The following is a 1153433-nucleotide window of genomic DNA, read 5'->3' as shown; positions in this document are numbered from 1 at the left end:
CATTTGGTGCAGTTCAGTTTGTTAGAAGCAAGATCCTCATCAGTAATCCTGCCTGTCATCTAGAACTCTGAAAAGAGTCGTATAGCACAACTGGCATATCGGCCATTGGGATGGTAAAAACAAGAAATTTAAGAAAACAAATCAGAAAATCAAAAATATTATTTTTAAAAAATAAGAAAACTAATAACCTCATCTGTAGCCTCTTCTCTTCTGCTCTCTTTAAGAACGGTGGACACAACAGAAACGATTACTGAGGGCTAATTTAATATAGTGAGGGAAAGTGGAAAAAGGAGCTGACCACTGGTTTGTTTACATCAGTAGGTACAAGTGCACTGCTCCTGCCTGGAGGCTAAGAGCATCTTTATACATTATGGGCTTCTCTCAAGTGTAGTCAGCAGTGGTGACTCTTCTCATTGGGGTCATTATTCTTTTAGAATTGAAACAAAACACATCTGTTGTTCCCATCACATGCAGAGTTATACAAACATCTCCAACTTGCTGTCCCCTTCCATTCTTGCTGGCTTCTTCTGTTTAAACATGCTTCTCCTAGCCCTCTTGTCAGACCAGCATAGCTTCAACTCCACAGAACAGTGCCTGAAATAAAAGGAGAAGCTTGTCTAACGTGCAAGAATTTAGCCATCTTTAGAATGTGAAAAACAGGACAAAGTAGTTTCTCGAAAAAGTCTGCTCACCATTACTATAAAAGAGTCAAAAAAAGGCTGAAAGGGGGGGAAAAAAAAGAGAAAAAAAGAAAAGCTGCAGGAAATATCTACCAGAAATTTTTTTACTAAGCAAAAAAATTTTGATGAAACAGTATTTGCTTTGACTCTTCCCCAAGTCTGGCAATAAGAAGTTCTAAAATGACAAAAACAAAAAAATACCAGGAAACATCCACAGCTGAAATGCTCCTTGAATCTGTTGCATTATTTCTAGTCTAAGACAAACAGATTTCCCTTTCAGAATCATTATATATTGTATTAAATCCATCTATAATTTTATTCACAGGTGTAATAGGGAAAAATAACCCCATCACCTTAATCAACGGCAGGTTATTTCCGCAGTCTAAAGCTAATCCAAAAGCAGACAGATGGCTCTAAGAAATGCTGCTTTTATCACACGACAGACAGATGCTTCTGAATTGTTTTTTTTTTTGTAATTGTCAGATAACCTTGTGGTTCTTATAAAACAGTATGCGAGTTCTCTCTTAACTTTCAACTTTAAATGCTGACATTTGTGCCAAGAAAAAACAAAGCAGACAGCTTGAAGATGGCAATGTCTTTGCACCGTGGAAAGTTTCGCTGCAACCGCGGGAAGGAAAAGCAACTACAACGAAGGACCCGTGTAGCTGTCTGAAGTCAAGCAGGCAACGCTCAAGCTGAAGGAACAGGCTGATTTCAGATAATACAAAGCAGCTTGGATGTTGCCCTCGTTCTTAAATCTACACACGTTCTCGGGAAATACATCCCTAAATAAGCTCTGAACTTTTTTTTTCCTGTTTCTAGCAGAGCCAGAAATATTATTGCTGTAGTACTAGTCCAACTTGAGATTTTCAGTACAAACAGAAGATTAAAATTATGAAGTTAAAAATAACATTAGATGCAGCAGACCTCTAGGGAAACAAACAGACGTGTTTTTGTGTCTCTTACAGAAATGTGTGAAAACTGGCAATGGAAACCTATTCAGATGCAGTAAATCTTTAAGTAGGGCAAAAAATAATGGTAGGAGGAAAAGTGTGGTGCTTTGGTTCAAAGATTGGAATGTAACAATTTACTTCTAAAGATCACACAAGCTGTGAAAATTAAACTGATGAGAATTAATTAGAAAGAAAAACTGGGATGATGGGTTATTTATAAAAATGCTAGAAGAGTCCATGAACAATTAAATCACAGAAAAGAATACAGATTTACTGTTCAACTAAGATGAAGACTCTGAAAGAGTTCATTTAACTCTAGTCATATGTGAGTTTTGGAAACATCCAGTATCACTATGCATTATTTATTACCCATCATAATGTACATTTAAATATTTGCTTAGCACACTTTCTATTATAGTCCTTATTTTCTCTATTTATTCACTGTAATATTTTAAAATTATTTAATTTGCTGTAAATAATATATATTTAGCAGTTTGTTACTATTCAGAAAGCCATGAATTTGGAAATTATATTTGCTGTTAAAAAGCCATCATTTGACCACTCCTGTATCTGAGAGATTTCAGTTATTTTTCTGTGAAAGGAAATCATACTGTCATCGAAACTGTTGGCAAATATTAAACTTTTAATATGTGTATCTTAGATTGACCCAGCCAGATGCATTCATGATAAAACTTTGTCTTAAATAATAATCAATATACTTGTACAAGAGTATAAAACCGACACTACTTTCCCCCTGACAAAAAAGCAGGTACTCTCAGGGCTTTTTCAGGATTTGAGGCTAGTTTCTGACAATGTAAACTGGCAAAGATTCACTGCAGCAATCTAGAGACATATTCTGAATTATACCAAATGAGAATCCAGCTTGTTAATTATCATAGGACTCATTTCTAGTGATGCTTCTACTTTTTCGTGACAACAGCTCCAAATGAAAGAGGACTTTCAATATTGATTGGAAAAATTGAACATGGCCATTATTTTTCTTAATTTAAAAAGACCAAGTCATAGATGCTTAATGAAAATAGCAAGTATGTTTGAGATTTGCCTTACATTACTGAAGAAAACATAAGTACATGTTTATAAACATAAGGTTTATAAAGAAAAGTGCTCAACCACTGATATGATGATTTTGCCCAGGCACATTAATAGCACAAAAAACATCCTACGGTCTTTTTCAGACACAGTTCTGCTTTGCAACATGATGTACATGGAAGGATGTACAAAAAAAGGTGTCACAGGGTCCTTCCTGGGTCTAGTGCTACTCAGCATTTTCAGTAACAGCCCAGATGATGGAATAGAGAATAAATTTATAAACTTACAAATGACACCAAGCTGGGAAGGACATGAGATATGTTTGTAGGACAGGACCAGAATTCAAGATGATTTTGAGGAACTGGGAGATTTGTTCTGGGAAAAAAAAAACAGAACTGGAGCAACTGTCTCATGTCAAAGTAGGAATAAGCACGTGCACAAATACTGAAGATGAGGAACTGGTGAGATGACAATTACACAAAAATAAGCAATATAAAAAAGAACTTGGGGGCCATAATGCACCACAAGCTGAATATGGGTCTTCTGATACTACACTAATTAAAAATAAGTGCAAGTATAGCCTACAAGACACATGAAATAGTCCTGTGTATTCAGCATTGTTAAGGCCTCAGCCTAAATAGTCCTGTTCTGACAGCACATCAAGAAAGATGCGGATCAATGGCAAACAGCAAAGCAGCAGTGAGGCACGTAAGTTATAAGATGAAACAAGCTGGAGCTGTTTAGCCTTGAGAAGAAAGCACTGAACATGAGAACACCTCCAAAGGCACAACAGCTCCCACAAAGAGAAAGGAACGATCTATTCTCCAACCCAAGGTAGTAAGACAAGAGTTACTTGAGCTTAATTACAGCAACAAAGATTCAAGTCAGATGTTACAAAATACTTTCTATAATAGTGAAACTCCAGAGTATGGTGCCTAGGGAAAGTGCTGAGGTATCTGGAAAGTTGGTTGGAAAAACACTGATTAACTACATAGGTTTAGGTGATTCTGCCTTATGTCGAGGGACTGAATCAGTGTTTCTCAAAATCAGTGTCAGCAATACGATGCCATGGCAATACTTAAGTGCCAGTATATTTTAGTTTGATAACTGCCATGTGTTACTGGTGAACCCACAGTGCCTCAAGCTCAACTATTACCACATGCCATGAAGGATTCTGATTTTTTGTTTCTGACTAGCCATCAACAGCCAGTTTGGTTTTTTTTTAGTGAATTATCTTGAATAGTTCTTCCCTTAACATGTATATGAACATTTCAAAAATCACCTGTCTTACTGAAAACGAACAGCTCATTACTCAATGCAAAGCACATCACGTCAGAACGTCACATATGGCAACTCATATATCTAGAATGACTCTTTAAATGTTTTCAGTTTGACCATCTCTTCTTTTTTAATACAGGGTCATGTATTGCTTTGAACCTCTTGGATCCTCTTTAAATGAATGCTAGCTGTACAAGATGAAAAAGGAATTCTGGTTGCAGAAAACAGGTCTTGCAGCCCATAGCATAATTAAGAACTCTTGGTACTAACTTTCTGCCCCCTGAATTTTATTCTTTTTATCCACTTAGTCCAATGGGAATATCTATACTGAAGTCAGTGGACATTTGATCAGGCGTATAATCTATTTGGTGCAGTGCCCAGATAATTGTCTATGCTTACAAGAAAGGGAATTATATATAGTTTGTTTGTATACATCTCTGGCCAATAGTTACATATCTTTCCCAATATTTCTTAGGATCGAGAACGATTAGAAATATCAGACTAGCTGTCATCACCAAGGTAATAGTAATTTGGGGGAAAAAAAGACACAGTAATTATTTCCTGTGAAGAGCAGTTAACCAAATAGACGGGAGTGCAGTAATTGAGATGAAATCAGGCATTTGAAATCATACTGAGCAGCAAGAAAAGTTCATGACACTCTGCTGTGGGAACTCTTCCTCGACTTGCCTGCAGGAACGATTCCATGGGGATGTGCTGTGTGTGACCACCATTTCCAGCAGGATGTTTCTTTCCTCTCTTCAAGAGTCAAAGTTCTCAGTCTTGTTTAAGGTTCGCAAATTACAATTAAAATTCTCAATTAGCCATGGCTGGCTCACTCAGTTTGCAAATCATCCACCACCTTTCAAAGGCAGAGACAAGTCTGGCCTGCCAGGGTTTCCAGTGGATATGCAATCCCACGAGGTGCTCTGCTGCTCCCTGGCTCAGGAAGCAGCACCATCCCTTCACATCACAGCCTTGAAGCTAAAACTCGGACAGGCCGAGCTGGCCCAACACAGGGCCAGCCTGAGTGGCTCTGCACCACAGCCTGAAAAGCAGGAACGGGGGCCAAACACCGCCAGCATGGCCACGGAGCCGGCTCAGGTTGCAGCGTCCCCGCTACCTGTGGGCTGCCTCCAGGCAGGTGAGGAGTCACGCACACAGCATGCCCCAGAGACACCTCTCCCCTGCACGTGGTGCCTCCTCCCAAAGCAAGGGACAGCATGGGGCACACGGGCTCCACTTGCACTGCCTGCACCTCAGCTGGGGCAGCAGAATGACAGCAAGATTTCTCCTGGCAGGTAATATTTATAATAATATTTATTCTCTGCTACCCAGGGAGTCCTATCTCCATCTCTTCCCACTAAATGAGATAATGGAAAGTGGACACGTGTGAAAGATATACTCTTCATAGATTTCTAACTAAAATCTTAATTCTGAATTCACGAAATTTAGATGCTTAGGGTGATTAGACATTCAATTTCTTTTGACAGTCAGTGGAAACTGAGCCCTAATTATCTGCTACATGTTGGAAATTCTCCCTCCAATAATCACATCTTCAGCTGCACAAATGAGTGTCATGTAGGGTCTGTGTCCACAATCATTTAAAGAGAATAACTTTATATCTTTAAGACCATTGCATGGATCTGAAATTACGTAAATTTAGGTTAAGGCAGAGTGACAGGACAGGATGTAGAACAATGTTTAAATAACTATTAACAGATAAAAGTTTTAAAAGAAAAGTCTGTTTTCCTCATAGAAATATTCCACCTTTCATTTTTTTCCTAAATGATACCAGTCCCTACATCATTGTCCTTCTTAATCAAATATAGAAATTAGATCAGTGGCACTGATCAAGAAAATATCAGCAGAAACACATTTAAGCTTATAATGTAATACTTTTTGATTAAAGGCCCAGTAACACTTCACAGGTTGAGATACATGATTATATTTTCAATTTGGTATGACTGAAAATGGTCTTTCTTTCATTTCAATAAATGAATTTCTTATCTAAAAAATCACAATGTAAGCCAGAGCTGAACTACACTCCTAGGACTGCAGTTTTCCAGAAAGCTGTATGGGGATGGTGTTAAATCTTCATATTTGCATGTTTTCTATTCAAACATCTAAGTTGCTTTATTCTTGAAAAGACTGAATAGATTTTGACAAATCGTGCAAAGAGAAAAAGAATGCAGAGTATACAAACAGTGGGAGACAGTTTGGGGGAACAAAGAACATCTTTGGAAATTACAGTATCGGTTGTTTTGCTCCACTCATAAGAAACACAAATCTCATTTTTAAACACACAAAATTATATGGTACAGTGATTTAGCAGAGATTGCTTTTGATATCCCTCTGTAGCTCTATTTGCATCTTATTTTTGAAGACCCAAAGAGATCTTACTTATGAATGTAGGAAATAAATGGCTCCTATATTTGAAACATTTATTTTAACTTTTCTAGAAAATTTCAATCTTGTAACAGGCTTCTTTGTTTGAGTAAAATAGTTTTCTACCTTTATAGGGAAAAACAGGGGAAACCTGAGTTGGCTGCCTGCAATGTATGTGGAAATAAATATGCTCCAGGTTAGTATGAAGTATGGCTTATAAATCCATAGTAATATGACTGCTTAATTAATCAGTTATTCTAAGAAATAGTACTCTTCAATATACCATTTAACAGCCTCATTATAATATGGCTACAGCAGAAAAAATTCTTTATGAAAATTATCATTGATTACTTAGTTAACAGGTTAACTAAACTTGTTAACTAATTAAATTTTGTATTAGCTCTTTTTATATAACACGAATAATCTAATATATAAACATATAACTTATAAATATGCCTTAAAAGTTTATACTATACTGTCTTGATCATTTGTCCTCTAGTGAAAACGAAAATACTTTAGCCAAGAATTATGTAAAACTCCAGTTCCTGAACAGCAAAACGTTTTGCCTTTTAATTTTGCAGCTGAAATAAAAATATTCTAGACAAAAAAACCCTTTAATTCCACTTTTCCTAGAAATTGAACAGATCTTCTAAACTGAGGCAATCTACATTGATGCATGAAGAAAATCTAGGCTATTGCTTTTATGCTGTACAAAACTTTTAGAGACATGAAACTTAAACTTGCACAACCACCTTCTTAACTTCACTGAGGAAAAGATGGTAAGATATTTTGAGAGGGTGGAACCATTCCCTGTTAAATTCCCTCCGTCCTTTTCTCATAACTCTATGTACAAAGAGGTAGTGTATAAAGTGCATGTGCATGTTTCTTGAGTGCACGGCACACATCTATCTGGCTCAGCAGGTACAGGGTAAATAGTTCCAGATGTCAAGTAATGTGCTGCGGGTAACAGCCCTTGTGTCGTTGCTGCATTCTGCACTCACTTGTTCCTTTTCTGTTTTTTAATCCAGACCTTGTCTGATGAAAAGTTTTCTGATCCTCCCTTCCTTACAAAGACTTGATATATGACCCAGAGAAGGGAACTGTAAAAACAAATGCAGCCTGACTGTGGTTTAATTCATGATTTGGGGATATGGCTGCCTGATGGAGGTACTTCATGGGCCCCGCACGGGGCAAATAGCATGAAAAGAGTCCACAAGTGCAAAACTAAAATTGTCTCTTTGTAAGAGGATTTACCAACTGGGCTGCTGCAACCCCAACTACCATTCCAGTCAGGTACTCACAGATCAACTTCAGGGCTCCCAAGCAACACTTCCTTCCCATAACTGTGGCACCTCTCCACAACTTGCATGCACAGTGCTGTAACTGGCCCTTCCTCACCTCTTTCATTGCCCAAGACTTTTCTTTCAACACCAAATCAGTGGGTGTTCATGTAAGTAACAGCTGGTCCACATCTGTTGTCACAGTGGGCCAAAACTGCCTTTTCCGCAAATCTTTCCAAGTAAACAAATGAGAGCAACAGTAAATCCACTGGCATTGCTATCCACTTGGATACAGTGAAATTACGGTGAGAAAGAGATGATACGTTTCTCAAACACAAGGAACATGAGCTTTACTTGCGCATCTTATACCTTCATGGGGTGAAACACTCAGCACAATATCAGGATTCCTTTCTTTCTCCCAGGTGAGGATTCCTGTATAAAACAGGACATAACACTGAGTATGAAACTTACGTAAAACCCATCCACTAGAAAAATATATCCCAGTGTGGCTGTTTTTCTAACTTCTTCAAATACAGCTCCCCTAGAGGAGATGATTTAAAATGGCTTCTGCATAAATTCCCAGGTACATTCTCATAAAGAGACAATAATGGAACTAGAAGAAATTACCTGCAATCAGGCTGTGATGAAATCAGGCCTAGGCTGTGACCTTTCAACGAATGACACCTATGTGTCACTAAACATTGTAACTCCATTCCACATTATGGCACCATTCAAAAAATCTAGCCTTTGCAGGTCAAAGATTTAAACTACATAGATAAAAACAGAAGAGATCTATTTGCCGCCACCGTAAAAATAGTAAAAAAACAAAACAAAGTCACGTGAAAAATATTGTATGAGAAGGTGAAACTGTCCAACACATTAAGTATGAGATTGGTCTTGAAGTGTTTTGAATGGTGAATCAAATACTACATGCAGCTCTGATTGCTACATTCTTTTTCATCAAAGTGACTGACCTCTGAAGGTGACCCTTAACATGACAAGGAAATCTATCGGCACCAAAGGGAGAAGCACTGAAGGACTTACACAAGGAGTCAAAGAACTCTGCAAGATGATCACTACCTCTGCAGTGTGGCTGCTTATCTAAATGTCTACACATGGAAACAGAAGCCAAAACCTTGTTTTGCACCTGCTTAATGGAAACAGGGGAGCAGCTTGGCTAGAGGACAAAGTTCCTATCAAAAAATCTGCCATGAAATTCCAGGATGTCAGATGTTAAGCATAAAATGCATGAACACACATACCAATAATGATATATGGAAACTGTTTGGGGGAGAAGCTTGGGTAGATTCCAAGGAAAGGGAGAAGCACTCACACGCACACTCCCATGTTCTCATCTGGCATGCGCTGAGGCAGGTGGTGCTCCAAAGGGACCTCCTGAGCCCAGACAGGGCTGCTCGCAGGGGGCCTTCCCACTCTGTTGCTGGAGCTTCTGTTCCATGAGCATGCAGAGGGCTTGGAGAGTGTTATCCCATGGCTGCCCTCAGAGGTCACAGGTTTAGGCAGAAAGCAGCCCTACTAAGGGAGGATTCACTAACCCCTCTCAGTTTCTTCCCCAGTTCTCGCTCTAAGAAGAAAGTAGGAGTGACCCAAGAGAATAGGGACCTTTAAGGCAGAGGTTAGCCAATGCCCTCACCTATGGACTCGACAACACAAGCATTTGGAATGATTTCTGGGCTTTGATAGATCATTAAATTCCTCAGATGATAGGGTACGAAGAGTCAGACCTGGAGAACCCTGGTGAACTGGAGCTCGAGGAAACCTGAGCTGCACCTGAGCAGAAACAGGTAACTGAAGATAAAAGGGGCACCTCAAAGAGCCAGGAAATGCAGCGGTTACCAGGTGCATAATATTCCCAGGCTATGTAAAGCAAAAGGGTCATGGGATTTTGCTACAATTGCTTCTGCTTATCTCTGGGTCTGTGAAAAGCTGGAAAAAGGTAATACATTCTTTCAAGGGGGGACACAAGGTGTCTTCTAAATCCTCAGTCAAATGGGGATACGTGCAGCACTAAACAGGGAAGTAAAGGGTACAGTACTTTCACTGTTCGCAGACCTATGCGTTTAGACATACCTAATAACAACAATTTGAACTGAGGAGATAACGAAGATAAGATCCACTTTTGCTCATTTTCTTGAAGGCTTTTGCTTTTGTAAAATATACTCTTCCCTCTCATTATGCTAGAGATATTATTTTATTTCAGCTGCATTGTATATTCTTATCACCAGATTGCCATAGTTTAGAAGTCTAGCTCACACCTCTAATGCTGTTTGTGTCAGAAACAAAAGTTTTATGAGAGTGTCTCTAAAGAGCAGCATTGTATTATTGGTTTGAATTACGAAAAAATGGATTAGATTGTCTTTCCCATTGAAGCTGTCTGTCACATGCAATACAGACACTGCCAATACACTGGTTAACTTCAATGACTAAAAGACAGCTAAGGATGTTTTCAGATGCTTGGAGGGTATTTATTGCCTTCCTAATGTGTGCTGAAAAAAACCTCATAAATGACAGACTCCTCCAATTACTATCAAAGGAAAAAAAATCCCTACATTAGTATGGGTATAATTTGGAAACCATTCTTCGCTTTTCTATGGTTCAGTGATAATACTGTTTCATACATCCTGCATTTTAACTCCTTTCCAAATGTGCTTACCTATTTTATGCCCAGGGCATTAGAATACATGGTTCAATAAAAACAAACAAACAAAAGAGCACCCAGGGTGATAATCTTTAAAAAGCAGGCATTTTAAGGGGAAACGTACTGTTACTAGAACAGGACCCACATTTCCCAATACAGTTTATTACACTGAGGTTTGGATCAGGGATTAAAATTAGATACAAAGTAAAATCCAGCCTCTACGCTTGCCTACAAAATATTCTCTGATGCAGGGGAAGACAAGATTTTGATTGTATTTGATTTCATCTGATTTATTTCAGAAAAAAAAACCCTCACTCAAAAACATTCCTAGATATATGACAGATCAATAGCATGAAGAGATTATAGTTACTGTAGAAGTGTTAGAGACAAGTTTAAGCCCACTCTTAAAAAGATGCTTGAAAAATGCTGTAAAGAACAGTAGGGTAGCCACTACTAAGTAGACCAGGATAAAGCTGTGATTCAGTTTTTGATGTCCTGTAATAAAAGATAGCACATAAAAGAAAATAAAGTCTACTTTGCGGAGACCAGCAGGAACTCAGAGGCAGCGAGCTGGCTATAATATTCTGTCCTGGAGTGACTGAAATGAGATCAAAAGAAGAAATCCTATGGAAAGGAAAGGGAAAGGGGAAGGGGAAGGGGAAGGGGAAGAAAGGTTTCTTTATGCCAAAAGAAACTGGTGAAATTAAAGGAAACTGTGCACAATCCCATGAAATAAGACAGGCCTGGAAACACAACTTAGAAAAGTCCTGGTCAACTTCTCTGTGTTCTCTCTGAACACATCTCTGGGGTTATATCATGTTCCATTTACACTAAGAAGTTCAAAACAGACCATGCATTGACTGTCTACTGTAAAATTTCAGTGCTGTTCAGTTTTTCTTCTCCCTGCAGGTAGTCTCTCGTTTTCTCTAATCTATTCAGTTCTTATTAAAGTTTCGTCTTCCTTATTTTCAGGACTGAAGCGGGGGCAGGATTATCTGGGTAACTGTAAGGAAAAGTGGGAGCCTGGCAAGGAGCAGCTGCATGGTGGGAAGCACATTCATTCTGAATTCTGCAGGTTCCACTGAAAACTGAAGGGTGGTAGGAAAGGCCATCAGGACCAGGGCTATCGCACAACCAGCAAATGGAAACATTTTTGCTGAAATTTTGGTAGTCTTTATTCTAAGAGGCCACATGAGAAATGTATCTATACTTTTCATTAACTGAAAACTCACTTTTCTTCAAGGAAATTCTATTAATGACTCTACTGCCAGCTAAAGTGGAGACCGACTTGGCGACCTACCCCATCAAATATGCCAATGCAACATGCCTGATTCTGCCATTTCTCAACTTGGTTCTTGACTTAAATGCCCTTTTAATGTACTCATTAGTGAAATTTTCTAATCAAAAACTTCAACAGCTGAAAAGAAGCCCTCTCCCACACAAGTTACATGGAAGCAACCTGAACACCTGCATGGTTCATTAGCTGAACTGGCAATTTCAGATCCCAGAGCAGTTCTCTACCACTTCTGCTAATTGAATAACTTGTAAGAGTAGTAGGCTGTATTATACACCTGTTACAAAAGGCAAAACATCATTTATTCAATGAAAATAAAGTTTTTGCTGCCTAGAAAACCCTAGGAATCCTGAGCCTTCAAAAAATTTGGTCACTTTTAAAAACTGTGGAGGCAAGTGTTATACGATTATCCTACCTGCCTCTTCCAGACACTTGCTGCCTCCTCCTACTTTCACCCTTTAACTTCCTCATCTGCCCTGGTCCCCTGCAGTTAGTGTGTCACTTGGCTTCATACCCTTGCCTCTCTCACTTTTCTTGGGACACATCTTCTCTTTCCTTCCTTCTCTTTCTATTCAACAAGGCCAGGATTTTACAGACACCACTATCATTCCCACATTTAAGTTACTACTAGTGTATACAGGAGTGATCTGTGTTTCACTGCACTTCCTCCCCTATGCTTCACATATTATTTCTACAATTTGCCCAGTGCTGTTATGTATTCTTCTGTATTTTTGGATTTGTGACAGTTTTTAAATGACCATCACATCTCTTTTAAATGATCTAGTTCCGAATTGAACTACAATAGCTGTAGGACAAACTAGATACTGTAACAGTCCTTTTTACCTTTTCACTGTATTTCTCTACACTAGATACTCCAAATTTCTTCTCCACACTTTTCCTAGTTGCAAAGAATTAAATATTTACGTGACTCTGAATCACACACGTAGACTGACATCTACTGAAAGAAATATCTTCAGATTGCTGCCAGTTTCACAATATAGTCACACATGGCAAGGCAGCCAAACCACTCACTCTTTTGAGTTAATAATAATAATAAAAAAGTTGTAGTGAAGGAAGTAAATGAATAAATTTTAGTCACAATTTGCATTCATCATCTACTTGAGGTTGTTCCATCACAATCATTCAGCATGGGTGGTCAGACATCAAGCTTTCCCTTTTAATAGCTTTAGAAAACTAAAGTTATTTCTTGTATATACTTCTTAAAAACCTTTTCAGGTCACATCACATTTAGTAATTTCCTTCCTAGTGACTCAGCAATACCTTTAAAGTTCAAGATGCAAATTGTGTTTCATTCTAATATTACACCACAAAAATATAAACTGTGAAGTAAACAACTATGTTGCTCATTACACATAGTTGAATCTGTTCTACTTGCCTTGCTGCTGTAAACATGAAAATAAGATCAAGAGTGCATCATGATTTTCATAAAAGGAGTTACTTTTACTGTTTTTTAAAAGGGTATCTATCCACTTACTCTAGCTGCTCTCAGTGAGATTTAAAACATACACACCTCCAGACAACCCACCTGAACTCAGAAATACAGACTAGAGTGAAGATTTAAACTCCAGCAAGCACTGGCTGTATCTTTCTATCTGTTTGTACACCACCACACATTTTTGTTATCCAGAAGGTCAACTCTAAATACTACAAATAGATTACACTGACTATAGAGAGACTGTAGGAGTAATATTCAAATCAGTTACCATTCAAACAATAATGAGGATATTATGGGCTTCGGCTATGCATCAGTTTATTATTTCGTGTCACTATAAACATGATGTCAAAATTTCTTTTGTGAAATTATCAGTCTTGGAGAATTTAAAACATTACTGATGCATTTGTTTTTTAAGATGAAGTTTCTAGCTACTGGAGTTATGAAGAAAAATTTTCCCCCTATGATATGATTTGGTGCTGTTTCACTGGTTTCACTGTTCAAGATCTCTTTCTGCAGGAACAGAAACTGCATGTTTAGATAGATGTGGACTTCCCCTATTCATACTGCTATGCTTTCACTGCATGGTCTAATGACAGTGTTGAGAATGCAAACATTGATCATTTACCACTAGTAACTGCGGAAGAACTATCTTCTTACTCAAGTTGTGTGAGGTACTTGAATGCCAGCACTTTTTTGCCCTCTGCTAAAAGTAAAAGCACTTACCAGATATAAGTGTAAGATAAGCTCTCAGAAAGCATTTTAAAGAGCTAATTATCACATTATTTCTATTCCCATTGTTAACGACGCAGCTATAATTTGTCCCAATAAAAAACTTTCAGTACCTACAACGTTGGTGGCCTAACATCTAGCTTGTAGGTACGGAGCAGTCTAAAACTTGTTAGTAGTGATTATTCTCTATGCAGGGTATGAAGGGGTTAAGCAATTCAAAAAGGCACTCCTCTCCAACTCCTTGACAGCAGAAGACACTAAGTAAGCACAGGGGTATTCCTGAAATCCTGCCCTTCTCTCCAGCTTCCACACAGAAATAGGGCTTCAGGAGAGACGCAACTGTCCCCTCAGGAGCCAGAACCCAAAATAAACCTTTTTTTAATTGCAACCTGAAGAAAGCATTCACCACTTAAATAAAAGCTAACAATTAGAGCATTTGCCCAGGCACTAGACGAGCAAGAGCTGATACCTTTCTCAGCCTGAAGGAGCTTATACCCACATCTCTAAGCCAAGAGAATTCTCCTAAGGAACATTTACCATCAGACAATGGACAAACCTGAAAGAGCTATCTACACACCTCTCAACAAAGCTACAACACACTGCAGAAAAGAACAGAAGATCAGTGACAAAGAGAGGTCACCAATGACCTGGATGAAGGGATAGAGTGCACCCTCAGCAAGTTTGCTGACGATACAAAACTGGGAGGAGTGGCTGATACACCAGCGGGCTGTGCTGCCATTCAGAGAGACCTGGACAGGCTGGAGAGCTGGGTGGAGAGGAACCTCCTGAAGTTCAACAAAGGCAAGTGCAGGGTCCTGCACCTGGGGAGGAATAACCCCATGCACCAATACAGGCTGGGGGTTGACCTGCTGGAAAGCAGCTCTGCGGAGAAGGACCTGGGAGTGCTGGTGGACACCAAGTTAAGCATGAGGCAGCAATGTGCCCTTGTGGCCAAGAAGGCCAATGGTATCCTGGGGTGCATCAGGAAGAGTGCTGCCAGCAGGTGGAGGGAGGTGATTCTCCCCCTCTACTCAGCCCTGCTGAGGCCACATCTGGAGTAGTGTGTCCAGTTCTGGGCTCCCCAGTACAAGAGGGATGTGGCACTACTGGAGCAAGTCCAGCGAAGGGCTACAAAGATGATTAGGGGACTGGAGCATCTCTCTTATGAGGAAAGGCTGAGAGAGCTTGGCCTGTTTAGCCTGGAGGAGAAGAGAAGGCTGAGAGGGGATCTTATCAACGTGTACAAGTATCTGAAGGGAGGGTGTCAAGAGGATGGGGCCAGACTCTTTTCAGTGGTGCCGAGCGACAGGACGCGAGGCAACGAGCACAAATGAAACACAGACAATTCCATCTGAACATGAGGAAATACTTTTTCACTGTGAGGGTGAGAGAGCACTGGAACAAGTTGCCCAGAGAGGTGGTGGAGTCTCCTTCTCTGGAGATATTCAAAACATGCCTGGATGCGATCCTGTGCAATGTGCTCTAGGTGACCCTGCTTGAGCAGGGGGGTTGGACTAGATGATCTCCAGAGGTCCCTTCCAACCTCAGCGATTCTGTGATTCTGTGAGAAGTCTGGGAATAAGGTCCCTGCTCCCAAGACTCTTTCTCTAGTTTGTATGTGACAGTAGAACATAGCAAACCTCCTCTCTTCTCCTCCTGCTTCAATTTAAAACAAAGCAACCATAACTGCATGGTAGTGTCTGTGCACATTCAGCTCGCTCTGAAGCTGTCTCCCCCCTTAGGCCTGTCAAGGATCCCTGCAGAGTAGCACATAGCTTCAGGTTCCTGACTGGGCTTACGCAGGATTTCGGTGCTGAGCTGATAAGATAGAAGCAATTACAGCCATAAAAATGTGTAAATGGAGGCATCTTGAGAACTCTCACGTCACACAGAACTGCCTAACAAACTGAGACTGATTCAGAGTTCAGCAACAACTGATAAGAGACTTTCAGGATCCAAAGTTGCCATTCAGATGCTTCCATCAAATTGCACAACAGCATCTCAAGCTAAATTCACAAATGTGTCACGTGCAGAATCCTAGCAACAGAGTCACTTACTCCCTCTGATGGACACATGACTCCTCCAATTACTAAAGTCATCAACAGCTACTGGTACTTGGCTATCTATGTATACTTACAACATTTCTACTTCTATTTCTTTTAATGAGCCTTATCAATAAAGTTACTGCAATAATTGCAGTATTCCTCTTTGTCCTGCTGGAAAGAAATACGTGGCTTCCATGACAGTGACAGTGTATCTTATGAGTTTGACTTGTCCTGTATGCTGGAGACATTCTCCAGTGAAAAAAGACAACATAATCTAAACAGAACAAGGCTTAGATTAGACAGTATTAATTCCTTACAGTGGGGCTTCTGTCTATCCATTGCGTTAATGCTTAAGTTTTATTTGAAGTGCAGTAGGCGATTCTTCTAAGTCCACTGGAAAAAATGGAAGAATTTCTAAGGACTGCAAGTACTTTGGCCTTGGTTGCAGTTTGGTTCCATTCTCTGTGCATACTGTGATTTAGAGAAAAGATGAATGGCTAGCAAAAAAAAAAAGGAAAGCCAGAATGAGTCATACAGGACCTTCTACTATCACTGTATCTCAGATTTGTTGAAAATACTTACTATTTATCTCATCAGAAATGTGACATTGTTTTTGGACATGATCAAGAAAGACGAGCATCTGTGGTCCAACTTTATAGCTAACATAACTATCAGCTAGATGGAAAAGTATTTTCTCCATAGTAGTTAACAAAAGTTTTGCTTAGATTAAAATACTAACAACAACAATGTTTACTGTTGTGGCAATGCCCTAGAGGCTTCATGAATGAAGATGACATTGAATGTAACAGTCAGTGAAAGATTTACAAACAAACATAACCTTCACCGCAGTCACCACTATATTTGCAGCACCTAGAAAAGGAAAATTTTTTAAATCTATTTTCCTACACTTCATTCAGCTGTACTCTGAAAATAAACTCTATTCTCTGATGTGAATTTCCCTTGCCCGTCCAGCATTTCAAATTTACATAACTTAATCTATACGCTAATGGACTCCTAATTTTCCAGGGTAGTCAACCACACAAAACACTAACACAGGTCATTAATAGGAGTGGAAAACCTAAACAAAGACATTACAATTAATTCTGCACAAGCAATAACTTTACCACAAACCTATGAATAATATTTATAGCACTGTTTTTCCAAGCAGGGTCTAATTTAAATAGCTAATTCTTCCATCAATTTATTTTATGACTGTTACATTTCTAATGCTTTAAAGAGACAGTCAAAGTTTCAACTCCCACTTTTTTGTTCCCTTTCTCTTACTCAAAATTTAAGCAGACCATTCCATCAGTCTTTAGCCTCGCTTCATTCCTGCTTAGTGCCTCTGAAGTTAATTCCCAGAGGTGCTTTATTTACCCTCTGAGATAGAACGTCATTACAATATTCCATGCTGCTAAGTGGTTAGGACAGAGAGACTTCCATCTAGCCATAGTGCCAGACACAACATGAAAAACAATGCACTGTATTACAGCATTTCAGTCCACTCTTTGCTCAAGTTCCATGCTAAAGAGCAAGTTTAGAAATGATTTAGCACACGCCTAGCTTCACAGCGCAACCTATCTGCTCACCTATGATATATACATTAAAAGCTATTTTTAATGGCAGTAGTTATTAATGGTATCATGAAAAGAACTGTATTCCACAGATACACTCATTTCAAGCTCAGCTTTATACTTTAAATTTCATAATTTATTAATTCCTGCGAAGAATTAGTTCCATGGTGCAATGAAACAGAATTACTTCTTATCACTTATTTTCCTGCATAGCATTGGAAACTCCAAAGAGACTGCTTCAGTTTCTCAACTGCTTCTTTATTCAAATTTCCTGTGGATACCTCTCTGGTAATCTGGGCACAGGGTATTGCTGCCTGCTGATGGAGCAATCACCATCGAGACTAGATGGGTCAAGTGATCTATTGTGCCGATCTAAAATCTATTTATCAAACAGCTGTGGATGAACAAAATTCTGCTGGAATTTCTCTTTCCTCCAGGATTCATGGATTGCTCTCCAGCAAAGACTTCTGTGTTCAGTGTCATAAATTAACTTCACTGTCAACATAATATATACATTGGAGTACTGGGGCCAGAGTCATTCTAAACTGCACTGTAGAATTATGCTTACAATTCAGCTGTTAGCTACTCTTCTCCCTAATGTACACAGGGAAGATGGGTGTGTTTTATATGAAACAGCAGCCGAAACAAACTTCTGTCCTAATTATCATTATATTCTGCAACATGCATGTTTCTGGAAAGAGAGGAATTTTCAATATGATAACAATTCATTCAAATCCAGAAGAGGACTTCAGAGATTATGCTAAATTTTAAGCCGATCTATGAATCTCAGCACTACCAAGATTGTATCTGTATGTAAGCATTAACCAGTGTTTAATCATTCTGGTTCCTTTACGTCTATAATATCTATGTGCTATGCACATGCTCAGTATTTAAACTTATTGGTTAACAGGTCTGGAAATAATTATTTACTTCTTCAGGAAAACGGAGTCCTTGTATTTTGTTTTCCTATTCACCACGGCAGTTGGCAAGCCATGGAGCTCTCAGTGAACCACCAGCGATATACTGCCTATTAGCTTAAAAAATAAGGATGTACTTTGTGAGCCTGTGACTAAATTAGTTACAAGCTGTTTGTGTAAAATCATTCTAAATGCTGATGATTAGGATGCCTTGAGTGAACCCCCCGCCCCTACCTCTATGGTCACTTTTACAAAGCGAGAGATCTGGATTGTCCACAATTCTCCAGAAGCTTGGGTGGTGCATATGCTTCTGCCCAGCACATGTACCTGAGAAGCAGCATCAGCCACATGTTTATAAATGGAGAGCTCACAGTGAAGCTGGGAAATCTTGAACTTGAGACTGCTTCAAACCTTCTTCAAAGGCTAATAATTTAATTATAATACCAGAAATTTTATCTCTAACCAGCAGGCTTTATCTATTATTTTCCACAAAATCACTGATGTGATATATATGAAGTATGCCATATGCAATAGAACAAACAGAATTTTTGGCAGTAGCGATGAAAAAATTAGGGCAATGGCATCCAGCTCTTACCATTACCAATCTCTGTTTTGTTTTTTTTTACCTGAAGGAGAACAGAAATGCTGTCATGTGAGTGACACTAAGGGAGGTTTCTCTGATGTACTAAGCTACTGTGCTTCCTGGAACTACTGCCAGGGACATGTTCGTAACAAGCATGTCTTTAATCTAAGAAGTGTCAACAAAATGGCTTCTAAATTTGTTTCATGACTTCTGCAAACGGTTATTATTGGCTCCTCTGCTAATAGGAAGCCATAATTTGTCAGTAGCCAGTTAGCCCAGGAATAAATAGCTCTCTCTTCTCAGCCACACTCACACAAACAGAAATAGCACAATAGGAGACTTATTTATGAAATCACCTATGTAACTTGGAAGGTGTCAGTAAGACTTTTTTTTTTTTTTAATTGGAGGGCATAAAGGAACACAGTTAAAATCTTAGGTGAATTGAACTGCTGTCATATCTAAGGCTCAGTGGAAAGAGTGTGGCTTAAAGCCACTTCTAAATCATAGAACAAAGAATAATCCAGAATGGCAACAAAACATATAAAATATAATTGTACTTGGGACAGAAAACGCGTTTTTGATTCATTTTAACGCTGTAGAGTATGCATTACAAAAATGTCAAGAATATTCCTTTTGCCAGCTAAAAGTCCAGGACCTGCAGCACTTGCACTTTGTTTTAATAGTTTTTTTTTTTTTTTACACAGACGTGTTGATTCATCATCCCTGCCCCCCGTAAGATTCACCTAGGCTGAAAAACACTGCACTATCTGCACCTGGTAATCAAGGTTCTTTCTTTTTGATAAGTAATTCTAGATAACTCATGAAACGTGATCTCTGGCAAAAGAATGAAATATTTTCCTTTTTATTGCATTGTTTTGAAGCTGTCATGGTCCAGAAAGCACCATTAAGGCAGGCATATGACTTAGAGCTGATGAATCTAAATTGCTTTGCTTTCATTCCCTCAAGCTCAATGTACGTCCTAGGTATTTACAGAAGTAGAAAACATTTTTCGTCAAACACAGCATCAATTTAATCAATACAGGACTTCCAATACAATTCCCATTGAATTTTAAATTTGTAAGATAAAGTATGTTTCTTTGAAAAATTTTCCACAGATTCTTTCTTTTTTCCTGATGAGATATTTTCTTTAATCATTCAAATGAATATGTAGGTGGTACCTTCCAACTATTATGTACAGCATTCTTATTTCTTGTGCATATTGTAACTGATTTCTCAAAGAACTACCAATACTGTCAAAACACATGAATTTAAAAGCATAACACACAAAAATGGGGACCAATAAATCCCAAATATAAACAAAATATTGGATGTTTATTTTTACAAATCATATCATTTGGTACAAAACTAATTCTAGTGAAGTTAATGTGAACTAATACCTTTTTCAGCTTGCCCAGACAGTCCAAGAAACTCCAACAAATATGCCAATTTCTTATGGCCAGCATAATTTAATTCTGTTAATTCTTGCAAATGGCAAAGTGTTTGAAATTAATAAACTATTCAAAATAATCATTACTTACAAATGACCCTTCCTGGAGAAGCCAGTATATACAATAAAGTGTGGCAGGGAAATAAGATGCTGATCTTGAAGATATTTGTCTACACGTTGAAGCGTAAATAATGTATGTTTCCAATTATTTCATTATCTGAGGTCAGGGAAATTTATTTTGAATGCAAAATGCTTTCCAAGTCAAGCTCTAGACACTTTAGTGGAAATTAAGTCTTTATATTTAATAGAAGTTCCAAACTCACTAGTGATGTCAGAAATGCAGCATACTTTGAAATACGACCCAGAAAAGAGTAAGAATTAAACTGGGAAAAGTGTTTTTGAGAAAATCATAGTTTTTGAAGCTCTGGTAAGACCATCTATGGTAACAATGACTGTCAGCTCTTGAAATGGGCAAAATGTGTGACCGTTCCCAAGGAATGGCCCATCTGAGCTTTGGTTTAGGAAGCAAGCTTGTACAGTTGGTATAACTTAACTGGAGCACGATTACAGTAAAACTGACATTCATGATCCAGTGTTGAACTTGTCATGGCTCAAGTACAATGAAAAATGAGTTCTCATGCCTGCCCTCTCTTTGGTGACAAGCCTCAGCTATATGGCTTGTGGACACATCTGAATTGCCTCAGGCTTAGTGATTGTTTTGCTCTGTATTTATCTGTGTGGGAAACAACTTTCCTGTCCAATGAAAATCTTTTAGATTTCAAAGGGAATTCAGGTTGGAAAGTATATCTGAAGATATCTCTAAGCCAAGAAAGCATTTAGGATTCAGTAGTATTCTTTTTTTGTTCTTAACAAATAGTGTAAATTAGTGTAATTAAAAAAAAAAAAACTAATTTAACCTATGTCAGAGAAACAGAAATTAAGAAAATACAATTTTCATTTAGAAAGCATCACCACAAAACTCCTCCAATTTTTGTATGAGGAAATCTGTCAAGAGGCATTCTCACAATAGACTTAATCTTTTTGTTAGAAACTGCAGAGTTGTTGGACAACTTTGTCCAAAAATTCCCTCTTTTCCTATTGGGAGGTCTGTAGCTTGGCCAACAAGAAGTATTAAGGAAAAACTGTTTTCTTTCGCTGGCCCATCTCTGCTCTTCGTGTAGTGCATTTCTGGGTCTTGGCTGAGTTCATGGCACAGTGACGATCAGAAATACTATCACCACTGCCAGAATTAGTAGGCAAGTTAGTTGGTAGTCTTTCAGGAGAAACACCAGAAAGTGAATGAGCCTTGTAGTTAAGCAATAGTTTTATTCAGGGGAAGATTTTGTTGCAATGTGGGTGTAGTTTGGCAAAGCGTAACAGCAAGGCTGACACCACTGCTGATTGTCTTTAAATGCGGGGGGGAGGAGGGGTAGAAAAGGCAGGGTTCAGCAGACATCTGCCAGACTCAACAAATGCAAGGACATATCTACTTCCACAAAGAATAAAACTGACTTTAAAAAAAGTATAGAATTGAGTTGCACAGTTACACACTAATGCCCAGGTTCTAAGTCTGCACTAAGTCACGGAATTTGGTCTTAATAATGTATTCTGGCAGGATTTCACCAAAAGTATCTCTTCCAAACAGTTTGGGGGAAAAAGAAAAAAAGAACATGCTAAAATGTAAAATAAAAATGCCTCTTGTTCCCTTCAGAGTCTTTTCACTCAGCTCCTTTGTTAAAGTTCTTTCAGTGCCTGTTAATTAATTGCTGTGATTGAGGTCAAGTTGGAAGATGATATGAGGTTAATTTTAGACTCTCTTGAGTGTAGACTAAGAAACTCATTACTGTTACTGACGCTCAAGTCTCGGCTTAGGTGGGCCTATAATATCTTAGCTTCTCAATGATATTGACCTTTCCGAAGAGAAGTGCTGCCTTGGCCTGTGTCATAAAGGTCTGTTCTTAGTACCTTTTTAATTTCTTTGACTCTTTTGCCAGATTATAAATTACAAGTGAGAGTTCAGGGTTTCTAATTAGTCTGATGTTCTCCAAGGAGGCTAGTGAATATAATGTAGTAACACATGTAACTAACCACCACCCAAAGTGCTTTTAGCAGAAAACCGATTAAAAAGAAAATGAAAAGAGAAAAAATGCTCTGTGCTTACTTCACATTTACTGCCAGCTGCTTACTGGAAATTGCAGTATTAGCTTGATTGTTGGCTATCAAGAATCTCAATGATTATAAGGTAAGTTTATACCTAGCATATAATCATTGTTTGTATCATAAACATTTCATGGCAAATCTGGAATGCCTACACACTACCCTGCATCCACTGCCCACAAGATAACAATAACAGCAAGCACTTCTCACATTTTTTGCACAAGATTTAGAAAGCAAAGCAAAGCTACTCAGGGCACTGGACAGTGACTGAGGTTTCTTGATTCCTGTGGAAATCACAGCCCCCTGCCACTCTGGATTTACTAAAATAAACATTTGTCTAGTTCCTCTAGCTGAACGGGTTGAAACATAGCCTAGGAGTCAAGACTGAAGTGCCTGAGAAATGAAAACCCCACACCATCTGAGAATTTAGACCAACAGCCCCTCTAGTCAAACATGTGCATGTAGTTTGCATTGGCATGGCTGAAATGCCTTTAGCTAGTTTGGTGAGTGATAATAACCTGCAAGGACCCAACTTAGCAAAAGCACCCCAAGTGTGCCAAACTATTCAGCTAACTTGAACTAAGCTCTATGGTACTACAATTACACCACTGTGCAACTCAGTGCACTGTGGCAGAGTCTTTTTGCATATACCTATATAACACACAGTAACACCTCTGTCTGTAGAACACGCATACCCTAAATTAATTAAGAAAATGGGATTTAGCCAGTTAAATCCATTAGGTTTTTCAATCCAGACCAAAACTGCCTGAAGTGCTTCAGAAACATGAGCCTTAGTCTCTCTTGTCTGAAGCATAGTGATAAACTGGGCATATATACAGATACAAAGCACTATCAAAAGCCAATTCTTAATGAAACTAAGTTGCCACAATGCAAATTGCAGTTTATGTTCTGTCATGATATTTTCATAGAGTGCATTTGTGGATTAAGTCCTCTGTGGCTTGCATAATGACAGTGTCCCTATTGAGATATATTCAGTGATCATTCAAGCCACCAGTCTCTCAAACCTTCAGTGACATTCTCTCTTTAACCTTGATTTTGTTTCCCTCTGATTTGGACAGAATTCAAAGTTATAGATGCAGGCCCTCTGTATTTTCCCAGGAAGCCATCTGAAATGGTAGAAGCTTAATCCCACAAAATTCCTATAGGTGGGCTCAACAAAACACCTAAAAACATGTGCTCAACTTGGAGCAAGTTGAAATGAATGACACTGGTAATGTAACCGAAGTTAAGAGTATCCTTGAATTCTTTGTTAAATAGGAGTTCAATTTCCTCAATAAATGTAGGCTCCAACCATGGATAGTAATTTCCATTTCCATTTCCATTCAGATTTTCCATTCTGAGATGATAAGATCCTTTAACACTAGGCTATATGTGAAGAATATTCCTGTAAGAATATAAGCATACAAGAAAAAAAATGAGCTTGATTCCAGAAAGACTGACTGGAAGATTTTAAATACAAAATAACCCATATTCTTGTTCATTTTTTTGTTTGTTCAAAAGTAATTTAGTTCACAAGCTCAGCATTGCTGCAATTTTTCCTGAGGCTATTTTGGAAATTAAGAAAATTAATGATTTTGGCAATGCTTAGAGACTTGCCACTTTCTCCTTCCTCCCATATGACAGTTTAGTTAGACAAGCTTGTCTTAAAATCACGAGTGCCAGGATCAACTCTGTCTTGAGGTTCCTGGCTTTTAAAGTCCTCCCTTCCCTGATATGCCAGGACATTTGGTTAGCAGCCATTGCAATGGCCATTTTCTTGACCATTACTAGGTTGACCTCATTAGTTGATGAAAAAGAGAATGCTATGAAAAGCTGTTCACAGAAATCCTTCTGAAATACTTGACTGAAAGCTGTTGTAAGAAAATACAAGCTTCTATGTGCATACTGTATACATACAAGTACATAAGATAACCAACTAGAGCATCAAGGCACACAAGTTAGCACAAGTTGGAATATCTTGTCCCTACTGAACTTTTATATCTTGATGGCTAGGTTTCTTTTCAACATTTATTTTGACTACAAAATAGGAACTCAAATGTTTACAAAATGTTAAATAAATGGTATAATATTTACAATCCTAATCATTATTCACTTTCTCTTGCCTTAACCTTTAATCTATTTAGACATACAACTATGTATTAGAGGATCTCTTAAATTTTCCTTTCAAATGTCCATGTGTTTAAAGAGAAAATATGAACAGTTCACAGAAAGGCAGGGAAGAAGGAAGGAAGACAGGCCACCGTTAAGTAGAACAACTTGCTCAATCGTTTACTAAGATGTGTATTTCACTACATTAAGGATAATGTCAGATACTGCATGAACGCATGGGATTCTGGATGCCTATGATAGTTCCTGGAGTTCCTGAAACAGCCTTCCTGCTCCTCACTACTTATAATTTATTTCTAATGGGATGAATTTGTTTGCTGTGCAGAACAAAGTAAGTTTTTTCTTTTTAACAAGATTGCCTGAAACTGGCTTCAAATGTATTTGTATTTGAATCAATATATTCTTAATATTTACCTGCCTTAATGAGGACTCGCATTAGAGGGAACCCGAACTGAAGCACCTTGGCCAGAGGAAAATGGACTGGTATCACAGGGTATTGCTTTAGCTGTATCTAGAATACACAAGTGGAAAAAAGATAATCTAATACTACTAATACTGAAAGAAGTAAAAGGAAATTAAATTTGATTATAGCATTCTGACTCACACCAACAAGCCATCCACAGGAAAATAAGGCTCCTTTTTTTAAGAACTGACTCTTAGGTATCCAGATACAGAGAAATTATTTATGGTTAATACAGTATTGGTTATCCAATATCGTACTGTATTACAGTTTACAATTCCATTATTTCACCTGTTTCATTTGTCAATACAGTAATGTTTAAGCTACATATACTGTGGTGAAGACAGCAAGAAGTATTTGCCACAAGGAAATCAAACTATCAAAAGAAGACACAATGTTTATAAAATGAATTCATTCAAATCCTCCCCCCACAGCACAAGCTATTTACCCCATCCAACAAGTGCTTCTGAAGGAAGCTGTCCAACCTGGATGCAACCGAGCAAGGCAATGGCATTCTCTAACTTAATCTCAACTATATTTACAGACAAACAGCCACATCAGTTTAGCATCTGTCCTTAACCTGGCCACTTATTAACGCTACATATGGGAGAAGGGGCCTTCACTGTTGCAGGCATGACAAAAGTTTAAGGGCTTTACTTCTACTGTGTGGCAAACAGAGTCAAACTATACTTCTTTCAGAATTAATCGGCTAGGACACTGATGTCCTAGTTTCATTGTTTTTATTCTTCTCTGCTCACCCAATATCTACTGGCTGTATTTGCCCTTGTAACTTTGTTTGCAGCAGTTGTGTAGTTTTAAAGTCAATTCCTTGCTTGTCCCCACTAACCACGAGCTAGTTCACTCGGGCATTTTTGGAGTGTGCTAACTGGTAGGCATCAAATGTACTCCAGTCCCAAAAGGGGATGCTAGGGTCTGAGCTACTGTGGTGGGGAAGTCTGATCTAGGGAAAAAAACAAAATTTACTCTTAAGTAAAACCCCTGAATTGCATGCAGAGGAGATTTAGGGGTCTCAGCACAAGCCAATTCTATCTGCCTCTATTGCACTTAATCAATTGCTAAAGTGGGCATAGGCTCTATGGCATTGAATTCCCACAAGACACCTTTCAAAGGAACCATAAACGTTCACTTTCTCTAGATAGTCTCACCAGAACTACAGGGATACATTTTCTGTTATACAGAAGTAATAGAGTTATCATGTGGTTTTACTGCCATGCAACATTATTGTGCACATGCAGACAAGGTGTTGTTAATGTATGTTTAGGGCCCCATTACGTAACCCGTATTCACATAAGCAATCCTTATCCATATAAGTAGCAGGGAGGTCAGACAGACAATTCATTTGAACAAGGATTACTTACATGAGTTAAATGACTTGAGTTTACCATAACTAGCATTCATGAAGATTAACTTTTCATTTAATTACTTTTAAAAATGTTAATTAGCTCCACTTCGCAAAATCACCAGAGAATGAAAAATTCTCCTGCAAGCAGTTTTAGAGTCAGAAGAACCAATTTGGAGCCCACTGGTTTCCATTTCAGAAGTGATTATTCTGCAGCTTTATTGCAAATTGCTACTTTGCAACAACAAAGCTGAACATTTGCACTCCTTTTGAAGTGCAATTCTGAAAACAAAACTGGAGAGACAGTGTTCATGGCTGCCTTGGATCTTTTTTTTGCTCACCGTTCTGAGAGGTAGGTAGACATGCACTAGACTGACTGAATTTTGTAGCACCGAGGGATGGCAACGGTGGAACAGGAAGCTCAGTTTTGCAGACCTGAACTTGTCAAAACCTTGAGCCACATGCTTGGCCTCATGGCAGCTAGTGTACAGCTAGCTCTATATAAATAGGCAAACCTCTTTGATCAAGAAGAAATATAATATGCAGGCACCCCAACCACCTCAAACAAGCCTTAGACTGTCCTACTTAACAAATCAGTACCTCTTGGAGCAGCATTTTAGGATACACTTTTGCACTTACACTTTCCCAATATTCTTTAGCTCCAGCCAAGATCCCTATGCTAACAGAAGGGCACTCTACCGCCTTTCTTTTCCAGTGCCTTCTTTCCTGCCTCCCATCTCTAATAACCCTTCCAGGTGGAGCAAGGCAAGGCTCACCTATTCCCCAACTCCCTCCCGACTGGAGAAAGATTTATACACCTTTTCCTGACAACAACACGTTGCATTTAGTGGACACACCTGTATGTTGAAATTAAACAGATAGATACACCCAACTACCTCTTCAGGATTCAGTTCCAAGATCCCACCTGAAAAAACCCTGGTTTTACAGAAGATGAAGTTGGATCCTGTTCACTGATCTATTCATGATTATGAATCATTTCCAAGAGAAATCATATGCATCCAGGCTCTAATTCTGCAACTGATTCATGGCACCTACACAGCACCATTCTGGTTTCAGCAATGTCTTCCCTTCTCTAGACATTCCCACATGGAATAAGCTGTACGATGACAGTCCTGAATACGTTTTTTGCCTCTACTTTATTTTTAGCTTCAATATCATGGTCTCCAGTAGTGAGACAGGCCACCTTGCTGATTTTTCACTGGAAAAATGTCAGAAAGCTGACTGTGGGCCAGACAAGTTTTTCTGGTCACAGAAGCTCATTCCCAGGCACTATCTTTACCAATACCTTTCCTGTCATGCACCTGGCTGTTGATAGCTGTTGAGATTGAACTCATGCCACTATCAAAATGATTCGGCTCAACCTATACCTGCTCCCTACCACAGGGGCTGATGAAGAAGGCTGCAAACCAAAAGCATTGTCCTGCCATGGCCCAGCATGGCTTGAGAGCAAACACTATGCTAATGAAATCTGAAATGTGGAACTGGGAGGATCTGGATCTTACATGACAAGAAAAGAGGCTCTTTAGTAACACATTAAAATGATCCTTCAACCTGCCTCTGTTTAAGGACGCTTCAGCACTTAATATTAAAATTGCTTAATATTTTTGGTGAACTATTTTACAAATTGCCTTAAATATATTATGATTAGTACTGCATCCATGTAAAAATGATTTTTTTTTTTAGAGAAGACAATATTTAACCAAAGACATCACTTCAATTATAAAAGTCTATCTCAACTGTAAGAGCCTATAAAAATATTTTAACATATCCATAATTCAGTAGAAACTCCAATGGACTGTGCTCCAACATAATTAAGGTCTAACTGGAGATGAGACGCAATGAAAATTGCAATAAAAATAGCAGTGGTTTAAGGACAAGAATAGCAAGAATATGCACTGGCCCCAATACAATTATGCAAAAGTACAGCATAAGGAGACTCCAACAGTATGAGGCTTTCTTCCAAAAGTCAGTGATCAGGGTCTAAGAAAAATATATCTGCTTGGAATATGCAGAAGGTGGAGGCCTTAGTTTTGACATTTACATATATGTTCTATTTTGGGGTGACAGATTACATCCACTGACTTCATATTTCTCAGTCTTCCTGGTAAATTACACTTTCATAGTTTGTTGAGCTTTTTAAAGGGAAATTCCATAAAGGAAAACACCTTAGCAAAAGGAACTAGTAGTGCATTCTGTGTACAGATTTAAAAAAATATGCAGAGGGTTGTGGTGAAACTGGATATAGAGGAAAAACAGAATTTTAGCACATTCTATGACAACAGGTTTCCAACCTCTCCAGTATAGAAGCAAAGGCTAAGGAAAGCAGATGTTTTCACTGCATAAAGAACTTAAAATTAAGTAAAATTAATTTCAACTGTACAGGAGATATTGCGGGTTCAGTTCCAGACCACCACAATAAAGCAAATATCACAATAGAGAGAGTCACACGAATTTTTTGGTTTCTCAGTGCATATAAAAGTTATGTTTACACTCTACTGTAGTCTATTAAGTGTGCAATAGCATTATGTCTAAAAAAACAATGTACATACCTTAATTAAAAAATACTTCATTGCTAAAAAATGCTAACCATCATCTGAGCCTTCAGTGAGTCGCACTCTTTTTGCTGATGAGGGTTCTTGCCTCGATGCTGATGGCTGCTGACTGATCAGGGTGGTGGTTGCTGAAGGCTGGGGTCGCTGAGGCAATTTCTTAAAATAAGACAGCAATGAAGTTTGACTCATCGACTGACTCTTCCTTTCACGAAGGATTTCTCTGTAGCATGCAATGCTGTTTGATAGCATTTTACCCACGACAGAACTTTCAAAATTGGATTCAGTCCTCTCAAGCCCTGCCGCTGCTTTATCAGCTAAGTTTATGTCATTCTAAATCCTTTGTTGTCATTTCAACAATGTTCACAGCATCTTCACCAGCAGTAGATCCCATCTCAAGAAACCACTTTCTTTGCTCATCCATAAGAAGCAACTCCTCATGCGTTACAGTTTTATCATGAGATTGCAGCAATTCAGTCACATCTTCAAGTTCCCCTTCTATTTCTAGTTCTCTTGCTGTTTCCACCACATCTGCAGTTACTTCCTCCACTGAAGTCTTGAACCCCTCAAAGTCATCCACAAGGGTTGGAATCAACTTCTTCCAGACTCCTGTTAATGTTGATATTTTGACATAGAGGCAAGAAGTGAGCACATGCTGTTGGGAAAATGGCGCTGACAGACTTGCGCAATGCAGGGTTGCCACAAACCTTCAATTTGTAAAAAACGCAATATCTGCGAAGCACAATAAAGCGAAGCGCAGTAAAATGAGGTATGCCTGTACTAGAAAATAAAGGTACTTTCAAATGTTATTTTCTGTTACTAGGGCATAATTTCCCATTCTGATTTTCAGATCCTGCAACAAAACTAACCGTAACAATTGCAAAGTGCTGCAGAATGGCTACTGTGCTAGGTTTTTCTTTGTAGCTACTGACAAAGCTTTCTGAAAAAAAAGGGCTCATAAACCAAACAATGAGAAAAGCATTTTCTTAAAACCATGGTATCTGGGGAAATGTAGGTAATGCAGTCATTGATCAGCAATGTGTCTAATGAATGTGTGTATTCTTTTTAATCTTTCTACTATATTGCATTTATAAATAAGTTCAAAAATATCATCTTTGATGTTAGTGCAAATCAGAGGATAGAAAGGAATGTTTTTAATGCTGCTATATTGAATGCTGTTATACCATACAGTGTCTCCTTGGAATCATACTCTCTAAAATTTTGGTCACCTTCTTTCTGCTACATTCTAAGATACAAAGAGTTCACTGATGAATGACAAAAACGATTAGAGGCATGAGAAGACTTCCCCCGTATGAAATGAGCATGCTAAGATTGAGATGTTTATAGATGAGACAAATAGGAGAGGACATACTAGAACTTTACAGAATAATGAATGTTATAAAAAGACAAATGGAGTGGTGATGCTCCTATTTGTCATGTCTCATAATGAAGGGAGAATGGTTACCTCAATGGCACTGAAAGGCAACAAGCTAAAGAGCTTAAGGATGACTTTTTTTCCCTATACAATAGGTAAGGGTATGGAGAAGATTAAATTTTATTTCATGGAGGAATTCTAAATGTCAGATTTGGATCATGAAAAACGTGAACCTGCTGAAAAAAATGACTGAGAAAAAACAAAATACTGTTCAGATGAACTGAAAATTTGGCTTTCATTTCCACTTTCATTTAGCAAAAAAAACCCCAGAAATTAAAAAAAGTTGTTTTGAAACAAAAAATTGAATGTTTCACTCAGAAGAAATTGAAACAGAACAACTTCATAAAATAACCTTTTATTCAGATTCTTCTAAAGAAAATTTAACTTAAACTGCTACAACATCATAAAACACTAACTTTGATGGAACTGAGCTCTCAGGGAAAACAGTTCTGGCAGCTTTTCTTTCCTCTAACTAGAAGAAACTATTTCAACTACGTATTATTAAGAACAAAAGAAGAAATGTAAGTAAGAATTAGGTATTTTTGTGTTTCGTTATAAAAACAGATGCTTCAGGTAAAAAAACAACCAGGCTTCTTAAATCTTTCTTAACTGGGTCTGGTTATCAGATTAGAAGAGTGAACTAATATTGTTATCTGTCATCTTAGTTTATACATATCTGAATTCACAGATCCTACATGCTGTGCTATTGTTATTTTTCCTAGCGAATTTGTTATATAGTAAGGAAAAGGTCACAGAACACAGCACAAACTATTACCTGGTGAGAAGAAAGGTAAGATATCTAAGGGTCATTAAAATTCAACCTATAGAATTCATTCACTAAACCACTCTTCCATGCTTATGTCTAGTTAACTATTAAAATAATCAAGTAACCTTAAAGGGGGAAAATACAAAATGAACTACATTACACAGCATCATAGTTTCACTGCCTAAACAATTTTTTTTGTGAAAAATGCAGACTTACAAAACAAAAAAAATCCATACATTCACAGCTGTCTTCTTCAGTAGAAAAACTAAACTTATTTAAAATTTTCTAAGTGAAATGCCTTGGTTTTTCAGTCTGAAGAATTTACCAAGCTTTCATTAAAGACCATTTAAAAATGATCAAAATAAAATAAAATTGATTTAGCATAAAAGGAAACATTCAGTTGACCAGTAAATATTTTTTCAACTGTTTAAACTAACAACAAAATGCAAACACCAAGCACTATGCGCCCATCCTACTCTAAATCCAACACTTGGCCCAAGACTACAATCTTCCTCCACAATAAATTTCTAATGCTCTCTAACCCGTTTTTAATGTTGTCATTAACAGCATATTATGTCTTTAACTAAGTGTGGTTTGACTTTGTTTTGACTATCCTGTCATTATTAATTCATTTGGAATCTGCTGTAGTAATACTGATCATAATGAATTCATTTTATATTAATGTGCATGTCATATTCATTATCATGGGGATTTCCATTATAATTTTGCCTGAATGAAAACAAAACTAATTGCAAAAACAATTTGTTTGGTGTGGTAATATATTAGAAGGGCAGAACCTGCCTCTGTTTTTTACAGCACAAAGTGACAGTGATAGTGTGTCCCTCCACATATGCCTTCAAAGGCTTTTTTCTTAACCACATTTGATGTGCCCTGGTACTCTACACATTGAAGCTTGCTTTTTCAAACAGACCAAGTACAGTCAAACAGCCAGTCTCATACATAGTCCTCTTGACTTCAGTGGGGCTATTCTCAGAAGCAGAGGCTGCTAATGACTGCTGGTATAAAAAGACCATGGTTTTGGCTACAGCTTTTCCTTGTGCTTCCTAATCTCACATTGGTGACATCAAATAAAGTAGAAACAAAAATTACCAATGTAATGGCACGCATTATGGAGAAGTTAACTTTGCACCTCCCAGACTCACACTACTACAGCTAAGCACGGCACGCAGACCTACCCGATCAACTGGCTTTTCCTTTGATCCTCCCTCTCCTTCATGTAGAAACATATAAATATTTTGGTTAGAAGGGACTTCAGGAGGTCTCTTGTCCCACCACCTGCTCAAAGCAGGGCTAACTTCAAAGCTAGATCACATTGTTTATGTGACAGTCTTCTGCAGACAGTCACGTACTGAATATCTCCAAGTACGGAAATCCCACGTCCTCTCTGGGGATCTGCTCCAGGGCTTAATCACTCTCTTCTTTTGGCAAGGAATTCCTATTCTTACAGATAAGACAGTCATTAGACTTTCAGCTGCTTTTATTCAATATCGAAACTCAGCATGAAAACGCAGAAAAGTCTATCTTGTTTTGTGCTCCAACTCTCCTTTTCACTTTTATTTTGCAAAAAGATAAGCTCAGCAAAAATTTTTCCTACAGTTCAACTGTCAGGTCACTGCCTAAATCTGGCAGTCTGGCGTTCCACATCTATGTTAAAAATCTCTTTTAACTAGTAATAGGCAAACTTGATATGGTCTAGATAGTCCATTCAGATAAAAGTACTAAAGTGCAAGTGCTTACTCTGACCTTGTTTGATCTGTGAAAGTGAGCTCAAAAACTTGCAAGAACAGCATTTTTTAATAAAGCTTTTTGCACAGAAGAAGGAGAGGTCTCCCACTGATCCTACCCTGCAAACATAAAATGAAGAAGTGAGAGAAAATTAATCCTACAAAAACAACATTTTTTTTCTACTGGTTTATCATTTTAATTTCAAAACCAGTTCGATTTTTAGCAAAGGAAAAGATGCTTATCTACACTGCTCAGCATTCCCCACCTATACCGAATTGAATACACAATTGCAATGCTGTTAAATTAAAACTCTCACCTAACAAGTACTCACAGTAATACAGAACCCTTAGTAAAAATGAAAACCAAACCAAACATGGTTAAGTAAAATACTATCTAGAATTTATTTGTAAAAATTAAAATGCATTTTTGTAGCTATTTAACAATGTATGGATAACAGCATACTATGTGTCCTTTTGAGACTGCAAAGATTTCTATGATCTTGTCCTATTAAGAGCATGTTAGGCCAATTCTTTCCTACCAGCTCTTCCCTTATATTGACATGATCAGAGCTGTCTGTATCTGCCTGGATCATCTATCTACATTTTACACCAATACGGGATGAGTGGTTTGAAACTCCCCCCGACCCCGCCAAGAGGAATCCTCATTTTCATCACTGTTGTACATTTTTCTGTGCATACGGCTTGCTTGGTTCAAACTGCCACAGCTCCAGCTGTTACTACATCTCCTTTGTAGGCCCATCATAGGGTAACAGAAGATGCATGCTTCTGTCACGTTAAAAGGACTTTTCCAAAAAATGGTGGTCCTTCAGATTGTCAGTGTCTCTTTCAGCTACTTGCTTTAAAGGATTTCTCTGAACTACATTATGAACATGTTTTAGGCTCCAGTACTACAAAAAGTTATATTCTTTTTAACTGAAGTAATCCCACTGAAATCATGGGTGGCTTCACTAGGAAGCTCACTCGATTGTGATGATAACATGAACTGCACTTAGGAGTACACAGGATTACCCTTGACTCGGACACATTTTCCAATGAGAAGATAGCCATTTGAGTGCCTAAGAAAATTTTGGATCTTAGCTAGGTTCAGAGTAATGGACAATTTTAAACGATGAAGACAAAGCAGTGCTTACACTTCTAGACAATGTGAAAGAGGAGAAAGATATATTCCTGCACCACACTCTCATTACTAAAATGACTGCATTTAAGCACAGCTGTCCTTCATAACGAAGATTTTTGTGCCAAAAATTTTTGCCAGCATTTAAAAATGATTTGGGTTGCTGCACTTATTGATACCCCACAGAGCTACCAGTAGGATGTGGCCTTTTTTATATAGAGTTGTTACAAACTTAAGCACTGGGAGAATGAAATTACAGATAAATAGACACCATTAACATTTCCCTGCAAAATAAAAGACTCACAAGTTGTAATCTGAATTTTAACCATTAACGACAGAGGATTAAAGCACGTTTTAGAATCAAACCATTGTCTCAAATTACTGGCTAACTATTCTAAAAGTTTCTCATCCCAAGCAGTGTAAAAATGACAGCAGTAGTGGCCTACCTCCTGTGAAAAGCTAGGTCCTGTTGTCTTAAACGCTTACAAGTGGAACAGTATACACTTTCTGAGTCCAAGAGTTTTGAATATCAGTACACCTTAATTTACACCAAAAATAGATCACTGGGAATTCTGATGCTGACTTTAACAGAGACAAGACAGTTCAACTAATGACTGAAATGCAAAAGAGAAAATCAAAGACTTCATGATACGAATCCTGATCTGCATTTAATTTACACTCTGATGTTAGTTTGGGCACATTACATTTCAGTAATTGCACCCAGAATGAAGAACACCTCTGCCTTTTACTTCAGGCTGACCCTTTTATGTAAGACTAGTTTTTATTTAACCTCTGGCAAGCAAGCCTATTTACTGTCAATGTAATCTCAAAAAAATAAAATGAAAATAATCAAGGAGATGAACAAGTCAGTATCCACACTCAGCCATCTCCAGTCATGCATTTCACACACAGCCTAATACATCATTGGCATGCTCTCAGCCTCCTTGGTTCTACAGCAAAGTCATTTTTAATCCCAATATAAAACAGTCCACACTGCATACAAGCAATTACTCACATTCAAGGGCCTGACCTCTACTGTGTCAGAGTATGCATCTTTGCAATCTTCTTAGCTGCTTTAGAGGAACCTTAGTATTCAGAAAGCACAGACTAGGATTGTGTGAAGAGAGACAATTCCACCTTGCGCAAGATCTCAGTGGGTTGTCTACACAGAAAGTTAGACCTAAGCCTGGGCACAGGTTTTTTCCCAGCAAGCCTCCTTGTTCACAACACACAGCATGGATACTCACATGGCTCAAGGTATAGCCAAAGGTTACAAATATTACAAACATTTCCATTCTAAAATCTAAATACTACCACAGGACAGAACCCAAGAAATTGCAGCCACCCAACAAAGGACTGGGTTTGGTCCAGTCCTTACAGCAAATTATATATACACATTATTTTATATATTTTATATATATGTATATATATAAATTATTATTATTATATATTCCTTATATCAAAATCAAGAGCAGTCACACAAGTTACAGGCATGAGTCTGTTTCTTAGACAAGTTCCTTGATGTTCTCTGCTAGTTTATTTACTCCCTCCTTTTTGCACAGCTGGATGGTATGCTATATACCGGCCACACCAGAAAGGGCTGCTCACGCTCACCCTAGAGGGCTGGTGTCCCCCAGCCTTGGGCTACCAGAAGGTTTCAGAGTAAGAAACCAACTGCTCAGGCACCCAGCCTAACGTTTATTATTTCAAAATACTAAGACAAGACATTGACAATATTGAATACTCCAAAATAAGGTTTCATTCAATTTCAGAACTAAATCTGAGTATTTCGGAATACCACAGCAAAGGCAACATTTTCTTCAGCTGCAGGTAGCCCAGCCAGCATGCTCCTCCAGAGCTACAGATTCTGCAGGGCTGAGACATCTGTCTGGTGCTGCTGCGGGGTCACAAAGCGGGCCAGAAGGAAATTAGTCAAGTCTGTGACAGAAGCTGACACTGCTGGCATGCTTCCACCACAGCCTTCTGTGTGCTGTCAGGACCGTGACAAACTCAAAACCTTTCTGAGAACAATGTTTCACTGTACGGACAAATTCAGGTTAAACAACTGTCTCTTCATGCTGGTCCTAACAAGTACTAAAGAGAGCACTTGTGTCTCAGAGCCAGGCAGGACCTCTCCTGTCAGCCACCTAGAAATGCACAGCGAAAGGCAGAAAGTTTCACTTTAGGGTTTTGATGCAACTTCTCGAATATTAAGCATAATTCGCCCTCCACCCCCACAAAATTAAGCATAATTAAGCCAGTAGACTAGTTTATCAAGAAAAGTGGTATACTAATTAGCATCTGGACATTTTTTGTTTTGTTTTTCAAAACAATGAATCACTGTTTTTAAAGGATAAACTGTAGTTTTAGCACAGGTAACTGGGTCCAACAGAAAGGATGAGTGCTTGAATCACACAGTGAAATTATGTGGCCTACATTATGCATAAGGTCAGACCAAATCTTCAGAGAGGTATTTTTTCTCTCTACAGAATCAATAATTCTATTGGCCTCTGTGGTAAACAATAAAACTGTGTGAGAAAGACAAACATCCCTTTAAATTTTGAGTAATTTATTTAAAATTTATTCTATCTTCATGTGAATGCTTTTGTGAAGCTTTAAATGTGCCACTTCTGACGATGCATATTATAGAAGGGGGAAAAGAACCAAAAGAAAAATGGGAAAAACTGTAATTTTGAGATGTTTGACAAGAAATTCCCTAAAAACAAGTAAGAAAGTGCTTGTATAATTCTTTCCAATGAGCTAAAAGACTCAGTTATCGTCTAACCATCAAATTTTTAATTTAATCCTCAGAGCTGATATCATACAATGCTATAATATCATTGCAAAAGTCTGTGTCATGTTAATACCTAAAAGCATAGGTCAAAGTAAGATATGTTGGATAAAGTATCAAAATCATCAGATTTTCTACTGCATGTTGAAGGCATTTTTGCTTATATGCGATACTCAACACCTTCCTTTTTTGTAATAGAAAGGATTACAGAATTTCCTTCAGTGCTATAGAACTTGCAATTCAATTTAGATCTAGCTTGCTGTGAAATGCATATAGGCTTGCTTTTTGTGTTGTAATTGATGTTTTCTGGATAAATTCATGTCATACAACCTGCAGCAATCCCAATTAAGATTTAAAAGATAGGGTAAGAATGTTGAGTCATCAAATGCATTAAAAAACAGTCCAGTGCACTAGCTGTGTATTTTAATGTTAAAATTTCTTTGTTCTCCTTTCTTATCACTGCATGTACCAAGCCTATACAGGAAATGTGGCAAAGTCTGATAAATTTCCAAACCTAAAATATTAGAAGCTACTTTTGTCAGCTATATAATATTTCTCAAGTCTTACGAGGCAAAGAGTGAAGACAGCCCCACAGGAATCCTTTCTGGTGACTAAGGCTGTAGAGATGAACACACAGCATGTCTGGTATTCAAATCATTCTTTCAGCAGTGGTGATATAACTGCGATTCGTTTTTGTGATGATTTGAAACCAGGGTCCTAAAGAAGCTTTTCATGGACAGTCTTCATGAACTCCAACAGAACTTCAAGATGACCTCAGTCATCTCACGCTCATATCAATACCTCAAATTATAAACTTCTAGCCCTTTACAAATGCCTTAGGGTTTTCATCAAGAGATTACCTGCTTTTCAAATAATTTAGTGGGATTGATTTACAATGTTGGGATTTCATTTATCTATTAATGAGTTCAAGACTCATTAAGAGTGCCAATTCAAGCTCAGTTAAAATTCCATTTAAATTTACTGAATAACTTTTTTTTTTGTAAAACAAAGATGGATGACAACCCAATACCTGCTAAATTGAACCTTATTCTTGTTGGACACTTGCTTTCTGACTTTTATTTTCTTCAACAAATTCATTTTTCTACCTGTGGACAGCCTTCCCTTCATTCCATGAACTTTGGAGGGCTTCAATCCAGACAGTGTCTCAGCATCAAAAGGCTTTGCTGTCTCTGGGATACTACTCTAGTGGTCTTTAATTTTTGTTGTTATGACTGCCAATTCTGATTCACACTCTCTGGGCCCAGCTGTACATCAGGTTCTTTCTTTTCTAATAACTGACGAAAGAAAAAAAAAAAGGAAAAAATAAAAGCAGGGCTCCCCCCCACTATAAACGACATTGGTGGACACCTCTAATGAACATAAGCAATGTACTCTTATTACTGGTTTAGTGAATTTCCGCATTCAGCAGTACCAAACTGCAGAAGAAGCTTAGCAATAGGTGTTGATAATGTTAGGTATTGCACAAACCAGTTTGTAAAAGCTGTCCGGCAACTGGAAGCTGGTTAACTTTTGTGGGGCTGTGTGGCCAGAAAACAATCCAATTCCCTCCCTCCGAACTATTTCGGTTTGTTACAATTACAGTAGCCACAAGTATCAAAAATGTTACAGACAGCAGCCAGACATGAATACACAAGGCACAGTTCTGTGCATTTGGTAACCAGGTGTCACTTGTCTTAATATTTTTGTAAAACTAGAATTTCACTTACGAGGGTATGTACAAATTTAACTGAAATTGAAGAAAAGAAAAAAAAAGACAATTCAAAACAGCAATATTACAGGTGATTTCTACAATGCAGCCAGAATAAAACCTTTCTTATTTGGTCCCAAATCCAGGACCAATTGGTATAATCATTACCTACTAATGCTGGCCCAATCAGTGGCCTCTGCTCCAGTGAATTTCATCTTGAATCATCTTGATCATTTGAATGGCTGGGTAGAGCCTAACACAGCAATGCAAATCTGTTTCCACAGATCAAGAATGGGCTTCAGAATGAAGCTGGTAACAAACATATAATGGGGATAAAATAGTCAAAGAGAAATGGGTGGAAGAGGAAGGTCAAAAATCACAAAATGGAAGTTGTCAGAACTGTCTCAGCTTTCATGGGATAACCAAAACATTCAGTGGAAGAAGTGCTTTTGACCTGAATAATGAATACTTTTAAATGTGTAATGGTCTTGGTATTAAGCTTCCCACAGTCAACAAGGTGTTGCTCATGGAATCCTCTATTTTGGGAAGTAAACAATACGAAACAAAATTTTCCTCCCACAGGGTGATTTTTTTTAATCAATAGATTGTAATAGAGACCACCTTATTTTGTACATTTCATATCTAGCAAATTTTTAAAGGATGATATGTAAATATCATATATTATATGTTAACATAAGCCCAGGAAATTCATATAAAACAAACCCTCAAATTCTGGTGGCTCAACTTATTGGAGAGGTTGGAATAGGTATTATAAAGGCATTATTATAGAAGTGTTCTAAATCCAGGTTCAATTATTTATTATATTGCATGCATTTTCATATTCTTTTCAAGGGTGTTGTGAAAATATATTCATCAACAATTTTAACCTATCAAATATTATGATAAAGGAAGCAACAGAAGCATGAAAAACAGCTGGGCCCTTGGGACTTGAATTCCAAAGATCCTGAGCATGTTCAGATCTCTTAAATGAACTAGTGTTTTGAGCATTCAAGACCTGAACAGCAGTTGTCTCAAACTACTGATCCAAAATCTGAAACATGCAGAATAAAAGGCATTTTAGAGAAGAGATGTTCCCAGTCTAAAATGAGTCATGACAAATCAACACTTTACTTGCCTTTGATGATGACACTTTATGCTTCAAAACTTCAGCCTGCATTTTTAAATAAAAAAGTTTGTAGTTATTAGAGCTGTGGAAAAGAAATATCTGAACCATGTGAGGTAATTATAAGCAATGTCTACATGGGGCTGCAGACAACCTCTGTGGCCAACTAAGGAAAGTTGGGAAGAAGCCCAGTACTTCCTGGACTACGCTATTTCAGACCACTTCTTGTCTGTCATATATCACAGCCAGACTTCAACAAAAACGTGGATTCCTTTCCTTCTAACACTGACTTTTCTTTTTGGTTAAATGAACTGTTGCTCTATTTAACAACAAAATCCAAAGAACCTCATCATCAGTGCTACCCTGGAACTGCCCTGTTCCTAGCATGCCAATTCAGATACCCAAAGATGGTAACTTAACATGTCACTTCTGGTCAAAGGAAGATAATGGACTTACTTAATCTACTGAGAATGCAGCCTTCTTCAATGCTTTTAACAGTTGCTGTTTGGAAAAGATCTGCTGTTTTTTCCACCTTCAGACTGCAGTTGCCACTGAAACTTGAGCTAGGCCAAAAAGATTATCAGCACATAACCAATTCAAATCATACCAAGTCTTGACCTCCACGAAGAGCAAAGTTCACTGCAGCAGTGAGGCCTTGCGGTAGCTTGCAGAGATGGTACTGCAGGAACTAGAGTCAGAATACAACTTCAAGTTGTTTCCAATGAAGCAAATTGTGGGTTTGTTTGTGGTTTTTTTCAAAACTAGGAAAGAGGATTTTGATGTTCACATGTTTTGTCTTCTGAATGGAGTTTGAACAAGAACCATAATGTGTTTTTTTCTAATTCTATCTCTTATTATTTTCCCATAATGGAAAGTTTGTCCCCAAACTATTATTTGGTGACTAAAGGGACCGAAGTCACATACAAACAAAGTGAAACATTTTGCAATTTATTCCCTCAACAAGTTATTTTTTACTATCTTCTATTGCAGTCCACAAATGATTAGTTCATTCTTTTACTTTGTATTACAGTTTGATTTTCTGGGCTTAAGAAAATAGTTAACATCAAAGTAAATTGAAGAGGAACATTTTTTATTCATTGCTGACTTAGATATTCTAACATGACAATGTCAGTCTGGCTAAAATAATAATATTAGGCTCAAGCAACTGACTAGGTCAAAAGACATTTTGTTTTCCATTTCTGCCGTAACAACGGAGTAGGCTGCGCAAACCTTAAAGGAGAAAGGGGGGAAGAAGAAAAAAAAAAAGCACCATGTTAATCACCAAAGCCTTACAGTAATCCCCAGGGCTGATTAGCTTTCAGTCACTTTCCGAATCATTTGACTTCTTCTAATAAGATTAAGCCAGACTGTGTTTTCTTCCCATCATCACTCAAAAGGTCATATTGACTATTCACCTCTCTAACATTATAATTCACAGCGACTTTAAACGAGTCGTGGAACCAGCTTTAGATACATCTCATCAACAACATCTGAACCATGTACGATCAATGAATTATCACAGACTACCTGAGTGGCCATATTTATGTCACTTGTTAGGACCTGATTCTAATCTCATACCCAGGTATGAAATTCTAACTTACATGAGTGAACAGAGATATAGCAGAGTAAATTCGTAACTAATGAGAACTGGTTCCCTGGTATTTTAAATATGCAAAAAATAGGTTACTGTTCCCTCTCCCCTAAACCATACCATATAAAAATTAGCATTGTTTATTTCCTATCCATTCAAACCTTGGATATCAGTGAGTTAAACCGAGATAGTTTGTCTAGATGAAAATCTTCCAAGCTCTGCGATTCTTCAGCTCTAAGACAAAGGTAATTCTGCTGAACACATGAGTTTTCCTAACTTGGTGACTAGCATTTCTGTAAATGTGCCTCTAAACAATCTCTGTAAAATCACCTCATTTAATTAATATCTGTGTCCTTTTCATTAGATGTCCTTTGGGGAACAGCATGTACTTTTTTTTTTTTTTTTAAAGCAGGTAGGTATCTCAGAGGAAAACTATTTTGTTTTCATATTTTTCCTGTTTCTTAATAAACAGACTATTACCTGATGCTACCCAACTATGGTCTTGGAAAGTGAGATATGACTCCCAAAATTAAAATGATAAGATTCACTGAATAATGCTTCCAAATCCAGCTGCACCATGAGGTCATGATCTCAGTGAAGGTAAAGCCATAGGGAGTAATAGCATGTAGTCAGGGTCTCTAACACGGCAGACATTTCCAACTTCATCTTCGAACAGTACTACTAAGGGAAACTCTGGGGGAAAAGAGGGTAATACATTGTATATATTATAGAATAATAGGTATATATAATGTGTTATATTATTTATAATATTGTAATATATAATATGATAAAATATAATATACATATCCACACAGGACATGAGCCATTGCCTGCTTAAATCAATGGAAAAGTGTGTATTTTTTTTAAGTAGTCACTGGCTCTAGGCCACTGTGGAAAGACCTCCATCCAGTCCCCAAGCCATTACGTTAATGTCAGTGAAACTACTCATGTGCACTAGATACTCATGCACTCAGCTTTACAGGATCAAGCCCTACTGAGCTGTCAGTTACTAACCTGAGATTCTTTAAGTCTTTTTTAGCACTTGCTGAAACATTTGACAGATATGAGAATCCCAAACATGCAATTTTCAAACCAATTTCAGTGGCAGTCAGGTATACAAAAAGTGGCTAGAACTACACTAATATTGCAGAGTTGTCTTTTACTAAGAAGTATGCACTATTGTTTTTAATCATTATATTGACAACAGTTAAATGACATTTTCCAGGTTTTTTTTGTTTTTTTTTAAGAAAATGAAGATTCTTTTAGGACTTAGATCACAACCAAAACCTTTTGCAACATCCTCAGCAAAAAAAGTCTCCACAGGATATCAGACTCATTAATCCTTGAAACACAAATAAAGCTTTCTGGGCAGATGATGAACAGCTGTATCAAACAAACAGATGGACCCCTGTATATCAGCTAAGAAGAACTTCATGTCTTCTCTTAATCTTGCCAAGCTATTGCTAGCTAGATAAGCAGAGGGTGTTAGATCCACCTGTTACTATTTCTGTAATTCAGGATGTTATCAAAATTGTTTTCTCCTAGGAAAGCACCTGGACTAGACAATTTTATATCCATTTCTGAAGAGTCTGGGGGGTTTTGTTTGTTTGTTTGTTTGTTTGTTTGTATTTTATCCTGAGTATCTACTTAGGATTTTCATGCACTCTTACAAAACAGGTAACTTCCTTATTACTGCTTCATGTTTGAACATTATTTTTAAGAACAGAAAAGCCAATTTGCAGTCTCATTATACCTGATGCTCTTACTATATGTCATACTGGGTGTAAAACAGAAATAAGCACATATGGTTTACCACAAAGCCATTCTTGGGAAAATAGCTTTGCCCTGAAGACAGCTGTTTCCAGTCGGTAAACTGAAAAACAAGTAACTCTGAATACCTGCACAAGCAGCATTTCTACCACTACCTGTTTTGTAGCAGTGAGCACCTACTTTGAAGGCATCAATGACAAAGCCCCCCCCCCCCCAAAAAAAAAGCCTGTTACAATGTGCAATATGTTGCACAGACCACAAAGAAGTTTGATTATAGCAGGATTATAATGGGTCAGGAAACATTAGCTTAATTCCAAGGTTTGTTAGTGGCTGTGTGCATAACATGCATAATGGGGACCAGATGACACCAGGGCTACTGGGGAAACTGATTCATGGTTTATTCTGATGTTTATCTAACTAGGAGTTTTCTTCTGAAAGATGCTACATAACTCTAAGGAAAGGAATTTCGTCCTCTTAGTTGCAGAACTTAAGGTAAAGGAGAGAAGAGTAAAAAGCTAGTAACGAGAAAGATTATCCTCTTCTTGCTTTAATCAGCCTGTCTTTCCTTGGCCAAGACTGAAAGCTCTCCTGTCTGCCTTAGTCTGTCCAGTGCACTGGGCTGGTCCATTTTTGCCCTGGCTTAATCATACCTCAGGCAGTGGAGTTAAGATGCCAATGGTAATCAGATTCCTTGGGTCAAAACTTCAGCAATAACGTGTACATTTATGAACAACTGTGATAAACACAACCTAATTAATTTAGCTGTGGTTCTGAACTACTGCCTGTTTGAAAGAGTGTTATGGTCCTGCTGGGTACCAGTGCTCTTGCAATGTTAATTTTTTAAATTATATCAAACATTTTTAAATATGTGTGAAGTTGATGTACATATTTTGGTTCCGGGTTAAGAAGGGCTGTGTTTAATAAGCCATTTTGAAGAACATTTAAGAACATTAAGAAATACAAAGCAAATTTAGCCTATACTGATGCCCTTTCTTAATACAGGTGATCTAGAGCTGCATGGCATGGGTGGCAGCATGCCATCCAGACAGCAACTCTCACCATGCCTCTGGCACAAGCCATCAAACAAGTAAGAACCGCTCAGCTTCTAGCCATACGTTCTGCTTATTCATAAGCACACGACCAACAGCCAGACCTGTGTAAGCATTCGGCCGTATGCATCCCCCACACTCGTCCCCTGCCTACAGATCTCATGAAGCCTGGCCGGCTTCAGAGATTTGAGCAGCAGTGACCCCGGAGCAGGAAGGGCAGAAGAGCTCCCAGCTCTGGTGACAACATGTTACCAGAATAAACCTGAACACGTGACTGTAACTCCAGGATGCCTATCTGTGTGCAATCAGCAGGCAGGCAGTCCTGATGCGGCTAAGGCAGCACTCCATATAGCATGGCACAGTGAGCAACAGTTTCACCTGATGCTTTTAATAGAAGAATAATAAATGCTTTTAATAGAAGGCCACAGAGGCAGTGGCATCCACAGCAGAAAAGTTATTAAAAAAAAAAAAATCACTCCAGCTCCCTCTCATCCTTCTTTGGATGAGAACCTGGCCATGTATTTTTTATTTTTAGTCAGCAGAAAATCTGTAGTCAATCTGTAGGCAGCATTCTTTTGCTTCACTTTGCAAGATATAAAAATGGTCTTATTTCCTGTTCTAATACTGTTCTGCAGTAGTTATATGCTCAGTTCCAGTGGGTACATGTTTAGCAATTATACCACGAATTTGAAACTATTTGTGTGCACATGAGTATCGTTGCGCTACTGTTAACCACAGCCAGGTAAAAACCTTGAGCCTCTTTTGTTAGTCAAAAGGATTTACTTTTATGTCATGCTGAAAATTATACTGGGCTGTTTTTTCATTGTTCTTTTTTCACTAGTTCTATAATTCCATAGACTTTATATCCTGTATGGAAACTACAGTATGAGAGAGCATGGCAAACCATCAATTAGTTAAAAAGCACAAAATAGGACTGAACAAAAGCACAACAGCTTCTTCCTTTACCTGTTCCCCCTCCTTTCTCTCCCCTCCCTCCCTCCTGAGTAGCAGTTTGGCTACTAACTTATATCAGTCCTTAATAACCGCAATGGGATGAAACAGGGAAGAGATTTATGCAGAACCTCATAGACGGATTATGATAGAAATGGTGATTACTCCTACTCGTGTCAGTACTACCCAAGGATCATTTAGCTCTGGGGTGACCACTCCTGATGCGGATACAGTGATTCTACAGCCAGAAGCTATTGGTAGTTTGGCATACATTAGTTGCAGTGGGAGTGCCTGACACACAAGGATGTAAATTAATGACTTAACATTATTATTGGCTGGGGATTGTATGTAGGTCGAATTTAGCAATTGGAAATGCAGCGTGGTTACTGCAGTGTTTACTTTCCTCGATAGTGCACAATGTTCTCTGAGCTTTACAGGAGAATATAATATGCAACTGCAATAAAATGCTTCTGCAATATTACAGCTTTCCAAATAAGGTCAAGCACAAGTGCACTGGTTTGATCTCGCTGACACAGTTATTTTTAATTATTAATCCATAGTCTTGGTTAAGTACCGTAAAAACTGTAGAGCCTGTGAATAGTATTATCTTAATGGTCCATTGAGAGAACCAAAGGTGTTGAAGTTTGCAAAGTGCTTCCTTCTTGTTCCAACGACAGTTTACTTTCTTGAGCATTCGATTGAGTATTGCATTGCCCAGGGACAACTTGTCACGCAAGGACTTATAACACGTATGCACTTCTCTTCAGACAAAAACATCCATTCCCTTGAATTAGGAACACAAAAATCAAGGTCTGATCAGTCCTGCCAAATAGCCGCAGATGTGTTCAACTACACCTCAAGTGCTTATTAGACAAGGATAATGACCATTTACCTGAATTAAGGCCTTTTGTAAGGCACAGTTTGTTGGCACTGGACTCCGCTGAAAGCTGACCACATATAACCACGGGTGTTTGGAAAGCAGCACATGCGCAGTGCTCCCCTTGGGAGTTTAAACAACATGGACTGTCTGTAAGCTATGCCACATACTGCATTTCTAGAAAGTTTGCCAGTGCCTTAAAGGTGGATCAATATGGCAATCTCAGCAGAGTAAAATCCATAGGCCAACACAGTGACAAGGTGAAGCATTTAAAAACAGAATAGCTTTGTATAACTCATGCAGGATACCTACTAAGGGTAACAGTTTTGGAACGCACTCTTAGATGCAAAACTTTCCTTCTCCAGGAGGTGTTACAGCTAAGAAAAACACTTTAATGCACCTGTATGTCCCAAGACATCTCAGTCTCTTTCCATTTATAAAACAGAAACGTTAGTAATGGCCTACTTTACCTACTTCGACTGGTATGACAGAGCTACAGAGACCCCAAAATCTCTCTCCTCTCTCCCTATCTCCTCTAGCTCCAAGGTGGAGAGTGCTTTTTTCCTGCATGGGTGAGGATTGCTCCCATACCTGCTGTGCCTTCTTCTCATGAATACACAGTAAAAATGATGGTCACAGCCTCGTTCTACGCATGTGATACACTGTTATGGCAACTTGAATGCTGAAAGATTAACTTGTAATTGACAGGATATAAAATTCTGCAGAATTAATCAGTGAAGATGCAGATCATGGAGAAGTCAGTAAGAATCCCCACTCCCCACAACAACTTTCTGAAATGACTCCTGCATTGTACGTTTGTCCTAACTTGTTGGGGACGTCTACTCTCCTACACATTAAGCGTAACAACTCTCAGTGTCACACACAAAAATACACAGCTGAAGAGTACCAAAAAGTGGAAACCATTAAAATTGTTTTACTACCTGCAGTAGTAATTTATTATGGTAAATATTTAGATCCAAAAGCTGTGGCCACTGTCTCTTGAAGGTTTGTAAGCACAGAAACTGCATCAGGTAAATCAGGGAACAGAACAAAGGTCACAGTAGTAGGAAATGAAAAAATAAACATTTGCTTCTAGTGAGACTGCCTTTAAAACAGAACATTCACTACTAATAAAAAAAAAAGAAACAGACATTGGTTATGTTTTGCCAACTTTGATGAAAATATGGCTTAATCATTTGTTTGGTAAATAAACTGTAATTTACCAGCCACCATTATATCCCAGAGTGAAACACTCAGACTGGCCAGAAGATAGCAGTTGCTAAAAACCACAACTCTAGACAGCAGTGTTATCACAAAGCTTAAATCTTCTGAGCAGCTAAGGAGACTCTGTAATTACTGCAAAATAAACAAAGACAACTTTTAAGCCATAAAAGTTAACATGGCTGTAAAAGTTAATATATTTACAAAGGGGAGAAGCGAGCAGAGACATAAAGAAAAGCCAAAGAGAGTATCTAACAAATTACATTTCAAATTTTGTCCTGATTGTAATCAGTCACAATAATACTGCAGTTACTCAAAACACCTAAATACTGCTGTCATTTCAAATTGCCCTGGAACATTCCAGTGACATGCAATAAAATATTTTCAGTGTCTGAATATTTCACTTTAAGCATGTTGCAATTGTTAGAACATGTAGTACTTCATCTCTCCAGGCTTTATTTCACTATCAATTTCTACTATAATTCTGTGCAACACTTTCACAAAACACTGCCACTGCATATTCCAAAAAGGTATGGAATTAATGTGAAAACTCCTTCTTTTTAACTGTGTGGAAGGAGGATGGGGAAGAAAAAAAGGAACTGATTTGAAAGACTCACTTATCAAACCCAGCATGAACAAAAGAATTCAACATAATTAAGTCACTAGAAATGTGAGTCAGCTACATCTATTTTAGGAGCACATTTGAAATTATCCAGATGTCTGAAAAAGTTGTGGATATGGTTTGGTTTAATTCCAGTTTTAATTTTGTGCGAGCAGTAAAGTATCAGAAGCTATTCATTTTGAATAGGATAAAATACAGTTACATCAACTTTGTTTCATTTCTTAAGCAGTTTTGAACTGTGGAACTTAGTGGCTTGGTTGACACGATGGCTTGAAAGAAAAAAGGATACAGTTTGAGATATAGGAAGATGTATCTTGAGAAGCAAAGCAGCATGATTTTCAAAATTATCAAATACCAAAATTCTACAAAAGTAAGAACTCTTAGGCAGGTCTTTCTGTGGTTTTCTCCGCAGCGCTTTAATGCTATGTGATTTTAATGTTACATTAAAGATAACAAAACATTTCCCAGACAGTGAAGTCTTTTTCTCTCTCTCTTACTCTCCAAAACAGTGTTATTTGCTAGACATTTCCAGTACTATTAGAAAGTGTATCTCAAAGTTTTTAATGAGCTAGTGAATTTCAGTGACATTAAGATGGCTCAGTGACATTGGTAGACACAATTTTCTTTTCCTATTTGTCAATGCATTTTCCTGCTTTAGCTTTATCAGTAATACTTGTGTACCTACTTTATTCTTTGATAATATATTAATGCAAAAAGTAATTACTTGTGGGTTTTTTTTTCACTATTAATTCTAAGAGTAAAACAGAAGGTCCTCATTCTGGTGGCACAGAAAACTAAGTGTATTGTCTGGGCATATCAAAAAACAAAAGATTCTTTATACTCTGTATTTGCTTATCTTTGTTTTTCTACTCTCACCTGATTTACAGGTAGGTAGGTAAGTGTTCTCCTTCTCTTTTCTTTTTTTCTTTTGGGAAGAGGGGGTGGCTCTAACAATGCCTGCTCTCTTCTGCGTATTTTGATCTAGCTATATACAAAATTAAAGGCAGTAACTGCCTTTGTTTTGTTTTGTAAATGTCTTTGTTTAGTAGGTGTCTGAAACACCTCTTCCACTAATAAACTACTTTTACCACATGTATGCTAAAGCAGCTGATCATAAACATTGGTCTCCAGCTGAAAAGAAAATAACTCTGCAATGCCCCAACACCAGAAGAAGCTGAAGCAGGTCTCTGCTCATCAGACATCACAGTATCCTCCTAAGAGCGAGACACAGTAAACCCCACTCGCAGAAAATTCCTTAGGTAGCACTGGTACATTCTGAAACACCAAAGTCTACCAACTTTGAGGCATGAATCTGTACAAAGGCAGGTTTCCCTCCCTCCAGTATTTGCAGTAATTACTAGTTTATCTTTTCCATCAGCTATATTTTTATATACGTATAGACACTAAATAATGTTACTTGCATTTATTTTACATATATTACATACTATTCCTTTTCAGAAACTTCAGCATGCATATGAAAATCAACTGGCAGAGTGACACACTCCTTTCTAATTAGCTGCTTGCTCAGAAGATGCTTATAGAAAATAAGATGCCGTAAGATTCTTTAGATTTGTGATCGTAAGACAGAGGTGATTTAGGGTGTAATTTTGATTATTTTATTCAAAAGAATAACTGATGAGCTCCAGATTTATGTACTTGCTTTAGGGAAGGCTCAGAATGCTTTTTTGCTAGCTTTTCTAACAAAGCCATAAACACAAACGGGCCCAGACTATGTACCACTTCATACTAAGTGAGAGTTTAGACACCACAGGCATCATCAAAAGCATGATATCACTCAGTGTCTGCTACACAGTTTTTAGTTAGACAAGTTGACTTTTCTGGGATTGTTTTGTTTAGAAATAGAGAAAATTATCTCGATTTTCTCCTACTTTCTAAGAGAGGACTTTGTGCAATGCTACTATGGCAGCCAGTGTCTAGAACCTTTTGGTAGTAAAGTGTGCACATGACTTGCATAGTTTAGATAGCTATTGCTTTAATGATTAGTGTTTTGAAATCTTTGCATTGCACAGCAGTGTTCTAATCCATCGTAAGCTTTTTTTAAAACAGCAGATTCCGAGGCAGCCAGAGCCCCCAAAATTAAGGTAATTACTTTGGAGTACAGTCCAAAAGGTCAGTTACTTGAGAACTGAAGCACATACACAAATAGAGGTGCTTCCACCATAGCAGATTATCTTACCAATACATTCAAGGAGGAGGACTAAATGGGTCTGTCGTAGCCAACACTGTACCTGTTAACATGTGTTATTTTAGCTACTCTAATGAAGCAAACATCGGCATATATCAATCTATACATTTCCGAATTAGCTTGCTACTTATTTTACAGCTGTAGAATTAAAATAACATTCCAGCTTATTGTAAGTGACAGCATCTGCATTTAAAACAAAGATTTCATGCCACATAAGGAGTTATGCAAATTACTTACCAAACTCATTTTTAGTTGATTTTTTTGTTTTTTATCTAGCCTGTCCCTTAACCGTGCTAATATTCTCTCTGCAGATTTTAATTTATGGTTCTGTTTTCTAAATATCTTACTTCAACAGCATCTACTTGAAACCCGTAATATTATTTTAGTATTTGTTCTTAACCAGGACAATTACTGGAAACTGACCTTCACTTAACAGCTTTTAAATTAAATATAGTTGTTCCAGTTCTCAGGGTTATTAAGCCAGAAGCTGTGGGCCTTTTGCTGTTTCCCTTTTATTCAGCCCTCACAACCAAACACAGAATTTTCCTCCTCAGTAAGGCAGTTGATCAATTCTCCCCACACAGCCACAGCTGTAAGCTCTGAAGAAAAGGGTTTTAACACTTGTTAGGGAGATCCTTTTCCAGTTAAACTGCTCCTTGCAGCCAATCAATTTGTTAGATCAGAGGCCCATCTTTTGTGAGAGTCCCTCTGAACCCAAGCTGACAGGGTTAGGCCAGGGTCAGCTGTCTGAGAAATCAAAGGCAAAGACAACTTAAAGCACCATAAAGGAGAGGGCTAAGGACGAGCACAGATGGCATTATCTGCTAGTTGACACCGAATAGAAACATATTTGAAACAATCTTATTCCAGGTTTTTCTATGCCACTTACACTCCCCTCCACAATACTTCTCTTCCTATGACATTTAGATTAATTAGAAAAGTTTAAAAAAAGGGGGGGGGAGAAAAAGAGAAAATGGACTTACAAACCATTTTTCTAGGTGGCTATAAGACTGTGTTAAATCACGATGGTCTTCAATGATTAAGAGCTATCAATCGTTGCTGTAAGATATCAACGCTGGTAGACCTAAAATCGTATTAAGGACAGAGAGAGAATCTGAACTCTACTGAGGCATGGTTTGAATGCCTCATTTTCAATGAGGTAAAAAAAACACACACGGAAATTAAGGTACAACTTAAAAGATACTAAACTACTCTACACTTGTAAAGACAGGCTTTATTGCATTTAAGCCATTTGCCTGGGACACCTGAAATTTCTATCTCATTTCTACTAAAAACTTGAAAAAAATCAGTGTATTCTTTCATATTGCTAGACCTTTTTGAAAGTAGTTCCTAATGTGAACCTATGAATTCAGCAGACGTGCAGGAAAAAAAACACTTTATTGATTGGCTAAAAGCACAGGACCACAGACATAAATCACAGAATCACAGAATCACTGAGGTTGGAAGGGACCTCTGGAGATCATCTAGTCCAACCCCCCTGCTCAAGCAGGGTCACCTACAGCACATTGCACAGGATTGCATCCAGGCGCATTTTGAATATCTCCAGAGAAGGAGACTCCACCACCTCTCGGGGCAACCTGTTCCAGTGCTCATAAATTAAGGCTTGACCTGAGGCTCATTCATATTGATAAAGCCATTCTATTAAATTTGCTGGATTTTGTTTAGAAGTCAAATAAGAGAACAGAAGTCAGAACATTCTGTTTGTTTTACAGCTAGTTTACATTGTGTCTGGTAAGTTTTAACACAATTACAAGACTGGTGGCTGTAAATTACACACTGGCTCCAAGACTCTTTCTCTGGAAGACAAGAAATTGCTACCAGTATTTTCCCCCGACTTCCCTTTAAAGGAAGTTTTCCACAGCACTGTAAGTTCTGGAAATGTTTGACCCACTATATTACATTGCTCAGAGCACTACCACCCCCTTCTCACATTTTCATACCTATAATGATACCTTTCATGGAACAAAAGGCTTTGCCTACCTCATATCATACTAGATTTTCTTAGAAAAAGAAAATTAAAAGAAAAAGCTATTGTACATTAGAGGAGAGCAAATGTTAGGTCACAGGGGAAAAAAAGGGATTCCAGATGATGTTGGCCAACGAGCTTGCATGATTTGGGAAACATGAAAGGGCAGTATTTTAAAGAACTGTTCAACGCTAGGGTTTACACAGAGGACACTGAAATAATTTTACATTTGGTTCACTGTCCAGCGTGACTGAATATAATTTGTTCTGCTGAACTAAGTCTCTTCTCAAGGTTAGCTGGCATTTTCCTGTAGTTAATTGGGCAACCTAACCCACTGGCCTGGAATTAAAATCAGTTAAAGGCAGCACCGCCAGCTGCATGCGTCTTTTCACAATCCATACATTAACTGAAAGCAAAGGGAACAGTAATTCAAGGACAGTAAGTAAAGAGACATCTTAATATCTCAGAGTACACATGTAATATAGCTGAGAGATCAAATTATGTTGCTTATTTATACCATAGGAAGCCCGATACACCTCAGACTCCACTGTGATATAAACTGCACACAAGAAGAAGAACAAGAAATCTTCCCATATCTGCAGATTTTAAAATCAGAACAAAAAAAGAAAAAAATGCATGGGAAAAGTCCCAGGCAAGAAAATTCTGTTATTCTGCTACATATACTATAAACATAACATACATACCAACACAAACACACAAATAAATATATGCATATTTCTAGCTAGCTATCTACCTACATGTAAATAAGTAGAATTTTTAGTAATTCTGGTAGAGAAAAAACATGTATTTGATCAATTCTGATGCCGCTTATCACCACTGCCATAAGAATACAGCGTAACCAATGGATAGCAACTTGTGAAATTATTTTCACCAGGGCATAAGAAAGGCCACTTACTGCAATTTGTTTACAATGGAAAACTGGTAATCACAGCAGAACGAGTAATACAGCACACAGCTGAAAACTGAAAAAACCCACGTTTTATTTCACCAATGGCAATGTTGGCTTTTAAAGCACACTCATTTCCTTCAAACTGACAATCAAGCTGGACAAAACTATATACATGTTAGATGCATGATATAAAATATTCACAAAATCAACAAGTTAACTGAACCCTTTCTAGCATAACCAACTTCAATACAAAAATCCTTCTTTTTTAAGTTCTAAATTCTTATATAACTAGCAACAATGGGGGAGGTATATAAGCATGTAAGTACAGCCCAAATATACAGATTTGTAATACCTAACCAAATCACAGTTTTCTAACTAAATGACTCCAAATATTCTTCTCTATTAGTACCAGGTGAAACAAAAATGAAACGTAGAAATTTAGTATCTCCAGTGGCCAGAGCAGAATGTAACACACTTTGTACTAAATCTATTAGAGCTTTTCTAAAGTAGGACTGGAGACTGTTGTATACATTCAGTGTTTTGAGAACTAGTGGTTTGGTATGCCATCACATACGATCTCATTTTGATCACTGAATATTTCTCTGTGAACAGAAGTACCTGGAACGCTGTCACACTCAGTTTAATAATCAGTGTTCAGAACATTTCAAATAACGTGCATGCTTCCAGAACAATGTGCATTTCCAGTGAGATCACAAAGAGAAAAGAAGATAAATTCTTCAACTTCATTATCTACCATGAGTTTCTTGCAAAGACTTTCCAAAAAATATCTGGCCACCCATTCTACACTGAAGCATTGCTTTGATTTAGCTCTGACACAAGAAGAAAAAGAAGATGGCATCTGATTCTTAAAATTTTGAAACGGGCCTTTTTGGGCTAGTTTCAATGGTTAATGACTGAACAGAACCTTAACGGTCTTCATGCAGACAAATATGTGGAAAGAGCTCAACCTCTAGTGTTCCTTCATGCCTCCCAATTGAAAAGATTTTACTATCCACTGACAGTGTACTACATCATCCTATGCATTAGCATGTAGGTGTACTTCAATTTACTGCAGATGCTACTGTATCTTGTAAAGTACTACTTTGACTACACAAATGCCCTACTTCAAAGAAATGAAAGGGAAAGTAACTGCCATTATTTAGAGCTGACTGAAAAAGTTATTACTGGGGTGTTTCATCAACAGATATTTTTGCAGCTACAGACATTCTGTTTACACAATGCTTTTTCCTCTTAAACTTAAAAGGAAAAACCATCTATTTGATCAACATATAGAAAAACTGAAAAAGAAGAAAAATATTCAGAAAATGGAAAACAAAGGGGTTTTGGTTTTGTTTTTTTAAAAGCAAGGTTTTGTTGGTTTGTTTTTGTTTAAAAAGGGGTTTCCCAACCAGCTCTGATACTGACTTTTTAGTTTTATGGTGTTCTAATTTACAAAGAAAAAGAAATATTGGCCAGGAACAATAAATTACATGTTTTGTTTAAAAATAATAGGGCCCTAAGGAAACAACTAACATACCACACTACTTTTAACAGCTGGCAAATTTGTGCTATTACACACAATAACAGTCTCTTTGGCAAAGTACTGAATATTCCTATTCAAACAGAATACTTAACAAATGTACTTACATTCAAGCATATGAATAGTCTGTTTCTTTTTAACTAAAAATGTTGTGAAAATGGAACAATTAAACACTTAAAATCTAGCACATACAAAATCAAGACACTTATGAAAAGAAAATGGATTCATGAAAATATTAAAATACCCTTTATTACTTGAGCCGCTCATTTGTAAAACCAAGGGTTTTACAACACAGGATTTCTGACTCTGCTAGGTTGATAACAAGCCCAAATCCAAAGGTAAACCAAAAGAGCAAATAAAATTAATATCACACATGCAAAGAAACTGAAAATCCTGCTGAGAGTTTCAGATGTAGCCTTGACTTTTAATATAAATGGGAAATGTAAAGAATCTATCTCAAAACATCTCTAGAATTACACTATGGCACATTAGTCAATTCTATGTAGTGGAACCACAACACAAAATCACAGTAGTCTTTTCTCCTTACAAGGAAATATACAGCATTTTTGTAGCTCCTGGAAGGAAAATATAAAAGTCGTCCTAAATAACCTCCTCCCCTTTTTCTTCCCTTAAAAACAAACAAACAAAGAACCTTCCAAAAACCTCACTTATCATCAAGAAGCAAGTTCCTTTCAAAGCTCACCCAAATCCCAGAAATACTCTTATACATTTAGAGTTACACAGTAACTCTTTCACTGGAAAGAATGAATAAAACCCACAGATTTAAATAGTTGGTAGCCTGCAGCTGTTCAGCACAAAGGACAGATCCCCCCACAACACATACACACAAAACATTTCATTTTCTGCACAATAGCAATCACCATTTGACAATGCATTCATTTTCCTATACAAAATGCTTAGATACTGATAGTACAGCAGGTAGGTGATGCCAAGAGGAATTTGCTAAGTGTGAAAATTATTATTTCAAAACTTGATTCAAGAATTAACAAAAGTACATACTTGAATAAATAAGAATTTGAGAAAGTACTAGGGCAAACTTACTGAGTAAGGTTCCAGATTTGTTTTTAAAGCACTTATAATTGCATTATCTTGTTCTAGATTATTTTCATAACACCAAACTTAAAAGTTTGGGAATAGGTTATGGGTTGCCTATAGGGGAAAAGATGGCAGTCACCTCAAGCCTGTAGTCACCTCAAATGTGCTGTCTGGGTCAAGACTCAGCAATAAGCTACATACAACTGTAGTATTTAGATGCTTATATCATGTATGTTTTTAATGTACAGACTGATATAAGATGTAAGGTTTGTAGGAAAAAAATTCTTCAGTGAGGGAAGGAGGGCTTCTCATTGAAGCAAAGAGTTATCTGCTAACCAGTTAAGTGGAAGAAACAACACTTACTATAACAAATAAACATTCACTTATTTATGGAGAGGAAACAACCTGTACTCTAGAAAAGAGGAAGTCATACCATCTCTCTGTAAGGAGAGAATTTGAAGGACTCTGGGATGAAAAACTAAGCTGACTAGTACCCAAAGTTGCCTGTAATTTTTGTCAAATACTTTGTTTTGTCTCAATAAAGTTCTGACCACTGTTTATTTGAAAAGCTTTGGAAGCTGGACCTACCATTTGACAGGGGTGTATTTTTGTATCAAAGACGAATCCTTTGCTGTCACAGTGAAAGAATGCTCAAGTTACATTTACAAAAAATGGTGGTATGTACAAATACTTTGTAGAAACTTGCTAGAATTACATACTAACACTTCTTCAAAACTACCACATGCATACACTGTCCCAAAACTACTTTGCCGTTTTTCCAGTAAACCTTCTGCTGGTGCCAAGGCAATAGAGTTTAGGAAGTCATCTAATGTAAATATAGAGATAATAAAGTGTCTGAGGAACTCAAAAGGAGTAGAGAAAATTTATGACAAATACTGGAAAAGGGAAAACATGGTAAGTATTGAGAACTGATGGGAACTGAAGAAGGAAAAACAACAAACAAGGGCTGAGAATCTTTGCCTACCAGAGTAAACTCTTTTCTACAACTCAGAGTTTAGCCCATGTGATTGAAACTCATCACTCCTGTCAACTGATACCTCAAAAATCCACTCTGTGTTTATAGGTCTAATGCATCTCTTAAGCAATCCCCAATTACAGTACCATCCCAGTGCCAATGGCATCTATTTGCTCTCCTGTTGCATGAGATACGCAATAAACTTTTGAGACTATCCTAAAAGTGAACATAAGAAATCTACTCACAAAACCTGTAGAAGAAGCCTTGAGCTGTTTCAGTTCCTCTTTTGTTTTTGTTCCCCTTTATTTTCTGTGACCTTTTCTGAAGTCTTCTTAAGTTCATTCTTGCTCCACACTTCTGACACCAAGTGATGTTCTTCAGGTTCCTTAATAACCAAACAGAAATGAGAAGAATAGCAATGTGTTTAACGCTGAGCAGGAATTTATAACTACACCATCAAGTCAGTCATGACCTTACAAATTTCTATCAGTAGTTCTCCGGGGCTAGATCTGAAGTATAACAGTAAAAGAATTCATATTCAAAGAGACTGCCTATAGAGTCATCTCCTTCAAATATTATCACTACACCTATTTTGCTATTACAGTTTACTCTTATTTAAGCAGTAAGTAAAAGACTGTAAAGTTCAACAGTGACTCAAAAACCAGAATTCAAAATAGTAAAATTGCCATTTTGTGTGGATACAATTCAGTAACGTCAAAGCCTTGAAATATTACATCATGTTTGTATTATTTGTATACGACATTTCTATATAGGAGAGATTCCCAGTTATTTCATTTCTGTCAAAACAGAATAGAAGTGAAGTGGACAAGTCTCTTTCCTCCTTTGAGTCCTACCAGAAGATCCTGGGATAAGGTAGAACAGCCTTCAGCCCAGGAGAATCAGAAAACAACTAAAGAACAGCTCATTTCAGCCACAGTCACAACATGGTGGTCTTTTTTTACCCCTCTTCCCATGTCACCCTGACATTTGCTCTAAATCAAGGACTCAGAAGTTACTTCACAGTTCTATGAAAAAACAGCAGCAAGGTATTCAGGGGTGGCATTTCCTTTCCTTTTACAGACCCCATAAATATTCTACTATAAACATCTGCCACTGTATGAATGATATCTGACAGTTTCCTTAATTTGTGAATTAAATCTACTACAAAATAGGAAAGTTGTGAGTTAACGATAAATGTATCCTTAAAAGCTTCTTGCTGTAATGTAAACGGAATGAGTCATTCTACTTAAAGGAAAAAGCAGGTACAGCTACAGCAGGTCTCAGTTTAGCCTCTTCCTCCTTTTAAACCTCTAACTCATTTCACCTGGCCATAAGTATAACAGGCTGATCAGCAATCCACCATTATTATATTGCCTAACTGGTTTGTTTCAAATATCACTCCGTCAGAGGAAGACAGTAGCTTAGTTTAATCAATTTAACCATTATGTTATGCGCTCAAGGGACTGAACCCATTCAGTCCTTTGCCTACCTACGACCCTATGTCTGCAGCTCAGTTTGAAACCATTTCCCCTCTAAAGCTTTCAGGATATATTCTTCATTCAACAAATAATGTTAGGCCTTTGTCTGCCAAGAGAGCAGCTGGCTTTGCTTTGCTTGCCCTAATTCACAAAGTCACCATTAACAAAACCTCTGCTTTCTCTTTCAATAACCATGGATTCTTGCCTTCTGTGAGAAGTTAATTAACCCCCCCTCCCTTCCCGTATCACAGATCAGTCAAGTGGGACATTTTGGTGCTGTGGAAACCAGTGACATAACTGAAAGGGATGTTACTTTATGTCCCAGTGCTACAGGGCAGCTGCACAGTTCTAAGCCATTTCTACTCCTAGACTTTGTTCCTGTATTTTCAAAGTGTTTTACTGTGAGTGCTCCTAAGGAAATCCTGCAGTGAGTGATCTGCAATTAGGCATGGATAGTTAAACAAAGCTCATTTAATATCAGAGCAACACCCCTGAGTCTGTCCTGGCAGACCAGAGATTATGAAATAAAAGACAAGCTCCGACAACTGTAGGCATATAACCTCATTTAAGGGCAGTGCACGATACACAGTCACTGTGATGAAAATACGTCACCTGGGGAACTGTATGCTTACTACAGGAATATCATTTCCCTGCCAGAGAAGTTCACTGTCTGTAGGTATGGGTAACAGTCTCTGTCAGATCCCACCTGGCCTTTCCAGTGACAAGTATTTGTTCCAGTTCTCCAGAACTTCCTGACTTACAGTAGATTAAGGGGTCTCCATGAGTTTGCCAAAATACCATTTGAGCCATCACAACTTGAAGAATGGGATTCCTTGTGATTGTCACTAGAACTCAGCTTTCTTATTAAGAGTTATTAATAACTTCCCTTTATTCTATCCAGAAGAAAAGCATGTCCTTTCATGGACTAAAACTGTTACAAAATAATTAAATGTATTCCTAACATTGCATTTAATAATCCTCTTGAGTGGCTTTAATGTTCCTTCTATTTCTTTGTTCTATTTCTAGCAGGATAAGGCTGTCCTGGTAGCCTCTACTATCTCACATGCTCAGAGAAACGCTGAGATGTACCTCTTCCTTCTCTTCCTCTTGGCAAGAGTGTCCTTTGGGAAGCTGGAAGACAACTGTCTGAGCACCTCTCTGCTCTCAGCGAAGCTGCTGCAGACCACCCCAACTCACTCTCTCACAGAGTACGCAGGATAATATCTAATTTATTTTTTCCTCAGGTCATATGTTGTGTTTCAGTAAAAAGAGAGATGGGGCGGGGAGGAGGCAGCCTGCTCCCTCTAACCAGAGCAACAAAGGATACGTGGGGAAGAGAAGCCTTCTGATGCAGCAGGCAAAGGAAGAAACAGAAGCTGCTGCAATCAAGAAAGCAGCAAACTATTTTGCACTGAACTAAGTTGGGATGCAAGGGTGTGGTTGCAAGTACACTCTACTTGGGGAGGAAGTTATTTATAGATATGTTACGTTTTACCTAGAAACTTTGTTTTCTCTTTATCCCCTGCCCCACCGCTCCAAAAAAAATAATTCCTCTTCTTATTTTAAACTCAGCTTCTTGAATTTAAAAGCTTTCTGATCTTTTGGGGGAACACATTATAGAACATCTAGGACTTCTCATCTCATGTTTATCCAGCCAGGTCAGAGCTCGTTTCTCCTTAGGGAGTTTTTGAGACAGTTTTTCCTGATACTATTGTTCTATTAGGGCTTAAACTGGAAAAACTTTTCCTGGTATTTTGCAATAATATTAGGTACATACTCCTTGATGACACCAAATAGTTTGTAGCAGGATTTCTTTAAGAATATACATAAGAAAAAGATGATTCCCTGTTATTGGACACAAGTATACCCTTCTCTTACTCTTCATATTATTTAGATGCATTGAATTTGTCATTCGGCTGCATTCCTGGTTTGTGCTTTGTTTCCTTCATGTTCCAAGTCATCCTGACACAATAATATAAAGTTTACAAATCCCTTCTATTGTAATAATCCTTAATTACACATTCATTTTAGTTATATGACAGAAAAAATAACACCACCTCTTAGCAATCTGTAGAGTCTAAAATGTTGCAATTAAATATAAAAAAATTGACAAATTTCACATAGGGATGGATGTCTTCTATGGGTTACATTCCCCTCACTTAGTGTTGGAGAACCTGTCTGGGGCATCCCATTACCTTTCTGTTGATATACCATTATCATTCCACCATAATAAAACACCTTCATTAATATACCCCTATCTCATGGGAGAAAATGCACTATACTGTGCATAATGCTGTCAACACATACGATACAAAAAATTATCATGAACACACACATTCCTTCTGAAAACAAGACTCTTCTGAATGCTGACCATGAATTCAGCATGGAAATAAACAGACAGTTCTAATGAATGTCCTTTTTCATAGGAGACATAATTCAGAAAAGTTCTGAACATTAACGGACTTGACATTTCATTGATGATCTTTAATTAGGCAACCTTTATATTCAAAAACTTTTTGAAATGCAGTATCATTACATAAGAGAGGTTCATGGAAGATACTTAGGTGATAAATGTCATCTCTTCCATGCTTTTCATCTGGTCAGAAAAGTAGCTTGATGATTTTAGCAAATGCGTTTTGCTGAGAAAAGCCTTGTGCTCCTGAAGTACTTGTTAAAGAAAAGCTAAACAGAAGAACTGACTTCTATGTTTCACAGAACAGGGAAACTTTGTAGAGCAAATGTCCTATTCTAGGTTATCCTCTTGTAAAAGGTCTGTTTTTAACACTGTGTCAACAATTTTAAGATACATACCTTCTGCAAGAGGATAACCTAGAATAGGACATTTGCTACTCACTATATGATGCATTCCACTGAAGATTCACAGTAAGAAAGATCACGAAACAGCATCATTCAGTGTCTAGGAGACAGATAGCAATATTCTGATCAGTAAGGTAGTGCATGCATTTTTTCCCTACTGTTACAGCTATCTACTCCTAATACAGCACTTAAGAGATTAAAAAGGTTGAGCTATTTCAGAAGTTTCTTAGCAATGCAGATGCAATGCAATTTTGCAGTAATGGCAGAGCAGGTATAATTGTGTGATGGGTTAGTGGTTTGTAGGGGAAAGCCTGAAAGGCGAAGGATGGGAGGGAGGCTGAGACCAGGGCATTCTCTCCCTCATTCCCCAAAGTCCTTGCTACTCCCATGGAATACAGGAGCCATCTCCAGTCCACCCCCATCCCCAGATCCTATGCAGCTACCTCTACCTCCTCCTCACCTTCCAGATTCCCCTTGCAATGGTCCTAGAAAAGATGGTGATACTCCTGGCAAAAATCGTCATCTAATCAAGCTTTGACACTTTGAATGATGCTGACTTACTCTATCAGAGATGTCCTAACCATAAAATCTTGGACCAACACCTTGAGAAAACAGAGCTTTTAGCGAGATTTCAACATCAAAATAGAGCTTGGTATTTGACTTAAATCCAAAAACTGTAAGGAGGTATTTGGAACCACACCTTTAAATTTTTCGAGAATTAAAAACATTTTGAAGTATCACATTTGGCCTATTTCTAATATAGGAGACCAGATTTGCATTAAGTCACTACTTCTTACCTTCAATGTCCAGAAGAGGCAATCTCTGATCTTGTTTCACTGCAATTAGTTTGTAGACTCATTCATTAGAAAAACCTAGATAATTTTGGTCCTTTTTTAGGTCCTGCTAAAATATCAGTGAATATTCACCAATTCAAGCTTGGAAAGGCATACTTTTTAATCACTCTGAACTTTTTAAGTTTCACTATCCCACCTTATAATCTAGCTTTCTCACCATATTCTGTTGTATTTCTCATACACCTTGCACATTTTCATTTAGCTTCAACACATCTTTGAGGAAAGTAAGCTGTATTATTCTCAAAACGCAAATAACAAAACTGAAGCACAGCACGCTATTTGGCCAAGCTTCCTACTCAGTAATTGATTCCTTGGGCTGTGCCAACTACAATGACATGTGAACTGTAAAGAGCATAGATGGCTGGCTGGCTGCTGGCATGGGGAACTTCATGTGATTTTCCAAGAGAGCATAACAACTGTGGTTCCACTCCTGTCATTCTTCTACAACTTTTTACAACAGTTCCAAACCAGATGACAGAACTGCATTTAGGTAGAACACTCCTTAAGGTGAGGGGGAAAAAACACCCAGGAAATAGCATATTTGTTTTTGTGGTTACTTCAAATAAATTTGAATTTAGGCATGTGTGGCTGAAGCAGCCATGCACACGTCATAATTTCACGTAACTTCTCCCACAGTCTTTCACAGTTATTTTTTATACCACGGAGCTGCACAGTTTTACACTGTACTTGACTTCATGGCACTGCAAGCAAATTGAGTTTCAGCACCTTGAAACTGAAGTGATGTTGATCCAATGATGTATTGCTCAAAATGTGTAGTCTGCTGAGGGAATCAACAGGGAACCTGTACTTTTTAAATTAGTTTTTCAGCTTATACAGATTGACAGTAGCAAAGTTCATTGGCCTTATCACTGGTGGTAGGCCTGGTGCACTTTACTGACAAATTGAATGTTATTTTCAGAATCAGTGCTACCGTAGCAGGCTGAGCCTAAAGACATTGAGTCACCTTCTTCTGTGTCCTACATTCCATCCTTCAGTTAACTACAGAGATTTGGTAGCAGTAGAGCTTTAGTAATTGTTTTATGCATATCCATGTATGACACACATTACACAAAATGACCCTTTGGGAAATAAACAGAACATAACTGATCAACAAATACAATACAGAACAAAATACATTACAAAAGTTGGAACTTTTTATAATTCAGGAAGCATCCAACTATTTCCTTTCAGTCACCTCATAACTCATACTTGCTGAACCTCACTTAAGTTTTTAATCGACAATGTCAAAAGCATTCCAAGCACTTGGATGATGTTTAATTCACACAAATCATTTAATATCCAAATCCATCAGAAAGATTTGGAAATCACTGACTGTGCTCAAAAAATGCACTCATGAAAAGAACAAGCTTACCCCTCCTATCTGGAAAGTAGAGGACTTATCTGCCTTCAAAAAACGTATGTCAAGATGAATGAGTAAGAAATGGGAGTAAGATACATTCCACCTTTTACAGTTAATAAAATACTGTATTTGCAGTCAATACACCAAAAGGAAGCATATTTCTATTGAGCACACTTTTAAAAACTGCTCTGCTCTTTGCCACAGGATGCCGTGGAGACCAAAAACATAAAGGGGCTCAGAAAGAATTAAGCTGGATAATAGGTCCATGACTGCCTATTAAGCATGATGATCCAGATGTACTTTCAGCTCAAGATGATTGCTGATTTACAAGACAAGCTTATTTGTGTCAAGTCCTTATTCTCCTACCCCATGCACCAACACCGGACATCAAATCTAACCAAGGATGAAACCCAACATGCTCCTATGGCAGCAGTTATGTCAGTACTCGAGAGTACTGGATTTACTTTAAAAACACATGCTTTAACTAAGATGTTGGAAGAATCTCTTTACCTTATGTATAAGGGTAGAGGGAAAGGTGGACTGGATAGTCACAGCAGTCCATTTTTGTTTTGGAAACTATTTGTCTTCCCTTGTTCAGCCCCATCCCTCTGAGAACACCGGAGATTGTGGCTATCTTCATCTCCTTAACAATCCAATGTCTACAGCTGTGTATTAAAAGAGTTTTTAGGATAAAAAAATGCTTCAGAGCATATACTAGCTGTTTCAAAGGTTGAGAGTTTTCCACAACAAACAGAACAAAATATAGTGAATTTAGTTTTGGTTCTTCCCTGAACCTTTTGTCCTTTCCATCATCAGTGGTAGACCATGGGTTAGAACAGGGCACGGGTGAGGTAAACCAGTGTTGCACGAAAAAGGTTACCCTTTTTGTACACAGACGGCATGTCTTGCTCACAAATGGGTCACGAAATTAGGGGCTCATGCCAGGATTTATTCTCAAATTGACATGGATATAGGCTTGGGTTTTCCTGCTTTCCTTAGTAATAAAGGCACAGCTAGCCTACAAGGTTTATCTAGGTTTCTCTTACTCATTAGACCACTGGTGGTAGCTTGGTAGCTCTGGCTTTTTATCTGGGACACCCAGAAGATTAATTTTCCAAAATGTTCCAAGATTAATTTTCCAAAATACTTTATTTGGGTTGATACAGTCTATTTGCTACAAAGTTAATTGCCTACAGTTTGGAGAAAATAAGGCTAAAAGATCTAATGTTTGTTTGGACCTCAAATACAGTGAAAATATACTAAAATACCTCTCCACATCCCTTCACTGGATGTGAACCAAATAGTTTTGTCTAGCCATTTTTTAAGACATTCCTTGATGAAATAAAGCCTATCTTTTTTAAAAAATTGTGATGTCCCTTTGGAAAAAAAATGCAAAGATGGATCTTAATTTAAATGTAAACAATGAAAGTACATACATTATATGCATGTACATAGAGTAAGAATGAAATTCTATTTGCAGAACCCAAATCTAGCCAGTCAGATCAAGACGGAACAGCCCTTTCATCTATTCTATCTCCTAGACAGAATCATGCGGTGGCAGAAGGAAATGCTTCCCTCAGTGTGACTATAGAACTAATGAATTATCTGTTTCAAGTCCTTGTTTTTTATATTATTTATACCCAATACACTGTAATTGTAAGCATGATTAGTGCACCATCTGCCTGGGCCACAAACAGGCATAAAGGAGACAATTTCTTGATTAAAATCTCATTTCTTATAAGTATAGAGTAGGAAACTGCTATTCTTTCTGAACGTGCAGACCTCCAGTCTCCTAATTAATCTACATCAGTCACTAGATATAGATAGCCTGGCCAGACAAAATTATTTAAATGCATCACTAACATGAAATATGATACAGCAAAGCCACAAACACTCAGTTCTGTAACCTTTGCAACACTGTACTGGAAGCACAGTTTCTAGTTAGGGCAGACTGTCAGAATTAATCAGGAGCCCTGAAATAAGTTTCTGATTTTTACTGCCACAAGACTATGACTCATACAAATACATCTGAATAAATGTGGATGTCTGCATCTGAGTGAGTCACCACAGCTTCTTCTGTAGTCAGTGGAGCTGTACTCAATAGACTAAACAGAATCTCCGGTGCAATTCATCAACCCTTAACATCTAAAAGAATACAAATGAATTGCATCCTAAATATGACTACTTGTTTCCAGGGAGTACAAAGGGAACTAAGAGTGATCAGTCCAGATGTAAACATATTTGCTTTTCATACCTAAGTTAGATGAGATCAATTTCTGCCTTCTTGCTTACATTAGGGTTACAAAGGGCTGAGGTTACAAGGAAGCCACAATTTCTCTTAAATCTATAATGAACAACATTGCTAAGAAACATTAGAAGTCCAGTGAATTTAATTTAGTTCTCAGCTTTCTATCATAATTACTAATCACATATCCTTGCACTTACCCAATTCATTACTTTTATCTTCAATTTTGCACTGCTCCAATATTTACAAGTAATTGTATTTTCCCCTTCCCTTATGTACGCACTGTGGCCCCCTTGGTCACATTTATGAATACTTTATGCAGCTAGTGCCACTTAGTTTGGTTTGGCCCACTGTTGTCATTTAGCCAGACAGTATAACTGTTACCTAGTCCTTTTAATCTGCTTTCATAAATCAGTCCCTCCAGGTCAGTTTTCAGAGTTCTTTCCGATTTGTCAATATTCTCACTTTGATAGTAGCGAGATGTCTGCTGCATCCAAACTCTTCTTGCACCAGGTGGTCTTTATAGCTCTCTCAAGTTATCATCTGCTATACACAATTTTCTTTTTTTCATGTGAAACATGGCCGATGTGTGTAGGACTGTTCTATTTGCTGCTTTTACAATAATGGAGTGTGCCATAGCAATTACACCTACACTTATGTGCCATCTGGACAAGTGTTGTCAGTGAAAAATAAATTGCAGATGAGATGCCATTACTTTTTAAGCAACTATTTTCAGTTCACATTAAGGCCAAGTGCCTTACTAAACTCCAAATGCACACTTAGCCTGCCAGTTTATTAAACAAAGTGGTGTTTAAATGAAAAAATATTAAGACTTAAACTTGAAGAACATCAGTAAAATGGTCTCCTGGTAGAACCTGGCTAAAGTAAATAAAATGATCTCACTCCAGAGTTTGCTCAGTCTGAACTCATGGTTCTTCCTTCTTTTTTTTGTATAACTGAATTAAAATTACAATGCCAAAAAATTTTAATTACCCCAGTACCAGAATATATGATGCAACAGCCCCTAAAATACACACCCATGCTCTTTCCCATCTTCTGCAGTGCAAACTAAGGGCAATTTTTGTTAATAAATCACATGTCTGAACCAGGTAAGAGATTTTCTGTCCTCAAAGGAGATCAATCTGTCATTGTTGTATTAATAAACTAATAAAAACAGGAAAACACTGTACATATCCATACAACATACAGAAATAGACTTTAGGGAAAACGTGGAACTGACATAACTTATTTCCTTAGAGGATTCCAAGGTACTGACAAATGTTAACTAAATCTCAGAGTCCTCCTCCGAGCAAGCATTATTTGCAGAATATTCTACAGACTGGTAATATAAGGCACAAACTAGGCTGACAAAAGCAGCACCAAATCACTCAGTGGCAAATCCAGAGAACTTAGAAATCCTGGTGCTGAGCCTTATCCACTATTGTAAACCTCCTTCAGATGTCAACTGCTGTAGAAGAAGTCTATTAAATTTGTAGAATCGTAGACTAATTTAGGCTGGAAGAGACCCCTAGAAGTTATCTGGTCCAACATCCTGCTCAAAGCAAGGTGAACTTGCGTCAAGCTGCTCAGGTCTCATCCAGGCAAATTCTGAATGTCACCAAAGATGGAGACTTCACAGCCTCTCTGGGCAGCCTGTTTCAGTGTTTGACCAGTTTCAGGGCAAAAATGTTTTTCTTTTTACCTTACTGGAATTGCTCTTGCTTCATACTCTTTTCACTGCCTCTTTTCTTCCACTATGCACCTCCAAAGAGAGTCTGTCTTTTCTATACCCTCCACTGAATTATGGTACAGATTTCACAGTAAGACAGAGACAGCAATAAGATCTCCCGTGAGTATTCTCTTCCTAAGACTGAACAAACCCAGCTCCCTGTGTCATCTGCTCCAAACTCCTGATCATATTCGTCACCCACCAATGCACTCATTGCAGTATGTCAGTGTCTGTCTTGAGGGAGGGAGGGGCAAAACAGGACAGGATCACATCTGCTTGCTGGTTACACATTGCAAATAAAATTGCAATGAATTGCAATTGCACGTAATTATTATTGCAGACAGAACTGCAAATACAGCCCTGGATGCAGTTGGTCGTCTTCATCACAAGAGCACACTGAATCATCCTGTGCAACTTCCTACGCACAAGATTCCTGTCAGCTCATTTTTCCAGCCTGCTGAGGTCCTTCTGAACTGTAGCATTGCCTTTCAGCCTATTGACTGCTCTTCCCAATTTGGTACCATGTGCAAACTTGCTGTAAGTGGCAAGGCACTCTGTCCCACCTTTCAGTAGGTTAATAAGGATGTTGAACAGCATTAGCCCAACATTGACTATGCATTGGTAATCATGAGCCTTTGAACCCAGCAGTCGATTTTCCATCCACCTCATACATAGTCTATGTATCCAGAACTATATTCCACCAATTTGGCTATAAAGATACGATAGGAGATCATGTCAAAGGCCTTGCTAAAGTCAAGGTAAACAGCATCCACTGGTCTCCGTTTGTCCACAGAGCCAGTCATCTTATTATAAAAACCAATCAGGTTGGCCAGGCATTTGTTCTTGGTAAATCTGCACTGACTCTTCTCAACCACCTTCTTATGCTTCATGTGCCTAGAAATGGCTTCAAGAAGGGTTTGCTCCAAATCTTCCCAAGGATAGAGGTGAGGCTGGCCAGCTTGTAGTTCCCAGGTACCTCCTTTTTGCCCTTCTTGAAGATGGCTGTGATGATTGCCCAGTCATCAAAAACTCAACCTTTTCACCATGATCTTTTCAAGATGACAAACAGCAGCCTTCCAATAGCATCCGCTAACTCCCTAAACATCCATGGGTGCACCCTAGCTGATCCCATGGATTTGTTTGTGTCCAATTTGCTTAAACAGTCTTAATCTTCCTCTATTGAGGAATCTCAATAAAAACTTAATCTTCCTCTGTTGTGGAAAATGCTTCTCTCCCTCAACTCTGCCACTAGGCTCAGGAACCTGGCAGACCTGAGACCGGACCACACCAGTAAAAACCAAGGCAAAGAAGCCTTTTTTGTGTCCTTTGCCCTATTAAACAGCAGGCCCACATTTTTCCCTGCTCTTTTTGCTTCTGATCAACTTACAGAAGCCCTTCCTATCTCTTGCAGTTCCTTCTGGATATTACTAAATTTCAAGCACCCCAAACCTGCAAGACTGAAAATCTGTGGCTTGATTTTTTGAATTGGTAGGCACCAACCATTCCACAAAAGTCAATGGAAGGTAGCTATGTGCAACACACTTGAAAGATATGCTTACCTACTTGAGCTGCTACATACAGATTAAACTGAGATGACTTATTTTAATTACTATTGGTATTTTCCCCATCTCTTATTCTTCCTATCAGCTGTAGTTATCTACTATTTGCTAAGCCTCATTTCAGTAGAGGTAAAGATGGTCCTCACCTACCAAGAAAAAATGTATGTATTTCTTCCTACAGTGAACCTTATTCTACTTTCAACAGAGGTTATTTTGCTACAACAAAAACACTGTCTAACACAGTGTTTTCATTACACACTTTTTTGCTGCTCACTCATTAAGTTCTCATTAGAAGAATTTTAAACATTAATATTTTCTAGAAAAATACACCATTGACATGATTGCAAATTATAATGGCTTTTAATGCTGGCACTCAGGAGAATGTCTGAAACCATCAGATTAAATTACACAACAGCATAACATTCATAAAACAACAGCATAACATTAAAAACCTTCATTTTTTTCCCCCTCTCATTTATTAGGACACAAAGCTCTGGTTACCCTACATATTGGCACTTAGAAAAAACAAGCTAATGTAGGAGGAAGTGGGAGCATGAATAAAGAAAGAAAAAAATGCCTTTCTGGAAGGGGAAGAATGAAATTCTATACTTGGCTTTATTTTTAACTCAACACAATAACCACTCTGATGAAAGAGCCATACTTTGCATTTACAGTAGAACAAAAAAAATAAAATGGCTTTAAGTGCTGTGCTGATTTTGCTTTTTCTCCTGGAAATTCAGTATTTTATTATTTCCAGTGCTGTACAACAGAGTGACAATGTGTAGCACGGGTTATCACAACAGTTGCTTAGTGTACTATTAACTCCAGAAGAATCACCCATGTGATTGTGCATCATCCAATTCCTCATTTGAAATAATGATTTAAAAAGAAATCATGATTAATCCAGCTGAAAGGTTTTGTGCATTAAGCAACTTTCCAATAGGCTTGCAGGCACATCTGGCAGAGATGTGTGGTCCTGTGTAGACAGAAATCTGTACCATGATTCAGAATATCTGGTTTATTCAATGGCTGACCTGCTATAAAACCTTAGACAAATCCAGTAATCAAATCCAGTGTCTGTTCCCTTTCCGTCCTTTGCTAGCTGCAAATGTAAAGGAAGAAATGCCTACTACATAAGGAGGACCTAAAGCAATGAGATGGACTCCTATCTTAATTGAAATCTGTATGTTCTACTATAATGAAATCAGCAATATAGTTATCATCATTATCATTGGATAGTTATCATTAGAGCTAATCAGAGAAACTTTAATAGAACTAGTCTAAAAGAAAAACAAGGTCTGTTTTCACCCCTAGTTTGTTTCATAAGAAAATTGGAAAGCACACCACAGTGTCAAGTTCCCAAATCTGATGTTTCAGAACAAATACTGTTTTTTCCCCCTCATTTAAAAATTACCTTTTTCTTAGAATAAAATGAAAAGGGAAATACTGAAGAAATATTCTGACTGATCCTGAAAAAATTTTATTGTAGATTTTGCCTTTTTGAAGAATATTTTTTCAGCTTCGTTTCCTATTTGGAAAGAAGTCAAGTTCTCAAAACCTAGAAATCCCTCCTAAAAGAGAGCTTCCATCCTTTGTGCATCTCTAGCTATGCTGTTGACCATTCAGATCAACGTATTCCATGATCGGTTACATCTCTGCATCTGCAAAAACAGTCAGTTCCCAATTCTCCTTTTAAGAAATACTGTAGCATCTTGTAACACAGTAAGAGAGCTCCTGGAGCTCAATGTCAGCCACATTATACAAACATATGATATTATGCAGGGATTTTGTGGCAGAAAAAACTGCAGACTTTGCTTTTCTTATTTGTTTGTGTTCCGAGTTCTGTGTCTTGCTGAAGTCTCATCCCTACAGCCCTCTGTCAAAAGCATCTTGTCTATTTGAAAGCTCAATGGAGTCTCGGCAGTAAAGGAAAAAGGAGGGAAAAATCACAGAAACGAATGTTAAAGTGCACAGTCACTCAGGGGTCTCACTCTCACTGGAAGCTCAGATTCTCGACTATCAATCAAAGCCCCATTAGAAAGCTCTTACATGGCTGATATTTCCACCGCTGTTGCTACGAACAGTGTTGCTAGGGAACTGTCCGGCCAAAATCCACCTCCTAAAGGCACAGCGTGAGAACCTGCGCAAGGCAGCAGCATTATTAACGCCACTGAGGCCCCAACGTTTCTCCTTCCTTCGCAAACGAACAAACATCACAGAGACAGGAGAAAGAGAAAACAACTCCTGCAATCAAAGTAATGATAATTGAGGAATCTCAGCGCCCTTTTCGGAGGCTTGGGTGATACAATAAGGGACCATCTGTTTGCCTGTACAACACAGTCAATGATCTCCTTAAGTATGGCAAAAGGACAGGCAGATTATTTGACAACTCTCCTATCAGTGGCCTCCGGACAGGACTGCAATCCAAATACATACAAACAGCATCCTTTCTCCAACGAAGTAGAGAAAGTGGTGGTAGGAAAAGGAAGACGGGAATGTGATCTGCATTATTCTCTCCCATCATGACATAGTTTTGCATTTAGATAGGACTTCTTTTAATCTTTCAAGGGCTTTAAAAACATTGACTCCTTAAAATATAATAACCTTTACATTTGGTTGCCTATAGCTAGACACCACGGTGAACACACTGAAATAGCTCTGTGCTGACAGTCCCAGCTGCGCCACATGTAGGAGCTGTTACCACCAAAATAATTCTGAGTCAACAGCACTCAGAACTTCGGGGGCTGATCCACATTTGCTTGAAGTGAGTAAAAATAGTAACCGATTTCAATGAGTAAAACAGTAAAACACAACGGTGGAGGATCACCAAAGGAATGTAATTGCATGACTGCTTCTTCTTTCCTTGTTGTACATCTTGCAATGCTACAGTGACCACTGCTTTTAAGCTTGCCATTTGCCTGCATAAAAGTTTTCTCATTATTTGTGCTATTTTACTTTCCCAAAGGGAAAATGTAATTCACCAAACACTAAGGTATCCATACTGACCCCACTAATGCAAGAGAGCAGACTACAACATACTCAGCGCTCAAGAGCAGACAGGAAGCATAAAAAACCTTGTACAGATTTCTCTCATATCCAGCAGATGTTACAACATTTGCTGATCTCCGTATATTCTCACAGCAATGAATTATTCTTCTTTACAAGTTGGTCTCCAAAGTTGAGACATACACAAATATATCTATTTTATAAACACACACACGCATATACACACTCTTCCCTCTCAGCAAAGGAAGAAGCCAAGTATTTTAGCACATCAATAAGCCATGGTATAAATGCCATGCTTCCAGTCACACTGAATATGTACATGTAGATGAAGAAACTTGACACTCAAGAATATTTCTATTAGGCTTTCAAGATTTTTGCAATATACACAAAAAATACCAAATTCATTACAGATTATTTTCCTGTTCAGGTAAAGCCATTTGTGTTAGCTTCCTTTCGAGAAGCTAGAATACTTAAAATCATTATTCCTCCTGTCCCTGAATTATCCGGATGTGTCAGGGATATATTTATTTATTTATTTATTGTTAAGCACAGCTTCCAAAAGTCACCAGTATATTTATGATGATTATATGTTTTGCACCAGAAAAAGAGAAAATAGTATCTTCATGATAAGATCTAGAGTCTGAGATTTGAGCCTTAAGTGCTCATTATTGTAAATAAAGAAAAAAAAAGCAGACAATTTAAGTACACAAAACAGACAAAAGAAAGATAATTTGCATAATTGTGGAATGGCATCAAAGAAGAATTTTTGTTTAAAAGAAAATTAAGCAGTCGCTCAATACGGCACTTTCAATCCCTGGTAGAACTGGAAATAAATTCAAGATTCATGAGTTCATAACTACTGTTTTAATTGTAAGACCAAACCCTCTTACAAGGTGGGGAGGCAACAGAAAAGGGGAAAAAGGAAAAAAGTTACCTACTCCTTGTTGAAGACTGATCAGTGTCTAATCTGAGGCAGTGCATCTTATATACAGAAAAAATTCTTATCTGAATATCAGTTTCTACATTAATCTGGATGGAGTTGGACTTGTGATGCTTAAACAAATGGGGTACTGTTTAAGTGTTCTCTTACCAAAATTATCCTTTCACAACCATTAGATTTTCTCACACAGCATAATGAAAGACTTATGATAAAGTTATGATGAAGAGTAATGAAAAACTTATTATTGCTCTCATTTATACTTTGTCTTCTGCTACATTTTTATTTGTACTATATGAGCTTTTATTTGTACTATATGAGCTATTAAACACTGACTATTTGACATATTTCAATGATTTTGATAAAGCAGTGAGAACTTGTTTTCATAGTTAAACTTGGGGGCTGCAAAGCTTAATAAATATTTATAAAGCACTTTGAGAAGTTTTATGGAAGTACTACTGAAAAGTCAAATAAGGTATCATCTTCTTAATAAATTGCCTCTCCTGGAGATGGATGTGTCAGCTTCCAGGAAGAAAGAAAAACAGCAGTCACAAAGTAATAATAATGGAGGAAAATGCAAACTCAAGTAGATGTTTGCAATTTGGACAGTGCCATTTTTATTTTATCGATTAATTTTGTTTATCAGTGTTTCCATTCCCACTTCCATCTTGAACCTCCTATCACACTGAGATGGTGTAACATAATATTTGAGAGGCTGGACAGCTTTTTCCCATTGCCCTTAGATTATAGCAGACGAGATTTATTTGCCAAAGGAAAGGATAAACCATTCCTCCCCTTTAATTTTCAAAAAATACCACTGGTCTGATCCACCAACACATTTCTTACGTTCTTGCATGAATTTAATTTTCTTTGGAAAAGAACCTTTAGGCACATTTGGGGCAGAACCATTTTTCATTTCATATACACAATGCCTGTCATCAACTTTCATTGGAAAATCCCACCATCGTGACAGTACAAATTCAAGTTTCAAGTACAATGAATGTCCCAGATTGCAACACAGAACTTTTTTTTTTTTTAAATAATATGATTTTCTAACAGAGCATTAGAAGTATTGATGATGGAGATTACAAAGTAGAAGAACAGTATGCAGAAGATAATTTATTATGCTACTGTTAGCTAAATAATCCATCATCCTTTGTGAATATAAGCTAGTGCTAGATGCAGTATACAGCTGATGCTTTAATTAGGCTACATACACATACACCTGAAAAAAAAAAGTTTTAGTTACTCAAAGAAACTGAAGGGAGGGGGGAGGATGAACACTGAGGTGAAACAATTTCCCCCACCTCCCTTAACAAGAGAAATTTGTTCTTCAACTGGTTTAATCAAAATGTCCTATCATTTCCCTGAAGAATTCTCTCTTGCTGCTTCAGCAGAATTTCTATTCTCCCTTTGCCCTTCAACACGATGCTGCCTCGCAAGAGACTGTGGCCACTTCTATACTTTATCATCACTGCAATCCTTGGAAGGTTTGTTTCTCGGACATTTGAAGGTTTTCCTGTCTGCTAAATTAGGAAATGATTCAGCACTATAATTCTCAAATGCATTTTAAGCTCACTGAAAGCACAGACCCCAAAAAAGCAGCTCCTGTTCAAGAGAAGGTAGTCCTACTGAAGTAAATAAAACTTTCCAGCTAAGTATTTGTAGGATTCAGCCCTTAACTTTTTCAAGAACCTTTGGAGTTCAAACATGCAGTCAAGTATTAGCAAAACAGACATTAAAGTCAACACACTGCATTTTAAAAAACAGTATAACCATCATGAAAAGTCTCAACAATGTATGAATGCAGCAAGTAGTTTCCATCTGAGTGAAACTACTATAGTACAGTCTACAATGTGCTGAAAAAAGCTGTGACAGATGCTCCAAAATATTTATTCAACATTACTACATATTGATGAATATCTGTCATAAATATCGAATTTGCCACTCATTTTCCCAATTACCCATGTGAAATCTTGTATGAACTTAAAACCACCAATACAAACACCTATTTCAGCTTAGCAGCATCTACAGAATCCAGATTTAATTCATGTACTACAAGGTATATTAAAAACTAAAGTTGAAAAAGAATAAAGTATTTTGGTTTTTATCTGCCAAAGGACAAAACCAAAAACAATCCAAAAGCAGTATGGTTCTAACAGGAGATAGTTTTGAATGCTGTGGGAGCAAAAATGACTGAAGGGTATTAGAAGTGGGTCACCAGATGTTTAGCTCGAGATGACTGTTTAAAATCAAACTCAGACAGAGGTGACTGAAATGTTTCCCTACCTGCCTGTTCATCATTTCATTGCCGTCTGTGAAATGGAATAATACTGTCCACATAGTAAGCAAGTATCCACACTCACCACCGCCTCTTCCCTGCTGCCCCCAACTGATATACCTGACAGGCATTTCAAAGGAGCCAGAGTGAAAGGACGATCCTTCAGTGATCTCTGTCCATGCTATCATTCATGAAGTGTCTTGTGGCAAACCAGGTGAGCCAGCCACATTTCACAGGCCAATTTAGAGAATTTTGCTATGTAAATGTTCCCGTCCTTTTCCCTTCCCCCCACCCCCTTTTTCCCATCAAACAGAGAATGCTACTGAATTCTCAGCTGTGCACATTTGGAAGCAAATCTGGTTTGGGTTTCTGTTTCTTTGGTTTAAAAAAGAAAAAAAGACAAAACTCACAATTGCACTGAAATTAGGGAAGGCGAATAGAACTGCACCTCAAAGCCCACCTTCACTTGATTTCCATCCAAATACTGGCCTTAAGTGAACAAAAGGGGCACCATCACACAAATTGCTTAGAAGACAAATGCAAATCTTACTCTGTGCAAAGCAAGACTGGCTTCCTCCAATTAAGTTCTGACTGCAGGTTAAAGGCTGACTTCATTTCTTTCTAATGTTCAACCACACATACATCTGGAATGGTTTGTATTCTTACCGATATCATTCTTTAAGACTGTATTTTATGCAGTTATCTGAGTTCTTATTTTTACAAATCTCTTAAAGCTGCAGAACAGACTCTGAAAGCAGGAAGCATGAAAATTCAAAAACACAGAAGGCCAATTAAAGATAATAGGACTTTTAAAACTAATTACCTGGGGCCCAGTGTTTTTAGCAATAGTAAAACATAAATATTTTTCAAAAGGATTTCCAAAATTTAGTTTTACACTGCATGGCAACTCCCTACTTCAGAACCTTATTTCAGGATTTTCTCTAATTTTGTTAAGTATATGGCTAGTTTCTTTAGCAAAACCACGAACTAGGTGAGGCATTACTTCCTCTACCCAACAACTGAAATCATATGCGGTAGTCAAGAATGCATTTTCAAGGAAGACTCATGTCCTCAGTGAATCTGTATTCCGGGTTGCATTGCAGAGTCAGACATACTGTTGCCAGACATAAGATTGATCAGAAAATTTCTAACAAACAGGTCTCAGGCTGAACATGTCATTTCAAATTCAAGAAAAATAGTGACTTTGAAATAATGATGAATTTGTATAAGTTTCATTGTAAAAACTGTAAGTAAATATTTCAAAAGAGAAAAAGCACATTTTAACATTTTTTAGAGAGACCTGAATCTCATTTTCACTGGTCTTCCTGAACTCTGTTTAATTCCCTGTGAAAACCAATAAGTAAAAAATACCAGTATCAGCTATGGATCACAGACCTGCTTTTTGATGAAGAAGCACTGGAAAGGCCAAAGCTCTTTGGGTGAGTTCAATTAAAACAAATTACAAGAGTTTACCTATTCCCATCAAGAAAAGCCCTTCAAAAGGAAGGCCATTAAATTCTGCTAGCTCCTGAAGAATTGTGTCAGAACCATACGAGTGCAAACAGAACCAGTTTTATTTAAAGAACAACAAATCCTACCGAATGAAACTCCAATCTCATTTCCTTATTCTGAATCTTTTAAAAGTATTCTTCCTCATATAATTCAAACATTTTCCCTCTTTATGTCCTTCCCTAATGAATCAGAACAGCAGGCTTAAAGAAGAAATATCTACCATGTATTACAGAGATATGCTTCATGAAAAGAGGTAACCGTTTTTTCCCTGCTACTAAATTTTGACCGAAAATTGGAGGGATGTTCCAATGATTGCAACAGTTTCCATTAGCACCTCTGAGATTACATATTTTTCATATTGCTAATGTTTTAAAATATAGTAGGTACCCTACGCTGCAGATGTTCCTCTCTTAAAATGTAAAAGGTCCATAAAATCTGTTTATGAATAACAAGAAAGAAATGGACCATTTAAGAAAGAGATCTTTGTGAAAGGAATGCAGCTCTTTGCAGATACCCCACTACCTCTGTCTTGTACCATCACTGTGTCAGAGCTCCCCCTTTCTTTTCTGTCTCCCCAGCACCCTCAAGGTTCCCAGTGCCATTTGGGCTTGCTTGTTCAACTGCACCAGCAAAGCAGACTGGGAACCTTTGTGAGCAGACTTGTGCCAGCAACCTCCCCTGCCGTAAAGGCAAACCCGCTCACATAGGTTGGGAGTAAAGATCACAAGATGCTGATGCCCTTGCTCCTTACACACCACTGGTTATTGCTCCTTGCAGGCTGCTCACAATGGTTTTCTATTACTGTCAAGGGAAATTAATACTGATTCTTAATAAACATCTTTAACTATACACTGGTCCATAATTACTGTACCTTTCAGACATGGCTCTTACCTAAATCAGGGTGTACACCAGGATGTTACCTGTACTTCGTATTACTTAGAATAAAACGTTGAGCACTGGATTTATGTAAGACTAAAGTTAGAACGCATTCTTAAAGAGAAAGTATGTTGGCAAAACTTACTCCAGTGTAATGTATCATATCAGTATCATATCAGTTCACATCAATATCTAAAAGCTCTTCATTAAAGAACACTGCAACATTTGGATGCTCAGTCTTTGCAACTATTCAGTAAGAAGTAATGGTAGGGTTGCCAATTGTAGCATTTTTAATTGCAGTATGAGCATTTACTAACCTGTCTCTAGAATCTTATATGAACACACTGTGTAAGAGTAAAAATTAAATTAAATTGCAAAGGGTATTAAGAGGGGATCACAGAGTCTTTTTTCCCTATGCAATCTATAATCACTGTGGCACTATACTAGTAAAAGAATGCTGTTACTGATTTGTTTCTTCCTTTAACTATCAGATAAATTCCACAGGATTAATACTCAACTCACTCCACAATGGATTAGATACCTCAGTTTGAATTCTCCACAGTAATTGTAAATTTATATATATTAAGAATATATTAGAACTTTTAACTCCTTATTCTTTTAGTTCTTCATTTAGAATATGCCAACGTATAATAAAACTCTAATTAAGGGTATCATTATATCCTCTCTGCAGCTTCATCAAGATCTGGAAAACACAAAAGAAAGACTCAAGACGATGACAATTACACTGTATCACAGTGATGCAGACTTAACTAAATTACAGAAAATTCTATTTTCCAATGTCTAACTGAAAATTAAATATTAAAAGGACACCATGGAACATTAAAAGTTGTGCACCTGGAAACTACAACCAAAAAATAGTGATGTGCAATCTTATAAAACTGATAAATGTTATATTATACTGTTATATATTACATATTATCTATAAGCCTCATGAATCTTATATTCTCTTCAGACAAAAAATAAGGCCTCTGCTGCTGGGCCTTTGAATTTGTTAGTAAACCACACTGAATAGTAAACACTCTACCTTAGTAAAATGGAAGTATGTTTCTCTGTTGTTATTCACAGTAGGGCAAGTAAACATGTTCACCTATATTTCAAGTTTTCTTTCGATGGTTATCATCTGCCTTTGACCATTCGACTTGCTGCAATCTTACCAATCCACAGTAACACTCAAGCTTCATTAGTTTGTTGCCCACAGAACTAAGTTATCTCAGAAACAGAGACCAAAACTTGCTGTCTTTTACTCAAGCACACAGATGTTTTTTACAGCATCACAGGGTAATAAGACCATCTCTCAACATTCGCCACAGATTAAAAAGCAAGAGCTATGGTACCCACTATATGTGCTGCCCTCCCGGCCACACACAGTTGTACAGAGAGACCGATGCTGCCCAGCGGCGCACCCTCTCCGAAGCCACAGATGTCTGCCTTGCATGAAACAACACTACTGGTACATAGTCCCTAATTCTCTCTGCCACTTTGGTAAAGGTGCATTTTTTTTAAGTGATACATGATCATTACATGAAATATTCTGGAGTATTCTTATTTCAACACTTGGTGTCACTGCTCAGTGCTACTGTCTCCTTCAACTGACTAGAAATACTGGCAAGAGTCACACTCCTGTGGCAATTAGCATGTAATTTCTTTTCATCATATCCTACACATTAAAAATTTAAGGAGAGTTATACTACTTAGTACTGCCTGTACTGCTGAATGAGACCTCCATATTTAGGCTAGCTAATCTTCCCCCACTCCGCCATTCTGCTTGTAAATACATGTGGCATAAAACTACAAAGTAAACCTACTGGGAGACGTCTTTTCTACGAAAAAGGACTGTCAGCTTTATGTGGTGGCATTTGTTACATCCCAATCACAACAGAACATACACACAGCATAACAGGAAAAAAAAACGGAGAAAGATACGGTAGACTGTCCTCCCAGCCTCTAAACAGAGACTTATTTCAGAGGTTGTGGGGAAAAAAGTCATGTCAAATATATTAGAGTATTAAAGGAATAATTTACTGTACCCCTGAAATGTACACTTGAGACACTTCTATTGTATGTAGGCAGCAATTTTACTTGCTGCCAAAGTATATTTTTCTGTCAATGATTCTTTTAAATGTGCAGAGCTCTTTCAAGTTGATGGTACTCATCTGAATTGTCTTCATACAAGTCATAAGAAGGACAGGAAAGAGTGGCCTTGAAAAGAGCAGCAATCAGGAAACTGATCTGATGTTACAACCTTTAACAGAAAATTTTCTAAAGACAGCTGCTGATTGGAGGAAAAATGAAATAAGAAATCTAGCTGAGGCAGACACTCTATTGTCTGTCTTTTTTTATTTAATAATACCTGGAGGAATTTTCATTATTTCACCAGAAGAGATTGCTTGGCTAGTAGATAAGAAGCCAAGGAGTACAATAGTTCTCCCGTTTCTCTTGCCTATAGTTCTTCACTTCCTACAATGGAATCTGTACCAGGCTGAAATCTGTAGGGATAATATTACTTTTAAGGGTTGCTGTTTGCTGGAGAGTCTGCATTTTTGAAGCTGTAATTTAGTTCATCTACTGCTAGTAATAACAATACCTGATCACGCTCAAACACCTGGCATGAAAATGATGGCATTTAGTCCTGTAATTAATGGGAGACAGATATCAGTAGATATGAACATTTGCAGAAGCAAAATCATGTTCAAATAAATGGTCCAGGTTATAGTCTATCCAAAAAAACAGCTGAGATGATCCTAAAGATATACAATTATGCAATCATTATTTGTATCAAGTTAGCACTTCTAAGTCACAGTCATGCCCATGGAGTCATGTCCATGTCCTGGAGTGCCAGCTTCCTTCATCGCATGGAACAAGCAAACAAGACTCATCTCTTTTACCATCTACGCTTTCGTACTCCCGTACCTTGGCTGCATTACACAACTATTTCTCCCTTTGTTTTGTACCTTTTTTGATGTCTCATCACCAGTTTTTCTTTCACAAGGCCAAAAATGAATCAATGTTTCCTTGTAAACCAGACTACCTTGTTGCAGCAGCCACTAGAATCACCATTTTTAAAATCACTTGGGTTCGTAACACTGCTGCCACCTTTGACTCTTCTCTCTTCTTTTTTCCTCTCATCCAGTCTTCCCCAAATCCTGATAATGTTTTTCTACACCATTTCATAGGGTACATCTGGATTGTAAATATATATGTCATATGTAGTTGCAATAGAATTTATCTAACTTTAAACTAGCCAGGATTGGTGACTGACCTCCCCCCCCCCCCAATATCCTTGCTCTTCCTTCTTTGTGTAAGTAGAAACACTTATACAGAACTTGTCCCCATACTACAACTATTCCACTTTCTAGGCATTCACTCCAGGACATTACACATTCAATGCACAGTTCCTCATGGGTCATACTGTCATATCTCTGGAAAGAATCATCTAAAATCAAGTAAAAGTGCAATTGTGTTAAATTTCTGTACTTTTTTTTTTTTCTAACTATTAGCAAGGAAGAGGCAGGTGACAATGTAAAACATACTATAAGACTTTTTTTGATGTGAATAGGCAGTAAGGGAACCACATTTTTACTCTATTCATCCTTGCCAAAAGTGAGCAAATGTCATCTAATGCAGATGGAAAACTGTTTTTCTCCATGTAAAGTACAGGCATATTACTCACTTTAGACAAAATCAGATGGCATGGAACAGGGGCGGCATAATCCTGGAATTTAAGTGGTCCTCAATGTTTTAGTTCTAGTCTCAGGAAGTGTAATTACTGAGTAAGCTTATTTCAGGGCTTATAATAACTCCATGTCTGCAACACTAATGACAAAGATCTCACATACTCAACAAACCATGCACCAAACAGATATGGAAATAATTCCCTCTCCTCGTATTTTATTCAATGCATCTTTCTTATGTTTAATATCCCTGGGCTTATTTAAAAAACAAAGACAAAAGACTTGTTTTTCAGCAAATGGGATTGTGTACATAAACATGCGTTGTACAAGAACTACTGACTGTAATACTTTGCATTTTTTCCTTTTGTTGTATAAATAGCTGCAAAAAGAGGGAAATAAATTCTTTCTTTCTTTCTTTCTTCTAAGAGCTTTTCTCGCCTGTGTACAACAGATGTTGTTTCCACAAATTAGTTCATAATTTCTTTCATAACTCAGTCAGAACAACCCTTCAATTTATAGTCAGGGAATAGATTTACTGCTGCATATCATTCTTGTAATTATGTAACAAAACTGCACTTTGCTAGATGAAAACCTTGGCTATCAATCATTCAGTTTAGTATATGGGCAACTTAATCTTCTGTTACACCAGCTGTGCACGTATCAGCCGCATACACTAAGGATTCGTTAGATTTCCATAGTATGAAGTGTAAATGATTAGCATGATAGGTAATACATAGGCAGACAGCAAGTGGGCCAGCCAGAGAGCATTGAAATGTAATACATGAAGTAATTAGGAATGCTATACATAGCAACACCTCCCCCCAAAACCAATTTGCAAAATGTGCAGGATTTAAATGTTTTCCAATCATCAGAAGACGGTAAGAAAAATATAGCATTATAGTTCCTCCTCTTAAAAACAAAACAAACAAAAACTTTGCTTCTCAAAAATCGAAGATTATACATTAAAACTGCTTGTGTGGCTCAGGTGAGCAGCTTGGAGAATACTGAATCCCGAGCTTTGAAGCTCAGCATGAAATCTGCAAATGTCACACCATAAAATAAAAATTAACAGACAGCGTGCAAGCAATATGGCCAGCTACAATGTTCAAAAATACTGTTCATGCAGTTGTAGCACTAGGAATAGAATTATTTTAAATATTTTTTGAAAAGAATATGCTTTATTTATTAAACAAAAATCAATTTTCACATTTTAAATAAAGGGGGTGCCTTGTCAACCATGAGAACTGAGGTTGCTGCCATATTAACAGGTACAGAATACACAGTACATTGAAATTTCTCCATGAGGTCACATACATGTGCCTGAAGGCAAGTGAAACACCAGGGGTGACTGAATGGTTTTTAAAAGAAACCGATTAGTGAGCCATGCTCCCCCATGAAATAGCCCTACTGCATGCCTTTAATGATCCATCTGCAATCATTATGCAGTCTCAGGATACATTTAATGCATCTTTCATACAAAAATGCTGCGGGGATAAATGGATTAGAAATTCTGAGAGAACAGACATTGCAGAGATAGCAGTATAATAAAGTCAACCATAAAATGTTAGGGTCATCCCTTCCCCTATGTCTTTTTTTTTTTTTTTTAATGGAAAATGGGGTGCAAAACTGATTTGTCCAAATTCTGAAACAGCCAGATTCACTTGTACTTCAGAGTCATTCTTCAGAATTGCAATTTTTGTGCTGAGGGATAATTCTCTTTCTCAGCTTCTTCATAGTCTTTCTCTCCTGTCTCCTTTACTTTGAGAAACAAAACAAAACAAAACAGAACAAAAAAAAGGAAGACTATTCACTCTGGTGAGTTTTACCCTACATTGTTCAAAATCAAACATTTGGCTCACATCCACTTTTACATATACTCCTGAAGTAGAGCTATTCTTTTCAAATTTCAACTCAATGCAAAAAGAGGCAAGAAAATCAGGGAGAAGTTATGTAATTTTGATCATCTCAATCCTCAAACCAGGCCCAATCCTGACTTGCATCTCGACTATCTAGATACAACTTCCTCAAAGTAATTCAAACAGCTGGAGAGCACTGAAAGGAAATCTCCAAGCAGAAACCAAAGAATTAAATTGCATTAATGGTTACTAGAAAAAAAATGACATGAGTTAAGCTTAGCAATTTAAATGACAGAAATCCCAAATGCTTGGTGAATGTCATCACATTTTTGCAGTTTCAGCTGCAGTGTTAGCTTGGACTGATGGTGAACTGTAGAAGTAGGCTCTGATCATACCCTTGACGTTCCTGAAGGTAGAAAATTCAAACCCGAATATAATGCTGGTGCTTATGTAAGCTTGAAATTTATGTCATTTTTACCAAGCAAACATACTGAAACAACAACAGTTACAATCCCACAACATACACATAATTCTATACAGCCTTGCACTCCTAAGTTACAATGTCAGATCTAGATATTATTAAACAGGACAGGCTGACTACTTCACCATAGTAAACCCAATAGCCTACAGACTATGTAATGTTTAGAAACATTGCCTTCTGCTAAGTAAAAGCCATCAAACTGGTTAAAAGACTATTATCCTGTGCTTTCAGTTAGGTTTTCTTTTCCATTGAGCTACCTTCTCTTTTACAACTGTGTCCAGTGTACATCCCAAAAAAAGCAAGGAAAAGCAAGGAAAAGCAAGGAAAAGCAAGGAAAAGCAAGGAAAAGCAAGGAAAAGCAAGGAAAAGGGGGAGGAAGGGAGGGAGGAAGAGAGGGAGGGAGGGAGGGAGGAAAGAGACATGAGATCTGCACTTCAAGTTTTCAAGTTACTGCTCTGAAGTCAAAGTGTGAATTGACAGTGTCTTTATTGACTGCTATGTCAGTATTTTTCATATCATCTGAAAATAACAATTCATCAAATATTATGTTAAAACAATGAGAATAAAAGGGAAAAAGCGATCCTGCCCACTGTCACACTGCAGTTTTTTAATGCACGCAGCATGACTCATTCTTTACATAACAGTTTACCTCATGGCAAGAAAGTTGCTTTCTCTTCAGTGTGAGGTAAAGGGTACTTCAGTGAACACCACTTCCCATAAATGTTAAAGGCAGATAATGTTTCTCTGGCCTGCTAAAGCAAAGGAGGAGGTTGCTGTTTCTAACTAGGCAGGGAAGCTTGCTGAAGAATCCACTTGACAGGTGAGCACTGTTAAGTATGGAAGGCAAGCGAAATGGCAAGCCATCCTCACACCTCACTAACCCTTAGTCACAACCTGTAGTTTTGATTCTCGTTATGTTGACCTGAAAAGGCAAAAGCGTATGTCACAAACATCAGAAAGAAGGAAGCTGAAAAAAGCTAAATGGAAAAATTTTACGCTGTGTAGAGAAAGTAAAAAGTCTGTTCCTGTGAGTGTCACTGAAAAGGAGGCATAATTTGAAAGTAGTACGTGGCTTAGCAATGCCAGATTCAAACAGCAATTTCAGAAGTAGCAAGATAAATAAGAGTCAAGGGCAAGATCAGAGGTGATAACCCACACTTACGAAGTTTAGCATACTAGTCCAGATATCAGTACTTAAAACGTAAGAGACTATTTCACTTTTAGCTGTAAGTTCTGTTAGTTTTTCTACCATAAAACCAAAGCATAAAACATGAATCCACCAGGGACGTTCCCTGCTGCTGCTCATGCATGTCTGAATTTTTCCAGTCCTCCAAACCTGGAAGGCAATGGCCCTTCTCACTCTCCTCATATATGTACTACAGAGCCTTCCACAATTCCTTTTTACTGAAGGTCGATCATAAAGAGGAGGGTCAGGCTTTAATGAAAAAGAAAAAATTGTACATGAGAAAAACTGTGCTGACATATGCATTTTGATCATGTATGTTTGCCTTCTGCATTTTGAAAGCTGAGGGAGCAAGAGGATTTAAGTTGAAATCCAGGAGCAAGAGATGCGTTTGCATGGGAAAAGGCTTTTCATTCCATCCATAGAACAGGGTGCTTTGTGGCAGCCATTCATATCTTCTCAGTCCCTTGATCTCCATGACTCATTGCCATTACAGAGACATGGTGGGATAGCTCGCATGACTGGAGTGCTGTCATGGATGGCTACGTGCTTTTTAGGAAAGACAGGCCAGGAAAGCGAGGTGGTGGAGTTGCTCTTTATATGAGAGAGCAACTGGAATGTATTGAGCTGTGCCTAGGGGTGGATGAAGAGCAAGTCGAGAGCTTATGGGTAAGGATCAAAGGGCAGGCTAACAGAGGTGACATTGTTGTGGGTGTTTACTACAGGCCACCTGATCAGGATGAGGAAGTCGATGAGGCCTTCTACAGACAGCTGGAAGTAGCCTCACAATCACAGGCCCTGGTTCTCATGGGGGACTTCAACCACCCCGATATCTGCTGGAAAGACAACACAGCTAGGCACAAACAGTCCTGGAGGTTCCTGCAGAGCATTGGTGACAACTTCTTGACACAGGTGGTGGAGGAGCCAACAAGGAGAGGTGTGCTGCTGGACCTCGTACTAACAAACAAAGAAGGACTGGTGGAAGATGTGAAGGCTGGGGGCTGCCTTGGCTGCAGTGACCATGAGATGGTGGAGTTCAGGATCCTGCGAGGAGGAAGCAGGGCACCAAGTAGGATCGCAACCCTGGACTTCAGGAGAGCAAACTTTGGCCTCTTCAGGGACCTACTTGGAGGAATCCCATGGGTGAGGGCCCTAGAAGGAAGGAGTGTTCAAGAGAGCTGGTTAATATTCAAACATCACTTCCTCCAGGCTCAAGAGCGGTGCATCCCTATGAGTAGGAAGTCAAGCAAAGGAGGCAGGAGACCTGCATGGATGAGCAAGGAGCTCCTGGCAAAACTCAACCAGAAGAAGGAAGTATACAGAAAGTGGAAAGGGGGACAGGCCACTTGGGAGGAATATAGGAACGTTGTCAGAGTATGCAGGGATGCGACGAGGAAGGCTAAGGCCTGTTTGGAATTAAATCTGGTGAGAGATGTCAAGGACAACAAGAAGGGCTTCTTCAAATACATCAGTAGCAAGAGGAAGACTAGGGAAAATGTGGGCCCTTTGCTGAATGGGGTGGGTACCCTGGTGACGAAGGATGCAGAGAAGGCAGAGTTACTGAATGCCGCCTTTGCTTCAGTCTTTACTGCTCAGGCCAGCCCTCAGGAATCCCAGACCCTGGAGGCAAGAGAGAAAGTCTGGAGAAAGGAAGACTTTCCCTTGGTCGAGGAGGATCAGGTCAGAGATCATTTAAGAAAACTTGACATCCACAAATCCATGGGCCCTGATGGGATGCACCCACGAGTGCTGAGGGAGCTGGTGGAAGTTATTGCTAGGCCGCTCTCCATCATCTTTGAGAGGTCAGGGAGAACAGGAGAGGTGCCTGAGGACTGGAAAAAAAGCCAGTGTCACTCCAGTCTTCAAAAAGGGCAAGGAGGCGGCCCCAGGGAACTACAGGCCAGTCAGCCTCACCTGCATCCCTGGAAAGGTGATGGAGCAGCTCATCCTGGAGGCCATCTGCAAGCATGTGGAGGACAAGAAAGTGATCAGGAGTAGTCAGCATGGCTTCACCAAGGGGAAATCATGCCTAACCAACCTGATAGCCTTCTATGCTGGAATGACTGGCTGCGTAGATGAGGGGAGAGCAGTGGATGTTGTCTACCTTGACTTCAGCAAGGTTTTTGACACTGTCTCCCATAACGTCCTCACAGACAAGCTCAGGAAGTGTGGGTTAGATGAGTGGACAGTGAGGTGGACTGAGAACTGGCTGAATGGCAGAGCTCAGAGAGTTGTGATCAGTGGCACAGAGTCTAGTTGGAGGCCTGTAGCTAGCGATGTCCCCCAGGGGTCAGTACTGGGTCCAGTCTTGTTCAACTTCTTCATCAATGACCTGGATGAAGGGACAGAGTGCACCCTCAGCAAGTTTGCTGATGATACAAAACTGGGAGGAGTGGCTGATACCCCAGAGGGCTGTGCTGCCATTCAGAGAGACCTGGACAGGCTGGAGAGCTGGGCAGAGAGGAACCTCATGAAGTTCAACAAAGGCAAGTGCAGGGTCCTGCACCTGGGGAGGAATAACCTCATGCACCAGGACAGGCTGGGGGCTGACCTGCTGGAAAGCAGCTCTGCGGAGAAGGACCTGGGAGTGCTGGTGGACACCAAGTTAAGCATGAGGCAGCAATGTGCCCTTGTGGCCAAGAAGGCCAATGGTATCCTGGGGTGCATCAGGAAGAGTGTTGCCGGCAGGTCGAGGGAGGTGATTCTCCCCCTCTACTCAGCCCTGGTGAGGCCACATCTGGAGTAGTGTGTCCAGTTCTGGGCTCCCCAGTACAAGAGGGATGTGGCACTACTGGAGCAAGTCCAGTGAAGGGCTACAAAGATGATTAGGGGACTGGAGCATCTCTCTTATGAGGAAAGGCTGAGAGAGCTTGGCCTGTTTAGCTTGGAGAAGAGAAGGCTGAGAGGAGATCTTATCAACGTGTACAAGTATCTGAAGGGAGGGTGTCGAGAGGATGGGACCAGACTCTTTTCAGTGGTGCCGAGCGACAGGACGCGAGGCAACGAGCACAAATGAAACACAGACAATTCCATCTGAACATGAGGAAAAACTTTTTCACTGTGAGGGTGACAGAGCACTGGAACAGGTTGCCCAGAGAGGTGGTGGAGTCTCCTTCTCTGGAGATATTCAAAACGCGCCTGGATGCAATCCTGTGCAATGTGCTCTAGGTGACCCTGCTTGAGCAGGGGGGTTGGACTAGATGATCTCCAGAGGTCCCTTCCAACCTCAGTGATTCTGTGATTCTGTGACTTACTATTTAGCAAAAAAATCCCTGATATAATGTGTTATACTGAACTCAGCAAGATATTATTTCAGTGGTTTCATTCAGAATGAAATTCAGCTATTTGTTTCCGCATTAATGTTTTATAAACAGTACACAGATACTTCATTATAAACTATATCTATGGATTTCCAGAAGTCTGATTACAGATGACTACTTACAAAAAGCAACTTAAGAAGTAGGGCATAATCTGGAGGGGGGGGAGGATCATTCTTTTGTTCTCAAAATAGCTTTTATAACACCCCAAACATTCAATATCCGATAGCAATGTAATGAATAAAATTAATCTTTTTAATTACTGTTGGCATATTATAAAGTGTTCAAGAAAAGGTATCTTGAAAAGTAGCGTTTTGAACTGATAATTTTACTGCCCTCATTCTTAATGCCCTCATTAATTACCAAAAGTCAAAAATTAAAAAGCCACGTACAAAATAACAACAGCTTCAATAATTACAAGCTGATTCAGTTTAAATTCAACAAAAGCATTAAAAAAAGGTTTGTAATCAAGAACCACTGTTTCAAAAGGGCAAACTTGAATAAATTGAGGAAAACAGTATACTAAGTGGACTGAGAACTTCAGAACACAGAAGGAAACCTGAATTTAACTAGGACCAAAAGTGTAAGTACCGCCTAGAAAGGGTGTCCCAAACAAAGGAATGGAATGGAATACTAATGAAATAGTTGGATATGCAGAGGCCTTATAAAATAACAGAGAGAAGGACATGTCAAAGAAAATTTTGCCTGAGAGATCAAGAAAAGTATGAATAGAGCAAGAATCACCAAGTCAGACTGAGTCAGACTGTGCAGTTAAAAACACAGCCAAAAAACTATTCGGTCATAAAAAATGGTAAGGGAACAATATACAATGATGGAACAGCATAAATTAAGGATTATCTATGCAAGCTGCACAATAAAATACTCTGTAACATAGTCAATAAAGCAGATGTTGAACATGGAGGAAAAAGCAGAATAGAAAGAGGGGGAAAAACTATAGCAGTAAGTAATTCTAAAAGTAATGTGCAAGCAAAGTTAATACAACTCATTGATCAAAGAATTCTAACATCACAATTTTGGGCACACCAGCGAGTAAAACTGTAAGCCAAACAGTAAGAAGTTTTTAATAAATCTAGTTAAACATGGTATCATACAAAAATAACACCATCAATGCAAGAAAAGCAGGAGGGAGCAGGAAAAGAAGTGATTCAGCCTGGCAATCTGATTTAGGTAGTCCAAAAAGCTTTAAAACAGGTTTTGAATAGAATAACACAGACATGAATAATAAAAAAAAAAGTAAGATTTAGAAATGAAGGTGAAAATGGGACAATATGTGAACAGATTTTCAAACAAAACAAAAAAATTCCACAGGCCAGAGTATAATCTTACATTTTTCTTTGAAAAACATTTTCTAAAGAAAGGTTCCACTTCATTAATTTTCCCTATTTATCATTCAAGAAAACATCACATCCATAGTGTTATGCAGGAAATGTAGAAGATAAATATTAGTACAAGATCCTTAAAGTGGAGAGCAAATTAGTTAAAGGAGAAATGATAACATGCTGCTTTGAGGGTTCATAATGCTGGAAGAATGCATCTAGTGAAGTTCCTGAAGGACTGGATACTACTTAGTATATTCATAAATCACCTTCGCATGCAGGACAACAGCTGCAATAAAAAGTCTTGGAAAAGATAATTGGGAGGCACAGTCAAAAAAAAAAAAAGGACTTGAATTTTAAACATGAAGGAAATGAGGACTGCAGAAACAGAAAACTAAGATTTTAAAGATTCATGCAAAGATTTTTACAAGGTTACTTGGAGACTGTTACAAAATCAGGCCTGGAGAAAGGGCCGGGTTCTATTCAAAAGCAAGGTTATTTCAAGTCATCAACATACCATGTCTGTGAAAAGGAAAATTGCATCATATGATGCATACTTTAAATCACTTGAAGAAAAAATAAGGACTTATGATTTCCACTGTGTTATGTATTGATGTGAACAATTTTCACACAAGCTCTCAATTCTAATCACCTGTGTACAAGGAAGATGTATTCAAATGGGAACAGATGCAAAGAAAAGATACTAGAATTGCAAGCAGACAAGCACACTTTTTAAGACAGTACAAGAAGACCACAATTTGTTCTCAAAATGAATGCTGAGAAGGGATATTATTGATATCTAAAAACAACTAGTAAAAGGGATTAAATACCAGCAGGGACAACAAAAGGGTTTTCTGGATGTAGGTTAGTCCTGACACAAGAAGAAATGGGTACAAATTTACCTTGGATATGTACACTAAGCTAGAAATTATATAATGGTCTCTAACCATTAGCGTACTGAATTCCTTAACAACGGGAAGAGCGGGACAAATTAATTTTAAGAATTTGGTAAAGATTACGTGATACAGTTGCAAAGCAGAGGCCTGAATTTTATGGCTCGATAGGTACTTACATCTTCCACTCCTGTAAGCAATAACAGCTATTAAGTTCAGTTTAAGAAGCAATTGCTCTGCTCAGAACTCAGTAATGAAATATTAAATTTCAAAAAATGTGGGAAGAAAAATAACACAATTTCTTAAAAAAAAAAAAAAAGAATGGAAAGAGTATTTGGGTTTGTGTTTTGTTTCCTCAAGATATGGAATCAGATGTTTAGAGGAAGCACATCATTTCTCACCAGGTAAGAGCATGGGCCTTTCACAATGCTGCTCCTGGCTGTGGTCAGAACCAAGGGCTTCTGAAGGAATAGAAAGCATCCATATTAAAGGAAAACAAACTTCCATACAAATAAAGCTTTTCCTAATGCTTGGCAGTTACAGTTTTACTCTGAAGCCTCTCAGTTTATAAAATGTTTTTAAAAATTGTTCCTTTTTCATATAACTGTGCATGGTCTAATTATTCGCATCTCAGAACTACTTCTGAATCACATTGTGCTTTTACCCTTAGAAATAACTAGTTGCTACTTAGCTGATGTAGTCAGCTATCAAAATTGGCATTGAGCCAATTTATAATTAAAGTGCAAATATGGTTTCATGCTTTTTGTTTATGAATTCTGGAATGAAATCCACTAAAATACAGCCGAAATACATCACATACATCAGTGTGTATCACATATGTCATATTTCTTTATACTTTTCCCTCTAATTTTCTCATTTTTTCTCATTTCACACTGCGTATGTTCCAACTTAACACATATCATTAATCTTGGTCAGAATTAATGATGAAAGTAATAGTCATCAAAGTATGGCTTGAACTAGGAGACCCCAGAACAGCATAGCAGATAAGGTGTAAAACTGTTCTGATGATGTTTCAGTTGCCCATCTCTGAAGTAAATTCCTTAGCGGAAGTCTCCAAATATGTTACTTTAGCTTCCCTCATCAGAGTGATTTTTCTCAAATGTATTACAATCACACCTCATCTGAGCCTCAATTTAGTTTTCAGGACAGTGCACTGGAGCAGTAGGATTTGATATCACAACTTGCCACTCAGTACAGAAAGCTGACTGAAGCTGATGAAAGGTAGCCCCAGCCTCATGACCAGCGAGTAGGAATGAGCAGTCTTTGTTTGAAGATCAGCCCTGTAATTATTCCGTAGATAACATGAATTTACTGACAAACATTACCAACCACATTGATCTGGTCTGTAGTCTTAATCATTAGATTCTGATTCATGCTACTAAAGAAACAAAACATGCTGACAGCCTTGAGTGATATCCCAACAGAAGCTATATATAGGGTTGCTTTCAGCATTATCTAGTCTTCACTGAAAGAAAACTTCTGTTGTCTTCAGCCTGACATAAAGGCCCAAGTGCTTTGAATCCTATGAGAACAGTCAGCTGACTGAACCTGTGAGCTTGAGTATTTGAAAGTCTGCAAGGTACTCATCACTGCGAAGCGTGACTGAGTGATAAAAAGTGAATAAGCTATGGTACAACATGTAAAGTGCAAGCTGCTATCAAATATGTCTGAAGAACTGGACAGCTAGTGTCCTCAGCATATTGTTTACTCACCAGTACCCATGTTATGTTGGTTACTTGTCACCCTGTGTGAGAGTGCTGTCTATGACTTCAGGTGATAGAGGCAGGCAGGTACCCTGGTTGCTGGAGAAGCAGGCTCTGGGAAAGTCCATGATAATATTAGCTCATGCACAAACATTCAAAACTTACAATGAATCACAATTCCTGTGTCAGGAGACAGATTTTTGGAGAGACGAAGGAACTGATAAGTCCCTTTCTATTTTCATCTGTAGCAGCAAAAGCTACTAATGAATATTCAAAACAGTAATAATCTTTAATGCTATGTGATAGATACCCAAGGGAACTTCAGTACCTGAGTGAGCTAACATGGATAAAAGAAACAGAACAGCAGTTAATACCACCAAGCTAAGCTTGGATTATTACCCTTGGTTCTCAGTAATGAGTTGCATAATGGCATTTTATAATTTTTTTTCTAAAGTCTCCCTCATCATCTCTGTACCAGTATATGTTTGATACTATTTTTGGGACAGGGTCACTAAAGCATAGCAGATGAAAGCATAACCATTTGTATTAACAGTAATTTACAAATTATGCTCAATCATAGTTCTTGCGCATCTCCAATTGGCCTACTGTTCCAACAGCAACAACAAAAAAAAATTTCCCCTCTATCTCATCAGAAAAACTGGGGGAAAAAAGTTTAATTTTCAAACAAAACATTTTGATTCTTACTGTACTGTATCTCATTGCAAGGTTTATTTTTGATTTTGCCTATCCAATTTTTCAAATCTACTTTCTTCCACCACAGAAGAAAGTTATCCTGCTAGATTTACAATCTGACCAGGTACACTTAATGCATGTGGAAAGGGGAGGGGGAGGGAAAGCACAGAGAGAGGGCGAGCATATGTACAAATCAGAATATAGGCCTGAGGCAGTAGCTACAATTCCCATTAGGTACCAACCTAGTATTTGTGTCTAAATATTTCAATTATCAGCAAAAAGTCAGTTTTTTTGCCATGGCAAAGCAACAATGAAAAATGCCTTTGTAAGAGATTTTGCAGAACATATTTACAGCGGGGAAAAATATTCAGACATGTTTTATTTATCTATTTATGTATTTTCAATACAAATGAGTTTCTTGAAAAAATATTTTCACTGAAATGTCATCAGTGACGTGCAGGTCATTTTCCCGCATGGTTGGAGTCATTTTAGAACCAGAAACAAGCATGAATAATCTATTTGTGTATTTTAGAAGCCGTTAGTCTTGGATTTCAATATGATGTTTCATATTCTGTTATGCTGCTCATCTCCTAGCTTTTGTACATTTCTCTGAGATTCCAGTCTCCTCTTGTCTCAATAAACCAAGAATAAAGATTAAACTGTCTTACTGTTCCCTTTTCTCAATGATAATCATATTATGGAAATACCCAAACTTTCAGTGTTCAAAAGATTAAATTTTCAAGAGGGCAATACATCTTTTCTTCCTTTCTGAAATGCAGAAAGTAAGTCGATGAGCTTTCTAGGTTAGATGAGTATCTGAATTTAGGCACTGTGAATATTCCCTGAGAGGGAAAACATTTCAGCACACTACTTATCTGCTCATGGATTCTCTAAAGTTTTATGAATAGCTTTTGGCCTAGAACTGTGACAGTAAGTCCAGTTCTTCAGACATTTACAAAAAAAAGTATGTGACCTTGATGGTGAAAATCTTGCTTTGTAGTTTGCAATCTGGAGAATTATTTCATTTCAGAAAACAATTATGCCAGATTCTGAACTCCTACAGTAAATAGTAAAAACCACCCCAGACAATAAATATTTTCCTGCAAGTTGTATTCAGCTTGCCACAAATATGATGAGGTATACAGGTAACTAAGCACTTCACTGGGTACAAGCAAATGGACTTGTAGATAAGAGTTAATTTTTCCCAAATCAAAAATGAAACTATTAATTCAATATAGCTTTACCAAAACTATAGGAAACATTACATCCAACCTATTTTTATTTAAAGCTCTGAACAATTTTAAAAGATTACCATAGAGACAAGGACTTATCTGCCTGTTCGGGTTACACTGTACTTACATCGAACTGTACAGCATACATGATTAGTCTTAAAAGGTCTCTTTGGTGATTTTCTCTTTTAATGAACTGGTTGGAATTCATTATACAATAATCGTATGGAGGTTTCACAGATAAGCCTCTGTCTTTAGGGTGCATGGTACTGACAGACTGCCATTTTTTGTTAAGGAAGAAAATCCACACATCTTCCCTGCTAAATGAACCATAGATATTAATCTGAAACTTTCCATGAACAAGGAAAGAAACAAACAGCAGAAAAGAAACTACTGGGCAAATGGGATAACGGACTTCATTCTACTACCAATTTACATCAGTTTTGCCCAGGTGAAATTCCATTGATTTTCAGCACTGAAAAAAATTGCATTTGTCAAGACAAAACTTCTGCACTTTGATTTTCACACCGCAACCCTTGCAGAAGTTAAAACACAAGCATTTTCATGCAGGACAATACTCAGTTCTGCAGGCTGCCCTGCTGCCTGGAGGAGGTACAAGACTTGCAATCAATCAAGTATTTGAAGTTTAGCTTTGAGAAGGAGTAATACTGTTATCCAATAGAACAATTGTGTGTTCTTACCAGTAGGGTCTAATCTGCGGTTGTTGTGAAGGCCTTTCAACAGGCTGACTTGCTAATAAGGCCAGGAGAGTTCAACTGAGAGTTTCCTGGGAGAATGGTGTGCCACTGATATATTTAATCTCATACTTGGGCATTTATCGTAACCATCTACTTCCTGTAGGCAGATCTTCATCTATGGACTCTCTATACTATCCTCCACCACAACTTGCCTTCACTAGGGTGAAACCGAAGCCCAGAGATGTGCCAACACAGCTGGTAGCTGACAGCAAATGCTTAAGAAAATAGCATACTATCAGGACAAATATAAAGTGATAATGCTCCAAGTCTCCCTTCACATAATCTATAATTTAAGGACTTCCTGAATCCGATGTTACAGCTACATTTTTGCATTAAATAACTCTGGATGCATTCTTCATTCATGACTTTATCTTACCACTTTTCAAACTCAGTTATATTTAATATATTAAAAACTATTTAAATTATTAATGGTATGGGAACCTATTAGAGCACCTGACAGTCTTTTGGGCTGGCAAGACATCACACAAAATGTTCTTGGACAGAAGAGTGTCATCTGACAACCACCAGACAAAGTCTCTGGGGCTCTCCCAGGTGCAGATCTGAAATGCTGCATCTTGGAGAAACCCATCTACTCACAAGCCACCCACCATTTATTATCTGGATATGCTTGAAACCCATTTCTGCTGCAGGGCCCATCTTCTGTACCAGCCCAGTTTCCTAGGCTGCCTGCATTTGTGAGGGAGGTCCAGCTGCTCCCTTCCACTGAAAAGGACTGCTCTTGGCTGTGAGCAAAATGAGCAAGGTAGTAAGATAAATAAACACCAAGCATTGCAGGTGCTCTGCGACTTTGGACAGTGGGAGGATAGCAGCAAGGGAACTGGAGACCATGATGTTCCTGTGGTATCTTGCCAAGAGGATTTGGGATGTCCAAGACTATGCTAGAACTGGATTGCTCACAGTCATCCCAGTAAAATACAACCAGACCCTGTGGACAGTCACAGTGCCTCCAGGGAGTGTCAGCCATGCCGGGCAACTAAGCATGCTCTGTTGCTACTGATTGCACTTCATGAGTCTGGCAATTTGAAAGCTAGCAACCCCTCAACTCCGTCCTCTGTCCCCTCTCCACCCACTAGCCGTGTAGAAGGAGCCAAATCATGGCCTGGGGCCAGACACCCCAGACAGGAGCCAGGTCCAAGAGCCATGCCTGGACCTCCCAATTTCACCAACAGAGTAAGGCAGACAAAATATGAACATGTGATGGCCTGCTAGAAAACTGAGAAAAAAAAAATCTGCCGCACAAGCAAACAACTACAGCTTTCGGTCCTCATGACGACCAAAGCCTTCCTCCTCCCTTCCCTGACTGGCTTTTGCATCACAGAACATGTAGTGCAAACATGCACTGCTCTGCTCGGCCAGCATTCAGATTAAATCTTTGTGCCCAGCTTTCCAGTCCTACTTCAGAAACAGCTGCTTTTTCACAGGCAGAGAACCTGGGGAGCATGGACACATGTCAAAGGTGAGTGGGAGCTTGACCTGCTCAAAAGAAATCCTCAGGGCACGAGAGGGAGAATGGTGAATTCTTGTCCAAAAGTAGCAAAAACTTTAGTAAGTAGTAAAAGACTAAGCAAGCCTCTCTCACTCACACAACAGGGTGATTATTAAGTCAGTGAGCAAAAGTCCAGGCGTTCATGTGATGAGCCAAGAATGTAAGGTCCTAGACTCTGACTCCAAAAGATGGGCTCTCATGTAGGCCAAACCCTCACTTTTGGTAGGAACTTTATTTCCCTTGTTCAGCCCCATCCCCTTGAAGCTCCTCCCTTTAATAGTGCAGAATTTCACTCTTGGAGCTTCCTCCCTCAGTGCCTAGAAATGGATCCCCAACAGCAGTGCGGGAAAATCTGTCCCTGACTTTTCCTGGGGACAGGGTGTTTGTGTATGTGGGAATAGCCCACCTGCAGTCCAAACAGTTTTCCCTCCCCCTTCTTAACATGTCTGGAACCCAACATTTACCAAGACACAGCCCTCAGGACCTTGGTCTCTCCTTCCAGGGAAATGGTGATCAATTGCTGAGGAGAAGGTGGCAGTGAGAAAAACACTCTCTGCAGCTGGACAGCTGGCATGTCAGAGAAGAGGCCTAACGTCAAGATGTGAAAGAACAGTTTGAGGCTGAACCTAACTTCCAGTGGAGATACAGGGTGGAAGTCTTTTTCTGGCACACACCACCTTGCACAGATCTCTTCCATAGAAGAGATGGATTACATTACAGGATTCCCTGACTTGAAATGGTCCCACCTGAGGTGTCACCTTCCAGAGAACCAAAGTCCTCATCCATCCACTGCTGTTGAGGTTTCTGGGCACCTACCAAGCTCAGGAGTTACAGCTCCTTTTAAATGATAGTCTGGAATTCCCTCTTCCTTGCTTGCAGTCCCGTGATTAAGGCAAGTCTTATGTGCTGCCTCTGACAACTGCTCTTCCTTTCACTTCTGGTGAAACCAAATCGATTCTGCCCCCTCCCTGTGGTGAGTGACATCCAATCTATGGAGATATTTCTGTGGGTGTCCAAAATAGAAAGCTGGACGTGCACAATGCTGTTTCTCCTGGGGTCCAAGCCCAGGCCCTTCTAACTCTATGCATATATGATGACTTCCAAGATATGAAGTCTGCCATAAAGCATGCACCTCAGAGGTCTTGGCACCAAGTGCCTGAGTACACAGCAGAGGAGTAGCTGCAATAGCACCACATGTGGTCACCAGACTGGGTGAACAACTGAGACACCTGGATTGAGGCCATGTTGAGTTTCAACCCACATGGCCTTAAATCCTAACCTCTTCCAGAATTTCTCTCCAAATTGTGGTAAAAAACAAACAAACACCTTTTCCTTTTGGAAAAGCTGAACCCCACATAGGGCTTGTTCCCACAGTAAGCATAAACTCCTGTAGAAGCAGTTGCAAACACTGGGAGGGGTCAGCTCCACTTGGTTTTCCTTCAGCTACACTCACTTGTTCATGGACATTTTCATCCAGAAGCCCCGAAGTCTGAACTGTCCATGTGCTGAAGCAAAGCCATGCCTTTCATGAGTAACTTCTGGTCAGCCAAACTTCTCTAGCACTTTACTTAAAGTGTCACTGCGCGTGTTTCCATGTGGAGATAAACCCCCCCATCAGCAACAGATGTCTTTTTCACCAGAGGCTCAGCAGATTCTCCTATGCTCTGAACTAGTCCTCTCAGGGGGCTGTGTATCAGGGAGAAAAACCTGCTGCCTCCAGGCTTCCCATCTCGTCATGTCCATGGGGGATACAGCAGCTGGGACTCCTCTGGCATGATACTAGTGCTCCATCCAGTTCCCCTTCCTACTTCCCTTCCCTGACCAATAATGGAAATACATACTTGGGAGAAAAAAGCAGCTCATAGGTAGCATGTTCTATGCATTCTACTCCAACAGTTTCTGAAATAAATATTCTAATGAACAAAACCAACCACCACCATGAAAAAACAAATATATGTGTGTATATATATGCGTACACACATACACACACAGTACATACAAATACAAATTTGCTAGCTTCTAGATGGTACTCTGGCTTGTGGCATATTTAAATTAATCTATTCAATCTCTTCTGGGCAAAAGAAAAGTTGATACACTTGATGCGAAACATACAGCAAGCCATGTGACAGATTTCATTTGCAAAATCAGTTTCATTTAATTTTTCTCTACCAAAGGTGAAATTTCATTAACTGGTAGAAGGCTTGAACAAAAAAATAATTTACAATTGTTGGACTAACTAAACACTTAACAAAAATGATCTATTATATGACACATATGACTAATGCTTTTTTTCTCTTTTATTGAGAAAGACAGACTGTCCTCCCTTTGTACTTCTACACCATTTATTGTTGTTTCTTTCCTCAATCTTGAAACAATGCCATCTGAACTGCTTAGTTCTATCTTCACTATTAAGTATTAGTACTCTTTAGATTTTTGTTTAATGTTTGAGATCAGTTGCTGTATATACTGTTCAACTGATACTTTTGATCTTAAAGAAAGCATTAAATCAAGTAAGGTTAATAATGTCAAATACAGCATAACAGAATCACTATGGATTGCAGTATCATGCCCAAATATGAGGGAAATAATGCTATTTCTTCAATACTACTATTCACCTAGAAATCTAGGAGGAAGAGAAAAAGAAAAAAAGGGAGACAACAGTGGAAGATTTCAATCACCTTTATATAGGCAGAGGAAAAGGCACACTGGAGATTCAAGCAGAGACCACATTTGGGGACATCCTAAACAACTGCTTTTAAAAGTAATTCAGCAGAGAATTTACAACAACAAAGCAACTCTTGATTTAGCCCCAAGTGTTGCGCAGAAATTCTTGTAGCCTCTAATATTGGCAGTAATACTGTCAAATTACCTCTGCAGTAGGAGAAAAGCCAAAACAGTATAGCAAATTACTACAGTAATCTTTTTGACTTTAGAAGGGAACTATGTAAAAATCTTACAGTCAAAACAGATCACCTAAGGAATAAACTTTTGCAAGCAAAATGGACACAGTTTAAAGACTCTCTGTTAAAAGTTTAGAGTAAGTATCACTCCGAAAAAGACCAAAGGAAAAAAGTGGCACAATTAAACAGCAACATAAAAGGATGCAGTTAATACTGAACACTACAAACGTCCGTATGAGGAAAATAGGAAAAGATTTTAACATGTTAAAAATCATAATAAACCATATCAGAAAAGCTTTTTAGGTGCATTAGAAGGAAGGAGCTTATCAGACTCACTGGAGCAAACAGATCATCAAAAAGAAGTTAAAGTTGTTGCAGAAAGCCTAACCAAATTCTCTGCATTTGTGTTCACTACAGAGGAAGAAAGGAGGTCCATGCTCCAAAGCCAAACGTTACAGGAGGTAAATCTGACAAACTCAAAGTGAAGCTCGGTAGAAGTGGTTTTAAACAAAATGGAATTTTAACAGACTTTCAGAAACAGATGTACCTCAGGCAAGAATTACAACAGAACTAAAACATCAAGCTGCTAAACTAATAACAGTGATGTCTCCTACCACTTGCATCAGATTCTGCAAATAGGGAGCAAAATATAATGTAACAGTAATCTTTACAAAGATTAATACACAAGGCAATTCACAGAACTACGGACAAGTCTAGCTCTGTACCAGGAAAACGGAGAGCAAGTATGGTAAGAAAATTACTAAGTATATTTGGAAGAAGTTAATGCATGTCTTCTGTTTAAACAAACTACTACACATATCTATTCCAATTCTTTCAAAAAGTAAGCAAGTTTAGATCAACAGGTGATCAGTTAATCTAGTAGCATATTTGCATTTTGCAAAAAATCAAACAAAAAACCTTTTTCAACAAGGTTCCTCAATAGGAAGCAAGTCCTCCTGGGAAGTCCCTCTCTTGCAGAAGAGTAAGCAAGACAGTAAGCAAAAGAGTAAGTCCCTCTGCAGCAAAAAATAAGATACAAAAGGCTGAACTAATTATTGCCTTTCCACAACGGAGTGTGGTCATTAGTGGGATGTGTCAATATTTCAAACAGAGGTCTATGACAAGGGAGGGACAATAAGGTGACAATCTGTAAATTATACTAAATATTTTGCAATAATCAAATCTACAGCTAACTACAAGCCATAGAAATATCTCATAGTATTAAGTGATAAAATGTCAAATGGAATTTAATGCTAGTAAATGAAAATGTGAAAAAAAACCTAACAATACATACAAAGATGGATTATAAATTTGCTTTAACCCTGGGAAGATTTTTCTTTAGGGGTTTTTTGTGGGTAGTGTCCATACAAATCTTAGAGAAGAAATTTGAAAGTTTTTTCTGGAATGATCAAGTCTAAATGGCATAGAATTTTTCATTGTAATTTTCAAATTAAACCTTTTTTATTCTCAAAATGAAATTCTTATCTGAGTGACTCATAAATTTTTGAGTTTGGAGGGGATGTTTCTTAGCAAGAAAGAACATATAACTTATTGTAAAACCACTGCAAAAGTTGGCACTACCATCAGCACTGCTGCTCAGAATGCCATCTGCAGTTCCTTTACTCCTCACTAAACAATGCTAGATGTATAAAACATCTTTGGCCTCTCTTCATCATTCTATGCAATAGATGAAAATTTAGTCCTTTGCATTAATTTTTAAATTGTATGAGCCAGGCAGGCAAGTAACACAACTGTATTAGGTCTGTTGTTCAGTTGCTCAGTACATCAGCCACCTGCATGAGTCCAAACACTCCCCAGAACAGCAAAGCTAGACAGAGTCAAACCAGAGAGGGAGGTGATGTATGATCTGCTACAACCTGCACAGACATTTGCTTGCTCTAGAAGTGTAGTAGCCCTTTAAAATAAAAGGCCTTCCCAGTCATGAAGTTCATGGGAGAAAACTACACTGGAACTAATGTAAAGGGTGAACCTGATGATTGGAAAACAACAACAAAACCAAACCAAACCAAGTTAGGATTTAGAGCAAGATCTAATGGGAAGCATTCTGACTGCTTCAACATTACCAGATCAGAGCCCCACTATCTTTTCTACTGTGTACAACTACATATGAACCATACTTATTAAATCAGGGATTCAAACCCACCCAAACATTTACTCATTTCAAGGATTTAATATTAAAGAATTTTCTGTGGGGACCTGATCCTGCTTGCCAAGTGAGCCACAGGGAGCAAAGTTTTCAATATACTTTCAAGTACATGAAGATACGTGTTTTGGAAGCCAAAAGGCACACTTTTCTGGTGAGTGTAACTAGCATTCAAGTTAATTTTTAGACTGAAGTTGTAATATCTTCCTTAAGAAGTTCTAGTAAAATAAGGTTTACGCATCTATTAGAAAAGGTCCTCAAACCCCCTGCAGATACTCCACATGCTAGTAATGTGGAAAATTTTTCACTTGTCACATACCTTTAAAATTTTAATCAAAGCATGTCAATGCTCATGATTTTTCCCCCACAGTGAAACTGTCATAATGGAAGTTGCAAAAATAACACATATTTTGAAATGAACTGAAAACTGCCTCTGTCTTAGCTGTTACATTTTACAGTATTTTTATCCTTAAGCTCGGATACTTGGCTAACTGCTTTCTAAAATATGCCTATCAGTAACTTTCATTTTTGATAAACATTCTATAGCCTGTGATGAAAGTATCTATATGTATTGTTTTTAAATTTCCAGTCTCTTCTTTGATCCAAACTCTGATTTCCCAAACCAGATACACAATGTGAGCAAGCGGTCCCAGAATCCAAACCCACACCAGGAGAGACCTAGAAGGTTGGGCCTCCAGCTCAGCTCTGGCCTCTTACAAGTCTTGGTGTACTCTGAAGTGTGAATTTCAGCCTGGGGATCTAGGACATGCCAAAGATACTCTTAGCTCCATGAATCTCTGGTTTATCACAAATTAGCTCATTAAGTTAAATATACACAGAGGCTATATGAAATACGTTTCACCCTTCTAAAAAGTGATCTGTCCTGGCAAAAAGTCTTTGCACATTTAGTCTCTGAATTACTCTCTAGAACCATGACACGATAGGGATTTGGAGAAGGTAACTAAGGCAGGAGAACATGAAAAGGGACATTGTATTTACGATGAAACATCTTGTATGATCAGCATCCAGACAGAAAGCAGTATTTACATGGCATTCAGATAACACGGATTAGCCCTATTGGTGAATAATTACCAAAAGAACAGTCCTGAAGGAAAAGAAAGCTATCCTTGCTTTGCACAATCATGAGTCAAACTGCCAAATTATCTGAGCTGTGTGGTGTAATGGTCATCCATTTTGCATCCATTTTTTATTGGACTTTCACCTAAAAAAATTGCTGCTCAGTAAAAGTCAAACTTACATGTCTCTTTTTAGTTCATATACAGAAGCATTTTTAAATTCTTCAAAATCCATACCATGTTTAGGACTAATAACTATCCCAAATTGTGAAAAATAAATCTGGGACTTTCATATCAGAGTTTTCATGATTAGTGATCAAATCACAATATAACATGAAAGAATGAAGACTTCAAACAAACAATCAATTGAAACTACTATATATTCTCAAATATTCGTGAGCAGAAAGAGCAGTTAAATTGCTGGCAATGTGTTTGCTTATACTGAAAAAAAAAATTTTGATCTAGTATTCATGTACGTGAAACAACATCTACTTTCTAATCATGACGCCAGTATGACTTTATATACCTGAATTTGCTACAGGAACAGGAAAGGAAGTTAGTCTGTGGAGGGGAGTAGAAAGACATACACATACACACACAAGACCACAGAAATAAAGCAAGACAAGAAAAAGCATACAAACAGTTTCTGAGTGGACTAAGAACAAAGGGTCATTTACTGCAAAACTGAAGAACGATATAAAACTTGTGCACCTAAACTGTACACCCTGTCCTCCCCCCCCCCCCCTTTTCCCCCCCTCAATAAAGGAATGTTTCTTCAGAAGTCTTTATGAAAAACATGAATGCAACATACAAAAATGAAAGCATGGTTTCAAAATTAGCACACACTCTGCAATCATGACAAACCTATTTAGGCATATTACAGCATGCCCTATTTTATCATGATGCTTTTAAGCAATTAGTAAGTTAAAAAAAGGTTTGTGGGAAACCACGTTTCAAGGAGAGATGGTTTACAGTTTAAGTGCTTGAGTAAAACTGGGTTTTACCATTCTTTGTGTAAACTTGAAAGCCACTTAGCTGAAAATATATATATGTAAAATGAAAGCAAGTGACCAGTAAAAAGATTAATCATTCTGTTTTATATGTACTGTGTGAAAGGGATGTGAAAGAAAATCTGCTTTTAAAGTTTAAGTTCTAGTAAGTGGTTAGTAAGAGTTCTGGGCAGAGGGGGTGATAACTAGGCATAATTCCAAGACATTGTGTTTAAATGATACCTAAGGCTTTATTTCCTTTCACATACTTCGTTTTTTGTCAACTGAGTGTTCTGACTGAAAATTTCAATGTATTTTTGTACATCATGAAAAACTCTTGCTGTTACATAGCTCTAGATAAGAAAGACGTGTTTCTTTGCAGGGATGATACCTGTATTATACCTACTAATAGTTCTTAACCTTAACTTAGAACCTACAGCAACACCGACAAGTAGGGAAACAAACCAAACTAAACCCCTGCAAACCTGCCACCTCTCAAACCAGCTCTATAAAAGCTACCAAGAAGCTCTGCAGATAGCCCAAGGCAGCCCTGTCTGAGAGATGCTTCTCACAACCTTGTACTACATCAGACAATTTGGTATCAAAATAGTAAAAAATGAGTCTGAATTGTTCCCATACACATTTCAGAACTCTAGGTATTTGGGGTAATTCCAAGTAATTTGCTTCAAGCTTTAATTATCACTAGAATAACACATACGCTCCCCCAGCCTTTGGGTCACTTGATTTCACCCTGAAAGTATGATATTAATGTAACGAACGGCACAGTGTGAATTTACTGCGTACTACTATATCCACTACTCTTCACCTGCTACTAAGAGTACCTTTGTGTGGAGTAAGGAGGTATCTGTTATTAGGTTAATTAATATAAGTGAAAATCAGGATTCAGAAGCTTCTTAGGTTTGAATCAGAAGCAGTATTTTTCAGCTGAGAACAGCTGTCCTGCGTTTAGTTTAATTATACTAATCAAACTATCTGAGAGAAAAAGCAGTTGGTATAGTGAAGAACAAAACAATGTTATTAACAAGGGGAGAGGAGATGAGAAGTTCACTGCATTTTCAGTGAAGGTGGACTCTCACTCTAGGCCCAAAAGCTGGTGTTAAAGACAGAAATGTCTGTTTTAGCATCTGAATCTTTGATGTTGAAAATTTTGAAGAAATATCATACATATGCAATATGCAAAAGTAATAAAGGTGTTGATTTTGCCTCTTAAATTCATTTTTGAACACTTGTTTTTACGTTCTATCGGTTTTTGCTTCAATTTTGTGATAAGGTTGCTATAGATAAGGTTCAGTCCACACACATAACACGCTTACAAATAAGATTAATAGATTAGCAAGTAGACAGCTGAACAAGATCAGTACATGTGCCCATGGACTATAAGGATTAAAAGAAAAGAAGTATAAATGAGCATCTTTGGACCTGCCTGAACTCCACCAAGAATGAGCCTGCAAGAAAGGGCTGATGTCATCACCCAAAAACAGGCTGTGTGATGCTCCAGGGTCGCCTATGGCACTGGCAGCCCAGACCTCACACATTTTCTCTGAACTAAGCCTCTGACTTTACAGACCAGCAGTGCTCGAGCTCTTCTGAGGCTGACAAGATTATATCTGCAATGGTACCTGTTACCTTGGGGTAACATTATCCATCTTGTGCTCTAGAAAGAGTCCATATGGGACAAAGTCATGTATGTGCTATGAAATCACAGTCCAGCTGAATTTGCAGAAGTGGTTCTGTATTGGTAAAGCCAAACTTTCTAGTAATGCAGTCTATTTTGTTTTGCAGTATTTTGAAAACGAAGACTAGAACCTGTCAGGTAAGAGTAAGATACTGGTAAGTACTATAACTTAAAATATTAGGCTCTACAACTACTAAAATAACTAATGACAGCCTCTAGCAGAGTCTACTCTACAATGACAATGTGCACCAAATAACACAAAGGTATAGGAAGGGGTTAAAAAAAAGGAGGGGGGGGCTTAAAGTGTGGACATTTTTTTTTTCCAGATGGCATGGAAGTCTTTGAGGGAGAACTTCCTTCGACTGTAGGGTACTTGAATTTAAGACTAGTAGCAACCAATCCCTTTTATATATCTATCCATAAACAGAACATTCTTATAGCTACCATAAATCATGTCTCTGATACCTCCTATGCAATTTACTATGTGCATTTATTACAACAAAACCTCATTATAACAGAATGAAACTATACAGCATGTCCCCAGAAATATTCCGTATAGAATGTTATATAGTCCTCATTCTATGTGACATTTCTCTTCTGACTTCCTTTCAGAATAAATGTGGACTACACGTACAAAGTTTCATATTCACAAATACAATTTATAAGAAATGTCATCTGTCAGTTTGCCTTCAGTAACTAACATCTCATATACTTTAAGTTAAACTATGTTCAGTCACGTTAGACAAGGGAACATATCTAACTCAAATACTTACACTTAACCGATAACTGAGAACTGATCCACTAAATGAGCACTTCTAATTACACAGTTGCTAGGTGGGGGAGGGAGAGTTTGTTATCTCAGCAGCTCTAATTTCCTGTATGTCACATATTGTCCTTCATGAATTGAACTGATGAATATACATAATTATAGAATTCTTCTTGCAAATTAGTATAGTTAGGGCTGAAAATCCAGTAATCAGACCATAATAGTTTGTGGCAATCTGGCATTATGAGAGCATTTATAATAGCTAAAAAAAATAAAAGAAGATACTAATGTGAGTTTGCAACTGTTTTTTTTTTATAATCAGAACTCTATTCCCATTCCAAGGAGTGCAGAATGCCATCTAAAAATTTACCAACATTTGTAATAGTATTTTATTCTGTTGCATTATTAGGCTGGAAAAAATAATCCAAAATTGAACCTTCTCACATCACATCTGAGATCAGACTAGCAAGGGCCAGAGAGGAAAACAAAGGCAGCCAACATTTAATCAAAGAGAAGACTGAGCTAACTCTAAAGCCAGCTTCATCAACAACCCACACGTGTGCATTCAGGTACAGGATCAGCCTGAGTCTCAGATAGCTCCAGGGGCAAAGATCCAGGCACTCTCTCCATAGTCCCACTGGATCAGACATGGACACAGCAGTGCTACAGCTCAGTCCTACTACATATAACCTGAAAGCTGCTTTTTTCCTCATCACAGAAATGACATTTTGAAGCCAAACTACAGTCAGGGTAATATGCAGCATTGTGGAGGAGAAAACAGTGGACTTCGGAGCTTGATACAGCGAAACTAAATGCTCAACTGCTTGAACCTTACAACACGCATATAAGTCAGAGACATCTGTGCAGGCAAATGCTCTGAGAAGCGCGAGTGCAACTACTGCCACGAAGGAAGAGAGACAACCCCTAATCGCCAGGGAGCAGCGAGGGCCGGCTGTTCCACGGGGGACCGTGACCTGCGAGCCCCATGTGCCAGCAGAGCAGTGGCCTCACTGACAAGGGCCCAGTCCCACAGTACCCAAACAAGGAGAGCAGAGCAGGTCCAGTGATAGTAATCAGGGCTACCAATGGTCCAGGGATGACCAGGCAAGCCCATGGGACAGGGCAGGCCTGCGGTCAAGCCAGGAAATCAAGTCAGCAGGTCCAGCTCAGCAAGGTACTTGGCCTGAGTTCAAATGCAGCTCCTGAGCCCATAGGAGGGGGACCCCAGCAAGGCTTTTCCCCGCACTCTCCATCCCTGCTCTTTCCACCTAAGTCAGACCCACAGTCACACAGCTGCACGGCATCACAGCTGGCCCCCAGCACAGGCAGCAACACCACTCCTTTCCAATGAATTTTGGTACAGGCAGAAAGAGAATGAATACAGCTTAGTTCTGTTTCTCATTTCAGAGCATACAGAAATAAGAAATTAAAATCCAAACATTGTGACTTGCACACTGAGGTCAGCATAAAAACTCAAAAGCAGTAATGTTATCCATCCTTACTCAGTTAGGAAAGTCCTAGGTATTTTATTAAAATGAATCTAAGTTTGAATTTTATTCTAGTCCTTTGGAAAAGAAAGAAAATATCATATCACAGGTCAGGATCCAGTTTTCACATGAAGAAGTGAGAGAAGTGATTCAAGTGTCAGTGGAATCAATGCATTTCACCAGGAATTACCCTTTCTTTTTTTGGGGGTAAGGTATACAAGAAACGAAGCCAAGAGAACCAGGAGAGGCAGTACATCTGCCTTAGTTTTTGCTATTTTTTTCCAGAAATTAATGCAAATACACCTCCCCCACATTTAAGAGACATCATCTTGGAAATATAAAAGCTGTATTTTTCATCAATGTAGCATCAAATGTTTTTCAACTACTTACTACCCTCAATTTTTTTCAGGTATTTTTAAATGTCGCATCATATTGCTTGGCAGAATACACAGATGACGTACATCATGCATGTAGTGTATACTAATTATGGGACAAAGCATAAATGAGACCAATAACCTTGTTTTTTTTCTATTTTAAAAAGGAAAAAGCTTTTTTTCAGTGTAGGTGTCTGATGTTCATCCAAAATTCTGTTCTTAAATCAAAAGGAGGCAAGCCACTGTATCTCTTTTCCTCTGGCATTATCTGACGTCTAGAATTAATCCTCCTATTTGGCACACAATCACATTTTGAATCTAAAAAAACCCACCTTATCTAGATGCCCAAGATTTTATTTTGCATTTGTTTTTCAGGGGAAGCTGCTTTATTTCATTGAGATAATACATCACTGAATTATAAGCTCTATGCAGCTGTCACTCTTTGCCAAACATTCAGAAACATAAATGAACTCTGACAAGTCATTTATCTAGTAATTCAGTGTCAAAGTGTAATAATATCACAGGGCTTTGTGCATTATCAGTTTTGAGGCAGAACTGGAGCTAAAATGCAAATTGAAAGCACCTTTTGTACATCAGAATAAAAATTACTATGGTTGGTGCCCATCCTGTTAATCCTTTAGGTTCCCAATTAGGCAAGACTAAAACTGCATGGACGAAACTGACTGTTAAATTCATTAAATGAAAATAAGATGTTTAGGGAAATTAGTGACACCTGTGCTTACTGCACTGGCTTTAGGTTTCTAAAAACTGTCCAAACTTTGTCACAGACACTCAAATGCCCACTGAGCACATATATTCACAAGAACAGACAGTGTGACAGAAGAAAGTACAGTATGCAGTGGAATGGAAACTGCAGGCACAACTAGGAAGCTTTCTAATTTTACTAAGTTACGGCAATAACCTTCTAAGATGCACCCATCCTGCAAGAGCTTTTACAATCCTTTCTCTACTCAATTCTCTCTTGGACAGTTGTTCCCAAGACACTGTGGAAAAAATAACAGCTTCTCTTCTGAACGTCCATTCTGCCAAAGAGTTTGCTTCTTAACTTTGGTCTTGCCATTATAACCAGCCTTAAAAATATGGTGTTTTTTCCTGGATTTAAAGGGATCTGCAAGGATTTCCCTCTCCTCTTCTCCCAAACAAGTTAAAAATTTAAAGAAAACAGCTCACTCTTCCACATGTTCCAACGCTCCTCTCCCTGGCAGGTCTGTTACTAGTTGATCCATTTTGATTTAGTCTGTGAACAGCAACACTGGAAGCTTGCTTTGATCCCTGTGAGATTGTTTACTACTATGGGTACTATTAGTACCATTACAATAGGTCATGTAATCACATTCCCTTCTAGCCTAAGTAAATTTTCTCCTTGCAGAGTATTTCTACTGTTTTGTCCAGTCTAACCCTTGAACAATTCAGCCTCCCAGTTTTTACAACACAGCATCAGGGTTTTCTAAATTTTTGTTTGTTTGCTTATATGTTTAGGTCAGGAAGAAGACATGCACCAACCAAACTTATATATCCAGAAAAGGACTAGCATTGATTTTTTGGGGACTAAACCAGAAACGCTGCCTCAAACAAAAGAAAAAAATGGAATAGTGATATGATACATTCTTCTTTTATGCAATTTTTCTGTAAGTACATAGTTGAATGAGAGGCCATGTAACAGAGCAAGAGTCTAATTCAGGGGAAGCATGAGATTAGAAGGATTAGAAAAAGGAGCTACCAATCTCTCCTTGACCCATCCTAACTTTTCTCTTCTGTACTAGACCTTGATATTAAAATAAACAAGATTTATATGCATTTTTTAAAACCCAGAGTCCAGCACAGATATTTTGTTTTGTAATTGTATAAAGAACTTCTGGATGTTAAATCTGGCAATTGCTGCTACAGTCAACAGCTGATCGATGAATTATCTTGAGAAGGTGGAGGGAATCACATAGAAAGGGGGCATGAAAACAAGTTAGAATGTTTTAGAAGGGAGAGTTACCAGAAGGGGATATTATATGAAATGATATGCACAGAGGATGTAAATCAAAGGACTCTATTTCTCCTCTCCTCCTGAAATCAAGAACTTTCAGCCACTCTCCTGACGATAAAAAACAATGATACAGCAACAAGTCGAACAAAGTTAAAAATGAAAGGCAGTGTCAGGCAGCAACAAGGGCAAGCTGGACTGCAGAGCAGGTTCAGGGATGGCAACCAGGGTCAACCAACAGTCCAGTGACGAGGCAGGTCCAAGGTCAACTGGAAAGTCAAATGATCAGGTTATTGTTTGGATCAACGGGGTACACAGTGAGGCACAGATATGGCTGCAACAGAGCTCCAGCAGAGCCCAAGGGTTAGACACCCACCTCCAGGGAGTTTGGCTGCCTGGGCTCAGGGCCAACCTTGATATGGCACATCTGGCAGCCTTGAAAAAGCTGTTGTGAAGAAAGCTGGAAGAAGTCTCAGCAAGGGCTACTCCCCTTTCCCTTAGCTGCTTTTAAGCTGAGGCTCTCACCCTGAGTCTCACCCCCACCTACGCTACACTGCAGGTGCATTGCAGCCATGCCAATGCCTGGCCACAGGCTCTGCTGAACCGGACTCTAACCTTGAACCACGGACTGACTTTCCAGCCTGACCTCAGACCTGGCTCATCACCATGGACTTGTCCAAGCAATCAGGACTCTCTGCTGAACTTGGCTGCCACCCTCAGGCCTGCCCTGCTCAGGGCTGTAGGACTGGGCCCTGGTTGGTGGGGGCACTCTGCCAGCTAGTTTATCGTGCTGGGCTTCCGACTCCTCCACCCTTAGGGAGCAGCTGGCCCTCACTACACCCTGACACAGACATCTGTGTGGAGAGAAAGAGAGGAAGAAGGGTCATATCAGGAATAGCATCCAACTTCAGTAACAACTACTTAAAGCATTTTACCAACCAGTAATACTTAATTATATTTTTAAAATGTCAATGAAAAAATTCTTCAATTTCCCTGATTTCCTAGCAGCCCTGCTTTCACTTATTCCAGTTTAAGTTCACCCTTATGGGGTGACCCAGAACTGTATAAAGTACTCCAAGGAAGCATCTAGCCAGTGCTTTGCACCTTGGCAATGACATTCACTTTCCTTCCTTCCAGAAAGAACCTTTTCAACATTTCCTAGTATCATACCTAGTTTTGTCATAATCATGCCAAGTCGGCAGCTCAGTTACTTGAAGCCGTTCCCTTCTGGTGCTTCCAGCTCAGGAATTTCCAGATTCCTACTGTATAACCACTGCCTTCATGCTATTCGATTACAACCCATTTATACTACCCTAGGCTTATCAAGTTCTTCCTGTATTTTATTTTGACCCCTTCCCACATTAGAAATGCCTTCTGTCTGTCATCAGACACCCATTTTTTGTACCAAAGTCTTAAATGGAAACATTAAACAGAATCTCCCTCCAGTCCTGCTTGCCCTTTTAACACAATCCATTATTGACTTCCCTTTAGCCAGGTCTTTACCATCCCAATCAATAACCAATCCCCAATTTCTTCAGTTCAGTTCATTACCATCTACGTAGTACTTCGCTCCAGACAGTTTAAGATCCCTGGGATTTCCCATGTCTCAGAAGGAATCCTTATCAAAGAAAGTTTTCAGGTTCATCTAGGAAGATATATGCTTAATAAACCCATGCTGCATTTTATCTCATTTTCAGCCTTCTTCCAAAAAAAACACTCCTATGCCTTTCTTGCTATAGTTGACTAATGGCTGTAATCACCAGAAGCAATTTCCCAGAGCCTTTCTAGAAAAAAACTAGCCTCCATATTTTCTATTCTTCACTAGAAAATTTCCTAACAACAACAAAATTCAAAGTATACTGACTGCATAATACACTATTACTTGTTTTACGACCCGAAACTGTCCACAGACAAAATAAGGACCTTTTCCCCACACAGATTTGTAACACGTTATACCATTCCACCTGCCCTACAGTAAGTCAAACTCATGGAGGTGTTGTGCATACAGGAGTCGCTGAGGATTACATGTTATACAGACATAGCATTCAAGCTGCATCATGCTTTATCATCTAAGTTAGCTCAAAAAGAAGAGTGAATCACAAGTATGAAGCAAAGCAATGAAAGAACTGGCCCAGGCCATTACTTAGAAAACATCTCCTCCCTGCCCCTTTCTCCTACTCCAATCTATCACACAGTGGCCAGTAACAATTTGAACCTGAAAAAAACCTAGCAGGAAGCAAAGCTGAGCCTCAGACATGGTCTCAATAAAGATATATACATAGGCTACATTTAAAGTCATCTGGAAACAGGATCAGCAATGGAAATTCACACTAAAATTAGGGTGGTGGTAACTTTCATTCAGAGAGAGTTTTTCAAACATTTTTTAAAATTAAGTGCTGGCACTTACCCTTTGAGGAACCCATTGTGTCTTGATCTTGTATTACTCTAGGCCAAATATTTTACCTTCTAAACCCCTGATAAGTTATCAGGCAACTCCTGATAATTTAATCATGCCATATGGTGCTGGGGGCACTTGCTAAGTATCTTCATCTTTTGTACTGAAAGAAACCCAAACTTAAACCTATCAGCTTGACTTCTCTATCTGTAGAAAATATTAAAGTATCACTTAAAATAGTCCACTGAAAATTAAGAGTTGGAAGCCAACAAACCACATTGGGAAAATCTGAGAGGATAAAAAAAGAATAGATTTTGAGAACACAGATAAGGCTCAGAAAAATAGCAATGAGAGAAAAAGATAATGTTAGCAAGAACAGAATCAAGTGCAGACATAGGATCCAGAAAAGAACATGAAAAAGAAATACAATAATTATCTAGAAAGAAGCAAGGGGATCTTCAGCAATTGTATCAGTCAACGATGATAAAACAAGAAATAAATCTTTCTGTTTCAGAAATTAAAGGGATGTTCATCATTAAACCACTAAACAATTGCAAGAGCACTTAATAAGGAAGGAAGCTGCTATGTGAGGTTGTAGATTAAGTATCACCAGAGAAGTTTAACATTTAACTTGACATGTATCTATCAAATGCATCCATGATAATTAAATGAGTTCTGGAATGCAGATGGCTAAATAACGCAAAAAAGACCACCTTTATATTCAAATAATTGTCTGAGTAACTCACGAAGTATCATTGAAACACAATACTGTATCACCTAAGAAGAGAGTCTGTGAACCTAAGTACACGTTTATGCATTTATGCACTGCACTGAAGAATATACTAACACAATCTTTGTTTAACTGGTGGCAAAGAGAATATGAAAGTCAGAGCTTTTAGCAGAAAACCTATTTTTCCTCTTTTTAACCACTTCGTTAGTGCCAAAATACATTTCTCTTGGAAACATTAGGCATACGCTCTACAAAAACATCTATAATAAAGTGACAGGTCCAAATACTTCCTTAAAATATTCATCTACAATTCCTTTTCCCCCTCTGTTTTGCCCTCATATCTACTTACGTTAGTTGGTTAGTTATAAACAGACCCAATTTTTTTAACCTAATACTGTAAAACAAAATAGAAAGTACATCCAAAATTTTTGCACATTGATTTTTTACTATGAAAGAATACTGTAACACACATGCACACACTTTAAAAATTGTCATCCAGTATATTTTCATCAAACATATATGCCCATACGTGCCCACACATATTAAATATTCCCAAATCACATTAACATATTTCATGTTGGACCTTGGAACTCATTTCTATTTATAGTCATAATCATCTCTCTCCTTTTAGATCTTAGTGGAGTATTTCCAGAGCAAAAAGAATCATGTTCATCAATCCTCTTATTTTCAATTATGTCATTAATATACAGTGGAGATATAGATGCCATATAAAGAACAAACCTCAGAAAGCTCAAGATAATTCATGACTTCACAGCTGATCTATAATTAAATAAAAATTGTTTTCAAAATAATATATACATTAGCAGAATAAAGTAAGTAACTGATTGTAATTCATCTAAAGTGTTGTAGTATGTCAGCTTTTTCTGACCCCAAAAAGTAGGAAAAAATCCACAAAATGGAAGCAGACATGGACTGCTTGATGACAAAAAAAATGCAAGGGTTAGAAAAATAATTATCACTATACCCCTTTAAAACTCTAGTGTACCCTTTCTTCAAAATTTTGACCTTGTACTTTTATCTACCTCCGAATGCAACTTGCCAATCAGCTTACTGCTAGACCAGTTGGGTTTGGATTACTAGTAAGAAAACAGATACATACAAACAGTTATTTGGGTGTATCTGACTTCTTCAGGCATAACAAAGAGTTGCCCGGGTTATGTTTACAACAATTCACCTATTCAGACTTTCCTTTTTATAATTCCTAAGTGGCACTGTTTTTCTGTGGTCAGAGCCCACTTTTTCTCTGCTTAAAGTCAGTTTCATAGACTGTCTAGAAAAATGAGGCAGACTCCTCGAACATTAAAGTGTACAGTGTTAGGTGTCAAAAACTTTGAAGGGTTTACCAAGAGATGACTTATATAAACAATTCTTTTCCTGCTGGCTCTTTAGACCTTTCTAATTTCAGCCACCAAATCATTAAAACAAACCATTATATTCTCAAAATAATGATATGAAAAGGCTTACTGGACTTAGAAACTATTTCAGGTAGTGCTAATTCCATCACACGAACACTTTTTTTCTTCTTCTTTTTTTGGATTCAGTCAAACACTTTCCAATTTATCCTTGGAGAGGGGCGGAGGGGGCTGTAAAAAAATTTTTTATTCAGAAAAGTTATGGAACGTTTACTGCAGTATTCTGGAGGATCTGTGATATTCAGAAGAAAATGTACAGTAAATAGGGAACTCCCAGTAAATAACTTCATTTTTATAGCCCATGATACAAGGACCTTACCTAGCTAACAGCACTGGAAACCACACAGATCGCATTTTCTACTGAAATGATTTTTTGCACCTGTGCAATGCTGAACCTCAATGGCACATACACAGCAATTTACTGCAATATTTTCATTTATTCTATTAAAATACTGTTGTTGTAAACTCACCTACTGCCCCTGTTCCTTCTGTTATTGAGGGGAATAATGTCTGGCTGTACTATCAAGGAGCAAGGGGCCATTACGCTAGACAGGACACAAAGTCTCTGCCCCAAAGAACATACAAACTGCTTTGAAGCTGAATAGCTGAACCAGTGAGGCAACGCCTCTATCGCTATTCACACTGCAGTGTTCAAATCAACGTTAAAGCCTCCAACAAGAACGCCACGCATGCTGGGGACTCCTCCCAACGTACGTAATTAAAAAATGCTTCTTTCAGGCTCTCAGCATTGAGATTTGTTTATTTCCTGCGCAGTAGAAGGGAGAAAAATCAGCTCAAAAGAAAAGACAGTTTTTAATTTTGAACCATACAGATTCCTGACAGAAACAAAAGCACAAGGTATGTTGCTTCAAGGAAGAGTACTTGAAGAGCGCTCCATCATTTACGCTAACATTCCACTACCAAGAAGAAAGAGCGAAAATCACCCCAATTAAGGAAAGTTATTGCATCTTTGTTTCCAGTGGATGAAACAGCACTATGTATTTTGTCCCAGCGTAGCATTATCTTTAGAGAAATTTTGAGCATTGTGTAAAACTGTCACTCTGGGTTTACATTAAAACTGATGGTGCAGAAGAGGAACCTTCTATTGTACCCTTCCATATACTATTTCATGACGAAAAGAGCCTCAAGTGTTTTTAATCCATTATCCAAATAAAAAATAAAACCCCCAAATCAATCTGAATAAAGAGCTAACTCCGTAGAAACAAAAGGGTCAGAGCCCTAGCAACAGGAAATAGCTTAAATTTACAACAGTTAGATAATAAACCCTGTGATCCATAGCTTTTCCTAGATAGGCTATTAAATACTGTATTGAAATATTTATACTTGAACACTGCTCTGTATAAAGGCTCTCACTGACACTAAAAAGGATCTAAAGTTGTTTTTCAATATATTTATTTCTTACAAGACAAAGTGTTTAATACAGCTCGTTCGTTATTTCTATAAGCAGAGAACACATTTAGGAATAGGAGCAAGAAACTTCACATTTCCAAAAAAATGTTTCATTTTGTCTATCTTCACTTCAAACACAGCCATAGCTTCTCTTACCATGAAAGCTATTCCCACCCAACCATTCCCTTCAGCAATATCCCAAACCAGCAAGCTGAGTGCAAAGAACACACCAGCAAGTCCCTCCACCAGCACCTCACCTGTACATTAGATCGGTGAACTTAGGGGGAACTGGTGAGGAAAGGCAAGGCTGCAGGGCTCTCCAAAAAGGGGACGCCAAGGAGAAAGTCAGATGCCAAGGCACATTTTCTACATTCCTCTGCATTTCTGATTCTCTATTGCTTTTTCAGCTTCCTCTCTGAATTAATTAAGGAAATGAATGGAATGGGTTTTGTGGTTAAAATCATTTATTTTCCATCCAAAAAGTAGAGCTGAAAAACAGTTTCCATGTCAAACAAAATTTCATAGACCATACACCCCTTCTCTTCTAAGTGTTTATCTGCATCCAAGAGGACAGGGAAGTGTAGTCTGCCCTTACCAAAAGCCACAATATTGTAATATTCCAGTATATGGAACAAAACATATGGATGATCCTTCCACAGAAGACAACCAAGACAGATAAGCTAAGGAAAGCTTCCTTGACACATCTACAGCACAGCTTTGGTTTTTGTTTGGTGATTGTTTTTAAACCAGGACAAAAAGGAGGTCTATAGGTCACCCATCCTAGAGTTTGAGCCTCTAGCTTTAAGACCGCATGCAGCAGAATGAAGGTATTTACAAAGTCCAGGCTGAGTTCCCACAATCATTTTCTCTACCTCATGGATTCCATAGCCCTATCCTCAAATTAACAACCGATCTGCTCTTGAAATAAAAGATTTCAAGGTCATTTTTAGAGATACTTGCATTTTGCTATTTTAATTATTTCAAATAATAATAATTTCTTTCCTTCTTCCCAAGAAAGAGCATTTCTCTGAACATTCTTGAAAGATTTTTTCCTCATAGTTTGAAAATACTGCACTAGGAAGGAGTGAAAATTATCTTTTCAGCAGTAGTTTTTCTACTGTTTTTCTAAACTTGCCCTTCTGAAACTCTGCACGCTGCCAGCAACTGAAACGCATATTGAGTGTTCTCAGTCTAAGATGGTAGCTGGCACGTGACAAACCTGACTATTGCCCCAAAATCGGAATGTGTGTGGGTGAAAAATGACAAGGTGTATTTATTTTAAACATAGTATTTTAGAAGGCTTTATATTGTTGAAAAACAAACTTGAAATCTATGGTCATTTTGGGTGCAACTGAGTGACAGAACTCCATTTCTTCTTTTGGTTCTTTTTCTGCTGGAGATACTCCTACATATAACTCACTGCATGTGAGAGCAAGTTAACTAGGAAGTTACTAGTTAATTATAACTTCTAAAGGTATATAACTACAGAGTAGAAACCAGTACCATTCATCAATAGGCTGCTACCCTGTATGTCATGTTCATCTGATTTTATTCCAAAATTAAAAATAGGAAGAATACTGAAAAAAGTCTAATTGTGCATTGTACAACATGGTGAGGTACCAGTTTGTATTTATATATGTATAAAAACAACAGACATATGTTCTTCAAGATCTACACTGGCCAAAAACACAGCAAAACAAGTTTTGTTGCAACTCTGCTGGTTGAATCAGGCTGCGCTGCAGAATGTCACTAAATATTGGTAACTGATCAGAACAGAATTCATTGCAAATTGAACATGCATATTTCCTGCCAGAATGTTAAATTAGGTTTTTGATGAAAAATATGTATTTCCTTTTAAATACAAGGCAGGTAATTGTGTATTCACTTTAGATTACCAAGCTTATGTTCATGAGGAATGAACAAGTGCCTTCAAATCACTTCATGGCAGCACCCGAAGAAGGAACATGTTTCAAGGCAAAGGAGCCTGCCTAAAGCACTGTTGGGGTGCGGGGCTTTATACAAGAGATCCAGCTCAAATGTCTCCTCAAGTCTGTGACAGTAAGGGGTTGGTAAAGCAAGAGACACAAGCATCTGAGTTGAAATGAAGTGACTGCAAGAATTCCAAAATCTCCAAGTCCAACTGGCCAGTACGAAAAAACTTTAAGTACGCAGGACCCAAGCCCTCCTCACGTTACCCATCAAAAATCCTGAGAAGAGACTTGCCAGGGACAGCTAACCCAGGCTGAAGCCACATCATATAGCACTCTGGAGACGCAATAGCATCTAAAAACTAGGTGGAGACAATCTTCATAAATTATCCCAGAGAGTTTTAATTCAGTTAGTTTATATAATTAATGTATCTTTAACATGAGGAGAGAGGGGAGGGAGAGGGGGAGGGAAGGAAGGGAGAGGGAGGGAATGAAGAGAGGGAGTGGAGGGAGAGAGGGAGTGGAGGGAGGGAGGGAGGGAGGGAGGGAGAGGGGAGGGCAGACAGCTGCAGCACAAGACTCAATATGCTGTGCCAAATCTTGGAGAAACTATCTGATATAAGGTTCACAGTGCTGTGGCTACACTGCTACTAGTCTCTGAGATGAATTGTTTAAAGGAAATATTGAGAAAAGCGCTCTCACAATTTGCATCTTCTGTTTTGGTTCACAGTGAAAACACCTCTCAAAGCTTCAGTTGCAATCCCACATGTAATTTTTGCCAGTTTTCTCTCTTTACTGATGAGAAGGACACTACTATAATTAATTGCTGGTTTTAAAACTATCACTTTTTAAAAGCTTATGCAAAAATATGGGAAAAAAGGATTAAAGTGTCATTTTAAGCAAAGCAAGCATTTACTAATTTAATTTCTGCAAGGGGTCTAGAATACATACAAACCTCGTGGTTTTAATTAATAAAAACAAAGTAACAAAGACAAGGTACCAAAGCTTCTGTCAGTCTCTGTCAGGAGATTTATATCCATGAAATACCAATTTTCTGATTATATATATGCAATAATATGCAATACACTCACAAGACAACTCAACAAAGGTTCGGGTGACTGTGTTTTGAAAATGAACTCACATATTCCAGGAAAAAAAAAGACTGACTCTTACTGTAAATCTTAACTATAATTGCAAGGTAATGTATCACCATAACTTGTCACAAAACATCCTGCATTTCACACATGGCTAGAGAAATACTTGCAAGAAATATGGAACTAACTGTAGCTCAAATGAGACAAACCCAACTGAATTTTGACGAAAGAAGACTTATAGACACATTATTTACAGGTATTCTCACTGGTTATACAGGTACTATTTAGCAAATCAAAAGTTTAATAGAGTTTGCCTATAGAAAAAATATTTGCTCATGATTAGCATCTTCTAAGGACAGAGAAAGTTATGGCTGTAAGATTGTCCTGCTACAGTTCAGGCAGACCACACTGGAATCCTTATTCTCCTTTTCACTTTCAATAAATGCAAGAAAGACATTAACGTACTATTCAAAACCAGACTACCGAAAAACTCCTCCCTCTATGCAGTCAACACTGATGCAATGGGTCCAAACAGAAAGAAAACTGCCAGCAAAAAGCTTCTCATGGTGCTATTTGGTAGAACTGTCTATGTATCTTCATCAAAGAGAAGCAAAGAGATTAAAAGCAAAATCCAAGGAGGCAGCCAGAACAAGCACTGAGAAAAGTCTTTTTACCTTTCTTCCTCCTCCCATGACTTCCCTGAGGGAGAGCTTTGAACAAAACACTGGTGAAGAGAGTCTGGAGCTCCTGTTTGATCGTGGTTATGCTCAGGGATACCGCATGAATTCTCTGCACATTCTCCACAGGTAAGGTTTTCCACTACCAAAGTCTTTGCACTGTAGATTTACTACAGAAAATGCGACAACTGTGATATTACCTTCTCCCCTAACTGAAACAACCGAGTAAACAGTTATTTCTGGCTGGTTCTTCAGTCAAAATAGTGCATGTGTAATGCTGCAGAAGTTCTTCACCGCTGGTCAAAATATGAAAGCCACTTCCACAAAGCAAGACATTTAAAAGCTGTGGTCTCCAAAATGGCACACTAGAGACTATTTTCTTCTTTCACCATACTTAATTCCCATTAATAGTAATAGGACCTAAGCACACATCGAATAACAATATGTCTTCGAGATTTAATATATATTTGCCATTACAGATAAAGATACCCCTAAATATTATATGAAATAGCTGTCAGTTCCCAGATTTGTTCCCAAGTATAAATCTCTTCTATTGGTAAGGATACAGCATAGCTAAACCTGGCTGGTTAAACAGAAAAGATTGTGCCAAATCAGAGACAATGATCACATTCTTGTAAAATGCAGGGGACACCCTTTGTTTGGATTTTTCTAAAACAGAAAAGAGGCAGCTCTACTGTAGAGGTCACATGCAATTATTATCTTTGTTTCTTTGCATTGACTTAAAATTTAAGTAATAAGCTTTGTTATAATCATCACAGTACTTCTAATAGTAACAGGTGTCTAAGTATTTTTCGTTAGACAGAAAAAGAACATGAGGATCTCCTCTCATGCATGAAAAAGGGCCAGGGAACAAGAATGTATTTTCAAAAATATTTTGAAAACAGCAGAGGTATTCCAAAACCCTCAGACACTCAACAGCAGTTTGTTTCCCCTATCTTCTGTTCTTTGGAGAATGACACCTTGTACAAGCAAAGGAACGAGGGAAGAGTTTTGCCCCTCAAAGGTCACTGGCATGTTTCTGTGCCCTCACTATTCCTGTGCTTATCTCTCTGCATGAATATATGCTATGGCTCTCATGAGCTGAGATGTTTTGGGATGCTTTCTCAATAATTTGGGTTACTCTAGAGAAAACTTGCCTTTCAAGGGAATTCTCAGCATCCAAGTGATTTGCCTACCAGGCTGACAGCACTAGACTACCTGACTGAAAGCAGAGTTTAGATTCAGCTAATTTTGTCTTGCAGTTTCACCCTCTCAATGTTAGCCATTTTATGATAGCTAGAATAAAGAAAAATAAGCTCAGATCAGGTTTAATTGCACAGTAAGTGTGCAGGCAACACTGCTGTCACATTCCCCAGGATGAAAAGTCAGTTTTTCTTACATGGAACCCATTCTTTACCTCTGATGACCCCGTTACCTTGTCCACACACTTTCTAGTTCTTCTACATTACTTCTGATGTGGATTTGTATCTTCAGCCTGTAAAAACATTTGTTTTTCATTTTATTCCATTTCTGTAACTTCTTCCTCAATTTTATTTATGGCCCTGTGATCCTTCAGGTCTGCTTAGGAAATTTTTCACTTAATCTCAAGTGCTCAGATCTAAATTTCACACCACTTCTTTGAGATCAAGTTACTGTTTCTTTGTCCTTAGCCTCTTCAGTAGTTGAGGACTGTTAGATGCAGTGATTTTAATCATCTAAGGACTTAAAGCGTTCTTAAACTGCACCATATGAACTGGGGAGATGGGCTCAAAATCTCCATAAGCAAGTTGGTGCCTAAATGAAGAAGCAACTGGATTTTACTTTGAAGGAAAAACTCCCGTCTGGGAAAGGCTTTTGAAAATATGCAGTTGTATTATAATGGAGATATAGAGATAGTGAACCGGGAACCATTGCACATCACTTCTCCCAGGACAACAATAAGGAGCACCATATGAACATCAAGAAAATAAAGCAGAGAATTTCACCTTCTCCTTCACCTTAACTTAATGTTACATGCAAGCCTGGCAGTCATTTGCTGATTATGATTAGTCCACTAGCTTACAATTAATCCATTAAAAACTATCTGTAAAACAGATAAAATAGACAAAACATGCTTAAAAATGTAGGGGGAAAAAAAGGAAGTTATACAATTGAGCTAATTAACCTAAATTACACCCAGAAAACTCCAGAAAGTGAAAGTTAAAGTTATTTACATGCTGCTTCTTACTCTTGTCATGTTATCTCAGGGAATAAGTTCCATACTATGCTTCAGGCCAACATGATCTGAAATGGCTGTGAAATATAACTAGGATGTATAATGAAAATGGCAATTAACCTTGTGCTTGAACTGTTTGGGAAGTACATTTTGACCAAGAGGCAAGGAGTAGATCTCTGTTTCAGTATCTCATTTTCACATCAAAGAGACCATGGAACAGTTCTTGAAATTCCTGATAACCTGTCTTTGGCTGTTGAGAAGTGTCTGCCTACTTGCTACAATCCTGCAATTTCAACATGAGAATAAAACAGAGTAGAGCTGGGCATTGAACATAGCAGACATACTGGTATTGAATGTTTTAAAGGCAATCAAACATTCAAAAAATCCCAGTCACACAGATCTTTTTTGTTAATCTCTTCAATTCATAGAAACCTGCGTATTTGCTACTGTTAGACAAGCACCATTTGTGAGAATATTCAGCAGATAATGAACAACACCACATAGAGGGTCTGTATTCATTATTTATAACTCCTGATTAAAGAGCATCAGTCATTCACTGACAGAATAGAGCCACATCATGAAATTTAACTGAATGCTCATAAGAACCCAACCACATGCTTTGAATGAATATAAAAAGAGAAGAAAAAAAAAATCTAGTGTGTGGGTAATTCCCAAACTAATCCATGGATCTTTATGTTGAATAAATAAATAAATAAGAAAGAAAACTCAGGTCTCAAAACATTCTCCAAACAAATGAGGCGATAAGACTACAATGACTTTACTCGGTTGGAAGCAATTTCAGATTCCTATCCGTATGTTGAATCTTTAAAGACTTGAAACATTATACAGTAACATTAGGAGTTTATAATGGAGTCTTGATTTTATTCCAAACTGAAATCAAACCCCCAACATGCATGCTAGGTATCCATATTGGCAGACAGGACTTACCTGTGAAATCAATAATAAGAGAAACTAAGCTACGTGAAAGCTGGTATGCTATATTATGATAACTTTTCCTATTTCAACTAAACCATGACATAGCCCTATTTTCTATGCCATTTGGTGACAGCAGTAGTTGCCCAAAAACTGCATCCACATCAGAACTGGTAGTCAGTAAAGAGGTTCAATAAAAGGAATGCCAAGGGATTAGGCATATCTGTAGTTACAGTCTGAACAACTCCGGTTATCCCCTCTGAATCTGTTTTCAGAGCCAGACCCATAACGGAGCTTTTATAGGTAGTATGAAAGACCACTGAGATAGTGACCAAACTGTATTTACTACATGTTACTTTTTTCATCAACCTTCTGTTTCACTGGCATAAGATACTGTACACAGATGGAATTTGTGAGGCAGTCTTTTCCTTCCCTTTTCTCTCCTGCCCCTCCTTCGTCTCAGACCACCCACAAGAATATTTTCCACTTAATCTGAAAAGAAGGCTATTTCTTGGCCACCTTAAAACATGTTCTAATAAAAATATTAAACCCAAGAACAGCCCCAATCACTTGCAGGCTAAAAGTCTGTTCTACAAAATATCCAATGCACCTGTGGCACTGTGGCAGAGTTCAGCTGGTCTGAGACTTATTAGATGCATAGCACGCCAGCAACTAAAGTTAAGAGCTGATGCAGAAGAGAGTTTGTTCCAGAGAACTCCTAGGAGTCTGAAAAGCCAAAGTGCAGCTTACGGTTATCACAAAGGAATTCAGGACAAGCAGCTATAAATAACACACAAAGAAAACTGCCTTACATTTGTTTCTGAACACATATACTAGAGATGGACTAGAGTTTTTCTTGAGCAACGTATCGGACTAATTCAACACCCTCTTCACCAAAGAGGGCACTCATGGGTTTACACGGTTCCTCTTCTTCCAGAGGCCCAATTTTATTTCTTCTAAATATGATTATTTTACAAAAGTTCAGCTTTTGAAAACATACCCTTTTCTTTAGACCCTTTTGTAGGGCTCTAGGTGCTCCCTACAGATTCATTTTCTGTCTGTCTCAAAATCAAGCTAAGCCTTTCTTTACTCCTTCCTTGTCCCAACCCTGCAGGACTTCACCACACAAGCCACCAGCCCTGAAGTCCTATACACAAAAGAGTCTATTCCTTTTACCCAAGAGCCTTCCCATTTTCAGCAGCTCTCCCCCCATGCTGTCTTGTATAAAGACCCTGCAATCTTCAGCTACTGCCTGAACTTCAGCTTCACAGCATCAGCCATGAAACAGCAAGCGTATCAGTTTCAAGAGCAGAAGAAACACAGCTCCCATATGAAAGTAAGCTATTTAAATGCTACTACGCAGCCCTGGCTGGTGAGCAAAGAAATGGGGACAAAATCAGTACCACTTTTCAGAAAGAGCAGGAAGCAGCCTGACCACTGACTGTCCTGGATCTACACCCAGCCACCACCTCTGCTAAGTGTCTTACACATAAGAACTTCTCAACAGAGCTTCATCCATATGTAAGCCAGGTATGTACTGCATCCGTCTGTCTATTCAAGCGCTGTTTGAAAGAACTGTTATGCAAACAACTTTCCTCCCCCTTCCTGTATGATTATGCATAACATTAGGACTTTAACAGTTTAATAGCCTCTGGCCTATACGATCAAAAACTAATTGTACTCCTCTTCACCGGTGAACCAGTATCAAGCTTATGACACAGAGCACCAGCCCAGATACCTGCTACAACTGGTAAGAGCACACTCCTAATAAAAACTTCTTACACAAAAGGAAGATAGGACAGTAAAATCTAATGGTAGTGGTGGAAAATGCTAACAGCAGAAACCGTATGTCAACAACTTCACAGGAAGTGATGTGCTTCTAGCTTTCTAGTATCCATACATGAAGGGAACTACAATTTCAGGGATATCATAACAACTGTGATGGCAAAGCAACTTTCTATTTTTACTTTCTTTTCTCTCCAATATCTTGGAGTCTGAAAGACAGGACTAAAAAAAATAGCATTCCCACACCCCCTTTTTTTAATACTTCTATATTCATTACCAAGAGACTTTAGGCTGGTAGACTGCATTTGAACCTGCAACAATTCTTTATCTGGTTTATAGATCATTTCCCTACAACTGTTATTACAGTTATTCATTGTATTTTGATATATCATCAGTGAAATACAGTGAATAGGAAAAAATAAATGAACTCATAAAGCCCTCTAATCTTGCTTATTTCACCTGTTTTGAGAATGAGCCATTTACTCTCTTCTGTGTTACTAAGATAGCATGAAAAGATATAAATGTGAATGTTAACCCATTTATCTTTGAACTCTGGGGGTGGGATAATGTTTATGACTATCTAAGAATTTCATATCAAAACCAGATGATAAGGTTTTCTTCTTTAAAAAACAAGTTTTACTCCACATCCTATAAGAAACTTCAAGAATCAGAGTAATTTTGGAAAAGTGGTAATTAAAACTGCAAACAAATCAGCTCTACACTGTATTAGTACAGTAATAGCAAAGGTATTTTACCTACACCACTACCAAAAGGGGGGAAAAAAAAAAACCACACACACAGAAAAACCAGCAAAGCCCATTCAAGTGTAACTAAGGTGTTTACCATGGTGCAGCAAATGACAAAGATAATTACTAGAGCATGATGAAAATTATCACCATAACATCATCACAAAATTAGATAAAAATCTGTATTACATAAGAACATGCAGCCTGCTGAATGCAGTAGCTACATTCAAAACTTGCCCGTAGGGCAAACTATTAGGGTTGTTAGAAACTTGTTTTAAAGAACTATCAGGCTAAGATCAAAACTATTTTAAAAATACCCAACATTTGTCCATGCTTTCAGATATCAGTTATGTTATAAACATTAAACTATAGTAATCTCCATTTCACGAACAAGCAGCCTTTTGACTGTCTTTTTTGTGAAAGGAGAAAATAAGCTATTTCCATATACATGCATGTTATCTGCCTACTAACTTCCTGTTAATCTCAAGTGCTGATAGGAGAAGTGGGCATCCTGACTGACTCGTAACCAGCACATGTGGATTTTACACACTTCTGATCAGAAAACTGCTGAGGCGCCAGTGTTCTCAATAGCCAACGGCTTGCATGATCTGACCATATGCTCTCTCTTAACACAACAGATTTATATTAAAGCAAAGCAGCTCAAATGTTTTCAGTGTTCATTCATCATGGCCTGCAATCTGCAAACTATTTGAAATCACTTTACTCAGTCATACTCGAGAAAGAGAACAGATTTTGATTTGAAGCATACGCTTTCCATTCAGAGATGAGCTTGAAGTGCCTCTACAGATCTGAAAATTTTTCGTGCTTTGAAGAAATATGGATTTGAATTGGGATTTGAATTTTTCCGCAACATGTCAGGATTAAGGCTATAAAGCACTAACAACATGGCTATCTGAAGAACAAGCAAATCTGACAATTAGCCTTTATTCAGGGAAGACACTCAATAAATATTAGTGTCTGGAATCATGTCAAGAAAGGATTAAGCACACTGTTCTGAAGGGGGAAAAAAAGGTACTGAAAATGGGGGGGGGGTGTTTGTTTTGGGTTTTTTTGTTGTTTGTTTTTTAGAAGTACCACGGTTAGTCCTGACCTCTTGAAAGTCCAGCTGTTAGTGTAAAGGCTATAATCAAACCTCATTCACTGGTATAAAACACTGTAGTAGAAACATAGACAAAACTCCACTGCAATAAAATAAAAAGTCCATGGTTGGAGAAGAAAAACATCTCAACAACAAAAACTTCAAACTTCATAACCTGACCCCGCACCTAATTTTTCTTTGTCAGAAAGTTACTAAAATGCTTCTCAAGCTAAGGAAAACTTCCTTAACTCAACCTACAGTTTTCCTAGGTTCAGAGGGCTTCATCACAGTTTTCAGTACAGAGAAAATATCCCAGTTTGTGCTTTGCTTTGAACAGGCTTATCTCAAACTTGCTAGTTTGTCGAACTTGGATCTCCTTCCAAACAGCAGGTAGGAAAGCCAACTCAGCAAGAGTGCTTTAAGAACTGGGACATACACTTACCGGCTATCACTTATTTGTGCCATGTGTCCCTGTGCATAATACTACAAAATAATTACATAAATGGTATACATGCACACCTGAAATAAGATGAGTTTATTGGAGCTATAAAACTATACAAGGACCTTTAAAATAGCCAAAATATCCTCAACAGGAAAAACACTCCTTCCAGAAATAAGGAAGTTGTTAGACAGAATGGACAACTTAACAGAAGTCCATTATAATGGCTTTAAAAGCCCTTACATCCATACTGTCTTGGCAACTTTTTGCTTAGCATGGAAGAAACTATTGATATTAATCTTCTTTTTCCATAGCTTGTCTGCTATGGAATGCTTGTCATAGCATGTATATATACATCAGTAAGCACCAACCTTAAATTTCTATTCCAACTACAAAGCACGGAATCCCTCTTAGAGACAGATCTCTCTCTCTAGCAGGTAGTGTGGCACTGTTCCTAACTACCAGACCTACACCCATGTGAGATTCAAATGTAATCTGATTTGGAGATACATAAAGGAAATGGCCTTACTCTTCTCTTACCTGCATAGAGTAATGTATTTCTTTGTTGAGGAAGTACTGAAATGCCTGTCAGGCTAAGCAAGACATCCCCAGCACAAGGTACAGTCTCTTTAGCAATAGCATTTCTTTCTTTCTCCCCAAGCACTTTAATTACTCCTTGACCAATTCTTCCTTTGACAACAACAAACAAAACCCAAAATCTACCATTTATCAGCTCTCTTTGGGACAAAAAAATAAGGTGTTTTCAGCTTAAATGTGTATTTTCTGCAATAACATTTTACTATAGCTGTATTTTTATCACTTTATGTAATGAAGTTCTTTGCTTAAAGGAAACAAAACAGTTAATTCTGATAATCTAACAAATGCTTCAAACTTCAGTGGTGCTACACTGTGCCACTTAGTGGCCCATAGTAGATGGTTTCTTCCTTTTAGAAAGGATTTACTTTTATTAAAGTCAAGCCAAGAAAAAATCCACAAGAGACAAATTTTTCTGCCTACTTTGGAGTGGCCATTTCTGCAAGCAGCACTTAACGAATCTTTTAGAACCCGACTGAGAGGAAGCCAAGATGACTTTGCTTGGCCACAATAGGCTTTACGAGGCTACAATAAAAACAAAACCAAAATTACTGAGAATTAACAAAACAGTAATAGCTTTAATTAACAAAACAGTAATAGTTTTATTTGTTCCCAAAATGCAGTATTGGATTCTATCTTACAGAACATTTTCAATAGCTGCTCTGGCAACAACACTCAAACCAAAACCAGTAAATATAATTGACTGCAGAGATATGTCTATTACATTCTGCGCAAAATTTTTGTACAAGTCTTCCCCAAAACTTTTTGCTCCTAGAAACATCATGTTGTTATTAAGAATCATCAATGAAATCCAGAACAATATAAAGAATTATAGCAGCAATTAATCACACTGCTTTCAATCAGAAAAAAAAGCAATTTGCTAATGAAAAATCACAACTGCAAACAGGAGCTGTTTACAAAAAAAAAAAAGTTGCAATAAACCACTCTTCATAAGTAGTTGGGGGGGGATTAAACTAGATTTATTTATTTTTTTTAACCTCCTAATCCATGTTGGTGTTATATTTTATCAGGAAAATGAACATTTAGTAGGTTAGCCAAGATGTCCAATTATCCAGTCTCTACAATTATCCACAGGTAAAAAAAAACCCTCATGTGAAATAATCACAAGATGCCCACTATGAATCTGGGAGACTTGTGAGTTAGAAATGCTCCGAGACAAAACCGTAGCTGAGAGAGGATGGCAGCTGCTCCCAGTACTCCACTGCAAGAGAGGGCAGGGCTGGGCAGGCTGGTGGTCTCAGAGTGTCTTGCCCTACTGATTCATTTTATCTTGCAGTGGGATATTAGACACAGCATTACCACAGCACCACGCTACGTGGCATGACTGACCCATTCAGAAGCTCCATGGGAAGTGCTCAGAAACAACAGGCAGGTCAGAGGGCGCTGCCTGGGCAATCCCGACGAGCTCAGTGGCTCAGGCTATCGCACAGAAGGTATTCTTCCAACATGCTGTAAACCACCTCTCTGCACAAGGGCATAGCTCACGCCCAAAGCCGTGGCAGCTCTCCCAGGACAGACAGCTGCAGGAACTGTCAAACCTTTGAGAGCTGAGGGAAGGAGCAGTGGGGCAACCAGCTTCCAGTGTCCACCGCATCCTAGTGTTGGTCTTGCCACAGCCCAAATACTGAATTCAAAAACTGCACAAAGGCAAAGAGGGGCTGAAAAGGGCTAGAAATGACTTTGTGAGGTAGAGAGGATCAGCTGCAAGAGTAACCACAGCAAGGAACAGAGCATCGGGAGATCTAACAAACTACAGAAATTCCATGATGTAAAATCCCAGGCACCACTTCTGCAGGTGAATATTGTGGAGAAGTTATTCACTCTCTAGTTACTATCCTATAATCAATAAAAAGACTAACACAGTGGATCTAGAAGAAACTTTTTACAGAAGATTTGCTCTTTTTCAGCAAAGGAGTTACACAACAAGAGAGATGGAGCTCCGGCACTAACAAAAACAGGACGGTTCTCCACCCTACATTACACCACCACTGCGGTGGGCGGGGGAAACAAAGTTGAAGAATTAACAAAAAATTCAACCACCACCTAAAACATTTCACAGTTGACAGGTTATGTGATGGAGGAATTAACAGCTTATTTTCATTCTATACTTTGTTTTTTATGCTACCCATATGATTAGTCACTATATTAGTGAAGCTTTCAGTGGCAAGCTATTTTAAATCACACCATTCAGAATTATTTGGGGCTCTCCCCATCGCCTGAGTACAGACCCATGGTGCAACCCCGTTAGACTTGGAAAGGGAAGATAGGGAAGAAGGACAGGCATAACCAGTGACAGACATAACCACAGCCATGACAGACAATACTGAGTAGCTTTCCAAAACACAGAGGAAACGGGTTTTTAGAATTATATTCCGCCTATAGCTCTAGAAAGGCATGAACCATTGGTATCTAGAGATAAATGGCTAACCATTCAAAGTAAGGAATCCTTGACACTGCAAAAAACAACCTCCACAAAATTTCATGCATTAAATCTGAGACACAAAAAAAAGGGGTTTTATTCCTTAAGTACGCTGCACAATGCTGATAACAGTGATAGAACACAGGGATAGCCAGTTTGGAAAAAAGTCAAATTATCCACTGGAAGAAAACTTCAGCACCAGCATTTATATGTGATAAGGCTTATATCTTCTGGACGTTTGCTGTAAGAAAGAACACACATAAACTGGTCTAATATCCCATGGAACAACTTTAACGCACACACAGACAATAAATAACACATTAAAAATAACACATAAAGAGCTGCAAGGGGAGAAGCTGATTGACTGTATGATCGCCTTTACTGGACAGCAATCTAGTTAAACGTTGCAAAACCTTCATAAGGAGAAAAGCATTAACGCATCTAGTTGACAAAAACAAAAAACAAACAATGAAAAGCCATGCAGTTTCAGGAAGAATGAGGTATACCCCTTCCGCAACTGAAAGCCACCTTGAAACATTCCCAAAGCACAACTTTCTTTTTCTCACACACAGTTTTTCTTCCTGCTTCTGGTTTTGGTGGGGGTTGAGGAATGTGTGTTTTATTGAGAGCAAGAGATTTGGGTAGTAACATTTAGCACAAAATACAATTAAAAAAATTACTCACACAATGAAGGCATACAGGCAATTAGATTACTTAATAGGTTTTCACTGCGTCACATTTCTGCAGTGCAGTCTTGATTTTGACGTCTTATATTCAAGCACGAGCATGCATTGCTGTAACCACCTGCATTCACCATTAGTGTATTTATTTTAATTTTGGCACTAGCTTTTGTCTTATATTTCAAAAGCAAACACATAAAAATTTTATGAGGTCTAACTCCTCATGTCAACATGGTACTCTTCTGTTTATCTTCATGTACCATTATTACGTTCAAAGATTCAGAAAATGCCTGAAATTCCTGTTTCTCTAGCCTTGTGAGGCTTTATCTAATTACAAAGTGAAAATGATTATTGAGGACTGTCACTTTTTCATCAGCCATATATTTCAATCTAGATTTAAAAATGAATCCAGTTGCCTTAAATGGTTGTCAACTGTCATATTTACTCCCTCAAAAACACATGCTGTATATCTCAGAGACAAGATTCATCATATTGATTAGAGCACATCGTTGACAGTTCGTAAACACATTCCACTGAAGATTTCATCATGAGGTAATTCCATTCTATGAGTAAAATTAACATATTTACCAGGGCTCATTAATCTTTATTTATTCATTCAGGTACCATGAAACATATTCATTTTTAAAAAAAATATCAAGACGTGATTTTCAAGCCACAATTTTACCAATTGCATTTAACTTTAGAAAATCCTAATACATGAACCTAAGATCAGTTTTCGCCTTCTTTATACTGAACATATTAAAAGGCTTTTAAATATAAACCATGCTCTAAAAGCATTGGTCTCTTCACCTTACTTTGATGGCAATCAATACCAGTGGATTTCTCTGAGTCGAAGTACGCTTCCTCTATACCCCGCAAGCTTATTTCTCCTCGAAAATGACCATTGTGCACCAGAAAACATATTTTTAATATATTCTCAAAGTGTCCACATCATAAACAGGGTTCCAGCTCACGAGTTTTTATACTATTATGGGACAGATTACAATAATACTTTCAAAAGAAGCAACAATATTTAAGAGAACAGGCAGGTGCAGATTGATACATAGGAAGCACCAGAACATGACACACCAGTGCAGTTCACCAGGACAGCACAAAACTGACTTAGCCACTGCCAAGTTTTTTAGGCAGCAAAAGGAAGGACTCTTAACAAGAATTGAGACTGGGGGAAAGGAAGAGTGAGAAGAAAGCAACTTGAGATGCTGATGAGGTGAACTGAAGCACAGCACCTGATGAGCTGAACTCCCAGAAGCTCTCTTCACCAATGAATTTGTACATTACTTGCTCTTGCCTTTTCTTAAGGCACTGAGACAAATTCGCAACTATTTTGAAGTCAGGTGCCCCCAAAACCTGATCAAATATAATGCCTTCTCTAATTTAAAGAGAAAATAGAAAAGTTTTAGAGCATACTAAATTGCCTGAGGCTCATATGCCACCTCCTATGCACCTTGCCCAATCATTTCTTACCACAATTTCACTTTAAACCTCTTCCAGTACTTAAAGCTGAAATCATAGAACAAGAAATAAAGCAGTAAATAGGAAGCACAAGCAATACCATGAAACTTGTACCGAGTAATACAAAAGAAACAGCAAATATTCAGGGATAGAGGACCAAATGTTTCCAGCATTTCCAAAGGTACATAAACCATTCCTGTTGAGATCTGAAGGAGAAGACTAGAAGAGGAAGCAAAATGCATGGACAACCTAAGATTTTACTTCACTTGTAAAGCCTTTCTTACCGATGGAGAAACATGATAGAAGTGGAAGTGATGCAGCAATGTTTCCGTGAGTTCTCAGATTGCCTGAGCAAAGAGCAGTCACCTGTCTTGCTCATTTCAAAGAGCAACAACTTAAAAGCTAGTGATGATACTTCAGATGTCACAAAATGCGTACAAAGAAAGTGTATTAAATGTCTGGTCTAAAAAAGGCTATTTCAACAATTCTTCAACATCTCAAACACAGACACACAAAAGATGCATGGGTATGTGACGGGTTTCATGCTAAATCAAAAAGAAATCATTAGCATCCAGAAGTTAAGGGTTGTGGCTCTCAGTTAAAAAGTTGCATGTGTGAAGTATTTCAGCAGCTGCTAATTACTAAATATACCAACAAAGAAAAAACACAAACTGCTTGTCAACAGCAAAAAGGAAAGAGTAAATTAATTAGTTTTATACACACACACAAAAGTAAATGCTCTAATATTAAATGTTTGTTATTACAAGGCCAGAACAACATGTGCAATGAGTGAATTTTCATGCATTCTCTTCCAACCAGAGCTAAAAATGAATTACCATCAAATAATAATAAATTAAATGAGGTCTAAAATGAGATCTATAATTAATGGATTTTCTTCTGACCATTGCAGTGACAGCATTATTTTAAATGCTACTTTCACAGAATGTCAGCCTCTAAAATAAGATACGTCAAGTATGAAGTTAATTGCATAAATATATAAATTAACTGGCATTTCCAACCAATGGAAAGTAAGCACTGCCAAGAAAAATTACTGAAGTACCATCAATAAAGTGTCAAAGTTGCTCCTTCTCATAAGGGGGAGTAATGACTTGCAACCATTGTTTTCACAGGTCCAAAAGACTTTGTCTTCAGAGGTAGACTTACGTAAAGGTAGATCTCTTTCTGACAGGTATTTTTAAGCAAGGTCCTGTCTGCTATCTGTGGACATTAGAGATCTCACGGTATTAAAGCTGCCCTCAGCTAAAATGTATTTCTCCACCCAGAGAAATGTTCCCCCCCCCCCCAAAAAAAAAAATTAATAAAAAAGAGCCACTGAGCTTTTAGGAGTGTAGAAGGCTGGTTAATTTGCTGCAGTATGAACGATTCCAGACTTTCACTGAAACAGTAATTGGTGAGCTCTCTGGGGAAGAGATCATCTTTTGCTTCAGTGTTTATGTAACGTCCAACACACTGAGCTTCTGATCCCTGGCACTCTTATTTAAACAATACTAGCTGTCTGTTTAAAACCAGGTAAAAATCCTGTACTCGGCTCATTTATGATACCAGAAAACAGAAAAAACATTAAGAAAAATATTCACTTGAGGTTCATCTGAAAGTCTTTACTGATCTTTGGGCTTGACAAAAACTGTAGTATTTTGTCCTATCTGAATATCTTCCATCACTTAAAATCAGAAGAAACAGCAAAAATAATGTTAAGATAAATTTTATCTTCTTTTTACAACAATGGTTTGTTGAACAAATTTGTATAATATTTGTTGGCCTGAATTTGCCTTTTTTTTTTTTTAAACAAAGATAGCTTTGATCAAAGAATTTTGATCCACAAGGTTATTAATCCATTTTCTAGATGTGCTGAAAACACTATCAACATATGCTTTGGGGTTTTTTTTCCCTACATAGTTCTCAAATTCAGTCAATTCTCACTTAAGTACTCTTTTCAAAATGTGAGTTTTATGATCAGTACACCACAGGTATCACCCCAATAGATCAAGCTTTAAATACACAAGATAGAAATGTCTTATCATCAAAATAAAGAGGTCTTCACAAATTTACATCAGGACCCCAAAGAAGTAGCTTTCCATACAACTCTGAAAACTGGCTATGAAGGGGCGGAGGGGATTTTGGATGGTTTCAGGCCTACACAATGCTAGATTCCTGCTTTGCATTTAACTTGTTTTCTATGAGGTTCCTTCATTGAGTTAGCACAGGTGAGTTGCCTCAGACAATTCTTTTTATTCTCTTTTAACACACATCTGTGTGTGACCTAAAGGGTCAGACAGATCCAAGGGCGGGGAGGAGCAGCTTCCCACATTTCTTTCAAAGTGACAGAATTTCAAACCTGATGAAGTTAATGTGAGTAGAAGGCATTCAGCTCCTCTCAGGAGTTTCAGCAGTTCACTGCACTGCACTGCATGAAGCAAAATGATTTGAGGTGCCTCAAGGGAAAAAATAAACAAACCTTTGGAAAAGCATCTTAAAAAAGGTAACATTTGTCAGCTAAATAGGCATTAAAACAATCAAAACATATGAAAACGTGTAAAAATTATTAGAATTGCATCTTTGCCCTGGAACATGGTATATAGACAGATAAAGGAAAAGGCATTGCTCTGATCTTAAGGAGCAACTGCAAAACATGACCTATAGGACCGTTCAGACTGCTAGTGTGCCCTATTGCTTAAGCATCTGATGTGTAACTTTTCAACCTCATCTATTTGTAACAGCTGGCTTTCGAAAAGATATTCAAGTTATCCGAACAGACTCAGCTGTACTTCACCTGGTGTCTCTTCAGCAACACAAACATGCCATTCATTTCTCACCAACTTTTCAGTGTTCAGAACTCCACTTTGTGTTTCTTTCCTGTTAAACAGAGCTAGGAGTTCATATACTGCCAAGTTTTGTGAAGGGTTCCAGCAGAAACCAACCTGGATTCCTGGTGGATACCATAAAGGCTGAGACTGATATCTTCTGGTCCCTGACTTCACGATAAATACAGTTCAGACCAAAATTCATTTTGAACGAGCAGAATCTTCTGCAGATCAGAAGTTTTGCTTTTTTGGCCAGTCCTACTCTAAGCTGACCATGTCTTAAAAACTATCCTGTAGGTGTATAAAATCAAAAAAGAAGTTCCGATGCATTAAGAAGAGAGGAAAAGTCTAATCTTCATATTTTGCTATGTTGGTCAAGATCTTTGCAGTATGAATAATCCTTGCATAATCCTGTCATCTCAAGAACATCTGTAGAACAGTTCCTCCAATACATTACCTTATTCCATTTATTTTTGTTGTTTAACAAGCAAATTCTCTACCCATCCAAAAAGAAAAAAAACCTTCCAAAGCAATTCATCATTACTGAGTTGCTACAACTTTGCTGTCTTCAATTCAGCTAACACCAAACCAGAATTGAGGTTTGTTCTTACTGATTGCCTAAATCCTATAATCTTTGGACTATGAATTAGTCAAGAGGTTCCAACCTTTAAATCCTTTCTAAACATACATTCTCCATTAGAATATCAAAGCCCAAGTCAAGTACACAAGAACCAGAAAACCTGTACATACACTATACAAACACTAGCCAAAACACAAGCTCTGTATCCTTATTCTCACATCTTCTGTTATTTCATTATTTCACTTGGATTATGATAGTTTAACACCAACAACATTCCTTTTGCAAAGTCTGTAAATATAATTGGTGGTAACGGGTTTTAAGCAAACAGAAAACGCTAATAAATCCATATTCCCACAGTGTGATTGGACCCATTAGGATCTACAACACCTTTTTCTTTATTTTAGGTTAATAACCTAAATGATAGTGTTGGCATGGCTCTTCCACATGCAAGGGAATGAGATGCAAACTTTGCCCACGTGTTTCAGACATTTGCAATACTGCCATTCTGCCATTCCCAGCATCTTGGGTTTGGCACCTGGCGGTGGACCAGAGAACATGATGGAGCTTCTTCTTACCATTTCTTGTTTCCACCTTTTTCCTACCTCCAGCTCCTTGTCCAGCCTGTCCCAGATCACCACCTTTTAACTTCTTGTCTAATCCTTTTCTTCTTTCCCAACACTCGCTAACTGTCACTGCCTCCCCAGTCAGACACTTTACCTGGTCTCAGTCATCTCTCATTCTTTTTTGTCAAAGTGTCTCTGCACAGCCTATCCCACTCCTTTGCTGAGGGGACAGGGCTCATTAAATGACCTCTACTTTTCAAGTCAGAGCTTGTAAAGGAATTGGCACTTTATCCTTTAGCCTGGTTACATCCATGTATTTTTTTTCCTCATTGTATCCTCTAGAATGGCTGAAAATGGGAAAATACACAGAGCCACAAACAAATCCAAATTAGACATTCAGAGCCAAAATTTCAGTTCAATTGATTAAAGCATGGCAAAGCTATAAATAATAGCAGACTGCACCTCTTATGTGGAAAAATACCAAGAAATTTAACAGATAGGTATCACTATGTAGGTGTGCATCCATACTCATAGATTCAGGTTAAGAAAAAGAAGCCAATGAGCAACCAGTAAAATTTATAAACTTTAGCTGAATTTCAAGTAATATAAAGCTAACTGCATATTCATTTTTTCAATCCTTTCCTCAAGCTTTTTCCTCATGCTATTTCTCAAATCGTAGTAAGTGATGATGTACATGTTCCCAGTCCCAGCTTAGATTCCATCATTCCTACATAACATGATCCCAGATACACAAACATATCCTTCCTCCTAAAATACTGTGCTATTAACATCGTTATGTCTGCCTCACACTAGTATGCATAAAAACAAAAGAATACACTTCTTCATAAATTCCTGCCAGTATCACTATATTCTTTTTTTGCTCTGCCCTTATAACTTCTATTAGTGACAGATAAAACTGCAAATTCTCCATGAATCCACTGCTTTAACAATTGCTGTCATATTCTCTTTAAATATTAGGAAATACTTATTTAATTTAAAAAGCAGAATATTATGGCTTGTAATAATAAGAAGAGCTATTATTTAACTAAAAGTGAGGCTACTCAGTTCCTTGCTATTTTAAATGAGCAAATGACTTCATTTTCCAAAGAACTTTGCCTATTTATATCAGTTTTGCCTGGAAATTCAGAACTGGAGAGACGCTAAAAAGAGGAAAAGAAAAACAAATGCACAGGCAAAATCCTAACAATCAAAGACACCGTCAAAATAGATACAATTACTTACAAATAAATGTGGTTCATTGTTTTCTATCAAAATTCATCATTCTGAAATCATTTTGTTTTTACTCTGAAAATACGCAAACAAAGCCATTATGATTTCTTTTTACTGCAGTGTGAAAAAAAATACAATACCTCTATAATTGCAGCAATTTTTTTTGTTCTGTTTCAGATTGCATATTGTAAACCAACTTTCATAGCAAGTGAGAGATTGATGCCACTTGTAGTTCAAACTTATTAGAACACCATTTTGAAAACTACGAAACTGCAAATGACTTCTAAAAACAGAATCTACCATCAGAGTCCCAAGGCATTACGCTGGGCATTTTACAAAAGAAAGCAAGTCCTTACCTCAGAAGATTTAGGCTATAACTAACAGTATACTGTCATTGTTCTTCTTTTGCTTACTCTTCACATTAGTTACCATTTTTGTGCTAAAAATGAGATTTAGACATCTTTCACCACCTTGATGACAATTTTCCTCTATGCACTTCTCCATCTGTCCTAACCAATTAAATTCACAGCTTCTTCTCACCTTCTTTCACCTGAATGTCTCAAACACAACGATATGCTGCAGAAAAGACACAACACAGAGCAAATGTCTGTTATCCTCTCCCTCCATTGGCAGCCAATCGGCCAAAACTTCACACCAGAGGAGACAACTGGAGTCCCCTAAACATCTTTCCCCTTACCTATATATATTTGAATGCACCATTAAACCTCCACTCTACTATGCATCTCCCTTTGCTCTCCAAGCATTACATTTTCAATGTATTGCATGCTATCTCAATCAGCACCAAGAACAAGGCTACTCCACTGGCTCCCTCCTTTTGGCATAACGTTTTCTGGACAAACACTTTCTTTGTATTTGCAGTTTCCTAGCTCGCCTTCCTTCTGTTTTCTCCAGCTTCTGAAAAAGCAGAGCATTAATCTCAGCTAAGAAGCCATTCTTAATTCTTATGGTAAAAGTTGCCCAGGGGTTGTTCCTAGTCATCATATAACCAGATGCCCAAAACAGACTCCTACCTGGCCAGTAGTGAGGTAATGCTTTGCTTTTTATGTTGAGCTGGTAGTTTGTACCAAATACTTGAGAAATAAAAACATCTGCTACGATCACTTCTACTAAGCGCACATTACATTGTGCCACTAAACTACAAACACCTTACTGTGCAGACCATGGCAATTCAATATGTTTGCTCAAACTTAATTTTGCTGTATAACACAAAATTAATATGTCATATAGACATGAGTACAGCATGTAGTAACAAATACTTCTGCATTAGTAACAAGGATATTATTTAACCTGGGGTGGAAGGAAGAAGACATCAAAAGACATTGGTAAAGGTTACTTATACTGATCAGAGAACTTGCAAAATTCACCTGACTGGTATTTTGACAGAAATTTCTGTAACACAACTTGATACATTTAAATTTATCCAGTTGCAGGCAGAACATCTCACTTCAGCTCTCTCTCTGCAGCCCGTAACTAAAAGCTTTCAAATTTCATCTGCCTCCTCAGTTCATTGATCATACAGCATCTCATCCTAATTTAGAAAAGCAAATAAGTATGAACATAAGACCCGTGAGCCCCAAGCATGACACACTGATGCTTTACTAGACCAAAGTAAACTAAGTGGGCATTAAAAACTAAGTTTGCGAATCTGAGCCTTAGGCAGAAAGCTTATACGCGACTCTCAGTTAACACTGATGTCCACCTTAACATGACCCATCGTGAATACCAAGTTTAAGGAAATTCAGCAACTTATAAAAAAGTTCTCCTGTGATGACTCAGTACTTAAGTCATTGTTAAACCTTCTCAAAGCAGGGACCACCTAACTCCAATGACATGCTGCTCAAGAATACAAATGTCTGTTCCACCTCTTTTTTAACATCCAGTAAGGTCCCCAGAGTGGAAAAGGGAAGAAGACAGAGCCATAAAACAGTTAATAAATTAGTCAAAAGGCACTAAGTAGAGAATTCCCTTCAAGTTTGTCAGCAAGATACTACACAGGTGGACTGAGAATAGTGAAAAATGAAATGAACTCAAGAAGCACAGGAAGAAGTCCTCAGAGAAGATGAGTGAGTCTGGAGAGAGAAGTTGACCATATAAAGCTCAGTTTCTCAGTGTAGAGTACAGATGAAGGAAGCAACGTAACATGGGAGGATTTTGGATATGGGATAGCAGTGGAGTTGAACTTCTGCCTATAAATAAAAGAGTCAAAATTTATCCACATATTTGAAACAGCTGTGCGACTTTCAAGGCTCTCCGAACTCTCCCCACTCTTCTGCTACACATCAAGGAGCTCTCCTGGTTAACAGTGGCCGCAGGAAGATGCTTCACACCCACAGGACCTCCACTACCAAGTCCTGCCCTGGCTGTTTTGGTGCCTACGCCCTCCTTTTCCTCATGGGTACTGTAAAGCAAGGTACTGACTGAGCACTGAATACTCTGTTAAGAACCCCCACACCTAGAAGCATGGAATGCCTTGCTGTTTTATCAGAACTGGCTTTGTTGCTAGACAAAACCTAAGGACAAAGGAATATGTTTTATCTATATTTTTAAGCAACAAGGGAGGAAAATGATCAAGTAGTGAAAACAACAAAATAATTTAGCAGTAACATATTCAACCATATGAATCCTTCTTAAATTAGCAACAGTTTAAGACTGCATAAGATTTACAATTTTCTTATAAATGAAAGTTGGAGACTCAGTTGTCTGATTTTCTCACACAGCCACGCACACTCACTTTTATGATTTAATTTTTTCCCCTGGAGATTTAGTCATGCACGTACCATTTAAATTTCTTTCTTCAGGTCTTTGATTGCATATGCAAGCTTAAGAAGTGAGAGCTGGCAGAAAAACTTCGTATCAAATTATCACCAACATTCTTAAAGAACACTGTTTTATGCTTTGCACTGCATAGGCTTTGATATAAATTTCAATTTTTTAAATTTACCTTCACTCTCACTTCTATTTATTAATTTGTGCATGTACCACTGGTGTGCAAAAGCAAAGCATCTTTCTAGAAAAGTTCACACAGACACTAAAGAAAACGTGCACAGTTATTTCACATATGTGAGGTTGCCTGTATGTCCACTCAAATATCTTGCACATGTAAAGCACAGGAACAGGCACTGATGCAACCCACAGTAAAGAGGAAAAAGGGGGATGGAGAGAAGCTGCAGCACTGCAAAGTGTCACGCAACACAAGTGAGCCTGTGCACTAGCTGGTGCTGAAGTCCTCTTATTGCTCAGCATCATGGTCACAGCACAGGTTTATATGAAATAGACATTTTAAAACATAAGGTGAGTAAGCATCTTTTATGCTTCACAAATATTTTTCCCTGTACCGTTACTTTAGCACACCCCAAACCAACTAGAGAGGAACATAGATGGGAAAGATGTGAAACAGTTACTTGCATATATTTCTGGAAGTGTCTCTCCACAGCAATTTCTGCAGGAGTGAGGAGGATTATTTTTAAATTTAAGTCAGATTTCAATCTCTCATTCTGTTTGCAGTATGACTGTGTGATGCACTTTCATTAGTTATTTAATTTGGCGTGTATTAGTAACAAAGGGATTTTTCTACTGATCTGAAAAATATTTTGTACGTTACTATAGTATGTAATAGTTTTTCTTGTAATCCGATTTCATTCATTCTAATTTGCAAATTTAAAAAGAAAAGTTGTCAGAGCAGATCATAGTTGGCATGTCACTTTCCAAGTATCATTTACATTTTTCTCTTTACATATATCTTTAATAGTCAATTTCCTTTTCTATACATATTTTAGTGTGAAAGTGTTTGCCATCAATATTAAAATATGAATTATCCACAGTCATGTACATAGCTTACAGAATTACATCAAATCTCATCCATTATCCTGATATTTAACAGCCAATATCCCTTTTGCTTCCATATTTCAATATTAAGTTGCTTGCTCAGCTGTGCACGGAAATCTTTCTCTGTGCCTTTTTATACATATCCTCCCAAAACATAAATGAAAAAGAATTTTAATATCTTTTGAGATGTTTTAGTATTTATTAAATAAAACTCAAAAGTACAGCCTACAACACAAATGTAACACAGTTTAAATTACTTATTTTCCAGATTTAAATGCCTTATAAAATATTTTAGCAATACACCTCAACTCTAACTGAATTGCACTAAGCCACACTTTTAAGCGGCATCCAAATATTTTACATTCGCTATATATACATCTACAGCTTCTTATCCTGACCCTGCACCAGAAAATCGTTATGAAAGAAGATGTGCTCATCAGGATTATAGTTATTTATTGTGATCCTCTATTCTTAAGACTGAAAGTGAAACTACATACAACTAATACAGGAGAAAATTCTAAATTTGCACTGATGACAGGGCTGTCCATTGAACATTGCAGCCATTATAGAAATTAGAACAATGATAATATTGCTTGGCAAAAATCAGCCACCACATCATTTGTGGGGTTTTTAGCCTATATTTGGCAGATATGACAATTTTGTTCAGCAATAGGATATGAACTGTTCAGCCAATCTCACAACAAAGAAATCATGTAATAATACTGTTGCCTGTGCTGTTGTGGTGATTAACTTATCACATTCAAAAAGACAACTCCTACTTCTGTGTTAAAAAAAATGTAATTTTACTTCTACATAGGGCTAAAGAGCACCTGAAGGGGGAAAAAAATCAATAATTTGTGACATGAGCTAAGTCACTAGTAATGAAAATAAAATACACGTTTATATAGAAAGAAAGAAAAAATAATCTCTGTGGCCAAAGAATAATATAATGCATTTATCAGCAAGCTAGAAGTACCTTTGAATATATCAGAAAAATAAATACATGAACATTTGTAGACACATATACACACTCCTTTTCTGTTGTTTTTCTAGGAAGGAGGATTTGACATACTTAATGTTATTGTTACCAAGTAACTGCATTTGTCTTATGGTTGATAAAATAATTTGGATTAATTTGGTTGGGGGGGGTGTTGATTTTGACTTTTTTTAATCTTAAAGCTGTAACAATGTAATCATTCAACTCTACTACTTGCTATCAATGCAAAACAGGAAAACATGGTGAATGTAGCAGTCCTGCTAAAATTTCACAGTCAGAAAAGTAGAGCAGGCAGATGGCACCTTTCTAGAAGCTACGCTGTTCAGCCTCCCCAGGCAGCCCCAGCACTGTGGCGACTGGCCACGTTCCAGTACTAACACAGTGCATACCTGCGCCTGTGGCTACAAATGCCACCGAATTCTTCTGGTTTTACAACAGCCCAAAAGCACCAAAATGCCTCCTCTACCACTTCCCCCCATCTGATATTCACACCCCTTAAGCCACAGCTTTTCCATGGAAATTGACACTCTTTTTGTTAGCCCTTTTCCGATTACAAAATTGATGTAGGCCTCAGTGGAATCAGTCTTATTGGAGTAGTATTACATCAAAATCTCCTCCAAAAGAAAGGGGATGCAGGTTCAGGCCCAGACTTCCTCCTCCTTTCACCATCTAGTCATTGTGTACACACCATACTGAGGCAACTCTTCTCAATTTTCCCAGAGATGTAAAGAGACTTTATTCTTCCTTACTATTCTACAGATCCATACACCAAAAAGTGTTCTTGCCCTCTGAATTTTGTCTAATAACAGAATCATACTACATTTCACATGCCAGTGACTACCAATATCTCATCCACATCTTCCCACACACACAGCCCAAGGTGAGGGCTGAAACCAGTGCCCAGGCACATGCATTCTTAGCTCCTAAGCATACATCAATCCCAACAACACAACTGTTCACACAGAGACCCAGACCCCACAAAGCAACTTAAATGACAGAACACTGATTTAAATGCCTGACTTTGAAGCAGAAAGCACTATGCAGTAATGCTCTAATTCACAGAAAAAGCTGGACAACTAAAATGGGATTCATAGAAAGACACTATGCTTGGCAGAGGTGTCTGAGCTAACTTGCAGAGAAATGCTTTAAAAAAAAAAAAAAAAAAAAAGGATGTCTCCAGCTATTACGCCTTAAATTACTCAGCCTTAGAGAACTCCCTGAGATAAACAGGCTGGAACTTGCCCCGAAGACTGATAACATATTCTTTCAAAAATAATTCTGTGAAATGCTAATGGCAATGATAGTTGCCTTCTAAAACACACCCAGTGACTGATACTGCTGCTTGTATCCTTTTTTTATTAAACAGCTCAATGATTAGAGTCAGGAAGTTCTATCCATTTCATAACCAAGTAATGCAAATCCAGGCCACTCACTGCAGCTACTATTGCATCCTATCTCTCAGGTGAAGGCTCTTTAAGCTTTGTAGGATTCACAGTCGTTCCCGCCCCAGCTTTCTGTAAGGCCTGGTGGATTTTTCTTTTTTTTTTTGGACACAGACTTTCTCCAAGAAGAAGGACAGTGAGTGCCTCAGGAGGTAATTCAAGGTAATTAGCTGCTCTTACAGAAGGTGAAAGGTGGATTTAGACCAGAAGAAGCAATAGTGTTTGAGCTTTCCTTCCTGTGGAAAAGAAATCTCACCACCAGACTGTAAAATAAAAGAAAAATAACAGTGTTGTTGCCTGCTCCTTCAGCCATGCTTTAACAAGACTACTGCATGAAGCACTCTCACTGCTACACACATTTCAAAACATACTTAATTAAGCCCATCACAGGGGAGCACTTAGACGTAAGCTAGATGCAATGCTGCTCAGTCCTCGTCAGGGCTGAGGCACTTTGGGCTTACAAAAAGCCCCCAGACTTTTGGTAGTCAGGGAACCTACATATCAAAAGCTGAAGATCTACATTTAGTTCTGCTGCCTGCAAGGTTTTGAAACAGTTTATTAGGGCTTTTCAGAATTTGAGTTTTGGACTCAGTGGCCTAAATTCTACCCGACTTTAAACATCTCTTTATGGAGTGGACTAAAAACCTGGTAGCTAAGAAGATGAAGAGAAGCACAGAGACCCAGTCTCCCCTGAGCTCAATTAAATATTTTACTATTTACATTGGGAACTAGCAAGGGTAAGAAAATGCTGAAAATCAGTTGCTGAATTTTATTTATTATTTTAACCATAACTAGCATTATATATATTAAAAATGCCATTCATACCATAAGCCTGAGTAATAGAGACACAGCTCTTTTAATAAGTGGTTCACTATCTAGTCATGCATCCTTTAATTCAACGCTACTTAAAAAAAAAAAAAAGAAAGAAAAAGAAAAAACAGACTGAAGGAGAAACAGAAATCACAGAAGGTTGGAAGGGACCTCTGGAGATCATCTAGTCCAACCCCCCTGCTCAAGCAGGGTCACCCAGGCTGCCCAAGACTGTGAAGATCTGAAAAGATTTTTCTTATGTTCAGACAGTTTCCTATGTTTCAGTTTGTGCCTGTTGCCTCTCGTCCTGTCACTGGGCACCACTGAAAAGAGTCTGGCCCCATCCTCTGGACACCCTCCCTTCAGATACTTGTACACGTTGATAAGATCTCCTCTCAGCCTTCTCTTCTCCAGGCTAAACAGGCCAAGCTCTCTCAGCCTTTCCTCATAAGAGAGATGTTCCAGTCCCCTAATCATCTTTGTAGCCCTTCGCTGGACTTGCTCCAGTAGTGCCACATCCCTCTTGTACTGGGGAGCCCAGAACTGGACACACTACTCCAGATGTGGCCTCACCAGGGCTGAGTAGAGGGGGAGAATCACCTCCCTCCACCTGCCGGCAACACTCTTCCTGATGCACCCCAGCATACCATTGGCCTTCTTGGCCACAAGGGCACATTGCTGCCTCATGCTTAACTTGGTGTCCACCAGCACTCCCAGGTCCTTCTCCGCAGAGCTGCTTTCCAGCAGGTCAACCCCCAGCCTGTCCTGGTGCATGAGGTTATTCCTCCCCAGGTGCAGGACCCTGCACTTGCCTTTGCTGGACTTCATGAGGTTCCTCTCCACCCACCTCTCCAGCCTGTCCAGGTCTCTCTGAATGGCAGCACAGCCCTCTGGGGTATCAGCCACTTCTCCCAGTTTGGTATCATCAGCAAACTTGCTGAGGAGGCACTCTGTCCCTTCATCCAGGTCATTGATGAACAAGTCTGGACCCAGTACTGACCCCTGGGGGACACCGCTAGCTACAGGCCTCCAACTAGACTCTATGCCACTGAGCACAACCCTCTGAGCTCTGCCTTTCAGCCAGTTCTCAATCCACCTCACTGTCCACTCATCTAACCCACACTTCCTGAGCTTGTCTATGAGGACGTTATGGGAGACAGTGTCAAAAACCTTGCTGAAGTCAAGGTAGACAACATCCACTGCTCTCCCCTCATCTACGCAGCCAGTCATTCCAGCATAGAAGGCTATCAGATTGGTTAAGCATGATTTCCCCTTGGTGAAGCCATGCTGACTACTGATCGCAAACAAGACATATAAGAAGCAAAGCAGAAGAAAATGGAATACCTAGAAAAATAAAAGACAGGATAAGCTTAATATGTAGTTTAGTCTACACAGTCTGGAAAATGTGCATAAATTTTCATTCCTAGAGGCATTATTAGAACATGACAAGACAGGACAGGCTGCACCTGCTTAAGGTCACTGAGTCCTACCCACACAATCCCAGATTACCTGTAACAGATGCAAAATTCAATAAATGCAGCAGCAATAACCACCTCAGTCTGCAGGACTAGCCATTTTTCCTACCTTCATGAGGCAAAAAAAAGATTTCCTCCAGCTTTCTTCAGGAAACTTAAGATTACCAGTGAAAAAAAAGAAACAACCAAAATCCTCAAAAAAAGCCACATAGAAGTAAATATATGCCTAGGAGAGAGCAGGATGAAATCAAAATTGTGATGAAGTAAATATAATAGTGAGTCATTTTTATATTATTAAGTTGTTTCCACTACATTTCTAGCTTTATACTTTTGACAAACTTCAGTGGTAGAACTTTAAAGTGTCCCCAGGTCAGGTGCTTGCTTCAGGTAAATGTAGCTCAATCTTTCAGCCACTCCAAGAGGCAGCAGCCAACTGGTCAAATAGTCTTTATGCACTGGTTGATCAAATGCATACTAAGCCATAGCCATAGCACGCACCACTGCTTGCTCAAGCAAACACAGGAGGAAAAGTCAGGGACGTAGGGAACCAATGCTTATGAAGTCATATTTCATCAGGTTTGCTGCATGCAAAAACCATTTGTCGAACATCAGCCTTGATAAAGATTTTTAAGTGAAATTTCCAAAGCCAACTGAAACAGCCGGGATCTTAAAAATGAGACATGCAATTCTAACTTGTTTGAGTGCTTTTGAAAGACCTAATCATCCACAAATCAATATGAATGGTCAATCAATCTTAAAGATACAAAGTAAGCAAGACACTACAGAAAATAGATTACTTGTGCATTAGAAAGATTGAGGTAGCGGCAAGAAGAGTCAGAAGAGAAAATGTACAAGACCTGCAGCAGTATGGAGAAAGACACTGACATAGTAAAAATGATAGGAAAGATGTATATTCTTCATCCTTCATGCCTTTTCAGTGTTTATATGTATATAAATGAAAATGACTTACTAGACTGGAAAAGCTCTGACTTCTTTGGTGGCTCTCATAACACCGGGTGGTTTATGGTCTACTGGACAGAATGAGGAACACTGTCCTCCTCAATTTCACTATATTCAGAGATTCTGCTTGCTGATTAAGTGTATGCTCAGTCTTCGAGCAGGAAGAATTCCATATGGTTCATAAATCTTGAATTAGCTGCTGTACTGCAGGGGCTTTTTTATTATTAGAATGCTCACAACAAAGCTGTCAGCAATAGTGGAGGCCACCAAAGTATTTCTTGTTACAAAACAGGCAGAAAAAATCTAGAGGCATGACTGTCTGGTAATAATTCTGAGCTATGATTGTAAATTGTTCGTTTCATTACACAGAGCTGAGAACTGTACTGACTAGATCAGCTCTTGCAACCCTCCCACAGAACTTGCAGAGAAAAATGGACCACAGAACTCATTAGTGACTATTCAGTTACTATAAATTTGTGTGTGTGTGCTTGTGAAAACTTACATATGTATGTTTTATAATCTTAGACTATTAGACTTCCACAAGAATCATGTTAATACATGCATGTTCTGCTGACAACAGCTAGATGTCAGATTCACCCATACTAGCCCAGTAGGTATAAATTAACTGAAGACAATTCATGCCCTGCCATGTCTTAAAATTATCACACTACAGTAAAGTAAGACAATATGTTGAAATGTGGAAGAATAGTATTTTTTTCTAGGAAACATCTGAATAGTCTTTTCATATCAAATTTGCTTGCAAATATTTTCAACTAACTGTAACAATATATATACTCTTGCACACATAGACCCTTCTTGATACACAAATGAGAGAACTAGCAAATTGAGGGTAAAAGGCTTTGCAGCATTAATCAAAAGAAACTTGGAGCCTGAGAAGTAGTAGAAAACAAAACACAAACCCACAAAGAGAGCGATAAAAGGAGAGCCAAAGAAAGTGCAGTGCTTACGTAGAAACAGAAAATGTGTTTCAACTGGGAAACAGTCCAAATAAAGGCAGCTGACCTTGTGTGATACATTGAAGCAGAGACACAGATAATTTGATTCACTATTGTTTTTTCGTGTGATTTACCAGTAACACCTGCAAAACCTTTACACTGTGCTATTAAAAATAAAAGCTTCATGGTTCATCTGCGTTGTGTAATGATTCTTCTGTAAAATAGTCTACTATCCAAAAGGTAATGTCACAAGGTGGGAAAACAGGAAAGTAAAAAAGAGGTGGTACTTTATCACCCAGTCTCACTGGTTGTGAACAGGCACTTATGAGGAATAGGCAAGTAGTGAGAAACCTAACATTGCCCGATTCAGCAAGAAAGAAGAGGTGAGGGGTCAGAGCACAGCTATTGTTAATTACTATTAATTAAAAACCACAAACCCCAAAGGAAATTAAGTGCAAAAAGTCACTATGACCAGCAAAAGGCTAGGTAAGACAGAGAATCAACGGGAAATATTCACAGTGCAGAATAAGTGATCAGAGGTGATAATACACAGTAACACTGTCACAAATTAAAAGCAACAAAACTATTAATTTGACTTGGGAGATCTCTGCAATCATACATACTACATATGTCCATATATACCACGTATTGTCAAGAGAGCATATGGCACCTTCAAAGTAGTTATCAGCATTAACAGCAAGCAATCCAGGAAGCAGGTACACAGCAAAGAGAAAGGAAGTGTAGCAACTTACGATTTTGAACCTGGAACAACATGCTGGAGGATGAGGGGCTGCAAAACACTGTATTTGTGCTTGTTTTTCAAACATTTGTGACAAGCAGATTTTGAGCAGATTCCACAAAAAACTTCTCTTCATAAAACACTTAAAGCAATGCACCGAGTGAAATAATCTGTAAATTTTAAGTTATAAAATGTTAAAATAGGACAATGCAGAAACAAGTCTGCTCTCCTTTTTGTACTCTTTCCCTTGAGTTCAATCTTTTCCCAGCTCACAACTAGGTAGAATACCAAGAACTTCCTTCCCTTCACTTGCTTTTGCCCATATCTTGACTACAGCAAAAGATTTAAAACTCAAACGTAAACAAGACAATTTACCAGTAAATTTGCATTACCAGTCATGAAGTATTAAATGCTAATCAGCCTGGGAACCATCCTAAGGATGCTTTAGAAAGAGCAACAGAAACATTTTTACGACTTTTCTTTGGATGCCATAAACGTGAAGACGTGATGAATAAGAGTCAGGCACAGGAGATGACAGTCTATTGCCTCATATGTTTGAGAGATCAGGTAAAAAGTAGTTCTTCATCAAGAACATTCTCCCTTCTCCTATGTTCAAGCAGCTCTAGAAAGTAAAGATTTGCATTCCAGTAGCAACCAGTCACAAGGATCAGTGACCATCTCTGCTGTGTGGTGCCAGCTTAAAAGGCTTTGAACCTAGAAGGGCAAGGCAAACTGTGGCTGGTAAAGAGAGATGATTTTAACTTCACCGATCATCATCAGCTGAGAGCGAGCTATAACATTTTAGACAAAACCAGACCATTAGGCTTACTTCCATCCAGTCTGCTGTGTAAGTCACAGAAATCAGTAAGTTATTCATATACTATTCTGCAGACAAATATCATTGTCCCATGAAACATCCAAAGCTACTATCAGTCACCTCAACGCATTGCAACTTGTGTACAGCCTGTTATTGCTAAGAGACCAGAATCCTCTCCTAAGAAGGGGAAGACTTAGCTCTATCTGCCCTACATACATGATTTAAAATTAAGATTGAAGTATTTGCCTCATTTTACAAAGAGCTGAATTCCCACAAAAAAATCCTTAAACCACTGCAGTGTCTTGCAGAGGAAAGCAGTTGGATGTAGGACACAGGAATTGCACATGCCATCAAGAAGTTCCCTTCCCAAGCATGTTTTGTGCCACCACAGAAAGCCAACCAACTGGCCCTTGGGGGATATGGGAGTGAAGTTTCCTCACTAATCCCCAAGATCATGCCATTGGCTTCCAACTGCTGAAAAATAAAGGGTGTTGCATAAAAATGGAGATGAACATTATGCAACCTTGCAAAGGTTTTAAAGGCAACAGAGATACATTTAATGGACATGGTCTACCCATTTCAAATATTCAGTATAATACTATTTACCAGAAGCATAATTTCTAAAATGGGCAATGCCTACATGACAGCTCAATATTTTCCTAAACACAAACGTTTACTTACACCAGCTAGGGTGCACAGATTAAGAGAACCCTCTAGCTCGCTTGAATCCTGACTGCAGTGTCTGAGCTTGCACCCTCTAAATAAAGGTCAGCACTCAAGATGGAAATCTTGGCCTTCCACATTTGTCCAAAGCAACCGAAAAAAACACTTGGGAATTGACTGCAGTGGCCCAACCATTCTCTGGTCATGCTCTGTTTACAAGCACAGTTGGGCAACTGTTTGCATTCTGCTTCCTGAAGTACAGTAAATTACATTGTTTGTTTGTTTGTTTGTTTTTAAGGCCTTGCTATCTTAAGACATTGTTTATACATGCACACAGCTGAAGAGTAGTATCAGAAAAAGAAGAGCAGGAAAAAATGCCAACAGTTTACCATGAAGATAGAAGGAGAACTGCAGAGTGGATTACTAGCAACAGAAAAATCATTTGTCACCTATGAGAGGTTAATGTACAATACAGGCTTCAGACCCAAATTTGTGATGCTTACTCCCAGAGCTCAAACACAGGTATAACTACAGGAGTAGCAGGGTGGTAAAGGTCTGTAACAAGTCATTAAAGCCACTGTTCTCTAATCTGGGATAATGTGGAACTGCAAACATGATTAAAAACATATAAGCAAAGTCAGTTAATTTATGTAGTATCTGGAGACTTAGAATTTTCTTAGAACAGAAAAGAAACTGTAATATCTGCAAAGTTACACAATTTCATTCCTTTTTTTTTTTTTTTTGAAGGGAGGGAGAGTGAAACATTCCTATTCTATATGCAGCAATTTTGCAAGACTGAGAAATTATAAAAGCAGAAATTAATTTTTATTCTCTGTTCTGTTTTTCATAAAAAGAACTAAAATGAAAGACCCCTTACAAATGGAATTTTCTTTCTCTGGAAAGAACTGCTCCAAATTGAATCATTAAAAAGACTTTAAACAGAAACCATTATCAGTCTCACGCTGGCAGAAATGTGCTTACCATTAGTTTTAGTTATGCAGATAAATGATGGGCCCTTGCTCTGGAATTGAAAAGCTGATGACAAAATGGCCTTGGTTATAACAATATAAATGATAGTTACGAAATTATTAGAATAACCATTGTTTGATCTAAATAATTTTGATGGATCATTGCATTCACTATAAATGTGTGGAAAACATACAACAAGTGCAAAATAACTGAAGCATCCTCAAGTTCTTTCTGGTACCAAAAAAATATTTCTCTGGGCCTTCAATCTTGTTTCCACACATACCATTTTCATGTACGAAAATACTCTTACCAAAAGTTTTAAATTTAAATATTCCCATTTCTCCTTTACCAGACAATGAAGGTTTATCCAAATGAAAACACTACATATTTATTTCAATGACATTTTACTGCAAAACTAAACCGTGAATGATTTATCTGCATTTGCTCATCAACATGCAACAGAGATGGTCTTACAACCAGTAATACCAGCTCAAAGGTCAGTAGTCCTAGTAAAGAAGTGGCAGAAGCCCTTTCCTTTGCAGAGCCACTTCTGTGAATGCCATCCCTATCTTACCTTAGGAAAAGAGCAGTATTTTCCAGTATCACTTGCTTTTCATGGAAAACAATTATTAAGTGGCACATACAGGAGTTCCTATTGCATAGGTCTGATGCTTCTGACATCCTTAACTGGGAACATCATTTCTGCTGCCAGGGAAACCTCCTCACTCACCAAAGAGGAATTTCCATACAGAAGTAACTGTTCTCTTTTTACTGAGCTATTTGTTCTTCGATATATGAATTTAGATTAGTAACAAGTCTCAGATGCTAATAATGAACTGACCCAAGATAAGAATATCTGACACTGAAAAAAAAAGTACCTCCTAGAGTTTGCAGGTTTAAACTAATATTGGTATTCATCTGTGTGGGGCAGACAGCACCAACCACATTTTATTCATTACCTCAAAGCCTACTTATCCTCCATTACAATTACATATTAACCTAATGTGAAATGTTGGTAGCTTAGTTGTATTTGAGCAGCAGGCATTCTGGAAATGTTAAGAAGTAAAAAAAGTAACATATGCTTGCACAGATTTCCTCCAGCTTTCTCAGTTTTTCATTGTATCAGAAGTAGCATGGATAATTTTCCTTCTGTAAACAGTAAACCTCACAGAAAACTTGTTAATATCTCTGTGAAGATATACTGCTATTTCTTGTAATACGTTGATATTCTACTGCTAAATAACAGTGTAGATTTATTCCAGAACTAGTGAACACTTTTCCTTTTTTTTTGATTTGACATCAGCCTTACCCTCCCTTTCCCTCTGTTGTAGAAAATAAGAATGGAAATGTGAAACAGAGAATGGTAAAGATACATACACGTACACACACACTGCACACAGGAGGATGTACATGTATGCACATACACACACTTATAAACTGGTTTGGTTTTTCCTAACACTGAATGCAAGACAAAAATCTTTCATGGTATCTTGCTGCAACTTTGCAATTTATGGGAGAGACCCAGGTGGTTCACTAGCCAAACCCTACTGCTAGGGCATCAACAATCTGGTAGTAATTTTATACCCACTCTTAGGGTCATAAACCAATTATATCCCTTAATCCTAATTATATCATATCATCTTCTCCGTACTCCACTCCCCCCAAAAAATTATTTTGAGAAAGGATGACAGGAAGAAAACCTTGGCTTCAAAACCCAGAATATTTAGTTCTCCAACAAAGTATGTACTTTTCAAGCCTAAAAAATCTAATCAAGGAAGCTGCAAAGTTATTTTTAAAACATCTTTTAAAAGATCTCCTAGTAATTTAGCTACCCAAAATAGCTTCCAAGCTTTTCTCTTTCTTCAATGTTCAATTTCAAATTAAATCTAAAAAAAAAAACCATTAACAGGGAAAATACGTAAAATATTTACCGTATCTCTGGGTATATGCAAAACATTCAAACAGTTTAAATGGGACAAAGAAACAATGAAAAAACTGAGTAACAAAGTCTCCTTCTAAACACATGAGTACATTTGCCTCAGAGTTCCTATCCTAAGCACAAACACTCTTGGGGACAACTCAGCAAAACAGCACTGATCGTGTTAGAGGCACTTCATGGCAATCTCCAGAACAGGTGCAGAAAAGCCAGGATTATTGTTAGTCCACGTAGCCAGCTATGCTTCTACACAACAGTCTATAGGCAAAGTGACTGGAGCCAGAATATACATGCAGAGGTTCAGAGGGGACTTACAAACTAAGCACGGAGACCTGCTAAAGATTCGACGACACAGGACGAGACAGAAATGCTTTCCTATAAAAGTACTGGTGCCTAACCCATGCTCATGACAGAAATCTGAACACAGCCTAAAATAGATCTCCTGTTACCTCTGGATGCATTTGTCTCTTACAAAAGAAGACAAAACAAGGAAACAAAACCCACAACCATGGTGCATCTAATATCTAGAAAGGATATTGACAAGCCTTATTTTCAGTGGTAAAGCTTAATAAGTCTGGCTGCTTGAACCTTAAATCTGTATCCAGACATAAATTCTGTAAGTATCTTGCACATGGAAGTAATTTTTCCAGTTTGAAAAAGACAGTAGCATGCTGTGAGCAGTAATATCCACACTGATGATAGCCTTGTGTCTTCTCTGGAGAGGTTACTTTCATACTACAGTTAAACTGCCTCGTCCTTGATGTGAACCTCTTTAATTTAACACATACAAATGCAAGAACGTCATTTTACTTCAGGACGGAAGAGAACTGCTAGAAAAGGGGCACATGAAACAAGAAAAAAGGGTAAGTATTCATGCAGAACAGACCAGAAAAAGATTTTAAGAGAGTAATATTTATGGTGAAATAACAGTAACAACAATAAAACCATTGTTCTGTATTAAATGAAAGGGAAACGTCACCAAGCAACACCACAGAAGTGATAACAGGACATACAGCAAACCCAGGCAGTAAATTAGTTTTCTCAGATTTATGGGTTCCTAGAATAATCTATTAGAATACATTGGAAGAGGGCAGACAATATTGCCTAGTGGAAATAGAATAAAATTAATAAAGTGCAAACGTTCCTTACTCAGCATTATATTTATATATACATATATACACACACACGCCACTAAAAAAGCTCAAGTTATTTTAGTTAAAAAAAAAAAAAAAAAGAATTCTTAAAACAGAAAAAATAACAAGGACAACCTCTTCTTTTCTTAAACAATTGTAACATAATGTTGACAGTTAAAAAGTGTAATTTAGAAGGGAAGAACACAGCAGATTTATAACCCATTTCAGTGTAGTTAGCTGGCTGTTCAGACAAACACTGAAGTCAAATTAGTGTTTATTAAAAAAAAAAAAAAAAGGACTATAAATATATTAACAAATTCTATCCTTAGGAAGAAATACCTGTGATTAATGTGAGGGAACATAGGGTGTTTACTAATTTACAGCTGGGAAAGATATTTGATATCCACAACATATGGCAGCAATTTCTTTACAACATTTGAACAGCAGTTTTTCATCGGGATCCCTCCTTGGGAGGATCTGAGCATTATCACTTACATTCTGCACAGTTGAAGGGAGTCACTACCGTTTCCACAGCTGAAAAGCTTTAGCATGGTGAAAGAAATAGGCAGTTAACTCACAAATATTTTGTCGTTGTCAGCTCCATTTTGTCAAGATGAACAACAGTTTGGAAAGGTGTGGAGGGCAGATAGGAGTAGTGTTCAAAAAAAATTTGCTCTGCAATTACCAAAATTGTAAAACATTCTTGTAAATTTTTTATAGCACAGAAGACTGCTTTAGATATAAATTTTTCTTCTTTTTTGGTTTGGGGAGAGATTTTCTTTTGTTTTGGAGAAAAAGAGCACTATATTCTGTGTAAACAAACCTTTCAGTTTTCTACCTCACTTACACAAATGACTTAAAAAGCTCATGCTCTAGATGCAAGAAGAGAACAAAAATCAAAACCAGCTGTCCATCTCAGGGGAACAGAAACCATTCCCTCCCTCCCTCCATCCCTCCAAAAAGCTGAGAAAAAAAGTATTAGTATCACTGCATAATACATTTGGTCTAGACTACCCTTCTTTATTGACTGTTTAAAGCAACTCACCACATTAGTTCAACCAGTTTTTGTGTTAAAGCCTGCTATGTGGTTACCTTTTAGCGTAATGGGATGAAACATGCAAAAAAAAAAAAAAGAAAACATCAAGAGGCCAGAGCTTCTGAAGCACAATTAGAAAGTGCCTCGCGTCTCTCCAATTCGTGCTTTTCGTGCAGCTTCCATTGACAAGGTATCACAGCTTCCTCTCCCGCCGAGCTGCTCTGGCAGGACCAGAGCGGGAAGGTGGCAGCACAGTTCTATCATCCCAGGATTCAATTACACAAATGATTCAACGTAACTGATGCTGTATTTAAGATTATGATATTCTTCCAATTCCCTAACTTTAATTAGTGAACTCTGATTATTTGCCACAGACAGTAAACATTCAGCTGTCTAGAAAAGTCCCCTGACTTTTGAGCTCTGCTTCTGAAGAAGTCTTTATTCAGAAATTTCAGAAGAGACATTGTGAAATCCCACTACATTTACCAATAGCAAAACGAAGTGATGCATTTTAATAAACAACTGCAGAATAGTTCACTACAAATAAGAATTAAAAGGAACCGCTTTGCTGTGAAATAATGGAAACTTTCCCATAGGTAATGTTCTAATCACCTTCCACAGCAAACTCTACACTAGCAACCTCGTAAGTGCGGTTTGTAAAGTTTGCTTTAAAGCACACAATCAAAATCAGTACAGGTAAAAAAGGACAGTATTTCCAAAGTGCCTGAAATAAAGATTTGCAAAATCCTTCATTTTCAAGTGATTCAAAAGTTTCCCCAAGAAAAGATAGCTTCACATACACTTGCGTATATCTATTTTTAGTCTGGCAGTCTAAGGAAATGAACACAAACAAATTAACTATATTGTCCCTTCCCCTCTCAAAGTTTTTAACTTATTGGTTAAGTAGATCTCAAAGATATTAAAAGTTCTACAACTTTAATGCAAAACACATAGAAAACAGTGGCCCCAAAAGAACCCCCTCCTCAAGTGAGCAAGGTAGGGGTCACCCCACCAGGCACTGTGCCCTGTTTGGCCTGCCAGCTGGCACCCAGCACCTCGCTGGCCAGCCACCCCAGCACGCACCGCCTCGAACAGCGCTGGGCCCTTCCAACGTGCTTGCTCACTCCCGCCCAGCCAGCTGTTATGGGACATGGGGAGGAGGAGCGGATATGGAAAAAGAAGGAAGAAATTCAGGACAGAAGGGGAATAGCCAGAGCTACTGCAACGGGGACAAGACAGCCAAATTTGTGGAAAGTAGGCTTCAGTATTTCAGCTGCTTGTAGAACGGCTTACTGTCAACGGACAATAAAAAAGCTTTATTACTGTTATACATTATATACTGTTAAAGTATACAGTTACTATACATCAAAAAAGAGTAACCTTTTAAAAATTTCTTTTGCTTCAGGAAGGTTTAAAGGCACCAATATGTATCTGGTAGAAAAGAAAAAGATGGCACTGACCAATTTGATAAGTGTCTATGTTAGAAGGACAGGAGGGTTTTTTTAATGCTCATTTTGACAGTCATATTTCTAAGAAATATGATATGAAGGAAAAAGATCCTATGAAAGGAGAACACGGCTACAGTAGAAGAAGCAGTCATGTAGTTAATGAAGCTCCAACAGTTTCAAAGAAAATTAATTCTAGGAAGAAATCTGACTTATGGAATTGCACATTATTATATTTAATTTATAATGAGAGATTTCAAATTTGTGGTACTGCAAAACCCTGTAACAGGAAATGCCAGAACTAAGTTTATTTATATCTTAAAACTGCTTCCTTCACACATACAATGATATAATCCATGCACAACTTAACTTGATAAATATCTATTCAATAATTTTAATGTTCCCATTTCCTGTGGAAATAGGCCTTACCTACCAAACACACTCAAAACTCAATATTCATGTAAAAATTCATCTTCAAAAAGGCAGTATAGCTTGAACACTGTCACCCCCTTTTGTGCAGGTAGGAAAGGGAGGTAGAGAGCTATGAAGAACAAAAATACGAAAACACACAAACATTAGACATAAAACAAACTCAGGCCACAAGAAATTAGCATTCTGCATGCCAAAGCGCAGCTGCCAAAGACAATTTCAAACAGAGAAGTTAGCAATCACGTTAAGCAAATCTAGCCACAGCTGTCTAATACTGTACAGAACATTTGGTGACCAAATGCAAAAATTTTGTTTTAATATATAATCTAGTGACAAATGCAATACAGAATTCAATTCTTTAAAGTTGCATTCAACTTTCTTAATCCAGAAGTCATCCCATCTCATTTTATAATTCAAAACTTCTACATACTTATCAATATCTGCAAAATATGAGTAGCAGCAGGAATGCCATAGGCAATTGCCTTTCTAATACAGAACTCTGCTCCAGGCTCAGAGAAGACTCAGTCTCATTCATAGACAGAGATGAAATATTTTTGTCACCAGGAAATTAAAACATTCACCTGATTCCTTCTTCTGGAATTTCCTAACTTTAAACCTAAAACCTTAATACTACTTTTTCTTTTTTTTAATAATGTCTCTAACATGTACAAAGCTATCTCCACACAGAGCCAAACTTACCCCAGCTTCAGCCAACCTGTAGATTTCAAACATTCAGCTTTCCATTCCAGACCTTTGCAGAGTCACTGTCTACCAGTCACCAGGGGAAGAATGCAAGTCTTGTCACTTTATCGGTGAGTTTTACAGCTACCTCCTGAAATAACAGAAATGTGAAGGCTCAGGTTTCATTCTTAGTTTACTAGGAAAGCAAGTTCAACATATACAGACCCTTCTGTCACACTCCTTTCCTGTTATCTTTATCCTACTCTGTCTTCAACCAGCTCCTCACCCTCACACAGCTGGGGGAAGAGTATGCTCAGTTCAGACAGAATCTTCTTATTTGGCTGTCATAACTTAACCGTACTGTGAAGAGGCAATCAACTGCTTGGAAAACACCAGGGTCAAAATCTTACTTTCCACTTCCTCCATTGTTTCCACAAAGAACAAAACTAGAGGAACAATATTATAACAGAAGTATTACAACAGAAAGTATTAAAAGAAAACTTGAAGGTGTTCATTGTAACATGTTACACACTGTGTATATCTCATACCATAACTCATAACCACCTGAATGTGCTTTGAAGTTTCCTTTTAAGATAATTAAAGCCTCAGGCCTACAAGCTCATACATGCTTTAAGTTTATAAAGCAATCAGACTACTGACAGCAGTGAAAAGCAAAGTGACAAACTTACAAGTGCGGATTGCAACAGATGTGAGGTTATACATGCAGTACCCATCTCATTCTTTCAAGCATGTGTCTTAAATTATGTGATTGCATACTTTGTTCTTAGAAAATGCATTCCGTTTGCCACTTGAATGCTTGGCAGTGTATATAGGTGTTTATCATTTCAATCAACACTCTTGAGTTATTTCATTTTATTTACTACAAGTACTCATGAAAACCTCCCTCAGACTCCCATTTCATTCACTACATAGGGTCAGCTATGCCTAGTTAGGATTCGAATAATCTCAGTGATACTGACGTCCTTTTGATTAACTCTACATTTTTTAACACTGCACCTAATTTCAGCCAAAACTAAGGAATCTCCCTGCAAAAACCTTCAGGTGATATTTCTGAATCCCTGCTTCACTCACATAGCAAAAATTACTGCTCTAAAGTAGTTTACTGATGATGAAATACAACATAGACAAGAGATCAATTTAGAGAATGGAATCATTTTTACTATAACAAAGTGCCTTCGTATAATAGTGGTCTGAATATTCTTTGGGATTCTCTATACTGATAGGAATTCCTTTTGGCCATAATTTTGCTTATACTATTTCTCAAGCGCCAGAGTGGAGAAATAAGCATGAAGTAGAATGGCTCCTGGGGAGTTACGATGCTTTCTCCTGACTTAGATTTTATGTTCTACCACTGGCTGTTCTATGTATGTCTCCAGAGTCAAAAAAAGTAATCCATAAGAACCGCTGCTCCTGAATTTTCTTTACTGCAGCATAGCTACCATTTTTCATTTTCAGAAAAGGATCGTAAATGTAGCCATCCAAAGAAGCAAGCAACTTGCACTCGCTTTCCTCTTTTTATTGAACAGGATTAATCGCATTCACGATTTATTATGGAAACTATTTAACTAAAAAGAAAAAAAAAGTGTTCCATCCAAAATAAACTAAGTCAAATTAATACCTCAATAACTGAAACATTATAACCAATAAAACCTCAAATTACAATAGGGCTACTCTAAGTTCAAAGCAATTCATTATATTATTAACTTGATAATTTCTTTTGCAGGGTTGGAAGAATACATTAGTGAGTTCTGCTGGCCCCTAAACAGCATTTCACAATGAAATCAAACTATACATTACCATGGTTTGACAGATTATTTCGACTGAAGTCAACCCTGGAATGCTGACACTCAATCTAGCATATATGAAAATGTTCCACAGTCAGAAGATATTAATTCATAAAATTTGATTAAACATGTTTTGAAAGAAGTAGCATGAGGAAATGCATGTGTAATCAGCACCTTCTCTACAAAATCATTAAAGTAACTGGAAGAGTCTTCATCCTTCCAGCCAGCTCTCTACTTTTCTTTGGCCAGTTTATTTCTAAAGTCCCAGGCAAGCAGACTTCTGTATCTTCTCTTTAGAGACTATTCCACAGCACATCCCTCTGAGAGCAGATTCTGGTTCTGTTTGCACCGATGTAAAGCTGCGCTGCCAGCTCTAAGCCAGTGATGGATCACCCTGCAGAGGAAAGCCTCCTCAAGGGGACAGATTTGATTGATATCTTTGGGATTACACTCATACTAGCAGCACAGTTCAAAGACACTAGCTACAACACGCGATATCACACTAATTACAGCTATAATACATATTTTAATCACAGGGAAAAATGTGTTTACTTTTGAACACACCTCTACTTCCATTCTGTACTAGTTTTATAAATATAATAAAAAGAAGTTTATTGTGAGATTTTTAGTCATTACAGAACCACACGCTACAGTCAAACAAAAAAAGAAAAAACATAAAACATCAATCTCTGCCTTCTGATTTTTTCCCCCATGAATGAGGTAGAAATGGTATATTAAGTTTTCCTCTGTATGTACAAATTCTAAACGTTTAAAAAAAAAGACACAATATCCCAAACTACTGGAAAATTCAGCTCTGTTACTTCCAACAGGATAATAACAGTCACCAAACTATCCACAACAGAGGTGTGAATCAGCATTTTAGGCCTAATCTCAGGACATAAGATCTGCTCACCTAAGTCTATACTACCCACGACCCACTGAACTGCAGACAAGTATGTGCATTCTTGTACATGGCTTAATCTTGCTAAAATAAAAGAAAAAAAAAATTTTTAAGCCCCACAATAATACAGGGACAAAGATTTCAGCAACGGACTATACCTTTCATTCTCAGTCTTCACTTTCATAGAAGCTACTATTTTTTTCTGTGGAAAGTAAAAATATCCTAACGGATGTTGATATTATAACGGGCATAAATGGTACACCTCTTCGAAGTTCTCATCTCCTAGGGCTTCGCTTATGCCTCTTACAATGAGTGATATGCCTCTTACAATTTTATATATGCATTCCAGCAAACATTGCTGTGCATATTTTAATTACCCATATAAATATTGAATCTCTCTTTAATCTTACCAAGCTCTTGGCCTGCATGATACCTTACTGCACTGAATTCTATAGACTGTGCATTGCAGAAAGGCATGTGTGTGTCAGATTTGTGTGTTTCCCTTGAAATTCCTTTTAAGTTAAAAGCTGCTGTAATTAGAGGTGCATGCAGTGTTATCAGGTACCTGCTTTCTCTTTTAATCTGATAAAACCTCTGTTTCTTGAGGATTTCTCTATTATTTTCATATTCTCTATTATTTTCATATTCATTTAGCCTAAACATTATCTGCAGAGAATAAGAAAATTTTAGATGTGTTGGCTAACTTTTTAATTACAGAACTGCTGTTTGATTTTGCTTAACAATGAAAAGTAAAAGTCAATATGGGAAATAAAAAATAGGGCGTAAAAGGGGGGAAAATCTATTCTTTAGAAGAAAATAAACTGATCTTCACTTACTATCATCAAATAATTGGCATGAGCAGATAAAGATTTTGAACTGTGGCATTCAAAAGTTCTTAGGTTCTCCCTGATGACTGCTAAAAATATGAGTAAGCCTCTTGAAGTTGTATTTTAGAAAACTGTTCTTAACACAGCATTTTTAATTCAAGACACTTTACCAATCAGAAGTTACAACAAAGCCTTTCAAGTATTTCTGTACATACTAAATTATTCTATCACTGTAAAAGCAAAGCATCATTTGCTACCCATGTTTACTAGAAGAATCATCTTTCCTCTCTGGACCTTCATAGAGGGATCTCAAGACTGCACTGCCAGAAGAAGGTGCTGAGCTCACTGTTGGGCTCAGGGCAGGAGTTCGGACTTTCTCCCATCTGTACAGCAATGGTCACGATGAAGTGCATACATGAGGCCACTAGGACAGACCATCTGCACCTTAGCTGATAAGGGCAGCCATGGATAAACCAAAATTTAAAGTAGACAAGGCAGTGAGTATCAGAGATAAACTGCATCCAGACAGGGAGTGGGGAGAACAAACATATGGGGATTATCATCACCAGCTATCAGCTATCCTCCCTGCAGGTAACCATTCTATCTCTAACCACCTCCCTACCACAAACACCTCAAACCCAAAAAACTAATTTAAGGTTAGGGTCATTTTTCTTCTTCATGATTAATTCTCTAGTATGACATTGTGCAACTCTTAGCTGATCCCACCACTGATGGAATCATTCAGCTGAAATTCATTTTTAAAACTTTAAAGCAGTTTAGGTAATTTTACAGCTCTTTGAAAATTGTTTGAGTCTCCACCAGAGCCTCAAACTGAAAGGGTAAATGATATTCAGCGATACTGTAAATAACTACAATGTTTAAAAGAGGTGTCTGCACTGCTGTACACTATTATTGTTAAAGTATCTGACATAGTACATAGTACTGATTAAATGCTATAGAAGTGAAAATCAATAGGAGGTTAGTGTGACTGTTAGCACTGTCTCAGAATCACAAATAGTTGATGCTATGATTTCCTTGTTCTCCACACTAATTGCTCTTAAAATACCAAATCAAATTCAGAGTCTCTTTCTTGGCTGACAAGTCACATACTGGACCTTTTAAAAAAACTGGAATCAGAACTTGTTCTAACACCTCTATGCCACAGTCTCAGTGAAACTTTCTGTAATAAAGAAAAAGCTGTTTTGTGAAGCCATTTTTTTTTTCCCCCCAAGAGAAGTCTGCACCAAAACACAAAAGGTCACCTAGAGCATCAGCATTTTCTTTCCTATAGCATGACTCACCCTCATCTTACCTCTAAATAAAATATTCCCAAAACCTCAATACATTAATTTAATATAGAATCAAACATTTTTCTTAATTTTTATTTTTCCATATGGGCAGAAGAGGATGAGAGATTCAAAATCAACAGTAGTGATTCAAGCCACATCACCATGTACTCCATGAAGACTGTCTGCTCCTATGCCATATACTCATACCCAACAGAGCAGCAGCAAGTCCATTAGGAAAACATCCCTTCCAGAGTGAAGTCAGCTCATCCAAAGCCTCTGGACACAAAGAGAAGGACTCACAACAAATCATTTGACTTTTGATTGTATCCTCTGCTTCACGATTGCATATTCTATTCAGGACTAGCCCCACAGACTTCATTTTGCTTTCAGATAAACTCAAGGGGAGGTTGTGTTCATTTGGGGAGGGGAAGGTTATGGCCAAGTAAATGAAACTGGATCAACTTTTACAGATTCAAACAGAAAGCATCACATGATTTGATTCTGTTTCATATCTAATCTGGTGGTTACTTCAAGGGTTTCAATAAGGTTATCTGTGGTAACAACATACTTGATACCAGAGTCAGAGACCTGCTGGGCGCACTCAAATACATTCACCCCTGTAGTCACCCTGGGTTTACATCAAAAATTAACTTTGGCTCACTTACCAACATGGAGACTCCACTGAGTCTGTTATATGAAAGTGTCTGATGCTGCTTTATTCTAAGTCAATACCTACAGAGTGATATATCTATCTTCATTTTAATTGCCATCAGACATCTCCTCTCACTGATTACCTGTAAGTCCCAAGGTTTTTCAGTTACATTTTAAATTAGGTGATTCAGATAAGGAATTAACTGTCATAGAATTTAATTGACTCTAAGTATCTAACTATGACTGAAGGCCTTACTTGAAACAAAGTGTTACTGATTTTTCTAATTAAAAAAGCAAACAAAAACAAAGTAAAATATCAAGCATTTTGTAGCAGCTACTTTGTACATTTTTCTGAGATTTTCTTGCTAAAAATAAGATTTTATGGTATTTTTCTAATGGCAGATGACTACTCAAAGAGCACTGTGAATTTAAAATAATGGGTCTCCTTCAAAGGTACACAAATTACCTCTAAGAACAGCACCTGCCGTGAAATACGTATGGAAATTAAACAGTATTATGACTATATAATTTTCAAGACAAAAATTTAATTTGAAATGCCAAGGATTCTCATTCTTGTAGTGTTCATGGAAAAGTAATGTGGGTGAAGAAGATAACAATTGATCCTGAAATTAATGAGCATAAAACTACGCTAGTCTCATTATCTTTTGGGGAGTGTTTATGCAAAGACGGTACTTAACATGAAGAGTGCCATACATATACAATTATTAAATATCTTTTAGTCTGCTTCTCTTTAAATACTTTATGGTACTTCAAATAACAAAGCAAGAGGAGAGGATTCGGGTATTTTTTCTAAGTTGAAAAGAAAAAAAGAACAGGAAAGATCTTAAAATAAACAACTATATAGTAAGTAATTTTCTCAGTGGAGCCTATTTTCTTCCACTGTTCAAAGTCCTAAAGCTTAACCAAAAAGATGTAAATAGGCAAAATGTAGTATTTAATGATGCTGCACATGCAACTGATACAAGGACTGAAAATGAATCACGTCTTCTGAGTCTCATTTCACTTACCTCAGTTTTGCATTTGTACACTTTTTTTTTTTTTTTTTGGTTAAGATTTAGACCTAAGTACAGCGGTATATGAGAAAGCAGAATCTGAGTCAAGTGTGTTTACTGACATAAAAACGTATCATGATGCCTTTCCCTGAAGGTTTGCAATTATTTGTAGTGCCACAGAACATCTCAAGATTGAGAGGCACGAATTTGTCTTCTGACAATTATTCCTTTAATTATCACACATTATAAAGTATCCTTGAATTTCTCAATAGCACCGTAACTGAACATCAAGTTTCTGGTTAGACACATCTTTAAACAGTGAGCAAGAGGAAAAGGGGCAGTATTGCTGCTTATAATACCTATGTATTCCTTTCACAGAAAAAAAGAAAGAGACGGATTTGAAATAAAAACAAAATACACTACTATCTTACAAGCTCATTTTTAAGATTATTTCTTTTGGAATAATCTGTGAAGTTATTCAAGTGAATGATATTATGTACCAACTGTACCTATGACGGTATTTGTCTTTTTCATCAATCGCAAATAATACACACTGACTGCATATGTCATTCTTTTTGGCACTGTATGTCAAAATAATCAGAATAATTTTAAATATTTAAGAAATAAAAGAGTGCAACTTTTAACAGCACTTTTCCTGAGTAGATCTCAAAGTACTTTAGAAGATATTACTATCTTCTTCACGTGCACAAAAAATGGGACAAGGAGAAATGAAACAACTTAAATGTTACTCAAATAAACCAAGCATATAATTGATACAGATCCCAAGTATTCTGAGACTTAGTCTAGCACACTATTTTCTAATTTAATGACATTCGAGTAAAAGTACACTCTGGATTTATTTCCATATAGCAGCCCAAAATCCAACAATATTTTTGCACTTATAAATCCTTTCTGTTTCTTTTGTTTTATGTATGTTTTAAATTGAAAGCTCTTATTCAGGTTAAACTTATGGAATACAGATCTGTATTCCAGCAGAATATCATCTGGTTCAAAGGAATAACGTACACTGCACCTCTATCAAGCTAACTGCATGCTACATCTGGTATCTCTGGTCTAATACAAAGGCAAAATCAGTTTCAAGACTAATGCCTAATAACGAGTTTTCTGTTTTCAACAGCCCCTTTAAGTTAGCTTTGTTTTTATTTACATTATTAAAGAAAAGACTTATTCCAGCAGAAGGTGCCTAGATTTGCTTTTCAGACTTCATAAATGGGGAAGTTTTCTTTAAAACTTCTGACCTGACACAAATCCATGAACTTTTCAAAAGAGTGGAGTGCACAAGTACATAAAATGGAATACGAATTCGGACTAACACGCGTCAGCTGATTGCTGGAAGCACCCAATTCAGTGCCTGATCATACCTGCAATGTACAGTGGGATGTCAGATTTCCCAAAGTTACAGTTTAATCATTAAACAGAAAAAAAGACAAAAAGTCTACTCTATGCCTAGATCAAGGGCTTCTCAGCTATAAAGGCAACACTGAATTTTTCCATGCCAAAGATGAGGACAACCAAACTTACTGAAGCAAACAGAGACAGTTTTGCAGAAAACAGTGGTAGGATGAGTGCTGGGCAATACGCAGTAGGGGTCCTGAAGAAAGGAAGAGGAAATTCCAAGTATGCTGGAGTATTCAGTGGGGGTTAGGAGCTACATACAAGCAAGATAGAGAAGTTCAGAGGCTGTATCTGTACCTCTAGCATTTTTTGAACTTCAGAGGCTGTAAGGATTGTCCAAGTATTGTTTCTACATCCCCTCCCCAGATTTCTTCCGATGTCAGGCTACAATGCAGTTCTGAAGCCTCTCATAAAACATGTAGACATACCATTTGTCTCAAAAAATGTAATTCATGCTCCATGTCAGCAACCTTCCAAATATTAAAACAAAAAGTAAAAAGAAAAAAGAAACTGACTTTAATAAAGTGAATTTTCTTCCACTTCTTCCAATATCAAATGACTAAAACTTCTCTTGGCATATTTCTAGCCTCTTTCCCGCCACTGAAAGGTAAAAGAAGAAAAGTGCAATGGTGCAAACATAATGCAAACTTCTTCACAGGACACTGCTTTCCAAGAAGTATTATCTAAATGCTTTTAAAACCTAAAAGAATAATGAAATTGTCTTTCACTCCCTTTCCTCCCCCTACACACTCCAGAAATAGCCCAAAATAGTGACACATGAAACTGTATAAAGTTAAATGAAGAGAAAAACAGATTAAAAGTCTTCCTATCCTTGTATTTTTTTAGAACCTGTGTCCTTTTCATGCATTTTAAGTGCCATCTAAAAATCTGTGTCAAGTAAGGCAGTCAAACACCACTGACTTGACTCCTCCTTGCTCCTGAAAAATGAACATTGCACTGCCCACAAGATACTTTTGTTCCGGATCACTACAGCTAGACACATACAGAGAGAAGCAGAAGTTCACTGAGAAACATCAGCAGTAAATCCTGGGGTCAGTCTCTGTTTTTGCTCTGTGCTTGTTCAATCAAGCCTTTGACAGGCTGTAAGAAGTAGTGCAGGTCCTTAGGATCTGGTTCTGCTTGGTAGAGAGAAAGACACATAACTTTAAACAGTGAAGTTCACCAGGACCACAGTCATCTCAGTAAACCGAGCAGAAAGAATAATTCTACTTTCTTCCTATCTCATCTCTACAACTTGGACTAGGTAACTTGTAGAGGACTTCACAGGAGAACATCTTACTCTCTTTGAAGGCCCTCAACAGGCAGCACAAATAAGAAAAATAAACTTGCCTTCCTTTTAAGTCTCTCTCTTCCCTTTTTAAAAAGGAAAATTGGGGGAAAAAATAGTTAATGCATTACGTCAAAATGTTTTGTCTTTTGTTCTACCAAGTCCATTTGAGAAATTATTCTAATGTTTATTTTCAAAATGGTGGAGGACTAGAATCAAATCAGAGAAGAGTATCACACACAATTTAAAACTGTGCCAAGTGCAGGCAGCAATGTGCAAAATTGTTTTTAAAAACACAGTTAATTAAGCCTTAGAATAATAGACCTTTTGTGTTCATGTAGCTCAGTAACATTTTCATTTAAAATATTTATTAAGCATCCTTTGTGCTCATTTGCATTCAAAGATTTCAAAGAAAATGACAATGGTAATGTTTTTTCTAAATGATCCTTGCCTGCTATTACTTATTGGAATCTCTCTTTTACGCATATGCTTACAATAAGGCCCATTTCTGCGACAGTAATAAAAGCAATGGTAAGGGACTTACTCTCATTCTCTTGTGATATTTCTTTTCCCCAGACTGTAACACGAAGACTTCAGAAAAATGCAAGTCTGCTCTTTTTTATGTGGTGACTACTATCATAGTCATTTTAATGCAATCACGTGATTTACCATCTGTTCTTTGTTTAGCCAAAATAGATTTTCTACATAGTTCATTCGGACACTTGAGACAAATAAGCTATTTATTCCCGTCAGTTTAATGTTTCAGCTACTAGAATTTTAAAAAGAAAGTCTTTTCCACAAGAAAATGTGTTGTCAGATATTCTCTAATGTAATATATTTCTGTATAATGGTATCTTGCTTTATTGCCACCTTTTAAAAAATAAATTAGTTATGTTCCTTGCTCTTTTTCAAGGTCATAGATCACAATGCAAGAGCTTTAAGGGATTCTCGGTACTGCATTTCAAAATTAACTCTGACAAACAACTTTCCCAAGCTGACAGGTATCTTGAATACGATAACTATAGAAGAGGAAGTGTCCTTACAGCTAAGTATTAATCACATTAAAAGAAAATCAGGCCCTACAAAACACTACCCAAGAAGCTGTGATAAAATGTTTTCATACAGCATATTTGAGATGTAGATGAGAAAAGAGAAGCATTATAAGTAAGGGGTATCTAACCTGATGTTTTCCAAGAGTTTTTAAAAACAGTCAAAGATCGCGCAATTGGAACAGCAGCACGCTACACAGCAGGAAATGACAGAGGGAGGAACTCAGCCTTGACTCATGAAAGTAGCATGGCCAGAAGTGTGTGTGAATGATAGGATAGCCAATGATAAGGTATGATATCTTGGCAAAAGTTAAGGATACTTTCTTTTAAAGCCGCAGCTGGAAGGGGGACTATCCTATTTCAAATAGAAAATACAAAGGAAAACATCAGAAATAACAAGGATTGACCGGTACTGCAAATATTTTGATAGCGTTTACTTTGAGAGATTTCTATCTTAGCAGACTGTATAATGCCACTTTTGCTAAAAAAGCAATATTATTTTCCATCACTGCTTTATTATTTAACAGAAATAATTTATACTTATCAAAATGTATGTCATACTATAGATGTACCATTTTACAGCATGCATTTTGATTAACATCATATATGGATTCCAAGTCTTCAATGGACTGTACAATCATCTTGGAAGAGCAATTTCCCCTTTGCATATTTAGGTTTTGTCACAGTTTAACAGGCGTGCTACAATTTCAGTAGTTTTCAGTCTCTGATCTGTGCAATTTCTATCTCTAACATCTGATCATCTGACTTATCCAAAGCAACAGATTATACAAAGCAATTCATATATGCAAAAAAGTTCCGTATCATTCATATAAACTATTACATATTAAAATAAGAACTAAAATGCAAGCTATCATCACTTTAAAACCTACACAATATGGTGTGACAATAAGTTTATCATCTTACTAAAATTAACCCTTTTTTGTTTCTAGAAAACAGCTGTATATATCAAAATTGTCTTATTTGAGGAGTACAAGGAAAAGTGCAGCCCCTAAAGGGGGAGGGTAGATGACACCTCCTGCAAGCACATTTCTAGTACTGTCACAGAAGTTGAAGCTTACTTTCCCTCAGGTCAGAGAGCATGGCCCAGAGCTTTGTGGGCAGTCCAGCAGCTGCAGAACAGACGGTGCACAGTCTACTCCCCTCCTCTCCCAAGTCATACAACCAGCTGCAGAAGAGAAAAGGCATACCCCCTCTTAGCAATCCACTAGGAGACACGAACTGGAGATGTGGAAACACTGTGGATTCCAGAGGCAAAGTTTAATTTCATGTGATTCTAACTGCAGCATTGTTACTACCATGAACATTTAGCCCCTATGGTAGAAGTAAACACATTCCTTTTACAACTGTTCTTCGTAGGCTTAGAGTTCCTGAATTCTAACTTTTTTTTTTTTTTTTTTAAGTTCCAATACTATAATGGGTTTGTTTAGGCCAAATTTAGAGTTCAGTAAACAAGAGGTCAATGGACAAGCCTACATACACTTCTTTTTATAAAGAGGATTTGAGTACTTGCTCAAAATTTGAGGGTCCAACTGTGACCAACTCCCAGTTCAAATTCTAATTCCCTTATTCAAATTATATTAATCAGATTCCTAACAGAGTAACACAGGCAAGTAATCCTTCTCACATTATCATCATTTACCCAAGATGAGCTTTTTCACACCCTCCTCCTCCTCCCGGGAAGGCATGTTTGGGGATTCCTTCTTCATGGTAATGATCTCTAGGGCTACATCAAGGTATCTCTGACCCATGGATTTAGCTCAGGCAGTCTACCAAATTCACTGTTGTATACACTGAGATGCACTTTCTGGCATGGAGACAGCAAACCTCATCAGCTACCCATTTTTGGACAAGCCAAGTTCACTATGTTCCACCTAGGAGTTCAGTTAACCTTCTTGGGTGTGCAGCAGAACAGAGCAGAAAGGACACAAAGTCAGATACCAGCCTCTGCTAGGAAACACCTTTCAGTGAGTAGTTGCCTAACATTTCTTGGTTCTTCACTGACCACAAGAAAAAGGATTAAGAGACTTGAGAAAAAGTGATGGAACGGGAAGGAGCACTAACAGGGCTAACACCTGGCAAGTTTGGATACCATCCCAAGCCTAGCATGGCCAATTTTTAAACAGATTTTCACATATGAAGCCAGAGGCCTACAGTTGCAGAAATTCAGTTTTTTGTACTTCACAGAAAGTGGTACAGCAAATATTTCTACTTGTCAATGACTCTGTAATCAGCATATGTAGCTGGATGTACATAATTGCAGATATTGGACCTAATCTTGATCCCACTTGCTCTAGTTTCACACCAATTTAATCCAACTTGCCTCTGCATGTTTTCAACAAAATCTCTTCATTTTTTCTGCCCTACAGCAGATGCAAGAGTTGCAGTTTCTCTAAAGCAACTTAAGTGTTCACATACCCTTTATTCTACCATCGTCATTTGCTGTGTGAAGAAAGCCTTTAAAGTGAACTGCAGAAACAATAGGCAAAAAAAGCTTGCACTGATGGATTTATCATTCCTAACAGAAAGCAAAAACACTCAGGACAGTGCCTTATTTATTCATAAATAAACCTGCTTACCTCAGGTTTTAAGGTACATGATAACATACTATCTGTACTACAGTACCAACAGTTTGCACCATACCTCTCACTGTCCAATACTTCAGGACATTAGTTATATTTTCAGAGCTTTTTTGTTTCCTAACTCAGAGGCTTAGGGATGAAATAATGCCACTGAATGGCACAAAGATGAGATTCTGGGAGTGAGTCTTTGAAGAAAAAAAAAATCTGCACAGAGATTTCATCCTTGGCTTGAGTATTTCCAGTTCACTGTATTCTTTTATTAATATTGAACACATGCACAGATAATACAGAACTCCTTGATTTGTCAATCTCTTACCAATTATGAGGTGCAATATCACTCAAGTCTCATTTCTAAGCTTCGGGTCCAAGAGGTTTTTTCTTCCTTGGAGCCTTGACCTGGTGATTGCAACTATATTGCTTAGACATTCACTTTTCTTCAAACCTATATAAGTTTTATTGTTAGAACCACTGGCTATTTAGCAATACTAGTATAAAACTGGTTTATACCAGTATAGCTTTTTTATCTTCCAAACAAGTAGGAGTAACAGAATATATGAGTACCATAGTCTCTCATTCTGCTGTACAGTTGGGGGCTTGTCCCCAGGAAAAGCACCAGAGATCTAGCCTACCCTTTCCCTCATCCAGCGGAAGATTCTCCTTTTGCAATACCTCAGCCTATGCATGAACAAGTCAAACTCCTGACCCACAGTAGACATAAAATGTCTGTTGCTGCAACGTAACGTTCTGTAATTAAAGTGTGATATTTTAAAGATGAATTCACAGGATGTGGTCTCGTGTTTTGCATTAGATCAGTCCTTTTACATATCATCTGAATTTTCCCAGTTCACCAGCACTGAAACTAGATACTATTCTTGTATTAAATCTTCTTTGCTTTCATTCAATCTGGCAGAGAATGGATAAAACCAAGATTATTCAAAGAGACAGTATAAGATCTAATTCATCAATCCAAGATTTTGTTTCTTTATTTTCAAGTAAATTAGTAAATATCTTGGGGGAAAAAAAATATGTATGGTTACAAGATGACTATGAAAGAATTAGAGGCTGTAAATCACTCATGTAATCCAAGCTGCAAAACAAAGATTTCATTGATTTTCATTATACTTCTTAAATATGACATACAGCACTCCCTGGTATGTTATACTGACAGAAATCTACTACAGCTTTTAATTCCTCTTTTACTTCCATAAAAGCTACATCTTTGCAAAAGCATCTGGTTCGCTGCAAGGCAAAGAATAAAAAACCCAGTAACATCATTACAGCAACCAGATGGTGAAGAGGCAGACTGAATTCCAGTTTCCATTATACCTTTCTTACTCAGTTTCTTAAGCAAATTCCACTGAGTGTTAAATTTTTCAGTAACTAGATTTAGCCCAGATTTTAAAATTATATAACTAGCTAAGCTAAATTCAGATGTTTTTATGAGCAAGGTGTGTTTGTAAGCAAGAGATAGACAAGATATTCTCGGACACCATACAGCTCCAGGAGTCCCAACCACACACAGCAGTGGAGTTGCCAGAGGGCTCTGTGCTGTGTGAAACAGTACATCATAACACTGTAGAAGAAGGCTGGAAACTGGTCACTTCTTGTAGGAGGAGAAAGGCTCTTACTCCCCCTGAAGACTTGCAGTTGAGGAACAGGTTTAGTGCCCTCCAGGCTGAGGAGGCGCTGAGCATGGCTTCAGGGGAAGCAACTGGGCTGACAGACTCTGTGCCTTGCAGGAACACCCAGAAGAAGCAGCAAGTGATTGTTGTGGGTGATTCCCTGCTGCAGGGGACGGAGGCACCTATCTGCCAATCTGACCTCTTGTCTAGAGAGGTTTGCTGCCTGCCAGGGGTTTGAATAAGAGATGTCATACAAAGACTGCCAAGGCTTGTCCATGCTTCAGACTATCATCCTCTGCTGCTCTTCCATGTGGGCACTAATGATACCAAGGGCAAATTGGAAACCATCAAACAGGATTTCAGAGCTCGGGGAATGGTGGTCAAGGGTCTGGGAGCCCAGGTCATCTTCTCCTCAATCCTGCCAGGGAGGGGGATGGATGAGAGGAGGAGGAGACGGACTTTCCAAGTTAACAACTGGCGGAGACAAGGGGAGAGTTAAAGAGACAGGGTAGTCGGCAAAACAAGGCTCAAGTCGGGATGCCTCCAGCGGGTGCCTGCAGCTGGGGAAGCATGCAAAGGACATGGCTGTGGAGGATCCTCTTGTATCCCTCCTGGGAAACCTGCATGCTCAATCACCTCTCTGAAATGCCTGTACACCAATGCATGCAGCATGGGGAATAAACAGGAAGAACTAGAGATCTGTGCACAGTCGCAGGGCCATGATCTCATTGCAGTTACAGAGACATGGTGGGATAGCTCACATGACTGGAGTGCTGTCATGGATGGCTACGTGCTTTTTCGGAAAGACAGGCCAGGAAGGCAAGGTGGTGGATTTGCTTTTAATATGAGAGAGCAACTGGAATGTATCGAGCTGTGCCTAGGGGTAGATGAAGAGCAAGTTGAGAGCTTAAGGGTAAGGATTAAAGGGCAGGCTAACATGGGTGACACTACTGTGGGTGTTTACTACAGGCCACCTGATCAGGTATTTGATGAGGCCTTCTACAAACAGGTGGAAGCAGCCTCACAATCACAGGCCCTGGTTCTCATAGGGGACTCCAGCCACCCTGATGTCTGCTGGAAAGACAACACAGCTAGGCACAAACAGTCCTGGAGGTTCCTGCAGAGCATTGATGATAACTTTTTGACACAGCTGGTGGAGGAGCCAACAAGGAGAGGTGTGCTGCTGAACCTCGTACTAACAAACAAAGAAGGACTGGTGGAAGATGTGAAGGTCGGGGCAGCCTAGGCTGCAGTGACTATGAGATGGTGGAGTTCAGGATCCTGCGAGGAGGAAGCAGGGCACTAAGTAGGATCGCAACCCTGGATGTCAGGAGAGCAAACTTTGGCCTCTTCAGGGACCTACTTGGAGGAATCCCATGGGTGAGGGCCCTAGAAGGAAGGAGTGTTCAAGAGAGCTGGTTAATATTCAAACATCACTTCCTCCAGGCTCAAGAGCGGTGCATCCCTATGAGTAGGAAGTCAAGCAAAGGAGGCAGGAGACCTGCATGGATGAGCAAGGAGCTCTTGGCAAAACTCAACCAGAAGAAGGAAGTATACAGAAAGTGGAAAGGGGGACAGGCCACTTGGGAGGAATATAGGAACGTTGTCAGAGTATGCAGGGATGCAACGAGGAAGGCTGAGGCCCGTTTGGAATTAAATCTGGTGAGAGATGTCAAGGACAACAAGAAGGGCTTCTTCAAATACATCAGTAGCAAGAGGAAGACTAGGGAAAATGTGGGCCCTTTGCTGAATGGGGTGGGTACCCTGGTGACGAAGGATGCAGAGAAGGCAGAGTTACTGAATGCCTTCTTTGCTTCAGTCTTTACTGCTCAGGCCAGCCCTCAGGAATCCCAGACCCTGGAGACAAGAGAGAAAGTCTGGAGAAAGGAAGACTTTCCCTTGGTCGAGGAGGATCAGGTCAGAGATCATTTAAGAAAACTTGACATCCACAAATCCATGGGCCCTGATGGGATGCACCCACGAGTGCTGAGGGAGCTGGTAGAAGTTATTGCTAGGCCGCTCTCCATCATCTTTGAGAGGTCATGGAGAACAGGAGAGGTGCCTGAGGACTGGAAAAAAAGCCAGTGTCACTCCAGTCTTCAAAAAGGGCAAGGAGGCGGCCCCAGGGAACTACAGGCCAGTCAGCCTCACCTGCATCCCTGGAAAGGTGATGGAGCAGCTCATCCTGGAGGCCATCTGCAAGCATGTGGAGGACAAGAAAGTGATCAGGAGTAGTCAGCATGGCTTCACCAAGGGGAAATCATGCTTAACCAATCTGATAGCCTTCTATGCTGGAATGACTGGCTGCGTAGATGAGGGGAGAGCAGTGGATGTTGTCTACCTTGACTTCAGCAAGGTTTTTGACACTGTCTCCCATAACGTCCTCACAGACAAGCTCAGGAAGTGTGGGTTAGATGAGTGGACAGTGAGGTGGACTGAGAACTGGCTGAATGGCAGAGCTCAGAGAGTTGTGATCAGTGGCACAGAGTCTAGTTGGAGGCCTGTAGCTAGCGATGTCCCCCAGGGGTCAGTCCTGGGTCCAGTCTTGTTCAACTTCTTCATCAATGACCTGGATGAAGGGACAGAGTGCACCCTCAGCAAGTTTGCTGACGATACAAAACTGGGAGGAGTGGCTGATACGCCAGAGGGCTGTGCTGCCATTCAGAGAGACTTGGACAGGCTGGAGAGGTGGGCAGAGAGGAACCTCATGAAGTTCAACAAAGGCAAGTGCAGGGTCCTGCACCTGGGGAGGAATAACCTCATGCACCAGGACAGGCTGGGGGTTGACCTGCTGGAAAGCAGCTCTGCGGAGAAGGACCTGGGAGTGTTGGTGGACACCAAGTTAAGCATGAGGCAGCAATGTGCCCTTGTGGCCAAGAAGGCCAATGGTATGCTGGGGTGCATCAGGAAGAGTGTTGCCGGCAGGTGGAGGGAGGTGATTCTCCCCCTCTACTCAGCCCTGCTGAGGCCACATCTGGAGTCCTGTGTCCAGTTCTGGGCTCCCCAGTACAAGAGGGATGTGGCACTACTGGAGCAAGTCCAGCGAAGGGCTACAAAGATGATTAGGGGACTGGAGCACCTCTCTTATGAGGAAAGGCTGAGAGAGCTGGGCCTGTTTAGCCTGGAGAAGAGAAGGCTGAGAGGAGATCTTATCAATGTGTACAAGTATCTAAAGGGAGGGTGTCAAGAGGATGGGGCCAGACTCTTTTCAGTGGTGCCCAGCAACAGGATGTGAGGCAACGGGCACAAACTGAAACACAGACACTTCCATCTGAACATGAGGAAAAACTTTTTCACTGTGAGGGTGACAGAGCACTGGAACAGGTTGCCCAGAGAGGTGGTGAAGTCTCCTTCTCTGGAGATATTCAAAACGTGCCTGGATGCAATCCTGTGCAATGTGCTCTAGGTGACCCTGCTTGAGCAGTGGTGTTGGACTTAGATAGTCTCCATAGGTCCCTTCCTACCTCAACCATTCTGTGATTCTGTGATGTTTCTGAGCTACAAAACATAGAGGAAAAAGGGAAAGCAATTTGCATAGATTATCAGTGCATCTCTGTCCTTTACACCCATCTACATATACAAAGTTTAGTGCTAGGAAATGAAGTATTTTGCTATTAAAAAAAAAGTCAGCTTCTCTAGCCTAAAAGTTGGCAAAGTTAAGAACTTCAGATTTGGGATTCTGGCAGCCTGCTCAGGTACATAGGTCTAGAATTCACCATCTGGATCACTGAGTTCAGGTCCTTGTAGATATTTAGTCCAGAGCATCAACACCAAACACATTGCTGATGCCCCATAAGCCTCAAGACACTTCACAGTATGCTTAAAAATTAAGGTATGCACTTCAAAAAACAAAATCAAACACCACAAAATAACATGGGAAAGATTAAGAGCATAAGCAGCATCCTGTACCCTTGCCTTTGTATCACAAAATATAAACAGTAAGCTGCACAGATGGCCATAAACTGCAAAAGCAAAGTTAAAAAAACAGTCCCAAGGTCAAGGAGGCAGACAAGATGTGCTACCAGCACAAAATGCATCACAGCACTTCACTTTGCAGGTCACCCTGAGATGCAGGCACTCTCCAAAGTTTCAAAAGAGCTAAAGTAAACTTCATGACACAAAAGTGGTCTTCAAAGGCAAATTTTCTGGCCTTTGTAAGCTGCTAGAAGTCTGCAGTATACAGTTAATTCAGTACAGGTTATGATAAAACAAACAGATAAAATGGAAAAACAGAAGTAATGAAAACTGATTTATTATCTGATATCTTTAAATGGCATTTTTGAATTGCAGTGGCTGAACTGTCAGAGCGGTCTTCCCTCCCCTGACTCGTGCTTAGTCTGTTCATTACGGCAAAAGACTCTGACTTAACAGCACTTTGAAGAACTCTTTGCACAACAATTTAAAATTTCAGTTTTGCTGCAGGTAAACTAAGTAAGGAGTATCAAGAGTCAGTGTTTCTGAAAATCTTTTTTCTCTAATCTCTATTTTGAAGGAAATAAAAAAAACCAAACTTGTGCTGAGTTAAACTAAGAACAGGCCAAAGTTATCTATGAATGTGAAATTCAGCTAGCTCATATCTGAACCTCTAGTGACTCATCTACACTGAGATCTAGAGATGCAAGCAGTAGAGGAGGACAGGAAGGTGCAGGTGCAGTTGCTTCTTTTCCCTTCAGTTTTGACCTAATGGGGGCAGGGGGAATCAACAGAATTAGGAATAAAGGACCTGGTCTTCCTCAAGTTGCTCTTACTTCTCTGCCCTTTGCATACATTTCTAAGCAAGTCCTTATGCTCTTAACCTAGGCAAACAATGTGAGCTGAGTTCACACAACATTTTCAAGCATAGTCAAGAGAACATAATTTACATCCACACTACAAGGAGCTACACTCATTTAGCTGTATTGCCTTTAGTGTGAATGTGCCAAAACTACATTTCACTGTTCTCTCCATCATAAGCGGCACTACTCCTTTTCAGAATCAGGAACAGAACTTGAAATTGTATTTCCTCACTATTGTCTCCTACTTAGAAGACCGTGGTACCTCTACAACTAATCCCTATAGAGCATCCCAACTTTTTACTACTACTGGTTATTTTTTTCTTTCATGCAATAAAAGAGAAATATTCTTTAGATGTAAATGACACAGTCTCCTGCTCATGATGACTAAGTTTGGGTTGCTAGGTAAGCAGTGGAAAACTTTAAACCAAAAAGCAAAACACACATGATAGAGAGAGACTTGAGAGCACCAAGCCTGGAAGCCCCAAAGTTAGTATTATCTCTATGACTGTAACTCAGTCCAGTTCCATTATGTCTTGCCATGGTGTCCAAAAGTATACAACTCCAGCAGTCATACTATAATTCTACAGCACTTCTTTGTAGTGTGTCACACCAGAAGACAAGCAGATAAAATAGAGATTACACAAACAAATCTTTTGTACATAGGAGGCTAATGAACTAGTTCCCAAGAACTGCTAAATCACCAGAGCATATTTGCTGGTGAAAATTCTGCTTCAGCTTGTTTCATTTTCTCTTCCATGCATACTGTAGCATAACTTTTCTTGTTCCTTTCTCCCAGAAAGGCAGAATTTCCAAAATGTAACTGCACTGGGGGGGGGGGGGGGAAAGGGGGGACTCCAGAAAATATGAAACTTTAAATAGCTGCTTGCTTCTCTAAAAGCAAATTGTATTTACTCTAAGAAATAAGAAATACACCATTTATAACATTTACCACATAGCAAATATTTCTTGGTATATTACTGAAATAAGTATTGGAAATTCAAGATCATATAATGACACGTAATTTCATTATAGCTATAGCACCTGTGTTTTATATTAGGAATATATGGTGAGTCTATTTTAGTTATCTGAGGTATCTGGAACTTCCTTCCCCCCTGTCCTCCCCCACACACAACTCTTCACCAAGGGCACCTACTTCTTTCTATTAAATACACAAGCAATGTCAGCTCCTACCTTTAATCCTTTGAATCACAACTAATAAGAGAAGCTAAAGCTCCTTAGGTACTGGAAGGAAAAACATATCTACCTGGCAGAGGCAAAGGGAAAATTACATGTCTAAAGCATTCTAAAGTGGGAAGCTTGGATACCAGTGTACAAACATACGCGTGTTTTATGCTTATTGGTAACTCTCTACTAAAAGAAGTTGAAAATTTCAGTATTTATTGTTTTAATCACACTTGAAAGATGAAGGCACTATACAAATTCAAACGAGGAACTAACCCACATTTATTTATTTTCAGCTTTTTGAGCCCTCCTCCTCTTCATTTCCTTTCTAACAATCTTCCCTCACCCCCAAGTCCTGATTCAACTTCTCTGAATATGTGAGTTCAGCAATTCTGCTAATATAAGAGACTGATTACATCTGTTATGTATCTTCCCATACAGAGCCATACAGAGCATGTACACATTCTACCATACTCTGAGAAGTAGTTGCTCCAGATTCTGCTTTAAGAATTGTGTTTCATATAATAAACACTTATAAGCCATATATTGCAGAGAGAAGCCCTAAGTACTAAACAACATTAACAGAAATTCTGGCCCACAGATGACAGGATGTTTCAGTGAACCACTGCAGGGCAAGACTAACAGGATTCATTACATATCACATTTCTGTCATCTTGCTGTATAGCATCTATTATGTTACTTCATAATTGAATTTATTCAAGTCATAACGTTAATTCCATCATCTACAGACCTAAAAAACACTCTGATAACTGCTGCCCTATCAATATTTAGCTCGTGTTCCCAAGTTATATTATAGCAATTGACAGCAAGAAGTCTTAAGTAGACAGCAGAGTTGATTGCTTAAACAGCAACTTGATTGATGCAAACTTCGGAAGCAATGAAATTATTTTTCTGACTATACCAACCATTAAAGTAGCACATAATAACAAAACAAAACAAAAAAAGAGGAAGTGTTACAGTTCCCCCCCCCCTTTATAATTACATATTATTGTTGGGGTTAGAGAAGAAATATCTACTGTTTAAAAATGATACAGATTTTTTTGGTGCAAAAGATACACACAAATATTAAGCCATTACATCCATTAAATTACTGAACAGCAAAGACTGATATATAAACTATTGCTCAACATATTTTTCATTTTTATGGGTTTAATGGAGAAAATCAAATTATTAATATGCAGACCTGCGAAGAATCATGATCTGTTCGTACAGAATGTTGTATGGAGAATATCTAAACACACATTTTTACTGGTATTAACAACCAAGTCCCACATTACAGTTAATTCAGAGTAGCAGTTATATGCATGTTTATGCAATTGCTCAGGTGTGAAAAAGGAAATGCAAGTTTGGAAAATTACAGTGATGCGTAAACATGTGTCTGCATTGCCACCTGTTTGAGCTGGCATGGAGAGTAAAGACAGCTGACTAATTACACTGTCTCTAAGTCAGTGTTACCCCCTTTTCAGGCACTAAAGACTTTTATATATATAAAAAAACATTTATGCAACTCTCTGTATGGGAGCTTGAATATATTATAAGATTAGAGATGGGAGAACACTTAAAAATTTGCACAAAGCATGAGATTTCCAATCCGAAAAGCTAAAACACTGTGTTCTAAGGGAGAAAGAAAATACATAATACATTCATATTAAAAGCTAGGGAACTGTAGAAGAACCAATCATTTTCTCAAGGTATTTGAAGATTAATGTACTATAAAAAGTAGTATTGTACTTCATCAGTAATGCATACATGGGGAAATCCTACTTACAACAGTTGCACAGCTTTCCAGAAAAGAAAAAAGACGAGAAGGAGCCCTGTGTAGAACAGACAGTGAACAATAATGGTACTTCCCCAAAATGGAGTCAACAGCACATGCTGCTACACAACCAAAATGAAGTGTGGGAAGAGGATGTGGGTATCAACAAATCAGATCAATACTCTATTGCTGCAACTCAGCTTAAATTGTTTAACTATTGTCCGTATTTTACAAACATCCAAGCAATAGCTACCTCTCTTCATGAATCTCTGAAGGTACGGACAAAGAACCGCAAGTAATTTTAAGCTACAGCCAACATAAGTCTCTTACTCTAATAACCATACTATAAGAAAAGGACAAACTCATTCTTGTATTCATGTGATTCCATGAAGTCAGACATTGCGTGGTAACTCAAAATACTATCATGGTTGGTACTCCACCAGTGATGAAGTCGGTGGATTAATAAACCATGCATTTTCTAATAGAATCTTTAAGGGAAAATATTAAGCCATTATATCCATTAATTAATTGACGACTAAAGAGATTTTAACTGACCTTTGTTTAATCAACAAAGCAATATTCTCACCTGTTGCTCAAAAGGAAACAGGAACTTTGGGGGCGGGGGAGTGGTAATAAAAATGTTGTTGGGCTTTTGTTTAGTATCTTGGTAATTTCATATGATTTAAAATTTCCTGTACTTACCTGAGACCAGAAGTTCAGCAAGGCACACACAGAATAAATGGTCATTTCAAAATTTTGAAACAGGGCAAAACTCATAGTGAGATATCAATTTGGTCAGTATTTTCTCCTTAGCTGAAAGCAAAACATAGTACCAGCCCTTTGAGAGTTGGTCTTACAGAACACTTACACCAATCTCTACAAGAAGAAATTAAAATTCACTAAAATAAGCAACTTTGGGGTGATTAAAAAATGTAATAACTTTTGAGTTCTGCCTGCTGACTTTTTCATTTTAGAAACTAGCAAACATCATTTTCTTGTTCTCTCCAAAAAGACTGGTTAAATATTTCACAAACTTTTGCTATTTTCTATAGCTGACATTTTCTTAAACATCAACAACCTTACTGGTGACACAATTTTACAGTCGCCAGTTCACAGTTTCACATGGATGTAATAGGAAAATATAGCTGTTGCCATTTACAGATATAAGTGAACATCTACTGTTATGGTAAGAGAGCACCTGCTTGAACTGGAGACCTCCTAAGCCTACAAAAAGAAAAGTTAAAAAGCAATTCCTTTTCAGAGGAACTTTCAATTTCAACCATCTGTCACACTTCTACTTTAAATACACAATGCAGTCTTAAGGCACAGTGAGAAAGTAGCATCTACTGCTTGTATGGCTTACTCAGAAATGCAAAGAGACTCAGCAAGGGTTTTAGCAAAGCAAGATGGAATGTGACTTAAATATATTTATTAGTTCACAAAAGCACATCAAAGACTCGAAGTCAAACTGTTTAGAAGTTTAAAGGTTGAGCTCAACTACTTTGAAATTTTTTGTTTTTTTTTTTAATAAAAGCTTTTTTGCGGTCCCACTGGTTTCCAGGCAGTTCTGAAACAGTCTATAGGAGATCATAAAGCATGCGATACACTTTTATCTCTATCAGTAATTGCAGGCCATTGCAGGGAGAAACACCACTATGCTAGGCACCATATGCACACACAGCACAAGACAGCTTTCACCTTAAAGAGTCTACACATTTAACACACAGAAAGGGAAAACAGGTGAAGTATTCACCTAAAGATAAGGGCTGTGACACAAAGCTCAAGATACCAGAGTAAGCCTCTGAAATGGAACTTGGTACCATGTGATTTCTCCCAATGCCTATTTTTCTAATGGCCAGACTGGGGATTATTGAAAAGCTTTCACCCTGCTCTACCAAAAACTGTTCAGCAATTTTCAGATTTTAAGAAAGTGCTCTGTAGTCCTTCTATTCAGCTACGGCAAAACCCAAGTTGAGCTGGGCAGCAAACACAGCAAAGATGAAAGCAAGCACAAAAAAAAAACAACAAAAAAACCCACAGTCAACTTGATATACTGTAGTCATCATCCAACACAGAGAGTAGTACAGTAGCTGCCACAGAAATAGACAGGTCTATAATTAATTCTTGGCAGATTCATTTTGATTCAACAGAACTGCCGGATGTTTTGCAATTAATCATAGGTATGCTCATCTCTATTTCCTTTTTAAATATTTCTCACTATACTAATCATTTTATAGCTGAATATAGTAAATGATCTTCTAAAATACACACTTAAAATTAAAAAAAAAAAGCTGTTTTCCACTGATTTACAATACCACTTCTGCTTTCTTACACTTTCAGACCTAGATTATGGTCCCATAACATCTCTGCAGATTTGGATTAACCAAAACCTTGGATTAAGCAAGAAGTACACCTTGTGAGAACAGATTTGTAAATTGTGTAGTAATTTTCATTCACATAGAATTACATCTGCTCTTTTTTGTGTTTATCTTTTGTGTTTTTCATGTTCTTTCCCAGTAGGAGAAATGTAACTAACAGGCTAAAGTCTGGAGAAGACCTATTCTCCTCACAGAAGCCATCATTAACAGGGGTGACTTTTTTTTAGCAGTTTTAAAACATACAGACAGCAATGGTTCCTCCTCTTCCAAAGTCTGCAGACAGGCTGCCCTCCAAGCTGGAAAGTGTAGATCCTAGGGCCAGTTCTTCATCTCCAGCAGGGAACACAGGCCCACACCCACCCAGTCCCTCTAGAACCCAACCAACAGCTACAGTCACAGAAGACTGCTCTCTCTTGTCCCTTACTATTTCTCTGTATTTTATCCCTTGATTTCCCTCTTTATTAGTCTCCTTGCTCATGCCAGAATGCCTACAGTTTCTCTAAGTTTCTCATTACTTCAAAGCAACTTCTCTACCCACTCGTCCACTCTGCTGGAAGACTACGGAGATATGGTAGTAACAGGGAAGGGAGCTGAAAAACAAACAAAAAAAACTAACAGCTACTTCTAACCACCTTGTTAGCCACAGATGGGGGCACTAGACAAGCCCTTACCTAACTCTTCCCAGACTGCAGTCATCTGGGACTTAACAACCTACCTTACACAGACAGTAAGTTTCCAACTATGAGACAGCAAGACTTCTGTTCTTCAGAAGTGAACAGATGACCATGGTAAACAAAGTGCTGTTTCTGAGCTTTAGAGGCTCGAGTGTGACAAAAAAGCTGCCAAATGTCTATTTAGTATTTCTGAGGCAAGAGACAATGCAATGGCAATATAAGCAGAACTCCAATGTATTTCAGAAGTCAAGTGCTAGCATTAAAATCTGCTGGCGATAGGACATACAGTACTGCATAATAAAAGAAAAGACATGTCAACATTGCAAAGCCAAATGTTCAAGAGTTAAGAAACACCAACATTAAGGTTGTTTCCTCTAATGTGGTCCTCTGGTATACATGTACGCACACATGCACACTCTAATCATATAATCACATTTTTTCCTTAGATGCCCTTTACCATTCAGTGACTAGGATGCACCTGCTCTGCAGATCATCTGGCACTGTGCAAGACACATGGTTCTCCTACGTAACTCTTCAGTCACTTGCTGCCAATCAGAAGTTGGCAAATTAATGATGGAATCCAGGAAATAAAAGATGGTTGCACAGTTGTTCCTGAGCTTTTCACATTTATTCCTACCACTACCACAAAATAAAAAGCCATCCAATAATACTGCCTTCAGCACTGGTTTGATTCCTCAACACACAGGACATTTACTAAACCTTTTTGCCAATACATGTCAATTTCACACACGTTATTCAGGAAATTAAATAACTCAGAGCTCAGGATTTAGCTCTAAACAGGTGAATAGGTGCATGTAATGGACAGGCTCTAGCTAACCCTTCTGAAGTTCATCTGACCTTTAATTCCAGCCAGCTTTGATGTCAGATAATACGCTGTCAAAGGCAGCTGAACAAATCCAGCAGGCTCCTCTTCCTATTCTTCCTCTCATCGTAACTGTCAAGAAATACGCCTGTCACCTCTGTCATGTTCAGAAGTGACATCTGCTCTGTAGTAGCAGATGTAGATCTTAGAGGATAGAATGGAATCGAGATAAAACACCTCAGCATTCCCCTCCGAGTGCCGGCTGCTCTACATTCGCAGTAATCAGACTGGTTTGCACTCAGCAAGAACTGTTAGCTCCTCTGACCACTTGTGTCAAATAAATAACTGAAGCGATCACTGGTTAGGTATCTGACCGCAGATACAACAAAGCCAGGCTAAATGCTGTAGTTTTGACTTTACAAAAGAGGGGGATACTCCTTTGTGTGCAGAATATCTGCTAGGCCTCTAAGATCGGCACCTCAAAAGCATGCAATGACAAGTTACTTACAGCTTACATGTATTACCCTTACTTCTTAATGAAGGAAGAAAATAACTACTTTTCAGGTACAAAAAATGACTGGCCAAGTAGAAAGCTGGTGAAACATGAGCAACTTCTAGCCCAATGAACCTTAAAGAACCTTCATAACAGGCACTTATGCATTATAAAATTTTCTTTAAGAAATAAGTAATTCATTTGGAAACTTCATATATAAAAAAGAGCGATCTTTTTGTGGTGTTATGGTGTGTCTTTCTCTTTGATAGAGAACAGTTTGATGATGCTAGTACTGGAGATGACAGACAAAAAACACAAAAAGAACAGAAATCTGGAATGGTTTATCACTCCTGCCATCCAGAATAATGCTGCTCATCGTAATCTGAAGAGGCAGAAATCAACAGTAGCTCTGCTTTCTTGCACTAGAGAAGACAAACCTCACATATTTATAGCACTTAAAGATGAAAAGAATATCTTAATGCAGGGCTACCAAATATAACTACTCAGTTTTTTAAAGCTATATTACTCTATGCAATTCTTTCAGTATTTAGAATAGCAGTGTTTTAGCAATATTCAGTCTACTACCTATGCAGACCAGACTTTACATATACATACACATATATACACACACACACACTTACTGCTTTCTCACATCACACTTACAGTTTCTACAGAGTTTTTATTCCCTGAAAAGAGCAGGAAAAGATGAAGGATATTTATCTTTTTTAAATGAAAGCAAACTGTCTCAAAGAACTTTAATTTTTCTGTGTGCATCTACTCTGATGCAATGCCTACATCAGCTTATATGGCGACCTTGTATACAATCGGTCAAATAGAAGACAGGGGATCTGACCAGAACTCTTACTAGCAGGCTGGAAGCCCACAGCTCTCTGTTCATTCTACCAGCTGAGGCGTAATTGGAATTTGTCAGCTACAAATTCCATAACCACAATGCCTGCACGACAACCCTCTCCCAAAGGCTATTCTGCTTGCAGAATAGGAAGAAGGTGAGAAAAGAATATGTATAAAATTAACACATTCTGAGAGACTGGGAAGCAAAATCCAGAAGAAAACAACCATATCTGCTAAGTTGTTCTAAAATTACGGTGGGGCAACAGCAATGCTTTAGATCCATGCTTCTCAACCTTTTTATCCAGCACTTCATTTCTGTCATCTCTTCATAACAAGTGCCTGTTGGGGTTCAAACTAATCCTTCACACTTCACTTGCTGTTTACAGAAACTAAGAGCATAGCTTATATAACAGTGAGCTGGCACTTCCATTATAAACTTATTCTTTCTTTGGTTCAACTAATTGTACAGGGGGGAAATCGTTCCAGACTGAAATGAGAAACATATGCACCTAGTTATCTTTCCCGGTATTCAAAACATTTACACATGATTAACTTTTGTTCAGCAGTACTGTTTGTCTGTCACAGACTGTTGTTTAACAACAAATTCAAAGCAGCTTTGGAGCTCCAAGTACTGAACAAAAAACGTCATACAACAAATCATGGCTCTGCTATCAGCTCCACTGTTGTTTCATACTCGCTCAAAAAATATCAGCAGATTATGTAGGTACTAGCAGGCTCTGTGCTATCATCTGTTCTCCCACAGTTGGCCAAAATTGGGCAAAATGCAAAGAGCACAAAACTCCTGTGAGGGAAGTTTCTGTAATTTGACAGAAAGGTGATTGCACGCTCATGTTTTACAGGGATCAAAGCTGTACTAGCAGGCGGTAGGGTAATACAGGCATATAAACTCCGTTCTAACAACAGGGGTGTGGTGGTAATCCTCTGAGCAGGGGTGGATCACAGGGGGGGGGGGGGGGGGGGGGGGGGGGGGGGGGGGGGGGGGGGGGGGGGGTTTTGCACGTGATGCTGATCTACTGAACGCTGGCTCATTTTTTTCTTTCATGAATATAATACTTCTGGCACAATTTTGTTATTATTTGTGCAAATAAGAAAGACCTCCTTTATTATTCTGCTCTTGTATCCTACAAACTCCAGCAACTGCATTCCCTGTATCTTGAAGGATACAGTCCTTCAAGATATAGGGGGGGGGTGGGTGGGGTGGGTGGGGGGGGGGGGGTGGGGGGGGGGGGTAGCAACTGCTCATAGCCACTTTTCTAATAACAAATCTAATAGCAATATCAAGATTATAAAAAGCTATAAAGAAAAGTATCTTGATACTCTAGGCTAGAGATTCTATCAGCTAGTATACTGAAACGGCTAGGCTTCCAGCCAGCTACTTTGGAGTGATCTGTAATCAGTAAGAAATTCTTCTGCCTGAGTTCAGATCACAGAAATGAGAAAAGGGCATGCTGAAAACCAAGAATATAAAGGTGATGAGGATGGAGAACTGCAGGACCAAACTGCTGTCTTACTGCCATGTCCACCTTAGCCAGTGTATCTCTGATACAGAAAAAAATCTGCAAAAAATTACACAAATGTGAAATGAAGTGGTAAAGATGCTTTTGTCTCTTAGAAGATGAAATTATGTATTAAATGTATTGTTTTCTTGTGCTGTATTTTGTGAGTAGCCTACTGTAGTTCATGAGTAGTCACATATTTAACCAACTACAGAAGAATATTAACAGACCTTCAAAAACAAGGAGAATCAGCACATTCATAGTAAGGATTATAAGGAATCCTGCAATCTCCAATCACTAATATCAGATGGATTGATCATCTGACATGACAATCACCTCTAGATCCTCAACAGGGCAATCGCCTGAGTAATTATGATAATCCTTCCCCAGATCTCACATTTATGACTTGAAAGATGACCTGTAATCCGGCATCTCTTCAAGCTAGAAGGATCATATCAGATGTCAGCAAGAGAACAGAAATTTCATGCAACAGCTTCCCAGCTTTCTTGTGCACCAAAGCAGTCAACCTACAACATTTCAAATGATTCCACAGTGAGGAAGCACTGTACAGTAAAAGGAATTTGCAAAGCTCTTCACATTCCAAAACTGTCAGTCAGACATGACTTTGCTATGTCTGATCCTGCAAGGAAGGCCTAACTTTGGCAGGAACATGGAAAGCCTCAAAATGTGTGAAGTCTCTTAAATAGTTCAATCTGTATACTGAGGAAGTCACAGCAGTTTGACTCTACATACCAAGACCCAAGTGCTGAATTCCCTGGCTTAGGGTTGAAACATTTACCAACTATAACTTTAAGTCATCTGCAAGAAAAATAATGGGGGAAAGAAAAGAAAAATGATTAATGAACAGGTAGTTGTCAGGCAGAAACTGTGGTATCGGAACTAAGGAGGAGATAATTTTATTTAATCAGGAGAGCTCTTCGATGTGACACAGGATAGGGAGTACTTGTACACTGACAGTAATTGTTTTTCCTTCATTTAATCCAAAAGTGAAAAAACTGAAGTCATAAAGGGTCCAACAGATCAGATAATTTATAGACTTGATAAGGATACTGGCAGCTTCAAGGCTTTCCATATTTCATAATATTCTTGATGTAACACTTGCATTAACTGGTTGCTAAAAAGCTCAATGTACAGAATAAACAGTGAAACATTACCAACAAGAAGAACAGAAGAAAAGCATCTTAAATAACTACTTTATCAATTGCATCAAAAATACTGAAGAATTTAAGCCTTCAAAAGAACTAAATATCCAAATAACAGCAATTCAAGACTGGCATATCAACCCAAAAAAGTAGAAATAACCTTTTTTAAAAAAAATCAAATTTAAGCAGAACAGATTTTCAACCTCCTTTTAATCCACCTTTCTCATACCAAGCTGACCCTTGGATTATCCAGGTCCTGCCAAGTCTGGCGAGGGTACTGAAATTTGTCAACTCTTTTGGAAGCCTGAAGCAATTGAAAATATCTGTCTTTTAGGATCTGATCCTTATTTTGTTGCATGCAATCAATCTCCAGCAGGAAAGCAAACATCAATCACTTCTTTGCATCAGTTTGCCTAGTGATGTTCTGCAGAACAGCAAGTTAAGTTTACTTAGTTGCATAATTGTTAAAATGTCTGTAAATAGGAGCAGTAATTGGGGTGTCAGTTTCACTTAAAACACAGCTGTGCACTCTGCAACACAGCACTCAACAGTAGCTTCCTCATTCCCAGAGGTACCTTTAGAGAATAGCAGAACTTACAATTCTTTAAGGTACAAGGCCACCACCTGGGCCGAATCATCCAGGTGACTTCACAGCAGTCAATACACCATCTCCCCAAACAGAATTAATTTAGCTACTAACCATGCAATGTTACATCAGACAGCAGGGCAATTCTGGAGTATCTTTGTGAAATAACAAATACTAGCAAATCATTAACTATATATACTCATCTGGAACTATGCAAATGAAAGCTTCTTGGCCTATCAGGAGAAAAGACAACTGAGGGGGGGATCTTATCAATGTGTTTAAATATCTCAGGGGAGGGTGTAAAGAAGATGGGGCCAGACTCTTCTCAGTGGTGCCCAGAGAGAGGGCGAGAGGCAACAGGCACAAACAAACACAGGAAGCTCTCTGAACATAAGAAAAACCTTCTCTATTGTGAGAGTAACAGAGCACTGGGAACAGGTTGCCCAGAGAGGTTGCGGAGTCTCCATCCTTGGAGATATTCAAAAGCTGTCTGGACTTGGTCCTGGGGCAGCCTGCTCTGTGTAACTCTGCTTGAGCAGGGGGTCTGGAGTAGGTGATCTCCAGAGGTCCCTTCCAACCTCAACCATTCTGGGATTCTGTGATCTAATGAGCTGCCTATTGCCCCCTCCCCCCCCCCCCCCGAAGATATTATTTGGTGGTACAGTGGTACAGATCACTAGCAGATGATGCTTTAAAAAGCTCACAGGTTTTAGCCCCCCTTTTGTCTGTCTCCTTTCTCTCTCCTTCTCTCACACACCAAGGAAGATGAGGTAAGTGCAGCAGCAGCTCTTCCCTATTTACTTGCTCTACTCTGATACAACCCTTACTTCCTATGCAATGTCTACAGTTATAATCAAGGATTTCTTAATGAAGTTATCTGGAAAACAGTTATGGACTTTTCCTGTACACCAAACAAGGTCACACCGGAGCAGCCCGGTAAAAGATTTCTTTACAGACAATTCTAATTGTCTTTTGTCAAATTAAAGAAAAGAATTGCCAAATATTACATACAGGGCAGGGGGGAGGGGGAGTTACCAGCATTTTGCATGAAATTAAAAAAAAGGAAAAAAATATACACATACACACACACAATTATTATTATATATAAAGGAAAATAAACTTATTCCAGAACCAAAACCATTCTGTAGAATGTACCACCGATATATTTTTAACCTTGACACTTTCATTAGTCTGCGACATATATTAACTAACGATGAACAGCAGAACATGACATGATTAAAAACTAGCAGTGCAGTATTAAACTCATTAGATTATACTGCTAATACCACCCTCTGCAAGAACAAACTTGACTGAAATTTACATATTCTTCAGACCTGAGTCTTAACCCATGTCTTCAACATCAATGGAGCAATGTCACTTAACATTAGTTGAAGATATGGATGTAAGACAATATAGATCTGCATTCCAACATCAAGATACATTCATAAAAAAAAGCCACATGGAGATCTTTATCTGAATTCTCTAGTACAAAGATCAGACCTTCCCATAAGGAAGGCATAACAGGAATGCTAATGGACTAGGGAAAGATTTAGCAGATGTGCGTTACTACCAGGGAACACCACCACCACATGCTATTCCCCCAATACACTTTTACAGATTCTTCCAGTGCTTTCTGTTACGCTAGGAAGTACTATTTACTAAAAGCCACAAAGGGTAAAACATACCAGTCTCTGCCACAGCATCTAAGCAACTATAACACATCTCAATCTCTCCCTCTCTCACAGACACCCCAAAAATGAGGTAGGTGAAGCACACAGCAGCTCTTCCCCATTTACTTGCCCAGTTCTGATACTAACAGTCCTACCTGTGAAGAATCGAGAGCTATAATCAAGGGTTTCTTAGTGAAGTTACCTGGAGAACTGAAGTTCTTTCTGTTCTGTGAAACAGGGTCATGCTAGAACACCCCAGTAACAGTAGGAGATCTCCTCTAGAGCCAAGAGGACACTAGAGGATTAAAGACCACAAGACATACAGACTTAAGAACATATTTAGGAACACCCATTGTCTCTCTGCTAGTCAACCACTCTTCTACTTCTTTTCATTTTTATGCCTACTAGGCTTCTTCTGGATCTTGTGGGAATGTCATCCACAAAAGAGATGCCTTTAAAGAAGTCTGAAGAAAAACTGACTGGAAGGGTTTTTTGTTTTTAAACTTTGCTACTTAAGTGCTGCATTGATGGAATTCCCCAGGGAGATCACATATTCCTTAAAAGGGATATGTGATCACATATCACATACCCCTTTTGTTTCTATTTTTGAGAGGTGGAATGTATGAGAAGAAGAGATAAAAAAAGGGTTCGGAGATATTTTATTGAAAATGAAAGATTTTTTTGGAAGCTATAAATTCTTTATTTCAGAAATGCAGCTACAGAAGAGAACAATTTTACAATAACTTCATGCCTTGATTCCAGCTTACTTCTTTCTGCACATGGACAAATTGGTATCTTTCTACACAATATGATGTAAAATTTCATTCTTTCTTTTCCTTGCTTTATGTATGCCAGCTTCCTAATGAGCTGGCACATTAGTCAAATGCAATCAAGGTAATAACCTAATTCAGGTTTTAAATATTATCAAGATGTTTTACAAATTGGCTCAGTATTTAACAATTCAACATACATTTATAAGATACCTTTCATGATGAGAATCCCAAGGCATTGTACAAAAGAGAAAAAAAAAACAAAAAAACCCCCAACAACAGAGACTTCACAGAACTCAGTCAAGCTGCCTGAAATGCTTGAGATATCAGTTGTGTACTCACCTAGGTTTTCAACGCAGCTACAGAACTGCTGATCTAATATCACTGGGCAGAGAATTTCAAGCCCTAGGGAACAGATGACAAGGGTTCCAGCACCTGGCATCTTCAATTTGCATTTGGAAATGATTAATAAATCACAATCTATTAAATACATGGCACAGGATGGTGTGTGGAGGAAATGAAAGTTTAGCTCAGCAGGGCTGAGGTCATGAAAGATCCTGAAGATTAAATGTAAAATCTGAAGTCAACTGGAAACTTCAGTGGAAGGCAATATATTTATGGAGGGACTGAAATATACTCCTCAGTTTTGTGCTGGGAATTAACCAGGAGCACTACATGTGTTGGTCTCAGAACTACTGAACAAGTCACTGCCTGCTAACAAATACCATTTATCCTTTTGTGTATATTGATTAAATCCCTTACCTAGGTAACAACAGTTACCTGTCTGTAAAATCAATTGCCATTCCCCCTCAGACTCACAGGGCAAAGTGCATGAACAAGTTCTCCTGCTATGATCACCAACTGTCACTCGTTAATGACTGAAGAACGTGTATGAAGAAAAAACAGTTCTTTCGCCATCTGAGATGGCCCATCAGATATAGTTTGAGGAACATTCCAAGAATAAAGTTCAAAATCTGGGTTTTAGTTTGGAAATTACCATTCATTGTAAACCCAGATCAGTTATATGAATCCAGTCATTCTAATACAACTGCTTCGGACTTTTGAAAAACACAGAAAGGAGTGCAAATGGATAGCATCTGTACAGGACACTCTGGCTGATGCTGAAAGGCACTGAAGTTTTCCCCGTGACACTGGGGTTCAGTAGACATATTATTCTCTGCAGCATTTTCACCAATATGTGCCCTTTATGTTAGTGGTGTAATATTCCCCTTTACCTCTATTCCAGTAGGTGACAGGTGCCAGATTCAAAATCGATTAAGTTTCTACATTAATTTACTTACCACACACCAAAAGAACGATGATATTTGGACGAGGATACTAATGTTGTACCATCCCTTGTTTGAATCCTGGAAATGATCCACAGCCCAGTTTAGGAATAAGATATTTAAGGGAAACAATTTTAAAATTCTTGAATATTGAATTTTATGTTTGTTAGATAGCTTACTGACCAGACAACCAAATGTTTCAGCATGCCAAGCCAAATAAAGTATGTATACATCCCACTGGCATAAAGAGGAAATAATTATCCATTGCCAGATGGAAATCTGCCTCAGATCTCTCAAATACACTTTTTTCCAATGTTTTTGGTGAGATTTTTATAATCTTTTATGTAGAAGATGGGTTTAGCTTCTATTTTTTCTTTTCCTGATCATCTACTTTTTAGTCTGTTTCTTGTTTTACAGAGAATTATTTAATTCACTGACAGACATTCACAAGTAAGATGAATATGATCATTTTCAACTTAATATACAAGTTTGTACGTTTGTAAAGATGCTGCTGTTTCATGAGAGCCACATAAGTCATTCAGGGATTAGGACAAAACCCAGTGAATCCAACAGAAGACTGCTATTGATTCTGACCAGCTTTGGACAAGATCTTAACAGAGATCTTAAAAGTTTTAAAATTCCTGTCTCCATTCTAATGCTGCAGTATTAACATTGCCTCTGGGGGAACTGTCCTTTGCAGTGCCTTCCAAATTATGAAGCACTTTGAAATGTCAATAAAAATTATGGTATTAAAACAAAATAATTAGTCACTACAACATGCAGAACTGAAAGTGAAATAAGTTAGTTTGAAAACCTTATCTGCAGGGTTAAAACTAAAACTGAGCTAGGTACAGCTCAATACAGTGAGTACTACTACCCAGGCAGGGAAAAAGGCTAATGTGGATTCTACAGGACTTTCAGTAATAACACTTCAACTCACTTTTTGGTTTTGTTTTATTACCAGGAAATATTAGACATCTGAAGAGCCAGAAACTGAGTAAATAACAGCTGAACAGACATGAAGTTGTTCCCCAACCTAGGTACAACATGTTATCTTGTACTTTCACAGAGACAGCAGTTTAGGCCATTTAATCTAAACTACATTTTAACTTTTCTTCCAAAAAATAAACATTCTTCCCCTCGTGGAAAGAGGCATCACCTGGTTTGAGAAATTCCATGATACCCTAATTGTACCATAAATGGCAGTTAATATCTGAAGTGTTTTGACACATGCTAGGGTAGTCAAAATGCAGAGCAAATCTGGTTAGCAAAAAACGTAACAGCACATCGATCAGTTTCCTTTCATTTCAGTGTTACTAACCATAGTGCTAAAAGAACTCAGCTTCATATTGTTAGCGCTCCAAAAATTCTGAAGATTTGGGCCCTAGATTTTTAGAGGTGTGTTCATTTACTGCTCTGGTTGCCTTTCCCCAATTTGTTTTTTCATTTATAACTCTGGTACAAAGGAAAATAAATCATGCCTGAGATTTAAAAAATAAAATAAAATTTTTCAAGAGGTAGTTGCAAAGATTTTAAACTCTTTCTTAAAGTTTATAAAGACACTGACATGAAGATTATCTATGCAAGGTATATTTATTTTCAAAACTCTTTTAGTAAATCTAGGCTGGGGGAGGTCAATGCTGAGTTTAAACCTTGGGAAAAACACTATGTGTTTCTTTAAGACCATAGAAATTTATTTGATAAAATTCAAAATCATCACAGCTGATAAAGCTGTGAAAGGCTAAATCCATCACAGAAAGAACAATGAACATGTAAATAAATTCAACAGCCTGAGACTCCTATAGTTGCCTAAATATTAGAAATGAGCCTCAAAATACTTTTAAAAAAGAATAATTTGGAAGAATACTTTCCTAAAAAAAAAAAAACTTGCATGCTTTCAATCCTTCTTTTAATCATGTACTGTAGCTGAATACCCCTCAGAGACATTAGCTGAGTGTTGCTGAAGCCCTCAAAATAAACTTTAAGAGGTGCATGGCCTTTGCAACAACCTTCTGCTGGAGAGCCGATGTAATCCATAATATTCAGGTACCAGTTTAACAATCTGATGTTAAATGCAATATTCCAGTGAAGTATTTTTGTAGTTAAAAAGAAAACACCCTGTTAATTTTATATGCAGAATGATTGAATTGTGGATACAACTGAGAAGGCTCTATAAAATGACTTGTTTTATACATTTAGTCACTTTCCAAGAAGATGAGCACTAACTGACACTTAATTTGGGTAAAGAAAGAATTGTTCATTTTTATGTCCCAGAATCACGTCACATAGCTAAAGACATCATAAGTACCACCTAATGTGACAGTTGCTAGGTGCACCGTAAAAAACCCTTATTTAGTAAATAACAGTACTAGGTGCATACTAAATAACTATAAAACTAGTCTAAATTATCAGCTTGCAAGATGCTGCTGTTCTGTTTGCAGTTAATCATCCATGTTCCTTTTTCAAACCTTGTTCTTTTATGAATAATGCATAACTCGAACACATAAATCCATGCGACCGCCTCTGTCATTCCCATATCTGTTTCTTTTTTGGAGCCAGGCATCCAGCAATATGTAAACCATAAGCAAGCACTTACAGAGAAATTCAGAGATGCACATTCAGGAATGTAATTGCACATTGTTTTTCATTCCTTTTCATGTTTCACTGGTGTTCACCTAATCCATGAAATACTTGTCAGAGCTGTAAAACATTCTTATTTCCACACTGTAAACATAGTTTTACAAACAGGGCTTACTCAAACTATGCTGTCCCCACATTCTCTGCAATATCTGCAACCAAGGAAATCCTTTTCTGTCACCTGGCATCCTCCCCTCTATCTACACGTCCCAACAGAATTACCATCCCAATGACTCTGGCTGCGTAAATTCCTTGCGGAAGTGGAGCAATAACCAGGTTTTGTTCTGGTTTTTAATGCTGGTTAATCTTGGGATCCATTACTAGCCACCTACCTACTACCTCTGTTCCTAATAGCTTCATTGCCAACAACTTAAAATAAGACCAGACTTGTGCACAAGGAAGGAAAAACCTTTTTTACGCCTTTCCTCTTGATCGAAGGTATTTTGTTCTAGTGCTAAGAATCTGCTTGGATACACACATATATCATTCTTTGCACCCTTCTACCCAGCCTGTGTCATAGCTCAAGCAGTGTAACACCTCAGCCTGCTTTTGAGAATTAGCCATCCTTGGCAGGACTACGGACAATATCATAGCTTCCAAGGAGTCAGGAGATGAAATCCATAATTGTCTGAATCTCACTGATCCTGTATCTAAGTTATGGTGTTTTCTGCACATCCAGAATGCAACAGGGCTAAGCCCAAGACACACGTGTGTCTAAGTGTAACTCGCTGACAGAGCAACTCAGGGAAATAGTATTAAAAAGCCTCTGAGATCCACGAATTTTGACAGCCACTGCTGCCTCAACTGAGAGGAGACATTTTATGAATTCCAGAACCATTAATCTCCTTCCTAAGGAAGTATCTCTTAACAGACCTCCTCTTCTTGCCATCAAACAAAATATCCTCACCTGAAAGCAATGTGGTCAGGACCATACTATGTGCAGTAAAACACATGGAGAATTTTCTTCTAAAAATGTCAGAGAACTTTAAGCAGAAACAGAGGATGAACAAGTGAAACCCACCACAGAAGTTTGGGGTTTTTTTGTTTTAACTTGCCTGTTATTTCTTATGGCAAATCAAATACTTTATATTGAAAACTCTATTATGTCCCAGTTGTGTTCAAAGGAAAAAAATAAAAATAAACACTTAGTTTAAATTTCAGTGCAGATTTTCCTATCTTAATGAATGCTAAAATAAAATTGCTACTTGTCTGTATTACTTCAAACACATTCATGGCTGCATTCGAGTAATAAAATTATCAGATACTTTTCTCAAGGTCAAGGAAAGCTTGTAAGAACTCAAGCATGTCTAAAATTCAGGGGTTACAAGTGAACAGGGGCAACACAAATGCTAAATTAGTTACACCTCTACATACTTGCTTTTTCCATTGCTATTAAAAAGAGAGCTGCAGAATTTAAGTCCAAAGCAGCAACAAGAACTTCAAGATCAGTAAACCGGAGCGACTTCAGTGGACGGCCACCAGGAGAGTCAGGGAGCTGGAGCACTTGCCCTATGATGAGAAGTTGAGGGAACTGGACTTGTTCAGTTTGCAGAAGAGGTGGCTTCAGAGGGACCTAACAGCAGTCTTCCCGTACCTACGGGAGGTCAAGAGACAGACAGGTTCCTCACAGCCATTTGTGGTGGGAGGATAAGAGGCAATGGCATAAATTGAAGCAAGAGAGGTTCCAGCTGGAGAGAAGGAGAAACCTTTTCCTCATGAGGACAGTCAAGCAGTGGAGCAGTTACCCAGAGAGCTTGTGCAGTCTCCAGCCTTGGGGAGTTTCAAGACTGAAATGAAAGAAGCCCTGAGCAACCTGGTCTGATCCCACAGCTGCCCTGGCTCTGAGCAGGAGGCTGACCAACAAACTTCACAAAGTAACCTTCTTCCAACCTGACCATGATCCTATGGCCAAATAGGTTCTAGGAAACTGAAAGACATTAGGTTATTTACTTACTTTTATCTCATTTCAAGGCTTTGTCATAGTTATAGTGTATGGAATAGGAGACATGGCTTCTCACAATTTTAAATCTTAAAACCAAAGCTTTCAAACTCCAGGGCCAACATCAAGGCTAACATCATGTTTCAAAGTTGCTATATACCTGCAAATTCAGCAATATCTCATATATTTGTGCAGTTTGGATTCCACATCCAAATTACTGCAACATCCAAACTATGGTGAATTTTGAGACTGAATGATAATGTCATCATATTGTAAGTCATCTCCTAACAAAAAAAGGGAAAAAGAAATACTGAGGGAGTACACCAAGACTGGGCTGCAATGACAGCTTTATAAACACTTGTCATGAAGCAGATTCAGAGTTAGAATTAATCGCCACAGCTGAAGTTGCTTGCTATAAAATATCCTTATCTCTTCTTTCTCCTATAAAAACATAAGGGCCAGAATTGGCAGCAGGGTGTTACAAATAACATTATCTTAGAAAACTTTTTTTTTTTTTTTGGGGGGGGGGGGAAGAGGGGTCAGGGGGCAGAAGTGTTTGCTGGTATTATACCAGAAAGGAAAGAAGAGCCAAAACGAACTTCTGGGTTTATACTGGAAGTCTTCATTGAGTTCTTTTTGTGTTAGCATTAGTAGATTAAAAATTCAGCATTAGAAAGGCTAAGCCACTGTCAGATCCTTTTCAGTTCAAAGGACTTCTTTATATTAATTTTGTTTCAACAAAATTCATCAAAAGGAGCTAGATAATACACAGCTATTTGATAATGCAAAGCAAATTCAAGAAATGAGAAAAATGTGCTAAGAATCTCTTAAGTACGTATATTTTTATTTGTAGTCTTTTTAGTATTAATTTGAAAATTATAATGCACATATGAAAACGTATTTTTTATCTTTCATCAACAAGTCTTTCCAATTGCAACTCTGCCTAGCTAAAGATTTATATTGGAGAAAAACAGACTCTAAAAGTACACTGGAAGCACCCCCCAACCAGCTCTGCAGTGTGTATCTACTGCCAGTCGTGTCATAAACCAACCCCCAAGGAACACAAGACCAAAGGACACAGGGCATCATTTGTCTATCCCACAGTAATTTGAAGAAGCGTATTTCTTCAAAAACTTGGAAGTTTCTGGTTTCATACACTGATCCTTTCTTTTCTAATGCAGACAGGATCCTGCTTTAGAAATCACAGACTCGCTTTGATTCAATTATTTAAAATAACAAAGTAACCCAAGTCCTTCTTCTTGTGGACACATTCCCACTCCCACCCAAGAAGATTTGCCTATGTTAACTTTCTGATTAATAGCCTGTTACTCTCATTTAACACATTCCCTCCTCCTTAATAATTCAATTTCTCCTGTGTTATCATCACAATTGCAACTTCCCCAAATATCATCCCCCACTGCCTGGTTCCCATTTGCTCCACAACCTTCTGACAACAATATCCTTTGTCTGATGGGGCTGTAATGATGCATTACAAATAAGCAGCATGATGAACAAAATGCCACACCCAAAACAGGAGGAATAAAAATACAGTCCACTAGTGGGCTTCAAATCTACCCTTTAACTCAGATCAAAAATAAGGACACTTAATCTTCAGCAAGATACCCAAGAAAAATGGTTGCTGTAAAATACTACCTTAGAAACTTTTTTAGAATCTTACTACATCAGTCTTTGCTGCTGCCAAACAGCAAGTGCAGTATCTTGTCACTATTCTTTAGAAAGATAAATAAATAAAATTAAATTAAAGTAGTAATTTTTTTCCTTGAGTTTAGGCAGGTTAAAAATCCCTATTGCTCAAATAGTAACACACAGTCACAAGATAACCATACACACCCCCTACAATCAACCCTCTTTTCCTTAGTGTTTTCATTAGCCTTATCTTGCAGCAACTCTTCTTCGCCTCCTGTGATAAATCAGCAGTTTAATTCAACCCCCCCCCCTTCTGTATACAAAAAGAATACAGGAAGAAATACATAAAGCAGTACAATCCACTACCTTGCGTCCAGGCATCAACACAAGAATATTCATACATGACACAAGTCATTCAACATAAATGGCAGTGCAGCCTATGAACTGACAAGTAACACTGACAGCCTAGTAAGGCTATAGCTAAATCTGTGGTGATCCTTTTCCCAGAAAGGACATTTCAGAGTACTTTTGTGACGCTTCAAAGATATTTAACCAATACATTTGCTAGTCAGAGTATGCTGTGCCACTCAGTTTTTCAAGTGGAGAAGAGAAACAATACCACATGGTTTGTGCCTGTAGTAAGAGTTAATTTCAAATTAAAGCACATGAATATTCACAGTTTACAAAATGCAGAAACACAATTGCTAACTAAAAATACTGCATTAACATTTCCGCATTTGGTTTGTGGCCAAGTCCTACAAAGATGAAACAAAATTTAGTATTATTATATCTTGAGAATCTCTGTCCATGTTAATAGTTGCTTTTTTTAATATGTAAATGGAAGTGTGTATTAATTTGCAAAGAAAATACATCAGCAAATCTCAAATGCTATTTACAACTGAGTAATCTTCTCATTCATCAGAATCATCTCATCTTTAGCATTTATTGCTTTTGAGGAATTTAATGTAAATTGGCAAATAACAGTATTTTCTTATTTTAAAATAAACATGTCAATAAAATGATTAATGTAACTACAATTTTAATGGTTTTGATCAGCCCAAAACAAGTGAGACAACAACATATAAGCTGCTACTTGTCTACCAAGAAAATGTGTAGAATAGTTTGTTTCAAAATGAAGTATCAAGTAAATTTGTAAAGCAAAACATAAGACCTGCCACAAATGGTCCTAATGCAAGTGCAAGCAAAAACAAAATGCAGTACACAAAATAAATCAAACACTGGAGAAAATGTTTTACCTATGTGTAAATATGGACCAATCTTTACACTTTTAATAGCACTGTACAGAAATGAATCATAATATATTTGTTCCCTTCCATGTTCTCAAAGAGAAATACATTTTGGCTGATAACCAAACCACAGAGAACTAAGAAATGAATTAAAGTTTGCCTGCTTGACCTTTTAGAAGAATGAAAAGACTCTTTCACATGAACTACAGCACATCTAAACTCAGTCCAAGTCATTACTTACCAACAGTTATTACCATGTAGTAACAGTTTGGTACCCAAGTAACTAATTCAGGGATCTCAGTTAAAATCCCTTTTTGATATATGCCACACAAAAAAGCATAATCTCAGCTATACCTCTGCTTGCAGCCTTAAATTGTCCTGAGTTAGGCTGGCTTTTGTGATAAATTTCTCACCCCAGTAGCAGTCACCAGGAAGAGGATCAAGGCACACTGCCAAACGGTGCAGGAAAGCCTCGAGTGCCCACTGTTATGCCTGTTCTGTTTGTGACCTGAGATCAGTACCCGAGGCCAAACCAATGCTCAGGAGCACAAGTCTTAGAGATTTTTTTTTTCCTATAATGCAGAATAATTGAAAGCACTACTGGAATTTGGGAACCAACTCATTTGGGGAACTGACATTTTCCATCAGCCACCAGTTTGTTTCTGAAGATACATATTTGGTTACTAACTGGAAGTCAAACAAGAAAGAAGAAAATCCAAACCGGGTATCTTGGAAAAAAAAACAAAAAACACACACAAGCAAAACAAAACCATAAAAAACCCCCACAATACTGAAACCCCTGACTTACCAGCATCCACTGTTAAAAATCTACCAAGCAGTTATTCCCCTTACAGATTCATCATAAATTGAGTCAAGAACATTATATTCTGGTCATCTTCTGCAGGGCCTAAACCCCACTCACTACAGTTACCAAATAGAGACTGACAACCCCATATGCTTAATTGTCCTTCCCAAACCACCTGTCTCCTGGGATTTTCTTCAAATGCTAAAAAATATCCTGTTCTGCAGCCTGCATTTCTTGGGTTACTACCTTTCCTACTAAAACCACCTCTTTCTATCCATATGGTCAAATTGGTTAAACTAATCTAATTAAATTCAGAGTGATCTCAAAATTGCTTCTTCCATTTCAGGTATGAAGAAGGACTTCTTTCATGCCTGTTTTTTGGACTGTGTCAGTTGGTCTAGTAATAGGTATTAGCTCCCGAATTAATCTTGCCTTGGTTACATATTTAAGCCATCACAAAAGTACAAAAGTACAACTACCACAAATCAGGCATTTCAAACGCACCTACCATAATGTCATCCAAGTGCCACATGAAAGCAGAGAACAGCTTTTACAACTACTATTGCTATGAAGACCACCAGAAACTGGCATCCATTTAGCAGAATCCTGAAATTACAGACCATCCTGACAACTGACAGATGTTTAGAAATTAAAGAGTAACTCTCTAATAGGACCCTGTCGAATCTCTTTTGATACAAGCCCTTAGGATCAGCCCCAAGGCAATGGGTCTGCTAGCTCCTCTCCATGATCTCTTAGATATCTCAGTTCTTTCTCCTGAGTATTACTGGAAGTTACTGAAGGGTCTGACAAAACCAACAAGACCTCTACCTCTTCCCAGTGCTGGTGGTTTGAAAGTGGGTAATTTTGCATGAAGAGACAGAAAATGCATCTTGTTTGTCCCTTTGGCCATCAACACGATCCAAAAGTAAGAGATGAGTAACCATGTGAAAAACAGAAAAACATTCCCATGAACAGATGTTTATAAGCAAAAGCTTAACTGTGCATACCTGATGATAGATGGCTACTCCTTCAGGAGAGTTTCTCTGAATAACTGATCAAAGGGGCAATTCTTTTCTGGCACTTCCTTATCACTGAGGGGATAGGACCCAACAGATCTCTTCAGAAGAAGTGGCAGTTGGGGACTGGCAAAAAGGTACTCAGATCAAAAGCCTAACCAGGCGATCTGAGTTGTCCTATAAAAGAACATGTTTCTGCTCCATTCACTTATAGAAGCATGTGAAGATTAGGCTCCCAAGCTGGGTGTCTGAAACCAGACAGCACAGATAGCACACGCAGTGATCAGATGATCAACTTCATTAGTTCTCAAATGTTTAAGGAAATAATTTCTATGCATCTTCTTGTACTAAGTGTCTATACACCCACAATCTTATCCATATTAAGTCATTAATTTGATTATACTTCAGCAACCTACTTTCTCTTCTGATCCAAAAACAAAACAGAAGTACTTATACTTTACACTTTCTAAACAGTGGACTTAATTATATCAACTGTATTTGTTATTTTACTGATAATGCACAGAGCAAAGTGAAGAGATAACGGTAAAATTATGATCTTTACAATTTGAGTTTGGTATCTCATTATGACTTGAGAGCACAGCTTGATTTTCTGACCTACGCTTAGGAAACAAATTATTTTCTCCCTTCTCTTTTCTCCCTTTTCAATCTGCCCAACCTGACCGTCAATTCTAAAAGCTACTGGAAAAAAACTGCAGAAGAAATGGATTTCTGTACCTACTTTTTGCAGTAATAATGTTGCTCAGATTCAAGCATGCCAATTCAGCAAAAAATGCAACAAAGCCAGATGATGCTCAAATTAATCAGGAATGTGAAAACATTTTTAAAACAATTTGTAATGGTCTCTAATCTATTAGCTTGCTTTCTAGAATTACTATCATAAGTTCTTGGGCTCTGATTCTTTGGTTCACATCTTGCATGTCTCTCTTTTTTCTCCTATAACCTTATCTGCTCGCTAATCAAAGGCAGCTTTTTCATCTCCAACTTGGGAAACTCAATCCAGTAACTTTTAAATAACAGCATTCAGGTTCCTAAGGCTTCACTCTATAACTTATAATTATCCGCCTATTCAGACAGCATTAACTAACATCACATTCAAAGTCACATGCATCATACCTGATCGTAAATCTATCAGACTACTCCTTTGTATATAAGCTTAATTTTTGTTGACAGGGCTAAATTGGGACTTAACTTCTAGCAGGAGTACATTTAAATGTAAATTTACTTTTTCCAGCGACAGATTTTCAGAACTTAGCACGAGAAATCTGAATTTAATCAAGGTATTTGCACACACAATTTCCTGTGCAAAACAATCATGCAAGTAATTTAGCAAGCAAGTTATTTCCATTTGGTTGCAAGTGTCTGTGTGCATACAATCTGAGCAGGAAAAACTTTGGCAATGTGAGTATGGAAAACTTTGTGCACTGGGAAGAAACTCTGACCAAACTGTGAGATGTTACAGTGCTAAAGAAAGTAACGCCCAGGTATCACTGTGTGCCTCTTCATTACTTTATCCCATAGTTCCCTGAGCTTCCAAATTAAAAAGTGACAGCAACTGAGCAAGGAGAAGAACGAAGAGAAAGACAACTTGTTTTTTGTTTCTCTTTGTTAAGGATAGCATTGTAGCATCATTTTAGCTGATGTTAAAAAAATTTAAGAAATGACAGAGAAAGCATCATATTTATGATTCAAGGAGTTTAGAGAGACATTCTCCTTTCACCTACTGAGAAGAAATGTCGTGGTGATTACAGGTTATAAATTTGGGATGCTGGTAAAGATTTAAGAGAGTTCTAAATTAAAACAATTTCTTAGTATTTTATAAGGTATTTTGGCAGATGAGATGAATACCTGTGCTAGCTGATACTTGCAATATTGAAGACATCTGAAGCACTATAAAAGTGCTAACAATATGTTTAATGTTATGTTAATATGTTAATGTTTAAGCTAATAAACTACTTTTTGTTAATCTAAATTATGACATTAGTATTTTTGTTTCTTCAACACAAAACTATTCTTGTGTTTAAAAATCATGAGATTTAATCAGTGTTAATGATGGCAAGTAGAGAAAAAGTTATCTGGACAGTGAAACAAAGTATTATAGATTCATTTTTTAATGGGAAATTCATTCAATCTTCGTGGTAGAACTTAAACAGGTATTGGATTCCCCCTCCCTCCCTATACTCCCTCCCCACCCCCCCCACCCCCCACCAATACCTGAATAACTACTGTGTTTTTAATACCCATCTGCATCTTAACTGGTTGTTTCTTTATGTGTGACTGTCAAAGATGTCATAACTAAACCTCTCTTTCTAGAGGAGCATGGTAGAGCATGCCTGGCCAAACTCACTGTAGCATCGAAGCATCAAATTCCCAGAAACTGCCAGGTAGACCTGAAGAAAGAAAAAGATGATGAATGCTGCAGAGGAGCAGCAATACTGTAGTGGATCTTCAGATCTTTTAGACATCTCAACTATTTCTCTCATTACTTCATACCAATCTGGTTATATACAATGAAAGTTCATTACAAACTAAGCTCTTATTCAATACTCAGATGTTACAGTCTACATCTCTTCCATTTATTCTGCATAACAGTCTCCTAGATCCAATTCCCAAGAAAATGATGTTCCTATGGAACAATTTTTGTTGCCAAGTTACTTATGTCCTTGGGTGGGGGCGGTGGAGAACAACTTTGTTTCTATACAAAGTACATAAAGGAAGGTTCCTCAACAGATTTTAATGGAGCTCGAAGACTCAGTGCCACTACTTTTTAACAAAACAGGTGACTTACAAGAGGGTTGAAGATTTAATCAACAAAAAAGGAAACCAAGATAGCAGTTGTTCTTAGATTCTATCTACTACAGAGAGGTGGTTAACAAAGGCAAAGGCAGTAAAAACATGAAGACAGCCTCTGTAACACACCTGAGTTACTACAAAAAGGTTAAAGTGATCTGCTTGCTGGTAAATTATGAGAATTTTCATGCATTTACCAAGCAGCAAGGCTTGAATCAGAAGACATGGGTGCTGAGCATATGGTAGGAAGAAAAAAAGGTCTCTGTAATTTTCATACCTGTGTAAAGGATTGTAATGCTTAGTATAGAAAATAATATTACCATTTAAAAACACCAATTAATACAAACATGAGTGACCATGATTAGTATAAAACACATGACACTGATGAGATCTAGCTGCACACTGCTTGGCTCTAGAACAGCTGCTTCATCCAAACATCCAAAGCAGGGCTAATAACGGCCGAAAAGAATTCAGCATTGATGAATACACGATATTCAGTCACATATAATTTTGCCAGCAGTGGCCTGAAATAGAATACCTAGCAAATAATTTAAGAATGAGAAAAAATAAAATAGTAAGTGTATGTAAACAAGGGATAAAAATTAAATTCTTTAAAATACGTTATGTTACAACATGATAATGTTATGACCACAGAAATGCACATGGTACAGTTAAAACAATAATAACCTTCCCACCTGTACAATACTATTAGAGCTTTATGCTCACATTGTACGTATGGTCAGTATGCAGAATAGTTGAAGCCCTTAAGCAAGGCCATTAAGCCCAACTGCATACATACTTGTAAGAGTATTCAGAAGGAACCTAATGTTTAGGAACCAGAATATATATAAAAGTGAATGAAGAGAAATGTAATATGATCCAATTAAATCTGCAAGTTAGCAGCTGTAGATCAATTCTTCCTTGGATGTGAATGTGTAACTATTGGGGCAGTACACACTTACTTAGCAAAAACTGATCTCAAAGCTTGTAGCTACGATAATACAACAGAAATAAGAACAGATGAGTGCTTTTTGTCCAATTTTGAATTCAGGGTCCAAAACAAGAAAGCAAGCTCAATGCTTCTGAGATTCAAGAGACAGAGAGGCAATAAAATTCCAGTCTTAAGTGATGCTGACAAAGACAACAGCTATTATGAACAACAGCCCTCAACAAGAGCAGTTATTCAATTACTCTTCCTCAAGGAAACATAACAAACATTAAAAAAAAAACAACTTGCCTGAGAACCACTTGAAGTTTTAAAAATCCGACTTGTGAATATACACTGTCACAGAGGTTGTGCATCCCTAATCAGGATTAGAATAACTTGGAACAATAGTTGTGTAAGTTGCCACAAAATACATCTGGTATCTGTACCTTACTGCACCTAAGTCTCCAAAGTAACACTAAATAAAAAGCACATAAATGGGACTGAAAGTAACATCTTGGAGGAACGCTGTACTTCAGAAAAATAATGTCTTTTTAGACAACAGAACACCAAGAACTAAAGAGACATAATATCCAAGCATAGAGTAGGAAATTAATTAGATAGTCATCTCTAATAAGAGTTCCTAAAAAACTGAATGTACAGTAGGGCTTTCCTTTGTCAAACCCATTCATTTAAAATAATAAAACAATAATCTATTCCTTGTAAGACAGAGAGGAACAGAGTAAATAAAGCATCTTATAAAAATACAGTATAAAATTCTATTTTAACAACTTTTTTTTCAACTTTTTTTCCCCCAGACAGGCTGCAGTTCTCACTACTTCAGCATTACATTTGATACATGCAGAAGTTTCAAATCTTTAGATTCTAGGCACAGGCACCCAGTTATTCTACTAGTCTGAGACATACCATCACAAATAGGCTGTTCTCCTTTCTAGGTCAGCATTAGTTAAGGAATAATACACATTCCACACCAGTATTTCCTTCACAGATGTCTGGTGACAATGCAGGAACAGCAGAATTCAGAAATGGTGGGTTCCAGTAGGAGGTGATTTAGTGGTGGTAACCAATTAAGCCTCTTCACCTCAAGAAAGTCCCTTGGGTTGTTTCTTCCTTCCTTTCCACACAAATTGCTCTAGCCTTCAACTATGCTGCCAGTTTCTCATGGTAGTGCCTTTCTCCTTTCTAGGTTCCCTGATCCTCACTGCCCAGAACTGCTCCTCCTTACCTTACTCCCTTCCATGTTCTTAGCAGCTAAGCCATTAGTTTGTGCTCTTCTGCTTGTCGTCTTGCTACTGTTCCCATGAAATTCTCTCTCCACTGTCAAAATACAGGTTAAGAGAGTAAGCAGCTTCTTTTTATGATCTGTAACAGTAGTTACTGATAGTAACAAACTAGCTAGCCAAAAATCAGCAGTGAAATCCGCTTCAGCTGTGATGATAGCTTATGTTCATATTCAACATCTGTTGAGAACTTCAATACTTGTGTAGTCCTATCTTGATTGTTAGCAACTGCTTTAACTTTACTTGATCTTTTGGTATTGATCACACTTTCCAGATTAGAATATACTTTCTCTAATTGGAAATATCTAGAAGTCTCATTTATTTCTCTCCTTATCTTCTTGTCCTTCAAGGATTTCTTGGTGATGGACAGCTCTAAGACTTTTAAAGTCTACACATGTATTTTCACTCACTGACAAACCTCAATGAAGACTTGAAAAGTTTATAGGCTACTACAAGGAAAACAATGAAAACTAACATAAATAGCTAACAGTTCCTAGACTATATAACGTTACCTAACTTAAAGCCTTTTTCAGTTTCTTCCACACACGCTGCAATTCTCAGTCTATTTCAGCATTATATTTGATACATATAGAAGTTTCAAATCCTTAGATGCTTACCTAACCTTACTCTTAGCAATATGTTAGAATGCATAAATCCTTTGACTAGAACACCACCACTGGTTGTCTAAAATATCGGTGACTTGCTATAGCAAATTAGGTCTTGCACTCAAGGCCTTCCAGTAGAGCTCTGCTGATTTGTTTCTAACCTCTCCCTGCAGGAGAGACCAGGGAAATGTTAAGAGCAGAGATACGCAACTCCCATAGGTAATGTACGTTGATAATGATAACATTGTTAGAGACCCTCACTGCCAAGCTCCAAGAAGAGCTACTAATTATGCAGATTTGCATAATCATATATATTTGAGCATTTGCAGCAGGTTTCCACCAAACAGCAACAAAAAGATAGATAGACAGATAGTTTCATTTAGCACAACATTCCTTTTCTAAATCCAACAAAGAAGCAGCAGAAGAGCTCATTACAGTTTTCCTGCCTGAACTGGATTTTTTTTTTCTGTCTTTTTTTTCTGTCATAAAAACTTCCTGAGACTTATGCCTGGCAGGGAAGATTGAACTGCAAATAGCTAGGCCCTGGCAAAGATCCAAGTAACTCAAAGCAAACTCTTATCAAGGGAATTGCTGAATAGCTTTGACTATAGAGTCAATGATTGTAATGCCGCCTACAATAATCCTGAAGACGTATTAAGGTTTTACAAACAAACAGGTAAACATTCGGGTTTACTCCTATAAAACAGCAGTAAAAATGGTGGGATATAAGAGCTCTGTTCAAGTATCAGCCATCATCCAAGTGACTGAACGGCAGAACATTATATTTGCTATTAACACCCTTTACATGTAAAACTCATTTTTTAAGGACAATTGTTTGTAATAAAGACTTACACTACAGAATACTGATTTTATCATAATGGGTTATTTATAACATATACTTTAACATTACAGCCTAAGATGTTTAGTATCAAATTTCAAATTATTTATTGGCATAATTTCATTATATATCTAAGTAACTCAGTGTACTAGGAAAAGGCACCTTAACCTGTTAGATGCAGCAATTTGTAATAAAAAAAACCTGACTTGGAAATCAAATCTAAATAAAAATCTATAAATAAAAATCATAATCAGATAGTCACAGAAATAACACATATGTTAATTTTTAAATTCCTTATTCTATGGGCATTTTTAATGTATTTTTGCTTATCACGGGAACAAATAAAGAGTTGTATTCTTCATGGTATTTTGCCTGTGCATAAGGCATCACATTTTTGCATTTCCCTTAGCCACTTTTCTTCCATGTGCAAGAAGAGAAGCCTTTTTACCTCAATACATGAGGGGGAAAAAAAAAAAAAAAGCATTGTAAGAAATACACACCTAATGTAGCCTTACTATTCCTGAACATTACCCTTACCTCATACCATCCATAAAGGGTCGCTGCAATGCTTTTATCTCATCCTGCAAAACAAAGGTTACTACAGTAGGCTGGACTAAGTACAATGCACAAAATGTCACCTACTATTACAACAAATTACTAACAAAAACTGGAAGAAGGTCTTACTGATCTCTGATGTACTGTGACTTAACATTTTCAGCTGAAATGAACACGCATTAACTTAATGGCTTGCCTTCTTACAGAAACAGGCTACTTAATTACACTCAAGTTGATTGAAGCCAGTATTACAACAATTAGTAATTTACCAGGTCAAGAACATTGCTGAGATAGCTTTATGGTTTTCAGTGGTCATCTGTGGAAGACTGTCTATTGCAAAATAAACAAAGAGAAGAAACCAAAATGGGGTGAACAGGTTATGTGATTTATGTGCGAATGAGGTATTCCAGTAGAGCAGAATAAAATTAGGTATGAACTCTTAGTAGTAAAAGTTGTATTTAATGAATGTCGTAGTGTTTAAAAGGCAAACCTCACAATCTTTCAAACCACAGAGCGTTAATACAACCTTTAGGGCCTGCTTTCCTTGATCAGTATCTGTATGTCAATCAATGTATCAACAATACATCCGCAGACAAACTAAAACTTTTTTTCCCCCTATTTCATTTTCTTCTGTGGTATTTGTTTGCGCAATGCACTGCCAGGCAGGATCCCAAGCAAGCTCTTCAGAAGTAGCTTTGGCATAGAAACCTATCTGGCTGCATTAGCAAGCAGACTCACCCCCACACTTTCCCAAAAGGCGCTGGCATCTCTGTCTCTCAGAAGCCCAGTTGTACCGCAACTCAAGGTAATGGAGAAGATGCATTATTCCCTTGCACCAAGTGTCTCCCTGGCTAGGTAGAAAATTTGTAAGCGCACCAGTGTCCAGAAAGCAGTAAGGTACTACATCATTCCAAAATACAGTATTAGATGCAATACTCAGATACATGTAAGTGATCATGGGAGACTCCACAGGGAAATAGCAGGAGGAATGGGGAAAGAACTCAGAAAGAGCTCTTTCAACCCAGAGCAAACCTGCTAAGGAAATACGGTGAGGACAATGAAACTGATCATTAAGGAAGTTGATCCAGAGGGGCTGTACCTTCTTCCTCAGCATGCTAGCTATGTAAAACACAGTCTCAATTTGCAGATTTTCTTTTTCACTCTTTTGGAGTAGATGTGTGAGGAACTTACAGAAATGTCAGGGCACATCCTTACCCATCATGTTTTCTGAAAATACGTGCCACCTGGCATGATCTGTTTTTCAGACATCATTTTATGAAATCCAGACACCTCTGTGGATGATTTAATAGCACTCCTGGAAGGAAGGAATTCCAATAGAGATAAGAGGCTCTCAAAAGTCCTCTCTAGCATATCTGTGCTTTACATATCATATTCAAATAAACTAAAATGGAAGAACATTTTACCTTTTTCAAGCAACACATCTATTACTGCATGATAGGAGAAGCACATCTGGAGATGGCATCACAGGTACAGCTGAAGTGCAGAGACTTTCTTATATAGTATTTCATGTCTATCTTTTACTATGTCCTGTAATTTATCGGTGGAAAATACATCTGTGTTCAAAAGATCTGTACCACTATAGCAGACAAAGTCTTCACTAAACCACTTTCCTCTCCCCTCTCTAACCCCTTCCCCCCATTACAGTTAAAGTTTTCAACAAATGGAAGCTGTGGTCATTATCCAAATTTTATCTTAACCTTCTCTGCAGCTTTGTGCATGATAAAATACAACAGAATCTACTCAGGTAAGTATCTGGTAAAAGAATGGGCTTGCCAAAAGTTACAGCCCAAGTATTCTATCCTTCTGAGAAGTCTCAAAAAAGTAAGCTATTAAACAAACCGATGCTTACTCTGAATTCATTATTAGGGTCAGTATTAACTCTATAGGCTAGCTGAGTGCCAAAGGCACTTAAATTTTTAGAAGCAGCACCCAGCAGGTAATACAACTGTTCAGTGAAGAAGGTGCTCTAAGTTAAAGGATGACCCCATCCACTTTATCCCCCCAATTTTCCCCTCCATGTAATTTCTACCACAGTAATGCCATACCACTACAACCTAGATATTCCTCTCATCTTAGCAAGGATCTCAAGGGCAAATGGCAGAAAGGATTGACCCCTTAAAGATATGCCTTCTGAGCTATACGTTAAATACATGTAGCAAGCTGTACTGCTCCATGCCACACTGTAATTAGATTACAGCTTTTACACTCACAGTCTTTTAAGGCTTTTCCATTTCTTGTACTATGTGAGCCAGATGAAACAGCCTTACAGTTGACAAAAAAGTTAGTTATGTGGGCAAAGCTACTGCATATTTCTCAACTGTCTTATTTGAGTCCCATTTGTACAGAACATTCTCAAAACATAAGAAAAATATAAAAACCTGCTATTTGAAATGTAACATGCAATTAAGTAACTTTTTCGCACCTTTCACTGGCAATCCTGGTTTGGAGATATCCCTGCTCAGCCTCCCACAGAGAAGGAACTATGAGCACATGAAGATGACTGCTGTTCAGTTTGCTTCCCTATTCAACTCTTGCCAGTCCCTATTTTCAATTCAGGAATCTTTCTACACATTAAATAAAGCATTAATTCCTCATACCCTACTCCCCTTAATAATTTCCTCTTTCAAGCTTTCAGTGCACCTTGCTCAAGCAAGAAAGATCTCTCAAGTTTCTTCTACAACACATATAAAAGAGGCAGCAGATTGAGCCCTGTGACAGGGGCTGCACCTGAAATATCTAATTCAGTGATGAGGGAGGAGCTGTGCTAGGCAACACCTGCAGAACTTTATTTGGTGGAATCACTCTTAATATACTCTCAGGTGTGACAATACCAGGACCACTTTTGTACTCCCCAGTGCCACTTGCCATTTAAAGTGAGCAAATGGAAGAATGGGCACTTTTATTACGTCTTGCATATGCCAACACAGGAGGGATACAGTCTGTGGTGAATCTCATGTTCAACATCTCCCTATAAAGCTGGGCTTCTGTTGGTTTTGTGTAGTGAAGCAGCTGGTTTGCCATTCTCCCCTCTGAACCTCCACAGTCTTCCTGATGAGAAGGGAGTTGAAAGGGAAAGGGAAGAACTGCTAGTACCTAACAGGGAAATTTCCAGGATTAGAAAGAAAAGTATTGAGGATTCGTATGGGCAGAAGGAAGACAAAGATCTCACAGCCAAAGCTACTTTGCATCTCCCATCTGTAAATTATGTTTTAGTTCCACTGTTCGCTCTCTTCCCCAGAAAATACCAGGAAATACTGAGCAGCACCTTACCCTCAAGCTCTCCTTTCACAGGTTTCTCTTCAGAGCTAGATGCATGACTAGAAGGAGGGGAGGGAAAAAAAAAAAGTATTGTACACTGAATGGAGAATTTAAATTTATTCTGCACATAAACTCATCCTGCTCTTCCTGGGACAGATGGGAAGAAGAGGAGCAGTGATTTCAGAAAGAGCTAAAACTCTAATGCACACATAATGCTTCAAATCTCTCTGTCCACAAAAGAAACTCAGGTAAGCTATCAAAAGGGTGACAGAAATGGTGAGAAGTAGTTCCAAGACAGCATGGTTTGCATAAGTAAAGAGTGAAACTTCAGGCATCCAGAAATAGGGTATGGAATTACAAGATGTTCCCACTGTTTCTTTGTCCATTTAAGAAAGCTTAACTTGCAGGAATTACAACCAGCAGGTAAGTCATTTCCTAAAATATGTGCCAAACAAAATGGAAGGAGGAGACAGAAAAAGGCTGTAAATCTTTGAATTGAAGCTATCTGCATGAATACACACACAGACACTTTTTTTTTTATACAATTGTAAATACACACTGCTCAGCAGAGCAAGTTAGCTTAAGTGAACCTGGAATTATTCTGGTTATGTAGCTTCCCTTTCTCCGAGCCAGGTCATTCAGAATAGAGTCAGGCTCTTTATGTGATTATGTTAAGATTATGTATTTAAGCCCAGGCTTCAGTCCCAGGCTTTATCACAAAAGAACAGCGAATTACCATTCTAGTGACGACAGACACCAACTATCCAGCTAGGACCCTACGCCCAGCCACAGAGTTGTCCTCCCCACCTTTCTTCCTTCACACCAGATTCCCTTGAGTAGGGCCTGACATCAGCATTTAAAAACAGGAAGTAAAATGTTGAGAATTCCTCCTCCTCCCCAGCTTGATACCACAGACAAGGAAGAGAGAGGAGACAAGAACTCTTTTACCTCTTCTCTTTTTCTCAGTTTCAAGTACAGCAGAGCCCAGGGGTGGCATTTTAGCCAGGTAATAGAAGAGAAGCAGATGACAACAGCAGTTTAATTCCAGTACTGCCGCCACTAGAAACACTTTGCTATGGGCTTGAGAATCAGCTGAGTTAGCTCAAGCACTGCTCAACACTCAAAAGTGACTAAAAGCAGCACCCTAGAACAGTTTCACATGGTACAAGAGAGGCCTATCCTGTCAAACTCACTACTCAAAAGCTAGAGGATGCTATATTTTAGGATTAAGAGTTTTATAACCTGCACAGAACATTAATTAAGAATCAAATCCAGAGTTCAGTTTGGATTGTTATATAATGTAAACATTACCTCTGAGCTGCACGTGAGAGGAAAAAGAAGAGAGGCAGAACTCCACGAATAATGGGTTTGTACATCTCAAACTCTGAAATGTCTAAATGACATCACACACACAGCCCTCACAGGAAGCCTGAAATGCCAACTTTGAACAACCAGAGTGGGAATAAAGCTATTTAAAAAATCATGTATGGAAACTGCAATATGATGTTGAATCTTCATACAGAAATATATACACTAGTGACCAACTCTGTAGGCAGTATTTACTGTCATTTTTCTAAATAATATTCCAAATTTTTTTACTACATATTGCATATTTTATGTGTATTAAATGTTTATTCTACTATGACACAAAATGGTGTTTTGCTTTAAAAACATTCATGGACAGCCATTAACAGTCGCCAGTAGTCTAATGTGCAAATGTCTCAAAGTTTAATCATCAAAAGCAAAACTGCGGTCTTTGAGTAAACACTATAAGGAACTGAGACAAATTAATAACTTACCACTACCAAAGGAAAAATGTTCTTGCTCTCACCCTCCTTCCCACCACCTCTCTGCCCCCAGATGCTCTCTCTCCTTTCACTTTCCCCCAACTCCAAGGCATGTGATTATTTTTTTGTCCTCTTCTCTTACTCTTCTCTTCTTTAACCCGCTTCAGTTCACCTCCACTCACAAGGTAAATGGACCAAGCATGCTATACTGGCAGGAGAACACTCACATTTTAGTGAGCTTTTTAGTGTGCTGAATCAGTTTATTATAACAATCAAAATAACATTAGCGATAGATGGCTCAAGTTAAAGAAAAAACATACAGCTGTGAGCAGGAATAGAGGAGTATGGAAGAGGATGTTCATTTGGTTCAGGCCATCCCATGAAATCATATTTACAGATTTTAGCTGAAATGCAAGACAAAGAGAAGCATCATTGCTTTAAGAGTCCCACTTTCCCATTGAGAATGACCTTTTCCCCCTTAACCTCCAACTTTTTGCCTTACTGACTGTACCCTAATATTTGACTCTTATCTTCCAGATCATTAGTTTATTACTATAAAAAACAAAAATGGGGGGGGGGGGGGAGAGGGGAGAGATTCCCAGTAATTTGAGGCTGTTAATTTAGGGGAAAAAAAATAGTAGGCACTCAAGTGTTCTGTTTGATCAGCTCTTCAAGCTCCAACCCTGCCAGCACATAATTTATATCAACATTTTGAAGAATATTAACTACATATAACTTTTCACTGCGTTTTTTCCCTTCAAAGTTCCCTAAGTGTGGAATGAAGGCCCAATGCTTTATCTTGAAGTAATCTTGAAAATGCTGAATGTTTTTACTATGTCAGGTTCCCCTCTAGGATGAATGTGACCTGCATTTTCACTCTTTCAAAAGAACCTCCTTTTTACTGAAGAAGACCCAAGCACTGCAGAAGCACCAGATAATACTGTAGGGCTCAGCAGTAGCCCAGAGCTTATAAAACTGTCGCTGACCTACTTTTCACTTTACATGTAGCTTTCTAAGTCAGGAACACTAAAAAGATTACCTGAGTGGAAATGAAAAGCTCGGTTATGATAGGTGAATGCAACCGGTACAAAGCCTATGTATCAGTTAAGGTGTCTGTTCAAGAATAAATTTCACCAATATAAGTCTTCTCAAGGACTTAAATCCTGGGCTTCACCAGCTAATAAGTGAACCTGTCCCTAAGACTCCACAGCTTCATTATCGGAATACCGACCTGCTGTATTTTTCAGGATATTCCAGTATGACATAGTCACATAAGGCAACTCCTTCAACTCCTGAAAAGAAACTGAAATATTCAAAATGAATAAGCATGCTGAAACAAACATCACACAAAAAACATTTTTCTGTTGGTGACAACAGCACTGTGTTTAGAATGTTTTTAGAATTCAGTTTGGAAACCACACACAGATATCCAGAAGATTATTGCATAAAGAAAGCCTTATTGTGGGGGGAAAAGCCATTTGAAAGAAAACAGCAACACATATAGAGTTTGTTTGGACTTTAAAGTTTTAATTGTTATAGTGTGAAGAGATATCTTTACATATGTCCTGGGCAAACAACTGAACTCCCAGCAGCATTAAGTGCAGAAAGTCATTGCCAAAAAGGCTTATTAAGCACTTCATTAAAATTGCACACAATTTTTGATGCAAGTCTTACTGTAATGCCACACTGACTCACAATAGTGCACATTAAGGGTGGCCATATTGTCACCTGAAAGGGGGGCAATAAATGTGTCATCATAATATTATTATTTAAGAGCTCCCACCTGATACTTAGCAAAGATACATTAACAGATAATTTAAAAATGTAAGCTCTTTAGAGAACCATTAGGAAAAGAAAGACTGATCAACGATACACAAAAGCAGACCCATTCACACACAGCACAGAGAAAGCCTTAATTTGTCATCAAGCAGAACACCCAGGTTGGTTGTATCATAGAAAAACATGTCAACAATTTGGAAAGTATGGAATAAATTTACAGGCAAGACCTTTAGCAAGCATAAAGCACTTAATTTGGGGGGTAGGGAAGGAAATGGCATTGTTTACTAATTTCCTAGATGCTATTTAAAAACTCTTATCTGCTTCAATTGATTACCATCAACCCCATACAGCAAAACAGGTCTAATAGATGAAATCACTATTTTTTTCAAAACTGTATTCTTCAGCAGCAGATATTTAAAAAAAGTCAGGAAAAATACTGTAGAAGTGTCCTCGTTTTCCCAGAAGATAGTTCTTGCTTTCTCTAACAAGAGGCTCAAGAATGCAAATTGAAGCTCAGCACCTGAGGGGAGGAGAATAGATGACTCAGTCTCTTGCATTTACAACTGCCAGTGTAGGAGGAACAGAGTAAGAGTGCTGCTACAGTGGACATCATCCAAGGAATATTAAAAAAAATCACTGGATACCAGAGATTTTTTATTCTGTTGTCATGCAATGATGTCAGTTCTGACAAAGAGTTTTGTTGGCTAGCCTGTGTTCAATTCAGACTCTGAATTCACCCAACCTCAACCCCTCCTTCAAGGTTGGGAGGGCGGGGGGGAGGCAGTATACAGATCACATGAGTAAGGCTCAAAATAAGGCTGTAAGGCTCAAAGAGGCACTTCAATTAGGAATTCAGTCATCATCTACTGTTAAAACCAGATGACAATGAACCCTATAACCAGCCCTGCACAGGGCTATGAGAGGAAGCAGACTAAAAAGTGGGTAAGTGTTACTACAGGCACATAGTTTTGCCAGTATTACTCAATAAACCATAGGTCCAACAACCTGTTACACATCCACATCACCAGCCTTAGGATGCCTTTCTCTCATATGGTACCTCCATTCACTTCCCACATTTCTTGTGCCATTCCACCTATACACCCCGCAGTACCTAATATCTAACACTGGCTCTTGAATAACAAGCCAGGTTTTGACTTTTCTGTTCTTCACAGTCTAAATCCATAAGGCATTCTTGGATATGTAGTTGCAGGCTCAGGCAAAGGCAGCACTGACTGTCTTTACTGAAGGTTGGAATATGCTTTGGCCAGTACTCAAGAGTAGTACAGACTTAAAATTTTCCCCCAACAATGCTCGGATATTTGGTTAAAACTGGTGTCCGAGTACATATGCATGTCCAAATACTTGGGACGCCAGGCAAGTTCAGACACAAGTGATGGCTTGGGCCTGTCCGCAAAATACAACATGCCTCTCTCAATACAACTTCCAAAGCATGAATTATCATGGTGTATTTCCTTCCAGAGGCAAGTATGCGGAAGGAGATACAAAAATTAGATGCAACTGAGGCACGAAGGTGAATATAATTCAGTAAATGATTCAGAAAATGATTACTTTTCACCCCAAAGAAATATAAGACTTCTCCAGTGCTGCTTTTAGAGTGACAATGCAAAAGTGTTCCCTTCTTCCTATAAAAGAAAATGGCTGGAGTCACAACTTCCCTATGCTCTTCAGTTTGCTGAACACTTACTACTTTGAAAAATGGCACATTTTCACAGTGCACTAACAAATTAATACTTCTGAGAAATTATGATACACAAAATGAAAACAAAATGTGTGCCGGCTCAAAAATAGCATTAAAATTTATAGGTGGACATTAAAAAGACAACACATGACTTTTCCTAATTAAAAAATAATTTTCCACAGAGTTTACAATACCAATAAAGCTTTCTTACATTCAAATTTATTTTTTCTTCCCTCCTCTTATATCTCCCTGTTTTTACCAGGTACATCCTCGTATTAGCTAATGACCAAGACTGGCCTAACTAGTTTCATTTAATGAGTCTTAGCACAAGCACTGCTCACTATTTTCTTTCCTAGAAGAACTACAAAGGATATTTAAAAATCCAATTCACACATACAAGTACTCAAAAGGAAGATGTATACATCTTCAGTGAGCCTCAGGTATCTAAATCTCCTTAAGGTCAAGCTCTGATCTACTCATCTATGATGTAAGCCACTATGCACCAAAATTTCAGCTATGACCACTTTTTTATTACTATTATTATTGTTCTTTTTACTGTCAACTTTCTCAGACATCAGAGTTGTGCTTTTTGGTTAACTACTGCTTTGAATGAAGTACAGAAACAATTCTGAGGGCAAACCCCAGAATTCAGGTCTGTCCTTTTCTACATGAACATAAACATATTTTCACTTTAAGAAGACAGAATAGAAGTGGGGACATACATATAGAGCAGCACTTGCACAGTCAGTACAGCTCATACTGGAATTACTGGAGCTTACGAACATGCAATGGCTATCTAAGATGACCCTTACGCTATTAAATAAAACAGGACAATGACTGTTCTCTAGAATTGCAGCAAAATGACACAACATGGCTCACATTTGCATAGCTAATCTCTTCCCCCCCCCCCACCCCCAAAACAAGAGAGCAAGGTTTAAACTCCTTATGGCAATAATCCCTGGAATACATTATTTTTGGCAACATGCCTGAGCACTGTTCCAAAGAGTGGTAGTTGGCCTGGACTAAAAGTAGGAAAAAAAAACAAAAACAAAAAAAACCCATACCAACAATTAACCAACACAGACAACTATTTATCTGGGGCCTAGGAGCTGTTTACAGATGCAGCTTCAAGGCCTTACAGTGTTCTGGTTCCCACCTAAAAATATCAAGATTCAAAAATGATTTTAACAAAATTGACTTTAGTTTTATATTGAGAACAGAATAATACTATAATTTACATCAAGATATTCATTCCCATTAATGTCTACTACTCCAGCTTCACTTTCTCATTGTTTCTCTATCTTGTTTCAAACTTCTTTCCTTGATTAACATGTTTGTGGAACGTCTTGCTTCAGAAAGTAGCAGACACATTATAGCTGAAGCATACTTCATGACAACTCATTAGACTTCATTATTTAATTGCAACACAGAATAAAAATGTGCTTATTAGAAAGAAGCATTTCAAAGTAAGTGATACAAACTTTCCACCAAAGAAAGCAACTTCTGCGAATTATATGTCCAAAGTGCTGTAATTTTTGACATAATCTAAAGGTATATTTTCCCTAATTCATTAAATCCCACTGGATCAATGAAAATTTCCTGTTTTGACTTTAAAAAATGCAATTAAAATAGAAGACTTGTATTAAGAGTAAGGCATTGCCTAGCTTTTGATGCTAATTAAATGCTCAGGCTCTGGGACTATTGACCAACTGTGGTAAGGGTATGCTTTTCATTTGTAATTTAAGGTACATCCGTTTAAATTCCATGGAATTTTAATCAGAAACTATCACCAAAGAATTGTTGCCTTCAATAATTTAGATTCCTGTATTTGCTGGCTGGGTTGAATAGATGGATAGTATGTGGAAAAATGTACAAATTTGTCTAGACATATATGAAAAATAGTTTATTGGATCTTTATTTATCTAATTAAACCAGCATCCATTGAGTATGATTCATTTCAAGCCATTTGCTAATCCTGATTGTTTCGTTATGAAGGAATCATGATATGGTCTAGGGATTTGGCAATTACTTCCCTTGCTTGGTGTTTTAATCACATGCCAGAAACAGACTAAACGAGAACAAAGATTTTCTCTGTTTCTCTCTTCAATTTCTGCAAAATACTCTGAGGGTTCTTAACCCATTTCCTAAAGATGACAGATTTCATTCTAATGTTTTTCCCCCAATCACATATTCCTCACACTCATTGTTTTACAAAGAACAGAAAATAATGCCTACAATAGCCAAACCAAAGTCTGCCCATATTTTTAAATGAAAATAGCAATTGACCACTCAGTACTTTCCATCTACAGCAAGGAGCATTTCATACACAGCACAACTGAACAAGAAATACAGTGAAAGATGGTGATAATTAAGACTGTGTAGGCAAAACTCTTTTATAAAGTGTCCTAAGAAGCAATCTGAAGCAGCAAAGGAAAAGAAAAGAAAAAGAAAGAAAAAAACAACAACAGGCATGGCCAACCCGAAGAAGTCTCCACTGTCACAGAACCAAGCTGCTAAATACAATGAGCAGTTACCCTTGCAAGAATTATCTAAATCTTTAACTTACTCTGGCATCAAGGAATATCACAATTCTTAATATTTACATGTAATTCTGATCTTTGGAGACAGTTTTGGAACAGAACACAAGAACCTGTGTATCACCTCCTTTAGTTGCATCTGCCCTGCAAATCAGTAAGAAATCAAGTCCAAGTGTATTCACATGGGTGTTTGGGGGACACTGAAGACCCACTGTATTTCACCACTGTTGGGAACTGAAGATGAAAACACATATGACTCTTCAAATGGCTCATTTTATTAAATGGGGCTTTGTATTTTAACCAGAGAAGACCAAAACATTGTTTTATATCTGAAAGTAGAATGTATTTGTGGACTAAGACTTATTTTGCTTCTTCAAGTACTGAGAGAGGCAAGAAATGCAGGAATTGGGCCTAAGAGGGTATCAAGCAAAGCTATCAAGACAAATGTAACAGCCATATTAAGTCAGACCAAAGCTACACCTTGCTAAGTATCTATAGCATCTACCACATTGGCAAGCTCCAGCAGAAGAGAAGAGGTAGTAACTTCCTGAACTGCCTCAGTAACACTAATCAAAAAGCATTTATCAAAGTCCATTCACAGACAGAATCATGGAAGGAAAACAGGAAGACACCTAAACCACCTTCAGCAGGCCTGCTCATTTGCTTAATAGAACTGTATGTGCTTTGCTGAAAAGGGCACTTTGCATTCTAATCCAAAATCTCCTGAAGTTAATGTAAAGTCTCCACCTCCAACAGGCTTTGGATCAGGTCCTTAGAGCCAAACTCACCACAGAGCTAACAATGGGAGCTGCAGCTTCTGAGCACTTTCAGAAATCTAAGCGCCATAGGTGCTGGCATGCACTGCTGTCATCCTGATCATGATCCAATCAATCCATTGATTCCTCCAGTTGGTGAAATTCTACTAAAATCAGGTGAGTTATGCAGGTATTAAGCTGACAGTATGCCGAGTAAATGAGATCTTCAGAGCTGATCTAGATAGTTGGTCATACGATATAGCAATCGGAACATTCAAGCAGTCCCTAATTTTTTTTGAGGGTTTCTGAAGATACATGGCAATCTTTGTGTTCAAACAGTCTAATCAGTCACCAAGAAAGTCTTATAAAACCTGAATAAGAGGGGGGAAAAAAAGATTTTATAAAATGTTGTTCAAGCATTTAGACTTTCAGAGATACATATATTTTTGTTTGTAATCCTACAGAGTGGTCTTGAAATTATATAGAATGATTGCCTTTTGCTACAAAACTTTAAATGGAATCAAGGAACTGATAAAAACTATTTCTAACTATTTTTGTAGATGGAAGAACTTTAGCACTTGCCCGATAGCATGTAACACTGAAAACTGTCTGAAGGCATGAGGTGTGAGAGTGATTCCTCACAGATAAGGAATTCAGGTTTTTATTATAGCACTGTTTATTTTGGCTCATCTAATTTGTATGTCTTTGCTAGTCATCCCATTAGCATGGTTTCAACAGCCTGCCACTGGTTTAGAACTATTTGGAGGCAGTAACTTCTCTTTTTCTCTGACAGAGAAAGAGTTTAGCAGACATTTTTATTCCATCAGTACTAAGTTGCAATCTACCAGTCCTCTGCTGGTTCATTGAATTATACACCATTTATATGCCAAGGTCAAATTCAATTCAGTAACACAGGGGAAAATGGTGACAACTGGAAGTGGTTAGATGAAACTGACAGGTGTCAGTAGAAGTGTATGAAGACCCAATTTTCCACAGTGGCTAAAGATCATAAACTTAGCCAATATGGAACAGGACTGGTTACTTGCCCTCTAGACCCTCTCCCAGTAACAGTATCCTTTTTCTTGGGTTTTCAGCCATATTAGTGTTCAGAACTGATCTTATGCCTCTTTCCTCTAGTAGAAGAATGATCCCACTAATGGTGCTATTAGGAAAAAAAAAATCTTTTATGAGTATTTCTTTAGCATTTTTTACTTAGTGCCCCCAAAGGTGTACTGTATGAAGTACTTGTCATTCCATTTGAAATCTGGGGCCTAGCATTATTTCATTTTGTGACTATATTTTTACTATTCACCACTTAATTATATCAGGAAGGATAAGGATACAGACAACATTTATCTCAACTTGCCTTTCAGCAGAAAAGAAGCAGAAGAGCTGTACAGCTCTTCTCCAGATACCGTGGGTCACATATTTGGTACAGGCACACAACACCTCTCTTTTAGCAATTTACCCACCCACACTACTTAATTTATTGCATCTTTTTTCCCTCTAATGAAGCCAAGAACTAACTTTGGTATAAAATGCTTGGAAAGCACACCAACAGATTCTGTCAAACATCTCTGCATTAGACAAAAGGAATCCTGCTGGGTATTTCCCTGAAGCAAGCCACAAAGTGCTTACGTGACTGGGTATCAACAAATGCTGACAACTGGCAACAGGGTCAGAAATACCTGGGTACTCCTAAAAATTGAACTGTTGCTATTGCCAATATTTTGCATCATTCTCTTACCCAGCAGAATTTTTTGTACATCTTTTTGCCTCACAGATGCATCAGGTGGTGCGTACTGCAACACTGGAAACAAGAACTCACTGCTGAAAAATTACTGCAATGAACTGTTAGCTGAAAATTTATTAAAACACTGCTTCGAGTAAATCATTTCATTCTTAGGAACCAGGTCTTAATGAGATGAAGGTGGATGACCACTGGATCACTTAATCTGCATTTTCCACATAATTATACTGCATTTTCCAAGCTCACAGGAAGTGACATCTTTGGCTCGCAAGGAGAATAATTTTATTCTTTAAAATACTGCGGTCTGCACTTATGAAAAGGTAAGTGACCTATCTGAGGAGAGACGCAGCTATTATGACAGTATGGCAGGTGATGAAATATTACAGCCATTTTCACATTCAGGAACACTTGCAGTACCACCTCTTCCAGGTTTGCCTTGAGTGCTACTTAATGGTACATTTAGAATGATTGAAAGAGGACCCTGCACAGACTATAGAGATTGCACAGAAGCTAAAAACACATTCTGTTTTCCTCACAGAGATATTTGCATTTACTCCTTTCACTGCAGAGTGTTTGCAATGGTTCATTACCAGGTACTTAATGATAAACTGTGCTGTCAAAAACAAATTGCGAACAGTAAAAACATTAATGGCATACCCCATATGTTTTCAACAGCATCAACACAATCCAGTAACATACTGTCACTTGAAACATCACTGATGAAAGGAGACTCCAACTACAAGATACAGTGAAATTATTTTAAAACATTCAACTTTAACCAATTTTGATTTTAGATATTTAGTGAATCTAGGAATCCAAGGACTCTTTTCTAAGTGCTTGTTTTCAATGCATCAGATAAAAGACATTAGTATTATGCCTAATTAAGGCAAAGGAAAAGCGTATTATTTCTTCTTGAATAAAACCACACAGAAATAATTGACTGCCAGTAGCAGCACTTAACTTTTTCAGAACCTGCAAAAGGGCAAAAAGAGTCAACTCAGATTTCAGGTTCAGTTTTTCTGAGAATTCACGGTAACACTTAGATAGCATAAAAATAATTAGTGAATCTATATTGCCATTGAGGTTTCTAATCTGCAAGTCTACAAGACCTGCAGAGGTGATGCTAATCTCATTCTAACAGAAGAAGATTAAGAAAGGTAAATATTACTGGCCTGTGGTCACACACTTAGTTCAGTATCACACACTTAATTCAGTAGCAACATTGACTCTCACTAATCTCTCTTGCAGCCACCACTTTCAAACCTTTTTACAGGAGGAAAGATGAGGTTATCAGAGATCATGATCTACACACCATACTCACCATTATGCCCAACACACTTCTGGTGACAAAATTCTAATAGACTTCACTGACAATAAAAAGAAGCTTGAAGAATAACATCTGCAAGCCTCTATGTAAAGAATATTGGAGAAGTGTTACTATTTTGAAAATTTTACCACACAGGAACAGGGAAAAACAGCAAAGCAAGTTGGTTAGTTTAAAATGCTCTGCTGCTGGTTTTCACAGATGATAAGAATAGTAGTAATAAAACTGGGGAAGTGGAGAATTATTTTTAGACTGATGAAATTATTAGAATCAAGTGTTATCCACTGTATAAAATAACTTGTACATATTTAGTGAAAGTGTTCTCATTTATATCTTTTCTTTGATTTGCAAGTGTTTCGGCAATTCTAATTTCAACACTTCAGTTTTTACAAGTCTACTGTTTGGCCTGATAAACCCAGATCAACTTCAACTGTAAAACTTCAAGTTAACAAGCAGAGCCCCAAAATAATCTGAGACCTTCAACTGACGACACTGAGCCAAATCTTCTATGCTGCTGTCAGAGCCTAAGATTAAATTCTTCAAACAACAACTCATCAACTAAGGAAAATCAACCTGATTTGTTTAACAGTACAACTGAACCCCAAGAGCCTCCACTGAATCTTAAACCAAAAACACGTGTACATTCCAGACCTCAGGCATCCATTTTGGAAACTCCAGTCCCATCACTAGTACTGTTTTTGTGGAACAACATGTCAAAATCCAAGTCATCTCTGAGAGGAATATGCCTGCAGTTGTATTCACATATGCTCACAGCCCAGTGTAAGCTTCCAGTAGGAACATCTACTGGTGGGGAAACAAGTGATATATTCTCCTTATATCTGGCCACTGATCTACATACCAAATATTTTCCAGCCTAGGAATGCAGGAATATCAGATAATTATTAGTTTTTTCCATAAACATTCATTTAGATTACCATTCTCCTAGCTACACTATTTTCTGAAGTATTGCATGATGGTCATAATTACTGTAGGCAGGCAGACATCATCAGGCATGCTCTGAAAATGATCATCTTTATAATATTATAATTAGCTGTGAAACTTTCTAAAAGGAGGGAATTAAAAACTGCCTACAGAGGAATAGCTGGGCTATCTGTCATATATGGTTCAGCACTAACTTGGTTCTATAGCTTTCTCCACTTGAAGTAGAAATAAGATTTGACTAGAAGAGTCTATTTGCGCAAACAGTTATTGCTTATTAAAAAAGGTCAGTATCATTATTTTTAAAAAAAAGTCACAAATGCTTATGACACATATACAATATATCCCCTTAGAGATGATATACAATGAAGAGTATTTCACATTCTTCATTTTAGATTTCCCCAAGGAGCTATCTTAGGTTAAGAGCCTAACTGTTGACATAGTCAATAGCAAAATACCTGCAGGTGGCAGTTCAGAGCACTTCAGTTAGATATCCGGTATTCACAGAACAATAATAGTAGAGACAGGAATTACCATTCCTGGAACTAACAAGGCCATGAGTACTGCATCCAGTTCTGTGTATGGCAATTCATTAAGCATGAAACCAAGCCAGACAGAGAGAGGAGAGAATAACAGCAAATTTGAGAATGTGGTATGTACAAAAACAGGTTTGTTTTCTCTAATAGAAGATTAGTAACAATAGTTTTCCCAAGATCAAGTATAATTCTAAAAAAAAAAAAAAAAAAAAAAAAGGGGGGGGGAGTCAATTTCTCTTTGTGTGCTAGCACTGGGAGTGGAAAAGAAAAACTGCTATAATCTGAAGCAAAGAGCATTTTCATAGATGAGGAGGGATCTAACTGTAAAGATACTTCACATATTGAAATAGGAGAATTTTGGAGGATATGGAATCTCCTTCATAGGTTTCCATGAATCCCAGTGGATTCAATCCCAAATTCCCAATTTACCAGTAATGGATTAATTAAATTTAGGCTTGCCTCAGACTCAAGAGATTAATGCAATCCCAGTTATTTAACCTGTGGTTCATTACCACTGTTAATCCTCAAAGAACTGAAAAGACAGTGAAAAACACCACCACAGGCTCAACTGCCCATTTAATGATGTGGGGGAAATACGCCTCATGAATGGGAAAGAGACCTCAAAGATGACAGTAACTGAAATTCATGAATTCAGATCAGACTGGCTCACTAGCATGCAGCTTCCCATGATGTTAAACTGATGTCCCACTATGGCTGTCCCAGACAGATTCAGTTGCAGAAAATAAACTCTTCTCTAAACAGCCTAGGTGACAAAGAAACTGTGCTGCCAGAGGACTCTTAAGTTACACTGCATTTAGGTATGAATGATGGCATTTACTTACTTTCCAGACAACACTGTAAAGACATAAGAGCTAGTATCATTTTTACAATTGAAACAGATGCATCTACTAACCTAGCTTATTCTATGTTTCTTTACTAGTATTTCTTTACTAGTTACTTTCCGTATGCCTTCGTATTTTGCAAAAGGATGAATACAAAGCACCCAGACAATTTTAAGTGATCTGTGCAAAAGAAATACATTCATCTTCACTTCTAGGATATTAACAGTCCATAGAATTCGAGGTCAGTAAGGTCTTGAACTGCTGAACTATGACCTTGTATAATTTCTTCCCCTAATTTACATAGTTTTCACAAGTTTCTTAACAACAATTTTTAGCTTTTTTCTACCTCCAGGTCCTGTTCAACTGGAATCATAATACCTGAGAAAACTGCATTTCTATATTATTACACAAAAAAAGTCTAAACTGTAAAAAAATTCATAAAACTAAGTATTTTTAGAAAAGATACATAAAGAAATGAGTTTGAAATAACCATTGTAAATGAACAGGATTACTGACTGGTGAGGTTTCCAGCTGTTTGGTTATTTTAGCGTAACTATACAGATCAGTATTCATTACTAAACTGTTATGGAAATAAATTATAAAAACAATAATCAGTTCCGGCAATACAGCTATAATCATTCTTGTGTATTTGAAAGCATCTTAGCCCTGACTCAGAAAAGCATTTGAACATGTGCTTAAAATTCAGCACATGCCCAGATGAAAGGTCTTTCTGAATATGGATTCTTTACTGATCATGGCTTTCACCTTAAAGACAGAAGCAATATAAACACTTTGCGTATTACTGAATGTACATATAGACAGACATATTTGACTATGATTGTAATTCTATTTTATAAGTATCATTAAAGAGCTAAAAACTAAAATTAAAAAAAAAAACCCACAACCACCACACACACAACAGGGAGAGATTCTCAACTAAGATTCAAGTGAATAGCACTAACACTTTTTAGATAAGCTCATAATCTGCCATGCTAATTTATGTTTATACTAGTACTTTGATAGATCAGGTCAGGTAGCTCTGTTCTCTGTAAGACTTAAGTTAACTTCAAGTTACTGAAGTAAATCTTACCGTATTTAAATAAAATAAACTTAGTAGATGTTCGTGATCTCCAAAGAAGTTATCTGTTAGAGATTATGCATTACAAATTAGGAGAAATGGCTTCTCAAACAATTTTTAACATAAGAGATTTGCATTACAACAGCCTTTTGACTCCATGCAAACTTGACACCAATTGAAAGGAAAAATCATAAGCAACTGTTTTCAATTCCACTGTGACTTCTGTTTCAAATCAAGACAAGACAGTGTCCTTGTATATATTTACCAATCACTCTCATGGGTCTACAACTATATCTCAAAGTCTGGATTCCTTCTTTGAGATTATCTCAAATAATTTACTCTGAATTTGATGCTATTATAGGAAATCTCAGAGCCCCCAAGAGAACAAAGATTAGAGCATTTTTTACAGGGAGATTATCTAGAGATTGTTCAGATAAGTTGATGGAAAAGCCATTTAGCCATCAGAGAGGCAGATGCCCTTCGACAGCTTTGACAAGCAAAATGCATCATCTCAGCAATACTCTGTAGGCATGAAAGATGAATCGGGTTTATAAATGCTTTGCTAGATGAAATCATCTTTGTTACCTGCTTGAAACAGACTAAGTCTGCAAGGCAGTCTTGGCTGTGTTCAGGAAAGAATAAAGCAAGCAGTTCTAAGTAAATTACTTATGCTTCTAAAAAATAAAATAACACAAATTTGAGAAATGGACAAAAAAAACCCAGTATTTTAGGAAGCTGAAACTTGTGATAGAGTTCCTCATATTGCAGAATGGATTACTTTGTAGCCAAAAGTGGTACTTCAAAGTGTTACAAAATTATTAATTGGAAGTTACTGAATGATGAAGCAAGACATACACCTAAATTTTAGCTACCATATTTTATACAGGTTTTTTTAAGTTCTGAATGCCATACCATTGCTACTGAAGCCCAATACATGGATTTGGGGCTCTTTTTTCCTAAATTCTTCAGTTAGCATGCACGTGCTCTTGGAATAGGGACCTCTCTTAGCTAGCAACTGGATAAACATCAAACTAGATAAACTACAGCAAGACCTTACATGCATTGGCTAATGTACTGCAACTGCATGCAAGAATTTTTTTATGCAGCAGTAAACACAGTAAAACCAAAACATTTTATAAAATTCTGGGTTAAGCTAGGGCTGTTCTACACTGGTCCAGCTTCTTTTACCTTATCTGTTTACAAACTCCCAGTAGTTTTGAGAATGCATATCGTTAGCTTCAGGCTGTTGAAGAGGGTGCTTTTACAGGATTTTGCAGCTTGTAAAATATAGCTCATTTTTAATACCTTGGGAAATTTTCCAGGAAACAGTTCTAGTGTAGTCTGGAGTACTTTGGGTGAAATACGTTCACAGATCAGTCTTCATATTTCAGACTGGTTGTATATATTCTGTACAGAATACTAGACTAAGTATTTTATTTCTAGACAGCCACATTTTAAACAATTATCAATTTCACTAGATTCAACACATTGCATACACTTACATACTGTCAAATTTGTACCAGAATTCTAGTTTGTTACCTAACTCAAAGTTAAACACAATTTAATCAAATACACTCTCCATTTGTTACAGGTATGAACCCAGTTAGTTGTGAAAATCAAATCTGAACATTGTAGTAGTATTTTAAAGTCCAGTTGCATCCATGCTTTTAACCCTTCATGAAAATTGGTAAGAGTTGAGTTTCACTTCCTTGAAAATTCATGTAAAGTGAAGCCAGGGCAAACCAGTACCATCTGTTTAAATAGGAAATGCATGACCAAACTAAAGTTAGCTGGAAATACTACCTACATCTTAGATTATCTATTCCAAGAATCAGAAGCAAGCCTGTGAGACATAGCAGACAACAGTAAATATTTCAAATAATGTTCACAGTGACCAATTTGCCAACATGCAGTTAACCAAAATAGTTGCTACAGAACCTTTGCTGAATGCCAGCTGTGGGGCTTTTTGGTTAGCTAGCATAATAAATATGTACAACATAGAAACTTCTGGACATTTTTTTGGTATTGATACATCATACAGTAAGAAAAAAAGAAAAACAAGAGGAAAAATTTAGGTACAAATTAGGTACCACTACCTACAAAAAAAAAAAAAAAAAAAAAAAAAAAAGACTCTGGAGGAGACAGGGGTCATAGGATTCAACAATTCAATACATATTGGCCTGACATGCTAAAGCAGACATCTTTTCCAAAAGTGTTTACATTTTAAAGCCACAGAAGATAAGCAGATACAAAAAACAAGTATAGCAGAAAACTGGAACAAAGCCACAGTTCAGAAAGAAGCAAAATATGTGAAATCCTGTTTGTATTTACAAATACACTGTATTTCACAAACAGGATTTCAAGTATTTTGCTGCTTTCTGAATTGCAATGAACTAACATTTTTGGTTTACAGATCACCTCAGAAGGAAACAGAGAGAGTGGAGATGTCCAGGCTGGTGAACAAAAAAGATGATTTTAACAGCAACGTTCCTAAAAGTTCAAGACTGCTTCCTTACATAAGGTAAGGAGGGAACAAAGTCATGATAGTTTAGACAAGTATTTTCGATGTGTGGAGAAAGAAGGAAAAAAAAAAACCCATGCTGATCTGGAGACTTTTGCGTATACAGAATTTCTAATGATACTGTAATGGCCTGACAGTTTGTGTTCAGGGCATTCAGTCTGTGTAAAGAGTGTATGCTAAAACTACAAATATAAGTGGCAGAAGAAGAGAGGACTGTCCACAATGATAAGGAAGCTGAGAAAAAACAGAGCGCGCTCTGTTTTGGCTACACTGAGTCATAGCCAAACTGCCTAAGCTTAAGTTGTCTGAAAAGCAGGCTGAAATACTAGATGCTGGATAGCTGCTAAGTGCTGTCTTTTCCACCAAGTAGGCTACACTATGAAGAATGACTGAGCCACCACATTGTTGACAACAGCAGTTGGAGCAGAGGCCAAACTGCACAATGACAGAGTGCACAAGGCATATCAGGCAGTGATACGGGGAGGTATGAAAGGCTGAAGCCCTATTAGTTTCCCTGGGGTAAATCCCTGCTTGTATACCAAATGAATTGCATGCAGCAATTTGATTTGCTCTAGCATCAAATAAAAAAAGGTTGTTAATGAAGAAGTACTACCCAGGGGGCTGTTCAAACAGCAAGCCTCTTATAAAATTCTTGATTCACATTCAATAGGCCATTACAGAAATTCAAAACAGTGGATACCTGATACTTTGATCAGAATATAGTAATTCTGTCAGTTCTAGCTGAACACTGCCTTTCGCTTCTTCAGGTGCGGTCAAAAATAGCTCTGTAGTCCTCATACCTGAGATGAGCAGCCCTGCTCAATGCATTCAGCTTTGGTTTTCATAATGACAACTAAAATACTGGTGGCAATTGAGTCTTTGTCATCAGGTAGAATTTATTTCAGAGGTGACAGCTGTAACATGACATTACATGCCTAAATCTTTACTTTTTTTTAGTGTATGTTGTATCAGAACCAAGCTTTATTTATAATTCATGAGCACCAAGGCAGCAAATAAAAGTATGATACTACGCCACTATTCGTTCCAAAAAAAACCCTATTTATTAAAGATTATGGTTATTAAGAGAATATATTTTTCAATTTGCTGGCAATTTCAAAACTCCTGCTATGAAAATACTTTGTTATATTGTCCAAATTAGTTTTTCTGAGATTTTTCACTGAATGGAAAACACTATTTCTTCTTGAGTCCTTGTAAGGGTTACTTTTTAAATAAAATTAAAAAAAAAATCTAAAGAAAAATTGTTTTGACTCAGAAAAACATTTTATTTCAAAGCTTTCAAATGTTCTATATATTTCTGCAATAAATGGTTTTGCAAAATTCACATAATACTTGCACAGTTGAATTTTTAAACAGTGAAATTCTTCAGTCAAAACCTGATTTAAGTTATAGCATTTGAAAGTTTAGACAAGTCAAAGCTAAAGATCACACCTATAAAAACAGATACCCAGAAAACAAAGGAATCTTTGGTTTTGAATGAGTATCACAGCTCTTTGTGTACTTACAATACTGTTTTTATTCCTCAGAGACTTGAATAGCAGAGGTACCATCATCACTAGGTTCATCCATCACCAGGAAGGAATACAGAAATGTCTTTGCAATAACCCCAAGCTGCTATGCAATGTCATCGAATGGCTCTGTTATTCTCTGTTAGGGACCCATTCTGCTCAAACCCCAAATCACAGATTTTCCAGTTGCTTCCAGATACAACTTTATTTTGCTTCAGTTACATACTAATTCACAGTTTCACCAGTCAATAAAGGCCATCAGATTTCTACTAACACTGCAATACCTAAGTATGGCCATAGCATATTCAGTTTCTTTAATAAACAGGATCTGTTGGCGTAAAGCTCTCTATATCCTAAGGACTTTACTAAACCCAGATCAGAAACATTTGAGAATCTGGCCAACAGACTGAACTCATTCACATATTGTTAAGCAACTCATGTTCAACAACTTTTCACCACCACACACAGTCATCAAGAAGCAGCTCCAAGTATCAACATACAGGATCCAAAGGGAACTGCACACCTACCACTAAGTAACTACTGAAAGGGTTTCTTCACCCCTTTTCACTAAGTGCAAGAATCACAATATGCCATAAATTTTAAGAATACAATAAGGACCAATTGATTTCATTAGGTCCTATTGATTTCATTAAGAGTACAGGCAACACAGTCAGGGCCTGAACTGGTAAAGTGCTCTCTCCTCCAAAGAGTCTTTCAGTCACAAACATTCCATTCAAAATGTGACAGGAGCCTTATAACTGACTCTGCCTCAAATGTATTCTTGACCTAGTGCCAGATTATAAATAGTCTTTTCATAGCCATGCAAGGAAAGAACACATTTTATAAGATTCCCTATCTTGGATAGCTATTTAGTAGTGCTTACAAAGCTTACAGCAGCTGGTGAGATGGCCTACCCCATTTCTCTCCCTTGGGACCCTCAGGAACTGACTGCCACAAGGTGCAGTTTTCCTCCCACCCTCCTTCGTGCCTGGGAAGGAAGACAAGTTTGCTTCAATCAGTACACTGTGTTGACTGCATATGTATTCCAATAAGGCAACTTCAGCAGAGAACTGAAGTCTCTGAAACACAGTCCTCTGGTTTCCCCACTGGGTCAAGCACTTCCAAACCGCCTCCAACCAACCACAATGATGTTATCATTGGGTATGACCAGAGCATACTCATGCTGAAGGACGAGGTGCCAGATGTGATTTTGCTAGCACCCACAGAAAGAACACTGTGAGAAGGTTCAACTGGTAATCTCAGTGAAGATGCATAAAGAACCAGAGAAGGAAAAACATCAGGCTCCCAGAAGCTACTCACAGAGCTACGCAGAGTAAAGATCATTCCACTTTAAAGATTTTCACCATTTCAAAACTTTTCATTCTCATTTAAAAGAATAAAAAAATGTTAACTATCTCTGAGAAAAATCTAAGTCCCAGCTTGTACATAATCTGCTTTAACCCAGAGCCAAGAAAACTGGACACTGTGGGAGCCAGTAACATGGATCTAGGAAAATCAACCGTCAGGAGAACACACAGGTAAGGTTTAAAATCCAATCTAGCACGTGAAGTCCAAGCAAAATCCTGTCCAGTTTCTAGAAGGACATTTCTATTTTGACAGACCACAAAGTTCCAGCAATTTTATTATTTTTTTTAAATCACAGTGTTCTAAACCAGCTCTGTTTTGACAAGCCATTTTTTTCCATCAGTCACCTCCATGGTGGTACAGAGAAAAATATATGCAAAAGCACTGGTAGACAGTGATGATGGCAAGGTGTGTATATAATCCTCGGGGCCAAGTGTCTGTTCTCACAGTGAGCAAGACACTGTTCTGCAAGGGGTCTGTCAGAAGCAACAGGGGTATTTAAGCTATAATATGCCGACTACCTTGAGTAAGGGTGACACACGAGCATCCCCTGTTTAGGGGAAATTTTTTCTGAATATGTTCCCTGTTATTTTTCAATTAACTGAGTAACTAGCAAAATCCTCTAGTACACAGCCTTGATGATACACAGCAAAGAAAAGGTGGGGGAAAACCATGAGCCCTCTGCTAGTGTATGAAAAGGACTGACAAGTAAGAACTGCTTTTCAATTCTCACAGGAAAAAAAACAGCAAAAGAAGAAAGGAAATTCTTGTTTTGTTTCCTTCATGCTTGGTGGCTTCCATTTATTACACAGGCTGTTCTGAAGAACTGCTACCCAGTGGCAGCAACCGTTTTGTCTAGAGGTAAATGGTACTAAAACTTCTGTCATTACAGATTTGTAACTAATTGCAGGAGTTCTGAATTATGATTTAGTCATCATTCTAGGAAAATGTTAATTTTGTTTAGTAACTCCCTCAAACTCTAGACAGCGATCATTAGAGACCTGCTCTACTACTTATCCGTCCATAAAGTTCCCATTATGTTTATCAATGGGAGAGCCCCTAGCATCTCTTGATAAGACAGTGTCTTCAGTCACTCCTATCTTTGTCAAACTAATTACTCGGGCTAATGTCTTTCTAGGTCAAAACAGGACTGGATTTTTTTCCCCCCCAAAAAAACTTCAGCAAAATGGTTTATCACTCTTCAGAATGAGGATAAAAGAAGGAGATAGTAGTTTTAAATACTAAAATAAATAAACAAATAAACTCAGGTAAATTTTCTTTTTTGATGCTCTAACAGCCCTCACGTTTTGAAGCAAACACCTGTCACAGAAGCAGTGCTTATTCCATCACAAGTCTCTCCTTTTCTTGCTGCTCCTCTGGCAATCTGCCCAGTATCTGCTGAATTACCAGCATCCCAAACAACTGTGGCTTTTATGAGCTTGATTAAGAAACTTCAGATTATACCTGTCCAGCATGCAAAAGAAAGTTCCCTCATCCAAGACTGGATCCACCACCAAAGATAGATAAAAGTAAAAAGGAGTGCAGTGGAACAGGAATACAATAATAGAGAAAGTAGTTAAACATCTTGTTAACTAACTTTGTGTAATACACAGAAAGCAGTGGAAAGTCAACAGTACATCAGAGTTGCCAGAAAACTGTATTTGGTTGCCACCGTTATAAGCATTTTCTAATTATGAAGATAGAGGTCCAATTCAGAGCACATTAAGCATTCTTGATTCTCTCAAGGAAGAGTGTCATTTTTTTTTCCTTACCATTGGCATAGTATCAATTAATACAAATTAAATGTTAAGTATTTCATATTTATCTCAGACTGTAAATGGCACATCATGTTTCCATTCTTGTCAAAGCCTTGGGCTAGATCCTCAAAGGAACAAAATACCTATTCATTAAAGACCAAGTAGTACAATAAGAAGAATAATTCTGACCTTTTCCTGTATTCAAGAAAAAATAATCTAGCACTGTAATGCTAATTCATTTTTCTGTATGTATTATGAATATTTCAAAGATTATGTTTGCATTTTATACTAAAAGCATAAGGGCAAAGCATTGGCACTATTCATTTGCCATTCTCAAAACACTTTGGGATTTTTTCATACAAGCCTAAGAATTCTCCTTTCATTTGAAATCCCCCAGGTCTACAGAATTCAACAAACATACCTAGAGTGTGAGAACTGTGCCCCTTAAGTGTCATCATGTTTAAAATTAATAAACTAAGTGGAAGAAGTGTAGGCTGCTGAAGTGTGAAGTAAGAAGAAACTCCTCTTCTCATCCAAAGTATCATTTATCTTTGTTAAATACTGCAGCCATGTTTCAGACTCAAAACCTCAGTTTTGTGCTTTGCTAGATCAAAGGCATGATGACTCCATAAAGGATATTGTTTCTGGCAATAACTTTTTAATAGCAGAATTAGTCTTTTTTTTCCTCCTTGCAGGCTTTCCTGTAGTAAAATATCTCCATTCTGATTTAGCACACCTCAAATCACAAGTTGTTTCATCCCTTACTGTAAGCTTTCTGCCAAGACAATGAATTGTAACAGCTTTTCATATCAAAAGAATGACTGAAATGCAAAACAAAACCCAGGACATTATATTTCTATTTATACCTAGCATTATTTTAAATTCCCAGAGCTGTATATATCTGAAAGTTCCATTTAATGTGAACTCAGCAACCCCCAAATTATACAACTATGAAATCAATAACATCTCAAAAAATACATTATTTTTCTGTTTGAAAATTATTAAATGAATGTGCAGCACTGGCCAAAACAGCAACTACCTAAAAGCAGAATAATCTAAGACATTTTATTTTCAAACTCCAAAGTTGTTGGTTGGGGGGGCTATTTGGGGAGAAAGGAGAGGAGGGGAGAGGAACAGTAAGGGAAACCAGCAACATACGTTGTTGTTGTTGACTTTTTCTAGCCACGGGATGCATATACTAAATAAAGATTTTTTTTTTCCCTTCATCTGTAAAATGAAGTAGATTTTTACCTGCAGGGTCATAAAACCATGAAAACAACCATAAAAATCAAAGTGAGTCCTGAGTGCAAGAACCTTTCCAATGGTGAATGTGATTAGAAATCAGAATTCAAAATTCATACCCAAAATTGGATTTGCTTTTCATTCTGCACTGCAATTTTTTTTTTTAAATTGCATCAAGCCACTTTAACACAAAAGATAGTACGAAAAGCAAATACACAGGAAGATAAATGAGGACATTTTGTAATTCTGCAAGATGCCTTTCAGAATGTAACTCAATTTTAAGGCAAAGCTACATCACTGTGCTCCATAAGTATCACACAGCATACTACAAAACTGAACATAGACACTAAGGCAGAATGACCTAAGAAGTATTATATATTTTGACTTCACCTTCCTATCTCCTCATTCCCACGCTCTAGTATTCATAATTACAAGGACCCAGACACGGGCATGCTGATCAACTAACATCTACTTGGACATTCACATGGATAAGGTACAGAACAAAATATAAAACATTTCTGCAGATGTGAAATACTAAAATAAATAAAATTTAAAAATGCTCTAGCCACAGCCTCTGTTGGCACATGGCTCTAACAGTCATCTTTTCTGTCTTACAGTTTTTCCAAACTGAGGCAATTCAGAAAAGGTACAAATATCAAAAGGAAAAAGTGTTTCATTTATTGCATCAGTAAAATCAGATAAATTTGAACAGGAAATAAGAAATTGGAAAAGAAGAATGTTCTACTAAAATTTCTACTGAATGTTTGGCTTTGGCAGGGAGTATAAGGAAAAATAATTATTCAGCCTCATCACTTTCAATCCGAACAACCAGAAGGGCTACAGGTATCTCAGAATGGTATTCATTTCCACTTTTAAAATCCTACCTAGTAAGGAAGGCAGTCATCATTCTCTTTAAGCTTGTTCAGAACTTGGGTTTCATTACAAATCCAAGAGCAACTACAGTCTACACATCTTTCCTGAAGCCAAGTTTCATAAAAATTTCTCTCTCTTCCCTCAGTTCCAGAAAAAGACCCCATTTTCATGAAATCAGCAGGATGGAAGGGGGAAAGTAACACTCCTTTTTCATAGCTTTGCCATAAAGCCAAATTACTTTCACTAAGTTTTTTGTATTAGACTTAAGGGTTCACCGACAGAAAAAAGAGAGGTAGCTGCATTTGAACAGAAGTCATATACCTTATGAGAGCTAATGAATTCCAGACAATTCATCTGTATTTTCCCTTGCTTCCAGGACTATTCATCATTTTCTGATTCAAAGTTTTTTGTTTCCTTTCTACTCTTTCACTCTTTGTGTCCACCTGTCTTCCTGCTACCAGACAACTCCAAGCTCTGTTCTTACTAAACTCTTCTGATTTTCATCTGCCTACCTCTCACTGTATGCTAGCCTATGCCCCTATGAGGACATCTCAGTACAATGCCCTATCTGGCACATTTGGCGACAGGAGTAATCCTCCTCTCTAAATTAGCTCTTGGATCAGTGCTGTTGTATGATCTTGCATCTGAACCCATCCAACCTAGCAAAGCTACTAATTAACCAAAGCTGCTGAGCCCTCCCTTTGTTCTTGCCCATTTGTGGGTTTGGGTTTTTTTTTTCCAAGAATGTTGCAGTAAGAGTCAGACACATCCCCATTCCTTCTCTAGCATTTTGTCTGTTCCAGTGCCACATCTTCTCTCATTACCGTTTTCAGAACATTTCTGATTGTTGGGTTTACATTATAAGCAAAATGACTCAATAATATAATAACAATAGCAATATAATATTATAATTATATAAATATATAAAATTATAATATTATTAATAAGTAAAGTATCTCACTATCTTCACTCATCTGTGGATCTCTGAAACCCACAACTTTGAAATGTGCTGATCACTCCATCCACTGTGACTTCACTTTGTAGTCAAGCAGACTACTTAATTTCTCTGCCTCCCAGCTTTTCATAGAGAAGTATCATTATAACCAAATGCATTTAGCAGCACTGAATCTTACAATAAAACTTACAGCCTATCAATGTCTAACAGGAACACAATTTTAGTACTGTACATTCTACCTTTGCTTTACATTGTATCCATCATTTCAAGAGAATTACAATGTAAGATGATTACAGAGCTATTAAAATAACTGTATGTACTTTTTTTTTTTATTGACCAAATAATGCTGAGAATTTTAATAGCACAGGGTCACAAAAACATAAATTAAAGGTGTTACAAAGTTATCATTATGAAAGTTAATTTTCCCTTTAATTCCATTTTATAAAAATAGTGCAAATGCCATTAATCTTGATTTTTGTGTATGCAATTTAAAAGTGAAGACAGACTTTACTTTTATATGAACTTATATGATTTTTGATCATTTTATCACATTGCAGTGCTTTTATATTATTCACGAAGTTACACCACAAGATCATGCATTTTCATCGTCATTTTTAAGAAAAATGTTTTCTGTGTATAGAGGTCTATTAGGGATTTACCCCACCCATAGGAAGGGACAGGAACATACCTGTATTGCCTTAGCGGGAGGCTGGAGAGTGAAGCTTCTGTAATCTATGCCGGTCTTTCACCCAGCCTCCTCTGCCTTCTTTCATTAGTACCTGAACTGCCCTTTGAATCATACTGTGTGAAATAAAGAGCACTGAAAACAAAAAAAGGCAAGTTGGTAAGTGGCTAGGAAAACTGAAAAGGCCAAAAGCATTGAAAAGAGCAGCTGACAACTGAAGTGTTTCAAGAAGTATTGTGTCAGAAGGGAAAGCAGTCCAGTGACTTGAAAACTGGTTGAAGTCTACACTAAACCTGTGTGATCAAGCCAGAGATCCACTGATTGCCACTTTACTTTACAGGTTTTACTTGCCTTAAAGATTTTAAATTAAAAAGCAGGGTGGAACTCTGAACAAAGACCCTGACGCAAGCAGAACAATCAACTCTTGCAAATACTGAGCTTGACTGCAGATCTCTCTATATCCATGAGGAGCTTATTAGCCTCTGTAAACAATAAACCTGCAAACTGGGGGAGAGGTGGGGAAGAGGGCAGGTACAGAATAACCAGAAATTGCTTTACTATGTTGGCCTTTCAGGTAAAGCAAAGAACAGACAGACAGACAGGTAAGTATATTATTAGTCTGCCAACTTCAGTTCTTCATATCCAACCAAACGGCCACCTCCAAGCTTAATGACAGTATCACTCCTTGGTTACATCTTTGTGAAGGGAATGGAATTGCGTAACTTCAGGGAACTTTCATTAAGATGGCCAATCTAAAGTAGGTACGTTGGCTGCCTCTTTGTCGCTGGATATCCCCTCTGCATCGCCAAAGGGCATTTTATCCCAGCCCCTCCAAAACACCTGAGGGACATGTTTCTCATTACTCACAGGACTCTAGACAACTAGCCTGGACACGGCAGTTGTATTTTAAACAGTTAATGTTCAGGAGATTAAGCCCATACTTCCATCCATGGAGGAAAAAAAATACCTGCAGGTCAGAAGCTGGGGTGGGGAGGGGGGCAGAGGGGACAACAACAACCACCACCACCACCAAAAATAAAAGTAAACATTTCTCTGTCCTCAGCAGCTTCTTGCTCTGCTCTCTGGTTTAACTGACCACACCCAATGACTGACTTAAGTGTGTTCAACACAGCCAGCACCATTCATACAGAGACTGGCTAACAAGTCATCTCTACATATTTCAGTAAGCAGTTTTGGAGCCTCCATATAATCATTTTATGATCACTCCATGTAATCATGATTTATGATCATTCAAGGATATGCTTTGCTTTACAATGTCTCGACAGGACATACAAGCATACTGATGCTTTATGGCTATTTTAAACACAGGTATAGTTCTTACACAACCCACTAATACTTCAGTTGTACTGACATTGGGGGTGGGAGCCTTTCAACTAGTATCTGTCAATTCAGACAAAAGATGAGCTACAAACAAAAAAAGCTTTTTGTCAAGAAGCTAATCTTTATGACAGAAGTCTTTTATTTTTCTTTCAACTTAACAGAGACATCCTAATGCCCTGATAAAAGAATAGTGAATCTTTACAAATATATTCATTTCAGGAGACTTAATTAGGCTCAGTAAATGAATAAAGTAGCAAATGAATTATATTATTGGATAAATGAATTATACTGAGTAAATGGCTTATGATGAATAAATTTTTAAGTGGTTAAATGAATTACAATGAGTAACTACACAGAGTGGTTAAACTGTTTTCATTTCCAGCAGTTTCAGTATTTTGCTTTCCGTCATGTACTGAACTTGTGTGGTTTTTTTAGTCACCTCCTGCAGTTAATTGATGTTACATATTCCATATACACAGTTATACAATTTTCCTACTGTTCTTTTAGATTGCTTACATGCATTCCCAAGGGAACATATAAACCATGAGACTTGGAATGAGCAGCTGACTCAAATAATAGCAAGACAATGCTTTGGAGTAGATTCTTAAATTAAAACATGAAATATTTTCATAGTTCCATACCAAAACAACTCAAAGTTCATTCCAAATTCTGACTGTATCTAGACATGTCTGAACTCTCAAACATGTTTTGGTGTTTACCACATCACTCAGATGCCACATAACTAAGCATTTAAATTAATTTGCAATACATAATTCAATTAAATGTTTAATAGGTTTCAAATGTTCTCATTTCATTGATCAAACTGAATGCTGAGTAGCTTATCTAAAAAATAATGGCACAAAAAATGCATTATCACAGATGCCCCAAATGCCATATTCATCTGTTCTGTTAGCCTATCATTGAAGTTAATGTCTGCAGAAAATAGCAGTCATCCCATTAACTATTTCCAGTGTACCATCCATAAAGAAAATATGAATGCATTAAAACTATTTAAACAATGCCTGGAGAGAAAAGACTTTGTATCTGCATTTCAACTCTTTAGTATTGTCCTTGTCATGGCATGAGTTACATTTTGAAATGTGTTCTGTAAATGTGTAAGGCAAATTCATAGCAGAGTTTATATTAATGCAGAATTTAATATTACAGTTAAAAGTAACACCTAATCCTCCTCAAACACCAACCAGCTTGAACCGCTAGCTATACATCCTTTTACTTAAGGAAATTAAGTAAGTAATTCCATTTTTAATGCTTACTAGAACCTCCTCTACTGTAACTTAAACAATGGGGCCAAACGAACCACACATGAAAGCAAGAATCAACACACAACTTGGAGAAGAATGTTCTTTGCTCCAGCTCCCATATTCCAACTTTTCTGCCTCTAAAAAGGTATAAAACGCATCAGTCCAGGTTTGATTTTGCCTGTGCATTAGACAAGTTAAGACAGAGCTAACAGTGGTGGACTGCCAAAGTTTTTGAAACTAAATGAGGGAAGACTATCTGGAATTACACAGGCAGAGGAAGGCACTGAGCAAACAAAAAACCCTGACATGACAAAAACTAAGTGGAACACGTGTGCTGAAAATGTTAAGTGATAGACAGCGCATCTTTTTCGATATGAATGCTATTTCTAGACCATATTAAGTTTCCAGTTTGGATTAATGTTCTTTTGCAAAGTCATTTTAATGTAAGAGGCTGGTCAAGAAGGTGGTCCACAAGAAAGATAATTTTATTTTGGGCTCTGCCTTTCTTGAATGTCTCATTCAGGCTGACTACTTTACCAGATTTAAAATAAAAAAGGCACTAAAAAAGGAATTTAAAATTAAGAATCTGTACAACACCCTTAGCAAAATGTGGGTTTAATCACTAAACCTCTGAAACTCAGTAACAACTTTTCTTGCAAAAAAAAAAAGGGATTAAAAACATACAAATAAATAAAAGCACAAATCTAGTTGGTTATGAAGTAATTATTTTAATGCAGTTCAGATACTGCCTGTGTCAACATATACACGCCTGCTATTATCGTATCTTTTTCTGGAACTAAGGGAGAGGGTGTTTTACGGCACTTAAAAAATCCTGCCAGTCCACTTATCATCCTACAGCCAGCAGTAGTACAACAGTGCCAGTACATCTCATCTTAGGTAGATAGAGCAGATATAAAGGCGGTTTAAAAACAGTCTATACAAGAATGCTTGAAAGGTACAGCACAGGTGACCTGTGAAATCATATTGACAAGATCATCTTTATTTATTTTCAAGAAGAAACCAATGCACATCAGCACAGTAAATGCATACAAAAATAGTGGGCAAAGTGGTTGACAGAAAAGGCGATTTATGTTCACTTTTTTATAATAAAAGGGCAAGAAGATATTCAGTTAAATAAGAATGAAGGAAAGGAAATTTTTAATCATGCATGCACATTACTGGCATTTAGATACTATTGCGTGTATGTTCATAAATCATGATCTCAACAGTAATACTGCTGCTAGATTCCATTTCTTTGGGTTCAAGAGTTTACTACTTCGCACAGACTGGTTTTGATCCCTGGAGTAATTTCTCCCAAGAAGTGAATTAATTGCATCTCTGGCAGTCTCTCTTAGGTGTGAGTAGTTTCTGGATGAACTTTATTGATCTAACATCCATACACTTTTACAATCGCCATCAGAAAAGCCCAAGAAGTTGACGGACGCACTGCACCCCAGCACAGATATAAGCACATTTATTGCACTAATGAAGTAAATCAGAGCGGAGAGAGTGGGTATGAGCTAGCTGATTACCTAGCACAAACTGACTAGGCAAAACTACCAGAACCATGGAACTACACTGATTCACAAAGGACAAGCATGCAGACCACTGTTTGTCAAACCCGAATACAAAGGATATACTATTTTTTTCACTCCCTGCAGAACAAATATATTATCTATATATAGGCAGAGAGATACTTGTTTAGCTATAAAGCTTCTTGGCTTCATGCCAGAGGTCAGAGTTTTGATGAAGTATATTCAGCTTAGGAAGAATGTAATGAGAAAGCAATAGAGGTGCACAGTTCTGTTGCAGATTCTAAAGCTTCTGGTGGGGAAGCTTGAACAGATTTTCATCAATTTTATTTCAAAGAAACTGGATGATAAAACTGAAGACCTGGATCAGGAAAATATCTTACTCAAGTCCCTGCTAACGCAGCCCTATATAAGGCAATTTCAGCCTAGGAAAAGCAAAAGCAATGACTCTCACTACTGTGACTCTCGTGCCTGTACTGTATTCACCTTCAACCCAAATGTGTGCAATTCACACCTAAAGTGAAAACTTTTGAATGTTACCTGGTACTATGTGCATGCCTGAGTTGAGAAACTCACATCTGGAGGCAGAGGTAAATGGAATCTTTGATGACCAAAAGTAGCCAGAAGCTTCATTTTACATAGCTTCATTTTACACGCTTTTCCTGGACGCAATGTTACATTACTAAAGCACTGCAGAGCGCTCCCTCTGAAGGGAGCAAAGAAGTCTCTAGAGGAAGCCATCTCTTCCAACTACCAACATCACTTTTTGGAGTAATATCTAGTCTAAGATTTCAATGAGGTATTATAACGCAACCATAATACAGTCAAATTATTGCAACTTCCACTGAAAGCAAGACTGACATGCTTGCTTTGTAAATGCAGTGAAATCCCCCAACTTTTGTGGTGGAGATTGTCAGTGACTGCACTTTATTCAATTGAATGTGAAAGTCAGTTTGTGAAGTCAGTTATGAAAGAAACAGATGAGTTACTTCCCAAAATAGACAACACGGAAGAATTTTCTTTCTGCTTCTTTATACCTGTTCCCCCAACCTGTATCTCTCCAAGCATTACATATATTAAAACACTGTCTCACTTTGAAATCTATGATCACTATTCGGGGCTGCTGACATTTACATGGTTACTACCACTCAAAATAAAGCACAAATTCTTTTCATTTCGGACAATCAGGAGGTATTCCTCTACTGCATGCCAATCCTCATTTACAAAGCAGCTGGCAGTGAAAAAAATGGCTAAAAGTGATTAATAGCTACCTGTCAGCAATTTGCTCTGCCTACACTGGCTGTAATTCTGAGTTCCTAAATATACCATACATACCCACATTTGAACCACTTAGCTATTAGACTATCACTGCATCAACCACACAGATGGCAAAAAGGATTTCTAAGTTGACTGCCAACAGACTGCTGAAAGTGCACCAACATAGCACTGGAAAAAACCTAATAACTACATAGTCTGGCATGAGAAATGTGCCAGACAGACAACTTTTCAGACTTAGTCCACAAAACAGCAAGGGCAACAGCTGCACCATCTTCTCCATACCGCCCCATCAGTGTATTTCACTGCTGACCTGGAGAGACCACCACTAGAAGCAGAGAAACATTTCAGTTATTTTAGCATCTCTGATGAGGCTGCTAGCAAGGGTGCCAATTAGTGCCAGTTTTCATCATATTTGTAAAGTAAAAATGTGTTTACTCAGAACTGGGCTGAGACTACCAAATTAATTTTACATAGAGTGCTTAACCACCAGGTGGTAACAACTTGCAGCTACTAATGATTTGGCTGGATTTGAATCCTAGAGGTAAAAAGTGAAAGGTTCTCTGTCCCACCACTAGTCCCTTGACACATTCTGACCTCTACCAAAATTTGACAGCGAGGAAGGAAAGCCGTACAGCTTTTAGGCACACTATGACATGAGAAAGATATCTGCTCTTACAGTATACATCTTTCCAAACCAACTTAGGACTGCATGAAATACTAGATTTAAGAGGACTGTGGTAAACAGAGCTAATGCAAAATCACTGACTTGTGCAGTCCACAAAGACAGTCTTCTATTAATCACTATTTTTAATATTTTAAGATGTAGCATACATGATATACTTCGCACTGTTTCAGTGTTAGGAAAATCTGCTGGACTAATGCTTGGCACCTAAGGCCATGAGAGCCCCATTAAGTTTTATTATGCAATAGAGATATTTCCAAATGTCTCATATCACAAATGTGCAAATAGCACAGAGGCACACTTAAGAGTATTCATCTTACCATGCTCTTACCCTCAGAGAAGGTTGTTTGAATCCTTCTGAAATTTTGTTTAATGGAACAACTGTCTAGCTACTACCACTCTTACATTCACAGTACAGATGAACGTCCTTTGAAAAATAAAGCATTATAAGATCTGTGGATTAAAAACAAGCTAAATTCCTTATTAACCACTTTAGTTAGAAGACACTCTTGTTTACTGCAAAGAAAAAAAAAATTTTTGATTTCTCATAAATAACTCCAGCAATGCCATATCTTGTAACCCTCTGAAGTTATCAGAACATGTATTTGACACTACAAAATTACCTGCTACTATATTTAGCAAGGCATCCTTTCTTATTAGTTTCTTCTTCACAGTCAGCCTTTTTGCGTGCTGCTGCAGTTTTTGTTCTGACAAGGATGTTCAAATTGCTTTTAATACAACTGGGAATCAAGGTAAAGTACTTCAGCTCACATTAGAGGAGGGATTAGTATAGCAATTTGTTCAGCTGAAGCATAATGAACTGCATTTTGGCATCTCAAACTTGTAGACCTACTCTTCCTAAAAAAATGTACGGTGAAGCTCTACAGGCAGATACCATCTTCCAATTTTCTTAAGGTTAAAAAGAAATAATGGCTTTGTGCTTTGTTTCAGCTAAATACCCAAGATTTCACAAGCATGCTTAAACCCTAGCTGAACTGCCAGGCCAGACAAACACAGGTACAATCTGTTTTCATTTTTCCTTCTTATATTGTCATTGAATATTTTATAAGTATAAAAATGAGGTATCCATAAGGCCTTTTATTGTCCAAAAAGATGAATTTCAGAATCAGTTTGAGTTCTGGGCAGTTCATGGTTTCTATTTTCTCCCCTCCCCCTTCCATTTTCTGAATGGGTCCCACAGGTAGGTTTTCTGGAGCTTAGTAACATACAGACATCCAACTGAAACTCTTAAGTGGGGCATTCATAACAGCTTTAACCTCATGCAGATCCTCTGGCATCAAGCAAGTCTTGGATTCTGCAGCTCTTCATCAGCTGTCAGTGATCCTCTACATAGCTACCAGGAGCCTAACTTTGAGACCCCTACTTCTTTACAAACCTATGGTGAAATTGTCTGAATTACTGGGCTGGTGCAGGGAAGAGGGACACAAACACACAGGAAACAGACAGCTCAACAATTCCTCGAAAATCAACACTTCCCCAGAGGTGGGGGGGAGTGAGGGGAGCATGTTGTTTTTTTGTAGGTTGGTGGGGGAGGGGGGTTTAAGCAGGATCATAAACATACAATACTGAAAGGCAGATGAGTTTATTCTGTCCATTTGAGACAGGGTCATTTTTGAATCATTTAGTGCTGCTTTCTTCAGAGCAAAAGAATGCTTTTTCTCCCTTTCAATTTCTTTTTTTTCTTCCCGAGATGTTTACAGACATGCTTCTTGCAATCATGCAAGGGAGCAAAAAAAGAAGAGAGACTGTTGTGGACTTTTGTGTGCACAAAAGCCTCTCTTTCACTAACTTATTGCTGTTACTTCTTGCCATAACTGGTAAGAATTCAGCAAAGGGTGAACTATGCCTACTGAATTATGCTTGCTAGTTGGTATTTGGTACACAAGGCAAGTCACAACAATTAAGTTCTTAAAGCTTTTTCTTCTTCAATTGTATGGAGGATAAAGTTCTCTGTCCTACCATCATAGCCTCTCTCCTTTAATAGCAGGATCAGGATGCTGACCTCTTCTGTACTGCTATATGTTTAAGTGCTGTAATTTTTTCTTTTCTTCATTTTTTCTTTTCTTTTTTTTTTTTTAAGTGCTGTAACCAGATGTGAACAGAGTCCTCCAAATGTGGTAATGCTGGCACAGTCTGTAATCTCAGCATGACTTCCTTCAATTCATACTCATCTGCTTCTGCTTTCATTTCACATCTGAGCATTGTGCTTGCTTTTTTAGGTATTACATTTGTTTGCTTTGAAAATACTTTTGAAGCATTCTCAAAAATAACTCCACATTCATTTAAGACAAAAGAGAACAAAACGTGAGAGCAGTATTGGAGTTGCACTCCTTTCCATTTTGCAGCTGTAATTTTAAAAAGCAGCTTTTCTGTTAAGCATGCCCTTAAGTGTACAATTTCAAGCAGCATGAGAGTTAAGATATACAGATCCCCAAAACTACCTTAATCTGCAGATCGTATAAAACAGGAACATTCTTCCTGACTAAGTACTCTTTGTTTACCTGTTCTGTTTTGTACTATTAATAAAGCCAGTTGTAAGGTAAGATGATCTTTATTTTCTCTCCTGTAAAGGATACAGATGATCCAGATGTGCTACGGCAAGACAATGAGAGGATAGCATAGCATAGTTATTTTGGAACAGAAAATGTTTTTTCTGTCTCCAGAAAAGTTCTGGCTGTTACTGTCAGGAGAGGCTTACATGACCATATATCACAACAGCTCATCTGGCTCCCTGGGGGCTACAGGGAGTCTCTGTCTCATGCCAATGGACAGCTGCTCCCAAAGTCATTCCACAGACCAAAATACCTGAACAATAATGCTAGTGACTCCAGTGAAGCTAGTATCTGTTATAAGGCTAGTTTTCACCCTTCTACACCTCTACAGAAAGAAAAAGAGGTTTTCCAGAGGCAACAGATCTATACCAATGCTACAACTGAAGTATTTTTTCCCTAATCTATTACAGATGCTTATTGCTAATTTTGTTCATGAAACATTTCAGATCAAGCAACTTACTAAAAAGTACTTTTTTTTAATCTGTCCTCTTGCCTTTGCCACAATTCTACCTGTCTTCAATTTCTATCACTTCCCACAAAGTTTCAAACCCTATTATCTTTCCAGCACTAAAGCTGTTTTTGTTTCATTGCTAACTTTCCTTCCTACTTCTTTTATGCCTGTAATACTTTCCCAATTAGCCTACTCAATACAGCAAAGCCTAGATCTTTTCTTCTGTTAACTACCTCTTTGAGGAATCATTCCTATTAGAAAGACCATATGCCTTTCTTCTGGTTGTTCTGCATGTTCATGGAAGTAATTGCACACTGGCACAAGACAGAGCATCCCTGTGTATTATTCTGTTCACAAAGCAAACGTAAGCTGTAACAAACTAAACCTATTAATTCAAAGCATTAATATTAGAAAAGTAACAGCACTGAAGAACCAAAACAAAGTCAATCTCTCATTGTGAGGAAATTACAGACCGTATGCCACCAGCAACCTGAACTCTGCTTTGCATACTGGTTCTTCAGAGGCTAACACTTCCCCTAAATAGCTGCACTATGTACACCAAAATACATAACATCCACTACCTATTAGCTGCCCTGACAACTTATTAACTGTGTATCTTCATTATAGGCAAAAAAAACCCCAAAAATATATTTTTCCTTCTTTTCCCTTACAGTATGCTTTACAAGGTTTTATCTACAAGCAAGAGAAAGGGATTTTTTTCAGGTGACAGTAGTGATTCTTACACCCTTAACTACAGAACCTGGAGCCTCATGAAAAACCATAACACAATGTGACTAAATCACAGGAAGCCACATTGTTGTTACTGCAACAATCTGAGCCTGAAAAGCCTGATTTATTCTTAACAGAAGTCCTCATCTTCCTATTACTGAAAGCCTGTAACAGCAGGAAGACTCCTAAATCACGCCTGGCTAGAGGACCTAAAGATGCACTTAGGCTTCTTTGTCTCTGCCACAGACTGGAACTAATTCTCAGGTTAAACAGTTTGTCTTCCTTAATTCTGACCGACTCTCTCTCATGAGAGCCAATGTTACATAGGTTTCACAGCAGAACTAAGGGGAAGCGAGTCTGAACAAACTTTTCACGTCTTTTTGTTGTGAAGTAGCGAAAAAATACGGGTTGTGTACTAGGAGGATGGTTTACTTAAAAGGCACTGGCTTTCTTTTTACATTATATTTCTGCCTCTTATCTTAGGGCATTAGGCAAGGGTACCTGGCCTAGCAGGTGTAAAATGTATCCACGACTTACACTTTTCCTGTTTTAACCCAGACACACAAAATACAGTCCTCAGACTTCCAGAGGTTTTCATATAAAACACGTGAAGCTGTTTTCTCAACCTCTCAATGCTTTAGCACAGCAGTGTTTCAAACATCCACTTGTACCAATAGCCCTCTCTCGCTATCTCTGACGTCCTTTAAGGCTCTGTTGATGTCCAAGTATTAACTGGTATAATTAACACTTAGATCATGCAGCAATCTCCTGAATTAGCAGCTTGCTAATGAGCTCTGCTCAAATCCAGTGCCTGGATGTCATGATTGTGCTGTTACCTTCGCAGCAATATAGCAGTGTAGAATAGAGAATGACAGGCATGAGCTCTAAATACCACAGGTATGCCATTATTTCCAAGAATCCAAAGAATTTTAGCTTTGAGACAAATCTACAACCTAAAGCTTACTAGGTAACATCAAGAGTGGTTTCTGCAACATGGTCCTTCTTCTTAAGGCTTTCTGGCCTTTTAATGTAACTGGAGCTGTCTGACAAAATCTCAACCTGTAAAACAGATGCAAGATTACCCTACATCCCAGGGTATACAGTAGATATATTGGTATGCTTGTACTTATAAGTAGCATCAAGATCAAGTATTATCCCAAAATTCTGATCTCTTAATTATTTACAAGTTATTAAATAGAAGGAGTCATAAAGTTTGCATGGAAGTTAACCATCCTTCCCCCACTTCATGAACCTCCTAAGTGTTACGGGTAAGTTTTTTGTTTTGTTTTGTTGGTTTTTTTGTTTTTTTTTAAGAAGAATCTTTCCTCCCTTCCTGATGGGAGACATCTATACTTACTGGATATGAGATGCCAAGTATTTCAAGAGCATTTTTCTTTACAAAGTGTCCCATTCTTTTCGGTGTCAGTTCTTCTAGAGAAAATGCTATATAACACCAGAAAGATAGCAGTTGTTTGGTAAATTGGACAGAACATACATTCTTGTTCATCTTGAAAAATCAGAAACTGTGCATCTGGACCATTGAAAGCATATGTCACTACTTAAAATGAGTAATGGGCTCTATCCTAAGAGGACAGGATAAAATACCGGCCAAGTGAACTGGAGAATAATGTTTAGATACCCAAATAGTGCTGGGGATTAATACATCTTTGGTGTAAAAGGGATGAACTACAGAGCGAAGTCAGCACACTGGGCTGCCTCTTTAACTCATACTGAATCATGAATCTATACCATATTCTGAAACAGGGCATGCCCTCTGCCATGGAGCTTCAAAACACATGCATACCCGCTCCCAGCAGCCCCGCATTGGTAACTCCTCCCTGGCTTGAAAAAGATGGAAACTAACATTGTGTGTTAGATCTGAATCTGCAAGTGCCAATACTATGAGAAAAGAGCAGGAGGCAAGGGCTAATGGATTTTTTTTTTTTTTTTTTTTTTTGAAGCCAGCTAACAATCTGTCACCGTGCTAAGTTTGTGTTTCACACTAAGTATATCCAAAACTCATGACAGGTAAATTCAAGGGCTCTTCTGCATCTATATGTTGAGACTTGGTAAGAATACAGTACAAATCTCAGGCTGCTCGCAGAATTTTAGTAAGTTTTAAATACAAGGTTAGTGTTAGAAATTTTAGAACTTGCTAGAAATACAGAAATGTGTTCAGATATTTACTTGGGATCTTCTAGATACAGTATAATGTGGCTGAAACAAAAATTGAGCCAGGACTCCTACACATTCTATCTTATCTATATAACAATACACAATATATATAATCCTCTCGTACAAGATTTCTACTGCTCTATTTTAATGTCATGACATGACTTCTCTCACACATTCTTCCATTATTCCTGCAGTCCTTCAGGCTTCCTGGATGTCTCTTGTTAGCCAGAATGTGCACCATTACAATACTTAAATCTACTTTCACTAAAGAATCTGGAAACAAATGATACCCCTTGACAACTGAAGAGGTTGACAAGCCTTCTCATCTTGAAAACTAACCATCGGACAATACTCAAAAATAGGAAGAATTATCAATCTTCCTCCTCAAAAAAAAAAAAAAAAAGAGCAGATTGTCACGGTATTTGTGAGTCAAACCACATACAAGCTTTTAAAAAAAGTCATCTAGAATAACAAAAATATGTCTGAGTATATTTCTCTAGAGCTTAAAGGTAAGATCCTTGGCAGAATTTGAAGAATAATGAAAAATGGAACTGCAAACTACTAATGTAAGTGAGATTCCAGATCTTTGTGAAATATTTTACCATCTCTAAAATGGTTCACAGAATGATCTCCCTCCACCTCCCTTACTCCCCTAGAATAATTCAAAATAAAAAAGACCAAAATATCTAGGGTAACCTCTTTCCCAAGTATAACTTTGCAAGCTTCCAAGTATTTTACTGTCCTTTAAAACTCTACAGATCTCCTATCTACTGACATACAGAACACTGGAGCAACTTTACTGATGCAGAACCTTAGCTCCTTTTTCAGTGAGTTTTGCTAGCCAACTGAGATTAGATCAATGTCTTGTGTGCTGAGCAGTAAGTTTCAGGAATGAATGAAGCAAACAGTTGTATAGATTCTAAGGCTTTTAAAAACAAAGCCATTTCATCATTTTAGAATGAACTAGAAATCAGAATTAAATCTAATTAGAATTAAATCAAATTAGAATTTTTAGCCACTTATTCATTTTAGAATACTGTATGTACTCAAGACAAGATGTTAAAACTAATGCAAGGTCTGTTTACATCAAAACTACAGTGAAACTGATGATGAGTTTTAGTGGCTGTGGAATGGCAGTAACACACCAAAACAAGAACTCAGTGATACCATTCTGACTTAGTCAGAACCCTCAAACCCAGTCAAGGACGTATTATGCCTGTTTCTGTTTTGCTTGTACTTTCACACTTATTACCCTAGTTTCATTCTGCTTGTTGACATCTCAGCTCCTGGAAGACACTAATTTATTAAGCGGACTTTAACTAAGTTTACAGTCTTAAAGTGACTGGGCAAGTAACTTCCCACAGGCAACAAGACTGCACCTGACTTCATGAAGAAATACACAGATAGCTCATTACTAGTTAATAAGGTAGGTGAATCCTATTTGAAACTGAATACCCCCTAACCAATTATTTGAAAGAATGAAATTACCAGAGAGGTTAACACTTCAGTGTCACAGTAGTTTAAGCATCCTGTGTTCACATGACAGTATGTTTTCTTTCAAAAAAAGATGAATTTAGCTTTTGTAGACTTCTCAGACAAAATGGAACATTTTGTTGTTTGACCATCAAAACGATCGTTTGCACATAAAGTAACATGGAATCTTCCTTCCAGATTTCCAAGTTACTGAAAACACGCAACAGTATTTCCCACCCTAACAGCCAAGTCAAAAACATAATTCACTGACAAAGAAAACAGACCTTGGGGACAGAGGAGTTAACCACACTGTAAAATTTTAGGATGCCAAATGGAACGGCCAGTGTGGAGCCCTGTAATTAAGCTTCTGCTCTGAATTGCTGTTCCAGGGAATCCTATTTCTTCATTAATTACATAGGGAGCCTAGAGTCAGAGTTCAACAGAGGCTGCCTGCAAATCCCATCTTCCTTAAGGCAGACCAGAAGGTCAAGAAGGAGCTCAAGACAAAAACAGAAGTTCTTTAACAGAAAATATGATTGGAGGTCTCTGCTTTGAGGGCAGACAGAAGATTTGGAGACTGCAGTGTCATGAAGCAGGAGAATGCACTGTAGGCAGCATTTTTAATACTGCGCACGTCTGGGATTTCTCTAAGCTTCCCCTCCACTCCCCAGTGGAATGAACTGATGTAATTTGGAATCAAAATCACTAGTTAGTATGCAGTGAAATATTCCATCCACTTCCTACTCAAAGAATAGTTAAAACAGGAGGCATTTTCCATGCTATTAGATCTGCTCTATTGGTTTATTCTCCTCACTCCTCTTTCAAATGCAGATTCTTCACTCTACACAATTTAATTGGTGAAGTGAACCCCCCTACAAAATTAGGAATATGTGTTTTGAAACACCATTGCAGGGTGAATACTGATGAATCTCCCACCACAAAAGAACCAATCACTTTTACAGAGAAAAAGTAATAAATTAGGACTGTTGAATATATTCCTTAGCATTCCTTCATATAACTAGGTATTCTGGCCAGAGTTATGCTAATAGCCACTGTTTAGAAAAATATTGTTTTGCTGGATCACTTCCAAACAGTTAGTGTATACTAGCAGCTGCACCAATGGTATTATGTATTATTCTGGGGATACTTACTTGTTTGTGGGTAAGCAGTGCTTCATTGCTTTAATTAAATGAACAGTTAGCAGACAACTTCTAAAAAGAACACACTGTCACTGCTATAATTTGTGCACTGCAGGGAAAAAACACTGTCTATATGAAAAGACCACAAAACCAATAGATGGCTAACACCATGTAGAGGAAATAAATAAAGGTAATGTTACACAGTAAGCATCCCAAGTTCATTGAACTAACCATTAAACCAGCTGGGAAGAGATTAACTAGAACCAATCATCTTCAATTACAATGGGGAAGAAGTAGAAAGAAAAAAAAAAATGTTACAAGTCTTATTTCATGCCTATTCACCTGCCATGTAGCAAAACTGTTCAATGTCAATAAAACGAGACGAACTTCCAAGTTCATCAGTACCTCTAGTCTTTGCAATAAAGCCAGTATACCTTTTTTTTATACTTTAACATATCCTGCTAGTGAAGAATGCACAGTATAGCTTACCTGAAGCATCTATTAGTGAATTAGCTAAAAACACAGGCCCAGATAAAATGCTTTTGGTGTAGCTCCATATTGTTTCTTTCCAGTAAAAGTAAGAGTAATAACAAGAAAACATGACCTTGGAACAGGATTTCACCTGAAATCCTGGACAATCAGCATGGAAGAGAGATGCCCTGAAGGTGACAGCACAGCACTACCAAGGGCACGTACTAAAACAGAACAGGGGGGGAGGAATGGCATGCCACACCCTAACTCTATCTTAACCAGCCAAAAATGCAAAACAAACTGTAATAGGCCTGATCCTTATGTCTAAGGAACTGTAGCTTATAGTCACATAAAACTTTTATAGTCTAAGTTCGCAGGCCAGTTTCATCTCTTCCACCATGACCTCATTTCTACTTCTTGCAGAGTACCTTTGTTTCACAAACAGGTAATGCACTCTGATAACTTTAAATAGTCAAACCAGATAATTATTGCTTTTTCATAAAAGTGTTATTTGATGAAAACCCAGTATGAATGTTGTTGCTGCTCCACCTCCCAAAAATAAATAAATGAAATAATGAGGGTAGGAAAAGGGAGGAGTAGAAAGCCTCCATAAATCCTAACATATCCATTACACATTCAGAGAGGCAAGACTACCTTTTCCTGTTTGTACAGTTTATTACTTGTCACTATCTCCTCTTCATGTCGAGCCTTTAATTTGAGAATGCCTCCCTACTACTTCACATGTAGTGCACAATATGATTTGGTTTGATATTGTTAGGTAAGAATAATATACTTAAGTCTAGAAGGCCTTTAGAAACACTTCTACACAGATATATTCAGGGTTCTGTATTTCTCTGCCTTTAAGTTGTGCCCTTCTTCAAAAGTTGGAAAGTTGCAGAAACAGCAACCTAAGTTACAAAGAGCAAGGCAGTCTCCAAACGCTGGACAAACTTTACATTATAATGTAGACTTTTTTTTTTTCTTTAAAGACAGTAAATTGGCCATGGAAAGTCAAAGGACAAATCTGTCAAGTTGTCAAGTGCCTCCAATGAAACTTAAGTGATGAGCAAAGTTATGAAAAGGTTGGTTCAGCTGGTGCAAATACTTGAACCAAAGCCAAACTCTTTCCCCCAGCTTGTAAAGCCTATTGCAGAAAGCTCATTTACTTACTATTCCCATTTGTTGCTCAGAGCAAGACATAACTACCAATGATTGCATTCAAGTTAAAGCCCAGACTCATTCTCACAACCTAAAAGCATCACCATGAAGTACCCAACAATTCACATTAGAATGCTTTAACATCAAATTTTATGAGAACTAATGCTCTGAACCAAAAAGCAGCTTACTTTTATCCAAAAGAAATACTGAAAACCAAGTGACAGCAGAGTCATGGATCCATGAATAATCAGAGACAAGTGGAGCCACACATACACTACCAATAATATTGTATTGAGCACTACGAAGGTCAGACCTGTTGACCATCTACAAAATCAGCCTCTCAGCTGGACACCCTCAAGGCACCTCTGGGGCAGGAGCAGAACTCCCCAAAATGCCTGCAGTTGAGGAAGGGCAAGACTGACAGCCCTGTTTATTTCTATGGAACTCACCTGGGGTCCTTCAATGCCCATCAGACTAGGGGACTGACAGACTAGGAGCCTACCACAGTAATCCAGAAAGCTCTGCCCCTGTTCCTTGGCGTGTCTTGTGTCCTGCCTTAAGTACCTCTAACTAGACCTCAATCTGTGAGGAGAGACAAGACCAAAATCGACAAGGACTGCTCTCTTATCTTGTTACAGCTGTGGGACAGGCTCTAGAAAGCCAGAGAGCACAAGATTCGGGTACTTAAAGGCCTAGTCAAAGTCACCCGACGCTTTTCTTTCGTAGATAAACTGATACATGAAGAAGTAAAATGGCTTTCTCAGGGGCAGAGAGCAAAGAGACTTTGTGATTCTCAATTTTCTTCTGTATGTATCAGGCTATGCTTCCCCTATTTTCAGTAATGGCTGAGTTCAATTTTTCTTGTTCTAGTTTCTATTTACACTTTACATTATTATAGAACTCCTTTGCCATACAAGATAACTGCAATACCACAGTTTAGAGACAAGGCTTGAAAAAGAATTATTACTCCATTTCACCCTTTTCATTGTACTGAAGCAATGTTTAAATGATTCCTAAAAGGTGACATTCTATATAAACTATGAAAATGCAATTAAATATTCATTTTCACTCATAACGACCAGGAAAAACATCAAAACAATTACAAATGAAGATGTACAGAGAACACAATACTTGATTCCAGAATGCTTCCATCTATTGTTAATACCAGTATAGAGAATTCCTTTGTCTCTAGTGTCTATTTCAAGACAGCATTTTACTGTTTCTTATTACAGGAAATATCCTACAACAGAACCAGCCTATTCCGTAAATTAATGAGTCAGCTAAAGTATACACAAAGCAGTTACTTCCCTCCCATAAAGGAGCATATGACTTAAATAGCCATCTAATTAGTACCGTTTTTCGCACCAATTTATTTTAAGATACAAATCGCAAGCCCCTGGCAGCACTGAATGGTCTATCAGCATTTCCATTATACCAAGGCATCAGAGCATCAGACCGGCCCTGTGCAGCTTGATCTTATCAAGAAGTGCTCCTTTTCTAAGATCTCAAGTGAAGATATGGCTCCAAGACACTTACTTCAGAAGGACTAGTGTTCTGTTAATGAATACAGTGAAGAGTATGGAGTAGTCTTTGGGTTCAGGCTTTTGGGTTGTTGGGTTTTTTGATAGGCATGAATTTATAAAGGAGCTGAAGATCTGCAAAGATATCTCTCTCTCTCTCCTCTCTCTCTCCCTCCCTCTCTCTCCCCTCTCCTCTCTGTCTCTCTCTCCTCTCTCTCCTCTCTCCCCTCTCTCCCCCTCTCTCTCCCTCCCCCTCCCCTCTCTCCCCCCTCTCCTCCCTCTCCCCTCCCTCCTCCTCTCCCCTCCCTCTCTCCTCTCCCCTCCCTCTCTCCTCTCCCCTCCCTCTCCCCTCCCCTCCTCTCCTGTTCTCTCTCCTCTCTCCCCCCTCCCCTCTCTCCCCCCCTCCCCTCTCTCCCCCCTCCCCTCTCTCCCCCCTCCCCTCTCTCTCCCCCCTCCCCTCTCTCTCCCCCCTCTCCCTCCTCTCCTGTCTCTCTCCTCTCTCCCCCTCTCCCCTCTCTCTCCCCCTCCCCTCTCTCCCTCCCCCTCCTCTCCCCTCCCTCTCCTCTCCCCTCCCCTCTCCCTCCTCTCCTGTCTCTCTCCTCTCTCCCCTCTCCCCTCTCTCTCCCCCTCCCCTCTCTCCCTTCCCCCTCCCCTCTCCCTCCCCCCTCTCTCCCCCTCCCCTCTCTCCCCCCTCCCCTCTCTCCCTCCCCTCCCCTCTCTCCCTCCCCCTCTCCCCTCTCCCTCCCTCCCCTCTCTCCCTCCCCTCTCCCCTCACCTCCCTCCCCTCTCCCCCTCCCCCTCCTCTCTCTCCCCTCCCTCTCTCCCTCTCCCCTCCCCTCTCCCTCCCTCCCCCCCTCTCCCCTCTCTCTCCCCCCTCCCCTCTCTCCCTCCCCCCTCCCCTCTCCCTCCCCCCTCCCCTCTCCCTCCCCCCTCCCCCCTCTCCCTCCCCCCTCCCCTCTCTCCCCCCTCCCCTCTCCCCCTCCCTCCCCCTCCCCTCCCCTCCTCCCTCCCCTCTCCCTCTCCCTCCCCTCTCCCCTCTCCCTCCCCTCTCCCTCCCTCCCCTCTCCCCCTCCTCCCTCCCCTCTCCCCCTCCCCCCTCCCCTCTCTCCCCCCTCCCCTCTCTCCCCCCCTCCCCTCTCTCCCCCCTCCCCTCTCCCCTCTCCCTCCCCTCTCCCTCCCCTCTCCCCTCTCCCTCCCTCCCCCCTCCCCTCTCCCTCCCTCCCCTCTCCCTCCCTCCCCCCTCCCCTCTCCCTCCCTCCCCCCTCCCCTCTCCCTCCCTCCCCTCTCCCCCTCCCCCCTCCCCTCTCTCCCCCCTCTCCCCTCTCTCCCCCTCTCCTCCTCCCCCTCTCCCGCTCCCCCTCTCCCCCCCTCCCCTCTCTCCTCTCTCTCCCCCTCTCCCCTCTCTCTCCCCCTCTCCCCTCTCCCTCCCCTCTCCCCCCTCTCCCCCTCTCCCCTCTCCCTTCTCTCCCTTCTCTCCTCTCTCCTCTCTCCTCTCTCTTCTTCTCTCTCTTCTCTCCTCTCTCCCCTCTCTCTCCTCTCCTCTCTCTCCTCTCCTCTCTCCTCTCCTCTTCTCTCTCTTCTCCTCTCTCCCCCTCTCCCCTCTCTCCCCCTCTCCCCCCTCCCCTCTCTCTCCTCCCCTCCCCTCTCTCTCCCCCCTCTCCCCCCCTCCCCCCTCTCTCCCCCCTCTCCCCCCTCCCCTCTCTCTCCTCCCCTCCCCTCTCTCTCCCCCCTCTCCCCCCCTCCCCTCTCTCCTCTCTTTCCCCCTCTCCCCTCTCCCTCCCCTCTCCCCTCTCCCTCCCCTCTCCCCTCTCTCCCCTCTCCCTCCCCTCTCTCCCCTCTCCTCTCCCCCTCTCCCCCCCCTCTCCCCTCTCTCTCCCCTCTCCCCTCTCTCTCCCCTCTCCTCTCTCCCCCCTCCCCTCTCTCCCCCCTCCCCTCTCTCCCCCCTCCCCCTCTCTCCCCCCTCCCCTCTCTCCCCCCTCCCTCTCCCCCTCCCCTCTCCCCTCTCCCCCCTCTCCCTCTCTCCCCCCTCTCCCTTCTCTCCCCCCTCTCCCTTCTCTCCCCCCTCTCCCTTCTCTCCCCCCTCTCCCTTCTCTCCCCCCTCTCCCTTCTCTCCCCCCTCTCCCTTCTCTCCCCCCTCTCCCTTCTCTCCCCCCTCTCCCTCCTCCCCCTCTCCCCCCCCTCCCCTCCCTCCCGCTCCCCCCTCCCCTCTCTCTCCCCCTCTCTCCCACTCCCCCCTCCCCTCTCTCTCCCCCCTCCCCTCTCTCCCACTCCCCCCTCCCCTCTCTTCCCCCCTCTCCCCCCCCTCCCCTCTCTCCCCCCCTCCCCTCTCTCCTCTCTCTCCCTCCCCTCTCCCTCTCTCTCTCTCTCCCCTCTCCCTCTCTCTCTCTCTCCCCTCTCCCTCTCTCTCTCTCTCCCCTCTCTCCCTCTCTCCTTTTGTGGCCTGAAGCAAGATGCACAGGCTTGTTTGGGTTTCTTGCACCCCACCCCCAAAGTATCTTTCCCTTAAGAACACCATACAAATCTATTTTGACCAGCACAGATCTGTGTACAATAGGATCCTAACGAAAAGTTATTGCATGCCCTGCAAAACCTCCAATCCTGTTTTTTCATGAAATTGTTATGCTGAATTGCTGGTTAGTTTCCTTGCAATGGTTATCTCATGCAAGGGGGATTCATCATGGTGAACATGAATGTAAAGAAGCATTTTTGGCAGCATCAGTGGGATGACAGAGCCACAGAGAAAATAAAACACGCAGCTCTTCTCAGCCAGCCAGTTTAACCTCCACTGTCCATTCACTGCACAGCACTGGGAGCTATTTGCTTGTGAGAAGTCAGGGAGGAATGAAACACTAGTCCTGACTGAACACTCATTGAAACCCTCTTTTGTCTGCAGACACTGAACAAAACTTGGGATCAAAGAAGAATTTTAAAGAGGTTCTACCCTTCACAGGCCCAGATGATGGAGCGCAGGAGATAAAGACAGCCACATCCGTCTATTGACATAAATCTACCTGAACTTACAAACAAATTATTTTCAGTGCCTACATGAAAAAGACAGCTAAACTGTATCACAAAGTCATTATTCCCTTTCATTTTTTGGTGCACTAAAGAAACAAGAAGATAAGTTCAGAAAGTCAGAATCTACAATTTTGTAATGGTATAGACTGTTAGGATACTGTTTTATAGAACATCTTCCCTAAGTACTATTCTAGCTATCTTCCTCCAATAAGCAAGGTGAAGTGAGAAACAAGGAAGCTAATGTGGCATGGATAGTTCTGAATTTAGAGTCCGATTTTAATAAAATACATTATTCAAATTAATGAGAATGTCCATTTAAGACAGTCATTTAAATTCAGGAACAGAAATTAATAGCAGATGTTAACTGAGTCCTATTGTTCAACTGAATTTATGTGAAAGAGAGATGAGACATACAAGAGAACTCAATGGTAAAGCAGGAGCAGCATTTTGTGGCACAGGAAGAATCCAACCTATTCCATGCAGCTGCAATGAGAACCCGGAAACTTTGCACATACACAGATATGAGTGAAAGAACTACCTATATTCACACACACACAGACTGTAATGAACAGGAACACACAAGAAAATATCTTCCTAAATAAGGTCAAGAACCTAACAAGTTTCTGGAAGAGGATATTTACAGGGATAGCAAGAAAAGCCAGAGTTGTTGTAGTTGGTAAATACACATTTTGGGGGGGTTACAACTAAAGGTTAAAGTAGTTTTACACTACCGCTGGCAGTCGTGTCTTGCTAGTTGCTCAAATATAGTCTAGGCAGATCTCAGGTAAGAAGGGAAAGCCATCCATGCTGCACTGATTATATTACTGTTGGAGGCTGAGAAAACTCATTTAAAGTTTATTGAAGGTTTATCTTTTTAACTGCAGTATTCATATAGACTGCATCAATTTCTGTTAGTCAGACCTTGCATTCACTATCAAGCCTCATGGTCCTGTTTGCTTCTACAAAAACCTGGAAAGGAGGTGGTCCTAACTATCACTGTACTTCACCCAAATCAACAACTTCAGATCAAATGCTAGTCAAGCCAAAAATTCTGCCAAAACTAGGTCTTTCATTTTGTGTGAAAACAAACAACTTCCTTGTCTTCAGTAGGACTGCAATTCAAATTAATAAGAGACTTTATTAAAAAAGAGGAGATAAAGAATATGTGGGGGTGCTGGGAAAGGGAAGGTAAGATTATCCCACAGATGACTATTGATGAGTATAACATCTTCATTTCAAGCAAGCATATCTGTGTTGGGGGGCTGAGGGGGTAAATGAGGAAACCCCACTGTTTCTTAATATTGACTTTGCTTCCTGTTGTACTCACACAAACTATACATCACACCATTTAGAAAAATCAAAGCTGACACTGTAAGGGGAAAGGTCGGCTTTTCTGCCTCCCCTCTTGCACCACTGATTCACTCAACAGCCCAGCATGTAGAACACAGTCCTTCCTTCTACCTTGCTACAGTTCTTAGCTAGAAAAAAATAGCTTCTGGGTTTGCATCTTCCTTCATATTTTCTGAATGGAACAGAACAATGGCAATCTCAGTGGAGGGAAGCATTATCTAGAATAGTAATACAGGGCATTAGGATGTATCAGAGAAAAAAAGTTAACAAATCTTTTAAGGAGAAGAGGGTCCATAAAACAAACTGACTGGGAAACTTTCAGTTTCAAAAAGAAACTGAAGATACACATTCTCTTCCTTTTTCTTCCCTACTTCATACACTTCTTCATATACAGTGATAACAACCGTATCTGTTTTTTTCAAGCAGTAACTTATTTGAACTTATTTGAAACTTTTAGAATAACATTACCATATTTGTTGCTGTGTAATGCCACAACTATATCCAGAGTTGTGTGTATAGCTGTCATTTCTACTATTTGAGTTCATCCAGTATATAGTATTAATAATTCAGATGGATGTAACCTAGAGCCATTAATCCCTTTATCCACTGCTATAAAGCAAGTAATGCATTTACAGTGTCTTTGTCTGGGGGATTAAGTGATATAGTAAATGTGTCAAGACCACAGTTTTCTTCCAATTAAACACCAAAAAAAAGGGCTTCTATTTTTAATTACTCTTTTATATCTCTGATTGAAAAACAGAGCTGGAAATCAGTTCTGGAAAGAGTATTAGTTTAATAAAAAAAACCCTACCCTTAACAGCAACTATCTTCATTCAGTTTCATCATTACCAGTTTCAAACTGGACTCTCCACTGTTTTTCACTTTTACTTTGAACAGCAAAATAGACCACTGATGAAAGAGGATTTATCCAATTATTATGAGCAAAGTAGCTTTAACTTCCTTTAGATATCCACTAACAAGATATAAAATGGCACTTCCCGGACACATCACCAGCACAATAGGGCCTTTATTGATTTTCATATCATGTTCTTCAGTCTGAGATGACTCTCTTGAGGACTTTGCTTCCCAGCAGGAAAAAAATTGCCTTTTCTGTTTGAATTCAGATTAATGCATCCCTTGCCGGAGATGGTGTCATTTTAGTTCTTTCCCTCTGTAGTTGATGCGTCTACACCTTGCCAGCTCAGTGTCCTAATGGATCCCAGGGTTAGAGGTCAAAGTATGAAAACAAAAAATGAAATTGCTCAGCTTGGGAATCAATACGAAAAAGACTCTTAATACTCTTTCTAAGGGTAAAATGTGCAAGCAATGAGGTGTGATAAGTGTGTTCAACCTTGTGCTAAAGCTATAAATAGAGTACCAAATCCAAAGATGTTACACATCAAAAATAAAGAAGAAAAATGGTTAATATTATTGTTCAGCTTGTATTACTGCCATCAGGAAATTCACAGTTGAAGGAATAGATACTATTCTTTCCATCTGTCATTATGAAGGTTTCTGAATGCAGCACTGATGTCATCTCTTCACTGCACAATTTAAATTCTAGAAGACAATCTGAATAGTCGAATTACTGGTTTCAGCGATATAAAGTTTCACAAACCCAGTTGACATTTACCCTGCATTTACCCGTGATTACAAATTCAATCTGGGAAAAAGAGTGATATGGTATCTTGGAACTGGCGGGAAGATGTCATGTGGTCCCTAAAGCCTTTACTTGAATTTGGAATGTGCATCAGATCAGCAATGTATGTGAAGCCTCCAGCTTGTATGAAAATATTAATTTGCACGTGTATTTTTAAAGGTTATGAGAGAGAGAGAGAGAGAGAGAGAGAGAGAGAGAGAGAGAGAAATATGGCAACTGATTTTTTGTACTGCCTAGCTTTACTGAATATAGCACTTAATGGCCAAAATTTACGGAGCTTAGATCATTGGAAGATGGAAAAGGGAAAGCTAAAAGGCAGAAGATTATTATATATCTCAACTTTAACCAGTCTATCTTTGTCACAGACATAAAATGTAATTGGATGATAGTTCTGATAGGAGCTAACTCCAGTTACAAAATGAGGAATTCACTTGACAGCCGAAGAAATATGTTTTAGCACCAGACATCATGCATAATGAAAACAAAGCTCTCAAACCTGATGCTTACTACATTCACACTTACATGAATCCACTGCTCTATACCAAGGTATATTAGCCCAATAGGTTTAGCTATCCTTAGTCTTCATAAAGAATAGCTGTTCTGTCTCTTACAACTATGGTATGCACACGATTTACATTAGAGAGCTTTCCTTCATCTTGGTTTCTGATTCTTTTGGCACGTTATACCAGCAGGTCACTTAAGTGTTCCTCCTTGACAACTGGGAGGAGAAAAAAAAAAAATCTGCTGCACCATCCTTAAGTGTTTTACACAAAAGTTCTGTAGTAGCCCTGCCTCCAAGAATTTACAAAGGTCGCAAGCAAAGTACTACAGGCTTCATTTTAGTGGATTAAACAGAAGATCAATCCACATGAACACCCAATGACATTTTTACGTGCATCCACATAAATGACGAACAGCTCTTTTTCAGCACTCTCAACATTTAATGATAGCAAAATGCACACAAACCATAGGCAAACATGTGCCTTGTTCTGTTCCACAGTAAACTAAAAATAGCATATAACTAACAAAGTAACAAAAACATATCAGCTCACATCTGTTCTTGAGTTGCATCACTACTCTGTGTTCTTAGAACAAGGAGAGTCTGGAATGAGACAACTGGCCTTAGGATACAGTAAGAAATGCAGTGAGAAGGCTGAACTGGTAATTGGAAGCAGTGGGGATAAAATTCACCACAGAGTCAGAAGAGCTCTGCGTAGAACACAGGAAACAAAAAGCAAAGGTAGTTCAGCACGATCTCTGCAACTTCACTGCTCAGGAGTGGCCCAAGGACCAAGCAGTTCACTACAACCTCAGGGTGGTGTTTGCTTTTTGTCAGTTTGCCTTCCTGTGACCACAAGCAGACAATCTGGTAGACGGGACTATCCAGAGCACATGAATACTACACCCACATTCCTGCTCCCTGGTAAGAATATAAAGGAGATATGATATACACCAGGGTGAAAGAAAGAAAAAAAATGCTCCTCCCCTCCCCTGCCTCAACTACTTGAAGTAATCCAGCCACGAAGATCACTACTGTAAGGAACAAGCTTAGGATCTTAGCATGAAGACATCCACTCTGCATCTCAGTATAAATGTGCCCATACAATTTTTTTCCTGTCTACTTAAGAAACAGGGTCATTATAAAGTCCAAGTTGAAGCAAGGTTATCAGATACATACATAAGGCTAAATACAAGCATAAATACCACAGTTTAAGTGCCTATTTGCTTCACACAAATGCTATGCCAGGTATCTCATAGGACTGTAACCCAACCCTGACAACCTAGAACAGTCAATTATAATGTTAAACAACAACAACAAAAAACCACAAGGAGAGAGCTTTACCAGCAAAATTAAGGGAGCTGACTATGCTTTCCTCCCCCAGTGCTATGAGCTTGAGGGTTTTTTGGCATCTTGCACATTTTGTTGCAAAAATCCTAGTCCTTTAAAAGAAAAGATCTCCATCTCAAAATTGAGCTGCCTTCCCTATAAACACATGGACCTAGTGCACTGGTTTCTTTACATACAATTCAGAGCCAATGATTTGTATGGACTTTAGACTCCTCAGCTCTCTAGCAATCATCAGCCATCCTCAATCCTCTGCAAACACTTTCTTCCATGGAATAACATGGAATGCCAACAGGGGTTCTGTGTCCAACACCTGCCCGATCCTCTGTAAGCAAGGGAAGGAGGGCAATCTTTGTAGCACAGGCACTGAATTTAATTTCTCAATGCCTGAACTCCCTGGACCAAAAGAAAGGCTTTGTATGAATGCACACGTTCTCTACCGGGCACAGACATCAATCTACGTAATATATACACAAGCATATAGCCAGCATTACAAAAACACATTTTTAATAACGCAGTCTATTGTGCACCAAATTATTAATTAACAGTATTCATACATTTAAATGCCACCAACATCTACTAGGACATCTACCGGCTCACTTGAGGGAATACCTGCCATTCAGGTCTGCTGGTAAAATGCCTCCTGAGCAAAGACAATCCCAGTTTTGGCTGGGACAGTTTACAGAATGTCCACGCAGCAGGAATGTAGCAACAATGACTGGGCCAATTGATTAAACCTGAGCACTGATCAGCAGGTGTCTTCTTAGGGTGCTCTGAATGGCTTTCCATAAAACTCTGTGATTCACAGTAGCCGGATGCACATCAGTTTGGTCACACATCAGTATGTCACTATTTTTTGCTGCAAGATGAAAGCACTCACATAAGTAATGTTTCCCATGTCTCAAATTTTAATTATTTTCTCAGGAGACCTTTAAGAAATTAACAAGTTACTAAATAAAAGATAACTGGATTTGCTCATCAGAGTCCATCCTGACGAGATGAATAAAATCCAGTTTGGTTTGGGGCTTTCCTCGCCACCCTCCCCCCCTTTTCCTTCCTGTTCCACAAGTGAAGAACTAGAGGAGTGCTGGAACATCAGTCAACTCTTCACTGATAGCTGTCACTGTGCCTCTGAAAACCAGCCATAAGTTACTCAGTTGTACGAATAGCTTTCAGAGAATCAAGCTATTCACATGTACTGCTCTCATGCTCTTCTGACATATAGTTTTGTCAAGTCTGCTAAAGAGCTCAGGGCAAAACTCTGCTATGAAGAGGACCCACAGCATGTCTGTGCACCTCTTGAAGTTTACTGAAATCTTTCTAAATTCCTGATATCAAGGTTCTATTTAAGCCCATGAAAGCTTTCAGTAGCATGCAACATGCAAAACTACAGAAACCAACTCTCCTTCAGTGACAGTTCAAGAAATTCAAAAGGCTGGTCATTCTCTACTTGTAGCACTACATTAGCAAAAAGTCTAATTCTTTTTGTGCCACGTGACTTGTAAAATACCATCATCTCCCACCCAAATTAAGGGTTTGGAGCATTTGCCTGAGACTACTATGGATAGAGAGAAATTACCTGGGCTTGACATTTAAGAAGAGTCTTGCTGTGTTTCTGCATAGCTTTATAATGGTAGCATAAGTTTCTATTAAAAAGAGCCACAGCATTCCCTGTCCATGTTTGTTTTGCAATAAAAAGATCCCAGGAGCAAACCAAATTTCCACTCCAAATCCAGACAATTTCAATTACACAACTGTCTATCCATACCTTAGTCTGATGAATTTGCTGTATTTTTACACCACTTCCCATTTCTCTACACAGAAGAGAGTTTGCAAGTTTACAAACTGACATTCTGTAAGTGATAAAATTCACTTTCACTCAATATGTAATTAGAACTCCCTCATCCAAAATCAAGAGCTTACCACTATTAAAAAAGGGAATGAAACACAAATGAAAAAAATAAATAATCCAGAATTACAACTGACACTAAACATGTTTTGTGGATGGAACAGTAAATTCTTACCACATGCCATGACAAATCAATGCCCAGCTATTAGAGATCTGAGTGAGGTATATCACAGGGGGCGCAGGTTTACCCTACATCTTTGTGATTTTGTATCTTTCTTCATAAAAAGTAGTACTAACCACTACCACAGACAAAACACTGAATTAAATGGACGAAACAGCTTTAGTCCTGTATGTAAATTATTATGATCCAAAGTTCAGGGACATATTCAAAGTACCTGCAATATGCAAATCATATCAGAAAAGTAGCTCACAAAAAAATGAACTTGTGCAGGAAAAGCCTGGCAGCTATGTCAGTAGCACTGGCCACCTTTGCACAGGAATGTACTTTATATTTTGTTTAAGGCCTGAAATGCTAGCAAAATGCCTTCATGAGAGGAACATGGCACAAGGGCAAACTCTAAAAGATATCTGCAGTGAAGTAAAAAGTTTTACTGATCAGATTAAGTTCCCTTAATCTTAGCGTAAGACTACTTTATAACAGTGAAAATACAACAATATTTTAGAAATAAGATATTTTGTACCATTGAAGCTGCAACACTAATTATACCACAAATCTCTAAAATATAAGCAGGGCCATCACCTGTGGGTTGAATAAATAAACTGTTACTCAGGACCAACTCAAAGCTTCTCAACACTTTGGAAATAATGAAGTCTTCCCAGGTAAATTGCTCTCATCATTAAGGAGGAAAAATTCATCTTGGCACCAGCAGAAGAACAAGTTTTGCCCAAGGAGAAACAGGGGAGAAATCAAAGGAGGTTGGCAAGGTTCAGTGATCACTAGGAAGATGAATGTAGCTGGGGCCAGAGTAGAAAGGGTGTAGGGCAGAGAACAAAAGCTTAGACAAGATCTGCAGAACACACACTGCTGCTCAAGGTGAAGAAAAAAGTAAGGGAAGAGTGGCTGCTGCTCCACACACCGAGTCCTCCAGCAGCAGCAGAGGGATGGCAGCAGAAGAGACTGGCTGACTGGGCTGTGATGCTGGCAAAGACAATACTGCTCAGCCACCACCCACTGCTGCTGCCTACAAGGTTTATATGCAACTCTGACGCTGTTCTTACTCTTCCCTCTTTTTATGCAGCAATGGACACAGCAGCCATTTCCATCCCCTCTCTTCTCAAGTGGGGATTACTGGGTCCATTTGAAAAACCATACCCAAATTTTATGCAGTTCCTCAGCTGAAAAAACAAACAAACAAACAAACAAACCTCCTCTATCAAGCTAAAATCTTCACCCTGACAGGGATGTCAAGGGCTCACAATCTTTCAAGTGATCACTACTGTTTCTCAGTCACCAAGCAGAAGCAGCACTGAACCACAGAGCGTGAAATGTACAGGCCGAAGGAAGTTGGGTGCTTTGCCCACCATTTCCTCATGTAATTGTCAACTTTGAGTCTAGCACTACAACACTAACTTCTAGTTAGAAGTCTGGACAGTCTCACTACTCATTCAAAATATTTCTGTAGATTCACACAACCTACTGTCCGAAAACACTCGGAAGTACTCTCTGGAATATCATTATAAATATAGCTAGTAGTATTTCTCCCAACACAAAAGGGCTGAAAAAGATCCTTGAGGTTACAGTTTCTGTAACTAACTGAACCACATCAGCAGTCTTATTTATAAGCTGGGACAGGATTTAGAAGCACTTGACCTTCAGTGGTCAATGAAAGAAGCAGCTGTCCTCGTTACAATTTGAAACTTCGCTGCCACTTGCTGAGGCAGATTTAATGCATCCTCCCTGCTTATCAGCAGAAATGGTAAATAGTCCACATTAATCAGAACATACTCACCTCATCTCAGTCTTTTGGGGATGAAGGCCCATTAGGGAATCAGAAACAGATAAAGTCAAACTTCAAACACTTGTAACTTCTACTCTGATTCTGCCTGAAATATCCTCATGTCATTCATAGAAAAAGGGTGGAGGAAGTGATTTATTTTCTGAGATTTTCCCATTAAAAAGTAAAAGCAGGACAGCATATTAATATTTTTTAATCCAATTTTTAAAGCATGTAAGAGCAAGCAGATGCCATCAGGACTGACAAACCACTATTTCCTGGATTTTCAGCAGAAAACCACTACTCATCACTCTGTACTTATAAGATCAGAACAGGTGAAGTTACTTTTAGGCAAATTAATCAAGAAGAAAAATACAAGGGTTTCTGGCTTTTGCTCCATTTCCTTCTGAATGAATTCAACCATCATCGTAATTCCCAATTCTCAAAATTAAGTATAGTATGTAAAGCAGTCTAGATACGGCATGTACACAAGCTTATTATTAAAGATGCAGAGTGCCTACCGTAACCGCTGATTTGAACCTCAGCGAGCTGGCTTTGAAGACCAGGGAAAACACCTACACATCAGGATTTTTTTTTCCTCTGATTTAGAAGACTTTAGGCATGAGCTGGATTTCCTCAGCGCACAATTCCCTAAGAAACTGTAACTCCACTATTTCAGAAAACTCCATTTAGATACGCTGTTTTAGCCAACCAGAAAATAGCTGGAAAACAATGGACTTAAGTTCCTTGCATGTCATACATTTTCACTCAACAACACTTCAGTGCAAGAGCAACTACAGAACTCTCCTCATACTTAAAAACCCTTTATTAAAAAGTTTGACTTTTCTCCCTGTATCTAAGAGTATTCTTCAATTCTTACTCGCATCCCTGGTATCTTACTCAGGCAAAAGTCCTGATGAGCTCAGCTGAAAGTCTGCAGACTAAGATACTTTTCTGACCCATAATGAAGCAGCAAAACCTGGAAGGAAGATCAAGGAAATAAAATAGTTCTAAGTGATACTGTCTGTAGAGTCATTTTCGTATTTGAACCACTGCTTCCCAGATAGTAAGCAACTGGCAAAAGGCCCAGTTCTAAAGATAGCATTTAGTGACTCCATAGAGCCACTCAGCATTCGCAGTAGCAACACATTAGTTTCTTAAATGTCAAGCTGTGAATGCCTGCAATCAGTACCAAGAGGATTTTTTATTAAATCTGAAATAGTAAAGTTTCCTTCCACAGAAACTTGACACAACACACATCACATCTGTTGCAATGTTTTTTGATAGGAACAGAATGGATTAGTGTCACCCCAATGTAGTCCAGAAAGGGCAAAAGGATTCCTAAGAAATGTCTTGATGTAAGAAATTCTCCAGAAAGACGAAGAGCAACTCAGATTGTTCACCCAGCAGCAGTTCACATACTTCCTCAAAAGAACAAAATATGCAACCCTGGAAATGTGTTTCAGAAATGTTAACCAAATGAAAACAAGAGAACAGATAACGTAGCCTACCTCTGTAAAGAGAGTACAATCACCAGTTCTCTCAGACTCCATCTATTTTGAAGAGGCTGACATCATGTAAATGCACCCAGGAGAAGAAACAGTCAAGTCACGTCAAGTAACACTGTGATCTTGTGATAAAATGTTTTACATGAGTATACGTTTACATCATACCTCCAGAAAATTCTTTTTGTTTACAATTTCCCTTTTGTTTACAATTGGAAACAATCATGCTCACATCTTAAAAGTCTTTTGCTTAGCACAGAAAACATTTATGAAAAAGACAAATGAACATATTGGGCTGTAACTCAAAAATCAATTATTTCTAAAAGATGGTATCTGAATCTCCAGCTTGTAATGTACAATTTAGATTTCTAGAGCAGCTATACACTCATGTGAAATGAGAAACTCTAAGACCTAAGGAAGGACATACCTGATACCAACACAATTTCACTCTACTACTACAGATCCAGGCACTGACAGGCAAAATGCAGAGCATAAGCCTGGGGCAAGCAGCATTTGGGCTGATGCATACAAAAGCAGTTTGCACATTGAAAGGCAGCACTTGGGACTGTGACAAATTTAGCCTTTTTCATCCAGAAAGTAAATCTGTCATTCTTGGAAGAAAGCTAAATTGTTTTCACTGCTTGCATTCTGTATTTGCAGGGATATTCTTCAGGTTTTGTTTGCTTATAGTTTGGTCTTCTTTTTCAAGCTGTAACAGTTTGCCGTGCAAAGACTTAACCATTTGTCCCTAGCCTAAACTGAGACAGTTATAGCCACTATTATCAGCTACAGATCTTTCTGTTTATTACTTATCTGGCCACTGCAGGTGAAGTAAGGCTTACACAGTGTAAAATTACTTTGCTTTTAATCCTCCGTACTTAACATGGACACAGCCCCAACACCCAGAAGAGTCTATGGATACTCGAAAGTACTGGGGAGGAAGCAGCTCTGGTTTTCCTTACTTCATTAGAGCAGAACTATATAACAGAACACACAAATGAGACAGAAGGTGAAGTCTTTGTTTGCCTTGTGAGGAATTATGAATTATAAACTATGCAGACTCTTTCTGAAAGTGTCCCTAAGCATAGTGCCTCTGTGCTCCTTATGAAGGTCTTTGCTTTAGAAGCATCACTGAGTCCCCCGACGGATGACTGGAAAAATTATTTATTGAAAGCAATTTATCTGGCAAACATTGACATTTGCTTCAAATTACTTTCAGTGGTTCATTATTCGACCAGCTCCACAGACTGCAAACAACTCTTTCCACACATTCTTTTCATAACTCGTGAACCATTCCGTTTAAGAATAATTTTTATTATTTGACAAGCACTACTACTGAGCAAGTATTTTGTCCCCGTCTTTGATGTAGTAGTACTGCAAGAGCAGTACTCTAGCAGAGCTCTTTGGGGTTAGAGGGATGCCCGTGCTTTACAGGCACCTAACACTGTAGAACCTTGGTTCTTATACTACTTTAGTCCAAAAACAACTACAATCTTCTCAATACTCCCCTCAGTGCGTCTGTCACTTCACATGGAAAACATTTTTTTCTGAAATAAAAGCAATTTCTCCATGGTCACCTCAGCATTAGAAAGACAATGCTGCCATAATCAGAAGCTTCCCAAACTTGACCCTTTGTTACGTTTTATTGAATGGACAATTTATCTGCATTATCAAAGAAGTAACCACAAGCCTTTGTCATAGGCAGTAATCTAAGCTGCTGTACAAGAACTCCCAGAGCATTAATGGTCCCAGAAGGATCAGGTCCAGAAGTCAAGATCAAAAAAGTCCTCTCTGCAAAACAGAGCACTATAGTGGTTGGGAAGAGGAGACAGCACTGTAGCTCTGCAGGACACCTTCATTTGTTGTGTATTCAGAAGTGCTATAACCTTGTAATGCTGTAAATTAGCACCAGAAATACTGATGCAGAAGTGCTCTAGTAACAGAATAAGCTTGATGTAGCATCCATGGGCCAAAAACAACCTCTGTCATCACTCACACAGGACATATAGGGACATAGCGTTTTTGTTGCAAACTTATGGCCTGCTTACAAGTTCTGAGCAGGCTTCATCATATGCATCAACCTATGGACTAGTCTGGTTGTGCAGGCTTGCTCCCTGGGAATGAAAACAACAAATTCTGCCCTTACTTCTACTGGGAGACAGCCTGATTCCACACAGCCTTACCCTTGCATCATCACTTACCAGGATACAAAGTACGAGCAACATGTAAGCAGCAAAACAGAATAGTGTTTTATAGTAACAGTCACACAGATCAATCACAAAAGCAAGTGAGGATAGCATTTGGGCTACTATTTTTAACGGAAGTTTTCCCTGGTGTCACAGCCAGATACTACTATCAGGGTAAACAAGAAAGCACAAAACACTTATTTTTCCCCACTATAGATTTGCAAGATCTACTATTGTATACTTTAAGGAAAAAAAATAAAAGCAAAAATATAAAAGTGTTCAAAGAAAACTTACTGTTCTGTACTGTTTTGCTCTTATGCTACTCAAATACTACAACTCTAATGTAAAGAATAACTGAAAAGGCAGAGATACATTTTTCTGGGTTACTTCCTCCACCCCATCTTGTAACAAGTCAGCAGAAACAAACCAGTGTACCAGCATTAGAAGAACTAAAGCACTCTCTACTTGTGCTTCCAAGTTCAACCATTTTTGCCTGAGGAATTCTCCTGGCTCACAGGTTTGATGTCAGCCCTTGATTGTGTTTTGATGTTTCTGCAGATCTACGATTGAGTTCAATTCTTAGCAGCCAAAACAGACATTTGTCATCCTGTATGCATCAAGTTCCTGTGGCACACTGCCCACTTAATCATGCAGGCAAGAAAAGCTCTGACAAAGCAAGGGGGCTGTCTGTAAGTGGCTGTGACCTAGCATGTGTGGAGTCACATGTAATTACCATTACTTATAAGATTCACTCAGGGCTTCCTGGTGTTGCTGCACACCAGCCTGATCATGCCAGAGTGTTTGAGTAAATATTTGCATGCAACAAGAGCTGTTCAGAGGGTTTGTCTATGGCCACAGCCCCCAGTCCATGAAATATTCAGCACATGAAATGTCTCCAGTGATGCAGAGTGGTGGGTTTTCACTCTGATTTGATTAGCAGTGATGATTCTTTCATGAGGTGTGACTGTCCTCCTAGATTAGCGTCAGCCCAGGCTCGATGCAGCAGTCACGGAAGACAGGAGGCGGGAGAAGAACAGTCTTTGAGCATGTTACAAGGCTTATTTTGCAGGCTATCTTTAGCAATTCAGAGATTTCTTCTTTAAAAGAAAATACTAAAGCCTAAATCTTAATTTAAAAAGACATTAGTATGTAGAACTCTTTAAACTTAAATATAAACGCAGAAATCAAATTACCACGCTAGTAGGACTTAATTAGAAGAAATACAAGCTTAACTCAAGAAATTTCTTAACGTGCAAAGGAAATATTAATTCTTTATTCATAAAGACCTGTAAATGTTACACAGAAAGGCTTATTTCCTTACTAAGCATACGGATCATCTCCTAGTGTCCACCCTAAAGTTTCTTATTTACGTTGAATGAACAAATGTATCATTTTTAAAACTTCTTGTCCTATCTAAGTATATACCATCACTATGCAAGCAATTGGGAATTTGCAGTAATGATAATGTGATTTTGGTGGCATAGTTATAACATCAGCAATTTAAACTCTTCCACCACAGTAACATTCTCAGATTACTTCTGTACTGTAACACTGAGGTTTTGGATATGAGTTTAATGAAAGCAAGCAGATTTTTGCAGGAGAAGGCAGTTTAATGGATCAAGGGACGTACCTGGAATAGACAGAAAAGGGCTCGTATACCTGAAAGCTATCATTGTTTGCCCATCTGATCAGCTGGTGTATTATCATCTCCCTTTACAAACCTTGGTTTAGATACATCATCTCTGGTTTGGATAAACTGCTTTTTGGAAAGATTTGAAGCTTGGTAGCAAGCACTTTGTCGTAACATAAAAACCTCAAAACTAATGCAGTTAAACACTGACCTCCTAAGCTGAGGTGTTTATCAGCATACTGCACATGGGACAAGGACACAGAAGTGTGCTATTTCACAGAATACCTGCAAATACCAACAAACCAAGAAATACCAGCAAACTCAAAGAAGTTGAATCTATTTACACAACCTACAATATAAGAAACTTTGATCTCAGTCTACTGATCTCTTGAATTCTTTTCCTTCTTGTTTTCAATATTTTAGGAAAGCTGACGCTGTATATATGAGAGAAAGGGAGTGTGAGCAAAGTTATTTCAAGTTGGCAAGGCAAGCTTCAATCCTTCTTGCCCTCTTCCTGACCATCAGAAGGAACTCCACACTTCCAACCCTTTCCCATTTTATTCCATTTCCTCCTGACCCCTGCTTTCAAACTCATCTCCTCCCAGCTAAGCTCCAGAACCTGTCTCTCATCTAATGTTTAATTTTCAATTGCCTCCATATCCCTTCAGCAGCTCCCCTGAAACTTCACATCCCTCTCTGTTTGACATCCAAAGAGTTTCCCTTCTTCCACCCCATTCCCTTTCTTCCTCATGCTCACTCTGCCCTTTACATTGAGGCCTAGACATCCTCTTTGACTTCCTCAATCCCTCTCAGAAAAAAAAAAAGAAAAAAAAAGAAAAAGACATGATAAGGCAAGACCAGCATAATTTGTCCCCTTTGGAAATATGAGGGGCACAGACCTGTAACACAGAAAGTAAGAACACAGCCACAAAACATCATCACCACCTGAAAATTAGGACAACTACATCTTCTAGTCAGACATCCAAATTGTAAATCTCTCCTGCCTGTGCTCAAGTGATCAAAATTATTTTATCTGGCTTCTATGTCCACTAGTTAGAAAAAGAGAAAACACAGACTTGATGTGCATCATCCTCACACATTTGCTTGCTCAAAACAGGGCAGACAAAAGGTTTTTTCAGTGTATTTAGCAGACATCAAGGCAACAATTCTCTAATTCTCAAATCTTACCCTTCTATTACTTTTCCAGAGAAGATTTCTTTCATATTTCTTCAATACTCTGCAGCCACGTTCTCATATTACATGCACATCAAGATACCTTTATGAGCATACGTTGGCTACCTTTTAAAAAGCTAGTACGTTAAAAAAAAAAAAAAATCCTTTATGTGTTCAGAGAAGAATCTCTGTCCATAATAAAATCTAGGTATCTAAGTCTTTATTAGGAGTACTGGAGCCAAAGGTACAGTCTCTACATTGCCTTTGCCACAGGCACAAAAATGAGCAATTTTGAGGGATACTGAACATTGAATTTTCACAGTGGAACAACAGCAGTTATTTAGCAGAAGACGTTTCTGTATTTGTCAGGGAGTGCAAAAAGTCACAGTATTCAATAAACTTCTGTTCTCCACTTCCTTTGTGTGGCCCGTACAAGAAAAACTAAATGGAGAACATGGATACCCATATCTGAAGACCATCTATCTTCCAACTGAAAAGTGTTGGAAACTGTATGTCTCAAACTACATCAAGCCATTCCAAAGGGGTTTTAAAACAACAAAAAGTTGGTTTTAAGTTTGTAACACTTGCTATTCCACGGGCAAGTTCTTCAACATGCTGCTACAAAAGCAACAAGCAGAAGAACAAATGGTAGGGCAGAAAGAACCCCATTATGCTACTAAACAGACCTTATTTTGAAGTTCCATGCTTCCAGTTTTAGATGTACTTCTCCTTTAAATGCACAGGACAGGATACCGCAAGCTGCACCCATGAGAAGTACTGCACCTGCACTGCAACTATTTTTTTTTTTCCTACGTTACACTGGCAATAGAAACTTGGAAATTAGAAGGACACAAGGCTACAGCTATGAGATCAATGATCGTAGGCATGAAGTGCTATGCTTAAAAGCATTTTAAAATACCACAAGTACACACATCATTTAATATTTACAGTGACATACTATGATCAACTCTAAGATAAATAAACTATTTCTTATACTTTCCTAACTTCCACTACTACAGGGTGGACTTACTGCTATGCAAATAGTAAGGTCACCTACATACAGGTAACTGATGAGATTTCTATTATGCCTTCTGGCCACAGATCACAGAAAGAAGGAACAAAGGTACCTTCACAGGCTCTCAGCCACACACAAATTTTATTACAGTCCATAAACAAAGTGTCATTCACTTCTCCTTCTATTTCCAGACAGTTCTTTCTGTCTGGAAATAGCACCAGGAGCCATTGTTCAGCCCTTCCAAACCTTCAAAAGAATGGAAACTTGGCCAAATCTATGCTCTCTTCATTACAAGGATTGAAATTTGTTGGCCTTAGGGGTAAAGTTCAGGGAAATATCATGAAACCTTCTATGCTAGAACAGAATCTGGATCCTTAATTATCCAAAACATAGTCTGAAGGGCTACTACAGCGATAGCTCTATTTTATTTATTTAGATGAGGAGTTTTTAAAACAGTATCCTGACTAAAATATTTCTGCTAGGATTAAACATAGGCATATAATACCCACTGTTTTCTTAACTAGCTCCTGTAATTTGTGGCATTTTTCAGATAACTTTGTGCAACCATTCTATTGTTCTCTTCCCTTGATAACACTAGTGCAGGGATATCAGAATATCTACAAACAGATACTATTCGTAGCTATTCTAAACAAATTTATAGAATAGAGAACACTTACAAGACACATCACTACGCACAAAAGGAGCTTCTCCTCAAAAAGCGAAAGAGCAAAGTTTGCCTTCTTTGTAAAAACTGCTATCTAATTGACATCAACAATTTCAGAAATCACTAATGATGATGAATGGCCAGCCTGAAAATTCTAAGAGGTGCCAATTTTACAAAAATTACCAAATGTCCCTTCTCTGATAAGCAGGGCCTATTGAACTGTGTCTAAAACGCTATGTGCAGAGATGGAGATACCTAAAAACCTGCAATCCGATTTTCAAAATACTGTTTGAATGTCCAAAGAAGAGTAGGGAATGGAGCAAATAGGAGAAGTTCATGCCACCGGAGGACAAGTACTGTCTGGCAGAATGAAGCAGGAAGTGCAAGTGAACTGTGTGAATCACTCAGTACAAGCTTCCCAAAGATTTCATGCTCCCAAACATACAAATCTTTCAAGGATAATGTGAAGTTCATTGATAGTTTGATAATTTTTTGCACTGGTATTTTGTAAGTTTTTGCAAACACCACTTTCTGCCAAACATTTCATTAGTTTTGTATCTTGGTTAGGTAGGATAAAAGACCTACAGAGATATCTCATAACCTTCTCATTGCTATTCCTAGATTTACCTTTTGTTGCCCTGAAAATTAATTTCTGATTGATAGGCTGAACTTATTACTTATATTGATGGTATCTGATCATGAACAATTATTTAATCAAAATGCAACATTCTAATAGCAAAATTCTACTAAATAAATGTGTCCCAAACTTACCTAAACTTCAGCACATTTACTTTATTTTTTTTCTTTTTTAATACACTGAATGGACTAAGTATTTGGATTACTGAAAGGTAAACCCCAATACACCAGCAAGTTCATTCAGGGATTTTTTTCCCCCCTTCTGTCAGGGCAGCTGCACAGCTCCAAAAGCTTTAAGAGTCACAACAAACAAAAGAGCATTTTCTGGAAAGCAATATCCAGGTGCTGAAGTATTTAAAAAAATAAAAGAAAGAAAGAAAAGCTATAGCTGGGAAAGATCTGTTTTAATACAGTCCTGATTTTGGTAGATTTGCTTCTGTTAACTGTTGCTGTTTTGTTTTTCTTGAGTCAAAAATCCAAACTGAATTAAGTAAACAGGTTTATAATCAAACTAGCAGGCATACTGAGTACTTTTCTTGTCCCTGAAGTACAAAGCAATCATAATATAAGTTCTCCTCTCTCTCCAGACATAAAATGTCCTTGAATTAAAACTAGATGCAAAAACATTTCAGTCTAAGGTTGGAGGCTTGGTCCACTATTGATAGGAGCCATTCAGAAAACATGAACTGGAAAATTTGCTTTGAAATGCAAACACATGCAAGTTTGTCTCTACTCTCAGCATCCCAGAAAATTTTTTAAAAAAGGGATAATCGTATCTTTGCCTGTGAGCTTTCTACTATAAACATTAATAATAAATGAAAACTCTTTTATTAAGTTGCTATCTTAGACCACTTTTAAGATAGTGACATTAAGAGATTTTTAAATGGAATTTTAAAGAACTTTAGATTTAAATATTTTAAACTATGTCTTTTAAAATAGTATTGTTAGCCCTGTAATGCAACTACAGAAACAAAAGTTTTTTCACCAGCACTGGCTGGTGAACAACAACCCTCAAAGATCTGAGGCAGAGAAGGTCATTTTGCCTGTAGTCTATCAAAGCTAAATTTTTCTTCCTAGGGCGTTTAAGTACTCTGTGTAGTATGTCTCTAATAACAAGCAACACAGCTCAGTCAGGAAGGTTACTCTGTAGACTATGCACACATTAAAATAATTTCTAACAAAACAACTATGGGTCCCCATTAGCAAACAAATATTTAATAGTAGTGTATTAAAATAACGCTTAAAAGTAAGAAGGGAAAATACATTTACTCTGAACAAATTAGCCTCAGCAAGCTTCTCAAAGATTTTGTTTTTTACCCAAGTTCTACAGTAATTCGGGCACAAACCTATACTGTATCTTCATTTTTTGGCTATCTTCAAGGCTGGCAACTACTGAGTCAGAAAAAGCACATGGAGACTTTTGAAAAAGGAAGAATGCATATTGAACAACTGCAGCTAACAGCGTGCAAACTGATTCAGTCATTTAATCTGGCCTGTCAGGCTTCAACAGCTGGCTTGATATCTTAAATTAATTTCTTAAAGACATGTTCTTGTTGACAGTGGAAGTGAACTACATTATTCCTTTCTAATGTTGAAACATCTCAAACATAGTAAACTCAGAAGTTAATCTTTCAAATTCACTCCATTTCAATTAAAAACATAAAGAAGAACAGAAGGCAAGGTGACAGTGAAGAAGCTGAGTAGAAATGTCACCACAAGAGCTGAAAGACTTGAAAATGAAAGATGAAGAAAAAACAGGGGAGGGAGAGACAGAAATCAAACCAACTAACCAACTCCAGCCAGGAACCTCTCTGTTGAGCCAGCCTACCTTCTGAGGTTTTTTTTTTTTTTTATCCTTAATAATTAATATATACCTTTCAACAGCTAATATAATTTTACTGTATTTTGTATTGAGTCTTCACAAGGAAACTTTGTGAATGGAGAAATAGTAAAGCAATAAAGAAGAAAAAAGCCTTTGGGTTTAAAGTATGTGAAAAAAAGTTTGAAAACTTAGATTCATTCTTGGAACCCCCTGAACCCAAAAGGTTTGATGCTTGCAAGACACCAGACACCACAGGGCTAGTCTGCTTCTCCAGTAATTTATTGGAAGTTTAGCCTTACCAGTATTCAGGACCAACTCTGTTGTATGGGGAAGAAAAACAATACCACAGAAACATAAGAAGAGGAGATAAAAAGAGAGCAGTGAGGAGGAAGAAACATACTGTCTTAATTGAACTGAGTATAACATAGGGAATGATGACGTGGCCTGCAGCTAAGGGAATATGCTCCTGATGACCTAGCTTCCAAGAAGAGCAAGGATAGAGCCTCCCAATACCTGTTACTTTTTAGAAGAATTCACCAAGAACAGGTTTAGCAGCATGCAAAGCACTGAACCTGTTGTATGCTTGTTAGAGTTGAATGAATAATTTGCCGCAAATAGTATGTCTGACAAACTCAGCCTCTCTCATTTTATCATGTTCCTAGAATATTGTGAATGGAATTGCATTATTCAAATGCATCTGAAACTCCTTCCAGCATTTCCCTGCACAGGGCTCAGCAGCAAATATGCAGAGGTTTGCTGAATAGTGTTCAAAAAAGGGATAATTCAGTATTTTTTCATTTCTTGACTGGATGAATGAACATAACCTACTTCTGAGAACAGACACACAAGTATTTAAAAATTGATTTCCATGAGTAAATGGCTATGTAACATAAAATACATATTCAGTGAGGAAATAAAAGCATACAATAAACATGAATAGGGCTGCTTTGCACACCAACAGTTTAACCGACAAGGAGTTTACTATAAATACTTAACTCCACACATGACCATATTCTGAAGGCAAATTTTTCCAGTAAAATTCCCATTTCCTGGCTGTTCAAAGAAACCAAAAACAAGTAGAAAGAGTTTAAGCAAGCAAATTTAAACATCTGAATAAAGAGTTAAGTATTGTTTCCATTTACAGCTAAATTTCAAAGTCTGATATTAATCAAGATCCCACAAGCATTCTTGGGATTAAGTAGTAAGTTGTATTACCTTTCTTGCTTCAACACTTACAGACCTCTGACATTCCCATCTAACTAAAAACAAAATATGAAGAAAACCGTGCTCCCCTCTCCCTGTCCCCAGGATCTGTTTCTTGTACAGTAGGCAATCACCAGAAGCATGCAATTATTCAAATGAAGATGTTGGCAGTCATCCAGATGTCAGTAAGCATACAATGGGTATTACTCACAAGTTTCTAGCGTGCAGTTCTGTGCTTTATCTGCAAGTTCTAAAAACTGTGAGCTCCCAGTAGCACTTGCTTCTTTCTTTGATGCCAGATTCTTTTGTAAAACACTGTCATCTTAGATTAACAGGAACACTATTTACTTCTTAATTCTCTGTTGGTATTTATTTTTCCTTTTGTCTAACGTGCATCTTTGAGATGGCTGTCCTACCACAACTGTCTAGAGTACAGCACATACATGAAATGAGTAACTAGACTCCCTGCCTCCTTGAACTTAGTTGAGTGAAGAAAAGGCCTACAAGCTGTTTAGCATTTCTCAGTCTATCTGTAATGTAACAGACTTTTAAAACCCAACCTGAACATATCCAGAATTTCAGAAAACATTCTAGGCATTAGCAAGAACTCCTTCATCACACAAGAAGTGTCGCTCCCCTTTGACATGGCAAAGCTGGTGGCAGCTGCTATCATTGCTTCCCACTTCACCTTTATATTAAATCAAGTTAGAAGCACCAGATCCTTCCCCTCACCCCCCTCCAGAAGTACATCCATCCAAATAGGTCAGATGACAGAAATAAAATATAAATGAGGTTTTGCTATGGCTATGAATGCCTCATGTTAAAGTCAGCTCAGTAAGAGTTCCAAGAGTTTTGGCAAGATGCACTCTGTAAATAGTGTTACTTTATCTGCTTTAGATTGCAAAACTACTTTTTTTTTTTTAAAGATTTGTCATTTACATTTACCAAATACATTCAGCTGTTGATCAAAAAAGGAAGCAAAAAAAATAGATCAGGCATTAAAGCCTTTAAGAACACCTGTTACTCCCATTTTAAAAAAAACTATGACACAATGGTGTTCCGATACACCCAAGGGCCTAACCTCACCTCTTCGGAAAACTCTTGTCTTTTCTATATTCATGTCTAAGTTAGAAATTAGATTATAAATTAATATCGTTGCATTGTAAAGTATTGTCTACACAAAAAACACAGATACTGCTACACCTCTTAAAGATTAAACATGATGAGAAGCTGCAGACACCCCCGGCAGACATTACTGTCCCACCCGGGGGTCCGTCTCACAGCAGGGCGCACCGGCATAGTCCCTCCTCTGCACTGTGTGCCAGTGCAGCCAGCACTGCAATCTGCCCTGCTACACTGATGTCTTACCTCCAGAGAAAGAAATACTGTATGCTGACTTTGTAGGGTCACAGCTCACATAAACGCTCAAAAAATTGGGACTTGGCTGGGAATTATGTGGTGCACACGCACAACCCTTCAAATACACAAAAAGTACACTTTAACTTAAAACATATAGGACTGCTGAAGTAGAACACCCCCAAAACATTTCGGGGGGGGAAAAAAACTAGCACTCAGAGGAAAACAGCAGCACTACGACCCCTCCGCACCGAGGCCTGAAGGGACGGCTGCCAACATGAGTGAGGCGCCCCCAACCGCCACCTTGCAAGCAGCTCACGGGGGGCCGGGCTGGGCCAGGCATACGGACGGCAGACTGACACCCGGCGCCCACCCTCCTCCCAGCGAAAGACGCAAACCCCCTCCTTAACCCTGTGCGCCACGGCGTGAGAGGAGCCGCAGCCCTCCTCTCCACCCAGCAGCCTCCCGCGGCGCTTCACAACCCCACACATCGCCCAGCCCGAAGCGCGGCAGCATGGCGGCTCCGCCCGCCTCCCAGACGCTTCCCCGGCGCATGCGCCGTGCGCCCGCCTTCCCGCCTTCCCGCCGCTTCCCCGGCGCATGCGCCGCGCGCCCTCTCCCGCCGCCCGAGGGCGGTGGCTGCGCCCTGCGGCCGCCCTCGCCCTCAGCCTCCGCAGCCCGGCGCCGGCGGAGCGGCAGGGGCCCGGCGTAGGAGGTGCCGGGGGCAGGGAGGTAGGGACGCCCCCGCGCAGTGCTGGGGCTGCTGTGGCTGCCGGCCTGTGCCCCTCCGGGCCGGGAGGGCAGGGTGAGTCCCCACGCATCATTAGCTGGCTGCGGGCTGACAGCGGTTCACTAGGGGCTAATCCACAACCAGGCTCCGTGTATGTAATCGTAGGTCTGAGACTGGTTTGCTGCGTTTCAGATACTCGTTGCCTGAGAGCCCAAGCTCCATTCTTTGGACTGAAAGCCTTCCCGTTCCCGTGCGGCTGTGCCAAAGCCCCTTTTCATCCTGAAGTTTCCAGTCAGACCGCAGAGGGATAGCTGGCTTTACACTCCACCGCAGCAGTGGGCAGGTGCTTAAAGAAAATCTTTTACTGTGCTTAGGGGTAAAAATCAAACTTACAGAAGAGCTTGAGGGCTTTTGCAAATCTCTATACTTTCTGACACTTTTGTTGTCTTTTAAAGTAAATACTGACTCGGTAAACTTGAGCTCTTCAAATACCTAATGGTACATAGCTTTAAAATGTATTGTCACCATTTTGAGGTACTGCAAGAAAAAAACTGCATGAAGGCCGTATCACTTTAAATTGAGAGTTATGACAGCCAGTACAAAACCCACCTGAAGCCCCACCATGTATTCTTTTGTACCTTTGTATTTACAAGAATAAAGCAGAAACAATCCATGGAATAAGAGCTGTTAAATTGGGGGAGGGGGAATTAATGGGTTTTTCTGTGTTATCATGTGTAGAAGAAACAGTAAACCCACAAACTTGCTCTGTTGCAAAATTCAGTAAAAAATCAGAGATAACTGTTTTGATTTAGAAGTACTGTTGTGGTGTTTAAGGGGAGCCAGGCTTCAGATGACAGTAATCGCATGCAGAGGGGAAAATGGAAGTCACATTGGACTACTCTCCGGTGACAAAATGCAGCAGTGCATAGCAGGAAGTGAATTGTACCTGGAGTGCTTAGCATGAAGAACAGAAGCGTCCTTAGTACAACTCCACAGCCTTTCCGAAATTAACATCTGGTGGCTTTTGACTGGACGACTCTGGGCTTTCAGTTTGTCAGAGCGGAACAAGGAAAATAAAAGTACTTTTTGTGAAAAATTGTGGTTTGTCAATAAAATCAAGAACTTTTTACTCATGACAATTTTGTGTGAAAAAAATTCTGTCAGCTCTACTGCATTATTCTTCTATCCACACATGCCCCAAATTATTATTTTCTTTTATCAGAGAAGTCCATAAAGATTTGTTATCCTTTTAAACATCAAGTACAAAATTGAGTTAGGACTCTCACTATCCAAGATACAAAAGCAGAAGCTTTGGCTCCTGAGATCTGAACAAAAACTGACTGATAACTGTTCACTGCAAAAATTACTCATTTGGGGTGCTGCATGCTTTACTGTCCTTCTGTCAAGGTCAAATTTTATTACATTATCACATACACAACCTCTTGCAGTTGTGAATCGACGATTGGTCCTTTTTCCAAGGTTGTCCTTGCTACATTGGAATCATTAATTAAAGTAAAATAATTGATATTTTTCTGCTAAATATCAAGACATTGTAAGTGGATAATATACCCTAAAAACTGAGGAGGAGGATGGTACTACAGCTGTCATAGAATGGAGGCTGATGCATGAAGTTGAGGGTGGTTGCTGCTTGTGAAGAGAATTGCATCTAGAAAGGACATGGTCCTTTGTGAATTCCTTCAGCATGTAAATTGATCTATTGTTTGTCATCAGTATGACTCTTCTGTCTAACAGCCATGGAGCTGTGCTCCTCAGACCTCATTATTCACACAGATCAGTTCCAAAATAATGTATTTTTTCTCCCAGTGTCTGCAGAACCCAGTTTTGATAAATGAAACTGTTCCCTTCTCTTTTTTTTCCCTTTTTTTTTTTTTTTTTTTTTAGTTTTGTCTTCTGCAACTAAGTCGATGTTCCTGGGGTTCCAGAGATGCATTTGAAGTATGGAATGAAAGTAATATGTAACTAAAAACCATATTGTCTTCCAAAGATTAGATTAGTATGCAAAATAGACCTTGCGAGATTAAGATGCATTCCTCAAAAGAGTATTCTCTCTCTACCAGTCCTCTAAAGAAAGATTATGATCCAGTTTTCTGGATCCTCTGCTGAGATAGCTTCTTCCCTTTGTCTTCAGCAAGCTTCAAAAAGACCAAAACAGAGCGAGACAATGGCCATCCACAGGGATGTGGATTTAGATATTTGTTTTCTCTAAATGATGAAGTCTCTTTCTGAAGGAAGGGGTGGTGATGTTAGTAAAGCTAACATGTAAGACGTATGATTAGGTTTACACTTCTTTAAGAAGACAATCTTTGAAGAGCAGAGAGCATGTGGTACTGGCATCAAATCTGATCTGTTCAAGTGGCATTTAGTGCAGTCCAGTGGCAAATCCAGTACCTTAAATAGCAGCCATAATTTATACATCCATTTTCACTTTATCCAGTTTATCCCAGTAGCCCTCTGTAGCTCTAGATATCTCAGTAGTGTAATAGTAGCTACACCAAACTAGAGCAATCTTCCAGATCCAAAATTTTCAACTTGCTTGCTTATAGCTCATGAAAATGACACATCACCATATAATTCCTTGTTTATTCTGGTTTGCTGTCATTGTTAAGTAAGTACGTTTTTTTATTTCAGTAAACTGAAACTTGAATAGATTAGCTTCCAGACAGTTTCTGTGGACATACCTTCTGTCATATTGGAAATGCTTCGGTGTGGGAGAGCAAATACATGTCTCAATTCTCTATCCAATTAATTCTAAATTAAGAAATAAAATTCAACAACAGAAATAGGAAGAGTCCTGAACAAATAATTTTTTCATAAATGTTGCATATAAATTTACGTGTCCTATTTTACAACTGGTGGAAGAATCAAAGAAATGATTGCAGGAAATTTGTATCAACTACAGCTAGTTTTGTTCTATACTGAAAGCCATGAGATGGAGAGATGCAGAAGAGCTCAAGTATGTTATCCTGACAAGATTAGTCTTTTCTGCAAAAACGTCTAGCTGACTGTGTGCATATGGTCAAAAAGAGAGGTGATAAATCATTAGTACTTCTATAGAATATTCAGTCTCAGGAGCTCCCAGTGTTTTGCAAACTTTAATTAATTCTTGCATTACTTCTGCAAGATAGAAAATAAAATATTATCTCCAGATTGCCTCCTCATCTGTAATCACATTATCTCATCCAAGGCTGCATACCAAAACTGTTCCAGAATCAGGAGCTGAACCCAGATTTTCTAACTGATAGAACCTGCTCTAACACTAGCTGAGCTCTTACCGCAATAGCAAAACAGAGTTGATAGTCCTGCAGATGTCTAGTCAAGCTTTATAGAAAAAGAGCACATAACCTACAACCAGTGGGACATGAATAAACTGCTGTCTTGGCCACTGGCTTCTGCATTTGTAAATTCTACTCCAGACTCCCTTTGTCTAATATTTTAAAGTGATTTAAAACTCTGAACTTTGATTTGAATTTCTCTGTATAATATATAAACTTACCTTTTTTGTGTGATGGTGATAAGACAACATTGTTTTCATTGTCAGTTAGCAAGACCTTTCTTAACTGTGAGATTAGATTATGAAGTTGTAGTTATTATTTTTTTAAGTGCTTTGAGAGCTCAAATAAAAAGAGCAAAACCCTATTAGTATAACAGTTTCAGTTCCTATCACGTACTACTCCCATCCAAATGATCCGTGACTCAGACTTGAGATGATAGAATTTTCATGTTAGATTTATTTTGCTGATTAGCATTTGGACATGATATTCATTGTATTTTAAGGCTGAATTCTGACAGTAGATGTACTTGCTAAAATTATGAGCGTTGTTCTAATGAAGAATTGACTCCAGCCTCAGTGTTTTTGAAGTACTCTCGATTCTCTAGTCAACTAATCATAAGATGCTTTGACAGAACTGTGTTTCGCAGGACTGAGATGTGGTCTTAGTACACCAGGACCTATAAACAAAGCACTATCAGTGGGGGCTCATATATTTCAGACAAAGGCAGCAAAATTTATTCCTTTCCATTCTTCATAGATATTCCTGCACTGATACCAACCAATGTATAAAGCAAACTGGCAATTTGACATTTTTACTAGAATCGTATGATTTCATAACTTTTTTCTTGCCATTATTTGCACTAGAGATCTTTAAAAATGGTCTCCTTTCACACAGCTGTTCTCTCTTAACTGTTTACTGACACAACAGCATAAAATCTGTTAAAAGTAGTTATGAACTTGCTGTAGATCTGATGGCACCTGGCAAGCAGCTGAGGAGTGCAACAATTTTTTAGGGGAGAAGAAGAAAAGAAAATTTTCTTGCATAAAGCTCAGTCAAATTAGCTATTTTTTGGCCTGTGGAATTTTGCACAGCAGCTTCCATTGTTATACCTGATCTCTCCTCTAAATACCGATGTGGACTACTGATCGAAGACAAGCCTTGATCTGCCTGCATGATGGGCCATGATGGACAAATGCTCTCACCAGAAATTAAGAGATGTTACTACTTTGTGGGGTCCTCCCCCCTCTTCACTGCTCCTTCTCTGCCTTTTCAAGCTGATCCCACAGGCCTTTCTCATGAAGCAGTTTTCATGTGAGTGCTGAGCACCATTATAAACACATAAAAATGCATAAACTGACCTACTACTCTGCTCTGCAAATTTTGCTCTTTGCTGCCCCATCATAAAATTCTTCATACTATGGTTACTGCTGTCCTGTATACAGAAAGCGTCCACTTATCTCCAACTGTTCTGTCCCTCCTCAATCTATCCACCTCAAGTTCTTTTCCTGGAATAATGTCCACAAAACGTAACCAGTTAATAACAGCAAATATATTCAGTTGCATTCTTCTTGCTTCTGATTCACCTTGCATAAATGTAGAAGATGACACTACAATGCATAGAAACTAGGCATGCTTGTAGTGGAGCAGGGACAGGCTGAATGTCCTCTCAGTGCTTAAACATTTGCCTTGTGAGTTTAAATCCTCAGCATTTTTTGAAAAAGCTTTTAGATTCCATTTCTATCATTTTCTGCCATAAAGAAGTTGTGTGTCCTTTCACACAATTCATGGTCTTCATTAAGACTCAAGTTATTTAGAAAATTAGTAAAGTTACTCCTCTATCACCACATTTAAGAAGAAAACTGGTTGTAGGTTGTAAGCTGCAGTTTAGGTGCAAACTACTTCGGTTCTCTACTCCTTCATAAGGAATGAGGAATCTCTGTATCTATATTCTACCCTCCCAGGAACTGGTTCTATGTTGCAGACAGGTACCAACCTAATTACCATGCAAGCTCCTTTCCTAAGGAGTTAATATGAAAATACAGATGCTGTTAGTCTTCACTTAAAACCATTCCATTTTACAAAAGTAAGGATTTAAACCTTGAATTCACTAGAATTCAGATCTTGGTATATGCCCAGGAGAACCAGGCAACACCCACTGTATTTTGTATACTCCACAGCTGCCTTCTCGTTAGGTTGATACAGCTTGTAAAGGTTTTGGAAAGTATTGGAACATTAGTCCCATGTGTTAGCAATTGCCTTCAGTTGCTTATGCAAAATACATTAAGCAGAGATGTACATTTAAAAATGTGCTATGTCCTTTATTTTAAAGCATGAATTCACTCAGGAAAATGGCAATAATTTTCCTGTTTATGGCAGAAATCATGTACCTACAACATTGCCTCCCTTCTGAGAAGGTGGTTCTAACCTTAGTTAGCGCTTGACTATTAATTTTTAAATATCATTTTCTTAGCGGGTTCCCTGGAGTGTCAGCAAGGTTTTCTCATCTTAGTGACATTTGCTGTCTCTTCTACTTCTGCTTGTGTAATCTATGCTGCATCTTCACCTATTTCTTCTCGCTAATGTAGTCTTTAGCTATGCTACTTTAGGCAAAACACTTAAAAATGTGGAGGATGTGCTAGGCGGTTGGCAGAATCAGGTGTTTGCACAATGCTGTATTTATGTTCGTCTGAAGTTTGACAAATACTCTATTTATATTCAGTATTGCCTTTGTGTAAGAAAATATATCTGTACATATGTGCATATTTTTGGCTAAATTGAGTACAGAATACAGGTATGATTTATGAATGGTGCAGGATTTTTTAATGTAATATAATGTAGCGTGCAACATTCTATAGCCAACAAATATAAATGGTTCCATTAAAATGCATTAACCACCAAAAATATTTACAAATGTGTGTGTGTATAAATGTGTACATACATATACATATACCCCCACCTTGTCTCTTCTGTTTGAAGCTCAAAATAAAAATCGATCCCCAGATTGCTAACATGCAGGCACATAGCAATTGTTATACCAGGTCAGAGCAATTGAATTACTTCAATGCTCCCAACATTTGGGTGGTTTCAGATGCTACAGAGGCAGGTATTAACCTTTCATAAAGGACAAATTGGCCAATAACATAATGTTGAGGAGTGGGGTGAGGGAAATCTTTTCTCCCAGCAGACTTTAGTTAGTTTATATCTGAAATAACTGCCCTGTAAACTAAATAGCCAAAGTCTTCTATGCCTGTGATAGTTTTCATCGCTCATCTTTGGATCAGTATCTATTTCTAATATAGTTTCTTTGAGACATATAAATGAAAATGAATGAAAAACTTGTGACAAGAGACTACCATTAATATGATATATCTTTACAATAGTTTTATCATTATTCTTTATTCCTTTGAAGCAAGTTCTGGCAATGTATCTGAATTTGACCCTACACAACAAGTAGATATTTTTTTAGTGAACTGTTCAGAAGTAGTACACATGGGATTCTTTCTTCAGTGCTTACCAGGCACATAAAAATGCCCTGAGTTGTTGTTTTCAAATTGGTCTTTCTAGTGTGCTTTAGCTGGGCTGGATGTTTAAGGATAGAGAAACATAATATGCTTCCTCACAGGCTAGCTAGTAAAGATCCCCTCATTTCCTGCTCCACTCCACTATTTTGTGCCATGGCTTTTGCCACGTAACCACTCTGTTAAACTGAAGCTGTTTATGCCTGCTCTGCCAGCTAGATCCCTGCACGTATCAAGATTTAAAAAAAAATTAAAAATATTGTTTACCTTTTTTTTTTAATTCAGTCATTTCTGCAGTTCAGCTCACCATGCTGTTCCACAGACTCTGGCATTGGACAGCAAAAGGAACTGGAATGACTGGCTGGAAGCTGTGGGAGAGGGAGTAGTAAATAGGAAGGAACACAAAGGGAAGGTACTTCTTAAACTGAAGAAAACATATCATGGCGTGATGCCCTAAAACCCCTGCAAAGAAGCTTAATTTCTGATTAAAGTTCTCATGAAACTAAATTATTCATCTGCCTAATCATGCTGGCTCTGATGATGTCAGAATGCTTCTTGATTTTTTAATTAACATCAGTTAAAAAAAGAGAGACATGACTGTGGATGTGGTGAGGAGGAGAAAGGGAATATGTCTTGGAGGAGACAGGTGTGGCCTGAAATACTGCTCTTCGGGAATTCTCAGTTGCCTAAGGCTCTTGTGGACAAGATGAGCAGCCTCAGGGAAATTATGCTGTCTAGTTAATTATCAGTTATTTGGTGAAGGCTGATAGCTTCTGCTTGTTATTCAAGGCAATGACAATTGTTCCTGGATGTCTTTTACCCCTTCATATTTATCTTGCATAAAGCAATGCTCACCTTCCCATTACTTGCTTACAGATTACTAAATGAGAGGGAAGGGGCTAGTCTACACTCTGGTGAACAATCAGCAAATGGGAATAATTACTTGGATTTCACTGCGCAGCCATACTTAGACCTATAAAACAATAAAATTAACCTCCTTAAATTAACAGCTTACTGCAGGGCATTTCTGGGCAGGGAAAAGGGATGGGTTCTGTCTCAATCGATTTGTGTTTAAAAAGTATGAAAAAGTTAAGTGATGCTGATTCAAGCACTGAACAAGAAATCTCAGAAACTAAATTAGACTGCAGAGGGCTTAGGGAGTGGTACTTCCCCACCCCCATACACAGTGATTTTAAACAGAACTTTTCAGGATAAGGAAGGGGGAGGCAGTGGAGAATGGGGAAAAAAAGTAAAACGTTGATTTGGAAAACCTGGATAGGCGATGGCAACTTCCTTTCCCTGGCCCAGAGTGCACTGGCTGTATTCCCAACTCAGTCTTCCTCCATTTGAGAGCAGCTCAGGTGGTAGTAAGCCACCGCCATCTTCCAGCAGCTATCGTCTAACCACAATTTGTTGTCCACGCTCAGGAAGCCCAGTTTTTAGGCAGCTAAATTTATCATTCCCAAGGGATGTACAGTTTATTATCCCACCTGTCCTGGGACCACAGCTCTAGTGTCTTCTCAAGGCTGGTGCAGTTGGTGACCCCAGCCCAAAGAGTTGTCTTGGTCATCTGTAAAAAGCTGTCGACACTTCTTTCTCCCATTTCTTGTTGCACCATGACTTTCAGCAGCTCCAGCAGCATTTTGGGTCTGTTGAACAAAGTCAGCATTGCTCATTTCCTTCACTGAGAATTTTCACTGAGATTTTACCCACAGAAGATGCTCTTTTCTTTCCTTGTTCCCATGAGGCTCGTGTCTTCTGCACCCTCTCACTGGTGGTCTGGGTGTTTCTTTCCACCTGCACAGTGAACATAGTTCTCTGGCCAATGCATTTTTAAAAATGAATGAAAGTGTTACAGTCACTTCAGCTTTAAAATGTGTTTTTGCCATAGCTTTTGTTGGCTTTTTTAAACAAAAACTCCCCAAATATTACAAAACATACAGGCAAAAGAGTCCTGGCCTCTCTTATCTTATCCCCTGGTTCTTCAAACAGATAATTAGGAGAGAAAGGGAAGGAAAGATGAAAAGAGGTTTGAGCATGCCATGTGAAGGAAGTATGGCAGCTAAAGTGTGGCAGGAGTGGGAAAGGGGGGTTGCAGTCAACAGCCAGGTCAGCCGCACAAGGGAGAGAAATTCCCATCCAAAAAAGCCAAAAGTTCCTTTTTGTAAGTAGGGACACTCACTAAAAATAACTACTACTGGCCAACTTCAGTTCCTAGCCAATTCTTTTCCACCCTCTTTGGTAAAGACATTAGGGAGTAGCACATAAGTCCAAGTATCCCAAACCAGAGTTTTTTGTACAGATCCGCCTCTGATTCCTGTATTTACTGCTCTTGTACCTCATAAACTGGCAGTCATGCGTCTGGTTCCATCCAGTTCTGATCCAGAGACAGCAAACTCCTTAAATTAGACTTTCATTTATCTTAGTTATCTTGATTTATGCGGTGTTCTGTGGACCATTCATCATACAGCTAATCTTGAGTAACCTTAAGTAATATTTTAATCTTGCTGCCCCTAATTTTACCCTTTCTTTTCTCAGTCTTAGCCTTGAAGACTTCTCTTTCTCTCTTTGAAAAAAAAAAGAAGGTAAAAAACAAGGAGATATTTCTTATCTTCTTCATAAATTTTTCTTCCAGACTCTTTCCTTTTCCTCAGCAGGTCTATCTCCCCATCATGTTTAAAACCATTGGAAGGTTTGATGTGTTTAAAGTGGCACCTTGCTGATGTGACATTGACTGACTACAAAATCTTTGGGTTAATTTCACAGTGCAAAGTAGTAAAATATTGTTTTTCTAGATCCCCATACATGCTTTATCAAGTTTGAGGATACAGAGTTATTTTTATCATCTGTTTTATTTTGCTTTTCTAGAAACTTAAAGCGTTTAAAACTTTAGTAAACTGTTGGACAGACACTTCTTGTGTGTCTCTGCCAAACTGCTGACCTAGACACCAAACAATACCTCCCAGCCATTCTATTTCAGATTCTTTTATTTGGGGCTTAGGTTTTATTTATTTAAACCGTTTAACATATTTTATGCCTCAGTCATGTCCTCCGTTATTATTCTCCCACATTCCCACGACCTGTGAGCTTCTGAGGGGCTTTCTGCAGCCAGGCGTCTTCCTCACCAGACCCCTACCAGGCTGTCCTTCCCTTCAGAGCTGACTACCATCTTTTCGGATCCAAGCTCTCTGGCAACAGCTCTGCAATAATCCCTGGCGGCAGAACTACTAACCATTTCTCATGGTGATGTTCTCCAAGCTCTCTTCTGATCTCAGGCCACATTATCTCAAGCCTGTCTCCTTCAGAAATGGGTCACCTCACCAAATCTCGCTGATTTATAATGACTGACTCGAAGAGTACTTCAAATCCATCAAGTGTTGCACTTCCTTCCACATTTCCTTTCTCTTCCCCATATGCATTTATTTTTATTTATAAATACTAGAATAAAAGGAATCACCTTGCATTTAGTTACGAACTTTATGCCAACTGCATCATGAAAAATTCAGAGTTCAAGCTAAAAAATCCTTAGCTCACCGTAATGTGTGAGGAACTGAAAGGTCTCCAGACAGCAAGTGATTTCACAAAACATACTCTGTGCAGAGCAGTGCAGGGTGAACTAAGGACAGAATTGCAGCCTTAACTGTGAGTTTCGTGCTTTGGTCCCTGCATAGTTGAGTGCTTTAATCCAAAAGATAGCCACAGACAGCCTAATTTTGTAGTTCTTGCCATCTCTGTGAAGCCATTTGATATGCATTTAGAATGGGACACATTCGCCTGGTTTTCTCTTGAGCCGACTTCTGAGGGAATGCACTTAATGAATCCAACTCAAAAAAAGCAAAGGTGCTACTTCGTTACCTCCATGTTGATAAATTTCCTGCTCTGGATTTCTGCTGAGAAAAAAAGAAGTAGGACATCTTTTACCACAAGATTTCCCATGGGAATATTTTGCGTGGGCTAAGGTCAGCTGCGATGTTTGCCAGCAGTATAGTATTTGACAAATATCACTTCTTGATAAAGGCCTGAACGTTGCTAACATGTGACGCATGTTCAGGAATGTATATGAAGCAAAAAGGATGTTCTTGTTCCAGTTTCTGAGGGACCATATGTTTACTCCACAAGCAACCACGACAGCAGTTGGCGCATTCATTGGTAGCTCCAGCAAAGAGGAAACATTACAGTGAAGACCTCACCTACCAACCAAGGCACACTTCTTTCAGACACGAAAGAAATATGGTAGTGGAATTGTACAGGGAAATTCGTCTGAGCAGCAGTCTTTTGTGGACTGCAATCTGCAGAGCTGGAAATCAAATACACATTGAATTCCCATAAATATCTATAAAATAATTCTAAACATTTCAGAAGGTCTCCTAGTAGAAAGTGAGAAACAAAGTTCCCAGAGGCATTTTAGCAGTCGTTAAAACACTACTCCCCAGAAGTCTTTATATTACAGTGGCAAACCACTGCACTCACTTTCCTCCCACCTAATAGTTTGGGAATATAACTATTCCTCACTTCCAAATACATTAAGTAAATTCAGATGCCTGTTCTCCCTGTGAAACATAATCAAACTGGAAAAAGTAAAAGTAAATTGCAAGAATTTCCAAGATGCCTGTTGCAGGACACTTTGGACTGTTGGCTTTTTTCCTCATTTTCAAAAAGCCTCTTTTTTTTTTTTTTTTTTTTTTTGGAAAGTATTAGAGATCCTGAGTTTGTTTCCCCCACCTTATTGGAAAAGGAAACAAAGAAGAGGAACAGACATAAAAGAAAAAAAAAAACAACACAAATACTAACGACTGCTTGGGTTTGCAGTGAGATAAAGCAAGCAAACAAAACTTGGGCCAAATTTTAGTCTTTTTTTATACAAAAACTTCTGTTTGAGAAAGGTTGTATTGTGGCATATAGGACTAGTCAAATAGTTCTTTGACTAACAGAGTTGTGTGGTCTTTTTAGAAAAGTTCTTCCTTTTATAATAGGTAGTTCAGAAGGATATTAGATATTAAGAGGACTTAAATGCCTGTTTAGCGAAAACAAAGCTTGTGTAGTAAACATTACCAACATTATAAATTAGATCAGTTTGAATGTGAAAAAGTAATTTTTATTCTTTGCAGATGTGATAAAAGCCATTTGAACTGTTTGTCAATAATTCAGGTAGTACTGAATGTGGCAGTAGTATGGTAGATAATTGAATAAATCCACCTTATTTTCATTGACTTTATATCCAATAAATATCTTTGTGTCCAATAATCAGCAGCCTGGCCAGAAAGAAAATCAAACTATGCTACAGTCACATAACTACAAAGAATAGTGTTGTGACTTTTATATCTCTTGAATGCACCAGAGGGTCCTTGATCTTGCTTACTGATTGGAATAGCAGCTCGAGGTGAGTACCACGCCATGTCAAACCAAATACGCTGGGCAAAAGTAAAAATCTGCTATACTGCCAAGCAGGGTAATACTGCCACATCAACTGATCTCGGAATTATTGATGAATTATTCAAATTCATTTCACAACCACAACAGCATGGTGTACTGTTAAGAGCTGTTGATGCCAACTAAATGCATAGGTTTATGTATGGCCTACATGCCTTTTCCATAAAAAGCCAAATCATTCAAGTAAAAATATAAATTTTTGATATGAAAAAGCAGTAATTTTCCTATAGTCTTTCCTATGGTCTTATAGGACCATATGGACCTTATATGGACCTTTTATTGAGATGCCAAGGAGTGCTCATATACAGTGATTAGGGGAAACTGAGATTCGCTCATAGTAGTTTGTATCAGCTGTTGCCAGTGTAATGAAAGGAGATGTTGTATGGGTGTCGTGTGGGAGATTGCAGAACTGATTCAACTCCACTGATTTTGGCAGGAATCTTCCTGATACAGAGCTTGATCCTGAAGGATGCTGAACTACTGTCGTATTACCCCAGGTCATAGGCTCTCAAGAGCTGCATTGGAGACCATTTCTCATTGATTTTAGTCTGCTTGTTGTAACATGTGGGATAAGGCCAGCTGAGCAGCAGGCACCTTGGCAGGCACCTTGGCTGTGTGCACACTGTGGGGTGGCTGCATTTGTGGCACAATCCAATCATACCAACTGTGTGCAGTCCTGTCTCTCAGGTTCGCAGCCTGGCTGCCTACGGGAACGAGGCCGTCTCTTCCAAAAGGTCCCCTCTTCTCAGTGACTGATGGAGGAAAGCTGCAGGGTGCATGGCACACCCAGCCTGTGTGACTGACACACAGTTCTCTCTATGTACCAGCAATACAGAGTCGGGAAAATCATCAGGCATGAAAAGAAGTACTGAAGATTTTCTAACTCCTTTTAAACAGACTATTGCTCTTCTGTGAAGAAACTGAAATGAAAAAAGTCTGTATGACTCCAGTGTGCTTCTGTGCTTTCTTTTTGAGAGGTAATGTTTTATGTCTTTATAGCTCATGTTTTATATCTTTAGGGTAGCATTTTACCTGGAAGTAACAAAAGCCAAAAATAAGCCTTAGAATTGATTGCTAAAATTAAAAGAACAGGTAGAAACTATTTATGGTTTTGTATGTAAACATATTTATACACACACACACACATTTATTTGTATGCAAACATTTATATTATATATATATATGCACACACATGCATGCACACATGCACATATACTCACACCTCTTCCATCAGATCAATTCCATTTATTTAGCACATGCATGTGTGTTTGTGTGTGTGTAACCTTCCCAGAACAAGACTAGTATTTGATAAATAAAGTCTTACAATATATTAAGTCTTATTCTACTTATGCAGCCAAAGATTAGTTTCTATCATCATTTTCATTCCGTAATTATTTACCTATCCCAGGAAGATTCCCTTCTGAAATATCAGAATTTTATCCTGAGCACTACTGCGATTTTTCTGCCACACTTACAATGGATCATATCTGTCTTTGTGGTCATGCATCAGAGCTACTGTAACTCTTTATATTAAAATTGTTTTAGATCTCCAGGTGGTTTTTTAATGTTCCATTACTTTGGGGCTCTAATGTAGTTTCCTGTAAGCCTTTCAAAAAAAAAAAAAAAGCAGCCAGTTGAAAAATTAATACTATTTCAGTCTCCTCTGCTAGTGTAATGCTTGTGTGGTAAAAAAGTTTTGATAGTATCCCACAAGGCTGTGGCACCGTGCCGCTGCCCAGGTGGGGAGAGGTATGGGGCAAGGGGAGGCTGCAGGCAGGAGGGCGGGCGGCCTCCGGAGCTGCAGCACTGAGCCACCGCGCAGCCCTCAGCTCTGCCCTCGCCTGGTTGGAGCTCCCCCGCGGCCACTCGGGCAACACAGAGAAGAGGGTCAATTCTCCTTGCCTGCTGCAGTGACACTCCTGTGGACATGGCTTCGTTAACTGCCATCCCCCAGGGAATAAAAAACAGGTAAAACTTTTTTATTTTCTCCTTGCCAAGCTTGGAAAATAATGTCCTCAACTGTTAAGATAATTTGGATAAGAACTATATGGCTATTAGAGCTGGACCAGTATCAGGAATCTTCTTCTGCTCAGTCCCAAACCAAACAGGACCTCTCCAGAAAACATCCCCAGCGCCAGTCTTGAGGCTCCTGCTTGGCACTGGAAGTACTTGTAAAGTTTAGGGGCTTTAGGGCCTTCTTTAGCAGGAGTAGCATACACCACTGAACAGGCCTCCTGACACTTATTAATTGACAGGTGTCAAGTAATTGACAGGTGTTGTTAGGTGTCACCTAGCATTTCCTCGGAGCCATCATCTGCAGAAGATGCAGAAAAGTAGGGAAAAACAGATGGAGAGGAATAGAGAATGATCCCCGCTGTCTCTTAGTTCTGGCCTGTGACAAAGTCATGAGCCCAGTCTTGCAAGGTGCCTAAGCAGTGCCTAATTCAAACGTGTGAGTTAACTTACGGGCGCAACTGGGCCTGCGGCTGCTCGTGGAGCCAAGTGCGTTAATACAGCAGATCCTGAAGAATTCAGTTCCTTGTCATGGTCAAGTCCAACAAGCCCTGAGCCGCTCATGCTGAAGTCAGCTGGAACAGTTATTCCTGTGCTCCAAAAGAAACAGCAAAAGAAGACCTATTTCCAATGTTCCTGAACAATCAACGAGGGTCTGATATGCTACTGTGACATTACAATTGAGCTATCCAATATAAAACATTTCATACATGGAAGTTGTGAATTTTTGCTAAGAAGAAAAAAATCTGATGTTCTCAATTAGGTATTAAATAAAGGTAATATGAAACTAATAATTTTGATATAATAAGAGGAAATTAAAATGACAATTGAGTATTTATTCCTCATAAAGTTTTAGCCATAGTGGATTTTCTGCAGCATGTTATGTATTCACTGCAATGTTCAAAAAACCCTTCTTAATCTCACCTATTTTCAAGTAACCAGCAAGCAGTGGTTTGACTGACCAAAAATAAAACACCATTGTTTCAGGCCAACCAAAATAAATATTCTTTATCCAAATAAAATGAAAACAAATCGAAGACAAAAGCACGGACTAACCTTTGGCAAAAAAAAAAAAAGCACAAACTAAAATATCTGCCAGAGTGTGCTAATGAAGAATAGGAAGAATTTGGAGGGAGGCTTCTGCATCTCTTCTACTGACACTATTTTGCTTTCTGAGCATAAAAATTAACTGGAACAAGGAGTTAACACTGACTGACTGTTTTAGGGACAACTGAACATACATAGTCTGGCTAACTAACCATAGGCCAAAAATATAAACACATTTCACAGGTCGAATTGATACGAATTACTCTTGCTGGATGTGTGGGGAATTGGGTGTGTGTCAATTCAACTTAAAGGTTATTTATTGATTTGATATGTTACAGTCTTTTGTCAAATAAATTATTTTTGCCATCAGCTGGAGGAAAAAATAATTATACATAAATACTTACCAACTCTTGGGCCAGTTATATAAAAACCTCTACAGTTTTGGATCCAAGCAAAAAAAATCTATCTTTAAGTTCTTCTACATATTAACTGAAGAATTAATTGAAGAATTTAAATTATTCAGCATATTAGTATGCTCAGGAAATGATTTTATACAAACTGTTATTGTGCTTCTTTAATTAGATAGAAATACATGCTGCAAAGAACTCACAAACTCCCTACTCCTTAATTAGGTTAATAGAAAACAAAAGTAACAACAAATCTATCCAGCATCCTCTCCCCATCACAAATAATAACAATGAAGTTTGTTAGCTGGCTTAACTAAAGAAATAAAAAGCAGACCTTGCATCCAAACACAGCCAGTTTAAGTTTCTGCCTGGAGGCAGTACCCCCATGGGAATGTATTGTTTTGAAAACGCTAATTATTTGGTGATAAGTGAAGAAGAAAGGCAATATCTTTGACAGAAAGGCAAAATCTCTAATAAATGTTAACAAAATCATGGCTTGGCCATCTTCTATGATTTTAATTACTGATGAAGAACAGAATTTTCAAACTTGCTGATCCATTTGAAGGAGTTGAAAGTTTCTCATTCCCATCAAATGAATTTTTGGCGGTATTCTTCATTTCTGAAAAGAAAGGTGCATTAATCTGAGATGCCTACATGCAAACTCATCTAGCCAGATGTACGGATGTAAGTCAAAAGAACACATCTGTCTTTACTGTTCTGACAGACAAAAGATAACTGTTTCAGGTAAGTTTCAGGACAAAAATTAACTAATACCACAAGTAACTTTTAGCTGGAGTGTAGTGACAATAGGCAGAAAAAAAGGGTTTCCAGTTAAACATAACAAACCCATCACTCAGGATGAAAAATGCCATTGGAAATACAGAGACTTCATATCATTATATCTAAATGCAAACTTGAATATGAACTGTCAAATCGAGCCAAATACTCCATCCTGTCGTTCTCCCTGCAGAGGATATTGTGCTAAAATACTTGGACCATTTTTTGTCTTGATTCTTTTTTTAGAATTTTGTACAGTAACTCAGATTTAAGAGAATATGCCACCTTATATCTCCTGGCCAGTTCTCTAGTGACAACTATATCTAGCAGTTTATAGATATAGTAGTGAAAATCAAACCTGTATATTTAGCAAACTAATTTTAAAATTCTCTCTGTCCAAAACCTCTTGTAAATATTCAGCAACAATTCCCTTATTACAGACTTCAGCTTCAAATGTATAAAAACTTATGGCCCTATATAACTTCACTCATATTTTGATCCTGTTTGCTTTGATATGGATCATAGACTAATCCACACCCTAAACTACAAGATAGAAGCAATATTCCCCATTTTATCGTTTGGAACTGAGGCATCTCCTCCCTTTCAGCATAAGCTATTTTTCCATCAGCTTTTTATTTTGCAAAGTTTATTTTGCAAAGTTACAATATTTAGAAATTATTTGAACTTTTCAGTACATGACCCTATGCCTAAGTCCTGTTCTGCTACACTCTCAGCTCCCACTGAAATTAGGGATCTTCTGAGTGCTCAAATACATAGCCTTTAAGTTTGAAGACTTTTTTAATTAGAAGATTTCAAACACAGACTTGTTGTTCCTAGAGAAAGTGGCCATTTTTTGGTGATGCTGCAGAATTCCACAAAAATCTGGCACTGCAGAAAATAAAAAGAAAAATGGAAATATATTAAGTAAAAACCAAATATCTCCAAGTCAGAAGCTTAGGAAATACTGAATATGGACTCAGGAAAATGGTTAATTTGAGAATTGGCTTGTTCAAAAGGCAAAAATGTTTGTTTGCCTTAGAGAGCACATGGGAACAAATTTAAGTTTGGCATAGCAGTTGAGAATAATGTATAAGGGAGGTGAAGTGATATTAATCTTCCAGCTGAGAGGAATGTTATTGCATGTCCAACTGTGACAGTTTCTTTTGCAGAGAACAGCAAAAATCTTTTGCCTAAAGGACATCAGCTGTTTTTTTCCCCTTTAACTGAGAATGCTTTAGATGGTGAGACAACTCAATTTGCTTCTTAGAATAAGTTTTTGACTTCATGATTTAAGTAGCAATTCTAATCCAGATCCTTCCCTTTGTATGAAACATTTTCTCATGTCTAAATTATAAGCAAATAATAGTCTCACAAAAAACAGTGAACCAACACAAACCCAGTCCCACCTCAACTCTTCACACCAAAATTATATAATCAAAAATGTGGAAAAGAATGAGGAAGAAGAGGCCAAACTGTAATCAAAAGCAGAAAAGTATTTAAAATTACTTTGCATGGGCATGCAGCTAGAGTAGGAAGATTGGTTCACGCTGACACTTCCCTGCTGCTTGTTGCTTGCATTTGTCATGAAGGGCTAACACCAAACCGTGGCGTGGTGGGTTCTGCTGGGAAAAAGCCTTCAGACCTGCTGCTTGACCACGGCTGCCTTGTCCTGCTGCAGGAGTCAGCCACTGAGAGCACAGCAAAACCAACTTTGCAGCCAATCTTCAAAACAAAGAAAGAAAGGAGAATTAATTTTCACTTGACAGGAAGCACCTACTGCAGACTACAGATTGAAAAACAATCTTTCAAGGGTCTTAAAAATTGTCATTGCACACTGTAGATTAGTAGAGCAGTCATTTTATGAGAAAAGGATGACTAAAAAGCAATTTCTAGTGGGTCCACACCTTTTCCTCTCTGATTCTATGGCAAGAGTTAAATGTGGCACTGTATTGACATCAGTTAGTTATGCTGTGGCACATTGATGCTGAAGAAAAATGAAGCTGTTGAAAATTTGAAAACTCTTCTGCTAATTTCAGATGAATTCAAAACAATCCCTGTTTACTGATGGAAATGTAGGACTTTTAAACAAACGAATATGGGCTTGAGTTTTTGTCTGGTCTTTTGTTCCCTGTTATTTTTACCCAAAGAACAAACAGTAGAAAACTCAATAAGAGATGTTCTAAATAATATCTAAATAATATCTTAATAAATATTCAGACTAAAACTGTCTTCAACACTGGAATCAAAGCCTGCATGTAACCTAAAAAGTAACCCAAAAGGATCTAGAGGTAAATGTGGACATGCCTCCTCCTTTCTGTTGCTTTTGTCCTATTTTTCTCAGTCTCTCAGGGTAGGTTAAAACTTAGTTTAGCAAAGGGATAATCTAAACAAGAAGTATAATTTCTAACTGTGTTAAAATAGCCTGTGGAGGGTGCTAAATCTTAAGATCCATTTTAAAATTGTGCCCTTCCAACAAACACACTATCTTCCTTCACTAGTTTTCATTTGGTTTCGTGATGGTGTTTTCTGCAAAAAGTACATACTTTATTGTCATTTGTTGTCCCCAAATAACTGGTCAGGACAAATTCGTAAGGAAATGCCATTGTGTGTGATCTTGTTTGTACTCTGTGGTTTCCTTTTCCGTTGGTGGGAACAGCTTTATTTCACAAGTACACTGAATTATTTCATTACTTCTGCAGCCTTTGGTTGCATCAGGTTACTTGCTTGGATTTCTTTCTGAATTATGCAATTCCAGAATTTTGAATTATGTTCCAGGCTACACTAGTCGGGTTATTTTGCTGGGCCTCTGTGTTTTTCCTGGACAGCTGATCTGGCATCACTATTAGACTGACAGGGATCCTCTCTGACTGGAGACTCTCCAGAAGGATTTCAATTATAAGGTGTAGTCTGTCAGTCACTGTGTTGCCTTTTGTAATAGGCTATAGCTACACCAGTGGCTCTTAAGAGGTGATCAATTCCTATTAAACAGCTTTGCCTTATTATTCCAAAACCTGACCTTCTGTCAAGGTGAGGACCTTTTTAAGCAACTTCTTCACTTAAGTGGGAAATTTGTGTCACTCAGTGCAACCAGGCTGCATGAGACACCTTTCAAAGATTCTCAACCCTATCCTAAAGGCACATTAGAAACTGCTCAGAAAGACAGCAAATTCTTTGATATTCATGTTGCCACCCTCAAACAATCATAGTTTGGTTTGGAGTAACTTCTGCTCTGGATTTTATCAAGAGATTTTATTCAATACAAGCCTATGCTAGATTTTCCTCTACTAAGGTCCTTTGGGAAAAAGTTATTGCAAAGAGGTTAATCTTACTGCAAAATATGAAAATCTGTCAAAGCATCTCAGCATCCTTTGGGAGGTTGGTTCAGTCACAGGCACATTGAGAAAGCCTCTCCCTGTCTATGTAGATCCACATTTGAACCCCAAGAAAGTGGGTTGTGCAGGATGACCTGAAGTACTAAGGTGAAGAACAACACATCACAGAACTTGCAGCCAGAAAACTCTCTCTCCAGATCTAGAGAGTTATTTCTGCAACTTGTTGATTACTGTGTTCTTCCTAACATCCTCTAACATATCTGATATTCCCTAAACTTGGGCTCACTGCCATTTTGTCTTTGACTTTATCAAGAAAACATGTTTCCAGCTCCCAGTCAAAATTTGTGTGTATTTTTGGCCCACTATTTGACCCACTAATGCTGACTCTGATCTAAGAGCGGCTCTTGATTCTTATGGGCCTGACATTTCATCTGAGATATATCTGCCTGTATTTTGGCTGGAGGCTGATTTGACAAATAGAGAACCCAGAAAAACAGATTTGCTTATACTCTTGGGCTGGCAGCCTGTGGACTGTTTGACTTCTGTAAAAAGCAAGGCAGTCCATGAAGTGGTTTGCAAAACTACTGATCCTAAGATTCAGAGAGCTGGTCTTTTTTACCATTAAAGAATTGTGGTATTTATAGCTTGCTTGCTGAAAAATAATTTCTTTTTCAAGTGTGAGAGCAGCTCTCAGCACATTCTGTAAAAGGAGAGCTTGAAGCAGCCATTAAAAATAATTGAAGCTGGGAAAAAATCTGAACAGATAAAATTACAGGTTTTTTGGTTATGTAGAAAAAGGCCAAGAAGGGCACAGCATGACAATAGCCAAAGGAAAGTTTTTAATATAAAGCTTTTGAGAGTTTGTGATGAATGTCCCACAGTTCTGCTAGATGACCAGGTAACATGCACAAACACTTTTAGTTTGGAGCAATGATAGTCAGAATCTGTATTCCAAATCACTGTTTTCCTTGGAATTTTTATTATTCTTTACTAATGTATGGCACTGAATATTAGTTTAATAGCCATGCTTAGTCTTTGACTCCAGATATTAAGTAATTTATTTTACTGCTATGCCTGTAAACCCAATTATCAAAAAAGAAGATATTTTTAAAATAAATTATTCTAAAACACTTCTTTCTATCCTGTGTATACTGCATTGCTATCCAATGAGACATATACAATCTTTCTTCTGTTTCATACCATCATTCAACAACATTGTATAATCTTCTTCTACCTTTCAATGGCCAACATTGTTATATTTCTGTCAATTTATCATCTAGGAGCATGACTGCAACATGCCATGTAGGACAAGAAGTAGGGGTTTAAATGGAAGCAGATTCACACTGGGTATTAGGGAAAGCATTATAAAGACAAAGACAGCAAAGCACTGGAGCAGACTCTCTGAGAAGGCTGTGGAGGCTCAGGTGTTGGAGATTTTCAGGAACAGGTCAAAAAGCATCTCTCAGGATAGTAGATCCCCGCAATGACCTGGCGCTTCTTTCGTTCTTCCTGTTCAGTGATTTCCTATGGCAAATCTAGCTTGGGTTTGGACTGCAGGAGAGTGCTGAGCTGAGAGTGAAGGAGTGAAGTTTAAGAAAGGCATGGGTCTCACATGACTTTGCTCCTTCTGCCCCAAGGGTAAAAACTTCCTCTTAAGCCCCCACAACAATCGGCCTCCAGATAAACCTTCTAGCCCCAAATATCTGCTCCTTCCCGTTCCTCCCTCTCTTCAAATTGACCACGTTTCGTCCACACCCTCTCCAAGGCACCCCAGCCTGTGTCACTCTGACAGCTCCTTACAGCTCTTTCTTTCAGCTTCACTTCCCTCTTCCTCAGCCCCCAAGGCTCCCAACTGGGGAGAACCAGCCCATATTTTGAGCCAGATCAGCTCCTCCCTGCAGAAAGGCTGAAAAAAGACAACACTTGCAGAGAGAGCCTGGCCTGGAGAAAAGGTCGCCAGCAGGCAGCTGCTCCACAGCTACTGTGTTGTCTGCGGGATGATCCTTGTGTTGTACTTTAGGCTATGTCCTCCATCCTTCCCTCTGCTTCACAAGGATAGCATGAACCTTCAGGGAACTGGGGAGAAGGACAAGCAGGCAGCAGGACAGGTGAGAAAACAACATCCCTCAGTAGGCAGCAGTTGTTTTTCTGTAGTTTTCCTATGAATAGAGCTTTTTCCCTGGAAGCCTGGCTCATCCTTCTATTTCCACTGAATTTTTCTCTGAAAGTGCTAGCTTGAAGGTGATTAATTTTTAATTGTGCATGGGATTTTGTTTCCTAATACTTTGCATTTTTATAGTTGGCTCTGTGAAAGGTTCTTAAAGCATTTTCCAAATGATAAATTAAGGCTCTCGAAAACTGCATGAGGTGGAAAACAAAATAATGAGGAAAGGGAGACCAATTCACTTACCTCTAGTTGAATAGTTAGTCCTCAAAATACCTGAGAGGAGGACCCCAGCTCTTGGTGCGCACTCTTGTGCTTTAATGCCACTTAAAGCACAATGCTTATGAAACTGCCATCAAATATCCTACTCCAATAAATGTATCAAATCATGGGATGGTACTCATCTTACCTTCATTGAGAAGGCTTCATACATCCACTGGAGCAGGTCTACAGACTGAATATCCCCTTCTAGTCTTTTCTCTACATTATTTCTTTCAAAACAAAAAACTTCAAAAAATAGAGGTACTCAAACCCATGAAGAACATATATTACAAAAAAAATCTTTTCTACTAATTTCCAAAAAGGTGCTCTGCAGGAAAAATTAATTGGCCTAGACAAAATCTTGCAGTAAAACTCTGTTAGGAAAAGCCAGATTCAAATCCCAACTTTGCAGCTTGGGAGCCTCATTTGAAAAAAACATGCATGCATGATGATTAGTTCTGCGCTAACAGAAAGTGCAGGACCTCATTAGGGACATTCGCGTGTTCCTGACTATATCGCAGTTGAATCATCCTTCTTTCTCTTTACCCACTTATAGCCAAGTCCTAATCTTCAAGGGCAGAGCTACCATTGCTCACAAGCTATCACTGTCATAAAGGGTGCAGTTATAGATATCTTAGATATCTGTTAATTAAGAGCTGGGAAAGAGAACAACATGTTGCATATAAGTACTGGTGCTTCCATTTAATTTAAGTAATGAACAAAATTCAGGTCTGTTGTAAACAACATGAACTGATTGAAGTCAGCAGGAGATGGCCTGCATGTTCTTCTGATTCCTGTCATCAGCATGACAGGGCACTCCAGCCTGCTAGGGGAGTAATCTAAAAAATTCTTTAGCTGGTTTGTTTACATCGAGGAATTTCTTTTCTTTTATGCAACTGCCATTTCAAAGTCCATGTGTATATGATGAGCCTTTTTAAGCAGAAAACCCAATTCAATTGTCTTTCTCAGAATTTTAGTGCTGACTCTTTGCAATGCATATATTGATCTTTGACATGGATCTGATTTCAGCTGCAGATTGAATCTGTCACATTTTTCAGGAGAGGAAAATAGCAAACCAGGTAGTTAGCTTTCATAAATAACAAATGGTGGAATATAAACAAATCACTGCATATAATGCTGATTCTACGTGAGCTCAGAAATAATGTACTGAAAAACAAAATATGGTGTGCTTTCTTCTGCAAGATTATTCAGAAGTGATTTGATAATAATCTCATACCATATTTAACAGTAAATTCTGAAGTGATTAGACAAACTGCAGTGTTAACATATTTCTCTCCATAGGAAAAAAAATAGTTTGGAATAAAACAGAGCCTTTTCAAGTCTAAAACTGTATTTCAGGCTTTTGAAGACTGAAAAGAAAGGATTTGTGTGAATTCTGCCCTGCAGCATGCATCCAAGCTGAAGGATGTCCCAGGGCTGCAGTACCGTATCTTGCAAATTAAGGACTTTCCAGGGTGCTGAGAACTGAGGCTATGAGACATTGCACTACACAGAGTTGGGTTCATTTAACCTGACCCTAGAGTTTGAGTATATGATATTTGATCCCAAAGTCAGCCATGTCTGTTATTGTCTTCCTTCTGCACAGTTCAAACCACAAGCACTTAAGCTATGTTAGGTAGGAAAGAAAGTGTCAGTAATAAGTAATTCTTCCTACCCTGCAATATAGTGATGGAGGCAGTCAGGAGAATGACTCAGGGGGGCTGTATGTTTGGAAGACATACCACCACTAGCGCACACATTTTTCTCACAAGTTTTATTCCCAGTAAAGTTCTTGGTCAACAAGAAGCAGGTTATGCACAAATCGCTGCAGCTGAAACACTAAACACACCTCTGGCATTTGCAGGACCTGCTGCAAGTTTAGAAGCATAATCTGAAGCTGTGACCCCATTGCAATTCCTTTTGCTGTTAACAAGGTTTATTCAACACTCTGAAAATGCACTCCTCTGTGTTAATAAAATATACTGCTTCATTATCTCACATAAGTTGGCATAAACTATTTTAATTGTTTATTATTAATATTGAGTTACCAGAAAAATTGTGTTTGGCCAAGGGAGTGCAGTGTAAATACAAGAAAAACCTGCAGGACACAAACAGATCTAACTGATAGAAATCTATCAAGAATGGTAAAAGTTATGATTGGACTAAGGGGTAAAGTGTTTACTAGCTACTGGAAATATAAATCATATTTAAAATCTGGTGCAAATCCTACTTTCTAGTTAGAGTGTGTTCTATAAGAAATAGAAGCAGAAGCAGCACAGAACGAAATAAAATCAAATGCAATCAGTCAAGCAAAAAAGGCAGAGGCTGCATATGTTCCCATCTTATGGAGTGATGTATGCAAATGCCAGAGATATACTGATGATATTTCTCTAGAGGCCAGAAAAGATCAGCATAAGTTAAGAAACAATGCATATGTAATACAGCCTAAAATGAGCCACTGTCTTCAAATACTGAGAGATCTATTTCACAATATTCTGCTAAAACTAGTGTTTTCTCTTCAAAAAGAATTAACAACAAATTCAAGCCTTAGCAAAGCATTTGGGGAGCTCAGCTGTTGGAAGAGTAGGCAGGATGTGACCTTGAGCAAGTCGTTCCTCCTTGTTCTGCCTCTGTTCCCTGGGCAGTCCCTGGGGATAGGGACTCTCTTCTACTGTGTTTTCAGACAGGGCTGATGATGAGGGGACTTGGTCTGTGTGTGAATTTATAGATGCCTCTGTAATAAAAAGATTGTTTACCGAAACAATCTCCTTCCCTCCCTGCCCTCTCCCCTTCCAATAATCCCGCCAGTCTTTAGTTATTATTTCTATCTATATTTCTGTTTTTGTAAGCTTCTTTCCAGGCTCCTCTCTTAGGTAATTCCTGTGTCTCTTCCTTAGCTTCTCTAAAGGGAATAAGAACTGGAATGTAAATTACTGCAAAAAGCAGCCAGGCAGGGATCTGTACCAAGACATATTTGTGTGGGTACGCACTGGCAGAAGGATGCACCTGGAAGTGTCGAGTGCTAATGGGAATTTGGCTCATGGGGTAAAAACCCAGAAGAGGCTTGCTTTAGCAGTGAGAATACTGGAAGAGTATTTCACCCTGCTGGAAGTATGCAATCTGTATGAGGGTGCACACACATATATTTCTCTCTCTTTTTTATGCATTCACATAAAGATAGCTTTTTAGCAGCTGTTTCAAATAAAAAAAAATCTCTGGAGCTGACATGTTTGTAAAGAACATTTGTAAAGAAAAGGTCTTACTACACTAGTGATCTATGTCCTACAGAGCACACTTACCTCACTTACAGCAATTCTGGATTGCCAGGCAAAAAAATAAATTATCAAACAAGATTAAAAAAAAACTCTATTTTTTTATGGATGGTCTGAGCCAAATTGTTTAGAACAAAATAAAAGAATGCTGAAAACCAGAGTCTTCAGTCTGAAACCCTTTGACCTTGAGGGAATGGCTGTTCAGGATTGAGTTCCCAAATGCAAACTCAGATTTACAGAATCACAGAATCACAGAATCACTGAGGTTGGAAGGGACCTCTGGAGATCATCTAGTCCAACCCCCCTGCTCCACCAGGGTCACCTAGAGCACATTGCACAGGATTGCATCCAGGCGGCTTTTGAATATCTCCAGAGAAGGAGACTCCACCACCTCTCGGGGCAACCTGTTCCAGTGCTCTGTCACCCTCACAGTGAAAAAGTACAGAAAGGTGCTTTGTTGTCAGAACAGTATCTATTTCTAGCTCAGAGGCAGGCAAAAAAGAATGAAGTTACTGTATTGAAATTTTGTAAAATTAATTTCTAAGCCTTCATGAATCCCAAATTTAATCAAATTCAATTTGTGTTAAGGACCAAATAATGCAGTTTTTTCAGTTTTCTGGTGGGCATACAGGCAATACTTTGTGCCTGACAAATATTTTTGCTCTACTTGCATTTTCTGAGCTTCTGACATTCCTTTTGCACTTTTTTCCCCTCTCATCTGGATCATTTGAAAAAAAATCCAGACTTTGGTCTCACTATTGAAGTTCTAAACTGAGCGAAAACTCTTCCCATGCACGCAGAATGGAACTGCTAGAAGAGGACAGATTATACCTAATTCTGCAGTGAAACAGTTAACAATGTTCAGCCTACCTGAGCTGAAAACTTCCATAGCCTCTGCAGTCTGACTTTGTATTCATTAACCACATGGCCTAGTGATCTGGTAAAATTGCTCTGTTTTGAATGTTTATTTTTCAAAGCCCATGGCATTGAACATTCTACAAAACAAGCAGATTTTTTGCTAGTAGTCTACCTCAAAAAAATGGGGAGGCTATGCCTTTCAGAGCTACTGCATATGATGCAGCTGCAATCACATAAAAAAGTCATACATTTTCTCTAGTCTCAGAAAACATGAAATATAAGAAATATACTGTTACAACACTGCAAATGATTTCAACAGAGTTATTCTAGATTTGCACTGGTTTACCTTGAAGCAGAAAAAATAGAATAGAAGTTGACTTTCAATTATTGTCAGGGAAAATTCATGACAACGACTGAAATATGCAGAAAATTCCAGCGAACGTGTGATGAGACAAAATCCTGCCAACTTGTGCTGCACCTAGAAGTGTAAACATGTCATGGCAGAGAGACAGAACTACTTTGCTTAGCACAGGTCACTGCTTGTTTCTTCCAAATCATTTCATTTTCTAGAATCCTGTTGTGCATATTCAACTCACTTTTGCTACTTCTGTTGAATTCTGTGGGAGCAGAGACAGAACTCTGCAAGAAGTTTTTTTTTTTTCTTTTCAAAACTCTAGGTATGGATTTAGCTGATGTTTTCAAGTTTGTCAGCACGTTGTTCTGAAAAGGATAAATGGTAAAACAGACTCTGAATACATTGGCATGTTTTCAGATTTAATGCATGCAGAGAATGAGGGAATGACCAAGCATATTAGAGTGTAGGTAAAGAGAGAATGTGTTTGGTGAATTGGGGAAAACATTTAATTATTCAGGCCCTTTTAAAAGATGTTTGTCATCATTTTGAAAGGCCTATCATACCTGACAGGTGTGGATTTATTGCATAAAAGTTAAGGAGAATCAATGCCCTTCATTGCCTGATGCAGTACTGGCTATGTTGCTCTCTCCCACATTACTAGAGCTACATCTATTTCTGCACAACAGCTGGATGGCTTAGAAGGCAGAAAATAAGAAATAAGTAAGCACCACTTAAATACACTCATAATTTACCCAAAGAAAAAAAGAGGGTGAGAGAGAGAAAAAAAATCATGGCATTGGTGTTAAGAGCTAAGACCTGTTTTCATTTTTCTTTAAGATATAGATGCGTTCAACTAAACCCTCATTCATTTTTGTCAAGCATTACAAATGTTATTACAGGCAGCGATGTTTAAGTCCACAAGACATGAATATTTCACTAAGGACTGGTAAAGCCGAGAAGGGGGTAATCATTATCTTGACAAAAGACAGTGACAGAGCTTCCTTTTGACCCAGCAAGAGACGATTCCAGCTCACTGTCTTCCAGACAGTGAAAATCTAGTAAAATACAAACAAAATTTTCTCTCAGTGTCCACGGAAGTCAGAGTAAAGAACTCCTATCGACTGCAGCAACTCGTGGGTCAGGCACTTCTCTTCTTAGATAGAAAAAGAAGTGAGCAGGAAGAAATCTCTATCCAAAGTTTGCCATTAAGGATTGAAACTAGAACAAATGCACTGAAAATGACAAAGAAAATGATAGAAAAAAAAGTTGCTGACCTCACTGAAGACTGTAACAGATATAAAAGCATGGAAATGAAATGATGCTGAATAGTTGTAGACTTCTTTTCCTTGAGTTTATTTCAGGATATCTTCCTTGTTATAATCAATTTCTGCACAAAAAGAAGAGTTATACTTTTGTTCCCTTGGGAGTGAAATTATTTTCAGAAGAAAGCTTCTTTCTGTTCTCTCACTACCACCTAATGATAAAACAAGTTGCATGATTTATAACGAATATTGCAGGCTTAAGAGAATACAACAAAACACTTAACAAAAAAAGAAAGTGAGAAACTTAACAGACTGCATCAGCTACTGCTGTGAAGCGAAACACCATCCTCTTGGGACTTTATTGCAGAACCTGGCTAGTACTCACTGTGGTTTTAATCTGTAGGGTGAAGTTACACGTGATCTTACTGAAGCCCTAGGACAGTCTAAAAGAGATCAAGTTGACAGACAGTTCACAAATGTGTATTTCTATCCAACTATAAATATGTTTGATATTTACTATGGTCACTGGCTTCAAAGCAAGGTTGCTTTATTAACACATGAAGTTTAAAATAAGAATCCCTTTTGAGCCACAGTAAAGGGCATATTATCATTCCTTTCAGAAATATATGCCATGGCTGATTGTAAAATCATTTTCATTAACATAAGACCTCAATAAAACCTCTCTTAAAAACAAGAAGACATTCACAGCATTCGGAAGGCTTTTCTCTGGTTCTGTTCACCTCCTTTTGTTTCCTGTTTTTCTATGTGGAAGATAGGGTTACATGTGCTTCAGAACAACCTGAAATCTTCCCTAGAACAGCTGCCTTAAGGCAAATCTCACCATTGTTGTCTCCTCTCTAAAATATGTGGCAAATCTAGTTAAAAATTGGGAGGAGGGTTGATAAAACTACTCATTTACTAGCATCATCTACTAATTTTCTAATAGTATTGTAAGCAGTAGCATTGCCTGATCACTCAACCTGTACCACTGTACTGGCTTCTAAATAAGGACAGGGATTTCCTCATCAGGTAATAGAGACATTATTTAAAATATGATATATGCACACTATTTGGCTCTTTTGCTGCCATAATAGACAGCTTGCTCCCAGTTACTAGTTCCTTTCTATGGAACAAACTAACAAAAGTATGCCATATCAATTTTCCTTCCATTTAGGACAATAAAGAAAATATGTTTACTTAAAAACATTCAAACTCTTCTTTTCGGAAGCTCTTATGCCAATAGTTTATAAGTCTAGACAAATTAAAAACCAACATTCTTGCTACAAGAAACAGGGAACTCACATGACAAGTGAAAACAAACAAAAATCTAGTCCAGTCTAGTTTCATTCATTGGAGCATTTAGACAGAATCTTGGACCCTGAAGCTGCTCATGCTCCAGGTCAGCAGAAATCTTAGTTAGGTTTTAGTGTTACCTTGGTGTCTACCATCAGTTTCCTTTCTGACTTCAGGAGCAAAACTGCCTCTTTATTAATACTATTTTTGTCACACCTCCTATAATACCTGTTGTAATATAACAGTGACTTGAGTTATAGTGTGTACAGCTTTGAGATCAAGCAGAAGCTAGTAAAAGAATATGAAATATGTGGTAAAATAATGTGAAAATAAGTGAAGAGGGAAAGGGTTTAATATAGGCCTATTTAAAATGCAGAATCAGTGTGATTCACTGCCAATAAACCCAAGTTTTAATGAAGACACTTACTTGGGTCCTAGTTCTTCCTGGTCTGAAAGCTCCTAAGGGAAAACAGTGGGTCACAGAAGATGGAAACCCAAAATAAAATCAAACTTTTAGGAGGAGAACCATGGCTGTATGCTCAGAACATATTTATTTTCCCCAGAACAGATGTTGAATTCTTTCCAGGCTTTCCCAGCAGTTTCCATAAAATATCAATATTTCCCTACAGGATTCTGAATTTATTTCCAGTTCTAGCATCTACATCCTCAGGGAAAAAAGCAGGGGACTACAAGAATTGCCTCCGGGCTGTGTTTTCTGCCGAAGAACTTTGCCTGGTTCTATCCATCACCTTTCAGATGCTTAGTTATAATACTGCTTCAGCATTACAGTTTCTGCTTCTCACTGTTAAAACCCGTTGATTACCTTCTTTCCTACACTTTTCCTAGTTCTTCTTCTGAACTGACATATTTCTAGCTTCATGCCTCCTTCCTCACCATTTCTCATGTTCACCAGGTCCAGGGAAATTTTCGTTTATGTCCCCAAACTCATCAGGAGTATTTGTTTCAGTTCTATGAAACCTTCTGACTGATCCGCTACTGAAGGGAAACCTACAGAGATTGATGGTTCTGCTGATTCCCTGTCCTGTGTAGAAGGTGTACACAGGCATATACTGTTAAAAGGTACAAACACAAACTGCAGGGCTGACATGAATTCCTTCTAGGCTTTTCAACATACGTACAGATTTGGGGTTTTTCCTGGTCCAGAGCCACTGGACGTTTCTCTTGTTTCACTGCACTTGTGATGATGATGAGCAATGAATTGAGAGCAATCAGTTTGTCACTTACTTTCATCCTAATTTACCATCTGTTGTGCCTCTTTCAGTATTTGTCTCCAAACAGATCAGTCTTCAGAGGCAGGTAACTCATTAACTCTCTGGCTAGAAGATGAAGAAAAAGAACTGGGACTTTTCTTATCCCCAGCAAAGTTCACCATTTTCAATGGGGCACAAGAATGACAATCTTTTAATCCTAGACTGGGACTTCAAAGATCTGTTCTTCAATGGACTTTGTTTGTCCATATCTGCAAGTTATTTTAATCATTTTGTGTTTTCATTTTCCTATCCAGAAAAAAAATAATAGCATCTCCTTTACTTCTACATTTTCTCCCTCTCGCCTGTTTCGCAATGAAGCCTCTTGCATCAAGGTTTTCTATTTGTTTGTTTGTTTTTGTTGCTGTTCACGTACATATAAAGTTTAGTGAGGTCATAATCTCAGTCAGGCTAAATTACAAACAGCTCCTAAGAGTAAAGTGCCAAGCAGCATGGCCAGGCAATTACATGGAGAGTTTCTTCACTCTGTAAATAACTGCAAATATGAAACTGCTTACCAAGAAAAGAATAAAACTTTGTTTTATAGCATAATGTTCATTGACATTAATATTTTTACATTCACTAACCTTAAATGATCTCCAAAACGTGGACAGACTACTGCTGTAAACTTCTCTCTGTTATGCTGCGTAGAAGAAATGACTGGGGACCATACAAGTCGGTGGCCAGAGGTGCTCCATACCTGTGCAAAAGAGTTTTGAGTGCACAGGATGAACCCTCTTATCACCTTTATGAAACCTGGTGACTCTTCAGTGGAAGACTGCCTTACTGCTAGGTCACAACTCAATTCATGGTAAAATTCAGTCTTCACAATGCAACATAAATGTAACTCTCCTGCAGGTCCTAGTCAGCAACTCGTTCTACTCTTTGCTTTGTCAGCTAATGTCTCATTTGCTTCTCTGCTTTTTCCCTCTATTGCTCTGGCCCACTGGCTTCACAGGAAGCATACAGTGCCAGGCAGGAAACAGTCAGAGTCCTTCATCTCTTCCTAAATATCTTTTCTTTTTTTTTTTCAGAACTTCTGCCACCCAAAATTTCTTCACAGCAATGTTATGAGTTAAAGAATTAGTGAGTAATTCCTGTCATCTGGACATGCTGGATATAGCTGAACCTAAACTGTCCTTTTTGCAACATTTTAATAAAAAAGGCCTCATTCCCTCAACTTTAAAAGGTAGCTGTTTTGAAAAGACATGCTCTAAGATTTGCAAAGTACACAGATAATTTCACCGGCTCAGGCCTGCTGCATGGGATTTTCCATTCAGCTTCCTACAAGGAGATTATAAAACATTTCCATCTTCCTGACCTGCATCTTTCTGGTGCTGGAGGGGATCAAGGCCTCAGGCTACCAGGCTGCAAAGCCAAATAACTTTCAGACTGAGATAAGGAATGACAGTAACATGTGTGACTTACTACTCAGCAGTAAAGAGAAGGGAAGAAGATATTTTGGAAAGTACCACAACCTAAATTTCCGCTTGGATGAAAGGTATCGCAGCTAAAACAAGGTACATGCAAAGCAGGTAAGATGCTGTGTTTTTAAGGTATCATTAAACAGCACGAAATTTTATTTATCTATCTACTGAGAAATGCTGAAGGCCTTGAATTGGTCATTCCTGGGCTTAAGCACGTAGACTCTGAGGCTAAAGACTTCAGTAAAGAGGGATGGATTTAGGCAGTAGATTTTCAGTGTCTGTATTCCATGGGGACTGGGTACTGCAGGTACCAAGTCTATTATCTCCTCAGCCCCAGAAGAATGTCTCATTATTATTTTTTATCAATTTAAATCAGATATGTGCTGTGGAAGAAGCTCTCTTAATCTCCCTGCTCTCATAAAGTGGATTATATCAGAATCTAAAGAGAGTACTCAGTTTACAGCCTTGTTAATATGCTAACAAGATTTTACATTCTACAAGCTTCTTATTAAAGTAGTAAATTAATTAGCTTGCCTGGACAATAAAGGGCTGAGGCCAACAGCTAGTATGAACTCCATTTTGCTTCTGTTTCAAATATAGCCAAATGCATTCCCATGACAAAGCTTTTGAGGTCTGGCTAATGGGTGCAAGAATTAGGTTTGTGGTCTGCTTATTTTCAGGGAAACAGCCTGAAAAAAACTGCCTCCTCTACCCCCTTTGTCTGTCTTCTCAGTGGGAAGAACAGTTTCTGAAGGACAGATGTAATATGGGCAAGATTATGAGTGAACTATTTCTGCTATAGTGAACTATTACTAAGATATCATTAACCGTATTTATTCTTTCATTATCACATACCTTTTTCGCTACCATTTTCCAGTCTATGTTCAATGCTGTGACTGGCACTGCCATTTCCAGCTGCCGTTTCCAAGTAAGTGACCATCACAGCAACAAACCCCAGTCACCACTGGAGTCATTCTGTGCTGCTATAAAACAACTAGTAAGTAATAATTTTATCTTGTAGGAAAGAAGGCTCCTATAAGTATTTGGCTCTCAGTAGTCTGTGACTTTATCAATTTTTTATCTGCATCTGCTCTTTTCACTGGAGAGAAAGTTTGCTCACTTGTAATGAGGGAAATATGGGATTGATCTACCTCTTATTGCCCTGCCTGGAATTTCAAAAGTTTATCCTTGCTTCTCCTCTGTCAGTGTCTATTCCTAGAATTTCTTCTGCACTTCTGCACAGTCCAAAGCACAAGACTGTTTGCGCTGCTCCTCTGGCCTAGAGCCACCCCCCTCTTTCCCACCCTCTCTCCCCAAATTTTTATTTCATTGTCTCTGCATTTTTTCAAAATCTCTTGTTAATAACGTAAAAGTCAGGGTTCAGCCTGAACCTTCCAGTCTCAAACCAAGTCCGTTCATTAGCTTCACAGAAAACCATTTTTCATACAATGCAAGGAAACCAAGCAGCCATGCAGCCCAAATTTGGCATGAGACACTGCTTGGTTATTGGCAACTGGCAAACAGAAGCAAAGGATTATAGAAATGCAATCTATTCTGTGAAATAGAGACACATAATATTATAACCTCTTAGCAGCAGCATCTGAAACATTAATAAAGCTGAGAGAACCTGTTGGAACCCTGCTCATTTAAAATTTAATGGTGTTTTCCTATATTGCAGATATTGTATAGATAGATCAGAGTTAAATACATTATAGAATTCTAAACTGTAGACATTAGTGGAAACAGACACTAAAATCCAGAAGGGAGCATCATTTCCTAAATGAGGAATAGAGCTAATCAATCCATGTCTTTCTAAAACCTAATTATAAAGTCTAAATACTTTATGGATAAGAGATTCAGATAATGCCCAAGCTGTTTAACAATTGGAAACATACCTCAGGTGATAGCTTTACTAATGGGTTTTCAGCTGCACACACAGTCCAATTGTGGCTACAAAGTTCTTGAACAAGTTAATGTTTGTTTATTCAAGGATAGAAATACCGGGGGTTTTTACTAGAGGTCTTAAAACTTTTAAACCATCTACAATAACACATGAGACTTTCCTTCTTCATCTAAAAGGCAGGCAAATACTTAAGGCAACTTCCCCACCCTAACCATTATCATCTACTAATATACTGGAGCAAGAAAATGTTGTCAGCCTGCTGACAAATCCAGTTCTCCAAGCAGCTAAACCAGGCTTGTTACAAAAAATTTGTTCCACCCCTCTTACAGAGCCTTCAAAAAATCTGCAAGGCAGGCCCAGGAAATCACATGCATGTCCTTTTAAAAATTCTTAAAATATATATCCTTTGTTCCTTTTCTGACAAATTTCTACTACTCTGCACCCTATAGCCAGCTGTCCCCATCTTAGTAGCCAGCTGTTGAAGGGGAATGACTGATTTCACAGAATAGTTGGGGTGGGAAGGGACCTCTGAAGATCATCTGGTCAAGTCCCCTGCTCCAGCAGGGTCAGCTACAGCAGGTTGCCCAGGACTGTGTCCAGTCGGGTTTTGAATATCTCCAAGGACGGAGACTCCACAACCTCTCTGGGCAACCTGTTCCAGTTATTGCTGTGCCTGGTCCAGGAAAGATGTGAGCGAGGGCTGTGCGAACCTCAATGGGCTCTGCAGCCTCTTCCTGATGACTGGCTGTGGCTGACCCTGGTTAGTGTCACCAGACCGGCTCTTCACTCCCGGCTCAGTACTGCGGGGCTGGGGCCCTTGTTGGTGAGGCCCCTGCCTGGGTTGCCCGGCTGTCACCCCAGCTCCCGCTTGCCCTCCCCTGAGGAAAAGTCAGCCCTTGCTGCTGCCCAACAATGCGATTTGCAATCACTTTTCCCTAGGATTTGCTATGCAATAGTTCTGTGATATCAGTTAATTCATAACTTCTATACACATTCCTCAAATGCTTATAGCAAACAGTTCAGGATTTGGCATTATCCATTTCTTCAAACACCTTTGAGGCTAAAGCACAGAGAAGTTGGACAGCACACAACAAAGTAGATTTTTCAAGACTGTGATTCTCAGGGGAAACTAGCAACTTGCCTCTTGGGAAGTCAGTCTCTTCTTTTCGAACAGCTTAATATAAGAAAGGGATTTTTATGACGGCAACTGTATCCCAGCTTTGAGATAACAACAGATCCAAGGTTTGAAAAAAATAATACAGACTTTACCTTAAATCTCTTTGCTAAGATTGCCATGTATGTCTTAATGAGGGTCTAGCCAGAAGGATCTGCATTGAGAATTATGTTCTTTAGGTGACACAAAAATGCCACAGATTTTCTCCCTGACAGAGGTGGGCCAAGAGTCCCATGGGTTAAGAGGAACAAAAGTCACTGAAGGCCGTATTTTAAACTTCTTTTAACCCATTATTTTTAAATACTTTTCATAAGCTAATTAAATACTCTGTGAAGACACAGGGCTTAGCATGAAAAGGAAAATCCAATTAAATGCTGGGGCGACTGCCATCTTGCATCTGAATTAGAAAGAATTTATGTTCATTGTTCCATTTGTCAGAGAAGGTTCAAAAATAGATTTTCACTATATAAACAGGAGAAAATTGCAGACTGAGTGGGAGGTAGGTGGAAGTGTTTGGGGGAGGTTGGCTTGTCTAAGGAATATATTTGAGCCTTGAACAATGAGAATAATGGGTGCAAGAGCACGTGATTGAAAGGTAGCACTTATTTGACAAATATTGCAGATGGAGGTTACAAAAGGTTGTGAGCTTATACCAACATAATGGCAACTTTAACATCAGAAAAAGAGGGTCTTAAGTTTATAATTATTTTTTCTTTAATCAAGAGAAAAAAATCCTACTTTTAAAAGAAGAATTAGTCATGAAAATCTGTGCAAGTGAGAAATAAGAAACCAAGCTCATGTCAGATTATTATAATCAATGCATATTAGCAAAGCATGAAAAAAAGGTACAGTCACTCTTACTTATTTTTCAAATCCATCCTTTTTTTCTTAAATGACAAATTAAATCTTTGTGGTGAGAACTGCAAAGAACTAAAATCCAGTTATGTCAAAAGAGCATCTTTCAGATTTGGTGCACTTTGCTTGCTGATCAGGTTCTTTGCTTTCAGTAAGATCTTTAGTTTCTTTATGATGATTTGCACATATTTGGACACTATTTTGGCAATGTATCTTCTCAGGTTAAGAAGGCAGTTTCTATTCTGCATGCAGTGTATATTCAACCTGTGTTTTCAGTGGGGTTGGACTTCTATATTTTATTAGTGTGGGCATCTGTCCACCAGGAATTGGTGTAGGCACTGGTCTGACATTGTAGGTCACTGAACAGACAGTGTTCTGAGCAGAAATAGGAAAGAAAGAATAGTTGTTATCAGAGTAGAATTTGTAAGTGATTTAAAAGTATCTTTCCTCATTTCATCTGAGATGCCCCTTTTTATGAAAAAGTAGGCATATTTTTTTAAAAAGTTTCTGTCTTGTTGGGAATCTGGGGGGCCAGCAGTCTTTGCAATGCCTAATCAGTCAAAATTAGACTAAATATTTTCCTTCAAAATTTTCAGTGAACTGTAAGTTCCCAAAGCGGGGACATTTCAGTGAAACTGTTTATTACTGTGATCAGTGATGGAGCTTCCACTTCTGCCAAGGAAGTGCCAGGCCTCCCACCATCCTTTGCCCAGGCCAGCACAGCACTGCCAGGGGCTCCCAGGGAGGATAGATGCCTGGGCAAAAGCTCAGATCTTGGCTCTCGATTTAGGGAACTCTTGTCAGACATGAGTTGTTCCAAATCAAATGTTTTGGCATTGATGAGATGACCAATTTCCATAGGCAGAACTGCATTAGACTACTAAATGTGCATAAAAGAAGGAACTGTAGGTACTTCAGGAAACAGGGTTGAATTCTAGCCCTATCTCAACGTATTGGAGAGATGGTTTGAAAATCATATCATGATCTTCCAGAGAATCAAGGCATTATATTCAAAAAGAAATAACCAGAAACACAAATGCAATTGACTAAGTAGCAGTTCTATAGAAACAGTTCATGAGCTAAACCATAGTTAATAATGTCATGCTGTTGACAAAAGGCAAAAGCAGTACTGGCAAGTATAACCAGGGTAAACAAGACAGAGTAATCCCCTGTTGCACTCAGCCTTAGCAAGACCTCAGCTAGAGTAATACTTCCATGTATTTTGGGATACTTGAACAAAGACACTGACCAATTTGAGGTTAGAGGAGAATAAAAAGATTGAGCCAGGCTCTAGAAAACATGAACTGTGAGGAAGGCTTGAACAAACAGGGTTTGTTCAGCCAAAAGAAGAAGAGAGAGGAGTGGGCACAATCAGCATTGCAAATGTATAAAAGACCACTGCACAGAGGTAGGAGATAGTCTGTTCTTCATGAAGATGGATAAGGAACAATCAACGTGCATTTCAGCAAGTAAGACTTGAGCTAGGTAGTAGGAAAAACAGGGCAGTAACAGAACAGATTGCAGGAGATGTTATGGAGTTTTCACTCTAGGAGCTATTTAAAAAAATGATTAGTCAAAGATCTGTTAGGAATGACATTGGTATTATTCATCATGCGTTGGAGCTGGGAGTAAACTAGATGTTTCCTGCCATCTAGGCCCTTGTCCCTTTCAACCTCTGATTCTTTTATTCCTGACCAGCTCTGTATGTAAGATGAATAAATTCATTCAAGGCTTCTGCAGAAAATATTCTTTCTCTTAATTGAAAGGTTCCAGATAAACTATCATCAGTACTGCAAAGAGTAAGCCTGGGAGAAGAGAAAAGGAAGAAGAGGCATGTGAGATCTGTGCAGCCTGGATGGACAAGGTGACAGGCCGGGAGAGTACAAGTTCATCCCTCCTTACAGATTCATTTGTTTTGTGAGAAAGCAGGGACAGAAGTGCTGTAAGACTCTTCTACTTTTGTATGGAGTATTTGCTCTCATCCAGCACTTTAGTTATGATACATAACTGGTAGGTGTGCTATCTGCCTTCTTCTTTTCCCCCTACCCTTATCTAACATGCAGTCTAAACAGTAGGCTGCTGGGAACTAAGATTTAGATTTTCTGGAAAATATTAGTTCCTTTTTATCTGCATCCAGTAAGGTAAGAAGATTTAATGTGTAAAAAAAGAAAAATAATTGATGTTTTATCTAGGGATAATTATCTGTCTCTCGTGTTGCTCCTTCCTACATAGAAGCTCAGTTGAAAATGCTGTTTTACTTTTCAGTTTTATTTGTTCTGGAAGACCTTTTGCTTGTAAAAGCTTTTGAAAATGTGGAACAGAATCTGCACAGTAGGTCCAATAAAAAAAGGCTCTATTAATCATGATCAGAAATTGAGATCAACTCTGCTACAGGTATAATCTCTTTCTCAAAATATGATAAAAGATAGGATCAATCATCTAATAAGTTAGTCATTTCAGTATTTTTTTTCTTTGACACATTCTCTGTGACGTGCTGACTATCACAAAAAACCTCTATACTTAATTGAGAGAAAAACCTTTAACAATACAGTATTTACTTGATGAAAACAACTGAAAAAAAATCTACATTAGTTTTGTATTACTCCTTATCACTCCTTAACTTTGTATTACAATTTAGGCAGGGCTGCTATCAGCCTGGTGCTAGAGAAGAAACAAGCCCCAGATCTGCCTCTTGAAGTTCCCAACATAGAGCTGCTGAGGTCTTAGAAAGGGCCCTTATCAAAATATCAAGTTTGTTCATTCTACAAATATGAGGGACATCATAAAATCAGAATTTTCTAAAAGGCTTCCCTATCTGTAATACACTGAACCCAAATCCCAGATTTACACCTCCTTGTGTGTAAATCTGTTAAGCTGTCCTTAAGTCCTCATTAAAAATATATTTAAGAAAATTGTATGTTAAGATACTGATTTTACATCCATGATGGGCATGAGTCACAAAAAGGCACCTGGATTTCTACCTGATTGGGTAGTCTAGCAGATAGACATGGTTATAAGAGTAATCATGTGTGGTATATAAATTTGCCATTAAAACTATAAGTTATAACTTTTCCTTTGGAAATAAAAAACAACCAGCTAATTAATTTTATATGCATCTTTGCTGAATCCATCCTTTAGGGTATTCCATGATTCAGTCAATTGTGTCAGCAGTTTTGCTGGCCCCAAAACCTTTGAGCTTCTTTTAACTAAAAACTAAAGAAACAATTTACACTGATCACTCAGGGAATAAGTCAAAATATGTCTTGATTTGGAAGGAAAATCTAATCTAACAGAGAAGCCAGCCAGAGAATAGGTAGAGGCTCTTACTTGAGAAATGCTCATATAAAGTAAAAAATCAGAGGAAAGCTGAAAAAGACAGTGGGAATCCCTCACATCTTCTCAGCCCCTGTTAGGCCACACTGAGAATACTGTGGCCAGTTTTTGTCCCCTCACTTCAAGAGAGAGATTGGAAAAATATGGAGAGGGTCCAGCAGAAGACCATCAAGATGATCAGAGGGTTGAAGAACATAACATACGAAGAAAAGTTGATGGAATTGGGTTTTTTCAGCCTAGAGAAGAGGCAGCTTCTAATCACAATCTTTCAATACCTAAAAGGTAGTTATAGCGAGGATGAAGGTACTCGCTTTGCAAGGATGCATGGTGACAAGACAGATGGCAATGGCTGTAAATTGCTTCTGGGAAATTCCAGCTGTATATAAGAAAAAGATTTTTCACTGAGAGAAAAATTAAACGTTGGAATATGATGCTTAGAGAAGTGATGGAATTTCCCTCACTGGAAATATTCAGGCTGACAGGCCATGGATAATCTCATCTAAATCTCTGCTTTCAGCAGCAGGTTAGATTATATAATCTCCAGAGTTCCCTTCCAGCCTAGACTTTCTATGGTTCTATGATAATTCTCAGTACTGCAGAATGAATAAAACTGAATGCTTAGAAAATTAAGAAACAAATAGTATTATTGTCTGCAAACAGACATTCAATAATAAATCATTTCGTGCCAACCAGCAACTTTCCATTTCCATGTTTATTTGGAGGCATAGTACCTAAAAACAGTAGAGGAAGATTCCAAGAAAGAATAGTCATCACCAAATGGAAATAATTAAGCAAAGTCAAGAGGGATGGTAAAAGCTACATTTTCCAACTGGTCTGCAGAGGTCTTGAATGAGAGGAAATTGTGTATCTGTTGAAGAAGAGAGGACAACGAAAATGAAAAATACAGGTTCTGGGTTGTCTTTCACCTATCCGACAAATGAAGAGACACAGCTGTCATCTGTGTTGCTAGATCACAGCAAGGGAATTGCTGGGATAGAGAGAATTTGGAAAGTACTTTATTTGTCAACAGTGCTAGTTATTTGCAGAAGGACACTTACCACTAGTGTGACATCCTCAAGGGATTTCACAGGGTTCTAGTGGGGGAAAAGCCTCAAATATATCTATCACTTATTCTTGGCAATAGTTACCTTCTCCTGCCTGGACAAAAAAAACAAGGTGGTATAAATGACTGGTTTCATTTCCCATTTCAAAGGCAAGCTCTGTATTTTAATTTTGTTTTTTTAAAGGCACATGATACCAATTTTCAGTGATCAATAAATGTGGATGCATGTGTTCCAACTGCTTTAGAAGCATCTTAAATGTAGCAGCCAAAAACCTACAGGTACCTTTTTAAGCATTCAGACCTCCATATTTATGAATTTCTGAAAATGAATTCATATTGTCAGCGTAATCAATTATCAATCACACTAATATTATTGTGTATACATCTACTTTGTATGCACACAGTCAATTCTATTTAGATTAAGGAAACATATTGTGAAGTGTATTTTTCCCCACTGACCTTCCAGATCACACGCTGGAATGAAATAGGAAGAAATTAGAAAGATGCAGAGATGGGCATAGTGGAAAGGCAGAGTCCCTCCTGTGTAGCATCAATGGATCAGGGAGAGATAAAATCTTTAATACCAGACTGTAGAAATTGCTGGAATCATAGCAATACACAAATAACATGAAGGGCAGGTCCTTTGCAGTGTATTTCCATGGCACATGCAGGTATGAAGGAGGGATGCAGGTGGGGACTAGCGGAGCAGAGACTTCAGCCCTTTTCCTGTAATACGCCTAGTCACATCACAGAGCGGACCCATTCAGTGGGTCTACAGACATGGCAGCGTCTGTGTGCTCTGCTTCTGAGGGGTCCTGCGAGGTCCCTTCAGCTCCCCTTGTCAGTCAAGAAGAGACACAGAAGACACTGCACATGCATTCAAGTGTTGCTGTGCGAGGGCATGAAGTGATGATGTATGGGGAGGAATTGAGTTACAATCCTAGAATCTTCTGCCTGATAAAGCTGTGCTCAATCCCTTTGCCAGAGCACCAGAGAAAGCTACTGAATCCACACTGTTCTAGCTTATAACTAGTCCAACGCCAGGTAAAAAGATTAAATGTGATTGCAGTATTCTCATCTGCTTATTGATTACTTAGGTAAAGTCAAACACAACCTAAAACATTGCTAAAGGCATTATTACCAATTCTAACAATACGATTGTCCCTTTCATGTATTCTGAATGCACTGCATAACCTGCTTCTCTATATAATGTTCCGTGAAGAATTAGTTTTCTACTTGGATGACCTTTTCCTGTATCAAGTGCCATTTTTCCCTCCTCTGCCTACAGTTTGTCTTTGACATCCAGAGGTGAAAATTGTTATTTAATGTATAAAATGTGTTTATATATTATGGTAGACTGTAAGAATGTGTGTGTGAAAAAATAAAAAGCTTTATGGCAATGCCCTGTTTCAGTGACCGACTGATGTACACTGCCTCTGTAAACTGAATCCACTGATTCAGTGACTTTTGTTCCTCTGCACTGGGACTTGCCATACCTCTGAGAGGGAGAAGAACTGTGTCATTTCTGAGGATTTCTGAATGTAATAATCTACTAAGAATCCATTTGCTGAAGGGCAACTGTCTTCAGAGCTTCCAAAAGGAAAAAGGAAAAGAAATAAGCTAAAATAATCAAGACTGCATTGATAATCATTATTGCAGGCACTATTTCAATATCTGAAGACTATGAACTGTGAAAGATAGAAGGTAATATTTCTAAAGAAACTAACCTGGACCTAAAGCTGGTCCCCATTAAAAACAAAAGCGCTTCTAGAACACTCAGGATATGCTAATAGCAAACTTTATATCAAATATGAGAGGGGACTTCCAAATAGGTTAGGGCAAATTCTTTGCTCTGGCACATCTTGAAAACCTCCTGAAGTCACTGTATAAACTTGTCACTCCGAGTTAATAGTTTTGATGTAGCAAACTAGGCGCCATCAGCGACACAATGAAACAGACTCATTCTTCAGAAAGTTATGCCACATACACACTAAATATTCAAAGAGGGTTTACTCAAGTGACAAGTTTCTTTACAAGTAAACTAATCCACAGAAATCAGGGTCTTTGGAGAGCTAACTGCAATGAAACTTTTGAGCACTGTCCCTGTCTCTTCTGCTCACTTCAATAGAGCAGTGGCTAGAAGAATTCCAGAGGAACCACCTTGTAAAGGACCATTTCACCTGGTAAAGAACAAGCGATTTGGCATTACCAGCTTCCTCTCCTCGAACGCTGCGTTCACTTCTAGGCAAACACCCATTCCTCACACTGAGGAGGGACATTCTTCCTCAGTCTAATACTACAAATCATTTACTATATTTTGCTGAATTGTTTTCTTAGTCATTTTTAGAAACTGAATTTCATAGAAATTAAATGACTGCAAAGACTTACCAAGATATATGTGTGTGTGTGTGTGTGTGTGTGTGTGTGTGTGTGCATGTGTCACTCACAGAGCTATCAGAAGACTGTTCACAATAACATAAAACCAATCCTCCAAATACATAAATAACACGAGAGGAAACACTAACTCATATCTAAAGGGTATCAGTGGAGATGACAAGAAAAAAAAAAATTCTGTCCAATTGCAACATGTGCTGTAGTAGTAACATATTTTCAGATTCTATCATTCATATCTGGCCAGATAGAAAATATATCCTGCCTTTGAATAAAGTAGGCAATTCCTACTCAGTCCTATTCATAAACATTTTGTGACCATAGCATAAATATCTTAACTTCAAATTTAACTCCTCCATGGCAAAAATATTGGACCAACCTTTGTCAACAGTCAATCTTAATATGCAAAAACTGAATTTGAAATTCTATATTTGATAATATCACAAAATTTCATTTTTATAGGTGCAGGGGTTTTGTTTGTTTTTGTGTTGTTTTTTTCCCACTAAAAGTCTCCAGATTTCATTTTCATTTCCTCACTAGATGATTTTTGCAAATAATATGCATAGTTCAAACTCAACAATCTCCAACAAATACTCTTTAAGCAATTTATATAAAGGAAAAAAGTGAGCAAGTTTGTTGATAACTAACTTAGTTGTTACAGAATTTCAAACCTGTCTGCATCAACACAATTTAAATAAGCAAACACTTTGTTCTAAACTGTTAAAAAGGTTAATTTTATAAGTAATATCTTAAAAACTTCTCAGAAAAGATTTCAGCCAGGAAAAAAAAATTAATTTCAAGCCTACTGGCATACTTCGGATTTGAAAGTCTACCTTGGAACTAAGAACACTTGGGTAGAGGCAAAAACAAAAAGAAAGGAGGCAGAGTAGTTAGACAGAGGTAGACAAGTTCTACTGAAAAACAGATATACTCTGAAAGCTATGGATTTTGGAAACCCAGTTGTTTCAATTTAGATACTGGGTAAATAGATGGGAATAGACTTCCCTGTCTGTCCATTAGTTAGAAAATTGAAAGAATCATTTAAGAAAGGAATCATCCTTGAAGATAAGCCAGAAGTTTTAAATTACACAAAGACAACATTTGGATTCGATTTCTCAGCACCTGTAAATCCAAATGACTTGCAAAAACACAACTACCCCTGGCCACATCCAAACTAAAAATCAATTGAGTTAAGGCATAATGGTAAAATTCAGTACAAAACTAATCTTTCCAATAGTATTTTCATAGGCATGGTGTGAACTCAGTCTTTTCCTATCATACTGCAAAAAATCCCCTATTACACACAGGATGCACAGCTCTCATAGCAACCCCTACCATAGCAATGCAACAGATGTGCTGTATTGTTTCTTAGCCCTTGTGGAGAGTTAGGAGAATGAGTAAAAGTCTCTAGCCCAACTCAGTCCACCAGACCGTAGGCACCCAACTGAAGCCCTTACAGTTTAGATCACAGAAGTATTTGTATGTTTATTCCCAACAGGATTGAAGGGCCAACTTTGTTTCTGTGCCAGGGTATTAGATAACAGATTCTTTCCTGATAATTTTTTAAGCTGTGGCAGAATCCAGGAAGCCCTGGTAGTGCTGCAGGCTCTCCCTCGCTTGGATGCCAAACTCTGCTTTTAATGTCACATCTTTACGAGTTCTGGTGTTTCCCCACAGGCTTAAATAACTTTGTTTTAAAGTGTAAATGCAACGGAGAGCAGTGGAAGTAGAGCCCAGGACTAAATGTTTATGCAGAGTTAGAGAATCCAGAGCCAGTGAGTTGGAAAGGTACCTTAATGAAAGAGATTTATGCATCACTTGATTTCCATGGAGACTTGACTAGTTTGAATTAGGGTCATCCTCTAAATCGAAGAATTTAGATCTTGAGCCAGAGCTCAAAACCACCATTCACAAACAGCACATGAGGGCTACTTAGAACCATGCACTGGATCTAAATTGGATGGAGAATAATGTTTTTGTTTTGTATCTGTCTCCTTTACTGATAGGGCCAGTGCTTGAGGACTCCATGTTGGCCATTAACCCTGGAAGAGCTGGACTGATGTCTTCAGAAAGTCTACTTGTACTTGACTTTCTCTCTAATGTTTCACAAATTTAGTTAGACTTTTTCTGCGGTGAGGTTAGATTTGATGCTGAGCCTGTTTTGTAATTTGTTTGAGTATTCCATAATTATTTGCTTAAAAAGCACAAGGAAAAAAAACCCACAGAACTCACAGCTAGTGAAAGATTTGGGGGGAGGTAATTACTGTCACTACCTAGCCCTTTTTTAAATTAAATGTTTGTGCTGAAACCCAAAAGTTATGCTTATCCTTAATTTTAGATAATGATATGCCAGTTGCAACATAATGTATTGTAAATGTTAAAGTATATATAGAGCTAACAACGTGGCTGTGTGGATTATTATGGATCAACACCTAACATATTTATTTCTACCCTTCCAATTTAAGCAAAACCATTGTTTAAAACTTCTAAATTTTTAATCAATACTTTCAGGCAATTAATACAATCAGTAGCATATTATACCTGCATGTCCAATCTTTCTACAGGGTCCTAATTCATTACCATGCCTGAAAAAAAAAATAATTCAGCAAAATAATTCAGTCCTTAGTACTGACAATAAGGTCATCTATCAGCGAGCAGTTCCAGAAGGCTCAAGTAAGAAATGCAAAATTTTAATCCGTTAAATCTGTTATAGCCTGCTGTGTTTTACAAATTTAGTGTTTCATACATACAACTTAAAAAATTAAAAAAACCCACCTTGAATAGAGGTCATAAATGTCTAGCAATTTCTTTACCATATGTTTAATTTCAAACTATCTCTTCTGACGGAGCCTGGCTGTTTTACAAGTGGTGAGAAAGAAACTGCCATGGCTTCCTCCTTATCCAGGAATCTGGTTCAATAACAGATCTTCTCTGATTTGAATCCTGGGAACCTGCCATCAACTCTACTCTTTGAGCAACTGAAGAAAATAATACTACACAACTTCGTACAGGTTTTTCCAATTACCAGCTCTGTGAAATTTTATTTTACCAAAACACTGTGCAAGGTATTCTGAATGTCTCCAAATCAAGGTTTTGTCAGACAACTTAGATAAGTAACGTTGTGCGTATTTTTGTATTAAAACAAGAGTAAACAAACCCCTCTTTTTGTTGATTAAAAGGAAGACAAAAAAAAAAATCACTTCATTATCTCCAGTGGCAAACAGTTCTACAGGTGACAGAGTCTTTCCGCAGAATTCTAACTATCTGAAAAAATAGGAGTTACGGTTCCTACAGGGTATAGGTTGTAGATTTAAATATTCACATGGGTTCTGATCTCTTTATGATGAATTTTGGGTGTGGAGTACCTCAGTACCTCAGGGTACCTCCTTAAATGAAACAATGAAAATTCTAAATTGTACTTCATTTTTTCCCCTATTTTAAAATATGAAACCATTCATCATAAGCCTTTTGCCAAAAACCTGTACCAGACTAGCCTACTGGATTCAAGAATTGTCAAATGTGTGTGTATGTATTCAAAATCAGCACTCAGTCTCTACCCATGGAATCAGGTTGTATTTCCACACTGCAATATTACTTGTTTATACCACGACAGCAGCCAAAGGTGTTAGTTGACATCTGCATACAATGAGTAACATATTTCATTCCTTTAAGGCTCTACAACTGAAATTGATTATCTCCATTTTATGCCTGGGGAACCAACATGGAGAGAGATTAAAGGATTTGACCAAGATCATTGCAGGAGACTGTGGCAGAACCCAAGATTTGAATGTGCGACAGAGTCCAGTCTTCCTCTAACTCAATTACCCCCTGCTCCAACAAGCCCATCAACCTGATAGCATCACTGGTTTTAAACCTATGTATTTCTTAAGCAGCCACTGCCTCTGTTTTCCCACTCATAGCGAAGAACCCTGTTCTTGCATCTTATCTAATACTTTTTTGATGGGGGGTGGCATGGGGGTGGGTGGGGAATGACCAATACCATTGATATATGAGGCTTATAAGCACAAATTTATCAAATCACACACAGAAAGCAATACTAGAGAGGACCTTCAAAAATATCACCTTCTCTTCTAGTGAAAACCAAACTACCTTCAAGCAGTTTTTGAAGATCAGCAAATCGAGTGAAGACAGATACCCAAACCTGTCCAATTAAGATTGTCTCAGTGTGAGCACTTGAACACCATGCAGGCAGCTGACAGGCACACTTTTTCCTCATGGCAGTCAAGACTTGAAACATTTAATGTTGCATTTTACAAAATTCGTACCTCTGACTTCAAAATTGGCCCTACCTGTCCATTGATTTCTGGGTGGAGGCAGCTGTAATACTCCCTTTTAAATCAATGCTACTTATAGCATCTCACACACTGTTTTGCGCAAACCGCAGTTAAACTGTAGCCCTATTCAGCAATTCATCTTCTGAATGACAAATACATGGATAACGCTGACATGTTTTTCCACTTTGACAGTTCTTGCTGGTGTTCCAGTGGTTCTTGTAAATATAAGTAGAGGGAATCTCTCCCAGATCAATAGAGACTGTCAAAATAGGGGTAAAATATCCTTAATTCATCCACTGTCCTAGCTATACAGCGATAGTCCAGGGAGTCAATAAGATCAGCAGGTCAAGAGCCTTAAACTACAAAGACAGGAAAAATCTGTCAATCGGGAGTAAAGACCTTCTTTTTCTCTTATCCTATACTTTAGCCATTCTCAGTTGCATCCACGTCGATTCTCAGTTTTTGAGCTCTCATCTGCCGCAGTAAGTCAGTAAGCATGTCTCTTCATGAGCTGAACCATTAAAATTTAACTAAATGTAAAGAATTATACTCAACATAGAGGATAGAATATGTTGTGGTTATAATTATACATACATTATTTCTCATGCTTAGATGAAAAGAAACTGAAAAATAAAGACAAATGTTGCCATCCCAAAGACATGTGTTTCATGCCATAAGTGAAGTCTCATAAACTCTTATTACGTATCTATTCAGACAGAAATGTGATGAATTATTCTTCCATGCTGTTGGGCTTAGATTTTTTATGAACCCTCTTCTGGCCTCCTGGCCCCCTCTTTCTGTGCATGACAGAGCGACAGACAACTCTGCAAGGTCAGATAACATAAAAATATAGAAAGTATTAAACACATAACAACCATTAAGTATTTACCCAATGTCTATCCTAAATGCCAGAAGCAGGCTGCCTATCTGTACAGTCCCTGTAGGTAACCAACAGTCAAACTGATCTGAGTGGCTGAATCTTTCTGAAGCTTTCCAAAATCTTGTTCACCAGTTAATGTGAGCACCTTCTTTAAGGACAAAGAGAAATATACTTGCTTAAATAGCCCACAGCTGTGTGTTCACCTTAACCTGCACATCTTTGCCCTGGGAGTTTTTCTAGTCTATCAAGTCTCAGCTGAGAAGCGTGGGCATGAGACAGCAGGGACTCTGCTAGTTGTACCTGGCTATTTGGGGGTTTATAAGATGTTTCAGTAAACAGTTGAGGAGAGCTTGACTGCAACTGTACACACTGGCTCAGCACATGCTGTCATGGTGTCTGGGGATGCACAAACCTCACGTCAGCAGCAGGCATTATGCGACAGGCCTGGAACAAAGAGTGTGGTCGCAGGCGGTGCGGACATAACCTTCCTTACCGCTTCACCAGTCACAGCATGTTTGTACTATCAAAATGACTTCATTGCTCAAGACTGCTGTAGAATGAGTAGGGGGTGACAGGTAATTACTCCCTCTCCCCAAGCAAGCTCTGGCAGCCAGAGGTTTTGTTGAGGAAGGAAATTCTATGGTTGCAAACTAGAGGCCCCAGCCAACCTGCTCCCTCCACACTGGGTGCAGACGCAGCCATACCGAATTCCCGTAGCTTCTTCTGCCTGCCAGCTTCAGTCTGGATTTATTTGGATTTTTACCAGGGAGGAATGAAATAATACCACGAAAGAACAAACATATCCATTTTACTAGTAACTCCAGCTATCCTGACAAAACTTCAAGATCATTCTACAAAGTCCATACTTACTTTCATTCTTATTCATTGTTGCATCAGTTAATGATCTTCTCCTCGAACAAATCTCAGTCAAAAAAGAATTGACTGAGATCCAGAAAATCTGGGATTTTCAGAAACTACAACAGTCATCCTGCTGCAGTCTTCTTCAAACTGTGTGCTATTTATAAACTGCTGTTGCTTTGTAATTCACTGGATCTGTCTATATAGAAATTGAATGACTGTACGTAGCTATTAATATGTTTTTTTTCTAGAAATATGTATTATGTTTCCTATCTGGTTTCCTTTGGCGCCCTATGTTTCAACCCTGAAGCTTTAGAGAAGGGTCTACAGACAGAATGTCAGGATACTTTGGAGACTGTGAGATAAGACAGGCAACACAATGATGGCAATTACCAATGTTAAAAGCAACATAAGACTTTCTCTTCAGTAAAATATCTTTGCAAAAAAATCTTAAAATATACGATTTATAAGATTCTTGTACTAAAAATGTTGTTAGGCTTGAAATTTCATAAAAACTCTGGGGAAAACTCAGTGCCTTTAGGAATTACTGGAAACAGTATTATTTATAAATCTTATAGTCCACTTCTAGTTAATAAAAGGTATTTGATTTGTAGCTTAACTCCTCTCCCAGGCATTTCACAGGAACTTTCAACTTTATATTGATCCTGTACCTGGATTACCCTTAACATCTATTAGCATTCTGGTATTTCATTTTTCTCACATTCATGAAACTGGAAGTGGAAATTGCATCTACAAGAAAACACATCAAGTTTCCTTGACAGGCGATGCATTTATGGAATGGCGACAAGCATCTCTGTGCTGCTGGCCAACATCCACTTGCCTGTGAAGAGCTGGGGGAGAGGAAACATAACCATGGCCTGACTGCCCACATAAGCCCTCTGGGCCCCCAAAAGTGAAGAAGGGGGAGCACATGCCTACCGTAGGAAAGGACAGCCAGCCCAGCTTTCTCGGCAGCCTGCAACATTTGAACGCTACTTATGTCTTACATTTGCATACCTAAGTGTTTGTAAGACTGGGTCTGCAGATCGCTACGGGCTAAGAATTTACTCCTGAGATTAAATATATGCCCACCAGGGCATCAGTGATGACTTTGGGGCTTACTCAGATGGCACTTTAGTAGTTGGACTGAGGAAAACCTGACAGGCCGTGGATTCAAGACATCAGCACCCAAACTTAGTACCCTGTTAAACCTCCAAACAAACAGGCTTCATGAACATTATGGAGGGCAGCAGCAATGAAAATATCAGTGAATTCAGTGACAAGTGGGTTAGTTTGTAATGACTGGAAAGACTCAGACATAAATATTTTTATATTTTAGTTGCAAATTACTGACTGTCAGCAATTTGTTTTGTGATTGTGATATTTCAGCTGCTGTTGACAACTGCTTGTTGCTCAAAATTGCATAGAAGTCTTTACAAAAAAAGGATAGAGCATTTTTTTTCAAAGAATGCCTGTCTTCCCTAGTAAAAAATTTATTCAAAGTTATACAGAGATTCTGTATTTTTGTGAACAACATAAGAAGTCCTTTTTAGCACTGACCTTTTTGGCCACCTTTAGCTAGGTTATTCTTTTTAGGGTTAGTTTGAGATTAGCTGAATAATCCTAATGCAAAATATTCAACTAGAAAATATTTCCCTTCTCCCTTCCCCTATGCTATTTTTTCTGTGGAAGCAGTATCTTCTGAACAAACTGGATGAATAATTAGAGGGCAATGTAATGCAACATGGCAACACAATACCTGAACAGCAGGATTTATTTTAAATCTACTTTTGTCTTTACCCATTTGTTCTATTAGCTGCACAATGTGTGGACTGCAGAACTTCTCCTCCTCCTCTTCCTCCTCCTCTTCTGTCTAATCGGGAGGCAGCAGGTGCAGAGTTTCCATGCCCTGACAGATGAGGAAATTTGGCAGTAGATATAACAAGCAATGTCTCAAAATCAGAAGGTGGTTATCAAGAAAACCAGGTGCTGTGCAACAGCCACTCCATCACCACTGCCCCTCTGCCCTGCTGCTGAGCCCTGTATTCCCTTTGGACACTGCAGGTGATCAAGTTGCAAATCAGCAAACAGCAGAGCTGCTTTTAAAAAGTCTCAATATCTATTTGGGTGCTCCTATCAAAAATAAGTTCAACAGCACACAAATAAAATGAGACTTGAAAGGGTTAACCATCTTACTACATAATATGGCAACTGGTGTAAATCTGATGTAACACGTTCATGCCTGTCTCACTCCTAGGTAATTTATAATAGCCTAAAGTTCCAATATAAAAAGCACATAGCTGCAGGGAGACATGTCAGCTTCCCTTACACGGGCTGTCATTCCCTTGGAAACATAATAATTAAGATGTCTGGTGTAACTGCTTCTGCCAGAAATATTTTTAGATTTCAGCCCATTTCAAGAAACTGAAAATTCAAGGGGAAAATTATTAAATGCTGCATGACAAACTAAGGAAAGTATTCTTACTGTCAGGAGAAACATATGAATAGATACTCATCCAAAATCCCTTGACAATAACGTGAAAAATACCTTGTCCAGAAAATAAATAAATTATAATATAATAATAATAAATAAAAAGATGAGAATTAATTTGACAAGGAGCAAGGACAGCTGAAACTGAGTTGAAATAGTAGTTATTGATAGGAGAGACCCATCTATTTGGATATTTTCCTAGGTCTGGAGGTGCCAGTATGACCCATCAAATGCCTCTTCAAAGAGCTATGTATTGGCCAAAGTTGCTGGGGCCACTGAGTAGCACAAGAGCATGCCTTCTCACAGCAGAGCAGGCAGGGGCTCTTACCTATCTGAGAAGTGGCCATAAGAGATAAAACAAATGCAGTGAGACAGTTGCACAGTATGTAGTGTATTGCTAGACTGTTGGAAATAGTTAATTCTCATTTAGAATTATCAATGAAAAAAGACTCAATTAAACGTGTTGTAACCAAGGAATATTTTTCCTTCGGAGTTAGCCCTTCATAATTTAGATTTCCATTTGTGGAGCTGTGTAAAGGGAAGTAGGTCTGTTTGGGTTGTGTTTCTGTGCTTTTCTCTGTAAATATTTCCACTGAATATCTCCTAAATTATGAAGACCTATTTCCTAATGTACATTAAAAGCCAGAGAAGAGCGCTGACTGCTCAGTAGGGAGGATAGAGCCCTTAGTTGAAAGTGCCTAAGCATCGCCTGCTTGTTCATGGTGAAGCCAATTGCAGTGGAGAAGGGAAAAGAACAGGACACATCAGATTAAGCATTGAGCAGACAGGGGTCTTGCAGGAATCACAAAATCTTTGAACCAATGAGACTGCATTAAATGAATTTTTATGGGCTGTTACTCACTGGCTGTGGTGGGTAGATGGGGTGTAGGACGCTAGTAGCGAAAGAAACAAGCGTGGCTAGTATTAAGTTGCAGACTGTTAAAAAAAATAGAGTACAAGATGAAAAGAAGGGAGAAAGGGGATGGAAACTCTTAATGTTTTTAGATTGAATAACCCCAAATCCACATCTTTCCGCAAAGGTGGACACTGTACTCCAACTGAGGCTAAGTATTTAGTGCTAAGTGGAGCAAAAGAATTACTTTGCATGCCTATCATAGGCACTCCCATTTATATATCCCATTATAGTGTTTGCCTTTCATGCAAGATCATGATGTTGTTGACTCTTGTTCACCTGATAACCATGCCTTTTACAAGCAAAACTGATACCTAGTCATTCTCCAACCTCCTGTCTGTGCTGGTGATTATTGCTACATTTTGTACCTTGCATTGTCTTTATTGTATTGTGTGTTGTTTGTTCCATTTCTCCACTTCAGCAAAGTCATTCTGAATAGTGTTCTCCACTGTGTTTGAAGGATCCCCAGTTATGTCATCTACAAATTTTAGAGGTATATTACCTATTCTGCTACCCAAGCCACTAATAAGAATTTTGAGGGATATTGAGATCTATGGAATGTCACTCAGTGCATCCCTCAAGAATTATCTCATTATTGATTTCCAAATACTTTCACACACAGCTTACAATTTTTTCCAGTTTGATTACATTTCTGTATTTTGCTTATATGAAAGTAATATGAGACAATGCCGAAAACCTTGCAAAAGTTTCCTGACATTTATTTCTTCTCCCCTTTCTAAATAGTTATTATTCTCTCTAAGAAGGAAATTAGGTAGGTTTGAAGTGATTTTTTCTTGATAGTTAATATGGATTCTTATCTCATTCTTTCCTTCTGGATGCTTACAAATATTTTGTTGAACCATGAATTTCAGTATATTTCCAAGAAAGACAGATCAATCAGTTTAACCTTAATTCCTTAACTCATTCTTTTTCTCCCTTTCTAAAAATAGCTACATTTTTGCCCTTTTTTGTCTTCCACCTTTTTCAATGAAAGGATTGTCTGTACAGCATATTCCTGTGTTTTAAATACTTATTTCAAGTTTTAAGTGGTTATATTAAGTTTGCCAGTACTTTACTTGCATTTCACAGACTAAAGGATCTTTTCATGAGGACATATTTATTTTATGATGAACATTATAGGACTCAGAGATGATATTAGTAACATGACATTCTCTCAAATATTTTTAGAAGCTTAGTCTTAAGGGGGAATTTTTCTTCCAATAATGAACCACTGATTTTTAAAATAATATTTTCTTCTTAATGGGTGGTTTGCTGTTAAAAATTGCTAAGAGAGGTAACACAATACAAGTATCAGAAATATAAGCGCTTTTCTTCTATCAGATTGAAGTTTGAAATGAGTTCATGACCCCATCACAGTTCCTAACTTTGGTATAGTCACATCGTAACTTCATCAAGACAACTTGTGCATTTTACCACTCTCAGAAAGGCCAAGAGGTGAAGAGACATAACAAAAGTAGTAATTGTTCACTAAGGAGCCACTCTGAGGAAGGTTGAAGCAACTGTGGGTAAATGCTGCTGCTGTCTATGCTGTGCTGTGTGTCTATCTTTCTTGTAAGTTTGACTTGGTAACCTTGCAAATACTGAAAATCCAGGAAAGGAAAGATCCCACTTTACTGTGGGCTTCAATCACCCCAGAATGTGAAAGGGTTATGTCAAGCTCTTACAACTTAGTCTTCACTGAAAAAGGCAACTCTGATGATATAATTAAGACAACTAGCACCCAGTTACAGGCTAGTATAAAGAAAGGCTTAAGAAAGAGAGTATTTGGTAAATTTGTTGCTTTCCAGCTAGTTGAGCCTAAAGAAATTTACCCTAGGATATTTAGAGAATTGGTTGAAGTGATCTCAGAACTATTAACGGCTATCATAAATAGCCTGTGAAAAAAAAAGAAACTATTTTGTATCTCAAACGTCTATGCTATGAGACTTATCCAGAGATGATGGAGGAAAGGAATTTTCTGTATGAAGAGACCTAACTATTTTTTCTCACCCTCAGAAGGAAACCTTGCTTCAGGTTGCTTCAGCAACCCTTGCAGGAGGGTGCTTCAGATGTTCAAAACACTGAGCAAGGTACCAGCTTTTAAATTGGTGATTCTGAGGCCTGGATCAGCCCCTGCTTGGTCATGGAGCCCTGTGGAATTCCACTTGGATGCAAGGATCCACCCAGACAAATTTTTATTATAAATAATTTGAAATGCTTCTCTTCAAGATTAAGGGCTGGAGACCTTTTGATGAGATGATAAAAACTTTTTCCTGCAATCTGGGATTCAAAGAGCTCTCAATCTTGCAAGGCAGAAGAAGAAAGAATTTCATTAAGGAGTCACCAAATTTTTTTAGATTAATATATTGTTATATACATTCTCCTATATATTGTTATATACATTCTATATACAGTCATGGATAGGTATAATTAAAACATCCCCATTGAACTGACCGATATATTCTGTTTACTTCTGCCCTCAATTTCTCCATCCCCAGAGTGTTTTTTGATTTAACCTTCTGTACCCCCATCTGCCTTTACATGATTATTCCGATTGAAAAATTCAATTCTCTGAGCTATCCATAAATAAATATTTTGTTGGCTATCTTGTGCAGCTGCCACAAGCTACTGAGTAATGGAGACTAATCATGTAGCTGTAATAATTCCATCTTCAGCTATCATGCACCTACTTTGTTCATTTTTAACTACTGCAAGGAAACCCCAAAACTTTGCAATTTACAGCTAGGTACACACTAAATTATATTGATCTAAAGTTATATTTCAGCCATGTATTCTGACAGTCTGTTTTCTTACAGTTCTTGAGTTTGCTTAGTTTGTAGGTGATCTGACCTTGCCACTTCAAGTTCATGTCCAAAAATGCAATAATTCCCACGGAATCCTGTCTTCCTCCACCATGAATTCCCTAGCTACATCAGAGATTCCCAGTCCTGTGAATAATGAATGAATAATTTAAGACTCAATTTCTTAATCTGTTGCATTCATTCATTTTACAATGACTTTGATAAGAACTAACCATCTTGCAGGAATGAATATATAATCCGTGATTTTTTCTTACAGATAGGTTCTCAGAAAGAAACTAAATAGAATTCAAAATAATCATTGAAAATGAAAGCCATGGGCATAAAAATATTAATTAAAACCTCTTTCTTCCTAACCCCAGCAGTAGTTACAGTTTAATACAAAACCCAATGAGTGTCATATAGTAATAAATTTCATTTTCACCACATCAAAAGTAAAACACTAAGATGTACAAGGACATCATCTGTCACGCAAGTAACTTTCCACTCATTTCCAGTCCTCAAGGAAGTGTATATTTCAGACTACATTTAAAAGTAACTTATATATACTTTACAATTCTGTAGCTGTATTTAAAACAATCACCTGCACAGTATCTTCCAATATAGCGGCCCTTCTTTGTTCTGCTTTCTTGATCATTAAGGTCATTTTAACAGAAAGCATAGATTTTTTTAAAAATATAATTAACACAATATTTTCAAGGATAAAATCACTCACAAGTTCTTGTTTTAATTCTGTTCTTTAGGCTTTCACAGAAAATCTAAAAGAGACCAATTTATAACAGTTAATATGCATAAATGATGGAGGTGAGACTCATTTGAGTCTAACATTTTTTGAGTTGAATAACTGTTATCTGCTGTTAGACCTGCAAAGGAAAATATCCTCAACACTCAGAAAGAACAAAGAAACAACAAAGGCCTTGCAAAATTGAAACCAACATGACTTCTAACTTCTTGTAGGTTGTAAAACATCCAAACTAGATTCAAATCAACACAGAGATTTCTTCCAGTTTTACCATGATCTTTTCCTTGAAAATTCTGAGATCTGGCCTTCCTGTTCCAATTTCTGTAACTAAAACCCTTAGGCAGATCAGTAACATTTTGACAGAGATGGCCCTTTCCTTTCTAGCACTATTCCAAAACCGCATTCAAAATATCCACTACATGAAACCATTTTGCTTTTAAGATTCCTCACAGCCTACCAAAACCCATCTTCTCTGGCATGCTGTAAACCCACCAGTCAGTCTTACCTCTCACTCTCAGTTGCTCTTTTGCCAAATTCTCCAACAAGCCTTTCACTGACCTGGAGTATGACATCCTGAGAGAATCTATTTCTCTTTTTCAGGCAGCTAATCTCTGTGTTATACTGTCTTGAAAAAGAAGGTGGAAAATGATCAACTGATAAAAAGAAAGAGTATTTTACATGAAACAGTATTATTTTGTACTGCTCAAAGAAATACTGATGTCAGAAGCACATCCTGTAAAGGACCAAGCTTTTCTGGTTAACAAAAAAATAGTCTTTTCATTTTGGTAAAGCCTCGCCTGACATGCTTACCCAGAATGAAGCATTTGAAAGTGATATGGCGCCTCATTTAGAAAATTAACCCAGTCTTTGAAACTGTTTGGAAGAAGAAGTTCTTGAAAGGCTGCTTATTTCTGTCATCTACTTTTTGCATGTTCTTAATTACTCCTGCAGTGAAATAAATGAGGCACTGACAGTAATAAACATACTGTTATTCCCAAACAATAAGAACATAAAGTCTGTACTTGTACCTAATTCTAAAATATATGCTCAAGACATAAAAAGTCACCAAATTTTGCGGTGGTATCAGAGAGACACTGCTGCACCTATTTTGTTGTCGATTTCTCCTTAACAACTGGTGGCTGCTATAGCTTTCAGACCAAAGAATTGTCTCACATTAATATAACCTTTCAGCGAAAAAAATGAAATTTTGAACAGAGACCTTGACTCAAATATCCACTCATATATATCTAAAAGCAGTGTTGAAAAAGGAATTTCTATAATAAGGTTAACAATGTACTCGCATATTTTTATTGACTTAGTTTCATATTTCTCAGTTGCTAAAAGGAAAACTAATGGTGCACATTCAAAGGTTTAGCAAAACTGATACATACCTAACATATAATTGAATGTATTAATTCATTTCTGCCAAAGTTCACAGAGATGCATTGTAAAAAAAAAGGTCTACTAGTAGTTTGAGGGAACTAATTCATCTCCCTGTGAGCACAGGCCACTATAATGCTAATGATTTTTCTGGTTCAATTTAAGATGTCCCAAGTGATAAGACTTTCCTCATTTCTCCTTGAGAGTTTATTCTAACAAGTCTCGCTGCTGCAACACCATGCTTCGTAATCAGCCTATAGTCTAACTTTCTAAGTTATGCAAATTTTTATTTGCTCAGCTAATGCTCAATTACAGAAAGTACAGACACTCCTTTGCATTTCATAGTTAATAAAAAACCCATGAAGTTCCAATTTTAATTAAATTAATTTAGTCCCCATGGTAATCCCAAAGGAGATAAGGGGGGAAACTTGGACTGTTTTGTTCTCATTAAAAATAGATAGATATATAGATAGATGATTTGTCACTCACAAGAGAGAATAATCTACTCTAGTAGCTATAGTTTTAAAGGTGAGATAAACTGCTGTGAGAGAAGCAGATGCATTGTCGATATATCTTCAAAAGCCGCCTTAGCAGCTTCTCCATCAGTGTTCCACAGTGTTCCCTGGTCAGATCCATTCCCCCCCCTGCAGAACTCTCTCACTGATAGGTTTCATTACTCCAGTTCAAAAAAGGGGTAACAATTTGTCTGTTCTGAGCAGATGGATTTACCAGCATGTATATTTTCATCATGACTGCAAATAGAAATACCAAAAAGGCAGGTGCACAACAACACATGTGTTGTTTTTACATAATGAATTCTTGCCTTATTTTTCTGGATGTTTTGGATCATTTGGAAAATGAATATAATCATTCTGAAGTCCAACAAAAGAGCCAGAATAAACCTACCTTCTCAGAACTAATTGGTATTCAAGTTTATAATTACTGGCTTTGTCAAATAGATCTATTCTGAATATTTTGCTTTATTAGTATTGTCACTCCTTTTAAATTTTAACACTGTGTTTAAATCAACCTGTCTTTAATAATTTATATGAGTTACACAATTACACAGGTAGCAATTAGAGTAGCTTGGGCATCAAATGCAACTCTTGATGAAACTGGATCTCTACATTTAGTTCATTAGGTGATTATCATTGCAAGGTTAGTGACAAATGGATATATTATTTAAGGAATTTCTTCTCTATATAATGATTGCTACTTTAAAAAGTGTACTTTAAATAAAAGCTATACTCATTTATGTATTCTGTAATACCAGAAAGAGCTGTATAAAAAAAAACAGCTCAGTTCAGGCAAGTCACTTTAAAAGTCTGTCAACTTTTCTGATGCTCACATGAATTATTTAGACAATATATATTCAGTTGTGTAAACAGCACATACATTTTCCTCCACTACATCATTAGCTGAGATTGTATTTTTGGTGTGAAACCTAGTTGTCTGTCTAAAACTATACATGTAAACGGAGACTTTAAGTTTTTATCTTCCATAAATACTTCTGGAACCTATGCTACAGCATACATTGGCATGGCAATATCAGACTGGTGTGACCACAAAAACAAAAATGTTCAGGTTGCTTCAAGACAGGGAAAGTCAAGACCTTTCAGCTCTGCCCTCCGCCTTCCACTCCCTCTATTTCCCCCTCAGAGCTGTCAAAGGGAAATATCCCTTGCCCGTGGTTAAAGCTTCATTATTGCAGCACACAGCCCATCCCTACTGGTTGTCAATAAGCTGTGTATGTGTGACTGGAAGAGCATTAAAAAAAAAAAAAGGTAGTCTGCTGTAAAACCAGATCTAATTACTGGTGGAGAAAAGTTTCCCACGCTCATCTGTAGTAGGATCCATAAATTCCTAGGGCACATTTGACCTCACAAACAGCCTTAACAGGATTGTAGATAGCCTGCAGTATGAGAAAGATATTGTGATTCAGAAATGTACTCTTCTTCCTCTCCTGTTTGTGGGTTTCCTGAGGAGTAAAACTTTTCTTGGACTGCACAAAAAGTCAATTAGTACTGGCTCAAATATGCTTGTCAAATATGTTTGAGCAGGGATGGAGGCTGCAGGGCTGGCAGTAGCTATGTTGTGGATGGAGACATTTGCACAGGTCTGTAGATATTCCTGAGCCAGGTGACTGGGAATTCACTTCACACTAAGCGTTGCCAGAGGTCACCGGGTATGGGAGGCAGGACCAGTGTAGACCCATTAGCCCATCTAGAAAATTCGTCTCTCAAAGAGATCCAAGCATTGCCCATTTTTCCTGGCCAATTTCTCATCATATGGTACCCACATGTGCCAGGAAGAGAAAGACTGCACATAACTCTGCTTAACTCTCGGGGCTCTCTAGAAAAGTCTTCTGAAAGAGTAAGCTAGTCCCAAACCTTAAAACTACCTGCCTCTCAGATTATAAATCTTGTAGGAGAATTCATAGTCTTGATTTAGACCCACAGCGTGAGATTCATCTCACCTAAATTTACATGTCTGCAGTTGTACGTATTCACATTTGAGTTTCTTATTGTAAATTCCTTTTAAAATTAATATGTAGTTTCTTCTAGAGTGACATGCATCTGGCTTATTTCTGCTAGTTTAGATGTCAAAGGTGCTTGCTATTTGTTTAGATGAACCTCACACCACATGGGATCAGCACAGGCTGATACCCAGGATCCCCAAGGCCAGACTCAGTACTTCTTTGGTATTCACCAAGGATGAAAAATTAAAAAGGAAGTTTTGTCAAAAAAAGAGGCAGGCATCACTGCATTTTATGTTCTTAAAGGAGATCAAGAACAAGAAATGTCTCCTAGGTACAGCTGGGTAGGATTTAGATATGAACTAGACGCCAAACAGCCCAGCCCCGTGAAGATAGGAGTGCTTTTGGGTAGACCTATAAAGATGCTTACAGGGTTATAAGATTGGTGATTTTCTTTCTCTGTATCCTACTTTTGGGTGTAAAATATGTCTAGACAGCAGCCAAAATGCAAGCTACTTTAACTAGGGTACCTTTACATTTAGCAAGTTCAATAAGCAGCAGCAGAAGTGTGGTTGCAGCAGTACAGAGCCCTCTAACAATCAACCACTTCAAGAATTTATCTGAAGTCTATAGAGTGTTTTGAAGTCTTTGCTCAATTTTAGCTCGTTCAGCTATGTTTTTCTTCATATTGAAGTTGGGCCATTCCCCAATTACAGTGTGAGCCTCTACAGGCTAATTCTGGCTAGTTTCCCCTTTTGGATACAGTCTTTACTCCTTCACAAAGGTACGTAATCAAGGCCCATAATTTAACACCTGATTTGTAAATCTATTTGCAAACTACAGGATGAAAATAAACCCGTATATTATCAAGAATAGCTTGTGCTCTCTCCTGAACCAAACATAGGTAGCCACATTCAGGCATTATAATTTAAGAGATGGGAACATAAATTAATCCCCAAAATATAATCTGAGATAAATGGATAACTACCTCATGAAATGCTTATTTGTGTCTCACATACCATACCTGCGAGGTTCCCCAGTCATTTACTTAATTCACTGTACCCAAAGCCTTTGTTGTATTCTAACTACTTACAAAGAGCAGAGCTCCGCTTAATCCTTGACTGAGGTTGCAATCTGCACTCTGCCTGGGCTCAGTGAAAAAAATTTAAGTGCAAATTTGGAGTGTTTTCCTTGTAACTCTGAGATTGGATGTAGTGGGCAGCACTTTTTTTCTTTTTCCCTGAAACTGGTAATTCTTGTGAAGTTACCTTTCTGAGCTTTGAGACCCAAAGTTTAAGTCACCCTCACTTGTGCGATTCCAATAAAATCACATACCATACACAAAACCCCATCTCCACCTACAGAAAGACGTATACCCGTATGTTTATCCAACCCACAGGCAAGTGAAATATATCCACATTTTCACAGTTTGGACATATTTTACATAGTATTTTACAACACTAGCTTGAATTAAAATAATCGACTACTCTTCTATTATGAAATGGTTGGTATTACATGAGAAATCTATAGAATTTTCCTGTTAACTGATCAATAACTGCTGACTAGAAAGTGGTATAAAACAGAAAATTATGTGACAGATTTATCTGTAGACAAAGCATACTGTTTTGTATTAATAATAAACATTTTCACACCAAAAGTAGTATTAATGAGAAACTTATTGATTTACTCAAACCTCGTTAGTTTTCCTGTAATCCATATTGAACTGGATTTAAAACTCAATGCTTTGTTTATAAATATTTTGCATATGAATAACAATATGTTGATCTGTAAAATATGGGGCTGATTTGCATAAAATGTTGATTTCTATTCACTTGAGCGTAGAATCTATGGGTGTACACACCTTTTAAATTGGTATGTTTCTGTTAACGCTTGGATTTGTAATTGCTGAATCTTTTAGGTGCTGGCTATTACAAAGGATGTAATCTCCAAGCTGCCCTCACCCCCTAAATCCATCACAAGAAATAAAATCTTTTTATTAAACATCAACTAACAGAGAAGTGCCTTTTCAATTCAGCAATGAGAAAGACTGGGCCAGATTCATCAGTGGTGCCAGTCCAGTGGCACCATTAAATAAGGCACCATTTTTTCCCTCTAAATGGGATTCATCTCACCTTACACCATCCTGTATTAGGATGAGTGAAATAAGGAGGAAAGCCTAGAAGAGAAGGTTAGTTGTATATTCTTGTTCTACTGCCTTGTTGCAAAATGAATCCCAGCTTGTGTGTCTGGTTCTCCTACAGCACTTACTCAGGGCCATACATATGATTTTGTAGTAGTCCTTGCTGTCCAGGGGACTGACTAGGACTGGAAGATCATAGACTTAAGACAGAGACTCTATACTTGCTCAAATTAGAATAAAAGAGCGATTCTCCCCTCCCGACTCCTTTTTTTTGTGCTGCATTTTGACACACAAGGCAATCTCACATCTACTCCATTTTATAGGTTCCTGACTGAAGATGCAGTCACAGGAATATAGGACTGGAAAGGACTAAGTCAAGTCCTGTCCACTCAAGCATAAACAACCAAGAAATGGAACATCATTACAGAGGGCCTGACAGCACATGTTCTACCACACTAACACTTCTCAGCTCCCACCTACCAAGCAAAAACACCACTAATTCAAGAGTACAAAGGCCCCTGAAACAACAGTGCTTCTCTGGAAATAATCGGGGAAGAGCTTTCCTATAACTCTGGGAGGTTCCACACACTGCTGAATTTGGACCTTTACATGGTGCCAATTTGTCTTCGTCTTGATTTACAAGGCAAAAATGTAGAAATGGAACAAAAGCTTATTCATGGAGTACATTGATATGCTATGATAACATTTGTCCATTTTGCCTAGGACAGATGGACTAACATGCTGTTTTTATTTTCTTTCCTGGAAGCAAACAAATAAGAAGTTATTTGGGGGAAATAGCATAGCAAAAAAATGGAAAAAAAGCTTTCTGTCTGTCCAGTCCACCAGCACCTTATCAGTGATACCTGTTAGTACTCAAGAGAAAGTCCTGCACAAAGGTAGCTTTAAGCCACTTCCTAAACTTGTTCCTGAACTACCTAGAGAGCAGCATAGATATGGCACTGGATCACAGCCTGCATGTTACAACTTTGTTTTCAGTCCTTTCTCCAGCTTTCAAAAATAACACATTAAATCCAGAATGGGTAAACAAAAAGGGTTTTTTAATTAAAAAAGTACATCCAGAACACTGGCCAGCGTACTGCAAGTTTAATTCATAGGAGGTCACAGAAATCAGCAACCTGATTTATATCATAAAAATGCATCACTTTAAGCTTACAAACATACGAAAAAATGTTTTCTTAAACAACTCAGTTCACACTACAGCTGATGCCAACATCCAGCCCATGTGTTCCACAGTACCAAACCAATCTGTTTTTCTGGCAGTGTGTGAGAACTGGGAATCAACGTGCCTTGCACATGAAGCAGTATGTTCCGGAAATAGGCTAGTGGTTTCAATTTCAGGCTTCCCCCTCCACTCCGCACCACTATCATTAAGAGAAATTGCAATGTTGTGGGCACAGGAGCACTGAAGTATTTCAATTCAAGAATTTACTTCCACAAAGAGTAAAAGTGTGCCGCTCTATTTCCATTCAATCTGTGCTGTGTAGTTGGCACTAAACCAGTCTTTAATTACATCTGCAGTCATCAAAGTCTGCACACGTGTGAAGATAGCAATGGGCAGCGTCTGTGATCAGCTCTTTCCACGATATGTTCTGTTTACTTGTAAACACACACTCTTAAGTGTTGCTCAGTTTCCACCTGCATTTCCTTCCCTGCAGACCATCTCAAACACAGTGGTGAAATCCATTACCAATATTTTTAAGCATGCAAATAAAAGCAATGAAATCCAAATACACTGAGACTCAGATCTTCACTACCCTTACCCAGAGTCATGCCATAAGGGCAAAGCATGTGTAAAATGTTGCTACATCAAACTAACAGTTTTGCACCTTCTGCACTTGCAAAAATGACTGCACATTGTTCAGTGACAGAGAATCTGGCCATCAGACCCTGTTCTGACACTTACTTCATGCAAATATTTTCTTCTGAGCCAGGTATTTCCATTTTTTTGATCAAGCATAGTTCTCAGGCCATACAGCATCCATCAGTCATAGTAATTATACGGCTGGAAACTGCAAGTTTGCAAGATTTCAGTGCAAAATGTATCACCCATTTAAAATTATCCAACTTAGCAAAATATCCAACTCTAGATCCTTTTATGCACAAGTGCATGAGTTCACGGTCTCAGTTTACCATAAAAAAGGCAAGAAAAGTAATGAGTTTCTCAACAACAGCTGCCTCTGCAATGAAGAAAAAAGGATAAATAAATAACTAGGCACTTATATTTTTGCAAATAACTTGCTATATAACATCTGAATTCACAGTATCCTATGATATCTCTTGGGACCTAGGTTTTGACATTTCTGGAACTTCATGTTAGAGCTGTCAGTGAAAAAACCAAAGTCCTCTAAGACCTCTTTGGAGAGAAAGGGAAGGTTTGTTTTATGAGCAGCAGGGTCTATTTTTCCTGTCACTCAGTTCACCCAACAACTTAAATCCTACAGCAGTATCAGCAAGAGTCAGCATGAATATTTTGTACAAGCTGAGCAGCTGCCTATGTGATTATCAGTTAACAATCAGTACATTGAATCATCTATGCCTTTACTAGATCGGAAAGATAACACAGAAGTACTTGGATATTAATGAAAATTAGTTACTTTCAATTCACCGTTCACATAATAAGCACCTGATCAAAATTTCTAGTCAGGAGGAGTCAGGAGAGTAACTAGCAAATCTCCTTAGCATCTGTTCTGATGGAGATGAGTAATGGTTCACAGGCAAGAGCAGGAGTTCTCAGTCAGCTTGATGCCGTTATGGAAATAATCACTATGGACAGGAGTGTTTCAGGGAAAATAAAGTTCCAGATTAACAAATTGTCTGTGAATCATTAAGGGATAGGGCATGAAATGATATTAAGCCATGGCAACAAAGGGCTTCCAATTATTTATGAAAAAAAGCCAACCGAGACAAACTGCTGTAGCATTCATTAAACTAATGAGGGGAAGCACCTTGAATTGCAGTTTGAGGATAATACCTTGAGGTCAGAATGCAATTTGATGTAACTTTTGTTTGATCTGTCTGCTGAAAACTATGACACTGTTAAAAAATTTAATTTTGTAAAATCTGAAACAGAAAGTAGCTATGACAGCCCTTCTTTTGGAGAACAAAAAGGAGAAAATAAGTATGGGAAGTGCCTTATTTTTTTGAATATTACTCTGTACCTCTAGGTGGTGAGAATGATATAGAGAATATCTGAAGAATTACACTTCTAAAAATATCAGCATCAAGTACAATCACTTGTGTTTGATATTAATTAATATATTTGAGGAAGAAGAGATGGAGAAGGGGTGAAAAGGGGGTGAAAAAGGGTGGAAAAAGAAAAAAAAAGCAAATGTCCACAACCTCCCAAACAGCAACAGCAAAAATGGCCTATTTCTGGACACTGGGAACACTAACTCCCTTCCTGACAGCCAGAAGCTGGAGTAATTCAGCCATATTTGCAACCCCGTGGCAGATGAGGAAACCTTGGCAAACCTGACCTGGCTCTGCATCTATCCACAAGCACAAGCACAGCAACACCCTCCAACCTGTTCAGCCTGACAGCTGCCTGGTGCTCTCAAGGCCAAGCCGAATGTCCTTGCAGGCTTGATTCTCTCACCCTTAAAGAATTCAAGATCAGATGCTTTTTATATAATCCTGTCTTACTTTAGATTGCTAGAAAAATACTTCCAAGACCCACCCAGAACGTAGGTCACGTCCTTCTCAGTACATGGTTGTCATGGTACAGTCAGTGTGCTCCAAGGCTGTGGATTTTTCAGGTTCAGCTGCTGCTGCTGCAGAGGAGATTGCTGTCCCCATCCCTTCTCCCTCCAACTGCTCTTCACTAATCTCCCACTGAAAAGTGGGGATCTCTCAGACCTGCCAGCTGATCCGGTCAGATCTCTCTCCATCTTGCCTTCAGTTATGTGAACCAAGTTCAATTTAAACAATTTCGGTAATAAGGTCTTTGCTAGCCTGATACATTTGGACTGAAACTAATTGAGGAGTAGCTGGTTAGGGGAGCTGACAGATGCAAGCAGGCAATAACTTCCAAAAAGAGGGCAGAGATGAGCCACTAACCAGGCTGAAGAGGATGACCTCTTCTACAGGTGACCATGGTCTGGAAGAATCCTTCTGCTCAACAGCCTTACACAATATCCTGGCTCGGAAGGACTTTCAAGGCCAAAACAATAACCACATTCTGCACAAGGACATTTCCTTTGTCTTATTGCCAGGTTTAAAGAACAAAATATGAAGTCAGAACCTTGAAATATGTATAATGCTTATATAAGGCAACAGTAAAACTGTCATGAGAAATTCTGCGCTCAGTTCTGGTGTTCAGTATGCAAAAATGGTGGAGGAGGTTCTTAAGGTAGCCCTGTAGGAATGATTACAAGCCTGGAAGCCCTCCCTCACTAAGTGTATTTTATGCAAGAGAAAAGAGCACGTAGGAAACTTCCTCACAGCCTCCTCCTTCCTCACAGTGTTCAGTCAGGAAGAAGTTTTCTAATTCCAGAAAACAGTCATAAGTGACACAAGATCTAATCCCTTGGCAAGAGTTCAGTCCAGACAAAATTAGACAGAAAATTATGAAGAGTTTTACCCAATGCTATGACTATAAGCATTTGGGTGAAAAAGGCAGGAGGCTTAGAGGCATGCTTAGAAATGAAGTGGTGAATTTTCCATGAATTACAGTCTTTCTGAGGAAAAAACAGAAATAAAACTGAAGAAGAAAATATGCTCAAGTTCCACCTGAAGTTATTGAAATCAGCAGCTTCTATTTTATAGCTTATGCTGTCTAAGAGGTCAGACCAAGCAAACTTAATGACTTATTCTGGATTTTAAAATCTTTATGCTTACACAAATAGAAAATTATAATAACGCTTGGGCAGCTCTAGAGTAAGAGTTTGCTGGAGTATGCAGTATGCATTTCAGCTCTAAAATCAACAGGACTGCCGTCCAACAATCAGCTGTAACACTGGGGTCCCAGACAGGAAGGTTCTTCATTCACAGCCCCATGTAGCATTCACTTTTGATTTTCTAAAAGTAACTAAGATATAATTATTTGAGAAATGATAGAAGAGCCAAGGATAATTAATTTTGCACCTGCTATTCAAGCAAAAGCAAAGCAATTCTCCTGGATTCAGCTGACTAGCTGAAAAAATATTTTCTTCTAGCACAAATCTATTATATTTCTCAGAAACAGTAGAGCCACTTCAACAGAAGTTTGAAATACATGTATGCACTTTACCTGTTACATATAAAATACATTACAGACATTTATTTGAAGTTTTCAGTTAAACAGGTACACCCCTTGTAAATAACATTTATTATATGCTCAAACACTGCCTAAGGAATATTCCTGCAAAGAAAATATCATCACAAATGATTAAAGGCTGCCAAAGTTGTAAACAACTATAAATTACTGGAAATGCAGAATAAGAAAAATGGGCTTTTCCATGATGGGTCATACCATTCATCAGTCAAGTCTGGTGTGCTGTCTCTGTCTTATATCACACACCTCACAAGATGAAACCCCTCAGTACACTCACTTTGTTGTAGATTTTTTCTTTGCAGCTTTGGGAAAGAAACATTCCTCTTAGATGGTGGAAATAACAAACCAGCCTTGACATATGAGATTTGATTACTTCTGCTTCAGCCTGAATAACAGTAAAATGTTATCAAGAAATTATCACACATACTGTCAATTCAGGGGTGATATTTGGGCCAATTTCACTACTGATGTATGTTTATTATCTCCACATGTTATGGTAGTTTTAGATCAGTATTAAGTTTGTCCCTTAAACCTTTAATTTTCTCCTTCATGAGCTCACAGTAATAATCTGGCCATGCTTTAAATTATTCAGTTATAATTTGCAAGTAAGTAGTTTTCTGTGCATCCACTAGTATCAGTGAAAGATTAAAGTGTGTTGCATTGCAGCTGAAATATGCTTCAGTATGCTTAGATGGAGTTGCTTAAAAGAGCACAAAATAGTATTAAAAACTAATATAACTGCTAGCTATTGACTGACAAGACCAGTATTGCAGAAAAAACATAGTAAATTGGCTTGTACTCCATAAAGAAACTAAGGGAAAAAATCAACACTTTCCAAGCAAGAGGACAAACCAAGAACAAAAGAAAATATTATGTTCACGTTTTCCAGAAAGCTTGATTTTTACAAGCAATGAAAAGTAAAACAAAACAAACCCCACAACAAACATTATATGGCCATATCCCTTTAAGTGCCCAAGGTATTGGTACAACTTGGATTATGATCTCAAATATTCCTGCTGGATTGGTTTCCTTTACATTCTGTGTTCATAGTCCTCAATCACTCTTTGAAGGGGAGAGCTGCTACAAATGCAAGAGGAGGACTGAAAGTCTGGGGGTTGGATACATTTTTTTTTCTTTGCATTTTCAGTAGTCAAAAAAGAAAATCCCTCATCCATCACTTTGATAGAAGTCCACAGGGCATCCATTTATTCTATTCAGAACAGGATCCGATGAGTTCAGATCCTTATTTATGCTCTTTCAATGCTCAGACGTTACGTTTTCTTGGCTGTTATCTGAGCATTACTATTTATTATTAGTCCACAATGGAGATCCCATTGTAATGAACTGTGATACACTGACATATTTCATGTTTGCCAGTCATATTAAATTTATTGCAATTACTCTTGAAAGGAATAGTGTAATTTACTGAAATCTCATTGTGGGAAAGGGAACTCCTGCAGGAGGCTCTCACTGAATTTTCTATGAGCCTATGCTAAGATCTTCTGTTCCAAGAGCTTGAATGATTGCAAGTCCGCATAAGACTTATGCTTTATATAATAGAAAATTTTAATTAAAAAATGAGCAGTAAGTTCATGACAGATTTGTTTCATATTAATAGAGAGAGCAAGCAATTCTAGTTCTTTAAGGAAAGCCAAGTGTTAAAATGAAATCCCAAGAAAGAAAATGAGAAAAAGGCTTTAAAATAACCCTTTCTTAGGAAATAAGGCTGTCCATTGAAATGTTTTCCTTCTGAACAGATACTCTGCTTTGAGAAGGTTGTCCAGTTATTGGATATGTCAGCTAGAACTTGTGATGAGCCAAGTTCCTGTTCTGGGTCTACATTAGCTCCACCAAAGTCATCCTACACCATTACATTAGATTTGCTGAGAATAGTAGGGGACATTCAGTCCGATAGCAGGATGATGCATCTGACCCCGCTCAAACAAAGAAGTGATTCAGAGAGATGGGAGAGTTCAATATTTGCAGTCAGCTCAATGACTGTGGGTGCATCTATCCTCAAGGCATGGTGCGGGCTGGAGCACTGCCCAGCAATCACGCGCAGGGTTACTTGTCAGTATGGCCCCGGCACAGTTCTGGCTTGTGTCAGCTACCGCTCTCCCAGGCAAGACCCCAGAAGGTTTGTGGGTGTAGTACAGGTCTGGGGTTGATGCCCAAAGGCAGTGTGCAAGAGGCCAGCCTGTTTTGGTGGTGTAAGAGTTTAGTCGTATGGACATAAGCCATGGCACTTGCCCCTAGAGCCAGAGGAGGGGCACCTTCCTTTTGACGGGTGGAGGTGCAGTCTGCAAGAGCTCCTACAGCCCCCTTCCCAGGTTACCCACGTCTCCCAGTTACTCCAGGGAAGCACATGAAAATCTGCTATTGGAGAAGCATCTACTGCATGTGGGCGTTGCATGGATGTGCAGAGAATAGCTGGGGCTTGCTCATCAACCATTAAAAATTTCCACCTTTGAACTGGGCCCTGACCTTTCAAAGACACCCAGGCAGCATCTTACTGAAGTCAGTGAGGCTTCCTGCTGTTACATATTCTCCATAGACTGCTCCTTTTCCCGGACTGAGTTTTTTGATAAATATTGCAAGATTCAATGTCATTAAAAGGTGTTTCGTTAATTAAAAATGCTTTAAATCAAAATGATCATACAGACATGTTACAATGATCTAGGCAATCAGTTTTCTTCACCAATATTCATCACTGTTATGTTATCGATTTCTGTGATGTTACACCTGGGATGAATTTGGCTGCTTCTTCCTAAAAATACCATTTGAAGTCTTATTGATAGTAATCAAGCAAGCATTTCATTATATTATCCCTAGTTTCTTAACAATAGGAGGGAATAACCACCAGGGAAGGAGGAAAAGGCTAATCCATAAATTTCTCATTAGCCGAAAGGGAGAGAAACATTCGCTTGAATAATTGAATATGTTTAGCATCACAGCCTGCAGTTAATTATGTTTACTTACCCTTATTTTTCCAGTGTTCACAGAATGATACTGCATAGGTTTTAACACAGCATTAACAGCTATCAATATGCAAACTAACTATTCAGAAGTGCATCTAAAGATGCACATTTTTAAAGCAATGAGAGAATACCTGTATTCAGAATGTTGATAAACACAATTAACTTTGCATATAGCACCATTATTCTAATTAAGGATCAATAATAAGCAAAACTCAGAAATAGAACTAAATGAATGATTCACAGCAAATAATTTATCCAATTAATTTGCTCTAATTTTCTGCCTGGGAGTTTCCATATCATTTTTTTTGAATTTCTCAATGATTTGAAAATTTTCATTTATAGAGACTATTAGATTTACCAAATTCAAAATATGTCCTTCATTTCTAGCAGTTTTATAAACAATTCAGGCCATATAAGGAAGCCATAGACAAGACAAAACTAGAACAACATTGCAGATTATTTGTGGCATTAAAACATCTTGAAAACAAAATAGAACGGTACAAATCAAAGGTGATTCTAGCTTCATAAAATTTTAGAAAGCTTTTCTTAACATCTGACCTTAATCTTCCTTGCTGCAATTTATGACCAACTGCTCTTGTCCTATTCACCACACAGGAAGAACAGGTTGTTCTCTTGCTCTTCATGGAAGTATTTATTTCAAGCCTGTGATAGTTTGTCTTTTCAGTCCTCACGTTGACTCAAGCTTTCCTTCCCAGACATGTTTTTCTAGGTTTTCTGACCTTTGTCACCATTTACCCACATCTTTTTGGAAATGTAGTTCCCAAACTAGCTTCCACATTCTAGTGATGGGAGGAGTGTACAGTACTCTTTTTTTCATATATCCCACTACAGCATTCGTCTTCCTTGAAATGTTATTACAGTGCTGATGTGCATTCAATTAATGATATACCATGGAAAACTGAATCTGATTCCCAGCCTGTATCTGTGCAGTAAGCATTATCTAGTACTTGTCCCTAAGTGAAACCCACTTTTTCTCAGTCTGTATCTCCTATATGTCAAGATCATTTTAAATTCTAGTTCTATCCACCAACTTGCTTACTCTCTCTTCCACCTGATGGCTAAGCAAGTTTTAATAACAAAACTTTCATCCAAAATTAACAAAAATATTGAATAGTCCTAGACCCACAAAAAACTTGCATGCAGCTGCATTCAGTACATTATTCCATTTTCACAAGTGCACCAAAAGTGAGGAATCATTCTCACTTTTGAGGTTTTTTTCTCAGTTCCTTTCATATCTCTGACTGGACTGCTATGCTGTCATAAAATATCCTTCTCAAGAACTGGAGCTAGGTGAAAATGATGGAAAGGTTCTAGTGAAATTCTGTGACTACATTTTTTTTCTTGTACTGTTTTTGGCAATTGTCCGAACAAAAAAAAAAGTGAAATTCAAATCGCAAACATGTAAAAATGTGACTGTTGAAACGATGATTACAAACTTGGAATTTCTGAGGCATTTTCACTTGACAAACAGCCTCAAACTCATACTCTAAATACTCTGATTTCCATTAGACAATTGAACCACTTTTCTAGGGCAAAACTCATATTGCAAGCAAGATACTTTGGCAAAAACATCCTTATCCGAACAAAGTATGTGATAGTCAATGCCATTAAACTCCTTCACTGAATAATGCCTCAGATACCAAGACATTTCAAATTGTTTCACTCCCCCCACCCCACCCCCCCGTAAGTGCTGTATGCCGTTATGCCAAAATGCTGGGGGGGGGTTGCCTTAAAATTCAGATTCTACGTCTAGCCATAGGAGGATAAATAGCAAGCACTACAGATGTACTGATAATGAGTATACTTACACTCTGTACTGCAGACAGATGTGAGCTTGCTTTGCACAATCTCTGTGCCAAAACCCCAAGCACATGCCCACAACAGCACAGGGCTGAGACTCAGCCAGTCAGAGGAGCACTGGCAAGACTATCCACCTTCCTGGAGCACCAGCAAGGCAGTTGTTGGCCAAGACATAGGATGAAAATACATCTAACAACACACAGTCCTTTTGATCTATGAAAGCATGTTTCATGCTCCATCACTTTCATGTGCTAGATTGACTGACTATAAACCTATAGCCAATTCAAATGCAATAAATCGGCAAGGGGCTGACCATTGGCAACCCTTACAATACAATGGCAGTTGGGTTAACGTATTTAAAATGTTAATAGATTGGTATCAAAATGGTGTCATTGGCATTATCTCAGCAGCTGCAGATCTGGCACAAAACCTACAGTATCAGTCTTTCATGGAGACACGATTATTTAGCATCACAGTCGGTGACACGCTGTTTTATAGAAAAACTAAGAAATTCAGGTCCTTCAGCCACTTCATGACACAGACACATGACACAGTGTGCATGGATGTTTTTGGCTAGTTTAATTTGATGAGTATCATGAATTACTGGGACTAATAATTAGCATGGTGGGTCAAGTACTGTGTATTTAGTGTGACCTATTTTTGATATATATTTTGCAAAAATAACAATCAATCATTTTCATTGCCATGCAGAAAACAGTCAGTTCTACCTATGTTTTGAATTCTTAGCAGAAATCCTAATCACACATTCTGTGCGTGCAGAACTGTGCTTCAGAGTTTTTCCTGTTGGTATAAATTAAAACTAAGCGAAGCCAAGATTCTGGTAACTGGCAATTAATTGCTGTATTGTCAAGGCTAAACTGAATCATATCTTCTATAAGAGGTTTTGTTTGTTTTTAAATTTCAGTGTAGCATTTGCTCTAGAAGCAACAAATATATGCCAAATTTACATTTCTTCTGAGACATACATTACTGAAACAAACTTTTTGCGAGGCAAGAAAAAATATTACAAATATATTATTTAAAATATATATACAGCACTTCAATATTTTTCCTAAAGAGCTGAACTGAAAAGAGTTGCTGAAAACACTCTATTCACAAGAATAGAGATCTGGAATGTCTTCTGCATGAGACGCTCCCTGCTCTGCTATTTTAGTGTTTTTATCCTTTTTATATAATCTCACTTACCAAGTTATCAAACTCTATCTCTAAAAGTGTCAGTTTTCTTACCTCCTCCGATATCTCCAAATCCATCCCAGTCCTATTGGAAAGATGTTGCAAAGTGTATTTCTTCAATGTTGTCAGGGCTAAACAGCTCAAGCTCTTGAAGCCTCTGTTGTTAAGACAAGCTCCCTGTTTCACTGATCAGTCTCCAGTCTCTTCCCTGCATTCAGGTCAGCCTGAAATCTAGTCTTGGACAAAGACGACCAGAGCCGGACACAATATTCTAGATTACATCTTATCAATGTTAGAAGAACTTTTGCTGTTCTTCAGATTTCTAATATAGCTAAAGTCCTCCTTGATTGCCTTTGCTTCTCTCCTGGCCACCTTAGCTATTCTAACAGAGAACATGAAGGAAGAGTTTTTCACAGAGGTTGCTTCCACATGGTACTATGACCTAGGAAATGTTGCTGTGCCTAAAAATCTTGGTTTATTCTGCTGTCAAAAACAGAACTCTGTTTTAGTTGGCTACATATGTAGATGCCAGCTTTTGGGATAGCTGAGATATTAATGCACATGCGCTGAATTCATAGGCCTACATTTTTGCCATGCAGTAGCTCACCAGCCATTGATCACAGGTAAGCTTCACATATGTGCTTTGCACAGGATGCATCTGTCCCATCACACTAAACTGACTTTATTACAGCTATGTTCTGGCCTGTGCTTCAAAGCCGGCCTAGCAGTGTCAGAGACTTAAATGAGGTAGTGGGCACCAGTAAAATAGCATCAATCTAGTTTTACAAAATGATTAATTTTAAAAGGCCATCAGTGTTGGCAGTTTACATATCAGTGATTTTTAGCAAGTTCATTGTTTTGAACCCTCAACTTGGTGAAGCTCTTTGTTTATTTTCCATAAATACAGAAATAGATTGTCCTAGAGACTGTAATTTTCTTACAGTCTGGTTTTCCACCGTAGTCTAAGCTACAGTGCAATATCCCTGAAAAGAAAGCAAGCCTTTAGGGATCACAAACAGCCAATTTCACAGTACAAGCAGTTGTAAATAGAGCTAAATTCCCTTTAGTAATAAACTATTCATCTTTGTGCTTCATTGAGTTCAAAGAAAAGCATTTTTCAGAGTTTAAGCAATTAAGTTTACATTTTATTTTCTCCTCTAGAAAGGAAGTTATCACAAAAGCATGGAATTAAGAAGGCACTGTGCTATTGGAGGTATTCTCTGTGTATGAAATTTCAATTTAGCAAAGCATGTAAAACCCTAAAGGCAGTTAAGACCCAATATGCTAAAAACATTTTGTTTTCACAGTGTATTTATTTTGTATCATCACTGATCCAGTTGATTAGCTACTGAATTAAAACAGCTGAACATTAGATTCAGCTAGCAAAGTCCACGCAGTACCTCCAGTACTCAAGCAGTAATCAAACCAAGCTGACAGTTAACTAGTTAACAAATTGGCTGAAGTATATTTTGAAGTGATGCATGTTTATAAGGAGAATCCCTGAAAGGCTAAGAGACTGCATTCACACCAGAAATGCACTGCCTTTAAAGGAGTGGCAGGGACGTGGCCTGGCAGCGCACGACGGACCTGTGGACAGACGTTCCCGCACAGTCTCGACCATGCTGTCAGAAGTAGCTATTGCTCCCAGCTGCTCATCGCTGTCTTCCCTCCTGCCCACCCATCCTGCAGGCCAAGGTGCCTGCAAAATCATCCCTATGTCATTGCAGCCAATATGCACCAGAGTACTTATACAGCTCAAAAACTCTGTTTTTGCTAAACATGGCTCACATTGATCAAAATCAGTTAAGGAACATTTGCACCAGCAGGTCTGAGGTAATTACAGTGTCTGCAGAAAACAAGAAAAGCAGCAGGTGACCTCTGTAACACCTGCCTATGCGCTTCGTGCAGGCACGACCCTGCCAGCCAAGCTGAGTTCTGCACCATTGTAAGAACCTCAGACTCACCCCTCACCTTCAGCTCAGAACAAACCACAGTGACGAGAGTCCAGCTTTACTGGCAAACCTTCTCTTTTCTTTGCTTTTCAGCAGCACAGCTACGCAAGTCAAGATTCACACTCCGCCTGGTCAAGCTCTGCTGGCAGAAGTCTACGCTAGAGATGTGGCCAGAGCCCGGACCATGAGCATGATGAAGAAGCAGGGCAGAGGCACGCAGAGGGCTCTGAACAGAAGAGCTGTCTAGACAAGAACTGCAAGTTACCTGTTTCACAATGTTTCCCGAATGGAAGTGTTTCAGGTGGCCTGTTAGAGATGTCTGGTACCTAAAAGATGCATAACGCAGGCATTATGAGCTCCCAAACTAATCACATCCAAGCACAACCTAATTTTTAAGCAGCACAAATACTGTTCTTCTCACGCCCTCCTGTGTCCCATGCAAGGGAGCTACACATAGGAAACAGATAGTACTCTAGGTAGTACGTGTTCAATTTCTGTTGTTTCATGGGAATATAACCATGTTTTCTTCTCTGAAAGAAAAACAAGATGTAAAATCAAGATCCCAGTCACTTATGGTCACTGTTAAAGATCCTGTGGTCCTCTTTATAAGCACAAGATTGTTAATCTTGATGCCTTGGCCAGATTCTACTTCAGGTAATTATAGTTTGCCTATCTAAATTTCCCATGCAGATCGGAGTGAGTTGCTGTGCAGTTAAGCAGTTCCTTTGTTTCACAGCTTTTCAGTAGTCCATGAAATGATTCCTGCGCATGATTTGAATACCTTCAGAAGTTTGCCTTCAATATAAAAGGAACTATCTGCATGTAAAAATCATCATTACTACCACATCATATAGTTTCATGCTAGCTTTAGTAAGTTTTCTTTTTGATTGATTCCTAAATGTTAGAACTGTACTGACAATTCATCCCAAAGAAGACATTCCTTGCCTGTTTTGAAAGACATATTTTAAGTTTTGTCTTGTGGATGGCCCTTTGGAGATCTTTAGTCATTTAATGGTATTTTGTTTCTCTTATACTCTAACAGATTAGATCTAGTTGAACTAGTTGCTTTGCATAGACTGATTCGCCCAGTTTTGACCTCTTTTCAGGTACGTGAAACATCTGTGACACAATCACAATTGTTTCTGAGTAATCATGGGTTATTTCCACATCGCTATACTAATAAATTAAACTGGTAGATTTGGGCAGATTTGTCTGTTGCAGCTGGATTCACCATTCAAGCTGTGTAGCTGGTCACATCACCTACTCAAATTGATGAATACCCAGACTGGATGAAACACCAATTTATAAGCAGGAGCAATGACTGTAGAAATTACCATGGGAAGTGATCAGTCTCCACAGAAAAAGGTGAATGAAGAAAACAAGGTACTTGTTCCATAATACAGATGTAGCCCCTTGAGAAGACCTTACCAATTTTAAAACAAGCCAGAATTTTGGGAATGCATAAGGGAGGGACTGGTGAGGCATGTAACCTTGGAGTTAAAAAATCAGTCATGGGAACCTAGCAGCAATTGAAAGCCAGGTTCTGTTAGTCAGAGAGAGAGAGATCTGTGGAGAAGCACAGCTCCCAGTGAGCTTTTCCATGAGGAAATACCTGAAAATCTAAAAATTCTGATGCTAGTATTCAGGCAAGGAATATGGGAGGGGCTGGACTAGATCAAAAATAAAGACTTAAATGTCAGCCATAGAGAGGACAGACTGAGGCAAGAAAAACGTGTAAGTCCAAAAAAAAGGGCTGGGACACAAGCTAGTTAGGTGGCAGAATGACAGGCTGTAAGCATCATTTATTTATTCAAAAATATGACTTACTGCGGGGACTTTAAAATGAAGGGACTTCATTGGGGTAAAGAGCTATGAGTGTTTCAAATGGCTGTTAAACTTCCATGAAATGTGACCTCCAAAGAAGTTCTAGTATTGCATTCTGAACAACGTGGCATGCAATTACATTAAAAAGGGAAACAGAGGTAGGCACGCATGTGAGGCTTTTAGGAAGATGACCTTCCTTTAGAAACATTTTAGGTAGACAGCTGGCCTGAAATGTTTTCAATCTGTTCTTGCTCTGTCTTACAAGGAAAGAAAATATGTTTGACTTCATACATATATGCTAGATTTGAAGTTGGCTCTGTTCCTCTCCAAGTGAGGAAGCCAGCTTTATGCTTTGTTTGGCTGACACTTTTCAATTTTCTTTGGCCACATCCGTAGCAAGTAATTACTCCAGGAGACACTATGGAAACTCCTCAGCCCGTGACCCCACTTCCTCCCTGGCACAGGTGGAGCTCATTCCACCGTGGCACCACTACAGATCTTACCTCCCACCACTAACCTTTCCTTATCAACCCAGTGAACGCTCGCATCGTGGCTGAGCACACGGCACGGGTATGGGCCATGCAGATGTGCTGTTTTGTAGAGCCACTGTTGTGGGATGCTGAGGCTCCCCACTGGCAGGGAGGTGGGCTGGTGGCACACGTCCTGCTCTAGGGCCTCAGACGCAGCATCAACAATTTGTTTCTGAACAAGGGGCAACTCTGCACCCTCCCTGGGACCTAATGATACCTACTGACTGGTGCTGGCAGCGAGCATTGACTCATCAGTATTTAGTCAGTTTGTTTAGAAATTGCCAGATGTCAGACTTCATGTGGCAAATGATCACAAAAGATGCACTTTCTAATCAACCTCTGCCTTTTCTGAATATGCTATTTTAGGAGTTTCAACACAAGAAAGATATATAGCTTTAACCTAAAGCCATTTTTAAGTGTATTTAGCTACACCAGTATAAAGTCCCATGGGGATATTCTTTTAGTGGTTTAATATCAGCTTTAATCCACATAAGCTAAATTTATTACAAAATAGCTATGTGATTACTAAAGAGCAAGCTGTAGTGCTTGCATGGTGCAACTGTCCACACAGCTGAGTCTTCACAAAGGATAAGCAGAGCAATCCTCATTTACTTCACTGTAGACTGACCCAATTTAGTTTAAATGACTGCTGAAAGCTGGTTAAAGACATGCTCAACAATCATTAAAAAGAAAGAAGGGAGGGGTTTTTTGTTTGTTTGTTTTTAAACTTCTGTACTATAAAAGACTGTAAAAATGCTTATCATTCTTATCACATTGTAGAAATAAGTAGGGGCAGTAGCCACCAGAAGAGAGGCAGTAACAAAGTAGTTTGCAACACCTTAAATTACCGCAACCTTTTCTATCTGTATCTTTGCTCTTACAATTGCACCAAATGCTTCTTAAACCAAATAAATCCGTAAGAAGCTTCCACACCTTTTAACTTCATATTTAAAGACAGACCAATATAACTCAGGCCTTTTTTCCCTATCTTAACCACTTTTCACTCTCTGTTTTGGTAAAGAGAATTTACATGCACAGCTGCATAGCATATATTAGATACATGCCTACATACCCTCACATCTTCCCAGTTAAATCATTTGTTTCTTATTTTAACAAAATTGTTTCAAATGATTTAACAAGATACTAGAGATCAAGTTGAATCACAGGTTTGTTTTGCCACGCACAATTTCAATGTTTTTGTGTTACATTGGCAGACATTGTATATATAGGTGTGGGTGTTTGTATGTATACACAGCTATATGGATACATATATATAAAACAAGCACATATGTGTATATATAGATACACACACACATAATACATACACACACATATATGTACATATAAAAAGTTGAGGTCCATTTCTTGATGGTCTCTGATTCTGTGTCAGGTTTTGTTAAATCCAAATCAACCAAGACAGTGTATTTGCCTAGTGTTCCTTTAAACGGTACTAGGGCATTCTGACTTACTGCTTGGGCTTGTCTTCTAAAACACTTTTCTTAAGTCAGTCATCTCTCTACCTCCAAATCAATGTTAAATTTAGTACAATAGTACTGCAACTCTTGAAGAGAGAAGACAGAGTTAGTTCAGGAGTATTATCTTTGGATACAGACCTCAGCAACTAGATATCCTTCAGTCTTCTGCCCCATCTTCTCCTTTCAACAGATGGTTCCTTTCACTTTCTTGATTTAAATACCTTCTGTGCCAAATATGCAAAAGCCATTTTATAGTCAAGTAAACATTTCCAGTGCAAATCTAGTCATCAGCATGCAAGCACGCATTTGCACATAAAGAAAGTTCCTTCACAAACTTTCGGGGAGGGAGGGGGAGACAGACAAACAAAAAGAAAAATGAAACAAGAAGTGCAGGTAGATGTTTGCTGAAAAGGAAACAAGAAGTGTTGTAAAAATGTTACTGGATTTCGGTAAATATACTCTTTAATCAAGCCAATTACCATTTGCCCGAGGACTGATGAAAATGTACATTACTTACATGGTATTTTGGGGTTCAAAAGATTATAAAGTTTAACAAGCTGAAGATATTTTATGCAAGTACAGTATGTATCCTAAAAAATAAAAATACTGACATCACAGGTGAGATGATTTACTGTATTTAAAGAATATCCTATCAGATGCAGATGTCATCCGCAGAATTTCTTTATGGAGGTGCCAGTATTAAACAACCCATCTTTTCATCAGTGCTTGAGGGTATGGAGTGCTGTACTAACTGAATTTAAGACAAGTATAAATTCCAGATTAAGAAACTAGGAATAGCTGTTGTCCAATTGGGGGGGGGGAGCAGTTAAAATATAATTTTAAAAAGTACTGCAGTACTGGCTCTCCCTTACTCTTCAGCACTGTCACCTCCAAAGGCCAGAGATGAGATTCTGATGATGAAATAGCACCAAAAGTCTGCTGCCGTTATAGTGACACTAAATTCCTTATTACAGTAAGTACAAAAGAATCATTTAAGCCAGTACCACTTATTCCCTATCTCTCTGACCTTGGTGCCTCTGGAAAGGATCCTCCCCGCCCCATGCAAACCAACCCCTTTTCCCAATGTAAAAGTTTCTTGGGACTACAGTAACACCATCTCCTCCTTAAAGAAAGGACCAGCTCATTCCATTAAAGAGCAGTCAGTTTGCTAAAGGATTTTGACAGGGTAAACATAATACACATATTTAAAATTGCATGAAGTTTTTAAATTCTAAACTTATTCTCTGAAGTCTAACTTGCTAAATATTTTAGGCTGGCTCCTTGACAGAACCTGTGGTGGACACTGGAAATTTATGCGAGTTCAAAGGACAAGTAGACAAGTTCATAGAAAACAAAACCATCATAAAGCTTATACACTACCCCTGGCTCAGTATGCCCTTGATCCACAAAGTATTAGATGCTGAGAGGCTATTCTGGAGAAGTACCACCCTGTCCTTTCCCTATTTTGACACTATTCCTTAGGCATCTGTTACTAGCCACTGTTGAAGACAAAGTAACTGGGCTAAATATGTCTTTCAACACTATATTTAGCGCCATATTTAACTTTAAACTTCTTCTGAAGCTAAACCTTTTTAAAACAAAGCATGTGTTAGACTACTCAAAAAGGATCTCAATCACATTGGATAGTTGGGATAAGGCATCTTTACAAAAGGTTCAGCACAGATTTTAATACAGGCTGTCAGTAGCTCTTATAGACCATACACTGAAAGGGAAGGCTGATGTACACATGCCAAGCTTCATGACTACGGTGTAAACTGCATAGTCTTGTAAGAAACTGGTTCAACTTAAGATCTTGTTTTTGCCATAATCTTCTGCCTGTCATCACATTCTGATCAGGTTTTCCAGCATTCTAAGCAGCTCTGTAGATTTTAATCTCTGCCATTTTACTTTATTTTTTTAAATGATCTGCCTTCAATAGAAACTTAATCTCCTTCAACCCTTCGGGTAGAACTTGCTCTCAAAATTACACCTGCTTCAAGTCCAGGAGAGGGAACATTCACTCTTGAGTTGGGTAACGGCTTTTCTCCTCTCCTATAGAAACATCACAGTTAAAAATCTCTTTTTCCTTAACCCAGCAGAGCTAGAAAGGGGATCGATATACCATTGGAAAGGGAAGATGCCCAGCCTTCCCGGAAGGCATAATGCATGTTTCTGTGCCTAGAAGTAGCTGAGCTACTGGAGTTGAAATCTGAAGCACTCTCTGATTTTATATATAAACTATTTAAAATCATCTATAGTAGTCTTAAGGCTCAGAAATAGTGATTATATTTAGCTCACTGTGGCTCTTCACATCTGAAGACTTCAAAGTACTTTACTTAATAAGTTAAATATCATCAATTCTATTTTTACAGAGGAAGGCTACAATTCAAAGTTAAAGTGGCTTGTCCAGAGCTGCAGAATAGGTCATTGCTAAGACCCAAACAGTTGGATTTAAGGAAATTAAAATATCATGGCCTAAGGACAGAATGACAAAAAAATCATTCTGAGGCTGCTCTAAAATAGAATTCCTCTAATCTTCACCTCTTTCTTTCTCTCCACATGCACACATGTATGCACACACTACAGTGTGGCAAAACAGAAAGACTGAGGGCAGTTTTTTGGCTGTAATTCATTTTTCAGTAACAAAATGTACAACTACATCAAACATGCCAGAAAAAACTTTATACTACATTTTCATGTATTACATAGTTCTACAGTTAAATGAACAGGTCTTGTATCTGTACATACACACACACTGAAATTCGAATGTCACATCCACAAACAACGCAACCTATGCATATCCCTGATGGATAAACACTGTCTATGCCCAAATATAACTACCATATTGATGCAGTCTCTTGTGTAGATATAATTATGCCCCTGACAAAGTGCTTAGATTGAGAGAGGTTATGCCTTGAACAGAAAACACTTGCCCCCACAAGGGCAGTATGCTTCAAACGTAGCTATGCACCAAGCTTTGTTGTATTTTGACTAATATGAGTCTGAAAGAGACCTGTGACATTACCTTTTTTGTTTGTTTGATACTCCCAGAAGTTTGGCAGGGTAACCTTTGAGATTCTGGCCATCCTTAATACACTTCCCATTCCATTTTTTACCCCCCTCCCCTTCCATCTGCTAGGGGGGAAGCGGTAACATGACAACACAAATTTGGCTTTATTGTGGAAAGCCATTACTGGGAAAAGGGTTATTCTATGTTATAGCACAGCAGATAGTGAAAAGCCTTTGGGCTTTCTGTAGGCCAGAATCACCAAAGCATCAGACCACCTTCCAAACCAAAGGAAAATCTTTTTTTTCTTTTTCTGAGGGTTAGATTCTGCCCTCAGATACATTTCTTCAAATCCTATGGGACTTGCACATGCATATCCATGTCTAGCCTTAGTGACAAAAGCTTCCTCATTCCAACAGATTGTGTTATCTGTTATCTATATCTTCCTGTTTCTTTTTCTATCACACCTGAATCTTGGGGGACACTGTAAAAAGAAGTACAGCATGTTCTATTTGTTGACAGTTTCATTTGTAAAAGAAGATTCAATAATGCTGTATCTGTGCTGGTCATTGGTAAGTGTAAATGGGGTCATGCTTTTGATGTTTTACCTCAACTGCATTTCTTTTCTCTTTATATTGTGCCTAAAGATAAAAGTTGAAAATTCAGAAAGATAAAATAAAAGCAGGGGAATATGAGCTACCCCTACAAAGTTCTTGAAAACACAGCGATCTGCCACTGGATAGCTAAATACAGTAGAAGAATCTCAAAAGCAAAGATATTACACAATAGCACTATCTAACACACATGGATGTAATAAATCCCAGGGTCCAGCCCTCCTCCTCCCATTCTGGCCTTCTGACTAAATAAACGTCCTCAAGAATTAAAAAAAAAAAAATACAAAATCAAATTGGTGAGTAGATTTTTTTCAATCTTAAAGAGCAAATCTAAGCCACAACCCAAAAGTTATCTATAAACAGAGTCTCAGGGAAATTCAAAGGAAGAAAACAAACAAACAAAACTATCTAAGTAGAAGCCACAAGTTACAACACCAGTGCCCTTTATTCTCTTCTCTCCCATCCATAACACTGGCAGCTACATACAAAAATGGATTATCTTTAACTACATGGACAAAGACAGACTTTTAAGTTACTGAGATCAAGCAATACAGATTTATATCCAAACCTTACATTTTGCTGAGTTAAGCCCATTCAGATGAGAGGTGATATTCTAATGTTCCTTTCCCAACATCCAGATTCAAATTGCTGGCAAATATTCTTGATGGTCATTTAAAAAAAAAAAGTGAAGAGTTCAAATTTTAAGTCATTTGAATTTTAGCAATTCTGGAAGACTCAGTCACAAAACTACTGGCCTCTGCAGCAGAAACTGTGCTCTGCAGTCCCTGAATCTAATTTTTCCCAAAATAAGCAATGGTTTTGTTTTTCGGTTTCAACAAACAAAGTTTAAATAAGCAAGTTGCTCTACAGTAATCTAAGTTTGGGTTTTATTAGGCAATGGTTTCAAAATGGCACGCATAATGCTTGGTTTATTAGCCAAAATTATTCTTAACTGACTTCCTGCAAGGGGTTCAGGCTAAATATAGGGCTCAAGGCATTCTCCTATTTTATGGAGTCCTTCTGTGGCTATTTAATACTGAGTTAAAAAAATCCCTGTCAGAGACAACTATTCATAAGAACCCATCAATGTTCCCAAAAGATGTCTTGCTTTGAAAAAAGTTCTTCCTTTAACACCTTGAATAGAGGACTCTACTAAAGAGCTGACAGCATTGCTAATAATTTTAAAGAGCTCAACCCATCTAATCAACTTTCTTGTAAAAAAGATAATCCCTGTGTAAAGTCAGCAGGAACAACAACAAACAAAAAGAACAACAACAACAAAAAGAATCCATAATGACCCACAAAGGCATTTTACCTCTAATATTTGCCTCAGGTTCAACAGAACCTGATTGGAGTAACCTAAATTTTTGCCTCCTGGTGATCCATATACTGTCTGAAATCAGTTTCTAAGGGGGAAAGTTACTTACTAGATTCCTTTCTTTGAACGCTTAGTATACACGGGAAATTTATTTTTTGTTGTTGTTCCTTTTATATATGTATATATAAGCTTTTAATTAAAGAGATTACCATAGATTTTTCTATAGTCTTCTTTCTTCAATCACATACCAAATCCTCCAAATCCAAGCTTTCTCTTTTGAGACCATTTAAAACCATTACAGGCTTGATTTACCATACTGTCATTAGTGGCCCAGCTGCCAATCACTTATTGTTGCACTACCCTGTCTGAGGAGCATAAGACTTCTAATTAGCTTTCTGAAAGAACAACTTTTTATTTGAAGTCAGTTTCCCAGAAAATTTTGTATGTGTTTGTAGTGTTAAAATAAATGCAAACAATGGTGGAAACAGATTGCTGTAGAAATACTGCTAGTGAGCACAGGCTTTTGAAAATAATAAAACAAGTATGGATATAGTAGTAACTGGTGGCATTATCCTTGCTATAGAAGAGGAATTAAGAAGCAGACGCTTACACAGTTCCACCACTGAGTTGCAAAGCGTACTACTCAACCGAGTCAGAAGCTGTAAGAATGGAATGTGTTTTATTGTAGCAAAACAGAACAGAATAGGAGCTCGGCTCTTGTAGCCCCTGGGGGAGCCTCAAAGCCTTGGAGCGTTAAGTTGTAAATCTGGGAAATATGCAGGTGTAATTTTGGAATAAGGGCAAACAAAGACATAAAACCTCTTTGGGGTGGTTTGATGATGCTAGATACTGAGAAACCTAAACCTATGGCAGCTGCAGTCAACTGCCTTGCTACAAAGAGACCTTTATTTGCTTCTTTCTCTGTTCTCCCACTTAGCAAAAGAACCCAACCTAGATAGGAAGTAAATCAGAGAGAGTCCCTGAGAGGTGGTATACAAAATATCTAGTGACAGGCAGTACAGAGAAGATAGACGGGACATTTCCTATGCTTACTCTTGCAGTATGAGAGCAGGGAAATGATAGAACCAAAACATGGGAAACAAAACTCTCCTCCCACCCTGTCCAAACAAAATACGCCCCCCCCCATACTTTTTTACTGAACAAATAATTGGCCTGCAAAAATTACTGTCAGATCTAGTCATTGGAGACTAAAATTTCAGGTAGAATTCTATGGATCCTTGAGTAATAGAAATAATGAGAAGCTTCAGAATTACACTGGGGTAAGAGGTAAAAACATTAATGTTAATTCCTGAAGACCAGACTTTCCCTGTGAGCAGATTGTTCCATACTGGCCACAGCCAGGCTTTGGCCCCTTTTATTGAAGTGTTTGGTACTGCTCCCCATACAGAGGGGTAGATAACTGATGCCGTATGCAAGTGTTTCTATATAGATGTACTCTTTAGTAGGTCAAACAATTCATTCAAAAGAGGAAAATGATATTTTAACCACACAATGTGATATACATGAGGCACATCAGAAAGTTTATCACAGAATTAGATGCACAGTTTATTTTGTATTAAAAAAAAAAAAGAAGAGAAATTACTACCTACAGGTAATAGAAAGGATGAAAGAACATGGATGGAAAAAAATACCAATATGCAGAAATTGCTATTATGAAAAAAATCATTCTTTATTCCTAGTCATGTTCAAAGACCAAAATCTTTACACTCCACAGCCTGGCTCTCCACAACTGGACAGAGAGAGCGCCACACAGAAAATGAAATAATAAATTGCTTCTAGTTAGATATGGAACAATATCTCACCTTAGAAATATATGCCCAGTTAATGGAGAAGGACAAGAGCAAATGTTCAGAAAGCTAGATGTTTTCAAGTTGAACAGCAGATGGATTTTGAGCATTTTTCCTTCAATAAAATGAATTTTAACTAGACAAGCTAAAATGAAACAAAATAAAATAAACTCTATATCAAAAAGTAGTTTGGTTGTATTGATGAAACATATGTGGTATCCAGAACTAGAATACAAAGACTGATTGCATAAGTTTATGGTATTGTAAATGAATCACTGGTCTTTGCAAGTCACAAAGTCACAAGAGTGACCTTGAAAATGCTATTTAAAGAAAAGTTTTTTCTGTACTCAAATTGAGTCAGTGCATGGAACTGACAAATGCATAATAACATATGCCAGTCTCTATCAGCTATATTTGCTGCAATCTGCCATCTTTAGCTGAAATCTTCTCTACCACAGGTTCAAAACTTATACTGACTCTACAGAGAGTTACAAGAAATACTTACTTCTACTAATCAGCACATATCAAAATAGACATCAGTTAAAGGTTACTTTCTTTTTATTAACACCTTTAGTATACCACCCAAAATGTGAGAAGTATGGATACATCACATGACCTTCTTTTGTGATTTATGTCTAAATTTTCACACAATACAGTGTAAAAAATTGCTGGCTGAGACACATATTTCCCTGATAGAAGTCACTTGGTGGACACATTTGCTAGCACTTTAAAGCTGCAGCAGGAAGTCATTCATATTTGTCTTTTGCTTTTATCACATAACACTTTTTTAAATGCAGAGTACTTGTCAATAGCGTTAGAACAGACGAGACTAACCTGTTCTGGATATACTGCTTTAGAACTCAAAAGAAAAAGAAATTAAAGATTTCTAGCAGTAGAGGTACATATTCTTTATTAAATATTAGATGTTAAAAATTGCTGCACAACAAAAAGCAGAATAAACATGTTTTACTATTCTGCACTTCTAGTAGTAAATGTTGAACACCAAAGAGGCACAGAAAATGACTGCTAATCACGACAAGCTCACTGGCATTTACTAATGTTGCTTTGCACTTGTTGATATGGAGTCCTAAGATCTGCATGAGAACCATGTGGACAAATCTCAGCTCACCTAAAAATGCTTGGAAATGTGTGAGGACACTCCTAGAAACTAAGAAAATTTATCAACTTTCAAGTTTTCGTGACAGATTAGGACTCAGGAGATTCTTCTGTGATCTGGCAAACCTCTCTCAGTTTACAGAACATTTTAGAGAAATAATAGTTTGATGTTTTGAAAGCTTTCTGTAAATATACATATTTATAAATAATCATTAGAATTAATTATTTGTGAAAACAATTTATAATACATCATCCAATCTTTGTTCATAGACAGAAAGATGTAGAGACAGCTCTAAAATAGGAATATTTTATCTGTACAACACTGTATAGAAACATGCATAGATGACACAGTGAAACAGTACAACTACTATTTTCCTTATTTCATGTAATAATTATTGCATATTTAATGTATAGTCCGTATTTCTAGACTCATCATTGTTCAAAAGCTTGCAATTCTGCATAGAATACTTTGCATTACTTTCACACAGGAGAATATTAATTGGCTAACAAGAAATTATTTCTCCTCTTGTAGAAAAGCTACAGTGCATTGGACTCCTGTGTTTTGTCCTTCCAAAACTAGTCTAAAATACTAGCTCTTTCACCCGTGAATGCAGTAAGAGTGATAACACCACACACAGACACGCACACACACACTATGAAGAACACATTTTTAGAAGAGGAGTATCATCAACTTGGCAGGGCAGTTCGCATTATCTTAAAAGAACAGCTACCAATCAAGATGGTATTTTCTATAGAAACACTCAAGATTTTATTTATTTATCTACTCTTTCCCCTGAAGGATGAATTGAAGAAAGGATAAGAGAGATCCTATTTGAGACTCAGCCAATAACTCCACTCAGGGGAAGTCTCTTCTTATCCCTTATTTTCCCACTTTTAAAATGAGGGAAGAGTCCCAATTTTCATTATATTTTTCTTTGCAATCTACTGATTATAAACTTAGGTGTTATTTTTATTACTGCATGTGCATCTGAGCCCACAACACAGCACTCAGACAAACTACTTAACGAAAATGCTTGTAAGAGCTGGGGATTGCTACGTGAATAACAATTTTTTGTTAGATGTGTTGGCAAATACAACTCTATTTTAAGGTGGTTTACAAAAATAAAACAGTCACTTACTTCCATCTTCTCATCTTAGCAAGGAAGAAAACAATGGTTTTCAATCACTGAACTTCATTCCTGTAAGCTAACTTTATAGAAGAGTCTTGTAATATGCGGGGTTACTGCTCGTACTGAGATTTGCTTCTCAAGAGTGCCCCACTGCCATTTAAATGATTTGACTAAGCTTTTCCCAGTAAAAATATTCTCAGATCAATTCAAAACCAATAACAGATACTGTAGATACTTTATTTTAGTAAAGAGATACTTTAGTAAAGTAAATAGATCCTTTACTGTAGTAGAGATTACAGTGCCACATTCATTGAAGAAAGGCTGAGTTAGGGACCGAGTAAAAGTTTACTGTCTTAAACAGCTCCTTACATAAGCAGAGCTTGGATGAACGGCTACACCAAATAGTAGAGTCAGCCTCAATTCTCAATCGTATCCCAGGGCTTAGCATCTGCCCAGGCCCCCTGAGCAACCTCAGTCATTTAGTTTTGAAGAGCCTGACTGATACAGAAAAGCAGATTAAAATCCAATATTTACAGAACTTACTGAGCACACATCTCGGTGCGTTCAACCCTCTCCCCTTAGACACTGCCCCCACCCACAGCTGCTGGACTACTATAAGATGAAGCCTGGCACTTCAGGGAGAAGGCACAGGAATCTCAGGAAAAAGGAGGGGAAGACGGACAGGGTAGTAACTTCCAACGTGCTTGCATTTGTAAACCAAAATTCTGAGGATGATTAAACGATTAAACCAGAAGCAAGATATAAACAGGACCTTTAAGAAGAACTTCATATTTTTCAACATATGGTATTTTAAGTGCAGAAAACTATGGGTCTATTATGCTGACACATATATAGTTTAATGAGATGTTAGATGGTTTTCCTATTAGGTTGAATGTTAAGTTCAGTTACAAACCAATGAAGCTAAGGAACCAAGACATTTTATTCCTTCTCGGTTTAACAGGACATTGGCATTTGGATCCCTCAGGCATCTTCAAAAGTCTCAGTGTTAATGTTCATGTTTAAAGTGCTTCAGATATGCATTCCAACCTCTGAACCAGCTTTGAAATATTGGTACCATACTAAGTAAACACAATTAAAAAAAAAATCGATGAATATATTTCTAGGTATCCTGAATAGAACTTACTGAGCTACAGCCAAAATGAAAATCTGAGGAACACAGATTGTGCCAGTCTAACCTGAAAGGCTTTTACAGCACAGTGGCAGATTGGGAAGATAAAGGGAGATAGTGTGGATATAATTCATCCGGATTTTAACAGGGTCTTTATCACAGTACCACACAGAAATCTCAGAGAAACAGGCAAAGAAATAGCATACTACAATAAGAAGGGCTAAACCGTGAAAGAAAGCAACACCAATTACTACCAGCGATGTCACACAGGAAGATGGAAAGGTATCATATGAAACTACACATTGCTCGCTCCCAAGGCCAGTATTAGTCAATATGCCAATACATGACCTGGGGGAAAATTTCATCTGAGTAGCATTTTCAAAGCAGCAGAGATGACTATACTTAAGGTTGCGCATTGATTTATTTTCTAAGCCTATGTTTTTTACTAAGAATTTTATGAATATTTGTCTATTCAACACGGAAAAAAAACTAAAGTAGGGTTATCAGTTGAAAGCAATGAGAGACACTTGTGGATTATAACTGTACATTGCTGTCTTTAGTCATATGATAACTAGCAAGCTTACATGTAAAGAAATACCATCCTAGGCTCATGGGCAGCACTTCACAACATTGGAGACAGTTTTGTTGATTGTTCATGATAATCAAATATGAGATGAATGTGTAGCACAAAGCACTAACACAACAAGCAGCATATTAAATGCATCACCACAGAGCAATAATAACATTTTGCTGACATACACAGACCACAATGTTTGCAGTCATGTTAGCTTTGTAGCTAACAATCTTACCCCCTGAACTGCACTTCAGGAGAACTGTGTAATACATGCATACACAGCTAAATTAACTTCACAGTTAACAACCTCATCCCCCAAACTGAAGATTAAAAAAGAAAAAATTGGGAGGCTATATTGCTGGTAGAACTAAAGCCATATCTATGCTATAACAAAAAACAAAGCTATCAAAGTGTATGCTATAGAGAAATGGTATTTAATCAAAGTCTGAATACACACACTGATTCACCTTAATAATGGGAAAAATGTCCATCAAATGTAGAAGAAGAGGGAAAGATATCCAGGTATCCTGTGCTGCCTCCAGAGCCATAATAAAATCCTACTATAATTTTCCTCCCCTCTAATTTGCATTATACTGTAATTTTCAGTACCATCAGGGTTGAGGTAAGCTTGTAAATACAGTACCCAGTAAGTGTTCAGCCTTAAGGTTATTAGTGTACCACTATATTTAAAAACATTTCCCATTTGAGGAAACAGCTTCACAAACATTTGTCATCAGGCATTTGCCTGTAAAGAAAGATTGATTTGGATGAAGGTAGAAGGTGAAATTAAATCGCAGGCAACCATTCCTCAGTTTCCTATATAGTTTCCCATACTACTGGGGGGAGAAATCATCCTTGCAAATCAACTTAATCCATTTGTATTAAAGACATTTTAGATAATTTCCCCACACACACACCCTGTAAATGAAAAACAGAACTTGAGTGCTGTGTCTACAGTCACTCTGACCTTTTCCCTTTGCATGTTGCTGCCTCTACCTTTTCATCCAAGGGGATCTTTTGGAGTAAGGAGCACTTATGCATTCTATCTTTGTTCAGTATGTAGCATAATGGGGCCTCAATAAACATGATGCAGAGTATGATATTGTCTTATCCCTTAGCGGTCCTTTATGATATTCACCTACTTTGAAGGAAGTTTCATTTTAAGACCTTGCTTGTTTAATCCATTCATAGACAATAAAAAACAAGAGAAAAAAAACATTAATCACACATGGCAGCAACTTTAGTAAGTTCTGAAAGGCAGAGGCAGAAAACTGGAAAACCATCTTAGCTATTACGAAAATTATTTTGCCAATAGGGTTCACTAATTCAAAATTCCTTCAAAATTATAGTCAAGTTCTGATATGACTTCACCTAAAGATGGAGAGGAAAGAAAAAGAAAATAGGAGATAGAGAGAAGAGACCTCAGGGGTCTCTAATCAGTCCATTAGCACTGAACTTATTCACATAGCGTAACAGCAGTGAAACAGCTCTGCAGCACCCCTTTCAGAGTAGGGTTGCATTCATCCCAGTCAAATGAGAGAAAGGAAGAGATAGAAAGAGAGAGAACAAACAAACCAACCATATACTGTCATGCAAAGATTTAAACAAATAGAGAGACCCTAACTCCTGCCAGTCAACTCATAAATTCATTACATTTTATTAAACACATATAATGCATTCCATCATATGCATTTACATAGTTCCAGCAGAGCTTTATAGACATGAGGCTTTCCCAAGCTCAGTTAGGTTAAAAAGCAGCAAGGATATTTATTTTCAGATAGACATTTAAGGTGAATTACTTCCCCTTCCCTCCTGTTTTTAAATATTACTTTGCATACAGCAAATTTGATATATATAATTGAGTTCAGTTGCAAACATGCACTTCACATTTAGGGGAAATGTGGAGTCTGAACAATGAGCTTACTTAGGCTCACTTAGGCTTACTTACTGCACTAAAAGGAAGAGATATAGGATTCTGGAATGTAGGAATGAAGTTAGCAAGTTGTATGATATGGCACTGACCACAGATAAAGAATTTTTGTCTAAAATACCTTACAGGAAAATGAGCAAGTTACAGGAAAAAAAATCATTAAAAACAACAAACCAAAATGGATACAAAGGAATACATCACAAAAAGCATTAAAAGCATGAAATTTCAATGAATTTTAGTTTTGAGATATGGAAGATTTGATGCAAGTATGCCATTTAAATTTAGAGAAAAATGGATCCGTATTTCTTCACCCTGGACATTCAGAAAGGTCTGCTACGCAGACGGATCCATCTTATAGGTCCAAAGATTTGGTGGGCATCAAGAAACTTTATCATCATCTAATCTGATGACTTGGCTTTTCCCCATGATCTGATTTAAAAATATAAAACTTAGGTTAGATTTATGGAGGAGTTTTTGTTGTTGTTGATAGTTTATAGACTCCAGTTGAGATCTTATTCTTATACTCTGTATTTCCACAGTAACTGGTTTCAGTGCTTTTTGCTGAATGCTGAAATTTTAATTTCAAGGTCTAGTAGTGTAAACTCAGCCTTCAGCCACTGAGCTTTCCCATAACACTGAAATCCCCAAATGTAACACCATTCTTAGACCTCTCTTCAAGGTAAGATTTTCTTCAATAACTTGAACGGAACAACTTCCTAAGGCTTCATAATGGGAAGCTCGTATTCCAGCTCCTTAAATATATTATTAGATCATTTTAGTGATTTGCCTGTTTATGCTGTCCAGTATTCCCTCTTTTTTCTTCAAGAACTAGACACAGTAGTCTTACCTGAGCTGTTAACAATAGCGCCCATACAGATAACAGCACTTCCTCACTTCTGTTTTGGAAGTTCATCTGTGATGGTCCTTAAATCTTTCCGATTCAGTCATCCCACGTGTATAGCCCACACTCTCTGTTCTGAAATGTCCCAGTTTACACTGGGCTATATTAAAACGTATTGTGTTGAATTATGGCAAATTAACCCAAGAATTAGATCAGTCTGCAACAGTAACCTGTGCTCATCTTTTACTGATCTGCCAATCTCTTTGCTGATAACAATGCTGAATAGTGCATTTAGTATGTAGTTTGTTTATTAAATATTACAAAAAAAATTTTTTAGACAAAATGTATTTATAGAAATTCAGCTGTAGAGTAGCAGCTCTACTGTATCAACAAACATGCTTTTATCAACCATATCTCTGGTTTTGCTCAAAAATAAGTGGGTAACAAGGCTTAGAATTCATGATACCCTAATGAGTAGCAATTAATAATAAAACAGTAGATGATGAATGATAATTTTGCCAACAGAGGATGTTTAGGTTTTACCATTCAGTATTCAATACGGTAAATATAGTGAAATCTCTCAAAAAAATAAGGCAACCTGATTTCTCAAAGTGCCACTGCAAGATTTCTCCAGTTACATGGTTTGTAAGCACCCAGTTTTCTTCTGGATATTACCCCTTTCTTTAAAGTTTCTTTTTTCCATGATTGGTTATTGTCACTTCTACCCATAGACAAACAGTGAAACACATTCTTTGGTTTTCACATCACAGTAGGAAAATAAAAGACTGAAGTGTCCAAGAGAACCTGTAACAACTTACTAGTGTTCTGCATTTCAACATTTCAACCCCAACTCTTCAACTCCAAATGAGTCTTGGGGTTTTTGAACTCCCATACTCCACTGGAATTTCTGAAAACAGATTACTTACGAGGAAGTCTTTGTAGTGATGACTCTGCCACACTATGTATAGCAGGGTAAACTTATCCTTAAATGGAGGTTTTTTGTACTGCATCTCTCCCCTGCCCCCAGTCCCCAGCCTCATATGGAAAATACCTGATTATTTAATGGCAACTATACAAGAAACGAATTTCAGCACTTATTTTTATTCTGCTCTAGGGTTACCCTGTCAATATTGTAAGTGATTATACAATATGTCTAGAACTGAAAAGTTCTTCTGCCCTTATCTACAAATTAGGCATCTTTTCAGCAGAGACAGCATTTTTTTCGAGAACTAGGAAGAGTCTTATAACTGCTTTTGTGCTCTTCAGCATATGATTGTAACATGATGTTATTGCACACGATGTTATGAGGACTTTCAACAAAACTGTTACATTTGCATGAACTCTTCTTACTGACTTTCACCAAAATGTCTCTTATCACATAGGAGATGAAGAATGAGAGAGAGAAATACCCTTAGTTTTTGCAATATCTTCAAAAGTTTTTTTTATCTTGCAGGAATGTATTTTTAAAGCTTCAGGAGGAAGTATGCACACAGTGCTCTCTCTCTTTTTTTTGCTTTTAATATGTAATTCCCCATACATAGTTTTGAAACTTACCCTTAATAATGAGGTCATTTACTTCTTACTAATAGTAATGCAGAAAAAGCAGTCCATAATACATTAAAAAAATGTTTTGGAGAATCATTCAGTTGTATGGCTAGATTCAACTCCCATAATGAAAGTCTTAGAAAAGCACCAAGAAATAAATATTAATCAAAAACTCAGCTTCTATTCTGAATTTTTCCCTCTAAACTGTTGATTTCCCAAGAAACCACCTTTTGACAGACTTAAACTGAATAAGATGTGATTTTAAATTTGATTTTAAACCATTTTTCTGATTTGGGGTTTGCTTTTAAATGCATTTTCCTCAACTCCAAGGTACTATGGACAGAACAAGTCTCTGATTCTCCATTGTTATGCAGGAAGGCAGACTGCAACCTGACCCGAAGTTAGTAGAATTCTGCACAGGCAAAGAAATATGTACCTACGTAGGTTTGGGGTGCAGGAGTAAAATTAATTAGGAAAAGATCTGAAAACTCATATACATCACCTTTAAGTAGAAAGACAAATTTCAGCAGATGTGTATTTCACTAGTGGTGGTGATCAGATCACCTCCCAAAGGAAGTGTGTAACAGTATCTCCATTTTAGATTTACATTTTTAATATGGAGATGACAAGAGACAAAATAATTTGCTACCAAGGCTACTTAGCAAACACATGGCAGACACCCAGTCCACTACTCCTTCCATTATACAAGCCATTTGTCTAAGAGAGCAACACGAGTTTAGCAGGGCACCTCATCCTCCCTGTCCCTAGCCACCAAGATATACAAGCCTGCAACATGTGAGATGGTAAGACAGCTGCAGAGCCTCCCCTTAACTCTTCTTGGTCAGAGCTCAGCTCGCCCCTTTGGCGTGTAATCCCTGAGACCCACGAGCCCCCTGGAGCCAGCAGCACTTCCCAGCACAAGGTGGCTTATCAGAACTTGGCCCCACAAACAATCATGTCTCATCTCCTCTTCAGCCAGAGCTAAGCAGCAACACTTGCATCTAAACCACTAGCCCTTCCCAAGTTCCTTTTCCTCCCCATTCTTAAAACTCCTGGCTAGTTAGGGGAGCTTTCAGTGGCCCCAAATGCCAAAAGAGACTTCAGAAGGTGAAGATTGTTGCGGGAAGAGCTCTACTGGCCTCTTCCTCCATTTTAGACTTTCAGAATTTTGCCTTAAGCATCCCCAGTGAACTCAGCTCAGGCTCTACAGCAAAGATAGGGTCATGGAGAAAGAACTGCAAATGATCTTTCCTTTGGGAGAAGAAATACATAGAGTGAAGAATTCACATAATATTTAACGCAAGCCAAAGATTTGTTAGGACTTAAACTCCAAACATACAATATTCCACTTCTCCATCAGTGTTGTCATATCTTTCAATTTTACTAAGCCTCGCATGTTAGCCTTTACTGCTGAAACTTCTCCACTTGGAACTCAGTGATAACGAATCTCAATAGTTTTGTATTTCCCCCATCCCCCATTGTCGCGGTCCGCGGGAGTGACGGGAAAGAATCATACGCATTCACAGAATGCAGGTTCAATTCCAACTTTATTCGGCAATTTGCCCATCTTATATATGTTTGTGCAGTCGCACACTTTGCTAGGCCAATCACCATGCAGATTATGTCACAGGTAGCCAATCATGGCACCGATCACGCACGCAGCGGTCATGCCTTGTACCTTGCTGCTTGTTTAGCAAAGCTGTCTAGCCCTTAACCTTGGTTCCCACTGGCTTCTGCTAGTTTATCTGTACTTTCTCAGGACGTATCATTTCCAGCTGCACCAGTGTCCTTGGTAAAACTACTTCAAAGCACGTAGCAGTGGCTATAGCCTGAGGCCTAAGGCTTCAGCAAATTTAGCTACTAATGCTAAGCAAGTTGTGCTAAGCAATTAATCCTAAACAGTGTTAGTTCCATGCTCTATATCTCATATAGATTATTGTTCTGAAGCACCGCAAGGGCCCCAACACCCCATGTCTTCTAGTTTAAGGGCTCAAATAACAGAAGATGATTATGTATAAGAAACTCATACTCACAGTTATAGGTATGGATCTTTATTTTACAATTTCATGACATTTAAACTAAGGCCAGGATTTAGGCCTGGCAGGGCTGAAATGGATACAAAATAAATTTGAGATGGACCTGTGTGCAAAATGATTCATATTTGCTTCTGATTGAGACAGAGAAAAAAAAACCTATATTCAAGCTGAACTGGCAGAAACAGAGTTAAAGCTATTCTCCAAACAGCCAGATGTTCCTGCAATTTACTAACAAGGATGGGTGGATTACCAGGTGATCCGTGTAGCAATGTTAATGAGCCTCATTGCCAGCAGATACATGAGTTTAGGGAGTGCAAGGGACATAAAATTGCACAAAACAGAGTGAGGAGTAGACAGTCTGTGTGCATAAGTGAAGCTGTTTGCATTCTAGAAGTTAGCAATATCTTGCCTGGCATTTAAACTGGCTGAAACAAGTCATATTTTAATCTGTATTGATGCGCCTGGAGCAAGTCTTGCTTTATCCTGAATCGATCCCAGCTCAGAGCAGCATTATCATTTACATCAAACTGTAGACTAATGAAGCCTGTTTATGGACTCAGTCCTGCTCACAGGGACAGAAGGTTTTTTCCACTGTTTTAGTAGTCAACAAAACTCTTATGATTGAAGCTTTATATTAAACTCACACACACAGATTCTTCCCAGGCTTGATTTATAAGAAAGTCACAGCAAAGTAAGTCTGAAGTAACAGCTTCAGAAAGTTACATGTATAAAACCTCACTAGATTAGGCTATTTTTCATTCTTTATCCTTCCTATGTGCATATCAATGCAAATACTTGTTTTCAAAATAAAACAGAGTTCTTTCCTCCATTTTGTGTAGAGCAGAGGTAAAAAGGGTGCAATACTACAGCTTTGATAACATTTTTCATCCAAGCTTCTCTAAGGATTCCCTAGAATGGTGGACTATTAGCGCCTCCTCACAGATGAGTAAATCGAGATTCATAGCAGTTGGAATAAACCAGTGAGAGGGTGAAAAATAACACCTCCGCTTCCTAAGCTCTCCTGCTTGTCATAACTGCTCTCCCATGAAACAAATACGGTGGTGAAAGGGAGACAGAGGCAGCAAACCTTCAACAAATAGGGTTGGAAACTTGAAGCAAAAACATACAGGGTCGGGGGGAAGGCTGTTTGCTTGTTTGAAGTACTAAAATTTGCAAGAGAGTTTTTGGAAAGCCTCAGAAACTGAGAAACTAAACATAAGGCATCATTGTCTTATGGTTCCTCTCAAAGACAGCTCTGCTAGAATTTGCTAAGCTGTTTGAGAACATTCAGTTTATTCAGGCTGTGATTTTCAGAAGGTCCAGAGAAAGCTGGTATCTGATTGGTACCAAACTTTGGTACTAATTGGTACCTGATTCCATTTTTTAATTGGAAATCAGTCCCTTTAACTAGTAGTACTGCATTTGAGACAGGTGGGGGGGGGGAAGGAAATCACAGCCTTAAAATGCAAGTTAGTCCTGAAAACCTAAATCTGTTAATATTTATCATGCAAACAATATTTGCTAAGGGCTCCCCTTTCCTCAGAGCTTCACTCAGGAGTATTACAGAGCAAAATCTGACTGATATATTTTCACAAGAAGCAGATATTGGTCAGATCAATCTTCTCTTACCCAGCGTTCACCTCTGGATATAGCCAGAATGCTTACAAAAACTAAATCAATGCCACATCAGTACAGTTTTGTGTTCCAGCTTTATTACTAAGGTGCAAGTTGACAGCCTGTTAGAACTTACATGAAGGGCTCGTGGGGAAAGCTGCCTACAGCAGGGGTAGTGAAGTGGAAGCTAGTGATGAGGAGTGCCAAGATTTTGAGCATGCCTCTGGTGAGCGTCACTGCTGTAAGAATGGAGCTGTACAGATCTCTCTCATTCCTGCTTGTTGTAGGAAAATGGGATCAAGAGAGGGTGATGGAACCATCGGCCAGGCAAAGCCTCCATAGAGCAAGGAGCTCTTGGTACATCAGTGGTCAAACAGTATTTCTCCCTTATAAGCCTGGAAAACTTTTCCCTCCTCCTCATCAGCTTCAAGTGCACCTTCCCACACAAGGCAGTTACTGGGAACAGAGTATCATACAATGCTTTGTACAACAAGCTCATGTTTCAAAACTCTCAGAAAGAACTAATGGAAATAAATGCATCTTTAACATAACTCTTCCAGTTTCAGCTTAATTTTGTCACTTACATGACACTTCCAGTAAATAAATATTTCAAATGGGAAATCTCCCATGGAGATAAGTATAAGTTTATTGATCATCAAGGTAATAACTCTGAAACACAGAAATCTGAGACCTCTTGACCAGAAGGGGAATAGAAAATACTTCTTACAGGAGCCAGCTTTTATGAGAAGATAATTTAGAAGCTTAGGGCAATAAAGACAAGTTTGAGAGCAGTTACAATCCATTTTTTAGATTATATTACCTCTTAGTCCTTTTTTCTTTTTTCCTGAAACAACCTGCTTCTGCATCTCCCTCTACTGTAATTTTCCTTCTTTCCTTGTCTTTCATCAGAGCAGCAAGAGAATGAACATTACGAATTATTGATGTGAGCAATATAGAAATTTCATCAGGAGAATTTTTTTCCAGCAAAAGCTCCAGAGAAAGGTTGGACAGGAGCAGAAAACCTACTCAGTGCAGGAAGGCATGTGTATAGCTATCTGTAGCAGCTCTGTACCTTCCACTGCCCTTCAGAAATCACTGAGAAAAGTGGCATAAGTAGTAATCCAGAGCAGACAAATTGCACCAGAAAAAAAAACACATATCCAGAATATTCCTCACGGGCATTTGGGTGATTGTTACACTGATCTGATTGGGCTCCCACCAGACCCAGGCAGAATGGGAATGGAAACAGAGAAGAAGTATTCCTACTAGTCTCTATTTTGGATTCCACACCAGCAAAGGAATCTCTTCCTTGTATCCTTAGAAAGGGAAAGCTTTTCTTTCTTCAGTGACCAAACCTGCAAACATGAGGGGCTTAGTGCCTCAAGACTTCAGTATTTGGTTTCTGTCTTACAAAGTAAGAATTTCAAATGCCATGTATATCTGAGTTGAAGGCGTGTTTGTGTCTAAGAGGACTTTTAGAAGGCTAGAACAATCAGGGGCTTAGGAGGGTCCAGTGTACATGAACTGGTAACACTAATGTAGGTGCCTGCCAGATACCTATACATGGATACAGTCATCATGGTTAGCGCACTGGGAGACCCTAGGTCCAAAATTTTCTCAGATAATTCTGAGCAAGATTTGTGAGGGCATTCATGAACCCCAAAATGTAGAAAGATGCCTAGTGTTATCTTTATTCCAGATCTCTCTCACAAAAGAAGAGTACAGAAGATACACTTAATATTGGAAGGCATGGGATCCAATGTGTTTTCCAAACTCTGAGGACTGTATTTAGTGTTTTGTATATACATTACAAAGACCACATTTAAGGGGTTCATCAGAAGTTTTTTGAACACATATCCATCCCTTCAACCTCTGTTAACTTTCTCTTCCCTCCACTGAGGAGCAAAAAAATTGTGCTAAGCTAATAAGCTTGTTCTAAGCTAATAGTCCCACATGTTAACTGTCAAACCAGACACGAAGAACCTGAATCTAACTTCACATCTGCCTTTAACAGGAAAGATGCAGGCATCTTTTCCCTCTTTCTTCTGTATTAGTAGGTACCAAATATGCAAGTCTGAGCAGTCAACCTGCAGACTTCAAGCTGATCAGTTGTTACGGTTTCAATATCACTTAGCTTTCCTTCTCATTCCTTTGCAAACATGTCAGTCTCCACCCAGTACTTCCACTCCCTTTGCCTAGGATGAGTGAATATGCATCCTCATTTCTTATCTTTCTGTCCTTTTGTCTCATATCTTGTATGGATGTTTTTATGTTAGATTCACTTTCCTTATCTTCCTGTACAAGAGCTGTTGCATCTCAGAATTCTACTTTCATAAGCCTTCTGCCCATAGTTGTAATCTGGATGATCTGATAATTATTTCATCTTTACTTTATATAGTCTTGTCTTGATGATTACTCCTTCTACCTGTTCTCTTACCTTGAAATACACCTTTCTTTCTTCTCATCATCTCCTTTTCTCTTTTACTATGTTATTTTCTGTTCCAAGACTATGCCTGTGTTTTGTACTTAAGCTTCAGAGCTCTTTCAGGATAAATCTTACTTTATATTTGTGAAGTGCCATGTAACTTTACAGCCGTATCAGTTATTTTTAGCACTAAAAACAATGATTAGGATACTCCATTTTACAAGGCTATAAACTGGTTTCCACTTAAAATGGAAATGAGTACCATCTTCAACACACATCAATAGAACTTGTTTGTAAAGCTTCATGCTCTAGTAACTTTCATCTTTGTTAAGGCTGAAGAAGTCAGTCCCATGTGTCACATTTGGAGAAACATTGGCAGAAATGGCCCTGAAGACATAACAACTCACTAGCCCAAATAATTTGCACTTTAAATGTAAATGTCTGTCTTTCAAATCTCTGAAGTTTCATCTCTCAAAAATCCCCTCTAGAGATTAATAATCTAATAACACACAGAAACAAACACTTTCCATAACAACAACAACAAGAAGCAGAGAAAGGATAGCAAACCTGACAAACAGATAATCTACTACAGTTAATCCATTGGTAGACTAACTGAAGAACTAAGGCAGTTGAAATAAGCATCAGTAAGTTTTAGAACAGTGCATATGAAGAGTCTGAAGGAGACCGCACTTCTGTGGTTACTTTTTTGGCTTTATATATCTGCATTATTTTAATAAAGAAGTAACACTTAGTAACAGTTTACAGTTGTATAAAGTTACAATAACAGCTTAGATAAAGTTATTTTTCTAAATTCTATATTCAAAATAGAGTACTCTGTATAGTCTGTAAAATCTATACATTACAAATGTAAAATCTAGAGTATTACACACGCAACTTGAAAAGTCAGCAAGAGGAGTAGAAAGATCTTTGGGAGACAGTTAAACATATTCCTGAAAATTGATATCCTTTGACAGTAAAGTATGCCCTCTGAATATAAAACTTACAAAGCCTTCATGATTTGGGAACTTCAAAAGAATGGTTCATTTTAGATAAGCAGAAAGGGATGGAGATTACTACATAAAAGCATACAATTTTTAACACAGTACAACAGGGAAAATGTACTGCACATTGTGTTTTTTTTTTTTTAATTGAGAACCTATCTGTATGCAAAGAAACAAAAAAACTGATCCTTCCCTCAAATTCAGACTAGAGTTGCACTGACGCATCAAGAAAAAAAAAAAAGATTGGTTTACTACATTTCCATTTTTGATTCCATCACAAGTATGATTTACTGTATTTCTCATCTGTTGGTCCATTAACATTCAAGAAGAGCAATTCATTTCTGGATCAAAATCTGTGTTTAATTAACTGAAGATGTGCAGTTGTAATATAATCTACACACGAAGAGACAATATGCCCTTAAATAGCACTACTATTGCATCTGTTGCTGAAAATCTAACAATTGCTACTGGAATGAAATAATGAAAAAATGTCCTCTATAGGAAAAGTAGTTAAAAACATCTCCCGCTAGATAGGATGAAACCTGGAATTGTAGAAAGTAGAACTTTTGTTTCCAGCAGGAAAAATGTGAGTCAAATGCTGAGCAAAGAAATTATAGAAAGCAGGAAAGTGCTGTATTTTCAATGTCCCAAATTTAGATGGTTCTGTTTTTTCTGGTCTAGAATCATATGAATTATTTTCTGCAAGACTGCATGAGTTCACAGCTCCTCCACACTCGTAAGCAGCACAAAGCAAAGTGAATGCTCATGTCCTCCACCCCACATACTAATTAAGGCCTGCATTCAGGGAAAAACATGCAGATATTCGTCATCTACCTATTCTTACCTAGTGCATCTGCCTTCCTAGTCATGGCATCTGTCCACATTCTTCTCCTGTCTCCTTCATTCAGGGAAGTGCATCACAGAGTTTGGAAACAAATTGCATTGGGAGAGACTGAAAATATGGGTGAACTGAAAAGCTGCAGCCTTGCACAGCTTTGATTACTTAAATAAAAGTAACAGCTATGAAGTCACAGAAAATGTACCTGAGAGTCTAAGAAAGGAATAGGTAAACATATATATATACACACACACATATGTAGTTTTTAAAAGAAAAATCCATCAGTCAATTACATTCTGAAGTTATCTGACGTACCTGTTATTAAGGTTAACAGAAAATTAATGAAATTTTCAATAAAAGATGAACTGGTGCAAAGATACTAAGAGTTTGATTTAGAATGTGAAACTTCCTATTCTCAGATCTGCACAATTTTCCTACTTAATTTACATAACAAATGAATTCCACTCACAGATTGAAAAGATTTCAGGCTCTCTGTTCTTACTGTATTTGATCATGAAGAATTACCTGGCACACTGACATTTTGCAGGAAATCAGATTTTGCACTTTTCATGGGCTATTTCCTTTCATAGTATAAAAAAAAAAAAGGGGGGAGATGTACTGACAAAATAGCTATGTATGCTTGTAACAAATCATGGTATGGAATGCAGTGTCTAGGATGCAATAAAAAAGAAAAAAAGAAAAAGAGAAAGCCAACTATATACATCTGTTACCATGACATCTACAGTTTCATCTGACTTACTTAAAACATGAAACCAGGTCCTGCTCTCAGAGCTGAAGTCCCAGTGTGCAAAAATACACAAGAATACCATAACTAAATACACAAGTAGTCCCACTAATGTCCAGAGCAGTATTCATAAGTTCCAAGTTATGCCTGAGTATGTGACTGAATCAAATTCAGAATACAGTCTGAATGCAGATTCAATTGTATATGAACTGTCCAAAGAGAGGTTAATTCTGTACGGCTACCTTTGCAAGCAGAGTGTATCACAGAAAAAGGAAACTGTCCCAAAAAGACCTGTGGGAGGAGAAGAGTAAGCAAAGCAGGCATAACCCAGTGTCTCCTTTGCCAGAATACTTATGGTTTGGAATACTGGGGAAAAGTGTCATTATCTCTAGTCATTTCACATTCATAACAAAAATTATATGGAATTATGGCAATATTTAAAGTTATATGGAAATATTATATGGCATTATGAGGAAACCATGCTAAAACACATACCAAGCTGTCATGCCTCTGTAAACTGATTAAGACACACAAAACAGGGCAAAAAGTCTCATGAAACCTTTAATATGGTATTTGAATTGCAGTGTCCAACAGATGTCATCTTCATCCAAAAGGGAGGCGAGGAGGAACCTGAACTGACACACACACACAATAGAAAAATAAAGTGCGCTTTCAAGAGCTTAGTCCAAGCATGGTACTTCTGCTTATGTTATGCAGTAACACTGTGTAATATTGGCAAGCCAAGAGGGAAGGCAGCCAGCAAGACAAAAAACAGTCATTATTCCCAGGATTGTGGGAGAGGATAAAGATTCACTCAGATAGAATATATGGCTCCTGCAATATTGGATATTCAGTCAAGCCACTTCCTTGAAAACAAAAATAGTTCCAACAAGGCACTGTAAAAAACCAACTCCTGGGATGCAGCCTACCTGGTATTCCATCCTTGGGGATTCATTTTTGCCCCTATTCAGTTTTTTTGTTTGTTTGTTTGTTTTTAAATTAGAGTTCCAGAGTCTGCTTATGCCAGACAATAGATAAGTAAAAGGTCAAAGTTCTCAAACAACGGAAAGAACAGACTTAAAATATATGTATTTCTTGCTCTAATTAAACAAAAAAAAATGGTGGCTAAAGGAAATATAATCTACCCTAGGCTGAACTGATTTTATAGTTAATAGTGGCATGGCATAAATGGAATAATAGCTTTCTGAAATTATAGCAAATATGTCAGGAAGAGATTTCAAAAATGTTAGATGAGCTAATAACTGGAGAGCTAGCCTCTGTACTAAAACTGAAAAGAATGAGCTTTTCAGACATTAGTTTGTAAGACTATTTTATTCTTCTGCTCTGCTACAGGCTTGGTCATTTTACTTGCTGTCTCTATTTCAGAGGAATAACTGTGCTTCCCTGAGACAGTTGTCTTGCAAGGATAAATACATAGGTGAATAAAACAAGCACATAGGAAAGCAGATGGAGCAGCATGTCATGGATCTGATAGACGCATCTGTTCTGTAACTCTTTTCTCATAATCAATATCAGGTACCTTCCAGCCATGAACATACGGAAAAGAAGTGACCGCTGATTCATCGTACATCATTGATACAATGAAACTCAAATTTATTGTTCTAGAGAAGCTCAAGAAGACTTGTAATTATCATGCCAGAAGCAAAAAAAAAAAAAAAGAAAAAAAGCCTGTAGAGAAACAAACTTATCAGAATGGATAACTTCAGGAAATAAACAAGGACAGATTATCCTTTTCAAATATATAAGTATATATATTTTAAAAGTCCAAATCAAGGGCTCTTGGCAGGGGCAGTTGCAGCTGTTTCAGACATAATATCAAGCAGCTCTGTGGTTTGATTTTAAGCTGGCAGCAGCTTTTGTAATCAGCTGGAGGAAGCAAGACACCTGTTCTACCAGGCTAATAACTGCCTAAGGTAACTAGATATAGGAAAACATGGCACATTAGTAAGAGTAAGAAGATCTGTTATGCTCGAGAAACTCGTTATAATGCCTAGAAACTCATTATAATGCCCTCCCTAAAAGCCAGTGAATCCCAGACTAAACCCCAAAAATTCAGCTAACCCCCCCCACCCCCACCCCCCCGCAGATTATCTGGGACTAATATCCCCAGTAGAGCCTGAAGCCCAATCTCAGATCTAACAGTGGGAACCCAAATGGTTGTCTTCTAGGATCACTCTGAACTAAGCACAGACCCAAACAGATTTGCAGGTCTCATCCTTTGGGATTATTTCATATCATACTATAGTCTTAAAAGAAAAGATTAAAATACACCACTGGTCATTCAGGCCTCTCTGCATCGCTTTATTGTCAACCACATCTTGATCATGAGCCCTGAGGAGGTTTTGGAAACCATCACTAGTTCTCTGATGTGACAGCAGAGCCAGGATCAAGTGCTTAATGCAAGACTGCCCGTCCCCTCACTGCCTGTTGTTTTCAGCTGCATTAAATATTAAATACTTTTACCAGGCTTGCAGTTTCATGGGGGGAGGAGGGATTACAAGATACCATCTTCAGAAAAATAATTTATTAACATACTTCCCCACAGCAGGAAATGAAACAAAAGTACTAAAGAAAGCTCTTAAATTATATTGGGACACACATTTCCATAGATAGGAAAGAAAAAACTCTACAAATTTAAAAATTAAAACTGCCAGGATAAAAGATTCCACTGCAGGAATACAGTTAAAAAGTACTTAAGCACAAAATGTAGGAAACAAGTCATTAGGTAAAAAAAATAACTTGAGAAGTGTCAAGTCATAAATACACAGTGCAAAGTTTCTGTTGTATTTGCATGTCTGTCTTCTGAGGAGCCTTGTATTATAGTGGATACTCTAACTGAATGGGCAAATTTACGGCAATACCTATAAATACAGAAGGCTGCAATGATAAGCTCATGCTAGTATTTGTAACCATATTCTTTTCTGAGGAGCTTAACCACATATTTAGCATAACTTACAGATTTTTCCTCTGAAAAGGAGAGTCATTTGACACTGCCATATAAACAGGGTGAGAAAATCACATGTATTCTCTGCTATAGACACTTTGGCATATCAAGACCAATTTTTGTCAGATGACAGCCAGAAAGAGGGTAGGAAAACTCAGAAGGTGTACTAAGAGAGCCAATAGGGTCTTTCCATTAGTGGGGTTCTATATATTTTCATATCCCACAGCATGGCTGTGTGTGTAGACAGTCTCTTTCTTCCCCCATTCACATCAGGCCTGCATTACCTTCAAGACCTAACTGCATAGCAGCGCCATAGCGGAGCATGTATACAAACACGCACGTGCGCACATGCACACACACTTATCTCACAGGCTAGATAAAAACGCATGCAACTGGGATGGGGGGGAGTCCAACCCACTCCCTTGACTAAATGCTTTATCAAACAGAGTTTGTGCTGCTGGGTTATTTAGACCCAAGCAGGATGCTCACGCCCCAATAGCTATAAAGTCTACAAAGAAAATGCCTGCGTGATAGAGCCCTTTATTTATCCCAAAGACTATCTGCTGGCCATGCTCTGGTAACACTGCAAGGAAGAGACAATACTTCAAGAACAGCCAGATTTCGATCATTTAGTGTCCACAAACCAAAACGCAACATTTCAACTATCAGAAAGTATATGAATAAGATTTCCAGCTTGGTATGCATTACCAGAACCAGGCTGGACAGTGCAGCAAAAGGAATTTGGACATCTTTAGCCACTTTCTCTGTGCATCATGGTGCAAAGACTTGTCGGTAGTCATGTATGGCTGTGAGAAGCTTGGAACCTTGTTTCCATTTCATCTGAAGTAGAAAAGTTGCCCATGGCCACAGTTATTTTCGACAGAAGACATCCTGTCTGCTAATACTGAGACAAAGTAAAAGTCAGTTTAAAGTTTAACGTTACCAGGAAGCTCACTGCAATACAGAATCCTGGCTTGAGCCAATTTTGTTCTGTCAAAGCCAATTGTGGTCAACAGAAAACAAGAAATGAGAAAAGGTTTAAGTGGCTGATCTTTCTCTTTAGATTAGATGTATTACATTTCCCTGTGAAGAGGTTGATTTGATGGTCTGAACCTTCATTTTGTAAGGCAAGGGCTGCCAGTCCTGTTGAGCTCTTGGGGATGGGTTGGTGGCAGAATTAGGGTTACGCACTCAATGCTTCCTGATGCAAGAAAGTGGACGAAGAGGAACAAGAGCTCTGACACACATATGTATGGTATTAACAACAGAAAAAGAGGAAGCGTCAAATTAGAAAAAGAAGGAGCATCAAGTCTGATGCTTCACACTTCATTTCCTTGCATCTCCAGTGGAAGGCAGTATTTCCAGCAGATTTATATTCTTACACCAGATTACAACCTGAGATTGAAGGCAATCCAAAGGCAGAAATAAATATAAGAGAGAAACGTTTGTAGTATAATCTAAATGGCCACGCAAGCTTTTACAGGTTCTAGAACATTTTATCTACCTTGTCAGGTATCGATTGAATCAGGTCCGCCTGTGCTAAGGTTTCCATTTTCAAATGAGCTAACTGTTATGCATAACAAGGCATATGCGCATTACTTAATCAGGGACTGGAACCAGAACCTCAGAAAATATTTAAGCATCTGGTTACCACTGAAATCAATAAAACCCATGTGAACCAAGGCTTTCACAACCAAAACAGTACATGCTGGTCAGGCATTCCTTCCCAAAAATAATTATTTGAAAATAAAAAAGAAAAAAAATCATGCTGAGTAATTCAAACAGTTCATAGGAGGTTTTTAAAAAAATAAAGTTGAAAATTTGACAGGATCATGCTGTCTCTAACTCTAAACATTTTTTTTTTAAATAAACTGCACTTTCACTGTTTCTAAAATTCATATTATGGCAGATTCAAGAATTTTGCTGCTATGCCTATAAAAATATTGCCTCCTTTTGCTTCTTGAATATACTTACAGGATTTGGTTAGATAATATCAAAATAATACAGGGTTGTTGAAAATTGAAATAAGAAGTTTAAAAAAAATTAAAAAAGAAAACACATTTTCCAAATTCCCCAGTTCAGGGAAACAAAGATATTAATCATACAACCGACAAATCACACACAATGATATTGCAGAACGCAGAAGTGACCGATCATGCATTTCCACAGTTTTGAAGTTCTGTTGCAGAAGTATTATATTTGAGAGAAGAGGGAATTAAATCATGGAACTATTGAATTTAAAATAATCTGTAGCATGGATATATCAGTAGGTCTCTAGCCAAGTAATTAAGCTGCATTATCGACTTACGAGATAGGAATACTGGCTGAGAAAAACAATGGAAACCTCAGAAGAACAGCCAGAAATCATTAGTACGTTCAGCAACTTCTTCCCACAAACAATTCCCTTCCATTCAGTGAAACTGTGTGGCAATTTCAGCTGTTTGCCACATTTTTGTACAAAGTCAGAATGAGGCAGAAAGTACTTAAGATCATTTTACAGAAACAAATTTTTAAATTAGAATTGAGACTTTATCTTTATGCCTTACAGACTTTGGATGGCAAAACTGTTAGCTTAAAAAGTTTCCACATGTGATCATCACAGTTTTAAGTCAAAAACATGACATTTAAAATAGGAGGTATACTGATAGTCTCTAATTTATGTCAAACCTTTAATGTGTTTAGCATGAAAATGCTACTACAAAATTACTTGGCTCAGTGCCCAAGGTAATTACGCTTCCCTGTACTGCTGTCTTCACTTGCTGCCAAAACTGGCAATGTAGGCATTTCCCTCAGACAACGCTGTTAATGAAAACTGTCAAAGTCCTTTCAACACTCCTTATTTTGTTATACTTAAGTTGTCATCTCACTCAGGTGGCTTGCTAGACTTTTGTTCTCAACAATGTATTTCTTAGCCATACACTCATTCCTTCACAATAACACCCTGAACAGTTTCCTGTTCCTTGAAAACAGAGAGAGGGGAGAGGGGGAAAAGAGGGGAAGGAAGGGGTGGGGGGGGGGGGAGGGTGGAGAATTCCCTTTGGTTTAGAATGGGGAGGAGGGGGAAGGCAAATCATAGAAAACAATCCCAAGCAGAGCTTTAACCTCAGCCTTGGAAGCTGGAGACAGATGAGCTGTCATCTCTCCTTTGCAAAGCAAAGTTCAGACCAAGAAGGCTCCAGCAGGGGAGTTTCAACACCCTTGCTGTCAGGGGCCGCGTCTAGCACAGCACAGCATAGCCTGACTTCCACTACCGGCTCTTGTGCTCTCTCTTCCTCATCAGAAATGGACAGACACAGAGGTCTACAGAGCAAGCTCATGCCACTACACGCATGTACTGCAAAGGTAGGCAGCACATAGGTATTTCTGAAAACTTCTGAAAATTCAGCACAGTGATGAAGAACTCCTTCCTGTGTCCACACAGAATCTCACTAGCATGTGGATCTTTTGTTACTCCTGCTTATGAAAGTTAAGTATAACAAACAGCACTGCTCTCTTTTTTCAGTCCAGATGGTAGCTTTTCGGGCTATCCACATGTATTGATAAATGGAAAAAGCTCCTGTGTGTTTTCTATCACCAGTGCGAGCTGTAATATGAGGCCACTAGCATGGAATAGATGAAAATGAATATGCAAGAAGATGAGAGGGTCAGTGAACACAAGGGATGGTTTCTCAGAGGATCCAAGACTTGGATCACCTGCAAGTTCTTCAGCTCTGCTTTGTTTAAAGGTTTGGCTCTTGTACTCCTCTCCATCCTACTGCACTGCTCTGTGGGCTGAAAACACTGCCCCTCAGATGGGAGTGTTTCTTGAGAACATGAAGTGAAATGCTATAGAGTTCTTTGAATAAGGGTGGCTATCTCCAGATTTTCCATGGCAAGCAAGCATTTAGCCTTAGCCCAATTGCAAACATCTCTGAATCAGCTAAAAGAAGTATCAGATGACATCTGTAGCCTCTCGTTCCCTGGGGGAATGAGCTGTGGTACATTGCAGGTGTACTGTGAGGAAGTCATTGCTTCTCCTGACATCTGGGTAAAAAGAAGACTGTTTGCTAGAGCAACCAAGTGCACCATTCACACAAAGAACGTTTGTCAGACTGTCTCAAGGAGAAAAAGCATTGCTGTGCTCATATTCAATCAAACTGGAGGCACGAAAGCCACAGGAGGATGGTGGCTAGAGGCTGAGCATCTGTCTGACACAACACAAGTGCCACAAGTATAGGAAAAAAAGAAAGAAAGAAAAAAATACCAACTGACTTGAAAACTCTGTCAGAAACGAACAGAGCTAATACCATTTCCTCCCAATCCATCATGTCACTAGCACACCTTACCACTCTCTCCTTTTCTAAATCTACAGATAGAATAAGGCACAGCTATGTCATCTCATTCTTCAGTTCCCAATTTTTTTTTTTTTTTTTTTTTTTTTTTTTTTTTTTTTACAAACACAATTCTTCTAATGTGTGCTAACAAGAGAGACAGGTAGAAAACTAGGATGCAGGTTCTCCTCTGAATTTCCCAGGGTTCCTTCTCTATTCCCTGCCTGCTTTCTGGACAGAAACTCTGACTGCATGAAATATCAAGCTTACTGCTTATGTTGACAAATGAGAAGCATTTTTCTTTTTTCAATGATCCAACTAATTTCACAGCTACTTACCACATGAGAGAAGCTACAGCTGCTGATAATAATTGACGTATTATTTGGTATAGATCAATCAGAAAGAATATGAGAATCTCTAGACATCTTTAGATCATTATTTGATTATACATTGATTTAAACTTCATGTAAAACACCATATTATTTTATGGTTAGTTGAATAAATATTTCAGTAGGCCTCTGACATATTGTTATAAAAATTGAGGATCATGATGAAGAAGCACTCCTTCCTGTGGCCACACAGAATCTCACTAGCATGTGGAACAGAAGATTTTATATAAAACTAAAAAGAAATAAATGAGTGAGTTGGCATAAGTTAGGAAAGGTGCAGCTTGAAATTCCACACTTTTGTTATTTCAGTACGTCATTACAGAGCAGCAATAGATGATATTAAAAAGTCTAGCAAGCTTTCACTATGAAAATTCATGGACAAGATGTTTGAAGCAACATTTCTTTCATCCCAGACTCCCTAGCCTGTAGGCAGTACACACACCATTCAAGAAAGAAATTCAACCAGTGTTGATAAAATCAGAGAGACACTGAACACAGAACCCGATTACATCAAGTTAAGTAATACACAGACTGCCAACTAAAATGTAAGTTGTCCTCCAGGTGTTATAGTGCAAGAAGGGTGCATTTTCAAAACAACAACAACAACCCTTAATGCCCATCTCCAACAAAAGAAAAGTCAACGTTGTTTTAAAATACCTTGTGACTAGCTGTATCTCTGGAAAAAGTCTTATTTTGTCACAAGTGACTGGAAGAAAGCAAGATCATGTAACCGGTGGAGTCATTTGCATGTTACAGTGCTGCAGGTATCACCACCTCAATCTATTCACCATTTCATCATCACCTCACTTTGCTGGATAGTAGAGATTCATTATAATGTTAAGTTTTTGAGTCCAGGATCTTGAAAGACAGTGAAAAAAATTGCTATTTCTGTTGTTGCACTGTGAACAAGTCTCAACGTACAGATCAGTTTCCTCTCTCTCTTTTTTTTTTTTTTTTTGCACCCAGGGTTCTATTTTCAGGGAGTTTCCCTATCTGTTTCTTCTTCTCTGCCTCTCTCCTGCCTAGTAGAAATTCAGGTAAGCTATACAGAGCAGATGCACCCTAACACTTTGCTGGGTATAATTTATCAATTTAAAAATGACGTTTGCATAGCCTGAGACTGATAAAAGTCTTACATTCCATTGATTGGTTAGAAAAAAGTAAAAGTTATCTGAGTAAGTCTTCCCCAGAGCTGGAAAAGGAATTTCAAAATGAGCTATTTGCTGCTTCTGTGATCTTCTGAAAACTGAAACAAAAGTATCAGAGACAGAAGCTGTGATTTCCTCTCTCTGCTTTTAATTTTCTCCATTCTTCTGTGTATTTGTCACACTCCATCCTAAGAAACAAGAAATCCAAACTGTAATCTGAGAAAGTAAGTAAACAAAAGCACTTGGAGAGTATCTCTGTGAAGGACATCTGAAGACAGACTTAATCAGACAAGTGTAATTTCCCCTCCTTTTTTCAAAACAAAAAACCCCCCCACAAAACCTATATGCAGAAAGAAAGATGCAAGTTTGTCAAAAATTCATACTTAACAGGATCAAAAGAAATACTTAACCATCCCAGGACCTCGATAGTTTACTTATGGCAACAGTTAGGTATTTGGCTGCTAGGAAAAAAAACAGTACCAGTGTAACATAAGTATTTTAAGGAACCTAACCTCAGACACTCAACTTCAGAATTTGCCTTTTAACACCACTACATAATACTTTGGGGGGAAAAAAAACATGAACAAAGCAATTTGCTCACACATTTATGCCTATTTTTATTCCTTATCACACCAAAAACTTTCTTTGCCATGTTATGCTGTCCAGAGATCTGAGAAATAAGGGAATACAGTTTGACTGTTGTAGTCAAGCTGATTATCAGCAGTCACCATCTAAGCAGATCACATGAGGCCAGTAGTAGTAAATATCACTTTCAAATATGACTTAAATTATTTGTAGTACAATATAATTATTTGTTGTATACTCCCCATTTTATCATGGGCTTCTAAAAATTCATATATACCAATGTGTCTCTTGAAAACTCTTTCTATCATCACAACTGTTACTCTCAAGCAACAAGGTTAAATAACATCTCCCTTTACTATTTCTGCTCTAAACTTCCTGCAGAAAAACCTATGTTCACTTTGTTTATGTTTAAAAGGCTACTATTTTCAATTCTACAAACTAGGCATCAAACACACATTTGAGAATGTCATTAAAAAAAAAAAAAGGTCACTGAGTACTTACTATGCTACACAAAATATTGACTTAATTTAAATTCACTCCTGACTGAGAGGGTGTTTACCTTCTCTGAAAATTCCTCATTTAAAGCAATCACACTAAAGCAATCACTTTAAGCCCAAAGTTAAAGTTCTTTCTTCATCTTGCTTGGGAGCAAGTTTCATTTCATCACAGAGATCCAGTCCACCTGAGAAGCCAAACACTTGTGATAGTCACCTGAGGTGGTTTAGGCAGCAGCATAATGCCATATGTCAGCCATCTCAGTTACTTATCTTGCCTTAGCAGTTATCCTGGTTGCCCCATATCTACTCCAGGCTAAAACTTCTGTAGGGAATGAAGTGTTGATTGTGACCCTCTACTGTTGCAGAAGCTTTTTCTCTGGCTAAAGGGAATGAACTTCTACTCCCAGCAAGTTCCCCATTTAGTTGCTTTCTGGCACTATCCAATTACGTTGTTTCTCCTGGAAAAGGATTTTGAGTAGCCATTTTGGCAATATGTTGTGTTAGTGTGAAGTCTTGAGGCACTTTGGGCAGTAATAGGGATTAATTGTTTCTAGTTGAGGTCTTTCTCATTCACTGTAGGTATTGTAAGGCAAACCACACTTCTAAGGAAATAATGAGATGAAAACTCATTTAATTTCAACCTTTTGTAGGAATATCCTATATGGCAAAAGACTGTTACTTTAGATCTGATTCTGTATGTTGCTCTGCTCTGGGGAACATAAGAGACGGATGGACAAAAGGAAAGTCATTTTATAGGGCTGGGGCTTTATGCCCTAATTCAGTGAGTACCTCTGCATTTATTTAGCATTACTATTACTGGAAAGGAACACTGGTAAGACTTTTCATAGTAAAATTAAGCATATGTAGGAGAAGTGCTTGTGGGATTAGGACTCTGTCATAAGCATCTGATAACTAGACAAGCATTAGAGTAGTTCCCACGTCTATTTTATATTCTCGATTATTAATCAACAGTAATATTTCTACGGAATTTCTGGGCTTCAGCTGTTTTAAGATTGTTATGTATGAAATCTCCCATCATAGAAGGATATGCAGAACTATTCCACAGAGTGTGATTCCATTAATATTTTATTTCAAATGTTACTGAGAAGTTTTTATTCCCCAGCTTGGGATAATATAAATGGTATTTTAAATGTTTTAGACCCAAGCAACTATAGACCTACTTGCTATTTTATGTCTGATATGATTCTTTCTCCTAGATGGTCAACATAACAAGAACTTATTCTACTTTTACATTTAATTCATAAGGAGATCATACACTTTTGTTTTGTTTCTTAAGAACATCTTTCAGTACCTATGTCTGCCTTCATTTCTTTCAATAATAGGGAAATATTCTTATAATCTGTACACAATTTAAGTACATCTTCTAGAAATCAGCTAGGTCATGGGTTATACTTGACTTTTCATTTCATATTTAAAAATCAATGAAATCTAAGAAATCTATAAAAAGTAGAGCCTGAGGTGTCCAGTTTACTTAGCGACTCAGATCTTGAAAGATGTGATTTAGAGTAATGAGTACTGAAGTCACTTTTGAAAAGTGAGTCTTAGTTAATGGAAAAAAAATCTGTTGTCGCATAACTATTTAAAAATATTCTTCTACTTGAATTATATTAACATTAGATATGGGAGTCTTGTATGCTGCTATCTCAAGAAACTGCACACCATTTTTAGAAGCCTTTCTATGTATGTTTTTATAAGCTATGTGACTATTAGCTGCCACTTCAAACTTACTCATCAATTTAAGCTTAACATTCTATGTATAAGAATGGAATGTAGTTTCCATTTTTCAGGAGTACTGCTGAAAATATAGGAAGTTGCTATATTACATTTAATGATTTGTCAAAAGACAGTATGGTTATTTGAAAAAAAGGAAGCTTTTATCGTGTTCTTAATAAAAGACACAACAGCTACCAGAATAGGCACAAGACTTGTTTTTACCAATATTCAGGTAGAAGTTAATTATCAGTAATTTAGACATGTAAGATAAATAGTTTAGAATGGCATACTACTTTTTTTTTGGAGTGATGACTCCTGAAAATTAGCACTGTGTCTCGAATTATGCAACATTTTGTTGGACTGGCTTCAGAAAATAATAGCAAATATATCTAATTATGTATAGCAATTTGAAGTGAAAAGAGCAAGATTTTTGTCTTTTTGTTTTTAAGAGTGCCACTGAAAAATCATACTGAAGACTGAAAGCATTTAAATAGGGACCATTTAATAATTAGTACAGTTTAGTATCACTGTTATCTCCTATGTGTTAGTGACATTCAGAAGCACAGCCTGTTTTTTTATTAAGTAACAGTTGATGAATACAAACTTCTTAAATAGTCTTTTATAAATCTATATTCAAAATTGTTCAGCACTTAACGAGAAGGGGAGAAGAAAGTAAAGTTTGGTCTCCAGAAGGCTTCTACAACTTATGTTATACGCAACTTAAATTGATATCTAAAAGCATCATTAAGTTGGGCTATGGACTTGAGCTGTTTCACAGACGATTGTGTACTCACTGTCTGCTCCAAGCCAGCTGGAAGCTGTGTAGCTTCTGCTAGTGTTGAGTGAGGCTAAGTTAATAAGCCCAGTTCAGTAGCAGAATATATTAGAGAGGTTATGGCACCGCAGTAATGAGGCCATATGCTCCCAGCCAGCATAGGACATGGGTAGGTGCAGGCACTGTCCACTTAAGAGCATAGGCAGGGCAGGCTTGTGTCTGCCCACTAAATGCCATGATGACGTGGAAGCTGAATGGTAAACCAGCAGAGTAGCTATGAAGCAGAGTACAGCTCTGTCACTTTATGTTCAGTGGCTTTGGAGAAGAGAGGATAGCAGAAGTTTAATCTGGTTTCTTAGCAGACCATGGTGGATGGTGATGAGGTCCTCTGCAGGGTATTTGTAACTTGGTTATATCTTCTGTTGACTGACTGCAGTGAATACCTTTATGCTTATGGAACAAATTGGGGCTGAGTTATGCTAAAAGACATAAACTGATCTGCATGTGTTTATGCTGGAAACCCAGAATGCTACCTGTCCTTTTTCCAGCAGTTAAAGGAAACTTGTTCTCCTGTACTAGAATGGAGGCTTTGCCTCTCTTACTCAGTCGTACAGTACTCCTGACAGCATGAGGTGTGGACACTGTCTTACATGAGATTTTTTTCCCCAGACCATAGCCTAAAGTGAGAGAGACAGATACTTGGGAGGGTGTATGTATGAGAAGGGCACCTCATGAACTAGAGGAGCGTGCTCCAGCCTCTTCCCTGCAGTCAAACGACATGGCTGAGCAATAGCCAGGCCATTTTAAAGTCACACCCAGTGTGGACAGCAACTTGGGCAAGTGCCTAAGCTAGCAATAGCACAAATAGCAGAGATAGGTAGAGATGATCTAATAGACTCAAGGTGTTGGCTTCTGGAGGTGGAGAAGTGGCAGCAGTAGCAGCTGGTCAGGCAGTAAGTAGCTGCCTGCCAACACAGCTGCCCCATCTGGAGCCCTAAATATCTCCATCTCAGCCTGTTAGTATCCTGGGGGCTTGCAGCCAAGCTCATACAGAGTGGTGACAGGGTGCCAAAGAGGTTGTGGGTTATGGGGATCATCCCTGATGCCAAAAAGCCTTGCTAGGATTCTGACTCATTCTACAGTATGTAATTTCATTATGCTTACTGCTACGCTACTCCCAAATAGTTTGTCTTTTTTTGGAAAGTCTGTATGTTGCTAGAACAAGCATTTCATAGCCTTCAGAAGGATATAGAACTGGATCACTTTGAAATACCAGAGCTGACCTGGCACAGCAGTAGCTTGCTTTACATGTAGCAGAGTTAGGTTACCCTTTAATTACTGAACAATATAAAATGGTCAGCAAACTTCTAATGATGATCAAGCCACAAACCTTGCAGATTAAGGAGTAAAAAACTACTCTAAGGCTCTATGCTGTCAGATAAACTCTTTCAGTGTGGTGTTTTGCTCTCTGTTTATTGTGTCTCTAATGTATTACAATGATGACATAACAAAGAAAAAGGACATGCAATTGGGGACTAAGCTGTTTTTCCAAATGCTGTATACAAATATTTAAATTTGAAAGCACAGCAACGCTTTCTATGTAACATAAATGTACACTTTATTAAAGTGAATCACATCAAGAGGAAGTTGCCTATATTTGAAGGATTTTGCAATTTTATACTCTATATAGTAATGTCCACTACTTTAACAAGCTAGTTAGATAAGTATATCTGCTCCTTACCTACGGGGGTCTAATTTTATATTTCTTGTATTCTCCAAATATGCAGGGAAAAGATTTCTAGGAGTGTGAAGGCTGAAGGATTGGCAAGGATTGGGCCCTTTAGCACTGCGGTATTTTTCACCTTCTGCACCAAAACACTTCTGAAACTCCTATGTATTTCAGGGATTTTGAAAGTCTTGTTTTTTCATGTCTGCTAATTTTATAATTTGTTAGTTGGAAATAATGTTTCTTAGGAGCTGCTGCACTGTTTCTAAGCTATTTTGTCAAAGAGGAGATTACTTAAGGAAGCAGTGATGGTCTTGTATTTTACCTACGCAGTATATTCTTGGCAGACAAGAACTTGCTCTGCCTCAGATCTGAGCTGGCAAAGTCTGACCTATAAATGGTACAGAAAGGTCTTATTAGCTCTGGATTTGTACTGCACAAGATCATGTGGATTAGACTTGATTCCAAAATATCTGTGGAGAAACAAACCTTGCTCCTAAGGAAGTTGAAGGAAGAACTACAGCTCTTGTCTTTAAGATGATTAACTAAGAAAGTTCAGAGATGGTGGACACCAAAAAAAAAAGAAGTCAGGAGTTAACTTAAGAATATAAAAAGAAAGTCAAATTGGGTCTACTTGTCTGGCACAGTGAGTATTCAGTGACTAGGATTTTAATGACATTCTCAAACGTATGTTCAATGTTTAGCTTGCAGAATTGAAAATAATAGCCTTCTAAATGCCAACCACGTGAACACAAGGTTCTCTACAGGGAGTTTAGAGCAGAAGTAGGAAAGGAATATATGACTTGATCTCATTGTTTGAGCTTAACAATAGCAACATCCTTGGCTATCATTACACAGAAAAGCATACAAATCATACATCTAAACAACTTTTGCTGTTAATGTTAACTTCACATTGACTTTGTGAACAGCTATTCATAATGACTTTGGTAACAGCTCATATTATATATTCCTCAGCACGGGTCTTTGCAAAAAAAGTAATGGTATGTTCTCATGGGTAACCAGTGTCCCATTTTTGCATAGTAAGTTGTATCAGTCAGCACATGACCCTTGTGTTTTGGGATTAATGTCTTCCAACTACAGACTGCAATCTGCATTATTAAGTAATCACAGCAATAAATTAAACTGCAGTACTTTGATATCTTATATCTCATTCAGAAGCAATATATTCAAAACAATGAATCACCAACACTTCTCCTTTTTGTGATTTCTATTACATATTTTTTAAAGTAACAACCCGATTAAACACTTGCATAAAGTACAAAAGCCACCAAATTCAACTTCTAGCAGAATGCTACATAAGTTTATCAGTTAAAGGCTTTCCTTTGCAAATGACATCTTTAGGTTCTAAAAATTCTGCCAAAGAATACTTATTTATACGTATTTATTTTGGCTTTAGGTGGCTGCAACATATATTATTTCTAATAGAAAGTACATTGAAATCATAGTAAAATTAATAGCCTGGAAAAATTCCAGCCTCTCTTGAAAACTAGCTAAATGAATAAGCTCCCCTACTTGATTTATTCACAATCCCTGAAAAACACAGAGGCCAAAACCCCTAAATAACCAGCATTCCCTAAGATAAAGAAATACATACTGGTACTAAGAAACATGTAATGAAAAATGAGATTGTATGAGCCATTTTTAATTTAAAATGAGGGAATACTAGTTTAGGAATGGTAGCCAGTGGGAGGTTTGCTGTTGTCTTTGGGAAGGCTTTCAAACCAGAACAATTAGACTAGAAATTTTGTACAAACCATGTTTTAGCTTTATTTGCTTCTATTCACTATGGAGTAAAGAACTGGTAGATATCAATACCCTAGACAGGAAAAACTCTTAGCCCGTTAGCAGTCTTCTTGGTATTTTAAATTACTCAATACTGTAGTCATTTAAAGCTCTGGCATGGCTAAAAACCTTAAAAAATTGTTTTAGTAATTGGTCCTGGTATTCAAACCAGGATGTTCTCATTTCAAATGGAAAGAGAGAAAAAAAAAAGTTCTTGATCCTGCAAACACTTTTTCAGCAACTTATTTTTATCTATGTAATCATCATCCTTGAAATCAATACACAAAGTTAAGCACTGAATCAGCACATAAAAGTTTTAGGAATATGGTGTTATATTTGCACAGTTAATTTTAAATTTAATTAAACTTATTACTTTATATTTTTTATTCTATGCTTATTTTGTCCATTCAATACAGGTACTTTTCATTCCTCATCTTGGACAGGTCCCAAAGCAGGATGCCTCTTTTTTGCCTTTCTACTGCACCAAATGGTTGTTAAAAAGAAATATAACCAACAGAAAAACATAGAACAGCATATTCTGTAGGGTACTCCGCCAAAATAAATGATGGCCCCAGTTCCAGTACTAAAATACAATTAAGAAGGACACTATATACAAGTCACGACATCATGTCCAAGTTTTTATAGTCCTAGCATCCAACTTACCTAAAAACAGAATAAAAAATAAACTAATTAATAAGACAAATCAAGGATTGAAATTTGACAATGTGTAGTAATAAAATCCAGCAGGAATCTATATTAAAGATGGATGTTTGTGTGACAAGCATCTGGAAAGAAAATGGTGAAAGTAAGACACTATCAATGAGCCTGTCTCACTCCTCAAAGCAAAACAGACTGCCTTGAAAAATTCATACTGACCAGAAAAAAAAATACAGGCATGAGTTTTTGCATAGCACATAATAATCTGCCCTACAAATATTTAAATCCTCAAGGTTTAGAATTTCAAATAAAATTTTCTTCACAAAATGAAACAAAAACTCTTTCCAAAAAACATGAATGCTAAGACCCTGAAAGAATGGAACACAATATTTTTTACTTTTTAACCAATAGAGACACAAAACTCTAACTTCCAGTTTTCCTTAGAAAAAGCAATAGATATCCTAAGGGATTTAGGACCTTGTTTTCCAATCAAATTTTTTGCAAATTTGTATGTTCAAACTTTTAGGGAAAATTAAGATGATTGGCAGTCTTTGCAAAGAAGAGAATAAAAGATGTTTCAAACATTAAATGTTGACTCTCTGTAACATACATCCATCAAGGTCTGTCCAAACTTATTTGCTGCAGAAGACAGAAGCATCTACCTCCAAGTGCTGTCTTCTATGCCACTTTCAAAATAATTAAAATTGCACTTATATGACAAGTGAAACAAGGACCTGAACTGTCATAAAACATAAGATGACAAATTCTCCCTCCTTATTTTCCAGTTCAGACACTTATTTTAACAAAATGAATTTACTCCTCTGCATTTCAAACACCCTCCTGGACAGAAAAGTAACACTGAACAATAAAGGGATATAGTAAATATAGAATAGTTCTATAGTAAATAGAAACAGTAAAGTGATTCTCAGTCTTAGAGTACTCTAGTCCACTGCAATTATAAAATCTTTTAACTTATTTAATTTCAGCTTATTGGAGGTGTCTATATTTGGCAAACTAGATGAAATCATATGAAGATAAAGTGTTTCAGCCTCAGCAGAAGATTTAAGATGCTCACAGAAACCAGCCAGAGTCAATGTAATACTGTTTGTAGATTCCTTCTTTTGATCCTTCTTTCTGGGAAGGATATTTTGGCAAAATCTCTCAATCCATATTTTAACGACAGAACTGACTGAAACCTTATTTCCAAAATACAGAAGAATAGAACAGAGTAAGGTGCTTAGAAACCAGTAGCTGCAAGTAGGGTAATCCTTCTATTTTTCTAGGTGAAGGTGATGTACCATTATCTTTTCAGATGGAAGAATCAAATGCATATGTGAAGAAATATTTTGGAACAGATTTTATGTCATTTTTCAAATAAAGCCCAACTGAACTTAAAAAAAAAACAAAACAAAACCCAAACCCCACAACATGCTTTATCTACAAGCTAAAAAGTGGTGGAAATTTTCCATTGTATGTTTCTGAGTGTAATGATGGATGCATGTTCATGCCAGGCTGCTCAGATAAAAGCAGGACATGAGATGAGCCGCTGATATATGCTTAGATAGTGTTCCAGTTCAATGTATACAGTAAAAATTCTTTCTCACTAAAAAGAACTTGTGTTTGTAGAACTCTAGGCTTATACTGGAAGAGTACAAGCCAGCTATTCTTTCACTTATATCTTTCAGGGTATCATCTGTAAAGAAAACTGCTGACTAGATCAAGTATTGGGTTCATGACAATAGTAAATGAGTGGCAGACAAAAGAAATCAGATCAGGGCTGTCAGTCCTACATCAGATATTTCTTCAAACATCTTCTAGGACTCTACAGCATGTCATGAAAATGGAACAGTCCCAGGAAGGCACCATTTGGTATTCCAGTCTGCCCAGCAGTGAAAAGCATTCTTACTCTATTTGCAAAGAAGTATCACAGGAACAGCCTGTTCTCATAGCAGGATGGAAACTAAACCTTTCCATAACATTCCCAGTGCCAAGCAGCCAGTCTCCCATCTGTCTGCCAGCGGGAGAGAGAAAACAAATCAAAAATGGAAGGGAGAAGCAACTAGAGTTTGGGCATAGGAAAGAAACATCTGCTAAGGGAACAAAAACGAGGTGAAGAGAAACAGACAAAGAGAATCATAAAGCAGGTAGCAGAACAAAAACATGGCAGAAAAATTGCAAAAAAACCCCCATAAAAATAAAGGAAATCTTCAGAAAGAGAGGGAAGGATATATATGACTAGACATACTGTAGGCATTTACTTGTATTACTAACAAGAGAGATTTGATGAACAGAAAGACTGAATAATAGTGTTTTTGAGAGATCTGATATTTGGCTTTTTCACTTGCTTTGATCTTAAGTTCTCAGCTTTTAAAGTCCCTTCCATATAAAAATGAATTAGACTGTTGTATAAAAGACATTTTCTACATTTGAACAGGCATTGTGGGGGAAATACTTTCTCAGTTATCTGATGAGACCAATACAGAGGGATGAGTGCTCCTTTGAGCCTGGACAAGGATTGTGGGCAAAATAAGGAAGCAAGAAGAAAAGAGAATAAAGTGGAAGTAAGTGGAAGAACCTAATTCTTCTTGTAGAAACATACAAGTAGCTGGTACAGATGAGATGACCCAGGAAGTCAGTTTAAGGATCATACTGGCATGATGCATTGCAAGTTCTGGCCACTTCAAAATTAGGAATTAGGCCCTCTGGAATTATAAAATTGTCTTTAAAACAATCAGATATCACAAATGTAAAGAACACTTGATTTCTTGAGAGAGCTACATTTTGAGCTTCTAAATGTCATTCTTCCAAGTATCTTCTCACAATTTTTAAGCTGTTATTAATTTTATGTAATGCATGTAAAGGTTTGCTTCTATCTACTCAATGTCAGAAGATGTGTTTTTTCCAGAAAGCATCATCTGTAGTAAAATGCACAATAAAATTGAGAGAGCTGTGAAACACGGTGAGATAGTGCTATAATTCACAAAACTGGGAAGTGGGAGAGGAGCAAGGAAGCTACTGGAGCTGTTGTACCTCTGAAATCTTGTGTTGTCTTCCCTCAGAATGCTCTGATAGGTGTGACTGAAATGGGAAGGACGTCCTTTCAGCAGCAGTTTGGTGCTGTACACTAAAGAAACAAAATCTGCTACTCTGTTCCTTGCTTATAGATTCAGAGGAAAAATAAGGAGCAATGGCTCTAGCAGTTATTATTATCCTCAACACTGCCAATATTCTCAACAGTCATCAAAAAGACATGAGAACTCCTGTATTTCCTAGGTATCTGAGGAATTAAACCACTACTCAGCAGTGAGAAAATCTCTTGGGACACGCTAAAAAGAACTCCGAAACTTCTTGCATGATATATATTAAATATACATTCAAAAACATAGCTTATATGTTTTCAATAGCTGAGTCATTAAGAATCCATTATTCAACAGTTACAGTATGTTATTTGAAGATTTACTACTAGCTGTAATCCATTTAAAAAGAATGTGGTAGGTGCCAAACAAGTGCCAAACAAGTATGGAAGTGGCAATATGTTAAAATGACTCATTATTTATGAACAAAGTACCTCTGTCCATCATGTTTCAATTTAATTCTCCCCTGCCCTTCCCCCTATTATCCTATATGGATCATGTCTTACTGGGTAGCTATGTAGATGAGACACTCACAACACAGCCTCTGAGGCAGTGGTTTACTAAAGATTTTTGTTGTTGTTTATTTCTTTATCTTCTAATCCTAACTGTAGATGTTCAGTAATTTTAAAAATACTTTTTGTTCTGGTTTGACTAGGGCATCTCCTAGCACTTCTTCACAGCATTTACCAAAGCTGCTCATTTTACTATCAAAACTGCCCCCAGGTTGTGGTCAGTCTTGAACAAGCATAAATGTATCAACTCAGGAACCCTTAAGTATTTAAAAAAAGGGAAAAGGGGGAAAAAGTACAAATTTCTTTCTACACCTTGACCTTTGGGATTTTATTGTCACATATAAATAATACACCTTTGAGTCATGTTGTCTGGTGGTATATCAGAGAAATTTCACGCCTGCCTATAAATATAGCAACAACATTTCACAAAAGATTTTCATGTCTGTACATTCTTTGGTGTTTAATAGTCTCAGCACATATCTAGAATTCACATCAAGGTATTGGAAAACCCTAAAGACAAATGCATAATTCATCATAATTAACTATTTTTATCTATTATTTTTATCTAAATATTTATTGATTTCTGTTCATGAAATATCTACAAAATTCAAAACATTCTCAAGATGATAATATATCAAATTTTTTTTATCTCATTAATTTCTTCAGAGTTAACCTCTAATGGCCCAGTCTCTTTATTGTCAATATTTACACTCCTAAACTTGTGCTATAAGGTTATTTCACAGATTGCTATATTATATAGGGTAGATTTTATAGGGTTGTGGGACTGCCTGGAACTCTCACCAGAATGTTTTTCCCAATTTTTATTCATCACTTATGTAACTAGTGAATAAGATGCACTTTTCAAGAAGAAAATCTGAAACATTCATTTATCCCAAACATTTGTTTTGCTTCTGAATGCTGAACCCAGTACACTTTACAGGTTCATGAATAAAGAACACAACAGCCTTTTAATCATGTTTAATTGACTTGAATTTGAAAACAAATTTAATATTTGCAGGATGCTATTAACATTGTTCATTTAGTTCTACTGAACTGGCTGTAAGGCAATTGCATATAGGAAAACATAAAGATGTTTTAATATGCACTTAACTTCTCTGTATACACTTATAATTTCCTTGAAACACAGCCACAAGCTGTTATAAATCAGAAAGAACAGCAAAAAGCTCCCAGTAATTTTTTTCTTACGTTTTGAAGTGAGAATGAACAGTAATTATATGTTCCTGCCCTTCATACAAGACTTCTGGATATACATCCCTTCCATCATTCCCATTTTTGGGAAATGAAGTTTAAAATTTACTTTCTACTGTTTAATTAGATTTCCAATGAGAAGTTATTTTCAAGTTCCAACATCATCAATATTCTATTCACTATTGTTGTAGAAAACGTAAACGTTCAGTATTTATTTTTGTATCACCTTTATATGACCAGTATATTACACGTACAGTACCTTCATCCTAAAAGATCTGGGGAGAAGGACTGTGGGTGATAAATCAAGCTATGTTCCCCTGTAATATATCAGCTTGATAATAGGGTCTCAAGCAATGCCTTTAATTCCACTTTGTGCTGCTGACAGAGCCTCCAGTGATGATCTGACATTATTATGCATAGTGATAATGCTTCTTCAATTTTGAATTCAGTTTACATCAAAATCTTAGGGCATGCTGGAATCTAGGGTTGCTCCAACCTGTCAGACCTACTGGGGCTATCTGTGCTGGCACAATAGAGATTGTCAATTTAGCCAAAGGTCAGTGAGCTGCATAATTACTATTTAAGATGCTTTTGACAACTAAGAATCCCTTTCCAATGGATAGAAATTCTTTAGCTTAAGCAGCGGAACAGCACAGAGTAGATAGGTTAGAGCTTCAATCTTAGGAGTAGGTCTTGCGTGTTAACTGTATCTAAAGCTGACACTTTTTTTTTACAATACAAGAGCACAATATATCAGTAGGAGATCTGGATATTTACCATTCAGTTCTGATCTGAGGAAACTTCTTTAATATGCAGCCATATGCTTTATTATATTTTGGTTCTCTTCCATCTACTCCATGCTTAATAACTGAAGTTTAGTGTCTTGGAACAAGATAATGAACTGCTGTCTCAACAGACAACTGCTTTGAATACTTATGCTTTGGCACCACGACCAATTAAGCTACTGGGCACAACATTCAGCCATGCATCATATCCACAGTCGGTAAAATCATATGCAAATACTGGGCATTTTATCAACTCATGCCTTGCCTTGCCTTAATCATGAAAAATGTCACCTGGTTTAACATCGAACAAAAATAATTGTTAGCATGCTAAACAATAATCCAGCCTTTTGGCCTTCTTCCCGTTCCATACCTTCTCAGACTTTGTGATCCTGCTATTCAATTTTTACTGTTCTCTCACATTTTTTAATATTTGCTTTTAAGTAAGTTTTCACTTTTAATGCTTGGAATATGGGAAGCTATTGTTATTATAGATTCATCTGTATGTATTGTTCACCTGTCATCATCATTATTCAAAGTAGCACTTTCCATTAAGATGTTTCTACAGCTGATGACAAAAATGTTTAACAATAGAAACACTGTCAACATGACTGAATCAGGTATTCTGAGAAAAGATCAGATGTCTCTCTAGTAGATTACACTGTAAATAGAGGATGCCATAGAAAAATCAAATTGCAGATGATTTGAAAAGAAATCAGAAAGCAGACTACACAGTGAAGTCAAGTTTCAGAGAATATTCTGAAAGCTCTCTTTGAAAAAAAGCATTCCATGCATAAACTTGGTGAAGAGGCAAAGCCTTCACCCTTTACTTACAGGACATCAGCAAAATCATTTCTGTGGTTCAGAGTTAAGGTAACAGAACCTAGCTTACTTGCATTAGGTTTACTGAGCTTTGGAGTATGCACTCTAATAATCAAACTTGACTCATTACAGTCTCACCTTTAATCAAACAAAGGAATGGAGGAATTAATAAAAATATATTGTTTTATGAAAGTAGTTGTAATTCGAATTGGGGTTTCAATCCAACATTTTCTCACTGTTTCATTATAAATATCCAAGCATAAGTGTTCAGACAAAACTTGGAATATTTCATTTCTGAACTATATGTATAACGTACACGGGATCACAGTTTTAGCATCTCATACTTCTATTTGGGGGAGGGCTGAAGGAGGGAGGTTGGAATTTGAACTACATCTGCCCTTGACATTGGAGGTATTATGATACATTCTTGATTCTTACAAGAATTAGAAGTAATTCTGCATCAGAACAGCAGTCTGATGGAAGAACCTGGCCTATAGGAAGGAAGAGTGAGATACATGAGCTGAAAAATGAGGATTTGCAGCTGAAGTATGTAGATTTAAAAAAAAAATCTTCCAAAAAATCAAAATTATCTAAGAATAGGCCACTTCTCAACCATCCTCATTTAGAATACTAAATATAGTGTAAGTTATGCTTAGGCCAGCGTGTTTTAACTGAGAGAAAATTAGTCCAGGAAAAATCATTTACTTCTTCCACATTGTCTATTAAATTATCCTAACTGCCAACCAGTCCCCTATTGTTTATTTATAAAGCACTTAAAAAAACAAGAAAACAAACCCTAAAGCATAACTGTATGCTACCATAAAAATAACAAAAATCAGTATTATTTCACAGAAGTATACATACATATAGAGAGAGAGAGAGAGAGAGAGAGAGAGAGAGAGAGAAAACATGCATCTTCAATGTTTTGAAATTTAAGGAAGACATTTTTATAACAAATTACCTCAGAATATATGATATTAAACAAAATGAAGACTATAGAATATATTTATCTGTGGTATAACTTCACAGAAGATATAAAGCCTATTGGACACTAGAATTAAATTTGGCTCGGTTGTAACACCCAGAGTTCTGAAGATAAAATTTAATAAGATTTGCATATGATTTCAACAATTCACAGAAAAAAGCCCAGTTTTTGTAATGTCAGTTCCCCCAAATGATCGTTACAAGATTTCTGTAGACACTTGTGATTCAAATGCAGTGTGACAGAGAGGACAATGAATATCTACAAATTCTACTGCATGACTCCTCAGATCTATTTGGTAGCACTAATAGAGCCTTGGGTTTACCATGCATTAAAGGAAAATCTGAGCAAATATCAAAGCAAAAAACCTCTTTGAATTACAATTTTATACATTAATTTGTCCCTATAATTTGTCCTATAGCTAGCTATCTGTTATTTAAAGATAGCATCATCACGTGTTAGATTAACTGACAACTTTAGCACCTCATGTTTAGAGAGAGAAAGATGAGGAGAAAGGCACAATGAAAACTGGTATGTTGCAGCTCCATTTTACCTTGCACATCGAAAATTTCAGTGGGGGTTTCTACTACTTCTTTCACAACTGGTCTCTGCCAAACAACTTAACTGGACTTGTTTTTGTGACTGCACTTGACTAAACGCAGCCTGATTTTACAACCGCTATAACGATGGGCAAAACTCAGACTGACTCAAAGGGTGCATCTCTGAGCTTTAGTGTGGCAGGGCAAAAGTTTTGGAGGAATTTTAATTTAAAATTATTTTTAAATTTAAATTTTAAATTTTATGAAGTTATCACTATGTGCAGTGTTTGTTGAAAGCTATGAGTAAGCTCCTTCACATAACCATCTACCATTACTCATGAGTCCTCATCTAACGGGTTCAGTTACCAGCAGCTAGTCATTCTCACCAATTTCCATGCAAGTGACTACAAGATTTAAGGAGATTTTAATTTTATAATCTTGTCCATTTTTTCAAAAATACTTTGAATGGATATGGCTAAATTGGCAGTATCTGTATTGCCAGAAATTTAGTAAAAAAGGCTCATTTCAAATCTTAGTCAGCTTATTTATCACACTCAAGCTGTCAACAGTTCTTGTGCAAAATATGTCAGCTGTTAAATGCTGGCTACTATATATTCAAAGCCCCTCTAAAGAGCATTTCCTTAGGTTCTATCCCACATGACCCCCTTCCCCCTCCCACAAATCCTGCCTACACATTCAAATAATTCAAGTAGTAAGATGACAGAGTAACATTAACTTATCACATCTGAAGGGTTATTTAGGCTTTTATTTTTGTCTCACAAAAAGTGAGAACACAAAACAAAACTTGTCTCTGCCAACATTCTCTTTCCAAACATCTGTATTCTCTCTTAGAGGCTACTTCCATTAATAATGAGTGTTGGCTGCTATGGGCCCTGTAGATAATGATTTCTGCAGGAAATCTTGTTAATCAAAAATTTCACCGAAATAGCTTAACCATCTCACCCACCAAAACTCCATGTTGTGAATGTTCATAAGATACAATTTCAACAAAGATCACATTCTGCCACTTCAACTTCATAGAGCAGTACTTGGCTCCAGAAGAGGAGCTCTCTTTAATTAAAGAAATTGGTTCAGACAGGGAAGGATTATTCTTCCTGAGTGAGAACGGCAGAATTCGGCCTGAGAAGACAGGACAATCTTTGGAATGTCAAGCTAACACATTATTTGAAAACAGTCAGGAAATGAGTATTTCCTGAAACAAAAAGGACTATGAGGAAGGAACAAACACTGTCTTAATTTAAGCAAGGATGCTGTTTTTAATTCATCTAATTGTGTTAAACTGCCAATAGGCTAATCTGAAGAGCCCAGCACATTTAAGAGGCAGATATTTAATTAACAAAATCATGCTTCACATAATGCCAGACAAGGGGTCAATCCTTGAATGAGTAGTTCCCTAGAGGGGAAAAAGCATGATTAATACTGCAGAAATTTCTCATTCATTCCTCTGCTGCTGAATATCATTGATTGGGAAAGACACTGTTCTTTCTTAGCTACTATGCTTGGCATAGCTTTGCCTCTTTTCCTACGCCATCCTTTCTCTCTATCTGATCCCTGCATCCTCCCTCACCTAGATTTGGTCCTGTATGTTACTTTAAGCATTTGAAATTCTATTGATAAACTCAAATAAAGCCAGACTCTGACAGTGTTGTCCATGCAGACTTGTGCTTGCTCATGGGAGTTTCGCTGACGTTAATTTAGCACGCCTCTAGAAGTTCCAGCCCCATGTCAGGGAAATGGCTGCATCTGACCTTAAAGGATTTTACATGCCACTAAGAATGCTTGGCAAACTTCAAAGGATTCAAATAAATGCTTGAAAGTTCAGCTACTATCCTAGAGAACTCCAATGTCTTAGCTTTAGGATGAAATCTTGTAAGAGCTGATTACCTCAGTTCAATTTTATTTAAAGGGATTGCTCAGTATGAATAAAAGTAGCAGAATCCAGCCCCCATTCGGACAGCATGCACATGCAAAACTTAAGCAGTGAGAAGCTGAAGGGAATACTGATGAACAAGGAGAAGGGACTGGTTGAAGAAAAGGCATTTTAACAAGCAAAGAGAGACTACTTGGTGAACATATGCAAGAATGCTGGCAGGCATGATTTCACAGGTAGAATTCAGAATAATTTTCAGCTAAGCAAGTTTCTTCCTTACTCTTTAAATCAAGGCAATTTTAAATGTAATTTTCTTACTGCTCAACTGAGGCATCATCCAAGAGAATATCAATCTACCAGTGAGGTTCTTTAAGACCAGTTTTGTCAGTGGCAAGATGCTTTCTCTCCTTCCAATTATAAAACCTACACCTGGGGCTATATTAACCACAATGGCCTTTAGTCAACAGCCAGGCTCCTCAATTAGCAAGAAGAGTTGCTTTTGGCTCAGTAGCTAACACTGTACTTGTTATCCTCAAGTGTTTTAAATCAAGATTAGCAACCTTCTGTTATTTAGCATGAGAGTTATTTGGTGTTGACAAAGGCCTCAAAGAGAGAGTTTGTTTGAATGTATGTGTGTTTATATGCATAAACTTTAGGATGAATGTTAACAGTTGTATGCAAAGACTGCAGCCTTCGCTTTCTGGAATTTCTAGTTCTTACAGACTTATTTTGTGGGCATTGTCCAAGAATTATGACATATAAAACTTTCTTATTTTAAACAAAATGGCACATTCCCCCAATGCGTGGATGATTTCTCTTTGTGATTCAATCAGTAGATGATGCTAGTATCAATAGATCAAGCATATCATTTTTTGAAAGAGAAAAGAATTAAGTACCAATAAATAAATAGTGGGAAGGAAATGGTGAATGCATTGGCCTAGTATTTTAGCTAATAGTAATAGTCTAAGAAAAAAACAAATTGCGCTTACACTTATCAGTCAATAAGTTGATCAAAAATACTTCTTCTTTAGACACAACATAATTCCTTTTAAGTTTCAATAGTATCTAACAGTAGTTTGTCCTCACTTCTCAACCAAAATAGTTTCTTTAGTTGCTCCACAATTTTGAGAACTATTCCTTTGAATAATCCCATTTCTTTTCTCTTTCACCTAACTATATTTGTATGATTATCATGAATGTATAGCAATATCAGGCATATTTAGCATTTCAGTTTTTAGTGTCATATTTAGCATCAATGCAATTTTAGGAAAAGCAGTATATCCTAGGGAGAAAATTTCCAGTTTATCAAGGACATGGTCACTGATTTGCCTTGGACATGTCTATGATCTAACTGTAGGATCTATGAAAATTCTTTACCATCATTTGTGAATATTAGAATTGATCAACAGAACTCAAATTCATTATTATGACAATAATTTCTAGTGGAAGTTTTAGTAAATCCCTTTAAAACAATCATCTTCCCCAAACATACTCCCAAAATATTTTTTTTGTAATGGTATACAGCTTTTAATATATTTGAATAGAACAAATATATGAACCAGAAATAAGCTACTTTCTATAGGTGAGCAATAACTTAGTAACAAAGATTATTTTAACGGAAATGTCATTTTAAACTAAGCTTTCTACATCTGTTCCACCTTCTAATTCCAAATACAGAAGAACATGATTCTGAATTGCACCACTAAAAGTTAGATTAAGTGATTTAAATGCATGTGTATGATCCTTGTTCAACGCAGTATGAATTTGCAGTGTTTTTTCATAGCTAAAATACAAATTAAGAAATGCGTTCTTCCTGCAGAAGATGACTCTTCTCCAATAGATAAACAAAAATTCACCATAACTCAAAGCTTCTCTCTGATGCACTCACGTAAGTAATTGTAACACAGCTTTATTGTACTTCTCTTACCTGTGACATAACCATAAGATGGTATTTCAAACATGACATATTATTCAAGCAAGCCAACTTTTTACCAAATTAGACTGAAGTATGCAAAGAGACACAAGTAAAGCATGTTGCACTAAATTTAACTTACAATACAGCCCTAGCCACTAATAAAGTTTCTAACCAAAATCTTCCAAATTCTACTAAGGACCAGTACAATGGAAAATGATTTTAAAAAGTAATAGATGACATTTTCCCTACAGTACAAACACACAGTGTTCAAGAGAGTATACATTAGTCAATATAAAAAAAAAGTGAAAAAAAAATATAAGCAAACAAAATATGATTGTTTTTATGCACTGGAGGAGTGTAGTCTTTCAAACTTGAGATCTAAGTTCAGACTTATAAATCTCTTTTTAGGCTCTTAAATCTAAAGAATATCTTGATTGTTTTCCAAGGTATCGGTCAGTGGGCTCCTAATTCAGAATATGTGCATCCTATTTAAGCTCTTGTGGTAGAGATTTTCCGTCAGCTGACTGCAGGTCCCTAGATGCTTAGCTCCTCAACAGCATTTCCTATGAGCACTTCTGAAGACTTTGAAAACACCAGTCACAGAGATTTAGCTGACATTTAGTCTGAATCTGGGTGCTGCAACTCCCACCATTTACACAGGAGTTTGTCAGTGTTCAACACCTTTGAAAGCCTTACCTCCTTGGTTGTACAAAGAACACTCTCTGGAGCGTTATTATAGCCAATAGGTTCTATGTGGAAATTTCTCTGCAAAGGGTTTTAAAATTGTGAATTTTGGATCTCTTTCTTGTGTCAATTTTTCTATCTTATTTATCTATGTCTACCCCCACACTTCAGGGCTCTCTAAAAATCCTGAAGTCCTAAATCTGTTGGTGTTCTCACATTTTTACAGCTAGCTAATGGTCTATGTTAAAATAATTCTTCTAAAAATTTCCTTAGAAAGTACACTTGTGGTGCCTAAGAGCCTCAGCAGCCAGCAGTGAAGGAAGCCCCATGATCACAAAGGAAAAAACTGATCTTTTTAATTATCAGATTTTAAGATTTTAATTTAAGACAATACCTACTGAATAAAAGGCCAGAATTAGTAAAAACTAAGGAACCAAATAATACGTTTCATATAAACTTATACCTGTTTTATATGGAAGCACTTCAGAAGAAAGTATCATTAGAAAACAGAAAGCAAAATGACAATCTAAGGATGTTGTTGCTTTCCATATTAGTTCACATTAAAAGGCATGCAATATTACGTCTTCAGGTCTTAGAAATTTCTCTGAAGTCAATGGTGAGAATACCTATGGAAAGCAATCATTTCACTTCATGTTTCAGAACAAAGCAGAAATATGTATTTTTAAAATTTGAATGTCTGAGAAATTGCCCTCGGTCAAAGAGAGAAAGAGATGTGCTTATGCTTTTCATCTCTAGGCAGGAAAGCTTTTAAACTAGGATTTGAGCAAGTGCTTAAATGGAACTTAGAGTAAGGATTTTTCTCTGATCAGGACTTGTGTCAGCCTCTGGCTTGATAATATACCAGATGCCAGAGCAAGGCTCTATGACCACATCACTTAAAATGACGGGGTCATCTAAAGGGGCTGGACTGCTTTAAATGTGTTCAAAAGATTTTCACTAGTTAACTTTGTACTAGGTAGACATTTCTTAGCCTCTATGTGGAATAGAGTCATACTGGATTTCCATAGGTAGCTTACAAGCTTTTTTTGCAAATCAATTCTCATCTTCTTTCCTCATCTCAATGTCGTTGTGCCTTCCAGAATGAACTCTCCAGGATGGTTTCTCTGTTTTCTTTTTGCACACTTGCTACCATTAAGCCTTCCATAGCTATTGGCCTTTGTATCATATCTTATGGCTCCCCAATTGGAAATCTTGACCAAAAAGATCTTAACACTTTGAAATTGTTTCAAATACTATAGTAATGAAATAGAAATAAGGTCTTCTGATGGTACCCTGAGTGATCCAGAGCTTTGAGATGGATCTGCCTTGATTTTTTTTTACTATGTTGTGTCCTGTAAGGACTGAAAAGGCTTGTAAACTCAAAAGCCAGGTTTAACTAGACTATAAGCTATAATAGTTAAATATTTTAACTGAGAAAACTGTGACTCAGAAGAAAAAAAAAAGTCTATCCTATGTCCTTATATGCAGGTGTTTGCTTTCAGACTTTGTTTCAGTTGCTCTATAAATCACACTAAAGGCTACCATACCACTCTGGTGCCTTGAAAAGAAAGCTTTTCTTTTTGTTTCTTCTGTGGTCTTATTGCATACTTACCAGTCTTGCCATCAGTTGCTCTGCGCACCACAATTCCCAGTTCCCAGTTCCCATTCACTCCCTCTCCTGCCTCACTTGGATCTGAAAGCTTCTCTCCCCAGCAGCGAATTCCTTTGCTCTCAAAGGGATTCTTTCTGCCTTCCACCTTGATGCCCTCTTCCTTAAAGAGACAAACCAAGAAAAAAAAGAGCAGATACTCTCTGACACAGTATTACCTAGATTACCCAGTTTAATTTTTTCTCCGTTGCAATGGGGCCCTGATGAGCAAACTCTTTTGGAAACCTAATAAGAAAAACTGGGAACCAGTATTTTAGTCTCACAGTCATGAGGGAAATTATTAAACATAAACGAGTGCTATACTAGTGTGGAAGGACAGCTGGTGAAAGCATTAGTCCAGAACTTCAGGAACCAAAGGTCCAGTGTGACCATGGCAAAGACATTCAGGCCTCTGTGCCTCTCTTTTGCACCCTGAGGCCAACAGTGTGTCCTATTCTGTATGGCTGGTCTGAGGAGGAGAACTGAGGTACTCAAATACAGTAACTGGGTACCTATTTGTAATGACATCCACATTAAGAACTTGAAAGAGACAGGATATCATCAACCACTTCTGAAAAGAAAAGCACAAAGTCTGAGCAGCTTCAGGCTTAAACTAGACAGGACATTCAGCAGAGTAGTTCTACAGCAAATTCTTTCATCTACACAGGATCATGGAAGTGCAGGAGGACCAACAGTATCACACCACTCTAGAACTATAAAAGAAAGATTCTTCTATAAGTATTTGAGTGAAAGTTGTTGGACAAAATTAAATTAGAGAGAACTAACAGGTAGGATACAAAATAGAAACACACAATATGGAGGATGCATAATGGACTTTCAGGATTACAGGCAGTGGTCTTATGTATTAAGAGACTCTTCATAATGAATTTAGCCATTTATTTGTAAGCAAGATTTGGCTTGCAGTGTGCGGGGCTCTAGCCAAACCTGACTTCTCCATAAGCCAACAATTTCAGTTTTATATTCAGTGTTATAATTTTCAGTACCTCCAATCTTTTGCTTCTCTTGCTACTGGCACCAATTAAGAGGTGTGAATGTCACTTAAACCTTTTTATTAGCTTCCAGAAAAGTGCTATTTACCTAATATTACCTGATAATGAGATAGATAGATAACTTCCAGCATACAAGGTCAATGCAGGAGAACGACATTTATTTTTTCAGTTCAGATTCCTTAGCTGAGAAGCTCATCCTGGGCCTACTAATGACAGTCTTCCTAGTTTCTGTGCCAGCCTCCAATATTTAAATCCTGACAGGTATCTTACAGAGATCTTGAATATTATTTTTCCTTTAAGGAAGAAAGAAGGAGGTATTTGGCAAGGACTAAGAATGATATTGGTGGCTAGCTCCTGCATTGTCTTGTGCAGTTATACTGGGAAGGAAAGAGGATGGAGAGAGCCATAGTTTTCATTACCACAGATAGTATAGGAGAATCTTTATATATACAGTATTCAGAGACAGGACCATGGCTGACATGAGGTAGTCCTGCTTATTCAAAAACTGCCCCAGACTACTGTTATAAGTAACCACAAGTGCACGCTTGCTTTTTTTTACCAAGAATTAAACTACACCTGCAGTACTTCCCCAAATTCCTTTCTCACAGAATAATTATTATGACTGGTTGTCACTTTTCATTCAGCATCCCTGGGTACACTTCAGGTTTATCTTTACAAAGTTATTTATAGATATTGCAAAATAAGAAAGTATTTTTGCTCTTACTGTTTTGCCTAAAGGTATTTGCATTATCTTTTCACAGTAAGATACCATTATGCTTAGATTCTGCCCTTAACACTAGGTAGTTCAATTACAAAAGCTAGTGGTAAAATCTACTTAGTCCCACGCAAATTCTTTGGAATGTGAATCAGTCACATTGTGGTGACGTGCTACCACACATCATGCTGCAAGCAGAGAAGTTTAAAGAGCACAGAGCAAAACCCAAGTAGTACAGACAGTAAAATTAACTGGTGCATACAAACAGCTTAAACAGGTGCAAATACTTTATTTGTCTGCCAAAAAAATACAGCAGACAAAAAAACATTTTAAGTATCAAGAGTGTGAGGTGAGATGTATATATTTCTACAGGCTTTAGGACTAAACACAAAAATACTAACCAGCATTGATACCAATAAAAGACTTTGTGCTGAGGAAAGATCTTGTAGTGAAAATTGGGCTGTAGACTCTGTAATATATGATAAGATGCTCATCACCGCTTCCTCTTCCTACTAGTAGCACTGACAGGTAAGTTAGCTCTGTCACCCTCAGGTGGACAGTGAATACTGAGGTGAGTAGGTCTCAGTGAGAGATCCGCTGAAGGTAACTAAATGTTATGGCATGTTTGGCTTCTAGAGTATGATCCGACTACCCGTTCAAATAAAAAAGAGATTCTTCCATCCTGCTGCACAATAAATATATTTTCATCTTGGGACCAAAACAATACGTGAAGTTTATTTATTTACTTGGCTTTTTCTTGCCATTCTGTTGCAATAATAAGTATTGTAGAATATAGCATTTGCTGCTGCCTACTCCAGCAGCAGTAAAATGAAAAATAATTTTAAGGTTCTCAATATTTTTGTCACTTACCAAAAAAAATGTGAGAACAATCAACTTGTCTATAGAACTGTACACCTTATCAATATAAAACTGTCACAGAACAAGAGAAGAAGAGGAAGAAAAATAAAGTTGTGCTGTCATTGCATAAACTAACAACATAAAAATAAATTTACCAAAGAAATAGACTCTTTAAAAAGTGAGATTTCTCTGGTAGCCTACAGCTTTCAGGATACATAAGACACGTTCCAGTACTGATGATGAAAACCTGGGTAACAGAGGAGCAACAAGGATAGATTCCATCACAAGAGGATACACATGTGAACGTTAAAAATATACAAAACAATAAAATGCAGATGTTCAGTATAAAAGAATTACAACCAGATTTATATTGTTATAACTGGGAAAAGTCAAAATTCCTGGCATAAAATATTCTTCCACGTTTTGAGTTGCTAAAAGGAGATAACTGATGACCATGGAATCTATCTGGATTGTTTGACTGCTCACTACAGTCTAGCTATTGTTATTTATGTTGCAATTTTTATTGTTAAAATGTTGAGCATGCTGCATCCAACAGGAACAACAGAAAAAGGCAAAGATTAGGGGTCTAAATACAACAATTTAATCCAGCAAGTAATGAAAAGGGAGGGGAAAAGATTTAAAGTGAGAAGGAAAGTGAATAACAGACAGAGAAGGGGAAAAAACTATCTAGAGATCTAGTGTTAATGAAGAAAAAAACTATTTCAAGAAAAAAGGGATAAGTGGGATATAATAGGCAGATAATGAGATGTTTCTCCTATATTACTGCAAATGAATGAAAAAAGTTCAAATGATGTCTCCTGGGGAAACATAAAATACAGAGATTAAGCCTAGGTTTTAGAAGTTCATGAAAACGAGATACATTACTCATACCAATAACCTGAATCACTTCCACTTCTTTGCTTCAGAATGATGGTACTAGAATGCTCTCACAGGATTTCTTACTGTTATTATGCCAGCACTTCTCTAAGTGCGGGGAGCTTAGAATGGAATTGCATTTTTTTAAATTCTTGTGTCTTCTAGTAGACTTCAGAAGTTGCAATACATTTAGTTAAATATGAGGTGTGTTTAACATTTCCTGTTTTCACTAATTCATGAAAACCTACTTTTAAAATGGCTACTTTTTCAAAAATTGGCATTTTAGTGTTATGTAAAAGTATTTCCCCCATACTTACAAATAGTTAAAGCTGACGAAAACACCAATGTCTAAAATCCACTCCTTACATACTCATGGCAGCCATGGTATTCCACCTCTGTCAAGGCTACCAGAAAAGAGAAAAACAACCTTTAGTGCATTTATGCAGGACGCAGTGTTTTCGTAAGTCTTGATGGTGTGTGAAATTTGGGACTGGAGTAATAAACAAGATTCCTTGATTCACCCTGAAACTAATGTGTTCAGTATCCCTGTACTACCTCACTACAGTATGTATTAATGGCTGTCATCCAGAAGCCGCAGTTTGTTCCAACCTACATTCTGTGCAACCCCAAAAGTTTTAGGACAGTTTCACAATGCATACCACAGAACTGGGTTTTGACACCTGAGCTTTCATATGCTTCATTTTTATTCAGCTGTTTAACAGTTCCAGAGATACTAAAGGGTCACATTTTTGCTTTAAGAATACCCGAGGTTTTTAGTTTTCTAAAAAGCCCCAAAAGTTTCTTAAAAAACTAAAAGTTGTATAACTGACATTAATCTTTAGTGGTTGGTATTCCCGTAAGTCCAGGTGCACACAATTAAAAATTGCTTTTTCACACGGTGCTTCAATACTAATGGCTTTCAATTTTTTCTTTCTTTAGGTGTTATAATACCCTAGGAAAAAAGGGCATATATATATATATATATAAATATATATATATAATTTATTTATTTATTTTTATTTTTATTTGTTTATTTATATTTATATATTTATATATATTTATATAGTGAGAGGCATATATGTGCAAAAACACGCACATATTTTCACATATTGTAATTTAATTTAAAGGATCATTAAGTGCTGCATAATAACTGAATCTCAACAGAGAAGTAAACTTTCGATTATTACAGAGGTAACAAAATAAAGCATACTGAGGCTATGAACTCTGGACCTATTCTTCACTAATATAAGCTCTCTGAAGTCAACTGGGAGTTGACCTAAGCCGATTTATGTCAATGAGTGGCCTGTGCCAATTTATGACAATGGATCCTGACTCTTGCCTTCAGTTTTCTCTGACTGTTTTCTTCCAGTTTCTATTTCTAGCTGTCAGAAATTAATTATTGTTGTTTACATTACAGCCTGTCAACATTCTCTCAATATGTTCTATTATTTTTCTAAACCTTAATAGCCAGACTCTTGTTACAAACTCACAAAAAACAACAGCTCAGAGCCAAACAAACACAAAAAAAGCCTAGGAGATCCTAGAAACCCTAAATGTGATATATCAGTTAAGCAGAATATGCATATTAATATAAGATCCAGACATTCGATTTATACAGGCTGACTTCCTTGGGACATGTGCCACCATATTGGCTGTAAAGATTATGTATCTTGAACATACAGATTTTAACTATTTTTTTGCAGGGAACAATCTTGTATTATAAACATGCTTTTAGTATAAACAGAGGAAAGTTGTGTTGAGGACTTTTTCTGCTTTGGCAAGGTTTTGGTTTAATGATTACTTAGTGGTAAGGTATTTGAATGAATAAAAGTGAAAGGCAGGTTTCTTACAAGAACATTTCCTTATATGTCCACCTCTGAACCCAAGAAGTGTTCTTGTATCTCCTACTCTTTGGTTTCTCAGCTGCTAGAGATGGCGAATTTAAATTGTGGCACTTAGATCACTCTGAGAAATTCCTTTCATGCTCAGATATATGAGTTTTAACTACTCTTTTTCATAAATACTTTGAGACAGGGCTTCTCATATCTGCAGCTTACTTTCGTGCCTCATTAGGGAAAAAGATGGAATAAAACTGCAACATCTGTAATCAAGTAATCATAAATCAGTGAAAAAGACTGGATTTGGGTGACAAGAGGAAACACGCATTTTAGGAGGGTATCAGTTGGGCTTAGAAACTTTTATGCCTTAAGACTCATTAGATGCAGCCACAACAGGTCCTCATATGACAATAATTGAAACACAAATGACAGATGACTGATGAGAGAATATTTGTCAGGCTTCAACAAGCTTCATTATTCAAAAAAGGTTTTTTCCTACCCTTCATTTCCCTTTCATGGAAAACTACCAATGTTCTAATTAGGGCTGTCAGACACTCACAAATCATAATAACTTTAGCATATCACACTTGTTCACTTCAATATCTATACTTCCTCTCACATTACTAGAAGCAAATCATATCATCTATCAATTTCACTTTAACAAAGGCATCAGGATCGATATCCATTACTACACATTTCAGTTTTAGATCTAATATCTCCCGACAGCATCCTTATAGGCTCAGCAGTGCTTCCTGTCTGTTTAATCCTACCAGTACTGTATTTGATTTTTTTAATAATACCTTTCATATCTTATCAGTTATTTCAGATTTTCAATTGGCATCATACCCAATGAATTGGGTTTATTTAACAGAGTATTATAATGATTACATTCCTCAAGGAACGGGTTTTTTGAACTGTCACATGAAAGTAATAGGCAATTAGTGAACTCAGCATACTACATATGTGGTAGGGTCCTGGTTCCTAAAGATGCAGGCAATAACATATTGTCAGTCTTTAAACAAATAAGCAACCAATTTAACAGATAATAAACTTGGCTGCCTCCTGCTTTGAACAAAGGTATAGTCATCACCATTTCCCAGAGCTTTACATCTTAAACGCCTTTGTGGGGAAGGCTTCCCATGGCAGGCATTTGACAACTATTACAGGAAGACTTCCAATTCTGAGGACAAGACATTATTTCCTTAAGAATTAATTTCAGGGAATCATAATTTAGGAAAAAGGGCTGTCCTGAGCAAAAAAGGAATGATATTCCTCAGAAAGTTATATCTGCTAACCCCAGGAACAAAAAAAGGTCATGAAGAAAGCATATAATCATGTGCAAGACTACAGGCAGTGGTCTAACATTTAAATCCCATTTCTCTGAAGCCCTAACTCTTAAGAATAGCTTCAGTTACCTACTTTAAGCCCATAATGGTGTTGAGCCAACAGGTGTTGACGCAGTGTATTTGGCTTAGGATATGAAGTGTTCTAGCTAAGATTGGTACAACAGGGGAACTGGAAGGGCAAGAAAGGATCCCATGTGTAAACAATTCGGTTATTGCTTTTATTCTGGCCTTCCCCTGTTCTGGGGGGAAAAGTGTATCTTTTTTTCCCACCTTCCCCTGGAGCACTCATAAAACTTTACTACCTCTTTCAATCAAGGGTGTTTGGTGACTAGATAAAGATGCTATGCTCATCAGTATACAGAAATAGATAAAGTCATAGTTAACAACTCACAGAAGTCTCCCCAGCCTAGATTTTATTTCTAAATCAGCCTCTCTGTCCAGTAGTACGACTGCCATGGCTTTTTCCAAGCAGCATGATGTTATGTAATCAGGTGTGAAATTCTCACACTACCAGTGCAGGACAATCAGAATGCATGGAAGTCACTGAAAACTTCAATTTAAATTAATCAGCTCTTACTTTGAGGGCAAGAGATGAAAGGAAACTTTTCATATATACATTTTTTCCTGAGAAACACTGCAGAGCATGTGGGTATATGGAAACAAATAGGCGCAGGGGAAATTAGTTCACTGTCTTTAACTCTCTTTATTCAAGAGAGAAAGTAGCTTGAGACAGCTGGATGCTAGAATCTGGAATCATGTGCTAGCAAAGCACTAGCAGATGGAAGGAAAAAATGTGTGCTTATTCTTCTCATGAGCAATCAGCTGTGTGGGGTACTCATTCAGACAGTAGTATTCCACAGGAGATAGTGTCACCCAGAGAAAATAAAATAGCTTAATGCACCACCTAGTCAGTGAAGATCACCCTTTGTTTCTTTCTTTTTTCCTCCCTTTGGAGAAATCTTTGATTGGTTTGCTCTTTTCTCAAAAGTATTTATTATTATTCAAAGTTACTCAAGCAACAGAGAGCGAAGTCAGTGTTCTTGAACAGCCAACTGCAAGACACTGACTTTTGACCTGTATTCATTAGGAATTGCATCATATATAATTTTTCTAGTCCTGGAGGTGATGGGGAGAGCTTGGGATTAAGAATTCAGAACCATTGCAGTCTTTTGTGAAAAGGGATTTACCAGACTGACTTTTTTTGGAAACATTCTTTATAGCAAAGTGCTGAGAAAGAAATCAGAGTAGAAATTTCTCTATGAACAGGGAACTTTCACAATGCCTGCTCAATACTGACATCTTTTAAATGGATTAAATTACTGTCAACAACTGTGTTTTCCCTCTGCAAAAGGTGAATTTCACCAACAAAATCATATACAAGCCAGAAAAATTAATCAAATATACAAACAGGCTCAGCGTAGTTTTCCAACTCTGGTCAAAATATATATTGGCCAGTGCTAGCAGGGCTGCTGTTGTTTCTCTTCCTAGGAAGTTCCCCTGAGAATTCCCAAATCATCTTTTCTCTTTTTATAGACTCCTTTCTTGGAATCTTCCATTACACTTGATGGTCCCCAAAAAAGCATCTTAAATTCCTCCCCAAAATTTTGTGGGTTTCTTTTCCATATCCCAGAGTGTTTTACCCCTAATGCACTGCTTCTGCAATTTCTTTACCTTATATTGTCCCACTTTAAAGAAACCAATATCTTCCTTGATTATTATATCTTACATTATCACATATAAAATGCATGACAAGTATACAATTACATCCATTCACATTGTGTACATTGCAGGACTGAAGCCAAAAAGCACAAGCATCCAGTTGTCAATAGAGAGGCATAAACATTTCTCTAAACAGTAATTCTATCCCCAATCCATGTTCCCTCTCTTTTAAAGTAACACATTTAAAAGGAGCCAATATTGTACTGAAGTCTTTGTGCTTGTTATTGCAGTGGGTTCTTGGAACTATCATTTGAAAGTCAACTGCTGAAATCTGGTAGTGAGAGCTGTCATCTGCTGCCTGCCTACAAGCTGCCAATAGACTTTTATTTCTATTGCCATAGAAACATGGGTTGGAATGACTCAGGAAAAAAAAGTGTTTTAAACAGCCAGTTTTTAAACTTTGACCCAAGACAGAACTTCCTTTTATTAGCCATGAAGGTCACACTGAGAGTGTCAGGCAGGAATAGTGTGTGGCGTTCCCAGCGGCTCTGATCCCCTAGCTTTCAAAATTGTGAACCAGTCCACATTATATCATGGATTCCTTCTGGCCCACGCACCTGCCTTCCCAAGGAAACCAAGCATGTGGGGGGAGTATGAATATCTGACTTTTGTCTCACCTTGGAAGCAGGACAGAGCTGGAGAACACACCAAGTGCTGGAACCTTGAAAGTGTTCACAAGCTCCACAGTTTAATAATCACTTCAGGCCCTGCCTAAAGAGCTTCCATATTGTATCCAGGAAATGTATTAAACTGTGCTAGCTGCATTTCCCATTTCAAGCATAAAACATTTCTGAGTTACTGGAAAAATAAACTCTACAGTGTTGTTACATATCTTTCCATAAAACTTCTATTACAGTATTGTAATGGAATAACTTAGAATGGAATTTAAAAGTTACCCAGCTTTCAGGTGGAAAAACAAGTTCAGTCGTCATTTCCAAATTCTGGCAGGTACTGAAACATTCATGTAGCTGCTTTTATTACGCCTTGCAGTGATGGAATACAATCTTAGTTTCTATAACCATTTCCTGGCTTCCTTCCATCCAGTTTTTCTCTCTGGTATTTTGAAAATTGATTCATCCATTTAACTTTATACATGGCAAGACTTCATTAACTAGTAAAGTTCTCTCAACTTTTCCAGGTTTCTAAAAGCTTACAGATTTTAGAAAAAATGTTTTTTAGAAAAAATGTTCATGGTTTTGAGCAGTCATTTGGCTTTGAAATTTAGCACAAAGGAAAACTACAGTTTAATTACTTGTTTGAATCCGCTACTGATGGCAGTTTAGTTAGCTGGTATATTTATGGGCTCTTTACTAACACAGTATTTAATGGTCTCTTGCTATTGATTACTAGGGCTCTCTATCTATTATAGCTCTATATGTGTGGTGTTTCACAAATGTACTTGCTGGGGTTTTTTTTTTCATTTCTTTACTATCTATTACTTATCTATCTATCTGAGCTTTTCTTTCCTCCCTCTTACATGGAGAGCATGAAGAGGGATCTGGTAGTATTTCTCCTCTCCTCTCCTAGGGAGTCCCCTATCTTATCCGTATTTTCTAAATTAGACTGCATAAGCTAGAGGCTTAAACACATTGAAGCTTCTGCAACACTGTTTTTCTTCATTTAGTAAATCATCCCCAGAGAACATATGGAAATAAATAGATTTTGGGTCCAGGTCTGCATTCTGACAACTTCTCAAACTACTTCTCTGAACACAGACTCTATGGCATAAAGCGAAAAATAAGTAAGTGCAGTATGACATGCATTTTCTGCTTCTGTGTCTCATCTCTTTAACTGTTACCAGAAGATTACAAGAAGCTCGGGTCTAACCAGCAGCATGTTGCATGATGCTACTGCAGAGTAGCCTTAATTTGATGTAGGAAAAAGAAGCACAGTCTATCTTGATGCTTGTTATATTTTCTTTTATTGTTAAACTAACATTTAAACACTGAACAGGCAAGGTGAAATATAGCATTGTAAGAATGAAAGAATATAATGAAGTTTGGAACCTCAGTGACATAAGTATGCATCCTTACACATCTGTCACTGCTTACTGATTTAAAGAATTCAAGGACTATAATCACAGACGATATAGTTTGACCTGATGCTTCCAGCCTAATAAAGTGGAGCAGCACAATCATGGTTTGCAAGGGGTTACCTAAGCTATATTTTGGGGGGTTATACTAGATTTTCATAAAAGTAAAGAGGACATCTCTTTTCCCTAAGTATTAACAAATTTTTTCATTTAAAGAAGGGGGCATAAAATCTACACTACCCCATACTACAACTGGATGAAAAGTCATGAGACTTAAAAAATAAAAGTTTGGTCTTTATTTGGTTTATGGTTAGAAACTTTAGGATTGTTTTTCCATTCTTCTAATCATGAAGGGTAAATATGCCTTTCTTGAAATGAATGACATCAAAGGATTACATCATTATGTAATCACTTGGACACAGGAGTAAGGAAATTAAAAGCAAAACAGGAAACATAACAGGACTCACAAGGAAGAGGAAAAGCTGACAAGTGGCAGTGACACTCCTCTGTCAGCAAACAGAACCTGGGGAAGTAGTTAGTATCTGGTAATCTGTGGACACTTACCCTTTCTTTAGAGTTCATTTCAAAGTAAGCCCAAAGGCCTAAAGACATGTCCTTGGATGAAACAGCTTTATTCTGCTTTGACAGTCTCTGAGTACCTCCTGCGATCAGGAGGAGGATCTCAAGGAGACTGCAAGCATTCTAAGAAGAGAAGCAAGTGAAGTACAGGAGGTCAGGAATGAAGAAGGTAGAAAGAGAAAACAGAGGTAAGGACAAAAGTGACATGCAGAGAATTAGGAGACAGAATAAAGTGTTCAGGGTAATGGAGGTGGAGAAAAAGATGGTATCTTCTGTCCAGTGGAAGCAATTGTGTTTCAAAAAATGTCAAGATGTTACTAAAAAGAGGGGACAAGGACTCAAAGAGGAAGTTTAAAGAAAAGAGAGGATTCATGAAACTGCCATACAAACATCCCTCATAAACTAAGGGCTAAAATTCATGCTTTGACCTGCTACTACAATCCTTGAGAAATATAACCACTGGAACTTGCATTTTTACTAGATGAATTTCTTGCTGTCTGGTGTCAGGGCAACCCAAAAGATAACTCTTTCCCCAACTCCAGCAAGCCTGTTTAGGGCTATTTATTTCAAACACTACAATCTCAAACTTCCTTGCCTTTACTACTGTCTCTTGCAAGACTAAACATTAGCCACATGTGGTTTTCAGTCTGCAAAGTCACTACATATTAAACTTAAACCATGATGGCAACTCAGAAAGGTCTTCTTCTAAGACAAAGGATTTTCATTCCTAATAATTAAATCTTTTTCTTAAGGCTAAGTCAAGTTTCAAGACCCATTTTGCTGTTTCACATTCATATAGCAAAAAAGGCATATTTGTAGTTGAATGAGTTTTGAGATGGACTGAATAGACCAGCAGAGAGACATTCCAGTCATCTTTGCCTCAGAGGCATCATGACTGTCAGACAGGATGCCGGCAGACCAGGCATGGAGTGAAATATAGCTTAATGCTCCTGACTGACTCAGTTCTCGAGATAAGGGGTTCCAAAATCAGAAACCTACTGAATAAAAATATAGGGATATATAGAAGCCTCTGTCAACCCTACCTAGGAAAGGCAAAGCCTCAAGATAGGACTTTTCTGAAGTTCTGGATTCCAGTTCTGGGGGAGCTGGCTGGACTTAAAAGTCTGTAGCTGAAGAGAACTGTTGCGAAGGAGTGATGCGCTTCACTCGTAAGAGGGAAGCAGCACTATTTTTATTGTGGTAAGATAGCGACTTAACAAAGTTCAATCATAAATAAGAATGATTTAACTAGGTTCGATTGGCAAGGTTCATTCAGTTATTTACTGCATGAAGGACAGGGTCAGATGCATGTGCAACAGAGACCCTCCCATTGAGTCACAAGTTTCAGACTGGACCCCCTTACTTTCTAAACTCCTTTGGAGAGGAGGAGCCTAGGTGCAACTGGATCCAATCTTAGTCCCAGACTTGGTCAATGGTTCACGTCTAAAGGAGTGTGTGCACAATTAATCAGAGATACAACTCAGCAAAGTTTTGCAAAGTTTGCAGAAGTTCAGCATGTTATTAATCACTTACCAAGGATCTGTCACAGGTAAGGAATCTCTCAACCTCGAGGAGTAACCTTGAGAGGCGTCCCTGCTCAAGGGGAGGTTCTGCAGTGCAGCCCACTGCTGTGCAGGAGAGCTCTATGGGCTCTGGGCTGCCCCCTGTTTATGGGGGGGGGGGAAGATGATTGACTCATAGTCATATTTGCATGCTAAATTGGCCTTAGCTGGCGCATGCTCAATTAGCCCCTGCATATGTGCTGTTTACAGGGAGGTCAGGTTGAGGGGGAGAGAGCACATCAGTGGGGGAAAGGAGCACACCGTCACAAGAATGTGGAGGAATGGTTAGATCAAAAGGGCCATGATCTGTTAAAAGTGAGCAATCCCGCCTACGATTACATAAAATAAGGCTCAGAGTGTGAGCAAGATGCTGTCCTTGAAGTCTCCTCTAAACGAGGAAAACAGGAACATCGCCGGTGTCGACATCAAGAAAAGGGGAAGCAGCACACAGCTCTGACCACAAAGCTAGTAACACAAGCAGTCGCCCGACACCAATCCTGTCGAGGCACATCGCACGTATACAGGGGGCCTTAACCAATAGTAGCATTGTTACTAACGCAAGCTTCTGCTCATTGTCTATATATACTCTGTAAAAGCTTGAATAAAGGGAGAACGACCATACTCATATTGAGACTCATCGTTACTCCGGGCCCGTCCCCCACTCCGACACAAGAACACAGAAACCATTATGAAAAATTACTGCAGAGCCAGTCCACAGTAGAGGAAAGGGGAATTGTTCTGTGTCTGTCTCCAAATACAGTAATTGTTGATTAAACTTTGTATTTCAGTGGGTTTTTTTAGTTGTTTCAAAGCTTGTCTATTATTTCAGGGTTGTTGGCAAGCACGTGGCTTTCCAAAGGCCTGGTAAACCCAGCAGCTTATATTAAGTCCTCTCCATGTCAAGCAGTCCAACACAATCGTCTCAGAATTCTGTCAGTCACTTTTCCACTAAGCTTCAAGGGCCAGTTATATGAAGTGCCAATTAGAGTAAGGAGTCTTCTTTGGCAAGGGTTGCTACAGTCACTTCGGCATGCCACATACCAGTACGGAGATTGCGCCATGGAGTGGTCCTCCCAGAAACCGGCAATTATTTATACTCTGTGCTTCTGCACAAAATGTGTCTGATTTCATTAGTATAAGCACCAGCTATCCCATAGAATTTTATTCCCCAGAAGCACCATACGAACGAAACTTTGCCTAAACAAATATTTGCAAAAATGACTCTGTGGTGCAAACATGGTCATGCCATACTTTGTATTTAGAAGTTGCTGAAGTATAAATGATTTTTACTCCTAGGAGAATTCCACACATGGAGTTACTGCTTGACAGAGCCTGGTGCAACAGCGTCTGTTCTCTAGTGAGACTCTCTTAGAATGGCAATGACAGTTCTCTCATCAGTGCTTTGTCTCAAAAGAAACATGTAAGCAAAATCTCAGCACCTTTTAAGATTTTTTTTTTTCAGGAGAGCAAACTTTGGCCTCTTCAGGGACCTACTTGGAGGAATCCCATGGGTTAGGGTCCTAGAAGGAAGGGGGGTTCAAGAGAGCTGGTTAATATTCAAACATCACTTCCTCTAAGCTCAAGAGCAGTGCATCCCTATGAGTAGGAAGTCAAGCAAAGGAGGCAGGAGACCTGCATGGGTGAGCAAGGAGCTCCTGGCAAAACTCAACCAGAAGAAGGAAATATACAGAAAGTGGAAAGGGGGACAGGCCACTTGGGAGGAATACAGGAATGTTGTCAGAGTATGCAGGAATGCGACGAGGAAGGCTGAGGCCCGTTTGGAATTAAATCTGGCTAGAGATGTCAAGGACAACAAGAAGGGCTTCTTCAAATACATCAGTAGCAAGAGGAAGACTAGGGAAAATGTGGGTCCTTTGCTGAATGGGGTGCGTGCCCTGGTGACGAAGGATGCAGAGAAGGCAGAGTTACTGAATGCCTTCTTTGCTTCAGTCTTTACTGCTCAGGCCAGCCCTCAGGAATCCCAGACCCTGGAGGCAAGAGAGAAAGTCTGGAGAAAGTAAGACTCTCCCTTGGTCAAGGAGGATCAGGTTAGAGATCATTTAAGAAAACTTGACACCCACAAATCCATGGGCCCCGATGGGATGCACCCACGAGTGCTGAGGGAGCTGGCAGATATTATTGCTAAGCCACTCTCCATCATCTTTGAAAGGTCATGGAGAACAGGAGAGGTGCCTGAGGACTGGAAGAAAGCCAGTGTCACCCCAGTCTTCAAAAAGGGCAAGAAGGAGGACCCAGGGAACTACAGGCCAGTCAGCCTCACCTGCATCCCTCAAAAGGTGATGGAGCAGCTCATCCTGGAGGCCATCTCCAAACATGTGGAGGACAAGAAAGTGATCAGGAGTAGTCAGCATGGCTTCACCAAGGGGAAATCATGCTTAACCAATCTGATAGCCTTCTATGATGGAATGACTGGCTGGGTAGATGAGGGGAGAGCAGTGGATGTTGTCTCCCTTGACTTCAGCAAGGCTTTTGACACTGTCTCCCATAACATCCTCATAGGTAAACTCAGGAAGTGTGGGTTAGATGAGTGGACAGTGAGGTGGACTGAGAACTGGCTGAATGGCAGAGCTCAGAGGGTTGTGATCAGTGGCACAGAGTCTAGTTGGAGGCCTGTAGCTAGAGGTGTCCCCCAGGGGTCAGTACTGGCTCCAGTCTTGTTCAACTTCTCCATCAGTGACCTGGATGAAGGGACAGAGTGCACCCTCAGCAAGTTTGCTGATGATACCAAATTGGGAGGAGTGGCTGATACACCAGAGGGCTGTGGTGCCATTCAGAGAGACCTGGACAGGCTGGAGAGGTGGGTGGAGAGGAACCTCATGAAGTTCAACAAAGGCAAGTGCAGGGTCCTGCACCTGGGGAGGAATAACCCCAGTCACCAGTACAGGTTGGGGGTTGACCTGCTGGAAAGCAGCTCTGCGGAGAAGGACCTGGGAGTGCTGGTGGACACCAAGTTAAGCATGAGGCAGCAATGTGCCCTTGTGGCCAAGAAGGCCAATGGTATCCTGGGGTGCATCAGGAAGAGTGTTGCCAGCAGGTGGAGGGAGGTGATTCTCCCCCTCTACTCAGCCCTGGTGAGGCCACATCTGGAGTACTGTGTCCAATTCTGGGCTCCCCAGAACAAGAGGGATGTGGCATTACTGGAGCAAGTCCAGTGAAGGGCTACAAAGATGATTAGGGGACTGGAACATCTCTCTTATGAGGAAAGGCTGAGAGAGCTGGGCCTGTTTAGCCTAGAGAAGAGAAGGCTGAGAGGAGATCTTATCAATGTGTACAAATATCTAAAGGGAGGGTGTCAAGAGGATGGGGCCAGACTCTTCTCAGTGGTGCCCAGCGACAGGATGCGAGGCAACGGGCACAAACTGAAACACAGACAATTCCATCTGAACATGAGGAAAAACTTTTTCACTGTGAGGGTGACAGAGCACTGGAACAGGTTGCCCAGAGAGATTGTGGAGTCTCCTTCTCTGGTGATATTCAAAACCTGTCTGGACGTGATCCTGTGCAACGTGCTCTAGGTGACCCTGCTTGAGCAGGGGGGTTGGACTAGATGATCTCCAGAGGTCCCTTTCAACCTCAACCATTCTGTGATTCTGTGATCAAAAGTGAGACAGAATTCTGCATTTATAACATAGTTGTGGGGAACTATTTAACAGAGGCATATTTTGCCATATCCAAGGATGCAAACTAAGTGGACTGGAGGTGAGTAGTCACTGTGAAGTCTTAAAGGAACAATAAAAATCTTTCTCAGTTGAGAAAGTTTTGAGTAGTGGCAATGAAAGTGAAGGACAGGTTCATCCTAAACTTATTGTAGAAAGGCAGCATTATGGCTTTCCTTTTAAATATATACATATACGTGTGTGTGTGTGTGTGTGTGTGTGTGTGTGTTTACCATTGGTGACCTGCAAAACCACACAAATTCTAGTCCTGAATTATTTATAAGCCGGACTGCCAATCAAGTTAACATCTGAGGAAAGCTTGTGATGAGGCCTTAATCATTTTTGAAGTATTATATAATCATTTCTGTGCAACATTTATTCAGACACAGGGGAATGTTTTACCTACCTGTTAAAGAGTATATAAATTGGTAGTTTCAACAGACTGCAGAAACTTGGTAAGAGAATGTAAGACATTTCCATTCTCCAAAAATAATCTATTGGCAAACAGGCAAATAAATGTTAGAAAGATAAGTGCAGGAGCACTTAAAGTGTCCAGAACAAGAGAAGTTAAGGCAAAATCTATGATATTAGACAGCATATGTTATCTTGCCAATGTTTTTACACAGAATTTTAATTGGCTACATAGTGAGTGCAAATTACCATTTGTGATTTGTTACCACTAGTACAATGTTTCATTACAGTAAAGTAGTTTTGGAGAAAATACATAACAGATCTGCTTCATTTTCTATATTCTAATGCGGAAGCTCTATGACAAATGGTAATTGCTGTATCAAAAGGTCTAGCTAATTCTCACAGTACTCCACATTCACACTGCTATTCCACAGCAAAGATACTGAGAAGACAATTGTTTTACAATATTGCATTGAAAAGAAACAGACAAAGATATCATTCTGGTCTTTCACTGGCAGGAGAGGAAGAAGTGAGGGGGAAAGGTTGTTTTAATCTTTTACTGCTTGTTGATAATAGAACAGAAGTGACACTTCTCTCCCTTTTTCTTTAGTATGTGGCTTCAGGGGAAAAACGCTGGAAAGAACCAGCCAGAAATTCCAGCCCAGAGACACTGCTGTAAAATTAGCCAAAGTATAGGCCTCTGTATGTTGAGAGAATTTCTTGATTGCGTTTTCTCAGCCCTGTGCTGACTGCCTTTTCAATCCAACCACCTCCCTTCTTGTTTGTTAGTCACAATGGTTGCACTCCTCACCTGGTCCTCTTCTTATCTTCCTCCGTCTTGTCACATTCTTCCTTTTCCCTACACACCACTTTTACAACATCCTCTCCTAACTAGAGCTGGCTGGGGAAAACAGATAAAATGTTTACGCTTTGTAGAAAGTACACTCTGCTTTGCCTTGCTACTTTAACCCCAACACAGATGACATGGATAATGTAGATAATGTAGATACTACACAACTTAATGTTTCAAACAGTTAAAAACTTTACCCCAAGGGGAGTTTGATATGCCTATGCAGATTACATTGCCATGGAACACAAACATTGGTAAGAAATATGCCCAAATAAATTGGTTCACAGGAAAAGAGAAAGATTTTCAGAATGTCTAGCACACAAACATGGCATCAGATGCTTTGACATCATTTATCTTTGTATACATCTAGGTAAACTGTAGAAAGTAGCAGCAATGATGTTGTCAAAGATCACGGTAGAATATTCCCTTCTCATAGCATGATCAGCTTCTAAACTGAATGGTATCAAAGAAAATGATTTATCCAAACCAGAAACTCTCTATTTCTAACAGATTAAAAAAAAACACGTTTCCCTGTTTTGCTGAAAGCATGTTAAAACACCTTCTTTTACTTCCTTTTTACAGACTTCATTTACTTGGACCTTGCTATCATCTCATCTCCCTCTGTTCATCGTCAGCCATCATCAAGCTCTCTTGAACTCTAAAGGTTAATTAGAACATAATTGTTCTCCTTGAAAATGACTGATACATACACTCTGGAGATTGAGAGACATCTTCCACTAAAATAGTGCATATTTGCTATTGAAGTTACAAAGTAAGGAACACACAAACTTATTGTTCAGACAATCAGAGAAGTAGTGAAACCAACAAAGAAACTCTGACTCATACCACAACCTTGAAAGACTGGCTTATGAGGAGATATTTCCCATGGCCTCCCCCATCATCTCCTTTCCCTCTTTCTCCCCAACCAAGAAAACATTCTGAAAGATGTTCAGACATCTCTAAGCTGAGTATTTCTTCCCTTTTAAGCAAAGAAATAACAAATTGAACTCAAACATTACTGTTTAGAATCTATTCTGAAGGAAGTGATTTGGACACTGATAAATAGTTATTATGGCAGGATAAAAACAGATCTAACCAATGGCTACAGAATTTAGGTTAACCATTGGGCTATTTTGAGAGAGGGGTTTCAATGAATTGTGGGGAGAGGGAAAATAATACATTTCTGATTCATGTTTCTAGTATCATATTGGAATTGCAGCAGCCGAGCAACTTATGAAATTTGTAACTAGGATTAGTTGTGGGTTTCAGCTTTGTTACTCACACAAATGTACTCTGTTCTAGTCTTAAAGTTGAGTCACCATTCTGTTCATCTGCATATCAGTGAGATACAGAAAAGTGCAAGTAAGTCATATCAGAAACAGAAAAACATCCTCTTACAAACATCTCTTCAGGCTCTCAGACTTCCTTTTTTGTTCCCTGATTTTAGATTTACTTTCCTATCACAGAAGATCCAATAGATCCAGAAGATTCAGGTTAAGCATTGCAAATACTTAGACCAGTTTTTGGTGACAGACTAAAAATCCATGTAGAGTTAAAACTGTCAAATAATTTGATTCTAGTATTTAGCCATTTTTCTTATATTTGTAGCTGTTTTATTTTCATTATAATTGGCATGTAGGATAATTTGACTCTCAGTCTTAACAGCAGTTGTCTTTTGAGAAAACTGAGTTTTCTTACAGGTCCAGTGCATAAAATTCATTCTTTTTGGAGAATGAATATCTAATAACAAACCACTTCATATCAGGAAAGTATAATTTCATAGTTCTATATTTTGATTTAATAGCAAAGTCAACCTGATAAGGGTCCACAGATACCACAGAAACAAGAACAAATGTTTCTTACCTCAAGCTTGAGAGCACAAACCCTGTTTAAAGTTTGGTTGGCTAAGTCAAACATTTTGGTAGCTTTAAAAGGAAGATATCAGAGAAATAGCACAGACCCACCACAGAGGTAGTGGACTTCAGCATTCCAGAGAACCACAATTCTTCAGTATGCAAAATGTGGTCAGACCCCTAGCCAGAAATACTAGACTTTTGAGTATTAAGTCTTATCTGATAAGATAAATCAGATAATCAGATAATCATGTTAAAACATGGTTTCAGATTCAATGACAATGTGGATATGTAATCAAAAGTCCATATACGAAGAAGAAAATGACAGAGGGTGATTATGTGAGGTAGTGATGATAAAACCCAGCTATCACTGCTTGAGATCAGAGGGGAAGGCTGGTGGGAGACAGGGGAGATAGGGAGACAGCTTCTCCGTATTAAACATTTTGACCTGGGGAGTCAGTACAGAGGAGGTTGTTGGTGCACTGTAAGTTCACCTCTTGTTTACTTTCCTGAAACTTCCAGATGTGAAGAGACTGTGGATACACATCACCCCTTTAGAGGTATTGTGTGTAGTCCACATGCAGCAAGAGAGAGGCAAAGTCTGAAGAAGAGATAGGCCCAAAAGAGGAAGGAAGTGGTGAGTGAGACAAGAGTGAGAGGAAGATGGAAGATGGAGAGGAACATGAGATAGAAATTTGTGTAGTATGTTGGAAAGAAAAAGAAATAAAGGTCACAATATAAAGAAGCTGAACCACTGGACAGAGAATAGATAACACAATGTATAGGGAGAGTGTTGTGAAAGGCATGAGTGAGTGTAATATGGATAATGGCTGCAAAATACGTTGCTTCAAAGAAAAGGAATATTAAAACCATCTCTGAGAGAGCTGGACAGGGAAAAGGAGAGGGGATTTGGGGAAAAAGTTGGTTTTATCATTAGCAAGGATTTTTCACATTTTGTAAATTTGAATCAGCTCAGATTCATTGGCACCAATTTTGGGGAGTGAGTTTTTCACTGGAGGTTCAAAATCTATGAAAATCTGGTTTTAGATAAACAGCATTTCCAAATATTTGTATCCTGAATTACAGGTTGTAACATATATGCATTTGGACATTAGCCCTGAATATTGTCAATGTAACTAGACATTTCAGAAAAGAACACCTCAAGCTTAAGAAGCCTGTACAATTTGAGAGGGAAGAAAATCTAATAAAAATATCTCGAAAACTATTTTCCTTGCTGGTCTTTTTATTTTCTAATTAAAAGAAAATTTTGATTCCTACAGACAGGTTTTGTTTTTCATTTTCTTTATAAATTATTAAAGGATGTTGCCAGTCCTTATAATTCCTGAGCTCAGTTAAGTGATGGAATTCAAATAGTCAATATATATTGCATGTAAGTAGTGAGTGTTTAGATTCAAGTTTCTGGCAGAAACCAGGTCAATTCTGTGTGCCCACAGTGCTTTCTGAAATGTGTTCAAAAGTCTCACTAATGCTACAAAAGATGTGGAAAAATATAGATGAAAGTGTTCTACTTGAAAGAAAAAAAAATCACTCAGATATAAGAAAGAAAAAAGAATCAGAAGCTATTGTTCTCGCTCCCTTTTGAAGAGCCTTGATCAGTGGTACAATCATATTCTCATTCACTTCTCAAACAGGAGCACCTTTTGAGCAGCCAGTTCATGCCATATATTTAAAAATCTGATGAAAGTAATGTTGCATTTATTGAAAAAGCATATCCTCATCTGTAAAACTATTTTCAAATAACCATAGAGATTGTTTCTATAAAAAGTTAGATGTAAGTGCTTTGTGTTGCAATGCCAAATCTAGCATATTGTTTGATTAAATTAATAAACAAGTAATCTTGCTGGGATAACACTCTCTCAAGGATCTTAATAAACACTTCAGCTAGGTATCTTTTAAAACTTCAGACTGCTTACAATTATTTTCTATTACAGTAACGTGTCAAGCACCAAAAAATCAATGCTTGTTTATTTCCTATGTCAGTCTGCCTAGACATGAATTTTTTATTTTTGGTTTTCCACTTCTAAAAATGAAAACATAAAGTAAAAGCGGTAGAAAAATTTAACACTAATTGGTAGGGAAAACAGCATCATCATTTAAAATCACACCATGCCATTAGACTTTGTTATGATAAACTACTGGGTTCAGTTAGTTTGTAAATCACTTAGACCTTTCACGTTAGATGAAGAAATGACAAAGGTAGAGTTCATGCAATCAGCTAGTAATACATAAAAATTAACTAGTCACCAGCTGCTCCACCATAATTAATGGGAAGCTGGAATACAGATTTCTCTTTGAGCAAAATGAGATTATACACTTGGGGATATGTTTAATCTCACTAGGACAAGGTGGTGTAATTACAGCAATGAAGTGTAAAATGATTGAAAAACCCAAAAGGTACCTAGAGACAAGTATGGACACATACAGTTCAAACAGGAACTGCATTTTTTCCATCACTGTTAGTATGTTTTATAAGCTATTCCTAGATGAATTAAGAAATTCTCCAGCTTTCTTTTTGGAGCTGAATAAGGGCTTCTGTTCACAAAACAGAGAAACAAAAAACATCCATCCAGATACTAGTTCTGTTCAACTCTCTTCAAGTAATCATACTTTACCTGAAATAAGGAACACGATTGGATTTTTGGTGGCCAGTGATGTACCATGTAATAAGGACTCAGAATGCAAAGCCTTCTGAAAGCTTGGACTCAGTTATGGCTGGGCATATGGAATCACTTTAGAAAATACAATTATGAAAAATTTAGTATTAAGAAAGCTAATAATCCCTACCAACCTTGCTCTAACATTTAATTTGGAGCAAATGAATATGTGCAAAAGCTACTGCTTGTAGTATTTCACACAGTTTCATAAAGATCTCTATGCAAATGAACAAATATCTCACAAACATTAAGAAGTATATACAGTTGCTTCACCATAACCTTCCCTTTATAAAAAATGATTTTGCAATACTTTCTTTAGTACCATACAGACTTCTCATTCACTGCAAGAGTGAATATGCACTCTGTTGATTGAGTCTACCCATAAGGTAGAAGAGTAGAAGAATAATGTCAGTACCCTACCTATAAATAACACTTTCTAAAGAACCATGGGTCAAAAAGACATCTTGTAACAGTCTTAGCACACACAATCCAGTTCAGTGACCATTCTACTCCTTTGAGCATAAGCATATTGAAGTCTATGGTGGGGTCGCAGATAACTGGCTCAGTAATTGGCTAAATAACATCGGAAAAATACTAGTCAGGTGCTGAGAATTATTAATGATTTTACAAAAACAAGCTTCCAGCATTGAAAAAGGATTATCAGTGAATTATCATGCTTCAGTGAGGGTTAACAATTAAGGTGAACTTCATACAACAATCTTCCAGGAGAAATCAGAGCTCTCTTTCACAGTGTCAAGCTCCTGATGGCACTAACAAGCTTTACTGGCCCTTGCCGGGCTCCTCCCGCCTTGTCCACTCCCAGGTCCTCATTTTAGCCCAGCCCGGGGCCACCAGTCGCTGCCTCGCGATGTGGCAGCGGTGCTGGCTCCAGCCCCACCCCGGCCCAACAGCGGTGCCCAATGCCGCCCAGGGCTGGGGCTGCCCTGGTGCCCTGCAGCCTCAGGGCGAGGGGACAGGCCTGGCCATGCCCTGCCGGGAGCCTCCACCAATACCGGCCCCAGGCAGCCACCAGTCCGCATGGCACCCTGACACACAGATAATGCAAAGATCTTTTTCTGCTACCTTCCTCCGTTTCTGTTACCCACACATACACTAAACATCGAAGACATAGCACATGCTTATTGTAGCTTGATTTCTTGTTGCTAAAAAGACTGCTTTATCAGGTCCTCTAATCAGTATAATCAAGAATATACTTATTCCTTTCCAAGCACATACAGCAGTTCCAATTGTTAGAATAACAAATGAAAAAAGGGAACAGTAAACCCCTCTGCTAGTTGTTTTCAGTATTCATTCATTTCACTGTAGTATTTTTAGCTTCATGCTTACTATTATTCACTTATTCCAGAGCCAAGACTTGTTGAAGCTTTCAAGTATTGTGGGTGAAAAATTACTTTCAAGACCTTCAGCTGGGAAAAAATGACAACTCAGGCTTTGCCTTTCTTTTGCAAAACATCTCTCGGGACAAGCACAATGTATTTGTAACAATTCAAGTGAAACCGTTCTGTGCTATGCAGTAACTTGTTTTATTATTGTATGAAACGCTATTGTCCGTAGCCTTCAGAAAGACCTCAAAAATGTAGTTCACTACAATAATTTTATTCACAATGTATCCATTCTTTTTTTTTCATTTACATTCAAAAGTACTGCTGTTAGATTCACTGTAGAATGACATTCACAGGATTAAGTAGTTTTGCCCATACAAAGGATACCTTTGAAAAAGTGAAACTTTAGTTCTGATTTAAAAGAATTTAATTTCTCCAACATATCCTGTTATCTAGCTTTATAAACTCTATTCCAACAGCCCTGATTAGTTACCCCTTTTATCTAGTTTTTCTTCACTTAGTGATTCTAAAACAAGTCATGCAGTACTAGAGAATACATCACGTAGGAAAAAAACATTTAGGCTTGGGAATAAGTCTAGTTGTACATCCTGTTGGGAAGTTAGAAAAGAATGACAAAACCATTATGCTTAAAGACAAAAGAATGATGCATGGAAGTTGACTAAATCAATAACTAATTGTAAAGTATTCATCCAGCTCTAAAGTTAATCCTGTAACTGAAATATGCTGCTGGTCACTTGAGTCCTATTTAGCAGGGTCACCTCATAACTCAGGTGACTTTTGTACTTCTTATTGATTTTGGTTAGCAGTGGATTTGTGGTTCAGATAAGACTATTCATTTCTCAACACTGATTCAGATTCCAGGAGAGCAATTATCCTTGATTAAATGCTTCTGTATTTAATGTTTAAAAACTTGTGAATAAAAATCCTTTTTGACCATATCCTAGTACAACGTAAACAACAGTAAACTAACAAAAATTGTTAGTTTTATTTTCCTCTGTAGGCTCATGAAATTTATTTTTAATTGTATTACAGTGGCATCTGTTGATGCATTTCTATCAGAGTATGTGATACTATTTCCATGTAATCCCTTTATTTTTCAGGGAATATCACAGTTACTAGGCCCATGGCAAGTTGAAACACTAAGAGATGCAAGTAAAAACAGAACAAATCCTTTGAAATTAGAGACATTGTTTTGGTTACAAAAGAAAAAAATTACTTATTATTTTTTTATCATGAAAACAACACAGTATTCCTACATAACAGATCAGGAAACTTTTCCACCTTAGTTATAAGTCTTACCAAGACAACCCAGTTATGATAATTAAGATGAATGACAGAAAAACAGCACATGTAGCAGGAGTTCTTGGTTATTGATTCCATTAATAAAAACATACTGCTGTTCTCAAAAGCCCTGAAAGCAACTCCTTTCTCCCTATCCACAAACCAGGATAGTCTTTGTATGTCCATCCCCAACCTAAACTACACCACCTAATTTGAACCCATTTGATACTTACTTCCTTGGAGATCTGCTACGTTTGTTCTCTATTTAAACCTGCTGCTAGAATAAAGAAAGAATAACCACAATTATTCTTCAGTCTTGTAAAACAGACTTTCTTCACACATAAAAAGCCTCATTTCTCAGTCCACTGTGCTGAATCCAGGAGCACAGATGAGGATGGAGAGCAACTCAACAGCCAAACTGCTACATGTGGGTCAGAACAGCTTCAGAAATGCTCTAGTTTATGTTTTTTCCCATGCAGCACAGGAAACACAAGATAGAATAATCCTGTTACATCTGCGCCCCAAAAACATTTGGTCGACAGGCCTAAGTCAAACTACCTATTAGCTTAAGTTAAGCCTTGGCTGGACAGTATTTCCCAAGGTCAGCCTGTATAGGCAAGGGCAGTCCCCAAATCAAGCACAATAGAGAGCCAAAGCTAACATAAAGGAATTTCTTTAGTTTGTCACTGCTTCCCCACTACAAAGCAATACAGTTGCTCTTTCTTTAGTGAACATTAACAATTCCATTTTATGTTGCACAAACTGAAGGGACAAGATAATGGGGGAGATATTGTTTTTAGCAGCCATCCTCACTGGTCTGTGATGGGACACTAGATCTCTTAAATGCTTCACTGTGTGCTTGAAATATTAACTTTTGACATATCAAGGCGTGAACATAGGGAAAATTATCAATAAGATCTATATTCGCATTTTATAAAAAGAAAGCAAAAATATTTCATTTTTCACTCAGTTGATGAGAAGTCAATTTGTGATGGTTTAATGGTGCAACTGAGGTCCCCTTCCCCTGTCCCCATTGTTCCCATATCTTCAATTATTTAAACTGAGTTGTGTGTGCATGTGTGTGTGTATGTCAGTCTGCACACACATGGCTGTAAATGCGCCTTATGTGACACTTGACTTCACTACTATTTCTAGCTGTATATCAGCCACAGAGAGCAGTGTAACATCTGGAAATTCAGAAATGCATGTTAAAATTTTGCAGAGGGGTTCATAACTCAGTTAATTTTGCCATTTGAAATAACATGGCAAAACAGACCCAAGTCTCAGAGAGACTTTTAATGGTGTGGGTGTGTCAGGTGTCGGCTCTGATGCTTTTCCCATTTCCTCATTAAAGTTGCTATGTTTCATATCTCATTTGAAACAACATTTGGTAGACATTATGTATATTCTCAGAGATCAAGTGAGTATTTATTTAGCAAATAGGGATACAAGCATAAGCTGAAGTAGGCTCTTTCGGCTGCTCAAAGACATTGTGATTCTTCCATCACAGCCAGGTTCTTTCTGTCTGTTTCTTCTGCTTGCCCGGGTGACTCCAGAGAGGAGCCGGGTTCAAAGGAGATAATAGCGGAAACACCTACAACAACCACTGGGAAGCGAAGAAGCAGAAGGCTGAGACACAGAGGGCAAAGATCAGAGAGGAAAACAGAAAATTGTATTCCAGCTGATAGACTGCCAGCATTGCTTCTTGAAGACCTAGCAGTTCAACACAACAGTAAAAAGGAAAAGTCATAATCAAGTTGTAATCTGAGACAGAATCAAGACAATCATCAGGATGAGAAATAACAGATACATGTAATTATTTTTTACATCTCTTCCAGTCCTGTGCCATATGCAGTTCAGGCAAATGAAAATATCCAGACCAAGATTTTTTTCCCCACACTCTAAAAACCTGATTTAATGTTCTGCTAGTACTGACTATAGGCATTTTTTATTTCGTTCTCATCTTTATCATTTCTGTGATGCTCTGATACCATTTGCTGCTCACCAGATAGAATGTGCAACAGAGAGAAAGAGAGGAGTTCTGCACTTTGAGACCTTTAGAAGTTTGCAGCACTGGTTTTAGCTTTGTGGATCAAGAGTAACTGAAACAAATGTCTATTAGAAGTCCCTCATACCTGAGACAAAAGTAGAAAGGTTTTAATTTAGAAGCAAAAATAAGTTTGTCACTCTGACCAGTTGGTTAGCAAATGCAATATAACCACTTTACTACTTAATTTTTCCCAGGAGTTCATAGCCAACTTTAAGAGTTGGTAAACTGAATCATCTTTTGCAGTCAAAAAACATTCAAGCATCGGACTTTCTGTGTATATTAAGCATATTGGAAGGAACCTCAGGAACTGAGAAGGGAAGAGAATGGAATCTTGTTTTATAAGACCATTTTCACTAAGCTTTCTTTGCAAATTCAGCATTTCTTTTTAATTTAAGCTCTATCGCTTAATTAAAAATTGCTGGTCCCAGTTCTCCCCTGTAAGTCAGTAACACCCCCATTAAAGTTTTTCTGTATGCCTTCATTTCTGGGACAAGCAGCAAGAGATTTAAAAGATTTCACCTCTGTCAGTTAATCTGCTACTACCCAGTAGTAAGTTGTAAATTACAGCTCATTCCTCCGTCATCTTCTCCCTCTGTCATTTTTTTCTTTGGGGAAGTCTGCTGTCAGCCCTCTCCATCCAAACTTGGTTCAAAATACTTTAGGGGGAGTCCTGCCATTTTCTCATCTAATTTTAATATGGATGAGAGGGTCTGTTTTCCAGTTTTTTAATGTTAAGAATTTTCTCAACTTTTCTCCATTTTTACCCCAGCTGACCCCTCTGATGAATGAATCTGGAATAAACAATGTTATTTGATGCACTTCATCAATTAGAAATTAATTTGCTTCTTTACCTAAGTGTCTAAGAACTCCCACAGGGTAAGCAAGAACTCCATCTCTTGGAGTTCTGTCTTGTCTGAACCAACATCCCTAGCAACAACAGGAAAATACATTCACTGCCTAAAGAAAAGCAGTTTCCTAGGATAATATACATAGCAGATTATAAAACCTAGTCCTATTTACTGAATAGAAGCTGTTGAACAGGAAACAAAAAGAAGTATAATTCTCACGAGAACAGAACATAAATGGCACCCCCACTCCTAGTGCACATCAGTAAGCAGTTCTAACACATTTTCTTTTCAGCCTGGCTGGGAGGTGCCCTTTGACTCCTGCCTAAAACAGAGTACAGGGCTTCTATTGGCAAAATTGTACTCTGATAGGTAAATTGCAGAGAACAGTTTGGAATTATGCTGATATAAAAAGAGATACAAACAAAAGATCAGAAAGGCTCATCATATTGCAGGCTTGCTGCCAAAGTTCTGAGCTCTGCAAATATGAGGGTGAAGCATGGATGTAGCAAGCACAAATGTTTTCTACTCTCCAAATAATTTGCAGAAAGTGATGCTTCTGTGAAATCAAAATTTGTGTTTAAATATGCCACTCTATGAACACATTTAGGATCTTTAATGAGATATACTGAGCTAAACTGAGTTGTTACCCTAAAATTGCTTGTTTCAGAACTTTTAGGTCAAATCCTGTCACACTAATGGATGCTAACAGTAAGTGGCATTATGACTATGTCCATACAAATAACTTTACTTACTCCAAAACACCAAAAGACACCTTGAAACAACTTGTGTACATAAGCAAAGTCTCTTAGGTCACTTTAGACTTAATTCAAGTGCTTACAAATTAATTCTTGACCCTCTGGACTATCATACCATGTGGTTGTAAAAACTATCCAGGACTCAAATCTGGAGTTAGAGAGTCTTTAGACCATGCTTTGTCCATGTGAAAAAATAATCACTTATGCGCTGTTCCTCTGTTTCTTCAAAACAGTTATTGAAAGTGCTTGCAATCATCAGCTTCCCCAGTCTGTACTTAGAGCATAGTCACAGCACTTTCACAGAGCATCTTTTCACATCAACTGAGTAGGTGTTTTGCAATAATGCTTCAGACTAATGGTTTTTTTCCTAAGGAGTGTTCTTTTAAAATAATTTGTACATATATGGCTTCTACTTTTAAAAGCTTTTGAAAAGACGAGTAGAAAGACTTATCAGCGATTTACTCCAGAGATAGAAGGGAGAGAGGAAGGTGACTGTAATCTATGAAATCCTGAAACAGAAGGTGCAAGGCTTGGATGCAAATTTGTGGTACTTGATTTCATGCTAAGGCAAGAGATTGAACTCAGTTACTTAAAGGTACTCTGTACTTGAAGAAGGGAAGTATAATAAAAACTTTTGTAATAAGAGAGAGACAGTTTAATGGAATAATTCAGTATCATGTCTTCTAAGAAAACTCATTCAATTACCCAATTTCTACACCAGTCAAGATTCACTTCTCTAGCACCAACAAAGACTGAACAATATCACTAAACAAAAGCCCACCAGATACATGTCACATCTGCACAAATCACAAAGATAGCCTAAACTTCATAACCAGTTCCAGGATCTGCCTTTGAGTTACTGGCTTACACTCGGCTAGTATTTGCGCTGTGTCAAAATAATGTACAGTATTAATAGATTTTTTTAAAAAGACAAATTGTAACATTCTGTGTTTTAATCTGCCTCCATTAGAATATATAGTATATATCCGTTTTAAATATTTTTTTAACTGCCAAGCCTTCAAACTCAGCCTGCTCTCTGAATCAAACCAAGTCTACTGTATCTTTATTACCAAATTATACCCTCAGTTACATCTATGAGACTTCATATTTGAAAATATTGTATAGTAAAAAGATGTTGCTACATCCATACCATATTCATAATAGTTATGTATGGAGAAAGAATCAGCCATACTTTTATGTTTCAGCTTATCTGTTTAAGGATAAAAGCCCTAAAACCAGGCCATGTTAGGAAGCCATCTATGTTTTTAAATGCAATAAATCTCACACGATCAGTGTGACAAATGAGAGACACGATGCACCTATAGAATTACTTTTAAGAATATAATGTGTGATCAAATCAATGTGAACAAACTCACATTGTTTTGTGCTACTATGATGCAGACTCGTGAAGGTACTATGCAGTATTTTGACACTTTGCATTGTAAATCTTAAAGGTATTATATGAGAAATTCTACCTGAATTACTGTTTTCACATAGTGTGTCTCCATATAGACAGTTCCTATTTTTGAATCTGTAAGACTTCGTCAGAGCCCATAGAATATATTAAATCACATTTACTGCATTGACCACTGACTGTAGCTCAGTGGACTTATTTTTTAGAAGTTAACTTTCAGGTTGCATTCCAGTTTCCTTAACTGATGATAGCCATACAGTCTCTTTCCTCTTACTTTTCATGTCTAGAACTACAAATGCCAAAATTCAAAACAGGGAAGAACTATATACAAATCCCACAGCAACGTTTGGGGCAATTCAAATGGTCAAATAAATTACAAGTATTGTAATTACTAATCCTACAAATCATTGAACGTAACTACTTCACTGCTCAAACGCTTTTCTTTACCAATTCTGATACATGCTTTCTTTATAGTCCTTTTATGCTATTCACGGATTTGGCCAAATGTGTTACATTTCAAAGCAAAATCTTAGATACACTGTATTGTCAACACCTACAGCGTTCACCACATCTTCTTCATTAGCACAGTGACAATCTTTGAAATACAGCTTCATCTGAAAGCTCTTCTAAACTTCCTGTAACTGCCTACCCTGCTGTCCAATAGCTCAGCCCTGAAATCATTCCTGTAGCACAGCCATACTGCTGCCATTGACTGGTGAGAAACACTAATTGCTAACATTGCAGCAGGAAGAGAAAATCAAATATTAAAGGAAATAAAGAGTTTTTATATAAATTAAAAGCTATTTCACTCAGGTGCTAGCTAAGCATAAAAGATAATGATGTGTTTAAATACTACTGTGTTAATATTCACAGGTAAATGAAAATTTTACATACCTTGAGAAGTGATGAAAACGAGATACATGCGGCTTGTAACTCAGGTTAAATACTCCGTTTAGCAGCTTCAATCAGCTACTATAAAAGACTCATCCATAGAATAAAACATGGAGATTTTAAGCAGTTTATTAAAATTAAGATGGTAAAAGAGCCAATGCAGAGTTCAATTAAAATCTTCAAAAAACCAAAAAGTGCAGCCTAACTTCAAGATTATATATAGTCAGATAATCCTGTGATAGCAACATTTTATCTTAAATGATTTGTGAAACAATTAACTATTATCATTACTAATAATGCATAACACAGTATGACTTCAATTGATACCTTAAGGTTAAAAGAAAGAATCAACTTGTCTGACCTTTTAAAAAATCACTGTAGAATTTGAAATAACAATCTGAAGTCATGCTGCCAGACTAATGGAATGTGTTAGATGTAAATCTGTGACCCCCTTTAGGGATGGAGCACAAGGACAGAAATGATGATGCTTAGAGTAATTTTTGTACTTTGGTATCTGTGAAGTAGCAGGTTTCAAAAAGGATTAAAGTGTTCATACATCACTGCAGAGTTGTTTGCTTGTTGTAAACAAAATAAATTCTACTAATTATTTATGTATGTCAGTGTATTGTTCATATTGCTGATTCACAGCTTCTTTAATTTCAAATGTGTTTAGCATTTTGCCTAGGATTTGCTCTAGACTGCTGTCATTTATCTTTACAGTGCAGTAATCCCTTCCTTGGCAAAAGATGTGACACTTACTGTGAGATCCTAAGTAGCCAAGAAGTTGTTTCCTCATGACAGTGGGAAAAATACATTTTGAATAAAGAAGCTTTTAAAGAAAATACAGTAAGAGTCAGGGTTATAAGACATATATTCCAGCTCACAGAAGGGTATTACTGATATTACACCCTTGTTTTCTAGGAAAAAGAAGTAGTCCAAAGAAATTGTTTATTTTACCACAACACAATAATGAAAGCTTGTAGGGATTTAATATAGTAGACAACAGCAAAGATAATAGCTGACAAGGACACTAAACAAAAAGGAGGGGGGGGAGGAGTCTTGAAATAAACGAAGCTTTTAAAATAAAGGCCAGTCGGACAGCTTAACTAGGGCTGTCACAGATGATTATCAGTTACTGAGACTCTGAATTCAAGGCTGACTGCCATTTCTGAGAATATTCCCTTCCTGAACCAAAAGGCATAGCTTGTGTTGCATAGATAACTGGGTGAAATTCTACAGTCATGGTTATAACCAGTGAGTTTGTCATCTGTCAAACAGCCTTTTCTCATCTTAAAGCTCTAAGGCAGACACTACCCACATGAATACAGAAGTGGAAGCATCTCCAATTTAGCTAGGAATTCCTGATCATCATGTTCAAAGAGTTTGTTTTACTTGTTAGTCATATGCAGCTGTTGAAACTTTGGCAGTGGTAAACTAAGAAACTTGGCTTCACAGTTCAGGATCAGTTAAAGGCAAAAAGAGCTAAATGACACTTTTTTCACCAGACTAGAGATAGGTCTCATTAGCTGTAAGACATTCTTAAATCTGCCCCATTTGTTGGCAGGATCAGCTATTTCCCATTTAAAGTGGAATACTAATGATAAAGCATTTATGAGGCATGCAGATTTCCTTATACGGGGATTATAATATACCAGAAGTCCTTAGTTCCATTGAGAACTGAAAAATAAAGATTGAAGCTATGAATATACTGCATTTGTTTTAATTAGTACAACCAGTAGTGACACATACCAGCTTCCTGGTTGATTCAGTTTATATGTTCCAACACATTTCTCTCTGGCTCTAAACAGGGTTTTGTCACAGAAAAATTGATCAAAATCTTATATACTTTTTTTAATAACTATATTGCAATGGAATTTTATGCAGCTATCTAGAGTATTTACAGTGATACATTAACATATATTGTTCAATGTTGCCTAAAGACAACTATGCTAATGCAATTTTTAGATACTTTCTTTATTTGCTCTGAACTACCAGAAGTTTCAGGCTGTTACAACTAAAGAATGATTCCAAATCTGCTTGGTGCATTCACAAACTAATACGCTTTTTTAATTCATTCACAATAACCTCTTGTACCTGTATCTATCAGCAGGCGTTTAAAAAGCAAGGTATTCCATGTTGAACTGTTTTTATGCATGTTGCATACAAATATTAGAACTGCTGTAATCAATGAAAACACAAAACAATAGAAATAGAATAGAATTACTAGGGATAATAAATTACAATGCAATCTTAAATATGTCTCTCACCTGAAGTGATTTATTTTTTGTTGTTAAATACATTTTTGACAGAGTTCTGGCCTAGATCAGCGCACAAGTCAGATGGCTGCCAGTGAATAAATCATAGTTATCTGCCAAGATCTGGGGTTTAAGGCCACCACTCCTGCGAGCCACAGATATTGGAAGAATTGTATAGGAACTCCTGAGGGGAGAGAAAGGGAGAAGATGATCTTGAACTATTACCATGTGTACGCATTACAGACTGAGTTCAGTGAATTGCTTTACCATCGAATATTGCAATGTTTAGTGAGACAAACATGAGTAAGTCAGTCAAAATCACAGTGAGAGTAATTAAGCTTTTATATGGATCCTCTTAAAAAGCAACATTTTGAAGAGTGGGATGGTCACATCTTAGAAAATAACTTTTTTCTCATGCTCTGCAGGAGAATGGGTCTTAGAGATGGGAATAAACATGTGAATGATGGATTAAACATCAGAATAATGGGTTAAAGATTAGATTTTAAAAGCTACAGAGCCAGTTAGGAAGTGTAACTCTCATGAATAACTAAGTGGAAGAACTGCCAAGCAATCAGGGTAAAAAAAAAAAAAAAAAGTATAGTATGTTGTTTATAGTCTAATAACTCTGCTTATTTCTAAGCTCTACCAAAGGGAGAGTCCTGTGCAACGCAGTGCAGAGGCTGTTTGCTGAAGAAAAGTTCTTGGACTTCTCTGAGGCCTTCACCTCACCCAAGCACCATCAGAGAGCAGTGAGAGAAATAAGGGGCTTTTACATTCATTACTTCTTAAATACCCATTTACAATTATTCATAATGACAACAACCAGCAGCAATTTAATAAATAATTAGATCGTGCCATTCTTAGCAACGAAAGAAAAAACAAATAAACAAGCAGTTGTTTATCCTTTTCCCTCTTTCTTCACGCCTTCCCGGCGGCAGCCGAGCGCTGCCCACCTCGGCGCTGCCCGCCGCGACGCCGGCCGTTGGCGGCCACGCGCGGCCCGCGCCCGCCGGGGGGGGGCGGAGCGGTGCCCAACGGTCGCGGCCCCGCGAGGGCGGCGGGACGCGCCGCCGCTGCCCCGCCGCCGCCGCCGCCGCTGCCGCCGGCCGTCGCCTCATCGCGGGAAAACCGGAGCAGCTGGGGTCGCCCGGTGGCAGCTGCTGCCGCCCCCGCCCCGTCGGCCTCACCGCGAGCTGGAAGCGCGCCCTGAGGCGAAGCGAGGCGGTGAGGGCGTAGCGGCGCAAGCTGCCGCGACGGGGCTGTGAGGCAAGAGGCTGCGCAGTCAGTCTGGCAACGGGAGGGTTGTTTTTATTTTAAAATCGTTTTTCCCCGTAGTGATTGAAATTTTAATAAGGATTTAGGAGTTGGTTGTTGGGCGCAGCCAGTTATCTGTAAGCTTTGCAGGAATGCTGTTCCGCTAATCGGCACCTCAGAATACATCTTTCTACCTTACTTTCTAAAAATAGGCTTTCTAAAAATGCATCATTCCCATTGAATGCTTGGATCATGAAAACCAGCATTTTCCTCTCCTCAGTCAAAGCTAATGTCTGCATAAATACACCGAATACGTTGACAGTTCTGAATAATTGTTGCTTGTATTTATTTTAATCGCAATAGAGGTAGTTTACTTTTAAGTCTTCTGTGTAGTTTTGCTGTTTGGCTGGAAAACAGCAGAATTGGCAGGGTTGTTTGCTGTGTCTGCTCTCAGAATTCCTGTGTGATGTGCAAGTATGTAAAGACACCATAGGAGTGGCTGCAACGCGCAGGCAATCTAGCATCATATTTGGCTCCTCGATGAAGAAATGTAACCCTGATTGGTCCCTGGAGTAATTTATGCTCATAGATTAAGTGTCAAGATTGAAAAATTGCACTTTAAATCATGTCATGGCTATAGTAAGGAGGTTTAAACTATAGCTTAGTGGTTTCTTCAACACTGTTTAGTCGTCGTGAATGTAGTCAGGCGGCTGCATTGCAGAATAGAGAGTAAATGATTTTTTTTTTTCTTCGTGGGAGCCCTATAGGTATGGAACAACGTTATAATACAAGATAAAGTTCTGAAACACTGATTGTTAAAAGGAGTTTTGACATTTAAGCACCTTCCTGGCTTCTAGGTACCATATTAAATAGAACACATTTTCTCTTGTGAAAGAGGCCTATAAGACAGAAATATGCTGCACATTGCATAAACTGTGGGGATAAAGTTTTCCGTCTCTCGCTATCTTGTGACAGTTAAAAGGGGAGAAGTGTGGCTGACCATACTCCTGTGGCATATGTTTGGAGAACATACCTAGGCACTTTAACCTTTCTTGCATGATAAGTCCACACTTGCTGGTATATGACATCTAACAAATCTAATCTTTTAAACTCTCTTGCTTAAAGTGGTTACAGGGGTTACTTTTCCACATAGTCCATGTTGATGGGCAGCATCTGGAACTATGACAAAACTGATACTAGTTAATATTTCCCAATACTTGCTTTGTGGTTTGGCACAGGTTATTCTGTGGTTAGCATACACTTACGACACTCTTCCCAATAAGCATTAAAAGAGTTCTGGGGACCCGTTCCCTTCCTGTCCAGCACTGTGTTGCTAAAGCATACGCCTGGCAGGGTGATCAAATTCCTGCTTTGTGTATTGGGAGACACTGTATCCCTCATTGCATTAAGCTGTCACTAGGGCCTGATTACTGAAGTGAACAATCCTTCAATGTAATAAAAGAATATTGTTCTCCATAAACTTCTTTTCCTTGTGATTTTTCAGGCAAATATTTAGTTGATGTAAAGAAATCCTCCTTATTGACCTCTTGCAGCAAAGCTGCCTCAGAGCTCATTCTGAGGTTTGGGTTTTTCTTTGAGAAATAGAGCTATGCGAAACAGACTCTCTATACAATAGTCTTCAAGAAGGTGGAAGCAAAGGATAATAGGATAATAAAGGGCATAATTAAGTCTGTAAGGGTGACGCTACAGAGGTACAGGACAAGTTTCATGTAAGATTTCTGAGGCAATCGCACACTGTTGTTAGAGAGAGAGGTACTAAGATGCCAGTTTAATACTTTCAAACTTCAGAATAGTGTGGGGTCTGGATAAACATTTTTAAATTGCAGCTTACTTGTAATCTGATTATTTAACGCTTGGCCCTCCACATTGGTTAGTCATAAGTGTATACTGAAAGCCAATGTAACAGTGTCAAAACTCACAAGCCATGTGAATTCAATATAATGTACTAGTTAGGATCAACAGTGTTGAAACCATCATAAGAACTAAGAGGAATGAACAAATAAAGATGGCCTTGTTTTAGTTTAAGGCATTTCTAATTACATCTAATCTTTCTCAGCTATTCAACAAAAAACAGGTACTGATTTCTTGATTACTCTTATGAGACATGGCAAGATTCCTCCATTCAACATTTCTATATTGCTGGCAAATGTTGCATTAAGTAATTGCAGAGTAGCTAAAGAAGTTTCTGAAAATGTAACAATGCTTTTGATATAGCAAAATCATAAGCTACTAATGATTTAATGTCAGATATTCTGCATCCAGTAAATTTCAGAAACAGTGCAGTAGTACCTAGACAAATTAAAGACATTACACCTTCATCCTAACATAATCAGTTATAGTATGACACAAGTATAAGATCTGTTTTTGGTTCAGTAAGGAAGTTGTTGGAAATCATGCCTTTTCTGCTCTCTGCTCCCCTGAGATGGACATTAATTTCCATTCATACTGGAATCAAATGCAGAAAATCTATATACTTTATAATTTTATTGGTGTTTCCTTTTGGTTTAGTTTTAAAAACTTAATTCTGACTATAGAAAGATAAAAACAAACCTAGGTTAAAGTTCTCTGGAGTAAAAACATCAGTGAAACAGAAGAATTTGCCTTTCTTTGGTGCCTTAAAACATGAAGTTCTGGCTTACTGACAAGCTATATAGAAAAGTAAACTATACAGAAAAAGTTCCTGTCCTGGAGCTTCTTCTTGAAATCCATATGTCTATTGTTATCATTTTTTGCTCTTTCCAATAGATATTTACTACATAAAAGTCACAAGAGCTTCTTCCTGGCCCTCTTTCCCCAAGACCTTCAGAGTTGTCAGATCCACCTCTGAAAATAAGTGCCTTTTATCCTCTTCTGCTCTGCTCAGTAGTTTTTCAAGCTGTGCTCTCCAGATGACTTCTTTCCAGAAATTTTACCACACCTTTTATCTTTTGTTTCTTAGAAGTGCTTACTCCTTGCCTAGTTTAACCCTTGCGTTGCTAAAAAGGGCTTTTCCAAATAGAATAAAATCTTATGGGTTTTCTAGTCAGTCTTTTCAGTGGGATATATTATTCTGTGGAGTGACACAACTAGAGGTTGTAGAAGAAAAGATAAAGAAGGCAATAAACTAATGCCATAAACTCAGAAGGTGATAAATGTTTTTTAAAAGGTCTGTATAAATAAAACTTATTCTATCAATTTGGTGGGAAAAGTTTCACATACTTATGTTTTGCTTAATGTACTCTCTGAATTAGAATTAAACAATGTATTAGGCCACATTTCCAAAACTGGAAGCATTTCTCCTGACACATTTAATTTGGACACTTGTGTGTCCATCTCCATCTTACTGATGCTGAACATCCAATGAGTTTCCCTTACATGAAATTTTACTAGGTGAACAAGTTGTACATTTGACCAAAAGATAGAACATAGATATAGTAAAATAAATAAAAAACTCCTCTATTTCAGAACAAGAGTACAGCTGGAGTTTGAATCTGTAATGAATTTTGTTGTACCATACACTGAAATGGAGAGACTTTCTTTCTTCCTGACACAGGGGCAGATAGTGTTTATTTTGTTTTGGATATGAGACTTCATTAGGTCTCTTTTGTAGATATACTTTGTTTATATTTCTTTAGAAAAAATCTTCCTACTTTTCTCACGGCGGAGGTAGCAAGCGCAAGGAACTATATATAGGAGTATGAGTCTGCCATACACAAGCTCACATTGAAAGGAGCAGAGTAAAAATGAAATTAACTGCTTTCCAGGAAAGCTTTCTCTTCTATGTTATGCAAACATATAAAGGTATTTCAAAACTTAATTCTCAGTTATGATTTTTATCCACTTTGTTTTTAATTCCTTTCCTATACTTGACTGAAATTTTGCTTGAATTACAAAAGCACGCTTTATTTGCTTAAACTTTCTTACACTCATTTCCGTCTTTGGTTTTATAAGCAGAAGGCCTGAAATCTAGATCAAAATGAAAGTTTCAATGACCCTGGAACACGAGGGCGTAACTTTGTGACCTGGGTATTGTTTCAGCATGATCCATTTTGTAACACAGGAGAAGAAATAAGCTGTAGTGAGTCCTACAGGCTAGAGGGATGGAGTGATTCTGTTATAACATATGTGTATCCAGGCACATCAAGCTGCATGCACCAAGCCAGTCTTGGTAAAAAGTTAGTTCATCTCAGATTCATATGCTCCTATCCTACCCTGAAGGTGAACAGATTTTTAAAAAAAAAGTTATGTGGTTCTGTAGAAACTGAGTATTCTTCCACATTTCAAAGGACTGTGGACAGGATGGGCAGTATTGTTTATGGGATGGGATTGTCTGGAGATAATATTAAAACAGCAGGTTGAGGATCCAGGGTTAGTTCCTCAAAGGCACTGAACATGCTCAGTTGCATGAGGAACCCAGTAATCAATAACTTTCAGTGTGCAGTTTATAGTGTGCAATATTAGTGGAGATTGGAGCCTGTTGAAAATGTCACCAATTATCCATATAAAGGGTAAATCCTCCAGGGATGAAATCAGAAAACAAATTAATTTGCAACGGTGAACCACATTTATAAATTCTGATCATATTTTCCTATAGGTCAGTGATATATGAGGAGAGTTAAAAATTATGTAGCTCAAGGAATAAAAACAGAATATAGAAGAATAATTAAAATACAAGCTGCATGACGGGCGAGTGAAGAGTTAACAGGACTGAAGTTTGTCAATTGATATGCAGAAGAACTGATATGCACAAGAGCTGACGGGCACAAAGCTGTTGAACAGAGGACTTAACAGGACTAAAGTCGTCTACCAACCGATATGCGCAAGGATTGACATGTGCAAGGCTGCGGAATGGCAGCATTAACAAGACTGCAGAAGTGAAGTCTGCCACCTGGAATCCACACGGACCCCCGGGGAGGGAAGAAGCAATACGGAGGTGTTGGGGTCTTGCCTCGCTAGCAGGGTCCTTCCGAGCAGACAAACAAACAGTCCTGTGATTGTGAAACTCGCAAAAGTCAGCAAAAGCAGTGTTTGCCCAGAGCCCCAGCCGTATAAAGAGAGACTTGGGAGCTAGGAGAGTTTGAGCAGGGACGGGAACGTGACCTGATCATCCTCTCCGGCTGAACCGTGAATATTCCCCCCCCCCTCCCCTTTTCCTGGGACGCTGGGTTAAGGTAACTCCTCGAGGTTGAGAGCCCTCTCACTAGGAGAGTGAACAAGAAAGCTTTCAAGCAGGGATAAGCAGTGCTTCCAATTAATAACGCAGTAATCGACGGTTTCAGGTTATCCTTTCTAAATTAGTAACTGATGGTTTTGTGTTATCCTTTCTAAATTAGTAATCGCATTATTTTAATGGATGTTACTAATCCAAGAACTTGTGTGAGGAAATAAACATCTTTTTTATTATTATTATATTACTGTCTCAGTCGTTGCTATCGAACCTTCATAGCATGACAGTGTGACACTGCAGCTGAAGCTTGTAAGATAAATTACGGTAGAATTGCCAGGTAAAATGCGAATGCTTATTCATATAATTTGCTTATGCTTTTACTATGTTGTTTGCACTTTCAGTCTGATCTAAAAGATGACAATGTAGGATTGATATTTTTGATTGTGTGTGTCATGCTAAGAACTCACAAATGTGTTTCTCCTTAAACTTCTCTGTATCTACAGAGTAATAAATGGGGAAGGTTGTTAGTCTTGAACAAAGCTTTAAATGTGCAGGACTCATTGTAAGACAGGGTCTCAATTTTTACAGTGCAAAGATAAGGAATTGTAATCTATATTTTATACAGAGAGAAAAATATGTCATAGTTGAGAGACTTGTTGAAGGTCACACAAATAATTTTATATTGAAAGCAGGTCCAAAAGTCAAGTCTGCTCGCAACCCATTTTTTTAGCCATTTACTCTTTCCTAGTCTTAAGAACAACTTGTCTAGCTAACAAGGCTGAAGAAATTGCTTTATACATTTTAATAACATAATTTAGAAAAATGCTGCTTTAATAAAATGCCTTTCTACTAGACCTCCACTGTAGCGTAAGAGAAATTTGTAGGTCAGGTAGCATGAGAAATGTGTTCAACCGTAAGAGGTAGGTTCAATGTGTTGTTGTATTTGATGGAATAGCAATCAAATCCATATCCTGAGATACTGCAAGAGGTACATATCTTCTCAAATTAACAGTATTCTATAGATTTAGGCTTAGATGGCATGTTAAAAAAAGGTTTTCGTTCAGACTTTGACCATCTTTCCAGTTGGCCTCTTGCCAAAAAAAGTAATAATTTTATTTGTTACAGCATGGTCTCATTTAATCTTCTGACATACCAAATTATCTTATTTTCTGAAGGCAAGGAAAAAAAATGAAAGAATCTCTTCCTTTTGATTTGATATTCCAGTACTGAGATAAAGATTTCATAAAGCGACCTCAGCGAGTAAACAGCATCAGAGCCTGGCTAAAGTATTTCCCCTTTTGTGGTGCAGCTCTTTGTAGTATAACATAAGCTAGTTGTTGGAAGGGGTGGAAACACAAAAGGAGAAACGGACAGAGAAAGGAGAAACGGAAAAAGGACAGCACAGATGCCGTTATCACCATAAGTGTCAAGAAAAACTTTCAGCATAGGTCGAGTGAGAGAACATGAGAGATAGTATGTGAGAGAAAATAAGCAGTACTTGTTTTATAATGATTGGGGAAGTTAAATGGGCCTTGCGACAAAAGTGCTTTCTCTTTCTCGTAAAAACTGTAATTGAAAATCTGTTATCATGGAAAGGGTTCAGCATAACTTGAGTTCTTTCTCCTGGGAAGGTAAGGAAATACTAGAACTTTTATGTGGATGTCTACAATAAGAAATTGTGTCAGCTAAAGGTATGCACATTTCTATATCTATGTATTTTTCTGTTGTTTGAAGAGGTATCACTGAAATTATGGATCTTCCCATGGTTTGCCTTTGAGGACTCCCATTATAACATCTCCCACATGGAAATGTTATAAACCCAAAAACTTAATTGGTACTTGGATCTCGGGCACCTCTGGCCAGTGTGAAGTACTAGTTAAATTGTCTTTTTCTCCCTCCAGCTCTAAAATTATAGAAGAAAAGGAAAAATGGTAGATAAATAGTCTGGAAATACAAAACTCTGATCTTCTCTGTTAAGTGAAAACTCTTCCCTTGGTGTGTCACCGAGGGAGTTCCTCTAATGGAACGCTGAAATAAAATTTTGGACTTTTTCTCTTAAAAATAAAAGCATGACACAGAATATACTGTCTATAGGGTAGCTAGTCAGGGAAAGTGTCTTCTGTGCCTTCCCTATATGGAGATGCTTCAACATCCGGAGAATAAATCTTAGTGAGTTGACCCAACTTGTGCAAAAATAATATCTTTATTTGGATTACTGCAATGCTGTTTCCTATTTACTATGATTCTTGTTCTCTTCCAGAATTGATAAAATCTTTTATAAATAGAGACGCCATTATTTAGTGGTTTTACAGGTAAGTAGCACTTAAAAGATTTTTTTAAATTCATTCTTTTCCAACCCACCAAATTATTTTGCCATATATCTGTTCATGACTGGGTCATGATCTTAAATAGTCAAAGTCAAGGTATAGTGGACTGGAGAAAATGTGCTGTGAATGCTAAAAGCTTGAAATACTGGTAGTAGCATGTTGAAAGTGGTGTATGTTGTGTGGTGCCTGCCTGTGGGTTGAAAAGTGGAGAATGGATGCTTTTAAATGGTGTCATTACCGTCTTGTAGATTTTGTAGTTTTCTCAAGGTGTATTGTATGGGAGCCACCTGGCTTATTTTACATCTGTTATTTTCCTTACCTTCATAGAATGTTATTACAAAATGGATGCTGGATGGACTGGGCTAATTATCAAGAAGAATATTTTAATTCCCATAAGGAATTCTTATCTGTCACTTCCTCTTTCTTTTTATGATGTTGACTGTTTTTTATGTATCCATGATATGGCTGCATTCATCCATCTTCACCACATCAAAGCAGGTGGGGAATTCTCTACTGCATTTATTTTGTTAATGCTTCCACAAACTAGAATTAGATTTTCTTCCAGTTTTACTATGTAACTCAAGTGGTGTTTTTGTATGTTTTCATTTATATTGAAGGATAGCAGTAAGTATAGTCCCTCATTTGAAAGTAAGTGTACGTTTGGACTAGTACTGTGATTGAAAATTACCAGAAGAAAATGTAACACAGATTTTAACACAAAACTTCTGGGAAGATTGAGAGCTGGTTTAGGTTCCCATCTTTTCACTGATTCTATTGAATACAGCCATATATGACGTACATATATAACATATGCATACAGACAGAGCTCTCTTGCATTCCTTTTGCCTATCACCAGAACTCCCAGATAAAAAATCTATGGCTCATTAAACATGAAGGGAGGAGTATATTGCCTTAGAAATATTACAGTCTGTCAGGATTGCCTTGTCCCAGAGCGGAGACTTATCTGTAAAACCTGCACACAATTACTTTTTAATGATTTTATCCTGGCTCATTAGGAGAGCAGCTACCACTGAGACTTAAGAGTAATCATGCAGCTGTATCAGTGATACAGCTACAGTGCATCTTGGAGAGGCACATCAGCATTTACTGGACTGGGTTTAAAACCTAGAAATTGTAAATGAGATAGAAAAAAGATAATGTAAAGCTTGCAAAGCATGTCCGTGATATGGTGTGTTATATCAACAGCAAGGGTTTCCCTGCTTGACTGTGGAATTTTAATGCCATTCTCTTTGTATATAAATTTATTGAATACATTTGTTGAACACTGTTTGGAACTATGTATTTTTTTAAATCTTGAATTTTATATGTAGTTGTAAGCCTGTGCTTGCTTTAAAAAGGGAATGTATCTAGATCCTCTTCATGCTTATATTTTAAGCTGTTTGGAAGATAAACTAAGTTACGTTTTTCCAGTCAGTCACAAATTTGGTGGTACACGGTTGGCCTGACTAAATCACAGAATCACAGAATGGTTGAGGTTGAAAGGGACCTCTGGAGATCATCTAGTCCAACCCCCCTGCTCAAGCAGGGTCACCTAGAGCACGTTGCACAGGATCACGTCCAGGCGGGTTTTGACTATCTCCAGAGAAGGAGACTCCACAATCTCTCTGGGCAACCTGTTCCAGTGCTCTGTCACCCTCACAGAGTGGACTTGTGGAATTTCTGGTGAGATGAGGCAGTTGCAAATACATATAACTTAAAGTTGGTGATTTCAGTTAATTTCCCTTCCGGTGCATAAGGAGGGTAAGCCTTTGTTCCGTTAACTGCTCTCTAGCTAGTGGGTAGTTAATGTGGACCCTTATTTTTGCTTGCTGTTTGAATAGCTGCTGCATTTTGAGGTACACTGCATCATCTCTAACTGCAACTGAAGGAGAGTTGTCCAAAATTTGTCCTTCTAAGAGAAAGTTCATTCGTGAAACAGCTCACATCAGCATATGGTTCTGTGCGTGCGCATGTGTGCAAACACACACACGTATGCACACACACACACACAACTCCACAAATAGGAACAAAGCAAATGGAGAATGTTGCCCAAGATCTTCAGAAATCAAAGACCATACTGTTCAAAAAAATTAGAAGTTTAAGATGCTGACTTCTTTCATGATTCTGAATTTTGAGCCTTTCATTTTCAGATTTTTTTTGGGGGGGAGGAATTGGGAGAAGCAGAAGTGTCTTATAAATGACTTACTAAAGTTTTTCTTGGAATTAAAACAAAAAACCTTGAGCACTGCTAAACACAAGAGAAGAAATGCAAGAACTACAGTATATGAATTAGTTTAAACAAACTATCTTGTTACTTTCTTTTTATTTAAAATGAAAATGCTGTCCTAATTTTGTCCTTAAAGGACTGAAATTGTAAATCAAAATTCTGTGAGCAAATCAATGCAATTATAGTTGTAACATTTACTAGACACACAATCTGATTGTCCATGTAGGATATATTAACTACAGACTGAAGGATGGTGAAGTTTGAGACTGTTTTATACACTAGAGAGTAAAATGGGTGTAATGAATTACTTTTTACACATTATTTGAAATATAAAACCGTAGGCAATTTTTTCCAAAGGTGCTACAGATTTAAAGGGCTGATAGCTAAAACATACGTTTGATCTGAGCAAAAAAATGATAACTTGTTTCTTGCTGTAATGAGATGACTAGATTAATGGATGGGGAAAAAAAAAGTTTTCCCCATAACCGCTGACTGATTTTACTAACATGGGAAGGAATAGACCTAATGATGCTCTGAAAGCATTTGAGAGCCTAGTCAATAAAATTTTTATTTAAAAATGTCAGGCTAGAGCTGTGCAGATTTTCCCTTCTCTACTTCACACTGCCTTCCAACAAGCACAATGAAATTCTCCTGTTAGTAGAAAGCCCCTGTGAAGCATTTAAGTTCTTACTTGCTTAAGGATTTTGCATGCCTTCAGTAGCGCATAGAACTTGAGTGACTGTAGTGAAAACATCTTGTCTCATTCATCCAACTTCAAACTGTGTCCCAAATAAATTTATATCAGTCGTGATCATTCCTGAGATATGTGATGATCTAATGGTGCAAAGCCCCTAAAGAGCAGCAGCCAAGTGACACTGAATGTTCAGGTCTCCCACTGGGATAATGCTTACACTTTTTTTTAAGCAAAATATACCAGGGAAAGGAGGGTTTTCTGACACAGCTAACTTGCATAATAGATGCCTAGGACTACTGGTTGTTGTTCCTCACTCTGCTGGTTCAAGTCCTTGATTTACTTCCTAAGATACATATAGCTGTTTAGCTGAATAGTACTGACTGTTCTCTGCTCATCAGCCAGCATAGGACAGGTGCTGCTATTGGATTGGGTTTGGATGGACTCAGTCTCCTACCCTCGCTGCAAGTGACTGATGACTTCAGTTGCCTCAGGGAACCAGCTTCAGAATGAACATTCATCATTTAATGTGGTTGTTCTCTATCAGTCTTAACATTTAATGTAACATGAATATTTTTTATGTGTTGTAGATGTATGTTTAGATCCTTGCTGATAATTGTTTTACAGACAGAGAGTTTGTTCTCCTTCTGCAAGAAAAACTGCATTGGCAGCAACCTATTTGCTCTGACTTGAAGTTTGATCAATTAAAGCAAGTCATGGGACACCCTTCTTAAATTTCTGTAAGTATGATTACCATTTGAGGAGGTGGTTCGTGGTGAATAAATGGATACACCTTCATTGCTTGTTTGTTCTTGTAACAACCAATTCTTACATTTATTCAGAGGAGCATCTTAAAGACTAGTAGTATTTGCCCAGGGCTTTTATTAGTTTGATTTGAATGGTTCCTATTGTGTTATATTGAATGTTACAGAATGTTTCTTTTTAGATGGGTGTTAGTAATGCATTCAATGGAGATGATTGTAGTGCTCTCCCAAATGTGTATACAACTTATGAAGTTAAAGAGGCATAGACATTAAGAGAACAATAGGCCATTTTTGTAATTTTGTCCCCCACTGTTTGTGGTTTTATACATAGCACAAAGATTTACTAAGGAAGTGTTGCATTTTGATTTGAAAATCATGTTTAAAATTAAAGTCTCTTAATTGGAGAGCTGCACTCACAACAGTGCCAACTATTCAGAGTAGTTATAGGCCACTTATTCTAAACTGAGTGGTAGCTATAAAGGTTATAACTATTTTTTCAGTTGAAGTGGTTTCACCACTGGCACTGTACAGCTCCACTGACTTGACAGGGCTACTGAGTCAGTCTGTGAAGCCAGTCAGAACATCTGACCGCAGATATGTTACTGCATTCACGGCTTGAACATCTCTCCAGGGTGGAACAGCAGTCTTACAGAAGTGCTCCAGGACTTTGTCCTATCTGATATGTTATAATATGTCAGGGAAGATAATGTAACATACTAAGATAATAAAGACCTATATCTGGCAGATAAGTATGCAGCAGCTAAGACATTTCTGTGGCCTTTATCTTCCAATCCTTGCAGACACAGCTTTTCCTAAAGTGCAACCCAGTCTGCTCCTGGATTTTTTCCTACTTAAGTTCATGCTGAGTTGTTTTCTGTATGTGTTTGGTGGACTTTCTTGAGGACCACATCTTGAAAGTCATGGTTATGAAGAGCTGTGCAGATGAAAATGTTTCCTTCACGTAGTTTTGTCCATTTTGGCCAGATCAAAGAGTAGGGACCAGACAAAAAGTCCCCATGTCTCCTAGGACAGGAATTGAGCTGAGGCAGTATCAGAGCCACCAGAGCCAGAACAGCCATGGGACTGTGGTCTGGGAGGGAAGCTTGCCCAGCACCAACACCTCTTCTCATAAAACAGGGTACAAACACAGCTTCCACAAGCTGACCATTCTAGTAAATAGCCTATCAAGCACATGGGTGTTACCAGAAAGAACACAACTCATCTATGTTTTGGGAGGGCATTGAGATCATTTCTCTGGATGGCAAATAAAACGGGGCTGACATTATGAGCAACTGCAGGCTGATACCAGAAGAATGTGTTTCCCAAAAGCAGAAGGATGCACAGACACAAGGCTTTTCAGTATTTCAGCCTGAACTGGAGAAAATATTCCAAGTGTTACAAAACTTGGATTTATCCTAATAAGTTTATCCAGGCAAATGCTATGGTCCCTTTTTCAGTGTGCCATTCATAAAACTGCTATGAAGATAGTTTTTCAGATGAGGAAATCTAGCCTACAGATGAAAGAATCTTTGTGAGATTACGTGAATGGATATAAAGGAAATATTTGCTTCTCCAAGACCACTAGAGAAAAAAAAAAAAGAAGCTCCACTAGCGAAGGCAAAACAAGGAGGGAGAACTGTAATAAAATGAAGGACTACATAGTAAAAGCTAACATAAAGAAATAGTTGGAAACACAAAGTATTATCAATATTTTCATAGTATTATCACCTCCTGAAAAGGTTGATAATAAATCAAGAAATATACTGAGCTCAACAATATTTTAATTGGCAGGTTTATGCTAGCCATAAAGCCTGATAAAGGATAAACAAAAGAAGAGCAATGACAGCTAGGTTCAAAATATGCAGTAGCAGAATATTATTGATTACAAAAAGTAGTCATTCAGAACTGGGTCTTAAAATATCCAACTCCTCCAGAAGTAACAAATAGAAAAATTAAATAAAATCTCTGGAAGCTATAAGGGAAGACCAAGTTTTCACTGAAATGATACAAAAAATTCAGAATGTGTTAAAAATCAATGTTAGAATATCTAAGAAAAATGTGATGAAATGGCTGGTGTAAAAAGTGAGAGGTTGAATCTTGCAAGAATGGGAAATGTGTGTTCCAGAGAAATATAAATAAAAAGGCAGAAGCAAAAATACAACGAAGGTAAGGTTAGATACTCACTTAAATAAAATTGTCAGTTGACCTTTTTTAATCTGAAAGTAAACAATGCCTTTCAGATTTCACAGGTTTGAAGTAAGTACTTTATATCCTCATTGCAGTTTACCTTGGCGCATTTACTTGTACTAACAAAGGTGCAGGTTGCACAGTTAAAGTAAGGTAAGAATTGAGTTGATGTCCAATAGGTTGATGTCCAAAGAGATTTTATCTTCTTTCCTGTTCCCTGTCACCATTGACTTAAGAAAAGCTGGTATTATCGTGCTGCGACCTTATTCATTCCTTGAATGTTCAGTGGTGGTGAAAGGATTCAGGTTCAGATATATCTGTTAGAATAGTGTGTTCAAGCTGATATAGGAAATATAGCTTTGTGTTTGGAGTCAAATACTTTCTTAAATGGAAAAAGACAGAAAAGACTTGCCCTCTAGTGGCTGGAAACCCGGGAAGCAGACATAAATCCTGTTTTCGCTAATTGCTGTCTAGTTCAGATTTGCTTGTAGCTTGAATAGTTCAGGGTTTGGGGGTTTTTTTTGAATCACTGAAGTTTTCCTTAGTTGGAGATCTGCAAAGGAGAAAGACAACCACCAAGTCACTTAATATTTGAACTCATTTTTCAATGGAAGAGAAAAAAGTGTTGATAAAGTACTTGAAAGTAAATGGAAATGAGCTTTTAGAACAAGCTGAAGCTGCTGGCATTTAGCAGCCATTTGAATAATAGGAATAGCTATATCTGGATATCTTGATATAATGTGCAGCAGTTTAACTTTTCAAATTTTTTATTCTGAAAAGGCAGAATGCAGACATAATTTCATAGACAGTATAATCCACTTTTCAATTAGTAAGGAAAACCCAGTGCTGTCTGATGTAAATCTATCATCTTCCTTTTAAAACTAAATTACTTGATAAATAAAATAATGCAGCATTAATGGAAAGCTATTTCAAGAACTCTAGTTCTGCATTTATGGAAATAATTCATCTTCTTCATTTCCAATGTGTGTATATCAGGGCAGTAATTGGGACCATTGATGCTCATTTCTGCTCATTACCCGATTGCAATCCATTGACTTTTGAGATGGTTACTCTGCCTCAGTCCAGTTTAAATGGAGAATTAGGGCATGTCACACATATCTCAAACAGAAGAATTAGGTATTGAAATAAACATAAGATTGTGAACAGCATAGCTAATCACATTCTAAAAAGCAGAGAATGAATAATCTTGTCTGTAAATTGTCTGCTTATTCAAATAAATAGCCCATTACCGGATGGACTTCATAGTTGTTAAATTGTGTGTTAAATAGAGTATTTATCTCTTGTCAGAACAACATACTCACTTTTTTGCCACTATGAAATGAGCTGTTATGCCAGAACATTACCCCTGGCTGTTATTGAACAGCCCATATGGGTCAGCAGGAATCCAAGTTTGTTTTATCCATTCCGTTGTGGCAGACAGTCTGTTAGTTTATTTTTCCAAAGGCTGCATAATTGCTGTTTCCTTGGCCAAATCTTATTTGCCTTACTCGGAAGATTTTGTTCCATAAAATTTATTGGAACTGCCCTGATTAAAGCAACATTTGCCATGTTTAACTGGAAGTCACCCAAGCTTTATATTTGCCATTGTTTCACAAAGATTGCAAGAGGACAGAAAGATTACAGTTCTTTTCCCAGCACAAACATCTTTTGGTTTACTGAAAAAGAAGTCAAACTATCTCATTTTGGAATATAATTTTTTTTATTAGCTCATGCAAATTGTACACTGATTTTTCATAAGAGAGCTAGCCATTGCAGTCAGTTACTGCTATGTAAATAAAAAAGTCAATTAAAAGACAACCGTTATAAAGTCTAATCAAAATCTCTGATGCATTATAGCAAATTAAATGGTAAATACGCAAAGTTTCATATTATTGGAATGCCAATTATTTTGTTGTCTGGATAAAAAAAAAAATTTGAACAGTTTACTTCCAGATTTTTTGCTTACAGTTGCCTTTTCCTTTCTCATTCTGTAATAACTAGGTAAATAAGTTTACTGAGTGTTGCCTACCGGTCACTGGTGAAGCTCATGTAACCAATAATATCAAGCCTCAATAAATTGGATTATTTTCACTAGATTGCATGAAATTTGACAGGATATTGCAATTTACAATTTCATAGTAAATAAATTATTCAAGGCAGAAGGTTCAACTGACTTAAATAATTTACAATCTGAAAATGGTGTAATAGGCAAACTCTAATGGAAAAAATAAAATATTTTAGTATACCTTGAATACTTAATCATGGTGTACTTAAGAAATCAAAGTCCATTATCAAACTATGCTCATACATGTTATTCTTTTAGCAACTGTTTTTGTTTTATAAAAGATAGTAAAGTCTAATAAACCAAATGACTGTTGTATATCTTGGGAGAGTGTTGTTTTTTAGAAATATATTTTAGAAATTTATTCCTTATATTACTATATATATATTACTATTTACTTATTACAGAATTAAACTTTCTAAATTATAATTAATCCTATTTAAGTCATGAAAAGTCTATGTGAGAAATATAACACTGAGAATACATGACTGTATATTTTCATTACCATTGAGTCTCATATTGTCTATGTGGAACTCCAAAGATTTTAAAGCCAGATAATGCATAAACATAATTGTCCAACATGTACATTTAAAACAAACACATTTAAAAGAAGCTTGTTAGAAAATCTTTGTTGGTTTGTGTACATGGCAGATGATAGATATCACCATCAAATAAATTCAATGGAATTTTAAGAATGCAGAATTTTGCCCAATATCACATATAGCATGTGTATCTGTGGAAAAGTACATGCATTCCATTGTGAGAAGACATAATTAAAATTATATATTCTGTTTTAGAAATTAAGCAACTATGAGTAATGGAATGAAGCATTTTCATGCATAACAAAGTGCATTTTTAAGATAAGAAAATGTAGGTTTTTCCCTATGGACTCTTTAGAGGTGCCTTAGCTGCAAGCAGGAGTTGAAGGGCTGACTTCCATACTACTAATAATTCTGTCCCCTTCGGATGACTAGTCTTTTCCTAGCGTCACAAATGAGATTCTTGTGGCTTATATTTGGAAACTTAGGAAATTTAGGCAAAATCTCAGCACCTGACATAGTTCTTACAGATGATGTCTGCAGCTTGAAAGTTATTCTTCGGTCTGCTATATGCTGGCTGTGATAAAAACTTACTTTTCTTCTCCTTTCAGCTTTGTGTGCAAGCTCCAGGGATACTGGAAGTTTTAAAGGGATAAAATGTAATATGTGGATGATGGGAACAGCTAAAAAAGAAGGCAAAACATTCTGTCAAATTCCCCACCTCCTCTTAGACCCCATCCTTAGGAATCAGGCTGTAACAGAAATATTAGGGAACTGAAATTCCCTACTGTTCCTGTTTAGATCATCTATAGAGATGGAAAACTGTTTACAAAAAAAAAAAGAAAAAGCTGTATGCTACTAAAAGTATGCCCACTACAAAATAAAAGCAGCAGTATGGCTTACTCAGGGGACTTGCAGTCCTAATTATGGATATAGGATGCAGTTCTCCAAGCTGCAATGCAAAATAGTACCCCCTCCTCCCCATCCCATCCCGCAAAACTGTGACCTCAAAAATCTTAATTTCTGAGCAGAAAAAACCTGCATTTTAGAAGTCCAGAATTTCAATAATTTCCTATCGCTAGTTCAGACAGCTCCTGTTCCTGGTGTGTTACTTGTGAATTCCCTTCGAGAGAGGCTCATAATTCCCATGCACTGTGTAGAAAGCGCATGTGCCTAAGTCAAGCTTGAGTTCCACTACACGATCCAGTCTTTAAGAGTTTTATGCAAAAATACCAAATTTACAACTTGGTGCTCAAGCTTCTACATGTATTTATGTTTTGTATACAAAATAAAAACGGACTAAGAAACTTGGTATTAACAATGACTTGTATGTCCTTATGTTCTTACCAAACATAGCAAATGGGGATATGCACAAGAGACTCTTTGGAGGTCAAAGTTGAGACCCCGTTATGCCCGGGAGTCGTGAATTACTGTACGTTTCCTCAGAAAGCAACAGTTCAGCAGTCTGCTAGGCAAGTGGTCCCCTGCAGCTTGTAAAACAGGATTTTATGTCGCTGTGAATCCCACGGAGGATTAATGATTGTACTGTGTCTCTGTCAGTCTCTGACTTGATGGAGAATGTCTTGATAAGTGTTGCTATACAGTCGTCAAGTCAGATGGCATTATAGTAAGTCTATGACTTTCCAAAGAGAATAAAGTGTAAGGGTTTTGTATATGCCTACATCCATAATTAGGGTTGGTTATTCCTTGAGTAATTCGTACTGCTGCTTTTATTTTGTAATGAGCATACTTTTAGCAGCATATTGATTTTTCTTTTGGGGGAGATAGGGGAGTAGATTTCCATCTCTGTAGATGATCTCAAAATAGAATTTGTAGTATTGAATAATTAGGATACCTTGAACACTTTATTTATTGCTAGGAACCCAAAATTGGCATTTGTAAATATAGATCAAAACATTTTCCATTTGGATAAAATTGATGTTTGTGACTTGGGTCACAAGACTGGAAGACACTGGACAAGAGGAGATTGAAAGAAGTCTTGAGAGCACCTGAAAGCATTAAAGGAAACTGAAGAGAGGTACAAATACAATTTTATGTTGCTAGAATCTTTTAATGTCTCTTCTTTTGGTATGCACTGTATTATAAAACGAGAGAGCCTTTCAGACAAATATCTGTTCCAGATTTGATTTTTTTTTTAAGAAGGATACCTCACCAAGAATGTGTAGAAATATCCATTGTAATTGACAAAATTATCATCCCAAAGTATATTTAGTTGCTTTCCTATACTAACAAAGCTTTCAGGTTAACAAGTTAGGGTTGGAAAAGTGTTCAAAGGTCTCAAGCAGAAACAGAGCTATTGAAGACTATATTAGAAATGAGAAGGGCATTTTTCCTGTGAAAAATTGGCAAAGTAAATTAAAAGAAATTACTAACCATGCAATAGCTGTATCACAAAAGAATTAAGATAAAAGAATTTTGCAGTAGATATATATGTAAAGGTTACCTTAGATTACTATATCAAGAAATTTTTAGCTGTTCTCAATAGAAGCCTTTCAGTATGGCCTTTAAAAGCCTGACCCATCTATGCTCTGTCTATGGTGAGTGTAGGGGTAAAATCCAAGGTCAAATCTTTATGGAAGCCGTGGTCATTTGGAATAAAGAGTTCTGCATTCAGCGATATTTTTCAATAGTAAAATGCTGAATAATATGATGAAGACAGTGCAACACTGATCTCTTTGCATTAGACCTGCTACCTTTATTAGAACTATTTTTTGTTACAAGACTAAATGACTCCTATTGGAGTCTTCAGCTCTTTCAATCCAGCCCTTTTGAGCAGAGAACATTACTGGAATTTCAACTCTATATCAGTTTTCTCCATGAAAGGGAGAAGGAGTTGGGGAGAGGACCACGGAGAGAGGGGGAATGTGAGAGAGTATTTAAATTCTCAGATGGAGGAAGTGGCTTGTCTTAACACGTGCTCTTAAATGTTTGGTATCCCAAAGATTTTCTGATATTTCGATTCCTGTTAAGTGTTTATACTTGTAAAAGTTAGTACTGTTGCTACTTTACTAATTTTATTATCTAAAAGATAGAAGCAAGGTTCAAAGGCCAGTACTTAGCTGAGTCATTATTTCTGTTTTGTTTCTGTATGTTGTGATCTATCTGAATTTTAATGTTTGTAAAGAGATTTAAAAAATAATGAATGGGGGATAAGTTGATCTCCTACTCTCCCATTTTCTCACTTTTCCACTTCATACTCCTTTAGTAAGAGTCGCTTTTTAGATAGTGCCAGATAATGTCAGAAAATGCTCTCTCGTTTAATCCATTTAAAAATGAAAATTGTATTAATTATAGCCTTCCTTCACAACCTCCAGTTATGCAAGTTCTCTGTACCTAATTTGAGATATTTGTAATGTGACAGAATTAAGCTAGGGTGAATATGTCTGAAGTAGACATTTCAGTGACTCCTTGAAAGCTAAAGATATCCAGTAGTACCTTTTGCTTTTCCTAGGTGCTTGGTGAGGTAAAATTTACTTTGGATGTCCTCTTAGTTCTTTTCCAGTCCTGCCAGGAATTACTTGCTATGTCAAGTGCAGTTGTATTGAATGGCAAAAGAGCTCTTTATCTGGCTTGAAGAAGCTGTAGCTGAGGACGTCCAATGTAGCTATATGCTTTTTATGGGGGAGTTTTCTGTCTATGATGTGGAATAAGAAAGAGGCAAGAGGTGTACACCAGGTGAGATCTGCCTTGAGAGACTATACAAGTGGACTTGTTAGTAGAGAATAGAGATCTGTGTGTTATTTGAATTCATTTCCTGGAAGAAGACCACAGGTTTATTAAGCATATGTTTAAATAATGTTCAGATTTTGCATGATGCTAAGTGGCCCTGATGCCACTAGTGAAATCACACCTAGTTCTCTGGGGCAATGTCTACCCACCTCTGCATGAGGAGGAGAGGAACTTAGAAATGCGGGGCACAAGCCTGTGATGTGCTTTTCGTGCTCTGAAATGGGAGGGCTGCTCTTGGCTTTCCTGCAGCCGTATAGCAATGTAATAGCAGGTGCTTACGTAACTTGGCTAGAACCATCAAGAGCTGCCATCTCTGAACTGGCTTGGCTTCTAGCTACTGAAATACTGGTGAGCTGTTAAAACTGCGCTGTGGAGGTACATGCATGAGTAGCGGATCCAAGGTTAGAGGGGACAATGGTAACAGTGTAACCAGCCCTGAGGAGAACGAGGTGTTCTAGTGCTATGGCACTGGCTTTGCTTTCTGCTTCCTCCCTTGGTCATTCCCAAACTCACAAGTATCATTCCCTTAGCCTATGCTGATCAAGTAGTATCAGTATGGATGTTAAAGGAATATGGACATTGAGGGATGTTGAGATATGATGTTCATGACTTAGGGACTGATGCTACCTTTTTCAGGGTGCCTCAAGTTGAATGGCTAATGTGCTCTGGGGCACACAGTGTTCACAGTGCACGTGAGACAGGGATGTATGCCTGTGCACACAAACCAAACCCCAGCCTGAGCAGCCTTCACTGGTGCAACCCTTAAAAGTGACCTGACAAAGAGTTACAGAAACTGTCTGAGATGACTGGCAATCAAAGCATTGTGCTGAAAAGTTATCTAACTGGGCATCTACAGGATAAGCTGGAGTATCTATGAATACAAACTCAAAGCTTTAAAACTCTGTACAATTATGCAAATAACAATTCTCACTTCAAAATTTGCAATAAATATCAAAATATTTAATTTTGATAAATTTAATTTTCAGTATGAACTGTTTTTAATACATTCTGGATTTAGTCCAGATCTCTGTTTTGGTCATATTCTTGTGCCATGTCTTCTTATTTAGTTCTTCCTTGTCTGGTCACTCTCAGATGACTGGTTTCACACTTTTATTTGATTTTTATAGTTATATCAGAAAACTGAAACCATAATACAAGTAGGAATGTTACAAGATAGGGTGGGTTTTGTAGTCTTTCGGGAGATACATGCACCCACCCTGCCATATAGTGTTGTAAAAATAATATGAATTGCTTAGAGTATAGATCTGTCTTTTAGTACTAAGTCTTTTAGTGGGTCCAGGGATTAGTAGTTAGTATAATATAATGCAGGGAAAAATACATGATAGCTATCACAGACAGCACAGTAATTTAGTATACATGAGTACCTATTACAGTCAGCAGAAGTCAACTTAAGCTTTTTAGGCTGAGTTGTGAGTGATGACTTTCCATGGGCCAAAGGTTAGAAGAAACCACTTGAGTGCCCAGTAGCCAATGAACATAAATGTTTACTGTATTCAAATTAAGCTACAATGATACAATTGTATCCAATTACATTATATACATTAAGATTTTGTATTATTGATTGTGCACCCTGACTGCACTTCCCTGCCCTTTGGCCAGTTTTGATTTAGAGGTTCCCATCTGCAGATGTTCAAGCTTTTCCTGTAACTTCATTGATGATGTTAGATAAATTAGACACAGTTTATTCCCTATAAAGTAACTTTCCTGTTAGGGAAATAGTAGTGTTTTCACTCTTGATTTTAAGTGTCGTTCTTTTTTGAAGTTTGTTCTTATCTTCTGTCTGTAGTCACATAATCATCCTCATATATTACAGATCATTGTAGTACAGAACTTGCGATGTCATATGCTTATTGCATTGCTGTATTTTTTTCACCTGTTACCACGAAAGTCTATTCCCTTTGCAGCAGGTTTCTAGAACTTTGGGGATTTCTTAGGGAATGGCTGGGGATCTAGAAAAAAAATTAAAATGATTCTCATAATTTATTGTCCTGAAATATTAATTTACTGCTGTTTATCTATTAACATATATGACTGAAAGCTTCTTGTTGGAAAGCTTTGCTTATCCTATTGAAATAATCAAAATATTCTAGACTGAGTTTGATAAGATTTTTATTTTCAATGTTTTTCTTTCCCCAGTATATGGTAAGGTCCTTATCCTGATGGTCTACTATCATATTTCCAATTCCCTCATTAAAACAACAACAACAACAACAACAACAACAACAACAACAAAACAGAAAAAACACACAAAATTTTGGGTTTATTGTTAGGTATTTAATGAGTAAAGACTAACTGATGTAAAATATATGAAAAGGAAAGAATTATGTAAAACAAAGCTTCTAAGCAGCAATATTTTTTCTGAGTTATTTTGTTCTATTGTAAGGGCTGTATGTTAAAGTTGTATGCATTCTTCTTAAACTACTAATGTTTTGTAGACCAATTCTAATATTTTCTCTACTGTAATATTTTACTCTCTCACCAATCCCATAAAGCTCTCAAGATTCTACCATTTGGTTTAGTCTGAAAGTAAAAACATGAAAGAGATGATGATACTTTCTGCTTTGAGTTAGATCAAGTGATTTCAGATAGCACAAGATTATCATTTATCTTAAATACCTGGGTTTCAAATCATTCTTGTTTGGGATTTTAGATCACAGATTTTAAAGTTTTTAAAAGTACTTTTATCAGATCTAAAATTATAGTCAAACTTGGCTTGGCTACATCCCTTCAATGATCAAAGTAAATAGTCACTTGAAATGTGTTTCTTCTGAATTCTTATGTATTGTTTACCTACTTAATTTTCTATGCATTAATATAAATTGGAGCATTGTCCGGAATAAATATGAAGTAAACTTTTGAGATGTATTTTGTACTGTATTTTGCAGCAGCCAATCACACAAATATCTTTTTGTGATAGTTTGGTTTGCTGTTAATTTATTTCTTTACATACAGCAAAATAATGTTTCTCTTCTTGGACTGATGTTGCATATTTTACAACCTAAAACAGATATATAGAAAAATTTGAAAGGACAGAAATATCTTTTTGCTGCAGTTCAAATGTTCGTATTATAAATAGAGGGGGGAAATTCTACGTTACATTTTAGCAGCTTACTGCGTGCGGTGCAGCTAGATCACTGTAAAGACCTCTTCTCAAAATAAATTTGAAAAGTCTTCAATCTATTCACCTCATGGAATGTTTGTCATCTATATACATGGAGTTTCTTTGTGAATTACAAGTACTGTTTTATATTACCTGGCTTGCATAGAAACAAATGAACTGTTCCAATAGCACAAATTGATTTTAATCAAAAGGAGTAAGAATAACTTTAAAAGTACTTAATCCATATTCAGAGGTCATATTAAGGTTTAATTTTAGCTGTGTGATATAGATAATATCAGTGTTATGCTCTGGATGCTGTATTTTTAGGTTGTCAATATTACAAAAAAATTAGTATGCTGTCAGGAAGAGACAGGGATGGACCACAGTTAAAAAGATGGAAAGGCAGAGTTCTTTTTAAAAATATAGCTATAACTACTTCTTATTCATATTTCCATTATTTGTTAATAATTTATCTACAGTTCTTTCTGGAACTCATGTAAGTTACTCTTGGCTGTACAAGTCCCTCTAGTGGCATCTTGTATGTAATAGATAACCATAAAAGCAAGTTTCTGTTTCTTATTCTTTAGCTGTATATACTTAAAACCTGTTGATTGGAGAAATAACATTCATTTCTAAACAACATTCACTTTTAAACTCATTTTATATTCCCTGCAACAGCTGAGTTTATCTTCGTTTTATTTGTCTTATGCACCCTTAGGAGAATAATTTATTTTCCTAGAAATTTAGCATTGCAAATATCACTGGCCATTCAGTCCTAGGAAATAACATTTGAAGTAAAGTATGTTAGTTTGCTTGTTTGTTCTGAAGGATTGAGAAGTTAAAGACTCCACGTTCTCACCTTTTTCTGGCCTTTGACTATAAAACATTTTATTTGTATTTGTATTCTGCATTTTGAAAATACTCTGTCTGTGGGCACAGAAGTTAGAAGTGATATAATTTTAAAAAACAGTAGTGACACTAATTTATTGCATCTTTCTCACCTCTGTGAGAATATCATTTAGCTTAATACTTCTCTAGGACAAAAAATGTTAAGTTCTGTCTACTATTTACTTTCAATATAGCATCAAGTAAGTTTTTCAGAAGTACCAATAATCCATCTTGAAAAGATATTTTAGAAATTTAGGCTCAGATTATTAAAAGCATCTGAACCAAAATATTTCAAATGCTTGCTAGAGTTCTTGTGATGGTCTGATTATCACAAGATCAGCAGTTCAAATAGATTTGCTCTCTTCCAAAAACTCCTCCTTGAGAGAGATAGCTACATTTCTAAATTGGAATGTCTATTTGTATATTTATTAAACCACTGTTTATTGCATCTTATGTCCAGTGATTATTTATCTCTTCAGCTTCTGGGATTAAATGAAGATCATAGAACAAGAGATATGATTCATACTGTTTGATGCTATATAACAAAATAAGATTTAATCTACTAATTCAGTGGTGATAGGTTTCCAGATATACCACCTGCCCTCTATTATTCCAGTTTTTCCCTATTATGTCAGCAGTTGATGACTATAACAAATATATTTAATTATGTGTATTTACAGAAATATCTTGTTCTTCACAAGGATGGTGGTATTCAGGCTAACCGTTTTGAAGGAGGGCATTATAATTTGTTTGCATTCTTACACTATCTAATAATTATTAACAAAGATGACAATATATCTAAGCTGATCCAAATGAATACATTTCAGGAATAAAAGGAGAATATTTTCTGTTGTATATTGGGTTATTATTTTATTTCAACAGACCTTATTTTTAATCATCTTTTGAGGATCAAAATCATAGTCATACTGAAAGTGTCAAAGTTTCCACTAATTTCAGTGGACAGGATGGTGCCAATGAGTCTTACTGTGTGTTGTGGATTGGAGACAAAAAGTATCGAGTAAAATGCTGACAATACTTGTTCCTTGAAGCCTTTAAAGAAAATTGTTTGTATATCCTCAGTTCCTCTAAGCCTATATGGGATCTTTTTACATAGTCAATGCACTTTGGGGTTACATAGGTGTTTTCTTATAGCTCACACAGTATCATAGTAAATTATGCTGTGAATCAAACCCTGGTGAATAGAAGCGACCATGCATCTAGAAAGTAGGAGCTAAAATCCTGTTCCACATTATTAGCAAACACTGCAGGGATTAATGAGAGGCCACTGGCTGAAGTTCTGGCAGCAAAGGATCTAGCAGCCAAGTTCACTAGTAAAAGTCAGGCAGAGTTCTTAATGAAATAATGAGTCATAGCACAGAAAAAGCAACAGAGATCTGTGTGGAGACAATCACTGCAATAGAGAAGTTTCAAAGTTCGAAGGCCTCCAAGTGATTACTGGTACAACCTTGTTTTTTTTATTATTATCATTACTTGACTTTTTTACTAAAAGAAATTTAAACCCATTCCTATAGAGCTTTGGCATGATATGCATTTTCTTGGCTGGTTTCTTCTTAAAAACTCTTCTATGACTTCAAAAGTCCTAGTTTTAGTAATTTGGGTTTTTTGGCCTCTGTAGTGTCATAAATCTTGCTTCACTTGTGCCAGAATGTAAATATGGTGTAATAACTTCCCTTTGTTATTTCTATTGTAGTTTGGCCAAACCTATCACACCTGCCTAAAGAGACCTAAACAAGAACATATTACAAAGCATCTCCTTTATAGTTAAGCTTGTAGCAAGCCTCCTGTTACAAAGATTCCTTTCATATCTATCCTTTTAATTTGGTGGAAATGGAATGAAGCAAAACTGAAATTTGACATACCACATTGTACCATAGACTAGTTGCTAAGTTTAGGTCAAATAAGAAAATGTGTAGCTATCATCTCATTTACTATTTTACCAAAGATCTTGCAAAACTTAGGAAGGTCTTTTTTTCTTACTGCTCATCAGTAATGTGTTCCATGTTTCCTTGGTATTCTGTCTGATGAAGCAAGAAAGAAAATACATTCAGAGTTTTTAGGGCTAAAAGTGGATTGCAGTTAGAAGGGTAGGTTATAGGAGGACAGAGAGAGGGGCATCCATCTTTGGGACAAAGGGATGATACTATTTTTAAACTTTGCTACCTACCTGTGGTCACTACCCGTTTTATCCCTAACTGACAGCTTCCACCTACATGATCAACTCAGCTACCTTCAATTAAAGTTGATTTCAGTGACTTCTGTGTCATGTAAAAAAGCTGTAGCAAAAGTAGGGATAGAGTGGAGTTCATCTTCATTCTAACACCTAAAACAAGGGATGTTTGTAATACCTTACTGTTTCACTCCATTCTACAGTCCTGAATACTATTAATTCTGTGCATTGAAAGAAGCAGGGATCAGGCACTATAACACAGTTTATACTAACAGAATAAAAAATTTGTAATACTTATTCATGAGACAAAAGTAATGTGTTGTAAAAACAACATAAAATCTGTATTTTTAACATTTGAGTCTCTGTCTTTTCAACAAAAATTATTTCCTTAAAATAGAAATCACATTTCCTAGGGTTTATCAACAAGGCCTGCTGGCACCTAGCACCATTTTTTAACAATTCTTTTACTTATTTATCATGAATAGCATTTGGACCTTTACCCTGCTACTCTTAGTTCTTTTCCTAAAATGTTTAGGCTATTTGAGTCCAAGGGAGAATTAAATAGGAGACAAACTCCATGGATCTCACAGGAATTTGCAAAGTGTCAAGTCTGTCCTAAAGCACCAAGCCTAGGAACTTGCCCTGTAGCCCAGTCTGGCCCAGTCCCACTTTATCTGTTTTGTCTCTAGACAGGTGCAGGGAACCTTCAAGTAGACTGAAGTCTGAAGAGGAGAAGTATTTGGGGATGCAGCTATCTCCTCAGCTATTGAAAAGTGTCTGCTGATGACAGTGACGCAACCTGGCACCTGATAGTGTGAATACACAATTTACAAAAATGATAAAGATGTAAAAGCTGGAAAATTTGCATATGAAAATTATGAAGATAGCTAGATTTAGAGGATGTTCCTGCAGTAGTTAACACCAGTCTGCAGTTTCTTGTTGTGCACGTATTTATAAATTAAACAATCCTTCAATGTTCATTTGCAAAATGCATAGATAGGATATTCAGGCTACTTGCTGTCTTCACAAAACAGATAATTTCTTATTATCACCAAAACCAAGAGTGAACATTTGAACTGCAGTGTTAGGTCATATATTCGAAAAACTTAGCCTATGTGCATGCACATTTTTGTATACACACATATATACACACATATAAATATTTAAAGATAGGTCTTAAAGCATAATCCCATGTCTCATTACAGTTACAGGCAAAATTCAAATGCATTCTTCAAATGTCCAAGAAATGAATTCTCACTGCTGGTGGAAAGCAACATGGTGTCCAAGAAAATTTGCAATTTTGGAGCTTTTGCAATTTTGGAACTTTTGGCATTGTTAAACATTAATTGAGTTTAAAATTGAAAGACATTTAGTGGCTGTTTTAAGTAAATAAACTTGATCACATTTTATTGCTATTTTGCAAAGTAAGTTCAATTGTAGATTATGTCTGTATTCCAAGTTGTCTTTTTGATGTTTTAAGGTTAAAGGTGTTTTAAAGTTAAGGTTGCGTGAGAGATGTAAATTCACTAAGTCATTGTGAATGGCCACTTCTTGTATGCCAGTTTGAGTATGTGTCATGGACAGACATTTTCAGACTTGAAATAGTATGCTTGGTGCTAACACTTTTTCAAAATTCATTACAGTTAAAATCATTTGTGTACAATTAAAGATTAAGTGATTGAACTCGTCTAGTTTTGTGGTAGTATGAAGGACCACTGTATATAACTGAAAAAATTTTACTCATCATTTCCAGGAGTAGCTAAAAATTATATCAGCTATGTTGACATATTTGCCACCCATGTCTCATATATGACAGAGTTAATGTGTCCTATTGTTAGTTTTCATGGGAACAATTGCTTTCTCTCAGAGCAGATTAGCTCAGCTTCACGTGTAGAAATGTATACGTCACATCACACCAGTTACTAAGACAATGCAAGCAAGAATAGAAATAGAGCTACTGTTAAAACAGAACAGTAATCTGTGGTAATGATAAACACGTCTGCTCCAGTGCCTGAAGCAATTTCTGCATTAAGCTTTAGTTGGATAAGGGCAAAAAGATATGTCTTTATAAGAAGTCTGGTTGTTTTCATTTATTGTTATTTGTACTGAGCAAAACTCAGTGTTTTCTCATTTTCATCTACAAGGCAGCAGTACCGAAAGGGAAAAACAATCAGGAAGATTTAAGTCTTTAAGTAGATATAGTATTAGTTCAAGTAAAATAGTATGTAGCCAAAGGGTTTGATTTCAGAAGCAATGTATATTAAAGCATGTGAAAATTTTCCATTTTTCTAAGGTATTGTAAAACTCAAGTAGAGTATTTAGATACAGACAGCTCCAGTTTGTCCATAGCTAAACATCATTCAAAGAACAAAACTTCAGTTTTGTCAGGATGTACAATTTGAATTAATCTGTTTTTCACTTTCGGTTTCACCATTTTTATGAGGATGGTGTGAAATGTAAGTTCCTGCCTTTTCATAAAGATGAAGAGTCCAAATTTAAATTTAAGTCTCTGTTAAAGCTGTAAATATGTTCTTTAGAGTTTTAGCAGTAAAATTTCAATACCAATTTCAAATGTAGGTCCTTAATTTGGGCATATAATCTTGTAAATGTAATCTAGAATGTTTATAGCTTTACCATTATACATTCAGTTATGGTTGTATTCACTATTACTTCTAATTACTAAATGTGTATCTCACTACAATCATTAATTAGTCTTAAATATTCTTAGAAAAGAAACTAAGAAGCATTATGTGCTGAGTGCAATGTAAGTTTTCTAACTTACAGGAGATAAACAGCTCAGACTCAGTCTTGAGGTATGCCCTGACTTAATCACTCTTGGTAATGTCAAGGAGATTATTTGGATAGTGTGGATAGAATCTGATTCATTCTTTAGTAACTAGACTTCTTCTCTTTTTCCAAATCATTTTATTCATGGTTAAAACTGTTTTATCATTTTGAGACCCAGCTCAGTTTGCAATTAAATCAGCTGGAATTGTTTCATTGATGGAGATGGATAAAGCCCTTATACAAAAGCTTACCTTTCTCCTGCTCCTAAGCTTGATTAGTATATGATTCTGCTCTCTCTTGCATTTTAATTTAGATAATGTATTTAACCACAGTCATGCCTACATCTCTGACATTCTTTCACCAACACTATCATGAAAATTTTAGCTCCTCCATTGTCAGTGAGGCTACAATTTTTATCCTTGTGGTCTAGACCTTCCATTCCTCTCCTTTTGGATCTTTGACTTAACTCATTCTGCCACCTTTACTGGCGCCCCCTTACCGTGCTGCAGCAAGATTCCACTCACTATCTTCAGATATTCAAAATATTCACTGCCAAGCAATTTGTTATTCTTGAGAGAATTCTAGGAAAATTCCATTATTATTAGACTTTCCTGCAAAACATAAACTGCTTAGACTGTATCTTTTACCTTGCCTGTTAATCCAAATAATTAGATTTATTTGAACAAACTGCAGGTGAAAAATATGTTAACTGATTTGCCTGGATCACCCCTTTAAAATTTGAATATTTTGTTTTATTTTTTTAATTTATGTGGAAATGCAAAAGGAAATAGTGGAGATAAAGGAAGGGTCATCATACAGACTTTTCAACTATAATGTATAAATTTGGAAAAACGTGCAACATTTTATGATCTCGTACATTGTATAATCTTATAATCGAGATTCAGTAGTTACAGTGTAAAAATAATTCGGGGCAATTCTAAGCTCGTTCCTATAACAAGTTGGAATGAAACTACTATACTACACATTGTGTCAGTCATTTCTCTAAAAGATCATTCAGTGTAATTGGTTCATTGTCACTTAATTAAATTGCACCTTTTACATGATGCAGAGCATTAGGATAGTGTGCTCAGAATAGGCCCATACTATATACAAGTCAACTGAAAAGAAAAATGTAATCTAGTAACAAACTTACACAATTAACAGGCAGGACTTGGCCAATGACTCCTGGATCCTGTATGTATAGGAATTGTTGCCTATAACAAAATATTCTGTAACATAGTAAATTCATGACTATGTTGATGTTAGTGTTGATGTTAGTTCTGTAATTCAAATAATATTTTCTAATATCAGAATTTTAATACATACTTAGACTAGTTTTAGTACTTGCATCTTTCTAACAGATTTCTTTAAATACACAGTTTCTTTTTGACTTTTTGTGTACCAATAATAGGGAAGGTAGGTAATAAGCCTGGAACATTATGTCACTTCTATTTTTTTTTCCTTGACCTTGGGGGGGTGTTTTTTGAACACAGAAAACTGTCAAAATTGCAAATACTTAAAAACACTTCATGTGAATTGCTGCACATATCATAAGCATATCTGGAGACTATGGCAGTGAGAGGCAAAAATATCAGTAGTGATCTAGTGTCAGCCTGTTGTTACATTTGCTAAAACTTAAAGATGGTAAAAAACTGAAAGGCCTACGCACCAAAAAAAAAAAAGTGTATAATTCTACAGAAACAAGAATACCATGTATAACAAAATGGAATTCACATACAGTTTTATGGGGAAATGTAATTTGGAATCCCAAATAGAAGATATACTATTAAAAAGTTCATTTCTGGATGCAGTGCCAAAAGAACAGTATATTTCATTCATTAAAAAAGCCATTGGCTTAGACTTTAAGGGATCAATATTACATTATATATATTTTTTAGTATACTAGTGGGCTAGTTTATGTTAGAATGTGCAAGTGTCATTCTTACTAAAAATCCTAATACAAATTTCTTTGTCCAAATATTACAGTAATTTTAAAATTGGTGAATCCTATTAACCGCTGCATGGAAAGTATGTTTTAAGTTTATTGTAAACCTGTTGTCACTATTTTAAGCAAAATGTTTGCTTTGATCACACTAAATCACATAACATTGTGAATGATGACTCAAAGGACTAACACACTGTAGAATACCCTAAATTATGGGAAATTTTATTAGAAAGGAAGGCTTTGCTCTTTTCTAAGAAGTCACAGTTTGTTTTATTATAATTAACACAACACAGTACATTAAAGACAAGGTTATGTATAGTTAACTACACAAACAAGACAGGAAATCTTCACGGCCTATTACATGTAATTCTGTGTCTATTCTATATTTCCTTTTGTGGCTTTTTTTTTTTTTTTTACAGAACGATGGGTTTTTTTTAAGGAAATAACAGTAAAAATAGAATGGGGATTTTTCTGACAGACTAAATTCTGTTCTAAGAATGGGAAGATACATAATTTCCTTGCTTCTGCAAAAATATACTCTCTAGAAATCTGAGTATGAGAGATATTCAAACTCCAGTTCTTCTTTTCTGTTTCACTTGGTACAATTCTTCCATACAAAAATGCACTAGAAATAATTTTACTGTTGCACTGTTTACAATACTAAGTGACTTTTAATTTCAGAAAAAATAGGTATGCAAATAGTAACTCTATCTTTTTATATTTAATACTTTTGCTTTCCTCTGTGTTGTTTAGCATGTCCGCACGTATCTGAAAGATTAAAGTACAGTAATTAAGTTTTAATTTGGGATTCATGATAATGCTTGAGGTCATAAAAATTTAATCTGTATTCAGATGAATAAGCAGTGTTCTTTCGAAGTTGTTCCCCCCCAAAATGCTGTAGCTATCCCTTTTAGCTGTTTAGTTACATAACTGTTCCCTGTGGCCTGTGGAGTTCAAGGTTACCTGGAGGCGAGGCTATGCTTTGCACATGAGAGAAAACAAAAAAGATTTTGACTATGCCACTGTCGCATCTTTCAGCCTCCTTTTTGTATTCAGCTATAGTCTGACGTTGCATGTAAAAGCAAAAGAAGCAGTAAACCAGACCTTCTCAGCTCCTTTAAAAACTCTCATTTGGCTTCATTAATGGCAAGCAAGGATAGGTAATGTACAGTGCACACATGTGACATGTGTGTCCAGATGGATCTGGAGAGGCTCAAGTGTGTGTGCAGGTGCATGCACACGCACATATATGCACGTTACTAGTGCTGTCTGAGGAAAACCTAGTATAAAAAGCCCAAATGTGTAGCATGCAATAACAGATGCGAGAGAAGGAAGCTCAGTTTACTTTTGCTGTGTGAATTGCAATTTTGCATTAATGTGTGAAAAGTCTTTTTCAGAGGTTGCACACAAGCAGTTGTACTGAGTATGTGTGGGGTCCAAATGACCTATCTTCATCTGGTGGCACCTTTTATACCATGTCCTGCACTAATTTCTTCTGGCAGTCTGGTTGGAAATCATCTTACTGCTGAAGCAAGCATTGGAGCCAATGAAAATTCTTAATTCTGACCCATAACCCAAACATGTAACCCTGTAATGTCGCTGTTACTTTCCTTTGACCCTGTTAATTCTACAATAAAACAACATTGTGACACATAGACAATAATGTTTAGAATTTCAGATGAAATTCTAAAAAGTCAGCTTTCTCCTTTTACCTCCAAAGTGAAACTAAAGGAAAATACTAATCACTATTCAACTATTTATAAATGAACCATTAGTTAGGCACCTCAGCAGGAACTTTGATTTCCTCTAGTGCAGTATGTTGTAGTTCTACTTCCCATTGACTTTGGTGGGATTTATGGACATTCAGCAGCCTTGAGAATCAGACTACTTTGTTCTCTTATGTATGGATGCAGACACCTGATTTTAGGAGTTCACATTCAGAAGTATGAATCTGAATATTTTCCTGTTTTTTTTTTCTTTGTACAAATCCAGAAATTGAGATGCTCAATGGATTAAATCTAAAGAAAGAGAAAAAAAAAGGCCCAGTACCTGGGGTGTGCTTTAAGTACAGCACTTAAACAGTGAACCCAACTCCAGTGTTAGTGTTACCCTCTATCATTCAGGGAGCCTTGATAGAGAATGGGTAGAAGCAAGCAGATCTCATCTGTAGACGTATATTCACGTAAGTTACCTGTGCTTCCTGAGTCAGCTTCCCCACCCCCAGCCATGTGTATGATCCTAGTATCTGAATTAAAAGTAAAAAATAAATATTGTGCCTTAAATGAAAATGCCAAAATATGGCTGGCTTACATTTACTTATGTACTCTCTTGGCGTAACTTTAAAAAGTACATTTCTTCTGCAAAATCCCTGGTATCTTCTTCTGCGGCCGTCCAGTCGGGGAGCCACTCCTGGAACTGTGCTTCGTGTTCATGAGTAAAATGACCCTCCAGCGGGCTTCCTCTGCTCTCCCATACTCATTATACCTCCTCTTTTTGAGATGTCTGCGGCCGGCTCCAGCCAGCTGAAGGCTCAGCGCCCGGTTGCAAGGCAGGGCAGGGCAGGGCAGGGCAGAGCAGGGCCGCGCCGCTGCGCGCCCGGCCCGCGCGCCTCTAAGGCGGCCGCGGCAACCGCAGCCCAAACGCGAGCGAAGTTTGCTGCGCGCCTCGCTCCTCTGCAGGTATCTTCGCGCCCGGCGAAGCGGCGGGATTTTATTTTGCCTTGTCAACTAACCCCCTCTAGTGCTGAGCGGGCCGCATTTGACCTGCGGGCTGCCGGCGGCGAGGCGCGGGGGCGCTTCTCCGCGGCCGCCTCCCTCCCTCTCCCCCCACCGCGCACACACTCGCGCTCCGGCCTCGGCTCCCCTCGGGAGGGCGGCTGAGGAGGGGCCGCCGCGGCTCCAACGGCTCCAACGGCTCCCCCGCCCCGCGCGCGCCGCCCGGCCGCCCGTTCGGCTGGCGGGGCCCGTGTGCCGGAGCGCCCCCGGCGCGGGGCCGCACTGGCCTCCCGGCGGACCCGGCACCCGCCGGGCTGGGCGCAGCGCGGGGGGCGGCCCCGCGGCCGCGCCGCAGGGGGTGATCGCTCCGCGGGCGGCGAGCGAGCAACAGCACCAAAAACTGCAGCCGGCTGCGCGGCACGCAAATCAGGAGAGAGCAGCAAAAATCACACCAGAGCAGCCTGATTTCTGATTGCTCCGCAGCAGAGAGGGAGAAACAGAAACAGAGAGGGGAGCGCGGCAGAGCCGGCGACGGCGGCGGCGAGGTCGGCAATGCCGCCCCGCAAGTTTTGTTGATGCCCGCCGGTGCGTGAGGAGGCGCCCGGCCCTTCTGCGCTGTCCGCCTCCGCCAGGGGAGCTCGGCGGCGGGGGTAAGACCCTCCGCCATGGGAGATTAACCCCCCTCGGCGCTGCCTCTCGACGGGGATGCGGGGGGCCGTGCAGCGCGGCCGGGGGAGGAGGCTGCTCCCGCGGAGAAGGCTGCTGGAGGCGCCCCTGCGGGGCTGACGGTGCCGCCGGCCGGAGTCGCCCGAGGAGCGGGGCGCGACCCCCGCCGCCGCGTCGAAGTTGCCGGGGGGGGGTTCTCGCGGCTCGCAGCGCCGCCGCTCCTGCCGGCACCCCCCGTCCGCTCCGGGCCGCCGCCGTGCCCCGGGACCCCGCTAGTGGATGCGCCCGCCCCGGCCCGGGCAGCCCCCGGCGGCAGTGCAGGCAGCGCAGCCCGCCGGGCCGCACCGGACCCCGCCGGGGCGGCGGGCAGGGGCGCCCCGGCGCTTCCCGCTGGCCTGAAGGAGGACGGGGAGCCTCGGCGGGCCGAGGCCGCGGAGCGCCCGGCGGGCACCAGCCATGGGGTGTTGCGAGGCGAGGGGATTGCTCTGGAGATTTGGCCTGTTCCTCCCCCTGCTGACAGCGCGCCCCGCCGCTGGCAGTCACGTCGCCACGAACCAAGGTAAGGGCGGCCGGGAGGGGCGGCGGGGCCGCTTCGCGTTTGGGGTGTGCGTGTGCATGTGTGGAGCGGGTCGCTCATGCCAACTTTCCGTGCGCGCCGGGAGCCGCGGGGTGCGAGGGGCCGGTGCGGCGGGGTGCCCGGCAGCGCCGGGGCCGCCCTGCCCCCGGAGCGCGGCGGCGGGCGCCACGACGGGCGGCCCCGCGCGCCCAACGGCCCGGCGCCCCTCGCCTCCCGTCGGCCCCTGTCGCCAACCTCGGCCTCTTCGGCGCCGCTGGGGGGCAACGGGAGCGCGGGTCCGGGCGCTGCGGCCGTTCAGCGCCCGGCGGGGCTGGCCCCGTCGCCCCCTTCTCCGGCCGCTCGCCGTGGGTGAGCTGCGGAGGCGGGCGGGTAGCCCTGTGGAAGTAACGTGTGTGGGGAGAGGGAAGCGGGGGGGCTCCGCTGCCCGGTCCCGCGCCCCGGGCTGCCGGCGGGCGTCCCGTGGGGGGAGATGCCGCCCCCGCGGGGCAGGCAGGCAGCGCGGTGCCTGCGGGGCGCGGGCGGCCCCCGGCGTTCGCCGGCAGCTCCGGAGGCCGTGACCCCGCGACGAGCCTCCCCCGGCACCGGAGCTGCCGCCCCGTGACGCGGGCTGGCCGCAGCTCTTCTCTTGACTTGCAATTTTAAGGTTTACTTTCCTCCCGCCAAACTCGACGCATCTTGAAAATGGATTTTGGAAAACTTAGCGCACACTGAGAGAAATTACTGCTGGTGAACAAACAGCTCAAAGATTCCTGACTGTCTGACACCTGATTTTTTATTTATTTATTTTTTTTACACACGCTACGGTCTGATTTCCAAAAAAAATCACGTTTGATGTCTTTGTCACAGGTGCATGCTCATCATGTCTTACTTAAAACAGTAGTCTAATCGCCTGGATTGTAGTATTGCATATGTTTTAAAAAGGCCTTTAGATTAAAAATGGATTCACTCTGTTCAGGAAAAAAATTTAAGATGCATAGCACATTCGGAGGATATCAAGTTTTGTTAGGAAGAACTGAAAAAAAACCCCATAACTGATGGTGAGACATCATGTTATATGTTATCAAACACTGGGTAGAGCAGAACATTTCCTTAACTGTTTATTTAATGTACATCTCTCTATTTAAGTTGCGGAGAGCATGGATGAATTTATTCCTAAATTAGGGGTCTCCTTTCTACTTTTAACATATTTTTTTTAAATTAAGCTTTTATGTCATGAGGTTTTAGTGTGATGTGAGTTAAAATATGGAAACTGAAGGGCAAGTTGTAATCTTGCTTCTGGCAGAAATTATGAAAAGGATATTTCCTTGTTGAAAAGAGTGCTGAAAATGGGTATGGAGGAAAGTAATGATCAGAGAAAACGAACTGTTTTTACTTATGAGATACTATAAAATATATAGTTCATATATTTTCACACTTCTGTTTTATAATCAATTTTCAGTATTTGTTGTATATATATGGATAACAGTAAGAAGAGAGAATAAAATATCTAGAAAATAGGAAAATACAATAGTACAAATACACTGAGCAATCAGTCAGATACAGCAGGGATTCCAAGTTAGTATTCTTCCTTTAACTCTTCTACACTAAATGTGATTTTTTAAATTTCAGTTTGTAATTGTATAATGTATACTCTTAGCAGTGCAGTATTACATTTTGCCCTTACTCATGTCTTAGACAACATCAGATTTTCACAGTAGCACAACACAGCTTTGCTTCTATTTCACTCTCATTAGCACATGCTAATGTGTGTTATATTACCACAAGGCCTAATGAGACACATGAATACTGTTAAAAAAAATTTGTTCACATGTGTAGTATAGAATACCCAAGACATATTATATATATCAAAGATAAAGAATTTTTACTAAGTAATGCCAGTTAGATTAGAGTATTTTAAAGTAAATTTCTGAATTAACATTTCATATTCCTGGGGTTACGTTGGTAATACTTGAAGGATGTTTTGAAAAGCAGTTAAAAAAACCTGGAGAAAATAGTTATTGAAACAGTTTATCTCAAAGGAAAGTCTATCAAGGAGGAAGTGTTCTTTTTGATGTTAACATAACTTTTCTAAACAATTTCATGCATTGCAGTATCTGCTGCATAGAGTACTGCTGAATTTCCTAACCTCTTAATAACTTCTCTTTCTTCACTTCATTTTAAAACTTTCTGTAAACTGAGAGACCTCTTATCTTTTACATTGTGATTGTACCATAGAAATCAAATCATAAATCTAACTCAACAAAACACATACAAACTGAATAATTATGAATTAATATAGCACATGATCAATAAAATGCTAGTGAAAAAAATCTAATGATGACTATCTGAAAATAGGAATTGAGTAGAAGAAAATAAGCGCAATAAAGGAGTTGAGCATTGTGTAAATACCTAAATGGGTCACTTTAAAATACCAGCTGCTAATATTTGAAATCCCAGCTATAAAGAAGTTTTTAAAACCTGCAGTTGGCTGAGAATAAAATTTTCTTTCTACTCTTTCATAAGGTGATTTTTCAGAGTTTTCATCTTGGAAATACATTTGCAATAATTGTTGTTAGATTTCACTAATCATTATAACTTAGCTTGGTTTTACTATCTGATATTTTTGGTCTTTTATTTTGTATTTACTAGCAGACCAGCATTAATGCTAAATATGGATGAATTGCAAAGGAATATTTTAGCTGGGTTGCTTGACTGTTTGGGGGAAAAAGGTGAAAAGGGAATAAATTTATTAATCCAACTCTGTAAACAGACAAACCTTCCACTTCATTCTTAATGTTTTATTTCCTGTTATTAAAAAGGGATTTTCAGAGATTTAATATACTGCAGTCTTGTAAATTACTGTTATTACTATGTTGGGATTTATCTTTTTGTTTGTTTTCCTCAAACAGGAAAAAAGATTTTTTTTTTATATATATTTCCAAGACTCCTGGGTTGTCATTCTTCACCAAGTAAATCAATGCATACTGTCTTACACTATCTGTAGCAAGGCAGACAGAAACAATACTATTGACAGAGAAGTGAACTTACTCATTCATCTTAATGGAGTGATAAGTTCAAAAATAAATTGTGACCATGCCAAGGTTTAGTTTTTGCTGTTAAAAAAAACCCTGTAGGTAGGCAAGGCCTTGGAGCTGGGTAGGAACAATGCAGAAAAAGTCTGAAATAAAATTGCTTGAAAAATAAACCTCAATTAGTAATGTAAGACGGGTGCTTGTGTTTTCATCTAAATTTTCATTAATTGACCATGACATCCAGTCATTAACAAGTTGCATTATTATGCAAGATTTCAGCCTGTGTTGTATGTTTGTTGTTTGGTTGCCAGAACATGCTGAGTTTAGCAATTATTCTCAAACCTAAAGATACAAGTAATAGTCTCTGAACTACGAGCTACTCTTTGGGAAACTTGCATGGACTTCTAAGATGGAGTTCACATCAGGGAGGAGTTCTGCAGTATCCTCTCCTAAGCATGCATGTATGCATGTTTCTACATACATGTAAATCAGAAAGAATTTCTGTACCCTGGCCTCTTTAAAACTCTGTCTGCTATTATCCATCACAAGAAGATCAATTTTCAAAGGCAGACTTCTGTAGGGCTTGCAGAGTTCCATATGTAACAGTGAACTGGAAAAGGAAGTCATACACTTTTTCAGTTACCAGGTATCAGTGTATTTTGTTGGGTTATGCAAGGCTCTTAAATGGCACCTATATTAATTTTTTTCCTCTTAGGAAAAAATGGAAGGTAACATTATGTCAGATGCCAATTCTGAAATTCATATAGCCCTTATTTTCACAGTTGTTACACTTGATGTAAATTGGGTGGCTTGAAATACATAATAAAATCTTTCGATTCTGGTATTAAAAGTTGATGAGTTCTTCATCAGTTCAAAGAAGTTGGCTTATTTTTATTCCTATATTTATTTTTACATAAGTGCAGTCCATCACCGATAAGCACTCCTTTTAAGTACGGCACTTGGAATTCTCCTGTAGAGATTAATAACAGTAAGACCAAGGACTGAGCAGATGTAGGGACTGAACTTCTCTCAGAATGAGACTGACCTCTTAAAGCTAGAGGAGAGCTCTTACTTAGAGTACTTATAATAGTGTGAAGAAGGTTGTGCTGCTGTCTGTATTGTACTCATCCTGGTGGATTTTGCTGTTCAGTTGTCCAGTTAGTATTTTTTGTGAGCATTTAAGTCACTGTGGAGAAATGAGAAAATTAAACAAAACCAGTGTGGTGGTAGAAGTGTGTCACTCTTTCTTAAATGTGCAGAGAATGAATCGTGAGCAAAATCATATTTTTGCCTCAAATTATAAAGAATTTTTTTAAAATATTGTTGCCCATGTATCCCAGATAAACTTGAGTGCTAATGGCAGCTTTGGAACCTTTACAGTCTCAGATATGTGTGAAACAACTTGTATCCAAAAGTCTAGGTTTGTTTGCCATAAATATCAGATAACAGATTTTAAGTTAATGCTTCATAATATATTCCTGATCATCTATTTGGCAGCACTGAGTGCTCTTTGGGTATTTCATTAATTTATCTTAGACAGGTGAGAATGATTGATATGGAAACGTTTAAAATAAAAAAATGTATAGCTTGGTAAAACCAGATGTAGGTTAAGACCTATATGTATGTGAGACACATGTATGTCAGTACAGTAGTTCTCATGTAATTTGAGGCAGTGAAGATAGCACAGAGGAACTAAAGTATTTCCAAATGTGTACAACCTGGCCCTATGGAGCAAGAAGGTAAATCAAAAATTGAGCTAGTGTTAGAAGGAAACATGGAAAAATAAACTGAAGAGAATAGCTGACAGTTAGCAAGCCAGTGTTTTTTTCAATCTTTCATGATTTATTCAGAGACTAGTGTTTTCAGTTTCAGCCGGCGCCTTACTTGCTTTAAGAAACAAGCCAGCATAGTTCCTAGAAACCAGACTGACACATAATGCAGGGAGCAGACTCTCCCGCATCTGCCTATTGCTCTGAGTTCATTTTCAAAGCGTCTGCTGCTGGCTGCTCTCAAACTGTCCTTCTGTATTGGATTAGATGTACCTTAGGTTTGATCCAGAACGACCATTCTGACCTTCCTGTGAATTTAATAGTTAATTTTTGACCAGACAACACTGTTGACAGATCAAATCATTTAAAAATGAAAGAAGGAAAGAGCCTGCAGGAAATTCAGCTTTTCTGATGGAAAGCTCTTGTGGGTTTCCAGATACATATTTTAGATATAAGTAATTAAATCTGAACTCTACCTCAGAGCCAGTTAGGGCAGCTGATGCTATACTTTTCACTTGAGAATTTTAGACAAGTCTTAAAAGTGGTTAGTCTGTAAAATGTATGCTAAGTTAATACACAGTTGTTTGGCTAAACTTTTTAAAGTTAAAAGCCTAACTTATTTAAAATCTCCTTTACCTAATCACCCATATTTAGAAGTATGGAGATGTTGCAGCTGATATGCATACGGTATATGACAAGCACTGCATTGTCTGATTTACATATCCTAATATAGCATAGCTGTGTTGGAATATATTCTTGTTTCAGCTGTGTATCCGTAAACTGGAATGTCTCTATTAGGATCACTGGAGTTCCTTTAACTTGACATTGACACAAATAAGAGGCTGGCCTTTCATTTGTCATTCCAGTTAACATGCTGAACTCTGTCAGTGACAGAGAGATAGAATTTTAAATAGTATGGAAATAGAAAAGTAGGGAAGGAAATTATTTGTCCAAAATCTATCCTGACCTCAGGGGACCACATTATCATGCAGAGGGGGTCAGAAGGAAAAAATAACAACTGTGAAAAATACATTTGCAGAAGCTGTTTTTAAACTTGTAAATGATATGCCAATCTTTATGAAAAATATAAGAAATAAGAATTACTATCTAAAAGAATATTTCTGTTAAATGTTAAAGATATGAAATTGTTTGCAGTATTTCTTCTCTCAGTAATAGTCTATACAAATTAACTTAACTTTCTGCAAAAAATATTCCCCAACTCTTTCTCTTAGATTATGTTCTACTCATTGAATGCCACTTCCTTATCCTTTTTGTTTAGTGAATTTCTTGGCAACTTGTGTATAATTTAGGATTTTTCTAGTAAAGTTTGTTTTTTTTTTCTTGTTTGAAATAGTTTTGTGGGAACTTCTAATAGCCTGAAAATCTACAGAGTTTTTATTTTGTTTTTTATATTTGTAAATACTTATTTCCATTTTCTCTACTTATCCTTTAAAATAATCATCAGTCTGTCTTCTGTTGTAATGATGACATGATATTTCCAGGGCATAGTAAAGTCTGTAAAATTTAATGTTGAAATTATCTTCAGCCAGTTCATTTCTCATAATCAGCCCATAATCATTCCAGTCAGTCCAGTTCATAATCACTCTAGCTAGGCTTCCATTCCAGCGCTTATTCCACCGATCAGTACACTAGTTCCGAGGATGCTTTCGTTATCAGACTTGCAACACTTTTTTTTTATTTTGGGGGGTAGGTAGGCTATTGTTCTTTCCCATGTCTAAAGAATAAGTCTGCTCAAAATAGGTAGGCGTTAAAGAGAAGTCACTTCAGTTAATTCAGCATCCATTTATGATGTGATTATTTCAGTGTGTTACAGAATACAGTTTAGAGGCCAAGCTGAGCTCATCCATCAGAAAAAAATGACCCTGAAGTTTTTCCTGCAGTCAGTAGGAAAATTTCACTGATTTGTTTCTCCCACAACATAATACTTCCATATCTTAGCATTTCCAGCATTTGTTATCACAGATCTCTGCATGTGGACTGAGTTCTGTCATACTGTAAGAAAACATAAAGATGCTGAATATCTTGATAATGGTGGTAGTTTAATCATTACAGATTTAGCAGTTTTCTTCAATGGAACAATTATCAGTTAAGGTATCACTTATTATTCTTCAGATACTTTTATAGATACTCAGAAAGCAGCAGCCAAACAATGCACAGGTGTTTTTCACCTCAGCTGATGATACTGTACGAAGCTTTTTTTTTTTTTAAGCAGTTCTTTTACATTATTTCATAATATGCCTCAACCTTTAAGCCAGCAGATATTGTTACTTTATTTTACGCATTTTTAAAGTATTTACATTCTAAACACATAAAGCCTAAATAATTGTTACATACATTTAAAGGAATTAGGGGTATTTTCATCTTTAAATTAAGACTAGATTAAAAAATACTGTAATATTCTCGATCATTGTTTCTTTTGATAATCTAATAGGGTCAAGTTTAAAATTCAAAAACATTTATTTGATGTGGAAATTATATCTAGATTAAAAAAGTATGCAGAATAATCTCAGAATTTTGGATTTATTTTGACTAAATATAAACAGGTGAAATTTACATGGAGCAACAATTCTGAAATATTGATTAAAATAATAGAAACATTTGATTTTTAAAAAATATCAATGTAACAGCTTGTAGAATATACTGTAAGAATGTCAAGCATAAGATTTGAAACAAAGTGAATCAAAACCAAGTGCTTTAGATTTTAATGTTTTTTCATGTTCTCTGAAAATCTGCAATGACTAGGTTATTACAAAATTTATTTTTAAATGATCCCAATGTCTTCAAGCTTTTCTCCCTAACTCACTGCCCCCTCCCCTCTCCACTTCACTGCCAAACACCACACTTTCTTTGGAAGTTCTGTGTTACTGAGATTAATCTTTGTGCAAAGGAGGAGACAAATGGAAATTTGGAAGAGAGGATAAATCCTGATCTTGTATGTATTCCACACCGGGGAAGGCTATGTTTCATTTACTGGGTCACCAGCTTCACAACCCTTAGCAGTTCCTTAACCATGGTGTAAATAACTACAGCGTAGAAGAAAAGAGAAATATTCTCCTGGAACACTGGGTGGCAACTGAGTAGCCCACAGATTCTGTCCAGGAGGCTGCTTTAGGGCAACATGCAAGTATGAGCAGGATTCCCCTCTGTCCCTTGTGCCAGCTGGCACAAAACAGCCCCAGCATCAGAAGTGGGAAAAAGGGCTTTCTTCTTTCCTCTTTCACCCTCTTTGCCTTTGCATCAGCTTCCCCTGCTGTCTCCTGTGTCATATGCATACGCACAGTCATCCTGACTTCTTCTACACCAGAACTCTGGAACTCAGTGAGTCTGTGTTTTCCACGATGAACTTGAAGTGTGTCTTCACTAAGTGTTTGTCACAAGTGGACTTGTAGCGGGCCCACTAACTACATGAGTGAAACAACACAGAAATTTTCTCTGATTTCTTCTGATTGTCTTTTGCAAGCCCTTTAATTCCCTGATAAATTTGATAACAGTAGAATGTTCAGTATCTGAACTAATTTCAGCTTTGTTGGTTAATTTAGTATCTCTGATTGTAACCAGACCTTTCATGACCAGATGTTTGTCCAATTTAATAATAATTTTATGTTTGTACATTTGGCAGTTGAATTAAGTGTGGAATTTAGTGTTTTCTCATTTTTCCCTGCTCCCTTTACTTTATGAATGTAGTAGCTTCAAAAGTAGGAAAAGAAAAAAGATCATTGGTTTCAAAAGACCCAGACCTAGAAACACTTATGAGCAATTCTTATACTTACCTCTGAGGTTATGTGCACTGCTCTTAGAATCTGCTGGTTTAGCCAAAAAAACAGTCTCTACAGAGAACTGGGAAAGATTCTACTTCAAGTCTTTGTGTGGAAACAATAGTAGTTTACAGGTATGATACTCTTCATGCCAATAAAAATTCTAGCTTTGTGTTTAAGTAGATTTGTAAGAAGCTGATAGAGTTGTTTTCCTCTTAAGAGAGGTGGTTTTATTTGTTCTGAGCTGAATTCCAGACAGTCTTTGAAGAGGGTGTCCTGTTTACTGACAGGATCTCCAAAAATAGTAATACCAGATTAATGAGGACTGGATGCACAGCTGCTCCTCATAGGTCAGCACAGCTGTCTGCTGAATAGTATAGGCAATACTTATGTGAAAAGTACCAATGTAAACACAGCAATCCAGGGTGAAGGTTTTAATATACAGAGATGTTAACTAAATCTGTAACACAGCATTTCTTCATTCCAGCAAGTTTCTGAAATTATGGAAGTTTTAGCTTAGAACAAAATCAGTGTTGTGTCACTTCTGGGAAAAAGAAAGATGGGCAGTAGGCACCATCTGTAACAAACCACTGTGAAGGTGCACACACAGAATGAGGACATAGTAAAAGATATATTTACTGGGAACTCTACCGTCTCAATCCAATTAATGGCTTCTGCACCTAGAACAAAAGGGGAAAAGTCACATATAGCAAACAGTATCATTGGTGCATGTAATGAGTGATTTGTCTTGGCTGGGAACCCTTGGTTAGAGTGCACTTGCTGCTGTAATTTGTATTCTCTGGCTGCTAGTTACTTCTTGGTTTAAAATAAAGGAATAAAAGAATGAATTAGAAAACATTCTGTAAAATAATGCACTAGCATTTTGATCTTGATAAGAGATTATCTCCCTCAAGTTTCCCAGGCCAGTTTTCCCAGTGGGTTTCAGTTGCTGCTTTAAAATTAAATTCTCTAGAAAGGTTTCTGCTAAAATTTAAAATTAAAATTATATTGTTCAAATATATTTTGGACATATTAAAGTAACAGGAGACCTAGCCCTTTTTTCTGTAGTATTTCCATTCTTTATAGTCGGAAATTGATGTCATGGAAAACATTTGAATGAGATTCATATTCCAGAATGCAGTTTGAGTCCAGTGGTTCTGCTAAGCAAAGTAGGACCATATGAAATTGTACAATCCTTGTTGCTCTGTTGTGTCTGGCTGCTGACAACCGTTGAAGGGGAAAGTAAGGAAAATGTAAAACCTTTGTTAGTTTGAGGAGAGGATAAGGGTCCTTTCTTTTTGTATTACCAAAGTTGTTAAATGCTTACATGCCAGAATGATACAGTAAAAACACCCACTCAGAAGGTTATATTAAATTTATTTATTCAGTTTAGTGGACTTTATTTCTTTGAGGAACATTTAGTTTATATAAATATGAATACTGTTAATATTTAGGAATGAAGAATAGGAAGAGACTTCTGGAACACATGAGCTTCTCAACCACACTCACACTCAGACTGTCCATAAGGTGTATTAGAAATCTAAACAGTTGCTGCTGAGATAACAGTAAGAATGCCTACCCTTTGATTTTGGTATATGATAAAAGACCATCATTGAAATGCAGATTTTCAGACCAGGAATTTCAAGAAGAAATAGCTTTATTCCCTAATTTAAGAAATATACAGAAACATCTCATGCTAGGAGTAAGAATTTGCCATTGTAGAATGGCATATATTGGAAATATTTGTTATACTCAAAGGAAGAATGATGATTGTGTACAGTGAATAAAGAAAAAAGGCCCGTTATAGAGACAGGTATTGTATAAAAACTGCTGCTAAAGAAATCTGGGTTTGCAAAGTCAACCAGGAAGTCAGACATCATTCCATGTCATGTTAATGTTTCCTCTTGTTGATGCACATGAATATAATGATGTTATCATATACTGCATTTTTCTGTAGGCGCTCTAAAGGACATCTCATCTATTGTAGAAAATGAGTGCCTTACTGGAAGGAGTCCAGCATTTCTTGTTCCCATTGTTTAATGCATGGCCCTGTGCAAACATTATACTGCATGCAGAGTTTATTTTTTCATTGTTGAATCTCTTGAAAACTTATTTTTCACAATATTCCTTTGAGCTAGCCTTCTGTGTCTTTTTAGCCACCAAACAAACAAAAAAACCTTTAAGGCCAAAGCTTGTAGCTTACATGATTAGTCTGAGAAATCCAAAGTAAATTTTTGAGGAATTAGTGTTTTATATGCTTGAAAAAAACTCCTACTGACTAGTCTGAGAGCTCCCTCTTTCTGCAGCTCAGATCTCTTGCTTCACATTGGCTATCAAGAACATGAGACACATTCATTGATCACCTGTACACCTTGTGATACACCCATGATCTGACAGAAGAGTTGTGGCTGAGGCAGATATAACACCTTGGTTTTCAGTGTGGTCTTCAGCTAAACTCATTGTATTTTTTCTTCCTGTACATAACTAAGTTGTTCTCCACGTGGAGCATTTGTTCCTACTTTTAAAATTCTTGATTTGTCAAAACATTCGTCAAAATGCTGAATGCAGCCAAGGTGGATTTGTACAAGAATTAAAGATCTGTCCCTCAGGAAACTTTCTTGCCATTTTGGGTACCTGGTGCCTTAACAGCCTTCCTGAAGCCAAGGCTCACAATGGCTTCAGATCAGCCCTGCAGCTGAAGCCTTGGCCACCAGCCCTCGGAGCTATTTGACTCCTACAGTCTCGGGAGCCAACTATCTTTGAAGTAGACTGTGAGACATAGTGATGACTTCAGGTCTGGCTTTTCCTAACTTAAGTGTGGGGCTTGCTAATCCCATTAGTGTAAAAATGTAGTGAATATGAAATTTCCTTTGTTACTGCAGTTTTCACATTAAAAAAAAAATCCTTTTTTCTCTCCCTCCTCACAGGTCATTCCTGTAGGATGTTGATGTATTTAGACTGACAGCATAATCACCTACTAAATGATCTGAGTTACCTAAGGCAAGAGAGGTGCCATCTTCTGTGGAATAGGTGTTAGATGGTAATGAAGACATGCGCTTTGCCAGTAGCTTGTGTTAGGCACTAAGAGAATTTTGAAACTTGCAAGTAAAATAGGCCCATTTTCTGGTTACAGAATAGGGTGCTCCTCTCTAGGTTGCTTAAGAGCTCTAATGGTCCTGACCTCCCATACCGTGGCTCTTGCCTTTATTGCCTCACTTGTTTTTCTCCTTATCTCCTCTTTTTATCTTTCTTACCCTTATTCTTCTTCTAGATGGCTCCTGTCTATCAGTGCCCACTTAATTACCTTTCTTGTCATTATTTCATTCCCCATTTTACTGCATTTAATTTGGAATTTTTGTCGTCCTTATCGTTCCACTCTCTCTGAGCTCTGTGAGGATGGAAGTACAGACAGAAGCTTTCTGTACTTGTTGACTTGGTGGCCAGGACAAGAGATTCAGTGCTCAGCATGTGCATCTTATGGTGGAGTATACTTAGTTGCTCTGTGGTAACAGTATCAGCACAGTCAAATAGGTATGTAGAGTTTGTTAAGGATGGAGCATGCTGAGTGCAGATAAGCTTTGACAGTGCCAAAATTTCAGCTTACTCTAGTGAGCACATTCAGCTTGGACAAATGTGAACACGTAACAAGGGACATAAGTGAATCTTTATCAAAATGCTCCAAATCACAGAAATGCAAGTGCTCTTCAGTCAAAGATGCAGAACATATTTTTCCTTGTCTTATTCTTGAAAATGTCTGAATGGTTTTAGCAGAAATTTTCAGTAGAAGTCCAAATAAGCATTTGACATAGAATATTTCAGAGTGAACATTTTATTTTGCAAAATACAGAGAAGTCAAAAAACATGTTGTAAGATGACAGTATTAGTTAACACGAGTTATAGCCATAGTTGCACCTACAACAGATTTAATTTATTAACACTTTTAAGCTGAGTAATTCTGCATTTATAGAGTATCCTCATCTTCATATCATCTCTGTACAAGCAGAGATTTAAAGACAGATTTTTATATTACAGAAGAGTAAGGTCAGCATTCCTGTATTATATTACAGTTTTCCTTGTACTACTCAGAATGGAGGTCACACTTGTAGCTACTTTTCCATTTTGTTCATTTCTCATGGCATACCTGTTGTTGCCACAGTACATCAAAAGTTCCAGTAATGTTTAGCCTGTTCACTTTACTAATAATCATTTTCCTTTATAATTTTATAGTAAGTAGTTTTCATTTTAAGTAATGTCCTGAAGCCTTAGCGTTAGTGGGTTTCCATCATATTAGAGAAAATTGGGAAATTATTTTTAATAGCTATAGTCTGATAGATGTATCTTATTCTTGAGAGATGTGCCTCAAGAAATAAAAGCTGATGGAAATTGGTGCCACAGACGGATATTTTGAAAACAAAAAAGAAAATCAATAATAGATTAGGCTTGATTAGATGTTGACATTTAGAACTCCACATAGAGAATGTTAAAATTTACTGACAACAGACAATCTTCTTCCTGATTTGCGTTTGTACCTCCATTCTTGGTTCAGATATATTATAGTACATACATTGTAAAGGTTAATGAACAAACGATGATAAAATTAGCAAATAGCTCATCTGATTGTTCAGGCTTTAGCCTGGAGGGCTGAATGTTTTATAATCTAGTTTGTCATATGTGGAATCTAATTTGTTTAATTTTTTTTGTTGTTGTATGAAATTCTAAATTGCTTGAATGTTTAGGTGAATCCAAAGTCATTTAAGATCTGCTTTTCCCTCCTACCTTACTCTATACGCTTGTTTTGCTCTGCTGCAATCTTAGCATAGTTGTCCCTGATTTGCACCCTTTTTAGGTGAGAAGGGAATTAGGATTGTAGTCTTCTATTATTTAAGTTACTTCCTTTGCCTTTAATAAATATATCAAACACCAATCCTAATATAGAACATTGTGACATCTTGCTATGAAGTTTTTCTCATAAGATAAGAAAATCCAGCCATATATTCCTATTTCATTTTGCCTCCTAGTCCATCTTTAATGCAGAAGCGTACTTTTATCTCCCTAAATAGGATTACCCAATTGCTCTTCTGGGCCAAGAGGCCAAATCTTGGTCAAAAGTGATTGCTTAACACTGCCTTTCTGCATCTTCAATCCCAATGAATAACCTTTTTGTTTTATGCATAATAGTCTGAAAAATAACAGCATGATGTCATTACTGCCCCAGAACTGAAGATTGTTCAGTACCTGCACTGGGAAAGTATTTTGTTTAAAAACCCACTTTTGCAATTTGAGAGGATCAATTCATTGTCAACAAAACACATCATTAAACAACCAGAGTTTTAACTGTAAATGTTTCTGTTTCATTCAAGACTTGTCTTTTCACAGCCCCAACAATATCCATAGTGAATTCTAAGCTTTCCATTGCATTTAGTTAAAGCAGGACAGGGAAAGAGCATCTTTGGAGAAAGAAAGTAAGCCCTATTAGAAATTGAGAGAGTGGGTTAAACTTTTATCTTCAACTTTTAACTCTTTAATGATATTTTAAAAACCTAATATTTGTCTGTATTTTTTCATCCATTACGTTCTCTTCAGCTAACAGAACAAACTGAGATACGTATGCTTTTCTAGATTGACATAGGCAGCTGTGTGCCATGTTGAATTGATACTTAATTTTAACATCAAAATTTGCATCCATGAAAATAAAGCTGTGGATCATCAATGTTTTCTCATATATATATTTTTTCACTATGACGTGTTGTCTAGGATCATCTCAGTAGGAATCAGCAAGGACTTGATTATGCTAGGCACTATGAAGCATACAGATTCAAGAGAAAGGAGCTCGCCTATTGATGAAAGACATGGTGGCTTTCTCAAAAGGAGGTGTGGGAAGGCTTAGCTGGACCGTTGGAGTATCAGAGCAGAAAACCAAAATCAAAGCTAGAGAGATTATAATCACATAATATACATGCTATGTATTCATCTTATTGCTGTAAGGCAATGCCCCAGAGAAAAGTAGTAACCTCTAGGTTAACTGTGACTGAATAAGATATCACAAGTCACACCATAGGCATCACTGGGAATTTTATAATGTCCAGTAGACCATAATGATGCCAAGCCAAGGCTGGTGATAGAAAAAAACCACACATACAAGTTACTTTTAACTATTGTGAAGCAGAGTCAGAAAGAGAGCCCAGAGTTCTTTTTATTTATTTTGTCTTGCAAAATGTGGCAGATACAGTTTCAAACTTTTCCATCTAGCCAGAGTTGAAAACCAAGATTCTCAGTTAAGAGCCCACTATAGCTGCTGGGTTTAGAGCAAATCACCAAGTATTGAGATCCATGTCCTGGAGACTTGGTTACATTATTATAGATCCTGGTCATTCTCTTTGGTTTCTCTCCTTAGCTATCAATATTATCTCCTTGTTATTTGGATAAAAGTAAAATGTGTTGTTTTATCTAATTATCCTTTTCATAAACCATGGGGCCTGATAAAAAGTCCATTTGAGAATCACATTGGGATGTCTGGCCTAAATATCTTCTTCACTGGTGCATGTACATTGGAACAGGAGTTGACAAGGTACTCTGTTAGCAGAGAATGTACATTAGTGTTATAAACAGTCTCCTTCCCAGCTCCCAATAATTTTAATTACCGCATATGTCAGTGTTGGCAGAATCATATTATGTCATTTATGTAAGGCACTTCCCCTTTGAAATTGAAATCTCCTATTAATTAGCCAGAAATACTATTTATGTAAATAAAGTAAAGGATACACTGTAATTCAGAGGTGCAATCTTTGGTTTATACAGAAGCTTTCAAGGGGACTGTTGAAACTGGAGTTGCAGTGTCATAGAGCTCAGGTCCAAGTACCAGACATTTGCTAGACAGTGCTGTTGTTATGGGGGGAAAATGATACCAATATCAAAGCTTATCAGTACCAGAGCTGGGGATAGGGGAAAAGAGGAGCAGAATGGTTTGTTTTGAGTTATTCTTGTTAAGTGGAAACTTGTTAGTTTTTATCTGCTATTCATTGTTGGGATTTTACTTTACTTTTGAAACACTGAAGGTTGGTTGAAGTTAATACTGGTTTGGGAGAAGTGTTCTGATATTGCTGTATAAACAGAAACCTCTTTACAGGTGAAAGCTTTGTGGGTCTTTCTCATATTACCAGAGTTAGACCAATTGCCACCACCTGAGCAGATAAGAGTTTTCTACTTCTCCAGATTTAGACATGACTGCCAAAGCAATTTGTTGTTAGAGATTTTTCCTTCACTGTAGCATGTAATATAGTTTACTTATTTAGTTTCGTAAGGATTTTATCTAAAAAAAGTCCTGCTATTGCCAGGTTCTTCATGCTGCATTGCAGTTTTTGAGATTTGGGGTCTGCTTAATTAACGGTCCTCTTTTTTATAAGGTGTTTAGGAAAGGAAAAAGTTGGTGAGTTGATATTGAAGCTGTACAAAGAGTGATTGAGGAACTGTTTGTTCTTTTGCACTAATATATTTAAACTTTTATCTGTGATTGTGGATACTTGACTCTCTGACCTCTAAGGGATTCTTTCTTTTCCTATATCCAATATTCCTATGTCCAAATGAGATGTAATCACACATTTGTAATTCAGTGAATGCATTAGCTAAATGGTCTGATTCTTTGAGCTGCCACACACTAGCTCAGACTGATGTCACTGTTATTCAGCACCCACAAAAAACTTACTTTGAGTGTTTGGATTTCAGGGCCTTTACCACACAGAACATATGTTAAAGGGCTTTTGACCTGATTTTAACGTAATAGAAAAAAATCAGAAAAAAAATTAAAATTAGTCTTGATATGAAATGCTCTATGAATAATTTGTAAATTACAACTTTTCAATAAACGGAGGCAAATAGAAAGGAGAGTAAAGCACAGAAGATCAATTTAATTAATGTGTTCGGTGATTCCAGAGCAATAAGAACATGCCACTAAGAGTCTCATTGGTGAGCTTCTTGGAGGAAATATTCTTTGAGCAGAGGTAAACAGATTTCTGCAATGGTAAGGAGCACAAGTATGATTTTTGTTGCAGTAAAGCAGTATAGTTTATGAATTATGAGTAAAGCTCATAAAATAGCCTCAGGCTATCCTTTTTCAAATAATGAGACGGAACAGCACATTTTTGATAAGGGAGACGTGAAGAAAGAGTATAGGAAGAAGGAAGAGAAGATTTAAAATTAACTTCCTCTGACTTTCTCTTAAATTAATAATCCAATTTACAGTATTTTGCATTTAGCTGGGGCAAGACACCATATGTTCAATAGTATGTCATCTCCAGGTTTATCAGGTTCTAGCTCTTTTTGAAAGTACATTATTAAAAAAGGTTTTAATTCAAGTATAGGTTAGGAAAGAGATTTCATCAACTGAAGTCCATTGATTCCATTTTTATTGCTCAAAACTGCTACAGTTCATAAAATTCAGTTTTACAGGCTATTAGTCCATAATTTGGGTTATGTCTTTTGGAGACTTATGTTAAAGACAAATGCAGTAGTTCAGAAAGATCTATATTGTAGCCCTGTGAAAAGGGTTCAAGAATTAAGTGCTTGTTACTGTATTCCAAAAAGAAAAGCAGGAAGGGAGGAGTTACCATCAGCCTTGAAGAAAAAGAAAGAAGTTAGCAATGGAAGTTTCAGTGGTGGGTGGCATAATTCACTGGAGGTGAGAAAAATACTCTACTTCAACACTGCTGGCATTGAAAGGTTTTTTTTTTTTATTGTTCTTGACAGAAAAAATAGTATTTGCATTTGTGGTACATGCTAAGACTTTTTACACAGCATTGAGTGGTTCTGTTGACTGTAACTGGAACACAGGATGGGAAGGAAATAAGGAAATAATCTGCTGTCATAAGCAAATATCCTGTATGACCTTGTAGATAAAATGATCAGTTTTCTTTTTAAAACTAGAAATTAAGTCTTTCTAATTTCTACTTTAGAACATTTCTGTATTCATAAATGACATTTTCTCATGGTCAGTGCTTATAGATTTATTCTTGTGCCAGCATTGTCCCAAGGCTTAAGAATGTCTTTCCATCCTTGATGTTTATCTAGCTACATTATTGTAAGAGGAGTCAAATCTCTTCTGTGGGGTTTTGGCATGCTGTTTTCATCTCTTCTCATAGAAGAGATTTACAGTCACTATGACAGTTACAGTAGTCTTTGTCTTCCTCTTCCCATTTTAATTCCATCTTTCTTTAACAAAGGTGGCCAGAACTGTGTGCAGTTTTGCGGGTAAGATTTCACTGGTACTTTGTGCAATAGTAGTATTTTTATTAGAAATACTTTCTGTGATGACAGTTGTCATCTTTATTTCCACATGATTTGATTGGTCCTTGGTTGCCTTGTCATCAGTTAGTATGTGCAGGTCTTGTCTTCTCTGTTTCCAGCTAAGCTCCCACATTATAAAAGACATTCTTATTAGCTCCCATTGCATTGTCTTATGGTTTGTATTATTTAATATCCTCCCTTTTTTATTATCCCAGCCATGCAGAATCATTCTTTCTGTCCCCATAACCCCCCGTGTAGTGTTCCAGCCTTCAGTTATGTTGATAATGCCTCCCAACTTTCCCATCAAAAAACAAATCTCATTATAACAAACCTACTTTGGCCAAGGACATTACTTAAATATCAAATAAGATCAGTCTCATGACTAATCTTTGAGGAACTGTGCTAGGAATTGCACAGTTAAATATTGTCTGTCTCAAAAACATGCCCTTTATGCACTTCCTTGCCTCTTTTGCTCTCTCTTTATTTAAAGAGACCCTTTTACAACCTGTTTCAGTTTCCTAACCCAAATTTTTTTCTGACATTTATACAACAAAATTATTTGAGATAAGCTAAAATCTTCACATACTAATAAGTTGTTGCCACACAAATAGTAATTTAATGATATCTTAACTATGAAAAGGCAAATTATATTCCATAATTTTCATAGATTCAAAACACTTCTCAGTTCATATAATTCTGAAATAAGGCTGGAAAAATACTACATTCTCGAAGTCAAATTGAATGAAATTATCCTCAAATTCAGCTGTAATTTTACCTTAATGCATTATAATTCAGATGTCAGCTTTTTCTTCCATAATTTGATTCCTCTTGGCTATTAGGATTGCTCAGTACTTACTCTGTTTTATTGCTCTTAGATGAAATAAATTAAGCTGTATAGCAATACAAAAGATAATATTCATTGTTATAAATTTGGCATTTACATAAATGTAACATCTTAAATTTCCCCTTCATCTGTTTTAAATTAAGTATGAGATTTAAATCACTTGTTCTGATTGAGAGCAAGCACTGGAAATGAAGGGACTGTGGACAATCAAAAAAGCACACTGAGATTCTGATCAAGGCATTCATTATTCTTGTTGGGAAACAACATTAAATAATAATTGATTGCATTCACGTAGAGGGCAGAGAAACCTGCCACGAGGTAGTATTATATTAATATTCTGAGAAAGGTTTTGAACAGGTGGGAAAGTGAGAGCAACAAGTACTGTACTTTGAGTTGCTCAGATACTGTGGTAACTGACTCTCATAAGATCAGAAAGGCCTTAGATCCATGTGTTTTTATGAAATATTGAATTGCGTATTTTTCATTCAATTTTATACTTATCTCACTCTATGCTTTTTGTTGTTGTTGTTTTTTGTTGTTTTTTTTTTTACTATGGACGTAATGATATACTTAATTTTCATCCTAAAATATTTCCCTTTAACATTAATTCTCTCCATCTCATTCCTTATTGAATTCTTATTATAATCTCATTAATGCTTTTTACACCTAGAGAGAAGAAATACATATAAGTAACAAAAAATGTTTGGCCAGAAACTGTTCTTAGATTCAACAGTCTTTAGTTAATCTATGTTAATTCCACTTATGATACCATGTTTACTCCAGAATGACTCTGTTAGTGCTGAAAATGAAACCGTGTTTGTTGCAGACAGGTTTCTATCATGTGACCTGAAATGTGATGAAAAGACAGCTTCAGTTGTCTTAGTTTTAGTATGTCCTGTAAATTACTGTATTTTTACTGTGATTTAGAATTTTAGACAAATCAGTTACTGATGATATATTTGGGTTTCTAAATAAAATTCTGATGACAGGTCATCTTAATGAAAGAAAATATGTGCAAAAACGGTTAGCTGCCTCCCCTTTCCAACTTGTATATTGTTCCTGGTGTGCAAAGAATAGTAAACATTTCTTTTTCACAGAGTCAGTGTTCATCGTCTGCCCACACAGCCTGCCTATCCATTATCACTTTTCAGTGCATTTCCTGACCCTGTAGCAATCTCCAATCTACTTTTTCCTACAATTCCAGTTCCGTCCTCAGTCATGAATCTTTTTTTTGTTGTTCAGGATAATGCATTTTCTTCTTTCTTTCTTTCCACTATGTCTTCCCATATAAAAGTTTGTCTTTGGGCTAGCCCTTTCTTCCTCAGATTCCTCAATCATTGACCCTTCTTAAGCTCTACCACTACCTCCATAAGACTGTGCTTCCTTTTAGGCCCATCAGTTCACCTTATGCCCTTGCAAAATTCATTGTCTGCCTGCAGTAATTCATCCACTTCATCCCATCTCTGCTCCACAGGCATCATCAGTCTGTTGGTCCTTAACCGCCTTCATCAAACTGCTGTTCCCACAGTATTCCCCTTTCATTGGGTCTTAACTGTCAAATTTACTCACTTTATCCTTAGGTAAAAATATCTGCACTTAGCCAACTGACCTGTCTTTCGAGTCAGTTGATCTAGGTGGTGCCTGTCTTGCCACAGACAACTCATCTTTTCCCTCTCCTTGCTACTTCTTTCTCCAAGCTATTTTGCCTTTTGCATCTTTTGCAGATAACACTGTACTCCTTTTCTGCAGCTTTACTTCCAAATTCCTAGTAGTCCCAGCTGGACTCTGACTTTACCTCTGATGCAGGTAAAGATGGCATCCTTTAAAATCAGGGACCTCATTAAGTCAAGGCAGAGCCAGTGATCATTGGCTCTGTGAGACTTGTGTGACATGTAAAAGGAGCGGTAAATGTGGTGGGGTAGGATGAGAGGGTCAGAGTAGACGATTCTTTTACTCAGTCTCTTGTTTGTGACTTGTTGGGCACTTTGTGCCTCGGAGGTGCTGTAGCAAAACAGCCCGCTGCTCTATCCCCAAGAGAGAAGTTACAGGAGGAGGAAGCTGGTTTAGGGCTCTACTCTTCCCAATACCAGTGAGCAGGGATGTAGCCCTGCTATAATATATTTATTTTAAAGAAAACTAGAACAGATAAACATGCAGTTTCAGAAGGCTTCATTAACAGAACTTAAAATGCTGTGTTGATGATCTTTAGTGTAGGTAGCTCTGTAACCCAGTTTTCTCTGTACTTTAATTACATCTGCTTTTCAAAGTATTTAAGTATAAAGAACTTTACTGGGAAGTGCAGAGGCAGTAGTAGTTTTCTAGGGTGTCTTTGTTGTGTTGGTAAAAACTATTTCACACAAGATCATAGATATATGTACTGGATACATAGATATATTGGATAGCCTTCCCGGATGAGGTGAGCATTTCCACTATATTTTAGTCTTCAGGTAGAAGCAAAGAAGAATTTTTAAATTATTTCCTATTTTTTTCTTTAGAAGAGTAATTCATCTCCACAGTCACGGTGCTGTTTGTCCTTGTCTTCCATTTTCCAGTCTCAAACATTTCAGGCAGAACGGTATTCACATTTTGAAGAAAAATGGCATAAAGCAAATTTTAATTCAAATGTTAGCTTTGGGATAATCATTCAAATATAAAGGTTCCCAAATTCTGAACAGTGTGGATGTAGTATTATACAGTCTATATTTGGCATTGCCTTCAAAGTGCCTTGGCAGCCCTCCAGCAATCCTCAATGACATTCCCCTTGCATCACTGGGTTATATAACAGGCACTTAAGTCTCAAGTAGCTCTTTGAAGCAGTGCTTTGAACTAAGTAAGTCAAAGCAGTGCTACTGCATTTCCAGCAGAAATGCTTTACCTGCCAAATCGTCGTGCCCCAGACACGTTCATTTCAGGTCAGTGGAAATCTCAGACACGCTTTCCCAGTTCACCTATGTTGTGCATGACTAGCCATTGTTACAAACAGGCTATTTTCTGTTTTTACTGTTTTTACTTTACGCCGTTCTATCAGTAAGTTGGCTTGGTTTAGTTATTTTTATACAAGTAATATACTCTGAGGCTACAACCATTTTTTTCCCTTCTTCTATTGAAGTTTAAAGAGCCACGGACTAGGAAGAGATACATTGAAAAATCTTCCCTGCACAATCTTCAAATCGCTTCTTGCACTCTAGCAAGTTTGAAAAACTCCTGAAGTAATATGGAAAAGCATAATTTTTTACACTTTCTATTCTTGATGAGAAATCAGAAGAAAAGTTTGATTTCAATGATTAGATTATTACATAGTCACAAAAGAAAAAAGAGGGTAACTACCTACTGATGAATATGAGACCAGTTATTCAGCAGATCAGGCATAACAGTTGACTGTATGAATGATGGCGTTCTCAGATCTATTTTATGCTCTTCAGTTATCTTTGAAATCTTAATTTCCACTGTTAATACTTTGAACGCGCGTTGAAAGTATATCATTCAGAGCTCAAAGTCTGTATATATTAGATGTGAGCACTCCATGCTGACCAGTCTTGTAATGCAACTTGATTTTTGGTTAGCTATTCAAAACTTATTCCCTGTCAGGTAAATGACAGGACATTTTGTATTTATTTCTTGATAACGTTCAAAGCATTGCAAACCTGATTATTTTGTAAAAACAGTTGAGCCTTCATGCTGATGTAAAGATTTACTGTAGGTAAAGAGACCAGGACTTTCAAAGCTACCAATTATTAGCATGTACTTTAGTTTGACAGCCTGACCTAGCACCTGTAAAATCTTCATGCTGTGAAAGCTTGGTGCTTAACACCATGAATTATAATTGAAGAGCTAGTGGAAAAAGTGATAGACTGACTCAGTGAAAAAGAAGATTACAAAGCTGAAAAACATTAAACTGACTGGCTCTGTGGATATTTATTCGAAGGAGATAGGAAACATTTTATCATGAGTATAAAGCTAGGATTTCTCTGGGAATTTTTGTCATGAGTGGAACAACCATTCTCTCTAATAAGTTGTATTTATTTTGGTATATTACTGAGGTTCTGCACTGATATAGCCAAAGTTTCTGTCTTAAATGAAGTGGGGACCACTTGTTTTACCAATACTGTTTCTGAGTTGCCATTGTGTACCTACCCTGATCTTTTTTTCATGAGTTCTTCCAAGCTCTTTTTCTGCACATCTGGGTCTTTTTCAGAATGCAGCAATAAGACCAACTGTCAAGTATTTTCACTTCTAAAGTGATATCTTATTAAGTAAATAAGAGGCCACTGCAGGAACTGAAGGAGGAAAATTGATCATTTTACCTGACAGTGTTGAGACCTTTGAAAATCATGACTGCTTCTCCCTGTATATGCCTGTACATCCTTGTATATCCCTGTTATGTGTATGTATAGGCTTTTAGTTCTACTGATGGCTTGCCCGAACTGCTGATAACTAGAAACTATATCCCTGTTAACAAGCAGAAAAAATATACATGTAGGCTTGATAGCCTTCCCATATCCTTTGTGTCACTTTTTTTCAGAGGTCATTAAGGAGGTCAGGGAGCATATCCTTGTATTTGAGTAAGAAATAGTGACTGCATCCTGCTCATGGCATTGGGATACATCTGTAATGGATAATAATATGCAATATAGGGGGATTACATGGCTGTCGTTTTCTGCCCTCTGTACCACTTCATACAGACATTGTTTGCATTACTTTTAGCTAGCGGAGACAGGGTGGTCAAGTACTGAAACAAATGTTAGGAGACAGTTCTATCTTTTATGGGCTATATGAACTCTTTACTTTTCTGCATCATAGCTTTTCTGCCTGCAAAATAGGAGTAACCCCATTTCAAATATTATACATTTAAGAATAAAATTTACAGTACTCAATCATGACAAGCTTTTTATGACATGTGCAAATAGTGACTGAACATAGGTTTGGCTTCAACAGAAAGGTCTGCTACCACTTGTACTCTTGAGGTTGATTCTACTTCTCATTGGCACAGAAATTTCTGTGCATGTGTTTCATGCCTAGAACTTTCTCCTGAGTGCTGTTCACATGTCTAATTTGCCCTTACTTCAGAGTTTCAGATTCCTGATTCTTGCTTTCACTTTTGTATAAAGCAGCATGCTGTGCAGCTCTGGCTGCACCTGTGAGACTGCGCACCCTGAACGGCCTTACCAAAAAGCCTGATCCGGTGCCTTGTCGCACTTCTTGAGTTAGAAATTCTTGAATAGTTCTTCATGGGGCCATGCAGCAAGTCAGCTCTCTCTTAAGTTGCTTCAGCCTTTGTACCTCTCCTAACATCTGTCTATTTTGTTCCTCAGAGTCACCAAGTAGCTAATTTTTCATCATGGTTATTAAGTAACTACTTGAGTAAGCAGTGGCCATCTGTCTTTCCAGCCCCTGTTTGTCACTTTTCGGCTGTTCTCTTCAAAACTTCTTTCCTTAAAGAGACTGTTATGGAAAAACTGTGTTTTGATTGTGGTTCTCACTGCAGCTCAAAAGAAACAGATCAGCTGGCTAAAGGTACCTCTGTATCAATCTCAGCAGTTATACAGGAGATAAAGGCAACAACACCATTTCATACTTTACTGATAGAAGGTCTGGGTTGTGGCCTTTGGATCAGTGCAGTGGACAAACAGGTGCTTCAGATGGGATAAATACTGATTATCCTGAAGAACTCCCATGGGATGTTTCTACACTGCTTGAACAGAGGAAATCCCAAGAAAAATACAGTATTGAAGCAATAGCATGGAACTATTAACAGCTAGTCTGGCTGACAGTTATATATAGGCATTATTACACTTTTCCAAAATCTTTTGCATTTTTTTTCATTTATGTATTGTTGTCACATAAACTTTTTTTTCAGTTTATATCTACTCCAAATAAATTAGCGTAATAAAAAACATAAAAGCAAATGCTTGTAGGAATGCAGGGTAGAAAAGGTTATCAGTAAAGTGGAGAATATTAAATCTAACATCATAGCTCCACAAAACAGGACCCAGTCTAATAGGATTGGCTTCAAAACACAGGCCTTTTGTACTTTACCAGTGCAAGGAAAGAGAAATGCATTTGTCTGAATTTCACTTGTTTCTAATTTCCCTGATGAAGATGCAGTCAGGTTAATAAACATAGCTGACAAAACTGTCAGGTATTTGTGTTCATTTAGAAAAATCTGCCCCATAATCTACTGTTGACACGAACATGATAGTGAATGGAATATCAATTAGCTTTTTCAAACCAGAATGAAATTATTATATAGGGCAGCTGGGTTCTTTGTCATGATTTTGTGACTCCTGTTTTTATCAGGACTAGCTCTTGACCTCCTTAGCCCACATATGAAACCAAAAGCTTAGGAAAATAATGCAGGAGTGTGACTTAAACCAGTTCTGGTACTGCTTTCTGTAGCTGTGAACAGCATTAATTTATCTCACTTCATTTTAACAGACATCCCTGTAATACTGTGCAGTCTGCAAAGGAATGTCTTAGAAATGAAATCTGAGTCAACAGTTAAGAACATACTGCTTCCCTTGTACCTGTAAACCCTTTTTCTCATCTTTGTGAAGAGTCCATTTAAAGTATGATGGTCTGCTTCTACCAGCCAGGACTTATTCTTCAATTTTGTGTTAGCTGTCTGCCAGCAGGGCTGACACTCAAGCACTCAAACCCTTCTGATGCAGTACAAATGTAGGAATTAGTCCCTTTTGGCTGATCCATGGTTTTGAAAACCTCCTTCTGTCTTATTCCCCTGTTTGGATGCAGTGTTCAACTAAATCACTTAGATATTGTGCTCTTGGGAAAAATCTGTGTTGTAGGCTAGGAGAGGTAGGATATTACTTGTTCACTCTCAATGCCACAATTACCTGAGGAAAACTTGGGGCTTCATCTGCTTTTGAGGTAAATCTGTTTCTTTTAAATGTGAATATGCTTTCTATTTACCTCAGTAATTTTATTTTTTCTTATGCTTGTGAATAACACTCATGTTGGAGAAGCAAGTGGTTGTCTTAGACCTCAAAATACGTAATGTTTGCATTTTTTCTTGTGCAAAACAACTTGCACAGAGATAAAATATAAAGGTAAGAACTAACTCTGGATAATTTGGGATTGTAAATATTATCCCCAAAAGATATCTGTGCAGAAATTGTCACGTATCGCTGCACAGCAGAAGTATTTTTTACATGCATGATTCCTTTGGTTCCACTGAATGTATCAAGATGATTCCCAAGCCTCCACTTCGTATTCCCATGACACCGGGGGTCCTGTTCTAGGTCTTCATGCAGAGCGTTTTTTCTGAGTTCTGTTTTAAAACAGCAGTAAAGGTCATTTCTCATTCCTTCATTCAACTGATTATCCTTTTTTGTATGCTAGAAAAATAAGTCTTACAAGATGCTTGTACAGAAAGCTGCTGCAAAGATTTCATACCTTTCCTTAAATAACTATAAAGGCTAGTAGTTGGTCAAAGTTGTCTCTATTGTAATTTTACAGAGACTACTTCAGGAATGAACTCTGCCTGTCATATGCTGTCTAAGCAGAAACAACCTTCATTATAACTAAAGCATCTAGGCATAATTGGCTCATTTTCAGAATTAATCAGTTGTTTCTGGTTCTTTTTATTTAGAAAGTATTTTAACAGTATTCTAAGTAATTTTAATGCCATTAAAAACAGACTAAAAAAATTACTATTATTTGTTTTGGGTGTAGGGATTCTCATTTCTCACAAATAAGTCTGTTGATTTCAGTTTTTTATCTTGCTATGTCTTAAGCTCTAACTTCATAAAAGATAGGAAAGATTTGAATTTGTGTAATATTTCAAATAGTTCGTGATCCTAAAATGGACTCCTATGAAAAACTGTAAGTATTTGTAACATAATAAGCAGAGATAGGACAGGGCATAGGTATGTTCAATGGGCTGTGCACAGGTTATAAAATATAAATGTTAATAATTGTTTATTGGAACATTTTGATAAGTGTTTAAAATATTATGATTGTTTATTTTATAAGAAAGTGGCATTAGGAAAGGAGTAAACAAGCCCTTACTAAAATAAGAAAAGTTCGTGGCTGGATATTTTAAACCATAAAGTTAACTTAAAGCTTGACAACCTGTAGCCACAGATTTGTCACTTTTTTTAAAATCTATTGTCCTGCTTTCAGAAGCGTAGGTATTAAAATACTAAAATACAGGATAGTAAATGTAACAGACAAGTTAGGTGACAGTATGTTCTAATTATGGTCTTTTTATTATTCAGATAACACATAAGGACTGCTGTCTATTGTTCCCTGAAGTGTAGCAAGCTAGAGGCTTTCCCAAGGAGGGTAGACTTTTATGACCATGCATCAAAATTTACAGTGATGGTTTTAACAGTCATTTCTAGATAAAGAAAATTTGGACATGAACTAGACCATTTACAAAAAAATAAAATGAGAACATGCAGGTAAAAGATAAATATTTAAATCCCTTGGTGCTATAGAAATCATAAAATGCATTGGGCCTACCTGTAGAAGTTGAATGTCAAGTATTACTGGGTCTAATTCATATTTAACTTTTTTATAAGCTTGGGAGGTGTTGAAGCACTCATTAGAATATTTGTTCAGAATCTGAATATTTTTTCATCCCGCTGTGGCTATAATACCTTGTTATTTGGAAAATACTTTACAAGTGTATTTTTGTTCATGCATGTGTAAATTGAGTAGATGTTCCTATAACCCCCCTTTCCAAAATAGGTTAATATAGGAAGTTAATGGCTTGTTCTTCTATTTTAAAATATTGTGATGGTATGATCAGGGACCAGTTACATAGCATGAATAATGAATAGAAAAATCTGAATGATTTGTGAACAAATGGCCTATTTCTTCCTTCTGTCTTCATAAACTCTGAATGCTATATGTATACATATTTGAAAAAGTGAGTATTTGGCAAATGATTTGCAAACAGTAAGGAAAACATAAGCTTGCAAAAGTGATACGCAGTGAGTATAATTATCAGCTTTAGTCTTAAACATGTCTTATCAACTTAATTATTCAAATGAAATAGCATATCATTTCAAGATTAGTTGCTACTTCTGTTTCACTAACTTTAGGGGTTTGACAGTATATGGAATATTGAAATTGAAGATACTGCTGGAAACAATTGCCTCTGCCTCCTTCAAAGTATAAAAGAAAATTATATAAATTACATCCCTCAGTGTGGTATCTTACAATTTTAGGTAGCAAGAAGGATGTGGAGAATTTGGTCTAATATCTTGCATATTTATGTGGCACAGTTGTATAAAAATGTGCAATTTATAATCCAAATCCAACACAATCATCCACCCAAAAGGGACAAGAAGGGAATAAACCAGAGTTTCATTTAACTTTTTCTATTTAATGCTTAATCTAGTAAGGTTACTCTGATGTAACTGAGGGTCTACAATGATTGGCAGTGCTAATAACAGTACAACATGAGAATAAAAGAATCCTTGTTGATTTTTCAAGTCAGAGTGGAAGAAAAGCAATATGAAAAAAGATAATGTAAAACTGAAGCTTTTGGTTTGGAAAATGTTGGCTTACATTCCAGTGAGAGGTGAAGCAGTCGGATTACAGTAGCCTTCCGCTCTCAGGCATTTGTGCATAGTTGTACATAAGGTGTGGAAAGGATGATTATTTTGGCTCCAAAGTAGCAGGAGCACCATGAAAGTGTAGGAAACCAAAAAATGATATAGCAAAGAGGAAAAAATAATAATTTTATTAATTAAAAAATCTTGCTAGGAAATGGTTAATAAAGTTCATTAGGAAAAAAGGGTGAATAAAAAGGGTGTGTAGTGGCACTTTATATGATGGAACTGTTTGTTTTAATTCTCTTAGCTCAGCCACAAGATTTGAAATTACATGTATCCAGGTAATAGGGAGCAGCAAGACTGAAACAGATAACTGGATCAAATTAGAAAGTAGGATAAGCTACTCTGAAAATATCCATATGTAATATATGGAAGGGAAAACTGCCATGAGGGTATTTGTTTTTGAAGATGCGGACTGGGCATCTCATGCAGCTAGGCATATAAAATGTCACAAGCTAAAGGACAGTTTTCCAACATAAAAAGTATTGTACCCAATGTAATAATGTTGCAAACATCATTATGATGGAGAAAGGTGAATGTATCATTAATGAGATGTTGGTGTTAGTACATGAAAAATAATTCTGACCAGCTTACGTTCAGTAGAGGAGAATTCTAATTGTGTGGTTGTGTGTGTGCACAAAAATGTGAAAATATAAAATATGAAAATGTAAATTCCTTTTAAAAATTCTTGATAGTGAAATCATGGATAAATAAAAAAGCCATTTTTGGATAAAAGCCCAGCCTATTTTAGAGGTAACATGAAAGCAGAAATTAGAAATAATGGTAATAATTAATGGAAAACAGAGGAAACGTGGAAATCAATACCCATTAAAAATTGTGAAGTACAGAAATTTGAAAATGGAAGCTAAATAAATTAGGTAAAAGCCCATGTCTCACAACACTAAGGATAACGGGAATTTTTCAGTTGTATTATGAATAAAAAATATTGTGTGAATGATGCAGAACTGTTTTTAGAAAGAGATGCAGAAGATAATGTGTTCACAATTGAGATAATTAGAAATTAGTAATTTATTCATAAAACAGGAGTATGAAGTACTTCCCATCTGGCATAGAAAATTCTCTTCAAAGAGTCCTAAAAGAATTGGCTGAGGAGATCTTTGGGCTACTTATGGTAAACTTAATGAGTTTTGGGATTCAGGGAATTCGAGAAGTTTGGAAGCAGGTGGGTGTTAAGAGTACTAGTTTGAAAAGAAAAGGGAAGCACCATTAACCAGGAAACTAGAATTTGCTAAAAAACACAGAGCTGGAGAGGATTCAAGAAGTCACTTAGCTCCATCCTTTTGCCCCAAGGCAACATGAGCTTACGTAGAAACCCAACTCTGACAGCGTTGTAACATGTCTTGAAAGCCTCCCGTAGTGGATTTTCCCTAAATTAACAATTAGTCCCAACTATCCCTCTTCTTTCCAACTGTAGGGGTAGTGAATATTTTCCTGAAGTCTAACATAAAACTCTTCTTATTGTCATTTAAATCCCTTCTTCCTTATTGGCCATGGACATAGACAACAGATTATTCTTTTCTGCTTCTAACAGCCTTTCATATCCCTGAAGGTTGTTACTGGATACCCCCTCTAATTCAGCCTCCAAGGTAAATGACTCCAGTGCACTTGGACCTTCCAGAGCACAGCCAGATTTCTAGAGAGCTGATCATTCTTGTTGCTTTCCTATGGTCTCTTTCCAACTGGTCCATGTATTTTTTGAAGTATGACACTGAAACCAGACACAGCACTCCTCCTGAAAGCTTACAAATCCTGAAGAGAGGGGAAGGATTATTTCATATATTTTATTAGCTACAATCCTTTTTATTTATATCTATCAAAGAGCATTGTTGATGCTATTCAGTACAGGATTTTCTTTAACTTCTATATACTTTTTCTGCAGAATTGCTATCTAGACAGGTGGTCCCCATCCTTTATTGCTGCAGCTTGCTAATCTTGCCTAAACCACATAGCTTTTGGATGCAAAATAATGGAAATTCTGAAAAAGGACTCAGTTGATAGGTGTATAGTGAATGCCAGTTCATATGGTTTTGTGGGAAACATGCCTGGTCAAAAAACAAACTCACAGTTAATCATTTTTCCCAGTTGGTTAGGTGTTAATTGCCACGAATAACTTGCATGTTGTCTATCTCCCTCTTCTTTCTGTCTTCCTCAAGCAGATGAGCCTCAAGGTTGTCTGATATGACATAGAAGGTAGTATGTTTAGATTTTGTAAGGTGTGACAAAATGCCACAAAGACTGCAGAAATCTTAGCAAAGCTTTTAGTAAATGCACTTTAAAAAACTGAGGCCCAAGAAATCTTAAAGTAATTTTCAGTGATTGTTAAATCACTGAATTTGAGGTATTCCTTATACACTATTCACATTTATGACTGGTCAACATTTTTCATCAGTGATATGGAAATAAATGTAAAATCAGCAGGTGACAGAGGAGTAGTAGAGTGGTAAGTAAATAAAGAAAGGGGATGTAGAGACAGGGAACAGGCTTTATCATTTAGTAAGGTCAGCGTTTAAATATAAAGCTCATTTTAATATGAATAAATGCATCTTTGTACATTCTGGAACAAAAATGCAACCCAAACAAAAAAAAAAAGATGAAAAGCAGTGATTCTGTAAAGGATAGTGATCCTGACAGACTAATAACTGCCTATGAGTGCAATGCTGCAGTAAAAAATGGGCTAATGTGACCTTGGAGATACCATAGACAGGGTATAAAAATAGGGAAGCCTTTTTATCTTAATGTGTATTATTAGAAAGAATGACTTCAGAATACTTCAGGTAATCCTATTTTTAAAAAAGTGTAGAAAGGAAGAAAAAAGACCATAAAAACTGAAAAAAATTGCAGACAGTTCAGAAAAGAGCCACAAAAAATGTCTTGGGGGCTGGAAGTATGCCTCTCAGAGACTTCAGCAGCTCAGTGTATTTGTCTTATAAATATGAATTGATTACAGCTGATAAGAAAGTTCTCAGAAAAAAAAAGATGCATCAGTTTTACCTATCTCTGGATATCATCAGTGAAGAGTGCCTACCGTTGTGGAAGATACTGAAACTTTCCATCTTTTATATGGGCATCTTCTACCCTGTGCCGAGAGATTCAGCATACAGGACATCCATGGCTCCTAAGTACCTGGCATTTCTTTATTGGCTAACACACCAAGTAGACACCTAGGGCAAACATGTTACCAGGCTAAGCAATAGGTGCTCTCCGCTCCTGAGACAGGCACCTGGTGAGGCTCTGCTGGCCAAGCATCAGTCAGCCATGTGGACATGTTGCTCCTTGGAGTGAGCTGGTCTGCAGTCTTGCCAAGTTGTCTTCTTCATATTCTCTGCTATTTTCTTGTTTTTTTTCAGGCTGATGTTTTTCCTCAAGTCCCTGAGTTACTAGTATTGTCTTAGCAAATAAATTTCTGTTTATTGTTTGACTTTCCTTGCAAATCTTCGGCTTACCTTCTCTCTTACAGCTCAGTACGGTATCACTGCTGCGCTGCACAAAATTAGGCCTTGGGTCACAGGCAGGTGAACTCCTGGTCTATAGGTTACAACATGCTTAGTCAAACAGAAGTTATTGAGCCCAATATCAAGATAGCAGTGAAATGTGTTAGTCTGCAATGAATGGGAGGTCAGTCTAGGTGATCTAACGGTCCAGTCTGATGTCAGACTATGAATCCATGAACTAATTTGGCTGAAGTCCTATAGTCATTTAAAACTGTTAGGTCAGACTGTCTGGAGATGTAGTGTAAAAAAAGAAGAGGAGAAAAGAAACCAATGATATTAATGTTTGGAAAGTTTTTTCCTCAGTTGCACAGACAAGATGATAGAGTTCATCTTCAGAGCAGTGTTTTGGAATTAGAATTAAAATTCCAGACTCTCAGTCCTCAGAGCTCTGCTCATCGTAATTTTAAATAAAACAGTTCCCTTAGGACTGGGCAAAACGTCTAAAAAGATTAATTTCAGTTGTGAAGTCTAATAATAGCAGTGTAGGATTTGTCAAAAAAAGGAAAATTGAGCTCAATATGGCATAATAAAATGAGCAATAACAGTGTAATATCTATTAAAGAATATACTGGTAAACAAAGCTAAACACTTTTACATGCAAAGCGTCAGGTGCTCAGTTAACTAAAACAGAAGATTTATAGCTACATGTACAAGTCTGTATATCTATATTATTGTTAGTCTAAGTGATAGTATCCCTAACTTAATTATTTAAGAAGAGACAAACGCGTCCTAAATCTAAGTTCTCTTTATCTGAAGATATTTTTAAAGGATCTTTAGTTCTTGTTGAATCATGATGTGACTTTATAATGGCAGCACTATGTTCTGTCGCTCGTGATCAGTCTGCAAGGTTTACACTCTCTGTCATCTCAAAAATCTGGCTGCTGCAGGTGGAGGTTGGATGTCAGAAATGTCAATAAAATTTCTTAGTTCAACCTATTAATTTATAGCTTTTTCAAAAATATTAAATTCAGTAGTTCCAGACAGACACTTTTGCTTGTGCTACCATCTTGTCCATAATGACCACTTCACATGATATCTCGTTTAAGATGAATGGGATTTTTTGTGGCATACAAAGCAGTATAAACAAGTAAGCATAAAGACAAGGGTCAGTAAATATAGCTTCCTGGTTGCATTAACTTTTTAAGGAATTTTCTGGTTGGAAGCGTCATCCATGTAGTGTCTGCCATCTCTTCTCAGTCTCTTTGCATGTGAATTTCCAAATCTAAAGAAACTTTTAGTTCTTTAAAACCTTTCACTTTTCTGCAGTGGGAGGAGAAACATTGGATATAAATCAGATGTGTACATGTGGGCAATCCTTTTAGTTTGGATTTCTTTGGCAGAATGAATTTTCTGCCAAGAAGCTGCATGTTGGAAACTTCTTAGCAGGGCATATTTGTCTGTCATCAGGTCTATGCTGCTGGGGATAGATTGTTTCTTAATCATTTAAAGCTAACTCAGGTATCTCTGTCCTATACAGAGGTGTAGACATCTCCAAATCACTGAAATAAGGGAGGATTTCACTATTTTATCCCTGCCCTCATTTGTATGGCCAGCCTTCTAGTTTTCACTCTTTCACTCAGGTTTGTAATTCTTTGCTGTAAACATATTGTCATATTGTTCACTTGATCTGCCAGTCTGCTGGATATTTATGATTGATAATTATTTTATGTCTTTTAATATGAGTGCTATTGTTGCATTTTGCTTTTTTTTTGTTTACTCTTGGAAAAATAGTCTTTTACTTTTTATGATTTTTATTTCTGACTTTGGCACATGATAACATTCTAATTCTGGTTATTAGTTGTTTGGCTTTTTGAATACACCAAGCTGAGGTTCTTATAGATTTGGTGGACACAGATGAGCATATGTGAGCATATAAGATGCTTGCAAGCAAAATGTGTCAAAATTTGTGTTTTTATCAAAAGTCAGTTGTATAATGGGGATCATTTCATAAATGTATATAACAAATATTATTAGATCATGGTTCACATAAATTTAAACTTAGCATACTTTCAGTGATTAATTTATTTCTAGTTTTTAAATTTTTTAATGTATAGCTTTGAGCTTTCAAATCTTAAATGATTAATTTAGGCAAGAAATTAATTAATTCAAGCTCCACTGAAGAAATGAATTACTTTTCCCATTGTAGGCCTTGTTCCTTGGAAGTGTAAGTTTTGAATACCTGGATGGAATTGTGGGCCTGCTACCGCAAAAATCACAAACTGAAACAATAGTTTAAGTCCTTGTGCTGTTTGTGGAGAGAGTCCATTCCCACCTGCAGATCCATAGCTTTAGCAGTAGCATATAGTGCTTTTTATCTGATAGTGGAAGAATTAAAAATAAGATATCATCAGAGCAATACTTGATACGTATCAAGGTATAATCTTAGCTGAAAAGCAAAGTAAATTGTTTGCTGGACAGAGGGAGAAGGGGAGGAGAGGAGAGGAGAGAAGAAAAGACACTCCTAAGAGGCAACTGAAATATTCTCAGAAACCAGCTGAGCATTTGATCTCCTCTATGAAAAGGAAATTGCTAAACCCAATGGCTTCATTATTTTTTTTGGAGGTGACAGATCCCCCAGACATTGTTACTTGAAGGTTTACAGAGGAAACTGATGAATCACGGACCAAACAGGAAGAGGCTTTTCTGACTCTTGAACAAGTGTATGGTAGCCTGATGCAAACAGAAAATACTATGACAGCTGTAAATCACAGCTTTATAAGTAATCAGAAGACAGATATGGTCTCAATGGAGATAGTGATTCCATTTTTGGAAATAAAATAGGGCATGTAAAAAAATGTTTGATTCATTTTCAAGTTACTCACAAAGCTTCATAAACTTGTGAAAAAGTGGGGAGCAGAATACTTTGTTGAATATCCTTTTTAAAATGTAATTAGATTCTTCAGATAAATCATTAAAGACATAGTTGCTCTTGAACATGTTACCTGACTGTAAAGTTGCTGATAAAATTATATCAGGTTCAGGTTATAAGTCAACATACATTCAAATACAGAGAAACTCTGATTATTACTAATACAAAAGTCAAAGGAATATGCTAGGTCGTTTCCTGTAATAAGGTGGGTGAGCACAAATAGTTTGCATGCCAGTGTGTCTTTTCCATAAGGCAGAACCCATGACCTGGCTTACACTGCTGCTGCTGTGCTTCTTTGTAAGGATAGCTGTAGAGTTTGTTGTCCAAACAATCAATATACAGATGGAAGATAATGTGCAGCAGCATAAAACCCCCAAATGAATGGAGAGCAGTGTCATGTTCCAAAGTAATTGCTTAATTTTTCTACATCATTTAACTGTCTGAAGAAGAACTGGAATTTGCAGGCTATGAGAAGGAACTGAGCCTTCAAACCCTGTAACCTGAGAATTAAAATCAGCTGCCCTATACAATACATAATTTTATGCTTAAATCCTTCTTTACATATTTTTCATGAAATCAGAGGGTCAAATGAAACAATTCCATTAGAGGGCAGTAGTACGTGTAGGTACTGACTGTAGTAGTAGATTGTACAGGTTGTAGTAATACAGTCTCTCGTGTCTCTAAATATTTGGTTTGTAATCATCTTCCTTACTGCTATGAGCTGTGGTCTGTATGATTTTTGCATTATTAGTGAAAAGAAGAAAAATGGTGCTAATCTAATTTAAATAATTAAAATAATACAGAAACATTTTGTAATATACATGTACAATAATGGACAACCTGTCATCTATTAAAAATCAATAATGAAAGTGGCAGAAGTTATACAAAACATTTGTAGCAGCTTTCAGCACTGATATACCAACTGGAATATCAACTCTAAAGTTGTTAGACCCTGTGTGTTATTTTTGAATTGCACAATTTTTGTACTGTGTAACTTTCATTTATTTCTTGAAATATTTTTGCAGACATTTTTGTTTTGAAGCTCTGTTTTTCTTTATTAGCTTTAATGCTTAAGTCTACACGCAGACTTTCCAGATTTCTAGGCAAGAGATTGCAGAATTGTTCATGCTTATTCAGTCATCTTTTAGTGAAACAACATTAGTAGCGTATTGTGATTTTGCAGTGATTTTTACAAAAGAAGTTAAATCTTATCTTCTGAGACATTTGATAATGTAAGCCTCAAAATGAATATGAATGTAATGTAAGCCTCAAAATGTAAGCCTCAAAAGCCTAAACATTTAGGTTCTGTTTTTATTCATACTCCAACATTTTCATTGCTTCAGCAGCTTTAAACGGATGTGCTCAGATGATTAGTAGATGACTGATTCAACTCATATAGGCTTTATGCTTTAAACTTTACTGTCTTTTATATGTGTAATTCAAGAAATGCCCCAAACATTCTATTTCTTTTTCAATTTTCAGTTGTGTTGCTTGATACTACAGCTGCGCTTGGAGAACTAGGATGGAAGACATTTCCTTTAAATGGGGTAAGTCACTCATCATTTTAGTTTCATTGTCTTGATTTTGGCATTTTGACAGTCTAGAAGTAGAATGGCTGTTATAGCTGAGTAGATGTTCCTGCAGTATGGAGTTGTAAGAAGGAATTTAGTTGTTCTCAGCACTGGAACAGCTTGAGTTGTAACTAGGAATAAGAGCCACAAAAATGACATGAGTATGTTATGTTGCCCTTCTCTTGCTTTTCTGATTGTTAAGAATCTGTCATGTTTCTAATCTGATTCCAGCTGTTACATGTCATAAAATTTCATCTAAAAATACTTAAGTTGCAGGCATGTGTTATGAATAGATTTTCTGTGAATTAAAAAGAAAACTCAATTTTTATTTTATAGTAGTAACTTGGAACAAAACTTCAATGATTGAAGTGAAGATTAATATGGATTGCAGTAGCTAGTAAAAGGGTAGGAAGTTAACTGATTCAGAAAAACATGTTTAGCGTATGTTAATGCCATGAAAAACAATGTAAATGTTTAGAAAAAAACAGTTTAACTGGTTTTATTTGACTATTTAAATATTCTTTTTTTCCTCCTGTGACCATTTCAGATCAAAGTTAAGTATTCCAGTTTAACATCTTACACAGTTTCACTATAATGTTAATAGATTGACAGGAGGCACTTAATACTGTGTACAGGGCCTCAGAGTATTGCAGGTGTCCAGTATATTTGGAGATGCTATGGCCAGACCAGTGTGGGGAAGAGAAGCATTTTTACTCTTTGAAGTTTAGCCATCAGTATTTTGCCAGTGGCTACACTTCAAAGGCTGTGTTCTCTTTCCATCCAGCTAACACACTTCACAGAACATCAGAGGCATTATAACTTTTTAATTAAGATACAGTATACTGGAGCATTTGACACCTCTTGTATCAGCTTCTAGTTCTGATGTCTCAGTGCATTTAGGTAGCCCTTGATTGTGTATCACTTGTCTTTATATTAGTGGATATTATCTCTTAATTTGTGGGTATGAGGCATATAATTTACTTGATTCAGAAATGAGCTCAGAAAGCACTCTATTTCTGTGAGTGTAAGATCTCTTGTTTCATTTTTAGTTATTTTATTTCTTGTGATCCATTCCAGAAGGATGTAGAAATCGTCTATCTTCAGCACCTTAATAATCCATTTGTATAAAATGCCTGCTGTGTCTCTGCCCTCAGGGACTTCAGGCAATGTGACATTTCTTAATCTCAGCCTATTTTCAACTTTATGAGTTACTTTTTTCAGTTTTTTCCAGTCCTTTGTATTCCTAGACAACATTTCAGTCTGTTATAGATACTTCTGTGTTTTGCATTTTGTGTGCAGTCTCATGCAATCTGAGTTACAATTCTGAGATGTTTTTTCCTTCAAAAATCCTAGAAAAGGCAAATACTGTCATATACTATGATGAGAAAATACGGCGAGGAATTTTTGCTCTTGTCTTGTCATGAGTCCCGTTGAACTGATCTGGGAGGCTTGCATTTGGAAGGCAAACAAGATAAAATTTCAGTGATTCTGGAAGTTCTTAAAAGCTTTAGTTACTCCAATAACAATAGCAGTACTATGCAAGCTCAAAAAAATCCACTTAGAGATTATTTAAAACGTAGCTATTACAACATATCTGTTTTGGTTGGTTGTACCCTTAACATCAGTATTGCAGCATGTCGAGGTTTTCAGGGGAATTGTCTTTACTGTGTCTTAAGAGTTGGCAGCATTTACTAGAATCCAAGGAGTATACATTTGAATCAGCATGTTGGATTCAATTATTGGAGAATTTCTCAAATAAGTAAAATCTGGTTCAAAAAGAGGTAGCTACAGAAAATATTTGGGAGAACAGTTTGTAAGGAAAGGTAGTAAAGAGAAGTGCACGTGTTAACTCAGACAAAATATGTCTAAACTGATCATTATAAGCTGTATACTGGGTAAAGATTCTTGTGCACTACAGCAAAATAGTTGCTTTAAGTAAGTAGTCCCACAGACTTCTGTGGGAGTTATATAGGTGAGAAGAATTCCTGTTTTGAAGAAAAAGCATGATCAATTTAAGAAAGACTATATGATGTCGGTCACGTACAGCAGCAGGTGACTGGATTTGTTGACAAAAAAGGTCCTTCATTTCTCACAGTGGAATGAAAGAAAATGGTTTAGGTCAACATACTGTGCCAGTAAACGTTGTTGTGAGCAGTAAGACCTTTTAGTGGTGCTGCTGGATCTCTGAAACAGTGCAGAAAGAAGGAACAAACAAAAAAACTGTCTGCATAAATAATAGAGACAAATAACTTACATGAAGTGAGAGCTATTTATCTCACTGAGAGTTATTCAGAACTGCTGATTAAAATGGTGTTTGCTGATTCTTTCATAGCTGGTGTCGTTCTGACAAACTTCATTAAAATATACCAGATGTTCATTTTGTTTTGGATATTTGTTCGTGCAGAAAAATGCATAAAGCTATTAAAATGCAGAAAGTTATATTACTTCTACTTATTAAATATTAAAGATGTTGAAATTAAAAACTAAAATGGAATGAATTTCTAAACTACTTCTGTTTAAATGATTCTGGGATCCTGTACCTTTTGCAAAGGTAAGAAAAAATTTGAACTTCTAAGTGCTCAAGTAATTAACAGAATATGACATGTTCTTCATGTCACTTCTGCATGTAATCTCTGAAACAGAAGGCCACCATTCATGTTAGTTATTTATTCTTTTTAAAGCTTAAGGTAAAACTGTGCTTTTGGGATGTGGTAAATAACTCTCATTATTCTTATGGATTTAGTACAGAACAGTAAAGCAGTTATCTTTCCAGATCTTGCACAAAACCTCCTAGAGATGCTGTTTTATGCCCACACTATAATCTGAGTTATTTATCTGTCCTAACATAACTTGGAGTATGACTTAATCATTGGTGTGGTTGAGATTATTACTGCAGAAATAAAAACCTGTTTTGCCTAGTGATGGGCACATCAGCTTTTCCCCCTTTCCTGAAGACGGTTGACTGTTTTGGTTTGTTTGTGTTTTTGATGGAGATTTTTGTTCAGATACTGTGCAAGTCTTACACGTGACTTTAATCTTTTTTCTTTTTTTTTGTCAAAGATAAGAATTTGTATTATGTGTTTAAGAACGTCATTAACAAATAGCTAATAAGCTTCTCTGACTGCAGAATGGTTTTGGGATTAAGGGGATGGGATGACAGGTTTTCTTCAGACTGTGACATAGTAGCAGAAGTTACTAGTTCACTAGCATACTTGGTCGCAAAGAATGTTCTCATTAAATTAGATAGCAACTTAAATATTCATTAATGTTTGGGATTTGGGTAATATTAAGTATGCCTCAGAGATTTTAAGCTAACAGGCTGGGCTGAAGTAGGGGAAGAAAATTAGAAAAGTATTCTTTTGAACTATGTAGAACCACTGCATGACATTTCAGTCTTAACCTTCTCCTCCTAGTCTTTTTATTTATAGTAAGTTCCTAATGGAATGCTTGCAAGCTTTCAGCAGTTACAGTAACCTCCAGAGGTACCTATCCAAGCAAGCAACAATACAGCACAGTAGTTTTCTGTGTGGCATTTGTATGCAATCCCATCATTTGGCTGCAAAGATGAGTCATGCACAACTGAGAGATCTATTCTTGAGTAATATAATGTGTGATTTTACTTTTTTATTTTTTTCTCAGTTGTTTGTACAACCTCTGTGAAGCTTGAAAATACAATACTTTTCCTAACAAATTTGTTTTATTTGCTTGTCAGATTTTTTCCTTGTATTTTGAACAGATAATAAATTAAGTGCTAAGAGCTACAAAAATGCAAAGTAAAGCATTAATATCTTTGAGGTCAATGGAACTAGCTTTTGTTGATCGAGGTCCAATTTAGCTTCTCAGTGATGGGCTGTCTAAGATTTCTACTTTAATAATGGGCACATCTGATACTTCCTCTGTTCCTTGAGCTGTACTTTAAAATGACTGATTGATTTATGAAAAAGCATGTGCTATGAAATGGAAGTAGATCTTTACTCAACAAACTGTCACTTCATAACCTTGAAAATGCAGAGCTAGTTTTGTCTGGATTGGTAGAAAAAATGGAAAGGAATTCCCTTATACATTTAAAAAGAAGACACGAATGCATTGCCTGAGCAAGTGGGCAGGCCAGCAGAGGTCACATGAGCCATTATTGTCCATGGTGTGTAGCCATTGCCTTCCAGCTGAAGTCAATTTGCTGAACCTGGGGACAGGATTATTCTTGTTAGGTTTTCTCACTACAGTCTGCTGTGCCATGACTGTTAGAAGGGTGGCTTTCAATAAGGGATTAAGCACTGATTAAGTATTTAATAAGTTTTTAGAATTTAGGGAGGAAAGGAGAAAACCTGAAAGCCTAACTGAAAGGTAGTGGTTCTGAACCTTCACTTATCCATTAACAGTAATACTAATTAAATAATATACCTTGGGCAGCTCTAGATATTTTTCTCCCTTTTGACTTCAATTTAAATTTTTTTTTCCTATTGTGTTAAGCAACCTAACCCAATTTTGTGAGCAAAGTTTGCTCATGAACTATGGTTTGGAGACCACTTCCTTGCGCAAGGGCCTGTCTATGGCTAATTAACTTCTACAGTAAATACTCTTACTCAACTCTAAGAATCCTTTATTTTGCATGAGTTAAATCTACTTTGCAAGTACCTTGTGCTAATTTGGAATAAAGCATTCTTACTTGAACAAGAAAATAACCCATGCAGAACATTAATCATGAAAAAATACTCTGCTTCAAATTCACACACAACATTAATCTAAATTTTTACTTCTTTGTTGCAACTTCATAAACTCCAAAATAATTTTAGAATTAATGCAAAAGAATGTCAAGGTGACTCATAACACAAGGCTGTGAGAAATTATGTACATGAAGAAGGGGTTTGTACAAGTTTCCTTGACATGTCAGTGTAGGCAAAACATACAGCCTCAGCAATAAAGAGCCTTCTATCAGTCCACTAAACTATTTGACATCTGCATGAGTGATGCAACTGTTTTAATCTCAGTTTTGGCAGTTATTCAAAAAGCTTCCATGTCAATCAGTAATTTTCCTGTAAATTTATCCGCAGAAGTAATTCTGTTTTAAATATCTTGTTTCTTTGGGGGATCTTTTAAGATTTTGAATCATTCTTACTAATATGCAGTTTTAGTGTTTTTCTGTTCTGAATTTGTTGAGACTGAACTTGTGATGTTATTGATTACCAGACTGATACTTTACCAGACTGATTATTTTACTCCATCTGTTAAAATAATTGTCTTACAGGGCATGCATCAGTCAACCGTTCACTGTTAGCTCCTTCTTAACTAATTAGAAAACATTGCTAGAGTTTTTGGTGACACATTTTGAATGGCTTAGTACTGTTTGTCATACCATTACTCATTTACTAATCATATCTTTTATGTTGTAATCAGAGTTGATATGGGTTTCCAGTGCCAACCTGCAAATAGTTTTTTTTTTCCGGGTAGCTGCATCCACTCTACAACTTTATTTTTTGATTGTTATCTCTGAGGGTAATTGGGCCAATATGCTTACGGAACATTCTTATACCAGACTTAGGATTTTTAACTATATATCTTCTTAAATTGATTGCTTATGTTATAGAATTCTCTGAATTTCCTTTAAAGTCACACAGAAACAAAACGCTTCTAAAGAAAGTGAGAGAGGCTTAGGCCCCTTCCTTTATTTAAATCCTCCAATAAGATGTCATTGGATGCATAAACAATAGAAAATAGCATAAGAAGTTACCTAAGAAAGTTAACTTAAAGAAAAACTAGAAAAGAACAAAGAAAGAAAGAAAGGCAATATAACTTCACTGTGTGAAGCGATAATACAAATATTATTAGGTTCAGCTCTAGACACAACTCACACAGTGCAGCAAATATAAGGTGGCTAAATGATACAAAGAAGAGTGAAGAGAATAGAACAAGTAATGTAAAAGTGGTAGAAAAATACAAAAAAGTGGAATGAGCAAATGTCTAAGGTGTAAGGCTAAGATGTGCATTATGAAATCACTAATGCACAAACACAAAGTGAGGTTAGTGCATTAAATGTGCTTACCTAACAGCATGGCATCATAAGAAAAAGATAGGGAGTATTGTAGGTATGGTGATATCCAGCGTCCACAATTTAGTTCTGCATTTCATATTATCTTAAATTATCTACAAGCAGAGAAAAAGTAAGTTACAAAACATAAAAACAAGTGAATAATACAGGTGATAGCATGGAAGAAGTGGATATTCTCCTAGTTGTAGTTCCCGATCATTTGGAATTGTCTATGAAGGACAAACCAGGTAAGTTGTCTGTATTTGTAAACAGAAATCTGCATATCCACATGGCCACATCAGTATTGATTTTAAGGACTACTATGATTTGAGTATTTCATGTAGCAGCATGAACTACAATGTCATCAGTACTTCTAATCTTCACTTTTAGTACTGTAACTATTAGAACTCAATAAATACTTAAATTCATTATGACCAGAAGGAACAATTCATCAGATCACCTTTATATCAGAGGCTGAAAAAATTCAAGCAGTTGCCATTGTATTAAACTCAATAACATGTATTTCACTAACACATATCATTTTAAAAGACATCAAGAAGCCATAGTTTCCCTCAGTTATTTCTTCCATTAATTAATTAGATCACCATTTAAAAATGGTTTTCTACTGCCAGTTCTTCCTGCTCAGCCTCATACTGTATCTAAACAGATGAAGTCCTTCATTCCTCCTCCTATGAAACTTCTTCAAAATTCAGATCACTGTGTGACTTTTCTTTTTTAAAAATATGGGCACAAATCTGCAGTATTTTACAGCCAGTTTCATTATTGTCCACAGTTATAAATCATCGTGCCACTTTTCTTTACTACTCTTTTGTTTATACATCAAAGGGATCCCATTAGGCTTTCTTACCACAGTAATAATATTAGGGCTCATGTTCAGCTGATTCTCACTGTGGCTCACGCTTGTTTTCCAGAACTGATGTTTTATAAGACATAGTGATCTATTCATTAGGTATATGTGGTATTGTTGCTCCTAGATATGTAAATATACATCATGCTTGAATAAGTCTTCCTGCAAAGAATATTTGTATCATCCTATATGACTTTCATGTTCTAAATATTTATCAACCTACATACCTTTGAAAAGTCTCATCAGAAAAATTTAATTTTGATAGCTACTATATGATAGGTACGATGCTATATGATTATATGATATATGATAATATCTCTTAGTCTCTGTAATCTCTCCTTGAATATTGTGAAATACTTAATTTTAATCATGCATCATGTAATACTCAATCTAATAGCTGAAAAAGGTCTTAGTGTGTTATATTTACTCAACCATCTCTATAAACGTAGCTTAAACTCACAGAATGAAGTCAGTTTTGTTGACAAGACCGGCTTCTCATACATCTGTGATAAATGTCATTTATCAATTCCGTACAATTCTGTACAAACGAAATCTTTTATTGGTTTCAGTTATTTTGCTTGAGATTTGACAGAATCCCGGAATAGCTGGGATGGGATAGGACCTCTAGAGATTGTCTGGTCCAACTCCCCTGCTCCAGCAGGGTCAGCTAGAGCAGGTTGTCCAGGACTGTGTCCAGTTGAGTTTTGATTATCTCCAAGGATGGAGACTCCACAACCTCTCTGGGCAACCTGTTCCAGTGCTCAGTCACCCTTAGAGTGAGGAAGTGTTTTCTTACATTTACATGGAATTTCCTGAGTTTCAGTTTGTGTCCATTGCTTCTTGTCCTGTCACTGGGTATCACTGAGGAGTCTGGCTCCATCTTCTTTACATCTTTCCATCAGATATTTATATACAGTGATAAGACCCCCCCCCCCCCCCGAGCCTTCTCTTCTTCAGGCTAAACAGTTATAGCTCTCTCAGTCTTTCCTCGTATGCGAGTTGCTCCAGTCCCTTAATCATCTTAGTGGCCCTTCACTGGACTCACTGCAGTAACTCCATGTCTTTCTTGTGCTGGGGAGCCTAGAATTGGACCCAGTAGTCCAGATGTGGCCTCACCAGTGCTGTGTAGAGGGCAAGGATCACCATCTTCAACCTGCTGACAATCCCTCCGAATGCAGCCCAGGATACTGTTAGCCTTCTTGGCCATGAGGGTGCATTGCTGGCCCATGTTCAAGTTGTTGTCCACCAGGACCCCAAGTCCTTCCTTGTAAAAGCTACTCTTCAGTTGGTTGGCCCCCAGCCTGTACTGGTGCATGGTGTTATTTCTTCCCAGGGTCAGGCCTTGGCATTTCCCCTTGTTGACTTCATGAAGTTCCTTCTCTCTATCCATTTCTCCAGCCTGTCGGGGTCCCTCTGAATAGCAGCACAGCCCTCTGGTGTATCAGCCACTCCTCCCAGTTATGTACTTTCTGCAAACTTGCTGAGGGTACATTCAGTCCCATCATCCAGGTCATTAATGAAGATGTTAAACACTGCTGACCCCAGTTTTGACTTCTGGGGGACACCACTAGTGACTGGCCTCCCATTTATGACATTGCAGGTTTACTGTTACTTGGATGGCCTGATTTGCCCTTTAAGACTGTTAGCAAGAATTAGCAAGACACTTCAGTCTTGTAGAGGTGCCCCCATTTTCCAGGCTTTCTAAAGGTTAGTGTCTGAGAGCCAAAGGTCTCCTGACATAGCTCCTCATGAATTCCTGGCTGCAAGTTATCTAGCCTTGCTGAGCCTATAGTATCCTATCAAATGGAACTGAACATACTCTGAACTAGTTTGGAGAACTGCAGGAGAAGATTTGTGAGATAAATAAAATACTCTGGGACATTTAAAATTAGAATTAAAGAATCTGTTTGTGTTTATCAAATCCTAGGGCACTGTGGTTTGAGAACTACTACTGAGTGAAGATGGTATCATAGTTTAAAGACGTCTTCCTTAATGGCATATTTAAAATGAAAGCTCTGTGAAAGTCAATGTCATTACCTAAACAGACTCTTACCTAAGATGTTTCACTTTTATTCCAGGCAAATAGCTCTGTGGAATAGGGAACTCCATCCATACAGATAAATGTAGAAGTAGCAAGAAGCAAAACTTTTAACTGGGAACTGAGGACATTTTTCAGAAAACACCAATGCCTCTGAAAGTCTAACTTCTTCCTTCTATTACAGCAGTTCAGCTGCAATAAAGATACATAGTTACATCTGTGAAGCTCAACAGCAGGATTTCAGAGATGTCACGGAGACTGTAGTTTTAATAATAGGTTTTATAGAAGGTAGAGATTTTGCTGTCAGAACATTTAACAGGGATAAAGGAAAAAGAAGCTAATCAGATTTTCACACAATATGAGAAATTTACAGAGATGACATTAAGAAAAATATTTAAAACCACATATTTGACCTGTAATTTGGACATACTCAGACACCAAGCCCTGCAATGACATATTTAGAGTCTTTTTTGAGGTTTGAGTCATGCTGTATGAGGAAAAAGTAAGTTGAAGGGTATTTTCTTGAGATTAATATCCATGTGCAGGGATTTAACAATTAGGTACATCCAAGATCTAGTTAAATGTCTAGGAAAGCTTTTCTAAAGGAAGTGTTGTTGCTCATATGAGATGACTTGCCTGTGAGAGTCATGTTTTTGTTAGGAGCATTTCTTGGAACATAAAAGCTTTTCGTAGAAACGGTATGTCCCTGGGATTGCCAAGTGTCCCAGTAATTTGATACATGCCTGAGTTTCTACCTATATTTCCTGTTAAAATGGCAAAAGTCTTATTTTGTATGTGTATGGAATCTGGAAACCCTGGCCATAGAACTAGCTGTGGCTGTGCTGGGAATCTGAGTACCTGTTGGATGGATCCTGGGTTGCCAGAGTATGTTCCATCTAAAATGGTTAAATTCACAAAATGTGCCAGGCACTGTGAAGAAGAGATATTATTCAACATCCTCATTTTTTGTGCATATATTTGGGCTGTATCCTGATTATTTTTCATTTGTTTTTGTGTGAAATGCCTAATTACAGATTCCATAGAGGATATCTATTGACAAGATAGACAGTCATATTCTTATTTGGATATCCCAAACACGCTGGGGCCCATTTGTGCTTGCCACAGTGCAATGACACATATTTTTAATCTGTTATGTAGTAAGCCTGAACTTTGTGATAGTAATATTACATATATTTTTACGTTATTTTTTCCATTTCTGTTGAATTGAGATGGTATTATATAAGAATTTTGCCTAGTAAAGGCAAAATTTCATATACATAACTGCAATCGTTGTTATTTTGGGACATCTGCTAAGCAGAAACATTTTTCTTACTGATTTTCTAGCAGGATGACCTCTTACTAGGATGTCAAGCTGGGAGTTTGTCATCTCCATTTCATCCTCCATGACTGTTCAAATGTTTAACATAAAACGCACCAGGGGGAGTAAAATCCATGTTGAATTCACATAGCTGATTCAAGTATATCAACTTAATAACAATGCAAATATGACCCTTGATGAGGTTGTTTCTCTTTCCTATCCAAGAGTCAACTCCCCCCCCCCCCCAAAGCTTTCGCAACCAAGTAAAAAGTTACTTTTGAGTAGAGTCAGGAACATAATAATGAAAAAGGAAACAAAGCAGGCAGTCTTCTAATCTTTGATCCAGAGAAGTGCTGTTTAAAATGCTGACCTTTTTTCTTAATAGGTTTGTTTATCCTTTGTTAGAACTAGTTCAGGCATTCAGTGGCCAGAAACTGCCAAATAGCAAATGTGAAACTAGCATTTCACTTCATTTTCTTAGGATACTGTTTTCTAATGTATCTTGTGTATCACATGTACTTTAATTATAATGCATAATGAGAATTTTTTTTTTCAGCATATGCTGTATATTATATAGCAAAAGAAGAGATAGAGTGGTAGTAGCAGTAGTTATATTTTCTGTTACATTTCCCATTATAGGTATAAGAAACATCATCAGTAGTGGAGCAGAGTAAACATCTATCTTTTTCAGTTGTGCTGCCCCACAAAGTGTATGATATACCCTATATTGTTTTTTTTTTTCAAAAATACATTGATTGGAGATTAAAATAAATAAGAATATCCATATATGGGTTGCAGATCTATGCAGTTGGTGCATGAAAGATAGCTTTTAATTCTTTGTAGGTTTCACCTTAATATTGTGTATTCAGAAGTTTACAATATCTTAGCTTACCAAAAGGGGCAGTAAGAAAAAACAGGGAGTATAATTTAGTGAAAATTAACACATTCTTGCCTTCTTCTGTAGAGAAAGAATTGTATTTTGAGGAATAAAACGTGCTGGGAGGCATATATTGTAAGTATGATTCATTTAAATTACATGGGAAATACTTTAAGCAGTATTGAATTACAGAATTTTTACAGTTTCTGCCAGCATATGGATACTCTGAAATTCAAAAAATTCACTCATATCCATTCCCAATTAAATACAGTGTTATTCTAATATAATTCAGTATTCAATGTGCACAAGCATGGAGCTACAAAGGACATCAAACTGCCTTCATTACAAGATCACGAAAAAGAAAGGACAAAAGGAAAGTGGAAGAAAAGCAATATTTATAGAAATACCAGATGCATACTGATCATTATGTTATTTGAACCAGTGTATTTTTAGAGAATAAGAACTGCTATACTGGACTCATGGGAACTACCACTTGGAATTCCTGTTTGCTTGGGAAGTGATCTCATAAATGCTTAAGTAGTTGATAAATATCTAGGTATTCTGAAAAGCAGTCTCTCTGGATTGTTCAAAAAACACAAAAATGTATTCTTTTCCAGAGAAAAAAGATACAAGTGGTAGCAGCAAAAGATGCTTTGCTGTCTCTGGACCTGAGCAGGCAACTGAGTAGTTTTTGCTTTTTTCTCATACACTATATTCAGTAATTGGGGGAAGCTCTAGACAAACTGCTGCTTCCTCCTTATCATTTTTAGTGTCAAGAACAATTTATTTTCTATAAGTGGATTTTCTATGTGTAATGAAAATAAAATAATATATTCTTAAGGGTTTACAGTAGCCTGAACTTTTATTGAAAACCTTTATTCAGAATTAGGAGAACACAAAGTAAACAAAAAAAATTTTTGAACTCTTTACTTTTGAACCATTTACAGATCTTTACATATATTGAGTGAATGTTCAAGGTACAGAAAAGTAACCAATCATTCAAAAAATCTGCAAGCTTGATCATTCTCCAGGTCTCCTCTCTTTCAAATATTTAAGTGCACATGTAGTCTTCTTTGCAAATCTCAGTAAATCATTTAAATTTTTATGTCTCCTCTCTTTCAAATATTTAAGTGCACATATAGTCCCATATAGTGCTTTAAATTGTAATAAATAACCTGGGTGCCAACGATTCTAACAGTCATAAGGGTGGAAAGATTGTATACAAATAGTTTTACTGCTCTGCTGAAACTCTCACCAACTGGATCTTAACTTAGTACAGTAATTAGGGCCAGTTTGTTTGGGGCACAATTTTAAATACTTTTCTACTTCACTGATTTTTTTTCATGTGTGGTGCTGAAGCAGACTTTGCCTTTTTTTTTTTTTTTGAGAAAGTGTGGGACAAAAAGGATTCTATCACTATCATTTTGACATTGTCTGAAATCTTGATATTAATTGCAGTCCTTGAGGGCTTAATACATTTGGTTTTCTTCCTTGTAGTTAGATGCCTATAGTTTTCGCCCTGCTGTGCCTTTGTCATTCTGCATTTATTTTCATTTATCTGACTCTTAACTCTTAACTTCTTAACTGTCAGACGGTCCCTGTTTTATCAGCTTCCTCAATGACAAGTCCTTCCTTGTCCATGAACTCATGCTAAAAACTCAAGTAGACAGACATGCAGGCTATGACTGTATGGCTAGATAGAAGAAGACACAGAAGCAGCAGTGGGGCAGCATAGGATCCTGGACTGTGCACACTTCTTGCCTGTCAGCCTACCCCTTGCTTCTGCTTTGAATTGGCCCACTTGCTGTCTCCAAGAGAAATCTTCTATGGACTTGGGGTCAGTCTCTGGTGCTGTTATGTTTATCAGGATAAACATTGGAGTAGCAAACCCCGGTCTGAGACTGACTGAAAGCCTAATGAAGAAGAAATTGTTCTTTGCTTTGTTCTCTCTGCCAGTAGCTGTCTCTTTCTAAACCTCGGGTACGGTGCTTGAGATTGAAACTCTTCTCTGAGTAACAGTTAACATTTAAGGTATGCACCAATTGCTAGTCCAAAAACAGAGAATTGAAAACTTCAGCTTTAAAAGAGAGACTTTACACAGTAATCCATACACATGATTTAATGTATCCTGCAAAGGGATCCAGGCAAGTATAGGGGTCTTTACCATATGGATTATGTATTTATGTAAACAAACATAGCAGAATTGAAAGCTGTTCACGTAATCCTAACAAGCTACTTCAAAAAGTGGGAGATAGTTTGTAGATATGTTTCTTAATTGCTAATATGAAAACTGAATTCTTTTTAACAATCACAGTTCTGTGGAGAATAAAATAGAAATGCAGTAGAAAATCCAGGCATTTATGTATAATAAATACAACTGTATTTCAGATTTAAGAGGATAATCCTCCTCTATTGTCTTTAATCAAAAGAATCTCTTCCAAAGAGTATAAAACATAATACGTGACTTGCAGAAATAAATTGAGAGATCACAGGTGCTGTTGAGATTTAGAACAACATTTGAAGAATGCAGATGTCCTGAGTTTTTTTTGTTGTTGTTAAGTCAGGCATATAACCTTGAAGTGAACAAAATGAAATGAATGGTCTCACTTGACAAAATGGTACAGATTTCATTTTTTGTTTCTGGAGGCATGGCCATCCTGTATACTTTAGAAACGACCCAAGATTTTCCACTGAGATGTACTGAGACAAGATGGAGGAGGATCTGTCTACGGATATCTTAGTATTGGGGGAAGATCTTACCAACCAGATCTATTTAAAAAAAGCAAACCAACAAAGACTCCCACATAAAACTGTTCTGTAAATGGGACTAGTATGTATGACTTCAACTACTAACAGTTATTTTAAGAGGTCTATTAATATTTCTTTGGAATTGGATTAGTTGTGTTAAAAATTTAGGCATGTTGCAGAGTAAGTTTAAAAAAAAAAGACAAAGCTGAAGTTAGCAGACACAGCAGCTGAATAATGTGATTATATACTTAATATGGCCTTGTTCTGCATGTCTGTTAGCACTTTTTGTCAGCTTTCCATACTATGAAGAATACTTCTAATTTCTTAAGTTTTATTAAGGAAGAGCTCAAACATTTTCTTTTGCCTCTCAGCTAACTAATATATGCATGTATTGTGCTTGCAACTAGTAGATCATAAAGTAATAAGTTTAAGACATGTAATTTAGATTGTGAAAGTTACCTAACAATGTTCAGCTTACTCCGTGATAGATGTTAATGTGTACTCAGGTTGGGTCTTGGTTTGTCGAGAAGTGTGATACTAATAATTCCATGTCAAAATAATTTAAAAGGCTGATAGAGTTCCTTTTTAATACTAGCATAACTAAGGAGATTGCCTTGGTTCCCTGTTTCATGTGGGATAGCTAAGGGGATTGACTTTAGCTCCCAGATTCTTGCCATGATGATTAAGGGGATTTGCTTAAACATCCCATTTCATGTGGTATAGCTACTATAAAAGGATTAGTTTTGGATTCCATTTTCATATGGGAAAGCTAAGGGGATTAGCTTTAGCTTTTCATTTCATGACACAATAACTAAGGGTTTTTGCTGCCCATGTGGTTCCATTAAGATTTCTTGCCTTTTCTGTTTTTGATTCAGTTTCTTTTCCTCTGTTCTTACTGCCCAGAGTTATTTTACTGCATTCGAACTTCGTGCCCAATTAGAAAACACATTGGCCCATACTGAATTTTCTATCCCTAAAGGGAAATTAATGAGAACTGATGAAACTCCATGTGTTTTTGGTGTCTTCATCTTTGAAACTCAAATGTTACTATCCCTTTGGATAAATATAAGTGTAGGGCTTGCCATAACTGATCATATTGTTGGTTCATCTAATGTAGTTTCTGATTTCTGACAGTGAACACTACTGTAAGCTTCAGCGGTAGATATGAGACTGAGAGGACTGTTCACACTGCCCGCTGGAGCACAACTGCAGAGATTGTTGAGTAAGTCCGGTGAAGGTATCACCTGAGCCACAAGTAGTACTCTGGAAGGGCAGGGTTTATTAGCTAGGGAGCAATACTCTGGCCTCAAGGGCTCTTGGAGACTCTCCTTGTATTTCTGCCCAGCTTTGCGTTCTGGAATGCACCGGGTTGAGTAGAACCAGCACCAAGGCCTTTGTGCCAAAATGTAATTAGCACAAATTAGTATTTCCAAACTATTTAGAAGAAAATAAGAGGTCTATATGTAGATTCAAAATAGGTACTTCACACACAACTAATGAATCTATGTCTATACTACTAAGTAAACCAGGATCTCTGTCCTGGCTTTGAAGGCAGGGTTATGGGATGTCTCCACAAAGCCATTTGAAATACTTGCTCTCCTTTAAGTCCCTGTCTAGGGGATGAGCAATTTTTAGCTTACAAATCCAGAAACTAACGAGCTTCTTTCTTTGGAAATCTATTTTTATATCCTTTTTATTGTTTATTTGCGTGATGGAAGTGTTTGAAAATTTGGGTAAGTGCTTGTGCTGTCACCTGTAATTTGCCTGTTTTTAAGGGTATAGGTAGTTCTTTTGAAGTGATGTGCTTGAAGTTAAAAATGTGTTTAAATTCTGTGAAGAACTGGTCTTTATATTTGTCAGAATAGGTGTGTAAACAATCAGGAAAAAAAACAGACTTTGGCTTTTAATTTAAAAACCATTGCCTCAATACATGCCTCATCAATACTGCCTGCGTGAAACAGTCCCTGGCACAAGGAACCAGTCTAGATAAACCATGTCCAGACAATGTCTAAGGGACTGCTAGCCGGCAAAGACCAAAGCCGCACCAGACACTCTCCTAACAACTAGACAGTATGGATGACAGTGCATGAGTGTTTGAGCCTGCTACAATCCCTCTGTCTACTGTACGAGTACAGACATAGCCTTAGGGCCAGTATTTTTAAGAGAATACTTTAAAAATGTCTGCTGCCTTACATATCCAGTTTAGATCCTCCACAGTGGAGTAGAGCATAACTATTTCAGCAGCTATGTGCTGCAGTTTTGGCCATCGGCTCAATAGCTGATTGTTTGTATTGGGTGTACAGCCATTCAGTCTTTATGTACAGCCATGACTGTATATGAACCTGAGAGATGTGCAAATAAATGTACACCCATATGGGACTGTGTGTACTTAGATCTGGTGAGCTGAGTACTACAATTATCTGTTTTGCGATTACAACACATTCTAGAGTTTCTTTCATGCTTTGGGCAGCTCAGTAGAACTCAGCACTTCAATTTTTCCTTTCAGTGCACTAACTCTCATTAAATTTCCAAAGCTCTTTTTCAGGAACATTTTTCCCTTTGCCTCAAAAAACAAAATACAACAAAAAAATAGAAAAGAGCCATTTTAGTATGTAAATTTGCACATTTCTACAGAGAAAAAAGAAAAAGAGAGTGGAGAAGTATTTTCAGAAACACTAACCTTTCATCTTGAGCCCTTTATGGAATATATAGTAATATGTTAACCCAAACATGCAGCAAGCCACCTCAGTAGAAAATAGAATTATGTGCAATGTATTTGAGGTGGCACTGGTATGAGAAATTAGGCTTTAACACAGGCCCAACTGATGTACCCACAGCATATAACCACAGTATATGAGTATGGTGAGGGTGAAGCTGACTTTAGATTTTTTTTCCTTTTGGATCTGGATGGGAAATTCCCTGAGGGGAAATGTTTTGTTCTTCATAACTATTTTGATTTATACACTGGAGACTGCTTCTGGAGGTGAAGGAATTCATTCTTTGGCTCCTACATAAAAGCCAGGATAATAGGATAAGAGTTGCAGTAGCTTTAATCTGAATATTTCTTCTTTATGGGAATCATCATGAACCTGCATCCTGGTTGCCTGAGCCAGAGATTATTTGTGATCTATGATTATTAAAATGTGTATTTCTGGACTCTCTTGGAATAATATAACTTCTTTGCATGTATTTATATCAATGAATATACTATACAATATGGTACTAGTGATAGCAAATCAGTCATAAGTAATGAGATACTTTTTGTTTAAGAGTAAAGCTTGAATCTATGTGGAGCATTGAGACAAACTTTTTCACTGCTGTCATGCTTATGCCTTTTCATGTAGTACGGCTACATGCAGTAGTCGTTTTAAAATTCTCAGCACATACTGTATATTTTATGTCCTCAGAGTAGAGATAGTCAGAAAAAAAACAGAACTTCAGTGAAGACAAATTAAGAAGCAGGAACATTTACTAACAGTAATGAATTGTGGATTTTTTTTTTTTAGCAAAATGAAAGAAATAGGATAATAGCAGTAACTAAAATACATGCTTATGGTCAGCTGCTTTACATTATATGGAAGAAAGAAGCCTAGAAAGCTTTTCTAGCTTTCACCCCCAGAAAAACATTTTCTCAAACTGTTCCATTGAAAAGTTTTTTCTTTTCAGTATCCCTCTTTCTCTTCTCTTTATAGAGTAATCAGTTGGATATGCAGAAAATGACCTTGTTGTATTCTTAATAGTTCACTTACCACAGTTGTTGCCACCAACTTATGGAAAGTTTCATAACAAAAAATTAAACTGAGATTTGACAGCATGTGAGAGAAATTCAAAATTTCCTAGCAGTTTAATGTCTGTGAACACTGCAGCAAAACCTAATAATTGTGTGCAACTTTAACTCACATCCTAGTGATTCACAGGATGCACTGGGGTGCAAAATATTTAGCTGTATATGCTGCATAAATGTAATTTTTTAATTTGACTTGTTATATTTTGAAAAAGTGTATTATAAAGACTTTGTTTACAAAGGTTAAGGCTCAAGTAGGTGATGCTTTTCAAAGGATTCTAATTTTTAACCAAAAGAGATGATTATATTTGAAATGGCATTTCTAATTCCTTTTTTAGAGTTGTAATTTTAAATATGGTACTATGTAGGACAACTGAAATATTGTCAAAGAAAAGTGCTGTAGGTTTTAAATTACCTAGTAAGAATCAATATACTTTGCTCAAGCCTCTATTTTCTGTGATTGTGCTGAAAACGAACTAGATTAGCTACTAAATTGTAATATAAGAGTAAGGCCAAGAATATCAAAGAAAGATATCCAAAGTGTTTCTGAAGATTAGTGAAAAACTGTTTCTGTGCAAATCTGTGGGTTATTTATCCACTCTTTCAGTTATTTTGAATAAAAACTTTTTTTTGATTATTTTTTCCTGTATTTCTTTCTTCAAATTTCACTTCATTACAGAAGTTGAATATTTATTACTTATTTTTGATCTGCTTATATTTGCACCAGTATGGCAAAACTGGTTTGTTTTGATTTTGAGAACTATGATATGTAATCCTTGAAGTTACCTAGCATGGGGCATCTAAGTAGTATTCAGCAATATCCTAAAATAAGTTCTGCATCAACTACATCACGCTGGAATTCTTGGAAGTGGAATTCAGCAATTCTTAGAGACTGTGTTTCATGTGACACAGGAAACCCCGCACTATAAAGTTCATAGCCTTGTGTGATACTATTTGTAATTCCTTTCACTACCCTACGGAATATGGTATTGAAAGAATAATACTTTTATTCAAAATCTTAGTTTGTCTAAAGTAATGCCATAGCTAATGCTGACTGACATGGTATTTGAGACAGGAACTTTGTTAATCCCAGGATTTTTAAAAATCCTTTTAAAGAGTAAAGTATTTTTTGAGCCTTTAAATGAAAAGCAAATGTAAACTTCTTGCCATTCATGAATTTCCCTGCTCTTTTTCACTTATTAAAAACATCAGGCAGTGTTGACATGGGGCTAAATTCTCCCACTTTTAGGTAAATGTGAAAGGACCAGGGAGTCTCCCTTGGCCCACCTTGTGAAACCTGAGTACTTCATAGCTAGAACTGGCATCCGAATATGCAGCTGGCAGCTGGCATACTTATGGAAGGACTTATCTAAACCTTTATACTTGTTGGAAAGCTTAGACTTCAGCTACCTAGGGCAAAAAAAAAAAAAAAAAAAAACACTACACAAAAGTACTGAAGGAACTTTACTGTATGAATCTTGGAATTAGTCAAGAATGAAGGAGTGATCAATATATGCCACATTTTTCTCTGATTTTCTTTATAGACACATAATTAAATACATTTTCCAGCAGAAAAATCACAATGTTTTAGGTAACCCTTACATTTTCAGTTTTGCCACTTTTAGTTTAAATTAATTAAAATACTGTGTACGCTGCAAAGAGCATTTGTCTATTTACTGAATTAACAGCAATAATGTTGTTATAATATATAAATATCTTTAGATAGTTCTCTATGATCATGCATGTTTTGTGATCTGTCTTGGTTTAGAAATTACTGTTTTATCCCAATTGTTGTAAGTCTAGCTTTTTTCTACCCTGCTGTCTCACAAGTTTTCTGGCTGCATTTGTCAGTTCATTTGGCTTCCTTCTACTCCTCTCCAATCTGTCAGCAGGCTAGCAACATATTCATTTCTGCTAGCTGCATCAGTTAGATTCCCCTCAGTGTTCAATCTGTTCTGCATTCATTCTGCCATGTTCTGTGCTCAATTTGTAATTGTGGCTAGAAATAGTAACTGACAGTTGGTCAGTTGGAAAATGGGACAACTAAGAAATCATGATGACATTAAATTAATGTACTTAAAACAGAAAAGACAAATAATATATAAAATAATAATAAAGCACTGTCTTTATGACAACAGGGTTATCATTGAATTTTCTGAGTCAAGAGTGGAACTTTGTCTTTTTAGAAAATGTTAATACCTTGTAATTCAAATACGTAATCTCTATTTTAAACTTTCAGCACCATCTGAAATATCTTCCCATTTACAGCTAGCCTCTGGGATGTCTCGATTGCAGTTACCTAACACTGAGTGAGTACTTGCTCCAATCTCCCATGTCCACATCATCTAGATTAGGTTAATTGGATTTTTTTTTTATTGGCCACATATGTTTAAATTGCCATATCAACTGATTATGGTTTGGGACCTTGATGTCAGCTGGACATAACTTGTCACCAGTATGTCATCTTAGTCCAATATTATAGTATTATGCAACTATGAGCAGTAGAGTTCTTCTTCTTTATTATGTTCATATTAATAGGCATAAGCTCTAAACCATGATCCTATAAAATATGTTTCAATATCTTCAAGCATTGTAGATACTTCAAAAATGAGAATAAAAAATAACTATGCTTTCAAAACAATACAAAGCCGGCCCCTTGAAACGTAACCCTTTGGCCTTCCTATGTCTAAGTAACTGTCTAACACAAATACATTGTTTTCCAATTACCACATATTTGTAAACATAAATACTTGCATATTTAGCATAGTAACACTGTATGATAACATCTTCTTTTACAATCTTACATGCTTCTGTGTTACAATTATGCATTTGTGTTAAGACTATGTCAGCAACTGAAAACTAAAATGCTCCCTAGGAAATTTTTGAATAAAAGATGCGCTCAGATTGTAAGAGTTGCATGACAGCTACTCTGTAAATATTCATTACAGTAACCACACCAAAAACAGGAAATTGGTAAGAGAGTGCATCCCTTCTTAGGTCATGTTAACCAGGTAATAGTGCATGTATTGCATTCAGGTGTCATTAAGAACAATTGGTTTTGGACAGATATTCATGGACCAAGAACAAAGAACTGGAGATGTTGACAACTAGGCTAGCACTACTCTATTTTGTATGATGAAAACCCAACTGAAAAAAAGAGCTAATAAAGGGAGTTTGGAGATGCTGTCATTTAAAAAAAAAAAAAAAAAGTGAGAAGAACATAGGAGATTCTCCCAACAGATGTTGACATTCATTATAGTTGTAGGCAAACTTGTTTTGTTTGTCTTTATCTTAGGAAAGCTTGCTAATAAGTAGATTATGCTATACATGATTGAGACTACCACCTTCTTTTACTGAAATTGTTAAGGACAGGATAAAGATGGCAGATATTCATGGAAACAAGAAATAATATTTAAACCAAATGCTCTGGAGTTCAGAATATTTTCTGAAAGACAGTGGTTCAGAGATGTTGCTAATTCCGCTGGCCTTATTTGGTAGAATTTGTAGGCACCATTCTTTGAGCCTTTGAATTTTGAAAGCGAGTGTTTCATTTCATTTATTTCATTTCATTCATGTGCAGCTCCACTGGTTATACTAACAGACCTTCTGAGCCACCATAAGTAAAGCCACTGTAAGTAAAATTAATCTTAGACATGGTTGACAGAATTGTAAACCAACAAAGTCTGTAGATTGTGCAGACCTTTGAGAAATGTCAGCAACTGTTCTCACATCTATGACTTTTTACTCATAAAATAGTTGGTTAAACTTATTATTGATAATCTTGTGCGCTAAATTAGAAGTTCATAAAGGTTTCTTACAGAATGATCATTTCTTTAAAGTTCTGAATTACAAAGTCATCTCATCTTGGTTTATACTATTGTTACTTCTTATAAATACAACTCCATGGCCCAATATAGACATGCTTTAGAATTCTAGTTTTTATTCAGCCTGATGAGTAAAATCAGATAAAACATGTCATGCCAAAAGTTTACCAGATGTCTGAAGAGCTTACGAAGAATTGCATCTATAATAAAACTAAATTGCCAGAAAGGCAAGTAAAGATAATCAGTGTAAGTAATCTGAAAGTGCATGTAAGTGACATAGGACAATTGGTAAAACTGATGCAATATAGATTAGACATGAGTTTTATCAGTATTTCAGAATGTCATAGTGTATTAGCTTGCAGTGGAATATCCTGGTCTAAAAAGTATATCATGATGTTTCAGTACAATATGATTTTCAGTAAAACTTTGTAGCTTTTCAGTATAAATTTAAAAGACCAGGTGCTATTTGGGAGATTATTTGCATCAAAAAATCAGTAAAGAGGAATGGTAAGGTTTAGTGTAGTACTGCTTCAGCTAGCTTATGCTATACTGCTCGATGAAGAAACCAGAATCATAGTATACAGTAGAAATTTTTCAGATCAGTAGAGTGTATCATTTAAAAGGAAACCCTGTCCAACTGATTTTGACACAGCACAGTTAGAAAGGTGCAATTTTGGAAGTTCGATGCATTGGTAAATTTTAGAGACAGTATGGCATTTTTAGGGAAGACATTACAAATGTAAATTTATTTGTCTCTTCTTTCTTCTACCAGGAAGAACTACTCAGTATGTCCATCATGACTGATATGATAAAAAAGATTTTTAATTTTGCAGGTGATAAGCTGGGCAGGGTTACAGGTATTGTGGAAGACAGGATCTTGACAAACTGAAGAAGTAATCTTGAAAATTATCCAAGATTTTTTTTGTTTTAAACAGACAAATGAGATAAAATACTACATTTGCGATAATACATCATTAGAGAAATTTGGAAAAGCTAGACATCACTTACAGTGCCTGAATATCAGAATTGCTTAAAGTCTAGCAGATCTTAACTAATACAACCCTGACTTAACAGACAATGCATTATTTTAATTCATAATATCTGTATTACTCAAATATATATTTTAATGTAGTCTCACATCTTTTTCTTACTGAAGATTACATACATTTTAAACTACTTCACATTTTCAGAGAACTCTTTATGCTTTTGAATTGGTGGTAGTGCTAGGGAATTTTTCCAAACATGCAGAACTCAAACAAAATGTACTATCAATTTGCTGGTCAACTGGGCTATGGTTAAATAAATAATATGGTTGTATCTATGTATCTGCTGGGCAGGCGCATTAGGAAGGCCTTCTGCCTCGGGCTTAGTGATGTGCTCACTGAATCATCATGGCTTTTGGCTTCAAGAGAACGCAGCTTGGATAGCTTGTGTCTCGCTAAAAAATACCTGTAAATTAAACTCCCTGTTGTAAACATTGTGCATGTGGCCCATTTAGGTCTGCTTTTATAACAAGACTAGAACCCTTTGCATTTATTCTTTTTTCTTTTTCTGTTGTAGTTTTCATAGTCTTTTTTTCTTTACACATGTAATGCTCTTCCGATTAAAAAGCAAACGTAGAGATTCAAAAGATGTCTTAGGAAGTATTGTTTGTGTCTTTGCAATCTATACTGAACTATTTTGCCCCAGGCAAGTCAACATTTTTCTGTCGTTTCTCAGTTGTTCAGTGTATTGACTGAAGCCTTACCAGTATATAATTTCATGTATTACCAACAGATGATTCAAGAAGTAGCTCTTCCACAGTGTTCCTGAAGTGGTAAGAAAATAAGTGCAAGTTTAGATTAAAAAGAAAAATGTCTTTTGGTTATTGATACCTTCTCTGTAACTGCAAGCTGATTAATCACAGAAATGGAGTTTTGAAATATGTTTTAAAAATACATTTGGAGGCTTGTTTTTTTTACTCAGAGTCTTATAAATAAACATAAACAATCTTTCTCCATTGAGCTTGCTTTATTCCTGTTAGAGACCCCAAGTCAAAGTCCTAGTACCCATACTTCACCTTTCTTTAAGACAAATCTGCAGTCTTGTATTTCTACATATAGCAGTTGCAGTTCTTTCTTAGATTGTGTTTGATAGTTGTGGACTAGCTCCTAGTGGGCATTTTTGTTCATTTTACCAGGTCAAGAAAGAAAAATACATAGGAAATATGACACAGAGGGAAGAGGACTAGGTCAGGAGCTAAACTGTTCCCTCATTAGTTTTTCTTTTACCTGTGAAAGGATTGGCGCAATCCAGCAATATGGCAATCCTGTGATATAGAGTGATTATATACATTATATACAGAACATGTTATGCAGTTAGGCGAGGTTCTGTTTCTTCTTCTGCATGATGGTTTATGTGTAACAGTTACTATTCTTTTTGTTCTAACTAACCTGAATTAATAATAACCTGAATTAATGCTGTTGTTCTTGACATATTAACAAAAAATCAAATTTAAAATCAGATGGAAAGTTCACAAAAAGAAACATTTCCCATTTACGTTCATTTACTCAAAAATCTATGGAGTCTTTAATTTTTTATACAATAGAAGCAGGGGAAAATAACAAAACACACTGATATTCTGAAGAGTGTGCTATTGGGTGGTTGTATCAGTTTATATCCTTACAGTGTTTTGTTTTACTAAATCTAAACAAACTGTATTCTCCTCTGCCTTTTACTGTCACAAAACATTCTCTTATTTCAGGCTTTCAAGCCATAAAAACTTTGAACAATGGATGGAATTGAGAATGATCAAACTTTACATTTAATCTATTTATTGTTCCTGCAGGAAGGAAGGGGGAGGAGAAGTATGATGATTTTTGGAAGCTAGAAAATTATCTTAATATATAATTTTTAAAATGTCTCATTTATATGGAAGTGCAGGAATATGGTCAATTCAACTACACGTAGTTAGGTCAAAAATTGTGAAAAAAAATACACTTTATCAGCTTGAGTTTTACAGTAAAATCTATCTCCAGCACATAAGCAAAAGATCCTTTTTCTTTTTTTAATATGTAGTAACTTATGTTGTTCAGGAGGGTAGTTAAAATATAAGAACAGAAACGGTTATTTTGGTGATATAAACCACACCCCAGTATTGGCTTTGCTAGTGTAGCTATACTAGTAGAGTTATATCAATAAAGACTTAAAATGACAGCTGTTCAAACTACAGTTACTATGCTTAGTAATATGCAGTAAGTCTCCACTGTATATATATTCTTGAAATATAAACATTCTGTTACAGAATTCTATGCATTTTGCAGAGGGTTCGATTAAATTGCAGTCTCTCTCTGTCCCCTAAAAATGAGTTTACATTCCAACCTACAAATAATTCTGGTGCTGTTATGATCAGTAGCAAGCCAAAGAGAAATAATATACAACTTAGCTTCTTTAGTATGAATGACAGCATCTTTCTTACTTTAAATTCATCTGATTTTTCATTATGTGTACTTAATTTAAAAGCTACTAGAAGTTCCCAGCGTTCACATTACCTCTGCTTTCACCTTTGAATTTACTCTAGCTGCTTTGCCACTGCTTTATATAGTGCCTGCAGCAGATGAAATACATCAGAGTTTTAATAAGGTTTTACTGTAAGTGGTTGATGGAGATCAGGAAAAGCTATCATAGAATATGATAAGAGTGGTCACTTACTGTAAACAAACAAAAACCATACAGTGAATGATTATACCAGCTGTATGTTTTTCTGTTACAAAGACAGGAAATCTATCAGAGAAAAAGTGTGCATAAAGGCCACAACTTATTTAATGGAAGTAGGTACATTTGTAATAAGCTCTTAAAGTTAAAGGCAAACTGCAGTGGCCAACAGCAAAATTTGACAGTGTGGTATCACCAGAAAGGTTATATACATGCACAGTCTCTGCTTTTATGGCCATAAACCTTTTGGGCCTAGACACCTAAGAAAAACTCTGAAGCAGATATTAGCGTCTTAAATCTCTTACAGCAGTAAGAAGTTACAATATAATGATGGTTGGTGTTGGAAGCACTAGAGCTTGCTTCTGTTCAAGTTTCGCACTTACTAGGTTCTTTCCATCATACAAGAAAATGGATTCACTATTGTTGAAGAAACATAAGTGAACAAGAAGCTAAGCAGCAACAAAGGTTTTATTTTGTTTCATAGATGACACTAACCCATTTTTCCAGTTGTCTCTCTAGCTATTATTAGTCACCTAATCTCTTATAAGCAGAATGGCAAAAATGAGTCATGAGAAATGGTTTAAAGAAGACCACACAGCCCAGCTGTTTGTGTAGACAGATAATAGTAGACAAACTAATAGAGAAGGAGGTGCAGAGTTCTAATATTATTTAAAAAGGGAAAATGGCAAGTGAGTAAAGATGTTCAGAGAGGGAGTGACATGGTCAGAGCAATAGGCAATTAAAAAAAGGCCATAGCAATCATGTTTTGCATGGACTGAAATGGATTTATGGAAGTGAGAACTGTCCCTTCTAAAAGATTAGTTCCAAAGGATGGAAGACAAAAGAGCTGTGCCCATATACATTGTTTAGGAAAAAGAACAATACTTGAATGTGGTCCCATGACTCCTGAGTTTCAGATCCTGTCATTATTAAATAGCATATTCTGTTTTGACAAAGCAAGACTGGTGAAGGCAATGTCAGAAAGTCAGACAAGCACATTGAAAACTCACAAAATCATAAAGCCATAGAATAATTTAGATTGGAAGGGACCTTTGGAGGTCATTTAGTCCAACTCCTTGCAAAGCTAATTTCAGAATTAGACTAGGTAGCTTACAGTCTGTTCTAGGCAAGTTTTGAATATCCCCAGAGATGGAGATTCCACAGCCTCTTGGCAACCTGTTTCAGTGTTTGACTGCCTTCATTGTGAGCGTTTTTTTATATATATTTGACCAGTGCTCTCATTGCTGCCACTTGAGTCTATTGCCTTGAGTCCTTTCACTGTGTGCACAGAAGAGTCTGACGCTGTCTTCTTTGTGACCATGTTAGTTAGTTGAAGACAGCACAGTAGATGCCCCCTTAGTCTTCTCTTCTCAGGCTGAACACAGACAGTGCTCTCTACTTCTCCTTATACATCATGTGCTCCAGCCCCCAACCATCTTGGTGACCATCTGCTGAACTCACTTCAGTATGTCAGTGTCCTCCTTGTACTGGGAAGTCATGTTCAACTTGTCCACGAGGACCCCCAGCCCTTTTCTGCCAAGCTGTTTTCTGACCAATCAGTCCCCAGCCTGTACTGCTGCATGAGTTTATTCCATTCCAGATGCAGGACTTTGCACTTGCATTTGTTGAACTTCTTGAGGTTTCTGTTGGCCCTTTTCTCCAGCTTGTCAAAATCCCTCTGACTTACAACCCTACCATCCACAATATCAGCCTCTCCCTCTAATTCACTGTCATCTGCAAACTTGCTATGGGTGTATTCCAACCTATTATCCAGGTCTACAGACCTTAGAGAATATCAACCCCAGTATCAAGCACTGTGGAGCTTCACTAGTAACTAGCTGCTAGTGGGACTTTGAACTGCTCTCCATGACACTTTAAGCCAGTGGCCCAGCCAATTTTCCACCCACTAGTGGACTACAGTATCCCTCCAGTTTGACTACAAAGATACTGCTCCATAATCCTCCCAGGGACAGGGTTAGGCTGACCCTGTAGGTCTCTCAATATTCCTTTATGACCTTTTTGAAAACAGGTGTGGCATTTGTTCTTTTTTAGTCTGAGATCAGATCTTACCAGTAAGACTGAGGCAAAAAATCAGAGAGTGCCTTAGCCTTTACCATGTTGTTTGTCCTTAAGTCTTCTGCTCCTTTGTGCAGTAAGCGCACGTTTTCCTGGATTTGTCTTTTGTTGCCAATGTACGTATAGGAGCCTTTGTTGTCACCTTTTCCATCCCACTCCAGGTTCAGCTGGGCTTTAGATTTCCTAATTTTATCCCTGTGTACAGGGGAGGAATACAGAAATGCTTCTGTATTCCTCGCAGGAAGACTGACCCTGTTTTCCCTTTCCATACACTTCCTTTTTGTATCTGAGCTCAATCAGGAGTTCCCCATTCCCATGCTGATCTCCTGCCATGCCTGGTCAACTTCTTGCACATAGGAATGAGCCAGGTCTGTGCTTTGAGGCTTGAAGATGAACATAGATCAGTCAACCAAACATGGGAGACCAGTCTAGAAATCAGGGCTGATATAAGTTATGTAAAGATGAATGAAAAGTATTTTCCTAGAGGAGTAAGTTGAGAAAAGCTAAGCAATTTTCCTCAATCTCATCTGCAAACATTTAATGATTTAAAACTTTTGTACAGCCCCTAGACAGAAAAAAGTTGTAACAAGTTTTCATGACCATTCTCTATGATACAGTAAAAGGAAACAGTATAAAATGAATACATTTTAAAAAGTTAAATAAAACAGAACTGTAGCTTAACGGGAAAGGAACACAAATGTAATTATTATTCTATTTTCTCACATAAATCACAAAAATGATCACTGAAGGCAGTGCACTGCATTATTTTGATTAGAGCAAAAGCAGATCCCATTTCCTGTTTCCAACTGTAGGTGAACTTCTAGCTCAGAGGTTAGGTGAGACAGAAGTATTTTCAGGCTGTTGGAATCTTATTTGTTCCTTATTCTCAATGTTAGAAAAAAGGTTTTTTTTTCTTAAAAAGTAACCTTTTGGTTTTAAAATTCTGCAACAATATAAACACATATACACATGCATTAATATATGTATATATGAAACTTGGAAAATGTCACTGTGATGGAATTATTTACATGAAAGTTTATTGCAGTGTTTGTAACAGCCGCTAGAAATATATTGAAGTATTCAATATTTGTAATTAAATCCTTCTTTCTTTCCTGAGCATGCAAGATTTCAAATGCTGTCCCCTTGACTTTCTTCTTTAATTTTACACTTTTGGACAAGTATGAATTCACAGGGAAGAAGCTAGTAGTACATAAATCCCCCCCAAGCACTCCAGTCTCAGGGACTGCCTGAACCTACTATATTAAAAATGGGATAGCTTCACAGTGAAATGTGACCTTTCTAATATAAATCATCCTTTTATTTGCTTCAAAGAATTTCATTAGCTATATATTCTTTATGTGATCATACATCAACAGATTTAATAAGACAGAAAAAAGCACCTTCAAGTTTTCTAAACAAGTGTTGTAGGAACGGTATGAGGAATTTTTGAGCTTCAAAAAAGTGCTGTTCTTTTTTGTATCAATAGGTCCAAAGATACCAAGAGATAGATTTAATTTTATGCTTTTAAGTTTTGTCCAATAATATGTGTTTTAATACTATAAGTTCCAAAGTACAAAGTTTGTTCATCCTATTTTAAATATTAGCATAGCAAGCAGGAAACAATCATTTTGGTAGAAAAACACTCTCTTTTATTTTAACAAAAGTTTTAATTTAGAGCCCCTGTTAGAATGGTATAACTGTTTTTGTCTCTTTCTACTGATCATTTAAATAGAACTATATTACTAATGTAGTTTATAACCCTTACGTTTTAACAGCAATGAGTGAAAGCATAGGCACAGAAATTTGGAAATCAAAAGACCTGCCCCAAAATTTCACACAGGTCAGTTGTTTTCCAGCAAACAAATATGCACTTCTTTCATGACAAAACCTACCAAATTCATATTTCCAAATGCTAGAAGCTTTATGAGGTCTTTAGAATGCAGCTTCATCCTAATATCTTCAACAATGCAAGAATATTAGTGTTATCATTGTTAATATTATTATTATTATTATTCAAGCCAGTAGGAAACCAAATACTTGTGGAAAATATACAATATATTATAATTACTATAAATATATAAATATGGAATATTGCAATGATGGCAACATTTAATTCTGTAGCAAATTAAATAAAAATTATCAATTTTAATGAGCTTAGTCCACTTGTAAGTAGAGAGCCTTAGGAGATAAGGATCCTTGCCCAGGATATGATAAAATTTAATTAGGTTTGGATACAATATTTGTAATTGTAGTTATGTTTATTTTATAGAGGGCAAAATTATTGCACATTTAGATACATTGGTTGACTAGATTGCTTAAGTATAATGGATTTTGTGGCATCTGGCAGGCCACTAAGTACCAAAAAAGCATGTAACAGTTTCTTGGTCTTTTTTTTTAAACCCTTGGCTATGCCACAGGTGAAAAGATACTGTGACCTACCTTTCATTTCACATCTTTTTCTTCCTCCTATTTCATGAGAATCTTGCATGTTATTGCCTGCATGTGGATTCTGAGAGGTGAAGCAATTAGTTTGTTTTACATCAGTCAGTAACTGAACTATCTGAAGAAACAAAGCAACAGAATTATTTTAACTAATGCAAGACTCTGTTCTGTATTGTGTCTCATTTATTCATGTGATTTGCTCATAACTGCTGCCATTCTCCTAAGGCAGTCATCAGAAGTCAGGAAACCAAAATGATAGTAGTATCTATGAGAACACTCATACTCCACTGGAAGCACCAGTGTGTTTGTAAGGAACTTGCCTGTGAGGAGACCTCTTTGTGATTTATGAAGGACTGCAAAACAGGGCAATCAACATACAAAACAAATAACCCCCTACCCTTAAAATAAAAATAATCACAACTGTATATAAACAGAGCTTAAAAAATATGACAGGAAAGATGCATCAGATATTCACTATTGCACTAGGAGCATGATCTTGAGAAAAAGCAGAAAGTGCTTTTTGAATGAATACTGATTAGCTGGGTCTTAGAACAAAGAAAGTATCTTTTTGTTTTGGATTACATCGGCATCTGAAGAAGCTTTTTTTTTTTGTCCTTTGAAAAGAAATGTGACTTCATCAAAGAGATAACTGTCCATGTTAACATCTGTGCCTTCTACAAGAAATCCAAATTTTGACCTATGTGCTCTGGTGGAAAAAAATGCTGACATTAAGAACTGTTCATAGAGAAAAATATTAACCATTTGAATTTTTATGATCAAGGAAATATAAAGAATTCAAATCCAGTGGTGTTTTTGGGACCTACATACTAAATCTTCATTGTAACAAAAATATATAAAACTTACATTTAAAAGCTTTCCTTTGGGAGATTTGGAGATCTGTTTTTTCCAGGAAAGGAGCAACAGTTACATATGAAATGCTACATTATCTCTTGCCATCATTAAAATACAAATAAGATCTGGAAATAGAACTTTCAGTTTCAGTTACTTTGAAATTTTTTGTGGGTGATGTCACTAAGTTGACAAGTTTCCTTTTCGCTCCCCTTTTCCTGATATTTTCAGTTCTCTTATATCTAGTGAGACTTTGATATATTATTGCTGGCAGGTGTATTTCTGATATAAATGAAATGACCAGTACATTTTGGTTCAGCTAGCAAGTTGTATTCTCACAGACATAAACAATTTCACTGTTGAAGGTCTAGTGAATAAGACGATAGAAATAAAGACCTTTTAATTTATTACTGGAGGCAAGACCTAAGGTTATTGTAAAAAATTCAATAAGTTGTAGTTTATGTAAAAAAAAAGTAAAAGGTGGGGTCATTGTGGTCATTATTTCCTTTCTCCTACCTAAAACGTTTTTTGCACTTACTAGGCTAACCAATTCCCAAATAAAAAAATTGCCAAACCATCATGTTGTGTAAAGTTATACTGTGTAAGCTGATAGAAAAGTGATTTCTGATAGTAAACACTGAGTTTAGGTTTTTTAGAGGAAATACTAGATTTGAATTATACCACCTGGAGGAAGAGTAAGTTTGGGTAGAACTTTGTGACTTGCTACATAGAGATTGAAGTGACATTTACACTCTCAGTGTGAGTTACTTCACAGTCCATCCGATTTGTCAAAGAGAGAAGAAAATCAAGGCCATGATAAAAAGGATTAATGAATTTTCATTTCTAATGGCCTCTCAAAAAATAAGAGTGTGATTTTTTTTAGTGTCTCTATTACAAGCCAGGTGAAAATATGAATCAGCCATACACAGACATTCCAGATATTAATTAGAGTCTGTAATATCCAGAAGGCTAATGGTTATACTTAAGTAAGGGGACACATTTTCAGTAAGCATTTAAATTGAAAAATTTGTAGCTTTATGACTGATTTTAATCAAGTGCAGAATTAAAATGCTGTCCACAGAACTTAGATAAATCTCCATTGTTCATATTTGAAATGAAAATGAAAAAAAATGGTAGTTGAATACATTGTGAAATCACCAAAATACCGAGAAAGACTAGTAGGCAAGCTGCTCCAGCTGATTAAAGTTACTTAAACTTTGTAGCTAGATTCAGACATCCTAAACTTCTCTTAAATCTTCAAGACAGTCAATACTTAATCAGTACTAAGTACAGACCTAATGGCTTTACCTGCAGTTGTCACAGGGCTGCCTTGTACTTGGTAGAACTCAAAATTATTCTTTTATTCAGAGTCATTTTCACTTCCCCCTCCTTTCTTACAATTCTTTAAAATAAATTTACAGTCCTAGAAAAAAACTTCTGTTCTCTGTATTCAGCACTGCTCACTAATACAGTCTGAAATGCTGATACTGAGGAACCTCACGTGCTGCAAATTGTCAAAGCCTCAGTGACTTCCAGGACACTATGATAATTTTCTCATCCAAGGTTCTGCCCCTTTGTACTGAATGAAGAACAATGCTGAGATGAGAACACATTCTGGAATTATGCCAGCAGCGTAAAGGAGTTGTTGAGAGAATAATAAATTTTCTACGTGCGCTTAACTCAGTCTGTAGAATTATATAAACAAAATAAAATAATCTGTTGATTTCTGTACTGCAGACTGGTTTTAAAAAGCTATGGGATTTAGTAGAAAATGGTAGCTGTTACATGTACTATTTAGGACAATTTCTACTGAACCCCATTGATTTCATTTCCATTATGTGCTGCTGTGTTCTTCCATAGTTGCTTGATTACACATATTCCAGCATTATCCACTGGCATTTCATGCCAAGACAGTAAAATAATAGAGACCAACTTTCCATAGGGTAAACAAATCAGGAAGATGACATCCCAGGAAAAGGAATCTGGGTGGAAAGGAACCTCGTGAAGTTCAACAAAGGCAAGTACAGGGTCCTGCACCTAGGGGGGAATAACCCCATGCACCGGTACAGGTTGGGTGTGGATCTGCTGGAAAGCAGCTCTGCGGGGAAGGACCTGGGAGTGCTGGTGGACACCAAGTTAAGCATGAGGCAGCAATGTGCCCTTGTGGCCAAGAAGGCCAATGGTATCCTGGGGTGCATCAGGAAGAGTGTTGCCAGCAGGTGGAGGGAGGTGATTCTCCCCCTCTACTCAGCCCTGGTGAGGCCACATCTGGAGTACTGTGTCCAATTCTGGGCTCCCCAGAATGAGAGGGATGTGGCACTACTGGAGCAAGTCCAGTGAAGGGCTACAAAGATGATTAGGGGACTGGAGCATCTCTCTTGTGAGGAAAGACTGAGAGAGCTGGGCCTGTTTAGCCTGGAGAAGAGAAGACTGAGAGGGGGTCTTATCAATGTGTACAAATATCTAAAGGGAGGGTGTCAAGAGGATGGGGCCAGACTCTTCTCAGTGGTGCCCAGAGACAGGACACGAGGCAATGGGCACAAACTGAAACACAGACAATTCCATCTGAACATGAGGAAAAACTTCTTCACTGTGAGGGTGACAGAGCACTGGAACAGGTTGCCCAGAGAGGTGGTGGAGTCTCCTTCTCTGGAGATATTCAAAACCCGCCTGGACGTGATCCTGTGCAACGTGCTCTAGGTGACCTTGCTTGAGCAGGGGGGTTGGACTTCGACAATTGCCAGGCAATCTCAACCATTCTGTGATTCTGTGTAATCCAGCTAGTGACAACTTGAAAAGATAGCCTAAACAAAACTGAAAATGGAAGGGATGTCTACCAGAATTGATCCTCCTCCTTCTGCCAAATTTTAATGGAAGCAAACATCCAAAGAGAAAGTTTTTGTTTCTTTTTTAAATGTATGACTTCCACTTCAGATGCAATCTCAAAAATACCTCGTTTTAACTAATATTGGCCACTAATCTCCAGTGAGATATTTTCTGTGATCTGCCATTCTAGTATCTGAGCGTGATAAAAATGGTATTCCTTTAAAGGATATATGAAACAAGATAATGTTATAGGCAAGAGCTCTTAAAAGTCACCTCTATATCATGCTGTTTGTTACTGCCAAGCACATACTAAGGTCTTACTGATATATTATGCAAATAATTTAGGAAGTAATTCTTCAAGGTAATAAGTATCCTTTGAAGTTAATGGGTGTAAAGGCCCTGACAGATTAAAAAAATCTGGTTCTGAAAGAACTATTATTCTGAATCCAAAGTGTGCACAGACAGCTGTACCAAAAATTTTCTGATGATGTACCGCATTGTGAAAACACAGCACAAATGGTCACTGTTGACAATGAAATAAATACTTTTACCTACCAACCATTTCTATTTCACATTTCTTATTTCACAGCTGTAGTATAAGTTGTAAGAGTGATGTGCTATTGGTAGAAGCTAATGGCATGAAAAGATCTGGTGGTCATTGCAGATGGCTGTTGTACACTGATGTAACATGGAATGTAACTTGGAGTTGCTGTAAAATGTGTCCTCAAACTTCTAATAAATTTCATATCTTTTTAAAGCAATTGTATAGTTTTTTTTAAAATTCAGAGGTAACAACATATAACTGTCAAAAAGAACAAAGCAGAATTACAGTTAATCCTACAAGAGGCAGCTCTGGAGGGCCAAGGAGCTCAAGAGGCCTTTATGGATAGCTCCTTCCAGCACAAGAACAGTCGATCCTGTTACCCAGGAAATTGAGAAGAGGCATCAGGCGTTCAGTTTGGCTAAACAGGGAACTCGTTACTGAGCTCCATTGCAAAAAGTGTAAAAAGGACATACACAGGAGGTCAAGGCAAGGACAGATTTCAAAGGAGAAATGTGGAAACACTGACCAGGCTTGCATGGGTGGTATTAGGAAAGCCAAAGCTCAGCTGAAATTGCATCTGGCAATGGATGCCAATGGGGACAAGAAGATCTACCATTATATTAACACCTAAAGAATAAACAAAGAAAATAAGGGCTTGTTGCTGAACGGGGCAGGTAATTTAGTGGCAGAGGAAACAGATAAAGGCTGAGGTTCTCAATGCCATCTTCATCTTGGTCTTCAGTGACAAGGTCTCCCATTCTTTTGTGCCTATAGACAGGATTCCATGAGAAGGGAACTACCAGTAGGGGAAGAGGGTCTAGTGTTGACCCAGTGGCCCGATAACATTTGGACACAAACAGCTACTTTTAACAAATATGATATATAATAATAAAGTACAATGTGGCATCTCCTCGTGCCTTTATATGAAATTGCTTATTTTTCACATCTTTGTAAAATATATTCTAGCTAAATCATTGGCCTATTTGGATTTTTCTTATCAAAATGACTTAATGTAAAACTTGCATTCATTATCTCTCTTAAATTGGAATTTAAGAAAGGTACAAAGTGTAAGCATTAAAAAAATAGTAAAAGTTGACACTAAAGGTTATTCCTGTAGCCAGCAAATCTGCTGTACTGACTTGGAGAAGTAAAGCCTTAGTGTATGTTGATGTTCTAGGTCAAATTAAGGTGTTTTTGCAAATTCGATCCTAATAGCTTCATCAGAAGGAATTCCTGAAAAGAATGCATTTCAGTTGGGGTGAATTTCTTTCCATGCTCTATACCCCCCACAAGACCTATACATTTTTTTACTCCAACATAATCTCAAATTTGAAGTTGTGATTTGTATCTTGTGAACTTTGACTGTATATTAGAACGTCAGTAATGAAGATGTCCTGTGGTATTAATTCATTGGGCCATTGGTTTCTCTGAAAGAAGATACAAATCTCTCATTTAAAAATATGTTTGACGAGAACACAGAAAGGCAAATGACAGGGAATGAGAATGGCCACTGCAGCTGAAAGCAAAGTTAAAAAGTTGAGTAGAATGAAGGCTTCCAAAGTTTCTCATAGTCGTTGCTCTGGAGCAGCCTTCCGGTTGGAACAGGGGGATCAAAGTGTACCTGTACCAGCAGGTTGCAGTGTCCCAGCAGATGTGTTCCCTTCCTGTTTCCCCTTAATTTGCATTGTGTCACTCCAAAGGGCTCAGCATACCTGATATTTCCGTAAAGTAAATTTTTTTTAGCCTTTTAGGCTTATTAAAATCAATATAATGCTGAATCTGTCATGAGAAAGGTCAAATCATAGCTAGGAAATGGTGTAAAAAAGAAGTGGCTTGCCTCAAGCTACCTAGGAGTCTTCCAGTACTGGACCTATATTTGGAATTAAGAAGCTCTTGCTCTCCCTTCCATTCTCACATCATTACCTCTCTCTATAAGAAGGCACTTTTTGCAATTACTGATAGCATACTCAGGTGTTTAATTTGACATTTTTGAAACAATACTTAGTGAGAATTTACATGGGGAAGTGCTTCTTTAAAGAGCAGCACTAGACAGTTTTATGGGAAAACTGGTGTTTTACTGTAACAGTTTGGAAAATTTAGTCAAAGCATCTGTGACACCACAATAGAGCCTTTCCTCAGTGTAGGTAACTTTTGGTCAAAGGCATATAAATAGCTCTTTCCTTTGCAGGATCCCAAATGTGGCTTCCCCCCCACACACACTTTAAATTAAAACATGCTTACAAGTAGAAAGCTTGACATGCTCTTTCAGACAGCTATCAGCAACCCTGTTGTTCCATCAAAGCTTCAGCAATGCCAAGGGAAACTGAACAAAGATCTGCAAATACGTGCCAAAAGTGACCATCAGGCATTCCAGCATAGGTTGCAAAGAGCACATCCGTTGTGTCTCAGAACTGTAGCATTTGGATGAAGACTTTTAAAAATATGATTGATATGAAGAGTGAAACATGCAAATCACCAGAGCTTTGAATTAAAAGAGCTGCTTTCAGTTTCTCTTCAGCCACAGTAAACAGCAGCCCCATGTATACTGACAAAGAAACAGACATTGCCAGTGAAGTGCGCTGAATTAATTTGAATTCATTTAGATAAAAATTGCCCTCTTCATCTGATTTAAGATGTACTTGCTGGTCCACATGTATTTAATACAGGAACATGAATAAAATGCAACTGCTTTCCAGTAGGCCTTTTCAAAACAAATGTTTCACATAAATATTTCTGACAGAAAGAAAATGTTAAAGCAGTTTGGCCCACGTACAGAAATGTAGATTTCAACTTGCTTCTAAGAATTCTAATGAAGATGTTAAAATTGGTGAGAAATGGAGCTCCAGTATAGCTATGTAACAATTTTTTTAGCTGATTTAATGTTTTTGAGTGGAATAGATTAGAAATGTCATTTGTCTTCTAATATTTTTTAATGTTTTGGTTTTATTTCCATTTTTTATTTTCAGATCTTGTAAAAAACTGAGAAATGAGATACACATATAAATGGAAAAAGGCTTTACTTGAAATTTACTGTTCTACAAAGAATATTATTGTTTTTTATAAGACTTTTATAAGTGATGGGCCAAATTATGTCAAGTTTGGCTTTCTAGTGAGTTGTAGGAAATCAAGGACAATGAAAGCTGAGAGGCTGAAGATCACTAAAGATCTACCATTACTTCAAGTGTGTACCACAGCTTCTGTGCTACATTTAATCTTGCTATTTCCTGTCCATTGTGATGTGGGATACTACTGGATTTGTTCAAATATAGAATGACTAACTGTTTCCCATACTGAGAAAAAGATTGGCATTAATGCCTAGTAAGAGTTGCATTAAAATCTGGATGCCACATACTCAATTGCAGATAAAATAATGGACATGTTTGTGACTGTGATTCAGCGTATCTGTCATGTTGTTTCTCTGGCGATGTATTTTATTTAGTTGAGCAGAGTGCAAATCTTAAGAGTTTGATCTCAGAATGTTTAATTTGGACAAATGTTAAATTAACAAGCAGAGCATAAAGAATGTGCTCACATTTAAATATAGCATTCACTAGAAGCCTCCCAACTGTAACGTAAAAGGCCACAGGACTTAGTGTGACTATTTCTGCTTTCAGATGTCATCTCTAATTATGAAAATTTGCTGTCAGATTTTGAGGCTAAAGGTATATGGTGGCTGTTGTTATAGTGATGTAGATGAAACAACTGGTAAGAGACACTGTTATCACTCCTTATAAAATATAAATAATAATGTTATTCAGGTGATCGTGGTCTGTGGTTATAAATTAAACAAGGTTTGTAGGTGGAGGCAATTTCATGCATTAGACTACCTCAGGACACAATCTCTCATGCAATCATGCTTTTCTTCTGGTCTGCTTTTCTGTCTGTTTTTTTTTTTTCCATGACATGAATTAGTCTGATAAAAGCTATAACTCCCACTTACAAATTTTTTGTTGTCCATGAAGTAAAATTGATTTTTTCAACATGTAGATGTGCAAGCAGCTATACAATAACATAAACAGTATGCGAATGTCAAAACTCTAAAATCTCAAAAAAAACCAACCCTGCATATCTATAAAATATAAGAGCTACTAAAGTACTGTTTGTGTAGAGGACTTAGTTAAGCACAGGAAACTTAAGAGTAAATTAGGAATATTGATTCCAACAATATTTTTATACAGTTTTTAATGGAACCTTTCTAATTTTTATATTATGGTGGGGCTAAATAAAAAAGTTTCAACATGTGCAATGTGACTTAATTTGCATAAAATATATCTTTATAATAAAAATATAGAACTCTGTAGGCATAATTAGACCTAGGTTTTGGATAATTAAATCTTTAGCATAAAATAATTTAAACATGTGTAGAACTTAAAGAAATAACCACACTAAGCAATTCATATAAACAATATCTTGTAAATGCTTAACTGCACTATAAAGACTTAAAAAAAGATCATACATTCCTAGAAGAGCAGAGGTTGACACAGAAACAGAGAGACAAGCTGACTAGAGTATGGCTGAATACGTAGGCTATGAATAACTGTTTGTTCATATTAAATGACTCAAACTACTCTACAAATCTGCACCACTGTGTAATTTAACTGGGCATCAGAAGTCCAATTTCCATATAACTTAGGGCAGTGTGAGGTCAACAGCCCTTTTACTTTTCCATTCACTGTCCCAAATCCATGCTGGAATTTGAAGGAGAGAGGAGCCTGTACAGTGTAACCCTCTGCTCCACACACACACACCCCTCATGGACTTTTTTCTCAAGTCGAAAACCCAAGGACTGGATGACTGCAACTTCATGTCAGACCATTTGGTAATTTACTGATCATCTTTCTGAAAGCCCTGGTTCTGGCTTTGAGATCTGCTTATAGCTGTGTGATTTGGCAGGCGGCAACAGACTGCAGTGACTACACCATTGCAAGGTTCTAAACTAGAAATAACTTCACAGGACTGAAGATACTAGGTATAGCTCTAAATTGTTATAATTCTATTATATATTAGGCTTAAAAGTCCCTATTCTAGCTTCACACGCTCCTTTTGAAGTCAATAAAAGTTGGGTTAGTGTAATGGGAGTGGATGTGGGCTCCCTCCTAGGTTTAATTTAGAAAGCATCTTTCCTTTGACCTGATTAGACATCACACTTGCTCATAAAGCATGGTTAGAAACCAAGTGGCGTGAAGATGGACATGATGGGGTACATGAAGGTACGTTTGCCTCCTAACAATCAAGGTTAGACTGAATAAAAGGAGAAGTTATGTATCCTACTGATAGAGGAGTTTCTTCTAAGAACTCTATAAAGTGAGCAAGGTGACCTAGGAGTTCACCACCTGCTAATAATTGACACAATTATTATTATTTTGTAGCTAGAAAACTTTAGTCTCCAAGTCTGTCAATGCAGTAAGGTCAATACTGAGTTGCTGAGTATGGGAACACGTAAGGACTGCATAAAAATAATGTTTTTAAACAACTGTCCTATTAATGTCCTGTTTTTAATGTAGGAATCAGAACAGTTCAATAATTTTATTAAGATAACTTGGTAGAAAATGAAAAAGCTCATTGGATATAATTTAGCAGATAACATTGTAATGTTTCTCTGATATGTAGCCTGAGTATAGAGCATCAATCTATAAAATAAAGTAAAATTAAGCCATCTTAAAGCATTTTGTAGTTTTGTAGACCACAGTAATATTATGAAAGTTGAGGAACCTTTAGTGTTTCCAATATCATTGTTCCCCTTTAGCTGTTTTACACAGTAGTTTAGGAACCATTTACTTATAAATGCAGATTTTTATGGCTCAGTTTTCTAAATATAAACATCTTTGACAGTCCCAACAAAGGCTACAGCAGTCTGATTATGATTTCTGAGGAAAGTCAGTAGGAAGAAATTAAGAAAAAAATCGCTCTTCCCTCCCCCAAATCTGTGCCTATTGAGTGTGCTGCTGCAAATGACCACACTACCCAATTTGGAAGTTATTATGAAGGAAATGTATGGTCAGAATAACACAAATGAAAATATATACATGCAAAGAATAGAATCACTGTGTAGTGTCTGTATTCCTAAAAATCATAACAGTTTATGGAAAAATTCTTTGCTAGAATGTGTAGTCAGCTTAGTGCATACTTAGCCATTAGTTTGAAAAAAAGTTAATTCATATGCAGCCATGGCATCTCTTCTTAAGTTGCTGCCAAAAGGAAATGTGAAATTCCTGACAGCATCATTCTGTCTAATAGCTAACTCTAACTAGGACAGCATTCAAGATAAATGTGTAACAGTGGAACCCTGAAGCTAGGTTTTAGTCGTCTTCACGCCAATGTTACGTTTGTGTCATGGCATAGACTAAATCAGGAGTACATGGTTTTAACAATATTGTCTTCTTTTCCAAATATGAAGAAGTACTTTTCTTACTTGTCCTTGGAATACTTCACAGCACAAACAAATTCCTTACTTAATATTATTCCTGCTTACTGATAAAATGAGGCCATATAATCAACTATACTTTGGGGGGGAAAAATGACACAGGCAGATGATAATATATAAGGCATCTCAACAGCCTGTCTTGTAACCTGTTTTACATAGCTTAGATGAAAAATATCTTTTGCTACAACAGTTTATTGATAATCTCTCAAATCAACACTCCCTGTGCAGTAAAGCTTCCATCAGAGGTCTAATTCTGCTCCTATTTAAGTTAGTGAGAAAAACAGAATAGGTCTGGGCCAGTGTATGCAAAGAACTATGTAATCTCTGTAAATAAACAGACATTTTACTTGTAATCAGTCATAGGGCAAGAAGCAACAAATATTAGGAAAAGACATACAGATAATTTGCTTCTGTTACTGTACATTAAGCCTGTGATCCTACTGGGACTTTCAGTGCATAATAGTGGATAACACTGAGGTAAATGTTGCAAGGAAAGAAAAACTGTTTTTTGTATATGGCAATACTGCATGTCGCAGATATACTGAAGAATAGAATGTGGTAGTAAAACCCCCTGGGGTTTGTGTTTAATCTCATACCCAGCCAGTAGCTATACACTATTTATTTCTTTGTCTGATAACTTTGGAACATTTATTCTATACTCCTAAAAGGGATTAAGTATTTTGAAGAATTTTCTTTCTGGTCACTAGCACAGCAAAGAAGAGAACATAGTAGTGAATTCATAATGCTTTGGCTCAAATCCCACTTTTTCTACTAGTTTTTTTCTTCTACTTTTTCACTACTTTGTGATCTTACCCCAGTATTTAGAGTTCCCAAGCCTGTTTTTCAAAATGTAAATGCATTGAAAATTATTAAATTTGTTGATAGTGTGTCAAAAGATGTATGATGGTATCTTAACTGACATATGTTAGTTTTGCATGCCATGGAAACATGCCCATAGAAAATGCACACTTTGTCGATAAGGAGGTACAGGCATACCTCGGAGATATTGCGGGTTTGATTCCAGCCCACCACAATAAAGCGAATATCGCAATAGAGAGAGTCACACGAATTTTTTGGTTTTCTAGTGCATATAAAAGTTATGTTTACACTATACTGTAGTCTGTTAAGTGTGCAATAGCATTACATCTAAAAAAACAATGTACATAACTTAATTAAAAAATACTTCATTGCTAAAAAATGCTAACCATCATCTGAGCCTTCAGTAAGTCGCACTCTTTTTGCTGATGGGGGGTCTTGCCTCGATGTTGATGGCTGCTGACTGATCAGGGTGGTGGTTGCTGAAGATTGGGGTGGCTGAGGCAATTTCTTAAAATAAGACAGCAATGAAGTTTGACTCATCAACTGACTCTTCCTTTCACAAAGGATTTCTCTATAGCATGCAATGCTGTTTGATAGCATTTTACCCATGACAGAACTTCTTTCAAAATTGGAGTCAATCCTCTCAAACCCTGCCGCTGCTTTACCAACTCAGTTTATGTCATATTCTAAATCCTTCGTTGTCATTTCAACAATATTCACAGCATCTTCACCAGGAGCAGATTCCATCTCAAGAAACCACTTTCTTTGCTCATCCATAAGAAGTGACTCCTCATGTGTTACAGTTTTATCATAAGATTGCAGCAATTCAGTCACATCTTCAAGTTCCCCTTCTATTTCTAGTTCTCTTGCTATTTCCAGCACATGTGCAGTAACTTCCTCCACTGAAGTCTTGAACCCCTCAAAGTCATCCATGAGGGTTAGAATCAACTTCTTCCAGACTCCTGTTAATGTTGATATTTTGACCTCCTCCCATGAATTACAAATGTTCTTCATGGCATCTAGAATGGTGAATCCTTTCCAGAAGGTTTTCAATTTACTTTGCCCAGATCCATCAGAGGAATCACTATCTATGGCAGCTATAGTGTTACAAAATGCATTTCTTAAATGATAAGGCTTGAAAGTTGAAATTACTCCTTGATCCACGGGCTGCAGAATGGATGTTGCATTAGCAGGCATGAAAACAGCATTAATCTTGTTGTACATCTCCATCAGAGCTCTTGGGTGACCAGGTGCATTGTCAATGAGCAATAATATTTTGAAAGGAATCTTTTTTTCTGAGCACTAGGTCTCAACAGTGGGTTTAAAATATTCAGTAAACCATGTTGTAAACAGATGTGCTGTCATCCAGGCTTTGTTGTTCCCTTTATAGAGCACAGGCAGAGTAGACTGAGCATAATTCTTAAGGGCGCTAGGATTTTTGGAATGGTAAATGAGCATTGGCTTCAAATTAAAGTCACCAGCTGCATTAGCCCCTAACAAAAAAGTCAGCCTGTCCTTTGAAGCTTTGAAGCTAGGCATTGACTTCTCCTCTCTAGCTATGAAAGTCCTAGATGGCATCTTCTTCCAATATAAGGCTGTTTCGTCTACATTGAAAATCTGTTGTTTAGTGTAGCCACCTTCATCCATTATCTTAGCTAGATCTTCTGGATAACTTGCTGCAGCTTCTACATCAGCACTTGCTGCTTCACCTTGCACTTTTATGTTCTGGAGACAGCTTCTTTCCTGAAACCTCATGAACCAACCTCTGTTAGCTTCAAAATTTTCTTCTGCAGCTTCTTCACCTCTCTCAGCCTTCACAGAATTGAAGAGAGTCAGGGCCTTGCTCTGGATGAGGCTTGGCTTAAGGGAATAGTGTGGCTGGTTTGAGCCTTATTGCTGTTTCGCTTTCTTATCATTCATGTGTTCACTGGAGTAGCACTTTCCTTCAAGGATTTTTCCTTTGCATTCACAACTTGGCTCACTGTTTGGCGCAAGAGGCTGAGCTTTCGGCCTGTCTTGGCTTTTGACGTGCCTTCCTCACTAAGCTTCATCATTTCTAGCTTTTGATTTAAAGTGAGAGACATGCGACTCTTCCTTTCACTTGAACACCTAGAGGCCATTGCAGGGTTATTAATTGCCCTAATTTCAATATTGTTGTGTCTCAGGGAATAGGGAGGCCCGAGGAGAGGGAGAGAGACGGGGGAACGGCCGGTCGGTGGAGCAGTCAGAACACACACAACATTGACTGATTAAGTTTGCCGTCTTATATGGGGGCGGTTCATGGTGCCCCAAAACAATTCCAATAGTAACAGCAAAGGTCACTGATCACAGATCACCATAACAGATATAATAATAATGAAAAAGCTTGAAATATTGCGAGAATTACCAAAATGTGACACAGAGACATGGAGTGAGCACATGCTGTTGGAAGAATGGCGTGATAGACTTCCTTGACTCAGGGTTGCCATAAACCTTCAATTTGTAAAAAATGCAATGTCTGCCGAGCACAATAAAGTGAAGCACAATAACATGAAGTATGCCTGTACTGTCAGACAGGTGGCTGGTAACCTCTGTTGATATTGTCTCTGTTCAGACTGAGTACATGTCACAAGAAATGCAATGTGGTGCTGTTTACCCTTGCCATGAATAGAAATGACGGATTGCATGTTGCCTCTGAGATATCACCATCTCATCTTCTGTTCCCAGGGAAGTAGGCTAGGAGAAGTTGTTCTTCAAGCAAGTTACTTGCTTTCTTGTTTCAGTACCATTATTATAGAAGGTGATCCTTTCCTGCCTCAAGAAGATACTCTGAAGATGAATACACCAGTGATTGTAAAGCATAAGACACTTGGTAGAGAAAGACCAATTAAACCCTTATAGCAGTTCAGTCCCATACATACATACTGAGAACAAGTTTATGGTCCTAAAAACTGGTTTTTAATTGCTCACTTACTTCAGAACAAAAGGTTGGTAAAGAAACAGCAGTTTGCAATGTCGGTAGAGATAACCAGGGCCTGTCTAGAGGGCATTGTTGAAAGTTCTTGGAAAGAGGGTAATACAGTTCTGGATACACAGGATCATCTCAGATATAGGAGATCTTAATAGGAGAAATACGTTCTTCAGGAGAGCTAATGAGTTAGCATTGAATGGAATTTTTCTTAGCAATTCAGTCAGTAGACTTTCCCATCTTATGGGTTGTCATAATGGTGATATACATCTAAAGAAATCATTTGTGACTGGACTGTGCCCTTTTTATATAGTGCAGTGTGAGCTTTTTCATTCTTTTTCGCTTTTATTATATATAAAATTAAGCAATAAGCTTTTTGATTTTTTTCTATTACAGTTTAAGATTCTGGGTAAAACTGTTAGAGGAATAGTCTGTGGAAGAATGGTTAAGTGAAAAGGGGCATGATCTCTTAGAAGTGAGCAATCCTGTCTTCATGATGGAGGGAGGATCCCACGGCTATGTGAACTGTCCTTGAACATTCCTAGACCATTACAGAAGGGGAAGACAAGTAGTGGTAAACAACTCAAGGAGGGGGCTGACAAGCCCCTCCACGTGAACAGCAACTTTGCACCAATCATGTATTCGCTTTAGGCGCGTGAACAGAGACTGTAAACCAATCATACAGCTATTGCTAGCACATGCTCTATCGCCTGTCTATATATACTCTGTGTAAGCTCTAATAAAGGGAGAACGACCATACTCATATTGAGACTCATCGTTACTCCGGGCCCATCCCCCCACTCCGACAATAGTCCACAGCGCATGATTGCCAGAATGCTTTCAAATACAGAAATGTGTACAAGGAATATCTACATCATGCTTTCCAGCATAAGGAACAAAAAATGTATGTAACTAGGTAATAGTACTTTACAGAATGAATAACTCAAGCTGTGGGTGCCTCTCAAAGTGTCTTCAGCTTCTCAAAGTGTATGGTACATTCTTGGCCACTTAAAACATACATTCTGATGCTTTCTGTGTTGTGTAGTAAATACAATCATTTACTCCTATTTTTTTAAGTGTATCATCAAACATATTATGTATCAAAAGGAAGAAGAGAATAAAATAATAGAAAAATAGAGTATGTTGTGTAAAACAAGTTGTTCTTTGAGACACACGAACAGTGAAGTCAGGTTTTCTGTAGATCTGTGCTCTAAAACTCCATTCTGTGCTGCTGTGTGTCCTCTGCAGCACAAGCATTTTGTGCTGGAGTTACCTCAGCAAAGGCAAGAAGGAAGATGCTCTATGGCTGGTTCCAGTTAGGAGCACGCCATCTGGCCAGCCAGCACACAGGAGAGGCCAAACAGAACAGATGCACTCTTGGGCTTTCCTTCATTAGGGTCAGTAATTTCAAGTTCTGGTTGTCACAGAATATTTGGAGTTTGTCTAACATTGAGATATTGTCCCTAGCTTTATTTTAATAACTAAGGGATTCAAAAGTTATTAATAGGAGGAATTATGGACAGCCAGGTAGCAGTCACAGAAACCCCATTTCTTTAGGAAACCAGCTTTCTCCTTTTATATGTTAGTTGGCTTGAAAACTTTTTCCTTCTTAACTCCAAAATCTCCTGTTCTTTCATTTTCAGTAAAAGGTGGATGAGACACTAGAGTTAAAATACTATTACAAACCTGAATCAAAGTTGTGTCAGTACTTGTGAAATGCTGATCTGGGGTGGCAGGGCTATCAATAAAGTCAGTAGCATGCAGTATAATGGAACAAAGATACTGAATCCTGAAGAAGGCCTTGGACAGTAAGGAATAAAAAAATTATGCAAGTTCTGGAAACAAAAGTTCCAAGTGACAGTGTAACACAGCTGGAATGAAGGTCAGTCTTGAGCTTTCCAGAAGTTTAGGTGAAATCACATGGGATTTATTTTCATATTTTTTCTGAAAGTAAATAAAACAACACCTTAAATACATATTTCAAGAATTTTATGCATAATGATCCTGCATCTCTTCCTTCATAGCTAAATGAATTATTTTCTTCTTCTGCAGTAAGCGATAGCACATCCAGAATGTCTGTTCACCTCTCTCAGGATATGACCATCTTCTTTATTTTTTGGTACACATGCATATTGATGAGCCTTTGTGTCCCAGACAAATTATTTTAGACCTTTCAATGTCTTGAAACAGTTTATCATCAGTCTGCTGTGTTTCCTCTACTAATAATTTCACAAAACATGCCAGGTTAGAGAAGCCAGTATTAGTTTCTTTTATTGTAGTGTTTCCAATAGCTGGTATTTCCATTAACTTCAGAAGACTCCATCTTCTTTCAGAAGTTAAATTGATTTGTTACATATTGGCAATTTATCTTCAGATATATATTTTAAAGAAGGTTAGACAAGTGGTAATCTGCAAATGTTGTAGTTAGAAATAGCAATCACAACATCTTTTTTTAAACAGCAGTTGCTTCAGCAATTTGCCACATGTAAATTAATGACAGTTTCTTCTCTGACATCTTGGAGGTTCCTTATTTCAGGGTCTGGTGCATTTTTTTAGATTGGCTGTAGCCTTAACATCTGTGACAAGTCCAAAGAAGTGTGAACTATAGCTAGATGTTTAAGAGAATGTTTTCGCTCCGTGATGCTTCAGAGAGGAATCTTCATAGATCTGTTCATAAATTACCTGTTGATAAATAAGTATTAGAAAAAAATCAATTAGGTCTAGATCAAATAATTAGATCTAGGTAATAGATTTGTCTAAAAGTCATATTTATTATGTACAAAGACATGGTTTATCTTTTTGTCAAATGACTCTTGTGAGCCCTGCATTTAACTTAGCCTTATGGAAAGTTTTTTTGACTTGTTGTCCTTAAAATAATAAAAAAATCTTATCTGCTAAAGATAATCAGTATAAGTGATATAAGTTCTAAATAAAACACTGCATTTCCATCAAACATTCAAACTGAAGGTCTGCACTAGTAAGAATGCATTAAGAATCATCACATTGGAAGCTAATGCAACATATCCCACTGGAAAACAGAGTGGGGAGGAATTTTTTCAGACATTTTCTCCTCACAGGAGATAAATATTGATATTACACTCTGTGTGGTGGTGGGAAATGACGTGGTACTTAATATTAAGTCATCGGTCATGGAAATGAAGCTGTATGTGCCATCCATAAATAAGTAATCTCAAAATAGGAGTTTCTGTTATTTTAAGTTTACAGTTATATGTGCTGTTTTAACTGTTTAAATTTTCTTCTTACAGTGTTGCTCACACATTATTACCTAACAGAAAGACAAGAGAAATAAACTGAATATAGTAAAGAAGATACGTTTGGAACTGATGGATCATTTTGTGATAATTCTGCTGTTGCTGTCTTGGTGGGAAGCACAGGGGATGTTAGTGCTCCCTCTTCTGCTTCAGCAGCCCCAAAGCAATTAGCAAATAATAGCATTTTTTTGGCAAAAGTTTATATTTCATTTGAATGCTAAGAAAACCCTGAAGACTGTACTAAAGCCACAAGTGACCTCATTTGAAACGCCTTGCATGAAGAAAAGAAAGTGGGTAGAGGTGAAAATTCAGAGTTTGAAGCAGAAGTTCAGTCTTAATAACATAGTTTCATTTTAGTTCTTTAGTTTATACATGTAAATAGTTTATACTTGTAAAATAAAATAGTTCTCTATGCAATTTTAAAGGTTGTATTTAATTCTTCATCCTTTGTTCCTATTTTATTTTACAAGTTGAAGCTGACAGTGGACACACTGATGGTAAATTTTATGTATAGGTACATACTTTAAAATCTCAGGGTAGGTATACATGAAAATTATACAAGAATATTAAGTGCAATGCTTTTGATTTAACTAAATGGTATGAAGACAGACTTGTACACAAATACAGAATATCTTAGAAACATATGCCTGCAAAGAGAATGTGAAGTTGACTTCTGCTAAGAACTTGCCATTCATATTGATTTCTCTGGAAAATTGGAGATGAGTATTTCCCAGTCCCTAAATCCCCTTTAAGTTTTGTAAAATTTCCCTCATTTTCCCTAATTATATCTACTGTTAGAGAAACAAATACTTCTGTAATCTAAAATGAAAAGACAAAACTCAACATATTTCCAGTCTTAGTGAGAGTTTGGGGCTATTTGGTCCCAAGAAATCACCAAAAAGGTATATGACATAATAATCTTCCTTGTTTTCTTTATCTTACCATAAAGCATACCTATTTGTAGAAATGTTACTACAGGATTTATTTCACACGTTGCAGTCTGAGAATGTGTTCTTGGCAGTTTTTAAAACCTTTCTAGTTCAGCTATAAGAACTGTAGCATATTCTCAATCATCACTATGACAGTGGAACAAAAAATGTACAGTCCTTTCCAATATTCCATGCTCCTGTGTAGACGTGTTCTTTCAAGGGACATTATGGGAAGGGGTTTTCATAATGATTTGCTGAAGGCTCATCATAATTTGACTTGTTCTCCCTTTTTGTAGTAAATTCCTGGGAAAAAAATACAAAATGTGGTAAAATGCAGGAGGGACTCTGATGTTAGAAAAATCATTAAAGTACCTCAAATGATAAAAAAATTAATGATGCTCTTATGATATACAGCAGTAGGGATATGCCACAAAATAAATAATTTGGGATGTAGGGGGGTAGGAATTTTTTACTGCCAGTGTCTCAGGAGAATTCATGTGATCCCAAAAGAAAGCCAGTTTTAAAACAAAGAATTTTATAACAGTCTCCTTAGAGCCCTGAGAGTCCAATGAACTCCTACTACGTTGCTGCTTTGCAGGTCCTTCTGTGTTGTCGCACAGGGCGCTTCTGACATATCAGCTCTCAGTTCAACCCAAGAGGCATGTTCTATTTGGATTTTAGGTAAGAAATACGTTGCTTTTAGGCAGTTAGCCACTTACTCACCATTGATTCAAGTTCAGGTGTAGATAAAATACCTGAAAAGAATTTACTTTCAGTATACAAAATAGACAACACAGGTACTTTTTTTTTTTTTTAATAAAGGACATCAATGAGGAACTGGAAGAAAATATACTTACTGTATTTATACTGGAATAAGAGTGAATAGTCTCTCTCTATAGATAAACACCCTGCTAACTTGCTTTGGACACTTACAGGAATTTTGTCTCCCTGCATCAACTGTATTTCACACCCATGTCATTGTAATGTGCCTTTATAGATTATTTTCTTTTAAGGATCCTTTAGGAGATGTAGTGAGAAGCAGTGCTTCCCCTTGAAACATATTTAATTCTGATTTATTCAGCAGATAGCACTCCTCAGTCCTTGCACTCCTCTAACTATATTAAGCAGCATTTCATTCCTTTGAAGCAGCAAGTGTCTCTTTGCAAGACCAAGTGACATCAGCTGTACTTGATTACTTATTTAACAATTCTTCACACAGCAGTGGCTAATCCCTTCCCAAGTCCTTCTCCTCCCTGTACTCTTTCATCTTTTAATATGAAGTGTCCTCATTGACTGACATTGAACATATATAAATTGATTGACATTGAACACATATAAATCTATATGTTAACAAATATACTTGATAAAAACATTTAATTAGGGTAACTATGTCTCTTCACTGAGATCAGACACAGTGACAGTCAGCTACTAAGGCAACAACAGTTGGAGTTATGAATCCCTGAAACCTTTCTTTTTCAAGGGTTACGATTACACAGTTTTGAGAAACTGTAGTTCCAGGGAAATGTGATGTTTTGGGTAATAAAGCAAAACTTTTTTTCTGATTCACATATGGTGAATATAAGCAGAGTCCTAGTTACAGAAATTCTAATGTTCCCTTAGAAAAGACTAAGAGAAACACAGTGATGAAATACACATTTCCCACCCCCTTATCTCTGTTCTTATTCTACCTACATGCACACGAGGTACAAGTAAAATGGAAATGGACATTAAAGCCTATTATTCTGTTGATTCATTGTGGCTAGCAGTTCTCAGTCTGTAAATTTTCATGGTGCTGGACTAAGAAAAAACGATGTAGTTTTTTCATTTTTCTTCTTTTTGTAACAAATTCTGTATTTTACATCTAAGCTACTGTATGTATTTTTAATTCAGAAGATGTCTTTTTGAAGTCCTGAATGTATTTGTCTTTAATCCGTTCTTTATTATTTTGTCTGATTTTTCTGTTGTAAGATTTTAAAATGAAAGTCAAGTGATGCAGTCTACATATTCTGTAGTTTTATATGCTTTCAACCTATTCGCTTCCAGCTGTCTTACATAGCATGTTGATGAAGTATTATTTTTTAACCTGTCCACATTTCTGCTCTTTTAATCCTTGGATGTGTCTGGTTTACTCTTTTTTACCTTTCAAAATGCTGTTCTTGTCCCAGTGCTGGCATGTACAGTAGGACTCATCTCAGTGTTTTCCCTTTGTTGGCTACAGATCTTCTTTCAGCTATACTCTATTTTCTGTTCTTTAACTAGTTCTATTAAATGTTTGTGTTCCAACTTGGTGGCTGCTGCACAAGTAATCCATCACACAGCACTTTATCAAAACCTTTCTACAAATGCAAGATAAGCTGTTCTGTATACAGCCATTCCATATTTGATGGTGATCCCTCCAGTGGTTGAGAATAGAAAGTTTTGCTGATTGTATGTCTGCAGATGTTACAGATTTCAAACTGAGGTTGCTGTAGCTCTCATGATATTTTCATTTTTTCCACACACAATTTAGCCTATATTTTGCTTCATACCATCTGTATAAATCTTCCCTTTTGGTTTAGTAGCCAAGCTAAAATGTACAGTGTGGCTTAACTTTTTATGCTTATTAAAGATCTAGAAGGTAAATTTTAAATAAAATTTATATACAATTTTAATATTTAAATATTTAATAATTTATATAAATTTAAATAAAGTATTTTTTAAATAAAAATCAGTTTCACTGTAAAATCTTTCTACTTAGATCAAGCCTTAGACCTTTGCTTCAGTAACCTTGAATTTATCTTGAGTAGTTATCATTGTCAATGGGCAGTGCTGTATTGAAATTACTAAATGAAAAAGGTATTTATTTAATAGAAAATGGTTCAGCACAAATACCCTGTGGGCTGAGCTCTATAACTCTGCAGTTAAAAGTTGCATTATTGAAAATGTGACAGGTCATTTTTTGCTGCTTCCCGCAATGAGGAATTTCGCCACTTGATCTTGTACAGCCTTTCCACTGAAACAAAAAGCTAAAGGTAAATGTAGATAAATGTACAACTTTGGTTTTTTAGAGCAGGCAGTTATAAATAAAATATTTTAATTTTACGTATCTGGTGTATAAGATTACACACCAATTTGTTAAAACCTTGAATCACCACAGTAATAAACACCTCGGTTGATGTTTGATTAGGTTAGTGTTGAGCTGGGAAATACTAGACTGTGGGAACAGTTTATTAACAGTCAGAGTGGATTTGCCCTCAACAGGTATGCTTAACTCAAAAAGTGGAAGTTCTCTAAAAGCTACGTTCTCACAGCATGTACTATTCCACTAGTAAAGTGCAAGACAAATAAGAAACAGTTAATATAGTGATCCAAATTTACAGTAGCCCAAAGCTAGCAAGGAATTATTGGAACACCAACCCTGCCAGTAGGCTGAATTGCATTAGCCTGATGTGGGCACCGTTTCCATCGTGTTTTGGACCTCTCAGGGATGAGTGAGCAGTGCAGGGAGAGGCTGACCACAGCAGATACACTGCTCTTCTGTCTGGGAGCATTCTCAATAGGAAAACCTCAGAGGCCAAAACTATGTAATAACTACATTGCTCCCTTATCAAAAAATACTGTGTTTAAGTTTGGGTAATTCTGTGCACATACTGCATGCCTTACCTTTTGCAACATCTTCAACAGATGAACCTTAAGCATACAGGACTCTGAAGACAGGAGTTAAAGAACAAAGAATGTGTGTAAGCACATGGATTCCTTAAAGTGGGATGTGGAAGAGCCTGGGTATGTTCAGCTAAAAGGAACTTTATTCAAGGTTGAAACTGCTAGCTTTACTGAATTTGCCATTCATTACAAATGACACACTTTAGTTACCTGGGTGTTATGGCCAGACAGTTTGAACACTTAAACCCTATGCAGTATAGTGTATGTATACGTACATACATACATACATATATAAAACCTTTTTCTGCAGCTCAGAAATTACAACAGAAGATGCTGAAGCTCTGAGCTGCAGAAAGACATTTTGGTTCCCCCACACTACATTGCTCTGGGCTCCTTCCCACCACTGCCTGCTGCTCAGGCTACTGTCCCCACACAGCCCTTCTTCTGGCAGCAGCAGCAGCAGCAGCAGCAATGAGCGGCGCTTAGGGTGTCCCTTTCTTTCTCATATGCTTTGAAATGACCCTGTACAGCACTGAATGTAATGCTGTTAGCATTTCCTACCAAATGCTGTAGCCCTCTGCTTTTTCCACTGGAAAAGGTTAGCTTTTTTGGCTCTATGCATTTGACACTAAGGAGCTACAGTTGCTTTTAAACATATTCTCAGTTAACTATTTCTTGTTCGATTATGCTTTATTTACAGCAAGCCAGTATTTTACTAAGAAAAGAAAGAAGTTTCTCAATGAGAAACAAAAGTGAAGACTTACAGTTCCTTAACATAAGTTATAAGAGTAGTTGTGAACAAGAGAGAGAACATTGTCTGGTTAGAACCTTTTCTCAAAGCATAATGATTTAAAACCAGCAAAGAGTTGACTAAATGAACAAATGAATGAAATGAATATTTAAGTAGATGTGAGTTCTGTTTTATTGTCTGGTTCTAAGTGATGTAAATATCTGAGAGTAGGCTTCTCTTCTGCACCTTATGTTGGGAATTTTTTCTTGGTTCCTTGGAGAAGAGAACTCTGTCAGTATGATGGATTTGTTAAGCTCTGTGAAGTGGTCTGTTCTCTTGCTCCTTTCTCTTTGGTTCGCCCTTGATTTTAAGGTTGTTAAAATAAATGTTCATATTCTGCCAAAGTCTTTGGCTGAACAAGTAGGGAATGTTTTGTCCATCTTAATAAACAAAGGACACACTGGGTTTGTAAAGAACAGGCAAATTGCCAACATCAGGAAGTTGCTGATGTTAGTTTGTGTGTTCCCCCTCAACTGTCCCCTTTTATTATGTTAGCTGCTTAGGCTCAATGAAAAATTTCCATAGGTGAAATTGCTTATTTGTGTAAATGATATCAAATGGTTTGTTTGGGCAAATACATTAGTGATCTAAAAACAAAATGTGGCCATCAGCAAATCATTTGGAACAGAAGGTGCAACAAAGACTCCGTTTCCTCTTCCCACATTACCTTGTTTGACTTGCTAATTTAGTCACTAGCACTGAAACTAAGGCTCAGATTGTCACTGGAAAAGGTGAGCAACTCCCACTGATGTTGTTAGTTAAGATTTGTTTCTGATTTGAAAATAAATTATGAGGGGGGAAAAAAACACAGAAATGGTTGGGGGCACTTTGTAAAGCCATTTTCCAGTGGGGCATGGAGGGCAATACACTCGTCAGGTGTATGAATCTAATGAAGAGCTATTGCAGTAATAACCCCTATAACAAAGTTCTTGTTTTCACTGGCTGGAAGATGGGCATTTTCTCACTAGTTCATGCATAGTTTTATAACATGCACAACTATCTCAAGGTAAAAAATAGACCAGTTTAATCACCATAGCATCCTTTGCACTTGGCTTATGGTTGACCATCTTTGATTTTAGTTGCAGTAAACCTGAATTGTCTTGTCTTCCCTGCATGTTAATTCCGGGAAGAAAATATTCTGAAGAGTGAATACAAGGCTTTAGATGACTGTAGGCAGCAGATGCTGCTGAACAGCACTGCCTGAACTGAGATATCCCCATTAAATATGTTCCTACTTATTCTGTTGTCAATTCAGAGATTAAAAATATGTATGTATTGACAGAATTTAGTTGGTACTAAACATCAGTAAAGCTGTGGAATAGTCCTGAATTCATAACATGAACCTGATTAATTTTGTTATTCATCAGTGTAGAAAGGAGGATTGAAATCAGTGGCATTGACTGTAGATATAAAACTGATTGTTGTTATAAAGGGAGGTACATGTTGGGAAGTGAATTACTTTCAGGGAGAGAAATTGTATTTTGCCTTAAAATAAGAGAATTGATAGCCCACAATCCTCTATTACTGTTCATAACTATAAAGCTTATTACCAGTCACCATATTATCATATGTTTAAAACTTCTATTTTATTCTAGTAATTTTCTCAGGACTAGGAGATGTCATTTGTTAAACTTATTTTAGTGGTCAATATTTGTGATAAAGGCAGGTATATACAAAGTATATTATAGTCTTAAAGAGCTGGTCTAGAAAGAAGAACCTATGAATTTTCAGCATCTTTCATTTCCAGTCTTCTCAAACAACTTTCTTTTGGGAATCTTTATAGATTCTCTTTTTCAGAAATGAAATGTGATAATTATATACATTTGGAAACATTTGATAGACTAGGCTGAGCCTGTATCCAGAGCCTGCACACTGTACAAACTCAGTGAACTTCCATGTTCCAGATACAAAACTAATTTCTTAGTGCTCTTTAATAAGGACTAGCAGATATGTAATCAAACTTACTAGTGAGTAATTTGGACCACTTAGCATTTTATATGTATGAAATGATGAGTGGACTGTTCTTACACATATATTTTTTCATGTTACTAGCTTTCTTCACTTTGTTTTCAGGAGCCTTCTTCATGCAGCAATTTTCATTTGACTTAATTTGAACAAATATAACCTGGGTATTACTGACAGTGAGCCCTGCAAATTCGTTCTTTTCTAGTGCGACACTGCAGACACTGCAGTTCTGACTAACTTACCTTCCTAGCACCTAGATGAGCTCTGCTTTCTATCACAAGTCAAATGTGCCTTTTCACAGTTCCCTGACTGACCAGCTTGGTCTTCTTACACTTGCTTATGTATTTCCAGATTACTTTTTTCTCTCCTTGTCTTGTGTTTGAGACTCATTGTTTGGGAGTGGCTTGTTACGATAAGATTTTAGTCTGTATTTTCTCTACCACATTTACTGTGAAGATTTCTAAATGCTGATCATACTTCAGGGCAAGTATCTGCTCACTCTGTCTTCTATAAGTTTATTAAAATAATAGCTTATTACTCAATACTACCTGTGCTAGAGCTATTGCTTTGTGAACTTCTAGGATAATAGCTGTTTTCCATTCTTACATTCCATTATTTGGCCAATTCTGTAGCTCATGAGAGACTTATTATCCAGTATGGTCTTTGTCTTGCTGCAAATGAGTCTTCAAAGCTTGTTTGATGAAAAAAAATTGTACTGATTTTGTCAGGATTTCAAAAAGTCAGCAAACTCATATGTGTCATAATCTGTCATAAATATTGGTGACTGCCTCAGCAGATTCTTGCCTCATTTCCCTGATGAAAAACATTTTACATACAGCTTTCTTTTTGGAGAAAATTGGTCAGACAGATTACTCAAGGCGCTTTTAAAGGGAACTTTGTCACCAATTCTGTTGGAAAATGAATCAGTAATGTCATTTACTCCTTCAGGCTGATGGAATTGTAAGAATGTAGCTTTCCATTTTTGACCTTCAGTATTCAGTGCAGCCAACAGATTTCTAAAAGTTGTCTATTCATTTCTACTTTTGGAAAGTGAATCAGTTGGTAATGCAAATTATATTTACTTTTCCCTTTCCAAACATTTTAGTTTTAATTTTTTATATTTTCATAGATTGCTGCATGGTTTTCTCTTAGTATTTTGCTAATTTGTTATTCCTTTGGTTTTTAGTATCTTGACCCATATTTTGCCTGAGTACAAGCACCCAGGTCACAGATGGCTACCATGTATTTCTTTGCTTGTTTGTCTTTCACTGTAAAGGCAACTGCAGTTCCAGTTCTGCTGTTGCAGGCATTTAGCAAATAGTTTTATGGCAAGAAGTTCAGGGAATTAGCCAGGGTTTTCATCTTCTTTATGCTTATTTTAACTTTATCACCGTACTGATCACACTGCTATGAGGAGACAAACAAAAACACAAAGGCGTAGACTTGATTTCCAGTGTCAGAGAGAGAAGTCTCAAGGATCTGCAGTTCCTGCTTGTCTTCTGAAAACAGAGGGCTGTAGAGAGGAGAGAAATGCAAGCTGGTGGCTGCAGTGGGGCCCAGCTGCAGTGCAGTTCCCCAGTTAGTGGGTCTGACTGGCTGCCCTGGCTGCAGCAAGCCACAGGGTGGGGGCTGTGGCTCAGGCTCTTCTTCCCTGGCAGGCAGTTAGGGCAACAGGGAGGAGGAGGGCAGAAGTGGATGAGGAAGTGTGAATAAAGACATATGGTGACTTGAGAGAGAAGTTTATTGATGCATTAGGATGGCTGGATTTAGGGCATTAATTTCATAAAAAAATGGACTCAAACTCCATTCTCAAAGAACTTCTTCAATCCAGGTAAGTTCAATATTAGCTGCAAAGAGAGAGTGTTGTTTTGGTGAGCTTTTGTCTCATAGGTGTGGTTCTGTGCTTTAGCTTTTCCAAATAAGTAGGTTTTTGAGATGGTCGTATGAATTTTAATCCTGATCTAGATACACAATTCATTTTATGAGTCACTTGGATGTTTTCTCATTAAAGTCTAGCTGAAGGTCAGCTTCCCTCAGAATTCATTTGCCAAGTGTTTTTATACCCATGAAGATATATTAGCACCCGTTACAAACCCTTCCTGTCCTAATGTTGTTGTTTTTATTAAGATTGTAATGTTTCCTACTGACTGCAGTTCGGAGTGGGTCCAGATTTTGTTATCTACTGAATAAACTCCTAGTAAGATTCAGTCCTTCCTTCAAAGAGTTTATAATCTTGTTCTGGCATAATGCTAGTGTCTTGCCTCTGCTGAGAAAAAAAAAATCTCAGTTATTTAATAACTGTGAGCTAACCTTTTTTGATGTGAAAGTTTGAAATCGTGAAGCAATTGTTTTGGCTAGTAGACTGTGTGAAGTTCAGTTAAGAGTAGTTAATCTACCTTGTGTGGATACAAGCAGGCAATACTCCAGCTTTTCTTGCACTAATTCTGTATGCTTCTCAGCAGAGATAGGTATACTCAGTTACTGCAGTTCTGTACTACATCTTATCCTACCCTTTAATTTGTAAACGCCCCCCCCCCCCCGAAAAAAGTTGTTGTTACTGTTTAAGCTATTTTGCAGTGTTTAGTTCTTCCTACATTTTGAAGTGTCTCTAGTATGGTTGCATTTTATCATCTCCTGGTCTTTCTGCCAAATGACGCTGGTAGACTGTTATATACAAAAAAGGCTTTGTGAGAGCAACTGCACCTTCCTTATGCCTCCAAAAACCCATTCACTTCTCTTCTGTATTGTGAATGAGTACCTTTATAATAGTTCATTCTTAAAATAGCCTTTTTAGAAGACTGACTGAGGTAAGGTTTTTTGGTTTGGTTTGCCTTTTTGGAGGGAAGAGGTAGAAATACTAAACTTTTGTGCGTGTGGAATGCTTCAGACTGAGATGTGTTGTCACAGAGCTACTCAAAGGCTTGCCGTGAGGGCTAATCTGAAGCATCCCTTCAGGACAGGAGAGGTTGATAGCCCTGAGAATTTTTCTTGAAAAGTTATGGGATGATGTGAAGGCAAGAGAACACTGTAGGCCGGGCTGCCTTTCTTCTAATTTATGTGCAATAATTGCGCTGCAAGCTTTTGTGTATGCATGATTGCATTCTGTTAACACAAAAACACAAACTGCAAATGTTCATTTATACACATATGCAAATATATACCGCAGGAGGCGATGTAGCCTAGCAGAGAAGGCAGAAGACCAGGCCTCAGACTGTTCCAATCTCTGCTGTTACTCCAGGGGTCTCTGTGTAGCTGTTCTTTCATCTACAACAGAAGGCTAAGGTGCTTACCAATAATAGATGACATACTGCACTCACATACCAGAACTGTTAAGATAAATCTTTCATACTAGAATGAAAAATGAAAACCCATTTTTTTTAAGTTTACTTATGAAATAAAGTATTATGTGGGATTGGGTTCATCAAAACATTTCATTTAGTTGCATCTGTTTTCTGAAAACTTCTTGAACTTTAGAATATTGGGAAAATTCTAACACAGTAGAATGTTAAGTGTTGTTTTTAACATACTGTGATGGTATATTTAACAACTTTTATCTTCCCTACATCCCCAAGAATGGCATGCCAAACAATCCAGGAAAATCAGCCCGGTTTTATGAACAGTTTGTTTCAGCCAGCTGACATCTTTCTGAAAAAGTAATGAACTGCCAAAGTAATCCTAACTGCTGAATATTTTCTGTCTTTGCAAAGACCTTTGAGATCTACTGATAAAAAGTTCTGACAGAGATGATGATATAGTTATTTGTCATGGTGACAATTTAAAAATAATGAACAGAAGTAAATGTAGAAATTATTAATGTATTGTTCTAACAGATAGCTCAGGTGAATAAGTAATATATGGATAATTGACGGAAAATGATGCAAGTAATCTAAATCTCATTCTCGTTTTGAAGTCTGTCAGTAGAGATGTTTAAAAAATATAATTTATCTCCTGTGGGAAATTCTAATAGTCAAAACTACAAAGCATATTAAAATTCTATAAAGGATGAAAAGGCAAAATAATGAATATTTTCACATAATGGAAAGTTTCCTGAAAATTATCCATAGTACTTTTTGTGTTTGTGATCCTATATTGCATAAAAATGCTAATTACAGATCAGGTCTCAATATGTTTTATGTGGTACATAAACAAGAAAAAAGATGATCCTTATCCTAGAGACTTTACAGATCAAGGAGAAGGCAAGAAGTGTGTAAGAACAATCAGAACAGCACAAAAAAAGGCTCATGGTTAGAGATGAGTCAGTATGAGAAGAGGTATCCATAACCAGGCACCACAAGCAAGGATTGTGGAAGTCATTTTGGAAAAGAAGCTTTGGGATTTGAGATAACGTGCTGAGGTTACCTTGCAGGTGCCTGCAGGGCTCTGCTGAAGCAAGTGAAGCAGCACAGGAGAAGTATGAAAGTGCTTGTTTAAAACCACAGGCGGGTGATAGAGATGGGCATTGCAGGCTGAGTGGAGGCAGGAGTCACCTGCCAGATACAGAAAGATACAGAGTGGGGAATATTTGGGAAGAGCAGTTAAAGACAGCCTACAGAGTGCCTCCCATCTCCCAGTTGAGATCTGCCCATGAGCCCAGGCAGACACTTGGGCCCCCAGCTCAAACCAGAGACACCTAACTATACTAACGAGGCAAGTCCAGACCTGTCAGAGCCGCCAAGGGGCTCAATGCTGGGCTGTTTCAGCCTTTGGGTTTGGACTTGGCGTCTGTGTTGCAGAACTGGAGATCAGGCAAAGAGCAGTTTCTGTGTTGTTAAAGTCCTCATTAACATTCATTGTGGTTGATATAATAGAGAAAGAGAAGTCTGAGGAGGTGTGAAAAGAGGAGTGATCCTTTGGGGTAGAGTGCTGAATGGACACTGGCCAAACTCTTCTACACTAGGAGAAAATCATGTTACAGTAATGCACAGTGAGGTATTTGGATCCTGAAAAAGACCTTTAGCTTTTGGAGGGAATAGGAAGAATAGTATCTTAGAGATGTTGTGCATCTGGCTAAGAGGGATTAGAGGCAGAGTTAAAACAATGTGCAGATTCATGGTCCTGAGTGATAAAATGGCTGACTAGGGGGACTGTGATTTGGTGAGATAAAAATGGCAGAGAAGACTTGGGTTTCCTTCAAATTTAGGAGGAGTTGATATATAGAAGATAGAAAGATATCTGAGCATAAATATGTTTATTCATATCGGTGTTCCTAAGCAATGAGGTTGCTTGTAAATGTTGATGCTAGGACCCTTAGTATGCACGTAATTTTTATAGGTTCTTTAAATGGCTAGTCTAAGTGGTTTTTTTTGTTTTGTTTTAAATAAACTAAAAGCAACTGAGGGCAGGAAGGCAAAATATTGAATGCATGTTACAATTTTAAAAGAGGAAAAATGTAACTTTCATTAGTTATGTGCTTAATTGAATTGTAAAATACAAATATTCATACAGTATCAAGCATTTCATGCATGTTCGGGGAGTTTGAAGTGAAACAGAATAGCATTTCTATTCTAACGATATTAAATTATGTACTCTGCTAGTATTGTATCTTATCCCAGTATTTATTTCTAGGTTCATTTCCATTACTTGCTCACACACTTTCTAGGTTAGCAGTTCATCTGGTATGTTAGAAAAGGATATATTTTGATAAAGGGCTATTCCATATCAAACCACACGGAAATACATTTCAGCTTGTCCATCTTATTTCTTTCATAAGAAAGAATGAGATTTAAAAATAAAGAATACCAAAGTCAGGAAATGTATTTTTCACCTGAAATGTAGTTCTTTCTCTTCTGCACATAGCACAATATTTATCTCATAGTTTGATTTTTGTTGTTTTTTAGATTAAATATATAACAAATCTCAAACTGAAGTTTTCTTACCATTTGTTACAGTGACACTTGGCATTTCAGTGAATTAATACTGCTTAAATAATCTTTTTCAATGTCAACATTTTTTATAATTTGAAATTTGAGTAAGAGTTTATGTGTGCAGACTAAATATGGTTTGGCGAACTTTTTTCATATTAAAAAAGATAAGTTATTGGAAAAAAACCTTCAGAATTCTTTAACTTTTGAATACTTCTTGTAACATTCAAAAGAACTCTGTATTGAATATTGTAAAGCATTTAGTCTTAACAGACACACTCAGATTTTGAAAAATACTATTAATAAATGTCCTCTCCACAAAATTACTGCTTCATTCTTTCTCTCAAATATCAAATAAAACTTACAAAACAATCTGAGTGTATTTAAGTTTCCAGCTGCTTTATGCCAGGAGCAAAACTCTCAATTAAAAATACATATCAAGACAAACTAGCATGCAAAGAAGAAGTCTAAATAGTTCATTCATTTTTGCTCTGAAACTAACAAAACATAGCTTCCTGGTTGAGAACAAGTATGGCAAGCTAGATCCAGCTTTAAAAGGAAGGTAACTTGAATGGGAGCAATCTTCCTTTAAGATAGAATATGCTGCTTAATGCTGTAGACTTATTTCTTGTAAGGTTTCACTCAGTATAGAATTTTAAAAGGAATGACTGAGACAGTTTGAGTCCATTCAGCAAATACTTGTGGCCAGAAAAAGCATGGCCATAAGGACTTAATTTTGAAAATGCCAGAAATGTTTTTGTTTTGACACTTTCTAGGCAGTATTTTTTTTTAATATATACATACAATTTAAAAGGGATCTTGGTATAAGAAAGTAAAAGGAAAAATGGGGTGGGCTATTTTAATCTACCCTTCATTTCAGAGTGAATGGAATGTTTCTAACACCTAGAAATGTTGGATTTTTTTTTTTTTGCTTGCCAACAAACAAGGAAAAAAAAGTTGTTTTAACGTTGTTTTAATTCAATCCAATCAGACTTTTTCCTCATATGGTCACTAAACAGAAGAAGAATTACTCAGCTCTGTTGTGTGTCATAATAACAATCAGGAAAGGGCTAGTTTTGTTGGGAAAAATAGATGACACCTTATGTGTCCCTTAGGTAATTTCTTAAAAAAAACTTAAAACCTCACAGGCTTGCTTTCTAGCATTTCACGTTTGGTCTGTTTTAAGCATGTTTCTGTTTCTACGAAGACTGACTAGTCCGGACTGAATAGCCTATTTGGGGGCAGTTTGTTATTTAAGCTATGATGAAATTTGCATTGAGTTCATTGGGACTGGAATGCCTTATTTCATCTAGGATTTTAGAGAACTGCATTCTGTTATGGTATGATAACTTGTGTTTCAAATAAACATCAAAAACTGGATTTAATATCCAGGAGCTGACTGATTGTTATTAAACTGATAGTTCTGACAGTGAGAGTTGATCTAGCATTCAACTAAAAACAGAGTCTTTATAGTAGTCTACATCTTTTTTTTTAATGGTAAACATACACTCAGTACTGTGAACATATCCCCATGCAGTAGGAGGTGTTTAGTAATCTAGCTGGCATTCAGCACATACCAGAAGTTAAACCTCTGCACTGTGTATCAATCACCTCTGCTCCGTGTATTAATCACTCCAAAGTAAGCAGTTCAAATAAATGTGAAAAGTCACTGACGTGGTGCAGAAGGACCGATTAGTGACAATGCATGGGGGATACCAAGCAGCACTCTTACTGTCCAGTTCAAAGTTGCTAAGACCACCAAATAAGCCCCCGCTAAGAAGTATTCGATACAGCTTTCCTGTGCTTTTCCAGACCCACTCTCAATGCTGCTCAAAAGGGAGGAAAAACATGGTGGCCTTGCAGAACTTGCGCATGAGAACCTGCTTCTGCTGGGGGTGCGTGTGCTGTTGCCGCCCTGGGTGAGCCAGGGCAGGCGCCTTCCCAAAAGTAGTCTCCGTTTTGGGCAAACGCTGCTTTCGTGCTCGTTTACTGCGGATTTTCACCAATGACATTGCCAAGTGTTACAACTTACCCCATGTAGGCTTTTGTGTTTATTAGGAGTTCTGAATAGGAAAAGTACGCACTTTGGGCCAGGATCCCAAAATGCAATGAGTTTTAAAATTGCCCTGATATGTTTCTATGTTTACCTGTGAGCAAATTACAAGAGATGTATCCTCTCAGTCCAAGAGCTAAAATAATGGTGCTCAGCACCCAGCTGCACCAGTTCAGTGTGGGATGTGAATGTCCCAGATGTACATTTTCGAGGTTTTACGCACTTACTGCCTCCTTCAGGGGCTTCTGCATTGTCCTTTTCTGATATCACTTATCTCTGCAGGTCTTCAGCAGCGACAGTTGCCTTGTCTAATCATAAGGCTTTTGCCTCTTCACTAGTTAGTGGCTGTGATGAGGGTTGCTGTAAAGCAAGGCACCAGCCCTTGTTATGCTGCAGTGAGACTCGCGTGCTCTGGTCATTCTCACTTCTTTGGAAGTTGAGCCTCTGCTCATATAAACGCCAGAGGAGGTTTCAAGAGACAAAAGTGCCAGCAATAGAAAAAACAATGCCATCTCTTTTTATTATTCTTTGTTAAGGCAAGACTACCGGTGAGAATAGTTTTGGTTAAGAGAAGGCATTATTTCAAGTTGTATTGTACTCTAAGCTGTCCTCAAGTTAGTCTCGCTTGATAAATATCAATTTTATAAGCAGTAATTTGGAGGGTATGTTGGATTGCACCTTTGTTTATTCAATACTCTGCTTAGGTCATTTTTTTACTATCTAATGGAATGTGACTTCATCTAGGTACCAAACTAGCAATCTGTGATGCGTTGCTTACTCGATACAAAATAATATATTATTTCATCTTTACCCCATAACTTACAGACTTTTTTCCCTCTGCTCTCTCTAGAGCTAGCACCTTCAGCTTTGGCTTAGAGAGCTCGCTGAAAAAATAGTGTTTCTGTTTGACTGTGCCTGCTCTCTCTGCCCTACCTTTCGGGCTGGAAGCAAAAACTGAAGCTTGTTGCAGTTACTGCAGTACATCATGCTGCCGCTAGACCACCGTGTCAATTTTACTAAAGCTTTTTATTGTATTAAAAAATTTAAACATGGAGAATTTGAGCTGCCATTTATGGATAACCATTTAGAGCTTATTGAATTTAAGTAATAAAGGATTCATAGCTTAATAAATTTCCATTTGCCTTACACTTTACGATATGACATAAAGACAGGCTTGAGAGGTGTACTGAACTGCTCAAATCAATTAGGATTAAACGTAAAAGGGTGATTCATTGATTCAGAATGTCAGTTTCCTACCACCTGATAAACTTTAATTTGCTTTTCTGCTGTTGTGTGCAAATGATCAATATTTCAAATATCAGTGCTACTGGGCTTTTGAAAGGATATGTGTTTTCTTTAGGGATTCAAACATTTTTGTATCGTTTTTGTCATATTGGTCTGAAACATTAAACATTCAGTTTTGTATATCTATTTAATGCTTTAACTTGGTAGTTAAATATGCATAGTGATCTCTAAAGATACCTGAAAAACTGGTAAATTCCTTTGGGCCACTGCTGTAGAGAGATAAGAAATAATAAACTAGGGAAGGGGAGCTCAAAATATCAATCCCTTATTCCCAACCAGCCAATATCAAAGCATCCTTCATGTTCCAGGAACTTTTAGGAAATATTGTGCTAGGGTTTGAGAGGCCGTTGCGAAGGGTTTGTTTAGAGTTCCTCTTTGGTACTTCTTGTGAATTAGAATGACTCCTCTTCCACCGCAACTGAAAACATACCTGTTGATTTGGAAGTCACAGCTGTGACAGGCTTATTTTGGCCATGACTGTACCTTCAGGATACCAGGGAATAGCAATGTTATGTGTTTAAAGACAACGTCAGTATTTTATTTCAAAGATTAGAAATGGTGCTATCTGTAGAGAGATCAAAAACTGCTTGAAAGAAAAATGCTAAAGTAGGAAACATTTCAATATAAAAAAAAATTAAAGAGTGGATATCTGTGCAAGACAATTGTATTCATGTATTACTTTAAACCGCCCAAAACTGCATTAGCAAAGCTTTCCTGGAAAGGAAGGGAAACTCTGAGGCCAAACACTAGTGGTGGTCTGTTAACCTAAATCTGCATCTGTCTTATAAGAAATAGTTTTCAACTGATTTGTATTTCTATTAAAAGTAGCTCTCTATCTTGTGTATTTTGGGCTACTTATGTGGGTGTTAGCCAATTTTGTACTTTAAAGAGAACTGGAAAGCTATCTTCTGGGTTGTCAGGTTTTGTATCATTTTATTTTTCACAAATGAGCTAACACACGGTTCTGTATTTCTTGGCATTTATTAAAGCAAAGTATTTTAGCAATTAATTAATGTTCAGCAGAATTTAAAAATATCTGCTACTAAGAAAATAGTAGACTCTCATAAAAGGAGAATGTCAATGTGAGAATGGGATTAACTTTGGATAACTTAATTTTAATAATCAGAAATAGCTTTCCTACATGTTTTATTTGTTTTAAATTAAATTTTGAATTTAAACATTTTACTATAAAACAATTAAAATCAAAATAGCTTTATAAGACAACTTTTCTGTTAATTACTTCTAGATGTTTTGATTCTAAATGCACAAGTGTTTTAGTAGAAAACAGCTCTGTAGATTGAATTTAGTATGAAGGAGCAAAACTCTGCATGACCTTTTCTACTGGAATGGATAACTTAGAGCTGAAACACTCTAAATACTAATAGTTATTGGTATATGTATTTCAGCAGCTGTAAAAGGTTTTTGTTTTGTTTAAAAACACTGGTTAATCAATGTTCCCTGCATAATTGCTATAAAAGCATGAAAAATACTAAGCTCATTGTATTTGAGATTACTTTCTTTCTGTTTAAATTCATGGACTACAAGGAGAGCTTTTCAATTTTAGACACCTTAACATTATCATTTTAACTTTAGTTCTTTGGAAAAATATGTTACAAATCATTTTATATTTAACTGCAGAAACACTGAAAAATTATGGTCCTAAATACAGTCTCAGTCTATAGGGTTTATTTTTCCCAAGAAACCTGTAAATTGCTTTATTGCTAATAGAAGTCATAGGTATGCGTTAAGGAGGAAAAAGTGCTATCTAAAAGTTCTCTCAGTTGTGCTTTTAATTAAATTTAATTTGTTTAACAGCATTTGCATTCTTAAGTTTGTCACGATGACTCTTCAAAGAGAAGCAAACCTCCACAGCGGGGGAACAGGGTCTTTAAGCAGTATCTTCCATTGTTTTGACTATACTTTCCTTCTATATTTATTAGGCATGCTACCGTAGCTACCCTACTACATCTTGTATATTTGCTGTACTACAATGAATGCCCAGTAAGCAAACTGTTCTTACTTTCCCTTTCTGTAACTGTTTTGCAGCTGTACTGGGGAGTGCTGTAAAAGGCAGGAGTCTGTTATTACAAATGACCTAGTGAGGATCAGCGGTTGCCTGTCCGCAGTGGATGTGTGGTCCCCAGTGAATATGGCAAAGGGCAAAAGTAACCCTGAGCTGTTCAGTATGATTCTCTGCTTGTCTCTGGTGCAATTTAACTGTGCACCGATATGAGTTGATAGGAATGTTACACAATTGATCATAGAAGAGGAGCATTTTTGGTTTTGGTTATCACAAAACACCAACTCTGGATGTGTACTTTTTAGTGTTAGCCAAAGAGAGACAGTCTTTGTTGAAGTCCCGAAGATAAGATAATACAAGCATAGGTGACATCAGTATTAGTAAATGAAAAATGCCTGGGGATGGTCCTTGGAACAACTTGCAGCTATTTCAGTCTGTTAGCCTCCAGAAGAGGGTCACTGCATGTGAAATGTGGCCTGTGGAAAGGTCTGACACTTTCCCTGGAAAATATACCTGTGATTTATTTGGGGGAGTGCTAGGACATATACCAAAAATGTGTGAGGGACCATTCTAACAATTTATTGATACTATTAAATAATACCATTTAATACTGTTTCATATAAACTATTAGGAAACAATAGTTCAGTCATGTGCCAGTGCCTGGTAGTTTTCCAGTTTCATTTATCAGTTCAGTAGTTTTCATGGCCATTGAAATAATGCCATGCCTTCTGAGCTGTTCTGCAGGACCTGGAGAAGCGGATTCTTTTTGAGGAGAGAAATGCTTGCTGGACAGGGCAGCCTGCAAAACGAGCTCTGGACAGACTGGAGGAAATGCAGCAGAAGGCCACGAAGACAAGGGGCTGGAGCATGTGGCATACAAGAAGCAGCTAGGCAGCCGGCTGTGTTGAGCCTGGAGAGGGGAAGGCCAAGGGGGGGACCTAATTGCAGCTGTCCACTAGCTAAAGGGAGGTTGTAGAGAGCAGGCATGTAGTAAATAAAAGGCAGGAGGCAATGGTCACAACAGGTTACAAGGGAAATTCCAGCTGGACAACGATTTTTCAGCCTCAAACTCTGGCCCAGGTGCCCCGAAAGGTGGTTGGATCCCCATCCCCAGGGATAGCCTGAACTCGGCTGGACGCAGTCCCTGGTGCCTGCATCTAAGCTACCAGCCCTGCTGTGAGAAAGAGAGGGGACTAGAGGATCTCCAGAGGTTCCTCCCAACCTAATTTTTTCTATGGTCACTCAGATCACTACTGCTTTTACGTAGCACAATAAACTTTGTAAGAACAGGGGGAAAACAAAGCCATTCCTCAGCATACTACTGGTGGGCTGAAAAGAGAGAAGTCGCTGTTCATCACTACTGTGATACGTAGCCTCATTGAACCTCACTGTCTATACATTTAATATGTCTATAATATATGTCTGTATGTTTAATAGGGCTTTTTAAGCAAGCGAAGTGGCCACACAGTTTGAATGCTCTGTAAAACTAGATACCATTATATAGACTCCATGCTGGACTGAAGATGTGTGTGTGCGTGCGCATGCACGTGCAGAGCTGGGTCCTAGTGCTTTAAATGGGGAAATTTTAAATAAGGTGTCGCGGTCCGCGGGAGTGACGGGAAAGAATCATACGCATTCACAGAATGCAGGTTCAATTCCAACTTTATTCGGCAATTTGCCCATCTTATATATGTTTGTGCAGTCGTACACTTTGCTAGGCCAATCACCATGCAGATTATGTCACAGGTAGCCAATCATGGCACCGATCACGCACGCAGCGGTCATGCCTTGTACCTTGCTGCTTGTTTAGCAAAGCTGTCTAGCCCTTAACCTTGGTTCCCACTGGCTTCTGCTAGTTTATCTGTACTTTCTCAGGACGTATCATTTCCAGCTGCACCAGTGTCCTTGGTGGACTACTTCAAAGCACGTAGCAGTGGCTATAGCCTGAGGCCTAAGGCTTCAGCAAATTTAGCTACTAATGCTAAGCAAGTTGTGCTAAGCAACTAATCCTAAACAGTGTTAGTTCCATGCTCTATATCTCATATAGATTGTTGTTCTGAAGCACCGCAAGGGCCCCAACAATAAGGAGCAGTGCAGTGTGCAAGCCTTCTGTTTTGGGGTAATTGTCTTTCAGATAATTCTGAATTTTGAGTAACAGGGTGATGCAACTAAAATCATCTTAAAATGAGATAACGATCATTTGTATCTCTTTGACTACAGTGTTTCATCTGTTGTTTCCTTCTGCTTGTGGTTACTTGTTTTTTTTGGCAGAAAAAAATTCTATAAGGCGGTACTGATTGCTCCTTTTTTTTTTCAATTTCATTAAGTGTATAAAGTATATCTCAAAAAAATCTTCTGTAATTAATACTGGAAATCAAATTGTTAAAGGTAAATTAAGATTTTTTGTAAAATCCTGTCATATGTAAAACATGGTATCTGTTTCTTTGGAAATATGTTTGTAGTCAAGGATTTGCCTATTCAGTTCTTCAGTGCCAAGCAAACACAAGAGGGTGTTGTGGGTTTTTTTGTTTGTTTTTTGTTTGTTTTTTTTAACTTGTTTTGAGAAGGTATGCTTTTAAACCGTGAACTTCAGTGTCTCCTGTTTTATCACAAAGAATGTTTCATTTTAGGATGTTACCAGAATAAACCCTTGTTTAGTTTCAAGAAGTAACCAAAACATTTTCCATATTGTAGGATATGCAAGACTCCTTTCCAAAGAGTGTGCATTTCTAAAGAAAATACCAATTTGTATGTGTGATATCCAGATACTTATGGCAGGCATGGGGCTTGGGAGATCTTTGGATTAAAAGTATACTTCACAAGTTCATTCCCATCCCAGACTACTTTCAAGACTGACTCCTACTGTGGTTTTTGTAAAATTATTTTAGTGCTTGCAGTATTTTTGCTTGATATTATTCTTTCTACACAAGTAAATAACAATTGACTTGTAACTATAATGAAAAGTCAGCAAGTAAGATTTAACTAACTAAAAAGAAATGATTCTAGATTTATTTCATAAGGGGCTCCTTTGTGCTGTGGATTTGCCTATACAGGGAAATAAGGGATGCAAATGATAGATATCTTTTACAGTTTTAGAATTTGACTGTCATTGCTAAAGACACATTTTGTTTTTCACAACTCATACAATTTCCATAATCAGAGGAAGTTGTTCCAGAATCAGTAACTTTCTGTCAGCAGCGACATCTGAAGATCATCACTGGGAAGTAGAGAGATAAGAAATGGTGCAGAGAAATTTGAACAGCCAGTGAGGAGTCCTAGTTGTGACTTATCTTGCCTTTAGATGTTATTCAGGAGCAATTTTTTTTTCCTTTTTTTTTAAGAAAGGAGTGATACAGATACTTCATCATGTGTGCAGTGCTGGGGCTTATGCTTTGTATTGTAATATTAAAAACCATCTCAAGCGTACCTTGTAAGTGCTATTTGCATTTTGCCGGTGAAAAGTTCAATTTTAATGAACTAGAATTAAATAAGGGAGTTGACATATTAAAGTATGTTTCTGTTCAAGATAAACATATGCACTCTGTATTAATACCTAGTACTGCAGGCTATTTTACTTACAGCAGCGCTATCGGGAGGAAGAGTCAAGCTCTGATCAGCAAGAGGCAAAGTCTAAAGTTTATTTTTGAATAAATACACTTTTGAAGTGTAGTTCATGGCTGTGATTTGTATCTCTAGTAAAGATGAAAAGGAAACATAAAAAATGGAAAATGTTATAGAAGGGTCATAATCTTTGTGATGACTGTGTTAGTGTAGTAGTACTGAATCTGCAAATTAGGCTTGAGCTGGCCACGTTTTTTGTTAAGGGAATAACAAGACTAATGGAAGAGCAGCCTTTATCTAAGGCCATGGAACACGAGCGTGTATGTGATTGAAGAGAGAGATACGGGACAAGTGTCACTGGATAAACACTAGATAACCATCACCCCATGAAGTAAAGACAGTTCTGTTATCTTCACTCTAGCAATAGAACATCTATGGGCCTGTACGTTCTTAGCTACTCAGCATGCTATAGTTTGAATATGGGTTTTCTTTTGTTTTAATTCAGAGCAAAAACTGCAGAATGGTAAATACTAAAATAGAGGCAGGCTTTTGCAAAGAAGCCAGGGTTTATTTTGCAGAGGAACTTGAGACCTCTTCTCTTGAGTGCACTCTTCTCAATTTTTGAGTTGAGCTTCACAGCCCTTTTGAACACTTCATGCAATCTCTTCTGGGCACTTTTCTATGAGTACGAATGATTCTATGAGTATGAATTTCTGTGAGCCCATGCTAATTTATTACAGTAATACCCTTATTTTACATAAGTTTCTGTTGAGGACATGCACACACATGCATATTTTGCAAAATGGTATTTTTTTAATATATTTTGCAGTATGGTATGTCCTCTAAAGAAACGGTTTCTTTAAATCGCACCCTATACGTTTTGGTATTAAGTGCTGTCACAGCAGTTCCATCACTGCCCCATCCACTTTGTTTACCTCTTCTAACAAAGTGCCCTCATTTTTCTGCCGGGGCCAGGCTGTTCTCAGCTGTGAGCCTGCTTCTCTCGCCCAGCTCACTGCAGCTGTGGATGTGTAGAATCTAATTAGAAAGTAGCATTGCACTGAGGACTAGAATATGAGACAAAACTTTGATAATATGATCAAATTTTAATAATAAAATTAAATTTACAATTTCTTAACATTTAATATTTTATCATCTGTGTTACATAACTTGCTGAATTAAGGAAGTCATTAGTGTCAAGCTATGAATACAGATGAAACACCCAGTTCTGTAAAAAGTTTTATTAATCAGTGAGAGACCTTCCAAATTAATTGAATTGTTAGATTGGGGGATACGAGCTGCTCTGTGAAGCCACCTTATCCTTGCAGTTGTGAGAAATACAGAACATTGCTCACCAAAGGGAATATAGTCCACAAATTTATTTCTGATTCAAATTTTTGATCCTAGTTTATGTTAGTGACATCTGCAGGAGGCCTTTTGTTTTGTTTTGTTTTGTTGGTTTTTTTCTTGAAAAGAACTGTTGAGTCTGAAATAATGCCTTTAACAAAAAAAAGGAGAGAGAACAAACTTTCAGAAACTATAGTTTATAAACTGAGATGGTGTTGGGTTTGTATGGTCTCTTTATTTTGGCGGGGGGGGGGGGGAGGCAGGCCTGTCGTAACAGGAAATCTGGTTAGACAAAACTGAGAAGAATCTATAAGTGCAGAAGCCCCTGTATCTTTCTACTGATGAAGTAGGAGCACTGCCTTCAGAACAGCTCTGGTCCTCATGTTCTCAGATTTGTCGTTGTTGTTAATTTTTTTTTTTTTTTTTTTTTTGGTAATAGCTATGTTTAAAGAAAATTAAGTTCTAGTTTTTAGTTTCTAAACCTTCTAAAATTTCTTTGAAAAGCTCAACGGAATTTGTTGCTTAGATCTTTCTAGCTTTCTTATTACTATTGTACTTGTCATTTTTTAGATGACTATGTAGATTTATAGCCCGAATCATACATCTGTTCACTGCAAACTGATGGCCTGAAGTATTTTGTTTTTCGTGAATAGGGAACTAGAGCACAAAGAGGTTAAATAAGTTGCCTGGTTGTTTCAGAGAAAATAGGCAGCATAAGCACTTCATCACTGCCACATCACTTAAGTACAGAATGAGAAGATCTGGCACAGAATCTGTCCTTTAGTATGATATTTTCAAATTACTGTTACTTGAGGCCCTCAGTTCATTGTATGATGCTCTCCTTGTTTCTCCCCCAGTTTCGCAAAACTCGAGCAAATACATCTTTTCTAAAGTACTGAAAGTGCTTATGTTATGAGAATTAATTAACATTTGTACGCCTCTTGGATTCCGAAGGCTCTTTGCAAATGCTAATTATTATCTTTATATTTAGATATTTTATACTTATTATATTAAATTATATCTACTCAATCATTAAGTGGAATGATTCAGAAAAATCTCATTATTAAGAATCAGTATTGTCCACTTGTATTGTTTCAGGGATTTGCCTTTCTTTGGGGGGCTGGGGGGGGTGTCAGTGCAACTTCCCATACCACAGCAAGGAATATGTCTCTCAAACATGAATATACAAAGACTTTCTTCAGTGTTCAACACCTACAGAATTTACCCAGATAGTCCTCTATGTTATTTTTTTATTAGCATTCAAAATTATGTTATTCCCTCAGTCTACCAATATAAAATATCTAAATATAAAGATAATAATTAACCTCAACCATTCTGTGATTCTGTGATTCATCTTTGTAAGAAAAAAATAAATGTCAAAGCAAAATAGAGAATACCATACATATTGTAATGCAACTATTATCTTGATGTACTGTAGGGATGTGTAAGTACATCTTTTGTACACAAAAGATGAGAAATTGAAAATCGTGCTTTCGCTATGAAAAGTACTCTGCAGTGCATATATAAAATATTAAAGGTAAGGCCATTTGACACAAAATACCTTGTATGTGGAAAAAGAAGACTATGATATGATTAGTAGTATTTTCAAATTGCTAGCTTAAATACATGAAAATCTCAGCTGTATTGTATTAATGTGCTTGTCTTAACTTAGTTGTCTAAATTTCAGAATACAATTGTGGCTTCTAGAAAGAAGAAATGGCATAAATTACTCTGTTCTCTCATAGTAGGTCTACCTTTTCCAGCTTTCTCCTCTCTCCCTTCTCCACATACCCTGTCTGTTTTTTTGTTTGTTTGTTTGTTTGTTTTGGTTTTGTTTTTTGGTTTTTTTTTTTCTTTCTGTTGTTTTTCCAAAATACAAGAGAGAATAAACGTATGTTGTTTTAACTTTGTATTAAAATTCTAATAACTTAGTGACCACCTTGTCGATCAGGGGCTTTTCAAGAGGGAAGCAGCTTTTCAGTTCATCCAGAGGCATATCTTCTTGTGGCATCCAGGAAACTCATGGGCAGCCATGAAAACTGGGTTATTGCAGCATGTTTAATATTTCCTCGGGCTTTCTATTAAATAAATTTCTGAGTATCAAATGTAAGAAGAAAATGCTTTCAACGGTTATATTTATTTGAAAATATTTACATGCATTTGCTTTCTAAGCCACCTCTACAAAGAAACTTGCATATGAAAATATTGTAAGACAAAAAGTTGGAGTATAGTTTCATTTGCTCAGAAGAATAAAGACAGAATAGATCAGCCTTTTTTTGTTTTAAATTCAAAGTGTGCCCGAGAAACAGCTCTTTGATTTAGAATATCCTTTCTTTTTGTTGCAGTCACTATCTTGCAAAGAAAGATGCTTTCACTAAAACTGTAGTACGTGGATACGTAGACTTTAATGTGAATTGAATGACGTATGCGGCAAAGATGTACTTACGACACCCCTACAGTACTCTTCATCTTTGCTCAGCCAAGTAGAAACGGATGAACTTTGAAAACCATGAAGTTTGGCTACACATTCTACCATTTTTCACAACCTGCCAAACGAAGGCTCTTGTATTCTGTTGTTCTTGCCCCCTGCCCTGGCCAAAAACCTTACTATAGTTTCTGATTGTGCTTTTGTGTGCAAGGGAGGGGTTCCTGGAAACAGCTTACAAAGACACCATCCCTCAGGGAGGAGGTCTCTGAGACAGCTGGAGGCTTGGAGAGTAGCCTGGACAAGTACTGCTGTCTGCTTACTCTGTTGTTACTTTCTTCTATGCATCTATTGTTTGCCATTGCTAGGGATAGGATGCTGCAGTAGCTGGACCTTTGCACTGTAAGTACAGCTGTTCTCACCTGTTTTCTCATGTGTTGCAGGAACAGTTATTTTAGCAGCTCATACTTGTGTTTACAATTCCGATGATCAGCTGTCTCCCCCTACAATACTGTTGATAGTATCGGCTGGGCATTTGGGGAGTCTTTTGTTTTGTTTTTCTTGAAAAGCCTCTGTAATAGAAATCTTAAGGGTACCAGCTGTGAAAAATTTGCAGTGCTTAAAACCACCACTATAGTAATATAATGTTTCTTCCTGTTAGCTTTCTCTAAAGTTGGTGAACTAAATAGTATACCTCTGAGGGGGGAATATTACCAGAACTTTTAAACCTCTAGCAAAGCTTAGTTTGTATGGGGGACAATTTTAACTGAATCACGATCGCTGTAATGTTGCAAAGAATGAGGGATATAGTAATACTTCTGAAACAAACAGACTTGGTACGATGAATGTTGCTCTGGAGAGACTACAAGAAAACATGTGCATACTTCCTGTTGTATTAATTTGTTTTTGTTCGTGTCAAATAATATGTGTAGATAAATAGTTATATTTGAACTAATCTTTTCTTACCAGTATTTTTTTGCAATGATTATTATATCTCTTTTCATTATTCTAAAGTGCAGCAATAGAAGTCAAACTTAGCTGTAAAAACCTGCTTGATGGAACTTGGAGGAGGGGGGGAGGAAGGCCACCACCAACAAAAATCACCCCAAGCCATCTATATTAATCCTAGTTAAATAAATCTAGCCCCGCTCCTTCCCAGTGAAGGTTCTTTAGGAGTATTGGGACTTTTTCCCATGGTTTGCAGCCGGAAGTGTTATTATTTGTAAGTGGTATTCACTTTACAATTTTTCATTAGCTCCATCAGCTTCTGCAGTATACTTGTCTGGGTTATTCCTATGTATGTTTAATTGAGGAGGAAAGGTACTTTACACGCCTGTTTGGTTCTTTCCTCTTTCAGCATTAGATCATTATCTTCGTTACGTTTCCTGTTTTCCATGGATTTCTGTGGCCTGTACAGTCCTGTACAGTTGTGAATGATGGAATAGTAGATAGCGGGTAAATATTCTCCTCTTGGAAGCTTTACATTAATCAGTAGAATCAGATGAATCAGTTCATCAGGAAGACAATCTCTTTCCATACTATCAACCAATTTAGAGTTAAATGTTTTCTTTGATTTCTGAGAGCTCAGAGATCCACATTCCCAGAGAACACTACGTAAAAACAGCTATGGCTGTGATTTTAAAGGAAGAAAAAAGTCTCATATTTGTGAAATACTGAGCAACTCCTTTTACTCATTTTCTCATGTGCTACTTATTATGGAGCAGCTAGGAGTTAACTTCTTCATTCCTAGAGATTTCTGGGAAAAGTTGTGATGAAAATAGCATGTATGTGAGGCTGCTAAGTCTGGTTAGGACAGGTGAGATATCAGGATTCAATAATGTGAGTACGTGTGCAAATTGCATCCTGTGATTGTGAAAGAAACCTAAGGCCAAGCAAAAAAAAAAAAAAGTTCTGCTGCCTGGCCTGGTACTGAGACTGAAGCTGGTAGAGTAGATCCGAGAGTTGCAGCAGGGGAACTGGGGGTATTGGACCAAATAGGATTTGTAAGCAGCTAAAATGAGCTTGATAGATGAAAGGATGGGCTTTTATTCTGTAAATGAGAGGTAAGATGCAGGAAAGACATATTGGCGCTCTGGATCATGAGTCCTGGAAAATGCCTAGGAATGTTCCAGAAACTCATTCAAGGAGTAGCACAGCAGTATTTTATTTTGTGTGGATGTTGATATCTTTGGGGCTACCTGAAGGAGAGAGTAACCGATTAGTGACCCTCGTGAAGCCTGCACGTGCTTCACTGCAGCTGGTCTGTGCCTCTGAAGAAGTAACAGTGAACGGAGGGCCTACGACACTGGATACCTGCGAACGAGCGTAAGTAAGCAATAGTAAACTCTGCATTGTCATTTGTGTTAGACTTTAGATAGTTGATTCAGGAGGCTTCTATGTAGGCTACTTGCCAGGTGATGCGTGCCCTAAATGTGCTTTTAAAGATGCTAAATTAGAGGCAACATGTAGTCTCCTGATAGCCTTCAAATGTTCAAGAATGTGTGGGTCCAAATCGAGAAGCTCTGGAAAAGGCCAGTAGCTAGATCAGGACTATGATAAGTAATAACACTCAGAAGAAGTCTCGCCTGAACAAAAACAAACAAAAAGCACCCCACAACAAACAGTCTGGTTTGGTAAGAGACAGACTGAAAACCAAATGGTTGAAGTTATATATAGTTGGAAAGTGAGTATCTGTAAATGGCTGCTATCGTGCTGAAGTCGTCTGACAGGAGATCAGCTTCTTTGTTCTTCTGAATGTCTGAGTGACGTTTTGGAGTGTGTACTCAGCAAATCAACCCTGGTAGCTTTCCAGGTTTTAAATAATTGTACTCCAGCATGCGTAATGATAACTTGTTTCATATGCTCACTGATTATTTTTGTACCTGTGGCAGAATTTGTCAGACTGGTGGTCATATACGAGTCTGAACTGTTGGTGCTCCTGCTGGGTGGGAGGGCCTGCTCGGAGGAGCGGTGAGCCCACCTCGTGCCAGGACCCCGCTTTTGAGAATCATTAGTACTGTGGCTTAGAGCTTTTCATCTGTGTGTTCTGTGTGTAGACACCAGTTTTTCCTCCTTTAAATGGTCCTTTGTAAAGTGCTATTAAGATTAAAATACATTGATTACAATACCTCAAACTGAGATTAACATATAGTTGTGTAACTCTTTATATTTACAGTAGAAAAATTAAAAGTATAAGCATACTGATGAAAAGGTAAAAATGGAGTAGCTGCTTAGAATTTTCTCTTTTTCTTTTAAGTGCTCTTGTGATTTTTTTTTTTTTAATAGACTTCATTTTGACAAAACAGCCTGTGGTATCGATATCATCAAAGATTACAGGAGCACTTTGTTTCTTTTAAGCATAATAACCATTTCAACATTATAATGTTGAAAGTAAGCAAAAATTGACTCTAAAAACTAAAAGAACAGGCTCATGGGGCTTAGCTTATATTAGATATTGCAAGCAGTGCTATTGATTCATGACATTTTAAAGTATTCCAGCAAAATAGCAATTTTACAGGCCAAATATCCTGTCGGAAAGTATAAGTTAGCATGTTGCTGAAAAAAACAAAAACCTGTAATGTGTACTCATCTCTTTATTTTCAACAGAACTTTATTTAATAGTAGTATAAAAAAAAGCACAGCTTTAAGTAGGTACATCATTCAGTTCTAAATAGCTACTCATTTCTGAACAGCAAGGCAGGTCCTATAAATAAAACAAACTCTTAAAAAGAATTTCTGCATACGATAACTTGTAAGGTAACTCTATATGTCAGTGCTAAAGACCAAAAGACCTTTGTGAATGCAGTAGGGGACGAAAAAAACAACACCAACAAAATGCAACAGTTAAGACAAAGTGAAAACTTAAGTTGTTGATTTTGAAGATACCAAATGTATACCTCCCAATTAGTCTTTTTTGCTCATTTTTCTAGGCTTGCAGATATTTCAGCTTCTCAGCACAGCCTTTGAATTACCAGGGGTAACTCAAATGCTGTTGTTTCATGTATAAGAGATTAATGTTTTTAATGGTTACATTCACTCTAGTCTTACTTGTTGTCCTGTATTCTCCCCCCACTTGCCAAAATCAAAAATGACAACAATGCTGTTTAATTACAAGTGTTCATACCAGTGTGCTGAAGTAGTAGTAGTTGGACAAAATCATCCATTGTGTCCTAAACCTCCTTCTAAGATGGACTGCAAGGCCACTAAGGACAGGATATCTCAGAGTCCTACTGTGTGATTCATCAGAGAGCTGTATTACTTTATATAATTTGTCCCCAGTCATAAGGTTTGGGACTGTATATATAAGTTGTCATCTTGTATAATATTGAATTCATAAAATGTCCTCTATAAAGAAAACAGTTCAGTTCTGGCACTGTGTAGCTAGCACTCCAGATGTCCAGTGTGAAGAAGAGATGCTAGATGCCTAGTTCACATACCCCGATGAAAATATATGAACAAGAAAGGGGGAGTAAGCTCTTAGCAACTGACTGTGTCATTTCTTGATACCTTGGCAGCAAAGACAGCATAAGAAGTTCATGCTCCAGCCTGCTCCTGCCTAATCCATTACCATGGCATCCCTCAGTTGTGCTATTGCAGTTCCCACTAAATCATACTGCTGAGATGATTAGAAATAACTTTTTGATGCAGAAATAAAACTCTTAAAAAAGGCTGGCCAATATTTTTCAAGTAATCTGAGTTACAGAGCAGTCCTTCCATCAGCAGTTGTTTCAGCACAAATGCAGTGATGGTGATCTGCAGTGCAACAGCAGAAGCAAGTGGCAATTTCACACGTAAGTAGGGGTAGAAACAGTTTGAAAATTTTGGGCATAAGTAACTCTACTGCGCAATGAATGTATCATTAAATAACACTCAGAAAAACTGGCTCTGAGCAGAGCCTTCAAAACTTAAGCCTGAAGAAATATAAGAATATCAGTAGTGGGAGATGGAGATGGTAGTCATTCACAATAAAGGATAATGCTGGGAAAGTATGGTATAGCCATAAACCCTGAGTCCCTGACTCTAGTGCTTCTGATCAGTCTTGGGAGTAGTGGTATCTTGTAATATTTGCGGTAGGATTTGTTTATACCTTCTACTTGGAGTTGTTTATTTTCATCTCAAAACTAGAAGCCTGACCTTAAGTCTAACTAAATAAATTTTTCTTTTGTATGACCACGTAGAATCCAAGGAAGCAAGGAAGGGGCAAGTGGAAGCCAAGTAAAATGGAAGGATTCAGGGTCTTCTATCTCTCCAGGGCTAGCAAATCTGTTAGAGCTGTGCCTACAGGCAGTGCTGACAGTTACTTAAGTATTCTGAAATGTATTTGGGGAAAATGGAGTCAAAAGAGAGATTGCTATCAGGTGTCAAAGGGTACGTTATTGACATGCTGCGTGAAGGAAGTAGGAGGTGGGGAGGACCTCACAGCTCTGAAGAGCTCTTGAGTTGTCACGGTAATCTTATGGCATTTCCTAGTCCCAATGTGAATCTTCTGTGTGGTAGAGTAGTGTGGTTATTCCCTTGGTGGAAAATGTATGGGTAAGAGTTATAATTTAGTCCTTATAGTAAATAAGTTTTCCTGCTGGGTAGAGATTTTTCAAGTGACTTTCACATTTCAGCTGAAATTTTTCAGTGGTCCCCCTCCCCCCCCTTCCTAATCTTGGGTCTGTATGCCCCTTCTTCATGTACAAAGCTGATGTAGGAAAACACATGCAGACTAAAGAATTATGAAAACTGCAACATTATATTGGGCATCTGTATCAAATCTAAAAGAAATGTGTTCTGTGTAAAGTTGGATATCAAGCTCTAATTTTCATGGGGAAAATATTAAGATTTAATTTTATCTGTGAGGAAAACCAAAAAAATTTAAACATTATTCTTGCAGAGTTTTATGTTCCTTCTATAAGCACATATATTTATCATTTGTTTGCCAGCTTGAGGTTTTATTGTAAATATCTTTTTATTTACATAGCACAGCAAAATATTATGTCTGCTTTGTTGCTTCCAACCTTTGAGTTTTTCTGTGTCTTTCTCCTGTCTTGGTTAACTTTCTACTGGTTTTGTAGTTACTGTGCTTGTATCAAATTTTCTACCTATGGTCAGAGCTATCAGCAACACAACAACTAATCAGAGTATAAAGCAATGAGAATGGATAATTGTATTATTTCTCTTTCCTCCCACATCAAATTCATGTATTGTTCAGAAAATTGTATCTGCTTTTTCTCATCTGTAATAATTATAAACTAGGTACTCTAAAGCTTGGCTTCCACCTGAATTATGTGAATACCTGAATAATAGCTTTTCTGAAAACTAGCCCGGTTATTTTCAGAAACCAATATTTAATACTGGAACTGAAATGAAAGCGTAGATTATTGTTAAGTACTGTTATTTACTTTGTTATACATATTTTATTGCTTTCCTGTTGGTGGTGGTAAAGATTAATGAAACTCTTATAAAGTTGGATAGAAGCGAGGAGGGAAGTATATTAAACTATCCCTAGCTTGCTGCACACTAATTATTTTGCCAGATCTCATTAGAAAACAGATTCACACACAAGTACTCTTACTCCTTTTAACATATCTGCTTCAAGAAAGTACTCTGCAAATTTGAGAATGAATTGCAGGTGTATATTCTACATAAATCAATTTACTAAACATTTTTCCTTTTGATTATTCTCCATCTCATGCTTGAGCAAAAGAGCAGAATATTGCAGCAACAGTATTAGATAGCACCGGATAATTCTTGATTGGGAATTAGTCTGGCAAGTAATTGCACGTTTGTCTAAATGTAGACTCTGAGATAGCATAGTGACTTCCCTTCTAAAAAGTAGGGAAAACTGTTTTTTTTTTTTTTTTTTTTGGGGGGGGGGGACGGGACTTGATTTCAGGACTGTGCTCTAAGCAAGGACATGTTTTTGTTTTCACAAGCATGCAACTCCAACAAGAGAAGTTATGAGACTGTGATTTGCAGCTGATGCATCATAAAATGTGAAGCAGACAAATTTGTGTATCTGTTCACATCATAGGCAAGCCTCTTGATCCTGATAAATAAGGGCAAAATTCTGGAGAGGTGTTCTCACAAGAATCAAAGAACTCTGTATTAAAAAGTGGGTTACAGAAGAAAAATACTTATTCAGTTCAGGTGGCTATAATGTATGCTATGCAATAAAAATAATAGTTCTGTTTATGTAAAGTTAATAGAAACAGTCTATTTCAATTAATAATACACTTTCACTGTCTATCTACTCCCATCCATATGGTTGTGATTGACAAAAAAAAAGTGATGAAGGAATGACTGATCTTCGGTGTTTGGGGTTGTATGCGTCTTTTTAACATCCTCAGGGTTTTGTCTACATCCTGGAATAGTCTTGGTCCCTTGCTCATTTGGATGAGAAGACTGTGTTCACTGTCACTTCTCCTTAAAGGCTTCTTTTTCTGTGTCCAAAACACCAGGGTTTGTGGGGAGATGGTGCATTCCCAGGTCTTGTCCCAACTACAGAAAATTCAAAGAACCAGAAAGTCTTGACAGTTGCTAGGTCACATCTCTAAGATATCACAAGCAATAGTTCTTTTTTTTTTTTTCTCTCATTCTGTGACTGAGAGAATTGCAGAATTCAGCTTTTCAATTTGATCATAGACTGATAAGTCATCATTTTTGTGGAACTGGGAGCACTGTGTTTACTTGTGGTTAATATTCTACAGTAATAAAATTTAGGCAATAATGTATGAACACCAGAGAACTACTAAGCATTTATCATTATCTTAAACGAGTTATCTTAAATAAATGATGTGTTAAGACCTGCAGCAATTTAGAAGTTCTAAATAAAAATCTAAGTCTTGCTAGTGTTCTTCATCCAAAAAAAGTGAAACTGTATGCCAGAATCTGTTCCTCTTTTTTTGCCACTCAAAAATCCATACATGCATAGGTTGTGTTTTGATGTGATATGTCCTGCTGAGAAATGGGCAATACAGTAAGTAGGGACGTTGGGCTACCGTGTCAATGATTGTGTTCAACTCTAAAGTTAGGAAGTATAGCTCTCAGGAGGAAGTTGATCCTGCCATAACTGAAAGACAAAGTTCTTGAAAGGGAACGTGTAAAGTATAATCTTTCTTTCAGTAAATGATAAAAGAACCTGATGTTTAATTTGGACCAAGAGTTGATGTTCCCTGAGCAGCCACAGCTGTGATGAATTGTCATTAACTTGTGGCTGCCCAGTATGTCTGTAAATAAAACTATCTATAGTGGGATCCAAATATGTCTCTAGGTTTTGGTTAAGTGGAAAAAGTCTCATACTTAAGATGAGAAAGTCAGTTGTTAACCCCTGCAGTTGCAAAATCTAGAAAATGTAAAGATGACATTAGCTGTTCTAGAAGGTAGAAAAGCAGAACTGAAGCTAATAAATGATCAATATACTTTTCTTATAAAGATCTCTACCATAAAAAGACTCCTGGTATTAGAAAGCAAATGAAAATTATTTTTCAAGTTCAAATTTCTTTGCCCTAACTAGCGTGCCTTTAAAATGAAGATCATGTTGCTCAAGGCTTGTTGTCCTTTGTAAGATGTGTACTTGCTCCCCAAGAACTCAAGCTTTCAAGATTTCACTGATGTCTCTAAGTATTATAGTAGGCTGTTGTGTGTGGTTTGTGTGTGTTTTTTGTTTTGTTTAAGAATTTCCTATTGCTACTTTTTTTTTTTTTACACTATCTTCTGTCTTTGACTTGCTATTTTCAGCCTTAAAACTTCCTTTGAATTTTGTGCCAGAAGGACACATGATGCACAGCCATGTGATCTGTGGTCACACAAAAAGAAAAGAAATCCTGAAACACCTGGTGCAGGGAATTGCAGTTTGGTTATATGGTGCTGACTTTGCTTGTCAACACTAACTTGCACCAGAGAGCTAGAAATACTTAAAATAAAATCCCAGTTTTATTTTAGTATGTAACTGCAGCAAATACTAGCCAGTTGGAGGTTTGGACAGTTAATGTTGTTGCAACCAGAAAGGGAAGCTCTTCGGAGTGTTATGGTCCTGCAAAAAGCTTCAAAAATAAAACCTTCAAAATAAAAGTGTAAGAGTACAGCTAAGATTCTTTCATTAGGCATCTTTTCAAAATAAAGCATTTGATACAGTGGCATGGGGACATCCCTACCTTTTACTTCTTTGTGTTCAACCCATCCACTTCAAGGGAATAAAAGACAGCCTCATCACAAAGGCTTAAACATCCTCTACCCATCACTAAGAAATGGTTTCCTGGAAAGAGCAGCCGACTTTCTCGGGGCATGCTCCTAACGCATGGAGTGCTCTTGAGAGCGATGACTCATGTTACAAACAAGATCCTTCTGGAAGGTCAAAGTTTGTTCAATGTATCTGATGGAAAATGATGTGTTCTTCTAAGAAAACAGTACTTAGTGAACTAAAAATAGAATTAAAACCACAAAATCTCTCCAAAAATTCTTTAATGCAACTTATTCAGATTTCTAAAAATACAGAGTAACAGACCTGTGGAAAAATATATTTATTGAATATATGTATACTTCTCATCTTAGAAAGATACTCACTAAATCAATAACTTCCAGCTGTTTTCTAATTTGAGTTAACCTAAAGAGATTGAAAGCCTCTCTGAGCAGAGTCTGACCTACTCTGCCAGTATGAACCCACATGATTCAAGTTTGTACACACAACACAAAGAATAGACAGGATCCACTTTACACTGAGTTTATGAATAAAGCTATCTGAAACATTCTGCCTACCTAAATAAACTGAGATAGAGTAAAATGAAATTTTCTGCTTTAGTCTCATTAGCTGTGCTGCAAGTTGTTTAGAAAGTTTCTTTGGTTTTTATCTAATTGAAAATTTGGGTGATGTGGGGGAGGAGGCTGAAAAAGTACATGAATCATTCATTATCATAGTTGATATCTTTTCTTGTTTGGCTCTATCTGAAGAGTGCAGTACAGTGTAGAAAAGAGGAGATGTCAGAGCAGGTTGCTCTGATACTCTACTCCACTTTAGCAAGTGGAGTGTTTTCCATACTGGTTCATGTATACTACAGGATAATTAAGAGCTTGATGCTTCCTGCATTTGTGCATTCAGAAATGGGATGAAAGGCAGGAGCACCAGCAAAGGGTAGCAGGTTGTTTTCTTCCAGTAAATTTTAACGAGTGTGATTGAGCCTTGCCTCCCTCGGGAAATAGTACTACTTTACAAGCTCTCAGTAAATAAGCAATTACATAGGAAGCATGAACAAATTGATTTGCTGGAAAACATTGGTGATGATTGTTCTCCTTTCTTTCCCCTTTTTGTCTTCCTCTGTTTCTGCTTTGGACTTTATAGGCTATATGGATAAGATAGATATGGATAGCACTAAATTTTACATAATAAAAAGATTTTCAAATGAACATACTGCAGACTCTGAATTCTATTTTATGTATTTGTTTCCATATATATTTTAGACACTGTTAAAGATATTCCAACCTATAATAGAAAGTCTTTATGCAGAATTCTTATGCTCCACTCTGACTCAACCTGGAAAATGGCTGAAGTTGTAACACATGTAGCTAGAATACGCAAAGAAACTTAGGGATTGTACAAAAAAAAAAAAAGAGCTGCAACTTCTGTTATCCAGCCTGCTCCATCGCCAATAAGTAGACCTCCTCTTCACTCTCAGATTTTATTCCCAATACTTTGGGGGTTAGTTAAACAGTAGGATGTGATGCCGTTGCTCTTGGCTTGGACTTTAGTGTATAAACATGATCCCTTGCAAGCCAATAATTATCAGTCTTTACTTGCAGTAATTGCCCAGCTCTAATCTTGGTGTTTCCCCCTTGGATATTCTGATTGCTCAGAAGGGGTAAGCAGAGTGAAAGTAAAATGACATCAGGAACCGTGTTGCTGGTACCTCGCGATAGCATGTTAGTGTGATAGTGGAAGACATGAGGTGATCAGTGCCAGGTGAGCTGCTTGGTAGCTGGTTTTTCAGTCAGGTGCATGCTATGGGAGAGGGCTCCGTGTCCCTTGGGAGCACAGTAGTCACAGGGAGGAGTGACAGGCAGTTTTGAGGGAGCCTGTCAGTAATGTGCTTAAAAAGAAGACTTGTGCCCCAGTGAAGTGGCATTGCTTTAGTTCGCGCAGGAGTGTGTGATGTCAGCTGAAAGGCATCCACGCCGATGTAGCAAGCTCCTTAGTACTATACCTCTCTGGGCAGGCTGGTAAAAATCAGTGGTCTGTCACTTAACCTTCCTCTCATTATCTTTAGTTTTGCTTTTTTAGCTTTATGTCTTAGCTTGAATTAATGTATTAATGTTTGTAAAACACTCCAAAGATGAAAAGCATTATATAGCTGCTTTGTATGATTATTTTTATTTTTTTCCATGTGGTATAGTTTCGACTGAAACCAATAATTAACTAGTACTAATTCAATAAGAAGCAGAAATGGCAGGATTGCTTTTTCTTTTTAAACACTAGAGACTTTAGGGAGGGATCAGGGAGAGATGGGAAGAAGCAATGGATACATATTCTTATGGGTTTTGCTTAATCCATAGTAACCTCATTGCTTCCTTGCTAATTACAATAATTGAAATATGCCAATGCCCTCATAAAAGTAGATTTTGAGATTCACTGCTTTTAACTGGGAAAGCCTGGAGCATGGAGAGAGGTATTTATATAGTTTCTGCTGTTACTGGAACTGAAACACTTCTTCCCTCCCCCCCCCCCCCCCAGTGATTACCATTTTCATTTTTTAACTAATCAGTGGTGATGAAAAATGATGAATGAAAATGTGTCATAGCCTGTTTTCTGGCTGAGTGCAGCCAGGACTGGTGTTTTGTCATGACTCTGTGGGATTAACTTAAAGCTCTGCATCTTGGACTGGTAAGGCTAAAAGACTATCTTCCCAGTGCTAAAGGAGAACCTCAGATACGAGAAATGAAAATTCAAAGCCTAGAAAGCAAATAAAATGGAACTATTATTTGGAAACTTGTCCATTTAAGTCAGCTTTGTGACTTGATGCAATGCATGATTTTTAAAGGTGATGACTGGTAAAAGCAGCTGGTCATTTAAGTCGTGGTACTACTCGCATTAAATCATAAAGCAGACACGGTCAGCTCTCAGCCCGTGGGCTGACTCTGTCCTGCCCTGCCCTGACGTTATTCTGGCTTCTTAGCAGGCCAAATCAGCCCAAGGGGGAGAGGCATGTGGGAAGAGGGAGGGAGGTTGCAGACCAGCTTGCATATGGATGGACTTGCTAGTTGGGTGCGGTACGAACGTGGCTGCCCTGATCTCACCACAAATAGCTGAGTAAGATTAATAGGTGCACTCTGAATTTGTAGAAACTTCTGCAGTGGAGATGCTTGGGGGTGCTGAGGCTGCTCATGTTTTTTCTGTAAAGGTCTCTTCTGGTCCGTGTTATTCTGTGTTTCTAAATATCTCTGTATTGGAATATTGTCACTGCTATTTTCAGAGACTCGGCAAGTTCCCCCAGTCCACATAGCTGATGCAGCCAGCTATCCTGCTGCATTTCCAGTGTACCCAGTACAGTGGCTTTACTGAGCAGTATTGTAACATCCCTGCCCCAGTTACTATAATCCTACCAGTCACTGGGAGGGGCAGGCCCAGTGTCACTCTAGCTCCCTGTATTCAGGAAACAGAGAAAGCAACAGCAGCAAATAAGTCATCTGCTATTGAGCAGCTAGCATCTCTTGGAGCCTGACTGCACAATAACTGCAGTCTGATTTCTCTCAGTCCTTGTTTCTCTTATTCTAATTATAAAGAAATATATGAATGTATCCTATGTATGAATGTATTCTAATTCATGGCATTTCGTAGTTTGCTAATAGGTGGCAAAACTTACTTTTTTCTTGCATATACACATCAGTTATTCCACAACAGCTCCATGTATTTTGTCGCATAGGTATCACTGTTTAGAGCTATCACATTTTGCATGTATTATTATCTTATTCTTAATCTTACAAGTCTCATTCAGCCAAGTGAGGATTGCTAGCCTCTTGTTCATGTTAGCCTGCCAGCATCACCACTCTTCAGCATTTTATCTTAGCACAGGGCCTCTGCAGTAGCTGACAGCCTCTCTGCTAATTGCCATGTATAACTCCTATAATCAGTTAGATCCAGCTCTGCTCTAGTAGCAGATACATGTAAATTGTATATATTTTATATATTATATATTTTATGTATATTACAGATTATATATATATTTTATATTTTTTTCTCCTGTAAAACAGGTCAGCAAGTGATGGCACAGGTCCCAGGGATGGTACACAGACAGATTGAAGGGCACACAGCAGGGCTGAGAACTAAGAGCCACAGTATCTAGAAAAGGCATAGACTTCCTGCTCTTAGTTTCCACTAATTCTGAATACATTGAGAGCGTTGCATTACATAGGGCTAAGATGCCTCTGGAAGGGCGATCAGCAGCACTTTTCACCACTGAATTGTGGCATCTCTCACCTCTTGCTGAGGTTTTACTAGTATCTCTCATTTAAAAAGAAAATTGCTGTCTGGCACACCATCCTTGCAGATCCTTGATGCAAGTCATTGAGTCTCTTATAGTCCATAACGCATTCAGGAAAACAATGGGCTTGTTCCATAGTGCTAAGGAGAATGGCATTTTATATGTTGGGGCTGGTTTCAATTGTATATTGGTTTGTTAAAAACAGCCTTCGTGTTTTGTTTTTTAACATTTTTCTGTGCATCCCTTTTCTATTAACATGCTTTGCCTTCTGATGATCTAGAGTGGAAGGGAAGATACATTATTCTTTCCAGCTCCTATGACAATGTTTTATGCTTTCTTTGTCTGTGTTATTTTTGAGCCACAGCATATTTATTTTACTCTTTCTGATGCATACCCTGCTTTATTTCTAATCACTTCTCTTTAGCATGCAGCAGCTCTAAGAGGTGACATTCCTATGCCACAACAATTTTTTTCATTTCTGCCTGGCATGTTTGGTCCCCCTGGCCCCTTGCCTTTGTTTCTCTAATCTATGCTTATCTTGGCTATTGCTCATCACCATAGGGTTTGAATGCATCCCAGATAAAAAACTAATCATAGTATCATAGTCTCTAGAGGATTATGGGCAGTCATGACATATTTTATTTCTAGGTCAAAATTTTCTGGGATGTGGGCAAAGGATGAAGGCAAGTACTCCAAGTTATCCAAAAGTTGTCCTCCTCCCCTCTGTTTGGTATTCCAGAGGCTGTGCTTCCGACTGGTTTAGAAGGTTTCCTCCAGTCAAGAACATGTATCGGTCATCTTTCCCTAAAGAAGGCACTGATTAAGTAGGAGAGATTTCTTGTACATTAGCCTTATTGCGTTATCCAATTGCCTTATCCAAAGGAATGGCTTTCCCTTTTCTGCTGTATCTGGAGAGCAGAAACATTAGGCCATGAGCATCTTTTTCCCTGACGCATTATGATACTGCTGTCCAGATGCTGGTCAAATGAATCGACTTCCTGAGGGGGGTTGAGCCCCACATCAAATTAGGTGTTTTGAAATGTAAGCTTGTTTCTTGGTGTCTCAACCTTTTTCTAGCATATGTTTAAAGGTCTGTACTCAGGACCTGTGACTCACTCTTCCAACATGACCGCACAATCTGCTATAAGGGTGCTGTCCTATTTACCTTCTGCTCTCAAAGTCCTCAGTTGGCTAATCAGCAAGTGAGAGTCCGTTGGTGTCATATACCCTGACATTGGTTTTGCTTGGATTCCAGGGCTCATCCCCCAAACGTCGCCAGACTCTAGCCTCACTTGCCTGAAGAAAACATAAATATGAACCACGTTTACAGTTTTCAGAACAAAGGGAAGTTAGGTCATCTGGAGAACCTAATCTTCATGCTCTTTCTACTGTTCAGTGTTTCATGTAAATAACAGAAAAGCAACTTGCTGTTTTGGATTTTCAATTTTGAGTGCATTAACAGCCTTTTAAATCATCCTGGCCATTTCAGCCATAGAGCAGCTGTTCCACAGTCTGAGACCTGTTAATGCTTGCCTTTTGAGAAGACAACAACTAACTAGATAATCTGCCATGTTTTTTCTATATTCTATTGTTTATATTTCCTTAGTTATTCTTTTATTTGTTTTTAATTCTAATTCAGTCTTGCTTTTTCAATTACATTTACTTCTACAAATTTTTGAGGGGTTTCCCATTGACTTTATAATAGTCTGTGCCTATGTGCTGCTGCCCATGTGAAAACAGATGCTATGTTTTCCTTAAACCTGGATTGCAATTGTAGTTGCAGTTCTGTAGAACCAATTTAATGCATATTATATATTTGTATGCATTCCATACACAATTTTATATTAGCTTGATATAAATTTAAGACTATAAGTAGTTTGATTGCTGTGTTTTGGTTTTTTTTGCTGTCTATGCCAATTTGTAGTTGATGAGAAATATTTGAATAGCTGTGGGATTTTGTCTGCCTTTTTTGACCGAGCACCTTTCATAAGTATTATCACTACTAGTCTTTGTTTGGAGGGATGAGTATTTTTTTCACATATGGATACAGTATAACAATTTTGTTTGTAGAGCTTGAGCAGACTGATTCATATTTTAAGAAGTCATTCAGTGATCTGCTTTCCAGAGGAGTTGTAGATCTCGCATTTAAAAAAAAAAAAAAAAGTGGAGGTGAAGAAAAATGAGTTGGAGAGAGGGAAAGGGGGAAAATATTAATGGAATACTAATAATATACAGTAATTAAGTTCTTGTTAATATTCCTTAATCTTCCTGTTCACAGGGTTACATTTTAAAGATCAATTGCACTTTAAAATGTTTCTTTTCTAAATATATTAATTTAAGGGATTTTTTTTTCCCAATTCTATTTCTACTATTGCTGTTTTTTGCTTGAATGTCACTGCAGTAGCTGGATCTTTAAATCTGCATTTGCAGATGGCAGCCAGCAACTGTGCATGCTAAGTGAAGGTCTGTCTTTATTGCTTCCTAGCTTAGACCTTTCTGATCCCATTTCTATGGAGATCATCTCATTGGAGATAGTATAAGGGAATTTTAAAAACTTTTAAAACTATTTTATTTTTACCATTCAGCTTGTTTCCATGGAAATGGGATCAAAAAGATTGTCGGTAGCTAACAGTTGAAAGTGAGAATTCACTTGCAGATTTCAGATGACTCCCAGCTGAGTGCTGCAAATACTGATATCCAAAACAAGTAATAAAGTATTTCATAAAAATGGCAGTAATAGAAGAAACAATTAAAATATTAGGAAAACATCATTTGCTCTTTTTTCCCTCATTGGGAGTGATGATTATACAAATGCTTATTTAACTGTCCTTGGATACATGAGGTACCTGTGCAAGCTTGTACCTTTCTTCAGACTGTTTCTTTGGAGAGCTGCAGTTTTAAAAAACGATGTAGTGCATCCCTTTTCTATTAGGGATCTGACCTGTTCCAAGTGGCCATCTGTGGGACATGAGGGATATACGTCAGAAGAATCATATCACTTCAGTTTAGGTTCACTGATTTTTCAAATGCTGGCCTACTTTTCTATATAGGAAGCAATCGACAGTTACATTTCCTAAATTACCTAGCCCTCTGAAACCCAAAGAGTAAAATAGATCTCTTTAGCCTGACCCTTATGCATCTTGTTCCTGGATTTGAAATGGAAATCTTTCTTCTGTTGCCAGATAGGTTATAAGGTTTATGATCTTTGAGGACTTACCTTTACAGATGTTTTTTAGAAGGGAGTCAAATCCAGACAGCGACTGAAGACAACAGGATTTGTTCCCCAGTTTCCTATCCCACGTTTGTTTTGGAGTACAACTTCTTCCTTTAATTCCCCTCCCTCCCCCCATGGAAAGCTGATATTTATCTGTATATATTTTGCTCAGCAACAAAAGATCAGTGTAGAATATTTTACCCAGGGATCCTGTTGTGGATGCTTAATGTCAGTATGAATATCCAAATGTGTTGCATGGTGAGTCTGCACAACCTTTTCTTATTCAGGACTTGAATGAACTAAGGTACATTGGTTATGTACGTGTAAGCACCAAATCCTTGATTTTTAAAGAACAGCTAATTAACCTGGGAGTAAAAGAAAAAGGAGAAAGAGAAAGAAACTTTCCAGCTTAGAACACAAATAGTGTCCATAAGGTCAGAGAGTTTCTTTCATTCCTTAAACCCCTGACTAAGGGCTTGGGCCTAGGTGACCAGTGCTTCCATCCTTTTCTTTAAATGGAGTAAAAGGAACCTTGAACTGTTAAAGACACTGAAGCTGCCACCCTAAGGTTACCAAGCTACTGCTGGGGTTGGTGCCTGAATAACTCCTGTCTGAGACTAAGAAGAACCCACTATTAGTTCATCAATCAATGCAACAACTCCTGGGAAAGGTGTCTGTCACTCTAAGTGATTTCAACCCACTGTAAGTTAGACATTTTCAACTCCCTCATGTAACCTACCCCGATTAATCAGAAAAGCTTTTCACAGCAGAGTTTAATATAAAAATATATATATTGTAATGAATCCTTTGAGTACAAACAGGGCTGCTGTTAAACAGCAAGACTCTGCTTGACCTTGATTCTAAGCAAATGGCAAAATGGAGATTGCGAGCGTGGGAAGCGAGAGGCTCTTGGAGTGGCGGGGTGGAGAAAAGCCTGCAGTCCAGGTCCACCTGTGGGAAAAGATGCGCTATTCCCAGCTCCTGCACAGTGCCTTTGCTTCTCTCTGCTTCCCACGCACAGTACCTGGGATGGGAAGTCGGTGAATAGTCATGTCACTGCAGTGCAAACATAGAGTGCTCTTCTCCAGTGCGTCTGCAGAGGGCTGGGGGATGAAGAACCGGCCGGGGAGCGGGGGTAAGGTCCTCGCACTCCTCCTTCTGCACTCCCCCCATAAGTTACCTGTTTTGTATGGCAGGTCCTTGGTAAATCATTCAAACTGTCAATTTAGCATACCTTTCCTTTAAGCGGCACAATCTGACCACAGTAAGGCCAGGATAAGGCCTCATCTTAAGAGGCCAACCATAGTTTAAAGATAATAGTGGAGATTCATAATTTATTGAAATAATTCTGATGTCCTCAGAGAAGCTATGTCTACTTCCATCAGACTGAAACTGGCCCACTATATTTACTCTTCTTTGGAATGATATCATTAAAATATTTTCCTATAAGAAAGTAATGTGTTTAGAAGTAATACATAATATATGAAGTGCAATCTTTTTTGTAATGCTCATGGTGGATAAAACCTTCATTGGTACAACCTACTGAATTGTAATAAATAGTTCTCTGTGATGTTGTGAATCTGAGTGTAGTGCTCAGTTTAAAATAAAATACAAAAAGCAAGCAAGTGGGGAAGACTTTGAAAAGAAATGTTTATTACATATAGCTAGTACAAGAGAGAAATTAGGTTGTTTGCTCTTTATAGTGTTGTCTATACAGCTGTTAAATATTAGTGAAGTTCTAAAATGAAACAAGTTGTAAAGTAGCTTGTAGAGAAATGAAAACACCTGAGATTATCTAAGTAAAATCTTAGAATGGTTTGTAACCTAATCTCCTATTTTGTATTTGAATGTAACAAGTAATCTGTAAATCTTTCTCTCCCAGTCTGCAAACTGCACAGTCCTCTATTTCAGTGACATTTACTCCTCGTTTATGCCACACGTGAGAGTAAGACAGAACCTCTTACCTGCCCTCCTGTTACTGGCAATGCTAGAGCAGAACTCTAAGCAGCGTAGAGTGTGCTTCCCCTTCCACTTCCACTCCATCAGCATTATCAGAGGTTTGCCTCATACAAAAGGAACACGGTCTAAAACCGCAAAGGTATGCGCTGTATTGGGTTGTCAAAAGTCCCAGTTTGAAGGATTCTGAAATGTCAGCTTGTCTAAAGCAGGCGACTTCTGTGAACTTCCATGTGTGTCAAGTTAGGTATTTGGGGAGGAGCTACTGCCTTCCAAGTACAAGCAGCGCCGTGAGATACTTCTGTTCGCTTGTTTTTAAGGCTTTAGAGAAGAATAGTTTTGTGCATCAAAAGTATTTAAAAGTACTTCTTATTTGAAAAATTAGGAGCTATAATGTGAAATATACCCAAAATAAAACCATGGTGTGCTTGGTGAATCGTTCAGCTTCTTCGTTGTCTGTATTGAATTTAACTATTGTTCAGTATTTCCAGGCTGTTTTTGTTAGAAAAAGAATGCCACACTTTAATGTAAATGTAAAATAAAACCAGTATTTGACTCTGAAAGAACATGTCATTGCTAGAGATCATCACAGATTCAGAGTTCTGTCAAACTTTGGATCCAAGTTATGTTGATATTTTGGGTCAGTAGAACCCACTTCTCTTATATTTGATACCCAAGAGTAATAATTAAGACCACACACCAGCAAACTCAGAGCTATATTTATAAGCGTACTGTATACAGTATATCTCAGTATGATGGTTAGCAGCAAACTTAAGGACTCTAATTCCGAAGTTCATATCAGAATATCGATTCAAAGTGAATATTTAAATATTTATCTCGCAGTGTGGGGAGGGTGTATTGGAAATATCTTTTTTTTTTTAGAGACAGACTTTTTGCTGTAAGTTTGTTTATTCCAGTTCTGAAGATTAATCACCAGTTTAAAAAAATATATTGTAATCCCACCTTTTTATTCTGATTATTGCCTTTTGTAAGATACCCCTCTAGAGCTTATAGCAAATCTCCTTTTAATGTGGTTTGATGCACAAATGAACTTGGACAACACTCTGTACTTCTGTTTGTTTTTCTAAATCTACATTGCAGTTATTTCTGTCATGCTCAAATTTATATTTGTACTTTAGATATGGGGAGAAAGGTGATATGTTCTTGGTTCATGTGACATATCTCAGTAAGCAAAATATGTATCAGTGGGCTTAGAGACTTGTGGGTGTTTATTTTATTTTTAAGCAGCATCTTCTTGCATGTTCTTACTTGTTTGAAGGCATGCAGCTATGAATTTTAAGTATGCTTCTTTTAAAATCCTTCATTGCTGGGGAATTTTGAATCATATACATAGCTGGCATATACAGCTTTTAGATGCAGGACTGTAGTTAGTTTTGTGTTTTCGTGAGAAAACATACATATCTAATGCTATATGGATATTAGGAGTCCTTAGTGGAAAACTGACTCAATTTTATTGAAGTTATTTCAGGCAGTTGGTAATCCTTTAGAGTTGCAGATTTTGTAATAAGTTAAGCATTTGACAAGTCTTTCACATATATCATATGGATAACTTTTCATAGATTCAGGTTTTTGAGAGCCTCCACATAGGAATTTCAATCAAGAGCTGTTAAGAAAATTTCTTGACATTAATGTAACTTGAAAAACAAATTCCTCCTTCATCCCCAAACTGTAAGAAAGAATTAAAAAGGGCAACAAAAATGATGTGCCTGTGACAGACTTTTTTTTTTCTTTTTTGAGAGGAAATGAGTGTAGTACAGACCCCATAGAGCCAGAAATGTAACACTTGCATAGTCCATGCAGTTAAATGTGTCTAGAGCCGTGGTGTAGCCCAAGAGAGCCTGCGCCCATATCTCAGACGCGCCAAAGCAGAGCGGCTGCGTCGTCCTTGGCCTGTGCTGCACTCCTGCACTGTGGGAGTTGCTCGGCTGACTGCCACCTAGCCAGTCCGAGAGCATGCCACATAGCACTGTCCTAGCAATCCTGCCGCACAGATGATTGCATCAAGTGCCCAGCAATGTTCTCAGGCTTATTAAATTTACTAATATAGACATGGCCAGTGTCTTCCTCTTCCACTGAAGCCACATTGATTGAAGACTTTTTTACTAATAGAAATTTATTAGAGTTTCTGAAATGCAAACTGTTGTACTTTTCTGTGGTTAATACATGCTTCTTATTACAGTCTTTCCTCTAACCTTTAAGTAACATAGTTTAATTTTATTAAGTCAATTAAGCTTTAGGTGTGCATACACGTATGTGCATACATGGGCTTTGTGTATATGCATACACATGATACTCTTTGTTGTTGTTTGGGTTTTTTTTTTTTGTTCAAACAATTTATTTTCTTTTCAGTGGGATGCCATAACTGAAATGGATGAACACAATCGTCCCATTCATACTTACCAGGTATGTAACGTGATGGAACCAAACCAAAACAACTGGCTTCGAACAAACTGGATCTCCCGTGATGCTGCGCAGAAAATTTATGTGGAAATGAAGTTTACCCTGAGGGACTGCAACAGTATTCCATGGGTATTGGGAACCTGCAAGGAAACTTTTAACCTCTACTACATGGAGTCAGATGAATCTCATGGAGTAAAATTCAAGCCAAACCAATATACTAAAATTGATACTATTGCAGCTGACGAGAGCTTTACCCAGATGGACTTGGGCGACCGCATTCTTAAACTCAACACAGAAGTTCGTGAGGTTGGGCCAATAAACAGGAAAGGATTTTATCTTGCTTTTCAGGACATTGGAGCATGCATTGCTTTGGTCTCAGTCCGTGTTTATTACAAAAAGTGCCCTTTCACGGTCCGTAACTTGGCTATGTTTCCTGATACTATTCCAAGGGTTGATTCTTCTTCTTTGGTGGAAGTACGGGGCTCCTGTGTGAAGAGTGCTGAGGAACGTGATACTCCAAAATTGTATTGTGGAGCAGATGGGGATTGGCTTGTGCCTCTTGGACGATGCATCTGCAGTGTAGGATATGAAGAAGTGGATGGTTCCTGCCATGGTAAGAAAACAGCATTTAATAAAAATCATTTTATGATGTTATGTGAACAGCAAATAGCCTGATTGTATATTGGAAATACTGCATCACACTTTCAAGGAATGCTTGAAAGCAGAAATAAGAAAGGCCATTTAAAGTCACAATATTTTTGGTTTCTAAGAAACCCCTTAGTTGCTAAAGGTGGTCTTTGTTTTGTCTAACTATAGATGCCTACAATGTAAATGTCTATAGATCAGCTAGTCATCTTGACTCCTATAATCAGTGGAAATAAGTGCACGCTTCAGGGCAATGAAGACAGTGATACACTGATAGACCGGCACAGAGGCACAGTGAAGTGCCTCTGACCTGTCTTAAATGCGTATCTTAGGATGAGATGAGCAGTGACTGAAAAAATGCCTATTTTTCTCCATATTCCTGTAAAGGTAATCTAGTCAGTTAACTTGGACAGATCTTTCCTGTAGACGGAGACAGAGGAGATGACTCCACCTGAAGAGACAGTGCCATGATCTTTGCTGCTGTAAAAGAGAGAGTTTTAAGTGCCTCCATGGATAACGTGCATTTTAGTGTGGTACAAAATCAGTAGGTATGAAGTTCAATTACAGAAGTTTGAGTCTCTGTTCAGAATTAATGCAAAAGGTTAAAATCAAAAGTATTCAAAATTGTTTCATCACAGTATAAGTAATGCTATATAACTAGTACTGGCATTTTACAAAGAATGATGCAAGAATATGGTAAGCTAGATTGTTTATGAAACAAGTGTCAGTACATCAGAGTTAGTTGCTGAATGTTGTTTGCCACCTTCTTATATCTTAAAGAAATGTCTACCTTAGGAAAACTATACTTTGTGATTTCTTTTCAAAAACTTCTGGAGACACCACGCTGCGTGCTGGTATATATGTGGAACAACATAGCATTGTCAGTTTGGCAGAGAATTAATGATGTTTCAAATCAAGGTAGCAACTTGGAGCTGACTACAAAGGGAATATATTTTATTTCCTTATCAGGAAAACATCCATGGGTAGGACAGTGGACACATGCAGGAGCAAAAAGCATGTCTTCTGCAGAATCCACATGTTGTTCTGTTTCATTAACCCTGTCTGTGCCGCTCTTGACAGAGAGGTTGTGTTTGTGAACTTTGAGCATTGGAATTAATGCACAGATGGAGAAATTCAGCGTACTTCAACTTCTGTGCTGTTTAGAACATGAATACATAGCTAAAACGTCACAAATTTCATGCTATTCCTGGTTAAGCCTCTGAGCTTTTTGGATTCAATTTGACACTAATATCTGTAGAGAGTGTGCCTGCTAAGACTCATTTTCCACTCAGTTTCCATTACCCTTGGATAGGCAGCATTTATTTAATCCAAAGGCATGCAGCTTCTTGTACTGGGGAATTTCTTGGTAGTTAATTCTTTTGTCAGCTTCAGAAATCACCAGTGTACTAAAGAACAAATGTCTACCATTTATTTATTTATTTATTTTTACTTTCTATAACAGTTTCATATAGATTTGAGAAGGAGGTGTCTCTTTTCTGTAGTCATGGTTTGTAAAGAAAGCTTCATTAGCCACTGAGGTATCTGTCTGCTTTGGTTCGACATTTGATTCGTAGCAAAAAGGAAAGATAAAGGTCCATGTCCATAAATTACACAAGTATCCGTAAACTACATGTTGCTATTGTCCACATATTTTTATCGAGAACTACTGAGTTTTGATCTTAGGCAAGCTGTACAGCAACCTTGGATAGTATGGAGCATTAAAAGCACACTATCATCATCATAAAATAATGTTCACTTATTCTGTTATCTGATCCTGGTAGCATAAAATATCAAAATATACTCATTGCAGAGATACAATTTTGACAGCACCATTACTGGAAGTTGGTATAATTTTCTGCAGAAGGTCAAAAGGTTTCTCTCTTAATGGGATAAGGATTTTCTTCAAGACACTAATGCTCAATGGATTTCTGTCCGTTACATGAGTCATGCTCTAGAACTGTGCATGAGGAATATAACCAGTAGCCTAAGCCTAACAGAAAGCCTTTCTGCAATACATTGGCTCTACTCACTTATTCAATTGGCAGTGCAGTTGGCTACTGAACAGGTACCTCCTAAGTGAAATACCTGATGTCATGAGTATTTGCATGCTCTTACCTATTTTCTCTGAGTAAAACATTGTTTTAGGAGGTTATAATCTAACAGAGCTTGCATGTGTGTTTTGAGATCGCATTCAGAGGTGTCTGGTTACCAAACACTTGTTCATTTTAGTTATTGTATTTTAATATTAGTGCTACTTTTCCTGACAGTTTCTCAAAGTATTTGTCTCGTATTCCTTCATGTATGTCATGCTAAAGACAAGCTCAGTTACATAAGGTACTTTCAAAATGGAACAGCAACAACTTAATTCCATTTTCAGTAATTCCTCCTCTCCGGTTTTTATGCTTAAACCATGACTCAGGAGAGATACTGCTGTGATCGTTGCTTTTCCATTTGTTCTTAAACTACTTGTGGAGATGCATGCAGCACTGGCAACTGAATGCTTGCTTTCTTTTCTTTTCTTTTTTTCTTTACAATGTGAATATTTGAGGATTGTGAACTGAATTGAGATCTCCAACTAAGTTGATACCAGTCCCTCCAAACAGCTGTAGTGTCCTATTTGAGGCTTTGCTTCTAGGATAAGATGTGAAAAAGAAATTTAGGGTTAAAAGAGTCAGTACATCCTGAACCAGCTCTTTCATGCTTGTTAAACATTAAAACACTTGAACATTACTTATTTACTATAAAAAATTTAAAAATTTACATTTCAATTTATTTTCATAGAAACAAGAAGAAAGGGGGGAGAGAAACATTGCTACACTTTGGTCATCTGTGAAAACCTTAGGTGTATTGACCCAATCCTCATGTTTTCTCGTTTTTTCTCCCCTACCACCTTCCACCCCCCAATCCCAAACCCAAAGCCCTGTTGTTGCTGGTGTTCCATCATCACAGTGTTGGAGGTATTCGATGTCACCCTGTCTGTGCTCCTCAGACAGACTCTGTGACATACAGTACTGAATAGGCTGCAAAAGTAAGAGAAAAGACAAGCTTATTGGTTACTGTCTTCAAATTGGAACTAATCAAAACTGTTTAGTAACTTTTTTTTCTTCTACATCAAAATAACTCTCAAAGTAACAATATTGTGTTCTGAAATCTGTTCTGGTGAGTAATTGGGTGGTGGGCAGGCTATAGGCTAGTATTTGAATATTTTTCCTACTTGCAAATGGAGTAAAATTTTAAATTATATACAAGCTTATGGCTCAGTGGGGAATAATAAGCTCTGTATGACAAATACAGCTTATCTGCCCCAGAATTTTAAAAATACATTTCTGTTTTGATATTTGTGGAGATAAGCACTCTCTATTCATGAAGTACCAAATTGTATAAGGAATGATGCAGTGCGTTGTTTGCTTACAGTTTCACAAAGCAGTGAAAAAGGGGAATGAGGAAGTCTTTGATCAGTTTTATCACTGCAGTTAAAATCATGGGGCAGCAAGTAAAGTAAATCTTGGCAATGGAAAGCAACGTAACTGGCCACATTTGTTGTCTCAAAATTTGTTGGTTCTCTCTGCATTTCCGGAGGCTTGTGACAGTTTCTTCATCTGCTTGTGAGCCTACCGGTTTTCTCTATCCACTCGTGTTTGCTTTTAAGAACATCATTTCAGAATGAAAGTTTGAGAAGAATTGGCAACTGGATTAAAATATCAATATTAAATATATACCTAAATGTGTCTAGAACAGGTCAGAGACCCACTGATAGAGAATTCTTCATGAAGTCAATGGCAAAGGTCACATTGACTGCAAGGGGTTTGGGATTATTAGTGTATCGTGTATGTATGTTAAGGGCATAACTTAAAAAAATACCATCTTCTCTGAGTTAATTGTGTAACACAACCTGTCCCTTTTTGATTTGAATCTACTTTGAGATAGCACCAGCATTCCCCCCTTCCTTTCATTCTTTAAGCATTTGTAAATGAGTTATTACCAGTGATTTGGCAATGATAACAGTACATGGCTCTAATAGGAGCTGCTGGCTTCAATAAATCCCTGGTACCAGCCCCATTCACATGTGAGCTAGTCATAGCATAAAAGAGGGAGATGCCGCACAGGATTCTGATGCACATGAGTTACAAGTATGAAGTTCAAAGTGATATTTTCTTGAAATTTTGCTTCAAGACAAAAGTCATGCTGGATTTAACATATGCATAATGTGCAGGGCATATCAGGGTTCTTTACACAAAAAGAAACAATCATGACTGGGAACAAAGAGCTGCTTTTGGGTTATGAGGCAAGGGAAGGTAAAAATCATATTGGCTTTAGTTGATCACAAAAGGAATAATATTTGGCAGGCATCTACAATGCAATAAGGGTAAATGGATATGTTGGGAAATAAAACAAGCAGGTGGTTCTTGAATACAAAATATGAAACAGGTTATGTTACGCTTTCAGGAAAATATGAATTACATTAACCTCTGCAAAGTCCATTCTGTTACTGCATCTCCTGCTTATGTTAGTCACATGATATAAACTTGACTACAGCAGTTCTCTTCAAGTATAATATGCCACTTATTGGGTGACTGATAACTGAAAGCTGATTCTTTAATGTTTTATCAAAAATAGGTTGAATTTATTAAGGTTATCAATTAAGTATGGAGAAAATTTGAATTTTGTATATAGCTCTCTTGGAACTTATTTTGGAGCCTCAATCAAACACCATGTAGAGATGTATTTTAATTTTAAAACATTGATTGTTCTTGAGAAATATTCTCAGGAAAGAAAAAACAAAAGAAATAATAGCGTGGCATGGTCGATAAAAATTTTTTTAAATGTAAAATAACAAGCATTGACAGACAGCCTCACGTGCTTTATTTTAATTGAAATTTTAATGAAAAATGGGAATGGAAAGCTCAAATTCTTTCAACTAGAGTTGACTGAACAACATTGACTTAGGATACTAATGTCTGAACACCTTTAAAACTTGATTAATTGAAAATGCTTTTTTCTGCTATTCAGCAGTCTGAATTGTGTTAAAGTTTCAGTATTAGGAACTTCTGCCTTTGCAGCCTATCTTCAGCTGTTTCTTTTGATTCATTTAGAAAGTATTTTCGTTTTGCAAATATGAACTATTCCCTGTCTTCATATACGTACATACAGCATGTCTTTGTTACTGGGAAGTATTCCACTCACTGAGGAGTCATTTACAAACCCTAGTGAACTATGGTATGGCAACGTGTTAACTGCTTTGTGCTCACTTACCAAAACCAAACAAAAAGTTCATGCTGCAGGCATAGTTTAGTTACTTCTCTACTGGCATGAGAGAAGCAAAATGCACTTACAGTGGAATGGAAAGCTTCCTGATGGTAACAGAGATGCGGTATTGCATAAGGTTTCTATTCTTTTTTTCCTCCAAGTATTTACTTACTTGTTGTTCTTTGCTAGCCTGTATGCACTGAAGGAATCTGTGTAAAGGAAAAATATAGACAGGTTTGGACTATTTAATTAAAAAGAAAAAGGCAAGCTAAGAAAACTAAATCTTAACTTAGAAGACTGTAAATTATATTCTTGGAGAGATGATCTTTCCAAGAAGTCCTTCCTGAAGCAGAGCCAGGACACTTCTGTTGCACTGGAGTAGACCCTTACAGTAAAGGATGCAATTGTTTACGAGCCCTTTTGGGTAGCCGGCGGCTGGAGAAGTGGAGGACTGAGGTGACCCCCTGACTACCCTTTCCCCATTGTGAAAGGGGGCAGGTGGAGGAGGTGCTGGGAATTGCTGCAGCTCAGCAGCCGCATGAGCTGGTGTCGTGTGTCTCCTGTGCTGCCATAGGTGGCCTTCTCGCAGAAAGAACTTGTTCGACAGTTTTGAGTACCTTTTCCCTTTCAAAATATAGAGCAGACAAATAGGATGAATGGTAATACAAGTTTTACAAGTTCAAATAAAAAATAACTTCTAACTGAAACCTCATTGTGAGCCTAAGTCCAAGATAAAAGGTAAACATCATTGCAGTGTTCACATGCAGCAACACTGTGTGGAAAGCCAGTGCCAATTTGTGAAATGAGCAGGAGGGAAGATACGTAGGAGTACATGTATTTTTCATTTGGACTGTTCTTTTTCCGCTTGCACGTGGCTTATCCTTTTTGTCCATCAGGCTTACAATTTTAGTGTGATTAAAAATAACACTGTTGCTTAGGTTAGGTAGGAGGAAAACTTTGTGCGGTGGACCACAGGAGATGTCTGTGATACTATTACTATCAGAAAGAAAATTCACCACATTCTTAGTTACTTGGAATGGTCTGAAAGGATCTGATTTTTGCCATATTCAATCACTTTGCTGTCTCTTTCTCACAAATTCTTAGGTTGGTTTGATGGCTTTTATAAGTATTTAAAAGGATCTATCTGTTTGTGCCCTTTCTTGCACACTAGGTACCTGGTTTGTTCCTGCAAAATTTCAAAGGTATAGATATAGATATAGATATTTGTAGCACATTGGTATCTTCTTTACAGTGTCTTAAAACTGAGAGAGTATCTCTTTAAGTTTTGTTACTGGAATTAATTGTTTTTTATTTTACTGCAGCAGAATGATAGGAAAGAATCAGGTGCCTAAGGGCACCTGTTTTCTGTGACTGCCTGGACTAGCAGTGAGAAAAATCTAAACCCCCTATAAACTCATGTTGTAGTTCACATCCAACCCTCTTTAGTTAATCTACAGCCATCCACGGATTTGTTCAGCTAAATAAATTGCAGCACAATGAACTTGACAAAATAGCTGGAAAGACTTTTCAGAAGTGGAGATTTAAAATAAAACAAAAAACGCTTCCATTATTTAATTTTATGTGTCAATGAAGGTGCATAGACACTAAATGAACAAAAGTTGTCTGCATAGTCTTGTCATATCATACTGACTTATCTTGCCTTATTTCAAGCAAATGAGGAACCTTACAGCAGCCACCATGACCTGGATTCTAGCATGTTTCTTTATGAAAAATCACAAATTGAAGCCTTGATTTTCTAACTGCATCTGAATAATGTATGCATATAGAAGAAACTGATTACTTCCCAACTGAGTTAAACTTAGGAAATTACTATTTTTCACTTTGATTATGAAATGCATATAAATGTACAGTATTTGGTACGAAATCTACTTTGACAGCACAGCAATGATGCCAACGTAGGTAAAAGAGCAAGTTCCAAACTGAAAAAATGTCACTATTTTTGGTTTATAGCACTTAGACATGAGATTTCAGAAGCAAAGATATGCTGATACTCAGGTATGTCTTGCCTCAGGTTTTGTATGATTGCACGCTCATGGATACTGATCTACCAGCTGTCCTTGATAAACACTAGACAAAAATTGTTAAAGTGACTGCCGCGATTTGTTGTTGTTGTTCTTTATGACTCAGTAATACAGCTCCACAATTTGATATTAGTAGCAGCTCATAGTAAATTACAATTATTTGTCCTTAGTGCACTGAAGGAAATGCACTCCAGTGGTGATCACAAGCAAACATTTTAATAAAACTGGAAAGAAATTACTTGTTTTTAAGTTTGGTAAAATGCACGCATAAATACATAGAAATACATTGGTATATCTGTTCTACTGTGTGTAGAGCAGACAGATTTTAAAATTGTTCGATTTTAACTTCTTGCAGGTTTCTCAGCTCCTTTGTCATCTTTTTCCCCCAAGGCATTAGGCTTGTGTGTGGCACATCTCCCGAGCCCTGACTAATCGGGGCAGCTCTGGGGCTCTGGGCTCAGGTCGGGGCACGGGAAATGGCTATTTGGCCATGTGGATGTTGAGCAATTGGGCCCATATGGCTTGGGAGCGCAGGAGGGGCTGGTGCGCTGTGCTTGGGGCCCAAGGCGCCAAGGGGCTGGAGCGGGAAACAAGGACGGAGGCTGTAGGTCTGATTCACAAATCTCTTGTAATCCAGTGTGCAGGTGGATTTCCTCATATGTGGTAAATCACTGTCTAGCAATGATAATCTAATCATAACTGAATCCTGGGTTAAGCCTTATATTTGGCTTGCTTGCCCCGAAATAGCCTTTTAATGAAATTGAGCATTAACAAATTCAAAAAGGGTTTTGTCAGAACCATAAAAAACAGATCCCTGCCAGTATCCAAGTTCCTCTGATGTTGGTAAAAATGGGAGTAAGAGAAAGACTGGTGGGTTGGATGCTATTGGGTTGTAAGAGGTGAGAGAGGAAAGACAGGCACTAACCCTGCATTAGAGTCCACGCCAGTGGTTCCTTGTTGTCATGGAATTTGGCCTCAAAATACATATCGCATTCTAGAGATATGAAAAGAAACAGGGCCTCTCACTTCTTGAGTAATACATGTTTTTTTTCTTTCATTTTTTTTTTCTTTGCTTGCCACATTTTTTTCTTGTTGTTCTGGGAGTCACTTGTTAAAGCTAGAGCTCAAACATTTGAGACCAATTTATTTAGAAAATGCTCTTTGCCCTTTCCAAATGATCAACCTTAACTGTTTCAGCAGTCAAATATATTGAATGTAGGCAAGTTCTGCCTGAGTGAAATCCATGGCCTGCTGTATTTAGGGATACGTAAGTTCAGCATTGGCTGCTTATGTCTTGTTATGGCAATAAGAAAGCTTCCTGCAACTGGAAGAAAGATGGGGTGGGACTTCTTATTGGTGAGTATTTTCTCCTCAGCACATAGGTTTCCTCAGCTTTGTATGCTGGAAAAAATGTGTATCTTAATATGCTCTGACGAGGTCTCTTGTGACAAGCACAGGAAAGTGTGTAAAATCATAGTATAATAGTTCAGAGCTAATAAAATTTGTTTAAAACCAAATTGCTTGTATTGCCTTGTGCGTAGGAGGCACTTGCAATGGAAGCTACAAAAGAGAGATACTTTGGGGGAGGAAGCGGTTACTTACAAACTTTGCCACTAATTGGACATATAAACACTATGTGCGTGCTGCAACATTATGTAAAAATCGTATGTCTTAACTTCCACGGACATGCATTTTAGTGAAGTTACAATTCTGGCTTGTTAAGGGTTTGTTATTGTTGTTTTTGTGGAAACTCAGTTCATAGACTGTTTATTCATCATTGACTTTTTTTGGTGGAGCCCTGTGTAGTAAAAATAGATATAAATTAGAAAAAAATATAGTCCAATAAGCGCTCAGTAGAAGTTTCTGAAGTTTTGTACTATAGTAGGCTATGGATTTTTTTATAATTATGAGAATTTTCACTTGACACTTAATAATATAGGAAATATATATATACACACACACATTCAGAGAGAATTCTGCCTCAGAAATTCTCCAAATCTAGGAATAATTTGATTTTTAAGAAAAGACAAACTTGATTTTCTCCTGCTGCTGCTTAGTACAAGTACTTAAATTTATAGTTTGAAAGAAGTTAAAATATTTTAGATTATTATAATATAGATGATAATATCCCTACAAGAACGGATGAAGTTGAGCTCCAAAATCTAATCACCTATACTTCCTCTGAAGCAGGTTATTAATGAGTAACATATTCACAAATAAACTATAAAACAGAGTCTGTAATGGAACTGTTTCCCTAGGAGATTACCCATCATTTTATTCAGTCAATTATTAAAGCATTTACGCTGAGAAAAGTAATTTTGAAAGCAATCAATAAAGGGTCTCCTTTTGCATGATGTAGCCTTGGGAATTGCAAGCAGGAGTTAAGTAGCTATGCAAAGACATTTCTGACAGACAAGTTTGCCTTGAAGAAAATGTACGAGTGTTGCAAATGTGAGCTGTATTTGCTTTTTATAACTCTCATTAAGACATGTAAGTGAGATGAGATTTACTTTAGCCAGCTAATTTGTCCATTTCTTCATAAAACCTAAGGTTGAAAATAATATCAAAAGCACTCATTTTACACAGCAAGATTGATATAGACTATAAAGTAATTCTTTGTCAGATGGACTAGTTTAGAATTCTAGGGCATTTGGTATTTAAAAGGTTCTCAGAAATCACTCCTCCCCACAAAACTTTGTTATGTTAGAGAGGTCATTTGAAAAGCCTTGAGGAGGCTCTTCCCAAGCGTAAGCTCCTGCCAAATGAAAAATCTGACTGGGCGGCAATTGCAGTGCTACTAACAGCGAGATTTAGGCCTGATACCTTTGTGCAAGAGAAAGGGAAGGAAAGCTCCCATGAAAGCCGAGGTGCCACTCACAGGGAGTTTCTCCCCCCCAATTTGCTCAGTGCTGGGGTAGCAGCGTGCTGGTCCCCCCAGAGGGAGCGGGGCTCTGGCTCTGGGGCGGCCCCTCTCTAAGCGGGCATGAGGAGGCAGCAGGCACGGCAGCAGGGCGCCTTGCCTCTTGCTCCCCCAGCCCTCTGGGCAGGGAAAGCCCGATGCCCTCATCTTGAAAAATGAGTGCGTCCCTACCAAGACTAAGCTGTGCCTGCAGAAGCTGCCACTGGGTCCTCAGCTCCAGCTTACGAGGTTATCAAGAGAAACCATGGAGCCTAAGGCCTCTTGGGCTGCAGGTCTCTTGGCAAGAAGAAAGCATCAGTGAGGAGGACTTCAGAAGAGCAGCTGCTGTATCACTTCTGGATGCCAAAGTCTGAAACTTTTCTTTAGTCTGTAGCCCTAGTGCCTTAGTGTCTTCAGTGCTGTAGAGTCTCTGGTGAAGAGCTGGAAGACCTGTGCTGGAAGCTGGAAGCTGTGCTGGGCAGATAGTATCAAGTACTAACAGGCAGAACTGTGTTTCAAATGGCACCTGTTGGTAGTATAAAAAAGAAAATTCAGGTGACCATCTGAGACAGTTTAGAGCCGCTGTTCTAATGTGTGTTTATTTTTTTATTCTGCCCATGCTTTTGAAAATCTCAAAGCTATTGCTCTTGGGCTTGATTGATTCCCCCCCCCCCCTTTTTTTTCCCCTGACATACTTTGTAGGATATTTCTGCTTGTTAGGTATCTCACTTCCCGTGCCTGAGTACTCTGAACAAATAAGGTGGTGGTTCTACCAGTACTTCTGCTGCTTTTGGTGGTCTTATTCTCCAGCATCAATTTTGCTGGTGCTTATGTAAATGTTTAAGTTTGCACATCTGTCAAATCTTTGTGTATTTTAAATTGCTACCTCAGCTCACATGTCACATAGTGTAGATTTATTCAAATAATCTCATTAAAATATTCAAGCATTTACACACAAGACATTTTGTACAGTTCTTTGCAGTATCACAAACCTAAAGGCATTCTATAGAGGCATTCTAAATAGGAAAAAAAAATCTGAGGTGCATGATCTGAAGAAAGAAAATTCCTAAAACTTATGGTTCATACTTACATTATGATATATTAAAAGTGGGGTGTATCCTAAGAATATTATTTGTTAGGTAATCTTCAGAAGAGTCTGGTGACAAATTTACTTATGTATCCCAACATTCTTGCTTTCATTCTCTGTTTAGGCAAATCACCAGCAGGTTGTTTTCTGTTAAGATTTTCTGTGTTGTGTTGATTAAAACATAAATATTTTCTAAGGTAAATGGAATAAAGCAAACACTCTGGATGCTGATCAGTATGATGAGCTTTGCTGCGTAGGATCTGAAGAGTCAAACTGAGTGCAGCGAATACATTTTGTATGTGCAAACTATGCTTTTAGGGTGCCTGTTAAGCAGGTTTATGTAGTTGTTGAGACCTAAATGTTCAGAAACTTGGAAAGCGTATACGCTCCAGTTCTTGTGCATGAGCCTGCTCTAAGCAGTAGCTGTGCCTGGGCTTTTAGGGGAAAAGATTTCGTTTGATTGTGGGCATTTGTCTGTAATTTTTCCTGTTATTTGTGTTTTGCCTCTTACGTGATTTTATTTATTTTTTTTCCCCCTCATACTTGTGTCTTATTTTCCACTTGATTTTTATGTAATCAGTTTAAAATTAGTTCTTTACTGTTTTCTTCTAGTAAAAGTCTGCCAAGAAGTTGAGTTTGTAAAAGGGAAGTACTTCATTTTCTGTTGCTTGAGGAGTACTTACATTTCTTTATCCTCTTAGATACTTCTTCTAAGACTAAAACATTTTGTAAATGTAAAAATATAGTAATTTGACTCTTCAGAATGAGAAGGCTGTTATATCTTGTTGGAATTCTTATTTTTTATTAGTACCCCTAGTAAACCACAATTCATTACATTTTAGCATGCAGAGGGTACTCTAATATGCTGAACACTGTGACTACCGATTGTAAAGGATACATCTGTGGTATTTTAGAGTAACCTAGGTTTGCATAGTGCATAGAAGAGGAATTTGGAGGAGAACATAAGCTATAGAAACTAAAGTTAATTCTTGTTGGTTGCCATATATTACTTTTCCCCTACAGATTTATACTCAGTTTATATTTTGTGATGATAAGACTTTTAATCAGTGCTGTAACAGTTGCTGTTTCATGCTGGTTTCTTAGGCACCATTTGAATTAGTTGTATGCTGCCACCATTTCAGCCGTAGTGAAAAGGGGCAGCTCATTCCTGAGCTGGGTTACCTGCTAAGCCAGCGCTGCGTGTCATGGTTGCTGCAGGCCCCCTGACCCCTCTCATGGGCATCTTTCTCTTTCGGAGCATCTCCCGCCTTTCTCGTGTTCTTCCACTCCGTGTGCGACACACCAGCTGCGGGTCGCTGCTCCGCACGTGTCTTCATCAGTGACTTGTGGAGAGTCTTCCTCCTGTCTGTTCTCCTGCTGGTTACCTGCCATTGAGCGCTGACCCAGATCTGTCTGTCATGTTTCTTATGAGTTGTCATAATTCAAGTGGTTTTCAATACTGGTGTTTTCGTGTTTGGAGTAGATATAAATGGCAGAATTGAAAAAGGCGTAGTCTCACAAATAGTCTCAGAACAGTGAATTCTCTAATGCAGGACAGTAGTATTTTAGATGATGTGCTGGAAGTCCTTTTCTTGAAGTTTGTTTTTAATTTGTTTTATTTTTAACTGTTCCATCAAATCACAGGAGAAAAATCCCGTTGATTCTGTTGGGAAGGCTCTTGCGTTCACAAAAGGTGGCTGTCCTAATGGTGGCGGTCTTTCAACCGGTAACGTCTCTGAATCTCTCTGGGCTGCAAAGTAAACATCTCAGCAAAGCAAGATGATCTTTGGGAACTGAGCCCCTGCAGTAAGCTTATGCTGTTCTAGGGATGTGTCTGCTAACGGTAGAATAAATTATGTAAAATAAGTCTCGTACCTACCAGTAAAACATCTAAGAGAGTCAAGGACTGCACTTGAAATGTCTCTCTTTAAAGAAGTGTTGCTTCAAAGGGATAATGATCAAAGCATGAATAAATTCCCAAAGGACGTGGAAATATATGCATAGAAGGATTATACTCCAAATGCTAACAATGAATGTTTAGTTATTTGGTATCTGGTTATTATATAATACTAGTTATGTATGTGAAACGTCTTAATTTTGCTGTGACAGCTTGACTGTATTCCCAGATGTTAAATATTTCAAAACTCATCTTACATATATTCATAAACAAGATGAAAGTGTTAATTCTAATTAAAATGATGCACAGTTCAGTAGCAGCCCTAATAAAGTCTCTGTGGAACAGTAAATTTAATAGCAATGTATCTTCTATGCAGAGTCAAAATTTAGATTTCAATTTTAGGGTAAACTAATTTTCATAGAAAAATTGCAGAGTCGAGATTAGATTTTTTTAAATTTCTGTACTAAAGTCCTTCAAAAGCATGCAGTATTTTAAATATCTAAACCCAAACTTACTGAGCGTTCCAGCATTCTGAAGCATTTATTTCACTTAGTGAATGAAAGTTTAAAATACAGCATTGTTGCACCTTTGTTACCAATTATTGCATAGCAATATCTGACATATCTTTTTTTTTTTTTTTTTTTGTAGTAGTAGTAGTAGTAGTAGTAGTATACTTAATAGACTACTGGGTTGTGGAAAAGCCTTATGTGTGCATATGTTCAAGATGTCTTCCCAGGGATAAAGGATTTTAGTGCAGGGTCATCTGGATATCAGAGACTTGAATAATATGTAAAGATGCAAAGGTATTTTTGATTTGTAACTCAATAAATATTTTGTTCCACTATGTTTAGTAGAAAACATAAAAGAAGTTGGAAAGTTTCAGCAAGTCAGAAGGTAGTAAAGACCCTGAGGACAGCCAATTCCAGGGCAATGCTTAAAGATGTGTTTGGTTTGTAGTGTTTAGGATGCCAATAAAAGCAAATCCCAGAGTAGGAGGATGTATATATATATATATGCATTGTTAAATTTTGCATATCTCTGTTTAAAATTACACATATAATTGCCAAGTTGTGATGAACTATGCTAGTAAGAAAAATTATGTGTAGCGAAGTATTTAAGATTGCAAAATTTTATTCAAATCCCAATAAATTTCTGGATTCCCTTCAAAAGAAAATTCTGGGGAAAAATTTGGATTGATCAAAATATTTGGTTTTTTTTCTTTTATACATAAAGTATATGTGTGTATACACCTTATATACATGAAGTATATTTATGATAATGTGGAAAAAAAAAAGACAAGTGGTGTTTGCAGTATAAGACGAAAACCTCTCATTTGGGTGGTTTATGGATACCTTAACGTTGCTGGATTCTTCTTCATGTTTTTGATCATATTGCCACAACCATGCAAAATGGTCCACTTCTGTCAGAAAATTTTTTTCTAACAGCAAGTGATTGATTTCTGGGTTGTGTGTGTGTGTGGGGGGGGCTGTTTGTTTGTTTGTTTTTTGTTTTTTAAGTCCAGGTTTTCACTACAGCTTTTCACCAGTGTTTTTTTTTTCGTACACTGACATGGGTTGCGTAGGCTGTACTGATTTTGTAACTTGATCAGATTACTAAAACTTTAAATTCAAATTTCCAGTGTGAAATTATAGCGTTTACTGAAATTGTGAAATTTTAGTGAGAAGTCCCCAAATAAGCTACTGTGCTTTCAGTGAAAAATAGATAAACGGGAACAGCACAAGAAGAGAAAACCTGTTTAAATTCTTAATGTTCATGAGGCATTGCCCACCCTGTTGCTGAAGTCCTATTACTGAGGTTTTTCAGTGCTGTGAACTGCCTGAGGTCTTTGGATGGCTACTAACGGTTGCTCTGTGGAAGACTGGCTGGACCCCTGTTGCTGAACTTTATTAGACTTTTGCTTTGGTGAATGGCGAAAAGGCATTGTCATGAACTTTTTTAAGTACCTTCCTTCAGGTGCAGGGATTTGGTCATAGGGACAGGACCCCGATGTATTTGCAGTCTATATAGTGAATTAGTGTGTCTTGTTGTAAATGAATCTGATTATGAAAACCATGCTAATGCTAGTGCAAAATGCAGGTCAGCATTTTCTGTATAGTTTAGACCACAGCAAGACTATTAAAGCGTTGTTCTTCTGCTATCAGATTAGTGCCACTGCCCTCTTCTTTTAAGCAATTGATGTATCGGAGACCTGATTTATTGGACATTGTGTCCTCATTTGTTAACCACCACCAAAGTCTGCGATTGTGTCTGTCAATTCATGTTACAAATCCTAAAATAAAAAGCACAAGAGCAGGGAAGAAATGATTCACAGTTGTTGTAGCCAGCTGTTTTTTTCAGACAGCCTGAGCTTTAGAGAACTTTGCAAAATCCTCCACGTGGAAGAGTTTTCCCCCCATCCTGAATGAGCTATAGGTGCCCTACCCAGAAAAAATCTCACCTGTAGCCTAAGAAATTTTGCTTCACGACTCTGAAAGAGAGGAAAGCGGGAAACAACTTGAGAAGCAGACAATGCTGTTTATTCTGGAAAGCTGCAACTACTATGATGGACAGCAGCACTTAACACTAAAACAGTTAAATAGCTACTTTATGGTATAATTGATAGTGGTCTAATAGTGTACAGTAACTGATAGCAGTATATATGGTATAACTATAATGGGATAAGGTATAATTCACATTATATGATCATGACTGAAGAATGATCCAAGAAACGCTTTAAGACTGTGAAAATGTTTTCTGTCTTCCCTATTGTGTATGGTGGTGATTAGTTAACATTAAACTTTTAAAGGTTTCTACAGTAAATAACTATAATGCAAAAATTGGTTATTGATGTTTTAATGGCTCTGAAGCTTAGGCTTTAATCTGATAGCAGGAGTGAGATGGTGTGAGGCCGTATGAAGCAAGCTGGTTTTTTTTTTTTTTTTTTTCAGGTAAAACGTGACCAAAACTGGCAAGTGAATGATTAAAATGTACTTACTGTGGTCTGTGTAGAAATGTCATGGATCGGCTCAAAACAATGCCAATTACATTTTTCAGTGTTTTCGCAAACACTTTTCAACAGTCATTATGACACAGAATATTCAGAATAATTTTCAGTTGATAAAACTAGCAAAATCCAATCCAATGCAACTTAGGTGAAATTAGTATGCACCGTACATTTTCAAAATGTAGGATTATTGTTTGTTACAGCAAGAACATACCAACTACATATACTCAAGAAAGGACCTATGTACTGACATGCATGCTGTCTTTAATAAATATATATCTTAGTTTTGTCTGCTTCCACAGAACAAGAACTGCCTTTTTTTTGGCTCATCAGGCCAGCAGCCCTCATTTCATTGTCTTCAGCTGTTACTGCTGATTTTCTAATACAGCAGTTAGAATGAACCTGCGGATAAGCTTGCTTCATTTAGCCAGGTCCTTTTGGATTTGTACTTTTAAAACACCTCACTTGTTCTTTAGCATTTGTGCTATCTTATCTTTCATTACAACCCAGTTCTGGCTCTAACCCCACCTACATGTGCACATACAGATATTACTAAACCCAGAACTTTCAGTATCGGGCCATTTAGTTGCTAGTAGCTCTGGGCAAGAACCTGACGCTTTTTAAGAGGATAATGCAATTCCAGGATTGTGAGTGAAATTTTTGTAGTTTCAAAAGGAAAATAGTGGCTAATTTTCATTTTGCTCATGCAAATCAGAATGAGGTCAATAGTTGTCTGAGTAATTGTTAAGATGTATGCAAATACAGTTAGAAAAAATTTTAGTCATCAACTTCACAGCTTTTAAAATGCTTGTATAGGCTCAGATTAAAGGGAGGACGGCACTTAAAAAAGATGGGCAGGCCCAACTGCCTTCATAATTCACCATTAGTGTGATTTAATACTTGTACGGTAGTTTTTCATTCAGGCTTTTTTTGGTAGAAATGAGCCATATATGAAGCAAAATTGTAGGAAAAATATTTTCTAACAACTAAGGCTGTCTTGTACTAGCGATCTGATATTTACATGCAAATGTATTATAATGATGCTTTTAAGAAGTGCTTACCTTGTGATATATTTAAATTCAAAAAGCTGTAACAAAAGCTAAAGGAACAGAGAAACTTTGTATAAATTGAATTCTTCTGCTCAAGGAATAGGCGGCCTGACTATATGAGAACAAACTTAAAAACAATCCCCTCAGGTTCCAGGCTGCACCAAAAATAAGTAATCACAATATAAAGCAACAGATCTGCAAATAATTGGGGGGCTGCTCTGTATGGGCATGTTTTGTTATCTTCAAAATGTAGGTCATGTTAATTACCATAGCCTTTGCAAAGAAATGCCTTTTTTTTCCCTTCGTAGTAAATGTAAAAATGTTGCTTGCAAGCCATCTGCAGGTAAACAGGTATGCCTTCATAAAGTATATTACTTAGTCTAATGATCCAAAATGAACCGCATTGTTTTAAAAAGGCAGCATGGAGACTGCTCTTCCCCAGTGAGTGTTGAATTAGAATTGCTTTCTATGTGGTTGTATTGCAAGGAAAAAATAATCCTAGGAAGAAATAACTCCTTGTACCAGTACTATCCCAGTAACTGGATGATAGTAGCTTTGTGCGTGTCTCCTGCTAGTAAGTCTGAGAGATACGCATCCACACTATGATGGGCACCTCCCTCCCTGCTGGGTGTAAAGATGCAGCTCGAGCTGCGCTTGGGCACACAGCAGCTTGGTGCCAGCCTGCTTTCCTGGGCTTTGCTGGAGCTGCTGGTGCTGCCGGAGGCACTGGCACCTGGGAAGGATCGGTGCCACTGGGGCCCCGTGCTGCACAAGCGCTTGCGTGCACCTTGCTGGCAGCTGGCCCCCTTCACTGCTGGGCAGTCGTGTGCACATGGTGCAGCACGCAGCCTGTCTAGGGGCCAAGGATCCAGAAGTAAAATGGGGAACTAAATTATTTCACAGTGTTAACACACCTTTTATTTATTTACCAGCCTTTTTACCATCACCTACCAAATGAGCATAACATTACTGAGCACCAAATATATTCTTTGCAGGATTCAAGCTAGTTCTGCAAATGCTTCAGCCACCTGATCTCTCAGTGGGTGTATTCTGTCACCAGCATTAGTGGTTAGCATATTTTTTCCAGAAATCCCTGTAGCAGAGATAGTTAATTACAGTACTAGCTCTTCTGCATACGGTTATTTCTCCATAGCTAGAACCTACTGCACTGTAAGCATTTACATCCACATATGGAAACCTCCCCATGCCTCCCAAATCAACCCAAACCCAAGAATTTTTGCTGCACTAACAAAATAACGTGCCACTATACCTTGCAAGCCCCTTAGTCGTATGTTCAAAATATGTATTTCTCTGTCTTATGGAATATATATCAACTACTAGGCAATCTGCCTGTTAAAAATTAATCATTGATCAAACACATTAGTGAAGCCTTAGATACTAGAGCCTGATGCTGCACTCTTTGCTCTGCAGGGCAAAGTTTTGAAGGCTGTTACTCCATGAGGTCGAGACAGCCGGGCACAAGTGCTTTTCAACAAGGGAAACATGAACTGAAGTGGGCATCTTTTCTCTTCTCTAAGCTCTGCTGGTCATCACTGGTGTTTATATATGCTTTTTTATGGAGATGCGGATAAGCCGGGTCCAAAGGATGACTTCCCCTTCGCGTAGGTCAGGTGCAGTCAGTACTTGCCAGTCCCCCGCGTGCCAGTCCCTGCTGGCCTTTTCAGGTGGCCGTTACCTATTTGCCAGCTGAGTGCTCCTGTCTGTGGTTTTGGTGGGGGTTTTTTTCCAAGTAGTTTCAGACTGCTGTCTTAGTTTTACCATTTTCATACAATATGTCTAACAAGTACATATTACAAAATAATTTGCTTCCTGTCCAAAATATTTTGTAGCATATCTGGGTGCAGGGAGAACAGACTCTGTTTCACAGGTAAGCTTTCATGCTATGGAGGGGAAGGAAAAGTATCACTTTCTGAGGGAGGTAATCAAGAAACATCTGCCACATCTGTTAAAATACCATTCAAGCAAGTTTTTGAGCTCATCTAGCCAACAGGCACTGCTTTTATTTTGTAGATATAAGTCAAATGGGTTATCTGTCTTGAGCCACCCTTCTTGCTTTTGGTAAGGATTAAAAATAATTTTTGTAGTCATTGCACAGGTAGCCGTGGAAATAGGAAAAAAATAGAAATGCAAGCTCAATGGCAGTCTAGCACTTAAGTGAAGAGTATGAAACAATGTTAGAAAAGTTATCAATTAGTAGTGACTTCTTAAACTCTGTCACTGAGATTAAAACAAGCCCACATTCATGTTAAACATGCAAATCAAAATTCTTAGCTGTGCAGCTCTGAAAAGGGAATAGAACATTTTAAGTATAATGCTTTGTGTTTATCATAAATTTTAATGTAAGAAGAAAGCACTGAACCATTTTACCTTAAAACATTGTAATCTGCTGATCAAAGTATTTTATCCACAGTTTAGTGAACTGTGGAAGCTGTCATTTAAAATGTATTTAAAGTTTTTTATTGAAGTAATTGCCAATCTTGTAATAATGAAAATAATATCATTTGTAAGGAATAGCAAACAATGATGAAGTCTACAGGATAATAAATTTACAGTTCATAGAAAAGGATTTATTAAAAAAAGGGATTTTCTTTCAAGACAAACTTGTGAGAGCGTTGTCTTAATTCCTGATTCATGAACTTTCTTACCCTTTGGTAATAAATCAGGTAAACCTGAAAGAAATGGAGGCACAGTAGCTATAAAATAACTTATTGATTTTTGAACAAATCTCTGTCTTGGCAATTTTTACAGTTGCCTACATGCAGAAAACAGTGTAGTTACTAGAGAGTTACTAGAGAAGCAAGGTAGGTTGGTATTTGATTGGCTCTTTATACCTGTTCTTTATCCTTCTTTACCAAAACGTTAGCAGAGCAATTTAACCTGAAACGCAGCTTGATCAAGGACAAGAGCTCAATGCAACTTTTCTGTTACTCTGGAAGTAAGTAGTAGAAATACTAAATATATGAATATAGTGTTTATTTTAGCTTTGTTAACTTCCGGAACACCATGATGAAATCATGATTTTTTTTTCCCCATGTGTTCTTCCCAGACTTCTTGCAGTTGCTCTCTTTCTGTTTTCCATTTCTGGAGGGGTATGTTGGGGCAGGAGGGAGGGGACTGAGAACTATTAAAATAATAATAGGTGGGTCCCATTCACAAAAAGGGCTTGAAAGTGAAAGAAATCCATGACCTCAATTCTACTGTGAACAACTGGAGTTTGCAGGTATCTTGAAAAAAGGCTACTTGAGAAAAATCTTCGAATATTATTCTTCTGTATTATAATTCAGTGATGGTGATGGTTGGAGAAGGTCATGAATCCTTAAAAATATGAAAGATTAATACGCTGTGCAACAGAGTTAAAATCCTCTGCTAAAAAATAAAATTGTTTACTCCTGCTGTATTTCTTAAAGTAATTTCTATTGTTCCTGAAATGTTACCTTACTGATATATTTGAGCCTCATGGAGCATTCATTCTGCATCCAAAGCCTATGCTGTAGGAGGGTGGAAGAGAGAGGAAATGCTGTTTTTTCACGTCATCTTGAAAGCTGTTCCATTTGTAAACTGTTTCATCTTCAGTGTAGAGTTACAGTAAGTACTTTCATGTTCCAGACTGTTTGTGGCATTTTGTTGTTAGCTTGATTGGTTTTGAGGTTTTAAACTTTTAAAATGGTTTGGATCAGGTCTTAAACTACCGTTAATGGTTGTAGCTTTATTGTCACTCACACAAATATACAGTATTGCAGTGTGCGAGCAGCCGGCGCCCTCTGATTCTCTGCGCATTTAATGGAGACAGTTTGGCTCCAGCACCAGTAATTCAGAGCGGGAGTCTAGTGCGGTGCCCTAAATACCTCCTCTGAACCCACGCTCGTCTCTCCATTGACTAAAAAGAAGGTTCTTGAGGCAAACCTTATGAGGCTGAAGTGAGCTTTTGTCAGTAGCCTCCTAGGAGTTATATAACATAATTTCCACTGTGCTGAAATTAAGAAGAAAGGCACAAGTGAATGTACTTTATTTATTCGCACAGCACTCTTCCTTCACTGTTTGCATTTAAATACTGTCAAGATGTTACATTTCAAAACATAATACTTCCCTGAGGAAGGTGCTGCAGCAGAAGTTGCCGTGGTGGGTATTTGCAGTGCAGCTGCTGAGGAGCGTTTGTCTCGCTTCTCCCCAGGTCGCCCTGGCTCTCTTCTCAGGGAGCAGAGCCTCCGCTGGTCAGTGCCTTCCTCCTGCTTGCAGAGCCCGCCTTTGCACATCAAAGCCCCCATAGCAGTAAGCATACTTTATAGCTCCAGCTGTCAGTCTCTTCCCAGCGAGACACAAAATAACCACAGCACAGTGGGCAAGAGGTGTGTTTTGTTTTGTGTTTTTTCCCTTTAATTCTATACCATTTTGCTTTGAATTATAAAGGGTGTGAAGATAGCTTTCTGTAGCTGTGTTCCTTTGTGTTAAGGTCTTTTGCTTGAAACTATCCTCAAGCAAAATCCGAGTGCTGATGAAGGAAACGTCTGAGAAAAAACGGAACACCTTTCTCCTGTGTTTAACTCCATATCTTGCAACTTTTGAAAAGGAACAAAAAATTTCATTTCAGAATTTTTTCAGTCTTTCCACATTAACAAAACTTCACATCTTCTGCCTTCCTGCAAATTCAGTATTCCTTAATACTTTTTTCTAAAATAGGCACATTTCCTTTGGTATTTTCTTAAAATGGATTTTTGTTTCTTCTTTTTCACTAGTTTCCAGTGTCTTTATAATTTCAGTGAATCATTTTTCTGCAGAAACTGGTATTGAGTATTAGAGACTACTAGCAGGAACTGAATTGCCATTATTCTTAGTGTAGACATTCATCTTTATTTGGAGACCTGAATTAATTCATTCAGGGAGCAGAAACGAGAGCAGGCATCCAGCACGCTCCTCTGTGCCCACCTCAAACAACCTGGGTTCCTGAAACTGAACTGCAGCGATGCAATGCCTATGAGCGAGGTATGTGTCTGGGAGTGTTCACGGGACTGACTTTCTGAATAACTTTGAATAAGTTAGAGAAAATCATAAAGCCCTTGCTGATGATTCATGGACAGAAAGAGTAATGTGTTCCTTATGAATTATATATACTTTCATATATATGTATTATTTCAAGCTAAAGACCAGATAACTATGGAAAAAAGGCGAGAAAGGCATTGTGTTTTTGTGAAGTCTTTAGACAGACTTTCTTCCTAGCAGGTTAAGGCGTCTGGGATTGCAAAACACAGATTGTCAGGATCCAGGTGAAAAAGTTACTCCCAGCGTCTCAAGCCTTCGTGTGCTTCCTCTGGTTACGGAGCTGCACCAGGGCATGCCCCAGTGCTAACAGAGCCTCACTCGGGCCAAGTAGCAGCTACACAAGGATACCAAGGGAATGATGGCTCTGCTAGTTACTACAGACTTCTGCAATGATCTCCGCAGGCTCAGCAGGGAAAACTACTGCTGCACCTCTGCTGGCTCCCCTCCTGGAGCGTGTTTCCGTGGAAACAGTGTTTCTCCCCTTTCAGTTTGAGTGATACAGTTTTCAGAGTGAAAATCCAGACACGGTGCTGAGCTTCTGCTCTCTTTTACCTTTTCATTATTTCTGAACAGTTCTGCTGTTTGTGGGCTGTTTGTAGGAGTTCATTGTGTGAGACCAAACAGAAGACCAGGTGAGATTTATTTTTATTTTGGTTTGAAACCAAATCTGGATTTTCTGCTGAAAAGAGTTAAAATACCTTTAATAGAAAGGATGAGCTTGCAAACTCTTTGGAGCAGGGCTCATATATTTTCATTTATACTTGTACAGTACTGAACCCAGTAGGGTCATAGCCTCAACTGGGGTCTTTGAGCAGTATTTTAAAGTGATAAACCTCTAAGACATCTGCTCAGCAGTTCAGAATGCTGGATGCAGTCAAAGGCTTTGCTCTCTGTTGTCCTTAGAAGTTGTCTCTTTCACAAAGGTTAGCGCAGAAGAAAAACATTCAACTAAATGTCATCAATCAGCTCTTACATCCAGTCTGCAAGCTGCTTATTTATTTATTTAAGCTGCCCATTGAAGATCTGAGAATGAAGCTGAAGTTTTCAGAACTAAATTCTAGTGTCAGAAGGGACACAATCCAGCAATTTTTTATTTAGCCATACCAGTTTTTAGTACTAAGAGAAATATGTGAAAAATAAGTTGCTAATATAGCAGCACACATATGCAGACATATATCATGCATATCTGAGGACACTTTGCTGCTCTCCTTCCTTGTTTTACTTGACGCTTCTCATACCAGATCAACAGCAATATTGAAGTAATTAGTGGAATGTGTGCAACCGCTGGCACTTCTTTTCTTTGTCAAACTTCGGTTCTTAGATCTTTCTTCTACCACCAACTCCTCAGATCTATCAGAAGTCTGAAATAGGAATAATTTATTGGTGGGGGAGGATCTTAAAGAACAGTAGATGCCAACATTTCCTAAGCATGGAAGCTTGTTCCATACCTGGACTTTCTCAGTAATGAATACTGTAACCTGAACTTTGTCATCTGCATTGCTTTAAAGGGATAAGGGTGACTCAAAACTTGGTCTTCATATAGATTGCTTTAAAAATTAGGACAGTGATGTAAACTGGCATTGACTTCTTACTAGAACTTGCTAGAGGATTTGAAGCATAGGAATGATGTTATCAGCATGTGACCTCAAGCATGAAAAGAAGTTAGATAAATACGCTATCTACTTACCACAACTTTTACATTGTAATGTTATATTAGTATTCAGATATAGTTAAATCCAATGACCTACGCTGAAGGTGACAGTGTATTGGATGATTTATGGCCAACTTTTCATCTGACAGGAAAGCTTCCTAAGAAGCAGGAGATAAAAGAAGGCCATTTGGGAAACTCAAGTTCTATGATTATTCAAGATGAGCATAAAATCCAACAGGAACCCATGGGTTGTTCATAACAAATGGGCCTAGTAGACTTTTGACAGGCAGTGGAGACAGAAAGCCTGGCTAGCTCTTCAAAGCAGTTGCCCTTTTCAGTGCTACTCACTTATGTATTGCTCTTGTACTCAAGCCAGTGGCTTTCTGATATGGAAGCCATAAATGATGGTCTTTGAGAAACAGGAAATATGTCAAATCTTACTTTCTAAACGATGCTGAGAAGAATGAATGAAGCTACCCTAATACTGGGCCATTTCCTTTTCTTTTGTGGTGTTAATTATTGTTGGTTCAGTGTGACTTATGGTGTAAAAAAAACTGTAGCATGACAAAGACTTTACCCGTGAATTCACCATAAGAAGACATACACATTTTTATCATTGGCATTTTTCAAAAGTATGTATTTTCAGCAACATTGGAATAACTCAACTAGGCATTTGAGTTCTCAACTGTATATTCAAAGATAATGATGGCAAGTTTATATCTGTTGTTATAAAAAAAGCCAAATTACCACCTTATGCTATCCTTTCTCATAAACTTTGGAAACTAGTGCATTCAGGTAAGAAAGAGGGACTGGAAAGCAATGATGCAAAGTAGGACAGAAATATCTAAACCAGTCCTCCTATGCTGTGTTTTACTGCAGGTGGCAGTAAAGCCAAGAAACATTATGCAAACAGTGACACTGTCTGTGTGTCAATATCCTTCATTTATTCCTACTGCTGCTGAACAGCTGGTCTTAAATCCTAGGGTACTAACAGTTCTTTCAGTGTCCACCATAACTTAATTACTTCAAGCCCATGAAAAACCTAATAGATTGCAATAACCTGTAATGGCAAATAGCATATTGACATGATTGGCAGTATATTCAAAAATACTGCTCTGCGCCAGAAGAATGGGACTTTTGTGTATCTTAAAATTTAAGTGAATCTTGTCAAATGCACTGTTGGTAATCAAAAACTTGCTTTTCTTTTTCTTTTGAGTTTCACGTGGGTTAGATTAAAAGGTAGTGTCCCTAATGTTGAGTTGCAGGGTATGATTTTTGCAAAAATATTTCTACACACACCTCTGTATGTCAGCAGGGTATCCCACGGAGTCTCTGGCAAGATTGGAATCTTAATTAAAGGGATTACATATGCTTTGCATTTAAAAAGTCCCCAGCAGTCTTACCTTTCCAAAGACAGTGAAACAGTATTGTAAAAAGTACAAAGGGTCAGTCTGAATTACTCAAACAATGAAATGGTTCAAACTGATTTTACCCATTGTGGTTGAATTTATCTTAATGTAAATTGTTAGCTCAGAGGTTAAGGCGGGAAGATCATACAGTAGCTCCGGGAATCTAGGGCTTTGTGAGGCCAACAGCATTGTGGAATTGGGCTTGACATGAAGGAACCCAAACAGCTGGAATTTGTTTGGCTGATTGTCGTGTCCAAAGTGAGAAGGCACTCTACTGAGAGTACATCTATTGCAATATTGATTTAGCCAGCAGCTGAAGGGAAAGAGGATTGAGAATTTCTAATTTAACAGGAGGTTTGTTTGAGACAAAAGACAAATAATATGAACTGGTGGTTACTGGAGAAATTATAGCTTGTGTAGCATGATGGAGTAATTGGAACAGAAGTGAGAAGTTGGCTGGTGTGTGTTCATCAGGGGAAGAATTAGTAATATGTGGTTTTTTTAGAGCCATATCAAGTCTAAGAAAATAGATGATAAGGAAAGAAATAATACCCCTTACTATATATTGTCAAGGTATTGCTTATATTTTATTTATTATATATATTTTGTCCAAGTATTACTGGGTGCTCTAGTGGTAAACCATAAACCTGTTTTTCTAGGTGTTATGGAAATGTTACTACAAGAACTTTCCTAAAAACTTTACAGTCTGAGGCTAACGGAAGGCACGACAGTAAAACTATGGTTGTAGTCTGGGTACAAACAGACAAGCGAGCACAAGGAATCAATGATACATTGGTGGGCAATGCAATGTCAACAGTCTCAGCTGAGAAGTGGTTTAGCCTTTTTTTAAGTTCTTTGCAGGAATTATGGAAAATGAGAGTGCCAAGGAGCTTCTCAGTGCAAATAATTAATTATTTTTTCACATATGTACAGAACCTTCTCTCAAGCTTGTGGGGAAGCACAAAAGTGCCCAACTGGAAAGGTGACAGGGTGGTAATGAGGGCTGACATCTGAAGCTAACTAGAGATAAAGGACTTGGTTGTAGGCTGAGATAAGTAAGCCTGGGTAGACCACAAGTAGCTTATATTTGATGTTGTAAAGTGGAAAGCAAGGAGGGAAGGAGAAGGGAAAAGATGGGATGCAAAAACATAGTCAAAGCAACATGGTGGATGGCTGATCTTTGCAATAGGATCCTAATAGATGTTGAGCAGAGTAAAACTGTGTTTGTCAAGACAAGAGAGGAAAAGTTACAGTTATTCAGTCTTAATAAATGAACTTGAACGTACGGGTGTCTTGGGGAGGTAATAGAAAACACAGCTAACATCTGTCTTAGTGGAGGAGAAAGCAGGAGTCGGATAATAGCCTGATCAGTTAATCTACCACAAAAGTGGATAGAATGTGTCACGCTGTCATGCTATGAAGGTTCGATAGCAACGACTGAGACAGTAATATAATAATAATAAAAAAGATGTTTATTTCCTCACACAAGTTCTTGGATTAGTAACATCCATTAAAATAATGCGATTACTAATTTAGGAAGGATAACACAAAACCATCAGTTACTAATTTAGAAAGGATAACCTGAAACCGTTGATTACTGCGTTATTAATGGGAAGGACTGCTTATCCCTACTTGAAAGCTTTCTTGTTCACTCTCCTAGTGAGAGGGCTCTCAACCTCGAGGAGTTACCTTAACCCAGCGTCCCAGGAAAAGGGGAGGGGGGGGATACTCACGGTCCAGCCGGAGAGGATGGTCAGGTCACGTTCCCGTCCCTGCTCAAACTCTCCTAGCTCCCAAGTCTCTTTTTATACGGCTGGGGCTCTGGGCAAACACTGCTTTTGCTGACTTTTGTGAGTTTCACAATCACAGGACTGTTTGTTTGTCTGCTTGGGGGGACCCTGCTAGCGAGGCAAGACCCCAACACCTCCGTATTGCTTCTTCCCTCCCCGGGGGTCCGTGCAGATTCCAGGTGGCAGACCTCTTCAGTCTTGTTAATGCTGCCATTCCACAGCCTTGCACATGTCAATCCTTGCGCATATCGGTTGGTAGACGACTTTAGTCCTGTTAAGTCCTCTGTTCAGCAGCTTTGTGCACCTCAGCTCTTGTGCATATCAGTTCTTCTGCGTATCAATTGACAAACTTCAGTCCTGTTAACTCTTCACTCGCCCGTCAGTCCACCCCGTGACCAGAGTCACAGCTGTACACCCCCCCTTTTTTGCCCCTCAAGGACAATCACGGGTTTGATCTTGTTGTTGCAAAGGCAAGTAGCCTGTGTTTAAAGCATTTACCTTAGATTGTGTGTAATATTAAAGCTTTCAAGCAGACAAAAGCAATACATATAATGATTATCATGAGTACAGTTATTATGACAGTTTGTAAGCCCGACGCGAGCCAAGCTGATACAGACAGTCCAAAATTTTGGAACAATTTTTGCAGCCAATTAAACCCATTATCATTATGCTGTTTAATGTCCAAGGGTAGGTGTTTAAGGTTTGTGATCTCCCCTTCAATCAGGGTCGAATGGTCACTCAGGTTGAAGCAGCACATGCCTTTGAATTCTTCACATCCATGGTTGTGTCGTAAAAGAAGATAGTTAACTGCTGCTCTGTTTTCTAATACACCGGCATGCAAGGCTTGCACATCTCTAAGCATTGCTGATAAGGCAGCAGAAGTGGTGTTGATAGTCTTAGCTAAAGAACATGCAATCTTTTTTATAGCTTGATAGTTCATAGCAACTCCCACCCCAGGTGTAAGGAATGCTGCAGCTGAGATTTGTGATGTTGAGAATAAGATTACTTCTGAATTACATTCAGGGTTGAGGGATGAGGCCTCCTCCTCTTTCGTGTTTGATTCCCAGCTATTTCCTTTATCTCTTGTTTGCTTGGCATATAGATGCTCAAGCGACCTATGGTACAGGGGCCACCAGTAGCACTGGCTGGAATGCAGGAATAAGCTTTTACCCCGCATAGCCAAAACATTCCTGTAGGGAGCACAATATGTGCATAGTTAAAGGTTACACTGGTTGTCTGATTACATTTAAGAGGAGGCCCATCTTCCGTAAAATTGTGGCACGGTCGGGTTTTGCTGGTACAATTTACCATCATAGCACACTCAACCGCAGGAAACATTCCTTTCACCTTAATTTCTATCATTGCTTTGTTATACTGTGTTGTGGCGGAACCCCATCGAGACATCTGATTAGACGTACTAGTTACTTTGAAATTTGCTAGTATTGCCTTGTTTTGCACTGTCTCTAGGGGTGTAGGGAACCCAATAGTGCAAGTGGTGTAAATTTGGGCCGCCGAAGTTCCTCCTTCTAGACAAAAGTGAGTGGTATTTAGTATTTCCCTAGCTAACTTTTCCCAAATATTGACATTGCTGCCCCATGGGTTTGAGATCAATGTTGTCACCCGGGCCGTCTGGAGTAGGAGCACAAGTCTCCACATGGTATCCTGTAAAAGAACACATTTAGGTTTTCCTCAAGGCAGGGTGCCTCGGAATAAGTGGTTAATAATCAGGAATTATCCACCGAGAACTGATTCGATGGGTTTTTTCTGTGGCATCAAGTGCTTCCCATGCAAGGGGTCCTCGGGGTTTAGACAATGTTAATGGGACTACTCCAATTTGTGGTAGTTTTACCATCACAGGCTGTCCTGGTTTACCACATGCAGGATCAATGTCAGGATTACCCTTAACGATGCCGGTATCAATAGGGCAAAAGGCCTGGGTTCTGGGACTACCGAATGTTCCCCATTGATTATTAAGTAGATGCACAGCATGGTTAATGCGTAGGTCCCAACTCGCTTTTTCTACTTGAGCATATCTTTTAAGTAAGCCATTGGCCCTTTCCACCATCCCGTTTGCTTGGGGATAGTAGGGGGTGTGGAATGTCCAACTAATCCCTTCTTGTGTCGCCCAGTCCTGTACTACGCGGGCTGTAAAGTGAGTCCCATTATCGCTTTGTATTTCCTTTGGTACCGGTAATACACTGAACCATTCTTGTAATACCTTAATGGTAGTTTCTCCATTCGCAGTTCTGACAGCTGTCGCTCGGAGGAGACGGGAGACCACCTCGACTCCCACTAATATATATTTTCTCCCACTTGATGGTTTAAGAGGCCCTATATAATCAATCTGCCAGGTTTGCCATAATTGTTTTTTATTACTGATATGTAGTGGAGCTTGCTGTTCTGGATGATCCCTTTTTAATCTTAGCTGGCACTGAGGACAGGCTGTTATGATTCGTCGTGCAGTTGTTATATCTATGGGCCATCCTCGAGCTATACTTTCTTTTACTAAATCCTTTTCCCCTGAATGTCCTCGCTGTATATGTAGCCATTCTCCTATTCTGTCCCACTCTACTTCGCTTACTGTTACTCCTCTTACCCTCGACAACTTGTCAACTATCCCGTTCCATTTAGCTGCCAGACTTCCGTCTGAGCTGTGGGCTTTCACCCACCCTATTGCAATAGACCGTTTCCTTCCTTCTTCCAACAGCTCTTCCCAGTCTGCTTGCTGCCGTACTGAGCACCTATTTATTTGCCATTTATTACATTCCCAGAATCCTATCCAGTCTGTGGCCCCCCTGAATACTGCATACGAATCGGTATACACTGTTGTTGCTCCATTTCTTATGGCAAGTCGGACAGCCTTGAGTTCTCCTACTTGGGCGCTGCCATCGCCTTCTTCTATTATTGTACGGCCTGTGCTTATTTCTAAGGCAACTGCTTTGTATTGCCACCCCGTGGCTATCCTATGTGAAGAGGCATCAGTGAACCATACCCCATTTAGGTCAGACTTTTCAGTGAGTGGTTCAGCTACTGCAATGGGAGATCTTGGGTAGCTTGGTACTGTTTCTGGTACAAGGCTAGTTAGGGGTAATTAGTATTTGGTTATCTTTACTGGTCCCTCCTCTATTTTCAGGCTATCTTGGATTCCTGATAGATATGCATACCATTTACGAACTGTTTGTCTCTGGGCTATACCTTCAGGGGGTGGTGTTCCTCGTTTCACAGCATCTAAAATGTGGAAGGGCCCTCTTAAGATTACTTTCTGTTGGGTCGCTATTTTTTCGGTGGCCTTCACAGCCCTTACCATGGCTAAGATTCCCTTTTCCCATTCACTATATCTTTGTTCTGCCTCCTTGAAAGCAGTGGATTCAAATAAAATTGGCCGTTTAGGTTCACTTGTTGGTGATTGGAAGATGGCACAATAAGTTGCATGTGTGCTAAACCCCCACTCTACATCAAGAGGGTTCCTGGGATGCACGGGACCTAGTCTTTGATACTGATTCATTGCTTGCATTATTTGCATTAATGCTTGTTCATGGGTGTTGTCCCATTCCCATTTGCTATTCTTTCGCATAAGGTTATAAAGAGGTCTGGCGATTATTGAGAATCCTGGGACATGCTTTCTCCAATATCCCAACGTACCCATAATTTGTTGCAACTCCTTTTTACAAGTTGGGTTTTTGGATTTTTCTAAAGTCTCGAGCACCCTTTCAGGGATTGCTTCTGCTCCTGCTATCCATTTGGCGCCTAGGAAGGTCACTGTTTGGGCAGGTCCTTGACATTTCTCTTGTGGTATCTTTAGCCCTATCTCAGTCAGTTTTTCCCAAATTAAGTGGGCTTCTTGTCGCACTGCCTCCTTTTCAGGTCCCCCTATTAGTATATCATCTATATATTGATAGACTTTTACTCCAGGGGTTGTACCAAGCGAATCTAAGACTTTTGCTAATGCATTATGAGCGATGGTGGGGGAGTGTTTGTATCCCTGGGGCAGCCGAGTGAAGGTATATTGAATGCCTTCCCAGGTGAAAGCAAATTTGTCTTTATCTTCTTTTATTAGTGGGACCATGAAGAACATATCTTTTACGTCTAGTGTGGCCATCCAGGGGTGGGCTGCGGTCCTAAGCTGACTCACCAGTTCTGCTATATTGGGGACCGCAGCCGTGAGGGGAGCAGTATTAGCATTCAATCGGCGATAATCTACTGTTAATCGCCATTCTCCATTTGGTTTTTTGACAGGCCACACCGGAGAGTTATAGGGGGACTGGGTGCGTTCTATAATCCCTTGCTCTTCTAGGTCTCTAATGACTTCGCTTATCCCGGATCGTGCAGCAGATGCTAAAGGGTATTGTTTAACATTAGTCATCTTACTAGGCGGCAGCGCGGGGGAGGTTTGCAAAAGCTTGATGTTAGCTGTTCCAAAGCTCCACCGGGTACCGTTTGGGAGTATCCAGTTTCTTCCTCGTAATACATCAAACCCTAAAATGTTGTCATTTCCCTTTGGGTTTATTACTACCTCAAATCTGGTAAGACGTTTGTCTCCCAGGAGCCAGGCACAAAGTTTTGCCAAAGGACAAGATTCCGCAATTCCTGTAACTCCCTTTATAAAAATTGATCGTCTAGATGGTTTGATATTTAACCTATTGGCCGTGTGTTTGTCCAAAACACTTATCTGTGCACCAGTATCAATTAAAAAAGAAACTTTGTGTTTTCTAGGTCCTACCGGAATCACAATCCGGGGTTCTAAACTTTCAGGCCGCTGCGCTATTGATAGTACTCGGGTCGGTTGGCCTGATTTTCGACCAGTGCTACCTAGTTTTTTAGATCATGCAACTCTTCTCGTAACTCCGAGAAAGGGTTACTAGGCTTAGATTCTTGTTTGCTGTCTTGTGAGCCGGGTGGGGCGGATGGCAGAGTCACCCCTTTCGCTTGTTCCAGCTTGCTCACTATCTGTTCTATGTCCTCTGTTTTCTGATTACGTAGCATGGATCGTGGAACACCTAATGCCAGGGCATGTCGCCACAATCTATTTCGTTTCTCCCTGTCTTCTTGTTTAGTTCCCATTTCCTTGTTGTGCCGCCTGGGGGGGGAATGTCCTCTCCTCGGGGCATATGAGGCAGTAGCCTGTCTAATGCGCTTTTCCCGTGGTTTGGTATCCATCCCCATCTCTTGAGCTGTTCGATGCACTTCTGACAAGGTATCCGCCCATGTCGGTATTGGCATGGGGGGGGCATTGAGGTTATTATGACTGTGTGCCTCTGCAGCTACAATGCGATCTCGTATTGCTTGTAGCTTCAGCTTTAACACTGTAGGCGATCCCCGTATTAAAGGTGTTAGGCTGTTTGGGCTTACCGGGGCTTGCATGGGGACGTCGTAGGCTCCCCTTTCATATATCTGCTGTACACAAGCCGCCTTTTGTATGGCTTCTGTAAGCTCTCGATGGGCATTTATACCTATTCTCAAAGGTTCTCCTCTGTTCCTCGGGTCTTGTCCTCCTGCCCAATGGGCTACTCGGGAGGTGAGGGAGCGATTCCCAACTCTACCCATCAGGAAAACTCCTGGTCCCCAATATCCTGATGCCTCCTCTTCACTTAGTATTATGCGATCACCTCCTGTTAAGGATACCCGCCTCAAATACTCAGTTTCTGTTTCTGTAGGTTGCCTGCAGTATTTCTCTTGCAGTTTTCCCATCTCGTCTCCCGAGTAAGGGGTAGTCCTAATTGTGGTTCTAGCGTCACCCCCATTGGATCCTGTCGCGGTTTCGGTTTTTACAACCGGCCGCACATCCAGAGGTGAGGCTTCTGGAGGGTACAAATCACCATCGTCCTCCGAACTACTGCTGTTTCCCCATATATCTCCGTCCCAATCGTCCGGGTCCTCCACCAACATTTTTCTAATCTGAGCTGCTGTGGGGGGCTTCCTTGCTGTCGAAAGGACGAGTTCTAACTTGTTTTGTAATTTCTGATTTCGCTCTTTCTCTAATTTCAATTTTCTTTCAAGATCTACACACTCCTGCACCTTTTCTTGTAACTGTTCCTTAGTTTTTTGATGGGTCCGATTGGCTTGTTGGGCCGCCAGTAAACAGGCCCCTAAGATGGCACATATACGACCTTTTCCTTTCCCATCTCTTTGGTTACCTCTGACTTCCTCTATCCTACACACGACAGAAGCTTCATTTTCCCAATTATCATTTGCCCAGTCAATCCCAGGGCTTGAGGGTCCGCTTCCGTGCCTTCTCAATAACTCGCGCAACGACATAGTTCAAAAATATTTCTATCCGGTTACCCCAGCTTATGCATCCACTAAGTCTGTATCCTATCCTATCCTTATCCTATCCTGCCGACTACGCCAAAAACTGTCACGCTGTCATGCTATGAAGGTTCGATAGCAACGACTGAGACAGTAATATAATAATAATAAAAAAGATGTTTATTTCCTCACACAAGTTCTTGGATTAGTAACATCCATTAAAATAATGCGATTACTAATTTAGGAAGGATAACACAAAACCATCAGTTACTAATTTAGAAAGGATAACCTGAAACCGTTGATTACTGCGTTATTAATGGGAAGGACTGCTTATCCCTACTTGAAAGCTTTCTTGTTCACTCTCCTAGTGAGAGGGCTCTCAACCTCGAGGAGTTACCTTAACCCAGCGTCCCAGGAAAAGGGGAGGGGGGGGATACTCACGGTCCAGCCGGAGAGGATGGTCAGGTCACGTTCCCGTCCCTGCTCAAACTCTCCTAGCTCCCAAGTCTCTTTTTATACGGCTGGGGCTCTGGGCAAACACTGCTTTTGCTGACTTTTGTGAGTTTCACAATCACAGGACTGTTTGTTTGTCTGCTTGGGGGGACCCTGCTAGCGAGGCAAGACCCCAACACCTCCGTATTGTTTCTTCCCTCCCCGGGGGTCCGTGCAGATTCCAGGTGGCAGACCTCTTCAGTCTTGTTAATGCTGCCATTCCACAGCCTTGCACATGTCAATCCTTGCGCATATCGGTTGGTAGACGACTTTAGTCCTGTTAAGTCCTCTGTTCAGCAGCTTTGTGCACCTCAGCTCTTGTGCATATCAGTTCTTCTGCGTATCAATTGACAAACTTCAGTCCTGTTAACTCTTCACTCGCCCGTCAGAATGCTTGCAAAGCTGTGCTTGAGCCAAGTTAATCAAAGTCCATTTAGAAAGAAATACTTAGTGGCTTTAGGCCTACTTATCAAAAAATGCTTATCCACATCCTTCTAAAAATGTTGATTGTTTCTTATTAATTCATAAGACAAAGGAGCAAAAAGAAAACTTTGAGTATACTGAATATATTCATATAAGAGCAGAAATTCCCACAAAGAAAAGGGACTAATAGCTTTAGAAATGTTGTAGATCAATGAGTATATTTAAACTTGTCTGAATATGACTCCAAAGTATCATGAGTCTTCATGCCTTTCTTTGCTGGCTAGTACTGCTTTATCTCACCATTAATTTTATTACATACCACAGAAACCCCGATAGTATATCATTGTTCATCATTTTCTCATATTTAGAGGCATTTTTATACTCTGAAAGTGTGTATGTGTGTGTATAAATACACACACACACACACGCACGCACATATATAAGCTCAACATATAGAGAGACAGATATACACAAATGTGTATTCTCTCACATATACTGAGCCTATTCTTTTTTTCCCCAGATGACTTTTATATGATGCATGAATGAATTCCTTCACAGATGGACCATTCTTGTTTTTCAAGTATCTGAGAATAATTATCATAGCAATTAGATAAAGAGATTGGGTTAAGTTTCCCATGAGATACTGTATAGATTGATTAAGTAAGACCCAGCAGGATTTGGAGTCTGGGTTTGGGTGTTTTTGTGTTTGTTTTACTTTGTTTTGGTGTTGGGTTTTTTTCTGTTTTGCATAATTATATTTTTGAGTACTTGTGAAACTTTTGCCAAAATATTCGTATTGTTTAGTGCTCTCAGAACATATGCTTGTAGTCCCTGATGCTTTCCAAATAACTCCAACGTTGTTGTTTGTCTTAAGCCCCGTCTGTTCATTTTGACAAATGTCCAGTAAAGGTTATAGGTATTTTAAACTAACAGTCTTGTAGTGGCAGCTCTTTTAACACTTATTCCAAAGTAACTTGAGATCTTTTGTCCAGATAAAAGTTCCAATTGCTTTCATACAGATTTGAATTAAGGCTGGAAGGAGAATCTTTTCAGTTAATCTAATAGAAATGATTGTATTTTTTGGAATCATGCATTTACTGTATGTCTTCTATATTTTGATTAAAATTTCACATATGTTTACCTTGGAGGATTAAGTTCCTTCCCAAAAATTCTTTTTAAGCAGTCCCACAATGTGAGGTAGAGCCAGTATGTGTTGTACACAAATCTGATTTAGGCTGAAAGCACAAGACTCAACAATGTTTTGTAGAACTAAAGAGCCAGCAGCTGGAAAATACTGTTTCCCATTCCAGCTTTACTGTACAATCCTTGACCTTTTGTTTGAAATAATGAATTTTTCCAGATATAAGTTGCACACTTTCAGGGATCTGATTTTGATTTGTAGTGTGTGTCTATCTGCATTTAACAAGATCGTCTTGTTATTGGTTTAGTAGATTTTAGGTCTCAGTAAGAGAGTTTCTCCTAGAATGCTAGATTCTGCAGTGGAGTTTCCTTCATTGACTTAAGGCATTACTTTTTCATCTCGCCTCTGTACAGCAGTGATCTGTGCTGCAGTGGAAGTCATTCGATGTATTCTGAGGCTGGGTGTTTCCTGGGTGCTTTATCTGCGTCTCACTGAAATCAAAGGAAGTCTTTTCACTCCCATCAGTAGTAGTGATAGAGGGTTCTAAAAAGGCATACATGGAGTCATTTTTTTTTACTGAGGATTTCTATACGCTCTCCTTAGTTTTTCTTAGGATGATCTGTAATGACAGAAACGTGATCACTTGAGGGGACAGTGGTGAACCATGTAAGAGAGTTTGTACGGCACTACTTACCCTGAGTGTAGCTGTAACTGGGGCCATTGAATGTAGACTGTCCTGGTCACCAGCACTTACTATATAAATCTATGTGTGCAAGTGTGTAAATACATATGTATATATACACACACACACGTATATAGATATACACATACACACACACACATAACTGATGGCAAAAATGTGAAGAAAACACTTCAGTTTTAAAAAGATCAGTGTGTGAAGGCAGTGATAACTGTCACTATACATAACTCTAAGCTGTAGAGATAAGAACTGTCTTAGCATTTTATACTGTTAGCTGTCATCTAGTATCTTAGCACCTTCCATTTTTAAATTAGTACTAATAGAGACATTTCTGATGATCTTCACAGAAATGGAATAAACTTGTTTAATTCAGAAAGTGTTAATTTTATGCATGATCCTCTTGAAAATTACATGGTGCCAGCACAGGAGTGAAGGGGAGAGCACATCACACAGTCTCCCCCTTAGCCTTAGGAGAATACTTGTTAAATTGCAATCTTTGGGCCTCCTCAGCTCAAGAACTTAGCTAAACTAGTGCTGTTAGTAGTCCTAGCTCAAAAGACTCAGAGCATAAATACTGACACCAAGCTACTGGCACTTTCTCCATTTTTTCGGTGGCTACTGAAGCTAATCCAGTGCATCATCTGAGAGAAGTATTTTTCAGTATCCCAAAGGAAGACACAGCTGCTGCTCCACTTTGCATTTCTTTAGTACAGCCAGAAAAAGGCTGAGTCTGCTAGACTTTTATATTGGTTCATGCAGCAGCAAACGCATCTTCAGTCATTTTCCCTCCTCTTGGGTCCATCCATGGAGTCCCTAATACAGCTGTAAATATATATGCTCCCAAGGCAGTGTCCAGGAAAATTTTGTTCTCTATTCTTTTTTTTTTTCTTTCTTTTTAAATTCTCCCTCCTCTATTTAGCCTGGTCAGGGCTTCAAAGCTAATCAGGCCTTCCCCTCCCCTCCCGCTCTCAGTCAGGACAGGAGGCAGGCCAGGCCTCGAAGCTTGCTGATACCAGCCTCTCGCCTCCCACACAAGACTGGTTTCAGCTGGTCCTTGACTCCTGTTCCTTCGCAAGTATGTGTGTCTCCTGAGCTCTGGCAGGTGGGGTTTGCAAAACAGTTGCAGAATTTTCTTTATTGGTGCTATGAAAAATCAGAAGCTAGTGGCAGCAGCATGATCAGAAGGTAAGGTACCTAGAGCAGCTCTGCACTCTGTATTCAGGTAGAGCTAGCTGTAGGGCATAGGTGGATCCAGATTCATTTTTTAGTCGTGTCACAAGTAGGATGTTCAGATGTCTCAAAGTAGAGACTGTGATTCTTTCAAATAATCTCACTGTCCTCCAGCTTTTCCATAACTTGGAGATTTGTCTTTTGCATTCTGGGCAATAAAGGCAGTGGGGCTGCTGCCTCTTTCCTTGACCTTGGGAGTGAAATCACTAAGCCTCTAACTCTGTATTTTAGTATCTAGCTTCTATTTTGGTCCTTATAGTCCCTCTGAAATTATTAATCAAAGAAAAGTATATGGTTAGCATCTAATGAGCTCTGCTGGTGAGGAGTCCTAGCTTCTGTGCATATAAAATAAGTAGGATTCATCTTGGATTTATCATTGGATTATCATAAATCCAAGTACTCTTGGATTTATCATTGAACTACCTCACATGGTTTGATTGTTAAGCTTGCCTGACTGGTGTGTTTACATGATATAGAAACATATTTGGAGTTTGTACAAACTTACATATTTACCAAACACACTGATATATTCAACAGTATAAATTAGAATAAGTGTATCTTAAAATATCTACCACTACTGAGCATGAGAAAATGGATTGTCTTCCTTTAATCTTGCACATCTAAATGTTTTCACATAATTCATGTTCTTGTGAGTTTTTTTCTTCTGCAAGACCCTTTTATTTATTTCAATTTAATAATAAATTTAGTTGTCTTACCTTGTTAGGTCTTTTTCATGTTGTCCCCTTGTAAACAAGTGCTTGAATTAAAACAACAACAAAACCCCCTAAAACGGTAACATCTGTAAGTTAGTGTTGTGAAATAAATTATTCAAAGGACACTCAGTGTCCCAAAACCCACCAGAACCATGAGAAGTGTACATTCAGATCTTCAGTGAAGAGGCTCCCAAAATGCTGGATACCATGAAGTCCTTTTAACACTTGGGAGATTTAAGTGACGTGTTCTGGAGAATTCACTTAAAATGTTACAGAAACACTGAGATCACTGTTACCAAAGGTTATGTTTATAGGCCTAGGCTGAAGTGAAGGAGGGAAAGGAGGAGTTACAACCTCAATCTAACTGTTCCCAAAGTTGAGAATGTTTGAGTGTTGCTCTTTGTAGGTATTTTAAAACACAGATGACCTGAAAGGGATTAGGGATGACGAGGAAGGGTGGCGAGAGGGGAGAGGAAGGGGACTCTGGGATGACAGACTTCCTCTGCAGAAGGGTAGTGTTACTTGGATTGCTCCCTGGACTCATGGGGAAGGAATTTGCGTTTGGAGGCGTCATATTTCTGTGTTCCCCATGTGATAATCTGACTCTGAGCTGCCCTCAATACGGAATAGGATGGTAGGGGTTCCTCTGGGTCTGGCTCCCAAAACAGTCAAGTGTCTGGTGAGTGGAGCTTACTGCAAAGTACCAGCTGGACTGGGACTAATTTTTCAAGCTGAACACAAAATCTATAACTAATATGAAACTTAATTTGAGCAACACTTTTGAAAAATATTAATCTAAGTATGCATTAATTGAGGCATCGCATGCAACATCCTGGCTAGTACATAATTTGACATATATCAAGCGATATAGTGAAATCAACGCATGAACTAATGAGATACTTGGATCTTTTTACTTATGTGAGTTCTTAGGATCAGTAGGGCTGGACAGAATATTCTTGGTATTGGAACCTTGTACATTCTGCAGTTTTTTCCTTTAATTTTGAAAATTGTATAATTATTGATCAATTCTAATTGATTTTAATCTTTGTAGTGATGCAAGTAGATAGTTTTCTCTGCTGAGCTGTCACTGAAGTGTGAATTATTTAATCCTAATTGTTTGTCAGATCCTCCAGTGACAATATCATACTTTTTCACCTAATACTAAAGAATGATGTAATTGTTTACCATGAAGAACAAGAAAGAACAATTGAATTAAACGCTGCTGAACATATTGCTTGCCTTTTTTTTTTTCTAGTGTTACAGTTTCCAGCATTCCTATTCCTATCTGTATTCCATTAGCCTAAATGTGAGGTGATTAGGCTTAAAATGGGGGGAACAACAATTAAAACTTCTGCTAACCAGACAGATACACTCAGATTTGAAATTTGCCCACCTCTTATGATTCTGTTTTGCCTCTACTTTATGTAGAGTTGAGAAGATGCATTTATATCATTTTGCTGTGATGGCCTCACCTTGCCTATATGCCTCCCAACTTTTTACTGTTGAGCTATTCAAGTACATTGTACTAAGATTTTCATTCATTCAGCGATTTCACTTGTTTATTTTTATCAGCCACTGTGGGTTTGATTTCTAAACAGCCAGTTTAATATGAAGAAGCTGTACATAAAATGCAAGATCTAGCAGTATGTGTCCTTGGCAGCTCTGACTGATTTGATAATGCCCTTTTCTTACATGCTACACTGGTGCTAGATTACTTTTACGGTCATTTGTTCTTTATCATAGACTTTTCCAGTGTAAAATATCAGGACAATGGACTGTTAAATAAAGTATAGAGGTAAAATCGATTCAGATCTTACAAACAAGCTATTTTTGGTAGAAATAAACTGCATTTTAGCTAAAATAGTAATGAATATCATGTTTAATAGTTTACATTACAATGGCTTCAAAGGATATTCTTGTAACAGAAGGTCGATACGATATCACTTCTAATTCAGCCCATGGCCACTCATTCTCTACAGTAAATTTGGATACAGCCATTGGTTTAAAGCAGACACACATGTCAAGTTTTCAATCAGTGGATTGCTTTCATTATTCTTTAATGATGAATTGATGTCTGTTGTCTAGACAGATGCCTGTTGTCTTTGAGCATCTGTTTCTACAAGGGTCCTCAAGGCAGTCTTACCAGCAGTATTGTTATGGGACTGAGGTATCAGCAAAAAGGGATATTGAGGTGCAAGAATGAAGCTCTGTCCTCCTGCTTTCCACCTCTCCTCCTACTCCAAAATGGTTAAATGATACAGACCAATTAGATGTTTATAAATTAAGTACCCCATTATATCAATGTACTTCTGTTGCTTAGCATCCTTCTGATGATGGAGAGCAGCTGTGAACCCAGCTTGCTAAGCTAGAGTTCCCTGGCTACCTTTTACGGGTACTGAAGATGCCTTTAAATTCTTTTCTAATTTTTTTAATTAATATTCATACACAGCTTTTTGTAGTATTCCTATGTAAATTAATTGGTTTCTAAAAAGTGATAAGAAAATGTGAACTATAAAAACTACATTAAAATGAAAGTTTAAAGTACAGACTAGTAATTTAATGGAGGAATGCAAAAATATTATTAAAAAGCATAACAGCTTAGAGAATATTTAGAGTTAAGGTGACTGTAACTAAGAAAATGTAAATGGCATTAAAATAAAAATTTTACATTTACAATGTCTTTTATTGATTCCCAAGAGGGAGGAACTACTCCAATAACTACAGGAAAATTTTAGTGTTGTACTTACCATTTCCTTTCTCGTGTAAGTCTTACAGAATGGAATTCATAACAACCATGGCATTGCATTTTTAGAACTACAGAAATCACCTTTAATCATGAACTTTAAAGACATTGTACTAAGAATATGCATACTGTAATACATAATATGTTAAAGATTTCATTAGTGCTTATTTAATTATGATAGTTTCATTACTCATTAATATGGGTGCTGTAAGTATGGGTGAAAAGCATCTTTACAATTTAGAACACCAGTATGTATTTAAACATGTGTGTATGTATATTTATGTGTATCAGCATGCACTTTCTTATGTTTACTCACACATACCTTGATCCCATCTTCATGGGAAGAAATACTTAATCGGAGAGCAATTTAAGACTTGTATTTTGTGAGATAATCATTAGCTCTGTCCTATGTTTGAAGTACTTTTATGATGCTATAACCAGAAACTTTGCATCAGTGGGGTTCTATCAGATATATTCCTGAAGTTTTATCCATCTCAAACTTTATGATTAATATATATTAATACTTTTCATTGATGTACTGATAAATACTTTCAGTAAATTTTATTTTTTTTTATTCTTTTGCATTTCTTCTGTTAACATTTGCATCTTTAAAACAAGGGAAACATGCTTCTGATAGTTACTTATCATTTACTTTATTCTTGTGAGCTTTGTCCATTAAAAGACTTGATTTTATTGTAATACATACATCTCTTTCTGTAAAATTAGGAGAATATTACTGTTTATTACATAGGATAGACTGGCATTGGTCTTCCAGGATTATGATAAAATGTCAAAACATACATTTCTCATTTTTCTTCACTTTTGATACCTCCTAAATACAGACATACTGCTTCTCATTTCAAATCTGTATTTCATTAAACAGTTGTAATTAAAAAATATAAAAATATTAAGCATTTAGAATGCTGCTTTTGCTTGCTAAATAGCAAAAAGTTTCATCTCTAAAAGCAAGGAATTTTTAATTTAAAAAACAAACCCAACAAAGTAAATGAAACCCTGATTTCATTTTGCTGTTTCACAGTGCTTCCTCCTCGAAGTGCAGAATGCGTATCCCCTGATCTTTATATGACTTGATCTCCCATTGTGTTAGGGAAAAGAGCTGTTATGAAGTGGTTTAATAGGTTAGCTTAAAATTGTGAGAGAATGACTCCAGGAAATGCTTCATATTTATATTTCATATTTTTTCAGAAATCTAAATGCCAGTAATTTTTCTTGAGCAAGTGTGGGCTTCTTTCAGGCACATTGTCTGAGTCTTTCATCTCATGGTAGATCCATCCATCCATCCATCCATCCATCCAACATTCCAGCCTAAACTAAGGAACGGGGCCAGTGAGGGCAGAACAAGGATGAGCAGGAGTGTTTGCAGGAGCGTGTGACCCTTCTGTAGTGTCTAGCAGAGGTACTTACTGCTCACTACCCCAGCAAGTCCTGCTTCTGGGGTTATAAGGAGGACTACATAAGCTAGTGTGTCCTGGGCATAGCAATGCACAGGTGAACAGGTTGAGAGCAAGTGTGGCAGCTGGAAGGACTCCAGCAAATCTTCCTTGTCTGGTGTGATATGGCAAGACTCTCCAGAGCGCTCACACCTCGCGGTGGAGGTGGCTGTTTGATTTGGCTGATGAGAAGAGAAGCAGCCACAGCTGTGAGTAGCCAACCTCCTCTGTCCCTTGCTGCAAAAGCATCTATCTGCAAAGTTTGACCAGCCAACAGCATCCATGATCAGCTTTTCAGCTGACTGTAGTGTGGCTTTCATAGTCTATGTTCCCCTTGGTTGTGCAGCACCTAAACCAGTCTGGTTGCCATATTCCTCTTAGCCCTCTTTATGCAGATATTTTCAACGTCTTATGGTTACTGAGAACATATTTAGGAATAACACATGCTTTTGTCACTATTTTATATAGCTGAGGGCTTATCAGTTAGTGCATACAATCTTAGTCTCCCACAGAATTTATAAGGTATTTGTTCAACATCCAAATGACATTAAATCCCAATGGCTCTGTGTGTGTGTGTGTGTGTGTGTGTGTGTTGGTTCAATAGAACAGGGTCAGGGAGCTAGCTTGCATGCTGAACTCCTGATTGTCCACATTACTTAACCATCAGCTCGTTTCTTGACTCTGCTCTGGAACTCACCAAGCTCTCTCCAAAACCAGCTCTTGTATAGTATTGCTAGTACCCAGTATCGTGATGAAGCCAGTAAGTACCGTTTGGCCTCACAGACAGGTAACAATCCCTTTATTTAGCAGTGCATTGCTAAGAAGACTAGAGAAGGAGGCTGCTTTCAGTTTGGATGCTGTTTCTGAAGTGTCTAGTTCCACTTCTTGTGCCCTGGAGAAATGAGGTAAAGGTGCACACAGGAAAAATAGCAGGTCCCATTTAAAGATATAAAGGAGCCTACCAAGAGTGGGTATATGGAAGCAGAAATTATAGCATCTTCATTAAGAACACATGTTAACATTAGTCTTACAAAATATAGAAGAAATGTCGGTAACTGTTAGAGTGTCTTCCTAATAAAGATGCTAAGAAAAGATATCTGAAATAAGGCAGATTCTGAATTTTCAGATTACAAGAAATAATGGAGAAGATATTAAAAAGCAAAGAAACCCTCCACCTCAGACATAAACTCACAAAAATTTTGTGTAGTTTCCCTCTCAAAAAATGTGAAGATGTCTGTCTGAAACTTAAATGCTCTAAAATCTTTAATTCTCAAGCCTATTCTTTGAGATAGAGTGCAAAAATGAGTACACCTTTTTTATCAAAATCTTGTTAGAAAAATGCTTAACTGAATATTTTAGTACAAATCCGCTTCCTTAGATATTGAAAAATTACCATTAAGATTGCATTGCTTATCAGCCACTTCAGTTTCAAAGTTCTATTTTAGGTTTAAACTGAAGCAGGAGAGAGCATAGCTTTTAGTTTCTCTTCTCATTTTTGTTTAATTTTTATATTGCCTAAGGCTAACAGTATTATAATCTTGTGGAAGAAATTTTAAAATCTTACTATTTTACAACTTCACGAAAATTATGCTAGTCTCTAGTGACTTTGAGAGTTGTATTTATTTTCTATTAGATGCTTATACCTATTATTTCATAGGAAAAGTTTTTGTTTCCCTTCCTTTAGCAATATAGTAAATAAAGGAATCTTTAAAAAATAAAAATAAAATGCCAATTAAGCTGGCAGCCAGTTACTGTTATAAAGAGGCTCTTTTCATAACTTTGCAAAACTTGAGCTGTTTTGTGTGAGGTATACCCATACAAATTCAGCCCTGCCTTAAAACAGGGAAGGGAAGGAAGACAGACATGGGTGTTTCCTAAATCTCCCCTCTATCACTTTCTGCATCATATTAAAATGTCTATTCTTCTGGCATTTCTTATTAAATTGCACTCAACATGATTAGTTCTCCTGCATCAGTGCCTGCTTGCTATCTTCTTTCTTTGTATTGTGTATTTTTATTATTATTCTCCTTTTCATTTAGGCCTATATTCTGATCAGTGTCTTCATCATGGATTTTTCTCATCCTCATGCCACAGCTAAATCTTGCATATTCTTTTGGCATGAGCTGTCTACAATGCAGTCATTCCTGTCCACAGCAGTAAGTAAAAGCTGTATCCAAATGCCCTTCAGCTCGATTACTGCACAGCTCTTGAGGGAGCAAAAGCAGCACTCCCTGCTCAGAGACGTAACCAATGGGCCAGTTAACCTGTGGCGTTTGGCCATATTGTCTTTTCAGTCTTGTTGAACCTTGTATATACTACCAAAAATAAACTGTTTTCACTGATAAAATACTTTGCAGCCTAGCTGCACTATACCTGGGCTCACTCGGGCAGTGTAGGAAGAGTTGGCCCATAATGGCAGCCCTCCTCATCCGCTTAGATTTTCAAATAAATACTTTCACAGTTTGTCTTTCGTTGCCTTATGCAACTGGAAGCAGCTCTCAATAAATATCTGAAGATCCTCATCGTTAGCCTTCTTCAAATCCCTCTCTCAAACTCTGCAGGCAGTCGTGACACCCCAGTTTGCCCTTACACGTATGTGTGAATCACATATTTTGATTCTAAGACCTCGGTGTGTGAATGCAAAGGTTGTGCCTTTGGGCTCTCTCGTTGGACACTGCCTCGTGCTGTGCGCCTCAGCCCGTGCCTGGGACGCTTGGGACGTTTAGGCACTGGTGCAATGTAGCTACTACTACTAATAGAAGTGTTAGACTGGATAAAGAGACTGCCTAAACAAAATAAGCATCTATAGGAGAAGAACTGAACAGAAAAAATAAAAATCCTTTTAGACAGTATCTGCTGTGGGGTCAGTGAATTTAGGGTCAGAGCAGTGTTAGCGCTCTCCTTAGGTTATACAGGTTATATTAGGTTATCTGAATGTCAAAGATTACAAGCTTTTCTTGTTTGTTTATTTCCTTTAAATTTATCAGTATTTTGCCAGTGCTCATTAAGTTATAATCACAAAGACCACAATTGGCAAGCAGTGCTCGTAGTTCACAAAAATGCTGTTCCAGCCATACAGTAACTCAAAGACTCTGCTAGAGCTCGTTCATAATCTGAAGTTAAGCAAGAGAATGGGCTGGACTGTTTTCTTACATCCTTGTAAAATTAATGTCTTGCAACTTACTTTAAAAGAGTTACTGCTGTGAAAGTCACAGAAGTAAAAGTGAAAAAAGAATTAATACTGTTATATAAACATATAAACCTACTGCCTTAATTTGAATGCATGCCTTTTTTTTTTTTCCTCTTTCCAACTTTCAAATAATGAACATCAGCTATTGTATCTATTTCAACAAAATGTAGCTAGGCTGAAAAGCTTTTCTATCCCATTTTTGCTAGAAATCCCTGCTACAGCTGATGAGGGAGACCTTACAGACACATCAACAATTACTATTTTTGCAGATAGGTACACAGATGATGCATTTAGAAACAGCTAATGCATTTGAATTTGATAGTCTGCACCAATTAATATCCATAAGCTCAAGTACCTTGTTTATAGAAAGATTTTTTTGCTTGGGTCATTAGGCTTTAGAAAGATCTGTAATCTTCCAGGAATTTGATTCCACTGTTAAATCACCAGGAGGGCTCCTCACTTTTACCTGAATATACTTGAATATGATAGAAGGAAATGAAAATAAGATGAGTGTATTGTTGGCTCAAGAACCATATTGAGGCAATTACCTTGGGGTTTCTATTCTCAATGACTGAAACGTCAGTATGAAAACAGTCACGCTAGCCGATTCTGGTCTCATGCCCGTTTTCATGCATTTTTTTCTCTATTATTTCAGTGTAAGAATCACACATACTAACCTGCCCCCCAAATTTTTGAGAATAAATTAATGGTTTTGAAGTGATTTTTCTCTTTTGGGAACGTGAAAGTAATCCTTTAGTAACTCTCATTTATATTTAACCCTAAATTTGATGCTGCTAATGAGGAATTAAAACTCATAATATGATAAGATATTGTATGAGTAAGAGCTTTCTTTTGTTTTTGAAAATATGCCGTAGTAGAAAATGATTCCAAATATTATTATTATAATTTTACGTATTATAAACATTTCTTATGAGAATAAATTGAAAAAAAAATCCTAAAATTAAATGGCACAGAAGTTTTTAGGAATTATAGGGATTTAGAAATTTCTTTGGTTAGCCTCTGCTCATTTTATGACACAGGCTGTGTAAGCACCAGGAGATACGCTAAGATACACTTGCTGTGTTCTCTTTTTTGTGACACAGCGCTTCACCAAAGTAAAACAACCCTTTGGAGGCTGATTCTTTTTAAAAAGAACATTTAATCTTGACAATTCAACATTTTAGGTAACTCAATTAAAAAGTTCAGAGAATAATAACCTTTGAATTAAATTAAATAAACCTACACCTAGTTCTTTTGCCTTCTGTGCTTTGAAGAATTAAATAATAATACTGTTGTAATGTGTTGAGAAATTTTCTCATTAAAGTAGCAAAGACGTAAAATGTGATGTCCATTTAATCTTCTGTAATTTGGATTGTCTTTATAAAGAATTGTAATATTGGCATCCTGCTAGTGTTGAACCAATTTCAAAGTGAAAATGTTAATATCAATTGAACACTTTTAAACAGTTTCTTTTTGGACTGGTACATTTCATGCATTTGGATTTAAAAGTAGGGAGATACTTTAATTTGAAATTTCACAGTAATTTTTTTCAGAACATATGCTTATGAAAAAATATTTGATATTTTGAAATCATATTCCTTTGGGATTAACCAAAACAACAAATTCTGATTCACATCATCTGTGGTTTTTGGATTTTAATAGCCTAGTTTATAAGACTGTGGTGGGCTCCAGAACCCTGCAAAAAATAGTATGGGTCTGCTTCTTTCTAAAACAGCTAAAAGAGACCAGACTCCCTCTGCCAAACGGATTTCAGAGGTAAGCTGTTGGGTAAGCAAGAGCAGCTAATTTAGAGATTGGTGCATCAGACAAAGAAAAGTAGTAAAATGTATCATTTATGTCAGTGAATATTAGTGGTTTGGAGTATGTCATATATTGACTGTAATCACAGAGTAGAAAATTTCTAAAATTGGTATACCAAGCATCACTGTGCTGTCTGAAGCATAGAGGATGACAAAATGTAAGGTTTTCTTTGTATTTTTACTTTTATGGAGGAAACGCATTTCTTCTGCTGTGAATAGAATATGTTCTTTAATAAGTAGATAATTCATATTTTTAAGATATTAGTGCACACAGAACCAGGTAGAAAAAAAAACGTTAAAAAGTTTGATATCCATAATGTTTTTAGTTTGAATGGATTTGTAGGTGGTACTGTTTTTACTACTTGCTGTTTCTCTGATACTAATACTGGTGCTGTGAATGACAAAAGGCCATATAAGAAAATTTTATTACACTGCAGTAAATGTCTATAATGCCTCAGGAACTGAACCTGTGACAGGAATTCAAGCAGAAGATAGTGAATAAACCTTCTGTTCAACAAAAATCGGCATTTTAAAGGTGTAGGCTGAATTAAACGGACGAACTTTTACAGGCTTCGGAATCAATTCTGTATATTTTTCTTTTGACTGATAAAAGAGGAACAGGCTTGCCACCAGTTCTGCACTCTGGTAGGTAAATATGTTTCAGTAATTACAGTAGCTTTCATAGTTACTGTATAATTAAATCTAATCAAAATGCCGTTTTAATATGGAAATAATTGGAGGTCACCTGAAGATGTCACTCAGATAATGGTCAGCTCTTCTCAAAGAACATGTCAGATTTGTGCCTCGGGCACAGATGAAGTAGAACGTATTGGTGTAATGTTGTGAATTGAAATGGTTTATTTTAGAAGAAAAACATGATAGCTTCATGGACCTTTTTTACAGTCTTCAACTCTCAGGAAAAGTTTACATTGTTAGAGTAGCACGTGATTTGGCTGATCAGTTTTTCAAGTTTTACATCCTTTTAGTCAAACACATCCTAAATGAGAGAACCACTGTAATGATTTCTTAGTTTTGTTTAAGAGATGATCATAGTGGAAATAATGTTTGTCATATATAATAATGTTTGTGAGAGGGCAAATAACTGTTTTCCTTTTTCTCATTAATTCTTTTATGACAGTATGTCTTGAGAAACGGGATGAGTGGAAAATTGATACATAGAGTGGTTAAGGGAAACAGAGCAGGAAAAGAGAGGGACAGAGTTTCTGTAGAGAAAATTAACATTTTCTAGACTTTTAGAGAAAGCAATGACTAGCCTTTATCTAGACTTTGGAGGAAAAATATGAGCGCAAGAAAGTAAAGAATTTTATGAATTGCTAAAAGTAAAAGTAAAAGTAAAAGCAGGCATAACAAAGTCTGCAATTGGAAGGGAAATGAGGAAAAAGCACACACCCCAAAAAAGATGTAATATTTCTGTCTGTTCACGCTAGTGGTAAAACTGCTGCTGCCATCACAGGCAAGGCAGGATCAGGTCCTGAATGCATCGAAGCAGAACCATAGCAAAAAAATGTTTCAAAATAGTGGTGAAACGGGTGTGGAGACCCTTGTTACTGGTTGGGAGGGCAGTGCTCTGTCACAAGAACATTCTCAGGCTGTTGTAAATAGTCGAGGTAGTAGAAAATTGAAGTAATAAATGGGAATATATTTATTTCTATGCAGTAGAGAATAAGTGTTGTCACAGAGTCAAGCGGTAAGATAACGTCCAAGCAGCTAATCGGAGTTAGATTTCTAACAGTATCATAGCAGCCGGACCATGCTCCAAGCTCCTGCAGGCTCGCTGTAAAGCCTGGGGCCATAATCAGAACCTGCACTAGAATCTCTCTGGGATTTTGGTTCAGTGGCTTCGATTTAAATTATCTGTAGCAATTCATCTCACCGTTTCACCTGAAGTGCTGCCACCTTATTGAAATGTTTTGTAGCTTTTTCTTACTCTAAGGCTATAGGTTTGCACAATCAGAGAGAACCAAAGCATAAATAAATACTGGGGTCACTTTCAGCCCTAAATCGGAGCTGGCGGTGTCACTGAAACCGGCTTTGGAGGTACATGTTTAAGCTATAGAGAGACTTCAATTAAAAATTTGAATCATTTGGAGAATTCCTTGTACAGGCATCAAGGGATGAAACATAACAGTGGAAATGCTGAAATTTTACAGTTTTACACCTGCGTTATCTCCATTACGATATTTACTTGTAAGGTTTCCACTTAGCTGCAAACTGGAATGGGAAAGATAGTTTGTTAACATAAGTTCCAGCTACTACGAGAATCTATGAATTAATCCCATCAGGAATATTCTTTTGCTGCTGTACATGAATTACTCTGCACTAAACATAAAACGTGCCACAGTTCATTATCCTGCATAGTCAGTGCTTGCCAAATTAAGTAATGCCAGATATTCTAAAAAGCTTGAATTGCCTGAAGATTTTGCTAGTTACATATTGACTATAAGTATCTCTGCTGACAATATGCCAATTTGTTCTTTTGTCAGTGTTAATGGACTCACATGGGATATTCTTGTGGCTTAGCGATACTTAGATCTGGAGTACTGGATGCAATTCTTTTAACAAATAATACAGATTATTTTAAAGCTATAGTCAAATAAAAAATAATATATTTCTAACATTTTTCAATCACTATGTTAGTCAGTAGGTTACAAAAATCGTATGGAGCAATTCCAAAGAAATGCTATAAATAAATAGACATGGTTAAATGCTGCATATAAGAAAAAAGTATGAGGCAAATGTTCTATTTTGGATTGTATTTGGGTATCTTTTACCCATGAATTTGCCGGCAGCTGCACAGATTTTTGTCTTTTCTCTTATACTTCTTTCTCACCTATCATATATTCTTAAGTACTAAAAACCAGGAGAGGTTAAAAGCTAAAACTACAAGCATATTCAATACCAAAAAATTCAAATTACCCCAAATTAGGACTGCCCGATAGTAACGTAACACTGCTGGAAACTTCAGCAAATGCAGGCTCATTCTTGAATATTGTCATATGATGAATGGAGCGATGTGCCTGTGCAGCCCTAGTGCTTATCCCTGGGGTTGGCGGTCGGGGTCCTCCGCAAGCAGGTTGAGTGCATTCATCGGCTTACGTGAAGCTTCATTTTATAGCAGAGTAATTGGTAGAAGCAGATTGGCCGAGCTGTGACTGAGTGAGGAAATGATTCTGGGAGCTGAGGAGTCATAAAGTTTAGCAGATGTTTAGAAGGTGTTTAGAAGATGTTAGCAGATGTCTAGCAGTTTAGCAGACTTTTGCGGAATAGGCTGTTGACTGTAAGAAAACAGTAGCTAAATCTGGTTCAGGAGTTAGAAGTGTTAGGAGGCAACCCTACCAGTCAGAAAGGTGATTTTATGTCAACAATTACGTTGTTTTCATTTCTCCATTTTCAGAAGTGTTTTACTAAACAGTCCTCTAAGGATGTGAGCTACTTCTGCGGAACCCTGCCTTGGTATTGGCAATGTCTTTAGTTACCAAATTTCAAAGCTTTTTCAGTAGCAGCAAAAGTGGGTTTGGCTGGTTGGGTTTGTTCCCCTCCCCCGCAAGTGTTGGTGATAATTTACACAGTGGTAGCTGCAACCGGAGTAGGCCAGTGCCTGGGTGAATCATGCTCCGCCTATGTAATTCTTACCTCCTCTTTTGCCCTTAAACATAAGAACAGGAAGGAAACTGGACCCTTGACATTTCCGAGGAATATAGGTGTCAATGTGACGGTGTCTTTGATGAGCATAGTCTTTGTTCTGAATTCTTGCAGGTTTCCGATGGAAAGTATGAGCAACTTTAAGCCCTTATAGAAGACCACTTTTTTTAATCCTTTTCCCTTCCTCCATCCCTGCAATATGTAGTACCTCATCCCCCAGTGCTTGCTACCATTTCCAGTGCAGTACCTATCCCCTTGAGTCAGTACCATTTTAGAAGTTCCTAAGATGTTGCTGGCTGTGCTGGAGCCAAGCACATTTCTAAAGCATCTTCAGGTGCTCAGATGTATCACTAATCCTGCTCTGCAGCTACGGAAAATGCAGCGCTTCTCAGAGTTTAGTTAAGCTGTGCAACCTGACTTTTAAAGAGGAAGGGGATTTCAACCTCAAGCACTGTAGAGATAACTGCATTGCTGTATTCTTACCTCACCAACTTACAAGGAATTAAATATATAAAGTAGTAAGAACAGAAACTAGTTTAAAATATTCCAAGGCACTCTATCACAACAAAAATCTAACAAAAGGTTAAGGCATACAAAGCTCTGAGCAGTAATTTTTCTCATTCTAATGACTTTTTTTTTGCATGTCCTTCCATCATCCTTGAAGGAAAGAAGTGGTAAAGGGAGCCTGAGCTCATGTGGATTTGTCAGGGATCTTTTTTTTTTTTTAATGCCAGTGTTGCATCAGAACTAGCAGTGATTATACAAACTGTGTACAACACATTATGTTAGTCCTTCCAGGAATATCAGACTGTGTGTTTAGCATTCTCTTGTCTGAAAGGAAGTCCCCAGCACCAACTATAGGCTGTTTCATGTGTTTTCCCCTGTACTGGTCCCCTATACTGCTGTCTTTGAATTTCCTCTTCCTGGTTATTCATCAATGACCTGTTACAATAATCTATGACACTGAAAGAGTAGCAAAGTTATTGTACTAAAAATGTTTTGCTAAACTGAGAGGTTCCATTCCGGCCTTGCATAGTGCTGAATGTACAAAACAGATCACTGGAAAAATAGCTTGTATTACAGCTCCGTAATGAACTGTGAGTCTTGTTAATCATTCAGAATTGTGCTCAGAAAGGAAAAGGGCAGTGGTTAATACTGATACAACAAATGGCAGAATCCTGATTAAATATGAATATGCACTGAAATGAATCTGCTGAGTAGTATCAGGTGAAAGATGTTCCGAGTCTGCTGCTACTCTTGCTCCTGAAGTGAGAGGGCAATAGCTCAGTGAGGACAGGCGTCGCTGATGAAGAGGAGAGAACAGTAAATGGGATGGCAGAACAGGATTTTGCAAACTTGCTTATGTATAGCTGCGTTTCTGTTTGAAAGTAGTGTGTCCATAGTATGGAGAAGTCTATGTATGTCATGGAAATAAACTCAGTGTAGCAGGTGTGATTCCGTGATATTAATGCTGCTCTAACAAGGGAAGTTAACTTGAACCTCCCCCAAACTTGTGGCCACTCAGTCAAGGATGAAGGAGTTTTTAGTTTTTCTGGGGGGTTTGTGTTGTTTAAAAATAACTTCAGTTAAGTATCTGTGGATTTGTGGGTGTGTCCAGAGTTTTAATGGATACATGGGAATCAAATACTTCTCCTATGATTATTTAATAAAATGGAGTTTGTCATCTTTAGTATTCTTGGTCAATGCTTCTCTTGTGGCGAGGCATACGCTTTGAAGTGTATTGTTGGCAAGGTGTGTCTGCGTACATGCAAGTTTTCTTTCAAGTAAGTTACCTTTGTAAAACAACGTACGTTTATATTTTTGCTCGGTTTTGTTTTATCTGGTCTCGAAATGTTTAGAATGGCTGATGGCTTGCCCAGAACCTGTGAAACTTGCTTCACAAGAAGAACCTGTCTTATTTAATGGAATTTATTGTTGCATCAGTACTTCATTTATTGCTTTTTACTTTGCTTCATAATTTCTGTCTTTTCTAGCTATTAATTTTATTTAAAATCAGTTAGTCAGATTTAAGGACACAAGTGGTCATGCATGCAGTGTCTGTAAAATAAAACCCTTTCCCTAGAAATACTGTCTTCTATCTCTGTTCTCTGATGTTTAGTACCATCATCAGTACTATTTGATTTTTTTTTCATGCCATGTCAAAAGCTCTAGCACATACTATTAATTTTATTTAGCATCCACTAGCAAGCTCTTCGGGGTAGTTGGTCACGCGATCCTGAAAATATATCAAAAGTTCATCCAGAAAGAAAAGACATGTGACTGTGCTTCAAGTACTTCAAGCTCTTCTTGGCCTTACAAATGTCTAGAGTTTTTCATGGTTTAGCAGATAGTTTATATCAAAATGATAAACTTTCTATTTTTCATTGCTGTGTTATAGACTAATAGCTCACTTTTCCAACTGCAGTTGTTTATGTTAGTGCAAGCAGTCCTGGGGCTAACAGAAATGTGATTCCATGACTGCCACCTAAATAGCCTTCGGCCTCAGTGACTTACAAACCTGTGAATGGTCAGGAATTAATATGTAATCATCAAAAGGTGGAAACATGAGATGAGGCAAAAGATGCATGCAAATGCTTTCATAATAGTCTAATGTTCTTTTTCATCAGTTGCTTGTTACAAGCCGTAGGATAATTTTTCTTTCCAAGTCAGTGTTGAATTTATCTTGTCATCTGCCTATTTGCCAGTTTTGGCACTAATACACTAGGCAAAAACTGCCTGAGTATGTTTGTATGTATATACTTATTCTCCTCTTTCCTTTGGAGGGGAGTATGGGAAAGGCAGTGCTCCTGGCTTTGTCCCAGTGCAACAGAAATGCTTCATGTTTCTCCAACAGCTCACATGTGAAATGATGTGGCAGAAAGGACACGCAGATGTCATTTAACAGTATTTTAGAGTACGGATACTACAACGTGGTGCTTTTCAAATGTGGTTTAACCTTGAGACATGATTTCTAAAAGAAGGGCATTGAGTGCCCCATATGCACAGCGTCAGTGATGGTTTATCTAAACCCACTGGATCGCTTTATCCTTTGGGGCCAAACCAAACCAAACCAACAGCAGAGACCCTGCAGTCTTCCTCTGCTACATGCCAGCATTGCTTTCTTCTGTCAAAAACTAGCTTGATTGATATGGCTGAAGATATTTGACAGAGTGCCTAAATGATATAACCTTCTGGGTCATAAAATTTACATCAAACTTGGAGTAATGCTGCTATAAACATAAAGTGACACACCACATAGCTAACATGTTCATGCAGAATGACTCTGTAATATACTGGCTGAATATGACCTTGCTTTAGGCAAGCTGCTTGGTGAGTGCTCAAAAGTACTCAGTGGTTCTTATGATAAATATCTTGCATCAGAGGAACATGACATTAGCTTGTCAGCAGCTTAACTTGTAAAAAGCCAGAGGTTTAGGTTTTGCTTTTTGTGTGTAAGATGGTAACAAGTAAAAACAGCGAAAGCAAGTGTTTTGAGGTGTTTTCAAAAAAAAAAAAAAAAAAAGCAATGCTAATATAATAATATGTTCTAAATATAATATATATAAATATATTACTATAAATTTGAAAAATATAAACAATGACTACAGTAGAAATATGATATAATATAAATTTTCATAACTAATAATAGTATTGATAATAGTGCTGACAGCACTAGGATAATATGAATGCAGTGGTGTATAGGTCAAAATGCGTATGGTTCATCTGCATCTGTGTATTTCTTCAATTAGCTTCTTAAGAGCATTTTTTATTTTGAAACATGTAGATTTATTTTCCAGTGTTGACTATGCTTGGTCCCAATCAGAAACAAGCCTGGGAAACAAAGCACTTGAGAAACAGAAAATAATAAAAATTGCTTTTAAAGATAGTTATATTTATTTTGTCTGGCATATACTTGGTTTTGTATTAGGTTTACGTATTTGTGCAAAACTTTAAAATTTGTATAAACTCATAAAAATCATTTGGATATCTGCTGTGTGGGCATGTGCATGTTGCGATGTACACACAATGCTTATATCCAGAAAGATGGCAGTTCTACTTATCTTCTCATCCACTCACAAAGGCACAATTTGAAGAGGGCAAAGTGTTTTATCTGAGTCAAAAGATGCTGCTGTACTCGTGATAATGTTAATTCATATTTACATGTAGTAGTGATATGCTTGTCTGTGTTTTGGTTAGTTTAAAGATTGGCTGTTAATCTATGCTATTTAAATAAATGATCTATTTAGAAGTAAACAAGCATGTGGATTCATTTGCCTGATTAAAAAATAGACAGATCTTTAAAATTCAGGTCACTTCCTGCTCGTCTGACAGTAGGCATTGTTTTTAAGTGAATGGAAATTTCACACACCAAGAAGTTCCAAAATTTGTGCTTTGTAATGTACAGTTAGTTTTATTGATTCAAAGGAACCATCACCAAAATGACTTTAAATTTAGAAATGACACAGAAAGAAAAAGGATGTACTTCCAATTTTTTTTTAATCAAATTAAGATTATCTGCTACCCCATGCATTTCTTGCCTGCCACTCAAGAATTTTGTTTCATGTAAAATTACTGCAAAAGCAGTGCTCATTACTGCTTTGCAATGAGCAATTTAACTTAATACTATAATATAAATTTGGTATTGTGACTAAGTAATGGATTTTAAATTAATATATAAGGCAGTGCATATATTGCCCTAGAATCCATAAATCAATGTATAGTCATGTATTTATTCTTAAGCTTTTAACTTGAAAAAGGGTAAGAAATGTTAGTCCCAAATATTTCATAACTTCCATTTTTCCTTGTTACATTCAGTTAGACCCAAAAAGGTTTGGATAATATGTACAGATACCTGAATGTTATGAGGTGAATCTTAATTTGCTGGACTAGAATATTTGTGACAATAAAGAGCAAAAGCATGCAAAATGAACACAAAAGATTTTAAATTAAGTTTTTCAATTCAGTTCAGTTCAATTACAGAACAATAAATCTTTAATATGAGAGAAAAGCAAAGGTTAGTTCTTATTTTATCAAGTCCATTCATTCCAGTTGAGTTGATTCAAGCTTTAAAGACAACTTAAAATCATCTAGTGAATTTTAGTTTCCCTTGACAACTTTCCCCCCCGCTTAATGTTTTTCTGGAATACTGCTATACCAATAACTGACCTACATTTCCAGTGATGCAGCTTCAGCCCACTTCTTTTTCTGTCCTAAATGACTAATCAGAATAATTGGCCCACTCCTCGGTACAGAATGCCTATTACATATTTGTAGATATTTAATTTGTTGTTCTCATTTTTTTTTCCTCAGCTCAGCATATCTCACTTGCTTAACTTTTCTTCAAAGGTCTTATTTCCCAAAGGTACCAAAGATGATGCAGCCCTCAGATGCCATGTTAGGACTTGGTATCGTTCTCAGCCGTTACAGTCTTAGGAGAAAGCTGATCTAATAACAGAATATCATAATTTCAAGAGGATGGTTGCAATTCATTCATTTTTCTCTAACATGGAATGAATCTTTCACTATAGTTCCCATAACTCAACTTGGAAGTTTCTTAACTAGAAGGAAGCATAGTGATCTGTTTGCCAAAAAAATCTAAAAAACAAACAAAGTATAATACAAGCAAATATCTTTTTTTATGTTTATGCTTGTTCAGTTTGCTTAGTTTTACATAAAGGAAGCATCTCATTTTCATTATTTTGTAACTTTCATGATTGTTAGACTTCTCAAGCCTATATTCTGAGGTAGGCAAAGCTGCTCTTGGTTTTAGTAATTTTACCAGGAAACAGATTTCAGAATTATACTCTAAAACATAAAGTCTTAACTTGTATTATTATCTTATGTAAAACTATGTGAGAAGAGTGAAAATATATTTTAACTTTTCCAAATTCAATTTTTTTCTTTTTTTAGCTTACTGTGTGGGTTTTTTATTTTCACACAGCTCTATTAATGTGATTGCTCAGACTGAGAGACACAAGGTGAAGCATATTTAGAGAACAGACTAGTTCCTTATATAAACCTCTTCGGAGATACAAATGTGCTTGGCAGTATGTAGAAGAAAACAACCATAGATTTATAGGATTTCAGATGAGCTCTGGAAGTTAGTTAGACTATGTCGCTGACACAAGTAGATTAATAATATCTGTGGCATTTCCAGTAGATATTTATCTAGATGATTCAGTGATAAATACAGAAATTAGGTCCTCATGCTTCACTCTCCTTACTCTTAAATGTTCTTCTAACCTAAATGTCTTACTTGCTCTATCTACCATAGATGTGATTGTCCCATAGTCTTTAAAGTGGCCTTCTAACATAGCTGAAAACTGTTACCATGCCCTCAGTCTTCATTTCATGCAGTTAAACAAGTCCAGGATACTTAACCTTTCCTTAAAATCCTGTCTTCTAAATATTGAAAAAATCTCTTTACTCTTTTCTTGACTTCAAAGGACTGGTGTGTATCGTTCTTGAAATGTGTCACGTTAAAGTGAACAAATTCTTACTGTAGCTGAATGAAAGGACAGTGGTTTTTTTGCCTTTTGAAACAGCATATTTTTTGTGGTGGTCCACTAACAATCCCAGCTTGCCTGATTGTTTTTTGCAGGCTTTCTGCCTGGCCATTTACCAATTTTGTATTTAGGCAGTTGTTGTTCTGCACTAGTGTTGGACCTTGCTCTTTCTCGTGCTGAAAGATATATATCTTTTATTTGCACTTTTGAATTTTTTAAAAATCCATTGAATTTTAATCCTTTCCTCTCACATTCATGAAGTCTTTCCCCTTTTGCTGTCATTTGGGAATTTAAAATCATAGTTTATCCAAATTCACATATTTTTGGTTAAAAGAATTTATAAACTGGTGTTGGCACTGACCTACCTGCTTGCAAATATCAGTATGTACTTTATGGGTTTTCTTCATAGATATATAGTCACTTTAGTTCAAATTTCATATTTAAGTATGCTCACTTGCACATTCAGGTTGCCAATAATAAACATTTGGTTAGTATGAAATAGATATCTGGTTAGTGTTTTCTATTAAGAAGACAATGTTTGAAAAGCAGACCTGGTAAAATTCTTCTTTCTGGTTTACATATCAGATTATTAATAATACTGTGCTTGAGAAGCTTTCTGTTATGTAGTTTTTAATGCAATGAGAACACGTAGTACTCTTGGAGTGACACTTGCATTTTTCTTTCAAGTCAATGTAAGTGGTATGATTTCATTTTTATTTTAGCAAGCATGTGTAAAGCTGAATGAATAGTGTCATGGACTGTCTGCAGTAGGTTGAGAGTTTCAGAAATGTATTATTTGCTCTTATTTATTCTGTACCTTTTTTATGTTTTAGAAGCAAATGAGTTTGTGTTCAGTTATCTTCCCCCACATAAACACTCCAGCTATATGGGATGAAACTTCACGGGCCCTCCCTTCCCTTTGTGAAGCTATTTCTTAAAGGTTCGTTCTGACCTCAACTATTACCGTAACCTTTTCAGTCTCCTTTTTCTGCAGCAAGTAGGCCTTTTACATAGATTTTTTTTTTCTGATTGAAAAATGGGCATTATAATCACTCCTTTTAACAAATGCTTGGCACAGCTATTGATTTCTGCAGCAGAAGCTGCTACTGTTTGGACATGAAGAGAACTTGGTAAATGTATGCAGCTGCGTGTGAAACTGGCCTGCTCGCCCAGCGGCAGAGCCTGGTAACTGCCTCCTTTACTGGGTGCTGGAGCCGGTGGGCACGCGGGGAAGGCTGCTAGGCTGCAAGGAGTCTGAAGGAAGCTCACTTGTATTTCTCTGTATTTGGAGGACAGCCCCCACAAAATAAAGGTAAATTATTCCACAAATGTGGTATCAGATACTAGCACCAACCATGCTGAGCCATCCCTTAAGTTTGTGTTACTTTGATCTAAGTGTAGGCGACATACTTAGCACCTCTGTGGCTATTTTTTCACCTTTGAACTCTCTACAAGTATATTAGCGGTGTTTGCCATTAAATCTAGGATTTACTTTTCTCCTGCCCTGCAGGAATTGCTGTAACTGGAACATGAAGTGGGATTAATAGCCTATTCTAATGCGTCACCTGCAGAGATCATAGGCCTCATTGAAATGTCAGGCTAGAAGGGGCCCCAAGAGCCAAGTTAATGCAGCTCTTGGCCCTGATGCCCCATACGCTCTACCCAGGCCGACCCTGGGAGAGGCTTGTCTGGGGTGTTTAAAACTTCCAGGGAAGGAGGTGCTGCAAGCTTCCTGTTGCTGCCTTTCAACACCGTAACAGCAGAGCAGCTTTCCCTCTTATTTACCTTGAATCTCTTTGTTACAGCTTAAGCTGATTTTCTTTTTGTACATCACTGCCTGCTGGATACTGTCATCTTTATTGCAATGGTGGAGGATGGTTATTTTATCCCTCTTCTGTCTCCTCTTTCTTGCATCAAACAAAACCAGTTTCCTCAGTCCTTGCATTTTTCCAATCTCTTCTCATTCTTTTTACCTCCTTTCAGGTTTTTTGGATCCTTTTGGAGGTGGGGATTTATATATTTTGAATTCGTTGTAGTCCAATTAAGTCACCTTATGTTTGCTCCAGTCACTTCACTGGCGAGTGAAGAAAGTAAATGACAACTGCACAGAATCACAGAATCGCTGAGGTTGGAAGGGACCTCTGGAGATCATCTAGTCCAACCCCCCTGCTCAAGCAGGGTCACCTAGAGCACATTGCACAGGATTGCATCCAGACAGGTTTTGAATATCTCCAGAGAAGGAGACTCCACAACCTCTCTGGGCAACCTGTTCCAGTGCTCTGTCACCCTCACAGTCAAGAAGTTTTTCCTCATGTTCAGATGGAACTTCCTGTTTTTCAGTTTGTGCCCGTTGCCTCGCGTCCTGTCGCTCGGCACCACTGAAAAGAGTCTGGTCCCATCCTCTCAACACCCTCCCTTCAGATACTTGTACACATTGATAAGATCTCCTCTCAGCCTTCTCTTCTCCAGGCTAAACAGGCCCAGCTCTCTCAGCCTTTCCTCATAAGAGAGATGCTCCAGTCCCCTAATCATCTTTGTAGCCCTTCACTGGACTTGCTCCAGTAGTGCCACATCCCTCTTGTACTGGGGAGCCCAGAACTGGACACAATACTCCAGATGTGGCCTCAGCAGGGCTGAGTAGAGGGGGAGAATCACCTCCCTCCACCTGCTGGCAACACTCTTCCTGATGCACCCCAGGATACCATTGGCCTTCTTGGCCACAAGGGCACATTGCTGCCTCATGCTTAACTTGGTGTCCACCAGCACTCCCAGGTCCTTCTCCGCAGAGGTGCTTTCCAGCAGATCCACACCCAACCTGTACTGCTGCATGGGGTTATTCCTCCCCAGGTGCAGGACCCTGCACTTGCCTTTGTTGAACTTCATGAGGTTCCTCTCTGCCCACCTCTCCAGCCTGTCCAAGTCTCTCTGAATGGCACCACAGCCCTCTGGTGTATCAGCCACTCCTCCCAGTTTTGTATCATCAGCAAACTTGCTGAGGGTGCACTCTGTGCCTTCATCCAGGTCATTGATGAAGAAGTTGAACAAGACTGGAGCCAGTACTGACCCCTGGGGGACACCATTAGCTACAGGACTCCAACTGGACTCTATGCCACTGATCACAACCCTCTGAGCTCTGCCATTCAGCCAGTTCTCAGTCCACCTCACTGTCCACTCATCTAACCCACACTTCCTGAGCTTACCTATGAGGATGTTATGGGAGACAGTGTCAAAAGCCTTGCTGAAGTCTAGGTAGACAACATCCACTGCTCTCCCCTCATCTACCCAGCCAGTCATTCCATCATAGAAGGCTATCAGATTGGTTAAGCATGATTTCCCCTTGGTGAAGCCATGCTGACTACTCCTGATCACCTTCTTGTCCTCCACATGCTTGGAGATGGCTTCCAGGATGAGCTGCTCCATCACCTTTCCAGGGATGGAGGTGAGGCTGACTGGCCTGTAGTTCCCTGGGTCCTCCTTCTTGCCCTTTTTGAAGACTGGGGTGACATTGGCTTTCTTCCAGTCCTCAGGCACCTCTCCTGTCCTCCATGACCTTTCAAAGATGATGGAGAGTGGCTGTGCAATAACATCCGCCAGCTCCCTCAGCACTCGTGGGTGCATCCCATCAGGGCCCATGGATTTGTGGGTATCAAGTTTGCTTAAATGATCTCTAACCCACTCCTCCTCCACCAAGGGAAAGTCTTCCTTTCTCCAGACTTTCTCTCTTGCCTGCAGAGACTGGGATTCCTGAGGGCTGGCCTGAGCAGTAAAGACTGAAGCAAAGGCGGCATTCAGTAACTCTGCCTTCTCTGCATCCTTCGTCACCAGGGCACCCACCCCATTCAGCAAAGGGCCCACATTTTCCCTAGTCTTCCTCTTGCTACTGATGTATTTGAAGAAGCCCTTCTTGCTGTCCTTGACATCTCTTGCCAGATTTAATTCCAAACGGGCCTTAGCCTTCCTCGTCGCATCCCTGCATACTCTGACAACGTTCCTATATTCCTTCCAAGTGGCCTGTCCCCCTTTCCACTTTCTGTATACTTCCTTCTTCTGGTTGAGTTTTGCCAGGAGCTCCTTGCTCATCCATGCAGGTCTCCTGCCTCCTTTGCTTGACTTCTTACTCATAGGGATGCACCGCTCTTGAGCCTGGAGGAAGTGATGTTTGAATATTAGCAGCTCTCTTGAACGCCCCTTCCTTCTAGGGCCCTGACCTATGGGATTCCTCCAAGTAGGTCCCTGAAGAGGCCAAAGTTTGCTCTCCTGACATCCAGGGTTGTGATCCTACTTGGTGCCCTGCTGCCTCCTCGCAGGATCCTGAACTCCACCATCTCATGGTCACTGCAGCCAAGGCTGCCCCAACCTTCACATCTTCCACCAGTCCTTCTTTGTTTGTTAGTACGAGGTCCAGCAGCACACCTCTCCTTGTTGGTTCCTCCACCACCTGTGTCAAGAAGTTAAACACAATGAACCTTGTCAACAAAAAGTATTACCTAATGATAGCATTCCAGAGATATGCTCTTTTTTTTTAATGAGCTTGGATTTGAAAGGTATCTACATACATAAAATATTAACAGTTTAATTTATTTTGGAGAGAAGTATAAAGAATTGTTTAACAGCACAGCCTGCAAGTATGTGATTCATAAATAATTTTAGACATGGACCAAGTAAAAATATGAGTTGGGAAACTAATTAAATCTAATCCACATTATTGTTTATTCTAAACATTTCTGCATTTAGATACTGTAGATGTGTGTGTGGATGTGCATATAAAGTTATTTAAGTCCTATCTGCCAATTATAGTTTAGAATGAGATTTGCATCCTCTTAACAGATGTTGTATAGATTGACTTCAGTTACAGAACTAAACCTGTTTAAAAAATAAAAATAAAAATAAGTTTAAACATACTTTTTTTCTCCTAAAAGTGCAGTTCAGTGTGACCTTCATGTTTCACGAACTCATGCTGAATTTTTAAAATTGTTCCAACTGAACAAGAGGGGAAAAAAAGAAAAGTAAACATGTATAAGATTTCATTTTGAATTGATATATTTGAAAGTGTGCTCTAATGAAAAAAAATAAAGAAATTTCAAAAACAATAGTAAAAACTCAAAAATTAAAAACTGTTGAAACCAGCCCCAATCAAACATGTTTTTACTGAGCCAGTTAGCCAAAAAGGTATTCTCACAGCTCACTTCAGATTACAAGGCGCAGGATTACATTTTGCAAGGCTGAGACTTGAACAAACCCAGGTGATACTCTCCCGTGCTTGCTTTTTCCCTCCCTCAGCCTCTCGCTCTCCCCCTCCCACTTTCCCCCTCCCTGATATCCTCACAGGATCCCAGCTCCCTGTGAGGTTTATTCCCCTGACCCATTCCCTCTGGTGTTTTTTGGAGAGGAAGGCCAGTGCTGTTCTCCCAGCTGTGTGCCTTAGTTATGCCAGTCAGCCAGGATTCCCTCGGAGCCCTCTGAGGGCTGTGGCAGTGGAGGGCAGAAGTTGAGGTGATGCATAGAAGAATGACAGAGAGAAGTTTAATATTCCTTAAAAAGTCTTTAAGTGCTGCAGCCCCTAAAAGCTGAGGTCTGTAAGCACTCCATTAGAAATGGAATACATGCTGTAACTCAGCTTGAAACAGCCCTGCACTGCCTGCTGTTGTAGTCTGTAAAGGAGACGCAGAGTGTGAGCAGCTAGTGCTGTGGGCTCAAGAGGTCTTTCTAAAGTGGAGAGTAAAGTGAGTGGTTACGTCTGGGAGGAGCTGTTTTTATGCTACAAGCTTATGAATAACACAGGTGTTTAGACAGTATTTAAATAATGGATTTTCTTAACCCAGGTATACATTGGACTCCTAGTTGCCTCACTAGTATATTAGGCCAGCAATTATTTACTCTATTAATGATTAATGAATACAGTTTGAATCACCTGTAGAATTCGTGATGCTGATAGGAAATATCTCATGAACTGCCCACAAATATCTTCCTGTAGTTGGTATTAATCAAGTTTATTACAGTGGCACCTATTCTCAAACCAAGAAGGGGGCTGTGTTGTGCTGGGTACTGCACAAGTGCATAGAAATAAATATGCTCATGCTCCCCAAATGCTTATAATCTAAATATAGACACAGGATGGGAGAAAGGGATAGAATACATAGCAGAGAGACTAATGCAATAATAAAAAATAGAGTGCTCACTGTCACATTTTTGGGAGGTTTGTCAGGTGTGCAGTGACATGGAAGCTGAGGGACTGTGCAGGAGCTGGGGAGGGGAGACAGCAGAAATAATCCTTTCTCTACTTTGTACTCTTTAAGAGGAGAATCCATCTTTTTGCTTGATTTGCCCATGGTTGAAGGTGCCTTTCTCTGTGGTGACTGTGGAGAGACACTAGATGGTTCTTTTTGATGGAGCACCAAATGGTTGATCAGGGAAAGTCACAGGGGTGGTTGGGCACCCGTATCTGAAACCTCTGTTTCAGAAGGGCCTTCTGCAGCTGAATCTGCTGCCTGGGTTCAGCAACAGGCCTTCATCTTTCCTATGGCCAGATGGAGGAGGAGGGAGGTACTCTTGTGCCCAAGTCTTCTCACAGTGTACCTCTTGCCCAGCTTGTAACTGTCTGAGAGGTGTTATTTAGGCAATGACATGGTCTGTCTTAAAGTACCTTGAGAACAGTAAATATTGGTCATTTTCTTCAGCATAGTTTATTCCTTGGTTCCTTTGGATATAATTTTGTTTAGCTATATGTGTTCATATCGGTTTATATTGCCATGCCAATTCTGCAATTTCATGCAATTTATCCTGTGCATGCTACCTGTTTATACAGAGGATGTACACTGGATGTTAGCAGAATGACTTCCCTTTTTATTTCTGTATTTCTATTGACATAGTCATTTTAAGAGTGACAGCTGGAATATTTTTACAGATTCTTTTTAATTTATTTTTTCCAATCCAGTTGTATCTAAATCAGTAATGGTAATATATTCTTTTTCTTGTGTTATGTTTCCTATATTCACCAAATCAAATCAGTCCAATATCACCTTGGGGACCCCATTTAACCCTGCAGAATTGCTGTCATTTTTTATGACATCACCTAAGAAAGGACTCATTTTGAATTTTGAGTATAGTATTAGTTAAATTTTGAGGACTGATTACTGACAAATAGTTTGTTTTGTCTACTGTCCAGATTTTGATCATTTAAGTGATTAGCAGCAGATAGTAGGGAAAACCTCCAAACTAAGGTTAGTCTCTTTTCAGAGTTGAATCACTTCCAGTAGTCTAAGCTTTTACATTAAAAAAAAGAAAAAAAAAAGACTTGTACTCAAAGATGGAGGGAGGAGAGATGGCCTTTCCATGGGCAAGTCTGGGGAAACTGTCACTTGCTGAGGCTACCTCGAAGTACGTTTCCATTCAGCATGTAACAGGTCTTGTCATTAAGTTCTGAGCACTTCAGACAAAGCTCCTTTGCACATAAAGATAATCTATTCTGAAGACTTCATGTTCTGTATCATTTGATAATACAATGTAATAGGTCCAGAAAGACATGTTTTCTTTCAGTTTTGTGCCAAAGGGCTAGATTCTGTAAATGCTAAAGTATATTTTGGTATTTTACGTATACAACAGTCCAGCTGAATTCTCAAAACATCCTGGCATGCTAAAGTGTTTTTAATGCTTTAGACAACCAGTAAAGTCTATTCAAAAGTTTGTTTACCCAAATTGATCCTATTATCCATTTTAACTGTTTTTAAATATCTTTAATGAGGAGAGATCTATTAAACCGTAAAGTTAGATGGCAGGCATCTTTTGTTCATGGTCTCATAAGTATACATGTTAAAGTAAGTTACTTGGGTCTAATAAGGAAAAGTCCAAATTGTAATGTTTTGACAATTATGTCACCTCTGGTAGTACTTATTCTACTCAGATGACGATAGTGCCCATTAAAATGAGAGCACAGCACACATGAAAAGAAAATATTCTGTGCCATTTACTGTTTTGAATGAAGAACGGGGTAATAAAAATTATATTGAAATTTGGTCTGTTTTTAATTGCTGTGCACTGCACAGCAATTGATAGCTAAAGTGCTAATTATTTTTAATGTAATTACATTTAATTATCATAATTGCTACTCATATCTCCTATCCTAATAGAGAGATGTTAAGGGCCGTATTATGTTCCCATCATGCAAGGCAAAATGAATAGGGAATCCACCACTATTTTTGAAACAGACTGTTCTAGTAGCTGCGTCTTCTGGGGGCTCAGTGTGACATGGCTGTCTGTCACAGTGCGAGACTGAGAGTTGGCTTTTCATAACTGCCCACAGCTTTTCACTTTGACTTACGTAAATGGAAATCCAGGAGCTGGGAGTAGGCACTGGATAGTCCCATTTCTAGTCTTAAATTTTATCCAGAACAGTATCCATCCAGCACTTAACAAGGAATTAGCAGTTACACCTGCAGTGATTAAATGAACTGTGGTCATTGATTTATAGCATTAACAAAGATTATTGTTAACTCAGTGTCACAAAGCATGCAGCTAACACTATAACATCAGAAATCCTGAACAGTATGGCAGCCATTTCATGTTTTACCATGAAATCTATCCGAGTGTGGTGTGCATCAATGATACTCATCTTCCACATTGCAAATAATATGCAAAGGAAAATAGATTTCTTTTTAAAAAGCGCTAGCAATTAAATATTCAGAAATAGTCACTGACTTTCTGCTTGTCTTGCTTGAGACATAAGTGAATGATCTCCTCCTGTACAGTTAAAACTGGTAGAAGGTCATGCTTGATGGTCCTGAAATTTAGCCCTGGATCATCATTTGCAGTCTGTAGGATGGAACTGCTTTGATCTTCGTGACAGCTAAGTAGTAGGTACAGTATTCTTTTAGATGGGATCAAGATCTGTTAGAGGAAGGCTGTAAACTGTAAAATCAAGTGGATATTAACATAGACAGACTTATCTGAAAGTATTATTAAATCTTCAAAAACTTTAAAATCAATTAAAAATGACGTGCATAGCTGAATAATAGGAGGAAATAAGCTATGATAAAGCAAGACAGCACATACACAGCTCCTTTTTTGGTTTGGGCAGAACGAATGCTTGTACTTGACTATGCTTCTGATGTATCTGAAATGTAAGAAAGCGTTGCATGGCTAGTTGGCTTCTGTTCAGTCAGCAACACTGTGACTGATAATGTCTGCAAAATGTTTCTGTGTTTTCTGATCTATTTTCATTTATTGTAGGTTGCGGTAAATATTGTAACTTCTTTCATGCAGAAATGTATCTGTTAGTCTATTCCCTGCATCTCTCTCAAACTTTCTTCCTAACCTGCTCTTCAAAATCATACTTGGAATATCTGCTTGGCCAGACATGGATGCTGAGAATACCTCAACTATGGTTGGGAACCTAAGGATTTTTTTTTCTTCAACAACTAGTTCTGAGGTAGAAAGAAGATGGACTCATATATTTCACTTTTGAAAAGTACACTGACCATTAGGAGAGACAGCAAGATGAAAAGGGGTGGCAACACTGAATTCTGCCAGCCTGTTCAGTATATACATTAGTCTGCATTTGTCAGGCTGCTTTCCAAAGTTATTTGGTATTATGAAACGTGTTTAAAAATCCCTACATAGTCAGTACTGGCAAAAAAACTGCTGATATTTACATTTCTGTTGATCTGTGCTTATTGATTTTTCAGATATACAATGCAAAATGTCCATTATATTAAAGCTAAAAGCAAAACATTTATGAATGTAGCCATTCTAATTGCTTTTGAATCAGAGAAGATGCTAGTTCTCCACATAGTCACAGATATATTTAAAAAAGCATGACTAGAGGATGTTTTCCTATATATATTTCTTGTTCATCCTACTTGCCCTGCGTCAACTTTTCTCTTGCAACCCTGAGTCACTCTTGGGAAAACGCTAACAGTGATACTGAATTCTGATGTGAAGAAATGTTCTGTAGTGAATTTGCTTGATTTTTGAATAAAAATCATTGCTTTTTTCTTTTATGCTTTTGTTGGTAATTTACTCATGAACGTTTTTGCTCCCTTAAAAGGGGGGATGAAAATGTTTGTGTGATGTTTGTAACTTCTTCAGTTCTGAACTTCAACCTAGTGTGAGAAATGACTGAAACATGGTTGAGTCTAGGACCAGGATCTTCTTTTACTACGAAGTCAGTATGTGTATTTCAAACGGATGTTCATTTGAATGTAACGGTTTAAATAAGGAACAAGACTTTCCACAGAGTCCCATAAAGCAAAAGCAAGGTACTTTTATCTTGAAGCTCCTGGTTTTGCAGAAAGTTCCTCAAAACTATATCCAGAATCTCAGCACTTTCAGGTTGCTATTTCTGGAAACACTGCTATTGCAGAAGAAAATAATAGCAAATTCAGCCTGGCTGGAAATGACATATTTTTTTACCCATCGGCATTTGATTATTCTTATTTAGAATTCAGAATGAAGTGAAATCAGTCTTATTTATTTACTTCAAATAGAGATGACTGTCGAGTGTGGAATTTCTGAGCTCTTCATGATTCTTCAGATTCCTTTTTGTGGACAGGAATGGTGCTAAGTTGGCTTGCCAAATGTGCAGAATTGGAGTTTGGAAAACATTCAGTAGGCAAGACTGAATTCTATGGATGTCTTCTACCAGATAAACTGTGCTTGGCTAATAAAAATACTGTCTTTATGGGGTTGGGTTTTTTTTAGTTCTCTGAAGTGGTAGTAGATGTCAGTGTGCTTTACTTTCAGCTAGTCGAAGATAGCCTAATTAAAGTCTTGTATAGTAAGCTTTATAATTTGTGTATGTGTTTTCTTTTGCAAGTCTTTATTTTCAGTCTTCAAATATAGATACTTTTGAAAATATTTATGTTATACTTGATCAATGTATATTTACAATAGCTGATGTATTATTTCTGTAATTTTTTTTGTAATTTTGATACCTGTTTGATGAAGTGATTGCAACAGTCTCCAACAAAACTGCAGTAAAATTTCTGACTTGTTTGTACTTTTCAGTATCTAATTTATTCACCATATGAAATCCTGCTGCTATATTTAAAGTGTTATCATATTTGCTAGGCTTCTCTGGTTCACGACCATATAATTTTATCCTTTTTTTCCTTTACTCTTTACTTGTATGCCCATTTTGTACTGTACTTATCATTTCTGTTCCAGAGCTTTTTTTTATATATTGTATCACAGTACCTTGTCCTTTGTCTCATATTCATTACTACTTCTTTCATGTTGCCTCTCTCAAGAGGAAAATTTATCTTTTCCAAAGCACTGTTAGCCATACCAGTTGCACTATGAATAGTAACCCATTCCCATTTCCCAAAATAATGTTTACTTCCATACAGTCAAAAACTCAGCTCCCCAGGTCTTGGTCCCCTGAGCACCCACTATGTACATATATGAATTTTCTTCTCGGCCCTTTCCTGGAGTGAACCAACTAATTCCCTATGAGACACAACTTGATTGCAGTTCTGGAGATAGTTTGCTGTTAGGACTCTGTCAATAGCTAGAATGGGTGAGATTTGGTTTTGTTTGCTCATCCTTTAGGTATTACGAACTGAAAAAAAAGCAAAAAAGAACAGTCATGTCTTAAAACCACATCACCAAATGCTGTGCAGTATGGACACGGCCAATTTGCATTGAGGAACTAGCCTTGAGCAATGTGACAAGTGCTATTCTGTATTGCTTGACTTGGAGAAGATATGCTCAGCAGTGCGGGTGTAGTTACCATTTCTGAATTTATAAATGTGTTTATAATATTTTTAGTGGCCTTCAAAACTGTTCAAACTGAGTTGGGTGCACTATTTCTTTGTCTATGAATTTGAGAGGGGAAATGTTTACCTAAGTCCAAGTAGAGATTAAAAAAAAAAAAAGAGTAGAATTGTCAAATGTGTATTATTGCACATATCACAAGTTTCGGCAGTTTATCATTTCAGCAACAGAGATGCATATGGAAAGGTATGCAAGCAAATTGTGATCATCTGAAGTTTTTTATCACTAAAAATTGGCTCTCTTATTTGAACTTTGGAATTTGTTTTTCCTGAAACAGATATTTTGTATTTGGGATATTTACCTGTATAAAATGAAGACTGTCGAAGCCTAATATATGTTTGTACGCATAAAATTACACATAAGACTCAACAATAGCTTAATGTTCTTCAATAAAGCTATGATGCATCATCTTTGTAAAGGAGCAATTGCTACATATTGGATACCTATAGCAGTAATTGCTCTCCTTTGCTTTGTATTTTTCCGTCATTGTTATATGAATGTAATTTCTGAAGTCTCCAAAACAGGATGTTTTTAACCCCAAGGGGGTCTATATTGTTTTACCAAAATGCATTTTTGGTAATAAAATGCTTATATTCCCACAATATATTTCTAATATAGTCTTGTGAGTATTAAAAGGGAAAGAATGAGAATGGGAACAGGATGTTCCACCCATGGAAAAATGGGTATGAATAAAACAAAAAGGAATGAGGTCATTAAAATGCTGTCTTTTCAAGGAAAACAGTTTGGAGATGCAGAACAGCATCCCAAAATGAGTGACAGAAATACACTAGGTAAAGATATGCTGATGAGGGTTTTAATCTCTATTCCTGTAAGTATTGTACCAGTATCGCTAATGTTGATACTGAATTCACTCTCAGTGTCCTCATAATCCAGAAATGGAAGATGTGCATGCTGCTCATTTCTGATTATAGCATAACAGGGAATTCTCTCCTCAGTGAATACGTTGAATAAACACTGATACAGAATTATATTTTGGCAATTGTGGTGTAAAACTGTTTTCCCAAGTCTTGTATTATTTTGCCTTTGTTTTCCGGTATGCAGTCCTTGGCGAGGCAAAGACACAATTCAGTCTGGGATTATGTTTGAGCTTTATGTCACCTAATCTCTTTGGAGTCATCATGCTCCTACTAATGTCCAACTGGCTGCAAGCACATCCACCTATGGGGGGTAAACCTTGGTAAGGTTTTTGAAATATCTTTCCTGCTCATTAATGTTTCTTCCAGCTTAAATTATTTTTAATTTGGCTAACAAATTTTTTGCCTGATTCCCCAAGAAACTTTGATGTCCTTGATATGCTTTTAAAATAGCTATGGACATTTGCCAGTCTTTCACCTACTTACTGTCTGTTTTCTAGCCTTTGAGCAAAAGTGTCTGTACATTTGTATCCCAGAATCATCTATACAAGCCAATAGTTGTCCTCTGCACAGCGTATGCTATTGTCTGACTAACATAGTCCTACTTCCATCCCCAGGCTCTTACATAGGTCAAGGTCTGCACCGAGATCTAGAAGTTGTGGTCCTCATATAAGGAGAAGTTGTTGAGACTTGCAGCCCAACAGTTGAAGATGTTCTGTCTCAAAAAAAAGTAGAGTATAGGGTTCTTTGTATATAATAGTTCAGCTATAATACTGCAAAGCTGTTTCTGCCTCAACCAGAGAAAAATCTGTAAGAAGAAAGAAGAAAAAATCAGAGCCCAGTGAAGTTGGGAACTGGTTTCTAAGTGCTAAAGGCTTTATTTTCTGAGCATTCAGTTGTCATTGAAGGTAAATGTGAGTCTATGAGAGAGCTTAGCCGTTCTGAAGAGGTGGTGCTGAACAGCTCCTGGGTTGAAATTGGAAAGGTTTTTCTTCTTTACCTCAGTTTATGGCTGTGCATGTTTTCCTGCCCAAGTAGGGATCAAGTGAGAGAGCAGCTGGGAGAGGATAGAATTTGGCTGCTGAGTTTGTAATACACAGTGCAGTGCAATGCAGATGCCTCGGCCCACTCGCCACACGCTGCAACCGTGTTAGTGCAGTACTGTGGGCAGTCGTACCCCAGCCTCCTGTAACATTGTGCTGCAATGTATCAGTATGGTAGAAATGGCTTCAGCATTCCTTGTTCAACTTGTTATACTTTGCTGTTTATATTGCACTTTGTTTTAATTGAATTAACTTTCCACTGAAATAAGTTTTCCGGATTCTAATGAGCATTTCCTAATTCAGGGAGTTTTTCAAGTGCCCTATTTAATGTTTGGTCAAAAATAAACTAGTAGATAAAAAGATAAAAGGTTACAGTTTTAATAGAAGATTAGGCTTCTCCAAGTCTCTGGGAATAATTACAGATTGAGTTGGCCCATGAATATTTATAAATGTGTTAATTAAGGGATGTTTGAGTGAATACACCTTGCTGTGTCATATACTCATTAACCCTAGCAACTCCCAGATGTTCATTGTGTCTGCATTAAGGACAACCCACAATTCAGCTATATTTTTAACAGTTTGAAGAGGTCTTCCCAAGGTAGTGTTTAAATCTGTGTATTACCAAATTAAGTGGCACAGACTCAAGAAACCACTTCATGCCAAAGGGGCATGTCTATGATCTCTGTGTTTTCGCCAGTGTAGCTGTAGGAGTGATGCTATAATGGGAGAAGGAACTCTGCAAAATAGTGTTTCTCTCTTACTTTATTCATTGCGTTTGATTCAGTAACTTTGTATCCATTTAAAAAAAAAAGTCTTAACTAGTGACATGTGAGTGTTAATATGGAAAAGATTTATTGTGTGTTTTTAAATGCTAATAAGAATTACTGAGATTCTGTGCAGTATTTTTCTGAAATTTCCCTAATAATAAAATAATATTTAAACATCTTAGTGAAATAAGATACTTTTTGATAATCTAGCTCCTAATTTGGGTAGACTAAAGGCAATTGCCTTTAGGTATGCAACAGCAGTCCCCTGCCAAAGATTCGCAGAGTGAGAACCATTTCTGATTTTGTTCTTACCATAAGGCCACCTTCATGGGACAGCAGAGGTCGAAGCCTTTTAGCCCAACCTGAACTGCTTATTTAGGGCCAGGCAGGACTGTAATGTTATTTAGGGGCATGTTTACAATGGGTAACTTTAGCCTAGAAAAGTGTGTGAGATCAATTCAGAATGTTTAAATACTTGCTTCTTACTCTAAATCAATTTTTGAAAGAGTTTGTTCCTCTTTCTAAAAAAAATATATGAGCAGCAACTTTGCAAGAAACTGAACTAATGGCACCGTGTGTGAACACTGACCCGTTGCACCCTGGTGCTTTCCAGAATATTATACGGTACATAGTTAGCTCTATTTTGAGCCAAGTCATGGATGTTAATTAAAGTAAAAATTGTGTTTCACTAACACAAATCTTAATTTGCATTCAGTGTTTACTTGGAGACCTTGAGGGGTAAGGAACCCTCTCTGGATTGTCTTAGTGATGAATCCACTGCTGAGGTGCAGTGCCTTCCTCTGGTTTGAATCCATCTGGCTTCTCTTTCCGGCTGTTGGAAGCTGGGGGTTTTTTTTGGTCTCGTTATTACTTTCTGCAATACGTCAAAGAGCTCTTTAATATCTGTAGTTTCATCCCTTTGAAAGCCCCCTATACTGTAATTAAGTCACCACTACACCTTGTTTGTGATAATAAATAGATTGAGCTTGTAAAGAGACTGACCATAAGGCATTTCCTCTATGCTTGTGGCTTTTTTCTGCCCTCTTCCTAGCTTTTCAGTCACCTTTCAAAATGCGGGCCCCAGAAGCGGCTAGAGAGCAGTAAGACTCACCTCAGGAGTCCAGAACATCAAAGACTGTGTTAGCCTTGTCTCGTCCCAGCTGCTCAATAGGAGTGCCTGTGACCCTTAAACTAATTTTAGAGTCAGTTTGTCCACGGTGCAATCTGCTCCTCTAGACATATGTCACACTCTTGCTGCTGAAGGAAGTGTCAGCGAATAGAGTAGGAGGAGGGAAAAGAAAAGGAGAAGGGAGGAATGAAGAGTTTTCAGAAATTCTCACTGAAATTACATTTCTGTTTCAAGGCATAATGTTGATTATTCTTTTTTTTGGTACTACTGGTAGTTTTAATCCCACCTGGAAAGAGGCCAGTGGCAGTTCTCTAAATGGTTCAGTATGGCTGATCACCATTCTGTATTGCTGAATAAAATCAGTAGATTATGCACACATCCTCTCCTGTTTAAATCTGATTCTGAAAGAAAAACAGTAATATTAGGAAATAACATTTTTTTCTGTTTAAGTTCACATACACATTAATGTTAGAAAAGCTTTTAACCATAGGAATATGCAGACCTCTTAGGACAGATACAGCCTCAAGCTACATGAAAATAGTGGAAATTGGAGATGAAAAAGCCCTGTTAGATCATCTTGTATATTGCATTGGAAGTCCTTCTTGCTTATTGTGCATGCAAAATCTGGATTTAGAGTAGTTTGGACAGCACGTGGCTGTCTTCTGAGTCACCAGAACTAACAAATAGCAATGAATTTTCCCTCTCAAGAGCTAGGAATTTGGCTCCAGCTCTGTGACAGCTGTGCAGACTTCCAGTGAGCCGCTGCCCAGCCGGGACGGGTCAGGTTAAAGCACCTGCTTCTCTGCCCGGTGCCGCAGGTCCAAGATGGCTGACATGGGCTTCTTTCAAAAGTATCTGCAAATACCTGCGGCCTTTGTAGACTGGCTGGAGAGGAGTGAAGAAAAATATGAGTTTACTGAGCAACCTGCTTTCCATTTTGCAAACTTTATGGGGTTTCTGCGTGGCTAACAAGTGAACAAGAGCGACAGGACTCAAAAACGAATGGGACGTATGGGGAGCCTTAGCTTTCAGTCACGGTCCTTATGAGCAAGTTTTGCTTTCTGTCTGGGCCGCAGTGTTTCCCCTCTCTTCGTCCTCCCCGTCTCTCCAAGGCGGTCGGCCAGTCTGTTGTCCCTCGTGTGCAGGGCATGGAGTAGGGAAACTGGGTGGCCGTGTCCCGTCTGGTTAGTCCGCTCTTCGTTGGAGCAGGGAGCGAGGGCAAGGCTGCTCCCTCCAGGCAAAGGACACTCCGATTGCGGCTAGGTGGTTATTTGCTCAGGAGGAAGCTTAAATGAGCACTTGGTGTTTTACGTGTCTTTACATGGACAAAACAGACAAGAGGACCCTCCCAGTAAACTATCTAAAATATCATTTGCCCCCCAATATTTTTCTTAAACAACACTTCTTAATTTTTGGCATTTTTTAGTTAAGCATTAAGCATAGTTGGATCTGTTTTTGTAAATTACCGGCATATTGGCAACTCTATATCTCAGAGCTAGACTGATTTAAAAAATACTGAAATTCATAATCAGCTGTTTTGCTTAAAGGGCATAAAGAATTTAAAAGGAAGGAAATGTTTAAATGTCAGAGTAATTATCCCACTGTGGTCATGCTCACAGGGGAAGATGATTCTCTGCAATGCAAAAGACCAAGCTTTTAATTTTCATGTTATTGTTTCATTCCATAAAGCTTATCTTCCAATGAGCATTATTGATAGGGTTAACAGAAGGTATAATATTAATATTCCAAATATATGGAGTTTTAAGCACATATTAGGTTGTACTGACCTTGCTATTTCCTTCTGTTATTTTAATTTTAAGCTTTTAAGTGTTTTTAGGTTTTTTTTTAATGTATACCTTTGTAACAACCAGGGCATGGTGTGGCAATTCATTTTAAAATAATTATTGTTTTAAAATGAAATACAGTGCATCTTCACTGTGTCTCTATATCTCTGCTAGGAACAAAATATTGTTAGCACTTCTCTTGCATAGAAATAGCTTTGTCAAAAAGAGGAATAATTAATTAATGGAAACTTTCTTAACTGGCATATATAGCATATATAATAATGGTAGAGCACTGAGGGTTGCTATTTTAATTTATTTTTGTATATTTATTTTCTAGGTCATAGTGTACACTGTGTTTCTTACACTTTAGGAACAAGTATAAATACTGTGATGCTAAGCTTTCTTCCAAGGGAAGCAACTGAAAGTGGTTTCAGAAAAAGCAAATAACATACTTTTATCTCTTCTCTGAGAGGCCGATGATGCGGTAGAGAATAAACTTCTCAAGCTGACAGAAAGAGACTCACAAAAGGCAAATTAGCAGTTAATAATGTTTAGTGCTGGCCATATACCTTTCTTGGCTTTTTAAATGTTTGTGTGTGTGTGTGTGTGTGTGTGTCTCTGTCATTATCATCACCATTAAACACATCTTAACAAAATAATACCCTTGGGGAAAAAAAAGTGTTTGTTTATTTTAAAGGTATTGCTGGAAGAAGAGAGAACTGCTTGGCAAAGTAGGCCAGCTTTTTTACATAGTAATAACATTAGCAAAGTGAATAATAAGATCAAAATATAATGAGCTGTGCTACTTGTTAAGATACAAGTACATTCTTTAGTTGCTTGAGCAGGTTGGTTTTCAGGAGGATACAGCAGCATGTTTAGCTCAGAGATGCCCAACTGTTCCCTCAGTTCCTGCCCTGCAGGAGCGTCGAGTAGTCTTTAGGAGCCTTATTGGTCCTTAAAATAGGACATTAAAGAAAGGTCTGTTCTCTCTCCTGGAGCCTGTTCAAGTAAAAGAGAGAGATTCCTTAGTGGTTTTTAAAGAAAATAATCTACAAGGAAATCTTAAGAATAGCACTTTATTTCGGTGTCTGTATATCAGTGCTTTTAGGTACTTAGTTCTTTTACCCGTTTTGAGATAGACAGCAAGCTTCCACATTTGCCAGGAGAGAGATTTGTACAGGAAGTAGAAACCTACGGACCGAAAAATGGTCTTAGATAAGCAATCCATTTTATATGGGAAATGAAAATTGATCAAATTCAGAAAAAATGTTTGCTTCTAGTAGCCTTGAATAGAAGAAACCCGGGGCCTGTCACTGAACGGCTCCTTGGTACTTTTCCTGAACCACCATCCTATCTTGCATCCTTTCTTCCTACCAGATCCTTACCAAAAAACTAGTTTGAAGCAGATGTAAATAACAAAAATCAGCAAAAGTAAAACAGATGGACTGTACAATGCAAAATAATTTCCAGAGCTGTGCAGTCCTACACTTTGTCACCTGCTCACACTGGTTATGGTGATATATGACTGGCATTGCTCACTGCTTCATGGCATGCTTCATTTTGATGTCGTTTTAAAAGTTTGTTCTTAGCATATCTTTACTTGTGCCTCCATACGCTTAAGAGTTGATTTATGAAAAGTTTTGTTCCTTGGTTACTGAAATATTTTATAGTTAAGAACGTAATAAGATCAAGAATTTTGCATGAAGATTGTGTATGGCGGGGTGGGGGGGAAGCACTTTTCAGGCAGTAGTCAGTGACCTGAGACTTTAGATTGTTGATTGCTGGCTTGTTGATATGTTAATGGGAAGTAATTATTCCAGTGAATTGAAGCTGAAAGTCAACATGTATATTCATTAATTCAGAATAAGCTTTCCCATTGTTAATTGTAGTGGGGATATCTATTTCCAGAACACAGCCCTAAAACCTTACCACATTGCTTTGCCAAAAGAACAGCAACAACATTTTTGGATTTTTTTACGAGAATCAACTTTATTTTCCTAATACCAACTTTAGGACTCCCAACTGAAGGCAGCTTTCTAACGTGATGACTTTTTTAAAGCATTTTGACATAGTGCCAATAACGATGTTGACATTAAAGCATACTGAAAACAGTTGCATTAAATTTGTTTCTGTAAAAAATGTCATATTGCACTCAATGCAATGGACAACAAGAACAGTTGACAGTATTTTAAACTTACTGTAAATGTAAAATATATTTACTCTTTTATAAATTCATTTCACCTGTAATTCTTTGCATGACAAGAATTCTGCAAGTCAGGAAATAATATCTTTTTCTGCATTGATATTTCTTTTACATTTATTTATGACAAGCTTTCATTCAGTTTCATTGTTAATGAGATGTCATTAAGGATACCCATAATTAAGGGTGTGCCTTCAGATATAATTCAAATGTGCCTGTGAGAAACTGGAGCAAATGTGTTTTCTCATTAGTATTAAGCTATTTATGTGAAAGGTGTGCAGACTGAATTTTCATTTACGTTTACTAATAAAATTGCATATTACCAATACCCTCATATTACCAATAAAATTGCAATTACCAACGTTCCCAAGAAGTTTAGAAGCTGAAATGTTAAAATGATCTCTGAAATTCAGTGTCTGCCTTAATAGTTGTTCTGATTATCTTAAATTTAGAAACAGAGTTGGATATCATTACTCTAGATGAAGCTGAAGTTTGATGGCCGGGCTAGTTCTAAATCTTTTTTTTAGTGTGCAGTATTTTTATTCACGGGATGGTGAATTTCCTCCAAACTGTAAATTTACTCTTTCCTCAGTCTAACATAACTATTAGAATTTTTTAAAATCTCCTGTTGGGATAAGTAGCGTCAATTGGAGAGAATGCGGAAGAGCACCGGCTTGCAGCATTGCATGTCACCTCAGCAGTAACATGGATTTCTCCCCAATCCCAAGCTGACCTGCACCTTGATTTAATAAATAGAAAAATGAAACCATTGCAATTACTAACATGAACAAAGGCAGCGCAGTGGCTCGCCGTTCCTGAGTCACCGGCCTAATGAATCCGGCAGTTCATTTTCAGCCTGTTTTCCTACCACCTGCTCCCAGCTGGCCCCTCGGGTTCGCGTGGACAAGCGGGGACTGCTGATGAGGGCAAGGGCCGCAGCAGGCGCAACGCCCTCCGCCTCCTGCCGCCCCGCGCCTGCGCCCGCCTGGGGCCTTTCACCCAACAGCTTTGCGTTCCTTGGCACTTCTGTCCTGTAAAAAAGAAGTGAAAACTCCTTCCCAGTGAAAGCATTTGTAATCCGGAGCGAAAGGTTGCATCGGACAGCCAGTTTGCAGCAGTGCTGTCTTCTCGTTTTGGGTTGCATCGCAGCTTCTAAGCACTGTCACGGCAGCAGGAATTCCTGCACCTCAAGCTCCTGCTGCACCCTCGAGTCAAGCGTCTCAAATACATCTTCCGTCAAATGTAATGAAGTAGTTTTAAAAATGCTGTGAGTTTTTCCCTGAAGGTTACACCTTCTTTACTTAAAAAGTAAAATTATATTCTATCTGAATGACAAAAATGAGAAGACCTGTAGTGAATAATATAATTAGTTTGTGACTTTTTAACCACATTTTTAACCTTTTTTATAGCTCAACTTCTTTATAAGGGATAGAATTATTTCATTCAACAAAAAATACATTTTCAGAAAGCATATCCTCTTGTTTTAGTGAGATTTGCAAAGGAACCATCTGCCAGTGACAGCTATATTAGACATCTTATCTATAGTTTATCAGGTATTTATTAGGTAGAAGAATGAAAATATTAAATATTTCACCATGAGTATACCTGTTTCCTGTTGTAGATATGGGGTGAGAATGTTAGTAGTTTAAGAATAATTAAAAATTTCAAACCACTTTGCTTTGTTTCCATAAGCACCCATTTTTACTAAAAATAAAAAGTAAGGGCCTCCTGGGCAGAAATTAGCAGCTATCCCTTCACCTAAAGACACAAAATGAATACATTCTCCTTGCTGCTCTGAGGCAGAAAAATCTCCTTCAGTGGTTTCTCGACCTGTAGACCACTGGACATCACTTGGGGGTCCACAAAGCTATTGGAAAGAAAGAAAAAGTTGAATAACTTTGCTACTAAAATAAAAAAGGAAGTATTGCTTCTCCGGCAAACCAGGAAATAATAACAGTGATGAACAGTCAAGGATTAGCTTAATACCTGGTTTAGAGTTTTTCCAAGGAGTCGATGAAATTTTTGCTGCTATTAAATTTTAATGTTCAGGTGATCTTCTCCTTAGATATGAGTGGGCTGAGAAACACTGCTGTGCATCATCTATCACCAGCTACGTTTTGCTGCTGACTGTTTATAGATGGTTGTCATTGAAGTCCCAGGTAGCTTTGAAGTGTTGGGTGTAGGCTGCATCTGATTTGTTTAGTGTGAGCTGTTCTGTTCCTGGGAGCAAAGATGATGTTGGGGAAAGATTCTGCATCCTGGGCTTCCTGGGGAGGAGGATTTCATGCATTTCATGTATTTGACAGTGTGCTGGGCTGAAAAGACAAATGATGAGGAGGGTACCCTGAACAGTATTTGCTGTGAATATAAATCCAAACACTGTTGCACCTTCTTCCTGTTTCTGTTGCCTTTTAAATGGAAACTAAATGTATCAGGAAAATGCCTTTTAGAAAAGCATGGATTAGAAAATCTGAAGGTTACTATATTCAAGGAGCTGTAACTTTCTGAATCCTAGTTTCCTCTTTTTCTCCTAGTGACTAGCTTTGGGAGAGCTACCACAGAGAATGAAGTTGTCTGTTGCATATTAAGGTAGACAGAGAGTACTTCATGATGAGCTTTCACTTATTCACTAAAATAGTGTTCAGTGTTCAAGCCTGTATGTTAACCTATGCTTACTGCAACTGCTGGATCCTTACTGTGTATTTTCAGATAGCTCAGCTTTAAAAGAACTATATAGAACAATATACTATATAATTGATTCCCAACGTGGATTCTCTCTTAGATAGACTTGTATAATATAAAGTAGGAATGTGTTGGGATAACTGTAGTGTTATAACTTCTCTCATGCTGCTTCTATTCTGTAAGTGCTGAGGTGAGGTTTTGTTTGTTAAAGGAAAATAGTGAGCTGATTGCTGAGAAAGCTTAAATTTGAAATGTGGAAGGCAAGGAACAGACTGCATATTAAACAATGTGTTTTCTGCCAGTGGAAAAGAGTAACAGAAGGATTTTCAGTTGGAGAAAATCATGAGTAATGTAAGTAAAATCTAAAATGTCTTACTATTTAAAACAGAAAAATTACAAATGCAGTTGGCAGATCCCTCTCTAGTAGCATTATTTCGCTAAGAAGGACCAAACAGGCAGATGAATAATACATATCTGCTACCAAATAGACCACTTATTTTTGCTCCACATCCCTAACTTTATAAATTTCAGAAAACCTTTATCTTTTAAAAAACAGTTCAGTAAGATTCAGCAGATGTGTCAGCATCCCACTCCCAAGTAGTTCGTGCATTAACAAAGCCTTGGAACTTAAGGAGTGCATGAAAGCCCTTGAAAGACAAGCTATGACAAACTGTTGCCATCATGATACAGCATGCAGTTCTTTTGTTTCAAACAAAATACTTAAATCAAATTTGTTAAGCTTATTAAGTTTCTTGAAATGGCAAATAATGACATAGCATGATTAATAACTTGACTCATTCCAAGTACTCCTTTTTGAAGCGTGAGTTCCCATTTTCTGACTGATTGATTGAGGGACTATTTTAAGTCTGTCTGGAATAAAAAAAAATCCATGTTAAAAGATGGTTTCATTAGCCTGAGAGGTTCAACTGCATCTACAATTAAAAACAATATCAACTTCACTATATAAAATACGTTTTATGAGAAAATAGCTTGAGCTACCCTATGATTCTGTTGTGCTCAGGAAAACTTGTACAATACACAACCAGTATTTTAAAATGTCTGTTTTCTATGGTTACCCTTCTGAATTAGAGCTGAACGTTTAAAAACATTAGCATACACCACCACTAAACTGTTTTTAGCTATTGATACAGATAAAACCAAACCAAACTAGACCCATATTGGAATAAGAATGTTTCTGTAACTGTTCACAGAAGTTTGACCTGTTTTCATAAACATTGAAAGTACTTGTTCTTGCTGCAAAGGCATGATCCAGGAAAATCTGTGGTTGCTACCATGACTAATGTAGTGCTTCTAGTGTGAAAAGATCTTTACAGTAAGAAACCATACTGACAGCATGTATGATTATATTTTCTGTTCCCGAAAATGTTCTCCCTCAAGAAAAGCTGCTATTGCTAGCTACTCTGTCATGTAGGTACTCTTGGTGTTGAAGTCTGAAGGCTGCTATACTGCTCAGTACAGTATTTTACAGGTAGAATAAACAGGTTGTTGGAAGTACAAATCTGCCTTGCAAATGTTGAAACAGCTCAAAGCCAGAAGAGGTGCAGAGTCAACAGCAATTCATATTAGCACACCCAGCAAAATGGAAACGCAAAAAAGCAATATGCCAGCTAGACTCGGTAATTAAAACACTTTGAGGCTATCGTTGGCAAATCGTATCAGTTGAAAAACCGCCAGGCAGTCGCCCAGCCAGTGCCGACAGAGCTGCACTTCTCCGTCTGCCACGCTGCAACGCAGAGATCAACTTTATCCCCAGGGTAGTGGCTATCTGCCTACCTTGCACATCACTATATAGATGCTGTTGTGACAGGGCTGTGTAAAATTATTGGGTCCTCAGGTGATGCCATACTTCCAGCTCACATGAGGAAAGGATTTCATGTGTGCACATACTGAAGGGGAGTCAGGGGAACATAATTGAGAGCCTTTAAGGATCCTCAGTTTCTGGGGTGCCCAACTTGTGGCACACAGCAGCTTGGAAAATCGGTTCTCAAGTACTCTCAATTCCCATTGACTTAATGTGACTGAAGTTTAACTGTTCTCGCTACAAATGCCATACCTCCAATATCTGAAGCTAAAAAGATTTTTGGTTTCAATGTGATATGCCATATATGTGAAACTGAACTCTAAGTTATATGGATGGCTACCAAAATACAGGGGGATTTATTATGACTCCTAGATTAATCTAAAGGCAGTTTGTAAGACAGTTTATATATACAGGAACAAATTCTAAAGTATTTGCATTTTAAATTGATGCAAAATTCTATCTTAAAATGTGTTTCCAATCCCCATTATTATAGTTACTGTTATTATCCTAGTTTAAGATCTGCTTCAAGCTTTTAGCCTAATAAACAGTATGTGCTATCAAAGTATCAGTTTTTATGCCAAGTAGATAGTGACGATAGGGAGGCAACACACCAGGCATGTTATGATCTACAAATAAATTACAAAGTGGAAAGAGGGGAGAGCAGCTTTTGGTCATCTGGATCACAGTAATTTAAATTACCCATTAAAATATTTTCCCTAGGGAAAAAGCAATTGTTTTTCCTTATGTGACTTCAAATATAAAAGTTACTTCTGTATAATACTGTAACATGGGGCTTAACATTTAATAAATCAGTCATTTTGTAAAATTATCTTAGAGAGAAGCATCATATTGGCAGAAACTTGGAACATGTATTAAAGGTATTAGAGTAAGAAAAATCTTACAAATAGCTAGAATCTTCTGTCCAAAAATACCGTGTCTTAAAATATCTCTTACTCATTTTGTTTTATTAGCTTAGGCCACAGTAACAGGACTGTTTTCATGTAAGGACAGAAATGCCGCTGGTGTTCTCTTCCTCTTGCTGTTTTCCGGTACGTTTTGAGTGTTCACGTTGTTCACTGGAAGAGTTCTCTTACTCTAGAAGCCATTCAGTGCACTTGGTTATGTAGAGGAGGTAGAGGCAAAGGCAGCAAATTTAATTGGAATGCATGCAAATTCGGTGAAATGTGATCAAACACTCCTGAAATTCCATTCGCAGCTGGGAATGGGTTTAAATTCTACCCTGTTTATTAAATACCAAGAACGGCTGACAATTTTACCAGTAATATTTTGAAAAATTTATTAAAGACCCCTGAGATACGGAGATCTGCAAACCTGAGCACCTTCCAGAACCACAGAGCGAGCTAACATCTCTCGCACCTTTAGTTCTTGTCGCAGATACCTCTGGTGACAATTGCAACCGGCTCTCCAACTAGCCTGGAAAGGGCTTGTCATTCCTACAGTTTTCACCAGCTGAAAAAATTCTTCTGCTCTTGTAGTGACAGATGTCTTGTCCCACACTGCACTTTCAGATCACTGAAATCCTCCTCCACTCATTTGGTTCAGCTTAGCTCTGGCAGCAATCACACATTTATTCTTTGGTAAATACACAGGTCTAAGCAGCAGCCGAGTGACACTCATCAGATCCTTTCAAGCAGTCAGCAGACCTTATCTAGAAGCTCAAGACTGCCACCATAAAAATAAATATGGTCCCACCCATTTGAATTCTAACTTTGACTTATGGGAAGAGTTCTTGCACAAAAACCAAACATGATATCAATTCAGTTTATCTCTGTTTTTGGAGTACTTTGCTTATGCCTTACTGAGACTGATTTTTTTAAACCTGTCTGGTGCTCACATTTCCCATTGTTGTTAAGGGGGGGCCCTAAGACTGGCTCTCAAACAAAAGCACTTTTTTTTCTTGGATGTAAAAGCAAAGCTGTTACTTAAACTTATAAAAGCTCAAGATACTTGGAGGTTACATATCTCTGGAGGGAGGAGGTAGGAATGTTAAGTGAGCTTCAGCAAAGCTTCAGTCCCTGTTAAGTCAGCAGGAGTGAGGAGTAGTGGAGAGCTGATTTTCCAGAGTTTTTTGAGTCCGTCCAAATATTTACTTTGTCTTTCTCTTTCCCTTTCTTTTCTGGGTCTGATGTAGTAAATAGAGACTCTCCCCCATGGTGCAGTGCTTCTCCACTGCCCCTCTCATCCTGTCCACCCCCCCAGCCTCTTTCCCACTGATGCAGGATTCAGTTCCTTTGGAAGATACAAAAAAACGCAGGTGGTATTCTGTGAGTTTTAGTGAAATTACAATAGGAAAGTCCATTTAATATTCTGGGAACCCCCTAAAAATTCTTTTTGCATAAAATAAAATGCATCAGCCTATAAGTTTCACAACAATATACATTTAATTACAATGTTCCCCATCAACTCCTGATTACTGACATATAGTTTTAACTATTTCTGCTCTCTCCATATGCAAAGGAGAAAAATGGAATATGCAACAAACCTCAAAAGTTAATAAAGTTGGATTTCATGAGTCAGGAGAAAGCAAATACCCTAGTCAGCGGAAGAACCTGATCTGAAGGCACCTTCCTGTGAAAGAGAGGGTATGGCCGGCAGGACATTTTCATTGAAGGCAATTAATTTGTTGGTATTTGCTTTCTGCTGGTCTGTGACAACCCAAGCTAAACCAGAGCAGCTTAAGACATGGGTGGAGTGGGCTGGGGCCTGAGAGAGCAGCTCGCAGGGCCTTGCAGGTGACTCTGCCCGGGAGTGAGGAGCCCGGCCCTACCCTACCCCAAAAGGTTTCCCTACTTTCGGCCACTTCCACAGCCGCTTCCAAGTTTTTAAAGTATGTTTGCTCTCCACAGAACCACCTCTGCTACTGCTGCCAAATTGAATTTTCCTTCCGCAACTAAGCAGCTTTGACCAAGCTGTGTTTTCGGGCATGCCATGAATTTCCTCTCGGCGAAGGAAGGGGGCTGATTCACTTACAGCAAGCAGTTCAGACACGGAAACGTGGGAGGACAATAGCTCCGCAATTGGGTAAGGCGTGGAAAAGAACGAAAGGGAAAATGTGAGACAGCAGGAGCTGAAGATGGGAAACGTAACTGAACAATCACATGGAAATGAATAACGCTATGAGCTAATTGTCTGTAAAATTTTATCTTTTAAATATTATGTCAGTGTTTAGTTTAAACGTGTCTGTGCAATTTTAGACATGCACACATAGCCAAAACCAATAACCTTCAAAACAATAAAGGAAAAAATAAATTACGTCTTCTTTCTCCTATGTTGAATTTCAGCCTTGAGAGAATTTTAGTATCCAAATTATAAATCACTGGTGCATTACTGTTAGAAAATAAATGAGAGAGTCATAATTTGAAATGTAACTCCTGAAAGAATTGGATGAACCTGGATTATTAAAATATTTTTTATGTTCACAAATAGAACGAGCAGAACAATCCCTCATGGTACTGGCCAACCGATTTTTTAGGACTAATTTTTCTCCTGTTTGTATTAGCAGCTTGTGTGTATGTGATGCACACAATTTGGTTTCCATTTCTTAAAGGGAATGTTGTTTGACGAGTGTGTGTTACTCTCAGCTGGGTTTGGAATACCTCTGTTTTCAGAAATAGATTTTAAAAACAATTGTTTTTATTAGAATATTCCTTGACTGGCAGAACTGTCTTTGTATAAAGTTTTCATTTAGATTCAAGACTCCTGTGCTTTCTTCCAAATACAAAAAAAAAAAAAAAAAAAAAAGCTGCCATTTACCCTCAGTGACTAAAATACAATCAGTGAGTCTGTGCAGTAGCAAATTCAGTAATTAAAAACATCCTTAAATAAAAGTATACATAGACAAAGTTTTGGTCATGGCAGTTAAAACCTGTTGTTGCACTCAGGGCCCTAACAACTTTCTGGGAACAAGTGCATAAGGTCTCCGCATAAGCAGAGATCTAAGCCTGTGGCCTAATTTTTTTATTTTACCTGACACCTAGCGGTTGCCATTGAACGGTTGCTGGTTGTTTACTATGCTTGAAGGCCAGGCTCTCAATTTTAACAGTCCAAGAGGATTTCCTAGTAGCTAAATTCTTTTTGAAGGAGATATTCAGGATAGTAAAACATTTTATCAGTGTTGATAGATATAACTCCAAAAGCAGTGATCATCAGGCACTGCGAATGACTAGCATGCTCTTTTTTTCTGAAAACAGAAATGAGAAGGCTTGCAGTCAGGTAGGAAGCCAGTGTGGGCTGGCAGCACCTTTCTCCACCAGCCAACATCCCACTTGTGTCCCAGCTCGGCCCGACCATTTGTCAGGGAGTATGGGATGCCCTGGAAAAGCTGCTCTTCAAATGAAAGGAAGTGATCAACAATTCATGCCCTGCCTAACTGAATTAGCCAATGTATCATTCAGAGAAAGTACATTTTCTTCATCATTCAAAACTGTAATAGTCTGACTGACAGTGAAGAATCTCAAGGCATATTGGTTGCAGCCCTTACCCAGGGTCAAATCCTCCACTCCTTGGCACAATCACGAAGAAACCAGCCCAAGGAAAACTAGTAAAAGTCATCTGATTGAAGTTAATGTTTTGTGTTATGTTAGCTGGTACAGTTTGGATTCAGATTAGCATGAGGGACTATACCTCAGTGGCCCTGGGCAGATTGCAAAATTTGATACAAATTACCATTAAATTCTGCTGTTCCCCTAAGAGAGAGAATAAGGATCTAAAATAAAGGGTTTCAAGTGATTCCTTCTCTTCTCCCAAGGAGTCGCTTTACAGAATCTATTTTTTCCTGTAATGTTGAGGACCAACATCCTCTCATCACTTGTACTGGGTGCTCACTGATGGATGCCCAGCACTCTTGAAAATCAAGCCACTGATGCAGAAGCCTAACTTCAAAGAGCTATTTTTTAAAGTGTGTCCCCAATTTTATTTTAAATCTGATTTTTTATATTTGACTTATGTAAACATAGATAAATAAAATATTTTATAAACATAAATTTATAAGCATATATGTTTACAGCAAATCTGAATTTATTTTCTTTTTTCCTACCATGCATCAAGCACCCATCTTAATCCAGTGTTACCTTCTATGACTTTTATACTATATACATGGGCTTTTATACAGTATATGCATACCACACAAAACTGCTATAATACATTTTAAATTTACAGACAGATTGCAATAAACAAATCTTTCCAGGGCTAAACAGAAAGAGAATGCCTAATTATAAAAATATATTTTCTAGAGGATGAGAAAATTCATGTCATATTAAAAAGAGCTGCTTTTTGCTACCAGGGGCAATTTCCATTTTTGTTTAGGATATTATGTGCAAAAGGAAATGGCTAGGATATTCAGGTTTTTACCTTGTGTACTAGGATGACTTACTTTATGAAAAATTTTGTAATACCTTGTGCCTTGATGTATCAGTATATATTTGGTGTTATTCTGGAATACTTAAGCATGTTTTGGGTGTCAGGACAAATTTTTCTTAGGTACTTTTTGATCCTGCAGTACAGTTATGGGTGTGTACAGGTAATGCAGAATTGAAACAGGGATCTTTGAAAAGTAGGACACCTCCTGTCCTTACTGATTAATCTGTTTCAGTGAGGCTAGCAAGCAAGTATGCTGATATAGGGAAGTTCATAGACTATTCTGGTATACAAGAATATTCCTCTAAAGGGCAAAGCCCAAGTATAATACATTGGCAATCTTGTGACAAAATTCAGCTAAGGGAGTGAGGTATGAGGCTGTTTATGTTTGCACAGAAATCTGTCTACAAAAAGCTTTGGCCAATAACTGCTGTCTTGTAGCTTTGTCTTCTTCCTATTCCCTCCCTCTATTTTTTTGTATACAAAGTTGATGTAATTGTTGGGCAGTAGAATCACCCTATAGTAATGGATCATACCAGATTATTATATCAAATGCCAAAAACAGGTGCTTACAGAAAAGAAATTCTTTTAGTAATAGCCGTATATCCTAGATGAAGTGCGCAAGTTAAGCATAGTGGTAGGTTGTTTTTCTTGTGTAGTTGCAGGAGGATTCTGAACAACAGCATCAGATAACAGAAATACAAATTTCTCTCAGCAGTAGCAGTCCGTGGTGTTTGCAGGTTGCCCTTTGCTGTCTGATGAGGACAAGGGTGTAGCCTCTTCCCACATTCACCATTAAAAAGGTGAATGCTGAAGGATATTGAAATAATTATAAAGGAAAGAATGCAAACTATTTTCAGATAATAAACATTGTTAATTAATTTTATTGCCACTTTTATGCACTTACAATTACTGAACTGTCAAAAATTCCTTTACGCATCTAGTAAACTTTATAGCAGGAGCAGATTAGTTGTCACCGGTGTTAGGAATTAGCTGAACTATTTGCCAGTACTATGCAGAAGACTTTGAGCATGCCTTCATCTTTGGGCTAACTTCCACAGTAGATCAGTAGTTTTAAAAGTCTGCTTAACCACTTTGTTCATATCTAGAAAAGATATAGTTTATTTTTCTATTAAAGAAATAATAAATGTATGGGTTCATGTACAGGGGTATTATGAATACCCAGTAGCAGGCTGTGCCTGATGCCAGTAGGGCTGCCCTGGAGGTTCTTCCTTTTCCAGATAGTCCTTCTCTTGCTTTGCTTTTGCTCTTTGGTTATTGCTTTGGTGGAGGGGACTTGAGGTGGGAAAGGCTCCAGGGTGGGAAAAAATTATGAAATGAGGACTTGGGGGTAGCAAAGAAATACCAGGGAGCTCCATGGCAGAAATTGCTGCAGGATTTCAGCTGTGAGGTGAGGGGGCTGGGGAAGGCCTGGGGTGTTAGCCTGGACAACCCGCCCCAGTTTGGAGGCAAGAATCAATGCAGTCATCAATATGGCATGCTGGTACCTTTAAAAAAAAAAAATTGTAACAGAAATGTTGTAGCCTTATCTAATGTTGTCCTTATTCTGGCTCCATCAAATGATACAAGGTCATCCTGTTTTTTTCCGCTTTATGCACTAATCATGCTTTTGAAAGATTTTCTGCAATTTGGAGGTTGGAAGGGAAGTGTCCTTGTCTCAGAAGAGGCATACTCTGTTGTACGGAGGCCAGAAGGATCAGACCCCATGTGTGACACTGAGAGGGCTGTGATAACACCGATCTGGTGGGAACATTGGGCTGCCCTTTTCCCAGCTTGCAATATGCTATGTTACAGTAGCACAATGTGTAGTAACAGGAGGTGGTGCTAGTGTGGGATCAGTGTGAGGATAAAGTAAAACTTTCTGCTAAATGTTTTTCATTTTGCAAAGTTGTCTTTGTAGCAGCATATGTGTGGGAGAGGAAGGCAGGTAATTTTGACTCCCTTGTTAATGCTTGTCAAATTCTATCCACAAAATCATTCCTTGCTTCAATTCTGTTTCCTTTTAGGTTCCTATTAAATCTTTGGTCTGTTTAGGTCCTTTTATGCTGTACCATTCTGAATAAATCATCTTCACAAAGATGAGTTTTCTCTTCCCTGAACATTGCTCCATTCCTCAGTTCCATAGTCTGTTACAAACTTCACTATTTGAGGGTTTTCACCCAGCTGGCAAATTTCGCTACATAGGTCTTCCCATTTTGTCTTTGTTATATTTATCAGTGTCATCTTCACTATGCTTTCCTTCATAATGGGCATATCTCCTCCTTTCTAGAGATAAGCATCTTTTATCTCATCTTTCAGAGATACAGTTAGCTCTTTGTGCTTCATACTACTACAGCCTTCAGTTTCTTTCAACCTGATTTGTTGTCTTACTCAGTTATCAGTTTTTCCTTTACCATGTAGCACTAAACAGTCTGTTTTCCCATGCTTCTACCTCTCTCTCAAATTTAAATTCTGTATCTTCTCAAATTTTTATTACGTTTCACAACAGCCATTATAGAAGTAGTAAGCAACCAAATTTCTTGCCATAAAATGATACAACTGAAACTTTTGCCATTTAAGTAATTAATAACAGAATTTGTTTTCCATTATGCTTTACAATCTGCCAAAATACGAAGGTATCTATTGGATGTAACTGTATAGCATCTTTCTGCTCCCCACACGAGAAGTGTTGAGCTTGTTTAGTATGCCCTGGGTTTGGTCACAAGGTCGTTTTAGCTCTGTTGGCATTGGGATTCTAAATTTTTATCATTCTGAGCCGTTGCAACATGGCCTTTTAAAAAAACAATATCTACAAATGAAACCTTATAATAACAAAGCCCTACATTTTTTATCGGTATTTGAAGTAGATGTTCCAAGGATTCGCTGTAGCTTTTCATCCTTTCTTCATTAAATTGTCAAAATGGCAACACATTCTTTTTACAGTTCACAAAGCCATACCTCATGGATTCAAGATGTTACTTTTCAAGATGCAGAAAATAAAACCCCACATTGTCATTAACTAAATAACTTGGATCACAAACATAGTGACAGCATGACTTCTGCACTGCTATACAAGTGAAACTCACCATTTGTATTTACACATTTAAGAAAAGAAAGCAAAACTTCTTTTAGGTATGTTAGAACTCTTAGCACTCTTGCTGGAAAAAATGGTGGTCAGTGTATATTTCAATGATAAAAATAAGTACACCACTTTTTAAATGTTATTAAATATAATAATATCAAGTATCTGAAGGCAACTGACTGAAACATGTCAGTCCCTGTAGGGTGCTGAGCTATAAATTCTCATGAATAAAGTGCAAAAATAGAAGTGAAAATGAATGAATCCACAATGTCCTTTTTAAATTACTCTGTTTATCAGGATACAAAAATAAAATTCATTTGACCTTAATAAAATAAATAGCCTTCATAAAATCTATTTAGACTTTTTATATTACCTAGGACATTATTATTAGCTATGTTGGATTAACAGTTTAATTTTTTTCATGAAGCTAAATCCACTGGGGTAGCGTAACCTTTATATTACTTGGTATACTTTATTTCATTGCCTTTATTGTCTCAGCTTTGCCATATTTCCTACTATGTGAATACCTGCACGAAAAGTAATGTTCATGGCCCTCAGAGTGACTTTGATAAAACATTGCTGATTAATAAGTGCCAATTCCAGATACTGACTTCACCTTGATTCAAGACAGTGTCATTTACTGTGTCATGATCACCTTATGCAGTATCACTTCATTTTTGAAGTGTTTCTGCAGTGACTATTAATTATATTAAAATGTAATAAATTAAAAAGGACTGATTTGGCTTTGAGTCTATCTCTTAGGGCCCATCCTGACTTTCTCTAAAGTTGGTAGCAGTTTTGACTGCATGATCAATGAATAGTGACTATACTTTGTCTGTTTTTTAACTCATTTTTATATAAGCATAGTTCACATTGAGATCACATAAAGTTCATATAAAGCATAAAAACTAAATACAAACAGGAAGAGTCTTTAAAAGATATGCAGTCTATAGTATGCAAGACACTTTCCTTTAGGATGACAGATTGAGATAAAGCAGGCACACTTGAAACTAGATCATGAATTTGATTCTAATAACCATTGAGATCCAGGTCTTCACTTAATGTAAATCAACCTCTCTCCTAAAGTCTGAGACTATTCCAATTTTTTACTTCTGCATATTTGTCTCTGAAAATTTTAATCTGCTACATACATATTTACCTCTTCTGCTAAGAAATACATAATATATTGAAAGGTTACAACTGGCAGTTTAATAGAATAAAGTTTGAGCATTTCTTCTCAATAATTATACTGGTTTTTGAATCCAAAATTGAATTCATGAATAAAAATGTGTGAAGAAGAAACCATCTGTGTCTGTTAACTGCTGAATGCTTTGATTCACTTGGAGATTGATTGCTACCTCAGTAAAACAGACACGTATTTTTTTCTCAAATTATTATATGACATGAGACAAAGTTTAGCAAATGACTTTCAGTCTGCATTTTCTTCCCCCCCCCTTCTTTTCTTACCATTTTGCACAAACAAAACCCACAGCAGTATAACTGTAGGTGCCTGCCACGAGACTGTGAGCTATTTTCTGCAGTGGTCTTTTTCCCAATTATCGTAGCCCAACAAGCGCTGCAGTTGCTAAATAGCATGCACCACTTTGGGGTTCGTACCTTTGCATACTGTGGTTTTTGCCTTTATCCTGAGGTCCAAATCACTGAACTCTGCCTTACTCAATTATGCATCCAATTTCCATTGTGTTTGTAGGACTATTATGGTTTAGTCATGTACGGTTTAGGTAGACATTTGCTAAGTAGTATAAAACCCCCGCTGTTTCACCCTGCCTGAGCACGTCTTTTGAATATTTCTGGTTTATTTTTAAATCCTGCCATCTAGGAGACAAAGACTTAAGTCACTCCAGATGATGGAATATGTCTTAGATGGGTGAAGCTTTGATAATGTCAATGGATTCATGTGCTTGCTGTATAATTACTTTTTTCCTTTCCTTGCTTTTTTCTTTCTCACTTATTTGAAGTTTGATGCATCTTCTTTGGATTGCTGCCTGTTTCCCAGCTTACCTGGGTCTTGCTGATCGAACAAAAGGAAGAACAGTTTATATGTTTGTGAGTTTGTAATGCATAGTAGTCCTCAAGGCAGCTTTATTTTGAACTAACACTAGTTTACCTGAAGGTTTAGACCATTCCCCCCAAATTGCATTGTCCTGGAATAGGAAGGGAGCCCCTAGAGATGAAAATGAGAACAGATCAGCTGCTTATGAAAGGAAAAACTGAGCTTCATCACCAATCCAATCCTGTTCTGGTTGTACAACTCTCAGCCAAAATAAAATAAACAAACAACACCAACTCCCATCTATTTCTTGCCCTCTTCTAAGCAATGACTTTTCTCCATTAGTTAAAAGAAACTCTAAGAATGTTGCTGTAATGAAGGTAACAGGAAATACTGTGTTGTCACATTTATTAGTAGGCAGATACCTCCTGGGCTATTAAATCTGAATAATGAATAAACGCACCACTTTGAAAAACTATAGTAAATCTTCCATTAGTCTTAGGTAGTAACTTTTAAACTCTTGCAGATGTACCCTTTACTCATAGGCACTGTGAAAGTTTCTAAGGGACAGGATATTTTCTTATTTACTATATTAACTCTGAAATTAACTGTCCCCAATATTAACTGAGATCTGTTATGACTCCACTGCAATATATAAAATTAAATTTAAAAAATAAAAGAGAAAGCAAGTTCTAAACTGTAGTGGACTGGGCAGGGAATGATTTAGAGTATTTTATTTTTTTAAGGGGATATGGAAAACATTTTCTTAAACATACTGCTAGCTCTGAAGGAAAAGACAGCAATCCATTTCACCTGCTGCATAAAGAATAATCCTATGAAAGTATGTCTTGCCAGATTAGAAATTCTTGGTGTGAGTTGTTTCCAGGCAGCTTGTGTAGAACTGATAAATTCAAACTTTCCATCAAAACTTTTCTCTCCTAAAATAATTTTGTCTGGGCTCTCTAAGGCTTTAACTCTGGGATTGAAATTCAGGGATGTGAATAGATTTGCCATCCAAAATTTCCTTGCTCAGATAGTGCCTAAGTACATGGTATATGTAGATGCACACTGATTAACTGTCCTTGAAATTACTGGAATGAAAATGCACACATAATTTTGCACTGAGTCTTCAAGTTTCTGTCTTCATAAATCTTGCCTATAAATACTTGCAGTGTATTAGTATAGTTCTTTGAGATTTTACAAGGCTTACTGATGAATATTAAGCATTAGAATGGCTTGTTAAATTGATTTCAATGTGTTCATTAAGCAACCAAAATTTACACCGTGGAAGTTGCAAATGGGCATATGGGGCCTGTGGTCACATGTTTAGAGCAGGATCCAGTGAGAATTGATCTTATTTTGTAATCATAACTTGACATATATTTTGTTACAAAATAACGGAAGCAGCTTAAACTTACATTTACCCTAGTTTTAACTTACTGCAAGGCAGTAAGTGGCTTCTTTGAGAAGAATCGCTAATGAATTTAAGTTCAAACATGTCTACACATGAATTGGAATTTTGTTGCTGCATGCAGCAAAACCAAGCCCAAAGCAGCAATGTCTTAAATATTTGAAATAATGAGAATCTAAACAAATATATCAAAAGAAGAATTAGAGAGATTCTGTCCATTACTAAATGCAGTGGTGAAATGTAAGAAACGAAATGGCTGTGATGTTTCCGAAGAGATTCAGTTACTTAAGCATAGGCCTCTAGTGCCGGTTTAGATACCCGAGATACCCTGCCTGACCTGCAGCTGTCATATTTGCCAGTCGGACAGAGATTTCTTAGAAGTCCCAGGGATGTTAACGTGGCGGTAGACGCCTGTGTTCAGGCAGCCGAGCCCCGTTAGCGTGCGTTTGCGTTCCGCGTTGCAGGCTGGGAGAGCGGGGGGCCCCTCGCTGCAGGAGGGGCCGTGCAGCGAGCGCCCCGGGAGCGCCGAGGCCGCCCAGGTTAGCTCTGCTCGCCGTTCCTGCGGGTCGCTTCCGCTTCCCCGCGGGCAGGGTCCGCGGTCCTCCCCTTTCAGCAGTACGTGGGAAATGTGAGGCAGGGTCAAGGCCCAGCCCTGATGAAAGCGATACTGCTAGCCTCCAACTGGGTGCGAAAATACAGTACAAAGCGGTCACTCTGTAAAGAAATTCAGTGCGCACATAGAACAAAAACATAGCAAACAGTATTTGAAATACTGCCGACTTTAGAAAGAAAAAAAAAAACAACTGGCAATAAATCTACCAGTGCTTCTTCCTCTGTCGGTTTTCAACATTGTGTTGTTTTACTATTTATAATCATGAAATGAAAGTTTAGTTTGTAACATCTGCATTATCGTATTGTCAGACTGTGAACAGGTCTATCGTATTTTGCATGCACTCTTTTTCCCGTTGGTTTTCTTTCAGACTTACTCATTTGTATCAGCTTAAAATGTGCACTGTCATTTGAATTTCTTCAGATCTTAAAATAAAAAGTCTCTAGGTCAAAAATGAAATAAATGAAAATCCCAAACCTCATTTGTAACGTACAGCCTAAGAATAACATTTTGATTAAAGGCAGATGATCTCGTAGTCAGATTGTCAGACATTTTACTGCTTCTTTTAATTTAGGTGACTAAATTATTTCATATTAGTAGCAGCATATTTGTTTTGTGCTGGAGATTTCTGAGGTTTTTTTAATGCTGTATTGCTGTCAATATTAAGCAGATTATACGCATTATATTTATCACCCCTTTTGCATAGCAAGGGTTAAGCTTCACTTTTTACATTCAGGTAATAAATTATCTGACTCTAGAGGGTTCTGAGTTCCTCCTTGCTCCTACTGAAGTAAATGGATGACACCTACTGAGGATTTGCTTCTGTTCAGAGTGGCTAGGAAAGTAGAGGATTCTTCAAAAGGTGGGCACAGTGCAATAAAAATGTCCATCCACATTTTGAAGCATGTTCCTAAATGAAATTTTTGCTAAAGAAAAATCCGGTGCAATACTGATGTCCCAGTATGCTTGTACTGGAGCTGTTTTCCAAGCATATAGAATATAAAGAAAACAGACTGTGCTACCATGAGGACAGAAGGCAAGAGTGTTCATCTCAAGAGGCAAAAATGTGTTTTGGTTATTTATTGTCTTAATTTTGCTGAACTTAATGGTCTCTTTTTGGAGGGGTATCAAGAAGTAATTACAGTTTATAAGCCATGAATGATAGCTGCGTTTTGTAGAGATTAATGTTCATGAGTGCAGAAGTCAGTGGCACATTTCACTACGTGTGAAAGATGCTGTCAGATCCCTGAGATTTTTAGACAGTGTGCAAGATCCTTGTTAAGTTATACACAGCCTCTAACAGGCAGCTCCCCTCCAGGTATTAAACTGACAGCTTTAGGGAGTCTTACCTTATACCTAAACCGTAACATTTTCTAAATGTACTGCTAAGATTCACATTTTAGTAGTTTTCTGGAAAACTAAAGAATTCTGTGTGAGTTTGCAACCAATTCAGTGCCTGCCTATCAGCTAGGTAAAAAGCTTTCTAGAAAACTGTCCTAAAAAAATAGTCAAATGGGTATGAAGAATACCTTTAATTGCTGATAGCCTCATCAGGCTAAATGCTGAAGCTGTGAAGTCTAAGTAGCGTGTTATGCTTCTGGCACTGCAGTCTCCTTAATAGACTTGAGTAAATTACTCTAATTCAGCCTCCATGAGCCCCAGTGCCTTTTGCGTTGTCCGCTCAACTCAGCTCCCGAGGAGCAGACAGGACCGGCGCTCCCAGGCCTCTGCCTGCACTTCTGCCTGTCTTTTGCCCAAATCTCTGGACATTATATAGCATCCTCTGGTTTTGCAGGGAGGGGACATATATATTCTTAGTAATCTTTCATTCAACCACACATTTTCTGTTATTTTAGATTGGAGGAGAGTAAATAAAATGTATGGTTTAGTCAAACATGAAGGATTTTTTTTATAAGGAGAAAGACGTCTCAGAATAAGAGTAAGAGAAGTTGTTTTTCACTTCAAGCCATTCTGCGAGGAACTAGGATGAGGAAACTTCCTTAAAAATCCAAAAGAATAAAAACCATCTTGAGTCATTTGCATTGCAGAAATCAATACTGTGAAGTTTAAGCGGGGGGAGAGTTATATATAAGGGAAATGTTACAATTAGCTTTTCTTCAGGCTACCAAGTGATCAATGAAAAAATGTCATGAACTGGAAAATAACAAAGGCTTGGAAAGTCTCTTAAGAAGAAAATGATTAATGTGTTTGCAGGAGGAAATACTCAGCCTTATATTGCTTCCATTTTTTTCCAATGGATGACTGTTTAAGCTATCATGCAAATGTACTAGTGACATTTCTGAGCATTTTTTGTGAGAAACTGAAATCTTTATCATGCATTCACTGATTTTTAAAACACCTGTGTATTTTAGTGGAAAGCTATATTTAAATGTTATTTAAAAGATTTTACTTGTATGCTTTTTCTATTACAATGAGAGCCTTTCTCAGCAGGTGGGTCACGGCATTTCATTAAGTAGAAATATAGAAGTTGCCATGCTGACTTAGTCACAACATCCAACTACTCCAGTTTCCTTTCTTTAATAGAAGCCAGTATCAAACACTTAACAGAGAAGTTTAAGATCTCCACAGATCTACCCATACATTAGCTCTTACCCTAATAGCTAATAACTAGATTGCTTTAAAGCTTAAAACCACAAATTTTTATATTCATTCCAACATTTAAACTACTTACAGCAACCAGCATCCACAATAGCACATGCTGTTTGGAAACAATATGTCTCACCTTTTATATTCACTTTATGTCCAACATCTATTGGCTGTGATCAAGGTACAAGATAGGAAGAAATCAAATTTCCAACGTCTCTTGTGCCATTACCTCATTCATTTTTATCGTGTCTTTACTGTGGTCTTCTGTATTTGACTTGTCAACGCACAACATTTTGATTTAGGAGCTAGAGCAACAGAAATCACTGTGGTATATGTTAAATAGATTAAATACTGTCAAACCTGTGGATTTCAAAAAATAGGTGTATTTTGGGAATCAAAGTTGATAAGGGAAGTTTCTGTTGAGGTTTTATGAAGATCAGTTCTTATCGGTAAGTAGAGGAGTTCCCAGGCCACTCGATGACTTGTCGTCATGCTTGGTAAGTGGTGGGCTGTAAGAACAGGATGTGCTCCAGTAAAAGCCAAATACAGGGTCAGGCATCCACTGGCAAAGACTTCAGTCTCTGAACAGATGTTTACAGGCTCTCTCAGGAAACGAAGATGACTTCAGTAAGCTTAGACTGTGGTGGTAATGTGCAATTCTGTTCATTCCAGTTTGAATCCAAATACAGTATGTAATTTCACACATATTTGTAATTTTACCAAGACAAAGCATTTGATCTTTCTAAGTTTTGCCATACCTCATTGTATGCTTTGGCAAAGAATAAAGAGGAACCCTGTTACATATATAATGCCTTTCTGTTCGTGCATCCTGGATGTAAAAACTTGCATGGCGATAGTTGACTGTGCCAAGTCACATTCAGGTTAGCAGGTAGTTACATTTTAGGAGGTAGCCAGTTACTTTGGATTAAAGATCCCTTAGCACGTGGAATTAAAATTGCCCAATTAAAATAAATTGTGAAAATGTTATGACTGGTTTTGCAATTGCACAGTGCATGTCATCCTGAAAAATTGCTGTGCATAATATGCACAAAGAAAATAGCCAAGCTGTATTAAATATGCAGTTGGCATAGAGAGTGGATTATGGAATTTCCGGAGTGTAAAAATTGGGATCAGAATAAAATTTTCAAAAGTGCATATATGTAGTTTTTAAAAGAGAATTTGATATATCTATCTTAGAAAATCTTCAAGAGGTAGTTATCTAGCAGCTAGATTTTTAAAGATGCAAATAGCTACTTAATGTTCTCAGAAGCACCGAAAGGAACCTAACTTTCTCTGAAATCTGTCAGTTTATCTTTTCAGTACCCACTGCCAGTATTTTCCATACTCAGAATTTTCAAGGCTAATTATTACAACAGCCTGTTTTTGCTTCCCATCTGCGTGTTTACCTCAGAGCCCCTGAAAAGATCAGGACTGTGCAGGCACACTCCTGAGTGGATTGTTTACAAAACACATGTATCTGTAACAGCTAGCGTATCCCGTTATTGGGATAATTACAAGATGTTTAGGAAACACTTCAGAAACGTTGTAGCTGAGACTACAAGGTCATTTGGCCTAAAGCACCTGCAGAAAGGAGACACCGGTGCCAGGGGCCTCTGAGCTCAGAGGTGGACATGGTGGCCAGAGCTGTTTTCCCACTGTTTTGCAGCAAGAGGCATGCTACAGGAAAGTATTTTTCCTCATAACCTTCTGTAAGAACACATACACAGGAACTAAGATTTGGCTGTTTAATAAATGAGTATGAATAAACATGACATGAACCTGATCTTTTTTAATCAAGACCTGAATTCAGAGGAGATAATAAAAAGCATTCAGACAATCTCTTCCTAACACATTTTAATATAATCAGACTTCTCTGGATTTTCGTAAACCACAGATTGTGATGGTAAAATTCCCAACTGTGCGACACAGAGCCTACACTAGCATGAACTTTAAAATAAGTTTCTTAGTTTTAGACCCCTCTCAGCTTTATGGACTTCAGAATAAGTCTTTCTATAAAAAGCCAGTTGTAAATACCTTTTCCTACTGCTTCTACATTTACTACATTAAGCCCTGTAAACAACCAAACAGATATAGGGGTTATTACAACTACTACAGCATCATCACAAATGAATTTTTAAATGAATAAAAATGAGTATCTGAATTTTTTTTTTAGTGAAGGCCTATGTTTATGTTTAATGTTAATGTTAAATGTTTAAAACAAACATTTTGTTGCATCCAAAACCAATACTAAAACCAGAATCACCTACCTACAGTCCATATCTAACACCTTTCCATGTTCCCAGTCTTCTTTGTCTGGCTACCTTAGCCCGTGAATTAGCATAGGGCACTGAGCCAAAGCTAATTTAAAATCAATTGAAAGGCTGCCTTTGAGTTCAGTAGGCTTTAGATCAGTCTTAGATACACTGTCTTATAAACCTGCTGCTTAGAGCCCCAGTAGACTAATTTGGCGAAAGTTTTATAGCTGGAGAGTGGCAGTACATGAGCCACACACATTTTCCCTGGCTATTCCTGCTAGCTGCAGGGCTGCACCAGAGGTGGTTATAAAATGGGATGTGAAGAGTTGATCCATAAAGCAAATATCCCTGTCATATACTGGATATCCATGTCATATACTGGAGAGATTGCTGGATTTAAGCAGCTGACAAAGGCCTGATTAGCTTTTCCTGCTACTTTCCGAATGTGTTTGGGTATGTGTTTGTACGAATGTGTATATATGTATATATGAATGAGTCTGGTTTTGCATATTATAGTACTTGATAATTGCAACTCTCATTTACAATAGTGTAGAGAGTGAGTCTGTGGAGTACAGCATATTTCCCCCCCTTAATACATACAGCAGAGACTAATAAACTCATTTAGTGTGCTGTTGGGTTTGTGTAACTGGAAATGTTATGTGCACAAAGTGTTCTGGACACTTAGCTTTATTACTCTGGCAGTCACAGTTTGTTTGATGATGTTTCAGAGAATATGTAAAATAAATGAGAACTCTTCCAGTTATGTTTGTTTTCTTATTGAGGAACATGACTCTTTAGAAAATAATTTTGGGGGCTGGCTGTGAAATTTGATGTCATCTGAGAACGGGAGAAATCTTGACTATATAGGAAATTTTGATTATTTTTTATTTACTGATTTTCTAACCTTGAATTATATGCCTTTTTCGTAATAACGTAGGCTCCTATTAATAGATGAAGCATATTATTCAATTTAAATTTATATCAATATATGGGGGGAAAGCTTTTTTATTTAAAGAGAAAGATATCTAGTTAATTGAAGTTTGTTTTATATCAAACAAAAAATCACTTTGGAGCCCATTATCTATGCTTGCTCATATATAGTAGGCACACATAGAAATGAATTCTAGGCAGCCACTATTGTCTCACCATTAATTTTCAGTTGTTCTTAATGTAATTGGGAATATAAAAGAAATTTTTTTCTTTCTTTTTCATATTAATTTCCACTGAGTTGTACCAGATTATAGTACAAGTGCTATTTTAAGTATATTCCCTATTGATTTGCATATCTGCTGTGGGTGAAGCTGATCCTTGGTGAAGGTAAAATTCAGGAGAGCAAAATGCCTGTTTGCCCATTTGGTTTTCCAAGTTGCTCTTGTCACCAAGGGTTGGTGATACTTTCTGCTGCAGCCCTGCTCCATTCCTCTGCCTCTCTCCCTCCTCATTGCCTAACGGAGAGCTGTACAGGTTGCCCTTCTCTGGTGGGCGTTCTGCTGAAGAAGATGAGAAACATAGTGGTTTCCACAAGTATTTGCTGAAATGAAAATAGGACTCTTGGGTCCCATCACCGTGGTCTTGCAATCAAGTAGGTTTGTGTTCCTCAGCTTATTCCCTTTTGTCCTCCTCCGCCAGCTTGACCACTTCAGCATTCTCCAGTCTGCTCTTTTTCGGCTGAGACCTCATTGCACTCCCAGTCTGCTTTCACTCCCAAGCCCAGTCTCCGTTTCTGAGGCTTTGCATCTCCGTCCCAGTTTCAGTCTTCCCTGTCAGGTCTCAGTGTTTGGGTTGACGCTGACCTTCACACACAGTACCCATCTTCTTCTTCCTGTCCCCCTTCAGTGTCCCTTTCCTTGCACATAAATCCGGTGTGCCGTGTTTCTGCCATCTTTTCTCACTGGCTCTCAGTCACAGTCTCCTTCTCTCAAAATTTCCAGACAGGCATACTCTCCTCCACTTTGCTGATTTTTTTGAGTCTTTGCCCTGTCAGTCCTAGCTGTTCCCTCTATACTCCAGCTGCACATTGGATCTGGATCCGCCTTCACGTATACCCATGATTGGATGTTCCTACCTCTTGCTCTTATTGCAAGTATTTGTCACAAATCAAGCCAGGTGCAGCTAACACAAGGAGGGTCTGGCTTCATCTATATAGCTCTGGGCTTAGTTATGTGCATGTTTTCTCTGGGGATGTAGCTGTGATGTGGCTGTCAGACACAGGAACCGCGAGTAGTTCAAGAAGATGCAAGTTGCGTTTCCCAGTAGCCTTATTCCAATCCAGCTGTGGGCTTCTGCCAAAAGCCGTGGCCTGTCTCCTCAGCCATATGCTCCCATCCCAGCTTCCCAGTCATCTGTGGTAGTAATTTGGCAACCACACAGCGAGCGGAATCAGCTCTGTCATTTGCTGACACAAAATGAACCTGTGAAAAATACAGGTTTCTTTTAACTCATCGGGTTGATCCAGCTCACTGCACAGTCATATGATCAATTAAATCTTATGCAAGGAAGTGGCCAGGCTGGGACTGGAAAGAAAAGAAGCATAAGACTTCCCTTTTCAGCAGCAGCCTGCCATTTGATCTGATCCACGAGTGTTTGAAATGACTACAGATGCTATCAGCCCTGCATATAATTATGTAAGCTCCATATGCAATGTGTGTTTTTCTTCCCCAAAAGCTAAAAGCGTCTAGCACTTTTCTGGTTTTGCCATCAGGATCACCCAGGAAAAAACAGCTTTTCTTCTCCAGCTACTGTTTTTTTCCTTTTCCCCTTTCCAGTGCTTTTGGAAAAACATTTGGTTTCTTCAAGTTACAACCTCTTGCAACTGGGCAACATTTCTGTCCCTGAGAACTGGACTACTTTGTCCAAAGCTTCTCACAGAACATGCTTAACTTTTTCTGTCTCTTCTCCACTTTCCCAATTTTTTCTTTTTTCTTCATAATCAGGTAAGTCAGCAACAGAGGTTCTTGCAATTTTTTCTTTTATGAACTTCTGACCTCATTTATTACTTCAGAAAATTGGGCATGGAGATTGCACTCAAAAGAAAACAAATGATCTCTTCCATAATTGCTTTGCACACAAAAAAAATGCTAAAGTATCTTAAAGGAAGGATTTTTATCTAGGTAATCATAACCTGAAATTGAAGCCATGACACGGAAAAGAGACAGATAAGTAGGAATGAAATTAATACTTATTCATGGTAGCTCATCCTTATCATCATTCTGCACACTTCATTATGAACTATAGATCTAAAAAATGTTTTTCAAACTACCATTTCTAATGTTCTAAAATACTCTTTATCATCAGTTCCTCTTCCAACTTGTGTATAAGGATAAATGAAGCAAGTAGTTCTGCCATCTTTTTCCCACAGAAATGAATAAAATTATAAACTTCAGAATCCAAACTCATTGACAGGTTCTGCAGAATAGTTTCAGCTATCCAGTTTTACAGCTATGTAGTGGATAACGCTCGGCATCAGAAGACAGCTACTTCCTTCAGCAGGCGTTCAAGGCTGAGGAAAGAAACCAGTTTGGCTGCTGAAAGAGTTTCCACTAGTACATGTAACGCAGACACAGACTGAGGCGTCAGTGAAGGTTTTTAATTGAATTATTTTGGCAGTGGCAAAGTGTCTCTAACATCGACACTGATGTGAATACTGAGATGCGCTAGTGTGGCCTGGGATGCTGGGGTGGCCATGCTCAGACAACTGTTCAGTGCTCTCCCATTCCCATGTCTCTGCAGTGGCGACAGGGCAGCCCACGGCCACCTCGGCTTTGCAGAGCTCAGAAGATAGTGGGCACCACATTGCTTTACCTGTATTATAACAGAGTTAGAAAATATAATGATATTACCAGGGAAACGAGATAAGTTTTTTCAGTGTGAGGATCGCAGGCTCATGCACGGACATCGCAGTAAATTATTCTATCCCTTATACTGTAGATGTGAGCTTCTAGTAACTTCCCTAGTGCAAAGCTTTACATTTAAACCCCACAGCAATAATGTTGTGGGTAGCAGAGGTCCAGCGTTTATTCATGTCCGCTTAAGAGCTCCTCTTTCATCTTGCTGTTGTTGCCCTTGTGTCTTCATGATAAAAACAGATTTTCAGTTGTGTCACTTCTGATAAGGGAAACATGATGTGAATGAGTAAGTTCCAGTCTTGTCTTCATGTTGAATTAAGTCTTATACTCAACAAACATCTGTTTTCAAACTAGAACACAGATAGCACCCTTTTCGGATTTGCTCTGCAGACAAATCAGGTTTGTTTAAAATTGCCATTTCAATTCAGTTCATTCATTTCAGTTAAAATTGTTTGGATCAAGAGCACTGTGTATGTGTGATTTTTTAATAGTTGTTTGACCTGTCAGTCATTATAATCTAACAGGGTGAGATTCGTCACACCTGACTTTAAATATCTACATCAGAACTGGCACCTGAGGCTTTCTTTCTAGTCAATGGAAAGAAATAGGTGATTTTGGAGCAAGATTAGTATGTATTTTAGATATTTACTTTTAAAATAGCTTTAAAATACTTCTAGTATTTTAGATATTTACTTTAAGATTATAAATATATTAAGATGAGATGAATCGCAACTTAAAAGAGCCTTTTTCCCTCCATGCCTAGAAAAGGAGCTAAACTGGCTTGTTTAAGTCAGACACAAATACAGTACAGGCATTTGTTTTTGTTCAGATGAATGCTACCTCTAGCATCCACCATTTCCTATGAACTTCTACTTTGTATTTTTGGGGCGGTGGCAAGAAAAACAGATGCATCTTGAAAGAGTTGTTCAGTTCTAGCTTTACTGAAAAAAAAGTACCTCAATGTCTTGAAAAGTCAACATTTCTTGAAGGAAGTGCATTACCTAGTTTTATATCAACTGTAAAAAAAATCAAGCTGAAACATCTGTTAAACATCAGAAGCTCATAAAAGCAATAAGCAAAAGTCTAGCAGGGAACAACTAGAATGCTGTCAAAGATAATATCTACTGTATGTGCTTTCCTAAGACGGGGACATGAATATGGTGAAAGCTTTTATTACTTGTGAGGCTGATGCTGATATGTAACTCTTTATTAACAGTGATGATCTTGTGAAATGGTACCATTCTTTTGGTCTGAATAGGAGAGACATCATGCGTACAATCTCTACTCCTTTGCCTGGAGTTTGGTTGTGCCTGTAAGTAGAACACCAGGGATGACTCAACATAAAAGCCTGAGTTTCTCTGTTTGGTGTTGCTGTCTGGCTTTTTCCCTACAGGCTCGTAATGCCCTTTCCTTGCAGTTTGGTGAAGTTAACAAGCGGTGCTGCCCGCTCTCAGAGGTCACCAGAGTGCTGTTCTCAGAGGCTTGGGACACAGTTTGGAGAGCAGCTGGTGAAGGCAGCCTCTTCAGGGCTTCTGCATCCCTGTTAGCACAGGTCTATTAAAATTAGCCTCTCTACTGACAGACAAAAATGTGTTTTTTCCAATACTGTCAAGGTGCCCTATTGCTAAATGATTCCTCCCCCTCAGTTACAGAGCCTACCTTCACATGTCACCAGTTAACAAGATTGGAGGTGGGCTAGTCTGCATTTTGACAGTATGAAGATGACACAAGTGAAAAACACACTACGTACACCAGAACAGGCCTGAGAGGGACATGCCTTTAGATGCGTTGAAGCCATCGAGCCAGTCTTTACAATGCATTGCTGCTGGTTTTAAGCTTTACAGATTCCAAATGGAAATAGTTCTTATGAAGCAGCAAAACCTGGCTTTTCATGTGAGCTAGAACTTACATATATTAGTTGCTGAAATGATATGTACAGAGAGAAAACAAAAGTAATAGCTTTCTGTACAGAAGAAGTAATATTTGAAATGTTGAATCAGGCTTGGAAAGACTTTTGTTCAAATTTTGAAATCCTTTCTAAGATTTAACCTGGAAGAAAATTGTGCTGTTGCCTGTGTGTCTGATAGGTCCTGTTTGCTATTAAGGCTCTAAGAACAGAAATCATCATGATACAGTCTGGTAAATGATTTCATTATTCATCAAATTGTTAGTCTCCTTTGAAAAAGCTAAAAATCGTTGTGCTCTGGGCCTCAATTATATCCTGAGGCATGGAGGTGTCACATGTCACTGATACTCAAAGTATCTCTTAGCTTTCCTATTTTCTGTGTTAATTGGCTATTTTTGCCTCATTGCTACAGATTTAAACTCTTAAGAAGGCTTGGATTTCCATTTTTTTGTGGCTTTCTTTTCTTTTCTGATTCTTTCATAAGGACTAAAGTCATTCCTGTTATTGGAAAACAGGAAAAATGCTCGATATAAAAAAACTCAAACATTTTGTAAACATTGGAAGGAAGCGGATTCATTTATGTATTTTCAACTTGACATAAATCCTATCATGTGATTGAAATAGCTACTCCAGACTGGCAAGTAATGCTTCTAACTTCTCCTCCCCAAATAAAAGAAAACAAGGCTAAAAAAACTTCTGTACACGTAAAGATCATAGTGCATTGCGTGGTTTGCAATATGGTTATTTCTTGTTAGATTTATGGTCTTGTGTGAGCTCCCTTTGGTGACCCTCACAGTTGTCTCCTGATAGGACTTCTGTATAAGGGCAAATTCCAGCTTTGGCCGGGCCAGCACTCCAGCCAAAACTTGCTCCCTCGCTCATCTAGAATTTAACTGCTCGTGGATGTTTGCAGGGATCAAGTCAGGTGTCAAGACTTAGTCTTGGTAAGCCTAGATTCAATTTAGTAAAAATTCTTCTCAGTTTCTTTGGAAAAAAAAGAATAAAAACCAAATATAATGGAAGAATTGGTATATTAGTTCTTTCTTTTCCTCAGTAAGTTCCATCCTTGCTAAGGAATTTAGATTGCGCTTTTTGCTTTAGTTTTGAGGGTGGGATTGTTTTAGGGGTCTTTCATTTGCATGCAGACTTCCTAATTCTGTGAAATTCTTTATAAAAAAGTTTGGGCTGGGGAGGTATTTTGAGAGGAGGAGGAGATTTTTGGAGCTAGAGTGTGCTACCTTTTCTCTTCCAAGGAAGATACTACTAACCAGTTTTTCAGTTATACTTCCTTCTTAAAGCAGTCTTAGGACTAAGTCGAGAATACTTTCTCTTTTGTGCTCTAGATCTAATTGTTCCAATAAGAAGCAATTTAAGATCACTTTTTAATGGAATATTTAACAAGTTTAACAAGTGATATTTAACAAGTTTATATATAGCTAAAAGTAATCTCATTTTCCTTCTTTTCTATTAGTGCTTTTTTTCTGCTTCTTTGTCCCCTGTCTGCACAATATTGATTAAAGTCTTCAAACTTAAGCTTGGGATTTGATACGACAACTCTTACTAATTGCAAGGGAAACTATGTGATTTCTTGGTACGGAAAATGATCCCACATATGCATGTCTGCTTTTAGTATCCAAGGTGACTTACTGAAGGCTATCTCTGCTTTTCTCTGCAGTACTGCAGCTTGCGGTACAGCCATATCCGTAAGGTCTTTACTTTGGTTTGAAACTGTCTGCTGCTGTGTTTGTGTCCTAGTGACTTGGTCTTGTTTCTGCTGCAATTCTGCCCCATCCTTACCATTGAGACGTTCCAAGTAATTTGGCTCTATTATACATATGCATCACGCTCATTTCCCCACCTCTGCAATCTCCCAATGGTTCATAATAGTGTGAAGTTTAGTATTTCATTGATTTTGAAGGATTGCCTCAGTCTTCAATGTGCGTATTGTATTTCATCAGCTCCGTACAAATTGTTTCTTAGAGAATAAAATTGATCAGGTTTCTGCTATAAGATCCTAACAAAATTAAAAGTAGGAGGGGAGAAGAATGCCAGTCTTTAACTTTTGTACTTTTATCAGTTTTAACGTATTGTGCTAGACATGAGTCAGTGCTATTTCTCACTGGGGTTAATACAGTAAAGGAAACTGCTCCCTCAGCAATAAATATTCATAACTCCATTTAATACTGATGGGAATTATGTGCTTGTACTGTTAGACTAGAATTGTAAGGTAGGTGTGAGAAGTTGCCATGACTCGAAGCCATGCAGAGGAAATGAAAAATCCTATCAACTGCATTGATCCTAGGGCAAAATTCCTCTTATATCTGTAATTTTAGGAGTGCTTGTTAAGCATCAGAAAGTGGTAGCAAAAATACTGAAAATGTTTTGTATCCACAGATTTGCTGGAGATAGCAATGATTATGGTTTGTTGTTTCTACCCTGCCAGTCATTCTAAATCTCTTATGGAAAGGAAATCCCTTCTAGTCAGATGTAATTCTCTTATGATTTAGGCTTTCAGTATTAGTACTGTATTTGGCAAAGATGTATTGTCAAGAAATAGGGGAGAGGGTTTTTGTAGGATCTGGGATGAGGTCAGGAACATGTCTTTGTATATAATAATTTTTCAGAAGTGAACTAGTGAAAGAAATCTGAAAACGAGAAGTTAGATTCTTTCTTCAGAATAATTCCACATTTCTGCTGAATGTTTCCTGTTGTTGTCAGCAGAAAAGAACATAATACTTAATCATGCCTCTTTTTAAATTCATATTCATAAGCTCAGTATCATTTATGGAAAGCTGAATATGAACTGGAAAGTATGCTGTGGTGGTTAGGTGTACACTGCAGAGAAAGTGGTCAAGATGACCTAAAATCTGATTTTTTCCCCTCAGTCTCTAGGACTTTAACTTGTAGGCTTTAGCGAGCTACAAATACAGCTTTTTTCTTACTTTCCATTGAAATCCTTATATAAATTAGTATTGCAGGAAACAGATGAGCTCTTATCTAATGTGAAAATACTGAAACATTGAGGTTAAATAGTACTTGCTATAATAATAAATCTGTTCTGGAATAAAAGACCTCTTCTGGATTATCTGAAAAACATACCTGATGCCACTTTGGAGGCCATGAGCACCTAATTTCTTGGACAAAATCTAGCCCTTATGATGTCACATTGCTATTTTGACAACCTCATGCAGTAATATAGGTTAATAAGCTAGTGAGCAACTTTTAGGTGCATAAAAACTCAATTTCCCAAGATCAGAGATCCTTTTTTTCCCCCTTGGGAGAGGAAAGCATAAAGCCTTTTCCTCCGTTATTAACATTTTGCCTCAGGGCAAGTGGCAACATAATCTCTATCATTTTTACCTCCTGCTGCTCCACTGGGAAAACACAATCCAGCCGCGTGTGTTTGTGGCTCTTCCTTTCATTTGTGTTGCCTGCTGTGCCTACTCTATAACAGGGCAGCAGCAGGTGGCATAAATAAAGGAGAAACCTGGCAGAAAAGTATAGGCAACCTCTGAGATTTTGAATTTGACAATGTTTTGGAGTGCCATTGTCTCCGGGAGAAAAAATACTAGATTTTTGTCTAAACTCTGCTTTCAGTGCAGCACAGGTAAACTCCCCACCCTTTAGCAGGCAACAAAAATAAAGGCAACATTTTCACAACTCCTGGGGTCCTGAAAAGCAGTAAAACACACTTAATTTCAAAATTAAAAGTTAAATGATGTTTTGGGGTGTGTTTTCCACTGGTACTGGGCTTTGGAACTGGCTTAAAGGGAAATTCTAACTCACTATGGGTGAATGGAAAAGGAAGGACTTCTCTATTATACCTGTGTATGAAATACTGTTCCTCTGCTTGTTACCAGTGGGAAGGCTTTAGTGGTTCCTGCAAAAGAAAAGAACAATCTTAGCTTCGGTCTTTTGGTAGTTGATTAAACTAGACTCCCTTTAAGGAAACTGCACATTCTTTTTCAAAGCAAAATAACTCAGGCTGTCTCTTTTGCCAAGACCCCTCAAGCCACTTAGCAGTTTTGGAAGTGTATGGAAGCAAAAGGATGGACCCTGCCCTGATCGGAATAGCAACTGTTTTCTTGCATTCCAGGTTCCTGGTGTGAACTTTCTCTTATCATCAGACCAGAGACTTGAGGATGCACAGAACCCAACAAAATGTAGAATTTCTCTTTCAGTGACTAGGTTGGCATTGCTTTTCACCTGGAATCAGAACAAAAGCAACTATTGCCTGACTATCCCATGACATAACATTCTTCTACAAGACATTAATTTAAAAGAATTATAAAAATATGACATTTTTGCATTTACGTTATGGATATATGTTAATTCCATGAAATAGCATAACAGGACAGTAATAGAAGAGATCATGTCTTTTCTTGTCATGTCAAATGATGTCATTTTATGGAGTACTATAAATAATATTAAGTTAGTATATTTTACTTAACCTTACTTCATACTTGTCTTTTGTGTTTCCTGGATCAAATACTTTCCAACATGTTGTAAAATGCAAGTTGAGACTTTGGTACTTATTAGGTGTGTCTTCTGACATATCATAATACAGTGTAGAACAAACACAGAAATAAAATACTTCCATGTATAGATGAACATTGTATTTAGAAACAAAATTTCAATTTGTTACAAAAAGTTTGGGTGAAAATATTTTACTTCAAGAAAACATATTTTTTCTAGAGTTTTCATTGCAATCAGCATTATTTCACAAGTTCCTTTTTGTAACAAGTAACTGTAAAAGATTCTGATATTCAGGGGGATACTTAAAATTAATTTGCTTTGCAGTATAGATAAGAGTAGATGGGATACGTCCATACTGAATCAACATTTAATCTGTACACACTTTTCTGGTGGAATACTGAACGTGACAGTGAATCTGTCTTTGGATGACAATTAGTTACACGTGCTTTACCAATAGTAGTGATTTGACTAGAAAAGTATAGGAATAAGTGCAAGATTTGCCAGGAAAAGTGAAGTAACTGAAATTAAATCTTAAAAATGTAATAAAATTGTTGAAACCAGAAATACTCCTACCCAAATCTAAAGTACGTGGAGTGCTTCAAGTACTTCAGTAAGGTGACTATAGGAAGCTCTACATATCACTTAGAGGAGTAGAATTGAAGTGGCAACTATTGCTCTAACAAAACTCACTCACAAATAATTAAAGTGAGGAACGAAACTGTTGCAGTCTCTTGATACCAGCAGGAAACTGCATGGACATTAAAAAATCAGATGATAAAAAATTTTCTGCTTTGCATCCTACAGAAGATTGCTCATTTTCAATGAATAGAAAAGTAGTCATTTAAATACAGAGCGTAAACAGAATGAGGATCATTGTTTTCAGTATGATCAGACAAAGACATTCAGGCATAGAAATTCATACATTTCCTAACTGAACATATAGAGGTGGAAAATTAAAAGTTGAGAGAGGGAAATTCTATGACCTCACTTTCACTTAGAGAGAAATAAATTATTAAGGAACCTAGATGTGGGATTCTTAAAGTTGGCATGTGTGATATACTTCAAAGTGTTTATGAAAGTCGTGTATCAAAAAGTTTCTTCCTGAGCGTACAAATAGGTGAGGAGAGAGGCTGAGCTGTTCCTGTTGCCACTGCTGATGGCAGGATGTGACCAAAGCATTTATAGTCAAAACTATCTTGAAAAATACAAGTTTTCAAGAAAACACACAAACTGATTTCTAATTTTAGTCTGTGTTTTGCACTGTTTAATTCAACTATGCAAATAATAATATGTCATTAAAAAGTATAAGACATTTTTATCAAGTGCAGCCTATACTATTCGCTGTGGTCATAAACACATTGTTAGAAGACTCATTTGAACTCCAAATGTGGGTAAATTTGTAGATAGAAATGACTGTCTTATTTTCACTATTTAGAGGTGAATGAAAAACATGCAGCAGTGATAAACCATTTAAGCTAACTGGAGGCTATTAGTAGAAGTCAGAGGGACCTTTGGATGTCAAATGTGATAGAAAGTTTAAATTATGTAGTAGGTAAAGATAAAAAAGAATAATGGCAGGTTTTTACTTCACTGGTCTTCGCTGGCAAGATCTGTTCTCAAGCCTCCCAGGTCCCTGAGCATCTTTGGGAATGAAGCATCATCCACAGTAGGGAAAGACAGAGCTAGGGAGCACTTAAGCCAACTGGGCATACTGGTGTGTTGGACTGGAGGGATGTACCCATGGATGCTGAGGGAGCTGGCCGATGTTCTTGTGAGACTGCTCTCATCTTTGAAAGGTTGTGGTGATTATGAGAGGTCCCTGAAAACTGGAAGAAAGGAAAAGACATGCTAGTTTTCAAGAGGGGTAAAAAAGTGGATCCAGACCTTTCAGCCTGCCTCAGTCCTTGGGGAGATTATGTAGCAAATCCTCATGAAGACCATTTCTGGGCACATGAGGACAAGGTGACTGAGAACAGCCAGCATGCATTTACCAAGGACAAATTGTTTCTGACCAACCTGATGGTCACCTACAATGAGTGGCTGTGTAAACAAGGGGAGAGCAGTGGATGCTGTTTACCTTGACTTTAGCAAGGCCTTTGACATGGTCTGCTATATAGTAGTATATACCCACAGTCAAATAGATGAGTATGGACTGGATTGAGCAGACCACAAGATAGGCAGAAAACTGGCTTGACCTCTGGGTGTAAAGAGCAGGGATCAGCAGTTCAAGGTCCAGTTGGTGGCTGGTTATTAGTGGTGTTCCTCAGCTGTTGATACTGGGACTGAAACCATTTAGCATTTGTTTTAACAACCTGCACAATGGGATGAGGTGCACATTCAGCAGTTTAGTGATCAACACTGAATTTGAAAGAATACTGGAGAGCAGGACTGCCTTTCAGAGGGACCTTGACAGGCTGGACAAATGGAATGATGTTGGTAGTCACGGAAATAAACCATCCTCTGCTACCAGATGTCGGAGTGGGGGGACGGACCCGGAGTAACGATGAGTCTCAATGTGAGTATGGTCGTTCTCCCTTTATTAGAGCTTACACAGAGTATATATAGACAAGCGATAAGCATGTGCTAGCAATAGCTGTATGATTGGTTTACAGTCTGTTCATGCGCCTAAAGCGAATACACGATTGGTGCAAAGTTGCTGTTCCCATGGAGGGGCTTGTCGGCCCCCTCCTTTACTTGTTTACCACTACTTGTCTTCCCCTTCTGTAATGGTCTAGGAATGCTCAAGGACAGTTCACATAGCTGTGGGATCCTCCTTTCATCATGAAGGCAGGATTGCTCACTTCTAAGAAAGCATGCCCTCTCTCGCTTAACCATTCTCCCACAGAATGACAGAAACCTCATGAAGGTCAGCACAGACAAGTGCAAAATCCTGTGTCTGGGCTGGAATAACATGTGCACCAATACAGGCTGGGGGCCCACTGGTGAGAAAGCAGCTTTGCAGGGAAAGGATTGGTGGATGGTAAGTTGAACACAAGTCAGCAGTGTGCCCTTGTGGCAAAGAAGGCCAGCCACATCCTGGGCTATGTTAGCAACAGCACAGCCAGCCGATCAAGGGAAGTGAACCTTCTCCTCCATTTGGCACTGGTGAGACAGCCCCTGGAGCACCATGTCCAAGTTGGAGCTCCCCAGTCCAAGACACGCTGACGTGCTGGAGCAAGCCCAGCAGCGGGCCACCGAGCTGTTCGGGGACTGGAGCACAGGGCATATGAGAAGAAGCTGGGAGAACTGGGCTGCTTCAGCTGGGAGGAAGGAAGGTTATGGGGGATCTAATCCACCAACTAATGGGTCATTATAGAGAAGACAGAGCCAGACTCTTTAGAGTGTACAGTGAAAAGAAAAGAGACATTGGGCACAAGTTGCAACATAGGAAATTTGATCAGAAATAAAGACAAATATTTCCCCATGAGGATAATCACACACTGGAGCAGTTGCCCAGAGAGGCTGAAGAATCTGCATCCTTGGAGATATTTAAAACTCAACTGGAGGAGTCCCTGAGAGCTGATCTACCTGGGACCTGCTTTGAGATGGGGATGGACCAGATGCCTCCATACATTCCTTCCAACCTACATTATTCTGTGATTCTATAAATTAAGGATATTTTTCATTGATTTTTTTCTATTATTGCCAAATAATACTGACTTAAGCCATCTCCTCAAATAAAAAAAAATACATTTATGGTTCAAGCTGAGTATACTTATACTCTGCATGAAAATGCAAAAGGACAAAAAGGAAGAGAGGCTCTTTGCTGCCTCTAACTCTGGCCAACTATCAAATGTTATTTCAGATAATGAGGTTCTGGAGAACACAGAACTAATGAAGTTTTAACAGTATTCAACCCCAAGGTGGTGGTATTTTACCCTAAGTTCTTCCTCTCCCCTGTCCATATAACTAATCATCTTTGAGAACTGGAGCATATATGCTTCCTTTCAAAGAACAGCATAGTAGCCACTCTTTCCTCTGGCCTTATGCTCATACTTTTATTACAGTCGATGTTTATATTGGAAAACTATAACCTCCAGCAGTTCAATGTGAAAAAAAGGTGGATATAATGAACAGCACTGCTTCCCTCTATTCAGAAACAGAATTAGGAATGATCAGTACTTTGGTTTCTGGCATGTAATAAGAAGTCATATTGACTTAGTATTGGGCTTTTTTTATTCTCATTAGGAAGTTTGCAATGTGTGGTAGAAAAAGACATACTTCACAGACCTTTCTCAACACCAAATGCAGATATTGTGGAAGAATGGTTAAGTGAAAAGGGGCATGATCTCTTAGAAGTGAGCAATCCTGTCTTCACGATGGAGGAGGATCCCACGGCTATGTGAACTGTCCTCGAACATTCCTAGACCATTACAGAAGGGGAAGACAAGTAGTGGTAAACAAGTCAAGGAGGGGGCCGACAAGCCCCTCCATGGGAACAGCAACTTTGCACCAATCATGTATTCGCTTTAGGCGCGTGAACAGAGACTGTAAACCAATCATACAGCTATTGCTAGCACATGCTCTATCGCCTGTCTATATATACTCTGTGTAAGCTCTAATAAAGGGAGAACGACCATACTCACATTGAGACTCATCGTTACTCCGGGTCCGTCTCCCACTCCGACAGATATTATATTTTATTGTAGGAAGCATTGTCTATTTCAGATGTGTTATTAAGAATAATTATGATTATTGTATATGCAGAGTATTTAAAGACAGATGTGAACATAGTTATGTCAATGTTCTTTCAAGGTCTGATTCTCTAACAGCATTTGATCCTGTCAAGTACACTGGTATATTGGAGTTGCCTAAACGTAGTGTCTAGTGCAGTTTTAAACATTCTATTGTGTTGTTTCCAGCTACTTCTGCCAAAGGTCATAGGTATCTCAGACGTCCTGTGTTGTGTTTGCCAGCCCTGTGCCCATCTCAGGTGAGGTAGGCCCTCTAAAATAGCACTAGAAGTTCCATCTAGGCATCGCAGTTCCATCCTAAATATGATGGAAGTTTTTATTTAATATTTTAATTTAGAGAAATGGTTAGAACTTTCCCAAGTGGATGGTTTGGTTAGGCTGATTAGGTGCTGTAATTTTCAAATCTCCTGCATATTGCCAAGTACTATATTCTAGCTTTTAAACACAGATAAAAAGCAAATGTATTTACTACATCTGAATCTTGAGTTAAGTTTAGCTTGTCTTTTGATTTAAGCTGAATTCATTTTTGCATATAATTTGTGCTGACTACCTATGACACTTTTAGTTTTGCGCAGTTTTGTGCATCAGGGAAAATCTGTGCAAATTGTCTGTTTTTTCACTGCTTCACTTGAATATGTACATTAAAAGTATGAACAGAAATTGAATGAAATCTGAACATGAAAGTGATGAGTAGAATGTTATGATCCTCTTGGTTTTTTGGTGCTTTTGTTTAGAGTGGGGCCTGATTCTGTAGCATCTGACTTATGCTTGTCCATCTCTCTCTACTGAGTATAGGGGGAGCCAACAGTATCTAACTTTGAAGCCTAATATTAGACACCTCCCAAGGGTTCAGAAATGAGGTCAAGAGAATCTGTATGCTGTCCTGTTTTCTTCCCAAATTCAGATTGTGGGTACCCTCTTTGAAACAGTCTGCCCCAAAACATTTCTAACTTCTTTGTCCTCCTCTTTGAAGGAATCATTAGCAAAATGAAAAGGAGCTGGGGATCTTGACAAACAGCGAGATGACCATGAGGCAGGAGCGTGTCCTGGCAGCAAAGGCGGCCAACAGCATCCCAGTAGATCAAGGGAAGTGATTAGCCCTTTTACTCAGCACTGCTATAAACTGTCAGGTGTCTCCGATGAATAATTTCTCTCTCAGAAACAAAAAATCTCCAAGGATTGAAATCCGTGGAGAGACATACGTAGCAGACCTACCTTAAGGAATACCCATCCTCTTTGAAATGGTTCCTCTCAAACATGCAAATGAAGAAGTTGTGGTTTCTGTGCCTGTGAAACATACCTTCTTATGAATTCTCATCTTTTTCAGAAATCCAGCATTAACTGATTCTGGTTCATGGGTAAAAGCAAGTCAAAGACAACAATGATGCCTAAATGGCAGGCAGCATCTTTCATTTCCGTACAAATGTATCCTGGAAATAAGCTGTGGCTTGTGCAGGGGTATACATGCAGTTCCCACTGTTCCCCCCGGGGTCACTGAAGGCCAGAATCCCTCACACCAGTTTAGGGATATGTGGAGAAAGCCATAAGGAGAACTGGTGTGTGTTGACCCAAAGGTCTCGGTCATCTTCCTTGAAAGTTAAAGTTACATTTTTTCTTGCTGCCACTTGCTAGTGGTTGTTGCTCAGGGTCCACCAGACTCTGATGCTTTATTTCTGAGCCCCAGTCATCCAACCGTGCTTGAACCCACCAAGAGGCCTGCTTTGCCTCACTTCCTCGCCTTTCTTAGTGCCTCCTTCCTTAATGCTACTCCATAGGAGCGACATCTTCTTTTTCTATATATGATGCTATATATGTATGAGGCTCAGTTCCTCAGTCCTGGAGAAAATGGATGAGTGCAAGGTGAACAAGGCAAATAAAACTCTAACTTGTCACTGAGAACTCAGATGTTTATATTTATCAGACTTGTGCATTAGCCTTTCTTTTGTGTCTTTGTATATGCTCATTATGACATTTTCCTGATAGAAACTCAATTATTATTTGATGTATAATGTAACTGGAACTTCTCTGTCCAGTAAGAGTTCTTCTTTTCTTCTGTCTCTTCTAATCACAATAAATATTTTTCCCCAGTACTAGAAACAAAGATATGTTAGGAATTAAAACTATCTGCATTAAAATGGTCTTTGCTATCCTTTCATAAAAGGTGTAATTAATGGGAAAAGGATTTTCAAATGTTGCCTTATTTTTGTTCTAAAACCCTACTACTCCATATACATGAATTATATCACTTTACATCACAAAGCATTTATAATTTTTTCTTATGCAAAGGTCTTTATATCCCCAGCATTATGCTAACTTCTGTGAGAAGTGGCATTTCCACTCTCCCAGCTGGGGCAGAATTCCACAAATGGATCAGGGTTTCTGCAGCGAGCTTGGCAGCTCAAAGAGGAGTTTCTGTGCAGCTATACAGTGTAACACAGAAAAACAAGGGAGTGTGTTGCTCCATCGCATGTGCCTGCCTAGAAGAGGTTCACAGGGTTTTCACAGGTTCTCCGGGATGGAACTGATCCTTGTGTGCTGTTTGAGGAGAAGGCCATATTATCCAGTCCATCTTGTTTTGCTTTATGCCCTCTTTCAGTCTTCCTTTCTATACCACCTTGAACTTCCTCAGCCACATTTTTTCAACAATTAAATATCTCTAAATCTAAAGCCTTAAACAACACATTGGATAGTTTTCTGTGTGGGTCAAACTCTCAGCTAGTGTGAACAGCTAGTGTGACGGTATGCAGACTCTCTTACATATGTGTCGATTTGCATATTTCTAGGGAGAGGTTGGACCTAGTTCATTTGTTCTTACATCCCAGGTCAGATTTGCTACTTGTGACAGAACTTGAGAATCTGAGGTATCTGCCTGCTTTATTTCAAAAATTTAGTCCTGCTGAAGGATGGAAATCAATTTAATAGTGTGGACTGAAAATGAAGAATGTTCATCCAATATGTTCATGATAAATACAGAATAATTCAATTCAGCACAATCATACTTGAAATATAAACCCATCTAAAGCCTGTTATTTTAATTGCATCAACTAATACACCAGAACTAGCAGGACTGATTCCAAAAAATATATAACAAAGTTACTAATTTCTACTGGAAGAAAAATTTTTAGCCATTTTTCTTGCAAACTGTGTATTGCTTTTAAACATCTGAAGTTTTAATTTTTCATTATACTTCAGGATTAGTCTGTAGACTTTCTGTTTCCTGGTGCTGAAAAATATAGCAGGTCTAGGAATCATTCTATACCAGTCATCTAGGAATGATACCACGATTCAGTATTCACATGACAGTGAAATATTGCAAGATACAACATTATTTGAGTCACCATTCTTTAGAAGGTAAGATGTTGTTATACCTCTTCCTAATGCAAAAGGTGGTTGAGCAGGCTGTGGCTTTTTTTTGAAAGTGTGTTGTGCAGTACTGGTATTTTCTCACATCAATAACACATCCTAAATAAGGTTTAATGTTCAAAGTGGCATACAAATTTATATCTAGTGTATAGTACCTACTGTTTCATTCCACAATCACAGTGTTTACTTTTTTGTTGATGGCTCAGGGATGCTTCAAGTATGAAGGCTACTAAATAAAACACAGCTTCTGTCTCATATAATAACATCAGTGAAATTTACTGTATGTTTCATGGATGTACATTGTTTGAGCACTAATATAATTCTGGGTTGCAATGGCATACGTACAAAAGGCCCAATCCTGCATTGCATTTGTGTCATTCAAGATCCTTTTAAAAATACCCAGAAAGAACACTTCCTGCACTGCAAAACTTGAAATGTAAACCAATGTATTATGGAAATATTTAGAATTTGGCATGACTATCATTTTCAGCCATCTTCACATCAGTAGACTTGCACTATAAAGGACAGTACATTTTGAATTGAATCAGGACTAGTAAGGGGAATTGACTTGAAGCCCTGTTAAAAGCTGCTTTGATTATGTCACATTTCCAGTCTATAGCTGCTCCAGGGCAAAACAATGAGTAAGTGAAGATAGGAAAATAGTACCTAGCTTTTAAACATTTTTGAATTGTTTCAAATTCATTCCGGGTATTTGTCAACCCTCTGTTCACTACTGATGCCTGTGAATAAACTATCTGCTTTTAGTTTTATTTCTCCTTTTATTTGATCCATATAGGTATATTTGAGTGTGTGCACTTTGTGTGTATATAGAGAGGAGGTGCCATCACAGCTAGAGTTGCACTTGCTGTAGTTCTGTTTATCAATATCTGCCCTGGCTGTCTATGCCGAATAGACTCATCACTCTCACTTCCTCGCTGTGCTGATGATCGGTTGTATAGTGCAACTAAGCACTTTTATAGTTTCATAGAATGAAGGATATTTACATTTTTATTGCACAAGCTGCATACTATTCATAGCTTTGACCTTGTGTTACTTCTGTTCAGACTGGGACTTCATGGCCAGTGAAAATTTATAAGTATATGGATTTCCTCAAGACTCACATTTATACTTAGCTAGATTTCCTAGGCTTTGTCATTTTCCATTATTTCACATGTCATGTACCTCTACAAACATATTAAGTTTTCCTTGAATTTGACTTGTCTAGTGTGCTCTTTACCTATGCTCATGTTTTCAGTAATGGAATAAGCCCATATAGAATGGGAAATGTGAAAAGTTCAAAGTCTATGCTTTCCTTCAGACTTATCAAGGTGCTTATCTCAGTAGTGATGTATTAGTTCTTAGTTGCTCTGTCAAGTGTCTTTTCATTAAATACTGTTCTTAGCTGCTGGCATGACATGCGAATGTTTTATTTCAGACTGCTCACTTCACTACCCAGGAGACCGTTGTCTGAATTCTGACACCATCAGCTCATTGTAGAATAATAGGATGTTGTTCTTATATAGCTTATTTATCAATAGTGCATAGATAATATATTTTCTATGGAAAGCATATGTAATATATATAATAAGAGTGAGATTTCATTCTTACTAATAAGAATGAGGCAATTGTTACCCAAAGTAGCAGTTAGACCATGAGTAAGGCAAACAACTTTATTCATTTGGAAGTTGTCTACATTTTGTGCCCACTACATTTCAATTTTCGCACTTTCTAGCTTAATTCTGCAGGGAGAAAAATGTATGTAACCTTTCCAGGTCCCCCCCAAACTCTTTCTGTAACTTCTATGTCCATGTGTCTCACTCTTTGTTCCAGTGGAAGAAACTTTAGTAAAGCCTCTGCACTGTATTCATGAAACCCATTGAACAGAAACTTGTATTTCAGATCTAGTGCATTGGGACTCTTCATCAGGACTTAAAAAACATAGAAACTGTGTGTTAATATGTACATTTGTATGTATAAAACTCTGTGTTTATACAACTAGAGAGAAAGGCATGTGTTTGGAACAAGTTTTTCTGCTGTGGCAATTACCTTTTTTTGAAGAATAGTTTGAGCAACCAAGGCCTAGCAATGTGAAGGATTCTGTTCTCCTTTGCCTCAGCAAGTCCAAGATAAAGCTGGAGTTGGTAGTGTGTTGCAAACTGCCAGCAGTTTCTCCATTTCTCATTCTGTTTCCTCAAGTATTACTAAAGCCACTGTGTTTGTGTTGTTAAGTGTTGGTGCAGCCTACAGTACTTATCTATGAGCGGGATGGTTGGCTAAGCTGAATGACCACCCATCTCCTGGCTAATAATTGTTCAGGAACATTTTCCAAATGGGACACTACTTTCCTCAACAGTGTCATTTACTTTTTCCCATATACTTTTCTTATTTCCATTTGGATGCTGGGAATACAGAGCCTCAATCCCTGTGATGGAGTCAGACACACTAAAAATCTTTGAAGTCTGTCCTCTGATGCAGTCTAGGCAGCAGATGCACCACTGAGCTGTGCTGCTAGAAAGAAGGCGTACGCTGCCCTCAGTCAGTCTGCTGGAGCTGAAGTCCTTCAAAGCCTGGGATCCCCAGCAGTTCTTCAGGACAGCTGGTAGGAAAATAGGCTGGTTGTTATAGATTTGTTACAATTGATTTTTCTCCAAAACATACCAATTTTCTGAAACTAGCGTTTTCCAAGGAAAAACTATTTTGGTGGTAAATTGCCGATCTGCTTTAAACATCAGCAGCAGGAGAGGTCACTCTAGCAGTTTGGCCGTCTTATTACCCAGCTTTAGCTATGGCCCTTTGAGTCACAAACAGATTCATTTATGCAAATTGAATTCATGAGAAATGAGTACATCGTAATGAGTATAAAGTTTCAAGTAGGGAATAAGAGAGCAAAATCTGAGTGCCAAGGATACAGATTCTGTATCTACTAAGCACATGGCATGTTTAGGTTGCTAAGGCTCTACCTGTTTTGATATGTACTCTTTCTTTTTGGAACAAAATCAGGGAGCTGCCACAGCTGTTGTGGCAGGGAGATGTCTCATACCTAATCTTCAGTTAGAACTAGTCCTAATTGTCTCTGTAATAAGAACAGAATCTATTATCCTCTCCTAAGGATGCTTTAGCTCTGCAGAGCTAACAGGAGTATGAAATATGTCAAAATTGCTTTAATCTACTAACTTCAGTGGATAGGAGACAAAAGGGGTAGATCTGTTGTCTTAAGTTGTCCTGTTTCGTGGTGGGAACTTTTTCCGATTTCTGTTTGGAACTGTGTTTTAAGCAAACTGCCATATTGAAAACTCTTAATATTTTAAATCATGTGTGATTTTCTCATTTGACAGCGTTACGAGTTTAGTCAGGCAGCAGAGCCTATCAAAATCCTGTCTCCTCAGCACTGTGAATTTGCTCACATTCTAAAACTTCATTTTTCATTAAATTAACCAATCAATGGTTAAAAGGATCAATGGATTTGGTAGCAGCTGGTTTAATCTCAGCAGAAATGGATTGCTGCCAAATTCCCTGTTGCTGTTTAAATTGATTCAGCCAGACATCTTTTGCTCAAAAAGTCAATTGTGGTGAGAGTAAAGCATTTTGTTTAAAAATTGTATCTGAAATTGGTATTCCTTTGCGCATGTATGTGTATGTGCAGGCACAGACACTATCACTTTTTTTTAAATAGACCCCAGGAAATAAAAATTGCTTTCCTGAAGACACCATCTCAGCACCTTCTTACAGGTCTTCTTTTTTCCAAAGTTGACACTACTATTTATAAAAAAGAAGAGGGGCTTAATTTTTTTCCTGTTTGTGTTGTTGGTTTTCTGCTCTAAATCTCTAAGCATTTGATACTGCCTTCTATTTTCTCTGTATTTCAGTGTATATATACTATACAGATCATTTTCTTTTTAGTTGCTGAATGCCAAATGCAAGATAACTAAGTACATAGTAGACATTTTACATTCCTTATCACACACCATTAGACACTAATGTACTATAATAATGATCCTGATAATTGCTCCCTCACCCTACAGAACACCTGTGACTCAGATAATACCATTTCAGATCTTCATCTTTTATATAAATTAAATCTCCTTATCAGCCTTTCGCAAAGAAAATTCTACTGTTAATGTTGAATGGTGAACATGTAAATAACATATGTAGAACTGTGATTTAGATGGGCTAGAAACATTAGAAATTCCACTATTTGATGAGGCCAGTCTTTGGAGAAATGGATAGTATAATCTGTTCATTGAATTTTAGACATTTAAAATAGAGGGTGGATTAGGTCACCTGGCACAGAGCCAAAATGTCTCCTATGTTATTTCATGTTAGTGAATTGTCTATAGTTGATTTTAAATGTCATAAGCTATAGACCTTCTTTGTCCTCTGGGAGAATATTTCACAACTGAATAGATACTGCTGTCTAAAAAAATTCTTTCTTAGCATCTAGACTATACCTTTTCTTTTTTTTTTTCTTTTTTTACTTTGTATTGTTACTCCACTAACCTATCATCCACCTTATTCTCTGATACTGAATCATTACTTCTTCTGGGTGTTTATGTGCTCTACATGTTTGTACAATATTTTCTTGTTCTTGTAGAGTTTGCTGCTTAGCCAAGCTCCACATATTTTGCTATTTTAATCTTTGTTAGTTTCTACAGTTCCATACATTCTCTTTGTTGCTTTTTTTTTTTTTTTAAATACTTCCAACTACTTATCCTCTTTCTGGGAAAGAGGTTCTCAGAAATGAATATATTATTGCAGATAAAGTTGCATCATAACCGTCCATCAAGTCGCTTGCTCATGGTTGCAGTTGTGTACATATCTTGTCCACTGATCTCCAGTTACAAATTTTAGCTTATTTTGCTGTGGTTCCTCACCCTCTGATTCAGTGTCATTGCCTTTACCTACTTATAGCAATCCTCTTTTACAAAATGCTTTTTTCAGTTTGTTTTTCTTAGAAACCTTAGGTTGGATTTACCTACTCATATTGGGCATCATGAAGTGCTCCCTTGAACTACTATACTAAGAATAGGAGAGACATGGTTTGTGGCATCATTCAGCCAGAAAAATCTGTGAGAACATCAGTATGTCTAAGTGAGAGTAGGAATGCAGAAACCTTGTAAAAGTGATTGATAGAAAGCTACAAGTTAGGCTTTATCATTACATGTGTGTTGTAAATATAATGGGTTTATGGGCAGTCCATTGTGTGCCTTATTCTAAAACATGATAGAATTCTTGAGAAAAGCCATTTTTGGCCAGTTAAAAAGGTGTCTGACATTAAAATTAAGTCCCACAATGTGCATGATCTTACTTAGGAGCCCATTAAATTTTTTTTCACTGGGTATATGCGCAGTCCATTCATTTTCAAGAACAGATTTTATTATTAAATAATGTTTATTTCAATGTCAAAGGTGATGTACTATGGTAAGAGGTCAGTCAAGGAGCTGATAAAAAGTAAGTAGTTACAGGAAGTGAATGTTTAATAAACATGGATAAGAATCTTACTTAAAAGAATTAGGTGGCCTATGAAAGGCAAATTAAAAAAAAAAATCACTCAACTTAGATAGGATGAGTTGTTGTTGGCTCTACCAAATATGAAAGGGCAAATAAAGTCATTCTCTCTCCTTGCATGACATGTAGAGGGGACCTTCTAGCAATCTCATCCTCAAGTGGTCTCCTTCATCATCTGTAGCCCCCCAGCATGCTGTGCCTAAGTAATGCAAGGCATAGCTCATCCTTTCTTCTCCTCTTAAGGGAGCCTGATTGATCTAGAGTCCTCTTTCCTCACTGAGCACATCTAGTAGTTCTTCAATGAGATTAAAGTTTATTTTAACCTTTCTTCTGTGTTTATCTAATTTTGCTTCAAGTGTTTCTATTTTTGGCACACCAGCTGGACAAGTCACCTGCTTTAGTCTGTCCATTGTGGGAACAGTAACACAGAAGACATCTCAGACCCCCATCTTCTCTAAGATTTTGGAAGGATCTTTTTCTCTAGAATATCTTCCCCAGCAGAGCAACATCCTTCACATGATGACCAGTTTCCATCCCAGCCTTCCTCCCCTTTTCACAACAGCAAAGCTGCTGGATCTGAAATGCTAAAGATAAGACAAAAAGCATGTAGTGACCTTGCTACCAGTGTGTGACATCTGCACAATCTCTGGCCTTTCAAGACTCAAAGTATTAGTGCCTATTTACTGTTGAGGCTCCTTAGATTTGAGACCTTGTTGTCAGGAGTTTTACTTTCTCATTTCTAGGTGGTTCCTAAAATGAACATTTCCTTTGTTTTCTTGTCCCTACTTTTATTGTGCCCTGAGGCTTGATCTGTCTCTGAGGTCATAGAAATGTGCATAGGGAAGGTATCTCTTCCACCATGATATACCACCCAGACATTCCTGTTTCAGAGGTGGTGCTGTGCCATTTGTTCAGGTAGTCTGAAACCCCAGGACAGAGAATAAAATCATTCTCCATCCGTATGGCTGTTCCCAAGGTCTCAACCGGTCTCCTCTGACTCTTCTGAGCGCTTCTTTCTTATTGCCCAAAAGCTTTTCAACAAAGAAAAAGATCACTAAAAGGTTAGGAAGGATGTAGTCATGTGCTGATCATTTGATCCTTGCAAGAGGGAACTCAGGGAATGGGCCTTCTCTTGTTTACTTTCTTGCCCATGCACCCACAGACTGCTTTCTGGAGTTACTGCTGCCCTCAGAGGGAAGAGATCACTTAGTTTTCGCCTTTGTGCTTACATCATTTTCCCCAAGTATTTTCAGTCATGTGGTCACAAAGAAGGAGGTTTTTCAGACTCCTTTTCAATTGCCTGTCTCATTCTTGGGAGCTTATCTGGTCTCCGTTTGTCCCTTCTCTCCATAACCAAAATAGCCTAGCCATCTGTTCCTCCACTGTCGAAGTATTTTGAGCATTTCCTTGATTCTATATCAAATATCAGAATCCCCTCAAAAAGGCTTCTGAATCTTGGTGAATATTTGAAGGCAAAGTGGTAACTCACCCCAACTCAGATAACTGTAGGGAACCAAAACAACTGTTGGGTTAATCCAGGCAACATAGCAGACTCTTGCCTAGTGCAAAGCTACTTCCTGAAGCATTGCCCAAAGGTTGTTGGATTTCTCCTTTGTTGCCAGACCTGATTTTCTTTTCTTGTTCTTTCCCATCCTCTCTAATACAGCAATAGAGCAGGCTGAACAAGCTCAGTGCTTGGACTTCGCCAGAGATGGGAGGAAATTGTGCTCAGTGGGATGGGAGGAAGAGGCAAGCTGTCCTTTATTTTTCATACTGCTTGTGTATCAGCAATTATCACACAGTTTTTACCTGACAGGCACATCTACTTTCTGAAATCGTACTCTTCTGAAGAGTCAAGAGTCATTAAAAAAAAAGACTCTATTTAGATCTTGAGATTTAACATTTTGAACCTCACTTCAGGCCACCTTGGATATTGCAGACACATCTTAGCTCACATTGAGTGGCATGTGCACGGAAAACCTCTGTTCTCCCTAGGGACAAGCCAGCAGATGTCAGAGACTTACTGTTCAGCAAGACAGGCTGATGGAGTATTAAAGCATCCTGAAGCCCCTGGGAGAACACAGTCTTCCCAGAGGAGAGAAGACTACTCTTGCAATGCCAGTCCTGGAACCTTTTGTGTTAGGTATCAGAGATCTCAGAAACGTGAGTAAGAGCCCCAGTGTTTTAGGAAATACAGACCCACTTCTAATCATCCACCTTCATGGCAGTGTGGTAAAAACGCAGATTCTCTTCTCTTTTCTACTTCTGTCTACTCATGCATTTTTTGGACAGGTTGTTGTGATAACATGCAACCTAAGGCCAGACTGGATGCTGGCCACTGTTAATAAAGGAAAGTCAGTATTCAGTTTACATCTATGCTACTTACCAAACCCAGTCTTTCCATCTCTTTTCAGCTACCATTTTCCTTTGGCAGAAAAGCCCTGCTCTTCTGGCTCTAGATATCAAGCAGTTTCTTTCTGGGTCAGAGGGAAGAGATTTTACCCTGATTATTTCCTAAGGCTATTGGGAATACAGGATAGATGCTCATCTTGGGCTTCAGAAAGCTGATTGCTTGTATTTACAGATTCAGCATAATGACAGTAATTGCAATAATACCATCATTTCCGAAGGGACCTAGCTTGCACGTAGTCATACTGTGATTGCAGGGGGATTTTTCACAGAAACTGCTGAAATATTTTCAGAACATAGTCGCAGCCCTTAGTCTTTCACCAGGATTTTTGTAGCGGAAATGGGCTAGATCTCTTCCCATGCTTTGACGACTAACTGCTGACTGTCTGGCAGCCCTCTGGAACACACGTGGAGCTCCATTTAATCTGCTTTCAGTCTTTGATTCCCTGTTGCTCTTAGTGGCTTCACCTTAGGATACAGAGCTTAAAATTCACCAGAAGTTGGGGTTAAGGATGCCCACTGTGTGAATGTGCATAAGAACAACACACCTCGAGGTGTCTTCAGTGACTAATGAGTAGTATTCCCTTTCTTAATTCCCTCCACAATAAGCTAACCATGTTCTGGGGAGAAGCAGAGCATGGTGTGCTTCCTTCCCCTTGTTGTTCAAATAGGTATTGCTAGTACCTAGTAATTCTCTTCGCTCGCCCCAATCCATCACAATATTTCAGTGGGATAGAGAGTGGCAGGCGATAAAATGTCTCCTGGAATATAAATGGGCTCCTAATTTGTTTTTCTCTAAGCCATTATTTCTTGTGTGATGGTCTTCTCCCAGGTGTTTTAGGCCCGTCAATCAGTTGTTGCAGGCACTTGTTTTCCTTTGCCAAGTTGTGGTACCTCTGGACCTGGCAATAAAAGAGTGAAACACCTATCAGCTGTAATGCCATGTTAAACCCAAGCAAAATGCAAAGGTTGTCACAAACAAAATCTAAAACATAAACTACATTACCAGAAGGGCAAAATGTTCTGCATTAGGATCTAGTTCAGTTCCCTGGCTGTTGATAGAAGAGTGGTCTCAACTTCGTGGTCACTGGTACAAAATCAGTCGCTGTGAGATGTTGATTGATGGAATAGAGGTATCTGCTCTCTCTTCTTGTCAACGACAGAGTGTTTTGGGATAGTAACGACAATTTTTGTGCTTCAGTGCGGCTTGCATCTGCATTCTTTGTATTATAGATGTGCTTTCTGTGCACTACTGCCCAAGGTTACTTTTGCCAGAAGTCACATTTACTGTTTACACATACCCTGGAGGCCCACACAGCAAACTCACCGGCTTGCTGCTTTCCAAGTGATCAGCTTGTCCAAAAGGAATCAGTTAGTTCTGCTTCATTTGCGAGCAGCTCTCAGAAGAGCCCTTCTTAGAGCACAGGAACGCTCAGCAAGCCATCAATGCGCAGGCGCTGGCATGGGCTTGAAGCCAGAACAGATTTGATTAATTCAGTCATAGGGAACTTTGTCGTACCACTGGCTATCTAATCATCAAATTGAGATGGGCCAGATTGGCCTGTAGTGCTCCAAAAAAAGAAAAAGAAAAATGCTAGTATCCAGCATACAGTGAAAAAAGAAAACTAAATGAGGTTAGTTGCTAATTTACTGTAGTAAATTTAGGTTGGCTGTTTTATCAGCAGAGAACGGCTGATCTTCTATGGAAGTGCTTATATGAAGTGTCCAAGTCTCCCTGCACTGGCAGCCCCACATCCTCTCTCTCTCTGCTATGCCCACTTCCGCTTGCTGGAAAATGGAAATTGCATTGACCAGACCCTCCTCCTGACCCTGAATGCCTTAACCACAGGATGCATCTCTTGCTAACTCACATCAAGTTATTAGATTAGTGAAAACAGTTTCTGTTCTGTGTTAGGAGGTTTCAAAATGTTTGCAAAGCTCAGGCTGTCACACAAAACATCAATGTTTAATTGATATATACTGCCATGTGCATGCAATCACATTTTCTGCAAAGCTAACATGAGATTAAATGGGTGTAGAATAGATTAAAAGTGTTCTCCCATGAAACTGGACTGTATAAGAAACAATACAAAGCTGCAAAGGTGCACAGGCACCAGCAGAAAAGCCTGCCTCCCATCCAAGCAAGAAACGATCTCCATCTGAACAGGCCTGCTCTGCAATTTGACAGGTGGGCATATTAATGCATAGATAAGTGTTGCTAAGAATAGTCTCATACAAAGAAATGCTGGCAACTGTCAGGTGTTTTTCTCCAGTTAGAGGTACTAACAAATTCTCTTTCTTTCTATTCTCTCCACTGTGTTCTGGTAGGATCCATAGGCAACATAAAGCTGCATTTTTCCCTCGAACACCTTCCTGCCTTTGAAGCACAAAAGAAGCCATCAGTCATTTGGGGCCGGGGGGGGGGGGGGGGGGAGGTCAGTCAGTTCCGCTTCTGTGTGCTTGGTATGAACTTTACACGGCAGAGAAACAGAAAAAAGGCAACTCCGTGTCCCTTGAAATATTTTAGTGGACTGAGATGAGTGAAGCCATAAAAACCGTGGCACATTGTATCTGAAATGGTGTTCAGTTTGTTACAGTATGTTAAATCCTGACCACTGCCCTACTACCACTGAACCTGATGGTACTCTTGCAAGATTTGCCCACTAGTTAGGAGGCCGCTATTATCCTCTAGCAGGACCTGTTTCATTCCATGTTTCTGTTTAGTGCGTAAAGGGCACACACAGTAGAATGGCAGTTTTGCACTCACTTGAGCAATGAGTTGTTTGATATTACTTAATAAAGGATGTATTTAATAAAATATAATATATAATAAAGCAAAACCCGGCACTAACATATCAAAAAGGGAGTCCAAATAATAATTAGGCAGCAGCAGCCCACTCCTGTGAAGCTGATTATTAGCTCTCTACCATTGCTTTGAATGTGTGGGCACAATATTTTTTATTTAAACAATGTGCCAACTGTAGACTGTGCTAAAACACGTAACAACATCAGTTGCAACAGCTTGTCTGGCTGGCTCTGCATAAATTGCAGTCAGTCCAGCTGCTTCCTCCCTCCACTGCATATCGAACACCTCATCTTTGCTTCTGTAATATGTTTTCTATGAAATACAAGGTGATACAGTTGGTGGACAGGTTACTGAAATATTTTTGTGGGGAAACAGACATTCCTGCCTTGGGGGTTGTCAAAATCACATTTTGGGGTCTTCCCACATGTATGGAGAGAATAATACAAAAAAGTATCTCTTTTTATGATTTTTTTAAATCTTTTTTTTTATCTTTTTATGATTTTGGGTTAGCTTTAGAAGTCTGGGCAAACTTGCACATGTAGCCTCACAAAGAGCTACAAAGGGATTGTTGTTGTTTACGGTGTGAAGAGCGTTCCTCCTGTTCAGGCACTTCCTTCCTCTCGTATTCATGGCTACAGTACTATAACGTCAGAGCTCGCTCTTAGAAAATGTCTCCTGCTTGCTAGAGTTAAGCTGTAAGTGCTACTTGTCAGGACTCGGGAACAATATATCTTTCTCTCCCCAATGCCCAGAGTGGCAATGCACCCGATGAGCATTGGCTTTAAATATAGCAAAGTGGCTGCAGTGGTAACGCGGTATCATCATGGGCTAGAATTCCAGTTTTTCACAAATCCCCTAAGAGTCCTTTCCTCTGCCTCACTGCAGCCGTGAAAAATGGTCGGGATTTTTTTCCAAAAACTCCGGCAGAAATCTTTTCTTGCTGATTTGAGACTTGGCGTCTAAAGTCCGTCCTGGCTTTGACTTTGACCAGATGAGTTGGAAGTGGTTCTGATTTCTGAGCTCTTGTAGGCCTCTCATAAAAATAGGCAATTTTAATTTTCAGCGAACCCTTTGGAAAACCTTTCAAGATACAGTTCCTGCTTCAGGCTGTCAGGGAGGCATCATGAAAGCAGTGCCAGCAAAATGATGTCAGATGGTAGAAGAGGGAGCCCAAATGCTGCTGAGGCGGCTCACCCAGCGTGACCAGTATGCACTTTTGGTATTTACATTAAAGTTTATGAATAATTTTTTCTTAACCTCCTGCTCAGTCCTTCGGTTGAAAGGCTGACTTTGCAATCTGGAAGCAAATATTGCCTGGTTTGATTAGATTATAGGGAAAGGAGATTTTTTACCTTCCCACACCTCTTACCAGTTAAGATTAAGAGTTTCATAGTTTATTCAAATTTCATTATTCCACACACATTGTTTAAGATTGCGCATACTTCAGTTTTGCATTAGAAAGGAGTCTATACAGAGAAGCAGCTGTATTATTAGGGATGAAATTTTCAAGACTTAATTGGGATCATGAAGGAGATACTGGAAGCATTATGAAGCCTAAAACACTATGTACTGCTGAATGGAGGTTGTTTCTAGTTTTACATTTAAGCAGTATTGCACACGAAGTGACTCACAGACATCCCCTTTCTATTGGCTTTGTTCAGTTCCTATGATTCTCCATTACTGTAAGTCCTTTTTCTGTCTTTATTCACAGAGAGTCTGAGTTAAACTTTTTCTTCCAAATATCATTGCAAGTGAGTGGGAATTTAACTGACGGGCCTCTTTGTGTGATGTTTGTATGCCATGAAAGCTTAATTGTGCTGTATAAAAGAGATTGATGATGATCCATTCAGTAAGTGCACTGTTTATGATATGTGATGGAAGAAAGGTGGGTGGAGGAAGGAGAGAGCTTGTAATGAATTCCTATAGGTACTCCCCAAAATTATAGATTTGTAGCATGAGTTGATATCAAGCATAATATCAAGGATGCTGTGTATGCTTTCCAGACAAATGTGACCTGTAAATGAAATTACCTGTAATTCCAGTCTTGTGCCTTTCTCAATCAGACTGCCAGTCAAGTTTTCTCTGTCAGCTGTGATTGATAGATTTGAGATGTGTACATGCCAGTTTGTAACTGAGATGAGACTGGTCATATTCATTTCCATTTTTGACCTAAGCCGCTACATTCTTTGACCCCTAAAACACTTCTCATTTTAAGAATTACAAATCTAATATGAAGAGGGTGGATTGTTATTTCCTACGCTTAGGTAATACAAGAGTGTTTTCTCATTTTAATCAATGTTTGCATTTCATAACAAAAAAAGTTCTTGTATCAGACCAATGGTATGCATCATGAAATGGCAGGATTTCCATTTTGCTTTTTGGTCTCTCTGAGTTTTCAAATGAACTTTATTTCAGAAATCTTGTACAGATTGTGAGGGGCAGAAACGATCCATATTTGCAGCACGTATATGTGGCCTGAGCAAGGTACCAGTCTCAGGCAGAGCTCCAGGTGTTACTGTGCTGCAGGGGGACCAAAGCCTGGCCTGTCTCACACTTCCCAGGGATCTCTGTTCTGCAGCAAAGCATTTGTCCTGTTTTGACTCCCATAGTACCTGACCAAGATGTGAACATGCATTTGAGTAATGCATTACTAAATAATCACATGGCTACATTTTTTGTGTAAAAAATACAAAGGAGAAGTGCTGTCTTTTGAGAACCTTTCAAATTGGGAGCTCAGAGTCTAGTTGTCCATGGCCCTACCTTTATAGAGCACTAGTAATAAGTCACACTAATATAGAATAGAGCTAGAAAAAATTGAAGAGAAAGGTAGAAAAGGTATAGACTATTTTCAAAACACAGGAACATGAAAAAAATTAATTCCCATATACAGTAAATATATTTTTGCACATTCACTATAGAATTTTACTGTGGGATGTATATTGAGTATTATGCCCAGATACTCATAATAACAGAATGAGTGGGAGAGGAAAGCAGATTCTGGAAGGAATAACTGCAGGAGGGAAGGCCAGGAAAAGCAGTTTGAGAGGGGAGTAAGATCTTAGTAAACAAGAAAAATCAGAAATTCTCAGAATGGAACAGGTAGGGAAAGGAATAAAACAAGTGATCCATGATGTCATTCTAAACTACATGATATTTGAAATAAATGCAAAAATTGCTAAGCAAAAGTTTATAACCTATAATGCAGGAATATGGAATAGAGGATCATTATGATAGTTGCCTGTGACCATACAGTGAAATTAAAATAACTACATTATAACTAAAATACTTCCTAAATGCTGTGCTAAAATGCTGACAAATACTTGATTATATATATTTTTCTAAGACTAAATATTATATGACAGGCACGTATTCATTGTTTTGTATATTGACCAAAATGTACTTGAGAAGTGTAAGGTACAGTATTGTGGCCGAGTTTGACAGAGCCAGCTGTTTGTCCCTCTTCAGTTTTCTATCTGCACGTGAAACTATTCTATAAAAGCACTATAGTTTCAAACAAATATGCTGAATAGTACATTGTCTGTTGTTATTCTCTTGGTAAAAACAGATCACTGAGTTTTACAGTTCAAAATACAATGATGGCAGTAGTATCCCATTAACAACTATCAGAATTGCAGAGTCTGACCTTTCTGTCCCAGTCATTTTGTTCACAGCATGATGAAGGTGCATACAGATGAAATAAAAGTGAAAATTGACTGTTTGCAAGCATTCTGCCATCCCCAATTGCAAAGTAAATGTGATGTTAACCACTATAGGGCTAAGTGTGACACAACCAGAGTCCGGGATGCAGTGGGTGAGTGATTAACTGTGTTGCTTCCCATCATGTGTCTGTAGTCTGATTTCATTAGCAGGCATCTATGAACTCCAAAACTAACTGTCCTTCTGGCTCCTTAATGAGTAGTTAAAAGCTGAAATGGAGTTAAACTTCACTGGAGTTAAATTCACAACCTAGTGAGAAATAGGAATGCTGCATCAATAGTTGTCAGTGTTGTAGAGTATATAATCTTCATTTTTCACTTATTTTTCTTTTGTTTTAGGGATTGTTCCAGCTAGGTCTGACCATCTGTGAGATATTTAAAATTCTACATATAAGTGATATCCATGAAACTTGCCAGTTCTCTTGAAAAGTTTAATTGCTCTGAAATCTTACCAATAACACGTGTGTATTATAAAATTAATACATTATGTTTTCAGAAATGAAGCTGACTCTCATGTGAATGTACCTATTTAAAAATGGCAGGATTTGTAGTTTGGGCATACCATAGCTTTACAGTACTACTCTGCTGCTGCCAATAACTTAACAAAGAACCTTTAAGCTAAATAATCTGTAGTTAAGTGGTCAGTTTTATGCCAGATATCTGACTGATTGTATGTTTGCGCCTGTGGGGAAGTGTCAAACTGTAAAAAAGTGAATTCAGCTGTTTACTAGGTTGCCTGTTGGTGCTCCAGGCCAGGCAGTGAGATGGTCTCTGATGGAAGTGGCTAAATCTACGTGTCGATGCATTCTGGCTTACACAAAAGTGGTCAGCACATAAACGTGTTTCACTTTTCTGTGGTGTGTGGCTCTTCGTTTGACTAGCCGCAGCCCTGGCCTGCGGCCAGCGAGGCCGTTGCGCTGGCAGTTGGGGTAATCAGCTGGGTGGTCTTGCCTATGGTGCTAGGTTACTAGACGACCATGGGCAAGTCTCACGGATCTCTCTGAGCAGCAGTTCCCTCTTTTTTAAATGGGGATAATGTTTTTTATTTCCTTTGGAAAGCATGTAGCATTGTAGAAGAAGGGATTATAATAACTGAGGCAGCTAGTGCACATCCAGGACATCCAACAGAGCTATTCTGGTATTTCTTCAGCAAACATGGGGAAGACATGCAGATTTTATGAAGGATGAAAATATTTTTGCAGTAATACTTACCATTGTTCTTCTATTGAGATTTCCCTATCCATACCAGAAGTCTTATTGGAGGGGGCATTCATCACATCAATCTGGTTATTTCAGAATTCATACTAAATTCATGCTTCATTTCTGTGAGATTCCTGCGGAATCTCTTAGTATGCGCAGTAGAAATACTTGTCATCAGTCATGTGAAATATTCTAGACGCAAGGACTGAAGATGTATCCCACATAACTACTTTGGGGAAACGCAAATTATAAACCCTGTTCTGCTAAAGGGCACCTTCATGATTTTTGTTTTATTAAAATGGGGTTGGATTTGCATCACAAATGGATTTAGTTATTGCTGTCTTACAAAGTCACTGGAGGAATCTCTGATCCAGCATTCAGATTTTTCTCTTGACAACCCAAGGCTTTGGCTATGTACTGAAATTCATATAAATCCCAATACAGCAGTGGTGGTGGGTTTGGAGAGGTTGGCAATGTTTGGTTATAAAATTGCAGGAATGTTGATGCCAAGAATAACTGGGCAGTTTGTCTGCTGACTTCTCTGTGTTTCATTTGGTTTATCTACAAAACAGAAATAACAAAATATAAATGTGTGCACCACTTGTACAGATCATCCAAATATCTGACTGAGCTGGCAAAGGCTGATTGAGTCAAAATTTGTATTTTATTATCTCTTCTATTGATACAGTTACTATTTATCTATCATCTACATTGTACTATCTACACTATTTTGTGCCTGTGTATATAATACTACTACTAATTTGTGAGTTTTAGTCTATGCTTCATACATAAAACTTGAAAGCGTGTATTTTTTGAATTTAGTGATTGTTTCTAGCCAAGCATTTTGGTATTGTTTGCTTACCTGTCCTCCATGGGTAAGACAAGGTTGTGGTTTCTGTATAAATCGGAGGCCTCGCTTTTAAAAATGCACATTGCTTTTCATTTTTCTATCATCAGTATTCCTGCTGTTGGAAAAGCGACAAGCAGTATGTTGAGTGGGAATAGTCATAAATGCGGTTCTGTATATCATAAATACAATCAGCAATTATAATAATTTGGGGCTAAATACTGCAAGCTGTTCTACATGAATGCTGGGGGAAGGGAAAGGAAAGTCTGAACGGACTAAATACAGAATTGTGTGTGTTACTCCCATGGCAAAATTTGCTGGAACTAAGCCACAGAAAGATTTAATTGTTTTTGAGGTGAGCAACAAATGAATGTAGTTACCTTTAGCGTAAGCATTAGCTGTAATTAAGGAAAAGTTTTCCGAAAGGTTGATACTAGTAATTGATAACCCAAAAACAAAGAGCCCATTTCTTTTCTTGTTAAAGTCACTGACAGTATGGCCGGTGAAGGCACTGAGAGCAGAATCCATCGTTAAATGTGCCTGAATTTTATAAAGCAGAAGAATTCATGTAGTAGTTAAAAAACAGAGACAAAAATAACCTGAACTAATTTTAGTCTAGTGTCATCTGCTTGTACAAGATACAGACAAATTGGAGATTTAAGTGGATGGAGAAATTCTTTAGAGTAATTCATGGACTGCAAGTTGGTAAGCTTCATTAAAATCATCTTACGTGATATATTAACAGCCAGACTGGTATCTGAAATACTCTGTAAATTGCTGTCATGTAATGTGACTTTATTCACAAGTATCACATTGTGTCTTACAAAAAATGATAGAATATAATAAAATTGCATAATGTTTAGTACATTAATGTAGAAGATACAAAGATGTGTTAGAAATAGTTTTTAATAACCAAGAACATTATTACCCTACAAGCTTGTAAGCATTCAGAGGTAAAACAGAAGAAAATAGCATTTGGTTTACATAGAAGTGCAAGAGCTTCATTTTCAGTACTATTGAACATGGAAGATCAGAGATGAAATAGTTTCGGAGTCACTGACAGTGTTTGGTGTGTTTTAAAATGAGGTGGTGAGTGTTCCTGGAAATACATGAAAAAGAATTACGTTGTAAAATATAAATAACTGATTTTAAAAGAGCACTTCAGCATTTTTTCTATCAGAAATTGCACACTTATTCGATTACCTATCTGTTTGTAGGCATTTATGTATTCCCCATGGTTACAGTAATTTTGCTTGTGTGCACAAACTCCTGACTTGTAGGTGCAAGTAAAGCTGGGGGCTTAAACAAATTGCACATACAAATCCATACTTGAATGTGCAATCATAGTAACCATGATTAAAATGTAAGCATATAAATAACATTTTTAAGCTTCTCCTTTTTAAAATTGGATGAGATAAAGTATTTCTTGTGGTGGGTTAGATTGTACTCTCATTGCTATGATTTCTTGCTACTTATAATAATGTAAAGGAGACAGTTGCACAGAGCAGAAAAAAAGGAATTGCATAGCTTCAGCTGATCTATTATAAAAACAATTGTTATTGTGAAACTTGAACCCAAAAACTGAGCACTGAGGTCTTAAATCATTAAAAACTACAGTCTTATAATAAGGCCATAACAAGAAATGGTATCCTTGTAAACAGTGACTACACTATTCTTCAGTTTTTTATTTTTAATAACTGCCTGTAAGAATATTCTATTCCTTCAAGGTATGCCTTCTCTAGAAAACTGTTCTACAGTTTTGTAATAAAGTAATAAGTCATGTCAGGGAGAGCTTTAGTAGGCTTTCGGTGGGCACCTTGAGCGTGTTCTGAGGCATGAAGCCAAGTGCCATTAATTATTTGAGAAGTGTGCTGGTAACTTACTGTTCTTACAGTCTGATGCTGATGGGTTAACCAGTCAACAAATGTCATTACTGCAACTAATAAGCTGGAAGCTTTGGTATTTGTCATAATTTGAAACCACGCAGCTCCAGATGAATCACTTCCAAAAAAAGCACCCTGCAAAACAAATAAAATAATTAATAGGGTAGGAATTAACCCAGGCTAACAGATTCATTTGTTATGGACAGACAAATGTGCAGCTGCAAATTCAGATGGTCTGTTCTCGCACGGGGTATAGTCAAACCCATGATGAACTAATTAATGTTCATACTCATACTGTACTCTTCTCCTACTAGGGGAGAGGAGAGGAAGAAAGCAGAGGAGAAGGATTAGAGAGAAAAATCAGTTTGTAGTTTCAGTAAAAGGGACAGGGAAGAAGAATCATGTGTATTGTAGCATTTGATAAAGGATATCGTGAGACTGACAAATTGTTCTCAATACGTATCAAAAGTTTTTGTACATAGATCTGTTAAGAAAGCGCTGGCAGACACTTTGAGTCCTTCTGATAGCAGGAGACATGTTTACTCTAAGATTAAGAGATGATTTTGTAACTGTTATCACCAGTCTGAGAGTGCTCTTTTTTTAACTTTCAGATAAAGATAACATGTTTTTAGCAACCTACACCACATTGGCTGCTACCTGAACATATTTACGGTACTGGGGAAAACCTTACAGGCAACATAGCAGATACCTTGTTGAATTGGAAGACAAAGCTAGCAAATCAACTCTGAAATGAGAGATTTATCTTATTATCATAATTGTGGCAACAGAAGGAAAGAATAGAAAGAGAGGACACCATATCTTAAATGGATTTGACCATTTGCTTAGCCGCTATGTTAGGACTGACATTGCAGAGCAGTTCTCCTAGGGATTTGCATTCATCGTGATCATGAAAGATACATAAGTGAGCACGTCCTTGGAGAAATGCTGCTCTCACTTCTATGATGTAGAGATAGATAATTCACAAAAGGAATTAGCTACAAAATGGATCTAATATCTGCAGACAAGAGGCATCATCTCTGCATCTCTCAATTTTTTCCTATTGCAAGAAGAAATACATGATACAGTCATACTGTCTAATGCCTATTTGCAGTGTCTTCTTAAAAGGCAGGCTTTCTCAATTGTACATAAGAGTGTAAACACTTCTGTGAAAATAGAAGGCTTCGTGGCCTTTCAACTTAGATACTAATTCTTTATGAAATGATGCAGAGAATACCCAGCAAATGCAAGTTCCTTCCTTAGTTATATTAAATAATATTTCTTACAGCTGTTTTTCAAACTTTTCTTTTGTGACATTCACTGCAGTGTTGAGAACCTTATCACACACCTACCTTTTTTTCCCGTTCCCCCCCAAAAGCCCTTCCAGCAACAATTATAGCCTAACCACTATTTCAGCTTTCTTTTATGAAAAGCAATTTGACATGCTGAACAGCTCCCAGCAAAGTTAAATAAACTACTCTCTGTGTGCGTTACGGTGTGGTGTCCTTGGTCTAATGGATTTTCTTGATTTCCATATTGCTTTAGTCTGAGGACTACAGGAGCAACGACTTCCTCCTTTTATTTTGGAAGGGCTAAAGAGGCCTGTGGAAGAATCTTCTTCAGAAATGAGATTAGGGAAGTGCCACTGCCACATGCAGCGCATAAGGGCAGACGTGCTCCACTCGCTTTAAAATATGTGCATTCTTCCATTTGGCCTTGGCTTGGGCATTAACAGTGAACTAAACATGTTAAAAGGACCCTGAGATTCAGGCATTCTGTTCTTCTGCCATGTGCCAGCAAGCTTTCTTGTCTAGCGCTGGCTACCAAAACGTGCTGCTGCATGGTGTTACGCTGCACCAGGTCACTCAGATACCACCTTTTTACTAGACAGGACTGAAGGAATAAAAAAAGCATTTTCTTAAAAAATAAAACTTCACAATAATGGAACAGTGATTAAACAAAAAGATAAAGTGACTTATTAAGAATATACTTAAAAATGAAGAGTTTCCCTAGCTGCTGCAGCTAGATTTTGTGACTGGATAATTAACGCCTACCATTTACTCTAGGGCTGTGTTGCCCTGAAGCGTTTTCAGGGTTATTTTTCTACTGCTTTTCTAGTTAACGGTGGTCGCTGGAGATGCTCAACGCAACTTCTTTCTCTGCCTGGAGATGCAATGGTCTTTTCCTTCAGTTCTTTCCGTGTGCCTTCCTGATCCCATTAGTAGCACTAGCACGTTGCCAGGATGCCTTCCCTTCTTGCCCGCTTGTCTCATGGCTCCTCAATTAACATTTCTGTTACTGCCTTAATTACCCTGACCGATGTCTTCTGTTAACTATCTCTCACCCTAAAACACAGTGATGTTTCTTTAAAATTATACTGTCTCCTTTAAAGATTTATGAAATTGGGCTCCTTGTGGATTTTCTATGGAGCCTATCCATAAAGTGCCACCCCAACAAAAGATGAATTTGGAGATGGAGCAGTGCATTTGAGTGTGCATAGCTCCCGCCTCAAAAGAATTCTTAGATTTCAGGGATCCCACAACAGAGTTGGCAGCATGCTGCAGCCAAAAATAGTTGGTTGCTTCTCTGACCTATTCAGGGAGGTGTAAACTACTGTTTTTGTCCCTTGCCTGCCGTCACTAGTGCAGCTGTCCCGGTCTTCCAGCCATTTCTGTTGCTTGCCGTTTCTGTGAGACATCCTGACGTTTTGTTCTTCCCGGTTCGATATATGTAAGCATAGTGTGTTTTTGTTTTGTGACTAATAGCATCCCGCGTAGGCATTATCGGTGCTTCGCACATCACTCAAACAGCTCCAAGGCAGGCTGCTGGGGGGACCTTCCAGCATCGGTGTCCCTGCCAGAAGCCACTCACAGAGATCACTGACAGCCACGAAAACTGCAGGCTAGGTGGTGCCCGTGCTAATTGTCAGGGCCACGTGCACTGCAGTTAGAGTACATTAGGTGCTTAGGTTGTCAGTGCCTTCACCTGGAAGAAGGAGAGCTCCGTGGAGCCAAAGTTTACCAGGGTCGTGGTTTTTTAATGACAGCCCTTGTGGCAGTGCCAGTAATGCAGCGCATTAGGGCAGCCTCTGCGCCATTAAGAACTGGACTCTTCCCATGCCGACAGCTTCTTTTTTTATCTAGGCAGCCTTTTTATTGACTTAGATGCTGGAAACAAGTACATTTCTCTCAAAGCACTGACACCTCCTCACTGGGCAGAGGATAATCACTGACGTTCTCCCAGGCACAGCGAAGTGGGCTGAAAGCTGCTTTTGGTTTGATTTTAGCCCGAGTTTATTTTTCACTGCTGGAGCTTACGCACACGTACATACCACCATCCAGCACAAAATAAAACTCGACAGTCACCTCTGGGAGCCCCTTCTGGAAGGCTTATCTGAGCTAAACACACAAGCAAAATAAGTTGCAGTGTTGAACCTTTCTTTAAAAAAATTAACTCTGTTGAATCATCTATGTGGTTTACAAAATGTGTTTAATGGGTAATTTTAAAAGGTTGCAGACCTTCTGTAAAGCAGTGTAGCATGTATTAGGAATAGCATTTATTTTATTAGTAATGGTTTGACTTGTAGTTTCCATGCTTGATATTTCCAGTCAGGTGAGCTTCTTTTCAGCTGCTTATAATTTTGCTAAACTTTATTCATTCATGTGGAAGCATCCTGCCATCTAACCATAGCAGTAGTAAGTTTCATCTGCTGTATTATTTTCAGAAAAAAATATTTCAGCTAGTTATGAGAAAGGAAAAGGAGACTTCCATCAGTATTGAAAACATTTTCCATCTATTTCTTTGAGTAGTACCTATGACTTCAGAATTATATTATTAAATGTAAGTTTACATGAAGGTGTCTAGGATACTGTTTTATATTTTTAAAACTACAAAAATGAGTCCTAAGTCAAGATTTAAACTGAATGGATAATAATTTAAACAACCGTGAGTATTTAATACTCTTACATTTAATTAAATGTATCACATTTTATCTGGTGTAATTTGTGCACTTGTGGGTCAATACCCATTTGAAATCACACATTGAATCATATTTTTTTGAGAACTGTACCATGCGTAGGCCAGTGATCTCCATGGATATGAATATACAAAATAATCTGAAAAATAAGCATATCTACCAAATGTGTTATTAAGCTATAAAATAAAAAATAACTTAATTGCACTGTTTCATTTGTGGAAACTTGGCATGACTTTTATTTTTTCTTCATGTAGCCAGTTGTTGCTATTACAGTCATTTTAGATTTATTTCAGGCTCTTGAGGATGGAAGGAAATAATGTAAGACTGAATGAGAAAACATTTTTATTATGCTTTGAAGCTACTGATAGCAATTTTGCATATAAGCTTAATTATAATTAATATGCTGCTTAGCGTTCTGCACACCTGTGGACGTATAGTAGAAATAAATGTGTTCTACTTTGCCCATTATAAATTTGAGAAATTGTTTATGGCGAAGTTTACATGGATCCTAAACTGATGATCTCCCAGTGTCTGGTGCATGAAAAGGAAACTGTGATTTCTTACGACCTAACCAGGACACAGGGATCATCTCTTATCGTCTCTTTGATTTTGTCTCCTCTGGCATATTTTTATTTATATGTATATGTATGTATGTATGTATATGTATATGTGCGTGTGTGTGTGTGTATATGAAATATACACACACACATACACAAACACACATTTATATATATTTTAAATATTATATAAAATATATTATGTCATTATATGTATTATATAATAGTATAATATTTTATAATGATTTATATATATATAAAAGCATGCGTAGGCAGGTAATGTGTGTGTGCATGCACCTGAACAAGCATTCAAATCAAACCACACACTTTTGTCAGAGAAGGAGGGTGGCAAGCAGGTGGCAGGTGTTAAGGTGCAGAGTGGTGGAAGGCTCTTAGACCTTGCTCTAATACATCTGGTCCCAGAACTTCCCTGGAAGGGAATATTTTTTCCAGCTGGAAGAAGAAATAACATGACACTTGGATGATCCATTAAATTAGGTGAGACTGTGGTGTAAATATGAGCGTCTCCGATACTATATGCGCACTAGGTGAATGATGTAATTTACAAACACTGAAGAAATGCTAATTAACAGTGTGTTTAAGTCTACGAAGGCAATGTATGAGGAATTAACCAAACTAAATGTGCATTCCTTATATAGACATAGTGAAAAAGCGTGTAAATAAGGTGAGACAGACAATGGATAGGCAACCTGTGACAGGCTAATTCTGCTTGTGATTCATTAGCAAAGAGCACCAGGAGATGTATCGCTCCAAAGTGTTACTTATTCTGAACCCCAGTCTCCCTCGTGGCTGTAGGTTAAGGTAAGTCCGAAAGCTGACAGCCGATCTTCCTCCCAGACCTTTGACAATCCTTCCGTTACCTGGAAATGACAAAGAACAGGTTTTGGTTAGACCACAGCGGAAATATGGAAAGCGGCTTAAGTCACTGAGTAATTGTTGCTCTGTATGCGAAAAGCAAAGCTTTATAATGTAGTTCATTTTCACACTGCAAAAACTATCTGAGTCACCTCAGCAGCAAACAAGGTGTTTCTCTTTGTTGCTGTCAGAAGTCTTTAGTTGCCAGCTTGAAAGACTTTGAGAAGTAGCTGACAAAGCACCTTAAGAAATACAGAACAGTGTTCACCGGTGCTGTGTAGTGCAGATCCCAGCTCTTGAATTGTATCTAGTATGACAGGCACTGATAAAACTAATATCATTGACTGCTCTCCTTGTCTGTGTGAGTTTTTGGATAAACCACAGATTCTTTAAAAACATGGTATGTGACCTGAATCACTGCTCAGGTTACTGTATTGCAGCAAATATGTTGTACAGAGAAAAACTGCATTGACATGAACTGAAACATTGTTTGATATCTCCCAATTATCTTTTTTGTCATTTCTGATAGTAATTTTAGTAAACAATATCAATAGAATATTGAGATATGGGAATGTCAGAAAGTAAGTCACTGGGAAAAAAAACAACTATGACAAAGGGAAAGAACAATTGATTTATCTATTTTCATTATGCAGTTAAATTTGAGAAAACAACCTTATACCTGTCTCTCTTCCTTTCCTCTCCCTTGTTGCTCCAAAATCAAAGGTATGAGTAATGCTATCCTCTATTGTCCACCTCAAAGAATAGAAATATTAGGAAGCAAAAGATACCCACAAGAGAAAGGATTGCTTGGGCATATATAGGCAGATGTGCTCAAGTGCATACAGAAATATAGTCCTAACAAACTTACAGCAAATAAAGAGGAAAATCAGTTACTGTTCTAAAAAAAAAAAAGTCAGTCTGTCACTAAGTTTTCTAGAGGCTTCAGTTTTCCCTTCTTTACCATCTGTAGGAATTGAACCAAACTAGATCCTTGCTTTTTTGTTACTTGATGTCTTCTATTCTTGTGGTTTCAACTCACCACTCCATAACTTATGGTCTGTCATGACTGGTCTTTCTCCAATGAGTTCTTCATCATGCCTCATGTCTCTAGCAACTTCTCCTGCATAGGCTCGCTATCAGTTTAAACATGACCCAAAGTGTATCGCCTCTCTTTTCTCACAGTCCATTTGTGACCTGAATAAAACAAGGATCATGGGAAAAAAAGAAAAAAAACAGGAGATTACATAATCAGATCGTACTCACATTCAAAGAAGATTGTCATCATAGTTCCTACTGCTTTAACTCTGTCATTTGCCAGCTCAACTTTGTGATCATATTCTGCCTTTTGTAGGTAATACACAGAGTGTAGCTTTCATTATATCCTTTTCTCCTGTTCTTTCCTATATACATTTTTTACTATAATATAAATCAATTTAAATAATATTATCGTTCCCAGTTTCTGCACAATGGTGGAATAGAACAGGCCTTACTAGATTGCTCTTTTTATAAAGTGATTGGATGTCAGAGTGATAAAACGACTATAAAATCTGAGTATTCGTATACTGACAGAATATAACGAACATGAAAGATGTCAGTCTCATCATAGTGCATTAGCAGGTTTCAGTAAGGGATTAAAAAAAATGTATGAAGTGGTAAAGCATAGCAAATCATGTGTTCCAGAAAGATTAAGCCACCTCTTCCACAACTACTGGCAGTTGCTGATCACTGTAAATGACAACACTGTCTTCTCTATTTTAATTTGATTTATGAGTTCTCAGCCAGCTATAAAAATCCAATTTTCCTGAGGAATGTTTTCCTACACACAGGGCAGCAAGTGTCAGACATACCTAAAAGTTGCTCCTAAGTTTCCTTTGGATTCTCTTTACTTCAACTAACTTGATAATCGTTGATTCAGATGTTGTGAAAATGTTGTGAAGCCATCTTATTTTTTCACAGTGGCATGCTCCCATGCATCAGCAAAAATGTCCCTTTTTTTTAAGGCAAAAAGATTTACAGCTGTTAAGATATCCATCACGTTAGCATTTACCAGATTTCATTTCTGTACAAAATAGTTCCCAGGCTTCAGAAGAACTTAATAGGCATTGCGGTCTCAAGCAATAAGGACTTTTCTGCAAGAGAAACCACAATTGCATTTTGTAGTAATTGACCCATGACCTTATTTACTGGAACGGGCAATTCAAATGCTTCTTAAAAGTAATGCCCCATCTTGCAAGGGATCGAATGATCCATGCAATGTATTGTGGCAGCCCAGGCCTGTCCCTGCCCCGCAAGGGAGCAGGACACCGGGGGCGGCCAGGGTGGCCCCAGCCCTGGGCATCAGGCACCGCCAACGGTATGCGCCGAGGCCGGACCAGGTGGGCACCCATGGGTTGGTGTCGGTGTTGGTGAGGGTCCCCGGGGTGAGGCATGGCCCCGCAATTGCTGGGCAGGGCTGTGGCAGGGGCTGGAGCCCTGGCAGGGGCCCAGCACCAGGGCTGCAGCTTGAGAGCAGCTTGCACGGGCATCCATGTATAATACAAACAAAACTAAAAGTCCAATATTAAATATTAAATAAAAAAATTATATTAATTACACAGTTTCTATAGTTTTAAAACATTATGGTCAAATCCTGATACAGTTACAGTAGAGCACATTTATAGATGTGTTATCATTTATGAAGCAAATTAAATTATCAGTGCTTCTCTGCATAATCTCTGGTATTTCACTGGAGAAAACTTTAGTGTCTTTGAATTGTTCATTCAAATATTCTGCTAATTACTTAACCATTAAGACAATGTATTATCTTCCCCCAGGCTTTACAAAAGTCAACTCTCATACAGTTTGTACAATTAGTAACTCACAAAGTCACTTCTGTTAGATAAAGTTGGGGAAAATAAGATGTCTACTGGTGATTTAGCAGTTAGAAGAAAGTCTGCATGTTAACAAAGACAAAAACAAACCTTAGGTTTTTTGGAATAGTCAAGAAGGTTTTTCAGACAGCTAAGTTTTAGTTTACACTAATCTATGCAGAAACGATTTGTGAAAATGATTGATGCAATAATTATTAGCTGAGTCAAGAAAATGTTGTAATGAGAAACACTTCGAAAACGCTGATTTATCAACCCATACAAAGTGACACTTTTTGCATATATAAACATTTGGAACAGACTTTTAACTTGTATTTTACATGGGGTGTGATTTTGCGTAGGAAACATGTCTTTTTTTTCATTTTCCAAACACAAAAATGCACCGAATTAAGATTAAAAGTTTCCAAGTTTCTGATTTGGCCATCAGGCAGCTTGTGCACTAAGTAGTTCTGTGTGGCTAGAACACCCACAGGAGAACAAACAACAGAAATAATACAAATCCTGGCAAAATCTAAGATCCTGATTCATTAAGGAACTTGACTAACATTAAGGTCATGAATAAGACTCTTGATTCACCCCTTTACAGAGTCATATCCTATTCCTTATTTTAGATAGCATGTGATTTTATGTCTCTAAAATTTGAATACAACATCCAGTGCTTGTGGATGATTTGGTATGACAACCTGAAGTCCCACATGGGGATTTACATGCAGTAATGCAATTTGGAGTCTCCTACCAGAACATTTACAAACTGCAATTTTACAAAAAGTTATGCACAGATTTATTACAGTGGAATGCATATACAATTAGCACCTTTATGCAATTTTCCTGTGAATTTTAATAGGAACTCCTATGAACTGTGTTTGACAGTGATCTTGTGTAGCCTTAAGCTCCGTGAAGACACGGAAGGCCAAATAATACTCAGTCTTGGGAAGATAGATCAAAGGAGAAGAAAGGAATGGAGAGATTCTTCTTGTTCTTTTCTTCACAGCAGACATTGTTCTGTTACGGACCGTGAGCAGTGTACAGATGTACTCAGCTTGTGCCAATTTCGTCATAGGCTCAGTCCCATCATGTTGTTGACATGATGACATCAAAATTCCAGAAGGAGAGGGGTAGGGACCTTTGGCTAATTCTTTTCAGTGGTGGTTTAGCTGGAAAAGGTCTTCAGCCTGTCAGTCTAGCTGTGCAAGGTCTAAATAGGCATGAGAGAGAAAATACTCTGTCAAAGTCTAATTCATCACAAGGTGGAAGAAAACACAGCCCTTAAAACGTAGTATTATATGTTTTTCATGTTCAAGAGGAAGTCTTTAGGAGTTTAGGTTGGAGTTTAACAGTCAATGTTGAGCTTGTATACTTCTAATCCAATATTGTGGCAATTTTTCACATGCCTTTACACCTTTAGTGGTCATTGTTTTTCTCTCAAATAATCTTGTTCACAAATTTCTTTGTTGTCTTTCTTGGAATACATTAAACAAGCACTGTTCCAATCTCCAAGACTGCTTACACATCTCCTAAATCATAGCAGTTGGGGTGTTTGCTTAATGAACTTTAAAAAAACTGAATAGTAAATCTAATGTTTGCAAATTTTCTGTGGAAAATGTTAAACCTTAGCAAGTGTGTCTGTTAAAGTTGAAATTCTGCCATTAAAGCATGGTATTTGTTCGTAGCATCTAAACTTAGATAGGTACAGCAGCTGAAATGCTGTTTTGGATTTATGCTGCATATTCATTGATTTTTAGACAGTAACAGTTTATTTTCTTTCACCTTGAATGTTGGCAATCATCATTCTACAGAGTTGAGTTGTTCAAAACCTGGGATCATTTGGGGGTACTCAGCTTGTGTTATCTTATTTTGTCTATGAAGGGGTAGTTTTTATTTTAAAGTACACAGTAACCATGATAGTCTCATTTTACATTTGGCCAGGGGGGTTGTCAATAGTTTTGTAAAATTAATCTTAGAAAAGCTTCCCTGCTATCTTCTGCCTTAGGATGTGTGGTATGTACCTGGCTTATTGAATAAATGTATTTGGTTTGGCTTCAAATGAACTGAAATGATCCCTTATTCACTCTTTTTTTTTCCAGCTTTTCCATTAGAGTATATATGTGCTTTCTTGTAAGAGACATACCATATCAAAAAGAAAACCATAATTGCTTAAAATAAATTCAAAAATACCATTTCAGCCTAAAACATTTACTTTTTAGAGTTGGAAATAAATCTTCAACTTCCCCTTCAGTTTTGTTTTAAAATAATGAACTGCTTGAAATTCAAACAAAATATTTCTCTAGAAAGTGAGTGTTATGTTTCTTTTGATCCCAAGTAGTTTGTCATTTGGGTGACAGAAGGGAAGAAGAAGTGATCTGAGAACTGACAGACATGAATTTTGGGAGTAATGAGGATTTTAAAAAGCATTTGTTCTGCTTTGACTAAAAATGTAACTTGGAATTGCCAACTCTTTAATCATTAACTTCTTTATAGCACCATGTGTATGAAAGGTAGTGATTAAAAAGCAAAAATTTTACATTCATCCTTAGATAAGCCATGGCAGGATTTGGGCATGAGAAAGGAAGAGAGGAGCAGGCATGTGTAAAGCTCTTCCCCCATTTCCCTTTGCCTCATCTCTTCCTTCCCTCCAGCAGAGCTCAGCGGAGTCAGTGCCTGTGGTCTATATCTCCAGTGCTGCCTTCTTCCTTGAACCAAACCTGCTGTCATTCCAATCAGTGGAAAATTACCGCTGACTATAATCACAATCGTATCTGACTGGTAGTCTTCTTTCTAATGGAAAACCCCTGCTGTTCCCACCCCTCTTATCTCTGACACCAGAAATACTTAACGTTTTTTCTTCAGTGACAGCAGGGCAGGATTCCTCCCTACTGTCTATTCAGCAAAGTCAGAAAAGCACGCTGGGAGAACTGCTGAAATTGTTGGGTCAAAGTTAAGCTCTTAAAATTACATTTGAAAAATTGGCTCCTGAGTTCTGATAGGTAATTAACTGCTGTCTTTTCCAGTCCCATCTTCTCACTCTGCCCTCAGCTACTAATGAAACTGCCTTTGTATCAAGTCCTTTGGAATCAGAAGCAGAACTGATGTGTAGATATGTTATCTGTAAGTTAATACTTTTTAGTAAGCCACTTAATACAAACTGACAGTGAATTTGTAAAATTGCATACTCTTTGGTAGTCTTATTTATAGAAGACCTCATTTTAATATTGTTATTTTGTCCTGTAGTAAGAGAAGGAAATACTGCCTAGTTCCTGTAGCAATATAAAGAAGATAGATAGGCTTGAATATGTCAAAATCAGAAACGGTACATGGATCTTCAAAATGATATTTATAGCAATGGCTCCCATCCTACTACTGGAGGAGTCAGAAGGAATATGAGTCTCTACAGTCTATACATGTTTTAGCTGCTCTGTCATTTGTTTCAGTTCTATTTTCTGATGGAGAAGTCATAAGATAGTAACTGCAATAAACCAGTGGAAAAGGAGGTATACATATTGGCATGTGTAAATGTGGTAGCTGGGAGGAGAAAGAAAGAAAGAAATTTCTGTCTAAACATGTGTGATGAAGTCTGAAGATGGTTTTAAAATGATATTCCATAATGCAAACCTGACAGATTTATGATAGGATTTATTTTGATGAAGTGTTTTTGCTTTGTAGGCTAGCAGAAAGGCAGTTGAGGTTGTGCTCTGGTCCAGAACCACAGGGACTCCTGCTCCAAGTAACCGGGACACAGTGGGCTCTGACCATTTCAATGTCCTCCATCCCCAGGGCAGCTGCTATCCAGGCTGTTTCCTGGCACAAATAAGAGTAGCCTCAGGCTTGCAGGAATTTTTGCTGGAATATATCAGCACCTCCTTCCTACATCTCCAAAGGTGGTGATACCAGCACCTCCCAGCCTCTCATGCCAGCAGGATGCAGAGGACCCAACTGATGTGACCCTTCTGTCAGAGACTTCTCACAGGACTGTGGGCAGGTCAAACCCACCAATAAATACAGGGATAAGGTCATCCCAGTCCTCATCAAGGTATTGTGGGTGTAAACACATTAATATTGCAAGTCTCCATTACTTAAATATGGAGGCCATATAAATAACTTTGGGAGATAATAAACTATCCCACCCTTTTGCCTTATTGACAGATGGAACCAACATAAAACATACACAATGTGCTTGTACTTAGTGATATTAATGAAGTTTTCTAGATGACAATTTCAAGAAGCAGTGATGGCTGTCTATGGAACAGCAAGGTTGTCTCTTACAATGGTTTCTCATTGCAGATACCAAGAGCAGAAAATTTTTTATTAAGTCCTTATGCCAAAATAAAAATTGCATAGAATTATATGATTAGAATACCGTATCTATCTAGGTTGGAGAGGAGAGAGGACGCATTATAAATACGTGGAACAGATTTTAGTTATGACCAAGACTTGCTGCTATTAATGAAACATGGTTTTCTTGTTTTGCAGCTTGCAGGCCTGGGTTCTATAAGGCTTTTGCTGGGAATGTGAAGTGTTCCAAGTGCCCTCCCCACAGCCTGACCTACGTAGAAGCAACCTCTGTCTGCCAGTGTGAGAAAGGGTACTTCCGAGCCGAGAAAGACCCGCCAACTATGGCATGTACCCGTAAGTCTGATCAGTATCGTTGTCTGCAATTGCTTTCTTCTGTGCCTCGTTTATTCACTTGTGTGTTTAAAAAGTTACATGAGTTTGTGCATTTTATGCGGGATCCTGTTAAAAACCAAAAGCGATTTTTTCAACTCAGAATTCAAACAGCAAGTTTCTATATAATCCTGATATCCCTGAAAATACGAAAGGTTTCTTAGCTTAATGATTTTTTAAATTATATTTCTGACCAGTAATGTAGGGTATGTAATCACTATCACATAGATAAATTTTAATTATGAGTATGTATTTTAAATACATAACAATATGTTTGTACAAAAAACTTTAAAACACTGAGGAGGCATACAAAGAAAAAAATTGGTATGTCATACCCTTCTGTTTCCCTAGATTTAAATGAAAATTATAACTAGAGGACAAATATCATCCCAACGCGTTGGAATAAAAGCTTACCTCTCTAAAACAGACAACAGAATCATAAAAAGAAAGGAATGGAAAGATATATCCAGTCAGGAGAAGATATAATTAAATACTCTAGCATATCCTCTTCTTTCAAAAGAGAGTTAATCCTTCTCATACAGCTGTGATAATGAAAATTATTTAGATTTTTCATTATTTTTAGAAAATAATTATTTGTTATCTTTGACTAATCTAAATTGGCTTTAAGACAAAACTGATGCCCAGCAAGTTAGGGGCACAAATTCTGTCTGAGAAGAGATGTTTTTATTACTTGATCAATTTGCTCATGTCTAGAAACATTGTAAAAACATAAATTTTCTTTTCAGTTATTAAAACATTTCTCCTAGATTTTTCATATGCAGTTCATTAGTCGCTGGAATTCATTTTTTGGTCATAAAGCAACCATATCTGTTTAATCTAAAAACTGGGAACTAACAGCAGTAGGATTAAAGGTCCGTGGATGAAATACTCTATTTATATGTAAAATGTTATTATTTGAAAAGGACAGTTAAAGTCTGTTTGCAAAATTTTCTAAGCTACATAGTTTCCTGTGTAGTATTGTGCTAGCTCTTTTGGTGGAGGATTTGGTTCAAATTAATTTTGTGCCACAGTCCTCTTGTTAAGATAATTCTAAAATAATTAACAGGTTAAACGCATGAAGTGCTAAGTGTACAGAAAGCTTAAGGGATAAAACCATAAAAACAAGGTACAGTTGCAATAACCAGCAATGCACAGTTGAAAGTTTGGCATGTCTACACTGGATAAGGCGGCATCATGTAGAAATATCCAAGCTGATTCTAGCAAGAGATAAAACTGAACTGCTTCCAGTGGTCCTGCTAGTCTCTCTCTGTGGTGCTGTCCTGGGCAGTCTGGGTATACACCAGGTGATCTGGAGCTGATTGCCATAGTTGGAGGCACTCTGTAATCTTGAGGTAATTATCTAGACATTTGCTGTCAACTGAGTGGGAGTGATGCCTCCCACAAACGCCGTTCGCAGACCCAAGGGGCTTTAGCAGAAAGTTGTTTAGTCTAGCCGTAGGGCTTTCAGAGGGGAAGGTTAAGTCCTAACCTCTGACTATGTATGGCGCGTAGGGTTCAGAGAGGTTCTCCAGTCCATCCGACCCTTTTTGCTGTCAGCTCGCTCTGGAGCAGGGCACATAAGCCTATATTTTCACACAAAATAGGAGAAAACAATGTTTTTCTAGACTTTCTGCAGGAAAATGGTGATTACAAATAATTCCACTCAAATGAGTGCCCTAAGCACCGGGGCATTAATGCTTACACACAGAACTAACACACTTCCCAGGCGCTCTTGACAGTTTCTTGCTTAGAAGGACGGTTTCATTCACGCATTATGTGGATGTGGTTCCATATTATTTACAATTCATTGATTTTTCATCTCCAGAAGACAGTTCTTTTCTGAAAAATGACTCATATATAGCATTATGATTCCATAATTATCTTTCAGGGCTCAGTTTGAAGCCCAGCTCTCCAGTAGTATTGATAAGGTAGGGAGGAGCATGAGAGCCCTGTGGCACCAGGGAGCAGGTACCTGCGACGCCCCCGTGCTGCTTCCTCTTCCCCAGCAAAAGAGGGATGTTGAGAGCGTCTTTGACTGAAAACTGGCAGGGGAGGCTTGCTAAGGTCCCTTCCCACTGCGGACTGCAGCCAAAGCAACTGAGTGAATGGGAACAGGGAAGAAATCAGCCACAACAAGGGTACTAGAGCCCTATCTTTCCTGGGGAGGCAGTGAACCACATTCCAGTTTCTGCCTTGCTTCTTGGTGCAGTGCCATCATGCATTGCCTCTCATTCAGCCTAGGTAGAAAGGTATCAGTACTTCATTGACTTTAGCAACAGATGCATTCATCTTATACCTACAATGATGATTATATCACTAATTGTCAGCTCTACAAATGATGCTGAGACTGACAAGCAGACTGTGTTCTTACCTTCTTGCACATCATCAGTAATGAAGAGTCTGCAGGCCAAATTATTCCCTAAGTGGTGTCTGTAGCCCCAGTGCTTTCAAATTATGCTTTCAGTTATTAAAATTATGTTTCTGTCATAAATACAACCTCACTGCCTTCGGTGGGTCTGCGCAGATGTGGCTAATTTAAATTTAATAAACAGTGGGACTGGTGGTGTATGAGACAAAGTAGAATTTAGCTTGTTCCCTCCAAACCGTCATGCCTTACTGTAATAAGTGGATTTCAAAAATTAGAAGAAAGCAGTATGCATAAGATAGGTAGATATGTTATTTTCCTTCTCTTTTCATTCTCATACATGATTAGAAAATATTCCTCACTACAAAATTTTTCCTCGCTACTGGAAAACTTGCATGTGCAGCAGTGTGGAAAATAAGGACCTTGATTTAAGAGACTATGAATTTAAGAGGTTAGCTTTCAGCATCCTTTTTTTTCAACCTGAGTTCCAAATTCTAAGTTCATTAATTCTGTGAAAGTGCATAATGTATGCTTTTCAAAAATTGTACAGTTCCCATTTTTACTTCATATAACTATATTTTATAAAAGAAAAGTGTGCACTTTGTAGAGGAACATAATAGAATGCTAATTTTAATAAGAGCAAAGAAAATTACATTAGGATATATTGTTAATCTCCTTCTCCTAGCCTTTTTCCATTTGATTGGCACTTGTTATCAATCTCTTGCTGCTACACTTTTTCCTTATTGTATTTCTTTGCCATATGTGAGTACTCTATCAGTGAGCTCTCTGCACACACAGTGAGCAACAAATAGCAGCATATCTAATCCCCTGTCTGATTGCTCTGTACATAAACTCTAACATTTCCCACTATAATGTAATTGGATAAATTGATCCATCTTTTCAAGGTCAAAGGCAGGCAAGCTTATATTGAGTGTCTGAGTCTGAATACATCTCTTTTCATGTTATGCTTAAATAATTTTGAACCCAACAAACTTACATACTGTTCAATAGCCTCTGCCACGAACTATGTTCTCTATACTGAAACTTTTCAAGAACTACATAGGGAGCCACCACTGTCTGTCAGCAGCAAAATCAAGCAATGTTCTCGAAGCCTTTAACGCTGCTGCATCTATTGTTATTTATATGTGTATTTGCTTACATTTTGTCATTATGCTCAGACTTGGAGTATTGTTTTGCAGTCTCTGGCTCCCATCACGAGAAAATTCTTCACGCATGCCTCATAGAAAAAAGAATAAGTGATTCCGAAAAGGAAAAAATGTAATATGGCATTCCACATCAGATGACATTACTTATCAACACTGTACATGTATGTGCCATATATAGTATGTATCTACCATATATATGTATGTATGTGTATAAAAAAGCAGTTATGAACTGAAGGGACCTAGATGCTGATTCTGGGTATTCTCAGACATGATGGTTAACTTCTGGCCTTCCTCTCTGAATTCAGTAGGCAAATATCACACCCTGTTAAGGGTCCAGTAGTTTGTAACTGATGATTCTCACTTAAAAAGCAACGAAGTGTTTTCCAGACAGTCATCACACAGTGGTATTTAAAATGCTGCATTTTCCTCACTAGACTTTGGCAGCATTTAGTTTGCTCCTCCCTTCCTCCCTAAAGGGTACAATGCACTTCACCTTCCTGGAGGGAAGAGGGGACACAAAGCAAGATGGCACGCGAAACGCCACGTGAGGCATAAACTAGGCTCTGTTGCTCTTGGCATGGGCAATGCTTCCATATAAGACATCGACTGCACCAAAAGTGCAGAAATGTTTGTTTCTTTATAATCCTGAAATGAAGCAAAAGACATTGTTCACAGTCAAGCTGTGTTTTATCTCAGAAGCGGAAGAGCTGTGTTTTTTTAATGCTCATCCATCTGAACTGTGTTGTACTCTATTGCGTGAAATCCAAAGTCATGAATTTTGCCGTGAGGAAAGGATCCATCATTTTCACCAATATACTTGTTTTCCTTAAAAATCAACACAAGGAAATCCCTGAGAGCTTTGCACACAGATGTCTGCAGAAGGGTTATTGCTGCCAAGTTTTTTCAATGTGTCAAATAATCTTTGTATAATTCATAAATGATAACAAAGCAATCAGGCCACATTCATAAAAGCCCAGTGACACATAATTTAGCTGAATCTGAGGATTAGAATTAATTGTCTCTCTTTGTTCCAAGTTCTAAATCTTAGTAAATGATTCACTGCATGTCATTACAGCTTAATATTTGCATGAAATCACAGTTTAACTGGCATAATTTAACAGCAATTAAAAAGCTATTTAATTGTCATGCAAATTGGCATGAGGGGCCTTGAGTATGAAGGGTGTCTCAGATTTTTTTTCAGTATTTGCAGGCGGACAGTTATATTCTTTCAGACACCCCTAACATAATTGATAACGTTCTCCCTACTCACTGAAATCTGAATGTACAGTAATTCATGTTTCCTCTTACAATTGAGAATTAAGTCTCAAATCATAAATATATCACCCTTCACTCTCTAGTACAAACCAATAAAAAAAAAGATTATTTTGTCTACCATATTGATTCTTCCATTGATGCCATCTATATAGAACAGCAAAAACCTGGTGTAAAATTAAAATAGACAAAGCTAGGGAAAGAAAAAGCTCTTCATCACCTGTATCCACAGTAATTCCTATACCTTGGCCTGCCAAAGGTGATCAAGTAACATATAAAAAGTGAGCTATCATGACCCATTGTCATAATATCTATAGTTTACGTAGGATTAAATTTAAGCCAGTTTTAAAACATTGGCTTCAATCCTACAAGCAATTACACACATGCTTAGTTTTAAGTGCATGAGTATTACCAATTATTTCAAGGGGATTACTGATCTGCTTAAAGTTATGCACATATGTAAGTGTGATTAAGGCTCACCCTCCATATTCCTAAAACTCCTCATTGATTTTAACAGTGGGAATTTGTTAAGACTAGTCATTATTTAATTCTCGCAGCATGTTTTTAGGGGAAACATAATTATTGCTCTCATCTGCATATAAACATTAAGAAGTGAAGCTTAAAGAACCTATGTTAGTATTAGCTTATTCCCATCTAAGGATTCTAAGGGAATGCTTTTCAGGGTAGCTGGAAGTCCAAATTCCCAATAATTTTATGGGAAACTGAGAAAGTTGTAATTCTGCCTTGGCTGTACATCAAAGAACTGAGACATTCAAAGGTACTAGGTGCTTTTGGACCACATCAACATCCTCAAGGCTGTACCGTGTGTCTGTTTTCCATCGGAAATCTATGTATTAATATAATTAGTCTTTGTTAACAAATTACATTTCTAAATACTTCCATATTAAAGTATTTCAAATGTGTCAATATTATCACAAGGTCACAGTCAAAGGCCAGGAAAGAAATGTTCAAAATATTCTTTGTGTCTATAAAAACTGCAAAATACAAAAATAAATATCTTCTGCCAGGATCCAGAAATACTGATCTTTAGTACAAATGAGCCACAATATTTTTTGGCTAAATGATTCCTTGATACTTTGCATAGTGACTGGTCTTTATTGTCAGGGGCTCTTTGGCTACTAACCATGAACAGATAGATATACTAACCATGAACAGGTAGATATACTAATACATTCAAAATATTTTAAACCTTCTTGTTCACTAATAATGCAAAGCAACACCTCCAAGTATTTTAATTAGCAAGTGCTCAAAATCTAGTAGCTTACTCATCAGTAGCTTACCTTAAGGAAAAAAATCATTCTAACAAAATCATAGTCTCAGTTGTTTAAAGTTACAAGTAAATACCAGAAAGAAAAAAGCAACTCAAATGTTCAACTACAACTCACAGAAAAGCTTAGCATTTATTAGTTCACATTATCCCCCATTCCTCCATATACAAAATTTTTGCTTTGCAAGCTTTCCGGCTTTTATGCCCACATTTATGCCATGTAAGTAAATACCTAAGATCACTTTAAAATTACTGGTTTTGGTGAATAATGACTTTTTTCTGTGCCTATTATTGCCCCCTTCCTTCATTATAATTAGTATTAATTCTTGCTGCTATATGAAGTGATAGCTATATGGATCTTTACTACTATGTACTTTATCAGTAAAATAAGATATATTAATGTTTTCTGGTAAGGTGTATTCAGTTTCAGTACTCAGGATCATCTTTAAGAAATAAGAATGTGAATAAACAGAATTATTTCAGTTGTAGGTGCACATTTCAAAACTATTCACAGGCTTGATTTTCTAAATTACTTTTTTTTCTGTCAAATAGCTTAGAGTTTAAAAGTCCAGTCAGAGCACCAGAGCTGTAGTAGTTGCATATCTTAAGGGAGAAAAATAATGGAATTGAATGGATAGTAAAAAGTGGTTATAACACTTTCTTTATTTGCTGAGATAGGAGATGCTGATTTATATATCAAGAGTTAGGAAAAGCTCTGATACAGTAATCATGCAATTTTCCTTCCTAAGGCAAAGGTCTGATTTATCTGACAGTCCTTTGGGCACAAGATCTTGGCCTCATGCTACAAATTGTTGAACTGGAACTTGCAAAGGTGTCGATCAGGGTTTTTTTTTTAATACTTAGTTCTTCTCTGATTACAGTTTTTATTAAGGACAGTATGATATTTGACTTATCTGACTCTCTCAGAATGGATTTGGTGTGCCAATCAATCTGTTGGATGAAATATATTCTATTAAGAATTATCTAAGGCCATTTGCAAATGTTTCATGCAGTCTTTCAATCTGCTTTAGAGTCCCTAAGGCAATAAAATGTTCACTCAAAGTCTCACTCAAAGTTTAAACAGTATCTCAATCAAAACTTCATAGTTAAGGCTTGCAGGTTGTATAAATCATGAAAACCTGTAAGGCAAGATTAAACTTTTCAAAGCTCTGCTAACCATTCACTAAGCAATCCAAGTGCACTGTGATTTTATGTTGAGCACTGAGAATATAATGCTCAGTCAGCTCTTGAGAAAAAAACAACATCGATTGCTAGTTGAAATTTACTGCAGTCATCTTACCTATTTAAAACTTGCAGCATAAGGCCTTGCATTTTGCCAAATCCCCATATCTTCCAGGATTTCTGTGAGCATTTTTTGTTGGGTATACAAATTGTTTGAAAACCTTGTGTCTGTAAGTGCTTGGCTGAATATGTTAAGTTTAAGAAGCAGCATATGATGAGAAATGGAGATAAGATTATTCAAACTTCCTTTAACGATTTCTGCCTTTCCTTCATCCCTTAATTTTCATCGGAAAATGATTAGGTGATAAAGTTCTTCCATCGGACTGTGGAAACTGGTAAATAAAGTCTTGGATGATTTACATGTGATCCTACACAGAGAGTCGGTATAATGGCTTCAGACTTGTTGGACATACCTTGACTAATGTAGGCTCCATACGAAATGGATCGCTTGCAGCTCATCCAACAGCACACGCAGAGCTTTGCCACCTATTTCCTTGCTAAGAGCCTTCCTATACTCTGTCTGCTGCTACTACCTTTGTATTCCTCCCCATGGTCTTCAAGAGTTTTTCTTCTGCTTTGCCTCCATCCTTTCACATCTTTAGCTTGCAAGGGTGGTGTCTTCACTCTTACACTGATGCTTTTGTGAGGGTCCATGTGGGAAAGAAAAACCAGTAAACCGTCTTTTATGCCTAATATCCTTAGCCCATTGCCAGTTCTCTATTACTGAACAGCAGCAAAGAAATCCCAGGGGATCATAGCAGTGAAGGACTGCAGAATAAATGCAAACAATTTTACTTTTTGTGTTTATTCTAAAGCTGTTATCTACTTACTGACTTATTCAATTTAACTCTTATAAAACATTAAAGATTATAAATATCAGCAAAGCCAGCCTCACTAGACATAAAACAAGGAAATAAATTTTGTGGCTAAAGTTCTACCCCAGTATCCCACAAGATTGGTGGATATTTAGTACAGGTTTTTTGTTACCAAGTCCAGATTTGACTTTCCCAAGTCATTTTTTATGTTGCCTTAAATTATTTCTGAGTTCTTTCTAATTTATTTAGATTATTCAGCTTTGTATGATCTCTGCTATTTATTCTTCCTGCTTAATTTTCAAGGATTTTAATTTAGGTAATTTAGGTAATTCTGGACTTTTGCCTGGAATCTGTTACTGAACCATGACTCTTGTAGCTTCTGTTTGCAAATAATTGCCTTGAGATTGTTTTTTGTTCTGTGATATACAGACAACTGTAGCTTATCAGGCTTTCCCCTCCTTTTCTGCAGGGCCACCTTCTGCTCCAAGGAATGTAATTTTTAACATTAATGAAACAGCTCTCATGTTGGAATGGAGCCCACCTAGTGATACCGGAGGAAGAAAAGATCTCACGTACAGTGTAATCTGTAAGAAATGCGGGTCGGACACCAGCCAGTGTGAGATATGTGGTGGAGGTATACGTTTCATCCCCCGGCACACAGGTCTGATCAACTCCTCCGTGACGGTGCTTGACTTTGTATCACATGTGAACTACACCTTCGAAATAGAAGCCATGAATGGTGTCTCTGAGCTGAGTTTCTCGCCAAAGCAGTTCACAGCTATCACGGTTACCACTGACCAAGATGGTAAGTTCTGTTACTGCACATCTCTTCCTGAGCCCCTATCGTTTGTGCGTGTATTAGGTATATCATTTATTTATTGGGAGTCTGGGTCAGTGACTTAGTATGTTGTGCAGGTTGTTACAAGTGCTTTTGGTGAGGACTTTCAACTTCTGCTGACAGAGGGCACTAAATGCTTTTGCCAGTGGCCCAAGACCCCCATTACACAGGGCACAAAAACACACCTTTGCTTGAAATGAAGCATATGCTTTGACTACCTGAGACCACCTGTATCAGTGGTTCATCAGAATTGGGGTCTATGTCTGGTCCTTTTCCAAGTCTTTCCTTGTGATTTCGATTTTGAAAGACTAGAACATGACACTATTTATCCATCAATTTCACAATCCAAAGGTGAAATGAAAGCAGACCTGTTTTCTTTAGTGTCCATGTTTCGTAGTCCTACATACAGCATGCTTAACTGTAAGATATTTCAACATCTGTATGCACCACTTCCTTAAGTGAGGTATCCTAGTAATTTTTCATTCTTTTATCTGTTTTTGAGCTTTTGTTTTTGAGCTCTGCTGTTTTTGAGCTTCCTTTTTTTTTTTTCCTATTTCAAATTCATGTTCAGGACAGTCCTTTATGAGAAACATGAGAAACTAAAAGAGCGCTGTTATTTATTTCCTGCAACTTTTTTCTCTCTCATCTATAAAAATATTTACTATGTCAGCAAATAGCAAAGCAGTCTATAGTAGTGTTATCTTCTGGCTTGCATTACTGTAGATCACAAGGTTATTTCAAAATTATCCCTTGCTGACATTTGTTCCAGAAATGTTTTCACCTACTGTGCAGTGACATTGCAAGTGTAGCCGAGCTGTTTGATGTAGAACAGGAACTAAACTAGCAAAACTAGAGTTCTGAGTAGCAGAGCGGTGGTAATATAAATGTATTTAGTAAAAGTGCTAATGTTGAGGATCCCATTATGTTCCAACTGTAGGAAGGCCCTGGGTTCTGCCACTGATCAGCCTAGCAAAAATCTGCTTACCTGTGTATCTGGTGCAAGTAGTTTTGCTGATGAGTAAGTAATGACTTGTTTGCCTTTGGGCATACGAAAATTAACAGCTTGCTGTGATGATGATGATGATGATGATGATGATAATGGCAATACTAATAATATTCATGAAAGTGGATCAGGAAAAGCACCAAAACTACTCACTCACCCTTCATGTGATGGTAGTAATAGAAGAGCTAATTATATAATATGCCTAATTATATGTGCCTTGCACTGACAATTGTCTTAAGCTCTTGTAGGCTGTATATCATATTGTGAACTTGTGTCTCTCTTTTCCTTTCTCATTAGAGGAAAAAAAGTGGTGCCAGAAGGTACCCCTGTGTATACTTATTTTTAGGTGTTTTGATACATGGTACTAAATGCAAGTCACAAGCCATGCACAGGTGGAGGTCACCAGAGATATGGTTTATTTTTAAAGTGGCTAACAGCTGTCTGAACACAGCTTGTAAAGTGTAGGTAAGTGGTAGGCTTTTAAAAATAATATATCTTTTGCTGTTTTCTGTTCCCTGTATAAGGATATAGATTTTCACTGCAGTTCACTCAAAAGAGGGGAAAAGACCAATTGTTTGGTAATTTGTGACACACTGACAGTAAACTCTAGAGTGTAGGCTGCTTGCGTTCCCTATAATAATTCTTACATGACTAAAAATGCTGTTGGATGGGCTTCAGAGAATTTAAGGCCAGATTTCCAGAATATCAGTCCGTTTATTTGGATATAAAAAGACAGCTTTGCAGTAGGAAGAATTGTAATAAACGACATGGAGGCACATATAAAATGTAGTTATAAAGATAAAACTATTTTTGTAGGCTTAGAAACTGTATAGTTGTATAAAATCATAAAAATGGTAACTGTATATTTAAAAGACAAAGAGAGAAAGATAAAGTCATAGGAAATATGTCTTGGAAGAAAATAATGATGTTTGGTTGATGAAAATCATTGAGACAACAATAAACATTTTTTGTGAACTTCTCTTAGTCATGAATAAAAAGTGGTAGCGTGCAGACAGCCAGCGAATCTGACCTGAGAACAGGAAGCCGTAGAACTAAAGCTTCAGAACACTGCAGAGACTTTATTAATGGTTATAAACCACATTGAAGTTCCCAGATAAAAGGGTTAGTGACCTTTTTAGTTTTATTGTTAGCCAACTATTAGCTACCTATTTATAGTTTAGCTTTTACCATAGTTTAGCTTTTGCCTTTATGTTGTATTTTCTAGCTGTACCACCAAAATGTAAGCTGTTGCAGTCTTTCCTTATAATCTTACTTATCCTGAAACAGGCAGCGCTTATCATATGTTGTTGCAGGATCGTGCACATGTTCATATAAGCCAAAGATACAAGATTAGAGTATAAGTAAGAAGTGACAACAAATCAATACCTTAATGTGTACAAAGATTACATTAGCAGAAGAAATCTTAAGATATCGTTGGTTTAAAACAATTTTTCCCTTTGATGTATGTCTAATATAAAAGATGCATAATAAATTACAGTTAGACAAAATTTTTATCCCATGTTCATACAATCTTTTTATATGTAGTCTTCTCAGGCATAATGTTTTAATACATTTTATGCTATATGCATTGTGTTGAAGTGATAGACCTCTTTATAAATATATAAATTGCTTTCTTCAATTGTTATTAAGAACATAGAATAATATCTTTAGCTGCTGTAAATCAAGACCATTCTGTGAGCTACAATAATTTACAGTAGCTAAGGAGCTAGCATTTAATCTTCTTTTAAGCGTATTGGATTTACTTTCCTCTAATTGCCCTTTCTTTTTGATGGTTTATTTGGAATTAACAGATTCTTCTTTAAGCATGCAAAATTATTAGTTTGTTCTTTAAGGGTTTTTCCTCTTTTTGGAGAAAGTATCGCTTTTGGCATTTTGCTGGCTAAGTTCGTGTAATGAAGAGTACCATGAGCATCCATAGAAACTGCAGAACTGTATCCTACTCCAGTTAGTGAGCAGAGGACTCTGAGAATGTGAAAGACAGAATGTGCTGATAGAAGTGAAATAATTCCAAAGTGATTAATGCTCATCTTCATGCACAGAGCTTTAGCACATTAATGTTAAAATCTTAACTGCCTCCACAAACAACCACCAGCATCAAAAAGATTAAGTACACTTCTCAGTTCTAACAATGACGAGAATCAGCCTAAAGGAAAGTAATATTTTTTTTGACTTTGCAAACTACATCCTGCAAACCAGCTTATGATTTGATGACTAAAGCATTACCTGGTCTGGACCAATACTGAAAAAGACTTACAAATGTTTATTTGGGTAATAATATAAAACCCATATGTAGTATTCTTGACTCTTGTAGTTATTAATTTCTTACAAATTTTAAAAAATGTGATATCCGTATGTTTTTTCCCCCTGCGTTTCATAAGGAAAGAGGGTTCATGCAGTCACATTGTCTGTCAGGCACCCTAAGAACAGCGAACCCGTTAGCCAACAGGAGTTTGCTAACGGAGGGTGAGACTTCAGAGATACCAAATTCTCACAACAGGCATGCGAAAAATGGCCGTGAGACCACTTGCAGCCACCAAGCTGTTGGTTGGGTCTGCAAGCTGAGAAGCAGGATTCAAGTGTATTAGGCTTGCTTACTGAACTAGAGACACCAGCTGAGTGACCAGTTAACCTGTCATTGGCCAGCCAGTGAAAAAGAATACATATAATTCCTGTATGACCGCGGCACGTGCTGTCTTGTCTGGGACGCATGGCAAACAAGGGTAGGGTAGGGTTGCGTTAGGAAGCTTAGATGTTGCAGATGGAGAGATGAGGAGAGTAAGGTATGTGCTGCTCTTGTATGGCTTTGTTTTGAAATGTTTTGAGGTATCAAAGTAATCCATACTTTAAATTCAGATAAATGGACAGATAAACAGAACAAGATTCTGTTCAGAAAAGCACTTAAGCAGTTTCTCCCTTTTCAAGGAAGCACATTGGGACGCATTAAGTGCTTTCCCAAATCACTGCCAAAGTAATTTGTGAGCAGCTGAAAGGTAGAATATGTTTTCAAAAAAGGCTTATCAAAAATGTTTAACAATACTGTTGCTGAGAAAAGTGCCTGGATGCCTTTTCTTTGTCAGATAAGAAGGTTTTATGCAGCAGTAAATATGCTAGGTATGAAGTAATTGTACTCAATTGACTTTAAATCATTGTATAAAGAGGAAGAAAATAATACGCTGAATTGTAATTTATGTTTCTGTTACGACTAATGGAAGAAGGAGACACCTCACTATATAACCTTCTTACTGTGCCTTAGAGTCTACAATGCCTAAAGAAAAACCAGAAGTACTTGAAGTTTTTTCATGCATAATTTAAGTAGTAAATAATGAATAATTAAGCAAAACAGAGCTTAAAACAATAGTTCCTATTTCCAAATGATAGTTCACACATGCATTCCCTCAGTGGGCATTCATACGTTCCATTACCTGAGATCAGAGGGGACTTCTTGCTTTGCACTGTGCAGAGGGGCAGTATAGCCATGGGAGACAGACTGAGCACGAGTGTGGGACCACATTGTGACCAGCTCCGTTTCAGTTCACCGTTTCAGCTGCTCACTTGGGAAGTGGCACTCCATAGCCAGAGTTTCTCTCCTAGTTTAGCTTCCTCATTGGCCGGACTGCATCTTCACCGCCACACTGCCCTGCAGGCCTGTGCGGCTGGCAACCCCTGGCTTGCTTTTCGGCTGTGAGCCCCACAGCAGTGACCTCCCCTAAAATCACAGTCCAGCCCTGGGATGCTTAGCAGGCATCAATCCATGCATGGGCTCCTTCTGCACATCTTTCCCGCCTTAGTGGAAAGTTTACAGTAGAGAAATATTTCTTCTGCCATTGCATCCCGGAAATCTCCTTTTATCTCTCTTTGGACCTGGAGTTCATGAGTGACACTGGGCTGTGTCCTCAAAACCTACTGAGGGTGGGCAGGTTTTGAGGCGCGAGAGATGTCGTTGTGCCTGGGCACGCGCCCTGTCACTGTGTTAAAGACCTGTCTCCTTCTGCTGTGCCCACCCAGTGGAGGCAGCCTCTGACTAGCTGTGGCATCCTGACAGGCTCTGCCCATAAGAACCATGAATATGGCAGGTTTCCTTTGTCTAATACATTTTATTTTATATGAACCATTTGCTGATTTATCTTAAGTGGTAAGATGTCTCCTGATCTGGTGGTAAAATCTTGCCGGTGTCTGCAAGGGATGGCCTCTCATCTAACTCCTTATTCCAAATGAGTTATGGCAAATTCATTGCTCCTGGTTCAGGCATATTTGTAGCCCAGTGTGGATAGTCTGTAGCAACAGTGACCTCTGATCACTCTTTTAAAATCATGGGATTGAGGAATGCATGGAAGAATTTCAGTTTCACCTCCAGGAGTAAACATGGGCGTATCACCATGTAGTATAATAGCAATGCAATGGTGTAAGGTGTTGAGACCCTCAGCCCGCTGTCAGGAAAGAGTTTCAGTGCTGATTACTTCTGCCAGGACAGTTTATCAGGATTAATCCCTCTGGCTGATGACATTGTACATTCAGGATGTGTTCCTTGTTTAAGGCATCCTAAATTGCTCCCCACAGTAGCATTTGACTTCCACCTTAATTAAAAAGTCAAGTTTCCCTTTTTTCCCTAAGTCTCAAACCTCTACAGATGTGATTGCCCATTGTAATTCCAAAGGGAAGAAAGTTTCTCTTTGTATGCTGGCATGATGAAGCCCTTTAAACCATCTCCCAAACTATTTATGTTAATATTTATAAATCTAAAGGAAAAGCTGTTTCTCATCATCGGTTGTCAAAATGGAACAGCAGGTTGCGTAAAAGCCTGTTTTGAAGCCATCTCCATCAGACACCACCAAAGCTCAAGCCATATTAATGGCTTAGAAAAGAAATACCATGGAATTTTCATATTTGACAATAAATGAGAAATTCCTTACATCTGCTGACCTGACATCTGCAGCTGTATTGATACTTTGACCAAGTCCTGTACTGTCATGGGAGCAGAGTGGTACAGTGCTGCTGGTGCTCTGTATGTGAAAATTTGAAGAGAAATATTAATGTGGTGGATACTGGCTAGAGACACTGCGTGTCTAATTGCCCATGCCAAATATAATGTGAAGACAGTAAGAGAGAGTACTAGCAAAAAAAGAATTATGTGAGAAATGTAGTCCCTATTTACCTTTGTTCTGGCACCTTTTGTCTAACTCTTAGGATACTGCTAAACAATACTTAATTTTCAAATTCCATGTTTAATTTCAAAAGGTTTTCAGCACTATTCATGCCAGTCTGTAAAGCTTCATGTATATATACGCATACTTATCTCAGTGTGTGTATATAAATTATAAATTTACAATTAGAAATGAAACCACAAGGTGACAATATTAAATCTTGGTTCTCTGACCTGTTCAAATCCCATTCTGTTGAACATTCTTCAGGTCTCTCCACCTGCAAAGTTTTGAGGTGAGGTCAGTGTGCAGCATGGTTACTGCCCCCAAATTTTCATCTGCTGGTCGCCTCGGTACATTTAGACTACTTTTTGCTGATGTTTCCTTACATGTGTGTCATTACTACACAGGCATCACAGGTGAAAAATTACTTTTAAAAAAAATCTTGATTTATATCCTGAAGATATTTAAAATAGTTATAAATTTTCTTTAACAAATATGTTCTTTTCCTGCCGGCAGATATTGATGTGCAGCCATTTCTTTAATGCAGCAAAAGTCAACATGATTCCATTTACTTTCATTTCTTGTTTACCAGTACTATCAGTTAAGCTAGTCAGACTGTTCATAGCTTTAAGATATGTTTCTTAAAGTTATGCAACATGAGGAGAGCAAAATGAAATTCTAGTTTTGGGGAGGAGGGGAAAGAGGTTAATCAATACCAGGAAGTATTTTTCCTATAACAAACTAACCAGTGTCGTCTTTCAGCTTTTGTAATAGTTTCATTGCATAGCACACTATTGTTTATAGCCATGGGCAATTTCTCTACAATGTGCATTTTTCGACAATTTTCTGTTTTAAGTTGTAGTAACTAAAATACCAGTTCCGCATTCTGCAACCGTCCATATATTGAATAATAATAGTTTATTTCAATCTATAAAAGGGACATTTGTGGAGAATAATGTAAAATGGTCATTACACACAAACTGGTAGGCATACAGCACCGGGAAAAGAAATATGCTTCTATTTTGTTTGTTTCTGTTGTAGTCAGTAGCTGTTAAGGGTACTCAGCACATTTGGTGATTAAGCCCTGGGAGTAAGATGTTTGTTCATCAACTTTGGTGATTTTAAACAAAAGTGTCAAATAAGCTTACTGGTACTATATGCACGACACTCAGCTAAGAACTGTATTAGGTTAATCAAGCACATTTCAATTAGCTGGAACCTTTCACAGCGAATGATACATAGTTAGAAAAATCATTACTGAATATTCTAGTCAGGGTAGAGTATAAGAGATTTCAGACATAAACTGGTGACTTAAGTAATTAGAAACCTCTGCCACAAATGTTAATTGACTGACTTCTGAAATTCTTCAGAATCGCATTAGCAACCTTCTGTTTTCAAAGTTTACCTAAACATTTCTGAAAGCTATTTCCTTAAAAAAAAACCTCTGGTGTTCCCAATATATGACAAGTGAAATGAAGACTTTGTTGCTTTCTTGGCAAGCGGAGTGATTTTGGTGAAGGGTGGTAGGGGAAGACATTCATCACGGCTAGTCAATCTGAAACAAATTGTGTTTGTAGATGTCATGACTTTCACGCAAACCTTTAGGGAGCATGTTAAAATGAAGGACATGGTAAATTACAAACCAATTCTGCTGATGTTTGCTATGGGGTCTTTAAAGCAATTATGTCGGTAGCAGGTTGCTCCGATTCATTTGCTTCTTAAAATGTAGTTTCTTCATCACACTCAACAACCCTTCTCCTTCCACTTCTGTGACTCTTCCATATGCATTTGCCTTAGGCTCACAGTTTGGAGACAGTTTTCATTTATATACGATACTGGCATTAAGTTGTGCACACTGGAATAAGGTTGAGAGCAGACTCAAAATTACATAGTTGCTAAAGCTTCACAAGTCTATTTGTTTTACAGTTCTGCTAGCTTCAAGATAGTATTTCTAATAACTTCCTCTTACCTTTTTCTGCCCAGACTAATAATGAGAGACATCTGTTTGCTGGCTTCATATCCATGTTACATATTTAAATGTTTTCACACTGTCATAAAACTTATACTGGCTCTCCATTGAAATAATAACAAAGATTGCTTCTCTGAAAAGACTAATATTAGCCAGGATATGCACACTGAATATTTAATTTGGAGATATATGTTGCTCTTCACAACCCCTGTCTTGAGTAAGATTTCATATTCTAGTCTGAATTTTGTCTGACGAAGCGGGGAGGGTGACAGGCGGTGTGAAGGTTGGCTGGTGGATTTGGGAGCAAAAGAAGGAAGAAAGATGCTCTTAATCCTGTGAAGTCTTATTTTCTTCTAGTATGCGATTTCTGGTTTCCACTGAGAAGTAGTTTTTGTATATTAAATACCTGTACTGTGCTTCATTTCTCTTTTTGTCTGACCTCTTAAAATCTTCACTTAAGGAGGAGTAGAAATATTATCAGGTATTCAAGACATCATTGCTACAGATTCTAAAGCAGACTTTTTAAATGATATCATTTTAAACCAGTTTCATACTTTGTTGGCCCTCTGGAGTGAGTGCCACTAATTCAATGCAGGTCTGGCTATTCAGAGGAATTTGTTTCTGTTGTTTACACTTACTAATTTATATGGAAGTCAGCAAAGTGTGTCAAATAAAAGTGCTCAACTTTGTTGTCTACATGTAGAATCATTACAGTAGCCAAAAGGAGAAGAAAGGTGGTCCATAATACCATTCTCAAGCAGAATATAAGCAGGAATAAAATCATTTCTTACAAGAATAGCCCACATGTTCAGCAAATTAGACTGATTTGTTTTCCATGTTTCCTTTACCTTCTTTTTTGAAATATGAATGTCATCTTTCGCACTAGATTATGCAGTATCTGAAAACTGAATTTTTAAATGAAATATTTATAAGAAATTGCAAAATTAGATCTAATGATCCAAAGTTGTTTCACTGGAAGTCAGTTACAGATGCAAGAGAGATCTTGCCCGGCTGGTGTTTCATGATCATTCATGTTGGCTCCTCTAGTCTTGCTTAGTCCTTTTGCTTTCCTCCACAGTGCTCAGATAATTAGGCACAATTTTTCTGCTGAAGTTAATGGCAAAACCCTAAAACCTTGCTCCAGCATTAATTAATTCCAGTCTCCATTGAATCAATCTGTATTTGTTAGAATTTTCTTTGTGCTCATTCTGTCTGAATAGAAAGTAATATTTTAAGCTTGTCTTTTCCATATCATTTTAAATAATACATGCAACAACTTCTAATATATTGTGTGCTTGATCTATAATTGTATTGAAGAGTTTAGAGATTAATGTGCATTATCTAAGCGACTCATAAATTCTAGCTTGTTATGCATTGCAAACAGCTGACGTACGATCCTGTAAGTTACTGACAAGTTGTTTAGCCAGTTTCCAATACTGTTTTTTACAGTTTGGAAATAAATGATCATTTTATTTTATTAACTCAAATCTATTTGGAAAACAGATTGTCCAATTCAGATGATCAGTTCATGTATACATAATATTAAACTCTAGGCTCCATTTTTCAAAATTAGATTGTTCTCCTAAAATTATCTAACACTTCTTTTTATCCTGTAATTGAAGATCAATGAGGACTAAAAAAAAATTTCTACAGGGTAGGTAATAGGGTAATGGGGTTCCAGAAATTCAATCTACAGTTCAAGGATGATGGGCTACAGTCTATCAACTGTAGAGAATGTATGAGATTCCCTTCCTCCATCTACTGATAGGTTTTTATGTCAAACTAGAAATGTCATTTACTAATTAGACATGAGGTGAATTGCTGATATGTCATTGCCACATATTCATAGATATGATTTATTCTAATAAAAGGAAAAATATTTTAACTGATACTTAGCATCCCTCTGGCAATTTACAGAAAGTATTGATTTCAGTTTATAAATAATGTAACTCTAGTATATGAAATTTTTGGAGAGAGGAAATAGAGAAAATCACAATATTTTTCTTATGTAGTGATAAATACTATTTATCTTTAAAATTCTTGCTTACATTTAGAAGTGAATTTTGTACGGTTAAGCAGCAAGTTGACAGCCTGGAAATTTATACCTTTTCTGAGAACATGTGTGACTTTGGAGCTGTATTAATGTAGTTTCCTGGTGGCTTTTATTTTGATGCTGGGAGATTATCTTTAAGAGACGGGCATAGTTTTATCTGCGTTTATCTCCCCAACCTTTTCCTGAAACAATCAGATTTAGTGGTGCCAGTTTCAGTGGTAACTTTTGTTATTTACAGCATACTGTTGTACTGAAAAAGTAACTGATCTCAGATAAACAAAGGGACCTTTGCCAGGTCTTTGAAGCTCAATTTCACTGTGAATAGTTTCTCATGGTAAAACCTGTAGGAGGCCTTCAGCTGATGTAAAAAGAGCAAAGTTGTGTCTCGTAATCTGCGCCCATTGGCCAGTAGAGTTTCTGTACTGCAGAGAGCCACCTGCACCAAACACACTGTTCCCACTTTAGCGTGATATTGTAATGTTTTTACATCATATTCCAATGTATCTATTAGCGCAACTCTGTGCAGGTTCAGGGTCATAGTGCAGGACATCTTTATCTGTTTTCCAAGTTATCTAATATCACATTTACTTCATTATTTTCCTCTTGGGAATTTTTGCTTTTCTATTACATGCATTAATCTGTGACAATTGCTTTGCAATCATGGATAGCCGAGGATGTCAATACTGCATGGTGAACGTCTCATAAAGCCAGGCTACGGCGTAAAAAATAAGTTCAGCTCTTGTTTTCCCACATTCCTCTGTATATACAGTTGCATTCTGTATAAACTTGCTAGATAACCTTTGCATTCTGTCAAGTATAATAATTCTAATATAGCTCTTTTAAACAGCAGTGCGAATGCGATATTCTTAGTATTTCCATTTTTTCTTTTTAAGATGATGGCTGTATTGTCAGACACTGAAAATGTGCTTTTCTCATGCAGTTTTAGGCAGAATAAGAATGTCACGTTTTCAAATATTATTTGAGAGAGCAGAATATCTGTCAGTTTTTATGAGCGAGTCAGTATTGATCAGTCTCAGTTTATGAAAGATTAAAATTAATTAAAATCCCAATCTGGAATCTCTTCTATAATTAAATATAATTTAAAGGATGAAAACCCATACTATTTTTACTACATATAGATTTATTTCTATATGCATGTATTACTATACAAAACTGTCATACAGTAGATGTGTTAATAGTGAGAAAATATAATTTGCCGCTCATTCATTAGTCTAATACTAAATGCATGTTTGTTAAGGTCTTTCTGTTTTATAAGAAGATTTCAGGGGACCGCAAGTCTCCTCAGGCACTGCAGTGAAGCGGAAGCGCAGTGGGCTGCAGCTTCCTGAGGGCTTTGGGGTACACTGGCCCATCACCGAGATGCTTAGGTGGAAACTGGCTTGGTGTGCAAACCGGGTGGTCAGTCCTCTCTCAGTCCATGAGATGATACACTCAAAGTGTAGCATTTATTTCAGAAGCATGTGGGGTCGCATTATCTCTTACACTGACGGAACTGCGGGCTAACTCTATAAGTAAATGATTTAAACACAATGTGCTATATGAGTACTTCTGATCTCTTGATATAAGGTGAAACACCTGAAACTGCCAGCATATTACTCTTACCCTTAATACTAGCGTGTCCAGCATTTTGACCAAACAGATTTCTCTGTGTCCTACAGTATTAAAAAAATCCCCTTAAAGAATTCTTTATTTCTTTTTTGATCTTTTTCTACTTAAAAATTCTGGCTTAATTTATTTTGTTTAGATACCTTTTCAATAATTAAAGATAAAATGATTCAGTAAGAATAAATATTACTACAGTATTGGCTGTACCATTCAGACTTTAAAGCATGAAGAGATCCCATTATTCTGAGCTAAAGCATGTGGAATAGTTTTTGTAACAACAGCAATATTTAAACCGCCAAATAATAAGACCACCAAATACTAATAGCACAGATTTATTGGTAGCAATGCAAATATTCCTGATTTTAATCTAGGAGACTGTTATACTTACAGAGATTTTCACAGTCATTTTCATAATTTTACTGCCAAATATTGTGTTTATTTCTTTGAAAAATGATTTTTATGTAGCTATAATATGTCAAACATATACAGACTATATACACTCAGATTGCTACCAAAGTCTTCATTAAAAAAATTAAGGTTCCAAGGTCAGCCCACTAAAAAGTTTCTCAGATAACCTGAAATCAGAATCCTGCTTTATGCTTTACTATGCAGTCTTTAGTTCTGTAATCACTGGCACTTTTTTGGTCGCATCTCCGTGATGCTAGGCCAGTGCTCTTCCACGTCACCCTCATCTGTCAGTCAGTGCGTTGTCCCTTTGTCCCTCATTTACCTCAGTTGCCCAAAGCCTCGCTGTCCCGTCCCGTGTCCTCTGCTGCAGGTTTCAGGCTGCATTCGTTCTGCAGCGTTTGATTGCTCTTGTGCACATTACAAGCTCTACGTCAGTGATCCTTGAAGGCAAGGGGGAATTATTCCCGTTTTAGAGAGTAAGAAATAAGTCTATGCATGTAAAACCATGTAGAGCATAGCTTTCCATGGGGTGAGGATGGCTCCCTTGGGATGCAGACAGACATCCTACATTCCAGACCAGAGGGGTCCAGAGCTTCTGTTGACTTCCCTGGCAGCTGTGCATACGCAGCATTTGTAAAGGACAATCTGAGAACACAAAACCAAGGGGAAAAGTGCTCACAACTGATCCAGTAACAGGGAATACTTAAACATTTCCTTGATTTATTTTGAAAATTTATCGTTGCCTTTTTTCCAGGAAAGACATTTTTTGTCAAAACTACAATTAGTACTGCTTTGTTTCCCATTTTCTTGAAGTACGTTTCCTGAACAGGAAACTTAGCTATCAAGATCAGCATGCTACTTTTGTCTACTTTACTGTCTGAAAAATTGGGAAGGTACAAAGCAAAGAGCTCAAAAAAATCTCTTCCCAAAATATCCAAACGCCCTCTTTTTTTAACATTTTTAAATGATTTCCTAGTTGCTGTGGAACTGGAATGGTAAGCTGTTTCTTATTCTATGATATAGAGTAGTATGGAATAATATATGGAATTCTATTCTCACCATCTCTCTCTCTGTATTTTGTTACTTCATATATATATAAAATATATATATACACACAGACACGTGTGTATATGCAGTCTTTCTTTTATGAAATAAATGGATTTATTTTAGTAAATATACTGGTAAATAGTAATAGTATAGAGACATATATATCTACCTATATTTTTAAAGAGATATAAAAGAAAGCCAGTTCAAATTAGCTGCTGATGCTGAGATATTGGACCAAGTAATCAGATTATTCACCTCCAAAGAAATCCAGTAACATAATTGAAATGCATATTCACAATGATCAGTATAGTGAAGTATGTTCTTCCTTTGCTAATTTCTCTTATGCTTTCACTATTAATTTCTACTAATGAAATAATATGTAGTATCAGTAGTCCTAAAAGAGAACGACATACACTAGCAACAATAGAACAGTGCAGGGACTGTCATTTGGGTATTATAGTGCATGCTTATTTAGGCTGATGCACTCAGCTTTAAGATCTCTTGCCTTGCAGTATTTCCTGAGAATGTAACATCAATAGTCTACTTCTGCCCACCCAGTAATGGCTTATTGCTGCAATAAAAAGTTATTCTGAGAGCATTTAGGTGGGAAAAGAACTCTGAAACATTAAATTCTGTCAGGCACCTGGGATTTAACTGGAATACACTCGGTTATAAAACAGTTTTTCATTGATCGCAATGGTTGAATTCTTAACTGTAGTTTATTTTCCCTTTGATTTTGAAATCCATAAGTGCCAGTCATGGCTTTAAGAACACAAATCATTGGCATGAGAGTTTAAATTAAAAGTGATAAATTGAGACTGTTAGTGACCACTACCTCAGCCAAACACAAATGCCATGGCTGTAGCTCTAAACATCACTGCATGCTTGATTTCAAATTAAGTGTGACAAATTAGGCAGGAAGTTAATTGCTAGCTTGGAATAACTATGGTGATGCTGATTGGAAAAAGCATCATAAAACTAATTTTTTACTTCGCAGCAATCCCAACTGGCATATCAAAAAATAAAGAAACACTAATAAAAATGTCTGATTCAAAATGTGGGCATTTGCTGTGTGTAAATCAGTGGCAATGTCTATGTGTATGTGAAGGTGACTTTTCTTTGAGAAAGCATTTGCTAGTTTAAAAATGTAGGAGCAAATTGAAAGATGCATGAGAGATTCTTGTACCCAGGTTGTGGATTATTGGGGGAGGTACATATATCTCTATCATTACTGACTAGATATTAGAGTTACTGTCAACTCTTCTAGTGGCAGCGAGTGCCAGGATGAACAATTACTCTTTAAGAGAGTGTGACCTTAAAGACCAAGAGGAGCTGTAAATCATATGTCTCCTTAACTAGTCTCTCATTTATTTTATTTTATGTCCCCTATGCATAGATATATAAGTGGATACACCAGTATTCAGGAATTTATTGGATAACAGTTTCCCTTTCCCAAAGTCTCACTTTTGGATTTAGTGCTAGTTTCAGTATCAGTGGGACTATTTCACAACTAATTGGGGTTTTGTCTTTCTAGCAACATGTTAGTTACTTATTAGTAGTACAAATAGGCCCTTGGTGGTATAGAGATTGGTGAAATAGTTATCTATTTGTGTCAGGTGAAAAGAAGTATTTAAAAAGAAACTAAAAAAAGCTGAAGTCAAAGCAAATGAGAACCTTCAGCTACTAAACCAAAGGCATAACTATTTAAAGTTGAGCATATAAATTTCTCAAGCTTCTGTATTGCAATCTATCTGATACAAGTTAGTACAAGTCACATTTCGAGCTCTCAGTGCAAGGGTGACCATGTAAAGGACAGAGTACTGAACTGAGCTTTTTGTTTTCCTTGCTATTAGCAAACTTGAGTTGGACTTTGTGTCTTAATTCTGAACTTAATGTAATGTGCATTTGCTAAGGACATGCTTGCCGTATTATAAGATGTCTTGCAATAATGTGTACAACAAGTAAGGGAAAGAGATTCCTGAAATATGAATTTTTAGTCAAAAATGTCACCTTCCTGTGGGACCTGATGCATGTAGGCCTTTTATCCAAATTGCCTCTGAAAGTTTGTAAAGCTTTTTCTTCCTTTTCAAGCATGTTTGTTTTTTCAGCTAAGATTTTAACAAGTCTGGGTTGAGATTTCTTACCAGAAAATTCAATTTTGCCACCCCAAAGATGAAAGGCATCAATTTTCATCAAAAGCAGCTTCTTTCACGGAAAGGGAGAAGATGGCAGAAATAGCCGAGCTTGAGCAAAGGACTCAGGGCAGAGCGCAGGAGCCATGGGCTTGCTGCTTCTGGGCCAGCGAGGGAGGTGGCAGGACTGAGGGGCTTTGTGCTACTTGCTCCTGGCACAGGCAGTTCCCATCCCCTGGCTGCCCTGTCTTCCTGCGCCCTCTGCGCTGTGTTAATGGCAGCAGCAATACCAAGCCCAGCTCAGGTAAATGGGGGAGCACAGCCTGTTTGCTTCTCCGAAGCAACCGGACCTGTGGAGCAGCAACATCACATTCGTTACCTTCATTTGCCTGTAAGCTGCAGTGGGCTGCCTCCAACCCCATCACCCACCTCAGCAGATGAGGCTGCAGGTGTTTTACTCACTGAGTTTCCTTGCCCCAGGCTGCAACGTTATGTTCAACAGCTCTGGTTGCTTCCCGGCTTGACACGTGTCTTCTGTCTCCTAAACCAGTGATTCACCTCACCCTGCTTGCCTTTGCTCTGCAATAGCTCCCTGCTGCCTCTTTTCACTGTCCCCCCAAACCCCAAGTTGAATCATTTCTTTCATGTCCCCAGCTCAGGCCACAGTGTCCATAACATTGCTTCTTCCAAAGCTCCCGGCAGCCTTGTCCCTTTCTAACCTACTCTTTCCCCCTATCTTGCATGCATACATGTCCGGTTTCCCTCAGCCCACAGCTCTGCTTTTTGCCTTTTATCTTTGTATCTGCAGTATGCTTTTAGCAGCCTTCTTGGCAGTCCCCTTTCCACCACGGCACTTCTCATCTCATCTTGTGCTTGCTTGCTTTCCCCGCTGCTAGTTTCTCCCCACGGTTTGTGTGTGTTGTTCTGTTCAGGAGTGACTGCTAATGCCTACATACATACATACATACATACATACATACAAAGATCATCAGCTATAATGGGAACACATTACTTATCCCTAAAGGGGATATCCCTAAAGTTGAAAATGCTTTAGGCCATCAATGACTTGAACTCGAGCACAATTTTAGTATCCTCTGCAGTTTTAAATCTAGTACCAGTTTGCTAATCATGAAGCAAGATAGCTGCTGTATACTATTAATCTGTCACTGTACAAGTCTTATTTGTTCTGGAGAGATCTATACAGTTCTAATCAGGATTTGTTACTACGTTACATGGTTTTGCTTATTTAGTTAAGGGTCTTTCAATCCTGCCATCATACACACATATTTTCAAAACAGTTTAAAATTCAACCATAAACATTTTTTCAATTTCAGTTTTTCTTGTAGAGCCTTGCAAACCAAGAGCTAGTTTTAGTGAATTGTTAAAATAATTGTATTAGTCTGGTATCATGACCACAGAGAGGATCTTATCAATTTGAAAACCTTTTCTTGCGCAACTAAAACTGGCCTTGTAACAGAATGAATGTCACACGTTACTGGTTGATAAAGACAGAAAAACTGATGTGCAAGTGTTGAATGCTTAAAATAAATTGCATACTTAAAGAAAAAAACAAAGCTCAGTGTCTGAATTGCATAGAAAGTTGTAAACTTCTGACTGGATTTCAGAAGGACACTTTCTGCTCCGTCTGTATTCTGGCATCTTCTAATACCTGCCTGAATATTGGAAGTGCTACCTGAGCCTTTCAGCAGTGTTAGGATGAGAGCAAGGGACCTTCCTCTTCAGAGCTGGCCAAGCAAAGGGTTTGCAAGCTTAGAGCAGTTAGTTCGCTCACGCCCGCATAGCTGTGCCTGAACTCACTGAAGAGACATGCAAAGTTAAGTGCATGTTTGCCGTCTGGTTCACTTGGCAGCTATTTAAGCTTTTCAGTGGTCAAACCGAAAGTTGCTTTGTCACTAATATCATAAAAGCTTTGATCCTTTTGACACCTTTCCTGCTGAAAAGAAATCTGAGTGGGTGGTTAGCTTGATCTGAAATTCAACAGCCCACCATTTGCAGCATTTAAAATCACCATTTTGCAATGTAATTTTTGATAGAATTAAAGTTGCGTAGCTAGTGTTAGTCAGACAAATTCTGCTAGACCTTTCTTTACACTTCTGCTGTAATTATGGTCAAAGTGTGCTTACCAATTATATCTTCTGGGGACCATAGAGAGCCTTTGTACCTCTGTGGTGGTAAGATCTATTGGCTATGGGCAGGTTCACAGTGACTGTGAAAGGGATGGGATCAACTTCTGTAAGACCTTTAAAACACACATCCTCCATTTTCTAGAATCTCTGTAACATAGATGTGATAATTTTTTTCGACAGAACAAGTACAGTGTAGTTCAGCATTCACAGAGATGATCTGAAAAAGGATCTAGCCCAGTTAGTGCCTCCAGGGTGAGTAGAAGGTATTGCATTCAACATGAGAAAAAGTGCTGCAGCTTGCAGGGGGGAGCCGGCTAAGTACTGCCATTCGTTTCCTTGGCAATCCAGGGACTGGAGGCCCCTGGTTTGACCTCTAGAGGAGTTACTGATTTAGTGCATTAATGTATGCAGGAGTTTGGAAATGTAAAACCTCCTATCATGCACTTATCTCAGTTGGAAATTAATTTTGTTTTAATCCTGGAAATGTTGGAGAATGTGGAAAGGATAGTTTGTAATCAGTATGTCTTGCAGTTTAAAGATGAGTGTTTAATCGTCATCTAAATGCATTGGTTTCGGCGGTGTGATTACTGCTCATATAGCTTCTCTTGATATGCCTGAGTAGCTCAATAAAAAACATTATTTTTTGGAAGAAGAGTGCTTAGGAATATACTCTCCTTACATACTCTGAAGCTATCATAGAGTCTGCCTATAACAATTTAAAGACACTCTGTTTAACAAAGAGATTTAACTACTCTGCATTCATTTAGAAGGGAGACAGAAACTGGGCATTGTATTTTTGTTCAGAAATGAAATGAAATGAAAGACTTAACAGCGATGTCAAAATCACTATATTTTCTTTTTTTGCTAGTGAATGAACTCTCATGTCAGTTGTAAAAAAACACGATGCTGCTTAATAAAATTAAGTCCAGTTAATTTATCCCTGGAAATATTAATTATCTTAGTACTGTCACCTCAGAAGTACAGGCCTTTAATTTGAGCTTGGTTAATTTAATAATTTCTATATTTTTTTACAATGCTTTAAAAAAATACTTTTTTCCTATATCCAGTGATACCACCTACTGGATATAAGCAAATAATAAAGACCTTCATATATAAAGTAACTCTTTAAGCAGAGTCAGGCTTATCTGATTTCAGCCTTTCACTTCGACTTACTAGTTATGTCTACGTTTTCATGAAAATATCTTTTTTTTTTTCTTTAAGGCAAAGCAATTTGTAGTGTGAGCATCAGGACTATTGAAATTTGATTTCCTTCAAATTGTGCTCAAGGCCTTTTCCTGTATTTCCTATGATTTGGCTGAACAAGTGGCAATAATTGCTGCCACTAATTCAGAGTTCCTCATATATTATTAGGGCTGTCTTTATGCAGGCATTGATTCTCATGAAAATTGTAGGAGTGAATCTTTTAGATCTCTCTCAGTTTCTTCAAAATTGGCCAGAAGTTGGCCGGAAATTGGCTCATACGTTGTTTATAAAGAACTAGCAAAAAGAGGACAGATGATGGGCAAACTGCATGGTCACATAAACTGCTTTTGCTGAAGAGAAATTTTGTTTCATTTTAATAGGCAGTATTTCAACTTACCTAGATTTTTTGGTTTTTTGCTTTGCGAAGACACAGACCAGAAAGAATTTGTTAAATTTTTCACTCTTATCAAACCTATATTTTTTATGTTTAATAAGTTATATATACATAAACACACACATGTCCATATAGATGTATTTATACATATTCAGAGAGAGACAGACAGGTAAAAAAACAGCTTGGCAAAGAAATTTCAACTAGTTCTGCCTGCAATTACTGGCACCCTGTGACTAACACCGCTTTGTCCCCTGAGCTAGCGACATGACGCCATTCCACATCTCCTGGCTGCACGCTGGCTGTTTTAGAAGACCAGCTTGTAAAAGAGAGAAGTTTCTTCAATTTGGAGAATGAGCTTTTTGCTTTGCTACAGTGCATCACATGGTGGCAAGCTTAAAACCACTGCATCAGAAAATAAACTGTAATCCCTACTCGCTCTGAGCTGTGAACTCTTGGCCAGCTTACCTGGGAGGTGGCCACCCATGCCAGGTGCAAGCCGAATGCGGCACCTTTTCTCCTGTCCTCAGGAGGAGGGTTGGTGCCAACCATTAGTTTTTTCCGAGGACAGAACAGCTTTAGACATAGATTTTGTCTAATGTTTGATGGGGATGGAGGAATCCTAAAAGCTTTTACAAATGATGTTTTGCTTTTCAATCACTGTTCAATCAACATCACAGTAAACCCACCGGATGTCATGCCTGACAGTCTTGTAGGTGACAAATCCGTCATGTCACATCAAATCTCAGGGAAAAAGGGAAGGCACAGGCACTGTGCTGGAGAGGATTGTGCATTGATCTGTAAGCCAAGATTTCTGCACACCTTCTGACTTCTATCAGTCAAAGCCTCACGTTCCTCTGCTGCGGACAGCAACTATTGTTTTAGTCTGAAGTCACCTAAAAGACTGCACAAGGTCACTTCTGGAAGACCTGGCATCTTCAGTATAATCTTCATCCTGCCAAAATTGTCTCACCTCGTCTGCTATTATCTCTCTTTTTTTAAAGAGATGGGCCAAATTATGTGCCTGGTTCACTTGCCTGTGCGGGTTTGGATTTCCCTGCACCCCTACAGGCAAGTGGGAGACTCAGCAGTGCAGGTACCCATAGTTCCTGTGTTATTTCAAAAATAATCATGCTACAGCTTTTCTAAATGTATGTATGTCCAATCCCTCCATAAACTGTCAATGTAATAAATGCTGGACTCAGTCATCCGTGCCTCAATGTGTAAATGAACTTGGTTTGGACTAGCTGAAGTTAATTAGGAATTGGTTTAAATTAAATTGAAATATGTCATTTGTAATCTGAAAAAAAAAGAGCTCCTGCACTATGTTTACTCTCCATTCAGCAAACTCTATTTAGAAGTGATTTACATTAAACCAAGATACATTTTTTCTCTCAGCCAGTCTCAGTTTCTGCTAACCCCCACACAAATTTGTTCTTACGCTTGGCACCAGCTGACAAACAAGGTGAAATGCCACAACTACATAGGTCCTGAAAACAGTAAGTTCCCAGGGAGTAATGCATAAGAATGTATTAATGCAAATATGGAAATCTTATCTTCTTGCTCTCCTTCAGATGAACAGAGAACGACTTGAAGCAGAGCAGGTAATACGGTCCCTTTCACCACTACAAAATCCATGCTTTTGTTAAGTTTTGAAACTTTTGGCCTATGCAAATTGTGTGTAAATATACAAATTAGATTATTATAGCCAAAAGCACAGGAATCTGAGAGATCTGAGAGATCATCTATCTGAGAATAGATGCAGCTGTGAAAAACAGTGAACGGTATCTCTGTATTTCTAAATATAGAGCAGAAACAGAAAAATACCAAATAGTAAAGACATTTTGTTTTTTGCATATGCTACAGAGTGGAGATTGTGACAGTTTTGATGATCTTGGCATTTTCATGTTGATTCATTGTTGTCCTGTGGGGTTCAGATAAGTTTTGAATAAGCTCTCAGATGTGTGGCTTGATAGCAAAACCCTCAGTAATCAGAATGCAGCACATCAGTTATTTTTTTATTACTATTATTTGCAGTATCACCATTCTTCCTGTGATCCTTATGAGCAGTCAAGTACTTGAGTCGTAAAGAAAGACAGAGGAATTCTTAGTTGTGTTATGTATTTTCCCACCAGGCTGTGAGACACTAACCTTATTGTTGATGGAATTCTTCAGTTAAGGTCAGGAATCCAGTTTCCATATCAAATCAATGTTTTAAAAGAGTATTTTTATTGCAGTTGCTTAATTCTCATTTTGGAATGAGTCGTGAAGGCATTTATTAAGTTCTTTGCCTGCACTGATTACCGGTATCAGGCCATATTCTTTAAAAGAATTACAGGATATGTCAATTCACAAACAGACTTTTGATTGCCTGTAAGACACTTTTTTAGTTGTCAGAACAGACTGTTACAGGTTTTCTTCTTGGTATGTTCTGCATTAATGCTCATTAGCGTTCATTTTATTTTTATTTAAGATTTCAACTGCTTATAGGAGATGAAAAATCAGACTGCATCATCAATGAAAGGATATGAAACAACTGGGAATAAGAAGAATAATCTTGTACAAACTACTACCTTTATAATTCTTTAGAAATATTTTATTATGTTTTCACAACATGCCCAGTATCTCCTGAGTATAAAAGGTGAGTTTCTTGCTGCAAGGATCTTATGAGAAGAAGCATTTTTTATTGGTTTTACTGTTCCAGTCAGTATTTACTAGCTTCTGCCATGCAAACTGAAAATGTATTATTTTCTGAAAATCTACTTTTTTTTACAAGTTATTTTATTTGTAATAGTTCTGTTCAGAAGTCCTGCTTATGACTTGTATATATAAATTAGCTTTATTAACTGGCAGTTATTGTTTGGGATGTGGTTGTGTATACCTACTAAGTTAAATCAGAGCTCTGAGCTCAGATGAGGTGCTGAAACTGTGCTGTAATCCACTGGGACCGCTGGTCATAGTGCCCTTGTAAGGAGATGAAGGTTTGATCACTTTTGTCCCCCGCAACACTAGCGAGATCCTCCTCAGCTGTTAGCCTCTTACCAGTGTCTCAGTGCTTTCTGGCTTGCAAAGGTGGAGAGAAATGTTTCCCTCTGGACACCAAACAGCAGCCGGACTCTAGGGGACTCTGGCAGACAGTGTCTCTGTGCCTTTGCCAGTGCACTTGGTACTGAGGCAACCATCATTTGGGTGTCTGTGAGCAGGTTTATTTTTAGTATTTTTTTTTTAAGTAAACACTCTCTCTAGACCATCAAATAATTGTTCAGGCTACCCCAAATGCAACAGGACTGTCTTAAGTGCTGTACGTCTGTGACCTGAGCACGCACACAAATATGGCATGCTGTTGCGGATGGCCAGCTGCCATGCAGCTGCTCTCCACCAGGACCTTGGTGGAGTACTGAAAAGTTGGTGGGGTGTTAGAAATGGTTGCACTGCCATTTAGACTTTGTGTTCACAGTCTGCAGTGAGACATGTCAAGGATTTACTTATTTCGGAACTGAAATCATTCTGGAGATACTCAAAACACTAAAAAACAGCTCTTGTCCTAAGAAATGGCTTTCTTGCTTTCTGCGGAGTATTGTATTAAAGCCTGGAATCAAGTATATGGTTTTCTGATGAGCTGAGTATTTATTGCAGTTGGAGCACATGTAAGATAATGTGAAGACAGTACACCTTTATTGTAAATGTTAAGTGGTCAGTTGTCTGGCTAAAGAAGCACTACACCTCCATAGGCTTCATCTCTTTCGCTCTTGTGCACCTAAAGGGGAGAGCGTAAAGGAGTTTGAGGGGTGGAACAGAGTGACTGGGGACATCTACTTCTGTTGACATTTGCAGCATGACTACTCAGAAATACACGCTGAAATATGATTGATTCAGACAAATGTGCTGGTGAGGAAATAGTAGGTACAAGCATTTTTCCTCTTATGCGCTAGTTTTGATTTTCCAAAAGGAAATGAATTGAAGGGTACAATTGATTTTGATATTACTTGACAGGGGTTTTTTTTAAGTTTTGTATGCTTACATATTCTTTTCAAAAGTTAAAAACAAGACTATAACAAATCTATGTGCAAAATACACACTTTGGAACGTGCAGGGAATTGTGGGCAGAGAAAGGCAGCAAACTTACACATTTGACAATGCGGAAGATTGTAATTGTGTGAAATAGGATTTAGTTATAGGAAACTACTCAGGCTTCTACAATGAAAATAATTTCATTTTGAGAGGGTATACAAGTTTAGATTATATCTCACAGTCAAAGTAAATATGAAAAACGTTCAAAGTTTCTGTCTGTGTAAACTACAGTATTTTCATGTTTTTTCTGGATTTCCCAGGACTTCTCCACTTAGGCCTTCTGAGCACAGCTCTGCGACTAATTGATTTTTCATTTCACTGGCCATAATGAATATTGAGAAAATGATTCTAATTGAATATAAAAAACCCTAAAAAATAGGTTTAACTTAAGCAGGTAGGAGCCAAAGCTTTATTCTTTCTTTGAATACAACCAGTTTTTCGATCTTTCAAAGTTCACCCCCCTTCAGGCTGATTGTTTATCTTACCTGCCTGGCAATACCACTGAGATGAGATAATTGGGTGTTAGACATGATGGAGCGTCCATTAAAAAATGCAGTTTTTTAAATGATGGGTTCTGAGAAGCTCTCCATGCTGCAGCTAGTGATTTCTGTCAAATGCCAATAATAAAGACTCAGATTTTTGTGTGATAAATAAATTGCTGAACATATTTGCCATTAAAAAAATAATGTGACACTAGCCATAGTTAAACCCTCTTATGGTTCTGTTCATTGTTTACAGAGATTTTACATCATGCCAAATGAAAGGTTCTCATTTTTAGTGATTAGGAAACCTTTTAGTGTCAGTCATTAACTAAGCAAAAGATACAAGATGATTGATTTATACTAGCTAAGGAACTGCAAAAGTATCACTTTTTTTAATACTATGGACTGATACTCAAAGGGGAACTTTGAAAATATATTTTAAGATACAGGAAAAAATCTAATTGACAGCACACAATGAGACTGTAAGATTGCATTCATTGCTGAAGTCAAGGAGGTTTTTGCCTTTTGCTTCCCCTGAAGATGCATCCCATAATTTCTTTTTTAAAACTTCCTATGGCATAAGTTCCTACCTACTGAGAAATGAAGAGCCATACCTTCTCTTCTGGAAATTTCTCCTGGTAAGTGTCCCCTGTACATACAATTACAAAAGAAAATTTGCCTTAACAGTAAATATGTTGGACAGAGATATTTTTATTTGTGAAGTAATCATTCCTCTTCTGAGAGTTCTGAACTTCATGATTTCAAGGACCTTTCTGACAGACCATGAAGATAATTTTATTAATATGTTTTTACTAATGATTACTTTTTTCACTACTTTTTTTCTTAATTTAACACAGAAAGTGTGCTATACAGGATCAAATCAATTATCCAATTAATCCAGTAATTTATTTCTGACATCTGGTATTTATTAATACCAGATGATTCAGAGGAAAATCAAGAAACTTTGTATTTACCGGGTATGAGATCACCACTGGAAGTGAAGTCCTCATGTATTCCACAGTATTTGCTAGAATTTATCCCTTCCAAAATGTTTAGTTGGTTTAGAGTTTCAGATATTCTTGTTATTTTTATCAACATCCAATCTGATTTTGATATCTATTTGCTAAGCACTTAACCCTTGCCAGTTATAGTTTGTGACAGATTGATTTGCTATTATTTCACATGACCCCATAAAGCTGTTAAAGAGTCTGACTTGTTTCTACAACTTGATGATTACAAGAAGGAATTCGACTGTTACAGGGTTTAAGATTTAAGATTAACTTCCTAATAGTTAGGGAGAAAATATCAACTAGTTCCAGGTGCAGGCTGATAGATTTATGCACAGGGCTGCGAGACATTGGTGCCAGTGGCACCCCCGTGCCCATGATGGATGGGATCCTTCCATTCCTATGCTAGACTTTCTGCAGTGATTTCTGAGCAAGGTAATTCAGACAACTGTGGACGTGTAAGTCCCATTAGGAAACACTGTGAAATTCTTATCTCCACTGGAATAAAAACTTAGACTTTCCTTCTAGAAAGATAAATATGCCTTTATTCTATAAAAAGCTTCTGTTGCCCTCTATTATTTGCAATAGACTTTAGAAAAAAAGTCATAACATTTATGATTCTCAGAGGCTTAGCCAGAAATCTGCTGTCATAAAAATTCGTAGTAAAGCTTGGGCCTTCAGAGGCTGAAAGTGTGAATGCCTTCCAGAGCTGGAGGCAGTTCACTGAGAAGGTCTTGCCCACTGTCTTAACACTTCAAACCCAGGAGTTTACAGGAGGACCTGCACATGTAATTGAAACTACTGCAGGATGATAACAAAACCCAAAAAGTTCTGCATCAGGTTGCAAGACCTTTCTGTCCAGCATTTTGCCTAGGATACAGGGCTACACTTTTTAATGGGTTTAATGGGTGCCTATTTAAACATTTTTACTTTAGTAACTTCTTCAGCACCCGTTTATCATATCCTCTCTATCAATCTTCTTCCTTTTTTCTTTTTTTTTTTTAATTTTGCACTCTTTAATTGTATGCTATTGGGGCATTTCTGCATGGCTTGCTGGAAAGGCTTTTTTTTTTTTTTTTTTTAATGGCTCTTCTAGTTGTTTGACTGCTGATATTACCCAATAAAAGGAACACAGCTGCCTTAAGTACCAATTCATCACAGTGGGGTGGAAATAGCCCGTAGTGGTCGGGTACTTTTGCAGTGACAAGAAGGAGTGGAAAATCTCAAAATTGCTTTATTTTACAAGCAATTTATTAAGTTATGGGACAAGTATTCCATCACTATTTGGTTTTTGTGTAAATGGTTTTGAGAATAAGAAATTCTTCACTTGTATAAAAATAATGGAAGGATTTTTACTTTCATCCTGTTGTTTGAACCATTTCTTAAATATATTCAGTATCATTTTCTGCATTTTCACCTGAACTGTTTTCAGTTAGAGATTTTCTGGTGACACTGTACTGAAAATGTCTAAGATATTTTAAATGTCAACTTAATAAATGTAACAATAATATGATCTGATCTATTTATCAGAAGTGTTATAAAACATTTGTAACTACCTATTCTGACTGTGTTAGCACCCAGCAACCTGAAATAAGAATGAAGGTTCCTATATGGAAGGCACAGATGAAGAGAGTCCCTGATAAATAGAGTCCTCGAAGCCACAGTTTAGGGTTTGAACACAAAGAGCAAGTGATTAAGGAGATAGGAGAGAGAGAAGGAAAAAGGGAAAGGTAATAGAGACAAGTATGATTGCATGAGTCAATAGTAAGGTTGTTACCAGCCTAACATTTGCCATGGCTTTGCTTTTGGGATGTTTCGTTGTGGCAGGACGGTAGTTAGGGTCCATATTTCTTCTTAGCTCAAGTGAACGAACAACGGACTAGGCAGCAGCATGATCAGACTGATCTGACTCTCTACCTACTTTACCTTCACTTTGTCTCTTCTGGATATAAGAACAGTAATGAAATACAGACATCTTCCTTGGGGGAAAAAACTTCCAAGTTAATTATACACTGATCAGTAAATCATACTGCGTCTTAATCATTACATCAAAATATCCATCAGACAATGTTTAGCGTTGTACTTTCTTGCCACAAAGACATACCACAGAAGACTTTATAAATAGGGAATAAGCTAGAAGTCACAAAACAAGGTACAGTTTCCCAGCTGAAATTAAAAACACCAAATTTTGAATGAAGTGCCTTTATGAAATTTAAGATTTAAGGTTAATTTAATCTATGTAAAGGAAAGGCTGCTCATAAGTAAGGTAACAGTATCAAGAATTCTGCAGAGCACTTAAGCAAAGCCTGAAAATCACACCCCAAAAGTATTCCTAAACATCAGTGAAAGCAGCAGCATTAACATCTCTTTAGGAAGTTGATCGTTACTAATACCAGGCTTGATATTGCCACCTGCTAGACAAATGACAGGAAGGACAAACGAGAATGCACTGCATCTCAGGTTAACACAAAAATAAACTGTGACCAGAATATAAAGAGAATCAAAAGAATAATAACAGACATGAGGGAGTCAGGGAAGGGAAAAAGATTGGCTGAAGTTTTCTCTAAATTATTTATGAGGGTTAAGATGGAGCCTTGCCTGTCTATGCAAAATTTCTTTGCCTGACAGGGCCCTGATCCTTCTCAGGCAGTATCATATGATAAATATTAATCTGAGAAAGGATAAACTCTATGTTAGAAGTTAAGCAAAAAGTAAATCTGATTTTCAGAGGACAGAGAAGGTAGAGAGGCTATAAGAGTTTGGTGCCAATCCACAAGTAAATATAAATCTTTTCACATAGACCTAGTCAAAAAGGAAACTAAGAAAAATGACTTTGCCCCTTCTCTCTCTCTCTCACACACATGCACATGCACACCCATGCGCACACACAGAGGCAAATACACCCCAACTGCCCTGGGGCCCACTGTGGTAGATGCAAAATGTATTTAAGCGGTAGAGCAAGAGCAGATTAGTTGCTGGCAGTTTTGTTGTTCTTATTTTTATCCGGTAGTGTGTTCTGAGTAATAGTCATCACCTCTGAGTGTGTATTATCCTAAGCATAGGCTGAAAAGGAGATACTGATACATGGCACACACCTTTTGAATACTAATGAGAATTTAGACGTTCTGCTTCATATATTACTGTTCTAACATTAAAGTTATGTCTCATATACGTGGACCTATGTCTATATCCGTTAGGCCATTGGAAGCTCAACTGTGGTTTACTGATATTCCCTTACAGGTTCCATACAAACAAACTCATTAGTTGGATTTTGTTTTTTCATTTGGTTGAATATCAAGACAGCCCATTTTGCAGGCCTTGTTTTTATTTATAAAAGCAAAAATAATGAAGAATCATCAAGATTATCCAATTTGTATGCACACTGAGCAGAAGTAGGAAAGGTGTGACAGTAGGGGGTAGATAAAAGAACTCAAAACAGAGAGACTGATCTCCAGAAAATATTGTTTCCTATTCCCACAGCATTAAAAGACTCAGGAGCTATAAAGTGTTCATAAGAATAAACGTGTTCTCTTATAAAAAAAGACTACAGTTATGGTACATGCTGCAGCCTTCCTTGTTTTTATTTAATGGCATTATACTGGCAGATTTCATTACTGCGTTTTGATTTTTGTTTCTTATTTTTCAATTTTTATATATGTTCTGAACATATTTTCGTAGTGAAATTTCAGAATAAGCATCTGACAGGTTTAGGTTTCCCTGTGGTGTTGCCTTCAGCAGCCCACTGCTGTGAGGATTTCCCTGGGTGGTTTCTTTCACGTGTGTGACCAAGGCGCTCTCTCTCCAGTCATCAGCTCCCTTTAATTCCTGAGCAAGCCTCCCAGAGGGCTTTCGCAGAAAGGAGGCAAATGGTTACAGGCCAGCTTTGTAATCACGTCTGGGTTTATTATCTACAAAAAATACCGGAGCAAACGGAAATTATGGAAAAGCTCACCAGCCGTCAGCAGGCGAAAATAGTTGTTGGGCAGCGGTTGACCATTCTGGATGTTAATCTTTACATTAGCCTGGCTGGCATGTGACTCTTCTGAGGAATAACAGTATTAGCTCTTCTACTCCTGACAGTGTTTAAGAGTAAAAGTTTCTACTGAACACCAAACTGACAAACCGTTATGTATAGCAGCTCTCAACATGACTAGCTGTAACACGCAGGCTCCAAAAGCCCTTCTGAAATCTCTCACATCAAGTGCCTGGATTTCACTAGCAGGACGCACAGAAAAATCTAGAAAATTATGGGAACAGATTTTTTTATATTTTTTGAAAATGAGGCTCCTGGGTTTTGCTACATGCAGACAAAATGCACATTTATATATTTTTTAATAATGTTTTGTCACATCAAGAACAAGTTGAGCAGATAAGATATCTTGAAATTTCTTCCTCCGAAGCACAGATGTGCATATAGCCTCACTAGTATGTTACTTTGCTAGTTCACTACTAATTGATATAGGCCTGAAAATGTTGTTTGTGACAATAGAATGTGTTACTGAAATGATAAAGGAGTAATTGATTTAATTTTCAAATATTAATTTAAAACTCACAAACAAGTTTTTAAATATCATCGATGATGGGTGAGTGAAGAGTTAACAGGACTGAAGTTTGGCAAGTGCAAAGCTGTTGAGCAGAGGAGTTAACAGGACTGAAGTTTGTCAATTGATATGTGAAAGAACTGATAACACAAGAACTGATATGCGCAAAGCTGTTGAACAGAGGACTTAACAGGACTGAAGAAGTCTACCAACCGATATGCGCAAGGACTGACATGCGCAAGGCTGCGGAATGGCAGCATTAACAAGACTGCAGAAGTGAAGTCTGCCACCTGGAATCCGCACGGACCCCCGGGGAGGGAAGAAGCAATACGGAGGTGTTGGGGTCTTGCCTCGCTAGCAGGGTCCTTCCGAGCAGACAAACAGACAGTCCTGTGATTGTGAAACTCGCAAAAGTCAGCAAAAGCAGTGTTTGCCCAGAGCCCCAGCCGTATAAAAGGAGACTTGGGAGCTAGGAGAGTTTGAGCAGGGACGGGAACGTGACCTGATCATCCTCTCCGGCTGGACCGTGAGTATCCCCCCCCTCCCCTTTTCCTGGGACGCTGGGTTAAGGTAACTCCTCGAGGTTGAGAGCCCTCTCACTAGGAGAGTGAACAAGAAAGCTTTCAAGTAGGGATAAGCAGTGCTTCCAATTAATAACGCAGTAATCGACGGTTTCAGGTTATCCTTTCTAAATTAGTAACTGATGGTTTTGTGTTATCCTTTCTAAATTAGTAATCGCATTATTTTAATGGATGTTACTAATCCAAGAACTTGTGTGAGGAAATAAACATCTTTTTTATTATTATTATATTACTGTCTCAGTCGTTGCTATCGAACCTTCATAGCATGATAGTGCGACAGTTTTTGGTGTAGTCGGCAGGATAGGATAAGGATAGGATAGGATACAGACTTAGTGGATACATAAGCTGGGGTAACCGGATAGAAATATTTTTGAACTATGTTGCTGCATGAGTTATTGAGAAGGCATGGAAGCGGACCCTCAAGCCCTGGGATTGACTGGGAAAATGATAATTGGGAAAATGAAGCCTCTGTCGTGTGTAGGATAGAGGAAGTCAGAGGTAACCAAAGAGATGGGAAAGGAAAAGGTCGTATATGTGCCATCTTAGGGGCCTGTTTACCGGAGGCCCAACAAGCCAGTCAGACCCATCAAAAAACTAAGGAACAGTTACAAGAAAAGGTGCAGGAGTGTGTAGATCTTGAAATAAAATTGAAATTAGAGAAAGAGCGAAATCAGAAATTACAAAACAAGTTAGAACTTGTCCTTTCGACAGCAAGGAAGCCCCCCACAGCAGCTCAGATTAGAAAAATGTTGGTGGAGGACCCGGACGATTGGGACGGAGATATATGGGGAAACAGCAGTAGTTTGGAGGACGATGGTGATTTGTACCCTCCAGAAGCCTCACCTCTGGATGTGCGGCCGGTTGTAAAAACCGAAACCGCGACAGGATCCAATGGGGGTGACGCTAGAACCACAATTAGGACTACCCCTTACTCGGGAGACGAGATGGGAAAACTGCAAGAGAAATACTGCAGGCAACCTACAGAAACAGAAACTGAGTATTTGAGGCGGGTATCCTTAACAGGAGGTGATCGCATAATACTAAGTGAAGAGGAGGCATCAGGATATTGGGGACCAGGAGTTTTCCTGACGGGTAGAGTTGGGAATCGCTCCCTCACCTCCCGAGTAGCCCATTGGGCAGGGGGACAAGACCCGAGGAACAGAGGAGAACCTTTGAGAATAGGTATAAATGCCCATCGTGAGCTTACAGAAGCCATACAAAAGGCGGCTTGTGTACAGCAGATGTATGAAAGGGGAGCCTATGATATCCCCATGCAAGCCCCGGTAAGCTCAAACAGCCTAACACCTTTAATACGGGGATCGCCTACAGTGTTAAAACTGAAGCTACAAGCAATACGAGATCGCATTGTAGCTGTAGAGGCACACAGTCATAATAACTCAATGCCCCCCCCAAGCCAATACCGACATGGGCAGATACCTTGTTAGAAGTGCATCGAACAGCTCAAGAGATGGGGATGGATACCAAATAATGGGAAAAACGCATTAGACAGGCTACTGCCTCATATGCCCCAGGGAGGGGACATTCCCCCCCCAGGCAGCACAATAAGGAAATGGGAACTAAACAGAAAGACAGGGAGAAACGAAATAGATTGTGGTGACATGCCCTGGCATTAGGTGTTCCACGATCCATGCTACATAATCAGAAAACAGAAGACATAGAGCAGATAGTGAGCAAATTGGAACAAGCGAAAGGGGTGACTCTGCCATCCGCCCCACACGGCTCACAAGACAGCAAACAAGAATCTAAGCCTAGTAACCCTTTCTCGGAGTTACGAGAAGAGTTGCTTGATCTAAAAAACTAGGTAGTGCTGGCTGAAAATCAGGCCAACCGACCCGAGTACTATCAATAGCGCAGCGGCCTGAAAGTTTAGAACCCCAGATTGTGATTCCGGTAGGACCTAGAAAACACAAAGTTTCTTTTTTAATTGATACTGGTGCACAGATAAGTGTTTTGGACAAACACACGGCCAATAGGTTAAATATCAAACCGTCTAAACGATCAATTTTTATAAAGGGAGTTACAGGAATTGCCGAATCTTGTCCTTTGGCAAAACTTTGTGCCTGGCTCCCGGGAGACAAACGTCTTACCAGATTTGAGGTAGTAATAAACCCAAAGGGAAATGACAACATTTTAGGGTTTGATGTATTACGAGGAAGAAACTGGATACTCCCAAACGGTACCCGGTGGAGCTTTGGAACAGCTAACATCAAGCTTTTGCAAACCTCCCCCGCGCTGCCGCCTAGTAAGATGACTAATGTTAAACAATACCCTTTAGCATCTGCTGCACGATCCAGGATAAGCGAAGTCATTAGAGACCTAGAAGAGCAAGGGATTATAGAACGCACCCACTCCCCCTATAACTCTCCGGTGTGGCCTGTCAAAAAACCAAATGGAGAATGGCGATTAACAGTAGATTATCGCCGATTGAATGCTAATACCGCTCCCCTCACGGCTGCGGTCCCCAATATAGCAGAACTGGTGAGTCAGCTTAGGACTGCAGCCCACCCCTGGATGGCCACACTAGACGTAAAAGATATGTTCTTCATGGTCCCACTAATAAAAGAAGATAAAGACAAATTTGCTTTCACCTGGGAAGGCATTCAATATACTTTCACTCGACTGCTCCAGGGATACAAACACTCCCCCACCATCGCTCATAATGCATTAGCAAAAGTCTTAGATTCTCTTGGTACAACCCCTGGAGTAAAAGTCTATCAATATATAGATGATATACTAATAGGGGGACCTGAAAAGGAGGCAGTGCGACAAGAAGCCCACTTAATTTGGGAAAAACTGACTGAGATGATAGGGCTAAAGATACCACAAGAGAAATGTCAAGAACCTGCCCAAACAGTGACCTTCCTGGGCGCCAGATGGATAGCAGGAGCAGAGGCAATCCCTGAAAGGGTGCTCGAGACTTTAGAAAAATCCAAAAACCCAACTTGTAAAAAGGAGTTGCAACAAATTATGGGTACATTGGGGTATTGGAGAAAGCATGTCCCAGGATTCTCAATAATCGCCAGACCTCTTTATAACCCTATGCGAAAGAATAGCAAATGGAAATGGGACAACACCCATGAACAAGCATTAATGCAAATAATGCAAGCAATGAATCAGTATCAAAGACTAGGTCCTGTGCATCCCAGGAACCCTCTTGATGTAGAGTGGGGGTTTAGCACACACGCAACTTATTGTGCCATCTTCCAATCACCAACAAGTGAACCTAAACGGCCAATTTTATTTGAATCCACTGCTTTCAAGGAGGCAGAACAAAGATATAGTGAATGGGAAAAGGGAATCTTAGCCATGGTAAGGGCTGTGAAGGCCACCAAAAAAATAGCGACCCAACAGAAAGTAATCTTAATGGGGCCCTTCCACATTTTAGATGCTGTGAAACGAGGAACACCACCCCCTGAAGGTATAGCCCAGAGACAAACAGCTTGTAAACGGTATGCGTATCTATCAGGAATCCAAGATAGCCTGGAAATAGAGGAGGGACCAGTAAAGATAACCAAATACTAATTACCCCTAACTAGCCTTGTACCAGAAACAGTACCAAGCTACCCAAGATCTCCCATTGCAGTAGCTGAATCACTCACTGAAAAGTCCAACTTAAATGGGGTATGGTTCACCGATGCCTCTTCACACAGGATAGCCACGGGGTGGCAATACAAAGCAGTTACCTTAGAAATAAGCACAGGCCATACGATAATAGAAGAAGGCGATGGCGGTGCCCAAGTAGGAGAACTCAAGGCTGTCTGACTTGCCATAAGAAATGGAGCAACAACAGTGTATACCGATTCGTATGCAGTATTCAGGGGGGCCACAGACTGGATAGGATTCTGGGAATGTAATAAATGGCAAATAAATAGGTGCTCAGTACGGCAGCAAGCAGACTGGGAAGAGCTGTTGGAAGAAAGAAGGAAACAGTCTATTGCGATAGGGTGGGTGAAAGCCCACAGCTCAGATGGAAGTCTGGCAGCTAAATGGAACGGGATAGTTGACAAGTTGTCAAGGGTAAGAGGAGTAACAGTAAGCGAAGTAGAGTGGGACAGAATAGGAGAATGGCTACATATACAGCGAGGACATTCAGGGGAAAAGGATTTAGTAAAAGGAAGTATAGCTCGAGGATGGCCCATAGATATAACAACTGCACGACGAATCATAATCATAAGCCTGTCCTCAGTGCCAGCTAAGATTAAAAAGGGATCATCCAGAACAGCAAGCTCTACTACATATCAGTAAAAAAAAACAATTATGGCAAACCTGGCAGATGATTGATTATATAGGGCCTCTTAAACCATCAAGTGGGAGAAAATATATATTAGTGGGAGTCGAGGTGGTCTCCTGTCTCCTCTGAGCGACAGCTGTCAGAACTGCGAATGGAGAAACTACCATTAAGGTATTACAAGAATGGTTCAGTGTATTACCGGTACCAAGGGAAATACAAAGTGATAATGGGACTCACTTTACAGCCCGCGTAGTACAGGACTGGGCGACACAAGAAGGGATTAGTTGGACGTTCCACACCCCCTACTATCCCCAAGCAAACGGGATGGTGGAAAGGGCCAATGGCTTACTTAAAAGATATGCTCAAGCAGAAAAAGCGAGTTGGGACCTACGCATTAACCATGCTGTGCATCTACTTAATAATCAATGGGGAACATTCGGTAGTCCCAGAACCCAGGCCTTTTGCCCTATTGATACCGGCATCGTTAAGGGTAATCCTGACATTGATCCTGCATGTGGTAAACCAGGACAGCCTGTGATGGTAAAACTACCACAAATTGGAGTAGTCCCATTAACATTGTCTAAACCCTGAGGACCCCTTGCATGGGAAGCGCTTGATGCCATGGAAAAAAAACATCGAATCAGTTCTCGGTGGATAATTCCTGATTATTAACCACTTATTCCGAGGCACCCTGCCTTGAGGAAAACCTAAATGTGTTCTCTTACAGGATACCATGTGGAGATTGTGTTCCTACTCCAGACGGCCCTGGTAACAACATTGATCTCAAACCCATGGGGCAGCAGTGTCAATATTTGGGAAAAGTTAGCTAGGGAAATACTAAATACCACTCACTTTTGTCTAGAAGGAGGAACTTCGGCGGCCCAAATTTACACCACTTGCACTATTGGGTTCCCTACACCCCTAGAGACAGTGCAAAACAAGGCAATACTAGCAAATTTCAAAGTAACTAGTACGTTTAATCAGATGTCTCGATGGGGTTCCACCACAACACAGTATAACAAAGCAATGATAGAAATTAAGGTGAAAGGAATGTTTCCTACGGTTGAGTGTGCTATGATGGTAAATTGTACCAGCAAAACCCGACCGTGCCACAATTTTACGGAAGATGGGCCTCCTCTTAAATGTAATCAGACAACCAAGGTAACCTTTAACTATTCACATATTGTGCTCCCTACAGGAATGTTTTGGCTATGCGGGGTAAAAGCTTATTCCTGCATTCCAGCCAATGCTACTGGTGGCCCCTGTACCATAGGTCGCTTGAGCATCTATATGCCAAGCAAACAAGAGATAGAGGAAATAGCTGGGAATCAAACACGAAAGAGGAGGGAGGCCTCATCCCTCAACCCTGAATGTAATTCAGAAGTAATCTTATTCTCAACATCACAAATCTCAGCTGCAGCATTCCTTACACCTGGGGTGGGAGTTGCTATGAACTATCAAGCTATAAAAAAGATTGCATGTTCTTTAGCTAAGACTATCAACACCACTTCTGCTGCCTTATCAGCAATGCTTAAAGATGTGCAAGCCTTGCATGCCGGTGTATTAGAAAACAGAGCAGTAGTTGACTATCTTCTTTTACGACACAACCACGGATGTGAAGAATTCAAAGGCATGTGCTGCTTCAACCTGAGTGACCATTCGACCCTGATTGAAGGAGAGATCACAAACCTTAAACGCCTACCCTTGGACATTAAACAGCATAATGATAACGGGTTTAATTGGCTGCAAAAATTGTTCCAAAATTTCAGACTGTCCATACCAGCTTGGCTCGTGTCAGGCTTACAGACTGTCATAATAATTGTACTCATGATAACCATTATATGTATTGCTTTTGTCTGCTTGAAAGCTTTAATATTACGCACAATCTTTGCTAAGGTAAATGCTTTAAACACAGGCTACTTGCCTTTGCAACGACAAGACCAAACCCATGACTGTCCTTGAGGGGCAAAAAAGGGGGGGTGTACGGCTGTGACTCTGGTCATGGGGTGGACTGACAGGCGAGTGAAGAGTTAACAGGACTGAAGTACAGTCCTGTGATTGTGAAACTTGCAAAAAGTCAGCAAAAGCAGTGTTTGCCCAGAGCCCCAGCCGTATAAAAAGAGACTTGGGAGCTAGGAGAGTTTGAGCAGGGACGGGAACATGACCTGATCATCCTCTCCAGCTGGACTGTGAGTATCCCCCCCCCTCCAACTCCCCTTTTCCTGGGACGCTGGGTTAAGGTAACTCCTCGAGGTCGAGAGCCCTCTCACTAGGAGAGCGAACAAGAAAGCTTTCAAGTAGGGATAAGCAGTGCTTCCAATTAATAACGCAGTAATCAACGGTTTCAGGTTATCCTTTCTAAATTAGTAATCACATTATTTTAATGGATGTTACTAATCCAAGAACTTGTGTGAGGAAATAAGCATTTTTTTATTATTATATTACTGTCTCAGTCGTTGCTATCGAACCTTCATAGCATGACAGTGCAACAATCGAATATTAGTTCTCAATGACTACAAGGAAAAAAGAATTGGATTGTTGTGTTTTGTCTGTAACTGACTGCCTAAACTGACTAAATATAATGCTTCAAAATGGTATACTGATGGTGAAAAATATAATAGTTCAACAATGACTTAGGAGAACAAAAAAAAATCAGTGATTAAAGACAGAAATACAAAATTGATAACTGTAATTCATAGAAGGAGACTTTTTTTTTGAAATCCAGAATTAGATAATAGAATAATAGTTGTTAATGGATGAAATAGCAAAACTGGTGCGTAAAGGACAAGATATGTCTAATTATGAAAATATTTGAACTGTTTTGAGTATACTGATCATTGGATATATTTGGGGAGGATTATCAAGTAGAAATGATTAGGAAAGGAAATAACCAGTTTGGAAGAGTGTATTTATTCAGCTGTATTACAGGAAAAAATTATCATTCCTCTAGTCGTCTTTGACATTAAAGTAAAAATATCGACATACATATATGTCAATCATAACATGTAAAAAAACCTTTGCCAACAATGTAAGAGTAATATGATATGTGCTTGAAATACTAACTTCTAATTAATTTTCTCTCCACACAAAATTAAATCACTTAACTATCATTTTCAAGGTAGAAGTCATTTGCTTGTTACTCACGAAAATACACAGTTTTTCTCAGTGCCTGTTACACTAAGCCCTCTATTCCTCTTCAATTTGGTGCAACGGACGCAGACTCTGTGGCTTGAGGTCTTGTGCATGATGTGGACACGCACAGCTGAAGAGGCATATTTCACGCCTTTCCTACCGTCCTGCAGAAATCTCTGCAAAGAGCAAGCCTACAAAGTGATGGAGGAGGAGGGGAGAGAGAGTTTGGCTGCCTTTCAGGAATAAGAATCTCTTTTTCTAGAATAACCCTCCTAACTGTGTTCCGCTCAGCACCTCACACCCACAAGGAAATAAGGAGACGGCTAGTAGGAAGGACAGCATAGACTTTAAAAGAGATGCTATTGCCTTACTTGTTTAGGGATGGGTATCAATGGGTGACAAAAAGAGGTCAGAGATCTGTAAGGAAGTGGCCATTTGGCTCAGGGTAAAGGGGATTTAGAATGCACCCAGTAATCTCTAAAGTATCGCACGGCAAAATGAAGATAATTTTGTGGTATTGAGAGTTAGGCTCCTGTAGTCTGCTTTGTGCAGAGTTGTTTTATTTAGTAGAGTGAAAAGGTACCAAACCAGGTAACTGTCAGGGTTTTATGTTAATTTTTTATCTGTTCAATTACAAAACTATGGTGCCCTCAATGTATTTACTTTGCTAGTTAACGTACTATAGCGTAGAAGGCCTTGAGTAAAATACTGCTTGCTTACCTTTTGTTTAACATTGTTCTATGTAAAGTAGGAAATGTTATTTGCATTTTCTTTCCATTTACAGGGAAGTCCCCTGGTAACAAATGGAGCCTTCTGTATGATAAAATTTACATGAAACAAGCTGTCATTGGAGAGAGCACTGGCTGGAGTGACGCCAGTCACTAATGGATTGCATACCTCTGGTTAATTTATTAGCCACCTGTTCCAGAGGCCATTACAAGAGCACATTAAGACGCTCTTGGGTTGGGGCAGTGTTTTGAGCTTCGAGCCTCTGAGGGTGCCTTTCATGTAAAATGAAGCTAACAGGAGAGCTGAAAGGGTGAGCGGTGCACACTCCTATCCATAGAGGAAAAAGGGGAATAGTCCGTATGTTACAAATTTTGCTGGCTTTTAAGGAGCTTACCTAATTAATTCTACGCTTTTCTCTTTGAGAAATAATATTTCTCTTTGAGAAGTAATTTTTTGTAACGAGAGAATATTTTTCCCATTTAATTAAAATGAAAGCTAATAAAGAAAAGTTAATAATGCCCACAAAGACTGCAAAGGTTAGTGCAACTTAGAGCCTTTGCAGGCGTGGGGAAACATTACCGACTTCTGAGGTAGTGTACGCTTGTTCGTTTGCTTACTGCCTTTCAGGAGAGAGAAGGTGCCATTTTCTGTACGCATGTTGCTGCAATTCAGTGCTTAATTTTTCATAGCCTATAACTCCTCAGAGTGTATCAATATCACATACACAGACACTAGAATTACACAGTTAGAAGCTGAGAAGTAAAACGGAGAAGTACACTTGGCAGATTGTCAGAGGAAAAGAGATTTTAAATGTATATTTTGAGAGAGCAGGAGATGGCTGCTCTGTGCCTGTTCGGGCTGCTTCACTCTGTCTTGTTCATACGCAAATGAGACAATCAGAAAAATCAGGTTTGCTCTCAATGCTGAGGAGCAATACGGCCGCTCCTAGGCCGCTCCTACCGTGGGGATCTCATGAAACAGATCCTGAAAGAAAGTGCAAGTCAATGCGGCAGGGTGCGGAAGAGTACAATGGTACCATTTTTAGAAGAGGAAGGAGAGAAAAATCAGCAAAAGTGGGAAGAGCATGCATTCTTAAATTAAATGCATTTTGAATAGCACTAATGGAAAACATTAATGTGAAGTTAATCCTCAGTGATCAGGAGCTTGTCTATCTCAGTTAAAAGAACTAGTGTATAGTGTTTTTAGCACTGACTCAGTACTGATTAGAAAGTGGTAACTAACAGAAGCTATCAGCTCCCATGGTAGCTACCGGAAGCTATCAGAAGCACTTCCTTCAGTATCTGAATTGGATATAGAGGTTTCTGATTCAGATTCTTACCAGATGGTTGACAAGACAAGATCATAGCCTAAGGGCTGTTGCTGGAGGCATGAAGGGAAAGAGGGGAGAGTAAGAGCTGAAGGTGAGACTCCTAATTTAGCACCTCATCACTAAGATTGTCAGAAAAATAAAACATCTGTGAGTTAGGCAGTGTGCCACAGTCACCAAAGTTGATTGTTTAATCTTAGATGAGATAGCAAAAGAGTGTTCTTGATATTTCAGCACTTTAAGTGCTGAATATACATATTATACAGAATATAAAGTATACAGAATTAAAATGTTTTTAGCTGTAGGTTACTTAATGCCAGAGTAGGAATACAGTTTCAGTACAAGCACATGTATTCTTGAAACCTCTTTACCCCTACCAGCTATTTCTGAGTATAACGTGGAGTCATACTGCTGAAAAAGTCATTTTGGATAATTCAATCTCTCTCTAATGTTACTGCAAGATATTTTCAATAGATAGAGAATGATTCAGGTTTTGTACTTAGGGCTACACTTGGTTTCAGCCAGGAGACAAAGTAGCAATAAAGAGTATGGAGATTAGGGCCTGATCCTTCACTGCTTTTCATCTTGCGTAGCCATGTATAGTTTTGCAGAGTGAAAGGAAAATACTATTATTCTAAGCTGATGTTTTTTAGCTCTCATATTGTATGAGTGTAAGTACTTACAGAAGATGCATTGCAATAATAAATAAGACCCAACATTTCCTCAAGGAACAGGCTCACTTATATGCCATTCTTTTAAAAAATGTTACAGATATCTGATACGGAGTCTAAGAGGTCTTTCACATTTCTCCAAGCTGTCCAGGCATATGGCCTTCCTTCAAACAAACTGTTAGGCTGAGAAGTGCAATGCAAATAGATTTTTTTTAAGAGTGATTGTGTGGGGCAGCATTTATATTCAGTGGATCATAACATTAAAGTTAAGAGCATTCTCTGCTCATATAACCAGAGCAAAATATATGTTAGTAACAATCTCTTATTAATGCCCAGGAATGTCATATCTTTGACAACTTAGTTGTAAGGTTTAAATACTAAATGACCAACACAGGTGGCCTTTATCTGTCAAATATAGATATAGTGGGACTGAGTCACTTCATTCCTGTTCTCCTTTATGTTGCAGCATAGTGCAGCCAGAGCAACTCCTCTGGGAATCTTTTTTTCATTAAGGCACTTCTTCCTGGAAGCCCGGTGACTGCCCTGTCCCCCAGCCACCCAGAAACACTGAGCAGGCACAGGACATTTGAGGCTGTCCCAAGACCAGACAGCGCCTGTGGTTGCTCTTAGCTACACTGGGACCAAACACGTCCTGACCCAGACCATCCCCGTGACATAAACCCGTCTTTTCCTTCCACTCAGCAGATCTTGAGATCCCAGAGGCTTCTAGACAGAGCCTGACTTACTGTCTGCTGCTTGACTAGGGAGGGAGAAGGAGTTCATTCAGACCAAGTGATTTTTACAAGTGCTAGGAGACTCAATGCATATATTTTCATGTTCTCTGCAATTTGGATGTTACTTTATTCTAAAATTTTAATCTATTAATAAAGCGGCACCTATCTTGCAAAAGATTATTCATTTTAACATAGTCATAAGTACTGGAAGTAGAACAAAAGATTAAGAGATCACTGCTGAGTTATTTTTGTGAAAACATCTCATAATTCCTAGTGGATTCAAAATTTAACTCAATGAATTTTAAAATAGTAATGCTATACTGCTCCCTCTGTTGAACTGTCACCAAGATCAGTGGTGGAAAGCCTAGTTCTGTAAAATCATATTCCTGTCAGATGAGAAGCTTTTTATCTCAGATTCTGAAAAGAACTAAGTTTTATCTTATTATTCATTATAAAAGGTACTGTAGTAGTCATCCATTAAACAATATATAGGCTATATAAAGTCTGCATAAATCCAGGGCCTTCTAAAGAAAGGGTATCTGAACCTTTACATTTGGGAACATTGACCAGAAACTGAAGAGTTTGATGTTGACTTCTGAGAAAGGTGAATTTCAGGGCTTTAAAAATGCAGTTACAAGTGGGAGGCTTTCTAAGCAAGTCCTATCCGTATCTACAGAATCGAAGCTGTCACAAGAACAGAGTTGCCATCATATCCGTTAGAGGGGAGCTTTCTGAATGGGAACAGAGCACAATGTAATATTTGTCTTTGCCACAAAGAGGTCTGCTACGAACAGCTATTCAAAACCTAGAAAGAGGCTAGGGAGAGCCTAAGAAAAATATAGTCACTGAGAAACTGCCTTTCAGTAGCAGAGAAGCTAGGGGAAGCCTGGCATAGCAAAGATATCTTATCTAGAATGGACATAAAAATGTAAAAAGAGTTAAATAGCAAAGAAACTTCCAAACTTTTGCCAGCAGGCTAGTTAAAGGGAGGGTTAAGAGCTATATCAGCTGGAGGTTTTGATGAAGGCTCCCAATGCATTGGGCTACTTGGACTTTAGTAAGAAAGATGAAGGCCTTCTCAGAACTGTAGAGATGCTTATAACTCTGTCTGGTCTCATTCAGATTTAATAAGAATAATTTTGCATATTCCACTTCATTTGCATGGAGGTGAACTCTGGCCTTGAAAAAAACATTCTGAAGGCTTCAGTGAAGTCAGGAGAGGTTTCCGTCACGCACTGTCCTGCCAGTATTCCTGGTCAATGGGGCATTTTCTCTGAGGGTATCAGCTGTTAGTCCAGCCTTGTGAATATTTTAGCATTTCTGCTGTATGCCCAAAGTGCAAAATGTGAGAGTCAGTATGGGATGCCAGTGCTAGAAGTAAAACACTCTGAGTGCACTCAACAGATAAAAATCCTTCTGACAGAATAGGAGGTGCTAATGTTCACCACCAAGAGTTAAGCCCCCATTCTAGAGAGACTGGTTTGTTGAAACGACAGTAGTCCTTATGGGCCTTACGTATGATGGGTCTTGCCTTAAAGCACTGAAAATACAATAGCAGTATCATATCCTTAGCAAAGTATAGTCCAGTGGCTAGAAGTAGAGGGTATGACACTAGTCACAGATGGTGACCTGCATATCTTGACTCCTGGATGACGTGGTGCCTGAGAACATGAACCTCTGCCCCAGGAGCTGAAGGGCAAAGTGAAATCAGGACCAGACTGAAACTTCACTGCAATCTTTAGCTATCTTTAGCTGCTAGGTTTCCTTCTCTACTTCTTAAGTGACTATAATGTTATAATTATACAGGCATGAGTGTGTGTATGTCAAGGTGAGTGAAGCATGACAGATTGAGGGATGTTAGGAAAAAAATGAAAATGATGGGATGGGATTAAATGCTGGAGAACAGAGAGGAAGAAAAGGAGAGACAGTATGGGAACTACTGTAGGATGAGAGAGAGGCAAGAGTGAAAGGAGGCATTTTTTTCCATGAGAGGTTTCATGTGTGCTTTGCGCTGGTCAGTAGGTTTAGCTGCCACTGTGATCATTGCTGGGGAAACTGTTAAAAGCTTATTTATTTTCCTATATGATAATGATGTGTCTGAAACCTGTAAATTGTACAAAATTGCCAAGGAAAAATATATAGATTTACCTGTATTTATAATGTTAATTTAGTTTCCTTTATATGAATGTACTTACACTGTAAGTTCTTTCTAGGTAAAGTAATATTTTCATTATATGAATTCAGTGCCTTACACAATGGGATGCTAATAGCAGGATCTCATCAGTAGTCTAGAAATCATAACTGTTTAAATATTAAAAATAATAAATATTTCCATTAAATTTCATGCACTCATATTCATTTAGACTTTATTATGCCCTCAGCTCAAGGAATTCTGTGGCTCAAGTCAATAGTTTTACTGTTTACTTGTTTACTTGTATAGTAAGCGCTGGTACAGTGCTTACTATAGCCCTGTGTCCATGTGTTACAAATCTCCGTGGTTCCCTTTACCACGTGAGTGAAGAGGCTCTGCTTGTGTAGTAGGAAAATGGCAGTAATAACCTGTACATTTATAAATATTGAAAGCAGCATATTCTCTCCTGCCATTTAGGCTCAAATTATCCTACATTCCAGGTTTGAGTGCTTATGATCTTTGCAGAGTAATTGAGGCTGGGAAAATCTACCTCTGTTTGCCAAGACCCCAGCTGGTGTCTCTCCTGCACTGAAATCCTTTTGGTGTATCAGCCGGCCAAGTAAATAATGAGTGCTGGGCAGTTGTTGTTCCCAAACCTGGGGAAGTATCAGGACATGACAGGAGTTCAGGGGAGGCACGCTGTCTTCTGAGCTGGCAAAGGGATGACTAGTCTGTAATATGTGAAAAAACTGTCAGTTAAAGTGCAGTAGGCAAACTCTTTTCCTGTGAAGTACCACTGCAGGTAATGAGATACTTCAGAGAGTTAGTCTAGAGAGTTGTCGCTACAAGAGACTATCCTGAGTTGACAAATCCCTTCTAAGGTAAAGTGGCAAATGAGTGGTTCACAGGAAGGAAGGAAAGTGAGAGGACAGAAAGCAAGTCCCTGGGAGGCTTTCAAGGCATCTCCCTGCCTTCCCTCCCTCCCAAGGTGCAGGCTGCATAAATATTCAAAATAAACATCTGCCTCTCAGGTTGGACCCAACTCTGACTTTAAACAATAGTAAAAAAAGAAGCCAGCCGGTCAGAAAAAAAGGGCCAGCACAGCACAGCAGGCACTTTTCCTTTAACAATGAGTTCACGTTTGCCTTCTCAAACTGTTCTTTTCCCTTAGCTTTGCTTTCAAAAACGGTGAAAGTAGCAGATTATGAAGCACCTGAAACCAAAAGCTCCAGGGAGATTGTGGCAATTATTCCTTCTCTCAGTAACATGGTTCCCCTGTTAGGAGATTTCTTCACATTTCCTTTTCTGAGTGACTCAAGAAGGTTTGGGAGAGAAATGAGATGTGTCCCCGTGCCCCTGAAGGGAAGAACATGCGATAGCTTGTGTGCATTTGGAAATTAACTGAATAGCTACTGCACAATAAATTATTCCGCAATAGCTGTTTTTATATACACACTATTGTGAAACATTTAGTGCCCTTCTTCTAACCAATTAGTCAAAGAAAAATTAATTTTTTCTAAGCTAGAATGGCTACATAGGTGAAGAGCTAATTCTTTAATAATGATTCTAGTGAGCTGATCTCTACAGACAGTTTCTGATCACTGTTCCAAGTGAAGAAAAACACTTCATTTTTACCACAGTTGCATGAAGAGTATATTAAGTTAGCAATATCAATATGAATATTCATTTAGTGACCAGACACTGCTTCAGATTTAAATGGCATAAAAATTCAAGGAAATAAATACGTTTTGTGACTAGCATTGTTGAGTAACTCAGGATAAAATACAAACAAAAAACCCCTGTGAACAGGTTGTAGATATTCAGTGAGTGGAACATAGCTGTACTATTCTACCATCTTTTCTCCCCCAGCACAAGTTTTTGAGTGGGAGGGAAGAAAGTGGTATCTTGCTGAAAAAATGCACACCAATCAGTTTTGTTCTGTTTCTACATGGGCAATACTGGCAGAGTTAGTTAGGCTTCAGCTTGTAACAGAGGTAGAATTTTGCTCACTGTGTTTACTTTCCAGCTACTCTGTACTTCTCATTTATTAGTAATTTAGTTCTAACTCCGTGTCCCTGCTCCTTTTCTATTCATATTAATTAGGCAGATTTCTTGCAAGCAAAATTCTTTCAAGTTTAGTAGTTCTGGTCCTTGGATTTACTCTTATTTCTCCTATGTGAGTTAAAATGCGAGGCCTTAAGAACACACATTTGGGAAATGAGTGGAGGCCAAATGAGTCATCAAAACTCGTTCTCTCATTTAGTAGTCTGTTCTCCTCAGGACACAATATAATGATGCTTAAATTATTATCCCTGTTTGCTTGGCTGAAATAGGCAGTTCTGTAGGATGAAAAAATCTGGAAAAAATGCTATAGCTCATATCAAGCTTGATTCTTCCACCTACTTCCACGCTTTCACTGGTTTTGTTGTCTGTAACAAGTTACGAGGGGGGTGCTCTTTAACAAGCCTCTCTCTTCCAGATTCTCCACAGGGAGGGACCAAGAACCAGTTTGGCCCATTAATTCTAAAAACTGTCTGTATCATTTCTGATGATTTATACTTTCTCTAGCTTGCATTGTTTTCCTAAATGTGACAGATATTTTTCACTACACGATAGATCCTTTTTTTCTTTTTTTTTTTAAATAATCCTGGGACCTTCTCCAGAAGCAGTCTGACTTGTAGCAGACTTTGCTATTTGCTAAACTTGCCAAGATGTGCTCCTTTTTCTCCCAAATAGGTACATTTCAAGTAATGAAACCTAATCTTTTAATCAGTGCTGCTGCTATTATTACTACATTTCTAATCGCCCCAATAGATTTCCGTAAAGTGTGACTCTTGGCTCCCAGATTGAGATGCTCTGTGCTACAGTTTTATGTGGGAAAAATGTACAACAGCTGGAAATCCTGGAGCAGAACTGCTCAATCCTCTCCCATCTGTACAGAGATCCACTCTCAGATTTCAGCAGTCTCTTTGAGCTACTCCCAGCAACCTGCTGCCGTCGTAGCCATTGCTACCAGCTCACTCCAAGAGCAAGAGTGGCTCTGTAGGACAGGAGAGTAGTTAGCTACCCTGGAGAAATACTCCTTCCCTTCACACAGCAGATGAGGGGAAAGGGAAGACTGGAATAAGAGAAAGACTGACTCTCATATATTTGGGCAGAAAGTTTCGGAGACTGTGAGGGAGTTTGTCTCTCAGAATGAATGGATACACTTCTCATAACATGTAGAATAGACTGAGACATTGTGCAGTTGGAGTTGTCCCACTCTGTTGGGATTTGTTTTCTGAATGAGGACTCAACACTGGCTCCTATTTCAGTTAGAAGACTGACATGTCAGTGGTGAAATAGCTAAAGTTTTTTGGGGGGAGGAGAGAAAGAAACATGTAAATCTCAGAAGGCCGGCATATCTGTATATTCCTGAAGCAGGTAAACTGAGCTCCAGTTCAGTTTATTGCTTACTCCCCACTTGAATTGCTGCCAAAAAGCGAAAGGACTATTTGTTGTCTGTCCACAAAGAAGTAGTTTTTCATGGTCTAATTTTTCAATTCTGTTGGCAGATAAGAATGACAGGAAATTAACAGACCCGCGTAGGAGACATGGCTGGTGGATGTTGGTCTCTTCAGCCTGAGTTTATGCACAGAGATGGAGGGCCACTCGCAGAGCTTAGTGCTCCTTCCCAGCTCATGTCATCTTGCATTAGTTTTCATCAGGCAGCAGATTGCTATATGGCCACAATTTGCTTTTCTCACTACTGTTGGTTATTTTTCACCATCTGTAGCTGGAATTTTTTTTTTTCGGTTTCACCTTGAGCATTCAAAGTCAGTCTTGAAATCAGAGGCTGGCAAAGAAGGCAGGGGTGTGTTCAGCAGAGGCTCGCCTCCAGGAGCCCGGCGAAACAGTGTTAGGTCCGGGCTTTGTAAGTGCTCCAAAGCTGCTTCAGAACACATCTTCTGTTTTTAAAACTATAAGTTCAATTTATGTCAAGAGATGAAAAATGTACTGTGTAAATACAAAACATACTTACAAAAGTAAAAAATTCGATTTTTTTTCATTCAGCTCCTTGCAATATCAGTTTGTCACATCTGTCTGCTTCAAGGTTATAGAGGAGCATAAATTTTAATAAGATTTAGACTGGTCTGAGATTCTTCCTTTCGTATCTCGTTATTACTTCATACGTAATAAGGTTTGTTTCCTGTAATCCATTACACAGAAGTATCCACTTTGAATTGAGATTAGGATTCCAACTAAAAAAGCCTTGCTCTTTCACATTCAGAGGCAGTCACTTTGATGGAGAAGCTTCTTCTAGGAACTGAAACAGTGATACATTTCTCATACAAAAAAAAGAGAGAGATGAATTAGCATTTCATGTTTCTTCAGCATAGTAACTGAATAACTGCTGATGTTTCTATTCAGATTAAAACTGGGTTAGCTACTTATGTCAGCAAAAAAAAGAAGTAATTTAATTCACACTTGACCATTTGACCCAACCCAGTGTGCATATCTGTCATAAAAGAAAGCCAGTGATCTGAATAAATCAGGGCACTTTCACAGTGCTTCACCAAATCAACTGAGAAGTGTATCTGCTGTTGACTTTAGCAGGCCAGTCGAGTTGCACGACAAGCAAACACCAGTCGCAGTCCACAAAGGAAGACTGCTACAGGGCCAATACCAGATCCTTGTATTCCTTTTTTTTTCCTTCCCAACCCCTGAGAGACTTTACATGCAGCAAGTGCTGCATGGTTGACATGTCTCCATGTTGTCCATTGCTTAGTCTTCATGCAGTTCTGTTTTTTTCTCATGGCATACTGTCCTTGTCTCAGTTTTACTGTTAGAAAAGCTAAGGCACAGAGGCATGAGACTACTGAGCTTCCAGACTTACAGCAATGCCTCAAACCTCAGAAAAACTGTTTAAAGTCTAACTCTGCATTATGCTGTCTTCCCCCCACCAGGAACTTAGAGCTGTACTTTAGAGCTTAACTGAAATCTTTTACAGTATATCAGTAAATGTTTAGTATTAATCATCAAAAAGTCCTATTTCTTTCTAACAGTCTAGCAAATTAAATGTTAAGAATTATATTGAAGCATTTAAACAGTTAACTGATGAGTCTGACAGTTTGTATTATATATATGTCTTTTAGGACTTCAGTAATAAAAAAACCCATACATTAACCTAGAAAGAAGAAATAGAAAATAGCAGCAGATGTGTATGCAACATAGACTAAGCAGTTTCTTTGGTATTGCCTTAAAGAAAAACTGTGAAATAGTACTGCAGCATCATCCATATTTCCTTTTACTTCAATAATAAAATGAGTGAAGAGACTGGATTAACAGCAGGAAAGATTTTCAGACATTCACCATCTGCTGAGGAGAAGCCCAAATATGAGAGATTGGGGCCAAACCCACTGCTCCTGTTCAGGTTTTGTATTCTGCTGGACAAATACTAATTCACAACAAACTACAATACTAGTGTCGGTGAGAAGCCTGACAAGGCAACAGCACTGGTGAGCTTTCAGTCTCTCATGCAGCAAGACGTGACAGCCGTTATATTGTGATTTGTTGATTTTTTTTTCCTATGTATAATATAATTAAGGTAAATTGGTGTGATTTTACTGACAATGAATGGCATTTACTTACATAAACATTTCAGTGCTTTCTTCATGTTTAATCCATAGCAGAGGCAATTTATTGTTTTGTATACTCCTCCCCTATTAATGCCGTTCCCAAGATAATTTCACATATATTTCTGATTAAGTAAAAGTCAAAACACTCTGTGCTACCTTCCCCATAGAATGAGACTCAGTGAAGATACAGAACAAAAATAATGAGAGAAATGCCAAGGGCTAAATTGCCTAAGACAGAAGTCTAAGAAGATAGCATTTTTATGTTATCCCTCAATCTCTGAAATACAATTTCTAATTTATTCTTAAAATGCTTTAGAAGATGTATATATATTTTCTTCTTTTTTTTTTTTTTTAAGTGCAGCGTTGTTGGTTCGGGAAGATTGTCTCAGCAACTCCAAGCATTACCTCAACTTTCAGATGTTTATTTTGATATGCTGTTAGTCAATACTGCAATCATGACATTTTATGTTGGATGCTGGCATGTCAATAAGCCCCTTATTCTCTACAGTCAGTGCAGTGGCATTTACTAACATTTTGTGCAAGTTTTTCATTGAGCTGTTGTTAGTGTGTGAATGCCAGTAACTGAAGCAAATTTTAAGTGAGAAACAGAAAGGCAAAGTCCCAATTTTATGTTTTCAGAAAAAATGACTTGGGATATCTTTGATTTTGGGGGGATTTTTGAAGCAGTCCTCTCATTTAAAATACACTCTTAATCAAATGCACACGAAATTCCATGCAAAGGTGAGACACACATCAAGCCATACCCTCTGTGGCTTGCAAACCATTTTGTTTTGTCTTTTGAACTTGTACTAGCTGAAGACCTGTCTCGCTCTCCTGAATTAGGATGTCCCAGTCTTTAATACTTAGGCTTCTTTCAGCAAAATAAAGTGTTTTGTTAATCTAGGTCCTATTCTGATATGTCATCAAAATAGTTTTTTCTATCATTTTCATCCTATAGCTTTCCACTGAGGAAAAGCTGCCTTCTTTCTTCTTTCTTTCTCCTTTGAGCCTCTTTCCTTCAAATCAGCCAGTGCCCCTGCTGCACCTTCCGCCCTCAGCTAGATCTGCTGCTGTGTGTCATCTTTGCTTGTTGTCTTCTCCTGCTAATTTTCTGTTTGTCTGGAATTTCTCTCCTTGCTCTTCCTCTTTTATCTCAGCTTTCAGTGTGTCAGAATTTCATGCTTTTTAGCCCAAAAGCTACATCCCTTCACAGGCAGTATCTAAATCTTTGAAGAACATACATGCCCCTCTGTGGCTGAATTTCTGTTTGGGGTTCTCTTATTAGATCTGTGCTTGTGAATACCGTATATGCTTCTGTCTTAACAAAGGAAGCGGGATATTAAGGCATAACAACTAGTATGTGAAAGCAGGATATTCTGCTGTAGTTCCTGATAATAGATGTTCCTAGGTCACTCTACCAGTTTGGTGAAGTTGTAACAGGTGAATTAAGGCACCGGTATTGAACTAGTGTTTTCAGAACCTAGGCAAAAAATGTGATATCACTACTGGTTTAGTTCCCAGCATGCCATAAAACTCTGAATTATGATTTATTTCTTTTTCCAGTACATTATGTGATGGAAACATGTAGTATACCCTATCATAGTGTAGACTTCATGATGTTGAAGGCAGTATGCACACATTTAAAGAAACACTGTTTTTAAATCCTTCTCTTATTTATTGTCTGTAAAGTGTAGAAAATTATACCAGTCACCTCAGAAGGTGAATTTTGACACTACATTTTGGTGCTACATTTACAACACCCTACAACAGGAATATGGAACATTTTTAGAGGAACAACGAATATGATCTCAAAACATTCTGCCTTAAGATAAGAAATATTGAATGACTCCCTTTTCAATGAAGGTGATTCATCCTGTTCAGTGACTGAGGTGGTGGAATAATAGGTTCATGCATGTAATTAAAAACTGTGTCACAGTTTAAATGCATAGGGTTTAATTAGGTTGCTGATGAGGCATAATTCTGGACTTTTCTAAATTTTGAGTGCTTTACTCTGCAATCTTACCTTTTAAACAATTTAATTTATGCATATCTGTAATAACGAGACAGATACAACATTACCAACTTTTGCAGTTTTATTGTAATTCTTAAAATCCTAGAATCACAGAATAGTTTTGGTTGGAAGAAATCTCTAGGGATCACCTGATCCAAGCCCCTACTCAAAGCAGGTCTAACTAGATCAGGTTTATCAGGGCCTTATCCTTCTGAGTTTTGAATATCTTCAAGCCTGGAGATGCCATAATCTTGCTGGTCAACCTCTTCCAATATTTGACCGCCCAAATGATGAAAATATGTTTCTTTATATCTAATCAAAATGCTATGTTTTGCAACTTGTGCCAGTCACCTCTTATCCTATCATTGTGCACCCTTGAGAAGAGTCTGTCTCCCTGGCTTGTGTCGACTCGCAGTCCCGAGAAGGACAGTGCTGCAGGCAGGAGGAGCGCTCTGCTGCAAGGCTGAAAAAGCCAGCAGCTCTGGAGATGAGAGGCAGTGCAAAAAACCTAACTTTATCAGTGTTGTAGATTTAATCAACTCCTACCAGCACCATCTAAAAGTTTGGATTTGTTTTTTTACAAAACCACATGCTGCTTAATCGGTCTTTTTTTCAGAGCGTTGGTTTGTGATTTGCTGAATGCTTAGGTTTGGTAATGCTGAATTCACTCATTCAATTGAGCTGTCAGGGACTTGCAGACTTTAAGACTGAATTAAAAATGGTTGGATGGCAGATCTGAAGAGCCATGGACATTGTAGTTGTGTTAATTTTCTTACTGAGATTGACATCTACAATAACCCCAGTTGTTTAGATACTTTTTTTTGCACTGAGACATAGAATGAGAGTCATGGGTAGAGAACCCAGCTGCTGGCATTCATACAAAAGAATCAAACGTTATAGTTTGAACTATTTAGCTATCTTGAAACTGTGAATTTTGTTTCCCTCTACCCAGTGATGGAAAACTTTGGTTCATTACATGTATTTTCCAGGTGAAATCTGTATTTTACTTTAATTCACAAGCAATTAAGTTTACTTACATATTTTTTAGATTAACATAATTTAGCATTGGTAGCCTTTACCAATTAAATTGATATTTTTGTGATAATATCTAATTATCATTGATTATGGTGTAGATTTTGTGAGGTTTTGTTCTGCAAGCAATAAACATAGTGAAGCTTCGCATGGTATGGCTTTGAGTCTCAGGCACTCTCATCTGGATTGACTGGTGTTTTGTAAGAGGTTGAGAGCAGCCTTTCATTCAGTGGAGGATGTTAATAAGAGCTTTCAAGTCTGCCCAGCTAAGTACTTATACAAAACTTGTGGGAACTTGATATCTTCAAGACTTCTACCCCATCCTCAGAGATATTCAAAAGTCAAGTGGACAAGGCCCTGAAAATGTGATCTAAGTGCGTCTTGCTTTGAGCAGGTGCCTGGACCAGGCGCGCTGTGGGGTCCCTTCTGACCCAAATTATTCCATGATCCCATGTCCGTATTCTTCTTCATGGACAAAATTTAGTTTGACATATCAAGCCTCTGCAAGATACATTTTTATACTAAACCAAAAAAATCATTGGATGAGCTTTTTTTTTGCTTGCATTTGAGCTTTGGCTCAGGTAATTAGCATTTGCAGTTTGATTTTACAGAATACTGATGAAATGCAAAATTATGCAATAAAATGTATTGGTTTAATTAGACTGATTAACAGGATTTTTTTCACCAGCATCTGGCACATACTTATACTACAGGAACAGCAGGATCCCAAAAGATACTAACCTATAAACAAAAAAGCAGCTAATGAATGAACAGTCCTCTAGAACAGTAATTCTAAAATTTTTTTGTTTTCAGGTCTTCATGTAAATGAGTTTAGATGGGGAAAATTCAAGCTTCTGAGTAGGTGAAATGTAAAACTTAGAACAATCTTATAAGCTATAGTGAGCTGCATACCTGAAAAAATATAACTGCAGTAATTGCAAGTCCTCTATGTATTTCTGTGTCTTATATGTCCTAAAGGAGGAAGAGATAGTACAGGAGACTATTTTCTAGCTGAGACTTGTTGAAAACATCACTCCTCTAGACTTGCTTGTGAGTTCATGCATAGGACCATGCAGTTGTTCTGACACTTTGATTTTTCACGTCTCTCATGATATGTCCCCATGTATAATTACCTAACTAGTTCTTATTTGGTAAGAAAAGAAATAGGTATTACTAAAGGGATGACTTAATTAGTGCTGACTAATGCAATGAATTGTAATGCAAAATGAACGTTGCTAGAAATTTACACAAGTGGTTTTATACCTTCTCTTCTGTTGTGGGAGCAACGCGGTAGTTATGTTTACTGAAGTGTGAGCTCTGTTATGTGGACCAGGAGTGTTGCAGACAAGGCTGGGAAGCCCTTTTGATTTCATTTAACACTAGCTTGGAGAATGTATACTGGATTTTCCATAGCATTGTTGCCAGCATTGGGTAGATGAAGAGGATTTCATGTCTTGGAGTGCAAAAAAAAAAAATTCCTTGGAAGCATAGAGTACTTAATGCTTTTTAAGGCATCCTTCTGAGCCTCCTAGAGAGCACTGTTCCCTCTCCCCAGTCGCTATGTGATTTCTAAGCATTGATGTTTGTGCAAGTGCAGAGCTAACTTGCACGTTATCTATCTTCTGCATTGCACCAATCTGCATAGATTTCTGACATATAGATGTCATACATCAGAGCCACATTCCTGAATTTAAACTGTTTTAAATAAAGCAGTTTGTATTTGCCTGTCCATACACTTATTAATGGTGGAAGAAGAAACTGGGCTTTCCTCTCTTTTTTAAAAGCATGGTTGTGAATCTCTTGCCTTTGCAAAAAGCTAGAGATTTTTAAAGAAACTATTTAACCATCAGCTCTTCAAAGAAAGTAAATAGTATCCTATTTTACTTTTATTGACCACATTTGGTTGAATAAGATTCCTACCAGATTTGGGGAAACAACCATCCATCAGTCATACTCTGAAGTGCCCTTGTCTGCTCGTAATTACAGAGGGGGTGGCTGGTTGAAAAATCTCCCTTCAAAAGCTGGCTGTTTTTTTCCTAGCTGTAAAAAAGTCTTAAAATGAAAGCTATTTTTGATATAATGCACTCATATCATACGAAGTGAGGTTTTCCCCCCTTTTTCTCTTTAAACAGCAAAAAAGATATCAATAATAAATATGGTGTCAAAACTTAAAGGAAAAGCTTCACAGACAGCTTTCTTTTACTAGCACTAACCGTGTTTTATAAAATGTTTTGGTATTCATTTTTGCCTCCATCTTAAAACTCTAAAGCAGCTCGCACTATAAAAATACCTTTTTATGCAAAAGGACTGGAGAGGTTTAGGGATGGTATTGTGAATTAATGCCATTTATCTTTAGAGCAAGCAAATTAGTTTTAGGAGTTTATAAGTTGTTTACAACATTATGAGCCTAGTCCCCGATATCAATTCAGGCATCCTCTTTGCTCTGAAATGTCTTTTTTTTCTTTCTTTTCAAATAAACATTCTATCTCATTGATCAAATAAAAAAGAAAGAAAAGCATCTCTCTGCCCAGTCCCCTTCTAAGAAATTATTCAGTTCCACTGCACTTCTGTTTTTCCCTCAAATGTAAACTGTGCTGAATTAAAAACAATTCTTGCTAATATTCCATGTCTAGGCTATATTTTAATTGAGAAGCCTTGTAAACCTAAATAAAAATAGTGATAATGGGTGACAGGCAAATCATTATGGTATAATTCTCTAGAACAACAAGGGTTTTTTCCACTTGAGAATTATTCTTCAGTACTGATTGGCACCCTTCTGCATGCAGGAGCTCCTCTGCCTGGTACAAAAGCAATATCAGCCAACTCAGCTTCTCAGCCATCTTTCCCAGCATATTGGCAATCGCATCATCAGCGTGTTGGTAGTTATGCCTATAAACCCCTGCTACGTTGGAGTGAAAGCTGCCCACACACATACAGAGTACCAAATGTTAAAGACAGGAGTGTAAGCTCACCCCTCTTCACCTTGCTGTAAATGTGGCTGATAACCCAGACTGGTCAAAAATTGTCAATGTGGTCAACTTAAAAAGCAAAATTAGAAAAATTCTAGCTTTTAGTACATGAAAGAAAACTAAATGCCACAGAACTGCTTCTTATATGTGCACACTGAAATACGATAGGGGGAACATTCATATCATCTATGTTTGGGCATCTGTATGATAGGTGCACAACAGCCGACCGGGCACCATAGGCTCCCCCTGTAGCCTGTGGGTGAGAGGCACGCGCTCCTTCAGGACAGGGGCCCGAAGTTAGATGGTAGGAAAGCCCTCGTGGTCCTCTCCGATGTGCTTATGCCACAGCTTTGGCGTTCACAGGAAAATACTGCTTTTTGTCACAAAAGAGTTAGCAGTCTCAGGACACATTTCAAAAGCAGTGATGATGTCCAAGCTTCCCCCCCACCCCCCCACTGATTAAAACTTTCTGCTATCTGTCGCGAAAAATGTATCAGGTTCAAAGGAAATTTCTTGTAATGTGAAATGCTGCGGATAATGTTGGTGAACTAATCTCAAGGATGCAGTAAAAACTTTTCTGGAAATGTGCCATTTTATTATGCCTCTGCTCCAGTCTCTAAAACAAAATGTTTAGTAATTTTGTTGTTAAGAGGGGATTCAGTCTCCAAAATGACTCTCCAGTGTCTTTCAGGTATTGTACAGTTTTACAGTAGTGCCATTAAAAAGACATGGGTGGCCTGTCACTGGCAGTACAGAACGATTGACCTCACATTGCTTCATCTGCACAGCTATTGATTTTTTTTTTCCTCTTCATTTTGACATTTCACATGATTTAATCCAAGATTAATCACTTTGGAAATGTCAAGTTTAAGGTAGTTTTTTTATTGTTTGGAAAGAGTAATCTTTGAAATGGCTTGCTACTTATCTTTTTGAGACAGTTGGCTAAACACATCAGCACTGAATCAACTCAGAATTGACTTAGTGTATTTTTTGTTTCTTCCATAGTGTATTCCAATGTGCCTTTTTTCTGAGCAGCTAATTGTATCAAAGATAGCAGTGTTTTGAATAGATTTCCAGCATCTCAGCACATTTCATGAAAAAAAGCTGTCTGGGGAAAAAAGCCTTTATGCAACACCACATTATGTTATGTGCAAGCAATAGAAAGCAAGCATGGAATATACTAACAGGTGGAGTATATATATTAAAGGAATAATAGATGGCAATTCTTGGCATTTATTCGGTACCTAATAAGTAGAATTACAGTCAGTGGATGTGTGGAACACAAGGGGAGTTGGAACCCAAATGGAAACTGGCCATCGGAGCTCAATAGTAAATTGCGAGCAACATCTTGAACTTGATGTGACGGAGCTGGTGCAACTGCCTAGTGCAGCATCATTACTGTTTTCTCTCCGGATACACCATCTGACTGAAAGTTGCAGAGTTTCTGAAATGCCATGCAGCCATGACTGCCCTTCTAAGGGGTGCTCCAAAACATATCTGAAGTGCTGAATAGCCACTGAAAATAACTTAAAATATTTATTTACTACATCAGTGACCCAGCAACCCCTCAGAGCCACATACCAAATTGTGCCTACTATCAAGAGACGTCAGGTATGTACCACACCTCGGAAAGCAGAGAGGAGCTGGCTGCCAGGAAATTAGAGGCTCTCTACAGGTTTAGGATTTCATTTTGGCATAGGACTGGAATGAGAAGACATCTGGGACCCAGGACAACCCAGGGATATTGCCTGTTGCTGTCTCACTTCCTCCCATTGCTGTGAGTTCATATTATCTAGCAGCTCTTGTGAGAGCCTGCTCCTCTGCCAGCCAGGGGTACAGCTGCACCCGAACTGTTTGAGAGCTGCTGAAGCGGCTGCAGAAACAGCTGGAGAGCTCTGAGCTGGCCACTCCAATGGAAACCTTCCCAGGTCCCTGTGCAGCTCCTGCTGCAGCAGGCTGTTGTAGGTCTCTGGGTCTTGGATGTTTTCTTTCTATATAGATCTGATCTGAAAAGAGCTTTTAACTTCCTGACCATACCACTTACTTTCTTATCTCTTTTTACCCGCTTTTTTGTTTCTGCCAGAATTCATTTATTCAGTCTGCCCTCTTTCTACGTCACTGTTCCTTGTAATATACACCCCATCTTTGTCTTATCCCACAACAGCGTCTTGACTCAAGCGGAGACTAGCTACTGGCACCTTCAGCATTTGTTGAAACGCTCCTCTCTCTGGCTCTCCCAGGGTGTTACTTCCTAATGGGCAGCATTACCTTGACATTACCTGGAAACTTTTCCTTCAGAGTTAGGGAGGAGAGATACCTCTCACAAGGAAAAATCCTGCAGTTTAAATGCCTTGCTGGAAAATACAGGTGCAGTATGATAAAGAGGATATTGGAAATGTCTTTCAAAACAGTAAATTAGGTATGGTTCACCACTGCTGTTGCGGAGGCTGGAATTAAACTGGTGGTTTATGCAAGCAGAAGCTGCCAAAAGAACCCTGAAAAAATGTATTTCCAAAGAGGTATTACCTCAATGGGACAGAGGTTGATTAATTAATTTTTGAAAGGCCACTCTGTTCCCTCCCTGTTATGTATCTAGCATTACATGGGCATGGTGGTAGCTGCATAAAGCATTGTCCAGCTCCTATTGCCTCATCATCATATTATTATTCTATATGCTTGCTAGGATCCAATTTTCTTCAGCGTTGGTGACTCAAAATTTCTTCTATTAACTCCTACTAACATTCTCATGACATTAAAGAGATGCCCCTAAGCAAATAAGAATTTAATATTCTATAAAAAGAAGTTAATCTAAATTTGAAATGCAAGTTTTTATGAACTGCTGGCTCCAGTACACCTATCATTCAGTCCTTTGATGAGATTATTCTACTTCTTTTCTTGAGGTTTCATAGGTATAGACTCATGGGTTTCTCTACTCTTTGTAAAAAAAACATTCATTCTAATCAGAGTTGCATCAGTTTTTGTCAAGCTGCATAAATGTTTGTTTAATGATTATCCACATAGAAACTGAGCTACTTAGGTGTCTGTGGCACTGTTCCATTAATATTGGCAGTGTCCCCATTTCTGAGTACTTCGTGGGTTAATGTGGAAACAAAATTATAGCTAGCTGAGTAACTGCATACACTTTCTCATCAAAAAAGTGTATTTACTGAAGAACAATTTAATAGTAGTAATACCATTGCAGTAGTAATGGTTGCTTTGTAAAAAACACAGAAAAACCTTCCCTGTACCTATATACTTGATGAGAGGCTAGATAGTGAGTCCATTCGAAGCAAGACTTTGAACATGATTTATTTTTTCAACTGTTGATGTCTTCATAAATTTGGAATTGGCACAGCAAACTGGAAATTCGAGAACAGTATTAAAGGTGATGAGTAACTACTAGTAGTAGTATGTCACCTGTTAACATAGGAAAGTTTTCTCTTTATAAAGGTTGTTCTAGTGAATGTAGTGCTTTTGTATGATTTCAGATAGGCAATATCTGAGGCTGAACTCATATTAACCTGGAAAACAAGAACAGTGCAGGCACCATTACTCTGAATGCTGACTGTGTCTGATCAGCGTAATTTGACTCTGATGTTGATGGACTACTTCAAAAAGTGGTTTGTCCTTATCCCTAGCATTTATGTAAGGGCTGCTAACCACAAAGTGCTACTTCTTCTAGGAGCACCTGGTGAGGCTATCTGTCTGTCAGGAAATGAAATGACACCACCAGCCTATACCATTATTTTTAATTAGTTAGTTTTGTATTTGTAGTAATTTCATTAGTTTCTCTTCATTTAAGAAATATTTTGTGCTTTTGTTGAAGTGTGTTGGGAGAACATATAAAAAGTTTTTGTGTCAAAAACTTGTTTTGTCAACTTTTGACAAAGTTGTTTTATTAACTGCTTTTATAGCTTGCTTTTGAAGGAACCCTATCAGTGCTAGTAGATTCCAAATGTTTCTCATACAAGTAGTTTCTTCTTTCAGTATTTTTATACAGCCACTACTGTCTCTAGCCATTTCTTGAGCAGAGTGCATCTTTCAAACCAAAAGACACAGTACTGCAATGAGATACACAAGGATGGATGCCTTTTGAATGGTATATCAGTTGGACAAAATGAAAAAAAAAAAAAAAGGAATTGGGTTGGGCAAAAATGAAAAAAAAAAGGAATTACTGGAATTACTTTGGCATTCTAAAATTAATATTTTGCAGAAAAATATATTAATATTAAGGAACTGTATTTGTCCACTACAAAAACTAAGTAGTGCAAGACAGAGATAAACAGTGACAAAGAATGAGGGAGGAAAAACAAAATAAGGTTGGATGTATCCAGCACACTGACTCAAGCTCTTATCAGTTGTGACAGCCATGCAGCCTGTGGACTAACTATACATTGTGTGCCTTTTTAAAAAACAATGAAGCTTCCAGTGAATATATGTGCTGACTGATTGATATTCTCAAAGGCCCCATAGTACTTGTATATAGTAAAAGGGGGTCAGTACAGTGATGTATCCAGCATACTGATAAAAACAGTTTGTTAAATGAACATGTTATCTCAGCATTTTGAGTTGTAAAAAACAGTTCTTATCTTGAGATTTATAGGTGGCCACTCATAAATAAATATATTTGATGCTAGATTTTGAAGAAACAGGATGACAAGAAAATGAGCAAGAAAAATTTACTGTGCTCTTAGTAATTACTGGGTGTTCTGCAACCATGCAGGATAAGTGTTATCAGTTACGTTATTAAATGTACTCAGTAAATCATTTTCTTACACTTTCTCTTTTGCATTTTGAAGACAAAAACCTGTATTTTTTCATATTTTTCAGGACAATTAATGAGCATGTTTTGGAAACTATTAGACAATATTTCAAAATAGAGCTACTTGAATCGGTTATCTTGAAATATTTCTGAGAAAAGGTTGACATTTCTTTGCAGATAAAGTGTTTGTAAATAACAGTGTGGCCACTGATCTCCAGTACAACTCTATCCTTTCTGTTTAGTGGCATTTGTTAGATTACCAGTTCTGAGACTGAAGATTGAAGGCAGTATGGGCAGGAGCTATCATTTTCCTATATATAAATATAGTATCTATCCTATTCCCTTATCAGGATCTCTACACTGAACCCTAGCACAACAATACAAGGTTAACTTACCTGTTTTCTGAGATTTGTCTTGGTTGATACAAGTAGTTAAATATAAATCTTATCCTAATTTATGTCCTGGGCTTTCACATTTGTCCTTTTTTTCCACATTTTCTCTTCAATTTGTAGTTCTTCTTCAGAGAAAGGTACAAGACTTTTTATATTCTTGCTTGAAGACACCTCTGCTCTGGCAAGGCAAAGCAGCCATGCTCTAAATGCAGCCAGAGCTCCTCTTTGGCAAACAGGGAGAAGCCACCTGAAAGTGATTTTGTTCAAGCATACAATAATCATTTGGGATTTCAGGTGATCTTTTTATTTAACCAAGAAAATTTATTTAAGCAGAAAGACTTAGAGGAAAATCAGGATTTTTTTTCTCAGGTGACTGTGAGAATCATCGCTGTGAGATAGCCAGGATGCCACAGGTCAATAAACCCAGAAGATGTATGAGTCTTCATGAAGTAAATTAGTCAGTAATTACCCACCAGATACATCAGGAACAGTGCTGGGGAAAGGGCACATTTTTTCTCATATTAGAGAGAGAACTGATTACTATGTAGGGACATAACTATGGGCTGAGCTATTTGCTGGCACTTTCTTCTGCTTAGTGCAGATATTCATTTGATAGGAAGTCTGACTTTCTGCTAAATGAAATTGGAAGTAGTCTTGGGAAAGAGTGTTCCTTAAAGAGGCTGGAGAATGGGTATGGATCCTCACTGCCTCATTGGCTCCGTTTCATCTAAATGTGCATCTCTCTTATAAAAGGAGGGAAACACTTCCCTTCTAGCTCATTAGGAATTCACTTGAAACGTATGAAGGACATGATGGCTGCTCTTTGGGAGGCAGCAGTTGTTAAAAACAAGCTCATGAGCTGTATTGCATAGAGTATTGCTGATTCCCAGAGAAGTTAACAAAGTTGTGATCTAGTTAACTATGTCTGTCTGATGCTTGTCTTTCTTCATGAGTGCCAGGACAGCCAGATAAGAAGCAGCAAACATTCCAGTGCTTTCAACCCTCTAAACTGCTGAGCAGGTTATGCTCTTTTTTGACAAATTTTGTCAAACTGTAATTCAATTAGGAGTATGAAAGTAAAAGATAAATGAAAACAGAACACTAATGTGTTTTAAAACTGAGGAAGGCATCTGTCTTTCATCACGCTGTGTCAAATGTGATAGAAGCATGGGTCTGTGAACATGCAAACACATTGTATGCAAGTTCTGGCAATTTCTTAAAATGAATTGAAGCAATGGTAGCATACTTCACATACTTAAATTATATGAGAAGTGGCAATCGAGTCATTGTAATTTTAGGTAGCAGATTCTAATTGGGCAATGTTATCTGTAAGAAAACAAAGATGGCCTTTGGGATGAAACTGAAAGATGAGGTGTCAGGGAAAGAGCTCCATCCTGGCATATACTATAGTTTCTCCTCAAGGGTAGTAATTTGAAGTAATGAGTAGTCCTTGTTGAATGACCTTGTACATCTGCTGCACTGCTTATTCAATATGTAGCTCACTTTCCATCAATTGCACTTTTAGTACAATTAAATGTGCCATCATAAAGCCCTAAAAATGAACAACACACTCTCTGCATATGTTCATAGCTATTTAGCCTGGACCTGGGAGGGTGGCAGAAGTCCATCTTAAACCTTCTGTTCATGCCAAAGTGCAATTTGTTGATTGAAAGATGCTGGTTGATCTAGCTGGAACAGGATGGCAGGATTTGCTTAGCATGCCACAGAAGCACACACAAAATGATTTGAGATTGGAATGCATGCTCAAGCCAACTTGCTGCTAAGAGGCCACCTGGATGGTGGCATGAAGAACAAACCGCCCTCTCCTTCCCACCCACCCCCTCCCCCGCCCCATCCTAGGCAATTTAAAAGCCTTTGTAACATAGCATGAATAAAAATATGCTGCTGTGCTGACAACAGAGAGAGATGCCTGTTTTGTCAGCATAATGATATCAAAGTAAGAATATTTTGGCTAGATTCTGTTTTCAGATGGGGTCCGACAGAGCCAGAGTCTTTTGTTTATGTATACTTATCATTTGGTACATATTATATAGACCTTAAGTCCTTTCAAAGCAAAAGTGTACTGCGCGGTCCTGCAGAAGGCTCTATGAAGATAGAGCCTCATGCCACAGAATTGTTCGGAAGCACTTCTGTGGTGCTTCGGGGCAGAAATATGGAAAGACACTTTGCCAGCTGAGGTTCACCTGCTCTTCCTCCTAGAGGCACTTCCCGGCTGACTCTCAGCTGTCTGTCACCCGGTTACCACCAGTGGCTTGCCCACAGATGGGGACCAATGATGCCTATGCTGAGCACAGCTGCAGAAAGCGGTGTTCAGCCACACTCATCTCCACCTGGTCCCTTCTCACACTCCCTGTCCTTGCTAATGTCTTGCCTTGGAAACAGGAAGATTTACCTATCTGAAGTCTTTCAAGACCCAGGGAAGAAGCTGTGATAGCAAGGTAGAGTAAGACATACCTTTGAACAACGAATCAGAGAATAGCATTTCAAAGATTATTTCCACATTCAAAAATGGAAGGAGGACAATAGATCAATATTGGTGCCGATCCAACAATTACTAAGAGATTTAGAAGTTTTAAAACTTTAGCTGTAGCGGAGCAAAACTTGTTCCAGTTTTGCTCCCAGCCCTACAATATTTACACAATAGACTACTTTTTTGGAACTACCACTAAACACAGATGAAAGACATGGATGTTGGTGATTATCAGCTTCTTTGTATTTTTTCAGTATCAAATTTAGGAATAGTTTTAGCATTTTTTAGAGACAAATAAAAGAATAGTATGAATTTTCTCTGCTGAAGCCTGTCTCAAAATCCCTCCTATGCCACTGCATTTTGGCTGCGGTTCATTGCTCAATCTGTTTTCAAAATGCTTTAAATGTAAAGTAGCTGATTCTGACTGCATTAGGGCCAAATTCTAGTGCGTAACAATGGACTGGCTTTATTTCATTCTGCTCTGCTTTGCCTTTACACATGGAGACAACATTTTGTCTTGAAGTATTAAAAGAAATGTAACAGAACAAAATATTTCTGCTAAATGCAATGTACAGTGAAGAATTAATGAATCCTATTCACATTTCCTTTAAAATATCTTGCCTAATGTGTTTGGATATATTTGAAACTGCTATTTTACAGGAAGGATTTTTTTATATTAATATTTGGTTGAAGCATAAAACCAAAATTTCTAGGTATCGATGTAGTTTTCTGCATTATGATAGGAAAACATGAATGTATGTATTTCAAACTATTTTGGAAGAAGGCTGGTAGGATAAGTTGTCCATCGTAGTAACATTATTCTTAGGATCTCAGTATAAGTTAGTGAGCATCTCTGGAGGGATTAATTTAAAAAATCACATGCATTTCTTTCTGTAGTTAGTTTTAATGATGATCTCTTCCCACATAGTCGCTCTAAACATGCCACATCTACAGTGGTTGTTCCAAATTCTAGTTATTTGCCTGTGACCTGATCTGCAAAGATGCTGAGCAGCCATAACTCCATCTGGCTACTATGAGAGCTTAGTACATTTGAAAACCCAGGCTGTAAGACCAAAGGTGTACATTGCAAAACTGGCAGTACTTTGCATTTAATTTTCAGTGCAAGTAACAGATTATATTTTAGCTGTAAGGCTCTGTAGCTGCTGTCTGAAGTTCCTTGACTGCACTGAAGGGATTCTGGACCCAACCCCTTCTCTTGGAAAGGCAGTTTCACTTTAATGTGCAGAGTCTGATAGCCAGCTGATTTTGGTAAAGCAATGTTTCTGACACTTACGTAGTCTGAAAACAATCCCAACAGGGATTAGCTTAGTTTATCCATTATTTAGAATAAAAATTGTCTTAGAGCATTTCAAGCAATTTTAATAATATTGTTACATACTCAAAACCTTGGGAGAGCTTGCTAGGAGTGAGAGGAAAACACAATTTGTGCTCTCATTCAGGAAAGTATCTATTCCTTCCCTTCTGCTCTTTCTGTACTTCTTCATCTCTTGGATTCAGACCTTTGAGAAGGGGACCCTTTCCGCCTACACACACTTTTCATGCTGGATCATAAATAATGAATAATAATTGAGCACTTTGAAGTACTTGCATTGGCTGCCAGCATCATCTCTAGTATTTATCTTGTCTATGCTTTGCCTCAGTGTTTCCAAATGTGGTAAATCTAAGTCTTGGGTCTGGTAGCAGTCTAATCTTTATGATCTCATTGACTAAGAATTCAGATGTACAATCCCAATTTTTCCTTCTGTCATTTCTTAAAAGCTTCTTTTTACCACATTGTAAATTGTGCAGGACTAGATTTGTTCTGTCTCAGGAATAAGATACTTAGTTTATGTCTGATTTTGAAAATTCCCCTCAGTCATCAAATGTCTCATCTGCAATGCTCGTGGTGAATTAATGTTGTGGGATTAATTTGAATTCAGCAGGCTAGATGTAATCAGCCTTCCCTGATCATTGTGGTGTACAAGTTCTGTCGGGTTTTTGTACATCATATTGATCAGAGGGTTTTTTAATTCTTTAGAAACAGTACTTTGTGCCTCAGATACATATTCCAAAACAGCCTTATGTGCTCCAGTATGAACCTGTGGGTTTACTAACATCCAAATCTTTTGTCATTCTGACATTTAGGTATGTAAATATGTCATATGGGGACAAAGTATAAAATTTATGGGTGTAAACATCACCAAGCTGGTTGAAGATTTTCATTAAAATTATTGCTACTGCTCATTTTTATCTATACAGGGTTTTTTTTTCACAGAAAGTTTTGGTTTCCCATCTAAGACACAAAAGTTTGTAAATTGAAATTTGGCTATCTCATAGTGGTTCTTCATCAGAGTTTTAATTTTCTCATGTCTCCGTCAGACTGTATTTCACATCAGTCACAATTGCTTGGTGTCCCAAGGATTAGTTGCCTCCTTTACAACTAGAGGAGGAAACAGTGGTGCATGACTGGGACTAAGAAATCAGACATGTGGAAAGGAACAAAGGCATATGAGATGCCTCAATAACAGCATACACGAAACACCATAGGCATTCCCAAATTAAAACACGTAGGGTTATAAGCTGAGATATATAACCTTTTTGTTCTTTTTGCCCAAAGACTGAAATGAATAATTACAATAAAAGCAAAATTTCTTTTCCACTGAAATTTTCTGGGTAGGAAGACACTCCTGAGCCATGTTGTGAAACAGAAAATGACTGAGATGGATTCTGGGTAGGCATAGAGGAAGATGAGGGATTGTTTCTGAAGCCTAAATATAGAAGTATTTTCAGTACACTATTACTGGCTACTTTGACAACATGACATCTTTACACAGAGTACCCTTAGAAGGATTCAAAATGAGCCACGTGAAAAGAGAAATAACTAGGGTTTTGCAGTTAAATGAGTTATAGTTCCTTGGTCGCCCACCAGGTTATCTTGCCAGTAGCATGTGTTTTTCCCAAAGGTTAAGCCATGCAGTTCTGTATTTTAGATGGACACACTAAGATAAATAAGCACTGATTCCTACATGTACTTACTTTTCAAGTAAGCGGTCTAATATAGATGTTAGACAGGAGTACTAGACTCTGATTTATATCCATTCTTAAAAATATTTTCATTATTCACTCATTTCTGGCAGCCAGAAATGTTCCAGGGAATAACAAATAGGAGTTTCTGCAGATGTTATGGATAGATATGCTTGTAATAAAAAAAAAATTGGTTATCAAATGAAAGCAAAAGTTTAAAAAAAAGGAGTAGGGTGCTACAAACAGAAGTGTAAATGCATTCTTAAAATTAAGAACTACAGAAATACTCTTTCTGGAAAGCTGTATGGTTTTAATATTTCTCATCAGAAGTCTGTTTTTAACCTTGTGCTTTTTTCTTATGTCACAATGCTTTCACACCTTTTAAATAATACATACAGACTTTCACAAGTACACGTTGGACTTCAAGTTCAGACCTTAGATGTTCTCTAACAACTTTCCAGTACATTGGTAAAACTTCACTGAACCCGTCTGGCATATCTGTGCATTCATACTGCTATTTCTTACCACTGGATAAGAAAATTCAAATTAAACTTCAAAAAAATTTTGTGTCTTCTTTCTCCATTGCATGATATTACTGTAATCATGAGTAAAGCCTGAATCATGATAAAATGATGGTTTGGGGTGGTTTTTTACATGCTAAGAGACATCTGTTCATTCTGAAAATAGTTTACAATAAAATAGTTTACAATAAATGCACATGTATAAATGAAGGCACAAAATGCGATACCTTTTAGGAGCTCCATATTTTTTTTCATTTTTAAGTTTACATGCCAGGCAGACTTAAAAAAAAAAAATCACCAAAGAGCCTTGATTTCTGGACAGTTAGATAAAAAGTCAGTTCCTACATAGGTGATGCACTGGCCTGGTGTGGTTGTGGCATGTAGGTTGGTGTAGGCAGTAGCCCAGCCGTCAGCGACAGGGCTGACAGCCTGCTGTGCCACCTTGGTCCCGCAACCTGCATGATGCTCACCCACCTGCAGCTAAGGTGACTGTAGGTGGCTTTCAGGGCACAGGCAGGGCAGGACTCAAGCCCAGGTTTCTGATTCAGCTGCAAGATGCTTCAGCCATACTGCAGCCAGAATTCAGATGAGGGAGTTTCAATCTCTTAAATATTTTTGATTTGATCAATAGCCAAAATGTGCTTATTGTTTTTTCTGACCTGTGGAAGCAGTCTAGATATTCCTCATTTTATGTACTGCAGTGTTGACATAGTGAGCATTCAGAGTTTTATGATTTACATCCAGACTAAATGTGCTGTGCAAAATTTATTAAGTAATAAATCTTTTCACATGAGTTTTTCAACCCGGTCCCATCTTTATTCATTGAAATGCTTGCTGTTTTGATAGTGATGATACATAAAGACAGTGCTTAGTTCCTTAACCAAGTCAGTCATGTTAAGGAGTATAACTCATACTTTAAACAAAGTAATGCCTCTGCTACTCTGAGACATACGAAAAAAGATCACTCCAGTGGTGTATTAATTTCAGCATCTAGTTTGGATTTGTGTGATTATAAGAAATCCACAGGCAGGGCAGATGTGTCTGGGATAACCCACTCGAGTGGGCTAACTAATATTGCAGTTTACCTCTTTTACAGTACAACTAATTCCCTAAAGATATCCCATGCATTTCATTGCAGTGCTTCCCTTCATTGCAGTGAACTCCATGGGATCTTTTTCTTCTTTGCTACGGCAATAGTCTCTTGAAGTCTCTTCCTTCCTGCATCTCCCCTCACTCAACTCACGCCCCCAGCCTTCAAGTCACCCTCCAGCCCCAAACAGGGATAACAAACAGTGCAGAGAAGACTCCTTCTGTTCCTGCCCACCCCAGAACAGTTTGTCTGAAAGGCACAGGCATACCAATTAGTCTGCCCCAGGCCTGAGAAGCCCAGCGAGCCTCTTGCAGGGAGCCAGCCAAATGCAGGGGTCTGATTCCCCCGTTCTGCTGGGCTGGCTGCCTTGTGGTTGCCTAGCCAGCTCTCCAAAGAGCGGGTGTGCAGTGGCTTGTTAATGACTTTGCTATGGAGGCACACACTGCCTCAGCCTCCAAACTAGCTGGAAAATTATTTAGTGTAATGTGCACAGCATCCAGCCCAAGCGTACATACTTGTGCCGCGTCTTCGGGTTGCTTGCATGTCTCGGTCCTGTGGCTTCATGCATGGTTAGCACTTTGCCAGTTCACAGTAAGCTGGCTACCTCTTTACAAAATAGTTGCTGAGTATGTGCAAATAGATTCCTCCATGCTGAATGAAGCCAGTGTGCCTGAGAGATGCCAGCAGTGCCACACGTTGTGCAGATCCACTACAATATGCAAGATGCAAGGAGTTTCTCTATGCACGTAGAGCAGATTCAGTGAGAAGATGCCAGACCTATCACCACCAAAAAACAAAATAAAAAACAAAAATAAACCAGAATAAAACTATTTAGCAAGCTATTAAGTAGAAAAACAAGCCAGGCAGCAACCATACCCTCTCATACATTCCTTTTCCATTCCTGTTGATTATACAGGAGACCAGCTGTACTGGATCACAATACCCACTGTTGGTCCATCTCACATCAATGCCTTTCTCTGACAGTAGCCAAAAACTGAAGATTAGAGATGAGTATGAGAACTGAAGAAGTTTACAAGATGCTTTCCCTGAGTATTGACCTAGCCTCTGACAATTCACGCTTTGGGGGCTTCCTTACCGAGAAGCAGTTTCAGAATTTATTGTTAAATAAACATCAAAAAAACCTGTGACATCCCTTGGCAAGAAATTCTGCAGCTTAATTTCACATTTTATTAAGAATCGCTTCTTTTCAACTTCACTCGATGCTCACTAGTTTTTGTGCTGGAAGAAGCAATAATCAGTCCCTCCTTACCTTCTCCATGTCTTTCACCTTTCATTGTATCCTGCTTGGTCTTTCCTTTTCAGATTGCAAAGCCCTTATCTATTTAGGATTCATTTTTGTGTAAGTCATTCCACACCTTTGATGTATGTTAGTATTTTAGCTCTTTTCTGAACCCTATCCAGTCCTATTATATCATTTTTGAGATGAGGGGACCAGTACTAGACACAATATATAAAATGTGGTTGAAATGTTGGCTTATGCTGTGGCAGGATGTTGTTCTGTTTTGTTCTCTATTTCTTTCTTTGTAATCCCCAACATTTCATTTAATCTTTTTATCACAGTTGAGCACAGAGCTGGCATTTTCATAGATCTATTTATTATAACTCCAGTATCTTGCTCCTGGGTAGGAATGGTCAGCTCAGAGCTCATTTTACTTATGAGATTAGGATTTCTTTTCCCCTGTGCCTCACTCTGTTCATCTACACCAAATTTCATCTGCCATTTTATTATCCAGCCAGTCAATCTCATAAAGTCCTTCCATGGTTCTTCACAGTTAGTCCTCCTTTTTTACTACCCTGATTAGATTAGCAGACTTTCTCATCTCAGAGCATTTATGAACATTTTGAACAGCACAGGGTCAGCAAAATGCCTGGCAGGAGCCTCCTGGTAACCTTTTTCCACTGCAAAAAGAGATATCGTTTACTCCTACCCGCTGTTTTCTGTCTTTAACCATTTATGTATCCATGCAAAGATCTTTCGTCTTTTAAGAGTCTTTGGTGAGGGACTATGTCAAAATCCAGTCCAATACCAATATCCAACATCTGGAAATCCAGATAGCCTATGTTAAACACGGCTCCCTTAACCTTGTGTTTGTTGACACTTTCAGACAACTCCAGTAGGCCCATGGGCTTTATAAAAAAACATTTTTACTCATCCCCACTAGGTCATGGCTATCCATGGAGCTACTCAGCCGAACTCCAAGCGGCTCCCCGTCAGCACTGCCACAGGTGCAGTCCTCCAAAACCCGCTCCAAGGCAGCAGGCAAGGACTAGAGCTACAGTCAGGGCGCTGCACAGAGCGGGGGACCCAACCTGGGGCCACCCCAGGGCCAAGGGAGTGTAATGTCGGTGAGGGTCAACTAGGTCTGACTGCTGGCGCCCTGCAGGCTTGCGGGGAAGGCTGGCGGTGTGGAGGGGGCTTGCTGCAGCATTTCAGAACAGCTATCATCTCAAGCGTGTCTCCAAAGGTTATGGGATTTCTGTCAGGTCCTTGCGTTGAAGTATCTATGTCTTCAAACTGGAGAATGACTTCCCTCTTTTATTTATTGACTCATGTAAATTAAAATTTAAAGTACACTCCCTCTCAGATTTTATTAAAAATGCAGCAAATCCTCATTTAATTTTTATTGTAAGAATACCTCAGCTTTTGTATGCTGTAATCAGAAAGGTATATTTGCATTGTTTTAAAAAGCCAAAAATGAGAAACATAGCAACCTGAGTTATGTTGAGAATGCTTTTGTCCCAGCGCTGCTTTATATGTAAACATGTATTATTCATAGAGAAAAAATATTGCATTCACTTATTACCTTAATGAGAGAACAAGTTTAGATAACTTAGTAACATTGTACATATGAGAACTCTTTAAACATGTAAATTGATTGTGTAGAATATGAACATGTTTCAGACACTGAGAATGTATATAGGACACTTGAAATAGAATTATGAGAACTAAATAGTTCAACTATGTATTTATAATAACAGCAATCATATTTACAACTGATTATGCCGAATGATAGTCTACAAATCATTTTTAAAGATATAAAAATTTTAAAATTATTTTATCAAGCTGTTTAAACATTGAAATATATCAGCACTTGTCTTCCTCACTGTAAGATCCTCTAGTTCCAATTACTTGGGAATGCCAATAAATATCTTCTATCAGCCATTCAGTGTTAGTTTTGTATTCGAGATTGGGTGCTTACAAAAATGTCATGTAATATTATTATTTTGGAATATGTAGGATCATGTTTGTGTTTCTACCTATAATAAATTGTTTTATTTTAAAAAGATGCAAGCAGCATCTTTGAAATTTGGTATAGATGTTATAACAGCATTATACCTACAAACCTAATGGAAGGCTCTGGTGCAAGATAGCGCATTATGAAATGCTTAATGCATCTTTTTAAGGATATTATATGGTGATGTCAACGTTTATAGAATACAGCAGGGTTGCTGTGGTTGTTATCTTTTAAAAAAAGTGTAGTTTTGTGAATGTGGATTAAAGGTGAGAAATTTCTAATGGTTGGAAAAAAGATTGTTAACTCAATATTTTATGAGCTCTTCCATATTTGCATTTTCTTTATGAGCGAAATTCATTAGGTTTCATGTCAGTGCAATTCTTTGTGTGTGCAGATATGCTTGTGTGGAAGATAGCTTAAAGATTAAATGCATGCATGAATATAGCGATAGACAGTACACTTTAACTACACAACTGCACGCATCATAGCTCTATTCCCTCCACTATTTGGCTGTGCGGCCCCACAGACCTCAGTGCTTGAGGGCAGAATTCAGACCATATGGCAGACAAGATGCTTGCAGATGAAGAGCTGCGTTCACAGAGAAGTGGCGTATCTTTGAGAGAGCATTCAGCCACTAGCAGGTCCTAGGTGGGAGAGCAGTAACATGCACCAGGCTCCCTCTGATCCCTGCAGAAAGCGCGGGGAGGCACCTTGCATCTCAGCTCTGCCCTCCCAGCCCAGCCTCTGACACGAGATGCAGAGCATGGAGCAGACAGGCTAAGTTCGTAACCCTTTCACAGTGGGCCATTTGATAATCTGCCGAATAAATTTAATTTTGAAATTTCTCTTCTGGAATGGGCTCTTGCTGTGTTCCCGAGGGTCTTGTTTCACTCTCTGAAAAGTTAACAATGCAGGATTCGCTTGCTGGAGGGAGGGAAAGTCATCTGGCTCTGGGCAAGCAGCATGCCAAAACGAAGTCCCAGTCTGCTCCTGAGGGTATGTTTGTGAACCTGAGCTACTTGGTGGAGCCCGAACAGAGCTGAGGGGTGTTTGCTGAGTTTGGACACTGCACCTGGGTCCTCTGTGCCTCTATCTGCAGGCGCTGTCTCTCTGCACTATTTATACCAGCAACTGATGTTCCGAACTTTTAATTCCCATTGAATTAGATGCCTAAAGTAAGTGGAAGTAAATGATCTGAATAGCTTCATGTAGACTTAGTGAGAACTGTGACCAGCTGAGGTGAGGACTGAGGGTAAACACTAGCAAACTTGAAGCTGTTGCACCTGGAGAAGTTAATTCTTCAAACAGCTGTATCCTCTCCTGTCAGCCAGAGCTGACATGTTAATTATCCAGCAGCCTTTGCTCCTCTAGTCTTGACCCTTCCAGTCAAACTGGAAATTTCTGGACAGAAGTTTCAGGGTAAGATCAACTCATGTTATGTGAGCAGGTACAAACACGATCACAGTGTGTCTGACCACATACGGCAGGAGTAGCTAAATCAACAGTGCTATTAGTTTGTGATCATGATCATTAATGAAGCGTGGAAAATTCTGATTTATGGTAGAGTTAGCGAGATGGCTCAGCAAATTAATGCCATTGATGTGGGTTCCTCAAAATGCTAACAAGTACATTTTGGTATGAAAAACTGCAGTACATACATTGCCCATTTGTTATCATTAATTCTTTTCCATAAGGTTATTGGCATAGAATTATTCTGTGCAAGTACAACAATATTTTTAGAAAACTGTTATAAAGTTTTTCTGTATAATTTATTTTGTTAGTATTTTTAAACTTCCTTTTTGATCACATTTTACTAACCCTTATTTTCTTTACAGTATACATAAAGAACTAGTAGAATTAGACTGCACATGTCTGAATTTGTCGGCCAGCGACAGGACCCTTTGCTAGGATAATTTTTTCCTATATCAAAGATCCACCTAGAATTTGCTCTGTGCTTCAGTAGTTGTTTTGCACTGGTTTTGCCATATGTTTCAGTACAGAGGGACTTGAAAATATCACCTGTTGTGGAAAATTGTAAGATGAATGTGACAGAAACAGAGATCATTGCCAATTACTGAGAGACATGGCTCTGAATTAGGGGATCTTATGGCTTGTTTTTGTTTGTTTGTTTGCCAAAGAACTTTAAATATTCTATGAGAACACAGTAATTTCTCAAACTTTCCAGTCAAACTCCAAACTCTTAATTGAATCATGAAACAAAGTGGGATTTGGTCAAAGAGAATTATTTAGACTACTCACTCAAGGAGGATTTGTGCAGGAAGGAAGACTTACTTCAGGGGAAAAATAAAAGAAGCTGAGCAATGTATTGCAGAAAAGAAAGTTATTTTGTGGATTATTCCAGTCTAACAGTATTGCTTGTAAGGAATAGCGCAGTACCATCACCTGACCCTGATGTTGCCTAACACCCCTATATACCTAAATTAGTTGTCAAACTGAAAGTTGCCTAAATTCCCAAGTTCTGCTTCTGTGCACACTCTGGCTTGCCTCTATTTTGACAGTGTTAAGGAGCCTGGAGCTTCAACAAGTAACATGATTTAACTCCAAATTCCATTCTGAGGGTCAGGCTCTTACAAGTTAACCCCAGAAGCACTCGGCTCCACGTTACTAATGTACCGTGTGGATACGAGCCATTAGGTCTTACATGTAACTACCGAAGCTACATACCTGCATGTTCTCCCTCTCTAAAGTGTCTGTGGTGCAGGGAACTGTGAAGGAGTAGATAAAGGTTTATTCCAGAGGAGAGCTATACGCAACAAACTTGCCTTTGCACTTGGGATTGAGTGTAACAGAAGACTCTTTAATCAAGATAGCACTTCTGAATTTCAAAAGGTTCATCTAGTCCATTATTTTATCTATCTCTGACAATAAGCAGCAAGGGACACTGATGGAAAGAAAATAGGGAAAGTATCAAATGATGCTTCCCCTTGTGTATTTTTCCAGCTTCCAGCAGTCTATAAGTAGGGACCTCCTGAGCTGGAGGTGGTACCTATAGCCCGGGGTAACACAAGGTAGACTTTGGCTTCTTTTTCAAGAATTTGTCTAATGGCTTTTTGGACCCATATGCCTTCCCAGTGTGCCTGTGGCACTGGCCTGTAATTATGTACTCTGTGAAAAGGTGTTTCCTCTTATGTACTAAAAATTCTGCCTATTAATTTCATCTGTTGTCCCCAGTTTTTGTGTTAAAAGAAATAGTAAATAAACATCCCTTATTCATTTCCTCCATATTATTTATAGACCTCTTACATTTCTGGTCCCCTCCAGCAGTCTGCTTTTTCCTCAGCTGGAAAAATCATGGCCTACTTAATCCTATCCTTCTGGTTATGCTTGTAGCCCTTTTCCCTTATATCTCTTTTTTTAAAAATTAGAGCACCAGAGCTCCACGTAGTGTTCAACAGCATGTTAGTTAATTAGGCATGCTTTCTCTGTTTCCTGCCTGAACGTCTATCAGCTTCCTCACTTTTTGGAGGATACAGGGGTTTTATGATGCTCTCCCTAGAAAATGGCCAGCCTGTGTCCTGTTCTTGTGCAGGCGTCAGCATTCCCCTCGACTTTGCCACTTGCACAAGAATATATTGTGAGGGGAAGGTGGGCAACACTCAGCTTCTCTCTTCAAACCTTCCTGCTTCTATCCCCCTTCTGTAGGAAACACCTGTGGGGGGCTGGTTTGGAGTAGAGATCGGAGATGAAGAATTGACTGGGTATAAAACCCACAGGGGCGGAGCTGAACCCTGAGGAGCACAAAAACTGGGCAAGACAGGGCAAAGAGAAAGAATAGAAATACCAGAAATAAATAGTTCAGAGAATTGAGAGGCTCTTGTTAGGAGGGCAGCTACCAGATAAATAATTTCAGGGAAATCAGAGGCAGGCACATAAAGCTTAGTGATGCACTGATCTGGAAGTGTAAGTGCCCAGGTTTCTTTCTCACCTGGAACTCTATTGGAGTATCTATCTATGCATATAACATGGTGCCTGCTGTAATTATGAGTAGGAGGATGAGTATGTGCAATAACTATAAAACCACAAGCTTCAGGGCATGAGCTAACTAGTAGCTAATAGATGAAGCAGCTTCCCTTTTGAAAGGTTATTCCATAATTGCCCAGGATTCCATAAACCTTCCCTTGAAACATCTTTTAGTGCCCATTGTCTGATCTAATTTCTAGGCTCCTCTGTTTTCTTGGTGTTTTAATTTTTATACCAGTCAGGGAGATGAAAACTCTTAAGTTCCCAGTGGTTCTTTAACTCTGGGGAGTTTTGTCTTTGTGAATGAAAGAGACCAGATCTTCTTGAAAGAGAAAAACATATAAAAGGCATTTATTTTTTAAACACACTGAAGATTAGCGTGGCTTGTTTTCAGAATATGCAAGCACAGGAGTTCAGAAACAACTGCTGTCGTTTCTGAACCTCAGATCCTAGACATATGAGACGTTAGAGATGAGAAAGACTACCCATCTATTCCTGCTGGCTGCTCTTGGGGTGGATTTGTCCTGCTGTCTTCAAGTGCCATTGCCTCTATCCCTCACCTTGAGAGACTATCCACAGACTCAGAGGTGTGCAAACATCCCTGTGATCTAACTAACAGAAGATGTAAATACTGTCTCACTACAGAACATGTTCTCTGATTTTGTCTGTTTTTCTCTTGATAACGTAAGCATGTTACTTCTGTTCATTGATTCCCTTTTTCTCCCATTCATAGTCTTACCTTTGTAGACTGCTGTTATTTTTACATAATTAGTGTGCATTATCTTTCCTTAACCTTACCTTGTCAGTGGGTCTCCTATTAATTTCTCTTTTCCTTTTTTTTTTTAATATCCTTCCATTGTCTTTCCAGTACAGCTCATTACTGTCTCAGCGTCCTCTCCAAAGAGTTAATTAAATTGAGCAAACACGGATGTATTAGTTTCAGTATGCAAGCTAACTGGCTAACTTGGATACGTCTATGTGGCACTGTGTTGTGTCATGTAGATATACCCAACTGAAAACCAAACTTTGTTTAGGGTGTTGACGCATCTAAAACTACTCTTGCTCTGCTCTAGCAATCACCTTTAAAGAAGAGCCAAGGCTGATTTTATCCTAAGCCCTCTGTGCTGATCATGGTGATAAGTGTATTGAACACTGTGGCTGAAACTGGGGGATATATTTGATCTACTGCCAGCCATCTGACAGTTCAGCATCTAAACAGGTAGCTCCAGAGTGCAATCTGTGCCACCCTAAGATGGTGTCTATGATAGGTGTGATAAATCGTCCTCTGGAGTCGTCTCTCTCTCTCTTAACTACAGAGGGAACCTAGACACCTTGCCGAAAATAAACACCCAGCTTTTAAATGATCAGAGTCGAGTAAAATGAATTCCACCCTACTTGACTAGAAATTGAATTCAGATACTTTCTTTCACACGGGACACCTAACACACACTTGGCAGGAATGGCACCTTTCAGAGATTCTTGTACATCAAATACAAGACAGTAACTTACTGGCCTTTTGGAAGTGTTTCTCATTGTCAGTCTTGTGAGTCTGTGCACCAGGGTTTAAAAGGGCATACATTTCTGTGCATAGGTTTACATATTAAACATTAAAAAATATATATTTGACCCTATGTAAAACTGTATTCAGACAGAGACTAACCCATAGCTGTCATTTTCTAATGATTCTTTGTAAACAACAGATAACATCATACCTTTGAAATCTTTTTAACATTAATATATAATGTATATTACACATAACAGATAACATGTTGTGTATTATATATTATATTTTATTCGTTACATCAGTGGGAGACTTAATTTATGAAGGCAAATTTATTTAGCATAATTCTGATTTATAAAATGTTCTGTCAAAATCAACATTTGTGGGAAATTCTTTGAAGAGACTGGTATTTTAAATCAGTACCAGATGTGTCTCATACTCTTACACATATTAACTGAAAATTTTGAAATACAGTAACTCTGACATTCTCAGCAAATGCCAACAAACACAGCTTTTTCATAAGGTTCATAGAAGATGTTCACATAAAAAATTCATGCTTTTCTTGCTAAAAGAAAATCCTCTTTCAGACCTGTAAGTATCGTTTGACAGAAAATGACCTACAATCTGATATATTCTCATATTTTTATATAAACAAGAGCAGGAAAGATTTGCTCAAATGAATGTACATTTTAGGTTAGTTCATGTTACATCCCAAGATGAGCAGCAATTAATGGAGTGAAAAGATTGCAGATTTCCTAGTGCTTTTTAACCTGCTTATTTCATTTTCAAACTTCTGAGATCAATTTAACAGCAGGAAGTTCTGCAGAGCAATTTGTTTCCAGTTGACCCTGGAGTGATTGTTGCTGAATAAGACTTACTTACAGCTCTGTTTCCATAATGACACCTTACTGCAATAAATGATGCCTTCTTAACCTCAAGTTGTATTTCCAATAATTTTTTTTACTGATTCTCAGGTTACATTAGGAGGTTGCAAACAAGGTTCTTTGGGCAAATGTGTCACCACAGGTTGTCCCTACATCATACGGCACCTAGCAGTGCTGGTGTGATATTTATAACTTATGTAACACCTTGGCTGAAACACATCTTTTTTTCATGCTGATTAACAGCATTACAGTAGCAATCTGAATCCGCTGATAAACCAGATTCGCACACATTCCAAAAGGGATACCTCATGCCATCCTGCCTTCATTTTTAAGAGGAATCCTGCGTCTGTCAGGACTCAGACCAATTTGAAATGGTGTGTGTCACTGGCCAGCACTCAGTGATATGCCACACTGAATCAGGAGGAACAGTGAAGAATATAGCACGTAACATTTGGGTTTGTGGAAGCAGCAAATCTGCTGATTAAGGACATAGCATTCTTGTATTTCTGCAATAGATACCACAACAAGGTTTATAACCAGTACAACACGTGGTGGCAATGGAAATGGTTTGACTGGAAGGTCTCTTGCAAGCTTCTCCTTGCCATCAGATAGTCTCTCAACTGATCCACAACAAAATACCTGGAAGAACCAAATGCAGTGAAAGGGATGTTCCCCAGGTACCATGCTCTTGACATGCGATTCAGCCACATACGTTGCAACCTGCTGTGAGCTGGTGTGCCAGTGCCACACGACCATGGCATTGTCTTCTGCTGAGCAAGGACAAAGAAGCTCTGGTGCTAGGGGAGCAGCTCCTTCAGAAGTCCCGATGAACTGGTAGCTCTTTAAGGCACCTTTCTGTCTCTCTGCTGCTCCAGCAGTAAGGCAATGGAAGGGAGCCAAGAATCTGATTGTTCTGATGCAAATCCCTTTGGTTTTGAGAGGGCATTGATTTGACATGATTTCCATTTATATGACAGGTGGCCCTTTTCAGTTTGGCAGACTTTTTGTTTTGCATGTAGTTCTGGAAAGTTTATGCTTCCACTAAGCTTGTTTGAACTGAATGTATTCTGTTTACCCCAGAACTAAAGAGCATACAGAGTGACTCCTTAAAACATAGATTTATGGAAGACATTTGTGTCATTTTTTTAGCTACTGTTATTTAGAGAAGCACATTCTTAAACTATTTCAATTTGTTCACTGTATTATAAATTATGCAAAATATCTCACAGTATAATATAATAGCTCACTGTTTAACTTTGAGGATGTGCTCTGCACATACACCTCATCAGAGAGAACAGAACATCCACACAGGTGGGCAGTTGGGAAGGCCTTATTTTATACAACTGCTTTTATATATCCTCTACTCTAATACATTTTGAAGAATCAGGGACTGAGCAGGTCGTGTTAGAAGGAAAGATCTAGGAGTGCTTCTGGTCTCCAGCTTGCAAAATAACGAGTGGCAGCACATTCTGTATGTGAAAGAAAATCTGTAGAGTTGCAAACTTGTATGAGTGAATAAATAATTGTCTTCATACATAAGGCCAACAACAGATGAGAAAGAAATTAAGCAGGATGGGAGAAAGAATTGTGTTATGGAAGACAGTAGAAAAAAATGTTGAATCTACAGTTGGCCTTGAGGAGGTTTGGGGTTTGCATTTATCACAACCTTTTGCCCAGAACACTGTAGCAGAATACATTTTTTAATAATAGCATCAGGTTCACTTGGCCTCCATCCACCATTTCTGAGCAAGCAAAGAAAATCTGCAAGAGGAAAGAATTTAAAATGGAAGAAAAGATCATAATTATAGCTTGCTGGAGGCCTCTTTTTCAGTAAATGAAGTGCTTCCAAAGAAGCATACTTGTAATGCTGTCTTGAATGCAAACCTTTGGGGAGCTAGTGTAAGAAAATAAAGCAAAAACATTATTCTTCACCCCAAACTCATTAATTTGCTAGCTTTAGTGCCTTATCAGGAAAAATCCATGTTCAACTTTGAACTCCAAGGTTAGTGCCAGTAATAGTATACCCTCCAAGCATTATAACTTTGAATTACCACTGAAGTGATTAGGAAGATAAGAGACTGTTATATAAAGAATCAAATATCTTATCTAGTCACTGTACTAATTGAGAGCAGCCTTGTATGATAAGAAAAATAATTCTTACTGAATTCAGTATAAACCCATAGATGTTTCAGCCATGTGGGCATCTTTAAAATACAGAGAAATTGGTTATGCAGTGCATTTTTATAGAAGTTTATATTATGTTTATATTTGTGTTTTTTCTACAGAAACTTCTGCTGAGGTTGTAAATTTTTGATCTTTTGTATAACCCCCAAAGTTCTAATATGTAAGTGCTTTCATATTGGAAATAATGGAAGGCACTGACATTCACATTGTAGGTTTAGGATAGCTCAGTCACAAAGATTAAATAACATGTCTAGAGCCCGACCAGAGAGGAATATAAACGTAGCTCTCATGAATCCCTATCACATTCCTCACTCATAAAATAGGCTTTCTTCCCTTCTCCTATAAAGATACAAACAAGAAGATTAATAAGCAAACACAAAATAAAAGAGAATTACATACATCTCTGCTGGTGGACTAATAATCATATTACAGGAACAATGACAGCCGTAGCTGATGGCTGCACAACGGCATCCTTGTCACTTGCCTGGGAATATGCATCACACGTGGCATTAGTAATGAAGGCTGAAGGATTCTGGCCTCTTAGCTCCTCCGGTAAATCCTTCCTTGGCCAATAGCTCAAATGCTAATAATACTGAAGACATCATTGTTGATCAGGAAATGTTGTTTCATTACTTCTAGTTCTGTCACTGGAGTAAAATGTCTCCCCTAAGAAACCATCTTTTTATTGCTTACTACCTTCCTAAGGGACTTTCCAGCATCAGAAGTAAAATCAATATTTTTCCTACAGTGCCCTGAAATAACAATTTTTCCAAGTGTGGGATTATGAATAAAATCCCAAACTGCATTTATGGCTATGTATAATATAACATCATACTTAGTGTCAAATAGTATAGAAATTCTAATATAGTTACAGAATCTAGGCTGGAGAAATACTGCATAAATATAACAGCATTTCCTGATATGGGAAAAGGGGCACAAGTTCTTTTTATCATTCAGAAAAGTATTTGGAAATGGGGCATCAGGACATCTCTATAATTAACAGTTATGAATAGTATATATTTATGGTTGCATTGTTTTTAAGTATCCAAATTTGACAGCTTTTTTAAAGAATAGCTATATTTATAAACAGAAACACTAATCTAGACCACACTGTGCTTTTCAGTCTGGTAGTATGGGTAGATTACAAAAGGACTTTCTAGTATTATAGCTAAGCAAAAGGAAAAAAAAACATTCAAAAGTAGAAGCACTTATTTCATATGTTGTTTCTTTAATTTCCTAATATTTCTGTTGAATGGGTTTTTGATGATTAGATAACCACTTCTCTCATACTTTCAAGCAGTTTCCTGTGTGAATTAATTCATGTCATTAACCTTTCATATATTATAAGCATGAAAAAGTCTTTTTCTCTTGACTAAAATGGTAAAGCCATCTTCTTTTGCTTTCTGACCAACACAGGCATGAAGCCAAAGTCAACTTAAGTTAGTCCTCATAGCGTTGATACTTCTTCCATCCTCAGCTGGCCTTCCCTTAATGAACGCAGTTGGTCCCCCACAAGGAGAAAGCAGCCGCCTTGCAGACCGTGAGAGTGGATGTCCTCCCCTGGCTGTGTGGCTGGAGAGCTCAGGGAGTGCGACGCAGAGAGCAGCGGGGTTTGCTGGGGGGCCTCCTCTGTCAGTGGTGCTCCCTCGACTGCACGTGGGAAGTGGCTGAAGTGGGAGAGGAAGGAGAAGTGGAGAGGGGCCTGGGTTCCCTCCTTTTTTGGGAGACCCTTCACCAGAAAACACATAATAAAGCCCTATATTTCAGTGAGTATGGTCTCTCCTGTGCCTGGAAGCAGGCAGAGGAAAGAACAGTCTGTAATTACACAATTCAGGCTGTTACTGGTAACAGAGTGGTGTAGAAGCCCGTAACTAAATGAAGCCACGTTACTCCCAGGGACAGTGTTCTGCACACAGAGTCCCTCAGCTGTCTGGTAAGGATGCTGTCCAAAGGAGACGAGAGGAGTCCTCCCCAGACCATTCAGTCCCCCTCCCACCGACCCCACAAATTTGTATCTGCTGGCACTTACTGGCCCTTGCCAGAACAGACACAGTGCGGGGGGATGGAGGGAGGGGGACAGCTATGAGGCAGCTAATCATGTTCTTTGGATTGTGGATTTTTTTTAACAAGAAAGTGATTATTCACTCCTGGTAGGGCCACTAAAATGCCAGTGTCAGGAGAGGTAAAACTTGACTGAAGAGATAACAAGATTTGAAAAGAGATACTGTAGGATTAGAGTGATCCAAGTGCAGATGGACATCAGGGGAGCTTTTGTCGTCAGCTGCTGTTTTGTCCAAAGCCTCTTTGTGGTGAATATGTAACATATCAGGATTTCAGCTCTGGAAACCAGGGCAGAAACGTAAAATTCTTTTCCTACTTTAAAAAACATGAAACAAGAAATTGGAAAATTAGAAAATGGACTAAAAGAAAAAAGCATCAGAAAGCCTACAGATGGTCTATATTGTAATCAGAGGGTTACAAGTAATGGAACCTTGGAAGGAAAGAAAGACTCGGGAAACATGACACTGCCTGGGTAGATGAGGGGAGAGGAGTGGATGTTGTCTACCTTGACTTCAGCAAGGCTTTCGACACTGTCTCCCATAATATCCTCATAGGTAAACTCAGGAAGTGTGGGTTAGATGAGTGGACAGTGAGGTGGACTGAGAACTGGCTGAATGGCAGAGCTCAGAGGGTTGTGATCAGTGGCACAGAGTCTAGTTGGAGGCCTGTAGCTAGCGGTGTCCCCCAGGGGTCAGTGCTGGGTCCAGTCTTGTTCAACTTCTCCATCAGTGACCTGGATGAAGGGACAGAGCGCACCCTCAGCAAGTTTGCTGACGATACCAAACTGGGAGAAGTGGCTGATACCCCAGAGGGCTGTGCTGCCATTCAGAGAGACCTGGACAGGCTGGAGAGGTGGGCGGAGAGGAACCTCATGAAGTTCAACAAAGGCAAGTGCAGGGTCCTGCACCTGGGGAGGAATAACCCCCTGCACTAGTACAGGTTGGGGGTTGACCTGCTGGAAAGCAGCTCTGCGGAGAAGGACCTGGGAGTGCTGGTGGACACCAAGTTAAGCATGAGGCAGCAATGTGCCCTTGTGGCCAAGAAGGCCAATGGTATCCTGGGGTGCATCAGGAAGAGTGTTGCCAGCAGGTCGAGGGAGGTGATTCTCCCCCTCTACTCAGCCCTGGTGAGGCCACATCTGGAGTAGTGTGTCCAGTTCTGGGCTCCCCAGTACAAGAGGGATGTGGCACTACTGGAGCAAGTCCAGTGAAGGGCTACAAAGATGATTAGGGGACTGGAACATCTCTCTTGTGAGGAAAGACTGAGAGAGCTGGGCCTGTTTAGCCTGGAGAAGAGAAGGCTGAGAGGAGATCTTATCAACGTGTACAAATATCTGAAGGGAGGGTGTCAAGAGGATGGGGCCAGACTCTTCTCAGTGGTGCCCAGAGACAGGACACGAGGCAATGGGCACAAACTGAAACACAGACAATTCCATCTGAACATGAGGAAAAACTTCTTCACTGTGAGGGTGACAGAGCACTGGAACAGGTTGCCCAGAGAGGTGGTGGAGTCTCCTTCTCTGGAGATATTCAAAACCTGTCTGGACGTGATCCTGTGCAATGTGCTCCAGGTGACCCTGCTTGAGCAGGGGGGTTGGACTAGATGATCTCCAGAGGTCCCTTCCAACCTCAACCATTCTGTGATTCTGTGACACTGGAACACACCCATCATTTAAAAATGTGTATTTTCTGCCTTCTGTGTAGCATATGAGGAAGGGGATTTTGAAAAGAGAGAAACCAAAGAGATTTTGAATAAAATAAGCTCACTCCAAATTAAGGAGTTAACATTCACTATCCAGTACAAATTTGAAAAGACAAACTTATCAGACTAAATTAAATGAGGAGCTCATAGCACTGTAGATGTCTCATCATTGTTCCAGAAATTTATAACAGAGTAGAGGAAAACATAGAGAGCAGGTGGTGCAAGGAATCCTCAGTTCAACACAGAGATCAGCACTGAGCTCGAGAGCCAAAAGCCATCCTTCAGCCTAGTACCAATGGCAAGAAAATACTGCCATTAAAGTGATTAAAAGCCATGCTGTGCTTCTAAGGATTTTTTTTTTTTTTTAATGGTTTCACTGGGCAACCAAGTTAAAGCTCTCCTGCAGGTACTGGATTTGAAATGACTAATTAAGAGAACTTCCCTTTGACAAATAGGATTTACCTATCTTAAAATTTCCCGGTTATAAAGAACTTCAGCAGTAATGGATAGGATCTTAGGGTCTAAATAACTTCTGCTCTAGTGAGCAACTCTTATAAGAAGCTAAAGTTTCTTTGTAGAAGGTATTGCTTTTAGAAGCATTTCACAAGAACTAAAGAAATAGAAACTGAGCTAGCTGCAGCTTTTAATTACTTGGTTTAATTTGTCCATTTCTCCATACAATACATTTCTGATGGGAATCCTTTTCTTTTTCTTGGTTGTCATTTTCTCTAAGACATGGAGAGAGAGCCTTTGCATGACAAATGATATGGTCATCCTCCTGAACATATAAGAAATGAGTAATGTGGCTCCTTTGGGGGTTTATTTTTTTCTGAAACACATTTCCTCAGGGAATCACATTATTTTTTGCCCAACACTCTAATGCAAGCACAAAATACGCTTCTGATATTGACAGCCTTATGTACACACCTTCACGTACATTTTGATTTAGAGGGTGCAGTGCTGGCACTGTGGTGTAGGTGTGATGTGAGCCTTGCTGTATGGGATTTTCAGTTTCAAGTGCAAGTCAAGCACAGCTGGTTAACAAGAGGGCTGAAGTAATTTTCTTTCAATATTTTGCTACTGAGTTGTTTCAGAGGGAGAATGCATAGACTACTTCTGATACTGAACATTTGAGATGATCATATGTTGAGCCAAGACTGTGTTTTGACATGCACTTGCTCAAATGGAAGAGATACTGCAGTGAGCTCAGGCTGAGAACAAATATAAATGTATAAATTGCTGTATAAATTTGAAAGTCAGAACCCAAAGAAAAACCTACCACCTGTTGAATATTGGAAAAGATTATTAAGGTTAAGTCATAATTTGAGATGCACCTGATGAAGTGTAATAGCAGTAATCTATATTTTAAAAGCCTAGGAGGGCCCAGAATATAAATGTATCCACAGTTCAACCTGGTACTTTCTGTAATCAAACTCAATCATTTCACAAGGATTTGCTTAACTGACTAGTGAACCCACAAATGCACAGGGATGAAACAGTGCAGTGCCAGGGGCTGGTCAGGTTGACGCCCCTCGTGCATGAACAGGCGCACACAGCGTAGCGGGCAGTGCTGAAAAGGCACTACCGACCCTGCCTGGAAATCACATCGCAATACCAGGGAATGACACAAAACAACAAGTAACGAGCACCTGTGTATAAGCAATTGCCCTCATAGGCCCTTTAGTGTTTATCAGATATGAATCAGTGTTAGCTAGGTTACATTTTCCTGTAAACAGTCCTTTTTTCCCTGCTCCGAGAAGCTGATTTTACCCCAGAGTAATTTTACTAGAGTTCAGGTTCACCTTCAGTTTTCCAGAATAAAAATTTCATTTTAACTTGAGGGAGTATTTGTGCATACCTAGGAGTAACATTTTGGCCCAGAACATGTGAATGCTTTGTATTTGCTAATTTATTTTTATTTTATATAGTGAATTATATTATGTTGTTTAAAGGACTTCATGACCAACAGGTTAATCCTTCATTCAGCATGACAGGGATTCTTTTTTTCTTCCATTCCCATGTATCAGAGTTATGATTAAAATGGTATAAGTACGGGTATAGGACAGTTTCCTGTTAAGCTCTATTTTGTCCATTTAATGCCATTTTTGGTAGGTTTTGTGACACTGTTCAATGTTACATTTTGAGTTGTTGGCTTTTTTTTACATCAGAGAAGACTGAGCTTTTATACCTCAGAACAGTTACCCACTGGGAGGATGTAACGGTGTATAAAAGTTTATTTTCTCTCTCAGGTAGATACAGTGTCACAGAAGAAGAGATTGTGTATGTGCACGTGTATATGTAGAGCTTCCTTTCTTTCAGTGAAAAGAAATCTGTTCCTTTTCCTTTAGTAGTTTTTTTGTATTCTAGAGTTTATTGTTTTCGTTTCCTAACCTTCCTGAGATATTTACAGGAAAGGAAACAAAGGTTTGAAATTTTGTAACTAGAAACAGATTTTTATTTCATTTTCCTAGGGAGACTCTTTCATTCAAGAGATAAAAAAGGAAGAAAAATGTGTTATTTTTAGGAGAGACAGCTCCTTGGGAGCTCAGAAGAGGGTTAGTTAGATACATAGTTGAGAGGAATAGGAGAGGGTGTGGAATACACTGATGTACGTTATTGTAAAGACAAATAGAGAAAGCTATGAACAACTTGAGGAATTTTTTTTTTAATTAGACTTTATCAGTCGCAGAAAGTTGGGCAGAACCTGTGATGTGCTGCATGATAGCTGGTTTATTCAGCTTATCCAGTTGTCTTCAAGGTTGTCTGACAATGTGACTGGTTGTAGCATTTGGGAAAGCTGCAGAGCAGTGCTATAAAAACAGCGTTAGCATCTAGAGAATATTAGACCTCCTTTCACATACTTGACCAGATTAATGAAATAAGCAAAGATCGTGTTCTAGAATAGAAGTTTTGCACCAATAGAAATTATTACATACATAGCATGGCATCTTCTTTTCCAAAAGAGCAGAAAATCTGTTTCTTAAATTTGGTTAGGCCCACAGTGAGACAGTTTGGCTCCTGGGTGCATGCACCTGTGTTGGGCCCCTTCCAAGCGCTGCCAGCAGCGGTTGCTCCTCCTGGTGCTGCTGCAGACCAGCAGTATCACCAGCTGCAGGTAGGTTTCAGGCATCTTTGAGCCCACGGGTTGCCCTTATCACCCTCTCCCTGCCACTGGCCTCCTTTAACAAGTTCACAGCACTGACCTGCTAAAATGCACTTGCTACTGCCAGCCCGGCTAGCCAACACAGAATTCGTTGCATTTGTTTTAAGTTACATCACTTTATTTTATTTCAGAGAGTAAACTGAATGTACATTGTACCCAGTTGTATTATAAAGTGGTGCATTCAAATGCAGATGATCCTGAATTTAGAATTTACTGTCTCTTAAACATGATTTTGCTCGGGACACAGTGTCCTCAGAGGTGGCAGCATGACACAGTTGCATGCAGCAGGTTTGGGGGCTGGTGTGGGTGCAGGCCTGTGGGATGAAAGGGGGCTGCTTCCTGAGCCCCTTGAGCACCAGGTACCTGCACCCAGGCTCCCGGCCGCGCTGACAAGAGTTTGAAACCAAAGAAACGTACAGCCTTCAGTTAACAGCTGTCTTGAACAGGCACTTTTGGGGGAGAGACAGTGCCATTTCTGTACAGTCAATTTTCAGAAGTTGGTCTGCACTTTCACAAAGAGTTGCTGGTATGTACTTGAGACATTAATTCCAGGTTATATGGTTTCCCTGAGAATTGCCATCTGTCATGCTTTTCTGCCTGTAGGTCACTCAAAGGTAGCTCGCCTTGCTATGGTGAGGTAGTAGGTTGAAAGGATAAAGAGTGTGCTTTGTCTTTAACCCTTAGTTATCCTTTTCCCTTTCAGCACCCTCCTTGATAGGTATGGTAAGGAAGGACTGGGCTTCCCAAAACAGCATTGCCCTCTCCTGGCAAGAGCCGGACTTTCCCCATGGAGCCATTCTGGACTACGAGATCAAGTACTATGAGAAAGTAGGTCTCGCTTACAGCATCACCCAAACTCAGATCCTAAAGAGCAGTATGTTACATATTTTTAATACTTTAAAAAATATTTTAAACTTTTGTCTTGATCCCATGTACAATGTTGTGTAAGTAGATGTTTTACTGTATACTAATTTTTTTGTTGTCGTACTTCTGGCTTGTTAATGACTGTCTTGTTTCATGTCAGAGTCAAATAGAGTAGCAGGCAGGCACAGGTATACCTGTCTCATAGTAGCAACGTTTATGAACATGGATAAATGGATTATATGCTTGACCATATTTTGGTTTATGGACTGTGAAAGGTTTACATTGGAGTGACACTGAAACAGTACAATTAAGGTGAATGTCAATGCAATTATGTTTTGTGGCATAATTTAGCAATAATCTGTGACTAAACAATAGTGTGCACCAGCCTTCCTTAGACGGTTACGGAAGGTTACAAGAGATAGGAACTGCAAGGCACACGCTTGTCAAAATTCAGGGCTTAGCGATTTCACATAAAAGTGGGCAACGGCATGCATTATAAGTACACACAGCGCCTCTTACGAATGCCTAACTTGAACTCTGCTTCTCCCCAAGTACAAAACAGGCTTGGTCATTCCTGGCTGGCTCCTGGGCTGTGCACCAGGATAGAACTTAGTGCTAATCAGTGCCTTCATTGCGGGAGTCATAGGCGGGAATTTTCTGGTGTCCGTTCCTTAAACAGTAATCTGCTAAATCAGTTCTTGCTATTGCTCTGTCCCCATCTAAAGGTCACAATGGAACTAATGGGAGTGTGAGAAGAGCACAAAGAAGAGAAATATAAGCCAAGTCATGAAAGATTTAGGGATTTTAGGTTGTGTAAATATCTGAGATTTTTATTCCTTGGCTGCACTTCCCTATCGAGATTATGCAGCTTTAATGATGCAGAAAAAGGGCAAGCTGGGAAAAAAATCCAAACAAATTAAATTGCACAGCTAGAGGGAGAAGGCAGATTGCTAAGAATTTGGTATAATAATAATATTTAGTAGCCAAAGCAAGGAAACCTTATTCTCCTATACTAACGGAAGTCCTTTAGGTTTTGATCCATTACCATTGTAAGCCATATTATGACTTGAGCTGCCCTTGTTTTGTTTATTAATAGTAAAATAATAATCAGATGAATTAAAAAGAGAAATAGTGAGATTCCTTCAGTTGGATGTGAAAGATGCAAAGATCAACCTACCAAAACATTCATAAGGATGTTAAATTATAAAGCTTACATTTCTAAAAATCTTTTATCAATGGATTATTTGCCAAGGTCAATACTGAGTCTCCTTATAGGTCTACGTATTGCTAAGTGTTTGCTGTGTGTTGTGCAGCAGGACTAGATACACAGATCTCATGGCCTACTGGGTATATACAATTCACACTATCTGTTTCTCCCAGAAAAGAACCGTTTTCTATTTCCACCTTTTATAATGCATAAGGGTTATCTTTTAACTACAATCTTTTCTTCTTTGTTAGATGTGGGGAGATAAACGCACTGCTGGCGTACTCTAGTACTTTTCCACAGGGGTTATTTCCTCCCTAAGCCACTAACTGAACTGAATGCGTAGCTCCTGAATACACCTTTTGTTTAGAACAGGCACGCTCTCTGGCAATGCTACGGAATAGGCAGAATGAGAGACAGACAATATGAGGATCACTTATTTGAGCAGAGGAGTAGGTATGTGGCAGATTTTTAAGAAACCCAGAACACTCTTGGAGACCAGCTTCTAGAGCAGAGAGACCGATCGCCGGGCACTGCAAAACACTCTGCTGTTCTGCAGTATTAAGATAAAAAATATGATTGTATATCACTTCAATATTCATATAGTCCTGAAGAAATGTTCTTTACAGATACATCACTGGTTAAGTATAGTGGCCAAATGCAAATGGGATTTGTTTATTGAAAAAAAGGAGGGACAGTCCCTACCTCAGAAAATATTAACATGAGCTTTGGTACATTCCTTCTTCTTCACCCTGAAACTCTGCATATTAAGTAGCACAGTCTGTATAATGTCAGGGGGTGATACAGCAAGTGAAATTGTAATCTTTCAGGCTTCTCAGAGACCCTCAAAGAGAGAAATATCAGCATTCATATTCTCAGCAACCATGACAATAGTGTTGGTTTTCCAACCTACAAGAAATGTGATAAATGTGAAATAATTGTATACTGGATTTAGTATGAACTTACCGCAAAGACATCTCTCTACTGGAGAGAACTCCAGTAGAAGGAAAGACATCCCTCTACTTCAAGAACATGTAAGTACCAAAGGTTCAGAAATTTTCTTAAGATCTTAAGGAGGCGATAAAAACACAGAAAACAGTATCCTTTTGCCTTAGATACTGATATACAATCAGTAAAATAGAACAAACTTTGCAGTGCCTGCTTAACCTATCCCTATCAGATGTCCCTTTCTGCCTGATGTTTGTGTTAAAAAGAAAAGAGGTTTTGTTCATACATGTAGTACAGGAAAGTGAATGTCTTCATCAAATATAAACACTCAATATCCAAGTTTCAAGAGGTTGTATCAGTTTCTTAACTTTGTGAAGCCTGAAGAACTTTGCAGGATTGTAAAATTTTATAAATATGAACTTCTGTTTCTTATAAGTTTCCTTGGTGACATTTGCAAAATTATCAAGAAGGCACTTGGGACTCCCAGGGATCACTGCATTCCTTTAATTATAACCAGCAGGAATTCTGAAGCTCGTAAATGGAAGTCATTTCTTGTCATGTGCTCCCAAGATTTTCTGAAAGATATGTAAGCTCACAGAAATTGAGTAGCCATGTAATAAAATGCTATGAATACTCCAACAAATGGGACTGTTTCCAGCAATTTTACAAGTAGGACAAATTAGTGATGGTGCACACAGAACATATGGACACATCCTTTCATGTATATCCAGAACAAGCAGCCAAGAGGAAGAAGGGAAGACTGTTGTGGATATACATGAAGCTTTTATTTGTACTCTTGTGCAATAGGAGCTGTCCACAGAAAACTACTGAAGGATCAGGCCCATAATCTCAATGTGAAAAACAGATTTACTCTTCTGCTGAGAAAGACTCTGCTAAATAAGAGAGAAATAAAGTAGAGAAGGAAAGTTATAGAACTGATAGCAAGGTCCAAGCACAGAAAACAAATACATTAATGTAAAAATATAGTTAAACAGATCACTAATTTAGCTGTGCTTTTAAAGCACCTTCTTCCTTATGACTTTTGTTCCTCCCATGAATTGCTGAAAAATATTCAGAATCAGAGCTTCAATTAACAAAATATTATTTACCTTTTTATCAGTCCCTAAGAACAGAAATTTTGAGAAAATATCAAACCTTTGTTCTGAGCCAGCTCTCTATATATACTACACATTTTTGCTTTTTTATTTAGAAATACACTGATACATATTTGTGTGGTGGCTGACAAGGGGTCACTCTGTTCTGCAGCTTTTCAGCCAACTATGCAGTGAACATAAGCCAACCTAAGACATAATTAGAGAACTGACTTGGCCTGTGATGGGAAAAAAATTCCTGGAAATTCAGTCCAAGATGCTATGATTTTCTGTTACTGTAAAGAGAGAAAGTTTTCCATTGCTTGAACAGTTATGTGATATAATCGGAGATAGACTATCACGATCCTGAAATAATATTGTATGTTCAGCCTGGTAAATTGACATAGCTCATTTCTAGTAGATTATGAATCATTCTGAAAACTATACAGTTGGCAACATTTGTCACCTTAGATGAAAGTGAGTTTCTACAGGGACATACAAAGAATCCATTAAATGTCTGAACCTGAATCAAAATCTGCTCTGAAAAGAATTTCTAGGTAGACTGTCTTTGCAGTCTTCATAGATGCTAAACATTTGCAAGTTAGATCCCTTAATACAGTATGTCTGCCCTGTTCCACAGTCTGTTATCTGTCCATCCTATTTCATAATCCTTTAATATCTCCCACAAACTGTGCGATACTTAAAAAAAAAAAAAGTCTTTCATAGGCACTGTTGTCTTTTTCTTCCAAAACCAAACTCCAGATATCAATATAATCTCTGTTTCCTCCCTAACAGTATTCAATTTTTCCTTTCTACTTTAAAACTATTACTCAGACACTGACTAAAGCTTTTACTTTTTGAAAGGTTTCAGGGCATCATAATCTATTTAGCCTGCACCAAAGAGGTCACATGTCCCGCGGGCTGGAGGAGTGGGATAAGAAGACTGAGCCTTGTTACAGCCTTGCAGTGGAGCTGAGTCCTTCTGTAAGAATTCCCTCATGGGAAAGGAAACATGGTACACAGAGGATATAAACCATACCAGCTGCACCTCAGGCTGTACAGTTGAACTGGAAAATGCTTATTCCTCTCCTTTTCCTTTTCCCCCCAAACCCTCAAAGTTAAACATAAAAAATTAAAGGCATCTTGCTCCCCGAGAGCAGTATTAAGCATACCAAGCTGTATACTTACCATAAACTGTATTAAGTTCTCCCACAGGGCCCAGATTCTCTAGCTGAATTGTATTTTCTGTAATGTACAAAATAATATATAACTAGCTGAGGAAACTGAAGTATAGAGAAGAGATTTTATAGGATACACCCTAGCAATCTGCTAAGGCACTGCAATGGCATCTCCAAATAAAGAATGTCTTTTGGAGCAGGATTTAGGGTGGAGGGGCTGGCTGTTTCTTTGCTGCTCTTTTGCTCCCTTGTCTTTTGGTGCAATTTACATTAAAGCCAAATCTCTTTGACAAAATACTTCATTTTGTTGACAGACTCAATTTACAACTCATGGGCAGTTTTCACAGAAAAAAATTTAACCCACCTCTATATGCCAGTGAGTGGACAAGAAAGACACCATGTCAGATAGGATTTTTCCTCTATGAATCTCACTCCTGTATTATTTAGACCTGAATAGTGTAGTTACACAATTTAATAAATAAAAGAGATAGAATAGCTGAGCAGTAGAGGCAAGGGGGGAAATTAGTTTCCCAATGAGATTTTAAAAAGAGATGAAGAGGTGATGAAGCAGAGAGATACAGGAAAGTACCAGGTTTAAAGAACTAGAAAGCAATATGACCTTGTTAATTTTGCAGTCAGTCTGCAGCTGTATTTACTTAACTCATACCAGAAATGGTGCTCTTTCTCAAACTCTAATATTAAAACAAACACTGCTATTTTTTGAATATTCATTGGTATGATTTAAAATGAACCTTCCTGAATGTGAATAGTAAAATTTGTAAGAGAGCTTGAGGTAAATGACTTGGTAGGAATAATATGAAGATTTAAGAATATCAATAGGTAACAAATATGCAATGACAGAATTATTATTACAAAAATAATGGAGAAAATTATAAACAAGAAGGTAATTTTGTCCTGCAGAATTGTTTGCCTACAGTAATGTTCTAAATAATGGTTTAAAGTATATTTATCTGTCAATAAATGTGTGCACCGTATTATTTCAAAGCCATAAAAGTATATATGTACAATAGAGTACATACTCTGCACTTCAACTGCAAAAAGATGTGGTACTCTGTGCATATAGAGATGCATGAATTGTTATTCTTGCCATTTTTTCCACACTTTTTGAGAAACAAATCATCTCATGTTATGCTCAGTACCACATCGAAGACTAGCACAGCACTACTGTGCTCCTGGAGACTGGCCACACTTACTTTGCACAAGTGCCCAAGTTCTTCCATTCCAGCTTTTTTCCCCATGTGAATTGGTAGTTCATGGTGTGCAACTCATCCCTGTTTAGGATGACAGATGTTCCTTTGTGGATTTAGCTAAGGAGACATTTCAGTATTCTCTTTTGAGATTAATTCAGTTCCACTCAGACGTTAGATACATAATGCTTCTTTTCCCTGCTTTTTTCTCTCTACCATAAAACCTGACCCTCCTTGACTATCAGCTGGAATCTAGCTTAAACGGGCACTAGCCTTACATACCCTGATTAGACAGGATTCAAACACTTTATTGCCAATTGCCTTTCTGTGAAGTCTCTATGACCTGCGTGAAGCTCATTGACCCTAGTCCTCCATATTACTTAAATAATTAAACCACTCTGGTGATTCTTTAATTATACTTACACTTGTCTAATTATAATTTTGCATGTTGTCAGAAGGATCACATTTTTTCAGAGGCGATTTCCCTCTTTCCCTTAAGTACCAGCTATTACTTTTTCAGTTCAGATTTTGATTTTATGTTAGATTTTTAAATCATGAAGAATAATATGTGCACCATCTCTGATCTGCATGAGGCTGAAGGGAACCTGCAGACTGTGTCACATTACTCAGGAGCAGGCATATTTCATTTGGTAGCATTGTGGCTTGATTGTTAGCATGTATTACCTCTTTTTCAAGGCATAGTGTTTTGTTGTTGCTATACATACCACAGTATGCTTCATTCCCTTGCAAGCTTCAGGACGGAATCATAAAGTCAACATCAGTGATGAGGCTGGGGAAAAGGAAAAGGCTTCGAACAATATGAATGTGCATATGATCACTTTAGGTGTCTGGCCAGTCAGTAAGTTTTTTAAAATGTATACTCAGTATGAAACAGTGAACACTCTGCTGTTAGTGTTGAATGACAAATTTTTAGCCTCATGCTAATCTTTCTTTTTAAAATGAACAGTTTGATCCTGTCATATTTTTCAATTACTGGAATTGTCTGAGGCATAAGTAACAATCTGCTGCCTAGAAGTAAAATGTTTTTGATGTGACTAGAAGCGAGAAATGTAGGGCTTGTGAAATACTACATTTTCATTAAATCTGCAGCACATTCTTGTGAAAACAAGACTGTTGAGTAATTTGGGTGTATAAGAGCTTTTGGATAATAGTATTAAATAAACCTTAGAATTTGACCGTAGCTGCAGGTGCAGATCAGCATCTCGCTGTAAGCCCACAGCGCTCTGTGCAGTTCTTGTGGCTTTCACGGCCTTTCGGATCTTCTGGGAAATGAACCGTGTTTGGTGCATGTTTTTAAAAAATAATCACTACAAATGGGCTTTGGGAAATAATCATTAAAACAAAATCTAGCTTATTTTAGCATAGTAAGTGATGTTAAACAAGCTTCTCAGTTTTCCTATTCTACTGTTATTAACCTCGTTTCCCAAGGGAAGAACTGTAAAAGCCTTAGACTCTAAAAAGAGAAAAAAATAGGTCTTGGAACTGTTGAAAATGGGAGTGAATAATTTTGAGGCTCTCTGACCAGATATAATTTTTGCCTGCAGGAAAGAACTTAAGGATCTTGCAGCAGCCATTATTAATGACACTGATATAATTACTATTAGGAGAAAAAGAAATCTGGCCTCTAAATATCAATTACATACAGCAAAGGGTTTATCAAAGAAGTTCTGAGCTAGGCCTTTTCCATTAGGTGCCTGGTTTGGCTAGTCTCCTAATAGTTGTCTTCAATTATTTAGAGCTAGCTTCTAAACCTTTGTATTTAATAATAAAGTAGCCTACAGAGCTATTACTATTGTCATTCCTGCTGAACCAAAAGATCTCACAGAGAAATATAATGCTGTTTAAGCAACTCTAGTGGTTTTGATTAAAAAAAACATAGCTCAGTCTCTGCTGATCTTGTGTTCTTGTCCGTAGCTAATACCATTTTCCCCAAAGAAAATTGTGTGCACAAAGCTTATTCCAGTAACTGCTAGAAGAGCTGCACAAATGTAGAAAAAGTATGTTAATGCTTTTGAATAAATGGTTTTCAGACTTTTTCAAAGATACAGGCGTAGGAGCTATGCAAACTGCTTACAAGTCAACATATGTAGCACCACACAGTTAGTTCCGTACCTCAAAGAAAGCTAAATCCACTAATAGTAGAGGTTGATTCCTAAGAAGAAAAATGTTTAAACTTTCATCTAGCCATACCGCAGTCGCAGTTCAGAGAAAACTAGTTTTAAAAATAATTTACTAACACAGCAAGAATAATAAAGTTAACTGCAGGAATCAGCTGTTAATCTTAAGAGAGTGGTTAGGTAGACTCAAAAATCAGAAGAACCTCATATTTTATAGCAAAGTAGCATTCAGCTCACTCCAGGGGACAAACTTAATATGATTTTTGATGAACTTATGGTAAAAGAGATGTTGTCTCTTTAGGTTTGATATATCAAGTGCACAGGAGGGAGTGGTAACAGTTTTTACATGTTTAATCTTAAATTAGCAAAATCGAGAATGCACTCTCACCTTAAAACATTATTGTTATTAATTAGTTTCAGTGTGTTCACCTTTGAGTGTAGGTGCAGTAGATTGTAATAATATCTGAAGTTAATAAGAGTTATAACTCCCTCAGGTACCTAAATGCGAATTCAAGAGTCAAATTTGGGGTTTGAAATTTTGACATAGATTTATCAAAAGAATGGTATGTGAGTTTCATGAGCTACTATCTGAAAATATTTAGTGTGGTTGCCAAAAGATGGCCCTCTAAACAAGAATATTTTTCTTATTTATAAGTTAAATATAGTGTCCAGACATCTGTTGCTCTAAAACCTGTTAGGATATTTCCTTTAGACTTTCAAGAAACAAGAATTATCCTAAAAGTTCAGGAAAGTCTTAATCCATGAGCCCGAACTATTTTAAAAACTGCAGCCTGAGCACTCTTTGTTTGCCTAACACACAACTTACTTACTGTTCATAAACTGTTCTTCCCCAAACTTTAAGATAGATTCACAGATTAAATCAAGAAGATACTGTATGTACTTTGAGACATGAGTAAAGTCATATCTTTGTCTAAGTGAAGGAATGTTCCAATATGAGGTATCTTTTCACTGTGCAGTTTCTTCCTTCAATCCCTGATGCATTCAGGAGATATTTGGGGAAATGGAGGTCAGAAGACATGTATTCTTTTTTTGGCTAGACATTTTGAGAGAATAAGGTTCCCCTTTTTTTTTCTTCTGGGGCTGCTTTGAAACTGCACACTAACCATGCAAAAGGACAGATTGTTATTATTTTTCTGCTTTTAACATTCACACCAAAATGGAGGCAAAGCCACCAACTGCATAATATTGGAACCTCTTTTATATTAAGTAGTGGTGCCCCCAAAGCAGTAATGCTGGGAGAAGGGAGAAAATCCAGAGGGAAAGAGGAAGCACATCTAAGGAGAGCTTTTCTGTTTTGATGTAAAAAAAGATAACTGTTTTCCATGTTTAATATTAGTATGAACATTTTACAGATGTATTAAAATAAAAGCTGTCTTAAATTCCTTTTGTTAGAATGGAAAATATACAGTAGATAAGCCTTTACTTTAAAAACATGATTTGGTTAACCAACTCAAATACTTAGAAAGGGTATGTTATTAAGTAACTCCCATGTAGTTTTGTTAGTTTTGCACCTTAATAAAATCATGAATGTTTATTTTGTTGATTTGAAGAAAGGTAATATAAAAAAATCTGTCTTTTTACTTTTTTTTAATGCATTAGTATTAATAGTTTCAAAGTGCCCTTTCCTGATGCTCTTGTCAGGGAGGCTGAGTTAACAACCTGTTATTATGTACTCCTTACCGAGCTGTTAATAGCTTCTGCAGGAATTCACCTGCTGCTCATAAAAACATTTATGTTGCTGTAGGAACTTCACTGGGTTGATGCATCTTGTATTTGCAGTGACCTTGTACAAACTATCTGTTCTTTTTGTATATATTGTCACAAGTACTAGCGCATTATATTGTCACAACAGTGATTCTGTAGTGATTGAGAAAGCACTTCCTTTATAAAAATGTGTTTCCATCAGCATTTTAGTTTACTTGTTAGATTGTGTTTTATTATTTTAAATTTATGTTAAACTAATTGCAAAAAGACTTCTGTTTTGCTTTATATTCCTCTAAGATCTTGCTGAGATGTTTGAAGAAAATATGAATTCAAATAATATGCCATATTTAATGCTGAAGTAACACCAGCATCTGAAGTGCAGTCATGATGCCAGAGATGAATTCAGCCCTTTTAAGTTAACATTACAAGATAGATGTTTGCTGGCTGCATGCACTGAGGCACAAAAGAATGCGCACACATGCTCACAAATACATAAAGCATGTGATGTGCTACACTGAATCTCAGAGGATCAGCCCTGATCAGCAGGTACCCTCCTGCCTCTTGTTTTTTTTTCCATTGGAGTGATTAAATTGAAACTTTGGTAATTTCATATTTTATATTTTAGAGTAAAATCCCCCCCCATGTTGATTTTGGTTGGGTGGTATTGAAATCTGTATTAATATTGCCAACATCATTCTATATTTGTAAGTGCTGATTTTCTCTGGAAAGAAAACAATTGTCCCAAAGAAGTATACATGCAAACTTTACATATTAAATATTCATGAATCCAGGTATTATCATCTTATATGCATGAGTATTTAGATTAATCCTATTGATTCCATCATTCCTGCCAGATTCACAATAGCAATCTGAGTCAATTCTATCTATGAAAGTAGGTATTCTGGTTACTTAAATAAAAGGGATAGCTCTAATAACTCCACTGAACTACAGTGGATTGGTAGATTCACCTGAATATGAATAATAATCACCGAATTACACCACAGCTTTGAAAATATGTTGTGCTTTTTTGTCACATTAGAGTATTGACTACATCATATTGTAGCAAGTCACCATTATTTTGGAGGTCTTCTGAAAAAGTGGATCATTGTTGTTATATTGAAGTTACGGTTCAGTTGTAAAATGCTTCCTTTCTTTAAAAATTTTTTCACGCTTTAGTGTGAAATAAAGGAAATGCGCTTTCTAGGTTCAGTGTGGGAATGCAGCAGTTCTGTGTGTACAGCATTATTATGATTGTACCAATGCTGATAATGCTGGAAGTAAGAAGATTCCCTGTGGTATGTCTCAGCAACTTAGAGAACTTCAGGTATTTGGACTGTAGTTTTTTTACATTACAGTCTTTTTATGTTGTATGAGGTGTCCCTTTTTGCTATCCTTCCTCCAGGGGCCTTGCATTTTCCTTTTAAAAATTCTATTATCCACTGACTTACTTCCCACTTTTAACTAGAAGCACTCTGTATTATACAGAGATATGTTGCATTTGACTGAACGAATCACTGTTATTCATGATTATTCACTCTTTCTCATAGCTGAGGAACTAGAGTATATCCAATGAAATCATTGGGATGTAGATTTAAAACAAAGAAAGCTAGTATTTTTTTTAAACAGTTTGTAGTTAATTGTTGCCAAAGGATGTTTTGGAAGCCACAAGCATAAATGGGTTCAAAAAATAATTAAGTAAATTCATGGAAGAAAAGTCTTTCATGAGCTGTAAAATATAATGAAGCAAATCTAGCTAATTCAGAAAGTCACTAATCTGCAGATTGCTGGGGTCTGGGAGGATGTTAAAGGTGAGCAGGGGAAGGGGGAACTTGTGCTTCTTATGCTGTATTGCAGGTGTAGAATGGCATATATAGGACCTGACTCCGAATTTTGAACTACACATCTCACACACCAAATGAGCAACCTGACAGTTAGCCTATTGACTGTATGTGCATAGCTCTCTGGGTTTGTTTCACAACCAAAAATTCACAAAAGGCTTCAAACCATAAAATTCTGCTGGGTGGCATCTGTTTCCTGTTGAGTTCTGTTTGTCAGCTGTTTTATTATCTCGTTATGAGGTACACCTTGGTGTTAGATATCTTGGAGGAAACTGTGCATTACTGTTCACAGAGGACAGCAACGTTTTTGAATACTGGTTTGTTTGATTACTGTCGTGTTAGTAAGCTAGTTCATGCTTACAGTAGCTCCTTGCTTTTTCCAAGGAAAGACAATGCAGGGGGAAAAAAATAGTAGGGGGAAAAAATAAGAAAAATATACAGGGAGAACTTGAGAGGCTGACATTTTTATATCCTGAAATTGGAAAAACTCCTGGAGATATTGGTGCAGAGGTTTTCGCTGGCAAATATTCTTAATTAGAAAACAAATGTTATTAGAGTAGCGCATAACTGCTGGAAAGTTGGAATTTAATATTTGGGGTTTTCTGACCATTCAAGTCATGTTCCCCAGCTCCCTTTATTGTATTCTGGTTGCACTCTGTTCCACCACCAACTTAAGGTACAGGCCAGTTTTTATTCCTCTCTGTTTAATCTCCTTGTCAGTATGATTGCAGTGTCCTATCTGCTGCCTTCACACCTCGTTTTCCTGCTTGGCCCTCAATGATAACCACACAGCTTTTGCTTTGGCCACCTCTCACCTCATTGTGCTGGGCAGAATGTTAACACTGTTTTAGAGTCACCCTGTCCTCATCTGTCCTCACTTGATTTTCTCTTTTTAATGGTTCACCTCACATCAACTCATTTCTGCCTTTCCAGGTATATAATCCAATTAAAATGAGGTTTGGCTGGGTTTTGACCTTTCCATATTTTCTTTATGATTGGTTATCCGTTCTTCCCCTTTTCTTGTTGACAGCTTCACTTTCTGTATGGAGAAAGTTATGAGCTGACTGACAGGCAATCAAAATATAAAATATTGAAAAGCCAAACAGATAAAGCACACTTTGGTATTTCAGGTCCCTAAACTGTTACATCTCAGATTAATGACAAGGGAGGTCAAGAAGGGAAGGGAGAATATTGCAGCCTGAAGTGGCTGATGCTTTAAAATTCTGCTGGTCTCTTCTCTGAAGCAAATACTGGAGTCATCTGTAATTTTCTCTATGGTCCTACCTTTTCCTGTCAGGGTTTTCATCTTAGTTCAGATTTGTCTTCTAAACAGATCCTTCTAATTGCTCTTCTAAGTTTACCTTAAGTTTGTTAGTCAGCTGGAACCATAAAGTGCAAGGTTTTTAGCAAGTGGTTTTTTTTTTTCAGGAAGATGAATGTTTTTTTCTAATTATTGTAATTTTTCTTGTCACTCTGTATTACAATGAGAATTTACCTCATCCTGTTGGTCATTTTGTAATCAGATACCAGTTAATGTTAAAATCACATTTTCGAACTTATGAGTGCGTCTCTTCTCTAATACCTTCAAATTTTACTGTTGGTATTCATGTTAATACATATGCTACAGGTCAAAATAATTTTCTAACAGAAAATCATACACAACATGTTTTAAAGATAAAGAAACTTTCAAAGAGAGACTTCGTGAGTTTCCCAGGTATAGTAATTTTAGTGATTTCCATGTAATTCTCCGCATCTACAACAATCTGAGTGAGTTGAGAAACAAGATGTGACTAGGGGTAATAAGCATTCAGAGATCATATTATAGGAATAATTGTATTGCAGAATAAATAATTTTTGAGAATGTTAGGGACAAATTCGTTGTAAGCGGAATAAAGACAGTATAAATCAAAGGCAATTTCCATAAATTATAGCTATGGGGGCTATATTTTTCTTGGAAAACACAGGCAGTAGGTACAAATTCCACAGTTTGCTGTTATTTGACTTTAATGAATTCTATTTGAACTAATTAATCACATATTGACTATACCTAGTAATTACCTACTGTTTCACTTAAAAGTGTATCCAACATTAAAGTTCAGTTTATCTTGGGAGTAATTAAGTACCATCATGGCTGATTCCATGAGAAAATTGGGGAAGGGACTGGAGACTTACTTTCATTATGGTCCAGAGCTAGAATTAATGAAAATTCCTCGCTTTGAGAATTGTGGCCATTCCTTTAAAATAGTGCTGCTTCCTCTGTAGGTCATCTTGTGTACATCCTTCTGACTAATGTATCTAGGAAAGAAGAAAAATGTGACCAAGTGGTCTCATAAAAGTTTCTTTTTTATTTTTAGTGCTTTTATTTAAACATTGATGATGTCTAAATCATAAAACTCAGTATCTTCTTTACTTTAGTGTGGTATTTACTAAGATTTGACATTGTGCTTTAGTGCACAAGAGAAAGACCTGGTCCTTGTGGTATATAGATTGCATCTTTATTAGTATTTCCTCCTATTATAGTTCTCCAAAAATGCTAAGCAGGGTTATATGGCTTAAGCACAGAATTTTCTTGTTGGGGCACAATGGATATAAACTACAAAATCTATGTGCAAATGGTTGATGGTAAATTCAGTTAGTGTCTCCATGGATTCTTCCTGCACACATACATTTGGATGTTGTAAGTACACAGGTATGTTTTCAGCTGGCAGAAGTTTTTGAAAACCCTTTCACCAGTGTCAATTTAAGAAGGCTTTTCAGTTGCTCAGAGGACTCAATGAATTTTATACCTTGATTGTCATTCATAAAATAAGCCAGACACACAGTAAATAGCACGAGAGTGGTAATTCCTTAAGCTCCTGCTATATATTTTAAATGATAGAAAATGATATTTGGTTATCTTTTTCCACTGCCAAAATAAGTACTGACAGTATTTTGATTAGAGCCATGTTTTTCTTTCCCAATTAAATATTAACAGTGACAAATCTTGTATGACTGAAAGTGGCTGAATCTTTATCAGGGCTTTACAGTAAAGTTAATCTAAAGATTACTTTAGCATTATAAGCAAAATTCAGCATTTCAGCTTGTATTTCCATTATTCTATGTTCGCACTGAACATTGTTAGTTCTGTGTACTTTTTCTCACCCGTAAATTCAGAATTTAAACACTTTGATTGCAGTATGAATCTAAAATGATAAAAAGTCATCACATTTTGGTTAGTCTTTGTCAATACTTTACCTCATATATGGGCACAAAGTCTTCATTTCTGTGCTGTTCTGTATGAAATAAGGTGGGGGGAAAAAGTTAGAGTGCAGCATGTTCATATATGGGTGGCCTGTGGAGGTTTATCTATTTGTTTGAAGGCTTTAAATGTCATCAGAGGTAATCCGTTTCTCTTGAGCATATGAGAAAAAATGGCAATACACAGCACATTAATATAACCTCTGGATGTTGATTGTATATGACATTCATTAATAAAGTAGCTGACTTTAGTGACACATAATGAAGAATTATTGGTTAATCTGATGATGTCATACAATAGAAATGTTTCATTACAGCATATGTTGATGGAACAGATGCAGCTATTCTGATGCACTGTAAAAGCAGAAAGCTCTTCATTACTTTTTATACTCTGATCCTGCCACCCCATTTAATCAGTTTGTCTAGTCTCAGATAATTAGCACCATTGTAACTTCTGTTCAGTCAGACCAGTGGCTTTCATATACAAAGCCTGGGAGAGGAGACTGAGGATGCAAAAGAATTCCAATGAAGCATAATATTTCTTTAGATATGAGAGAATGTCTTGATCATAAAACCAAGTACAGAATTAGGATGTTCAGATACTCATGCAGTGATGACTCTAAGAGTCTGATTCTGCCTTCATGGGAGACTATGGACCCTCTGTGTCTTTCAGAATGAGAACTGAATCAATTGACAAGAACAGCCCAAACAATAAGAAAAATACAATTTCCTTAGAAATAGAGATAGTATTTTCAAAGTTTATAATATAATTCTATGTTTAAATTTGGCAGATAGTCTTAGATTCTTTATCTCACTGTGTAATAATATTGACATTACTTGTCATTTGCATTATATTTATGTTTTAATTATAGATTTTCACCAAAATAAATTTGCAGTAGAATATGGAAGAAGTCTTATTTCCTCATATGGCAAGTAGTTATTTTTTGAGTACATTGTATTAGATTTACTCCTTTAAAGCTTCAGACTATGTGTTCTCAGAAATATTTCTGAGTCCTGTGCTATCTAAAGATCACAATGCTGCTTTAAGGCTAATATGAAGGATTAGAACGTTTCTTGTACTTCTTTTATATCAACCTAGAGCCCTATATAATGGCCAGCAATTTGCTTAATGCTTATGTGCAAAGGGAAAATACAGCCATATCAATGAAACTGTTCTTTTCTTTCACAGATTCTTTGGAAGTCCTCTGTAGTTTTCAATAAATACAGAACAAATGTAGACCTTGACATTTCCCATGACCTATCACAGAGCATACTGTGGCTCCCTTTTAGCCCACAAAACCATGGAAAACAGAGTGCAAGGCAGGAGGGCTGATATATGTCTCAGTATTGCCTCTGTGTAAAATGAGGGTGAGGTCAAAGCATGCGCATCGGTGCATGGGCACATCCAGGAAGTACATCCCTGTCCTGTAGTTTAGATTAGTTTATGAACCCAGGATCCATGCAGGATTAAGTAGTGTAAAGAATGAAACAGATCATCCCATACTTCTCTGCACGCTAGAATTGTGTTGTTTTCTTCTGAGACTATCTTTATCCTCTTTGGGAACCATCATGGCAGAAAGAGTAGCCAACCTTGAAAGCCAAAGCTTCCAGGCTACCATCATCAACCTCAAACTGTGTCTCTGTGGGGAAAGCCCTAGCTTTCCAGGTTCACAGCAGATCTTGTGACTGTGATGAGGGAGTCTCGGCAAAATCATCTTTGATCCTTGAGGACTTTTCTCTCTGTATATCCAGCTGTGGGTCTGTCACAAACTGTGGAAAAAGATTACCTGCTGTTTCATATAGATAATTGCATTTCCAAAGGCTAATGTGAGCTGAAACTTTCCAAAAGGATCTGAAAATACAGTCAAAAATATTCTGTTATTTCAGTGGGACATGCTGAAATAGAAAAAATTTAACATGACACGAATGTAAATTTTACCAGACCACTCCTTGTCCACTTTCTAATATTTTCTTTAAGAAGTAAAACCCTGAAGCTTGTCCTGTTAATGGTCATGGAGTAGTTTATCACCTTTTCCAAGTAAGGAAAATGTTCTTTTGGTAAACACAAGTTTCTTGTTGATCATTACATTTGGGGATTTTTTTTTGGGGGGGGGGGGTGGTGGGGTCCCCCCCCCCCAGTAAAAGGCAGCAAGTATTGCTATTACTGTCTCAGGTATGTTTTCACAGACATTGCAGAATATTCCTTTGGACTCCAGCAGTATGCAACCAGTGCAAAATACTAAGTAGTGCCTTCTTGGCCAGAACGTCTAGTGGTCAATAAATTCATCCACTTTTCTCCTGCACAGAAAATTGGATAATTTCCAATGCACTATCAGCAAAGCCTTAAACTGTAAGGTCATTCAGCTAGTTCCAAAAATATATGGGGTTGTGGTGTCTGTCCTTCTGTAAATTCCTTTTTGGAAGAAGGCCAGAGCCCCCTTTCAGTCTCAGACACAGCCAAATTTATCACTGGTGTAAATGACTGCTAGCCGAGTACAACAAATCTCTATGCACTTCTCTCAGTACTGAACTTGGTTCTCAGTACTCAGGTTTCCACACCTCATCATGAAGCATTGTTTAATGGTAGTCCATGCTAACAGTCCCAAAGTGTAATTGAGTCGTTTTTCAGGAATTAACAGCACTGCTGTATAAAAACGAAATATTCCAAACTAGACCTAACACAGGTGCAGAAATAAGGTTATCTAGGCAAATACCATGGAGAGTATTTTGGGACTGGCAATGAACTTTATTACAAAGCAGGGAAAAATTGTCTTGGCCTGCACTGTGGCATTAGATGGTATTTCAGAGGACTATGGTAGTCTTTGGGAGCCCAGATCCTCACAGTGAGTTTGAAAAAACTTGGTGGTAGAGATTCAAGTGTCAAATACTGTTACTGTTCGGAGATTTGTCTTCTGTATGAATCCAGGCAAAAATAGCTCATTTCTTTGTGTGAAACCTTCACACGAAACACTGCTGAGTTTCAAACGTTTTTTTTCTGCCTCGTATTTGAGCACCGCTCTCATCTGACGCCTGCTGCCGCAGCTTGTTTCCCAGACGTGCCAAGGTGACAGAAGTCCACCCTTTCCTTTGCAATAATAAATCCTGCCCTCTTGCCCATGTGGCAGCAGTATTACTTTTATGACCGTGCACACCTAGGCGTAGGCTCACAGGCCTTGTGATGGACAGAGGCAGGGGCTGGTGCAAGGTAGGAGGAATATTCCCCTCCCGACCCCGCAGGAACAGGCAGTCGGGCAACGGCGGCAGAGAGGGGGAGAGAGACCCGACGCTCCGACGGGCACCGCGTTTGCCGCCCCCAGGGTGGGAGCGGGGGACCCGCGTCCCCCTCGTCCCTCAACGCTCTTCGCTTGCTCCTCATAAAAAGCCAGGCGGTTTGAACTGAAATAAAACGTGGCCTTTGGGGGTCTAACGGCCTCTCGGTTTTCTTTGGGGAGCTCGCTGTAAGGGGTCTGGGCTGACCCTGAGCAGGGCTTGCCCCACGTGTGCCGCAGCACACGTATCCTGGGGGTTTCTGTCGTTGAGTAATGCAGGGTCTTGCCTGGAAACCAGAGGTACCGAGAAACGCTTACCCCATTGTGTGTTTTTCTTGCAAGCATACGTCTTTGCAGTCCTCATCTTAGTGTTGTGGTAAAGCATCACAAATGTCATCATATTCTTTAAAATCCTGATCAGTGGTTTTAATACAGTTCAGTACCTCTTAAAATCAGTTTCTAAAACCTTTTAAATGCACAAGTTAGCTTTAATTTGATACTCAGCATTTAGCTTTATTCAAGGAAAATGTTTTTTTCTGTTGCAGTAATTCAGAAAGAGAGGAAGGAATAAATTCACCAAATGGAAAGAAAAAAGACAGAAAAAAGCAAACTAGGATTTGATGGTAGAGCGTTTGATCACTGCTCTCCAGAAACTTGTACCTGAACTTGTTTCTCTACTGAATATTGTGATAAAAGTAATCTAGACAGAGTCAGAGTCAGGTTTCAACTTTCAGTAACGCGTACAGTTTCCTGAAAAGTTAGCATGTTTTTCAAAGAAAGGGGTTAGCTCAGATTAAGAAGATTGTTTGCCAAAATCACCATGTGAAAAAAGGTATTGGAAAGCTAATGCATGTCACTGAAATCCTTCCCATTTCTTCTATGTTGCCACTGTATTTTTTTGATAAAAGTTGTGTTTCTAGACAAATAATTTGTCATCATTTTTTTCTTATGACACAATGCATTGAATGACAGAATACAATGAAATATAAGCTACAATCATCAGCTTCTACAAGACCATATATGTGGTTGTCTAAAAACATCATAGTTTCTTGTCACATTGTGAAAGAAATAAAACACTGGTCAGTTACTAAAATGTTTTTTCATCATCATCATCATCCAAAAATTGCAACTGGACAATCCAGACTTAGTAGTTACAAGTTAGGTTCAAATATCTGAAAAACAGATTAAGATGATTTTAATCTGCAGGGTCTGAAAAGAACTATCTGCTAGTGTTTATTCAGCATTTCTGTGTATTCAGGGTTGACAAAGTTTTCTGTAATGGTTTATGAAAAAAGGTGACCTCAATTTTTACTTATCCAGTTTTCAAGGTTCAACAGATTTGTAATAACCTTGCTGTACTACTATATAAACTGTGCAACAAACCAGAAGCCAGTATTCATTTTCTATTAATTTGCCAAGTAATGTCTTCCAAAATTAATTTTAGCATTACCAGCTACAAATGATGATTCACTGACAACAGTGAAAATATTTTATTTCAATAGATTTTTCACATTTTCAAATATTCCTCATATAGTTTAACTGATCATCTGAAAAAATCAAACATGCAATGGATTTCTATTTCAATCATCAGAAATATTTTTTTCCTTAGATTTGAGCCATCATTAGCAAGAAAGAAAAATAAAAGTTGTTCCTTCGGTTGTTGAAGGAGCAAATATATTGTTGGCAATACCTGATACTTTGTCCTACCAAAATGTATCACCGTAAGTGTAGGTAAATTTTGGAAAATACTGGTATTTAAATTTCTGGCACATAAAAGTTATCATGGTAAAGAATTAAACAGTTCCATGGCAAATTGTTTTTATAAACTTTTGTGCTATCATGTTGCTTTCTCTGATCTTATATGTCTTAGCTGCAAAGAAAGTTCTAGGTTTTATTCTTTAAAACTATACCAGAATTATTCTTACAGTCTACTCCCCTAGAGTTCTTTATCTGATGGTCTGCCACAAACCACTGAGAAAACAGGGTAAGCCTCCTGACATTTATTGCTGTCTTTATTGATCCATGGAAAGCCATTTCTCCAATCACCCTAGAATGAAAAAAGCCTCTTATTTCTTAGGGATGCAACTGAATTTGTTGATTAAATGTTACCATCACAGTTCTTGTTACACTCATTATCTTTGACCAACTAAAAATAAAAAATTATACTTGATCACTGCCTGCTCAGCATTCCTGTCTAGGGACCCACTGGATCCCAAGTGCTGCGTTCTCTACAAGTAACATTTAGCTTGTGATAAATATATGTAGTATAAAATGATCTTTAGAAATTGAAAGGTTGAATATGTTGGATAATCCATAACAGAAATTCTGCAAGGCAGATGAGAGCTACTCTGGGAATGTATTTCAAATGTTTTTCAGTGACAGCCAAAGCAATTTCTGTATAAAATTTGTAGGGTCTTTTGGCTTTAGTGGTGCTGTATAAATATATTGTTCAGTGTAAAACCCACAATACTTGATCTCAAGCAGGAAGGTAGTCTGGGGAAAGGAAATGGCCTTCAACTGTTACATCCAAACTACAGCCAAGTCTCAAGAGCAAGGTACCAGACCAAATACCTCATGCCATTTATGTGGGCTAAAGAAATACACCCTGTATGGCGAGCCAAAAATTTACTGATTGCCTGAGTCTTAACAGCATAATCAAAGATCTGTTACTAGTCCAGTTACAATAATATTAACACTTGTCCAAAATATTCAGCTATTCAAAATATTCAACTCATTCCCAATAACATTGAAATTGATATTTGCAAACTTTCTAGCATCTCTCCCTTCTCCTGGTGTTATGCTCACCCTTCCAGTACCCGCCGCCTCCTAATGCTGATGGTGCCAGTGTTCCTGCAGAGAAAGGGAGAGAGGCTGCAGCGAGTTGCTGGCTCTCTCAGTGCTTCAGTGGGAGGATGTTGATGGTTGGGTTTCTTCCTTCTCACTCTTGGATCTGCATGGGGTTATTTTTATACATTGACAAACACAGCCTGCTAGTTCTTTCCTCATTTGTCCACAAATTCGTTGTTATATCCACATTTTAGAGTATCTTGCATATTTTACATATGTCAGATACTTGTTCTTTGCTCTCTGTTATCCCTAAATATATATATATATTTTTTTAGTTTTATCTGGCTCCCACTGTTGTGTTCCTTAGTGACCAGTAATTGGCCATTTGTGAACTACATTTATAGCCCAGGGGACTCTGTTGCCTTTTTGTGCCTGCACTTTCAAGGTCTCTGTTATCTTTGCTTATATTTTTGGGGCCCCTTATAACAATCTCCTGTTTTTCTTTAACAGCCTTCTAACAGGGATGTCTGGTAACAGAAGTAATGTTTTATTAGCAAAATCTAGTCATGCGTAGATCCTTGTTCTAGGGTCTTTGCATTATGTCACACTACAAAAGTTACAAATCATTAGAAGGTCTGTATGTGTATCTGTAGACAAATATAGCTGTAGATATAATAATAACTTTGGTAAATACTTGATATTAATATTTATCAGTCACTGGTACCACTGTTACATTATCAAAACTTCTTTACAATACATCAAATACAACTCTGATTCAGCTATTCAGAAGTCATTCTCAGTTCTTGGCTGCCACTAGCCTTGTTCTGCAGTCTTCTACAGTAAATCTTAGCATTGTATCCTGGGGAGTCTCCACTACTTTTGACAAAATTTCCATTTCCATCCTCTTTTGAAGGAACCCATTTCTTCTTCCAGTTCCATCAAATTATTCTGAAACTTTATTTCTACAATCTCTCCAGCAGGTCAGAATAAACCAGTAAATTGTAAAAAGTACTTGATCTCAAGCTGCAAGGTAGTCTGGGGAAAGGCTTTCAACTCTTACACCATACAGTGAAATCCCTGAAGTGCTGGTATCCTCCTTATCTTACAGGCTGCTGAGGCTAAACAGAAATTTCCAGTGTTCCAGTAAAGCCTCTACCTACTGGCGTCTGGGCCATGAAAGAAGGAGCTGGCTTGTTTCCAGGTTTGAAAACCCAAACCTGCACATAACTAGTTGCTAAACCTTCGGACTGAAGCATACTAACATCCATATAGAGCAAGCATCTGCTATTTACCTAGTTGTTAATGAATGTATCCAGAATCTTCTCTTCCTTGGGTATCATTTCCTTACCTGGATTAAAGTGCGGAAACAGAGGCTTGGAGTAGTCCTGTGCTTAGCAGGCAAGATCACAAACATAGGGCCGTACCTGTGATTTCTTTTTCAGTCATGCAATTCAATGGGGTCTTGACAGTGCAAAAGCAGGCACCCTTTTTTCCTGATTCTTAGATTGATTTTGAGCTGGTTGCTAGCTTTTGTTGAAAAACTTGATCTCTTTGGGCTAAAATTTGCGCAGTGTGATCAGCAGCTTCATTACTAAATAATTTCAAGTCTTGTTGTGTTCTCCAAGATTGCAGAGCCTGTCCAAGTGATATGGTAAGGTGTATGACCCCTCTACAGATGAAGGTCCCTGGAAACTGCACGTATAACAAGGCTGTGGAATAGAAATTAACTATTCATGACAGACTGGATGTTTGTGAAATGTTTTTAAAGACCTATAGAAACTACTCTGTACATGTTGAGGTTGGATTAGATGATCTGTAAAGGTCCCTTCCAACCTCAACCATTCCATTTGAGTTCTCTATTTCCTTACAAATCAGAAAATAAACCTTTTACACCTTTTTTTGCTCATATACATGCTATTTTTCAAACTGAAGCAAGCTTAATCTCAAACAAAATCTGTCACCTTAACAGCTTGGCCTTATGTCAGAAGAAAATAGATATTTTCTGAAATTTCTCAGAAAATGAAAGTTTAAGAACCACCAAACTGTTCAAAGCAAAGTTATAGTATTTCAAGTGATTGGGAGAGTTTTTTTGATATTTATGAAAGTTGTTAGATTATATATTGATTGTACTCTCCATCCATGAGACTACATGCACACCGTGTCTTAATATTTCAATTTAAATATACACTCTTTGCTATTGTAAAATTTGGTTATAGGCTGTAGAACACATGAGCACTTCATCTTATTACAGATTCTCAGTTTATTTCCATTGTTTTAATTAAGCAGTAAATGCAATTATTTTGAATATTGGTCATTGTTTCCTACCTTCCTGCTCTTCTGTCACTTAACAGAATCATTACGTTCTTTTTGTGTGTTTATTTTTATATAATTTGGTTTTCTTGGCCATCTCCTTGTACACTTACGAGGGGAATTCTGATATACCTCCTGCCATATGCTAATGTGACTTTGTTATACCGTGACTGAATTTGACTGAGTGTGTTGACTGTTTGTTTTATGTAAAAAATACATGTATGTTGTTCAGAAGAGGTTAAGATTCTGGTAGAATCTAACTGAGACCTGTTCTTTTCCTGGCTATATTTCTTATGTGAACCAGATTGTTTCCTTATTAACAGGCTGGAAGCATTATTTGAATAGCTTGCACATACTCTAATATTGCTGTATAATATAATAACTGAATATGGTGCCCTATGGCACACAATGGCTTAATAATCCCACAATTGGATTATTGAGCATATGCCAAGGACAGCTCTGTTCAAGTGTCAATTTGGGGACAAAGCCTCCTATAACACAGTACATGTAACCTTAAGGCACCATATAAAATATTGCAGATTACTGATTTATCAAGTGATAGTAACTAGTGAAAGGTAATTAGCTTTCGGTTCTTTTAATTCACCCCCTCATGTGTAAGTGTCATCAATGACCTGTTTAGCAAAGCTGCGTGTTGTGTTTGAGCAGCAAGCGATGTGGCTGATCTCCGGCCTACAGCAGCTGGTCTTCAGTGGCGCTTCACACCATAATTCCCAGTGACTTCTGCGGGAGCAGGGAGTTCTCAGCAGACACCTGGGATCAAGTGCTGGGAGATTAACAGCGGAATGTTACAGAGAGTATTTCTCCTTTTAGTGTGTGTAAGGGAATTTCGTGTACAACCACATTACAGCTACCTGGAAAGAGAAATCAAATTCGAGAGCAGTGAAGCAGTTGAACCATGCTAGAAGTTTACAAACTTTAAAGAAAAAGTTAATTTTTATTTTCTTTTGCCCACAGGTCTACCCACGGATAGCGCCGGCATTTTGGCACTACCTGCGGGTAGAAGTGAGTAGCGGGTATTTGAATACTCCCACATCTTTACTTTACAGTTTACTAGTACTTACTGAACTCCTAATTTGTCCATTGTGCAAAAATAATTAGCTGCTATTGTAGCTGCCATTTACTGTGAATGTAGTCTTGTACTAATCCATATTGTTTTAACTACAATATAATTACTAACCCAAATCACAAAGATGTGATGTGTTTATAAGCAAGACTAAGGACAAAAAAATTGAAATCTAAGTCAAGGCCATATAATACATTGTGATTATAGCACAATCAAAGTACTGAAATCCATACCTGCACCTCCTTTTATAAACACATTTCACATTCATGAGAAGAATGTGGAGCTTTTGTTCTGCTGTATCATTTTTGCAAAGTTTGTGCAACTCAACTTGATACCATTTCTCCCTTCTTTTGTCCCTCAGGAGCATGAGCAGCTCAGCTACTCCTCCACAAGGTCCAAGGCTCCAAGTGTTATCATCACAGGTCTCAAGCCAGCCACCAAGTATATATTTCATATCAGAGTCAGGACGGCAGCAGGATACAGCGGCTATAGCCAGAAGTTTGAATTTGAAACTGGAGATGAAAGTAAGTTTTACTGAAGGGAAAAAAATCAAGTGCAATAAAAGTAGTATTTAATTCTAAACAGTCAGACATTGGGACTTTGAATGGCTAAATCCATACCATACACTTATCACAGAATGACCACTGCTATATAAGACTCAGCCCTGCACTTCTGGTTTGTCCTTTTTTCTTTTTTCTTTTTTCTTTTTCCTTTTTCCTTTTCATTTTTTTTTTTTTGAGCAACAAATAGACGTCTTAGCCTGAGGTTGCAGCTGAAGGAATGTTTTCTGCTGCAAGTCTTCCCCCGTATCACTTCTTCACTCGAAGGCCAACCTTTTAGCATCTGGAAATATCCCGAGTAAAATCTGTATGTTTCGTAAGCCCAGCAGCTTCCTGCAAGCTCCTAGAACACTGTAACAGAGTCTTTTCTCTATAGGTTGTAGTGCTCCCAGAATCTACAAATAAAATTATGTAAACTTTTATATGTGTTTCCACTCAACCAATAAGCATACTAAACATGCCAGTAAGAAGCAGAAAAACCGAAATATTCCTAAGGAACATATAAAAAGGCTTGACTCATGCTCTGAACAACTTTATAATGAAATCAGATATTTCCCTCCACATTCAGAGAAACTGCAAGCAAGGTATTTGCAAGCATTTGAGATAAAATCAGAGTAGTAGATACAACACTAAAACACTCATTAATGAAATTACTCTAATTAACCAATTAAGTATACCGTGTTTTTCATTAGTGTTTTAGAATTCAAGTTGCTTAAGCTAAAGTACAGACTCAAAACTCTCTGTAAGTGTTTTTAAGAGCACCCATGGGTCTGTGTTCCATTTTCATTTCTTCTTAGCTTCTATGTCAAAAATGTTTTAGGGAGAGATTTCCAAGTGCTTAATGCCTAATTGGATTTTTAAAAATTTCTAGGCCCTTAAGCCAGTTGGTTTGAATAGAACTTAAGCACTTGGGTCCTTTCAAGAATTCTAGTAGATCCTGTCTGCATCTTCTGGTGCGATGCTGTGTGGAATCTGGCCTTCAGGCACACTGGGGCATAACTTGTATCAAAAGTAAATGGAATTGAAACCTCTATGAACCTCTGTCAGATCTGTGAAAATGTGACTTACCCATCTAAATCATGAAGACTATTGTTCCTGTGGCATTTCTTTCATTGCTAAGGCAACATTTCTTGGGAGTGAGATCCCATCCACTCCTTCCCAACCAGCATCTCCTTCTCAGTTACACTAATACAACTGTCTCTTGGGCTGCATGGTGAGCTAGAGCAGGACATTAATATAATTTTAAAATAACTTTTTACATGGATGGGAACAAGTAATTGAGGGAGCTGGGGATCAGAGAGATGACGATTTTTTAAGCTGACCACTGCTACTAAAACCAATGATTCTGGAACCTTACACAGTTTTGAAAAACATGTTTGTAGTCCTTTTTAGTGAAGTAGTTTAGGCTTGGATCCAGATGACTGAGACAGAGATGTCATTGTAAATGCTGGTGTGTTATTAATTCATCCTTCCCTAAGTTCTCATACCAAATATCTGAGGTCTGAAGCAGTTCAAATCCATGTAGACTTAAATGGTGTCATAGTGCTAAGGAGCACCACTGTTACAACACTGACTGTGTATATTGGACTAGCTTCTCTAGCTCTACAGCCATGAGGCAAAGAACAAAAAGAACTAAGGATAGTGTTGTCAAACACATAAAAAGTAGTTTAGAAGCCTGAGTTGTTCTCCAAACTCGCTGGACACCGAGGATGACTAGCAGTGGTACATGGTTTAGGCTTCCATTGTAAGATAATAAAACAGGTGATAGGTTAATGTGTTTTTCATGATGCTACTGTGAGTTTCTCTCAGAATTTACTTGTAAGCCTTATTACCACAGCAAAATTAATATAAGCTGCTATGTTATTCAGTACTAAAAAGGAAATGGTAAATTATTTCACGTGTAATTTATTCATTCAAATTTGTATCCCATTTTGGAGAAGCACTGAATTTTGTGATAAAAAATGATATCACATTCTGTGATATGTTGTCTGAAAATTCATCAGATAATAATAATTTGTAGCCTGTGGGTTTCTCACTAGCCGTCTGCTCACTGCATGGAAACACAAGGTTCCTACAGAAACAGAGCTCTATTGAAGAGAATATATTTCAAATTTCAACACTCTTAAATATTTATTGACTCTCAAGTACTTCTAAGCTCTTAGTGTGAATCTTGGTAGTGAAACATGAATACACATTGTATAGTTGTTGTTTACCGACTTTTATTGCTTAGCCTTGTACCTGACTAAAAGTATTTAGTTTATTTTAGAAATAAATCGTTGTGTGATTGAAAGGAAATGTAGGTAGAGGAGTCCTTGTTTATGATCAAGTGAGGTGGAGATAGAGAGAAATTTTGCATTTCAGTTTAAAATGGTACCTGGAGCTAGATAAAGACTTCAGTTTAATTAAAAGAGTAGTTCAAAGAACCATTACGACTGTGGTCTTATTCAAATATTAGTACAGTGCTTCTTTAGATTTCAAAGGGAAAAGAGGGCAAAGTGAGTACCTGGTGGTAAATATTACTTTTTTCAAATGGAAGCAGCCCTCAGTGACCAATCAAATGGTACCCTGTTACTGTCCAAATATCTTACTTCCTCAAAGCATTATTTTTAAAGTAAGCCTTTTCTAAACTTTAAAGCCATATCAGATGATTATGATCATTCACTTGAACCCCTTTCATAATACAGGCCAAACTTCTGTAGTCCTATAATTTTTCCAGCCAGTTTATAACAATGGATTGAAATGTAACATCTCTCATACACATATACTCTTTGATTTAGAGTCTTCCAGTGATGGGGAGCTCACTATATTTATAGATAAATCATTCTAGTGCTCATTATTAAAAGTTTGCACCTTATTTCTAGCCTGAATTTATTTTTAGCTTGTATTTTGTACCATTTTTCTGCCAAAATTATTTTATTTATGGGTCTAAGATTAGCACTTACTGTCTCAACTGGAGCATTGTCTTACACAGCTGAATAATTAGCACAAAGCAACATTTTTGTCATTAACATTGTATTCCAAGATGCTGACCTACATTTAGATGCAGGGTTTGGAGAAAGTTCTGTTGGACTGCCTAGTTATATAACATATACATATCAGCATGTAAATCTTATGTTTCCCTTGCTGTTGTGCACCTGTCTTACAAATCAGTCCAAGTCAAGCTGTGTGGTAATCTGTCTTCATCATTTACTACTCCAGCAATTTGCAGTTTAGCTGAAAATTTTCTAATTTTTTAATATATATTCTTCTCCATTGTTCTGAAAGATACTGAATAATGTTAGGCCAAGATAGACTCTTACAGCCCCCTTCTTCCCTACTCATTAGAAACAATTTACTTGATGAAAATTCCACATTTACAATTACTTTTTTGTGGTCTTTTTGTGGTCTGACTACTTTTTGTAGCCAGATTTTAATCAATTTAATATGAGCTATACTGACTGTATATAATGTTTTCATCAGAATGCTGGGAAGGACAGTGTCATAAAAAGTCAGTGTTGTTAACAGCAACTTTATCAACCAATAATCTCATAAAAATAAACAAAAAATATTTTAAAAGTAACGTGTTTGATAAAAATCATTCTCATTTGGCATTAGTTACTAACATACTTCAACTCCCTACGCATTATGTATTAGCATCTAGAAAAGAATTCTGGGACCAGCTGCAGGTGAACAACCAAGGTTACTCCATTTACCTGCTTAAATATTGACACAATTTGTTGACAGAAGTGGTACAATGAGCAGTCCATAATTAAGATTTTTCTTTAAAGAGTTCTAAAGAACCTAGACAAGTTCTAAAAAGTGTGATGGTACAAATGTTGATTCTTAATTTGTAAGATATGTATAACTAAGTCTTAAAACAGATTGTCTTTGATAGCAGAGTACCGTCATACTTGCTGCAGTATACTGGTTGAAATGCAATCTGTGCTGCTCCAGTCATATAGGATAAAATTAGATACATCATTACTAGGAACACAAAATTTTGGACTGATTATTAATGCTGGTGCATGAAGCAGAAACAAGACTGTCTCTGTAGAAGTAATTAAAAAAAAAAAGTTAATTAATCATGCAATGCTGAGCTGCTTCCCAGGAAGCACCCTCGCTTGCTGGACACTAGACTGAGGCAACCATTGCCTGGGGAGTGTGTTGTTGGACAACTCTTCTCCCTGCTGTAGAGACCAATAAATGAAACAATCAAAAGAGTAAAGTTTGTACTTCATGAAAGGAAATGGCGTTATCTAAAAGAGTCAGGAAAGTTCTCTTTTAAAGGAAGAAGGAATGGATGAACAGATGCTGTCAGGGGTTTCTTTCACTGCTAAAGCTAAGAGGTTGCTGCTGGGAAATTTCCATGTAACGGCTTTGCAAAGCATAGTAACTACTGCTTTTGAGCTTGTTCGTTACTGCCATTTTGTTCAGTCTCCCTGTTTCAGAACCTTACAAGCAAAACACCTCTAGCAAAGCTGACAAGGTTTCATGCACTCACACACACACACATATGTACCACTGCTGTGGCTATAAATTGAAGTATAACCTCACTCTTACTTAGTTCCTGCGTTTGTGTATCAGGAGTGCCAGGTATCTGAGTCACCACAAAAACTCCAGTCCTTCCTAGAAGGAAATGTATTGTGACAATAAAAAACCATTTGTCCCAAGGCAAACATGCTTTAATCTCTTACTGTTTTCTCTCTCCCTCTTTATTTCTCTCTCTCTCTCTTTTTTAACTAGATGTTTACAGAGTACTTTAATATTTAGTGATTCAAAGCATTCTTTTTTTCTGAAGGAATGTTCTTTATCACCTCAAAGGCCCTTGTGCCTAAAGGAATTTTGTAAAATATTGAACAATTTATAGCTGTTAGGCAGTGGAGTGTTTTCATGCAGCAGCTCTCTTGTGCAGGAGTTGTTCTAAAACAGAGGGTGTTTTACCATGTCAGTCTTCCCAGCAGCAGGAAAATGTTTTGTGTTTTTTTTCTCATGGATCTCAAGCTCAGGTCTGCCATGCTTTTGTAGTGGAATGGCTGTGTCCTCATGGCATGTTATTTGGCTGGGTACCCATATGGCCCTGTGACATACTGTGTCATTTTTTCGATTTCAAATATCTGAGATCGTGAAAAGACTGTGTCATAGCTGCGTCATATTTTTTTAACACAGTGTGGAAAGATCTATGGCAATAGGACATTTGAGAGTGTAAGGCTTGCTCGGTTAGTGCTGAAGGCAGATTACTGCAGTGTGTGGCCTGATGTGATGCACTGGGGCTGGATCCTGGGGTGATCTACGGTGTCAGCTGGGCCCAAATCACCCAAGGGGCAAACTAGCATGTGCGCAGTGTGGACTAGTACTTGGGCTGCAAAGAGAGTGACCCAAACTCATAAATATAGACACCAAGCAGTTTTTAATCCAAAAGCAATGAGGACTTGCGAATGCTTCAAATAAAAAGTATTAAAAACAGCAACAAAATTATTCATAAATGATGTTGATAAACAATAGCTTTAAATTCTTTAACATAGGCACAGGTGGTGCTTTTCCTGTATTGTGAGGTCTGGTGAATTCTCATATTCTTCCTCCTCTTCCCACGTCTACAACATTTGTCTTTTAACTTTTCATCCTTAAATAGTGGTACCTTGGATTTGCAACCCAAATTTGATTTAGAGCCCAAGTTCCCTTCCTTCCAGAACTCCAAAGCTCAGGAGAGGGATCCTGAATCATTGATTCTGACAGAGGTCTAGTATTGTTTCAGATAAGTGCTCTGATTCATGCCACAAGGATGTTCCTAGGATTTTTTAAAATACATTGGATTGCCGTTGCAAAATAGAGATTTTTTTGTTAGTGTGCAATGTTTTGACAATATTAAATGAAGTTTCTGGGTGAAAACAAACAAACAAATGAGAGTTCACGTATCTCCTATCTGATGACTGTCTTGCTGGATCTATCCTTATGTCTGCCTCAGTCTTACTGTAATCTTGAAGTATTTCTATATTATGTTTTATATTTTCATCCATTTGCACTTCAGATTTGACTTTGGCCCATCTGATATCCCTATTTTATGTGCCCAGAAGCCCCGGAGACTTGACTTTTTCTTTGCATTTCCTAGACAAGAACAACATCCTTGCTCAGATCTCAAACTTCCTGCACAGGCTTTCCATTCATCTACTGGTCACTCAGAGAATGAGAACACTCAGAGAAAGGCTTTTCAAGCCAGTATATACCAAAAAGCTTTATGCTCTTATGCTAGTGATAGCATTAGTTTTCCCTTTTAAAAGTCCTTTTCAAGATTGCCTTTCCATTGCCTCCTCCCTTTCCCACACCCCCCCCTTCGATTGGAGCCCATTGGATCACTGGAGCACAGGTTACCTAATTATACTTCATACTTTTCTTTCCTATTGTTCTTAAGCGCTGTTGTTTACAATGCCTTGTAAATCCATCTGACAGTCAGCTCCTGTCTATTAGAGCTCCAGTTCTCACCATCCACACTTATCTGTCTTACAGCTTCGCACTACTATCTGTCTAGCTGTCTTTCTGTCACTTTTCTATCTTTCACTCTGCTGGAAGGTCCACTGCCTGATAGATGTCAAATTAAAATAATGAAAGCATGTAGCTAAGACACAGGACTGAGCTGATGTTAGGGTTTCCAACCCTTTTATGCCAAATACACAACTTCTTACAGATTTTGGATAAAGTTGCTCAAAGAAATGAAAGGAAAAAGAAGGAGCTGGAAGATTCTTCTCTCCTTTTATCCTCCTGTCCTGTGATTAAACTTTTGCACTGTTCCTTCCAGACTGCCCAGTGAAGAAGTGAAGAAGCCTTGGGATATTTCCCTCCAGTCTGGAGAGGACAGAAAGTGCAGCTCCTCCTCCACAGGCCTGGGTGAAAAACCCAGAGAGGAGCTGAGACAGGGCTTGAAAGTGAAGAACAGATGGTGAGGACAGAACATATCCCAGGCTGGATGCAGACTAGGGAGCAGAACTAGGTAAAGAATGAATTTCTGAGCATGGTGTTAAGCAAGAAAGGAAGAAGGAATGATGCTATTAGATACTCATGTATTAAGAGTCCGTAAGTGAACAGTTTATTTTGACAATATGCTTCTGGACATATGTATGATACATGATGTAGTTTTAGAATTAATTCACCACTTTGACTAATCATATTAGTTGCAGCTATGCTGTGTTTAAAGGGTTATGACATCCAAACATTGCAGCATACTATCTAATCATCTGCTGAGATAAGCAATAAATCCTCCCTTATCTTAGTCTTGTGCTATTTGTTTTTAAAGGATGTCTTTGTCAAAATGAACTTATCAAGCTGATGGGCAGAGAGAATGATCCACGCTACCAGATAAAAGAACAGCCAGCCCCATGAGATAAGTACTAAGCTCCCTCGTGAGTCTTCTCTAAAGCAGAAATCTAGCAAATAAATTCACCTTTTGTGTCCAAGCACCAACAAGGTAATCATAGCAAATCCTAATCCTTTTCGGGGGCTGATGCACCAACCTGTATCAAGCACTGGATGGATAGCACCTCCCTCCCATTCACATGTGCCTAGGAAGGCTAATGAGGAAAGAGAGTGCTACTGGTGGAGCACTGTCATCTTGTCAGAAGGAGCAGGGGTAGATTGAATGTCCAAGAAGGGGGTAGGGTCAAGGGAATAGGGACAAGGGAAGCTAAGTTGGCAGTAGTCTTCCCATTGGCACTGCTAGCAATATCATACTCCTGTTCCACCAGTACTTCCTCACCACCTCCCCCATAAACTTTAACTTTCAAATGGAGTATGGCCCCACACACATAACAGCCACGTTTGTCCCTGTGGTCACAGAACTGCTAATTGTCCCTGTACAGGAGGGTTTGTGTGGTGCTGTATGATCCCATGATTAAACACAGAGGGATGAAATAAGGTTGCAGAAACTTGCTTGGCTTTGCAACCTATAATAATTGTTTTTCTGTCCTGCATAACTGAGAATACTGAGGAGAAACAGAAGGACCAACGTGCCCAGCTGATGGAGAGAAAAAATGAAGGAAAGAAAAGCAGGAAATGACAAAAAAGAATTGAGAACATGCATGACAGAAACATTATGCATCTTGAGCTCTTGCTCTTTACAACTTAAACATTACCTTAAAAGAAAAAGGGGGAGATGAAAAAAATGACAAAAAGATTGAGGGACGTGACCTGAATTTAACTTAGAATGGCAAAATGCCTAAATATACTTCTGCTTTCAAGAGTGTTGTAAAAATATTAATTATTGTGTTTGCTTTATTACCATCTTCTCACTGCCTCGATAGTGTTTCCTGGAGCTTTTTACCTGTGTGTGAGAAGGAGTCTGTATATGTGCACACATGTGTCTTTGTGTTTATGTGTGTGTTGTTCACTGCACTGTGCCTTTATTGATTTCTAGAAGGATCACTTCAAGAAAAAATAAGTATTTCCATCATTTTGCCTTACCTGCCTTTCTGTCAGTTTTTAACAAATCCACATTTTCCAGTTATACTTGTCTGTCATTTGACATTTTTATCTGACAGGTAAATTAAGGTCATTGGAAAGTTTCAGGCTTGAAAGCCCCTTTGTAGTGATTTGGCTACTTGAAAAAAATCCTAATATATTGGACTCTGGCATCTCTGCCAACACAGTAGAATAGAAACAAGAGAAACAGAACGATCGCTGTTTAGGAATGTACAATCTCAGCTAAAAATTGTATTAGGTAGAGGTGGAAAGGACTAAATTGATAGGAAATTTGTCCCCCTTCACAAACTTGACTGGAGTTCCTGATAGAAAATACATGTTATTAAACTGATAGATTGCATCCTGTTTTAGCTAGAACACCAAGAAATAGCAGCTCCATCCAGCAGAAATGATCCAGGAAACCTGACCTTTTTCTTCTCAATAGCTAGCAGAATGTTTCTTTGGACCATGGAGTCGGTTCCTTCATTTGCACCCTGAACTTTAATTTTCATGAAGAAAAGCCCTGGGTTGTCTCCTTAATAATGAATGTCTGTTGAGCAAAATCACAACTAATTTATCTGAGCCCCTGGTTCATTTTTCTCCTGCTGAATTCATTATTTTTGCACACCTCTTCTTCTTATCAGAAAAAAGAGGGCCGCAACGTGTCCTGTTCGGTCCCCAGCCCCGCTTTGCAAACAGTAGCAAAAGATACTTATTTAAAACTTCCACCTCCTTTTACAACTTAAAACTGCTCCTGGCTTTAAAGATCTTTGCAACATTTATACCCTTGGCAGTTTGAAAATAGTATTCAAAGTTTGAACAGAAAACCTGGAATTACTGTTATTATTTACATTGTTACTTGTGTGGCATCATATTTTAAGTTATGTTTTCTCAAGTGAATCTGACTCAATGAAATATAATATGATGCAGAGTCTAGAACCCATTCCCATATTGCTAGCTGCCATTTTGGAGATTAGCTATTCAGTGAGTATTTTGATAACGGGTTTTGGTACATCATTTATTGGAAGATTTATGTAACTTGTCTGTGGAGAGTTTATGACCACAGATACTGAATGCATTGTAATTTACTGCCTGTGCATATCTCCATTAAATTATATAGGCAGAAACTTAATGGTAGAAATCTAACAAGTTGTTTTTACTGAAAATTGGACATAAATTACATAAATTACTATTGTTTTTATTTGCTTTACTACTGTTACAAAGCCAGTTAATAATGCTAATTTCTAAACCACTCATAAAAACTATGTAGAAGCCAAATGTTTTTCTTGGAAACAGCTTTTTATGAGGCTTTGGGCAGTGATGTGTGCATTATACTGGGCTTTATCAATTGTAAAGTGAAAAAATATACCTTACTGAACTTTCTCTTTACAGACACCTAGGTGATTTCCCTAAGCTTTAATCATCTGGTGCCCAAGGAGAGCTGAAGATTTTGCTTATAGAACAGTTTACAAGTTTACAAAATCAGAGTTGCTTTCTTGATGAATCCAAAGATTTTTTTCTGTTCTGCATTTACTACTGTTGCCAGAGGTCATAGAATAGGATCATTTATTCTTCTTTCAGAACACTATTATGTTTTTTCATAGAAACTGAAAGTATGATTTAGATAAACATGTCATTTGGTGAAAATCTTCAAGCATAACGAGTTTACTTTAAGAAATAAAACTTTGGAGTCACAAGGCAGGAGATGAAGAAAAAATGGAGCCTAATTCTTTTCCCACTCATGCAGTACTTGCACAGTCAGGACAGGCCTGGCTGTAAGTAGGTACTTTGTCAATGTTAATATTTAATATTATAAAGAATAAAATAATAAACAGTTGAAATCTGTAGAGACAAGATAATTTCATGTGGTCTTATTTGACTCCCAAATGTCCTGCAAAAAGTAGTGAGAAAAACACGAGGCATAAGAAAATTGAGTATCTTTTTAACTACATTGACGCCAAGAGTATGTTATAGGTAAAGCTGTATAAATTCCATGACAATAAAACTAACCAGCAGACATCCAGCCTGCCACATGTTAAGTGTATTTTTTCTGCGCCGCCTTCTACAGAACCCAGTTTAGTATCAACTATATACATAGCACTGCTACTGACTTCACTGGGACAGCTGGATGTAGAGAAGCTCTGAATCTGATGCAGGGTTAAGATAAACGCACAAATACATTGTAGTTTTGTGTCCAAAATCCTGCCATACTCAAACTTTGGTAAATTGCCAGTGACTGATAATGCCAGTTCTTCATTTTAAAATCTCAAACCCAGGAAATCACAAAATTCCCAGTTATTAGAAAAGGATGCTGATGCAGCAGAGGTTACGTATGTATCAAGATCCCATGGATTGTTTTGGACCTTTGATTTATATATTTTTTTTAAATATAGAAAAGCAATTGCCATACCAAAACATTTACTGTGTAGTTTGAATTTTACTTCCAAATTGAAATTAAGTTGCGATACTGTTATCATTAAAAGGATGATAAAATCTCATATTTCTGTTGTTACTTGTTATCATAAGGTGGTATAGGATCTTTCAGATACAGGCCTGAATTTTCAATCTCTAAGAATAGGTGCATCTGAGTGCTTAGTTTGCAGTGCATATACTAACTGCGAGAAGGAGAAGCTTTCTGGGAATAAATAGTGGGCAGTGGATGCCTGTGGACTCTGTCAAGAATTACATATCCTAAACATGTACAATGTTACAGTGAAACTGTTTTAGTTCTGTAGTTACTGTCTGTTTTTATGAACTGAGAACCTACAGACCATTTTAGATAAAAACAAGCAGGCAGATCAGTGGTGGTACAATGTTTGAACTACTCCACACGCTATATTCCTTACTTGTAAAAAATCTTCTCTCCTTCATAAGTGGACATGGATTAAGACTGTTCACTTCACAGACAGATTCCCTCCCGTGCCCTTGCTAAGCACCAAGGAAACCATTATAGGTTTCAGGGTAATTGCAATGTTTGACCAGTGAAACACTGTTATCCATTCTGCATGAACCCCAGGTGCTGGAGTTTTAACCTCTTTTCTTTGTGCTTCTGTTTCAGCTTCCGATATGGCTGCGGAGCAGGGGCAGATTCTCGTAATTGCCACTGCTGCTGTCGGTGGATTCACTCTCCTGGTCATCCTCACTTTGTTCTTCCTAATCACCGGGAGGTAATTAATGCTACACCATTCTCATTTACTCAGGATTAGAGTCATGCAAAAGGGAGAAGTCATAATAGTTCAGTCAGTAAACCACGTTTTTACTGCTAAAAGACAGGTTAGGCATAGTGGGGTTAATGTCGTCTTTGTTCAGCACCACTCACATTCACAGTTCTATTGTGAGTCTTGTGGTGTGCTGTTTTTCTTGAACCCAAGTTTTGAGAGATACATGATTATGTGAAATCAGAAAATAACTTTGCTGTTTTTGAAATAACTTTTTTGCCCTCTTTCCTGCAGAGCAAGAATTTAATAATAAAATCCACCTGCACCCTCAAGGCTCTGACATTAAAATCTCATAACTGTCTGTCAATTCCACAGCTTTGGAGGGCTTAACCTTAGGATTTTTGACGCCTTGAGGTTTGCAGTATAGCTTGTTAAAGGGCAATTAAGTGGCCAATTTTTAATTATTTTGCTACATTAAATTTGTAGGGAAAAATAATATACAACTATGTATATATTTTATATATATGCATTTCTGCATCTGTTAAGAGAAAATGTAGAAATAACGTAATGAAATTAAGCTAGGGAAAACTTTGCTCTCAAATACTAGGATGATTCTACTGTCTGTAATATCATTTGAGACTGCAAAATAGCCTCCTGAAGGTTCTATTTGACTGGGGGGGGGTTAAATTGGATTGGTCATATCCCAATTATATCTGCATTAGAGCAATACTGTTGCACTGGTAGGGGAATTCACTGGTCTGGACAATGAGTATTTTTTATGACTTCCCTGATTCTTATACCTGCAGTTGTTTCCCTCCTTTTAGTACAGTGCTAATTGTCCACCTTCCTTCATTTGATATGTTGATCAGGATCAAATAATGACATTATGTTAATTGGATGAGAAAGTATTTTGATTTGAGGGGCCAGATGCCATGCTCAATTACACACTGAAACTTTGAAGGAACTCACCAATTCTTAGTGGACTTGCTAAAAAATGCAGAGAGAGATCAGAATATCAGTCCTCGCCAGAGCTCAAATTCTCACATACATGACTGCTTTCATGGTACTTTGTTTTCTTTTCCACTGAGCCTCAGGGTGTTTTCCATGTGGCTTCAAGAGTTCTTCTGCTTCCACGAGGAAGCAAAGCAGAATTTACAAGGACAAAGGCAATATGTTCCCATCTTCTCTGTGAGACATTAGTGGCACCACGTTGCTGCCATGGGTCAAGAAGGCCTTAAAAAAGACCGATATCCTGTAGAGATATGGGGCCTCCATGCAGAGGGAGTTGGGCTACTAGCTCCTGCAGTAAGCTCTGTAGGCAGGTTTGTGGGCATGCTCTGGCCCCTGTCTACCCTTTCCCTACTCTTCACATCTCCCCTCTCCCTCCTTCAGACAAAAAAACACTGGTGTAAGAGCCTCTGTGTGAGGAAGATTCTTCACAGAGTTTCCTTCTTGCCTGGCTTTGGGACAGAAAAGATCCAGAGTTTGAATGGAGTTCTGCACTATTCCTTGCCTTCTTTAGAATCTGTATTTCATTTAGGGAAAAGACAGTACTCCACTGAATGTGATAATGATCATTACAGACTGGACTGATAGCAATAGACAGTGCCGCACTTTCAGATTTGTTTTAAGTCACTGTTTTGTTGTTACAGCATTACCTCTAACTGAAGAAGAGTGAAGTCCTACCAGTGTAGGTTGGAGGTTTTATTTGCAGTATCCCAGCACTACAGTAGCTGCCATTATGTGAATTAATATGGTCTCTGCTCAGTAACAGAACCAGTTGTTCTGACACTCCATTGAAGTTAGTGGAAGTAGTTAACATTGGAATATATTGTGACCTACGACTACCTGTGACTACAAACTGACAAACATTAGATTCTTTCAGGGGAAGGAGGAGCTACTCAGACAAAGATAAACTCTTGGAGAAATGATTGTGTAGAATCCTCAAGTGGAATTCCTGAAACATCACGGGAATGCTTCCCTTGGAAAGCACTCAATAAATTCAGTAGTGAAAAAAAATGTAGAAATGAACATTCCTGAGTTCTTTCTGCTTTTATTCCTCCTATTTGCTAATGATAAGGATAGCCAAAGTTCTTTTCGCTTGGCTTTCTAACATCATAGTGAATGAGACTATTTCAATTACGTAAGATAGGAATTCATTCTAAAGTGTTGCTTAAATGCAGTGATGAGTGCATTCTGCAGAAGACAGAGCAAGAGAATTTGAATAAATACTCAATTTACTATAGGACTGGAGGCAAATTTCAGCGTGAAAATGGGATTGGTACCTACAGATGTGCTCTGCTTCACTGTTTAGAATTAGCAATTTGATGAGCTGTTGAGTCACAAGGCTGCTGATGAGTCTATTCATACTGGAGAGGCTGGGTGAAATGAGCACCTGCCTCTGTACTTCCCTGTGTGATTACCCACCAGGAGCAAGCAGGAAGCACGGCTGTCAATTGCAGATAGAAAAATGAAAGCGACACTGACTTTGAGGCACAGAATGTGTGGGGAGATGGGGGTCTTGGCTAAATTTCAGGAAATCCAGTATTAAAGCTCAGTGTGACTTATTCTTATCATTAGAGAAATTATTCCTGTCTGATTGTTCAGCAGCTAATAATAACAGGAAATGGGAAGCTGGAACTGAAAGACTCCACTGCTATCGATTACTCAGTGGGCTTCTGTAGTCAAACTTTGGGGCTACATATGTACTTGAGAGAACTGTACAGGGTTAAGGCTTTGTTTCCTTGGCTGGGTTCCTCTGGGAAAGCTCTTTAAGTGGAAGAGCTTGTGTTCAATGTTTTTCATGGTAGTTAGGACCCTACAGACCAGTTGTCCAGGTCCTCAGAGTGGCACTGGCACACTTAGCGGTCCCAGCAACAGTTGTACACTCTCAAGTTTACCAGAGAAGCTGAGAATCCAGAGTTTACTGTTTCCCTCCATGAGGGTGCATAACCACAAAAACAAGTGCCCTGCAAATAACAACCAATTGTGATAGTTTGCAAAGTTACCACCCTTCAGGTGTTCATCATCTGCTCTACAGCAGTGAATGAATTTTTGAGTGATCCTAGTCTGTTTCAGTAGTTTAAATGAACCATTGAAATGAGGTGGATGTATTCACATATTTGTCATATCTCCATTATTATTATTTTAATGGCTATAATAGCCATAATTATAGATTTTTTCATTTTATAACGCTGACAATGAACACACAAAGGCTGATCACTTTGTCTAGCTCATCTTGGAACTGAATATCTACACACAAAAGCATATGTCCATGCACACTCCTGTTCTCCAGGACACCTGTAACTTCTGTTAGGGTCACTGCTGCAAGAGTCCTTAGCCTTGTTTCAGTCTCTTCAAGCTCCCAAAAAGTGTCCCTGTAAATCTTCCTTCTTAGGCTGCTCTGTGGGTGAGAAGGAGCTTTAAGACCAAGAGCAAAGTCTTCTTTTTTCTTGAACTGAATAGTCATTTCCATTATGCAACTCTCTAGATAAGCATTAAAGGCCCTGCAGCTAGGCAGCATTCAGGTTAGGGGATATTTCATCACAGGGAGCCTCAAATCTTGTCATGTGTCAGTTTTCTCCAACATACCCTTTGCATTGCCAGGTAAGGTCACTAAATATTAATGAACATTAACAGAGTTCTGTGCAATTTGCAAAGGATTTGCAATTTGATAGCAATCATAGCGGCATATGCTAAATCACCATATTGACATAGCAGCTGCATATTGTTTATTCTATATGATAGTTACTATCTTAAAAGAAATAATACATTAATGAAGGCACAGACTGAACAGAGCTACTCAGAAAAAATAATTGGTCCTGATATGAAAAAATATTTTCTTTATGAAACATGCTGAAGTCATAGAAACTATTATCTTATGAAGAAAATGTGAGCTTTTTTGACCCACTGGATATGAAAGGTAATAGAATAAGATTTCACTGGCATAAACCAATGTGTGCAAACACAAAGACGGGGGAAATAATAGTTTATTGTTAAAGTATCAGAATTCTTTAGAGGAGTCAAACTTGGAAATGAAGCATCTTTACTGCTTGAACTATGAACCTGAACTGTAATAGTAGTTAATTTTGCTACTAATCATCCAATCTTGATTTATTTTTATTTGTATCTGATCTTTTTGTCATTGTTCATAGTGCATGTTTCCCTCAAAGTTTCATAACTAAATCTCTTTAGATGCAGAACAGACAGATTTTGGCTTTCATATACACTTAATTTATGAATTACAATCGTTTTAATTAAAACTTCACTTGCTTTTCTTAAAAGATGCCAGTGGTACATAAAGGCCAAAATGAAGTCTGAAGAGAAAAGAAGGGCTCATCTGCAAAATGGACACTGTAAGTAGTTCAAAACTTAGTTATATAAAATCTGTATCACATTTTAAATGAAGAATATTCATTGTTTTCTGTACCTCTTTTGCCCCTGATTCTGTAATCTGGACATTTGAATAGATCCTTATTGCCTGTATCATCAAGACTGTTTATTTTTATTTGTATATCCTTTTGAACAATTTCACTGAATTCACTCTACTGAATAAGTTTCTGTGATATTAAGCATTCATAATATTCATCAGTTTTTGAGGTATATTTCCGTGAATTCACAACTGCTCTGGACTCTGCTGAATGATTTGCCACAAAATTCCACCCTTGGTAACCACATGCCTTGTTTGTATCCAGTTCTCAATGGCTATCAATGTCTTTTGGGATCTATACTTCCAGCCAACCAAGACATAAAAAGTAGAGTGGGCTGCCTGCCCTCCTGTTCCTTCTTGCTGAGCAGTAGTGTGAGAGAAAACCCTGACAATCTCTCCTGTGCAGTATATTATTTTATTTAGTTTAGTTTAGTTACTTTATTTTAATTATGAGCATCACACCTTTATGTTAGAGTGGCTAACTAAGTGTTCATTTACTCTTGGCTAATACAAAGGGTATTATATTTTACTGATTTTTACTCCATTTTGATAACTTCCCTGTCCCATATGGAAATATTATGTTCAAGACAGAAGCTAAGTCATCAGAAGTAAAATCTTTGTTTCACGTGACACCAGCATATCCAGCCAAGTGGCTGTTTCTGTCATGGGAAAGGGCACATTTCCTCAGAAAGGATACTTCCTAGGAAGATATGTTAGTCATTTGTTTCCAAACACAGTAAGACAGGAAAGAAGACAAAACCCTTTCTGCTGGCGAGTCTGATATATGCCTCTGAGACCATGACTGAATTTGAGAAAAGTCTCAGTCTCTTTCAGGCCAGGGTAAAAAATGACCCTATGTCATGCTGACACAATGCTTCTTCTCAGAGGCTTCTCATTCTCTTGCAGTTATCTCAGCATCAGACTTGAGGGGGCACAGCTGACATGCATGCATTCCACAGAACCAAGGATAAAGAGGAATTACCATGACTTACCCTAACAGCTAAAACTGTATTGCCAGTGATACTCCTTCCCTGACCCTGAGCACTCAGTACCTCCTCCATGCTAGTAGCAATCTTTGTCTGCCTACTGACTACTGCTAGTGAGCCTATAGAGTTGGTACCCACATCTCAGCCTGAAACAATACTTTGGGCTGGGCAGTCCCTGCTGGGATCAGTATAACGGTGACATCTCCTAGAGAGGCTGAAGCTGTTCAAAAAAGAGCTCTGCTGCAAAACCAGCACTGGTTAGCAATGCCTGTGCCTGCCCCCCAGCTTAGTCCTGTTGGTGCTTTCTCTCCTATTCTGCCGTGCACAGAGGAGAACCATGTCCTGTTCATCAGAGACAGATTTCGGGAAATAAACTATGAAGGGAGTGAGAAAGGGGTCGATGACCTTGTTGATAATATGACATCCCATGGTCTCTGGTGTGCTCTCCATTTCTATATGTTATGTGTACTCAATCAGCATTGGTCCAAAGAGGTATTACACACTCCTTGATGAAGCCAAACCACATTCATATGTTCTGAACTAAGTCTTCTTAACCTAAAAAGTGTATTTAGGCTTATCATCAAATGAGTCGCTTTAGACTCAGCTACTAAGTGATAAGAGGAAGAAGGTTGAGAGGTACTTAATTCTCTAAAAAGAGGTTTTCTGTACCCAGCTGCAATACCCTCCTCTTACCCTGAGAAGTCAATGCATTATCTACATCAACCTCTGTTGATGAATTGAAAGTTTTCCAGAACTTAATTACCACATGGCAGTAGCCTTTAAATTTCCCATCCAGATAGTCCAAGAGAAACAACATAAGTTCTTGGACATGCTGCACTCAAGACCATGAGGGACATTAGCCATGCCAGGAAATGATGGCTTGTTGGAGCCTGCCAAAGCAATCTGGCACCAACCCACTACTGCTGCAGCCATCTCCAAAGAAGCAGACAGAAGTTATCAAAGCCTTGTAAATGGATTTGGATATTTTTGTTCTTGTCTTGCACCTGGCTCTCTGGTTGTGTAAGCTGATCAGGAGAGAACAAAGCAGCACAGTCCTCCAGGACCTATCTTCAGGGAAAAGGCTCTCAAAAATTGGACCTGTTTGGCAAAAGGAATATTCAGCCATCGGCCTGTAAATGAAGGGAGTAAATTAGCAAGCACTGTTTTCACAGTAAAGGACAGATTGTCTAAATTGTCCAAGGAGCAGTAAAGGGAACATAAACTGCTTTGGCAGTTATCACTGTCCCTGTTTAGGACCTGCCTTTCCCTGTATCTCTGAGCCTCACTCAGTGTCTCTGTGGGCACCCTTTCAAGTGGACAGCTCAGAACTCATATTTTACTTTGTGACTTGCTGCACTTTCCAGTCTTCCTGTTTGCCAGTGGTACTTGATGCATTCCTTCAGGACCTGTGCTAAGTGTAGAGACACCAACCACCCTTTTCAGAATAAAACACTAAATAGTAATTGCAAAGGAAAGGTTCACAGTAACAAAAACTTGAATATACTTTGTCTTACCTAAAAATAGCCCTTCCCTCAAAACTTAGGTAGGCCTGTTATTGTAGTTCTCTTTTCTAAGAAGTTCCCAAGAACTTTGTCATCCTCTTTATTGTCCTGCCTGAAATGCTGTAGCTCCAGAGATGCTTGTGTCTAGCTGGGACAGAGACAAAACAGCAACAGAGTTTGACACTGTCTTATCACTTGAATACCGAAGAAAGCACTTGAATACACTTGAAAACCAAATACTGAGTTTTCTGAAGCCCCTTGAATTTTTGTTCCTGTAGGACAGGATTAACTCTTTGCACCTGTGTATCTAGCAAAAATGACGGTTACCAGACAGAGGTATACATAGCATTCAGAGAACCTAATACCCATCTTTTCTCCATTTTTTACACTAAAACTGGTTATCAGTTATCATTGCAAGCTGAAAGGATATTTAATGTGCAATTGCATGCAGTAGCTATTGCAGCAACCCTGAAGAAGTATCCATGCTTTCAGTCATCCAGAACATCTCAGGAGATTTGAGCAGGATCCAGCAGGACATTTCTCAGAGTTTCAGGCAGTACTTTTGAATGCTTTTGATCTTATAGACATGGCATGTGTGTACCAAGAGAGGAGCCAAGGTCTGAGCAAAGATAATTACTGTAGGTCATTCATTTTACAGCAATTTCTTACTTCTGAGGAATAAAATAGATTGGATTTGCCAAAAATAGCCATGAATAAATAAACTGGCTTATTTGCCATTGTCATTGTTTCCTTAATAGCAATGCACTCAGCGATCTTAAGTGTATTGACAGAACTATGACATGTTAAAGGATTCGGTATTTGTCTGCATGTCAATCAGAAATGATAATATTGGTCTTGATCATCTCATTCACAATAGAGTTAGTTCTTTCACACTTTCACATATTGAGTAGAGCCCTTATCCACCAAGTTTTTATAAATCTCACTGGTTATTACTCTGATGCTTGTTTGACAAAGCAAGGTTGACATAATGAGACCTTGATTTACAAAAATGACATTGAGAATTAAAAGGAGGACTAAAAAGCACCTTTAATTTTGAACTAATTAATGGCTTGATGGCTTGATGTTGGTAAATTGTGTGAGACTGGCAGAGGTTTACCCTCTATCTATGCAGATGTAAGACCTAGCTCTTTAAGGTCTCACAAGCCTCTCCTAAAAAAGCCACTTGAAGGGTAAGAGAAAATGTTTAAGTCTGGCTTAGTCAATCCTTGAAGGCTCTGATGCTACTAGCAAATGGAGCCAACTCATGTGGCTTCTACAGTTAGTTTCTGTGAAATTAGTAACATTAGTAATTATCATTTTTTCTTGGGTTCTGGCACTTTAAAAGTGAAAGATTTAATATGTTATTACCAATCTTCTCAATTGTCTAGCCAAACAACAACAAAAAATGCATATTGTTATAAAATCTGAATGTCAAAGAATTCTTGATTCCTAGTATTCTCCCTTTTTTTCAGTACGTTTCCCAGGAATCAAAACATATATTGATCCAGACACATATGAAGACCCATCTCTTGCTGTCCATGAATTTGCAAAGGAGATAGATCCTTCAAGAATTCGTATTGAGAGAGTTATTGGGGCAGGTAAAAGCACAGTCACTTGAAAAAATACGATTGTGTCATAACTGTATAGGCATAGTAGGACTGCTTTTCTCAAGTCACTGTCATACTGCAAGTGGTCAAGTGTAGTACAAAATGCAGGTGTATTTCTCTGATAGACCAGTTCACTCTGAAGTGTCTTTCAGCTTCTGATCTAAAGTTACAACAGTAGCCAATTTCCCTGTCCTGCTACTACCAAAAGATCTCTAGGTGCCCACTCTTCCATACATCTCAGTTATTTCAGTAAGGTTTGGTACAGACAGGATTCCTAAAGAAATGAGAAACTCATGACCAAATTTACACGTCAGTATGGTCTGACTACCATATTGGGCTTTTCTAACTCAGTCTCTGACAGGGTACTTAGAAAAAAATTTAAGAAAGTAAGCATATGTAATCTAACCTTATTCATAAGTCCTCTTGAAGTTTAGTAGTCAGTGGTTTTGGGCTTCCTGAAAGTATGTAATGGAACTATCCTCCAAGAATTTTTCTAATCCTTTTCTTGAACCTGCCAGTAGTTCTGCCCTCCAGTGTCATGTGATCCTGAGTTTTAGACCATAATTAAGCACTATGTGAAAACAGAGTAATTTTTATTTGATTTGAATTTACTGTTTGGTGAGTTCACTGGCTGATCCCTTTTCACTAAAGATTTGTTTGATAAAGCCACAGGATTTTCTCACAGAGAAGTTCATGTGAGTCACAGTAATAAACTTTAATACATAACGGTGAGTCATGGGTTAATAGGTCCTCTTTTAGTTTGGAGAGGCCAGTGCTCTGTTTCCTCTTTTGTCTTCAGTGGAGGGAAGACAGCAACTACTCCAAGTGGAACTTCACTCCTCCTGCCCTCAAAAGATTCATATCTGACAATATACATACCACTGAAAAGAAAATGACACTAATTCTGGGAATGAAGAGTACTCATGAAAGAGGATTTCAGAAGGTTTATGGCTTCTACAAAACTTCTGAATTCTGAGCTTTAATTACACGACAAAAAAGAGGAAGGGGGAGTTCTGTTGGCCTGTTGAAAAGATTGATAGAAAAATCTATTGATATCAGTCTGTCTTTCCCAATCAAGACATTCCAAAAAAAACATAAAGAAAACAAGGAAGATAACCTGATCCAGTTAAAAGGTACACTGGAGAACAAATAGTTATAGACCAGGTGAATAGCATGACTGGCAGGTAAAAGGAAAAGAAAAACAAATATTATTGGAAAACTGGGTTGGTATTTTTCTCTGTCATAAGGAAACAGGAGCCATGCTATGTTTAGATTTTATTTACAGCCTGTCTCTTCTAAGTGCATTAAAATCCATATGCATACTTGCCTTGCCCTGGAATTCTGTGGTGTTCAAGAGGTATCGCATTAGGCTAGTGTTCCAAGTGTGGGTGTATTTAAATGAGGAGTTCTTGAGATGCAGATCCTCTGAAGTTCTTTATCCCAAACCTTTTTTAAGGCTTTATCAATTGTTTTGCTGTGTCCCAAATGTACTCAAAACACTGTGTCATTCAGTATTTGCCATAGTTAGCATCACATATTCCATGTCACTGAGGGGAAAGCAGCCTTTGCAACTGTTTAAAAAAAAAGTTACTCTGTCTAGCTTGCACTGAACATATACAAAATAGTTGAAAAATATTCTGGCTTGCTTATTTACAAGTAAAAGGAGAACTTTTTAAAGAGATGCAGGAGCTGTTGACTCAGACTTCAACACAGCCATAGTCAGTTCAAATCCAGCCTTCACAGTATTGGGATGGGGCAGGAGGACAGGAAGAAATTTGACTACAAATCTGTCAAAGTGTGGATTAATTTCTTAGGGGGAGATGAGATCAGAATATGGAAGACTGAGCCAAAAATAGAAAATAGAAGGAATGCAAGGGGGAAAAGGAGAGACTGGCTTGGACAGGTTTTCCTGTAGCATGGAAGCAGAGAGCTGTGAGGTGAAGAGTCACTGGCGGTGAGGGGATAGAGGACCAGAATGCTCCAGTCAGGAGAAGGTGTGCATCAAGGACAATGAGAAAGATGGCGTGGAGTTGAGGAGCAGGAGGAATGGGAAAATTTGTTTCAGGATCTCCTCTTACATCCCTGTTTCTCATTTTCCAGTGTATGGTGGGGTCAGAGGGGAATTCTGTCTGAACAACTGATTTAGGCCATATTGACTTATAAGGGATGTTTACCTTTCATTGAGAACAACCCTTTGGTAGATAGGCCATTTCACAGCTCTTCAAAAATAAGTTTCAGAGGTTCATGTGTGTATATTGACCTTTCTTTTCAAGGAAGGTAACATGCCCCTTGTATTTGCAGGGATCTTTCTTACCCTTTGCTAATGTCCAATGTAGGCATGCCTATTTTGTGCATTTTCAGTGTTAACCCCTTTTCTTCGCTGTGGGTTAATTGTCAGGTTTTGCTAGTCATGGAAGTGCTGTGCAAGTGTTCCCGTGCATTCACTTTTGGAAAGCTCTCGTAGGGATGACGTTCTCACAACATGCCGCTGAAAGGGCTCATGACTGCTGCCAGAGTTCACTAGAGCTCCTAATGGTGGGCAGCTCAATGGCGACAGAAGGAACACCTTTGCGGCTAATGCAACAAAAGTGAAATACCTGTAAAGATCAGAGTCTTGTAAAACCATTTCTTTTCCCAGAGTGTTCTGACACTCTGGGACAGATGGCAATTCATTATTTACCAAGTACTGAGATTGTTTGCTCTCTGTTTTGCCTGGGTCTAGTTTACTGAGGAGTTAGAGAAAATGAGGCTAGAGAGGGCCTCAGGAGATTACCTAATCCAGTGGATCTGAATCCATGGTTTGTAACCAACATGTCATGCAGAAGGCTCACCAGCATTTCTCACAGCTATAGCAAATTAAAACAAAAAATAGGCTGACAGGGAGAGTACAGTCTGAAGTTCCCTGTGAGGCATTACATCCTCTGTGTTGTTATCCACACACTGTCGGTGGTTGGGGAGCACTGATCTTTTCTTAGCCCCAAGAGAAAGGGGAAATCAGAGAACTAAGTGTCAGTAATTTTGATGAATATAGCAAGAGAATCCTGAGCTCTGATTCCTTCTCGAAAGTTTCATTTGTCATTGAGAAAGACATTCACACTCTACCTGTCTTCAGTTTACACAGTATAGATAATTATATTTCTCTATATCAATAAGACATTTTTAAGAATGACTTGAGTTTTGTAAATATCTTAAAGGTGCTTATAGTACTGCCTGCAAGGCAAACGCCAGCTGGTAAGATGTTTTGGCTTCACCTGACTGTAACTTTATTCCAGTAGCAATAATTAGTATGTTCCATATATCACTGGCCATCTTTGATCTGTTCATTCCTGGCATTCTTTAACAATAATATTTTGTTACTTAATAAGTAAATACCAGCATACAAAAGCTAAATTTATACCTTTTTTACTTTCTCTAATTTTAACACCATCAAGAAAAAAAGAAAAATAATTCACACTACAACAAACAAAAATCATGTAGTTATTTCTTGTAGAAGGGGGTCAGAGGAAAAGAAGAATGAGTCTAATTTGTCCATGGTGAGCCACCACAGAACTCATGCTAGCAAGTATTTTGGGGAGAATTACTATCAGAAGGCATAATGCCCTGTGATCCTTCTTTTTACCTTTGTTTAATATATCTTAATCACTTGAGAGAATTCAGGTATTTTTCAGTTGAGAGCTCTTATTTAATGATATATTACTAGGTTCATAGCAGTGGAAACGTCTCCAGTGTTGCTCAGAAGTGTTTTCTGAACCAGATAATGTCATGCAAATAATATAACAAAAGTAAAATCTGGTCTGTTAACAAGCAAAGAGGAGGAAATACTGAACTGAAAGTAAGAAAACTGTGTTTCACTCTGCAGTCCATATAGCTAGAGTACTTTAGAGTTTGATTACTTAAGCTAAGCAATATGTACTTGCCACTGTGCACCATTGGAATTACTAGTTTGAGACCTTAGAGCTCTGACTTCTGCAGAAGACATGCTATTTGATTACTTTTATTTCTTCCTTTTTTCAGATATACTATAGATATTGATGTCTTAGATTATAAAGCATATTGAACTAGATTCAGCATTGGTATGACTGCTGATTTTAAAGGAGTTGAATACAACAGAAGAGGATTAAGCTTATTGATTTTTGTTCAAATGGAAATTGTGTCCTTATTCTTAACTTACTTCATTACAGAAATTCCTTACTCAGCTTCACCATCCCTTTTCCTGTATGTATGGGAGTTAATTTTTGCTTGCTCTGACATGTCTTATTTTTATAATTTTAATCTTGTAAAATTGCTTGGGTAATCTATCATTTTCTAAGATATTTGCCTAGTAGAACTTGGAAACTGTTTGCAATGAAGTTTAAACCCACTTCCATGCCAGCAATATACAGGTTAAGTACTGCACCTGAGGCAGGAAAGTACAAATTCTCATACAGTTCTTAGATAGCTGCTAGGGGACATATATCATTATAGTTTACAGCAGTCCTGAAGCTTCCTTTATGCCTTCTCTCTGATTCTGTACTAAATATTGCATCTGGGTGTAAAATAGATTTCTCATCGCAAGAAAATTGCTTTTAGAAGATGTTTATAATTTTCACCTAAGCAAAACAAAAAATTAAAATCTTTTACAAAATGACACATTAAAACATTTTAAAAAGTGAATTAATAGGTTTTTGTTTGAACATTTTCTTTTGATTGATTTTCATTTTGACTTTCTGTAACTAACATAAATTTTCAAACCAAAAATTGCTTCCATTCAAGAACTGAAAGTTTTCATTTTGAAAATGTCAGTCAAATATTTCAAATATTTGAATTTTTTTCTAGCATTTTTAGTCAAGAAATTTTTTGAAACTGATCTTTTCTGCAAGCAGTTTCAAATTTCATTTTTCAGTAGGAAAAACATGTGTCCAAAAGTTCTTCACGGTTCACTAGTTGCAGTTCAGATGATCATGAGACTCAAGGCAAGTTTTCTACTCAGCTTCTTTTCTCAGCTTGCCCATCCCTGTGCCCATGTTATCTGTTTAAGTATTTGGTAATTAGAATCTTGTATGATGTGAGAGTTGGAAATGTACACTTTATTATATATTTCAATATTTTTGTCCTATGTTTCAGTCTCTCTCTGCTTAGAAGTGCAAAATCTAAGAGCCCGTGACTGTATTTACCTACTTACCCTCTGTTGTAGGGGCACATCTGCATGCTGCACAAGACATTGAGATTTCTCTGGAATCATTGATTAGCCATGTTGTACAGACAATTTGGTCTGGTCCTTTGGTGCCGAGTAGTAGTAACCTAAGGGCAATATTAACCATGTGACATTAAAAAAAAAAGAATATCTAAAATCGTTGCTTACAGACTGACTGTTCCACATGATGAGATTTTTCCATCAGATATTAAAACAGATTCAGAGAAGGTGGCAACCAATGGTCAAATTGAAAAAGTAGCAAGATCTTCAAGCAGTGATGGCAGACTGGAAAATGACGTTTAGTAGTAATGAAGATGACACTTGGCCTGCAAAAGTCAAAGGCATCATAGCCAAAATAAAAATTGTCTTGTCTATACATTTTAATAAACATTCCTATTGTGAGTTCATATTATTAGGAGGATTATAATAACAAATGCAAAACAGTAACTAGTTGAGAAAGGATGATGAGCTCAAGGGCTTTCTTTACATTGAGAAAAAAATTTTGAACTCCTCTTAGTGGACATTTCTTAAGCTGATGTTTTTGAAAACATACACTATATTGCATGGAGCTGGTTAGTTTAACCTTTGATCTCAGCTCTCCCTTTCTTCTGCTCTGGAATGCTTTTAGTGTCCCAGTACATCTGCAGACTCTCTGAATTACTGTCCTTCCTTCTGGTGCTTTGGTGCGATTAAAGCATGTAAAATACAGGCTTTCCAAACTTTTCAAACTTTACTCATAGACATACTCCACTGTACACACATATGTGAGTTAAAATAACAAAGTCTGCTAATAAATCCAGATTCAAGAAGGATCTCTAGTCAGGTTGCTTCCCCTGAGTGGCTTGAAATCCCCCATCCCATTCATCAATACCTTATATCTAGTTCCACTGAGAAAAAATTTACTGTTGTATGGAGCTTTCATTTGAATGAGAGATCATCCAGGCTAATACCTGTTAATATTCTCTATTGTTAGTTCTTGAATATCTTATACAGATGCCTTAGTTCATACTGGACGGTAAAGGCAGTAGGGGAAATGGTTTACTACCTAAATGGAGTTTGTGATTAGATCAAATATGCATTCATAATAGCAAGCATATTATAATAGCAAAGGCAAAACAGAACTTATTTGTAAGTGCTTTTCTTATGTTTCTCGTGATAGCATCAACAAATAAATAGGTTTTAATGAAGTTCACATTCTAGCAACAGTTGCAGTTTAAATGGTGAGATTGATTGCTACATTCCCTTTTATTACAACCACTACTGATGACAAAGTTTTTCTATTGCTTAATTTAATGTTATATAGTCTTGACTTCAAAACTCTTGGTAGAGTTTTATTATCATTAGTATTAAATATTCCATGACATCCCATGGGTTCAGCTGGTCAAATATCACAAAAACACTGGGTGCCTCTTTGCCAGTTCCCACAACTTGCCCATCTGTTCATTGCTATAGATGTTCTTCAGCCTCTTTTCATATTAAACTTGCTGCACTTACCAACATGCTGTAATATCCTGTGTTTTGTCCTGTGCATGACACTTTTTGCGACCCCAGCACTTCTCACTCTTTGGTTTAAGGCTTGAACGCCTCCTAATGCAAGGACTTGCAGGACATATTTTGTCACATATCTCTTCAAGCGTGTATTTGTCCTTTTGTTTTCTTTGTTAAGAAGTAGAAACTTCAGGAAGAGGCCAAGTCTTTGATTTTTTACAAACAGCAGACTATATTCTTTTTATAATCTAAATCTTATGCCAGTTCTCCCACTCCAGTATTTAAAGTCTTATGACTACAAGGCCTTACAACTAAAACTGGGGAAAATGAGTTGAACTGTACTTGTTGCTGCCATCTTTGAGTTCAATCAACAGCAACTGTCTTTGTTTTACAGTATTTGTTGCAAAATATTTGTTTTGACCCTGTTTAGAAATACCACATGCAAACATGAGTCTGCATATCAGACTCATAAGTGACTATTCCTGTTTCATTTTAAATAACATCTGACTAGATAGAGAAAAGACATGCATGGCTCGCACAGGGTAAGTTTCTAGACTGCTCAATTATCTTCTTTTTGCATAACATACAACGAGGCATGTCAGTTTTATATCATTAAAACAGGGATTATTTACACATTATTAAAACTGAACAGACAATGAACTCTGTCGTTTTCTCTAGTTATCACCAGCTTTTTCCCTGCAGCAAGGAAAGATGCTGACTTCAGTGACATCTGGCTCTTAGCTTCTGCTTATTACACATGCAGTCATGAACCTTTACTGCTGCAGGGTCAACATTTGTCTTGTTTATCTTCAAACTTGAGCAATCAGATTTAGATTCAAGAAAAAAATGTGTCCCTATTGTAGAATATATTCTCCTTTGTTTTAAAAAACATTGAAAATTCTTTCTTTAACAGAGGACTAGCAAAAATACTTTGGAATTGCATCTTGTCAGAACCTTTTTCAACGTAAATAGCTCAATGCTTTGGATTGTATCATTGATCTCAATCTAGTTTAAACCAGGACTAGAAGTTATTACATGTTGCAGAAGTTTCTGAGCATAGTAACTGTCTGTTCTGTGAGATAATGATCATTTACTGTCTGGCTGAAAAGTCTCTACATCCCCAAAAAATTGCAGTTAGGATCTTAATGTTTGCCAACTTGTCCATCCCAATATCCATGGGGAGTGAATTTTCTTTCTATTTGTACAAATGGTACATCCAAAAAAGAGGAAAGAGACAGGTCAGAGAGATGACACAATGTTCCTTCCCGTGCTTTGGATGTTGTACAGATAATAAATCTTGGGATTGTACGTCGTTTACTTGCCTCCTTCCATAACAGTCTAATTCACTTCAAAACAGTTGGTGAACAGTCCTTCCCAGTCCCTGAGGCATGAATGTTATTATTTCTGAAATTCTGAAATTGCAGTACTGTCCTGTATAATCTTATAATAGCAAAACATTTTATGCTGTAACCTGTACTGTCCAAATTTTTCTCAAAAATGAGATTTTGCAATTCCACAGATTTCCACAGTCATGAAATACCTTAAAAACCTGGATACTAAGGTTCTATTATTTTTCCTTGACATTGGTTGTTTCATCAAGAGTAAGAAATTGGAAGTCTTTCTAATTTTAGGCATTTCAGCTTGAAGAGCCATTAAGATGCAGTAAGGTCACTGCTTTCAAGATGAGTTCGAACACTGCTGGATATATCACAGAATAGAGGATTGACATACGATCTCTCCTTCAAAACATTCAGGTTTCATGATTTTGTTTTATGGTGTAATTTTGGAAGTCTAAGTCATCCACTACTTCTTCTGTGGCAATAGTCGGGCAAATAAACTTTTAAGCAGAGCCTTCTAAAAGGTAAAAGGCATCAATCATATAGGAAACTTGCTGGCCAACTTTCCCTTTTGCCCTGAGATTCCCAGAGCATTAGTCTGGTGACATGTATTTCCACACACACAAACACATCTTCAGAGAAGCACATACTTTGTTTTACTTTCAAAAATTAAAAAGTAAAAATAAAAATAAAAACAAATAGGATCTTTTTGGTAGATAGAAGATCTACCAAACTTAACACTTGACCTTTGTTAGCTACTAATGTATTCAGAGGTTATGTTCAACATCTGTTAATTGTACTCTTGTACTTGTTGATGTCTGTGTTGAAACAGAAGACAAGTGACGAAATTGGTTTTCTAATCCCTGCACTCCTCCTGGATCTTACTGGCTAATAAAACCTTGTTTTGTTTTATAGTGAAAGTGACAGAGCCTAATAAAATAAAGATTGTATGATGATACCCATTCTAATCCTGTAATATCAGAGAGTTATAACTTTCTGAAGTGAAGCTTCCATCTCTCACACCTATCTTTTCTACCTTCAGTTTATATTTGAAGATACTTCTATGCAACAGAGCTCTCTTGTTTTGTTTTCCTTTGTTCTGTATTTAAACATTAAGGCAAACTAATTCAGACAGCACTCAGTGGAGGGGGAAAGAAATGTTTTCTTCCAGTTAAATATGTAACTGTATTTATGACTTTTTTTGTTTGTTTTTCAGCAGTTCTGATTCCAAAATGGCTGGGGTAGACATTTAATTTTGGTATGGAAGTACCCCTCACTGCGAAGTGCTTTGAAATATTTTTGTGAACATTGATTTTGATTTACTGAATTATGACCCATTGAAAACTGACCTGCAGGCATCCAGAGTATATTTGGTATGGGTTTTAAATAACTTTTGAGTGACTTCAAGATCAAAGAAAAGTTGTGATTTACGTACAGACTTAACTAGTAAATGTCCAAAGGGAATGTGAGGAGACGTGTGTTCTTCAAAGGTGCTTACTTACACAGGCAAATATCAGGTGAAGCAAGCTTTGAGATTCCTCTTGTTATGCAGCTCAATCCTGATTTGCTGAAACTGTTGGCCTTTGGGTGTCAGAACACTGAAATATGTCATTAATTTCAAGTAGGCACGTAAGTTCCATTTAAATAACTCATGGGCAAGTGGGGCATAATAACATTAAGTACATTTTTAGATGCTTTCTACATTTAGAGGAAAGTCAGATATTCTGATATGCTCACAGAATTTATTTTAATAAAAATCTTTGTGCATGGCATCCCTTAAAAATATCCATAGATAAATATTCTGTCATCATTATAACTAAAATCTAAGCTTCATTACATTGCTTCCTCATAGCATGCTCAGTTATACTGCAAGCACATTGATATCAAAGTTCAGTTTCAAAGTGTCAGTAAAGCAAAGATGAACCACACTGTAGAGGTCAGATGGTTTGGCTATAACAGTGAAAATACAAGTCCCCTTGATCTATGGTAATGACATAAAAGGTGACTGTTTCCTGTGAAGTAATGCTGAATGTTTTGCCTTACTGGGCTGTGGGGTAACTCAGGAGCCTGAATATCCCATCCTTTATTTCTCACTGGGAGGAATGCCATTTAGCTCTGGAACGCGTGAGTTTCTTGAGTATTTTGTGTTCTTGTTTCACTGATCACTATAAACAACTCTGAACTATTAAAAAAAGACAGTGTTGTTTCAGTTCATTAGTGCAAACTACTGTAGTTCTCCAGGCACTGTGAATGATCTAACAGATGTTTTATCTATTGAAGGTGAATTTGGAGAAGTATGCAGTGGACATCTGAAGACACCAGGAAAGAGAGAGATACCTGTTGCAATTAAAACTCTAAAAGGTGGCTATGTGGACAGGCAGAGAAGAGATTTCCTGAGAGAGGCTAGTATCATGGGACAATTTGATCACCCAAATATAATCCGTCTTGAAGGAGTAGTTACAAAAAGTAAGTTACTGCTTATAGCTTTTCACTGTTTTTTCCCATTCCATGTTATTTAGTATCAAAATTAAGAATCACCTCCATATTCAAGTAGGGATAGTAATGCTCAGAAATGAACCAAATCGTAAAGGGCTAGCAGATACTAGAGAGTTTGGAACAATACTATGAGAAGTGTAGCCTACCTGTTTTCAATCAATCAGATTTTTTTTAATAAAAATCCTCCTCCACATTCAAAAAAAAAAATCCTTTACAGGTTCTTATAAAATAGCATTGCAGAATTTGTTTATGGGCAGATGGAATACAGTGGAGAAAACCATAAATGTACCTGAGTTGACAATGAAATCAAATCACCTTGTAGAGTTAGAAAGGTAGCAGCTGTATTATTCTTTTCGCACAAGGACTCACTTTTTATTCTGTTGTGTTTCACCAAAACTGGTACCAGAAGGGATTAATTTCCTATCTTACAGAAAAAAAAAATGTTAACTCTTCTAATTTTTTTGTACACTTGCAAATGATTCACTAAATTCCAGAATAATCTATGAAATGTCTTACTCTTTATACCTATTCTGGCTGCCAAGAGGCTAACAGTCCCTAGTCTCTGAAGTCTTTTATTTTTAGCTGGGTTATAAACTTTCCTGAACTGCCGAAATATGTAGTGATCATTTAAGTGTTAGGTAGAAGTTTTATTAAGATGCGTGGAATTTCTTTAATGCCAACATTTTGCAGTATTGAATTACGAACCTCACAAGGCATACATACTCTTCTCATAATTAATGCTTGCCTCAACCAAGCCATGTTGTTTGCCAATTTGCAGTGCTTTATGTTTCTCTTTTAAAGCAGGTTTAGAGCTTGTGACAACATACTATGTTGCTTGTAGAGGACAATGACATCCTCTTACCTTCACAAAAGATGCAATAAATATGCTTTCAATGTTTTCTGTTTTCACCATGTTACTACGCTCAGAGCTATGTTTGGGAAACACAACCTACTAGAATAAAGAGGAAATTATAGTTCCTGAACTCATGTCATTGGGACAGAATTTCAATAGATACAGGTTGACCTTGTGCAAATCAGTCTCTCTATGGTTCTAAGTTAAGATAAAGAAGATCAAATTTTTTTTGCTTCATACAGTATTACAAGGATAAATTCATAAATATTTAGGAGTGTTTGATTATTAGAAATTCATTATGTTGCAGCCTTCTGGAAAGATATGGTTTAGTCTCCATTGCTCTCCAGTCAGTGGCTGCTCTGCTGACCATGAACAAGAAAACAAGTTAACACTGTCTGAGCAGCACTGGATATCTTTCTTAGGGATGGAAATATGTAGGAACTTAATTGAAATCAGTTTCTTGCTTCATAATGAGCAGTATAGCAGCAATTAACTTCCACTAGTCTTCACCAGTCTGGGCAGTTTATGAACCAGTATCACAGGTACAACTAGAATCCATGTCATGTTTTGCTGCTTGATCTAGTAGTGTGTCTCATTTCTGGAAAAGGCTAGAGGCTGTGATTTATAAACACTATTTAAATCCAATTAGATGGTGCACACAGAGTACAGTATAATGTATTTGGCAATGGCATGATTCTTTAATCTTTGCCACATTTATAAATTTTCTTTCTGTAACATCTCATCATCAGTCTAGAGAGAAATGAAGTATACATTAAGAAAACAGAAACAAACAGATAAATCAGTGCTCCAACATTAGAGTGTTTGTTCCTGTTCTATAGGAAAGTGGTTATAGACAACCTTAAGCCAAGAAGTCATCTTTAACAGTTGTGCCTTTCTCTAAGGAGTCAAAACACTTTATTATTGTTTTTGGAATGTTTGCTCAGAGGTAATATAAGAATAGCAGATGTTACCATTATAGTTACACAGTCCTATAAAAATATGTATCACTCTCAGATATAAAATAAATAGAAAAAGTTCTAGAGCAATATTGTTTGGGGCAGAGAGGTAAAATTTAAAAATACATAATTGCACAGCAATAGTTACAGAATGAAAAGGGTACATGGATTAGCAACAAATTTCACCCCAAGGCCTGGAAAGTGCACATTTTATGAAGTGTAAAGTACGAAGTTGTGCAGTACTGCTATACAGCAGAGAAAATGCTAGGAGGCAGGCCGAGCATGTGGCACGTGCGCTCTGCTGTGCGCTTGTCTTTTGCTGCTTTATCTTTAGGATATTGCTTTACTTCTGTCCTGCTCCCTCCATGGTTTTCATAGAATATTCATGTCTTCAGCTGGGAGCAGAATAGATACCTTGCATTTTTCCTAAATGCAGGATCTTGAATTGCACAGGCCAACCAGGGACAGAAATTTCCTATGAATAAAAGGTGCTCTATACAAGTCAGACAGAACCTTGTCCTAGCCAGCTTATTTATGTAATGATAGCATGATTAAGAGGTGTTTTGTATTAAAAGATTAATAATGGCAGAAACTATTTATCTGCTGTGCATTACAGTTCCACTAACCTATAAAGGCACATCTGATGCAGTAAGTTTGATTAATAGAAGTGTAATGCTGTTTTTAGCACGTGCTTTCCTATTTATAACCATTAGTCATGAAGTTCTAGCAGCTGTTAATATATATTGCAGTTTGTAAGCAGTACCTTCCATTACAATCTCATTGATTATTGAACAAAAAAGAAAAAGGATTTGATTGTAATAAGCAGAAGAGCTCTACCAAGTCAATAGCTATTGACTGGGGCAATAACAAATTCCCCTGTATATTACAAATGAGGGCTTTTAGCTGGTGCTACCAGCTAAGCAAATGTTAATGTTTACGTGATACTGTTTCCAAAATTGCTGTGGAATGTGTACAGAGTAAAAAATGCTAGACTAAAACTGCTCAAAAGTAGGTCTTCAACAGAGTTTTGATTCTCTTTTCTGATTGCTTCATTTCTCATTTGTCCTAACTGCAGCCGCTAATCACAGAGAGCACTAGGCAGAACAGCTGCAGCAGCACAAGCTTTCTGTTACCAGAGAGCTCATTTCAAGGGCAATTTGCCAGGCCCAGGTGAACACACCATAGCACAGTATCTGGATCCAATAGTTCACTTATATTGCTAATCAGAAGTCACAAAGGAAACTTTATTCCTCCTTGTTTTGTTTTAGCAACACCATTCCTCACATGGTTTGCCATAAAAGGCTGATTATTGCCTTGCAAAGTAATTGATGAGATATGCTTCTGCACAGTATAGAAAAAATCCATGTCTCCCTTTCAAGTCATATTAGCACAGTGATAGTTTTGGGAGCTCTTCTTGGGTGTCTCAGGGCATGCTCAGCTGAGTTGTGTGTCATTATCCAAACTGCTACTATTTCATAAACAGGCGCAAGAAAAATAAAACTTCTTTCTCCGGCATAAACACATGTAACCAGCGCTGAGATCTGAGCTATATAGGCATAAGACGTGTCTTTCACTTCTGTATCATGTACCTGTGTTGCAGACCTTCCAAGAAAAGTCTGTAAAGTAAATTAAAGCTGTGCTTACAGCACACTTCTACCAACATAACTAAGTCAAGAAGAGATAGGAAAAAATGTGATCCCTGACTGATATAACTGTACTGGAACTGTACTATACTGTATTGTATCCCTTGGTGTGGATACAGTTACACTAGCCAAACTGCAATCTATAGTAAGTTTAGTTTGATGATATCTTTTTCAATGGTTTAAAGCACAGCCTTGTCAATACAGTCGTCTACTGTATCAGTATAAAATATAAAGGCGTGTAAGTGCTTTATTGTAATCATAATCTTAATTTGTTCCCATCCCCCTCAGACTCTTCCCCAAATGACTTTCACTTGCTAAAATTAAGCAATTTGAAAAAGCAAAAAAATTAAGCAAATTAAATTTCTAAGGAACTGCTTCCATTGCAGAACTTTGAATATTGGAGGATTCAAACTTGTCACTTTGACAAGTGGAATCTTTCTGAGGCATGAATTTTATATAATAACTTTATGTATATCATTAGTCTCCAGAAGATTTTTCAAAATTATCCATCCACAAAAAGAGGATAAAGGAAGACAACAGTTAGATTTTTGGTTCTGTGTCATCCCCCATGCCCATGACATTGAGCTGGGATTTGGAATGACACCTTCAACTACTTTATTATCTCCTGACTGTTTTGCTTTAGCAACTTTCAAAATGTGATTGCTATTGCAGCTCTGAAATCTTTAGTCAGTCATCTGGCTGATGAAATTCAAAGCTTTAACCACAAAGCTTCTTTTTAAATTATTGTATGTAACTTGTGCAAAGTCAAAAGGTTGAAAATTTAAGAATTAAACTGTGACTCTGAATTTGGCTACAAATGCTTACAAAATGTCACTAGGATTGTATACCAAAAAATGTGGCCTACATTGCAGTATTTATTGTTGGCTTCTGAAAAGTAAAACCTTTAGGATCAACAGAAAACATATGATGTTAATAAATCCCATGTTATCATTATAGTATTGATTATAACTGACTACGTAACCAGTTTCGCATCTTGGCATTTACTTCTCTCAGTAATGTCAGTGCATCACTGAAACATCACTGGCATCTCTAGGCATGAATTTACTTGTTGGAGACTAAAATAGCTTCAGACCCGTGCCCTGAGCCTGCCTTTTGCACTGGCAGATGCTTGCACCTGCCTTAGATGATACAGCAGGGCATCAAGGCATCCTTCACCCCGAATATCTTCCATTTTGCACGTTGACAATACACTATGTCAGAGAGTGGCGGTGAGAATAAACGTGAGGTGTATTAACCAGGGAATTTCTTTTGATGGCATTAGATGTAATGTTGAGTTTGTCTCATGAAGCATGCTGTAGCTGTGCACATAATGATACACAAAACAGCAGAAATTGAGTTGTGTTATAAATCGTTCAGTAAGGGAGCCACAAAGTTAAATCTGGCTCACTGTCTGTATTTTTGTGTGTCCTGTTTCATAGATAAATGTCACAAGACATTACTGAGTTCAGTGTTGCTGTAGCCAACAAATTAACACAGAAAAAACAACCGCCACCACCATCACCACCACTGTTCACCAAATTTGCTAGACCCATTTATTAACATATAATCCAAAATAAAGAGTTGAAAGTTAGAGTTGTGGACATGACTACTATAAAATAGACAGAATGAAGTATCCATAGCCTTCTTGCAAAATAGGTTATCTTTAATGAACTTGTATTAAAAATACTTAATTAATGTTGATAGTACTGAGTTATTTTTACATACGCATGCCTGCATTTAGGTACATGCATGCATTATATTTCAAATAATGCATACAAACTACCCTGCATTCAATCCGTTGAAGGTTGCCACCAGGAATTACAATACCACAATAATTGTTTCTCCTAAATGACACATACTTAATTAGTTTTTAAACCTCTGTAAAATTAATTTTTTTTTCATCCATTACAATGTGAGAACATTTGGGTGAGAATCAAGGGCCAGTATGATATCCTGCAGTTGAAATCAGTCGCATTCTTGTGTTCTGCTTTTCTGTTTTGCAGCTGGTAAGCAATGCATTATAACTGTCAACTCTGCTGTATCTTTCACAGGATGATAAGCAGTGAAGAAAAAGCATATTGTCAAGCGGTCATACAGCTAACATCTTGTTAGCAGCAGCTTAATCTGACCATGATACAATATCTAACATAACTAAACCTCTGTAATTCCACTTTTGTAGGTTACATCTAAGAACCGGGTTTTCAGTTTCTGCAGGATCCTTTTGCTTTTAGATGGCTGTATTCAGACATGTAGGATATGTCTTTCAAAGATATGTAGATGCTTTGATGCGAGACAGTGCCCCAGTAGAAAAACAGGTGAAACAAATCATGCTTACCAAGAGTCTTAAAAAGAAAAAATTCTTATAGATTAAAAAAAGCCAGATTTTTTTCTTTTTAAGGAAAAGCGAGATCAACAATTTGCATAAATAACATCATTGTTAACTGCAAGTGATTGCATTTCCATATAGTTTTCATTCTTCTGAATAAAATATGCAATTTCTTCCTCTGCCATGGAGGTAGAGAAGAATATAGTGCAGTAAGTTAAAGGGGAAGTTAGTTATAATGTGCAGATGATATATGCGTAGCAAAGCCGTAGCAGCAATGATGGGAACAATTACAAATGAGTATGTTTTTGCAGTTGACAGATAAGGCAGTGAGGGGGATGAAAAATGTGTATAAAGAAATCAATAATACTGATTCGTAAGTTGTGTTTTGTACATTCATTTCTTATTTCTTATAGAGGCCTAACACATACATAAATATGTAAATTTACATGTGGTAAAGTATTAATCCTGTTGCAACTTTCTTGCTGCTAAATCTTTGCTGAGAAGTGAGATGATCTCACTGAAATGAATACCAAGACCCACTGGGTTTCAGAATAATAATTGATAAGGATAGCTAAGAGAGGTGCTACTCTATTTAGAGCCTAGCAAAGTCAGATTATATCAGAAGCATTATTTGGTACACTTTAAGTGCAATTGCTAAATATGACAGTAATCTCTCTAAATTCAAGGAGGGTTGTGTCCTTTTAAAATGCAAATTAAATAAATGCTTAACTTTCTTCTATTCATCAATAATAAATCATCCTGTCATAATTCACAGAATATAGAGTATAGGACTGTGAAGGACACTGGAGGGTCATCTTGTCCATCTCCCTGTCCAAGGCAGGACCAATTATATTTAAAATATTCTTGATCGACGGTTGTCTGTCCTGTTCAAGAAACCTCTTCTGGTGAAGGTTCCACAACCTCACTTGGCAATATGTTGAGTGTTTAACTATCCTCACACTTAACTTTCCTAGTGTTAAATTGAAATTTTCTTTACTGCACCTTAAGCTCATTAACTCTTTTCCTATCTGTGGTGGAACAGTTTGTGCCTTTCCTCTTTGCAGCAATATTTTACATTTGTAGACTGTTATAATGTCTTTACTGTCTTCAGTAAATCACCTAGGTTCTGTCATATCTTTCTTCATGGGATATGTTTGCTAGACCTTTGGTCCTTCTTACTGCTTTCCTTTGGACTCTTTCCAATCAATTCATATCTTTTGTAAATTATGGCTTTCAAAAGTGGATACAGGACTGCTGAGCTGAACCTTACGTTCCGCTAGCAAGAAGAAAAGAATTATTTTGAATGTAAGCTATGTTATTCTTGTTGAAATGTGTGTGGTTTGCAGTAGCAAACATTACTGGGTTTTATTTTGATATATTATAACCCATAGGTCCTTCTCTGTGACACGGCTGCCTGTTCAGTTTTTTCTACAGGATGAGTTTGTGTGGTTGTGTATTGCCATCTACACTAAACTGCTTTGTCTTTGTAGAATTTCATTTTGTATTTTCTCAGGCCTTTTCTCTAATACGCCAAATCCATTTTGCATTCTGAATGTAATCTTCGAGAGCTCCTTCCACTTTGTTGTTTTTTTCTCAGGTTTAAAAGCACGCTCTTAGTTCCAGCATTCCAGTCACTAAGAAACTGTAGTAAAAAAAATTACAGTAGTAGCAAATCCCCTGGACCATATTACCTGTATCTTTTCAGGTTGACAGTGAACCACAGAGAACAGCCTCCAGCAAATTCAGCCAAGACCTTTGAATGCTGATGTCAGTTTTGTCAGCTAAAGCTTCCTTGAAAGCACCAGCCAAGGACAGGGAGGAGTCGCACCAGCAAAGCTCCTGCCCTGCTCACTCAGAACAGGCAGGAAAGCACACAGCACTGCTGCTGTCCCATACCGTAGTTGGGGCCTTCTTATCAGATATGATACTGCCAAAATAGTTGAAATTACATCAGTCTTAAAACCAATGACAAAGGAAAATCACATGCTGAGTGTGAGCTTTTACCTAGCTTAGAAGGAATGTGTACTTTTCTTCCTTACGTCATCTATCAATCAGATAAGGAAAAGGAGTCTCTGTCTCACCGCAAGTATATTAAGGAGAGATGCTGTTGACCTTTAGACATCATCTAGGACTCAATGCAGTTTGAAGCCTTCACCCCCAGAAACTAGGTACTCATTGTAGCAGATTTTAAAAAAAATTTCTTAAAATCTTTAACATAGAATCTTGAAAAATCCTGTGTCATCTCTCATTTCTTGGATGTTTCCTATAGGCTTAGGCTGAGCTTTTGTTTTCCCCTTACTGGTGTTTTCTATGTTTCTATTTATCTACTTTGAATGCTATCTTATACTATGTAATGTAAAACCTACTATCAGTGTTAAGGTTATCGAATAGATGTGCTTGATAATGGAGCTGTTGAGTGTGAGGTTGCAAACCATGTAAAATCGGGTATGATTGGTAAGAATCTTGGAAAATTAAATGGGTAACGTGTTTGAATTGCCAAAGGAGAGTAACTAGAGTAACTAGTAAGATTGGAGAGAATATTGATGCAATTAGAAAATAAGGAAACAATGAATCACTGTAGTCACACAACAAATTTAGTAGTTGTTGATTTGGGGCATGTTAGCTGTGAAGGGTGGAAGATACAGCAATTGACTTAACATAGCAACAAAAACAAATCAAAAGTAAAAGAACTTCTGGATTCTTCATTGGCAAGAGAAATTAATTTTACTGGATTTGGCCACAGCATGGAAACATAGATGGGCAGTTTCCTATCCCAGAGCAGCATAATAATTTAAATTTTAACCACATTCTTGTGAAAGAACTTCTAGTAGAAGCAGCACATATCTGCCAAACTTTTAATAGTAAGAGTGATTATATCATCTGAAAGTAAGAAATGGAAGACCTTATCTATACCCAATCAGCACAGCTATGATACCCCATTCTGGGGGAAGTGAGGAAAGTACTGAGGAAAAAGAGATAAAGGAAAATTATAGGGACTTACCACTGAAGAACACTTTGCCATGTGATCATAGAAATGAAACAAAATAATATTATCGAATGCCTGAAACATAAATGAGAAATTAACTGAAAAGAAGAATCTGAAAGGGAAGGAGATGAGTATAGGCTTAAAGTGAAGTTTCGCTCAGTGAGCTACTTTTTGTTTTTAACGCTACTGTAAGAATTGTGGTTTCAGTGATTTGCAGATTCACATGCTCAGATTGTAAGTGCACAGGTTTTCTTTTTGTCGTATGTCTGCTCTGCAAATGCGTTTTCACCAGTAACAAGTGTTCTGCAGACTCAGTGAAGATTTCTCCAGTACCTTGCTTTCACTTGTTAGTGTGGGAAACTAGGGTTTAGGTGCTTTCCTGAGGTGATATAAGCCCCTTACTGCCTACCCTCCAGTGAGTGCGCTGTTTACCAGTGTACTCTGAGTTGGGTGCTCTCAGTCCTTATAGTTGGTGTGAGTATAATTTGCTGAAATAAGCATTAATTGACACAGCACTTGAATCATGATTTTTTGCCTCTGAGAACATCCACTGGGCATCAGAATCACGTTCACTTTTATGTTATCTGTTGTAGGAGATATTTAAGAAAATTATACAAGGCAGAGAAACTCCAGCAGGTGGAGAAGTGAATACTATGCTCCAAAACAGTCAGTAAGCAGGATTTTAAGACACTGCCTTGAAAAAAAGAGAACGTTCATATTCACTTTCAACCTTCTTTAAGGCCGAGGACTAAGCTCAGGAGTTACTGTCAAATGGATGTTCCAGCTCCTCCCTTAATAGTCATCCCTTAGCCTGTTTTAATTTTCAGTTTCCTTTGCCCATACATTTAGTCCTTGCTCCCAAATAAGGTTCTTTTATGCCAAGAGAGGTTTCTCATAATTCTGGCACCTCACTAATCACAGTGCTAGTGATTAAAGAACTTGACCTGCAGCTAACAAAAAGACTAAATTCAGACGCTTGTGCAATATCTACTGGAAAAAGCAGTCTTCTCTATCTGTATTAGTTAAAATGTAAGGGTCAGTTTTACTCTTTCTGTCTTTTCATCATCTTATATAAGCTATCCTTTCTTGAGGTATTTTATTTAAAATACAAGGTTGTATGAACCATGGACCTAAGGTAGTCAGTATTGATGTTTGTTGCCTCAGATTATATTTGCTCACGAGCTCTCTTTCTTTTGTGCTGCCATGAGTATCAGTTTCCAATTGTAGTTCTTGGACTACCAGTTACCTAAAGAATGAAAAACTGAGGCTAAAACAATTGTAGGCTGTGATGACAGAAGATAAGATCTTGTACCAGGAAGACTGACACAGTCTGAGGAATATATCTCTGTATTTCATGGATTACAGTTGGTTCTTGATAAGCTAACAGATGTGTCTTGTGTAGAGTAGAAGCCTTATAATACTGTTATACCATCATGTTGTTACATGATCTTTTGCAGTTGAGATGCTACCCTAAGACTACACTTTTCTGGGAAAAATTGAGGATAGATATCAAAGTGATAGTGATAATTCAATGTTTCTCTCCCATGAGTGGTGCTGGATCTAGATCCATGTCTGATGCCAAGGAATACAGCTTCCCCTTGAGATGACAAGATGTAAAATGGAAGATGTAGTCATAGACTGTAAAGTGTTACTTTTTTTAAGAGAAAAAGCTGCCAACCTCACTGGCTTCACTAAATTCAAATTTAAATGAATGTTATCACATTGATAATATATCCCTGGTGTTTTCAATTTGATACAAATTTATTCTCAGCATATTATCTTAATATTGTCCGATGCTTGTTTGTGGTTAAAGAGTTCTTGTTCACTATCACAGTTATGTTCTCATTTCTCTGGTTCCTTGAATAAGCTTACCGCCTTACATGTATGAAGGGGATGTTCTGGGGACTTACTAGTTCATTTATAAACTGTTTGGAAGCCATAATCATTACAACTAAATAAATTACTATTGCTGATGTAAATGTCTGTCACTTCCCAAAATAGAGCATAGTTGTCCGTACTTCATGGGATAGACTGACAATCTATGGATACACTAGTTTTGATGTTAACACTTTCAATCATGTTATGCTGCTAGATTCTTGTTAAATGCTCTCTGAGTTAAAGCTTTCACAGAAGAAAGAAGAGAACGTGTTGCATAAATATTCCCTATTTCACATAATATGCAAAGTTAAACAGATCAGCTTGTACACTAGAACTTTGATTGAATGGATGAATGTTTGTTTGAGCCATTAAGACTGGTGCCAAAAAGTTTGCAGAACAGTTACACCCCTTCTCCAGTTCACATCTCTTTAAACTTTACATTTGTTTGACAGTATGTGAATAAGGAAAGAAATAATATCTTTTTCTTGCTATATGTTTTTTGGTCCTACCAGTTCACTTTGCCAAATTCATGATGAGACAGAACAGGTAACAACAATAGGGTCAGTAATCAGCTGAAGGGGGAAACACCATGTGTGGTCAGCAATGCAGTACAAGTTATTAATACAGAAGGACAAGTTAAAGTCTGAACTACAGTAAAAAAGAGCCTCATGATCTATCCCCTCTTGCCCCAAAGCAGACAGACTATTGGACCTAGGAAACTGCTGGTTCATTAGATAATAGTTGCCCAGATCTCACATATGCTCTGTCACATAAACCTCCACCTTAACAGGCTGCACTGTGGTCTTTACTGCAGCTTAAAGGCTCATACTTCAGTTTGTAATGGAAGACGCCAACCTCAAGATCTCTTTAACAGCAGATTCAGGTGATTGAGGAGAGGTCATATAATCTCTAGTGTCAGCTGAGCTGTGGAGCTGTAACCGCCAGGTGAGGACTGTAATGTCTTTAACTTTTTCAACTGGCTTCATAAGAAACATCTGTCTGTCTGTCCTTACAGTTCCTTGAGAAGTCTTAAGAAGTTTTAAAAATCTGTCTGCTTGGCTCATTTCACTTTTAAAACTAATGCAAAACTTCCATTTCATCTGCTTGTGTGTGCACTGGGAGAATAATATCCTACAATGATATTGGTGGCAGTGTTTTATATCTTGCCAGTGGCTCCGGTGCTTTACAACACATCTGATGTTAGCATTTGGCTTCGTGCACTGTTCGGATGAAGCATTAAGTAATTTTAACAGCTGAATCCCAGAGATCAGGCCCTTGAGCCACTCAGTCTCTTACACATGCATAAATTGCAGTAATTGATGCATTATCTTCTGCCAGGTAAGGCTACATTCTCTTTCTCTGACATTCATGTATTTCCCGCTGAAAAGCAGAGGAGGGCATGGTCTAAATCGTGTGTCAGATAAATACATGACTCGATCGTCTGAAAATATCTTCACGAATTATTTTAGAACTATCTCTTTACTATGTATAATTAGGTGTCGAGAGGTTAACTGCGATGACAGAGGGAAAACATTGCATGTGCTGATAACTATATTCATCAAAGAATATCAAGTCAAGAAAAATTACAATGTGGAGTGAGAATTTTCTCATGTAAGCAATCTGATTTTATATGTCATGGAATCATGGGAGCTAGATGTGGGGAAAAGACACCTTTGGTTATCTGCAACATCATTTTCCTTCTAATGCAAGGATTGTTATGAATGAGTGTAGCTATAATACTGTAGATGGGACAGAAACAGGTAGAGCAAATGGGAAGAAGGGCTTCTTGAGAGAGAGGTCATACCAGTTTGACGTAGCAAACTGCAGATGGGTTTGGCTGAGTAAGAAAGAATTTATCTCAAACCAGAGACATCCTCCTCATATAGCAATCTAAGCACTTGTATGGAATATGGCCATTTGGGACATGATTCCCAAGTACAGATTAATTTTCCAGTGAACAGAAGTAAAAGCTGCTGAAAGTAACAATAATTTTCAGCCCTTTCACAATTAGCAAGAAATCTTTGAAATTTGGAAGTAGAATAGTCATATAATGCAATGAAAATCTCTTCAGACTTGTCTGAGTTATAGGCTATTGAAAAGTGCCATGTGTTGTCTGTGTTCTGCTCTGGAGAGCAGGGGAGAACCTTAATGATGGAGGTTTGCACTGAACATGCACTCTCACATTTGCTTCCTCAAGTCACTCAGCATTGCAACTCCAGCCAAGGGAGATAAATTATTTTTGCTTCCACCATTCTTCTAGCTCTATCATCAATGTCCACACTAGATAAGAGCATCATTTTAATGGAGTTTTCGTCTATAAACTCTTTATGCAGAATCTATTCACTCAGCCCATCACCGTGTTTTTTGTATATTATTGACTCCCAAACTTCTTTCTTTACTTCCTCACTTCTTGGAGTCTTGTTATATCCATTTCACAGTCTACAATTGTCTTTCAAATTCTTATTACATATACAGTTCAGGCTCCAGATGAATAAATAATTTAGATGCAAACTGTCTGGGATCCATTCCAGACCCTTGAAGTTTTGTTTGGAAATACAGTTTGCAAAAAATACTGCTCCTTGAATCTTACAGTTCTTCACAGCTAAACATGGCCTTGGCACTGCTTATAAATCAGCAATAGATGGTAAAGCGGTTGATGGGGATACAACTGAAAGAGAGAAGCAATGTGGAAAAGATATGTATTTTTTTAAACACCATAAATAGATGGTGTGAGTTTACAGAATATTCAGTTTAAGTGGGTTCTCCTCTTGATATAAGCACAAAACACTAACAGAAATCCTGTAAACACATCTTAAGAGGCAAATATATTCGGTGTGACATTCTAGAATGGATTCATGACTACATAAATTAGTAAATATTGTCATTTTTCTACTAAACCTTAACAAGATAATTTCTACTGAATAAAATTTGAAAGTAAATAAGTTAAGTTGATAATGATTTCATTTCAATATTTAATCTAGAGAAGCATAGTGCAGAATTTTCATAATAGTAGTCTGAAACAAAATACTATATTGTTTGCTAGAATTCACATAATTGATTTTTTTTTTCCTGGAACAACAGAAACTTGTTAATTTCTCACTAGAATGATGATAACTTACCCACTTCGGAAATGAGTTTCCACTTTTTACTTTTTTACCGCTCAGCTGTGAGTGAGTAAATCCTTTGGTATACAAACATTGTTTTATTGTCTTAGATATGGCTGGCAATTTACTTCCAATTTTCAGTGAATGTCTTTAGAAGCATGGAAAAATGTGACTTTGTAGCTGGCCTATTTAAACCTTGTCTGCCCAATATTCATCTAGCTAGAATCACTGATGCCCAAACCAGCACAAGCAAGATCAGATGAGAGAGGTCCTGCCTCATGGGATTCGTCCTTGAGACCAAATGGATCTTAAGCTTAAGAGAAGATCCTCTAAATACAGTGATATCCACAAAGAGATAATTAACAAGCACAGTTAATTATCTTTGATCTGTAACATTTTCCAAAAATGGAAGCGGAACGGCCTATGTGCACACTAAAGCCCGTCAGCCACAGGAGCTGCCTACAACCTGACTTCTAGCATGGTTTATCATGTGTGGGCTGGAACAACTTCTTTGACCCTAGGAGTAGAGATTTTTTTTAATCTAACATATAGATTTGTGAATGTAAAATAGTATATAATACATTTCTAATCAAGGAGTTCATTTCAGGGTCATATTACAGTAGCGATGACCTTACTTCTAATCTTGGCTTCACTTATTTGAAGGAGTCACTTGGTGTTTGTAACTGAGAAGAAAATCAAGCCTTTACACTTAATTTGATTTTAAGCAAAACAAAGTGTTACAGTATAATAGGGAATGTTATCAGTATTAGTGACATTGTGCAACAACATTATAGACCTCACCCTCAAGTTACAATCTACATTCATTTAATGCAAAAAAAAACACTTTTTGTCAACTGACTCTTTGGAACTTCAGCCCAAGGTGAAACTATGAGTCTTTTTCAATAGTATTACTTGCTCTCCGAGAGTAGAAAGTGTTTATCTACTGCTCCTTATTCACACTATTAGAGGCTGGCAAGGCTGAAAGAGCAGATAATCAGAGATTTAATTGCAGAACTGCAGAATGTACAACAGGCTGCATCATTACATCCATCCTCGTATGTCACCCATGAAAGGCAATTTTACTCATTAAATTAAAACCTACTGCAATTTTTAAACATGAGGTTCAAAATTAAATCCTATCATCTCTCTTTTTATGGAAATGCTATAAAAAAGAACATCTGGAAATTTAAAAGCCCCAGGAATTTCTTCACCATACCATTTCTCAAGACTTCACATGGGGGATTCCTGTCTTGAAGGATTAAGAATTCCATATCTTAGGAACTCTCAGATTTTACTCAAGAATTTTCATTCCAAAATCATGAAAACTGAGTGATCAGAGTAAGACTGAAATGAAATTCACAGTACCAGCTATGAATGGGCTAATGATTCGCCAAATCATGATGTGTACAAAGGGAATCCCAAAGGTTTTAGTTGAGATCCCAGGCTATGTTTTTCCATCACTGAAACTATAAGTTTGAAATATTTTGTTTACAGCTAATTTGATAATACATGCGTGACTGTGAAATCCAAATGTAAAGCGTACAATGCTTGAAACAGTACTCTGGGTTTCATGCATAGCTACAAATACATTAACATTTCAGAGTTCTTGTTTAGCATTGTGCTAAAGCTATTTTCACAGTTTAAGCACTGATTGAAAAATACTTATTTAATAGACAACTTAAACATACACAGATTGTTTTATCCCATAACAGAATAACAGTATTTTCAATTATGGTTCCATTAAGGCTATGAAGATGATTCAACAGAACAGTTGTTATTGCTGTTAAAAGCCTTAATCATATTTATGTTGTCACACCAGTCATCTCAGCAACCAGAACTTCACTGTGCGTTGACATTTAACACATCGCAAAATAAATGGCTATAGTGTTTGTAGAACTCTTTTCAAGCGAGTCTCATTTTTTGTTTTCCTTTTTCCCCCCCCCCCCAAATTGCCTGTTTGTCTAGAAGCAGCAATGGAAATTAAATTAGGTGTTAATATTCCACCCAAATATTTCGTAGCTCCCATCAGTTTCTCCTTAGGAATTGTAAGCCTCTTTTTGCATTTGCTTTTTCTCCCAGAGATATCCTAAGTAAAGCTAAAACTTGCTGTAATTGGGATTTTCTAAAATACTCTGATTCTGTGTAAATACTCCTAAGTCTGGATTTATTCCCAACTGCCAATCAAGAAATAAGAGGACTCTGGCATTTCAGGTTCGTAGGAGAGCATTGCCTTTCCCAAGGATGTCAAGGTTAAACTCATTTGGAATAGTGACCTGAACAGCAGCTTTGCCCTACCAAGCCTTTGTCTTCTTCATGTTTCCAGACAAACCCTATAAAATTAAGTCTGGGGCAGAGATCAGTGGGCTCAATGTAGAAAAGGAAGCCTTTTAAAGTATTATGACAGGAAAATATTTGATAAGAACTATGTTATAGTGTCCTACCTCTCAGAAATGAGGGCAAAATGTATGTGGATGCTTTGTTATTCCCAAACCAGTAAAGTTAAGGACATTCAGGGTTAAATTAAACTGAAATATAAACCCAACAAAGCATGAAAATACATAACCCAGACACCTAAGCTACTCATTGTGATATCATGCAAAAACCCCATGGTGCAAATAGGCAAAGTGATGTTTGTAGGAAACAATAGTTCTTTTTTTTTTCTTAATTAACTGTTGTCATTGGAGAAGAAAACAGAAATGTTTTAGGAACATGGACCCTTCTTCAGATTACTTTTTTAAGCCTGGAGCCCTGCAAGCTTGCCTGCTCTTCCCAAGAATATTTCTGAATACTAAAAGTTACAAAACTCTGGGTTTGTTTAGTGTGTCCACAGGGCCGTTACCACTCCAACAGTACTTGAATCCTGAGTGCCTCTGTTCCCAAAGAGAGGGAACAGAGCAAGTTAAAAGCAAATTGCTGCTGAATACTAAAAAATCTGAAGTCAGGCCCTTCAAAATCGTGACATGGCCCCAGAATAATGAAACTTTGCAAAAATTATTCTAGTTTTTTTTAATCTTCATTTGTTCTAAATATCACAGATTATGTTCATTTTGTATTTCCATGCTTTTCTGCTGGACTTATTAAAGCTCTTCTTTTTTAACAAAGCATGTCACAAAACAGCCAGAACATGTGAATCTATTAAGTTGAATACACAGTTACTTGTCACAGTTAGGCCAATACAGGGCAGGTAAGTGTATGTCCATATTTCTTCCAGACTTCTGTCATACAAGTTCTTTCATCAGTCCTTATGTCCCATTTGCCCCTCTTTTGCCTGCACTTTTATTGTCTGCAGTGTGCACATATCTACACACACATTCTTCTAGGTATTTAGATTTCTAGTGTTCACTTCTCTTCTACTTTTTCTAATGAGTATATCTGATCCAAAGCTTTTAAAATGAGCTCTTTAGGAATTTCGAGTTAGTTTTGCCATTATTTGTAACTGAAAACTGATTTGTCACAAAGGTGAAGTAAAAAATCTTCTGCTCCATGAATTTCTTAGAGTCCTCTTTTAATGTATGTTATTTCCTGCTGCTCTTAGGGCACATCTGCCCCATAGCCATTTTGCTCAAGGCATTTTATTTAAGAGGCTACTACAGCCTGTTGTTTCCAGTGATCTAATAGTTTTCTTTAAGAACACTTTATCAATGTAGGCTCACTGAAAACTTTGTAGACTGTTGTCCTTCTCAGAATAACCACCTAACTGGGCAAATACTATATCTGTCCCACTGAGAATAATAGCAGCTGACTTTTGAAAGGGGGCTGCTCTGCTATGGATTCTGTGCAGTAGAGTGTTACTCTTCACCCCTTTCTGAGAAAGAAACTTTATTATGCAGAATAACAGGAAAAAAATGACCTTTCATTCTAAAATAAAATCCTCAAGTGCCCACAATCTTTCTAAGATTTAACAAAGAGAGAAGTTTTAAGCATCTATTATTCTATTCTTAGAATTATCCAGGAGAAATATTTGGTGCCATTTGTTAAATTTCTTAGAAAGCTTTTCCTAAAATGTATACCGATTTAAGCTAATCAGCTTGCTTACAAATATTCAGAAAATCCATTTAGTTTTCTTGAGTAATACCGGTAATTTATGACGAGCCAAATCCCTGCTTTAAATGAAAAGCGCAGTTCATCCTTAGTTGAAATCACGAACAGTGGCTACATAAGCGCACCAAAAGAAACGGTGTCACTGGTCACTCTTTCATGCATGGTTTTGCAGCAATATTTCTGGGATCCTTCTTCTCAGAGCCACTGTCCTGACAGAACTAATTTGGGTCATCTTTTGGGGTGAGATGCTGAAACCACGTGCTGAACCTAGAGATGCTGAAGCTAGTTACTCAGACGCAGACAGAAAGAGCTCTGGATTATGCCAGGCATATGGGAGGTTGCATCCCAGACTGAGGATGTGGTGAAAGCTCGTTGCAGCTCCCTTCTAAGCCAGACATAAAATTTTTCTTTCCATGGGCACATCTGGGAAACAGTACATAACCATATCTCATCCCGTGGTGAAAGTAATGTGTGATTAGAATTGCTCTCTAATCTTAAGAATGAGCAAGAGCGCCCAGGTTTTGTAGTAGAGGCTTTGCTTGGGGAACTGTTTCCCAACGCAGACCCCTCAGAAATTTAGTGTTTAGACCCTGCTTTGTATCTGAAATTGTGAACGTTCAGTATCCAGAGAGGTCCTGCCAAATCTCTATATTACCTAAGTTCCAGACCTTAGGTGTAGCAGCAGTGGTGCAAAGGTCTTCTGCCCTTTTATATGTTCACGAGTTCCTTCAGAAGGAATATGTTTCACTGGTTACAGGATACCTCAATAAGCAGTTGTCAGCTGCATCCCTCCAGCAGCAGTGTCTATTTTGTTTTCCTGTATAATCTAGCAGATGTGGAAAACCATACTTGTTTTGAATCAGCTAAGTAGTTTATAAGATCAAAAGTAAATGAGTGCTTAAAGGTTTTCTATTCATATACCTTGGCATCCTGCTAAATCTATTAACATAAATGATACAATTTCCATTGCAGTTGTTTCCTTGGAGATGCTTCAGGAAATGTATATTTCTAATTTAATTTGTCAGAGTTGACTCAGTAAATGAAGAAAATGTTCTAAGTTTTACATAGGCTGTACATTTTGGAGATTTAAGTATTCTAACAGTACTTTCTACCTTGAGTTAAGAGTCCTAGCTCTGTATTTACTACAGGGAGATGAAAACTCTGTCTGCTCAGACAAAGGTGGTTAAAGATCCACAATATGTTTTTGAAAGTGCAGTCAGGAAGAACAGAATTATTTGTGAATGCTCTGAGATGATTTAATTTACTCCACTGGAGTCTGGGGAAACAAAATTAGACCACCTTTGAAAATTTTCTGCTGAAGAGTAAAGTACAAATTTTGCTCTGCACAGCAAAATGCATTTCATACAGATTTTGGTGATACTAGCATAGCTACCCAAGAGCAGCATTTGCCCTTGAAAAGTTTTCACTGTGCTATTTGTTCCCCTGCAAGGTAATAGATATTTCTCTATAATTTCAGTAGAGGTACACGCACATAATTGTTAATTGTTAACTGTTGTTGTGCACTAATATTTTAGGATATGGGTTGCAAAGTATTGTTCAATGATCTTAAAACTTAGTTTTTCCTAAGTAAGATATATAAATTGTGTAGGTAAAAATATAGGCGTACTACCGTATACCCTAGCACCTTTGCTTCCACATGTCAAAAAGCTCTAAAATATGCAATTACAATCTATTCTAAATCTCCAGATTAATGCATTCAAAATATTTAAAATGAATTTTATAGATCCATTCTTTCTGAATATACTGAATATTTGAACCAAAGGATTCCTCAACCAAAGGAGAAATTTTATCCTTGCTTCTGATCTTTTTTTTCCCTTCTGAAGTCAAGCCTTCTGAATGCCCTGCAAAATCTGACATCATAATTCCAAGCTTCTTATAAGGCTGTTGCTCATAGAAAAGCCCCATTTTTCATTATGCCCTCCGTAAAAAATTATAAAGAAATGTGCAATTCCTCATGGTCTAGAAGTATAAATCAGTACAATTACATGAGAGAACAGACTGCAGGATTTCAGTACTTTCCATATTACCAATAATTCTGGAAACTGCTCAAACACTTCTAGTTTCACTGAGGAAGCACTAGTAATAATAAAAAATAATCTTTATTGTCGAATGGAAGGTGCTTGTACCAGAAGGCAGCATTCTCCCAGACACTGAATGTTCACACTGGATGATTCCCAGGTTCAGTAGCAGGAGACTGTTTCTTCATTCTGTTCTCCAGCATTTGATTACTACATGTTACAGTCCCACCTTCATGAGAGTGCAGTGATGATGAGAACATCCTGAAATCATTCAGTTGCTTTTTTTTCCTGTCAAACTGAACACAAAAGCTTATTACAGTCCTTTGACATACTTCCCCAAAGCCTTCCTCTGCAGAGTTCTAAGGTTTATCTTAGCTGTATTTTACAATCCCTATAGGAAAAGCATCAAAGCAGGCTACATAGAAGCAAACATCAGTGTTTTTTTAACATTAAATACACGATATCTATATCTGATAGAAAAAGAATAACAAACTAAAACCTTCCTTTGAGGGTACTAATAAAGAGATGACACTAGTAAAAGGAAATAATTGAAAGTAATTGCTGCATTTCTGCAACATTTCCATGCAGATTATTAAATGAAGCTACTGAAGAGCTCCTTGTGCATTTGAAGTTGTTAGAGACCAAAAAAAACATAGCACCTGAAATGGTCAATTCCACCTGCAGAAAACATTGATCAGTTTTAAAAGTAATAAATAAGACACAAAAATAGAAATAACAGGGTTATTTCCCTGTTCACTGTATAACCAGTCTGTAGCTTTACCTTTAACTGCATTATATAAATATTTACAGTGTATTACATGTATACATGCACAGACATAAGTTCTGAGCTGTGCTCACATAGCTCCCTTCAGCTACTCCCATACTCCGAGGACTGCAAACCCTTCCCTCCAATTTAGGGACAACTTTGGCAAAAGAGAGCAGAGACCTGTTCCAGAAGTTACCCACCGCTTTCCTGATGCTTGGGATCTGTAACACTGTACTTACGTTTCCCAGGGTGAGCTCCATCTTTGTAAATCAGGACCCATCAGTTTGCTGTCATCTTTTACATCCCAGTGAAAGTAGCAGACTCGCACAGGGGTCATGACGTAGAGTTTCTTACCACTAGTATTAGTTGCCAATTATAAGCTGCTTGCAAAAGGGTGAAGGAGATGGTGGCTGTCCCATCTGGGCTAAGTCACCTGCAGCCTTTCTCTCAGCAACCAAAGTCTGCACGCATTCGCCTACTGGGGCAGTTTACAGCAGTGTATTTCAGCTGCTGTGTGGAAGGAGATCCAGTTATAGTCCCTGGCTGACTTTTGCAAAAATTCTGTTGTTTTCACTTTGAAAGAGATCAGATGAGCACAGGTCACATGGCATTAAGAGCTGTATGTCAAACCTTTCCATTTAGTTCAACACTGTCTTCTTATGCACACCAAGAACACCCCACAGCTTTGCAAAAAAAATTGTCAAAATATCGTCTCCTTCCTGTAGACAAAGAAGGGGAAAAAAAAGAGCGCTATATTATGTTTGCTTATATATTTGATAAAAACCATAATAAGTAGGATCAAATAATTCAGAAACAGCAAGACATATTGTTCCTAAACAAATACTTGATCTAGTTTGATTACTGTATAAGGCTTCTGTGTGGTTTCCTTTTCTTGTATAGTATGTCACGGGATGTATGTAGCACATACGTCCTGCCTCTTCAGCAGACTTTCTAATAACCTGCTTCAGATAGGGCATTAGACACATGCAGACACTCTGAGAAAGTTTCTCCTTTTTAAAAGTAAACCTCCACATGCTGCACTAAGGTCACACAAGTATCATTGCTATAGTAAATGTGCTCAGTTTGCTCCCTGCAAGGCTTGGGGACCCTGGCACAAGCAGGACAAGCTGGTGGCCCTGCCCATACCTGTGCACTTTAGGAGCTTCAGCTCATCTTTGCTGCGAGTCCTGTGCAGCCCAGAGGCCGCCATGCCATTGGCACGGTGCTGCGGATGGCAGTGGGGCAAACATGCCAGTTGCTGATGAAGAGGACAGGCTGCGATGGAGGTCCCTGAGGACTGCTGGGACTGTGCTGGCTCTGCAGTGTCTACGTGAGCAAAGACTGGCAGCAATGTTTGCACTCATGTCAGCAGATGTGAGTGCGTACATACTGTTATTTACAGAGTAAAACTGTGTTTAGTTTCAGTGAAAAATTCTGAGGACCTTCTGGATGGAAGTTTCTGTGTAGCATTAGCAGAAAACTGACAGCTCAGGTTTACTTTCATCAGCTTGCTCAGTCCCTGAGAGTTTTAAAGTGCAAGTTGGTCAGTGCCTTTTAAACACCTTCTACTATCGCTTTTTAAGTCCCCCCCCACCCTTCAAACAGGAGGTATGTGTTTTACTCTCATCCATTTTGTTCTCCTAGTATTTGCACTGGATGTGTTTTGTGTCCTTCTGTTCACCTATTCATTCATTCATCTCTTCAGGTCATCTCTTGAGGCACATGGCAGAACTTTCTCTTCTTTGTAGATCTAAAGTGGTCTTTAGAAAGTTATCTTGTTGCTAGCCCTTGGCTATGGGCTGTGACATTGCTGTGAGGAGAATTGGCTGTTCCTTCAGCCCGGCCATGCTGTTGTGATGCAGCTGTTAATAAATGCTGTATACGTGATCTGGAGCTGAACTAAGCGTATAGGGTTTCCTTTAACCAGCTATCTACCCTTGCCCTTCTACACTGTGTGGACAATATGCTACTAAAACCATGCCAGTTTAGGATGGTATACCTCTGATTTCCCTATCAAATTCTATTATTTGTGGGATGATATTCCCTCTGGAACAAGAGAGGAAGGTGGAAGGCAGGCTAATTGATTCAGCACTCCCTCACTGCTTCTAAACACAGCGCTTAACCATAATAATTGTGAAAGAGAAGAATTTAACCTGAGTTATCAGCTATCACAGAACTTGGTGTATGATATATACACTTCATGCTACTCAGCATGTAGCAATATATTTTCACTGTTTAATGCACTTTCCCAGCTAATATCTGTCATTTCCCATGTTCCTGCAGCATAATGCTCGTAGCATATAAATGTGCATGGGAGTGGGGGTTAATAAAATCATGCCTGTAGCTGCTAAATAGCAGTTATATTCAATGCTCCCAGAAATCATGGCTTATTATTTGTGTCTCCTTTTCTTAGTTTAGAACCAGTAAGACCTTATTATAAAGGCTCTTTCCATTAGTGTAACTACCCACTGCAAAAATAATGAGTGTTAACTTTTATACGAAACAACAGAACCAGTGTAAAGCACAAGTCTCTCTGATGTGCACTGGCAGAATTACCTTCCTGAAGAAAGCTGGTTAACTAAAGAAATAATATCCTGGTGTTTTGAAAATGAATTGTCCTTGTGGTTGCTTTTAGAAGAATATTTCATTTAAACATTAAGATTTCTATTTCTAATATATACCTCTAAGAAATAAATATTGATTTTGCAAATTGGAGTGTAAAGCAGCAGGAGCCTACAGAGTTTGGGGGGACTTTTATCTTTAGCTAAGCATGGTTCCAATTTGGAAAAAGAGGAAAGGCTACATCTTCATTGTCTAATGAAAATTAACACATTCAGATAGAGGGAGATGTGATTCTTTTTATTGATATCCATACAGAATTTTATAATTTTTCTTTGAAGTTGGTGATTTCTCTTTTAATATCCTCCTCCCACCTCCCTTTTAGTTCCTCTGTTGTATTAGCAGACAGCTTTCTCCCTTTCTGTCTTGAATACATTTTTTTTGTTGACGTTTTTCTTGCAAATATTTCATGAACATTTATGTAAACAAGTAAAAATCTGAGTAAAGCTTCTCTGTATTTGTAAATACTCAAAGCTCTTATCAGACCTCTGTCTTTCTGGTAGTGATTGATGGGAGTTATGAGAATTAGCTTTCTTTCCCAGCTAGCTGCAATGATAGTCAGCCTCCGCATACATAGTCATGTAATACAGTCTCCAACCCCACCCACACTGTGCGGAAGGTATTAGCAAAACAAGTATGAGCTCTTCTCCCCAGCCACATGCCATTTGTTCATGCTGGGCCATATGCTGTATTTTGTTTGAGGATTGTGCATGTTTTAAGGTGAATAGATTCCAGTCTGCCCCTTATCTGCATGTGTATGTTGCTGGAAGCTGAGCAGGGCTGAATATTACCAACCTTGTCCTTTTCAGAAGTTGTTTATGGACTTCTGCAAGAGACTAAACGAGGTCTTGTTTTTGTAACTGTGTATTCTACCTAATCAGAGATATTTTTTGACATGGCAGTAGACTTTTTGGATGGGATTCAGTGCCTAAAATGGCACTAGATGCCTACTCTTAGATACCCAACTACTGCTTTGCCTCTTGCTGCCACTCTTGAGAGTGCAAGAGTCTCCTGTAGCTCTTGTCATGTCTGCCAGTCGAAAGTGAATGTCTCAGATTTTCTGTAGTGTCTCAAGTGACACAGTGCACTTGTGTTTAAGCAACTGAATACTACCCTTTGTTTAATAAGTGAGAGAAATATGTCTTTCTGTTCTTTTAGTTATTTGTCACTTGGAAAGCCTGAAGAATTTTAGACCTCTAGCTCTCTTCTTAGTATCCAAAGAAAGATTTTAGTGCTCCAAAATTTGCTGCTCCTTGTTTTTACTTTCAAATATGTACAATAAATGGCATCCACTTGTTTTCTCTATATTGCTTTCTGTAGCAAAGTAACTTATTGAAACAGCACTAGGAAACTTGAGTTAACTGCCATTTAACTCCTTTTAAGTGTAGGAAAATGTCAGTGGTGAAGCTCAAGCTGTTTGGCTTTTCTGAAGATCTGTACATATGGTATGTGACTCACAGTGGGTGTATTTTATGGTTCGTATAATTCATATTTTGAAACAGAGAGGTAAACTTCTATTTGGAAAGTCTTCATATATTCACTATTTAGCCTTCTTGTTTTAAGATGCTGTTTAGTACCAAACATCTTGGAGTTTATGGAACAACTTTTCATTTTAAAATTGAATTTCTGTGTATTGCATTCTGGACTCTCTATGCATGATCACCTCTGAAAATATTTCAAAATGAAGGCCATGGAGTTTGGAAACACTTTGAAAAGGCTGCCAAAGCTAGGCTTTTCTGGAGTAGCCAGAGGGGACATTTTTGTTCTTTATCTTTAGCCATCAGACATAACAATACTGTATCCAGAAAACTAATTAATTCTTTTTCCACAGACTGTAGTAGCTCTAGTAACAAAATTGAAGCACAAGTGAGGAATGTATGGAGGAGAAATAATAGATCTCTTGCTTAAAAATAAAAGATAAAATTCCAGCTCTCCCTAAGACTAGTTTAAGCTCAAAAAAATGTGTGTTTTGGCACAAATTTTTCTAATTATATGTAGATAACTAAGATTTTTTTGTCTCTTGGAGAGACAACTTTGAAGTACCTTTAAAATGATGAAAACAAACTTGCCATTGCATAAATTATTGGATGAATGCTTCCTTGATGTACTTGCAATATAAACAAATTCTGATTGTCAATTTAAATTTATTTCAAAGTTGGAGAATCTTGACTCTGTATTTTTAAGCAGGATGTGTAAAGCTCTCATTTCAGATCCAGCTTTGATACTGCCATTCGCTATGCAGGAGCGTGAGCTAGCTGTAATGATGTGTCGCAGTCTCTGTACATATGCTGAAAGCTGAATCAGTGGATCAAATGATAAAGAGTCCTCATTTATCATTGCTATCAAAGATATATCACAAGTTTTTATTTGAAAAGGGAAAGATGTGATAACCTTTGTTTCCAGGAATAAAACTGTACATTTAGGCAATGACAAGAACATAGACTTTTTTCTATTAAAAGTGTAAAATGTGCAAAGCCTCTGGTGATAGCAAAGCAGAAAGGGGCCATGTCTGTGCTCCTGGCTTTTGCCTGCATCAATATATTGACAGGTGTTGGGAGATGTGATAGAAGCTCTGACTTACATTGCTGTCCTGACACAAAAGTCACCAATATAACTGCAAATTCTGGTTCCCCTTCTGCCCTGGCCTAACATAACTCTTGTCAGGTGGTTTGTCAGGTGGCTTTAAGACACTAACGTAAACACGGCTTTGCTGGTATAGCTTCATCTCTATTAGTCTCTCTTTGATTTGTATGCAAAACTTTAAAATGCCTTCATAGTTGACAGAGTCATTTGGAATGCATTATGAATATCCAAGAGCTGGATTTTGCATTTATAATTGCAAATTTTTCCATTCCTCCTAGAAGTTCTGGAATTCTCCATTTGCAAAGTGCACAGAAAAAGATCTCCTTCTGGTTAAAGCTGTATGTTGTGTGACTTGGTTAAAAAAAAACAAACATAAACTTTTATAAAATCTGTTTCAGTGGAACCACTGTTGACCTCACTGAGATTTGGTTATTCTTTCTTTAAACAGGCAACTTCTTTTGTCAGCCAAAGAACGATTCATTTGATTAATGATCATTTTTATCTCTTTGAAAGGATCCTTTCCGACCATTGGGGTGAAGTCTCTTTCGAGATTCCTGAGGGCGGGATTTTTAAATAGCATCCTGGCCCCACATCCAGTGTCAGGGGGTGGATCTTTACCCCCCAGCATTTCCTCTGGTAGGTATTCGAGCCTATTCCCCCACATCAATTTTTCCCCTCACCCTTTGCCCCATCTATCCACACCTGTTGGGGAACAAAATCTGGTACTGGTCAGACAGGGGGATCAGATGTCTCTTTCAATAAAAAGCCAAGTTGAAAGGAATTGGAAAAGAGAAGAGAAATTATTCTTCAGGATCTAGCTTTTTCCCTGAACTCATGTATAGGAGAAAGTGTGAGGGAAAGTAATCTATAGTTAAGCGGTCAACTAAAATTTTGAAAGATGAAGCATGGGATCCTCTAAGCAAACACTTCATGGCGCATGCCTGTGTGCACCAGGGAAGAATAACCTTAAAAATGCCTCTATAAAATCCCAGTTTTTCTGTGACTCCAAATGTAGATTTTTTTTCTCTTAAAAAAATGTGCATTTCCTTGCTAAAATATTGAAGCAGAACAGATTTGGAAAAGCAAAAATCAATTATGCACGGAAGTGGTTGAATGCTATATATGCTTCCATAGTTGCAACTTGTGTCTCCTGAAAATGATTTTGGCCTTAATTTTTTTAAATACTTTTTATCATAGCTTGAGCTGCTCTAACTCTCTGAAAATAAGTGAGAAAATCCCATTGCTTGTTTTGTCAGCACAATATTCTACACTGCCTCTAGCTAGGTCCCCAGCAGAGGCATAGCTGAATGATGACATGAAGGACCCAGGAGGGCTGACATAAAGTTGAATGTATGCTAAGAAGGAGAACCCCATGCCAGGTAGATAGGCGGTTATCAGCTACTGGGCTGAAACAGGAAAGAATGATAGGTTAGAGGCATAATATTTCCCAGAAAGGCTATATATGCTATCCATTCTCTTCTGGAGCTATTAAATACCATCTGGCACCAAAGCTAATAAATGAAGAGTAAATAAATGCATCTTAATTATATTTCAAATTAAATTAAAATCAGGGTTCAGTTCTGTTCCTTTCCCAACTACATATTTCTATGTAGGATTAGTTTCTACATGGGCTGATGTCATACTTAGATCCTTTCAGGACATCCCTCCTGTAGTGTTAATTACAGTTTTTCTTAAAGAGGAAAAATTCTCTTATGATGAGAGTAGGGATCCGAGAAAAAAAAAAAATGTACGTTATTGGTTTGCTCTACAAAAGAAACTACTGTACTTCTCTATGCCTCATTTTATCCACTGTGATAATTATAGGCTTCATTAATAGAAGATGACTTACTATTTTTTTAAGAAGTACTACCACTCCTTAGTTTACTTTCCTACTTTGAATGGACACTTTTAAGCAAATTTGATGTCTTCTGCTGTGTTTGGGTGTGTCTTTTGTCAACAGTCTGTAAAACGCTTTCCGTATTTTTTCTCCTTGGGGTATCTCAGAGTGTTTAATTAAACATTAGGCTGTTTTGGTAGTCAGCATCACCATGAGATTGGCATCTGTTACCAAACAGCTCTGTGGAAGAGTAAATACCCCAGCCCCCATAAAATATTGACTAGTGTTATACATAGCACACCACCGCTTTGGTTAAATTAAAATTGGCTTAACTGCTCTTGTGAACTGTCTTCTTACCTACCTACCTACCTGCCGGTTAATTTTGTTTGTTCAAAAGGTCCTCAGGACTTGTTTTCTCAGTGTTTGTAAAGTTTGTATCACAGTTTTGGGGCCTCAGATCATAACTCTTAAGAAATGGGTTTTTTTAATAAAACAGGCTCATAATTTCTTGCTATTAAATGTTGTTTACTAAGAATTGTGATTCAATCTGATGAAATATTCAAAATGGGGAAAAACGGAAATGCAGCTGCAGTATGTGCAGTGTATACCCTAGCAAGATAATGGAAGTAAATGTTATTGTTTAATAGTGGCAACAGTAAGGAAAACGCATCCCAGCAGCAACCCCACAGAAACTTTCCATCTTCTGGAAAATGAGGATTGTCAGGTAGTTGAAAGCCAGTGAGTAACTGTGATAAATCCAGCAGATGAGACATGTTCCCTTGAAAAACAGTGCATGCTGGGGGGAAGCTGGTATGAAACTCTACAGTTAAAGTCAAAAATTGCTGTTAGCAAATGTACCCTAACAATCTTATCCAAAGTGCTGCTATTTAAGTGTTGCTTTCTTACTTTAACATATTTGGATTTACATTAAGCATAATCTTAATTCTTAATTGCCTCTCTTTGTTTCAGAGATGACCAGAGGATGCGATTTCCATTTCATGATAACTTTATAAATTACTAAGACCACCTTTTCTATGCATGTGAGCAAACCACAACAGATTTACTGTATTTTTTTGCAGAAAGTCTCTTTTTATTGAGGGGAGCACAGATCTGGGATATGAGAGACTCAGACTTGAATCTCTTACTCTGCATGATTCCGTGGAAAAAAATATGTTCATCCTTGAATCCTTAATCGTAAATACAGAACGAGAAGGAATGTACACTTCGTTCCTTCCTGTCTAAAAACCCTACGCTAAACACCTGAACTTCTTTTCTGAATATTGCCTTACCAAGAAGCAAAGACACCTGAGGCAAAAATACTCTAGGATTGTTCTTAAGCAGCCTCTGGTTGTTTGAAGGACAACAATAGTTAGGCAAAATCATCTACCCGTTGGATTCTTGATGCTTCCCTTGTCTCCGAGTCATTAAAAGTGAGAGAGTCATTGTTTGCGTGTTTGTGCGGGAGGGAAGCCGGCTGGATTGCTACCGCTGATAGCACAGTGCCCCTGCCTCCATAATCGGAGACGGTGGATGCATATTTGATGGTAGCTTTTATAAGCCTAAAACAGAAGCGCTTAACGTTTAATAACTTTGCTGAATTTTAACGTAATTGCTTCACATATAGTTTATGTGTAAGATTTCAATGAATTTAACTATGTGGAAGGCTTATAATGCCTGCATTATTCTGCTGTTAGGGTCATTGGGAACAAAGATAATGAGATGTTTTTTATTTACTGAAACCTTTAACTCAAGCTAAGTGGCAGATTTACTTGAAAATAATCAGAAAATTTATTCCGTACTCAAAGAGAAAATGCTTTTACATTTGTTTTCTGCAAAATACACCGCGTATTTTCCCCACAGGAGTTTTAAAGCCTGAAACAAAAGCTCAACTGGAAAGCCTCCCTAAGAAGTACCTGGAAAACAGCTTAGCAGGGCAAGGTGGTTGTTAGTTTCCTTTTTTCCCCTTGTGCTTTTCTTTCAATAGACAGTGTGGTGGGGTTTTTTTACCATTGCACTGACAGCTGATGTTCAGTTTTGTGTAATTTGGTGTCTGGTTTCACACCATGCAGAGGTTCGCTTATGTAAAAGATTCGCTTGCGGTTGCCTCATTTGGCCAACTAAAGGTTGATTTATGTTGCTGGCATGGGGCTTACCATCTTTCTGCATATATAGATTTTCTCAGTTCTAGACATTTTTTAAGCCTGAACATGACTATACTAATGGACTAATGCTTATATTTGAAGGTTGTTTCCAAAGTCTGTCACTGCTATACAGCAGTTTCACTAAAACCAAGGCTTTCAGCAGGCCTACACATATCTATCCCAGATTTCTGCAAAAGCAAGCTCCTTTTCAGACAGTAGCTTCCCCTCGATTTAGCTATCATATATGTCACAAATTATTTAGTTGCTAGTTAGACCACCTGTTAACAGTACAGATTCATGGGACTCAGTTGTTTGATGCAGGCCTATAACCTAATACCTCACGACAGACAGATTCACATAAGCAAAATGTACTTTTTCTCAAGTGACATCCATGCAAAAATTAAAAGGAATTCTAAAAACACTTACCAATTTACACTTCTCATCATACTTACACTGGCATGAGTTGTGGAAGCGTACCCCTTCTGTGATACTACACACACACACGTGCACGTTATAAAAATAAATAAATAATCTGCCTGTCTTTCATCTATTTCTTCAAATTCTAACTTTTCCAAGTATAATGTTGTTTGCTCCATTTGGGGGAAACCCTTAGCTTACTACCCCTACTGTGTATTTGCAGCACTTGATTTCAGTCATGTGAAAACAGTTTGCGTTAGCTAAATGCAATACACCTATCGTATAGCAGAAGTTAGTGGCAGATAAACTTATGCTATGTTGTCATCCTTGAAGGGTGTCAGACAGACTGTCAAACCTGCTGCCTTGGAGAGGGAAGGAGAGAAAGCAAATACCTTTACTAGTATCTGCTTCAAGGTTTCTTGAGTTTTTCTGGTGACAGAAACAACTAGGATGTGTGTCGGTCTATGAGAAGCTATGGAAAGGTCCCTTTTAAGGTTCTTTTTCTTAAGGACCTCCCCCTGCACCCCTATGATTTAGCATCCAAGCTACATTAGCAGGAGAGGGGGGGGGACACCAAAATTCCCCAAACCCCATATTTCATCCACAGAGCACCTCTCTGAAGCTTTTGTGGAGTTATCTTGATGTGACTTTTAAAATGATGTATGACCATCAGTTAATTTCCTACCACTTATTTTGCGAGAGTTAATTATCTGGCTATTTTACAGATAAGAAAAATGGAAATGGAGAAATTAAGGTTTGGTAAAACATCCACACCTGTGAGTCTCAAAATTTATTTTATATGCAAGAAACAAATGAGGTTGCCTTTTCTTTCCAGAAGCTTGAAAGTGATAGAGGACAGTTTGCTCACTGCTGTCTCGGAAAAGGTAGTGACAGCAGTCCACTTCCATATTAAATACTTTTTACAGAAGATATCCCCTTCTCAGTGTTTTACTGCCTGATTGTCTGTGGCTATTTGTTTAACATACACTGTAATATGCTCATGTATTACAGGGAGCTTCTCAAAAATCTCAGACATAACTGTAGAATATTAAATCAGGTGGTTATCAGTTTTCTCTTCTCCAAAATTAATATTTTATTACAATTTCCAAGTGTACCTGAGTGAGCCCATTATTCTTGGTATTGTATAAACTGACAGTTGAGAGCAAACTGTATTGACAGACCCTTATTGAACAAAATTACTCAACAAGAACCATCAAGGAACAATTATTCATAGTGAAACTCAACTATAATTTTGTGGTACTCCAATAATGAGAAAAGTAACCATTAATTTTTTTCTCAGTTAATGCATTTTTCCCTACTTTGGATTACAATACCTAAACTGCTGTATTTTTTGTGAAATGAAAACTGCTAAACCTTTCTCAATGACTAACAAATTGATTCTTTTGCTGCATATACGTTTTCTAAGATATCTGAGCCAAATGGTTCTTCCAGTTATTCTTTCCAGCCTCAGTGCTACTTCCCTGTCATGTCTAGCTGATAACCTAACAGCTGATACATAATGACACTTTTCCGTTAGCTAGGCAGGAAGTACTTCACAACCAAAATATGAATGAGCGGTAAGTAACATGAATAGTAGGAGAAACTTTTAGTACTCATCCATTAGGGTTTGGCTCAAAGTGTAGAACTGGAATTGAACTCTGAGTGTAGGACATGGTAAAAGGAGGTCTTTGATCTCCACTCTTGCTAAGTGGCTAATTTCATGTTCGGTCACCATAAACTATTCCAAAATTTTAGTTAGCCTTAGAAGACGTTTGGAAAAGGTTATCTGGATATACATTTGTTTTTATATAATGTACACTGATACTATATATTAAGAAAGACTAACCGCAGAAAATGTGGTAAGTCATTGTAACAAGCAGGTGAATTGAAGCAAGTTTCTGTTCAGTTAACAGAGAGGAAAGATGGAGGAGAGCTGAAGGAACATGGTGGACACACACAGAAACATATTTGTAAATAATCTATACACAGTTATTCTTCGTTTCATGATGAGTGAGAAACAAGATCTGAACTCCCTTTATAGCCTAGCTATCTAGTGGGGATATGAAAACAGGTTCAAAGAAATATTTGAGTTAACTATTCTCTCCAGCTCACACTTCACACAATGTTTAGTTTGGGGTTTTTTTTAGAAAGGAAGCCAAGTTACCTTTACCAAATTCAGCCTGATGATTAAGTACCCTTTCAAAGCCCAACTTAATACTGTGTGTGGAAGTAGTCTGCCTGGCTTTGGATTTTACACACTTGTATTTTACAAGCCTATTTAGGCCTCTTTGATAGTTGATGAAGATTAGACAGTTCTGGACTGACTCATGTGACCTGTTTGAGATGCATAATTAGGAAAATCTGAATCCTGCCCATGAAGTGCCTGTTTCTTTCTCAGTTGACTATAGAAAGAATCTAGACATCTCTAGCTGTGGAGGTGTCTGAAGTTGTGGGAGATGAACACCACCCTTTGTTTTTCTTCTTCACATGTCAAGAACTTTCCACGTTTTTCTTATTTCTTTGAGATGTATATGCCTGTTTAACAACCTCTGCATCTAGAGTTTGCTGCTTGACCCAGCTTCATTGTGGCTCTGGTCTTTTGTTCATGATGAAAATGATACTTGAAGGCAGAAGCTTGAGAATGCGTTACTTAATGTCCTGAAGGTGCAAAACCTAGAAGAGAAATAAGAAAAAAAAATGTGATCGTAAAAGTCTCGCAGTGTTAGGTCTAGTGCACCATTTAGTCGTTAGAGTCCTGAGTCAGAGGTTTTATTTTCTTAATTTTTGATCTAGGAGTTCCCACATGTTGCAACTGAAGCTTCCTTTGTGGATTTCAGAAACTTCAGGAGTCTTGATATGTGGCCTCTGCTATTTCTTGAAATGAGAAAGTATGCCTTGTTCATGTGTAGGAAGACACAAGATACTCATAAACAATGAAGAGAAGATACTGGCTCATCAGTTTGGGATAGTTCAAAAATTTAAAGACCATGTGGACCAGTGGGGTATAAGGAAATAGAAGCAAAAGAAGTGTACTCAAATGGTAAATGGAGAAAATACTCTGAAGTCTAAGATACATCAGAATCTTAGCAAGATCACAATCAGGCATAGTAATGAATAATCCAAAATTTCCAGAGCTTTTAGAGTAGAATGAAAGTAATACCTTAACCATGTCAATATACTTATGAAAATGCAAAAACATGTTCTCCTGCAGTGTAAGTAAGTATGCAATCTTTTATTTTGCTCATTTTCAAGTTTCTGTTGTGGCTTATAGCTTCTAAATATAATGCACCTATAAGAACAAGTAAATGCATAATAGAGATGAAATAAGTTTTATTTCTTATGTCCCATAAGTATCTGTTATGTATCACGGTCTACTGATCATTATGGAATGCAGAAGTCCCTCATAAGCAGATTTTTTTTCTAATTCCTTTACATGCCCCAGGGTCAATAGAGCAAGTGACCTTTGATGCAGTGAGACTCTGTGGACTGAAATCATGTTATCTAGCTCTGGGATGTGAGTAGCCAAAGAATATCCCTTGCCCTTCCCTCAGGAGGATGTCAGAATGGTTCCAGGATACATAACCAAGATTTTGATGCCTGGTGGCAAACATGGGTTATTGTAATGATTTATGGAAGTTGTTGGGCAACTGTCATAATTCAGAGCAGTTTTTAAGCTGCACCAGTTTATCCCAAGGATCCAGTTTCGCACACTGCCTTCTCAGGGTCAGGGGAACATGAAGACAATGCAAAGCCCTCGTTGTACACGCTACTTTCAGATATGTTGTCTCCCACAGCTTTTTCTTGCAGGCTGAGGACTTGGTTTTGCAGCATCATGGCCAAGTCACTTCACCTCATCTTCTTGTTGCACCCCATACATAGCATGGATTTATCTGTTTATATTATATGGCTACAGTAGGTTAGTATTTGAAAAATAGTATAAGATCCTCACATCAGACACTTTAGCTATACTTAGAATAGTTCATGTGGCAACTTTCAGAGCTGCTCTGCAAATGCACTGGCCCTTGTTGCCCTCTGTGTGTACATCTGAATTCTGATGAGCAAGCTCGCCCTAATGCTGAAAGTGTTCCTTTTTTTGTTTCTGTTTATAGTATTCATTTAAACATACGTTGCAGAAATAAAACAGAACTTCCATATTCGACTTGTAATGCTAGTGAATATGTAGCCAGAGATAGTATAGATACCCTACCCAACACAGAGGAATTTGAACAATTTGTTTTTCAAAGATTCATGTCTAGAAAGGAAAAATGCAGAAAAAAATCAAAATTTAGACCAGTATATTGTATTTCTATGGTATAATCCTAGCCACTATTTATTCCTCATCTACCTACCCCCAAGCATGAAAAAAACATCTATTTGTTGTTTTTTTTACCCTCTACTGCATTCCATTTGCCTCTCTCACAGAAAGACAAGAGTAAGAAAACAAACCATGGAAAACAGGGTGCAACTGCTTTCTTTTTACTGTTTCACTTTTCTTTCCTTCAAAACCTTCCAGCATCTCTTTTGTAGGCATGCTGAATTTGCATTCAGGCTTGGAGAAGCAGCTGCTAAAACTGCCTTCATCCAACGATCATTCTGCCTTTGTCCTGTGAGAAGCTAGGAAAACTGCTTGTAGTGCTTGCTGCTGTGGGAGGGGAGGGCCAGAGGATTTGAGAAGGCATTTTAGAAGTATGAAACTAACATACCAGATTGTCCTGGCCTCCAAAAGATACCGAGAGGCGTGAATTCTTACCAGTGGTTTCTTGAGTAGTGAGTCTAAAAGTGTTGAGTATAAAATTGCAGAAAAACAGCTCAAAGAACAATAGGAAATTTTTTGTTGATACAATAAATCTTGTTCAATTAGCGATGACAGCTGTATGCCCATAGTTTGTTGAATAATACACAATAACTGATGCCCATCCATGTGTTTTGTATTTTTAGTAATTTGTTTTCCAAAGATGTCTTCCGTTGACTTTACTGGCTTAACTAATGAGATTTGTTATATAGGATACAATAAAAAGAGTGCTAATAGCATGATAAGTAAGCTGCATCTATGTGATTTCCTATAACAGCAGGATATATGTATGTTTATGCTATCCTGTTTGCAGCCTCTGACTTCTGAAGTCTAAAGAGGGGCTTGGAATTGCAACTTTTATTTTTCGAGGCTGCTTGGAACATAGGTCTCAGTTTGGGGCTGTCTGTAATGTAAGTCAGTTATATAAGTGGGGTGGCTTGCAGCAGAATTACCATTTGCTTCATGTGTATTGATCTGGGCTTACAATGTGCTAATCTCATGCTCCCAAAACTGGCAGATGTTTTTTTTCAGTTCCTTTTTTACATAATCACTAGGTTGTTTCTTTTTTATCTCCACTGCTTTAGTGCCATGGAAAAATACATCTTTTTATTCCCTGAAGACAGTTCTCCACTGATGCATACAACTGCTGTAAATTCCATTATTAGTAACAGGAGTCAAGAAGCTCCAATGTCAGAGCCATGGCTCTCCTACTGGAAAAGATACATAACGAACAGCACTAGTGTGAAATCTAGGGAAGCATTTCAAGTCCTGCACATTTCCGTGGCGGACAGAGTTGTACTGTGGGCCTTTTGCACTCTAATAGAGTACTGAAAAGCCCAATGCTAATTAAAGGAGTGTCCGTGCATTTTGCTCCATTAGACTTATAGCTGTAGCAGGAGATTAGTTAGTGTGAAGCTAAAAGCAGAACATGGCTGTGGAATGAAAAAAATATCTGATACACAGGGACTTGTGGGAGCATTCCTGGACACATGAATTCTGACCTGCAGAATTGATGGGGCAATATTTTCTTATATGAACTAGAGAGCAGATTCAAAGCTTTTGCTGTTTAAGTGGAAAAATAAATATCCTGTGTTTATGTTAACAGAGCTATTCCCATAATGGGTATTAAAGATTTCATTATAAGTAAAGACTGGAGCAGTGAGCATGTACTAACTGTATTCTTTTTGGAGGATTAATCTTACATAAAGAATTCATTAAAGTGGGCTTAGCTGCATTATTTAAAATGACAACAGGAGACAACAAGCTGAATATTTTGTCATTGATATGACACTTCAAATTCTCATCCTTATTCATCACTCTACCATTCAATTAAATTACACACTATCAAAAGCCTGTGTTGTGGAAAAAATTAGGAAGAGAACTAAAAATATATATGATGTGAATTTTAAATACAATTGGTATTTTGCATTATTCTGTAATATATGGCTTTCCTTTTTTTTCCATTTCTGCTTTTATTTAAAAAAAAACCAAGCAGGTCAATCAATGGAAAATACAAAAGAATTGTAACATGTACTCTGAGATGGCATGACATCAATACAGGATGTTTGTCATTTATGATGTTATGCATTACAAGGCAGTACAGCTGTTTGGGAGAATTCCAATGAAAAACTTTCTCAGGGAAAAAAAAACACCTTGTCAAAAACAGTCAGCCACTTTTCACAAGGTGTATTTGCAAACAGTGAATGTTCCCTACGCTTTCTACAGATTCATCTCAGTTCTGAATAATGAAATTCATGTCCTTTTTTCTGGATCGTGCAAAGCACTAATTCTACTCTTACATGTTCAGCCTGGATTTCTGAGAGGCTGGGAGCCTGGGAGATCAGCCAGAGCCAGACGCTAGTCCATGTGCAGTGTACAAGGAGGGGCAGCTACTTCAGCCAGTATCCCAGATGTGTGTCTGGTGTTGGAAAAGGGGTTGGGAATATTTACAGTTTCACAGAAATTTTAAAAACAACAAATGTGGGTATGGTATCATATGTGTCATGTATAAATAGGATTCTAATTTTTTATTGTTATCTTAAGGATGTAGTAAAATGGTAACTTTGTTCACTAAGATGCTGTAAATGCTAAATGTAACATACGCAGTTTGTAAAATCCATATTTGGGTTTAAAACCTATTACATCAAAACCCTATTTATTTAATTCCTCTACTTAAAAAGTCTCTTTTCTGACAGTACTCTCTACTCCAGCCCTGCTGGGTATCTAAAGCTGCTGCAAGAATGACCCAGTTGGCAGATTTTGTCATTGCATCTATCTTCAAACCTCTTTATATTTCATTCTTCCCCAACTTGTATGCTGTCTTCTGCCAGTGTCTGCAGTTTTTAGCTCCTAGATGCTTTTATTGTCTGTCTTTTATTCCAAGTCCTCTTAGCTCAAAATGTTATCTTTTTTGGTGTCCTTTTTCCCTGTCTTCTTTTGTATGGGTCTTGACTGTAAAATTAACCTGGTTCTTACTCAAATATTGTCTGGAGCCCAAACTTGTACTTGTGTGAAAACTCTCACCTGAACTGATGAAGTCTTTAAACTAGAGTTCGAGTATCCATTCAGCTGGTGATCTCCACCCATGCTGCACGGGCACTCAGCATCCATCCCAGCAGTGCCTCTTGGCAGATGCTGACTTGCCCATGCAGAGCTCCCTGTGACCAAGTGTGAGCTTTCACTGGTGCCACAGCAGGCTCATGTAACACTGGCACTGCAGTCTGTGTCATCTTTCTGGGCGATGAGTGCCTTTCCCACCTCCGTCTGCACTGTCTCCCACTTCTGTTTGTCCATAAGCCTCTTTCTTCAAGTATGGATGTCTGTGTGTTTCATATGTGTAAGTAATCATAAATACAGGAAAAGAATTCACTGCTTTCCAAAGCAACAATAGCCTACCCCATGATAAAATAATCAAGGATAGCGTCTCCCTCTCAAAGACTTCTCTGCCCCACCTCCCACCTTTATTCACTCCTATCCTTGTTTTGAAGGTGAAGAATTCATCTTTCTTAGTGCCATACAGGCAACACGGATTTTTATATCTAAGTGATACTCTTTTTTACTTCTTCTTTTTTGGTTTATAGCCAAATGTTACACTGGTTTAGAAATCTCCCAGTATTATTTTTCAAAGTCAATTCTGTAGCTCTCTTTAAGCAGAAGCAGTATCTTCTGTGTTTTTACAGGGTTCAGCACAGACCTTGATCTTTTCAGGACTCAGATTGTACCACAGTATAAATGATAACACCTTCTCTTTGCACCTAAAAAAGAGAGAATATCAACTAATGGCAACCTTTTGTCTTATCAGGAACCTTGTTCCATGCAAACCGTGGGCTGGTTGCCACCCTCTGACCCCATAGAGTTTAGGCATCCCAGATTGTGCTCTGTTACATCTAAGGTATCAAAAATGGAGTTGTGTTTTCAGAGTTTGCTTCCCAGATCTGGAACTGATGGAGTGCAATGGCTAATCATATCAGGATCTGTGTTTTTCACAGGGGACAGTCCCATCTGTCCCGCTGCCTGCTCTTGGCACTCTGGTGACTCTCAGTCTCTGGGCTGAGATGTCTGATGTTTGGATATCCGCCCTGGATGTGCCAGAGTGCAGCTGTTCATCCCCATGTCTCAGCTGGCTTCCCCAGAGCCAATTTCTAGTCCCAGAATTTCGAGTGTTTGTGAATGGAGAGCCTGTTCACAGAGCTCCAAAATCACAGTGAAATCAACCCTCAAGTTCCTCTACAAGGCACTGAGCTAGGGAACAAAATACAACCTTGTGTATTGGTAATCAAACAAAACCTGATTGGGTGGCATTGTTTTACCCTATAAAGTGTAGATGGAGAGGGCCACTTGATTTTCTGGACCTGTTTTTCCACACCTTTGAAATTAAGACATGTCCTACCTTATATTTCCTGACACTTCATGCATTTATATTTGTTAAATGATTTGAGATCCTTAAATTTGCAAACCTGTAAAATTATTGAAAAAAAGTTGTTTACCGGGAACAGAACCCATGTAAGTTCCATTTTGGTGATAAATGTATCCAGTAGAGTCTGCTGTGTAGCAGAGTTTTTTATTACCATATCTTCAAGTAACCAAAACAATAGTTGAGACAATTTTGATCTGCATGTACTCCAAAGGCAAATATCATGCTGACTAAAAGTCTTACTGTATTGGCTGTCACAGTCCAGCTTGGAATACATAAATATCTTCAGTGATATTAAGCTTGCTGCCAAAATATGATGGCTTTTATCAAGTGCTGGCATACTAAAAGAATTATTTGAGATGGTAGTGTTAGGATCCAGATTTAAGATTTTTGCTTAAGGCAGTCAAGGCTTCATAATTGGTAGTGGCTTCATATTTGGTAGTGTCTCATGAGGTTTACACAGTCTTGCATCAAGTTCATTTGAGATTTAGGTAGCATGGGAGGGGATACAGATGGAGTCTGTGGGGAGCTAACCTCAGCCTCCGTGACTAAATTAATTGTTCACCAAAATTCCTGAATGCTTCATGATCTTCCAATATACATCTACCTGTCCAAAGATAAAAATATACTTATTTTGATGTGTTTACCAGATCATGCCCTTCCTGTGCTATCATATGGAAGAGCTGATTTTATTTGTGTAACTTATATGAAGTTGGCTAAATATTTATTCTTGAAAAGAGTCATTTGTACGATGCAATATTTTCATCAGGGATGGCTTAAAGTGTTAAGGCATATCATTTCAAGTGATTAAAGGAAGACATCAAGCAGTTTAAAAACTAATAAACACTACCTAGTGAAAGATACTGATGTCTTTTTTTTTAATCCACAAAGAAATGCATATAGATATATTTCATAGTTCATTTAGCCTAGAAATTCATAGTGTTGGTCTGAGCAAAATGGAATACAGGTTTTGTTTTTGTTTAGTCTGTGAGAGAACATATGAGAATTAAAAATTGGCTGTACAAAATATGTATGAAAATAATTTGTGTTTGAGGATATGCCTCTAAGGAGCATAAAAGATGTAAGGAGAGCCTATGAACCTCTAGAAAACCTTAAAAATGTCTTCTGGAAAGCACAGTGTGCTAAAGAATTACTAACAGGGAACTAGGGGCATTGTATCAAAGCTCCATAGCTCCATTTGTCTTTCCCTTCAATTGCATAGTTTCCATACAGACTTTTTATTTGTTGATTTACCAAGAAATAGAAATGTCTGGGTGACTTAACCAAATATACCATCTGAAAGCCAGCTTTACATCCATATTTATTGCAAGATGCTGTTGTCTGCATCAGTTTGGAAATTACTATTTGCTTGAAAGAGCCCAACTGTAAAGATAGGTTCTGCACATAGTCAGATCCTTTAGCATGAGTGTGCCATTAGTTTACTTCTCTTGATTGTAGAATATTCCTTTCACATGAAGATGCCAGTCACTTGACAATAAGCAAAGAGTAAGGGTAAGGGAATCTAGAATGTGTTTGCCACTAAAGAGACTAGGCTATCCAACTAGTCAACATTAGCTGAAATAAATAAAACAGTTATTTTTAAAATGCTCTGATCTCTAAAATAAAGCTTAGAAGTTATGTATCACTTAAGTTCATAGTGAAAAACCCAAGTATAACCAGTGGATGTAGATGCCTATGAAGAAATTGATTTGGCCATAGATACACACTTGCAGATGATACCAACCATTCAATAAAAAAAAAAAGAGCTGCTTATTCTTCATACTTCAGAAAGGCTATCTAAAAAAAATTAGGAATGCAGCTGAGAATTTTCACACTGAAAAAAATTTACTGTTGTGCAAACACTGTTAAAATTGTTGTATTTATTGAGGACCTAAAAATGAGGGCAAATACTGAAACAATGACAAATTTGGGTAGAAGAAATGAGAGAATATTGTGAGGAGCTTCAGAAAGACTTGAATAAGCTATGTGAATGAGCATCGCTGGGATATGTGGAATTCAATGTTGACATGTTGCGAAGGAACAGTGAAACCACTCATTCACTTTTTTAAATTCAAGGTTAGCTGTAACAGCTCAGGAGAGATGCCTGGCTATTGTTTAATGTATAGGGTAGACAGTTTACTAAACACTTCCACTATTAGTCAAACAGAACAGAATGTGAGCATGTAGAAAAATGGAGCAGAAAATTGTACTGGAAATACCATAATGCTGTTCTGCACTTTCTCACCTTTCTTTATTGCTTTTTTTTTTTCTCATCACCCTGTCTAAAGGAAACACAGCAATAATTTGAGAGGCAGAGGAAAAAAGTAATGAAATGGGCTTCTTTTGGTTTTGAATAAAACTGGAACAGTTAGTGTTGTTTCAGTAAAATGAAATGGGCAGTTGTGTGGTTTCACCAGTTAGCACAGTTCCTAGTTCACACAAACCGCATAAGAGAAAGGCATTCTCAGGAAAAGAAAGGTTTGCCATTTTAAGACTTTTCACCGCCTTCCCAATCTTACTAAGATACTTATTCATTACATTAGTTTTGTATATATTATTATAGCTCCTTTGTAATATTAACAATTCTAAAACAACATCTTGCTGCATAGCCTGATTAGCATGCTAATTGGGCCTCTCCTGTCAAGCAGTTCTAGGGTGGTAGTTTATTCCTGGATATGAAAAGTGAAATGTTATTAAGTGCCCAGTTTTAAATTTTATCTTCTGATTTGGACAGTCTTTCCAGAGATAAATATTGCCTGTTATTCTGCTTCTAAAATGGCTTAATTTGGATATAATCCCAAGTGGGAAACAGGAAAGCCATGTTAGTTGAGCAAAACTTTGATTTGAATGGGACTGTGTATGTTTTAAATACATACATGTGAATTCAGCATTTTGCTGGACTGAGTCAATATATGCCAATACACACATACATACAATCTAGATTTTTAATGAAGATCTATTTCTCAGTCTAGATTTTTAATGAATATCTATCTCTCTATCTATATATATATTTGTATGTCATTAAATCATTATGCTTTTTTTCTTTTGAGAGGGAAAATTATACCACTGAGTTTGTAATATCTTGGAGATGGCTCATGGTTGTTTTTTTTGCCTTGCCTCAAATACACTCCAAAATTTTATTGTAAGGTATGTATGTATTCAGTGTACATTTCGACAGAACTGTTCCTAATGGAAGGTACAGTGAATGTAGCTATTTGGAGCTAAAGAACTCTTCTTTGAACCTTTTTTAAAAAGGGGAAAATACATCAGAGTAAATTATGTGCATTCAGGTAATCCAGAACCACCAAAAAAAAATTGATAGAAAATATTGCTTAGAGAATAACACAGGGAAGTGTGTTTGTGATATAAACGAGGATTTTGAAAATAAGCAACATATTTAAGTAATGTGAATAATCTGTGCATAACAGTTGGAAACGTAACAACCCCATAATATGTCTATAATCCTAATGTGCTTCTTTGCTGTTTTGCAGGCAGACCAGTAATGATTGTAGTTGAATACATGGAGAATGGATCCCTTGACTCCTTTCTGCGGGTGAGGTGCCATTTTCTGATGACATTTGAATAAGAAGCCATTCTAGGTTAAGATTTTAAATCATTTATCATAAATTAATTTCTACATAATGTTATTCATAGATTTTTAGTGAAGAATAGAAGCATTTTCCCCAGGGTACATTTCTGAGGTACAGTGATACATTAGAGCATAACTGGAAAAAAAAGAAGATTTAAACTTAAGAATATAATTGATTTCTTCTACAAGAGTAGTTCCCATATTTAGCAAAATGTATTTCAAATAGTGTTATTATGAAGGAAAAGATAAATTGAAGCACAAATGCCTTGCCTTATGGAAACTGTTCTTTTTGCTCAATCACCTTCAAAAGTACTTTGTTATGATTTTTTTGGTTGGTGAAGTGTAGAATAGACTCAGTAATTGATTTATAATTATTTATGGTTACTTGCATTTAGCAAATTGAATTAGAAAACAGTTCATGGGTGAAATGTCCTGGCACTAACTGACTCCAAGAGGTCACTCAGTAAATATTAAAGAAAGGCTATAGAAAGCACAAAAAATATGCTGACACAATTGCATTTAACTTTTTTGGAAAAGTAGAAAGGGAACACCTTAGCAGAGGGCTCTGGCCCTTAAGCTAAGCTTATCCTAAATAGTATCTTTGTTGGCAGAACCATTGGAAACAGTCCAGAGGCCTACTGACCTGGGACTCTGTGTGAATAATTCAGTTGTCGAGTATTTCCAATTTGTCTTAAAAAGTAAATGTCAACAGTCCTTACCATCCCTCTGCCTTGCCATTGCCATCTTGTATGAGGTAAAGTTGGGGCTGTAGGTAGGGTCTAGAGGAGAAACCTATGGTTCTGTGAACTTGTTTGAAAGGGTATCCCAAGTGCAAAGGAGAGGAGTTCAACATGGAATTGTGAAAATGTTTGCAGGAAAATATAGATGATGATGATCAAGGCTTCTGTGTTAGCAGCAAAAAGGAACTGCTAAGAGAAAAGAGTGAATAAGCAGAAAGGAAAGACTTGACAGCAATTTAGAAAGAAGACTGGTATGAATCAGCAAGAGAGGGAGAGAGAAAGACATACAGAGAGTACCTGTTTGACAACAGGTTGAGATAAAAGGTAACCAGAAGAGGAGAAGAACGTCTGGAACAGAGGATGCTACACTGAAAGCACATCAGAACCATTACTTTAAATATTTCTAGACATTGCTTCCCCCTGCATTTTGCCATTTTGCTTTTGATTATTCCTTTTTTTCTGTAGCAATTCTTGCTCTCCTCTTCACCAGCTCTCCCAAATAATTTTTCATTTTTCTTTGTCAAAACATATGACAGAGACCTGCTAGAGCTTGTCAAAAACATACCAGCACCACAGTTTCTGGTGAGAACTTTCTGATCTCTAAAAATTAAGTAGTTTTCTGGAAAGAGTTTGATATCATCAAGTTCTTTGAGAAACTGAGATGGTTTAAAAAAATCACCTCCCTTGCTTCCTTTTGGCTCATCTGTCTACCTGTATGCAGGAGACAGACTGTTGTTGATTTGGGGACCTGGGGCTGCCATGGTCTGTAGTTTTACAGCAGTGCCCAAGGAAGATTTGTCTGGGCCTGGAACTCTGTTCTTTTTGTGTGTGTGTGTGTGTGTGTGTGCAGAACTTTACAGAAAAGAATAAAGCCAAGTATTGAAATCATCCATGAAAGAGAATTACCTTCCTCTGAATTGCTCTAGTATGATATCTACTTTGCAATTATTCTTGATATGCGTTTATTTATTGCAATAATTACTACTTATTAGGGTACTTTAATAGAAACTGACATTGGCAAAATTATGATGTTATTGTGAAGCAATGCTTCTCACATTGCATCAGATATATTTCCAGGCAAAAATGCTGGGGGGAAATGTGAGCTAGTAATTTCTGCAGCTGGTTTCCATGTATTTTATTTTATAGTTTCAGTTCACACTTCAGATGTGGTTTATTGTTCTAAAATGCTTTTTAAGAGAATTTTAGATAATATTCAGCATCCCAAAACAGTGTAGATATATCATGAGCATTCCTGTTAATAATTAGCAGAGCAAATGGCTCAAAGTGTCCTATTTAAAAAAAAAATCAAGCTGCCTCATTAATAATAGTTGTTTCCCGCAGATATAAGTCTACACTTTTAAAAGTTTTTGTGAAGATCCAAAGAAGCAGAGAGAGTTTATAATATAGTCTGTCTTTCTCATTATTTAAAACTATGACTTTGTTACAATGCAGAGTATTTTTACAGACAGCCAGCATGGTGGAAAATTTCCATTTCTTACCATTAGAAAGAGTCCTCCCCCAACTTCCAAACATTAACCTAGAAGTCAACCAGCAACATTCCTCTGACCTGCTCTTCTGCAAAAGCCTGCAAAAATGGGTCAATCATACAACATCCCCTCAAAGTGAGACTCTTTCATGGACCAAGTGAGGGGATTACAGAAGAAAGAATCCTCATGGAAGACATTTTGCCATCAGCCTCCTCACTACTTTGATGAGACGTTAGCTTTCACACCATTATCTTTTGTGCTAGGAATCGTAAACTCCAAATAAAACTCCCCTTGTCCCCTAAACCTAAAGTCTTAATGGGCTTTACATTCTGGCTTTATAGATGGGCAAATAAAGCACTGAGCTGTTAAGTGATCTGCAGAGTATTGTGCACAAAGTGCATAGCAGACCCTAGAAATGAAAGCTGGTCCCCTGATTCCCAGGCCAGTGCCTTAAATCCATCGTGCATCTTATTTAGTGCTGCATTTTGGTTTCAGTTATGTGACCAAGTCCCCAAATCAGTGCCTTCCTTTCTACTACTTATAAGAAATAAAGAGCAAGCTAAGCTAGATCAAATGTCTTCCCTGCCCCCCAAAATATCTGCCTATCCGAAGCACTAACTTTAGGGTAAAAAAGTAGGCGTGCATTTACAGTATGAAGCTGCTTCATATATATTCATAATGGAAAGACATGAGCTAATTAGAACTGATTCTGTAAGATCATGTTAATTAATAACAGCAGATTGTGCACCACCAGACATCCCAAGTTGCTAGAGACACTTGACACCAAATTTCCCTAGAAATCTTGCATTATTTTTGCAATTATATAAACCTCATTTCCATAAGGTGAAACACAGTATCCTTTTTTCTCACATAAGATTGATGCATGTAAGTCAATCAGTCTCCAAAATATACCTTACATTTGTTTTCAGTGAAGTAGTTTACCTGACCAGAAATGAGGTACATGTGACCTAGAGGCTCTCCTTTTAGCATCACTTCAGCAGCTGCCAGATAGGAAGACTCTGTGCTAGGAAAGAAAGTGGTTAATACCTTAGCATGGGAATGGAGAAGACAGGTACAATTTCCTGTCCTGCTACAAACTTCACATGTAGACTATGGGCAAGGCACATTGTCTTTATGTTTCAGTTACTTGTCTGTGTAATGGAGATCTTAGCAAGCTCTTATTCCACAAGCATACAAGGAAAACAATAAACATGCAAAGGCTGATAGGGCAGCTATCTGTATTGATGGGAAAATGTACTAGATGGATGGTTGCAGTCAGATATGTTTGCTCAGGCTTGTTGATACAGAGCGCACAAGACCTGACAAAACAAACAGCTGTGAGAGAAGCAGGAACACCCCCCCCTCTTCCTCCCGTCTCCAAAACTGAAAGCCCCCAGACCTTTTTAACAGCAGTTTGCCACTGCTGTGGGCTTGAGATGCCTGCATGCCTGTACTCTGAGCGTGGCCATAACTGGGTAAATCAGATGGGTACTTGAATCACTGCTTGATGGTCTTAAAGTCTTCACATCTGACATTAATGTAATCCCTGTTTTGCTGAGAGAAAACAGAGATGAGTGCCACATTGTACCCAAGGCTGTGCAGCAGGTTGGAGGGTGGTATAGTAATATAACCCACAGCTAAACCCCAGTTTCATTCCCTAGCTGTTGTGCTGTGACACAGCAACATTTCCCTCAGTCTTGCCTGACAAATGATTGCAACAATTAGTATAAAAGTTCTTTGCCCCAAGATCAGTCCTTTCAGCCTGATATGCCCAATTAGCCTACTCTCTAAATAGATGCCTTACACACTTAAGGAACTGTTAGGGGTTGAATCTCATCTGTTTTTCTCACAGCACAATGTAACAGGTCATTCTTGGCTGAAGTAATTGGATTTAGCATCATATAGACAAGGCCAGGTTCATAAGGAAGCTAGGTGGTTTGTGTGCTTGGGGGAGTCGTCGCTGCTTGGAGTCAGTTGTGCAGAACACTACCTGGAGAACATCTGCTGCCTTCGCTTTGCTCAGTCTTCATTTTCATGGTGCATTGTTCATTGCAAGGATTTAAACCACGGTAAAGGAACATAGCTTGAAGTTGACTTTTGGGGATCTTTTTGTTTGTGATTGGCTACTTAGAATCATGTAAAATAACCCAAAAGCTGCCACCAGAGTACTTTAATTTGCTTCACTGTGCTGCCTGTGAGTTTTTTCTGCAGCTGCAGACTGCCAGACTACCATCACTGTTTTATTCCCATTTAGTGTCTGAGGCGTGCCAATCAATAGCTAGCACAGTGAGAAAAGAAACAGGGACACAACAACATTAATGTCATCAGAATTCTAGCTAGAATGCATAGCATCATAAAATGTTCTTTAAGAGGCCTGATTATATAAAATAATCTATCTGCTATATCCATTGTATTTGCTCATTCTTCTTTATTAGGAAGGGACTGTGTCCTCTCCAGGAATTAATATGGAAAAGAAAATACGAGGGTTAAGCAGCTCCTGAGAGTTTGCAGCGTTTTTTTTTTAACTGTTCCTTCAAGAGAAAGGTGTTTAGCTTTCAGAGGAAGATGTCCAGTCTTACCACTTTTGGGAGTCTCTGAGTTCTAGGAGGAAGGGATTCATTTACCTAAGGTAATCATAGGGTCTTCTTGCCTTGTTCATTGTTACTGTTTGCAATAGTAATGCTCTCCCTGCCTAATTGCTCTTCTTACCTAAATGCTCTTCCTACCTAAAAACTTGTCACTGATACATTTCCTTTCATTTCAGAAAATTAAAATACTCATTAAATAAAGCTAGATTTACTTACAGGCATTCACAGTATGCAAAAATTCTGTAAAACAATTAGATTATCTTCTTCTAAAGAAAATATTTTCTAAAGATTCTGTGAAAAGTAATATGCTTAACTATCTTAGAACATTAACTGCAACAGAGTGTATAGCAAATGAAAACACCAGAATTCATCACCAAATTTTAATCCCTTGAGGCAAGTCTAGCAGAGGCTAAGATAAGTGTAAAAATAAGTGAAAAATATGTTACTAGAAGGAGAAAATATTATGGTGTGTTGCTCTTTGATGCAGTAATGGTTATGAATTTATTCTCAGAGCAGCTTTGCCATCAGGCTCGCCCTTCTTGTAAACAAGAGGTTAGATGCTGCAGTAGACACCTATTTTCAGTAAGTTTGGGGGAAAGGGAGAAAAGAGAAAAATGAAGAAATGTAGAAAGTTCTATAAAATGATGTTGTAAAATATATGCTGTAAATCTATCGAATATAGCCTCACTAGTCAGAGCCAGCTTTGGGGAAAAAAGACCAGATGACCTTTGCTAAGTTTAGTGGTTCCTGTTATTATTTATCTGCAGCCAGAGAGGAAACAACATTAAAGCTCATAACTAATGCTCCTTCTTTTGCTTTCACATGCAGCATCCATGTGCACTTTTATTTATCAGAGGCATGTTACTTTCCTGATACGATAAAGGTAGCATTTTAGTATCCTTTGCAACAAAGTCCTGCTTTAAAAAATAACTCAATAAAAAAGAAAACCTGCACTGGAGATTGCTGATACAGATATTTTTTTCAGAACCAAAAAAAATCAAAATTGAGCAGTTAGAAACTGAGTTTGAATTAACTTACTAGTGAAATTACAAGCAGGCTGTATTCACATGACTCAAGATTAGACTGAGAAGCTGGTATTATTGATGCCACAGAGCAAACATTTGCTCTCAAGCAATGTTTTACCCTGTTAAGAGAAGGTAGAAGGCAATATTTTTAATACTGCTGTGAGGTCATTTACAAATGCTGATTTTGTTTTAATCATTGTAGATAACCTTCCTACTCAGCAACAAGAGATGTATTACAAACAACTGTCTTGTGCTTGAAGCCACAAAGAATTCCATAGTTAATGTGGAAACTAAACTTCTAGTGTTTCAGTGTGCTCTTTATCTGTGAGGATTTGTGGATAATACATAAGAAACCAGGAGATTAGAACAGGGCCAATGTAGCCTTGTCTTTAAAAAGAAGGGAAATTACAGGCCAGTCAGCTTAATGTCAACTGCTGTAACATTTCTGGAACAAATTATCAAAAAAATATTTATAAACACCCTAAAGATAACAGTGTGATAAATATAAGCCAGCATGGATTTGTCAAGAACAAATATGTCAAACAGCCTGGTTTTCCTTTGTAATGGGGTTGTAGGCTTTGTGGATACAGGAGAAGCAGTTGATATCATAAATCTTGACTTCAGTAAGGCTTTAAAACTCTGTCACATGAGATCCTCGTGAGCGGCTAGAGAAATATGGTCTTGATGAAGCATCTATATGTGGACGCACTACTGGTTACATACTGTGTGGAGAGAGTGGACTTTTGACAGAAAGATATATGAAGTAGGGTTGTTCTGTAGTACATGTTTCCCCATATTTTCATTAACCTTCTGGATCCTTAGAATGAGAGTAAAAAATTTTCAGGCAATGCAAAGCTGAGTCACAATGCAGGCAGATAGGAGGACAGAGCTAGAATTTAAAATCACCATAGCAAATTTAAGAAATAAATTAGAAAGTAATTAGTTTTAGAAAGTAATTAGAAATAAGTAGGGACAAGAGCAAGATGAGGCTGGAACAAGCAGCTGTAGAGTAGAGGACAGAGAATAAATGGTCAGGAAGAAGTTCATTGGAAGAAATGAATCTAGAGTCTACAGTAGGCCAGGGATGTCATGGTGCTGTGAAAATGGCAAATAGCACACGGGGGTCTAGAAACAGGAATGTCCTCTGCAAGGTACCTGAAGTGACCCTTCTTCTATGCTTAACATTGGCAAGGCCTCAGAGTACTATGTCTAATTTGGGCCATAACACTTCGAGAAGTATATGAAATAGCTGGGCAGAGTCCACAACGGAATCAAGAAAGAGCAGGTGTCAGGAAAACAAGATTTGTATCAATGAACTTGTATTTAGCCCAAGAAAAGGAGTGGAGAGGTGGTGAGTCTTCATGTATATAAAAAGCAGCTGCAAAGAGGAATTAAAATCTGTTCTGTGTCAATAAAAGTGCAATTCTCAAGGGAGCCTAGGCAGTAAGTCTGACAGTCTTATTTAAGATGGTCCTAGCACACGGTGGATAAGAAATAATGGCCCTAATGGTCTTGAAGAAGAGGTTAGAAAAACATGTTGGGAATGACATGGGGTGAGGAGATGATCTAGATGCCCCGCAAAGTCCCTTCCAGCTCTGCAATTCTGTGATAGCTGTGTGCTAGCAGTGTGTACCAAAGCGGGCAGGGACAACTGGTTAGGACAGGCCAGCCCTTTATTATTGCTGTAGGAAAAGAAAACATTGTCACAGATTAGAAGGCTGTTGGTGCTATTCTGTCCAGGTTTGAGTGTGGCTATTGCACCTTAAAATAAGGGCACCAGTCCAGCCTTGAAAAGACAAAATGTTTATTTGAAAGCCCAGGGAAGGGCTCCATCTGGCAACATTTCTTTTGATTTTAAAAAGATTTCCTAGTAGTAGAAGCAAGATGTACATCTATAGTCCATTCTGATGACAGTATAATAACCCATATTTTTAATGCTTGAAGAGGCACTTAGATTCTTGTCCTATGGGATCACTCAATAGTATTTAAAATGAACTAAAGTAATTTCGGTCTTATGTTTTATGAACTTACATGTTATTAATTGTATGGAATCGTGTTAACAGCTGATTAAAGAAATTGCTAGTTGACATAAATCAGTACCAGTAATAAAAATCTAAGTGCCATCCAAAAGCATGAGTTATACTTCTAGGTAATACCAAGTTGCAACTTGAGCCTTGAAAGATTTACCCTGATAATGTTCTAGCATTTACTTTGCATGGTAGAACAGTAATAATAAATACATAGCAAAAACTAGATCCTTTGTAAAGCAACCAAAGAAACTGTCACCAGTGAATATGATCTGAGTTGAAACTAGGAGCCCACACAGGTTTCAATGCTATACTCAATCTAAAATAAGATCTAAATCATCTTCAGTAAAATATTTACACCTGTGGCAAATCTTATATGCCTCTCAGAATATGAGGCCCTAAAAGTGCTAAAATCTCATTCTGCCCTATAGGGTAAATATAGAGGTGAGATCTGAAATAAATCAAAGTCTAGAAACAATACAGAGAACTTTACCCACCACACTTCCAGAAAGTAATTTATAGAAAAATGGAAAAAATCTTCTGAAGAACGAAATTCCATTAACCTGTAGAAAAACACAGATCTGTTGTATAGGCTTGAGCTGGAAAGTAGAGGGTAAAAAACAATGAAAGAAACTTAAGAGAGGACTTCTTTCTTCCTCCTCTGAAGTAACTGATCTTCTTCACTGACCCATTATACATCCATGCTACTGAAAGATCTGTAACAGGATTAGGATATTTAATGCATGCAAGATTTCCAAGGCAAACAGTAGCTAAATGGAAAACAACATTTTCCAGGGCATTAACAGGGCTACATAAATGCAATGCCAACTAGTCAGACATTGCATCTATACTCAACTGATGAGAAAAGTTTATTTAGCAAAGCCATTAAACCCTGATTAAGATTTGATGGGACAATATGATAAATGTGGTAAGTCCACTGTGGTCTGAATGCTGCCAGTATTGATTAACATCCTTAGCAGCCCAGTGGGAATCCTATCTAAAGCACATTTCACATATAAGGTATGGGAATCAGAATAAACCCTAGTTAACAACTGCTGTATCATTCAGATGAGTATGTTATGTCCTTATAGGACAAGAAAGTGAAACAAGAGATAAAGGAAAGTTGCTAAAGGATTCGTTTGACTCCCAGACGTGTGTGGGGATTTACAAATGCTGAAGATATGAGGCCAGATTCATACCTGGTATAATTTTACCAACTTAGTTGAATTTCCCAAGGGTTAAATTTGGCCTGTAGTCTCTGACTGGTCAGCTTAAATCAGACAAGTATTTTGATATATGGGAAAATAATCATTTATATATTGCAAGGGAATACAGCTGGCACAGACACCAAAGCAAAGGAAGTAATTACAGAGAGGGTTGAGAGAGAGAAGATTGTTTTGCTGACAGGAAGAATGAAGCTGTTCCAACTGTGAGGATCAAAATGAAATGATATAAAACCAAGCATGAGAAGAGGCGGGAGAGCAGTTGTGGAATAGGATTCAGAGAAATATGTGGAGGAAGAAGGAGAACAGAATAAAATTGTAACTGATATGTTAGCAAGTGTGTCATTTTTTTAAAGGTGAAGAAAAGCTTGAGCTTTTTGTGTCAAGGCAGAAGCTCAAAGAAATTTAAAAGAAGGAGAGAATGGCAAAAGCATGAGATTGTTTTTAGCTTAAACATTTCTGCTGTACTGGTAAGGCAAACAGTGAGATTTGGAAAGAGTGGAAAGGGCTATGTTTTATTAAGTCACTCAAGCATTTGAAGGAGCATAAATTAAAAGAAAGAATGAACATTTGTGATTTGAAGGGACAAAAGGTTAAGGGAAGTGTTGCAGATGAGTCTGAGGTTTTGATTCTAGATAGCTAGTGAGACAATGGAACTGTTAATGATGATAAGGAGGAATTAAAATCTAGAGGTTTGGGGGAGTTTTTTTTTTTTTTTTTTTTTTTGCAAAAAAGTCCTAGGTGCTTTGTTCAAAATTCCTAACTCAACATTCAGCTAAAAAAAGGAAACTATCCATGCAGGGTAATTGTGAAGACTATGAACTGTTTGCACACAGCTCAGTAAAGTTTGAGTGAATTGAGGAGATGGAATTATTAAGTAAAATGTAAAACACCAAATCCAGTGTGGCTTCGATAGATAAAATATTGGATAGGGCTCATGTCCTTATTTTCTTGGAAGAGGCTTTAAGTAATTAAGAATATTCTCTTATGTCTCTTTTTGCTTAATTGCTTGATGGAATTTTTTTATTTAAAAGATCTATTGCTGGCATGTTTTGGACTCTGAAAAGTTCCCCCTTCTTATGAAAGGGATCTGTAATGAGGAATCTAGTAGCCCTGTAATAGGGGATTTCCATTTATAAAATGTATGGTTACCACACTGGAGTCTTACCTTGGCCCTCACCTGATTGCTATCTGCAGAACTATGTGCTTTGTGCCCTTAGAGCTAAGAGCTAAGTGCAGGTGGCTCTGATGGAGACAGTAAAGTGGGAAGGGCTTATAGGTGTGACAAGTTGAACATAGCAAGGCTGCAGAGCACTGAAACAGGAGAAACAGTGAGCACCTTCAAGAGAAAAGGTTATTCTGAGTCTGTCATAAATAGCTAGTTTCAAAGATGCATCAGTAAATGTACTTTGTTTGGAGAAGTCTGTGAGAGGGCTGTCTTTTGTGGCCACTGATGGAAGTGTGGCTCCATAAATATGACTGTTTCTGGGCAGTGCAAGACCATAGCGTGTTTTGGCAGACTAGGTGTGCTAGTTTCCAAGCTCTTGCATTGTGATATGTTGGCTTAGGATAGCAGCTTTGGAATCTAATCGCCTGTCCACCATGTGTATCTTTGTTTTCCCCTTTTCTTTCCTTTTTTTGGCTGGCTTTGTTTTAACCTGATGTAACAATATTAACTGGTAAACACTGTCCATACTCCTTGCTTTCATATCCTGCTGCAGTTAGACTCTTCTGCTGACTGGTTTATTAAGGGAATTGAAAGTGTTTCAAGACTCTGTGCAAGCTCTACAAACTGCAGAATCTACATCAGCTCTGCCTTTTCTGCTTGTTAAGTTTGTCTTCCTTCTGTTTCTACCCAACAGAGTTTAATGAAACAATAGCAACATTAAGAATTTTTTTCCTCTGATTTCTATATAGGCAAGCAACTCTTTCAAATTAGCAGCCTGTTATGTGCACCAAGTAATCAAATGCGAAGCACTTCTTAATTGCCACTTAAGAATGTCTAAATTCTTGATTCAAGTACAGATATAATATATATTAGAGACAGGACTTGTTTTGGTACTGCTCCATCTCGGAAGATGGATTAATAACGTAAGGAGCAAGTAACACTAAACCTTTCCCTTTCTGGGTCATCTTTTTTTACGTTAATTACAGCTGAGACCTCTGGGATGGGTCACCTTGATGAAGAATGTTTCTATTCTTTGAGGATTTTTTTTCTTCATTTCTAAGGCTTAGATTTACACTTGAGAGACTTTTATCTGAGATGCAGCAGAAAGAATTTGATGCACAAAAGGGAAAGCAGTTTTGCTCCAGTGCTTCAATAAGTTCATTTCTTTAACAGCTCTGTGCAAAATTTCCCTCTCAAGAGGCCTATTTTAAAATGTTTAACCAATGGTTATGAGTGCCTTGGCTCTCAGTGTCTGGTCACTGTGATGATGCCTTTCATCAGCCTTCGGCATAAGGGAAGCTTAGTCCTACCATAGAGGAAGATGCATTAGTCTTAGTAAAAGCTGCTGTGGGACTCGCTCCTCAGTTATTGTAGTGGGAGCTGTAAAAACACATCATTGTGTTTGTCTCAAAGACCTAACTGTCTGCAGTGCATAAGATGTCCCCACAGACAAGGGAGCACAGGAGATAACAAATCTTTTGAGGAACCTTGCAAAAGTTTTCACTCTCTGCTTACGTTATGTTGGATGTCCTTTAATGGTTATTTGATGCATCAGGTGCAGCTACCACCAGTGCAGACCATCCTAGGTGAATAAGACACTGCTAAGAACTGAAAGGGGCCGAATACTGATTCCTCCTTATTTCTTTAAATTCATGTCTTGATTAGCTAGCTATAGGCCCCAAATCAGTGAATACTGATGGATACTCAGAAATCCTTTCTGATCAGAGATTAAGTTAAGTGTATCTGTACAGTTCAGCTTATCGCTTTGCTGAATCTAATGAATTTACTGAACTTACTCTTAAGTTCTCACATGCAAAATCCATGTAACTTAGACGTATGAATTAAGCAACAAAAATACCCTGAATGCTGGTCAGGACACTGCTGCTTGTAGGTAGTCCAATGCTGAAGATGATGAAGGAAAAAAGGAAAAGTTCACTTGCTTGCAGGAAAGAGTTGTTTTTGTTTGGCTGTTCCTGCTAACATAAAAGCCTGGCTCACTGAATAATCCATGAGAAGCTAAATATCTGCCAGCAGAGGTCACAGAAATACTGCTGCAAGCAGCTTGCTGTAAAGGGTAGATAGGGCAGACATAAACCAGGCAAAGAGCTCTAATCAGATTTCTGAATAGGTTCTCACTTGGTTGCCACTGCCACAAAATCCAGTAAGCTTCTGATCCTTTTATTAACCATTTGCAATGTACACAAGTGTTAATTTTCATTTTACAGATAGAGGACTGAGGTCCACCAAGATTAACCAGATAGGCAAGCATTGCTGACAACATAACTCTTATTTAGATGTTTAATTCCAAAGATTTCAGCAGGAGTTAAGCAGCTTAATGCCTTTTGGGGTCTGGGCTTGAATGGTTTATTCTGTCACCCGGGAAGACTGTGGAAAGGCCACTCGTAACCACTGAATCTCAGCCCAAATCTTCTGCTTTTCAGTCTAGTGTCCAGAGATGATGTGGTGTTAAATGCAGTACAAACATGAGGTAAATCAGTCACTGCCACAAACTTCTTCCAGCTTAAAAAAAGAGCAGAAAAAAAAAAAAAGAAATCAGAAAAATAGTAAGAAACAGCAGTATCTCACGCAGACAACCAAGACTGCAGCAATTAAAGGAGCACTTCTTATTTCCTGAGGGCATGGAGTAAGAGATGATGAGAAAGGATTTTTCTGTTTATTGTCATTCTTATGTTACAAAATTGAGTTTGGGGAAAGTGTTTTTAGTAATTGAGGGTAAATGCCATTAAATGCTGTCAGTGAAAAGAATATGGAGAGTAAGGAATTGCTGAAGAAGAGGGGGATGAGCCGCATAGTGAGAGATGGGATAGCTAGTGCTGCTAAACAAGTTAAATAAACAACAACAAAAAAAGTTTGCAGTGAGCTGGTTGGGTTGTAAATGCATTTGAAATACAAGCTGTAGTTAATAGCACTGGTATGAAATTCATGAAGACTAGCTATGTTCTTTGAACTTGCGCTTTAACTTACTTGCAGAAGCATGATGGCCACTTCACAGTCATCCAGCTGGTTGGCATGCTACGTGGAATTGCATCTGGCATGAAGTACCTCTCTGACATGGGATACGTACACCGTGATCTGGCAGCCCGTAATATTCTGGTCAACAGTAACCTCATGTGTAAGGTCTCTGATTTTGGTTTGTCGCGAGTGTTGGAGGATGACCCTGAAGCCGCTTACACAACAAGCGTAAGTTTCTCTTATCTAATTTGAACAGTGTATTGCCTTGTGCCAACTATTTTTCTGTTATTCCGGTTTCAGACTTATCTGTGCCATAGGAATAGTAGTTTGAATTGGCTGGTTTTGTTCCACTGTCAGTGCATGTGGTTTGATAACATTGTCAATTTTTTTAAGGGAAGTTTTTTTGATTTTGGTTGGGCGAGTGGTTTATAGTCTTTGGTGAAAACTTTAAGCAAATGGAGAAATTTTAAGCAAATCTTAAAGCAGATGTAAGTGAGAGACTTTTCCATTCTTGAGTTTCCATATCCTTTCCACTTTTGCTTCCCTTTGTTCATTTACAAAAGGGCTCTTGAAAGGGTGGGAGGAAATATCACTGATTCCACTGTTGGAAGCAGAGCGTCAAGCCTTGCATTCATAATTTTTTTTTTTAATGTTACTGAAAAGTTTTTCTGAAAACAGAAGGTTTTTTTTTCTGACAGGATAGGTACAACCTTATTTTCAAGGTTTAAGTCTCATCCCATTAATTCTTAAAATTCTTTACACTATGCAAGTAAATTGTCGTTATAAGGGAGAATGTTTTTTCTCTGAAGTGAAAAATTCTTCAACCTGGAGGAGCTTGTTCAAATTTGACTTAGAAGAAATAAATAAACTGTATCTGCAGCATGAAAAAAAATAGGAAACTGAGTGTGTTGGTGTCCAAAAAAAAAAAAAATCCAGATACAACACTTCTTCATTACAGAAAAATGTTCAATTACCTTTTTTTCAATTACCTCTTTATTACCATAATGTTAAGAATCATAGCTAAATATAAGCTGATTTCAAGTAATGTTAATCTCTATCACTAATAGAAAGTAAAATGACTTCAGAGCCAGGGCACATTCTCATTAATATTCTCCCAAAATGCACTGAATTTGTATGTTCCCATGAGAGGGCACAGTGACAGAATGCTAACAGAGATAATAAATTAGTGTTAAATAATTTATTTCAACCTACTTCTCCAAAAATACTTTCTCTTTAAAAGGTGATTTATGGCCAAAATGGGGAACTCATCTAATTTAACTGCATTGTAATAAGTATTTTGCTTGTTCTGTTGAATTCAATACAGCTACTGAATTGGGATTACTCTTTTTTGGGGGGGGGGAGGGGAGTTAAACCTAAAATATGTATTTTCAGAGAAGTTCACTGTAAATTTGGGGCACTTTTTAGAACAAGGTCTATGTAGAATTGCAAACGAACTGAAACAGAGCAAGTCACTCTACAAGGTTTCCTTGCAATGTTAATGTTCAGACCACAAAAAAAAAAAAAAAGCTTAATAGTTTCTTCCTCTATAGAGGAGACTTCCTTCATTTAGTTCTCAAAACCTCTTTTGCTTCATACTGAATTGTGAGGATTGGAGGAAAAATAAACATTACAGCAGCTTAACAAGTTATTGCATGTTGGCTAAGCCTTGCTAATTGTCCATGTGAGCGTGTTTAACTGGCAGCAAATGCCCACGGTGAAAGGCAAACTAAATTATATTGCTCAGTACTGATTGTGCAATGCTCAGCTGGTGGAAGGCACTGGAAATTGTAAAGCAGTTTTGCCCACCAAAAAAAACCACGAAAAACACCAAATGATATTTTGAGGTTTTCAGCTATTATCTATCCTGTAAGTTTTTAATGGATACTGAACAATTAGTTTCTCACAGTAGTTAGTGCCCCCCTTTTTTTTTATTGTAGCTAGAGCTGCTTTTCATCAGGAAATTCTACTTCGTTAAAACAGAAACATTTCATGGAATTATATCTGTGTTAATAGGACAGGATTTTGATGAAGTGCTCGCTATTTTTGTATCAGTTCACCTGGTTGGTCAACGCAAGGGCCTGCAAGTCCGAGGCAGCTGTTTTAGGTAGGTCACCTCGGAGCCAGTGCCCTCAGTCCTCCAAGGCTGCAACCACAGGCTGCGGCAGGAAAACACACAGTATTGCTGAGCAGGTAGCTATAGTGGGTCTATTGGGAAATTGCAAATCAGGAGGGGATGTTACAGAGGCTGCTGGCCAGTGACAGGACAGTGAGTTAGCCAGAGCTTTAAGGTGCATCTGCATTGGCCTTGAACTTCACAAAGAAGACCAAAAACCTTTGAAACTCGAGGAGTAATGCTATGTTTTATTAAAATATCAACTAGAAACTTTTTTTAAATAGGGAAAATTCAAAGCAACAGTGTCAGGCAAAATAGAAATTAAAAGCATTTTAAACAACTTATTCCTTTGACCCCAGCTTCCTATGTCTTTCCAAGCAGGTCTCTGCTTGCAGCCTCCATTTCAATTGCAGTTCATGCTGCAGCTTTTTGAGTCTGAATTCTGCATTGTACCCCTCTGGTCCTTGAGAAATTTCTTTCTCTCATCTCTGAGAGCAAGCTGAGTGCTCTAATCCCTGTTCTGCATTGGGCTCGCTCTGCATGATCTGGTGATGGCCAGGTTTTCCCTGGGATGCTCCTGCCTTCCATATCCTCCAACTTTTGAGTCTTGCTCCCCTTGAGCAGGTTCAGTATGTTTCTACCTTTAGGGAGTCAAATAGCCCAGTCAGTTTTTAAAGGAACGCAGCAGTCAGGAGCAAAAAAGGGGGAAGGGGGGGTAAGTGTCTGTCACAGTGGCTAAGGAGGACTCTGAAGGAGTTCACCCTTTGAGCAGGCTTTCACAGTAACGGAAAAGAATAAAACCCCACGCTGGAAAGGTGACATGCCATCACACAGTTTTCACTGACCATTACACCACAGGCATTTCTCCTGATCACTCTTTCTTTCTATGGTAAGTAAAAAGGTAAAAGAAGTCACCTTACAGCACCTTACTGGTCAGGAAATGACAAATTTTCTGATCCCATTCAGACATCGGGAGGAAACCAATTTGTCCCAAACATACAGGAATTTGATAGTTGGGATTTGATGCCTTGCAAAACTTGACAAGCCTAAACTCTGGCTGTGAGGTTCTTGAAGAGAATTATGAGCTCAGTATTTTACTCACTACAAGTCATAAATATTCTTCAGTAGGCATGAAACTATTCACTAGCAGAACCTCCTGGCACTTTTTTTTAAAAAATGGCGTTCACAGAAAGGAAGTAGTCCAGGATTTCTTCTTGGGGAAACATACAGCATATAGGGGAGCTGTTCTATTAGTATCTCAGAATACTCCAAGAATATCCATCACCTGATATTCTGGGAGAACTCATGAACACTTTCCAGCATCAGGCCGCATGTGTTACTAGAGCTTTTGCAGCATATGTGTATTCAGTTTAATTTCATACTGTGTTTTTGTCGCATGGAGTGTAAATCCTCAATGCCTTTACCAAGATTCTGTGCTCTTAGAATTCATGTTTCCCCCTGCAGAGATTTTCTTGGTAACAGATAAGTTATCTATAGGTACAAGAAATCCATAGAGTTGGTCTGCATTTTGCATAGTATTCTTTTTAGGCTCACATTTCCTTTGTCCATCTTCTGCCAATACACTACTCTCTGTCAGTGTTCAGAGGAAACTCTGATTTTTTTTCTTTTTTGTTGTAGTCCTGGTGCCAGAAACGGACTGGTACAATTGGATATTTTCTTTGTTTAAAAACATCTGCAAAAAAATTAGCCAATTGGAAGCTGAAGGATGGGATTTTCTTTCAACATATCTGTTGTGTGGGTCTCAACAGTGTGAATGTTGTCCCCCAGGCATGTAAAAATAGTGAAATGAAGCAAAAAAATGAAATATTGTAAAGCTGTCATTCCCTGCGACAAAACAGGTTGTATCCTCCCAGAAATAAGCTAAGAAGCCCTTTTACCTTTTGAGCTTCCATGTCTTAGCAGGCACAGCCTTGAGTCATAGGCAATCACCATCTTTTGCCTTGTCCTCCTGTTTTCATCCAGTATACCCATCTTCATTTTCAATCGCTGGCTTAGGGCAGATGTTACATTCTGACTATTGGCACATCCTCCAACACATAAGGCAAAAAATAGAGTTTGAGGTCTAGGAAAAGCAAGGGAAGATTTTGAAAGGAAACCACCTAGAAAATTATTACACTCTGTTTACACTGAAACACTAGTTAGGAGACAGTAATCAACTAACAGTGATGGAACTTGAGGAATGCTCTGAAGTACCACAATTAAAAGTCAGTATGTTTCCCAAGAACTTCGGGCTGTGACATTACTGGTAGAAGAGCTGTTGACTGTTTTAAAAGTATGTGAAAAGACTGAAATCTCAGAAGACAGTTTTCTGATGTGTGAAGCCTTTTTATTTTTTTTTATTTTTTTTCTCCTCCATCAAATTGAGACAAAGAATGTAAATGTCTTTTTGATAAGAGGTAGGAAATAAGAGATTTGCCTCTGTTTGCTATCATGGATGGCAAGACTTACAGCAAGATATAATTTCAGAATAGGAGGAGGGAATTAAGACCTAATAACAGCCAACTTCTAATCTTTGTGTTTCAGATGGATCAGGAAAGATGAGGCAACTTCTGAGATAACTGAATAGTATGTTTCTTTCCATGGAGACAAAATTTTCATTTTTACTAGTGGTTTCCAGGGCAACAGTAGCTCATAAAAAGATATTTCAAGTATATAAACAACTGTTCCTGTCAATACAGAGAACATCTAGGCTCTTGTATCCCTCGTTTCAGATAGACTATGTTATATGATGTGGATTCATTTTCTTTAAAATACAGTCAGGGTTCACCTATATTTAGAAAAGAACTATGAGCTTCCAGGAAAACTTTGTACGTGTAGCAAAATGTGTGTGCATATGTAAATGGAACAGGGTATGTGGTACCACTGCAAAAAGGACTGAAACGGTATTTCTGTTAATGGTGACACCTTAATATTCTTCTTTAAAAACTGATTTTTAGTGAGATAAAACCTGCTACAAACTGAATTATGTGGTACATAAAGAAATACATTCCAGTTTGCTCTTTCTTACCTGCTTTATTTCTGAATTCAGCCTAAATATATTTTAGTCTTTCTTTTCCATAATACTAGTTAGAGAATTGAATTATTGCCTTGTCTTCACTGCATCACTTGATGGACTTCATGGGTCTGATTCTGCTCAAGCCAGTTAGATGAAATCTCCCTGGACACGGAGATTTCAAGTTTATTAGATTCATAAGAGGAACAAAACAGATCATTCAAATAAATACTAGCAAATAGCAAAATATCTTAGGGATCAGGATGGGGACTTAACTCAATACTTTTAATGTTGTTAGTTTTAAAATTTCCATATGTCAAAACTGTCTATTTTCTCGTACTGGTACACAAATATTGGGCACGGGGTAAAAAGGTTTAATTTGCTAAAAAGCAAAACAAGGCACAAATGATTTCTCTAGTTAGTTTGGGATGTCAGGTCATAGTTTCTAGAGTCCTTGAGTGCTAAGCAATTTGATTAGATATTTTCTTTAAGAATCAGCTTAATCAGAGACAATGGAGTAAATTGATTATTGGCAAGTGTTTAGGAAAATAACAAAAAAGAAGCTGTGTAGCAGAAAAGGTCTGCATTAACCCAATTTCTTGAAAAACTAATTGTTGCCATAAGATTGAGCTGCATCTCTGCAGACACCACGTGTCCCCCTTTGCAGCTGAGTGTCAGCCTGCTGAGTGCTGGGGGTTGCTTTTAACAGCAGTGAAACAGTAGCAGTGACTCCAGTGTGACTCTGGTGCTAATGCATAATGTAAATGTTTTGAAGGATCTCGTTTCTCAGAGCATGTGTGAGAAGACGGGAAGCGTGTTGTTAAGAGCTGTGCTAATGTGTTCGGTCTGCACTGGGGTAGGGGAGATGTAGTAACTAGTTCTAAAATGTGTGATGGAATTAGGGTCAAGTGGTGGTGAGATGAATCTCGTTCCCGTGAGTTACCAGCTTGGATCAGTGTAGTGGACCCGCTCCCCACTCAGAGGAAGCGTGGGGACAGAGGCCCTGAATGCACCACCTTCGCCAAGCCTCTGCCCTCTGGGTGTTAGCCTGGACAGCGATAAAATGTGCTCAGGTTATGCTCAAGGATAAATGGCCAAAGAGTAGAGGAATAGCCTAAGAAATCAGTGTCTTGCAGAAAAAACTTGCTGTCTTTTGGGCTCTAACACTGTGAGTTGTGACTAACTCTAATGAGTAGTTATACATTTAATAGAATGTCCCAAGCTTACTCATTCAGGGATGTGGTGTTAGCTGTTTTTTGACTTATTTACAGTTGCCCCTGAGGATATGTGACTTCGTTAAAATGTAAATATTTTAATATATCTACTCTCTTAAATACTTGGTTCAACTTTTATCCAGCTGTGCTTCCAAGTTCGTTTAAGAGGTTTTCAGGTTTATTTACCCCTCCTGAATCAACAATGGCAAAAAAATATAACTCAGACCATAACAAAATAAGACCCTTAGGAGGAAGATCCAAGGACAAGAAACGAAGACATGAATATAAAATTCCATTGTCTTTCCATGTGTTTTGTCTGATTTGTTACTTTTGAGTATTCTCTTCTTCACTGTAATCGTTATCATTTGAGCTTTGAGAATGTAGGGGAAAAAAACACATTAAAATTTGCATTTAGATCTGCAGAGAATCAAAAGGAGCTTAATTCAGAGATTTCTAAACATAATGATTGAATTTAATAGAAAAACTTAATATATTAACTCTCACATCTGTATTCTTTCTTCCCCCGCCCCACGTAGGGACTCTAATATATTTTTGGCAGAGAAGCATAGTTGGAAATTTTGTATTTCACTCTTATTCATGCTCAAAATCACTGTGTTCATAAACTCCACACCAGCATGTCCTAACATCTTGGCAGTAAAAAGGGGCTTTTTGCATGTCATTCTCAATGTGAATTTCAAAGCACTATCCCATCACTCATCATAATCTAAGTTAATTTCCAATAAAAAGAAGAAAATGTACTGTGTCAGTCTAGAGGTGGCTGCCTCTTGGAGATTTGCAAGCTCTTCCTGTCCATTAGCTTGGATTTCAACTTCTTGTCTCTCTGACTCCTCCTGATTTTTTTTATTAGCAAATTGGAGAATAAAATTCTATGTGTATGTGTCTTTCTATTTTTCAGATTGGATTTCTGATCATCTGTTAGTATGTTTATGAAAATGGAACTGTGCATTTACAAATGAATGCAAGTGAGATGGAAGTGGCAATTTGTGTAGTAGGACTGAAAATGAACCACTTACAGACCTAAAGTGCCAGTGCTCTTAGAGATAGTGACATATAGAGGATAAATGATGAATCTACTTGGGCTGATAGTGATTGCATTGTGTTTTTTCTTATTTTGTTTTGTTTTTTTGATATATTATTATCTGGGACCAGTACAGCATTTTTTTGTTGCAATGGTTTTCAACCTTTCTCAATGCACAGATTCCTGAATTTATCCAGTGGAGATGCACACTTGGTTAGAAATTACCTATTTGTGGCTTTTTTGTATAATGCATTGCACTTTATGTTCCACAGATCTCTTCAGAGTATTCCACAGACTCGCAGGGGTCCGTGTACCACAGGCTGAAAACCATTGCTCAAGAGCACGGAAAGGCATAGGGGTTAGGGGCATGAAAGGTATTCCAACACTCAGGAAAGATCTGGATAGCTCTGAATATGAATCCCATTTAAAGCAGCCACTGTTCCAGAGGATTAGCAGAACCATGTACCTGCCTATTGCAGGGACTTCAAGAGCGACCTAGGGAATCCCCATCAATGAGCCTTAGGTCTAGCCTAACAATTTGGCTGACATGATCACTGGGAACATGCTATGTTGAATCATGAATGGTCCAGATCAGGAATGTACACGTGCCGTATTTCATAAACTGCAAAAATAAGGAAGGATACATTCAACTAAGTTAAATGATGGGAAATTCAAAACTGTTTTAAAGATGGGAAGTTGTTTTATAGCTGTGTAATTAAACCATGGATCTGAGTGCCACAAAGTTGAGTGCTTGGCACATTGACTCCCAGATTTAAACAAGATTTAAAAAACGGATTGAATATTCATAAGAAGAAAGAGTATCCGTTTACTACAGTCAATAATGATTTTAAAGAGACACGAAACCTCATATTTCAGGCTAAGACTATTAGAGAATAAGAAGAAAAGAAATACGGAAGGGGGAAGTAGCAGAGTGCAGATTATTTTCAGGCTCTTATATCTTCCTCTAAAACATCTGATACTGGCCACTGTTACAGGCTACCAGATTAGATCACCTTGGGTCTGACTCACCATGGTAATTTCTGTGCCTCAAACAGCAAGCGTAATTAACCACTGCAACAAGCTCTCTGTGGATGTGCAGGAATCTTTGTCTGCAAAAGTCCTTGAATTGAGACTACGTGTCTTTCTGAAAGATATGCCATAACTCATGCAGAAATGACTGTGCAGGATTTGCACAGTAAAACTCTATGCCATGTGCTATATAGTTGCAAAAAAATCCTCCTGACCTGAACATTTTTCAGTAAGTTGTGGCTTTAAAGTTGTTTAATTCTGCCAAGAGCATTCGTTAATGAAAATGATAACAAAACATGACTGTGGGAATTACAATCCAGATGGAAACGTGGTTATGTGGTGAGGTACAATCCAACAGAAAAACTTCGGGAATAATTTTGAGAAATGGGTGTAGAGCAGTAAAAACAGCAAAACAGGACAAGCATATAAATCTGCAGAAGTTACCAGCATTTTATGTGACACTACTGAGACTTAATATAGAATATTGAATGCAACTGTAAAGTCACTGTTACAGGGAAAACATTGCAGAGATCAAAACGAGTGAGAGAAGGTAAGCAGGCAACAAGTATCATCTAATGTTACGGCAGGGCAAATATTGACAAAAATTAGCCAAGCTAACTTTTCTAGGTAAAATGACTGGTGCAAAACCTTCTTTGTTGATAAAAATTCAGAAGAAAAAGAAACTGGAGCGGATGTGGGTGATCTCCTTCAGTAACAGTTAACGTATTGGGAGGTCGTGGAATGGAACTGAGGACAGAACTAGCCTATAAAACACTCATCGGAGTTTTCACATAGTTTGGCTATAACCAAAAGCAGGCAATAATAAAAGCGAATGAAAAACATCAGACCAAGAGCTTTTCTAAGCCAACATAGAATATTTTAATGATTAAATCAGATAGCTTCCTCAGCTACATTTTAAATGTTAGGATGCTGATTTGGAAATGGATTTTAATTGAATTAATTCAGGTTTTGTTACCTGACTTTACAGTGTAGTGATATGATTGATCCTTTCAAACAAATTTGATCCCTAATTTATCTTCAAAGGCAAAAAAGGTCCCCCTCCTCCCCCTTATATTTTTCTGCAGTGTTGAGTTTCTGGTTTTGCTTTGTAGTTGTCGCACACTGCTGGGGGAATAATAACTGACTTTATTTTTTAATTCAGATATAGAGCTGCACTAAATAAAATGTATGTCATCAAAAGCTAGGTTAGGTTTTATAGGACCCAGTCTTTTTATTTCATTTTTTGGTGTTAGGTTCAAGATACATTTGTAGAAAATAATTTATATGCCTTGCTGTGGGTCCTATGGGTATCTGTGTTTAAAAATTTACCTTCTGGGTTGCAGTTTAATCACCTAATATGCAGTTGTCCCTTTTTTGAGAAATGCAAGTTCCATTTACAGGAGGTACTGATTTGTTTAACGGGTTTGAAACGCAGCAGTTTCTCAGAGAGTATGCAACCAGCCAGACACATGAAGCAGCTACACAATATGCTACCTGTGCAAACAAAGAAATTTTTAACAGACCTGTTACAGTGTTAATCCTCCTTCTGCAGAGTTGGTTCTGTGCACAGCTCAGTTGCTCCTGGTAGGGAACACAAAGAAGTAAGAATATAAAGAGAGATTGCCATTTAGAAAGAAAACAAGGAAAAGCTAGGGAGCTCTGAAGTTGCCAGCCTTCATTATATGGCTGTCCATGACCGTACAGTTATCTTCAGGTTATTTAGTAGCCTGCTGATTGTCTTTTATCTCTGTAAATAGTTGTCAGTAAATGTCTGCATAAAGCTGCAAAGTGTTTTTTTTTCTCCAGACAACTTACACTTTGAAATGCTTAAATGTAATAAATATCCTTCTATTTTCAGAAATATAATTGACATCGCTTCTGGTGACCTGATGGTCTGAATAGTACTTTGAAAGGCAGAGACAGGGTCTGTTTCCCTGCAGCACTTAAATAATACCTACCATTGCATAAAGAGAAAATGATAAATGTTTTACTTCCACCGTAGCTTGAATGAAGTATTTTTTATACAGATTATTCATCGAGTGTGTCAAAGCACTGACTAGTTTTAACATCACCAAGGTTAGTGTTATATAATTAACTGGTAGAGCATCTAGAAATTTATTTTGGAAAAGTGATCATTCCTTACTTGTAGTTATATAACTAGTCAAATAGGAACATCATACCTGCATTCCTATTTTTTCAAAGGGTTCTTTTTATCACAGACAGTGTTATCTAATGATCATGACTGTTGACTGGCTTCTGCATAAGATGCAACACTTACTGGTATTGAACCCACACAAATAGGCACTGCTACTTCTCTGAGAAAATCTTAAATATCTATGCAAGGATAGAGATAAAAAGTCAATGCACTTGAATATCATTTCTGAAATAATAGTTAAATGAAGACTATGAATCTCAAAAAGATACAGCTAATGTTTTCAAAAGCACTGAGAAGTGACAGAGGCTCCTAAATTATTGACCTTTCAGCTGGACCTGAGAACTTTGGAAATTCCGCCCTTTCTCGCTAATGTCTCCTCATTTCTAACTAGTTTTCTGGAAGCCGCGTCTTCAATAAAGACTCCATGCAAGTACTTGTACTATAAGTAGTTGCAGTATTCTACTGGTAATTCCCTATACTGCTGATGGATTTAAAAAAAAAAAAAAAAAAACACCCACAATTATCAGAGTATTAATCTAATTTAAAACGCATCTGGTTTTTAGCGTGTGCGTGAAGCTTGATTGCATGCATTGTAATTTGTTGAACTTTAATTTATTAATCAGAATTGCCATTTTCAAATTATAATTACAGAAGCTGTTGTAAACATGCAGAACATACTTATACATTTTCAGCAGTATCTCCATTCAGTATAACTATAATACCACACTTAATCTTAAAAATGTAATGCTACCATAAAACCATGGTTCTTGCTTTATTGCTAATTATGTGAATGAATATAATCACAAATACCAGTTTTGTGGGGTTATCGCTACTAATGTCTCACATAGGCATAATTTCATTGTGTACTACAGTTTACTTAATATTTTAATATTCAAAGTATTGACCAAGATGTAGTATATCGTAAAATACCTTTACCATGTTAAATGTGTTGTACTGAAACATAGCTGAAAGCGGTATGCGCAGCTCATGATATACTGTAAATGAGCTTAGTCAGCTTCTTAAGGTCAGAGCTGTTGCTTTGAATACTGTGTGAGCTGACACTAATTACTTTAGGGTAATAGCATTCTGATATATAGAACAAGCAGAGCAACCTCATGAAATCTTTAAAAAGAATGTTGTTTAGTCATATGCTTTTTTTTTCTCATTTGAAATTATTGGTAGCTTTTGAAGGTGGGTTAAGAAGCTGAGTTTGTTCACTGGGTGCCCTAAAAGTCAGAACGGGTGAGCGATTCTCTGGGAAATGAATACTGTTCAGCTCCAACCTATTATTTAGCTGTTGTTATGTGGAAGAAAGTAAGATCTGGATGATTTTTGTATTCATCTGTTGAAACATTCCCCATGTGAATTTATGAGCCACATTAAATACTGTTGTAAAAAGTAACTTCTCTGCATATAGCTATATAAAACTTCTGGGCTGAAACTGTGAAGCAGTTGACTTCACCAGACACTTGTAAAGCTTTGTAATTAAATATTGATATATTCCACACTAGGATGCAATTCCTTTGCATTATGTCCTTGAGTATAGTCAAGGGAACTCCTGAATCCAGTCCCATATAACAATAATTAAAAAGAAAAGAACTATTAGGAGAATTGATTATTTAAAAGCAGTCAGTCATTAGGGCACAGTTAGATGCATATTCAAAGTTCATATGGAAGGAATTTTGAGAGGAGGAGTCTCCTACTGTGTCTTCAGATACAACAGGAGATCATTTATGTTTCTGTTCCAATCCTGTATATTTTTCTGCTTGCATTGTGTTTTGCACTCAACATACTATCTCAACTGGAGAGCAAATAATCATGACACCAGAAGAGACCAGAAACACTAAGCAACGTTGCTAGACCATGATGCAGTCTTAAAATTCTTTTTAGAATTGGGAGTTCCTGTGTGCTAAATCCCCAAAATATTTAGAGGAATCTGTTTTTTCTGGTTTTAGTCTGGCTCCTGAGAAATTATCCCACACTGTGTTTGTATCTGGCTGGCTATTCCCGTGTTTCCTCATGACTTTTGATTATCAATTTCTATCAAATTAGAGAGAGACATTAAAATTTCAAAGACACTATATATGTTCTTATTTCATGAAAATAAATGGTAGCATAGAAAAGAGAGATCATGTTAATTTAGCAAGGACTTAACCCTCACTGGAAAAAAAATCAACCTTGAAGACAGTAATCTGGGAAACACTAAGATTCCTTTCATTCCTTTTTTTAAAATGAGGATGAGTGTTAAATGACCAAAAGGAGGCAATCAAGAAGCAAAGCAAACAAAAACATCTTGCAGGAATACAAAGGAGGAATGAAATCCTGACCTGACACTTCTGGAAGTAAGGAGAGTTGGTATTTATTTTTGTTTTGATTTTGTTATAAACAAATGTTTGCTTGAGGCTGTCACAAAGAGAGGAAGTAGCAGGGGCTTTTCTGGGAAACAAATCCTTATCATGGAGATGTTGAAGTGCAGTCCATGCAACTTTTATAAGAATGGATGAGGAGAATAAGCTTGGATGCAGAACTATCTGAAGAAAATTCAGATGTAGTAGTTTTCTGAGCTGTGGTCTTTTGAAATATGAGTCAACTTCTCCATAGTTTATATTTATCAGAGAGAATCAGTTGTATGTTCATGTTCCTGTGGCACCTTATTTCTTTTCACCTCAAAATATAACAGGGAAAAAAGCAAGTAATACTAGTCTTTCATAGCTGGTGGGAAAACCTAAAGTTGGCTGAACTTTGACCGTGGCTTTTGGCATTTACTCTGTAAGATTATAAGGTCCTAGACTGTCACTTGATAGAAGTTGTAGGCTTCTCATTTTCAAGGATGTACCCTTCAAAAAGCTCCAGTTTAATTTCACAGTCAAAGATGGTATCAAACTATTGTCTTGCTGAATACTACAACTGTTCACTTCTCTGGATAATATTGCACAGTTCAGAAGGTTTAGGATATATTAATGATGAAAGAGCTCTCAGGGAAAAAAGGAAATATCCTTTCACATTGTTTAGCTACTGCATTTAAACTAAAAGAATCTTGCCAGGTATAGGTCCGGTTAAATAGGAAACACTGGAGTTTTAGCTTGATATGATTTTGGCTTTTGCATTGTGATGTGCAGTGCTTAGAGTCCACCCTCTCCCCTGCTTCCTTCAGGCCAGTTCTCTGGTTCTCATCGCACTGAAGTCACAGTTTTGATATTAACTTCAGCTGGAACGAGTAAGCCCAAAATGTGTGCGTCTCACATATGCTTCTAACTCTGCTCACACAGAAAATTGTTATTCTAAAATTACTAATTCGAATACTCAGTGCAATACTCTATAGTCTCCTATACATGATATCAAAGTTATTGTAAATGGTTTTCTGTAATTACAGAAGGAAGTTTCTGTGGCAAGAGATATGCATATGCTAAATTTCATCTACTTTCCTATTTCTGTAATAGGAAAAGTTAACTTAGTAGGAAACAAGACTGTCCTAGTTATTAGCCTAAATCAATCCTCACTGAAATCAACTAGAAGAATTTTCACTGACCATGTAGGAACTGCAATTCGCCCTAAATCGGAAGGATAACTATAGAAAGAGAAACTATTACTAGTTGCTTGTTTGCTTACGTGGCTTGTTTGTCCACAGAAATGAAAGACAGATTATTTTCAATCACACAAAAGCTCTTGGGAGTCTTCCTTGAACACTTGTCTGTATTTGTCAGATTTCCCAAACTTTGAAATGGTAAACTTATTCTTTTAGTCTTGCTCTTTGGCAGATTTTCAAGATAGCAACTACTAGCTCAGCTTTGAATTCTTCTCTTCATTTTGTATGTGTCGGGGGTGGGGGGGAGGGCAAGTGATTCATAGCTTATTATTACAGAGCTTTCCTTTAACCAGAATGCTCCTGGAATATTGCAGCACAGCGCTTGTCTGTCTTAAAAATGCGTTAGACCTAGATTTGTACAAGTCTGATAAATCTGGGTCAAATATCATAGTCTTTGCTCAGTACTTATTCAGGCAAAACTCCCACTGGCTTCGATAGGAGTTTTGCCTGACTAAGCACTGTGGGATTTTGCCCTTGGTATGTAAAATATTTGATCTGTTCTTTGCACTTTGGAAGTATTCTAGAAGCAGATTGTATGTGTTGTCCTTGACTGCCCCGCTGTGGCTGTATCAACTTGGATTTAAAATGTGGCAAAACCTTCCATCTGTCTCCTGGCATTATGCATGTCTTCATTCTGAGAGTTTAAAAAAAACCTTCTGTATATTTTTTATATTTACAGTAATCACAAATCTATGTGCAGCAATTTTATATATTCCTGCATGAAAATAAATGTGTTTTTTAATATTCTAGATTCCTTGCTCCCTTTCCTTCTGCTCTAGAGCTTCAGCTCTTTGTTTTTAGTTATGCTTTTATGGAAAACAGAACCTTTTCTATTAAAAAAAAACTTTCTTATTCTCTTTTTGTCCTATAAAATGTTTGACAGATTCTTGTCACTGTCACATATGAGGTTTTTGGTTCACAGTTCAACTTTCAGAATTTCATTCAACAAGGATTAGGGCCAGCAAAGAAAGTTTCGTGAAGTTATAGTTGGGGCAAATTGATTGAGTCATCAATAAACATAGAAGTCTCAGTGCTTTCTTGAAATAATATTTCTTCTCAAGGAGGTCATTAGATGAACATGTTTAGTTGATCTCATGAAGAAATGTGCAGTGTTTAGAAATAAAAAAAAAGGGGGGGGCTCATAGAGACATGAAACCATGTGGAATAAATGGTTTTGTTCTTATTAATATGGCCATGCCTACTGCCTTGATTTTCAAATTTTTTCCTAACCTGAGCTTAAGTGTACTTTGAGGTTAGACTTCTTATCCTCTCCTGCAAAATGTCACATCACTGACTGTGCTTATATTGTTATTCTAATTTCTAACTGCCTATGTCTTCACTCTCAGTGAATTACATGTTATCCCTCTTTCCATTTTCCCTTTTCAATGTATCTTGTTTTATATCGGACCTTCTGACTGAAACTATCATATTTTTTCATCAGGCACTCTGCTTTTTGTTTAAATTCCCTCTTGAGGATTCACATTGAGATTTTAATGTGAACCCTTTTGAATAAAAATGCAGTCACCCTACTCTCTACTTTAAAAAACTCTAGGGTAAATGTCATAATGAATGTGTTGCTCGTGTCTTTAGAGCCTTTCTTATCCTTACTCAGGCTAAATAGCTCCCGAATCTGCAGCGGTTCTACTGAAATAAATAGTTGTAGTCATGGGTAAACTGTTATTCAGCATGAGCAATTAGCTTGAGCATATAGGCTTTTTCTCTCACTGTAACACTCTGCCAATATAGAAGTATATTTGGTAAAGAGTGAGATGTACCCAGAGAAAAACATACCAGATCCCTTTTTCTGAACAGTAGGTACAGGTAGTTCAGTATCCAGTGTTGAGGAAGCTTGGTAACAATATTGCAACAGTTAAGAAATATATACCTGTCTCTGTACTCAGACTTCCTTTAAATTCATCTGCAATTACACATGCAGTGAACTCTAGGAAAATTTTATTTTAGCCTCCACACCTAACCATTTCTCTTATTTCAGCCTCTTTAGCAGTGTTATGGTTATGCTAAGTTATGTTATTTTAAAATCCAGAGAGGCTTTTCAGTACAGATATACTCCCAAAAATACAGAAGCAGTGCTATTGATTAAAGCCTTAGACAGACCTTCTTGGTTCATATTTCTTTTGTCCCAGAGAAACGTGGAATGCATCAGTCGGCTCCACATTTGTGTCACTGAATAAACATAGCACAATCGCTGTTACTGCATTTTGCCTGTTAAGCTTTAACGTACTTACTTAACACACACTTCTCTGGATTGAGGGTTTAATTTTTCAGCAAATTATTAATGACACCGTTAACTTCATAAAAATTATCTGACCTTTAGGGACCCTCCTCAGCTTTTAACAGACTACAGTTAATACAGTTGTTAAAGTAATAAATTCAAGTACAGCTTTAAGTAATTGTTCTTGCCATGAAGTTTAACTTGGTCTTTGTTCCCTTGTCTGTCCTTAGGCTGGGTCCAGTTCTTGGCATAACTTTCTTGGGCATAGCTCTCCGACTAATCTTTTCCTTAGAAGTTTAGCAGTTCATTGCAGAAAATCAAATAATTCAATCGCATGTTGAAAGTAAGCAGTTTTGTGTACTGGGACTATAGTTTGCCCAGGATACTTACTTTTCAAATGTGCAGATGTTGATTATGAATGGAAGCATGTTCCCAAAAGTTTAGAGAGCCAGTGTGTATCTGTCTTGATTAACAATTACTTCAGTCTTAATACTCTAAATTAAAAGAATATACTGTCTACTGTTCTGCATTTTACTAAGGAGTTATTAAGTTGTTTTGAAACATATGCAGCTGTAAAATGGGGGTGAAGTCAACATCCAATCCTTCAAAGCATCTAGGCATATCGAGGAAGCCTGTTATAGTATTTCTTACGATGAACACTGTATGACTACCTATTTAATTCTAGCTTTTCTTAATTTCTTGAGTGCTTGACTGCACAGTCTTAATAAAATTTGTTTTATTGAGTTTTCAGTGTATTAAGTAATGTAAAATAATAATGCTTTAGAAAGCTATTTTGGAGAAGAAGGATGGAGGCAGGACTGCAGCAGCCTGCCTTGGTTATAGGATTGAGGTAGGTGCTTACTTACCTTGTCAAAATGGGACTTCATTCCTTGCACTCATCTTAAAAGCTCTTGGCCCTCACTTGTAGCTCCCACTAAAGTAAGTCAACAGCATTTCTGCTCATGCTTTTGTAGTAATGTCCCATCAGTGAGGCAAGTCACATGGACTAGTCTACCATACAAATGAATTATATGTTACATTATTTGTTAGAAGCAATACATTTCCTAGACTAGATCTTTCATTAGGAAGATTGAAAAACTTTCCAAGATCCCTTTAGTCTCTTGATCAAATTCCCTTTGTTCATAGTACAGCAATGTTACAGCCAGAGGAGGAACGGGGAAAAGAGAGCAAATAGAAAGATGCACCTAACAGCTGTGACTATCAAGAAGAATATATTTCATTATATAGTTTTGCTACTGAAATTTGCTCAGTTCATAGAATAAAGGAGAAAATCCTACCTCACAACGGACCGTAAATTATTCAACGAAAGTAATGCATTCTGTATGTGCAGACTTTCTTTTCAGTCTTTTCTAAATGGGAGCTGCAAAGGTTCAGGAAACTATCCTACTCATAAAGTATTTAGCAGGCCTACTTTACTCTTCTTGAAAGAAATATATTGGGATCCATAACTTCAGTAAATTGTTAAGTTTTTAATATCTGGTTTCCTCTTACCAATGGAATATATAACATTTAACCTCCGTCAGAAATAAAACCATAAGTAACATTTGTTTCTTGATTAGGAGAGGAGAATGAGGTCTTTCTATGCATTTTGGCTTTGTGTCTTCCAAAGAATAGTAGTATCGCATAGTTACGCATAGGTGCCAGTCATCTACAGCTTCATTTGACATACAGAGGATATCACGTTTCCCTGGTAGAATATGTTAATGTCAATGGAAGTTCTTTTGGATCCAAAGTCATAAACTTCCCACCTCTTGGGGCTTTACCATTAAGTCCCTATTGGTAACTGGGGGAAATAAAGTTGTGATAGGACACTGAGTCAACCAGAACTTTAGGCAAGCGTGTCTTAATCTTCTGTGCTAAGTTCCCCGAAGAATATCAAAAAACACATAGTTTCAGTTATAAGAACCTATTTATTTTAATACCTTTTATTACATTTACTTTTTACTCAAGGAGAAAAAAAAAGAATATCAACTAGGATGGTTAACATTTACATGGAGAAAACTCAAAGCAGAGGAAATGACAGAACAGGACTTGAGAGGGGCCTATACGCAGTTCTTGCTGTTCATTGTGTCTTTGCAGGTAGATCTTGCTTCCAAGCTAGGTTTAGTCACTCAGTGACTTTATGAATGGTACCAAACCCCTCTCATCTTGAGGAAGTTCTTTCTTTCATCTCTGACATTTGGCTGCCTGCTCCTCAGTGCACATTTTTCCACTCTGCATGAGCTTCTCGCTGTCTCTCAGCTGCCACATCTTACCTTCTCCCAAAACTTCTCTCCCTGAGCAGAGTCAGTAGCTCCCCAAGCAAAGGAGCCTCCATCAGAAGAAAAACCATAGCCCCTCTCCTGGGGCTTCCACATCTCTTTTCTGCAGGAAATGTCTGTAAGCAAATATAATTAAAAAGAAAAATATCTGTCATATGGGTCTGCTGTTTTCTTCCTGCATCATCTTATAGAAAGACTATTATTACTCTTTCTCCTGAGTGAATGGCTAGGGAAGGAGCTCAGAGAGCACAACCTTGAGGCTCCATATCTTACTTGAAGCATACTACTTTTTCTTAAGTTATACCTGAAAGTAGAGCCAAGTTCTTATTCAAAGGCGTATAGGTTCAGTTATAAGAACCTATTTATTTTAATACCTTTTATTACATTTACTTGAGATAGCAAAATTATGTAAGAAATTAGTTACTTGCTTCCTTGACTAGATTTTTTTTTGTCCTGGGTAGGAAGATTTTTCATAAAAGAAGTCACAAAGAAGACAATAAAAGTGACACTAGAAGTTTGTTTGGCTCTTTTTGTGGTGTGATGTCTTTAGAGTCTGCTACTGTATCTATCTGCCATTACCTGACCTATATTTTTTCTATGTCCTATATATCCAGTCACATCAGAAATAATGTTTCACTGCTGCAGGTGGTGGTTATGTTTCAGTGAAATGTACTTTCATCCATAGCTAAGGTATGCACATGAGAATTTGTGTCCCACGGACAGCTTGTCTCCAAGTGCATGTTATTTCTCAAGGAAATATTTTGCTCCCTGACAGCCAGTTGTAGGACTGCGGGGACTGTTGCTTGGGATAGTTTTTGTCCTTTTGCATGTCATTTTTCCTTTTTGCTTGGTATCCCTACCCGGGCCAGGGTAGTACTCACGGGTGGAGTACCAAGCCATACATGCTTCTTGACAGCGAACTTAAAGCAGGTTCCAGGCTTTGACTGGAAGTGTGTGTCTCCATTACAAAATGGCTTGCCAAGTACTTCCTCTCCTGTTTACAGCTTTTTTTTGTAAAGGTCCCTGCAACTATCCGTTCAGCTTTGCCTTTTGACCAGGTGTTGTGAAATCAAGATATATAAGATATGACTCTAATTATCTCCTTGCAGAGTAGCATATTGCAACACAAGCTGTATCGTCTCCATGCCAGAGGTACCTGTTTCTAGTGCTGCATATACCACACTGCAGATGAAATTGTGCATTATGAGATGTTGAGATTGTCAGCAAGAGGTTTCTTCTTGCTTTTTATTTTTCATGTAGCTTTCCATATAATCAATGCTGTAGTGCTCTTCAGTTGTAAACGTGGAAACGTGAGGATCTGACATTATTTTGAAATTGTTACAGGGCAACATAACACCATAACACCGTCCCCCATAACACAAATGCAATATAATGCTGGTGTTCTTCAACATTGTCTTGAGTTTTTGCAGTTAGGCTTCTGTCTGTAATGTACCACATTTTCTCTGACTTTGTGCAGATTTGTTTATAGCCAATAGTAAAAGGTATTTGTATTAGCCACCTATACATCAACTGATGCCCTTTGGTAATCTATGCAGTAAAAAATGTATAAATCACATGAGGTCATAAGTAAAGATCTGTTTGACATACTGAAGAATCTTTGAAATAAAAGAAGACTTTAGCACAGGCTTTAAAAGTTCTAGTTAAAAGATCTCTTATGTCAATAGCAATAGCAGCATTGCACTGTTGAGTTTGTGCGTACAGATTTAATTAACAGCAGTCATGCAGGCTGGATTCCACAGTCTGCTATCACCCTCACTTGTCAGCACTTGTGATTTTATTTTGAGTTATCTTTCTTTGGAAAAATTCAGGTCTTGGAATAATCATAGGATTGAAATTCTGATGCACTTTTTCTAGCTGTTGTAACTTTGAAAATTTGTCTCTTAAAAGATTCCCTCCAAAAGTACATGTTTAAAAAACGTTGTGCAACATGCTCTTGTGCAATTTGAGTCATAATTTTTTCATGTTTGGAGCTGACAGTAATGCATGCAGAAAATCTGGACTCCTCTGGGTCAGGGAAATGGGAGGACAAAGCTGGGACAAGCTTTCACCAGGAATCTACCTCTCTCTTTCTCCCCCTTCAAGTTCTTATACTATTATCACAGGGATGTATATTTTGGTAAATAGATTTTCTGTGGAAAAGGCTATTTTTCATGGTTAATGTGCACACAACACTTTCGGGTAGGCATGCAACAACAGTTTTATAGTCCATGTGTGCAACACTTCAAAGCTGTTATGCATTCCTGCATGTTTCATAACTATTACACATTTTTTATTTGCAGTTGTTATGTTGTTTATGTGTCCGTGGACCTAGCTGTATATTGCTCATGAACAATTTCTTCTTGTATGTACATGTATTCTTTTCTTTATATCAGAGTGCTTTAGAATACCAAATCCCAATTTTCTGTCCTATTAAGTTTTTATATGCTAGTGTTTTTCAGTATCATAACAGAAGTTGGTTAGACTTCATGAGGATTCAGGAAGGGTTATTCTCACACTTATGAGCCATTATGATAATCTTATTTCTATCCAGCTACAAAATACAGTTTCACCAGTTTTCTGGCTTCTAAGTTGAAAACTTGTAACTACCTTATTGTTTATAAGAAAGCAAACACCTTGTTACAAAAGGCAAAATTACAAAGAAATCGTCAAACGAGAAAATCTTAAGTGATGAGCCAAAAAGGCCAAGAGGTTTTTTTCCCATTCCCTAATTTTGCCTTTTAGACTTTTTATTTCTTCTTTGCATCAGCTTATCAAAAGTGTAGAGCTATAGACAGTATAGATGAGGGGACATTATGGATCTTACTGACTACTTATACAAGATAATGACATTTTACATAAAGTAAACCATGATGTTTATACTAGAAATGGACCAAATGCCATGTGTTCATTGGAACATCTGTGAATTTGGCTTGATGACAAGTCCCAAAGCAACACATTAAAGCCAACATTTTGTTCCTGCAGCCTAGTAGTGGTGATGTGTGTTTAATCAAATTAATGATATGAGGTATTAAATTAAAAAAAAAAAAGATTCAAATGCAAGCCAAAAATATGAAACTGATTTTTCATTATGAAAGTTAGTGTGCAGATTGAATAATTAAACAAAAAGCTATTATTAGCTTGCTTTCTGATCTTTTCAGCTAAACTGAAAAAAGAAAATGGAACTGATTGTGTGTTTTTAGAGGTTAAATGTCTTTGTGCTACTTTTTGGAGTGCTTACAAAGAACAGAGATAGGAGATCAAGACTGTTTTAGTTCAGGAGGTGCACCACAGTATTGCACTGAGGCAAAAGTTTGGTTTTACACTGTAGTGAATTTGATTAATTGTCTAACAGTCTAGAGATTTATATGTTACCGTATTCCTCAGTTGTATGTGGAACACAATCACAGGAGTCGTAAGTACTATAAAGCTTATTTCAAGATGGAATTGATAGTGATAATACCTCTCCTTATGTTCCATATTTTGTCCTTTCCTGGTGAGATGTTTACCATGAGAATAGTTTTGATTTTTCTGTTCCAAAATAGAACTGGTTCCTCTTTGTCTATAATTATTTCACTGTTACAAATCCATGTGCTGATTTTTACTTAAGTGAATGGACTGCAGAAGATAAAGTTGTCTATATAAACATTTATAGCAGTTGACTGTTAATTTGTTCTTTTATTTTTATAAATACAAAATTCATTGTAAAACGCTCTCTGTTGTGAGATGAAGGCACAGGCCAAGAAACCAACGACTGCATAAATGCAAACTTGGCCTCAGAGGCTGTTGCTCTTTTACCTTGCACTTTTACCTTTCTTAAATCATTTATAGCCTGCTTCCAGTAACAGTGAGCATCCAGAAATCCAGTTATTGCCACTGAGAGTTGCAGGTATTCAGCCCGTTTGACAGTTTTCAACCTCTGTCTCTGTTTTTCCAAGTGTTGGAGGAAGACAGTAGTGTCCTCAAAGGGTTGCCATGAGAGTAATTAGTTATGAGCTGTAAAGCACTCTGAAGAGGAAAGTGGCTAAGTAGTGTTATTGCAACATTTTCGTGTTTAATGAATTTCGGCAAATTGCTTCTTGTTTTCGGAAATATGAAATATGAAGTGTGAAAACTAACTTTTTCTAATTTATTTACAGTGCTTGGAAAAATCATTGGTCAGTGTACCTCAAACAAATGTTTTATAGGCTTTTATGTAATTGTGAAGACATTTGGGGAACAATACGATAACAAGCTTGTTTTTCTGACTCAGGATTTTTGTATGGTTCATTTGCTGTGAATACTGTGAATCTAAAGAAGGCAGTGTCAGCCCTGAGCTTTTTAACCCTCAAGTACCAAAATAAACAGAATAATTTAAATGTCCTCATGCTTATTTTTGGTGAACATTTTTTCTGCAGCAGCAATTGCTCACAACTTCCATATCCCATTGCCAAAAGCCTTAAACAACTGATAGATTTTGGAACACTACAAAAAGAGCAAGTGTGCAATATATCAAGGCTGTTGCCCACAGACACACAGTTTGTGTATATTGTGCTGTGCTGAAAAGCATTGCACATGAAAATACTGATCAGTCCATTGCTTCCATTAATTCTGTAGAGCGGTGAGAAGTCAAAGACTCATTTTTCCTTTATTCTTTTTTTGTTTACTTGTTTTTTCTGAGTTCCAAACAGTATATGAAATGGGGAGGGAGGGCTAGAGAGACCAAGAGTGTGCCATCAACAATTTTATTTAGACAAGTGAGATCATGATCACTCTAGCATCCCAAAGGGAACTTGAGAAAACACAAGCAGCAGAAAAAGAGGTTGGAGGAAGTGAGGGAACATCTGTTTCTGTGCGTATGGCTAAAAAGCTAGCTGCAGTTGCATCTCCTCTTTAAACAGGTCTTTGAATAAAGTGTTGAAAAGCATGAAGTTCTTTCACAGTGACACATGTTCACAGGGCACATAAAACATGGTGGTTGGCTACCTAACAAGATCTGTAAGCTGGAAGTGAATATGACTAATAGACAGACATGCCAGAAGCACCTTGAAAAGGAGACAGAATGCAAGAACATAACATGCTGGGGTGCTGGATCCTATAAAAAAGCAGAAGCACGCAGGCATTGGCAGCAAAAGCTTATGTTTGTATACAGAACCAACTAAAGATTAGAAAATGCAGGTAAAGCCTTTTTACTATCTTGCTTGGCAAAAAGGGCAAGAAGGGAGTGAGATACTGCTGCTAAGAATAATGCCTGAAACCATGGAACAAGAGATAAAGATGTTGGATTGAATCCTGTGACCCCAGACAGATTAAGACTGGAGAGGTTTTTTTTTCAGCCAAGATAAAGAAACAGAAGCAATAGTAGATACATTTAAAAGCCAAAGATCTCTAACACCTACTTGTATTTCAGAAACAGCAAAAGTCCCCTAATTAAAGATCACTTGTTGCGCATGATTGCAAAGCAGAGGAGTGGATGTGAAAAGAGAAAATTTTGATCTAGGCACTGAAATGTCAGGGCCCACCAAACAACTCAAGTCCACAGGCTCAACGCAAATGAGGACCGTGAGAATGACCAGAGAGGCAGCTGGGTGTCCTGTGCACACCCTGAGGAAGGCAATGCAGAAGACGGAAAGAGCAATGAAGGGCTTCCTTTTACATCTTAGTCTAGGAAGAAAAGAGTGGATTTCTATGTGCTGGATCAAAGCCTGGCTTTTTTTAATTGATTTCTGTGCTATGGTTGATTGTGTGATTTTGTTTGTTTGTTTGTTTTTAGATTGTTTTTTATTTTAAGTTGAATTATGCCAAAGCTGCAGCCTAATCTACCATTTATTAGTCACAAGAATACATGCCATGGAGACATTAAAGCCCTAGCCACAGCAAAAAGCTTCAGAGAGTATGCCAGAAGGTGTGAAAATTTGTTAAGGAGGCGAGGTGGCTCATCTAGATCAATTTGCCAGAGCACACTCTTGGGGTTGCAGTTAATGAACTCTCTCATACTTGGAATAAATCAAGTAGCATTCTGCAAACTGCTGATGAGGGACAGGAGCTTCTTTTCAGGGTTGTTTTCAGTGCTGTTGAATCACTGGACATTCTGATTTTACCTGCCAACTTTTTCATCGGCATTAGCCTGATACCACAGTTTTTAGCAGGAGTAATGACGGTGTGCCCATTCTTTGCAAGATCCAAGTTCTTTCTTCAGCTCTTCCACCAGAACTAAAGGGACTCTGAGAGCTCTTGGGAATTAATGCTTATGATCACCAGTCCACTCCAGAAATGTGTACACTGACACAAGCAATGGAGGGATGCATGTGCCATCAAGTACAGCTGACTTTGTTGCGAGCCTGAAAGTAGACAGTGTTTTGTTAGCATTCCAGCTCTTGAAAATATATGATTTTTTTCTTATAAAGTAACAAAAAACAAACTTAGAGTTTATGCAGAAAATGTTGACAAGAAGAACTCCAAACCATGCATTAGTATTTCATAATTTCTTACTTCACTGATATCAAAAACAGTATCAGTATTTTGCCTTAATTTCCTTGAGAGAACAAGGTCAAAATCTAGAAACCAAGGAGACCAAATTTGGTTTTGGTAAACCAAATAAAAATTGTCAATTATCTATAGACGAAGGAAGATGATTCTTTTTCCTACTGTCATTGAGTTCTGCTGAATATCTTTGGTTTATGTTGTCCCCCCCTAGTGCTATTACCTGAGTTGACCTGCACATCCTTTGGATGCTGTAGGCACAGCTGTGCTGGTGGCTGCCTATTTGAACCCATTGTGTTTTGCTGCCCACCAGAAGAGCTTTTGAAATCCGTTTCCTTGCACATATTCATTTTAACTGAGGCAACTGAAGAAAGGAAAAATTCAGAGCATATGCTTTTTTATAACACCAAAAAGGCCTTCCTGCAGAAGTTGTACCTATAATATGCAGGTTGGCCCTATAAATGCATCATTGCCATGCACCTGTGCCCTAAGGCAGGGGTTCAGCCAACTTTGATATAACTTAGCCAGATGGATATGCCTAATTTGCATGAAGTCTGAATGCTTAAAGGCATAATTCCTCGCTCCAAATTATTTAAATGGCGCTCTCTCAGTGAACTTGTGGTTAAAAAGGATTTGTCATTTGTCAATCTACTTCTATTAGATTAATGTTTTTAAATTTAAAAAGAGCCCTACGTTTTGGATTATTCCGAACTAGGTTGATATTTCAGTGAAATAAACACACTTTTTTTTAATCTGTGGAGACTCTTAAAAAGGCCAAAACAAGTTTCAACCACTTTGGTGAAGCTTTTTGGTGAATTAATTAAGGTAATGCAAAAGTTACCATTGCTTAGAGGGTATATAGCAATTTATATAAATTGCTATTCCAAGATAAACCACAGCCGGTTTAGCACCAGTGGCAACCCTGATGTCAGAGAATAATCACATCTCTCATTATGCCACGTGTCTTCTCACCTTTGTACTGCAATACTCTGTTGAACAAAGTACCCCTGAGGGCTGTTTATCCCTAGATAATAGTCTCTACTGATAAGTACTACTTCATCAAAATGTTTCTTTCTGATGATGTCTTACTGTAATATATCATGGAAGTGACAACTAATATATTATATGATAAAGTAAAATATCCCCTGAGCAAGGTATGGGGATGATAAATTATGTTAATAAGTTATTCCCATTATATTATCATCGGTCAGATGATGATTTAGTATGATGCATCATCAGAAAAAAGATAATCTAATAGTATACTACTCAAAACTTTATGCCATCTGGGAAATACAGGGAGTAAATTCAACTGACTTATAGGACAAAAGATATCCGTGTCTCACAATTCATGCACAGCCTGAATTAAAATATATCAAGATAGGGAAAATAAGTATGAAAAAGGTAAGTCTAGGATGTACAGTGGTAAGAAATGTCCTGTTGCAGAGGTCAGAAGCAGATTCTCAGTGGCTGTAAACCAACATTGCACTAGTATAACCATTATATATTAAATCAGTGTAACCATTCGTATAACTGGAGCTACCACGGTAAGCATCAGTCAGTACGTTGTCCTGGTAAGCTGGTGATGATAGTAAAATAGAAACTAACCGATGTTCTGTGCCCTTTGTTCAGATGCTTGACAGAGATTTAGTTCAACATGGTTATCTGCAGGAAGGCTCAACCACGTTTCTGTGCCAAACTATTCATCATCAAACAGATGGTTATCCTATTATTCAACAATTTACATGCTGACACACTGCAGTGATCTATGGACGATACCAGTATGTCACTAAACCAAATAGAAAAATCAGAGAAACTTTGTTGTGAGGCAGCTCCTAATTTATACTGAAAACTACTCTCTCACATTCATTTATTTGTAATTTTTTGGTGATATGCATTCGCCTTGTTTGTGCAATTAAGGACGTGACACAGTGGGAGATCTGCATTTTCTTAAAATGGCAGCTAGCGAGCAAATGACAGTGCCTAAAGGATGCTAGACATTCTGTTTAGGCAACTGGATCTAGCCTTCAAAGTCTTTGCTGTCTCTACATTTCAGTCATATGTGGTTGAAATGGGCCAGTGGTTCAAAGCTTGTAGCATGGGGGTTGGCTGACAGACTCGCTGGCAACGCAGCTGCAGCTCATGCACTTGGTTTCATTGGTAAGCCAGCAGGGTGGCACTGGGAGGAGTTTGGTCTAGTTGAGGAGAAATGGCTATTGCAGTCCTCTTTGCTGAGCCACGTTGCGCACCCTGGCCTTGGCAGGCCGTTCCTTATCATCATCCTTCAGTGTCCCCGTATGGGAAAAAGGGAAATGGTGGCCAATGTTTGTCAGTTCCCCAGCCCCTGTCATGCTTCTCGACCCATGGCCCTGGAGTCGGTTGCTTTTCCTTCAGCAGCATCTGGTCCCCTCATCTCCCCTACAATATATAAACAGTTTTTTCGCAGTACGTGGGTTCCCTTAGAGATGTGAATCTCAGATGCTTCCCAACAGTCTGGGAATACTTTTATTCCTCCCCCACCCTTTTTTTTTTTTCCTAAAATGAAATATTTATTGCTGATGAAAGATGTGACACTGAAATCTTTGCAAGCTAGTGTTGTCCCTTCATGGAGCAACCGCGAGATTCCCCACTCGCACACAGTGGCCTGCTCACCGTATCATGGGACTGTACTTTTGCGGATAACAGTCTGCTAGTATGTATCCTTAGTCATCAGTCCTTTTTCTGTTGCTAAAACTTCCAGCAGTTGAACTATCTAGTACCTGTAGTTGAGAGGTTTAGTCATAAAGGATATATATAAAAGTTGGGGTCCAGTACAGAGCCATATAAATGTAGTTGTAGAATCAACAAGAAGAAGAAATATCTTGTGATCCTTCAGATAGCTACCTACAATTATACTGGCTCACGTCAGAGTGCCTCACTTTGGTGCCTTTCTTTAACTTTCTTTAATGTCTAAATTTCCTTAAATTTATTTCCCTCCAAATGTTCATGACACATTCATCAACTACCTTTTTCCAGCTACGCTATTACACCCTGTGTTTATATTTTACCTGCAAGTGAATTGAATCGCAATAATGTAAGAATGATCAAACTCAGCTAACCCCAGTGTATTTTAGCTCAGTAGCATGTCTCCAAAATGCAAGCCATAGCAAATGCCAAGGAGGAATACAGTAAAAGACTATGCTGGAGCAATGCATTCTCAGTTTTACTTTTGGAGCTTGTAGCAGTCTGTGACCCAAAGACTTCCTTAAATCAGAGGTGTGTCTCTATATTTAATATCTTTCATGTATGCTTATTCCATAAGTTTATCTAGCCACCTTTTGAGGATGTTTCTTCTTTCAGAGTTCACAACATCCTATGGTAATGAGCTCCCTTGTAAAAATGTACTGCCTTTCGTTTTTAATCTGCTACTTGCCATTTTCATTTAATATGTCCTGGTTCTATACACCGAGCAACCATGTGTAATCTGTACCTATTAACCTCTTCATTATATTCAGGTTTGCGTAGACCTTCATTGGTGTCTTTTATTACATAACTTTGAACATCCATCCTGTCTTTTTCTATAGGTCTGCTAGTTTCAGTGAATTCTTCTGGGATGGGGGTTCAAGACTACACTCAGTAAGCAAGCTGTGGGAATATCCTGAATATCAACAGTGCCATAATGGTGTCTTCTGTTCTCTTCCTAATCATTCCTATCATTTGATTTTCTTTTTTACTTTTAGTTGCTATTGAGCATTGAGTTGATACTTTCATAGAGCTATCTATTGTAACAGAGTCCTGTTATTTTGTATGTAAAGTCAGAAGGGTTTTTTTCCCATGTGCCTCACTTTATGACACTGATTGTGTTGCTGTTTTATCACTTGGCATGTTAGTATCGTAAGATCCTTTGGCAATTTTTTGTCATCAGTCCATATCTTTACTACTGCGAATAGCTTTGTATTGTTAGCAAAATTTTACCTCTTTGCTGTCCAGAGAGTAAAGTAGATTCTTCCTAAGTACGCTGCCAGCAGGACGTTAGCAGTGGTCCCTGGGCGTTCTGCTCTTAAAAACTGACCTTTTCCTTCTGACTGTTTTTTCTTATAACCAGTTATTAATCTACAAATTGTCTGAAACTTAACTGGCAAACTCCTTCAGGATAAAATGAGAAGTGACCTCAAAAAAATGGGAGCAGAACATTTAGTTCATCAGTTGCTAAGATATTAGTTTTCCTGTGCACTTCTTGATCCAGTGGGGATCAAAACTAAAGCAATGATATACTTACAGACTAGCTTAGTCTCATAATAATTCTGATCATCAGCATCTGTGTACAGCACTAAGTCTCAAAAGAAAAGCCTATTTTTTATTACGTTTCTGACTCATTTCTAGAAAAAAGTTTTGAAGAAGCCTTAGATAAATAAAATCTAGTGTACCCCAGAGCATATAACTATAAATTCAGTATAGAGGTCTCTAGATTATCCAGCTCTCTAACATAGCAACCTGAAAATTCTGTTGCAGCCTCATTTGGGGGAAAACATGAAGGGTTTTTGTTAATGGAATGTGAAAATGTGTAATGGATTCAGTACTGAAGCCTGTATATTGTTAATTTTGTACTTAATTATATCTTACTTTGTCCTCAATTTTCAGATTTCTGTGTGCTGCTGAGTTTTTATTGACCACTTCTAATTTCATGGTGTGGAAGAAATTGCGGCAGGGGTTCAGGGACAAGGTAGTATAAGTAGGCATGATCTGGATATTATGCAGTATTAGACAGAGACCACTGACTTGTTGAAACATTGGAACTGTTTGTTGTGCATGTCAACTAGGTATTCCTGTTGAAATCACTGGCTGTGAAATGGTTAAGGATAGTTGATGACATGAACTGTTCAAGCAGCACGTAGTAACAGTTTACTCTTGATCCAATAATAAACACTTCACAGAGCCCTGGGGAAGTCAGGGCCCTCATTTCAGAGACAAGTCTTGGTCGATGCTTTCAAGAAAGCACAGTGCCTAGTAATATTATTTTCAATTTAACTTATTTGTTTTTAGAGAAATATTTGTATTCTGTAACTCAGTTCTGCTGTAAGGACAGGCCCTGTAGCAAATTCTTTTGTTATAGAGTTGTGCAACATAAGGCATCCCTCTAATAAGCATCTCAGAACAAATCCTCTTCACCTTTTCCATTGACTTCAGTAGGGCTATTTGTGTAAGCAAGGTGAACAGGCTTTGGATGTGCAGATTGAAGAACTCCGTAGGAGTAACTTTCAAGAATTTGGTTACTGCTATAATGTGAGCTGTGCTGACACAGCTGGCAGACAGGTTGCAATTGATGCTCTTGAAAACAGATAGATCTTTGCCAGAAATATTAGTTTTGAGAAAAATGACATTTTTTCCTATCATTATTGTTAAGTGGTGCTATAGTTTCTAAACTGGATTTGATAGAGATGCATGGATCTGATATTTATTTTCAGAAAAGGAAAGAATTTCTCTTTTACTGAGGGTCAAGTACCCAATGTTGTAAAATTTACTAGTGCATTCCTAATTCTAGGGAAATGTGAAGTCCCACTCTCTAAACTGTTAGGAGATTCCCTGGCCCTGCCAGAGTCTCACCATTACCAAAAGACCAGTCCCAAAAAGATTTTGCAAAATACTTGTGTCTATCAGTCTTTGTACAATTGTCTAGCTCTTGTCAGGGCCCTTAATGGGGCACTAATAGGCCTCACATAAGACCCCCACCCACCCACCCTGCCCAGCGCCTGGGAGCCCATTTCAGCTCAGCCTGGGGCCAGCAGTCCCTGCCCCAGTGGCACTGTAGCTGGCCAGCCCCAGCGCCACCGGACTGGAGTTGTTGGGATGTCCTGGACTGACCTTGGGCTTGGCTAGTTGCCCTCGCCTTTGCCTGATGCTCACTGCTCCATGGCCAGGACTCACTGCCATCACCACCCTGCTCTGCTCGCCCACCCCAGTGCCACAGGGCTGTGCGCTGTTAGCGAGGGCATTGCTCGGCCTGTGTCCCGTTGCAGCCACCCTCAGCTCCTGACTTGCTTTCCCCTGGGGACCAGCCCTGCTCCTGCTGCTCCCTGACAGCTCAATCTGTCTACGCTTATTTGCAAAGCAGTCACTTTTGAAAGTTAAAGCTGTTTTTTCCCTTTCCATTCTTCCTCTTCGCTTTCTCCCCTCTTCCTCTTCTTAAAAAAAAAAAGTGCATAAAACTTGCAGCTCTGGAAGACTTGAATTTATACCAGTTTTCAGCTATAGCCTCCTATTCCTCAATCTGTAAAATGATGTACTTTGTTCATTTAAAAATTAAAAAATGTATTAAAAATGCATTATTCTTGAAATAAACAGGTAAAAATCTTGAGTCTTTTAATGAGCACCTTGTAGCTGAAGGCATCATGGCTAACAAGGAAAGATCTCTGTAGTCCAGTTAGTTACACAAACAAGACACAATGGCATCAGCCACTTGTATTATGTAGTTTGGTGCATCTTTGTCATTGTATAAAGTTCTTTAAATTGCACTGTCAAGAAAACATGATTGCAGGACAGATGTAAGTGGTTAGAAAAATATTCACTACCATTTCACTTGCATGGATTTTGAGGGTCAAAGCTATGCATTTTTATCAGACTTTTTATTATCTTTCAACCAAAGTGAAGATCAATGCCTCAGAGAAGGAACAGGACTGACTGTTGAAGTGTTTTGTTTCAAAGGAAATACTAAAGAGAATTCCAGCTAATTTATAAAAAATTTCTATTGAATAATTCTTTAATTTCAGAAAAATACTTGAATATTTTAATTCCATATGGAGCACTTTTTTGAGTGGTCTTTTATATAAAAGGACAATAGGATGGTGTATATTTGTTTGTGTGTATGTACAACTAATCCATTCCAGCTTGCTGACGACCATTAGGAAGACAAAATGACAGGAAGGGTCTAGAGTTCTGGAGAAGCTTCCTGCTGTATCTCCAATGTTAATGCTAGTTAACATGAGTTTTGTCCACTAGCAGAGCCTATATGCTAGCACCACTGCCACCGCAGCACTTGGCAATGTTCCTTCTGGCTTTATTGTAGAAATTGTAGTCCCTTAGGCAGTGGTGCTTAGCAATGCCATTTCTCTCCTTCTTCAGCCTGGCCTTCTTTGAGACCCTGGCCTACCTAAACTCTTAAATTTGCATTTGGCACATGTGAATCCATAACATCTTACACCGCTGGTCCATGAGGCTTAGACCCTGCACCTGGTTTAAAAGGGGGAGCCACCAGCTTTCCCTGTTTTCACTTATGGTGTGGTGAAACCTGCAACATCAGATCTGAATGTGTGGAGAGAGCTCTCACACATGCAGGGGCCGCTGCATTGCACTTGCAGGGCAGAGTTTGAGATTGCCGCATGGGCTTTCCACATTTGCACGTGCACACTTTGGGATGGCTGAATGCTGCACATTTAGCATCTTGTATTCATCCACACCTAGTACCTAGGCTTCTTAGGCCAACCTTCATATGAGGAATCATTGGGCTAAAAGACATGCTTAGATGCCTACCTAAATCAGAACATAAATTAGCAGCAGTGACTGATGTACAGCCAAGAGCTATTCAGTAAAGTCCTACAGCTGGGACATAAAATCACCACCATTTCCCCCACAAATCCTCATCCAGAACCACAACAAAGACACCAGCAAACACAGCCTCACTAGTTCATGGCAAATCAGCTTTCAACACAACCAGCACTGTCTCTATTCTTATTCTGGGTCTTAGTTGAATACTTAGTATTGATTCATTCCATTGCTGAAATCAGGGTTATTGCAAATACTAGGCTCAGTGCATGTACAGCTAGTTTAGAAATATTGATCAGTCAAGCACCAAAAGAATGATCCAGAATGATTTAAAAATGTACATGCACACACACACGCACACAGAGCTAAAGGGGTAAAGGAGCCATCCAGCTTTCTGCTACCTCCCATTCTCATTTGTAAGAGAAGAATAGATTTGGACAACCATAAGGAAATAGCTTTTATCTCCAGGTGGAGTGGGCTAAAAGGACTAAAGGCAAGTGCGCAGAGAGGGTGAGCCTGAGGCAAAAGCTGCAGAAGAAGGAACTGACTTTTCAGGGTGCATCCTGAAAAGAAGCATTATAGGCTTAGGGAATTTTGTAGAGCATTGGCCTTAAGCGATGCTTGTGGCCTGAGCCGGACAAAAACCTGTCTGTTATGACAGATAAAGCCTGTGAGCCTGCCACGTATCTCTTGGATCGAACAATAACTCACTCTCTTGAGTAAGAGTTGACTGTCTTGATCTGAGTTATTCAAACATCAGACTCCAGATACAAAGCATCTTTAATTCCTTAGGGGTTCTTCATTTGAAGGATTTCTGGCCCAATTCTTCCACTGTGGTGTGTGAAATGGGTTTCTCTACCTCCCTTTCTCAAGTAGAGGACTGCAGCACAGAGGCCATGTCCGCGTTGCCTTTGATAACAGGTAGCCCCTGAGTGTGCGTGTGAATTCCCCAACCAAGAGAGACTTCCACCAGGTGCGTATATACATGGCAGTGGTCTGCGGGCGCTTGTGAAGTGTGCTGGGTGCATCCGCCCCACATTTAGGGTAGGGAGTCGACCATTGCTTCTGCCCCATTCAGGTTGCCTCAGCATGGGCAGCAGAGCTGAACCTGAGCATATGCAAACACATCGGCAATAAAGCGTGAACAGGGAAAAAGACAAACATGCAAAGTCAGGAGCACTCCAATATGTCAGCCGTATGGCAATCTGAGAGATAAAGTCCTACACAAGACAGTAAAACAGTGATAGATTTGTGATGAGAGACTGTGCATACTGGTTCAGAGCTGTTGCTAAAGGCCATGTATCTTCCCTTGGTGGCACTGGAGACTACCCCAGAGATGTTTCTGATGATCTACGGACAAACCTTTGATCTCAGCTGTTTTAGTTTTGCCAGTATCTAAGTGCTGATTCTTTCCATCCGCCAACAGCTTTCCTCCTCACATATTTGCAGACACAAATACATTTGTAGTGTATGAGTTAATAGTCACTAAAATGCTATATTATTAAAATCATAAACAACTTGTTCTGAAAAATTGGATAGCTAGCTTAGGGGAAAAAAATCAAATTCCATATATTTAATTTTAGCATTGTTAATCAGGATATTTGAAAGAAAATGAATATTTTCCTGGAGATTAAAAGAAAATTTGATCTTTTTGAAAATTAAGTTCATGTCATTTCTGAGGGAAATGAAAGACTGCTAGAACTGACTGGAATCAGGCATAATGAAAGCAAATTCTGAAATGCCTTTTCAGAATAATTTTGCTATCTTGACATGTAGTTTCTCTGATATTCCAATAATCTCTAGAGAAGAATATCGATAATACTGAATGGTTTTAAATTACAATTTGAGGGTGCTAAATTCTGACAATTCGTAACTTTGCACATCAAAATTTGATTCGTATGCTCAAATAAAAGCATTGCTCCAGTAAAGTGTGATAAGGCTTTTGTACAGAATGACGAATTATGTCCAATATTTACAACTAATCTTTCGTGTTACTTTTGTCTCTTTTCACTCAGAAGTTCTTTTTTTTCCCCCCCATTTCTGTCATGTGGAGTGGAGAAAAAGAGAGATACTGTCCTTGTGACATGGAAAATTGTTGCACAATTCAGTAACATCATACATAAAGGAACAGTAATTGACAGATACATCGGCATTAGTGTGCCAGATTAGACTAATGGTACACATAGTTCAGTACCTTTTGTCCTAGAAATAGACAGTTCTAGATGTCTGTGGATCTGGCACTGATGGCTTTGCAGCTCAGCGCGTAGTAAAACTGCAGCCAGCCCTGTGACAGTCCATCTATGTTGCCTGTTGTTCAAGGAAAACAAAGACCAGACTTTTCAGTGGAAATAGTCATTGTTTCACATCACTGTTTCCTAAGCGCGAGGCACTGCGTTTGCTTCTGGCCACTTATGTATATCACTCTGTGCATCCAGTAAGAGCTCATAAATCTTACCTGCAATTTTATATCAGGTTTTCAGTAGTATCACGCCTCACTTTAATTAGTTAGCAGGGCACGCCAGAAGTTCTGGGCATCTAACAGACTTCCTCCTTGCTTCTTTGCCCTCTGTCGTTCCTGATTTTTTCAGCTCAAGCTTATTTCGAGCTTGCCAGTATGGCATGGCCTTCATCAAGGTAGAAAAGTGGGCTGTAGCTGCCAGTTGCGTTGTTCTTCTGGACTTCTAAAACATGTTTAAATATTTAATTAAAGAAACTACTGATGCTTCTTGTGTTTTTAAAAAAGATGTCTGACATGTAAAATAAAGAAATCATATAAAGGATGGCAAGAAGGCAGAGTCAGGAATGTACTTTCTAGGCTGTTGGACAGTATCTAGTGTCAGCATCAGTTGCTTTGCAGAGGTCTTTTCACATGACAGATTGTAAGCGCTCTTTTTTTTGTTGTGAGCTCTAAGAAAAGACAGGGCATTTTGGGAAGAGTGTCGCTCTTGTACATAGTTTCAGGTAAAGAAAGAGGCACTCTGTAATGCAAAATTTTGGTTCTGTCTTCAAAGTACGGCAAACTGCTATTGACACCTCCTTAGGGAAAGCAAGCGTGTGTGGACCTGGCAGGGAGTAAGTGGGTAAATTTCATTTCAACAGTTGATCCCGAAACAGTGCTATGAACTAAGCAATGTGAACCTAATATTCTCATTTCAAGGGGGTTCTTGACTTTGCATAGTAAAATTGCTCATTAAATTACAATCAAGAAAAAAATCGGGAGATGGTCACTATTCTTTAGGCAGCATATGGAAGAAAGGCTGAAGCCTAATAAACTGAATAACACTGCTAGTGTTCTTTTACTATATGAAAACAAAATTGGTGTATCACTGATATCATTATTACTGTATGAGAAGGGGCAAAAATACAGTATGGTTCCTAACACCCTAGTCCCCCACATATCCCCCCAAAAGAGCACGTACTAAAACTAAAAAGAGCTTGCATAAAGGCTTTCTGATACAGGAAGCTGTGACACATTTCATCACTACAGTAGTTAAATGTAGATGATTTGTAAGTTATCTTAATTTGAAGGTGGAGCATTGTGCAAACAGTATTGCATTTATTATTTTCCCAGTTAGATCAAAATTTAAAAAGAAATAGCAGTAGTGCTGTTTATTACTCTAATCAGAAGCAGGAAATATATTTTCAGCTATTCTAAACCTTACATGTCCTTCTATTATGCATGAGCAGCTATTGCTACGGTTTAGTTATATATGTCTTTTCTGCTAGTCATATTGCAATCTCCGCCTTTTGAATAGCTTTCAAATAAATAAAACAACTTTTTTGCATGAACAGATATTCTGCAAACATAATTAAGTGTTGAAATTTGCATTCTTATGAATATGTCTTCATACATAAGATGAATCCACTGTAAAAATTTAAGAGGTTTTGCTTCACTTTGTCATTAGAACTAGCACAGAAGATTTTTTTTACATTGTAACACTGAGCATATCTTATGCCTGTGAACAAGCACTTAAATTTTGTTAAGACTCTGTTCTCCGTTCTCATTTTCACATTCAATGAGCCTCTACTGTTTCAGTCCAAAAGGGATCAGTCAGCAAAGCTGTGTGAGGAAACTAGTTGTGTTGTCTAATCAGATTCTTTAAAACTCATCTTTATTTAGCTGATATTCACAGATCTTGCTGTGAATGCTGTTCAAGATGACAGTAATGACCTCTTTTTTTTGAGTGTAATTCAGGAATAAATAATCAGATTCATGAAAGGAACAAACTTTAAAAAATAATTATCCATATTCAAACATTTTATAAATATCCAGATGCCTTTTATTTGCATGTATTGATTTGTGTTTTCCCTAAAAGCAGATATTTTATTAGTAGCACAGGATTATTCATTAAATTTAAATAGTGATAAATGACTAATAAAATCCTACAAATTAGAAGCCTAGGCTCATAACAAATTTGTAAATTCATCAGTTTGTCTCAATAAACAATTTGAAAGTTTTACAATAATACAGTCATTTAAACTGGTCGATTTTTTTTTCCTATCATTTTCTGAGATCTGTGATCAGGAAAGAAAATACAGAATTCTTCATTTGCATCTTCCCTCAAATGCTGGTGTGGTACTCCAGAAAAGTGTCTTAAATGGACATAAAGCAAAAGGGAGCAAGAAGGATCCCTTGGTAAGACTAGGTTCGGATAGTAGACTCTTGCTATGCAGGAACAAGAGTGTCATCTCCTGTATAATTTCTCAGCCAGGATTGATATCCTATTGATGAGCAAGAGCTTTAAGGGTTTTCAGGGCAGTGTCTCCAGTGATATGGATTGGTATGAATGTTGTTTACCTTATTAAAAATACATGTGTCCTGGTCCAAAAAAGGAGTTAGCTGCCTACCACCACCCTGACTTAGGCCAGGAAAACATCAATTGTCTCAAAAAATCTGCAGAAGCCAGCGGTCTAAGGATGGAATTACCTAAGTTTGGCAATGTTTAAAAATAAAGGACTAAAGCTGGCCCAGTAGAAGGATAAGGCACCTAACTCTGTGGCATGGGGAGATATTTCTCTTCAATCCCCATTCACTGCCATGAACTATACTCTGCAGTTAGACTCTGTAACTATGTTCTCAGAGAACATAACCTTCTGATCTGACAACCCAGTGTTTGGAGCATTCATTTGGGTCACAAAATATTTAAATCTTCCACTGCCTAAGAAATCTGGGACTTGCATATCCCACCAAAACACCATTGCAACTAGACGGGGAGATCAAATGCCAAAGGCTCCTACCTAGTTTATATAAAATGTTTAACCATTCCCTGGAGAAGGGATAAGAAGTTAGGTTTCTCTTTCCTTGGAGAATGCCCTATCATAAGGGTCTAGGGCAACATATTCTCCTTTCTCATCCTACTTCTCTATTCTCATACCCAAAGGCATCTGTAATTACTCTGTAAGTGGAACAGCTTTACCGGGAATGGATTAAGAGCACCACACCATGCAATAGCGAGTGATTAGGGTACTCTCAGAGATGATGGTAGATGTGGGATAAAGTATCCCTTACATGCCAGGCGAGTGATCTGATCCCCCGGTTACTGGATTAAAAAGAGGTGGGGAGCTTGGGTAAAAACAGAAGACAAGGTATTACCTTTACCTTACTCCCATCAAAATCAGCAGACAGTTTGACATTGACTTCAACTGCAACTTTGTGAGGCCAAAACTGAGCAGGCAAAGGCTTCAAAAAAGCAACTTCCAAAAAGGTAACATCATACAAAGGACATCTTGGCTACTATCGTTTGTGAACTATATAAATATTAACCACCTACATTTTTTATCATCAGGTTGCACTCAGTGAAACTGTTCTGAGAAGTTCGCTTCCAGACACATCGCCACAGACACAGAGCCTGGCTTTTGAACACTTTCTGGTAGAATTTTGAGTCAACTTTGTGTCAGCTCTGAACAACTCGCAGACAAATTGTTTTTTATATCTATTCAAAGTAAATTAACAGAAATTTGCCTATTTGTTTTAAACTGTGGCTTCTCTTCAATTGCCAAGCTGATGTTCTAGTTCATTTCTTTTGTTTCTGTCAGAAATATAATCGTAATGCTGAGCAGAATCTATTACTGCTCGTTGAAAGCAACTACTGTTCGTCAGCTCAGCTCTGCTGACTGCCTCCTTCTACCATCTAGTGGCACCTTAATCATACTGCTCTCTCTCCAAACTTATTTAAAGAGTAGAGTTCTACAGATAGTGGTAATGAATATATACTTTAGAAATGTGAAATGCATCTGGAGAAGAAATACTTTATTATTATTATTATTATTATTAATTATTATAAAAGGAAAAATAATTTTTGTGCATAAACTTTTATGGGAGAATAGGACAGATTCAATGGTATAAATTAGTAACACTGGAGAAAAGTTCTATGTGCTATGATCTTGGTAAAGGGTAAATCAGCTTTGTTGACTGAATTCTTACAAATTCTCTTGTGGTAGTACTTGGATTTTATGTTGAAAGCTGCAGAATTAAACTATTCAATACCCTAAGGAAATGCCTATTAGAAGTACTCTTGGTTTGCAATTTACCTAGATATATAAAGGGTGAAAAAAAGATTTAGAGAGATTATCAAAAGTAATGAATAATATAAAAGCTATGTTTTCCTCTCTGCTTATATAATTTTATTAAGTCTATGGGTGTTTTGTTTTGCAACAAATGTTTCTATTTCATTAGAAGATAAGAAGTAAAATGTCAGTGTATTAGAAATTTCATGTTTGGAATGTTTTCAATCAAAAGGTATATTCTGACTAATTATATGACTGAAGCAACATGAATCATCTAAAATGAGTTCTGTTCTCTGAACTGAGATTTTTTTTTCCAAGAAGTGCTGGTTGTGGTGAATTAGACTACAGAAGGAACCAAATCTCTGTCAGATTCTGAATCAAGTATATATCTTCCTTTCCAGTTATAGTCAATTGACAAGGCAAATTGACAGAAAGCAGACTGCAGAATCTCAGCATCTAGGATATCTTTTTTTTTTCTTTTAAACATGTACAGTTTTGTATTCTAGTCATATTGATAAGTTGTCAACATATTTTCCAGGGTGGAAAAATCCCCATAAGGTGGACTGCTCCTGAAGCTATATCTTACAGGAAGTTCTCTTCAGCAAGCGACGCATGGAGCTATGGGATTGTAATGTGGGAAGTGATGTCCTATGGTGAGAGACCATACTGGGAGATGTCCAACCAGGATGTAAGTACTACACAGGACTAACCTGTCAGTTTGTTGAAATGTTCCTTGAAAATGATTATCACTCCCTATCCTACTTTGCTTTCTCATTAACTTTCTAGGCTGGGATCTCAACTTATTTAAATCAACATATCTCTATCAGCTTTGATGGAACAGTTAATTTATGCAAGCTGTGGACTTAGCCCTGTATAACTGAAACCTTGACTAGCTTCCTTCTAAGGATTAAAGACACATTACAAAGAGTCATAGCCAGCTTGCCAGATTCTGATGCTGGATATATGTGGCTTTCATCCAAGTCACTGGAATCTGCATCAGATATGCAATTTGATTCAGTTCTCAGTTAAGCCATAAATCAAAACTTGAGGGAATATTGGATCTATTCTGGTGATAAATTTGGCCCATTATCTCCATTACAGTCTGACAGTACCCTTCAATGGCCATACATTGATAAATTCTAAGAGAGTAAAGGTTAAGCTGCCATGAGAAATGTATTTGTAAATTCTCCTTTCTAAGAATTAAATGTGTTCTGTTTTCCTTAAAAAACTACCTATAGGCTTAACAGTGCAGGACAATATAACCTCATAACATTATAGATATTTTCTACTGTCATTTCTTTGCAAAAGTTGCAGCCAAATAAATCTTCATGATTAAAAAAAATTTGCTTCTAGTGTAATAAGAGACTTGTCCTAGAAAATGCAGCACTGGAAAGGGGGAGTGCTTTTTTTTTCCACTGCAATTTAAATTTTCACTAATTCTGTTATTTGGTGGGCCCCCACCACAGCTCAGACTGGCATACTCAGTCCTTACACCAACAGTCAACCTCCATGTCAAAATGCAGAACACCAGCCAGCCCGTCTTAACCTCTTTCATATAGGTGCATAGAATACTTCTGCATTGGTTCTGAAGAGTTGACATGACTTTTCCCAGATGGCTGTTTTTATATCGTTGCTAAGTTATTCAGCTGTTCAAGTCTGGTTGCTTGTTAAGGCTGACCAGTCATTTGGGGATAAGGATCTGAGGGATTTTCATTAAAGAAACATAATTTCAGACTGCTCCAGAAAAAAAAAAAAACACAGAAAAGACTAGCAGAATTAATAAAACCTTATTTCCTTTGAATTTCTGCTCTACAGCCCCACCAGTACAATAACCCTGCTTCTCTCCAATATATCTCCTCCTACTCTTTGGAATAAGACCACTTCTCCTGTACTTCATTCTCCCCTGACAATACCTCCACTCTCCATTCCCTCTTCACCCACCTACCAGAGAGCAGCCCAGCTCCCTGCAGTGCTCCCTAAGTAACACTGGGTAGGATACAGTATGTGCTGCGTCTGGTTTTGAGCTACGCTTCTGTCGATGGACCAGTCAGTGGTTGCTGGTTGACCATCTGAAAAGAAAAACTACTGAGCTGAGGTAGGGGCTTTTCCTCAGTGGAGACATGAATTCAGTATTATCTGAACTAGAAAGGCATCATTGATCTGTTGTGAGATAAGTACGTGTGCATGGTAGGCTCAATTCTGTTTTCCACCGATAGCAGTCTGTTGGCATTTGAGATGCCCTGGGGTAACTAAGATCGCCACATGGGGCTGACAGGACCTCCAGAAGCCCCTTTGGAGCAACAGCTGAAGGCCAGGCAGGATACCTTAAGGAATCTAAAATTAGACACCTGTGCTTAGACAACTGAATTAAGCCCATTCTGTCCCTGGGGCACAATGTGCCATCATCTGTGTACAGATTTTTCAAACATAAGTCTCTATTTCTTACAACCAAGTATATTGCCAAACAGCTGTATACCTTGCCCAGCTGCTGATTTTCACACGTTTAATTTGATTGAAGTGGGCCAATGGGTTCAAAGTTATTAGAAGAAGATGAACAGATAGACTCAAACTGACGAGTACCCCAGCTATTTCCTTGCCTGAATTGAGAGCCACTTGTCAGCTCCTGAAATGCCATAGCTTGCAAACACTATTTTAAGACAAATTGTCATTTTTTTCCTTAAAATGCCACACTGTTAGATGTGTTGTTTTAGGAGCTGATTGCTGAGGTGTTTGGACATCACTGCCGCATACCTAGCCTTGCAGTAGCAGGGGGTGCTGTTCTTGAGCTAACCTTCCCTTCAGCAACAAGGCTAAACACAGCCACGGCAATATCAGCCTATTCGTCATGTCTACTTCATCATGTCTACATCATCACTCTTGCAAAACCTAACTACTCTCCATTGCAAGGAATGCAGTTTGTATCAAAATGCATTTATTGCCTCAAATTACCTGCCTTCCCAAACTAGTAGGTGCGATGGTTGGTTTCACTGTGAGCCTTCTTTTAGGGAAGATTGAACAGAGCATGAAACTGGGGAAAAGGCACTAGCACATCAATACTCACTGAGTAATAAGCAAAATGTCCATGGGCAGCTCTGCAAGGGAGGCTCACTGGGCTGTTCCCCTTCCCTTCCACCCCAGTCAGCGCTGCCTAGTCGAGGGAGTGTGCTACTCACAGAGCAGCAGTGGCTCACAGTCCTTCTTTCTGCTGTTGCCCCTGGCGCATCCCGTGAGCATTGCCATGGACAGTAGTCTTTTGCTTGGTTTTCCTGATGTAATGGATATTTCATTTCTCCCTTTCCTCTGCAGCACCCCATTTATGGGGGTTTTTTTAGACATTAGCGAAGCCCAAGAAGCCAGAGATGCTTCTGAACAAATTCACCCAGGCCATGTTGCCTGGTTTCTGTATAGTGCCTGGCTGCCACAGTGCCAGTGCTTCCAGCTGCAGTGGCACCTCTCCGTACCCCAGTCTCTGCCCCTTGTTTTGCCACTCTGCTTGTCTAGTCCCAGGTGATCAGCAGCTATTAATGACTGCAGCCTGAGGAGGCATGGGGAAGAGAATAGTTTCCTTCTGTATTGTTGTGTCTCACTGCCACATGGTCTTGTGCTAAAACACAGGGGCGGATTTCAGTCTCTGTTCCCGTTGTGGGTGATTTCAGACCTGGGTTAACTTTCTCGGAGGAACTCAACTGCTGTTGTCTCTTTTACTTTTCCTCTCATCATAACACTTCTTTTCACGCTGACTCCATTACCCAGCCCAGCTCTTGAGTGCTTCACTGCTACTGCTGCTAACTGGGAATAGGGGGAGAGAGAGGTGGAGAGACTTTCTGGCAAGTCTATCCAGCTCCACTATTCACCCCCAGGGGAGAAGTTTGAATGACTTGTAGGACCCTTACAGAGACTGCAAGTTGCCAGGTCGGAGTAATGCACAACGCAGAACTGCAGTCTGTCTGTCTTTCCCTTTCGCTGAAGCAGGCTTCAACCTACCCTCTTCCCCTCTGTCACAACCTAGGACATATTTGGTCAAGACCATGCCAGCGGCGAGAATTTATAAAGCAACCTCCCATTTAGGGTATATTAAATATTCTGCTACAGCATGAGGATAAGACCATTTAATTATTCCTACATCCAAAATATAAGTATCTTTTAACGCAGAAGAATGATGGATGCTGCTTATGCAAATGATGCTGACTCCTGAGCTCTTTCCCTGCAGTTCCCCAACGCACAGCACAAAGAGCTCCTCTTTTCCGGAGCCCTACCCACAGGCTTTTCTGAAATGTTAACAGTGAGTACCTGTGACCTTCTAAATACATTTAGTGACTCGAAATGGCAATGGGAAATTTCAAGTTATTAGACACATTGTAAATCTTACTTTGCTGCATATTGTGACTATATTTTACTACAATAAATTACTCTGAATTAACATGAGCTTATTTTGCAGAAATAATAGTACCTTCCCAAAGGTCAGTGATACTGTACGTATAGCAGGGAAAGTAAAGGAGAAGGGCATGCACTAAGCAGATTCATAAAAGATATATTATGCAAACTGTTGTTGATAAAGTCTTGTATAAGTATAGTCACAGGTTCTACTATAGCAAAAGATCTGCCAACATTAACATTACGAGACTCCAATTTCTGGGATTTGTGTTCTGATCATAATAAAACTCTGCTTTAGCAATAAAATACTTATTAATTGGGTGGGTTTTTTATAGAGTAATAAAAGTTTTCCAGGAATAAACTCTACAGGTCTTAGATACTTTTTCACATTCTATCTTATACATTGCTTTTCTTATTAAACAGCTTTTGGAAATTAGTTCACTTAATAGACAATGGCTAAGTGAGTGATCTTTGAGATGAGCCGCAGCTGCCAGTTAAAAGTTCATTTATTTATAACATACAAGCAAATGATTTACCCATCTCTACCCAAAGGGAGGAAAGAGTAAGAGAAGTCAGGTTCAGGGCTGTCTGATGCTGTGCCTATTTGCTATACGAACATATCTTCAATCAGATGAACAGTAGGGCTGAACTAATTCTGCGGAGGGTCTCTTCTCTCACCACTCCCAGCAGTCACAGAGATCAAGTCACTAGGAATGAGCCCAGGTAGCAGAGATTCACAGCCAATGTGAAGAGAAGTGTTAAACTGATACCTGCCACCTGAATAAAAGCAGTCTGATTTTCAGAGACTACAACAATTCATACCTATCAGGTCAATACAACACCTTTGCAAACCTACTGTCCTCTATTTCTATTCCTAAACAGGGATTTGGAAGCTGAACTTTAGGCAACTGAGTTTGAAAATGTCTCCCATAAATTTTTTAGCACCGTGAACAGTATAATGTACAGTCTGAAAATGTTACTAACTTTGAGAAATGTTCTTGTTTAAGTAAATAACCATTTTATTATTGTGAAAAGTCACTTCAGACCTGTGTTAGTTCTGATTAATACACTTCTTAGATGTGTGGCAGGCACCAGAGGTGTCCATTAATTAGGGCTGCTGCACAGTCTGTCATGTCTTATTGCTTAATTAATAAACATTAGCTAAGATATTGAACTTTCCAAGGAAACTAGTGTGCTGATGAACAGATTGTGCTAAGAGCCTGGCTTGCTAATGCTCATGTGAGGAAAGGAAGATTTATATTCGGTGGAGTTGGTTTGTATAACAGCTGTGAGTGAAGTCTCCTGGGACACCTGTTAGAGGCCATTGTATAAATTATTGCATGTTGCAGAACTACAGTATTCCAAAAAGAAGGAATATTTAATGGATTGTAATCAATATGCAAGAAAACTACTGTAGCAAACTGAATAAAAGTCCTTAGACTTGTGACAGTTTCTTGTTATAGTAATAATAACTTCCCCCAGTACATTTCTTTCAAACCAGAGGTATCAAAACACTTGGCAGGCGCCTGGGATTGGCTCTGTACCATGGGGCATGAGCAGCTGCCTCTCCATCCTGGTAGATTTTTCAGATGTCAGCAGGACACAGGGACAGTGTCCCCCTGGACTTTCTTCTGACTCAGCCTCATTAAAAAATCTGTCAGTTAACTTCCAAAAGCAAAGTCTATATTACTGTTGATAATGAAACTATCAGAAAGATTACAGCTTAATTTTCAAGTACCATTTTTGCCAATTTCAAATGATTTCATAACTAAGGAATGCATATATTTGATATGGAAGGCCATGAAACATTTTTCAGATCATTTTTTGTATCACAGTTACTGTTTAATATTAACTCTGTCTTCAACCTTTACAGCTATGATTAATATCAAACAAAAATGCCAGTAAGTATTTAACAAGCTCCAGCAGTTAATTTCATGTGTGTAGAAAATACATAAAAATAATGTTCCTCTTAATAAGAATAAGGCCTAAGCATTAAAAAGTACAGAATTAGTTTTGTTACCTTTAAAAATATTCCCTTTCCCTTACAGTTTATATTTGCAGTAAAGATTTACTTATGAAAGTTCACCCAATCCATTTTACTCACCTCAACGCTGACCCACAAGATCTTCTAATGAGTTTTAAACATTTTCATCACTGAAAAGAAAGCTACAGTCTTCTTCTCAGAGTTTGATTGCAGCATAAAATCCTTTAATTTTTACTCATTTTCTTATCCATCGAGTGTTTGCCACAAAACCAGAACTAGATAGCAGTAATCAGCCTTTTTGTTGGCAGACTCAGGGCTTTGTATGTATAGAAACTAAGCTAAAGTTGGTATTCTTTTAGGTCGAAATTGCTAGGATATTGCTTTGCCAGTGTGGAAACACTTCTGCTGATTAATAGAGCTTTTGCTGTATCTTTTTTAGATGCAGGCATTTAGACTTGTTTACTATTAATGTGGTACTTCTCCAACCTTAAACCAGCAAGAAAAAAAGCATTTAAGAGGTCTTAAAATAGATAATCTTTACATATTATATAATATATAATTATATATTACAAAAAAGTCATACTTTTCCTCTTCTTAAGTATATGGATGTCTAATTCCTAAGTTCAGCGATAGGTGCTATGCAAGCAGCAAAAGGAGAGTGGAGGATAAGGAACTAAAAAGTGCTAATTCTTCCTTTGACACTTGACTCCCATTGCAGTATTAGACAACTCAAATCACATCTTCACTCTAGTTGCTTAGACTCTAAAAATAATAATGTTTGCCTCGCAGGGATACTAATGAGGCAATATTTGGAGTTTATTTTAAAAATGTGCTGGTATTAATGAGAAATTATAATTATCCCAGTAACAGCTGGCATTTCTCTTTATACTGAAAAGTTCCTTTTGAATAAGAGAAGAAACAAAATGGACTGTAACTTCTTTCTCAAAGACATGGTGAAACAGAGTGTGTCAGAGAAAATATAATGTCTGGGAAAATGTGATTGCTTTTGGTTTTTTCCTAAATAATATATTTCAGAAGAAGCTCATCAACTCACTATTGTTGTGTCAAGGGGATGGCATATGTCTAATAAAAGGGGTACAGTTTTTCCTTTGACTTAAAGAAATGCATTTCAGAAATTTATGATTTGCAACAGGTGTAGTTAAATGTTAAGACCATGATAGCTGCTTTTCTGGGCTGCTAAAGACTGCAGCTTCGGTGACAAGTAGCCACTATGCTGTATCCAACAACTTGTTATAACAAGTACCTAGGTTCTATGAGGCCACTTCTGACAGGCTGCTTGAGAAACTGGATTTTTGACAGGTTTGTGAATAAAATACCTGTTATGCACGGGGGATTGAATTTCACCCATCCTGAGCCTGTAACAAGAGCAATCTGAGGGCATACTCAGTGGTAGGAGGCAAGGGTGTGGAGGAAATATTTCTCTGGCAGTCTAATGTTTGGTTTTTTTCCAAGAGCAGCCATTTTGGCAGCCCAGGTTTTGGACCGCTGAAGTAAATCCCAGGGAGATAAATTAGTAGACAGAAAAGCAGGTGGAAGGATTATCATATTGACCTGTAATTTACCCCTAGGCGTCACCTCCGTATGTGTGCAGCCAGTCCCAGCTGTATGTATCCAGTCTCTTCATACTCACTGGTGCACAGAATTCGGAGATCTCTATGGCAAATTATGCTCCCTTTTGAGCAGCCTGTACTTCCTAGCGCTAATGCGGACGGGTTTGAAACTTACCCTGTACAACCCCAGTTCCCTGTAGTGGTGCAAACACTTATTTTTCATGCATAGGTGTTCCTGCCAGGGGACAGGAGGGCTGCACTCTGTAGGCTTGGGTCACCTCCTTTTACAAAATTCAGACACCCAGTTGTGCGTAGGTACAAGATTTTTGTTCCTCTCCCTACTATGGCATAAAAGGGAGCCGAGGTCCTAATGTGGCTTCATTACTGGTATTTGCATAATGCCTGCAGCAGAGGCATTAGGCATTGTTATACAGAGCCAACAACATTAATTCAGAATTCAAGAGGAGAACAGGGGTATATTCCAGGATAATAAGACCGAATATATTGAAGCTACAGCTAGTGCTATAAAGCATTGATTTGCTGTAAATAGGTTAATGTACCCCCTTCCAGCTGCGTTAATACATCTGCGGCATGTACATTCATCTGTGTGAAAATGATAAATGTCTCCTTAACACACAGTGGGTATAAATGCAGCGGGTATGTTTCTCGTAAGTGCAATGTATCATAGTAAATATTGTGTACAATTATTTTTGCTTTAGAAAACATTCAGCATTGTCTGGATTTTTATGTGGAAGGGATAGGTTTGTTTGGGAGATTAGATTTTGGTTTTTTTGTTTTTTTCTGAGCAACCACTTAGTGTCTTTCCATTCTTTTATATACAAGAAAGCACGACAGTGTCAGTTCTATCAACATCCCCACTGCTGCCACCACTTATTTCAGAATCTAGTAACTATTCCTCTCTCGGTTTTTAAATCTTACATAGAATCAATCCAGCTGACTTTTCATGGACCTTATCTGGTTCTGCCCCCTCCTATCATGCAGGGCTGTCTAGCGTCCTTTTCAGACAATGTTATTTGTTACCAGTGTAAGTAAGTAAAACATGATTTATTTATGACATCAAATCTGTTTCTTTCCAAATCTCAACTGAAGACATTTTCTCAACTGAATCTCAAATGAAATCTCAACTGAAGAAGTTTTTCCCACCTCTGCCAAAGCTGGCAGTTTTACTCACTTTCAGTGAATAAAACTGCCAACTGGTGAGTAGGGTGTGAAGTAACACTTTTTTAAGTCATAAATAGTTTGGATGTACATTTTTCTGGAGGGTGTGCAAAATAATGTTGTGCTCTTCTTTCTGCTGTGTGGGGTACATTGCCTGAACTAATCATATTCTAAAAATCAGCAGACCCAAATTATCACCAAGTAAATTTGCAAGACGCTGCATTGCACATTTGCAGTGCCTGACCATATCATGACATTGCCGCACATTGTCATGATGCAAATATTAAGGCATCCCAGTATGTGGTGGCTGATATGAGATTAGTTTGTGGCCCTGTGACTCCGTTCAGTACAATACCAACCTGCAGTTGGATGAAAAAGATAGTGATACTTATTCTTTGTTTCTTCTCCTCCTCCTTTCTGGCTTGCTTGAAGAGGATGGCCAGAGAGCCTAAAAGAAAAGCGTGCTGTGTTTCATATGCTAACAAATTGCCTTACATACACTATGCATCATGGGGCACACTTTTGTGATTGATGCTGTTTGCTCCACCTGAGCCCAGCTGTAGAGCATACCAGTCAAACTCCTGTTAGTCCCAATTCTGCAAGTGAGGCACCAGCAACACATAAAATGAGGGTATTTGTATTATTAATCATTACTGCTGGTCTATAATTTCAGCTTTATACTGTCCTTTCTGCATTTAATTCTAATGCCCAGGAATCATGTACATTATATTTCTTCAGGTTATACTGTCTATAGAAGAAGGTTACAGGCTTCCGGCTCCCATGGGCTGCCCAGCTTCTCTTCACCAACTAATGCTTCACTGCTGGCAAAAAGAGAGGAACCACCGTCCAAAATTCAGTGATATTGTCAGCTTCCTAGACAAACTGATCCGCAATCCAAGCACCCTTCATACCCTAGTGGAGGATGTACTTGTGTAAGACTCTTTTCAGTACTTTTTGCTAGTATAATCCATGATCGCTATCATTAGATGTGTTACAGTATTAGGTAGGGGTGGGAGAGAAGGGTGAAGGTCTGAGCTTATGAAGTTAGATGGTTTCAAATAATTTTGCGGTTTGTTTTATTGGTAGTACACTGTTACAAAAGGACTTTTTTCTGAAGCCATGTGGGTGATATTAGGCATTTTTCTTTTTTTGTCCAAGTTCTGTCTGTTCACTGTCTGTCATTAATCTTTGGGAATCTCCTCGTTCAGTTTTTCAGTGCTTCTCCTATGTGTTTGTTTTCTGTCTGTAATTTTCTTCAGCATGCTGTTTGACAGTGCTCAAGCAGTTTGTGAACTTCTTTGGAGTAATTTCCTGCAGAACCTAGTTGTATCTTAGCTTGCTCAATCTATGTCTTGCTGCAGAAGATTTATCTACTTGCAAAGGTGACCAAATAAGAGATTATACTATTACCATTCCACAACAAATTCTTGATGGTGTTGTCCAAAGCTTTTTCCCTTAGTAATATAATAAAAATGAATGCAGCCACAACAGAGGCAGAGCTGTGGTGGAAAATTGTGTCAATTTTACAGTGATCCAAGGGCCCCCTGGATGTCAGCTGAAGTCAGTGAAGCTACAGTTGGCCTCACTGTGTTGGTTATTTGAAATTCACCTTAAGCTAAAGGTGCTTTCACTGACACCCCTTGGGTTAACAGGAGAAAACTCAGTGCCTCTAGGCAGGCCTGGCTTTGTTGAGCACAGTAGTGGGTTAAGAGGTGCTTGATATGGATTTGGAGATGGGCTGAGAGACAGGGCAAAAACTGAGCCTGGTAGCTTGCTGTGGGAAAGGTTGAAAGGAGAGGTAAATCTAGAGTTAGGGCTACAGCAAGCTGTCTACCACAATCCCATGTGACTTGTGGGATTTAACATCCCTGCACTAGAGTTAGTGGTCTCACACACATACATATATATATGCATATATATATGTATGTATCACATATGACTTCTTACTTATACTCAGGTCATTTTATTTAGCATCAGAGTAATGTGTTTATATTTACTTTTATTTTAAAACATTAATTACAATTTAAAGACTCATGCCTGTTCTCCAAAGTCAAGCTTTTATTGAGGTCCCCTGCTTGGACAGGTTTTCTTCTTGCTTGGAAATGCTTGATGCAGATAATCTGAATGGTTATTGTGTTACTGGTATTTTAATTTATGAGGTCAACAGTTTTTCTAAAGGAATCATAGAATAATTCCAATTGAAAGGGACCTTGGCAGGTCTTTAGCCGAGTCTTCTGCTTACAGTGTTTTTCTGTCTGTCATTTCCTCTCCCTGCCATTTTGATACATGAATGAATATCAGTGTGTTTATGTATTCCAAAATGCATGGCTGAAACTTAGTTTGTTACAGTACTAGGGTGTGTTGCTTCCTACCTTCTGCACAAGCTGCATTCCACCACTCAACGTTGACCAGTTTTTGCTGTGTCAATTTTCATTTGAAATAAATTCTATTGTTCTTCTAAAGACTATTACGAAGTTCTTATAAACAGCTATATGCCTTTTCTGCATTCTGTTCCTACAGTCTCTCTACACAAAATGTACAAAGGTGTCACCAGCATGGTACAGAATAAAAGACTGGAAATATATACCCCAAAATTGGATTTTTTTTCCATCTTTCAGTTTCAGTTGCAATAATATTAGGGGAAAGAACCGAAACAGAAACGTGACTAAGTTAGCTCCTTCATTTTTATTTACTACTCTATATAATTCTATGTGAAAGCAAAGATATAAAGTGTTGTTCTTTTTGCTTTTTTAGGTTTAGTTCTGTGGCTGGTATAATCAAAGTGTTCCCATTGCATAATAGCAATAAACAGCCATCTGTTTTTCTTTGTAGATAAATGTAAAAATTGTCATCTTTCAGTGTATTAATATTTTTAAATTGTATCTACTATTATCTCAGGTTAAACTTGGTTTTATCTCTACTTTGACTGCTGTATTATCCTGAAAGCATAAGATCTGTAAAGGAATATTGTGTGATAACAAAAATACAAACAGTGGGATAGGTCTGTTCCTCAGTTTGTCACTGAGCTGCAGTGCTTTAAAAGATGTATTGTTTAAGAGGCACAACTTTACAGGCTAACATATGATTTTTAAGTTTTAGACAATAGGATAAAATCAGACTTTGGAGAACCTCAGTTAAAATCTGACCTTTACAGTTCAGGCTCCTCTCTCATTCCTTCTGCCTTTTAATAAAAATGATGTCTATGAGAGTAAATCAAGTGTCCTATTTTCCACTTCTTTGGTAACCTTTGCATTTTGTTTCTACAGAATGCCAGATTCACCTGGTGAAGTTCCAGAATATCCGTTGTTTGTCTCAGTTAGTGATTGGCTGGACTCAATAAAAATGGGTCAGTATAAAAATAACTTCATGGCAGCAGGTTTCACAACTTTGGATATGGTTTCAAGAATGAGTATTGAGTAAGTATATAATCTATTATTCCTATAGTGGTTAATCTGGAATTGTTTGGATGCTACAGTTATAAAATTATCATGATGTATAGAACAGTGCTTTCATTTACTTTCCTATGTAAGCTAATAAAGATATAGTTCTTATCAAAGCAGTATAGGAGAAAGATGCAATTGAGACTCAGAACTGATAGTTTCATTCTGTGACTGTACCATGCACTACCAGACTGGGGCACTGAGCATTCTTACATGTGTCTTGGGAAATCAGTTTTGATCTGGACCACTGAAATCAGTGGCAAAATGGTTTCTTCGTTTGTTTGAAAAGCATCAAGCCCAAGTCATTCCTCATGTGGAAGTTGTTCCGTACATTGTTGCCTTTCTTCAAACTGTCTTCTGTTCCACTCTCTCATTTTTGAAATGAAAAGACTGTGCAGTTTTTAAGTGTCTTTCTTCAAAGCATCTCCAATTCCACTCTCATTATTGAAATGAAAATACTGCACACAGTATTTAAGGGTCTGGGCAAACTATGGATTTATATGGTAGCATAATGATATTACCTATTTTGTTCTTTATTCCCTTCCCATTAATTCATGATCTCTCATTTTATTTGGGGACTATCTATATTAATTTCAATATCCAGCTTCTCACAGGTAATGGTCAGTTAAAATCCAATAATTTTATATGTGAAGTTAGGATTGGTTTTCTCCCGTGTGTGTCACTTTATATTTATCTACACCGAATTTCATCTGCCATTTTATGACATAGTCACTATGGCATAGTCATAGTCAATATAGTTCATAAGATCCTTCTAAAACTCTTCACAGCTAGCCCTTTCCCTTACTACCATGAATAACTTCACCTCTCTGTTCACCTGTTTTTCCAGACCATTTACTGATTTGTTGAACAGCACAGATGCCAGCATAGGTCCCAGTAGATTTCCATTGATGACTCCATTTAAGAATGGGCAATTTACTCCTAACCTCCTGTCTTTTAATCAGTTATTTATAAATGGAAAGACTTTCTTATGCCATTGTTCCTTATTTTCCTTATAAACCTTTGATGAGGGATCTTCTCTAAAGCCTTATGGAAATCCAAGTAGGGTATGTTAAATGGATAACCTTCATCCATATGCGTGCTGACTCCTTCATAGCAAATAACTGTAAAACAGGAATTCTGTTTGCAAAAGCCATAGTGACTCTTCTCAAATAGATTATATTTATCCAGGTATTTGCTAATTAAATTCATTATTATAGTTTCTACTATGCCCTGTACTGAATTCAGGCTCACAGGCCCGTAGTTCCCCAGATCTCTACTGGGAACTTTTTATTGTTCTGGCACCACATTTTCCACTCTACCATGCCTTAGGCACCAAGGCACTTTAAAGCAAGAGGTTACAGATCGGGAGATGTGTTGCTCTCTGTTTTTTTTAATTTCTCTCATAACTTCTCCTGCAGTCACTTCAATTTCAGACAGATGCTCTGAAAAGTTCACCATAAAGGTTCTGGCATGGGAGTCACTTCTTCAGCAGTGAATACCAATTCAAATAATTGCTTTAGTCTCCCTGCAGTGGCCAGTCTTTCAGTGCTCTTTCATACCCTAATCATCAATAGGCTCTACAGACACTCTGGCAGGCTCCTTGCACCCAGTGAGTTTGCAAAAAGGTTTACTACCTGTTTTATTATTAGGTGCCTTTTGCTGGTTGTTCCTCAAGTTCTTTTTTTTGCCTGCCTTACTGTGTTTTTACAGGTAATCTGCCTAAGTTCATCATCCTTTCTAGTTTCTTCTTTTAAACACCACTTCAACTTTTTGAAAGATTCCTTCTTCCTTCAAATAACCTCCCTTACCCTATTCTTTAGGCATGTTGGCTTCTCTTTGAGCTTTATCTGGCCTTTTTTGATAGGTGGTATGCATTGGTCCTGCATTTCTAACACCGCCCCACCTGCAAGAGTTTATTCTCTTAGCTACCTCTTTTAGCTGCTCTTTAACAGGCTAAATATTTTTGCATAGTCCCTGCTGATCATAAGTGTTGTGTATGATCCCCCATATGGATGTTAAGCCTAAATATCTAATAGCTGCTGCTACTCAGTGGTTCTTCAGCTGCAGGATAGTCTGCAGGTATCTTGAACTGCAAATCTTGAACCCGTAAGGGTCACGCTTCATCTTGTGGGCTCCTTAACTAGCTATACCATAAAACAATTTCTGAGGATATCTAAACATGCAATGGCTATGTTATGTCCCAGTGCGGGACTTGCACAATTGACAGGGCATAACTGAAATTTCCTGCCCTTGCTGCCTCTCTGCTCTTTCTCAGCATATTGTAGTTGGTGATATTTAGAGAACAACTGAATAAGTGGACTGTGCTGGATGCTGAGGGCTGTTGACTTCATTCTTGACAGCATCATGCTCCGTGCACTGTGGTGCAGGGCTAGATGAGATGAAGGTGAACTGGGAGGGAAATCTGGGTCAAGCAGGTAGACTCACTGCTATGCTGATCTTTAGACCATCTCTCATCACCATTCCCCAAATTATCAAAAGCATAATCTCAGGTATTCCTGCCTCAGGACTGCAAGAGTGAGTGTATGAGCTCTGTTCCCCTGCATGTGTGAGTGGGAAAAAAAAATGTTACTACTACATTACTAAAAATTGGCTATTAGAGCTCACTTATGTTCTTATTCAGGGTTTGGAAGAATTATTTCACTGTTAATACTGTAGCAGATAGCAATACTCTAACTACAATATTTTTTTTCTTAAATGGGTGTCTTTAAAAATCCAGAATTGGCAAATGCAGAAGTGTGAACATTTGCAGCATTCTTATGTATCCCATTCAAGAAAGTAAACTGTCCTAAAGTGGAGCAATTCATCATATATTTATAATCTTTTGTGTGCAAGAGGCTTTGCTATACTTGCATCCATGATGAAACTTTTTATCTTACAGTGACATTAGAAGAATTGGAGTTGTACTCATTGGACACCAGAGACGAATAGTGAGCAGTTTACAGACTTTGCGGTTACACATGATGCACATACAGGAGAAAGGATTTCATGTATGAAAGTACTAGAATCAACTGTGTTTTGTGCCTCAGCATTTCTAAAATGGAAAATATTCTCATTCTTCCCTTCTGCTCTTCCCAACTTCAAGAACTGCAGTCTCCTGTTCAGACTATAAAAGTACTTCTATGTTAATGCTTCCAAACTGGAATTTTTAATCACACTGCATAGTTCCATTGTCAGTTATCTGCCAATAAAATCCTGGCCTACTGCAAGACTCTTGCTACACATTGATGAATAACTCAGCATGGATGTGTAACTTTGTTTAACAGTTTTTGGGAAACTTTCATGAACTTATTTGAAAGTAGCAATCTATTTGGCCTGGTGTGGCTTCTTTATCGATGTATTTAGAGTTTGCTGGTAGATCGAAAAGTATTTGACTTCTTTCATGTTCTGTGACCATGTAACTTCCAATATCCAATGTGCAATCAAGGAGAAGTTTGACATAAATATTTATTTTATCTCTTAATTAAATCCGAATGTATGGGTCCTATCGTTACATTGTTTTATAATGGTTTAAATGCTGGTAAGCTGGTGCCTCAAAATGTTAGACTTCTGTGCAGAAACGACCGATGATTTCATCTCATGAGTTTCCATCGTGTGAATTGGGAGGAGAGTGAGAAAGAGTTGTTTGAAATCGTAAGGTCCTTGATTTTGAATTACTTTGGCACGCGACACTTTTTATGCTTTAAATTGTAGATTAAGTTGGAAAAATTGCTCATTCTTGGGATTTTTCACCACTCGACCTTTTTATTACTCGGCATTTGCTTCTACTACACGGCAAATTATCCCTGGAAAACTGATTATAATGTTTCCTTAGCCACATATAAAACATGGTCGTCAGCTATACTGTGGCCACATAGACTTCAGAAAGCTTTCTGTTCCAAAAATGCAGGCCTCCGCTACTTGAACTAAGGGTAATCTGCATCAGTGGTAGTAGACCTCAGAGGGCCAGCCATCAGCGGGGTGATGTGTTTATTCCCATAGCAGCAGATCGGCCGTACCATCCAACTGAGGGCAGTGGTACAAACACAAGCTAATGCTGGCCGTTACACCCTGTGGTATTCAGTTATATTGTATACAGGCAGAAAAGGAGACATAGGACAGCAGTGTAATTATATGTTGCCTTGAGTCTACTTCTAACTGCTTTTAGAAGTGAAACACGGACTCTGCTGAAGTGGAGTTCTGGTTACTACAGGCTAGATCTTCATTTAGTGCAAATATCTAAATGACATCGAAGCTAATTATCTTTAGAACTCTTCAATAGCCATATTTACATGCAAGAAAATGGCTGCAAAGGCCTAACGTAATATTTGTACCTCTGTAAGACTTAAAGCTTTCATGTTTTATTCAGACAGCTTACACAGCCGTGCTGGGCTACATTTCCAAACTTGTGCATGGGACATGCGCTACTAGGAACTGAGAAAGGAGCGCGTGTCTGCATGCTGTAGAAGCCACGCACGGATCTACATGCATGTCACATGTAACCTGGGTGCAGATGCTTTCATTAATTTATACATAGTTTGGAGGACTTTTGTTAAGTTACGTGGCATTCCAATATACTTGAGCATTACAAATCTTCAGTTAAAATGTGCATTTGGGCAATTAGTAAAATATATGTGTATATCAAATTGAATTAACTACTTTATGTAATCATAATGATATTTACTGCTTAATTTACAGCTTGCAAATCAAAGTGTATTTCCTGACACTGGGAAAAGGCTGTTGTATACCGGTGACAGAGAAGGAAAAGCAGAAAGCAACTCAGAAAAGATTATGCTTCCAACCAGTTCACAGAGTAAGACATGCTAGGCCTGATTCACTGTTGTTACTTTATGTTGGAATAACTTCAGTAATTTAAATGGGGTAACAGTAGAGAACTGAGTACATTTTCCTTTTTTCCATTAAAAAAAAAAGATTTAACTGAGGAACAAGTTTTCTAAAGATAAGGATTCACCAGTGCTCTCCAATGCCGATTTGATAAGCATGTTTAAAGAAGGGCAGTACCAGTCCTACTCCAGCTACAAAGGTAATTTCATCAGCATGAGTAGTCCCGCTGAACTCAGTAGGACTGTACAAGCACGTGTGTTTTACAGGATCACAGGCCTTTAGTGGAAGAAAAGCCTTTGTTCTTTTCTGTTACTGTCACTTGGAACATTCTGCCCAATTCCACATCTGAATAATTTTTGGTAAGGGTTCTCTTATGAAAAGAAAATTGTACTTACTTTTGAAGCCTTTTAAAATAATAACATCACAGAGTAATGTAAAAGCTGATTTTCCTTTGTCCATTTTGCCTGCCATTGCTTCCATGGCCAACAATGTGCCACCTGTGGAAGGAGCCCCTCTCACATTTACATACATTACTGAGGAGGTATGAGTCTGTTATTTGTTAATGGGGTTGCAAAACTACTCATAATTAATCCAAACCATACGTGTACACTATTTAATTCTCCTTTGCACATTTATTCATTCCTGGTAGTGTGGATGCAAAACTGCATGTTACATGCACACAACCTGGACATGTTTCATGGAAATTAATTTCCAGATTTATCACACTACTGAAAATATATTTTCAATAGAACAAATATAATAACGATATTAAAACATTTATTAATCAGATATATTTTTTATATAAACAAGAGTCTGGGTAACCAGAAAGGAGCGAACAAGGGTTTCTTTTGGTGAGGACATTTATTAAAAACATTGTAAATCCTCTCCAGGATTTTGTGGGTTTATATGGCTTGTTTTGTTGTTGTTGTTGTTGTGCAGTATGACACTTTTATAATTGTTATCTTGATCAAATTTACATTTCCCCCATATTTTGGAAACATTTCATTTTCTCTTGCTCAGCTTCCATGCCTACTCTTCTGTTTTATTCAGTGCAAACAAAAGTGCCATTACTAGGCCTCTTTAAATTTTTGTTCATTAAAAAAAAACAACAGGTGTTGTTTTTCAAATGTGTGTGTGATTCTGTGCAGGCCACAAGTGTATGTGTGAAACTACAGTAGCTTCCTTTGTTACAGGGGATACTTTTTTCAGGTGAAAATTAGCTGTCTTTAGTCATCCTGCAGCTTGCATTGTGCGGCTAACAGTTTAAATTTAACAAATGTAAGCAAATCTAGCAGGCTGTTTTTGAAAATCTGGCCCACTGCACAGTGCTTCATGACTCAAAAATGACTTGTTGAAAGTTCACAAAATAAAGTGTGCATGATATGCAAGCCAAAATATGCATTAAAATGTGGGCATAAGGAAATAGTTCTAGGTTAGTTATTTACAAGTAAAATCCCTTTGTAGGCTATTCCCACAGATCTAATTGTCTTTCATCTAGAACAAAATCCATCCATCTGTACAAACTGTAAGCACTATCTCCAAAATGTGGTTTAAGTGAGGGCCTTGACTGCTGAGCAGGGCGAGGTCAGCGTCTCTTGGCCAACAAGTGTACTGTCCCCAGCTGTCCATCCCGTGCCAACCACAGTGCTTCCAAAGTTGACTCACAAGCAACTCAGATGTCCTTGCAGCAGAGTGGGGAAATCATCTAACATGGAAACCACAGCAGTCATCCTTACTCAGGCCATGCCCACTTGTCAGTCAGAGCCCTGAGACCTACTGGGAGGAGATCTTCTCACCTAATTTTGGACATTTGCATTTGAGCTAGTCATCCGAGGCTCCCTTTGAATCCATGAAGAGAAGTGGGCCCTTGTAGGAGGCAAGTCATCTGAAAAATGTAGTTATTTACTTTGGGGTGAGATGAATTATGCCAGAGAAGCACCTATTTCTCCTCCTTCACTGTGAAAGAGACCAAAATGACTAGCTCAGATCCAGGCATCTGTGTTCAGTCAGATGAATCTCATGCCTTGATTGTATTGAGTCCTCCTGCTGAGCCCCTGAAAAAGAGACGACCTAATCCATAATGCTGATGTTGAAATTAAACAAGTAACAGCAGAAGGTTTAGTAGATTTGGCTCATGAGATGTTTTCACACAGGATTTTTTGAGAAGCAATGGGATTTTCATGAAGTGAAAGGAAGGGAATTGAGCTATGTAGTCTAAATTTTTCCTAAATGTAAGTTGCCCTTTTCATTTCCCGTGTCTGTTCAATGGCTGTTCAATAAAAGCTCAGCCACACGTTCTGCTTTCTTTAAGACATCAGCCAAGACTTTTCAGTATAAGACAATCCTTTAACTGCAAATACATTCAACTATAAATTCAGAATAAATTAGTTGCTGTAGATGAAGAATTCTGTGTCCAAAATTTTATTAGGTATTAGCTGGATTATTCTGATATGCAGCTCATAGATTGTAGTATTTTGATTTTTTGTAATTTAAGAGTAATAACTTTCCATTTTTGTAGATATCATGAGCTTAATCCTGGGCTCTATTAAGTTCTATTTCAATGCAGCTTCATACAGGGTCCAAAGGTGGATCATAAGCAACATACAGACTCCCTTTACACAGATGCAGTAGAGATGTACTATGTATGTGGAACAGGTGGCAGTGTGGAGGTGCCTAGTAAGAGTGTATTTACCAGAGCAATTTCCGTGTTAGAATGACCCTATGGGACTATTTGAGCAGCCAAGTTAAAGCAGTGTAGAACGTACTTTAACTTGCACTGAGGGCCAGTTACTAAATTTCAGCTGGCCCCACTGCAAATGGAAGCATGTATTCAGCTATTTTAGCTTGGCTGATGGAATGGTTCCATGGGACCCATTCTGGCAGCTGGGAATTTCTCTTATGAACATATAGTAACTGTACCTACCCCTTCATGGTCTCAATCTGTCTTGGAATATGCTCTGCATAGCACGGAAAGGAAATAGTAATGAATGTGGCTGCACTAACTGTATCAGTCAGAGGACTCGCTTCTAATCAATCCAACACATCTTTTAGAGTAACAAAAGTAAGAGTCATAATACAAGGCTATATTCTATTGCATCCTCTAGAAAAATATTTAAATGGAAATATACTTATCACAGCTTCTGTGCATAGTTCAAGAGCATTGTATTCTGTTAAACAATTTTCTTTCAGAACACCCTTGTTCACCTACTGATTGATCTTCCTTAATAAAAGGCAAAGATAATATTTTAAAAAAAAACCTTTTTTTTGAGAGCAAGAGAGAGATTTCTTAGGCTGAGCTAACATGTAGTAGTACAGTGATCATGAAATGTTCAGGAGAGACAAACAAATCTCAGCCCTGAAAAGGTAAAAAGTCCCTAAAGACTAGAATAAGGTCCAAAAGGAAGAACTGTCCTGAATTGTGCTATAGAGCGCTCTAACAGAAACAAAAATGTTGCACAAGACAATTTCATGCATTTAGAGCTCACAAGTATCTTCTACCATCATATACTATATTTAGTAATGCACACTGCTCATCCATGAGTGCTATGGTTGTATATAGATCCTCAGATTAGGGGCCAGGCTATGTTGAGCACCTTATGGATATAAAAATAGTGTGTATATGTATATAAAGAATTGTATATATAATGTGTATCATAATGCCTGAGATTTTTCAGACCTACAGAATTTAATTATATAACTCCCAATAATGCTAATGAGGTTTAATTGCACCATTGGCTTTGAAATTTTTAAGCAGCATGCACTGTATGTGTATAGTATTTCCCAGACTTCCCTGGCTTGTTATCTATCTGGAAATGGACAGGCTCTCTTTTCCTCCACAGGCAGAAAAAAAGAACCTTTTTCAAAGTGGCTTACAGAAAGCTGGCTGGTCACCTGATACTGACCCTTCTAATGCCACCACACCAACTGCTTTTCTACCAATTCTTTTCCATGCACCCAGTTACTGTAGAAACCTTTAGCAATCATAAAGGGGCAGAAAGGCGCCCATAAGCCAACATCTCTAGTAGGATGTAGACCATTCAATAAAAATACTTTAAGTCCCTCTGCTGAAGTCACCAAAGATGTTTAAACATCTTATAATTAAATTATTTTCTTTTAAATATCCATTTATAGGCTCTTATGAGGTTAAACGAGGGAAAATTTCAAGGGAATTTGAGGATATGCCAGTATATACTGTAACAAGATGTGTTGAATTTTAGAAGAGAAAACAGACAAAAAAAAGCTTAATGAAGGAACATGAGGTTGAAAAAGGGATTAGAGTTAAAATATATTTCCATATTTTATATGTGAAATAACAACAATTCACATAACAAGATCTATTTGTATGTATGCTTCTTTAAATATCCTACATCAGTATCTCTTACCTTTTTTCCTATGGGAGACTTCCCAAGTATATCTTTTTCCACAAAAATTTAGTATATTATCTGTTTTTTATACCTGTATTGTATGATAATATATGATGACTTATACCCTTGGTTTTATGATAAGTAACCTTGAATCTATGATCTGAAAAATTACATTTGGGGGAAATCCACACTGGAATCCAAATATTCACTTCTGGTTGGGAATTGTGAAAAAGTGCCCATTGAATCAGGCTAGGGAGCATTTTCAGAGTATCGTCACAGCATAATGCTGTGAGGGTCCTCTACAGCAGCAGGAGGACAAAATCTATTTGCTGGTTCTCCAGGGCCCAGCCTATAACAAAAAAACAGTACACCCATCATAACACCCACCATAATTTAGATTAGAATCTCCAGTAAACACAATTTTCTTTTCTAAACTTATAACTGAAAGACTAATTGTTCTTCATGTTGCATACTGGCTTTTTGAGAGGAGCCTAAACAAACAGCAAAGAGTAGAGCTATCCAGTTAAGAGTGGCTTACAAACTGACTTTTCAGTTTTCTCTCATTCAGACTGAGCTCTTCTTGACAGTGATTAAGAGGTGAACAGAAAAGGAAAACAAGAATAATTTTTTAGTGTGCTGAATGTGTTGAGCTGTATAATTTGTCATCAGAGTCATTTTACAAGCAAAAGGATTAGATGAAAAAGTGCAGCCAGTCTTTTAAATTTGTAGATTATTTTTGTTAGTAAATGCCAACTTCACAAGTTACATTGTTGTCTTGTGAAGGTTCTGCTCTGAAAGACCTAGTATTTCCACATCCTGCTGAAGGATTTTAATAAACTTCTTGACTGAGTAGTTACTGGGACAATGATGTAACTTTGTGAGGAATTAAATGTTTCAGTGTCAAAAAGCACTCTCTTGCTGTGACCAAAATTCATGAGAATTTGTTACCGACTTCAGTGGCACTAGGATGAAGCCCTGAGTTACACGTATAGTATATAGGATTCAGCTCTCCAAATAAATTTTCTCTTCCTGCTCCCACTACTATCATAGTTCATTTGTTGTTAGAGGACCAACGTTTATTAGGAAATACGTTGTAATTCAAATTTATGGCTAGAATTTTTTGCTAGCATTAATTTCTTTGTTGAGAGCTACAAGTTCTGGGATGTAGCTTAGTCATTCACAGTATGGTCCAAAGTCAGTTAAATCGATAAACAAATAGTTTTTCGATCAAGACTTTCTATAGATTTGCATGGAAGGGATGACCTGCTTTAAAATGGGTAAAGAGAGTGCACTGAGCATCAAAGATAGTGCCGATACCTCAGTGAAATAGATTATGGTTCCCTTCAATATGGCAGAGCTGAGTTGCAAGATACAAAAGGGGTTGCTGCAGTGCTGTTTTATCTGCAGTGGGCTACCATCACTGCTTTTGGAATAAATAGTTTAAAAAAAATGCCAAGCATTATACTACATATCTAATAGAAGCACTGTAGTATCTAAGAGAAATGGTTTTTTTTCCTCTCAGAAAATTCCACAAACTCATGGACTTAAATTCAGGATAAAGCTACCCTCCCTGTCAAACAAACAGAACCTACCAAAAATATAAACCCTTTATTTGTAGGATTTGATTATCTTTATTTTTTTCCTAAACATATACCATTACACAATATGATCTCCCCTTCATAATAGCTGCTCTATCTGATCATTTTCCCCTTTGAACATGCTCTGTTTTACACTCCTAGTGCATTGTAGTGTAAATTCTGTGATTTCTCAGTTACTGAAAGGCACAACAGCAAAAAAATGAATAATGTCCTCCCAGTGGTTCTGTTTACTGGACTCTTTCAGTAAGTCCATATTTCAAGAAAATCATCCTGCTCTAAAATTCCTAAGACATGCACATGCTTCATTTTAAAACTTATGGCCAGGATTCTGTATCTGCCTCTCCCCAAGGAAGAGCTGAACTGGCATTATTTCATTTTAAAATGCCATTTCTTTTTTGCAGCAATTTCTTCTTCCAACTTTTCTGCATAAGGTAGAGGTCTATTTCAGAGAAGTGTGGGAAAAGTTGTTTCTAGGTTAACCCTGGTGAAGGAACTGGATTCAGTCAGTACTTCGATACATGTTGTTCTTAGCTAAAGCCTTGGGTCCTACTTCTGTCGAGGTCAATGCAAAAATTCCCTCATGGTATCAGCTGGATCACACAAAGTGATGCCATGACTGAAAAACCCACGGACTAACAAAAAGGGCTTGCTCTTGTTTGGTGCAGTACTTCAGCTCCTAGCGACTTCAGTAGCAACAACAGGTACCCTGCACTTCTCAGGATTGTATCTGCAGTTTAGCAGGGAAAAAAAGGCTTAAAAAGATCATTTGAAACCATATTTACTGAAAGGCAATGTATTATCTTCTGGCAAAGCAACCTTCATTGATCAAGTTGGCAGAAATTGTTTTAATTTTGTCATCAGGTCTGTAAACCTGTAAAACAAACCATTTTCACTTACAGAAAAGATACAAGAAAAATACTTGATTACCTTCCAGAAATTAGCCTTGATTTTCTCTTGGAAGATAATGTGGTTGGTAGGTTTTCTCAGGATAGCCTCTATTTCTGTGTATTGGTTTTAAATATATATGAATTAAAAGGGGTTTTAATCTCTGTCTCTTCTGTGAAATTAGATTGTACACAATTAAATATGACTGCTCTTCATAGTTTGCTGTTCTAGCATAGCCATAAAATGTATCAATGTATGTGTATATATGAATAACTATTTGATGACAGACACTTAGATTATATATTTAAGCAGCCATGTCAAAACTTTAAAGGTAGATGGCTTCTAAAGTAAAAATATAATCATGGTAATACTTGCAAAGTATTTTACAAACAAACCGTGGCCTCAGCACAGATCTTGTATCCTTATCAGTACTCTGAAAACCACTTTTTCTTTGAAGATCCCAGATAACATTTGTGTTTTGCAGTTGCTTCCTTTCGTCTTGCCAAGATATATTTGAATAATGACAACTACCTGTAACTGAAATCTTCACCATTCATCTCACAGAAAAGCGACCTTGGTACTATACCTCTAAGTTATATCTTCATTGGTCTGAACTTGTGTAGCATTGCATACAGCAAGCAAGATCTACTAATTCTGAGAGACTGAACATTTCACAGCTGGTAGAGTTGTTTTCCCCCTGGGACTGCCTCACCATTCAGAATGACTTTTCTTCATGTAATATATCTCCCATCTATGTTCCAAGGCCATTTTTCTTTCTGTCTTTTAGCCAGTTTATAACAGTATAGTAGTAATAGCCATGAAATAACGAGCTTAATATACTGATTTGCAGTCCCAAGGGGAATTTACATTAGAAGTGAAGTTGTTCATATTTACTGAAAAGTGGTGTTATCTTTTTTTTTTAATTCTATTATTATGATACTATGATGTTCCATGTAAATTTTCATGTGCTGGCATGCCTACAAGTTAATAGTGTAATAGAATGCTCAGCTCTCAACATTAGGATGTTTTTAAGGTGACTTGAATTACATATGCCATCTATTTGCAGAAAGAATATGGGGTTTGGCAAAGCTACCTGCTGAGCAACATAATAAGATTTTTGTACAAAGTACAAGTTACTGATTATTATTGTATTTTATTTTTCTATGATTTCCTAAGAGGCATTATCAGGTCTTACAGATGGGGTAAGCCTGTTTATTAAGATATTTATTAGCAAATAAAAGTTACAGTACTGGTGGTTATTTCTGAGTTGATGTTTTTGTCCTGCCTTAATTTATGAATATGATGATACCCAGTGAAGCCTGTCATACGTGATCATGGAAAAAAAAAAAAAAAACAGTTGCTTAACACAGGGTAGGTTCTAAGATTTAAGGTACTTCAGGGTGTTGGGGTGGGGGAGGATGCAGCAAAAGAACACTTAGTGTTCTTACATCTACCACTTAACATTTACCACTGTAGTTTGCAGTATTGTTCACTCTTACAGTTGTTCACTGATCCACACAACTCCTTCCATGCAACTCCTTCTCTACTGTTTTTGAAAACTCTAATACATATGGTTCTATAACTGATTGTATTATTTAAATAATGCCAAGGCAATGCAGTGATTCACAAACAAGTAAAGACTGCCAAATAAAATATTCAGCCCCTACCTCAAAAAGTTTAAAATGTAAAACTACAGCTAGCCTTTATTTTCATAACATGATATGTTATGTCATGTTATATCATTCAGTTATGCAAAACTGAACAAAATTATGCATAGATTAAGAAATTAATATCAGATGTGCATAATCCATTATATCTTGCACATCTTACATGGGAAGAACTCGCTCACTAAGGGCTGTCAGGTTTAGCATGGTGAATTTTTCATTTTAGATCTGGTTACAGAAATGTCTTTGCCATTCTTATCTCTTTTTTGACTTTAGAACTAGTTCTTAGATACAAATTTCAGTATGAAAAGTAGGAGGTGATACACTCCTCTAAAGCAGATTTACCTCACCACTTGATTAGCATTTAGAAAATGCTTCAACTCATGACTTTACAGTGAAATTTATACTACTTGGCTTTCCTTTAATGTGTCATAATGTCATTATGAGAGAATCTTATCTTTTAGTCAGAACCTTTCTGGGTGTAAGGAAATCATTAAAATTATTATTGTAATTTACCTTGAACCTTTAATAATAATAAAAGGAAACAGTGAAAACAAGAAAGGCAAACAATAGACCCCAAAATGTTGGGACTATTTTTAGTCCTGGAAGTTTAATGTGAAGCACATTATAACTGGGAGTTTCCAGCTTAAGATTCTTAGCAGCAAGAACTGTCCACGCAGCTGTTGAACAGCTATTTCTACCACTCTTGCTCCTCTCCTCAGATCAGAAATTAAGACAGTAGATTGAAAGCAATGTTTAGCATAGGTGAAACTAGATCGATTTTTTTTTTCACAATGGGGGTTGGAGCTCTGTGAAGGAAAACTGCTTCTTCAAGCCAAGCACAGTACAGACCTTCTTTTGGAAGGCAGGGGCAGACCCGTGTAGCCCACCCCTCGCTCACCGCTTAACTTCTGTTTAAAAATGAAGGACAAACCCAGAAATGCATTTTAGATCTGGCATTACAGAAACATAGTGAGGGGAGCGCTGGGGGCTGAGAGTTGTTCCCGTGGGTTGGCTTGCGCTGCCGCTCTGTGAGAAACGAGCATGGGACAGCATGCAGGGCTCTGCACCGAGGCCTCGGCAGCATAGGGTCTGCAGTGCAGCGCATTGCTCGCTCTGAATGTGGGGAAGGGGACGTGGACCGTCCGTGAATCCCACTACCCTATGAATACTGCAGCAGGACTGAAGCGAGATACACTGATGAAAGCCAGCGCTACTGTTCCAGTTAAAAACACGACAAGCCATTTTAGCTGCAGCCCACTAGGGTGCTTTCCATAAACACAGCAACACAGGAAGTCACAGTACTAATTTTTACAAAATTCAGAACAAATCTGGCCTTTAAGTGTAGGTATGTGGCAGGAAGGAGATGGGGTTTTAGGTTGTAACTGCTCCATTTTGGAGCGGGAACAAGTCAGTTTACACTCATGCAGCAGACCTAGCACAGGATGGTCCAACTGGACTATGCTGCATGGCAAAAAATTAACAAAAATGTATTTCTCTGTGCCGTGTCTAGCCTAAACAAGCTGCCTTCTCAAACTCCAGTTACTGTAATTACCTAAACCACAGGCAGGCTTAAGGCTTTCCCTGTACATTGTACATCCACCAACTGCCTGCTTAGGAGCTGACCCTGCTACCTTGGCCTGCCCGGACACCGGCCCCTGCCTCGCCCCCAACGCAGCCTGCAATCGCCTCAAAGCGGCCGGCACGAGGGGGCGTGGCCTCACGGGGGGCGGGGCTTCGGCGGGGACGGGGTACCGCCTTGCGAGTTCGCCGGAAGAGACGTAGCTGCCGCCGCTGACGGGTGGCCGCGGAGAAGGCGTGCCTAGGGGCAGGGCTTGGCAGAGGGGCAGTGGCGCGCGACACGGCGCGGCGCGGCGCGGCGGTTTCCTCGGTAACGGCGCGAGCGGCGGCGGTTGGTGCCGGGCCGGGCCGGGCCGGGCCGGGGCGACATCTTGCGGGCTGAGGTGCGGGCTGCGGCCAGGGGCAGGTGTGGGCGTCGCGAGACGCTTGCGGCTTCACGCCACCGGCTTGGTCTCCTGCGAGGGAGCGTGGGCGGGGAGCCCCCCCACTGCCGGCCCGGAGCTGCTCGTCGTCCCCGGAGGCTTCAGTCCCGCTGCGGCGGGAGAGGCAGGGAAGCCCCGTTCTCCAAGCAGCCCTGAGCAGGCGGGCCGCCTGCTCCCGGCACCCTGGGGGCTTCCCAGCTCCGGCCCCAGGCGCCGCGCGGGTCCTGGCGGGCCCGGGGCTCCTCTCCTGCCCACTGTGGGAGTGGGGGGGAAAAAGGACTTCTAGTCGGAGTTTTAAATTATACTAATTGTAAGGGTGGCCTGGGCAGCCCTGGTATCTCAGCATTTAATGTAAATAATCATAAATAACCTGGATTATTCAGATAATCCAAGGGAACTAAAGGGAACTGTAGTATGATTTAGTTCAGAAGGGACCTCTGGAGACTATCTGGCCTGATCAGCTTCTCAAAAACTCCAAATACCCACAATGTGTGTAGCATGGATTTTGCTCTGTCACTCGAGCTTAGTGCTGATAACCGGGGTAGCAGGTTGCAATGCACGGCTTAGCAGCCATGGAAAGGAGGTGGCAGAGCCTGGGCATCGCTTGCAGGAGCGTCTGCAGGGCCGCATGGCTCACCTGGCGCTGTTTCACAGCCTGGTTAGTCACAACTTTTCTAAGCGCCTTACATGAGCGGTTTATCTTCTTCAGGAGTTTCACAGCCTGGTTAGTCACAGTGAATATCAATCACTGATGCCTCAAACAGACTCAATTTAGATTAAAGGTCCTGATGTAGAGTCATGAAGTTTGGGAACAAATTACTTGACCAAACTCTATTTTAAATAATTTTTGGGTTGGTCTAACATCATATGTTATTTAGCGTCATAGGCTAAATATCAGTTGACAAGAAAAGGATCTTACATGCTTTAGATGCAAGTTACCTCAATGAGAGCATCACCTGTCATGCCAGCTGAATGCAAATCTGGTTTCCAATGAAATTCCTGTGTTTCACATAAATTGCTTCCCAAAATACTTACCTTTGGAACTAGCTATATTTAGTTTGTTCCAGAGAGCTGATCTCTTTACCTGTATTTCTTTTTAGCTGAGGAAAAGCGTGGAAGAAAAGGGGCAAGTAATCAAGAGTATGTTTTTCCCATTGTATTCTTAAATAATAACTTTGCCAGTTGTTATGAAACTCTGCTAGAAAAATGGCTGTAGCTAACATGTTGCTAGAAACTGTTTTTGAAGAATGCATTTGGGGCTTTGGGATTAAAAGTGAAGTCCTAGAAACATCCAAGTTCTTGCATTTTCTCCTCTTCCATTTAAGAGTGTCTGCAAGGTTCACTCCTCCTTCCCTGCGTGGGTTGCCTCTTCTCATCTCAGCCCTCAATTTTAGTTCATGAACATATGAGATCAGGGCTATGGCATGCTCCCTTTAGGTCACTATTTACACCCCTTTTTCTTGAGGTAGTTTGGCTCATTGAGAGAGACAGTGATGTTTCACACAGGCCAGCATATTTGGGTCTGGTGAAATGAAATGTAATCTGTTCTTTCAGCAGTCTTCCTTCAACATCTTCCAGAATATTCTGTAGTCATCAACGTTTGATTAGCAAAAACTAGCATTTCTGCAGAAATTAGCAGTGCTTGTAGTTAAAAACTCTCCTAAAGCTTCTGCAACTGAGGTGATATGTTTTGAAGGGCTGCTTCTTTGCTCAGCCATTCAACAGTTGAGTGATCTCCCCATTACAGGCTGTCACAAATCAGCCTAAAGTAAGGTACAGTTGAAGTCAGTGTTTCCTATTGGAATTTTTTTAATAAAAATAACTTTATCTTGGAGACCTTTTATCCTCTAGAATATAGGCAAGACTCTTGATCAAACTATAAGGTAATGTGTTTTGAGGCAGGGTTTTGTCAGGTTAATTTGATAATAAATTGTAAGCCTTAGTCTGCTTTCAGAGTTGCACATATTTAAAAAAGGGGCGGGAGGGATAAAATAAAGTGAGTTAGAGGAAAAAAATCTGTTTTTTTTGTTTTGTTTTGTTTTAATGAGAGAATTGCTATAATTTTAGGCTTGTTTGGGCTGGTAACAACTGTCTGTAGCTGTTATGCACATAGCCGCTCTACAAATTACTACAAATCCTGCATCAAGATGCATTGTAGTGATAAAAATTTTAAAAGGGTCCTTATAAAAAAAAAAAAAAAAGTTTCATACTGTAAGCAAAGGTGATGGTTTAAGTGACTAATTTCACTGTAAAGATTTTAAACTAATTTATATTAGAAGGTGGTTAATCATCATTTTGTAATTATTTAGTGAGACTGAATACTTTTCATTGATACTGTTTTTTTCATCTTTCACCTTCTGCTGTGATTTTCTGGGGTAATTAAGTCCACAGTCTGAGTTGTCCAGAGGTGTGTGTGTGTTTGTGTTCTTTTATTAAAAACAAACAAACAAAAAAAAAACCGCACACACAAAATTCCTCTAGCATTAATGAAATACTTCATTAAGTGTGTCACAAATGTTTGTTTACAGCTGTATGATTGTTGAAAGTATTCTCAGTGGTAGTTACTCAGGATAGACAAGGGTTATCATCCTTGCAAAACATGTTCAGTCAGGTACTGCGAGAGAGCATGTGATATAAGCTCCCTCTTGTGTGTTACTGCCAGGTAACTTCAATCAGACAGCTTCTGGGCAGGAGTAGTGGTTTGGCTTCCACATGACATGCAGCTGAGTGTTATGTTGTCTGGCCTCATATCTGTTGAATCTGTTATAATCAGGTTCTATTTATAGTGAATGAGTTCCTAATTTATACATGTTAATATCAGCAAAGCGGTTACAATTAGTGTTTCAATTGAATTGACAGACCATACTTTATTCTGATTTCAGTAAATCATATAGCAGGTGCTAAAGAAGGCAAATACAGTGTTGCTTTGTTATCTAAATTATGACTGACTGGATTTCTGACATTTTGAAATAAAATGTAATTGCTTTTTTTTTTTTTTTTTTTAAGTTCAGTGGATGATAAGAAGGTGTAATAGTTGTGCTGTTATGTGGAATGCTTGGAGTGATGCCAATATTGCTACCGAGTGAATCAAGGACATTGTGTTATATAGACAAGGCTATAAACAGACAATCTACTTTTGTATCAAGGCTTCTTCGCTATAATCAGCTTACACTCCATTTGCTTAGTATACCAGGCAAGCCTGCCGTGACAGTATTTGTATAGCGTCTTATTCATACCGTCCTTTTAAAAGTTTAAGGACTTACCACATGCCCACCTACTGTGCTCGTGCTGCTGTACTTGTAACAGTTTTTAAACAGCTATTCCCTTTTTTGATCTTCTGAACAACAGGTGATCTCTGTATTTGAGGAAGAATTATGGGATTGTTTGACAAACTAGCAGGATGGCTTGGGCTGAAGAAAAAGGAGGTTCATGTTTTGTGCCTTGGTTTGGACAACAGTGGCAAAACAACAATCATAAATAAACTTAAACCTTCAAATGTAAGTAGCCTACTTAATTCACTGATAACTTTCTTACAGCAGAGTTGATGTTTATTTAAACTGTTTTTGCATGCTATTATACTAAATCTGACTATGGAAAAGGTGTACAGAACTTTTTTGATTTCATATAGTAGAAAAAATGTATATTAAGAGTTCTGAACTAACTAAAGCTAAATGTAAGCATCCACATGCATATTATGAAAACTAAAAACAGCACTGGTAATGTGGCACTCTTTCTAAGATCACACAGTAAGGAAGGGTTTGTGATGGCTGAAATCAAGACCTGGAACTTTAAGTCACTTAAATGCTACGGATTTGCAATTACAATTCATGTGTCAAACATTGGATGAATGCAGTTGTATGACAACCTGTCCTTGTTTATATTTATCATCTTTGCTGTAAGCTCTTACTGAGAAGTAATAAATTTATAATAAAAATAGTAAATAGTGAGAGATGCAAATTTAATGTTGAGTTCAGCATTTTGAAAGCAGGGTAACTTTCAAAGAAATACCACTTATACTTGCAGTTCTTTCATCCATTGATAAGTTTTTGTCAGGTCACTAAGACTGTCTAGCATCCTGAGCAAAATATAAAGTAGGATTACCTTGTTCTTAAGGAATTGTTATAACAATTAAAAATGGTTTAAGGAATTCCTTCTTTAAGGAAAGAGAATAGATGAATTTGGGGGGCATGCTCAGAGCCAGAGGCTTGTTCATCTCCGTTATATGCATTTGAGATGCTGTGGATTCTGCTGTTTATATGAGGACACAGCTTTTGTTTGTTAACTTCCAATTAATTATTTCTGTAGAGTACCAATGGGCATAGTTTAAAACTGGAACTTTGTAAAGAGCCTGCTACTGTTCCATTCCTAGGAATTATTCTTCCACTGAAAATTAAATAGATTTATAAAACTACTTACTATCTGTTGCCAGTTGTTCAGAGGCAAAGATACAATTTGCATCAGGCAAATAATATTTTTATGTATACCTTTTTGAGACCTTCGTTATAGCATAATTTTTATGTCATGCCTTAAACAGCAAGGGATTCAGAACTAGGGTGGAAAACTGACTTCAAGATTTGTCACAATGATGGGTATACAAGAAGGTCCCAAGAGAATTACTTAAATAAAGTAAATATTTCATATTTCCTTTACTGTAAATTATGTAATGAGAATTTACCTCTGCATGTTTTCAATTAATCTGATGTTTTAGGAGGATCACTTTGCATCCCGCTTGTGTACAAGTCCTACCCTTGCAAGACATGACAAATTTTCTAATGTGCAACAAATATCATTAGGTCAGACTTGATGAAATTGCTTATTTTTAGAAAGTTCAATGGACAGATGATTTTGAGCTCTGAATCAACCCAGTGTTCCTAAGAACTGCTACTTTGCCCTAGGAGTGATAATGTTAGTTGACTGGCAACAAGAAGTGTGTGCTTCCATTTTTCTCCTCTGCTTGCAGTTGCCTCTGTCAGGCCTGATAAATATATTCAAAATAAATATTAAAAAAATAACACCTCTTCTACTTCACGCAAAATTGTCACTTGATGACAGGAACTGTTGACAAAACTGTTTACAATTGTTGAAATACCTTTTTTCATAATGAAGCTGCAGCTGAACAAACTAAGATTGTTTCAGTTGTATGTGAGGAGGAGTCAACTGGTTATAGATGTTTGTAATAAGGGGCTCTAGAAAGTCTGTAAAAGGACTGCATGTTACTTTGTCAGACAGCTTTATAATCTATAGAATGTAACCTTTCTCCCTGCTCAATATCGTTGCTCCTTAAAGAAGGTGTTTTGTTGTACCAACTTAGCTGATGAGTTGCATTGCTAGCTCAACAGTAAGCCTGGTTATCAGTCACATCTATTAATAATCCTGTATATTTTGGCCGTTCCTCTCTGATAAATGGTGATTTCTTCTAGTGATCTGATAATTTGAATAGGACTACAATTAGGCCATTGTGTAATCTCTGCTGTATACTTCCCAATGTCAGATAGATTCCTCTAGCCTTTTGACAGAAATAGGAGTATGGCCAATCTAGTATGTTAATAGAAGTTTGCCCTCTTTTATCCAAGAGGCTTGGGGTGCTGCACAGTTTTGTTTGGGTTGACATTATGATCTCCAGAGTGCAAAAATACTTTGAACTTTGATGTCAGTCGTAATTCTTCAAGCTGTCATGTTCCATGTTAACATATCTCATATTTATTTCATAGGTAATATACACATGTTTACACACCCGTTCTAATGTAAAAGACAGGGATTTCACTCTTCAGGCTGAAATGTCTTCAACCCTTAGCTTTTGTCCAATAGTATCCACCATTTTTTCTAGAAAATACCAAACCTTGATTTTGAATTACAGTACTTTTCTGGGAACTTATTTAATATACAGTACCTGGATTTCTAGAAAGTTTTTGTATTGCACAGAATGCACAGAATTTGGAAAAAACAGATGTATAATGTATTCATGTTTCCCATAGATTTCAATAGTTATGTGTTTTCTAACTTGATTTTAAAATGCATACTTTCCTTTAAAGGCTCAAACTCAGGACATAGTTCCAACAATAGGATTCAGTATAGAGAAATTCAAGACATCCAGGTAATATGGCTTCTTTCATTTGTTCTCTTTGACAATAAACCTGAATATACACGTAATTGGACTTATTTTCCTCTTTCAGTGTGATGTAACTGAGTATAATGTGTGGTGGTATAATGGAATGTCATGCAGTTTGCTGTTTGAAGTGTTGTAGTATCCAGGAGTGGCGGTGTTAAAACATGTTATGTGTTATGTGGTGCTATAAAACTGTGTGTGTGGAAAAGCAGATAGTTTTGCAATGGTGTGTATGAGCATCTGATTTCCCAAAGAATTCGAGAATGAGGCACTTCTACAGGCTTGAGGAGAGGCAGTTGCTTGGATGCTGGCCTGTATTCCATTAAGCACTGTCACTAGAGAGACTCTGAAGAGATTGCAGTCTAATCTCGTTAAATGAAAAATAGTGGTTACAGCCTCAGCAGTGTAAAGATGGCAGGGGCAAAGGTCAGGAAAAGGAGGAGGAAATTATTAGTTAAATGAAGGCTAAGCTGTAAGGAAAGCTAGGATACATAAATGGAAAGTGATGAGACAGACGCTTGAAGGAGATAATACTAGATATTATTTTTATTTTGTAACCTTCACAATATATTTTTAATGGGTGCAGTGAGGCTTCAAACCAAGCAGCATGCCCCACTGCATGAGAGATCTGCAAGAAAATGTTTTTTTCCTTGAGCTGACACATGGAATTGATAGGTTTCATATTTTTATGGGAGGCTCAAATCTGTATTCTCCCTCAGGAAAGTACATGAGACAGGTTTGGGGCTTTGCTATGTTAGAATGTAAATCTATTTATATTGCTTTCCTTTATTCTGATTCTGTAATAGGAGAGATGACCTGCAAATACACAGTGTAGAATGATTAAAAAAAAAAACTTCATAAATCTAATATTACAATCAAAACATTATTTGGGGGTTGCTAGGAACTTTGCATGGCAGGGCAGCTATTCTAGAATCAAGTAATGTCTGAATTTAGAGTGGAACTGTTGTTTTGCGAAAGCTTCCTTTTCAAGATTGTATTGTGTTTAGCTCTTAGGTGAAATCTCAAACCTGCAAAGACTACCCTTTGTAGCTGGGTCACCATTATTAACAGATTGTGATGTTTTTTTGAAGCTGGAGTGGGGATTTTAAAAAGCTTTTTTTACCTACAGAAGCCTTTGGATGCTGTTGGTGTCTGCCAAGGGACAGAATTTAAGACATGCTGATCTAATGATTTTAGGTCATGGCTCTCCTGAGTTTTATTTATTCAGTGTTATAAACAATATTATATACCTATGTCATAACAAGAGAGGCTGAATGAGAGCTTATTTCATATGTGAAGTAACTTTTTATAATCAATTTAGTTCTCTTATGCAGAAAATATGCAAACAATATATACATTTTTTTGTTGTGAAATCTTTCTATAGAAAGACCACAAAGCTGGATAGGATAGTTTGAAGGCAGATATGGTACCAAAGTTCCTTTTGGAATCTTTTCCATTTGATTAGATTTCAAGCTGATCATGGGGGTATTTTTTGTTTTTGTTTTTTTTCTGTCAAGTAACAGAAAATACTTTGTTTGCGGTTTTGTTCTTTGTTTCTGTGCCTCATTCACTTTTCCTTGCAGTTTGTCTTTCACAGTGTTTGATATGTCAGGCCAAGGCAGATACAGAAACCTCTGGGAACATTACTACAAGTAAGCATATCATTTATTTTAAAACATTGCTGTTCATATTAGCTGACATCCACATTATTTAAACAGAGTATGATAGTATCTAGTGGTTAGAAGTGATTCAGAGAAAACTTATGGCCTGTGTTCCACAGGAGGTCATTCTGGATGATCACAACTTCTCTTTATGATCTAAAAAATGAAAACTTTGACATGCTGTTAACCAGCATACTTTGGGAGACTTTTTGTTAACTCAAATTTTGAGCATACTAGAGATATAAATGTTAAAACCAAAAAATCGATCTTGTATGAAACCACTAAGGTAAGCTGGATATCTTATCTTTCTATTCTCCTATATACGTGACTTAGGACTCAAAAGATGTTGATTGATGGCTGAGATTTTTAAAAGGGAATTGAGGAGCCTCAGAGAATGAGGCACATGTAACTAAGAACCCAACCTAATATTCTTAAGTGTTATTTATTAAGCAGGATATTCACTGTACTTCTACCAATAAGGCAATATGATATTGTTATGTAGAAACCATTTTATTTTTTTTTTTGCTTTTAATGAAACTTGAAGCTTCATTTTCATTGTTTCATTGTTATTCTCTAGGAATACCTGTTGTTGACCTAAGTAAGGTGAATGACACAGTAAACCCCACAGAAATAGCTTGAGTTTTCTGTCTGCAATATTTTAATATTGATGCCCATTTCATGTGGTAGTGTTGACTTTTACTCTAAAGTCTGTCATCTCCTTTCCCTGCAGAAATGCATTAGAATGAAAACTTGGTGTGTGAGCAAGAGATTTTCAGAGTTGTTCACGAGTGTTGGATGTGCATTCCCCAAAACTTCGTTTGGATTTCAGTGACTGATTTCCTTAAACTACTCTCAAAATGCTAGTCAAGTGCTTCATAGGAAAATCATTTTTCTGACCATTGCATTTAATGCAGTGACTTATCCCTTGTGTGCCATAAACTGCTTTTATCATGTTTATAGTTTTCTAAAAGGGAGTTTCTTGGGTAATACTGACGGTGAAATGGGCAGTTGTGTCCACTTTTGTTTCTGATCCAGTGCAGTAGTCAAATATTTCAGATTTAACTTAGCTAAACATAATATAGAAATAATGATGTTTTGGTTATGAAGTTAAGCAAGATTTAATTTTGCAAGAATAGCAAAATGGCCATTAAATCTTATCAAATATTTGTGTGTAAGCAGGTGCTTCGAGTACTTGAAGCTTTTCTCCTGTTTAGCTTGGAACTATCTTCTCGGATGTTCTTGAAATATGCTTGTCTTAAATATTTTTAAGCTTATGTTGTGTTACTGTCACATGTTTGCAAAGTTATTTTGGGGTAGCATATATATACTAGAACTCTTGATTCCTCTATAGAAATTTTGTATGCTCATAAAAATTACTTGGGTGTTCTCAGCTAATATGCACAAGCTTTATTTACAGTTTAAATTCTTCTGTCCTGTACCTCAAAACAGAATGGGCCTTCTCATACAATTTTAGGCTGGTCAAGTTATTTCTGTTTTTCAGTAGGTCTAGAACTGTTTCTTATCAAAATATGAAGGTGGATGGTGCTGGGTGATGAGACTGCATCAGTAATGATCTCTTTTGGAAATGCAAAATGAAGGAGAAATATGTATTTACATATATTAAGTAAATGAAAAATACTTTTTGTGGGTCTTTGACCAATTCAGATGAACAGTTACACTTTATTTTGCTTTCAAATGCAAAATGGAACATCATCATAAAATATCAATAATATCCTGAAATCGTGAGTTGAATAGCATCTATAGGTATTGTGTCTGTTGTCATATCACCAAGCAAAATGTGTTAATGATTTGAAGTAGTTGAAAGTTTTCACATGTGTTATTCAAAACAAAAAATCTGATACTGTTTGTACAGACTTCTGTCAAAGTTAAATTAATCTGCATATGCCAAGTTGTTAAATGACTGTGGAGGTCCCATTTTTCTAAAAGGGTAATTGAGCTTCCTTTAAACAAACTTGTCTTAGTTTAGGAACTAAAGGATTTTGATAGGAAACCTAACTCTTGAGGTTTTCTTCATATATTTCATCACACCATATCAGCCTTGCAGTTGGTTACATTTCAGAGTTTTTAGTTTTCTGCCTCAGTATTGAAATCAAGGTTTTCTGAAGGGTCTATGTAGACTGAATCTTATAGGAGTTACAAAACTAGCAACCTCATGTCTCAGATCAAATTTATGCTCGTAACCGAAAGGTTGAATTTCAGAAATAGGCCTATATTCAAATATTAGTGGTAAATAACAGCAACAGGAATTAGAGGGGAAAAAAAATCAGGCTTGTTTGCTCTTTTTTGGTGTTTCTTCTGAAGCCTTTTCTTAATCAAAGTTTAAGAGAACCTATAATTTGCCTCTTTGCTCTTTTTATGTTATGCAGAGAAGGCCAAGCCGTTATATTTGTCATTGATAGCAGTGACAAATTAAGAATGGTTGTGGCCAAAGAAGAACTTGACACCCTTCTGAATCATCCAGGTGAGGAGGCTTTTTTCCCCCCTTCTCTCTCCATATTTGTTGTATTATCTTAAGAAAAACCCTTCTTATCTGGCACATTCTGCATGCTGAGTATTTTACAGATATTTTAGCTATTCATGAATACTAGAATAAGAATCATAGTCTTGGATAGTTGTTCACACCTATTCAGTTTTACAGTCTGATCATACGTCAGTGGGCTACGTTATGAGTTGGGCTGGTCCCTTATTAATCACTGTAGACCAAAAGTCACGTTGTTTTGAGGAAGAATAAATTTTGACACTTAAGGAAATTAGAGAGCTTGTACACAGTCACTAGCAAATACAAAAAATTTTCCAAGATAACTGTTAATTTCTTTAATGTAACTCTTGCTTCTTTTTTTCATTGTCATTATTAGGTTTCTAAAGATTTTTTTTTAATTACATTGTAGCCAGATATAAGAATGGATCATTATACCAGTCAGTTTCAGTTGCCTATAGAAGGATATGTGGGATAGAAAAGGGTATGAGAGGATTCATGATGAGGGGTTTGGTTTTAGGGTTGTTCCTTTTCCTTGAGGTTACATTTTTTTAGTTAAGTTTTGAGATTGATCAACTTTTCCCTTACTTTCCCTCCCATACAGTCAATGTTATTGCAATTAAATTGTGTATTTGTAAGCATTACACAATTTTCAATTTGACTTTCAGCAAGTTAGTTTCTCTGACTAACCAGAGTATAAAACTACATGCAGGAAAATTAAAAGTGAAATCATACTGTAATGTCTTTCTTATTTCTTACACTTGTATATCCTTAACTTCTGGGATGAGAAAAGTGAGAAAAGGAAAAGCTGACTTCTGTGTTTCTAACAAAGAACAGTAGTATGTGATAAGGGCAATTATGATTCTATGGTTTTATTTTCCATGCAGACCACATAATATGTGGGTACATCACAGAGATGCTGTAGCTGAGTGCGTATGAGCTGACTGGGCCCTCTTCATTTCATGTTCAAGGGCTTGGGCCAGTTCAAATGCAGACACTGAAAAGACAGTCTTGCAAAAATCAAAGGGAAGGATCAGGTGAGCCAAAGGCTGCAGGTGGATTACATACAGGCCAGTGAACTTTGAACTTTGTAGCAGGTATCAACCACATTGGTAAAAAAGGCAATTCTATTGGTAAAATGGAAACCACGTAGGACCCCCCTACAATGGGAGTGAGTTAGGAGGTGACAACTGCTGTAATAAGGAGCTGGTTTATTATAAGGCAGGTGGGCGAAATGTTAAGAATGATGAGATGCAAGGTTAGGTGGGATTTTTTTATTTAGATATTAATAGGTTATTAACGCTGATTTCATAGGACAGTGCTCTTCTGTTTCTGATACAGTTGTGTCATCTAGTTCTGAAAGATGATGGTTATAGCCACCTCATATGTTTCTTGGTGTCAGGAAAGGGTAGTTCTGCATTTTTGCCTTGGGATAGCTCAGCTCAAATGCAGCCATAGTGTTCCCGTTTCATCATTTTGGATTTTGATAGGTCTTAATACTAGAACCAAAGAGAATGAAAAATCTTCTAGTAGTAATGCTTGATTAAAGTAGATATTAACAAAGTCTATTGTTATTTTACTACTACAGCAATACTTTTATTTGCATTGCTGTTCTTCTACCCTTGCCCTCACACAGTCTACTTTTCCCCCTTCTATCCTTCTGCCTATGTGGGCCTCCTGGAGTGGTTAAATTTACATATTTACTTAAGGAAAACTTACTTAGGTTTAAATGGATGGTGAATAACAGCCTTGAGTCATTTCCTGGATTTGAAAATCTTAGCAATCCTGCAGTAAAAGTTTCATCTGTTTTTGCCAGACTTTGCATGAAGTGGTCAGGCGAAAGGGAATGATGAAAATGTAATGTGATGTGTTGCGTTAAGTGTTGGAATTTGTACTAGCTGGGGCTGTTTTGTGAATCAGAACTGTAAATTGTTTTATTTACGTAAGTGGAAAACATCTACAAATAATGAGCTGTTTAATGATCGCTGTTATAATTTTAATTATCAAAACTTTATTCTTCGGCATTTTGCAAGATGATAGTCTTTAACTTCCTTGTTTAGATATGGACTCTGGGGTCACTTGACCTCCAGCATGTGCTTCTAAAATAACCTGAAATTGCTATGAATTTGAAACTCTTCATATAAAATTACACATATCTTTAGTGTTTGGGGTTTTAGTTTATTAGTTTTAGTTTATTTTTAATGTGTTAAGTCATAACTATTTGCGACTGTGAAACCAAAACAGATCTAATGATGTTCTACTCGTGTAGTTTGGAGCCCTTGATTTGTGTTAGAGGATGTCGGGAAAAGAAAATAGCTCCTGGTGGGGCAGACAGTTGTAAAAATTGTTAGTCTTTTGGTAAGCCCTCATGATCTCTGAGTACAGGTACTGATGGTGTTATCTTCACCTATTATGTGGAAAGGTTGAGTAGAGGGATTTGAAAAGGACAAGATTAAAAAGTCCAAACCGCTTCAGCAATGAAGGAGGGTCCCCCACCCCTGCAGCAAAAGCAGCTGGTTTATGTTTGAAGTTTTTAAATAGGTCCCCAGCTTGTTTCCTATGTGAAATAACCTCTTCTTGAACAACTTGGAGTTTGTTGTTCACTTTTTAATTTTACTATTTTAAAAAGAGCCTGTAGGTTGTCATCACAGTTTTTTAAATTTCTTTTCCTATGAAGATTGATTGATAAACTCAAATATAGACTTCGTTTGATCCTGTAGTTCATCTTGTATTTTTATCACGTGAGAAATGCTCATCATAGTCTTGGTACTAGTAACTTTTTGCCTGTTTTATTTGTCTGTTCCTTTAAAACCAGGTTGGAGAGTATACTTTGTTTCCTTCCAGTGACTCTTTCGTCTTCTGTAGTAATCAGAGAGGCTTATGCCTTTTTCTGGGTTCTGAGGATGGTCTGATTATTTTGTTCAGATATGTATGAGAAAGATATCTCTTCTTATGCTTTTATATGTACAAGTATATCAGGAATTAACAGTATACCAAGGTCCTTGGTTTGATTGGTGGTTCTAGTTGAGAAGACCTTCTGGAAAAGAAGCCTTTGTTCAAATGAAGGTGGGATAAGGAGTGTCCAGAGGTTTGGGTGGTGGTTTTTTTTTTTTTTTTTTTTTTTTTTTTAATTCTATGAACTTTAAAAAAAGTAAGGGACACTGTCCAGGATACTAAAGGATCATTTAGACTGTCCTAATGCGACACTCTTGCAAGGATATGAATAAACAAATTGTTTTTCTGTCCGTTTTAAACACCCAGTCATCACTAAACAGTGATGGATAATATTTGTGGGCAGTTGTTTGATCTCCTGTTCTTCAACTTGACCAACAGTTTACACCTACAGCTTTAAATGTACATATAAGGTGGGGGGAGAGGGGGTGGAAGATCCCAAAGCTTGCCAGAAACTTTGTGAGCATTCTTGAGGTATGCATCGGAGGCCACATGACCCAACAGTGTGCATCTTGTTAGGATACAGCCTTCAAAGAATTGCAATTACAGGTGAGCAAAATATCCTCTTTTACCATTTGCAGTTTATTACTTGCAGAGATTAATAAGTGTTGCATAATGTTATGGTAGTTCTACTTCTGCTTGTGCCTAGATATTAAGCACCGTCGACTGCCTATTCTGTTCTTTGCTAACAAGATGGACCTCAGGGATGCAATATCATCTGTGAAAGTATCTCAGTTATTGTCATTAGAAAACATCAAAGACAAACCCTGGCATATCTGGTAAATTACTGTTTCTACCCTTTTATTGATTGTAATTTGTACATTCATATTTTGGCTCTTTCATGCCACTCAGTATTATATAACATAAATTAAATTAGCCAGATAAAATGCTGTGCTGCCATATGTGGAAACAGTAGTAACATTACAGCACTTGCTATGAAATGTCTTTTGAAAGAACAATGCAATCATGTAGGGTTTGACTGGAAAATTTGCACAAGAAAGCCGTTACCCAAAGAATGAAATGGAGGACTTCCAGGGAAATCAAGAAGCAGTGTTCTTATTGGAACAACAGTTGCCTTTATTATTGCTGGGAAATGGAGCAGAATTGTTGTCAGAATGTTGCTGTTAATCTTGCAGGATTCAGAATATCGGTGGTAAAACCTATTAGAATTGGGTTTTTCCACTCTTTGAATGCCCTAGTAAAACACACAGGGATGAAAGGCCACCTAGTAAACTGTTCTTGCGTAATTCACAGGGGCAGTATTGTGCTACTTAATATTTTAGTGGGGGTTTTTTTGAATTGTAAGAATGAGTGGGTTTTTTTCTTTATATGAAAGCTTACATTCTTCAGAAATAGTTTTTAAGCCAGTGTTCACAAGGAAAAAATTTTGCTTTTTAAGGTGTGTTTTATAGAACTTAGAATTTTTGTCTTTGTTAAAATGTTCAGTTATTGTAAATATAAGGGAAAAATCAGCAGCTAAATGCTGCTAAAAATTGGAATTTTCATTTTAGGCACTTTGGTATTAAAACTGTTTACCTGGGTATTATTCTGGGGTTATTGCTTTTTCACTCAAAATTGTCAAAAATTACCCATATGAATTCTCAAGCTCCTTGGGAAATAATTTTATAGATAACAACAATAACAGTCCAAATTCACTACCGTGCTAATTTTCATAAGCTGCAGAAAGAGGGAGCCTTAAGTGGTTGTACCTCTGTGATTCTAAGAGTAGACTCACTGTTCTTAATGTATCCTAATATTAATACATGTTGACAGAGTCCCCGGGCAGATGTTAGGATGAAGTACATGCTGCGCTTTCTTCCTCCCATATTCCAACAACCTCTCTGTGTATAGGAGCTGGGTAGGAAGAGAGAAGGTGCTGCTTCATCACTGTTACCATAGGTAATAGAAGCGTCCTTTATAGCATTGTCTGCAGAGGGTGTTATCTCCGTACACCTGCAGTGGAACAGTGTGGCTCTCTTATGTAGGAGCTCTTCTAGAAACCCTCACCTAGTTTTAGAAGTGATTCCTCTGCTTTGAAACTGGAGTGGTTACTCAAAAATAAGAGATCACATTGTGGAATGGTGTTCCCATGTTGGGAAGGTACAATAGAATATGTAATTAGAAAAGCTGCTTCTCCATGTGAAGAAAACTTTAGTAAACTGTACATGATGCTATGTTGCAATTCTGTGAATTATAGGGATGTGTGTGTGTGTGTGTATATATATAATGTGTATATATAGTGTGTGTGTGTGTGTGTATATATATATATATAAAGACTCCACTAAAACTGGTTTGTTTACAATGTTTTCATAAGTTGATTTGTTTCTTTTAGTGCCAGTGATGCTCTCAAAGGGGAAGGATTACAAGAAGGTGTGGACTGGCTCCAAGGTATATCATACCTACTTTTCTTGCTATATTTTGATGCCATTAAACTCTTTCATTTTGTAAGGTTTTTTCTTTATTACTTCCTTTGTTTTCTTTCTGTCACTTTTGCTGTCAGATCAAATCACACAGTGAGTACTGATGCTATATCTGATATTTGCCTTTCATTCATCTCTTTAACATGCACAAAAAGATCATGTCAGTTTCTCTGACAAGAGTGTGTATGGTGAAAAATTAATGCACACTCTTGAGAGCAGTGTAACACTCTTTCTATAGACAATAGCAATACAAGCTGCTCCTGAACTTCAATTTATTGTTGTGGTAGTTCAGTCTGTTCTTTGATTATTCTTACCGTCCTGTTCCTGTTTTCCTTATTTTAATGTTATGCATCCTGAAATGGTGAATAAGCAGGCTGGAAAAATAGGCAAAGGATGCGTGGATAACAATACCGTTTTTCATCTTCAGTTTTTTAATCTAGAGCCAAAATAAGAACAAGTTACATTATGTGGATTGTAGCATATGCAGATACTCATAACTACGTAGAAAATATCAGATCCAGGTTAGATCATATGTTACATACACTTTTCTAGTTACAAACTTGGTAGGGATGCTGTGTATTTCCATATGTTGTATTATTGATCAAGACTTGGTCTCTTTTGTCCTCCCAGGTACTGCTAGATGTGCTAGATATTGCTAGAATAGTGAAGTGTGATGTTGTTTGGGAGACCTGCTTTAATTTTAGCTTCCTCAATCTAATGTACGTAGCTTAAGTTGTGAATGTATTAGATGGGGTAGTATACTTTGAATCTGAGAACAAAATGTTGTGTGAGAGTTTAGCTACCTTGAGGTGTCCTGTTCTGCGGAAGCCGCTAGATGTCAGTAATGTTCTGGAGTCGGTGCAGCTAAATTAAGTTTTCTTCAAATGGCAGTAAATAATACCTAGCACTGTACATGATTAACATTATCTCCACTTATCCAGGGATACCAGAGTGTCCATTCTACTTAGAATCCTTACTGCTGATTAGAAAGAGAGGGTTTATTACTTTATTGCACAATACTAAAACATTTGGTCATGCTTTCAGAGGAAGGGGAACTAGTCAAAAATTAGTATTTACAGAGAGGTTTGCCTCCCCACAGAAGGAAAGGTCTATCCTGCACCATGTAAAACCGTCTGTGATGGAAAACTAACAGCTTAATTTCCTTCCCTTCTGAATCCTATCACAAAAGGCAGATTTCAAATCACACACTTTTTCCTAATTTTAGGGATTTGTATTGTCTTTTGTAATATCTTCTTCTGATTTCCAGGGTCTCCTCTTATCTTTGAGGAAACTTCTAAAGGCATTCAATCCAAATTTGAAGTTGATGATTTTGTACATAGTTTCAAGCTACTTAAAAGCATCTCAAATGCTTGTCTAAATATTTTGTCAGGCAATATTTAACTAAGCTGTTAATGTATATTTTTAAGCATCACTACCCAGTTCTTCTACTGTTATTAATTTGTAAAGCTCTTTGTAGCTTTTTCGCTTTCTGAGCTAAAATTCTTCATGGATGAGTTTTACCTAAAAGAGTTCCTTTTAACTCCCTGAGTGCCCTCACAGAAAGCTTAGGGGTTTGAGGTTTAAACTGATTGTTGCCTAAGCATGTACAGTTTGGCGGTTATACTTTTAATGGACTGAGACTTTGGGGTTTTTTGTTTTGGATTTTTTTTGTTTGTTTTTCAAGAATGAATTTCTACTGCCATTCTCCTGTCCATTCTGAGAATGCTGCGGGGGTGGGGGGATTTGGAACCACAGCCCTAAGTTATATCACTCCCTAAATCACGGTGTGTGGGTGTCATAAACACTTCAGTGGAGGAACAGTCACCTGTTTAATGAATATACTCTCCTTATCAACAGTCATGTTTTTATTAGGTCCTTTTTTCAGACCCCTTATAGGTAGTCCGCTGATTTCTGGGAGGGGAATGAGGTATTGCCTTTTCCCTTTAACAAATACTGAGTTAGTATAGCAGTGTACTGCTTTCCACATTTTGTACTAGGTATACAGTATATTTATGCTAACTAAGGAAATGTTTGAAGCTTAATTTAGAAGTGGCGATCAGGCAACAGTATGGAGAAGTGTGGTCACTGAGAGCAAGGATGTTTTCATGTGAATTATGCAGGAGCAAAATTTAAATCCTTTAGCATTCATAGCTGTTGAGGAGATTAGTTCTTGTTTAGTCACATGGAAGCTGAAATGCGTAGAAGGAATTGAAGTGTGTACTTCATAACTTTCAGCCTTATTCTCATCAGTGTTACTCTGTAAGCCTAAAAAGGCTGAAATTGAATTCTGTTGAAGATTTTTCCTGTTTTAATTAACAACTTTGGGGGGAAGTTACTTGGCTATGGAGGAAATTCAAAAGTAGATGAAAGAACAAGTGGGAAACAAATCGAACTGCATTGTGCCCCTTTATTATAACTACACCAAAATATCTTTTCATGTAATTCTGTGATCTGGATATACTGGCTGATATTTTCAAAAAGTGAAATATAGCAAGAATTCATGTTCCTTGTTTTTAAGACTAACTCTTTCTTTTTATTACCAGATCAGATCCAAGCAATGAAGACATGAGAGGTCAATAAAAGATGTATGCCGTTGTCTTATAAACTTTGTCAGTAGATGTACAGGCCTCTTGGAAAGGAAGAAAGATTTAAAGAAAACAAACAATTCAGCTAAATATTCTGTATTTTTTTTGTTTCCTTTTAGTATCTCTAAGTAACTGAACCTTTTAGAAAACATAGCACCTCAGGTATGCACATCCATGCATTAAATTGAATCTTGTGACTGGAGAGCATATTAAAAAAACAAACAAAACCCCCCCACTTTGTGTTAACAGTAAGCATCTGCAGTCATTTGAGTTTTAGGTGATAATTATGTCCTCTAGATATTCAGAAGTGTTCCTCTGTTTTTTTGATACACCTTTTGAGAAAACAAGAATATTAATTTTCCAGAGGGTGAATAATAGCACTTTCTGAAATAAGCCTGCATGAGGTACCTAAAAATGGGCACCTAAAATCAGCAGGTATTTCTGGAACTTTTTACCATATGCTTTGATGTTGGGTTTTTTAGTAACCATCTAATATAGGTACTAGAAGAATATTTTGATTGAAGATATAATGATTCAAATATGAAATGTATTTGTTACAAATGATTGCAGATGTTTTTAAGGAACTGCTTATGATGAAATGTTTTGAATTGTTTGTGATGTGCCACGGTTATATTTGCATTCCTATCAATAAAACCTTAAGTTTAAAAAAAAGACATATATGTTTGAATATGTTCGGTGATGGTCTTGCTATCATAGAGATTTTTGCATTTCAGTTAGTTTCATTTGGAATTTATTTGGTCATCTTCCACTGGAAATAGAATTCTGTACCGTAATAAAACCAAATCTCTTGCCTCAAGCTTTGTTTGAATATATTTGTTACACTTTCTGATAAGCTAGACTGCTATTCCAGGTATTTAGAGAAAATATGGTTGAAAGTTGTATTTTGGGAACACAGTTAAGGGACAGTTCACTAGTTCATTAATATGAAATATGTCTTCTGTTGCGTATGCAAACTATTCTACTTTCAAGAATGATTTTCAGTAAACTTTGTCTTCAAGATGCGCTCTAGGTAACAAATTAAGTGGCTGCTAAGAACTTTTATAATGCCACAGCTTCTTTTTTTCCCTCTCCCCCTGTCCAAGAAAGCAAGAAGTCTAGCACTGGGAATGATGAAGACTTTATTTAACTGAGTGACTAGCTGACTCCTGTGGGAGATGTAGTGTGTTGGTCTTGCAAATGTTTTTTTCCCCTCGCTAACATACCAAACACAAACGCTCTGTAAGCCTGCCTTCTACGTCTCACTTAACAGAAGAATACTTACAGCAAAGGGAACTGCTTGAACTGGTAGAACAGTTTCTATGTGCTTTCAGTTAAATCATTATTAAACTGTTAAAATTAACTAACTCTCCCTCTTTGCCAGAGGGAACTAAGTCTTACTGTAAGGTCTTTCTTACAGGATGCTTTAAATCTGGCAGTTCTGTTTGTCATGAAAATACTAATGCTTCAAGTCCCTTTCTATGGTATCTTTGGCCTTCTCTCAATTCTGAATTTAAGTGTCTGCAAAATGAAATAAAAATCCTGATTTTCTGAGTGTTTTTTTTTTTTCCCCTCTGAATTCTGTGGCAGATGACACTGATTTATTTTGCATTGGATAATATGTTAACGAGAATAACACTTGCTGGAAACATAGTTTTCTCAGTATAAATATTTTGTAATTATTTTGGTTCACTTAGATATTTTATTTGAATGAAATATTTAATTTGAAGTTTGGCATTATTTTTTTTCTTCCAAAGCAAATATTTAAGTTCTTATATAAAAGATCTAGCTACATTTCTGACTTTCTTGAATAAAAATGTTTCTGAATTTGGACCTTGATAGCTTCCTGATTATTTTTGGCATGTTGGACCAAAGTACCGTTTATCTTATGGACTGCCTTTACTATCATGGGATCTTGTTTGAACCTACTGCTTTGTTCTTTTCCCACCCATAAATCTGAGGAAAGTATCCTGCTATCTTTTACTTCTTGCTTTCCAATGCAGTTAGTAAGCCCTTTGAAAACAGCAGTTAGTTATTTATGTTGATTATTGTTCCCTATTTATTTATCTTTATTTATTTATTTCCTCAGCAGCTCTTTTTCTCCTCATGTACTACCAGGAGACTGCTGAATGGAGAGCTCTTTGAAAGAACAAGAATGGGGCATTCCCATTAGTGAAATGTTTGGTGTGGTTTGGGGGTTTTTCTTGGTTTTGGTTTTGTTTTTTTTCCCTTCTGCTTCCAGCATTGCTTGGCTCTTCTAGAACATTTGTGTCTGTTCTATGGAACACACATCTGTGGGGGGGATTTCTGCCTGTTCACCCCTTCTCTCTCCACCTTGCACAGATGTAAATCCATAATATGTGCAGTTGATACAGCCTTGAGCTGCTGTAATAGCACTGAATTTGGCACAAGAATCATATATTGCACAAAAGTTTCATGTCTCTGTGCAACAATGCTTCTTGAGAGTTGTTTTCTGAGAACCCACTGGCTGTCAGTCTTTAAAGCTGTTATCCTAGGCAATTTAGATTTTTAAAATAATTACAGTAGTGAGTTCTGCCTGGAAACTTGAATAGAGTTTGCATGTATGTGTTCATTGCTCCTTTAAAAAAATAAATAAATAAATAAAAAACAAAAACCCACAGACAAATTCCCTTGGAGGTTTAAATGCTGCTCACAGAATAATCAATAGGCTGGGTGGGGGGAAGGGCATGTTACTGTGGATGTATGTGTTAAGTGTGAACTTAAAAGGCAGTGCGATGACTAAGAGAGACTCTTGAAGACAGGTTGGTCTCAGCAACCCACACTGTTATGTGCTGTTGCTTCTGTTCGCATTAAGCATGCTGCTCTTTTAAAGTATTTATGAATTTCCTTAAAGTATGCCTGATAATGCATAAGACTATAGCATTTTCAATTGAAACATGAGGCAGTCACTCCCATGTATGAAGTCCTGCCTTCTACATCTCTTCTTTAGAAATGGAGGCTATCAGGTAAATGTAGGAATCTAAATTATTCTTAGCCTTGCCTCTCTGCTACTCAGGGAAGCTGTGTGTTTAGTCTGTAACTACTTGCACGTATGCTGCGAGTTTGCATGGCCTCAAGACTTGTGGGAAATGTTCTGTCAAGCAAGCGCAGTTTTAAGAATGTTTGTATGTAAATATAATGGAGCCTTCTTTTAACCTCACCCCTCTAACTGTAATACAGTTATTGCTTTTTATTTACTAATAAGAGAGAGAAACTGCTATGAAAGACTAGACGTAACAAATCGGTTGCATTGCTTAGTTGTCAGCAGGAAGGCATCCTGATGCAATAATCCTTGGAATGGTGATGTTACATCTCAGGGCTTCCTTAAAATAGGGCTGTGCAAGAATCTTCTCACTGATCTTAGAAAACAGCTCATCCCTTAGAAGCTGTAATTGTGAAATAACCTTTTGAGAAAGAAATCAAAATAATGTTGATTTAAAATACTTGTCCTTAAAAGCAGAAAGCAAACTTACATCAAGAAATACAGTTTAATCTATAAAACAGAACTCTTAAGTTTCACTTGCTTAAGAAATCTTCACTCTCCTTATGATTTATTTTTGTCTTTTATTTCTTTAAATCTTTCTGGCTTGTCTTATTTCTCTTTCAGGGAGAATCCTTACAAACCTTTCTCCTAAACTTTCTGGTCCGTTTCTTTTAACGTTTGTGAGTCAGGGCACCTGCTATCCTCATTTTGTTTTATTAGACAAGTGCTACTATTGTCACTATGCTAGTGAAACTCAGCAGCTCCCTTCCCTGTTGCTCAGTGGTGCCGAGCGACAGCACGCGAGGCAATGGGCACAAACTGAAGCACAGACACTTCCATCTGAACATGAGGAAAAACTTCTTCACTGTGAGGGTGACAGAGCACTGGAACAGGTTGCCCCGAGAGGTGGTGGAGTCTCCTTCTCTGGAGATATTCAAAACGCGCCTGGATGCAATCCTGTGCAATGTGCTCTAGGTGACCCTGCTTGAGCAGGGGGGTTGGACTAGATGATCTCCAGAGGTCCCTTCCAACCTCAGCGATTCTGTGATTCCTTTGAGAAACAAAATAGATAATGGAAGAATGTTACAGGAGGCTGGAATGAAAAAGCAAAAGAGGGAACTACAGAGAAAAGGCTTCACCTCTCCCCTTTCAGAAAGGTCAGGAAAAATTTGCTTTGAAAGGTTAACTTGACGTGTCCTGATCTTTTGTTATGATTATTGTACAGCCTTTATTTGACTGTATAAATTGTAAAATCTGCAGTTCCTATGCCAGAGTAATATTATGTATACTATCTAATCAGAATTCAGGATTTATAATGCTATCTTATAACTAGTGCCAAGTGTTTTTAATAATATTTTATAACCATACTTTAGTTCTGAGGCTCTGTAGCTCCTGTCACAGTGAGTTATATCATGGAAGCATCTGTGTTGGTCCAGTGCTTTATAATTAATTTACCAGTGTTCAGTCAATTGTATTGTTACTTAATTGGCTGAATATTTCTAACCATGTGGACTTCTGCTTGTTCTCAGCTGTACAGTGCTTATACAAGAACATACTATTCTGTTCCAATGGATGTCAGGATCTCTCTATTGGAATCAGCCATGTTTACTTTTTCACTTTTCTAAGATAGTATGATACCCATTCCCACTTCCCTTTTTCAAAATCAATCATTTAAATGAAAGCTATGCTTTTAACTTCTTTTTCCTGCCATGAAATGATCTTATGTTTTACAAATTATTTATCAGAAGCTGAAGTTATTTGTATTACAATCATATTACTCAGGCACCAGCTCACAAGGGAGTGTAAGTAACTTCTCTCTGATGCAGCGGGCATCTATCAAAATCAGGTTTATTTAGTAATGGAACTGTAAATTTAGAAACTTACATGTTAGGCACTCTTTTTTTTTTTTTTTTTTTTTTTTTTTTAAGTCTTTGTCTTTGGAGACCAGTAAGTAGATAGAAGGCCTAGCAAGATAGTCATTGGACCAAATTTAATTTGCTGAAGAGTTGCCTAACTGTTCTTAGTAAAGGGAAGTTACTGCGACTGGGACTGCGACAAGGATGGAAGAAATCAGAGGAATTGGGATATGCAGGAATACTGTGGAAGGTCTTTGTTTGGACTGAAGTAGAGTCATGCTAATGCTAAAGCATATTAATGAAAGAATCTTCTTGAGGCTCAGTAAAGTAGCCATGATAAATGGTTGAAGTGCATGCTTGTCAGTACAGGTGCATTAGTAAGAAGTGCAGCCTCATCAAACTGGTTTTGCAGAGTAAGAGAGCTGGTGCTGAGGACCTCTTGTCCCCAGTACGTTTGTTTCTGAGGCGTTTTCTTCAGCCTGGCTCTTCACTGACCCTCCAGGCTGAGTGCCTATTAGTTGTTGGAGCATATTGGGTGCAGCCTGAGTTTTCTAGTTTAGTTTCAGCCACAAAAAATCCAATTTGTGTACTCTGAGCTTATTTTGCAATGTAAGCAAAAGCACCGTTAGTGGGGATGATCAGGAGATTAGCTTTAGAGTACCTTCCTCACCTGAACTAAAGCACTAGTGTAGACATGCTTTTACAAATGTAAAAGATAAAAGGGAAACAATGCCAAGTTTTTGAAACGATCAAGTTGAGAATCATGTAAGAGAATAGCAGAACTCAGCAAGAGGTCTCCATATGCCGAGATGACCTACTGCTAATTCTAGTAACAATATGATAGTTTCTCTTCATGTTATGGTCCAGTCAGAACTGGGAATGTTTATTCTATTCATGAAGGATGTAACCATTACATAAGGATTAAGTGGCATGTAACACTTCCAATTTAGAGGAAATACTGTAATGTAGTTCTGGAAAATAAAGACAGTCATGAGTAAAGAAGACTTATTATTGGCTATCGAGCATTGTTGCTATTCCTGGCATTGTCTGTATTTATGATCACACTGGTTTAAAGGCTTTACTAGGGTAAAACTTTGGAAAGCATTCAGTTGACTTACTTAAAATCTCACTGCCTATCTCTCTAGTTTTAATCTTGTCCACCAAAGTTTATTGCATAAGCCAAACATAGAAAAAATAACCGTTGATGTAACAAGCAACAAATGGATTAAATGAACCAGAAAGTGTATGTTGTTTTTGATGATAACAGTATTCCAGGAGTTTATTCTTGATTTATTGTAAAATAAATGGATTACATGAAAGCAACTTGGTTCCAGTTTGACATCTTTGTGTGCGGCATGTGATTCTGTTGGCCAGTAATTACATTGTTGGTTGAGATGACTAAGGAGGCATAGAGAGTGTGCTCTCAAGAACAGAAAGTTTCTGCTGGGACAAGCGATGCTTGTCTATTGTAAAACTTCTTTCAATTTTTAGGGGATCACTTACACTCTTAGAGTAGTTTTTATTACAAAGGGGAAGTGTCAGTCTGTTCTGAGGTGACTAGAACCCATGGGTAGATGTCCATTTCTGAAAGTCCTCTGCTGAGGATTAAATATAAGCAAGTCAATGCTGTAACAACTTTTCTGGAAGCAGTTCCAAAGACGACTGTGGATTGATCTATAGACTAATCCAGCCTAGTGTTTAGATAGTATCAATGTGTGTTACAATTAAGCTTTGAGCTTTAATATAACGTACCTTTAACTGCCCTATTAAAAAAATAAGAAAATAAATTTCATCTTAGAAAACAATTGTATAATAGCCACTTCAGTACTGACTTATGAATAGTAGCCTATGTACAGACTACTTCATGTCGCATTATAGGTTCTGGAAATTAAAACACATGTATCCAGAGTCGATTTGTTTGTTTTGAGGGAATATTCTTGAGCACCCCTATCTCCTCTCCACCCACTTCATAAAATGTTAAAGTACTATTTAGTTTGCTGTCTATGCTTTCAGAAAATGATAAGAAACTTCTGTCATAAGATGTCCATGTTACTCTTCTTTCCTTCAGGTGTGTGTTCTGCTATCCAAACCTGTAATGCTTTATAATAATTGAATGATTTACACAGGATACAAAATATCTACATGCTTTCTTCAAGGTTGTAGCAACACGTAAGATGCTAAATGAATGATGGTTGAGCTGCTATTAGCATCACAGCAAAGATAAGCACTTCAGTCAGTTCCTAATATAAAGAAAAGTCTGCAGCTTTATTCAGGGGATGGATTTAATGAGGAGATAATGTGAACCTTTCCTTTTAGCAATGACTGAGCACACCCTGAACAAAATTTGGAAGAACTGCTCTACTTCTACTGCTTATGATCTACAGTAAGTGCCTCCTATGAAATGACATTGTAGTGAAACCCCTTAAATCTTATGACTCATGTTTTGTTGGACTAAACGTGTATATTATATAAAGCAAATATTTCAAAAGGAGAACAACATCAGATGAAAAGACTCTGAAGTACAGGTTTATATCCCCATGAGCCACATTTCTTTATGATAGCCTTCACTCATCTGGAAAAGTTTTTCCCCTTCTCTGATTTCAAGAACAATGAATGCTTGGGTGGTGCAGTTATTTTTGCAATATGTAATCTTGAATCATGCATAATTTGGTATACATTTTTTTTTTAATGGTGAAAAATGGCTGTGTACTTCCCAAATCAATATTCAATGAAGAGGAGGAAGGAATTCTTGTGTTCTTTAATAAAATTTTAAAATTATTTTACTCTAGAGTGAAATACTGGAATAAAAATTACTAAATCCTGTACTGTAAGAATATTAGCATTCAGATAGCTTTGAAGGAGTTGCTTCATATCTTGAGTATTTTACTTGAAAGAGGTGATTGAGAGAAAGGGAAAGCTTGTGATTATGGTACCAGATTTGAATCAAAATTGCTGAAACAGGGCACAAATACTTCTTATCTGTGCAGGCAAACCTAAACAAATATAAAGTTAATGTTAAAATACCTAACTTCTCAGGAAGAAAGAATAAACAACACATTAGATGATAATCACATTGTTAAATAGATTTTTGGAAGGGAGTTGAGAGTGATAAAATGTTATGAATACATAGGAGTAGACAGCATAAACAGGTAACAGTCAAACTTCATTCCGACCTGAATATATTTCTGAGGGTTTTGTGGCGACCACTTTAATCCTTTTCTGTCTCAAAACAGGAATCCTGTCTTCTGCAGGAAAGGAGTAACATTCTTCAGAAGTCTGAAAGTGAAGTACCTAACTTCTGACTGTATTTTTTGATACCTGTTTTGGAGATTGTAATTATGTGGTGCAGGGAGTCCCATAATGTGTCTGTAAGGTACTTGATCTGAATCAGTTGGCACCATAATGCATATGTGTTGTGATAGGTAAGTAGACCAATGGAAGTTTTGAATTTTCACTTTTAGAAGTGACAGTTTTATTACATTATCTCAACTTCTTTCCTTTTGTTATTCTTATCTTTGTAGTAACCATATTATTCTGTTTGCGTCCAGCATAGAATCACTGGAGAATCTCAGGGTTTTCATTTTGTGTTTAACACAGCCTTAAATATTGCAGTGGAAATATACACATTTCTAGTTTGTTTTGTAAATCCCTTTCCAACTAGTAGAAGGAAACTTTTGGATTATTCAGAATTTTTGTTCTTGGGTATTAAGACAAATCTTCTTTCCCTTACTAAAAGTTCTGTTGTGTTGGGCTTTAAAAAAAAGGGGGGGGGAGTTGCTACCTGACTAGGCATAGTCTGGTTAAAGATTGCTTGCATTCTTACAGACTTAGGCTTTAAAATTTCTTTCTTATGTTGTTCTGTATGCCATATATTATTTTTCTTACATTAAACTTCTCTGTGTCTTTGACCAGGAATTAGACTTTTTCTTCTTTATTCTGTAATAAGATGGAAGTTTTTGCTGACTGTTTGGAGTAACTTATGGTTATCTCTGTATCCATAAGCAAAGGTGGTGTTTGGGTTTTTTTTTGGGGGGGGGGTGAGGGGTGGCAGAGGTGGAGAAGGAAAGGAGGGGAGCCTAAATGAAGTGGAGAGGAAAATAAGTCATTCCATGAAGCCAGATGAGATTCTGGGGTATTTGCAGCCAAAAGCCTTTATGATCCTGTTTGGCTGGAATCCCTAAGAATTCTACTTGTTAGAGCCTGGTATACTTACAGTCTCCAAGAATATTTGCAGTGTATTTCTCCAAAAATTAAAGAGTCTTCCTTTTGGAGCATAATAATGTATGTGCTTGCTAACATGGTGGTAAGTGTTTCCTTTTTTGTTAATATACTAATGTTCAAACATTTTGAATAATGTTTTATAAAGGAATAAAAAGCTTCCTGCATTTTGAAATCCAGCAGAGTCGCCAAAGGGGTGGAACTGGTGCATCTCTGACTGGGACTAACTTTAGGACATCTTTGGAGGGTAACTAAAAAATGCAAGACTGCTGTCCACAGGCTTAATTTTGCTGTGCAAAGGTTTGCACCACTACTCAAAACCGCTTAACAGTCTGCAGATTGAAAAATGGATCTATACAAATTTGTATGCAAATGGAGTAAGCTTTTAGAAAATTAATATTTTGATTTGATATCTAAAATTGTGTAGATTTGTACAGAAAGGTGTGTATTTCTTTTGTTTAAGTACAAATCCAATATTCAAATGACATTCTAGGAAGAAAAGTGCTAAATGAACTACAGTGTAGAACTTGCTGGTTAGATTTCATGGAGTTCCTTTATTTGTTTGTAAGAAATCTTTTTTTGAAAACTCTTCCATTCTTTTGGACACTAAATGATTTGTGCTGTTCCCCGCCCCCCCCCCCCCATGTATGTTAGAGGTTGGAGGAAAATAAGTTACGGAAGCACTTTGTTTAACCAGAATTTTTCTGGTTAGGTGGGTGATGGCAGCTAGAGAGACTGTTTCAGTAAAGAAGCATAACCCAGAATAGTATGGTTTTAGAGACCTCATTATATGAAGTGCTGATTGTCTTGAGCTCCAGTGAGAGTAGGGCATTCTGCAGTGCTTAGCATTGGTAAGAGCACAGGTGGGCTTCATCTTTGTAATTACACAAGTGTTACTGATAGGAGGTGCTCGAGAGAATGCCTTGAAACCCTTCTGGACCAGCTGTGTTAATTAGCTGAAAGCTATCAGTTCTGTTGGAATTGACAGGAAAGGACCTTATTCACTTCACTCCATTCTAGATGACCAAATACCACTGAAAAATAAGCCTTTTATATCATTTTTGCCCTTTGCCCAGGTGCAATGAAAGTCCATTTTAACAGAGCTTCTGTAGATGCTGTGTTGGGTGTTTCTTTTGCTTTGTTTGTTTAGTTTTTTGCTCTTGATCAATTTTATTTTGTCCTTTACAAGTCATTTACCCTTTTAGCACTACTGTACTGGGTAAATGTATACATCACAAATGATAGTGTGGAAAATAAATAGGAGAGGGTTTCAGAAAGATGATTTAAAGATTGTAATTAGTACAGTGAACCTTGGCCGTAGGTGACAGTGTGCAAATCTTATCCAAAATAATAAATAATACAGTTATGGCTCTCCATGACTCCAGTTAATAGCATGAGCCATTTCCAGCTGTCTTCTGCAGGCGCTGAGGCATTTGAACAGTAGCAGCTGACCATGTGTCTCTTCTCTAAGCCACTCTCAGCAAATCAAACAGAGGAACAGGGTGTGCACAGTTAAAGGACATGGAGGATTGCTGGAAAGCTGCACAATGCGTGCTTAACAGCAAAAGGTCACAGCTAGATCAAAGTTAGTTATATCCTAGAAATCCTTGCTAACACACTTCATCTGTATAATAATAAATACCCAAGACCCAGATCTTCAGTTCTGTTGTACACCTTCATTTCAGAATAAGCATAGACTGGAAATTGTAAAGTCATCAGTATTTTTTTTTTCAGCATCTGGAAAATGAAAATTGTCAAAAATGGCTAAGAGATATTACATGTGATGACCCCATTATAACTCCATGGTCTCATGCTACCTATTAGAAACCTTGTCATAATATATACTAGAAAGGAAAAAGGTAAGTAAAGGACCACCCATTATTAAAATGGTACTTAAATCTGTGACCTTTTTACTTCTGGATGTGTTTGGGAAGAGCCTGGAAAATGAGATTGCCTATTAAATAAGAAAAAATAGTCAAGATAGACAGAATAGTTTCATTGATAAATACTTTGTACCTCAAATCATAAGACCATTTTTTACTGTAACAGTCCAACAAAGCAAACAGTTTGAGAATGTTTTTATCATTCAATAGTTATGCTAAAATGTGCTTGCAAGGAAAATGTTTAGCTTTGCGATTTTAAGGCTACATTTTTCCTGGTTATCTCTGCAAAATATTAGAAAAAGTCTAAAACTACATGTGAAAGAAGAGCTCTTCATAAACAGTATGATGAAAACTTGCTTTCCTTTTTTGTATCCAAACAAAAGAAGATTTGACTAAACATTTTAAAGACCCATGAAAGGGAGGAAATTCAGAAAGCACAATTAAAATTTCACCATCTGCTCCCTCTAAAGCAGCCAGGAGAAGGGGGAGTCTTCCCTTGCGCACAACCATTATAATCTGAACTGCAGTAGAAAATGACAGGATATGGACTGGGCATAGCATTCTCCTCTCTTTTCTTTGAGATAATGGTTCAAGCGAACCTCTGGGCAGGATGGACTAGGAAAAAAAAGTATAAACAGCTCAGAAGAGCCTAGGCTTGGCATTTTCCGCCTCTGTACCTTTGTTTCATTCTGCAGCTATGTTTTAATGGTTTCTCACTGCCTTGGGCAGTGCAATCTTACCTTGTATGGGCCGCATCTGAGTATTCTAATTTGAGGCAGAAAGCAAGGAGTTCCCCCATCTGTTTTGGCTTGCATGTGTTGGTGCTGTTGTTAATGCTGACAGCTGTGTTAATGTGCTAGGCCACCTGCCACATGGTAGATACTGCATCCTAGGGCAAAGGCCTCACTTTTCTGCCTTCATTGGAGCTATAGCTGGCTAAAACTGGGTTCCTCCTGGCATATCAGCCAGTGTTTCCCCTTTTAGGGTTTTAAATGAATCTAATTTATTTACTTCAAGGTCATGTGGTACCCAATGACTCCTGGATACGCAAAAAGAATGAGGTTGTCTAGCCCACTCCATGTTTGTTTTTTACATTGATCTACTTTTATTATTTTGATCAGAATTTGCTTATGTGCTTCTACTAGAACTGTGATTCGGTGTAATGTTTATGTATATTCTGCTTTTTGAGACAATGAAGAAAGGAGAAACAGATTTGAGCACAAAATGTTGCTGTTTGGGATTAGCATTTCTAATTAGCTTGGCTCTTTGTTCTTGGACAAGCACAGCCCTGGTAGTGCTTCATGCTGCCCTGTGGTGCCCCTCTGGGCATGTCGCTGGGAGTATGGACAGGTTTTGGATGCAGCCGGGTGTTCTGACTGCCTGTGTCTCTGTGTGCAAACCACTTACCATGTTATACTTAGCTACATCCTAAGGTGGTTCTGTGGATTAATTGATGCTTAAGTCCTTTGAAGATACCTTATGCTTTACAAATGCTAATTATTATATTCAGGTTTGCTACAGCTCAGGGAAGAGATCTTACTTAGGCAATACGTAGGGAAGCTGAGATGTGCGTGGTAAAGAATTAGAAGTAATAAATAGTCACTGAGAGCCTGAGCCTCATTGCAGCCTGTTTGTGCAGTTCCATTTAATTGGATTTAACAAATTGCCACTCTTCTAGTTTGTTTTTGGAGCCTCAATTACTTTTATTTTGAATGTAAGAGGGAGACACTGTAAGGTTCTGTAGGGACTGCTGTTATATTTTGTAGTTGTAACTCTGATTGATTGTCGTTTCCCTGAGAACGGGCAACTACGCAGGAATCCTCAAAACATATTTTTTTTCTGTTTGTTTGTTTATGTTTTTTTCCTCTATACTGGTCTGGCATGAAACACTGTAGGTTTATGCTGGTTTGGGGCATTCTGTATCACTGAGAAACTTGTTTGCTCCTTGTCTGAATGCTGACAACCAGGCGGGACCTTTCTGTGTCGTAAGTGCTGGTCCACTGAATAAGGTTGGTGACAACAATCTTTTATTGGTAACTATACCAGGGAAAGTGAAACCACTGGCTAGGCCCAATTCTGACCAACCTGCCCTTGTTTCTAAAATCCTCATCAGAGGTAGATAAGAGCTGGACAGTATCAAGAGAAGCTGTCTGGGCATTTCTTAAAGACATTGCTTATAGCTGAGACAGTGGAAAACAGATTGAAAGGTAGCCAATAATTTATTTCCAGGCTTTTTATCACAGCTGATCTGTAGATGGGCCTGGAGTACCAACTTCATATCCACCCCAAGCTGCTGCCACAGCAGGCCAATGCTACTATAGCATTGCAGTAAAGGAGAGCACTGGCAAAGTCCAAAGAGGGCTTGGGTATAGAGGGGGTGAATCAAAGTGAAAAGTGGAGAAAAATCTTCCAGAAAAGTGGCGAATGGTATGATGCCAAAAGGGGCTCATAAAAAGGTGAGGTAGGCAGTCACAGAGAAAAGCAGAGATGTTCATCAAGGAAAGAGAAAAGTGTGGTTCTGTATTTAAAACCTTCAGATCAAGTTTAGTGCATTTTTACCAGTGATTTGCACTCAGTTTTTGTGCATCACCTCCGCCTCTGTAAAATCAGGATATTTGTGTATGCGAGGGTAACATCATCCGCATTGGTGAGAGTAGTTTGATGGTAACTTGAGGGACGCCACAGTCCTCAGAAGGAGAAAATTCAGGTTTTGGTAAAAAGCCCCTTTCTAGGAAGAAGCCTCGTCAAGAGGCAGGAGAACCCCCTTTCTTTGGTATCACTCATCTTCCTCGGCAAAGCTGGCCAGAGCTGCTCCTGAAGGCTCCAGGGAGGCAGAGCGGGGAAGCACCAGCTTCCCTGCGCCTTCACGGGAGGCAAGCGCTCTGCCCCGTGCAGCACCCGGGAGCGGGGCGAGGGCAGCGTTCGCCTGGGTGCCGGCTTTCCGCTGGCAAAAACACCAGTAGCACCTGAGCGCACAAGTACAAGGAAGAAGTAGGCTGGAGCCAGTGTTTCCAGCCGGTCAGGAGGGGTATGAATGCTGAAGGCTCGGTGTCCTTTCACTTCCAGAGTTAGTTTTCACTTCTGACCTTTTGTCTTTGTTTCCGCAAATTATGCCCCATTAACTTAAAAAGAAAAAAAAAAGAAAAAAAAGGCCAAATTGCGGCCAGCCCCGGAACTTCTCCGCCCGCCCGCACCGAGGCGGGACGGGGGCGCTGCCCGGCCGCGCGGCCGGCGGGAAGGGGCGGGGCGTGGGCGGGGCCCGCCCCCGCGGGGAGAGGGGCGGGGCTTGCCGCTGCCCCGGGACGCGGAGCCGGGCAGCAGCAGCGGCGGCGGCGGCTGCTCGCGGCGCCTCGCGTCCCGCGCCCCGGCCCGGCCCGCCGACCCAGCCCGACCCGCCCCGGCCCCGCCCCGGCCCGGCGGCGGCGATGTCCGGCGGGGGCAGCCGCGGTGGCGGCGGCTCCTCCTGGCACAGCGCCTTCTCCCGCTTCTTCGCCCGCGGCCCGCCCCGCCAGCGCCCGGCGGGCGCCCGCAGGTAGGTCGGGGCCGGCGCGGCGCAGCGGGGCACCGCCGCCTCGGGGCTGCCGCCCTGCGCCCGGCAGCGGCTCGCGGAGGGGAAGGGAGCGGGGCCGGGGGCGAGGGCGGCGGGCTCGCTGCGGGGGGGAGTAAGAAAAAGCGGGTTGTTGCGGGGGCTCCGCTGCGGCCGGAGCCAAGTCGGCGGCGCGGCAGGTAGCGGCGGCTTCCCCGCTCCCGCCGCCGCGGAGGCAGGTCGGGCCGGGTCGGGTCTGGCGCTGCTGGTCGCGGAGGAAGGAAATCGGCTCGGCGGAAGAAACGCGGCTGGAGCAAGTTTGGCCTCTCTTGAGGCAGAGCTCGCAGCTTGGGACAGACCCATCTCTGGCATCGGTCTGTACTTCTCGTTTTTATTTTTCGCTCCAACTTTGCTATCGGTTTGAGATGCAGACTTGACGTTAAAGCGATGGGTGCGTTAAGGGACTTCTTAAGAGCTCGGCTAGCTGTTGCGCGAGCAGCAGCATCCGATAAGTTGGCCCTTCCTCCTGCGGAGGCTCCCGCCACAACTCCCTTACGCGCCTGAGTCTGCAGTAGAGCCGACAACTTTGCCTTTGAAGTACCCCGTGGCCGAAGGTCAGCGGTTCTGGGACTTCTTCATTGCCCGGGTCGGGGTGCGGCGGGGTCAGCGGTGGGCTCCTTCATCAGCTTGTTGGTCCGGCTGCAACCCCTTTCGTGGAGACGGAAAGAAGAGCAGAGCACGGAGATTTGGGGGGCTTTTCTGTTTGCAGTTTTCACACTTAATTTTCTTTTAGGATTAAAGAGATCAGATGTTACTGCAATATAAATATTCCTAATGTGTTTAAGCCTCAGTGCAAAATGTGCGCTCTATGGCACCCTGATTATTAATAAATTCTTGGTGTAAGGAGCTTTTACAAGATGGAAAGTTTCTGAAACTTCTTGTGTTTTTCTTCCTCTTCCTTCTTTTTTTTTTTTTGTAGTGGCCAATTTCTGTGTGTGCATAGAAGGGAAACACAGATAAAGTTTCTGTTCTGTTTCTTATAGAGTCTTATTATTGGCCCTAATCTATGTGAACAAAGATTTTGTTTGTTTGTTTATCTCTCGGGGTTTTATTTCACCACACACGTTCAGCATTTGACATGCCAGTACTTCACCAAGTACCCACTGGCCTTTCATTAGCATGAACTCTTACTTTTTATTTACTGCAAAAAGTCAGGAACAAGGCAGCTGGATCAGGAGCATCTTTACAGTTGCATGGCTGTTGCATTTGGCAGAGGTGATTAAGATATAGGAGAAAGAAAAGGCATGCAACTGGCTTAGACTATGAAAAAGCAATAAAAGAGGTTTCATCTGACTCCTTGTCATCTCCTTGCAGTTGTGGTTCAGAATAAACAAAAAAGTATAGCGGTCGCATTGGTAGGAAGAAGGGTGATTCCAGTTCAGTGGTTTGTGAACTAAATAGGGTATCTGTAGATTGCATTGATGGTAGACCTGTTCCACTTAACTTGGGGTTGGAGCTGAGGATCCTTATCTAAATCACAGTTTCATTTCCTGTAGTCAAGAGCCTTTCCTTTATTAGGAAATCAGGATAGTCCACACAGATATGAAAAGACTTGGGCTTCTTGGCCTTGTTCTTGACCTCTTTGCGTAGCTGGCTGCAGGTGGTAGCTCTGATCCCTCTTGAGAGTGGAAGCAAAAAATCCTTAAGTTCTGAGGAGCCCAATTTGGTATGTTAAAGAGCTTTTTGTTGCACTGGTTGCAGCTTTAGTTTGGAATGCTGACATTCTTGTATTTGGTTTGCACTGACAGCTTTCTTCGTAGATTATTTTAATTGCATGCATTAAACAGTGTTGAGTTGGAATGCGGGCCGTAGGTTTGCCTGTCATGTGTATGTAGTGAGCTTTGCAGGGTAGAAAAATGCACAGCCCAACAGAGGGTGTGTGTGGCAGGGGGTGGGAGCTAAAACTGCTCTGCATGTTTGTTGTTAATGTGTGAAATATATGAAGCAAGTTGGGAAATATGTTTTTTTGTGAAGCATTATGAGAGATGTATACAGTAGTGTTGTCCCAAAGTAGGACAGTTAATTTCCTATTGAAAGTATCATTATGATGTATGTTGGAACCCGATCGCATTTGAAATCTGTAGAAAGAAGCATTAGTATTGGGATCTTTTACCTAGCATTGGTTTTCAGCAAAGCACAACAACCAGCCAGAGGGGACAGGGAGAGCAGTATATTATATAGGGCCAAATATATCCTTGGTGTACTTGCACTGACCTCTAGAGACACGCATCATGCTTAATCTAGCCTGTGTAGAATACTAAGGTTTCCTAGACTTTAAAAGCTTGCAGAAACGTCCCAAAGTAATTCTCCATCTGCTCTGGCAACTTAGGCAACAGTGGTTGTATGGAAGCCCTGAATCACAGCTTTCCGCTCCCCCCCACCCCCACAGCTGCCCCTTCAACTCCAAATGGTGTGGAGCTCTCACCAGTTCTTGCTCCAGGCATTATGTTCAGATTTAGCTTTAAAAAACAACTGTGGCCCTCCTTTAAAACAGGAGGAAGGGGGGCGGGGGGGGGGGAATTGCACTGTTTGTTAATCAGTGACTTAGACTCTTCTGAAAACCTCATTTGACTAAGAGCTTATGCTAATAACTTACGCTTACAGCAATTTGTAGCTCTGATGAACATGAGAATTGCTTGAGGCTTGCTTTAAAAACTAATCCATGCAGACTAGATGCGAGTTTTGTGGTGGCAAAAAGTACAGCGCATCTGTTAAGGGCTTACTTTGCTTTTACGTAAAACTTAAATATGAAGTACCTTTCACCTAGTGCTTGCCTGCATAAGTGCATTCTGTAGAATTAGGATGTTGGCTTTGAACGTGGGGTTTGGTGTTTTTCATCTCAGTTCTTTATCAGTAACTTCCATCAAACATAGTCATTATGCTCTACTCAGCTATTTGCTATTTTCAATAATACAAATTTGATTATTTGCTACCACACTTACTGTCCTGGGGCAGTCCAAATCCACAGGGTGGAGAAATCCCATTGACTTTGCAGTATTCCAGCAGGAATCTGTTTTTTATTTAACCAGGTGTTTCTTTAGTCCATCTGGATGAAGATATAGCTTTTACGGTGTAAATCAATTCACTGTGGATTCTTTCAGAAATATGTGGCTTCTGCATCTCAGCAGTTGTCCTGGTGTAAATAAACATGACCTAATAAAAAGAAGGTGCCAAGGAGGTGGACACTTTTAGCTGATCATTTCACTTTAACCCAGAGTTGCCACCAAAATTTCCTTTAAACTATATGTATGTTATTAGTTATTCTGTATAACATTTAGCAAGTTCATTTCAAGATTATCTTTTCCCTTCTAAGTGCCATTAGTTGGTCAAATAACTGTCAACAGAAATGGGCCTATGTTGGGTTTGTCCAGGTATTTCTTTTACATCACTGAAGTGTACCAGAGACATGAAACAGTGAAGAGCAATCTTTTATTTGGATTTAGAAGGCTTTCTTTTTTTTTCTTAACTGAGATTATTGTTCAGTTCATCCATTAGTTTCTAACTAAGAGCTTCCGGAGATGGAAGAACTGTGTTTGCACTGCCCAAGGAGAGATTAAAGAGTCTTTTTCTTCCTTTGGGACTGCCAGCCATTGTTCCTGTTTATAAAGCACATGTATTTGTGTAGTTGTAAAAACTGTGCATTTGGGGACTGCATGGAATTGAAAAGGGAGTAATACATTTCAAACTTGTTTCTTTTTAAGTTACTACCTCCTGGCTGGCTTTGATTCACATACTGTTTGCGTCTTAGAAGAAACGCATTGTTTTCTGGAAAAATCTGTCACTGCTTTCTAATAAAGAAACTCTTTGCTTCAAAAAGCAGAGTATGATTTTGTTCTTCCAACTCATTTGTAAGTATACGTCAGAGATCATGGTTTGTGGATCCGGCAAGGGGAATGCTACAATCATTTAGAGGAATTAAAATTAGATTTACCAAAGCAAGACACATTATGAAAAATTTTTGTTAGTTTATTTTTCTTTTTTGCTGTTATAATGCTTCCTGGATTTTTCTGTCACATGGCTTTTATTCCAGCATAATTCAAAGTCATAGCAGTAGCAGAGGCCCTGATTCAGCAAGGTACCTAAGTGGGTGCCTATATTTAAATAAGTAAATAGTGTTATATACTGTAGTGGGATTACTTGTTTGATTAGAATTAGGCATTTCCCTCAAGTTCTTTTGTGGAGCTGAGACCAAAAGGAGCAAGCCCAGCAGCTGGCCGTGTACTTGTGAGACATTTCCTAAAGGAAGTGCTATCGGAGTATTAATTACAATAGTCGCACCCCTTGGAAGAAAGAAAACAGCTTTTTTGTTTACTATTGTAAATGTTAACATTATTGTTGCCTTTCCAATTATAGGCTTAAGTGCTAGAGTCAATACAAAAATATTTCCAAAGTATCTATGAACCTTCAGTTTTAAGTAACACTTTTACAAAGATAAAAACTTACCAATCTTCTCATCTGGTCAACAGAAGAGTCACAGATGACAAAACAAAATTTAGAAACGTATTTCTGTCAGGACTGTATTTCTGATTACTGGAACTTCCCAAAAGGCTCAAAACCCAGCTACTGCTTTTATTTTTTGAGAATTTTTTGTGCTTCATACAAAGTCAATTCAATTAGTATGTACTGTTACACTTTGAGGCAGTAGCACAACACTACTACATTGGTTAGCCTGTAGGCTTTCCAGTGAAAGTATTTTCATTTCTAAAATCAGTTTTACAGATTCTAGCTGACTTTATGGTATCACTTAGAAGACCGTTTTAAGATCAGAAATGCCAAATGATGGCAAAAATGGTTTGTGGATTTCCTTCTGGCCTTGTGACTGGAAATACACTCTCTAATTGTGTTAATGTAATGCCTGTGATTTGGCTTTTTTTGAAATGTAGCCTTGGTTTTCTTGAATGTTTCAGCATTTCTTAAATTGCTAAAATGTTCTACTGAAGGCAGTGTATCTGCTTCGGCAGTTTGGAGGTCTCAGGGTCTAAACGTAGGAGCCCTGCGTGGATCTGAGCTTTGCCTGTTGACAGTGATGTGGTGGGGAAGAATGTACATGGAAGTATTTCTTGTGAGCACATGAAGAGCAAATGCAGAAAAAAATTCCAGTGACAACAGACTTTTTTCTAATCATCAATTAAATATTACAGATTTAGCCATTGAATTTATTTTGGTTGAATGGAAAATGCATGCTTTCAGCTTCAAAGAGAGAATCTGATAATGACTGGAAAGTGTCTGTAGGATACTTCTGGAGGTGTGTTTTGTGATTTAAAAATTGCAGAACTGGAGAAACACTTTCTTGTATTGCACTTGTAGCCTTGTATGCTTCTACCAATATTTTCCCCATCTGGCCTGAGTAGAAGAATTCACTGAATTTTACTGTTAACACCAATCTCCTCTGGGTGTTTTTTCCAGTTGCTTTTTCTTAATGATGTTTTTTTGAAAATTCTGTCAAACCAGGCTTATTTTTATGAGAAAAGAAAGCAGTTACTGCTCCTTTAAAGCTTTCCTGAAGGTTTTTGTTTGTTGGAGCAGGGGGGAAGGGGAGAGTTGTTGGGTTTGGGTTTTTTTTTTTTTTCTCCAGTATTCTCTATTTCTATGTCATTTGTAAGTACCTTTGTTGATCCCCACACCTGCAAACATGTGCCTTTTGAAAAGGGATGTATAATAGACTGTCTGTTCTGTCTTCTATTTTAATTTTGGTAAATGTAAATAGTTTATAAATCTGTTCCTGATATTCTACCAAGTTCATGTGCTAGCAGTCAGTAACATATTTATTTCATAAGAATGCTGGAAAGTTCATCTAACCTGTCAGACTAGTAAAGATGGAGTGGGTTCTAAATTAATGTTCGTTGCTATGCTTGACAGATGCCAGAAGAAAAACGATGTAATCTGTTATAATCCTCCTGTCCAATATCAAAATAGCCTCTGCTCAGAAACAATTTATATTTCTTTTCTCTAGCCTTTATATGGCTGTTCAATTCCCTCACATGTACAGCAGATTAAGCTATTCAGCGAGGGTGATCATGGGCCATCATACCTATTTCACTTAGGTCTAGCATTTAAATTTAAAGGAGAATGTTCAGTGTAAAGACATGTGGTTGGGTTCTTGCATTTTTAATAAGAATTTGCTTTATAAAATGATTATAAAACATTTATTTTTGTAAAGTGTTTTTTTTAGTTTGCGTTTTGCAAGAGATTAAAAAAAATCTGTTTTATGCTAACATACTCTCTGTAGCTCATATAGTACATATGAAAGTGCTGCTAACCTAGCTTTGCTGTGCAAGCAGAGTGAAAAACAATATGTAAATAAGCATCATAAACAAGTCTGAGAGGAAGAATTGTTTCAGTTAAAACAGTCTAAATTGCTTAATGCTGTCTGTAATCAAACCAGTTTTCAGGTGAGATTGTTTAATTGAATATAATGTATTTTATGCTATTCCAAAATTTAAATTTATCAGCTGGTTTTAACATTTTTCTTGCCTAAAGTTCCAGTTTCTTTATTCTTCTGACTTCATTTTCTCCTTCCTTACCCTTCTCTGCATTCCTTTTCCTCCACTTCCCTCCTTATTTATTTTAAATGAAATAATAGCATTGCTTTCCTTTGACTCTCTGATTTCAAGCTCACTGACTCGTTTTTGTAATTTCCATTTATCTTAATGTCTTTACAACTCCTCCTATGTGTGTGGCCTAAGCTTAAGCATGGAAGTAGGTGCCAGAAACTTCACATTCAAATTTCTGTTCAAACATTCACTCCCTCTTAAGACAAGCCCTAACAGCCTTGCCAGAGCCTATGGGAAGACTTTGTCTCTGCTACTACCATTTTGTTTCTCAGGAATAGTGTTAGCCCCAGGAATCTTGCTGTGAAGTTGGCTAAAGCTTTTCATTTTGAAGCTTTTCAGAAAGGGCAATATTCTATTTTGTGGAAAAAGAAAAATCAGAGAAAAGAGCTCTTTGTTCATCATGAAAATGTTAACATCTTTATTTTCTTCTTTCTTGTTCTCATTTGAGTGTATTTTGACTTCATTTGATGCAGAAGACTTAACAACATTTCCTTTTTCCTATTTGTTGGTAATTGTCCAAAACACCTTCAACTTCCACTAACTTGCAATAAGCAAAATCAAAAACGACATTGACTCAGTTTTTCTAGATTTGTTTTCAACAATTACAAGTAATGAAAAAAGAGATGATTTGGGGAAGAAAGCAATATTTCTGGGGGTAGGAAAGAAACTTTTTTCATGTTAATAGAGGGATATCAAACAAATTGGGCATGGAAAATAATTTTCTACTTGCTGTATTTCAAGAAATTTACCAGGGAATTTTTTGTAATCAATTTATTCAATAACTTCCCAAATAATTTGAAAGAAAACAAATTGTAGGTTGTGAAGTTTGCAGATGACGCAAGTATATGATTTGGTAAATGTTGATGACAGCAGATCTTGTTCTCCAAAGTGTTTTAAAAGGGCCAGATAGAAAGCTCTCTGATTACAGAAAAAAATATAAGCATCACTTACCATGTAGATGAGAATATTGGAGAAACGGACTAAATTGTCCTTGTTGATAGTCCGCTGAACCTAAACTTCCAGAGCGAAGTGATGGCTGGGAGAGAGAAAGTGATTCTTGACTGTATAAATAGCAGAGTACATGTACTCTGTGGGTAAACTTTAGTTACTCAAGTAGTGGTTCTAGTTGAAGTGTCCATGGTTTATTATGAAAAAGATGCTGACAAACTGGAAAGGCCTGAGAGGCGCTACAAACAGTTTGGTATCTGGAAAGCTTCCCTCACGTAATGAAACTGTAAGGAGCTCAATAGCATTTAGTTTGTCTAAGAGAAGGTTTAAAAGTGATGGGATTACAGTTTGAGGCATGGATCTGCCTTGGTATATAATTGCTAGGGGAAATGAGAGTTAAGTGCTTCATGTCAAAGTAGACCTGTGACTTGAAAAAGGTATTTGAAGTAGAGGACTTTTTAATCTGTCCAGCACAGGTTGATCCCATAGCTGAGAGATAAAGCTTGACACATTCAGACTAGTAAGGAAGCCTAATTTTTAGCAGTGAACATAATTAACCTGGAAAAGTCTTATTTACAAATGTGGTAGATTTTCCATTGCTTGATGTTTTTTAATCAGAACGTCGTGTCTTTCAGTCAGGTGTTTCAGGCTTGATGCAGGTCTCCCTTGGTGAAATTTCATGATCTAGTTTATGCAGGAGACCAGCTTCAATAATCATAATAGTATGTATATGCAGAAAAATACTGCTCAAAACATCTGTATTTTTAGCTGTCATCTTTTTAATTACCACTTGGAAGCTGGAACAGAGAATAAACCAATACTAGCTAACCTATGGCTCTTTGCAGGTGTACAATAAAAGTTTCATAAACTGCTACTGATCTGAGGATGTGGTTTTAGATTCCCTGTAATGTACTGAAACTTCATGAAGATTTTGGTCCTGCACGTCTATATTTGATAGGTTTATTAGACTTACAGTTTTCCTCTCATTCACATTCTTCAGGGAGGCTCTCACAGCTGTATTTTAAAGTACTGGGATGATCAGGTTTTTGTTAGCAATCTCTCTCTTCCTGCAGGTTTGAAATATTCTCTTTGAAGGTCACCACTGAATGCATTGCTATGTTGGCACTAAATAAAATTGGAAAATCATGAAGTCAAAAGCAAATGAGGTGTGATTTCCTAGAGAGGAGCACTATTTTTTTCAGAGAGGGATAAAAGGCAGTGGTGGGGAATCGGAATTACATCCCAGAATGCCGCAGTAAAGAAGCTAGCAAGACAGTAAAGGCTAAAATGACATTGCCTAAGTGAGGACTCCAGTGGAGAGTGAACTGTATCATCAATCCCAAAGCAAAAACATATCATTTTAAGGAAAACTGTTTTGGAAATGCGGGAAGGAGATGTCACAAGTGATGTCATTAAACCTGGAGAGATGGATATATGAATAGATCAGGCTTAGCTATTAACACCATGTCAATAAAGCTAAACGTAGAATCTTTTGGCCTCTTAGCACCCCAGAACATCTTTCAAGTTGAGCATTGCTTTCTCCTGCCATTATAAATTGCCACATAAAATGGCTGCAGTTTCTGAGTTAATCTGAAGAGAAGCAGAGTTGAAAATAAGTAATGTTAGCCTAATGTGGTAGTAAAGATGGTTTGACCGTTCAGGGAGTGATCTGCCCTAGAGGAGGGAGATGGCAAATTGAGGGAGAGCGCCAGCCTATCTCGTAACGCCCAGGCTCTGGATTGCGAGAAAAATAAATTCTGGCATGTTGGAAATGACTGTTTCTAAATGGTCAAAACATTCGCAGGGGAGAGAAGAAGGAAGGGTTGACATCTAGATGTGTAGGTATGATGTTGTTTGAGTTGAACCAACCACTTGTGTTCAGCCAACTGTTCCTGTTTCTGAGATTGCTGATTAAATTCCCTGTTCCCAAACAATCGGCAGCAGATACATTGTAAGAGGGACGTACAGCGTCGCAGTGGCTAGTTTCAGTTTGGTGAGTTTTGCGCCTGGTCAGTCTTACCAAAACGCGTACGTTTGTTTCCCGGCACTTTTGTAGTGCTTACAGCCCATTTCATCTAATAGGGCACATTCCCCCTCCGGTGCGTGCATGCCAGAGGTGGGGCTGGTTCCTGGAGGAAGGAGGGGATGGGACCGGCTGTTAATTCGCAGGTTCCAAGGGATCGTTAGAGAGAACAAAGACAGAGGAAGCAGACTTAACGCTAAGCAGAGATGCTGCGAGGGCCTTTTGAAGGTGTAATTGTTTTTAATTGTCTTGTTCTGGTTTTAGAGATAGTTGGAAAAGATCTCTCAAACCGTGTGCCTTGATTTGCTCCTCTGAATTGGTTTGCTTGGCTGTAACCCCTCACGTATATTAACTAACCTGGGTTTGAGTGCTTCTGCTTACGTGTGTCTACTTTTTCAAGATCTGTCTGTGAGTAACACTGGGGAAAATGAACATTTGTCTTTCTCATAATGATCTCTAACCTTTCCCGTACAAATATACTGATTAAAAATTTGGGCCAAAAATCTGCTCCTGATTCAGACACCACCTGTCCTAGTATTACAGAAAGGTCAAAACAAATTTTCAGCAGCAGAGCAACAGAAAGCATTAGAAAATCACATAAAGGAAGGTTTATTCAGAAGATACAGAATGGGATCTACTGTAACTTGATTTTAATCTTATTTATTTAAAGAATAAGAATTATACTAATGAGGGTAGGCAGAACAGTAGAGAAGAGCAGCAAGGCAATCAAGGAGAAAAGATCCCTCTACCTTAGCTGAAGATTAGCCTGTCGATGTTGGATGCACTGATGTATATGAGAAAAGGGAATGTCTAACAAAACTAGCAATAGAAAGATGACAAGCAGTTGGGAGGCCTGGCTTCTAATCTTCATTTTGACTGTACATTTCTTACTCCGGGCAAGTTATTTAATATTTCTGTTTTTTTGTTTTTGTTTTTTTTTAATCCATAAAATGAAAGTACCTCTGCCTAAATATGTAAAGAAGCAGATGTAAGAATTTGTGAATGACTGCCTTTATAGTGAAGAAGTCCATGGAAGCAAGTTGGAGGGCAGAGGTGTTTTCTCTTATCCTAGGATTATGCTTTGCTCTTTCTCTTCCGAGTAATCAGAGTAATTGAAAAGTAGATTTGAAACTTTTTTTTTCCCCACCAGTAACTCAGACCTTGGATGCTGTCAGAGCAGTGGGCATATCTGGGTATAGGAATGCCTCAGGCACACTGTGTCCTGTTTCATGAACGTAGTTGTGGTCCTGTGTCCTGAAGACCCCTTTTTAGGGAGGAGAGGGAGTGCCCTGTGACCAGTCAACAAGTTTGAAGGCATTTTGTTGTTAAGGGTTGTTGTTAAGAGTTTTTAGAGCTAATATTTGGCACACTTGAATCTGTGAACTCTAGGTGTGTTACTAGACTCTGGTTAGTAGTGTCCTATCCCTGGGTATCTAAAATAACACGCGTGGTTTGAGAAGCATGGGATTGAAGATTCTGCTTTTCATGAGATTCATCTTCCTACTTTAACAAGTGGAGAGCTGAACTCCCCTCTGAGTGCTGGTGGGCTGATCCAGCAAGGCTATGTGGGTAGTTAAGCACAGGCCTAACTTTGGATGTGCTGAACTGGGGACAGCATGCTCAGTGCCTGGCATGGTAAAGCACTCCAGCAATGCACTGCTCCAGGAAAGCTTAAGTCAAGGGGGAACTCTACAGAGACAAGCTTTAATAATACAAATGTAGCACAAGTATGAAAAAAAAAGTCCCTGGTGAGCCTGTACATACTATTGGTCTTTATTCTCACTTCTTAGCAAAGGCATAAAAATTGAGAGGTGTAGAATAGTGTGGCTAACTAATCATCATTTATAACAGCTTTTAATAGCACAGATTGTCCTGTAGAAGAAACTAAAAAACCTCTAGAATATAATTATTGGAAGTATAACAACAAGCCACTAATGATAGAATAGCATGCGCATATGAATGCATTGAAAAAAAGGGAATTTTTTAGCATAAATATTAGATGTCTTACATATTTCCCAAGAATTAATTTGAATTGTGAATGCCATAGTTTTAATAACTGTGTTCACTGCATCTCTGAATGAAGACTCAGCTAGACAATGTGGCATTATGTCACATCGTAAGAATATGTGTGGCACAGTTACATTAGCTTTCCTGTGTTTTTTTAACATGGGAGTGACAGATTGTGTGTGGTCCTATAAACTTTTCCTCTTTGGAGGGTTTGTGGACGGTATATTATACAGTGTTCCCAAACTTGTCATTACTGACTGTTATGTGATGTAAATGATGATGGGGGGGGAGGGAACCCTAAACGTGGTGGGGGGTTGGCAACACGAAGTGATAAGCTGTGTCATCAAGAGCCTGATGAGCAAGACCCAGCCTGTTCTCCAGTCCCAAGTACAGTGGGTGGCACCAAGTGCCACATGTTGGTGTGTGGTACCATGTATATGTTGCTCTAGGCTGGAGAAGATAATCTTGACTCCTGCAGGGAAAATAAAACAGTTTTATTCTAAACAATCCAAGAAGCGTGTTTTCTGCAAAGTGATATTTCATGCTATGAACTTTACTCATTCAGTGTCAGTCATTTTGCTTCAGTCGAGGAACCCTTTAAAACTGGGCCCTGACTAAGGGTATAGAGCCACAAAAACTTGCTTCAGTGGTGAAGTGGACTGTAGTCATTCCTACTTGCTTTTTCCTGCCTGTTAACCATAATTCATTGCCCCTTCATTTGTGCTGGTACAAATCACTGCACTGTAAACTGGATCACTGTGTTTTACTGATGGAAACTTTTCCTTCCCCTTGCATCTTTTTTTTTCCAAGACTGGCCCTACAGAGAGCTCTGCTAGCCTGAGCTAGGTGTGGGAAAAGATAGCTGAGGTGGAGGAGGAAGGTGTGGAAATTTCTAATGCTGCTTCTGCTAACAAAGTCAGTGTGTTGTAGAACTACACCCTAAAGCAAAAGGTTCAGGAATGTAGAAACACTAGAATATAAACTGTGAAAGGGTGTGTGAAATTGCTTCCAGGTTTAGGTTTGTTTTATGCTGGAAAGTAAAGTTTTTATATGCTTTTTTTTCTTTTCTTGATTTGTCGATTTTAAGATGCTTATCTGTTGAACCACCTTCTTTCAGTTTTGGTGTGTGTGATGGAATTTCATAGCAAATGATTGTGGATTCCTCATTTTTGTTCAGGGAATCTTGACTCTGAGCAGCTGAAAGGGGAATTAAAGTTTAGTCAGACTGTTTTTAGTATTTTTTGTGTATATCAATGTGTATTTAACTCAAATGCCTAATGCACATTTGGCATAAAACCTTGCTTTTCAAAAGACTTACTGAGACATGCTTATTCCTGCACGCATGTGGCTTAAGGCAGTAGTGGCAGCAGTACCAATCTATGTCTAAATCTTTTCTCCAAATCCAGACAGAATATCACTAAAATAAAAATAATTGTGTTTTTTCCTTTTATTTAAACAACTTTCAGTTCATCTCTTCGTACAAATACAGCAGTAAGGGCTTGTGTCTTTATAAATAAAAAGCTAAATATTTAAAATTGAATGAAGAAGTTTTTTTGAGGTATTTAGATCACTTCATTGCAAAACAGAGCATTTCAGATATTATATATTGGTATGACCTTTTTTTTCTTTTTTTTTCAGCTTGTGATAAGCAATGCAGGAAGCGAGGTCTGTCATTAATATCCCCTAATGTTTTCCTTGATGTGATTCTGCTTTTCAGTTGCATGTAACGCAAAGGTTTTGGTTAAAATGTTCTCTGCTGGATGTGCTTCAGGATGATTTTTAAGAATCGGAAAAAAATTGGTTCCCCTTATTGCAAAGATGGACTCCAAAAAAAAATTTTCCAGGGTAAATTGACAATAAGGGGAAACAAGACTTGGGACCTCTGAGTTTTAAAATGGAATAGCAGGTGTTGCCTTGGCAATGATAATATGCCTATTGTCCCCTTTCTAAAATTTCTTCTGAATTTGTCTGCAAACTCTCTTTAAATGTGTTCAGTGAAGATTTGTTAAATCTCTTGGCTGAGGTTTGTGATGAATCCATCTGCCCTGAGTACGCTCTGTTCAATCACAATTCTCCGTGTAAGGACAAGGGGTACCTTCTAGCTGCCAGATACTGCTGTGGCAATGAATGCTGACATGGAAGATGCATCAGCTATGCTATCATTTTTCCAGCAGAAAATGATACATATGCACAGAAAGCTTGATTTATTTATTTATTTATTTTCAGTTGCAAGAGCAGCCCTAGTTGTGCTATGTGCTGTTTCTGAATGCTTGAGTTTGAAAACCTCAGTATGACTTGAAATAGGTATTTTGCTTCCATCTTCTGCTTGTGGGGCATGGCTTTTTCAGTTGCAATATATGAAGAGTATGGGCTGTGATTTAGAAATTGTGTTCTTCTGCTGTTTAAATTAATGCTATTTTGTGTTTCAATTGAATGATACTATGTTGGCTCTCAGGAAGAATTGAGTAATGCAGGTCCTCAGTGTTACAAAATCTTTGTTTTTCAGTCTTGAAAACGGAGGAAATGAAGCCATAAATTTAAAGAGCAATCAGAAGGAAAGCACAACTATTCCTACACTGCTGACGGTATGATTTTTATTTACTAATTTTTGATTGAGCTAAAGCACGTCACATCTGCTTGTGCCTTTTTTCCAGTTTTCTGGTGTTGGATTTATTTATGTATTGTGGTGCAGCACCTGATTACTATATTCTGGGTTAAGGTCCACATTATGCTAGCTAGGTATTACTACACATGCAGAAGACAGAGACTGTCCTGGCTTGAGGTTCTTGAAGCAAATTTCATGCCTGTAGTCAGATTAAAGAAGTGGGAGTCTAGTGCTAAGTCAAATGCAGTCAGCAAGCTGAAGAAAGAAGCCATGTATTTTTATCAAATGATAGTTTCAAGCATTCTCCGAAAGTACTATTTCTGTATAACTGATGTATAACAAGCAAGGGCTTGTCTGAAGTTCCGCTGGTTGCCAGCCAAAGCACCATAAGATCTTCCTGCTGAAACACATGTGCATGTTGGCTGTTGTTCTTCATCAGTGATTCATGTTAATCATGCTTGTCTTGTCCTTTAAGCATTTTACTGCAAAAAGGAGTTGTGGTTCTAAGCAGTTAAGGCTTTCTCCTGCAAGCTATTTGACATCATATGATGGCTGCCCATAAAGCTGTGTTCAGATTTAGTCAAAAATCATAAGTATTTACATTCAGGACAGGGTCTGGCAGTACAGCCTTCTTACTAGTTTGTGACATCATGTCCTGCATGGAGCCATTTTGGCGATTCATTCATCAGGCACTTTTGCTCAGTTATTTATTCCTTTTCCTAGAAGTAGTAGTTTAATGCAGATAATATTGTGGAGGTCTCCTCAATAAGGGCTTGACTGAGTCCATCAGACTTATTTGTGGATGTGGTAGGCTTCTTAGCAGACTGAATCTGAGATTTCTGTCATGTGTCAAATCTGTTAGTGCTGGCTGCTAAGTATATGGAGAAAGAATTGGTCTTTTTCCTTGTATGGCTTACAGGGTCTGTCTAGTCAGCTCTTCAGTATCTGGGGATATTTTGGTTGGGTTTTGCCAGAGGTGGCGCATTGCAGTTGCCGCTACGCAGACCCAGCTTGATCTGACAGGGTTATTAGCTCAAGTACAATTCCACGTTGAATGTAGTTAATCTGCATCAAGGCGAGAAACAGTGCGGTGACGTTTGTTTGGAAGCCCAGTGGATTCAAGCCAGCCCGGTTGGTACTGAACTCCTGGAGCATACCACTGAATGCCTTCCTGTTATCATAAATAATGGGCTAGTGACTTTATGGCTTGAGACACATGCAGAAAGGATCCTGATAAACCAGATGAGATTCTACTATAATAAAAGCAATTTTTCTGCAATTAAAAAGATTCTTATTTTTCTATGTTAGATTAGTGAAAAACTCTGAAGCAGATTTACCTTTTGAAGAAGGAGGTTTTGATTGGGGAAGGGAAATCATTTAGCATATATGCTGAATGTATGGGACACACTGAATGTATAGGTCTTAAGGAAGAGCTTAAAAGGAAGTATGAAGAGAGCTAGGTTTCAGGGAACAAGCAGGATGCGTAGATGGAGTAAAGGGAGCATAGCAGGTTTAAGTGACCTAAGAGTATCTCCTCTCTTGGAAAAAAAAAACCTAAATCTCATTTGTTTTTTAATGGAAAAGCCCAAATTCAGAAGCTTTCCTAATGAATCTAAATTCATTGCAGTCAAATTTGCTCAGAACTTGTTGTGGTTTTGTAATATTATACTAAAAATTGGTGCCATTATAAATGCTGTGCGTTTTTGTTCCAAGTATCTGATCTCTCTTCTTTGTCTTGCCATTGCAACTTTTTATTAAATTATATTGTCTTTATGTTCACCAATCTAAAGTATTACAACATGCATTACATTATCTTTGAAATAATGCCTTGTGTTTGTAGAGGCTTTATAAGAAAGGTACACTTTTCATACTGCTGTTTAAATGTATTGAGAGCTTTCTGTCTAACTTACCTCCCTCTTTCTTAAGCTGATTAAAAAAAACATTCTGATATACTTTAAAAGTTTGGTATACATAGTAATGAATACTGGTAGCACTATTATTTTATATCTTTTGTGTAATGAAATCACAAATAGAGTCAAAAGTGATTTAGAGAAAGTAGAGAGTGTTGTTTTTTATTTTTTTTCACCTACCACTCAACCCCTCCACCTCTTTTTTTTTTTTTTTTTTTAACTGAACTATGTTCCTACTTTAAATCATATCATGTGGATGGTGACTAAAAGTTGATACTATATTGTGTCCGTCTGTGAGTCAGTTAAAGATCTATCATGTTTCTGGTAGGCTTATGTGCTATGATTTTTGTATGTTTATTGACAGTCTCAGCAGGAGGCTGGGGTGAAATAGTGGGAGAGTTGGAAGTCTCTGTGGCTTTACAGTAAAGGTTAACAGTAACTGCCTGGGTGAGTTGAGCTGAGAAACATGCTGAGCTACTGTAGCTCGTTGGCTATTCTGAGGACTTTAGTTATCAGTTCTGTACTTTACACCCACTTTTTTTCCCTGTGATGAAATGTTTAGCTCGTCAAGGGAGGAAAAGATATTTTAATATTCATCTTATGAAAATCCACAGTCTGTTTTTTATTTCTGTGCTGAGGTGACTTTATCAGTCACCATTTGATCACTCTCACGAAAATATTGCAGAAATGTATTTGCCATGTCTGTAATTCACTGCCAGAAAGTACACTGTGGCCTGCTGCTGGATTTTTACAGATTTTGTTTTGCTTCTGTCTCTTTGAATTAGAGCAGTAAACACTCTTTTTGAGTAAATGCTCCATTTGAATGGCGTGATTGTTGAGCACATGGCTCTGTGGATATAGTTTCTGAACTTCATGTTTAGTGTTCTCAGTATCTGCATTGCATAGTGTCCAGTACATATTAGTATATCATTAACTTCACTTTTGGTACAACAAGGACTTTGTTTTTAAAAGGCATATTGCAACAGTGTTTCCTCCAAAAATACGTGCATACATCTCTAGCAGCTTCTGGTAATGCTCTTAAAACTGTGGTTTACAGCTGTAATGTAGATCTAGTTGACCTCTGTGCAACAGTTGCTAATTGAGCTAACACTACTGCTGGAGAATGACTTATTAGTACGGTATTGAAGAAATCACACAAAACATTGCTGGACGTGCTTGCGCTGCAAATCTAACCTGGGCTCCTATCTGTATTTACGACACTGTAGCTGTAGCAACGATGATTGATGCTTGGGTTCGCTTAAAGAGTAGTGAATGGTTTAGGTCCCAGGCTTGCCCTGTCTCTGATTCTCTGCTCAGCTGATGCTTTGCAGTGATAATGTAGGGAAAATCATTTGCCTGCTGATTATCCCTGAATATCCTTCCCATAACAGTGCATGGAAGAAAAAACACATGCTATCAAAACTGATTTGGAAAGAGTTCTTGAGCATTCCAGCACAAGAACTGCAGTATGAGCTCTGCGAGGCAAGTGTGAAAGTTTGAGAAAGGAGGTACAAATATGATATACAAAATGTATACTTCAGACTTCAATATTTCAATAACATAAAATATTTGTAAAGTGATCCATATGCTCAAGCCTGGGTGCTGGTCACCTAGATTAACCAAATAGATACATAGTCTCAACCTCCAAAGAAAATGTGGGGACGGAAAGTGCTGCAAAGGTTATCTAGTCCACTCCTTTGCCCCAAGGTGAGATCGTTGCATGTATGTCATAGCTGAAAGAAGTTTGTCTAACTTGTTCTTGAAGACCTCCAGGGATGGAGATCTCTAAGATCTCTGCAACTTCATCCGACAACTGTTCCACCACTTTCATAATTAACTTGTAATTAACAAGTCCTTTTCTTAACATCTAATCTCAAAATTCCTTGCTGCAAATTAAAGCTTTTCCTAATTGTCCTGTGACAAGTACTACTGTGTACTGTGAACATGAAGAAGAGATTATTCTGTAGCCCTACTTTCTCACATTAATTTCATTTCCAGGTAACATAAAGGTGGCTGTATTTAAACAGTAGATATAGTATTAAAATTTGATGACAAGGAGTGCAATTATGTGAGAAGACGGAGCCAGAAGATCCTCTTGGAGGTGCAACAATAGGACAAGAGGCAATGGATGCAAGTTGGAACATGAGAAATTCCAATTAGCTATAAGGATTTTTCATTTTTGCTTTCTTTTTCCATAAGTGTGGTCAAATATTGGAACAGGATGGCCAAAGAAGTTGTGGAATCCTCATCCTTAACGTGACTGAATGAGGCCCTGCTCTAATTGGAGCTGCTTTGAGCAGGAGGTTAGACATGACCTCCTCAGGTTCCTTCCAACCTAATCTATTCCGTGATTCAATATTGCATCAGTTTTGGGCCAGTGTGTGAATTCACATTTTAAAAAATGTTCCAAGAACTTAGTAAAAATATATAGCTGTCCTTTGAGAATGTCCCTAATTCTGACTTTATCATTAGTTTTAAGTTCTAAAAAAAGTTGGAAATCAAAATTATGCCTAGTGTCCTAGTTAACTACATACTTTTCTATAGTATGGTTTTGTTTCATATTGGCTTTATGTAGGCTACCTATGTAATGTCTTCTGAGCCTTTGTGTGAATGCTTCCTGAACGCCTCTCTTTTAGTCCTAATAATTAGAAATCAGAGAGAGGAATTCTTTCACTTTGGGGAATTAAGGGAGACAGAATATTAACTGCCAACCATGAATTTTAAAAAATGGAGAGTTACTTTTAAAAACTGTTTCTGTTGCTGCCCAAAACAGTGAATGAAAGACAAAACCAAAATGTTTTTGGCATTTGTATATTTAGGATTTATCTTCTGGATCTCAAAAACAAATCTCTATCTCTTTAGACATTCTTTTAAATGAAATTTTATAGGGGAGTACATAGAATCTTCTGTTTTCCCTGGACACTTTGTTAAATTAATAGTAAAACTGGAAGAGCTGAGTTGGTTTGGTAAGACATTTCAGGATCATCCTTTCTAAAAATCTTGGTAAATTTCTCTATCATATTCAATATTTTAGAAAGGATGATCCTGAAATTTTTTCTGCTACTTCAGTTCTGCAAAGAAGGGTTCTCGAGCAGAAAACTTTGTTTCAGGATGGATGGAAAACAAATGTGCAAAACCTTGCCAAGTCCAGCACAGAAAACCCCCAAGGAGGCAGATGAGAAGCAGAAGTGTGGCATCAGAAGCTATAGCTGCCAGTAGAATATAACCATGAGAGGAAATCACATCTTCTTGCCCCATCCCCAGTGTTCCACCTGCTTGGGTACACTTTGTGCATAGAAAAGGTGAATTTCACCTTTATTTTATAATTTGTTTTCAAGTGTCAGGGATTTTTCAATTAAAACAGAATAAAAATCATTTAATGTTCAAAACATATTCATTAAAAGGCAATGGAAAAGTAATATTAGGAGGATTTAGAAGAATGAACATAAACAAGAAAGGCAATTTAATTCTGTTCTCTCTGGTTCTCATACTAGATTTAGCAGTATTAAAGAATCTTTCACATGTTAAGAAATGAGTACCAATTCTTAATCTTTAATCAGAGCTTTACAGTAGCATCAGGAGAAAATTCAGAAGGGAGAAATTTTGGAGCAACTGTTCACATTATATAAGCAGAACTTTTACTATACAAGTAACTTAGAAGAAACTTTATTTCAAATTGTACCTCCTTTGTCTCTTTCATTTAAGGTCTTCATCCTTATCACCCTGCTTTTGGTTCTCTCCCCTGCCTCCCTTGTTGGGTGAAGATGAGCCTGGCTATTCCTTCAGCTTTGGTGCTCACTCTAGGTGAACACTAGTTTCAGAGCATGCTTGTTTCATCTTTTTGTTGTGTGTTTATAGCATTTGGCAGATGAAATCTGTGTTAGGACTCCTAAGTGTTTAAGAATTCAAATGAATAAACAAATTTTAGAAGTCCCAGTGCTCAACTTTCAACAAAGGCCGCTTTGTTTCAAAATGTTAAGTAGTCAATGAATTTAAATAGGTGTATTTAAAAAATGCAAAACTGATATAGTTTAACTAAAAATCTCTTCCTGTTGTTTAACCTTTACTCCTGATTATGAAGATGCCATGATTTCATTAGTTTTTTAGTTACTCTTGTCATCTGGTGTTGTCATGACCTGATCTAGTTTTCATGTCAAAACAAGCAGGGGGAGGAGGATGTGGAAGGAAAACTTTGCAGTATAAAAAAAGCCAAAAGATTTAGAGGTTCAAAGCATTGGTTATTTGTGGAGATACAGAACTCACCTTTAATTAAAAAGAAAAAAAAGGCAATCTCTGTTAATCTTTGTTTGCTTTTTCCAATTATTTAAAAGCTGTTAAAACTAAATAGTTTCTGAAAATGGTGGAGATCCTTGCATCAACCCCTCCACCATTCTGACTCCTGTCTTGAATGCTTTGACAGCTTGTTTTTTAAATCCATCTTTCTCATGGACACTAGCAGCAGTGCACTCTTAGGAGTTCTCTGCTTATCATGTATTTCACTATCGGATAGTACTTTTTCCTGAATTTTTCTTAATATAAAGACAGTTTTTTTCTTTAACCAGATTAACTTAGATTATTTTTTTTAATCAGTTTTCCACCAGGAAATAAAGACTTTCAGTATGTCGTATCTGCAGTTGTTTGAGAATGCCTATCTGCTTTTCCTTACACTGGTTGAAAAAACAAAAGCTTATTTCATGTGAGAATTTAACATGCCTCAGTGTGTCCCACTCATTGCAAAACAAGTGGGAGACTGCATCAAAGATGCTTTCCTTTCCCAGAGAAGGGAAATCTGCTGAAAATCGTACAGTAGCTACACATTGTGGGACTGTACCAATCTGCCAGCAACTCAAGCTATTTTGGGGTGGATTTTATTCAACATACAAAATTTACGTACTGTAAAGCTGTTCAAAATGAATTAGACTAAAATTCAATGTGATGCTCATAAATTGTTAAAGGAAATGCAGGTGTCTTAGCTATGTTGAAAGGTCAAAGCTAAGGCTAGAAACTTTGTTAATTTTCCAGTATTTGAAGTAGCGATGCTTGAGCGTGCTACTGTGTACACCCAACAGCTACTTTAATCCAAAATTCTTAAATTATTTCTATATGCTAGTGAATGGAAATTCTGAAGTAATGCCATGACCATCTCTCAAAGGAGGAAATTGAGATGTTGAGGTTAAATGACTTATAAAGGTCCCTGGTGTGAATCAATAAAAATCCTAAAATACTGATGGCAGACAATACCTCTAATAAGACATATGCGGTTAAAATGTACAAGCATATCCATTCAATATACGGAATGTTCTTCATCAACAGCTTCCAGTGTAGTAAAACAAATAGTCTGTGAGAGATCTTCATGCTGCTGTCTAGAGTTTCTGCTTCATAATGAGTATTCGTTCATGGTGAGTGAGATCTGCAATGTCTCGCTGCTGTGGCTGGAAGCTAGTTCTTTGTTCATGAAGATCTATGTTTAATGCTGCTAATGTTTTCATTTCGTTCACTTGTTAGGACAATAAAAGAGATTGTATTTTGGCAGATTGACATAAACCCTGCCAAACTGGAACCTCTGGCAATTTGAACTTTTGCCACTCTGTTGCTGAGAGAAGGCAACTACCAGAGCTGTTCTTTACAGTTTGTATTAAATACTGGGCAGACCTGGCAAAGCAGTCCCTCCTCAAGGTGCTGCTGAGCCACCAGAGCTGTTCACAGCAGCAGCAAGCCCTCTGCCTGATTGCATATGTACAATTAGGTTTTTGGGCGTATGTCTGTGTTACAGTCAGAAGTAGATTACAGTGTGGAAAACATACCTAGTCTGCTGTTCAATAAATTAGCTCAGATAGCAATCACGCTTGAAACATGACATCATGGACTTGTCATCCAAGTCCATGCTGCTGATGCTTCTCTGCAGTGGTTACTCAAGTAAGATGAGACCACCCCACCCCACTGCACAATAGATGCAACTTCAGTTCTTATTGCTGTCTCTTCAGTCACCTGATTTAAGTCATAATCTTGTTTTACACTCTGCTGAGTTTCCCCTCTGCACTAGCCTGGTTGCCTGTGGGGTTACAGGATCACTGGGTAATTCTGGTTGGAAGGGACCCCAGGATGTCGTCCAGTCCAACCTCCCGCTGAAAGTAGGGTCAGCCATGAGGTCAAAGCAGGTTACTTAAGACTTGCCCAGGAAAGTTTTGAGTAACAAATTGTTAGAGAAATAGAAGCTAATTCTAAAAGCTTTATGAAGTAGGTCAGAAGCAGGAAACCTCATAAAGAATGGGAAAGGGAAGGCAAAGGAGAAGGTTGATGACAGTCCACATTATAAAAGGAGCACTTGGAAAGACAATACCATGGCAGGAAAGCTTAATTCTCTCTTTAGGTCAGTAAGGACCTCAAAGGAGATCTAGGAGTCTTTTACCCTTTTACCCTTTTGTACCCTTTTACTCTAGGAGTCTTGTTTGTGTGTGGTAAGTCTGAGAAACTGTTCAGGCTGCTGTGACACTGGAAGAGATTTTTTTTTTTTTTTTTAATGATGAAATGAAGCATAACTAATACCAGGATCAGCAGTACTCCTCTAGTGCTCTAAATATCAGACTGCTCAAGTACTGAGCTGCGGCACAGATGCAACCTCTCTGTCAAGATGAGCTAAAGCCCCCAGTATTGAAAACAGTGAGGTATACTGGGGAAGGAATCACTTTACATACGCATATACCCTGCTCCCTTTCCTTTTTACAAACACATACGCCCTTTACAAACACATATACCCTGCTCTCTTTCCCTTTTTCCAAAGCATTTGCTGGTGGCTTCCCTCAGAGACAATCTCAGAGAGAAGCATGGGAAATAATAAGTGCCAAGCTACCTTGATACTGCCTTGTGGCATTGCCTTTAGACTGCTACGTTCTTCAGGCTCTTGTGCCTGAAGGCTCCTGCTCTGTTAAAGGCTTACTGGATTTACAGATCATGTGCTTTAGTCTCATTTATTTGAATATGTCATTTTCTTAAAATACATACTTTAAAATCTGGAGCAAGAACGGGGGGTTTTTTGTTGTTGTTGTTTGTTTCTGTGGTGCCTAAAGAATGACTTAAACTGTGGGTTGGGACATCATGTGCAAATGATAAAACACCAATAGCTGAGACTGTCTTCTATAGCAAAAACGAAGTGGAGCAGTGGGGAAAATCTACATGGAGAGTAGGATTGATTACATTCAAGGGAGGAAAGAAGGATTTGCATAGCTTCTGTGTTGGGACTTAACAGCCACACATATCTGAAAGTAAGCATAGTGTAAATGTTCTTCAGGGCTTTTTTTGTGCAAGACACTATTTATGGTTAAAGGTATGGAAAGACCCTTTCATATTAAAACTTCCTGTTCTTTTGATTTACCAGAAGTTAAGTAAGGAAAGGAAGATTAAAGAGGAAGGAAAGACTAAACAGATTTGTGTTTCTGGAAATAGAGACTACAAAACAGCTTTTCATGCGGAACGTGAATTATGCTTGTAAATGAGAGCACTGTCTTTATAGGCTTTCTGTCTCAGAGCTGCTGTGGAAGAATATCACATGCAGAGATTTAGCTGTGATTGAAGTCCCAGTTCCTAATTGGGGGATGGGGGGGGGAGAAAGCACTAGTTACAGAATATAAATCTCCTAATGAAAAAAAGAAATGGAGGAATGAAGATGAGATGATATTAAACTGTTAAGCTGAACATAATGCTTTCTTTTGTAGTTACTGCATTTAGCTGTTAAATTCATAGGTATTGTACTAATTAATATAATCTATAATCTATAGTAATTAATATAAATGTCTATCATCTAGAATAGCTATATTTGCAGAGCATACAATAGAGTTTCTATGCATTTTTTCAGCACTGAAATATTCTTTGAAAGCTACAGCTGACAAATTTATGTGAATGATATTAACCACAGAGCAAGGGATAAATACCCTCCCTCCCTTCAAGTTAAATCGAAAACTGGTATTAAACAATGATGAGCTATTAATCGAAGTGAAGGAAGGAACTATGGCAGTAGAACTTTGTGAAGTTGATTACAGTATATCATTCATATATTATCAAACTTAGGAATTAAATTTTTTTCTTGTTTCTATTTTATATTTTCTTATGTAAAATACTTAGTTTCTGCAAGATGAACTTAATTGTTCAAGACATTCATCCTGGGTTTGCATGCTCCTTGGATAATTTGTCTAATGCTAAATACACCAGCACTATGGTACTCCCGTAAGCTGCACTGGCTTTTGCTTCATTTCCAGGGATAGGTTTAGGTAGAGTAGACTTATAAAGTGGTGAATCCCTGAATTACTACAAGGATGACTACATCCATTTGTGATACCTCTGCAATTCATTAGTGCAGTATGTGGGGAAATAGGTGGGATTTGTTGCAGATGGGATGAAGAAAGGCTAGGGTATAGGACTTAGCACACCTTCAGAAGTGCACTAGATGTTTAACATGATTGTTTAAGCACAGCACCTTATTTGAAGGAAAAAAGTACAGGTTGTATGGATTACTGAAGCACAAATTAGTGCCATTCTATTTCTATCCTCACACAAACAACTTCATTTTCAACACAGCTGAGGAAGAAAAGCATGCTACCAATCTTATCACTTAATATCAAGCAGTTGCATCTACTCTTTGTATGAAAGAGGTGACAAAATACTGCTTGAAGGCTGAAGACCACCGTCCCAGTATTGCTAAGTATTGTTTGCATATTTTTAAGAAAATGGTGTTCCCCCAAAATACAAAAGGTGTTTGTTAACATGCTCTTTTCATCATTAGCATGAACCTTACATGGACTGTTAACATAAAATGAGCAGTAGGCTTATTTGTTGCTTGAAACAAACATATTTTCAAATTGAGATGGAATTAATGAGCTAATGAAAGTAGTAACTTGCTGCTTGGATAGAGTGGATAGGCATTATCCAATTTGGAACAGTTACAGTTGTTCTTATCCAAAGGTATTGCTGACACAACCACAATTTTTGCAGGACTTCTTATTCATGTTCTCCCTTCCCACTCCTGCTGAGCAGAACAGATTTAATCTAAGCAAAGTTGGGCTAATTTTATTCTGTTTTAATAAATTGGTTTGAAACAGGGATTTAAATGACAAGGGTAGTACTATAAAGATAATCTAGACCACTATGCATATGGCACCCAATATGAAGGGTGAGGATGGAGAAGACTTTGGGGGGGGGGGGACGGGATGGGACACAGTGTCCCCAGAAAATTTGGGCCCATGGGAAAAAGCATTTGCAAATTGTGAAGCAAAAAAACCCAAAAGATTTTAATATGTGGTCTTTATGAATCCAGATAGTGAAATTGCATCATCTTTTTGAGCAGGTGGGTTTGGCAGAAGTAGCATGGGCTTGGGCAGTAGCTCTTGGATCTGTAAGAGAAGCTCAAGCCAAGGAAATTCGAGGGTATGAACTGATGAGGACTAGAGCTTGCTTTGCCTGTGTGGGTAGATGCTTAGCTGAGTTGAAGGAAGAAGTGAAAAGGTGGTTTAAAAGAGGTGAAGCCCTGCATTAGAATTAGTTGTTTTCAGAATGGGCTATAAACAGCTGATACGGAGTTCAGAAGGTCTTGGGTAGAGGGGAAGTAACGTGTAGGACTTCAGCTCTGTGGCAAACTTTGCAGTTGGAGTGTGGTGGAAGACTGCGGATGGATGTGAAAACAGTTGTGCAATTACTTAGGGAGCTGAAGGAAAGCTGGCCAGGGGGGAAGCGTGGGGTTGCTAGGGACCGTGGATAAGACTAATCTTTGGCATGTGAATTTAGTTTTTATCCAAATTCTGTTCTTGATTTTTTTTGGGGGGGGGGGGAAGGTGAAGGTTATCTTACACTTAAGGCTATGTTATATTTGTGTCTTGCTACAGCATATTTGTACATTTTGCAAGCTGTAAACTGTATTCATCTTGCAAGCATGTGTAGATTTGTTCTGTGAATCTGGGCTTTTTGAGCAGGTTAGGGTCTGAAATACTTTACGGTATGCCTGAACTGGTCCCAGAGTATAACCTGAAAGAACAAGAGCCTAAGTCTGTCTGTCAGTTTGTGAAATTCCTTCTACTTGCTCAGCGCACAGTAGGGCCAGACAGTGTCCTCTTTGCAGGTGAATGATGGCTGACTCCAAGCAGTAAGAAAAGTTGAAAGTTTCAGATACAATAGATGAATTGACTGTCTGTGTGTTTACATGCCAGTGTACTATTTCCCTTGTATGATCTTTCGAGAAAGAACTGTTCAAAGTGACTGGAATTTTTTTTATTAAGTTCTGGTTTAGGCCTGAATGTCCTAATCTCCCTGTGACTGGACGTACATGTAAGTAAATAATATTGAATGTGTCCTTGTGTTAAATAAGAAATAGAAACCCTCTGCTTGCCTGTAATACCATTCTGTGAAAAATTGCTCCTTGCTTCCTCTTTTTTTTTCCTACAAGCTGAAGTGATTGTTGTTCTCCTGTCCTACAATGCTTTACTTCCACAATAGCTGCTTAGCAAATCTTCTAGCCTGTGTTCATTTTTTTGTAGAATAGGGATCTTTTTAATATATAAAGGCAGGTGCCCATTTCAAAGAGAAGAGAGCACTTTAAACTACAGATCTGCAGAAAGGAATGCAGTGCGTCGGAGCAAATTAAGGAGTTTTGGAACATGTGAAAATGACACTCATGTTCTCTATCTACTTCTTGTATTTATTTTAGGTTTGTCAAAATGAGGAGAAGAACCATTCCACGGAAGAACTTAGCAATTCTGAAATCCATGAGGAGTTAAAAAAGGCTAATAGTCTTCCTAGTTTGACACCTGGAACCAAAACAGCAGATAAAGACAAGCAACCCAGAGAAGGTTTTTTTCAGTTTCTTGGAAGCTTATTTAATATTGCATCAAAATCTTCTTTGGTAGAATCTAAACCGTCTACCTTCCAAGATGAACCTGACAGATGTGAAAAGGATTTACAGAACAGAAATACCCTTCCGGAGGATAGGCATCCAAAGAATCTGAAAATTGAAGAGCCTCTCTGTTCTACAGCTAGAACAAAAGAGGATTCTGTAAATAAAGATGGCACCATCTTAAACAACATTGGGAAAGATATCTCACAGGATCTGCGAGGAGGCCGGAAACGATCTGCAGATGTGCTAAAGTAAGTTTTATAAATTAGCATTAAATATGTCAATGTTTATGTGTGTGTGCAGAGCTAGAGTGACTGAGTTCTGCTGAGTATATGGCAGATGACTGTCATTTCTAAAGATGATTTGGGATGTCACTGACCTGACCTTGTGGAAAACTCCAGTAGTGACTACCTTAAAGAAATGTCGAGAAGCCAACTGCAACAAATACAATTATGAAGTTTTTCTAGAACTGTCCTGGCCATGGATAGGCCTGGTGTGTAGATCCTTTCTAAGCCTTAAGAAAGGAAAGATATGACATTCAGAAGTACATCCACTATTGTAATCTGTGAAAAAAGTGCAAAGAGAGTTTGTTTCCTTCCGTATTGTGGGCTAAATAAAGGTCAGAATGTTTGACTGCCTTTTTATATCTCATTAGTTCTGTATTTTTGCTTCTGCAAATAAGGATTCTGCATTTTTAAATCATCTTTCATGGTTCATTTGACTTGGTGATTTTTGCTTCTGTATTTTGTTTCTCTTTGTTCTTTGGGCTTTTCTGTCATCTAAAGAAGGTTATATAAAATACTCAGCTAGCCTAAGATGGTACATCCTTAACAGTCCTGTAATATTTCCAAAAAACATTTCCAAAAATTTGGTGCCAAGGGCATTAATGTATGTTTGAGAGTAGAAAAGCGAAAAAAAACCCTATATATTACATTATTTATAGTATTTTAGTTTAGTATTTATTTTTGGTTTATAGTATAGTAAAACACTGTATATTACAAAATCTTTCTGGCCATGGCATAAACATAGATAATAGTATTTCAAAAGTATTTGCAGCTGTTACATTGATTATTTGGGTATATGTGGGCCAGAGTAGCTTAAGTATGGTGTGTATGTGTACGATACCTGTCCGGTTTTTGGCTGCAGCGTAGAACATGAACTGGCCCACAGACAATGACTCTGTAAGTAATCTTTACTCAGATTTTCAGTACTGTTCAGGATATTTATTTCAAACTTTAAGCCAAAAATAATAGTTTGGGGTATCTAATAATTCAACTGCAGTGCTCCTGCAGTTGGTAAAGGGGAAAGCATATCCTGGATTTCAGAATGGGAAGATGTACTGAAAAGGAACCTTTTATTAAGTTTTAAAGTTAAATATATTGAGTGTTGGTCAAATTATCTATGGCATGTGAAGTGTTTTATCTCCATCTAGGAGGTCAGAGATTCCCAGAGTAGCTGCTTAATGAATTTTTCTGCCATATCAAGGGTGACCCCCAGCAGTATGTCCCTATCACCCAGTGAACTGATGATTTGGGGCATCTGTTATTCACCTTTATATTATAGAGGCTGAGACTGTGATGATCAGCATTTGAAAAGGGGACATGGCACCTATTCAGGTGAACCTAAACCAATACTGCCAGCCTGAAAACTGGCTGAATTTTCACCAAAAATACTGCACCCTATGTAATACCCTCTGTAATTTATAATAATAATGTCTGTGTTCTCTTCAGTACGTTTTGGTTTTTGGTAGCATGGTTGACCAGCTTTTATTAAGAATTCTTACTGTAGTAGCACACATCTGACCAGCACTTTTTCGAAACTCTGTGTTGCAGCCCAGGGCCACTTCATTGATCCAATGTGTAAGAAAATTTCTCTTTCTTTTAGTTGTTATCTGGAGAGGCCTAGCATGCATTATATTATTCAGAAGAGACAAAATTATATTATTCAGTATAGTCTATTTACCAGTGCGTCTAGTTCCTGAACAAACTGTGTATTTCTTAAAACCTGTTCAACAGTCTGGCTTGCTCCATCAGTCTCTTGCTGCTGTTTGCTGCTTCTGTTGTGTACTCTGGAAATGGACAGTCAGGTTGCGTGCCATTATGCCAGGGGCTGTGCGGATATATAATAAAATGCAGCTCTTGCCTCAAAGAGAGCTTTAGTCAAAAAAAACCAATAGACATTAATAGTTTTTTTTTCCTTTTTCCTTCACTCTGTGTAATCTCTTCCGTATCATATCTCAGCATGCTTTCTCCTTCATTTTCTTCAGTTTGCTTCTTCCACTCTCTCCACCCACACTTTTGATTATATTACTTAGCTTACAATGGCAGTGTGTCCTCTGCCCAAATCTCTTTTCTTACTCTTTTCCCCAACAAAGTCAGTCTGTTTATATGCTGTACTCTTCTAACTTACCTTCAGTATCTCCTGCCTATTCAGACGAATATGAATCTTGGGGATTCAACTGAAAGCCCAATATGTGCTGAACTAAACGTGGCAATCAGAGCCTGCAAAGGCTGAGTGGATGAGAAAAAGCCAAGGGCAGCATTTAAGAGGTCAGTCTTTCCCTTTTCTCCCCATCCCTTGGATGGTGCAGGAGGGAGCTGCCATGCATATTTCCCTCCAGGCAGAAATCACTGACTTCTGCTGGCTTTCCACAGTGTACGAATGGGCTTGCTTTGATTTTCCATTTTATTGATGCCTACAGGTCTGTGAATAGAAGCAGTGGAAGTGGGAGATGTGCTGGGACTTTTTTTTCATTTTATACCAATGCATTTGAGCAGGTCTTGAGCGGTAACTGATGAGATGCTGGGCAGTCTATATGCACACTTGAAAAAGTCAGATTATTTTAGCCTTCATTCGCTTCTTCTGAATTCTTCTTCAGAACAATGCGGATTAATAAATCATGTGTTGGAAAAAAAAAAAAAAACTTGCAGACTTGGAAAGGTATGGGTATTAGCTCAGTAAAGAGACTTTCTTTCTTTGTGCAAGTAATTTGTGAGTTATTTTGGTTTTGTTTAAATCAAAGTTGTAGTAAGCATTTTCAATTGACCATACTTTAATGTTGTCCTGTATTGTTAGATAACATAGGCAAAGCAGTGCAGAATTTTGTCTGTATAGTTTATCTGTCTCCTAGTCAGGCAGGCACATATAAATGTCTGTATTACTAGTTTGGAGATGGGAGTGATTTGGTCTATACATAAAATGGAATTTTTCTATAGAAACTGACTTTTTTAAATGGAAGAGTTTGGGCTTTTTTCATTGTAGATGTTGTGAAATTAGGCAAACATTAAAACAGTTACTTTACTTTTAAACTAGTTCTTAGAAGTACAGTATACACTCTGTCCTTTTTGGCTCAGTATGCTAAAGTTAGACAATCTCTGTTCAACTTTTATTTATGTTTCTCTCTACCTGAATGCGCAGTGTGAATTCTGCTTTGAAACAATTAGTAAAGAGGAGTTAAAATGAGAATGTTGAGGCTGAGGTTTGCACTGTTTACTTTTTTAGAAGTTTAAATCAAGGATACATTTTTTTTCTTCTACAGAAATCATTGTGCCATCTTTGTTCTCCTTTAGTTTATGAAAGTTTAAAGGATGTAGAGCAGTTTTTCCGTTAAGTACTAGCTTCTTTACTAAATATTAACTAGCTGATTTTCATTTGGCGTAGTTAAATGTAAAAGTGCTCCTGAGTGCAGACACTTGATTAGATAGCTTTGCAGAAAGTACTAAGTAGTTAGAAGTGGGCGCTAAATCGCATGAAATATGATGGGGAAACAGATGTAGCACGAAGAAACAGGATGATCTGTGGACACCAATGGAGGGAAAGGATGGTGGGAATATGGTCTTCTGCTAATCTCTTGAGGATGGGGTCCCAAAAGAGAGATGGGGCATTGTGTTAGTGATCTGCATATATTCAAAGGCACTATAGATTCCATTGGTTATTATGTTAAATTGTGATTTTAGCATTTAATTTAGATACAAGCTGAAGCCTACAATTTTACAAATCTATAATACCACTGCAAGTGTGTATTACTAATCTTATAACTGTTTCTTTTGTCATGCGGGACATTCTGAATGAATTTCAATTAATTCTAAACTACTGTTAACAATTAAATTAGAGCTTATCTGTGGTAGAGAAAAGGTTGCAAAGGTAAGTGGAAGAGGGAAGATTGTTAGATTGCATAATCCCCACTACAGTTGTTCTAAAAAAAAAAAAAAAGAAAAAAAGAAAGTGGAAACCTTTCAGAATTAAATACCTACTGAATGGTCTCAGATTCTACCCAGGCAATTTCATTAACTTCATATGCGTAAAGCAGTATTTTGCAAAATATAAGGAAATCAGACTGCTCTGACCTGTAGACTGAGGTTAATTCTACCCTCTGTGGGAGGCCCGGCTTTTGGAAGAGACTCAAGTTTCCAGGCCTTGAGCCAAGGAAAGAGGAATTCATGAGCTCAGCCTGTGGAGTATGTGGTTGTGAGGGACAAAAGGTGTAGGCCATGTTATTTCTCCATCACCCCAGCTGCTTCACTCAGAGAGGTAATCGTATCTTAAGGGGTTCTGGTCCTTTAATCCAGACAGTGGCAAGTGGTAAAGGAGAAGCATAGAGGACAAAACCATGATAAATTGGAGAAAGTCTTTGGGCAATAATTACTGTGGGCAGCAATATAATAATTGCAGCACTGAAAATGGGTGAGGAGGGTTGAGCTGGTTAAGTCTCAAGTTGCTGTATCTATTAGGTTTGCATTTGTCTGGGATGGGTGAAGATTTCCTCACTGCTGAAAGGCAAAGCAAACAAGCAATTGGGCTTGTGCTGTTCTCTAAGGTGTTAATGATGGAGGGGGTGAGGTAGGTGAAATACAGTGGTAAAGTAACACTTATTTGGCTGTAAGTGGAAAAATGCAAAGTAGGTTAATGGCTACCAAGTGTAGAAAAATCTCATACTTACAGGAGATTGATTGTAAGCTTCTGTAGAATAGTCCCCAATGGCTGAGGGTGAGTATAAAAGCGAAAAGTTCGTGTTTAGTTTTGGCCTTTGCACTGCTCCCTAATGACATTAAAAGCCAGCCTTCAATTGTTGAAATAAGCCGTAAAAGTAAAACCAGTGGGGATGCACTTCACTTACTTAATTTCTTACCACTGTCAGTCCCAGCGAGAGAGAGATCAAGAGTTCATACAGTAGGCATCAAATATGAAGTGTGGTCTTGCCCCCATCTTTCTTTCCCATAATAATAAATCTTTTTCACTTACGCATATGTGACCTTTCCCTAACAAGCAACAGTTTGGCTTTGGAGTTGAGGCTGTTTCCCCAATTCTCCCAGAAAGAGGCTTCCTACAGTATGTACCTGCTGCGTTCTCAAGAACACCATTCGTGGTAGTAGGCACTGTGCGGGCAGTAACTGCAACAATTTGAGTCCTTTGTCTTTTTTCCAGAAAAAAGATTGTGTGACTAATGACCCAGAGTGTTTCTGTTGACTGCTTGCCATCTGCCTATCTTCTAGTATATTTTTTATTTTTTGTGACGGTCAGTAACAATAAGTGGATGCTGTGCATAATAAAATGCTTAACAATAGCATTTGTGAAACTCTATGGCTTTTTTTGGAGTTCAGCAAAAAAACCTTATTAAATGGGTTGTTGAACATGATTGATGAGTTGAAAATCAAAGTTGTACCCACTATAAATCTTTTGATTATAAAATCCTGACTGCTGGTTAAGATGCTAATACCCAAATTTGACAAACTATTTAAGTTCCTGCCTTTTCCCTGAAACTGACAGAGAGCTAATAGTCAAAATACTTTATTGAATATGCTATCAGTCTCTACTACCGATAGAATAGAAGTTAAGATAAGAATAGTGGGTATTTGAATTGGTTGATGAGGTGTTGTATTAGTGTTAAGAAAAGCTGTTGTTTTCAGTACTAAATTTTTGTATGACTTGAATTTTCCTATGTTTTATTAAAAAAATATTTGATTTAGTATCATTTTGCTATTGATAAGTAAGATGTTTTGAGAGGCAAAGCAAACGTGGTTTTTATGCAGAACCAGACAACTTTATTTTTATAGATTGCTTATATGGAATGTGATAGGAGTGTAATATATATACAAGCAATGTAAATATATAAACCAATACACAAATTAGTCCTCTAGATAAAAAGCATTTTAATATAATAAATGTTTTTCAACTCCTGATGAAGTCTTTTCTGTTATAAGCCTTGTAGACCTGGAGGTGAGAAAACTCCCAACCCACAATTGAAAGGGTTTCTTAATTGTGACTAGAAGACAAAAGGCGATGATTTCAAGAGCAAATGTTCAAAAACAGTTTGCTTTACACATTGCACCCTCCCACGAGCCAAGTCCTCACAATAGTTTAGCTAGAGCACTGCAAGCTATTTCATTCAGAAAGAGAGGTAGCCTTGAGGAAAGGCAAACTGCAGATCATTTATAGATCTACTGAGTTATAGGTTGTTGTTTTTTATGTGAGGATTTGGCAGATTTTAAAGTCTAGAAAATTCGTTGCTACAAATCTAACTGTATAGTACTTCCCATCTAAATCCTGTCAAAATCATGTCCTTTTATTTTTCTCCTTTAGAAATGAAGATGATAAAATCTTTCAGACTTTTATAATTCTGGTTAACACATTTATTTTAGAGCTCGTCATTCACCTTTGTGTTACTGGTCAGATGCAGATTCATGGTGATACACAAATACTACCATTAACTTGTCTGATAACTTATGTATTTTGGTTTTAGTTCAGTCAGTAGTGGCAGGGTTCATCTTTCTCAATAGATCCCTTTGGCAGAGAATGAAGAGTAAATGAACAGAAATTAAATCACTTCATTCTAAGTGATGGTCTCTCCACATAATTCCTGAGGAATATTGTAGCAGAGTGGGGAAGCTAGAGCTGCATTTGTCCAAATTGCGCCTGTCTTGTGATCAGAGCCGTGTCCTTCTCTGTAATTGCCTGCACAGAACCAATTTTACAGACAGGATCTGAACATTTTAAGCCATGAGGGTACACACAGCGTAGCAGTGTCTGTCCATCTTTGAAAGTATCTGTTGGGTGATAAGAAGATAACAGGAGTGCTGCATTGATTATGTCTATGATAATAATAGATGCATAAGGATTCCCATTGTATGTATATATAGTTATATATAGATACATATGTTTAGTAGTACACAGCCTGTCAGAGATAGGAGAGACATCTGCTTCATTTCTTAGTGACGCCATGGCATGTGAGTGGCCCTGGGGAGCACCGGGGCTGCTGTACTGACCCCAGGTGATCCTGCCGGCTGGTGCCCTGAATGCATGCCAAGCATGGTGGTTTTAACCTAGATCAGTTACTTTTAGCCCTAATCAATTCCCTGGTGCAGCTGGCTACAGAGACACCTGAATGGCACTAGGAGCAGTGGGGGTTTACAGGTATGTATCTTGGGGTGGGGAAATGGGGAGGGAGGAGAGGGATGTAGGGATTTCTCTTTTGCTGGAATTTCTGGCTCCTGCCTTTCTTAACTGACCGTGAAAATGCAGCGCTGTTCAGTTGCTGGTGCTTGACTGGACAGTGAATCATTGCCGAACGTTACCTGCTGCCCCTCTCAAGGGCATAAACTAGGTGGGTAGAGCTCTACCATTACAGGGCAGCTAAATATACCCCAAAATTGATTTTAAAGACTGTCTCTGGGAAACACCAATCTGGTGACATCCTGTCACTAATTCCTGTGGTGAATTGTGGACGGAGGCCTCAGGCAGTGATTGGAGGGGTACACCTAAACTTCCGTGGAAGGATTTAGAGGTAGGTCTAATAGCAGAATGATTAATAATATGTCAGATAACAACAGAAGGCTTAAAGTTATTCTTAAACCTTTTCTTCCAAACATATGTATATATGTACCTTGATTTGAACAAGCTGCCCTTTAACACTGCTCACAGACTTTCAAATTTTGACCTATGTGGATCAACTGAGAGTTTAAGATAAATGTTGTGCTACGATTAAGCAACCCATTCTCAAAGTAGGGTTAACTTGGGGAATCTGCCATAGGAGAAGAACAGGCCCAGGCCTGCCTGCTGGAGAAGTTACCTGCCCAGAGTTGGGACGTGGGCCAAAGGTAAGGTTCTTGCTGGCACCAAAGCAAATATTTTTATATTTCTAAAGGATGAAAGCTTCTTAATGTAACAATAATTCATAACAGATGCATGATGCAAAATTGAGCTAAATTAATTAAACTGAAAATCAATTAACTGGGTTGTTTTTTTCCACTGAATTATTTTTATTAGGATATTCAACTATGCAGTGTAGTATTGCATTAAGAGAGAATGCTTCTCAGAAACAACATTTTACAGGGCCTTTTTAAGTTAAGGAGTTCTTTCCATCTGCAATATAATTGTTCAGGCGTCCTGGGTCGTTATCTATCAATAATGGCTTAATCTTCACACCTTCATCTTTACTGTTGTTGCAGTGGCAAGTAGCAACCACAGTGACCTGATATCACTGGTGCCCTGTTTTAAGTAGACAGCTGGAACTGCTGAAATACGCGATCATTTTTTGCTGCCTCCTCAGATTAACTGCAGCACATGAGTAATGCCCAGATGCAGTTTCTAGTATAATCTCCTTTTGATCCATCTGCCTAACTCCTGTTAGCCTCAGTGTGCGTGAAAGGGAGAGTGTGTTCTTTGTTTCAGGCATCCTGGAGTCAAAACTCTGTTGTTTCCTTAACATATCTAAAGCTGCAGTATTGCTTGAGTGTACAGGGATGTCCTAGCTTTAATTCTTCATTATGCATGAGGAGAGGCTGAGGACTGGGTCAAGAAGAGAAAGCTAAAGAGTGATCTTGTTGCTGTCCTCCACAATCTCATGGGAGAGCTTAGCAGAGATGGAGGCAGAATCCTCTCAGAGACGCCCACTGACAGGATGAGAGGCAACAGGCACAAGCTGGAAAATGGGATATTCTGATATTGGGAAACATGTTTTCCCTGTGAGGAAGGTCGAACACAGGGGCAGGTGCCCAGGGAGGCCATGGAGCTCCCATCCTTGGGGATGCTCAGAACTGGGCAGGACGAGGCCTTGAGCACCCTGAGCTGCTTGGACCCGTTCTGAGTGGGGGGGATTGTACTGGATGACCACCCATGATCCCTTCCAGCCTGTATTATGCTATGATCCTGTGTCTAAAGATGAGGCCCTCTCACAAGGTAGCTTTATGTCATCCATATTCTAAATGCAATTTGCTTTTTGTTGGTTTTAAAAGCATCTTGGAATCCTCCAATATTCATCAACCATGAGCCAGCACATGGCAACACATGACTGCGCTCGTCCCCCACACCCTGCTCCCTAGAAAAGGCAGGTAACGGGTATTTGAGCACCTGCCTATCTTAGTGTCTGCTGCATCATCCGACAGAGAGGGGAAGGAAGGGGGAGCTGGCTGAAATACCGAGGGGAGGTAGACGAGGGTGGCAGTCAGCTATATGCATGCACATTTCGCACAGCTGCGTGGCAGGAGGGTTGTCTGCTGCTGGGGTGTTAGGGAAAGACAGCAGTGAGGAGCTGGGAGTGATCCCTGATTCTTACTGTTGCTCTTGGTCTTGCAGCTGCTGGAGGCGGGTAAGCCTCGATCTGTTTTCTCTTCCTTCAGTGTCAAGAATACAATTGCTTTCCCAGATATGGAAGATAATCAAGAAGTAGTACCATGAAGAGCAAGGGGAAGGAAAAACATTCCTTCCTAGGTCACAGAGACAATGTTTGCTTTTCTTAAAATTGTAGTTGGCTCTTAATTGTCCTTACGGAGCATTAGCTTGAAATTTCCTGCAAAATCTACTGTGTGCAAATCACTGTGTATATTTCAGAAGGTCAAAAGTTTGGTTTGAGCAATGCAAAGTCCCAGCACATTAGTTATTTCAAACTTCAGGTTTAAATCATGAAGCTATCCCCTCTGGCTAAGAAATCATTTTCTTTGATCTAAGTCGTGTATGGCAACTTTTCAGTTAGTCCACAGTGGCTTTTTTTCAGTAAGGCTTATGTATTTTTTTCATTTATGAAAACCTGCCATGACTGCAGAAAGCAGCTATCTGAATAAGTGGGTTTCAAACAGAAGATTTTTCAAAACAAGTGACTTTAAGATAGTTTTTTCCAGACGAAGGACCTTAACATAATAGAAAAAAGATGAAAGTTGTCAGTTAAATGCAGTAGGAAAAAACTAAGTGGAAAAAAATTAAAGTAATAAACAATAACATAATTTTAAAATAGGGAAGGATAGATGGGAACCACAAAAGACGTACTGATTTAGAACAGTGGTTTTCAGCCTGTAGTCTGCAGCTCTCTCTGGTCCCTGAACTATTTCTGAGGGGTCTGTGAAAGGAGATCAGGAAAAACATGCTCATGTGTGCTTGAAAAAGTTAAAGACTCCTGGACTGGAGAGAACATAGCTAGAAGAGTGAGGTATGAGGCGAGAAATGGCCACTGCATATCTTGGGAGAGCCAAGTGTTGTGTGCTGCAGAAGCAACCAAGCCCACCTTTCCAGGAGCTGTGCACTCCTGCTTACACAGAGCTCAGCGCAAGCTAGGAAGCCCGAAGCCAGGCAGTGATGGTAGGTGTCAGGGCTTTCTAGCACAAGTGCTGTGCTGTGCAAATGCAGCTGTGCTGCCTGAGGATCTGGGGTGCTATATCCATGTAGCATCCTACCATGCTGTATGATCCTCCTGGGTCTACTTGGAAATAGTCTAGAGATGTCTACAATCTGCTTTATTACGTATATAGTATAAATACAGAGTTTGGAGGGTCACCATCTTGATAACATACCCTTGAAAAAGATGCAAATAATGGTAGGCTTTGTGGATGCATTGAGATGAGGCATTCAAAGTAGTCAAATTTCTCATGCTTCAGAGCTTCAAAACTAACAAACTTGTTTTTTTGATTAATGCCACTTTTTGTGCAAGTTTCACAGATGTCTGTCACATGAGATGTGTCAGAAGATGCTCTCCTCTCCTCCTTTACTTAGCCCTCTCTGAACTTTTTAGTTCATAGGTTTTTCTCTTCTGGAATAGAAGAAATCACTACAAGCACCTACTCTTGGCAAGTTTAAAATAATTTGTGTTGACGTCTTCTCTTGTTGCTGTCAAGCTGTCTTTTGTGAAACTGAATTTAGGCTTTATAGGGAATTGAATAGCCTCCTGTGAGGAAGAGAAAGAAGGAATCTCCCAGTATTTGAAATATGGGACAGAACTGCACACTAGCTAATCAGACTTTCATCTGTATCCTCACATGAACTGTAAAGAAAATATTGTCCAAAGAGTTTTTAAGGTGAGTTCTGGAATGACACAGTCTTTTGATGATCAGAGGTGAATTGTTGCTTTAAATGTCTATGAAACAAATCTCTAGTGACATTTTTAAGATTTTGTATGACACAGCCTGGAGAAGGAAATATAAGCTTCTAAATGGGTTTCATAAGACTTGCAGCAAGATTTAGCACAAGCCGACTGAGTTCAGCTGTAGCGTAGGAATGTGGGATTTCGTTTTTTAAACATCTTGCTACAGCCTGTGAGTTGTTCAGATTGCAAACATCTCCACATGCTCTAGAAAGGAATGCCCTGGGAATAAAAGGCCTGTTGGCAAAAGTGTTATAAAATATTCTGAGCAGCAGACTCTTGATCGGAGGTCAGCAGATCCCTTGATTGCCATGTCTGCGGAGGAGAGGTTGCTTCCTTTTTAAAATAGTGCTTGGTAGAGGCAGGTCTGTAGGATAGCAGAGCTGTGTGGTAGGAGACGCTGACCGAGGGCAGCTACAGGATGAGGCCTGCTCCGGGGATAAGCCATTACTGGCATACCATGACTAATTGCTGAAGAAAGTAGCGTCTTCTGGGAGAAAATAGCGTCAGGTTTGTGAGCAGAGGAATCGAGGTGATGGAGGGTATGTTCAGGGAAAGAGGAACGTTTGGGGCAAAGAAGAAGGAGGTGAAGGGCAGGAGATTTGCGCGCAAAGGAAAGAGTCTCTCTGGGGTATAAGTAACCAATCTCATTCAACAAGCAGCACATGCGATGGTCTCTGCCACGGCAGCTTTGGCCCTCATCACTGCTAGAAAACAATGGCAGGACTGGAGGGCTCAAGGGGGGATTAACGCCTCGGCCTTTAACCTCAAGAGACCTGAATTTTAAATCCTTGCTTGGCTTGCAGATTGGGCTGAATAAGACTGAAATTGGCATCTCCTCGCTTGTTAGGCTTGTAAAAACACAGAGGTCCTTCCTTCCTCATCCTCTGTTAAACGTATTTTGCTGGCTCTGCAACTAGCTGTAGATGCTGCTAGTCAGGATCGAGTTTGTGCACAGAGACTACCAACTGATCAATCAGAGCATAAAAGTCACTCAGAAGACAAAAGGAGAGTAAAAAGAATTGGGAGAAAGGATAAAAGGCCCATACAGGCAAGGAGAAAATTCTGTATGTGTTTTTGCCTGACAGTGTATAAGAAGTGGTACAACTCTTAATTGGGATCAGTGGCTCAAATCAGTGTAAATACAGTACCCTGTCATGCCGGGTTCTGCTTTCCTTCCCTCTAAAGGCAATCTTCAATAAAATTAACTTATTTGTCCCATTTCTGGATGCCTTGGGTTTATGAATTATTGAGTTCATGGGAGAAATTTGAAAGCAGAGTTGGGCATAGGAAACAAAAGCAGAAAGGTGTTTTCCAAGTGTGTGTTAGAACACCAGTTCTTGCCATATGTTTATAGATAAATTCTGAATTCTTCCTACTGCCTATCAGAGAAAATCTCAACTGCAGAATGAAAGATATTCAGTGCAAGTTAATTGTCATCAAGCAATTTATTCAAAATATTGCTTTGCTTGTGGTGGAAACAAGTGCTCAGTACCTTGCGATGCCATTACTGTGTTCACTTTAAACACCTGGCATTACTGTTTTCCTTTGCAAGAGTCCATAAAGCCTGTGTGGAGAATTGGTGCTGTATTCTCTATGTTTTCTGTTTGCTCTGTATTCAGAACATGCAGTATTCTGCTTGTTTTCTTAAAAGAAATTTTATCTTTGTTCAGGACTGTTGTAGGCTGACTTATATTTTCAAGGTTGGCCAAAGTATGGGAGAGCTGGTGGATTTTGTAAAAGCGTGATAGTGTAACCTGATTATTTAGAACATTTTGACCCCATTGCGACTTCATTGTAATAGGAGAGGTTACTTGGTAAGGGCACTCCTGAGGGAGAGTATGATCAGGTCTTATATGTTCTTAAGATTTGTTTTTGTTATGGCTGTGGCTGTTTGATGCCGAGGGAATGTAGTGTGCCACAGAACTCGACCAATCCTTCCTTCCTCTAGGTTTTCTAGGATCTCTGGAGCTTTGAAGTGTTTTCCCAATATAGGCGAAAGTTTTCTGTGAAGAAGTAGAAAATGATCTAACTACATTTAAAAAAAAATTATCTGTTTTCTCTCTCTTTGTCCAACTGCATTGTTCTCTTCCAATCAGAAATGTGTGTGTATGTTTGAAAAGATGTGGATGCTGAGGATAGCAGCTTGAACAAGTGGTGTGTGTGATGTTTAGCAACTACTGCTGTTGGTATCTCTGGAAACCAAAGTAGTGGTATAGAAAGACTAAATGTTGGCAAATGAAAATGAGTGGGAGACATGGTGTTTATACATGACTTTCCTGTTTCTTCTCTAGCTTAATATACCTAGCTTATAAATTCTATTTTGAGATACCGCTGTAGCCTTCATCAGGGCTAATGCCAAAAATATACCTGGCAAAGTAAAACGAGTATATAGATGAGTGTTTATATCGCTGTTTTAATATTATGGATATGGATAATTTTGCTTGTAGTTCAGTTGTACTCTTTGTATGTCCAAATACTGCACAAGAAGGGACTTTACCTATGATTTTAAGTGGTACTAAATCCCCACTCTAAAATAAAATTAATATTCAAATAAGAATCTGTGCCTCTAAAACCTAGATGAAAAGAGATTCTATTTTAGATGGTAAATCCACTCCTTTGTTATGTTCTTCTGTACCTACTGAGAGGATACACTGAAATCCATACAGACTATGTGTTAAGTTGTAGTTACTCAAGGATACTCAAAGAAACAAAATTATTTATTTTGCTGAGTCAGTTTTCTTTAGTGAATGGCCTTTATGTGCTACTTGAAGTTGTCTTCATCTCTGTATCTGTAGTAACTTTTCAGTAAAAGTGAACTAACTGTAAGCTGCAAAGAGCTTATAAAAATGCTCTCAAATTACTTTTTGCCTATTGCAGTACATATATATTAGAAATCAAAATCTTGGTTAACTTGTTTTTTTTCCCAAGAGATTCTTCTGAAAAGAATAGCACAATTGTCCAGAAAGGTGAGCTGCTGCTTCCAGCCAACAGTTTAGCAGACATAAAGTCAGACTGTAAAAGAGTTGGAAAGGTTTTGTTCTTAGTTTATGTGGGAACTAATGAAAAATCGAGTTTTTGTGCAGTCTGAGCATCAGCGTTTCTCTAAGGTGAAGAATCAAAAAGGTAACATTCCCATTCATAATGTCATTGCCCTGTTTTAGCAAATATTCTTTAACCAAAAAAAGGGGGGGAAGCATTAGAAATGAAGGTGAGGATTTGTTATTTCTTTTAATTTTGAAAAAAAGGAAATTTTGCTCCTTTAGAAAATGGAAAGATAGTGACAGGCTCTGAACTTTTGCTAAGTACATCAGAAAGAGCAGCAAAGGATCAGGAGCACGATTTTTCCATTGAGATTCTTTTGTTTATTAGTTTTTGCATTAGTTTTCTTTGTTATTAAATTTAAGACTGATGAATGTCTTGATCTACCAATTCCTCCTCACATTTCTTGGCTTTTCATTTTGGTATTTTTTCTAGTATTCAAACAGTTTTCTTTCTTACCTGATCTTCATTCACTATCTTTCCTTAGTACCTTATGGTTCAGAAAGCATCCCTCTATTGTATGCTTTCTTTTGCCCATGTGTGCTTTGCTTCTTCTACTCCTCTGGCTTATTATTGTGTTGAGAATCTGGGTAAAAATTCAAATTTCAGTTCTATACTTTTATGAACATTAGTAAGGTAAAAAAAATTCAATATTAAAATATAGGCATATTTTGATAGGGTATAACGTCTTCATAAAAGTATGTTTATTTTTGTCATTGCAAATGTTGCTTGCAGTGGCATCTGTAAATAATAATTCCATTGTCTGGTAGAAAGCAAATGATGGAAGTTGTTTATAGCAACGTACAGTTTTGCTTATAGTCTAAGTTGGCTCTTTTCAGCAGAAGATAGTGTATGTATTATTTGTTGCATAAAATCAATATGTAGAAAGAGCAGAAAAAGGAGGAAAACAGAATTGTATTCAATCTACGGTTTGTTAACCTTTTTTATTATTAACACACTAGCTATTTAGATATTCTGTCTTGTGCTGATTATGATGCTTGTTACAGGCAGATACAACAGAAACCAGAATCACCTGCAGTTACTTATGCAACATATCGAGGTTCTGCAAGAATTAGGCAACTACTGAAGAACCAGTCAGAGATGGCTGCAAGAGGAGAAGAAAGTACCGAGAACAGAAATGCTTCCTTTGTCAAAGAAAATGGAGAAATCCGAATGACAGTGTCTTCAAAATCAGGACTTTTATTAAAAGAAAATGGAAAAGATGAGGATAAAGATAACGAAGATGATGTTGCAGTAAATTCTTCTACCATTAAAAAAGAACTGAAAAAGTCTGGTAAAGCTCAGCATTGCTTGGGTAGCAGTAAACATGAAATAACTGCAAATACCTTAGCTTCATCTACTGATTCATCTAGTGAAGTAGACTTAAAACATGCACCGACTTTAGATACAACAAGAGTGAAGAGGACATATTCACTAGATTCACTATTGTCATCTAGTAGGAACAGTGAGATTCTGATCAGTCCCACTTGCCAGAGTACTGATTCCATTACAGTGAGTCCTGCAAATCATTTGGTGGAAAAAGAAGTGGGAATGCTGGGAGAATCAGAAGCTCAGTTTCAGACAGATGAAAATGCCACTTCTAACGTCAATAAAGAAATTCCTTGTAGCAAAGCATCCAATAAGGAATCTGCAAAAAAACTGCAGAATGAGAGTTTACATTCACCCAAATCAAAAAGAAAGACAGTAAATGAAGAACTACAGCTGAGAGAGGGAGAATATTACTGTAATCATCAAACAGGGAGTCCCTCAGAGCTAATATCGGATGTCCCGTTGCTTCATTCCAGTGCTGCTGCATTTCAACAGCATACAGATAGTGCAAATAAAGATAGCAATCCGAGAAAAAGTGATGCACAGAGAATTGTGGCAACTGTAGGTAGTGAGCAAAATCCACAAAACTGTATTTCTGCTGTGTATTTACCTTTTAACGAACAAATACCTACTTTGCTTGGCATGGAGTGCAAAGGAGACAAATGCATAGCTACAGGTAATCCAACTGCTTCAGTGGCATCTATTAAAAATGATGAAGATACAGTCATGGACAGGGGAACCAGTAATGAAGAACTGAGTGAATCAGGGAAAACAATGCATGTTAAAAATGATCACCAGTTAATCCTTGTGGACAAGAGTAAAGATACTCGTGCAGAACGGTCTGGTTTACCTTCTCTAGAAACTGAGGATGTTGAAGCAATGAAGGTTTTATCTGAGTTTACAGTAGAAAATCCTGACAATGCAACTTGCATACATGGGTGTGAACGTCTGAAGTCTAACTTTGGTGAGCTGATAGTACCTCTCTCTGTTTCTTACGAGCTGTCTTTTGAAACTGGAGACTGTTGCTCAGCTTCTCATCTTCCTAGTTCTGAGTCTGAAAATAAAACTACAGGGGAAAGAGAAATCAGTTTAAAAGATGTGAAAGACACTATTCCTTGCCCTGATCTTGAAGGTGACAAGAACAGATCCCTTGAGCTTGTAGAGATGAACCTCTCAGGCAATTCAGTTCCTGTCCATGAGCTTGGTGCTGTTTCCCTTAAAACTGTTCAAAACATTCCTGCCAAGACATCAGTTGCACCCACAGAAGATAACACAGCAAAGGCTGTACCTTGGCCTTTAATCAGCGTTGATAGGACAGATGATGCTGTTGCTGCTGCTTCTAAAATGGAGAAGGCTGGTATGTCTCAAACTGTTCCTGTTCCTTCTCAGTCTAAGGATTACGTTTCTGAATTTTCCTCGCATGTTTCTAAGTCACAAGAAGTAGTTCTGGAGGTTTCACATTCTGCCTTGATATATGGAAGGAAGCCCTTGACCAACCATTGCCCTTTTGTCTGTGAAAAAGATGTTGATGTAGACATCATTGCTGAATTTCCACCTAGTTCTGAAGATAGGGATATGAATATTTCTTCTAAAAATGAAAACAGTACTAAGCCTACAGTATCACCTGCTGTACTTAATTCTTCATCTGACAGCCATCGAAAAGCGCCTTCTGCCACTAACACTGAAAATGGCAAAATTGCCAAATCATCTGCTGCTTCTGAACAGGACGGCCAGTCCAGCTATATTTTTCTTGCTGCTGAGTTGAGAAAAATTATCCCCAAGGACAGGTTGGCCAAGACACCTCTTTGCCTAGAAGACCCAAGAGCTACGTGCCCAGACGTTTCTCTGGAATCTGACGTTACCATAGCTGAACCTGATCGCTCTGTTGCTGAAGTAGACATGTGGGGAGCTTGCATCCCCAGGCCTACTTCACCATTCAAAGAAACCTTTAACCTTCCTGTTTCTGCCCTTGAAACGTTGAGTGTTGCCCAGGGGAGCAATAATTCCCCTAATCATCTGCCCGGTGATGGGGCAGAGAATGCATCCTCTGCACAAAAGTCTGATGGAGGTGTGTTGTCAAAGAAAATACTATCACCTATCTGCCTTTTGAAATCTTTGGAAATGGTATCTGAGCCAGTCTGTACTGAGAATGTGTGCAGAAATAGCGTGAAAGAGGTGACTCTTTATAATCATGTTCCTGCTATCTCAGAACCCTCTTCTAAAATTGGTAGTCAAGCAGCTGTTTCACTTACAGAATCAAATGAGCTCTATTCTGAGGAAATTTTGAAAGATATGGATATGGAAGGGCAAGAACATGCTAAATTCCAAGATGCTGTTCTGTTGTTTAAAAAAGCTGAGGAAATAGTGGAGTCAGTTTTACACTTGGCTATAGAAGAAATAGTAGCAAAACAAGCAGTTGATGTCTGCCAGATTTGTGGGAGCAAGGATAGTTTAATAAATTTGGATATTCTAAATGATCAGAAAACTGGAGCTGTACAGCTGGAAGCAGAAGAAATCCAGTCAGCCGTGCCATCATTAAAGCAGTTTAATGAGAGCCTTGCAGGAAGCTCATCTTCATTTAAAGAAAAGGAAACAGCTGATACAAATAATCAAGATGAACAGATTCCCTTTTACATCCCTGATAAAATTGATCTACATAGTTCACTGGCACTGAAAGCAAGAGAAATAATTGATGACGTTATTAACTCAGCCAAACAAAAACTGACATCCAATCAGTGGCAAGGCAGTGAGAGTAGAAAGCCTTCTGAAAAGCTTGAGCCTAACCCTAAGGCTGAAACCCCAAAGATTTTAAACCCGGATATTAAGTTAGCTGCCAAAATACAGGAATCAACCAAAGAAACAACAGAGAAGGTAGAGGCTCAGAATGTAACTATAAGCACTGAAAAAGCAGATTACTCAGACCTTCCTTTGCTTTCAAATAGTATGGAAAACAGCATACATTGGCCAAAAGTAGGTGAAATGATACCAAATAATGTATTTACGTGTCAAACAAATGGATTTCTACCTACAGGCAGTTTAGCAAAGCCAGAATCTGACCTTACAATAGTAGCAAAAGAGAAGCATACTAAAAAAGTGTGTGAAAATATGACTGCCACAGAGACATGTGGCAAAGCTAAAGTATCGGCAGCCAGTAGCAAATCTGGTGTGTCTTTACATTTAATAAATAAAGATGCTGCTGTGGCTGAAGAGATGTTTCTGCCATTGTACTTAAAAGATTCATGCAATAGTACAAACATGCCAGAGTGCACATTGCAGCCAACTGTAAATGTTAATGTGTCATCTTTTATGCCTGATGAAGAAAATATCAGCATGCAGAGTGAATCCAAAGACAAAAGCATTCCTCAGGGTTCTCTGGAAAGCAGTGCAGAGAAAAGTCTGTATGATCACCGTGAAAGGGAGCCTGCAGAAGAAGTATCTGCACAAGTAAGAGCAACCTTAGAAGATTTGAAGGCAGAGAGTAAAGAAGAATTAGCAGAAGGAGCAAGTGAGATAACACAGGTTGATATTGGATTAAATACACAGTTCATTGCATCTGAACTGCCTGCTATTGGAGAGAACAGTGAAGGGAAAAATTACTTCAACACAGTCTTTGCCCAGAATAATGAGACTCTACAACAGGTACAAATGAAGGATGGTGACACGCAAATAGATGGTCATCTTGAAGAAAATGGCCTGGACATGGAGGAATCAGCAAATCTTTTGGCCTTTTCTCCACCAATTGAACAGGGGGAAAACAGTTCTTTTACTATAATTTATGAAGGTGCTCTTCAAACTGAGAACAAATCTGTGTCCACTGATGAGACGCAGACTAGCTCCCTCTCTTCTTCTGTTTTGCCATTGGATAATATAGATCATTTTCTAATGTGTGAAAGAGCAAAGAATAAACCTGAACCAGCCTATCCTTGTGAAAGGGATAACAAATTGAATGAAGCAATGAACAGCCGTAGCTCAGAGTCATTTCTGAATGTAGAGGCTAAGCGCTATAGAATATACCCTTTTTCACTGTCTCCAATATATGAAGATGACAGCTCCCATGAAGACCTGCTATCCACAGATGTGTCGCCAGAAGGCCATCCTAGTGGACTATCTAAAGATAACGCTGACCATTCTTCTGTGCTGTCCCTTCTCCAGTCAGTTTCTGAGCGCTTGCTGTTTACTACTCAGCATAGTGAAGAGGAGGAGGAAGTGGAGGAGGAGGAGGAAGAATCATTTTATGAAGAAAATATTCTTGATGCTGATGGAGAAGAAGAATGTGTTTCCAGTCAGTGGACAGCAAATTTAAAAACAACCTCTCAATCAAATGACCCAAATCAGTCTTTGTTTCCTAAACAAACACCTTTTCTTTCAGAAGAACAACCGAACTCTATGGAGCAGCCGGAACTGTTTCCACATGCTGCTTCTCCCAGTCAAACGCGTTCTAAGCCAGTTTCACAGAAAGTTGATGCTGCTGTAAAGCGTACTCCTACAAGTGTGTATTACCAGTATTTGCAGTCTGCCAGAAATTACTCCTCTGAGAAGGGGGCCAGATTTGGAAGCATTCTGCAGGATATGTTGCAGCCGAAGAGTCGTTGGTCCCAAGATTATGCCTTGCCAAAATTGGGAGAGTTGTCAGCGGTAAGATGTCATGTTACACAATATTAATAATCCAAGTGATTAGCCCAGGTTCAAAGTGACCACCCCCCTTTTAAAGTTAATTGTTTCATCATAACCAAATATAATTAAGCTGTTTAAGATCATAGATTAAAATAAAGTTTTCTGATAGAATCATTTTAAAAACATAGTATTTTTGGTTCAGCAAGCAGATGAAACAGTGGCTTGGAACTGTAAAACAGGAGATATATATAAACAGAAAATGTAACGGGAAAACATGTACAAGTGCAAATATGTATAACAGCAAAACACAAGTTGTCCATGTTAACGACATATCAAGCTGAAAATCACAGACTTGCCTTTTGTGTGAAAGTTGTCATCTTTCGTTTCTTCCACTTTTGAGATTAGTAGAGCTGTGTTATCCAAGAATATAATTATCTGCTTACTGGGCTACTTGATTCTTTTACCACAAATTCTGTAAGTTATAGCTTAGTTAGCAAATAAGTAATCTAGCTCCTGGTCACTGCTCGTGGGAGGAGAAAGGCTCCTACTCCTCCTGAAGACCTGAAGCTGAAGAACAGGTTTAGTGCCCTCCAGGATGAGGAGGAGATCAGCATGGCTGCAAGGGAAGTACCTGGGACAACAGACCCTGTGCCTTGCCGGAACGCCCGGAAAAAGTGGCGGGTGATTGTTGTGGGGGACTCCCTGCTACAGGGGATGGAGGCATCTATCTGTCGACCTGACCTCTTGTCTAGAGAGGTTTGTGGCCTGCCGGGGGCTCATGTGAGAGATGTCATGCAAAGACTGCCAAGGCTTGTCCACGCTTCGGACTATTACCCACTGCTGCTCTTTCATGTGGGCGCCAATGACACCAAGGGCAAACTGGAGACCATCAAGCAGGATTTCAGAGCTCTGGGGATGGTGGTCAAGGGTCTGGGAGCCCAGGTCATCTTCTCCTCAATCCTGCCAGTGAGGGGGATGAATGAGAGGAGGAGGAGACGGACTTTCCAGGTTAACGACTGGCTGCGCCGCTGGTGTTGGCAACAGGGTTTTGGTTTCTACAACCATGGGACCCTGTTTGAAGATCGACAACTGATGGCGAGAGATGGGATCCACCTCACGAGGCGGGGCACGTGGGTCTTTGCCAACAGGTTGGCCAACCTGGTAAGGAGAGCTTTAAACTAGGAAAGATGGGGGAAGGGGAGAGTTATAGTGACAGGGTAGTTGGCAAAAGACTGCTCAAGTCAGGATGCCTCCAGCAGGTGAATGCAGCCAGGGAAGTGCGCATGGGATGTGGCTATGGAGGACCCTCTTTTACCCCTCCTGGGAAACCTGCATGCTCGATCACCTCCCTGAAATGCCTGTACACCAATGCACGCAGCTTGGGGAACAAACAGGAAGAACTAGAGATCTGTGTGCGGTCGCAGGGCCATGATCTCATTGCCATTACAGAGACATGGTGGGATAGCTCGCATGACTGGAGTGCTGTCATGGATGGCTATGTGCTTTTTAGGAAAGACAGGTCAGGAAAGCGAGGTGGTGGAGTTGCTCTTTATGTGAGAGAGCAACTGGAATGTATTGAGCTGTGCCTAGGGGTGGATGAAGAGCGAGTCGAGAGCTTGTGGGTAAGGATCAAAGGGCAGGCTAACAGAGGTGACACTGTTGTGGGTGTTTACTACAGGCCACCTGATCAGGATGAGGAAGTCGATGAGGCCTTCTACAGACAGCTGGAAGTAGCCTCCTGATCCCAGGCCCTGGTTCTCATGGGGGACTTCAACCACCCTGATATCTGCTGGAAAGACAACACAGCTAGGCACAAACAGTCCTGGAGGTTCCTGCAGAGCATTGGTGACAACTTCTTGACACAGGTGGTGGAGGAGCCAACAAGGAGAGGTGTGCTGCTGGACCTCGTACTAACAAACAAAGAAGGACTGGTGGAAGATGTGAAGGCTGGGGGCTGCCTTGGCTGCAGTGACCATGAGATGGTGGAGTTCAGGATCCTGCGAGGAGGCAGCAGGGCACCAAGTAGGATCGCAACCCTGGACTTCAGGAGAGCAAACTTTGGCCTCTTCAGGGACCTACTTGGAGGAATCCCATGGGTGAGGGCCCTAGAAGGAAGGGGCGTTCAAGAGAGCTGGTTAATATTCAAACATCACTTCCTCCAGGCTCAAGAGCGGTGCATCCCTATGAGTAGGAAGTCAAGCAAAGGAGGCAGGAGACCTGCATGGGTGAGCAAGGAGCTCCTGGCAAAACTCAACCAGAAGAAGGAAGTATACAGAAAGTGGAAAGGGGGACAGGCCACTTGGGAGGAATATAGGAATGTTGTCAGAGTATGCAGGGATGCAACGAGGAAGGCTAAGGCCCGTTTGGAATTAAATCTGGCGAGAGATGTCAAGGACAACAAGAAGGGCTTCTTCAAATACATCAGCAGCAAGAGGAAGACTAGGGAAAATGTGGGCCCTTTGCTGAATGGGGTGGGTGCCCTGGTGACGAAGGATGCAGAGAAGGCAGAGTTACTGAATGCCTTCTTTGCTTCAGTCTTTACTGCTCAGGCCAGCCCTCAGGAACCCCAGATCCTGGAGGCAAGAGAGAAAGTCTGGAGAGAGGAAGACTTTCCCTTGGTGGAGGAGGAGTGGGTTAGAGATCATTTAAGCAAACTTGACACCCACAAATCCATGGGCCCTGATGGGATGCACCCACGAGTGCTGAGGGAGCTGGCGGACGTTATTGCTAAGCCACTCTCCATCATCTTTGAAAGGTCATGGAGAACAGGAGAGGTGCCTGAGGACTGGAAGAAAGCCAGTGTCACCCCAGTCTTCAAAAAGGGCAAGAAGGAGGACCCAGGGAACTACAGGCCAGTCAGCCTCACCTCCATCCCTGGAAAGGTGATGGAGCAGCTCATCCTGGAAGCCATCTGCAAGCATGTGGAGGAAAAGAAGGTGATCAGGAGTAGTCAGCATGGCTTCACCAAGGGGAAATCATGCTTAACCAATCTGATAGCCTTCTATGATGGAATGATTGGTTGGGTAGATGAGGGGAGAGCAGTGGATGTTGTCTACCTAGACTTCAGCAAGGCTTTTGACACTGTCTCCCATAACATCCTCATAGGTAAGCTCAGGAAGTGTGGGTTAGATGAGTGGACAGTGAGGTGGATTGAGAACTGGCTGAATGGCAGAGCTCAGAGTTGTGATCAGTGGCACAGAGTCTAGTTGGAGGCCTGTAGCTAGAGGTGTCCCCCAGGGGTCAGTACTGGTTCCAGTCTTGTTCAACTTCTTCATCAATGACCTGGATGAAGGCACAGAGTGCCCCCTCAGCAAGTTTGCTGACGATACAAAACTGGGAGGAGTGGCTGATACGCCAGAGGGCTGTGGTGCCTTTCAAAGAGACTTGGACAGGCTGGAGAGGTGGGCAGAGAGGAACCTCATGAAGTTCAACAAAGGCAAGTGCAGGGTCCTGCACCTGGGGAGGAATAACCCCAGGCACCAGGACAGGCTGGGGGTTGACCTGCTGGAAAGCAGCTCTGCGGAGAAGGACCTGGGAGTGCTGGTGGACACCAAGTTAACCATGAGGCAGCAATGTGCCCTTGTGGCCAAGAAGGCCAATGGTATCCTGGGGTGCATCAGGAAGAGTGTTGCCAGCAGGTCGAGGGAGGTGATTCTCCCCCTCTACTCAGCCCTGGTGAGGCCACATCTGGAGTACTGTGTCCAGTTCTGGGCTCCCCAGTACAAGAGGGTTGTGGCACTACTGGAGCAAGTGCAGTGAAGGGCTACAAAGATGATTAGGGGACTGGAGCACCTCTCTTGTGAGGAAAGGCTGAGAGAGCTTGGCCTGTTTAGCTTGGAGAAGAGAAGGCTGAGAGGAGATCTTATCAACGTGTACAAGTATCTGAAGGGAGGGTGTCGAGAGGATGGGACCAGACTCTTTTCAGTGGTGCCGAGCGACAGGATGCGAGGCAATGGGCACAAACTGAAACACAGACACTTTCATCTGAACATGAGGAAAAACTTCTTCACTGTGAAGGTGACAGAGCACTGGAACAGGTTGCCCAGAGTGGAGGTGGTGGAGTCTCCTTCTCTGGAGATATTCAAAACGCGCCTGGATGCAATCCTGTGCAATGTGCTCTAGGTGACCCTGCTTGAGCAGGGGGGTTGGACTAGATGATCTCCAGAGGTCCCTTCCAACCTCAGCGATTCTGTGATTCTGTGATTCTGTGATTATATACATTAGCATTCCTTTTTTTAGTTTATTTAAAGCAAGGACAGATGAGGGGATGGAAACATTCTTCTGATGTTTAGAAATGAGAAAGGCTGCACAGACCCAATGTGCAATGGAAGAAGCAAATCTTTTCATGATGTTGGTAACATTTTGTTCTGTCTGAGGGGGTTTGTTTTGCTGCTGCTAAGATGTGCAGTTTTCTTTTTGCTGGAAATGGGGTAATACATTTCCAGAGGTGATAACTTCCATAAAATTTTTTCCTATCTAGCACTTGCTTTCTGCTGATGGTTTGACTCTGTTAAACTATTTAGGCCAACTTTGAATGACAGCGATACAAATCTTGTTTTTTTCCTGCTAATAACAGGAGCATACTTTTATAGGAATAGTGGACCTAGAATAATCTGTCTGTATTGTGTGCTGCTGTTATAGCTATTAATAGTTAATTTTCCATATCCTTTTAATTTCAGAACTTCATTGACAGGGCTAGTCTCAAATACAATCCAAGACCAGGAAAGGTAAGCAGAATTTGTATGTCACATAGGTCAATGAGAACATGAAATAATTTGTCATACCAAAAATTTTAAATGGGAAGTATTTAAAGCTGTTAGTCTAGTTTTCTTTATTTTAATGCTGCATATGCTTGCATGTGCTAATGAAATTAGATTATAAAATGAGAAAAAAATATAAAAATACTGCCGCTGGTAATCCTACTATATTACTTTGTCAGCAACTGCTGTTTAAGTTCAGTAGAGTGTTGCATAAATGAAGAAAATGTATAGGATATTAGTTGAGTGGGCACAAAATGAAATTGGTTTTATTCCAAGCAAAAATTATCTGTCTACCTCATGTGTTGAAATGGGCCCTCATTCATATGCATTGTATGTTGTTTCAGATTATTATTTATGACATTCATGGTGACAAAAGTAAACAAGAAATTCATTCTGATGTGCTAGATACCACATCCTGGATCTTTCCAATTGGAGCATTACTTAGGATAACTAGAGGATGGTAAGAAATCCAGGTCATATTTAAATATTTAAAACTTTCCAAAAGACCGTATGTGTGCTTTTCTTGTATTTTCATTTCTTCAATTTATGACACACATCTAATCTGCAAGACTGTCTTTTTCAGTGTTTTTAATTAGACTGATATCAATTAAGAAAAGCATGAAATAGATTTAAATGCTGTAATACAAAAAATATTTTTTCTCCTGGGAACTAGCTTTAAACAGAAAGTTTCTTACAGAACCACAGATAAGCTTAGATTTCTTGCCTGAAGTGGTGAGACAGTGCACTAAGTCAGTGTGCTGCCATAATCATCACTAGATGTATGTGTACACCAAAGCAAATTTTTTTTTTTAGTTGAATTTCATTATACAATGACTGTTGTGAAAGGACTATAAAACATACAAGTTCAGCTGCCGTTTGAAATGTTGCATCCATACAGTACATTAAAATGTGCTGTATGGATGAAATAGGATACACAAGTACCTTTAAGGTAGATTTTTGCAAGTGTTTCTCAGTTCACTTGTAAAACTGTAATTCAGAATGAAGATAAGAAGGTTGTTTAGAAGGCTGGGGCTGGGACCATGGCAGTTGTTGCATTAGAATTTAGTCAGTGGTGTTTATAGTGAGCGTTTGTGACCCTCAGCCATGGGGTAACAATGCATGTAACATTTATGCAATTTTGAGGCAGCCTTGTTTTTTTCTGCATACTTTTTTTTTTTAATGTTTTACAAAACACTGAATGACATGATTAGTAGCTGTATGTTTATCCCTAACGTAATATCTACCTGAACAGGATATGTTTTAGTTTGTTGATTAATATAATTGTTCTAGTAAAATAAGGCTTTTAATTTGCATAGGTTTTAAGCTATTTTTTATACAGTTCAAATTTTAAGTTAGTTTACATTCTGGTGGAAAAGAAATGCGCATTTTATTTTTAAAGCATAGAAATAAAGGACCAGCCCCAAATTTTCCCAAAATGAGTGTGACTACTGAGGGACAGTGTAAGAAAAGGCTCATAGTTGGCTTGTTTAGAGGAGCTAATTACTGAGTTTTTGACAAATGTGCTGTATAAGGACAGTTTTATCTAACAGCAACAATTCAGTTCATGATTTTATTATTACAGCTGGATATTTTATGAGAAACCAAACTTCCAGGGTCGGAAATATGTACTAGAAGAAGGAGAAACTGTCCTCGATCACCTTTGGGATCTTCCAGGCATGAAACATCATAGACGAAACCTCATAGTTGGTTCAATCAAACATGTAACAAAGGTATAGACTTTGTTGTTAATATACTGTGTCACATTTGTAATTAATGCCTGCTGGCAATAGCGGCGTATGACCAGCAATGAACAATGTGTGCTGTGTTTCTTTCTTTATTCAAACTTGCTATGAATCACACTTCTCACCTTCAAGATAAATCCCAGAGTTTGATTGCTGAGGATTTATTCTTTACTATTTCTTTTTGCTCTAAATATCCCTTTCCTCCTAAATATAATGAGCAGATACAGATTATCTTCCTTTGACACCATCTGTATATGACACAGTGGCTCCTCTCTTTACATATTTAGGTGTGCAATTAATTGAAATTAGTGGGAATCAATTCATATTCTTTATTAAGAAATGCTTATCTTAAGCTTAAACTATCTACTGTATGCATATGGTTACTCTTTCGGAAATTAATATTTGAGATTCCAACCTGCTTTGTAAACATAAGTTCCAAAATTGCCATCTCTCCACCTACAGCTTTGTGTCGTGAGCTGGATTCCATGGGCTCCTTCAGGACAAGTGGCACACCTACGGCATCTGACTTCGCGTGCAGCTAGAAATGTAAAAGGCATTTTGTTTGAAAGATAGGAATCAAATGCCTGAAACTAAATATAATGCATTCATTATTATTGAGTGAATGAGGAATATATTTACCAGATCTTGTGATTTAAGAAGAATTAATGTTCTTTTTGTTTAGCATAACATTCTAGTTATTCACAGGGCAAGGGCTCTTTATTGTGAGTGAATTATCGCTTGTACTGCAATGTGAAAATGTTTTAGAAAAAGTGCTGCTTTTCTGTTTTCTACTGGTATACAAGTCATTTTGTAATTGATAGTCTTTTTGTCATCAATTTTTGTCAGCCCTTTGCCATGACAAGGGCATAATGTCATAACGATTATAAATACTTTTCCATTCTCTTAAAATCATTAAAAAAAAAATCAGAAGAGGTTGGCTGAGGGCACGAGCAATGAACTTAATTGGTTTAGTTCAAATAAATGTTTAAAGTATTTGACCAATATGGGATGTGAATATTGGTCAGTAATGCACAAGACAGCTAAATAATTAAAGAAATCCATCAATAACATGTGGATCTGTGGTCTAAAGCTGAGGGAAGCTCAGTGTGTCTTCAGTGTCCAAGAAAACCCTTGGATAGTAAAGTCACTGAGGATAGTTCTATCATGCTTCATAAAAATCTTTAGAGCTAAGTAAGTTTGCATATTGTTCTTCTTTCTTCCACTGTGTGGTTCAATTTTATGGAACACAGATGAAAACCTTTGTTATAGTACATTATTTAATAATTAACACCTTATTCCTTCCGTAGCTTAAACCTCCTATCTAGCAGGTGCATTTGTTCGGGAGTATTTTTACCATTAGTCAATAGTGTTACATGGAACTAGTATAGGAACAGAATTTACTAAGCTGAGTCTTGCCCTTTCAGCCAGGATTTGTGAAAGCATTCCTTTTTTTTGGTTGTCCTTCAGCTGCTATGGGACTACTTCTAGAATGTGGTTTACTGAAGTGCTGCCTTTTAGACTTATTTTTTGTTAAAAAAATAAAATAAAGGCATCGCATTTTATTGACAAAGGCATTGCATTTTATTGACAAATATTATTCAGCTATTTCTCTTTCAGATTGTTTATGTATATGTGATCTGTAGGATCACGTGTTTGACTGTCATTCTCTTTTTCATAGGCTGAGTAGCCCAGTGTGGTCATGCCTAGTTTGGTCATAATGGTTGTGTTTCCAGGCTGTCTGGCTTTTCTTCTAATTCTTCTAGCGGCTTTTTATTGTGGTTGTTTAGCATCTGTTCAGATGCCTTGAGTTAGCAGATTTTAAAATTGGTTATATTTGAGAAGAAAATAGCTTAACAACAAAAGAAAGACAGATGTTTACTAAAGAAACTGTAGGAGGTGCATTTAATATTATTTTTATTTTTTACTGGCAGATGTTAGTATGCTTAGAAACAAACTGACAGTAGCTTTGTGTTCTGGTCTGGCTTTGAGCCTCCACAAAAAGCAGAGATTCTGTTAACTTTGTGGTTAGCTTGTGGCTCAACTTATTGTGGATACAAATTAGATGTATCCATGTGTGTTTAATTTGAAGGAATTTAGGGGAAAAAAATCCCCCAAAACAGATTGTGCAACTGGTAAAACTAAAACCAGTTTGAAGTGATGGGGAGTTTGAATTCCACTAAGGCAAGTAAACATCAGCCTAGACTTGCAAAAGCTACCTGCACACACAGGTTCAATGTGGCTCCTGCAGTACAATCCATTTAGCCAAGTCAGTTCTTTGGTATACTGGAAATATTTATATTTCTTGTGAAATCAGAGAGCTTTTTCCATCTGTCTCTGGAGCCCTGAAGAGGGTGCTAAGTGTTGCTTTCCCAACAGCAAGAGCTGAAAAGAGTTGCTGATGTTTCCACTCTGGATCAATCCTGTAAGCCACTATTTTGCAAGATGACTGGAGATCTGAAAGAGCAGCTTATAACCTTTCTATCTGCAAGATGATTAGGCAGGGAATAACTGGATTCCTTGTGAACTCTCCTAAAGCAAAACTCTTTGTAATGGGAATGCTCACAATATTATATGAAGGCTCTGTTTCTTTCGTTACGTTTTTTTGGGGGGGTGAAAAGAAGATATTAATTCAAGCAGGGAATAGTCAAGTGCCACAAGACACCCAGCAGCTTCAGATTGTCTCCTTTGCTGGTACTTACAGGACAGTGTAGGAATTAATTTTATTATTTTATTTTGCTTGCAGCCATGTTGAGTTCTGTAGTTTGGTTTGGTGATGATGGGTGGCAGCAAGAGTGGTACAGAGCAGGACAACTGGAAGAAAGACTCTTGGATGGATAAAAAGACTGAAGGACCGACAGAGAGTAAGATGGAAAAAAAAAATGCTGGGGACAGCATTTGCCTAAGGACAAACTATGTATCAATAGTAAGATGTGTGTCTAGACTGTATTAACAAGCAGTTGTGTGAGCACCAGAACTAATTAGGTCTGGTTTTCAGTAGACTTTTCTCTCATCATTGTTTTGACTTTTAGTTTGAGAAGCCAGGCTTTAGTCATGCTTTGTTCTGTTGTTGACATAAAAGGCTACTTCATTTAAATAGGCTACTTTGCATCACTTCAATCACAACTGCTTACAGCTCCAAGAAGAAGATCTACCAGTGCCAAAATTCTCTAGCCTCTCTGGTGCTGTTAGTGCTGTAACACCTAGACCAAGAAGAAGGGTAAATAGCAGGAGACCACCTTGAGTGGTTTGAAGGCTCTGAGTCTCTCACTTACATTGGAGCTCTTGAACAAACTAGAAAACTGTCAATGATGCCACCAAAGAGCATCATTTGATGCTAAGAACTTGAAGTTGGAACTTAATCCTTTTCAGAAGCTTTAACCTTTCTGCCAAGGGGATAGATGTACTGTTCTGGAAGCGTCTGTTCTCTGCAAGCTGACTCAAGTATTCCCCATACTTTGGAAACTCTTTGCAGACTGTAGGAGACAGTGTCGTCTTTGCATATTCTTAATCATCTTTAGTAATGCCTTGTTCCCAAAAGACCACAAGGGAAGTCCAGGCTGACTGTGCAGAGATAGGAGGAGGGTATCCTAGAGTGAAGGAAGGACAGAGTGAGATGCTTGTAGGTTGTCACCTACCTAAGCATTTACTAGTTATGTATTAACATCAAAAATGAACGCCACTACCCAGATGAGACGTCATCTGTTTGCTGAGCTTTTCCTTCTGTTTTTGCCTGATGTGTCAGTAGGATAATGAATATGACATGAGTTTTGACTGCTTGTGATTATGAAGGTTGGGGGAGAGTAGTGAGAAAACTTTCCAGTTTTGGATCTGGCCTGAAACAGTATGGTAATAGTTTTGCATGTGGATATCTTATTCTAGAATCTTGACGCCTTGAAAATGAAAGGGCTTTGGACTAAGGATCTTGTTCTCAACCTGAATGTTATCATGTTTGTGTGATTTTAATTTTGTTTTAAAGTTGCTAGCTTTATTAAGAAAGTTAAAGAAGGCTCTGAAAGTAGTGATGCCTATTAAATATGCTCAGGGAGATATGAACATGCTAGGGCAAATATTTACCACACTAAACTTTACATGCTTAAATATATATTATATATATAAATATTATATATAAAATATATGAATTAATGGCATAGTACTTGAGTGTACATCCGCAAATGCGTAGCGTTCATCTCATATACTAATGGTTAAGACTAAATTTTACCATTCTCGGCAGCCTGTGAATGAATGTCAACCCTAATATACGTAAACTGAACTCACTAAGTAAATCAAAGCGTGTGTTACTTGTGATATTCTTTTTTGAAAACATAATTCTTGCTCAAACATATTACTACCTTTTAAAAATAGGTATTTAAATTGCTTTTGATAATAACCTCACTTTACTATATGACACTTCATGAAAAAACCTTTGTGGACTTAATCCAGTATACACAAAAATACCATCACAATGAACAGAGTTTATTTATGGCTGTCAAAATCTGGCTGGAGACAGTGATAAATGGGAGGGAGCTCTTTACTGCAAGTGGTGGTTAGCACTTCACCTACCCCATGGAGAACTGGTATGTGCTTCACCTCTTGAGGTGAAGGACTGCTTCCTGAGCTGCAGAGTCAAGAAAGCAAACTTGAAAAAAGAATACAGACTGGCTTTTTCCAAACTTGAAATGAAAAAAAACCTCCTACTGAATTACAATTAAGCATACTCTGTTTCATATTCTGTCTGGGCCCACAGGCAAAGATGCTTTATTTTGCCTCTTGTCTAGTCTTGTAAGTGCTTTGTTTCAAAATTTATCTGAAACCATTAAGAGTCTTGCATTACTATTTGTGGAATTCTTATTGATGCTTATAGAACTTCTTATTTTGCTTATCAAAATTGTATTGTTGGGTTCCCAGATTTCAGTGCACATAAGGTAGATGCAGTCTTCATAAGTGTATAAATGGTATATGGCATCATTGTGAGAAGGAGAAAGAAGGAAAGAGGCTTTTTATTCTGCAGTGGAGACCTTAACCCATTTATGGCCTAATTTGTTAGGAAAACCACAAGTGAGCACATCTTGAAAGCAATAGGTTGTATTGGAATAAAAACGTCAGATATAATTAGAAGAAATGAACCTCCGAAATCTTTTTTAACTGTGATTTAATAAGATTCATATGTTTATGAAAACTACAAGTGAGACTTTTTTTTTTCCTCACTTTTCTATCAATACACTTAGAACTGAGGAATGGCCTACCTTCAGCATTTTGCTGTAAAGTAGCATTGTACTAGAAAGTTTCTTTCCAGTCTTTATGGTTTTGCTCATCTGACGATAAAAGTTCTGGTATTGCTCCCCCCCCCCCCCCGAAAACAAAGTTTATATTGTTTGCAATGTAAATATAGCAGAAATACAATTGTATAAGTGAAAGAGTTGCTAAAACAGTGCATTGTGGTGCTTCCAGTCTTCTGAGGAAAGTGAAATAACTTACTGAAGTACGTATATCAGGATTGCTACATTTATTCCTGACAGTTAAATAACTATTGAAAGAACTTTGTTAACCAAGAAGAGGTATGTTGCTAGGTAGGATATTACTTTGTCACTGAAACCTCCACTGAAAACCTAGTCCAAACAAGGAGATTTCTCTGCAAGCTCTAGGATTTTGCCTTTCGGGTTTTGCAGGGAGCTGCAGGGCACGTGGGAGCTGTGTCATGGTGCCAGCCTGGCTGGGTCCTCAGTACGTCCAGGAACTGAACCCTTCTGCTGAGGGCATCCTCGAGGACAGCTTCTCGCCTAGCTCCTCTAGTGCACGCGCGAGGGGGACCCTCCGCCAGCTAGATTTAGGGGTCTCTCTAGGCTGTCCCAGTCCTTTGACCTAATGCAAATAGAGCCACGGGTCATGAGGATAAGGGGAAGGGTGCTGTGAAGTTATCGCTGAGAACTGAAGGTTTTCTGCTACTCTGTAAGCCTGTGAGCACCTTTCAGCTAACGGGGAGACTACTCTAATGCATTGCTGAATCAGGACCTTATAGAAGAGCCTCACTGATTCATGGTGTGCTTGAATGCTGGAAAAAAGTGTCGGCAATGCATTTTATATATATAATATGAAATTAATATGGTTTAATAAAAACCCTGAAAATTCTAGACAAGATCACACGTGTTTAACAAGTTTTTCTTCAGCATGATATATTAGCAGATGAAAACTCCAGCAAGGTAACAGTTTGTTGTTCTGTAGTAAGAGAAGAATTGTTAAGTGCCTACTTAGCAAAAGAAATGCTTCCAGTACTGTTTTTTTAACTGTTTTTTTTCCTCTCTCTGTCTGAAATGCTGTAGTTATATTTAACAGGACAGAAAATTCAACTCATACTTGAATACACAGTCGGATGGTTTGCAGAGCTTAATTGCTACCTGAGGAGGGGAAAAAAGATGTAGTAGACATTTCTAAAGTGTTTTACATTTTCCATAGATATATATCTATATATGTGTTATGGTAGCACTGTCTTTTAAAAAAAAAAAAAAAAAAAGCCATCTTATATAAATGGTTTGTCTGTCAGTGAATACTGTCAGATCCTTACTTAGAGAGTATTTAAACTGAGCTTTTTGAAAGTAGCCAAATAGACATAAATGCATAGCTTTTTTTCAAAAGTTAGTGGGAGCTGGAAATTTACTTCACTTACCTTTTCCAAAAATCAGTCTTCCTTTGAAAAAAAACTTCCATGTCATAAAGCTCACAGTTAGATTAGAGGGGATGAGAAGAAAGGAAAAAAGAAGTAAAAATAACTGCTCTTTTCCCCTCGATGTGGCAGACTTTCTGAAGGTAGATAACCCATACTGCTTGGGTTGTTTCTGCAGGATTGCAGCATTCCAGAGGTGGAGTTCTGCCTGGGAGCTGGCACAGAGGGATTTCCCATCTGCATACAGAGCGCAGTCGCCAATTTAGAAGAACTGGATGTTGAAAAAACCCCTTATATACGGGTCAAATCAGGAGTGTGAGTACTAAATCTTTTTTATACTATTTTGCAAGCAGGTAAAATGACATCATGGGGTAAAAGTCCATCAGTGATAAGAGCAATATTTTGATTTCTTGCTATAGTTTGGTTGATATACACTAGATATTCACTCTACACTTCAGACCATGCGATGTAGGCTCCTGGCTGCGGAACCAAATTCTCAAAGGCATTCTTCCTCTAGTTGCTGGAAGAAGAGTTTTCTATAATTCTAATTTTGAGTAGCTTTATAAATAGAAGCAGCAACTCAACTATAATTAACTTTTAGTTCATTGGAGAATAGATAATGTCTTGCTAGCCGATCACCCTGTTAAAACAATAGTACTGTGACTGAATACCAAAAAATGAATATTATATCATCCAAGCATTCATCAGGCTACAAATATATCCTGACTTTTTGCAGAAAGGTGATCCAATATGATACAGTGTCTTATCCTCACTGCTGACATTTGTTTTGTATACTCATAGTGTAACAAGCTGCCTTCTTAAAGTAAATAAACAAATTGATAGTTTTCTGCTTTCATTTACGTTTGACTTGGGCTGAGGAAAAGTAGCTGAGATCTTCTTAGTGTTGATGTTGCCATTATATCACAATATAGTTAGTCTTTGATATAATGGTGGTATCTAAAACACATTGTCTAGCTCTAATGGGTACAAAAAGAAACAATTTTACTATGAAGATCCTTGTATTTGTTATGTATCTAATTAGATTAACAAGTCATTTATCCTGATTTTTATAGATGGCTTGCTTATTCAGACCTTAATTACAAGGGAGAGATGAAGATTTTGGAAGAAGGCAATTCACCATCTGAAATTCCTTCAGCAGATGTGAAATCCCTACGTCCCTTAAAAATGGTGAGGAATTCATGATTCCCTAATAAGCCATGTGCGTTCCTTTTCCTACCATTACTCCCTCAGTCATTTTGGTCTAAATATAACTTAATTTCTAACTTCCTTTCAGGGTTAATCCTTACATACATAACATTCCTCTCATGCCACGATATGGTAGCAGTGTTGTAGTGGCGTGGTGTTGCTCATCCTGAAGGTTGCTGGGCCTCTGCATCTGCGCAGTTTATGTGCCGACATGAACACACTTAGCCAGAGAGAGCACCTAACTCCCTAGGACGTCTTACTGGAGGACTATTGTCAAGCGGAGATCAAATAAGATAGAACTAAAAGATTTATAATTGTAATAGAACCAACACCAACTAATTAGAAAAGCTCTTCGAAAGTTGTTTTTTTTTTTTTAATGATATAGCTAGAATCTCCTGGGAATGGAAAACCAGGTGAGGAGTTTGAATGAAATATACCCATTAGTCTTCCTGTGACCACAAACTGCACAATAATCCTGAGAGATGCAGCTTGTTTTTCCTTTTGATAGACAGCATGTGGATGTAAACATGAAAGGGATGTGGAAGAATATAATAGTTTGACTGCATACATAGCAAGTCTAGAGAAAGAGAGTTTCAAAGCCACAAAAGAATAAGACCTAACAGGAGTTGTCTTTTTAGTCGCTTATGGGAAGTAGGTGTCCTACTCCCCTGTGGCTTTAATACTTTCTCCCCTGTATTCCAAAGATGTAGATGAATTACAACATCATTTGCTAACATTTCCAGAGACAGTTCATTTGTTGTATTTGCTCATAGACCACAGAAATGAATATGTCAACCTGTTTTCTCTGTCTCTTCTGGTATTTATAGTTGGTGTATCATCTCTTGTGCTTAAGAAACTTGTAATATACACAATACAGCTTTAAAAGTTAATTTTAAAAATTTGATCTATGTAAATTAGTTTAAAAAAACACATAATAAATATTTAGAGTTTTAGAGTGCTAATAGACAGCAAAGGAAGAATATATATTAAATTACTTGCACCCCTGCAGGCTCATCAGCACACTAATTTTGTTTGTAGATCAGTTTTGTAGTGTCTCTGGCTTTTATCAGAATATTTAAAGTAGTGTTCGATTTGGCCAGCAGTGATATAATTACAAAGACTTCATGCTCTACTAGTATTGTAAAATATGTATAAAAGCATAATTTTAAGTTTTATATAAGTACCGTTTTCTTTTCCATCTTTTTTTAGGGTGGATTAAAGGTACAGATACCTATGAATGTCAAGGTAAGCACTGAGGACTTTGAGAATAAAATACGAGCACACTAGAAATATAAAACCTTTATTTAGGTTATTTTCTTTTTGCTGGGCATATGCTGTTTAATTGTGTTCTATGTTTGCCTGCTGCTGAAGGAAAATTCAGTAACACTGTCAAATCCACTTCTTACTAGTGTTTCATGGGATGTAAAAGAAGTGATAGTTTTTTCTGAACTAAGAGAATGTGAATCTGCTGTAGAAGAATTGTAAAGTTTTTGCCATCTAAAACAAGCTTTTCTGATTGACACATCCATTGTTGTAATGGAAAGGTGTCAGGAGAGATTTTCCCACTTAACCTACCAAGTCTAAAAAAAAAAGGGGGGAGGGGGAAGGACTAGGACCCTTCCTATACCTGAGCCTGACACAAGAGTCAGGAGTGAGACCATAAACCTTCTGTGATTTGAGGAGCAGAAAGTTAACCCAGAATTATTGCTCCTTTTTCTTCCGTTTTCTAGTTCTTCACCAAAAACCTATTGTTTTAATTAACTTTTCATTTTACAAACACATGCAAGACTCAAGAGTTTTTCTAATAACTATTGTTAATAAATATTAACACTGTTGATAGGTGATCTGTATAGTGTAGCAGGTGAGGAATACAGAAGGTGTGTTAACTGCATGCAGTCACTCAAATGACTTCAGCAAAGTGCAGAGAAAGGCCTCTTGCCTAGTCTTAAAGAGCTTGCTCAGTATGTCTAGCTATGACAAGATAGGATTCACTGTAGGCTGATGTATATTGCCCAGATTGAGTATTACAGTCTAAATCACAGACATATAGCTATAGAATGCAATTATGTATATAGAATTATGTGAATAAGTATCCTTGTGTGGAAATGCCTGTAAATAGTCTGACAAGCCTACCTAAATCACTATATGGTGTCTTCAGCTCCTAGAGCAGCCAAAAATCAGAAGAGCTCAGAAATGCAACACTGAATTTTCTTCATAGTGACGTTTTGTTGGAGGTGGTGGAGGAAAAAAAGGTTTTTCCACATATTGCAGCAACACACATACTCAAACTTCAGATTACTAATGAGAACATACTCAAGGTATTGAGTATCCATTGAGCATTGTTTGAAATCATGTTTCCTAGATAATAATATATGAGAAAACCCACTTTGGAGGATGGTCCAAAGAGTTTTCTGAAAACATCGGTTCTGTCCCGGCTCTGCTGGGTAATGAAGAGGATTTTCAGGAAATTGGATCAATACGTGTCGTTGGTGGAGTGTAAGTATATTTTGGGTTTGTATTTTTGTACCTCTAAAACAAAAAGTAGTAACTAAATACTAAAAAGTGCTAACTAAAGGGTGGTTAGAATCTGACTCTATCATGCAATTAGTTTTGTAAGTATTGGAAAGTTTTGTAACAAAGGTTAACATGCCTTTAATATATGTGACTTAATTTAGCTGAATTGTTTTATTCTAAGATCACGTAAAATATATCGAGAAGAAAGGAATGTACCTTTCTCATGTCAGTTACCAGCCTTGGATAAAACTTGCACTCCATATGGCTCACCTATCTGAGGAAACATAGGAAGGTAAAACAAGGTGTGAGAGAGGTGTGAAGTCTGTTTACCATTCAGATGCCAATAACCTTGGCCACTGTGTTCCTTAATGACAGTATTCACATAGAGCTTTAATTTGTATTGATTTACATTTCTGATAGTCTCTGCTTAATTTACTGGAATGACCTTAGGTAGATGTGGTCAGTCTTCAATTTGACATTTTAATGCCTCTGGAATCTATAAACTGTTTTGTTGTCGTAATGATTTTACTTTGTCAGTTGTTGCATGTTATCTAAAATTAAGGATCCACCCTTATTTTCCTTCCCTGAGACCTGGGATTGATTCTGGTTTTGCCCTGTCTCTCGTTTTCTCACACAAAAAAGGCTGGTTAACATACAGGCAGATACTTTGGTGAACCACTTGAGAGGTAGGCTCAGGTCCAGCTATTTTAGATAGCTACTAAGCCACACACTGTACTTACACCCTTTCCCAAAACCCAACAGTTTAACTAAGTATTTGAAAGCATACAAGACAGTTGCTTCTGCCAAAGAGCTTAGCAATGAAATAGTTTTCAGTAACATTAATTTGTTCTTAGGGGTTTCGGTGTTAATACTTCAATATAAAGATTTGATAGTATGCATCCTTCTACAGCCGTTCTTCTACACTATTGTCAGAATCTCACAAGCACTAAATTCACAATAAACTTAGTTGTGAATACTCAGAGAATCTATTCAAATAAATACATTATGTATTAGAGATTTGGGAAGCCTCAAATTATTAAAAATCATCCTTCTGTCTATTGTGGCTTCTTTTATTTTTTTAATACCGTGGTAACATAAACAGCTAAATTAACATGAACCAAATGTTATTAAAATTAAAGCTATTTCTGCCTGCCAAATTGCAGCACTGACAGAGTTTGTACAGCAGTTCTAAATACTTTCAAGGAAGTTTTAATGAAAGAAATGCTTACAAGAAAGAAAAAAGGAAGGGGAAACATTTTTGTGCTGCACTTTTTCAAAGTAAGACCCATTAGAACAAATGTTTTAATGAGGCTTATCAAGTTGTTCAAAATACTTTAAAATAGTCTTATTCACTGTAGTACTGAAATATATTACCTATGCAGTGTATCCTATATGTTCAATTCAATTGACTGTGTGTGTATATATATATATTTATATATATATATATATACACACACACACACACACATATGTTCTTGGATTAGAGCAGGAAACAATTTAAGTGGGTGAAATCATGCTCTGCTGAAATCTATGAGAATTTCGTCACTAGCTCCAACAAGGGCAGAATCTCCTTATTTATTAAGACATTGAAGAGATCTGCTGCTGGTTTTATCCATGATAACTGGTGACTCATACTGTTTTGACTGCTGAATGTGTGAGCCTCTGTAGTACCGAATATTGGTACTAGGAATATGGCTGACGAGAGGAGGTACATCAAGAAGTGTTGTACAAATAAACTGTTGCTGGAGAAACAATTGCATGATGGAATCTTATTCCACAAAGAACACTTCATGCGGGTGCTTGTTGTGATTTCAAACAACAAGCGTTGCTTTGTTTGTTAGCTGAGTCTGTGATAATCATCTTAGTATTCTTAGGATATTCTTTTTCCCCTTTTATTTGTTATGGAAAATGATGCGTGCTGTTTTTTGCTCAAATTATTTCTCTTTCTTTTGCTGTATGGTTGCTGTAGATGGGTTGCCTATGACAAGGAATGCTACAAAGGCCATCAGTACCTGCTGGAGGAGGGCAATTATGAAGACAGACACTCATGGGGGGGGACTGACAGTGTCCTGTTGTCTTTCCGGTTCCTTCAGGCTGTAAGTACTGCTATGATTTTCACACAAATTATGCACAGTTCCATATAGAAACGAAAGGTTATTTTTCATATATGGAACAACTGTCTCATGTTTGGTCATTTCTTCATTTGCACAAGTTCACTCCCATTCTTTTCCTCTTCGCTGAAATTTAGACTGCAGTCTATATAGTGTAAAGCACAAACAAGTTCTAAATATCCTGTTCCCAATCAAAGAATGTATCATGCAGAATTCCTTGTTTCCTTGCTGGATTTTCCAGGTATCTCACTTCTGCACTTTAAGCTATTCAAAACTCTAAAATGGAATTCTCTTATAACTTTAAAATGCATAAGTGTATAGTGTAGTTCTTTATTAAAATAAAAATAGCTGTTCAACACAACAGCTGTTGCAAGCCTTAAAACGGCATTACCCTCTGTGTCTGTGATTTTTGTGCCAGAAAATTTTGGCAGCAAAAGTTATCATGGTGAGAAAATCCCTGCTACTGAAGTGTTTAGTGGGGGCAATGATGAGATAATAATAAAAAGTATACCGGAGTCTAGTATTGGAAGCAATCTTAGTCTTCTGAGTGATGGAGAGACATGGGATTACATCATCTTTATTATTTCCTATGGTGGGATTATTATTATTATTATTATTATTATAATATTATCTCTGTGAGCCTTAAATGGAGCTGCTAAGAGTGACTTTTCTTCTGAGAATCAGATGGTTCGCTGTGAGATCGCATAGCCTTCCTGATTGTGATGTGATATTTCTAAGCCAGGAATTTTCTGAAGTTTGAAGATAGATATTTAAAGCAAACTCATTGCCTTAACAATCCTTATAACAAAAATAGCTAACGGGAACAAGAATAAGCTATGCTTAAACTCAGAATTTCCAATTTTGATTTTAGGAGAGGCACCTAGAAAACACTGTATAATCAGAATTTATCATTTAACTTAAAATGAAGGTGGGAAAATTCACTGAACTGAAGAAAAATACCATGTTGCTCTATAAATATTTTCAGGTTTCTGAGAAAAACAGGCAGGAGTTTTCTTTTGACTCTGTTTTGAATGGGCAGAATCCCATTCAACTACGGACTAATCTTAGCCTTTCTTACCTGTCAAGCTATACCTAGGATACTTGGATAACTTAAACTGATCATTTTAAAGCCTCCATTCAGCAAATGACATAATTACAAGCCTAAAGTTATGCACATGCTTAGTAGGGGTGGCCTTCCCCTACTGCATAAATACTGCATGTATTTAATTTGACTCAAGCCTAGAACAGACAGGATGCTCAAGTCATTAGAACTAACATCTTCAAAACATGTATCATTCATATATCAACATATGTCATTCAAAACATGTAAATATTGATAATAAAAGTGTAAGTAATACCTTTCCTCAAATTGTGTCTTGGCTAAAGGAAAGGAGATAGTTGTAACCGGAATCAATAAAATGACTAATGGCAGCGGCATTTTGTTGTTCGACTTGACCAGCAGATTGACTGCCATTCTCTGATGTACAACACAGAGGTCAGTGTCCAGGCCTACCACATGCCCACTTTCTGACCTTGTGTACACTACTTAAGGCCAGGATTTTAAAAACATTTTGGTACCAAACTCTTCTTGGTTTTGGGGGGATCTGGACAAAAATCCCAAACTAGTTCTTTGTGCTTCAGGTCCCTAGCTGCGCAACAAACATACTAGCAGTTCTCCATCATCTCAGGAAGTCTGTAAATATAAGTATGGTAAGGTGACGGTGTGGTGTGGTGGTGTCAGTGTCAAGGGGGCTGGGGGCTGTTAATAGATACATGACCTTTATTTTTCTTGCCTGGAAATTCTGTTTTAGTCAGATGAATTCAAGAATCTCTACAGAGGATAAAGGAATTTGTGAAATGTAGCCAACTTGCATGACTTGTGGGCAGTTTACATAGGGATTGGCATTGGGGACTGACCCTGCTATTAATGCATACTCACCAGGGTAGTCTCATTCAAAGGCAGTTCAGATTCAGCTAGGCCTTTTTGCTCAGCCATGACACCAGGTGGCCATGACTCTGTTGGCTTTAAGGCCAGCTCAGGCCTGGAAGCAATTTAGCCTGGCTCATATGGCATGAAGCTCAAGCTAATGAGCCCTAGGTACCTGAGTCAGCTCCAGGCAGAGTCAGATCAAATGTCTTTGCACTGGGCTCCCAAAGCCAGGAGTGTGGTACAGAAGCACGTAAATGGTGCTGCAGAGACCAGGGTGGGTATGGCATGCTTTATTAGCTCTGTGTCAGTACCAGCTCTGACGGACGTGGGTTAGTGCTATGCAAAGCTAGTCAAGTATTCCTGCGCCACAACGCTCAATATTGCAGATTCCTGGAGAGCTTATTAACACTTAACAAAATCCAAGCCATGTTCGTGCACGCACGCCAGTAACAGCAATTGAGGCTGAGGCATGAATTTAATTTCCTGACAGATCAGAAAGGTTTCTTCATCACACACAGAAGAGGGGTTGCTGCAAGCCGCCCTCCCCATCCACTGGTAAAGATGCAGATGCATGTAGACATACTGCAAGAGCTGTTTGGTTTTTGTCTGCCTGAAATATTTCTGCTGCTATATACTGTGAACTGTCACAAGCTCTAATGTGGGGATTCGGGGAGTGTTTTGACGGCAGAGATGGAAAGGTCTTGTAGAATTGAATTTTCCAGCGTACTGCCAGCTCTGTTACTGCCATCTGTATTGGATACACTGGAGTCAAATACAGGGCCTGCTCTTGAGGGAGGACAGCAGTTTGTACGGCGTGCTGGTTTGGGGGCCAACTGCACTCGCAGTCCTCTCATGCAATGTGTCAAATGGGAGAATCTGCTGAGCAGGTGTTTGCCAGTGGTGATTGTGGGCAGGGAAAGAGCAAAGATTCTGAATCTGTTTTGGTGGAGCTGAATATGTTGTCTTCAGAGTTTTCCCACTAATGTTTTCTTTTTATCTCCTTATCTTGAAAGTCCATTATTAAGTATTTCTCACATTGCTTATTGTGCAAGAAGCTGCAGTGAAAATTAAGGCAGGAAAAATAACAACTGAATTTGAATTATGTTTAAAATATAATTCCAGTTGTGGGCATATTTCAGTATTTTACATTTATTTAAAGAAATGATGTACAGATTTGATCTAACTGGCTTCTCAGGAGCTCTTATAGCATTCTTACTTTAGGACTGTTAAGTCAGTTGAGTTTCATTTGCACTAAACCTGCATTAGTATTTTATTTTCTAAAAAGTAGTCTGAAACAGCAGTTGTTCTTAATGATTTAACCAGGCCTGGCACTTTCATTTCTAATGTATACCTGGAATAGGTGCAATTTTTTAAATAAATGAATGAAACAGATTGTCAAGTTGGCAGGGAAAACAGTTTTACTACAGAATTTGTGTTGTGACTTTTTAGTTTCCTGTAAATGATGCAATGAGGTTGAGCCACATTGTGTTCACTCTTAAATTGGTGTTCATCATGACTGCATCCTCTACAGTGGCATGGTCTCCTTTACAGAGCCTGTGAAAGGGTTCACCCAACAGAAAGTGAACAAATTGGTGTTCTCTGTTTTCCCAAACAGTGGATGAACTGCATGCACAAAATTGCCAAGTGGTTAAAAAGTTGGATATGTGAAACTTGAATTTAAATAATCTAAAGCTATGCACTTAATTTAGTTAAGCATCTATGCCAACTCAAAACATAAAGCAATGTCACCCAATGTCTCAAGAGAGAATATGAGGAAGTGATATGAAATTTATGTTATTGCTATAGTGATCAGTTCTATTATGGATGTATCCAAAAACTACAGACCCTTCGTGGTAGAAAAATGGTCTATACCTGCCCAGGTGTTGCCAAATCTTGTCCTCTCTGTGATTATTGCTTTGTCACTGGGAAGGGGAAGGAGAACTTGATGTAAAAGGTTACAGTCATGAAAAATGCTTGAAGTGATGACTTATGAAGCTGTTGGAAGGTCGCTGCTCAGTCGCCGACCTTTCTCTTTCTGAAGCAGGAGTCTTTGCACCTCGGTCATCCTCTCAAAAGGAAAGGATAGTGCTCAGAGGGAATAGCAGGTTTTTCCTTTCAGTGAAAACCACTGAAGGCAGTATCAGGATGCGTAAATTGACAGGCTTTCAGTTAGGCTCTTTAATGTTGAATCTCCCTTAAAGATGCAGGCAAGGGACTTCACTGGTTTTTTTAAATGTTACCTCTCAGGCTACAATTCTTTTCCAAAATGTTTTACGTTGTGAAGTGTTACTGAACTGTGACAGCCTGTCTCCTAACTCCTGTGCTGCCTCTTAGGATTTCATAGAGTCATCAGTGACACTTTTTCAGTCTGATGATGAAGATGGGAAAGCATTGGACATCGTCAATGAAGAAATTCCTGATTTGGAGCAGGCTGGATTTGGCCCAGAGACAAGGTCGATTCTTGTGAGAAGCGGAGCGTAAGTCTACCAAAATACATGAATGGAAGCATTAAGTGCCGTTATTGTGCACAGCTGTTTTTAAGCACATCTTTGACAGAATATATTTCCTATGATACAGAAGATAGTGGTAAACATCTGGGAGGCAACAATGTTTCTTTCTATGTCTTTGGCAAAAGAAGAAAGTATCCCACCATCTTCTCTGAATCTCATGCCTGTACCTTGATTTGGAACTGGGCCCCCTTGTTAGCAGAGAAGGTTTGGGATGTCCCTTCAGAGATCACACAGACTATAGTGTCATGATGCATGAGCTTCAGCAATAATACAATGCCACTGTGGTAGGAAAGAGGTATTTTATGGATGCTAAGAACTGGGATGACTTTTTAGACATGTGGGGCCTGTACAGAAAGGATGGACTGTGCCTTAATCATAGCAAAGTCATGCTGCTGGCACTGAAAGTTAAAACACTTCTGTTTTATAGAGACTTATTAAACCAGAAGCTCAGGGTTAAACCAACAGGTATGGGTACCTGTTCCAGGCTGATGCAACCTACAGGGTGGACTTGACTCATGTTCAGTGTGCCTCTGTGAAGTTCAGGAGGGAAATAAACAGCACCACTGCAATAAATAGGGAAGGCAAGTTAGATTGCCTGTGATGTCAGTTGACAGGCACATGCAGTATTTGGTGATGGAACAACGGAAAACTTACAAGTGCTTCCACACCAGTGCTGGAAACCTAAAAATCAATATGGGGGGTCTAGAATGCTTGGCCTCAAACAACAGCTCTGATATAGGCATCATTTCAGAGACTTGGAGGAAGGATAAACAGATGGATAGAGCTGTGAGGCTACCAACTCTATAGGACTGATAGAGTAGGCTATATAAGCAAGGGACTGGTACTGTACGTGAAGGATGATACCAAGTATTATAAAATAAAAAATATTATAGGAAAAAACACTAGAATTATGTGGGTGGAAATTTCGGACTTCAAGAATAATTTTAAAAGTGTAATATTAGCATTGTCATAGCTACCCTGATCAAGATGGTGATGGGGATCGGGAAACATTAAGTGAAGTTAAAGAAGCTTCAAATTTAGGACAGGTAGCGATAGTGGGAGATTTCAGCTGCTCATGAAGAGCCTTGATGTCAGTGTCTCACGAGGATGACATGTAAGGATAAAATCGGTGGATGCCAAAAATGGCTGCCTTCTAAATGAGCCGGTCTTACAACCCAGAAGAAGAGGTTCTATGCTCGATCAATTTGGTGGGGGTGCTTGAGGGTGAAGATGTGAACATGGCAGTCGGGGCCCATAAGGCCGAGCAGACAGGCCCAGTTAATTCTTTGCAGCAGTTGTTCCTTCCTGCTGAAGATGTTGGGGAGGTTCCCACAAGCTATGGCACTTTGTAGCAGACAGGTTGGAGGAGTTAGATTAATCCAAACTAAATATCAGGTAGTATTTGATCACATAAACAAGTTACATGTCACCCGAGTCCTGACAAATTTCAAATATGGAACTGTGGAGCTGCTGGCCAACGTGTATATCTCCACGTTGCAAATGGCCGCTGTGCTAGAGGTCTGGTAGATTGCCAACATAACTGCATTTACAAAAAGGGCTTGGGGCGGGGAGGAGGTCTTGGGAACTACAGACTAATGAGTCTGACTTCTGTCCAAGGTAAAATGGCAGAATCTATGATAAGATCATGTATTGCCTGGATAATCATGGTAGGGAAGGAGTCAGTGTGGCTCTGTAAATGGAAATTCTGCCTCACTAAACCTCTGGTACTCTATGAAAGAGTTGATAAGCATGTGGATTAAAGAAGGTCCAATGGACATAGTATTTCTTTTTCTCTCTCTTTTTTTTTTTGTTTCTTTGACCAAAACCAGAGTTTATTAAAGAAACTAGGTTGCGCAAAATAGGAAGAAAATTTCTTTCCTGGACTGAAAGTTGCCTAAAGGATAGGAAGCAAAGTATAGGGTTTAATGGGCATTTTTAAGGATGGAGAAGAGTCATCAGTGATGTTTCTCAGGGACAGGTGATGGGTCTGAATTTATTCAATCACATATTCAATGATTTTTTTTTCAGGAAACATCAGTAATGTAGAAGAGGGAAGCAAACAGTGAAATCTCCAAGTTTGCAGATGATACTAAGTTCTTCTGGGTAGTCAAAGGCTATGCCAATGGTGAGGAACTCCAGAAGAATCTCCTAAAATAGAGCAGGAAAAGAGGCAGCAGAATGCTTCAGTGTAGATAAATGTATAGTAATACACATAGCAAAAAGTAATCTAAAACGTGCTAAATTGAGAAGTGGGAGTTCTAACTCAGGAATGAGTTTTTTTGGAATCATCATTGACAGTGCTGAAATAATTGGCTTGATATGCAGTGGCAGCAAGAGAAGTCATCAAAATCATGGTATTGGGAGGAAGGGATATTAAGGGAATAGCCAGGGCAGAGGGCATCATTTTCCACTTTGTAAAACTCTGTTGCACCCGCATCTCTAATACTGTGTGTAGTTCCACTCCCTGTATATCAAGAACAACATAGTGGAAGCAGAAAAGATGCAAAGAAAAGCAACGATCAAAGGAGTGGAGCAGCTGCTGTATAGGGAGGAACTAGAAAGGCTTGGGCTCTTCAATTTGAAGAGAAGGCTGAGGAGATGTGACTGACCAATAAACCTTACTCTGACAGGAGGGATAAAATTGAGATTTACAAAATTGTGAAGGTAGTGGACAGGCTTAATGCAGAAATGTTCAGAATCCTGCAGTACAGTAATTAGGGGGTGCTTTACAAAACTGTTTGAAGATTAGTGCAAAACTAAGGGTAGCAGATTTCTGGAACTTGCTGCTGGAGGTGGCTGTGAGAGCAGACAGCATCAGGAGGTTCAAAAAAGGATTAGACAAATTCATGACAAGCAGATTCATAAATGAGTACTGAAGGGACTAGGCAAGGAGGTGCCCTCTAGCTTCCCTAATATAACAGTCCTGGGTGCTGGGGGACTAAGAGAGGAATGGACCCCAGAAAGTGCCCAGGTTAGTGTCTTCTCCCTAACTAGCCTCAATGTATTTCTGCCACTGCCAGAGCCAGCAAGATGCAAACAGCCCATGGACCATCGGTCTCTCACAATGGGGTGTTTCTTATGTTCTTAAATCGTGACAGGGGAAGCAGAGTGGGAGAAGTTTGAGTTGCCAACCATTGCAAGCTTTTCTCTTTATCTCATCCTGTCAAGGCTTCCTCATTTGTTTTTCTTTCTTCTTATACCATTTTTCTTAAAGAAATCCAACTGGAAAAGTTGGAAGAAAGCCCTGTCTGGGAGGATGCTGGACAGGTAAAGATTGAGCTGAGAGAGATTCAAGAACTTGTCAATCAAGTATCTTTCCTTTGGGCTTCTAAGCAATGCATCAGCTCATGCTGAAAATATATTTGATGGAAGACAGAGACCTAAGGTGTTTGTTTCTTAAAGTAAGGTTTGCAAAGTAAAAGCAGAAAATCAGAGGTGTGAAAATTACATGCTTCTTACCAGGTTTGATGTTACATTGTCTGTCAGATGGACTCAGCATGTAAAAACTCCACAGAGAATTGTTCCAACTCATTAATATTTCTATCAAACTACACAGAAAAATTTAATGTGTCAAGTTTATTTTTTGTGTCATTCTTCAGGTGGGTTGCCTATCAACAGAAATATTTCTGTGGAGAACAGTATGTATTGGAGAAAGGAAAATACAAGTGTTTCTTTGACTGGGGAGGATCCAATAAAATCATCATGTCAATTCGCCCTGTTAAGTTGGTGAGTTACTGGAATTTGTTAAGGGGAAAACTTCAAAGAAATAAGACCTTTGGAGTTCTGAGAATACAATAATGTTATAATATAGGCTGTGCTGTTTAATCAGATTGCCTAATCACTTGGAGACAAGTTAAAGATCCATGTGGGTTGACACACAATGAATCTGTTCAGTGCGGAGACCAAATCTCCTTTTTTCGAAATGCAGACTCTGCATCTTTCTATCTGTTAATGAGAAAATTGCCAGGGAAACTTCATGAGGAGAACTTCTTTTGGCAGGCTGCATCCATGAAAAGGGATACCCTGGTCTGGAAAGATTAGTTTACCATAAAACATGGTAACATCCTAATGCCTAACTGATAATGGATTTTAAAATGCTTGAATATGTATCTATCCTATGTTATTCCTGTATAGCAGGGCTCTGGGGATTTTTTGTCTTTTACTAAAATATTTTTAATGCGTAGTGAATGTAAAGCAGGAAATACTTTAAATCCATTATTAAATGGAAGATAGTGCAACTTGCCCAAGTTGATTGGCTCCAGAACTGTTAAAACCCTAATGCGATACAGAGGAAATCACCAGTAATGAGTATATTATAAATGATACTGCTGCACTGAAAATAGAAAAGGAACAAAACATTTAACCTTATTTTGAAGCGTCTGTGTCAGAAGAGGTGCCCCAATCTCCTGTCCTCGTGAATTGTCTCTTAAGAAATAGACTTAAAAATAAATGCAGAGAAATTTGCATGGATTCTAATCTATGTTACATGAGCTAATTAACATTTATGCAACTTTCATGTATGGAAAAGAACTGAATAACCAGGGAGGTAGCCATGAACCTATAGGCAGTCGATGGGAGAGGCTGGGAGAAAAGAAATGTGCCAGGAGTGTAGCCAATATGTGTCTTTCTGCTCTTGAAATCTTAATTAACAAGTTTCCTGAAACTTGATGTGTCTTCTAGGGAACTAATTGTAATTAATTTTATTTATTTGTATTTATGTATGTATGTATTATTGCAGGAACCGCTTGGAATGAATGAGCCTCCACATTTGGTATGTTCACATTATATAACCATCTCTTGTACTAAACAACATTTAATAATCAAACACGGGTAATGTTGAATTTCCTGCTTTGTTACTTTGGATGAATATCTCGGTATTATCATCTCCATACAGCAGAGCATTGCTTGAGGAAGCTGTTAGATGTGTAAAGGCTAAGTTTACCACTGTTTTATTCTTTGTTTTAGTCCAGATCACAGCCTTTAGTGTTCTGTCCTCAAAAATGCAAGTAGTTCAGTAGGTTTTGAGTGACTTTGGATCTTTATAGCTATTTTCTTATGCTTGCCTTTCTGTTTCTGGAAACTTGCTATCGTGCCTTTATCTCTCTGTGTGACATGTATTCTTTCCATTCTTTTGTGTTACATCTGATTTGTCACTGTCTTGTTCATTTATGAGGTGAAGGTTAACAAAGTATAAACTGCTGAAAATTCAAATGCACTCTTTAAACCTGCAGATCTATCAACAGGAGAGGCTGTTTTTTTAATCTTGTATCTTGGTAGTGCTGCTTTTAATAGTCTGCCAAGAATGCATAGCCCCTAGAAGTAGGTCACAACTTGCTCCATGCTTCCCTTTCCTTCATGCTAACCTATGACCTTAGCTGAACATATTCTGGTTATTACAAATCTGTGATACGTCTCTTCTATGATGCATTCTAACCATTTCCCTGAAAATTGTGTCTCACTAGGAGACAATTTATAAAGAAAAAAAGGTTGCTATAATTTGCTTTTAGTTTTAAAAAGTGAGTTAGTTTAGGATTGTGCGCTTTTGGTCCTTATCTGATAAGGTTATGTTCCATTAAGATACCTTTCTGGTATCTCTCTAAATCAAAAACCTGCTCTAAATGTTTGTGCTCATCGCCAAGCATGGTCTGTGTCTCCAACAATATTCTGTTCCAGCAGGGCTCCCATCGGTTCCTGTATTTGTAATTTGTTTTCTTCCTTTTCTCTGTTGTGGTTGTATTGCTCTCTCTGTGTCATGCCCTTAGTTAAGCAAATTTAGAAAACTTTATTTGAGTAAACATGACATTTTTCAAAAGAAAGAGTCTTTAGAGCTCAATGACTCTGTTTCAGAAAACTTAAGTATTTTGTCATCTGGACATAATTTTTAGTCTCTCCTGCTTAGATGGGTATAAATGCCATAAGCGCATGGGAAATGCATACACTGTGTTATTTAGTGCAGGTAGATCACACCCCTTCTTTTTCTCTAAGTATATTTTAGTTCTAACATTTTATGATTAACCCAGGACTACAGGAAATGTTTCCTGTCTGAAGATATAATTGGTGTATTATTTTAGTCTTAAACACTGATTTCCTGCCAAACCTATTCATATGGTAGTTTGTGGCCAAATCCAAAACCTTTCAAGTACTTTCACAATTAGGCCTTGGTAAATGATACCAGATAAAATAACAGACTCAGATGAAACTGGTGGGATCCTAATAGTCATAGATTTTTTTTTTTCCAGTCATAGATATTTCTTTTCCTCTATCTTCGACTCCTCAACTTTTTCAGGATGTTCCAAAAATTATTCTTTGAGTGCTTTAAACCAATTTTGCATATCTTGGGTTAATTTTAAAACCTTTAAAGTTTCAATTAATTGTGCTTTGCAATCTTACTAATTTTCAGTGGTATGTCAAGAAATCCATCTCTTTAAATCTGTGTGTGTATGTATGTATATTTATATATTTACATATATGTGCACACATGTACACACTTACCTATAAATACTGCCATATACCAGATTGTGTTTTGCCTGTTGTGTCCTCTGATAGCAGTCTTATGTTAGGAAAATACTTTTAAAAATTGGCCTTATCATAATATTGGTTTTCATACGAATCTGTTCTAAAGCTCAGGAAGGAAGAACATCGTGTTGATACAGTTCTTGTTAGGAGGTGAAATATGTTATTGTAAGTTTTTGTGGAGAAGCCTCTCACTTCTGCCAGGCTCACTTATAAATTAAGTACATATAATGCAAGACTGTCTGAAGTCATCAACTCTAAAAAGCTCTTAATTTTATTTATTTTTTTAAAAAAAGTGTGTTGCCCAGCAAAAAAAAAAAGCCTCTTTCATTAGCAGTTGACTTGTACAGATAATTTAGGAAGCAGAGATGACTGCTGTGATAACTTGTGTTTGTATTTTCAACGTGTTGTCCATTGACTTTTTAGAAGTGAAATGTCATTTAGTAATGTCAACCCTGATGAAGTATAGATAGCTGCAGTTTGAGGCTAATTGCAGATACACAATATTTTCACTGAGGAATCAGTATTTTATCCCAGCTTTTATCAAATAACCATCATTCATAATTTGATATATTCTGTAAAAAATGAGTAATAGAGGCTTTTTAAATGTTGCAAAGCATCTGGCCTATGAAGAAAAGGCAGTATATATATTCCTTTATAAAGGGATTTGATACAAGTCTGTAAAAGTGCCACATAACATTTACAGAAAAATCAGTTATGCTCTATCCATCATACTGTAGCTGATTTGTGTTTTCCAATTTGCAGTTATATCATGCAAGGCCAGATTAAGTCTTTCGTGTTCTTTCTAACAGGAAGTGTACTCATTTCTTTTCAAAATGTAGACTGAGCTTTTCCATAAAATCGTTTGCTAATATTTGTGTTTGGCCTTCTCAGTCTGTATTGGCAAAAGCATTTGATTTCTTTTCCTTGGCAGGAAGCTAGGCCAATTTGGGGCATGAAGGGGGAAGCAGCTCTTGCAACAGCCATAGTTTTTTTTTTTTTTTCTTCCAATACAGAACATGAGCTGTTCTCTTGATGTAGTTAGATTTTTTTTTATTCTCTTTCAGCCAGTCTTTTCTCAGACTTTAAAGTGAAATTCACCTCAGTGGCAGCCCAAGGGTACAGAATTCTCAGTTATTTCATCAGAGATCATGGGCTATATCATACTATATATGTGTGTGTGTGTGTGTATGTATATGTATGTATGTATACACACACACATATATATATCACACAGTATATTAATTCAATACTTTCAACCGTCTTGACTTTCAGGGTGAGTCCAACATGTTATTGATGGGACATAGTTCAATGTAGTTTCAAGTTCTTCACTAAGACATGTAAAAATAGCTTAGTTAAACTTCAGAAGTTCGTAGTGCATCTGCCAGTCTGTGCCCAGATCTCCCAGAAATTCTGCTAGTTTTTGAATGAGAAACCCTCTGCAATCATTGTGGTCACAGGAGATTTCACGGTACTTTGTCAACAGTACCCCCACATCTTTTGCCCCAAACTTCCTCTTCCTTTTTGGAGCAGTGGATTGCTGGGCTCTGCTGAGGGTTAGCTGCAGTTCAGGGGTACCTCCCAGGGAGGACAACATCCTGCAGTCTTTGTGTCACTCCTGACACAGTTGAACTTAGGCTTGCTACCCCTGCATCTTTGGGGAGCATCCAGCATCTGGCCCAGAGACTATGCAACACAGGATCTTTCTAAAAGGAAAGCAGCAGCAGAAATGCAAAAGATTCCTTTGCTGAGAATTCGTTCTACCTACTGTGCCTTTGTGTATTGACTTGGTATTTCTCTAAGACTACAGCTATTTCTGTTTACATTAATGATAATGAGTTTGATTCCCTTCTAGTCATTGGTTTTGTTTTGTTTTGTTCTTGTAGCTCAAAGCTTTCAGTAATACACATTTCCAAGGAGCATGTATAGATTTCACAGCAGAAGTTTCTGATTTTACATCATTCATACCATGTTCTTTTAAGGTTCTTCGGGGATGGTAAGTCTGTTGTTTTACATGCCACCATTTTCAGGGTTCTTTGTTTATTTCTACTAAATTTCAGGTAGTCAAATGTGCATAACATGCTCTCATCATATTCCCTTGTGTCTTAGACCCTTGTCTTGCAGTGTATCTCAGTAGCTGTTGTTTTGTTGTTGATTTGGATATTATGCATTTTGCTTTTCCTGTGGGAATTTTACACAGTTATTGTGATTTTTAGCTTCAGTTAGAATTTACTCCAGATTTTACGAACTCAGTAAAAGTATCTGCATTCCATTACTGCCATTTGACAATGGAACTGAGATTTCTATACCACATAATTTGATTTTTCTGCTTTGGCTGCTTCATCACACAGCCTTTAGATTCACCTTATTTTTAACCTTAACAAAAACAAAGAAAGTTTTTATTCCTTATTCTCTTATAAAAATATTACATCTTGAAAAAACTTGCCATTAATAAGCAGCTAGAACAGTTAATCTTTTTTTGTTACGTTATTCTTACAGTTGGCTCCTGTATTACCAAGGGGAAATTACTGACAATCATTGTGTGCTGGAAGAAGGCCTCTACCCTGACCTCACTTCCTGTGGCTGCCCCACCTCTACAATCAAATCCCTCAAGCCTATTGAATATGTAAGGACTTGCCTGAAAAAAACAAGTTTTGGAACTCTTTTCCTAGTCAGAAGCCTGAAGCAAGGGATTGCGTTAAACGAACTCCCGCTCGGGAAAAGGAGTGAAGTTTGTTTTCTTGGCTTATGGGATTTGGGGGTTGGAAGAGGTCAGGCTGCATGCACACGTGCACGCGTTTGCGTGCAGGCGCACACTCTGCGTGCAGGTCTGTGTGCTTGTGTATTCTGTTTTGTGTAAGCTGGAATGATTGGTGCTTTTCTGACTGTTCTTACTCTTAGTATGCAGCAGATGCTGCTTTTTGTCATGCCATCTTAGCGTATGGGGCTTCTTTTATTTGACCTTTTACAGCCAAGGTTTGGTCTTAAAGCAAAGTACACACTGAAGAGTATAAAAATTGAAACTGCAAGGTAGCATATATTATAATACTGTTTAATTTGCTAACTATTTTGCAGAAATATAAAAAAGGTTTACACCTCCTAGTGAATCTCAAATTACAGGTCAATAAATAACAATATATAATATACTATATATGAGGCCTGTGAGCTGTGTGTGACACGTCAGATAATTTGGTCCAAGCTCATTTCTGGGCATCCTCTTTCTTGGTGACTTCTAAGATGTAGGACAAGCCCTTATTACACATGCACACTATCTTCATGTGACTTTCAGGTCACGTTGAATGTAATACTCAAGCACGCATCTGTGCCTACAGTCGAGTGACCTATTGTAGCAGAAAGGTGAGATAAGAGGTCATTTATGACCAGGAAATTGGATACAAGTGCAGTTTACTATCCAGCACAAGATAGGTTTAGCTTTTTTTGGATCTTGCTGTAGTTTTTCCATGCGCATGATGTATGTATCTGGAGTCTTGTTGTCGTGTCTGTGCCTTTGTCCCATATCTCAGTGTGCTCCTCTGCAAGGGACATAAAATATAAGCTGGCCCTAATACTTTCAGTAAAACAGAAGCAAATGGCTGCTGTGCCCACTCTTCTGGAGCACTGGCTAGCTTCTCCAAAACTGTTCCTCCTTCCCTGGTCATAGAAATCAAACTCAGTCTGTGTGATGTTTGTCCTTCGTTGTAACTCTTACAAAACTAGGCTTTAAAAATTACTCAGTTCACAATTTCCTTCAAGTATTAAGGTCCTTTTTCTATTTGTGAACAGGTTTTAAAAATACACAAAAAGGCACTCACATGATGGGAAGGATGTATGCTTGAGGCTGAGAGCTGGTCCCTCTGCTAGGATAAACAGATGTAGTTGTCTTGACTTCAGTGGAGCTGTACCTTTTCACCTACTGAGAGCCTGGCTTTCAGATTAAAAATCTGCCTTTCACCTTAGGTCTCTGGACTCTGCTCTGATAAATCAGAATGAAGTTTTGGCATGAAATGATAGGTCTCATCCAAATCCCCCAGTCTCTAGTCTCACAGGGAAGTAACTGTGCAGCTCTGCAGAGGAGGATACTGGTGATCACCGAGGGCCAAGCCCTGGGAGAGGTGTGTTTGGCAGGCTGTGTGAGAAGCTTACGCACACCTTCCTGCACTTTACTAGTGGCTTGCACCTCTAGTTCAGATCCTTTCTCACAAATAGGAGCCCTTGTGTTTCACGAAATGCAGACGTTAAAGTTAAGTGGATTAAAATGCTATTGAACCACACCTGTTTTACAAATAGAAATGGACTCATTGGCCCCTAACACATTGTGCGTGCTAACCGCTCAGGATAGTTTTCGGAGGCATTGTTCAGTACAGATGTGATGTTAAGCACACAGCAGTATGTTTGGTCAGTGGTCAGAAACAGCCGTAGTTCATTCTGTGCATTGTCCGCAACGCACTGTTCTTGGAACAGAGCCCTTTTACTTACAAGATATTTCTGTTAGCTCATTCAAGAGAGCAGCAAGCATATTCCCAAATGAAATTGCTGTGTAGCTTTATTGAATTCTGTTGTGCTGTTCGGAACCCCTTCCATTGGTCAGCTTTAAACACCAGACCAACTTCAGACCTAAGGTGTGTATCTCAATAGCTCCTGCGTATGAGGGAGAATGGTTAACCCTGACATCAAGCCCTGAACTTGCGTGTTCACCTGCTTTCCTGTAAGTGAGGTGTATCTGCTGCAAGAGCAGTTGTTGAAAGGACTCTGACTGGGGAACAGGCATTGCTTCAATGTACGGTGTTTCTACATCTCGGGTGTTGCCTAGAAGTAGAGGTCAGGGTGTGGAGCGTGTGGCACTTGCAGAGGAAAAAATTATGTCTTTAGCAATATGAAGGACTCTAGCCATTACCTAGAGAGGTAACGGTAACTCATTACCAACCTTTAAAACCAATCTAAATCCATTGACTAGTGTAGATGTGGTCCAGCTGTAATTTTTGGAAGCAGATCATTTCAACCAGTCCTTTGCAACAGGAGAACAAATCTGCTGGATGAAATGGGGACACACAGGATCTGGGTGTCCCCTTTCTAATTTGCAAGGTTACATTTCCACTGTACAGCTAAGTAAAATTCAAGCTTTGGGCCGTCATCTGCAGTATGTATGTAAAGATATAGATTCTTTGTGTGGGGCTAACTCCAAAGCAGCTGTGAAAAATAGCAGTCAGCACAGGTCAGTGACACCTGCAGCGTGTCCAGCATGGTCTGGTGCAACATTGCTTTCTATACCTGACCCCAAACCAAAATGTCCTTTCTATTTCCATCTGTTTTGGTAGCTAGAAGGAGCATCTTCCATGTAGCAATAACTTTTGAATTTGTCTGAATTTTTGAGTTTTCACTGAAGTGCAGCAGTTGAGGGGCCTTTTGGAATGCTGTTGGCTGCCACTAGATTTCTAGGCTCTGCATTTCAGAAGGAGAACTTGAGGAATAAAATTACATATTTTCAGGATTCTCTTATAGCATGGCCATGATCCTATGGAGCAAAATTTTAAGGTGGTGGTAGGATTTTAGGGACACAATAAGGTAACAGTATTGCCTTAATCTCTGTAAACTCTATGAACAACTAAGAACTTCTGCAGCTCCTTGACTTTTTTTTTTTTTTTTTTTTTTTTTTGAAAATAGATTGACTGATTGAAAGTAAGGAGAGGATTTGAGTAAATAGTTTATCCTCAGGAAAATGCGATTTTGATGCAACCAAAACATTTGCTGATTTAAAGCCCATTTAGCAAACAGTTTTAGTGGAGTAAGATAAGATTTATTTTTAGAAAAGTAAACTTTGAGATTTTATTTTGAAAACTGCCGAAAATATAGTTTGTTTGTTTAAGAGCTTAATCACATAATAAAATGAAAAATGTCATTCTAAATCACTGAGTTAGGACAATTAGAGAAAATAAAAATTTCAGAGCAACACAAAATGAATTTGGATAGGAAAGCAATCTCGACTAGGGATAGTCTGATTACTGTCACAGTGTTTTAGGTTGGCTGACTTTTGTTCTAACATTTAATTCTTGGAGGGATGTTCTTTGCGAGCTGAAAAGCAAAGTTTTCTTTATTTAATTATGACATGCTACCCCGTCTTCTCCCTCCCCCCACATTTCTCATAAAATTCAAATTAACATTGTTCCGCTTTGGTTATTTCCCCATTTATGTCCTGCCGGGGTAGAGGAATTAAGCACATATCTAGAAACAAAGTTTCCTCTGGTGTTTTTTCAGAAAGTAGCAAAGCAAAAATTAATCTGGGTTCATAAAGAGAGCGGGGAAAGTGCTCTCTTAATCCAAGGGCAGTGTTGTTTCAGTCCTCAGAGGTGTGGTGGGTGTTGGTATGGACTTTTTTTTCCTTTTCTTCAGGCTTGGATGGATTGAGCTGTGTTAATGTCTATGTTAATGTAAAACATGTTTTTGAAATGCCCTAAATTGAATTGAGAGATTGAAATTTGTCTCCCTGTATCTGCCCCTCCTTCTACTGTTGTCAGAGAGGAAGGCAAGAAGTGGTTACAGGAACCTCTCTCCCCTCTTGGCTTAGTCCCTGAGGCACATAATAATCAAAGTAAATGTTTATGAGGTCCTACCTGTATTTTTTCCCTGCTCTTCCGTTTCCTTCAAATTCAGAGTAGACTGTGGTGTCCTGGGAATTTTTAGGAAAAGCCAAGGGTTAATGAGAGGTTAGCCAGAAGGTACTAAGCATATCTGTAGCTTGAAAACAAGAAAAAAATATCCTTTGTTTTCAGTAGTCTGGGAAGAAAAACAGTATTGCAATACCTGCGTACGAAGCTGGATTGTAAATTGAATAGCAATATATTACATGGCCTCTGCTGTTGTGGATAGGGTTGCCTCTGAAAGTCCGGGAGGTCTTTTAATGTCCTGTTTTGTAAGTGGGGAAAGACTGCTGGAAGGGGAATCTCACAGTAACGTATTTCTTTAAATGAACAGGCAGCAATGCACTTTGAAAGACCCACTTACATTAAAAGGGTACATATCTACCTAGTAGCAGCAGGAACATTCAAACACATGTAGCTTGCCTGTCATCATCTCCTTTCATCTGAAAATCCCAAAGCACTCAAGAAGTGCTCGTTGATGAAATTTCCTGGCATTAATGTTAATATCCACTGTGCAGGCAGGTAAAATCATCGCACGGGCTAAGGGATCAGCCTGCACTTGCTGCAGAAGCACCGGTTTCCCTGCCCTGGAGTCAGCAAGGACTCACTTCGGGCTGTGCCAAGAAATGGTGAGAAGGGAGTGTACACCGCTCTGGCACTGCGCGAGGGCACCCGAAAACACAGCCAGGCCTTCCCGGGGCCACGGTTGCTTGTCATGGCGCCTGTCCAATACTGGAAGAGTATTTGCCATGTATCTTTCAGGATGGAGACCCTTTTGAGATGTTCTTACAAAGTAGGGTTCAGCTTTAGCTCTGCCTTTTGTCAGGCATGTTATTTTGTAAAACTCCCCATACTCTTTGGTGCAAGTTATAAGGATAAGAATATCCAGGATTGCTGCAGAGAACAATTTTCCTTGTAAAATGTTAACCTCAGAGTTAAAGTTAAATCAGTCTCATAACTTCTAGATGAGATCTGGGTTGTAGGTTGTGCAACACCCCCCCTTCCCCCCCCCTTTTTTTTGAGGCATTCCTTACTTACTCTTCCTCTGCTCAGTCGTGACAATTCCTGTATTTCTATGTAGCTTATCTTTTCTAAGTTAAATACAGGTGTTAACTAATCTTCCCAGCATTCCCCTGAGGTAAGTAATAAAATCAGATACAAAAATTAATTGCTGTTTCCCAGGGCCAGGCAATGAGTCATTTGATATAGCTGGGACTGGACCTTGGGTGTTGCTGTCTCCCAGCCCAGGCTTCGTTCCCCTCAGCCAGGCATCCTTCCCACACTGAAGGGAGTAGCCAGGCAAGTGCAACGGCAGGGAGGACAGCTGTAAATAACAAGTTACAAAAGCCAAGATTAAAGAGTAAGGATTTTTGCAGGGATACTGTAGTACAGCTATTGAAGCTCCAGTTAAGCTCTGGTGAATGCTGCCTGCGTAGCAGCAGGGCAGCCTGGACAGGAGGTGGGAAGTGCACCAACCCTTGTCAGGAGCAGGTTGCAGGCATGCTTTCATTTGGCCCCATATAAGTTATTTAGATTTCTTGCTTTGCTTTCATTAGGCTTTCTGATTGAAGTCTGCAAAACCTAAGATTGCAAAAAAAGGTGTGAGGAAAAGTATGTTTTGGGGTGAGCCCTTCTCCAATTGGGATGATTAGAAATAACTTTCATAAAATTAATAATGAAAAATTATCTATACATTATCCACAGTTGCAGACCATGTGTGTGAGTTCACATGGTTTTCAGTTGTAGCAGCACTTGGTTGTGTGTCTCTACATTGTATTTCTTTTCGGTGGCTCAAGCATCTAAGCCTTGAAGGGACACTCATCTTGCGTTAATCTGTGTTTAATATGAAATTCTTCCGTCTTGCTTGCATTTTTTTTCTGAACGGACAAAACATAAAACTCTGTTCTGAATTGTGAAAAATGCCTAGTGCATAGCTTCTCTGTGTCGAATGAAGGTGGAAGTCACTGAGAGGTATG

General features: G+C 38.1%; 2 protein-coding genes and 1 long non-coding RNA gene across 13 annotated transcripts; all 3 read left to right on the top strand.

The window, feature by feature from the left end:
* The first annotated feature begins 280121 nt into the window (after positions 1-280121).
* LOC106490637 (uncharacterized) lies at positions 280122-281237 on the top strand. 2 transcript variants are annotated; one of them, XR_010883172.1, is made up of 3 exons: positions 280122-280175; positions 280366-280516; positions 281008-281237. It is a non-coding gene; the product is annotated as an uncharacterized lncRNA (long non-coding RNA). The 2 variants fall into 2 exon arrangements; XR_001293644.2 differs by lacking the exon at positions 280122-280175 and adding an exon at positions 280177-280248.
* Positions 281238-481600: 200363 nt separating this feature from the next.
* Positions 481601-1032421, top strand: EPHA6 (EPH receptor A6). 7 transcript variants are annotated; one of them, XR_010884765.1, is made up of 22 exons: positions 481601-481982; positions 518124-518188; positions 612479-613142; positions 761439-761594; positions 770248-770583; positions 856761-856885; positions 880830-880877; positions 881300-881462; positions 892981-893089; positions 897365-897435; positions 901470-901595; positions 911883-912068; positions 938406-938528; positions 954484-954545; positions 967831-968040; positions 1007496-1007645; positions 1016804-1016997; positions 1019332-1019481; positions 1022405-1022513; positions 1024201-1024315; positions 1024435-1024546; positions 1031679-1031698. XR_010884765.1 is itself a non-coding variant. In XM_067300347.1 (21 exons), the coding sequence occupies exons 1-21, from the start codon at positions 481880-481882 to the stop codon at positions 1031729-1031731; spliced, it is 3318 nt and encodes a 1105-aa protein (XP_067156448.1). In that variant the 5' UTR covers positions 481601-481879; the 3' UTR covers positions 1031732-1032421. The 7 variants fall into 7 exon arrangements, 6 of the variants coding, with proteins under 6 accessions (XP_067156448.1, XP_067156454.1, XP_067156471.1 ...); XM_067300347.1 differs by lacking the exon at positions 1024435-1024546 and having other exon boundaries at positions 1031679-1032421; XM_067300353.1 differs by lacking the exon at positions 1031679-1031698 and having other exon boundaries at positions 1024435-1024786.
* Positions 1032422-1034687: 2266 nt separating this feature from the next.
* Positions 1034688-1061830, top strand: ARL6 (ADP ribosylation factor like GTPase 6). Of its 4 annotated transcripts, none has more exons than XM_067300318.1 (8): positions 1034688-1034749; positions 1038210-1038358; positions 1040894-1040955; positions 1042551-1042619; positions 1045016-1045110; positions 1048727-1048856; positions 1050410-1050465; positions 1053041-1053899. In XM_067300318.1, exons 2-8 carry the CDS (start codon positions 1038236-1038238, stop codon positions 1053064-1053066), a joined length of 561 nt encoding a protein of 186 aa, XP_067156419.1. In that variant the 5' UTR covers positions 1034688-1034749; positions 1038210-1038235; the 3' UTR covers positions 1053067-1053899. The 4 variants fall into 4 exon arrangements, with proteins under 4 accessions (XP_067156419.1, XP_067156414.1, XP_067156437.1 ...); XM_067300313.1 differs by having other exon boundaries at positions 1034736-1034822; XM_013950240.2 differs by lacking the exon at positions 1034688-1034749 and adding an exon at positions 1035984-1036001.
* The last annotated feature ends 91603 nt before the right edge of the window (positions 1061831-1153433 follow it).

This window comes from Apteryx mantelli, chromosome 1 (genome assembly GCF_036417845.1).
Source record: "Apteryx mantelli isolate bAptMan1 chromosome 1, bAptMan1.hap1, whole genome shotgun sequence".
Taxonomy (NCBI): Eukaryota; Metazoa; Chordata; class Aves; order Apterygiformes; family Apterygidae; genus Apteryx; species Apteryx mantelli.
Note: the sequence above shows the minus strand (reverse complement) of the source record. Positions and strands in the feature narration are given on the sequence as shown.

Coding starts and splice junctions, on each gene's coding strand:
- EPHA6 (XM_067300347.1), top strand. CDS start 481,880: ATGGGGTGTTGCGAGGCGAGGGGATTGCTCTGGAGATTTGGCCTGTTC. Junction 881,463..892,980: donor ATTTGAAACTGGAGATGAAA/GTAAGTTTTACT, acceptor CTTCTGTTTCAG/CTTCCGATATGGCTGCGGAG. Junction 1,019,482..1,022,404: donor GTTTCAAGAATGAGTATTGA/GTAAGTATATAA, acceptor TTTATCTTACAG/TGACATTAGAAGAATTGGAG.
- ARL6 (XM_067300318.1), top strand. CDS start 1,038,236: ATGGGATTGTTTGACAAACTAGCAGGATGGCTTGGGCTGAAGAAAAAG. Junction 1,040,956..1,042,550: donor GAGAAATTCAAGACATCCAG/GTAATATGGCTT, acceptor TTTTCCTTGCAG/TTTGTCTTTCACAGTGTTTG. Junction 1,045,111..1,048,726: donor CACCCTTCTGAATCATCCAG/GTGAGGAGGCTT, acceptor GCTTGTGCCTAG/ATATTAAGCACCGTCGACTG.